General features: G+C 43.4%; 2 protein-coding genes, 2 non-coding genes and 1 pseudogene across 5 annotated transcripts; 1 reads left to right on the forward strand and 4 right to left on the reverse strand.

The window, feature by feature from the left end:
* The first annotated feature begins 5091 nt into the window (after positions 1–5091).
* Positions 5092–175683, forward strand: LOC126236081 (sodium-independent sulfate anion transporter-like). 2 transcript variants are annotated; one of them, XM_049945144.1, is made up of 12 exons: positions 5092–5220; positions 107148–107368; positions 115326–115521; positions 120134–120354; positions 127047–127197; positions 134695–134859; positions 135044–135205; positions 141304–141444; positions 150201–150346; positions 155288–155461; positions 159866–160019; positions 173027–175683. In XM_049945144.1, exons 2-12 carry the CDS (start codon positions 107189–107191, stop codon positions 173212–173214), a joined length of 1878 nt encoding a protein of 625 aa, XP_049801101.1. In that variant the 5' UTR covers positions 5092–5220; positions 107148–107188; the 3' UTR covers positions 173215–175683. The 2 variants fall into 2 exon arrangements, with proteins under 2 accessions (XP_049801101.1, XP_049801099.1); XM_049945142.1 differs by lacking the exon at positions 5092–5220 and adding an exon at positions 89537–89762.
* Positions 175684–238788: 63105 nt separating this feature from the next.
* Positions 238789–793085, reverse strand: LOC126235003 (uncharacterized). The gene is made up of 9 exons (XM_049943740.1): positions 792970–793085; positions 547874–547976; positions 403956–404260; positions 374765–375071; positions 340679–340945; positions 307758–307922; positions 248533–249317; positions 239131–239620; positions 238789–239046 (listed from the first exon to the last, which is right to left on the reverse strand). Exons 2-9 carry the CDS (start codon positions 547952–547954, stop codon positions 238789–238791), a joined length of 2658 nt encoding a protein of 885 aa, XP_049799697.1. The 5' UTR covers positions 547955–547976; positions 792970–793085.
* On the reverse strand, positions 389392–389466 carry Trnas-aga (transfer RNA serine (anticodon AGA)). Its single transcript has one exon. It is a non-coding gene; the product is annotated as a tRNA-Ser (tRNA).
* On the reverse strand, positions 532101–532218 carry LOC126238574 (5S ribosomal RNA; annotated as a pseudogene).
* A 137945-nt stretch (positions 793086–931030) lies between the features above and the next one.
* Positions 931031–931105, reverse strand: Trnas-cga (transfer RNA serine (anticodon CGA)). Its single transcript has one exon. It is a non-coding gene; the product is annotated as a tRNA-Ser (tRNA).
* Between the last annotated feature and the right edge of the window lie 222328 nt (positions 931106–1153433).

Consider the following 1153433-nt stretch of genomic DNA (forward strand, 5'->3'; position numbering starts at 1 on the left):
TTCTTGCAGCGGTGTACCGTAGGTCTCTAGAAGAGCGTAGCGTTCCAAAAGATTGGAAAAGGGCACAGGTCATCCCCATTTTCAGGAAGGAACGTCGAACAGATGTGCAGAACTATAGACTCATATCTCTAACGTCGATCAGTTGTAGAATTTTGGAACACGTATTTTGTTCGAGTATAATGACTTTTCTGGAGACTAGAAATCTACTCTAGGAATCAGCATGGGTTTCGAAAAAGACGATCGTGTGAAACACAGCTCGCGCTATTCGTCCACGAGACTCAGAGGGTCATAGACACGGGTTCACAGGTAGATGCTGTGTTTCTTGACTTCCGCAAGGCGTTTGATACAATTCCCCACAGTCGTTTAATGAACAAAGTAAGAGCATATGAACTATCAGACCAATTGTGTGATTGGATTGAAGACTTCCTAGATAACAGAACGCAGCATGTCATTCTCAATGGAGAGAAGTCTTCCGAAGTAAGAGTGATTTCAGGTGTGTCGCAGGGGAGTGTCGTAGGACCGTTGCTGTTCACTATATATATAAATGACCTTGTGGATAACATCGGAAGTTCACTGGGGCTTTTTTTAGATGATGTTGTAGGTATCGAGAGGTTGTAACAATGGAAAATTGTACTGAAATGTAGGAGGATCTGCAACGAATTGACGCATGGTGCAGGGAATGGCAATTGAATCTCAATGTAGACAAGTGTAATGTGCTGCGAATACATAGAAAGAAAGATCCTTTACCATTTAGCTACAATATAGCAGGTCAGCAACTGGAAGTGGGCATTAGGAGTGATTTAAAATGGAATGACCATACAAAATTAATCGTTGGTAAAGCAGATGCCAGACTGATATTCATTGGAAGAATCCTAAGGAAATGCAGTCCAAAAACTAAGGAAGTAGGTTACAGTACACTTGTTCGCCCACTGTTTGAATACTGCTCGCCAGTGTGGGATCCGTACCAGATAGGGTTGATAGAAGAGATAGAGAAGATCCAACGGAGAGCAGCGCGCTTCGTTACAGTATCATTTAGTAATCGCGAAGGCGTTAAGATGATAGCTAAACTCCAGTGGAAGACTCTGCAAGAGAGACGCTCAGTAGCTCGGTACAGGCTTTTGTTGAAGTTTCGAGGACATACCTTCACCGAGGAGTCAAGCAGTATATTGCTCCCACCTACGCATATCTCGCGAAGAGACCATGAGGATAAAATCAGAGAGATTAGAGCCCACACAGAGGCATACCGATAATCTTTCTTTCCACGAACAATACGAGACTGGAATAGAAGGGAGAACCGATAGAGGTACTCAAAGTACCCTCCGCCACACACCGTCGGGTGGCTTGCGGAGTATGGATGTAGATGTAGAAACATAGTTTAATTTTGTAAGTGAAGACTTTTTCATGCGGTAGCTCAGCAATGATTTTTGATCGTTCTTTGTTTCACATTTGTTTAAGATAATTTCACATCATGCCAAAGGAATGTGCACTTACGGATAAACTCCAAGAAAAGTATCCGAACTTTCGTCTTGGAAGAGTTCAATGGGAAGCAGAATGTATTGTTTATTGCCCAGGGACCCATGTATCTATAGAAAATCATGGCGCCAGCGACCTGGAAGTGCACACGAAAACAGCAAAACATATGAAGTATGTTAGTGATGCAAGTTCGTCAGGTAAAGTGATTTTTTTTTTATAAAACCCCGTTCTGAACCGGACACAAAAGTAAGTGCTGCTGAAGGAACACTTGCTTACCATGCTGTGTTTCACAACAGCAGTTATAAATCTATGGACTGTCGAGAGAAGTTTTCCATGACTCATCCACATCATCAAAAATCTCGTGTGTATGTACTAAAACTGAAGCAATAGTGAATTCAGTCCTAGCACATCATTCAGTAGATAGTATTTCAGCATTTATCACTGGTGCGCATAACAAGTTTCAAACTAAGGACAAATGTATGGCGTTTATTGCTGACAATTCCAAGACAATGTTCGGTGTTATTAAAAGATGTGATGGAAATAACGTATTTGCTAACCTAAAGAAAACACTTAACAAGGTATTGGTTAGACTGGGATCCCCTGCTCGTGTCCTTAATAACTGCATTCAGCACGAAACTGTCCTCCTTGAAATTAATTTACAAAGATTAATAATGAAAATATATAAGCGTTTTTCAATGTATACTGTCTGTGCTGAGTATCGAAAGAAATTTTCTGATTTCGCCGAAACGGAGCACCAACAATTTCAAAAAAATGGTTCAAATGGCACTATGGGACTTAACATCTATGGTCATCAGTCCCCTAGAACTTAGAACTACTTAAACCTAACTAACTTAAGGACATCACACAACACCCAGTCATCACGACGCAGACAACAACAATTTCTCAGCCATAGAAAGACTCGATGGCTGTCACTATTCCCGGCTATTCAGTTCTTCCAGAGATGTTTCCCGCTCTGAAATCCTTCTTTCTGTCACAAAAGAAGCCTCCAACAGTCATTAAGAATTCTGTGTGGATCCTATCAATGAGATATCTATGGCATATCTTTAGTTGACATTTTTCGTAATTATATTGGTAACTTCGAAAAGGAAGAAAGCTCCCTCATAGATTTCATGAATATACTGGTCCCTTCTTGGTGCTCTTCAAAACAGAAAAGATGAAAATTTTATATGAGCCGCATATAATGGAGAATCGGAACCATACCGTAAGAAATGGTGCAAGTATGTTGAGTCATGTAGCAGCGTGGAAACGTTTAAACAGTTTAGCGAGGTAATTAAAACTGCACAGTTCTTCTTCACGTTGCCAGTCCATAATGCTTGTGTTGGGAGGTTGTTCTCCTTGACACAGGCACAGTGCACAAATGAGAGGAACAGAGTCACTATTGACACTGTAAAAGGGATTTCAGTGATGAAATTTACATTTAGAAATTTGGATTGCAACAATGTGTTTAAATATTTGTGTCAAGAAAAGGAACTTTTAAAAACGATTCATTCAGATGAAAAATATATGAGTTCTATAGTGTTGTAGGTGCGTAAGATGAGTGTAATATTTTTAGTTTTTGTTTCTTGTCTAATAAATTTAAGAAATAGAAAGTGTCCTCTTTTTTCATCCTAAAATATGGAAAATGTCCTCTTTTTAGCATTCTGAAATCTGGCAACCCTAGATGTGGAGGACAAAAATTTAAGATTCACATTCTACGAGCACAGTTTGATGGGGTAGTGCAGAATTAGACATATACGTTGTTGCGATTCATAGCTGGTAAGGTCCACATGCAGAAGTAAACAAACATCAGAATAACCTTCGACAGAAAGTAGGTGAGTCCGACGTTGGAGTCACCAGTGCAGTAATTCCAATCCCAACGATGATATGGTAGATGATGGAAATCAACAACAAAACTTTAACGAAACATAGAAGCACAATAGCGTTGAACACCTCGAAGTGGCGAGCAGACACAAAGAAAAAGAGAGCAAAGTCAAAGATCATAACATCAAGGATGAACGATAGTGTTCTAGTGGTCTATGGACGCTACATACTTTTTGCTTTAAATTACCTCTTTCACCGCCTGGAATACTGATAATTTGTTCTCAGGCACTCTGTATTGCCAGTTAAAATCAGGATGCTACACACGTAATTATTCTGAGACTTCCGCTCCGGCTTCCATTTCTCCTGTTTCCTCATCCTCCAATGTTTGAAAATATGTCATGCACTCTGCATCCCTCTTAAATCCTACCAAGTTGCCGAGCATTTTCAATTGAGTTCAGATTGTATAGTGATGACATGCTGTTGTAAACATACGTAGCATTGCTAATCTGTATTGATAAAAAGTCTCGTCTACATTTCTAACCAGTTGCATCAGCAAGATGTTTTAGATTATCATTCCCTTCTTTAGATCTAATTATATAAAAGATTTGGTTAACCCATGAGGTTTGCTTCACACGTTGAGCAAAGTGGCACACTCGCATTCAGGCGGAACATGGGTACAAATCGCCGCCATGCACATTTAATATGTTTCTTAATTTGCCTGAAAAAACTAAAGGTCAATGCCCCGACGCCTACCTTCAAAAGAACACGGCGCATCTCCTTTCCTTTACCTGCCCTACTCTAACTTATGCGCTCTCTCTAATGATCCGCATGTTTGTCATAATCAGGGTCACTTCAAATCATTGGCAGTTCATGATTTCGTTCTCGAAGTTCCAAGTTTAATTGCCACTAAAGGTGAACTGGACGGTCAGATGTAGAACTCTAGATTATTTTATTCTCTAGATCTCGACTAGGCGAGATCGAAAAAAAAGAAGGGTTTCCTGTTAGGAAAATGTGCCAAAGGATGTACAGCTCCTGTACTTGCCTTACAATGAAAGAAATCCTCGTGAAGATCTTCGTCAGAATTTCTGAAATGTATATAATTGTACTTCAGTATGTAGGTTACGGTAATTTTTCTGGTGAAATTTCCCGCTAATAAACTTAAGTAGTAACATTTTAGTTTCATTAGGAACTACGGTGACGATGTGAGGCTCTTCCTTAAATTACTTGGATAGAAAAAGCCGAAATTATCATTCTGGAACCCAAAAGATATGCGTCGTGGGTTTATTCGCAATTTATGGTGGTAGTTACGAGGAAGAAGAGGAAAAAGAGATCACCTGTGACAAGTCTTGCTCTACAGAAGCTTTTATGGCAATTTCATTTGTATATTTTAGTAGTAGCCTGTTCGCCAATGTGACGTTGATGGATATTATAGACAGACTTTTATGAAACAACAATACGCCTATGCAAAGAAAATTGGTATTAAAATTCACTAAGACAATTTAATTAGCTTTATCGGATACATCATTAACCTTCAAATAACCAAAAAATAACACAATCTCGTTTTTCCCGATTTTAGACATTCAGATCATACATTTTTGCGCCTAAAATGAAGACGAGGTGTCAACTGTAGCCAAGGTAATCGGCCGTGTGGTAAATTCGTCACTAAACGCCCGGTACTACGAGGCGCATATCGAAGAGCGCGCGCGCCTCTTAGTTCATGTAACTGCCGCCAGATGATGTTAACGTACAAATCGATATCATGCAGCCGGTCAGCCATTATCTTTGGTTTGTTGTCGTCTGCAGCTCACTGACAATTTGCATCTGTGGATCGTATATGAGAATGTGTTTACGCGGACAGAACTTCAGTGCTGTGAGTGTTGTTGGCGTCATCGTAAGGTGGAAGTGTTTGAAGTGGAAGTAACTGTGGTAAGTAACATGTCTACTTCAGAATACGTGTTTTCGAGAGTACAGTATCCACTAAAAGCTGTTTCCGTAAGTACGTATGTCAGATTATTGCAATGCACTACTGCTCTTGTAAGAGCCCATCGTTTATATTTCAGTTGCTATTTGTGTATGACAACTGCCTCTTCACAGGAATAATGAACTAAGCTTAATAGAAAGTCTCATACAATGTACAGGTCCCACGAAGTTCAGTGCCAATGAAGCAGTATGTGTATTTGAAACTTAATATTTATGACCTCGCAGCAACGACGAAAGACTGCACATTAAGACTTTCACATCAATGTTCACAACTTCTATAAAACTTTTCAGTAATTCGAGTAGATGAATATGAATTCTTTCTGTGTTTCGCACTGATGTTGTGGAAATGCTTTACACTTCGTTTGTTCGATTGACTTCGCATGCTTAAGTGTGTACACAAAGTTTTAGAAATCATTTAAAGTCAGTTCCAGTTGTAGCTACCATACGATAGCAACGTTATTACGAAAGTTCGTAACTCCACTACCTGTAGTGTTAGTTGGAAGCGTAGTATATTTACTGTGGCTTATTCCGTATTTGCTCATAAAGCACCCACTTGGCGTCAGATGCAGCCAAAAAGTCTTTATAGAAAAGTTGTATGTAATCACAGACACCTTAAACAAACGGTGTAAGGTTCAGAGCCATAAGGATCACTAGAAATATTATTAATACTGTGAAATATCAAAGAGGATTTATTAAAACTTAACCCTTAAAATGTAAGGGAAGCTGCCATTTATTGTATTGTTACTTCAGTAGGAAGCTTTTACCACAGTTCTCCCATTTTTACAACGTTATGGAACAGCCCTCTTCGAATATCAACATTTCAGCTGTATTGATAGCAAAATTTTTAATTCATTTGGAAGTTAAACTTATGTCCGTGGTACTTACAAACTAGAAGCGCACGCATAAAATTATGGTGTGTTACTCTTTCACAAAAACCAGTGCATTCATTCCGTATCGTTTCATTCCAGTAGGATAAATAAGAATCGATTTCGTACATTCTGTCAAAGTTGTTTTGCCAGAATTTTTCATTACTTATTCGCATTTCATTATTTACATATGTTCCAGGGCACAGTTCCTACGGTATGCCATATGTATTTCGGTTATGCGATTGTGAAGATAGTTATGGATCGCGAGTGAGGTCACAAAAACCGGAAATGAAGCTGCTCTTTGGATCACGCGTAATTCATCCGACCTTCAAGAAAGCACGCAGAGTTATCGCACCAGGAAGAGATAGCAACCAGCGGACTGTCCATCCGAAGATTTGACGCCGGTGTGTTAAGGGCGTTGCATCCTTTATCCGTGGATTCAGAGTTAATGCTTAAAATATTCTTGCAGAGAACGAACAGTGGAGAAGGACTTCGATTAGCTCTTCCACCCGCGCACCTTTATTGGTGCACAGAACAAAATATTCAAGCTGTACAGGGCTGAATGAGACTGTACAGCAGTTGAGGCACAAGGCGTTTTGCACGACCTGAGTTAGTTTTCCGAGGGACGCCACCTTTAACAGTTCAGAGCAACGCAATGTCACCAAAAGCGTACGGGAGGAAAGGGAATTCCGCCTATGACAGGGCTTATGAGGAGGAGAACTAGCCCGAGCTGTATAATTCTGAGGTAGGAGATCAAGCACGTCGTCTTAAACAATTTAGGAATCACAATAAAACCTAAGTCAGAATATTCTTTTTAGGCCATGGTCCTCTGCAGTCCACGCAAAATTTCGAAATTTATTTTTTTATTACTAAAATATCGACTGTTAACGACTTGCTCTTAAAATTTCATAACCCAGACGGGTGTCGTGCTATGTGCCTTTCTTCGACTACACACCGTAAGTATCGTTATATTATCGTTAATGACAGTCATTGATATATATACAACCTATATATACAACCTATGCACACCGTTTTTAATATGATGCATGTACTAACTACCACGCACTTATACGTACGACTGTTTGTTGCACGTATCTATAATGATACTATTGCCGTTGAAGATGGACATGTCATCCGACAACGGTTCAGCGTAATAAAGTAGTAAGAACAATTCGTATGCAGATGATGTCTTCTGTTAGGAAACAAAAATGAAATTCATAAGCCAAGATAGTAACAGTAGGATGCCAGTCTCGTTCTTTCCACGAGCGAGTACACTGACTTAAACAATTCACTGCCCTCAGAACTTCTGGCGCAGAAAGCAAGAAGTTGAAAAATGTACTGGAGACGAAACATTTTGTTAGGCTCTAGTTTACCCGAGGAGAGTGAGTACTTCCTTAGATTGCCGCTTGCAACTTTTTTGCCTGAACGGATTTCATCCTTTGCGTGTGCATGTCCAGTCTCTAATCAGTCGCACAACCCCTTGCAAGAATTTATAGTTCCCAGTTGCATTTTAAACAGAAAATTGCGTGTCTTACGCCGTCTTGTCCTAGAATGGACATTTTGCTGTGGGTACAAAAGGGAAGTTCTCGTCCCTAAATAAATGTAATATGCATTTTTCTCGACATATTCCTAATCAAACCTCATTCGTAACGTGTTTGTTATTCTTAAGTAAATGCATTGTAAGGAATTACCGTATGTTCATCTCTTCCTTATAGTACATCGTCAGGTCGTGAGAAGTTGCTATATGAGGATGTTTCTGTCGTTATTTTTGAATATTATTATGTAGTGTATTTGTAACGCTGTAGAGAAGTCTCTCTCTCATGTCACATTTGAGTCATGGTTACTTACACTTGCCCGCCGCTGTGGCCGAGCGGTTCTAGGCGCTTCAGTCCAGAACCGCGCTGCTGCTACGGTCGCAGGTTCGAATCCTGCCTCGGGCATGGCTGTGTGTGATGTCCTTACGTAGGTTTAAGCAGTTCTAAGTCTAGGGGACTGGTGACGTCAGATGTTAAGTGCCGTAGTGCTTAGAGCCATTTGAACCGTTTTACTTACACTTAGTGAGTGAGGGTTTCTGTGTCCGAAGATGATCGCTTATGATCGAAACTGGTAGCAAAATAATGATTAATCTCGGCAAAAGTCGGTGTTTTCAACATGACTTCTTTTAAATATTTAACAGCTGTGGAGCACCGCGTATCGAAAGCGTATTTCAGTAACATGACCCTAGCAGTATTCAGGAATGGTCGGGTTCAAATCCCTCTCAAATCTTCAAAAGCACTTCAGTGTCCCATCCATAGAGTGATTTCGCTACTGTCTGAAAGCTATACTCCTAATTTTCACTTCCTTAGTCCCCGTCCCGTAACCTTCTTCCCTGTGTAACACCCCTGTTCCACTCTAGAAGAACAGGATTCATGTATCTTAGGGCTGCCATGCCTATCGAAGTTAGTTCAGAGACTGTCAAGAAATTTTCTTGAACAAGACCACGGCCAATCCCTTCTCGACTTTCCCCGAAGTACGGAACGAGGTGGGTCAATGAATAACACAATGGGCTAGTATTCTGTAGGAGCGGGATTCAATGCCTAATTTTCTGCTCCTTAGTTTCCCAATCTACCGACTGTGTGCTCCGTCTCTTAACGACAACGTCGTCGACGGGACATTAAGCTGTGCCCTTGTTTTCCTTTCATATCCGCCTTCCGCTGTCTGACGTTTGCAGTGAATAGAAATAAGAAACAGAAAGCTGTAGCAGGACGGAATTCTTTTTCGAATATCAGAGAGTTGTTTGTCCAACGTCCGGATCGATAGTGACCAGTGGATTAAAATTCTGTTGAACTGACAGTCAAAAACAGCTCTTGGTTGTTTCTGTATCAGTATCGTCTCAGACTTCTTTTTTAATGGTCTGATACGGGTGCTAAGACTATCGGTACTATCTTCATTGGTTAAACAGTAATTATTAGCGTACCATTTGTATTTTTTTTTCTTTTACAGTCCTAGAAATTGGTTTCATGCGCTCTGGAATATTTTGTTTGTGGCTACTAGGGGATGCACGGTCTTTTGCGCGAATATAGTAAGCAACTGGCGCGATAACTTTAGCAGTTCATTGCTTATCTGGGCCCCTAGTACGTTCCAAGTAATTTACTTAAGCTGGCCTCGAAAACAGTTCTCTCTTCTGTCCCGCCCGACGGTAGACACTTTCGCGGCCTTCGATGTAGAAAGCGAGGGCCTTAGCTTCACTCGAAGGAAATAATCGATGGCCACACAGTGGAAACTTGTTACCTGCAGCGGAATTCCATTTCCAAATACTGAAAAGTGACTATTTTGGTAATGACCGCAGGAAGCAGAGCAGTAGTTCAAACACTTCCAGCAATGGCAAGAACTTGAAGAAAAAAAAAAAAAAACTGTAAATTATCCGATTAACGCATGGGTTCCGAAGACGCTCCATTGACCTCCTCATATAGCTTAAAATGCAATGCGCTAACTGGCGAGACAGATAGACCCGGATCGAATCCGTGCGACAGATTGACGAGCATTGGTCTGGTTCGCCGGTCAGCCTGGATGTGATTTTTAGGCATCCTTCCACGCTAGTTTACGCGAATGCTGGGTTGATCCTCGATGTACGCCTCAGAAAATACAATACATAACCAGTTAAGATACGATAAGTGTGCAAAACTTGAGGACGAAAGTAGCTTTCGCATGATGCGTCCCTCCAAGTAACATACGTTGATGAAGGCCGGACCTTACACAGAAAGAACTGCAACAAAATAATACAGAAGGTGACAGAAATATGCAATGAGGCAAACAGAAATGACACGTTTATTCAAGGACAACATAAACACTGAAGTCATCACGATTTATGATGGTCACCTGCGCATCACGAAATGTGGAGCATTGTTCTTACTAGGGTGTAAGATCACCACGAGTAACAATGCATGCTCTGTAGCCTGCTGTCCGCAACGTAGATAAGGAGTTCTTGTGGTGGCCGAGCGGTTCTAGGCGCTTCAGTCCGGAGCCGCGCGAGCGCTATCGCAGGTTCGAATCCTGCCTTGGGCATGGATGTGTGTGATGTCCTTAGGTTAGTTAGGTTTAAGTAGTTCTAAGTCTAGGGGACTTATGACCTCAGATGTTAAGTCCCATAGTGCTCAGAGCCATTTTTTGAAGTTCTTGTGGTAGTGCATTCCATTTGATCACCAGCTCGGTTGACAACTACTGAATGGTCGTTGGTACATGTGGTCGTGCTGTAATACGTTTCCCCAACGCGTTCCCCACGTGCTCGATGGGATTTACGTCGGGGGATCGGACAGGCCATTCCATTCACCGAATATCCTCTCATTCCAAGAGCTCCTACACCTGCACAGTTCGATGCGGTCTCGCATTGTCATCCATAGAATTGGAATCAGTGCCGAATGCACCCCTGAAAAAGACGTTTATGGGGAGGAGTACAGTATCACAATAATGTTAACCAGTGGGTGTACAGTGTTCTAAAATTGGAGGTCTATACGACTCTACAACATTATGCATCCCCACACCAAGAGACCTGAACCTCCAAAAGGATTATATTCGACAGTGTTCTTGGGTGCATTACGTGTTCCCACTTTTCCACATATCAGTGTTCGTTTAGCATCCTCGAACATGATCTTTTTGGTGGTCCTGGTGTTGTGGTGTGGGGAGGCACGATATTTCATGGGCGTATAGACCTCTAAATCTTTGAACACGGTACACTGGCCGATCAACGTTGTCCGACAGTGCAGTACTTCCCAATGTTCAGCTCTTCATGCGTGCATTAGGCCATGACTTCAGATTTATGGATGGCAATGCGCGACCGCATCGAACTGCGCAGTGGAGGAACTCTTGGAACGAGAGGATATTCGGCGAATGGAATCCCGTTCACCCGACGTACATCCCATCGAGTACGTGTGGGATGCTTTGGGGAGATGTACTGCACTATTTCCACATACCAACCAACCATCCAGCAGTTGTCAACTACGCTGCAGGAGGACTGGAACGCCCTACCGCAAGAACTCCTTACCAACCTTTTGGATAGCATATGAGCACGTTGTGGAGAAGACACCCTACTAAAAACCATGTTCTGCCTTTTGTAATGTCTGTGGGACCATCATAATTCCCGGTGACTTCAGTGTAGTTGTTCCCCCCTGTGGGTCCGGGGATTAGAATAGGCCCGAGGTATTCCTGCCTGTCGTAAAAGGCGACTAAAAGGAGTCCCTCCCCCTCAAGGGGGTAGTTAGCGCCTGCGTCCGGAGACGGACGGTTCCACGACCTATATTTGCGGCCATTTTGGTTTTTCACTTCTTCTCGTTTCTTCCTTCCTTTGGTTGGTTCCTTTCTTTGTTCTTCTCCATCTCACTGTCTTCCTTACTCTTTCCCTTGCCTTCTTCTCCTTGCCTTCTCTGGTCTCCGCCTCGGCGTTTGAGACAGTCTATCCCCTCTCTCCCTCTCTCTCTTCTTTTTCCTGTTCTTCCTTCCTCCCTGTGCGCGCCTGAAGGCCGACCCACGCGTCCGCACGCGTAGCCGGTGACGGAGTAACGCGTAATTCCCCGCCCTGGGTAGACAAGTAAGGCACGCATGTTCCCCCTGGTAAAGGCCAGGCCCAGGGAGGGCTGATTGCCTGAGCTGATACCTTTTGACCATGCCGATTGGTCCCTCCGTCTGTTTCTCGGGAGGTGTGACCTGAGGTGTAAACATTCACCTAAGGCGGCAGTGCCCTCTGAGTGGGTCCCCACAAAGAAGGAGCGCGCCATCGGAGACGCTGGCAATCATGGGGGATTCCTCCGTAATGGATTTCTCTTCTTCTCTCTCGACTTCTGCCCACAAACAGAAACTTGACCAGCCACCAGTGACAAAAGTACTACCGCCTGCCCCACAGTTCCTCGTCGTTTCTCGATCTGAGGACGGGAAGGATTTTTCCTCTGTAAACCCTTTCGTTATCCAGAAGGGCGTAGATGCCATAGCCGGATCTGTCAAGTCTTGTACCAGGTTGCGTAATGGTACCTTGTTACTAGAAACTGAGAGCGCCTTTCAGGCACAAAAACTGCTTCGGGCCACACTCCTGTACATGTTCCCTGTCCGGGTGGAGGCTCACCGCACATTGAATTCGTCTCGTGGTTTCGTATATACTCGATCACTCGACGGATTGACTGACGAGGAGATTCAGTCTTTCCTCGCTGAGCAGGGCGTGACGGCTGTCCATAGGGTCATGAAAAAGGTCAACAATGACCTTGTACCGATCCGGACACTTTTCTTGACCTTTGATAGTGTTCAGCTGCCATCGCGTATCAAAGCGGGCTACGAGGTTATTTCTGTTCGCCCCTATGTCCCGACACCTACGCGCTGCTACCAGTGTCAGCGTTTTAATCACACTAAATGCGGCTAAATGTGTCACTTGTGGCAGGGATACCCATGAGGGTGACTGTCCACCTCCGTCTCCTCGTTGTGTGAACTGTCAGGGTGACCATGCAGCGTCCTCCCGCGACTGTCCCATCTACAAGGAAGAACGCTGTATCCAAGAAATTCGGGTCAAAGAGAAAGTGTCCACCTCGGCTGCTCGCAAGCTATTTGCTAGTAGGAAGCCCACGCTGCTCCCAGCGGGAAAATACAGTACTGTCCTCGCCTCTCCTCGGACTACCAGGGAGGTGGCGACGCAGACATGCGATCTGACCTTCAGCACCACGGTCGTCCGTTCGGCCAGTGCTAAGATCGCGCGGTCGACGTCTCCTCTTCCTCCCGTCACCCCTCAGACACAAGCACCTTCATCAGCTTCTGCCAAGACGAAGACCCAGAAGTCAGATGCACGGGCCTTCAAGAAGGAACCGTCCCGTGCAGACTTCCTACGTACCTCGAACTCCCAGCCGTCGACCAGTACTTCCACTAAACGACCTTCCAAGAAGGCTCATAGGAAGCACAGTTCTCCTTCTCCGCCACGGCGCATTTCTTCTCCTGCGCCACCCAGCGGTTGCCGCCCCAGGCCGTCATCCGTTTCGCCTGGCCGCACCGCTGGTAGCCGAACATCTGGCCGTTCACCGGCGGAGGAAGCTCCCCCTCCCGGCCATCTTCCCAAGATGGCCGATGAACCTATAGAACCAATGGACGATGACTGTCCGCCTACTGATAGTGGCGGCAGTGCTCGCTCGAAGCCAGGCCCTCAGTGGCCTTCGACGTGACCCCTTCTTAAAACTTCCTTTTCTTCTCACGATGGCACTTATTCACTGGAATATTCGCAGCATTCGCTCCAACCGAGAGGACTTGAAGTTGCTGCTCCGCTTGCACCGTCCGCTCGTCGTAGCCCTCCAGGAAACGAAGCTACGCCCATGCGATCAAATTGTCTTGGCACACTACACCTCTGTGCGTTTTGACCTACCCCCTGTGGTAGGTATTCCGGCTCATGGAGGGGTTATGTTGCTGGTCCGGGATGATATTTACTACGATCCCATCACATTGCACACCGGCCTGCAGGCAGTTGCCATCCGAATTACTCTCCCCACTTTTACATTTTCCATTTGTACCGTTTACACTCCACCGTTGTCTGCCGTTACCAGGGCAGACATGATGCAAATTACTGCTCAGCTACCTGCACCATTTTTGTTAACTGGAGACTTCAATGCCCACCATCCCCTTTGGGGCTCTCCAGCATCCTGCCCGAGGGGCTCCCTGTTAGCAGATCTTTTCAACCAGCTCAATCTTGTCTGCCTCAATACTGGCGCCCCTACTTTTCTTTCGGACACATCTCACACCTATTCCCATTTAGACCTCTCTATATGTACTACCCAACTTGCACGCCGGTTTGAGTGGTTATGCACTTTCTGATGCATATTCGAGCGACCACTTCCCATGTGTTATCCATCTCCTGCATTATACCCCCTCTCCGTGCTCAACTAGTTGGAACATCTCCAAAGCAGACTGGGGGCTCTTCTCTTCCAGGGCGACCTTTCAGGATCAAACCTTCACAAGCTGCGATAGTCAGGTCGCACACCTCACGGAAGTCATTCTCACTGCTGCTGAATATTCCATCCCTCACACTACTTCTTCTCCACGTCGCGTACCGGTCCGCTGGTGGACCGCGGCATGTAGAGACGCTTTACGTGCTCGTCGACATGCTTTACGCACCTTTAAACGCCACCCTACAGTGGCGAATTGTATCAATTATAAACCATTACGTGCGCAGTGTCGTCGTATTATTAAAGAAAGCAAGAAAGCCAGCTGGGCTGCTTTCACAAGCACCTTCAACAGTTTTAGTCCTTCTTCTGTTGTCTGGGGTAGCCTGCGCCGGCTATCTGGCACTAAGGTCCACTCACCAGTTTCTGGCTTGACGGTCGCGAATGACGTCCTTGTGGCCCCTGAGGATGTCTCCAATGCCTTCGGCCGCTTTTTCGCAGAGGTTTCGAGCTCCGCTCATTACCACCCTGCCTTCCTCCCCCGAAAACAGGCAGAGGAGGCTAGGCCACCTAACTTCCGCTCCTCGAATCGTGAAAGTTATAATGCCCCATTCACCATGCGGGAACTCGAAAATGCACTTGCCCGGTCACGGTGCTCCGCTCCAGGGCCTGATTCTCTTCATATTCAGATGCTGAAGAACCTTTGTCCTGCGGGTAAAGGTTTCCTTCTTCGTACTTATAATCGCATCTGGATTGAGGGACATGTTCCCGCATGCTGGCGCGAGTCTATTGTTGTACCGATTCCTAAGCCGGGGAAGGACAAGCACTTGCCTTCCAGTTATCGACCCATCTCGCTTATCAGCTGTGTCTGTAAGGTGATGGAGCGAATGGTTAACTCTCGTTTGGTTTGGCTGCTCGAGTCTCGACGCCTACTTACCAATGTACAATGTGGATTTCGTAGGCGCCGCTCTGCTGTTGACCATCTGGTTACCTTGTTGACCTTCATTATGAATAACTTCTTGCGGAAGCGCCCGACCGCGGCTGTGTTCTTTGATTTGGAGAAGGCTTACGACACCTGTTGGAGGGCGGGCATTCTCCGCACCATGCATACATGGGGCCTTCGCGGTCGCCTCCCTCTTTTTATTCGTTCCTTTTTAATGGATCGACAGTTCAGGGTACGTGTGGGTTCTGACACCTTTCGCCAGGAGAATGGGGTGCCACAGGGCTCAGTTTTGAGCGTCGCTCTCTTCACCATAGCGATCAATCCAATAATGGATTGCCTCCCAGCTGATGTATTAGGCTCCCTTTTCGTGGACGATTTTACCATCTATTGCAGCGCGCAGCGTACATGTTTCCTGGAGCGCTGTCTTCAGCGTTCCCTTGACCGTCTTTACTCCTGGAGTGTCGCCAATGGCTTCCGTTTTTCTGCCGAGAAGACGGTCTGTATTAACTTCTGGCGCTACAAAGAGTTTCTCCCACCGTCCTTACGACTCGGTCCCGTTGCTCTCCCATTCGTGGAGACAACACAATTTTTAGGTCTTACATTTGACAGGAAACTTAGCTGGTCTCCACATGTGTCATATTTGGCTGCCCGTTGTACCCGTTCTCTAAATGTCCTCCGTGTTCTCAGTGGTATGTCGTGGGGAGCGGATCGAACCGTCCTACTTCGCCTATATCGGTCGATCGTCCGCTCCAAGCTGGATTATGGGAGCTTCGTATACTCCTCTGCACGGCCGTCCATCTTACGCCGCCTCAACTCCAACAACATCGGGGTTTCCGTCTTGCGATCGGAGCGTTTTATACTAGTCCCGTCGAGAGTCTTCATGCTGAAGCCGGTGAATTGCCACTCACCTACCGGCGCGATATACTGCTTTGTCGGTATGCCTGTCGGCTACTGTCAATGCCCGACCACCCGTCTTATCGTTCCTTTTTTGACGACTCTCTCGACCGTCAATACGGGTTGTATGTCTCTGCCCTACTACCCCCTGGAGTTCGCTTTCGTCGCCTCCTTCAACACCTTGATTTTTCACTCCCTGAAACCTTTAGAGTGGGCGAGAGCCACACGCCACCTTGGCTCCAGGCTCAGGTTCGCGTTCACCTTGACCTCAGCTCGCTCCCAAAGGAGGTTACCCCCGGTTCGGTATACCACTCCCGTTTTGTCGAACTTCGTTCGAAGTTCATTAATATGACCTTCATTTATACAGATGGCTCTAAGACCAATGACGGGGTCGGGTGTTCTTTTATTGTCGGGGCACAAAGTTTCAAATACCGGCTCCATGGCCATTGTTCGGTCTTCACAGCTGAGCTCTTTGCCCTCTACTGGGCTGTTTTTTACATCTGCCGCCACCGACATTCTGCTTGTGTCATCTGCTCCGATTCCCTGAGCGCCATCCAGAGCCTAAGTGATCCGTATCCGGTTCACCCTTTCGTGCACCGGATCCAACGCTCTCTTCAGCAGCTGGTGGACGACGGCTCTCCGGTTAGCTTTATGTGGGTTCCTGGCCATGTCGGTATCCCTGGGAACGAAGCTGCAGATGCCGCGGCCAAGGCTGCGGTCCTCCAGCCTCGGACAGCTTCTTGTTGTGTCCCTTCATCAGATTGTAGCAGGGTCATTTGTCGGCGCATTTTATCGCTGTGGCATGCCGATTGGGCTGCACTTACGGACAACAAGCTTCGGGCCTTGAAACCTCTTCCCGCGGCTTGGACGTCCTCCTCACGCCATTCTCGGCGGGAGGAGGTAGTTTTGGCCCGGTTACGAATTGGACACCGCCGGTTCAGCCATCGCCATCTGCTGACGGTTGCGCCGGCGCCGTTCTACCCATGTGGGCAATTGCTGACGGTCCGCCACATTTTAACGTCCTGTCCGAATTTTAATACACTGCGTCTTGATCTTCGCCTGCCATGTACTCTAGATGCCATTTTAGCGGATGACCCAGGAGCAGCTGCTCGCGTTCTTCGTTTTATTAACTTGACAAACCTGTCTAAGGACATTTGATTATGCTGCTTTTTTAATCCTATGTCTGTCAATCTCTCTTTTATCGTGTTTTCCCTTTTAGCTGCTGTTTTAACCTTGTGCCTCGCGGTGCATTCCTAACGTAGTCTGGGCGCTAATGACCATTGAAGTTGTGCGCCCTAAAACCACAAAAAAAGTGTAGTTGTTGCTGTTGTTGTTGTTGTTGTTGTTGTTGTGGTCTTCAGTCCAGAGACTGGTTTGATGCAGCTCTCCATGCTACTCTATCCTGTGCAAGCTTCTTCATCTCCCAGTACCTACTGCAACCCACATCCTTCTGAATCTGTTTAGTGTATTCATCTCTTGGTCTCCCCCTACAATTTTTACCCTCCACGCCGCCCTCCAATACTAAATTGGTGATACCTTGATGCCTCGGAATATGCCCTACAGACCGATCCCTTCTTCTAGTAAAGTTGTGCCACAAATTTCTCTTCTCTCCAATTCTATTTAATACCACCTCATTAGTTACATGATCTACCCATCGAATCTTCAGCATTCTTCTGTAGCACCACATTTCGAAAGCTTCTATTCTCTTCTTGTCTAAACTATTTATCGTCCATGTTTCTCTTCCATACATGGCTACACTCTATAGAAATACTCTCAGAAACGACTTCCGTACACTTAAATCTATACTCGATGTTAACAAATTTCTCTTCTTCAGAAACGCTTTCCTTGCCATTGCCAGTCTACATTTTATATCCTCTCTACTTCGACCGTCATCAGTTATTCTGCTCCCCAAACAGCAAAACTCCTTTACCACTTTAAGTGTATCATTTCCTAATCTAATTCCCTCAGCATCACCGACTTAATTCGACTACATTCCATTATCCTCGTTTTGCTTTTGTTGATGTTCATTTTATATCCTCCGTTCAAGACACTGTCCATTCCGTTGAACTGCTCTTCCAGGTCCTTTGCTGTCTCTGACAGAATTACGATGTCATCGGCGAACCTCATAGTTTTTATTTCTTCTCCATGGATTTTAATACCTACTCCGAATTTTTCTTTCGTTTCCTTTACTGCTTTCTCAGTATACAGATTAAATAACATCGGGGATAGGCTACAACCCTGTCTTACTCCCTTCCCAACCACTGCTTCCCTTTCATACCCCTCGACTCTTATAACTGCCATCTGGTTTCTGTACAAATTGTAAATAGCCTTTCGCTCCCTCTATTTTACCCCTGCCACCTTCAGAATTTGAAAGAGAGTTTTCCAGTCAACATTGTCAAAAGCTTTCTCTGAGTCTACAGAAGCTAGAAACGTAGGTTTGCCTTTCCTTATTTATTGCCCTTGAGTAAAAGTGTTATATCTGTCCGTGTCACTGCGCATTTTTGTCACCTGCATTCTGTATTATTCTGTAGTAGTACTTCATAAGCATGGTCGAAGTTTCATCGAGCTATGTTACTTGGCAGTGACACATCAAGCGACGATGGAGGTGGAAGGCGACCACGTTCCCTTCTTTCCAAAGTAAACCACAAAGATTCAATAATATTGGTATCTGGTGACTGTGGTGGCCAGAGGAGATGGAACAGTTCGTCCTGGTGTTGTGTAAACTGAAACTGTATCGTCTTAGAGCACGGAAGCACCTATGGGGAGTAAACTCTGTACCATGGGATGCTTCTGATCAACCAAAATGGTCACATACCCTTGGCAGTAATGCAATCTTGCAGAGTAACCATGAGGCTCAAGGAATATCACGGTACGGTTGCCCAAATTATCATCGAACCCTCACCATGTTTCACTGTTGGGGCATAAACTTGGGCAGAAATTGGAAACAGTGTGCAACAGCACTCATCCGGACACATGACTTTCTTCCGTGCTCCGTAGTCCAGGTTTTATAGCTTTGCTACCACGTTTCGTATTACGGGCGCTTGAACCACTGTTGAGTGGTTTGGGATTTCAGCTCGCCCTGCAGTTACCAGTCGTTGGAGCTCTCTTATTGTTGTTTTGCTGCTGCCAGGGTTCGCGAATGTGACATTCAGTCTTGCAATAACTTGTCACACTCCTCTTCAATGACTGTCTGTGACGATCAATCAGCACAAGTTTTCGTCCGCGTTGTAACTTAGCGGACTATGTTTCTACGCTTTCCCTGTATGCGATGCCTCTTGAAACACAAGCCTCTTCGGCTCCCTTGATTACGGAATCACCCACCACACGAGCACCAAAACTTTGCGTACTGTGGTGTTCACTTCGATCTGACGTAATGCACTCACAATGCAGAAGATTGCACCACGACTGCAAGATTTGACCACCACTGACACTCGCAACGTATTGAGCACATTGCTCAGATGCCATTCGTGGTCAAATACAACAGTGCAACCTGCAGGCTTGGCCGGCATCTCTATTAATGTTCAAGCATGCATTTCTCACGGTTTTCCCATATTTCTGCTCATTCTCTGTATATCATACGGAGAAATCAGAAAACAAATCGGTTAGTGTTGAGACACTGAGGCAGATGTTACATCTGTCCATAATCTGTGCGCGTAATAGGGAAAACAGTTGTTACTGTCGTGCTATACGAATATTCAAATGCTACACTCCGCACGATAAATTGTGACCTACTTGTGAGCCTTTAATAATGAAAGTCTTCGGCGTGACACGGGTTTGGAAGCTCTTGTTCCCACCCATGCTGCTACTAACATTGTTATTAACAACATGCAGCGCTCTAGCGGCAATGCAACGCCGTCTTTGCCCCCTCGCTACTTTGCGGCAAATCTGTATTATTGTTTTCTTATTAGCTCTTCATCTTAGCGTACGCAACTACGCATCATTCTCTTTCGTGGCTTAGAATGTTGATGATCCTGGATCTTTTAGTAGGAAAAAATGCCCATGCGATTGACAAGGCACGTGGCTTTCTTAAATGGAAGCTCTTGAGCTAAGTCAGGGTTACTGATTCTGATATATTACGTCATGGCAGTCTAATAAGCACAATCTCTGCATATCTGTTCAGCCACTTGACTACGTTAAATTGTTATCTGTCGTACAATCAGAATGAAAGGTCAGTGTAAGTGTGCTCTTGACTGCGACAGGCAACGGCAAGTCTTCGACAAAAAGAGGAGAATTTCTCGGAGGAAGCTTGGACTTGTTAGGCGTAACTGAAGACATTCCAGACTCGATTCTAATTACGCAGGGAGTTTAAATAATCTAACAAGGGGACTGCACCTATTCCTCGTCACCGACTTCGTGCAAATGTTGTATACGTAGTGCTTGGCCTGAAATTAAAGTAACAGAAATGGGAGCTCCTCATGGCCAAGCGTTTACGAAAAAAAGCATTTTCGACGCAGGGCCGACGACATACGACACATTTATCATAGCACAGTGTCCAGGTAGCACTTGGCGCGGCGAAAGGAGTATAGAATGGTAATCCGAGTGCCGTGGGTTCAAATCCCAACTTGGAAACTTATGTTCTCTTATTTCTTTTACTTTCAATTTTTGCGTTTCTTATACTGCAAGCGATTTTCTTCTAGGTGCGGCGGTGACTTATTTATTGCCAGCAGGTGGGATCCAATAAATTATGTAGCAAATGTGACAAGTTTAGGCAGTTGCTCATATTATTTGTAATATCTTGTTTTAAGATGTTTAGAACAAGCTGCGAGAACGACGCTAAACTGCTACACAAAGATGATACACGGACACTGTATATTTTGCATATTTAATTTGTTCTCCAAGGGAACATTGCAGGCAGCTTCAGAATTTTGAGTTGATTTCGTCCACATAACAGCAAATTTTAAAACACACATCAAAACAAGTTTTGCATCACCTCGGTTCCGTGAGTTCCGGAACCTGTACAGAAAATTGGAATAGCGACTAGACTTAGTACTACTTAAACCGAACTAACCTAAGGACATCACTCGCATCCATGCCCGAGGCAGGATTCGAACCTGCGACCGTAGCGCCTAGAACCGTTCGGCCACCTCGGCCGGCCTCGTACAGTATGTTCGGGATACAGTGGGTAGGTGCGTACTTTCACACCTGCCTCCATCCAGCAATTTTCATCAACTGTGACGTTAAACGTAGTCTACTCACATTAACGTGACCACTACCTATGTTCAGGCTGCAATGACCAGTAAAAGACAGCAGGTGGTAGCACTAACAGTGGAAGGTAAGAAAGAATGTCAGAGGGGTGCGCAAAACAGTGCAGTCGTTGTCGTAGGGAGGAAACAGAGCGGCTTATCTGACGTCCAAAAGTGCTTGATCATTGGGTATAGGTAAAAGGGTGGATGCATTGCCGAAATGGCTAAATTTGTAAACTGGCGCCGAGGCTACTGTGGAGCATCACGGTGCTTGAATGACACGGGTTAACGATGACTGCAGAGATGTGTTTGGGGAACAACACGGATGAGTCTAGGTCGTACCAGCTGTCTCTTCAACAACAAATGTTGCTGCATCTGGGCCTCCGCAGCAGACCCGTGGTTCGCGCACTCATGCTGGGTACAGTTTATCGGCTACGAAGACTGGAGTTTGTTCACTAATACCGCAGCTGGATGCCCACTGAATGACAGCAGCTGGCCTTTTCAGATGAGTCAAGTTTTATGCTCCACGGGACACATGGTCGTTGCTGTGTACCGCCCTGCAACCGTTGCTGAAAGAGTCAGGCCGAAGGACGGAGCGTATGGTGTGGGAATGTTTATGTGACATTCCCTGGGTTATCTCGTCATTCAGGAAGGCAGAATGGATCAATATAACCATGCGTCTATCCTTGTGGGTTCTGTGCGAACCTCGGTACAATGGCATCTACCAGAAAGACAATGAAATGTGACACATGGCTCGCAGTGAACACGTGTGGTTCTGATAGCACGAGGATGAATTTATCGTATTCCCATAGCTACCAGGTCCCCGGATTTGAAGCCAATCGACACTCAGTGGGATCACTTATATCGGCCAGTACGTGGCGGGGATCCTCAGCCGAGAAACCTAGTGAAGCTGGCCACGACACTGGAGTCGGCGTAGCTCCACATCCCAATCGTTACCTTTCAGAAGTTCATTGACTCTCTTCCTTCATGTCTCGCAGTCGTCTGTGCTGCAAGAGGTGGTTATTCAGTCTTCCCACAAGTGGTCACATTATTGTGCCTGGACAGTGTATGTCTCAGGCAAGACATCAAATTCCTCGAGATGACATTCAGAAGCTGTCATTTCCATGCCACACAGCAGTGTTTTCCTACCTGTGGGGAGTCTGCATCTACGTACATACTACGGAAGTCAGCGTATGGTGCATGACGAAGGATACGTTGTGCCACTACTAGTGATTTTCGTACTTGTTCCAGTCGCAAATGGAGCGAGGGGAAAAACGACGTTCTGTATGCCTCAGTACGTGTCCTATATTTATTATCTCGATTTCGTGGTCCTTACACGAAATGTAGCGGGGGGAAAAACGACGTTCTGTATGCCTCAGTACGTGTCCTATATTTATTATCTCGATTTCGTGGTCCTTACACGAAATGTACGTTGCCGACAGTATAATCGTTCTGCAGTCATCTGTAAATACTGGTTCTCTAACCTTTCTCAATAATGTTTCGCGAAGAAAACGTCATCTTTAATCCAGTGATTCCAAATTTGAGTCCACGAAGCATCTCCGTAATACTTTTGTGTTGATCTGTAACAAATCTGGTGGCACACCTCTGAATTGCTCTGATCACATTCCTTAACCCAACCTCTTGGGGTCGAAAATTCTCGAGCAGTACTTAAGCAGCCCGCACTAGTGTTCTATAAACTATCTCCATTATAGATGATCTGCACTTTCCTAAGTCACAGCTTGTAGCCTACTAATGTTGATGATGAACATGATTTTCGATTAAAATGAAAGTTCAATCATTTAATACCTGTTGTGTGATCAACGTCCTCTCTAAGGTGATAAATGTCGGACTGATGCTTCTTGGTACAACTTCATTGGCGTAGCATTCGAGTCATATTGACGTGGACCCGTAGGCATCGTTAAGACGGCTTTGTGAGTCTTCAAACGTCGCCTCGTAAGATCTTGTCGAGATATTCATGAAATTATTTACATTTATCTAATGACCTAACGGTCCATAATGATCGTGTCGTCGTCGTCGGAACATTATTCCTTCTTAATGTTGAGTTTTCATCCTTTCTGAGAAGTTTGCTTATCTCAGGTCTAAGATATTTCTACGTTTCAAGGCGACAAAAAAAAAATTAAGGAATGTATCACTAGTCCCTTTAAAAGTATTGGTATGTCGATGTATTTAGTCAGCTCTATAAGATCCTTACACGATGCCACAACCTTTTCTCTTCGTGTCAACATCAGATTAACCGTAGAGGGATAGAACCATCTTGTGTAATAGCGCTCTGTTTCATTTTCCATCATTTGTCATGACAGATTGTCTCAAACTCCGGTAGCTATTTATGTAACTGTTGCATCTACGGTCTGTACCAACGAGATAACGTTGTCATCTATGTGGGACGGTCAATAAATATCTGTCGGTAAATGGACGATAGGTGATGATAGTGCTCGCTTTAATGGGGACCGAAATAATAAATAGCGCGCGAAGAAACTGCAACCATTTGACATGTAGTGTTGCTGAAGCAGGTTAAAAATTACGTGACGTTTAAAGTACGGAATGAGCGGGCACTAGGAAGAACGGTCTGCTAAAGTTTTCCACGAGAATGATAAATACAAGAAGATGCAGATCAGTGGAAGGTGTCATGTCCAGAAATATTTAACTAGACACTAGCAGGATCAGTTGAAGGCAAAATATTGTAGGGTAGATGAAAGTAAGAAAGTTAAAGACAGGTTAACCGAGGGCGTTTGGTGTAGTAACTTACGTAACGGTGAGTATACTTGTATTAGGCAGACAGAGATGTGAGACTCCACAAATAAATTGAACGACAAATGTTCCGTGTTCAGAGACGAATAATGTAGAAATTGTGGAAAATAAACCTGTAGCGCATGACTGCCTATAGTGCGCCGCAGACCGACCTTGGCAACGTCGAATCTTATCATTCTACGCGAACTTGAGTCGTCAAGGTTTCGTTGCCACCTGTCTTCAAGAGTGCACGTAAGCATACGATCGCTGTCAAGATTTCTGCCGCGCAGTCAGTGCTGCTTCGTGTACAGCCAGCATGCATGAAACTGAGGTTCCCACTTCCGTAAAATGTTTTATTTTCCAGTGGCAGTGACAGTTAATATTTGGAGATAAACAGACAACAAGAAGACAGTACGTTGTTTTCATAATGCATTCCGCTGACGTAATTACAAGGCTCCTAAAAGCCGTCTTTTTCGGAATATAATTCGTCCGACTCGCAATTGTCGAACGATAATTTATCGGCCGGCAAACTTTGCTCTGAAGAATTTTTTCAGAAGGAATATACATATTAAAAAATATTATGTTCTCAAAACTATAAATCGCTGCGCTACGGCTCGGTTGTTGGAGAAAGGAATACATTGTCTAGTTTGTATTCATTCCCGCTAGATGTCCGTTCTCTTCTGTTTGCTTGGTTATCACGTGCTGCAAAATTGCTTCTCCGCAACAGAAGTCATTTCGTGTTCTCGATTTTGTGAAGTGTAGTTCCGTGCTTACACTAGAAAGATGTTTCAGGTTGAGGTAGCGAACTGATCCTCCCAATGGATGGAACATTCACAGATGGTATCCACGGTTTGTAGCCACAGGATGTGTATCTAAAGGAAAGAGTCCTCGCCGCCTTCGTGTATTCGATGAAAATGCTGCAGGAATACAAACCGCTTCCCAACGTAGTCCTAGAAAAATCAACCCGTCGTGCCTGTCGGGAGCTACAACCGCGTACAACAACGTTTCGGCGTGCATTGAGATGTCGAACGGTTATGAAGCGGTACAAGTTACAGCTGCGACAGTCTCTGTGTAAAGACGTAAAACGCAAACGTGTAGCACAAACAAAGTTAACTCATGCATACAATAAAACAACCCGTCTTAACTTCAACTGTCTAAAGTACTTAAAACTTGAAGGCAATCTTTAAATTATTACACAACGGCTACAGCTAAATGAGCCACCAACTTTAAAGTATTGCGCAGAAAATATTGTTCCAACGGCTCAGGAAATTTGCAGGCCAGAAACAAAGTAGTACTGACTAATATAATGCAACTTAATTTAATATACTATAACTTAATCGTAATAACACTCGGCCATCACCCAGGTAAGAGCTACACAGCAACCTTTGGTAAATGGCAACACTTCCCTACGTGCAAGGTAACGGATCACATATTACTTGATGTTACACATTATTCTAAATACAGGTTAGAGTGCAGTGCACTCTCAGTGAACACCACGTGGAAGATTGGAAACCAGGCTGATACAGACTGGTAGGCTCCCTATACGAAGCGCTTGAAAGAACTCAATAAAGGCAAATGCTCTCCATTGTAAAACAGACCCAGTCCGTTCGAAGTAAGCTGGTCGAATACCGTAGCAGGCGCCACAGCGTGACAAGAGTGCAAGTTTGAATACACGGCGGCCCAACTGCCGCGCTATTCTCGCAGCGACTCCTGCCGAGGCACACCACTGAAGAGGTAAATTCGTCCGCTCTTCCCGTGGCTAGCGTACCCTGCCGAAGAACTGACACCTGTTGATTACTGCCGAATATCAGCTGCACTGTATACTGTACTGCCCTCCCCAGCTTTAGGCCAAACCCGGAAAGACAATTGAGCGTTCTTGCCGAAAACACTGCGCTCTCCCTGCTTGCATACCCAAGGCACTACCACCGTTCTAAGGACGGTATTACATTATCGTATTTATTTGTCAAAGTTGATATGTCAAATATTTATGTCAAAGAAATTTGATAATGTAATAGGGAAATTTGTCAAATCTCGCCTTTCATAAAATAAATATGTTCAAATCTAGAGCCAGTTGATCATAAAAGTCGTTCGTCTTCTGTTCACTGCAATGTGAAACTTAACCGCTTGGAGCACTGTCTTCGCTACAGCTATTTTACGTCTGTAGCGTGATGGCAAACAGGGTTGCAAAGTTTGGTTGCTGTGTTCCTTCGACTCTTTATTATAATAACCTTGCTTCGACAGGGAGGGAGGGAGTGAGGGAGGGAGGGAGGGGGGGGGAGTGAGAGTGAGTAAGGGGCAGACTCCATGTTATTAATCGTGTGCTGATGTGCAGGTGGGATATGCTTCGGGCGATTTCAAATCCCCGATTATAGCAACAGCTACCCCCCTCTATATCTGAAAACGTCTAGGCAGCTTTTCAGCAAGCCGGAATATATGACGACACACTCTAAAATATATTTTTTTCTTAGCTCTCCATTCTAGTTTGTCAATTTTTTAACTCTGGACGCCACTCTGCTTAATCCGTTTCGCACTTTTTATTAATTTTGTAGTTGGTGGAATACTAATTCAGTTAGTTAAATTATTAAATAAAAAAAATAGTTTAATGCCCATATTGTGCACTAAACATTTATTTATCCTCGGATATTCCTCCATCAGTGCTTTATAAATACCTTCATGCGTTTCTGGAATTATTTTGTTTAATGTGCTTTGTGGTATTCGAGTGCTGTATAGTAAGCTAGAGTAGCTCTCGTGTAGCAATAATGTCTCATGGTGAATTTGTCTTCTGCACATATAGCATTACTTTATTGAGCAAATACTGAAATGCATTCTCTTCCACTCGTAAGTAATTTATGTTACAACGTGGCACCCTCCGCTTGCAGCTCTCGTAACAAATTTTGTTGAATACTTTCATTGTCTCGACGGAAAACCCACGGCTTCACCATAGTATATTTCCTTTTTTTCCGTCGCTTCTCTTCCAAATGCACACACAATGCAATTGTGGTACAAGCGACTGCAGCGTAAAATGGTTCAAATGGCTCTGAGCACTATGGGACTTAACATCTATGGTCATCAGTCCCCTAGAACTTAGAACTACTTAAACCTAACTAACCTAAGGACATCACACACATTCATGCCCGAGGCAGGATTCGAACCTGCGACCGTAGCGGTCGCGCGGTTCCAGACTAAAGCGCCTAGAACCGCTCGACCACACTGGCCGGCTCTTTTCGTCACCGAATCTTTGGAGAACCTCCTTATCATTCCACCTGATTTGCCATATCCTTCTCCAACATTACGTTCAAACAGTTTCGTTCTCTTTCCTGGTTCTCCCACCGTCCGGGATAGACTTCCATACAGTTCTGTGCTCAAGATGTATATACATTATCCCTGAAATTGAGGCCTACGTCTGATATTAGTAGACCTATTTTAGCAACATATCCTCTCCTTGTTTGTGCTAGTCTGCATCTTATATCATCCTCGCTTTGTCAGTCGAATAAAGGTGACAGAATTCCTTCACTTCAGCTACTAAGTGGTCCCCGATTTCCGGTTTTATCGGCATTAGTTTAGCCATAGAAGTTTGCAATAGCTTTCTGTTATTACTGGTTCTCTTGATTCTCTTAAAACAGTAGCAACCAAGAATTCAGCTCGTGAGCCATACCCTGGCACGAATGCCATAGCGCTCCACATAGCGGCACACCTTCCTCACGGCCACAGCACCTGCCTGAGCATGAGGAATGGGAACCTGCGAACACGCCACATTTAAATGGCAATGCTGCAGCAGGTGGTCTAGCGGTTCTAGGCGCTCAGTCCGGAACCGCGCGACTGCTACGGTCGCAGGTTCGAATCCTGCCTCGGGCATGGATGTGTGTGATGTCCTTAGGTTAGTTAGGTTTAAGTAGTTCTAAGTTCTAGGGGACTGATGACCACAGATGTTAAGTCCCATAGTGCTCAGAGCCATTTTTGAATGCTGCAGCAGTTCATACGACTTGGTTATATATTTTACATTTCTCAACAACACAGATCACAACCAAAACAAACTGTCAGTATTATTTAGTTATTTTTGGTGCGTCGAAGACATACAAATTATATTGTCTGATGCAAATTGTCTGCATAAGGACAGATGCAGACAGTTTCACAGTTTTTCCCATTCAGGTTGCCACGTGATTGTCTTATTTAATTTCAAAATAGAAAAAACGTCTTTTACACATATACATCCATCGAAATATTGTAGCATTTTTCAAATCTCATTATGGGGCGTCAACTGAGGAAAACAATGTAGACGTCACGGACAGTTTTAGCGTAAAGGGGTTTGTCCGTAAAACTGGTACTACACTATAGATCAGTCAGTTACATCTGCACATTTACCAGTACGCTTTCAGCTGAAATGGCAAAAGGGACTCGAAAACAGCTCGATTAGAGATGTAAAACTGGCGGTGTCCTCAAAACGTTTAGAAAATTATCGTTATAGTTCTTTCAAGCCCACAATGTACCAGGTGTACCGGTATGAAATGAGCGTTTTTATGTGAAAATGAAACACTAATTTTTAATTGAAAAGTAAAAACGTTTTATTCAAAGTACTGACCATTGCTTTCTATACATTTTGACCACCTTTCTGGCAATTTGTGGACACCACGCCAATAGAAGTGTTGGTCTTTTGAAGCAAACCAATGAGACACCCAATTTTCGACTTCTTCGTAGGAATCGAAGTGTTCCTCAGCCAATGCGTCTCCCATTGATGAAAACAAATGGTAGTCGGAAGGGGTCAAGTCTGGTGAATACGGCGGGTGGGGTAGCAGCTCCCAGCCAAGTGTTTTGATTGTATCCTGAACCAGTTTTGCTTTGTGTGCAGGTGCATTGCCGTGTAAAAAAATTACTTTGCCATGTCTTCTGACCCATTCTGGTCTTTTTTGATCAATGCATAGTTCAAATTGATAATTTGTTGTGTGTAGCGATTAGTATTCACAGTTTCACCGGGTTTTAGAAGCTCATGATACACCACACCTTTTTGATCCCACCAAACACAGAGCATTGTCTTCTTACCGAATCGATCTGGTTTTGCAGTCAATGTTGATGGTTGTCCCTGATTAACCCATGATTTTTCCCGTTTAGGATTCTTAAAATAAATCCATTTTTCATTGCCAGTAACAATTGGATGCAAAATTGATTTTCTTTCATGTCTTTGAAGCAAAATTTGACAAATGGTTTTTCGGTTTTCCATCTGTCTTTCATTCAATTCATGTGGCACCAATTTTCCACACTTTTGGATCTTTCCCATAGCTTTCAAACGGTCAGAAATTGCTTGTTGTGCAACATTTAGCATTGCTGCCATTTGCTTCTGACTCAAAGTATCATCTTCATCCAATATTGCTTGCAGTTCGGCGTCTTCGAACTTTTTTTGGTGGTCTTCCACGTTCTTCATTTCTTACATCAAAATCATTATTTCTGAACCGTTGAAACCTTCTTTTGCATGTTGCTTCTGATAGAGCATGATCACCATATGCCTCAACAAGCATTCGATGCGACTCTGTAGCACTTTTTTTCAAATGAAAACAAAACATTAATGCTTTCCGCAAATCATCACTTTCTGGTACAAAATTCGACATTGTAGCACGATGAAAACATATGACGTTGTTTGTTCCATGCCTTGATGTATACTAAATATCTTTGACAGATGTCACACCAACCAAAGAAAAAAAAAAGACTCGTTCACAACAAACGTTCCCTATCGACACATTTGTATCTTAACGCTCATTTCATACCAGTACACCTGGTATTCGTCAGACATCGCGTTTTCTTTAACGTCAGTGAATTAACCCTCAAACGGGGTGGTGACTTCTTTGTCTCATAAATGGTGTTGTGAGGTCCAAAAGGATACCACTCAATTTTAACCATGAAAATTAATTTACTTTACTTTCATTAGAAATATTTATTTATAAATTCCTTAACTGCCTATGTTACAACACAAAACTAAAGAAATGTCTATAAAAATCACAAAAGGAAAACAAGTTTATGCAACACTACTTAACATTGAAATGAAATGTAATATAAAAATTCCAACTAGTTTATTGTATCAGAAATAACACGAAACAGTAATAGATTGCTGTGAGATAAATATATAGGGTTTGAAAAATTAGCTGCATGTAATGAACATCAAATATAAATTGATACAGAGTTTTTCACAAATAGTCAATAATCACCCGCATTCTCCTCTCCATACTCTTTACAGACAACCGAACGACAGGTTTGGCAAACTGGGCTACTGCAGCAGACTGGTTTGTCTTTTTCTCACTGGCACGTGGACAAAGATCACATCGTTTTCTCTTTGAATCCAGAGTGGATATTTGTGATTTTGGGAGAGGTTTCTTCAAAAGTCCTGAGATTGTTACTCTTAGTTATTTTGGTAGTCTGCCATTCATCAGCCTCTCATTGAGATAGGGTTCAGTAAGCTGCCTGGCGAGTGTCTTGAGGAATTCAAACCGGGAACTAGGTACGTACTTCTTGCAGGACGTTTGAATTACACACGTGTTAACTCCGAGTATGTTCAGAACTGCATAAAATACAGCAAGAGGCCATCTGCGTGTTCGTCTGCCTGTGCTGTAGGTAGCACACTTCTTGTCAAGAGAGTCTACGCCACCTTTTGTGCTATTGTAAAAGGAAATTATTTCTGGTTTTCCTGTTTTTGGATATGTACTTTTTGAATGATCCATACTGGAAATCAAAATGACAGCTTTTCCTTTTTTAGGGACATAAGAAATCAATGTTCTATAATTTGTGAAGCCATAAAGTGTTGAACCTTCCATACGCCTCGTAGATGGCTGGAATTCGGGTGGAATTTCCTTTTTGTTTTTCCTCAATGTACCAACGTAGGTCAACTTTCGTTTTTTCAACTCCTAAACTAATTCAATAGAGTCAAAGTAGCTGTGAGCTGTAATGTTACGGTTTGTACCATAAATGGGCTTCGCTAGTCTCAGGACAGATTGAGTAGGTTTCTGAAATTTCTTTTCTTCTGGTGTCAAGCCAACGCCATCACTGTCTTTTCCAGTGTATAAATAGGCATTCAGAAGGTAATTTGTTTGAGCATAAGCTAAAATCATTATTTTCAGCCCATATTTCGCTGGTTTACTAGCCATATAAACCCTAAATGCCCATCTCCCACGAAAACAGAACTTCATCCACGCATGCATATGAACGTATGTTATAATATTCCTGAGAAATGTGAACCATTCTATCGAAAATCCAAGAAATCGCTGCTGCTGGGGCATTTTTCTCCCTCTCATCTTTGTTAGTTATGTCACCAAATCTTAGGCAGTAAAGCAATATCAGCACTCTCTTCATGGATAGTGTGGCGCGGGAAATATCTCTTCCAGTGCCGTCTGTTGCAAACATAGACTCCAGATTTTCATGATTAGATTTGAAAATGGCACTGAAGTATAATAATCCAAATAGTGCCCTAAGTTCACTGACGTTCATGTCTCGTAGTTCTGTGCCCTGCTGATCAGAAAATTTTGATCGATATGGAGAAATTTTCACATCACAATTTCTTCGAACATATCTCTGGTAAACAAACACTCCCACGCTTGCAATGGACTGCATGAGTCTCCCAATCGGCTTGCAGGGCCTTTCAGTGTAGGAACTTTTATTATCAAGTTGTGGGCTGGTGGTCTCACATTCCTTTGAGGTTCTAGAGTGGACCACTTATACCTATTTCTGCCATAGAAATTATATGATTCCCCTCTATGTTTATTTCCCTCTAATTTATCTGATTCACTAGAGTCACGACTTTGTTCATAAGCAGTTTCATGTTCACTGTTGTAAGAAGGGTCATTTTCATCGTCCAGATCATTTACATCATACCCTCTTCTCCTTCTTCTAGTTCTTCTAGCGTTTTTCTCATAAAGTCTGGAAAACTTGGAACGAGCACTGACATACGTGAATGAGAGCTCGAAGCCATAGTAACACTGAAAATAAATGAAAACACTCACTAAGTCTAAAAATAAAATGACATTTCGTTGATAAGTAAACTTTTGACGTAGGGGAAACAGAAACACTTACGGTGTCGTGGTGTCAGTAGTACCACCCAAACTTAACAGCTGTGCACTGAGAAAGAGAACAACTTGATAATGCTGCTAGTTCGTCAGGAGGTTCACTGTCAACTGCCGAGAAGGTAGGTAGAACCGCCAACAATAGAATGACCAACAGAGGAAATGGCACGTTTGTACAGTTTGACTGGTATCAAAAAGGATGCCACAACTCCGATTGAGGGTTAAGGGAACTGAACTATTTTTGTCAAAATTTGTCCCTTCTACAACGCGATTTTGTTTTTAAATGCATCCGAATAGAATCAGAAGTAAGCTGGTTCACGCTTTGCATTGCCTTGCTGTGGGCAGCGTGCAGCCAAGCACACTTAAAATGCGAGATCTGCAACCCGTTCCCGGTGTTCTATTTTTCATTCCTGAGCTGCTTTCTTCTACATAAATTCAACAATAGCAGCTTTCAAATCGAGAAATCGTTCCAGGTACGCCTCGGCGTACTTGGTAATAATATATTGTATAATGTCTCCATACTCTTCGGTCAATTCCATCGAAACCTGTTGCAACTGTCACTAGAACAGTGCGTGCTACTTCCGAAATTTTACCACCAATTTCTTCACATGTTCCATGACTGCATATTTAGCACAGAGTGCTTCCTGATGCATAGAACAATGAATTCTGTCTTTCGAGTGTTGTAATGTTTCGCTCTTCATTGTCAACTAAATCTAAATTCTTTCTGCATGGTATTGTAATGTCATTCGATAGCAAATTTGTAGTACCCGTCGATTATGCGACTACATAATAGATATTAAGAATTCCCATCCTTCGCTTTTGTGAATCCCATTCAGTTTTAAAGGCTTGTGACTAGATCGCTAGATTGCCTCTTCTTGTGGAAAAAGCCACTGGACCTGTGCGCGGTCTTCGTACCACGAACAAATACTGAATGAATAGTAAACAGCGCTGACACCAAAATTCTGCCATCCTGAATAGACTTGTGCCGATCGAAAAATGTCACACCGCAGTACTAAACGAAATGTGCTCTGTACTGGGTGCTTTCCGCTAAGGACCAAGCAAGGCCGAGACTCGCCCTGCACGTTCGGCCGGCGTACGGTTCAAATGGCTCTAAGCACTATGGGACTTAACATCTGAGGTCATCAGTCCCCTAGACTTAGAACTACTTAAACCTAACTAACCTAAGGACATCACACACATCCACGCCCGACGCAGGATTCGAATCTGCGACCGAAGCAGCAGCGTGGTTCCGGCAAGCGCCTAGAACCGCTCGGTCACAACGGCTGGGGCCGGCGTACGGTTTGGCCTTGAAAAGTTAATAACAAGAAAATTATTCAACTACAGCTTCATTAAAGCTGTTGGTATTGCCTTGTCCTCGAAACAGCGTGTCTGCCTGAGGTTATAGAATCTATATGGATCCGGAGTGAAGTCTGGCTGTTACGTACTCTCCTTGTGTGTCACGCTGGACATGTTTCAGACAGAACTTCAGTAGTTTCCAGTACTTCATCGTCACTGATATTTAAAAAAAACTACCCCGATAATTTGTCAGTCTATTTAGTAGTAGGCTAAGCTTGCTATCGATTGGCTGGTTCTATTTCTCTGTGGATACTGACAATAAGCGCATTCTTTAAGTCCTTAAGCGTAGCGCGTGTTGCCATAAATTAGCCATCTTAGTGGTGAGTTGTTCCGCGAAGACACAAAGAAACAGTGAAAGGTGGAGACTTTCACTGTGTTGTTGTGATTGACTAGTATTAATCATTGAAACGTCGTAATGATATTGTAGTATCTATTAAATTTCTGCAGCCACCTTTGTCCCATTTTTAAGTTACGTGCCGTGCATGGGTGGTGTTAAGCGATGCCGTGCAAGGTGCCTTGAATGAGCAACTTCCGACTGTTGTCTTATCTTAGGCCTAAATTGGCCACTGTGGAGTAAGTTTAAGTATTGGTTTTCATTATATTTTTCCCAATATTTTGATTTTTTGTAGTCAGTAAAATGTATTTTTTCGTATTTTTTAAACTTTCGAAGGCAACATTGCTACTTTTAGCATCTTTGGTTTCGAATCATGTTATACGGTTTCAGATGCCGACAAAAACACTTAAAAACTGAAAAAAATATAAAATGCGTTGACATTTACTTAGATGTGTATAGTAACAGCTGTTACACTATGTGCAATACATGGGAAATGTCTGTCCCAGTGAAGTGAACTAGTCGTCTTCATTTGGCCGACGACATATGTTTTATGTTTCAAATATTTCATTAATAGTAAATATTATGACTTCAGTGTCTACTATATTGAAAAGCAAAAGATAATGTTATAGTTACACTGGAAATCAAAGCAACTTTCCCCTAGTAGGTAATGAAATATGTTTCATCTATCTGTTGAATTTACTTTTTTTTCTCATTTAGTTAACAGCTTGTGCGAAATGTTGGTTTCTGCGATGTGTGTTCTGGAAAATAGGTTTCGTTGATAAATTCTGTCATCGCTGCGTTCTCTCTGTCATTTTAAGAACATGCCGCGCTGTTTTTTGGGCTGCAATTGTACGCCATTTGTATTTAGTCGAGAACTCTTTGCTTATAATGACGGATAAAAATTAAGCTCGCGCCACGTTTGAGGTTCGGGTAGAAATTAGTTTTCAGAATGCGTGAAATGTGACAGCCCAACACCATACCCGTCTAATCTGTGGGGTTCACTTGTTCACTGATTCGCAGCTGACCGCGAAAAACCCACGTGAAGAAGGAATCAAGCGGCCACTGTAACAGAGCAACTGGTTGATAAGTTTTAAACGCCGTTTACCATAAAACTACTCTTCCTTGAAGTGAAAGGAATTTATATCAAAAGCGGGAACTGCTACGATGAAAATACAATTACATAGAGAAGTAGTTACCGTATGTACACCCATATACAATAAAAATGTCAGCGCTACTATTATTTTAACACTGCATTGAGTGAACCACATGTTCAGCGATTCACTTACTAAGAGCGTGTAAGAAGGGCTACTGCGCACAGAGAACCGCGGCGCCGGCCGGTGTGGCCGAGCGGTTCTAGGCGCGACTGTCTGGAACGGCCCGACCGCTACGGTCGCAGGTTCGAATCCTGCCTCGGGCATGGATATGTGTGATGCCCTTAGGTTAGTTAGGTTTAAGTAGTTCTGAGTTCTAGGGGACTTATGACCTCAGGTGTTAAGTCCCATAGTGCTCAGAGCCATTTGAACCAGAACTGCGGCGTTTTAATTTTAGTGTAGCACCTAAACACATCCGGCTAGTCATGGAAATATGTCGAGGATTAGGAAGGATTTAAGTAAAAGGGGATTTAAAAAAGGTATAACATTACAATGTTCGACGAGAGCCACAGTGCGTATGATGGAGGAACTTGAATTTACATGAAAACGTTTCCTGTCAGCGAATTCTTAGTGTCATATCGAAGGTTATAATTTGACAGTGAATTATTAAAATGGTCTGTGTTGAGGGGCGTGACACATTGACCTAGTGATTACGAAGAAGTGGGAGATTATGAGCGAAATTCAGGTCAAGGCGGCTCTTGTCTTCTATATGCAGTCAAAGCAGATTTTCTGCCTCTCCTGATGTGAACACAACTTGCCTAAACATTTTACACATAGTTTGAGGTGCCAAAAACTGATTTTCACATTTTGAAGGCAATACAAATGAATCTAAGTCAGTTGATTTTTATAAGAGGAACGCGGATTGCTTTTTCTAAAGTCACTTTTAATTATATACGAGGTGCGGCTAGAAAAAAACCGGACTGATGCTGGAAAAAACATTTATTTACAATTTCATGTTATCTCCTTCAATGTACTCTCCTCCTCGGTCTCTACACCGCTCCATACGAATTTTCCACTGTTCATAGCAATGCTGCAGATCATTTTCGGTAAGTCCATACATTACTTCCGTCGCTTTTTCTTTTACTGCTTCAACAGTCTCAAATCTACTTCCTTTCAAAGCTGACTTGAATTTAGGGAAAAGAAAAAAGTCACAGGGGGCCAAATCAGGTGAGTAGGGTGGATGATCTAAGATGGGAATGTTGTGTTTTGCCAAAAACGTCTTCACTGACAACGCACTGTGAGCTGGGGCATTGTCTTGGTGAAGGATCCATGACTTTTTTCTCCACAAATCGTTCCGTTTTCTCCGTACTCGCTCACGTAGGGTAGCCAGGACGCTAATGTAGTAATGCTGATTCACTGTTTGTCCCTCTGGTACCCAATCAATGTGCACAATCCCTTTGATGTCAGTTTTTGCTGACAATGGTCTGCCAGTGCGAGTGTCATCACTGGTGTCTTCGCGGCCATCTTTAAATCGTTTAAACCACTCAAACACTTGTGTTCGCGATAAACAACCATCGCCGTACACTTGTTGTAACATTACAAACGTTTCACTTGCAGATTTTCCTAGTTTGAAACAAAATTTGATGTTAACACGCTGTTCTTTCTGTACACTCAACATTTTCCGACGCACAGACAAAACGTCAACTACTTAAAACAGACGCCACGGGCAGACTGAGTGCAGGAGGCAGATGAAACTCGAGCAGTAGGCGGAGCGAGAGTCACGTGACAGGCCACGCGACTTTCAGCCTTATTGCATTCGTTTTATTGTTTCACCAGTACTAGTCCGGTTTTTTTCTAGCCACACCTCGTATTGGTAAATTTGTGGCCGAACGAAAAGGTTACTTTCTTGTAATATGGGGCCACAACATCTATAATTTTTTTAATGAAGCCATGTTTGCTTTTAGCTGTTACTGTTTTTATATAACTGTTGCAGTTCAAAAGAAAACTCTACTGCACCTGTCGATATCTTAAAACTGCTAGACACATTTTCATATCTGTGGCAGTAAAACCTTGTGAGAGCATTGTCAGTAGATAATGCTTCGACAGTTGTTAGGTAGAACTTGCTTGATAGTGTGAAATGCTTCAGCTTGATGTGACGTAACGTGTACAGTTCCTACTTTCCCGAGGTAGAAAACGTGGCAGTTACTGTATCGTCAGTTAGCCACTGAGGCATGCTACACTACTGCCTGGTAACCGACCTGGGAGAACTTGGAGAAGGGGTTGTCTCATTTGGGCGGGCCACAGCCCACATATCTCACTTTCTGTGTCGATATCTGAAAAACTCTGATGGACCTACGTCGTCCAGGAACTGCTCAGCCAGTCGTTGGTATTGGCCCGCTCTGCGCAGCCATGTTTTTTTTTCTAATCTTGCTCAACTTTTTGTGTCATGGGAAGCTGGCCATTCGCCAGATTTGAGTGCGGATATATTTTAATTTTTGTATTTTTTATAGACACATTTTCTGCCGGTAATCGAGAACTGCTTTGATTCGTTAAAAATGTTCGCGCTGTGAATCAGATTTTCTTTGTCGTTCTTCACGTTTTGTTTCATTTCTCCGTGCTTTCTCTGTGTTGCGCAAATACTGTACGTTTAGGTACTGAACATGAAAATCACTGATTCACTAAATATTACTGATATTTATTAGCTTCTCGTGGTTGGGGTTCGCAATCGTGTAGAATTTGTAAAAAGGGCATCACATTCGCCATTGACTGCAGAAATTATTTATTTCACAGTTGCAATTTCGCCCTTACGGATTTTTAAGAATGATATGGGTTGACACAAAATCCTTTGCAGTACCAGTTGACAATGGCCGTAAGCGGAAGTGATGCTCTTTAAAAAAATTCCTGAGTTTCTCGCTTGATATTTACTTTGTTTTCGCTTATTATTAACGTAATCGATCCGAGCTTCGACTTACATACATTGAGGGCGAAAACTTCTATAACATTCAAGAACATTTTTGCTGACAAGCCCCTCTCCCGCCCTCGTATATTTTCGCCCGTTTCATTTTTCACTGCAATTCGTGGTATACCCTGTATAAAAATTTTGCAGTCAGCTTGGCACCCTAGGCGGCCGGTCGGTCCTTAAATCTTCCTTGACAACATAGCCTCAAGAATTTCCAGTTCAAGAACAGTGGAGGCTATTCAGGAACATCCGAGGTCGTTCTATAGCGTCACATTTCCGATTACAGGGCATTGCAAAAATGTTTAGAACGTTTGAAAGACTTAAACTAGAACCGGCGGAAGTGTTTTCTAACACCTAAAGAGAATCAGATGATGTCGATGTGTTCTGGATCGCGAAATGCATTATTTAACTGCTACAAAAGTGAAATTCAGTAATAATTGTGCATTTCTTTCTCTAAGATAATGAGTAATGTGCCCATATTTCTGGTAGGTGCCTAATTTCGAATAGCTGAATATAATCGCGTGCTTGGTGCTTGATGTTGCAATCTGTAGCTGCTCCGACAACCTACTAGCGGAGGTCATTTTGATACTCCATTGAGAGTTTGGCGGTGGTGCTATCAACGTTTCGTTCTCAACAGCTGTTTTTGCATTGTGGCGAAGATGAACATTTATTACGGAGTTCAGTTGGAAGTGATTCCTCAAGCCAGATAAGACGTACTTTCCAAATACCGGTATTTCATGTGACATTGTGTTGTCCACCGTTAACGTAAAGGTTAGGTTGTATCTAAATAGTAGTAAGGGGTGGTCCCTAATACAGTGTAGTAATACACTGCTCTATTTCGGGTATCCGAAAATTGGCCTTGCGGAATATGGGATGTAGGTGTAGAAACAGATGTCCTGAATTTTATTCCAGATGGCTCCTTTCCAGTGTTGGACAAACAAAGGCGTTGGGCCATTCATGGGTAGGGCATATTGTGCAGCCGCAACATTTGGAGTGGCTGAAAATGGTTTCAAAATTTGGCCACGTGCGAGGAGGACTCGCGCAATGAGGTTTCCGTACGAACTTAATTATGTATATTGATAGTTCATCCATTCCGGGAATCGAGAATTTCGGCCATTGTTGCCTGTTATGGACATCGATACTGGCAAGATATCGGCCCGAGGGATTCCAAGATTTTCGAGAGCGTTTTAATTTCGATAATGTAAATGGGACATGCAGTAGGCACGCGACCACTATTGTAATGATCAGTAGTTTACCATTCAGACTGATTGGGTCGCAATGGTAAAAGTCAAGCATCAGGCAAGGAATGACTTCATTGCTCATATGACACGTTTCGGAATTCATGCACGCCGCGCGGGGTAGCCGCGCGGTTTAGGGCGCCTTGTCACGGTCCGTGCGGTTCCCCCCGTCGGAGGTTCGAGTCCTCCCTCGGGCATGGGTAAGTGTGTTGTCCATAGGGTAAGTTAGATTAAGTAGTGTGTAGGCTTAGAGACCGATGACCACAGCAGTTTGGTCCCATAAGACCTTACCACAAATTTCCAATTCATGCATCATTAGATATCCAGGAGCTATTACTGCACGTAGATATGGCGCTCGCAGTTGTATGTGAAACGCGATATCTACGCGCAGTAATAGCTCCTGGATATCGGATGATGGATTAAATCAGAGACGCGCCATATGAACAGTAAAGTCATTTCTTGCCTGATGTTTGACTTCACCATTGCGACCCACTCAGCCTGAATGCAGAATTACTGATGGTGAAACCTTGCTTCTTGTGAAATTTCGTGATTCTGCGTTAAGGGGAAGTGCCCTATAGCTTTTGACGAGTGAGTTTGCGAGTAAATCGCCGTATTTTTGGACTGCATTGACTTGGAAGCTTCAATGCTTTACACCACGAAGAAACCATAGACCTCGGTATATGACGAAAATTTCGCCGGCCGCGGTGGCCGTGCGGTTCTGGCGCTGCAGTCCGGAACAGCGGGACTGCTACGGTCGCAGGTTCGAATCCTGCCTCGGGCATGGATGTGTGTCATGTCCTTAGGTTAGTTAGGTTTAAGTAGTTCTAAGTTCTAGGGGACTTATGACCTAAGATGTTGAGTCCCATAGTGCTCAGAGCCATTTGAACCATTTTGAACGAAAATTTCAACTTGATACATCTAACCGCTCCTGAGAAAACAGGGTTTCTAACATTCGGACAGACCGACAGACGGACGGGCGGACAAGAAAGCGAACCTATAAGGATTCTGCTTTTACCGACTGAGGCATAAAAAACCCTAAAAATGTGTGACCTGACCTTGTGATCCCCTGGTTTTCTCCCATATGGATTGTCCTCCTCGGCAATCTGCAGCAAATGCTGATACAGCGTCAGAAGCAACGGCAGAGCTATTGTCGACAACAGTTAAAGGAATGAGAGAAACACTCGTTTCTAGTTTCGAATAAGCTTGGCTCCTCTGTTTCCACCATCAAGCCCAACACAAAGAGCAGATAAAGCAGCAGTATTGACGTCATCTACTTTCAAAAAGAATTTTGGAGCAGTTCCTTGCTAAAGAGGGAAAGAAAGCAAGTACCAAAACTACACCACCTTCAACAAAACCTACTCCAGGAGCTTCATTCGATGCATGTGATAGACGTTCAATATCGAGGCTACCAAAAGGAAGCTGTTCGTAAGAAAGAACCAGAGAGACACGAAGCAGCAGGATCATGGTGACGAAGACTCCGATTCAAGCGTAGATGAAGCCGTGTTGGAAGATTCATCATCTGAATATGAACAGGACGGGGAGTGAATGTACTGCGACCAAGTGTGGTCATCTGATACCTCTAAAGAGACCTAGTTTAAGTGCACCGGTTGCTTTCACTGGCATCATGAGCTTTGTGAAGGTGTCGACGATGGTACTTGGACAGGTTTTAAATGTGACCTCTGTATCAAAAAGCACAAAGACTGACCGTTTTTCTTATTGTGACTGAAACGTCTGCTTGGTAACCGACAATTATGCAGCAATCTTTATTTTTGAAATAAACATTTGCTGCGAATAAGGGCTATTGTACAGATTCATTAAATTACCAGTCCACGTTGCAGATTTTTACTTTGCAACTTGGACTGATTTTTCGTTCTACTCATTAAAATTTGGTGTTTATTTACAACCCGTAATTAGGAAACCCGAAATTAGAAACAATATTTTCCGGAGGTCAAAATTACACGTTTTAATTCTTTGTGCTGCTGTTACAGAATGAGAGAATATTCGGAAGATTTTTGCGAGCGTAGTATATAAATATTCCCAAGTGATAATATAGCACATTTACCGTAGTTTAAAGACTATTCATACGTATTACTGGTAATTTTCAATTTAAAAACGTCAACCGGTAATAGGGAACTTCCCCCTATTTGAAAAAGGTACTTAAAAAGAACTCTGCCGTTGTTTTTGCTTGCCTTTCAAAATTCTGGCAGTTTCCCTACAGAATGTAGTAGTTATTTCTGTAACAGCTAGCTTAAATTAATCTATGAAACTGGCAGCGCTGTCTGGCGATACTAGGAGTTACCTTCACACACTAATAACAGTTGATCATAATGGGTTTACCTCATAGAAATTTCAAAAATGTATAAAGTAAAGGACGTTAACAGGTAAATTTGACAGTACATCGTGCAGAGAACACTGGAGAAGTATTTCAGTATTTAAAGCGCAGCAGAGCAGCTTGTTAGCCTAGGCAGCAAAGTTTCAAATGAATAACGTATCAGGAAGTTTCATAACACAGCGCTCTGCGCTCCAATATGGAATATTCGTTTTCCAACCTATAACATGGGCCCTGGTTAAGGCGGTTCTTTCTACGTCATATTCTTGTTACCAGAGCAAGATATCCAAAAGTTCCTCTGTCAGGAAACTGGGAGAGTAGTACTGGCGAACTGAATCTTTCAGGCTCTTTGAGTGGTATGCGTGGATGGCTAAGTGTTTGAAAGTATTTTTCGCGAATGGATAGCAAAGTGTTCGAAAGTATTTCTTGCGAAAGCTAAGTGCCAATCTTCAGTTCCCAAGCCTCCACATTTATATTTGCCAAAGTTTTAATTCCGTCTGGAAACCGTTCGAGAGGCATCCTACAACTATAATTGTACACCATGAACCGGGTTAGCCGTTTAGTAGATAGAAATCTATATGCAGTAAACGTGAAACGTCCCCTTAGAAAAATTAATGAATGACTGTGCTGATAAACCTGTTACATTATTTGATTTTCAAACAGCTGAGCAGAACTGAACGTACTCAGACATTTCTCTGTTTACTTATTCTGATCATCACTAAACTGACACACAATATTTTTAGCGCAACCCAATCTGGCTTTCAATAATCCCTACAAAGGAATAGCCTTGAGTAACAATAACGTATACCTTTCATGAATCACTTACCTCACAAAGATATTCGTTACTCGAACTACTGCAATACAGCGAGCGCCAATACTGCCAGCTAAATAAAAGATTCTAACTACTGAAGGCACTAACTACTGATTGGCGTAGTTAGTAAATGAAAGATTTTAATAGAGAACAAACAATGTATTTACCTTAATAGTGTTCAAAAGTCATAATATATGTATCAGTTGATGATATCCAGTCTCACAAATTTACTCTCTTTGATGGACACACGTCCAGATCATCCACTCTCAAAACTCCGCCATCTCTCTCCCCACATCCACCACTGCTGGCGGCTCACCTCAAATTGCGCGACGCTACGCGCTGTTCACAGCCAACTGCCCAACACTACAATAGCGACTATTCCAACAATGCCACCCAGCCACAGACTGCACACAGCAGAGCCAGTGATTCTCATACAGAGCGATACGTGGCGTTACCAATATAAAAACCTAAACAGCCTACTTACAAACGCCGTTCCTACTCGTGAGTTTTTGAATTGTTCTTTTTCAGCGTGGGAACATCAGGAGAGGACGTAGCGCTGTGATGAGCAGAAATGAGACTGCAGAGGATTTCAGAAAAATGTTCTGCAGAACCCAAACTAATCGAATACACATCTGAAAGCATTTACGACTACAAACTGTCGGCGACCCGGATGGTACTTCTTGCATTAGGAGTAATTTATGTTTTTACAGGCATCAGTCTGCAAAGTAAATCGTCTCATAAATAGAAAATAGTTCAATTTGTAAAGAAACTTGGTAAAAATTACAAGTATCGTTTTGGATCGATGTATAAATTAATGCGCCGTAGTTATCCGAAAAAACCGAAAGTTTTCTTATAACATTTCCAAAAAGTTTCTGCAAAATTGCGAGACAGGATTTTACTATGACAGTGTGTGTCAAAAAATAATCCCCTATTTTTTTTTATTTAATTGACTAGTTGTTCTCAACGCTAAACACTTACAGGGCGCCAGCAAGATATCTGACGATAGTAATTTTGAACCGCTGTTCTTGGCCGGTAAGTACTTACAGTTTCATTCTGTAGCGATGAATGGTATTGGGCTATAAAGGCGGCCCATTCTCTCTGACATGAAATATCGGCAATTATATACTTACTACCGGTGCACACGGGCTATCGTATGCCGCGCATTTCCAAACAATGCCCGCCCCGACATAAATGTGGACCGCATGAAACGAATCACTTTTGCATGCTTGCTGTGCATCACAGCCAAGTTTATGTGCACCGTGTCACAGGTAGCAGTCGTCTAGCTAACTGACTGTTTCCCTAAAAGTGACATCTTCTAACACTAAATAGCGGCAACAGACACAGCCCCCATCTCCACCCAAACTTGCACATAATGCATAAGCTCCTGTTATTATTAATTTCGAATTTAAAATTTTTACGACGTTAATTTTTAGTGCACTTAATCGTTTGAATATATTCTTAAGAGTACCAGCCCGCTAGACTGCTCTTTAAACGGCTGTTATTTTATAAATCCCTTACGATCAGTGGATTTCGACGTTCTGCCATCATGAGGTGCTCAGTAAATACATTAGTAAGTGGTGGTCTTAATATAAAGATATGCAATTATGATCAGAAAAGTTATAATACATTCGTTTTATGTTTTTACCTTACATGTAATGTGGTGCGAAGTCGTGTATTTTTGTAGAATTATTAGTTTCTTCTTAGATGTACCGGGAGACGCCTATCTGGCTTTAGTCGGTTTTGATGTATATTATTTTTCTATTGACAGCTTGGTTCAAATGGCTCTGAGCACTATGGGACTTAACATCTGTGGTCATCGGTCCCCTAGAACTTAGAACTACTTAAACCTAACTAACCTAAGGACATCACACACATCCATGCCCGAGGCAGGATTCGAACCTGCGACCGTAGCAGTCCCGCGGTTCCGGACTGAGTGTCTGAACCGCTAGACCACCGCGGCCGGCTTGACAGCTTGGATGACAGTGGATCAGCGATATAACATGAATACATAGTTACCATTATAAATAAGTGATGTGTGGAAATTCGGTTGTTATTTATTATTTTTATAGGTTTTGTTCTAATTATGTTTTTGTCTGGAATTTGTTGTAGTTTTATTTGAGCTCACATCGGCTCATCGTGAGTGATACCTAAAATAAAAAATTTTGCACTGCGGGAGCCGAGGAAAAGTTTTATTGTTTGTTACAATATAGTCCGCAGCTCGTGGTCGTGCGGTAGCGTTCTCGCTTCCTGCGCCCGGGTTCCCGGGTTCGATTCCCGGCGGGGTCAGGGATTTTCTCTGCCTCGTGATGACTGGGTGTTGTGTGATGTCCTTAGGTTAGTTAGGTTTAAGTAGTTCTAAGTTCTAGGGGACTGATGACCATAGCTGTTAAGTCCCATAGTGCTCAGAGCCATTTGAACCATTTGTTAGTTAAAGAATTTTCGATAACTCTAAAAATACATAGAAAACTAAGTAAGTAAATTCTTTCATTAGCATTTGATTTTGACATTCATTTATTGTCTTGAAATTTTAGGAGGTTTTTTAAAATGTTACTCGAACAGTGTTCCAGATTCATATAAAGTACGCATGACATTATTTTTTAACGTAAGCCTTTCAATGTAATTTTCTGTTTTCGAAAGCGAATGCATACCCGAAACCTTCACAAGATGAGTCTGCGGGAAGCAAGAGGAAATGGAAAAAACACACTGGAGTACTATTAGTACCGCCGACGATTCTCCTTCTACCTACCAGAAATGGGAAACAAAGTGTTTTTGACGATAGTGGTATTCGAATACTCGACATTCATCACATACAACACGTTGTATATAGAGAACTTTACGGTTTTCGGATTTCTCGTCGACAGGACAAATTAGATTATTTTCTGGCTCTCCGATTTCTCACAGACAGGACAAGCTATCGTAATTGGAACATTCCTAGCTAGACATGCAGGTATTCCTAACATTAGCGTCGATAAACAAGACTTCTTTAAACTGAGAAACATACAGAATTCTGAGAATGAGATTTTCACTCTGTAGCAGAATGTGCACTGATATGAAACTTCCTGGCAGATTAAAACTGTGTGCCGGGCCGAGACTCGAACTCGGGATCTTTGCCTTTCGCGGACAAGTTCTTTACCATCAGAGCTACCCAAGTACGGCTCACGCCCCGTCCTCACAGCTTCACTTCTGCCAGTTCCTCGTCTCCTACCTTCCACACTTAGCAGAAGCTCTCCTGCGAACCTTGCATAACAAGCACTCCTGAAAGAAAGGATATTGCGGAGACATGGCTTAGACACAGCCTGGGGGATGTTTCCAGAATGAGATTTTCACTCTGCAGCGGAGTATGCGCTGGTATGAAACTTGCTGGCAGATTAAAACCGTGTGCTGGGCCGAGACTCTAACTCGGGACACAGTTTTAACCTGCTAGAAAGTTTCATGCTGAATTCTCTCCTATACATAAATCCCGTATTCCAAACGAGCATACTCACTCGTTCTGGTCTTCTATACACTGCCTGACAAGAAGAGAAACGAGGAGGAAACGACATTAAACTTCATGGCTTGACAGGGCATGTGATGTTATGTGAGTTAGTACAAAATTAAGTCCAATTAAAAAAGCACATGGTAATATGAGTCCACTTATCAATATACTTTGCACCCCTCTGGCCCGGATGCAGGCACTGATTCGGTTAGGAAAGCTGTCCTCTCCTGAGGCAAGCCGGCCCAGAGCTGCTGTAACTGGTAGTTGATATTACGGATGATGATGATGATGATGATGATGATGATGATGATGATGTTTGGTTTGTGGGGCGCACAACTGCGCGGTCATCAGCGGGCGTACGAAGTCTCAATTTTTTCACATTCCAATTTTCTTCACAGTGCAGTCTAGACACTGTCATGAATGGTGAGGAGGATGATGATGAAATGATGACAACACAAACACCCAGTCCCCCAGCAGAGAAAATCCCATCCCCAGCAGGAATCGAACCCGGGACTCCGTGATCCAGAGACAGCAACGAGCCACTAGACCACGAGCTGCGGACGATATTCCGGGTACTGGAACTGGGACGCAGTTAACGTTCCACCTAATCTCACACGTATTCTATCGGGTACAGATCTGGCGTTCTTACTCGTCGCGGGAGTACCTTAACAGCACACAGACAGTACATGGAGACATGTGCCGCGCGTGTATGAGCGCTGTCCTGTGGAAAAATCACACCACGATACTGTCGCATGAGATTAACACATGGGGACGCACGACATCCTTGACGTACCGTTGTGCCGTCAGTTTCCCCCCTATCACTACCAGCCGTGGCATGATGTCATACCCGATGGCTCCACGCAACATGCCGGCATAAGGAACATCGCTGTGCTTCTCCAAAATATGGGTGTTCCTTCTAGGTCGCCGCCATACTCGCTCACGATGTAGTACAGAGTAGTACAGAACCGCGCTTCATCGCTGAACACACTGCGACGCCATCAGGAGTTCGTGCCTCCTGGTTACGGTATCATTCCAAACTTAGCAGCAATGGCAGTCTAACCGTGGGACAGTAATTCCGTTGTCCGGCTGCTGCTAGCCTCCGACCAACGGGGTGGGATGACACAGATTGTCGCAGGGAGTCCCATTACTTGTTCCTGTATCGGCAGGCGCAGATATGAAGGAGTGACGATGTGCGTGGTGCACAATACGGCGATCTTCCCTTGCTGTGGTCAGATGTGTTCGATCGGAACCTCGGCGACGAGTATACTTGCCCTCCTTACCCTTGCAGTCCAACATCGGGCCACTGTCAAGTCGAATGGCCACACGATTCGACCAACTGGCTAAAGGGAGACAGACCAAGGGACCCGTTTAAAACTCTGTCACATGTTGGTAACGGTCTCCCGTACCAGCATGAGGCATCTCTGTGTCATTCACAGTGATAACTCGATATCTGACACTATTCACGCCTCTTGTATACCATTCCAGGTCGGCAACAACGCTAAACACCCGTCATAAATAATGTCAACTCTTATCATTTACATACCCAACGAAGGTGTGTACGTGTACAAAGCTATACTGATATCCGACAACGTCATTTGGGTGCTATGCTTCTTTTTGTCATCCATTTATTTTTCGAACGTGTAGGAGGCAAAAGAGGTGGGATTGGGAGATGCGGACTCACAAATGTCATGTAAGCTGAGAATAAGACAGAGATTTGGGAGCAGGAGAGACGGTTTTCTCATTATGCCCGTTCCGTTGCATTGCCATAAGCAGTACAGAAATAAAGTCTCTGTGAATGCTGTAATTAGTCTTGTCATTGCGATCGCTACGAGGGTATGCATCAGGAAGCGTTGTGTGAGATCTGTAGCTGTTTCATCTCAGTAACTCAAAGAGGTGAGGCAGATGTGAGGCATCACATTTGTCCGAAGAATCTCACAAATAGATTCGCGGTAGCATCGACATCAAAGCCTATTTCCACATTCATGATAAAAGAAGATACCCAGGAAGAACTGCTCGTAGCTGTTGCAGAAATAACAACAAATGGCTCAAATGGCTCTGAGCACTATGGGACTTAACATCTGAGGTCATCAGTCCCCTAGAACTTAGAACTATTTAAACCTAACTCACCTAAGGACATCACACACATCTACGCTCGACGCAGGATTCGAACCTGCGACCGTTGCAGCAGCGCGGTTCCGGACTGAAGCGCCTAGAACCGCTTTGTTCGTTATAGTTCGTTGCAATTGTTCGTGGCGGACGTCCCCTGACGCCCATTGAAGTTCGTTATTGATCCATTCACTCAGTTTTTTTTATTACAGAGGGCAGCTAACCCTCTGACCGAACACGCTGAGCTACCGTGCCGGCTGAACCGCTCGGCCACAACGGCCGGCAAATAACAACAGCTTATAAGTTAAGCATCATCAGTCCTTCAGTTCTCTTTATTGTACCGTAAAACTGAGTGCCACAGTGTATCCTAACTCCGAAGTCGCCGCAAAGCAGTCTACAGCCAGGACCAAAGCTACAGCGATCGTTAAAAATATTCTCGCACCACACTCTATCTCCGAATGCATAAAACAATTGCAAGAAGTTTCATTTTACGGCATAGGCGCCGATGCACCGAACCACAAGGCTGAAAAGATGTTTACTACATCTACATATCTACTCCGCAAGCCACCCTACGGTGTGTGGCGGAGGGCACTTAACGTGCCACTGTCATTACCTCCCTTTTCATGTTCCAGTCGCGTATGGTTCGCGGGAAGAACGACTGCCGGAAAGCCTCCGTGCGCGCTCGAATCTCTCTAATTTTACATTCGTGATCTCCTCGGGAGATATTAGTAGGGGGAAGCAACGCACCCTCTCGAAACCTGGACAGCAAGCTACACCGCGATGCAGAGCGCCTCTCTTGCAGAGTCTGCCACTTGAGTTTGCTAAACTTCTCCGTAACGCTATCACGCTTACGAAATAATCCTATGACGAAACGCGCCGCTCTTCTTTGGATCGTCTCTATCTCTTCTGTCAATCCGACCTGGTACGGATCCCACACTGATGAGCAACACTCAAGTATAGGTCGAACGATTGTTTTGTAAGGCACCTCCTTTGTTGATGGACCACATTTTCTAAGCACTCTCCCAATGAATCTCAACCTGGTACCCGCCTTACCAACAATTAATTTTATATGATCATTCCACTTCATATCGTTTCGTACACATTCTCCCAGATATTTTACAGAAGTAACTGCTACCAGTGTTTGTTCCGTTATCATATAATCATACAGTAAAGGATCCTTCTATATGTATTCGCAATACATTACATTTGTGTATGTTAAGGGTCAGTTGCCACTCCCTGCAAGTGCCTATCCACTGCAGATCTTCCTGCATTTCGCTGCAATTTTCTAATGCTGCAACTTCTCTGTATACTACAACATCATCCGCGAAAAGCCGCACGGAACTTCCGAACTATATACTAGGTCATTTATATATATTGTGAAAAGCAATGGTTTCATAACACTCCCCTGTGGCACGCCAGAGGTTACTTTAATGTCTATAGATGTCTCTCTATTGAGAACAACATGATGTGTTCTGTTTACAAAAAACTCTTCAATCCAGCCACACAGCTGGTCTGATATTCCGTAGGCTCTTACTTTATCAGGCGACAGTGCGGAACTGTATCGAACGCCTTCCGGAAGTCAAGGAAAATAGCATCTACCTGGGAGCCTGTATCTAATATTTTCTGGGTCTCATGAACAAATAAAGCGAGTTAGGTCTCACACGATCGCTGTTTCCGGAATCCATGTTGATTCCTACAGAGTAGATTCTGGGTTTCCAGAAAGGACATGATACGCGAACAAAAAACATGTTCTAAAATTCTACAACAGATCGATGTCAGAGATATAGGCCTTTAGTTGTTCAATACTTTACTGAAACTGACGGAATCCAACATGAGTTGTTGAATTTTGGTTCGCTGGGTAACGAAACATCGGAGACAATTGCAAAGTTTTGTGTAGATGTTTTCAGACAACAGCAAATTCCATTAAACAATTAATCGCTTTCTGTGGAGACAATACCAACACTAACTTCGGAGGGCTTCATCGACGCGGCCGGCAAAATGTTTTTCACCAAAGTAGAATTTCTTTTAATAAATGTCAAGTATTTGATTGGATGACGCTATCTGAAACATCAGATTAGGTGATGATTGAAGACACTATTATATACTGACTAAAATGTTGTGAAAACTTCAGGCAATAATAGTTTCAGAAGTACGTGGAGAGCTTTTTAGAAACCAAGCGTTACTTCGAAGAATGGAAGTCTAAACACTCCGTGGAAATAAGGTGGATTTATTTTCCTAAGGGAACAGAAAATCGTGAACGAAAATGCCAACTGCTAAAATTATAGGTGTATGTTTTCCATGCACATAACGCCACTGTGGAAAGAGTATTTTCGCTGATGTCGGCGCAGTGGATTGATGAAATAAATCTTCTGCTACCACGGACTGTGGAATCAATCTTACAGTGGAGTTTAACTACAAGCTGACTTACATGACATTTTCTAAATACGTAATAGGATAAAAAGACTTGCTGAAAAAAGTGGAATCTTCCGAAAAAATGATGTACCAACTACTTCTTCTGCAACAAGTTCCATGTAATTGCGTTCTAAATAAAAAATAACTACATTAAATAAACTTTTTACTTCATTTCTACACCCATCTCAGAGTGTCCCGACAAGGTGCGAGCTAGCTGTGGCACCCTTGGTGTATGGGAAGGTGCCGTCGTTGACTGACAGTAGGAGCATACAGGCTGACTTAGACAAAATTTTTAGTCTGTGTGATGAGTGGCAGCTTGCCCTAAACGTAGAAAAATGTAAGCTAATGTAGATGAGTAGGAAAAACAATTCCGTAGTATTCGAATGTGGTGCTTGACACAGTCACGTCGATTAAGCATCTAGGCGCATCGTTGCAAAGCGATATGAAAAGAAACCAACACTAAGGTCAGCTGCAGGGAATGCGAAAGGTCAACTTCCGTTTATTGGGAGAATTCTACGAAAGTGTAACTGATTTATAAAGGCGAGTGCTTACATAAGTTATTCGTACTTTCCTGAGTATTGCTCGAATGTTTTCGATCCTCAAGAAGTCTAATGGTGTAGTGTAGTGAAGCCCCTCCGCAACGAAAGTGGCATGGCGCGATGTAAAAGGTGGTTTTGGCGGTCGGACTGGGCGGCTCCTTGGTGGGAACGATACTTAGTAAGTGGCCAGCCTTAGCACAGTGCACTTCGACGGTGCCAAGAGAGGCAATTGGAAGGTGCTTTGGAAGGGATTTTTGTCTCGGATGTGACTCTGGCTATTGTTTGGTATTCTCGGCAAAAGGGAATGGCTCTAATATATTGAAAATTCGACGCCAAGAAGAGATTTTATAGAGCATTCGAACGTCAAGAGCCGTGAGTACAGTTAGCCGCCATGTCGCTTGGCACCATAAACTTCGCCACGGCTTCATTAACTTCGTACATCCAGATATGTATAAGGGCGTGGACCAGTTAATTTGTGTGAGTGATTTTAATAATAATCCAAATGCTATAAATCTGTGCTCGGAACCATATCTTCTATCCTGATCACGAACCTATACAGGGTACTCTCCTAAGTGTTACTAAAACCGAGTATCCTGTTTTAAATGAACTATTTTTGCTTTCAAGTGTTTTCAAAGTGATTTCTTTTTGTCAAATGTGAAAGAAGTAGCAGAAGTTAAAGCTAAAATCACAAAAGTGAAGTCAGATAGGATTTTGCTTAAGTACTCTCAGTTTATTGCAAAGCACAGTTTTGCAAGAATACAGTGCCAGATTGTGTAAATGTTATTTTCTAAAATACCTTTAGCACACTGGACTCGCATTCGGGAGGACGACGGTTCAATCCCGCGTCCGGCCATCCTAATTTAGGTTTTCCGTGATTTCCCTAAATCACTCCAGGCAAATGCCGGGATGGTTCCTTTGAAAGGGCACGGCCGACTTCCTTCCCCGTCCTTCCCCAATCCGATGAGACCGATGACCTCGCTATTTGGTCTCTTCCCTCAAACAATCCAATCCTAAAATACCTGCTTCACAGCTGATAGGAAAGGCAAATAAGTTTTTTAGTTAATTGAGCTCAGTGTTGAATATTTTGTCGTGAAAAGTAAAATATAAACTATTCCAAGTGAAGTTAAGGATTAGCTTTGTTTGAATTAGTCTTTTCTGCTGAAATAATCATAGATTTTGACTAGTGACACTATACTAGTTTATGGGCCCCATCATATTCTTCACATATTAGAAAGATAATTGGACTAATATTGCTGCTAAGGAAAATTCAGTTCCGCACTTCATGGAGTAACATTGCAGTACTGGTTTAAGTAATGATCTTGAGTGTAGCTGTGATTAGTATGAACTTGGTGCAAATTTGCTTTCTATGATTACTGGGCATTATTGGTAACTGCTGCTACACACAGCTCAGAGTGCCCTGTGTCAGTTTGTATCCTGTGTGCTATTCAGACGGAAATATCAATGAAAGTAACTTCAACAACCAATATTCAATTTCCTTAAAGATGTATTTCCAAATTAATGTGCCCAACTGGGCTGGCGACCGTTCATTTTTTCATTAAGATATGAATTTTACCACTTTCATTAACTCCGAAGGTTGAAGTCTGTTTAGTTTTTCCGTTAATTTCACCATATTCAAAATTATAGTCCGCTACCTTTATCCATTAGACACAGCGCGGTCAAAATTTCAAAATCCTCTCAGAGGGTAACAGTAGCTTGTTTCACGGCAAGTTAGCGTTATACGTGACTTTTCCCATGACAGGAATAGCAGGTTCGGTTGTTAGGGAAGAGCGACTTGTAACGAGAGGCTAGTGTTATACCCTTTTTTTTAAAAAAAATCACAATCCTCTTCAGTGACTGTCCGTCACGACCACTCAACACGCTTTCGTCAGCGTTGTGCCTTAGCGGACAATATTACACCGCTTCCACTGCATGTGATATAAATCTTAGATACGGTAGCTCTTGTAACACGAAACACTAGGTTACCTTGTTTACGGAAGCACTGCCCACGTTCGGATTTACTTAGTACTCACAGCTGCACATAACACTGTTCTGACCATAACTGACACTTGCATGGTGCTGAGGCCATTGTATAGGTGCCGTTCGAAGTCAGATACAACAGCGCCACCTGCAGGCTTGACTAGCACCTGCATTTATGTTCCAACACAGTGCTCCCACATTTTTGTCCACTCCCTGTATCTCAATTCACTGTTTTCTTTTCGTAGGAAGGTCGGTCGTTACTGCACTGTGCGTTTTTAGTGTCCCAGTCCTTGATCAGTTCAAATTCATCGACACTTTCAGTAGGCAGGATCCAGCAAACCAATGACCACTTTCGGCTCAGAGATGGACTGGAGAAGACAGTGTCTTCTTTCCAGCTATTCACAGTGATGTGCCATTGAACCTCACCTATTATGAAGCAAGTCGCTTGGTAGCGTGGTTAGCTACGTTGTAAAGAGTGGTGGAGAGCCACGGAACTGGCTGAAAAACAGTCAACAAGCCTGGAACTGGTCCCTGGGGCTGGCGCAAGGTGAGCTGGAACCAGTTCAGACACTAAGCTTGCAGCTACATCCCACTGCCTAGCTGCCAGAGACCGGTGTCATTCCGAGGACATACTCCGGAAATTCTGAAAACCTTTCTTAAGCCTTCATATGCGACTCTGTGTCTACGGGTGTAGGACACGCGCCTCCCTAGATCGGGGATGGGACCCAGTCCTCCCGTTCAAGTCACGTGGCCACATACGTACTTCTAGCCGAAGCTGTAAAACGTTTTTCGCATTTTTCGTAAGTAACAAGGAAAAAGGCCGTGATTATCTTACTTGTCGAGGTCGAAGGAACGTGAGTCTCTGATGCTTAAATGTGAATTAATGATTTTTGTACCTGTTTGCTCAGCGTTACCCAGGGTGCACCAGTTGGAGGCGAACTGACTCTCACGCCGAAGTCGTTTCAATTTTACATTTTTTTTTGTATTTTGGAATATATTAAAAAAAAATTCTCCCATTAGCCTACTATGTATGGCCATCTTTAAAAATGACTTTTTCATTTTAGTTTGTACTTGCAGGTTTTATTTTATCGGAAACTAATTTCACATATTGCATAATTGTAATTTTTCCAGATTTTAAGGTCGCCACTTGCTGCTTCGCGAATTTTAAAGTCTGACAAGACATTTCCTCTTTCTTCATTTCTGAATAATGGTTGCAAACTTAGTATCGTAGTGAATACTACCTCATAAAAGCTACATACACGCTGTGTGTCTTTCCTATGGGCCGCCGGGCGCATTTTCTCTGGTGTTTAAACATATATTTGCAAGTTCGGTTTTGGAATTTGTACCTGGAGTCAGCCCCAACAAATGCAGCGCCCAGTTTCGACGGACAGCGTCAGTTTGTTTCCCGTTACAAAGAAAATTATTCTTAAATCGGAATTTTATGTGCCCATTCAACAGAGCGGTCCCAAATCAGTATAGTGAGATATTTGTTTTATCTTCAAGTATTAACAGGGACAGTAAAACATGGAGAATAAACAGTACTCTAGCAACCATTGAGCAGCACTGCTGCGAGGCGTTAGCAATCAGTCGATGCTGTCGCTGATGGATTACTGGTATAGCCGGTCGATGTGGCCGAGCGGTTCTAGGCGCTTCAGCCTGGAACCGCGCTGCTGCTCCGGTCGCAGGTTTGAATTCTGCCTCGGGCATGGATGTGTGTGATGTCCTTAGGTCAGTTAGGTTTAAGTAGTTCTAAGTCTAGGGAACTGATGACCTCAGATGTTAAGTCCCATAGCGCTCAGAGCCATTTGAAACATTTGAATACTGGTTATTCTTCGTGTTTTACTGTTCCTGTTATTACCTGTCGATAAAACGAATATTGCACTACATTAAATTGGGACCTATCAGCCAAACGGGCACGTAAAATCCCGATTTAAAAATTAGTTTGTTTGTAATGGGAAACAAACCGACGCTTCCGTCGATACTGGGCGTCGTTTGTAAAATGTGATCAGCAGTAATTGTTTGGACCGACTCCAGGTACACATTATAAAAACTAAATTGCTAATATCTGCAGAAATACCAGAGGAAATGTGCCTAAAGACCCATAGGAAAACATTGGTGATGCTGTATATTGCATCTTAGTTATGCCCTCATGGATGGTGGAAGAATTGCGTTTTCGTCTATGTAGTCATGAAAAGTTTGTAGTTTTACAGACACAGGCATCGCTAAGCCCTCAACAAAACAGTCACCAACCATATCAGAATCCAGAAAACAAAGAATGGTCTATATTCTATAACATGGTCACAGAATAATGACTAAAAAGGTATGATAGGGTATAAGTACGGAATCATCGTAAAAGACTGACAGTACTTATATGTCATTTATAAAATAATAAATATGCCAAAAGGGCATTAGTCACAAAGATATTTAAGATAAAGAAAACTGTGATAGCGAGCCACTATCTTAAATATCTTTGTGACTAATGCCCTTTTGGCATATTTATTATTTTATAAATGACATATAAGTACTGTCAGTCTTTTACGATGATTCCGTTCTTATACCCTATCATACGTTTTTAGTCATTATTCTGTGATCATGTTATAGAATATAGACCATTCTTTGTTTTAAATTCTGAAGAAGACACTCCTAGCAGTGTTGAAACCAGGTTAGTTTGTTAAAAATAGTGGCCGAGGGCTGTTTCTCTTTCGATTGTAACTATTCAGGGTCTCTGAACGCGCAGACATGTACAAAATTTTGTAAGACAGAAACATGGTGATTTCATTTCTGGATTAGTAGTCCTGTGCAAGTCTGTACGTTCGTATCTTTCGTCATCAGCTCTGCGCTGGAGGAAATTTACATCTTTCAAGTCTTACTTCTAGTCCAGACTCGATACAGCTTTCACAATGCTTTCTTTAAAGTCTGAAAACATTGTTGATGGAGATAATTTCAGATCTGGATTATCAAATTTGTCAACTGTTGAAAAAAACGCGAGCCTCTCCTGGGCTCGTGACCATATCGGTTGGACCCTAGGTGAGGAAAACCATGCCTGGTCAGATGAGGCACAATTTGAGTTGGTAAGAGCTGATGCTAGGGTTAGAGTGTAGAGCAGACTCCACGAAGCCATGGACCCTAGTTATTAACAAGGCACTGTGGAAGTTAGTGGTTGCTTCCTAATGGTGTGGAGTGTGTTTACATGGAGCGGACTGGGTCCTAGGATCGGGCTGAACGATCATTGGAAACGGTTAAGTTCGGCTACTTGAAGACCATTTGCAGCCATTGATGGACTTCATGTTCCCAAATAACGATGTCATGTCACCGGGCCACAATTGTTCACGACTGGTTTGAAGAACGTTCTGAACAGTTCGAGTGAATGATTTAACCACCCAGACGCGAAATGAATCCCATCGAAAATTTATGGGAAATAATCGATAGGTCAGCTCATGGACGATATCCTGCACCGGCAACACTTTCGCACTTACGGACGGCTATAGACGCCGCCTGGCTCAGTATTTCTGGTGCGGTCTTCCACGGAGCGTTGAGTCCATGCCACGTCGAGTTGCTGCACTACGCTGGGCAAAAGGAGGTACGACACGATATTAGGAGGTATCCCGTGACTTTTGTCACATCATTGTACGTGTATAGTCTAATAGACGGCAACACCTGGGCCAAATCATATGAGGTTTTATGCGGCTGACGGCATCGTGCTGAGTGAAGCGCTAGTTGCGATTTACCTTTCTTCTTTTGTACTCGAGCGAAGTGGTGAGACACTGTAATCATATTCAGGAGGGCGCCGGTTCAAATCCCCGTCTATCCATTCAGATTTAACTTTTCCCGATTTTCGTAAATCGTTGAAGAGCGAATACCGGATGGTCTCTTTGAAAGGACACGGCTCATTTCTTCCACAACCTTCCACAATGGAGCTTATGTTCTGTCTCTAACGACCTCATCGACGGGATGTTAATTCTTAATATTCCTTCCTTGTCAGTTACACCCGGTCTCTGTAATGCTGTTTATCTTCGGATCCACGAATGCTAATTACTTGCCACACAGCTTACTTAGTCTCTAATGGCCACTTAATCGACTCTGTGATACCATTAAAGGGAGTGGGAATGCCAGCGCATAAAGGAAACAATCGTATGTCTTGCGATGCGAAACATTGTGGGTCAGTGGCCAAGCAACAAAGGCACACTGCAGCCTGCAAGACAGAAAAGCAAGAGATAACGGTGCTTTCGAAATTGCTTACACGAACGCAGATTGTGAAACTACATTTTATCTGTCATGTTTTGTAATATCTTGCAGCTGCTGCTCGACAAGTAAAGACAATGCTACATTTTTTACCTGTTTCGGAACTTCTTGCTATCTATAGAATCTAATTTTTGTATCTGTTTAGATTTCCGTGTAACAAATGCCCAGTTACTGATGGCAGCCAGTTAACAAAGAATGTTTCATTATTAAAAGAATAAAGGGATTAACTGGGCCCTGTAGTCTTTCCATTAATTACAAAAACTTGTCGAAACTGTTTGACCGCAAGGAAACTGCTTTTTTTTTTTTCAGTCAAAACAATGAAGTCTGACAGTATACACCTGACAGATTCTGTCTCTAAGGAATAACGTCCATCATGAGAACATTCTTTAAATGCCACGCCAAGCCTTGCGAAAGAGAAAAGTGACAGGGTGCCTCCTTTTTCAGTTTCGTTGAATACTTGATGTTCTTTCCTGGATTAGATTTGGCGTTGGTACTTTCTGAGGGGAGTCATCTGCTCATTGTGACGTTATGACCCAGAAGTTGCATCAGTTTTTATGATAACGAATACAAAACACCAAATGAATTTTTGAATCTACCTTTGAAGATACAAACGAGCCCTCTATGAATACAATTTTGTAACTTTCCAAATCGCCAACTTCTCTGGATATACTTAAGTTTTTGACATCGTCCTGTTTGTCAAGTGGTGCTGGCCTAAACCTTCTTTTGATATCTGAGATTATATTACCGTTGCGCAACTATTGAATGACTAAAAATGCTTTATGTAATGTTTGTAATTTTTTCACTTGCAGCTCCAGTAAAAACAAATGACGAAAACACCATCAATGGTTCGAATACCAAAAGATTGGCATCAGTTTGTCATGTTAAAATGGTTGCAGACGAAAATACTGTCTCAGCACGAGTGGTAAAGTTTCTATCAATCTCCCCATAATGCCGTCAGCTAGACACTCCTCAGTTTCAGAAAGAGCAGCCTCTTCGGAAATGGTGACCTGGAACATACACAGAAGAGCCAAAGAAACTGGTACACCTGCCTAATATCGTGTAGGACCCCCGCGCGTACGCGAAAGTGCCGCAACATGGACTAGATAATGTCTGAAGTAGTGCTGGAGGGCCGGCCGAAGTGGCCGTGCGGTTAAAGGCGCTGCAGTCTGGAACCGCGAGACCGCTACGGTCGCAGGTTCGAATCCTGCCTCGGGCATGGATGTTTGTGATGTCCTTAGGTTAGTTAGGTTTAACTAGTTCTAAGTTCTAGGGGACTAATGACCTCAGCAGTTGAGTCCCATAGTGCTCAGAGCCATTTGAACCATTTTGAAGTGCTGGAGGAAACTGACACCATGAATCCTGCAGGGCTGTCCATAAATCCGTAAGAGTACGAGGGGGTGGCGATCTCTTCTGAACAGCAGGTTGGAAGGCATCCCATATATGCTCGATAATGTTCATGTCTGGGCAGTGTGCTGGCCAGCGGAAGTGTTTAAACTCGGAAGAATGTTCCACGAGCCGCACCGACCATAACACCACGTGCAAATTCACTTAAATTTTGATAAACTGCCATGGTAACAGTAGTAACCGATCAACAACAGCACCAAACCCTTGTCTTATTTAGGCATGCCGACCGCAGCGCCGTATTTTGCCTGTATTTTATTACGCATGCCCATACCAGTTTCTTTAGCGGTTCAGTGTAATTCTTTTGGTGTTTAATGATCACATGTGTTTTATTCAGTTCGTATTATAAGTAAATTAAGCCGAAGGCCAGTTTTTTACCTGATTCACCGCATGCTAATAGAAATAAGTCCTTCGCAGAGCAGGTTCTATATGCATGCAAATCACGTTTAAAATAGGTTTATTTAACAAGGTTGACATGGGGACAGAACAGCTAAAAACGTTTAAAAACAAACTACACTATAAAGCTGCCAAGATAAAAATTGCGTAAAATGTTTTCATTATGCGTGTAAAACGAAAGCATTTGATTTGATGAGTTAGAATCAGGAATCAGACTTTATCAAACGAGTGTGGTTTGAATGTTGTTGGTGTACTCCTATCCTGTCGTTTATCTGAAATTAGTTGTTTGAATCCAGATGTTTTGACCTTCTGCTTCGGCTGAGATAGCTCAGTTAATACCGAACGGTGTTTTTTTTTTTAAGTAAGAAACCGTATAACAGTGCTTTTCTTCAGGGTTGGTAGCATTAACTTGTCGAAGCTGTCAATGACGCAGCCGATCATGTTGACTGCTATGGTTCTGGTCTTGAATGAATGTTAATAATGTTATGCATAATTTCTAAATCTGAAACGGAAAACGAGAACTTGAGTCATGCGATGACTTTGGTATAAGTAACATAAGTCAAATAATATAAGTTAAATGATCGATATAAAAAAAGGACGTATAATTTCAAGCAGTTTTTTGTTATGGTCGAAAGTGTCCTTAAATTAGAACCAACTTTTAACACGCGAAAATTCAGGTAAAAAGAAAGAACGCGCCTTCAGTCGGGAGCCATATGCTGTATTTCGTAGTGTGTTTACTGTCACTAGTCGGTTGATAAACAGAATGGGGAATTCAGCAGAGTTACATCGCAGTGAATGATTTCTTTCAGTTCTGTGATGGTAACAGAGGTACTCATGTGCAAAATTGAGCCCCCCCCCCCCCTTTTCTCTTAGTTTAGTTTATATACTTAGAAGGGTAGAGCGCGTAACTATAGCCATTTTTAGCCATACAATTTTAAGAAAAAAACAGTGTAAATTATCTGAGCGACGTCTGTTTTGTAGATTCTTGATATGAACGTTCCTCTGCCGTCAGCAACACAAACACGAAACTGTAACACACACGCATTCACGTCACCTGAACGAGACGGTTACTGTTAAAGACACCTGACACGCAAGCCATCCAGATGGCGTCAACTTCAAAAGCTTAAACAGTGTACTCAGCCACACGAGTCAAACACGAGTAAATAAAGAATATTGTAATGAGAAACAACGGCCAGATAGTACTTCACACTGCACACTTATTCGTCGCACCTTAAATGTAGTTCACTGTTTAATGGTCGATGACTTTTCGTCACCAGAGGCTTACTTAATTTGTGAGAAAATTTCAGTAGGCTGAATTTTTCCACATGCAACAACTGAACAACGATAGGTTTAAAATACCAAGGAGTTTCATTGCAGCCTAAACTCCACTATAGGTGAATGTTTCACTGCGGAAACAACGCACTTTTATTCTGCACAGTAGCGTCTGTGTTGACGTGAGCACGCGTTGCTGGGTCAGTTAGGCTGTTAATCACACAACAGTTAAATCTCTGACATGCATTCGTTAGTTTCTCGACTGCGCTGGTGGGTAGTTATGGAACTAGAGTACAGCGCGGCTCATAAAAGCACGTGTGGCCTGTAGCCTCTAACTTAATGACTACTGCAGCGGGCTTCTGTTCGTTATACCGTATTTTGTAATTGCAGTTTTGTCCTCATTCACTGGCCCTTTGGAAGTACATGGGTACTTTCTGCCTGGTTTTGAGAGTTATCATTTTGCCTGGTATACATAAATTTTGAGAAAACCTAATGCCTCTATATTGACAAATCTGCGTTAACATTGCTTGATAAAAATGACGTAGACTCAACCTATGTTAGTATACTGAAGATTATATACATCAGTCTTAGACATTCCGTTGGACTTCGTCAGGATAGTAGAACATTCACAATTAGAGGAGGAGGCAGAGAAGGAGACTCTGTCAACAAAACTATGCTCAGTAGTTTTCAAATCCAACTTGTGACAAATTAATTTTAGCCATTACCCATCCCAGACCATGAGTGTACTTAAAACCCTTGTGCACAGGGCACATACGGTTCGGATGCAGAGACTTTGCCTAATGAACTTGCACATTTGAGGACGGTGTTCAGAGGCAATGGGTACTCGACCCGGCAAATTAACAGGGCCTTCTCAACTAGAGCCAGGACCCAGGAAGTGGATAAAGAGGAGAACGCGCCAGCCAAGTTCTTAGTTTTTCTTCCCTTCGTTGGAAATATCTCCTTCAAGATAGCGAGGATTCTTAATAATTTTCATGTGAAAGTGGTTTTTCGTCCGCCTTCTAAGATTTCGTATTTGCTGGGGTCGGTGAAGGATGATTTGTTACTGCGGAAGGCGGAATTTACAAAATACCGTGTCGATGTGGTATTGCCTATATAGGACAGACAACGCGTACAGTGGAAGAGCGTTGTACAGAACATCAACGGTGCACTCGTCTACTGCAACCCAGTAAGTCTGCAGTTGAGGAACATTGTATTTATAACGGACATTCAATGGAGTACGACAAAACTTCGATTTTGGCCACAGCAACAACATTTTGGGACTCCATTATCAAAGAATCCGTTGAAATACGCATTGCGGGAAATCTAATGAACCGTGACAGTGGTTACCAATTGAATAACGCATGGAATCCCGTCATCTCCGAAATTTGCTCTAGACGAAGACGCCAGAAGACTTCCGATAGATGGGGCCAGCGACAATATCGACAGCAGCTGAGTATCACAGTTCCACCAGCGAGGGCGCTGTCGCTCGGCGGTGTGGTCCTTCTGTCTTCGCGACTGCAACGCATGCGCGGCAGTACTATCAGCGCACTATATATAAGACGGAGCGGAGAACGTCTTCGTCAGCCCTTCTACCATCAAACCCGCCACTCTCCCAATCCATTAATCCTTTCCCTGGGCCCCCGTGTCCACCGTCTGGCCACCACCTGATTGCCTGACGACAGATTGTGTCGTTCACAGCGACCTTCGTTAACAGTAACACACACTGAACTGCCTTTGGCATCTTTTATTTAAAAGCACGCCTCAACCCATCAGTTTAAGGTATTTGAGGTCACATAAATGAAATGTAAATATGTACTATGTAGTAGAGGTAAGACGAGGGCTAGCAGAAATCCATGGGTAACACAAGAGATATAGAATTTAATTGATGAAACGAGAAAATTTAAAAACCCAGTAAGTGAAGCAGGCAAAAACGAATACTAATTGATGAAAAGAGAAAATATAAAAACCCAGTAAGTGAAGCAGGCAAAAACGAAGACAAATGTCTCAAAAATGAGATCGACCTGAAGTGCAGAAAGACTTAGCAGGGATGGCTGGACGACAAATGTAAGAATGCAGATGCATGTATCACTAGGGGTAAGATAGATACTGCCTACACGAAAATTAAAGAGACCTTTGCAGAAAAGAGAACCACCTATATGAATATCAAGAGCTCCGATGGAAAACCAGTCCTGAGCAAAGAACGGAAAGCAGAAAGGTGGAAAGAGTATATAGAGGGTCCAATACAAGGGCGATGTACTTGGGGGAATATTATGGAAATGGAAGAAGTCGTAGATAAAGGTGATGTGGGAGATATGATACTGCGTGAAGAATTTGACAGAGCACTAAAAGATCTAAGTCGAAATAAAGCCCCGGGAGTAGACAAAATTCCATTAGAACTACTGATAGCCGTCTGGTGAGCAAGATGCATAAGACAGCCGTAATACTCTGACTTAAAGAAGAACATAATAATTACAATCCCAAAGAAATTAGGTGCTGGCAGGTGTGAAAACTAGAACTATCATTGTAATAAGTCACGGTTGCAAAATACTAACACGAATTGTTTACAGATGAATGGAAAAACAGGATGAAGCCGATCTCGGGGAAGATCAATCAAATGTTGGAACACGCGAGGCAATGTTGACCCTACCACTTATCTTAGAAGATAGGTTAAAGAAAGGTAGACTTACGTTTCTAGCATTTGTAGAGATAGAGAAAGCGTTTGACAATGTTGACGGGAATACTCTCTTTCAAACTCTGAAGGTGGCAGGGGTGAAATACAGGGAGCGAAAGGCCATTTACAATTTATACAGAAGCAGTGGTTGAGAAGGGAGTGAGACAGTGTTGTAACCTATCTCCAATGTATATTCAATCTGTATATTGAGCAAGTAGTAAAGGAAACAAAAGAAAATTAGGAGTAGGAATTAAAATCCACTGAGAAAAAAAAAAAACTATGAGGTTTGCCGACGACATTGTAATTCTGTCAGAAAAGGACCTGGAAGATCAGCTGAACGGAATGGACAGTGTCTTGAAAGGAGGGTGTAAGATGAACATCAACAAGAACAAAACGAGGATAATGGAGTGTAGTCGAATTAAATCACGTGATGCTGAGGAAATCAGGAAATGAGACACTTAAAATAGTAAATGAGTTTCGCTATTTAGGAATCAAAATAACTGATGATTGTTGAAGTAGAGAGGATATAAAATGTAGACGGCTATGGCAAGGAAAGCGTTTCTGAAGAAGAGATATTTGTTAACATAGAGTACAGACTGAAGTGTCAGGAAGTCTTTTCTGAAAGTATTTGTATGGAGGTAGCCATGTATGGAAGTGAAACAAGGACGATAACTAGTTTAGACAAGAAGAGAATAGAAGCTCTCGAAATGTGGTGCTACAGAAGAATGCTGAAGATTTGGTGGGTAGATCACGTAACTAATGACGAGGCACTGAATAGAATTGGGGAGAAGAGGAATGTGTGGCACAACTTGATCAGAAGAAGGGATCGGCTGGTAGAACACGTTCCGAGGCATCAAGGGATCACCAGTTTAGTATTGGAGTGAAGCGTTAAAAATTGTAGAGGGAGACCAAGAGATGAATACACTAAGCAGATTCAGAAGGATATTGGTTGCAGTAGTTATTCGGAGATGAAGAGCCTTGCAGAGAATAGAGTAGCATGGAGAGCTGCATCAAACCAGTCTCTGTATTGAAGACTGCAGCAACAACAACATTGGAAGTAAGCTGCTTGATAGGCAGCAATACTTTTATTTGTGTTAGTTTTCAGTTAAGATTGTGTTCTTTGTTCGTTAAATTAATTGTAATGTGTATGAGTGTGGTATTAACAGTGTTTGAGCCCTTCATTTTACAATCTTATGAAAATGGTTCAAAAAATGGTTCAAATGGCTCTGAGCACTATGGAACTTAACACCTAAGGTCATCAGTCCCTTAGAACTTAGAGCTACTTAAACCTAACTATCCTAAGGACAGCACACACATCCATGCTCGAGGCAGGATTCGAATCTGCGACCGTAGCGATCACGTGGTTCCAGACTGAAGCGCCTAGACCAGCTCGACCACACCGGCCGGCCCTTGTCAAAATAAAACAGTTTTTTTCGAAATTGAAAACAACTCTGAAATGACGTTTAAAACGTCTCGTCTTAAAGGAAATTCTGTACCGACTCCAAAACTGGTGTTGGATTTTGTAAGTATATAATATTTCCAATTATGGCCAATACTTTTGTTGGTATTAATTTACCAAATGCATATGAGTTACAGTTGTATGTGTGAAACACGTACTTTTGTGCTCTGGAATCAGTTGAACACAGTCGTTTAACTGAATTTCAGTACTGCATAAAAAATTCTTTCGTTTATAGTAGGCACAATTTCGGAATTAGACAAATAAATAGGCCTTCCATGAAAACTATTACCCTATTATGATCTTTAGTCGTTATAGTGTCTCACGTCGTGGTAGCGAAATATGGGGTGAGACTTTACCTGGTTTCAACATTCGAAATAAGGACTTCTTAAATGAATCCTAAAGTTTTGGTATCCGTGGAGTCAGTAAGCACTCAGTAATACAGTGCCATTGTTATAAACATTTATGTATAAAAGAAATAGCATTTACGTAATATCAATTTAGGTTGGGGTCAAAGTGCCTGTTGCTATTGGTCGTGATCGACTTCGATTTAACGATGGATAAGCGACTGTAAAATTATATCGAACTAGTTATTTTCGACGTCTGGTAACGAGACAGATTATCAATGTGAAAACCATTCAAAGTCTAAGGATTGCACAATGCGCTATGGAAAGAAGCATTATTTGGAATAGGAAGCAAAGGAAGATAAGCAAATGGATTAGGAAACAGAATGACATAGAATTAGTAATTATGAAAATGAAATGGAATTCGACAGGATATGTGTAAAGCGAATGTATGGATCAAGGAAGATATTTGCCGGGTGGATTCCAAGACATAAGAAGAGCGTCGACTTAGTGAATTAGAAAACAGACAGGGACAACGTGATTCGTGTAGCAGAAACAGTGTTATTACCGGAGAAGCCTAGAAGAAGCATGCGGCAGATAACGACGCGTTAGCATTGTGTCATGGCGAGATTTCGGGAATTTTTATCCTCCAACTGACATAAAGTTCAAGAAATTCCATCTATAGTTATGGAGCATTGTGAATTCTGACGTGGTGCGGTAATACAAATTTTTTGTGCATATGTCGTGATTGTGGCCGTTTGTATGGAATTAAATAGTAACCATCGGCGAAAAAATCTATTCTTGAAACACGCCTGCTGGGATTTTGCCTCCTAGGGAAGTGTTGTCGTTGTGGTCTTCAGTCCTGAGACTGGTTTGATGGAGCTCTCCATGCTACTCTATCCTGTGCAAGCTTCTGCATCTCCCAGTACTTACTGCAACCTACATCCTTCTAAATCTGCTTCGTATATTCATCTCTTGGTCTCCTTCTACGATTTTTACCCTCCACACTACTCTCCAGTGCTAAATTTGTGATCCCTTGATGCCTCGGAACATGTCCTACCAACCGGTCCCTTCTTCTAGTCAAGTTGTGCCACAAACTCCTCTTCTCCCCAATTCTACTCAATACCTCATCATTAGTTATGTCATCTACCCATCTAATCTTCAGTATTCTTCTGTAGCACCACATTTAGAAAGCTTCTATTCTCTTCTTGTCCAAACTATTTATCGTCCATGTTTCACTTCCATACATGGCTACACTCCATACAAATACTTCCAGAAATGACTTCCTGACACTTAAATCTATACTCGATGTTAACAAATTTCTCTTCTTCAGAAACGCTTTCCTTGCCAGTGCTAGTCTACATTTTATATCCTCTCTACTTCGACCATCTTCAGTTATTTTGCTCTCCAAATAGCAAAACTCCTTTACTACTTTAAGTGTCTCATTTCCTAACCTAATTCCCTCAGCATCACCCGACTTAATTCGACTACATTCCATTATCCTCGTTTTGCTTTTGTTGATGTTCATTTTATATCCTCCTTTCAAGACGCTGTCCATTCCGTTCAACTGCTCTTCCAAGTCCTTTGCTGTCTCTGACAGAATTACAATGTCATCGGCGAACCTCAACGTTTTTATTTCTTCTCCATGGACTTTAATACCTACTCCGAATTTTTCTTTTGTTTCCTTTATTGCTTGCTCAATATACAGATTGAATAACATGGGGGAGAGGCTACAACCCTGTCTCACTCCTTTCCCAACCACTGCTTCCCTTTCATGCCCCTCGACTCTTATAACTGCCATCTGGTTTCTGTACAAATTGTAAATAGCCTTTCGCCCCCTGTATTTTACCCCTGCCACCTTTAGAATGTGAAAGAGAGTATTCCAGTCAACATTGTCAAAAGCTTTCTCTAAGTCTACAAATGCTAGAAACGTAGGTTTGCCTTTCCTTAATCTTTGATCTAAGGTAAGTCGTAAGGTCAGTATTGTCTCACGTGTTCCAATATTTCTACGGAATCCAAACTGATCTTCCCCGATGTCAGCTTCTACCACTTTCTCCATTCGTCTGTAAAGAATTCGTGTTAGTATTTTGCAGCTGTGACTTATTAAACTGATAGTTCGGTAATTTTCACATCTGTCAACACCTGCTTTCTTTGGGATTGGAATTCTTGTATTCTTCTTGGAGTCTGAGGGTATTTCGCCTGTCTCATACATCTTGCTCACCAGATGGTAGAGTTTTGTCAGGACTGGCTCTCCCAAGGCCGTCAGTAGTTCTAATGGAATTTTGTCTACTCTCGGGGCCTTGTTTCGACTCAGGTTTTTCAGAGCTCTGTCAAACTCTTCACGGAGTATCGTATCTCCCTTTTCATTTTCATCTACATCCCCTTCCATTTCTATAATATTGTGCTCATGTACGTCGCCCTTGTATAGACCCTCTATATACTCCTTCCACCTTTCTGCTTTCCCTTCTTTGCTTAGAACTGGGTTTCCATCTGAGCTCTTGATATTCATACAAGTGGTTCTCTTTTCTCCAAAGGTCTCTTTAATTTTCCTGTAGGCTGTATCTATCTTACCCCTGGTGAGATAAGCCTGTACATCCTTACATTTGCCCTCTAGCCATCCCTGCTTAGCCATTTTGCACTTCCTGTCGATCTCATTTTACAGACGTTTATATTCCCTTTTGCCTGCTTCATTTACTGCGTTTTTATACACTTCTGGCCACCGTAAATGCAACACCCTGAAGGAAGCATCCGAATCAAGTGAAATTTTCACCATGAGTTTGCAGCGATGAGATATGCAACTGATTAGAATTTCAGCGCAGACGCACATCACGCGCGCCTGTGGCGCCACCTCATAGCGCCATTTAAGGCTTGGCGATTTCGACGAGTGTACGTTCGGCACGTGTGTTTACCTTGTGGTTGTTTCACAAGACGATCAGTTATGCTTCGTAGACAACAGCGAACATCTTTTGATCAAGTATCCGAGTTCGACAGAGGAAGGATAGTGGCTTACCGAGATTGTGGATTATCATACAGAGAAATCGCTAGTCGTGTTGGACGAAACCAAACAACTGTAATGCGGATATGTGACCGTTGGATGCAGGAGGGTACGACGGACCGACGTGGTCGATCGCATTCACCTCGGTGCACCACTGCACGTGCTGATAGGCAAATTGTGCGCATGGCAGTGACGGATCGCTCAGTGACATCCCGAACCATAGCACAGCATATTGCGTCTGTAACGCATCATCCAGCGTCTGCGCGTACCATTCAACGCCGTTTACAGCAGAGTGGTCTGTCCGCAAGACGTCCATTGCTTCGTCTACCATTGACGCAGAACCACAGACGTCTCCGTCGCCAATGGTGTGATGACAGAAGGATGTGGACGGCAGAATGGAATGACGTTGTCTTTACTGACGAGGCACGCTTCTGTCTGCAGCACCACGATGGTCGGATTCGAGTGTGGAGACACCGTGGAGAGAGGATGCTGGACAGCTGCATTATGCACCGCCACACTGGTCTTGCACCGGGTATTATGGTATGGGGCGGTATTGGATATTACTCTCGCACGCCTCTAGTACGCATTGCCGGTACTTTAAATAGCCGGCGTTACATATCCGAGGTGCTGGAGCCAGTTGTCCTTCCTTACCTTCAGGGCTCGGCCACAGCCATATTTCAACAGGATAATGCGCGACCACACGTGGCTCGCATTGTCCAAAGGTTCTTCGTCAATAACCAGATTGAATTGCTTCCCTGGCCGGCTCGCTCTCCGGATCTTTCGCCGATAGAAAACATGTGGTCCATGGTTGCTCAACGAGTGACCCAGATTACATCCCCAGCTGCCACACCAGATGATCTTTGGCAACGTGTGGAAGCTGCTTGGGCTGCTGTACCCCAGGAACACATCCAACGTCTCTTTGACTCAATGCCGAGACGTGTGGCAGCGGTGATCTCCAACAATGGCGGCTACTCTGGCTACTGATTCTGGCAGGAACCACATGTCACAGACGTCTGTAAACGTAATCATTTGATACTTGGTCAACATGTTATCTATAAAATAAATTTTGTTGTGCTACCTCTTGTCTTTCTTGGTATTGCGTTTACGGTGGCCAGCAGTGTATTTTCTCCTTTCATCAATTAAATTCAATATTTCTTCTGTTACCCAAGGATTTCTACTAGCCCTCGTCTTTTTACCTACTTGATCCTCTGCTGCCTTCACTACTTCATCCCTCAGTGCTACCAATTCTTCTTCTACAGTATTTCTTTCCCCCATTCCTGTCAATTGCTTCCTTATGCTCTCCCTGAAACTCTGTACAACCTCTGGTTCTTTCAGTTTATCCAGATCCCATCTCCTTAAATTCCCACCTTTTTGCAGTTTCTTCAGTTTTAATCTACAGTTCGTAATCAATAGATTGTGGTCAGAGTCCACATCTGCCCCTGGAAATGTCTTACAATTTAAAACCTGGTTCCTAAATCTCTGTCTTACCATTATATAATCTATCTGATACCTACTAGTATCTGGGGAAGTACGGCTACATAATTTTGTCTGGACAAGGAGTTGATTGTTCGGTTGTTTTGGCGGGAGGGGACCAAACAGCAAGGTCATCAGTCCCATAGTTTATGGAAGGATGGCGAAAGAAGTCGGCCGTACCCTTTCTAACGACCTGTCCTGGTATTTGTGTGAAGAGATTTAGGGAAAACCTAAATTAGGATGGCCGGACGCGGGTTTGAACCGTCGTCCTCCCGAATGCGAGTCCATTGTGCTAACCACTGTGCCATCTCGCTCGGTAAACAAGTTCTCATGTGAGTTTAGTGGAGAGGTCCTGATACGAGGAGTGACGTTTGCAAAGTATGACATTACTGCAGCAGTGCATCCTGACTCAGACAATAGCAGCATTGGCGGCCTGCGGTAGCCTTGCGCTGTACGGATGGACTTCCACGTCTGCCAAATCGCGTCATTTCGTTACATAACGGCTGGCACGCTGCTGTCTCCCATTGGGGAATATCATTCTGTCGAGTGCAGTGGATTGAGAGAACCGCCCTAGGAGAGCAATACTCCCCCGGAAGTTCGAGATATCATAATACTCCCTCGACTCTTGTTGCTTTTTATTTGTGCTTAAAGTTGAGAAGCTCTAACCGCGGTGCAGAACTATTCAGTGTGTTGAACACCACATCTGCGTACATCTACAGCTATACTCCGCAAAATAGCTTCGGTTTGTGGTGGAGAGTGCATTGTGTACCATTGTCACTTGCGCCTTTTCCTGTTCCGGTTGCGAATGAGTCGCAGGGAGGAGGATTGTTGGTAACCCTCCGTGTGAGCTCGAATCTCTCTAACCTTAACGTTCATGATCTACGAAAGTACGCTCTCGGAATTTTGACAGTAAAGCACAAGTGTCGGAGCACGCCTCTCTTGCAGTGTCTGCCACTGGAGTTGGCAGGGCAACTCCGCGACGCTTTCGCGCTTACTAAGTGCACCTGTAACGAAACGCTCTGCTCTTCTTTGGATCTTCTCAATTTTCTGTATAAACCCTCTCTGGTACGGATCCCAGTCTGACAAGTAATATTCAAGTATTTGTCGAACAAGTGTTATAGAAGGTACCACCTTGTTAGGGGAACTAACTTCATGAAGATTCTTCCAGTGAATTTGTCTGGCATTTACCTTTCATCTTTGTCCGCAAATACTATCCAATTTTGATTCTGGGCAATCAAGAGAACGAAAATCTCCTGTATAAAAATTAACATGGGATCCGCAAACAGAAGTCTTGCAGAACTCGGCTCGCTCTGTTCCTCCGTGCGAGAGCTGTAGACGACGGCGCTCAGGTTGATGCCGTGTTCCTTGATTTCAGGGAAGGGTTTGTGACGTGCAAAAAAGTGATGAACTGCGCAGAGTTCGGCAATTGAACCAGAACGTAAATAAATCTTGCATATTTCGTACACATAGGAAAAGAAAGCCATTACTTTAAAACTACGCTGTTTCTGAGAAACTGCGGGAAACAATACCTGCCGTAACATATCTAGGAGTAACTATCCAGAAAGACCCTAAATAGTCTGACTATATAAAACAAATAGTAGCATAAGCAAACGATAGACTGAGATTCATAGGAAGAATTCTGAGGAAATGTAGCTCATCCACGAAGGAAGTGGATTATAAGGCGGTTGTTCCACCGATTCTTGAGTACTGTTCATCAGTATGGGATTCTTGTCAGGTAGGACTGATAGAGGACATAGAGAAGATGCAGTGAAGAGATGCGGGTTTCGTCACGGGATCGTTCAGTCGGCGCGAGATCGTTACCGAAATGCTCAACAATCTCCAGCGGTAGACGTCACAAGAGAGGCGTTGTGCATCACGGAGAAGTTCACTATTGAAATTTAGCGAGAGCGCTTTTCGGGAAAGAGTCGGACAACATACTACTTCTCCCACAATCACCTCGCGCAGTGACCACGACGAGAAAGTTCGAGAAATTAGAGCCAATACAAAGGCTTACCGACATTATTTCCACGCACTATTTGCGAGTGGAACATGATAGGGAGGATCAGTTAGTGGTATCAAAATTACCCTCCGCCACCCACCATAAGGTGGCTCGCGGAGTATGGTGTGAACGTAAAAAAGTAATATTTGTATAATAACCGTTAATTAAACATGACCACACCAGTTCAGTCCTGAAATGAACAGACAATCATGACTTTAGGTTCTTCAGAAGACTCCTACCTACCCGAAGTGAAAAGAACACGAATTTTGAGGCAAAGAATGTTGTACACTTTTTACGGTTCCTGTACATATGGAGGGGCTGTAGTCGTGTAGTGGGTAGTAGGACTGTTGATATTTTTTAAATATCTGGAGTCCGATGAGGTATCGGTCCATAAAATATCGGCTGCTGGCGACCACGGGGCCCCGAGCTGAGTCCTGGCATTGCTTCCACTTACTTATGCCAGGCTCCTCACTTTTATCTTTCCTATTTGGCCACCCTCGGCCAACTCTTGTTCTTTTCCGACCCTGACGCTATTAGGTTTCGAGGGCTAGGGGTCTTTCATTTTCCAACCTATACTTGTCATGCAGCGTCTGACCCGGAGCGGGCGGCTGCAAAAGGCGTCTGTATCCCATGTTAGGGTCGGCCTCCAGAACTGCGGAAGGCAACGGAATACCACCGCAGATTATCTTCCCTGCATAATGCAGTCTCCATTTTATGAAAAAAAATGGCTTCCTCTCATGTTAAATCAGTGTCCGGAGGTAAAATAGTCCCCCATTCGGAACTCGGGGGGGGGGGGGGGGGGACAACTTGAAAGGAGGCAAAAAATCAAAACGAGAATTGGTACCTGGAATGTCAGAACTCTGCTACAAGCAGGAAAACTAGAAAACCTTAAAAGAGAGATGGAAAAGAATCATTTGGACCTCGTAGGAGTTGCTGAGGTAAGATGGAATGGACATGGAGAGTTGCAGTCAGATGAATATGTATTCTACTACTCAGGAGGAGAAGTAAAAGGAATTAATGGAGTAGGAATGATTATGACAAAGGAATTGGCTAAATGTATGGAATATGTAGACTATGCAAATGACCGGGTTATTGGTGTAAGGCTGAAAGGAGCACAAAAAGATTTACTGATTGTCCAGGTGTATATGCCAACTTCAGAACATGATGACCAAATTGTAGAGGAAACGTACAGTGTAATAGAGAGAATAATGGACGAAAATAAAAAATGCTGCAAAATAGTAATGGGAGACTGGAACGCCATTGTGGGAGAAGGGAAAGAGGGAAACATAGTAGGCAGTCATGGTCTTGGAAAGAGAAATGACAGAGGTGAATGGTTAATTGACTTCTGCAGGGAAAGGCAGCTGATAGCGGCAAACACATGGTTCAAGAACCATAAGAGGAGGCTCTACACTTGGAAATCACCAGGGGATAAATACAGAAACCAAATCGATTTTATACTGGTAGAAGAAAGATACAGGAATGGAATCAAGAAGGTGCACACATTACCAGGTGCAGATACTAATAGTGACAACAACTTACTTATGGCAGAAATAGAAATAAGAATGAAAAAACTGAAAAAGGCGACAATGGTGAAGAAGTGGGATTTAGAGAAGATAAGGTCCAACAAAGAACAAATTACAGAAATGCTGTCTCGGGACTTTCTAAACACATTACGAGACAAAGAAGCACCTGATAATGCCAACGAGTACTGGAACATGCTGAAAGAAGGAATCATTAAAGCAGGACAGCAAAATATAGGATATGTAAAAGGGAAAAGGTCAAAAAAACTATGGGTCACACAAGAAATGATTTCCAAGATAGAGGAGAGAAGAAAATTGAAAAACAAGAACACTGAAGATGCAAGAAAGATATACCGAAGGTTAAATAATGAACTGCGAAGAGAAACAGAGCAGGCTAGGAAAAAATGGCTAAAAGAGGAATGTGATGAAATTGAAGAACTGGACAGAAAGGGAAGATACGACTTACTATACAACAGAGTAAAGACTATGACATGGGAACAAAACAGAGCAGGAAGTGCTACTATGGAAATTTTGAGTAAAGACGAAGAGATAGTGTACAAAGATCGTGACGATGTCCTCCAGAGATGGGAAGAATATATAAAAGAGCTATATGACACAAATAGCAAACCAGAAACTTTGGAACTTGAATCACACAACAGTGTAAGTGATGAAGAGAAAGGACCGACCATCATAATGGAAGAAGTAAAGTCTGCCATTGCTGCAATGAAAAATGGCAAAGCAGTAGGTACAGATACAATACCGGGAGAAATACTAAAATGCTTGAACCACAATGGAATAAGAGAAATATTGAGGTTATGTAATAAAATATGACAGTGGTGAATGGCCTGAGGACTTTTTGACAACAGTAATGATTCCATTACCGAAAAAACAAGGAACCAAGAAATGCAGCGAGCACAGGACAATCAGCCTCATTTCACATGCAGCCAAAGTGATGTTAAGAATAATTAATAAAAGACTTGAAAAAGTAATAGAGGAGAATCTCGGCGAGGAGCAGTTTGGCTTTAGACGGAATACGGGCACCAGAGATGCAATAGGGCTCCTACGAATCTTGGGAGAAAGGTTTATTGAAAAAGGAAGAGACGTATATGTGTGCTTCATCGATTTAGAAAAGGCATTTGACAATGTGGTTTGGGACAAGCTGGCAACTATTATGAGGGAAAAGAGAGTGGACTGGAAAACCAGAAGACTTATAAACTCATTATACCTTAATCAAAAAGTTTCAGTTAAAGTGAGAGGAGAAAGTACAAACTGGATCAGACTAGGGAAAGGAGTAAGACAAGGATGCTGTTTATCACCTACTCTTTTCAACCTGTACTTGGAAAATATGATTGACCAATGCTCATTAGATGACAAAGGAGTAGAAATTGGAGGAAGAAGAGTAGGATGCTTGAGATTTGCTGATGACATGGTCCTCCTAGCCACAGGGGAAAAAGAATTACAGGATTTGGTGGACACCATTGCAACTAACGGAAAAAAATATGGAATGAAAATTAACACAAATAAAACAAAAGTATTGGCAATAGGAGGAAATAAGGAAATAAAAATTGTGCTGAATGGAGAAACACTAGAACAGGTGCAAAATTTTAAGTATCTTGGAAGCAGGATAGACACCGACTGGAAGTGCACCACAGAAATTAAAACAAGGATAGCAATGGCAAAAGAGGCGTTTTATAAGAAAAGGAGAATCTTCTGCAGCGGTCTGGACAGAGAACTCAGAAAGAGACTCATAAAATGTCTTGTATGGAGTGTTCTTCTATATGGCGCTGAAACATGGACTATGAGGAAAAAAGACAGAGAAAGGCTGGAGGCTTTTGAGATCTGGACATGGCGGAAGATGGAAAGAATAAGTTGGATGGACAGAGTAAAAAATGAAGAGGTACTGAGAAGAGTGGGAGAGAAAAGACAGTTACTAGATGTAATAAAGAGAAGAAAAAGAAATTGGATTGGGCATATATTAAGAAAGAATGACGGACTGATAAAAACAGTTTTAGAAGGTTATGTAGAAGGGAAAAGGAAGCGAGGAAGGAAGAGATTCCAGATACTGGATGACATGATGGACGGTACAACATACAGCAGCCTTAAGAAGAAAGCAATGGATCGCAGAAAATGGAGAGGCAAAGGACCTGCTAATATAGCAGATAACTGATGATGATGATTGTAAATATACTGCCGGTCTTAGAGCTGTATATTCAAGTATTGATTTATTATTAGATATTCTGTAGAGCACTTGCCCGCGAAAGGCAAAGGTCCCGAGTTCGAGTCTCGGTCCAGCACACAGTTTTAATCTGCCAGGAAGTTTCAGATATTCTGTACATTAATAATCTAGCAGCTTGCTTATCCTCCCTTAGAGCAAGAATTGAAAGGAAAACAATGCACATTCAAGCTTGACGATAACCAATTTAATAACAGTGGCACGATAAAAAATTTCCAATGGGTTCGTCCTTCGGTTTCGTTACATATCGGATTTGTCCGCAACACTTCGTCTGCTTCCCTGTATTTTTTTTTTTTTCATTTCTTCGAACGCCAGCGACCCAGCAGTTGTCAAAATTGCGTGGTGAAGTTAAACGTTGCAGTTTCTATTGGATTACGTTCCCCTCATACGTCTCCGTCCACCGCAAAGATCAATCAGTCTTGTCATGTAGATTTTTTCATCTTTTTCTACAACTGTTTTTGAAAATTGCCGATGTGAAAAAAAGCACACTAGTTGCGTTAAAAATTGTTTTAAGTAGGTGCTATTTCTTCACTTCGGAGATTTTGCTAGTCCATTCACACCGCCACCCTCCATTGCAATTGGACTACTTCTTTGTGCCACCTATACTTGCTTCACACTCGAAGAGACAGAATGGACGTGATGAAAGCTCAAAAATGTAGTAAGACTTCTTCACACAGTTAAAGATGTGCTACTACAGTTTCAAAAGAAAAATTCAGATATATACCGAAAACTGCGAAAAAAGTATAGTATAATATAAAAATATCGGCACTCGATACTGCCATTTCGATGTCTGTATGTCGGGAATAAAATTATCGCTTATAAAAGCCGATTTTTTTTTTTTTTTTTTTTGGGAAAAAGTATCGATCTATCGATATTTTATCAATAGGCCTAATGGGTAGATCCTTAGAGGTCCCAGGTTCAATCCTGGAGGACGGGGTATTTTTTATCGTGGGTCCACCACCCCTCCCCTCCCCTCCTAATGTCGTGGCCTCCCTCTGCCGTCAGACTGATAGTCCGGTCACGGGCTTGCGCTACCTTTGCCTGCCTGCCCACATGTCTACCATTTGCGGTGAGTCGACTGGGTTACTTCAATTAATTAAGCTGGGAAAATTAGCTTTTGCAAACAACTCAATACCAGATTCCACTGTTTGGTAATATCTCGATGGCTAAAAGAGTCTCAGCTTTATATAGACTTGAATCGGTATAAATTTTTATCATTGTCAGTTTATAGTCTCTCTACAATAGCTACAAAATATTCTCTTGAAGTGATTAATTGACTGTGCGTAATAGTGTCTTACCGCGTACTAATATTCTTATTGCGTCCACGCGTCGTAATTTGGTTATTTAAATCGAAGTACGATGTGTAACCTTTTATCGAAAGAAAAGAGATCGGAAATTGTTCAGATCACTGTCTGTTAACACTAAAGTTCGAAAATGCTCATTTGTGAAAAACAACGTGTCGTCGCTAAGATCGATAATTCACAGATGCAATTTGACTGTATGTCTCTGAATTAATTCCGTATAAATTTATCTGGAAGCTGTAACCTGATAAATCTATTAAGATCGCTTTTTATCAAATAATTGCAGTCTCTCTTTGTAATTTTCCTTTCTCTAACCATCTTCAAAGAGATTTCTAACACTGAATTACTTTTGTCGGACGCTTCAGAGGGGCTGTTCTTCATCAATATTCTTAATATTCACGTAGGTGTTTTGTGAATAACTTCAACTCAAATAGCTTTAAAACTCGTGATTCAAACCTTGTAGTTGGTATTTTTTAAATGAACTGCTTGCAAGCTTGTCTACTATTTATAGAATTTACATAAAATGAATAATATTTTCCTTAATAATAGATAGGTTCGTTCAAGCAGCTACCAGAGAGTAACTTTCAAACTCTAAAAAACAGGCATTACAGCGCATGCGCAGCTACCATGACGTAAAACGCATGTTTGGTGTTTGCTCTACTTAAACGCTTCTCGTCCCATTTCTGGTTGGATTCCCTCGCGCAGTGATAAATCAAAAAATGGTTCAAATGGCTCTGGGCACTATGGGACTTAACTGCTGAGGTCATCAGTCCCCTAGAACTTAGAACTACTTAAACCTAACTAACCTAAGGACATCACACACATCCATGCCCGAGGCAGGGCTCGAACCTGCGACCGTAGCGGTCGCGCGGTTCCAGACTGTAGCGCCTAGAACTGCTCGGTCACTACGGCCAGCTGTGATAAATCAACAGCTGATATGCGTAGCAGCAGCAGCAGCAGCAGCAATTGCGTGCCATGGGGAAGAGGTGTTGGAAGGTGTTCAGGCACATCTGGGCAGATGGTCACTTTATAACGTCAACTTCTAAACCACTAACAAAGCAAGTCACTCTTTCTATGACAAGGTGCAAAGAACCAATGCAAAAGTTACATCTGTCTGCCACGACTCTTAAACTTGTCGCTTCGCGGCCAGCAAACCACGAAAAGATCAGATTGTGCTGTAGTAAAGCAGCTTCCTATTTCCCGGCGCCAAATACTTATAATGGCTAGAGTTCTTGAATTTTTCACCTAAATCTTCTGCCACAAGACGCCGCACACGCAAACGTTCCATAAATTCACTGTCGCTATACTGCGGTACCACATTCTCGATATAATTTTCGTTGTTTGTCTTTTGGTACGATGTAAAACTTCCAACTCCACGTCACTCGACAGAAAATCCGATGCCGACTCGCTGGAAATCTGGAATAAAAGGCAGTTAAGTTTCATTTTCAGCCAGTTGCTATTCTTTTGCACTTCTACAGGCAAAGATGATATTACGTGAATATTTAAAATGCTTACCTTACATTTAGCGGTGAAACTTAAACATGAAATAATCTAACACGGGAACTGCAACAGTTTCCAACAAAAAATGGTTCAAATGGCTCTGAGCACTATGGGACTCAACTGCTGTGGTCATAAGTCCCCTAGAGCTTAGAACTACTTAAAGCTAACTAACCTAAGGACATCACACACATCCATGCCCGAGGCAGGATTCGAACCTGCGACCGTAGCGGTCGTGCGGTTCCAGACTGTAGCGCCTTTAACCGCTCGGCCACTCTGGCCGGCAGTTTCCAACAGATTGAAGAACCTATCACTAACAAAACGTCACGTGGAGTCTACCGCCAGACTAACTCGGACAACTGTGCGCAGAAAAAATTTACTGGGTAGAGTCGGGCTGCTTGCTCTCCTTGTTTATACAGCAAACAGCCAGAGACGGGAGAAGGCGCGGCTTACACGGGATTTCAGCTCAGCGCATGCACATGAGCCCGCTGGCAGCTGCTTTAACGAACCTGATTATGTCGGTGAGGTACATCTACCCGGGAGACGTGCAGCCCTGCCACTCTTCCTGGCGGTAACTTCCGGCTTTACTCTCTCTCTCTCTCTCTCTCTCTCTCTCTCTCTCTTTTTTTTTTTTACTCGCACTGTCACTCACCGGTAGATCATCACTTCACCTCCTTTCAGGAACTAGTTCGTCCAACATGAAACAAACAAAACAAACAAAATATTATACTATTATTCGAGGCACAACATGCTATCTAACAGTTAATATTTCTGGGTTGCCTGAAGTCGCTCAAGCAGAAAAATAGGGCGGTGACTTCTGGGTTGCATCAAAATCTGAAGCATTAAACATAGCTGCTATTCTGGTGTTCGCCTATCCAGTCATGGGGAATGCACATGGCGAAACGTTCAAAATCAATTCTGTTAGGCAACTTGCTCTGCAGTGACAACGCATCAGGTCACTACGTGCTACAGTGTGATGTGAAGCATGCTACTTTGTCCTGAAAAGCATAAAAACATTCCCCTTCCCCTCCCGTCGGAGGTTCGAGTCCTCCCTCGGGCGTGTGTGTGGGCGTATATATATATATATATATATATATATATATATATATATATATATGTGTGTGTGTTGTTGTTGTCAGCATAAGTTAGTTTACGTAGTGTGTAAGTTTTTGGGACCGGTGACCAAAGCAGTTTTGTCCCTTAGGAATTCACACACATAAAAAAAATTATTATGCAACCTAGGCAGTTTTATTATTAGTGTCAGTATACATGATTCAAGTGATAAGCATGTTGTACAAGCATCTAATACTGAATCGAATATATGATGACAATTGAAAATAGAGCGTGACTCGAACCCGCATTTCCTGCTCGTCGTGAGCGGTAGCAGTGATCAAGAGGCGGTCTGATCACGCGCCCAGATCCAACTGACTTTCATTGCTAATCTCTTTGGTAGGATAAGCAACAATTCATAACCAAATCCGTACCACCTGTGGTGCTGTTCTCACATATCAAACGGGGGAGCCCCAAGAATTACTACATAGAAATCATAGGTGGAAGCATCAGTGACAAAGAAAGTTGGTCAGGGTTGTAGGCAGGCTCGGAAGGAAAGAAGGAAAATTAGGATTGAACATCAATCGACAACGAAGTTATTAGAGACGAAGTACAAGATCGGATTTGGGAAGCATGGGGAAGGAAACCGCCGGTGCCCTTTCAAAGGAACCATCCCGGCATTTATCGTATAAGTTTTAGGGAAATAACGGAAAACCTAAATATGGATTGCCGGACGGTTATCTGAACCTTCGGTCTGGAGAATGAAAGTCCATTGTACTATCGACTGAACCATCTCGCTCGGTAGTAAGGGTGAAGCCAACGAAACTTCCTTGAGAATGACTTTAATTCTTGTATTTTAAGCGTATTGGATTTCGATGAGATGTTTATGTGCACCATATACATGTGATGACTGTAACTTGTTTGCGAGACGAAGGACAGAGGGAGGCGGCAGGGGAGGGTGGAGGGGAGAGGAGGGAATGAGAGCAGCTGTGGCCCATTCGGGCCAACAAACATGCTGTCGCAGACGAACTCACTCTCTGCGTTTGTTGTCGTGCACGGCAACTATTGTTCGCAGCTGCGAGACCTGGTCGGTTATTCAGATGTATCTGTGCTGTGTCAGCCAAACGAATTTGATGAATATGTCTTCCACGAGCGCTGTTCAAACTGCCTGCGCTTTGATCAAGCGCCACATCGCATCACTGAGAGAGATGGGCGCAGTCGTCACAGCACTGGACTTGCATTCCGAAGAAGGAGGACTCGCATCTCTTTCGGGCCATCTATATTTTGGTTTTCCGTAGTTTGTCTGAATTGAAGTCGAATGCCAAGATATGGACAGGAACAGCTTCCTTCCCCCATCCTTGCGCAATCCGAGCCTGCTCCGTTCCCCCACTGCATTTTATATTTGCCACTGTATAGTTTTTTATTCGAGTAATATTCAGATCCTTGCTGTTTTCTGCCGTCTTAAGCTTATTGCGATTTAGGAGTGTTTTTCGCCAGACGCGTTTCGCTTTTATTTGCTGTGGTCATTCTGTAAACACGGCAACATAGTATGTTTCTTCATTTTGCTGTTCATAGATTAAAAACAGTTTTTCTTTATAAATTTGGTGTACAGTTTGCTTACGGTGATATTGAAGCCTACCGTTTTTTCCGTCATTTTAGCGGACGCTGAAAAAAGAAAAAAATTGGTTGCACATTAACCTTTAGAGATTTTTTCAGCTTTGTGTACCCGCTTTTTCTTTTGGTGCACGTGTGTTTTTTCTCACTTCGCTTTCGTAAAACTTCTAAAAATTCATACAAATACTGCCGTAGTTTCACCTGTGTAGTTTCATCAGTGTACAACTTTGCATTCGCCGTTTGCCGATAGGTGGCGAAAGGTGGTCGAAAGAAACAGATCGCAGATGTCAGGCAGTTAGCTTGGACCCGGTTAACATAACCTCATTCAGACATTAGTCTATTTGTGTCTGCATCTTGATTGAAAATGTCAGTTTACGAGCCTAATTCTCGTCATTTGCGGAAGGTGTTACCGTTTTGAATCAATATGAAGAAAACAGCGGCTGAGTCCCATCGAATACTCTCAAGTACGTATGGTAAGGACGCTATTAGTGAAAGAAAGTGTCGTGAGTGGTTTCCACGCTTGAAGAACGGTGATTTTAACGTCGTAGACCGGCATGGTGGTGGAAGAGAGAATGTTTTCGAAGATGCAGAAAAAACGGCTCTGACAAGGGAACCTCCCCATCGCACCCCCCTCAGATTTAATTATAAGTTGGCACAGTGGATGGGCCTTGAAAACTGAACACAGATCAATCGAGAAAACAGGAAGAAGTTGTGTGGAACTATGAAAAAATAAGCAAAATATGCAAACTGAGTAGTCCATGCGCAACATATGCCACAATAAGGTGATAGTGAGCTCTGTAGAGTGGTGGTCCCGTGGTTAGCGTAAGCAGATGCGGAACGAGAGGTCCTTGGTTCAGGTCTTCCTTCGAGTGAAAACTTTTAATTTTTTATTTACAGTTTATGTCACAAACTCTTTATGTTTTCATGACTTTTTTGGGAGTGATTATCACATCCACAAGAAAACCTAAATCGGGCAAGGTAGAAGAATGTTCTTACCCATTCGCCAAGTGTACAGGTTAGGTGGGTCGACAACATATTCCTGTCATGTGACGCACATGCCGTCACCTTTGTCGTATAGAATATATCAGACGTGTTTTCCTGTGGAGGAATCGGTTGACCTATGACCTTGCGATCAAATATTTTCGGTTCCCATTGGAGAGACACGTCCTTTCGTTCACTAATCGCACGGTTTTGCGGTGCGGTCGCAAAACACAGACACCAAACTTATTACAGTGAACAGAGACGTCAATGAACGAACGAACAGATCATAACTATGGGAAAATAAAGAAAATAAAATTTTCACTCCAAGGAAGACTTGAACCAAGGATCTCTCGCTTTACAGCTGCTCACGCTAACCACGGGACCACGGCTCTTCAGAGCTCACTATCACCTTGATGTTGCATATGTTGCACATGGACTACTCAGTTTGTTTATTTTGCTTATTTTTTCATAGTTCCACACAACTTCTTCCTGTTTTCTTGATTGGTCTGTGTTCAGTTTTTCAAGGCCTATCCACTGTGCCAACTTATAACTAAATCTGAGGGGGGAGCGATGGCGAGGTTCCTTGTGAGCACTACGGGACTTAACTTCTAAGGTCATCAGTCCCCTAGAACTTAGAACTACTTAAACCTAACTAACCTAAGGACATCACACACATCCATGCCTGAGGCAGGATTCGAACCTGCGACCGTAGCGGTCGCGCGGTTCCAGACTGTAGCGCCTAGAACCGCTCGCTCACCACGACCGGCGAAGATGCAGAATTGGGGACATTGCTGAGTGAAGACTCGCGTCAAACTCAAGAAGAATTGGCACGATTAGTGGGAGTGACACAACTAGCCATTTCAAAACGTCTCAAGGCTATGGGCATGATTCAGAAAGAAGGAACTAAGGTCCAATGTGAGCTTAAACCAAGAGACGTTGAACGGCGTTCGTGTGTTTGTGAACAGTTGCTTCAGAGGCAAAAACGGAAGGGTTTTCTGCATCGCATTGTGACCGGGGACGAAGAATGGGTTCATTACGATAAACCTAAACGCAAAAAGTCATGGATATCCCGGCCATGCTTCCACGTCGACGGCCAAACAGAATATTCACGGCTCTGCATTTGGTGGGACCAGCTCGGCATTGTGTACTATAAGGTGTTAAAACCAAGCAGAGCATTAAAAGACAAACGGCCGCAATACAGCGAGAGGCATGATAAAGTTATTTTTCAGCACGACAACGCTCAACCCCACGTTGCAAAAGAGGTCAAAACGTACTTGTAAACGTTAAAATGGGAAGACCTACCCCACCCGCCGTATTCTCCAGACATTGCTCCCTCTGACTATCACCTGTTTAGATCAATGGCGCATGCCCTGGCTGACCAACACTTCCGATCTCATGAAGAAGTCACTAATTGGATCGATTCGTGGATAACTTCAGAAGATGACCAATTTTTTCGACGCGGGATTCGTACACTGCCCGAATGATGGGAGAAAGTAGTGGTCGGCGATGGAAAATACATTGAATGATACATGTGTAACCAGTTTGTTTCATTAAAGCCTCAAATGCTGGAGAAAAAATGGTTCAAATGGCTCTGAGCACTATGGGACTTAACATCTGAGGTCATCAGTCCCCTAGAACTTAGAACGACTTAAACCTAGCTAACCTAAGCACATCACACACATCCATGCCCGAGGCAGGATTCGAACCTGCGACCATAGCAGTCGCGCGGTTCCGCGGGGAAAAAACAGCGGAAGCAAAGTTGTACACATTGTATGAGTTCATTTGGTTTTAGTTTAGGTTGGGAGTACTGCCAGTACAATATAGTTTTGAATAAAAGTGATACGCAGCTGGTGAAAACTCTCCTGAATTACAGTAAGCTTAAGACAGGCAAAAATAATAGTTTGCCATATAACAGGAGAGCTTCTGTAAAGTTTGGAAGGTAGGAGACGAGGTACTGGCAGAAGTAAAGCTGTGAGTACCGGGCGTGAGTCGTGCTTCGGTAGCTCAGATGGTAGAGCACTTGCCCGCGAAAGGCAAAGGTCCCGAGTTCGAGTCTCGGTCGGGCACACAGTTTTAATCTGCCAGGAAGTTTCATGACTTAGCTGGTCAACATGGATGAAGAAGTTATTTTCACTTCATCAAGTTCTTCGTTTTTTTCTAAAATGTACCCGAGCCACCAGTTTCTGCCATATACAGTGGTGACATAGCCTGATACATCTTGTAACTTCAGTTTGTCTGGTGATGTAGTTACTTCCCTCTCCCAACTCTGCATATCACCTGAGAAGTATTTGACTATTAATTTTGATGCAGTGTTGGGAATGAAAGCGTGAAATTGCTGTGTTCCTTTGATTGTCAATGCCTTTTCAAGTCGGCTTTTTAAGAATATTTCTGAAGCAGTGTAGTCTTCTTGAGTGGAAAATGCAAAATCAACATTTGTGATATTATCTACTGCCCACTCAGATCTCGTGCGGTTTGGATCTGATTTTGGTATGGCCTTTGCAAACTTGCGCAGGCTGCCAGTCTCTTTACTGAACCCCCTACTCCATCACAAGGCCCTTTCTCGTGTTCTGTGGCTGAAAAGTGCCACTCAGCTTTTATGTTGAAGTCTTTCTCATGAAGGCAAAGGTTCAGGAAGTTTTTCTTATTTTTATACTGAGCGGCAGAACCGTCAGAATAATAGTATATCTTTTTTGGAATCTTTTGAAATTTATTTGTTAGATATGAAATTAGCTTCTTTTGAAAGGTGTAAACCGCAGTTGTATTGTGCTCCAGGCAATCAGAAACAATGACAAAGCTCATACGCTCAATTTTGTCTTCCTGTTTGTAATATATAACAAAAGGATGAATGGTAATCTGTTGTCTTGTCCAGTGGAAACTCTGAGCTTCATCCTGTAGAACAATACTATAATTTTCTGAAAAATCACATGTGACAACAAATTCAGATTCCATAAGGTTTTCTCTTGTGGAGTTAAGGAATGTTCGTTGTTGCTTGGCAATGAAGTCATGCCAAATCAAAGTCGACATCTTACTACAAAATAAATCTGTGAATTCTTCAGAAGTTTTCTGAACAATTTCCAAATTACATCGGTCAACTGACATCCACTGTCGGAACTGAACTTGTTCAGTTAAGTTTTCATGAAAAGAGTCTTTTAAAATTTTATGTATGACAGTTTCTCCTGGGCAGTATTCACAGTTTCCCATGTTGCAATCAACTGATGATGGGTTGCAAAGCATTTTTGCAATGCACTGCTTATAATTGTTTAAGCTGCTGTTTGTTACTGTATTTAGTTTGGCATTTTCTATCATTAATTTTATGTTTTGGTGAGTTGTGCGCACGCAGACAGTGTGTGTGCCACTCCGGCCAGCTAATACACAATGTTTTGGTCTCAACTCAGCAAGTTTAGAGAAACATATTTTTATGTTAGGAAACTTGTCTCTAAAATGCTTGTAAGCTTCTTTAAGGTTACACAAAATAAGTCTTTTTGATATTTTTGTTTTATTTCCACTTGTTCCTGTAATTGTCACACAATCTTTAATACCTGGCATTGCCCTGCTAACTTCATCATTTTCATAAAATGAATGTACAGTTTTGACAGTTTCTGTTGGTAAACACTTTCCTGGTTTTGGGGTTGGACCTTCCATGAATCCTTTGTGTTTCAAAATTCTTTTGGACTGCCGAACAATGTAATTAGGAGCATTAAATTCCCTCATTATTTTCCTGACACTACACTTTTCAGGTAAACTTGTAAGAATCATTAGTGTTTTTGCTCTACTTATAGAATTTTTAAAGTTTCTTTTAAGATTTTCAAGAATGGATTCATCAGTATCAGTATCTGATGAAGAAGTTTCAGGAGCAACAAAATGTTTACGTGTCATTGATGAGATTTTCTTCACTTTTGATTTGGCGTAATGCCTAGATGTTAGTTTTCTCTTGTAAATTGGGGACTCACCTAGTTCTTGCAGTGTTGTGTTAAATGTTTTAACAGCTACTGAAGTTGGAGTGAAGTCAGGGTCTTGGTCTCGGATGATTATCTCTGATCCAGAAGATTCTTTTCATCACTGATGGGCTCTTGTGAATTTTTCAATTTGGTTACATCTTTCCTACATTTAGCACAAATCTTGGCACCACTTGGTATCTGAGGAAATACACTCCTGGAAATTGAAATAAGAACACCGTGAATTCATTGCCCCAGGAAGGGGAAACTTTATTGACACATTCCTGGGGTCAGATACATCACATGATCACACTGACAGAATCACAGGCACATAGACACAGGCAACAGAGCATGCACAATGTCGGCACTAGTACAGAGTATATCCACCTTTCGCAGCAATGCAGGCTGCTATTCTCCCATGGAGACGATCGTAGAGATGCTGGATGTAGTCCTGTGGAACGGCTTGCCATGCCATTTCCACCTGGCGCCTCAGTTGGACCAGCGTTCGTGCTGGACGTGCAGGCCGCGTGAGACGACGCTTCATCCAGTCCCAAACATGCTCAATGGGGGACAGATCCGGAGATCTTGCTGGCCAGGGTAGTTGACTTACACCTTCTAGAGCACGTTGGGTGGCACGGGATACATGCGGACGTGCATTGTCCTGTTGGAACAGCAAGTTCCCTTGCCGGTCTAGGAATGGTAGAACGATGGGTTCGATGACGGTTTGGATGTACCGTGCACTATTCAGTGTCCCCTCGACGATCACCAGTGGTGTACGGCCAGTGTAGGAGATCGCTCCCCACACCATGATGCCGGGTGTTGGCCCTGTGTGCCTCGGTCGTATGCAGTCCTGATTGTGGCGCTCACCTGCACGGCGCCAAACACGCATACGACCATCATTGGCACCAAGGCAGAAGCGACTCTCATCGCTGAAGACGACACGTCTCCATTCGTCCCTCCATTCACGCCTGTCGCGACACCACTGGAGGCGGGCTGCACGATATTGGGGCGTGAGCGGAAGACGGCCTAACGGTGTGCGGGACCGTAGCCCAGCTTCATGGAGACGGTTGCGAATGGTCCTCGCCGATACCCCAGGAGCAACAGTGTCCCTAATTTGCTGGGAAGTGGCGGTGCGGTCCCCTACGGCACTGCGTAGGATCCTACGGTCTTGGCGTGCATCCGTGCGTCGCTGCGGTCCGGTCCCAGGTCGACGGGCACGTGCACCTTCCGCCGACCACTGGCGACAACATCGATGTACTGTGGAGACCTCACGCCCCACGTGTTGAGCAATTCGGCGGTACGTCCACCCGGCCTCCCGCATGCCCACTATACGCCCTCGCTCAAAGTCCGTCAACTGCACATACGGTTCACGTCCACGCTGTCGCGGCATGCTACCAGTGTTAAAGACTGCGATGGAGCTCCGTATGCCACGGCAAACTGGCTGACACTGACGGCGGCGGTGCACAAATGCTGCGCAGCTAGCGCCATTCGACGGCCAACACCGCGGTTCCTGGTGTGTCCGCTGTGCCGTGCGTGTGATCATTGCTTGTACAGCCCTCTCGCAGTGTCCGGAGCAAGTATGGTGGGTCTGACACACCGGTGTCAATGTGTTCTTTTTTCCATTTCCAGGAGTGTAATTTGGGCATCCATGTTGTGACCTTTCTCAGTTTTTTTTCTATCTCTAATAAAATGATTTGACTTCTTCAATGGATTACAACACTGCACTCTTACAGCACTGCACTTTTTACTTGGTTCCATATTTATACAAAAACCACTTATAACCTGTCCTTCAATGTATAGATTTACTTGAAAATGAACTATTAAGTATAATAGATACAGACTGGTCAACACAGAGGTAACAATTGATTTGCACTAAACCACAGTGCACAATAATGCCGTAGGCACACAAAGCCTTAGAAGGTAACAATGCAGACTACATCATCTCAACAATGGCTCCAGTCTCTGAATTATTGTACAGACACCAAGCCCTATGTATACGATCCTCTACTGACGTACTACCTTAAAGGTCAGTTTGGTCAAACTAGGGCTGTTAGTGAAAAACAAGAGTCCGGAATAATTTTTTTTTAGCAATGAACCCATCATCATCCCACATTTATATTTTGCCATGTGATTTACAACAGTATGAAGTAGTTATGGAAATATTTTGAACATTTTCAATTATGTACTTTTTGAAAAAAAAATTAAATCAAAATATTAATTACCATTTTGAAAAAGGTTATTAATTAGAAGCTATGTTTTTGTCTATCACTGGAAAGAGCATGAAAAATGCTGCAAAATGACACCTTTCCCAGTTCTCTAGCTCAATTTAGGGCAGCTTCTAGGGCAATTTAAAAAAAGTCCGTTCACACATGTTTGGCCAGTTTTTGAAAAGTTTACATGACCATATTTCAGGAATGGTTTGAGGTAAAAAATTGAAATTTGGTTTTTTTCTTCGTTTCAGCATCCACTATACCAGCTTTCAGCAAAATCTAAGAGGGTGATGTAACATTTTTATTTAAAGTGTGTTGATTTGACTTGGAATGACTCAGCTACTAACAGGTTAGAGAGATCCAGGCACCTTCAAATCTCTCTTTGATAATGGAGTTAATGGTTACTGGCGTTAACGGTTTTCTCAGACAGATGGAGTTACGAGGTTTTCATTGCAAATTATCTATTTGTCACATATTTTGATACTCGTCAGTTCATTTCCTCCTCTCTCTGTCCACCTCCTCCACTCCTTCTCTGTGTCCACCTCCTCCATTTCCTCTCTCTGTCATCTCCTCCACCCCCTTCCACTGAACATCTCCTCCTGCCCCTGCTGTCTGTCCATCGCCTACTCGCCCCTCTCTGTCCATCTCCTGCCCCCCCCCCCCCCCCCTGCTCTGTCCGTCAATCTGCTCCTCCCCTCTCTTTATCAGTCTCCTCCTCTCCCTGTCTCTGTCCATCTCCCCCTCGTCTGTCTCAGTCCATCTCCTCTTCCTCCTATCGGTGCCTATATGTCCTCCTTCCCCACTGCTGCCCATCCATCTCCTCGTCCTCCCTTCACTCTCCACGTCATTACACTTACCCCAGTGCAAGACTGGTGATTCTTACCCGAACAGTATTTCTCTCCAGAATGTAAATAACATGTGTATCAAATTTGGCTGAAATCGTCGCAGGTGTTAAGGATGAGCTTTATTTGCGGACGCAGATGTCAGATATATTTTATACATGATTTACATACTTCAAGCGTATCTGTACGCATAGTTCACTTCTGTGCCTAGCGAATTTCGCCCTGCAGTTTCATTTTCACGCAGCTCAATGTTTAAGACGTCATATATCCTGAAGTATGTGCTGTAAAACGATGTAATTGTACAGATACATCCAGCGGTATATGTGCCTACTGTCTGCGAAATGTATTTTGAATAAAGTTAGTATCGAAGAAGTAATAAAGTAAAACGTAATGCGTGCTGCGGTGGTTTTTCACGCATCTCAGTATTTGATGTCATTCTCGTGAACTGTGTGTCGTACAGTGATATAAATTTGCCGGCACATTTTGTGGTATATGTGGGTACCGCATGCAAAATATGTTGCGAATAGAATTAGAAGTAACAAAGTAATACTTTAAAACGCCATGCCTGATGCAACAGTTTCACTGTATGTACAGTGAAAATTTAGTAAGCGATAGCCTTTTTTTCCTTTCATCATTTTGTGGAGAGGGGGGGGGGGGGGGAGGTGTCGGCGAGATAAATCCTTGTAAGGGTTTGAAATTATAAATTATGTGAAGTTTGTTGCTAGTCGCTAAACGATCTCATTCTCAAGTAGTAGATGCACAAATCTGGTTATTTTCGTGCGGTGGCATCTTGCTGTTTATAACGTCATATCTCCAGAACTATGTGTTGCACTCCCTTTTTTTAGGCTAGGAACATTTACGGGCATACGGAGAACAACTCACCAAAATTTTATGACAATCGGATGAATGATTTAGGAACACATAGGGAAGAAACATAAAAAGAAACATTAATTTTTATTTACAATATATAAATTCTTTGCAGGCACCCTCAGAGCGCGAGTCTTATGAGCACTTCTCCGTTGCTCTCTCTCTCTCTTTCTTTCTTTCTTTCTTTCTCTCTCTCTGTCTGTCTATCTCTTTTTCCCAGGTCTTCAAGAAAGTATAATAAACGACAGTGGTAATAATTATTTTATTTGTTATCTGTCGGGCCCGCCATAATGTCACAAAACGTTAAACCATCTTACTTTTTTCCATCACTCATTAGTGGGACAAGTACGTCGTAGTTCTTTTAAGAGAGAGAAATGAGAGCCAGAATAGGCTCTTTCCCAATGCTGGAAGCGCGTGTCTGTCCCTGTTACATGATACTGCTTTCGAGACATGCTCCCAGGCGCGTAAAATATGACATATTCAAAATTTGTTGTTGCTTCTCCGCTGGTTCCCCCTCGACGACCTTCAAGCTGGATAAGATAAATTCGACACGCTCTGGTACCGCCTGGCTTCACTGCATTCATGTTTTGAAATGAGAAAACGTGATTACCCGGCGCCACAGTGTTTTGCTCGGGCGTCGCGCCTGCTTGCCAATAAGAAACGAACGCATTCCCTCAAGCGGACGGGCAAAAAACAAATTGTCCTTGGCTGGGCTGTACTGAGTCAGTTACATGGCTGTGTTGCCACTGGTTCTGACGGGATACGGTCGAGTGAGTTTTCCCGCTTTTCTACGACCTTTCGTATTCCCATTATGACATGCTCTGCGGGAAGTGAAATCTGCGTTGACGGCGGCTTCCCCGAACGTTCTCCGGAATCGCGTCCTTAACATTATTCCATGGTCGAATGCCGCTACCCCCTAGCGGAACTCTTTAATACGGAATCTTTGAGCGTAGGCGAACAGTTTCAAACAGCTGAGAATTGTGCGTAGACGATGTAACGCGCTGGTATGGTGAGTAAGAAAACACGTTCAGTGTGTGCTGTGGGAGTATCCCCCTTATCTGTGTGCTTAAGCTGTGTCACCCGTTAAAGAAAACTGTTTTGTTGGTATATAGTCTACTTGTTTGTCTCCGACGTAGCGTCAGACGACATGCAGAAATTTATGGCTCTTAAGACACGTAACTGTAGAGTAACCACCTTGCTCTTCTTGAGAACCATGAAATTTATTACAGTTAGGAAGACAAGTGCCTCAGACTCTGCGCGCGTGTTTGTTCGATTTGAATGTCCTTGATGCTTTTCAATAACGTATTCAGAATAGCGTATTACAGTGGCATCTTATAAACATGATACGGTTGCGTGAATTGACCGAAACCAAAATAACAATTTTGCCAGAAAACTACAAGTGCCGTTGAAACAAATACACTCTCAGCTTTACGCAAATGATTGTTGAGCTTACTTCATTTCAAATGCCTTCGGGCACAGGCCCGTACCGCCAAATGCAAAATTCAGAAACATGAGACGGGATAAAATTGAAATCATTTATACATATAGGGAATAACGCAGTAACATTTTTAAAATTAATATCATAAATATAAGGACATTGAACATTGTCGTTCAAGTTATCCCATAAACAAAGCTTTATGATAAACTAACGAAATCAAAGAATCATACAGGGGGTACAAAGTTAACATTAAAGACCCTTTTTACAAAATCTCATGGACTTCTAAAAACATTAATAGGCTTGATAGTCTGAGAGAAGGTAGGATTAATCGGACCTACAAGTATTCAACAATTTTGGGTTCTTCCATTAGTGTTTTCACCATTTTAAAAATATTTCACATTTAAAAGAAATACCGGATGTAATCTTCAACGTTGCAGTAATCGGCACACGGAGAAGATATTAACTTTAACAGGCATTTCCTTTTCTTGGTAGCCATGTTTCCCAATTGTCGGTCAGTGATAAGTATGAAATACTTAACTACTAGATAGTCCAATACCGGTTCTTTTGATGTTACTGTCCTCATTACACAGCTTCGACCACCCTCCATTGTATTAAATGCAATCCATCGATAGTAATCACTGTGCAAGAAGGACATTAGAGTGGAGACTCGTAACTCGCGGATACAAACGCTTTATCAGCTTGATAATCATACTGAATAATGAACATGGACTGTCACTTGATTTGCTCCACGTTTCCCTGTGGAGATGAAATGACATTGGACTTGCAATTTCTCGCACCCGTACCGGTAAGGACGATTGGAACTACGAGGGTGGTTTGATAAGGCTGGTAAAAAACAAGAAAAATGTTTTTTTCGTAGTTAATTCACCTTACTTCTCGACATAATTTTCTTTGAGGGATACACACTTAGTTCTGCGATCCTCCAGCTTTTTCATCCCACTAGAAAAATAGGTTCTATTAAACTATGCAAACTAATCGTTGACTGAAACAGTCACTTCCTCATTTGATAAAAATTTCTTCGCAGCAAGCCAAAGGTTCAAGTTCGGGAACAGGAAGAAGTCACTTGGGGCTAAGTCTGGTAAATAGAGTGGATGAGGAACCAAGTCAAAGTCTAATTCTTGCATTTTCGCATTGTTATCGCTGATGTGCGTGATAGTGCTTTACCCTGATAAAGAGCTCTTTTTTGCGTGTCATCTTGGTCATTTTTCAGCCACTGAAAGTTTCAAACCGTCCAACAATTAAGCGTAATAGGGTCCAGTTACGGTTCTGCCTTTTTCCAAGTAATATATGAGGATTATTCGTTGGGAGTCCCAAAAAACAATGGTCATCAGCTTACCAGCTCGTAAAATGGCCTTTGCCGTCTATGGCACTTTCACCAGCCTTTGTTCATTGTCTTGACTGCCGTTTCGACTCCAATGGATCCAGGTTTCATCAGCAGTCACAAATCGCAGCAAAACGTCTTGCCGATTGCGATTAAACGTCGCTAGACATTGTGCTGAAATGTGTCGGATGCACTTTCGGTCGACTGTGAGCAATCATGGCACCCACCTCGCACACAGATTCTTCAGCCAATTCCCCGTGCAGGATATTAGGCGCTCACGGTCTCAATACAGTCACGAATTTTTCTTGGACGGTCTTGCATTACCATAATCATGGATTTTGTCTATGGTTTCCTTTGTGGTGACCTCAGTTGTACGGTCAGACCGCGCCAAATCCTCGGTGCTTGTCCAACCACGTTTAAATTCATTAATTAAAAAGTAAATGGTCTGCACTGATAGTATAGAGTCCGCGAGAACTTCATTCATAGTTCAACAACAGCGCGAAATTGTTTTCTCCATTTTCAGTCGCAGACGGCACTCCGACCAATTCAAACGGCTGTCAATAATGAACTTCACGCTGTACATTGCTAAAATTCTTTATACTATCCTTGAAATAATCAAACTTACCAATGATCGAGCCGCAACAAAAATGTTCCATTCTTTCATAAAAGTTTACCAGAATTATCAAACCACCACCGTAGAAGTATATTGTTACCATAACGAAAACTGCTTCCGGAACAGTAAACTTGTAGCTGCAATCGGCACCTCTAAGTCACGGTAAAGACTAAACTAAAATGTAAGCATTTAAAGTTACACGGGGTGTATCATAAAAGCGAAAACTGACTCGAGTAAAAATATGCAATAATGGAAGCAAAAAATTTCCAGTATACGTGGCTCCGCAAACAAGCCGTTTGCCAGATAATTGCGAATGTGTGGTGATGAGCGGTCACTAACTTCAGTGTGAAAATTTGCCGTACTCAGCAAACTTTCCAATTAAGTCCCTTTTAATTAGCTCGAATTTCAACCATGCGCTGTGGTAGATGCGCGATGGGTACCGCCATATTTTACTTCTGATAGACGACGATATTTAGCGCGCCAATATGGTTCAAGATGAATAGGTTGAACAAGATCTTTGCCTTGGCCTCAAAGATCAACTGACCTTAATCCTTCGGATTTTTCTTTGTGAGGTCATCTCAAAAGCGAAGTGTAGAGCACCTGAGTTTATACAGGTAAAGAATCGAAGCAGGGAGTTGTACAGTTTTGTTAAACTTTTTGAAATAATCCGAGGAGTCCGGAAGAACTCGTAACTCATTGCAGAGACGAGTGCAGTATTGAATCCAAATAACGTGCAACACCACCTTTAACAAGTACGAGTGTACAGTAAATTGTAATATGTATCCGTGCTCAAGAAATGTTGCATTTCATGTTAAGATAGGCCACGGGTGAAATTTGAGCCCATTTAAGTGGGGCTTTAGACGAAAAATTGCAATTTCAAACTCATTTGTAGTACCTAGAGCAAAATTTCACAATGAAGCCGGTGGCAGTTCGTAACCAAACATTCAGAGGTATCTCATAGGCGGAGGACCTATGTTTACTAGAGCGTTTTTACTTCTATGACGTTGTCAGTTTTCACCACACATTATGGTACACCTTGTGTAGATTACTGCAAACTGAGTTCTTGAAGTGGCAGAAGACAAATCCGCATCACCCCTTCAGCACAGTCGTGGGACTCATATTCAGTAAATATCACAATCCATTACATACGAAATTAGGGTGTGCAAACCTTCCTCATAATACCTCGCACATACCTTCTTCCCTGTCCTGTCTCATGATACCTCTAGTTAAAAACGGGAAGGCCGATACCTTCTAGAACCACTATTGTACACCAGAAACCAGTAATAATGAATGAACTAGTGTCTGGTGGATAATACCCGAGAAACTACCCAAACGCTTCTCTAATTTGGGACTTGATGTAACGAAGGTTGTTCACAGCTTATCAAGGTATCACCAAATCTGAATGTGACGGTAGTAATGCAGTTGTGCTTATCGGAAGATTAGGTGTGTGCGACATACGTTCTGAGCTTTTCTGAATAATGCATTGCGACACAGCAATTTTTCTCCGTCATTGAATTTGTTAGATGTCTCGTAGAGATTATCGTATGGTACGCTGAGTGGCATTGAGTATTCAAACGGTCTGATGCAGCGTACTAGGAAAATCTGCCCCAAGTTAAAAAATAACAGGCCGCAATGGCTATCGTAATATGCTACGGTACAGTCTGTACTAGTAATCGCGCACACGTTACGTGACCTTCATTCGTTCTGTTTTGTATAAAAGTTCTGACCTTATCACTTTAAACTCGAACGCATATTCTTTGATCCGAACATGTTGTTCTTCTCGCTCCATTTCTAAGATAGTCATGCGGTGGTCTTCGTCGCTATAAACAGATTTATATTGAGCGAGTGACTAGTCAAGATCAAGAAGCTGCAAGAAATAAGACTGGTGGGTGTCTTTTCACAATTCCGTTGGATATATGTTAAGTGTTTCTTCGTAGTTTCTGTTGTTCTTTAAATGTGCTGTTACCTTCAGTAAGTTTTTAATTTAAATTTCACGTTTATATTATCACGAATTCTGCATAAATAATTGAATAAGTTATACTGCTACCTCCGACGAACTATTGTAACTTTAGGTCCACGGGTTAGCTACACAGACACGCTGTTGTGATGAACGATTTGTCGGGAAGGACAGCATTTTAAATTTGTATCGAACTGTCCATCACACTACTGGGTGCAGAACTCAAAAAATCAGTCTGGCCCCAGCCATATATTGTTAACAAACGATACTGTCGACAGCATATTCCCATGGTTAGTGGTTAAACTTACAAATCTTTTTAGAGACACATCATGTTGTTGTCTTCAGTCCTTAGACTGGTTTGGTGCAGCTCTTCATGCTACTCTATCCTGTGCAAGCTGCTTCATCTCCCAGTACTTACTGCAACCTATATCCTTCTGAATCTGCTTAGTGTATTCATCTCTTGGTCCCCCTCTACGATTTTTACCCTCCAAGCTGCCCTCCAAAACTAAATTGGTGATCTCTTGATGTCTCAGAACATGTTCTACCAACCGGTCCCTTCTTCTTGTCAAGTTGTGCCACAAACTCCTCTTCTCCCCAATTCTATTCAATACCTCCTCATTAGTTATGTGATCTACCCATCTAATCTTCAGCATTCTTCTGTAGCACCACATTTAGAAAGCTTCTATTCTCTTCTTGTCCATACTATTTATCGTCCATGTTTCACTTCCATACATGGCTATACTCCATACAAATACTTTCAGAAACGACTTCCTGACACTTAAATCTATACTCGATGTTAACAAATTTCTCTTCTTCAGAAACGCTTTCCTTGCCATTGCTAGTCTACATTTTATATCCTCTCTACTTCGACCATCTTCAGTTATTTTGCTCTCCAAATAGCAAAACTCCTTTACTACTTTAAGTGTCTCATTTCCTAATCTAATTCCCTCAGCATCACCCGACTTAATTCGACTACATTCCATTATCCTCGTTTTGCTTTTGTTGATGTTCATTTTATATCCTCCTTTCAAGACACTGTCCATTCCGTTCAACTGCTCTTCCAAGTCCTTTGCTGTCTCTGACAGAATTACAATGTCATCGGCGAACCTCAACGTTTTTATTTCTTCTCCATGGACTTTAATACCTACTCCGAATTTTTCTTTTGTTTCCTTTATTGCTTGCTCAATATACAGATTGAATAACATGGGGGAGAGGCTACAACCCTGTCTCACTCCTTTCCCAACCACTGCTTCCCTTTCATGCCCCTCGACTCTTATAACTGCCATCTGGTTTCTGTACAAATTGTAAATAGCCTTTCGCTCCCTGTATTTTACCCCTGCCACCTTTAGAATTTGAAAGAGAGTATTCCAGTCAACATTGTCAAAAGCTTTCTCTAAGTCTACAAATGCTAGAAATGTAAGTTTGCCTTTCCTTAATCTGTTTTCTAAGATAAGTCTTAGGCTCAGTATTGCCTCACGTGTTCCAACATTTCTGTGGAATCCAAACTGATCTCCCCCGAGGTCAGCTTCTACCAGTTTTTCCATTCGTCTGTAAAGAATTCGCGTTAGTATTTTGCAGCTGTGACTTATTAAACTGATAGTTCGATAATTTTCACATATGTTAACACCTGCTTTCTTTGGGATTGGAATTATTATATTCTTCTTGAAGTCTGAGAATATTTCTCCTGTCTCATACATCTTGCCCACCAGATGGTAGAGTTTTGTCAGGACTGGCTCTCCCAAGGCCGTCAGTAGTTCTAATGGAATGTTGTCTACTCCCGGGGCCTTGTTTCGACCGAGGTCTTTCAGTGCTCTGTCAAACTCTTCACGCAGTATCTTGTCTCCCATTTAATCTTCATGTACATCCTCTTCCATAATATTGTCCTCAAGTACATCGCCCTTGTATGGACCCTTTATATACTCCTTCCACCTTTCTGCCTTCCCTTCTTTGCTTAGAACTGGGTTTCCATCTGAGCTCTTGATATTCATACAAGTGGCTCTCTTATCTCCAAAGGTCTCTTTAATTTTCCTGTAGGCAGTATCTATCTTACCCCTAGTGAGATAAGCCTCTACATCCTTACATTTGCACTCTAGCCATCCCTGCTTAGCCATTTTGCACTTCCTGTCGATTTCATTTTTCAGACGTTTATATTCCCTTTTGCCTGCTTCATTTACTGCGTTTTTATATTTTCTCCTTTCATCAATTAAATTCAATATTTCTTCTGTGCTGCCTTCACTACTTCATCCCTCAGAGCTACCCATTCTTCTTCTACTGTATTTCTTTCCCCCATTCCTGTCAATTGGTCTCTTATGCTCTCCCTGAAATTCTGTACAACCTCTGGTTTAGACAGTTTATCCAGGTCCCATCTCCTTAAATTCTCACCTTTTTGCAGTTTCTTCAGTTTTAATCTACAGTTCATAACCAATAGATTGTGGTCAGAGTCCACATCTGCCCCTGGAAACGTCTTACAATTTAAATCCTGGTTCCTAAATCTCTGTCTTACCATTATATAATCTATCTGATACCTTCTAGTATCTCCAGGATTCTTCCATGTATACCACCTTCTTTTATGATTCTTGAACCAAGTGTTAGCTATGATTAAGTTATTCTCTGTGCAAAATTCTACCAGCCCGGCTTCCTCTTTCATTTCTCTCCCCCAATCCATATTCATCCACTATGTTTCCTTCTCTCCCTTTTCCTACTCTCGAATTCCAGTCACCCATGACTATTAAATTTTCGTCTCCCTTCACTACCTGAATAATTTCTTTTATATCGTCATACATTTCACCAATTTCTTCATCATCTGCAGAGCTAGTTGGCATATAAACTTGTACTACTGTAGTAGGCATGGGCTTCGTGTCTATCTTGGCCACAATAATGCGTTCACTATGCTGTTGGTAGTAGCTTACCCGCACTCCTATTTTTTTATTCATTATTAAACCTACTCCTGCATTACCCCTATTTGATTTTGTATTTATAACCCTGTATTCACCTGACCAAAAGTCTTGTTCCTCGTGCCACCGAACTTCACTAATTCCCACTATATCTAACTTCAACCTATCCATTTCCCTTTTTAAATTTTCTAACCTATCTGCCCGATTAATGGACCTGACATTCCACGCTCCGATTCGTAGAACGCCAGTTTTCTTTCTCCTGATAATGACGCCCTCTTGAGTAGTCCCCGCCCGGAGATCCGAATGGGGGACTATTTTACCTCCGGAATATTTTACCCAAGAGGACGCCATCATCATTTAACCATACAGTAAAGCTGCATGCCCTCGGGAAAAATTACGGCTGTAGTTTCCCCTTGCTTTCAGCCGTTCGCAGTACCAGCACAGCAAGTCCGTTTTGGTTAGTGTTGCAAGGCCAGATCAGTCAATCATCCAGACTATTGCCCCTGCAACTACTGAAAAGGCTGCTGCCCCTCTTCAGGAACCACACGTTTGTCTGGCCTCTCCGTTGTGGTTGCACCTACGGTACGGCCATCTGTATCGCTGAGGCACGCAAGCCTCCCCACCAACGGCAAGGTCCATGGTTCATGGGGATAGGAGACACATCATAGTCTTGACAATTTCTTTGACCCGGTGTAGAGCGAAATGTCGTGTGGCTACAAGAGAACTGGGGCCCGTATTTTGCTTTTCACGCAGAGCACAATTACAAGTCACGACCAGCATACAGAGTTACTGAAAAGTCGAATTCTTCATGTAATGGAAATCGAAATAGCAATGTAAATCGATTGATATATTTAATCCGAAGGTCCAGTTTCAGTCTTCAGTTGGTTACAGGATCTTTTCTGTCGCAACGTTTCTGTCCTCTCCTGTCTAAGATCGCCTTCTACCTAAGATGAAAAAAATATCAAATTGCGTCGTGATTGAGAGTGCATATTGAACTATAGCTCCCTCTATAACTGGTTGGCTAAGTCAGTTCAAAGATTTTAGGAAGGCACCTCCAGGAGGACCATGACTATGTTCAAACCAACCTCATGTTGAGGACAGCTTTAGGTACTTATATGTATGTAAATACAGATGTCATTTCCTCACAGAAATACACACAAAATCAGAAGTAGAGAAGTTTATGTCGGTGACCTTTAATAGCTGACCTCTGTGTTGGTGGCTACTGAATTCGAATTCGAAATGCTACTTGATCGAAGTCTTCAGGCTAATACCAATTGAAGATAACGGAGCTGAGAGGCAAAAGCAGATTTCTGAATTTCCGGGGTAGTAAGTATAGCTCATATTAAAATTTCCTTAATAGTATGTAATGACGGCAGGCAGTACTGGCAGAAGTAAAGCTGTGAGTACAGGGCGTGAGTCGTGCTTCGGTAGCTCAGTTGGTAGAGCACTTGCCCGCGAAAGGCAAAGGTCCCGAGTTCGAGTCTCGGTCGGGCACACAGTTTTAATCTGCCAGGAAGTTTCAGTTCATGTTAGAGTTATTTTTCTTTCTGTTCATAGTAAAATACCACCTAAAATGAACTTTGACAGCTTAATTAGAAGTAGGAAATGTGATCAGTTGTCGGCTGTTTTGTGTGTTAGATATCCTAACATTTCACTCAGATCAGTTTACGACTGTAGCGGAAAGAAAATGTTTACCTTTGCTCAGGCGTCTGTTTAAACATTTCTATGGTATTGAATTTCAGGGTTACATCTTTGTTTCACCGCACTCGTTTTAATCTCAGACGACAGCTAAGACACTAGTACCTCACTCAAAACATGTTCATAGTAGAGTGCTTTAATACGTCACTTTTTGTGCTCCAAACGTTTCAAGCAGTCATAGAACAAGCTGAGAGTAGGAAAACAACTGCATTTGAAAACTGGTGTTACAGGAACACGCTAGGAGCCGAGCTGAGAGACAAAATGAAAGATGTGCCAGCGGTGAAAAATAAGCATGAATAAAGAGGTACTTTTTCATGAGTAAAATGGACAGGTTGGAACGAAGCGTTGTAAGACACACTGTACAACTAATTCTGCTTCGTAGTGGCCGTGCGGTTCTGGCGCTGCACTCTGGAGCCGAGCGACCGCTACGGTCGCAGGTTCGAATCCTGCCTCGGGCATGGATGTGTGTGATGTCCTTAGGTTCGTTAGGTTTAATTAGTTCTAAGTTCTAGGCGACTGATGACCTCAGTAGTTAAGTCGCATAGTGCTCAGAGCCAATTCTGCTATGGGGGTAGTAGCATCAATAGGTTTAGAATAAAAAAAAAAACTTAAAGATGGTAATACGGAAAAGAAAGTATTAATGATTTGAGTGCATTGCCACATCTCGTCCTTTTAGTTCAGCCAACAATGTCAATAGCGGCTATTCGTGTGACATCGTGGAATTTGACTTGGAGAATTACACAGTCAAATGTTTCATGTGATTAGAGTTTAAATTAGTGCTTCGTGAAGATGTTTGATTAGTGATTATGCTATGGTCGATCATCTTTATCACTCATTTTCAAGCTAAATACTTTAAATAGTGCCGTTTCACACTAGCTATTTTTGATCGTTAATGCTCTTTGATTGAAAAATTCTGCAGAGATGTATATGCTGTATCTCGACTGGTTCTTCAGATTTTAATCGATTCAGATCAAGGAACAAAAGAAAAGTCGACAGTTCGCGCTTAATATTTAGACACGAGCATAAACAGAGACGGAATACCTGAAAATACCTTACATGTGGCAAGGGCCTTATCGACCACACGCCTGCTCTATGAGCCCCTTCGGTTTCTTTCAGTCGAGTGTTTTGGTTGTCCATTTTCAGCTGATGTTCACCGTAGCCGTGTGAATCCTGATGTCTCGCCAACTCACTCTGGGCCTTCCTTTTCCTCTCGTTCCAACTGCTTTCATAAGAAGTGCTATAGTAGGTACCGCTAGTCCATTCGTCGACTTCTTGCCCAGCTCTGCTTTAGAACCTCGACGACGTTACTGTACTGGTTCAGCTCCCATAGTCCTCCATTTTTTCTCATCCTCCATTCCACGTTATATTCATAGATGACAGGTTCAAAATGTTTTCTTAGTAGTTTCGCCTCGAGTGTTAATAGTTTCTCTTCATTTTTCTTTCTTGGAAGTGGTCCATATAGGCGTATTGAAGTTAGTGTTAAGTATTTTTTTCCTTCAGATATTAGTAAAACTGGTGCGTTCTGTTAACTACTACTAGATGAACATCTCTATTGTCTTTATGAAAAAAAAAAAAACCCTGTAAGCACTTGAAGTCGTAAACTGACTTGAATGTGAATCTGTCTACTATTCATGTTACATCATTTCGGGTTTTCTTAAATATGACCAGATTTTCTGTATTCCCTCCATTAACCCTGTTTTCTCGACCAGTTTGTCATAGATTTGCACCATTCTGATTAACTCTGCGTGGGAGCTGCTTCTTAATTCGTATTATAATATCCATTTCGTACTCTGAAGATACTAAATCGTTTTAAGTAAGCAGGGAAGTCATGTAAAAAACCACTACCGTAATCAGAAAAGCACATGGTTGTTATCTGCTCTGTTAATATACTCTTATACGTCTAAACATTTATTGTTATTAAAGAAAAGAGGCTAGAAATGTGTATGTGTAGAGCAACTTTCATAATGTCGACACATTTAAGGCAGCAGAGTTAACACTAGAAAACACTAAGGACTTGTGATAACGTATACCGGTAGGCGTGTTAAAGTATATTCCGGATAATCCAAAAGCACCAATTGAAAAAGTGCAAAATTAAAAGTGTTGCCAGTTGCACGATTTAAGCTTCCACAGAAGTGTCCCAAAAATCTAATTATAAGACTGTGCTAATTGTCAACTTAATTTCCGAAGTAGTTACATTTGGCCTAAAGGCTGGTTATGAATCGATTCGGCAACTGCAGCCCGTCGTCATTCGTGCGCGCGCGCGCGCGTGTGTGTTGTAAAATTCATGTTGGAAAAAATCTTAGCTCTTCATGTGCATTTCTGCGAAAACTTATCACACTGCTGACAGTATGTTTCAAACTGGGGTGCTGGGTGTTCGATATTTCAACCCCATGTTCGGTGCCGTAGTATGAGTGGTTTGATATTTTTAGAATTCCATTTATAGCACTAAATTATCGAAAGGATAATGGCGGTTCCCTGCAGCAATGCCTATGTGGAGAGAGTTTTCAGTCACATGAATCATTTATCGTCTGATGCTAGAAAGAAATTAAGTGTCGTTATGGTAAAAGCAGGATTATACATTCGTTGTGATTTGAAGTTTGCAACTTGCAACCAAATTTACAAAAATGTAAATAATATAGTTCTTAATGTATACTAAGTTTTTTATTGTGTTCACCCTCAACTCAGCAAATCCTTTCCCTGACTGTGTTCGGTAATTTTTGTAGCTTAATATAGCAACCCTAGTTTCAAATGACAGCTTTATTCGTTTTTTGGTAACACTGGATAACTTGATGTTTTATAGGCCTATCAAAGGGATAGAATGGACAGACCGTAACACACAGCACAAGCCAGATTTAGTTTCCAAATGAATAGTTGCGGACCGGACTTAAGGAACTAGAGGCTGCTTCTCTTTTATGGTGCAGTAAACTTACACAACGTGTTTGTTTTTTATGCTAAATACAAACCAAGAAAAAGGACACCAAGAATCCACCCACACATATATCTAACAGAGCTGCCGTACAAGAACACTATAAGTTACACATCTAAGGCTCTCCACACACGAAACGACTCAAAAGCAATTCGTTGCCGATGGAAATTGCTAACGGGTCGGCAGCGAATCACTTCCTGTATAGTGAAATAGAGCTTCCTCGTTGCCAAGCGATCTGAGTTGCGTCGTGTCCTCATACATAGCTCTGTCTAGGTTTAGCCTGAAGATGAACGAGCAGTATTGTCAACATTAGCTTTGTACGGGGAGTTGAAAAACATCCTATTTCAGACAAGCTTCCAGACCACTGAAGGAGAGATTTGACTGAGACAGCGGGATGTTAAGTGTGGAAATGATTTAATATTATATGTGTCTTTTACTTACATCTATTGTTTGAAATAAAATCAATTGAAGCAAATGTACAAAAAAATTGTAAACATACCAACAGTGTTCTTTAGTGTCTAGCAGTCTTTGACATTCTGTAAAATTACATCGTCAAATGGGAAAGAGCAGTGAAAAGCCACAGATCTCCTACATGTGTAAATACAGTGGTAATCACATACAAATGATTTAACGAGCGTAACAACCATCATACATTTCAGTATATATAAATCCCAAGATATTTGGGTTTTCAAAATAAAACGGAAGAAATCAACTGCGCCAAATCAGTGTAGCGCTGTTTACTCGTTCTGTAGAAAGCTATGAGTTTCGAATCTGTTTGGTACAACTCCTTTGCTGCTACATACAGCCCTACAGTTTATGTTTGTGTGAATGTACGGGTGAATCCAGAATTTTCTTCGTTTGCTTACTCGTGCGTACTAGTAATAGAGAACCACATCTTCCTCTGAGCTTGAGTTTGTGCTCGACATGTCGCGTGTAACAATAAGATGCTCGGATGCGACAAACAATGCTCCCCTTCCTCGACACTCGAACACGGCAACAGCAGTTTGTCGTTTCAGTGATGGCCCATACGCAAACAACGTTGGCATGAGTCGCCGATGTACATAGCCTGCCCGTTACGTTCCTTTTCAGTCGTTCCGTGTGCGGGCGGACTGAAGACGTCGGTGCGACCCAGAACTAATATCTCCTTCGGGATTCTCTTGCGAGGGAAAAAAAAATCGCAGTAGTTACTGCCCCCGTAGCGTTCAATTTGAAGCGGCGAGTCGAGCCAATAACAAGCTGACCTTGCCTTTTTAAGAGATCACTGGCGATGCTGCTGCTTACAATCAAGACGTAGGCCAAGTCCGTTTTGGAACCCACAAGCCTTTGCACAGAGTAGTGTGCTACGAAAATGTCCTATCATACTCATTTAACAAATAGACAAACGATAAAATGCTGTCAAGGTTTCATTTCTGTTAGTTACCGGCAAAACGGCTTGCTTTATTCTACATGTTTATGATCTTGTGTACAAAGTACTTAGAACTGTACAAAGTACTTACAAGGGAACCTCCCCATCGCACCCCCCTCAGATTTAGTTATAAGTTGGCACAGGGATAGGCCTTGAAAAACTGAACACAGATCAATCGAGAAAACAGGAAGAAGTTGTGTGGAACTATGAAAAAAATAAGCAAAATATACAAACTGAGTAGTCCATGCGCAAGGTTAGCAACATCTAGGAGAGTGTCAGCTTGCGAGCGCCATGGTCCTGTGGTTAGCGTGAGCAACTGCGGAACGAGAGGTCTTTGGTTCAAATCTTCTCTCGAGTGAAAAGTTTAATTTTTTATTTTCAGACGATTATTAAAGTTCAGGCACTCTCACATAATCAACTTCGCTCTCCAAAATTCCAGGACATGTTTAGATTTGCTTGGACATATGCAGGATTTGACGGTCTACACACGGAAACATTTGAAAACGTAAAAAACGTATGTTTTGACAGAGCACAGGGAAAACTGTGCGACTGTGAAACTGTTGCATTCATTTGTTGCAGTTTATGTGACAAACTCGTATGTTTTCATCACTTTTTTGGGAGTGATTATCACATCCACAAGAAAACCTAAATCGGGCAAGGTAGAAGAATCTTTTTACCCATTCGCCAAGAGTGCAAGTTAGGTGGGTCGACAACATATTCCTGTCATGTGACGCACATGCCGTCACCAGTGTCGTATAGAATATATCAGACGTGTTTTCCTGTGGAGGAATCGGTTGACCTATGACCTTGCGATCAAATGTTTTCGGTTCCTATTGGAGAGGCACGTCCTTTCGTCTACTAATCGCACACTAAACTTATTACAGTGAACAGAGACGTCAATGAATGAACGGACAGATCGTAACTTTGCGAAAATAAAGAAAATAAAATTTTCACTCGAGGGAGGACACGAACCAAGGACCTCTCGTTTCGCAGCTGTTCACTCTAACCACGGGACCATGGCGCTCCTCAACGCACAGTGTCCTTGATGTTGCATATCTTGCACATGGACTACTCAGTTTGTATATTTTGCTTATTTTTTTCATAGTTTCACACAACTTCTTCCTGTTTTCTCGACTGATCTGTGTTCAGTTTTTCAAGGCCTATCCACTGCGTCAATTTATAACTAAATCTGAGGGGGGTGCGATGGGGAGGTTCCCTTGTTAGAACTGAAAGAATCCCCCCAAAGCATTTGGAAAAAAAGTTTATTTAAATTTATCGTTATATTAGTAATCAAAAAATTGTTTTGTATTACGGTTAGGTCATCCGCAAAAATTTATCTTGAGGGTGGGGTGGGGGAGGGGGGGGGGAGAGCCAATACGCTGAAAAGTTGGTCACTGAAATTAAATGTCATGTGGCTAGGGCATCCCATCGGTTAGACCGGTTGCCTGGTGCAAATCTTTTTAGTTGACGCCACTTCGGTGACTTGCGTGTCTATGGGGATAAGATGAAGACATCACAACACCCAGTCCCTGAGCGCAGAAAATCTACGACCCAGCCGGGAATTGAACCTGGTCCCTTCGCCTAGCATTCTGTTGCGCCGACCACTTTTTTTTTCCGTTGTGTTTGGTCGTTGCGGACGTTACATGACATCCGCTATAGTTCGTTTGTTGAACCTTCCATTCAGTTTTTTATTACAGACGCCAACCAGCTCTGACCGAATACGCTGAGCTACCGTGCCGGCTCCACTCAGGTGTCGAGGCAGACTTTGAAGGTATCTCATACTGGAAGGATCAAATTTTTTCGATCTCACAAAATTACTTACTATAACCCAAAGAACTGATGGTTATCCATTCACTTTTAGAATTGTACCAGAATTCTGTTATGAATAAAGATTCCAGGAGGGACTGCTCTTCCGTGGATGCCTATGAATATATCACAGGCCAAGGACATAAGATACATATTTAAAAATTCCTTTTCGTGGTTTTGTACAAATTTGACATGATCCATACAGTGTACATTGTATACCAATCCAAAAAACACACAATGTGTTACATACTTTCACAGTGAGCTACTTGTTTATAAAATCCAAAATCATGTACCAATTTTGGCAGTAATGGATAGTGGGTTACAAAAAGAAAAGCTGCAAATCAAGATGCTAGATAAAAATGTAGGAATATGTATCTGGAAATAACTATATGAAGTAAAGCAAGTATGAGAAACAAAATAGGATTGTTTTATAGGGTATATTGGTATATATTGGAGTCAGTGGGCTTTCATATGTAGGGTTTAGGGGTAAAGTGACCATATTTTTATTGGTGACTGAGGACAATGTACTGAACAACGTTACACCAGTATTTTCTTCATTTGCAGACTAATAATTATAGCTGTTAGGAGTAGTATTTTTTTTTTTTTTTTTTTACATTGATTAGTACCTCCAAGTATAGGTGGCAAGAGCAAGTCATTAATGCTTATTTTCCCCTGGGCAGCAGGACAGGTTTTGAAGTGTGGACATATGGGCACAAAATAGTTAGTTTATACCAGGGGCTCCGAAACTTTTCCTCTAATGGAGCACATTGAGAATCCTGGTACTTTGATGGAACGCATTGTTTATTTTGAAGGTTAATAATATTTTATAAATTGAATGAAATTGTTCTATTTAGTGATTTCATTAATTTTAAGTCATAAGTAATAACACAGAAATGATAATAAAATTTTAAAAATAATTAGTATCAATAAAATGTCAAAAAAAAAGAAAACGAAGAAAAAAGAAAGCACTTTGTTATTGGTAGTTCTTCATGGAGCACTTATTCACTTCCCATGGAACGCCAGTGCCCTGCTGAACACAGTCTGGTCTATACTGACAGGCATCGTCCAATTAGTGGAGCAGTCAAGACTGTGCAGAAAACAGCTGGTAGTAAATTATGTGATGTGGTTTTGGGAAGACTGTTGGATGCAGAGAAAAAACAACTGTAACATTGAAGTGGGTAACATTGATCACAATATCTGCACTTATATCCCACCCTGTATAATCTTTGTACTCAAAGAGTGCGTATTGGGAACAGATATGCAGCTTACTGCCATTTAGTTTTTGTTGCAATGTAAAGCATCTATAACAACCTGTCAATAGATGTGAATACTGGCAGACAAACTATGTAGGTTTGGAACTAAACTAATTTAAACTACTAATCTACAAATTACTTTAATTTCAGGTTGTGCATTATTGTGCTTTTTTTTTTTTTGCTGGTTTTTGTTCTTCTTTGTATAGTATTATCTAAGGATGTTGGGAGGAAAACTTGTTGGATTAAAATACATAGGTCTTACCTGTTTACATTTAACTGTCTCACAGAGAAAAATGCTTTTCATGTTTTTGTAGTGCTAAATGTTTTTGAAAACATGTTTTTTTAAATTTTTTATTTCATTGATGAGGTGTAGTTTGATGTAATGTGTCAGGAAATTTGCTTCCTGATGTAGTCCCTGTATTTAACTCTGCTCTGGTCAAATGTTGGAGTTGACCTTGTGACCATGATCTGGTAGCTTTCTGGGTAAATGTCAGGTACTAATTTTGATGGTGGGTTTGAACCCGGTGAACCTTCTAATTTCTTTTTGTGATAGTGTGTGATCATCTCTGTCACTGGGTTGTGAAGGAAGAAAAATGAGGGTTGTGTCCATACCAGACTTGGTGTTAAGCTGTAAGTCTATATGAGGAGGAGGCAATTCACAGATCAAGAAAAGAAAGAATGTAACCCACCTAACGGGCCATGTTTAACCACTGTAGTGTACAACTCAGCCTTCAGTTTGATATCAGCTGAAAAATGACTTCTTAAGGAAAGAATATTTTTTTGTGGATCTTAATTTACCAAGACACAAAATTCCATCTCTCTCTTTGTTGTTATCTGTTTTTTCACATTCTTTATCTTCCTCTGTGTGTTTTCATTTTTTTTTCTTCATCCATATTGTCTCTGGTACCTTATTTTCACGTCCTTTTGCATGTAACCTTGGCCTTTATTTAATAACTGATGTTCTGTTGTTATGAAATGTTACTTTTACACTTTTTCACTGACTACAAATTAAGGCCGTGTTGATGAAGGCGAAATTTAAAAAAGACATGTATTTTTTTATTTCAGGTGATTTTGTCTCCATTCCAGTTTCTTATTCTTGAACAAGAATGCCAAATAAAATGCATTTAATGAAACGATTACTTCATCAACGTATGCCGATAACATCATGGCTGCCACAGTACAATTCCGAGAAATTTATTAGTGATATTATTGCTGGAGTAACTGTAGGATTAACTGTGATGCCTCAGAGTTTGGCTTATGCTACACTGGCTGGCCTAGAACCACAGGTATGTATGAATATGGAATCTAAATATTTATGAATGTTGAGTCAATTAACTGCACCAAAAGAAAATTCAATTGAGAAAACTATTGATATACAAAGGAATAAAAGGATTGGTCAGTAGTTACTTAGGAGGCAAAATTCCAAGTGCTGTTAATAGAAATGCTTTGAAGTAGGACAATTTTTAAGTGTTAGTATAGGTGGTGCTTGGAATTTTCTCTCTTGAAGGCAAGTACTGGTTAACCATTCTGTCTCTCCATAACTTGACAATAGAAAGTCTGAGTGCAGACATAGCTGCAAAGGCAGAACACTGCTTACTTTTAAGACAAAGAGCTATATGGTAAATGAAGCAGCAAAAAGTAATGATGTAACTTTTGTTACTGAACACTTTTTCTTATCCTTCTAGGCAGTACCTTTAAATTTATGTTTGCATATATACTACTGGGCCATGGCGTTAATGGTCAGTAACTCAGCCCAGGTATATACATACAGCAAAGTCACTAGGTGGAGAAAGGTAAAAATTTAAAAGCAACAATGAATATGCCAAAAAGAAAGATGATGAGACTTACCAAACAAAAGCGCTGGCAGGTCGATAGACACACAAACAAACACAAATATACACACAAAATTCAAGCTTTCGCAACAAACTGTTGCCTCATCAGGAAAGAGGGAAGGAGAGGGAAAGACGAAAGGATGTGGGTTTTAAGGGAGAGGGTAAGGAGTCATTCCAATCCCGGGAGCGGAAAGACTTACCTTAGGGGGAAAAAAGGACAGGTATACACTCGCACACACACACATATCCATCCACACATACAGACACAAGCAGACATATTTAAAGACAAAGAGTTTGGGCAGAGATGTCAGTCGAGGTGGAAGAGTAGAGGCAAAGAAGTTGTTGAGAGACAGGTGAGGTATGAGTGGCGGCAACTGGAAATTAGCGGAGATTGAGGCCTGGCGGATAACGAGAAGAGAGGATATACTGAAGGGCAAGTTCCCATCTCCGGAGTTCGGATAGGTTGGTGTTGGTGGGAAGTATCCAGATAACCCGGACGGTGTAACACTGTGCCAAGATGTGCTGGCTGTGCACCAAGGCATGTTTAGCCACAGGGTGATCCTCATTACCAACAAACACTGTCTGCCTGTGTCCATTCATGCGAATGGACAGTTTGTTGCTGGTCATTCCCACATAGAATGCATCACAGTGTAGGCAGGTCAGTTGGTAAATCACGTGGGTGCTTTCACACGTGGCTCTGCCTTTGATCGTGTACACCTTCCGGGTTACAGGACTGGAGTAGGTGGTGGTGGGAGGGTGCATGGGACAGGTTTTGCACCGGGGGCGGTTACAAGGATAGGAGCCAGAGGGTAGGGAAGGTGGTTTGGGGATTTCATAGGGATGAACTAACAGGTTACGAAGGTTAGGTGGACGGCGGAAAGACACTCTTGGCGGAGTGGGGAGGATTTCATGAAGGATGGATCTCATTTCAGGGCAGGATTTGAGGAAGTCGTATCCCTGCTGGAGAGCCACATTCAGAGTCTGGTCCAGTCCCAGAAAGTATCCTGTCACAAGTGGGGCACTTTTGTGGTTCTTCTGTGGGGGATTCTGGGTTTGAGGGGATGAGGAAGTGGCTCTGGTTATTTGCTTCTGTACCAGGCCGGGAGGGTAGTTGCGGGATGCGAAAGCTGTTGTCAGGTTGTTGGTGTAATGTTTCAGGGATTCCGGACTGGAGCAGATTCGTTTGCCACGAAGACCTAGGCTGTAGGGAAGGGACCGTTTGATGTGGAATGGGTGGCAGCTGTCATAATGGAGGTACTGTTGCTTGTTGGTGGGTTTGATGTGGACGGACGTGTGAAGTTGGCCATTGGACAGGTGGAGGTCAACGTCAAGGAAAGTGGCATGGGATTTGGAGTAGGACCAGGTGAATCTGATGGAACCAAAGGAGTTGAGGTTGGAGAGGAAATTCTGGAGTACTTCTTCACTGTGAGTCCAGATCATGAAGATGTCATCAATAAATCTGTACCAAACTTTGGGTTGGCAGACCTGGGTAACCAAGAAGGCTTCCTCTAAGCGACCCATGAATAGGTTGGCGTACGAGGGGGCCATCCTGGTACCCATGGCTGTTCCCTTTAATTGTTGGTATGTCTGGCCTTCAAAAGTGAAGAAGTTGTGGGTCAGGATGAAGCTGGCTAAGGTAATGAGGAAAGAGGTTTTAGGTAGGGTGGCTGGTGATCGGCGTGAAAGGAAATGCTCCATCGCAGCGAGGCCCTGGACGTGCGGAATATTTGTGTATAAGGAAGTGGCATCAATGGTTACAAGGATGGTTTCCGGGGGTAACAGATTGGGTAAGGATTCCAGGCGTTCAAGGAAGTGGTTGGTGTCTTTGATGAAGGATGGGAGACTGCATGTAATGGGTTGAAGGTGTTGATCTACGTAGGCAGAGATACGTTCTGTGGGGGCTTGGTAACCAGCTACAATGGGGCGGCCGGGATGATTGGGTTTGTGGATTTTAGGAAGAAGGTAGAAGGTTGGGGTGCGGGGTGTCGGTGGGGTCAGGAGGTTGATGGAGTCAGGTGAAAGGTTTTGCAGGGGGCCTAAGGTTCTGAGGATTCCTTGAAGCTCCGCCTGGACATCGGGAATGGGGTTACCTTGGCAAACTTTGTATGTGGTGTTGTCTGAAAGCTGACGCAGTCCCTCAGCCACATACTCCCGACGATCAAGCACCACGGTCGTGGAACCCTTGTCCGCCGGAAGAATGACGATGGATCGGTCAGCCTTCAGATCACGGATAGCCTGGGCTTCAGCAGTGGTGATGTTGGGTGTAGGATTAAGGTTTTTTAAGAAGGATTGAGATGCAAGGCTGGAAGTCAGAAATTCCTGGAAGGTTTGGAGAGGGTGATTTTGAGGAAGAGGAGGTGGGTCCCGCTGTGACGGAGGACGGAACTGTTCCAGGCAGGGTTCAATTTGGATGGTGTCTTGGGGAGTTGGATCATTAGGAGTAGGATTAGGATCATTTTTCTTCGTGGCAAAGTGATATTTCCAGCAGAGAGTACGGGTGTAGGACAGTAAATCTTTGACGAGGGCTGTTTGGTTGAATCTGGGAGTGGGGCTGAAGGTGAGGCCTTTGGATAGGACAGAGGTTTCAGATTGGGAGAGAGGTTTGGAGGAAAGGTTAACTACTGAATTAGGGTGTTGTGGTTCCAGATTGTGTTGAAAGGAATTTTGAGGTTTTGGAGGGAGTGGAGCTGGAAGTGGGAGATTGAGTAGATGGGAGAGACTGGGTTTGTGTGCAATGAGAGGTGGTTGAGGTTTGCTGGAAAGGTTGTGAAGGGTGAGTGAGTTGCCTTTCCGGAGGTGGGAAACCAGGAGATTGGATAGTTTTTTGAGGTGGAGGGTGGCATGCTGTTCTAATTTACGGTTGGCCTGTAGGAGGATGCTCTGAACAGCCGGTGTGGATGTGGGAGAGGAAAGATTAAGGACTTTTATTAAGGATAGGAGTTGACGGGTGTGTTCATTGGCTGAGTTATATATATATATATATATATGGAAAGACTTACCTTAGGGGGAAAAAAGGACGGGTATACACTCACGCGCACACACACACATATCCATCCACACATATACAGACACAAGCAGACATCTCACAAGCAGACATATTTAAAGACCAAATACACTCCTGGAAATGGAAAAAAGAACACATTGACACCGGTGTGTCAGACCCACCATACTTGCTCCGGACACTGCGAGAGGGCTGTACAAGCAATGATCACACGCACGGCACAGCGGACACACCAGGAACCGCGGTGTTGGCCGTCGAATGGCGCTAGCTGCGCAGCATTTGTGCACCGCCGCCGTCAGTGTCAGCCAGTTTGCCGTGGCATACGGAGCTCCATCGCAGTCTTTAACACTGGTAGCATGCCGCGACAGCGTGGACGTGAACCGTATGTGCAGTTGACGGACTTTGAGCGAGGGCGTATAGTGGGCATGCGGGAGGCCGGGTGGACGTACCGCCGAATTGCTCAACACGTGGGGCGTGAGGTCTCCACAGTACATCGATGTTGTCACCAGTGGTCGGCGGAAGGTGCACGTGCCCGTCGACCTGGGACCGGACCGCAGCGACGCACGGATGCACGCCAAGACCGTAGGATCCTACGCAGTGCCGTAGGGGACTGCACCGCCACTTCCCAGCAAATTAGGGACACTGTTGCTCCTGGGGTATTGGCGAGGACCATTCGCAACCGTCTCCATGAAGCTGGGCTACGGTCCCGCACACCGTTAGGCCGTCTTCCGCTCACGCCCCAACATCGTGCAGCCCGCCTCCAGTGGTGTCGCGACAGGCGTGAATGGAGGGACGAATGGAGACGTGTCGTCTTCAGCGATGAGAGTCGCTTCTGCCTTGGTGCCAATGATGGTCGTATGCGTGTTTGGCGCCGTGCAGGTGAGCGCCACAATCAGGACTGCATACGACCGAGGCACACAGGGCCAACACCCGGCATCATGGTGTGGGGAGCGATCTCCTACACTGGCCGTTCACCACTGGTGATCGTCAAGGGGACACTGAATAGTGCACGGTACATCCAAACCGTCATCGAACCCATCGTTCTACCATTCCTAGACCGGCAAGGGAACTTGCTGTTCCAACAGGACAATGCACGTCCGCATGTATCCCGTGCCACCCAACGTGCTCTAGAAGGTGTAAGTCAACTACCCTGGCCAGCAAGATCTCCGGATCTGTCCCCCATTGAGCATGTTTGGGACTGGATGAAGCGTCGTCTCACGCGGTCTGCACGTCCAGCACGAACGCTGGTCCAACTGAGGCGCCAGGTGGAAATGGCATGGCAAGCCATTCCACAGGACTACATCCAGCATCTCTACGATCGTCTCCATGGGAGAATAGCAGCCTGCATTGCTGCGAAAGGTGGATATACACTGTACTAGTGCCGACATTGTGCATGCTCTGTTGCCTGTGTCTATGTGCCTGTGGTTCTGTCAGTGTGATCATGTGATGTATCTGATCCCAGGAATGTGTCAATAAAGTTTCCCCTTCCTGGGACGATGAATTCACGGTGTTCTTATTTCAATTTCCAGGAGTGTATGTCTGCTTGTGAGATGTCTGCTTGTGTCTGTATATGTGTGGATGGATATGTGTGTGTGTGCTAGCCATAGCTTTTCAAGACAATTTTATTTCAATATTCACCGTGTTGAAGAGGACCTCTCCTTTATCAAATATATCACTATTTTTATATATGCATTCCATTTTCTCTGTTTGCAGTCACCAACATCTTACCCTTTGCTTTCTAAACTTTGTGTCCCACACGTCCTACTGTAATGTGTCTTCTTGTTTGTTTTTATGGATGTTACCCAGCTATGGACTGTTAACATATCACAATCTGGATCCAAATCTACACCTGAGTATTCTTTAAAGTCATGTGTTTGGTTTCTAAATCTTTTTATGTCTGTGTGTGTGTGTGTATAGTTCATTTGATAACTTACAGTGTTGCCTGGTATTTCCAGATTATACGTTTTGCTGAAGGCGGTGTTGATTAAAACTGTGTTTAATCTCCCATAGAGACATTCTTCCCATTCCCTTGCCCCAAATATGTCAGTGCTGTGTCCAAAATTGGTAAAATGTCCATTTCCTTTAACACATATTATGAAACCTCAGTTTCCTCATTTGTTCTTAGTTTCTGAAATATAAAACAAAAATACTGCAATGACATTAACATGTATATTCTTGTAAGTAGTTTGCATTGGTCATGTGTGATTTCTGAGAACATCAGTTACTGAACTTTGTTTTCACAACTATGCCAAAGTGCCATAAACTGTCAGCTTATGTTACTATTATAAATTACTTTATACCACTCTGACTAGGTGTTCTATTGCTGCTTCATGTTACTAATGTATAATAAATATAACTTCAGTCTCTTCACCTGTCTCCCACGCCCGGGTTCCCGGGTTCGATTCCCGGCGGGGTCAGGGATTTTCTCTGCCTCGTGATGGCTGGGTGTTGTGTGATGTCCTTAGGTTAGTTTGGTTTAAGTAGTTCTAAGTTCTAGGGGACTGATGACCTAAGATGTTAAGTCCCATAGTGCTCAGAGCCATTTGAACCATTTCTTCACCTGTCTCTGATTTTGCAGTTTCTCCACAATTTTAAAACCACTAATGTCCCATTTTCTGAGTCATCTTCTTATAACCCTCTTATGAGCAGTCTCTAACCACAGATTCAAATGTATTGGTAATTTACTTCCTGGGTTTTTATACAGAAAGCAATAATTTAATAAACTTAATGCTCACTAACAAAACCAACACTAAACTAGATTATATACTGCTTGACAATTGCTAAGGAGCAAAGACAGTTTTGGACAGGAATAATTGCCGACAGTGATGTATAAAATGAAATGCATATCAAATGTAATAGAGGTGAAGTGGTATATTTATGGCGGAAAAATGGCACAGGTGTCACCACATGGGAAAGTGGGATAACAGAAATAAATAATGTTCATGTTCCAAACATAAAGATCGATATTGGAGTCTCAGTAAGGAATATGCCCTCCTCAGACTCTACTGCACATTTTGCATCTGTTATTCATGCTGTTTCCATTCTGATGACAAGTTCTTGGGGGCTATTGTCTCACTCCTCTCTCAAGGGGTTTCCAGTTCTTGTGTGGTTCAGGAAAGTCCAAGAGTATCCCACTCTATATGTCCAATATCTTCACTTTCCATTGTGTCCGACTCCTCATCAGTCGCGTGTGGTCAGGAATTGTTGCCCATAAACAGAAAGTCGGAACCTACAGCACCCCTAAATTGCAATACTGCTTTACTGTAGTGGTACTTTGCACAAAGATGTGCAGCACTTTTTGGCCATTGTGCACAACGCCTACCCACACCATAATGCCTAGGCCATACCATTGACTTTCATGAACCTCCTGTGACGCTTAACATTTTCCTATCTCTCTCTCTCTCTCTCTCTCTCTCTCTCTCTCCCTCCACATTAATTGAGGCCAGAATCACTTGCCACTGTGAAGTGGGATTTGTCAGAGGATGTTCCCCTGGACCACTGTTGTTGACCTCGAGCAACACACTTCCTACAGCAATGAATTCCTCATCGACAATGGTGTGGTTGAAATGGGGTGTATTTAACAGGCTTCAGAGTTCACAAACCAGCAAGATTTAATTGCCATGATATGGTTCTGGCAAAGACTTGTATACCAGTAATGGTTGCAAGGTCTGCAGTGATATGTCTCGGAGTGAGATGTCTGTTGCTTTTTGCCTCTAGGGTCAAGTATCAACCTGCTTGCGAACACTGGTGTGTTTTTGTGTAGCATTTCACCTTCAGTGATCTTCTTATTGCAAGATGACACTTCTTGACATACCCACTAGTGTGGCCATAGTAGTGACACTCTGACCGTCTTTCATCGGTCAACTGCTCATCCATGATTGTAAACACTCAAATGGTGTTTTACAGACATGTTGCCACACCACACGGAATGTGACACTAATTGGTTCCACAACAACCTTCATCAATGACCTTACTGCATGATCTGTTGAATGCACACAGGATGCTTATGCCCAGGCTTTGCTGCAGTTAACTCATCCCCCCCCCCCCCTCCACATGTCCTTTTACTATCATTGGTCAGATGTTCCATAACAGTTTGTTCTTCTGTAGCAGTTGGCAGTTGTTCCTTAACAAGTGTCAGTTTTCTTAGCAGTTTTCATGCAGTGTATCACTGAAAGAACAGGGTTTCCAAATTTTCTCTGTTTTCAGGGTGCCTCTGAATTTTTGTAAAAATATAGATTTTTCATTGTTAGACAGTGATTAAGGATATGTATAAAAATAATCTCCTTTGTAGAAGATGGAATTAATCATTCCAATTCACCTATTATTTTCTTTGTTTATGGTAATTGAAATTTCAGTAATGATGTTATCCTGTAAAACTGGTAACATTAAATTTGTTGTTATACTTTACAGTATGGTTTGTACTCAGCATTTGTAGGCTGTTTTGTGTATGCTGTATTTGGAAGTGTAAAGGACATCACGATCGGGCCTACTGCTCTGATGGCACTGATGACCTATCAGCAGACATCAGACCTGAATGTTGATTTTGCCATCCTCTTATGTTTCTTTACTGGTTGTGTGCAGATGCTTATGAGTTTACTGCACTTAGGTAAGACTATTTAATTTGCTTGAAAAAAATAAGAAATTGTTGTTTTTCTTGTTCATTTTAGATTAATAATTTTTAATGTAAAGAAAATATTGTCTAATTATCAGTAAATAAGATTTACATTGTCACATATCTAAGAAAGATGGTATGTTGAATGTGGAGAACTTATGTAATGAAATACGTATTAAGAAAATTCTGTATCTGTATCTCATGAGTGATAAAGAGAGAATTTTTTATAAACTATTTTCCATTATATGTAGAGGACTAAATTGTAATATTCTGAAATAACAAATTCACAGTAGTGTAAGGAGTGATACTGGGTATGAGTATCAACTCTTAGAAACCATCATGCTTTTTCTTGCACTAATCATTCTCCTATATACTGCATAGTGCCTAACCTGCCATCTTATTGTCATGATTATCTATTTTGTGACCTAACTCTCTATAGGAAAATGCAAGAATAGCAGCCCCATGGCTAATTCTTTGCTGCATCCTTTCCAAGCTTCACTAATATCTTTCCTCTGATGTTCCACCCCGTATTCTTGTCAAATTCTGTTGTATGTCATATACAGATAGCATAGCCAGTTGCTGTTGAATATGCAACATGAACAAAGTTGGCATTTTACTGTATGTTCCTGAATTGAAATCATTTAATTGTGACCATCCTATCTGCTGTAGACTGAACTATGTGGCTGCGAGATACTCATAACTAAAAATCATGAAATCACATTTGTGCATATCATTGGAAATAGAATCAGTCAGTTTGATATGGGCCTTTGCGTTATGCATAAGTTTATAAATGTCAAGTTTCAATTTACCCATTCCACAGTGGTTGTGGGACAGTCTGCAGCTGTGTCCATACAAGGTTATTTCATCTTGAGAATAAATATTGCTGTTACCAGTCAGTGTATGGAAAGGACAGATTGCTACTCACCATAAAGAAGAGATGCTGAGTCGCAAACAGACACAACAAAAAGACCAGCCAAATGTCCTTCTCAAGTAGGAAACACACACACATTCACACAAGCACAACCCACACACACATGACCATTCCTACTTAAGAAAAGGCCATTTGGCTGAAAGATCAAACATATAACAGTCTTTTTGTTGTGCCTCACTGCCACTTAACATCTCCACTATATGGTGAGTAGCAGTCTTTCATTTTTCATAATATTGCTGTTCATCATCCTTCTCTTCCATAAATGGCTATCCAGTGCTTCTTTTCTGAGCCATCCTCTCTCCTGTAGGTCCCCTGCTATCTTATCTTTCCATCTCAGGTTTGGTCTTCCTCTTCTCCTTCACCCTTTGATTTCTAGGTCTTCAATTCTTCTCCCCACGTAGTACTCCCCTCTTCTCTGCACACATCCATACCATCTTGGCCTACTTTCTTGGATCTTCTTCTCTATGGGCCCCACTTTCCCTGTTGCTCTGATGTACTCATTCCTTAGTCTATACTTTCGTGTCTCCCCATTCATCCACCTTAACTTTCTCATTTCTGCCCCTTCCATCTTTTTGTCTTGGGCTTTTGTAATTGACCAAGTTTCTGTGCTATACAGCATTGCAGGTCTCACCACAGACTTGTAAAGCTTTTCTTTCATTCTGCAGCTGACCTTCTTATCACACAGTACTCTGCTCAGTTACCTCCAGTTCATCATCCACTATTTATCGTGTGCTGTATTTCAGCCTCCAGTCCTCCATCACTTTGCATGTAAGAGCCTAGGTATTTAAATTTCTTGACCAGTGTCAGTTGTTCTCCTTGCAGGTTAATATATAGATCTTTGGCATCCTTTGTACACACATGCTCTGTTTCCACCCTGCTAATTCTCATTCCCCTTTCCTCTAGAGCTTTTATCCACTGTTCAAGTTTGCCTTGAAGTGCCTCCTGGGCGGGTTCACAGATTACAACATCATCGGCAAGCATCATGCTCCAAGGTGCCTCTTTTTTCACATCTTTGACTAATACATCAATGACAAGGTCAAGGAGATATGGGCTGAGAGCAGATACCTGATGTAGTCCTACTCTAACTGGAAATGCCTTTGTTGCACCTGCACTGCTCCCAACTTGTCTCATTGCACCTTCATACATGTCTTCTACCACCCTGATATTTTTTTCTGGCAGGCATTTACTTCTCAGACATCTCCATATCTCTTGCCTCGGCACTCGGTTCTATGCCTTCTCAAGATTGATAAAGGCCATATGCAGTTTGGCTTGTACTTCTCTGTGCCTCTCCGTCAGTTGCCTTAGTGCAAATATTGCATCAGTTGTTCCTCTTCCCAGCATAAATCCAAACTGTTCTTCACATACTCCAGTTCTAGATGCAACCTCTTCTCAATAATCCTTTCCGAGATCTTCATTGCATGAACCATCAGTTTTATCCCTCTACAATTGCCACAGTTTTGGATATCCCCTTGCCCCTTATATATGGGAACCAGTACACTGCTTCTCCACGCATGCAGCATTATTTCTCCTTTCCAGATCTTCTGCATTAGATCCCAGAGAATATCAGTTCCCTGTTCTCCTGGACTTTTCTATGCTTCTATTGGGATTTGGCCAACCCCTAGGGCCTTCACACTTTTCATTTTCTTCATCGCGTGTTCAACTTCTTCCCTGCTTATGCTTTGGGTTCAATAAATGACAGGTTGTCAGAGCTGGGTGAGCTGGTCCCTATAATTGTCAAATAAATCGTATAGTAATTCTCACTTACCAATGTTAACACCCAATTGTAAGTACAGTTGTGGAGCACTATTAAGGGATGATAATGGAGGCAAATCGCATGTCTTTATGATTGTTTTGCCCCTACCACATACTGTCTCTTAGCAGCTAACCACATAATACTGCAGTTGTCAGTACTGCATTTAACACATGTACGTCTGTGTGTTATTTCTGCTTTACTCCAAAGCTTCACATGATTTCATCAGTGAAAGAAGAAAACAAAGTTCAAACAACAGATGTGCAAAGTGGATGGCTGAACACTGGATGAATGTCTTTTAATCTGACTGTCTGATGTGTTTACACTAGTTCATGGATAGTCATAGGTGTATACATGTTTGGTATCAAACATTAAGACAACTGATTTGTTATCCTTGGTGTCCAAAATATCAGTTTGTGATGTTAGGTAGTTGGGAACATGTTAGCAGTACAGGAATGCTAGATCGATCTCACACTGTGATCTCATTGCAGTAAGTATCCAATATTTTCACAAATAATGATGGCCACATTTAGAACAGTGCCTCTAGTTGCTGCATTTTTCCCTTGAGGAACTAGTTGTGCAGTCTCTGCCAGAAATAATGTACTGAAATTCTCTAAACTAATTTGTCTACCCTTTAGCTGTAATTTGAAAGTTTCTGTACTTGGATGTTTTCTTAACAAATCTGGATATCTGGTTTTCCTGGCTGCTTCATGCAAAACTTTCTCACACTATACAGATTAGGGTATGCCCATTAATTGAGGTTTTTTCCTTAAAATTTAGAACCCCCCTTCCCCTTGCTGAGATTTGACAAGATGTGGTGAGACCTGCCCCCTCCCCCCTTACCCGAGGTTTACCCTATAATTTTTAAATAATTTATTTGATATATTCATGTTTTTGATTCATACCACTAAAAATACTTATTAGTTTGCTTGGAATTAATTTTATAAAACAAAATGTTATCTGTTATGATAATGAATATTTACTGCCCTTTGGCAGCTTTCAAGACAGTTTACTCAGTTAAACTTGTTATAATGCATTTTAATGTAGTTATCATTTTCACCTTTGATTTCACAGAATGGATATAGTTTGTAGATTTAGAAGAGTATTAAACAGTATTTTTAGCATGTGATTAAACAAAATATTTTAAACACAGCACCCCAGAGTAGTATTCAGCTGAACAGACAGACAGACAAAAAGACTCCATGAAAGTAGTATTAATAATTTTGATAGTTCCCTAAAAAGTTGACCTTTTATTTATATATTTTATACTTTACATGTCACAGAACCTTTATTTACTTTGCAGATGGAAAACAACATTTTGTGAACCATAGGATTACGTAGCTTTTCAATCTCTTTATTTTAATGATCACTAAGAGAATTCTTGACAGTGACCTTCAGCTTAGCTTCCTTCCCCTTCTTGCTTGTGTGTTTGTTTTAATTCATTGGCATGCCACTTAAAATGTGCATTGTAAAAGTTAAGACACAAATTCATGTTGAACACAATAACATTGGGCTGTCTATGTTTTAAAGAATATCCTGACTGACTGACACACATAGTGATTTCAACCAGCATGGCAGTGAACTATCCGAATGAAATCTCTCACTTGTGCAGCACTTGTTTCAAATTGGGGAAACCCCAGCATGTGCACGTGTAAAACGTTCAGTTCAGTTCTGCAATAAAGATTTTTGGGCACTTCAATACTGTCTATGCACAGGATTAATTTCATAAAACAAAATGTAATTGGTTATAATAATGCATATTCTTTGAATTAAAAAGCTAACATGAGATATTCATTGTCCCTTGCCCCCAAGATTTTGCTGGACCCCCTCCCCGTTTTGAGCTCATGTAATTAATGGACCTACTCTTAAGTATATCATCATTATTCTTGTTTTAAGTAAAATTAATTACCTCTTTTGTTCAACAGGTGTGCTGATAGACTTCATTTCAATCCCTGTAACAGTTGGATTTACATCTGCAACTTCAGTAATCATTGCATGCTCACAGTTGAAAGGTCTACTTGGTCTGAAGTTCAAAGCGTCAGGTTTCATTCCCACTGTGAAAGCAGTAGCAATGCACATACACGAGACAAGGCTGTGGGACACAGTGCTTGGTTTCACATGTATAGTCATCTTGTTAGGAATGAGAGTGAGTATAACTGGTCAGTAAATTGTAATATTTTGAATAAAAGAGCGTACATCAACAAACTTCTTGCTCATAACTGTTATTGGTCTCCTCCTTCTGTTTTCTCCATTTTTGACAAGTTAATAGTTTATTAAAAAGAATTAAGAAATTAAACTTCAATCCAGTATCGCCTGATCATGTCTTTTGGAATGAAGCTGGACACATGTTAATAATGTCGGATAACTACTAAAGTTGTGGCTACCATTGGTGCAAAAGGGAAGTGCTCGGAGCACCGGTATTTGTTAAAGTGCTGCTGAATTGGCGCATTTATAGCAAAATGTGCCAGACTTAAAGAAACTATGCCCTGCAGAATAATTTGGCTATGAAAGTAGCTTTCTGCAATGCTAGCTTGAAGGGTTGAGTTTCAACATATCTGATGACATTGTAGATGGTTCACAATATGACTTCAGTTATTTTCATTTAAGTTATTTTCATTTCACTAATTTATTAATCATTGGCTGGGTCATGGGTGGTGATCGGAGCTTATGAGGAGGCTCCAGGTTGAGTGATTTCCTAATGATGGCTGGTGTTTTCCAACACCCATTGAGAGTGACTTCTAAAGTCATCACTGGAAGTTGCACCTTATGGAAGCACTTTTAGTGGAACAAGAAATAGTGAGTGAAAATGCCTACATCATGCTCCTGATTCTGACTAGCTGAACAACCTAAATGTTGAATAATTTTGTGGAGCAGTTTGGACCTCGTGAAACTGAGGAGTTGGCCAGCAGTCCTCAAGGGGTGCAGAAGTAAAATGACCTCTCAGGTGGACGTGGCATTTTTGTAGTGTATTTCAAAAGTTTGGGAAGCTGATTCTGTGTATTCAACTGAGTTATTTATTCCAGTGTGGCCAGACATGGATTCTGGGTTGACTCATTCCCATTTTGTAAGTGAGTGTGCAGACATTCAGCAGCCAGAAATGTCAAATTAGTTTGTGCAGCTCAGTAGCTAGCTGGACAAGTGAATGAGATAGACTTGGCAAGATCTTCACTGAAACCAACAAATTTCATTTATTTCTGTGCAAATTTGGCTGTGGTGATTCTGTGCGATGTTTTCCCTGTTGACTTTAAACTGTGCTGTTTTGTTGTCATGAAGTTCGTCAATGGAAATTACTAGAATAGAGTTCTCTACATCTACATCCATACTCCGCAAGCCACCTGACGGTGTGTGGCGGAGGGTACCTTGAGTACCTCTATCAGTTCTCTCTTCTATTCCAGTCTCGAATTGTTCGTGGAAAGAAAGATTGTCGGTATGCCTCTGTGTGGGCTCTAATCTCTCTGATTTTATCCTCATGGTCCCTTCGCGAGATATACGAAGGAGGGAGCAATATACTGCTTGATTCCTCGGTGAAAGTATGTTCTCGAAACTTCAACAAAAGCCTGTATCGAACTACTGAGCATCTCTCTTGCAGAGTCTTCCACTGGAGTTTACCTATCATCTTTGTAACGCTTTCATGATTATTAAATGATCCTGTGATGAAATGTTCTGCTCTCCGTTGGATCTTCTCTATCTCTTCTATCAACCCTATCTTGTACAGATCCCACACCAGTGAGCAGTATTCAAGCAGTGGCCGAACAAGTGTACTGTAACCTACTTCCTTTGTTTTCGGATTGCATTTCCTTAGGATTCTTCCAATGAATCGCAGTCTGGCATCTGCTCTACCGACGATCAACTTTATATGATCATTCCATTTTAAATCACTCCTAATGCCTACTCCCAGATAATTTTTGGAATTAACTTCTTCTAGTTGCTGCCCTGCTATATTGTAGCTAAATGATAAAGGATCTTTCTTTCTACGTATTCGCAGCACATTACGCTTGTCTACATTGAGATTCAATTGCCATTCCCTGCACCATGCATCAATTCGTTGCAGATCCTCCTGCATTTCAGTACAATTTTCCATTGTCACAACCTCTCGATATACTACAGCATCATCCACAAAAAGCCTCAGTGAACTTCTGATGTTATCCACAAGGTCATTTATATATATTGTGAGTAGCAACAGTCCTACGACACTCCCCTGCGGCACATTTGAAATCTTTCTTACTTCGGAAGATTTCTCTCCATTGAGAATGACACGCTGCGTTCTGTTATCTAGTAGGAACTCTTCAATCCAATCACACAATTGGTCTGATAGTCAATGTGCTCTTACTTTGTTCATTACACAACTGTGGGGAACTGTATCTAACGCCTTGTGGAAGTCAAGAAACACGGCATCTACCTGGGAACCCGTGTCTATGGCCCTCAGAGTCTCGTGGACGAATAGCATGAGCTGGGTTTGACACGATTGTCTTTTTCTAAACCCATGCTGATTCCTATAGAGTAGATTTCTAGTCTCCAGAAAAGTCATTATACTCGAACATTATAGGTGTTCCAAAATTCTGCAACTGATCGACATTAGAGATATAGGTCTATAGTTCTGCACATCTGTTTGATGTCCCTTCTTGAAAACGGGGATGACGTGTGCCCTTTTCCAATCTTTTGGAACACTAAGGTCTTCTAGAGACCTATGGTACACCACTGCAAGACGGGGGACAAGTTCCTTCGCATAGTCTGTGTAAAATCGAACCAGTATTCCATCAGGTCCAGTGGCCTTTCCTCTTTTGAGTGATTCTAATCGTTTTTCTATCCCTTTGTCATCTATTTTGATATCTACCATTTTGTTATCTGCATGACAATCTAGAGAAGGAAATACAGTGCAGTCTTCCTCTGTGAAACAGCTTCGGAAAAAAGACATTTAGTATTTTGGCCTTTAGTCTGTCATCCTCTGTTTCAGTACCATTTTGGTCACAGTGTGTCTGGACATTATGTTTTGATCCACCTACCTGTTTGACATAAGACCAAAATTTCTTAGGATTTTCTGCCAAGTCAGCACATAGAACTTTAATTTCAAATTCGTTGAACACCTCTCGCATAGCCCTCCTCACACTACATTTTGCTTCGTGTAATTTTTGTTTGTCTGCAAGGCTTTGGCTATGTTTATGTTTGCTGTGAAGTTCCCTTTGCTTCCGTAGCAGTTTTCTAACTTGGTTGTTGTACCACGGTGGCTCTTTTCCATCTCTTACGATCTTGCTTGGCACATACTCACCTAATGCATATTGTATGAGGTTTTGAAATTTGTCCACTGATCCTCAACACTATCTGTACTTGAGATAGAACTTTTTTGTTGAGCTGTCAAGTACTCTGAAATCTACTTTTTGTCACTTTTTCTAAACAGAAAAATCTTCCTACCTTTTTTAATATTTCTATTTACGGTTGAAATGACCGATGCTGTAACCGCTTTATGATTGCTGATTCCCTGTTCTGCGTTAACTGTTTCAAATAGTTCGCATCTGTTTGTCACCAGAAGGTCTAATATGTTATCGCCACGAATCACTTCTCTGTTTAACTGCTCAAGGTAGTTTTCAGATAATGCACTTAAAAACATTTCACAGTATTCTTTGTCCCTGTCACCCGTTATAAACTTTTGACTCTCCCAGTCTATATCTGGTAAATTAAAATCTCCACCCAAAACTATAACATGGTCAGGAAATCTACTGGAAATATTTTCCAAATTTTCCTTCAGGTGTTATGCCACAACAGCTGCTGAACCAGGCGGCCTATAGAGACATACAGTTATCATGTTTGAGCCTGCTTTAACTGCGACCTTCACCCAAATTATTTCACATTTTGGATCTCCATCAATTTCCTTCGATACTATTGCACTTTTTATCGCTATAAACACGCCTCCCCTTCCACTGTCCAGCCTGTCTGTGTGGTATACATTCCAATCTGAGTTTAGAATTTCATTACTGTTTACATCTGGTTTCAGCCAACTTTCCATCCCTAGTACTATGTGGGCATTGTGACCGTTTATTAATGAGAGCAATTCTGGGACCTTTCTATAGACGCTCCTGCAGTTTACTATTACCACATTAATACTGTCATTCCCTGTTGCATTTTGCCTGTTGCTGCCTTTTACATCTCTGGAGGTGTCTTGTCGGGCCTAGGGAGGGAATTCTCTAACCTAAAAAAACCCACATGTGCACTCCATACATACTCCGCTACCATTGTAGCCGCATCCTGCGTGTAGTGCACGCCTGACCTATTCAGGGAGACCCTACATTTCCCCACCTGATAGCAGAGGTTGAGAAATTTGCACCCCAGATCTCCGCAGAATCATCTGAGCCTCTGAATTTAACCTTCCACTCAGCTCCAAACCAGAGGACTCGCAATCGGTTCTGGGAATGACACTACAAATAGGTAGCTCAGATGCCACCCCGCGAGCGAGGCTTTCTGCCTTCACCAACTCCGCCAATCGCCTGTATGAACTGAGGATGACCTCTGAACCCAGACGGCAGGAGTCATTGGTGCCGACATGAGCAACAATTTGCAGTCGGGTGCACCCAGTGCTCTCTGTCGCCGGTGGCAGGGCCTCCTCCACATCTTGGATGAGACCCCCGGCAAGTAGACACAGTAAACACTGGCCTTCTTTCCCAACCTTTCCACTATTTCCCTAAGGGGCTCCATCACCCTCCTAGCATTGGAGCTCCCAATCACTAATAAACTCCTCCCCCCGTGTGCCTGCTCGGACCTTGCTGAAGGAGCGGCCACATGTACACTCACAGGCAGAGCGGGCAATGCCGTACAGCCAGCCTCCACATTGACCCTCCGCCTCCCCTTGGGGAGAGGGTGGCCCAACTGCGCCCGGTACCCACGAAGATGTCTCGACAGCAGGGACCATGGGTGAAGCATGTAACACCAGATGTGTACCAAGCGACAGACCAGACTCCCCACTGCTGCTACACTCGGAGGCAGCAACCTGAAGACAGCTGACTGCGGCCATCAGCACTTTCAGCTGTTCGCGAACAGTGGCCAGCTCCTCCTGTGTCAATACACAACAGTCACATATCCTATCCATCCAAAGAAATCAACAGTTTACTGTAGAGAGTTAAGTAGTTAACTTTTAACTAGACTGCCAATTCACTAAAGGTGGCTGATAGCTGACTAAACTGTGTTTACTAGACACTTCTTGTTGGAAACAATGAAAATAAGCACTAACTGTCTCTGGACACACTATTACTAGTACTTGAAAATTAAAGCTTCCTAAAAGCAAAAACACACAGAAAAAGAAGTGACAAGTAAGAAAAACACGTAGCTTGCTGCACAGGAGATGTGAAGCAGATGGCAGTTACGATGAGTTGGAGGTAGTGTCTTAAACAGCCACTAAAGAACACATTCCAGTGCAGCAATTGGATCTTGGACTCTTCCTGAGAGTGGTTAGATATCTATAGGACTTTTAATTATTATCTATGGTGAAGTGACATAATTAAATTCAGCAGTCTTATCTTTAGAAAAACAAACTAACATTTATTTGGTTAGGATATACAGATTTACTAATTTTGCTTTGTGTATTAAAGAACTTAATGACTCTGGTTTTTTCAATAGGTCTTATCTATACTGGTAACAGCCTGAGGAAGGCCATTTGCAAACAGTGGCTGAAACTGCAATTAGTGGTTGTAGCTCTGTACTCTAATATCCATCCTATGTTGTGTATTTCCCATTGTTGAGTCAGTGATTGTGCTGCTTTGATCATCACTGCAGGGCAGTTTCTCCACAGAGGCTGTTGCCTGTATTTTTACACTTTATGATACAGCTGGTTTGAAAATGGACACGTGTCTGAAACTAGCCACCACCAAGAAATCAAAAAGAAAAAAGAAAGAGAAAGATACATCTCAAGGCAACTTACGATGGAGCTACAAGCATTTATTTCAATTATGAGACAAGCTGTGCACCTGTTTTTCACCTGCACCGTGCTGCAAGTTCATAAAGTGGCTGAAATGTTGGAGAGTTTTATTTATTTGCATTCTTCATTATGAAATATGAATGTATTGAGTGTGATTTGCGATCTGGGTACCAATTCATTACATTTTGATTTTGTTTTGTTTATGAATAAAAATGCCTAGAAAATGGTGGAGTCATTCTGAATACACCACAATTGCTAAAAGCGTCTAGGGCTATGAGGTCTGCAGAATCCAGTTGAGATCATCAGGCAAGAATTACTGTGCCTTGAGAACACCAGGCTTTAACTCACTCATTGAAAACTCCTACCAAACATGAGGTGCAACATAAATCAGATTAACAGTCTCGTGTATTATCTCATTCCTCAGAACCCATCGCTCACAGATGAAACCACTGCATTTTTCAGCATGTTACATAGCTGCTTCACTGTGTCTTCCATGTTATTAAGTAAATATGTCCTTGGTTTATGTCTCTAACTACACTACTTCAAACACTGTATGCAAAGAAGCTTTATAAGTCAAAAACAAATTCTGTACACACACAGTCTTGGTCACAGCTATAAATAAATACCTCTGCAATGCTGGGTTTCTTAGCTAGTAAACACACTGAACAGAAAATTCTAGTAATTTTTGGATGAGCTACTATTCTTTTCCATTGAGACTTCCTGATGAATTCAAGCATGTTAGTAAGTGGAAGGAGTGAAACAAAAAGATTTATCCTAGGGAACATCAAAGGAAGACTGAATAATGTGTGTAGAGCTCCAGCTAGATGATTGACTTTTCGCAGTTGTGTTAATTTTATGATATTGCAGTTTATGTTTTGTATTAGTTTAAGTATATTAAGTAGAAAGAATCTCATGAAAGTTATATAAAATTTCAGAAACTAAAAGATGTGAAACCAGGGCCAGCATGGGCAAATCGATCTATGTGGCTTTTGTCTACTGCTCGCAATGCTTTAGTAGTTCTACTGTGTTCAGCACTAGCTTACATGTTGGTTTCTGATGATGGAACTGCACCTTTTCTGCTGACAGGTAAGTCGTATTTTGTTATGCAACAATTTAAAGTACTTTACATATAACATACTATAGCCTTTTAATTGTGTGGACTGTGATACCCTCATTCAAAAGCTAAAATAATATGGACTAGTGGATACAGCATATTCATGATTTTTATCTTATATCCATGATAGAAAGCAGAGCGTATTAGTTCCACATCAATCTGACAGAAATAAGCACTCAGAATTTGAAGCAACCAGGCAAGGTGTATGACAGGATTCTACTCAGAGTCCTTCATTATTTCTGGTATACATAAATGATCTTCCACTTGAATTGTCACAAGATACAAATGTTGCCCTTATTACAGATAATGCAAGCATATGGGTGGGAAATAGTAATAATCTTGTTACTATAAAAGTAGCAAACAGTATATTTATTATATTTATCTTTCACATTTAAATCCACAAACTATACAGAGACTCTGTTTGAAGAATGAAATACGAGAAGCGGACAGTGTTAGCATTTTGGGAGTACAGGTATGGTAGCTTACAACCTTAATTTAAAAACCCACATCCTAGAATTACTGAACTGAAGTAATTCATTTATATTTGCAGTGCATATGGTCACTGCCAGAAATGATTTAAAAATGAGAAAATTGATCACTGGTAGAGATGATTTAAAAATAAGAAAACTAGTTTATTCTGCATATTTCTATTCATTGGTTAGTTTTGGCTTTTTTTTTTTTGGAGGGGGGGGGGGAGGGGGTGACTCAGCTTACAGGGATAGTATTTTTGGAAGACAGAATTGTATTCTGTAAATTATATCAGGGTCAAGTATGCTATATATAAAATTAAAACTGCAGTTGAATCACAGAAAACAACGTGACACAAGGAAATCTCCTTTGGATATACAACTTTTTCATTTTTAATAGCAGTTCTGTCACTTGGCAAAAGCTTCAAATCACCAAATGTGCAAAAATAGTGCATTTTGAATCTTAATACTTTTCATAGAATTTTTTGAAATGGGAAATAGTGTAATAAGAATTATGTTTGTTGAGGACATGAGATGAAACACTGGTTCAGTATTTTATAATAGCAACAAAAGGCAATATTACATTTAGTATATACTTTTCACAAAATCTGTCATGTCCAGTGGCACTTGATACGAAACCACATTTTAGCAGTGAGGATAAACTCATAACTCATGAGATGACTGAGAGCATGCTAGTTATTAAAAAACATAACTAGTGTAGGTAGATCATGACAAAATGTTTGCCAGACCTTAGAGGCCATAAGTGATACCGGCATTCCGCCACAAATAAAATGCTGTCAGTTGAAGTGCAGTATCATACCACAAGTCATTACCGCTACACAGTAATGGGTACTTTTAGCAAACTACAAAGCAATTTGACATGGAATAATGTCTCTTCGATGGCAAGTCAGTAAGAACGTCTTATCAGTGATGTAGCTGAGGGAAGAATAGGAAATGAATATTAAATGACACTGAAGTCATTAAATGTGGAGCACTAACTCTTATTGGACAATACTGCAGATGAGTCACTCAAGGCCATGACAGACCAGCCATCACAGCATCTGCTTGAAGCCATATGGTGTGGTGAATAGTGATTTATTTGTCTTGTGAAATACACTTAATAATAATTAGATTAGGGTAGAGCAGACATGCCAAAAACTGGTAACATGATACACTTACACAGAACTGTACTTAATGTACTGAAGCAGTATTAATTTTTTTTTTAATTCCTGAGAATGAACTGTTAGATAATAAGGCTGATGATCAATGACATACTGCTTAAATTATCAGCTCATTCTCCGTCAGCTATCACTGAGTGTCAGAATATTGTGTAAATTCTTTTTCAATAGATTTAGCTTCATGTTCAGATTGTTATTCTCTTAGGCTACTGAAGAATGTAATTTCATATATTGTCTTTATTTCGTGTGCTATGTGGATGATCGAAATAATTTTTCATGAAAAAGTCTTGTTTTCTACATCTAGATCTACATCCATACTCCGCAAGCCACCTGACGGTGTATGGCGGAGGGTACCTTGAGTACCTCTATCGGTTCTCCCTTCTATTCCAGTCTCATATTGTTTGTGGAAAGAAGGATTGTTGGTATGCCTCTGTGTGGGCTCTAATCTCTCCGAGTTTATCCTTTCGCGAGATATATGTAGGAGGGAGCAATATACTGCTTGACTCTGTGTAAAAGTATTTATTGTCTCATAGATGTTGAGGGATGAAACAGAGTTTTAGATAACAAGTAATATGATGTCTCATACATTCACAGTAGTGATTTAACTTTGGCAAGGTATTGTATAGGCATTTATGATTATACTTCCAAATCAGTTTTGTCTTGTTGGCAGATTCTCAACAAAACTCCACACAGTACACATATTCAGCAGGTGACACAGTGATGTAGTTGTGATATCTGTGTTATTATGTGACACACTGTCGACAGTTACCTTACACAGTGTTAGTAGATGTTGTTGTTGTGGTCTTCAGTCCTGAGACTGGTTTGATGCAGCTCTCCATGCTACTCTATCCTGTGCAAGCTTCTTCATCTCCCAGTACCTACTGCAACCTACATCCTTCTGAATCTGCTTAGTGTATTCATCTCTTGGTCTCCCTCTACGATTTTTACCCTCCACGCTGCCCTCCAATGCTAAATTTGTGATCCCTTGATGCCTCAAAACATGTCCTACCAACCGATCCCTTCTTCTAGTCAAGTTTTGCCACAAACTTCTCTTCTCCCCAATCCTATTCAATACCTCCTCATTAGTTACGTGATCTACCCACCTTATCTTCAGCATTCTTCTGTAGCACCACATTTCGAAAGCTTCTATTCTCTTCTTGTCCATACTAGTTATCGTCCATGTTTCACTTCCAAACATGGCTACACTCCATACAAATACTTTCAGAAATGACTTCCTGACACTTAAATCTATACTCGATGTTAACAAATTTCTCTTCTTCAGAAACGCTTTCCTTCCCATTGCCAGTCTACATTTACTATCTTCTCTACTTCGACCATCATCAGTTATATTGCTCCCCAAATAGCAAAACTCCTTTACTACTTTAAGTGTCTCATTTCCTAATCTAATTCCCTCAGCATCACCTGACTTAATTCGACTACATTCCATTATCCTCGTTTTGCTTTTGTTGATGTTCATCTTATATCCTCCTTTCAAGACACTGTCCATTCCGTTCAACTGCTCTTGCAAGTCCTTTGCTGTCTCTGACAGAATTACAATGTCATCGGCGAACCTCAAAGTTTTTACTTCTTCTCTATGAATTTTAATACCTACTCCGAATTTTTCTTTTGTTTCCTTTACTGCTTGCTCAATATACAGATTGAATAACATCGGGGATAGGCTACAACCCTGTCTCACTCCTTTCCCAACCACTGCTTCCCTTTCATGCCCCTCAACTCTTATAACTCCCATCTGGTTTCTGTACAAATTGTAAATAGCCTTTCGCTCCCTGTATTTTACCCCTGCCACCTTCAGAATTTGAAAGAGAGTATTCCAGTCAACATTGTCAAAAGCTTTCTCTAAGTCTAAAAATGCTAGAAACGTAGGTTTGCCTTTTCTTAATCTTTCTTGTAAGATAAGTCGTAAGGTTAATATTGCCTCACGTGTTCCAACATTTCTACGGAATCCAAACTGATCTTCCCCGAGGTCCGCTTCTACCAGTTTTTCCATTCGTCTGTAAAGAATTCGCGTTAGTATTTTGCAGCTGTGACTTATTAAACTGATAGTTCGGTAATTTTCACATCTGTCAACACCTGCTTTCTTTGGGATTGGAATTATTATATTCTTCTAGAAGTCTGAGGGTATTTCGCCTGTCTCATACATCTTGCTCACCAGATGGTAGAGTTTTGTCATGAATGGCTCTCCCAAGGCCATCAGTAGTTCTAATGGAATGTTGTCTACTCCCGGGGCCTTGTTTCGACTCAGGTCTTTCAGTGCTCTGTCAAACTCTTCACGCAGAATCGTATCTCCCATTTCATCTTCATCTACATCCTCTTCCATAATATTGTCCTCAAGTACATCGCCCTTGTCTGGACCCTTTATATACTCCTTCTACCTTTCTTCTTTCCCTTCTTTGCTTAGAACTGGGTTTCCATCTGAGCTCTTGATATTCATACAAGTGGCTCTCTTATCTCCAAAGGTCTCTTTAATTTTCCTGTAGGCAGTATCTATCTTACCCCTAGTGAGATAAGCCTCTACATCCTTACATTTGCCCTCTAGCCATCCCTGCTTAGCCATTTTGCACTTCCTGTCGATTTAATTTTTCAGAGGTTTATATTCCCTTTTGCCTGCTTCATTTACTGCGTTTTTATATTTTCTCCTTCCATCAATTAAATTCAATATTTCTTCTGTTACCCAAGCATTTCTACTAGCCTTCGTCTTTTTACCTACTTGATTCTCTGCTGCCTTCACTACTTCATCCCTCAGAGGTACCCATTCTTCTTCTACTGTATTTCTTTCCCCCATTCCTGTCAATTGGTCTCTTATGCTCTCCCTGAAATTCTGTACAACCTCTGGTTTAGTCAGTTTATCCAGGTACCATCTCCTTAATTTCCCACCTTTTTGCAGTTTCTTCAGTTTTAATCTACAGTTCTTAACCAATAGATTGTGGTCAGAGTCCACATCTGCCCCTGGAAATGTCTTACATTTTAAAACCTGGTTCCTAAATCTCTGTCTTACCATTATATAATCTATCTGATACCTTCTAGCATCTCCAGGATTCTTCCATGTATACAACCTTTTTCTATGATTCTTGAACCAAGTGTTAGCTATGATTAAGTTATGCTCTGTGCAAAAGTCCAACCAGACGGCTTCCTCTTTCATTTCTCTCCCCCAATCCATATTCACCCACTATGTTTCCTTCTCTCCCTTTTCCTACTCTCGAATTCCAGTCACCCATGACTATTAAATTTTCGTCTCCCTTCACTACCTGAATAATTTCTTTTATCTCATCATACATTTCATCAATTTCTTCATCATCTGCAGAGCTAGTTGGCATATAAACTTGTACTAATGTAGTTGGCATGGGCTTTGTGTCTATCTTGGTCACAATAATGCGTTCACTATGCTGTTTGTAGTAGCTAACCCGCACTCCTATTTTTTTATTCATTATTAAACCTACTCTTGCATTACCCCTATTTGATTTTGTATTTATAACCCTGTAATCACCTGACCAAAAGTCTTGTTCCTCCTGCCACCAAACTTCACTAATTCCCACTATATCTAACTTTAACCTATCCATTTCCCTTTTTAAATTTTCTAACCTACCTGCCCGATTAAGGGATCTGACATTCCATGCTGCGATCCGTAGAACGCCAGTTTTCTTTCTCCTGATAACGACGTCCTCTTGAGTAGTCCCCGCCCAGAGATCCGAATGGAGGACTATTTTACCTCCGGAATATTTTACCCAAGAGGACGCCATCATCATTTAACCATACAGTAAAGCTGCATGCCCTCAGGAAAAATTACGGCTGTAGTTTCCCCTTGCTTTCAGCCGTTCGCAGTACCAGAACAGCAAGGCCGTTTTGGTTATTGTTACAAGGCCAGAACAGTCAATCATCCCGACTGTTGTCCCTGCAACTACTGAGAAGGCTGCTGCCCCTCTTCAGGAACCACATGTTTGTCTGGCCTCTCAACAGATACCCCTCCGTTGTGGTTGCACCTACGGTACGGCCATCTGTATCGCTGAGGCATGCAAGCCTCCCCCTACAGTAGATACATTTCTGATATTGTGCTTTTTGGTTTCCTCAAGAGATACAGAACCCGTGAAAGACTGGAACCTACATTTCAGTGTGCTGCCGTCAGATTAACTTGATATCAGTGAAAAAGCCCAGAAGCTTAACAGCTGCTGTGTCATCCAGTGCTTCAGTATCAGTGAGGCTGCATAATATCCTCTGTGTTTATCATTAATTTTCATCTTGTTCATGATAGATCAAGTCTTGGCCTCATCAATTAAGACTTGTGCTTGATGAACAGGCTGAACTACAGTCTCCACTTCTGAGAACGAAGTGTATTATTTGCGAACTGCTGGTGTGCTCACTGGAGACTATGTCACTAACAAAAATTAGGAATAACAGAGATTATTTCCTTCAAAATAAGTTAATAGCTGATCTTGCTGATCTTTTATTATGGACTTTGTTGCTTTAGATAGCAGTGGTGTTACAGATATGAACCTGTGGCTTGACACTTTATGTCAATTACCATTTTTGTAAACTGGTACAGTGTGTTCTGCTTTCAGTGTGACTGGAAAGTACCAGCATAAAGGCACTTATTTACTACAACTGTCAGTGTTTGAGCAGTTTGATAGATTATATTTTTTAACATATTGCAGGAGATGCTGTAAATACTGGCTCCCTAAGTGTTTGTTTTTTACTAATTTTATTATGTCTTTTATATGCAATCTCTTCCACATTACCATGGTGCATTTATTTCCAAATTTCACAGCAACTGCTCATCTACTCTGCATAGCACTATTTTTACAAAATATTCATTTAATTCATCTAGACTGCAAGAATTAGAAAAAGGAGGCGGGCTTTTGCTTGTTCATTAACCAGCTCCCTTGCTGCTTTTCAAGGACTCTGAGCTCCTTCATTAAACATGGCATTGTTTTACTTCTTTGCTTTCTCTACTTCTTTTCTGTAAATCCTTTTGGGCTGTAAATAATTGCAGTATAGTCTATCCTTAATGCTAATATTTTTTAGCTTCTTTGACTTTATCCTTTACTAGTTAGACAATGCATTTTATTTTAGCTAGTGTAGTAGTATAATATCTCTTTACTTTGTCAGTTTTATGCATGTATTTTGATTTGGCAATTGGATATCTCTTGGGTTTTAGTGGAAAATTTTCATCAAATTGGGCTTTTAAGGGCCTGGAAATGGAATTCAGTGAAAGCAGTATCTGTGTTGTACCTTATTTCTTTGAATCATCTTGCTCAGGTTGGAAGCTCCCAGAGGCATTTTCTGTTTTCTTTTTTCTTTAAAAAGAAAGAAACCTGTGCCTTATGCAAATGCAAAACCCAATTTATTTCTTCTTATTCGCCCAGACATAACAGAAACCTGTTGTGTCCTCCTCCTCTTTCTCCTCCAGTGTAAGAGTGGAGATGACATCATTTAGACAGTGTTATCACCAGATGTGAGATTGGTGTCACCACATTGAGCTGGAGCCCAGTAAATAGTTCTTTGCAAGATTACTTGCAAATTTCCCACAAGAAGAAAAGAAGAAGAAAATAATGGGGAAAAAATATTTTTGTCCATAAATATCATATCAAAAAATTTGGCTATACAGTCATATCATATCTGTTGCTGTTCAGGATATAAGCACACATATTGATATAAAGCATCACAATTTTGCATTATTAGTGTTATGTTCTTTGAGATAACACTTGTTTGTTAGCTGTTATTTTTATCACTTGTATTAACAGTTTAATCTACTTACACCATTTAAAACTTTTTCTGCTTTATTTACATTTGTATTTTTACTGTGTTATAGGAACTGTGAGATCTGGTTTGCCAAACTTTGGGTTTCCTCCTTTCAGCACAACTATTGGAAATACAACATATTCATTTGGTGAGATGTGTGGACAGCTTGGCTCATCTATCTTTCTTGTGCCTGTTATTGGTGTCTTAGGAAATGTTGCCATTGCAAAAGCTTTTGGTAAGTATCCCATATTAATGTTTGCTGCTTAAAAATCAGTATTTCTTGTCAGCTGAACATTTGTTTATGAATTGGATTTGAATTTTCAGCTCCATTGGAAAAGAAAAAAATTGCATGCTATATAATTCACATGTCTAATAATTTATTTTTTAAGTGTGACAGTTTCATTCACTTTCACTTCCAGCTAGTGGAGAATCTGTTGATGCAACACAGGAAATGTTGGCCCTTGGACTGTGCAACATCTTTGGTTCAATGGCATCATCTTTCCCTGTGAGTGGATCTTTTTCACGTAGTGCTGTGAACCATGCAAGTGGTGTTAAGACACAGTTGGGAGGCATTTATACTGGTCAGTGTATAAATTTCTTTTCTTTGTGTTTTAATTATACTTACACTACCTTATGATAGTTAATAGGTCTGTAGTCAGGAAAGTTACAATAATTATATCAGTTCCACATGTTTTCTCTTGTTGTGGGACCATGTTAAAATCAACGCTAATCTAGTAAAGAAAATTTAATAGCTAAGTAATATACTGTAAATGAATCTGGAAATGGTGGTTTGAGGGGAGGATATAGCAGTAGTGTAGGAGATGAGCAAAGTGGCTAGGAGGAAAACGAATGAAGTGCATCATTCAATAGTTGCTACTTCAGTACCACTACACACTGTATTGTTTGATGTCTAAGGTTGGTAGCAACAACACAAAATAGTGCCAGCCTGAAGTCTTTAGATTCCTACTTATTCAAAACTTGAGTCCAGGTGCCAAGATAAGGTATGTGTGTTACACTTAATACTAGAAAGAAATGAATGTGGCAGATTTTTTTCTTCCTTACTTTTTCTGTACTTACTTCAGTTTCTGTCCTGTCTTTTAATTTAACCCATGTTTCATTTCCTGCTGAAATATGAATTTTTCTTCTAGTTTGTAGCCCTCATCACTGATTTGGAAACAACTTGCTATTGATACCTCACTCACACATGACTGCCATCTCAAGCTGCTCTGACCAGAATGGAACCCAAATGGAAGCAACAATCTGTAGGGGGAAGAGAAAGGGGTAGGGATAGCATAATATAAGTGTAGGGGAAGAGGAGTTGGCACAGCCTGGCAGAGCTTGCAGGGACTAGGTGGCAGGACAAGGCTACCAGGTGGAGTGTTGGGAGATTGCAGGGAAGGTTGGGTGCAGAATGGAAAAGGAGAGGAACAGAGAGAAGGAGAACACTGGTGTGTTCTTTGGCAGAACAGTGCACAATGACCGGAGAGGACATGAATTGGGAGGAGGCAATAGGACAGAGGGGACAAAAACTGATGGATGGAGGGTGTGTTGACAGTAGGTTACCATAGGCCAAGACTGGAATGATTTTGGGAGAAGTGTGTTGTGGGGTGAAATCTCATCTGCACAGTTCAGAAAAGCTGGAGGGGGACAATCCAGATGGCCCTTGTAGTGAAGCACTGCTGCATGGTGTGCCACAGGGTGGTCCACTTTGCTCTTGGCCACAGTTTGGTGATAACCATTCAACTTAGTGGACAACTAGTTGGTAGTCACTTTATGGCAAGAAAAGTTGTCAGTACCTACCAAATTGACCCATACACCACTGGACCATCATTTGAACATTCATCATCTTTTGAAAAACACAAACATACAAGGTCTGCCTTAGTTGTCACCCATGGTCAACAACTGCAGCTGACAATCACGTCCTACAAATTACAGCTTGCAGGTATCCTGAGTAGAATGCTACGTAATTGCATGGAGCCTTTTTTGAGAAAGTTGAGAAGGAGGGATGTGTTGGCTCAGTTCACAACTATCTCCACATTGTCAATTTTGCCTCTAGGTAACCATTATGAACAACAGTACAAACTGGAACCACGTGACCGCTACGGTCGCAGGTTCGAATCCTGCCTCGGGCATGGATGTGTGTGATGTCCTTAGGTTAGTTGGGTTTAAGTAGTTCTAAGTTCTAGGTGACTGATGACCACAGATGTTAAATCCCATAGTGCTCAGAGCCATTTGAACCATTTGAACAGTACAAACATTCAGCACTATGGTGCACAAGGAAGGTAGTTAAGGGAACACTTGAAATGGAATCTGGGTCAATTTTGTCGGCTTCTCTTCACCGAAGAGTGCAATACTTGTCTGATAGTCATGGCATGGTACCATTCCATCTGAGGCATGCAGTCTGCAGCAGGGGTATGAGTCACTCATGTTTTTGGCTGGTATCATATTAGGATGTCGGACAGTTCATATTGATATTGGCAATAATTTGAGGGATGAGAAATATCGTCCAACACATTATACAATCATACAAGCAACAAATTGGTGATGGGTTCATTTTTAAATATGATAGTGCTTGATCATACTGCCCCCAAGTCAAGAACATTATTCCTCCAGTTGGCACGAATGAACTCAACGGAAGTGTCTGTTGTAGCTGCTGACATGAATCCACCTTGGGACCAGTTGAAACTTGCAACTGTTATCAAAGAAAGGGACAGGAGCATTGTCTCAACCTTGTGGGTAGCATACCAAGGATGATCCAAGCATGTTACAATTCGGGGAGTGGGAAAACACAGTTGGAATGTTAACCAGCAGCAGATTTCGATTTCAAATGTGCAGATAAGTGCACTTTCTGCTCTGCTACCACATCTACGTTCGTACTCCACAATCATCTGTGAAGTACTTACCAGAGGGCACATCCCATTGTATCAGTCATTAGGGCTTTTTTCCCATTGTATTAACACATGAAGCACAGGAAGAATGACTGTTTAAATCTCTTTGTGCATGCTGTAAGTAATCGAATTTTGTTCTTTTACACTGTTTAGTTTCATAAAGCTATTTCTTTCATTCTCTGCTCCCCTTGAATCTAAGACAAACACTTTCACCTCTTATTTTGAGTATTATATAAATCGCCGTAACTTTTTAATTCTGATGAAGCAGGAATACTTCTCTTTGCTGATGATACATACTTCATAGAACAATAGAGGTGCAATAATGGACATTTCATTTATATTCTCACAAAATATGGATTGGTTATTAATAGACTGCATGGCACTTAACTTGGAAAAAACACAGTTCATTCAGGTCTGTCCATGGCAAGAAGTCTTCACCAATAATAGTAAAGCACAAAGTTAAAGAAATGTGTAACATATAATGTTCAAAATTCCCGGATATACATATTGATCAGAACTGGGCACCTGCCAGTCATCTTCAGGTGAGCCGTTGCAGACTGGCGATAACGTCCTCCGCTCCGCAATATATAGCGTACTGTAACTATTCTGTGCATGCGTCGAAAACTTGATAGTTGAACCAACATTGCCTGCCGGCAGCGCCCTCGCTGGTGGAATAGCGGAACTCAGTCGCCCTCTGCGTTGCTGTTTGCCACGGCCGTCGACGCACTCTGTCGTCTTCGATTTGAGCAAATCGTGGAGATGATGGGATTCCATGTACTGTCCAGCTGGTAGCTGCTGTCACGGTTTAACAGATTTTCCGCCAGTCGTATTTCTACGGATTCTTTAATAATGGAGTCCCAGAAAGACGTTGCTGTGGACAAAATCGTTGTTTTCTCATACTCCATTGAATGTCCAGTAGAAATACAATGTTCAGCAATAGCGGACTTGCTTGGCTGCAAGAGGCGGGTGTAACGTTGATGTTCAGTGCAGATGTTCTTCCTCTGCGTCCAATAGTGAGCAACATTGGAGCTCCCACATATGATTTAGCTAAACATCTCGCTTCCTTACTGAGACCTTTCGTAGGCAAGTGCCCACATCACATACGAAACTCAGCTGATTTTATCAGTAGACTGGGGGATCTTCGTCTTAGCAGTGTAGACCTTCTAGTAAGTTTTGATGTGGTCTCACTTTTTACAAAAGTTCCTCTTGCAGATTCTTTGACACTGATTGGTAACATGTTTCCTGTTGATATCACTGCTTTGTTCAGGCACGCACTTTCCTCAACTTATTTTATGTTTAATCAAGAATATTTTGAACAGACTGACGGTGTCGGCATGGGTAGCCCCCTGTCTCCTTTGGTCGCCAACCTTTTTATGGAGGATTTTGAAGAGAGAGCGCTTGAATCAGCTGCCCTGAAGCCAACAGTTTTTTGGCGGTATGTGGATGACACTTTCATAGTGTGGCCTCATGGAAAAGATAAATTAATGGAGTTTCTACATCACCTCAACTCCATTCATAGCAACATCCTCTTCACCATGGAAATAGAGAAAGATGGTTGTTTACCTTTCTTGGATGTCCTGGTTCGAAGGAAGAATGATGGTTCTCTAGGGCATTCAGTTTACTGGAAACCCACTCATACTGATTTGTACCTGCAAGCATCGAGTTGCCATCACCCATCGCAAACCATAAGTTTGCTTAAAACACTAGTTCATAGAGCTCATACTGTCTCTGATCTAGATAGCTTATCTCAAGAACTCGCCCATCTAAAGACAGTATTCAGCGAAAATGGGTATTCCATCCGGCAGATTAACAGGGCACTAACAGTTAAAACTAAGAAGCAGGAAGTGAATAAAGAGGAGAACATGCCGGAACAATCTTTAGCTTTTCTTCCTTTCGCTGGCAACACTTCGTTTAAAATAGCAAGAATCCTCCAAAAATTTCAGGTAAAAGTGGTTTTCCGCCCACCATCGAAGATTGCGGACCTTGTGGGATCAGTTAAGGACAATCTGTTACTACGAAAGGCCGGAATTTACAAGATACCGTGCCAATGTGGTATGGCTTACATAGGTCAAACCACACGCACCGTGAAAGAACGCTGCACTGAACATCAATGTTACACCCGCCTTTTGCAGCCAAGCAAGTCCGCTATTGCTGAACATTGTATTTCTACTGGACATTCAATGGAGTATGAGAAAACAATGATTTTGTCCACAGCAACGTCTTTCTGGGACTCCATTATTAAAGAATCCGTAGAAATACGACTGGCGGAAAATCTGTTAAACCGTGACAGTGGCTACCAGCTGGACAGTGCATGGAATCCCATCATCTCCACGATTTGCTCAAATCAAAGACGACAGAGTGCATTGACGGCCGTGGCAAACAGCAACGCAGAGGGCGACTGAGTTCCGCTATTCCACCAGCGAGGGCGCTGCCGGCGGGCAGTGTTGGTTCAACTATCAAGTTTTCGACGCATGCGCAGAATAGTTACAGTACGCTATATATTGCGGAGCGGAGGATGTTATCGCCAGTCTGCGACGGCTCACCTGAATATGACTGGCAGGTGCCCAGTTGAAATATCGTGCGAAGTATTGAACGACGACCGGCTGCAAGCCCGAAATTTGTTTGAACAGAATGGACAGTGTCTTGAAAGGAGGATTTAAGATGAACATTAACAAACCCAAAACGAGGATAATGGAATGTAGTCGAATTAAGTCTGGTGATGCTGAGGGAATTAGATTAGGAACTGAGACACTTAAACTAGTAAAGGAGTTTTGCTATTTGGGGAGCAAAATAACTGATGATGGTCGAAGTAGAGAGGATATAAAATGTAGACATGGCAATGACAAGGAAAGCGTTTCTGAAGAAGAGAAATTTGTTAACATCAAGTATAGATTTAAGTGTGAGGAAGTCGTTTCTGAAAGTATATGTATGGAGTGTAGCCATGTATGGAAGTGAAACATTGACGATAAATAGTATGGACAAGAAGAGAATAGAAGCTTTCGAAATGTGGTGCTACAGAAGAATGCTGAAGATTAGATGGGTAGATCACATAACTAATGAGGAGGTATTGAATAGAATTGGGGAGAAGAGGAGTTTGTGGCACAACTTGACAAGAAGAAGGGACCGGTTGGTAGGACATGTTCTGAGGCATCAAGGGATTGCAAATTTAGCATTGGAGGGCAGTGTGGAGGGTAAAAATCGTAGAGGGAGACCAAGAGATGAATACACTAAGCAGATTCAGAAGGATGTAGTTTGCAGTAAGTACTGGGAGATGAAGAAGCTTGCACAGGATAGAGTAGCATGGAGAGCTGCATCAAACCAGTCTTAGGACTGAAGACCACAACAACAACAACAACGCAGATGCCCACATTTGTTAAACTAAAATGAAATAATTTTTTGCAAATTTCATAATGAATACTAAAGTATTCATTCCACAACACATGACATTTGGATAAAAGCTGTTAATGTGTTTGTTGTAAAGTATTGTGGTAAATTGTGCAAAACTGATGACACAAATTGTGACTGTTCAGTAGCCAGCACATACATTGCTAAATAAAATTTATGAATAAAGGGAGGGTGTGAAAATTGGAATTGTTAAGATGCAATAAATGTGAAATACAGAGATAGCATTATATTAATGAAAATGTCTTAAGTCTCAGACATTGAATGTTATGATTTTTTTCTGTCGAGCTTTGTGGGTGTTACTGAGTTAATTTTTGTGTATGCAGTAAGCATAGCTAGTTCAATCTGTGTGATCTCTATCTGTAATTGTATTATGCTATTTTTTACAGGTGCCCTGATTTTATTGGCACTTAGTCTGCTAACACCTTACTTCTATTACATTCCTAAGGCATCCTTGGCAGCTGTTATCATTTGTGCTGTGATCTTCATGATAGAGTATGAAGTGGTGAAACCAATGTGGAAATCAAGCAGTGAGTATTTGTGACTAGTTTGTATTCCAACTTTAATTATCCATAGAACCTCTATACATTATTCCCCAATAGATACCAACACTTGAAGAGTATAACTTGTAGACCTAATATCTACCTTCTAATGATTGATCTTATTTTACCCAACATCATCCAGTGGATGTAATCCACATGCTGTTATTTAATTAAGGAGGATAAAGACTATTCTCATTCTATCTAGTCTCCACTTGGATGAGTTGTAGTTTTTATTTTGAAGGAACATCAGATTCATCTCCAGGCATTACAGTCCTGTGATCACTGTGATATAGCAAATTTGGATGATGTACTCCAGCATCATCTTGTGTGGTAACTAGAGCATGAAAATCAAATTCTAAGTGGCTATTACCAAGACAATCAGCTGAAGCCAAATCCAGAAAAAACAGAGATTTGTGAGTTCCATCTTAGAAATAGACATGCAGCAAGGAAATTGCAGATGTTTTGGGAAGGTAAGCAATTAGAACATTGCTTCACCGCCAAATATCTTGGAGTAACTCTTGATTGAGCACTCACCTACAGAATACATTGCTTGAACACCAAACAGAAGGAATGTGCAAGGAACAACATTCTCCGGAAATTATCGGGTACAGTCTGGGGGACGCATCCTCGCATCTTAAGAACTTCTGCTGTAGCTCTTTGTTATTCAGCTACAGAATATGCTTGCCTGTGCGGTGCAGATCTAGTCATGCTAAACAAGTGTATATCGTGTTGAATGAAACCTGCAAACTCATTACGGGATGTTTGAGATCTATACCACTTGATAAAGTTTGTCTAGCAGGCATCCCACCTCTAGATATCCGTTGTCAACGTGCATCTAGACTGGAAGAGTGTAAGGTATTGAATCTGAAGACCCACGCGCTACACGGGTATCAGCCAGCAGTACAAAGGCTCAAGTCAAGGAAAAGCTTTCTGCATTCAACTGAAAGCCTCACTGAACCACCTTCGAACTTCAGAGTCAACTCATGACGTTCCAGACACAGTCACCTTACAGGGTGGATGATCCCATCAGGTCACGAAGAAAGCTGGTCAATATGGAAGACTCTCAACAGACTGCGTTCTGGAGTTGGAAGAATGAAGACCAACTTGAAAAAGTGGGTATTTGCATGCGACTCCACAGCATGTGAATGTGGTGAAGAACAGACAATCAGTCATCTTCTTGTCTGCAGCCTATGACCAACATCATGCATGCCATAGAATGTCATTGATGCCACCAAGGAAGTATGCAAAGTTGCTGCATGCGGGTCACGCCACATTTAATTGTAATTGTAATGCTTATAGTACCATGTTTTGGAACATTTTGCATAACTTGTAAGTTATAGTGTGTGTTTCTGACATGATTAAATAAGAAAAATACAATGCAAATATCTCAGCTGAATGGTGACTAGTAGGAGAATAGCTTGAAACATTCTCAGGTGTTGCATAGTATGGTACTGTCAAAAGTGTACAATATTTCTATGAGGCAGCTGCTCAGTTACACATGAAGATGATAAACAGGTGGCTCATAGAAATACCATGCAGTTTAGACAGTATCAGCCAACGCAGTGCCTGAGAATTTTCCAAGTAATTATTACATAAAGAAAGCCTCGAATAGCTATGAAAATAGTATCTACACTTCATAATTCAGTATTTAACAGCTGACATCCACAATTTCCAACACTGTGGAAGTAACAATACTTTTGTGATATTAATCAGATCTGCAGTCTTACAATATCCTTACAGAATTTTTTCTTGGTGTTATGCAGTTGAAGGTAGTAAAATAGTTTTTAATCAGGCATGGACAGTGAGAATGTTGTGTAAAGTAAATATCTCCACACCTTTTAGATACCTCTTAGAAGATTTTTAAATTCTTATGGTTTTGTTACTAAAAGTTAAAATCAGCATCTTGTTTGTGATGCACACAGCCATAAGACAAGATACAGGTTCCTGTATTATGGTGTGAAGCTCTTCAGCAGGCTCTCATTGCACATGAAGCAAGTAATTGAGCAGCCTGTGTATGTTTTCCTTTTACCTACTACACAAACTCAATCCCAAATGTCTCCCTACTGGTTTGTTCCAATGTGGCTGGGTATAATGCTCCATCAGAATGAACCTCTGCCTTTGCTGACAAACATCTCCAAAAATAGTGTCCATAACGTTCTATCCTGCATTCAAGACACTCTTCACTTCCTTTGTTGCTTCTCCACAGTTCTGTCTCATTACCACCAGACTCTTCATTGGTCACTGTGGATGTGACAACCTTGTACATCAACATCCTCCATTCCTAACCCATGCGGCCGGGGAACACTACCTTTCCTAATGTCCTGATACCAAACCCACCACCTCTTTCCTAATCCTCCTAACCCACCACGTACTGACCCACAATTATTTCACTTTTTAAGGCCAAATCTATAAACAAATCCATGGCATCATCCTATATCAACAACAAATTTATGAGTCATCTGGAGGAATCCCCTGATAAACTCACCCATAAACTCCCCCCCCCCCCCCCCCCCACACACACACCCGCAATCTGGAGGAATCCATTCAACACCTAAAACCCTTTGTCCGGTATGGATTCGTTGATGACATTTTTGTGATCTGGACTCCCAGCAAGGACAGTCTTTACTCTTTCCTCCACAACCACAACCTCTTCAACTACTCAAAATCTGCTTCACCTAGTCCTCCTGAAAGCCACCTTCCTATATGTTGATCTCCACCTCTCAGATAGTTCTATAAAGATGTCTGTCTGCATCAAGCACACCAACCACCAACAGTAACTTCACTTAGACAGTTGCCACACTTTCAGTTCATCCATAAACACGCCAAGCAGCCTCGGACAAGGATTCCTTCGATCACCCAGTATTACCTTAGCCTTGGAAAGCTCAGTCAGATCTTTCACCACGTCTTAAGACTACCTCTCATTGTACCCTGAGATAAAGGATGTCCTACGCAAAATCCTACACATCTCACACAAAGTAGTGCTTTGCTGCTCACCCAACCTGTAGAATATCCTTGTTGATCCTTGTTCCAGTCCTGTACCCAACCCTGCACCCGATGTGTCAGTCACACTTGATAGATTCAGGTGCAATACCTGTCCTGTGCACACACTCACCACCTCCTACTGCAGTCCAGTCACAAGTATTTCTTACCCAATAAAAGGCAGGGTCATGTGTGAAAACAGCCATGTTATTTATCAGGCATGCTGCAATTATTGTACAGCATTGTATGTGGGCATGACAAGTAAACAACTATCTAATTCCATGAGTGTCCACTGCCAAACTGCAGCAAACCACAGAACTGACCATAGAGTTGCTGACCATGTTGCACACTACAGCACTGGTGACTTCAACAGCTGCTTCACTATACTGTCCATTTGGATACTCCCGTACAACACAAGTTTCTCTGCACTACACAGATAGGAATGGTCTGTCTAGCATATTAACCTTTATCCCACTTCCTCGTGTTATATTTTCCCTTCTCTCGTCTGTCCACTCCACTCCTTCCCCATCCAGATCGTGTACTGCCTTCTCCGTCCACTCTTCCTTCCCTGAATGTGGGCGCTCTCTCTCTCTCTCTCTCTCTCTCTCTCTCTCTCTCTCTCTCTCTCTATATATATATATATATATATATATATATATATATATATATATATATATATATATATAAACAAAGATGATGTGACTTACCAAATGAAAGTGCTGGCAGGTCGACAGACACACAAACAAACACAAACATACACACAAAATTCAAGCTTTCGCAACAAACTGTTGCCTCATCAGGAAAGAGGGAAGGAGAGGGAAAGACGAAAGGATGTGGGTTTTAAGGGAGAGGGTAAGGAGTCATTCCAATCCCGGGAGCGGAAAGACTTACCTTAGGGGGAAAAAAAAGGACGGGTATACACTCGCGCACACACACACATATCCATCCACACATATACAGACACCTGTGTCTGTATATGTGTGGATGGATATGTGTGTGTGTGCGAGTGTATACCCGTCCTTTTTTTTCCCCCTAAGGTAAGTCTTTCCGCTCCCGGGATTGGAATGACTCCTTACCCTCTCCCTTAAAACCCACATCCTTTCATCTTTCCCTCTCCTTCCCTCTTTCCTGATGAGGCAACAGTTTGTTGCGAAAGCTTGAATTTTGTGTGTATGTTTGTGTGTCTATCGACCTGCCAGCGCTTTCGTTCGGTAAGTCACATCATCTTTGTTTTTAGATATATTTTTCCCACGTGGAATGTTTCCATATATATATATATAGGGAAACATTCCACGTGGGAATAATAGTTGAAGTATACGCTTTTCTGTTTAGTGTTAATTGATATTTGAACATTGATTAATTGTGTTTATGTTAGATGTGTTTTGATTGGCCTGTCCCAGTTGCATTTATCTGTATATGTACATTAAGAAAGTAGACACAGAAGTACTCTTGTGTGAAGGGAGTTACATATAGTGACAGTAGAAGGGAGTTATATATAGTGACAGTAGAACATTTATATGGTTTTAACTAGGGCAATGTTTAGGATGAGTCAAGCAGAGCAAAGCAGCACGCAACAGCCTTCAGCTGTTAGCACTGATAATAATGATGCAGTAAGAAGTGTTGTAGGACCGATGGCTACAGATAGCGCAATAGAACACCTAGTAGACACGGCTGGAGGTGTAACAGCAACTACGCAGCAGGGATTAGATCCATTGGTAATTATCATGAGACAGATGCAGATGATAACCAAGAGCATGAATACTTTGAAAACCGATATTAACGCGAAATTAGCCTCAGTTACTGAAGGGCAAAATGATTTGAATGCGAAATTAGCCTCGGTTACTGAAAGTCAGGAAAATCTGAAAACCGATATTAAAGCACAATTAGTGACAGTCACTCAAACTCAAGAAGAGATTAAATTAGTCCAGACTGAGATTAAGCAGCAGTTTTTCCGAATTAGAGCAGCGGATAGAGGCGAAGACCAGAGAACTCAAAGATCAGGCCAAAGAGACGGAACGAAAATTAACTGCACAAATAGAATTGGTGAAAGCACAATGTGAGGAAGCTACTCACCGCCTACATGTCGAAACAAAGGAGTGTGTGGCTATTAAGATAGATACTGTACGGGAACAAGTGGAAATGGTTCCGCAATTAGTTCAAAAGCAAGACGCCATGTCATGTGCAATTTGCGCAACTTCCTGAATTGGCACGTACACAGACTAACCTAAAGGAAAGCGCTGAACATCTGACAGAGCGCCAAGACTTTACAGACAACCAAATTAACGTATTAACGGGTAAATTATCCGAAATATTATATATATATATATATATATATATATATATATATATATATATATATATCCAAAAGAAAGATGATGAGACTTACCAAACAAAAGCGCTGGCACGTCGATAGACACACAAACAAACACAAATATCCTTTTGGATATATTTTTCCACGTGGAATGTTTCCCTCTGTTATACTCATATATATATATATATATATATATATATATATATATATATATATATATAATAGAGGGAAACATTCCACGTGGGAAAAATATATCTAAAAACAAAGATGATGTGACTTACCAAACGAAAGTGCTGGCAGGTCGATACACACACAAACATACACACAAAATTCAAGCTTTCGCAACAAACTGTTGCCTCATCAGGAAAGAGGGAAGGAGAGGGAAAGACGAAAGGATGTGGGTTTTAAGGGAGAGGGTAAGGAGTCATTCCAATCCCGGGAGCGGAAAGACTTACCTTAGGGGGAAAAAAGGACAGGTATACACTCGCACGCACACACATGTATCCATCCACACATATACAAACATAAGCAGACATATTAAAAGGCCTTTTAATATGTCTGCTTGTGTCTGCTTGTGTCTGTATATGAGTGGATGGATATGTGTGTGTGTGTGTGTGCGCGCGCGCGAGTGTGTACCTGTCCTTTTTTCCCCCTAAGATAAGTCTTTCCGCTCCCGGGATTGGAATGACTCCTTACTCTCTCCCTTAAAACCCACATTCTTTCATCTTCCCCTCTCCTTCCCTCTTTCCTGATGAAGCAACCGTTGGTTGCGAAAGCTTGAAATTCTGTGTGTGTGTTTGTGTGTTATTTATTGTGTCTATCTACCAGCGCTTTCCCGTTTTGTAAGTCATGGAATCTTTGTTTTTAATATATTTTTCCCATGTGGTATATATATATATATATATATATTTTCCACATGGGAAAAATATATCTAAAAACAACTCCGGAGATGGGAACTTGCTCTTCAATATATCCTCTCTTCCCGTTACCCACCAGGCCTCAATCTCCGCTAATTTCAAGTTGCCGCCACTCATACCTCACCTGTCATTCAACATCATCTTTGCCTCTTCACTTCTGCCTCGACTGACATCTCTGTCCAAACTCTTTGTCTTCAAATATGTCTGCTTGTGAGATGTCCGCTTGTGTCTGTATATGTGTGGATAGATATGTGTGTGTGTGCGCGAGTGTATACCCGTCCTTTTTTCCCCCTAAGGTAAGTCTTTCCGCTCCCGGGATTGGAATGACTCCTTACCCTCTCCCCTAAAACCCACATCCTTTCGTCTTTCCCTCTCCTTCCCTCTTTCCTGATGAGGCAACAGTTTGTTGCGAAAGCTTGAATTTTGTGTGTGTGTTTGTGTTTGTTTGTGTGTCTATCGACGGTTGATTCGTCAGGAAAGAGGGAAGGAGAGGGAAAGATGAAAGGATGTGGGTTTTAAGGGAGAGGGTAAGGGGTCATTCCAATCCCGGGAGCGGAAAGACTTACTTTAGGGGGGGAAAAAGGACAGGTATACACTCGCATACACACACATATCCATCCGCACATACACAGACACAAGCAGACATTTGTAAAGGCAAAGAGTTTGAGCAGATATATATATATATATATATATATATATATATATATTTTCCTTTCCCTCCCCCCTCGCTTTTTCCCGTCTTCATCCCCACCATCCTTTCCTTCCATCCTCCACCCTCCCTTCCCACCTCCTCTACCCATTTCTGTATCTCTTTTTTGCTCTATTCTATTTACTCCATTCGTCTTGCTATGCAGACAATAACACATTGTTCCCTCTATCCCCTCATTACATCCTTCCCTACACTTCCCCACCTCCCATCAGCCTATGCAGCTGTTTTCAATAATCAGTCATCAATAGTCAGTCTTGCCATGGCCATGGGTGTGTCTGTGGGGCTGTGTTTGTGAATGTATGTGCTTTTATTACGAAAAACAGCAAGAGCTCGACAGCTAGTGTAGGTACTGTTTCCTGCTATATTTTTCTATGCAACACACATCAGTCTGCTATAGGTTAGTAGTTGCCTCTCCCTTATTTTTTATATTGTTCCAACATCGCATTATTGTTATGAATGAATGGACTGGTATGTGTTGCATAGAACTTGACTGTTCACCAGTGAATCATAAATGTCTTGCGGACATGTCATCAAACACAGAAAATAAAGCACTTTAGCAACAAGTTCAAGACTGACAGATAAGTCTTCAGTTAAATTATGGTGATTAAGCGTAATATACTGGTAACTATGGATGAAGTTTCAGACAGTCATGTTAGAGACCTTTATTAAAGATGCATCAACTGCTGAGTTATTTGCAAACTAATAGTCTTTTAGGAAAAATGAACAGGATCTTTTTGTACAAAATTTAGTCTAGTACAATTTTGCACTGGGATATGTTTTCAGTAGAGGCCATAGTTTTCAAGTTATTCAAGAAAAACATACAAAAGTTACCTTCAAATGCAACCCCCTCCCACACTCAGCCCCCATCAGTAAAAATTTCTAGTGTGTTGTTCATGGCACTCCCTCCTTCCGCTGTACAAAAGTTTGTGACTGTGCGAATTTATTTCCCACGTTCAACCTTTCTGGGTTTTCATTGACTGGCCTTACTACACCACCAGATTAGTTGAGCACTTACAAATTGTAAAACTGACAACTATATAAATTTTACCAAACATTTTGGGAATTCTAATGGCATAAAATAAACAATTACATTGTTGTATTTGTAAGGCCAACTTATTACAGAAGTAATGTGCTTAAAGGGTTAAGTTTAGATAAAATTGTCAATCTAATTAGTTTTAGCATAATGTTTATAAAAGTTATTTTTCTGTAAATACCCTCATGGGTACATTTAAATTAATATTGTTGATGAAATAGCCAACTTTACTGGTGGTGTGATAGCCCAACCAATAGAGACCTAAAGGTCGAATATCAAGAATAGTTAGTGTGGGTGGAAATTATTGTACAGTGGCAGGAGAGAGAGTGCCCCAAGCAACATGCTAGACATCCTGATTGGTGAGGGATGAGTGTGGGAGTGGAGGTGCATTTGAAGGTCACTTTTGTACATTTTTCCTGAAAAACTCAAAAACTGTGGTCTACAGTGAAAACATAGCCCAGTACAAAATTTAACTACATTAGATTTGATGCCAAAAGGTTGTGTTCCTTTTTTCTATTGGGCTAATAATTTGCATGACGCTAATGAGATAATGTGAAAATCTTTTTGAAGGCCAGGTACAAAATTTTTGGGTATGCATAAAATGACTTTGGTATGTGAGCTGAATCACCTGGTATAATGTGCTGTCTGTCTGAAATGAAATTTTGTGTTTATGATGTCTCCCTTTCTGGTATTTGGATAAATTATTATTAAAATAAGATGCTGTGATGTATATGTATAACTTAGCAGAACAAAATTTTTGAGTGTGCTTAATGAAGTAAAATCTCACTATTACAGGGAAAGATTTAGTACCAACATTTGTTACTTTTGTGGCATGCCTGGTGATTGGTGTGGAACTTGGTATACTGATAGGAGTTGCCATAAATATATTGTTCCTGTTGTACCCATCAGCCAGGCCAAGTATTACAGTGGAACGAGCAATGGTAAATCACTTCTTTATTAACTATATTTTTGTTACATTTGTGCATATCTTTCTAGCTGAATTAACATATTTGTTGATTTCATATATTGTGGACTATAAGGCACCACAAACCATTAAGACGCACCTTAATTTTTAAATAATTGAAAAAAATAACATTTTTACCATTTTTATTATTAGACTGCAAAGCCAGACTAAAAAAAAAAAATTAGTTTATAGAATCAAACTGACCTCTGAAATACCAGAAAAATCATGATCTGAACCTTCTTCTTCTTCTTCTTCTTCTTCTTGCTCTTGCTCTTGCTCTTCGTCTTCCTCTTCCTGTTCGTCAGTCATTGTTCATGGTCTTCACTGCCATCGAGATCATTACTTATGCCGCAGTTCTTGGAAGATTTAACAATAATGTCTTCTCTCACTCTAGTCCATGACTGTTTTATCAACTGATACACTTGTTTGATAGTAGATCGTTTTAAAGCTCCCTTCGGCTTGAATTTGTGTTTGGCTTCATTGATCATCCATTTGTTCCATTTCTCTTTCATACACACTTTAAATGGTTTATTTTTCGAAACATCAAGAGGTCGCAATTGTGAAGTAAGTCATACCAGAATAACAGCAAACTCTGTAGCTCCCTGTCTCAATTTCTATTTCACAGAATTTTTCAAATGACTACTAAACTGATCTAGCACAAGAAGAGAACTCTTCTTCAGTAGAGCACCTTTCCTTTGGTTCCACACTCTGTTAATCCATAATATCATACCTGCCTCATCCATCCAATTCTTGTCATGTTTGTTAACAACAGTGACTGGCGATATTTCAGAAGGTTTTGGCATTGTTTTGCACTTGGGAAATGATCATTGAATTAAGTTTAGTATTTTCAGCACAGCATGAAAGGACAACAGTGCAGTGCATTTCTTTTATGTCCACTTGTTTTTATAGTTACAGTTTTAGCACCTTTCATGACACAGTTCTGTTACTTGGCACATCAAATGTTGGAGGCATTTCATCCATATTTGCATTTGGCTTAGTTCCACACTGGTTTTCTTTCAGAATTGAATAATAAAGTAATAGAAAAATATTATTTTCTCTTGGCACACTTGTGGCATTTTCTGAGATATTTTGGTTTTGCTTTGCATGCTAAATCCATGATCCTTCATAAACCTTTAGCACCACCCAACTTCACCATTAAAGTCTGTTAAGTTCCACTGTAGCAGTAGCTTACAACCATGTATTGAATCATTTTTGTATTAATTCCAATGCCAGTCTGACAGTGTCATTGAATCCATTTCAGTACATCATATTCCAGTTTTAGCCATTTTTAATTCAGCCCTCTATTTGCACAGTTTAATCTTCCTCATTTATTTCAGTTCTTTACTAGCCCACCAATCGCAAATGGTGTTTTCTGTAGGTGGAGGGCCAAAATGCATCTCAGCTGTTCTGTTTCCATGTTCTTCTGCAGATGCTTTTATTTTCAATTTATGGCCCATGTCATTTTTTAAATTTTTTTACCATTACAAAACTAGCTACTAACAGAAATAGTGTACTGTTATGATAACGCAAATCACCTTCAAGTTCACTGCCACTACAGACTGCAAGGATGCATTTTTTTTTTTTTTTTTTTTTTTTTTCCATCAGTCTACTGACTGGTTTGATGCGGCCCGCCACGAATTCCTTTCCTGTGCTAACCTCTTCATCTCAGAGTAGCGCTTGCAACCTACATCCTCAATTATTTGCTTGACGTATTCCAGTCTCTGTCTTCCTCTACAGTTTTTGCCCTCTACAGCTCCCTCTAGTACAATGGAAGTCATTCCCTCATGTCTTAGCAGATGTCCTATCATCCTGTCCCTTCTCCTTATCAGTGTTTTCCACATATTCCTTTCCTCTCCGATTCTGCGTAGAACCTCCTCATTCCTTACCTTATCAGTCCACCTAATTTTCAACATTCGTCTATAGCACCACATCTCAAATGCTTCGATTCTCTTCTGTTCCGGTTTTCCCACAGTCCATGTTTCACTACCATACAATGCTGTACTCCAGACGTACATCCTCAGAAATTTCTTCCTCAAATTAAGGCCGGTATTTGATATTAGTAGACTTCTCTTGGCCAGAAATGCCTTTTTTGCCATAGCGAGTCTGCTTTTGATGTCCTCCTTGCCCCGTCCGTCATTGGTTATTTTACTGCCTAGGTAGCAGAATTCCTTAACTTCATTGACTTTGTGACCATCAATCCTGATGTTAAGTTTCTCGCTGTTCTCATTTCTACTACTTCTCATTACCTTCATCTTTCTCAGATTTACTCTCAAACCATACTGTGTACTCATTAGACTGTTCATTCCGTTCAGCAGATCGTTTAATTCTTCTTCACTTTCATTCAGGATAGCAATGTCATCAGCGAATCGTATCATTGATATCCTTTCACCTTGTATTTTAATTCCACTCCTGAACCTTTCTTGTAAACAACAAATAACCAAGCTACCTACACTCAGTTCGGATGTGGGAGGATCGTGGTCACAAACTCAGAGACAATGCAGTAAATAACACATATTTATTTAAACAGTAATTACAATAATCCAGTGGTTGTAACAACATACAGTAAATCCTGGATTACTAAAAAACAAATTCATATTACATTGATGTACCTCATACAGTTGATGCTGTGGCTTAACAACTGATTGGTGCCTTATGGCCTCCTTGTCACTGCCTTTATGAATACATTGACAAAAAATGCTCAGGAAAAATCTAAAACATACAAATTAAAGTAATTACACACATGGTGCTAACAAAGAAAGCAATCATTCACACTCCTATATTAAAAAGAAATAACAGTTAGTAAAAATCAGCCTTTCTCGGTGAGTATTGCCATAAAAAGGAACTTCAAAGAATAATCATTAGAAGAGTCCCATTCTTTTAAAGAAATTTAAGATGTTTACATAGCAAAATTTTTAGGAAATAAATTGCTCGGTGAATATTAACATGATTAAAAAACTTCAAGCAACTGAACGTAGCAAAGACTAACAGCTATATAAATCTCACTGCAGCTGAAAGAGCCCATATTTAAGGAAATTTAAAACGGTTATTGAGAAAAATTCTAAGGAAGCTTCCTACCCAAAAATCTTAAAGAACTTGTGTTATACACACAAAAAGAAGACATAATGGCTCTCGTCCTTGGCTTATTACCCCAAATTCTGAATGGAAACCAATCGGAACAATTTAGCTGTTACCAAGTAAGTTCCTGTTAACCAAGGATGTGAACCAACACATAAATAACCTAAAATATTACACTGAACAAGCAGGTAAATCTCTAGACCAGTTTACTAAACAGCCGATCTCCTCCAGCGTGCAAAACCAAGAAAACGTATAGGTAGGTTTATCTATTACAGTCTGTTTGTCAAATGAGTGCAGCACTTCATCAACAAAATTTAAATCTCTCTACAAATGGACTCTGTGGTCACCATTTCAAGCACCGAAGTTTTGATCAATTTTTGACATCAAACTCCATCAGTCATGTATCAGAAGCATCCACCTTAGGCAACTAGTTGATTGAGGGCCTGTGAACTCTGTCAGTTGCTCCAGTTGGCCACCCAAATAATATCAGTATCACCATGCCATATTCACCATCATACACTACGGCTGGCTTTTTACAAGATGCATGGTCAACCTGGTACAGCAGCTGCTAGTTCATGAAACAGAGCTAAGTCAGAGAGCTCCACACTAGCTTTTTTCCTCTAAAGTAGTCAACAAGCAAGCACTCTCTACCCAGAGCAGGGCTTGCTAGATTAGCCACTTGTCCACAAGTCACTCACTGACTCTCACTGCATAAGCTCTTTCCTGAGCTGGGTCGTGTCCTTTGTTTATCATCACTGCTGTGTCTCCTAGTGAGGCACTGAGGTAACACTGCCTGAAGCAGTCTTCGCTAAATGATAGTGGACCAGTTCAAACTTCGTATTTCATTGATGGTACTAAACAATCTGCAGTGCTCTCACTGTTGTAGTCACTTGACTATGGTTAGAGTTCCATGTTTATGTTCTGTTATGCCAGCTGAGATACTAGACATATTAATTGTCTTTTCTTGTTTTATTTCATTTTTAAAGATAACCATTATTCACTACCGGATCCTCATTATCATTCGTTATTTATCATTTCACTCTGAAGTGTCCATTATTTGTTTTTGACCAAATATATTTGTAGTTTGTTAAAAACTGTGTGTCCTTCTTGTTAATTACGCTTTACATTGTCTTCAGAAATGTGTATTTCTAATAATGAATGAATGTTGTATAAGGATCAGTGCTGTAATGGTAATCACAGGACTGCCGCATACATTGGAGATATATATAATTGAGTTTGAAATCAGTTGAGTGACCATAGTTATCCTTATTCATTGATGAGTGGGCCTAGTCACAGACCACACTGCAACCAGCGGATATACAAGATAGCAAATATATACATATAAAAATGTATAATTTCTGCAATTATTGTGGTGTATGTATGGTTTTTCAGTTACTGTTGTAAACTTGTTTGAAGCACAGTATTCTGGAAAATGTTGGAACCTGTAATGGTACCTCCTTTTCCATTTTCCAGTGAGTAATATTATTGCTTTATGGTGTTTCCAATGAACTGAACAGCTAGTCTCTTATGAGGAAAATATAGTATCTGTCTCTGTCCTTGCTGCTTCAGTACTGCAGTATGAATAAGTATGATTGGTTGTTGTGGATATTGTAATTTCATAATAGTTATTGTTAAGGACAGATCATCCTCATTTGTTATTTTCATGAGATAACAACAAAAATTGAGCTTATATGTTGTCAAACTGTGGACTTTATTGTTTTCACCGATTGTGATTTTTGCTGTTACATTGCAGAAAGAAGTGAGTGACTATAGTGTTTGCTTTCTGGAAATCTCTTTGGGAATCCGGTGGGTGTTTATAATGGTGTTCCATTTGTTTTTTCAGACTAAGGCAGGGCAGGAATACTTGTTGGTGATACCAGGGAACAGTCTATACTTCCCTGCAGTGGACTTCATTCGCACAAGTGTAGGACGTGTTGCTGTACAAGAAGGGTCAAGTCATCTACCAGTCATTGTGGACTGTCGTTATGTATTGGGTGCAGACTTCACTGCAGCAAAGGTAGGTACAGTGATACTGTTGTCTGAAATATAGAGAATTATTAAATCAAAAGGTGACAAGATTCCATCTGTAATTTGAAATTGTATGGAAACAGATATACCATAATATGAGTAAAAGTGTAGACAAAAATCCTTCTAAAATATAATAAAAAAACTGTAAAGCCAAGAACAGTATACCAAAACAGAAATATCAGATGTCAGGAAAAGGAACATGTTCTTCAGACACATCCTTATAATGGACCAGGTGAGGTTCACACATCAGACAATAGTTTCTTGCGAGCAAGAGAACCAATATATGCTGGATCCAAAAGGTACAAAGGGCCCTGGTAGAAACTGGAATACAGGAAACAGAGATTTAGAACAGGAGGACTTTCAAATAAAAAAAAAAAAAAAAAAAAAACTTGACTGGCACAGGTTTGCAGGAAAGAATTATACACAGAGCAAAATCATCATGTAGAGAAGAGTGAAGATGGTTGCAAAGTATGAGAGAATATTGGACAAGGATAACAACCAGAAGAAATAAAACTGTCCTGAATTGGCCTGATCCACTGATGGCACAAATGAGGAGGAGGAGGAGGCGGCACAGAAGAAGCAGCACTCATTTATATTTATCAGGAGTACACAAATCTTAGCAGTCTTATTCAAGTACCACTTATTTTATATCTAGATCACTACATCATGTAATTTATAACGAATATATAGAAACAGGTGATAATTCTCAAATTGTGAGTTATGTTATTGAAGTAAAGGGGACACAAAAATAGAATAGTTATTAGATTCACTTCTTCACAAGTTGGTTGTGATCTAAATTCATTACAGATCTGATGATGGGAACTTAGACATGCTGAAACTGGTCCAAAAAAAAAAAAAATAAATAAATAAATAAAATAAAATAAAATAAATAAATAAATTAATTAATTTAAAAAAATTGTAAGTGGCAGTGTTCACCATTAAAGTTTTTACTTCCGTATTGAAAACCAACTTTTGTCCACATTACATCACCTCCAAACAGCAAGCATAGAAAGCATAACAGTGCATTTTTTACTTCACAGCCACAAAGCCAACTTCTCCTTCGGTACCATTCATAATTAAACCTACGAATTTATGTCTTGTTATTGCTTATGCCTGGCTGAGATGTTACAGTATCAGTTGCTGAACGACATCTTTCATCTACTGTAACTTTGTCATGGAGAGTCAGTTGTGAAAACATAATCTGTTGAACATCTTCACCTTTTGTAGTCCTGTCTTCCTCAGTTGCGTGTAATATTACGGCATATTGATAACTTTTACTTATGGACCGTCTGACAGCAACTGAATAAAACACAATTTTAGTGCCATACGCGTTTCGCCTTTATTTTCTGTAAGGCATCATCAGTGGCCTGGAATATGTACCAGAACTGTTTATAACCTATAGGCACAGTGACAAAAATGTAAATAAAATAGCTAACATATGTACATATTCCAGGCCACTGATGATGCTTTGCAGAAAATAAAGGCGAAACGCGTATGGCACTAAAATTGTGTTTTATTCAGTTGCTGTCAGACGGTCCATAAGTAAAAGTTATCAATATACTGTAATAATCTGTTGAAGTTCACTTACTGTCACAGGACTTATTTCTTCATTGTTGCAAGATCATTGTTAAAGTTTTCTGTAAATTAAAAGAATTGAAATAAAGATGAATCAAATAGAATAGCTAAAAGTGGGGTAATAATATAATTCTACATGTCATCACATTCAAGATATGATAATGATTTGTAAGCACTTCAAGATATGACAATGATTTGTAAGCACAACACACACAGAGTAGAAACCAAAATGGCCTTCTTCCCAACACACCTGCCAGGGCTTGCACTATGGGAGTGACGGTGCTCTGTCTCCCTAACAGCATCGTGTCAGCTTCATGTCTGTGCATGGTCACAACAGCCAAACACCATGTTGCTGGAACCATGAAGCACATAGCTCAGTAAAAAGATTTTTGCAACTTTTTCATAAAAAGGGAGATGGCTACTGACATTAAGCTTGATTGTATGTTGTAGAAGTAAAAAAAAAAGAGAATTAAAGAAAAAATGTTAAATTTTGTTTATTATATGAAATGGAAACAGTGGGTGCTGCAGTTCTACTGCCTATATGTGAGCCGCCACTGGTCATATCTAACCAAAAGGAAGTTGTACTTAGTGATTCAACCAATGTAGTCTGGGGATAAATCTCATATGGGGTTCCGCAAGGCTCAATCTAAGCTCCACTGTTGTTACTCATACATGCAACAAGCAGAATTAGTTCTTTTTGCAGATAACACTAGTATTGTAGTCGATCCAAGCATACAAACAGCAACAGAAGAAATGGCATACAATTTTCTTAACAGTGTCATTGAGTGGTTTCCTTCAAATGGTCTCACTCTTAGCTTTAAAAGGATGCAACATAGTCAGTACTGTACATCTAGAGGTACAACTCCAATGATAAGCATAACACATGGTGAGGAAATAATAAATAGGGTGGAAACTCAAAGTTTTTATGTGTTCATATTGATGAGAATTTAAATAGAAAAAGCACAGCTTGGAACTCCTAACACAGCTTAGTTCAGCCACATTTTCACTTAGAATAATTGCAAATCTTGGGAAACAAGTCAGTAAGTGGACATATGTTGCATATTTTCATTCAGTAGGTAACTTATCTTTCAGAAAGAAAGTCTTCATTCCTCAGAAATTTGCTGCAAGAGTAATATGTGGTACTCACTCAGGGTCATCTTGTAGACATCTGTTTCAGGAGTTGGGCATTCTGATTACTGCTTACAGTGCATTTATTCCCTCATTAAGTTGATCATAGACAATCTACTACAGTTCAAAAAGGAACAATGGTGCACATAATTACAATACCAAAAGGAAAAATGACATTCATTACTCCACATTAAGGTTATCTTTAGCACAAAAACGGGTGCACAGTGCCACAACTAAATTTTTTGATAACAAACCCAGTCTTACACACCAAAGTAAAATTTGAAAACAAATGGAAAAAGTTTCTACTTGTAAACTCTTCTATCCCAAAGAAGAATTTCTGTGTGAAAAGGTGGTCGTTAGGAGTTACTCACATATGTGTACTTAATAATAATGATGATAATAATAATAATAATAAAAATAATAATAATAAAAGAAGCTTTATAAATGTCCAGCTTTAAATGTCCAGCATGTAGCCATGTGTACAAAATAATTAGTGATGTGAATGTCAAATGGCTTCTTCCACATCATTACGACTTATCATGCAAGTGATCCATGGAACATGAACCAAACCAACAAGAAGTGAATTGAACCTTTTGAAATGTGGTACTGAAGAATTCTGAAGATTAGATGGGTAGATCATCTGACTAATGAAGAGGCATTGACTCAAATCAGGGAGAGAATAATTTTATGGCACAGCTTCAGTCAAAGAAGGTACTGGTTGATAGGGCACATCCTAAGGCATAAAGGTATCATAAATTTGGTAATCTGGGAAATGTGATGTTTAAAAAGTGTAAAGACAGACCAAGGCTTTGTTGCAGTAAGGAGATTCAAATCGGTGTATGTTGCAGCAGCAGGGGCCTGCACAAGATAGACCAGTGTTAAGAATTGGAGCAAATCAGTCTTTGGCCTGAAAAAAGTGTAATATTGATTAAATAAATAAAAGAAAGAAGAAAGAGATAGTATTTTATGCTAGGAGTGTTATCAGAGCAAGTGGAATTTTTCCCATGCAGCTATGTTTCGGATAACACCTTTTTGATTTGTTTCATACTGCACATTGTAGAAATCTTTTGGTATGTAGTCTTACAGCACTTGCCACTGGTTTCTGTGTGTCTCAAAAACATTTACTGAAATTTGAAGATTTGGAACACATGAACATGGATGTAAGAGGTTAATACATGAGTCAGTTGTCAAATTGTGACAGAATATACTCATACAGCTAACATTAGTAATAGCCAATTTATTGCTTGAACAATATTCTTTCCAGTTTCTTGTACATGTAGGAAGTGGAATAGTGGCAATTACCAACAAGAGGGACACTTCTATCAAAGTGAAGCCTGTATTTGCATCATTTGTGCATTGTTTCCTCTTTCAGACCTCCCTGATTTTTTTAATCAGAATTATTCGGCTATGTCTTCAGAAGCTCTGCAGTACTAATGTTGAAATATCCATTTGTAACGTTGTGTTAAAGTAGTATGCCATTACACAAACATAGCAGTTAGAATCATGCTTAATAGAGAATTTTGAGATTTTTTTCTGATTGTAAATTTCTGTTTTCTTGGATTATGATTCCTCTTTGTTGGTTGTAACTTCTGTTTTACTGTATGAATTTCTCAAGTCATTGTGAGCTGTTACGATTAAAATGGTTGACACAGATAGACTATCTTACAGTGGGATGTCTCTCATTTTTTAGGGAATAGCAGCACTCATAGAGGATTTCAACAAAAGAAAACAGCCAATATATTTTCTAAATCCACACCCTGATGTTGTATCAGTTTTTAAGGGAGCAAGTCTGGAAGAATTTGTTCACATTTGCAGTGCAGAAGAGCTTGAACAGAACTTGAAAGGTAAGAATGCATGTATATTAGCATTTCCAACCATAACTGTTAGTAATGTAATTTCATGGACACTGTTTTATGCTTGTGTCTTTTTATTAATCTGAGTAATTCAATATTAAAATGAATTTTATATTACATGTTTTATTTTTTGGTACATACAAGGTATCCGTAGTTCAAGTTCTAGTTTCAAAATGTTGTAGAAAGAGAGCCGCTGCTCAGCATAATATCAAATTTGAACATCATATTATTGACGCAGGGGGAAACATCACTGAAAAAAAAAAAAAATTTACCATAGTTTGACCAATAGATGGCACTGTAAGTGTCAGACAGCTGTTCCTCAGTTTGTGTCAGACACACCCAACATAACTGTTTCCGTGAAGGGTCACATGCTACTGGTAAAACTCTTTCTCAATAATGGTGACTGTTCAACAGCAGCGCTGCAGGCATCCCAGATGCTCAAAGGTGTGAAAAAAGGTCTGCTAGTGGTCTGTAGAAAATGATTACAAAATTTGAAAAGTCAGGTTCTTTTGAAGTGCAGTGTGGCAGAGGTAGGAAAGCAGTTGATCCGACGTCTGTTGAAGATGTGGCCATAGAACTGCAGGAGGTGTCTAGTAGTGGTATGCAAACATGCAGTGCACGGGAACTGCCCTACTGTTTTACATGCCTATGAGCATGATGCATAACATCCTACCAAACTTCATGCAGTGCTATACATACAAAATCACCCATGTTCATGGGTTGGTTCCAGCTGTCATGCCAGCAAGACAAACTTTTGCACTGAAATTTTTTGCTCGCATGGAAGTGGACAATGAATCGCCATGGAACATTCTGTGAACAGATGAGGTCCGTCTCCATCTCCAAGGACATGTCAGAATGCAGAATTGCAGAATATTGGCAACAGAAAATCCACACACATCAACCCATACCACTTCATTCTGCAAGAGTAACTGTGTGGTGTGGGTTGACAGTATTGTTTACCATCGGGCTGTATTTTTTAAAGGAGATAAATCCAGGGGGTTCTGTTATCTGTATCATCACTGGTAAACGCTATGAGAGTCTTTTGCACACCGTCTTTCCAATGCTTCAACAGTATGGATGTGTGTTTAGGATCATTTTTATGCAAGCTAGTGCTCCTCCATACATTGTACAGTCAGTGAAGTGGCTGCTGCTGAGGCATTTAAGAAATACTAGAATAATCAGTTGTCATTCGCTGCAGCCTGGCTGAATATGTGTAACTTGTGGTTGTGGGATTATCTGAGAGATGTTGTGTTCAGTGTTACAATTGTGAATGTGGCATGCATAACACAACACAACACCTGAGACACTGCAGTCTGCTGTGGAACATGCTGTTTGTTGATTTCAATTTATGGTAGAAAACATGGACAGCATATTGAACATGTCTTGTGCCACTCTCACGACGATTTAGAAACTGTCGTTGTTTTGCTTTTTATGCGGTTTTTGGCCTCATGACATTAAAAACCAATTTTTCCCATCTGATGTGGCATGCCTTTGCCATGGTGGATGGGCTTATCTAACCAACAGCGCCGTAACTGTTGCCTGCCAAACTTGTGCAGTCATGCGAACTGAACAGTACAAATGGTATGATGTTCAACCCAAATCTAGTCATTGTATTGTGATTCATCTGTCATTTGCATATGTTAAAATGCTTACAGCACCATCTATTGGTTAATATTTTTCCCCCATTATGTTTCCCCCTGTGTTAATAATTTGTTGTTCAAATTCATTGTCATTCTGAGCAATAGTTCACTTTCTACAGTGTATTGAAACTGGAATTTTAATGATGGGCAACCTGTACATGTAGAATCATTATAGACAGTTACGAGAAATTAAGTGCTATTCCCATAAAAATAAAAAAAATATTAAAATGTTGTAAGTGGTGTTTGTGCTTTTCTTCTTAACATAGTAAATGTGATGTTCGAACACAAAGAAAATTTGATTATTTTTCATAATGAACTAAATGTCAGAACTAAAAAATAAAATCACTCATCCAGACAACAAACATCCTAGAGCAGATGTTTATGGACCATTGTACCTGCATATGATCTTTACCAAACTCAAAGCTGCATTCTGCTGCTATACTTTTCCTACTCTTCCGGACTCTATAGACCCCATACCATTTCAAGTGGCATTCCTTGATAAACAATATGATGGGACATGACTTACCCATAGCTTAGAAATTGTTTCTAGTATGAAAGTTCTAGTCCTCTGTGGAGAATTGTTGTAGCGAAACTCCCTGGCAGGGGCCTCAAGTAAAATATTTGTGGAATCCTATTGTTACCAATGTTTAAATTCTTGTTGAGAATACCATTTCAATGCAGGCACTTTTGGTTAGGCTTTACTGTGGTCATTTTTGATTTCAAATGAAAGAACAGATTTGCTATTCCGAGCCACAATATATTTTTTCCAGCTCTGAAAATCTCATGGAAATAAATAACAGATAACATTCAATTTCAGACAATGGAAACTCCAAGTAGGAATATCAACAATGTAGGAAAAGACAACACACACACACACACACACACACACACACACACACCGCACGCATGAAAAGCACATGCGACTACCAACTCCAGCACAGCCTGAGATGCTGAAATTGGTGGTTGTGTGTACATGAGGTGTGCTTGCTTGCTTGCTTTGTGTGTGTGTGTGTGTGTGTGTGTGTGTGTGTGTGTGTGTGGTGTCTTCTTTATGGTAAGTAGCAATCTGTCTTTTCCTAAATTGTAGATAACAGTGAACTTGTTGGAAGTTCCTGGTAGATTAAAACTGTGTGCCAGACTGAGACTCGAACTCAGGACCTTTGCATTTATTGTGCAAGTACTCTACCGACTGAGCTGTCCAAGCACGACTTGTGACCCATCGTCACAGCTTCTATTCTGCCAGTACCTTATCTCCTACCTTCCAAACATCACAGAATCTCTTCTGTGAACCTTGCAGAACTAGCACTCCTGGAAGAAGAGATACTGCAGAGACATGGCTTAGCCACAACATGGGGCAGAGTGAAAAATCTCATTCTGGAGTAAACTTGTTGTTTATATGACAAGTACACAGTTTTAATCTGACCAGAAGTTTTACTGTATTACTTTATGTAATCTGCTGTAGAGTTTGATTCATTCCAGAACTAAAGTGCAACAGAGTTTTAGTTTTATGATCCCACATGTAGTAAGTAAATAGCCTCTAGTTTGTGGATTATAATAACTACCTAGAATTTATTAACATCATTCATTTTGAAACTGTGTTTTCATTAATTTAAATCTACTGTTTTTAGAGTGCCTTCTCTTCAACATACTCTGTCAATAATCAAATGATGAACTTGCAGTAGACAAATTTGCTTAATTTGGCACTCCATTTTTTTAATAATATGGCTATTACCCGTCATAAGCGTTTAGCAGTTTTGAGATTTATAAGATGATGAAGTAGCTGATGAGAGTTCCCATATGGTTGTAATAACAAAATGTGGAATATAAAGTAATGTTATACCGCAAAATTCCTAAAAACATACCAACTGTGTAATGTATTAGAGCATTTCATGAGGAAATGTCTTTTGAATACCTTTCCTGAACAATGAACTTGTGATACCTTACTTCTAATCATTAAGTGCTTCATGATCATGACAGATATTAAATTATCTGAGTACAACAAGAAGTTAATTTTGTACGGATTGATTTTATGAAACCCAGCTGAGTGAAAGCCATCCTTTATATCACTTACATTGCCCCATGTTCTTCTTTGTTACATCTCTCTTCTTGCAGTTTTATTTATACAATGGCAATATTTCCATCCTATTTCCACCAAACTGTTTCTTATAGTTTTCTTACTTGAACCTGCCTTATGCATAGTTGCTCAGGTGGTTGAGTCACATCCATAATCAGCCTGTTGTAGTCTCTTTTACTTGGGATAACTTTAATTCTGTTGATTGTATTCCAAACTCTGTAGTAAATGAGATATGGCTTCACTCATATCAGCATAACTATAGCAATAATTTTGTGTGGCAACTGTTCTACAATCCATTTTTAAGAACATGACACAGACTGAAGAGAAGTGTATGGCCATAAATCACATTTTACGTTTGTTTTGCAAACTAAAATAAATTTCAAATAAATTAAAATATAGTCTCTTAGCAACTTCACCTACTCCACAGAAAAATTTCTTTTTAGGTGATTTATGTTCAAACAGATCTCTTCTTTTTATTTCCTGTTTTCTCTTCTGTTTCTTCTTTTATGTAAAATAACTCTTAAGTGGCCAACATGCCACATAAGAAGGAATTGAAGGTTTATATACTATCCTGATTTTGACCCACATTACAAACTGAATTAATCATACAGGAATTTAAAAAGTGATAACCTTGTGGGTTTATTATACACTCCTGGAAATTGAAATAAGAACACCGTGAATTCATTGTCCCAGGAAGGGGAAACTTTATTGACACATTCCTGGGGTCAGATACATCACATGATCACACTGACAGAACCACAGGCACATAGACACAGGCAACAGAGCATGCACAATGTCGGCACTAGTACAGTGTATATCCACCTTTCGCAGCAATGCAGGCTGCTATTCTCCCATGGAGACGATCGTAGAGATGCTGGACGTAGTCCTGTGGAACGGCTTGCCATGCCATTTCCACCTGGCGCCTCAGTTGGACCAGCGTTCGTGCTGGACGTGCAGACCGCGTGAGACGACGCTTCATCCAGTCCCAAACATGCTCAATGGGGGACAGATCCGGAGATCTTGCTGGCCAGGGTAGTTGACTTACACCTTCTAGAGCACGTTGGGTGGCACGGGATACATGCGGACGTGCATTGTCCTGTTGGAACAGCAAGTTCCCTTGCCGGTCTAGGAATGGTAGAACGATGGGTTCGATGACGGTTTGGATGTACCGTGCACTATTCAGTGTCCCCTCGACGATCACCAGTGGTGTACGGCCAGTGTAGGAGATCGCTCCCCACACCATGATGCTGGGTGTTGGCCCTGTGTGCCTCGGTCGTATGCAGTCCTGATTGTGGCGCTCACCTGCATGGCGCCAAACACGCATACGACCATCATTGGCACCAAGGCAGAAGCGACTCTCATCGCTGAAGACGACACGTCTCTATTCGTCCCTCCATTCACGCCTGTCGCGACACCACTGGAGGCGGGCTGCACGATGTTGGGGCGTGAGCGGAAGACGGCCTAACGGTGTGCGGGACCGTAGCCTAGCTTCATGGAGATGGTTGCGAATGGTCCTCGCCGATACCCCAGGAGCAACAGTGTCCCTAATTTGCTGGGAAGTGGCGGTGCGGTCCCCTACGGCACTGCGTAGGATCCTACGGTCTTGGCGTGCATCCGTGCGTCGCTGCGGTCCGGTCCCAGGTCGACGGGCACGTGCACCTTCCGCCGACCACTGGCGACAACATCGATGTACTGTGGAGACCTCACGCCCCACGTGTTGAGCAATTCGGCGGTACGTCCACCCGGCCTCCCGCATGCCCACTATACGCCCTCGCTCAAAGTCCGTCAACTGCACATACGGTTCACGTCCACGCTGTCGCGGCATGCTACCAGTGTTAAAGACTGCGATGGAGCTCCGTATGCCACGGCAAACTGGCTGACACTGACGGCGGCGGTGCACAAATGCTGCGCAGCTAGCGCCATTCGACGGCCAGCACCGCGGTTCCTGGTGTGTCCGCTGTGCCGTGCGTGTGATCATTGCTTGTACAGCCCTCTCACAGTGTCCGGAGCAAGTATGGTGGGTCTGACACACCGGTGTCAATGTGTTCTTTTTTCCATTTCGAGGAGTGTATTATACCAGTTAATGCCTGACATTTGTTTCAATGCCTTTTTCAATTGCTTCGTGATTTTTTGGAAATAGGTAAACATAATTGAAGAAGACACCTACATAGGCAGAAAATAAATAAAAGAATGATTTCTTCATCATTATATTATATGTGAATACATTTTTTCAAGTGCTTTGGGGCGTACAATATTTTTGGTCTTCCTGTCTTGTGCAAAACATATTTTTCAGCTGCCCCACTTGAGAGCTTGTAACTTATAACTGGCTATATGCAAAACACGGATTCTCCAGATTTAATCCACACACTTGAAGTGGTTGGCCTTGCGATTTGTTGATGGTAATTGAGAATGCTAGGTGTATGGGAAACTTTTGTCCTTTGAAATGAAATGGCATTTTAGAATTGTAGAGAGATGTGGAATGAGAAAATCTTCTCTGTTTGACTTGTTATTCAGAATTGTTGTCTCAGTGACATTTGGCATGAGTTTTTTGATGGCAAACCTGGTTCCACTGCTCAGTTGGGGTGGATTAATGTTGCACTTATGAATTATTGTTGCCTTGATTTTGTGTCACAAAGTATCACCGTTTTTCCAATGGCGCTGATCTTTCCATTGTTTGCAATTGCATCTCATAAATGAATGCATTTCTCTGAACTCAAAAATGATTTTTTATTTAATTGAATGAAGAGGAGATGTTCAGATTCAGTTTTCGCACACATCTACGATGTATTGATGAAACAGTTGATGGCAGTGCAGAGTGTGATTTGTTCCTTTCCGACTATCAGTGTGTGGTATGAATACAGGGTGTATATGACCTGGGACAACCGGGAGATCCGGGAAAAACCCGGAAATTTTTTCATCCAGGAGAAAACTGGGAAAACCCGGGAATTTTTTAGAATTCTGGGAATTTTCCATTGCTTTTGTTTTCAGTTAAATTTTTGTACTTTGAATGGTAAGAACTGATAGTCCGCAGCTCTTGGTCTTGCGGTAACGTTCTCGCTTAGCGCGCACGGGGTCCTAGGTTCGATTCCCGGTGGGGTCAGGGATTTTTCCTGCCTCGAGGTGACTGGCTGTTGTTGTGTCGTCTTCATCACCATTATTCATCCCCATTACACTCGGAGGAAGGCAATAGCAAACCACCTCCACTAGGACTTTGCCTAGTACGGCAGTGTGGGTATCCTGCTTCGTCCCCTACGCTCCTCAGAGTATGGGACATCATCATCATCATCATCATCATCAAGAACTGATACTCTAACAAAGGATATTACTGTATCCCACTACTGCAGAATAATACTGCAGCAATAAAACATGAACGAGAGAAAAAACAAACATAAAACTTCAAATTACAAAGGAAATGTGCAATATACAGCGACAAAACAGCACTCATACAAGCATCTGTCAACAGCAAAATGTGTCAAAGGCTTTAGGTAGACTATTCAATGCTTCGTAACAATAAATTGCCTCCAATGAGCATGACGTCACAACTGTTTACATTAGATTCGTTTTAGCAGTATCGAGCGGGATCATGCACATGTGCAGTTGAGTAGTACCTCCTCCTGCTTGTAGCTACAAAAATGTGGCTGTTAGCTGTGTAAGCAGTCGCAGCAAGCAGCAAGATGCTACCGGGAAAAATTTTAATGGAGCGCCCAAGCTGCCAGATTCATGCATGCGCAGCAGGCCCAGATCTGGGGGGTGGGGGTGGGGGGCAAATTAATATTCTTGAGGGGAAAAAAACCTTGTTTCACAAAGTGACTAGCATCCAAAGCATGTTAGACTGTCGATTTTTCATATGACTTTGAAACGCATTCCTGTCGGTTTTTGAACATTTTTGAACACATTCTAAGTTGATTTCTGAATGAATCGTAAGTTGATTTGTGAATGAATGCATAGTGTACATGATGTCTCTGTCAGGGGAATCTTCATCGCGTGTAGAAACAAACTTTTCTGTGGACAAAAGGGGCTGTACGAGCTGAGCAGAGTAAGGCTGAATGGATGAATGCCAACCGCTGTCTGATTGTGTGGTTGAATGGGTTTGCGAATGATGAGCGTTGTTATAATTACTAGCGAAATCCATAGATTCAGACTACAGGAGTGAAAATAAACGAATAACAGGTAAGAAAGATTACGTATTACCTTCTCGGTGTATCCAAGAAAATGAAATTTTGACAGAAAATTTTTGGCCAGATCACTATACTAGTAAGGGCCAGTTGTACAGTCCTTGGCTAGCAGCCGCATTAAGTTCTATTCTGGAAGAAGCGCGGAAAACGCGTTGTACGAACATGTAACAACGCCTGACCGGAGAATAATCGCGGGATAACTAAACCGGTGATTCTGGCAGAGTTAGTGAAGTTAACCTGCGAATAAGCTTTGACATTGGCAGGAATGGTTACAGAATTAGTGATAACAAGACTGTTTGTTAGAAAGAGGAAGGAGAAGAAACGGGTACATCACACAAATTATGGAACAATATGATGATTCCAAGTTTGTATAAAAATTTCGTACTACTACTTTTCGATTTCATACTTGAGAAACTGGAGCATATGAATGAAGTGTGAAACTATTTCCTAACGTAAAGCTTTTTGCTTGTAGTAGGTCTAATAGGCATTTGATATTGGTACATTGTAAATTATATTCTGTCGTTACAAAATAGATCATTTGTGCCAAAACAGTCTCGTTTATTTGATGTGTGTTACAATTGTTGCAATATTAGAAAGGCCTATTTTGTTTTATCTAACAGACAGTGACAAAATAGATGTAATCAGATCGGGAAACCACACGAGTCTTGGGTCCTATTTGTATTAACATCTTTTTCAGTATTAGGCAACGACATTTCGACTTTTCATGCAGCAAAACGTTAGACGAACTTTGAAGTGATAGATTCTTTCGCAGAAAGGAAAGCACATCATGTAAAGCTGTAGCAAGATTAGAGAGAAAAAATTCTAGGAGCTAAGGATTGAAGAAATGTGTATTGTCTTGCTTGTCTCATGTCTTTACTGGGTTTATGTGTCCTATATTTAATTTTATGTCGCACAAAGCAGCAAGTTGTTAAATGATAGGGAATAAAGAGTGCAAATTTTCTGAAGAGTTTTTTCTTTAAAAAAAAAAAAAAATGTGGGACAGGATGTCAAACCGGGCGACTGTAAGCATGAGAGGCACCACAGGACATTTTAATTTCCACTGACCTGAATAAGGTTTGATGGCATCTATTACAAAATATACACATTTCAATTCCACAGAGCGAAGTACACTTTGGCACATTTACGACCAAATAACATGTGTTACATTTCCTCAAACACATGTGTTTTATCCATCAAACTCTTCAGAAAGATGTGAGCTACAAAATGATCATATCTTTGAAAATTTGATTTTTTTAAAATTCGATTTTTTTAAAATTTTTGACGTCCTAGTGAGTGGCGAGGTATTGCCCCGGTTCGGAAATATCATAGATCTGGGGCTGATGGGCAGAGCAGTCTGAGTTACAGTGGGGAATTGGGTAGTCTCCACGTGACCCGTGTTTACATTTAGTGATTTTGCTGTTTCCTCTTCGTTTACTGCTCTCACGTCAAATGAAAACAAAACAGATTTCTGTGGCCGGGAGCTATCAAGTGAATTAAAATACATTTACATAACTACGGAAGGCTAAAATGTGTTACTAGTTGCAGATTTTATTTTATTTTCACCATTCTGACAGTCAAGCATTAATTGCCTTGCAGAACAATGAAGTCATTTTTTGTCGGTTTACTAAAGAAATTTTCTTTTGTTAATTTTTTCCGCTGAGGCAGACAATATATTTGAAACGAAGTGTTTAATTCCACACACTGTTCGCTGCATTTCCAGTGCACGTTTTCAACTTCTAGCATGTATGGCATTATGCCATAATAAAGAACCAAACATGAGATAACACAGTACTGGTACTCCAAGAAAATTTACATCCCGAAAACCACATTGAAAACTTGATATCAGGTCATGGCCTACTTCACTGTGAATCTGGACATACGAATGTGCACTCTAAATGTGCACATTTTAGTATGGGTCACGAAATTCCGATTCTCTTGGAGTATCCTCTGATGTCTTGTTTCTTTTATGACATAATGTAAGATCTTTTAATGTTTTACACGTACAAACATGCGGGCTCCCTACGACATCGTAGCTGCGCAATTGTGGTGATGCCTGTCATCTGGCACTCTCTGACAACTGCAGAAGCGAACCTATTTCTAACAGATCGCGGGAAAATATTCCGAATGGTGGTTTGAAAAGCGTTACCATCACAGTACCATTCTGGCGGTTACACCGGAACTATGTATGATGAATTTCGTAAGACACTGAGTGTTTCACTCTCATTTAAAAATCAACTCTTTGATGATGAGTCATTTAGATGAATTTTGAGCCCAGAAGATCAGAAATTTATGGCGTTATTAAGAATTTTACTGGCACATTTGTGTTATATATCTTAAATTGTCATACGCGCTTAAAAGACCAACATTCTGTGTGAAAGCTTAGCTTCTCTTGCAGCATATTAATCTTATAGACGAATATTACATGTGAAAGCTTAGTGTTTCATGTAGCAACACTATGTATATTAATTTAAACCATTAACTTTTTCTGTTTGTGTGTTCGCGCTACTTAACAGTGATGCTGCTATTGGTTGACTACATTACGTGTGCTAAGTTCTGAATAACCACTGTCATCGGCTGGTGAGGTCACGTGGCATGAGCTATGACTGGCTTACAAAAGCGCATCGCAATCTCGATTTCAATGCTTCGGAAAGTAACATGCGGTGTTTGGTGGAATTCGAATTTATACTTTTGTAATACGAAAATATGCAGCGTACATGTTGCTGCACATCAAAGATCTTTCCAGAATGCGTTTTTTCCCTGTGTTTAGTTTTTGATAGTGCTGGGAAATTCTACGCTCGTGTATAAAACCATAATCATTCAAAGGACTGATAAGTTATACAGTTCCGAGAGAAAATATACTGTCAGTTAACAAGGGAAAAGTATGTTTTCACCCGGGAGAAAGTATATTTTTAACCAGGAAATCCAGGAATTTTTTTCCTTGTCTGCGTATACACCCTGGAATAATAAGTCATTAATGATACTTTTTTTATTAAGCTCATCACGTGTAAATAGGAATAAGAGGAAAGAAGCAATTAGAAAAGTGTAAATCAGATATGCAAAAATGAGAAGGAATAGTTTTTTCTTTTAAATGACATGTGCAAGTGACAATGACTGCACTTACCTGCAGTTGAGGATAGTTTGCATAATATTGAAATGATATCTGTCCACCTTGTCCCAAAAAATTATGGTATACTGCAATGCATCAGAACATCAATGTTTTTCAGTGACACATACAATTGCTTTATTATGTTGGCGTAGAATGATATCACCCCTATCACATTCTTCTCCATGTAAAGCAATCACTACTTCATTGATGGTAGGTGTGTTGCAGCATCTGGCATGCTGTATAGTTGATGTTTTGTTGGCTCTTATGTGGACTGCATAATTATCTGCTGGCATGTGTTTAGTTCCTGTTTTTAACAGTTTTATCAGGGTGCTATTTTGGTGCAAAAAGTTTGCAAAGTATATAATATATGACGTCACTGAACAACTTGCACATCACTGTCACCCATGAAGAACATTTGTAGAAATTTATGTTCAACACCAGGAACTGGAACAAGTGATCCTACATGATGATATATTTGCCATTGAATTTTGAATGTTGTCATATATTGGTCTTTGAATAATTCGTCAGCTTGAAAGGAAACTATATTTGTGAATGTGTTGTAGAATGTGCACGAAATCAGTGGAATCACCTGAAAGCAATGATAACAGAGGTTCAAGTGGTATGTAGAAAGTCAGAAGTTTAACATTGCCATTTGTGGAGCACAGTCCTGGTGTTACAACATAGAACTTTCACGTACCACAATGTGCATACACTTTATCCATGTCAAGAATTATATCAACATGCTCTGTTGAGACCGAATAGCGTGGAAATGTTCTGCATCCACTCTAATTGTCCATTGCTGTGCTGATTCCAATGCACATGATCAAGTAGCTTGTAAATGATCAGCTAAATATCTGGCTATGCATTACCCTTCTTATTCCAAAGCGCGTGATTGAGCACCTAGCAAATGATCAGATAAATATCGTGCTGTGTGTTGGTCTTCCAGTTCTGATGTACGTGACTGAGCAACCCGTAAATGATCTGGTTTGTTACTTGCTTGCCAGTCCTAGCTTCCTTGAGAAGTACATAATTGCTTTCTATTTTTTTCCTGTCTTGTAGACCTACCAATTGATGCATGTTTAGGAGGCATGATCATTTTTACAGGGAGAGTAGCAGCAACTGTGCAAAGTTTCAACTTGGTCTGAACTAAATTATTTTGCTTACATGTGAAAATTGTTGTGTAGGCTACTCATATTTGTTAAACTGTTACACAGGACTACCATCATGTGAGAGCTTGCAGGAATCTCACCATATGGGAGACAAAAGATGAGACTTGCATTATTGTCTTTCTAACTGTCAGTTTTAATGGAAAACCAGTACACTGTTGCTGTAAAAGCTACACAGCTACAAACTGTCTCCAGACAATACTGATCGTTTTGCAAAAAGATGGGCATACATCGGGCCATTACTTTTTGAGATCATAACATTCTGAACAGACAGACGTACGTTCATTTTTTTCTGTATCTGGATATTCAAAGAGGTGCATTGTGGGCTCATTCTGTATAATCCACTGTATGTATTTAAACTTAGGTTTTCATTTTTAGTACCACTGCAGGGCATTGTATGTTTCTGTTCTGCTTACAACGCTATTCAGTGCAGCAACAGCTGCAACTACACTTCAAGGTGCCCCTCATATTCAGAAATATACCTTTATGTTTGGTTTGCTATAGGTACTGCAAAATCAAATAAATCATTTAGAACATATTTTCATACAAGACATAATGTTCAGAAGTTATGTGTAATCACACTGCATGCTGTAGAACAGAGAACACTACTGTGTTGTAATGTAATTAACACTTGTATGAAATTCTTGCAATTCCCTTAATCCAATGAAAATTAAATACAGAAAATACCCTTTTAATAGGAGAATAAAATTAACATGTTACATATGGCAACTATAGAACTGGAATTGACCTTGGATATGGTTTCCCATTTACTTCCATTAAATTGCTAAACAGTAGCTGATAAAATGTTTAATCCTTCATATTGATTTTCTTTTCTAGTAAACAACGAAGAATTCACGGGAGAAGAAGTGAAAATGAATGGATTTGATCTTAAAGAGGTTTCCATTACGCAGGATGGGAATACGTACTTGCCAGTACCCCGAACAGATGCTGTAGATGGCCGAAGACGCTTCAGCAACAGTGTACCACTGCTGACAGAACAAAACAGACAGTTTTATACAACATGAGACTGGAACGCCTAGTAAAACTACTTCACTAAAGCTGTCTCTCAAACACAGTGTAGATGCAGTCTGTAATTGCAGTGACTAATACTTTGCTTTGGAAAGGTGTTTTATCTCCTTATTTTCATCTGAAACGTTGTTCAATACTACAATGTTAATACCATGGCATAATTTTGAGAGAAAAATGTGCCATTTCACTTAAAGGGAATCAGTGCTGGTCCTTGACATTACTTTTACTTGAAAGCAATTTTATCTGTCAGCTTCTACAAAACTCATAAAACTTGTGTGGAACTCACTCACTGAAGTGAAAACATTTGAAAATGTTTCTTTTGTTTTATTTATATTTCTTAGAGTTAGAATGTTGCATTTGGAAGAACATATGAAGTGGATATCATTCTCATAACTCATATCAGTGTTGCTCAGAAAATATCATAAATGTTCAGCTGATTCCTCTCTCATGAGCTGAGGTGAACTCTTTTAAGTTAACCGAACACATTCTGTCACATCATTGCACAGTCAATACAGATGTGGCTCTTTTCAGCATTGCTGACATGGTGATGACCATTGCATTCAGTACAGTTAATGCTATAGAAACCACAGGCCATCTTATTACAGAATTAACATTTACCACCACATTTATCCACATGATGACTACGGAATTGGCAAGTGCTTAAAAATTTTTGTGAACATTCTGCTCATTTTATTTCAATAGTCTATGCTGTGGCTTCTTCAACTCATTCCTGAATTGGTCTTTATTCCAAAACACTATTTTATATTGATATTTTAATTCCTCCTTCCTGATTTTATTTGCTTCACTGGGACCATCTGTTTTTTCTGCTGGTTGTGCCTTCATCTCCTTTTTTGCAACTTCAGGATCTTTGGAAATAACCATCCATTGTTCTTCCATAATCAGAACTCAGTCCTTACTCATAACAAAATATTCAATGTCATGCCATTTTTCTTCATCACTAAATCTCCTTTCAGCATACATTTTTTTAAATTCTGATTTAACACTTCCCAATCTTGGTACCGCAAACTTGATAAATGGCCCTACTTGATTTAGCCTATGCCACTGTAAAATCACTTCATTCTCCAACAAAAGGTCTGTCCTTACCAGTTTCTGCTGCAGCAGGAGTTACACCATCACTACTGCCACTGCTGCCAGTATAGCAACAACTTTTGCTGATTTCTTTTGTAGTCATCCCAGATAGAGGTGCCGAATCTGTATGGCACATTCAAATCGTGGTAAACCACCAACAGCATGATTGTATCTCTGGTTCTGCCGATATTTTGTTGCAGCCATTTATGGCTTGTATGAAAATAATCTATCATGATGTACCATTGACTGCCCCCTGTACTGTGCAAGTACTAAATTATAAAGTACTGCAGGCAGTTGAAAGTATAAGAGGGTGCCAGTAGAGTGCCTGTTGGAATTTTGAAGCGTAGGTGAATCTTACAAAAGGGTCCAATATTCAGCTACTTTTCTGTAGCTACCTGAAGTGAGATATTAGTATGCTTACGATAAAAGTAAGTGTGTGTGTGTGTGTGTGTGTGTGTGTGTGTGTATTTTGTGACTGTAATGGTGTAGATTTTATTGTTGCAGTACTTGCTTCAGGCTGCATTATCCATTATTGTGTAGCATTCTGTTATTGATGTGTTCACTCCTTTTACTCTTAATAGGGAGTTACAAAGCTCTCTAGACTTTGTCCCATTCGGAAAAAGTTGAACTAATGAGTGAATATTGATGTCAACTAATTATGGTTGAAAAAAAACATGAGAGGATTTTTTTTTTTAGTTTGTCTTATTTGTGATTGTATTCAGAGGAATGAAATGAGTAGAGTTGTTTGGATATATGAAGCTTTTGTGGCTCTGTCTTAAAAATTCTTGAAATTATTTATTTTTTTCTTAATGCTAAGCTTCAAATGAAGATGTGACTAAACAGACATACCTGTTTTGTTACTTTGTATTAATTTTAATCTATGATTATTTAGTTTAATAATGAAATCTATGAATTTCATACTCTGAAAGACTTACCAAAGTTGATATAAGGTTTGTAACCTGCTAGATTATAGTAGTATGAAATATGTGTGTGTGTGTGTAGGAGTAGTATCAGTATCATTGTTGTTTCTGTTAGTTTATTGTGTGTTTCTTGTTATTCATGTATGAGAAGCTTTATGTATGCATTTATTGTTGTATGGAAATTGAAAGTTTGGTTATGTTTTATAATGTGCTCTATATAATTTTCAGTACAATAATGTGAGAAGTACCAAAAACGGGGGAGGGAGAGAGAGAGAGAGAGAGAGAGAGAGAGAGAGAGAGAGAGAGAGAATTTCATTTACAAATATTCGGTGTTTCATATTTTTGTTACGTTCACTGCCTTATATTTTATCACCTGTTTTTTATACACAAGTTTGATTGTTAATTTTGCTGTGCAAATTGTAAACAATTTTCAAGTGTGCAATAAAATACTTTTTCACTGACAAAAAATTATATCATTATACTATTGCCATGTATTGTCAGTTAGACCGTCAGCGAGAGCGCATCGCTAGCTCCTGCTACTACTAAGGCGAGTACACCATTTGCTTCTTACATATTTTACAAACAGCAGCGACTTATTTTCAGTTATCTGTGTAATTACTAGTTTATTTTTGTAATTTCTTGCGTGTTCGAGTGCTTACTAGGTAGAACCTTTTATTTCAATAACAGTGTAGTGTACAGTACCGCCATTGCTATCGACCGTTGTATCGACTCTCGTATCGTGCAGGCTTGTATGTTTGGTTAGAGCAGCTCAGTCAGTGTCAGTTAGACCGTCAGCGAGAGCGCATCGCTAGCTCCTGCTACTACTAAGGCGAGTACACCGTTTGCTTCTTACATATTTTACAAACAGCAGCGACTTATTTTCAGTTATCTGTGTAATTACTAGTTTATTTTTGTAATTTCTTGCGTGTTCGAGTGCTTACTAGGTAGAACCTTTTATTTCAATAACAGTGTTTTTGTACTTATTTGCTGCGCTTAGCTTTTAAATAGTTTTTCTGGGAAAACCTAGCGTAGTTTTCGCGTCTCGTATTTCAGTGAGTGTTTCTTGATTATCAGAGTAGCTCATCAGAAGATTATCTTGGGAATTTGTCACCGTATAGAGTAGGGTAAACATAGTCATGTGTAGGGACTGTGGTTGTTGTGAGCGGACGCAAGGAGAATTGGCCACTCTTCGGGGACAGGTGGAGGCTTTGTCTGTTAGGCTCATCGAGCTCGAGGCGCAGGCGTCGGCTCGTAGTGGCGTTGGGGCAACTGTGGTGAGACCTATGCCTACTTCGGTGGCCTTGGAATCACATGGAACCCCTGATGTCGCTGCGTCTTCCGGCAGTGAGCATCTTACCGGTCAGCCATTACTCCAGGGTGAATGGCGGACAGTGGTGGGCTCGCGCGTGCCTGGCCGAAAGGCGAAGGTGGGATCTGGCCGCGTGGCGGCTGCCTTACCCCTTTCCAACAGGTACGGGGTGCTTCCTAGTGGTGATGACATCGTTTCCGAGCCACCACAGGATGCCTCGCCTGTTGGGCCAGTGGCCGATTCTCCGGCAAGGTCCCGACAGTCACAGAGGGCGGGCCTATTAGTTATAGGGAGCTCCAACGTTAGGCGGGTTATGGAGCCCCTCAGGAAAATAGCGGGTAGGTCGGGGAAGAATGCCAGTGTGCACTCGGTGTGCTTGCCGGGGGGTCTCGTCCGTAATGTGGAGGAGGCCCTTCCGGCAGCTATTGAACGCACTGGGTGTGACCGGCTGCAGATAGTAGCACATGTCGGAACGAATGACGCCTGCCGCTTGGGTTCTGAGGCCATCCTTGGTTCCTTCCGGCGGCTGGCTGATTTGGTGAAGACAACCAGCATCGCACGCGGAGTGCAAGCTGAGCTTAATATCTGCAGCATAGTGCCCAGAGTCGATCGCGGTCCTCTGGTTTGGAGCCGTGTGGAGGGTCTAAACCAGAGGCTCAGACGACTCTGCGACTATAATGGTTGCAAATTCATCGACCTCCGTTATTGGGTGGAGAACTGTAGGGCCCCCCTAGACAGGTCAGGCGTGCACTACACACCGGAAGCAGCTACTAGGGTAGCAGAGTACGTGTGGCGTGCACACGGGGGTTTTTTAGGTTAGAGGGACCCCCCCTTGGGCGAAACGATAAAATACCTGACGGCTTACCAGAGAGAACATTATCATCGTTGATAAAGAACGTCCGTCCTCAGAGACCAAAAACAGGAAAAGTTAACGTAATATTGGTAAACTGCAGGAGTATCCAGGGCAAGGTTCCTGAATTAGTATCTCTTATTGAAGGAAATAGTGCGCATATAGTATTAGGAACGGAAAGTTGGTTAAAACCGGAAGTGAACAGTAACGAAATCCTAGACACAGAATGGAATATATACCGCAAGGATAGGATAAACGCCAATGGTGGAGGAGTATTTATAGCAGTAAAGAATTCAATAATATCCAGTGAAGTTATTAGCGAATGCGAATGTGAAATAATCTGGGTTAAGTTAAGTATCAAAGGTGGGTCAGATATGATAGTCGGATGCTTCTATAGGCCACCTGCATCAGCAACCGTAGTAGTTGAGCGCCTCAGAGAGAACCTGCAGAACGTCGTGAAGAAGTTTCGTGATCATACTATTGTAATAGGGGGAGACTTCAATCTACCAGGTATAGAATGGGATAGTCACACAATCAGAACTGGAGCCAGGGACAGAGACTCTTGTGACATTATCCTGACTGCCTTGTCCGAGAATTACTTCGAGCAGATAGTTAGAGAACCAACTCGTGAAGCTAACGTTTTAGACCTCATAGCAACAAATAGACCGGAACTTTTCGACTCCGTGAATGTAGAAGAGGGTATCAGTGATCATAAGTCAGTGGTTGCATCAATGACTACAAGTGTAATAAGAAATGCCAAGAAAGGAAGGAAAATCTATTTGCTTAACAAGAGTGATAGGGCACAAATCGCAGAATATCTGAGTGACCACCATCAAACGTTCATTTCTGAGGAAGAGGATGTGGAACAAAAATGGAAAAAATTCAGAAACATCGTCCAGTACGCCTTAGATAAGTTCGTACCGACTAAGGTCCAAAGCGAGGGGAAAGATCCACCGTGGTATAACAATCATGTACGAAAGGTACTACGGAAACAAAGAAAGCTTCACCATAGGTTTAAGAGTAGTCGAATCATAGCTGATAAGGAAAAGCTGAACGAAGCGAAAAAGAGCGTAAAGAGAGCAATGAGAGAAGCATTCAACGAATTCGAACATAAAACATTGGCAAACAATCTAAACAAGAACCCTAAAAAGTTTTGGTCATATGTAAAATCGGTAAGCGGATCTAAATCCCCTATTCAGTCACTCGTTGACCACGATGGCACCGAAACAGAGGACGACCGAAGAAAGGCAGAAATACTGAATTCAGTGTTCCGAAACTGTTTCACTGCGGAAAATCGTAACACGGTCCCTGACTTCAGCCGTCGCACGGACGCCAAAATGGAAAATATTGAAATAAACGATATCGGAATTGAAAAACAACTGCTATCACTTAGTAGCGGAAAAGCATCCGGACCAGACGAGATACCCTTAAGATTCTACAGTGATTATGCTAAAGAACTTGCCCCCTTTCTATCAGCAATTTATCGTAGATCTCTGGAAGAACGTAAAGTACCTAGCGACTGGAAGAAAGCACAGGTCGTTCCCATTTTCAAGAAGGGTCATAAATCAGATGCGAATAATTATAGGCCTATTTCACTTACGTCAATCTGTTGTAGAATAATGGAACATGTTTTGTGTTCTCGTATTATGACGTTCTTAGATAATACAAATCTCCTTCATCATAACCAACATGGATTCCGCAAACAGAGATCATGTGAAACCCAGCTCGCCCTATTTGCCCAAGAAATTCACAGTGCCGTTGACACTGGCGAGCAGATTGATGCCGTATTCCTGGACTTCAGGAAGGCATTTGATACGGTTCCGCACTTACGTTTAGTGAAAAAAATACGTGCTTACGGAATATCGGACCAGGTTTGTGATTGGATTCAGGATTTCCTAGAAGAAAGAACACAACATGTCATTCTTAACGGTTCAAAATCTGCAGATGTAGAGGTAATTTCGGGAGTACCGCAAGGAAGCGTGATAGGACCTTTATTGTTTACAATATACATAAATGACTTAGTTGACAACATCGGTAGCTCCGTGAGGCTATTTGCAGATGACACGGTTGTCTACAAGAAAGTAGCAACATCAGAAGACTCGTACGTACTCCAGGAAGACCTGCAGAGGATTATGAATGGTGCGACAGCTGGCAGCTTTCCCTAAACGTAGATAAATGTAATATAATGCGCATACATAGGGGCAGAAATCCATTCCAGTACGATTATGCCATAGGTGGTAAATCATTGGAAGCGGTAACGACCGTAAAATACTTAGGAGTTACTATCCGGAGCGATCTGAAGTGGAATGATCACATAAAACAAATAGTGGGAAAAGCAGGCGCCAGGTTGAGATTCATAGGAAGAATTCTAAGAAAATGTGACTCATCGACGAAAGAAGTAGCTTACAAAACGCTTGTTCGTCCGATTCTTGAGTATTGCTCATCAGTATGGGACCCTTACCAGGTTGGATTAATAGAAGAGATAGACATGATCCAGCGAAAAGCAGCGCGATTCGTCATGGGGACATTTAGTCAGCGCGAGAGCGTTACGGAGATGCTGAACAAGCTCCAGTGGCGGACACTTCAAGAAAGGCGTTACGCAATACGGAGAGGTTTATTATCGAAATTACGAGAGAGCACATTCCGGGAAGAGATGGGCAACATATTACTACCGCCCACATATATCTCGCGTAATGATCACAACGAAAAGATCCGAGAAATTACAGCAAATACGGAGACTTACAAGCAGTCGTTCTTCCCACGCACAATTCGTGAATGGAACAGGGAAGGGGGGATCAGATAGTGGTACAATAAGTACCCTCCGCCACACACCGTAAGGTGGCTCGCGGAGTATAGATGTAGATGTAGATGTAGATGAAACCACTCGTATTTCCTATAGTCTTCAATGAAATGTATTATTTAAATACTGTTCACCCACTTTCCACAGTCTTTGTTTATTTTAATACACTGAAAACTTTTATTTATACTGCATCAGTGGAAACTCCATAATGCCATCATCAACTCTTCCAGAAGATTAACAACATTCTTGTGACAGAGGGGGTGAAGCCTGTTTAGAGTAATGTTGTTGTTGTTGTTGTTGTGGTCTTCAGTCCTGAGACTGGTTTGATGCATCTCTCCATGCTACTCCATCCTGTGCAAGCTTCTTCATCTCCCAGTACCTACTGCAACCTACATCCTTCTGAATCTGCTTAGTGAATTGATCTCTTGGTCTCCCTCTACGATTTTTACCCTCCACGCTGCCCTCCAATGCTAAATTTGTGATCCCTTGATGCCTCAAAACATGTCCTACCAACCGATCCCTTCTTCTGCTCAAGTTGTGCCACAAACTTCTCTTCTCCCCAATCCTATTCAATACCTCCTCATTAGTTACGTGATCTACCCACCTAATCTTCAGCATTCTTCTGTAGCACCACATTTCGAAAGCTTCTATTCTCTTCTTGTCCAAACTGGTTATCGTCCATGTTTCACATCCATACATGGCTACACTCCATACAAATACTTTCAGAAACGACTTCCTGACACTTAAATCTATACTCGATGTTAACAAATTTCTCTTCTTCAGAAACGATTTCCTTGCCATTGCCAGTCTACATTTTATATCCTCTCTACTTCGACCATCATCAGTTATTTTACTCCCTAAATAGCAAAACTCCTTTACTACTTTAAGTGTCTCATTTCCTAATCTAATCCCCTCAGCATCACCCGATTTAATTTGACTACATTCCATTATCCTCGTTTTGCTTTTGTTGATGTTCATCTTATATCCTCCTTTCAAGACACTGTCCATTCCGTTCAACTGCTCTTCCAAGTCCTTTGCTGTCTCTGACAGAATTACAATGTCATCGGCGAACCTCAAAGTTTTTACTTCTTCTCCATGAATTTTAATACCTACTCCGAATTTTTCTTTTGTTTCCTTTACTGCTTGCTCAATATACAGATTGAATAACATCGGGGAGAGGCTACAACCCTGTCTCACTCCTTTCCCAACCACTGCTTCCCTTTCATGCCCCTCGACTCTTATAACTGCCATCTGGTTTCTGTACAAATTGTAAATAGCCTTCCGCTCCTTGTATTTTACCCCTGCCACCTTCAGAATTTGAAAGAGAGTATTCCAGTTAACATTGTCAAAAGCTTTCTCTAAGTCTACAAATGCTAGAAACGTAGGTTTGCCTTTTCTTAATCTAGCTTCTAAGATAAGTCGTAAGGTTAGTATTGCCTCACGTGTTCCAACATTTCTACGGAATCCAAACTGATCCTCCCCGAGGTCGGCTTCTACCAGTTTTTCCATTCGTCTGTAAAGAATTCGCGTTAGTATTTTGCAGCTGTGACTTATTAAACTGATAGTTCGGTAATTTTCACATCTGTCAACACCTGCTTTCTTTGGGATTGGAATTATTATATTCTTCTTGAAGTCTGTGGGTATTTCGCCTGTCTCATACATCTTGCTCACCAGATGGTAGAGTTTTGTCATGACTGGCTCTCCCAAGGCCATCAGTAGTTCTAATGGAATGTTGTCTACTCCCGGGGCCTTGTTTCGACTCAGGTCTTTCAGTACTCTGTCAAACTCTTCACGCAGTATCTTATCTCCCATTTCATCTTCATCTACATCCTCTTCCATTTCCATAATACTGTCCTCAAGTACATCGCCCTTGTATAAACCCTCTATATACTCCTTCCACCTCTCTGCCTTCCCTTCTTTGCTTAGAACTGGGTTGCCATCTGAGCTCTTGATATTCATACAAGTGGTTCTCTTCTCTCCAAAGGTCTCTTTAATTTTCCTGTAGGCAGTATCTATCTTACCCCTAGTGAGACAAGCCTCTACATCCTTACATTTGTCCTCTAGCCATCCCTGCTTAGCCATTTTGCACTTTCTGTCGATCTCATTTTTGAGACATTTGTATTCCCTTTTGCCTGCTTCATTTACTGCATTTTTATATTTTCTCCTTTCATCAATTAAATTCAATATTTCTTCTGTTACCCAAGCATTTCTATTAGCCCTCGTCTTTTTACCTACTTGATCCTCTGCTGCCTTCACTACTTCATCCCTCAGAGCTACCCATTCTTCTTCTACTGTATTTCTTTCCCCCATTCCTGTCAATTGTTCCCTTATGCTCTCCCTGAAACTCTCTACAACCTTTGGTTCTTTCAGTTTATCCAGGTCCCATCTCCTTAAATTCCCACCTTTTTGCAGTTTCTTCAGTTTCAATCTGCAGTTCATAACCAATAGATTGTGGTCAGAATCCACATCTGCCACTGGAAATGTCTTACAATTTAAAAGCTGGTTCCTAAATCTCTGTCTTACCATTATATAATCTATCTGATACCTATTAGTATCTCCAGGATTCCTCCAGGTATACAACCTTCTTTTATGATTCTTGAACCAAGTGTTAGCTATGATTAAGTTATGCTCTGTGCAAAATTCTACAAGGCGGCTTCCTCTTTCATTTCTTCCCCCCAATCCATATTCACCTACTATGTTTCCTTCTCTCCCTTTTCCTACTGACGAATTCCAGTCACCCATGACTATTAAATTTTCGTCTGCCTTCACTACCTGAATAATTTCTTTTATCTCGTCATACATTTCATCAATTTCTTCATCATCTGCAGAGCTAGTTGGCATATAAACTTGTACTACTGTAGTAGGCATGGGCTTTGTGTCTATCTTGGCCACAATAATGCGTTCACTATGCTGTTTGTAGTAGCTAACCCGCACTCCTATTTTTTTATTCATTATTAAACCTACTCCTGCATTACCCCTATTTGATTTTGTATTTATAACCCTGTAATCACCAGACCAAAAGTCTTGTTCCTCCTGCCACCGAACTTCACTAATTCCCAGTATATCTAACTTTAACCTATCCATTTCCCTTTTTAAATTTTCTAACCTACCTGCCCGATTAAGGGATCTGACATTCCACGCTCCGATCCGTAGAATGCCAGTTTTCTTTCTCCTGATAACGACGTCCTCTTGAGTAGTCCCCGCCCGGAGATCCGAATGGGGGACTATTTTACCTCCGGAATATTTTACCCAAGAGGATGCCATCATCATTTAATCATACAGTAAAGCTGCATGTCCTCGGGAAAAATTACGGCTGTAGTTTCCCCTTGCTTTCAGCCGTTCGCAGTACCAGCACAGCAAGGCCGTTTTGGTTAATGTTACAAGGCCAGATCAGTCAATCATCCAGACTGTTGCCCCTGCAACTACTGAAACGGCTGCTGCCCCTCTTCAGGAACCACATGTTTGTCTGGCCTCTCAACAGATACCCCTCCGTTGTGGTTGCACCTACAGTACGGCCATCTGTATCGCTGAGGCACGCAAGCCTCCCCACCAACGGCAAGGTCCATGGTTCATGGGGGAAGAGAGTAATGTAGGAATGGATATATGATGTTGTCGTTCACAATTAAGTGAACCGACTAATTCAGTACCGCATTGAGATACTCTGTTAATCTTGGGCAAACAGTTGGAGCTATTAATATGTTAATGATTTTGATACTATAAACATTTTTGTCGGTCATAAATACGGAGTTAGTCACACACACACACACACACACACACACACACACACACACACACAAGTGTGCGCGTGCAAACGCAACTTGCACACGACTGCAGTCTCAGGCAACTGAATGGGAGTGATGACTGGGTGGGGGTAAAGAGGAGGCTCATCCCCGAGCGCGTGTGCGTGCGTGCGTGTGTCATCTGTTTTTGATGAAGGCCTTACTGGCTGAAAGCTTTATTTGTGACAGTCTTTTTGTTGTGCCTATCTGCGACTCAGCATCTCCACTATATGGTGAGTAGCAACTTTCCTTTCCCTAATATTGTTATATTCCATCCTGGATTTTGCATTGTTTGATTAAAATAAAAATAAGTGAGACATAAAATACGTACTTAAGATAACTATCATTTATCGTTCTGTCTCAGTTGCACTTCTTTTTATGAGATTACATGCTTGTCACTCTGGATCATCTTCAGATCTAAGCAGTTGCGTCAGCACCCACCTTTTCTACTCTCAGCCACATATCAGAGTAGTCAAGATGGGTTGCTGACACAACTACGGTGAAACCTGGCTATAATAACATTTGAAGGAATTTGAAAATTATGTTGTTATAAATGAGTATCGATGTAAACAAGATTTGTATTTTCAGTCTGTTGTGGTGGGAACAAATTTAATGTAGTGTTGTTTTATTTTACATACAGTATCACTTTTAAACTTACATGAATACAGTACATACAGCAGTACACTGAGTACTCACCAAACTTCTTTACTTAGGAGTGAAGTAATCAGTCATTTCATTGTTGTCTGTTTGCCCAATACATATTTTCTAAATTACGTTCTATATTCATTATTTCATTTGCAATTTCTCCACTCACTCTGTTAGCTTCATAGGACATATTCACACTTCCAGTGGCTTCTAAAGCATCACTCACAGTAGGGTTAGGCACTTATTTCTTTCTTCTTCCTCTTCTTCTTCATCTCCCGTGCTCACTTTATGGTCACTGTGGCCCTGATTCTTCACTTCATTTGCAATTTCATCTTCAGTTTGCACTTCAATTGTAACAGGGTCATCATCTCTTGTTGCATACATTTCATAGTCACACTGATTGAGAAAATGACAATTGATTTCTGGCAGCAATCCAGAAAGCAGCAGATCGTGTCACCAAATGTGTCTTCAGTTTCAGTAGCATTTAGTCCTTCAGTTGTTATTCCTGCATGACTGAAACAGTATTCATTCTTTAGATAACTTTCCAACAACGTGTTTTTTGCCCTTAAATTTCAGAGTTTTGTCAGGTGTCAATTTAAAGAAAATACCAGTCTCATCTGCATTAAAGATGTCACAGTCTGCATATCCTTCATGAATTGTAGCCCACTGGTAGTGAGCCATTGTTGGGTTGGTTCAGTATTCGTGCTGTTGACTTCACCTCTTGCTTTGCTGGCGATTGAAATTTCATGAGAAGATCCCGTCGCAATGAAAAACACCTTTGTTTTAATGATTGCCACTCCAATTCGCGTATCATGTATGTGGCACTGTCTCCGCTATTTCACAATAATACAAAACAAGCTGCCCTTCTTTGTACTTTTTCGATGTCATCCGTCAGTCCTACCTGATGCGGATCCCACACCACACAGCAATACTCCGGAATAGGGCAGACAAGCATGGTGTAAGCAGTCTCTTTAGTAGACCTTTTGCACCTTCTAAGTGTTCTGCCAATGAATCACAGTCTTTGGTTTGCTCTACCCACAACTTTATCTATGTGATCATTCCAATTTAGGTTATTTGTAATTGTAATCCCTAAGTATTTAGTTGAATTTACAGCCTTCAGATTTGTGTGACTTATTGCATTATCAAAATTTAGCAGATTTCTTTTAGTGCTCATGTGAATAACTTCACACTTTTCTTTATTCGAGGTCAGTTGCCACTTTGCGCACCATACAGATATCTTACCTAAATCATTTTGCAATTTGTTTTGGTCATCTGATGACTTTACAAGATGGAAAATGACAGCATCATGTGCAAACAGTCTAAGACAGCTACACAGATTGTCTATGTCATTAATGTAGATTAGGAGCAATAGAGGGCCTATAATACTTCCTTGGAGAATGCCAGATATTACTTCTGTTTTACTCGAAGACTTTCCAGCTATTACTGTGAACTGTGACCTTTCTGACAGGTAATCATGAATCCAGAATGCACAACTGAGACTATATTCCATAGGCATGTAGCTTGATTAGAAGGCGCTTGTGAGGAACGGTGTTGAAAGCCTTCTGGAAATCTAAAAATATGGAATCAATTTGACAATAGCACTCATTACTTCATGAGTATAAAGAGCTAGTTGTGTTTCGCAACAACGATATTTTCTGAATCCGTGCTGACTGTGTGTCAATAAGTCGTTTTCTTCGCGGTACTTCATAATGTTTGAATACAGTATATGTTTCAAAACAGTATTTCAAATAGACATTAGTGATATGGGCTTGTAATTCAGTAGATTACTCCTACTTCCCTTTTTCAGTATTGGTGTGACTTGAGCAATTTTCCAGTCATTAGCTCCAGACCTTTCTGTGAGCGAGTGGTTGCATATAATTGCTAAATATGGAGCTATTGTATCAGCATACTCTGAGAGGAAGCTGACTGGTATACAATCTGGACTGGAGGCCTTGGCTTTATTAAGTGATTTAAGCTGCTTTGTTACACCGAGGTTATCTACTTCTATGGTTCTGATCTTGGCAGTTCTTGATTGGAATTCAGGAATATTTATTTCTTCTTCTTTGGTGTAGAAGTTTCGGAAAACCATGTTTAATAATTCTGCTTTTGTGGCACTGTCATCAGTGACTTCACCATTGTTATCGCGCAGTGAAGGTACTGATTGCATCTTGCCACTGGTTTGCTTTGTGTATGACCAGAATCTCATTGGGTTTTCTGCCAGATTCCGAGACAGAATTTCATTGTGGAAATTATTAAAAGCATCTCACATTGAAGTACGCACTATGTTTTGAACTTCTGCAAAACTTTGCCAGTCTAAGAACTATCCATGAAGAGTTTTGGAAAATGTGTTTCAATTGCTGAATGTCCGCCCCCGGTAGCCGAGTGGTCAGCGTGACAGAATGTTAATACTAAGGGCCCGGGTTCGATTCCCGGCTGGGTCAGAGATTTTCTCTGCTTAGGGACTGTTTGTTGTGTTGTCCTAATCATCATCATTTCATCCCCATCGACACGCAAGTCGCCGAAGTGGCATCAAGTTGAAAGACTTGCACCCGGCGAACGGTCTACCCAACGGCAGGCCCTAGTAACATGACATTTATTTAACTGCCAAACCAAGATGTCCAAAACAAAAATGTAAGAAGTAAAAAACACAAAGTGCTGTCATTATGGATGAAAATCGGGTGTGTAAGGAGTTTTTTCCTGAAGACATAACCATAAGCAATCGTTGGTTTACCACAGCTGCATTATACAAAGCAAGAGTGGAGAGCCTATCTCCAGCTGCGCAATGTGGTAAACATGTTCCTGGAAATAAAGATTGCCTCACTACTGTAAGGAGCCACAAAGAAAGCTTTCCTCATTACGCAAGTAACTATTCTCATAAACATAATCCTCACACGAAATACCTGGCACCAGAGTTACCTGTCTGAAAAATGTATATGCTTTATACTAAGAAGTGTGAGGAAGTAAACATTTTGCTAGTGAAGGCCTGCATTTACCATAAAGCGTTCAATTTAGAATTTAATCTATCATTTTATAAGCTAAGGAATGACACCTGCACTACTTGTGACTGATTAGAAAATTTACTCAAAGTAGAGGTATATACCAGTAAAATTAACAATCTAAAGCTGGAGAAAGAGCTTCACCTAAGAAAAGTTAAGCAAGCAAGAGCTGCTAAGAAAAGAGAGAAACAAAAGTAAAAAAAAGGCTCAACACATGTACTTACTTTCGACCTTGCCAACTCCAATGCTAATAACAAATGGTATTTACTACAAGTGACAGATTTGGACATTTAATCTTGGAATAAATGACTGTAGAACAGATCATGCTTTCATGTATATGTGGTCTGAAAATACTGCCTCACTAGGATCTTTAGAAATTGGTTCTTGCTTTCTGAAGTATGTAAAATCATTGCCATCTGATATTAAACTTGTTACTGCCTACAGTGATAGTTGCAGTGGGCAAAACAGAAATCAAATAATTGCCTGATTTCAGCTATATATTGTTGCTCACACTTCACTTGAAATTGTTGATCATAAGTTCCTCATGCCTGGACATAGTTACCTTGAAAATGACGTTGATTTTTCTCACATTGAGAGGAAGAAAGAGCAAACCCAGTTTATATTTGTGCCACAGGATTGGATGAAGCTTGTAGAAAAGGCCAAGGTGACAGTTCATGTGAAAGAAATAAAGTAAGATGATTTCCTATCTACAGAACCAATTGCAAAACTTCTCATTTACAGAAAAATAGACACTGAGAAGCAAAAGGCTAACTGGTTGACACTGAGATGGATGCAATACAGGAAATCTGAACGTAAAGCTTTCTTCATCAAGGAGACATTGAATGAAGACATACAATTTTGAGAAGTAAATCTTGCATGTCCATGTACGTCTGGAACAATACCCGAACAACTTCTACTACTTCGACATGGACCAGTATGTTTAAAGCAAGCAAAAACTGATTGCTTGATTTCATTGTTACAGTTTATTCCTCCAGTGCATCACAACTTGCATAAGAGTCTAACACCGATTCAAAGCTCACCAGAAAACCAACCAGGACATCGTGGTTGCCCTCATGGTCATGGCAGAGTTCAACATCATCTTTCACATTTTCTACAGTACACTGCACAGCCAGATGATGAAGAATGCTACCCTGACAACTGTGATAGTGATGAAGTGAATGAAAGCGAGTAATAGGAAAGAGTTTATTCTTTAAAGGCATCGTGATACCAGTGACATTTTATGAAGACATTTTGAAACCATAATGGAACAAGTGAATTTTATGGATATTTTAAACCATGACACCTTACACCAAGGACCTTCAGATACTTTATATATATATATATATATATATATATATATATATATATATATATATATATATATATATATATATATATATATATATATATATTCTTCAAGTGTAAAACTTTGTACAAATCTTTTGATTCATTTTGTACAACATGTGACTTTATATAAACACTGAAATGTCTAAAGTCGTTTTTCTCACAATAAACTCTATGCTACTTATACCATTATGATTTTCATCCATTCATATAAGAGGTACTCAGAGATAAATTTGTTATATGAAGCAAGGATGAGAAGTATGTTCCTTATCAGGAATATGACCATAGAAATCATGACATTAAGCCAAGTTGCCATTGCTTACAATATCGTCATAAGAAAGTTCAACTGTAATTAGATCTGAAGATGATCCAGAGTGATCAAAACGTAATCTAATTAAAAAATGTGCAACTGAGATGAACAATAAATGAGAATTAATTTAACTACCTATACAGTAGCTGATTCTATCAAGACAATTATGTTGACTCTGGTAAAATGTATACATATATAATAAGAAGAAATTAAATGAGAGCATGTTTTTATCACCAGTGTTCAGTGAAAATAGTATCGGATGAGAGGATCCAAATACCCAGTATGGTGTAGGAGACACTCAAGTCTCTTTAAATCATGCTTTTGAGTATGTTGAGCAATTGGCTACTGGGTGTCCCCAAAGTGGACAGTTCTTCTGTGCTTATTCATGAGCTCAGAGAATTAAGTGGTTGGCATTCCTATTAAAAAACACTGCAGTGGACACCAGTCAGTTAATAAACAACATGAGAAGTTGAAATAGGATTTTCAGTGGTGGATCTGAAGTAGGTGGTAGGTAGTAAGGGTGCATGGGGCAGGTTTTATTGCAGGAATGATTGCAGGGTTAGGAAACTTGGGGTAAGGATAATCATTTGGGAATGTCATACAGATTGAGTAGGATGTTATGGAGGTTAGAAGGAAGTTGGTGGTGTGGGGAGGATATCAGGAAGACAGGTTCTCATTTCGAGGCTGTAACTTGAGAAAGCCATAGCCTTGGTGCAGTAATGTGTTGAGGCATTCAAGGTCTCAGTGGTACTGGGTAACAAGGGTGGGGAGTAATGCTGAGTTTTTAGAAATTGGGAGCTGTATCAGTCAGAGGATGAAAAGAGGATTCTTCCCGAGAGATTTGTTCGTAATTAAGGTCTATGTGGTAGTTGTGGGAGAGGAAGACGTGGGAGAGGTTGTTGATGTAGGTGTTTAGGGATTCTGTCATAGAACAACTACCTAAGGTGTAGGGAAAGGAGTGTTTACTGAGGAAGGGGTAGAAACTGTCAGAATGTATATAAAAGTGGCGTCTGTTCTTTCAGACGTATCAAAAAGAACAGACACCAGTTTGACCCAACAGCCACTATTTATTAAGATACAAAGGAATTACAGATATGGGCTACAAGTGAGGACTGATTTAAATCAATAGAGAAAGTTGAAAATTTGTGACAGACCCAAATTCTCAGCTTACCCGCATTCTACTAATGTAGTTAGCTTACCCATAAGCTACTAATGTAGTTAGCTTACCCACAAGCTACTAATGTAGTGTTCCTTGCCAATTATCCTCATTAATCATGGCATTTGGCTGATTTGCATACTGCAACCCAAATTAAAATCAAACAGATTCATATGTGTGTACCATACTTACTGTTTGTAAATCGCTTACATCTGAATTAACAGAAATTGGATGACTTCAGCTGTTAATACTTTGTGTCTAGCCACTCTAATAACAATAATAATAATAACAATAAAAATAATAACACTGTGTACAGCACTACAGAAGCCCTTAAATAGTTACTGCAATGTAATGCTGTCAATTAATTCATTCATCTGTCTCAAAGCGAGTAATAAATCAATTCCTGGATTACTGCTGTTACTATCTAGAACTTGGAGAAGACATTTTCTTGAGATACTTAGTACTTGTTACATATAGCTCCCACTTTTATCATCAGTGATGTACGAGACGAAGCTCAACATATGTGTGTAGTGGGTAGACTATGTGAGAAGCCTGTAACTTCCTCTGCATTAATGCTGCTAATTGAGATAAAGTAATTATTTATAACTTATATAATCAATATTAGAGTCTTAAAAATTGTGATAATAGTAATGATATTTTCAAATAATTGAGTTTTGTGATTGAAACAGAATTGAATAGTTTAGTTTTTACCCCTTGGAAAATTTAATTTTAACCCTCAGAAGGTAAGTACCCCCAGACTGGAAACTGCTGATTTAAATCAGTGCCCACCCTCAGCCAGTGTCTGTAATTCTTTTGTGTTTTAATGTCAAATTGTGTGTATTGTTGCTTATTTGTTGGTTTTATATGGGCTGAGGTTTAGATGTGAGCTTCAGTGAAGTGGAGGTTACAATCAAGGAAGGTAGCTTTGGATTTGAAAGAGGGTCAGGAGAATCAGAGTTGCGAAATTTAGGTATGCTGTTGCAGGGAGTGGATTAGTTCTCCTTTATCATAAGCCCAGACCACAAAGATGTCACAATGAATCTGTACCAAGCCTCCTGGGTCTTGAGGAATGCCACTTCCCTGCTGCCCATGAAAAAGTGAGCATAGGTTTCAGGTGGTTAATGGAAAAGGTAGTGCTTTAGGTTGAAAAGGCCATGCTTATGGGATTTTTGTGTAGAGCAAGGTTGTGTTGATAGTGATAAGGAGGATTCTAGGTGCAAGACGTCTGGGTATTGATTTGAGATGCTCAGGGAAGTGACTGGTGTTTTTCTTTAAGTAGGATGTCTGATGGGGGTTGTGGTGTGTAGATCACAATAAGCAATGAATTTTTATTGAAGCAGTTTGGAGTCCTTGTAAAGGTGATAAGGTTTTAAAGAATGTCTGCAGCTCAGTCTGGATGGAAGGAATGGAGTTGTTAGGAACAGTTTTATAAATTGGGAACACAGAGTGGCCAACAGTAGAACATTTATAAAATGTAAACGTTCATGGCCAGAAATGTCACAATTAATAAAATATTCTGGTCTGTTATGCCTTGGTAGGATGGAGTTTCTATTAAAACCCATCATTTTATCCCCATCTGTGTAGGACATTTTCAAGGGCGATTGTATCTTCTTTGAATGTAGGATTCACACTGTGGCTTGCTATTAACTGTGGCAAAGTTCAATTTACGTGTGCTCCTTAACAGTAGTGTGATGCCACATGCTGTGAATACCCAGGGGCAGTTGGCCATTGTCAGTTGCTGTCCTCCACTGTAGCTGTTACCCCATAGTGGAAGACTTGTATACACCTCCAGCACTAGGATCCAGATTTCATTAAGTTTCACATCCTCAACCATCTTATTGAAATTGCTGGGATGTTTAACAGTGTCTGTAGCCTCTCTGTATAGCCTTTCATGGTATCCAGTTGTGGCTACCAGTACTTGAGTCCTAGGCATGCAATTTGATTAGAAGCCATTTGCAAGGAACAGTGTCAGAAACCTTCTCAAAATCTAAAAACATGGAATCATTCTAACATCCCTTGTCAATAGCTCTTATTACTTAGTGAGAATAAAGAGCTAGTTGTGTTTCACAAGAATGATATTTTCTAAATCTGTGCTGGCTATTTGTCAATAAATCCTTTACTTCAAGGTGGTACATAATGTCTGAACACAATATATATTCCAATACCCTACTGCACATTGACATTAGTGATAAGGGACTGTAATTCAGTGGATTATTCCTATTTCTTTTATTGGGTACTGGTGTGACCTGTGCAACTTTCCAGTCTTCGGGTACTAACCTTCTGATGAGTGAATGTTTGTATATGATTGTTAAGTAAGGACCTATTGTATCTGTATATCCTGAAAGGAACCTAACTGGTATACAATTTGGACCAGAGGTCTTGCCTTTACGTGATTTAAGCTGGTTTACTGAACAAAGGGTACCTACTTCTAAGCTACTCGTGCTGAAAGTTCATCTTGAATTGAATTCTGAAATATTTACTTTATTTTCTTTTAGCGTTTAGTGGCACTGTCATCAATAACATTACCATTGCTATCACGCAGTGAAGGTATTGATTGTGTCTTGTCACTATCGTACTTTACATACAACCAGAATGTCTGTGGGTTTTCTGCCAGATTTTGAGACAGTGTTTCATTGTGGAAACTTTTAAAAGCATCGTGCATTGAAGATCACCCTAAATTTTGAGCTTCTGTAAAACTTTGCCAATCTTGCAGATTTTATGTTCTTTTACATTTGGTGTGCTTTTCCCATTGCTTCTGACACAGTGTTCTTGCTTGTTTTCTGTACCATTCTGCATCAGTGCCATCTCTTATTAATTTGGTACATTGCGGTGGCCCGATGTAATGTTAAGCGTTTTCGTGGACGTAACTTGTTGAAGAATGCTGGTTCTGCTTTCTTGCAGCGCCGATGTCTTCTGCTAACACCGGACGCTTTTCCGAAGATTTCACTGCTAGGAAGGGGAAATTTCCACTCTCTCGCTCTCTCTTCTTATTCAAAAATACGCTACTCTTGGAATATCATTCAATGCACCAGAACATATTTATTTCCACTTTGTACAAAAAAAAAACAACTAAACTTAATGACGTAAGCCCACACATTACCGGGCACCCAAGATCAGTTAATTACACATTTTTGAACACAATTAATACATAAGCTTTTATCGTGGCTGACTATCCACGTCGAGTCCACGTACTCTCAACAGCAGTTCAACGTCTACTAAAACAGTCACTATCTCGAGTCACTCCATTTGTTTTTCAACAATACAAAGCTACATTACTCTTTGCTGCCGGCCACGGAGCTTCCGGGCCGTATGTGTTTATTCTTCGCAGGTCGCGCTGAACATTTGCCAGCGCCGACGAACTATCTCCCTTCCAGTTTCGCCTGAACAAACAATAAATGGGTTCAGTATCCCATGCTCATCCTTACGCCCTGCTTTAAAATAACGCGTGTTCGAAACGGCTGGAACACAAGTGTCTCCAGGCTTTCGTAAAATTCTGGGGGCATTACATATCCCTCCCCTTAGCTCGAACACTCGTTATTTTGCACACAACATATATTTTAATAATTTTTTTCTTAACACTTATCTTGTAACTTTGTACTAAATAAAAACATTAGGTACAAAAACTCTCTTCCATCTCCGTTATTTCATTAAGCTGTTGGTAATATCTTTCATAGACATAGTAGTATGATAAACTAATAATACAACAAGTTATCAGCTATTTCCAATAGATTTATCTACTCTTGCTTCCAGGATTGAGCCAAAATAAATCCCTCCCCTTAGCCAGTTTCAAAGTTCAGGAGTTAATCTGACTCGAGTCTTTACTATTTTTTTTCTTTTTTTTTTTAGAAGCTGTTGCAATGATAACCACCGGTTTTCCGGGTCTGAAAAAATTAGATGTACTGGGGGTTTTCTCTTTTTTCTATCTCGCGCAGGACTCGTCTTTTCTATCTAAAAAATTTATAATTCAGATTTACCAGGAGAAACTTTCCAATACAATCTCAGGTCACTATACCACCCTTTCCCTTTGGGTTCCAATCTACGTAAGGGTTGATACTATGAAAACATCTTCTTCCTCTAAACTATGGTAAAGGTCAATCCCCTTTTTGGTGCCCCTGCCCGCACAGTATAGGTCAGCCTCCTCTGGGTCTGCCTACCTGCCTCTTTCTCTCATTTCATCTATATCGGATGCGCCCTCCCTATCTTCTCTAACAATGATTCATAGTCTTGCCTCTTTCGTACTCCTCTGCACAATATTTTATTTAAAATTTCCTGGTGAAATTTCTATCTACCTCTCCTTTCCTCCTCCTGAGTCCTTCAGCCTACCTGCTTAAATTCTTCGCTTATTCATTGCTTACAGCTCACTTATATAGCCTTAATAACTAAATATGTTTCGTCCATGATTGTAACTTTATTACTTTTCTTCGGGCTATTCGGTCTGCACTATCCTGTTATTCATCAGAAAATTATTTGACTCGATACCTCTGGCTTAATATCTATTTCTTTTTATCTCCATTCATATTACTTTGTACTACTATAGCTATGAACACAGGTGGATATACACTTCGTCCCCCCTTGTTACTTTAGCTTATTTGACTCAATACCTCTGGCTTAATATCAATTACTTTGAGATGTGCAACCGTCATTACTTAGCACATGTGCTCGAGCCCTTCCTGAGCACTACCTCCCCCCATATCTGTGACGGTTGTTACATCTCCTTGTGTATTACTTGTCTGCTTTTTTGTATTTAATTGCTTGAGTGTGGAAGTGTGATGGTGCGTCCTGATTCTTCGGCCTACTAAGGTTCTTAGTTGAAGATTTTTAGAAATCACGGAAAAGAGAAGGACTTCAGCGATAGAAGTATATGAATGTGGACAGAGGGATAGATAGATTGGTACTCTTAAGAGAAGTAAGAAAGGAAATAAAAGAATTGGTTGCTAAGATCGAAGAAAGAAAGAAGACAGCCCTAAAGACAGGAAACCCTTCCCACCCCCCTTCCCCAGGATCCCCATTTCGTCGGTACTTAAGTGAGAAGCCGGAGGAGGTATGATGTTCGGCGTCTCCTGCAGAACGGACATTCTCACCGTCACTTTTGAAGTCCCCGAAGAAAAGATCTTAGCCAACTCTCATGGAACGGCAGATGATGAAGAACCAGTCACACTTGTTTACGAGGGTTGTATGAAGGGCGTGGTGTGAAGGTCGTGTTTGTGCCTATGCTACCCATTCCTTTCAAAATTAGATATAAACCCTCCCCAATCACATCACACTTTACAAAAAATATAAAACATTCTATAAAAATAGAAATTATATACACTATAATCAAATAGTTATTCAGTTAGTCACTTCACTTTATATTTCATAAACATGTTCAGTTTATGTCATCTAGGTATCATTCTTCCTAAACAGTACCATCATATTATATCTTCTGTTAGAATGTTACCCTGTTAGTTTTATCTCATGCTTAGACGTTAATGTTTATTGTGACTCCTTAAATTAGTCATAATCGTGTAGTCATAATTGGTCTCTTTTAATACTAATATGATAGGATAGCTTAAGGGCTATAAATAGATTACAGGATAGTCAAAGGTTTGAAGGGAGTTCGGTGTAGGAAAACTAATGTGGAAGTAACACCGAACCCAAGTCGGGAACCGGCGGACGTCGCTCCGCCCGTTGACACAGAACGTCAACGTCCCTGGGGGTTTTGTACATATCGTTTTATATCCTTAACATTATACATTCCCATTTTCCTCTCCCGTCACAGGATCTACTAAATATAGGGCTTTTTGGTGTACTATTGATTGCATACGATAAGGTCCTACGTATTTCGGAAAAAATTTGTGTGTTTCTTTTTTCAGTGCTGAACTTTGAAGGTGTTGTTTTACTAATACTAAGTCATCTACGTGGTATTCTGGGTCAGTTGCGGTTCCATTGTATTTATCTACCCTTTGTTGGGCGCTCCTATTTAAGTTTCTACCAACTCTTTCCGGAATTGCTTGGTGATCAGTAGCTTTTTGCTCCGGCCACGTAAAACATTTTAATTAGAGGTTCTCCAATAAATGGCTTGCCAATGGCTTCTATGGGTGTCATTCCTGTAGACAAATGCGGTAGTTCGTTTAGAATAAGCTCAAAATCTTTAATCCTTGCCGCCCATGACGTATGAGTGTCGTGGCAATAAGTGTGGCACAACCTACCAATCTCTTTCATTACTCTTTCACAACGGTTCGAAGATGGGTTATAGTTGGATATTAAAATGTGTCGTATATTTTCCCAGGCTAAAAATTCCTTAACTTCGTGGCTGGTAAACTGAGGTCCATTATCAGAGAGAAAACGCCTCGGTTTACTTGTAGCTATAAAATATTCTTGCAAGCACTTGATCAGGGTTTGCGCATTAGCCTTCTTAATAGGATACAGTCTTACATATTTCGACCAACATTATATAAGTACTAATATATAAGCCAAGCCTCCCTTCCCTTTGGGTATGGGTCCAAAAAAATCGGCAGCTGAGAGGTCATGTAATGCTTTAGGAATAATCGGATACATCTTATACTTTACATGGGTATTTTCTCCTTAGCTTTCTGACAGATTTCACACGTTTTAATAGTAGTAGTTACCTTATGTCCTAATCGCTTAAAATATAAAACTTACTCATGTGAGCTATACAATTTTTCACTCCGAAGAGGCCATATCCACTATGAATGTACTGTATTAATTTAGACTCTTCTATTTGTGGTATAGTGGCAACGGCCTTGCCACCGTTGATACACCGGTCCCCGTGAGATCACCGAAGTTAAGCGCTGTCGGGCGTGGCCGGCACTTGGATGGGTGACCATCCAGCCGCCATGCGCTGTTGCCATTTTTCGGGGTGCACTCAGCCTCGTGATGCCAATTGAGGAGCTACTCGACCGAATAGTGGCGGCTCCGGTCAAAGAAAACCATCATAACGACTGGGAGAGCGGTGTGCTGACCACACGCCCCTCCTATCCGCATCCTCAGTGAGGATGATACGGCGGTCGGATGGTCCCGATGGGCCACTTGTGGCCCGAAGACGGAGTTCTTATTTGTGGTATACACAGCCGCCAATAGCTTGACTCTTTACTGTTTCTCCAGAACAAGTTGTGATTTGTTACCTTCCACTGTTCCCTTTTGTTTACCGGTAATGACTCTCTTATACACATGGCATAGATCTCTGTAAAATGAGGGTCATGTTTAATATTTTCCGTTATCGTTTGGGCTAACTTGTGTACTTCCCTTGCTGGATATTCTGTTGTTATAAAATTGATCGTGAAAACTACTCCAGGTCCTTCTGTACGTTGTAGATCTTTCATGTTTTGAGGTAGTCGCGACAAAGCATCGGGTACTATATTCTCTGGTCCTTTTATATATTGTATTTTAATATCATATTTTTGTAAAAACAACATCCGCCTCATCAGTCTACTGTGTAATAATCTACTACTCATTGGGAATGACAAAGGCTGGTGGTCGGTATAAATGTAAATTTCCGAACCCCATATCAAAGTTTGGAACTTTTGTATACTCCACACTATCGCTAGCAATTCTTTCTTGGTAGCAGCATAATTTCGTTCATGCTTATTTAAGCTTCGACTAATAAACGCTATAGATCTCTGATCATAGGTTCCCTTGGAATAATTCTGCTGCAATACCGTAATCTGAGGCATCAGTTGTTATCTTAAAAGGTTCATTCATTACGGGATGTTGTAAGATGGGCGCATTTACTAAAGCTTGTTTTAGTTTGTCAAAGGCTTTTTGGGTCCCTTGGTCCCAATTCCATGATAGACCTTTATGTAATAATCTTAATAGTCCAGGGTCGTTCATTTCTTGGCTTTGCACATAGCGTCGATAATAACCTGCCATTCCCAGAAACCCTTTTAGTTGTTTAACGTTTCGAGGAGATGGACAGTTTTTAATAGCAAGTTTTGTGTTGTTGCTGTTTGTTATTGTGTTGAATCGAGTTTGTTCTTTCTGCGACACTTTAACAATGCCGAATTGTGCCGTGGCTGTGTATGAAAACTATAATCAGAAGACTAAAGGGAGTAGTATTTCCTATCATAAGTCTCCGAAAGATCCTGAAACATGTGCTCGGTGGGTTCAGCTCTGTAGAAGAAGTGAGAGTATTAAAATTAAAAATGCTACTATCTGTAGCGTACATTTTAAAGAAGACGACTATTTACGGGATCTCCAAGCTGAATCAACGAAACTTCCGCCAAAGAAGATCTTAAAGCCGACTGCAGTTCCTTCATTGCATCTCATTAAAGCCACATCTGCAGCAGCTGCTGCTGCTTCGTCTTCTGTCCAAGAAAGAAATGACAGAAGGAAAGATCGTGAAACACGTAAACGTGCACTTAACAGATTAGCTTCACTGTCACCGAAGAAAAAAAAAAGTGGATCAAAGCACAGAATCTGAAAAAGGCCGCATCGAGGATGAAATGAAGAGGCTTCATAAGGAGTTACCGCTGCAGACAGAAAAAAAAGCGTTTGATAGCTGAAAACACGCTGAGAACGAGAAACAAATTACTGGCTCATGCATTAAGCAGACAGAGAAAGCTATGCCAAAGCCTTCAGTATCAACGAAGTACTAAAGTGACAACTAAAGTACACCAAGTTTAAAAAAAGTGTTTACGAACGCACAAATTGAATGTCTTCTGAAATCAAAGAAGAGCACCCCAGGAAGATATAAGCAAAGCCTTGCTTCTGCGCTCTCTCTCCAGAAAAACTTATATTTATTTAAGAAATATAATGGGAATACCATTACCTGGATTTTCTACGTTAAAACGATGGATATCCAATTCTTTTCGTTGTGTTCCCGGAATTTGGACTGATGTATTGTACTTAATGAATAAGCAAGCAACAAACTTAAGTAAAGCAGAGAAGCTGTGTGTGTTAAGCTTTGACGAAATGAATGTGGACAGTCGCATATGCTACGACCAAGAAACTGACACCATATACGGACCACATAGCCAGGTACAGGTTGTTATGGCACGTGGTTTGTGTGGAACCTGGAAGCAGCCCGTATATTATAACTTTGATACTACGATGAATCGGGATTCACTGATCAGTATCGTCAGAGGGACGCAGAAAGTGGGATTTGTCGTAGTTGGTATAGTGTCTGATTTGGGGGGGGTAAAAATGGGAAAATGTGTAAGGAATTCCACATCGACTACACAAACACGTGCTTCACCAACCCAGATGATGAAACGAAACGTGTTTGGGTATTTGCTGATGTACCACATATGGTGAAACTTCTCAGAAACCACTTTTTAGATGATGGTTTCTCATTAAGTGACGGCAGAACGATAACAAAGCGCGTAATCGAGCAGCTATTGTCGAAAGATAATGGAGAACTGAAACTGTGCCCTAAGCTTACTGCTCATCATCTGACAGTTTGTGGAAGAGATCGACAGCGCGTTCATCTTGCTTGCCAACTCTTTTCCAACACTGTATCAGAAGCATTTTCTTTTGTAATGCCTGAAGAAAAAGACACGGCAGAATTCTTCAAATTGGTGAACGACACTTCTGATGTTATGAATTCGAGGGTACCTGTCGGCAAACGACCAATTTCAAGTGCTTTTGGATTGTGTAAGGAGACGCAGGAGGAAGTTCTTCGCAGATTCTACTCCGTCTGTGAAAAAATGAGAGTGGGAAATCATAAAACTTTACTTCCTTTCCAAAAGGGATTACTCACCTCGATTCGGTCACTGCTGGGTTGGCCGGCCGTGGTGGTCTCGCGGTTCTAGGCGCGCAGTCCGGAACCGTGCGACTGCTACGGTCGCAGGTTCGAATCCTGCCTCGGGCATGGATGTGTGTGATGTCCTTAGGTTAGTTAGGTTTAAGTAGTTCTAAGTTCTAGGGGACTAATGACCACAGCAGTTGAGTCCCATAGTGCTCAGAGCCATTTGAACCATTTGAACTGCTGGGTTGTTTTTCGGATTTAAAACATGGCTACGGTTTGAAGTATGTATTGACCTCAAGGTTCAACCAAGACTGCCTTGAAAACTTATTTTCCCAGATAAGAGCAATTGGCAGAGCCTACGATCATCCCTTACCAGTGGAATTTAAAAGCCGTTTGCGTATTTTAGTTATGAACAAAAGTATTGCTGACATTCAGTTGCGCAGTTCTTGTCCAGTCTCAGCGGAAACTGATACAAATTATTTGACTTCCAACCTGTTTACAGGACTAGTGCCGGGCATTGAGGAAGCGTTGTCAATGATAGGTGATCAACAAATGAGGGACATTACATGACTTAATTGTTCCACCTTTGATAGAAGATTCAGTGTGTTCTCTAGGTCTCCGCTACATCGCTGGATATATTGCCTCCAGGTGCGTCTCCATTGACAAATCACTTGGTCATCCTAGTGGTAAGACACTCGAAGTGTCGAAAGACCAAGCAAGTTCTGGGTGGATTGAGAAACTGTCTCGTGGTGGCTTAATCATCCCTTCAGATGAGTGGTTTGATGTTGTTAAGCAGTTAGAGATGCTTTTTTTAAATTTTCATGGCAGCAGTCTGTGTAAAGACGGTAATGTGATCAGAAACCTGACGTGACCTTTAATTGGGAAGTTTCCAACTATTCCTCAAGAGGTCATCACAGTGTACGCTAAAACCAGAACCTTCATCCGGATAAGGCACATCTGCAAAGGCACAGAGGGCCAAACAGCAGCAGCAGAAAGCAGCACACAGGTGGAGAGCTTCTGCAGTCCCCTCCAGATCTGATTAAGGTATTCAAATTCTTCTTAAAATTTTTGAATGTGAGTTCATTAAACCGGGCTTCTGTATCATTATGTGTAGTAATGTCTCAACTAACTAGACGTACGGTTGCTGCTTAATACCTGCATGAAAAAGATGGTACACACTATTGCCGACTATGATGCACAAAATGTGTTTAGTAAACTGAAAGCTCTTGTAATTGTTGCGTTTCCAGTACTATTAAAAATTGTAAAAAATATAAAAAAACGGACTGAAGCATACCAGATTGTGGTTATCTAACAAAAAATTGAGGGGGAGCCACAAATCTGTAGTTTTACTTTTGTCATTACCAGAGAGACAATATAAGAGTTTCACAGTCGTAGCAGGTATTAACATTCAGTCCCTGTATTGGTAAGCTTCGATAGAACCCATAATTCATTATATTGCCCTTCACTTTTCGTAAATTAATGTTAGTTTAAGCGCAATAGTGCCGTATGCGAACGTCTCACGCTGCTGACTCTTCTCGATAGTGACGTCATACGGAAGCGCCCGATCGCTGCCGAACACATTCGCCCAACCTTCTATGTAGCAACCTTGCTCTTTCGGTTTTTTCAATATGACGGTTGAGAGTGCGTGCATCTAGCATCAATCTCACTCCACCTGTAGCGTTTTTCACTACTACTAAGGGATTATTGTAGACACTCATACTCCTTTCCATTATGTCTTGATCAATCATTTTATTAATCTCCTCCCTAACCGCTTCTTTAAGGCTTATAGGTATAGGGTATGGTTTGCAAGAAAACGGAGTCTCGTCCTTAATCTTAAATTTGCAAACATAATCGCTAACGGTACCCGGATTCTCCGAAAATGCTGACTGGTATTTAGATAAAATTCTCACTAAATCCGTTTGCTGTTCAATATTTAACACTTCAGATTCACTTACCTTTTCGTGAAACTCGCCTTGTGGTAGTTAACTCTATCTCTGGAGGCAACTGAGCAGACGCGATTGATTGTAATCTTTGGTGTTCTGATGTTTGTTTATACACATGGCTGTCCGTCACAAACTTAATGCAATGTTTATTCTCGGGTTCCTCCACATAAATACAGTTCTCGTCGAAATTTAGTATAACATTAAAATCGGTTAACCAGTCTAAACGAAACAATACGTCTCTATTTCTGTCTTCCACTACCAGCAAAGGTTGTCGCAACGTCATATCACTTATACGGCAGCGTGCCAAGGTTTCGTATTTAACAACCTTACTCTTCTTTCCAGTTATACCAACTATGTATACCCCAGTTACTGGTAAAACAGGTAAATTACTTTTAGTTTTTAATGTATTAAAGTATGCCTTAGAAATAAGTGATGAATATGTGTACTTTGTGGTTTTCTATCTCTCCTGTTATAATAGGTTGTGGTGACGTAGTTATTTTCCCGTTTCCTCCAGCAGTAGCCACTCCTTGGTAGGTACTTTATGCATAAAGGAAACCTGTACCCTCTTATTTAGGCCTCTCAATGTATTTCGACGACCTGGGCCCCGGCCCTGGGTCCAGATCGCTCCACGTTTTCCTCATGGGTAGCAACCATGGGACGATTTCCAAACGTTGGAACTGCGTTACCCCCTGTTCCACAGCTGTTGGTGGGCACGAATAACTGCGTAGTTACCGGACCGAGGTTGGACGTTAACGGTCCTCGTGAGCAACCCCCTATATTTACATTCCTGCTAGGTCGGTGGACTGGTAAGATTGGATTCATAAGGCTTTGACTGGTTATTATGATTCATATTATTCCTCCTAAAATTCGGATTTTTTTCTGCATGCATGTTCTCGTTCCTGTCTTTATTGATTGCATCGAGTGCATCTCCACCGTTTTCCACCCACTGCATAGAACATCTTTTCTAGCATAAGTAGGTAGACGTCTTATTAAAATTCTAACTAATCCCTCTTCTTCCATTGGTCGATCTAAATATTTCGCCCTTGTCAAATGCCAGTCAAAATACTTGCGCATTGTACCCCAGGCATTACTATAGTATTTAGGATCCCACAAATCTGAGATCAACTTCTCTTGTGCACTTGAAGACCAATATTTTTCGTTAAACTTTCTCTGAAAATCTTCCCAGGATGTGAAGTTTTCAGTATTTACTGTGCCCCATTCTGAAGCTTCACCTTTCAAATACCCTACCGCAAACTCTATTTTCTTAGCATCCTCCCAACTTTTAGGTATTGCTTGGTTAAATTGTTTTAAGAAATGGGTGGGGTGTACCTCCCCATCTGGTTTGAATTTAGGAAACTGTCTCGACAAGCCTGAATTTGATCCCCATTGCAAATCAGTTATCATGTCCTTATTTAAGATAATATTTTGGGGAACTGTGCCTTTCTCTAGTTTCTCCTGCATAAGCTTGAATTCTTTCCTCGACGTTTCTAAGTCTTTCTTGGTGTTACCTAAATCGGAAGTTACTATAGGCGAAGAGATATCAACACTTAGTTTCTCTTCAACCCTTCGCCCTATTAATTCTTCTAGATGTTCTTCTAAGCCATTCTAATTTATAAGCTCTGCAGTCATTAACTTTTCTTTGTGAAGTTCTGTTCTACGATTTCCAGCCGTGATTTGACCCCTGAAATTTGCGCCTGTACTAGGGGGAGCAACTTATCTTGTTTCTGGACATCGGTTTTTAGCGTAGTTAATTCTTGTTCGACCATATCAAATGTAACATTACATACATTTTTCAGAGAGTCGTATTTTTCGTTAAATTGTATTTCCAAATTACTACATTTACAGTCTACATCATAATCTAATTATTGAACTAATCTTTTTGTATTGGCTTCATTTCTTTGTGGTAAATCCTTAAATAAAATATTTGTCTTTTCACTCAGGGAATCGGACAATTCTTTTTTCAATTCTTTCTTCCATTCTCGCATCTGATTACTTAGGATATTAACTTGAGCCTCTAGTTTTGTGTTTTGTGATTCAAACTGCACTTTGATAAACCTCATTAATTCTCCTAAATCTGGCCCCTGTTTTTCAATTCCCATAGTCCCAACAGACTCTATGGATTGATGTTCCTTTTCCATTGTGTTTTGTTTTACCTTTAATCTAGTTATCATTAAAAATACACTCGCTCATCTCCACAACACCCCACGCTTCACAAACAATCAAAGGGCAGTAGTAGCTCACCCGGCGTCGGTGGAAGGCGGCGTCGGCACCGCTGTACGCCGGCGTCAGCGTCGATGGACGGCGGCGTCGGCGTTGGTGTGATGCGACGTCGGCGTTGGTGTACGGCGGCGTCGGCGTTGGTGTGCGTCGGCGTTTTTAGACGGCGGCGTCGGCGATTTGAGACTAACTGCAGCGTTGTGCGATTTTCTTGATTCCCTTAATCATTTCACCATTTATCAACACGATATTTCTGGTGGAATCGCTCTTCAGCCTCGCTGTTATCGGTTGCTATGGCAACTCCCAACTGTTTTTTTTTCTTTTTCTTATAACTTCCTTAATATTTCCCCATCTTTCTCAGGTCCTTTCTTTACGGCCGCCACGTTCTTGCGGTGACCCGGTGTAATGTTCAGCGTTTTCGTGGACTTGTTGAAGAATGCTGGTTCTGCTTTCTTGCAGCGCCGATGTCTTCTGCTAACACCGGACGCTTTTCCGAAGATTTCACTGCTAGGAAGGGGAAATTTCCACTCTCTCGCTCTCTCTTCTTACTCAAAAATACGCTACTCTTGGAATATCATTCAATGCACCAGACATATTTATTTCCACTTTGTACAAAAAAACAACTAAACTTTATGACGTAAGCCCACTCATTACCGGGCACCCAAGATCAGTTAATTACACATTTTTGAACACAATTAATACATAAGCTTTTATCGTGGCTGACTATCCACGTCCAGTCCACGTACTCTCAACAGCAGTTCAACGTCTACTAAAACAGTCACTATCTCGAGTCACTCCATTTGTTTTTCAACAATTCAAAGCTACATTACTCTTTGCAGCCGGCCACGGAGCTCCCGGGCCGTATGTGTTTATTCTTCGCAGGTCGCGCTGAACACTTGCCAGCGCCGACGAACTATCTCCCTTCCAGTTTCGCCTGCACAAACAATAAATGGGTTCAGTATCCCATGCTCATCCCTACGCCCTGCTTTAAAATAACGCGTGTTCGAAACGGCTGGAACGCAAGTGTCTTCAGACTTTCGTAAAATTCTGGGGGCACTACATCTCTCTCTGTTGCCGTGAATGTACAGCTCTCTCTCAGTTGCCATGAATACCATTTCTCTGAATTTAAACCACATCTAATCTACACTTACACAGCCAGATTTGAAGGATTGGAGACTGTCTCATAGGGAGGTGTCAAACAAATTTTTAAATAGATATATTTTGCATGTATTTATTGTGGATTTGGATGTTATAGTATTCAGTCATGCTACAATGACCTGTGGTCACTAATGCCTGTATCCATCATGATACTCTCTGTTTGATCGGGTTATTTGTTGCCAACAGGTAAAGTATTTTTTTTGCAACCATTTACACTTTGAGTAGGCTCCTGAACTAATGATTCAAAATCTGAGAAAGCAGTCAGTACGATTTTGGATGGCGTGGGAAGCGAGAATGCTACCGCACGACCACGAGCTGTGGACACAAAGGTGGGGTACAGGCATATTAGGACCTCTCTTGCAAGTTGATATATGGCTTTCTTTGCAGGAAACCTCCACAAAAGACAAAATGAGAGGCTGTTAAGATGTTTTGGAAAAAAGAAAAGGTCTCATTCTATAGTAATTCACTTTCTCAATGACTTTCTAAAGATACTGGATATAGTGAAACTGGGTAGTTCAAATGGCTCAAATGGCTCTGAGCACTATGGGACTCAACTGCTGTGGTCATCAGTCCCCTAGAACTTAGAACTACTTAAACCTAACTAACCTACGGACATCACACACATCCATGCCCGAGGCAGGATTCAAACCTGCGACCGTAGCAGTCGCATGGTTCCTGACTGCGTGCCTAGAACCGCGAGACCACCGCGGCCGGCTAAACTGGGTAGTAATTAGAGGTAATTTCCTGTCTCCATTTTTATTGACAAGAATACTTAAGTATGTTAGGAAATATATCTCAAGTCATTAAGTGGTTTCAAAGATAACTTATGAGTGAGCCATTTAAGTCAGCATAAGATTTTAATATCACAATAGCCAGGAAAATACTGTAACACCTCTGTAATTGGCTGAAGGTTTTTTTTTTTTAACGGCTGTTATCTAGGAACTCAATTTCATGATCCTCAATATTTGTTGATAAAGAATGTAAATTGTTATGAGACATATTACTCAATGTTGTTTATGTTTCTGTTATACAGTATTTTTTTTTTTTTTGTAAGATCTAACCCTAGTTAGTCAACATGTTCTACTGCTAGATTTGACTATTAGTATCATATAACCATTTAATATTGATTTTACACCTACAATCCTGCAGGTAATTGGGTCTAAAAGCAAGTTGTCAATAGCTGTTAAGTTTTACCTGTAATTTCCATTGGGAACATTAGTGTGGGAAATAATTCAAAACTGGAATAAAACAATCTAGGTTTCCAAAATCAGAGTAGTCCCACAGAAAATCGTCTTTAAAGTTCTCACAAACAGTGAGTCCCCAGCTAAATCTGCATAGCTTTATTAACTGTCAAACTGCTCATATTTCCTGCTTAGGCCTTCATGTGTCTACATATCCGTTATTGCAACACATAAAAATATTTACTGACCTTTAGGATGTTGGACTTGAGGCCATTTTTCTTGTATATATAGCCACACATCCTTTTCTTGTAGTGATTTAATAATTGTAAGACATTAGACTGTATCTATACAGGTGTATCAGTTAAATTTTTAGTGATTTCTGAGTGATGCTGTGATCCACATAACACATCTGCTAATGATCCACTTGCCCTTTCATGTTCTTGTGTTGGTGTTAAAATGCCCTCCATTTTATTCATGAGGCATTGTTTGTTTTGATGGAACTTGCATTATATACGAGGGCAGTTCAATAAGTAATGCAACACATTTTTTTTCTGAAACAGGGGTTGTTTTATTCAGCATTGAAATACACCAGGTTATTCCCCAATCTTTTAGCTACACAACACTATTTTTCAACGTAATCTCCATTCAATGCTACGGCCTTACGCCACCTTGAAATGAGGGCCTGTATGCCTGCACGGTACCATTCCACTGGTCGATGTCGGAGCCAACGTCGTACTGCATCAATAACTTCTTCATCATCCGCGTAGTGCGTCCCACGGATTGCGTCCTTCATTGGGCCAAACATATGGAAATCCGACGGTGCGAGATCGGGGCTGTAGGGTGCATGAGGAAGAACAGTCCACTGAAGTTTTGTGAGCTCCTCTCGGGTGCGAAGACTTGTGTGAGGTCTTGCGTTGTCATGAAGAAGGAGAAGTTCGTTCTGATTTTTGTGCCTACGAACACGCTGAAGTCGTTTCTTCAATTTCTGAAGAGTAGCACAATACACTTCAGAGTTGATCGTTTGACCATGGGGAAGGACATCGAACAGAATAACTCCTTCAGCGTCCCAGAAGACTGTAACCATGACTTTACCGGCTGAGGGTATGGCTTTAAACTTTTTCTTGGTAGGGGAGTGGGTGTGGCGCCACTCCATTGATTGCCGTTTTGTTTCAGGTTCGAAGTGATGAACCCATGTTTCATCGCCTGTAACAATCTTTGACAAGAAATTGTCACCCTCAGCCACATGACGAGCAAGCAATTCCGCACAGATGGTTCTCCTTTGCTCTTTATGGTGTTCGGTTAGACAACGAGGGACCCAGCGGGAACAAACCTTTGAATATCCCAACTGGTGAACAATTGTAACAGCACTACCAACAGAGATGTCAAGTTGAGCACTGAGTTGTTTGATGGTGATCCGTCGATCATCTCGAACGAGTGTGTTCGCACGCTCCGCCATTGCAGGAGTCACAGCTGTGCACGGCCGGCCCGCACGCGGGAGATCAGACAGTCTTGCTTGACCTTGCGGCGATGATGACACACGCTTTGCCCAACGACTCACCGTGCTTTTGTCCACTGCCAGATCACCGTAGACATTCTGCAAGCGCCTATGAATATCTGAGATGCCCTGGTTTTCCGCCAAAAGAAACTCGATCGCTGCCCGTTGTTTGCAACGCACATCCGTTACAAACGCCATTTTAACAGCTCCGTACAGCGCTGCCACCTGTCGGAAGTCAATGAAACTATACGAGACGAAGCGGAAATGTTTGAAAATATTCCACAAGAAATTTCCGGTTTTTTCAACCAAAATTGGCTGAGAAAAAAAAAATGTGTTGCATTACTTATTGAACTGCCCTCGTACTTACTGATACAACATGGCAGAACATATATATAAAGTCCTAGTCAAGTGCTTCATAAACTGTGGCTATTTAGAGTCAATTAAGTGTATATCATGTGGTGAACGTGTGCTAAAAGGTGTTAGATTAAGCTCGACAGCGCACAGGTGGTATCATACACAGCGTTTAGCCCAGTTGCTCTTAGAAAGTAAAATATATAACTGTGAACCTAACTGTAACGATCGTGAAGCAGCAATGGAAATGTACTGTTTGGGCCCTGAAGAAAACATGTTAGAAGTACTGGAACAGGACATCACAACAGTAAGGTGTACAGGATGGCGGGTATGGGCAGGCGGTAGGCGTTGTGGAATAATAGGGTAATTTTTGAGAAAGGCCATTTATTGGCTAAAGCATATTTATAGGGGCTACATAGGCCTAGGGAGGTGAAGGTGAGCCAGAGCTTACAATTTGGCGAACATTGTTCGCGAAGCTACCGAAAGTGGTTGTCTGCCACAGTGCCGCAGCACCGGGAGAAGCGGGAGATGTTCAATGCTACAGGGCGCGCATCCGACTCGCGGCTTGGCCGTAATGGAAAAATGAAGTTACCGGTTTGAGGCTCATATAATAAAGTAAAATCCCTTATTGTCTGGCTCATCCTTTACAAAGGGCATATATCAGCAAGTTGGAACACATGGCATGGTGTTTATCAGAACGTGATTCAGAATCAAAATGTAGGAACAACTACCAGTGCATAAGGTGGAAAAAACATTCTCGCCCTGATCTTTCAGTAAACAAGTATTTGCTAACCTGTAGAAACATATACAGGTGCAAGAGTTTATAGACAATGAATCTATAGATGCTGTGCAACAGGATGCATCAAAAAGTAATATGTTTAGTGATCTCCTACACGCCATAAACTGTAATCCCGCATCAAATACAGGCGGGAATGCAAGCAAAATTTCTGTTCAAACAACTGTGCGGAAAAATAATACCATAAACTAAACAAAGCAGACGGTCATGAATTGTAAAGAAACAGAAATTGTGTTATATGCAGACAGCCACAGCAGGGGAATTAACTGAAACCTTACACAACCAGTATGAGCTGAAAGCTATAGGTTTCATAAAACTGGGTGCACGTATGCAAGAAATCATAAAAAACTGTAGACCTATAAACAAAAATAGCCCAACTCAAAACCAATGCACTGTAATCTTCGGTGGTGCAAATGATGTGTATAGAAGCAACTTACAGTTTGAGTCTTATTCTAAATCAAATATGAAATCAATCTGTAGGCATTCCACACAGGCACGACCTAATTGTTTCATCCTATATAAACAAAGAAATACAGAAAGGAAACAGGATATATAAAAAATTTGCAGATCGACCATAAGTGCTTTATTTCTCGCCACAGATGACTTATAAAGAGCTCATTTCTCAAAACGTGGGATGCACCTAAACAAAAAGGACAAAATATATTTCGGCCAAAAAAAATCAAGGATTTTCTGAAAACTGCAAGTAGTGCGACTATGGGACCAATTCCTCTACTGCAAGGAGGATCATCCTCAGAACCTGCAGCAGCAGAAATTCAATTACAAACAGAAGCAGAAACAGCAGCAGCAGTTGTGCCTGACACTAAAGCAACAGTAGAATCAGCAAAAGCCACAGCATCAGAAGAGCCAACAGGGACAGCAGATACGAGGTGCGGCTAGAAAAAAACCGGACTGATGCTGGAAAAAACATTTATTTACAATTATTTACAATTTCATGTTATCTCCTTCAATGTACTCTCCTCCTCGGTCTCTACACCGCTCCATACGAATTTTCCACTGTTCATAGCAATGCTGCAGATCATTTTCGGTAAGTCCATACATTACTTCCGTCGCTTTTTCTTTTACTGCTTCAACAGTCTCAAATCTAGTTCCTTTCAAAGCTGACTTGACTTTAGGGAAAAGAAAAAAGTCACAGGGGGCCAAATCAGGTGAGTAAGGTGGATGATCTAAGATGGGAATGTTGTGTTTTGCCAAAAACGTCTTCACTGACAACGCACTGTGAGCTGGGGCATTGTCTTGGTGAAGGATCCATGACTTTTTTCTCCACAAATCGTTCCGTTTTCTCCGTACTCGCTCACGTAGGGTAGCCAGGACGCTAATGTAGTAATGCTGATTCACTGTTTGTCCCTCTGGTACCCAATCAATGTGCACAATCCCTTTGATGTAAAAAACAACAATCATCATTGCCTTGAATTTCGATTTTGACATTCGTGCTTTTTTTTGTCGTGGAGAACCAGGAGTTTTCCAATGCATCAATTGGCGTTTAGTTTCGGGATCGTAAGTAAAAAACCACGATTCATCGCAAGTAATAACATTTTGTAAGAAGGTGGGATCACTTTCAATGTTTTCCAGGATGTCAGAACAAATCATTCTTCGGCGTTCCTTCTGTTCAATTGTGAGACACTTTGGAACCATTTTTGAACACACTTTGTTCATGTTGAAACTTTCATGAAGAATCTGCCTAACACTTTCCTTGTCAACTCCTGTTAACTCAGACACTGCTCTGATTGTTAAACGGCGATCTTTTCGAACAAGTTTACCGATTTTTTCAATGTTTGCATCAGTTTTTGCTGACAATGGTCTGCCAGTGCGAGTGTCATCATTGGTGTCTTCGCGGCCATCTTTAAATCGTTTAAACCACTCAAACACTTGTGTTCGCGATAAACAATCATCGCCGTACACTTGTTGTAACATTACAAACGTTTCACTTGCAGATTTTCCTAGTTTGAAACAAAATTTGATGTTAACACGCTGTTCTTTCTGTACACTCAACATTTTCCGACGCACAGACAAAACGTCAACTACTTAAAACAGACGCCACGGGCAGACTGAGTGCAGGAGGCAGATGAAACTCGAGCAGTAGGCGGAGCGAGAGTCACGTGACAGGCCACGCGACTTTCAGCCTTATTGCATTCGTTTTATTGTTTCACCAGTACTAGTCCGGTTTTTTTCTAGCCACACCTCGTACAATAGCAGCAGCAACAGGAGGAGGAAGAACAAAAACAGTGGTTGAAGAAAATGATAACATTAGCAGTACTTTCATCAACATTAGCAGGAACAACAGCATTAACAACAGTAGCAGCACCTGCAGAAATAGCAAGCTCACAAAAGGACACCGGCCCATTACAGCCCATCACAGTGGAGACCACGGCTTCAGACAACAAGTCGATGAGGGAAATATCAAGAGAATGCAGACCTCCATTCACAGCCAGGATTTTCTGTGAGGGAACAAGAACTCACAGGTAAATACAAAAATATGTACTTGGTTCTTTTTCATCAAAATGTGCAATCACTAATTAGTAAAATAAGTGAATTTCTAATCCTCTTAGAAAAATAATTAAAAAGTAACTCATTATTGTGTGTCGCAGAATATTGGCTTGATGAGGGCTGGTTACATATTGTGTCCCTATCTAACTTTAGGTAGGTGGTTATTTATGTAGAAAAATTCTTAAACATGGTGGCAATCGTATATTCGTAAGAAATAATATAAACATCGTAAATATACAATTTCCTGTTGAAGTAATTAAGAAAAAAGATGTGGTACTGTCTGGAGGTGGGATGGTGAACACTAAACTAGCAATTATTTGTTTGTACAGAGCTCCAACTGGTGACATAAATACTATCCAAAAAATTGTTTGCAATATTCACTGAACAGACTAACACAAAGAAACAGAAGAATTATTGTATGTGGTGATTCTAATATTAACTTTGCAATGGACGCCAAAGAAAAGAATGAATTACTGAATCTCTTGCAAACTTTTAACATGAAATCTACTATAGAAGCTGCAACTACGAGTTGCAGTTTCTATGGTAGATTTCATCTACCACCAATGATCAGATATTTGTAAATGCAGAAATGAGCTATAAAACAGAAACAATTAACACAGACTTTGGGGATCACTCAGCCCAAAAACTCTGAGTATGGAAACTGAACTGCAATTTAAGGTCACTTGCTAGTGTATCTGGTTCAAAAAATTCGAATTTTTTTCCATCGTAAATTAACATTTAGAGTTTTTATGAACAAAATGGTAGTTAAATGAATCGATTTAGACATCGGGAACATCTTTCAAAATGGTTCAAATGGTTCTAAGCACTATGGGACTTAACATCTGAGGTCATCAGTCCCCTAGACTTAGAACTACTTAAACCTAACTAACCTAAGGACATCACACACATCAATGCCCTAGGCAGGATTCGAAGCTGCGAGCATAGCAGCAGCGCGGTTCCGGACTGAAGCACCTAGAACCACTTGTCCACAGCGGCCGGCGGGAACATCTTTAAAAACAAATTTAAATATATGTCGGTATGTGGCAACGACCGTGTTTCCGCTGCTGCCAGATGTCAAATGGCGTCATTATTATTTTGCCATTTCGAAAAGATACACTATGAAATCGTTTTTTGAGTTGGCAGCCCTATTAGTACACACACTTTCCGATGCTCCTTTGTGTGTGTGTGTGTGTGTGTGTGTGTGTGTGTGTGTGTGTGTGTGTAAGACAGAAGCTAAAATATTTGAGTACCCAGAGTGACATTTCTATAAAATATGGTCAAAACACTGTAACGGAATGTATTCCTATAATTGCTGAATTGAGTGCTTTATGTTCACTATTGAAGAATGCTGCTGTGTGTGCGCTTTGTGGAAAAGGTGGTATTAAAATCTCGAAGATTATGAAGGCAGTAAAGGTGTGGCTAAGAAGTTACAAGTGTTTTGTGATTTCTGTGGGGTACCTAAAACTGGGTATTCTTTTGGATTGTGCAAAGCACTGTGTAGCAGCGTCTCTGGACGCGAGTGATGTGACGTCAGAAAGAACAGTTGACTGCGGACTGTGTTGTGATCAGACGCGAGTTGCGTTTTAAGTCAACGTGAGGAGAAGCTTAATTAGCGCCACGATAGCAATTGACGAGCGTGGTAGATGACCAGGCAGCTCGATTCAAGATCCTGCCCCGCCAGTGATCATTGCTAAATTATGTGCTCGCAAATTTTTCTGAAGCCACTGCAGCATTGTCGATGACAGCTACGGTTTCATCTCTTCAACAACGGTCTACTGTAAGACTGTTCCACTAATTTCACGTTTTTTAGAGATGTAACGGTAATACCCAGTGATACTGGTGAACTTTTAGTTTACATAATAATTACTGCAAGAACTTAGAAACTTCAACCTAACAGTAACAATGAGTGTCATTAATTTGAAAAGAAAAAATATATCAAAATTAATTTCAGTGCCAATTGTCTGACAGTATATTAATTCCTTGTATTTCAAACTAAAGATTTTATTTGAGAGAAAACAATTATTCATTTTGCTAATTTTACGCAAACTTGTGACCCTGTTTTATGTGTTGGCCTGGTTCGTATTTCGGCGTTGCAATTGTGCTGATTTCAGTGGTAGTTCTTAAATAGTTCTAAAATCAACTGAAGTTTTCTTTCATGTTTCATTACCAACTCCCAAGTTAGCAAAGGTGAATAAACGCCACTGTGAGGTTAAGCAACAATTTAGCATAACAGTAGGCAGTTAGCCAGTTGTGAGATTTATTTATTCGAAATTCAATTCGTTTTGCTTAATAAGTAGTTTAATAATAACTAAAATATTCTCTCATTATTATTCCGTGACATGTTTTCTTACTGCAAACGTGTGTGTAGCCTTCTGTTGCCGCACTTATTCAAATTATTCCTTACTCATTGCTGTTCGCAGTTTTAAGTACTTAGTGAACAGACAGTGCCGAATTGGGCTCGCGACCGTTTTTCCTTTATTCCAAAAGCGTTAGTTAAGTTTATCGTTTTGTGTCCCGAGCACACTGGTACCCCTTTTTGTTGGAACAATACGCGAATGATTTTTTTTAATAATTGAACTAAACTTAACGGAAAATAGAGTAGGCAGAATAAGTTGTCACCAGAGATAACTTGCTATAAACCTTGCTTGGGGTGTGTTAAATTTTCCTTTGGAAACGATAGCCTTACTAAATTTTACTTTCTGCTAGGCACAGGCAAGCACGATCAAACATATTTTTGCAAAAGTCAGTTATGTAAAGGAGGACGATACAAACATCTCTACAAAAATTGAGGTAAATCAATCTCGTTAGTCTAGTAATCGGCACTAGATACGGACTGACGATCTGACTACAAGTTATACTAGCCCGTACATTCACTGAACTGTGTGCTGATTACTTATACATGCATATTTTTGTCTGTCCAAATTTCAGTGTTTGTGAGTTCCCAATGCCATCTTGAGAAATTTGTGCTTTCAACAATGAATAGCACCAAAGTTATGAATTGTGGCTGGAGTAAGCACTACTTTATCATTACAAACTGTACTCAAAATGTGTAGTCCTGAACAATCTGCAGATGGTGTGAGTGTAGCTGTTGTTGGAAGACGACATGGTTACACCACATGGATAATGCTGATGGATGATCCCTCTTGAAGCATGTCAACACATCTTCCTCAGAGGCCACAGCTTGAACCAAGTGTGGGGTCATTGGCATCTGTTTTTGAAATCTAATACTGGAGAGAAATGCAGAATAACTGATACTATATTCTGAAGGCTTATCGTATGTACAATAAGTTATTTAATACCCCACAATTCAAATCAAGATGTAACAAGTGTAGAAAACATACTCTGCTTTAAGTAGACACTACAGATGGGGAAGTACTCCAGGCAGAAAATTCGGCACCTACTTGCAACTTTTTGGTCTCATCTATTCTTTTTTCAGTTGTTACGATCGTCAACTGAACCATTTTGTTCAGAAATCTTTGTTCAACTCTGCTGTTGCTGTATAAGTAGCTTATTATCAAAGATGGGCTTCAGTCATTTGCAAAAAATTCAGATCAACATATTTTTTTATTACAGATTGTGAAGCTTATATACTTCCATGCTGCTTTAGGCATCAACTTTAATATTGCAGAATTGGTCCTGCAAGTGCCCAACACCTACTGAACTACATGAATTATCTTTGAAAATACAGATATCCGCCTTTGAAACCAAAATGCGTACGTGTCCACTTTTGATGTGAACTTGCTAGCAGGTGTCAGTTTTTGCTAGATTGCTATGAATATTTTACAAGAGCATCAGCTGTGAAATTGCAGGAATTTGACATAAAGTGAATGAGATTAAGTTTCAATCTACAATAATCATAGTATTCTTTTGAGAGCTTTTAGTGATGTTTTACTTGTTCTGCTCATTTACAGGATTTTAGTAGTAACGAAACTGATTTGTATTTTAAAATTATTCGATTATGACGATATTGCCAGAGGAATCTGAAATTTTAATTTATGTCTGGAAATCTAAATCCAAAGATTGGTGAATTGATCTCAAATAGACATTAAAATGAGATCAATGCCACAATTATTCCGCTCTGTTTCACATTCACATTGCTCATCAGCCATATCTGTGTCACAAGTTGATCTCCGTAGTACATTTTTGTACCACTTAAGAGTGGGAAAATTCTTTGAGTTTCCACCAAATGTTTCCCTAGTAATGTACCAACATCGCAAAGTTTCTTTTTGTCTTGAGTGGTACATTAATGAGAATGTTCTGAGAGTTCATCCCTTCCAGTTTGTTGCTGACTTTAGAAATTGGTCGCTCTGATTCCATATCTATGTTGCAAGCAAGTTCTCCTTTGATTATCACTTTGACTTTGTTTTCCTAAATATTATGCTCTTGCAAGCTGAAAGTTTCAAATGGAGCTGTCATGGTTTTATATGCTGCTAGGCTTGTACTTTCTAATAGCGCGATACCCTGATGTACCTTCACTCATGACGCGCGCGATTTGAGAGCTCGCGTCCATACAGTTAGCTCACAGGCCCGCTTATAGAAGGTCGACCCCCTTGGCTTTCTCTGGTGGGCCGCCAAAGGAACAGCATTAAGGTCGGTATTACACTATCATATTTCTTTGACAAAGATCTTTGACTTGGTGCTAAAAAGGGGTATTACACTGTCGTAATATTTTCCGTAAAATTTCAAGATGGCGGATAACAACTTGTTATTATGCGCTGCATTTACTATATAGTACCAAAATTGCATTGTGTGTGTATCTGGAAGAAAAGCGGTGGTAAAAAAGTAAAACTATTTGGATGAAGCCGTAGGTATTATGTCGAGGTAGTAAAAGCATTCAGTAAAATTTGATACAAGAGCTGCAAGTGGAGGACAACAGCTTTTATATATAAATTACTAACGAATGCATGAGAGTGAATTTCAGTATTTGCTCAGTAAAGTGGCTTCGCATATAACGAAACAGAATACTCTCTTGAGAAATGTTTTACCTGCAGAAGACAGACAAAGCGTGACACCGAGATTTCTTGATACAGGAGAGAGATACCCTAGTTTTCAACACAGCACTCGAATATCATATTGAACATTAACCAAAATAATTCCAGACATGTGTGAAACAACTTATAAAGCGCTGATGCGGGAATATGTAAAGGTAAATAAATGTTTAGTATACTATATGGGCAATAAGAACTATCTTTAGTTTTGAATAATTTAATTAATCGGATTAGTGTTCCAACAACTACAAAATTAATAAAAAGTACGAAATAGATGAAGCGCTTTTTAACTTGTGGCTTCCAGATTTTAAGAATAGACACAAGTAGAATGGAAAGCTAAGAAAGAATTTTTTATTTTTGAGTGTGACCACATCCTCTACTCCGGCCTGCTGAAAAGCTGACTGGATGTTTCCAGATGTAGAGGTTGGCTGTAGCTGTGATCGTGGACATATGTCGCCTGCAGCATATTCCACCTGCCCATCAACACACTATTAATGGCATGCACTGTGCCCCTTGCTCACCCCTCCACCCTAATCGAATCAAGTCTGAGTCGAAGGAACACACCATCTTTGAAGCCAGATTTATAAACACATTACAGAGACGTCAAACAGTTCTAGCGAATCCAGTGGTCCAAGCGGTTACATTTCACATTGCATTGAACAGAAGACGAACGACTTTTATCATCAAATCTACGGCGAGGCCCTAGATTTCATAATATTTATTTGACGACAGGCGAGATTTGACAAAGTTCCCTATTATACCATCAAATTTCTTTGGCATAAACAGTTGGCATATCTCATCTTTGACAAATAAATATGACAGCGTAATATCGCCCTAAGCGACCGCAAACAAGTCTTGGCCTATTCCTTACGCCGTACTACTGTCGTCTAGTCACTGCGTTCAGTGCTATGTACAACATCTATCTTAACGTGTTGCTCTGTAAAGTACTATGTTCCATACACCATGTTTGTTCTTGCTATAACAAACTTGGCGACGAGTGAGGGTTACATTTTCTCCTCACGTTAGTCTCAGCGCTAAGTCACCCGACAAACATGTCGATGGAAGAAACACTCCAACGTCTCATTGCCCAGCACCAAGCTTTCGCGGAACAACAACAGCTGTCGCCTCTCAGTCAAGAGGCGTTTGCGTGTCCGTGGCAGGTAACTATCCCGTCAGTGCAACCATGGCTCTTTCTGGCATATGATGAATTGGGCAACACAAACCTATGTAGGCTTTTCTTTCTTTCCTGGCTTTCGCCGCGCGTGTATCAGTTGTTGTGCCTTTGCAAGAACCGGCCATTTTATTATTTGATGAAATGTGCAAGCTTCTCTCAACCTATTACTGTGACAGAAAACATGCCACTGCGACGCGTGTAGAATTTTACCACTGTCAGGAACGCCCAAACCAATCTTAGTTGTGATTTCCCTAAATCACTCCAGGCAAATGCCGGGATGGTTCCTCTGAAAGGGCACGGCCGACTTCCTTCCCCATCCTTCCCTAATCCGATGAGACCGATGACCACGCTGTCTGGTCTCCTTCCCCAAAACCAACCAACCAACCAATCTTAGTTGACCCGTCGTTGTAAATTTGTCACTAGTACCCATCACGAATCCTACGCTGATATTATGGTGCGTGATTTTGTTATTATTCTTCTGGCCCCGGGTAGGGAAGTCCGCGAAAAAGCACTTCAATGTGAGAATCCGATGCTTACGGTGTGCTCAATATAGTACAGACCTTTGAAGTGTCAGGTGCCAAAAGCGATGAGATTGCTGCACGGGGGGATGCATCGGAAGTTGCTCAGTCAATCTCTGTGAGGCACGCTGCAAGTATTCAGGACGACTGTTGAGCTGTCGCAGCAGCAGTAGTGCAACCTTCAACTCAGCGTCACATTGGGCAGCGTCGATTACGGCCACAGCAGCAACGGGCCGCGTCAAAACAGTGGCCGCGTGCCCCCCTTCCGTCTTACTCGTACTGCTTCGTCAAATACGGGCGTGCTTTGTGCCCTAAGCTTTGGGCGGCATGCAACGAATGTCGAAAGAAAGGCCACATTGCACCGGTGTGTCTACAAACGTGGCAGACACAGTAGTTCCAACGGACATAAATTGCATCTCTACAATGACTGTTTTCCCGAAAAAATAGCGTGAGATGTGGCGCAGTGGTTAGCACAGAACTCACATTCTGGAGGATAGCGGTTCAATCCTGCGTCCGGCCATCCTGACTTAGATTTTCCGTAATTTCCCTAAACCACTCCAGGCAAATGCCGGGATGGTTCCTTTGAAAGGGCACGGGTAATTATATATATATATAAATTAAAAAAAATGAATATGAATATGGTTGCTTTGTTAAAATGTTTGTGCTTATCTTATTTTTCTTGGCGGTCAGACTTTGCTGACCTAGTTGAAGCTGAAGGCGGCGGAGGACTCTGGGGACACCGGCGCGTGTCGTGATCACGAAAAAAGCGCGCGACTGCTACGGTCACAGGTTCGAATCCTGCCTCGGGCATGGATGTGTGTGATGTCAAAAAATGGCTCTGAGCACTATGGGACTTAACATCTTAGGTCATCAGTCCCCTAGAACTTAGAACTACTTAAACCTAACTAACCTAAGGACATAACACCCATCCATGCCCGAAGCAGGATTCGAACCTGCGACCGTAGCAGTCCCACGGTTCCGGACTGCAGCGCCTAGAACCGCAAGACCACCGCGGCCGGCGTGTGTGATGTCCTTAGGTTAGTTAGGTTTAAGTAGTTCTAAGTTCTAGGGGACTTATGACCACAGATGTTGAGTCCCATAGTGCTCAGAGCCATTTGATCACGAAAATCCTCCTCAGATCAATAAATAATATGGTTGATACGGTTTCTTAACATTGTATAATTCACTCACACGTATAATACATCGAGATTGCAATACTTCATCTCTAAAATCGCACCTCCTCAGCGTCCTTCGACATGCGAGAGAGTCTGTAAGAGTCTGTCTGAAACAAAAAACTGTACAACAAATTGAATCAGAAAATGTTTTCGTTTGTCTGCGTCTTACCGCGCATTCATAACTAATGTCTTTGCCAACCCTCTGGTTACTCGGTGTTTCAATTTTTTCTTCTTTAATAAATCTTAATTTTATGTCATCCTCGGGGCCTTCATCATGTACTTATACAACGGCTGACTTCCTTCCCCGTCCTCCCTTAACCAATGAGACCAGTGACCTCGCTGTTTGGTCTCTTCCCCCAAAACAACCCAACCCCAATCCCCCGAACAAATTATTTATTGACCTGGTGTGTGTTTAATAAACCACTAAAAATGCAAGTGGGCATTGGAGCTGCAGGGACTTTAGTAAATGCACAAACGAATGTGGACTTGGTCTCCTCCCCTCACACAGGTTTCAGGAAGTTGATTGGCTACAATAAACAGTAGATTCCTTTACTAGGTCAGTTATCCGTTCTGGTATGTTACAAATCTGTTGTTCGCCCACTCATCTTCCTTGTTGTGGGTCAGTCCCATACTGCAGACCTGTTTGGGTTAGATGCGTTTAACGATCTCTGTTTCTCCATTGCCGATTGTTGTGTACATAGTTCCGCATAGTTAGCGTGTACACAACTTTCCGCTAGAGCGCGCCCTGCTAAGCACAACAGCGCAGGCGCAGCGCTCGGCCGTCTCAGCACTACGAGATGGCGCTGCCATAGAGACGGACCAAATTCTGCTTCCGCCCATCCGCGTATTAATATGTAACGCAGCCAATGAGATTGCTGCTTACGTAGAACCTTTTCTCCTCACGAATCACACTCGCGCAGTGATACATGAACGCGCGACGTATTATAACGAGTGTACAGACCTCCGATTAACCAGTCTGCATTTGTCTGCACCAGTCTGCATTAGTCTGTACCAGTCTGTACGAGTTCTACATTTGACTGTACCAGTCTATAGTCAAGTTTCAGTCTGCACCTAATAAGATTACCATATTCCTGTACATAGCCATGAAGATAAATGTATAGACACTTTTGTCAAGTATCAGAGATATATATGAGAATAAGATTAACGTACCAGTACCAAAGGAACTTCAGATTGTCAATAGTAAATAGCGTTCAGAACCAAGTTCAGTTTTTTTTTTTCGGGCGCGGTAGATACTTGTGCATTGCGCGACTCTGTCAAGGGCGAATTAAATCTTTTGACATCACGCGATGTCATTTGGCCTATTTCTTCCAATGAATGTGCTAGACCACTGGTCATCATTAAGAAGCCGACAGGTAAGCTTCGCCTCTGTAGCGACTTCAGTGTCACGATTAATGCACAGTCCATGATAGATACATACTCTTAGGCGCCTTCTCGTTGTCGAAACGCCTTTCGGCCTATACCGATGTGAACGCTTGCCTTTTGGCGTCGCTAGTGCGCCCGCAATTTTTCAGCGTTTTTTACAACAGCTGAAAGCCTCTGTACCTGGCAGCATCAATTGCCTCGATGATATCGTTATTTCGGGTTTTTCCACCGAAGACAGCACCAGAAACTTCTGATCGTTGTTTTCTGTTTTGCAGTCTGTGGGTCTCATGGGCAATCTTGCCAAATATCAATTTTTTCAGCTGTCCATTGAGTACCTAGGTTTTGAGGTTTCTCGCATGGGGTCAAGTCGTTGCGTCACCACGTTGACGCAATTGTGGCTTTGCTGTGGCTGGCCTCTGTTAAGGAACTTCAGGTGTTTCTAGATAAAGCTGCATGCTACCATAAGTTTTTACAGGACACATTCACTGTTGCTCAGCCATTGCGTGCGCTTTTGCCCAAAAATGTGCCTTTTTTCTGGTCCCTAGCTTGTTACCGAGCATTCGCTTTGTTTGAATCTGCTATGTGCCTGGCCACTTTTCAGCTGGGTCAGCATCTCATGTTGGCTACAGGTGCCTCTCAGTACAGTCTTCGCGTGGTGTCAGTGCACAAATAGGTGGACAGGTCTGAACGACCCATTGCTTACACTTCTAAGATTTAACTTCCGCTCAGCAGCGGTATTCTCAGATTGAAGAGGAGGCTCTAGGGATTGCGTCCACCCTCAAGAAATTTCACGTCTTCGTCTATGGTTCTGACTTCCATTTAATCACGAATCATAAGCCACTGGTTGCTTTTTTCAACCCTTCAGTTTCCGTACCAGACAAGGCAGCGCATCATTTGCAGCGGTGGGCTCTCTTCCTCTCATGTTATCATTACCAGAACCATTAGTGGCCGACGTTGCAACGTGCCAACACTGATATTTTATCTCGCCTTCTGACCAGAGCGGACCCGGTTTTCAATCAGGACGAGTAGCTTTGTTACTATTTAGATATTGAGAACCAGAATGGTCAATGGTTTTCCCATCATTAGTGCCATGATAGCATCGGCCATTGTCACAGATCCTATACTTAGTCGGGTGCTCTCTTTTATGCAGCACCATTGGGTGGAAAAATCTCCGGACTGTGCCTCAGATCCCTCGTGTAATTACTTCTCCTTCCAGCACGGCCTTTCTGTGTTTTATGTTGATTTTGCGGAGCCCTTCCTAAATCAGTAGTTGCTCATTGTAGTGGACACCTATTCCGAGTTTCCCTACATGGTGCATTGTCCGTCCACTTCTGCAGTGGCCACTATTTTAGCCCTGTCTAAGATTTTTGCAATGGGGGGCTACGTACACTATTACCAATAACGGCCCCCAGTTTGTTTCTGGAGAATTTGCATCTTTTTGTCAAGCTAGTGCTGTTCACCATCTCACAGCTCCCCCGTTTCATCCTCGATGTAATGGTGTAACCTCCCAACAGATAAAAAAAAAATTAATTATAGCATTCATTCACATTCAGTGTAACCTCGCAACAGTTTATTATTCCGTATCCTCGCAATAATAACGTGACTAACCTCCCAATAAAAATTGTGGTTCACTTATAACCTTTCAATAATTAACTGACTGTGAATCTAAACTGGTAAATTTGGACGTCAGCAGTGCTGCGTCATGGCCCTGAAAGATCATCCTGAATAAATTGAAAATTCTTACCTCAATAAGGTCGCCGGGTAACGCATATATATCTGCTCCTATAAGAAATTTTTCTGGCACAGCCGAGGGCAATGCTGGCCGATAGATTTGTCATGTATGAAAAGAAACAATTGATTTTTCTTTACAATAATCGGGATGACCATGGACTGGAGAAATTAGTAAAATCTTTAAACTGAGATGAATGATTGTCAAAAATTAATTTTTATAAGAAAGATTATTATTAAGAGATTTTTTTAAAACATTTACATGGGACTTGATATAACAGTAGCATATATGCGCGAGGCTGCTTTTTCCTTATACTACAACGCTCAGGCAGCGCCATGGCTCCCCACGACCGGCCCAGCCAACTCCGTACACACGACTGCTGGCTACTATTACGCCTACTGCTACTGACACTGCTCTTACTGCAGCCAACACTGCTCTCTGGTCTGAGATTTTCTTATAGCTTACGTATCGCAGGCAGCGCGTGAGCAATCCATCGAAATTACATCTACTCAAGTGCGCTAGCAATAACTTCCTTAATCGTGGACCTCTTACAATGTTTAGGCCGAATGCATGGTTTGGAAGTTTAAAACTCGGATGCGGAAGTATGTAACTGGCAGATCCCCCGAAGCTGCTTTAGAGAGTTTTATGAATTCATACCATTTCACTCGCGTGGGAGACAAGAGCCCAGCAGAGCTGCTACATGGATGCCAACAACAGACACTCCCTTCACCTGCTGCATCCGATACTGCATCTGCTGGCATCACTGGCTCCGCAATGGTTCCATCTGGGTGCACCTGTCTGGACTCAAGGTTTCGGCCACCGGCCAAACTGGGTTCCTGCAGTCATAAGAACGTCTCCGGAGCTGGCACCTTTGCATAATCTGCGCTCCTGATTGGTCTTGTCCCCTCACTTTGACTAGCTGCAGCTGCGCACGGTGGGGCCTGTTTAAGAGGGGCCCACTCCCTCTCTCCCGCCCTGCCACCATTGGCACCACTTCCTGTGTCACAGACTGTCCAGCTCACGCCGCACAGGGGGTCGCTGCCTGGCAGATTGTTCTGTGGGCTTCCTGATTCCGCCTGCCCTCCTTGACTGTTGTCCCAGTGCAGCTCCCGCTGCAGCTGACACTGCAGCCGCCATCGCCGTTGCCTCCGTTGATGGGTCCTGTGAGGCCGTCATCTCTTATGCCTCTGCTGACGCCTTCGTCGCCGACCCCTGATCTCGAAGAGTATGTCCCTATGGAGACGCCATTCCCAGTCCTGCCCTACACCCTCTCACGAATGGGGAAATGGCACACCAACCTGGCCCCTCAACACTTCCGTCCCTTAGCCAGTGTCTGCCTGCCACATGCAGCAGCAGCAGCAGCAGCAACCGTTGTTGGGCGATGAAATGGATGTCAGTGCTGTCATTAGTGTTTCCCATGACTCGTAATCTCAGTGCCTTGTGAGATCAGTATTTTTTTTTCACAGTACCAGTGCTTTCCTGATACCATGCATTTTTCTGTGCCTAGTGTTTGTGTATGTGTATGTAGGTATGTATGTACATACATATGTGGTTTTCCCACTTTCTACAAGGGGGGGAGTGATGTACCTCCACTCATCACATGCGCTATTTCAGAGAGCACATGTCCATACAATTCATAGGCCAGCTTATGGAAGCCATCTGGGTCGGCCCCTGTCACTCTCTGGAGAGCCGCCAAAGAAACAGCTTTATTTAACTGACTGCTAACGAGTACTCAGCCTATTCTTTACGCTGTGTTACTGTCGTCCAGTGCTACACACAAGTGTATCTTACGTGTTGCTCTATAGAATACTGTGTTACATACACCATGTTTGTCCTTTCTATAACATACCCAATCTTTTCCAATCAATTTTAGAGTTCCATGCTTCTCAGAACTTTGTGATATTCAGCTTTAGTAATGATGGTATCTTTTCTTCTCTGTTTTTATTACGCTGAGCACTGTACCTAAAGGTAGGAAAGAGTAGCCAGTAAATGGGAAGCCTATTTCAATATTCACTATGTTTGCTGGTGTACAACTGGCCAGGGAATTGTCCAACAACATATTGATATTCCTGTTTTGCGCTGCTCATCCATACACCACCAGGCAGATGTGTCAGCCTGAGAGATAAACAGCTTGCAACCAACTGAATACACCGGAAGCCACATCATTTGAGGATTTAGTGCCGTCACCTTCATTAAGATGTATATTAATACATTAGCAGAGTTTAGGTAATCACTTTAATCACTTGACAAACCTTGAACAACTGAAAGGTTGTAGAATAAAGCTGTCTGGGGTAGCAGGAAATTTGTTCTGTTACCTTAAGTAGAACAAGATTCTTTTGACAGTCAAAGCTCAAAAGGAAAAGGGTTGTTCGTTTTCTAGGCAAGTGCTGGAAAAAGCTTTTGCATGTTGCTCATGTAACTCCAATTTAATCTTCAGTCCTGACTTCACTATCTGATTTTGTTCCGTTGTGATTCTATTTCCAGTTCAATAATTATGATACACTAATCTACACTTCAGTAAGAAAATCCTCTGTTAAACTGTGTACAGATCACTTCTCTGAAAGAAGGCTTGAGTAACTTTTTTTATATATAGTCTCTTTCTGCGTTGAATTATCTCCATAGTTTACTGATGCTGAGATATGTTGGCAGATAAACACAGAATGTGTTTATCTCTTGAATAGTGCAATTCACAGGCATTTAGACGGAAAATAAAGGTCTTCACGGCTTCTCTAAGTGGGCCAAATATGATCTCCTTGTGATTTCCACCTCGGGTTTCTACTGGGACATGGGAGCTGCCTTGCTTCAAGTTTTTGAACACCCCTATGATCCTGTGTTTGGTTATTGGTGTCAACAACTTGAGGAATGTTTGATGACAGACATCCAGATTGTTACCTCATCATTTGTCAATACTCTGTTTGAAAGTGGTACCCTAGGGGGCTCATGGTTCTTTCATGAGTTTATGCGTGGTGCACATGGGACCCTTAGCAATTGCAGCCCATTCTTCCTTCCCTGACTGCTTTTTCTTCACTCTGCCCCTCCCTCCCTATCCTCGCTACTTCCCTGCTGCTTTCTCCTTCCCCTCTCTCGATGTTCTGATTTATGTCGACCTGGCTATCCACCTCGTTCGCTGTATTGCTTGCAATTTTGTTCCTCTTGCCTGTTCTCTTTCATTCTTTTTGGCGTTTAGGTCCCTGCCTTGAGGTTTGACCTTCACTTCTAAATTTTTCTGTTTTTGGTGTGAGCCATTTGGGGAAAAACTCCCTCACTAGCGTCTACGATGTGGGTTCCTCTCCCCCCTTACTTCCTCTCTTCCTTCCCCGCCATAGCCCCTCTCCATCCTTCTAGGTCACCAGCACGTGTAGCTAATCTGTGATGAGGCTGTTATGTACCCATCTGACTGAGTCCCTTGACAACACAGGGATCACACTACTAATACCTGCGCTGTTCCCTCCCCATGTTTGCCAAGAAATGGTTGCTTGTCTTCTTGGAGCATTGGAACTCCCAGCAATGGCCACTGTGCCAGGCGGCCCTTCCTGTGGCTGGTGGCGCCCATAGGGAAAGCCCAAGTGTGGAGTTGGTGGTATTGGGGCTTATGCTTGCTGCATGAAGCGTATCAAGCTGCAACCATTTGGTCGTTCTGAAATGGCTGTCTCATTGAATGGTAAAGGATTATTGAATGCTACTTCATATTACCCAGCAGCCTTTCCTTCCCTGCTACACTGTGGGAGGAGGGCCAGGCTTGCTGTCTTGGGATGAAACACTTTCCCCACTATGTCTTCTGTACTAGGACAGATGGGGACACATTCACTGTCACAAAGCCATTGTTTTTGTAGAGAATATAGAGGGCAAATTTGATGAAATGGAATATTTCAACAAGACACTGTCGGGCTCCCTGTTGATCAAAGCTTCTTCTGCCGCCCAACCTGCACCTCTTTGTGCTCATGATCGTCTTGGCAATGTCCCAGTGTCTATTACTCCTCACAAATCTCTGAGAATGGTCCAGGGAGTGATTTTTCATAGGGACCTCATCCTGCAAACTGATAAGGAATTCTGGGCTAATCTGGAATGACGTGGCATTCATTTTGTTCGACATGTACAGAAGGGTCGCAAAGACAACTGCACCGATACCGGCGCCTTCATTCTCGCTTTCGAGGGGGATATCCTCACAGAGAAGGTCAATGTTACATGCTACAGATGTGATGTGTAGCCATACATCCCACCACCCATGACGTGCTTTCAGTGCTCGCATTTTGGGGATCTCTCTTTCCGCTCTAGGGCAGACCCTTTATGTGGTGACTGTAGACACCCACTCCATGAGTGAAGCCCCTGAGTTCCACCTGAAAGTGTATCAATTGTCATGACTACCACTACCCTCGCTCGCCAGATTGCCTAGCTTACAAGAGAGAAAGGAAGATCCAAGAGTACAAGTCCCTGGATCACCTATCCTATGCTGGGACTCGCCGAAAATATGAGAGACTCTATCCAGTGTCACTTTCTTCAAATTTTGCCTCTGTTACATCTTTTCCCCCTTTTACCTCTTCCTTACCCAAGCCCCATCTCCCTTTCCTCTTCCCCTCCCCGTTCCACATCCACTCTTCTGGGAGCTGCTCCCCTCCCTGGCACCTGGTGATGGGGTTCCCTTGTGGGACCCCTCTCCCCAGCTACTACTACAACTCGACCACGAGACGCACCATCTGTGCACCTCAAGGTTGCCCATCTTGCAGACGACTTTACTCCCTCTGTGCCCTGTCCTCTTCAACCTCCGAAAGAGAAGAAGATGAAACTTAAATCCCAAGACAAGGCCCCCCTACAGTGCCCCAGGAAGTGCCATCTCTGCCCTCACAACCTGGCATCTTATTTATGGATATCATCCCATCCTCATCAATGTTGACCACTGACCGAGTTACATGACCTCCTCTCAGCTTCTTTATGTCTAACCTGGACTCTCGCCACTCGATAATGCAATGGAATTGCAAGGGATACTACCGTCACCTACAGGAAATACAAGGTCTTGTTTTCTCCTATTCAACGTTCTGTCTTGCTCTTCAAGAAATGCACTTCCGTGATGACCATTCTCTAAACGTTTCATGGTTATCAGGTATTCTGTCGGAACCATACTGCCCCCAGGGTAGCATCTGGAGGGCTCTCCCCTTGGTTTCCTCCAATGTCATTAGTGACTGAATCCCCCTTTGTAGTAACCTGGAAAAAATAGTGGTTGGAGTGCAAATGACTCTGGCAATCACTGTTTGCAATGTCTACCTTCCTCCAGATAGGCCACTTCCTTATCTTTTAAGCTGAACGGTCTACCTTAATACAGAAACTCCTGCTCCTGTTTCTCCTCCTCAGCGATATCAATGCCCATCACCCCCTGTGGGGGAGTGCCACTTTGATGGGTAGGGATCTCCTAATGGACCAACTTATTACAGACTTGGATTTGTGTCTACATCTACATCTACATTCATACTCCGCAAGCCACCCAACGGTGTGTGGCGGAGGGCACTTAACGTGCCACTGTCATTACCTCCCTTTCCTGTTCCAGTCGCGTATGGTTCGCGGGAAGAACGACTGTCTGAAAGCCTCCGTGCGCGCTCTAATCTCTCTAATTTTACATTCGTGATCTCCTCGGGAGGTATAAGTAGGGGGAAGCAATATACTCGATACCTCATCCAGAAACGCACCCTCTCGAAACCTGACGAGCAAGCTACACCGCGATGCAGAGCGCCTCTCTTCCAGAGTCTGCCACTTGAGTTTGCTAAACATCTCCGTAACGCTATCACGGTTACCAAATAACCCTGTCTTCTCAATGATGGTTCCCCTATCCACTTCATTGCCACTCATGGCACCTTTACTGCTATTGATATCATGATCTCCTCCCCTACTCTCAAGGCTTCCCAATATTGGTCACCCATGATGAGCTTTGTGACAACTTTCTGGTGATATTATCATTCCCAAGTCGTAGCCAGGCAGACAGGCGCCGACATTGGGCATTCCTTAGGGCCATTTGGCCTTTATATACATCTGCTGTGCATTGCATTGAGGCGGTCGTGTAGGGCGCCTTTGCCACTATTCTTCATCCTGCTGACACTGCTGTACCCCTATCCACAGGTCCCCCTCGTCGTCGACTGGTACTGTGGTGGACCAAGAACGTAGCAGTCGCTGTCCCGGACCACCGACAGGCTTTGTAGCGATTTAAAACGACATCCTTCACAGACCAACCTGCTCACTTTTAAGTGCCTTCATGCTAAGGCTTGTCACCTTATTAAGCAGTGTTAAAAGCAATGCTGGGATCGCTATGTTCCTTCCTGGGGATGTATGCCTCTTCATCACAGGTTTGGTCCAAGCTATGTTGCCTTGTGGGTTGCCAGCGGAAGTCAAATGTCTGGAATCTTAACCTCCATGGTGCTCTGTGCGTTGATCCATTGGTAATTGCAGAACACCTCATGACACACTTTGCGACATTAGTGTCTCTTCCTATCACGCTACCTTTCTCTGGCAGAAACACTGAGTTGAACAGACTCCCCTGTGTTTCAACCTGCACGACGCTGAATCCTACAATGAACTCTTCACTGGATGGGAGTTCTTGCAGGCTCTTACCTCTTCACATGACAGGGCCCCAGGCCCGGTTTCCATCCACAACCAGAGGCAACATCTATTCAGGATCTTCACCACACTTGGGTGATGCGTACTGTCCTTATTGCAATGGCGAGACAGTAAAGGTATCCCCATTCTTAAGCCCCCTGGAAGAACCCAACGTCTCTCGACAGCTACCTCCTGATTAGCCTCATGAACGTACTTTGTGAACTGCTAGAGAGGATGGTTAGCTTCTGATTATGCTGGATACTTGAATCTCGGGGATTTTTATCCCCATATCAGTGTGGCTTCCGGGAAGAACGGTGTCTAACAGACCATTTACTCAGATTGGAAACAGCAATCCGACAGGCTTTTACTAACTGCTGGCACCTTGTCATGGTCTTCTTTGGCCTACATTAGTCATATGGCATGTCTTTGCGCCAGCACATTTTAATTACCCTCCATGACTGGGGCTTTCACGGCCCGCTTCCGATTTTTAACCGTAAGTTTCTATCCCACTGGCTCTTCCAGGGTCGAGTTGGCACTTCACTCAGTGCCCCTCGGATTCAGGAGAACGTTATCCCACAGGGTTCTGTGTTAAGTGTCACACTCTTCCTCATAGCCATCAATGGGCTTGGAACCTCTGTTGGGCCTGTGGTTACCCCAGTATTCTATTTTGACGATTTTTGCATCTGGTGTAGTTCCTGTTTGGTAGCATCTGCTGAGTGCCGGCCCAAAGGCGCCTTCCGACGGGTCTCTGAATGGGTCATCTCCCATGGCTTCCAGTTTTCTCCCTCAAAAACGCGGGTTATGTGTTTTTGTCATAAACCCATAGTACACCCCGATCCAGAACTTTAATTTGGCAACATGCTCCTTGATGTTCTAGCACATTCCGTTTCTTGGAACTTATGTTTGTTGATGTGACTGCCCCATATTCGCCACCTAAAGGCTACATGCATGCGAAAGCTTAATGCTCTCTGCCGGCTTGTCCACACATCTTGGGGTGCAGACAGTATTACTGTTCTCTGTCTTTACTGTGCTCTGGTCTTGTCCAGACTAGATTACAGTAGTCAGATTTATGGCTCAGCGGCTCCTTCCACTCTGAAAATACTAGACTCTGTTCACTACTGTGGGGTGCGTCTAGTTACTGGTGGATTTCGCACTAGTCCTGTTGACAGTCTCCTCACAGAAGCAGGGATTCCCTCTCTACAAATACGACGGAGCCAACTCCTGGTTTCTTAAGCAATCGGCATTCGCCAACTCCCTGAGCTTCCCGTGTACCCTGTCATATTTGCAAATGAGGGATGTGTCCCTCTTGATAACTGCCCACAGGTGCGTTACCAGTTGGAATGCAAGTCACTGCCCTCTGTCAGGATCTCTGTCACTACTCACTGGAATCCACCTGGGTATCCCCCCCTCCCCCCCCCCCCCCCCCCCCGCTGCCCCATTGGATGACACTTAGACCACGGATTAGGACTGATCTGTGTCAGGGTCCTAAGTTTTCTGTCACCCCTTTGGTTTTCCAGTAAGTTGTACATTCCATCCTTGCAAAGTTCCAGGGTGCCACAATCTTCTACACTGATGGTTCTATGATGATAGATGAAGTGGAATACACTTTCATGTCTCCTGCTGGCTTAGAACACTATTTTTTGCTGGGATCATGTAGTGTGTTCACAGCAGAGCTCCTAGCCATTTTTAGAACCTTCCATTTTGTTTCTAAGGCTTCCATGCACAGTTTTTTTAATATGTACTGACGCAATGAGCAGCCTGCAGACTATTGACCGATGCTACTCTCATCACCCTTTGGTCTCTGCTATCTGTGCCCTTCTCTCTGCTCTTGGCTGTGCCCCCTGCTCAGTTGTCTTTCTCTGGCTCCCAAGTCATGTGGGCATCCCAGGGAATGGACTGGCTGACCACTTGGCTAGAGAAGCAGATACTTACCCCTCATTCCCTTTCATGATTACGGCTGCAGATGTGCTGATCTGCATCAAATCTCTCTTTCCCCAAAAGTGGAATGAAATCTGGTGCACTACTACTCTCAGTAATAAATGCCGCACCGTCAAGGAGTCTACTGCAGTTTGCCACTCTTCCTTCTGCTCCTCTTCACAGAAGTCCAATGTCTTATGTCATCTATGCATTGGTCATACCAGGCTCACTAATTGTTTTCTCTTGTGTAACAAACCACCCCCACAATGTGGTTGTGGGTCCAGACTGATGCTATCACATATATTCGTGGAATGTTTTCTTCTTTTTGCCCTTCATACAAAGTATAGTCTACAAGATTCCTTAAATTTTATATTAGCGCACGATTCAAGGATGATTGAACTGAAAGTGCTTTTTATTTTCAGATATACGGTTTTGCTTTACTCCTAGAGCAGAGGCAGGGTAGTTGTGATTGGGGCTTTTCTGCATGTTTTCTCGATCTGTGTCCCATGACCACTCCCCTTTGCAAAGATAGGTCTTTTATCCCTCTGTTTTCTCAGTTCTTAGATTCGATCTACCTTTTTATACCTTCTACTGGTGTGTTTTACCTTCTTCATTTTATAGTTTGTCTCCTCTCCACTTGTAGTGGACTGTCTCTCTTCCATGTGTAACCTTGGAATTGCGGGACTGATGACCTCGCTGTTTAGTCCCATAAATTCCTCAATTAATCAATCATTATTTGAAAGTGGAGCACTTGTTTCTTTTTCCTCTTAGGGGTTGGGTGTTTCAGCATAAAATATTTGAGAATGAATGCATCTTGCTTACTCTTTTCAGGGAAGGAGTAAAATGCATCATTGTAACAAGGGTTCCCATATGATAATTTGTAGAGGGGTACCTAGACCTGGGGCTATGGAGTATTTTTAATGTTTTGTAAGACAAACGGAAAGTTTTAAGTAGCCATAAAAAATTTCTATTTCCAAATATGTTAAACATCTGCATAATACCGACTTTTACATCAATTTTTTTTAAGAAAATGCCTGACTGCACTACTTTTTTTTCCTTTCTCTGAGAGCTTGGGGGGGGGGGGGGGGGGGGGGGGCAGGGGGGCTTTAGCCTCCACTTGCCCCTGGGTATGGGTGCCCTTGTCATGGAAGGCTTTGTCAGACATCACTAGTGATGAACACTGGCAACCAACTCTGTGGTTACACGTCGAATCCTCAGGGATCCTGTTAGTGGAATTTCTTGGATTTTCCAACCAATGAAACCACTATTATTATTGTGTAATGTCATGTAAGGATAGTAGGCAATTTAACAGTTGAAGGAATTGTAGAAAAATGGAGACAGAACCATAAACAAATAACAGTAAACATCTATGTTTCTCTGTTAATATATTAACTATAATGTTATACTGACAGCACTGAGCGTGGAAACAGGTTTTCATTGTTGATCCAAGTGTTGCATTTTAATATTTATTTTTAGTCTATTTTAGTGTGAGTATTTAAACATTGAATCTTCACCCCTTCCCCCAAGCCCCTTTAGCCAACAATCCAACCCAAGACTACTAATTTTATTACCAGGATAGTAGAGGCAGTCAGTGATGATTAAGAATTTGCCCATATCTTGGTAATATGGCCCATTTCTACATTTCATGGCCTTGTATCTCAGAAATTCTCAGAAAAGGCCAGTTAACTCTCATCAGATTCTTACCTATATACTCTTACATTTTTCTGACATCAAAATTCTCTCCAACAATTGATAATTACCTGGAATGCAAGCAAAAATGGAGCAATGTCAATTACAAGCTATCCTTACTTTGTTCCTTCTTTATCTAGCTTTTGCTTCCGTAATTGGTGAAACTTTTTATTCAATTTCACCCACTTAAAAGTTAATTATTGCTACCAAATACTGAAAAAATGTTTTGAAACCTGTCTGATTTTGGAAGTTATGTGAATATACAGTGTACATTGGTCCGCATTTAATTTATTCAGCAAATGTCCGAATCTGACATCACGATCTTGTGTGGTGTCTGCTTTTGAAGTGAATAGTGAATATCAACATGTGATTTTTCATATTTAGCTCCATTTAGGAAACAAATGGACTTCAACAATAATAAGAGCAGAAAATTCCCTATCGGACTCAATCACTAACTAAATTTTGATGGGGAAGACAGATTTCCCGGTTTGCTATTAGGCTACTCATATACAAGCAGCGTATCAGTCATTTCAATGCTCATGTATTGGTACATGTTGTAATTTTATCAACAATGTTATTGTACTGATACACAACACTGCTGCAGTATGAAGTTATGATGAGAATGAAGGGCTGTGGAAAGGTGCAGCACATGTGTAAAAAGCTTATTAGTTGCATGTACTTGAACTAACTGAATAAACAATAACAGATTCTTACTTCCAATTTTCCTTTATTTTTCTTGAAAATGTGACACATTACAAAAGATCTAAATCATGTTAAAATGTAATCTGAGATCACACTGTTTCATAGACTATGTACAAATAAAAATTACTAATTACAGTGTCTGAAAGATAAATTTGCACCAGTAAAGCAAATGTGTTACTAAACTCTAAATTTGACTGTGTATGATTCTGATAACATGCAGAACCATATCAGCTGTGGTAATATTTCATTGATTTCAAACAGCAGATGCCAGTAATTTTGCTTCTGTTGTGAAGCAAAACATGCAGTGCCAGTGTATGAACATTAAGTTATTTCTTAATATAGTTGCATCAAGTGTGGAATGATAAAGAAGATCCCAGACAGCTGACCATGTTGGCATCTCTTCAAAAATTTACAAAAGCCATTAAACTGATACTTGTATAGTTATAATTACCTGCTTACATTTTGGTATCTTATAATAGGTCTGCATATTAACTAAAATTCTTTCCTGGGCCAGAATTACTCTGTAATGGGAAACTGTCAAAAAACTGCCATACAGATATTAACAAAGGAAAAAAAATGTCTCACATCAAATAAAGGAAACATATAAAATTTTCAACTTGCTGTAAAGCTTGTACACAGTACAAAATATAAAAAATATTGATAAAATTGGCATCTTTTTTCAATAATAATGCTTTCTTAATAGAATGAACATGGGTAGTTCATTAATGCAAATTATTAGAATGGCTGTCACACACAAAATTAAGAAGAAACAGAAATACTTTTTATTCATATGTGAAAATAATGTAAGTACTCATGAAATGAACATTTTTTTCTGTGCTTAGAAATTTGTAACAGGAGGAAAGAGAGTGCAGTCTAAATATGTCATTTCTGGAAAACAAGGGAAAAAAGCACCCATTCAGTATTATATGATGAAGCAACTGTGATTTTCTGACACATACGTATGAACAAACTGTTCCTACACACTCCTTTATTTTTACTGTGCACTGAATATTTGTGAAGAGACTTTCTTATATAATTAAATTTTTATTTAGATTCTTGTGCTTCCAATTTTTACAATTTCCAATAGTTATTGTTTTCATTGTGCAGGACTTTGCAGTGTCAGTTTCATGACTACTATTTGCTCACAGTTTTTTTGGAACTCCATTCAGCTCTCTCCGGAGAGAAAGGAAGACAAAACTATTTCCATGTTAACAACATGTTGTAGGTGTCAGGTCAGTCATTGTATCATAATTATGAGAAAGAGTAATTTGCAACTGATGTACAAGATGAAGGACTACTTAGGTAGTAATGAAATATTACAGAACAAATTTAGAGAACAAATGAAATAGAGAAAATATGTAAAGTAATATAGAACACATGACAGGATAAGAAAATAAGCTGAAAATCATCAAGGGATAATTAACTTGGTAGGGCAGAAAATTCACAGAAAATCACTTAAGAAAGTATAAAATAAGAATAGAGTTTTAAAATGGTCTCATGTGTTTTAAAAGATGCTATGAGTCAACACGCAATAGGTACCTATACATGGTTTCATTTATTTAAGATGCAAAAAAATATTTTTCCTTATTTCAGAAATTTCTGATTTTTTGTTCAGAAAATGTAATGTCATGGAAATATCTTGACAGAAGCAGGTACAGATTCTTTTTATTTGTGGTAATGTCTTGAGTGAAGGTTCTTTGAAAAGATGCCTAATGTACTTCATGGTCAGGTTCTCATCAAAATAACATAATTCCCCAAAAAAGTGATTAAAAAGTGTGGTAATTATACAAAATTCCACCAGTTCACTATAAACACTATATATGTAATGTATAAATATATTGCACAATTCACTTTGTAAAATGTTAGGAAATCAGTATTTCTTCTTCTGAAAGAGAAGATTCTTTCTGTAAATCATCAGATCAAATATATAAACAATGGTTTCTTCTTCTGCTTTAACTGCAGTAGGTCTACATTGCTTCTTCATTTAAAAAAATGTAAAATCTCCTATCTACGACAATGACTACCCATTGCTTATTCTTCCATAGTGCTAATGTGGCTGTTATTATTGTAGCTCCATAAAATCTCTATTTATCATCAAGAATGATTTTAACATTCGTACTGCATTAGGAGAACAACAAGGGTGTCTCAGTCACATATGTGAACCAAGCTAGGAAGAGGAAATTCAAAAGGCATATCAGGCAGAAAGTTTAAGAATTATGTGATCTTCACATAATTACTTATTGGCTGTGAATCACTTTAGTCTGTTACAGGATAGAGCACAAAATTGACATGACATTCATCTGTACAGTAACTGACAGATAGATACTGCAGCAATAATAATACATGCAAAATTGGCAGGTTTTCCAGGAACACATGTTCAAAATACAAACAGGCAAACAGTTTGGACTATAAGTCAAGTACAGTGATAGAGTACCTAGGATGCAAAAGTTGTGGAAGGAGCTACATAGCAACAGAAAGCATAGATTTCAGTGCATGGTGATTTTCAGTTGTTTACTCAGAAGAATAAGAGAACAGAGGGGCATAACGAAATTTGTACATGGGACATAACATAGGAATGACAATGCAATATTAACACACTTGCAATGAAGATGATAAGCAGTTGTTTGTGAATAAATGCATCTGTTTGCTGGTCCTACAGACATCAAACAGCTGGATATAAATATATTGCACAAATCACTAAATACTAACTTAAAAATCTATATCTGAGTTCCTGTTGAAAAATATTCTTTCTGCACGTGAAAATGATATTTTCTGTTTTTTTTATTTTGGAAAATAAATGATTTACACAAATGTTGATTTTGTTTTCAGTGCAACACTTTAGACATTTTCTTTTAAACTAATTCTGAGTAGTTGTTGGTTCATATTTTCAGTGTTCCAATTTGTTCAGGTACAGCTTATTATCTGTACAAAAGAAGTGGTCACCAATTCAAAGACTGGATTGAATGCCACAGTGATATAGTTGGAAGTGACCTGCTGGAGCTAATATACCCTAGACTTCAACTGATACGAGAACTGTCTCACTACACATAACTTATTTATGGATGTACAGTTTGATATGGATTTTGCCACATAATACAAGTCTCCTTCTTCACATGTACAAAGCATTGTGACAGGCCTCTTAGAATTTCTTTCAACTCCAGAAGTCATTTGTTAATGTGAAAAAAATATCAAGTTGCACGATGGCTCACAGATCACATTAAACTGCACATTCACCTGTAACTGACTGCATAAGGCAGTTCCAGAGGTCAGAGGACAGCAAGCCTCTACTACTCCAATAGGACTATGCCTAATAGAGCATTGCAGAATTACGCCAAACATTTTGAGGACAGCTTTGCTTTTGCTTGCCTGTGGATCAAATTTTGTCCTTTGGATTTGTAGATGCACAGGCTTTGAACTAGCAGTGTCTGATAATACATGAATATCTACTAGGGTGAGTCATTAAGTATCTGCATGTTCCTTGTAATTGTCTTTTGGTTAGCAGTACAGCTTAGTGAAGTTGCCAGCCACTAGATGGCACCATTCACTTTACTTGTGGATTGTCACATCAATTTTGTTTGCTCTGTTGCAAAATAAACACGACTGCACTACTCTCCATTTGCATCAGTTAGGGCCAAGGTCCCACAATATTTTTTTCTGAAAGTATACCAGGAGCTTAAAAACCTAGAACAGTTTCAGAACAGGCTTGGCAAATCGATTACAAGTGAATTCAACAATTCAGAAGTGGCCATGTGAGGATGAAGAACAAGTAAAGTACAGGATGTCCCTTCACATCAACTACTAATGTCAATATTGAGCTAGTCTGTGACCTGGTTTTGAATAACCTACATGTGACTGTTGGTGAAGTGGAAAACCAACTGCACATTAGTTACAGTTCTGTACGAGACATCATTCATAACAGGGTCAACTTTCATAAAGTCTGTGCAAAATAGATCCAAAAACAAATCAATAAAGAACCCAAGTGCAGCCTTTTAAGAATGTGCCAGCAGTTACTAGACCATCATGCTAACGAAATGGAAATGCTTTTGAAATGAATCTCCACTGGCAGTAAACACTCTGAACCCGACAGCAAATGCAGGAAGATGGAATGGATCTCCAACCGAAAAGAAATTCAGGAGTAAACTTTCTGCTAGAAAAGTTATGTTCATAGTTTTTTGACACACGAATAGGTCCATTGGAACAGTACCTAGAAAAGGGATCGACAGTAAACAGTGAATGCTACAGTCACATGCTCTGCAATGAGTTGAAGCCTGCAATTTGATCCAAATGCAAAGATTTATTGTCAAATACTGTTACTGTTTTGCACGATGATGCATGTCCACATATCGCTGCTCGTACTAACTCTTCAGAGTATGCATTTTGAAGCTTGGAGCATCCTGTACGCAGGACTAATTTCGTCCTGCCCTATTTACATTTTGTGGCCAACTTAAAGATGGTTTAAGAGGCTGCAGACCCACTTCTGATGAAGAGGTAAAGGAAGCCGTCCTCAATGAAAAAAACTTCTGAAGGAGTTAGTTTGTGCAAGAGAGGACTGAGGGCAGGGTGACTACGTTGGAAAATTGTGCCATTGCTAATTTTGTAGTGTTGTTGTAATAAACTAAAAATGTTGTTGAGATAAATTTTGTTTTGATTTCTACTGCAAATGGTTGTAAAGTCTGTGACTGTAAAAACAATAGGTTTGTTTATGAAATAACTACAAGCAAACTGCAAGTAAAAAAATTCCTTTTGCAAATTCGTCCTTAACTGTATATAAATATCCATCACTAATTACAAAATAGCACGTGTTTATGTATTACAGTAACGGCAACAGAATAATGCAGCATGCCACACATCGAAAATGTTACGTATAAATGCGAAAGAATGCACTCGAAAATTAGAATCATTTGCCGAAACGCGTCTTACTAGAAATAAATAAAAGACAATCGTGGCTGGCATAAATAAACACAGATACTTTTTGACTTATCCTTATAGATTGTCCCTGCTGGCGACTATCTCGGGCACGATTTATGTGGGAAAAAGACATATTCTCCGCGGCAGGTGGAAAACAGCAACACTCTGGTAGAAAAACAAAAATCGAGATGCAGAAACAAATGATGGTGTGTTGTGTAGAAACAAATGACGCACAGGTGGTGCTGAAGTCTGTGTTTTCGTATGCTGGGGAAAGGTGCCCTAGTAGAGTCCGGAGGGCAGGTCGGTGACCTTGACGCTGACGGACACCTTGCGACCCGGCGTGGCCCCGGCGGAAGAGGCGCTCCGGGCCCTGGCACTGTGCTTGGCGATGGCTTCCCTGGAGAGCGCCTGCCGGCCCGAGTAGAGGCCCGCGTTGCCGTGTCCGCCGCGCACCAGGAAGGGCGCGTCGAAGGAGTTCTTGCGCGTGGCGGCGGGCAGGTAGACGGGAGGCTTGCTGGCGCCGTCGGGCGGGTAGCGCTTGGCGGCGGCCGGGAAGCGCGACACGGGCACGATGGCGACGGGCGGCGGGGGCGGCGACGCGGCCAGCGAGGGCGAGCCGGCGCCGGCCGCCGCCAGGTAGTTCTTGTCCCACTCGAGGCTCCACTCGTCGGTGGTGGAGCCGCGGCCGCTGCTGCGCCGGTCCTGCGCCGCGGCCGCCGCCGCAGACACGGACACGCTGGTGGCGGCGGTGGCGGCCGTCGACGCGACGACCACGTCGACGAGCGCGTGCAGGCCCTCGTCGATGCAGTCGAGGCTCTTGGAGTGGTGGCGGTTGCGCGCCAGCGTGGGCACCACGGCGGTGGACGGCGGGGAGCGCGGCCGGCTGCGCGGCGAGTCGGTGACGCAGAAGAGGCCGTCGAAGCTGCCGCAGCGGCCCTGCAGCCTTTGCCGGCGCTCGGGGTCGCCGGCCAGCACCTGGTGGAAGGACTCGCTGCGCCGCACCGGCCGGCCGCCGCCCCGCTCGCCGGCCGGCGCGCCCGCCAGCTTCAGCCTCAGCGCCGCCGTAGACTTCGCCTCCCTCACTGTCCACTTCTTTGTGCCGCAGTGGTCCCTGAAGCAGGCGCACATCTACACTAGCTGCGCTCCGTACATTTCATGCATACTATCATACACAGGCCGCCGGTGTGGCCGTGCGGTTCTAGGCGCTTCAGTTTGGAACCGCGTGACCGCAACGGTCGCAGGTTCGAATCCTGCCTCGGGCATGGATGTGTGTGATGTCCTTAGGTTAGTTAGGTTTAATTAGTTCTAAGTTCTAGGCGACTGATAACCTCAGAAGTTAAGTCGCATAGTGCTCAGAGCCATTTGAGCCATATCATACACAGGGTGGATCGCCTCAAACTTGCGGAAATAGAAAGTCCGGCTGATATGCAGTTTTCACAGAATGGATCGGTAGTCAGGGGCTCCTATTGTTAACCAATCAACAAGTTGCAATAATTTAATAAATAAATAATTATAAAAATCCGCCTCGATTGCACAAAGTACCTGGTGTTTACCTAGGTTTCAGCGTGGGTAACCACGCCTTCTTCAGAACAATTTTATAAAACAGCTTGCCTAAATGGGCGTAGTCAAAGGCTAAAATAAACACCTACAGGGACAAGACCCCATAAAAATGGAGAGTCTGTGACCATCGTACGTTGGCTGGGGTGAGGCAGCATACACAGAGATAAGTAATATTATTGACTTGGTACATATGTACCGTGTATTTGTAAAAAAAATTGTGGGGTCTTGCCCCTGTAGGTGTTTATTTTAGCTTTTGACTATGCCCATTTAGGGAAGCTGTTTTATAAAATTGTTCTGAAGAAGGCGTGGTTACCCACGCTGAAACCTAGGTAAACACCAGGTACTTTGTGCAATCGAGGCGGATTTTTATAATTATTTCCTTACTTACGATTGCTAATGCGCTGCAATGCTGAAAGTTTTTAAGTTGCAATAATACTTAGAATGTGTACTTTTTGTGCAGACATACTCTTTTTTAAATACACTGAGGCGCCACAGAAACTGGTATAGGCATGCACACTCAAAATTCAGAGATATGTAAACAGGCAGAATACGGCGCCGTGGTCGGCAGTGCCTATATAGGACAACAAGTGTCCGGTGCAGTTGTTATATCAGTTACTGTTGCTACACTTGCAGGTTATCAAGATTTACGTGAGTTTGAACCTGGTGTTATAGTCGGTGCACGAGCGATGGGACACAGCATCTACGAGGAAGAGACTAAATGAGGAACTTCCCGTGCAACAATATCACGACTGTACCGTTAATGTCCGCTGCTCGTGGTCTCGCTGTAGCGTTGTCGCTTCCCGAGCACTGAGTCCCGGGTTCGATTCCCGGCGGGGTCAGGGATTTCCCATGCCTCGTCATGACTGGCTGTTGTTGTGTCGTCTTCATCATCATCATTCATCTCCATTACGGTCGGAGGAAGGCAATGGCAAACCACCTCCACTAGGACCTTGCCTACTGCGGCGGTGCGGGTCTCCCGCATCGTTCCCCTACGCTCTGTCACGGAGTACGGGTCATCATCATCATCATCATCATCACCGTTAATTTCAGGAATCCGGTAAGACATCAAATCTCCGACATTGCTGCGGCCGGAAAAATATCCTGCAGGAACGGGACCAGCGATGAGTGAAGAGAATCGTTCAACGTGACAGAAGTGCAACCCTACTGCAGTAGCAATGCTGGGCAATCAACATGTGTCAGCGTGCGAACCATTCAACAAAACATCATTTACATGGTCTTTAGGAGCGGACGGCCCACTCGTGTACCGTTGATGACTGCATTACACAAAGCTTTATGCCTCGCCTGGGCCCTGCAACACCGACATTGGACTGTTGACGACTGGAAACATGTTGCCTGGTCGGACTAGTCTCGTTTCAAATTGTATCGCGTGGATGGACGTGAACCGGTATGGAGACGACCTCATGAATCCATCGACCCTGCATGTCAGCAGGTGACTGTTCAAGATGGTGGAGGCTCTGTAATGGTGTGCGGCGTGTGCAGTTGGAGTGATATGGGACTCCTGATAGGCCTAGATACGACTCTGACAGGTGACATGTACGTAACCATCGTGTCTGTTCACCTGCATCCATTCATGTACATTGTGCATTCCGACGAACTTGGACAATTAAACCAAGACAATGCGACGCCCCACACGTCCAGAATTGCTACAGAGTAGCTCCAGGAACACACTTCTAAATTTAAACACTTCCCCTGGCCATCGAACTCCCCAGACATGAACATTATTGAGAATATCTAGGATGCATTGCAAAGTGCTGTTCAGAAGAGATCTCCAACTCCTCGGACCCTTAAGGATTTATGGACAGCCCTGCAGGATTCGTGTTGTCAGTTCCCTCCAGCACTACTTCATACATTAGTCGAGTCCATGCCACATCATGTTGCGGCACTTCTGCGTGCTCGCGGGGGCCCTACTCGATATTAGGCAGGTGTATGAGTTTCATTGGCTCTTCAATGTAGAACAATGCCTGTTTATATTAACTAACTGAAAGTAGAGTAAATTTGAATGTCAGTGGTGTCTGTTGCAGCATTACAGTGCGAATCGTTTAAGAGATATCGCATTTTAAAAAGTTTGCAAACTGACAGTTGTTTGTGCCATTCAACCGGCGCAGTTGCTACGTACTGCGTTGTTATGTTCGCTTACCGTGTGCTTGTGCGTTTCTTGAGTGCACTGCAAGTGTGACAGTCCAAGCAGTAGGTCTTGAGTGGACGATGGGATTTACCAATGCACAAAAAGCCGAGATCGTCATGATGTACGGAAAGTGAAGAAAGAATGCAGTTCGTTCTTGTGTGGTGTATGCGGCAAGATATCCCAATAGATGTCAGCCATCTCGGGAATTATTTATCATCCTCTTAAACCAGTTCATAAATTTGGTGTTTACTACCTAGACAACGCAACAGAAGGAAACAAGTGACGACAAAAGAGGAGGAAATAATGTTCTTGCTAATGTTGCAGTTGATCCGCTCGTTAGCTCCCGCGCAATTCCACGAGGAAATGGCGCGAGTGAGGCAAGTGCACTGTGCATCCTCCATCGACATAGGCTCCATCTCTGTCACATCTCTCTATACCAAGAGCGGCGTGAAAATGATTATGAGAATCGTGTTAACTTATGTAGATGAGCATCGAAACAGAATACTCCAGATGTATTGTGTATCTTGTTTAGTGATAAAGCCACATTTATTAATCATAGTCAGGTAACAGGTCGAACATGCACTATTGGTCTGTTGACAATCCACGTTGCCTTCGCCAGGTGAAACGTCTGTGACCGTGGAGTGTAAATGTGTGGTGTGGGATAGTGATCATCAGTTGACAGCCTCGCTTTTCATCCACAGAATAATGAAAGCACACAAGTATCACAACCTCCTAACAGACCACCTTCCATGGATGCTGGAAGACGTTCCTCAGCAGACTGGGTGGAGGAATCTGTGGTACAAGCATGATGGCTGCCCAGCCTATAGTGCACGAACTTCTACAGCATGTCCTCACGAATTATTTCCAAATTATTGGATTGGACGCAGAGAACCTGTGCCTTGGTCGGCCCATTCCCCGGATTTGGCACCTATAGACTTTTTTCTGTAGGGAAAGCTGAAAGACGCTTTCTACAAGGCCATATCAACTACACCTGATGATATACAATGATGTATTACTGCAGCCTGCCTGGACACCTTTACTGAAACGCTAGCACGTGTGCAGCAATCGGTCCATACCAGACTGGAAGCGTGTGTTGCCGCTGCCGGTGCTTATTTTGAATCAATCTGTGATGGCCAATTGTCTCGTTACGCTGTAGAAACTCTCTCCGTTTGTGGTCGGACATAACCTTGCTGAAGTGTAAGCCCAGGATGGTTTGCCATTAAGAGCAACAAACTGGGCCATAGAATATCATTGTCGTGCTGCTATGCTGTAAGGGTGCTGCGGATGACAACCAAAGACGTCCTGTTACGTAATGACATGGCACTGTGGACTATCACTCATGGTTGGTGGGCCATATAGTGTGTGCCAGTCAAGTTAGTATCCCATCTCCGCCCTGGGGTCTCCAGACACGTCTTCAGCCAGGAATCTCATTGACTAGTGTAGAACTGTTTTCAGTGGTACTGTAAGTCCCGCTTCGAACTGAACCTCGGTGACCCGTGAAGACGTGTTTGGAGACGCCCCGGACAGCGGTGGGATACCAGCCTTACTAGACTGATGGTCTGGGGTGCCATTTCTTTTCATAGCAGACACCTTCGGTTTTCATCTGCGGCACCATTGTATGTTAACCGGGGACCTAGAAACGATGGAGAGGCTCTGTCCCCGACGCAGCCGCAGTGGTCCACAACCCTACAACGACTACCGCAGTCCACTTCACCCCTCCACTGCCCCACACTGAACCCAGGGTTATTGTGTGGTTTGGCCCCCGGTGGACCTCCCCCCCTCCCCCCCCCCCCCTCCCGGGAACGTTTCACACCAGACGAGTGTAAGCCCTATGTTTGCATCGTAGAGTAATGGTGGTGTACGCGTACGTGGAGAACTTGTTTGCGCAGCAAATGCTGATATAGTGTAGTTGAGGCGGAATAAGGGTAACCAGCCCGCATTTGCCGAGGCAGATGGAAAATCTCCTAAAAACCATCCACAGACGGGCTGGCTCACCGGACCTCGACACAAGTTCACTGGGCGAATTTGTGCTAGGGACCAAGTGCTCCTTCCCACTCCAGAAAGCTGTGCGTTGGACCGCTCGGCTAACCGGGTGGGCTGTGGCACCATCACGCCACAGCAATACATCAATGATATTCTATGGCCCGTTTAGTGGCCCTTCACGGCATGCCATCCTGGGCTTACGTTACAGCAAGATAATGGTCAACTGCACATGGCGAGAGTTCTTACTGCTTGTGTTCGTGCTTACGAAACCCTACCTTGGCCAGTCTCTCCCATGCTTTCCACAAAGGCTCAGCTTGATTTAAGTTTGGGGAATGGACAAGCCAGTCCATTCAACGAATGTCCTCTCATTCCAAGAGCTCGTCTGCCTGCGCAATTAGACGCGGTCGCGCATTACCATGTATAAAAATGAAGCCAGGGCCGAGTGTACCTCTGAAAAGAGGCACATGGGGAAGGAGAACAGTTGCACAATAACGCTGACTGTGAGTGTACCGTGTTCAATGATCTGGAGGTCAGTTCAACGTAATGGCTTCCCACACCATGACACGTGGGCCATCAAAACGATCATTTTCGACAATACCGGACGTACCCTCACATGGCAAGAGGTGGGAACTCGTAATACACTCAGGAACAATGCGAAACATGATCGTTTTGGTGGCCCAGGTGTTGCGGTGTAGCGACGCATAATATTGCATTAGTGTACTCACTTCCGAATCTTTGAACATGGTGCGCTCACCGGGTCATGTTATGGTGACTCTGGACTCCTTCCCAATGTGCCTCCTTTCATTTTTATGGACGACATTGCTCGACTGCATCGAACAGCACAGGTGGAGGAACTCTTGGAAGGAGACGATATACGGCGAATATATTGGCCTTCCTGTTCCTCCCATCCAGCTTGCGTGGGATACGTTGGGGAGACCTAGTGCAGCTCGTCCACATGCAAAATGGCCCAAATGGCTCTGAGCACTATGGGACTTAACATCTGAGGTCATCAGTCCCCTAGAACTTAGAACTACGTAAACCTAACTAACCTAAGGACATCACACACATCCATGCCCGAGGCAGAATTCGAACCTGTGACCGTAGCGGTCGCGCGGTTCCAGACTGAAGCGCCTAGAACCGCTCGGCCACATCGACCGGCCGTCCACATGCACCAAGAAACGTCAAGCAGTTGTCAGCCGCGCTAGTGGAGGAATGAAACGCCCTATGAATCTCGGTGACTTCATTGAAATTATTATCTTTGATTGAAAGTGTCGTTTCCGTTCGTTTCATTGCGCATTTCTATGTACCTTCTGTACTGTACTGCAAAGTTATTTCTGTTTATGGTCCAAAGTGTCATCGAACATTGTTAGTTGGCAGCAGCACAACTTGAGAAAGTTACTTTCATCCTTCAGTTTTGAACAGCATTGTAGACTGTCACAAGAAATAACGAATTTTTTGGAGAACCGTTGAGGAAAAGAGTGTATTTGAAGTCTATGTCCCGAGGAGAAAAGAGACGTTGACAGGGTGTGTATTAAGACATTAGGGAATAACTTCCAAGGATGTAGAGGGAGCCGTAGAGGACAAAAAGTGTAAGGAAAGACAGAGGTTGGAATGTATACGTAAAATAATTCAGGATGGACAGGGTTTGCTCTACTCTGAATAGGGGAGACTGACAATGGAGGCGAAATACTGGTGTGCCTCATTAAATACGAAGGTCACTCCAAAAGAAATGCATCTTTTATCCTACATGTTTGAAGGTTTTACAGTGTGTAGATACATTCTTTAGGAACAATATTTTCATTTCTCCACATAATTTCCATCCCTCTCAACTGACTTACGCCACCTTGGAACCAGCGCCTGTATACCTGCACGGCAAAATTCTGGTGCAACCTGTTTGGCAGCGTGCACAAGGGAGTCATCATCTTCAAACCTTGTTCGACGAAGAGAGTCTTGCAGTTTCCCAAAGAGATCATAGTCACATGGAGCCAGGTCAGAACTGTAAGGCGGATGTTTCAGTGTTGTCCATCCGAGTTTTGTGATCGCTTCCATGGTTTTTTGACTGACATGTGGCCGTGCATTGTCGTGCAACAGCAAAACATGCTGCTTTTGCCGATGTGATCGAACACGACTCAGTCGAGCTTGATGTTTCTTCAGTGTCGTCACATATGCATCAGAATTTATGGTGAAAAATGATGGAGCCATGTTTCATCACCTGTCACAATTCTTCCAAGAAATTCATCTCCACCATTTTCGTACTGTTCCAAAAGTTCGCTGCATACCGTTTTTATTGTTTCTTTGTGAGCCACTGTCGGCATCCTGGGAACCCACCTGGCACAAACCTTTTTTAACGCCAACACTTTCAGTATTTTGCAAACACTTCCTTCCCCTATCCCAACGTAGCGTGAGAATTCGTTCACTGTGATGCTTCTGTCAGCAGTCACCAATACGTTAAGTCTCTGCACATTGTCTGGAGTGTGTACAGTACGAGGCCTGCCGCTGCGAGGACAATCCTCAATATTGCCGTGCCCGCTTTCATCACGTAACCTGCTTGCCCACCGACTAACTGTACTGCGATCGACAGCAGCATCTCCATACACCTTTTTCAACCTCTTGTGGATGTTTCCCGCTGTCTCGTTTTCACAGCACACTAATTCTATGACAGCACGTTGATTCTGACGAACGTCGAGTGTAGCAGCCACCTTGAAGACATGATGCGATGGCACCACTCATGGGAACAGGTTGAACTAAGTTTTAAAACAAGCAAGAAGGATGTATCTAAACACTGTAAAACTTTCACACATGCAGAATGAAAACTGTATTTTTACAAAAATAGTGTGCATTTCTTTTGGAGTGATCCTCGTACTTCTGCGAAATGGATTCGCATTTTGACTTCAGCTGTTTGTGACACATGACAATTTGTGCCAGACCTGGAATCGGCCCTGTATTTCCCGCTTATCGCGAGCGGTCGCACTAACCACTGCGGCTGTCTGAGTGCGCCTCAAGGATCGACGCAAACTTCCATGTGTCACGGAGTCAACAATCATTAACAATAAAACCTTGAAGCATTTTGCAGCACTGCCCGTGACGCCATAGAATTCCAATCCTTTTAAATAAATTAAAATTCTATGGTGTCACGGGCAGTGCTGCAAAATGGTTCAAGTCATGCCTCGCTAACAGGGAACAAAGGGTGTCAGTGCAAGGGACTAGTGAATTAAGTCATCAGTCATCATCAGAATGGGAAGAAATTACATGTGGAGTCCCACAAGGATCCATCTTAGGGCCATTGCTTTTTCTTGTGTACATTAATGATCTCTCATCTTTTACACTGCGAGAAGCAGAATTCGTTTTGTTTGCAGATGACACAAGTATTGCAATAAATAGTATGTCGAGTGTAGTTCTAGAAAGATCTGCTAATGATATTTTCATGGATATTAATAAATGGTTTAAAGCCAACTCACTGACATTAAACTTCGAAAATACCCACTATATGCAATTCAGATCCTGTTGAGATTTCCACCCAGCATATGCATAAAGTATGAAGCAGAGCAGATAGAAGAGGTTGACAGTCTTAAATTCCTGGGATAACAACTTGATAATAAATTCAGTTGGGAGGAGCACACCACAGAACTGCAGAAACGCCTTAACAAATCTGTATTTGCAATTCGAGTGTTAGCTGACATAGGCGACATGAAAATGAAAAAGCTTGCATACTTTGCCTACTTTCATTCCATAATGTCATATGGTATAATATTTTGGGGTAACTCTTCAAGTCAAACAAAAGTTTTCAGAGTCCAAAAGCGTATAATACGCATTATTTGTGGAGTAAAATCACGGACGTCCTGTAGAAACCACTTCAAAGAACTGGGTATACTAACAAATGCGTCTCAGTATATTTACTCCTTAATGAAATTTGCCCTAAATAATATATCTCTTTTTTCCAACAAACAGCTCAGTTCATACATACAATACCAGGAACAAAAGTGATCTGCACAAGGACTTTAAAGCACTTACTTTAGTTCAAAAAGGGGTCCACGACTCAAGAACACTCATCTTCAATAGTTTGCCAGCGAACATAAAAAATTTAGTTACAAATAAAGATAAGTTTAAAAGGAGCCTGAATGACTTACTAGTGGCCGACTCCTTCTACTCCATTGACGAATTTTTTAGTAGAAACAAATGATGTATATATTCATACTATTAGTATTGTTACTTCAGCTTTAAAAAAAAATTGACATGTTCCACATCCACGAGGATCTCCTCAGCACGGATCTATGGAACTAAAAACTAATCTAATCTGTGCTATGGCTTCAGAAGTGCTGACGGCGGGGTCTCACCTGGCGGCGCTGCTGAGCAGGGAGTCGGAGTCCTCCTCCTCGCTGGAGTGCACGGGCGACTCCTCGTCGTCGTCCTCGTCGTCGAAGAAGAAGGAGGCGCTCTTGGCGGCACTGGAGGAGACGTAGTGCGCGTGCGCTCGCGGCGCCAGCTGCACCAGGCTGCGGGCGCGGCGCGGCGGCTGCGGCAGCAGTCTGGCCGGCACGATCTCCGCCTCGCGCTCCAGCGCCTGGATGCGCACCGTGAAGCCGACGGCGGGCGGCCTCTCCTCCGCGATCACCAGCGGCTCCTCCTTGCGCTTGCCCGCCTTCGCTACGGCCGCCGCCTCGGCCGCGTACGCCTCCGTCTCCGCGTCGTTGATGATGTTGCGCAGCTCCTCGATCACCTCGTCGATGGTCGTCTCTTCGTCCTCGTCGGCCGCGGCTCCGCCTCCGACTACGCCGCCGCCGCCAGCGCCGCCACCGACGACGCAGCCCTCGGCTTCGCCGGGCTCGGGGCCGTCGTCGACGCTGGTCTCCTGCATGAGGATGGTGTCGTTGTGCACGTGGAAGAGCTCGTACACCATGGGCTCGCGCTCCTCCAGCGAGTGCTCCTGGTCGGAGGAGCTGATGCCCTCGTCCTCGGCGGGAGTCGACCCGCCGCCCCCCGCGTCCGTCTGTTTCTGCTGCTGGCGCTGCTGTTGGTGTTGTTGTTGCTGCTGTCTCTTAACTGTCGCCTCCAGTTCCGAACAGCGGTCTTTCAGGCACCTCTCCAGTGACACGAGCACGCCTTTCTCCTCTTGCAGAATCTGTAAAACATAAGGAAAGTAAATAGTTTCCGTTTGGTAAAAAGCTTCGGCTTTCATCTGCATCTATATTTATACTCCGCAAGCCACCCAACGGTGTGTGGTGGAGGGCATCTCACGTGCCACTTTCATTACCTCCCTTTCCTGTTCCTGTCGCGTATGGTTCGCGGGAAGAACGACTGCCGGAAAGCCTCCGTGCGCGCTCGAATCTCTCTAATTTTACATTCGTGATCTCCTCGGGAGGTATAATTAGGGGGAAGCAATATATTCGATACCTCATCCAGAAACGCACCTCTCGAAACCTGGACAGCAAGCTACACCGCGATGCAAAGCGCCTGTCTTGCAGAGTCTGCCACTTGAGTTTGCTAAACATCTCCGTAACGCTATCACGGTTACCAAATAACCCTGTGACGAAACGCGTCGCTCTTCTTTGGATCTTCTCTATCTCCTCCGTCAACCCGATCTTGTACGGGTCCCACACTGATGAGCAATACTCAAGTATAGGTCCAACGAGTGTTTTGTAAGCCACCTCCTTTGTTGATGGACTACATTTTCTAAGGACTCTCCCAATGAATCTCAACCTGGTACCCACCTTACCAACAATTAATTTTATATGATCATTCCACTTCAAATCGTTCCGCACGCATACTCCCAGATATTTTACAGAAGTAACTGCTACCAGTGTTTGTTTCGCTATCATATAATCATACAGTAAAGGGTCCTTCTTTCCATGTATTCGCAATACATTACATTTATCTATGTTAAGGGTCAGTTGCCACTCCCTGCACCAAGTGCTTATCCGCTGCAGATCTTCCTGAATTTCGCTGCAATTTTCTAAAGCTGCAACTTCTCTGTATACTACAGCATCATCCGCGAAAAGCCGCATGGAACTTCCGACACTATCTACTAGGTCATTTATATATATATTGTGAAAAGCAATGGTCCCATAACACTCCCCTGTGGCACGCCAGAGGTTACTTTAACGTCTGTAGACGTCTCTCCATTGAAAACAACATGCTGTGTTCTGTTTGCTAAAAACTCTTCAATCCAGCCACACAGCTGGTCTGATATTCCGTAGGTTCTTACTTTGTTTATCAGGCGACAGTGCGGAACTGCATCGAACGCCTTCCGGAAGTCAAGGAAAATGGCATCTACCTGGGAGCCTGTATCTAATATTTTCTGGGTCTCATGAACAAATAAAGCGAGTTGATTCTCACACGATCGCTGTTTCCGGAATCCATGATGATTCCTACAGAGCAGATTCTGGGTTTCCAGAAATGACATGATACGCGAGCAACTTATGGGGAATAAAAGCGTCTTGGTTTCGAGTACGGCAAAGACAATGGGTTTCGAGTACGGCAAAGCTGATGGGAATCCAATAAATGTGAATTTCCTTCGCCTTGCAAGGTCTCAGCAGAACAACAACAACAACTCAGCTCAAACGAGTATGCTAGCAATGGTAACATTCACCCTGTGCAATTCAATAAATACTTAGGGACTGCAACTGCTAGTAACAGAAACTGGATTGATGAGCTAGGTAATGTGGGCAAAGCAAACCAAACACTGCGGTCTATTGGCAGAACACTAAAAAATGTTCTTCTGTAGTACTCCTGTGCTGTTTGGAATCCTCATCAAGTAGGATTGACGGGGGACTGGAAAAAGTTCGAAGGAGGATAGCTCGTTTTGTACTATCGCGAAATAGAGGAGAGAGTGCAATGGATATGATACACCAATTGGGGTGGCAATCAGCAAAACAAAGGAGTTTTCCGCTGCAGCAGGACCTTCTCATGAAATTTCGGTCACCACCTTTCTCCTGGCCGTGCGGTTAAAGGCGCTGCAGTCTGGAACCGCAAGACCGCTACGGTCGCAGGTTCGAATCCTGCCTCGGGCATGGATGTTTGTGATGTCCTTAGGTTAGTTAGGTTTAACTAGTTCTAAGTTCTAGGGGACTAATGACCTCAGCAGTTGAGTCCCATAGTGCTCAGAGCCATTTTGAACCACCTTTCTCCGCAGAGTGCGAAAATATTTTGTTGGGGCCCACCTACCAGAGAGAGAAATGATCATCATAATAAAGTAAGAGTAATCGGAGCTTGCACGGAAACATTCGAGTGTTCCTTCTTCTCGCATGCAGTGCGAGAGTGGTCCAGCAGAGAAATAACTTGAAGGGAGTTCAATGATACCTCTGCCAGGCACTTAATTGTGACCTGCAGAGTAGTCTTAGATGTAGATGCATAGTCACAGCAGTATTAGTTGAAGCAATCGTTTGTTACAAATATACACATCAACAAAAATTGGCTCTCAGCCGTGCGTATATATTCATTAGCAATGCGCCCAGATTACCAAATAAAAAGTCATTTGTGAAACGAAAAGGTCATCTATTTGCCACGTGTTTTTTCGGCAATCTTGAGCAACATCATTACGTGGTGGACCGTCGTCTGGATTGGAGAGCAGTCTTGAATCCGTCGTAGCTAACCATCCCTGAGATCATCAAGCTAGCCCTGGTTCTAATTACCCACTCTTCAATTGCGATTCTGCGTAACTCGCGCACACTATGTGGTCGTAATCGACGTCCAAAACTAGCACATTTCAATAGAGAACAGCGCGATGAGGATGCTAATTATCATAAATCAAGATGAAATTTTCACCAAAATGTTGGCGATACGGTCCCACTATTAGTTGCATAGCCATGTTCGTGTAACATAGACAGTGATATTGCTCTGAACAACGACGACAGGTGTACGGTGGCCTCACGTAATGGCATGCCAGAACACGACTCCACCACAACACTGTTTCACACCTGTGACAGAGTGTTGAAGGCGTTCGATATTACCGGGCTCTCTCCAAATACGTTGTCTGCGATTACAAACAGATCCATGTTTCGTACGTAAATAACGGCCGACGCCGGTTCTGCACGTCCATTCTGCATGATTTCTTGCCCATCTGTAACGGAGTCCACGATGCAGTGATGTATGGAGGTTCGCATCATGCAATCGTTTTCTAACACTTTGATGCGATACATAACGTCCTGTAACCCCTTACAACACCCCATTCGTTTCTGGAGCACTCAGACCACAGTTCCTTTGACTTCAAAGTCGTAGATATGGACCATTTTGTGAACCTGTCGAGCGTGGAACGTCCTGTGCGGCGGAAGTCTTCAATCTTATCTGTCAGTTGGAACCGATTCCATGTTCGCACCACATTACTTTGACTCTACTGCACACATCGAGCAGCTTTCCTGATTAACAAGCCTTCTTCGCTTAAAGTGATGATACCGACCCGGTCACTGGTCGCGACTGTCCTTCGTGGCATTATGGATGTTCGCTCTACTGTTCCACAGACGTCTCTAATGCGTCCCTATTGCTCAAATGGCTCTGAGCACTATGTGACTTAGCTTCTGAGGTCATCAGTCCCCTAGAACTTCGAACTACTTAAACCTAACTAACCTAAGGACATCACACACATCCATGCCTGAGGCAGAACTCGAACCTGCGACCGTAGCGGTCGCGCGGCTCCAGACTGTAGCGCCTAGAACCGCTCGGCCACTCCGGCCGGTGTCCCTACTGCTACTTTAATTTCAAGTGAAATGCTGCAATCCATTCGAGTGCTGCATTCTGCCATAGGTAACGCTCATTCTAACTTTGTATATGTTTACAGCCCGTACGTAGCGCTCATTGTAACTGCGTGTATGTTTACTATGAACGTTACGGACGACTTTCTCATCGGTAGAGGTACAGTCACAACAGCAACGCGCCTGCGCGATATATCGAGGTGATGCAACGCTGCTCTTGGCGTGTCTATTTTAAAATGATTTTTTAATTTTGTGATTTCTAATGCTCATTGTAGTATAATTGCTGCGTATTCCGTTGAGAGTGCTATGTGAAGACCATGCATCCACATCTGCTTGAACTACTTGACCGCTTGTGAACTATGAACTCTCTTTGGAGAAACGGTGAAGTTGTGAAAGGAACTGTTCGCTTCAAACGGCAGCTGTATTTTTTACTAATAACTCCAGAAAATGAAACTAATACAGTTCATGTTTTGGAAGATTTTCACGTGAGAATCACAACTGTTCCTGCGGAAAATGGTTGTCTGTAAGACCTCGCGGAGGTTTTTGTATTCAAGCCGGAAGGAACTCTTTCTGGTATCGGAGCACAGGCTTCAGTGTGTAATCATTTTGCTTCCTAAAACCAGCTTGTTCTGGCTTGAATATAGAAATCTCCAGTTTCAAGAACTCGTTGTAAAACATGCTCCAATATTAGCTGTAAACGTTGATCAAAACTGAATGACCAGTGGTGCTTCAGTAGGTTGTTTTTTTCACAAGTTGAATGATATTCAAAATAAAATCTTCATTTCTTGGCAGGAGCGAGTGTTTCTACGAAATCTTCATTTCTTGGCAGGAGCGAGTGTTTCTACTTTATATATATGTTTGAAGCGTTTTACGATAACAGTTATCACAGGAGGGAAACGTAATAAGAGAGGAAATAATTACAGTAATTAACTGTATGCGCTGATTTGAAGATTTGCATTTTAGGCAGTTTCAAATCTTATTTCAAAAGCTGTATTTACTTCTTGTCTGTACCGATTATCGTCCACGTGCCTTTTCTTACAAGGCTACACTCTAGACAAATATTATCAGAAAAGACTTCTTAGCGCTTACATTTATATTAGATATAGAAATATTCCTCTTTTTCAAAAAAGCTTTTGTTGATTTTGTTAGTCTGCATTCTAGATTCTCTGTACAATCTGGTTCATAGCGCAAACAAACAATGCGTCCACCTTTTATGGCATTGAATTCAATCAGATCACGCACAGAAAACAGTGGAAGCTTTGTGGTTTTCACGCAAACGAAATATGAAAGAGCGACGCTAGGTTTGGTGAGTCGCTGCGTTAATATTCCACTATTTAATATGACCTCCTACAAGATACGTATTCAAGGGCAGTGAATTTGAACTCATTGAATAGTACCATTTGCTGCATTCAGAAATCTGCATCGCTGGTAAAGTGTTGTCATTTATTTTGCTCATCCTAGCCGCTGATAATTTACGGAAACTGTTTTATACATTTCGTATCTGAAGAAGACAGGAATACGGTCAGATAAAAATGTTTCAAATGGCTCTGAGCACTATGGGACTTAACACCTATGGTTATCAGTCCTCTAGAACTTAGAACTACTTAAACCTAACTAACCTAAGGACACCACACACATCCATGCCCGAGGCAGGATTCGAACCTGCGACCGTAGCAGTCGCGCGGTTCCGGACTGAGCGCCTAGAACCGCGAGACCACCGCGGCCGGCTACGGTCAGATAATCTATTCTAAAGAAAGGAAATGATTTTCTGTGGTCTAGAAAGTAACTGACGTAAGATTCTATCTGCACGTGTAGATAATTGTCCTTCATTATGGAATTTTAATTATTGTTTTTCATCAATCAGAACACGCTGAATCTGTTATTTATGCAAATGATAAACTGTATCTATTGTTTTCTGCCGGTGGATACGTGTAGTCTTGACCCCAATGCCATAATAGTCAACAATTGCAACAGAACTGTTATTCTCCTCTACACTGAAGAATATACAAGAAGAAGGAATGCAGAGGATTTGGGCGTGATGGCTACAACAATTGAAATGATTTATCTACAAGTTGCAGATAAGTAAGCCGTGGAACAATACAGAAGTAAAAGTTCACTTTCTAGTGGTAAAACGAAAAGTGACATATGAAACATATTTTTTTCTTTCATTTTCCTTCCATTTCTATTGTTTTTAGCTGTGAGCCATGACAACTATATCAAGATCAGGTAAATGTGGTCTCCAATAAAAATTTGTTTAAATAATAATAATATGGTGTCGGAGCGTCAGTGTTGTCAGTTATTACGTAACAACTTATTTGTAATCAGAATTGCAACAACCTTAACAAGTGGTGTACTAGTTTTGGGTTTGCAGCGCGTTGTCATTTTCTCTGTACGCGAGATTTCGACAGCTTCCCCAACAGTCATCGTCAAGTACAGAGCGTAGATTTCATTGCTCGCTGTTTGTATTCGCACCAACTAGAAATTATGTCTAAATCACGGGTCAGTTGTAGAGCTGTATATTAAGTACTGATTTATTATTAGGTATTCTGTACATCAACAAGCTAGCAACCTGCTTATCCCGATTAGAGCTAAAATTGAAAGGAAAGCGATGTACGTTCACGTTTTGCGATAACCACTTTGCTAACAGTGGTAATTGCAGCTAAGTGGCACAATTAAAGGTGTCTGACGGATCCGTCGTTCGGTTTTGTCACATATCGGATTTGTCTGGAACACTTCATATCGACTTCCCTATTTTTTCATTTGTGAAAACACCATCGACCTAGTAGTCGTAGTGTCAAAACTGCGTGTGGAAGTTAAACGTTGCAGTTTCTGTTGGTAATACCAAGCGCCGATTATGTCAGAATTTCCCGTCACACGTCTCTGCCCACCGCAAAGACCAATCTTGTCATTCACATTTTTGATCATCAGTTTTAGCAACTGTTTTTGAAGACTGCCGATGTGAAAAAACGGCACAATAGTCAAAAATTGTTTTTTGACGCAGATGGTGTGCTAGTTCTTCAAATCAGATATCTTGTTATTCCATTCACACAGCCATCCTCTAGTGCAACCGGACTGCTTCTTTATGCCACCTATACTTGCTTCGCATAGTCAAAGAAAAAGACTGGACGTGATGAAAGCTCAAAAAGTAGTAAGACTCCTTCACACAATGAAATTAAAATTACATTCTACAACAATTTGAAAAGATCAACTTCAAATATTTATCGAATATTGCGAAAAAATATAAAATAAAAATACCAACACCGGATATTGCTATTCCGTTATTGACATATCGGTGAAAACGATAGCGCCGATGTATGTCGATATTTATTAGGAAAAAAATCGATATTTTATCAACAGCCCTAACTGGAACCTTGAAGTGGAATGTGCCGGCCTTCATGTTCGTATGCAGTCCAACATCGGACTACTGTCTCATCCGAATGCTTCTCAAATCAGTATATTACACGATTCATCCAACCGTCTAAGTGGAGTTCCACAATGAGGCCCCTTTCAAGCTCTGTCACACGCTTATAACGTTATCTCACAAGAGTGTCTTTCACTGAACACCTGACGCTCTTCACGTCCCTTACATACCCTGCCAGGCCTGGTAACGGCACTAAACGCGATCAACACTAATGGCCTCTGGTGGCCGATCCACCTATCACAGGAAATTGCAGCTCTAAGCATTCAAATGCCTCCAGAAGGTGTGAACGTGTACAAAGTTACACTGACATCTGGGTGCTTCACTCTTTTCGTCAGGCAGTGTAGATACTGGCGATCGTTCAGGTTGACTTTAGAATCATAGCAGTAGCAAACAACCTTCATTACTGTCTGTGACGATTCCAGGAAGAGAAAGGGAGGTTAAGACGTCTAGCAAATGATGTCTCAATAGTGAAAAGCCCATCAGAATAACTCACAAGCTAAATGAAATAGCCTAACAGACGTTAAGGGTCGCGAGTAATGGAAATGTTTGCCTGCGGCGGAGATCGCATAACGAATAATAGCTCGCCGCACTTAGCAGCGATTGCGTTACGCCGCAGCAGATTGCGCGAGGGCGGGGCGAGAGATGCGCTGCAGATACAACAGCGACCTCGGGGCTCCGCGTGGTCTATCGGCAGCTAGCCGCACAACAGTACTCCAGTGCACAGGGAGTTCGCGCGCCTCATTGTATTCATAGCTAAACGCTGTTATTCTAAATCACTATCTGCCGCACGAAAGCGTAATCACCGCTGTACCAAGGTCTTGTTCTAGGTTGTTTGTGTTCATTTTGTATTCAGACTTTCTGACGTTCTGAATTCTAACGAGTGGGGAGAAACTGTAACGGGCAACCAATACTGGAGAGATGCTGGTAGCATTAACCTTTGCTGCAATAGCTGGGTGAAGAGAGGCACCTAATACAAAGAAATGGGATCATCATCAGACCACCCAAAAGGATGAAGGCTACAGGAATGGTGAAAGTCTAATACAATGCTTTAGGATGCCAGTTGTAAAATAACTGGACCCCTGAAATTTTACTCGTAATTTTTATTTATAATATCCCAATTATGGCTCAGCTCAGAACTAATGTCTGTCTGATCACCATCATGGGTGATTTGAAACCTACATACCGCTGGGTAAAAGCTTCTTCTCGACTTTTCCTTATATTGCGGGCCACTTCAGATTTTTGCAGTGTGTTGCTCCTACGTGTTTTCCGAAATCGTGAACAGACCTTCCATTAAGTCGTCTTCTCACATATTGCTTCACATTTTCAAATACATTCTTCCTTATTATTATAAACAACGCCGTAACTCGTGTCGCAGTCCAGATATTTAAAATGTATCTTCTGTTCAGTTATTACCTTGTTAATTACCATTTTCGACAGTATTTGGTGTTTACCTTGAAAAGCCCTAAGATTCCTCTGATTTTTTCGCCTTCATTTTTTCGAGGTGATAATACTTTACCCCTTGTAACTCAGGAAGCCCGAAGGAGATTTTGACCCCACTCCTCTCGAATGTCAGACCCCGTAACTTCATCGCCACCAGATCTGTCTGTTAAAACACTGAAGCGAAGCAGTTTTGTACACACAGTACATGAAGTTACTCTTACTACGAATAACTACGTTCATTTCGCACCAAACGAATCCTCTAAAACGTAAACAACTTTGTGCTTCGTCCAAAAGCGTCTGTGTATCAGTAAGTGTGGATAAAACGTGTCAGGAAACAGATGTTGCACCTAGTTTCGCCAAATATAAATTCCGCAAACAGCATTGCAAACGGCGGTGAAAGTCAGATGACTGTAAGGTTGTTCAGCTCCATTCTTAAGCATAATTCACTAGCGAATCGCCCGACTTCACAAGGGTAGGACTAACAATAAGTATGTACTCCCGGTGTACTCCCGGACGTCTTACCTGGCGCAGAGGTGTATTATATACACAAACCTTCCTTGTGAATCAGTCTGTCTATTGGTGACAACTGCATTCAAATAGCTACAGTAGTTCTGAGATTAGCCTCCACATACATCCAGAAAAACGCGACGGGGATTTTCCATCACTACGTATTATAAATTACAATACATAGTGATGCAGAATCTTTTGTTCAAAGAACTGTTCACAGTGTTTAGAAATGAGCGCAAGTAACATTCATCTACGAGAAAGGCAATGCATCTACATCTGCATCTATGATCCGTAAGCCAGCTGATGTGTGGTGGAGGGTGAAGGACGATTGATGATGCAGAACGCCTCTCTTGCAACTTCTGCCAATGGAACTGGCTGAGCTCTCCGTGATGCTTTAGCGCTTACTAAATGAGCCTGTAACGAAACGTGTTGCTCTTCTTTGGATTTTCTCTGTTTCTTCTACCAGTCTTGTCTGGTACAGATCCCACATTGACGAGCGATATTCAAATACTGGTCAGACTATTCAGGTACGTATCTAATTCATCCACTTCCATCTCAAGAATAACTCTAAATCATATTGTGAACTTACACATAATGACTCCTGTAGAGAAAACGTCCCATGAAAAATATTCAAGAACTGTCGGAATGACGTCCTTCGTGGATGAATAACACTTCCTTGGAGTTCTTCCGGCTGCAGCTGTCTTCCCCACGGATGAATCATGGAGATATTTATGCTATAAATTGCTCTGTGTACATATTTTCTTTGCTTATCGACGGCACGGAACTGTATGAAAAGATTTCCGGAAGTCAGGAAAACATGGTATGAGTCTTCAAACTGGGCTTCGCTCTATACTGGGTTCTAGAGTTGTTAGTTGAAGCTGAGTTTCATACAGTCGGTGCACACATAATCCGGGTTGTTTCCCATAGTTCGCCAGCAACGGGATGTTGGTGAGATAGGCTTGAAGTTCTGTGCAACTGCCCTGCAAGCATTTAAAAGACCGGAATGACTTTTTCCAATCAGGATGGACCATTCGACCTACGATTAATTGTTGTTCTTCCTCATATTCCACACGTAATCCAACAATTACCCCGACAGCTTCAACGAGCTTTCCTCGATCGAGTGTCTTCTCCATTTTTTCATTTCCAACCTCACTCATTTCCGTATGTCATTTTCGTGACCGTGCGGTGATCGAAAATAAACTAATACAAATACACGGATGTAACAATTTGGCAGACTTCAAATCATTTTCAGGACACTGGGAAAATGCAGTGAGTCTGCGAAGGAAATTGGTTACAAAAATTCGTGCGACCCATCCTAGACTATTGTTTATTGTGTGGGGCCTACACTAAATAGAACTAACAGGGGATATTAAAGAAGAGTAATACGACTGGTCACAACCTTGTTTGGTCCACGGGAGAGAAACACTCAAGGACCTGGAATGACAGATGATTCAAGGTAAACGACAACTATCCGTGGGATAAAATTTTAAAGATTAAAATAGTCTTGGTCGCAACTTTTTATTTTTATTGGAGTGACCGGTTTCGATTCTATTTAAGAACCATCTTCAGACTCCAGAACAGTGGGTGGACACCGTGGAGCAAGTTGCGCCGACCAGTTATTCCAGGGTCAAGGGTCGGCGCAACTTGCTCCACGGTGTCCACCCACTGTTCTGGAGTCTGAAGATGGTTCTTAAATAGAATCGAAACCGGTCACTCCAATAAAAATAAAAAGTTGCGATCAAGACTGTTTTAATCTTTAAATTTTAATTCTAATAGATCGCTGATAATGTTTTCAAAAATTTTATATCCGTGGGATACTTACAGTTTCAGGAAACAGTACAAAGTAAGGAATCTAAGAATATTCTACAACCGCTTAATATCCTACTCTCTTTGACTCTGTAATCGACGTCCTTATCACTACTGTATGCTGAAGACATTCGATTTTTTGTGTCGGCTCTCTCTTGGAGGCTTATAAGGTGATGTACCAGTAACTGACATTTACACACATCAAAAAAAGTTTTGCATCACTCCAGTTCCCAGAACTCCTGAAGATAGACGTTTACTGTGGATATTGTATCACAGACACAGCCCCTTTGACTGTTTAGAGATCTCAGTAAACCCGCTCAAAGATGTAGATAACCACGCATGAGCAGCGCCTATTAGATGCAGAGGGTCCGACAGCCGATCAGTTCCAGTCATTCCACCAGGAAGGAGGTACAGAAATCGTGTTGTCTGTAGTTCAACCATGCCTAGACGGTCAATACCGCGGTTCGATCAGGTCCGCATTGTTGCTTTGTGCCAGGAAGGGCTCTCAACAAGGGAAGTGTCCAGATGTCTCGGAGTGAACCAAAGCGATGTTGTTCGGACTTGGAGGAGATACTGAGAGACAGGAACTGTCGATGACATGCCTTGCTGAGGCCGCCCAAGAGCTACTACTGCAGTGGATGACCGCTACCTACGGATTATGGCTCGGAGGATCCCTGACAGCAACGCAGTGCAGTCGCAGGACGTCGTGTTACGACTCAAACTGTGCGCAATAGGCTGCATGATGCGCAACTTAACTCCTGACGTCCATGGCGAGGTCCATCTTTGCAACCACGGCATCATGCAGCACGGACAGGTGAGCCCAACAACATGCCGAATGGACCGCTCAGGATTGGCACCACGTTCTCTTCACCGATGAGTGTCGCATATGCCTTCAACCAGACAAAATAGCTAAATATGCAGACAGGAGACATGTTTGGAGGCAACCCAGTCATGCTGAACGCCTTAGACGCACTGTCCAGCGAGTGCAGGAAGGTGGAGGGGTGGCATTACGTGGGGCCGACGTACGCCGCTGGTGGTCATGGAAGGCGCCGTAATGTGGCCGACGTACGCCTCTGGTGGTCGTGGAAGGCGCCGTAACGGCTGTACGATACGTGAATGCCATCCCCTAACTGATAGTTCAACCATATCGGTAGCATACTGGCCAGTCATTTGTCTTCATGGACGACAATTCGAGCCCCCATCGTGCACATCTTGTGAATGACTTCCTTCAGGATAACGACTTCGCTCGTCTAGATGGCCAGCATGTTCTCCAGACATGAACCCTATCGAACATGCCTGGGATCGATTGAAAAGGACTGTTTATGGACGACGTGACCCACTAACCACTCTGAGGGATCTACGCCGAATCGCCGTTGAGAAGTGGGACAATCTGGACTAACAGTGACTTGATGAACTTGTGTATAGTATGCCACGTAAATACAGGCATGCATCAATGCAAGAGAACGTGCCACTGGTTATTAGAGTTACCGGTGAGTACAGTAATCTGGACCACCACCTCTGAAGGTCTTGCTGTATGGTGGTACAACATGCAATGTGCGGTTTTCATGAGCAATAAAAAGGGCGGAAATGATGTTTATGTTGATCTCTATTCCAATTTTCTGCACAGGTTCCGGAACTATAGGAACCGAGGTGATGCAAAACTTTTTTTTTTTGATGTGTGTAATTAGAAGGCTGACATGTTTGTGATAATTCTTCAATGAGCCGTTGCCTTGAAACGGCGTACTAGAAGTTATAACAGAAAATAGCTAAATACGCAAAAATCAATATCGCGTCTGCCGCATCGAGTGGAAGACAGTATCGATACGGTGTAATACCAACATCTACATAGACATTCCGCAAGCCACCGTATGGTACGGGGCGGAGGGTACCCTGTACCACTACTTGTCATTTCCTTTCCTGTTCCACTCACAAATACGAGGGGAAAAACGACTGTCTATACGCCTCCGTATGAATCCTAATTTTTCGTATCTTAAAAAAATGGCTCTGAGCACTATGGGACTTAACATCTATGGTCATCAGTCCCCTAGAACTTAGAACTACTTAAACCTAACTAACCTAAGGACAGCACACAACACTCAGCCATCACGAGGCAGAGAAAATCCCTGACCCCGCCGGGAATCGAACCCGGGAACCCGGGCGTGGGAAGCGAGAACGCTACCGCACGACCACGAGATGCGGGCTTTCGTATCTTATCTTCGTGGTCCTTATGCGTAGTGTATGTTCGAGGCAGTAGAATCGTTCGGCCGCCTGCTTAAAATGCCGGTTCCCTTAATTTCTTAATAGTGTTTCTCGAAAAGACCGTCACCCTCCAGGGATTCGAATTTGAGTTTCCGAAGCATATCCGTAAGACTTGCGTGTTGTTCGAACCTACCGATAACAAACCTAACACTGCGGCTCTGAATTGCTTCGATGTCTTCCCTCAATTCGACCTGGTACGGATCCCAAACACCCCAGCAGCACTCAAGAATAGGTCGTACCAGCATCCTATATGCGGTCTCCTTCACAGGTGAACCAACCTTTCCCAAAATTCTCCCAATAAACTGAAGTCGACCATTCGCCATCCCCACCACAGTTCTCACATGCTCGTTCCACCTCATATCGCTCTGCAACGTTACGGCCAGATATTTAAACGACTTGACTGTGTCAATCAAGGCACTAATAATACTGTACCTGAACATTACAGGTTTGATCTTCCTACTCATCCGCATTAAAGTACATTTTCCCCATTTAGGGCTAGCTGCCGTTCATCACACCACCTGGAAGTTATGTCTAAGTCGTTTTGTATCTTCCTACAGTCACTCAACTTCGACACCTTACTGTAAATCACGGCGTCATCAGCAAACAACCGCAGATTGCTCCCCACCTTGGCCTGCGCCACTCCTGGCGATACCCTTGTCTCTGTTGAACACTCGCCCTAAACGGAAGCGGTATAATTTTGCCGTTGACGTATGGTCGATGGAATGGCCTTGGTCAGAAAGTGAAGCTCGTGAGAAGCGGGAGGAGGGAGGCACAAGGGAGGACTGAGAGACGGGAGCGAGATGTCTGCGTGACGTCACGGAGGGGGCCGGCAGCGGGCGGACTACCGCGGGGCGCCGCCTCGCGCCTCGCCCCCGCAATCTGCGGCCACCGCCGCCCCCCCGCGGCTGCCATTACCAGTAATGCTACCCCCGTCGCAGACTAACATTTTCCATTACTCGCGACCCGCAACCACTGTTATCGGTGTACGGCGGACGACGTAATTGGCCCGTCGGCAGCGCCGTCACGGCTCATCGGCCGCCTCGGCCGTGGATGGACCACCGTGGCCCCGCTCGCATTGCCGCCGTCTCGCGGGCACGCCCACACGTGATGGCGGCGCTTACTGAGAACCGCCGCTGTGACAGGGGCCTGCGTGGGACGACTGTCGAGAGGGCTGCAGCTGGCTTCTGCGAATTAACTGCCCCGTCGAGCAACATTTTGATGACCAGTAACTACGGTTGCTATCGGCCATAAAACAACCATGTAGTAGCACTGACGTGACGAATACGGACTGGAGAGCAATTGAATTACACGCTGCTGACACATTAGATTTGAAAACCACACTGTCGCCTCGACCGATAGCACTTCGCCGCTACAGTATCAGATATACAAGGCGATTCCTTGATAATGTTACAAACTTTCAGGGATAATGGGCAAGATCGAATGTGTCAATTTAATGCTAGGGACCCCGGTTCGCAAACGACTGAGTCGAAAGTTATTAGCGAAAATAGTTCTAACAATTCTAGCAATGGAATGCATCTATGGATTCTGTTGTTGGTAAGATTGTAGGGTAGGCGATTTTCAGAGGTGGTAGTGTGGAACAAAACAAGAAAAAAATATTCGGTATATACAGCCTATAATATGCCTACCTTAAAGGCTATGGACACTTATTTAGTGGAAGAGATGAGAGATATGTTTCACAGTAACGAAGGTGAACAAGTGCTGATAGCTCTTAAGGTATGCATTTTAGAGCTCAAGTTTACCAGTTTCTCCTTGTTTTGGTCCATACTACCAGTTCCGAAGGTTGCCTACCCTACAACCTTATCAACAACAGAACCGCAGTATGTACGTATTCCACTGTCAGAGGTGTCAGTACGATTTTCGCTTATAACTTTCGACGCAGTCGTTAACGGACCAACGTCACCCTTCTCCATCATCCCTAGAAGTTTCGTAACATCATCGCGGAATCACACTGTACTGACAGTCTGAAGTCACGCATGGAATACAACCATCCCAGCTACCACAACCACAACCACCACCACCACCACCACCACCACCACCACCACCACCACCACCTTCATCATCATCGACTGGTTACTACTCATAGTGTCTGTTCTCGTACATTGTTGTCATCGTGTCTGTATTCCGAAGACCAGTTTCCTGCAGCTCTCCACGTTAAGTCTGTCCTGTGCAAGCCTCTTCATCTCTGCAAAGATACTGCAACATACATTCATTTGAATCCGCTTACTGTAGTCAATTTTTACCCTCCACACTTCTATTAGTTACCAAAATGACGATTCATTTACGGCTCTTGATATGCCCTATCAACCAATCCCTTCTTTTAATCAAGTTCTGCCATAAATAGCTTTTCTTTCCAATTCGATTCAGTACTTCCACATTAGTTATATGATTTACCCCTGTAGCATCACACATCAAAGGGTTCTATTCTGTTTTTGTCTAACGTTCGCTTCTACATAAGCCTACAATAGAAACAAATGCCTTCAGAAAACAATTCTTAATACATTCCGTGACAAAAAAAAAAAAAAAAACGATACACTACGAAGGAATTAGCCGAATAGGACGAAAATCCGTAGATTTAATGTAGATGCTCAGCAAACAACATTTCATAAAAGTCTGATGGTTTATTTAAGAGAAGGAGTTTCACAAACTGAGCAGGCTAGTCAACCTCTGGCCCCAATGCAAGCAGTTATTCGGCTTGGTACTGATTGCTACAGTTGTTGGATGTCCTTCTGAGGGTATCGTGCCAAATTCTGTCCAATTGGCGCATTATATCGTCAAAATAGCACTGAAAGACCTGAATCGAAACAAGGCCCCGGGAGTAGACAACATTCCATTAGAACTACTGACAGCCTTGGGAGAGCCAGTCCTGACAAAACTCTACCATCTGGTGAGCAAAATGTATGAGACAGACGAAATACCCTCAGACTTCAAGAAGAATATAATAATTCCAATCCCAAAGAAAGCAGGCGTTGACAGATGTGAAAATTACCGAACTATCAGTTTAATAAGTCACGGCTGCAAAATACTAACGCGAATTCTTTACAGACGACCTTGGGGAAAATCAGTTTGGATTCCGTAGAAATATGGGGACACGTGAGGCAATACTGACCCTACGACTTATTTTAGAAGCTAGATTAAGCAAAGGCAAACCTACGTTTCTAGCATTTGTAGACTTAGAGAAAGCTTTTGACAATGTTGACTGGAATACTCTCTTTAAAATTCTGAAGGTGGCAGGAGTAAAATACAGGGAGCGAAAGGCTATTTACAATTTATACAGAAAACAGATGGCAGTTACAAGAGTCGACGGACATGAAAGGGAAGCAGTGGTTGGGAAGGGAGTGAGACAGGGTTGTAGCCTCTCCCCGATGTTATTCTATCTGTATATTGAGCAAGCAGTAAAGGAAACAAAAGAAAAATTCGGAGTAGGTATTAAAATCCACGGAGAAGAAATAAAAACTTTGAGGTTCGCCGATGACATTGTATTTCTGTCAGAGACAGCAAAGGACTTGGAAGGCCAGTTGAACGGAATGGACATTGTCTTGAAAGGTAGGTATAAGATGAACATCAACAAAAACAAAACGAGGATAATGGAATGTAGTCGAATTAAGTCGGGTGATGCTGAGGGAATTAGATTAGGAAATGAGACACTTAAAGAAGTAAAGGAGTTTTGCTATTTGGGGAGCAAAATAACTGATTATGGTCGAAGCAGTGAGGATATAAAATGTAGACTGGCAATGGCAAAGAAAGCGTTTCTGAAGAAGAGAAATTTGTTAACATCGGGTATAGATTCAAGTGTCTGGAAGTCGTTTCTGAAAGTATATGTATGGAGTGTAGCCATGTATGGAAGTGAAACATGGACGATAAATAGTTTGGATAAGAAGAGAATAGAAGCTTTCGAAATGTGGTGCTACAGAAGAATGCTGAAGATTAGATGGGTAGATCACATAACGAATGAGGAGGTACTGAATAGGATTGGGGAGAAGAGGAGTTTGTGGCACAACTTGACTAGAAGAAGGGATCGGTTGGTAGGACATGTTCTGAGGCATCAAGGGATCACAAATTTAGTACTGGAGGGCAGCGTGGAGGGTAAAAATCGTAGAGGGAGACCAAGAGATGAATACACTAAGCAGATTCAGAAGGATGTAGGTTGCAGCAGGTGCTGGGAGATGAAGAAGCTTGCACAGGATAGAGTAGCGTGGAGAGCTGTATCAAACCAGTCTCAGGACTGAAGACCACAACAACAACAACATCGTCAAAATCTCGGGATGGTTGGAAGGCTCTGCCCATAATGTCCAAACGTTCTCAATTGTGGAGAGATATGGCGATCTTGCTGTAAAAGATAGAGCTTAGCAAGCACGAAGGCAAGCAGTACAAATTGTCGGCGTGTGCGGGCGGTCATTATCTTGCTGAAATGTAAACCCAAAATGGCTCGCCACGAATGGCAACAAAACGGGGCGTCGAATGTCGTCGACGCACCGCTGTCCTGTGCTGTAATGGTGCCGCCGGTAACATCCAAAGAGGTCCTGGTATGAAATGATGTGGCACCACAGACCATCACTCCCGATTGTCGGGAGTCATGTTGGTAGCTCACTGTCTATCGGGGCGCCTCCAGACACGTCTTCGGTCTGGAATGTCACTGACTGGTCTAGAACTGTGTTCAGTGATGAGTCCTGCTTCGAAGTGAGTCCCGATGACCAGCGAAGGCGTGTCTCATCAATCCAATTCCCTCAGCATAGCTTGTTTCATTTCGACAACTTTCCATTACCCTTGTTTTACTTTTGTTGGTGTTCATCTACAATCTCATTTCAAGATGACGTCCGTTCCGTACAGCTCATCTTCCCAGTCCTTTGCCCTCTGTAACAATTACAATGCCATCAGAAAATGGCAGTGCTTTTATTTCTTCTCCCTGAAGTTCTTATTTCTTCCACTCGAACTTTAAAACTCTTTCCAAATTACTCTGACTTCCTTCAAAGCTTGCTCAATGTACAAATTGAGGCTGCAAACCTGTGTCACTCCCATCTCAACTGCTGCTTCCCTTTCCTGTCCTTCGACTCTTATACATCTGGTACAGTAAATTACTCCACTTCCTTTTTGCTCTTCTCGAGATACTGCTTGGCTGTGGCAGTTATTTTAATGTTAACTTTAGCAAGTGACTGGCTTCGACTGGAAAAATGTGTTAACGTTATCGATATTTGCCATCGTCAGTATTACCATTGACGGCAAAGACCTTTAATTATTATCGGATCGTGTCATTTCTTCCGCCTTTGGATATTATTCATCCTTTAATCCACCTAAGAAATTTGATTTGAGTCTTTTAATTTACTCTTGTCCTAGATTTTTATTGTGCCAATTTCCTTACGATACAAAACTTGAGTATAGCCACCATAATATAAACCTGAATTTATTTGTGAATTTATCCGTACGAAGACTTTCTTATTGTACCGAATGATCAGAAAAAGTTAGCTGGTTTCTCTTCGGTATCCTTAGTGCAACTCCGTATTTAGAAACAAAACCCAGGATTCAACATCCTGTTGACGGCTCCATTATTAGAGACGGAGCATTACCAGGCAAGGATAGAGAAGAAAATCTGCCGTCTCCCTCTTGAAGGAATCATCCAACAATTCGCCTCAATTTAGGGAAACCACGGAATAAGTAACTATGAATGTTCGGACCGGAATCTGAACCCACTTTCCTCGAATAAGAGTCTGGAGTGTTAATCACCAGTCGCTCGGTAAGGCAGTTAAAAATGTTACCTCTGGGTAGCATCAGTCAGGCGTGTTTTTCATCTTGGCGTATCGCTGTCCAATGTCTTTTATTTTTTTGGCACTTCACATTTTGCAGTTTATAACAAGCTGCTGCAGTAGACCAGAACTCAAATTTTCAGTAGCTCTTCGCTTCCCTATGAAGACCTCCGACATTCGCTTATATTTACACCATATCACAACAGTAGAAGCACCTCTGTTAAGCACAATTTTTGTATCGATCATATTGCAATAAATTTGTATTTTAAATTAGCTAAAAACTGCTAAGCAAACCAGAAATGGAACATGCAACCACGATAATTTTGTTGCTGCTCTGTTAGTCAAGGTGGTCCCTAGTGTAAGATCCAAAATTTGTCGACACTCCGTTGAGTTAAAATAACACACATTGAAACTTTCCTGTTACACGACCACTCCAATTTTTAAATGATATACTTTCGTAAGCTCGCGAGCTTGTCTTTGCTGATACTTTGCAAAGATTCTGCTGTAACCAGTATCGATGTGGGCGGTATAGACTTACGAGTTGTTCCTTTGAGACGTTGAGCAGAAAATTACGGTCACGAGTTTCCCTGCGAAGAGCAAATCAACGTGCAGGCGGCTGGAAGATCATGCTTGCGAATGGCTTCGAAATACACGCTTCTTCGCGGGCACTTGGTATGCGCCGTTATTCCAAAAGGCTGCTCGTAAGCAATGCTTTCTATTAAATCATTCGTATGGTGCTTGTGTTTTATGGATCAATATTTGACTAATGTCGTGTGCTAAACTTGATATGAATTGTGGAAGTGGTCCGATATCCATGCGCGTGGTGTTTCGAAAGTTTCGTATCTTTATGAATTCGGTAGGCTTCGAGCTGGTTACACAATCGTATTCTTCTTGTTTCATACTAAAAACTGTGCAGTCAATACAGTTACTTTCCCCTTCAACTTAGTTTCCTGTTTTGGTTTTTGGAAGTCGCTCACGGAATTGGATTTATGTGGTTGATGCTATATGTTACTTACGTTTCACATGTCTTCTATAAGCCAAATGGCTTATCATGTTTACATGATACAGAACCAGTTATACAGAACCGCCAAAGGGCCCGTGTTCGATTCCCGGCTGGGGCAGGAGATTTTCTCCGCTCAGAGACTGGGTGTTGTGTTGTCCTCATCATCATTTCATCCCCAACTCCGACGCGCAAGTCGCCCAATGTGGCGTCAAATGCAATAAGTACTTGCCCTCGGCGGCCGAACTTCCCCGAACGGGGGACTCCCAGCCCACAATGCTGTACACTCATTTCCATTTGGGGAATCGTTAGGGGATTCAGTATTCCGATATCCATTATTTCACGCAGTGTTGTTTGTCTGTAAGCACTGACAACTCTATGTAAACGCCACTGCTCTCGGTCGTTAAGTGAGAGCTGTCGTCCACTGCACTGACTGTGATGCCAGAAATTTAGTACTCTCGGCACAGTCTTGACGCTATGGACGTCGGAATATTAAATTCCCGAACGATTTCCGAAATGGAACGTCCCACGCGTCTAGCTCCAACTACCATTCCGCGTTCAAAGACCGTTAACTTCCGTCGTGCGACCATAATCACGTCCGAAACTTTTTGGTACGCATCACCTGAGCGCAAATGACTGCCCTGTTCAGGCACTGCTCTTTTCTACCTTGTGTATGCGATACCACCGCCATCTGTGTATGTGCATACCGCTAGATCACGACTTTCGGCACTGCTCTCGGTCGTTAAGTGAGAGCTGTCGTCCACTGCACTGACTGTGATGCGAGAAATTTAGTACTCTCGGCACAGTCTTGACGCTATGGACGTCGGAATATTAAATTCCCGAACGATTTCCGAAATGGAATGTCCCACGCGTCTAGCTCCAACTACCATTCCGCGTTCAAAGACCGTTAACTTCCGTCGTGCGACCATAATCTCGTCCGAAACTTTTTGGTACGCATCACCTGAGCGCAAATGACTGCCCTGTTCAGGCACTGCTCTTTCCTACCTTGTGTATGCGATACCACCGCCATCTGTGTATGTGCATACCGCTAGATCACGACTTTCGCCACTGCTCTCGGTCGTTAAGTGAGAGCTGTCGTCCACTGCACTGACTGTGATGCGAGAAATTTAGTACTCTCGGCACAGTCTTGACGCTATGGACGTCGGAATATTAAATTCCCGAACGATTTCCGAAATGGAACGTCCCACGCGTCTAGCTCCAACTACCATTCCGCGTTCAAAGACCGTTAACTTCCGTCGTGCGACCATAATCACGTCCGAAGCTTTTTGGTACGCATCACCTGAGCGCAAATGACTGCCCTGTTCAGGCACTGCTCTTTCCTACCTTGTGTATGCGATACCACCGCCATGTGTGTATGTGCATACCGCTAGATCACGACTTTCGCCACTGCTCTCGGTCGTTAAGTGAGAGCTGTCGTCCACTGCACTGACTGTGATGCGAGAAATTTAGTACTCTCGGCACAGTCTTGACGCTATGGACCTCGGAATATTAAATTCCCGAACGATTTCCGAAATGGAACGTCCCACGCGTCTAGCTCCAACTACCATTCCGCGTTCAAAGACCGTTAACTTCCGTCGTGCGACCATAATCACGTCCGAAACTTTTTGGTACGCATCACCTGAGCGCAAATGAGTGCCCTGTTCAGGCACTGCTCTTTCCTACCTTGTGTATGCGATACCACCGCCATGTGTGTATGTGCATACCGCTAGATCACGACTTTCGCCACTGCTCTCGGTCGTTAAGTGAGAGCTGTCGTCCACTGCACTGACTGTGATGCGAGAAATTTAGTACTCTCGGCACAGTCTTGACGCTATGGACGTCGGAATATTAAATTCCCGAACGATTTCCGAAATGGAATGTCCCACGCGTCTAGCTCCAACTACCATTCCGCGTTCAAAGACCGTTAATTTCCGTCGTGCGACCATAATCACGTCCGAAACTTTTTGGTACGCATCACCTGAGCGCAAATGACTGCCCTGTTCAGGCACTGCTCTATCCTACCTTGTGTATGCGATACCACCGCCATGTGTGTATGTGCATACCGCTAGATCACGACTTTCGCCACTGCTCTCGGTCGTTAAGTGAGAGCTGTCGTCCACTGCACTGACTGTGATGCGAGAAATTTAGTACTCTCGGCACAGTCTTGACGCTATGGACGTCGGAATATTAAATTCCCGAACGATTTCCGAAATGGAATGTCCCACGCGTCTAGCTCCAACTACCATTCCGCGTTCAAAGACCGTTAATTTCCGTCGTGCGACCATAATCACGTCCGAAACTTTTTGGTACGCATCACCTGAGCGCAAATGAGTGCCCTGTTCAGGCACTGCTCTTTCCTACCTTGTGTATGCGATACCACCGCCATGTGTGTATGTGCATACCGCTAGATCACGACTTTCGCCACTGCTCTCGGTCGTTAAGTGAGAGCTGTCGTCCACTGCACTGACTGTGATGCGAGAAATTTAGTACTCTCGGCACAGTCTTGACGCTATGGACGTCGGAATATTAAATTCCCGAACGATTTCCGAAATGGAATGTCCCACGCGTCTAGCTCCAACTACCATTCCGCGTTCAAAGACCGTTAATTTCCGTCGTGCGACCATAATCACGTCCGAAACTTTTTGGTACGCATCACCTGAGCGCAAATGACTGCCCTGTTCAGGCACTGCTCTTTCCTACCTTGTGTATGCGATACCACCGCCATCTGTGTATGTGCATACCGCTAGATCACGACTTTCGCCACTGCTCTCGGTCGTTAAGTGAGAGCTGTCGTCCACTGCACTGACTGTGATGCGAGAAATTTAGTACTCTCGGCACAGTCTTGACGCTATGGACGTCGGAATATTAAATTCCCGAACGATTTCCGAAATGGAATGTCCCACGCGTCTAGCTCCAACTACCATTCCGCGTTCAAAGACCGTTAATTTCCGTCGTGCGACCATAATCACGTCCGAAACTTTTTGGTACGCATCACCTGAGCGCAAATGACTGCCCTGTTCAGGCACTGCTCTTTCCTACCTTGTGTATGCGATACCACCGCCATGTGTGTATGTGCATACCGCTAGATCACGACTTTCGCCACTGCTCTCGGTCGTTAAGTGAGAGCTGTCGTCCACTGCACTGACTGTGATGCGAGAAATTTAGTACTCTCGGCACAGTCTTGACGCTATGGACGTCGGAATATTAAATTCCCGAACGATTTCCGAAATGGAATGTCCCACGCGTCTAGCTCCAACTACCATTCCGCGTTCAAAGACCGTTAATTTCCGTCGTGCGACCATAATCACGTCCGAAACTTTTTGGTACGCATCACCTGAGCGCAAATGACTGCCCTGTTCAGGCACTGCTCTTTCCTACCTTGTGTATGCGATACCACCGCCATGTGTGTATGTGCATACCGCTAGATCACGACTTTCGCCACTGCTCTCGGTCGTTAAGTGAGAGCTGTCGTCCACTGCACTGACTGTGATGCGAGAAATTTAGTACTCTCGGCACAGTCTTGACGCTATGGACGTCGGAATATTAAATTCCCGAACGATTTCCGAAATGAAACGTCCCACGCGTCTAGCTCCAACTACCATTCCGCGTTCAAAGACCGTTAACTTCCGTCGTGCGACCATAATCACGTCCGAAGCTTTTTGGTACGCATCACCTGAGCGCAAATGACTGCCCTGTTCAGGCACTGCTCTTTCCTACCTTGTGTATGCGATACCACCGCCATGTGTGTATGTGCATACCGCTAGATCACGACTTTCGCCACTGCTCTCGGTCGTTAAGTGAGAGCTGTCGTCCACTGCACTGACTGTGATGCGAGAAATTTAGTACTCTCGGCACAGTCTTGACGCTATGGACGTCGGAATATTAAATTCCCGAACGATTTCCGAAATGAAACGTCCCACGCGTCTAGCTCCAACTACCATTCCGCGTTCAAAGACCGTTAATTTCCGTCGTGCGACCATAATCACGTCCGAAACTTTTTCGTACGTATCACCTGAGCGCAAATGACTGCCCTGTTCAGGCACTGCTCTTTTCTACCTTGTGTATGCGATACCACCGCCATCTGTGTATGTGCATACCGCTAGATCACGACTTTCGCCACTGCTCTCGGTCGTTAAGTGAGAGCTGTCGTCCACTGCACTGACTGTGATGCGAGAAATTTAGTACTCTCGGCACAGTCTTGACGCTATGGACGTCGGAATATTAAATTCCCGAACGATTTCCGAAATGGAATGTCCCACGCGTCTAGCTCCAACTACCATTCCGCGTTCAAAGACCGTTAATTTCCGTCGTGCGACCATAATCACGTCCGAAACTTTTTGGTACGTATCACCTGAGCGCAAATGACTGCCCTGTTCAGGCACTGCTCTTTCCTACCTTGTGTATGCGATACCACCGCCATGTGTGTATGTGCATACCGCTAGATCACGACTTTCGCCACTGCTCTCGGTCGTTAAGTGAGAGCTGTCGTCCACTGCACTGACTGTGATGCGAGAAATTTAGTACTCTCGGCACAGTCTTGACGCTATGGACGTCGGAATATTAAATTCCCGAACGATTTCCGAAATGGAATGTCCCACGCGTCTAGCTCCAACTACCATTCCGCGTTCAAAGACCGTTAATTTCCGTCGTGCGACCATAATCACGTCCGAAACTTTTTCGTACGTATCACCTGAGCGCAAATGACTGCCCTGTTCAGGCACTGCTCTTTTCTACCTTGTGTATGCGATACCACCGCCATCTGTGTATGTGCATACCGCTAGATCACGACTTTCGCCACTGCTCTCGGTCGTTAAGTGAGAGCTGTCGTCCACTGCACTGACTGTGATGCGAGAAATTTAGTACTCTCGGCACAGTCTTGACGCTATGGACGTCGGAATATTAAATTCCCGAACGATTTCCGAAATGGAATGTCCCACGCGTCTAGCTCCAACTACCATTCCGCGTTCAAAGACCGTTAATTTCCGTCGTGCGACCATAATCACGTCCGAAACTTTTTGGTACGCATCACCTGAGCGCAAATGACTGCCCTGTTCAGGCACTGCTCTTTCCTACCTTGTGTATGCGATACCACCGCCATGTGTGTATGTGCATACCGCTAGATCACGACTTTCGCCACTGCTCTCGGTCGTTAAGTGAGAGCTGTCGTCCACTGCACTGACTGTGATGCGAGAAATTTAGTACTCTCGGCACAGTCTTGACGCTATGGACGTCGGAATATTAAATTCCCGAACGATTTCCGAAATGAAACGTCCCACGCGTCTAGCTCCAACTACCATTCCGCGTTCAAAGACCGTTAACTTCCGTCGTGCGACCATAATCACGTCCGAAGCTTTTTGGTACGCATCACCTGAGCGCAAATGACTGCCCTGTTCAGGCACTGCTCTTTCCTACCTTGTGTATGCGATACCACCGCCATGTGTGTATGTGCATACCGCTAGATCACGACTTTCGCCACTGCTCTCGGTCGTTAAGTGAGAGCTGTCGTCCACTGCACTGACTGTGATGCGAGAAATTTAGTACTCTCGGCACAGTCTTGACGCTATGGACGTCGGAATATTAAATTCCCGAACGATTTCCGAAATGGAATGTCCCACGCGTCTAGCTCCAACTACCATTCCGCGTTCAAAGACCGTTAATTTCCGTCGTGCGACCATAATCACGTCCGAAACTTTTTCGTACGTATCACCTGAGCGCAAATGACTGCCCTGTTCAGGCACTGCTCTTTTCTACCTTGTGTATGCGATACCACCGCCATGTGTGTATGTGCATACCGCTAGATCACGACTTTCGCCACTGCTCTCGGTCGTTAAGTGAGAGCTGTCGTCCACTGCACTGACTGTGATGCGAGAAATTTAGTACTCTCGGCACAGTCTTGACGCTATGGACGTCGGAATATTAAATTCCCGAACGATTTCCGAAATGGAATGTCCCACGCGTCTAGCTCCAACTACCATTCCGCGTTCAAAGACCGTTAATTTCCGTCGTGCGACCATAATCACGTCCGAAACTTTTTCGTACGTATCACCTGAGCGCAAATGACTGCCCTGTTCAGGCACTGCTCTTTTCTACCTTGTGTATGCGATACCACCGCCATGTGTGTATGTGCATACCGCTAGATCACGACTTTCGCCACTGCTCTCGGTCGTTAAGTGAGAGCTGTCGTCCACTGCACTGACTGTGATGCGAGAAATTTAGTACTCTCGGCACAGTCTTGACGCTATGGACGTCGGAATATTAAATTCCCGAACGATTTCCGAAATGGAATGTCCCACGCGTCTAGCTCCAACTACCATTCCGCGTTCAAAGACCGTTAATTTCCGTCGTGCGACCATAATCACGTCCGAAACTTTTTCGTACGTATCACCTGAGCGCAAATGACTGCCCTGTTCAGGCACTGCTCATTCCTACCTTGTGTATGCGATACCACCGCCATGTGTGTATGTGCATACCGCTAGATCACGACTTTCGCCACTGCTCTCGGTCGTTAAGTGAGAGCTGTCGTCCACTGCACTGACTGTGATGCGAGAAATTTAGTACTCTCGGCACAGTCTTGACGCTATGGACGTCGGAATATTAAATTCCCGAACGATTTCCGAAATGGAATGTCCCACGCGTCTAGCTCCAACTACCATTCCGCGTTCAAAGACCGTTAATTTCCGTCGTGCGACCATAATCACGTCCGAAACTTTTTCGTACGCATCACCTGAGCTCAAATGACTGCCCTGTTCAGGCACTGCTCTTTTCTACCTTGTGTATGCGATACCACCGCCATCTGTGTATGTGCATACCGCTAGATCACGACTTTCGCCACTGCTCTCGGTCGTTAAGTGAGAGCTGTCGTCCACTGCACTGACTGTGATGCGAGAAATTTAGTACTCTCGGCACAGTCTTGACGCTATGGACGTCGGAATATTAAATTCCCGAACGATTTCCGAAATGGAATGTCCCACGCGTCTAGCTCCAACTACCATTCCGCGTTCAAAGACCGTTAATTTCCGTCGTGCGACCATAATCACGTCCGAAACTTTTTCGTACGTATCACCTGAGCGCAAATGACTGCCCTGTTCAGGCACTGCTCTTTTCTACCTTGTGTATGCGATACCACCGCCATCTGTGTATGTGCATACCGCTAGATCACGACTTTCGCCACTGCTCTCGGTCGTTAAGTGAGAGCTGTCGTCCACTGCACTGACTGTGATGCGAGAAATTTAGTACTCTCGGCACAGTCTTGACGCTATGGACGTCGGAATATTAAATTCCCGAACGATTTCCGAAATGGAATGTCCCACGCGTCTAGCTCCAACTACCATTCCGCGTTCAAAGACCGTTAATTTCCGTCGTGCGACCATAATCACGTCCGAAACTTTTTCGTACGCATCACCTGAGCTCAAATGACTGCCCTGTTCAGGCACTGCTCTTTTCTACCTTGTGTATGCGATACCACCGCCATCTGTGTATGTGCATACCGCTAGATCACGACTTTCGCCACTGCTCTCGGTCGTTAAGTGAGAGCTGTCGTCCACTGCACTGACTGTGATGCGAGAAATTTAGTACTCTCGGCACAGTCTTGACGCTATGGACGTCGGAATATTAAATTCCCGAACGATTTCCGAAATGGAATGTCCCACGCGTCTAGCTCCAACTACCATTCCGCGTTCAAAGACCGTTAATTTCCGTCGTGCGACCATAATCACGTCCGAAACTTTTTCGTACGTATCACCTGAGCGCAAATGACTGCCCTGTTCAGGCACTGCTCTTTCCTACCTTGTGTATGCGATACCACCGCCATGTGTGTATGTGCATACCGCTAGATCACGACTTTCGCCACTGCTCTCGGTCGTTAAGTGAGAGCTGTCGTCCACTGCACTGACTGTGATGCGAGAAATTTAGTACTCTCGGCACAGTCTTGACGCTATGGACGTCGGAATATTAAATTCCCGAACGATTTCCGAAATGGAATGTCCCACGCGTCTAGCTCCAACTACCATTCCGCGTTCAAAGACCGTTAATTTCCGTCGTGCGACCATAATCACGTCCGAAACTTTTTCGTACGTATCACCTGAGCGCAAATGACTGCCCTGTTCAGGCACTGCTCTTTCCTACCTTGTGTATGCGATACCACCGCCATGTGTGTATGTGCATACCGCTAGATCACGACTTTCGCCACTGCTCTCGGTCGTTAAGTGAGAGCTGTCGTCCACTGCACTGACTGTGATGCGAGAAATTTAGTACTCTCGGCACAGTCTTGACGCTATGGACGTCGGAATATTAAATTCCCGAACGATTTCCGAAATGGAATGTCCCACGCGTCTAGCTCCAACTACCATTCCGCGTTCAAAGACCGTTAATTTCCGTCGTGCGACCATAATCACGTCCGAAACTTTTTCGTACGTATCACCTGAGCGCAAATGACTGCCCTGTTCAGGCACTGCTCATTCCTACCTTGTGTATGCGATACCACCGCCATGTGTGTATGTGCATACCGCTAGATCACGACTTTCGCCACTGCTCTCGGTCGTTAAGTGAGAGCTGTCGTCCACTGCACTGACTGTGATGCGAGAAATTTAGTACTCTCGGCACAGTCTTGACGCTATGGACGTCGGAATATTAAATTCCCGAACGATTTCCGAAATGGAATGTCCCACGCGTCTAGCTCCAACTACCATTCCGCGTTCAAAGACCGTTAATTTCCGTCGTGCGACCATAATCACGTCCGAAACTTTTTCGTACGCATCACCTGAGCTCAAATGACTGCCCTGTTCAGGCACTGCTCTTTTCTACCTTGTGTATGCAATACCACCGCCATCTGTGTATGTGCATACCGCTAGATCACGACTTTCGCCACCTCATTTTCCACCAACTTAAGTTCGAGGGACGAGCCTCAGCCTGTCTTTCCGGTACTGCTTGCGCTTCTTTTTGACATTCACCTCTGATTGACTTCAGCCATATCGTCAGTCGGAGAGCTTCCCGAGCGCGGAGTGCAGCCCACAGCACGGGCCCGCTGATGGATGTGTCGGTCTTATATAAACAGGCGGCGGCTACCGGCCGCTGCTAACCGCCGAGGAGAGCACCGTTAGCCGCTCCCGGCCACCGCACCGCAGCGCAGCGCAGCGCGCGGCCACGAGTTACGACCACTGTGCCCGCTGCCTGCTGCCTGCATTAGCTCCACAACACAGCACCCGTGCGGCATTAGTCATCCTCCTCCTCCTTCCAGTAGCCACCAGTTCTGCCGGCAGTGCTGAATACCCGACTTATAAAAGACGGGTCACCCGTTTTGCTGAATATGTTACGCCTGGAGTATGACGCATTTTGCACAATAATGTAGACGTGGAGTTCACTAACCCTCAAAGAGCGTTCAGGGGCATGACGCGTCTACAACCGATTATCTGCTTCTGAACTCCATCAAAGCCGTACGTTTTCCTGGATTCTATACCACAGTAATTTAGGGGAAATAAATCCTCGCGTTACTGAGCGATTTCAGTCCGAATTAATACACTACTGGCCATTAAAATTGCTACACCAAGAAGAAATGCAGATGATAAACGGGTATTCATTGGACAAATATATTATACTAGAAGTGACATGTGATTACATTTTCACGCAATTTGGGTGCATAGATCCTGAGCAATCAGCACCCAGAACAACCACCTCTGGCCGTAATAACGGCCTTCATACGCCTGGACATTGACTCACACAGAGCTTGGATGGCGTGTACAGGCACAGCTGCCCATGCAGCTTCAACACGATACCACAATTCATCAAGAGTAGTGACTGGCGTATTGTGACGAGCCAGTTGCTCGGCCACCATTGACCAGACATTGTCAATTGGTGAGAGATCTGGAGGATGTGCTGGCCAGGGCACCAGTCGAACATTTTCTGTATCCAGAAAGGCCCGTACAGGACCTACAACATGCGGTCGTGCATTATCCTGCTGAAATGAAGGGTTTCGCAGGGATCGAATGAAGTTTAGAGCCACGGGTCGTAACACATCTGAAATGTAACGTCCACTGTTCAAAGTGCCGTCAATGCGAACAAGAGGTGACCGAGACCTGTAACCAATGGCACCCCATACCATCACGCTGGGTGATACGCCAGTATGGCGATGAAAAAATGCACGCTTCCAATGTGCGTTCACCGCGATGTCGCCAAACACGGATGCGACCATCATGATGCTGTAAACAGAACCTGGATTCATCCGAAAAAATGACGTTTTGCCATTCGTGCGCCCAGATTCGTCGTGGAGTAAACCATCGCAGGCGCTTCTATCTGATACAGTCTCAAGGGTAACCGCAGCCATGGTCTCAGAGCTGACAGTCCCTGCTGCTGCAAACGTCGTCGATGTGTTCGTGCAGATGGTTGTTGTCTTGCAAACGTCCCCATCTGTTGACTCAGGGATCGAGACGTGGCTGCTCGATCTGTTTCAGCCATGCGGATAAGATGCCTGTCATCTCGACTGCTAGTGATACGAGGCCGTTGGGATCCAGCACGGCGTTCTGTATTACCCTCCTGAACCCACAGATTCCATATTCTGCTAACAGTCATTTGGATCTCGACCAACGCGAGCAGCAATGTCGCGATACGATAAACCGCAATCGCGATAGGCTACAATCCGACTTTTATCAAAGTCGGAAACGTGATGGTTCGCATTTCTCCTCCTTGCACGAGGCATCACAACAACGTTTCACCAGGCAACGCCGGTCAACTGCTGTTTGTGTATGAGAAATCGGTTGTAAACTTTGCTTATGTCAGCACGCTGTAGGTGTCGCCACCGCCGCCAACCTTGTGTGAATGCTCTGAAAAGCTAATCATTTGCATATCACATCATCTTCTTCCTGTCGGTTAAATTTCACGTCTGTAGCACGTCATCTTCGTGGTGTAGCAATTTTAATGGCCAGTGGTGTATACACAGATTTTGATGACGTGCAGACTCACGGTAATGCGAAGTTCAAGAGACAACAGAAGAAGTTCGAATAATGGGAAGTTCGTTTTAACGTAGGTTAGACTGATAATGGAAGAACGATCAATAAGTAATCAAATTAAGGGTATCTCCTCCAAAATAAAACTGTAACATAATATCGTAGTTTCATTAAAATTTCGAATTTATTTATAGCGCAATAACTAGAAATCAAAAGCCAGTGTTTTACAGGTTTTATCAATTTTTATTTATTTTAACATTTGAGGCGACAGACACACAGAAATTCCCGAAAATACGTAAAAAGAACTTCAGCTTTATTTTACAAAGAAATCAGTGATCTTTTTCACTTTCAGTTAACTAGCTTGCTTGGTCCGGCACATTTTATATTTCGATCAAAGCCGAAAATACATCGTCGTCTATTTTCATTCTAACGATGTAAAGACACATTGTTTCCAATGATAACATTTCCACTTTTGAGGTCTTTCCCAATCTTTCTCCTCCTCCTCCTCCTCCTCCTCCTCCTGATTCGTCATTGTCTTCGTTATTTTCAATCGGAACAGCTAAAATTGCGACGCCAGTCAGGACTTCGTCACCAAAATGTACGAAAACTTCAAGAGACCGAACACTACGTTGTATTGCCGAGAATCGAGGTTAGAACTAGCGAGAGGCGACTGTAAGTCGGTACCATCATCAGAGGTTATACAACTTATTGCCGGGAACATGATGCCGTCGTATAAATGTGGCCGAGATCTGGGAATTTCTAGAATGTTGTACTGGGTGGCATTGTGGACTGCGAGGATATGGTTTTTCCACAGTAAAAATTACCATTTACTGAACGCACTCTGTTTACTGTGAGGAACACAAGTGAAGATAGTATTGAGATCCAATGCACTATTGCGAATAGGACGAGTCACATTTGCTCATATGAAGGCCTACTATAACGAGACACGAACACGTGGAATAGCTCGTAGATGTTAACAGCACGACGTCAGATATTCCCTACGTGTCCACAAACATAATCCTAGGTACGCAGAGTCTGATGTGAGGAAAAACCATGTGTACGCCATAAGTGAACACCATAATGCGACATGACCAGTCTGTAGTTCGTCTTTGGGGGCATATATCGGAACGTATGTAGTCGATATAATGCGCCACTGCTAAATCTTTTTGTAATGGTGTGAATACGTGGCTATTTGTCGTTTTATCGTTGACCTACACATATACAGGGTGGGCAAAGTACACTGCCTAGTAAAAAAAAAGTGAAGAACCCAATAGACATGAGCGGATGCCAATGTAGCTTCGTACACATAAAAACCATGGATGGGTATATAAGTGATTACAGCTGCAATTCTCTGTGACAAGGACTACGGCTACCACAGGGCGTTTGTGTTGTCCGTGTTACTGTTGTTACTAAGCCTGACACGCTATATAATGGGCGTCAATGAGCCAGATGTTGAGCGATCAGTGTGAAAGACGCAGATATGCCGCGTACTCATGTCAGACGGCGTTATCAGCTCCTAACAAACTTCGAAACGGGCTTTATTGTGGGTCTCCATTTCGCCGGCTGGTTGAATCGTACAGTATCCAGATTCGAACATGACAATGGCCGATGTTGGACTGCATGGGAACGTGCGAGCATGCATACCGTTCGTCAGTGTCCTCGTCGACTACGGCTTACCACCACAAGGAATCGGTATCATATTGTGCGCCCACTAAGCACACAGAAGCTCCACATCTGCGCCTGACACCCTAGAAACGTAATGGACTCCCTTAAATATTCTGTGTCAGCCCGTTCGATAGCTTGGAGGATAGCAGCAGCCAGTTTAGGGTATTACTGCCCCATGCGTCGGCTGACATTAACACTACAACACAAATGGCTGCATTTGGAGTGATGTCGCATCTAGGAGGCATGGACTGCTGCTGAATGGTATCGCACAATATTCAGCACCGTATTCAACATTGAGCCAGGGTTCTACACTATCCCGGAAGACCACCATTGATGAGTATGGCGGCGATGTGGGGAAAGGTCCCATTCTTCCAATGATTTGGAGAGGTTCAGCTGACGTCATGGTGTGGGGAGCCATTGGGTATGACACGGCCGGTAGTGGACGGGAGAACTCTGACGGCACAAAGATACGTCACGGACATCCTGTGTCCTCATGTGTTACCTGTCATGCGACAGTAAAGGTGCCATTTTTCAACAGAACAATGCTCATCCACACACGGCACGTGTTTTTATGAACTACCTGCCTTATGCTGAGGTACTCTCGTGGCCAACAAGATCTCCAGATCTGTCTCCGACAGAACATGTGGGTGGCCAGCTCTGATGTTAACATTGTCTCAGTACCAGTATCTGGGTTGCCAAGGACCAGTTTCAACAGCTGTGTACCAGCTTGCCTCTGGAGAGGATACTACGGGTTTATGGCATCCTCCACAGTAAAATCAGTGCATACATCCATGGCAGAAGGGGTGCAACGTCATACTGATAAGAGGGCTCATGCTGCCAAGTTACGTATAAATCTGACTCAACTTTGCATTCACTGAAATACATCACTTACTCTGTCACCCCATCAAGTTTCATTTCGTTTCCTCGTCCCCTTCTGGGTGATTCCCTGTTTTTATCTTTAAGTTTACATTAGTCAGCTTCGTACTTGTGATCAAGTTCGTAATCACAAAAGCAAGAGATGACGACTCACTCTCTTACTCAAGGTGCGTAGGTAGTCAATTTCACAAGTAGCGACACCAAACATTAACTGCTTTAGTACATTTTAATTTGCCTGAACTCAATGACGCAATAGTGTGTTACGGGTAGGCTAGAGGAAACGGAAGATAAACTTTCCGTATTTACCTAAGCAGTCCGCAGGCAGGCATCAACCGCACCATGCAGTATTTGCTTGAGTTTGTCAACGAATTCGAGAAACGGGATCTCACTGCCCTCGGCACGTTGTCAGATGACGATGCTATGTGTGCAGGCTGAGTTTGTCAAGGAGGTGCTCGAGAGACTCGTGAACGAGCCCTCAACTTGTACGAACGCCGTTGTCCGTGCTATAACTGCAAGTCAAACATCAGTACCCCGAGTGTTCCGGGACAAATTCTGTAGGCATACCGCCCACCGAAAGTGTAGGCTCTGAGGCCAAACAACTTTGTACACAGTATTCAGTTTATTCAGAGGTCTTTGCAGTGAAGTATTCCTGAACTTGATTTTCTCGAACTTCTTTGCTAATGAGGCTTCACCTGTAGTTTGGACAGCAAGGGGTTGTGTAGAGTTCCTAATCACCAGACGTTTCGCAAATGTCCTGCAACAAATTCCACATCTCTCCGCAGCGTCTCACGCGAGGCGACTGCTTAAAGATCAGAAACATTTGAATCACATTCAGAGAAAAATTTTCTCTACTACGTGGACTGCCTTATGAAATATTCGTAAGTCAACGTGTGCCTGAAAATAGTGAGCACTTGCTTAACGTATTCCAAATGAACATACACTAAGACAGGAAAGGCGACGCACCACGAAGGACTTACCCGAATGGGACGGGAATCAGTAGATGTGATTTACTTGTACATATACAGACAAACAAATGATTATAATTTCCGAAAAGTTGGATGGCTTATTCAAAAGAAAGAGATTTACAAACTGAGCAAGTCACTAACGCACTGGTTCATATCTGGCCCATAAGCAAGCAATTATTGGGCATGGTTATTATTGACAGAGCTGTTGGATGTCCTCCGAACGAACATCGCGCCAAATTCTGTCCAATTGGCTCGTTAGATCCTCAAAATACCGATGTAGTTGGAAGGCCCTGCCCATAATTCTCCGAACGTTATCAATTGGGGTAAGGTCCGGTGACCTTGGTGGCCATGGTAGGGTATGGCAGACACGAAGACAGGCGGTAGAAGCTCTCGCCACGTTGACAGGGTGTGATCATGGTGAAACGTAAGCCAAGGATGGCTTTCCATGGGCCACAAAACTGGGCGTAGAATATCATTGACGTACCGCTGTACTGTAAGGGTTCCGCGTATGACAGCTATAGGTGCCCTGCTATGAAGAGAAATGGCACCCCAGACCATCACTCCTCGTAATTAGAATTATATTAATACCTTCAGCTGCTAACGGGCGTTGATATATATCAACGGGGTCAGGTGAAAAAGTGTGCCCCGACCGGGACTTGAACCTGGGATCTCCTGCTCACATGGCAGACGCTCTATCCATCTGAGGCACCGAGGGCACAGAGGATAGCGCGACTGCAGGGACTATCTCGCGCACGCCTCCCGCGAGACCCACATTCTCACCTTGTATGTCCACTCACTACATTCGTAGTGTCCCACCCCAACACACTCATTACTCGTGGAAGACATTCTTACCAAGTCCCGCAAGAGTTCGGGGAATATGTGTGCATCCGCACAGAAGAAGAAGGTCATGGCCGGTGTTGCCAGAAATATATACTTATATGGATATGGTGTCTGTTCTTTCGGATAATTTACTCGGGGTTCGGCGTTTTTGTTTGTTTTGGAGTGTATGAGCGAGCGGAAAGGAACTGCACTCGCAGTGATTTTCTGCATCTCTGACATTAGTTATGCTGCACGATACACAAATGCACGTAACAGCTAAACCGAAATATAATGACAGCTTGAGAAAGATATAACTCCTAGAGATTGTCACTGATGTCCAGACTCATCATGTACAACAAAGTATAGCTCTATGTACTTTCTCCTAAGCTTGATACGATAGTGTTGCCATTTTCTAGCCTTGTGAAATAACCTAGAAACTCGTCTAAGTACAGGGTGCCAGTTAGTCGCAACCCCCCCCCCCCCCCGTCCTCCCCACTCTGACTTAATGCATTTTTTGTGACTAAAGGATTGAACACTCGATAACTTGGGGTATTTTTTGTATCAAATAGATTTATACTTAAACTCTAGTTCCTTAAACGAACTTTATTTTTTACAACTCCCAATTTAAAGATGTTATTTAAAATACTGTTGAGCTAGTCGAAAATTTTATAACGATATTGGTGTAAGGTTTCAGATTTTTTTCTCCAGAATACCTCTTTCTGTATCTAAAGAAATAAATCGCAGTATGTCATATATATTCGCATGAGCTATGGCTGTCTGTCTCGTAATACGGTAACCAATCATATAGCGACTCCTGAATCTCTAGAGAAAAAAAAGGCACTAAACTGTATTAGCCACATAGGACCTTACAACATTTAACCAGAGAACTGCCGTCATTCATTGTGGCGAAGGAGAAGAAAGGGTTGTACGTAGCGCCTTCCTTGATATTTTTCAAAACAGTTACTCCAATTCGCACTAGGCCCTTAATAACTACTGCGTTTGTCTACAATAACGCTGACATTCTTGGTTTCCGTGCGTTGGCAGCTCTGCACACAGCTTAAAATAGAACTTTTTTTATTATTTTGGAATCTGGTGTTGCATGAGTTCATTCTGACGCACTCCACAACTTGATACGGTGCCTCGCTATCTTGCATCTTCTTTCATGCGCGCTTATCTTAGTCGACAAGCACGGACAGAAAAGACCAACGAAACAAAACCTCGACGTACTGGGTGCTCTACGTCTTGGTCTCACTACAGTCAGTCAAATTATAAATAAATTACAATAAATGAAACCACTTATCAGAGGATCTGCATAAAGCCAACAAGATGACACCGACGATGACGTATAAAGTACCACAGAAGTACAAAACATTTTATGTTTTTAAATACGTATGTTTCCCCTGTCATTTTCATTAAAATCATTCTGTGTATAGCCATATCATCATACTACATGTTTCGCACACGAAAATTACCGATATTTCGGTCGTGTGACAACAACCTTCCTTAGGTACACCCTCAGGAAGGCCTCAGCAACTAGGTGAAACGTGGGTTGTTTTAGCATTTTCAATATTTTATATGATGATGCAGCAGCACACTCGGAGGAATTTTAGCTAAATTTCAAGCTTTTACTGTAGTCCTAAGTGACTCCGGCTCTACTCACAATTCACAATTTTTGTGATAGTTTGCTTAGACCTTTTCCTTTACTGCTGTGTGTTTCGAGGTGATCACGATATTATGACAATACCTAAACACATATCTTAGTGATCGCCGAATTTAAGTCGCATACAGGCAGACAGAAAGGAAAATTACGGCTTAGAGTCCTGTCACCAACAAGGTCATTGGAGACGAAGCACCAGCTCAGATTAGGGAAAATTTGGGCAGGATATCGACCGTGTCCTTTTTCAACGAACCCTTCCAGCAACTAGAGAAACCACAGAAATTAAGAATCACGTTGGCCGAAGAGGGATCTGAACCACTGTCCTCTGTAATGCGAGTCTTACCACTTGTGAGCTCCCTACTAGTAAATCATCACAATTTAACTAATTTTTGCCAAACGGACTGTTTATTTAGTAGATGATCTCACACCTCAGATTTTTTTCTCTGGAACATCTCCTTATATACCGAAACAAATAAGTTGCAGTATGTGATACATATTCGCATGATCTATGGCTATCAGTCTAGTAATACGGCAACCAACAAAGACTGTGTGTACTGTTAGTGTCTGGAAACATTACGACCATTATGGAATTTGTTATTAAATATTATCCATTACGATTCCTGTCTTTCACGTGCACGCTGCTGAAATCATAATTGTGTGCATAGACGTAAGTCCATTACGAACGATAATTCTTCGAGACACATGGGATAATCAACGTGAGATACATTCTACATACATCAGTCGCGATATCATTTCGTTTTCCTGTTGTCACATGCACTTTAACGCGACCACAAGCATCCACTCTCCAGCCGCAGATAGTTAACTTAATAAACGCCTATCGGCCACAGTAGCCGTGCTGCAGTTCAGAGAGAGAAGAAAAGCTACACCGCTACTGGCTGAGGTGAGTCGTACCTCGCTGTAATTTACAGTGACAGAAGAAAAGGCGTATACTAGAAGGGGGCGTCGTATAGTGGTTGACGCAATGAGTAACTAATTAAATGTTTGTACAGTGAGGGCCGATACTGAATGGATTTATTAGTATAAAGTTGGATTTTTATTTTTTCACTTGATGTTCGTCAGTGCCTTCTGCCTGGCGGTAAGTTGCAGCGTCTCAGTCACGTTGCCCAGATCAGGCGTTTCTCAGTACACGCTAAGTACCAGTGTACAAAAGTTAAGGACGTTCGTAACTTCCGCAAGATGTGCCACGGCCAAGTAACATACCTCGATGAAACTTGGACCCCAAACAGAAATAAATGCTACGGTATAGTACAGGATCCGTATCCAAAGACTGGGAAGTTGCACAAGTCAGACCAACACCCAATAAAGGAAATGGGAGTAATCCGCTGGATTACAGACCCATGTCACTAACGTCGATTTGCAGTAGGATTTTGGAACGTATAATGTTTTCGAACATCATAAATCACCTCGAAGAAAACGATTTATTGACAAACAGCTAACACGGATTTAGAAAACGTCTTTCTTATGAACCACAACTAGCTCTTTATTCTCACGAAATAATGAGTGCTATCGACAGTACCCTGGAGATACTAAAAGGTATCAGATAGATTATATAATGGTAAGACAGAGATTTACGAACCAGGTTTTAAATTGTAAGACATTTCCAGGTGCAGATGTGGACTCTGACCACAATCTATTGGTTATGACCTGTAGATTAAAACTGAAGAAACTGCAAAAAGGTGGGAACTTAAGGAGATGGGACCTGGATAAACTGAAAGAACCAGAGGTTGTACAGAGTTTCAGGGAGAGCATAAGGGAACAATTGACTGGAATGGGGGAAAGAAATACAGTAGAAGAAGAATGGGTAGCTTTGAGGGATGAAGTAGTGAAGGCAGCAGAGGATCAAGTAGGTAAAAAGACGAGGGCTAGTAGAAATCCTTGGGTAACAGAAGAAATATTGAATTTAATTGATGAAAGGAGAAAATATAAAAATACAGTAAATGAAGCAGGCAAAAAGGAATACAAACGTCTCAAAAATGAGATCGACAGGAAGTGCAAAATGGCTAAGCAGGGATGGCTAGAAGACAAATGTAAGGATGTAGAGGCTTATCTCACTAGGGGTAAGATAGATACTGCCTACAGGAAAATTAAAGAGATCTTTGGAGATAAGAGAACCACTTGTATGAACATCAAGAGCTCAGATGGAAACCCAGTTCTAAGCAAAGAAGGGAAAGCAGAAAGGTGGAAGGAGTATATAGAGGGTCTATACAAGGGCGATGTACTTGAGGACAATATTATGGAAATGGAAGAGGATGTAGATGATGATGAAATGGGAGATACGATACTGCGTGAAGAGTTTGACAGAGCACTGAAAGACCTGAGTCGAAACAAGGCCCCGGGAGTAGACAACATTCCATTGGAACTACTGACTGCCTTGGGAGAGCCAGTCCTGACAAAACTCTACCATCTGGTGAGCAAGATGTATGAAACAGGCGAAATACCCCCAGACTTCAAGAAGAATATAATAATTCCAATCCCAAAGAAAGCAGGTGTTGACAGATGTGAAAATTACCTAACAATCAGTTTAATAAGCCACAGTTGCAAAATACTAACACGAATTCTTTACAGACGAATGGAAAAACTAGTAGAAGCCGACCTCGGGGAAGATGAGTTTGGATTCCGTAGAAATACTGGAACACGTGAGGCAATACTGACCTTACGACTTATCTTAGAAGAAAGATTAAGGAAAGGCAAACCTACGTTTCTAGCATTTGTAGACTTAGAGAAAGCTTTTGACAATGTTAACTGGAATACTCTCTTTCAAATTATAAAGGTGGCAGGGGTAAAATACGGGGAGCGAAAGGCTATTTGCAATTTGTGCAGAAACCAGATGGCAGTTATAAGAGTCGAGGGCTACGAAAGGGAAGCAGTTGTTGGGAAGGGAGTAAGACAGGGTTGTAGCCTCTCCCCGATGTTATTCAATCTGTATATTGAGCAAGCAGTAAAGGAAACAAAAGAAAAATTCGGAGTAGGTATTAAAATCCATGGAGAAGAAATAAAAACTTTGAGGTTCGCTTGACATTGTAATTCTGTCAGAGACAGCAAAGGACCTGGAAGAGCAATTGAACGAATGGACAGTGTCTTGAAAGGTGGATATAAGATGAACATCAACAAAAGCAAAACGAGGATAATGGAATGTAGTCGAATTAAGCTGGGTGATGCTGAGGGAATTAGATTAGGAAATGAGATACTTAAAGTAGTAAAGGAGTTTTGCTATTTGGGGAGCAAAGTAACTGATGATGGTCGAAGTAGAGAGGATATAAAATGTAGACTGGCAATGGCAAGGAAAGCGTTTCTGAAGAAGAGAAATTTGTTAACATCGAGTATAGATTTAAGTGTCAGGAAGTCATTTCTGAAAGTATTTGTATGGAGTGTAGCCATGTATGGAAGTGAAACATGGGCGATAAATAGTTTGGACAAGAAGAGAATAGAAGCTTTCGAAATGTGGTGCTACAGAAGAATGCTGAAGATTACATGGGTAGATCACATAACTAATGAGGAAGTATTGAATAGGATTGGGGAGAAGAGGAGTTTGTGGCACAACTTGACCAGAAGAAGGGATCGGTTGGTAGGACATGTTCTGAGGCATCAAGGGATCACCAATTTAGTATTGGAGGGCAGCGTGGAGGGTAAAAATCGTAGAGGGAGATCAAGAGATGAATACACTAAGCAGATTCAGAAGGATGTAGGTTGCAGTAGGTACTGGGAGATGAAGAAGCTTGCACAGGATAGAGTAGCATGGAGAGCTGCATCAAACCAGTCTCAGGACTGAAGACCACAACAACAAGAACATCGACAGGGGGCTTCAAAGTAATTCCATATTCTTAGATTTCCAGAAGGGTATTGACGACGTGCACCACAAGCGACTTGTAATTAAATTGCGTGCCTATGAAGTATCGTCTCAGTTGTATGACTAGATTCGTGGTTTCCCGTCAGAAAGTTCACTGTTCGTAATAACTGACGGACGGTCATCAAGTAAAATAGAAGCAATATGTGGCTTTAATCAAGGAAGTGTTGTAGGCCCTGTGTTGTTCCTGACCTACATAAACGATATAGGAGACAATATGAGCAATCTTCTTAGACTGTCTGCAGATGATGCTGTGGAATACGGTCATGTAAAGTCTTCAGATAATCAAAACGAACTGCACAATAATTTAGAAAAGATGTTTGTATGGTGCAAAAAGTGGCAGTTGACTTCAAATCATGTAAAGTATGAAGTCGTTCACATGAGCACTAAAAAGAATCCGTTAAATTTCAGTTACACGATAAATCACACAAATGCAGAGGCTGTAAACTGAACTAAATACTTAGGGAATACAATTACGAATAACTTTAGTTGGAACGATCACACAGATAATGTTGCGGGGAAATCAAAGCAAATGCTTCGGTTTATTGGAAGAACGCTTAGAAAATGTAACAAGTCTACTACAGAGACTGCTTACACTACGATTGTCCGCCCACTTCAGGAGTACTGTTGTGCGGTGTGGATCTGCATCATATAGGCTCGAAGAAGGACATCGAAAAAGTTCAAAGAAGGGCGGCTCGTTTTGTATTATCGCGAAGTATGGGAGAGAGTGACATGGATATGATACACGAATTGGGGTGGCAGTCATTAGAACAAAGCCCTGACAGATGAACTCCGTATCAACCATGTGGCCAGCATGGGAACACGCAGAAGACCATCGATAATCGGTTTGGTGATCCCACATCCTATTCAGAACCATGTCCCGTCTTTTGTAATGTCCAGGGGACCATCTTGAACCGCGGTGACTTCAGTGTAATTATTGTCTTTGAATAAAAGCGTCATATCTGTTCTGCTCGTTGTGCGCTTCTTTCATTTACCTTCCGTACTATGCTGTAGCAGTTCTTCCTAGTTTGATCGAGCTGTGCTATTTAGCAGTGGTACATCATGCTGAAGTTGCTTTCGTCCTTAAGTTTTGCACGCCATTGTATATTTTTCTGTGGCCGTTAACTGAATGCTGGATTATGATAGTACACCTTATAGCATGTGACATTGATAAAAAAAAGTCCGGATAAGTATGACTAGGACCCGGGCACTGAGGGTTCGGCACAAATTTAATTATGTATATAAATAATTCATTCATCCCGGGAACTGAGAACGTCGACGATTTTTGCCTGTTATCGATATCGATACTGGCAAGACATCAAAATATGTTAAATCGATGGCCGTATCTTTTGATTGTGCTGAAGTAGAAGCTTAAATATTTAACGTTGCCAAAAGACCGTAGACCTTAGTATATGTCATAAATTTCAAAGCGTTATCTCTACCCGTTCCCGAGAACAGATGGACAGACAAACGGATAACAAAGTGATCCAGTGAGCAAACAGTCCTACTGGAGGAATATCCGCAACTGAGCTCTGTAGCAGGGACTGAAAGTATCGCTTCAGTTGTGAGCTTTTTTTCAATTTTTCACTGCTTATACCACGACCGTTTTCAGGCTATTACATGCCCATCATCAGGTTTGATACTGAAAACAAACAATAGACCGAAGCTAATAATAATTTTCACATGTAGTAGTACAGATGAGAAAATGAAAAAAGAAGTACTGTACCATGTAACAGTTTTAGAAAACAGCGGCCAAGCTAGGTGCGGTAATACATAAGTCAATGCCAAAGCGACACCAGACAATATAACGTATGACTGTCAGGATAAAGAAGTACGGAATGAACGCCAGGACACTTTCATTTTGTGCTGTGATCCTGAGGGCCGCGATGGAGAATACAGGACGCGGTGTACCACCAACGAACGCAGAGCACGGAGGAGGAAAAAGTACTGCCATCTGTTGACAAGAAGAATAACGCAGGGCCAACTAGCCCGCCCGTTCACAGTTTGAATTACTGTAGTGATTTATACGCAAGAGGAGAAAATATAAGAGGAGAAAATGTGAGAAAATAGTTGCATGAAAAGCGTTATGAATGCGTTATGAGTGGTAAAGGAACATAATGAAAGAGGCAGTACAGGAATGTAGTAAAACATCTAAAAGGAAGCTGGTGACTTAAAGCGTGGCATACAAATTTTAATTTAGTGGGGACGGATATGTCGACTTGGAATAACGTGTCATAGTCACGATCCTTTAAGGGGTCTGTTTATACCGATTGAGGTACAGAACACTAACTAAGCAAGGTTACAACAAATTGTGGCTGGTTGCGTTGACTGTGATACATGTTTATGTTGTTGTTGTTGTTGTGGTCTTCAGCCCAGAGACTGGTTTGATGCAGCTCTCCATGCATACAGTACAGCTGCATGCCCTCCGGAAAAATTACGGCTCTAGTTTCCCCTTGCTTTCAGCCGTTCGCTGTACCAGCACAGCAAGGCCGTTGTGGTTAGTGTTACAAGGCCACATCAGATCTGAGGATAAAATCTTCTAGGTTGTTAGGTCGCCTGATGTTCAGTTCTTCATGACTACCGACGTTTCGACTCTCTTGCGGGGAATTTCGTCAAGATATTTTTGTGTTCATGGTTATCTAAATACTGTCAAGGACCAGAGTTGCGTTCGGTTATAAAAAGGAGGTTTCCCGCACGTATGGGGAAACTCCTTTTTACAAGTGAACATGACACTGGTCTTTGTCAGTGTTTATCTAACCGTGACCACCAGAAGATCGTTAACAAGACTCCTGCAGAGGTGTCGATACTTCGATAGTGCAGAAGAAATGTTGTTGTCGTTGTTGTCTTCAGTCCTGAGACTGGTTTGATGCAGCTCTCCATGCTACTCTATCCTGTGCAAGCTTCTTCATCTCCCAGTACCTACTGCAACCTACATCCTTCTGAATCTGCTTAGTGTATTCATCTCTTGGTCTCCCTCTACGATTTTTACCCTCCACGCTGCCCTCCAATACTAAATTGGTGATCCCTTGATGCCTCAGAACACGTCCTACCAACCGATCCCTTCTTCTAGTCAAGTTGTGCCACAAACTTCTCTTCTCCCCAATCCTATTGAATACCACCTCAGTCCGCAGCTCGTGGTCGTGCGGTAGCGTTCTCGCTTCCCACGCCCGGGTTCCCACGTTCGATTCCCAGCGGGGACAGGGATTTTCTCTGCCTCGTGATGACTGGGTGTTGTGTGATGTCCTTAGGTTAGTTAGCTTTAAGTAGTTCTAAGTTCTAGGGGACTGATGACCATAGATGTTAAGTCCTATAGTGCTCAGATCCAATAGCTCCTCATTAGTTATGTGATCTACCCATCTGATCTTCAGCATTCTTCTGTAGCACCACATTTCGAAAGCTTCTATTCTCTTCTTGTCCAAACTATTTATCGTCCATGTTTCACTTCCATACATGGCTACACTCCATACAAATACTTTCAGAAATGACTTCCTGACACTTAAATCTATACTCGATGTTAACAAATTTCTCTTCTTCAGAAACGCTTTCCTTGCCATTGCCAGTCTACATTTTATATCCTCTCTACTTCGACCATCATCAGTTACTTTGCTCCCCAAATAGCAAAACTCCTTTACTACTTTAAGTGTCTCATTTCCTAATCTAATTCCCTCAGCATCACCCGGCTTAATTCGACTGCATTCCATTATCCTCGTTTTGCTTTTGTTGATGTTCATCTTATATCCACCTTTCAAGACACTGTCCATTCCGTTCAATTGCTCTTCCAGGTCCTTTGCTGTCTCTGACAGAATTACAATGTCATCGGCGAACCTCAAAGCTTTTATTTCTTCTCCATGGATTTTAATACCTACTCCGAATTTTTCTTTTGTTTCCTTTGCTGCTCGCTCAATATACAGATTGAATAACATCGGGTAGAGGCTACAACTTTGTCTCACTCCCTTTCCAACCACAGCTTCCCATTGATGTCCCTCGACTCTTATAACTGCCATCTGTTTTCTGTACAAATTGTAAATAGCCTTTCGCTCCCTGTATTTTACGCCTGCCACCCTTAGAATTTGAAAGAGAGCATTCCAGTCAACATTGTCAAAAGCTTTCTCTAAGTCTACACATGCTAGAAATGTAGGTTTGCCTTTCCTTAATCTATTTTCTAAGATATGTCGTAGGGTCAGTATTGCCACACGTGTTCCAATATTTATTCGGAATCCAAACTGATCTTCCCCGAGGTCGGCTTCTACTAGTTTTTCCATTCGTATGTAAAGAATTCGCGTTAGTATTTTGCAGCTGTGCCTTATTAAACTGATAGTTCGGTAATTTTCACATCTGAATGTGTTATGAGTGGTAAAGGAACATATTGAAAGAGGCAGTACAGGAATGTAGCAAAACACCTAAAAGGAAGCTGGTGACTTAAAGCATGGCATGCAGATTTTAATTTAGTGGGGACGGATATGACGACTTGGAATAACGTGTCATAGTCACGATCCTTTAAGGGTTTTGTTTTTACCGATTGAGGTACAGAACCCTAACTAAGCTAGGTTACATCAAATTGTGGCTGGTTGCGTTAACTGTGATACATGTTTATATCTGAGGGTAAAATCTTCTAGGGTGTTAGGCCGCCCGATGTTCAGTTCTTCATGACTACCGACGTTTCGACTCTCTTGCGGGGAATATCGTCAAGATATTTTTATGTTCATGGTTACCTAAACAGTTTCAAGGACCAGTGTTGCGTTCGGTTATAAAAAGGAGGCTTTCCGCACGTATGGGGAAACTCCTTTTTACAAGTGAACGTGACACTGGTCTTTTTCAGTGTTTAGCTAACGGTGACCACCAGAGATCGTTAACATGACTGCAGCAGAGGTGTGGAAACTTCGATAGTGCAGAAGAAATATTGAGAGGAAATGCCATGACCTGACAGCCCAGAAGATTTTATATTCATTGACAGCGGCCACGAAAAAAAAAAAAAAAAAAATGGTTCAAATGGCTCTGAGCACTATGGGACTTAACAGCTATGGTCATGAGTCCCCTAGAACTTAGAACTACTTAAACCTAACTAACCTAAGGACAACACACAACACACACTCATCACGAGACAGAGAAAATCCCTGACTCCACCGGGAATCGAACCCGGGACCCCGTGTTCGGGAAGCGAGAACGCTACCGCGAGACCACGAGCTGCGGACCCGCCACGAAACACTGCAGACTTACACATTTATTAGGTCCTCCCAAATTCCAGTCAACAGGTACAGTCGCAATCCGCCTTCCTCCGAAGCCTATCTAGAACAAGTGTTGTGGAAAGAGTCAGAATGGCGTAAGCACAGTCCGAGATGCCACAGAAGAGTGTCGGTTCACGTAGTAGTAGCGTGACACACTGAACTGCTTTCACCCTTTAACTGCAGTCTGGCTAGGACATAGCTGAAGCATTAGGATCAAGAGAAACTGGATTATTTCGGTCGCGTGCATATCTTCCGGGTAATGGCGATCAAATTGGGTGGGACGGCGGCGACGTCGGAGGGAAGTGAACGGCGCGGGCGACCTGTCCAGGCGGGGAAACTCAGCTAATTGGCCCGCCTCATTACGCGCTGCTGAGCCCGGCACGTCGGCCGCTGGCCGTGAAAGCGTGCCCGAGGGCGGAGCGGCGAGGCCCGCCGTGTAGCGTGCGAGGCGCGGTGCCGACAAGTGCATGGGGACGGCGGGGGCGACGTTCCCCCACATCAGCTAGACGCTTCACTGTCATAGCTGCTGTCAGTAATCACGTGGCAAATATGGATGGTGGTCAGTCCCCCCCTCCCCCTCACTCCAGAAAACTTTAAGAACTAGAAGCCCGATTTAGGCCCTTAAACGCTGTATTTAATACATTTTACGACTCTAAATGAGGAAGAGGAACTCGTGACGGGCAGCTTCAAACCAGTCAAAAAACTGATGAATCAAATAAAAAAAATGAGGAAGATATATGTAACTGCCCAGATAAGTAAATTTATCAACTTGTTCAAGCAGTTCATTGCCTACATGGACTTTCACTTGATCTTTTTTGTCGCATGCCATTACTTTTGTTTTTGCTTTATTAATTCTCATATTATATTCTTCCCCCATAACTTTATCCATTCTATTCAGTAGAATGGAAGGAGCAAGACAGAAGGGAGAAGTAGAATTGCTCAAGCAAAGGCTGCTTTTAACAAGAAGAAAAACATCTTAACATCTAAGAGCATCAGCCTTGAAATCAGGAAAAGATTTTTGAAATCATATGTGTGGAGTGTGGCATGCTGTGGGTGTGAAACATGGACTCTCGGGACAGAGGAAGACCAGAAGCTAAATTCTTTTGAAATGTGGTGATATAGACGCATGCTCAAAATAAAATGTATCGACAAGGTCACAAACGAAGTGGTTCTGGAGAGAGCAGGTGAGAAGAGAAGCTTCTGGAGTTTCATTGTTAAAAGAAGAGTGCAAATTACAGACCATGTATTAAGACATAAAGGACTCCTGAACACAATCATAGAGGGATATGTCGAGGGAAAGAGACCAAGAGGAAGACCACGACTGAGGTACATGGATCAAATCGTGAAAGATGTGGGATGTAACACCTATAAAGAAATGAAGAGAAAAGCTGAAAGACGCACAGAATGGAGACAAGCTGCCATTGTAGCTGTTGCAAACCAATCCTTGGATTGACCACCACAGAAGAAGAAGAAGATATGTAACTGATCATATGTACTGATGGAAAAAAACGCAACAGCAAAAAATAATTAATATAGAGTTATGAAATTTCGGGATTGCATGTATCTAGGTAACATATTTAAGTGATTAACATTGCAAGATCCTTGGTTAACCTAAGCACGAGGTAAACCATCGCAAATGTGAAATGCTGATACGTTAACAACCGGTGTACCCGCCAGAATGTTCACTGAGAGTATACAAACGTCCATGAATTTTGCCGGATGTCAGTTTGTCGGAGGGAGTTCCATGTCCGCTGCACTTGGTCGGTCAATACAGGCACGGTTAATGCTGGTCGTGGATGACACTGCATTTGTGGTCCAATGATATCCCATACATGTTCGACTGGAGACAGATCTGCTGATTGAGCAGGCCAAGGAAACATGTCGACACTCTGTAGAGCGTGTTGGGCTACAACAGCGGTATGTGGGTGGGCGTTAAGCCGGCCGCTGTGACCGAGCGGTACTAGGCGCTTCAGTCTGGAACCGCGCTGCTGCTACGGTCGCAGGTTCGAATCCTGCCTCGGGCATGGATGCGTGTGATGTCCTTAGGTTAGTTAGGTTTAAGTAGTTCTAAGTCTACGGGACTGATTACTTCAGATGTTACGTCCCATAGTGCTTATAGCCATCTGAACAATTTTGGTGGGCGTTGTGCTATTGGAAAACACTGCCTGGAATGCTGTTCGTAAATGACAGTACAACACGTGGAATCACTGGATTGACGTACAGATTTACAGTCAGGGTTCATGAGACAACTACAGTCAGGGTTTCATGAGATAACACAAGGTGTAGGTGCGATATGCCTAGCATGAGGACAGGTTGGTTGAAAGCCCTCAACTGGCCTCCTACTAACAAACAGGCGACCATTAATGGCACAGAGGCAGAGCCAGCTTTCATCCGAAAACACAACAGATCTCCACCCTTCTCTCCAATGATCTCTCCCTTGACTCCAGAGAAGTCGCAAATGGTGGTGGTTCGGGGTCAGTGGAATGCATGGTACGGGGCATCTGGCTCGGAGCTGTTCTTGTAGTAACCGACTTGTAACAGTTCACTGTGTCACTGCGCTGCCAACTGTTGCTCAAAATTGCTGCTGCAGAAGCAGTGCGATGCGTCAGAGCCATATGCCGAACACGAAGTCTTCCCTCTCGGTAGCGCCACGTGGCCGTCCGGAGCCTGTTCTCCTTGCGACCGTACATTCCAGCGATCACCACCGTCATCAGTCATGTACAGTGGCTGCCTTCCTGCCAAGTCTTTCTGGAATATCGCAGAAGGAACACCCAGCTTCTCGTAGCCCTATCACACGACCACGTTCAAACTCAGTGAGCTGTTGATGATGGTGTCTGTCACCTTAAAGGCACACTTGACTAACACCAACTCACCATCTCCAATCTCAAAGGTAACTAATGCTCACGACCATTACAGTTTATACTTAAAGCAACCCTGGTTTGCATCCTCATGATGGCGCTCTAGTGCCACTCTTATGCGACTGGTGCGAAATATCAATAGACATCATCTTTTAGAAGTAGAAACACCCCTAACAGTTTCTGTTTATGTCGCACAACTACTTCTTGGTGTTACCATTTCTTTTGCGTCAGTTTTATTTTCACATTAAAATTAATCCAAATTATCATTTTCAATGAAGAAAAGTCTTTCAGCCCCAGCAACACTCACACATCCAATGGATGTGACAGGGAAACCTGCGGTTGATAATCCCCCTGCCACTTCTACGTTTACTACTGACTGCTGCCTACTACATACATTTATTTCCGTTTCATAGAAACTGTCGCAAATTTCTTTTGTTGTCACCGGACTTTCGTAAAGCAGCAGCTCACGTAACCTGCTGATGACAATCTTTCGCCGGCCGGTGTGGCCGTGCGGTTTTAGGCACTTCAGTCTGGAACCGCGTGACCGCTACGGTCGCAGGTTCGAATCCTGCCTCGGGCATGGCTGTATGTGATGTCCTTAGGTTAGTTAGGTTTAAGTAGTTCTAAGTTCTGGGGGACTGATGACCTCAGAAGTTAAGTCCCATAGTGCTCAGAGCCATTTGAAGCATTTTGACAATCTTTTCCAAAGTCTGATAACGAATCCTGTTGGCCTTGTTGTTGTTGCTGCGGTATTGAGAAATGAGGGGCTTCTTTTTTGTTATCTACGTCCACTAGTGCTGATGCGATGCAACGCAACATTTTTTTTTGTATGTAGTCAGGGCTCTATTTAATATTTTTAAAACCATGACTTCGAACATTACGGAGGCACTTCTCTGCGTCGTGGTGTGTTACAAGTTCGTCAGTTTTGCTTTTTGTCCACTCCATTCCGTGAAGGAACGCACTTAAAGAATACACGCGCCACTAAAGACATAGAAAAAGCAAACACTAGCGTTGCGTACCGGTATTTAGTGGTAACAGGCCAGAAGCTACGTTTCTTTGATCTGTACAGACACTGCCGTGGAACACTCGTTTTGTCTTGCCAAGATGATAACAACATGTTGCAAACATCGGTAGTCAAGTACTACCGCCAACAACGTTGCAGAACATGTTTCCAACACAGTGTAAACGCGCCTTTAGTAAGCCGTGGTGATGAAATAATTCAGACAGATTGACTGTGTACTCAGGAAGGAAATCATCACAATCTACAAAAAATTTTAATAGCGTATAAATAGCGAAATGTAAATAGTATGTTTTTCGATTTATTTCAAACATCAAATTGTAAAATTACGTATTTTAGTAACTTCGGGTAACTCCGCTATTGCCGGCCGCGGTGGCCGAGCGGTTCTAGGCGCTTCAGTCCGGAACTGCGCGACTGATACGGTCGCAGGTTCGAATACTGCCTCGGGCATGGATGTGTGTGATGTCCTTAGGTTGTTCGGTTTAAGTAGTTCTAAGTTCTAGGGGACTGATGACCTCCGATGTTAAGTCCCATAGTGCTCAGAGCCATTTGAACCATTTTTGAACTCCGCTGTTAAGGTGATAAGTCTGTAATAATTACGGACAATCCGTAGTAGTCGGCAGTTATGCACTGTCCTCGGAACTATCTCTACGAGACGCTTGTCAAACGTTGGGGGCAATCTAAAGCCAGTTTTCTAGGTGTAGGGGCGCATCATGTCGCAAAAAAAAAGTATCGACGTTTCGGCTACGACCTCAGTCCTCTCGGTCTACTACTGTCCAGAAGACATTGTCAGATGTCTGCGTAGCTTCGTACACGTACACTTCATCGCCAGAGACGTAAATGATTAGAGCTACAATTCTCTGTGATCACAGAGTGCATTAGTGTTGTTTGTGTTGAATGTTGTTACCAGGCCTAGTAGGTTATGTAAGGGCGTGAACGAGTCAGATGATATTGAGTGATCATTCTGAAGAACAGGGAGAGGGCGCATACCCATGTGATACGCCGTTATCACCAACTGACACAGTTTGAAAGGTGTCTCGTTGTGAGTCTCCATTTGGCCAAACGGTCGAATCGTGGAATATGCAGATCTGTGGAGCACTCAGATATGACAGTGGCACCATGCTGGAGTGCATGGGAACATGAGGGCAGGTAAGCTCGTCACCAAGATATGATTGCCGCATTGTGCAACAATCACATTGTAATCCCTTACCAACTACGCCTGCCTCCCGATAACATATAATGGAGTCTCTACAACATTCCGTGTCACCCCGCATCGTTGGTCGGTGGATACCAACAGCCGGACTAAGGAATTACCTTCCACTACGTAGGCTGCGTAAACACCACAACACGGGTGGCTGCGTTTGGAGTGGTGCCGTGAAAGATAAATATGTACTGCTGATGTATGCAACGCATTGTGTTCAGTTATGATTTCCAGTTCTGCACTACCCCGGACGACGTGGGGAGAGGTCCGTTCTTCCCATGTTTTGGCGGCGCACGGCGGTTTTGCTCGTGGCGTCACGGTGTGGGGAACCATCGTATGTGACTTCAGGTCACGGCTTGTAGTGATTGAGGGAACACAAAGGCACACCTTGGACATCCTGCGCCGCCTTGTATCGCCACTAGTGTGACAATGTCATGGTGCCGTTTTTCAGCAGGACACTGCCTGTCTAGACGTCTCTATAATATGTCTACGTGATGCGCAGGTATTTCCATTGTTGTGCCTTACGAAAGTACACTCACCGGCACAACGGTGGGTTCTTTGGTTTGCTCCGGGAGGAGACTGATTGGAACTGTAATATATATAACATTAGTTCTCTTAATTGCAATAAATAGATGAAGATTTTCTTTACTTTGTACAATATATCTCCACAGAAACGTTCTGAGTATTTACAGTATATTAAAGTATATCAAGTGATAGAAGCCAAATTTGCAGGACACTTCACTTAGTCTACGTTGCTTATTTTCCTTCGCTTATGTCGTATGGTATTATATTTTGGGGTAACTCTTCCCATTCTAAAAGGATATTTTTGGCTCAGAAATCGGCGGTTCGGGCAATAAGTGGTGTAAGTTCACGAACCTCTTGTCGACCCTTGTTCACGAGTCTGGATATTTTAATATTGGCCTCTCAGTATATATATATATTCCTTACTGTCATTACTTGTTAACAATATTAGCTTACTCCCAAGAATAAGCAGCTTTCACTCGTTTAATACTTGGCAGAAATCGAACCTGCATTTGGATAGCACTTCCTTAACTCTAGTGCAAAAGGTGTGCAGTATACTGTTGTATCCATTTTCAATAAGCTACCACTCGAATTCAAAAATCTTAGCAGTAATCCATGTGCTTTCAAATCGAAACTGAAGAGTTTCCTCATGGGTGACTCCTTCCATTCTGTCGAGGAGTTCCTTGAAAAATTAAGCTGATTCTTATTGTATTGTTGACTGCGTTTACTTAAACTTATGGACTGACTTTTTCAGGTTCATAAACATTTATTTTTATCTGTTATTACTTTTATGGTGTAATTTCATGTACTGACACGTTCCATAACCTTGGAGATTTGCTCCTCAATTTGGTCCTACGGAATTTGACGTGTAAATAAAAATAAAATAAAATTGAAGCATAACGGACATAATGTTCGTATTAAGTCTGCCTAAGACATCTAAGACGCTGATAGCCTATTTAAGACTCTGTTATCGACGTGATCGCTGAGTGCGAACTAGGCCGAGGATTTCTCTGCTGAGCCGTAAGTAGACCATCGATTACGGCAGCGTAGCAAAGCTCTAGGCGGTATGGGTACCCGGACATTGCTCACTTGTCGATATGTGATGCAGTATCATACTCTTCTACGGTCTGCTTTGGCATCCTGCTCTTCGGACGACACCACACCCAGGGCTACCAAGGTACCCAGATTTGCCCTGATAGAACACATGTGGGAAAATGTGGAATGTCAACTCTATCCTAGTGCCAGTATCAGGAATATCAAGGACCAATTACAATAGATGTAGACCAGTTTTCCTTGGGAGATGATACAGCTGCTTTATGACACGTTTTCCAACCAAATCCTGCATGCGTCCATGTCACAAGGTGTGCAACATAATATTAATAAGTGGGCTCAGACTGTTAACTTCTTTGTATAATTGACTAGATTCTGAAATCACTAGCATAACATCACGTATCTTCCGAACTGGTAAAGTTTGATTCCCTTTCCTGCTCCCGCTCTCGGTGCATAATTTTTTTTCCATGCCGAGTATTTTTTGTGTACTTTTGATTCTCTAGGTGGAGCAACTGTTCGAGTAATGGCCTACTGTACAGAGTCTTTTCAAATAAATACCAGGCTACCTGCTAGTGGGATAGAGGATTACTCAATTGGTAATATTTGGGAGGTAATTTCCATTTTCAGTAATTGTCTTCGGGGGTGGGAACTATTTGTTATTTAATTTCCGAACAATTCAGTCGAAAATGAAAGTCCAAGAGTGGCAGTCATAACTCGATTGGTTCCGTATGGTTTTGATGCTGCCCCACAGTAAGAGACACGACTGGCAGTCATCGACGAATGTAGACTACTGTTTTCATCTCGCAGGACACAGGACGCGCCTTGGCAGTTCGTTGTTAATAGCGCTAGAGTATTAAGCTGCTAGCGCGGGCTGTTGGTCTCTGATGGCTGGCATTTACTTCACAAAAGATGTAAATAAAGAATGCATTATAAAACCCATACACAGACGCTTCCTACACAAGAACAGCTGCCAACGCCAGTAACTTAGAAGTAGACATCATTGGAGTCTTCCGGTCCAGACTGTATACCAATTAGGTTCCTCTCAGAATATGCTAATGCACTAGCTCCATACTTAACAAATGTATACAACCGCTCGTTCGTACCCGAAGACTAGGTAGTTGCGCAGGCCACACCAATATTCAAGAAAGGCAGTTGGAGTAATCCACTAAATTACTGGCTCACATCATTAACGTCGATATGCAGCAGGATTCTGCTGGAACATATGTTGTGTTCGACATTATGAATTGGCTCTGAGCACTATGGGACTTAACATCTATGGTCATCAGTCCCCTAGAACTTAGAACTACTTAAACCTAACTAACCTAAGGACATCACACACATCCATGCCCGAGGCAGGATTCGAACCTGCGACCGTAGCAGCAGCGCGGGTCGGGACTGAAGCACCTAGAACCGCTCGGCCACAGCGGGCGGCACCTGATCTGGTCCCACACATTTTCTGTCAGAGACACATCTGGGGATCTCGCTGGCCACCGTAGTAACTCAGCATTCATACAGACACGTTCCATGTGGAGACGATCATTGTACTGTTGAAAATTGGCGCCGCGATACTGCCACAAGAGAGGTAGCACACGAAGACGCAGGATGTCTGTGACGTACCGTTGTGCCGTCAGAGTTCCCTCGGTCGCTATCAGCTGTGACCTGCAGTCACATCCAACCCATGATGCTGGGAGTAATATCACAGTCTCTCTCCAAAACTCTGGAACAATGGTACAGCTAAGCTGCTTACCTCAAATATTTCGTGAACACCTTAGGGTATCAAAATTCTGTTTTCACTTAAATGAACTATGAGGAAGTCCTCACTATACGACGTATAGTTTCTTCTCATGAATATATGAATTACATAGGTACCGGTATCAAATCCGCTTTTTTCGGTGGAATTTAAGGACGAGAAGCGTTCAATAAGCAGGCCCGCTTTTTTCAATGGAAATTAAGGACGAGAGGCGTTCAATAAGCAATGCAACAGACTATTCTTTCTGAAATAGGTTAGTTTTATTCAGGACGCCAATATTACGTATTATTCTGCACTCTTTTGGCTAAAAAACCCTATTTTTCAACATAATCACCGTTCACTGCGACAGCGTTAGTGAGAGGGTCTGTATGCTCGCAGTGCACCACTAAACTGGTCTATGCCGGCGCCAACGTCTCGCTGCACTAATAACCTCCCCGTCATTCACCTACTGCTTCCCGCGGAGTGCATCCACCAAACTGATGCAAGTCGGAAGGTGCGAGATTCGGGCTGTAGGGTGAATGAGGAAGAACAGTCCAAGGACGTTTTGTAAGCTTTTCTCGGGTACGCAAACTTGTGTGAGCCCTTGCGTTTTCATGGAGAAGAAGTTCGTTTGCATTTTTGTGGCGATGAACACGCTCAAGTCGTTTCTTCAATTTCTTGAGGGTAGCACAGTACACTTTTGAGTTGATCGTTGCACCATGAAGGAGGAAATCGAACAGAATAACCCCTTCAGGGTCCCAGAAGACCATCGCCATGACGTTACCGGTTAAGGGTGCAGCTTTGAGCTTCTCCTTCGGAGGAGAGGTGGCGTAGCGCCACTTCACGGATTGCCGCTTTGTTTCTGTATAGAAGTGATGAACCCAAGTCTCATCGCCTGAGATGATGTTCGACAAAAAATTGTCACAATCAGCCTAGTAACGATCGAGGAATTCCGTACAGGTGGCCCTTCGTTGCTCTTTATTGTCTTCCGTTAGGCGGCGAGGAATTCAGCGGCCACATACCATTGAGTACCACAAGCGGCGGACGAGTGTGTCAGCACTACTAACAGAGACCTCCAGTTGAGCAGCGAGGTGTTTGATTGCGACCCGTCCATCATCTTGAATGAGAGTGACCGCACGTTCCAGCATGCAGGAGTCACAGCTGTGTGCGGCCGGCCGGCTCGCGAGAGATCGCACAGGTTTGCGCAACCTTACGATGATGACAATCGCCTCGCCCAACATCTCACCGAGCTTTAGTTCGCTACCAGGTCTCCGCACACATTCCGCAAGTGCCTATGAATATCTGCGATCCTCTAGTTTTTCGCAAAAAGAAACTCAATGACAGCTCACTGCTTGGAACGCACCTCCGTTACAGACGCCATTTTGAAGACTACCTATAGCGCCGCCACCTATCGTAACTTCATGAATCTATAGGGCAGAAGCGAGAACATTCGACGATGTCCCACAGCAAATTCTGCGCTTTTTCCAAGCGAAACTGGCTGAGAAAAAAATATTGTGTTGCTTATTGAAAACTCCTTTGTAACACCATAGCTCTAATACTCTACTGGTTTATTTTGCCATTTCTTTTGATTAGTGTTACATCGTTGAGTTTCTGTGAATGTTTTTTTTTATTGAATCGATACCACAAAATTGTATACTCCTTTCTTTGTAAAAACCTTTGATGTCTTTTAGAGTGTAGGAAGCGACGGCGTGGCCGTGCGTTCTAGGCGCTTCAGTCTGGAACCGCGTGACCGCTACGGTCGCATGTTCGAATCCTGCCTCGGGCATGGGTATGTGTGATGTCCTTAGGTTAGTTAGGTTTAAGTAGTTCTAAGTTCCAGGGGACTGATGACCACAGATGGTAAGTCTCATAGTGCTCAGAGCCATTTGAACCATTTTTTGTAATCTCTGTAATATGTACAATATGAGCAAATTATATATTTTGTCTTTGTCATATAATCTCTTTGGTTATCTTTAAAATTAAATAATTTTAATTAAATAATTGTGTGTAGAACTACCAATATACGCAAATGTTCTGTTTTATTTAAAATATTTGTTTTCTGTTATGTAAACTGCTGACATTTACTTAGGTTTCTTAGTTATTTCGTATGTAAAAGGTGTTGCGGTTCCCCTCGGGAACGGAACTATGTAGCGTGCGCAAATTGTGGTTCCCTTGGTAGAAAAGGTGGAACAAAGAGTCAGTCGGGGACGAGCTACCAAACTGTCAACTTCTCATGTAAAAGTTGTATATTGTGCTGGTGACGAGAGAGGCTTTCCGTGCCGCTTTCCAATGCCTCGGATGGATGGATAAAGAGCTGGAACTATTCTGTAATTGGTATCTATCATCGCCACCAAGAAATGACACAGTCCAGCTATTCTACCTGCAAATCCACCTACCAACATGCAATCGCCACCACATTGCGCAATCACTGTAATGGAACACTATAGTAATGTACAGTGAAGGATTAGCTCATAGGATGTTATAGTGTGCCCAAATATAAGGTACAATTTGACTGAACACCTGTACCTACCGTGATTTATCCTCAGCCACATATCCACTTAGGGTCCCTCCCACGCTAAAGTGTTTACCGAGTGTCCTTTATTGAAGGCATATTAAAATTAATATGGCAACAGAATGTGCTAAAATTAATATTGTTTGTTGAATGGATCTTACAGATATCTCAAATTTGTGTTTCAATGAAATAAAAGTTCAGAACTGCAACTGTTGAGAGTTATATGCTCATGCTCGGTAAGTGCTTGTTTCACTGATGTAATGAAAGTGTGTTTAGTTTGCTCTGCTACAGTGGTCAAGATTAAGGGCCTTCCTTCATTGAAAGTAGTTCAAATGCACAAAGTTACTTAACTATAGCAAGTTTCAATTACTCTTGCTATTCCAGTGAAATTCTATACAATATTGGGTTCCTCTTGTGTATTAAAAGTGCATATTAATGGTGTAATAGGATCAACAGTTTGTCTATTGTGCTCATGCTAGATAACGATTAACAGAAACACCACTATCTATGAAAACAATAGTTTCTTTATTTAAAAGAAAGTGAGAAGTAATTTATTAGTGAAATCAATTTAATTTTCATTCTAAGTTGAAAGGTGTTTAGTAGTGAGAGACTTAATGTATGCATAATAATTAATTTTGCAGTGAACCATATCCGTATTTCATACCAGACAGGAATATGTTTCAAAAGGTAATATTGAACCTAAAATGCACTTTAACAGTAATATTATTGAGACGATTCAGTTTGACCAAGTCATTAAGGTAATAGTGTGTTTCGTTATCTGCTAGATTTATGCAAATAGTTTGTTCTGATCTGGTAGCTCCAACCTTAACGTGAAGATACTGTATTCAGGTGCCAGAGTTCATTGCACTCGCGTGTGGCAAAGTATAGTTTGTGTTAGTCCGTTAAAGTTACTCATATCTACTTTCTTGAACAAGAAGGTCAATCATTCTCTTGCCTAATTAGGCTGGCGACCGTTTTCTTTCTTCTTTGAACAGTGTAGATAAGTAAAATATTGTCTGTTACTGTTTAAATATTTACGTAATTTTGACTTTCACTTCCGATAAGCCACCTCCGTTAGGTACAACACGGTCAACATAGCAAAATTCCTCTCAGAGGGTAACACAACTCTGCTTCTTTATACTATAATTGCTTGAATAAAAATAATTTCATTATACGAACTGCCTACAGCGTTGAGGTTATAGTATAGCAGTAGGGGACAGTAGTGTTATACGTGGCTTTTCCGTGACAGGACTATATGTTCTGTTGGGACATAATAGGTAATAAATCACATTTGGTATTTGAATGAACACGCTGCGTAAAACCGGTTGCAGTGTTATTCCTTGTAATTTCAGAATCTAGTGTCGCAGTTCTAAAAGCGACAAATTCAACAGCGTTTACTGTTTAAAATACGGTTAGTAGAAAAAATTACAATATTTAGAACTGCTGCTGTATCTACTTTGAGCATGAAGTAGATTACTGTCTTATGCGGAATTTAGTGACTTTATGGCCAACTAAGGAAATCCCACTTTTCGAGTATGGATGGAACACTGTTGCACTGCTGTAAAAACTGCAAAGAACAAATTTAGTTTTCATTCTGTCAGTGTTATATATGTGTAAGTGTCTTCAACAAACGAAGAGAAACTAGATGTGTTACTTCTTTACAGAGAATGCAGGAGAAACGCGAGGAGAACAGAGTTATATGAACGTACGTATCCCGACAGACGATGTCCAGCACGATTGACAGTGTAACCTTTGGCGTGGCGGCTGGAGTGCCCAGTACTGACCTGTACCCGCTGCTCGAGGATGGCGACCTGCTCGCGCAGCGCGCGCGACTCTGCCTCGGCGGCGGCGGCCCGGGCGCGCAGCTGCGCCACGTCCACCTGGTTGCGCTGCCAGCGCGACAGCTCCGCCTGCAGCTGCTGCGCCGCCGCCGAGCCCGCGGGCAGCACCTGCAGCAAGGGAAGCCGCTCTCTCAGGCGCACCAGTCCGACCTCAGCCACGTACAGTGGGTGTTGTGTACGACTTGGTACACAACGGTAAGGAGAGGTGGGCTACAGCATGGTGGGGCAACTGTCGTTGTAAGAAAGCTGGACCGAAGCAGAAACAATTAGCGAACAAGTTAACACAAAAAAACAGATGATTTATTTAATTTGTGTTTCTCCAAGCTTACAAACACTCATTACAAATGATGCACAAGAAACAGAGTCCAGTTCAGACTGTAGCATCTAGGATGAAACTCGTTGTCATAAGAACGAACTAAGGTGTATCGGAGAGGCTCCGAACATGAGTGGGCCGCGTCGGTGCCACCAGCCTTTCTGTACTGCAGCGGCAGAGGGCGCTCGTGGTACGGACCTGCTAGAGGTGTGGCTCTGCAGGCGTGCTTTGTTTGGTCTGCCAGATCCCGCACGGCCGCTACAGGCGTTGGAAGGAAACTTGCAATTTCGTTACCAACTGTGGAACGCCATTGGGGCAGTATTGATACGTGATACCACAGCAGGGATGGGGAAACCGACCGGTTAAAGCCGATACCGGTATTTTAGTTCTGAATAATCGGAATTTTCGTCTGGTCTCGGTTACAGCAAGAATTTTCTATTTATTAACTAATAACCAGGTCAAGATCGGCACAATTTGCCCTAGCAGAAGTGATAAAACTTTGTTTTTGAATGAAACTTTTTTTCAAAACACGAATAATATTCATTTGTCAATTTTTTATTGCATTGAAATATTGGGCTATTATAAAACACTGAAAAAGCAATCAGTGCTATTTTAGTAACAACGCCGATAGAAACGGGCAATAAACACATGACATGAAATAGGAATCGGTACAGCATTGCTGAGAAAATAATGTACCTGTTGCCGTGTGGCGTCTCCTGTCAGATGGTACGTGTCCATATGCAGTGTGCAAGACTTGCACCCACCTCGTCTACATGATAGTTTCTGGCCGTCGTCATCGGACATTTATTCTATTCTGGAAGTGTTTTACGAAGTGTAGTAGAAATGATGTTCAGCGCTCCATTTGCTTCTAAAGATTAAAGATCTGTCTGCAACTTCTATGAAATAGTCAAAGAAGAAGGAACTTATGGGTACACTAATAAATGAAAAATTTAACAATTCATTCACTGTTATAATAAAAATACAAAATAGCAGATCTGCTGCCTCTGTTTATATAATACGCCTTTATCTGCTTGTAAACCACGGAAACAAACACCTTAAAACGAAAAGTGGAGTTCTTCAACTCCGGGTTTAACCCTTTAGCATTGACTATTCGTTATGTCCGAACGATGGTGTGATGCTCGATTACAACATAGTTTTTCAGCAGAGTATCAAAATAATAGTATCAATAGAAGAATATGGGCAGTTTCTTGTAGGGTTCAACCCCTTAACACTTTTCGAGAAAAGCAGCGAGCGTTGGATTGAATGAGTTTTATTTGTCTATTTTATTTGATATTTGGATCTTTTACCTGTATAATTTTGTGACGTCTCGTGGCAATGATGAGAACCACCAGCTGTTAAGCTAGAAAGGAGGCGGTATCTGGCGGGAAAAACAGTAAACAGTCACAACAACTCCGAGAGCAGCGAAGCTTGACCGCAGATTACTCATATCTATATATATTATGAATAATTTATGCAGATTATCTGCCTAATGTAAAAGTTTAAGACAGTGTTAGATAGTTTCCATTTTTTATATGTCTACTTTTATCACTTCAAATAGAAACAAAAAAAACTGATAAATCGGTTATTTCAGACACCGATTATTTTGAGGGTTTTAGGGATCCGGTGGAACTATAGATAAAAAAAAGTATGACCGGAAACTGGTCGGTTCAGCCATAATCGTCATCCCCAGTTAACAGTTGTCCACGTGCATGCAAGTTATCCGGAAAGATATCGTATAAACCACGGGGGATACGCAACCGACTCACATAATTATGATGTTCTTACACAGTGCGGTCAGAAACGATATGAAAAACTTGTAAGAGCGTCGTAGGATACGTTGTGCTGAGAAATACAAGGTGGCTCACGGACTATGCCGCCGTTTGTTTTGTATGTAATTTATGAGTCGCATTAAATATTCCATTGAGCATCTCAGCAGTAGTAGCAGTAGAGCTTTGAGAAAGAAATGAGTTATGAAATGACGAGTAATTCACGATAGATGCCGCCGCTGTGAGACTACGGGGGTGGTTGATAAGTCTGGTAAAAAGAACAGAAAACATGTTTATTTCGTAAAAACCTTACTTCTCGACATAGTCTCCTTTAAGGGATGTACACTTGGTCCAGCGATCCTCCAGCTTCTTCGTCCCATTCGAAAAATAGTTTCTATCAGGTTCTGCAAAATACTCTTTAACTGCAAGTATCAATTACTCATTTAATGAAAATTTCTTCCTGGCAAGCTAAAGTTTCAATTTAGGGTACAGGTAGAAGTCACTTGGGTCTAAGTCTGGTGAATAGGATGATGGATGAGGAACCAATTCAAAGCCCAATTCATGCACTTTTACCATTGTTGTTGCTGATATGTGGGATGGTGCATCATCCTGGTGAAAGAGCCCTTTATAGTGTGCCAACGTTGGTCTTCTTTTCAACCAACGCAAGTTTCAGACGAGCCAACACGGAACCGCAAGAGGGTCCAGTTACGGTTCTGTCTTTTTCCAAGTGATCTATGAAGATTATTTCTTGAGAATTCCAAAAAACAGTGACCATCGCCTTACCAGCTGACAAAAGGGTCTTTGCCTTCTTCGGTTTACTCTCACCAGCCTTTGTCCACTGTTTTGACCACCGCTGTTTTGACTCTGATGTGTAATGACGGATCCAGGTTTCATCAACAGTTACAACTAGGCAGAAACAGTCTTGCAGACTGCTATTAAACATCGCCAGACTTTGTGTTGAAATGTTATGCCGGATGCGCTTTGGCAGTCGCGGGACTAATCTCGCACAGAGCTTCTTGATAGCCATTTCTCCGTGCAGAATGTTATGCATTCGTTGAATTGAGATGCATACAGTCTCACCAATCTCACTAATTTTTATTCGGCGATCTTGCATTACCATATCAAGGATTTTGTCAGTGCTTTCCATTGTGGTGATCTCAATTGGACGGCCAGACTACGCTTCGTCTTCGGTACTGCATTAACCCGAAAGTAAAATAGTTTTTAATGATAGTGTAGAGTCCCCGTGAACTTCATCTAGTTCTGTTTTGATTTGTGCGGCAGTCCCATCCTTCAAACGAAAATGTTTGGTAACTGCAAAAAACTCGGTTTTCTCCATTTCAAAACGCGGTCGACGCACTGACCAATTCAGGCGACTGTCAACAATGAGCTGTACGGTGTACATTGTTGAAACTCTTTGTGCAATCCTTGAAATAATCACGCTTAGGCCGGTATTACACTATCAAATTTCTTTGTCAAAGATTTGATCAAAGATGTGATCCAATATTCCGTCCAATATATTTGACAAAGATCTTTGACGTAGCGCTACAAGGGGTATTACACTGTCATCAAATTTTTCGTCAAAGTTCAAGATGGCTGACAACAACTTGTTATTAACCGCAGCAGTTGAACTTACCGCAATTACATTGTGTGCACATGCGGAAAAGAAGTGGGGGAAAAAATGGAACCATACATACGAGGTTGACAGTCTTAAAAGTCCTGGGATTACAACTTGATAATAAATTCAGTTGGGAGGAACACACCACAGAACTGCAGAAACGCCTTAACAAATCTGTATTTGCAATTCGAGTGTTAGCAGACATAGGCAACATAAAAATGAAAAAGCTTGCATACTTTCATTCCATAATGTCATTTGGGATAATATTTTGGGGTAAATCTTGAAGTCAAGAGTTTTCAAGGTCCAAAAGCGTGTAATACGTATTATTTGTGGAGTAAATTCACGGACCTCCTGCAGAAACTTCTTCAAAGAACTGGGTATACTAACTACTGCCTCTCAGTATATTTACTTCTTAATAAAATTTGTCGTAAATAATAGATCTCTTTTTCCAACAAACAACTCAGTTCATACATACAATACCAGGAACAAAAATGATCTGCACAAGGACTTAAAAGCACTTACTTTAGTTCAAAAAGGGGTCCACTACTCAGGAACACTCATCTTCAATAATTTGCCAGGAAACATAAAAATTTTTGTTAGAAATAAAGATCAGTTTATCAGTTTAAAAGGAGCCTGAAAGACTTACTACTGGCCAACTCCTTCTACTCCATTGGCGAAATTTTTAATAGAAACAAATGATGTATTGTATTTATTCATACTATTAGTATTTTTATTTCAGCTTAAAAAAAATCGACATGTTCCACGTCCACGAGGATCTCCTCAGCACGGATCTATGGAACGAAAAACTAATCTAATCTGGGTGAAGCCGTGGGTTTTGCGACGACACGATAAAAGCATTCAACAAAACTTGTTACGTGAGCTTACAGTGGAAGACGTCAAGCCGTACATCAATTACTTAAGAATGGATGAGCATACATTTCTGTATGTGCTCAATGAAGTGTATCCTCATATCACAAAGCACAATTTTCACTTAAGAACTGCTACATCTTCAGAAGACAGGCTCACTATAACACTCCGATTCCTTGCTACAGGAGAGGGTTATGTTAGGTTAGTTTAGGTTAGGTCTCCAATCTTCTTAATCTATTTTTGTATTCAGGGTGCCTCACGTTGTAAAGCGCCTCATCAGCTTCAGACATATCTATTAATTCTGTAGTTGTCGGCACACACCAATTGTATTTACCGGCAATGGTTATAAAAACACTACAGACGACAGAACGCTGCAGCGGTGCTAGCGCTCCGCGTGGTAACATATCGCATTGCAGTGAACAGAAGACAAGCGATTTCTTTGATCAAATATACGGCCTCGGCCTAGATTTGATCAAATATTGGACGACATTTGTCAAAGATCCCTATTACACTATCAAAAATCTTTGACAAAGATATTGGACAAAGATATTGGACAAAGAAATTTGATAGTGTAATACCGGCCTTAGCAACCATGAGGCCGTAACAAAAATGTTTCATTCTTTCGTGCAGATTTACCAGACTTATCAGACAATCCGCGCAGTGTTTACAACACGCCCAACAATATACGAGTAACAATGCAGCAGCGATCGGCAGCTGCGTTACTTCTTCACGAACGACAACAGTTTAAAAACACGGTGGGCCCTTTGCAAGGGAACCATTCATAGACTGTATGATCAACTACTACGGGAAGGATCAATATTGGAAGCGAAGCGACCTCAGCCGAAGCTTGATCATTTACTGGAGAATACTGAAGCGATAGTGGTTGTTCTGCAGAGAATCCCCGCAAATGCTGCACAAAGGCAGCAGTGCAACTGGGCACATCCAGGCGCTCGGGTTCTTAAAAGTGAGCTCCGGACGTATTTGTACAAGATGACTTCTGCTCAGAACATAACTGCCGAACAAATGCGGCAGAGATTAGTGTTTGCCCGCTGGGTGCAGGATAGTGAACAAACTCACCACAACATTTCGTTTTCAGACGAGGCGCATTTTCATTAGGACAGAGTGGGTAACAAACAAAATGTACGCTTTTCGGCCACTGAAAATCCGCATATGTTTCATGAACGACAACATCATGCTCCGAGGATTGCTGTATGGGTGGAAATTTCCTGTCACTGACTTTTTTTGCATTTTTCTTTGAAAAACTGAACAGTGCGCGTTTTTTGAGCATGCTCCGCAATAATTTCATCCACAACTTCTTGCATTGTCCTTCAACACGCAGTGGTTCATGCAAGATGATTTCGACATGCGGGTCATTTCGCTCAGATTTGCAGATCAGTTCAATGACGAACAGTTTCGACACCCCATTAGTACAGATCTCAACCCATGTGACTTCTTTCTTTGATGCTACCTAAAGGAAATTTTTTTCCCGAAACGTCCACATGATTTAAAGGAGCTCAGACGCCTTATCCTTCAAGCTTGCGGTGAAATCACAGAAGACACATGCCGTAGGGTTATCGCTATTATCACTGTCTGTGTGAAGGAAATTAGGAATCAAAATGATGTGACTTACTGAGCATGTGCTGAGTTAGAACAATTCTCCACAGAGTGTTTTCCATGGTAGCATATGTTATTTTGAGTGTGTTTTAACAGAAAAGTGTTTATTCAAAAACAAGACGGCACCACATTTCGCGCACTACCCTGTAACAGTTAAGAAAACAATTCGATACGTTGCGCCATTTACGAGTTAAAATTAGCATTGAAGTTAGTCGCTCAGGCCGTTGCGCGCGCCAATTCAAGCGGCCTGCCAGAGACGATGTCTCCAAACGTGTTCTTCCATTGGGTTCCTAAAACACAACAAGTGAGCGATACAAAAATTTCACGTGGGGCGATAGTAAGATTCGAAGCTGACCGAAAGACTGAGCAGCCTCGTGCGCTATCATCTACGCTATGAGAACCATTGTAACGCTGTGAGAAAATGGTTCAAATGGCTCTGAGAACTATGGGACTTAACATCTGAGGTCATCAGTCCCCTAGAACTTAGAACTACTTAAACCTAACTAACCTAAGGACATCACACACATCCATGCCCGAGGCAGGATTCGAACGTGCGACCGTAGCAGCAGCGCGGTTCCGGACTGAAGCGCCTAGAACCGCTCGGTCACCTCGGCCGGCTGCCATAAATACTGTTTATTCGTAAGTAAGAGACATTATGGCTCTAAGCACTATGGGACTTAACGTCTGAAGTAATGAGTCCCCTAGGCTTAGAACTAATTAAATCTGACTAACCTAAGGACATCAGACACATCCTTGCCCGAAGCAGGATTCGAACCTGCGACCGCAGCAGCCGCGTGGTTCCGGACTGAAGCGACCACAGCGGCCGGCGAGACATTATGGTAACTATATAGAACAATAATGTTCTGTAGGTTACCTGGTCCTTATAAATATCCTCACTGGTTTCTAGATGGTTCACCGCTTCCGGTTTTCAGGGGAATCTAGTAAGACACTGATCGCATACGTAAGGAAAGCGATCGTTATGAGGTAACACCCGATAGGTATGCAACACAACTAACACGCATGTAACGTGGATACGTTCTTAACTAATGAAAGCTACTAGAAAAACTACCGTAATCTACCCTTATTATGGTAACCTACGGTTGTTTTACAACGGTATGAACATATGACTACGCAGCACACAACCCCTCCACGTTCCTTTGTCTGTCCAACGAGAACGTCAGTTAGGATTGCACTGGACACAAGATATCGAGGTTGCGCCGTGGATCAACAGAAACGGGCCGCCTTGCGGCCTGGCGCTGGCGAACGCTTCACGGATGCAGGCCATTGGTGGGCAGCGTGATGCTATGAGGGGCATTCACTTAGGCCTCTTTGAGGCCTGCGTTCGTAATCGAAGGCACTTTGACAGCTGTACACTATGTGATCGTTATTGTAGACCAACTGCTTCCCTTCATGTTTGATGTCCTCCCACACAGCGATGGCATCTTCCCGCAGAATAACAGCCCATGTCCCAGTTTTGCGGCAATGGTTCGTGGGGCGTGGTGATGAACTCAAGGTGATGTCTTGGCCACAAAATAACCCTGCTCTGAACTGATGGATTTTGTTTTTCATGGGTGCTGAGTTCTTTGGTCGTTGCTCATTTTGCATACGCTCTGGATTGTTCGTTCTTGTGAATAATTTGATTTTGTATTCTGAGCGCTGAATTCTACGGCCATTGTTTGTTCTGTATGCACTCGGGATTGTTTATATCTACTAATAAACTGAATCATCTTTGCTTAAGATATTACGCTAAAACAGCTCCCAGTCACTTACCGTTCCTATTAGATTCCTGCGCCACAAAACCATGAGCAGATGAATCTTCGCGTTATACATTATAGGTCAGCTGAAAATTGACGCTGGCCGAGGTAATCTGATACAGAACGTCCTTGGTCTGTCAACGTGTGGTGCAGGTATTTTACTAACCACAAAAGAAGTCTCTGTTTTGTTGATGGGTCTCTAGCCCCAAGTTACTAACAGATAACCTGCCGCAGTTCTTGGAAGACATCTCACTGGACGTAGTTCATTAAGTACCAAGCTAATGGATGTTCTCCTCATTCTGAAGATATAATTATGGAACTTCGCAGCAGAATATTTGGAAAGCGTTGGATTGGTCAATATATAAACAAAGAAAGGCCCGCACGTTCATCAGATGTAACACACCTGGACTTTTATCTGTGAGGAAAATTAAAACAAGAGGTCTACAACGAAACAACGACGACTCCCGAAGATATGAAATGCCCTGTGATACAAGCTTGTGCTGCGGTAAGTGAAGGTGAAATTCAGAGAGAAGTATTGTCTGCCTGGAATCGCTTCATGCTATGTAACTACGCTATATGTAAAATTTCATGTGTATTTCATAATCAGTGGTAACGATGAAGATAAGAACTGTAGCTGAGATACGCGTTTGTTTGTACACTTTTAGCTTTAATGGGACTAATACTCCTGAAGACGGAGCAGCGATTTGGGGCGCTGTTATCATGTTACTATTTGATCAAGTTCCTCACATGTTACGTCGTTGGAATCATCTTCGAAGTCTATTTGCAACGGTGCAGAAGTAGTTCATAGTTACTCTAAAAAAAATATTTAAAAAATCTGTCTCTAATCTGGGAGCTGTAAACGTTAAAAATTCCTTGCGTTTTCCTGAAAGCCTGTCATATTGTCCACGACTCTTAAAGAATACCGCACTTCGATATTCGTTCTAGAATTTTTTGCGGTGATGGTTTTCAACTGCCTCATCTTGTAGATGTCTACATCTACATCCATACTCCGCAAGCAACCTGACGGTGTGTGGCGGAGGGTGTTTTCAACTCCTCATCTTGTAGATGTCTACATCTACATCCATACTCCGCAAGCAACCTGACGGTGTGTGGCGGAGGGTACTTTTGAGTACCTCTATCGATTCTAAGGTTGTACCGGGCAGGGCAATATGATCAGCAGAAGTTATGGGAGAGAGGCAAGAAAAAGAATGTGAAGGATTCAGAGAGGAAAATACACAGTGTCCCTGAGGAATCCTTTGGTTGTGTCAAGCACACAATTTAACAGTCGATTACGATCACGCAAAACGTGCAACGACATTTTACCACGGAGAACCTTTTGTCCTCCGCTTTGAACCATTATCCTGATGAGACTCGTGACTTATTCGGCGCGTACGGCCTGCGATGAACCTCATGGCCTCTCTCAAACTGCTTCAAGGATATTCCCCGGATGATGTCATCCTCGCATACCGACGGTGATGACAAGCAGATGCTACAGAGGGCAAGATGATCAGCAGAAGTTATGGGAGAGAGGCAATAAAAAGCACGTGAAGGATTCAGAGAGGAAAATACACAGTGCTGGATGGCGCACTTGCAGTACAGCCAGGCGCCTGACCGCTGAGTTCCCAGAAAGGCGAAGCCAGCGTAACAGGAAGAGCCGGTCATTCATACACCTGCTGCGCCGCGGACCGCAGGATAATGAACCGCAGCGGTGCTCCCACGAGACCGCTCACAACTGCAACGCTGCTTCTGCTTGCGTAACTGGAATGATACGTGGCGCATTCTTTGAAACAACTACTTTTATTTTACTGCAGCATTGTACACTGAGGGGACAAAAATCACAGGATACCTCCTAATATCGTGTCGAACCTCCTTTTACCTGGCTTAGTGCATCAGCTGGATGTGGCATCGACTCAATAAGTCGTTAGAAGTATTCCGCAGGAATACTGAGCGACGCTGCCTCTATAGCCAACCACAATTGCGAAAGTGTTGCCGGTTCAGGATTTTGTACACTAGTTGATCTCTCGATTATAAATGTTCGATAGAATTCATGTCGGGCGATTTCGGTTGCCAATTGTTCGTGGCGCGGTGACATGGTGCACTGTGATCCGTAAACATTTCCATCGTTGTTTGTGAACAAGAAGTCCATGAGTGGTTGCAAATGGTCTCCAAGTAGGCGAAGAGAACCATTTCTAGTCAACGATCGCTTCAGGTGGCCCAGAGGACCCAGCCGATTCCATGTGAACACGGCCCACACGGTTATGGAGCCGTCGCCAGCTTTCACAGTACCTTGTTGACAACCTGGGTCCATGCCTTCACGGGGTCTGCGCCACACTCGAACCCTGCCATCAGCTGTTACCAACTGAAATCGGGACTCATCTGAACAGGCCACGGTTTTTCTGTCGCCAAGGTTCCAACCAGTATGGTCACGGGACCAGGAGATGCGCTGCAGACGATGTCGAGCTGCCGTAGTCCATTAACGCCAAATTTCGTCGCACTGTCTTAATATCGTCGCACTGCCCTAATTTCGCCGCACTGTCCTAACCGACATTGCTTGTCTGTTAGCAACGACAACCGAGCGAGGTGGCGCAGTGGCTAGCACACTGGACTCGCATTCGGGAGGACGACGGTTCAATCCCTCGCCCAGCCATCCTGATTTAGGTTTTCCGTGATTTCCCTAAATCGCTCCAGGCAAATGTCGGGATGGTTCCTTTGAAAGGGCACGGCCGACATCCTTTCCCGTCCTTCCCCAATCCGATGAGACCGATGACCTCGCTGTCTGGTTTCCTTCCGCAAACACTCCAGCAACGACAACTCCACGCAAACAGCGCTGCTCTCGGTCGTTAAGTGAAGACCTTCGGCCACTGTGTTGTCCGTGGTGAGAAGTAATGGCTGAAATGTGATATTCTCAACACACCGTTGACACTGTTCATCTCGGAGTGTGGGTATTCCCTAATTATTTCCGAAACGGAATGTTTCATGCTTCTAGCTCCAACCACCACTCCGCGTTCAAAGTCTGTTAATTCCCGTCGTGCGGCCATAATCACTTCGGAAACCTTTTCACACGAATCACCTGAGAACAAATGGCAGCTACACAAACGCACTGTGCCTTTATACCTAGTGTACTCGATGCTACAGCCATCTGTATGTGTACTTATCGCTAACCCACGACTTTTGGTTCAAATGGCTCTGAGCACTATGGGACTTAACATCTGAGGTCATCAGTCCCCTAGAACTTAGAACTACTTAAACCTAACTAACCTAAGGACATCACACACACCCATGCCCGAGGCAAGATTCGAACCTGCGACCATAGCGGCCGGTCGGCTCCAGACTGTAGCGCCTAGAACCGCTCGGCTACTCTGGCCGGCCACGAGGAGTGGAGTCGCGTACTCTCCTCGAATGAGAGCAGATTCAGTCTGATGTCTGAGTAGGGATTCTGGATGTACTCTCACATGGCGAGGGGTGAGAAGACGTAACGTATAGATGAACATTGTCGAACATGGTCGGTTTGGTGTTCCAAGTGTTGGGGTACTGGGAGGCAATATCTTGCATGGGCAAGCTGATCTGCGTCTCTCTTAACGCGGTGCACTCACCAGTCAAGAGTTATTGTGACACTGTACTCTTTTCCCAAGTGCGCCTTTTTCACGCGCGCATTCGGCCGTGGTTTGATGTTTACGGAGGACAATGTGCGGCGATATCAGGCTGCGCTGGTGGAGTAGCTCTTGCAATAAGAGAATATTCTGCGAATGGGCTGGCCTGCCATCCGCCACCACCCACCCCCCCATCCACTTCCCCCCGCGTCCCTTCCCCCCGACTAACATCCCATCGGTCACATGTTTAACTCATTAGGGGGAGACTTATTGCAATACATCCACATACATCAAAGAGCATCCAGCAATTGTCAACACGCTTATCGAGGAATGAAACGCCTTATCACAAGAACTCCTTACCAACCATGTAGCCAGGATGGGAGGACATTGCAGAGCACGCGTTACCATGAAGCATGCCTATCTCTTTTAATGTCCAGGGGACCACCATAAATCGCGGTGACTTCACTATAATTAAAAACCAAACTAAACTCCTCCCGAACAGGCCATGAAGGCACAACGGTACCGACCGGCCGCCGTGTCATCCTGAGCCCATAGGTGTCACTGGATGCGCATACGGAGGGGCATGTGGTCAGCACACCACTCTCTCGGCCGTATGTCAGTTTCCGAGACCGGAGCCGCTACTTCTCAGTCAAGTAGCTCCTCATTTTGCCTCATAAGGGCTGAGTGCACCCCGCTTGCCGACAGCGCTCGGCAGACCGGATGGTCACCCATCCAAGTGCCAGCCCAGCCCGACAGCACATAACTTCGGTGATGTGACGGGAACCGGGGTTACCACTGCGGCAAAGCCGTTGACTCCCTGTAATTACTGCCTTTGAATAAAAGTGTTTCTCAATGTCTCATTGCGTAATTCTTTCAGTTATTTCTGTACTATACTGTAACTGTTCTTTTTGTGTATGGCCCATGTTTCATCGAACTGTGTTACTTGGCGCTGACATAGTACAAGTTATCTTTCGTCCTTAAGTTTTGCACAACAGTGTAGCTGCAATAATATGGGCGTTATTTTGGTATCGACATCCGAGAAGACGAAGACGAGGAGAGATGTTCGATGTAAGGATATCGATACGACCAAAAGGGGGAATCTCATTCTGGATGCGGGGCCCGACAGAGCTTTAGAGGCCGCTGAGGTGCGAACTGGGCTTTGCAACCCTTTGGCTTCAACTGGTCCAAAACGTACTACGCAATGAACACATAGAACGGATCACTCCACTACGAGATGCCGCTCAGAAAGAGCCTTGGCACCCAGTGTTGACGACCTCACTGTATAGTTAGATTTTATACTGCAATTCGCCGCGTTCAACGGAAAGTATTTGTATCTTGAGGGATGCAAAGCGTGTCTCAATGCTACCCTAGAAATTCCTTGAAAACCTACACTACGATTTCCATACAGCCCACACCACACATCGCTCTATAGCTTGTGTGTAACTGAAATAGAGAGAGCTGCGATGGTGGGGAGGGAGAGACACGAGAGACAGAGACAGAGGGAGAGAGAGAGACATCTCTTGTTGCCATGTGACACGGAGAATGCAAGTGCGTATCACCTAGCAAGGATGTCGTGAGAACTAGTTTTTGGGCGTCGTCATGACAGTCGCTCGCACGATCGGCTTACTTACTTTTACTTTCTTAAGGCTTTCTCCACTATTCACCAGTTGCCCTGTATTTCCATTCGCCATCATTCACGCTCATCGCAGTCTTCCTCTTTCAGACCTGTCCTCCTCATCGCTCCAATTACTCCCACACTCTATGTTATTCTCGGCCGTCCGCGCTTCCTCCTTTCAGGCGGCAACCATTCCAGGATATAAACACTGCTTTTGGCCACTGAAGTTGCTCCATTCGCTACACATGGCCATACCACTTAAAGACTCTTTTCTCAGTTCTTTGTACGACTGGTCGTTCCATATCGATTGTCTCCCTAATTTCTTCCTATCTCCTCCACTCCGTCCTTGATTTCCTGGCTGTCCTCTTGTTCCATCCATTTCTTCTGCTTGTACTCTACTTCTCCACTGCTCACCCAAATTCCACCCTTGTGCACCATATGTTAGCATACTTCTAGCTTTTCTTTGTTTCTTTTGATATTTCCCCGCTCCAATGATATCTATTTAGCATCTTAATTCCTCATGTGATGGATCCTACCTTCCACATTGCCTCATAGCTTCTCGGGTTATGGATAATCGAACCTAAGTATTGAAAAATGGAAGTGAAACGAGGACGACAAACACTTTATACAAGAAGATAATAGAGCCTTTTGAAATGTAGTGTTACTAATAATGCTGAAGGTTAGGTGGGTTTATTGCGTAACTAATGAGGAGGACTGAGTAGAATTGGGGAGACAAGAAATTTGTGGCACAGCTTGAATAAGAGAAGTGATCGGTTTGTAGGACACATTCTGAGACGTCAAGAGATCGCCAATTTAGTACTGAAGGAAAGTGTGGGGGATAAAAATCGTAGAGGGAAATCAAGTAAGCAGATTCGGAAGGACGTAGGTTGCAGTAGTTATTTAAGATGAAGAGGCTTGCACAAGATAGAGGAGCATTGAGAGCCTCACCAAACCAGTCTTCGGACTGAAGACCACCACTACCACTACCTTCACCACCACCACCACCACCACCATCACCACCACCAACAATAACTATTGAAACTGCTTGGCTGTTTTAAAAGTTCCTTGCAGCAGTACTATATAACTTCCATCTCCTACCACCAGTAGATTTCTGTTCTGTTGATATTTATTCTAAGCTCGTCTCGTTCAAACGCTTCTGTTAACCTCTTTATCTCAGACTCGACATCCTCCCTACTTTGTGCTATTAATACTTCATCATCGGCAAATAATAATGAGTAGATAGAACCATACTGGAAAGGGATTCTCATACCTCAGCACGACTGATTCCACCACTCCAATACATACTTTATACGTATTTTAAACAGGGTTGGCAACACACTGGAGCCTTTCCATGTTTGGAATGACTCACTCAGATAGCTCCCCATTTTAAATACTGCATACGATTGCTGGCATGTTCTCCGAATTAGAGATATTTATTATGCTTCTACACCTATACACTCCAGCGCTTCCCATGAAGCGTTGATGGGTACAGAATCATACGATTTTTGTAAATCCGCAAATATTAGTTACACTCCGTGACCCTTAGAATATGCCTTCTCAGTTATTTTTGTAAGGCTAAAAATATGACCCATACAAGATCATCCAATCGTAAAGCCTACCAGGTCCGCTCGCTACTTTTCCCAAATCTCGTTCTCCAACCTGTGTTACAGTACAGTGCTAAAAATTCCACTGACAGATGCCATAACACTGATACCCCTGTAATTCTTTGGGTGCTTCTTGTTTCATTTTTTTTTATAGATAAAAGGATCGGCAAGACACGTAATGTGAGAGCACTTCATCAAGGGATGAACGTGGTCACCAGACTTATGGGACTGTCCGTGCCGTCGAAGTCATGAAGTTTCTGAGCTTCTTACGTGCCGCCGTGTTAAGAGTGTTCCGAGGGAACTCTAATGGGAGAAAACTGCTTTCGGCAGGGAGTTCAACCGTGGTCAAAACCGTGTTGATCGGGATTTTGCTGTTACTATCGTGGATTGTTGTAGCAGTTGGATTACAAATTCTCGTCAGTCATTGCTAGGCATCAACAGATAATCAAGAGCCAAACCCATCCGCAGACACTGTAACATACATTATCTGATCAAATGTACCCGAATACCTATTAGTGGATATTAATTTGGGGTGTGCTCACTCTTCGCCTTTATGACGGCTTGATCTCTGCTGGGGACACAGTCAGTGAGGCTTCTGAACGTCTATAGAGGAACGGCAGTTTCTTCTGCAAGAGCCTAAACCAGAGAAGGCAGTGGTGACGGACGCCGTGATCTGGAACGAATTCACCGTTCTAACTCATCACACGTCCTACATAGTGTTCAGGTCGGGACTCTGGCCATACCAGTCCATTTCAGGAACGTTACTCAGAAACCAATCCCTCACAGATGCTACTTTACGGCAGGGTGCATTGTCATACTGATACGATCAATCACAGTCTTCGACACGTTCCTCTACTGTACGCAGTACACAGTTATGTAAAACATGTTTATATCCTTCTGTCTTTAACGCTTTCTTAAGCGCAATATGGGGACCACATCCTAATCAGGAAAAACACACCCTTACCCTAACATCACCTCTCCCACACTTTACTGTTGGGACTATACATGGTGGCAAGTAATATTCTCCACGCATTCGCCAAATCTAAACCCTTCCATCGGGCTGCCGCATGGTATAGCGTGACTTATCGATCCAAATCATTCTTTTACAGTCATCCAGCATCCAGTAACGTCGCTCTTTACACCACCTAAAGCGTCGATTGGCATTTACTACAGAAATATGTGGCTTATAGTGGGTTGCTCGTCCGTTGTACCCCATTCTTTTTAATTCCACATGCACAGCCATTATGCTAGCTGGACTGCTGGTAACACTTTGGAACTCACAAGTGATTCACTCTGCTGTGATTTTACCGTCCACAATACTCGGTGTTCCCTGTCCGTCATTGCATCAGGTATAGATGGTCTTGATTTAGCTGTAGTTGTTTTCCGCTTTTCCACTTCACAGTCTCATGTCAGACAGTGGACATCGGCAACTTGAGAAGTGTTGAAATCTCCCTGATGGATCTGTTACTCAGATGACATCCAATGAGTAGTCTACGTTCGAGGTCACTGAACTCCCCTGGACGACCCATTCTGGTGTTAGTGTTTCTCTACTGACAACACAATACTCCCCGCTACTCTTTTTACACTGGTGGGTCCGCATCACGTGACATCTAGTGGTCACTTCTGTATTACGTAAGGGTGTCCGGATACTCTTGATTGGATAGCGTACGTAATATTTATTTTAATTAGGCCACCAACAAACCCCAGCCTTCTGATTACCATAGCACTCACCACAACTGTTACTATCGAATATAGAGTCGCCATATCATCATCACTATTTAATCACAGAAATAATGATGTATGAATGTAAATTCTCTTCTGGAATGATTGAACCGTAGCAGCTTGGCCGGCGCCAGTACGACAACAATAGGGAAAATGCAAACTATAAATGAATGAACTTCTCACACTGTCTCTATTACATAAACGAGATAAAATTTGCGTTTCAACATTGCTTGCGATGGCGTGATGGTAGATAACGAGAAACTCATTAAGTAATTAACTGCAATCGTCCACAATAACTTTCGTTTATAATCAATATGTACAGTGTGCGAACTTGCTCACTCTATATTGAGAAAGCTGACAACTCGTTTGCACGTGTTTGGCTGGACAGCATCCTGCTCCGAAGTCGATCGAACCTGTCTACCGTTATCGCTCTCTACTGCTCAAGCCACACATGCGTGACGTGAACATTACATTATCAGATCCTGCACTTTTATTAGTCTCTGCTCACACTCTTATACAAGCCATTAGCTCTGAATATTCCTTTGCATTTGCACTACTTGCTCAGCGAGGCACCTTTAGCACGACAAGCAACTAGCAACTGTACACCAGATGAAGCGGTTAGTGGCACACATCGGCAAATCCTGAGACAGTTTCGACGTTATCGTTGCAGCAGAGTGTGCGGTGAGGTCATTTCTGTTAATTGTTACACTACCATACAGCTAGAATTTTATTACCTAAGCTGTACATCATATCATGAAAAACTTGCGCAAGGACAGACAAAGCACGTCGTGGTAACTTGTCTCGAACACAAGTATTTTACATTATTGAGGAAAAAAGGTACGGAATAGTACAAATACACTAATTTGTTCTGGAATGCAATTGTTACGTACTCTTCCGGTTATACGATGAACTGTATAAGGTAGCCAGTAAAGACTGGATAAAAAGTACATACGGTGCTATCACCTAGAAGACAGTGCAATAGGATTGTAAAATCTCCGTGGAAACAGGCACAGAGTCGTGCGTACGTTGTTGCGTTTTCAGATAGTGTTGGTTAATTAGACCTTGGTAACAATAACAATTTTAACGGGCGATTTGCATAAATTCAAATCGAAGATTTGTGACAGTGGACACAGCGGCGCGGAAGCAGAGGCATCGTGACCACAGATCGTATCATTCTTTGCCGCCTACATAGGTCGTCAGGTGGGAATAGACCTCGAATTCATATCTCTGGTTGTCGTGAAAGCAGTATCAACAAAGAAGAAGGTGACTGAAATAAAGCATAGAATGTACCAGCTAAGAATAAATCCACCAGTTCACTTAAACTTTTGAATCAGCATTAAATTAGGAAGGCTGCTTCCTTTAATTTGACGAGACTCTTTAGTGATGTGAACTGTCTCACAGGATAAACTAAATAAATGTATATAAAAGTTTAGTTACAAAATTGGTATGCCATTCCCACTTATTCCCTCTTGATAACCTCTTATGTCCGTCTACCATCTATTATGGTATTGGCTCAAAACGTCCTTGACTTTATAATAGGCCGGGTCTAAAGCAGCCCCAGGCTTACTCCTTGGAATGGAATATGAAAACTAAAAGAAAGATGATGGTAAAGATATACAGCTTGTGTCGCGCAAGACATCAGCTTCACTTTGCTTACTCATAAAGAAGTATACTCTTACAAGCAGTAGGATTTCCTTCTTCGTCTAGGACATATGGTCCCAGAATCAAATTAGAAATAGGTCGTATCCTCTGATTCGAATAAAGTTTTCATGGTGTTTCCGTTGGATATAAGGCAAATGCCGAACCTGGAAACCCCCTCCTAGAATAACTATCACGCCATTTTATGTCAGTTTTCAGTAACGGCGTAAGTGACGGATATTAATCCAACTAAACAGTGATGATTCAGGCTCAAGGCTTATAGCACGACGGTTTGGTGTACCATATTTCGGCGATTCTAACTCTCTTACCTCAATGAATTTAATGGCGTCTATTTAAGTTTCTGGTATTTTAAGGAAAGCGATTAATGACAGGTTCAATTCAGAACAGTTATTGTTAGCAGAGTACCAACAGCACGATTTATTACTTAAAACATAACTTGTTCCCACTAGTTCTAAATATGCACATTTTAGCAATATTCGCCGCACCACCACACGACATTGATCAAGCAACACTGAAACTGTAAAGCGAAAAAAATGGTGCCGCGTGTTAGTATCCCAGAAGTGAACCAGCAGTTTCATCCAGACAATGCTGGCAAGCACATCGTGGGAGCTCCGCTCGACTACGGATGGCGGTTATCGCTGAAACAACCGATTTCGGTTATATCCGTTCCTTTCCAAGTCAGTTTAACTGGTTTCTGAAAACCGGTTTTCGGTTTTTTGGACTTATTATATCCTATAATAAACATAGAAGTCGAACAAATTTGAAAAATTGTGACTCTCTCAGTTTCAAGATACATAGAAACAAAATATTAAATTAAATAGGCAAATAAAGGAAAACTTCGCCCTTCCACCTTTCGCTGCTATTCTCAAAATGTCTTCAGTGGATAAATGCTAGAAAATATTACCAATAGTCTCGTACTGGTTCTACGTTATTGAAACTCTGCTGAAAAATCATGTTGTAATCCGGGATCATACCAGTATTTGGGCATTACGAATAGCTGAGGTTGAATAAGTCTGTTTTATTTTTTTTTTCAAGCTAATTTGTCCCTTTTCAAGGGCTACAAGCAGACAGAGGCATATTATATAGACACCGACAGCAAATCAACTACTTTCTATTTTTATTGTGCATTATGAATGACTAGTAATTAAATTGTTAAGTTTTTAATTTGTTTCTCTCACCATAATCTCAATCTTCTTTTTTTAATTCATAGAGATGGCAGACAAATCATTAATATTTCAAAGCAAATAAAGCATTGTACTTAATTGTTATGTCACAACGTAAAAATATTTTTAGACTAGAGTTGGTGCCATTCTGGCAACGACAGCGAGAAACTACCGTACAGACCAGGTCGGGACAAGTCTTGCAGACTGCACGTACACGCGTACCTTAAACTACGACATACACAATAGGACATTGTTGTCTCAGCTGTACCAATTCTTATGCCATGTATCTGTTGCTCGTTTCTGTCGGCACTGTTATTAGAATAGCACTGATCTCCTTCCTCGATTTCTGTAACAACACAATATTTCAAAATAACGCAAATTTTACGTATAAAATTACTTCTTTTCTAAGAAATTTTTATTTAAAAATGGAACATTTTAGCACTGCTGCTATGGCTAATTGATATTTCGTTTTCTTTTTACCCAGTTATTAGTAAAAAATAAAAAAGCACCTGTTGCAACCGAGACCAAACAAATATCCCAGAACACCGGTTACTCAGAACGAGGATACCGGTATAGGTTTTGACCGGTCGGTTTTTCCCGTCTCTACGCTCGACTCGACTGTGCATTCGGACTCTACTGTCTACTCTCTCCGCTCAACTGCAAAACAAAGCGCTGTCGCCCAGCACCACCTGTCAAACATTATTCAAGCCATTGTCAGCGGGCAGCGATTACTTTGGATTTCTACCTAGATAAAACCAGAGGTGGCTTCAATATACTCGCTGCGATCAAGCAGATCGATAAAGTTACGATCGAATGTTACACAAAATGACAAATACTTTGACCTGTGACGATAGAGGATCATCGCAGTCTGATGAATCTATGACTTATTTATGATTTACATGTGATTGTGTAGAAAAAAGCACAAAAAGCGTACGTCGCCATCTTTATCCCTTGCAGATGGCAACAATACATCTCCCTTCTTCAGGACACAGTACATTCCAGCTAACAAAGTGGCACTTCCACCTGAATGGTTGATAATAGTAACAATAATTACAATTACTATCGTTCTAATGAAGCGTATTTCGGACTTCCATCCGCATCAAATTATTAAATACCCACGAGCTTTCGGATGAATTCTACTTAGCCGTTTTAAAATGATGATTAACAACTTGACAGTGGCCAAGGAGCTCTTGCCCGAAAGCTCGTTGTGATATTTAACTACCTGACACAACAGGAAGCCTGAGAAAATTTTATTACTTTATATTACCGTGAGCAGCCGTATATTGCTCTCCATCGTACGTAAATGCAAGGTGTGTCTGAAAAGTTCGGTGAATGGTCCCATATCTTAAAAATCGCACTGGTTAGGACGAGGCGCCTCCACATACGCATTGAGAGGTATGGCAACAAGCGCCCCCTATGGTGCAAATCACCGAAGTGAAGCTGTGGTTCCAGGCGCTACAGTCTGGAACCGCGCGACCGCTGCGGTCGCAGGTTCGAATCCTGCCTCGGGCATGGTTGTGTGTGATGTCCTTACGTTTGTTAGGTTTAAGTAGTTCTAAGTTCTAGGGGACTGATGACCTAAGATGTTAAGTCTCATAGTGCTCGGAGCCGTTTTTGAAGCTGTGGTGCACACTGCGACCATGCAAATGGAGTCAGTGAGATAACTCATATCATTGCAAAATGGACGGAAAAGTGGAACAACGTGTTAACATCAACTTCTGCTTCAAATGACGGAAAATGGCGACAGAGACTTACGGAATGTCAGTGCAAGTTTGCGGTGTTGGAGCAGCGAGTAAAGAGTGTGTGTGAGTGGTTTAAATGCTTTAGAGACAGAAAGGAAGATGGCGAGGATGAGCCGTGGTCCAGTTGACTGTCAACAAGCATAATCCCATACAACATCGAAAGACTGTGACGGGTGCTGGCGGATGATCGGCGACTGTCTTTGAGAATGATAGCATAAGAGCTGAAGACAAGTGAAGACAGTGTAAGCGTTATTGCTCACGAGCGTTTTCAAAGGCGGAAGGTTTGTGTTTGGTTTGTACCGCACACGCTGACAGAACATCAGAAGCAGACTCGGATGGAAATTTCTGTAGATTTAATCAACATTTCTGGTCGGAATCGCAGTTTTTGGAAACCACCATTGCAAGAGATGAAACCTGACACTACCAGTACGATCTGGAGACGACGCCACAGACAATGGCACGGTTTTCATAGACTTTCCTGGCTTCCAAAAGAAGTCGGCCGACGAAATCCAAGATTAAAACGATGCTGATCGCCTTTTTCGACGGTAAGTGTTTAATGAATCATGAATTTCTAGCCGAGGAGCAAACTGTCAGTATTGGGGTAAAGCAAATCCTGAGCCATTTTGTTTGTGTGGGTTGCATACATTCAGGGGCAGGTATATATTTACAAAAAAATTATACACAATCCCTTAACCTATTGTTAGGTTGCTAATTGATTTATGACTCCTGGGGGTTGATTTATGATCACCTGGGGATAATCTGTCTTTCTGGGAAACCCTCATCCCCCTTCCCCATCACTCTGGGAGATGAGGAACACCCCCACCCCCTCAGTGATATGAGCACAGTTTTGATATCAAATTAATTGACTAATTAATTAAATTGTTCAAGTAATTACCCTATCCCCTATGGGAAATCCCCCAGCCCTCCATCATTGCCCCCTCCCCTCCTCCATCTGGAAATGGTGGAGAAAAAGACTAAGTTGTACTGAAGAGAAAGGATCTCACTACACGAAACTCAAATCAGTGTCATATAGATATGAAATGAAGGTTGCCTTGCCTTTGACTGAACAGTTTCAACTACTTTTCAAGTTCATCCAGCTACCTACTGCTAAGCAAGAACACTTTCCCCTGCAAATAATCCATTAATAGTCTCCTATTTGTGATAATTCATATATGTCTTTCGCATCATTATAGTGAAAAGCAGTGGGTTGATGGATGACCTTGAAAAATAGCTGAAACTTGGTAGTTAAAGGCAAGGCAACTCTCATTTCGTACCTATATGAACAAATTTGTCGCTAACCACCTTATAGATCTTAAAAAGTGTCCAGATATGAGAGGGTGACATAAAAGTTTCCTTTCATGTCCTCCTTGGCTAAACAGTATGATATTACCAGGCTGGAGACTGCAATATACAACTACAGAACAAATCGTGAGTTCGACCCTGTACAAGACTGTTCAAGTGTATTTGACTTTAACAAACAGAATTTACAATGTGCTCCACTGTACGCTGTGTCAGTCACATCCATGTGGTGTCAGCTAACTAATAAGTTACAGAACAGCAGCTGTGTGGTGTTTAACAACCTTCTGCAGTTTGTCTACAGGGACAATAAGAATTCCCGAAAATTGACTGGTTTGCAGGTAAGTCTGCCAGACTCTCAACACTGAGAAGAGCTTATAAGTTATGCACTGTCTGCATATAGTTTTAATTATCTACCTGTAAACTACGTGGAGATTCTTAACACTGACTCCAACAAAGACAATATAAGTATTGCACAGAAGTGCTGTATTAAAGCAGGAGAAACATATTTCTCTCAATCCAGGTCATTGTTCTCTACAGTGCTGTCAGATACAGATATCGCCGAATTAGGACCGGTACCAACAAACGGTGTTATTCCACAAATCCTACGAAAAAGCATGAAAGTCACATACTTAAGGCATTCCACAATAAAGAAGTTGCGCCCTTAAGTGCAGTTAATGTGTTGTGTGTACGAAAAAGAAAACTGGAAATGGAAGAGATCAAAGCAAAAAAACGAAAAGCGGAGTAGCGCGTAAAGAAAGAATATAAACTGCTATTTGAAAAAGAAGAGACTATTACATATGTGCAGACAAGGCTTACATATTGCTTTAAACACAGTGTGTGTCCAAATCTGGCTATCACTGGAGAATATAAAATATCTACGTTTACTGTTAATAGCAGTGGTATGTGGCCATATGTTGGAGTTCTGGCTGGCTGAAAAGGATGGATTGGAGCACATTTACTGCGTTAAAGCACACACGACAAACCTATTTATAAAGCTGCATTCCCAACTGGACCTGCTTAAAAAGGATGGTTACATGGTATCCACGCGTGGTCGACTGTATGTTATTCACAAATCAACAGAACAACCGTTTGCAGAATTTAAAACCAACTGCATAACAACATTTAATGACCACTCGTTTGCAAAAGTTGTAAACATAACGTTCTATACAGAAATTCCACTAGAATGTGCAGCAGTAGAGCTGGTAGCGTACATCCAGGAAGATATGGAGTGTTATAACAATATTAGTATGCAAGAAATAAGAGGCAAGATTAAAATCACCGAATGCTCTAGTCTAGAAGAACTAATGGAAGGAGCAGAGCAAATTGTTAAAGCCATAAAAGACATAGTTTACAGGAAAAAAATTAGATATGTTTTGGAATTCGAGAACATACCTTCTTTGTACTTGTCAAATTACTGGTCAGAAAAAGAATTAGAAGAGTGCAATGTAGATTGAAGAATCTATGAAGGAGACGAAAAATGGAAAGGCAATGGAAATTGATGAGATTGCTGTGGAACTGTTAAAGTCATTGGAGAAAGAAGGGAAAAGGGAGTTGACTGAATTGTGTAATGAAATATACATGACAGGAGAATGGCCAAAGGACTTTACAGAAAGTTTCTTAATATCTATAGAAAAGAAAAGTAAAAAGTGTGAGGAACATAGAACAGTGAGCTTGATATCGTATGCAGCCAAATTCTTGCTGAGGACGCTCAACAGAAGGCTATATGGAAAGCTGAATTGCGTAATAGGAGATGAACAATTTGGTTTCAGGCGAAGAGTGGGATCTAGAGATGCCATTGGGCTACTGAGAGTGATAGGGGAGAAGTACATGGAGAAGAAAAGGAAGGCGTATGTTGTGTTCATTGATTCTGAGAAGGCTTTTGACTGTGTCAGATGGGACAAACGGATAGAAATCCTAAGGAAACTTGGAGTTGACTGGAGGTATAGACGGCTAATTAGAAATTTATGTTTGAACCCGAGAGAAAGAGTAAGACTAGGAGGTGTGATGAGTGAAGAAATTGAACTTGGAAGATGTGTAATACAAGGTTGTTGTTTATCACCAGCACTGTTCAATATATATCTGGAGGTAATTATTAGTGAAAGTTTTGATGGAAGGAGACGAGTTTGCATAGGGAGTCGGAGAATGGAGTGTATGAGATTTGCAGACGACGTTGCTGTGATGGCAGAGAGTGCAAGAGAGATTGAACAAATGTTAGATGATCTAAACACAAAATTAGAAGAATATGGAATGAGGATTAACAAGAAGAAAACGAAAAGCGTGGTAATTGGAGGAAAGGGGAGAAAATGCTGTATGAAAATAGGGGGAGAGGAAATGGAGCAAGTGAATAGCTTCAATTACTTGGGAAGTGTAATAATAGATGATATGTATTGCTCAACAGAAATTAGGAAAAGAATTGCAATGGCAAAAGAAGGATTCAAGAGGAAGCAGGAATTAATTTATGGACCACTAAACAAATATCTGAGGAAAAGACTTGCCAAATATTACATCTGGAGTGTTGCACTATATAGTGCAGAGACCTGGACATTGAGGAAGGAAAATGAAAGAAGATTGGAGGCACTAGAGATGTGGATATGGAGAAGAATGAAAAAAGTGAAATGGGAAGACCGAGCAAGGAATGAAGAAGTATCAAAAAGAGTTGGAGAAGAAAGAAACAAGCTGAAAGTCATCAGAAAGAGAAAACGGATTGGACATTGTTTGAAGAGGGACTGTTTATTGAAGGAAGGAATAGAAGGAATGGTGGAAGGGAAAAGGGGAAGAGGAAAAAGAAGGTATCAAATGCTGGACAATATCAAAAGAGGCAAATATTCAGAAATGAAAAGACTGGCTATGGACAGACAAACGTGGAAGAGGCTTAACCCATGACAAGACCTGCCATAAGGCAGAATACCATACATACATACATACAATGTAGATTTAAATTATAAGATAAAAATTAAGGTAGATGTTATTAAAATCACACCAACCAAAAATTAAGAAAGAGTTGTTATCTGTGTGTAAATGTGTATGTAGAGATTAATAAAGTATTTTTACGAGAGTATTTGCTTGTCTTATTCCCTAACCTAATAAAAATCCAAAGAATTTAAGAAGGTCTGTGTGCATGTATTTCGGATGTAGGTAGTTGGATGACCTTGAAAAATAGAACTAGGTAGTTGAAGGCAAGGCAACCCTCGTTTCGTACCTATGTGAGTATTTTGGTATAAGTAACTTGTATCCACATGAGGCCTGTGACTTCTTACAGAGTAGTAATGGAGCGGTTTCGTCTTGCATTATAGGGATTGTATTGCTACTTATTTTTACTCCGTCCCAGCACCTACATATAACTCCGACTTGTAATGCCACCACAAGTAAGCTCATGTGGTTAGACCGAGAGAGATCTTCGTGAGTTATGCCACTACACCTTGTGTCAGGTTAGATGACCGTTAACTGCATGGGCTTTGTGTGTAGTTTTAAAGGTAATAATTTAGATTCACATAGGTACGAAACGAGGGTTGCATTGCCTTCAACTACCTAGTTTCAAAAACTTTTCAAGGTCATCAAGCTAACCACTGTACTGTAGTATAACCATGCAAAAGAGGTATATGGATTGTCATAAACAGAAGACTATTAATGGATTTCTGACATGGAAAGACGTTTTTGCAAAGCAGTGGGTAGTTGAATGACCTTTAAAAGTAGTTGAAACTAGGTAGTTGAAGGCAAGGCAACCCTCGTTTTGTACCTATATTAATTGTTTCCAGACTTTGTGTTTTCACTATATCCATCGCCGAGTCTCATATAGCCAAGAAACGAGGGTTACTACTGTCAAGGTGGAAGTTTACGAGGAAATTTTTAAACGGGTGCAAAGCCAGAACTGTACCGGAGAGGACAGTGGAATTTTCTCCATGACAACGCCCGTCCACACATTGTGATCCATGTGCTCAACTTCCTCGCTGAGCGCAATGTGACTTTTCTTTAACACCCTCCTTATACTCCAGATTTGACGCCAGCAGATTTGTTTTTGTTTCCTTGCCTTAAATTAGCACTGCAAAGCTTACGCTTCGCAGACGTTGCGGATATCCAACAATGCATGATCACTATGTATCGAGCAATTCCACAAGAAGCCTTTTCTAACAGTTTCCAACAGCCTTACAACCGATTTCAGTAGTGTTTTGTAGCCAAGGATTATTAAGTTGAAGGTTAGTAAACGAGTTTTGTTTGTAATTCTTGTTTCTTTTATTTTCTAAAACCATTCACCATACTTCTCAGATGCACCTTGTACACTGCCGGAAAAAAATGTAACACCACGAAGAACTGTATTCAGTGGCACCAGTGTATGAAAGGTGTGTAGTGAGGTTCAAAATGGTTCAAATGGCTCTGAGCACTATGGGATTTAACATCTGAGGTCAGCAGTCCCCTAGAACTTAGAACTACTTAAACCTAAATAACGTAAGGACATCACACAAATGCCCGAGGCACGATTCGAACCTGCGACCGTAGCGGTCGCGCGGTTCCAGACTGAAGCACCTAGAACCACTCGGCCACCCCGGGCGGCTGTGTAGTGAGGGATTTTAGTTTTAGTGATTCATTTGTCATGATCATCGGCTATCAGATGACGCTTAGGAGGTCTGCCGGTACGCCCTCTACGAGGCGTGTTTTTTAAGTAAGGTCCGTTTTGTTGTAGACACTAGCAGTTCGCGCGCATACCGCAACGAGCGCATGCGTCGTGTACCGGCATGACTCGGGAACAACAGTGCTCAGTTTCAGCTCTGTAGCTAACCTGTACGGTTCTGTTCTGTGCTTTCAAAATATTTAAGATTATCAACTCGCCCGCAACGTGTGAGGTTCGCTCAGTGATACGGTTTTTGTCAGCAAGGAACCTGTCTGCCGCAGAAATTCATCTACAGATTTGCGAAGTGTACGGTGATACTGTTATGAGTGAAAGCAAAGTGCATTAGTGGGTATGAGAGTTCAAAGATGACCGTGAAAACGTCCATGATGAGGACCGCTCCGGTCGCCCTTCTTTGATTACAGACGATTTGATGGCTTCAGTTGAAGCGAGTATTCGTGAGATCAGGCGCTTCACAATGACAGATCTCTCAAACGAATTTCCTGACGTGTCGAGATCAGTGCTTTACAACATTGTTTCTGAACACCTAAAGTTTAGGAAACTGTGCTCCCATTGGGACCCGAAACTCCTGACAGAAGACCACAAAAACCAAAGATTTGAGTGTGTGATGAAGTTCTTGACTCGTTACCACGAAGAAGGTGGTGGCTTCTTGAGTCAGATCGTAACTGGAGACGAAACATAGGTTTTGCATATCATGCCCGAATCGAAGCAGCAGAGCACAGAATGGAGACACACACACTCGCCTGTAAAGGTGAAGGCCAAACAGTCTCTGTCCCAGTGCAAAATCATGTCATAGGTGTTTGGGATAGGCGTGGTATTTTGTTGGTCGAATTCATGCAACGAGGAACCACTATCAATGCAGAGGCACCCTGCCAAACCCTGAGAAAGCTACGCAGAGCGTTTCAAAACAAAAGACGCGACATGCTGATAAAGGGAATTGTCCTTCTCCATGATAACGCAAGACCTCAGACTGCAGGTCAGACGCGCTGTTCATTGGACAGTTTTGGCTGGGAAATTTTAGACCACCCACCCGACAGTCCTGATCTTGCGCCGAGCGATTACCATCTGTTCCTCCATCTCAAACAAAACCTAGTGGCAACTGTTACAATGATGACGACGTGAAAACGGCAGTGAACTCTTGGTTATCGTAGCAGGTGCAAGTTTTTATGAAGAGGGTATTTTAAAATTGGTTGTGAGGTACGATACGTGTTTGAACAAACTTGGCAACTATGTCGAAAAATAGAGTGAAGTATGTACTTTCTGAAAAAAAATTACTTTTTTGAAATAACCTCTCGATGTGTACTTGTGTTCAAACGGACCTTACTTAGAAACACGCCTTGTATTTTGAGTCTGCAGGCAGCAACTGTGCTTAGTTTACAGGTGGACAGCCTGCGCAGCACTCTCTTCAGGGTGCAATGATGCCCTACCAACGAGTACTTACTCTCTATTGCACATCTTCAGCCATTTGAGTGGGGTTGCTTTGTGGGCCTGTGGGAAACTGAATGAACTTACCGATGCATTGCTACACATGTTGGGCACAATTTGTCTCTGCTTTCAACAGTGGTCTCTGGACCAATCTCACACCTGTAGACCAGGTTTGGACGTCCGCTTAACACAGACACGTCAAGGTCGATGCACTGTGCTGGCAGCGGTGGCCAACCGAACATCTTCCAGGGACGAAATCCGCACCTGCTGTTACATCAGGGATCACTGGGAACCGTTTGCTTGTAGTAGGATTAAGAATACATGATCCTGTGGCCAAGTACCACAATACCAACTACAACCCCTCCGGGCATCACTACAATCGAGTCGTGAAAGGGTTGACTGAAAAGTGGAATGGCACTCTGTTGTCTTCAGTGATGCGAGAAGGTGTTGTTTGTATGTGAGTGATGGACATAGACATGTACGGTGTAGACTTGGTGAGCTGCGCATTCCACAGTACATTTGCCAACGACACACAGGTCCCATCCCAGGCTTCATTATTACGAGGGCCATCAGTTGCAGCTCGCTGATACAGTTGGTGTTTAAACAGTGTAAAGTAAGTAGTGCCCGTTACATTGCACAGGCTCTTATCCCCGTGTTATTGTCATTTCTTAGACATGGGGGTGATGGGCTTTCACAGCAGAACAATGAACGTCCATATACGGTTGCTGCGACGCACCATGTTCTTCGTGGTGTACAACAACTGCCCTGGCCAGTAAGATCACGGTATCTCTCGTCAGTCGAGCGTGTATGGGACAATAGAAAATGGGAATTTCCTAGTTCTCTAGAACTACAGGAACCATTACCGAGTTGCAACAAAGGACACAAGATGTGTGGAATAAACTATCGCTGGACGTCACTTAGCACCATTACGATCGTTTGCATGCGAGAACATACACCTGCATTGCCACCAGAGGGTGGTGCACTGTGTATTGAAGCGGCTGTTTGGGCACCCTTTGTCGTGCGTTTCATTTGGTTTGAATTTGTTATCACATACACCTACAACGATGGAATTACTGTCAATAGGAAACCTTGTCCTTAAAGATGTTGCGTTTTTCCTGGCAGTGTATTAACGCTATTCCTTAGCTTTCGACCACAAAGTAATTACACAGGGTAATTCAACTGCCCCTACTGCTGCATTTTATGGAACCAGCGACGACTTCAAGTACCACACTCAAGCTTTTCATATTCTCTCGCTTGCTATGTGCAAACTATTAGTCCTATAGAAAAAATGAACAGGACCTTCTTGTAGGAAATTTAATGCAGTTGAATTCTGTACTGGCATACTTTTTCGATAGAAGCCATAGCTTTCGAATTATTCAAGAAAAACGTACAAAAGAGACCTTCAAAAGCGTTTTTTTTTTAAATAATCGAAATCTGTGGCCTCCCGCAAAAACGTAGTCCAGCACAAAATTTAAATACGTTAAATTTCCTACCCAAAGGTCCTGTTCGTTTTTTCTGTAGGACTAACAAAGTGGTTCCCAACCTTTCTTGGACCCCCTCCCCAACATAATCACCAACTTACATACCTAACTAAACTGTAGAATGAAAGACTTTTCTTGTGAAACTTTTATTTTTAATATGATGGAAGATGAATGTTATTTGGTTTGTTTGTGTGTGTGTGTTCGTGTGTGTGTGTGTGTGTGTGTATTATTTAAAATGATGGAAGATGAATGTTGTGTGTGTGTGTGTGTTCGTGTGTGTGTATTATTTAAAATGATGGAAGATGAATGTTGTGTGTGTGTGTGTGTGTGTGTGTGTTAGTGTGTGTGTATTATTTAAAATGATGGAAGATGAATGTTGTGTGTGTGTACGTGCGTGCGTGTGTGTGTGTGTGTGTGTATTAGAACGAATGAGGAAAGAATTCGTGGTGCATCGCAAGCGCTACTCACAACTCCTCCTTGGATAAGAAAGCTTAGTATCCACAGTGAAGGTAGACACTTGTTACAAAATATACTCCCCCTGCATTAGTCCTCTCCATTGTCGCACCTGTTTGACCTGCACAGTGCAACCCTATTTAAAATCAAACAAGTTAAAATGTATGCACTATACTCACTGTTCGTGAATCGCGTGATTGCTGCACTCCTTACTTCTGAACTGGCAGAATATGGAAGACTCCAGGCTGTTAATGCTTTGTGTTTGACCACAGCCACTAATAGTACTACTAGTTGTAATAATAATAATGATGATGATGCTATGTACACACTATAGTAGCTCTTATGCAGTAACTGCTGTGTCGTTCAATCAATTAATTCATTTATCTGTTTCGAAGAGAGTAAGCAGTTTATGGACTACTGGAGTTACTATCTGCAACTTTCAGAAGACATTTCGTGAGATATTTAGCATTTGTTACGCATATGTCTCACATTTATCACCAGGTATACACAGGACAAAGCACAGCATATGTATGCAGTGGGCGGAGTATGAGAGGAACCTGTAACTTCCATCGCATTAATGCTACAAATTGAGAAAAAGTAATTATTGATAACTTATATAATCAGTATTAGAGTCTTACAAAATTGTCATAGTAGTAATGACCTTTTGAAAATAATTTCGTGACTAAAAGAGAATCAAAAAATTTAGTTTTTACCCCTCAGAAAATTTTATTTTACCCCTCAGGGGGTAAATACCCCTAGGTTGGGAACCACTGGACTAACAATTTTCACGTAGCGAGCAAGCGAGTATGAAAATCTAGCGCGTGGTTTCTGAAGGCTTTGCGGGTTGAATAAAACAAGGCGGTAGGGGGCCATTGAATCACCTTGTATAGTTGCGGACGTCCGCTTGTCGTGGCATTTATCAGCAAGGTAATTACACTACTAGCCATTAAAATTGCTGCACCACGAAGATGACGTGCTACAGACGCGAAATTTTTACCGACAGGAAGAAGATGCTGTGACATGCAAATGATTAGCTTTTTAGAGCATTCACACAAGGTTGGCGCCGCTGGCAACACCTACAACGTGCTGACGTGAGGGAAGTTTCCAACCGATTTCTCATACACAAACAGCAGAGGCGTTGTCTGGTGAAACGTTGTTGTGATGCCTCGTGTAAGGAGGAGAAATGCGTACATTCACGTTTCGGACTTTGATACAGGTCAGGTTGTAGCCTATCGCGATTGCGGTTTATCGTATCGCGACATTGCTGCTCGCGTTGGTCGAGGTCCAGTGACCGTTAGCAGAATATGGAACGCCGTGCTGGATCCCAACGGCCTCGTATCACTAGCAGTCGAGATGACAGGCATGTTATCCGCACGGCTGTAACGGGTCGTGCAGCCACGTCTCGATCCCTGAGTCAACAGATCGGGGCGTTTGCAAGACAACAACCATCTGCACGAACAGTTCGACGACGTTTGCAGCAGCATGGACTATCAGCTCGGAAACCATGGCTGCGGTTACCCTTAACGCTGCATCACAGACAGGAGCGACTGCGATGGTGTACTCAAGGACGAACCTGGGTGCACGAATGGCAAAACGTCATTTTTTTGGATGAATCCAGGTTCTGTTTACAGCACCATGATGGTCGCATCCGTGTTTGGCGACATCGCGGTGAACGCACATTGGAAGCGTGTATTCGTCATCGCCATACTGGCGTATAACCCGGCGTGATGGTGTGGGGTGCCATTGGTCACACGTCTCGGTCACCTCTTGTTCGCATTGACGGCACTTTGAACAGTGGACGTTACATTTCAGATATGTTACGACCCGTGGCTCTACCCTTTATTCGATCCCTGCGAAACCCTACATTTCAGCAGGATAATGCACGACCGCATGTTGCAGGTCCTGTACGAGCCTTACTGGATACAGAAAATGTTCGACTGCTGCCCTGGCCAGCACACTCTCCAGATCTCTCACCAGTTGAAAACGTCTTGTCAATGGTGGCGGAGCAACTGGCTCGTCACAATACGCTAGTCACTACTCCTGATGAACTGTGGTATCACGTTGAAGCTGCATGGGCAGCTGTACGTGTCCACGCTATCCAAGCTCTGACTCAATGCCCAGGCGTATCAAGGGCGTTATTACGGCCAGGGGTGGTTGTTCTGGGTACTGATTTCTCAGGAACTGTGCACCCAAATTGCGTGAAAATGTAATCACATGTCAGTTCTAGTATAATATATTTGTCCAATGAATACCCGATTATCATCTGCATTTCTTCTTGATGTAGCAATTTTAATGGTCAGTAGTGTATCTCCAGGTTGGGAGCCACTGGACTAACAATTTTCACGTAGCGAGCGAGAGAGTATGAAAGTATCGCGCGTGGTTTCTGAAGGCTTTGCGGGTTGAATAAAACACAGCGGTAGGGGCCATTGAATCATCTTGTATAGTTGGCGGACATCAGGTTGTCGTGGCATTTATCAGCAAGGTAATTATTACTGCGGATATCTACGCAGAGTACTCGTGGTCCGTGCTAAAAGCAGTAACGGTAGTCGGATACGTACCTGGGCGAGCGCGTGCGGCTGGAAGCCGGCCTGGCGGAGCTCGGCGAGCAGGTAGAGGCGCGCCTGCTCGCCGGGCGCCGTCTCCAGCAGGGTGTTGAGGAAGCGTAGGCCGGCGGCGGGCAGGTCGGGGCAGCCGCCGGCGCTGCCCAGCATGCCCGCCAGCAGGCGGAAGCGTACCGGCTCCGCCAGCCGCAGCCGCAGCGTCGACAGCGCCTCGGACACGGCCGCGTGGCCGCAGCCCGGCGGCTCGCAGGCGCGCGTCAGCAGCTGTCGGCACGCACAGCGCTCTACTCAGTCGCGTCACTCCACTCCGCACTACTGCGTCTTAAAACAGCACACAAACACTGTACAGTACAAAACGCGGCGCAGACGGATGGGTTCGTACGCTTACTGGAGCATTTGGGGCACTCAACTAGAGTCACTGCCAAAGACAAATAAGAGGGTCACTTCAAATGAAATGTACACGATTTTTTAAGGGGGGTAGGACGTCAAACGGGCCGACTTGGAGCAGGAGAGGCACCACAGGACATTTTAATTTCCACTGACTATACTTTTACAAATAAATTCATAAAACTTTGTCAGGATGACCAGGAAGGATTCAGAATTCACACTCTCAGCAGTGGAACTTCGAAAATAATAACGAAATAATTTTTTTTACATGCGAAATTTCATCTTTTATTCAATTATTAATGGCAGCATTTGTTGCTATAGGTACACTTTTCTTCATAAGTGTTGTGTACATAGTTCCGCGTAGTCAGCGCGTACACAACTTTCCTAATAGAGTGCGCCCCGCTAAGCACAACAGCGCAGGCGCAGCGCTCGTCCGTCTCCGCACTACGAGATGGCGCTGTCTTAGAGACGGACCAAATTCTGCTTCTGCATTAGTCTGTAGTCAAGTTTCAGTCTGCGCCTAATAAGATTATCATATTCCGGTACATAGCCATGAAGAGAAATGTATAGACACCTTGTCAAGTATCAGAGATATGTGAGCCGGCCGTGGTGGTCTAGCGGTTCTAGGCGCTCAGTCCGGAACCGCGCGACCCCTACGGTCGCAGGTTCGAATCCTGCCTCGGGCATGGATGTGTGTGATGTCCTTAGGTTGGTTAGGTTTAAGTAGTTCTAAGTTCTAGGGGACTGATGACCTCAGTAGTTAAGTCCCATAGTGCTCAGAGCCATTTTTAGCCAAGAGATATGTGAGAATAAGATTAACGTACAAAGACCAAAGGAACTTCAGATTGTCAATTGTAAATAGCATCCAGAACCAAGTTAAGTTATTTTTATGGTTGTTATTATTTTAATAAATGTGTTTGAAAATTAATCAAGTTACGTTCAAAGTTGGTCACCCTCAATCTGCTACTCTAAGCGTGCAAGTGGCATTTCTATCGTCTGACCTAACGGCAGAAGATAAACACGCCACGATAAGACCACGAGACATATTGCTGACACTCGCTTACCTCGTTAGAGCGACAAGTCAAATAATCTGATGGTGTGTGTACTGAAGGTCTTACAGTACGCACACCACAATAAGTAAGAGATCCTTCGATGAATTTTGCACAGCATACAAACCAAACTTAAAGGTGTATGAAACTCTAGAATTTTCCAAATCTATTAAAAACTGTGGTAAAAGTTGAGGTAATTAACTACAAAATTTGTTTTCTTTTCTAAACATGAAGTTTAAAATACAACAGATCATTCGTTTTTTCATAAATTGAATAAATTGTAGAGTTTCGTACACCTGTAAGTATGGTATGTATGCTGAGCAAAATTCATCGAAGAATCTCTCTAACTTATGAAGAAAAGTGTACCTATAGCAACAAATGCTGCCATTAGTAAGTGAGAAAAATGATGAAATTTCACAAGTAAAAAAATGTATTTCGTTATGTTTTCGAACTTACACTGCAATGGGTGTGAATCCTGAATCCTTCCTTTATTAATTTATTTGTAAAAGTATGGACACTGGTTATTAAAACGTTCTGTGATGCCTCTGCTGCTCCAAGTCGGTCCTGCTCCAAGTCGGCCCGTTTGACGTCCTACCCCCCTTAAAATCGATCTTTTATTCTATATGTTTGAAAGTTTTACAGTGTGTAGATACATCCTTTAGGAACAATATTTTCATTTCTCCACATAATTTCCATCCCTCTCAGCTGTCTTACGCCACCTTGGAACCAGCGCCTGTTTACCCGCACGGTAAAATTCTGGACCAACCTGTTGGAGCCACTGTTTGGCAGCGTGCACAAGGGAGTCTTCATCTTCAAACCTTGTTCCACGAAGAGAGTCTTGCAGTTTCCCAAAGAGATGATAGTCACATGGAGCCAGGTCAGGACTGTAAGGTGGGTGTTTCAGTGTTGTCTATCCGAGTTTTGTGAGCGCTTCCATGGTTTTTCACTGACATGTGGCCGTGCATTGTCGTGCAACAGCAAAACATCCTGCTTTTGCCGATGTGGTCGAAACCGACTCAGTCGAGCTTGAAGTTTCTTCAGTGTCGTCACACATGCATCAGAATTTATGGTGGTTCCACTTGGCATGACGTCCACAAGCAAGAGTCCTCCAGAATCGAAAAACACGGTAGCCATAACTTTTCCAGCAGAAGGTGTGGTTTTGAATTTTTTTTCCTTGGGTGAATTTGCATGATGACACTCCATTGATTGCCTCTTCGTCTCTGGTGAAAAATGATGAAGCCATGTTTCATCACCTGTCACAATTCTTCCAAGAAATTCATCTCCACCACTTCGTACTGTTCCAAAAGTTGGCTGCATACCGTTTTTCTAGCTTCTTTGTGAGCCACTGTCAACATCCTGGGAACCCATCTGGCACAAACCTTTTTTAAGGCCAACACTTTCAGTATTCTGCAAACACTTCCTTCCCCTATCCCAACGTAGCGTGACAATTCGTCCACTGTGATGCGTCTGTCTGCAGTCACCAATTCGTTAACTCTCTGCACATTGTCTGGAGTGTGTGCAGTACGAGGCCTGCCGCTGCAAAGATAATCCTCAATATTGCCGTGCCCGCTTTCATCACGTAACCTGCTTGCCCACCGACTAACTATACTGCGATCGACAGCAGCATCTCCATACACCTTTTTCAACCTCTTGTGGATGTTTCCCACTGTCTCGTTTTCAGAGCACAGGAATTCTATGATAGCATGTTGCTTCTCACGAACGTCAAGTGTAGCAAAAAAAAAAAAAAAAAAAAAAAAAAAAAATGGTTCAAATGGCTCTGAGGACTATGGGACTTAACAGCTATGGTCATCAGTCCCCTAGAACTTAGAACTACTTAAACCTAACTAAGCAAAGGACATCACACAACACCCAGCCATCACGAGGCAGAGAAAATCCCTGACCCCGCCGGGAATCGAACCCGGGAACCCGGGAACCCGGGCGTGGGAAGCGAGAACGCTACCGCACGATCACGAGATGCGGGCATCAAGTGTAGCAGCCATCTTGAAGGCATGCTATGACGGCGCCTCTCACGGGAACTGGTTGAAATAAGTTTGAAAACAAGTGGTAGGGATGTATCTACACACTGTAAAACTTTCACACATGCAGAATGAAAACTGTATTTTTACAAAAATAGTGTGCATTTCTTTTGGAGTGACCCTCGTATGTTCCGAGCAAGGTCTTAAGGATCTGTCTTCTTCTCCAGATCATAGATAGACAGAAACCCCCTCGCAAGTCTAAGAAAGAAGTCAATATGTTAGCTACATTTCATAAGCAACGTATGACCTAATGCACAACAAATGTAAGCTCATAGTGAATCCTTGTTTTCATTGGAAGTATATGAATTACGCGCACTGGGTTACTTCATTAGGAAATACCGCAATGACTATTACCATTCAATATCCAATAGACAGTTAATCACAAAGATAACACATGCGGCTATACTTTCTGTAAAACAGTTCGACGAAGCAGGCAGCATGTGCGCAACACACTGCTGGTGCTGGTGCTGCTGCACCATGTGGCTGGTTAAGCAACATTCTCTGTGTGCACCTGATGGCCCTGTGGAGTTCAGCAGACTAGCAGCCTTATTTGTGCTTCCAGACTATCACAGTCTCGAGCGTTGAGAATGGCCTCAGTTCCTTGAGGAAGGGGGCACAAAAATTTCCTCCATTATGCCATATCCAGCTGAAGCCACCTGTTGATGATTTGATCCCATATAACTGACATACTGTAATGCTTATGGCTCCATTTCACCTGTTGTTCCAAACTGTCCCAGACATTTTCTGTAGGATTAAGATGGGGAGATTTAGCGAGCTGGTCAAGGCGCGATGGAGTGTCTGAGTGTTCATCAATCCAGGAACACATGTGTGTGTGTGCAGCACTGATCAGATGGATGTTGGAAGACAGAAGTATCCTTAACTTACTCATCTTGATGGTATACAAGAAACGGCAGCATTTGGTCTCCGAGAATGTTATACTGAACAGCCTGATTGATGTGGGCTCAAGTCATGTTACGAAAGACACCTTCCAAAACGTCACACATCCGACTTCCGACCTGAACCTCACCCTCTATATGGTGTGGATAAATACCTCATTGAGCGTGGGAGCTCTCGACACCTTGCATCGCTGAAAAGAGGCTAAATAGCATTGACCACACAATGTGCGCCTCCCCTTCAGTAGTTAGCTAACTTATTTTTATGTGTTACGTATTTTGATACAGTGACAAAACCTGTAGAATGGTTGCACTTTGACCATTTTACGTATTGAATTGACATACGTGAAAGTTGAGCCTTACCTGCTATGACTGTGCGAAACTCTCTCTGTGAGCATCACAGTTTGTTTATTCACCTTTATGAAGGCCTGAAGACTGCTAGGGACACTTGTGTCTGAATGTCTGTCGATGAATGACAGCCCGTTATTCCTAGAAGCCGAAAGCAAAACAAAAGGTAGTGGTGATGGACGCTGGGTCTGGAGTGAAATCGAGTTTCTAACTCATCCAAAAGGTGTTCCACTGGGTTAGGTCGGGACTTTGGCCAGAATAGTCAATTTCCAGGTTGTTACTGTCCACAAACCATTGCCTCACAGATGCTGCATTAAGACAGGGTGCATTGTCATGCTGATACAGTCATCGTCTCCGAACTGTTCCTCTACTGTGCGCAGTACGCAATGTTGTGAAATGTGTTCGTGTCCCTCTGCGTTTAACGTTTTCATAAGCACAATAATGGGACCACACGCTACCCGCGATAACTACCCCTATATCAGAAGAAAAGTTCTTCAGGCGTTCGCCAAACCTAAACTCTCCCATGGTATTGTCGCAGGGTATAGCGTGATTCATCACTCCAAATTATTCATTTCTTGTCATCCACTGCGTAGTAGTGTTGCTGTTTATACACACCTCAAGCGTCACATGTCACATGGCATTGACTTAAGAGGCTTGGCTTATGAATAGCTGCTCGACCACTATACCCCATTCTTTTAGCCCCCTACACACAGTTACGGTGCTTGCTGTGCCGCTGGTAACAGTTTGGAACTCACGAGTAAATCCTTCCGTTGATTTTCACGCGGTTTTTTACATCCACGCTCCGTAATACTCGGCAGTCCCCATTCGTCAATGCATGAGGTCTGTCTGGTTTTGGTATAGCTGTAGTGTTCCTTCGCGTTTCCACTTCACAGTCGCCTCACCAGCAGTGGATTTCGGAGGGTTTAGAAGGGTTGAAATGTCCCTGATGGATCTGTTACCCAGGTGACATCCAATGGCGTCCACATTCGAAGTCACTGATCTCTGATGGCCCATTCAGTTGTTACCGCTTTTCTACTGACAACACTGTACTCCCCGCCTCCTTCTATACTGCCGAGTCTTGTGGCACCTACTTGCTCAAAAAAAAAAAAAAAAAAAAAAAAAAGTTCAAATGTGTGTAAAATCTTATGGGACTTAACTGCTGAGGTCATCAGTCCCTAAGCTTACACACTACTTAACCTAAATTGTCCTAAGGACAAACACACACACCCATGCCCGAGGGAGGACTCCTCGAACCTCCGCCGGGACCAGCCGACGTACTTGTTAATTTGCATTACAACGGTGCGTCCGGATACTTCTGACCAGGTAGTGTATATACTGTATTCGTGATACTGGAGCTTCATGTTAAACACAATTCCTACATGAACATTTTGAGCACGCATGTTTAACTGTTCTTTCATTTTTCCTTTTATTTGTTGTTTCAATTTTTGTAACTGGAATTGTCATTTTATTTATTGTTTCCGTAAATCAGTTCAGTTGCTAGGTAATTGTGATGTTCATAAACGTGCATGTCTTGATGTTTGCTTCATCTGCTGCAGTTGTAGGCAGTTCCAAGAGTATGTAGTTTGTAAAGTTTATTTATATTGAATATGCAAATTAATTTCTGCCGAGTCCCACGAAACCACAGGACGTCATGCACAGAGTAGAAAATGCAATAATGACGCGTAGTACGAAGTTAAAATGGTGTGCTGCGACTTCATATCAAAAAATTTGTTAACGTGCTGTAATTTTCATATTACGAAAATAGACAGGTGTACTATACGTCTTGCTGCAACAAGGGAGCAGGTTGTGGGATCTGCCAGTTTCAATAAATGTTTAAAAAATGCGTATCTCGTGACACTGCTTCTCAAATCTATTCTGTTGGCACAGGCGTCCCCCCCCCCCCCCCCACTCCCCCGATCCTTTTTGGGGACAATCATTTTTAATACCTACAGAAGATGGAAAAAATGTGTAGAGCCTTAAGGAACAGAGACAAAAGGAATAGAAATTGTGTAAACATAACAACAATGAACTGACAGAAATCGAAGAAACTGGACTGTATTTCATCTCCTCGTCTGGAAGGGGAAAGAGTCAGCCGAGCCTCTCCTCCCTTTCTCCAGCCACACCGAGTGAAAAGCTGTCCTCTCACATATCTCCCATATACCATAATTAAAACAATCTCCAGCAAGATAGGACGATTCTCTTGAAGTGGTTTCTTACTGCAACTGCTGCCGGGTACTTGTTGCAAGACACTTAGCTAAACAATCGGCCTGTGACCTTTTCAGCGCCTACCATGCTGTGAGTATTAATTACTATTCCGGTCCTTAGCATGACGAAATGAATCTTGTGTATTGAGCAAGCCCGCATGTTCACTTTTCGAAAGCATCCTGCAACCTGAAACGAAAGGCAAATCTACTGGTCACTCTCTAGAAGAGACCCCATCATCTTCTGGCCTCAAACTAGCGAGCTCTTCTTGCTAATTTAACATACATCTACTTATTTTTCCTTAACATGACTACGTTAATAAAACCTCCATGATTCTGATATGCCCAACGCTTACACTGAATGATCAATGGGCAACAACCGCTTGTGTACATTTCTTGCTACCGTTCTTTCAGAATACCAATCGTCATGTGATTCGGTAACAGCCAATCGCCAACTCAACATTTCCTGCATTTCCGGAGGATAATAAAGGGTAGCTATCTGTTAAGTCGTCATAAAGAGGGCATTCCAAGAGTGGAATAACTGAGGGCTAGTTATGCTTACCGTGCGCAGATTGCTCAAAGAAAAAGGGATCTTGGTCGTCTTAAGTACTTGATAGAGAAATACGAGTCAAGGTGAGTTGCAACAATAGTCGCTCAACGTTTTGTACTAAAACGAGGGCTAGTTATGCTTACCGTGCGCAGATTGCTCAAAGAAAAAGGGATCTTGGTCGTCTTAGGTACTTGATAGAGAAATACGAGTCAAGGTGAGTTGCAACAATAGTCGCTCAACGTTTTGTACTAAAACGAGATAATATCTGAAATACGGCTCAAATTGATTGAAATGGTTCCATAGAAAAACCCACAAAATATACTCGTATCTGGTTAAGTTAGACAATTTTTATGTTAAAAAAAATGGATGACAGAAAGTGCAAGTAAGGCAAATAGTGTGTCAGTTTTGTGCACTAGGCTCCAAGTGTATTTAATGGTTAGTCATAACCGGTGAAAAGTTGTGAAATTGTGAAGTAATTGTGCCATACGTAAATACTTTCCAAAACACTTGATGTATCACGGACTTCTCCATATCCATCGGAAAATTTCTGTGGGAGTCAGTCGTAGTCACATCTTTCCTCGCAGTTACCTTGACATGTGCTGTTTAGAAAATACAGAAGCTAAGAGTAGTATTGGTAAGGGGTTTACATCTCCTGTGCAGACGCACCATCTAACCCATGAATGTGCTGCGGATTATAACTGCTCGTATAAGAAGACCAGAATCGTTTTATTTCTGTCCTCCACATTGTCCATGTTTCGCATCCTCAGAGCACAGTGCGGAAAACATAGCTTTTTTGAATCTTTGGCTGATGTGAAGATTTATATTTTTTGATATTAGCCGCTGATTCGTTTTATGCAAAGCTTAAGTACTTCGTTCAATCTTTGCTTCTACATCTTTCCTGAGTTGATCTTGCCAAGCTCGGTGGCGCACTGGACTCGTATTCAGGGGGACAACGGTTCAAATCTGCGTCCGGCCATCCAGATTTAGGTTTTCCGTGATTTCTCTGAATAGCTCCAGGCAAATGCCGGGTTGGCTTCTATGAAAAGGGCACGCCCGATGTGCCTCACTATCCTTACATAATTCGAGCCTGTGCACAGTGTCTCTCACGATTTCACTGTAGACGGGGCATTAAACCCTAACCTTCCTTCCTTTTTTCGTGTCTGTCTTTATCTCATCGACTTCCGAGTAATCAAAATTCGTCCAGTTCTTAAAGTTTAATACTGAACCACCCAGCACATCCAGTTGCTGTGCAACACACTATTTTACCTTAATTTTTTTGTATGTGTGCATCCCGCAGTCATCGAGTACCGCAGGTTCGATTTCATTAGGTATCCGACTCAGTCCCTGTTCACAATCGTTCACTACTGCTCAGTCATGTGTGAACCTTATCAACATGACGGGTTGTCTGTGTCAAAGAATTTCCTAATCAAGGTAGACATTTCCTTCCGTCATTACATCTTCAATATACACGTTAAACATCTGTCGTTAAATTGAGAAACCGTTCCTAACTCAGTACTGATTACTACAGTCTGCTTTGCACAAAGTGATTGGCTTACCCTTCAATCCCTGTAGTTTGTACGAAGTTGATCAAGAGTGGGAAAGATCTGATTCCATTACTCATCATCTGAGGCTCTCTCCAGATCTATAAATACAATGTATATTTCCTTTTTCCCCTAAATCTCCAATATGTTGTTGACTGCAGCGATAAAACTGATTCGTGAGTGCCCTGGTTTCTACTAAACCTAAACTGTACCTCTATTAAAATATTTTCAGTATCTCATTGTTTAACTACGTGATATTGCATTTGGGTTGCTTGTGATAATTGCTAGACTGACATTGCGGTAATATTCACAACCATTTACTCCTGCTTTCTATATCGACTAGTATTCCCAGCTTGCATGTTTGTCTTAAAATATCACGAAAAGTTTGACTGTGGCTTGTACGTTTGTTTCACTGTCTAGAACGCTGTAAGCTTCAAGCAGTTGGGCTCGACTTCGTTTGTACTTCTGAATCTGAGAACTGATAACAAGTCGATTACTTTTGACAACGTCTCCTTTTCGTAACCTGACGTATTAGTGTTTTTTCTTTTAAAGACAAGGCAACACGTTGCACCGATGTTCACCCGTTTAGAACAGGAGTGTGTTTCGGCCGCCACGGGAAAACATCGGCTTTCTCCCTGAGCGGTGTGCGGCAGGGACTGTTTGTTGACGCTTATCTTTGTGGGTAGCAGGCGTGTGGCGGCCTGCAGTTTCTGATCTCCATCTTTCCCTGAGTGTGAGAGCGGGCCCCCTCTCACGCACCGTTCGCTGGAGCGAGTCGTGACGTGACAGGACGCCTCCCAATCACCCACCTGCCGGCTGCCGTGTCGCCTAAACCGTGCCTCCAGAAGCGGGTCAACCACTGACCTTATTGGCTGGCTACTGGAGTCTCTTACAGCAGGTAAGCAGGCGAGTATTGAACTCACGGTAGACGCAGTAAAGAGGTTGGACAAAAATATGCAGACACCGTGAGAAATGTATGCTCGAACATAAATGCAAGCGCTAGCCCAGCCTAAAAATAGCGCTGTTGTATTTCATCACAAAAATCTTCACTTTTCTCAATAGTAAATCGTGGTGAGAATAGTGTTCTGTGTAATTGTGAGTGCATTGTGTAGTAGCTAAGTGAATTCAAAAATGGTTCAAATGGCTCTAAGCACTATGGGACATAACATCTGAGGTCATCAGTCACCTAGACCGAGAACTACTTAAACCTAACGAACCTAAGGACATCACACACATCCATACCCGAGGCAGGATTCGAACCTGCGACCGTAGCAGCTGCGCGGTTCCGGACTGAAGCCCCTAAAACCGCTCGGCCACAGCGGCCGGCTAAGTGAATTCAGACGTGGTAGTATTATAGGTGCACATATGGTGCGTGCCGAAGTGTTTGCTGTTTCAAGAGGCGCTTTATCGAAGATTTATATCTCACACGGGGAAAGCGGAAAAACATCCGCTAAGTCACAACGTGGACGAAAGTGTGTGTTGAGAGTTGACGACAGACGGTCACTGAAGTGGACTGTCCGAAAGATAGGACGACAGCTGCAGAAGTCACTGCAGAACTGAATCTCGCAATCGCGAACCCTGTCAGCACCAAAACGACAAGAAGGGTGGTTCATACGCTGGTCATTGCAGGGCAGGCTGAAATTTGAAAATCACACGTCGCTGATGCAAATGCCCCTAACAGGAAAACGTGGTGCCGAATCCATAAAACATGGTGCGGAGCAAGGGAAGGAAGTCATTTGATCGAATGAGTCCAAGTTCTGACGAAGTTTACGTCCAAAGAGTGAAAAATGGGTAGGTTTGGTGATTATTTGGGCAGCCGTTTCGCGATATTCCATAGGCACCATGGTTACTCAGCAAGGTCATACTACTGCCTAATATTATGTGACCATTTTAGTTGATGTGGTCCACCTCACGGTAAATGTTTGTTTCCCAATACTGATGTGGTCCAAGACGACAAGGCCACTGTTCGCACAGCTCGCATCGTCCAAGAGTGGTTTCTGAGCACGAGGAGGGTCTGCTGCATCTTTCCTGGTCACCACAGTCACCAGAGCTCAATGTTATCGAGCCTCAGTGGTCTATTTTGGAGAGAAGACTGCGAGATCGCTATCCACCTGCATCATCGTCACCTCAACGTGCCACTGTCTTGCAGGAAGAATGGTATCAGATTCCCTTGAAAACCATACAGGACCTGCAGGACCTGTACTAATCTATCCTGAGTCGACTGGAAGCTGTTTCGAATGCCAACGGATTTTCTACAAAGTTTACAACGTATTAGGCAAGGAAACATGTTATGTCTTTCGTGTTTTCATTATTTTGTATTCCAAAACCGTATCAGCTCACGGTAAAGAACTCGGTTGTTGCTTTGTACGAGCACCTCAACTGGTCAGAAAATACCGTTGCCACGCGCAGGAAGACTTGACTCCTGAAATTTCTAAAGAAGAAAGATTAGGGTATAACGCGCCGTCGGCGAAGACGTCTTTAGAGACGCAGCAAGAGCTTGTGTTGGCTGAGGATAAGGAAGGGAACATACGCTGTGCTCTGTTAAAGGAGCCATCCCGGAATTCACCTTATGGGATTTAGGGAAATCACAGGAAAGCTAATCCGGGTGGCACAACTGGGTTACGAATCCAATGTCTTATGACAGAGACAGCAAAGGACCCGGAAGACGAGCTGACCGGAATGGACAGTGGCTTGAAAGAAGGATATAAGATGAACATCAACAAAAGCAAAACGAAGATAATGGAATGTAGTCGAATTAAATTGGGTGATGCCGATGGTATTAGATTATCGTATGAGACGCTTAAAGTAATAAATGAGTTTTGCTATTTGGGGAGCAAAATAACTTATCATGGTCGAATTAGAGAGGATATAAAATGTAGACTGGCAATGGCAAGGAAAGCGTTTCTGAAGAAGAGAAGTTTGTTAACATCGAGTATTGACTTAAGTGTCAGGAAGTCGTTTCTGAAAGTATTTGTATGGAGTGTAGCCATGTATGGAAGTGAAACATGGACGATAAATAGTTTAGACAAGAAGAGAATAGAAGCTTTCGAAATGTGGTGCTACAGAAGAATGTTGAAGATTAGATGGGTAGATCACATAACTAATAAGTAGGTATTGACTAGAATTGGGGAGAAGAGAAATATGTGGCACAACTCGACTAGAAGAAGGGATCGGTTGGTAGGACATATTCTGAGGCATCAAGGGATCACCAATTTAGTATTGGAGGGCAGCGCGGAGGGTAAAAATCGTAGAGGGAGGTCAAGAGATGAATACACTAAACAGATTCAGAAGGATGTAGGCTGCAGTAGGTACTGGGAGATGAAGCAGCTTGCACAGGATACAGTAGTATGGAGAGCTGCATCAAACCAGTTTGGACTGAAGACCACAGCAACACCTCAGTCAGTCCCAGAAACTTCGGAGCGTATTCATAAGCTCAGTGAGGATGATTACGGCCAGACATGGTACGAGATTGTCACGACACAAGGTCTCATTTGTCTAGAAACGTAGCTGCCTCCATCCATGAATAAAAAACAATTTGCAACTCCTCCTTTATCGGTGTTTCTGTCCCTGATACAGGCAAATCTGCACTAGGCACTGTTTAGTATCGAATTACCTTATTTTGTCAACTTCGTAGCATTTCCCTTCAAACATATCCTTTGCTGTCAGAAAGTGAAACAAATCCTCCAGTCACACTTCTTTATCTTGTCACTTTTCAGTCAGCCAAGTCATTTATTTTCCTCTTCACCTCATTACTTATGTTCTAACACGTTTCTCTTTCTCTTTTCTATGATATCCGTTGCTGTCACAGCATTCAGTTTAAATTTTCTGTCTGCTATTTATCTTTATTACTATACTTCACACAAACAAATGCACAGTGTGCTTGAATGCAGACTCTACCAGCGTATAATACTGATGGAAATCTCTCGCGTCTCACTGTAGAATGACGCTGTTCGGAACATCGCCGTATCTTCATGCTCACGCCCAGATGGAGACCAGAGAGCTTAGAAACTTTATTTTTATAAAATTTTATCTCTACGATGACAAGTAATGAAGAATAGCCGGCAGTTGTGGCCGAGCGGTTCTAGGCGCTTCAGTCCGGAACCGCGCTGCTGCTACGATCGCAGGTTCGAATCCTGCCTCTGGCATGGATGTGTGTTACGTCCTTAGGTTAGTTAGGTGTAAGTAGTTCTAAGTCTACGGGACTGATGACCTCAGATGTTAAGTCCCATAGTGCTTAGAGCCGTTTGAACCATTCATTGAAGAACGGAAAGAGAGTGAAGTATAGTCCGCAGCTCGTGGTCGTGCGGTAGCGTTCTTGCTTCCCACGCCCGGGTTCCCGGATTCGATTCCCGGCGGGGTCAGGAATTTTCTCTGCCTCGTGATGACTGGGTGTTGTGTGATGTCCTTAGGTTAGTTAGGTTTAAGTAGTTCTAAGTTCTAGGGGACTGATGACCGTAGCTGTTAAGTCCCATAGTGCTCAGAGCCATTTGAACCATTTTTTTAGAAAGAAGTATAACTGAGAGATGAAGTGAGCATTTCCTTCGCCTATTGACAGAAGTAGATATATACGTTCATTTTGGGTGGAAATGTTTTGAAGTTGAGTCATCAGTGATCATATGAGACTCGTCGAAATCTCGCGTTATCTTCCCTCTGCCGCCCGGCTGGAGATCAGAGTGCTCTTCATCGAAAATTTATAAAGTGTGGTTTTGTCTCTACTAAAGCTGCTGCTTGTTTGACATGTCATAACGATTTTTAAGTCGCGGATTCGATACTAGATGTAAGCGACCGCTACGGTCGCAGGTTCGAATCCTGCATCGGGCATGGATGTGAGAGATGTCCTTAGGTTAGTTAGGTTTAATTAGTTCTTAGTTCTAGGCGACTGATGACCTCAGAAGTTAAGTCGCATACTGCTCAGAGCCAAAAAAGAACGGGTAATTTACATATTAAATGACTTTATGGCTCGAAACTTGTCAGCATAAGCAAATGAATAAATAAATAAAATAAATCACATTGCTATGAGGATCACAGGCTGTTCAATACCAAAGAATACTCACACCATACACTGACAACGCAGTTGAGCTGACTACTCAACATTTTTTCTACGTGTTACAAAAACGGTCACCAGGAAACTGCGCAGAAGACCTAGTATAATTGTCTACAACAGATTCTTATATCTGTGTTTGTAGCCGCTTCACGATAGGAAGCCGCCGGCCGGAGTGGCCGTGCGGTTCTAGGCGCTACAGTCTGGAGCCGAGCGACCGCTACGGTCGCAGGTTCGAATCCTGCCTCGGGTATGGATGTGTGTGACGTCCTTAGGTTAGTTAGGTTTAATTAGTTCTAAGTTCTAGGCGACTGATGACCCCAGAAGTTGAGTCGCATAGTGCTCAGAGCCATCTGATAGGAAGCCGGGCCACAAGCGGGTAGCGTAATAAATATATTTAAAATCATTACGTGTTTAGTTTTTCAACATTAATAGTAATAAAATCGGGTATGACATGTGACGGCCATTGTCGAAGGAGTATATCGATTTGATTCCTATTACAAATGAAATGTGTTATACACTTCTGGAAATTGAAATAAGAACACCGTGAATTCATTGTCCCAGGAAGGGGAAACTTTATTGACACATTCCTGGGGTCAGATACATCACATGATCACACTGACAGAACCGCAGGCGCATAGACACAGGCAACAGAGCATGCACAATGTCGGCACTAGTACAGTGTTTATCCACCTTTCGCAGCAATGCAGGCTGCTATTCTCCCATGGAGACGATCGTAGAGATGCTGGATGTAGTCCTGTGGAACGGCTTGCCATGCCATTTCCACCTGGCGCCTCAGTTGGACCAGCGTTCGTGCTGGACGTGCAGACCGCGTGAGACGACGCTTCATCCAGTCCCAAACATGCTCAATGGGGGACAGATCCGGAGATCTTGCTGGCCAGGGTAGTTGACTTACACCTTCTAGAGCACGTTGCGTGGCACGGGATACATGCGGACGTGCATTGTCCTGTTGGAACAGCAAGTTCCCTTGACGGTCTAGGAATGGTAGAACGATGGGTTCGATGACGGTTTGGATGTACCGTGCACTATTCAGTGTCCCCTCGACGATCACCAGTGGTGTACGGCCAGTGTAGGAGATCGCTCCCCACACCATGATGCCGGGTGTTGGCCCTGTGTGCCTCGGTCGTATGCAGTCCTGATTGTGGCGCTCACCTGCACGGCGCCAAACACGCATACGACCATCATTGGCACCAAGGCAGAAGCGACTCTCATCGCTGAAGACGACACGTCTCCATTCGTCCCTCCATTCACGCCTGTCGCGACACCACTGGAGGCGGGCTGCACGATGTTGGGGCGTGAGCGGAAGACGGCCTAACGGTGTGCGGGACCGTAGCCCAGCTTCATGGAGACGGTTGCGAATGGTCCTCGCCGATACCCCAGGAGCAACAGTGTCCCTAATTTGCTGGGAAGTGGCGGTGCGGTCCCCTACGGCACTGCACTGCGTAGGATCCTACGGTCTTGGCGTGCATCCGTGCGTCGCTGCGGTCCGGTCCCAGGTCGACGGGCACGTGCACCTTCCGCCGACCACTGGCGACAACATCGATGTACTGTGGAGACCTCACGCCCCACGTGTTGAGCAATTCGGCGGTACGTCCACCCGGCCTCCCGCATGCCCACTATACGCCCTCGCTCAAAGTCCGTCAACTGCACATACGGTTCACGTCCACGCTGTCGCGGCATGCTACCAGTGTTAAAGACAGCGATGGAGCTCCGTATGCCACGGCAAACTGGCTGACACTGACGGCGGCGGTGCACAAATGCTGCGCAGCTAGCGCCATTCGACGGCCAACACCGCGGGTCCTGGTGTGTCCGCTGTGCCGTGCGTGTGATCATTGCTTGTAGAGCCCTCTCGCAGTGTCCGGAGCAAGTATGGTGGGTCTGACACACCGGTGTCAATGTGTTCTTTTTTCCATTTCCAGGAGTGTATCTTGCATCCAATCCATAGAAGAACCTCAAATTAGGCTGGTTCGAAATTCAGTTCGAGGATTTTACTGACGATGACAGCAAACAGGCATCTGCGTCATTCTTGCAGTGCTTCACAAATTCAACTTTAGCATGACGCAGCTATACTCAATCACTGCGTAATTCTATGTATATTGCTGTCATCAGTGTAATCTGAAACCTGTATGCCGACTGGGCACGTAAACGTACACTTTCAATAACTTTTTGTTTGCAATGAGACCCAAAACAGCTAATTGCTTTACGGGAGGACGTGTTGTGTGTAATAAAGACGAAGAAGCTGTTATATCAGAAACTGGTTGTAGCGTAATCATTAAATTACCAAAGATTCTGTCACAATTTATTAGCCATATTACCTAAAGCAATCTACTGTTTGTGCACTGTATCTGTCTCCATATTTTATTTTCATGACAGTGTCCGCATTGCACCTCACAATTCTCCTTTATATTGAATATGCTAATACAAATAAACGGCATGTCTGAGAAAAGCAGTAAATATGGGAATAAATGATTGCACCTGCAATAATTTCGAATGAGGACGCTTATGGAGACATGTATTACGTTTTCAGTGTTGTTGGAGTTATAATAAATTGTAATTTAAAATTCTTGTGCAACCCTTATTTTATTTTTATGTCTTAACCATTTTTTATTTTAACTGTATCCTCAAAGAAATATTTTTGCCATCATTCTGCCGTTTTGTTGAAGTAACTATGACTTAAATAAGACTAAAAGTCACTACATAGTTTCTTTATCCTGATCAACACACGTCATCAGCTGCTGTCAGACGTACTGCGATCTTCTGCGACACGATAATAAGCAAAGCAAATTTTGCTTTATGAAGCCGCCTCCAATCGTATTTAGGAAGAAACAAAAGACGGACATCTGGGTTGAAATTTAGCTTCTGTGTCAGAATCTATATCGGTACAGCGAGATTTTCGTCTACAGTAGCTCCTAAAATTGCAATTTCATCGGAAAATGCACTATCATAACATCACCTACTTTAATCACAGAGTAGCTGACTTACGCAGACACAAACAGGCACACACACACACACACACGCACACACACACACACACACACACACACACACACACACACACACACACACACACACAAACACACACGCACACGCACACACACAGATAGTACGAGAACGTTGTGCTGTCAGGATTACAAGCGAAGTGCAGCTGGATTTCTGGTTCATTGCAACGCCTTTTGTGAGGAATGAAAGGACTTTAAAGCTGACATTATACTCCTTACATTATATTGCCATTGTAGACGTCTGTACTATCCATTTTTACATCCTCTAACGACACCCGAGAAATGTTCGTGGAGATGTGGGGGAAACTTGATGTTATCTGTTAACTTGTGCAGTTATTGTACATGCACCTATATAAAATAAGAAAAAACCTTCGTATGTGATTAATTATGTCCACCTGTATTCCTGACAAACAGATAAGACACTGTTCGCTGTAATATGTATCTGTTTTCTCTTTTTCCTCTTCTTTCTCTATCAATCTGGCTTTGCAAGTGTGCTCTACCTGTGGCTATTCTGAACGCTAGAGCCAGCTTCCAGTATACGAGGTAAGGAGGTTTTCTCCAGCTTGAAAATGATAGCCATCCAGTTTTCCCATAATACTCCTAAATGGGTTGTGGCAGGACTCGACTTCACTGGTATAAGCGCTCGTGATTTCCTATGACGACCAGTGGTTTCCAGTCGCTGTTGGAAAGAAACCTCTGAAAGTCCTCTAACAGGAAGGGGTCTGTGTGGTGTTCCTACCGTTGTTGTTACGGCCCGTTGTGTCTGTGTTCGAAATCGAAAGTTACCGAAAAGCAGAAAAGTGACAGGGAAGTTGGACGAATGCCACTTGCAAATAAAAGTGAACTGCGTGACGTTCTCTGCATCACGTTGGCTTTCATTTTAAGTTTCTTGCAAATGACGAGCAAGTAGTTTCGCTGAATTAAGACGACGGAAGTGTCCATCCGTTCCCAGTAAGCGAAATCATTTCCCAACCGGTCTGAAAGAAACCGCTCATTTGTTTCGAGTGTATTTCCCACGCTCGGCTTGACTGATATGACGAAGTGAAGGGACAGAATGTTCCGTTTCGAGACATCTCTCGCGACCCATTTCTTGCAGAGAGAAACCACAACCTGAGATGTATTGCTGGTGGATAGGGGTATGTGTTTGGAAGTTAGTATTGTATATTTTTTGTAGTATGCTGCAAAAGCACCTAACGAATAAAACTGTAGAGATGAGCTTTCCCTTTCACCAGAAATCACATTCAGTGTCGAGATTAACTCAAATTCTTGAAACTTCCTGGCAGATTAAAACTGTGTGCCGACCGAGACTGGAACTCGGGACCTTTGCCTTTCGCGGGCAAGTGCTCTACCATCTGAGCTACCGAAGCATGACTCACGCCCGGTACTCACAACTTTACTTCTGCCAGTATCTCGTCTCCTACCTTCCAAACTTTACGGAAGCTCTCCTGCGAACCTTGCAGAACTAGCACTCCTGAAAGAAAGGATACAGCGGAGACATGGCTTAGCCACAGCCTGGGGGATGTTTCCAGAATGAGATTTTCACTCTACAGCGGAGTGTGCGCTGATATGAAACTTCCTGGCAGATTAAAACTGTGTGCCCGACCGAGACTCGAACTCGGGACCTTTGCCTTTCGCGGACAAGTGCTCTACCATCTGAGCTACCGAAGCACGACTCACGCCCGGTACTCACAGCTTTACTTCTGCCAGTATCTCATCTCCTACCTTCCAAACTTTACAGGAAGTTTCATATCAGCGCACACTCCGCTGCAGAGTGAAAATCTCTCAACATGAAACATCATGTTCCGTACATTCCATCGAGAAGTATGCCGTTGAGGGTTGTGAATCGAGTCAAGGTATACATTAACGTAAGACAGAGACATCATACAGTAAAAACTTAATCTGGATAGTACATTCATAAAGCGTTTAATACTACTCACTCGTACACAATCTAAATTTAATCTAGTAATACAGTAAGAATTTTCTCCTTTAGAGATAAGGTGCTATCTCGTCCGTTTTACTACACAGCCACTGTTTATCTGATATTAGCAATAAAAAATTGTGTGTGAATTCTTAAGGGACCAAACTGCTGAGGTCATCGGTCCCTAGACTTACACACTACTTAAACTAAGTTAAACTAGCTTATGCTAAGAACAACACACACACCCATGCCCGAGGGAGGACTCGAACCTCCGGCGGCAGGGGCCGCCAGTCCGTGACAAGCCGCTTCAAACCGCACGGCTAGCAATAAAATATTAACCTGATTACACCGGTATTTTTCAAAGCAAACATGTCCCTGAATCTCTAAATATCGAGTCCTATTTACAATACATTAATGCCTTTCATGCGCCTTTGTAATGAACACTTCCACTTGCCATGTAGCTATTCAATCCCTGAATCTACATATCCAGACAGTTTGTCGAAAGAGTTCGTTAATGAGGTAAAATTTTAATTTTCTTTTCAACAGGCAGGGATTACCAATTTATTGCGTTAAGTTGGGTGGGAGCTTGTTGAATGTCTTCCCACCAGAGTTTTTCCACTCTGAACCCTGGACAAGAAGGAAAAGTCTACATAAAAATACTTTTTATGTCTTGCATTGAGACTAATTGTGTCACAATTCAGCTGTAACTGATTTTTATTATCAGCAACAAAAACCATTAAGGAGAAAATGTACTGTGAAGTGAGTGTAAGAAGCTCAAGATCATTATAAAGGTTTCTGCTGCATTACTCAATATTCTTACTGTTCGCTTCTGTTGGATAACAGTTTATTTACTTTAGGGGCACTGACTCTGAAGGTAATTCTGTAATACATCAGGGAGTGATAATGTGCAAAATAATTTCAAAGTTCAACTTGCTAAGTGTGGTATGAATAGGGATCTTTCGGTTTTAGAGACGCGTTTTACACGTTAGAGTAACAATGGTGATTAATGGTGCATTTCAGGCTGTAATTTTGATGTGCAGTGGTGTTCGTGTGCATGTTTTTGCAACAAATTTTTACGTATTTAGGTGAATTTACCGTGTCGTACAAAGATCGAAGTATAGTCGTCTACTAAACTGTAATTTATTTACGTAGTGTCAATAAGCGAGTTGCATTTATTGTAATGGGTAACGAAGACCCTTTTTAATGTGGAAATGTTTAATCTGAAGTCCATGGAGCTTGAAAGTGCGCCAAATTTCGAGAAATAATACAGTTTTCTTTTGCTGTCATTTTTGTAGAGAGGTCTGCGATTGCACTTGGATATTACGATAAGCATGCAAGCTGCATGCGTGTGTGTGTGTGTGTGTGTGTGTGTGTGTGTGTGCGTGTGTGTGTGTTCGATATATCGACTGTCTTGTTGCACCATGTTCTCTGAAGATGATTCAACTCTATCATCGTCTTTGGCTGTGACACGTGTCTAAATATTAGAGAAGTTCTCGTTTGAATTACGAAAAAATTTCGCAGTTTAAGTGTTACAGCACAATTAAACTGTCAACACGCCTTTTTCCTTCTTTCCTCGCGTATTTTTATAGGCATTATTTAATAGATGATTATGCGAACTACATTCTATAAACGTTTAGAGAGATTTGGCCCACAAGTTCCGATTGGTAAATATTGAATCTCCGTCGAAAGTCATTAGTGTGCATAACCTCTAGTGGGGGCTGAATCATTTGCAATAAAAGCAATAACTGTCCATCACTGTCACTGATTGTATTTTTCTAGTGTATAACAACATGCACGATCTTTGTCCTTTATGTAGCTTTCAATGAAATTTAGCAATTCGCCTAGTGAACCGGTCAACAAGCGATTTTTTGACGTCAGTAACATGATTGACACATTTTTGTTATTTTACGCGATTCAGATACTTTTTGGATGGCGTGATATATTTTTGATAAATAATTCAAGTCGTTCGGATAATTTTGAGCAAAGCCCAGATTGGCTACATTGTAACTGGCTGTTTCATTCTAATGGTGGCTAGTGAGAGGAGAGGGAGTTTGTACATTATGCAGTGTGTGTGTGTGTGTGTGTGTGTGTGTCCGCGCCGTAAATAGCATCAATTTACACAATTAGAATTTTTTACTGTATATCTCCGAACTTGGCACCATTTTTACGCAGCTGACTGCGGGATTAAAATACTACGCTGAGATGGCTGGTGAGGAGGCGGCAGGAGTAGGAGAACGAGTGGGTGAAAGGAGGGGGAAGAGAGGTGGAGTGTCACAAGGTGCACTTGACGTCAGTCGTATCGGTAGGTTCAATACCCCCATTAAGCGCCAAGTGACCACCATTGCCCCTGCATCTAAGTAGTCTGCAACTATTGGCAAAAATGTCCTCATCAGTTCCTGAAGGCAGAACCTCTAGACCCGAACCCAGGGTTGAAGGTTTGGCTGGTGTAGCTATAGAATTCCTACTTCGAGGATCTCGTCACTATGTATGGAACGAAAAGTATATCCGATCTCATCTTCTTTATATTTGGCTTTCAACACGTAGATAAAGTCATCTTTCTCTAAAATAACATACAGTACAGAAAGTCTTCTGAGCATTACAATGTGTAGTGAGACAGATTTGTATCCCATTTATTTTCGTGTTTCACTCTTAGTGCATTGGGTTTCTGAGGAGAAGACAGGATTCAGTCTGGTACCGCCTAATAAAATGTGGAATACAGATTAAAACGCTACTGTGGCAGAATGGTGTTCTACATCAAGGCTCATTAATCAAAGACGAACTGGTTCCTTACCTCATCGCATACGCTTCCACCAGCACGGATAGGGTGAACAGCGATCTGCGACTTTTTGCTCATGACGCTGAACTCTTAACGGATAATGTCGTTTTAAGTGATTGTAGGGGGATACGGGATGACTTTTGGACAATTTGTATTTAGTGTGATGAATGGCAGCTTGCTCTAAGTATGGAAAAGAGTAAGTTAATTCAGATGAGTAGGAAAACAATCCTATAATTTTCGAATGCAGTATTAGTGTTGTGATGTTTGACACGATGACCTGGATTAAATATCTGGGCGTAACGAGCACGCCAGGTCGGTTTTAGTGAAGGCGAGACATCGACTTCAGTTCATTTGGAAAAAAAACTATAGGTATGTGTAGCACATCTACAAGAGAGATCACATACAGAACACTTGTACGACTCGTTCTTGCGTTTTCTTAGTGTGTTCGGGATCACGGAAGCGTAGGATTAAAAGAACTCGTAACTTTGAAATGAGGGCAACCACAGCCGAAATTCTTCACGTTGAATTAAATTCTTCCGCTCAGGCTATTATTGAAAGCCCGCAACCGGTTTCGAATTCTTAAAATAAATCATCAGGTGATTTGCACATTGGAGGAAAAAAGTATTTACTCCTGGGAAAATCGTATTTTAAAAATAAGTGATCATAATCGCATAAGACTGCTAAGAATAGCATACTTACATTATCTTACAAACCACTGTAGCACACATGGAAAAACAGTTATAGCCGAGTCCCACTGCTCAGCGTCAGAACAGTAAGAATAAGTAACTTGCTGTGGCCCCGAAAAGCAACTTATGGAATAAGGACACATCTCATTAACTATGAAAAACGGAAGAAGTTGGAAAAACCGTAGCTGGCGTAACAACATACGAATAACAAAAGTCAAATAAACGTAGCCTTTCTTCGAGCACGAACGAGAGTGAAACAAGCCAGACTGTGTACACACCTTACCTGTAAGCTACTCAAAGAGGTGACTCGGCATCAATCTGACAATGAGCTAAACTGGCGGAACGTCGTTATGAGACCGCATGCACCGCTTCCCACGCGGTCTCAGATTAACGTTCTGCCAGTTTAGCGCAGTTTCATGCCGTGTTAGCTTCCTCAGCAGTCTGCGGATAACATGAGTGTTCAGCCTGGCTTCTTTCTCTCTGATTCCTACTTGAAGTCAGGCTACTTTTATTTGACTTTGTTAGTCGGATGTTCATACGGCACCTACAGTTTTTCCGATCTCTTCCGTCTTTCGTTGTTACTGTGGTATGCCCTTATTTCACACGTTTCTTTTCGGAACCAGTCACTTTAAGTCGGACCACTGCCTTACAGAGAGTTGTTTATTTTTATTGCTTTGACGATGAACGATGGGGCTCGGCTATAAATGTTTTTGCTTATATACCACAATGATTTTTAAAAAATGGAACAGCGGTATTCTTAGCGGCCTTAGGTGATTACTATCACTTATTTTTTAAATAGGTTATCTAGAGGAGGAAATACGTTATTTCTCCACTATACAGATCATCTGATGGTGCATTTTTAGAATGAGAAACCGGTCGTGTCCTTTCAATAATGGACAATAACAGCCTTTGCCGAAGACTTTTTGTTCAACATGTAGGATTAAAAGACAACATCGAAGCAATTCAGAGCCGTGTTGCTAGATCTGTTACCAGCAGGTTCGATCAGCGAGCGAATATTAAGGAAATTCCACTTGAACGGAAATGAAAGGCAGCGGAGGGAAAACGTACTTCTCGCGAAATACTACTTGAGGTAGTTTACAGCAGTGGCATTTGTGGCAGAATGCAGAATGAGCTCACTGCCATCAACGTGTATTTAATGCAATGAACGCGAAGAAATCAGGTCTTGTACCGAAACACATTCTTGTACAGGGCATTAAAAAGAAGTATTTCGTATTTTGGGAGGTGGTGGTATGGACCAAAATAAGAAAAAATGCCCGGTGCACATGCGCTCTAAAATGCATACCGTAAGAACTATGATAATGTGAAATTCGTGTCTTCTGCTGCAAACTCTTTGCTACTAGGAATGGTCTACAAAATGATGTAAAGACATGAGGAAACAAATGGGAACACATTATTCTCTTACTTTGTGCACTCTGCGTTCTGTCTATTTTTCAACGTACGGAACACAGTCTAAATGGTTTATTTCATTTACCAAACCATAAAAGAAGATCATGTCTGCCACGTTTCGTATGCAATAATTGGCTTCCTTTATGCTGGCAAGTTCAAAGGTGAAGCTACAGTGTAAAAGCATCACATAAACTTGTCAAAACATGAACCGCTTCCATTAGAATTAACGTATGTGCTGCACTATGAATATGATTTACAATAACGACACTAACAGATATTTACTGCCTGCTGTATCCATGGACGATAAGAGAGGAGTGTGTCCTCATTTCTTTACTGCATACTGTAGGACATTCGTAGTAGCAAAGAGCTTGCAGTTGAATGAATGCGATTCACATTAGCGAAAATGAACAAATGAATGTAGATCTTAAGGTACACATTTTAGAGCCCATTTTTACAGAATATTTTTGTCTTTTTTGGTGTATACTAGACCTGCTAAAAAATGGAATACTTTCTGTAACGCTCTCTAGAACAATGATTGTCAACCTGGGTGTAATTACCACCTGAGGGCTAAAATGAAATTTTCCAGGGGAAAAAAAAGTTTGGTTGTCTTTGGTTCACAAAACTAAACTGTCTTTAAAAGATTGTTACTCTTAACACTATTCCATAGGCAGAGCGGTTCTAGGCGCTTCAATCTGGAACCGCGCGACCGCTACGGAGTTGGCACCACATCTGCACACACCTAATTCCCGTAAATTCCGGGGAGGGGAGTGATGAGGTCTGACGCCACGTCAGTCACATCCCAGATGCGTTCTATTGGGTTCAGATCTGGCGAGTTGGGTGAGGCGAGTGGGGGGGCGGCAGCACATCAGTTACAAACCGCCACTGTGTTCCTCGAGCCATCCCATCACTCATAGCCTTGTGACATGGCGCATTGTCTCGTTGAAAAATGCCACTGCCGTCGGAAAACATAATCATCCTGAAGGGGTGTATATGGTCTCTTGCCAATGTACGATACTCCTTGTCCGTCATGGTGCCTTGCACGAGTTCCCCAGAGCATAATGGAGCCACCACCAGCTTGTCTCCGTCCCGCGGTACAGGTGTCAAGAAGCTGTTCCCCTGGAAAACGACGGATTCGCGCCCTCCCATCGGTATGATGAAGAAGATGTCGGGTTTCATCAGACCATGGAACGCTCTGACACTGCGCCAGCCTCCAGTGCCGATGGTCACGGGCCCATTTCATTCGTAGTTGCCGATGTCGCAGAGTTAACATTGGCACATAGGTGGGTCGTCGGGTGCGGGGGGCCTATCGTTAGGAGTGTTCGGCGTACTGTGTGTTCAGACACGTTTGTACTCTGCCCAGTATTAAAGTCTGATGTTAATTCCACCACAGATCACTGTCTGTCCTGTTTTATCGGTATGCCCAGCCCCCGACGTCCGACATCTGTAATGAGGGTTGGCCAACCAACCCCACGACGTCTGGACGTGGTTTCTCCTTGGTTTCGCCACGTGTTGAAGACACTCATCACACCACTCCTTGAAAACGCGAAAAGTCGTACAGTTTCCGAAATGCTCGTGCGGAACCACCGGGCAATCATTATCTGACCTCGGTCAAACTTAGATAGATCGCGCGCCTTCCCTGTTCTACACACGGACAGCACGTTCACTGATGCTACATGCATCATGCGTGTGTCTGACTAGCAGTCATTCTTCGGTAGGTGACGCTGCTGTCGCCTGGACGGGTTTATATCGATAGCAGGTCGGTGGTCATAATGTTCTGGCTGTACAGTGTAGTTCCCACAAACGACTAAAAATTGCATCATTACTCACTTCGCAACAGATAAACTATGTAATTAGCTGCGCAATTACTGTAGGGCCCCCGCTATGTTATTGTTAGTGGCAGTGGTCGGACACAAATCATTGACAGCTTGAAGTCTTCCATTTTCTGTCAGTTCAGATGGATGCAGTCCAGTAATCAAGCGATATTCAAGCAATAACTGTACTGCATACATTTTAACTTCCTTGCTTTTAAATGGGTGTGCAAGGTAGGGGTGACCCGAGTGTGATTAGCGAGAGGGGAGGTGTAGAGGAAGCATGTTTTATAAGCAGTGTTCAGTCTCAGCGTACACTGACGAAAAAAAATCGCATCAACAAGAAGGAGTTGCGCGACATAAATGAAAGTTATCTATGCTTTAAATACACGCTGGTATGGTCGTGAGCCTTAGTTATATTTGAAACTGGACATGGTGAGTTGATGTTAGTCAGGAATGCTTTTAAGGCGACAAAGACGCTGTTATCGGCACCTCACTGAGTTTGAACGAGGTAGTGTCTAGGGCTGCGAGAAGCTGGGTGTCCTTTCTGCGATATCGCAGAAAGACTTGACACAAATATAGCCACTGTACATGACTGCTGGCAGCGGTGGTCACGAGAATGAACGGTCACAAGAAGACCGGGCCCCGGAAGGCGACGTGGCGCTATCGAGAGGAAAGACTATGATGTTCGGTATACTGCTCTGGCTGATCGTACTTTATCTGCAGCAGCCATTTGAGCAGCAGCTGGCATTACAGTGACACAACGAATTGTTACATATTGGTTACTTCAAAGGCGAACCAGACGCCCTGTAGCGTACATACATTGACCCCAAACCACACCCCTTTACGAATGGTGTTGTGTCAAGCGACAGCTCATTGGAGGGCAGGGTGGAGGTCTGTTGCGTCTTCTGATGAAAGCTGGTTCTGTCTCCGTGTCAGCGATGGCCGTGTTTTAGTTAGGAGGCCAGGTGCGCGCCTTCAGCCAACCTGTCTCTGGGCTAGTCACAGTGGACCTACGCCTGTAGTTATGGTATGGTGTGCGATTTCGGATGACAACAGGAACTCTCTCGTGGTTATCCCACGCACAGTAATTGCAAAACTATACGTCAATCTGATGATTCGACCTGTTGTGCTGCCGCTCATAAATACACTCCTGGAAATTGAAATAAGAACACCGTGAATTCATTGTCCCAGGAAGGGGAAACTTTATTGACACATTCCTGGGGTCAGATACATCACATGATCACACTGACAGAACCACAGGCACATAGACACAGGCAACAGAGCATGCACAATGTCGGCACTAGTACAGTGTATATCCACCTTTCGCAGCAATGCAGGCTGCTATTCTCCCATGGAGACGATCGTAGAGATGCTGGATGTAGTCCTGTGGAACGGCTTGCCATGCCATTTCCACCTGGCGCCTCAGTTGGACCAGCGTTCGTGCTGGACGTGCAGACCGCGTGAGACGACGCTTCATCCAGTCCCAAACATGCTCAATGGGGGACAGATCCGGAGATCTTGCTGGCCAGGGTAGTTGACTTACACCTTCTAGAGCACGTTGCGTGGCACGGGATACATGCGGACGTGCATTGTCCTGTTGGAACAGCAAGTTCCCTTGACGGTCTAGGAATGGTAGAACGATGGGTTCGATGACGGTTTGGATGTACCGTGCACTATTCAGTGTCCCCTCGACGATCACCAGTCGTGTACGGCCAGTGTAGGAGATCGCTCCCCACACCATGATCCCGGGCGTTGGCCCTGTGTGCCTCGGTCGTATGCAGTCCTGATTGTGGCGCTCACCTGCACGGCGCCAAACACGCATACGACCATCATTGGCACCAAGGCAGAGGCGACTCTCATCGCTGAAGACGACACGTCTCCATTCGTCCCTCCATTCACGCCTGTCGCGACACCACTGGAGGCGGGCTGCACGATGTTGGGGCGTGAGCGGAAGACGGCCTAACGGTGTGCGGGACCGTAGCCCAGCTTCATGGAGACGGTTGCGAATGGTCCTCGCCGATACCCCAGGAGCAACAGTGTCCCTAATTTGCTGGGAAGTGGCGGTGCGGTCCCCTACGGCACTGCGTAGGATCCTACGGTCTTGGCGTGCATCCGTGCGTCGCTGCGGTCCGGTCCCAGGTCGACGGGCAAGTGCACCTTCCGCCGACCACTGGCGACAACATCGATGTACTGTGGAGACCTCACGCCCCACGTGTTGAGCAATTCGGCGGTACGTCCACCCGGCCTCCCGCATGCCCACTATACGCCCTCGCTCAAAGTCCGTCAACTGCACATACGGTTCACGTCCACGCTGTCGCGGCATGCTACCAGTGTTAAAGACTGCGACGGAGCTCCGTATGCCACGGCAAACTGGCTGACACTGACGGCGGCGGTGCACAAATGCTGCGCAGCTAGCGCCATTCGACGGCCAACACCGCGGTTCCTGGTGTGTCCGCTGTGCCGTGCGTGTGATCATTGCTTGTACAGCCCTCTCGCAGTGTCCGGAGCAAGTATGGTGGGTCTGACACACCGGTGTCAATGTGTTCTTTTTTCCATTTCCAGGAGTGTAGCATTCCAGCGGGTGTTTTCCAACAAGGTAACGCTCGTCCACGTACCACTGTTGTAACCCAACAAACTCTACAGAGTGTCGACATGTTGTCCTGGGCTGCTCGACCTTCAGATCCTTCTCCAGCCGAGCATCATCGGACGATAACTCCAGCGTCATCCTTGAACAGCATTAACTGTCCCTGTATTGATCGACCAAGTGCAACAGGATTAGAACTCCACCCTACAAACTGACAGCCGGCACCCGTACAACACAATGCATGCAAGTTTGCATGCTTGCGTAGCCCTAATGTTCGTGGTGGGGGTGACGCGCGGGGAAGGGGCGGGGGTTAGTGCTGACAGTATCTGATTACGGTTAGGCGTAACGGTCTCAGAAAGACTGGGATCCACTGCTCTGTACAGTAGTTCCTCTGTCGCTCCCTTGACTAGCGGAACGGGATAGTTGAGGTTCAGTATACCCTCCGCTATGTACCGTATGGTGGCTTACAGAGTATGTATGTACACTACTGGCCATTAAAATTGCTACAATAAGAAGAAATGCAGATGATAAACGGGTATTCATTGGACAAATATAGTATACTAGAACTGACATGTGATTACATTTTCCCGCAATTTGAGTGCATAGATCCTGAGAAATCGGTACCCAGAACAACCACCTCTGGCCGCAATAACTGCCTTGATACACCTGGGCATTGAGTCAAACAGAGCTTGAATGGCGTGTACAGTAACAGCTGCCCATGCAGCTTCAACACGATACCACAGTTCATCAAGAGTAGTGACTGGCGTATTGTGACGAGCCAGTTGCTCGGCCACCATTGACCAGACGTTTTCAATTGGTGAGAGATCTGGAGAATGTGCTGGCCAGAGCAGCATTCGAACATTTTCTGTATCCAGAAAGGCCCGTACAGGACCTGCAACATGCGGTCGTGCATTATCCTGCTGAAATGTAGGGTTTCGCAGGGGTCGAATGAAGGGTAGAGCCACGGGTCGTAAGACATCTGAAATGTAACGTCCACTGTTCAGAGTGCCGTCAATTCGAACAAGAGGTGACCGAGACGTGTGACCAATGGCACCCCATACCATCACGCCGGGTGATACGCCGGTATGGCGATGACGAATACACGCTACCAATGTGCGTTCGCCGCGATGTCGCCAAACACAGATGCGACCATCATGATGCTGTAAACAGAACTTGGATTCATCGGAAAAAATGACATTTTACCATTCGTGCACTCAGGTTCGTCGTTGAGTACACCATCGCAGGCGCTCCTGTCTGTGATGCAGCGTCATGGGTAACCGCAGCCATGGTCTCTGAGCTGATAGTCCATGCTGCTGCAAACATCGTCGAACTGTTCGTGCGGATCGTTGTTGTCTTGCAAACGTCCCCATATGTTGAGTCAGGGATCGAGACATGGCTGCACGATCCGTTACAGCCATGCGGATAAGATGCCTGTCATCTCGACTGCTAGTGATACGAGACCGTTGGGATCCAGCACGGCGTTCCGTATTACCCTCCCGAACCCATCGATTCCATATTCTGCCAACAGTCATTGGATCTCGACCAACGCGAGCAGCAATGTCGCGATACGATAAACCGCAATCGCGATAGGCTACAATCCGACCTTTATCAAATTCGGAAACGTGATGGTACGCATTTCTCCTCCTTACACGAGACATCACAACAACTTTTCACCAGGCAACGTCGGTCAACTGCTGTTCGTGTATGAGAAATCGGTTGGAAACATCCCTCATGTCAGCTCGTTGTAGGTCTCACCACCGGCGCCAACCTTGTGTGAATGCTCTGAAAAGCTAATCATTTGCATATCACATCATCTTCTTCCTGTCGGTTTAATTTCGCATCTGTAGCACGTCATCTTCGTGGTGTAGCAATTTTAATGGCCAGTAGAGTGGATGTACACGTAGCTGGGTATCAGCAAGCCTCTTGCACAGCGTGTGGTATAGCGAAATATCGCGACGGAAGTGATTATGCGCAGCCAGCAAGTGAAATGACTTCCTGTGGGCTCGGACCATACTCTTGCGCCGCAGGCGTTTCCCACGATAGCGTGAACGCCCTCGTCAGGCCACGCGTGGTTAACGACAGCAGCTACTGGAAGCGCCAGATAGCGCCGTATTCCATTCACGGAGGATGCGGAGGTGCAGCTTTCCCACCGCGTCGCTAATGACGCGCCAGTGGCTAGCTGCGGCTCTTACGACTTCCTATCCGCTTTGTTACCGGCCGTCCAGCGACTGGAAACCAGCCACTGGCGGCCAGGCTCTCGACGGAGGACCGCCGGGTGTAAAAAGCTGTAAATAGCGCTCCGTGTACGGCAACACTTACGCGCGTCTCCTTCCTTTTGCTTTTCTGCGGCAGAGTCAAGGATTTTAGCGCTCCAGTGCGCGGAGGCTAATATTCAGCCGTGACTACGTCTTTGACACATATCGCAAGTAAGCGGTAATAACTCCAGCGCTTTGCAAATGTTGTACGCCATTAAGTACCTCCCGTACTCTTCTACCTTCTAGACTTGCAATAATACCGCAAAACGAACGAAACGAGACTGCTCTCATTACTTAGCAAGTAGGCTTATCCGCGTTGTGATGAGTCCATAGTAGTTACTAAATGCACTGAACAAGTTTCCACCTTTCTCACCAAGTCCTTTATTAAAGGCGTTTCCAGTTTTATAGGATTATTCCTACATTTTAACGAATTTTAATGTTGACGTTGCAGTCACATGGCAAAGAATAAGTTACCAGCCTCCAGTTTTCTTTTGCATTGCACCAGGAAGTTTAGCGTCAATTTTCTATATACCGAGTGTGAAGTACAATAGGCTGTATCGTCTTCCCAAAAACAGCGGTTTGAGCTCTTAATGCTAAACTTCGTGGTGCCACGATTAAGTAAAACAGAAGACTTGTAGTTTTGAAACGTTGTTTTCGTCTGTACTTGGAGCTTGCGTGGCGTTCCGCGAGTTGACATTCGCGACAGTGGTCTCAAAATCACGCGCTCTTGACGATAGGGATACAGGGGTTGGACAAAAATGTGGAAAAACCGCGAGAAATGCATACTAGAACGTACATCCAGATCGTAGCCGAGCCTGCAGTTTGCGCTGTTGTATCTGACCACGAACGGCAACTGCGCACCGTCCTCAATGCGTTGCAAATGTCAGTCCTAGTCAGAAGGGTGCACTGTGTAGTTGTGGGAGCATTATGTCCGAGCTTAAGTACCTGTATGGTGGGGGCTTCTGCAACCAAGGGAGCCTAAGTGTTTGGTGTTTCAAACGGAAAAACTTCATCCACGAAGTTACTAAGCGGTCAAAAATATGTGTTGCGTCACCGTAACAGACGGTTATAGAAGAGATTTGTAGCGAAAAGTAAGAGGACGACAGCTGAAAAAGTCACGGCAGAACTCTATATCAGCACGAAGACAACAAGAAGTGACCGCCATAAGCAGGGAACTGAAGAGCGAGCTGGTATTCCGAAACCACACATCAGTGATGTAATGCTCGTAAAACAAAGAAACGTGATGCCGAAGCCATAAAACCTGCTCTACGGAGCAATTGAAGAAAGTCATTTGTTCCTACTTCTGACCGACTTTACGTCTGACATACGCTGTCCTACGCCTGCGATGCAAGCTGATTGCAGCCGTGAGTGAAACATGGCGGTTGTTCAATGATGATTGGGGCACCAATATCTTGGTATTACATGGGCCCCATGGTTACTCTGCAACATCGAATAACAACAAACGATTCTGTGACCATTTGGGCTGGACAGGTTCATCCTGTGGTACAGTGTTTGTTCCAGCATAGTTATGCTGTGTTTCAAGAAGACAGCGCTCCTATTGACACGTCTCACATCGTCCAGGGGTGGTTTTGTGAGCTTTGTTGCTTTTGATATTACCCTATGTTCATATGTTTCCATTTCACTTCACTGACTCCCATTATATCTAAACTTATCATTAGCATTTCCCTTTTCAAATTTTCTATGTTCCCTACCACGTTCAAACTTCTGACATTCCACGCTCCTACTGGTAGAACGTTATCCTTTCATTTGTTATTCAGTTTTCCCCCCTCAGTCACCTTCCCTTTGGCAGTCCACTCCCGGGGATCCGAAGGGACGACTATTCCGGAATCTTTTGCCAATGGAGAGATCATCATGACAGTTTTTCAATTACAGGCCACATGTCCTATAGATACACATCGCGTGTCTATAATGCAATGGCTTCCATTGCTTTCTGCATACTCAAGCCGTTGATTATCGCTGATTCTTCCTACTCCAAGGGCAAGAGACTGCCCTGTAACTCTGTCCGCTGCCCTGCCCTCTTTGACTAGGGCGTTGGAGGAATGAGGGTAGCTTTTTATGTCGGAAGTCTTCGGCCGCCAACGCGGATGCTTTTTATTCAAGATTTAAACGATGGCGGTTTTTTACGGGCTTTTGTTTCTTAGTTTATTGTATTGAATTTTTTGTTTTTAGCTTTTTTGTACGTATATTTTTCATTTCTTTTAATCAGTTATTTACTTTTTAATTTTTTATTTTTTTAATTAAATTAGTCTATGTACCAGAATTCCAGTAGTCGCTAACGCCTTCAGATTGGCAGAACATTCAGACATGTCTTCTCGAAATTTTAATGGAGATTCCGTTTGTAGTGCGTTCAGAACATCTGGTCGGCAAAAAAGCATCAGCATCTCATGGCTTGGACGTTCCAGCTGGAAGGCGGGCCATGAAAGGCGCTGCGTAGAAAATTGGAAAAGAACTGGTTGTATCTGGTGTTGCGAACAAGTGCACAGTGTCGATCGTTAAGGTACATCCAGTAACCTAGTAGGGGTTCGAATACGGGACCGACGACGTTTAGATTACTAATCAAAGATGTTACCCCGAGACCACCGCTACTACATAAATCTAAATGGCCATCAACTGAACTGTAAAGTTTTATTTGCCAAGCAATTCTCAGATTTCAGACTTTTAGGCTTAATTACGACAGGAAGTTTTGTTAGACACTATGTGTGATTAATTGTGAAGCATACAATAAAGATGGTTATGAAGAACTCTTTTTATTATATGTGAATGTAAAATTTGTTGTGAAGCGTTAAAAGTTCATTAGAAAAAAATTAATAAATATCTCTGGATAAATATTTTCACGTAAACTGAAGTGATGAGTGAGATAATTTTGTAACAGTGAAAGTAGTTTTAATTAAAGACAGGAAGCGAATGTTCACAATTATTCTTTCACATCTATTCATTTTCACGAAGAGACAGGGTAGGTTTATAGTCAATCATAAAAATTATACACGTCGGCAGCAATACATGATCTGTGAAATATCTTTGAACCAGAAGTAGTTTTCTCCACTGGTGCCTTACTGCTACGAGAGTCTAAGAAGACCCTTGCAGGAAAAAAATCTGTAGTGTGCACTCTGAATTAACTTAGTGAACATGTGATGAGATTCTGTATCCACTGCAGTTGCATTTTAACCGCATTTGGAACTGACACTAAATTGTTGGATGCTGTTCAAGTGCAATTATAGTCGAGCGCAAATTCCTCTCAGCAAGTAGCCCGTTAGCTGTGAGCGTTGTGTTTGTTTGTTTGTTTGTTTTTTTTTTTAATCTTCGAGGCAGCTGTGCATCTTTTAGTCCTGCTGTAAATAGCGAGCAAATGTTTTCCTGACATAGCAGCGTCGCGGTGTTATCATTCATTCGGTTCTAAAAAAACTTACACATATACATTGTAACTGGCCAAAGGGCGTGGTGCGATCCTTCGCAAAATCGCGCGAGTGTGCGAGATGCAGGTAGTACCCTGACATGCCCTGTACTGTAGTTCAGTCGCCGCAGCAGAGGTTAGTGGGCTGTGTACGGCGGGGTAGGCTACCTGCAGCGCGATGACCCTGGACTTGGTGGCGTTGCTCATGACGCAGACGGCGAGCGTGTAGAGGCCGGCGGGCGACCTGGCGAGGCGGCGCGCGGCGTCGGGCAGCCGCAGGCACGCGTGCAGGCACTGCAGGCACGCCAGCTCGTCCAGCAGCGCGCGCCGCCCGCCCCCGGCGCCGCCCCCGCCGCCCCCGGCGCCCGCCCCCGCGCCGCCGCCCTGACCCGGCGCCGGCTGCTGCACGGCCCGCAGCAGCTCCAGCAGCAGCGTCACGCCGTCCAGCGGGTCGCCGATGAACTCCTGCACGAAGCTGCGGGCAGGACAACACAACAGCTGAACTACTGGAGCTTCTACCACAAGGATCGAGATCAAATATAAACAAACATGCGACTTATGTATTTCTATCCCGCAACTGGGGTTTATAACGGGCGATCAAACAGTTTCCATTTATGGGAGTAGGTGCAACGTACCGCGACTACGCAGGTAAATAAGGACAGACATGTACGCAAGGGACCTGTGTGACATCCGTGTGAAACTTCCTGGCAGATTAAAACTGTGTGCCGGACCGAGACTCGAACTCGTGACCTTTGCCTTTCGCGGGCAAGTGCTCTACCAACTGAGCTACTGAAGCACGACTCACGGCCCGTCCTCACAGCTTTACTTCTGCCAGTATCTCGTCTCCTACCTTCCAAATTTTACAGAAGCTCTCCTGCGAACCTTACACAACTAGAACTCCTGAAAGAAAGGATATTGCGGAGACATGGCTTAGCCACAGCCTGGGGGTTGTTTCCAGAAGTTTGGAAGGTAGGAGACGAGGTACTGGAAGAAGTAAAGCTGTGAGGACGAGCTGTGAGTCGTGCTTGGGTTGCTCAGATGGTAGAGTACTTGCCCGTGAAAGGCAAACGTCCCGTGTTCGAGTCTCGGACCGGCACACAGTTTTAATCTGCCAGGAAGTTTCATATCAGCGCACACTCCGCTGCAGGGTGAAAATCTCCTTCTGGTGACATTCGTGTGTTTCCAACGCAGCAATTGCGGAAACGTGAATTAGGGATGGAAAAAACCTACCGGTTAAAACTGGTACCGGTATTTTAGTTCCAAATAGCCGGTATTTTTCAGTATTTGTTTGGTCTCGGTTATAATAGATGTTTTTTATTTTTTAATAATAACCGAGTGAAAAACATAAATATCAATTAGCCATAGCAGCAGCTCTACATTTTTGCGTTTTTAGGTAAATATTTTTTTAAAAAAGAATAATTTTTATTTGTAATTTTTATTGGTTTGAAATATATCGTCACTGTAGTAAACGGGAAGAGCGGCCAGTGCTATTTTAATAACAATGTCGACAGAAACGAGCAACAAGCACATGGCATAAGAATGGGTACTGTGTTGCCGTTAGTAGCACATATCGACAAAGCCTGAGACAGTTTCGACGTTATCGCTGCAGCAGTGTATACGGTGAGGTCATTTCTTTTAACTCTTACACTGCCATACAGCCAGAATTTTATTACCTATGCTGTACATCAGATGATGAAAAACTTGCATAAGGACAAACGTTCGGAGAAATAAAATGTAAACCTGTGAGGATCAGACGGAAAACCTGCACTAAATGTGCGATAAAGGACAGACACATGGCAGTGTTATGCAGAAGGAAGACCGCTTCATCTGGTGTACAACTGTCGTGCTATAGTGGACATGCCGTGTGCAAGACATGCCTCTATCTAGCCTATACGGTCGTTTTCCGCTGTAGTCGCCGGTCGTCCGTTGTATTGCAGGATGCCACCAACCCTTGTCTGGAAAAAGTTTTACGAAGTGGCGTAGAAATGAAGTAGAATGTTTCGTTTGCTTTAAAGATTACAAATTTGTCTGCCATTTCTATGAATTTACAAAAGAGGAAGGAATTTATGGTGACGGTAATAAATTAAGAACATAACAACGATTTATTCATAGTATACATTAAAAACAGAAAGTAGCTGATTTGCTGCGTGTGTCCACACAGTACGTCTTTCTCTGTTTGTAGCCTAAAAAAACGGAAAAATTAACGCAAAAGACAGAGTTCTTCTCCCTCAGTTTTCCTCCTTCAGCACTGACTATTCTTAACGCCCAAATAGTGGTCTGACTCCCGATTACAACATGATTTTTCAGCAGAGTTTCAAAAAATTGGAATCATTAGGACGATACCGGTGATTTTCGTATTATTCAACCACTTCTCGAGAAAAGCAACAAACGGCGGAAGAAATGTTGTATTTTATTTGCCTACTTAATTTAATATTTTCAGATTATTTTTATTATTTCAGAAACCGATTAGTCTGATCCGTTGTAACAGTAAGATTAAACTGGTGTGGAAAAACTGATATAACCACAAACCGATTGTTTCACCGATAACCGCCATCCCTAGAGTGAACAACGGCGACGTTGTTACCATACGCGTCCAAACAGGACCAACGTGTTGGTATTCTTTTGTTGGTTGCCGGAGGATAAACACCGGTCGTGAAGAACGTCTACGAAGCAGCACGTCTGTCGAAAACCACCGTTTTGGAAGAGTGCGCCAAGTTCCGCGCCATCTGTTGTGCAGGTCATGCTACCCTGTTCCTTGGTTACTGGGGCCCATTGGTTATTGATTTCAAGGCTCCTGGTGTTTCCACACTGCGGAACGGTACTCTGCAAAATACAACGCGAAATTAAGGCGAAACGTCAGAGAAAACTGCGACAGCAGATCCTGCTGCTTCATGACACCCACGTCCCCATACTGCGAATGTCATAAGGCGGAAGCTACGACAACCCAAGTGCCAGACACTCGAGAACCCGCCCTATAGTCCTGATGTCTCCACATGCAACTATCACGCCTTCGGTTCCTCAAAAAAGACCCTTGAAGGGCCGACGATTCCTGTCGGACGAGGATGTGCAGGAGGCAGTTACGGACTTCTTCACGGAGCGGGACGAGGTGTTTTACCGAACGGGGTCTTGAACCTGGTGCGTCGGTGGGACGGTTGTGTCAACGAAGAGGGCCTTTTCGCCTGACTTGCACACCGGGCTGTAACGCCTTCAACGGAAACTTTTTGATCGCCTCTTGTACATTAAATTCCTGCTCAGATTCAGCCGTGGAAAGCATCGGCTTCAGCCGACCGCGGTGGCCGAGCGGTTCTAGGCGCTTCAGTTTTGAACCACGCGACCGCTACGGTCGCAGGTTCGAATCCTGCCTCGGGCATGGATGTGTGCGATGTCCTTAGGTTAGTTAGGTTTAAGTAGTTCTAAGTTCTAGTGAACTGGTGACCTCAGATGTTAAGTCCCATAGTGCTCAGAGCCATTTGAACCAGCATCGTCTTCGTAACTACTTGTACATAGCCCCTGATAAATTAGGAGACTCATGAAAGTGGATAAAGGTTACAACTCTAATTCAAAAACAGGTTAGAGATTAACAAAAAAAAAAGTTCAAATGTGTGTAAAATGTTATGGGACTTAACTGCTAAGGTCATCAGTCCCTAAGCTTACACACTACTTAACCTAAATTATCCTAAGAACAAACACACACATCCATGCCCGAGGGAGGACTCGAACCTCCGCCGGCCGGGATCAGCCGTACAGACTGTGACTACAGCGCCTGAGACCGCTCGGCTAATCCCGCGCGGCAGAGATTAACAATGAGATACATTACGATAATAGAAAAACGCGAACGTGAGCCGAAAGCACCCTTTGCTGACGTTTTCACAATTCAGAGAAGCGCAGAGTAAGATTAGGATCGCTAATTCGGTCTCTGCTCCTAGTTTCGTCTCCTTAAGTATTTCCTGTTGGTACCTAATGTTTAGCTGCATGTGCATGCATGGTCCCGTTCCATTGCTTTATTGAGAGTCTTTTGTGTGCAGCACGGTTAGTTTCCTTGTGTGAGGGAATTCATTTTTATGGTTGCGTATCTCAATCGGTCAAAACCGAATCTTTATAGGATGGCATTGTTATCCGTTCGTCCGTCCGTCCGTCAGTTTGTCTGTCTGTGAGTGTGTCCGGCTGCTAAGAACTCTTCTATTCGGGAGGGGGCAGATATATCGAGTTAAAATTTATGTCGCATAATAAGGTCTACAGCCGCGCTGGGTACGGTCTACGGCGCCTTGTCACGGTCTGTGCGGTTGCCCCCGTCGGAGGTTCGAATCCTCCCTCAGGCATGGGTGTGTCTGTTGTCCATAGGGTAAGTTAGTTTAAGTTAGATTAAGTAGTGTGTAGGCTTAGCGACCGATGACCTCAGCTGTTTGGTCCCTTTAGACCTTACCACCAAATTAATAAGATCTACAGTCGCTTGGCAGAGTAAAAATATAAGACACTAAGGCAGTGTAATCAAAGGATACTGCCATTTATGTCACACATATTGTTACTCGCAACCTCAGTCATCAAAACCTACAGGTTACTCCCCTTGGACCTAGAATCAAAAAATTCAGCAAGAAGCAAAGATTCACAGTACACATAAAGGAAAAAGATCCGAAAAATGATGTGTGTGCAACAATCAATTACCAACTAGTTCGTTGCAGACACACTATGACACATCACTGTTACAGTACTCTACGGAAACCAGTTCATAGATGTTAGCCATCTGATGGAATCATCTTCACTCCCTCAACATTAGCAAATGCCTGCAGATGATGTATAGAGTCAACGAAATTAGTTCCAGTACAATAAAATAACATACAAACGACGGCTGTAGGTCTTCCATTTTATTACGTACTAGAGCAGCTGAAGTCCCACGAACTATCGATCACAAGAATGAACATACATATCCCTGAAGTGCACTGTGCTGCCCTAAGGAAACTCATCCACTATACAGTCCGAATCACGTACCTTCCGACTCCCACCTGTTTGGGCCAAAGAACGATGCACTCTGTAGGAATCTGTATACGGATGATGGGGAGGCTATTGACGCAACAAGACGTTGGCTCCAAAGTCGACGAGTAGAGTGGAACTATGAGGGCATTCAAGGCCTCCCAGTAAGGTGGCAAAAGACTGTTCACGGAACGAAGATTACGTTGAAAAATAGGGTTTTATATCCAAAAGAGTGGCGAATAACATGGAGTACTGGAATCCTGAATATAACAAGCCCTCTTTTAGGAAAAAAAAGTGTAGCATAATTTACAGAGTGACCCTCCTATGTACGGTCCACGTTTTATCGAGATATATTACTAGGCAGTGACGCATCATGCGAAAGTTACTTTCCTCCCTAAGTTTTGCACACCAGTGTATTACACTACTGGCCATTAAAATTGCTACACCACGAGGATGACGTGCTACAGACGCGAAATTCAACCGACAGGAAGAAGATGCTGTGATATGCAAATGATTAGCTTCTCAGAGCATTCACACAAGGTTGGTGCCGGTGGCGAGACCTACAACGTGCTCACATGAGGAAAGTTTCCAACCGATTTCTCATACACAAACGGCAGTTGACCGGCGTTGCCTGGTGAAACGTTGTTGTGGTGCCTCGTGTAAGGAGGAGAAATGCGTACCATCACGTTTCCGACTTTGATAATGGTCGGATTGTAGCCTATCCCGATTGCGGTTTATCATACGCGACATTGCTGCTCGCGTTGGTCGAGATCCAATGACTGTTGGCAGAATATGGAATCGGTGGGTTCAGGAGGGTAATACAGAACGCCGTGCTGGATCCCAACGGCCTCGTATCACTAGCAGTCGAGATGACAGGCATCTTATCCGCATGGCTGTAACGGATCGTGCAGCCACGTCTCGATCCCTGAGTCAATAGAAGGGGATGTTTGCAAGACAACAACCATCTGCACGAACAGTTCGACGAAATTTGCAGCAGCACGGACTATCAGCTCGGAGACCATGGCTGCGGTTACCCTTGACGCTGCATCACAGACAGGAGCGCCTGGGATGGAGTACTCAACGACGAACCTGAGTGCACGAATGGCAAAACGTCATTGTTTCGGATGAATCCAGGTTCTGTTTACAGCATCATGGTGGTCGCATCCGTGTTTGGCGACAATGCGGTGAACGCACATTGGTAGCGTGTATTCGTCATCGCCATACCGGCGTATCACCCGGCGTGATGGTATGGGGTGCAATTGGTTACACGTCTCGGTCACCTCTTGTTCGAATTGACGGAAATCTGAGCAGTGGACGTTACATTTTAGATGTCTTACGACCCGTGGCTGTACCCTTCATTCGATCTCTGCGAAGCCCTAAATTTCAGCAGGATAATGCACGACCGCATGTTGCAGGTCCTGTACGGGCCTTTCTGGATACAGAAAATGTTCGACTGCTGCCCTGGCCAGCACATTCTACAGATCTCTTACCAACTGAAAACGTCTGGGCGAGCAACTGGCTCGTCACAATACGCCAGTCACTACTGTTGATGAACTGTGGTATCGTGTTGAAGCTGCATGGGCAGCTGTACGTGTCCACGCTATCCAAGCTCTGTTTGACTCAATGCCTATGCGTATCAAGGCCGTTATTACGGCCAGAGGTGGTTGTTCTGGGTACTGATTTCTCAGTATCTATGCACCCAAATTGCGTGAAAATGTAATCACATGTCCGTTCTAGTATAATATATTTGTCCAATGAATACCCATTTATCATCTGTTTTTCTTCTTGGTGTAGCAATTGTAATGGCCAGTAGTGTAAATAGACCTCAATGGAGTAATAAGTTTTTAGCGTCTACGCCGCGAAAGTAACACGCTGTTCACTTTTACGCGCTATTGAACAGCGCCGTGTAGCAGCGTCCGTGTGTGCTCGTGCAGCCCGGAAGTGGCTACTGGCTAGCTCAGCAGGGGCTGGCAGCTGGCTCCTTGAGCGGCGATGCTATCTTGTGGGCCTGTCCGCGCATGCGCCCAGGTGGGTTCTCTGGCCTCTAGAGTGTCTGCATACGTATACAGGCTCTCCACCGGCCCCCCATCTTTACTGCCATCTGCCGGAGCGCGCCTTGTTTGCGCAATGCCACGGGCCGGCGTCGGTAGCATTTACTGCCGTAACAAACCACGATTACGTCACTCGATCATCGGCGCTAAAGAAAAGGAAATCGGCTACGGCTACACGATCCTTTGCATTGTATCAATATCACTCATGTCTTTGCTCGGCGCATTCAGGAAGTTTGTGCTGTTGTTTCTTGTCTGGTGTTTCTTTTTTCTGGTCCACAGGCTTCAACTAACTATAATTGCTTCCTGAAAGCTGAAGAGACAGAAATGTGACGAGTTAGAAAAACACTTCCGGCTATGTGGAAGAATCGCAGTAGAAATTTTCACTCACGTTCGCTCAATTGAAAGTTGGCTATGAATTCTGTCACAGGCTGTAGCAGGGAGAAGTTTCCTTATTAGGGGGTAGTCACACAGTTTTAACTTCCTTCTCGAAAAAATCAAGTTGTGACCATGATCCTCATCTACAGATTCGCCCTTCAATGCGATGTATTTTTCCAACGGTTGGATTTCGTGGCGGAGACCTTAGTTGCAAAACTCTTCATTTTGACTGTTCAGAAACTGTTGCAGGTCGAAAATCACGTTGCCGACGTACTGAAAATGTCTGCACTGCTACCACACAATGCTTTCTTTATCCGGGGAGAGAGGAAGAAGTCATTCTCTCCTCCCCTCCCCTTCCCAAATTATTACGTATTTAATAATTGATGACATAATTTTTGTTGAGTGACAACTCTTTAATTTAAATGGTTCACTCACTGCTCTGATATTTATTTTTTTCCAGTGGGACTTTAGATAGTCATCGCAATTTAATTAGTATTCTGTTAGTCTTATGCCTTCCTGTATTTTGATGACATCTTTTATTTTTACATTTGTTACATTTCAACATTCTTTGTTTAAAGTTTGAGTATCCCTTTGATTAATTATGGACTTAAGTGTTTTAAGTAACATTATTCTTTTCTGAGTTCAGTGATAGACTGTGTATTAATTTTGTGTTTGTTCTCCGACTTTTTCCTTTCATTTTCGTCTAGAATTTCAATTTTATTTTAGATATTTATAATTTAATAATTGATTACATAATTTTTGTTGAGTGACAACTTTTCAATTTAAATTGTTCTCTTACTGTTTTGATATTTATTTTTTTCAATGGGATTTTAGATTACTCATCGAAATTTAAACAGAATTTTGTTGGTCTCAGATTACCGTCCATTGCACATTCCTTCCAAGTATCACTGCCATGTGTCTGCCCTTTATTCCACATTTAGTGGAGGTTTTCCACCTGCTCCTCACAAGTTTACATTTTACTTCTCCGAAAATTTAATCCGCTCATACACAGTGCACATTTTTCCTACAATGACAAGTTTCTCAATATCTTTACATATTTTCCCAATCAATTCTGATTCCGTCTGCATTTCCTATCAATTTGATTTGTAAACTGTCTATGCTGCCGTCTTCCTATCTCATTCTTATGATATGTATGTTTCCTACTTCGCCGCGCGGGATTAGCCGAGCGATCTAAGGCACTGCAGTCATGGACAGTACGGCTGGTCCCGGCGGATGTTCGAGTCCTCCCTCGGGCATGGGTGTGTGTGTGTTTGTCCTTAGGATAATTTAGGTTAAGTAGTGTGTAAGCTTAGGGACTGATGACCTTAGAAGTTAAGTCCCATAAGATTTTACGCACATTTGATCATTTTTTTCCCTACTTCCATCCAAATCGTGACTGTTTCCTGAATCATCCATGTTTGCTTCGTCTCTGCTTTCGATATGCTCACTGTATGCTGTTACGCCACAAACATTTCCTTCTTGATTATATTCCACATCTCTTCTATTCAACTAGTCTTGACGCCGCATTATTAGACGCAGTTTACTCACTCTTTCTGTGTGAACACATCGACCTTGGGAAGGTATTCCTACCGTTTGCGAGAGCCAAGCACAAACTAGGGCCTCGTTAGTCAAGTTGCGGTCTCCTGGAAAGTTGTCCAGCCGCAAGTCCAGCCGCCAAAAACAGCACTCTCTTCGACGCCGAGCGCGCTCACCATGTTTCCAGAAATCCGTTATTAGCGTTAACGACGTCTGCAACGACTTTTTGTATTCAGACCGACAGGCACAGAACAGGGAGCAGCTACCCAACTAGCGCTCTGCGGAGAAACTGCGGAACTGAGGATAGAAAGGCTACACCCAGAAAAATCACCTTAGGGTTAACAGAGATGCAATACAGTTAGAAATAATATCATTTCCTGTTCGATAGATCCTAGAATGCCTCCTGTACCTTGCTCCCAAACGCCTGGCTATTAAAACTGCAACGCTTTGAAGGAGCTTTCCAACAAACGTCAAACTGGCATTAAGTGTACTATTTGATTGGATACGCAAATGATTAGAATTTCCACCATCCACGCGAAGTAAGTGGCAGCTGAGAAGGTATTAATTCACGTAAAATTTTGCAGAATTACGCATATTTACCAATAAATTTTTGGCTATCATAGCATGATTCACTGAATTACAGTTTTTCAGTTGAAGAACAGCAACAACTCACTGTTCAGCCTGGATCGTTCACAGCCGCTGAAGCTTTGACTGGATCTTCCATTGCCCAGAACCTTTCATCGCGACCTTCTAGGGCTCAAGAAACATTGTCTGGGTCACCAGTAGCCAAACGGTGACTAGTGCAGGTATTTAGTCAAACGCCGATAGTTCACTGTACAACTGACCTGTCTTTTGTATCCATGTTCTGTCTCTAAATGCTTTCTTTCTTTTCCACATGCAGAAAGTAATTCAGTGATGATCCACTCCTGGGCTCGACGTATATCTATTTCATGACACACGTACGTTACTACATACAGATTTCATATCCAGCTTCCTATTCTGAGTCATGTACCTAATATGCTGTAAATACACACATAAAAAAAGTTTTGCATCACCCCAGTTCCCGGAATTTCTGAAGACAGACGTTGACTGTGGATGTTGTATCACAGACACAGTCCCTTTGACTGTTCAGAGATGTCACTAAACCCGCCCAATGTAAACAACCATGAATGAACACCGCCTACTTGACGGAGGGGGTCCGACTGCCGTTAGTTGCAGTCATTCCATCAGAAAGGAGATACACGGATCATGTTGTCTGTAGTTCAACCATGGCTAGACGTCAATACCGCGGTTCGATCGCGTCCGCATTGTTACTTTGTGCCAGGAAGGGATCTCAACAAGGGAAGTGTCCAGGCGTCTCTGAGTGAACCAAAGCGATGTTGTTCGGTCATGGAGGAGATACAGAGAGACAGGAACTGTCGATGACATGCCTCGCTCAGGCCGCCCACGGGCTACTACTGCAGTGGATGATCGCTACCTACGGATGATGGCTCGGAGGTACCCTGACAGCAATGCCACCATGTTGAATAATGCTTTTCGAGCAGCCACAGGACGTAGTGTTACAACTCAAACTGAGCGCAATAAGCTGCATGACGCGCAACTTCACTTCCGACGTGCATGTCGAGGTCCATTTTGCAACCACGACACCTTGCATCACGGTACAGTTGGGCCCAACAACATGCCGAATGGACCGCTCAGGATTGGCGTCACGTTTTCTTCACCGATGAGTGTCGCATATGCCTTCAACCAGACAATCGTTGGAGACGTGTTTGGAGGCAATCCGGTCAGACTGAATGCCTTAGACACACTGTTCAGCGAGTGCAGCAAGGTGGAGGTTCCCTGATGTTTTAAGGTGGCATTAAGTGTGGCCGATGTACGCCGCTGGTGGTCATGGAAGGCGCAGTAACGGCTGTATGATAGGTGAATGCGATACTCCGACCGATAGTGCAGCCATATGGGCAGCATACTGGCGAGGCATTCGTCTTCATGGACGGCAATTCGCTTCCCCATCGTGCACATGTTCCTGCAGGATAACGACATCGCTCGACTAAAGTGGCCAGCATGTTCTCCAGACATGAACCCTATCAACATGCCTGTGATAGGCTGAAAAGGGCTGTTTATGGACGACTTGACCCACCAACCACTCTGACGGGTCTATGCCGAATCGCCGTTGAGGAGTGGGACAATCTAGACCAACAGTGAATTGATGGACCCGTGGATAGTATGCCACGACGAATACAGGCATGCATCAGTGCCAGAGGAGGTGCTACTGGGTATTAGAGGTACCGGTGGTGTGTACAGCAATCTGGACCACCACCTCTCAAGGTCTCACTTATGGTGGTACAACATGCAAGATGTGTTTTTAATGAGCAATAAAAAGGGCGGAAATGATGTTTATGTTGATCTCTATTCCAATTTTCTGTGTAGGTTGCGGAACTCTCGGAACCGAGGTGATGCAAAACTTTTTTTGATGTGTGTTTAATTTGTTAATATTTTCACAAAACACACTTTCCCATCAATTAATTCAAAACAATCTCTTTTAAGCGCAATACACGAAAAGGATAGCTCCGATGAGAGACAGACAGGAGTGAGGAGACGTTTGGCGGTACGGGGTAGAAGGCATTATTCGTAATTTTCGCTTTGCAACCTTCCCCATATGAAGAAATTAAATGTTACATACGTCTCTTGCAGGAAAGTTAATGTACTTTTAACTGGTGTGCAGGGTTTCGCTGATGACATGTTACTTTTTCGAGTTGTAAGCGGTGGGAGTGGACATTTTTCATGTTTTCACCCAAGTGCCAGAAAATCGCTGCTTTTCAGCGCGCTGTAGCGCCAGTATAGTTTATCAGAAAATCAAACTCGACTAGAATGTTTTGCATGAAATTTTGTCTACTTCGCTTTTGCATAGAATGGTCAATTTCGGAAAAGGGATACTTTTTGAGATATACGCGAAAAACTGAAAAGAAGTGCTAATATTGAGATTCTTCGTGTTGTTCGATATGACGCCGACCACCTGCAAGGCAGCAAACATGGCATTCGGATTTAATGCCCCAGAAAACAGATGCAACCGCTGAGAAATACACTTCCGCAATTCTGTTACGGAGAAACCACGACTTGACTAGGCTATGTTTCCAGTTGACGTGGTAAATTAAAATGTTAAACACTGTCCCCCCCCCCCCCCCCCATCAGTTAGCAGCCGACACAGACGAATGTGAACACACAAGTAAAATTCATTCTATGACAAAATACGAATCGCAACGAAGGAGTTATCCGAATGTGACGAGAAAGAGCTTCATTGAACAATTCAGAAACCCGTTGGTCCACCTCTGGTCCTTATGAAAGCAGTTATTCGGCTTGGTACTGAATTGTCTTCGCTGGTCATGGAGCTTATTTCGAAGTGGGACTCAGTACTGAAGGCAGTTCCACTCCAGTCAATGAGAGTCCAGGCCGAAGACGTGTCTGGAGACGCCCCTAGACAGCGCTGTGGTACCAACCTGACAGTCGCATTCCATACGGCCCGACAACTAGTAGTGTTCGTCTGGCGTGCCATTTCTTTTATAGCAGGACCTCTTTGGTTATCGTCCGCGGCACACTTACAACAACAGCGGCACGTTGACGATATTCCACGCACCGTTTTATTGCCCTTCATGGTAAGCCATACTGGAGTTACATTTCAGCAATATAATGCCCGCCACCTTCTACTGTTTGTCTTCATGCTTGTCAAACCCTACGTGGGTCAGCAAGATCGCCGGATCTCTCCACAGTTGAGAGCGTTTGGATAAAAAAAAAATGGTTCAAATGGCTCTGAGCACTATGGGACTTCTGAGGTCATCAGTCCCCTAGAACTTAGAACTACTTAAACCTAACTAACGTAAGAACATCACACACATCCATGCCCGAGGCAGGATTCGAACCCGCGATCGTAGCGGTCGCGCTGTTCCAGACTGAAGCACCTAGAACCGCTCGGCCACTCTGGCCGGCGCGTTTGGATCATTATGGGCAAGGCCGTCCAGCTATCTCGGAATTTTGAAGATCTAATGCGCCAGTTGGACACAATTTGGCACGATATCCCTCAGGATGACATTCAACAAATGTAGCAATCAATGTCGAGCAGAAGAAGTGCTTGCATAAGGGCCACAGGTGAACCAACGCTTTATTAACTTGCTCAATTTGTGAAGTTCTTACTATTGAATAAATCATTCAATTTTTCTGAAACTGCAATAGTTTGTTTGTCTGTACATGTACGTCATATCTATAGATTTCTGTTCCATTCAGATAAATTCTTCATTTTTTCTAACTTGTTAATCATGACAGGCAGAAGGTATATATTCAGTGTTTTTCGTGTTAGATCAGAAGCAAGTTTAACATAACGTTCTCACCAATTAATTATTGTTCTGTGATCGTCCTGGAGTAACGGAGTGATACCCTTCAGTGTCGTGGCTCAATCTCAATGCGTTTAGACTAACTTCCAAGGCAAAGCACTAAGTTAACAGGCAGGGCTAGACTGCACGAAAGCACCAGGAGCAGTAAGGCACCAAAACGAAATAGCTCACCCGGCCACAGCACAGACACGTGGCAATGTACCACAACCGACGCATCACCTGCGGTAGCACCGTAAGTCACTCCAGGACACGACTGCCACGGCGAGCTCGAGTGAACCGCGTATGTCGGCATTCAGCCGACTGCCCCGTGTGCGAGCGGGAGCTGGACACGTCCTGTCTGTTAAGAAAGGATACTCTTGCATACACTATCGATCCCAAGCACTGTTACGGGTCAGTTACAGTTTTCTAAACAGTGCGTGCAGATAAGACAAATGTAGATTAGTCAAGCGCGCTGATGCTCCGCTGTCGTGACTGAACGGCAGTACGACGTTAGCAGTCACACCAGTCGCTAGTTTCTGCATGTAGTCTCAAAATGGGTGATGTCATATTATGGTTTTTGTTTGTATACATGTTGCATGTATACCAAATTTTATTTTAACTGACTTAATTGTTTTCATTCCAGGTACGTTTTTGCAATCTGACATTCAGGTCCGTTTACGAAGCCTGTGTTAAATGCCTATGCAGATACGGCAGCACTCTCTGGTACAATGTTATCTTACTTAGTTTACATTGCTCATTTAGTAGTATTTATATTTTCCCATCACAAAACAGATCTGAAAATGGGTCATTACAGACCCAAATCTATAGTAAGTTGACGTCTACAACAGTAAACTGATGTCTCAGATCAAGTGAATTAAACTCATATCTTCACTTCGCCGCTGTACATAGCATATGCTGGTTTCAGCATCCTTTGTTTTACTATGTGTTTTACTGGATATTGTACATAGTTGGAGAGAAATGGCACCATAGGTCCATACACATGCCAGAAAACATTATTAGTTACAGGAGTAAAGAGTTAGCCTTTAAAGCATCCACAGACTTGAAATATACACTGAAGAGCCAAAGAAACTGGTACATCTGCCTAATATCGTGTACGGCTCCCGCGAGCACGCAGAAGTGCCGCAACACGACGTGGCATGGACTAGTCTAATGTTTGAAGTAGTGCCGGAGGGAATTGACACCATTAATCCTGCAGGGCTGTCCAGAAATCCGTAAAAGTACGAGAGGGTGGAGATCTCTTCAGAACAGCGCGTTGCAAGGCATCCAAGGCATACTCAATAATGTTCATGTCTGGAGAGTCTGGTGGCCAGAGCAAATGTGTACACTCAGAAGAGTGTTCCTGGAGCCAGTCTATACCAGTTCCGTACGTGTGGGGTGTCGCATTGTCAACTGCAATGCCCAAGTCCGTCAGAATGCACAATGGACTTGAATGGATGCAGGCGATCAGATAGGATGCTGAAACTTCCTGGCAGATTAAAACTGTGTGCTGGACCGAGACTCGAACTCGGGACCTTTGCCTTTCTCGGGCAAGCGCTCTACCAACTGAGCTACCCAAGCACGACTCACGCCTCGTCCTCACAGCTTTACTTCTGCCAGTACCTCGTCTCCTACCATCCAAACTTAACAGAAGCTGTCCTGCGAACCTTGCAGAACTAGCACTCCTGAAAGAAAGGATACTGCGGAGAGTCTCTGTCTAGCACACAGTTTTAATCTGCCAAGAAGTTTCATATCAGCGCACACTCCGCTGCAGAGTGAAAACCTCATTCTGGAAACATCCCCCAGGCTGTGGCTAAGCCATGTCTCCGAAATATCCTTTCTTTCAGGAGTGCTAGTTCTGCAGGGTTCGCAGGAGAGCTTCTGTAAAGTTTGGAAGGTAGGAGACGAGATACTGGCGGAAGTAAAGCTGTGAGACCGGGCGTGAGTCGTGCTTCGGTAGCTCAGTTGGTAGAGCACTTGCCCGCGAAAGGCGAAGGTCCCGAGTTCGAGTCTCGGTCCAGCACAGTTTTAATCTGCCAGGAAGTTCCATATCAGCGCACACTCCGCTGCAGAGTGAAAATCTCATTCTGGAGATAGGATGCTGACGTACGAGTCACTCACCTGTCAGAGTCATATCTACGCGTATAAGGCGTCTCACATCGCTCCAACTGCACACGCCCGACACCATTACAGACCATCGACCAGCTTGAACAGTCCCCTGCTGACATGCACGGACCCTATATTCATGAAGTTGTCTCCATACCCATACACATCCATCCGCTCGACACAATTTGAAATGAGACTCGTCCGACCAGGCAACATGTTTCCAATCATCAACAGTCCAATGTCGGTATTGACGTGCCCAGGCGAGGCGTAAAGCTTTGGTTCAAATGGCTCTGAGCACTATGGGACTCAACTGCTGAGGTTATTAGTCCCCTAGAACTTAGAACTAGTTAAACCTAACTAACCTAAGGACATCACAAACAGCCATGCCCGAGGCAGGATTCGAACCTGCGACCGTAGCGGTCTTGCGGTTCCAGACTGCAGCGCCTTTAACCGCACGGCCACTTCGGCCGGCCGTAAAGCTTTGTGTCGTGTAATCATCAAGGGTATGCGAGTGGGCCTTCGGCTCCGAAAGCCCATATCAGTGATGTTTCGTTGAATGGTTCGCGTGTTGACACTTGTTGATGGCCCAGCACTGAAATCTACAGCAATTCGCGGACGGCATGCACTTCTGTCACGTGGGACGATTCTCTTCAATCGTCGTTGTTTCCTTTCTTGCAGGATCTTTTTCCGGCCGCAGCGATGTCGGAGATTTGATGTTTTACCGGATACCTGATATTCACGGTACACTCCTGAATTAGTCGTACGGGAAAATTCCCACTTCATCGCTACCTCGGCTCGTGCGCCGACTATAACATCACGTTCAAACTGACTAAAATCTTGATAACCTGCCATTGTAGCAGCACTAACCGATCTAACAACTGCGTCAGACACTTGTCTTATGTAGGCGCTGCCGACAGCAGCGCCATATACTGCCTGTTTACATATGTTTTTATTGGAATACGCATGCCTATACCGGTTTCTTTGGCGCTTCAGTGTATAAGATAAGAGAATACCAAAGGACATTTGTTATGCAAAGAAGTTCTGTTTCAAAGATAAAACTGACGAGTTAAGAAGATAAGAGTGGGCGAAATACGCACACGATGAGACACAAAAAGAGGCGACAGAGAGGTAATAATATATGTCAGGTACCACAGAAGTGTCAAGAATGATACAGGGCATTTACAAGCCGACTAACAGACAGTACCATACAGCGAACACGTAGTTGGGACAAATGATACTCCAACCACGTCCCTTTCATTACGGCACCAATACCACGTACTTGCAAAAAAAAAAAAAAAAAAAAAAAAAAAAAAAAAAAAAAAAAAAAAAAAAAAAAAGACGTGGAGACTTCTTTCTTAATGAACGTTTATGGCGTTCGAGTAGGGAGACTCAGAAGAAAAAATGGGAACCTGTAAGTCGGATACCTGACGGGCATGTGGCTAGGAACACAGGGATAGCAAGAGCTGCATTCCTGTTTCCGAGAACACGTTGAGTGAGTTGCATCACGAGCAATAAGAAGTAACAGCTCATGAAACTTTCAACGTCAGAAACTTTCAATTGATAGTGAGGCAAGTGGCAAAAAATACCGCCAGCATTTTAATCTTTAACGCTACGCTTCCAATTTACTTCAGTGTGTCGTTACGTTTGAAACTTCCATTTTAAGATTACGTTCCTTAGATCAAACTCACTCGTTTTGAGGGAAGAAACAAAACCGCCTCAACAAATTGTTGACGAGTGACTGAGATAAATTTACTAGGTTACGGTATTTATTCCACCCAACATACAAATTTCTCTGAAGCTAATTTTATAGATTGTTCTTGAACCTCTTCGTACACCGACAACACTAGTATTATTTTTTTGTTTTCTTAGCAATTCTAGGATGACTCAGAAAAAATATTATAGGCTCACATACATAAAACTTTCTTTCATAGCACGTTATAGTATCATACTATACTGAGGAACTGTTCGTCATTCTTCTACAAAACTATTAATATGTTGATCTAAATTTGGACTATACATCGGTGCCGACAATAACCTGGGTTACGCCCTCTACGCACAATATCATGACCCGGTGAACTCTACAGCTATTGTGAAACGCCTGCCACCCAAATACTACTAGAATGGTGCGGAGGGCGCAGAGAGATGGACGTATTGGCAACCACATTTTGGCTGTTGCAACGACAGTGCAGTTGCGTTTACGTGAAATATACATTGTCCACTCAGGCTGTCGTGACCACCTGTCACAGACGCGATTAATCACCTTTTGCATCGCATACAGGTGCGAGATGTGCAGGATGAGGGTCAGCTATGTTCTGGAAGGGGTTGGGTTGTTTTCGGGGGAAGAGACCAGACAGCGAGGTCATCGGTCTCATCGGATTAGGGAAGGAAGAGGAAGCAAGTCGGCCGTGCCCTTTCAAAGGAACCATTCCGGCATTTTCCTGGAGCGATTTAGGGAAATCACGGAAAACCCAAATCAGGATGGCCGGACGCGGGATTGAACCGTCGTCTTCCCGAATGCGAATCCAGGTTCTGGAAGGTACGTCAGGGATGTGGAGCCGTTATGTTGACTGCAGTACCGTGGCCAGCTGCGTTAGGATTTCTCGGTCGAGGATCCATGGCGCGAAAAGCCCGATCGAGTGGTTCCACAGATTCTCTATTGTCTTTAAGTTAGGGGAGTCTGGTGGCCAGGGAGGCACAGCAAACTCGTCCTGGTGCTCTTCGAACCAAGCAATTACACTGCGAGCTGTGTAGAACATTGCATTGTCCTGCTGATGGATGGACATCGTCCCCAAGGACAGATGTCTATTTGTACTGACCCAATGTGCGTTCCATAAAGGCGAGATCGCCCAGCGAAGGTAACGAAAACGTTCCCCGAACTATAACGCTCCGTCGCTCATTGCAGGGTGTTTGCTTTCAGAGATTTCAAATCGTACACGCCAACCGCCATCTGTATGATGGAGCATGAAACGTGATTCATCTGGAAAGGTCACCTGTAACCACTCAGCGGACGTTCAGTTAAGGTGCAGGCTTGAAAATTGCAGCCTTCGTCGCCAATGAACAGCAGTCAGCAAGGCTATACGAACCAGGCGCCTGCTGAGAAGGCCCATTCGTGGCAACGTTCGCTGAATGGTCGTTGACTAGACGCTGCTGGTATGTCTTGCTTCACCCGGGCGGTCAGTCACTCAACAGATGCACGTCTATTCGCTCGCACACGTCTCTGCAGCCGTCTTTCACCTCTGTCATCTATAGCCCGTGGTGCACCACAGCTGCTTGGCGGCACGCGAACAGTTTACGAATTTAGACATTCCGGAAATATTTCCACCCTTGGCCCGAAAGCCAATGATCACGCTCTTCCGGACGTCAGATACATCGCTCCGTTTCGTAATTACGACAAAGACTGCACTGTTTCCCTTGTCCCCCGGCACGCTTTATATACCCTTCATTGCTACTGCTGCCACCTGCCGTCTGTGAGTGGTTATTGCGCGTTGACGTGGTCACATTAATTTGACGGAACCGTGTAGTCTGATGTGCTACGAATCAAACATCTCTTTGATCTAACAACTAAATAAGTAACTCCATTAATACTGAACGATTGCTTATACAAAGAATCACTTTAATTAATGTAAAAATTTTGTAACAGAAGTGCACTGTGTGAAGCATCTTTTTCTTTATTGTTATGGGTCTCCAGTCCGAAGACTCGTTTGACGCAGCCCTCCACGCTCGTCTACCCTGTGCAAACCTCTTCATTCTCTTCACAACCTGTGCAAACTGTATTCATCTGAACTTGCTTACTGCAGCAAGCCTTCGTATTCCTCTACAGTTTATTCCCCTCCCTCCCCCGTCCGCTCTCCCCTCCCCTCATCAGCACCCACATTTTCCTCCATTTCCGAAGTAAAGTTTTCTCGATACCTCACGATGCGTCTCAGCAAACAACTGCTTCTTTTAGTCAAATTGCGTCATCATTTTTTTCTCCTCGATCTGAATCAGTATCTCCTCATTACTTACATCATCCGTCCATCCAATCTTCAACATTCTTCTGTTATTCCATATTTCTTGCCTGAACTGTGTACCATCCACGTTTCACTTCCATAGAAGGCTACGCTCCAGATAAGTACCTCCAGGAAAAACTTCGTAACACTGAAATGTCCATTTGATGTTAGCAATTTTTTTTACAAACGATTTGCTTACTATTGCCAGTCGGCACATTATACCCTCTGTATCTCAGCTAACGTCATTTAGTTTGCTGCGCAAATAGCAAAGCTCATCTACTACTTGCAGTTTCTCACTTCACTTCCTGCTCTAATTCTCTCAGCATTACACTAGCTTTTGTTTTACTTTTGTTGATATTCAGCCGGCCGAAGTGGCCGCGCGGTTCTGGCGCTGCAGTCTGGAACCGCGAGACCGCTACGGTCGCAGGTTCGAATCCTGCCTCGGGCATGGATGTGTGTGATGTCCTTAGGTTAGTTAGGTTTAACTAGTTCTAAGTTCTAGGGGACTAATGACCTCAGCAGTTGAGTCCCATAGTGCTCAGAGCCATTTGGACCCATTTTTTTGTTGATATTCATCTTCTAACCTATTTTGAAGACACTATACATTCCGTATCGCTGCAAAATTTCGCAGTGTAGTACGAGAGCATGCTGGAAAGTAATGTTTCTGAATTTTTATGTGAAAACTCTTGAAGCTTTTTACATAAAACAAACGTTATTAACATTCTGCATTTTTATTCTTCATGTTTACACAGTTACACTCTAAAAAAATAAAGATTCATCTCGAGTAATTATCCGAATGGGATGGAAATAGATAGAGGTGATGTACATGTACAGACGAACATATGATTACAATTTCAGAAAAAGAAAATGGCTCTGAGCACTATGGGACTGAACATCTGAGGTCATCAGTCCCCTAGAACTTAGGACTACTTAAACCTAACTAACCTAAGGACATGACACACATCCATGCCCGAGGCAGGATTCGAACCTGCGACCGTAGCGGTCGCGTGGTTCCAGACTAAAGTGCCTAGAACCGCTCGGCCACACCGTTCAGCCAGGTCAGTAACACATTGGTCTTTATGCAAGCAGTTATTAGGATTGGCGTTGATTGATACAGTTGTTTGATGTCCAATTGGCACGTTAAAACGTCAAAATCTCAGTGTGGGTGGAGGGCCCTGCCCATAATGCTCCGAAAGTTCTCAATTGTGGAGTGATATGGCCACCTTGCTGGCCAAGAAGGGTTTGGCAAGCACGAAAACAAGCAATAGAAAATCTCGCCGTGTACGGACCGGAATAATCTTGCTGAAATATGAGCCCAGAATTGCTTGCCACGAAGGGCAACAAAACGGAGCCTAGAACATCGCCGACGTACGGCTGTGCCGCGGAAATGCTATGAAAGTGGAATGGAACCCCAGACCATCACTCCTGGTTGTGGGGTCGTGTGGCAGCCCACCGCTGTCCGGGGCACCTCCAGACATGTCTTCGGCCTAGAACTCACTGACTGGAGTAGGATTATCTTCAGTGATGAGTCCCGCTGCTATCTGAGGCCAGATGGGGGGCGCAGACGTGTCTGGAGACGCTCCATATAGCGATGGGATATCAACTTGACTGTCGCCAGCTGTATGGTCCGACAGCCAGGACTGATGGTCTGGGGTGCCATTTCATTTTACAGCAAGACTCCTTTGGTTGTCATCTGCGGCACTCTTACATCACAGCGGTACGTTGATTATATTCTAAGCCACGGTTTGTTGCCCTGGCGACGACGATATGTCTCCCAACGAGAGACTAGTTTATTGACACCGTCACTGTAGAATGTTTGGCATTCTTGACGGAGCCACAACCTCACCTCTACTTCCACCGCTTCATCACAATCAAAGTGAAGCCCTTGATGGTGTTTTTTAAGTTTTGGAAGATAGAGGAAAATCAGATAGGGCCAAGTCGCGACTGTACGAGGATGATCGATGGCAGTGAACACAAGACATCGAATTGTTGCAATGTCGCAGCGCTCGTTTGTCGTCCGGCATGTTCATGCTGAAGGAGAGGGTGCTCCATGTGTGGACTAACTCTTAGAATTCGAAACTCGGTTACAGGACGCAGTTTCCCACGCATGGACATAATTCAGTTACACACAGCCACGTTACACGCTGCATTTCGGAGCCTTCCAGCGACAGAGGGCTGCTAATATGTAGACATGAAGCATAAACATGTGGAACGTTAATGAAGTTTGTTTTATTTAAAAAGTTTAAGAACTGTCACATAAAAAATTTTGCGGTATTACTTTTCAGTACGCCTTCGTATTTAATGCGTAGTGTATTCTGATTCGTTTTATGTCCATCATCAGCCGGCCGAAGTGGCCGTGCGGTTAAAGGCGCTGCAGTCTGGAACCGCAAGACCGCTACGGTCGCAGGTTCGAATCCTGCCTCGGGCATGGATGTTTGTGATGTCCTTAGGTTAGTTAGGTTTAACTAGTTCTAAGTTCTAGGGGACTAATGACCTCAGCAGTTGAGTCCCATAGTGCTCAGAGCCATTTTTTATGTCCATCATCAACTACATTAGAGATTGGTGATGTGTTTGACGAAGAATGTTCCACTCGCCACCAGGAAAGGGAAAGTCGTGCGCTGTCGCAACAACTTGTAGGCGTAACAATCGAGTGGGAAATAGGAAAGATGCCTCAAATCAACGCATTCGGTCAAGAGCAGATCTTGGGTGACCCACATGTGGAAGATTCCGAAGTCGAGCTGCCACTCGGCTTTTCGCGAACCACAGGTCTATCATTAGTACTTCGGTTCAGAGGAAATCATCCTTTCTAGTTTCCGTGGGCTGCAATGTGCTGATGGTGAGGTCACCGTCGGCTGACACATCTCGTGACAGCTCATATAGGGAATGTTTCATTGCTGGACAGCAATAGTCGGTGAGTCGATACGCCGTACAGAATCACGTCCTCGCTATGTTGTGGAGATACCACTGCCCCAGAGATTTGCCATTGCTTACTGCACATAACAAGGAATGGAGATTAACATGGGCTTATGAACACTGCCGTCGGGTGTACCAAGAGTATAAAACATCAAATGGATAATAGAAAAATACGCATATTACTCGTATTACTGCATGCAGACATAAAACGTACGTTGTAGTCATCTTTTAGTGAGTAAATAAAACTTCTCTCTCTATACTCATATAAACCGAACTATCTTGCTCGTAGTTTTTTGTGTCCGGGCTAGTCTCGTGAAGTACTGTAGAGATTTTGATACGGTCCTGAAATTCCCGGGAGCCGTATCTTGGCAGTACAGAAGTCGGTAACATGCAAATATCACCGATGATGATGATGTTTGATTTGTGGGACGCCCAACTGCCCGGTCATCAGCGTCCATACAAAGTCCCAACTGTTACACAGTCCGATCTAGGCACTGCCACGAATGATGATGATGATTATTATTATTATGAAATAATGAGGACAACACAAAGACCCGGTCTCCGGGTAGAGAAAATCCCCACTCCGCCCGGGTTTCGAACCCGGGACCCCCGATCCAGAGGCACCAATGCTAGCCACTAGACCAAGAGTTTGGACTAAATATCGTCGAGATTCTCGATTCCTGTATTGGATCAACTGTCTACACTCGTGCTCATAAATTAAGGATAACTGCAGAATGTGGTGCCACACAATGTGGCACTACACAAAACTGGCGCTAATGGCATAGGCACATAGGGAACACACACGACACAGATCTGTAAGTCCACCGTATTGGCGATAAGTTGAGAAAACCGTCCCGAAACACATGTGCTACAAAACGCCACTGTTTCCTGCCCATGTACCCCGACATCAGTATGGGATATGATCACCATGCACACGTACACAGGCCGTACAACGGGTTGGTATACTCTGGACCAGGTGGTAGAGCAGCAGCTGGGATACAGACTCCCATTCTTGCACCAGTGCCTCTCGGAGCTCCTGAAGTGTCCTAGGGTTTGAAGACGTGCTGCGATACGTCGACCGAGACCATCCCAGACGTGCTCGATGGGGTTTAGGTCTGGAGAACAGGCAGGCCACTCCATTCGCCTGATATCTTCTGTTTCAAGGTACTCCTCCACGATGGCAGCTCGGTGGGGCTGTGCGATATCATCCATCAGGAGGAAGGTGAGACCCACTGCACCCCTGAAAAGGCGGACGTACTGGTGCAAAATGACGTCCCGATACGCCTGACCTGTTACAGTTCCTCTGTCAAAGATATGCAGGGGTGTACGTGCACCGATCATAATCCCACCCCACACCATAACCCTTTCAAGGACATTAAGGGGTTGGTATCTGGTTCCTGGTTCACACCATATTAAAATCCGGCGAGAATCACAGATCAGACTCTACCTGGACTCGTCCGTGAACATAACCTTGGACCACTGTTCCAATGATCATGTACTGTGTTCTTGACACCAGGCTTTATGGTCTCTCCTGTGACCAGGGGTCAATGGAATGCACATTGCAGGTCTCCGGGTGAATAAACCATGTCTGTTCAGGTCGTCTGTAGACTGTGTGTCTGGAGACAACTGTTCCATTGGCTGCGGTAAGGTCCCGAGCAAGGCTACCTGCAGTACTCCGTGGCCGTCTGCGGGCACTGATGGTGAGATATCGGTCTTCTTGTGGTGTTGTACACCGTGGACGTCCCGTACTGTAGCGCCTGGACATGTTTCCTGTCTGCTGGAATCGTTGCCATAATCTTGAGATCACACTTTGCGGCACACGGAGGGCCCGTGCTACGACCTGCTGTGTTTGACCAGCCTCCGTCGCCCTAGTATTCTACCCCTCATAAAGTCATCAATATGTGTTCTTTGAGTCATTTTCAACACACAGTCAGCATTAGCATGAAAACGACTGCACACTTACTCGCTGCACCGTACTCTGACATGCACCAACACACCTCTGCATATGTGGACTGCTGCCAGCGCCACCGTGCGACGACCGCAGGTCAAATGCACCGCATGGTCATACTCCGAGGTGATTTAAATCCGCAAACCGCCCACCAGAGCGTTGTTTCACAATGTATCAGCATTTATGAGCATGAGTCTATACACATAATTAATTTCGTACAGAACCCTCAGAACACGATTCCTACTCGCACTTGTCCAGTTATTTATTTATTTATTTTTGCACTTACTGCAGTAGCTACAACACTTACATTGCCTCCTATAGTGCATGCCACGAAATGTCGCAGCCGTCACCAGTGGGAACGGGCTTGCTGCATATTATTAGATTCGTGTGTATAATTAAATTGCTCACGGTGGGTAGCGATATAATTGTGACGGGCTGTGAAGTAGAATGAACCGAACAATACCAATTCATAAGACCAAAGAAACACGAATGTGGTTGAATTGGGGTTTTCTAACCAGACACGCACTATCGTAAGTTAGAAACCTCACATGTTTCGAGATACTTCCATTCCTACGTGACTGCACTCAAATATTTTTTATGTCAGTGCGAGAATATATTCTGAAATACACCAGGTGGTGTACGAAGCTTGTCTTCTTGCGTTGTAACACTGACAGATCCTCCTTGAGCGAACAGCGAAATTTCAGATGTCCATTGCAACTAGTGACTTATCTTTGTTTGAAGGTGCTTTAAAATGTGAGTACGGTTAGCAGCTCAAGTGCATTTCTGTTAAGGTAGTAATTCGTTTTGTAAATGCAAAAGCACCTAACGCAATGAAACTCACCGAGAAGTGCCTGAAATTTATGGGCCATCGGTGGTGAATGAAGGAAAAGTAATGGATTGGTGTCGTGTAATTGTGGAGTGCTGCAGGTATACGATCAATAACGAAAGGACTGGGCCGTCTGCCTTATGGATTCAAATGAAATACTTATGGAAAACCGTCGCTTAGGAGACAGTCAATTTACTGCAGATATACAGCGGTTTACACCGGACCGAATATTTGCTGAGGTACTGTATTATTGAAAGCAGTTTACGAGCTAGGTACCACGCTTCTTCCATCTGATGGAATTATCTGCGATAAGGCAAAGTCGTCTTTCCGAGTACTAATGGCCATGCCACACAATTGACGTTGAAAGATTTTAACGATTCCGCTGACGTTCGAAGAGATTGCTTCTGCGTAGTGCCTTGGGTTTTTCTATTCTTTTTTCTCTCCACAGCGCTCTCCAAGTCTGACGAGTGGAATGTCCAGTCTTCTGAAAGACGTCGTGTGGGCTTTCGTCGTCTGGCAAGCTATGTGCTCTGAGGACCGGGGCTGTCAGAGCAGGTTTCCTTTGCGTTGGGTAACGACAACAGGTCTTTGCCTGAACGTACGGGCCCGCTTGTGTGCGGTTCGGTACACGCCATGGTCAGGTGACTCATCTAAACTCCCGTTCACATCTTAGATGTCCATGTGCAGTGTAATTCCTATTTCCTATTACACTTTTTGTAGAGTCATAAAAGGATGCTGATCTTGAGAGTGGCGATCGATACGTGAATCTAAATGTAAATGCTCTACCTGTCAAGATTATGAGCATGTGCACCTTCCTTGATCCATTATCAGGGCGCTGGACAATTTTTAGGAAAAGTTATGCAGTTTTTCATAATCCCACAACACAACATAGCTAATGTTCAGGTAATTAAACAAATTGTTTTCGAGATTTGTATTTCTTGTGGGCTGACATTGTCGTAGGATTTTTTAAATGACTTAAAAATCGCCATGACTGTTCAAAAAATGGTTAAAATGGCTCTGAGCACTATGGGACTTAACAGTTGAGGTCATCAGTCCCCTAGGACTTAGAACTACGTAAACCTAACCAACCTAAGGACATCACACACATCCATGCCCGAGGCAGGATTCGAACCTGCGACCGTAGCGGTCGCGTGGTTCCAGACTAAAGCGCCCAGAACCGCTCGGCCACAACGGCCGGCGCCATGACTGTATATTTATTACAATATACGTTATTACACTTAGATCTTGTGGTCATTTGCATGTGATTGTAAGTGCTGAAAACACGGTAGCAGTCCACATTAATAAAAGCCACAAAAATGAGTCCTACCTCGGTGGCCGGTGTTAGCCTCTGTCATACACACAAAAATGTGACTGATAGAATCCTATCCTTCACATACCTATGGTGTTTGTGCCAAAGGCTGACACGAGACATCGAGGCTCAAGTAAGTTTGATGGCTTTTATAAATGGCGACTGCTGCCATGTTTTCAGCACCTACAGTGATGAAAAAAATCGCAACACGAAGAAGGATTTGTGTGACATAAGCGAAAATTGGTAGGTGTGTTTCTACGTGTGAAAGATGATTCTCTTCAAATTTCGCGTCATTCGCGTAAGAGTGGTGCTGGTAGTACCAATATGAGCAAACAAATGAGGTTAGCTTTAAATACACGCTGTGATAGTCGTGGGCGTTAGTTACCTATGAGGTTGGATGTGGTGAGTTGACGTTCGTAAAGAATGCCTTTAAGGTGACAAGCAGGCCTTTGTCAACACATCACTGAGTTTGAACAAGGTCGTGGGACAGGTCCACGAGAAGCTGGATGTACCTCCTGCGTTACTGCAGAAAGACGTGGCAACAATGTAGCCACTGTACATTACTGCTGGAAGCGGTGGTCATGAGGATGTACCTCCGCAAGAAGACCGATCACGTGGCAGTACCGAGAGGAAGGACCATCGTGTTCGGCGTATGGCTCTGTTGCACCGTACTGCATCTGCAGCAGCAATATGAGCAGGAGTTGGCATAACAGTGACGCAATAAACTGTTATGGACTGGTTGCTTCAAGGACAGCTCCGAGCAAGACGCCCTGTACGATGAATTTCAGTGACCCCAAACAACCGCCATTTGTGACTTCCGTGGTCTCAAGCACTCTCGTGGTTATCCCACGCACCGAGACTGTGCTGCCATTCATGAACAGCTTTCTAGAGGGTGTTTTCAACAGGATAACTATCGCCCACCTATCGCTGTTATAACCTAACATACTCTACATTGTGTCGACATGTTGCCTTAGCCTGCTCGATCACCAGATTTGTCTTCAATCGAGGACATATGAATATCATCGGACGACAACTCCATTGTCATCCACAACCAGCGTTAACCGTCCCTTTATTGGCTGACCAAGTGCAACAGGCATGGAACTCTATCCCAAAAACTGACATCCCGGACCTGTGCAACACAATGCATACACGTGTATATGCTTGCATTGAACATTCTGGCGGTTACACCAGTTACTAATGTACCAATATTTAGCATTTGCAATGGCTTAGCTCGTGCTTACATTTGCGTGGGATCTCGCAATGTTAATCACTTAAATACACCACCGACCATTAAAATTGCTACACCAAGAAGAAATGCAGATGATAAATGGGTATTCATTGGACAAACGTATTATACTAGAACTGACATGTGATTACATTTTCACGCAATTTGGGTGAATAGATCCTGAGAAATCAGTACCCAGAACAACCACCTCTGGCCGTAATAACGGCCTTGATACGCCTGGGAATTGAGTCAAACAGAGCTTGGATGGCGTGTACAGGTACAGCTGCCCATGCAGCTTCAACACGATACCACAGTTCATCAAGAGTAGTGACCGGCGTATTGTGACGAGCCAGTTGCTCGGCCACCATTGACCAGACGTTTTCCATTCGTCAGAGATCTGCAGAATGTGGTGACCAGGGCAGCAGTCGAACATTTCCTGTATCCAGAAAGGCCCGTACAGGACCTGCAACATGCGGTCGTGCATTATCCTGCTGAAATGTAGGGTTTCGCAGGGATCGAATGAAGGGTAGAGCCACGGGTCGTAACACATCTGAAATGTAACGTCTACTGTTGAAAGTGCCGTCAGTGCGAACAAGAGGTGACCGAGACGTGTAACCAATGGCACCCCATACCATCACGCCGGGTGATACGCCAGTATGACGATGACGAATACAAGCTTCCAATGTGCGTTCTCCGCGATGTCGCCATACACGGATGCGACCATCACGATGCTGTAAACAGAACCCGGATTCATCCGAAAAAATGACGTTTTGCCATTCGTGTACTCAGGTTCGTTGTTGAGTACACCATCGCAGGCGCATATGTCTGTGATGCAGCGTCAAGGTAACCGCAGCCATGGTCTCCGAGCTGATAGTCCATGCTGCTACAAACGTCGTCGAACTGTTCGTGCAGATGGTTGTTGTCTTGCAGACATCCCCATCTGTTGACTCAGGGATCGATACGTGGCTGCACGATCCGTTACAGCCGTGCGGATAATATGCCTGTCATCTCGACTGCTAGTGATACGAGGACGTTGGTATTCAGCACGGCGCCCCGTATTACCCTCCTGAACCCACCGATTCCATATTCTGGTAATACTCATTGGATCTCGACCAACGCGAGCAGCAATGTCGCGATACGATAAACGGCAATCGCGGTAGGCTACAATCCGATCTTTATCAAAGTCGGAAACGTGATGGTACGCAATTCTCCTCCTTACACGAGGCATCATAACAATGTTTCACCAGGCAACGCTGGTCAACTGCTGTTTGTGTATGAGAAATCGGTTGGAGACGTTTCTCATGTCAGCACGTTGTACGTGTCGCCAGCGGCGCCAACCTTGTGTGAATGCTCTGAAAAGCTAATCATTTGCATATCACAGCATCTTCTTCCTGTAGGTTAATTTTCGCGTCTGTAGCACGTCATCTTCGTGGTGTAGCAATTTTAATGGCCAGTAGTGTATGCTGCCTAGACAAATGTATTCGTAAATTATTTTTAGTGTTGCGATTTTTTTTCCGTCGGTGTATAACCACCTGAAGAGTCTCAAAGTAATGATGGATATTGTAATAAACTGTTCAATTGTTTTTGGTGGTATCCATGTTCAGTATGCGGTACCCACATTGTTCACAGCACAACTTTACTGACTTCCATTGGTGCCCCTGTCAAGAATTACGCACGACATTAGAGATCTCCATTTTTCAAGAGCGTATTAATTCCGAACTGTATGAACATTAATGGGCAGCCCGAATGTCTCACCTAGGGTACGCGAGCCGGAGGTCGGCCCTGAGCTTGGCCAGCAGCTCCGAGGCGCTGCTGAACTGGCGCAGACTCATCTCGGGTTGCTGCTGCGGCGGCTGCTGGTGCTGCGAGGCCGCGTGGCCGTGGCCGTGGCCGTGGCCGTGGCCGTGCCGGCGGTGGTGGTCGCGCGGGGAACCCCCGTCCGCCGCCAGCGCCGCGACGCCAGGCATGGCGGACGCAGCGCCCCCCGTGCCGCGGCGCCCCCACTTGCGCAGCGCCGCCGCGTAGTCCTCCGGGTTGTACACCGGCGGCCGCAGCTGCTCCTGCAAACATTGTCGATTAAATATTTGGGAGTAACATTGCAGAGCAATATGAAGTGGGACAAGCATGTAACGGCAGTCTTCGCTTCATTGGTTCAGTCTTCGGTTCATTGGTAGAATTTTGGGAAGATGTGGTTCATCTGTAAAGGAGACCGATTATAAAACTCTAACACGACCTATTCTTGAGTACTGCTCGAGCGTTTGGGATCCCTATCAGGTCGGATTGAGGGAGGACATAGAAGCAATTCAGAGGCATGCTACTAGATTTGTTACTGGTAAGTTTCATCATCACGCGAGTGTTACGGAAATGCTTCAGGAATTCGGATGGGAGTCTCTAGAGGAAAGGAGGCGTTCTTTTGTGAACTGCTACTGAGAAAATTTAGAGAACCAGCATTTGAGGCTAACTGCAGTACAATTTTACTGCCGCCAACTTACATTTCGCAGAAAGACCACAAAGATAAGATAAGAGAGATTAGGGCTCGTACAGAGGCATATAGGCAGTCATTTTTCCCTCGTTCTGTTTGGGAGTGGAACAGGGAGAGAAGATGCTAGTTGTGGTACGGGCTATCTCCGCCACGCACCGTATGGTGGATTGTGAAGTATGTATGTAGATGTAGATGTAGATCACGGCCAGAGGTCAGCAGTCCGCAGTGGCGGTACAAGGACAGGACGCAGCAGCAATCACGCGCAGTCCGGTACTATTACAAGTGGAGGTTTGCCAAGCGCTGTCTAACAACAATGACACTGGTCAAGTCTTCTGTCGCCGTGGGTATGCCTGAGAGTGACTGGGACAGCGAACCAATAACGTTAAGTCCAGTAATGTTACAAGAGGAGCATTGACAATCAGTGTAAGTCTGGTAAAAATGACGCACTGATCGAATCTATTGTTGTCGTATACAAGCACAACAGTTATGAATTATGAATTACCTCGAAGAAAACAGTCTATTGACACACAGTCAACATCAGTTTGGAAAACATCGTTCCTGTGAAACATAACTAGCTCTTCAGTCACATGAAGTGTTGAATGCTATTGACAAGGGATTTCAGATCGATTTCGTATTTCTGGATTTCCGGAAGGCTTTTGACACTGTACCACACAAGCGGCTAGTAATGAAATTGCGTGCTTATTGAATATCGTCTCAGTTATGTGACTGAATTTATGATTTCCTGTCAGAGAGGTCACAGTTCATAGTAATTGACAGAAAGTCATCGAGTGAAACAGAAGTGATTTCTGCGTTCCCCAAGATGGTGTTATAGGCCCTTTGCTGTTCCTTATCTATATAAACGATTTGGGAGACAATCTGAGCAGCTGTCTTCGGTTGTTTGCAGATGACGCTGTCGTTTATCGGCCAATAAAGTCATCAGGAGATCAAAACAACCTACAAAATGATTTAGAAAAGATATCTGAATGATGCGAAAATTGGCAGTTGACCCTAAATAACGAAAAGTTTGAGGCCATCCTCATGAGTGCTAAAAGGGACTCTTTAAACTTCGGTTACACGATAAATCCGTCTAATCTAAAAGCCGTAAATTCAACTAAATACCTAGGTATTACAATTACGAACAACTTAAATAGGAAGGAACACATCGAAAATGTTGTGGGGAAGGCTAACCGAAGACTGCGTTTTATTGGCAGGACACTTATAAAATGTAACGGACCTACTAAGGAGACTGCCTACACTACGCTTGTCCGTCCTCTTTTAGAATACTGTTGCGTGGTGTGGGATCCTTACCAGATAGGACTGACGGGGTACAACGAAAAAGTTCAAAGAAAGGCATTACGTTTTGTATTATCGAGAAACATGGAAGAGAGTGTCTCAGAAATGATACAGGATTTGGGCTGAACATCTTTAAAAGAAAGGCGTTTTTCGTTGCGACGCAATCTTCTCACGAAATTCCAAACACCAACTTTCTCCCCCGAATGCGAAAATATTTTGTTGACACCGACCTACACAGGGAAGAACGATTACCACGATAAAATAAGGGAAATCAGAGCTCGTATGGAAAGATATGTGTGTTCATTATTTCCGCGTGCTATACGAGATTGGAATAATAGAGAATTGTGAAGGTGGTTCGATGAACCCTCTGCCTGGCACTTAAATGTGATTTGCAGAGTATCCATGTAGATGTAGATGTAGAAGAATCAGAGGGATGGAGCAGCAATCATGAAGAGTCCAGTATTGTTACAGTTACATTTCTGGCAACACTGAATCACTGGTCAAGTCTATGGTTGTCCAGCTGAGAATGAAGGGAATAGGTAGCACTGTAGAGTACGCTATGTTACAAGTGGAGCACTGCAAAGTGCTGAATACCTGGTAACAATGAAGCAGTAATCAGAAATTTTTTTGTCGTGGATATGCATGAGAATGAAGGCGACAAGGCAGCGATAAGGTACAGTGCTGCGATGCTACAAGAGGAACACATCTGGTAACAATGATGCATTGATCGAACTTTTTACTATCGTGGGTACGCCGAAGAATCAGAGGGATGGAGCAGCAACGATGTACACTCCAGTATTTTTACATCAGTGAAGCACTCATCAAAGCTTTGGCTGTCATGGATTCTTCTGAGGATGAAAGGATATAGTACAGTACTATTACGAGTGGAGTACTGCCAAGCGCTAAACGTCTGGTAACAATGAAGCACTGGTTGTCTTTTTTGTTGCAAATTACTTCCTACACACTGTCACTTTCCCAGCATGTATTCACAATCTGTAATGTGTCTGTACAAGAGGAATCTGAAGACACAGGACAGAAAATATTTCGCCGACTACAACGCCTCAGACGAGCTTAGCAAAGACTACTATTACCGTGGTAACGGATGGCGAAACGGTTTGTTGGAGCAGTAAGATAGAGCGCAAAGGACGAGTCAGTCCAGTGACCACGAAATTTACGATCCCACACGACATGGAGTTGCGTAGATTCTGAGACTGTTACTGTAAAACTATGCATTACTCTGGTATGTTCTTAGAGAGAACAACATTTCTAAAGTGTGTCTTTCTTCAATGTGGAAAGAGAGAGCGTTGTCTAAGAGCAATTTAACATAATTACATTAGCAGTTTCAATAACACACGCTAGTTCATGAACATTAAGGATACTTAAGTCTGCAGGCTTTCATGGGCGTTGTCATTGATGGTAACATCATCTGAGCCTTTTGAATGTGTCATGTTTCTCGTCATACCTCTTCGATGCCCATTGCTCGGTCCTTCTGTTGGGATCTTCTTCAGTATTGCACTGGTGTCACTGGATGGCTGAATACTAACGAAAGACAGAGTCACACTCAGGTACAAAAGGCTATTTCCCCGCGCTTTTTCGGAAAACATGTGAATAAAAACTTCAGTATGCCATTGGTAGGCCGTCGTCGTCGGGTGAATACTGAAATCAGATGCTGAGTGAGAGAAGGGACGCAAAATATTATTATTGTTGTGCTACCTCAGTGGTTTCCTGGTAGTTATTTATGTTCCTCACTTGCCTTGATAGCGGGTAGCCATGAAGCCGGAAGCAGTAATAACAGAAACAACAATAATAATAATGCAAAGAAGAAGAATGAGGAACCTCCAACACCTGCTGTAAGAGTAGCGGTTGTCTCTAGAGTAAATGGCCGCCTAGGCAGAATTCTTCGGAAGGATGACATAAGGACTACTTTTTTCAGTCAGGACAAGATAAAATACCTCCTCCCACCAGTAATGGACGTGTCCGACCTCCCCCACACTGCGATAATTTATGAAGTGGCATGTGGTATATTTAGGTGAAACTGGAATGACAAAAAAGAAGTCGTTAAGGGACGCGCATGCCACATACGTTTAAGACAAAATATAAAATAAACGGTGGCGAAGCACTTACACTAATGTGACCAGCTTATGAATTTATAAGAATATGCGAGTGTTAGTCTCAGAAAATAATCATTACAGAAGGAACGTCCGAGAACTAGCTGAAATATCGAAGAATGAATGCACTTTCAATAGGGATATAAAAGCTGCTGTCTTCCAGATCTACATGTGAACACCCAACCACAGCGAGCGCAACAACTACCAGGAAACCACCGAGGCGGCACAACAACAATAATATATTGGATTCCTCTCTCTTTCACTGCCTGCTTCCAGTTTTTACCCATTGTCAGTAGCTTGCAAATGACAGCCCGACGATTTTACCCGACAACTCCGCTTGTCGGGAATGTGCAGGGAGAAAAGCGTTTTATAAGGAGTGCGACACTGTCTTTCTACAGTGTTGAAGCATTCAGGAATCCCGAAGAAGATCCCAGCAGAGAAATCGAAACGTCGACTGCGGAAGAAGTTTGAAGAGGAATGCGACGCGGCCTAACGACTAACAAGATTGCATTTAGGATGCGCCCAGGACGAATTTTGAAGATTGATGGATGAGAGCATGGAGTAAGAGACAAATACTTTGCTGGCTGTATGTCTAATGTGAGAGGCTTAGTTGTCTCCAGTCTCACGCCCACAGTGTGAAAGCGATGAGTCACTTGATTGATATATTGGGCACACACTTGATGTATTGGCCACACACTGCTGAAGAAAAATAACACTAAGATGCCCATCTCTCATTTTCCTGTTTGTGTCGATATCATTCAAAACGACTACCAAGGAAAGTAATTATGACTGTTGTGATTTTCAGTCCAGAGACTGGTTTGATGCAGCATTCCATGCTACTCTATCCTGTGAAAGCCTCTTCATCTCCGAGTAACTACTGTAACCTACATCCTTCTGAATCTTCTTGATGTATCCATCTCTAGTCTCCCTCAACGATTTTTACCCTCCACGCTTCCCTACAATACTAAATTGGTGATCTCTTGATGCCTTAGAATGTGTCCTACCAACCGCTCGCTTCTTCTAGTCAAGTTGTGCCACAAATTCCTCTTCTCTCCTATTCTGTTCAGTACATCCTCATTAGTTACGCGATCAACCCATAAAAAAGGGAATATTGTTATAAATATTAATGTGTGAGAGAAGTATAGTACTGCTTTAGGTTCAACACTTACGAATAAGCTACCAAAGTTGGAAACCGTATAAAATATCATACAGTAATTCATGAGATTAGCCCTCACATATACGCGACAAAAAGCGGCTTGCGGCTGTATATTACGTGATGACATTAAAGTTTATTTGACAGTACTGTATTTGCCGACCGTCAACGCGTACCCGATTACATTATTCGCTAGATGCAAGAATTCTGGCTATGGTACAGTTATGATATATTATTTCGCTGCAAATTAAAGGATACTCCAGACTGTGAACAGTGTCGAACAAATCTGTGTGAGTGATATCAGAATATAGGCAATATTCACCAAAACTGTGATACGAGTGCAACTTCCGTTTCCGTATAAATTCCTGTGCATTTACCAGAAACGGCAGTGAAACGAAGAAGAAGCAGCCAGCGAAAGAACTACAGAAAGACAGTTACTCTTTCGCCGCATCCTGCAGGTAGCGTGCGAGGACCTCTGGCTAGGTTGTAGTTTTTGTAACAAGCTGCTTCATCCCATGCGAATAATTCCGACGCGACGCTTACAATTCCTTTGCAAAGGACACGGCCGATTTCCTCTTCCATCGTTCCTCAGTCTGAGTTAGTGCTCCGTCGTCGTCGAAAGGACGTTCAACCCTAATGTTTCATACTTTTTCGAAGCTTCGTATTTGTGGGCTTGACACTAAACACAGAGTCACACACCGCCTCACTACGAATATAAAGAAAAGTTATGTAATTGCAAAGGGTCAGAGAAGTGACGACCGACAATAATAATTCTCAGGATTCACGGTAATAGGATAGCGTGACGCCAGCGCTAATTGCATCATAAATACAAGTTAGTGCGGTAAGATTTGATTATAGCTGGCAATGAAAGAGTAAAAGGTCCGGATGAGCTTGCAATAAAGTTGCCGCCTCGACTTTTATTAGGCGAGCTTGGAGCAAAACGATGTCCGCTCGGGTGGACAGGCCTAATGCCAGCCGACGTAAGATTCGAGCGCAGATAAATTGACGGTCCTCTTTTTGTGTATGGTGGACGGTGCTCCGGTTACCGGCGATGCCCAGGCTCTGGTGGCGAGTCCAGTGTTTTACGGCTGTTGTTGGCGGGATCGGAGCGCCGCCTCCCGGTGCCCTATCTCAGTATCGGTTCCCCGCATCTTGCAGCACCTGAGGCCGCGCCGCGAGATGCTATCGGCTTCCGCCGTCACTGCGGTTCCCAGACACAGCCAGCCGGCCAGCGACTTCGTGCCTCGCTGGTCGTTAACTCTGCGGCGCGGTGCCCTCCAGCAAAGCACTGGAGGCCGGGTTCTCAAAAGCGCGGGCATGCGAGCACAAAAATGGACGACCGGCGTTCCACACTCACACGTAACACCGATGCTGAACGGGGTGCCACAGTAAGGCGCTGCAATCGCTTACTGTCGCAGTGGGCTTCACGCTCCCGAAAAGGAATTCTGAAAAATGGCTCTGAGCACTATGGGACTTACCATCTGAGGTCATCAGTTCCGTAGAACTTAGAACTACTTAAACCTAACTAACCTAAGGACATCACACACATCCATGCCCGAGGCAGGATTCGAACCTGCGATCGTAGCGGTCGCGCGGTTCCAGACTGAAGCGCCTAGAACCGCTCGGCCAGAATGGCCGGCTGAGGAATTCCGAGTTAAGTTTTCTGTGGTTCAATGGCGACGTATTTGTCAAAGCAGCTGTACTGATATTTAAAGCAATTTATCTTTCTCTCTTAGTTGCGCATTTTTAATTTCATGACGTGCTTCGATCGCTCTGGATCATCTTCAGATCTAAGTGGTTGCGTCAGCATCCCATCTGATCTGTTCAGCACTTCATATTAGAGTATGATCACTCTGGGTTATCCTCAGATCCAAGTAGTAGCGACAGAACCTCATATCGGAGTACTGACGCAACTACTTACATCTCATGATGAAATGAAATGATCGTATGACATTGTTGGCCGGGAGACCCCATTCGGGGTTGTTCGGCCGAGATGATCCAGAGTGATCGAAACATGTCATGAAATTAAAATTCTACAACAGAGACTGAAAAATAAATGAGAATTATTTTCTGTGGTTTCCTTAAACTATGTTTCACACAGGATGTGGACAGACTGTTACGTCAAATGAAAGACTTATTATAAGGGAGCCGCCACAGAGGTGTTGTCAGATTTGATCTTGTGACCGTTCCCCGAGCAGCCTCAGCTAAAGCAGCTTTTTTTTGGATAGCGTAGTTCATAAAACCTCTCATACTGATTCTTACATTCTTCTACAGTACGCACTAGTTTGTCCGATGGAAGACTGGTCTCACTCGATGGTATTTTGTAAACGCTCCTCGTGGGTGGCACTAAAGGCTCTCGTGATAGTGGGACTAAAGAAACCATTGAAATGAAGATCAGACCATGTCCTAAATAAGAGACTGCTGTCTACAATTTGGGGAATGTGGGAGCTAGCGATGGCGAAGCTCAAGAGGGCGCATCAAACTGAAATCTAACGTACATCCATTAACAATACATAACCAAAAATACCCGCACACGAATTAGTGAGATGAGTCCACCTTTCGAATTTATGGCGGCTTGAACTCTGGTGGGTATACACTCAATGAGGTACCTGAATCTCTCCGGAGGAACAGCAGCCCATTCTTCCTCAAAAGCCAAAACCAGAGGCGGTCGTGATTTTAGGCAGCAGGATCTGGAGCTAAATGAATTTTCTGACTCATCTCCAAGATGTTCCATTAGGATAAGGTCGCAACCTTGGGCAGGCTAGTCCATTTCAGAAACGTTATTGTCCGGAAACCATTGCTCCAAAGATGCTGATTTACGACAGGGTGCATTGTCATGCTGATGCAAACAATCCACTCTGAACTGTTCGTCCATAGTACGCAGTATACACTACCGTAGCCAGCCGATGTGGCCGAGCGGTTCTAGGCGCTTCAGTCCGGAACCGCGCTGGTGCTACGGTCGCAGCTTCGAATCCTGCCTCCGGCATATATGTGTGTGATGTTCTTAGGTTAGTTAGGTTTACGTAGTTCTAAGTCTAGGGGACTAATGACCTCAGATGTTAAGTGCCATAATGCTTAGAGTCATTTGAACCATTTGAAGACTACCTTAAAAGGCGTTCATATCCTTACGCATTCAGCGTTTTCGTAAGTGAGGGGACAACACATTAACTACGAAAACGATCCTCATGCCCTAACACTACCCCCTCTATACTTCAATGTTTGTACTATGATTTATAGCAGGTAACGTTTTCCAGGAATTCGGCAAACCCAGACCCACCCTTTGCATCAAATTGCCACAAGGTATGGCGTGATTCAGCACTCCAGATCACTCGTTTCCAGTGATCCGCTGCCCTGTGGCTTCGCTCTTTACAACGTCTCAAATAACGCTTAGCATAGGCTCCAGAAATGTGTGGTTTATGAGGAATGGCTCAACCATCGTATACCGTTCTTTTTAACTCCCTAAGCATAGTCACTATGTTAGTTCGACTGCTGGTAGCGCATTGGAACTGACGAAATTTTCCTGGTCTTGGTGTCGCTGTGGTGTTCCTTCGCGTTTCCACATCACCAGCAGTCGACTTTTGCCAACTTTAGAAGGGTCAAAATGTCGCTGATGGATTTGTTTATCAAGTAACATCCAGTGACAAGTCCAGGATCTAAGTCACTGAACTCTTCTGACGGATTCATTCTGATGTTGCTGGTTCTCTATTGATAATACTCCCGCCTCCTTTTATACTGTCTGGACCATCTCCAGTGACGTTCAATGGTCAGGTCCAAAGTACACAGACAGCTCAGGCACCACTGTCGCCACCAGCTGGCAAGTACCGAATGTAAGGGCGTACCAATAGTGATTCAGTTTGATAATGGCCAAAGATTACTTGGTTGCACCTCGTTGCATTTTGACCACTTAAAACCACTGGAAGCTCGAGAACATTTTATTCGTCGTTGACAAAGCTTGCAAGGTAAATGGAATCTACATCTCTGCTGAACACCGAAAGCACACCATTAGTCGACCACGCCGTGAAGTCCTGAGAGATCACTGGCGGGACTAGTCACACAGCTTCATTGACGGAGGAACGAGTCCATCCAGTAGCGCCGCTCGCCATCAGTGACGTAATCCTGGCCCGGCTGATTACCATAAGAGACGCGCAGCAGGCGGAGGACGCACAATAGGCGGCGGCGGACCAGTGAGTCCAGGCGTCGTTCCTCAGCGGATTTGTCGGGCTGCAGGATGTGCCTAATTGGAGGCCCAGCCGGCGCGATAAGTGGACGGGGGCGGACCTGCGCCGTTCCCACAGCACAGCTCGGCGCGGAACAGAACAGCCGGCTCCGGCAAAAAGAAGTCTGTGCGACGGAGGAAGTGCGGTCGCTGCGGCGGCCAGTGCCCCGACTGTTTGGGAGTTCTCCTGCCACCCCGCCCCCTTCCTCCGCTGCTTCCAGGAAGCGTGCGATAGTTATCTCCGAGGCTGTAGTGACGCGTGCAACGAGCGTTCTACCAAACGCGTGGACTGTCGGTCCGCTTCCTTTACCGCTTCCGTATCACTGACGATTATGCACATTTTCTTGAACTCCTTGCCAACACAATTCTAAAGATGATCATCATCATCATCATCATCATCATCATCTTCTTCTTCTCCTTCTATCATCCATCTTAGACATAGATTAGGGAACATCGACTCTTTACGGTATAAACAATAATAATTATTCGTTTCCTTCCACGAAGCGTTTCGATGGACTACTGCCTCATCATCAGGTGGATCGTGTATTGTATTAGACTGTCTTTATCTCCATCTACCCAGTTCTCATTCTTAACTATTTTTCTATAAATAGGTTAGTTTCTACATCTACGTCTACATACATGCTTCGCAACCCACATTAGGGTGTGTGGAGGAGGGTACTTTCTGCACCACGGTCACTTCCCCCTTTTCCTGCTCCAGCTGCGTTTGGTTGACGGGAAGAATGATTGCTGGTAAGCTTCCGCATGAACTCGATTTTTCTCGGATTCAACCTTCATGATCTTTTCGCTAGATGTACATAGGAGGCAGCAACATACTGGTTGACCCTTCTACGAACGTACGCTCTCTAAACTTTTACAGTAAACCACACCTTCACGCAGAACACATGTGATACTAGAATCGGCTCAGCATCTCCGTGGTGCTTTAGCGATTACTAAATAACCTGTAGCGAAACGTGCTGTTCTTCAATGGATCTTCTCTATTTTCTCTATCAGTTGTCTGGCACGGATTCCACACCGACGTGCAATGTTGAAGTATTACTCGAACGAGTGATTTGTAAGCTACTTCCTTTGTTCATAGTTTACACTTACTGAAGATTCTTCCAATGAAGGTCATTCCGGCATCTCATTTACCCGCAATTGATTTGATGTGGTCGTTTCACTTCAATACACTCCGTACGCATACTCCTAGATATTTTGTGGAAGTAGCTGCTTCAGTGGATTTTTCTGAAATCGTGTAACCGTTCAGTGTAAAGCTTTTCTCCGTATGTATTCACAATACGCTACTTTTGTTTATGCTGAGGATCAGTTGCCACCCCTGCATCAAGCGCCGGTCCGCTGCAGCTCTTCCTGCATTTCGCTTTAATCTTCTAGCTTTGCGACGGGTATACAACAGCATCATTGGGGAAAAGACAAATGAAACTTCCGACGTTATCTACTAGGTCATTTATACATATTATCGAAAGTAATGCTCCTATAACATTTTCTTGGGGCACCCTGAAAGTTCCTTCTCTCCGTTCAGAATGACATGGTATGCTGTGTTTGCTGAAAACTCTTCAATCCTATCATATAGTTGGTCCGATATTCCGGATGCTCGTTTGCATTACTTGCGATCACAATATAGAACCCATAAACAAGAACACCTTAAAAAAGCTACTATCAAGACGTTCCAGAAAAGAGCACCTTGTAAGGAGCTTTATTAATAGTTTCTTTTTTTTTTTTGGAAATTTGTGGTAAGGTCTTCTGGGACCATACTACTGAGGTCATCGGTCCTTAAGCTAAACCACTACTTAATCTAACTGAAACTAACTTACGATAAGGACAACACACACGCACACACACCCATGCCTGAGGGAGCACTCGAACCCCCGAGAGGGGTAGCCGCGCGAACCGTGACAAGACGCCTTACACCGGACGGCTACCCCACGCAGCATAAAGTTTTAGCTCGTCACAAAAATACATGGCAGCACATACTGCTCTTAAAAATAGTCTTTCGAAAACACATTATTCTAATCAGCGATCACATGGATTTCAAAAGCATTTTATTCTCTCACAATTAAAATGAATAATCAGCAGCGCTTTATTTACAGACATTGTCAAGTGTAGCTTGTCAATACTGAAAAGAAAATGCCGTTGCTTTGCTTCTCCTCTTTGTCAGTATACATATATACCTCTTTTTCACCTCTCTTTTCATTTTTGCAAATAGAGATCTGCCATAGAACATCTTATTTGAAATAAAATCTCCAAACACTGGACTGTGAATGATCGAGTTTTGTATTACATAAAATATAGATTACTTTCATTTCTATGCAGCGTAGCACAACTAAATGATTACTCTTTCGAAACGTCGTAATTGCCTCCTACTGCGACGTAGACGTTTGAAATTTCACTGGAAGAAGCCTAGAACCTTCCTCTGTAATGGTCCAAAACCTGTGCGCTCTGCAACACAATGCCCGAGCGCGGCGACGCTCAAGCAGCAACGTGCCGACAAATACGAAAAAACGCCACAGCTCAGAAGTTCGTGTTAGGTGTTTGATGAGTTCATGACGTCACATTAGCACAAAATTTCACCACAATTCTGCCCACTTCCACCGTGGACGTGTCACACCATGGGAGAGGAAGTCACATCCGCTCTTTTCCATATTTCACCCCTTCTTTGGCACCTCTACATTAATGTTCTTTTGGATAAGGTGGATAGCAATGCGCGGCTGTTTGCTGATGATGCTGTGGTGTACAGGAAGGCGTCGTCGTTGAGTGACTGTAGGAGGATACAAGATGACTTGGACAGGATTTGTGATTGGTGTAAAGAATGGCAGCTACCTCTAAATATAGATAAATGTAAATTAATGCAGATGAATAGGAAAAAGAATCCCGTAATGTTTGAATACTCCATTAATAGTGTAGCGCCTGACACAGTCACGTCGATTAAATATTTGGGCGTAACATTGCAGAGCGATATGAAGTGGGACAAGCATGTAATGGCAGTTGTGGGGAAGGCGGATAGTCGTCTTCGGTCCATTGGTAGAATTTTGGGAAGATGTGGTTCATCTGTAAAGGAGACCGCTTATAAAACACTAATACGACATATTCTTGAGTACTGCTCGAGCGTTTGGGATCCATATCAGGTCTGATTGAGGGAGGACATAGAAGCTATTCAGAGGGGGGCTGCTAGATTTGTTACTGGTAGGTTTGATCTTCACGCGAGTCTTACGGAAATGCTTCAGGAACTCGGATGGGAGTCTCTGGAGGAAAGGAGGCGTTCTTTTCGTGAATCGCTACTGAGGAAATGTAGAGAACCAGCATTCGAGGCTGACTGCAGTACAATTTTACTGCCACCAACTTATATTTCGCGGAAAGACCACAAAGATAAGACAAGATAGATTAGGGCTCGTACAGAGGCATATAGGCGGTCATTTTTGCCCCGTTCTGTTTGGGAGTGGAACAGGGAGAGAAGATGCTAGTTGTGGTACGAGGTACCCTCCGCCACGCACCGTATGATGGATTGCGGAGTATGTATGTAGATGTAGATGTAGACCTCTGTCATGGAGGTCAGAACCGCGATGCCCAACGTTGAAATCGAGCGGTCTTCGTATGGCTGCTCGAGGAAAACATTTCAGAAGCACCGCCGCTCAGAATCGACACGAAAAGCCTTCGGAATAGCACAAAAGGGCGCCACTGAAACCAACCCTTTCCTTGGGGCATGGATTCCCACACCTTTTGGGGTCGAAAACGACAGTTCACAGTGTGATGAACAACAGGACTACGTTCTGTACGTTGATGTTTACAATATGGCATTAAAAAAACTGAACATCACATCGACATCTAGGCCATTTAGAAGTAACAATAGTCCAGTCGACACAAGAATAACGCAGAAAACCGAATATAATATTTCTGAAAGAATCATTTCAGAATTCGAGAATTCGCTTGAAACGATTTGCAACACCAGAGAGGTCAGCATCTGAATGGGCGAACGATGATCTTTAGCAGAATGGTCCTCAATACATGTGTACTCACTCGATGAATGCGACAGTCTCTCTATCAGTTTACATGGAATCCATATTCTGGCAGCGATATTGACAAAGAAGTTAAATCCGAAGTGAAGAATGTCAGGAAGTTATGAGGGGTGCTGAAAAGTAATGTCTCTGATATTTTTACGTGAAAACTCTTAAAACTTTTTAAATAAAACAAACGTTATTAACATTCTACATCTTTATGTTTCATCTCAACACATTTATTTTTCAACACAATCACCCTGACGACGAACACATTTCTCCCAACGAAGACCATTTTGTTGATACAGTCACAGCAGAATTTTAGTCTTTGTTGACGGAGCCGCAACCTCACCTCTGTTTGCACCGCTTTGTCACTGTCAAAACGATATCCTCGAAGATATTCTTCAAGCTCTGGAAAAAGATAAAAATCGGTTGGGGCCAAGTCGGTACTGTAAGGGAAATGATCAGCGACAGTGAACGTAGTGCATCTGATTGTTACAAATATCGAAGCGCTCGTGTTTGGCCTGGTATTGTCATGCTGAAGGAGGGGATTCTCCCTGTGTGGACAAACTCATCGTATTCGGATATCGATTACAAAAAAAAAAAAAAAAAAAAAAATGGTTCTGAGCACTATAGGACTTAACTTCTGAGGTCATTAGTCCCCTAGAACTTAGAACTAATTAAACCTAGCTAACCTAAGGACATCACACACACCCATGCCCGAGGCAGGATTCGAACCTGCGACCGTAGCGGCCGCGCGGTTCCAGACTGTAGTGCCTAGAACCGCTCGGCCACTCCGGCCGGCTGATCCCGATTACAGGACGCTATTTCTCATGCACCGACATACTTATGTTATACACCGTCATGTTAAACGCTACAATTTTGCAAAAACAGACATAATATCTGCAGGGATACCGCAATCACTTTTTATATAATGTTAATTATAATCCGTATTGATTGCAAAATGTTTGTTCACATGACCGGTTTCGGTTCCTCTAGAACCATCTTCAGATCTGAAATGACAATGATACTGATTTACTATTTCACAAATGCAAGCCTATTTCGTCCTACCTGATCAACATCAAATGTACCAGAACGTACCTGCAATTTCGGTTACAGGAGTAACCCGTTCACACTCAGCAACCTTCACATGCTGCGTCACATTAAATTGGTTGGCAGAATGCACGTTATTTATAGTAATTATAAAACTCTTTCCGACAGGTGGCGTCTGGTACATTCGTTACATTACATATGCACATACTGTATTAAGTAGATTTCTCTAATTTGCTTTTATCTCTAAAAAGAAGAAGTTGAAATATACACCCACGAAAAGAAAGACCCGGATTTAATCCTCAACGAGCAAAGCGAGTTCAATCATAATGCCTATTTTAGTATTTATGACGACCTACTGAAATGATTACTGTTGCGTATAGAAGTCCAAGCCGAAGGATGAGAGATGGTGCACGGGGAAACAGCTGGACGACGCGTGCAGCGCCTGGCGTCGTTGACGGGGCCCTCCTGTGCGGCCCTCTTGCCCGCGGCGATGGACATCAGACGACTGAGCGGACCGCGGCACAACACCGAAATGGCGGGAACCACGGAAGCAGACCGTGGAGGAAAGCAAGTCTACAGCAGCGCCATGGATATAGAAATCGCCCTTTGTTTTCGATCGTACAAAAACGATAATTTTACTACGTATTTTAATTTCGCCAAGTACTGATTTTAACCTGGACAACTATTGATCTTAACTATTTTTAGAGATAAAAGCAAATTAGAAAAATCTATTTAATACAGTATGTGCATATGTAATGTAACAGATGTACCAGACGCCACCTGTCGGTAGAAGTTTTATAATTAAAATAAATGACGTGCATTTTGCCAAACAATTTAATGTGACGCAGCATGTGAAGGTTGCTGAGTGTGGACGGAATACTCCTGTAACCAAAATTGCAGGTACGTTCTGGTACATTTGATGTTGATCAGGTAGGACGAAATAGGCTTGCATTTTTGAAATAGTAAATTAGTATCATTGTCATTTAAAATCTGAAGATGGTTCTAGAGGAACCGAAACCGGTCATGTGAATAAACATTTTGAAATCAAGACGGATTACAATTAACATTATATTAAACTCTACAATTTGGAGCCCGCTAGCAGCAAAGTACTGCAAGTATGTACACATGAAGGATTAAGGCGAAGAATGGGCATAATGTTTGTCTTATTTAAATGCTTCGATTTTTCAGAACCTTTAAAGAGCTGCTCTTTGTTACAGTTCCTAGAATTTTCACTGGTGCGCTGGAGCTATCCTAGGAAAGCACGAGCTGTGCTCCTTGAGTCGTTCATCGCTGCGGATCAGTGACTGATCCACTTCCAAACGGTGAAGATTTGGTTGCATAAAAATGTATGGGCTGTATACATAGTGTAACGGGTCTGACTGCAGATAGTTTTGCCAGCGGGAGTGGCCGAGCGGTTCTAGGCGCTACAGTTTGGAACCGCGAGACCGCTACGGTCGCAGGTTCGAATCCTGCCTCGGGCATGGATGTGTGTGATGTCCTTAGGTTAGTTAGGTTTAAGTAGTTCTAAGTTCTAGGGGACTGGTGACCTCAGAAGTTAAGTCCCATAGAGCTTAGAGCCATTTGCAGATAGTTTTATTTGGTGTCTTACCTTGTACACACATCGTTGTGTTCGTTGTTTTTCCGCGGTATCAAACAATCACGCCACAAACACGTTACGAACTTCAAAACCTGATGTTTTCTGCATGGTCGTAGCTGCACCACTAAATGGGATACGTCTGTTGGTGCAGGTTATACATTTTGCGCCCCCAAGTCCACACATTCACACCTGACCTGCTGCCCAGGGGAAGACATACAGCAGTGGGTTACTCTTGCCGCATATATTTGCAGGTACGAACGAACCTAAAAAGCAAACGAATTTATTAACTATAATTATTAGTTTGCGAATGACATAAATACTGATGCAGTGTTGTACAGTACTCGGTCCTCAGTCACCATTCGAAACATCTGCACTTTGTCCCGTTACACCCTGTATATACAGTTCCGCATTCGAGTTTCATCGTCTGCCTACGGCGTCATCGGTTGCGGTATGGAGGGGCATGTAGTCAGCACACCTATCTCCCGGTAGATGTCGGGTTTATTGACCTTGGAACTGGTACTAATAGCTCGAGTAGCTCCTGAGTTGACCTCATGAAGCTAAGTGCACCTCGTACCAGTCCTCCCAACAAGGAAAAGGTCCTGGAAGTACCGGGGGACTCGAACCCGCGTCCCCTCACGGCTGTCAGCCGCGTTGACTAATCAGCTACACGGGCGGACATGTATGGCCTACGCTTCCCCCTAAATGGTTATTATCGCAGATCGAAGGTGGGGTTACATTTCTGCTGTACTTTTGTTTTTTCCAAGACAGATATGTTCCCATGACTGAGTTTAATCAGATCGCTTCCACTTATCTCAGCACGCTTCCAGGCCTGATTCAAACATTCATTGTCACTGCTGTTTCCACCTATTCTTTCCGAATAATGCTACCTGATGTGCCACCACAGGGGTCGTGGGGTCTTTAGGCACCAGTGCCTTACACTGCTATAAGGGATGAATATGAAATGAATTAATAAACTTTTCAGCGCATTTAATTCATTTCATTTCTGAAATGTTTTCACTTATCCTAATTGTGGTAGCCTTTTCCCAGACTAAAGGAGGTGACGACTGCTATTTCCATTTCTGGGTACTGGCCATTGGAGCGATCTACGGCGGCGTCATGGGCAGCAGTCAGAAGCACTGAATAATTCAAAAATACTGCAAAAATATTAGTGACATTGCTGTACACGCCATATTTTCTACACACTGTGTTTTATTTGCGTCAGTTCTAAATATCTCTGTGTCCTGTTCACCACGAAGCATGTAATACTGTATAATTACACTGAGGTGAAATTTTTGTCTATGGAGCTTAATTAGTATGCAGTGTTCATTTATGTAGTGATTCTCACTATGATGATTATTGTTACGACGGCTCATCAGTTAAGATATTTTTGTTGATGAATCTCGGTAACACTGCACCAAGCTTGCTGCTTTGCAATGAAACGATGTACGTCATTTACATTTAGAGTGAGTTGCGTATTTGGGGTAGATAGTTCTTTAACTGTTGAAAGGAAGGAAAGGGTGTATCATCCATTGAAGACGCAATCATTAGAGTCTAAGTCCAAGCCCCAAATTTTCAAGAATGAGGAAGGAAGCCGGTCGTGTCCTTTCAAATCCTCAAAACAATCGTCCCATATTATTCTTAGGACACCAACGGAAAACACGCGAAGCCTGAACCTGAACAGTCGGAAGAGCTTTGTACTTTACTTCACTCGAATTGGCATCCTGTTCGTTAAATACTGTCTCACTTTACTCAGTGTCAACAGATGGGCAAAGCGCTGCCACATATTTATTCTTTTTAGAGTGATTCGCGTTTTGAAAGCCTGAGACACGACAAGTATTATTGTTTACCTTCAAATCTGTAAGGTTTATGGTGTCGTTGTAATGTCAAGGACTCATAAGTAAGGGAATGTTCATTTGATTTCTTGAGAATGTGCGCAATAAAGAGTGAAATGGCCGAGCACAGAAAATGATAGTCAGGTTAGTGGAAATTGTTTAATCCTTTCAACACCATTTTTCCGTAAAGAAAGATTTTAATGTGTGGTTGTTTTTATTAATGTCGTAGTCGAAAGAAAGAATAAGAAAGAAATTCCCGCCGTTTTATTTTCCAGTGCGAGGAGACGTGGGACATACAGGGATACCCATAGTTACCTCCAGGACTTCAGAAGACGAAGGCACCAGCACTACAAGACATACATAAAACACACACGCCAGTGAACAGAGCATCATATCCCCTAGTTCTTACCTCACATTACACGTGCCCAATATGAGCACCATTTGCGACGCGGCAAACGTCAATATGCGCGACCAATTCATTGCCACGAATTCTCCGGAGAGACTGACAGCGGTCCCCTTTGTGAAGTTGTTCACTTAGTTGCCTACCTGCAGGCGCGATCTAATATGGAACGGAGCAGAGGAGAGGGCTTCCAATGAAACATGAAGACATCAGCACCACTGTAATTATAAGAATTCTGCAAAGCATTAGCACGCTTCCCTTCACCAGTGGGACATTTATACGCAGCAATAACATGAAGTACATTTCCAAGAATTCTCTGACAACCTATCGTGGGACATACGTCCCAACAATATCGAAAAGGTTTAGTGACGATTGGAGGGCACAGGTATTCCTAGATAATGACAGTTTCGTTCCTGTAACGATGATGAAGGTAAAGACGCTATCACTACCTGATTATTATAACAGGCAGCAAATTTAAATGACAAGGGTATGCAAGATATGGACTCACACTACAAAATGTGTGTAACTACACAAATCAAAAAAAGTTTTGCATCACCTCGGTTCCTTGAACTCCTGAAGATACACATTGACTGCGGGTACTGTATCACAGACACAGTCCCTTTGACTGTTTAGAGATGTCACTAAACCCGCCCAAAGATGTGAACGAACATGCATGAGGATCGCCTATTAGACGGAGGGAGTCAGACAGTCGATCGGTTTCAGACATTCCATCAGGAAGGAGGTACACGAGTCGTGTTGTCTGTAGTTCACCCATGCCTAGACAGTCAATCAGTTCGATCGCGTCGGCATTGTTACATTGTGCCAGGAAGGGCTCTCAACAAGGGAAGTGTCCAGGCGTCTCGGAGTGAACCAAAGGTGTCGATGACATGCCTCGCTCAGGCCGCCCAAGGGCTACTACTGCAGTGGATGACCGCTACCTACGGATTATGGCTCGGAGGAATCCCAACATCAACGCCACCATGTTGAATAATGCTTTTCGTGCAGCCACAAGGCGTCGTGTTACGACTCAAACCGTGCGCAATAGGCTGCATGAAGCGCAGCTTAACTCCCGACGTCCATGGCGAGGTCCATCTTTGCAACCACGACACTATGCGGCACGGTACAGATGGGCCCAACAACATGCCGAATGGACCGCTTAGAATTGGCATCACGTTCTCTTCACCGATAATTGTCGCATATGCCTTCAACCAGACAATAGTCGGAGACGTGTTTGGAGGCAACCCAGTCAGGCTGAACGCCTTAGACAGACTGTCCAACGAGTGCAGCAAGGTGGGGGTTCCCTGCTGGTTTGGGGTGGCATTATGTGCGGCCGACGTACGCCGCTGGTAGTCATGGAAGACGCCGTAACAGCTGAACGACACGTGGATGCCAGTCTCCGACCGACAGTGCAACCATATCGGCAGCATATTGGCGAGGCATTCGTCTTCATGGACGACAATTCGCGCCTTCATCGTGCACATCTTGTGAATGACTTCCTTCAGGATAACAACATCGCTCGACTAGAGTGCCCAGCATGTTCTTCAGACATGAATCGTATAGAACATGCCTGGGATAGGTTGAAAACGGCTGTTTATGGACGACGTGACACACCAACCACTCTGAGGGATCTAAGCCGAATCGCCGTTGAGGAGTAGGACAATCTGGACCAACAGTGCCTTGATGAACTTATGGATAGTATGCCACGACGAATACAGGCATGCGTCAATGCAAGAGGACGTGCTACTGGGTATTAGAGGTACTGGTGTCTACAACAATCTGGACCACCACCTCTGAACGTGTCACTGTGTAGTGGTACAACATGTAATGTGTGGTTTTCATGAGCAATAAAAAGGGCGGAAATGATTTTTATGTGGATCTCTATTCTAATTTTCTGTACAGTTTCCGGAAGTCTCGGAACCGAGGTGATTCAAAACTTTGTTTTGATGTGTGTACACAGTGGGTAAGGGGTGTAGTAAGTGAAGATATCTCTACTGATGACTGAGGAACATTGTACTGAACAATGTAAAATCAGTATTTACTTCATTTGCAGACTAATTATTGTAGCTATCACGAGTTGTATGTTTTTAGGTTGGTTAGTATCTCGAAACAAGTACGGCACAAGCAAGTCGATAAGGACAGGCGTAGTCCACTTCGTGGAAGAGCCAGGACCATGTTCCCCCTTCCCTCCCCCCCCCCCCCCCCCAACCACCAGGCAACGACTTCTCGTGCTGACCAGCTGTGCTGCCAGTGTATGTAGTGTGTGCGGTTCCTTTATGCGTTTTCCACTGTGTCATGTCAGGCAGAGTACAAATTTTACATGTTGCTTTCCTTTCAGCAAGACCGATTAATAAACAGTACATAAATGTACTACACTTATGCTCATCTAGTACTTTAATTTTGCCATGTGTTTTCCAAACTTACACGCGAGGCCCCAAGAGTTTTTTCTTTATTTTCTTTTTTTAAGTCATATTCATGCATTGTTTTCTGGTTTTCTAAGTAAAATGCTTATACATTGTTCTTATTTTCTCGATTCTATTGTGTTATTTTTGTTTTCGATGAGATAACGTTTTCCTATAAATACAAATGCCCATAATTACGTGTGTTATGAAACTACAGAAATGGGAAACATAATTTATTTTGCATTCTTGTGTATGTGAGAAACGGGAAGAAATTAAAAAACGGTGCACCAGCACAAGGGCATAACGATCGGGTTCCTCAGTTTATAATATTAATAACTTGAATGCAATTTATTAATGTTCCACAATAATATTTATTAGTTAGTTATGAACCGGCTCTCGGCTTCTTAGATCTAAGAAGTCGAAAGCCAGTTCACAACGAAGTAAAAAATATTAATGTCGAACATTAATGCGCGTTATTCAAGTTATTAATATGTCTATGTTCCTCCAAATATCGACGGAATATTCCATAAAAAGTATATAATATGTTTAAATATATCTGATATCAGCAGCTGCAAAGGCACGTACACTTGATATTTATCCGCATGTCCACCATTAAGGCAAAAATTAAAGTACACTGCTTTCCCATAGAATCAAACCTGAAAAAACTGCAGTCATTAATTTCAGGAACAGTTCAGATTATAAGTAGTGATGACGCATTAACACTGCACCTGATACAGCTGGCCAATGGGTAGAGGCGTGGCCTTTCACCGTTGCGAGCAGTTAACTTTCAGAAACGCACCGAGCAGATGGTCTGCGCTTCATGGCTGCCTGCCAGAAGGCTATAGCTCTCTCGCATCTCAGTGGAAGCGCAGATGGTTCACCGCGACCCTTTTACTTCCTCTCGAGTGTCACAGAATGGTGCACTTTGCAAAACAGGCGCAAACGAAATGCACTTATTTACCACCTCAAGGGCGACGATCTGTGATGTTTTCTCTGTGTGCTTTCGGTCTGCTGAGCCGCATTGTTGATTCCGTTTTCCTGCCCAATCTGTCAATGACTGACTACGACGTCTTTTTTAGGCTCAGTGGGATTTGTTGTTCCGCATACTTCCGCCCTGGATTCCCACCGCGCTGTGCATTACATCTACATCTATACTCCGCGAGCCACCTTACGGTGTGTGGCGGAGGGTACTTATTGTACCACTATCTGATCCCCCCTTCCCTGTTCCATTCACGAATTGTGCGTGGGAAGAACGACTGCTTGTAAGTCTCCGTATTTGCTCTAATTTCTCGGATCTTTTCGTTGTGATCATTACGCGAGATATATGTGGGCGGTAGTAATATGTTGCCCATCTCTTCCCGGAATGTGCTCTCTCGTAGTTTCGATAATAAACCTCTCCGTATTGCGTAACGCCTTTCTTGAAGTGTCCGCCACTGGAGCTTGTTCAGCATCTCCGTAACGCTCTCGCGCTGACTAAATGTCCCCATGACGAATCGCGCTGCTTTTCGCTGGATCATGTCTATCTCTTCTATTAATCCAACCTGGTAAGGGTCCCATACTGATGAGCAATACTCAAGAATCGGACGAACAAGCGTTTTGTAAGCTACTTCTTTCGTCGATGAGTCACATTTTCTTAGAATTCTTCCTATGAATCTCAACCTGGCGCCTGCTTTTCCCACTATTTGTTTTATGTGATCATTCCACTTCAGATCGCTCCGGATAGTAACTCCTAAGTATTTTACGGTCGTTACCGCTTCCAATGATTTACCACCTATGGCATAATCGTACTGGAATGGATTTCTGCCCCTATGTATGCGCATTATATTACATTTATCTACGTTTAGGGAAAGCTGCCAGCTGTCGCACCATTCATTAATCCTCTGCAGGTCTTCCTGGAGTACGTACGAGTCTTCTGATGTTGCTACTTTCTTGTAGACAACCGTGTCATCTGCAAATAGCCTCACGGAGCTACCGATGTTGTCAACTAAGTCATTTATGTATATTGTAAACAATAAAGGTCCTATCACGCTTCCTTGCGGTACTCCCGAAATTACCTCTACATCTGCAGATTTTGAACCGTTAAGAATGACATGTTGTGTTCTTTCTTCTAGGAAATCCTGAATCCAATCACAAACCTGGTCCGATATTCCGTAAGCTCGTATTTTTTTCACTAAACGTAAGTGCGGAACCGTATCAAATGCCTTCCTGAAGTCCAGGAATACGGCATCAATCTGCTCGCCAGTGTCTACGGCACTGTGAATTTCTTGGACAAATAGGGCGAGCTGAGTTTCACATGATCTCTGTTTGCGGAATCCATGTTGGTTATGATGAAGGAGATTTGTATGGCAGATGTCGCGCAGATGTTTATAGCTGGGTTAGGCTTCCGAAGCCTGGTACACGCCCTTTGATGCTCTTCCGTTTTTCAGACACCTCACTGCTGTTCTGTGGACAAGCAAATAGTTGAAACAAATGTGTGTTACCCCTGCTCCATCCCACTGCCCGCTGCCAGTAGGTGGTCTCCGTCTCCCGTTAGGAGAGTTTTACTTTGTGCACGCCAGCTGCCCCTGTGGTCTCTGGAATTCTGGCCCTGTGCCAAGGAGCCAGGGCGCTCTCGCACCCCGCTGAGAACACACATGTCCGCCAGTACTCCTTTTGCTCACAGCCAGTCTCACTAAAGATTGCTATTGAAAATAAGGCGAAGAGGAAGGCCGAAGAGAAATGCGGTCGACGTGAAACTCTGAAGATAATTTAATGCGCACAGTGAGGGCAACATACCACACGTCAGTTTCTGAGATAAAAGAACGAGTGTGGTTCTCAGCTACACTAATGCCTTCGGACTGTGTACTAACTAAGCTGCTGCAAGTTATTAACGAGTTCATATGTGTTTTACTTACTATTGTAAAACTATACATGATTTGAAAGAAGAGTTCCTTACTTCGGTAACTATAGCTTTTTATATTTGAGTAGGATAGGAAGAAACTGAACGCACAAGAGACAGAGAAGCGAAACTTCATCAGAGGCAAGAGACATGAATAATAACGCTCATGAATAAGCGGATTAGCTGCCACCTTGGGGGGAGCGCTATCCCGTTGCGTAAAGACCGAGACTCCAGAATTACAGAAATTCGGACTGGCACAGAAGGAAACCGGCGGTCTTGCCACGTACAAGTCGCTAATGCAGCGAGAGAAGGGAGTGGGAGGGGATATACGACTCTGGTCTATTACGCACACTCAGGTCTTACAGGAAACGTGTCGTATAATGGTCCTAGACATAGATGGGACTTATCTATCGAGTCTAGTATTTGATGACGATAAGATAATATTGGCTGTAGATACGTATGTTATAGAGTACGTGATGAAGTAAATCGTAAAAACATACAATAAGGCCGGACTAAGAATAATTTTTCCTAAAACAAAATATGTCTCTATAGCCGCGCGGGATTAGCCGAGCGGTCTGGGGCGTTGCAGTCATGGACTGTGCGGCTGGTCCCGGCGAAGGTTCGAATCCTCCCTCGGGCATTGGTGTGTGTGTTTGTTCTTAGGATAATTTAGGTTAAGTAGCGTGTACCCTTAGGGACTGACGACCTTAGTAGTTAAGTACCCTAAGATTTAACACACATTTGATGTCTCTATACGATGTAAACAATATGACATTATCGCAGATGGAAATACCACTGAGGCATGTCCAAACTATAAGACAGAGAACAACACAAGATAAGTAAGCAATCAATAAGATGAGTACAATTCTCTGTCACAAAAAAATTAAGAAAAATATGAAAAAAGGTATAGGATCGCCGGCGATTGTGAACGAGCGGTTCTACGTGCTTCAGTCCGGAACCATGCGGCTGATACGGTCGCAGGTTCGAATCCTGCTTCGGGGATGGATGTGTGTGATGTCCTTACGTTAGTTAGGTTTAAGTAGTTCTAAGTCTAGGGGACTGATGACCTCAGATGTTAAGTCCCATAGTGCTTAGAGCCATTTCAAGCATTTTGGTATTGGATCAATAATACAAAGCATTTCTTTATATAGAGCGGAATCCTGTGAAATGACAAAACGAGATACAAGAAGAAGCCGTTCTAATGGATTTTCTGGGAAGAAGTTATAGTGTTTCCAGACACGAGAAGATCCCACATAAAGAAATCCGGAAGCGAATGAAAGCTCCTACGAACATCCTTGAAGAGCTGGGAAAACAGTGTTTAAACTGGTACGGGCGACTGATGAGTTTAGGGATAAACCATGGCCGCAAAAGATAAAGAGGAAGACCCTGTACTGAATGGAAAAATCAAGTGGAAGAGGATATGCAACGATTTTTACAAGGATCTAGGTGCTTGAATACCAGGTTGCGGCCGGCCGTGGTGGCCGAGCGGTTCTAGGCGCTACATTCTGGAACCGCGAGACCGCTACGGTCACAGGTTCGAATCCTGCCGCGGGCATGGATGTGTGTGATGTCCTTAGGTTAGTTAGGTTTAAGTACTTCTAAGTTCTAGGGGACTGATGACCTCAGAAGTTAAGTCCCATAGTGCTCAGAGCCATTTTTGAACGAGGTTGCGTAAACAACTCGCAAAATTATACAGTTTTAGCATTGACGATGGGATTAATTTTAGTTTGTGTGTGATGGTTACCTTGATTTTTGGGTTTAATTTCACTTCGATTTCTTTTAACCACTTCCGTTTCTTAAACATTTTTGTCTCACCGTTAAAAATCCAGACGTCGTACGTCCAAACACAATCATAATTATCGTCATCTACTTCTTCACCATCATTATCAACATCATCATCTTTTTCATCACTAGCTCGGGGAAGACAAGGATGAAAGTCATCTTTTCAAAGTAACAATTCCGACATTCGCCTTGAGAAATTTAGAGAAACTACAGAAAGGATTTAATACGGGTAACCGGTCGGCGATTTGGATACCATTCTTCCTGCAGGAATAGTCTGGAAGGCCAGCTTCTAAGTGCATGGGGTAGTAGGTATCGCGCTGTCCAATGAAGGTTCGACGTATGAGGTGCCGTCAAACGAAAAACGAACACAACAACGGGACCATGGAATGGTTCCATTCAAAAGTAATCACCACACGCATTAAGACATTTATACCACTGGGAGAGGAGACGCTCAATTCCTGGTACGTAAAATGTACTCTCACATTTCCTCGTCCGACTGAAACTGATGTCCACTCATGTCTTTCTTCCGGTCACCAAAGATATGAAAATAACGCTATGAAAGATCCAGGCTACGGAGAGGATCCTGCAGTGCGTCCCAATCAAATTGCTGAAGCGTAAACTTCGTCGATTTGGCCGTGTGTGGGCGGGCGTTATCGTACAACAGGACAGCTCTCCTGGGTGTATTGAATTTTAAGGCGCGTCACACTTTCTGCAAAGTGTCTTCATAGCTCTGCGCATTGATTGTGGTTACACGCTAGAGGAACTTGACGAGCCGAGGAAGCATCCTGTTGCACAATAACGCTCGTTCCCACACTGCAACATTCTCCGGGCAGCCCGGATCTTTCATCGCGTGATTTTCACATCTTTGGCGACCTTAAGAGGAACGTACTTGGACGTTGGTATCAGTCGGACGAGGAAGTTAAAGAGGTGGTGCGGTAGCGGATCCGTCAGCGGCCGTCCGTATTCTTCGAAATAGGAACTGATCGTCTCGTCTCCCAGTGGGACCAATGCCTTAACGCTTGCGGAGATTATTTTTAACTGGAACCATTCCATGGTCCCGTTGTGGCAAGTGTTCGGTTTTCATTTCATTGCCCCATCTATGACACACAGCTAACTGGGGAAAGTTCTCGTCCCTTGGAAGGGGAACAGCAGAAGTTGTAGGTGAGCGTAGCGCTAATAGAGGCATCAGCTCGAGTTCCGCTAGCGGCTGCTGTTGCCCCTGCAGCTACCTGGGCCGCGCGTGACCGGCCAGGTGCAACCTGATCGCGCCGAGCGATGCCGCCTCCACCGCCACCCCCGCCTCCCTGGACGCGCTGCTAGGGAGCCGTCCAGACTCCTCGCGGCCTTTGTGGAGCACCGCTCCCTTTCACGGGCGTCCGGCGTATCCAATGGCTCAATTGGCGCCACTTTGGGATTCCTGCGCGCCTGAGACGCGCCCACTGCTGGGGCAGTGGAGGTCACGAACTGCTCGAAGGCTTCTAGTCCTGCAGCTGGAGAACACATCCGGGAACAAAACGTAACAGCAAAAATGGCCAGGAAAGTACTCTACATTATCAATTAACTCCGAAAAAATTTTTTTTGGTTAGAAGAAACTGTTATCGAACGATGGAGTGGGTGCGTTCACAACAGGGCATTTTGTGTAGCTGACAAAACCTACGTCTTCGATCGGACAAATGAACTGGTATAAGCTAGAGCAGGTGTATACCGATAGTCTTTGCAGTTACAAAGCTAACAAATAAACCCCAAACATTAACTTTTTATCGGTTCAAAAATGGTTCAAATGGCTCTGAGCACTATGGGACTTAACAGCTGAGGTCATCAGTCCCCTAGAACTTAAACCTAACTAACCTAAGGACATCACACACATCCATGCCCGAGGCAGGATTCGAACCTGCGACCGTAGCGGTCGAGCGGTTCCAGACTGAAGCGCCTAAAACCGCTCGGCCACACCGGCCGGATAACTTTTTATCGGGTTTATCAAACTATTCTCATATATCTGCTGCCAGTGAATGCCTTAGAGGGTTGGTAATGTCTTACTAGCATCATCCTTTACATATCAACGTGTTGATGATAAATTCTTAAGATATTTGTTTTATAATTGGCCCACATTAATTGATGTTATTCTTCATACAGATATAATTAACAATACTCAAGAGACACCTCTTCAGACATCGGCACCAGAATGGATTTAGGATGCACCCCCACGAAGAATGAATAGAATAAACATCACATTGGCACTAAATTTACTTACAGGTTTGAAAGGAACCAGTTGAACGGCAAGGATAATACCCTGAAAAGAGATTATAAGGTACATCAACAAAAGTAATGCAGGGTAATCGCTTGTAATCGAATTAAATCAGGCGATGCCAAGGGAATTAGATTAGGAAATGAGAAACTGAAAGTAGTAGATGAGTTTTCTTATTTGGGCAGTAACATAACTGATGTCGGCCGAAGTAGAGAGGACGTAAAAGGAAGTCTGGCAATACTAAGAGAAGCAGTTCTGAAAAAGAGAATTTTTTTAATATCTGATATCCATTTAAATGTCTGCAGGTCTTTTCTGAAACTATCCTGAAGTGCAAATCTTGTCCGGAAGTGAAATGTGGACGATGTGCAAATCAGGCAAAAAGAGTATATAAGCTTTTGAAATGTGGCGCTACAGAAGAATGCAAATGGATTGTCGTGAGTTCAGTTCCAAGCTACATTCCACTTTATATGCTAGGAAACGCTTTTTCCGATGAAGAATGAAAGTTGCAGATAATACTGTTTGATAAAAGTTTTTGAAAATGCTAGCCGCTATAATAATTTATATTATTTCCGATAGCAGTGCACATGTGGACGATTACTGAAAGTACTCAACGTGACGAAAACAGTTAACGCAGTCACTTGAATATAATAGGCGTATTATTGGCTCAGTTTTGGTTGGTTTTTGGAGTTAGCGGGATTACACTGACCTTCGTGAACGTTTCTTTTTGACCCATAACAATGACTTAATCGAGATGACATAGTAAAAGGTCAGACGAAGTTTTGGTTGTTTGTGTATTGAGCTTCTTGAAAGAGGTTACAGAAGAGCATGCACAAGATTCAGAAGTTGGACAGGATGCAGATGAAGCAGCTACTATTTCTACAGTTTCATACTACAGTACGTAATGTTAGCCTGAGTCAAGTGGTCTAGAGGGTGAAACGTCTAGTAGAGATACAGCTGGTAGGGTAGACAGTTTGCCTGTGCTTGAAGAAGCATTTTACGAAACTCGTGAAATGGCCTTTGACACTGAAGTGGCTGGAAATGTCGATTTATATGCATGGTCTAAAGTTGGTTGGGAACCCCAGTACTTTGTGAAATGACATCTGCTGAGAGCGTTTGTTTGCTGAGTGAAATTGATAACACCAGTGAAACTACCATACATAATTTTGCACTTCCGATTAGTTGATATGAATATTTACCACCTTATAACTCATGGTGGAATTAGAAATACATAATAAATTGAACGGAATTATTGATCACTATTCCAAAAACATATCGTACACATTCCACCCCGGATTTTCCATTGTTTGACATTATATGATTCATCATGGTTGGATTCCAAGGGAATGATTTTGTCCCACGACCGTGATATAATCCAGGACAGAGGGAAGGTCAGCTTCGGTCATAATATCATCTGTTAATTCTTGTTGCAGGCCTAGATTTCAGCTACGAGTGTAGTTATCATGAGTCCATTATAGATAGTCTTGTAGACTCAACGTAATTATAACAGCACATATTCCATTAGCATTAGACTAATGCTTGTACATGCCTAAGTCAGGCTGGAATATGTTTTGTTATAATTACGTTGAGTCCACATGACTACCTACAACTCATCATAGGCGTATTGTTAGCTGAAATCTACATCTGCAATAAAAAACAGACAAATGATGTTACAACGGAGGCTGACCTTCCTTTTGTCATTCATATGACTGTTATGCTGGATAAAACATTGTGCAACTAAAATGGTTAGGCCAACAGTGTACGAGGGGCATTTAATAAGTAATGCAACATATTTATTTCGGAAGTCAGGTTGGTTATATTCAGGATTCCTATAAACCAGATTATTCCCCACTCATTTGGCTACAAAACCATATACTTCAACATGATTTCCGTCAATGCGACAGCCTTACGCCATCTTACTGGGAGCGCCTCTCTGCCGGGATGTTACCACTCGACGTCGGAGTCAATGTGTTGCTGTATCAATAACCCCCCCCCCCCCCAATCATCTATGTACTGTTTCCCTCGAAGTGCATCCTTCATTGGGCCGAAGAGATGCAAGTCGAAAGGTGCTCGATCCGGGTGGTAGGGTGGATGAGGAAGAACAGCCCAATGAAGTTTTGTGAGGTCCTCTCGGGAGTGCAGACTTTTGTCAGGCCTTGCGTTGTCATGGAGTAGGAGAATTCGTTTGTATTTTTGTGGTGACGAACACCCTGAAGTCGTTTCTTCATATTCCTGAGCGTTGCACAACAACAGTTCAGAGTTGATTGTTGCACCATGAGGGAGGACATGAAACGAAACAACCCCTTCAGAGTCCCAGACGACCATCAGTATGACTTTACCGGCAAAGGGTGCGACTTTGAACTTTTCTTTGGAAGAGAGGTGGAGTGGCGCCACTTCGTGGATTGCCGTTTAGTTTCTGGTTCGAAGTGAGGAACCCATGTTTCATCAACTACGACGATATTCGACAAAAAATTGTCACGATCACACTAGTAACATGCAAGCGATTCCACACAGATTGCACTTAACGGTGTTTTCTTAGGCAGCGAGGAACCCAATGGCCAGATACCTTTGAGTACCCCGACTGTTGGACGAGTGTGTCACCGCTGCCAATAGAGACGTCCAGTTGCGCAGCGAGTTGTTCGAGTGTGATCCGTCTGGCGCCTCGAATGAGAGTGTCCGCACGTTCCAGCACTGCAGAAGTCACAGCTGTGTGCAGCCGCCCGGCACATAGGATTTCGGACAGGTTTGCGCGACCTTGTTGCGATGACGACAGACCCCGTGCTATTGTCATGTCTTGATAGATATCGGCCGCGCGGGATTAGCCGAGGCGATCTAGGGCGCTGCAATCCTGGACTGTGCGGCTGATCCCGGCGGAGGTTCGAGTCTTCCCTCGGGCATGGGTGTGTGTGTTTGTCCTTAGGATAATTTAGGTAAAGTAGTGGTAAGCTTAGGGACTGATGACCTTAGCAGTCAAGTCCCATACGATTTCACACACATTTGAACATTTGATTTGATAGATATCGTGCAAGCGCGTATGAGTATCTGCGATGTTCTAGTTTTCCAACAACAGAAACTCTTTGCCTGGAACGCACCTCTGTTACATACGCTATTTTGAAGGCTACTTATAGCTTCGCTACCTTTCGGAACTTCATGACACTCCAGGGACTGAGGTACGAATATTCCACGAAGTTCCACAACGAATTCCGCATTTATTCAACAAAATTCTCTGAGAAAAAATGTGTAGCATTACTTATTGAACGCCACTTGTATTTCTCGTAATACTATCAGTCGATAGTCAAAGAGTTCTGATCTGCTCCAGTGGTCAATGCACGTGAAATACGTGTATGCTCATGTGAAGCGGCGCGGGAAAATTAGAGGGCGGCGCCGACGTCGGGGCAGTGGCCGGCTGGTGGGAACGGCAGCGGCGTCAGCAGCGGTAGCTGGGGGTCGCGGGTTCAAGGCCCCGGCGCGGCACGGCCTGCCCACAGCGCGGTGGACGACGAGTCGCGGCGAAGACGGACGAGGCATGCGCGAAAGCTGACGCCGCTGCGCGGGGAGGGTTAACGAACTGGACAGCCGCGTCCCGGGGTCTCAGCTGGCCCAACGTAGGCCTCTGCCGGTACATTGTTCGTCGTTGTGACTACAGCTCATATTTACGAAGGGCGTTCAAATCAATATGTAATCAAACAAAATTTTTGCCGCCAGTTTCGGTTGGAAAAAAAAGCCCGAATTTTTTGTGGGTCGTCGAGGAATATTCTCGCTTAAGCCCCTATAGTTTCATGAAGTTCCGATAGGTGGCGAAGCTATACGTAACTCCGAAATGGCTTCTGTAACGTAGGCGCGTTCCAAGCAGAGAGCAGTCATTGAGGTTCTTCTGGAGGAAAACCAAACCATTGCAGATATTCATAAGCGCTCGCACAATGTCTACGGAGAACTGGCAGTGAACAAAAGCACGCCGAGTCGTTGGGCGTGTCTGTCATCATTACAACAAAGTCGCGTAAACATGTTCGACCTCTTGTGTACCGACCGGCTGCACACAGATGTGACATCCCGCAGTGTTGGAACGTGCGAACAATCTTATTCAAGGTAATCGAAGGATCGCAAACACCTCGCTGTTCAACTGCACGTCTCTGCTGGTAGTGCTGACACATTCGTCCACCAGTTAATGTACCCAAAGCTGTGTGCCCGCTGGTTTCCTAGTCGCCTAACAAAAAACCGCAAAGAGCAACGAAGGACCATTTGTGTGGTACTACATGTACCTTATGAGGCTGATAGTGACAATTTTTTCTGGAACATCGTCATACACTGTGAAACATGAGCTCTTCATTTCGAACCGCTACCAAAACGGCAGTCCTTGGAGTCCCGCCACACCACCTCTCCTCCGAGAACCCTCTGGCGGTAAAATCATGGAGCCTGTCTTCTGAAATTCTGAAGGGTTATTTTATCTGATGTCCTCCCTCATAATGAAGAGATTAGTTCTGAACTATAGTCCACTACCTTCAGGAAATTGAGGAAACAACTTGAGGGCGTTCGTCGCCACATATATGCAATGAACTTCTCTTTCTACATGACTACTCAGAGCCTCACACAAGTCTGCACACCAGAGAGGAACTCACAAAACTGCATTTGGCTGTTCTTCTTCATTCACCCTACAGCCAGGATATCGCACCTTCCAGATTCCACCTCTTTAGTCCAATAAAGGATGCACTCTGTGGGAAGCGGTATGTGGACGATGGGGAGGATATTGATGCAGCAAGAAGTTGACTCCGATGTCAACCAATATATTTGATAGGCGGCCTAGCAGGGCAATGAATCCACCTTCTTCAGTGCGGGTGCACAAATACGTCCGAACTGCTGTGGGAATCTCGGAAGAGCGAATATGGAGTAAAATGGACAGGGACTGTGAATACGTGGCGCTCGATGGGAGTGTGTATCGGCCGTGAGGCGAGCCGAGACGAGATAATCCGTGCAGTTGTGACAACGCTGTGTCCCGGACGGCGCAGTGGATACCCCACCTGCCTAGTAAGCAAGAGGTTCCAGGTTCTAATCCCAGTCCGGTACACATTTTCGCTTGTCGCTGCCGACTCTGCGTAATGTCCGAATGCAGCTAACAGCGGTGATCCCTCCCTTTTCTTTTCGTTTCTTCCCCTCTCCACCTTCCGTTTACATATTTGGAATAGATGCATTCGCCGCGTTCGATCTGGGAATTCAAGGTAATGCATACGCAGTAAATACACTCCTGGAAATTGAAATAAGAACACCGTGAATTCATTGTCCCAGGAAGGGGAAACTTTATTGACACATTCCTGGGGTCAGATACATCACATGATCACACTGACAGAACCACAGGCACATAGACACAGGCAACAGAGCATGCACAATGTCGGCACTAGTACAGTGTATATCCACCTTTCGCAGCAATGCAGGCTGCTATTCTCCCATGGAGACGATCGTAGAGATGCTGGATGTAGTCCTGTGGAACGGCTTGCCATGCCATTTCCACCTGGCGCCTCAGTTGGACCAGCGTTCGTGCTGGACGTGCAGACCGCGTGAGACGACGCTTCATCCAGTCCCAAACATGCTCAATGGGGGACAGATCCGGAGATCTTGCTGGTCAGGGTAGTTGACTTACACCTTCTAGAGCACGTTGGGTGGCACGGGATACATGCGGACGTGCATTGTCCTGTTGGAACAGCAAGTTCCCTTGCCGGTCTAGGAATGGTAGAACGATGGGTTCGATGACGATTTGGATGTACCGTGCACTATTCAGTGTCCCCTCGACGATCACCAGTGGTGTACGGCCAGTGTAGGAGATCGCTCCCCACACCATGATGCCGGGTGTTGGCCCTGTGTGCCTCGGTCGTATGCAGTCCTGATTGTGGCGCTCACCTGCACGGCGCCAAACACGCATACGACCATCATTGGCACCAAGACAGAAGCGACTCTCATCGCTGAAGACGACACGTCTCCATTCGTCCCTCCATTCACGCCTGTCGCGACACCACTGGAGGCGGGCTGCACGATGTTGGGGCGTGAGCGGAAGACGGCCTAACGGTGTGCGGGACCGTAGCCCAGCTTCATGGAGACGGTTGCGAATGGTCCTCGCCGATACCCCAGGAGCAACAGTGTCCCTAATTTGCTGGGAAGTGGCGGTGCGGTCCCCTACGGCACTGCGTAGGATCCTACGGTCTTGGCGTGCATCCGTGCGTCGCTGCGGTCCGGTCCCAGGTCGACGGGCACGTGCACCTTCCGCCGACCACTGGCGACAACATCGATGTACTGTGGAGACCTCACGCCCCACGTGTTGAGCAATTCGGCGGTACGTCCACCTGGCCTCCCGCATGCCCACTATACGCCCTCGCTCAAAGTCCGTCAACTGCACATACGGTTCACGTCCACGCTGTCGCGGCATGCTACCAGTGTTAAAGACTGCGATGGAGCTCCGTATGCCACGGCAAACTGGCTGACACTGACGGCGGCGGTGCACAAATGCTGCGCAGCTAGCGCCATTCGACGGCCAACACCGCGGTTCCTGGTGTGTCCGCTGTGCCGTGCGTGTGATCATTGCTTGTACAGCCCTCTCGCAGTGTCCGGAGCAAGTATGGTGGGTCTGACACACCGGTGTCAATGTGTTCTTTTTTCCATTTCCAGGAGTGTATAAAGCTGTTACGCAAGCGCGGTAAACAATTATGTGAGAAATATCACCTTTTGTTTAATTGCCCCCTGGTCCCTCCAAAGGATTTAGAAGTGCAAATTACGCTTCAAGATTATGCTAAACTTAAATTCTGCAGATTACGTCATGTACCACATGCTATTTGAAATGAAGGCGCTACTTAGTGGAAACCACTGGAACACACTGGCGCTCTGCAACCCGTTTCAGGAAGTCAATGGGCAGCTCTTCTGGTAGTCACTACAGAAACAAACGGGAGACATATTATCTACAGAGATTTCAGAGTAACTGTAAGTGCTCAAACAGTAAATTCCCACTTCCACCTGCCGAGGAAATAATGGCAAAATTAGCAAGAGGAAGATTTTTCTGGAAATTATATTTAGCAGACGCTTACCTGCAACTGCCTCTTGACAACAAAACAAAGAAATTCATGGTAATTGATGCGCATGAATGTTTATATCAGTATCAGCACCTTCCTTCGCGAGCATCTTAGCTCTTGCTTTTTTCCAACGTTTTTTAGAACAAGTGTCAGTGAAGGTCCTATGTTCTCATTACTTGGACCACGTAAGTGTGTTTGGAAAAACACTGGAAGAACATCACAGTAATTCGGGATAACTTTTTAAAATCTTGACAGACACAGTTCTGAAATGCAATCTGCAAAAATGTTCATTCTTTAATACAAGAACTGAAACTTTAGGGCATATAATTGACACTCATGGCGCTGGGCAAATTACCAAACACTTAGTGGCCTTCCGGAAATTGCATTCTCCTAACTGTGTTCAGAAATTATAAGCAGTTCTTCAGAAGATTAATTATTATGTAAGCCGGCCGCGGTGGTCTAGTGGTTCTAGGCGCGCAGTCCGGAACCGCGGGACTGCTACGGTCGCAGGTTCGAATCCTGCCTCGGGCATGGATGTGTGTGATGTCCTTAGGTTAGTTAGGTTTAAGTAGTTCTAAGTTCTAGGGGACTGATGACCATAGAAGTTAAGTCCCATAGTGCTCAGAGCCAATTATTATGTAAGATTTACCACAAACGCAGTTTAAATTACGATAACATTGCATTTTCTCAAGCGTAAGAATGTTCCTCTCAAATGGACTTAAGAATACAAACATTCATTACAGTAATTAAAGAATGCTTTACTTAGTCACACTTGTGTCATACACGCTTGGACGGAGCAAACCATATGCAATCAACATATACTCACGACGGTTTTCTTAAGGTTAAATTTATTTTGTGTTTAAGTTTTATTTATTTGTAAATTTTTTTAGTACTTGTAAAACGAGACTTCAGGCCAGCAAGTGAATTGACATTACAGAACCTTTAGGCAAATGCAGAGTGGACATGTGTTCAAAATTTTGTGTAACAACAGCAATATTAGCTGGTAGTAAGTCTGAAGAGCTCTAATCGAATTAAAGTTTCAATATCTCGCGGAGAAAAACTAAACTTATAAATGAAGACTCATACGACAAGAATAAATAGTAACAGGTTGAACCATATATAGCAACAGAAAAACTGCTTATGAACTGAGTGTCAAGAGATTAGGGAATTTAATGTTGCATCAACCTTTTGTCAAATACTTAAATGTAAATTGCAGGGGTAATCACGTAGATGTAGATATATACCTATGCTATAAAATGATGGGGCGAAAAATTGGGCTTTATGAAACGAAATCTTGTGGCATTGGTTGACGTGATTTTTGGGAAATCTTAGGAGTTTTATATCAGAACTAGTCCCATCTTCAATTAGTACATTTCCTCCTCCCCCTCTGTCCACCTCCTCCTTCAGTTCCTCTCTGTCTATCCCTTCCACCCCTCTCTCTGTCCATCTCCTCCTTCCCCTCTAATTCCATCTCCTCCACCCTCCACTCTTTTGTCAATCTTCTCCTCCCCTCCCTCTGCCCATATCTTCCCGCCCACTCTCTCTGTTCATCTCCTTCTCTCCTCCCCCCTCCTATCCCTGTTCCTCTCCTTCTGTTTCCTTTCTCTGTTCATCTCCTCCGCTACACTTTCCCTGTCTACCTCTTCCTCTTTCCTTTCTCTGTTTCTTTCTTCCTCCTCTCTTTGCCTATTCTTCCTCCCCCCGTCTCTGTCTGTCTACTCCTCTTTCCTTTCTCTGTCCATCTCCTTCTCTCCCCTTCTCTCTCCATGTTAAGACGCTCACCCCAATAAGAGCCCGATGGTTCTTACCCCGTCAGTACTTGTTTCCAGATTGTAACTAATATGTGTACCAAATGTGGTTGAAATCTTTCCAGGGGCTTAGGATGAAATTTATCCCGTGGCTTTACCCACGTACGCACATGTCAAATACATTTATCATAAATGGTTCAAATGGCTCTGAGCACTATGGGACTCAACTGCTGAGGTCATTAGTCCCCTAGAACTTAGAACTAGTTAAACCTAACTAACCTAAGGACATCACAAACATCCATGCCCGAGGCAGGATTCGAACCTGCGACCTTAGCGGTCTTGCGGTTCCAGACTGCAGCGCCTTTAACCGCACGGCCACTTCGGCCGGCCATTTATCATATTTCACAAGCATTTGTATATGTATTTCACCCGTATCTCTAGCAAATTTCGCCCTGCTCAGCTCAATTTTTATGGCGTGTGTCGTGAAATATGTGCTGTCCAATATATTTTGCAGATACATTCAGTGATTTATGTGGCTACTGTCTGCAAAATGTGTTGTGAATAGAATCAGTAATAAAGAAATAATTAATTAAAATGTGATGTGGCAGTTTTTCACGCATCTAGTGTTGATGACATCGTCGTAGAATCATATACTTTTCTAGGAACATTCAGCGTTATATGTAGATACTATATGCGAAATATGTTGCGAATAGAGTTAGAAGTAAATAAATAATAAATTATAAAGGCCTGCGTGATGCGGCATTTTTTCATGCATCTCAGTGTCTATGACGTCATATCCTCTGAACTATGTCTTGTACAGTGATATAATTTTTCCGGTACACTCAGTGGTATATGTGAATACTGTCTACGAAGTATGTCACGAATACAGTTACTGGTAAATAAGTAATAAATTAAAACGTAGTGCTTCAGGTTGCAGTTTTATTGCATGCACAACAAAATGTAGTAAGCAATGAAGTTTTTTCCTTTCATCATTTTGTGGGAGTTGTCAGCGAGAAAAAGTTTTCTAAAGGTTCGAAATTATATGTAAAGTTTGTTGCAAGTATCTAAGTGCTATCATTCTCAAATTCTGGATGGCTAAATTATGCGTTTTCGCGTGTCGTGGTCTGCACTGCTTTGTCACCTCCACCTCTTTGATAGGTAGATGGTTCTTACTCCCACAATGACAATTTCCCAACAGTAAGTGGTATATTTATCAAGTTTGGTACAGATCGGTGATGTGGAGAATACATACATACATCCAGTTTTATATTAAAAAAAAAGTGTCTGAGCTCTATGGGACTTAACATCTGAAGTCATCAGTCCCCTAGAACTTAGTACTACTTAAACCTAACTAACCTAAGGACATCACACACATCCATGCCCGAGGCAGGATTCGAACCTGAGACCGTAGCGGTCGCGCGGTTCCAGACTGAAGCGCCTAGAACCACTCGCCCACAACGGCCGGCCACGCAATTTTATAATATGTATGGATATGGATATCTTGGCGAGATTTCGAATCTACCGAGTACAAGCGCACTCTCTCGACTGCTGCCTGCTGCTGGCAGTAGAGCCTCTTTGACAAAACTAGGGCGACACTGGTTTTGGCACGATTCTCGCCCGTTTCGCGGAGCTGCCTTGACAGCTGGCTCGAGTGGCTGGGGGCTAGAAAGCGCCTCTGCTCCGGTGCTTTTTGGGTCCATGAATTACCCCGCCCAGCCCACAGCTGGTGCTGCGTGAAACCTGGAGGCGCCATTCGCCGTCGCGGCGCCTGCGGTTGCTGCGGTGACCACCGCCTTGTCCCGCCACCTGACGGGACTCTCAGTGGCCAAAAGATATTATCTTCAGGGTTCTATCTTGACAATAAAAGGAAAAACAGGGAGATATTTTAAAGTCTAACGATTCTCGGACACACATGTCTCTGGACTTTCTATCTACACTAACGAAAAAAAAAAAAAAAAAAAAAAAAACACAGCATCCCGAAGGTTTCATGCGAGATAAACGAAAGTTGGTAGGCGTGTTTATACATGTGAAAGGTGACTTCTATTCAGATTTCGTGCCAGCGCATAAGAGTGGCGCTAGCACCACCACTATGAGGATGCAAATCGGGTTTGCTTTAAATACACACTGTAACGTTAGTGAACGTTAGTTACTTTGAGACTGGACTTAGTAAGCTACATCTACATCTCCATTTATACTCCGCAGGCCACCCAACGGTGTGTGGTGGAGGGCACTTTTCGTGCCACTGTCATTACCTCCCTTTCCTGTTCCAGTGGCGTATGGTTCGCGGGAAGAACGACTGCCGGAAAGCCTCCGTGCGCGCTCGAATCTCTCTAATTTTACATTCGTGATCTCCTCGGGAGGTATAAGTAGGGGGAAGCAATATATTCGATACCTCATCCAGAAACGCACCCTCTCGAAACCTGGACAGCAAGCTACACCGCGATGCAGAGCGCCTTTCTTGCAGAGTCTGCCACTTGAGTTTGCCAAACATGTCCGTAATGCTATCACGCTTACCAAATAACCCTGTGACGAAACGCGCCGCTCTTCTTTGGATCTTCTCTATCTCCTCTGTCAACCCGACCTGGTACGGATCCCACACTGTTGAGCTATACTCAAGTATAGGTCGAACGAGTGTTTTGTAAGCCACCTTCCCTGTTGATGGACTACATTTTCTAAGGACTCTCCCAATGAATCTGAACCTGGAACTCGCCTTACCAACAATTAATTTTATATGATTATTCCACTTCAAATCGTTCCATACGCATACTCCCAGATATTTTACAAAAGTAACTGCTACCAGTGTTTGTTCCGCTATCATATAATCATACAATAAAGGATCCTTCTTTCTATGTATTCGCAATACATTACATTTGTCTATGTTAAGGGTCAGTTGCCACTCCCTGCACCAAGTGCTTATTTGCTGCAGATCTTCCTGCATTAGCTGCAATTTTCTAATGCTGCAAGTTCTCTGTATACTACAGCATCATCCGCGAAAAGCCGCATGGAACTTCCGACACTATCTACTAGGTCATTTGGCGGCCGTGGTGACCGAGCGGTTCTAGGCGCTTCAGTCCGGAACTGCGCGACTGCTACGGTCGCAGGTTCGAATCCTGCCTCGGGCATGGATGTGTGCGATGTCCTTAGGTTAGTTAGGTTTAAGTAGTTCTAAGCTCTAGGGGACTGATGGCCTCAGATGTTAAGTCCCATAGTGCTCAGAGCCGTTTATATATCTTGTGAAAAGCAATGGTCCCATAACACTCCCCTGTGGCACGCCAGAGGTTACTTTAACGTCTGTAGACGTCTCTCCATTGATAACAACATGCCGTGTTCTGTTTGCTAAAAACTACTCAATCCAGCTACACAGCTGGTCTGATATTCCGTAGGCTCTTACTTTGTTTATCAGGCGACAGTGCGGAATTGTATCGAACGCCTTCCGGAAGTCATGGAAAATTGCATCTACGTGGGAGCCAGTATCTAATATTTTCTGGGTCTCAAGAACAAATAAAGCGAGTTGGGTCTCACATGATCGCTGTTTCCGGAATCCATGTTGGTTCCTACAGAGTAGATTCTGGGTTTCCAGAAATGACATGATACGCGAGCAAAAAACATCTTCTAAAATTCTACAAGAGATCGATGTCAGAGAAATAGGCCTATAGTTTTGCGTATCTGCTCGACGACCCTTCTTGAAAACTGGGACTACCCGTGCTCTTTTCCAATCATTTGGAACCTTCCGTTTCTCTATAGACTTGCGGTGCACGGCTGATGTTAGTCAAGAGTGCCTTTAAGATGAGGAAGTCGCCATTATATCATCTCACTGAATTTGAACTAGGTCGTGTAATTGGCCTACGAGAAGTTGAATGTTCGTTCTGCGATACTGTAAAAAGACTTGCCAGGAATGCAGCCATTCTACATTGTTGCCGGCAGCAGTGCTCACGGGAAGATCGGTCACAAGAAGAGGGGGCTGTGGGCTGCCACGTGGCGCTACCGAGTGCGAACACCATCGTGTTCAGCGTATGGCTGTGGCGCATCGTACTGCATCTGCAGCAGCAGTTTGGGCAGCAGTTGGGACCACAGTGACGCAACCAACTGTTACAATTCGGTTACTTCAAGGACAGCTCCGAGCCAGACGCCTTGTAGTACGCATTCCATTGACTCCAAACGACCATCGTTTGCGACTTCAGTGGTGTGAAGTGAGAGTTCATTGCAGGGCAGAGGGGGAGTCTGTTGGGTTTGCTGATGAAAGCTGGTTCTACCACGGTGCAAATGATGGGCCGGTGTTGGTTAGGAGGAGGCCAGTTGAGGCCTGGAGCCACCCTGTCTGCGGCTACTGGACCTACACCTGGAGTTATGGTCTGGGGTGCGACTTATTATAACAGCAGAAGCACACTCTAGGTCATCCAACGCACCTTGACTGCCACTATGTACGTCAGTCTGGTGATTCGACGTCTTATGCTGCCATTCATGAACAGATCTCCAACAGGATATCGCTCTCCCAGATACTGCTGTTGTAACCCAATATGCTCAACGGAGTGTCGACATGTCGACTTCGCCGGCTCGGTTACCAGATCCGTTTCACATATGGACATTATCTGACGACAACTCCAATGTTATCTACAATCAGCATTAACCATACCGTATTGACCGACCAAGTGCAAAGGGCATGGAACTACCTTCCACAACTGGTATCCGGCGCCTGTACGTCACAATGCATGGACGTTTGCACGCTTCCATTCATAATTTTGGCTGTTACGCCGGTTATTAATACACTAGTATTTCACATTTGCAAGGGTTTTTCTCGAACTTACGTTTACCTGTGAATTTACCACGTTAGTCACTTAAGTATGTTATCTAGACAAATATATTCCTGAAATTTCATTACTCTACATTAATTACTTTTTGGTGTTGGGATTTTTTTTCCGGCAGTGTACATGTGATGCCAAAAAAGGGAGGTGAGCCTTTGGCACCTCATCGACCTCGTGGCCATTTGAGACGCAAGACTAGCTCAGTTCCATGAACATTGAGGAAAGAATAGACGGTACCCTTGGAATCTTTCCAACTTGGTATCACAGATAATCCCACACTCGAACAACACATCATCGTGTAGCCCTCGCACCCCACCCTTTTCGCCTGAAAATGTCGTGGCATGGCGTATAATCTACGAGGCGCTGAAAACACTGTAAGGCCGTCCTTATCCAACACCGCTCAACTGCCACCTATAACTCAGCCATACTGGTCGTAGCTGGGTCCAGGCCGGTCATGGCTCTATCTGCAACCTGGATACCACTTTCCGTGTGCTGGAGATAAACACACCATCATGGTAGCGAGCAATTGCAACAAAGAAGACTGGAAAATACCTTTAATTTCGTTTTATAATGGAACATGGAGGCGGTGGTGGTCTTTCATAGTGGTAGGTTTGATTTTGTTTCTCTTTAATACATTTTTTTTTCTAATCATATTTTCTTAGAATGTATATTAAGCTTCCTGAGAACCAGAACCTCAGAGGTCTTGATAAGACACACAGTTAACAGAAAACACACAGAAAGTCACGTGATACTGGAAATGTAATTATGCAATTAGAAAAGTGCGGTCTGCAGTATTTTGTAGACTACAGACACGTAAGCTTCACATCATAATAGAATGGTTTGTAAAACATGTTACTGAAATTATCTTCGTTTTCTTGCGGCTTTGTCCCACGTCGGGGAAGGATCGGCACGGTTAGTGTCGCATTTGGCGTGTTAGACGAAGGGTAGGGCTGATGTCCTTCCTGTTGCCATCCCGTTACCCCCAACCACCTCCCCCCTCGGAGGAAGGGGACAGTATTGTGTACCGGCGTGCGGTTTCTTCGTGTGAAAGCCGGCAAAAGATTTATAAACGTTTTCCAATTGTGTAACTGACGCGGGTCTTGGGTCCAGCCGTTGTTCACTTAGTGGATATGGAAAGCCGCCTACAAACCACATACAAGCTGGCTGGCACACCGAACTTTGTCGTTATTCCAGAGGCCGACTGACATCTTGGATCGGCGCACTTCCACATCCCGGAAGTGGCGATTTAACATGCACGGCTACCCGGGCGGGTAAGTTATTGAAATAATAATAAGTTTAATTCAAAGTCTAAACGAAAAGCATCTTACTCGGTACCTCCCAGATGTGTTGAATAATGCGGGTCGACCAGAGAGTGAGAGTTAGAGAGGGGGATGGGAGGAGGGGGGGGGGGCGGGGAGTGAGCGCATAAGCACGCTTACGTCGATGAAGTGTTGCTAAAATCGTTCTAACTATTAGGGAGAAATGAGGTCTGGGAAAGTGCGGTACATCTGTAAAGAAACTGTATAAAAGACGGCATTGATATCAGTTCTAGAATATTGTTTCAGTGGTAGGATTCCTTGTTGAGTAGACTTGACGACAGACATTGAACGAATTGTAAGGCCCACTGCTAGCATCTGAACAGGTAGGCACAGCCCACTCAGAAGTGTATAAGAAATGCTCGGAGAAAATAAAGAGGGGATCCTTAGAAAAAAGGCGACATAGTTGTCACGAAACACTGTTCGGTAAATTTGCAGAACGTATATTCGAAAAAAAGATTGTACGCCCATTATTCTGCAACCACGTAGATTTCACGTAGGGATTACGAGAAAATATGAGAAAAAATGGGGCACGCAAACGGACATTTTAGTGAGTATTTATTCACTCCCTCAATACGCGAATGGAACAGGAAATGAAACTGATAGTTTGGTACGATATACCCCCTCCCCCAACCCCCATCCCCTCTCCGCCAACATTAACTGTACAGTGTTTTGCGGAATATTGATGGAGATGTATTGTATTACCAGTAACATGTAACTTACAAATATGCGAGTAATTAACGAGAAAAGTCAGTTCTCTTGCGCGACTGTCTGTCTGAACTGAAGCACAAAGTACCAGGCGGCTATAATTAAAGTACAGCTATTCACGGATGTCCATTGTGGGTTGTGATTATCGTATGGCAGCGAAACTTGGTGCATATGCTAATGCGTTAATAAGGAACCGATTTATTCTAAAATAAAAGTACCGTAGTTTCAGTTTTGGCCACAAGGTGCAAATCTGGCGCTGTAAAGCATTTCTACGGCGTCTCCGTCACTCATATTGAACAAATTGTGTAAGCGACGGTTAATACGAAACGGCGGGAAATATCTAACATCACGCTTTCCTCACTTCTAACAGTCCAGCCTAAGCATAGCAGAAGCGCGGTACCGGTCCTACCAACTGGTGACGTTCAGGAACAAAAATCCCGTTTATGTTTGATCCGCCCTCGTAATAAAATCAACATTACGTCTTTCTCACTTGATTGATGGTTCCTGCTCACGTCTTGTTCCTAATACATTACATATGGAAAATTTTCTATATTTCTTCCTTGCAGTCACAATTCCAGATTTGTGCCTGGTGGCCAAAATGGTAAGTACTTTTGTTTTCAGCGTAAATCGGTTCCACGTTAACGCATTAGAATCTCTACCGCGTTTCGCTGCCATACGATAATTACAGCCCGCACTGGACCACTCTGAGTAGTTGCACTTTCATTATAACACCCTTTACGTTAAAAATGTTTGGAACAGCAATAGATTTTTGAACGTGCAGAGGACCTGAAAATCACTGCTCCCAACATAAAAACAGTTGTCTTAATTTAGCATTATCGCGTAATCGATGAAGAAATTTAAAAGGAGAAATTTAATAGAAGAAGACTTGTGTGCTCTCGACTTACAAGACAGAGGTGTTTACTCCGACCACCGACGTGAACAGTGGTCGTTATTTTGTGCGGCGATGAGACGGGACGGGAATCCACCTGCTGAAATAGTGGAACAGGTGGCAGGTTTCGCCGGCTGATATATGCAGCAAGGCTGCAGTAATTACACGACCGGACGCCTGCCAGAGCAATTACAATAAATTTGCCGCCGCCTCGTCCAAGAGTGCTGCCTCGGGGCCGTTCCGATACCTCCTCCCCTCCCTCCCTCCTACAGAGGAGGAATAGCGAATGAGATCATCTGCCCCAGCCCGCGGGACCGCCTCCTCGCTTCTGCAGCGGAGGCATCCAAACAACAGGCTACAATACACCCCCGCAACAACCAGCCAGTCTCCTACATCATTCGAGGTCCCGGAACTTACAAAAAGCGAGAGTCTGCAAAGTTACCCATCTAAGTCATACGGGTGTTCTCTTCGCCCTGATTTCGGTCACTGATAGTCTATATCTACACTACACCTACATCTGCATCTGCATCTACATCCACAGGACACTCTGCAGTTCACACTTAAGTGCCTGGCAAAAGGTTCTTTGAACCACGTTCAGGTTATTTCTCTACCGATCCACTCTCCTAAAGGGCCTGGGAAAAATAAACAGCTATACGGCTCTGATTTTTCTTATTTTATTAAGATGAGCATTTCATTTCTCCCTATGTAGGCTGGCGACAGTATAATATTTCCAAATGCAGAGGATAAAGTTAGTGATCGAAATTTCGTCGCCGGCCGGTGTGGCCGAGCGATTCTAGGCGCTTCAATCTGGAACCGCGCGACTGCTACGTTCGCAGGTTTGAATGCTGCCTAGGACATGGATGTGTTTGATCTCTTTAGGTTAGTTAGGTTCAAGTAGTTCTAAGTTCTATGGGACTGATGACCTCAGTCTCATAGTGCTCAGAGCCATTTCAACCATTTGAAATTTCGTCAAAAGATCTCGCCGCAAGGAAAAACGCCTTTCTTTTTATGAGTGCCATCCCAACTCGCTTATCATATCCTTGACACTCTCTCCCCTACTTCGTCATAATACAAAATGAGCTGTCCTTCTTTAAAGTTTTTCGATGTCCTCCGTCAATTCTGTCTGGTAAGGACCCCTGAGGGCAAGCAGTACTCTAGCAGAGAAGGAACAAGCGTGGTGTAGACAGTCTTTTTGGTAGACCTGTTACATTTTCTAACTGTTCTACCAATAAAACGTATCTATGTGACAGTTCCAACTTAAGTTGTTCGTAACAGCATTTCCTAGGTATTTAGTAGAGATGACAGCCTTTATATTTGCTTGATTGATCGTGTAATCGAAATTTGATTTCTTTTTGTACTCATGTGAATGACATAACACTTTTCCTCACTGAGAGACAACAGCCACTTTTCGCACCATTCAGATAGCGTGTCTAAGTCATTTTGCAATTAGTTTGATGAAATGGAATGGTGTGGATCTGGCGTTCTGAGTCCCAAAACTATCAATGAAATGTAAGTTGTCAAACAGCCTCTCTCTCTTACGCACATTCTCTCTGTCTCTCTCTCTCTTTCTCTCTCTCTCTCTTTCTCTCTCACTCTCTCTTACACACACATTCTGTCTCTGTTTCTGTCTCTCTCTCTCTCTTACAGATAGATTTTAAAAACAGAATGGGGACATTTGTGTCGATGGAAAGTATGTTGTATGGAGACCAATTGGTGTCGGCACTATGAGGGGCGTTCAATAAGTAATACAACACTTTTTTTCTGAAAGCAGATTGGTTTTACTCACGATACTAGTACGCCACATTATTCCCTTCTCTTTCGACTACAAAACCCTATTTTTAACATAATCTCCGTACAGTGTGACGGCTTTGCGCCACCTTACTGCGAGGGCCTGTATGTCCTCATGGTGACTATCTTCTGGTGGACGGAGAAATAACCACGCCCCCCCCCCTCCCCGTCATCCACTTACCGCTTCATTCGGCCAGGCAGATAGAAATCGGAAGGCCCGAGATTTGGGCACTAGGATGGATCAGGAAAGACAGTCCAATGAAGTTCTGTGAGGTCCTCTCGGTTACGCAGACTTACGTGAGGCCTTGCGTTGTCATGGACAAGGAGACGTTCGTTTGAATTTTCGAGGCGACGAAGGCGATCACGTGGTTTATTCAATTTCCTGAGAGTAGCACAATACACTTCCGAGTTGACTGCTGCACCACGAGGGACGACATCAACCCGATTAACCCCTTCAGAGTCTCAGAAGTCGGCCGCCACGACTTTACCAGCTGATGACGCGGTTTTTGAACTTTTTCTTCGGAGAAGAGATGGTGTGGCGTCTCTCCATGTATTGCCGTTTTGTTTCCGTTTCGAACTGATGCCGCATGTTTCATCGCCTTTGACGATGATTGACAAGAAATTGTCACGATCAGACTAGTAACGCGCAATAAATTCCGCACAGATGGTCCTTCGTTGCTCTTTATGGTTCTTTTGTTAGGCGGCGAGGAATCCAACAGTCACACACCTTTGAGTAACCTAATTGGTAGACGAGCGTGTCAGCCCTACCAACAGAGACATCCAGTTGTCATCCGCCGATTACCTCAAGTGTTCGTTCGTTCCAACACCGAGGAGTCGCAGCTGTGTACGGCCGGCCTTCAAGCGGGAGATCGGACAGGTTTTGGCGACCTTGTTGTGATGACGACAGACGCCTCGTTCAACGACTCACCGTGCTTTCGTTCGGTTCCCGGCCTCAGTAAACAATCTGATAGCGCTTATGAAGATATGCGATGCTCTGGCTTTCGCCAAAAAAGACTCAATGACAGCTCTGTGTCTGGAACGCACCTACGTTACAGACGCCATTTTGAAGGCTACTATAGTTCCGCCACTTACCAGAACTTCATGACACTATAGGGGCTGGAGCTGGAGTATTCCTCAACATCCCACAAACAAATTCTGTGTTTTCCCAACCGAAAATGGCCGAGAAATAAATGTATTGTATTACTTACTGAATGCCCCGTTCGATAGCCTGTTCGTAGGTGGGCGTGGCAGGTGCAGTCACGTGGTTGGAGGGCAGAGCAGGTAACACGCCCGTGTCGAGCGGTGCCCTGAGGCGTGACTGCTCGCACTGGACAGCCGAGGCGCACCCGTTTGGCAGCGCGCCCCGCCGCACGCGCTGCAGTCGCGAATCGCCCGTGGGTCTGCATTCACAATGTCCGGCGCGCCTCGGTACTCAGCTGCGGGCGAGACCCGAATTCGTATTGCCGTTTCCCGATGACCTCTGAGTCACGCCTACGGCGAAGGAATGGCGCCTTCACTGGAATAACTGCGACCTTCTGCAAGGGTGGGAAACCTTGCGGTGCAGTGTCTTCCCGCTCGCCACGGTGAGAAACTTCCGGTCAAGATCGCTAAACTAAAGGATTCGGCGTTAGGTACACGGAAAATGTTTCAGTACTTGTTGGTATCGACTACTTTCATCTCGACACCGATACTTTTGTACTCGATACTTATCAAATAGTACTTTTATCCGTGTCAGTACTCTATAGCAGGTATCGTTTCGAATGATGCAAGTAATGACGTATTAAATTTTTATTATTTACCCAAACGCCTGGCCGCTCTGGGTGACCGAAGCCAGACAATGAGCCATTATTTGGCACCCTGTGGCCAGTGTGAGCTAGTCCTTCACATCGCTGGGAAGACATGTAAGTTTGATTACCCCAGTTGTATAAGCCAGGAAACGAGTAACTGCTATAATAAATTTCCTTATTTCACGTCGATGATCACAAACTTGTTAGGTCCTCAGGCTACCGGTTTCGGTCAGGATTGACCATCCTCAGATTTGCAACAAACACGGGAAAAACAATAGGTTCGTTTATAAATAACTCATCTGTACCAGCCAAGATTTTCTTTATTTTATTTTTCGCTCGACGCGTTTCGGGAAAAGATTCCCATTTTCAAATGCATTTTTTGTGTTTGTTATGTCATTACTATGTGATGTTGTCGATGAGTGAGATTCTGCTTCTTTTTGTTGACTTTAAGTTTCCTTATGGTCCATTTGTGCAGACTCTCACACACACTAAACATCACATACAACTTGTTGTTCACTTTTAAACATCGAAAACATTTTTCATAAAGAAAACAGTGACACAGATGTGACGTCTGTGTGTGTTCTGTTCTTCCTCTCTCTTGTTGTAGTCGTCTTTCTGTGTTCGCACTTCAGTCGGGAGACCGGATAAGATAAGTTGTGGAATTTTAGATGGTAGTGTTACAGGAGAATATTTTTTGTGTATCTGATTAAAGGCATAGTCTCTCCTTCAGCAAGGAGAAATTTACACAGACGAAACACGTTGTTCACAGTGTTTCCTCGCAACGTAGTACGCAGATATTACGACAATATTGCTTTCCAAAGAGTTTGCATATAGTGAAAGGTGTCATATTTCATAGAATTACTTTTATATTTAACTTAAAATTTCAGTTACATTTGCAGCCAGTAACAGGATGCCTGTCTTAAGTAACAATTATGCTTTACATTCCATTTTTATACTTTTCCCTTCGTTACCCACTCTAAATCTGTAGTTGTTAAATACGAGGTTAATCCCAAAAGTAAGTTCTCCTATTTTTTTATAAGTACCTAGACCTGTTTATTTCTACAATGGTTTACATCAGTTTACAGCTTGAACATTTACCTATTTTTCGACATAATCACCATTTCTGTCGTTGCATTTTTGTAGTCGCTGTGGCAGTTTTTGTGTGCCCATGTCATAACAGCTCGCCGCCATGCTGTTCAAAAAGTTATGAACCTCTTCTTTCACCTCGTCGTCGGAGCTGAATCGCTGGGATCATAATTAATGCTGACAGTTGCTGTGAGACTCTGAAAAAACTCAAACGGGCAATCCGGAACCGGAGAAGAGGAATGTTGAGCAAGGTCGTACACATTCTCCATGACAACGCTCGCCCACACATCGCTCGGCAAACCGTTGGTCTCCTGTAACAGTTTCAGTGGAACATAATCACCCACCCATCAGCCCAGTGACTATCACCTGTCGCCTAGGTTAAAAGAACATTTGGAAGGAAAGCGATTCAGTTCCGACGACGAGGTGAAAGAAGAGGTTCACAACTTTCTGAACAGAATGGCGGCGAGCTGGTATGAGATGGGCACACAAAAACTGCCACAGTGTCTACAAAAATTCATCGACAGAAATGGTGATATGTCGAAAAATAGCTAAATGTTCAAGCTGTAAACTGATGTAAACCATTGTAGAAATAAACAGGTCTATGTACTTAAAAAAAAATAGGAGACCTTACTTTTGGGATTACCCTCGTGTGAAAAAGATGTGTATTTAAATAAGCTTAAAAAATTTTCTTCCCGAGAATGTTTGACTAAGGCGTCCCGTCCCTCCCAATTGCGTTGAAGGGCTCTTTGAAAGCTGTCATTTGAAATGCACTGCGTGAATCCTACTTTAAGGGCTGCAAGTTAGAGAGAACAGGAGAGAATCCAAGTGTTTGAAATCTGGTGGCACAGAGGAATAGTGGAACATATGTGGGACTGATAGGGAATTAAAAGCTGCAGGGAAAGATAGAGATTGGAATATGGTTCAAATGGCGCTGAGCACTATGGGACTTAACACCTGAGTTCATCAGTCCCCTAGAACTTAGAACTACTAAAACCTAACTAACCTAAGGACATCACACACATCCATGCCCGAGGCAGGTTTCGAACCTGCGACCGTAGCAGCCGCGTGGTTCCAGACTGAAGCGCCTAGAACCGCTTGGCGACACCGGCCGGCAGATATTGGAATACATCCAGCAAATAATTGAGGACGTAGGGTGCAAGTGCTACTCTGAGATGAAGAGGTTGGCGCAGGAGAGGAATTCGTGGCAGGCCGCATCAAACCGATCAGAAGACTGATGACTCAAAAAAGTTGTTTATTCTCCGATCACACCATTCAGCATGTATTGTGTATTCCTCTACATCACACTTTACACGGGTAGGAGGGGAACAGCTGGCGATGGCCAACAAAAGCGAGTTAGCATAAATCACGCGACCTAGAAACGTCTGTTGCGAAAATTCCGACGGATGCCGGTTCTTACATAGCTGGCAGTGAAGATGTACGCAATGTGCGATTGTTGATGGTGTTAGGACAGCCACCAGCCACAAATTTACTTTCAGTTCCTGTATTCAAAGGGTACCGTTACCGGTTTCGAATCCTTGTGATTCATCCTCAGACGGTTTACACGCTTTCTTTATGACATATGGTGTGTTTTTTACAGATTAATTGTGCTAAAATATAAATAATACATAATTATAAACACGCCACACACAGATGGTTGCATTACAGATTTTCGTTGCATGTGACATACGTGAAACGTCGGTTTGGAGTGTTTGTTTCCATAACATTCGTCCAACAGATGTAAATGCATACCCACTCCATTCTTATTGTTGCACACGTAAATTGTTCTCACTGAACACTTTAGATTTGTCACTGAGAAGATTTCTACCATGCACCACATGTTTTGATACATACAAAGAGCTTACAAACATATATGTATCAAAACATGTGGTGCGTGGTAGAAATCTTCTCAGTGACAAATCTGAAGTGTTCAGTGAGAACAATTTACGTGTGCAACAATAAGAATGGAGTGGGTATGCATTTACATCTGTTGGACGAATGTTATGGAAACAAACACTCCAAACCGACGTTTCACGTATGTCACATGCAACGAAAATCTGTAATGCAACCATCTGTGTGTGGCGTGTTTATAATTATGTATTTTAGCACAATTAATCTGTAAAAAAACACACCACATGTCATAAAGAAAGCGTGTAAACCGTCTGAGGATGAATCACAACGATTCGAAACCGGTAACGGTACCCTTTGAATAAAGGAACTGAAAGTAAATTTGTCTTCAAACAACAGCCACGGTCTCCATCATGTCATCACATGACATAATTGCAAGTGCGATTGTATTCGTCAGGCTCAAACGAACATAAATCGCCGATCGTTGTGGCTGAGCGGTTCTAGGCGCTACAGTCCGGAACCGCGCTGCTGCTACGGTCGCAGGTTCGAATCCTGCCTCGGGCATGGATGTGTGTGATGTCCTTAGGTTAGTTAGGTCTAAGTAGTTCTAAGCCTAGGGGACTGATGACCGGCCGGCCGAAGTGGCCGTGCGGTTAAAGGCGCTGCAGTCTGGAACCGCAAGACCGCTACGGTCGCAGGTTCGAATCCTGCCTCGGGCATGGATGTTTGTGATGTCCTTAGGTTAGTTAGATTTAACTAGTTCTAAGTTCTAGGGGACTAATGACCTCAGCAGTTGAGTCCCATAGTGCTCAGAGCCATTTGAACCATTTGACTGATGACCTCAGACGTTAGGCCCCATAGCGCTCAGAGCCATTTGAGCCATTTGAACGTAAATCAGACCGAATAACTACTCCATCGAACCTTCGTCTCAATAGACAAAGAAATTGTGTGTCACGATTTTGCGTACTGTCAGATCAAAACGGCAATGATCCAAGCGCTGCAACTGACGACGAGCCCCGCTTCGTTGACACCTTGTTGCCGGTTTACCGCTGCTGCGACGTAAACACCGGCCAGCGAGGTGCAGTGCGGTGCGGCTTATTTTTAGGCGGCCGGCACACTGCTGAGCGGCCGTATTTCCGCATTCCGCCGGGTGTGCTGCGTAATCGCATCGCAGGTGCCGCGCAGCCCGCTGTTCGCTGCTTGTGAGTCTCCCCCGCTGGCCGCCCGCCACCTGTTGGCGTGCCGGTCGTGTCTGCGGACGGGTGAGCGGCGCCCCGCCTCTGCAATGGGCTCGCGCAGCCGATGCATCCACAACTGACGCCGCAGAGGCGGGCGCGGCTGCCGTCTGCTGCGCGACAATTACACCCGTGTTTGTGAAGCGAGCGTCTCGGCCAGGGAGTCATCAGAAAAATAAAGGATTTATTTAACACTGCTTATATTGATAGGGCTGCATGGTTATAACTAAGGTGACCATCCGTCCAGTTTTTTTTTTTTTTTTTCGGGACAGTCCCGATTTTTGTGTGCCTGTCCCGAATTTTTTAAAGGTAATTCGGGACACCTGTTTGTCCCGAAATTAACAATCATGACCCCAGTTATCCCGAATTAGACATACATTTCACCAGTATCGGTATATTTTATTATTAGTTTTAGTTATGGTGGGAAATTGTTTCACAAAAGGGTACGACAAATTGTCGAAACCGATATCAAACTTGTGGTGTGCGTAGTGTAAGACCTTCGGTACACACACCATCAGATTATTTGACTTGTCGCTCTAATGAAGTAGGCGAGTGTCAGCAATATGTCTCGTGGTCTTATTGTGGCGTGTTTATCTTCTGCTGTTAGGTCAGACGATAGAAATGCCACTTGCACGCATAGAGTAGCAGATTGACGGTGACCAACTTTAAACAGAACTTGATTAATTTTCACACACATTTATTAAAATAATAACCATCATAAACCTTACTTAACTTGATCCTGGATGCTATTTACAATTGACAATCTGAAGTTCCTTTGGTCTTGTTACGTTAATCTTATTCTCACATATCTCTGATACTTGACAAAGTGTCTATTCATTTATCTTCATGGCTATCTACAGGAATATGATAATCTTATTAGGCGCAGACTGAAACTTGACTACAGACTAATGCAGACTGATGCAGACTGACTAATCGGAGGTCTGTACACTCGTTATAATACCTCGAGCGTTCAGGTATCCCTGCGCGAGTGTGATCCGCGAGGAGAAAAGGTTCTACGTTAGCAGCAATCTCATTGGCTGTGTTACATATTAATACGCGGTTCAGCGGAAGCATAATTTGGGCCGTTTCTAAGACAGTGCCATCTCGTAGTGCGGAGACGGACGAGCGCTGCGCCTGCGCTGTTGTGCTTAGCGGGGCGCGCTCTAGTGGGAAAGTTGTGTACGCGCTGACTACGAGCAAATATGTAGACAACAAAACTGTTTCTACTGTGCAAACACGTGTTGGCCGCAGCTCGAACAGCTAATGGGCAGTCAGAGACCACGGCAACTGGGAAAAAGTCGCACTCGAACGCACTCGCGCGGTCGAAATGGTTCTAACCGTAACTTTTATTTTTTAAATCTTATGGGACTTAACTGCTAAGGTCATCAGTCCCTAAGGTTACGCACTACTTAACCTACATTATCTTAAGGACAAACACACACACCCATGCCCGAGGGAGGACTCGCACCTCCGCCGGGACCAGCCGCGCAGTCCACGACTGCAGCGCCCCGACCGCTCGGCTAATCCCGCGCGGCTAACCGTAACTCGAACAGAAGAAGGAAGAAATCTGCATATTTTGTGATAGCCATGGAAGAGGTAGAGGAGGTTTTATGGCAAACATGCAGACGAAATACAAAGTAACTCGAACAGACGAACAGTAATATACGCTCTGGTTCACTTTGGCGTCGCCAACGCAGTGTATGCTGGTCTCTAGAATATTACCATTTGTCATCTGTGTGCGCCATACTATACCAGATTGAATTTTATGTTACGTCGTGTTGTGGTTTATTACTTTGGCTGTAGAAACCATGAAAGCAATGTTAGTGCGTAGAATAAATTATGATGAAACTTGTGTCGAGTTTTTTCATATGTTGTTGAAAAATACAGACTTGATAAAAAAAAATTCACAGCACTTATAAATACAGTTGCCCTGATCACACTCATTAATCTTAGAAGGTATTAATAAAATGTAAATGTACTTTTCTTTGTAACAAATTTAATTGATATTTTGTATTTATTACATTTAATTGAAACCTTCTTATCATATAATAAATAGATATAGCCTATTTTGCAAAATTTTTAATGTGTCCCGGATTGGGGCCTAGGAAATATGTTATGTCCCGAATTTGAGTCTAGAAAATATTGTCACCTTATTATAACTGCATACAGCCCGCTCACTAGGAATCAGTATTTTGTGAGAGCCCTGCTTCCTGCGCTGTAGTCGCGGTGTAAGATGTACTGAGTATTCTTGGTGATTCAAATGTACGGGTATTGCGCCATGGTATTTGGCATGTTTCTGCGCGTAACGTTTCTTCTGCTAATACTGCAGACTTCCTCACAAGCCGTAAAGAGTTCGTTATATACGTCTCAGAAGCGAACAGTCTGACCAGCTAACAAACTTTTAACTGCCATAAGCCGAATGACTAGATTAGATAACTAACAAACTCTGACGATGTCTCTAGCACCATGAGACGAGACATTATGCACAATAATACGCATAGACCACGGCCTAATATCCAAACAACTGAAATCACGAAGCATGTAAATAACGGCCGTGAAAGCCTACATTGTACCAGATCGTTATAACTGAAGTGAAGCTACTCATGAAAGTTTGAAAGTGAGCCGTAATTATGGTATAGCATCGAAACTTTGATATGGTAATGCGTAAATGTGGAACCGATTTACACTGGAAAAAAATTAGTTCCAGTTTTGGCCAGCAGGGGTAAATCTGCCGCTATACAGCATCTCGTCGACGTCTCCTGAGCTCATAACGAATAAACTGTGTGAGCGGCGGTTAGTAATAAAATCGACATTATGCCTTTCTCAGATGTTCGAACTCTGCTGCCCACGTCCCACACCTAATCCAATCCATTAAGTGGCACCATCTGCACAAAAATTCTCATGCGGCACAGGAGCAGGCTACATGTTGTGGACGATATTGACAATGTAATAAAACAGCTCCAGTTATCTGAAGATGACCATAATAGCCCGTAACCAGTGATTATAATTGAATAAATCTATTTTTAAAATACTTATGGATGGTTGTGGTCTCTGCTGACAATCTTTAATCAAACAAGTGTAACGTGGTCCGATAAGAGTCACCATAGATAAAATATTAATAAAACACGCCGTATTACAGATCTGCTCAGTGTGCTAATTTGCAACACAGGGGTGTGAGTTAGACCTGGATCGAACCCGCCCGGCGGAATAACGAATGTCCGTCTAGTACACTGCAAGCCTGAGTGTGATTTTTACGCGGTTATCCACAGTGATTTAGGCAAATTCTGCACCATTCCCCAACCTACACCTCATTAAATGCAGTCGAAATAAAAAAAAAACACAACAAAATTTATACGATTAACATTCAGCTCTCTCGCACGACTGCCATCCTAGGTTAACTGACAACTGTGATGACAAGAAAGGCGACCGACCACAAAGTGGTGGTGGTGGTGGTTAGTGTTTAACGTCCCGTCGACAACGAGGTCATTAGAGACGGAGCGCAAGCTCGGGTTAGGGAAAGATTGGGAAGGAAATCGGCCGTGCCCTTTCAAAGGAACCATCCCGGCATTTGCCTGAAACGATTTAGGGAAATCACGGAAAACATAAATCAAGATGGCTGGAGACGGGATTGAACCGTCGTCCTCCCGAATGCGAGACCACAAAGTGAAAATACAGTTAGTACACCTGGGAAGATGATATCGATTTTAAACCGATGGTGGCATATGCCACCTGGGGTATAGTAGACGTACTGATAATTGTTTCAACGTCGACCTCCAATAGGCAGTGTAGTGGCATGGCTACCAGAGTGCCACATGTGTATTCCGTTTAATAGGGAACGCTTACAGCCAGAAAAATCAGTGTGGTACAAAAGTGTGAACCAAGCAGACAACTGTGCCACGGAGACACGCTTCTCACAGCCAACTGAGCGAGATTGAAGGGGATTGAATTGTGGCCTTCCGAGTGGCGGGATGGTTATTTCGTGCAATTGCTACACAAATTAGACGTGCTGCGTCACCTGTGCAACGATACTAGTATCAGTGATTACGTGAACACTCTCACACCCATAGAGTAGGTTGTGGACGACTACGCAGTACAGACGCCCGCCAGGATCTTGTATTTACTGTAAGGGCAGCAGTGGCAGGTCGTACAGCCACCACAAGACAGTTAAGAGTGATTGTGAGCCCAGACGTGACAACATGAACTGTTCAAATGGTTCAAATGGCTCTGAGCACTATGCGACTTAACTTCTGAGGTCATCAGTCGCCTAGAACTTAGAACTAATTAAACCTAACTAACCTAAGGACATCGCACACATCCATGCCCGAGGCAGGATTCGAACCTGCGACCGGAGCGGTCGCTCGGCTCCAGACTGTAGCGCCAAGAACCGCACGGCCACTCCGGCCGGCTCATGAACTGTTGCGAACCGGTAATTAAAAGTGGAACTACGGGCACACATACCTTTACCCTGTCTTCCACTCATTCCACAGCATCGAGTTCGAAATGATTCAAATGGCTCTGAGCACTATGGGACTTTACATCTGAGGTCATCAGTCCCTTAGAACTTAGACCTACTTAAACCTAACTAACCTAAGGACATCACACACATCCATGCCCGAGGCAGGATTCGAACCTGCGATCGTAGCAGTAGCGCGGTTCCGGACTGAAGCGCCGGCCACAGCATCGAGTGCACGACTCGATAGGTGCCGTTAGAGGATCACTTGAAAGATGAAATGGCGCACAGCGGTCTTCAACGATGGAAGTCGATTCTCCTGCACGCAGCTTATGGTCGTTTGCGCGTAAGACGTATACCTGGTCAGCGGTGTCTAGTAGAGTGCATTCGTCCAAGTCACACTGGCGCCACCCCAGGCCTTATGGTCCGGGGCGCGATAAGCTACAACTCTCGTTCACTTTCTGGAGGAGACGCTAACCAATGCTCGGTACATGCAGAATGTTGTTAGATCCGTTCTTTTGCCGTTCTTGCAATAGGAAGGTGATATGTTGTTCCAACACGGTAATGTTCGCCCACACACTGCCCGGTAAACTCAATGTGTTCTGCAAGATGTGCAGCAACTTCCCGGCCAGCACAATCTCCGGACTTGTCTCCAAACGAGTACATGTGGGATATGATGGGACGAGAAGTGACTCATGGGACTCATCAACCAACTCTTACAGAACTACGTGAACAGGTCGAGCAGGCGTGGAATAACGTATCACAGGACAGTATTCATTATCTGCATGATAGACTGCATGCCAGAGTCAGCGCCTACATTGCCGCCTGTGGAGGCTACACCAGGTACTAATATGCGTGTTTCAGCATGGGTCGATACCTGGCACCTCAGAACCACTTGTGCTACTGATCTGTAAATGTAATCATTTCATGTACTCCACATGCACTGTTGCAACAATAAATCTTGAGTGAGTTGGAACCTCTAAAAGGGTGTTACCAAACTATGAAAACAGCGGATCCTTTACGAAATGGCTCTGAGCACTATTGGACTTAACATCTGTGGTCATCAGTCCCCTAGAACTTAGAACTACTTAAACCTAACTAACCTAAGAACATTACACACATCCATGCCCGAGGCAGGATTCGAACCTGCGACCGTAGCGGTCACGCGGTTCCAGACTGAAGCGCCTAGAACCGCACGGCCACACCGGCCGGCTCCTTTACGATTGATGAACGCTAAGTAAAGAGAATAAAAAGTTATTTATAAATTTCGCAAGAAGTGTGAATACAATAGTCCAAGACTAACGGCGAATAGAACAAATTGGCACGCCTTCTCTTTATAATCAAGAAGTTACCCAGCACCTGTGTACGGTTTGGTTGCATCAGTGAGAACCTGCACTCGACGACAGCCGGCCCTCTGTCGTTGCAGAACCGCTCTCCAGCGGGCGACCTGGAAAACGAATTCGCAAAGGCTGCTTTTCCGGCCGCTTATAACAGGACCCGATGGCGGCGTGGACGTAGGAAGCCGCCGGGCCGCACCGAACCGCTTCGCGTGTCCGGACGAGAGGCGATTACGAAATGACAAGTGCCCGCTAATGGAAAGCGCCCGATCTGTAACGCGGTCGCATTGACAGAGCACCGAATTACGCCGAAATACTTGCTGGTGCGACAAGTACACCTCGGTCGAGCTGCCTTAAGAAAATCTAACGAGCGTTCATCAAACAGTTACTGTCACGTGTAAGGAAGGGCGGTGAGCAAGTTTCGGTTTTCTGATTTGGCTGAGATCCAACGTCTCATTGACAACGACATCATATGTCAATAATCATGGAGTGAAACAGCTGTGGTGCTTTTCTTTGATAATCAAATATTTTGTTTCACAAGCTTGTTTTCGTATTTTCTTCGATGCTTAATGTCCAGTTGGTTCAAAATGGCTCTGAGCACTATGGGACTTACCTTCTGTGGTCATCAGTCCCCTAAACTTAGAACTACTTAAACCTAACTAACCTAAGTACATCACACACATCCATGCCCGAGGCGCGCGGTTCTAGACCGCAGCGCCTAGAACCACTCGGCCATTGCGGCCGGCGTCCAGTTGGTGTTTTACATATAGATATGTGTCACATTCACAGTTTATAACGAATTACTGTGTAAAGGTATTATAACTAATAGAGTCGTTATGAAATAGGCATGTCAAAAAACATCGAAGGATTTTGTCGCTTCGGTATGGCGAATATGACACAGATGTGCGGAACCTAAGTAGTAATCTTTGAAAGAAAGGCGACGTAGTTTTCACGGAATGCTGCCGGGTAAGTTAGAATATGGATTGGGAGTAAATCGAAGAAAGACGAAAGTAATCAGAAGTAGCAGAAATGAGAATAGCGAGGAACTTAACATTAGTATCGGTTATCACGAAGTAGATGAAGTTAAGGAATTCTCCTACCTAGGCAGTAAAATAACCAATCTCGGTTGGAACAAGGAAGATATAAAAAGTAGACTAGCACTGCCAAAATGGGAGTTCCTGGCCAAGCAAAATCTACTAGTATCGCACGTAAACCTTAATTTGAGGAAAAAATATCTGAGAATGTTCGTTTGGAGCACGGAATTGTATGGTGATGATGGGAAAATCAGAACAGAAGACAACCGAACTGAAGGACGTTGCAAATTGGATGGACAGACAAGGAGAGGAGGTTCTCCCCAGAATTGGCAAGGAAAGGAATATATGGAAAACACTGAGGAGAAGAAGGGACAGAATGATTGGATATCTGGTAATACATCAGGGAATAACTGCCATGGTATTAGAGGGAGCTGTAGAGGGTAAAAGCTGTAGGGGAAGACAGAGACTGGAATAAACACAGCAAATAACCGAGGATGAAATTCTAAGTGCTACTCCGATATGAAAAGGTTGGCACAGGAGAGGGATTCGTTGTATGTTACATCAAATAACTCAGAAGACCGATGACTCAAACAAAAAACAAAAAAAAAACAAAAAAAAACTGTAGTTCACATGTGTTCAGGAACGCTATGCTACCATCCTGTTGTCACCATCGTATGTCTCCCGTAGGAATCGAGAAAAAAGATGATAGAGATTAGGGCGCGTAGAGTCAATTTTTCCTCGCTCCATATGCAGGAAGTGTCTTCCACCATGCACTGTACCGTGGCTTGCGGAGTATGTAGAATGACTATTTTTCTTTTCCAAGATCCTACGGTCGCGAAATTACAACCACAGTGGGAACCCGATGTAATTTTGCGCATATGTGTTTCACAGTGACTCTAGCGAGTTCATCGATCGCATCACGACGCACTTCACAGCCCTGGTGCACAGTGAGCACTTAAAGACGCCGAGAACAACATTCTCCCCTCCAAGTGTGAAGTACCTGCTGTTGTTCGATTTCGCCGACCGGTGTGGCCGAGCGGTTCTAGGCGCTTTAGTCTGGAACCGCGCGACTTTAAAAAATGTGTGAAATCTTATGTGACTTAACTGCTAAGGTCATCAGTCCCTAAGCTTACACACTACTTAACCTAAATTATCCTAAGGACAAACACTGCAGCGCCTTAGACGAACCGCGCGACTGCTACGGTCGCAGCTTCGAATCCTGCCTCGGGCATGGATGTGTGCGATGTCCTTAGGTTAGTTAGGTTTAAGTGGTTCTAAGTTCTAGGGGACTGATGACCTCAGATGTTAAGTCCCATAGTGCTCAGAGCCATTTGAACCGTTTGTTCGATTTCTTCCTGTTGAGGGTTTACACCTGATTTCCATGCTGCCCGCATAACGTGAATGTCATGCATCACAGCAAAGTGCGGCAATGGTGCAGGAACTTTGAAGAAGAAAGTAAAAATATGTTCATTATAGAGGTGGTCAGGGTACGAAACGAGTGTCCGCGATGAATTTGTTGAGCCAGCAGGTCAGGTGATTGAGAAAATCGTCTACAAAGGGCAACCCAGAACGACCAGAGAGGAATGTTTTCATCAGGGTGCAACAAAGACGCTCTTGCAGTGATTTAGATGGGAAGTGATGATAACCTACCACACAGCCCGGACCTGGATCCCTCTGGTTTTCATCTCCTTTCTCACACGAGCGGCTGGCTGTGAGGATAGTATTTTGGCATAGACAACAAGCTGCAGAGCAGCACAGAGAACTAGCGGCAAGCACAGGCGTCGCCCTCCTAGGGCGAGAGTATTGGAAAGCTGGTGCAACGCTACGACAAATGTGTCAGTCGGATCGGCAACTATACTTCACTCCCCGGTACTATTTCCCCAGCGTTCTCGGCAACATTACTGCTTAAACAAGGAGATGCCACTAGCGTCTATCTCATTCTGATCCTCACTAAGCAATACTGTATTATGTTTATATTTTTCACCTGTTTGCTTGAATCGACATATGCCACCAAGTGTTTGTGGGAGTACATGTCTGCAGCACGCCATACAAATATTTCTGTGTCAGTGTTTGTGTATGTCCACTCGATGGCTTTGCGGGATTTGCGGCCCTTCTCAGTACGAGTACAATGAAGGACAAATTGCTTGGAGGAGTCCTATTTTTGCACACGTAAACTACTGTTACAAGCTTGTATGGTCAGCAGAAGAGTGTTCCGTAGAAACTTTATAAATTTAGATGCGAGATATGACCAAGAACATTTCCTGTCTGGTGGTGAAAATTACTTTGATGTTTCCGAGAAACTTGTTCCAGTAGGAATTTGGAGAGCATATAATATTTGTTTGACGCACGGGTCCGTAACGTTTGTACGTAGGCATGTACCGCTAAATCATTAGAGAACACTGCAATAGGTATACACGCGACGTTTAGACTGTTTTGCAGCGCTCTTCTTCTGGACGCCTATTATCATTTATGTTTCGCTATCTCGAGTGTCATACACTAAACGAGACGGTTTAAAAAATGTGCAGGGTGTGTGGGGGCTAAATAAGATGTAGAAATACAGTAAAAAAGAAGCTTGCAATATTTAAACTTTTTAGTCCCAAGGGCAACAAAGATCTGAAGGGCGGCTCAAAATATTTAAATCATCTGTGAAGAGAAGAAGTAAGGAAGTTAATGAGTCTATTGTTTCAAAGACAGATTGTCGGGAGCAATGCGCCAAGTTCATGAAACATACCAGAATGCCATCAATATTTTCTGACTACATATTCTACGTGACTTTAGAAAATTGACGGGTGTGAAAAAAGTTGATCTGTCAACGACTATCTGCAGTCATCGAAGGATGTTACAAAACGCTGTGTGTGTGTGTGTGTGTGTGTGTGTGTGTGTGTGTACTGCTAGTTTAAAAGGAAACAACTGACGTCAGCATTCGTGCACCTCCTCTTGCTTGTCACAAGCTCATGAACATCCACCTTTCCTATTCAGGACTGGTACTGATGGCGAAAGTGATGCCTTTATGGCAACACTAAAAAGATACGATATAACCTAACCATATTAGAGAAGTAAGACACAGTATTAAAGTTTGTGTTCTAGCGCACAGAGACATGTTTGTGCGTTTAGCGCTACAGAGTAGGAGTTAGGTACTACGAGGTGCTTCCCAGGAACGTAGCCGTATAGGGTGACCACTGACATTTACTACTAACGATTCAGACTCTTTGCGACCGCAACACAAGAAGAATGGTTGAGAAGAAAGAACGGTTTTGTTGCGACTCGATAATGTACAATCGCGCATCCTTCACGTGAGGGAAGCAGCTATAGAATAACACGTCTACAAGCATTCTTCGTGCTACCATTTAATCCTGGCATTTGGTGTGTTATATTTTGAAACGCTACAGTCAAGTTCGTATATAAGAATAACAAGACGTAATCCGACTTCCGGGAGCGTTTTGTTCGTGAAGTGGCCACGAGGTCCCTAACATCACGAACAGGTACCGGTGGGGTCAGACGGCGCCATTTCTCGGCGGCTAGGGGTCAATTCATGGCGCCTGTGGTAGAGGTTCAGTAGAGCTTATCTCTGATCAAGCATCTTAAAAAGGAGCGCTACAGATATCCCACTAATTACGAGTACCCTGAACTTCTGCACGCGGGCGAAAAAAAAAGGGTGAAGTAATCTGCACGCAAAGCAGTAAGCGGCGAAGCATGACACGCGGCAGCGGTCGTTCTTCACTGCTCGTGAATATATAACGTCTACTGCTTTAATTTTAATTAGAATTCTTATTTATTATGATGAATTGTAGACTCGTAAGATACGTTACTAGTTAATCAGAATATTTTTAAGTCAGAGCACTAGCCACCGACTAGGCACCGCGTCTCAGAACAGGTTCCAGAACGCAAAGTATTAGCCTCATTAGTCCATCTATGCTGAACGACGCAGGCCTGCGGCGATACACTGCCCTAATACGAATAAAATCCTTATGTATGTTAAGCCAAATCATTATGGAACACTAAAATAGCTACAGACGCGATGTCTTGACGGCATTTGCAACGGTCCTCTTCAGGATGACTAAACTGTTGATTTCATCTATCTTCTGACTGGTTTGATGCGGCTCATCTTGACTTCCTCCTTTGTGTTCGTCACAGTGTAGCACTTGCACCCAATGTCTTCAGTTATTTGTTGGATATATTCAAATCTCTGTTACCTTTAGCACCACTGCAGATATTCCCTGATGTCTTAACATGTGACGATGCCTATCGTCCTGTCCCTTCTTCTTCTTGCCAGTATTTTGCGTATGTTAATTTCTTCGCCGCTTCTGAAGAGAACATTCTGTCTTCTTAGCTTTAGACTCTATCTACACTGAAGCAGACGTATTCAAATACAGAGATGTGTAAACAGGCTGAATACGGCGCTGCGGTCGGCAACGCCTATATAAGATGACGAGTGTCTGGCGCAGTTGTTAGATCGGTTACTGCTGCTACATGGCAGTTTACCAACATGTAAGTGAGTTTGAACGTAGTGTTATAGCCGGCGCACAAGCGATGGACACAGCATCTTCTATCGTGAATGTCAGGAATCCGGTAAAACCTCAAATTTCCGACATCACTGCGGCCGGAAAAAGATCCTGCAAGAACAGGACCAAAGACGACTAAAGAGAATCGTTCAACGTGACAGAAGTGCAGCCCTTCCGCAGATTGCTGCAGATTTCGATGCTGAGCTATCGACAAGCGTCAGCGTTCGAACCATTCAACTAAACATCATCTATATGGGCTTTCGAAGCCGAAGACCTACTCGTGTACCCTTGGTGATTGTACGACACAAAGCTTTATGCCTTACCTGTGTCTGTCAACGCCAACATTGGGCTATGTATTGTTGACTGTAAGAATGTTGCCTGGTCGGACGAGTCTTGTTTCAAATTATATCAAGCGGATGGACGTGTACGGGTATGGAGACAACCATATGAGTCCACCGACCCTGCATGTCAGCAGGAGACTGTTCAAGCTGGTGGAGGCCCTGTAAAGGTGCGGGGCATGTACGGTTGGAATGATACGGGACTCCTGATACGTCTACATACGACTCTGACAGATTACACGTACGTAGGCATCCTGTTTGATCACCTGCATCCATTCACGTTCATTGCGCATTCCGACGGACTTGGGCAATTCCAGCAGGACAATGCGACACTCCACACGTCCAGAATTGCTACAGCGTGGTTCCAGGAATACTCTTCTGAGTTTAATCACTTCCGCTGGCCACCAAACTGCCTAGATATGAACATTATTGAGCATATAATTGCGCAGGATTCCGCGGCCAAAGTCAGTCGACATAAAAGTTTTCTGGGTATGGTACCGTTTAGTAATGAATAAAACTACTACTGCCGGAGAAAAACCAATGTTTCGGCCACGGATGCAGCGGCCTTCTTCTAGGTCTAATTAGAAACGTTGGTTTTTCTCCAGCAGCAGTACGTTTATACGAGGGGCGTTCAGAAAGTAAGCTCCGATCGGTCGCGAAATGGAAACGACTATGAAAATCCGATAAAGCTTTGCACAGATGTGTTGGGTAGTGTCTCTAGTATAACCCCAGTTAGCATCACGTCGCTCTTCTCATTTCTGAGCTCGCAGTGAGTGCGTAAAGATGTCTAGAAAATAGTGTCTGCCGCCAAGTACGAGGGCCTGGTGAGAAATTTCGCCTGAAGCTATGCAGCTAACATTACATAACTGTCGTGCTGTTTCTTCTTCAAGACAATTCTCAGCTGCATTCTGCAGGGGCAATGAAGATGCTCCTGCATCGTTTTCAAATGGAAATGTTAGATTACCCACAATACAGTCCGCAATTGTCTCCCCCTGAGTTTCATCTCTGGTCACATGAACCGCTGTCTTTGAAGACAACATTTTGACACAGACAACGAGGTGTAGGCCAGCGTGGAGAATTGGCGGAAAGCACTGGCGGCTGCCTTCTATGATGAGGCTATTGAAAAGTTGGTACAACGCTATGACAAAAGTCTAAGTCAGAACGGCGACTACGTAGAGAAGTAGCTGAAAGGTGTAGCTAATTGTTACAAGTAAAACATTTCTGATGTTCACTGTGGTTTCAATTTGGCAATCAATCGGAGCTTACTTTCTGAACAGGCCTCGTATATTATGACGCGGTACCATATCCAGAAAACTTTGTGTACAAAACAAGAACACCTTTTGCTTGGTTACAGCGAGAACAACAATTCTGTATCTTCTATGTTTACAACAGATCGCATTTACAAAAGGTGTTCGAAATCTGCACCGTTTTCTTGAAAAAAATTACTGCCTCACTCAATCATCCCTTCAAGCTCGCGCGCGAAAATACGCTCTGTATTGTGGACCTCTACAGCGGCAATACCTATGCGGGCTACGACGTCCATTTGGAAACTACTCGAGTGCTGTAAACTGGAGAGAGATCAATGGGAAGCAGCAGAAATGAGAGTAGCGAGAAACTTAATATCAACATTGGTAATTATGCTATCACGGAAGGAAAATGACCGAAGACGGACGAAACAAGGAGGAGATAAAAAGCAGACTAGCACAGAAAAAATGGGCATTCCTGGTGAAGAGAATTCCACTGGCCTTAATTTAAGGGAGAAATTTCTGAGAATGTACGTTAGGAGCACAGCACTGTACGGCAGGGAAACGTGGACTCTAAGAAAAGCGAAACAGAATAGAATTGAAGCGTCTGAGATGCCGTGCTAAACACGAATGTTGAAAATTAGGTGGACTAATAAGATAAGGAATGAGGTAGTTCTCCGCAGAATCTGTGAAGTGCGGACATATGAAAACACTGACAAGAAGAAGGGACAGGATGATAGAAGTTATAGGATATGTGTTAAGACATCATGGAATAACCTCAGCGGTACTAGAGGGATCTGTAGAGGGCAAAAACTGTACGGGAAGAAAGAGGCTGTAATAGACAAAGCGAAATCAGTAAATCCGTATATGCTAGGCAAGAAAATCCGAAGTAAGTTTCTGTACGTAAGGATAAGATTGTGGCACTCAATTCCTTCACCAGGGAAGATGAATGGAATATTCCAGAATTTGAAACACGAACAGCTGCTAGCATGAGTTTCTTAGAAGTAGATACCTTAGGGGTTGCGAAGCAACTCAAATCGCTTGATACGGGCAAGTCTTCAGGTCCAGATTGTATACCGATTAGGTTCCTTTCAGATTACGCTGATACAATAGCTCCCTACTTAGCACTCATATACAACCGCTCACTCACCGATAGATCTGTACCTACAGACTGGAAAATTGCGCAGGTCGCACCAGTGTTTAAGAAGGGTAGTAGGAGTAATACATCTAACTACAGACCTATATCATTGACGTCGGTTTGCAGTAGGGTTTTGGAGCATATACTGTATTCAAACATTATGAATCACCTCGAAGGGAACGATCTATTGATACGTAGTCGGCATGGTTTCAGAAAACATCGTTCTTGTGCAACGCAGCTAGCTCTTTATTCGCACGAAGTAATGGCCGCTATCGACAGGGGATCTCAAGTTGATTCCGTATTTCTAGATTTCTGGAAAGCTTTTGACACCGTTCCTCACAAGCGACTTCTAATCAAGCTGCGGGCCTATGGGGTATCGTCTCAGTTGTGCGACTGGATTCGTGATTTCCTGTCAGGAAGGTCGCAGTTCGTAGTAATAGACGGCGAATCATCGAGTAAAACTGAAGTGATATCAGGTGTTCCCCAGGGAAGCGTCCTGGGACCTCTGCTGTTCCTGATCTATATAAATGACCTGGGTGACAATCTGAGCAGTTCTCTTAGGTTGTTCGCAGATGATGCTGTAATTTACCGTCTAGTAAGGTCATCCGAAGACCAGTATCAGTTGCAAAGCGATTTAGAAAAGATTGCTGTATGGTGTGGCAGGTGGCAGTTGACGCTAAATAACGAAAAGTGTGAGGTGATCCACATGAGTTCCAAAAGAAATCCGTTGGAATTCGATTACTCGAAAAATAGTACAATTTTCAAGGCTGTCAATTGAACTAAGTACCTGGGTGTAAAAATTACGAACAACTTCAGTTGGAAAGACCACATAGATAATATTGTGGGGAAGCCGAGCCAAAGGTTGCGTTTCATTGGCAGGACACTTAGAAGATGCAACAAGTCCACTACGCTCGTTCGTCCTCTGTTAGAATATTGCTGAGCGGTGTGGGATCCTTACCAGGTGGGATTGACGGAGGACATCGAAAGGGTGCAAAAAAGGGCAGCTCGTTTTGTATTATCACGTAATACGGGAGAGAGTGTGGCAGATATGATACGCGAATTGGGATGGAAGTCATTAAAGCAAAGACGTTTTTCGTCGCGGAGAGATCTATTTACGAAAATTCAGTCACCAAATTTCTCTTCCGAATGCGAAAATATTTTGTTGAGCCCAACCTACGAGGTAGAAATGATCATCAAAATAAGAGAAATCAGAGCTCGAACAGAAAGGTTTAGGTGTTCGTTTTTCCCGCGCGCTGTTCGGGAGTGGAATGGTAGAGAGATGGTATGATTGTGGTTCGATGAACCCTCTGCCAAGCATTTAAATGTGAATTGCAGAGTAGACATGTAGATGTAGATGTAGATGTAATTCTCGAAAATATATCAGTCACTGAAAAAAAAAAAAAAAAAACAGAACTATCAGCGCCTTATGTCGGTTCTTTGCTGTACTACGCCTTGATGTTTAAACTACCGAACTAATAAACTCAGCAGAGGTCTTTAGATAAAATTTGTAGATTTTTTTTCGTATACTGAATGCGAATAAATAAAGCAAATACGTTGCCCAAGCTAGTCTGAAATTACCTGTGATAACGCCTTGAAAATTCGTCTGTTAGTTTTGGAAATTAGCGCGTATAAACAGACAAACAGACAGACATGATGATTTTGCAGTTACATTATTAGTACAGAACAGAATAGAATATAATAGATAGATGTAGATGAGTGGGGTCCAAAATGTTTCGCGGACGTTACCCCCAGATGCTTCACAGCCCCCATAGGCATTGAAATGCTTGAATATCACTTTAGTAGCGTTCGAGGAAGCTGTCCACGATGCCAAACAATCCATTTCTGAGTATAAGGTTGGTGCGGCTGCAGCATTTGTGACTGCGATCGCCTGTTGCAGCACGAATGGGGAAAATTGTGAATGAGACACCGAGAGGTCAGCTGTATTCTGGTGAGCGTGTAACCTCCATCGCATTAATACTACCAGTGAGAAAAAGTTATTATTGATAACTTATATAATCAGGGTCTTACAAAATTGTGATAATCGCAATGTTCAGCCCCATCGTATTTTACGTCTTCCACTGTAAAGAACCATGTTTTTGAAGTTACAGAAATATTGGGGGATGAAGTGCCCGGTAAGTGTTGAAGAGAAACTAGTGTTAATCAGCAACTTAACGCGATAGTAAGTTGGGTAAATATTTTTTTTGTAACAGTGCGATATGAGAATGTTTATGTACAGCGTTACTAAGTGTCATGTGAAGTGTTGTCATCTCCGTGTATGCGTAACCATTTACTCCTTCAAGACTGCTGCAAGGCTATCCGCTAGAGTATTGGTTCCCAGCCTTTCTTGGACCATTATTCCTCCAGACATTAACTAGCACCTTCGCCATCCCCCCGCCCCCTCTCGCTCACCGTCTGTTGCCGCCACCTCCCCCACATCTTCATCATCAACTTGAGCACCTAACTAACAGCAGAATGGAAGACTGTTCTTGGAACACTTATTTTTAAAATGATGAAAAATGAATTATATCTAGTGTGTGTGTGTGTGTGTTAGAATGAATGACGGAACAATTCGTGGTTTATCGCAAGTGCTACTCACAACTCCTTCTGGGATGAGAAAGCTAACTATCCACGGTGAGGGCAGACACTTGTTACTAAACATGCTTCCCCTGCATTACTCCTCTCCATTGCGGCACTTGCTTGACCTGCACGCTGCAACCCTACTTAAAATCAATCAAGTTAAAAATGTATCCACTATACTCACTGTTCGTGAATCATTTGACTGCTGCACTCCTTACCTCTGAGCTGGCAGAACATGGAAGACTCCAGGCTGTTAATGCTTTGTGTCAAATCACAGCCACTAATAGTAATAGTAATAGTAATAGTAATAATAATAACACAAAATTGTTAAGGCTTTCAGGGCCACTTTTTGACAAACAGCCTGTTGGTTTTTGTCTCGGGCTCTTCGGCCGACGTTCGTCTGATGATTTTTCTGACGTTTCGCCAGCACGAGTGGCTGGCATTCTCAAAGTTTCAGCAATGAGGGAGAAACTTCGACAATGCCATCCAATCGTGCTGGCGAAATGTCAGAAAAATCATCAGACGAACGTCGGCCGAAGAGCCCGAGACAGAAGATAACAGGCAGCTTATCAATAATAATAATAATAATAATATGTACAACACTACAGTAGCTTTTATGTAGTAACTGCTCTGTCGTTCACTGATTCATTCATTTATCTGTTTCGAAGCGAGTGAAGAAGCAATGTCTCGATTACTGCAGGTACTATCTGCTGGTTGGAGAATACATTTGCTTGAGATATCTAGCATTTCTTGCCCATATGTCTCATTTTTTTCCACCAGCGACGCACCGGACAAAAAATAACGTTTGTGTGTAGTGGGAGGACTATGTGAGGAACGTGTAACCCCCATCGCATTAATGCTTGGCTCTGAGCACTATGGGACTTAACATCTGTGGTCATCAGTCCCCTAGAACTTAATACTACTTAAACCTAACCAACCTAAGGACATCACACACATCCATGCCCGAGGCAGGATTCGAACCTGCGACCGTAGCAGTCGCGCGGTTCCGGACTGAGCGCCTAGAACCGCTAGACCACCGCGGCCGGCGCATTAATGCTACCAATTGAGAAAAAGTAGTTATTGATAACTCATATAATTAGTATTAGGGTCTTACAAAATTTTGATAATCATAATGTTGTTGTTGTGGTCTTCAGCTTCTATTGTCTTCTTGTCTACACTGTTTATCGTTCATGTCTCACTTCCATACCTGGCTACACGCGCGGGGTGGCTGTTCGGTCTGGGGCGTCTTGTCACGGTTCGCGCGGCTCCCCCCGTCGGAGGTTCGAGTCCTCCTTCGGGCATGGGTGTGTGTGTTATCCTTAGCATAAGTTAGTTTAACTTATATTAAGTAGTGCGTAAGCCTAAGGACCGATGACCTCTGCAGTTCGGTCCCATACGAATTTACCACAAATTTCCAATTTCCATGGCTACACTCCATAGAAATACTTTCAGAAAAGACTTGCAGTCACTTAATTCTATGGTCGATGTTAACAAATTTCTCTTCTTCAGAAATGCTTACCTTGCCGTAGCCAGTCTACGTTTTACATCCTCTCTACTTGGACCATCGTCAGTTCTTTTGCTCCCCAAATAGCAAAACTCATTTATTAATTTACAAGTGTCTCATTTCCTAATCTTATTCCTCAGCGTCACCTGATTTAATTCGATTACATTTCATTATCCTCGTTTTGCTTTTGTTTTTGCTGTCTCTGACATAATTACAATGTCGTCGGGAAACCTCAAAGTTTTATTTCTTCTCCCTGGATTTTAATTCCTATTCCGAAGTTTTCTTTTGTTTCCTTTACTGCTTGCTCAATATATAGATTGAATAACATCGGGGTTAGGCTACAGCCCTGTCTCACTTCCTTCCCAACGACTGCTTCCCTTTCATGCCTCTCGCCTCTTAGAACTGCCATCTGGTTTCTGTACAATTTGTAAATAGCCTTTCGCTCCCTGTATTTGACCCTGCCACCTTCAGAATTTGAAAGAGAGTATTCCAGTCAACATTGCCAAAGGCATTCTCTAACTCTACAAATGCTACAAACGTAAGGTTGTCTTCCTTTAATCTGTCTTCTAAGATTAGTCGTAGGGTCAGTATTGCCTCATGTGTTCATCTTAGCCGCGCGGGATTAGCCGAGCGGTCTGAGGGCGCTGCAGTCATGGACTGTGCGGCTGATCCCGGCGGAGGTTCGAGTCCTCCCTCGGGCATGGGTGTGTGTGTTTGTCCTTAGGATAATTTAGGTTAAGTTGTGTGTAAGCTTAGGGACTGATGACCTTAGCAGTTAAGTCCCATAAGATTTCACAGACATTTGAGCAAAAAAATGGTTCAAATGGCTGTGAACACTATGGGACTTAACATCTGTGGTCATCAGCCCCCTAGACTTAGAACTACTTAAACCTAACTAACCTAATGACATCACACACATCCATGCCCGAGGCAGGATTCGAACCTGCGACCGTAGCGGTCGCTCGGTTCCAGACTGTAGCGCCTAGATCCGCACGGCCACTCCGACCGGCTCACGCGGTTCCAGACTGAAGCGCCTAGAACCGCACGGCCACACCGGCCTGCCACATTTGAACATTTTTGTGTTCATCTTACATACTCCTTAATGATCTTTTGAAAATAATTTAGTTTCGAGACAGAAACAGAATCGAATCGTTTAGTTCTTACCCCTCAGAAAATTTCATTTTACCCCTCAGGGTATAGTTATCCCCAAGTTGGAAACCACTGCGCTAGAGTGTAGCATTTGCAGTTCGCACGCTCCCTGTGCAGTACAATAACAAGTACGCTCTGTGACGTACTCGGTCGATTTGTAGAATGTAGACGTCGCCGACGGGAAGTTGAGCCGTGACCTGGCCATTGGGAGCGCTGTTGTTTCGGAGAGCGTCGTTCGTGTGCACACAAGGCGGCGGGCGGCGTGAGAGCGCGGGCGAGCGATTCGCAGAGGTGGTCCGCCGGCCGCGCGCCGGGATTCCGCGCCGGCCCCGGGCCGAGAGGCTCCTCTCGGTGCTGCGCGTCCATTACGGACGGCGCGGGGCAGCGGCCGGCCGTCCGCGGCGCCAGGGTCAAAGACCGGACACGTAGCGCGGCGCGCACGCCCGCCCGTCAGCTGCGACCGCTCGCCCGCCGAAAAGCGCCGTCCACCTCACACACTGAACACGCTGCGGTGGCCCAAGTCATCGGATGTCTCCTAATATCGTGTAGGACCTCCTTTTGCCTGCGTAGTGGAAGCAACTCGACGAGGCACGGACTCAACAAATCGTTGGCAGTCCCCTGCAGAGACACTAAAGCCCGTCTCACACGGAGCAAGATTCGCTCTAAGTTTCCTTGCTGGCTCGCGCGACGGCTACCTTGCGGGCTCCGTCGTCTGCTAGCGGGCTACCTTGCTGGGAACCTTGTAAGATTTCCAGGATGGGTCCGGTGCTATTTTTCTTGTAAGGTTCCCTGCGTGCTACCTGCGTTGGCCAATCATGAGACATTTCGTTTGTGACGTCAGACATGGAAAGCTTGGGCGGGAAGCCTTTGCTGATAGTCACTTTTCTGATGTTGCGAGGTGCGGTAGGAAATTCTTATGATTATTAAATAATGGCACCGCAGCGGTCCAAGGAAGCGAATGAAGCATTGATATGTACTTATAGGGAAGAACAGAGTCTGTACATCGTGAAAAGCGCAAACTATTATAATAAACACTTGCGTGCAGAAGCACTCGAAAGAGTTGCAAGTGCCGTGTGTCTTGTTCGACCATATTCATCAAAAATGTTCAAATGTTCAAATGTGTGTGAAATCTTATGGGACTTAACTGCTAAGGTCATCAGTCCCTAAGCTTACACACTACTTAACCTAAATTATCCTAAGGGCAAACACACACACCCATGCCCGAGGGAGGACTCGAACCTCCGCCGGGACCAGCCGCACAGTCCATGACTGCAGCGCCCGAGACCGCTCGGTTAATCCCGCGCTGCCCATATTCATCCATTCGTATAAAATTTCCAAAGGATGTACGATCTTCTATCCTATAAAATAAAATCGTATATAACAGTCATTATTGGTATATTTATAAAGTCAAACGGTAATGAAATGATGATACTTTTCAAATTAAAGTAGTTGTTATGCGAACTAACCTCAACTCTTTATGAAACATGGAGAGCACACCTTTTCCAGCGTTTCTCCTCTTAATCCAGTTTTTCGTCCATTCTTTCTTTCTTCTTCTGTCATTAACATGCATTTGTGCATCGTTTAGCACCTAAACAGCTAATAACGCCTGTTTGCTCTGAAGCAGCCATCTTCGTTCGATACAACATGCAGCCGAACCCAACACAACTAGCTGCCGATCTTGCACCGTAGCAGAGCTTCGGCATGGAAGACAGCCGGATCCTTTCCCTGCAAGCCGGCAGGCATACATGCCATCTCGCAAACTTGCGGCGAACCTTGCTCCGTGTGAGACGGGCTTAAGCCATGCTGCCTCTATTGTCGTCCGTATTTGCGAAAACGTCGCCGGCGTAGCATTTTGTGCACCAATTGGCCTCTCCATTATGTCCCATTAATATTCGATGGGATTCATGTCGGTCAATCTCGATCGCCAAATCATTCGCTCGATTGGTTCAGGATGTTCTCCACACTAATCGCCAATAGTTCTGGCCCGGTGGCACAGCGTATTGTCATCCATAACAATTCCATTCATGAGAACATGAATTTACCATGGAATTAGAGAAAAATGGTTGCCTCCCTTTGCCCGCATCTCGTGGTCGTGCGGTAGCGTTCTCGCTTCCCACGCCCGGGTTCCCGGGTTCGATTCCCGGCGGGGTCAGGGATTTTCTCTGCCTCGTGATGGCTGGGTGTTGTGTGCTGTCCTTAGGTTAATTAGGTTTAAGTAGTTCTAAGTTCTAGGGGACTTATGACCACAGCAGTTGAGTCCCATAGTGCTCAGAGCCATTTTTTTGCCTCCCTTTCTTGGATGTGCTAGTTAGACGGAAGAGTGATGGCTCTCTGGGTATTCAGTTTATCAGAAGCCCACACATACTGATTTGTATTTAAATTCGTCCAGCTGCCATCACCCACCTGCAGAGGGTTATCAAAGAGAATGGATATTGTACCCGGCATATTAGCAAGGCCCTTGCAATTAAGCCAAAGAATCAGGGAGTGGTGAAAGAAGAGAGCACACCTACTAAATCTTTAGCTTTTCTTCCCTTTGAGGCAACATTTCCTTCAAAATTGCAAGAATCCTTCACGGTTTCCAAGTGAAAGTGATTTTCCGTCCACCGTCGAAGATTTCCGACCTGCTCGGATCAGTGAAAGACGATCTGGTATTGCGGAAGGCAGGAATTTATAAAATACCTTGTCAGTGTGGCATGTCATATATAGAACAAACATTGCGATCAGTGGAAGAACGTTACACTGAACATCAGCGCTGTACTCGCCTTTTGCAACCTAGCAAGTCTGCAATTGTTGAGCATTGCATTTCCACTGGACACTCAATGGAGTATGACAAGACAACAATTTTGGCCACAGCAGCATCCTTTTGGGACTCCGTCATAAAAGAATCACTGGAAATTCGCATGACAGACAAGCTTATGAACCGTGACAATGGCTACCAGGTAGATAATGTGTGGAACCCCATCATCTCTAAGATATGCTCCAGACGAAGACGTCAGAGTACTCCGATGGCCGCGGCAATTGACAACGAGTTCTGCAGATCCACTAGCGAGGGCGCTGCCGGCGGGCGGTGTCGTTCGTCTCTCAATATGATTTTGACGCATGCGCGGAATACTCGCTGCACGCTATATATTGCGGAACGGAGGGCGTCTTCGTCAGTCTTCGATGGCTCACCTGGGGATGGCTGGCAGTTGTCGAGTCGAAATATCGTGGATGGAAGCTAACGACGACCGGCTGCAAGCCCGAAATCTTTTTGAATATTTAGTTCACCGGGAAATTTTAAATTTCACAATTCCATCGTTGTTTGGGAACATGAAGTCCATGAACAGCTGCAAATGGTCTCCAAGTGGCCAAACTGAACCGTTTCCAGTCAATCATCGGTTCAGTTTGATCATATGACTCAGTCCATTCCTTGTCAACACACTCCACACAATTATGGACGCACCACCAGCTTGTACATTGCCTTGTTGACAACTTCTGCCCATGGCTTCCTAGTTTGTCCGCCACACTGGAACCCTACCGTCAACTCTTACTAACTGAAATTAATGTACTCATCTGACCAGGCCATGTTCGCGCAGTTGTCTGTGGTCCAACCGATATGGTCAGGATTGCAGGAGATGCGTCGCAGGCGGTGTCGTGCTGTTAGCAGAGACATTGGCGTCAGTCTTCTGCTACCATAGACAATTAACGATAAATTTTGCCGGACTGTCTTAACGGATACGTTCGTCATACGTCTCACATTGATTTCTGCTGTTATTTCATGTAGTGTCGCTTGTCTGTTAGCACTGGCAACTCTAAGCAAACGCCGCTGCTCTCGATCGTTTAGTGGACGCCTTCGCCTTGTCCGTTGTCAGAGGTATTGCCCGGCACACTGAAGACACTGTTTATCTCGGAACACTGAATTGCCTAACGATTTCCGAAACGGAATGCCCCATGCGCCTAGCTCCAACAACCATTCCGAGTTCAAAGTCTGTTAATTCCCGCCGGTCGGCCATAATCACGTCGGACACTTTTTCACGTGAGTCACCTGAGTACGTATGACAGCTCCGCCAAAGTACTACCCTTTCAGGCCTTGTGTCCGTGATACTATCGCCATCTATATATGTTCATACCTCAGGGTAAAAGCTCTGTCACAATTTCAAAACCGTGATTTAGTTTAAGGGAACTCATATTTTCGGAACGAATTTTCTCCTAGCAGCGGAGTGTGTACTGATCTGGAACTTCCTGGCAGATCAAAATTATGTGCCGAAGTAGGAGTCGAAGCTGAGACTTTTGCCATTCGTGAGTAAGTGTTTCACAGACTGAGCTGTCTTAGCACGAATCACAGACCGCCCTCACAGCTGTACTTCCGCCAGTACACAAAGGCAAAGGTCCCAGGTTCGATTCCCCGTCCGGAGCAAAGTTCTAATTTTCCAGGAAGTTTCAGATTAGTGCATACTCCGCTGCAGAGCGAAAGTTTATTCTGAAAACAATCCCCCGGGCTATGCATAAGCCATGTTTCCGCAGAATCCTTCCTTCCAGGAGCCCTAGCCCCGAAAACATTGCTGGATAACTTCTGTGAAGTCAGGAAAGTAGGAGATGAGGATTAACCATGTCCCCGCAACATCTTTCTCCTGGTAGTTCTATTCCAGCAAGATTGCAAGATAAATTCTGTGAAGTATGGACCGTAGGCCGTGAGGTACTGCCCGAGGTAAAGCTGTGTCACTAATTAATTCTGTACTCATTGGACTTTTTATTCCATTAAGCAGATCCTGTAATTCTTCTCCTCTTCCACTGAGAACAGCGTTGTTATCAACGATTCTTATCAATGATATCCTTTCACCTAGAATTTTAATCTCACTCTTGAATCATTCTCTTATTTCCGTCAGTCTTTCTTCGAAGTACAGATTGAGTAGCAGTAGCGTAAGGTTGCATGCCTGTCGCACACCATTTCTAATACGAGTACTTTGTTCTTGGTCTTCCATTATTATTGTTCCCTCTTAGATCTTTTACTCATTACATTTTACCTGTCTTTCGCTATAGATTACTCCTATTTTTCTCAGAATTCCGAACATCTTGCACCACTTTACACTGTCGAACGGTTGCTCCAGACCAATGAATCCTATGAACGTGCCGAGATACTTATAAAGTGTTGCTTACATTATCAACCACAAACTCAGAACTGCCTGTCTGGTGCCCTTACTCTTCCGAAAGTAAAACTAGTAATTATCTAACAGATCCTCAATTTCCTTTTACATTCCTTTGCATACTATTCTTAGTAGTAACTTGGGTGCCTGAGATGTTAAGTTAATTGTGCGGTAGTTTTCGCACTTATTTGTCTCTGCTATCTTTGGGATTTATCAATCAATATTCTACTTCCGTAACTCGTTACTGTCTTAACGAGTACTTACGTCCATATTGGGCATCTGGTAAACGGATTGGTGTGCTTTTCATGTGGTTTCTGATGTTCTCATAAGCATACGTTTGATTTAATAATGCGTGAGAGAAGCTTCTCGATTTTTTCTTTTTGGGCTCAATAAGTGACCCAACAAAAGAATAACTCTGGTTAAGTGCCTTTAAAGATATAAGATGATATGAATCTAGTAATGCACAAACCACTACTCTGCTTTAGGGAAATTACAACTATTTCCTGAGAATATAAAAACTCAATTGTGACAACTGTGAGCAACGTTTCGTAGTAAGTCAGCTGTATTATCCAGGAAGTAAGCAAATAACAAAAAACTGTGACCAGCCATACACAGCAATCCTTCTGTAGATGTCATCCACGTAAGAAGGAAATAGCAACAAAGATGTGTGCACATTCTTCACAGATCTGACACAAGAGTATACATTGCTTTCTGGCTATCGTACAAGTGCTTGTTAAAATGCTCGTTAGAATAGCTGCGTTTAACCGTCGAACCTTCGCGCCAGGGTAATTTACGGTCTACAGACAATTCAGCAATTCGTCAGCAATTTGCCAGGCATTTAGGTGCCGTTACGTCTCACACATACTTGCACTGACAGTTTGCCGTTACTTGGTGAACTTACAGTACCGACGAGGTAAAAATGCCAAACCGTACACTTGAGTACGGCGTATGGCCGATCATCTTATTATGACCGTAAGGAATATCTGACAAGCATCTGTATTATATTTTGTGGACTTAGAACTGAGCGTGTTGCTTATTATCAGACAAACGATGTGTTCGAGATGACAAGCGGGGAAACTGTATTTAGAATCAGTTGTAGCCATCATTTTATAACCAGTAGTCACAGAAACATTTGGATATTAACACCAATATTAACACCAATTGGTGCAAATTCAGACCGTCTGCGAAACGCCGGGATCCGTTTTTAATTCCCGAGCTGATATAAAGTTTTAATTTGTCTGGAAGATTCCGCCTAGCGTGAACTTTGCCACAAACTCAATGATTCGTTCTGAAATTGTATACAGGGAACTCCAAGGCTGAAGATAATACAGTCATTGCACAGCGGATCCACTATAAGAAATATTCAGTAAACCGCATTTAGGACGGATCCACCGTTTCGCCCTACCATATTTTTCCTTAATCAGAGTCCTGTTGTCTTGATACGTCAGGCAACAATGCTAGGCCTCGCAGGAATCAGTGAACGTAGGAATTGCCCGCTATAAGATTTATAGTTTAAACTATATATTTGATAATTAAGAAATGCACTTAGAGTCACCACAGCATAGTCTGAACAATAAAGCACAGCAAGATATACAAGACATGCTACGCCCTACAAAACAACTAAACATTATCATCCTTACGCATGGCTGCAGGACTGCTCTGTAACCAAGACTAGGCTATGCACATTAGTAACAAGCTACATCCCCAACAATATAAATCTAGGGATTTGGTGTTACGTGCGAGGTGTCAAACATGTCTTGTGATCTTAACAAGCTGACCGACCTTGAAGTACTTAGATCAACAGCTGCACATTTTTATCTCGTCGGCACAGTAAGTTCACCCAGTAACGGGAAATGTTGTGGAAGTCACTGACGAATTTGTTGCATTGTTCTTATAACAGTAAATTATCCTTGTGTGGTGGGTCGACAGTTAAACGTGGTTATTATAATAAGCAACTGTGCTGCAGTCATAAACTAATCTTTATACCAGTGCGCGATCTGTGAAGGTTATTCCAGAAATTGAAGTTGTCCGAAATAATCCTTCAAAAATGGGTTCAAATGGCTCTGAGCACTAAGGGACTTAGGTCATCAGTCCCCTAGAACTTAGAACTAGTTAAACCTAACTAACCTAAGGACATCACACACATCCATGCCCGAGGCAGGATTCGAACCTGCGACCGTAGCAGTCGCGCGGTTCCGGACTGCGCGCCTAGAACCGCGAGACCACCGCGGCCGGCCGAAATAATCCTTCAATAATAATCCTGCTATTAAAACAAATTGAGTGGTTACTCAGTGTAATATGTGAATACTACTTTTTTCATTTGGGACTGTTGCTCGTTTTTCGTTTTCCACTAGTGAAATATGGAGACACTCTTTACGACTGTTTCATGATTCCCCGCTTAGACAGCTATGACCCGTTTACACCAAAACTGCGATAAATTTCGTACCGTTAGCGTATATCTGGGTTTACTTCCTTTCAAAAAAGTTCAAATAACAATTTATTGACTACCGTATATTTACTATCATAAGCTGCGTGAAGAGTTGGGTTTTATGCGCTGGTGCTCCTGAGTGTATTAATGAAATAGATTGTAGAAATGGCATCATGTAAAGCTAAAAGCCACTGTTGAACATATATTTTCATATGCGACAGGTTTCAGTCAAAATAATTACCTAGTACAGATTTTTGTTATTAACAGCATCAGCTACATATATCCGTCAGCGAACATAACGTCCAAAACAAAATATTTTTGAAAATAATGTTAAGTCACGCAAAGGTAGAATATGGATGTTTGCCTGCAATTAACATTTACGCATCTACCCCTGCATGACTAAACATTATTTATACATATGTTACTAACATTAAGCATGAAACACTTCCTGGTGTTCTGCAAAGCTATATTCATTTGGTCACGAACCGGTTTTCGGCTTAAAGGTAAGTACACACTTGTATACAAAGTTGAGCGATTGTCTACAGACAAGTAGCCAGACAATGTATGCAGACAGTCGAGATACTATACACACTTTTACCTTTTACCTTGATATTTGCTGAATATGGCTGACCTTGTTGGGATCGCGGCTTGTGCAGTAATAAAAACGGATAGTGAAAGAAATCGGAAGAGAAGATGTTGCTGGAAACGTGAACTGTTTGTAGAGGGGCCTTGTTTCGGCTGTAATTTACGTTTGACTTTGAAAGCGGAAGACAACATGTTACTTTTTTCTAATCATTACTCACTGATACTTCAATATTTTTTGCCTAGCTCTTCGATAAACTTGTTGTTGTTGCGGTTTTTATATTGGGCATTACTAACTTCCCACAAACGTATGTCGCTTGAAAATGTTCAGTCGGCTGCAACACTTTCTCCGTTTTCCACATTTTAATAAGTGATGTTTACAATACGAAAAACAAGAACGATACAAAGCCGACGAAGCCTTTTCCACGTCGCAAACGGAATAACTGGATGCCGTATCTACCAACACGTCCACACTACTAAATGACGCGCAACATTATCTAAAAGTATTTCCTGTATCGCATTTCAAGTGGGGGTTAAAAATTCTGTGATTTTGTTGCAAAAGCATGTCTATAGACAATAAATGTCTCTCAGTTGTCTATATACAAAATCGCTCGATTCTCTATCGACACTGTTTAGGTACAGAAATTCCTCGACTTTGCATACTATTGTGTACAAGGCCTTAGGCTATCTTAAAGTGATAAATGAATGTCGCAAACAGAGATGAAATGACGTGCGACTTGCACAGATATTATTTGCACAGATGATACAAAAATGATGAGATTAGATTCAAACTGGAAATTCAAAATAATTCTTTTTATCAGTTGTTAAATATACGTAACTCTATAAAAACCATGGTTCAAATGGCTCTGAGCACTATGGGACTTAGCATCTGTGGTCATCAGTCCCCTAGAACCTAGAACTACTTAACCCTAACTAACCTAAGGACATCACACAACACCCAGTCATCACGAGGCAGAGAAATATAAAAACCATGGTATGCTTTTATAGTTAATGCAATTATTTGTAATATTTTCCTAAGCAAACGCTCCACGTGTCATTATTTTTGTGTCTTCGGTGTAAATAATATCTGTGTAAGTCACATGTCATTGTATCTTGTAACCTCCCCACGGAAAATTTTTAAATGACTATCTTTATTGGAAATGGAGCCAAGCGTAACCTTCCCGCAGAAATATTAATGACAAAGACAATTAAACAAAAATTAGCAATCTGACTCAAGTACAAGTTCCCATAAAATAATGAACGATAATCTCATGACAATGAAACTACAGTGATAACCTAAACTCAATTCAACCGAAAAGTCGGTGTTTGCCCTGTGCGAAACGAGAATAAATTTCTTACCTTAGTGAAACTGCATGTCAAAATTCTGCTCTTATTGTTCTCTGGCGCTTGCACGAAAAGCATTGGAAGTACCTTTTGAAAATCTTTGTTAAAAGGAAATGGAAGGAAATTTGAATGATTGTCTCTAAAATTGCTTTTAAATCAAAATTATTATTGGGGGCGATTTTTTTGAAAATTAAATTACAATGAGTGTTCGTTACATTATCTGATGAGCGCAAAGCTGCATGATTATTTATTTAAATAAATTATACCTCGTCCTGAATCTCGACCATTGCGATGCCGACGCCCGCCGACCGCTCTCCGCCACCGCCAGCAACCGACTCCAAGCACTACTGAGGACTGACTACTGCAGACTGACTGACTGCTCGCTACTGCGAGTCGAGCGCAACTGCTCTGGTCAGAGATTCTACAATGTCTCAGCATCGCTGCCGCACAACATACGTGTTTCATAACCCTCCACTGGGGGCGCAAAAATTTGGCAGCGATGGTGAGTCATTTGGACTTGCCATCGTAACAAATTTTTCCTTTAATTAATTAACATTTACAAAATATTTGGATGTAATACATGAATTAAATGTTGTGCGCATGCACCAATTACAAAACATTACAGACAAGACAAAATATAAGTACAAAACAAATCAGGAAAAATGTATATACAAATTATTTGACAGATAACAAAGTGTACACACACTGAAAAATTCTTTAGCAGTTTCATAACAGGCAAAAAAAATCATGTTGACAAGTGTCATGAGTGCACATGCACTGCAGTGGAGAACATATCAGTAAAAAAAAACGAAATGTATATACAATGAGTAACAAGTGACATAAATCATAAAAGGTATACAGAATGAACACAAATCATATCGTAAATTGGGAAGAGTGCAGAGGCACTGGAGTTCAGTTGAAAACATATTCACATAAGTGCACATGCACTGAAAACTTTTGAACATTTTTATAACAAATAAACGCAAGAGTAGAAAAAATCATCAAATCACAAAAAGTATATACAATATAGATGACAAGAGTGCACACATACTGCACTTCAAAACAAATCGAAAATGTCTTTAGTATTTTGACAACAAATGGCAAAAATCATGTCGACAAGTGACACAAGTGTACTCGCACTAGAGTTCAACAAATCGAGAAAAAAATGTATAGGCCATGAACATAAATGGTGTTAGTAAAAATGATTTTCACTATTAGGATAGGAAAGGAAGGATTGCATCATGGTTGTAGCACTTTAGTTTGCACATAGCTGCACTGAAAGTCCATATCTTTCCACAGAATCACAACTAAGTGATACAATCTGCAGTTCCGTTCCCAGAAGTATTTATCAGCGTATCAAGACAGTGAAACGTCGTAGTAGTATTCCATACTATCATTTGGCAGTATACCAGGTACACCAAACAGTGGGACCAGAATAACGTCTTCATCGCTTACGGTGGTGGACAGCATGTCGTGTCAACACCACGCTCTTAAGAGGCGGCACACAGTGCTCCATAACAAAGTCTTGATTAGTGATTACATAAGTAGTTTCTTCGCCTACAGTGGTGGACAGCATGTCGTGTCAACACCACGCTTTTAAGAAGCGGCACACCAACGTAGAATTAGTGCAAAAACCAAATATAGTGCTCCATGATTATGAGGATGTATAGGACAAATGGATATTACAGTAATTCAGGGTAGTTAGCTCAGAAGTTAAAGGACATCAACTAACAGACAAGCCTTAATAGGTGATTACATAAGTAGTATGCAGCATACATAGCTCAGTTATTGAACATTTCTGTACCATGAATGTAGTATTACAGAAAAATGTTCATTAATTAATTTACAGACAAGAGTGGCAATCAGTGGCCATCAAGTATTGAGTATTACAAAACATCTTTCCTCATTCAAGTGACATATTTACAAGTAATTATTGGCACTCAGTGGCCTATTATTAAAGACATGAATTCAAAATTGAATACAGTACCTAATTAATGACAATTAATACATAGTTCATTATGTGACACTAATTATTGGCACTCAGTGGCCATTTACGAAAATCATTATTAAAAACAAGAGCTAATTAATGGCATAATACATATTTCAGTAAGTGACACTAATTATTGGCACTCAGTGGCCATTTACGAAAATCATTATTAAAAACAAGAGCTAATTAATGGCATAACTAATACATATTTCAGTAAGTGACACTAATTATTGGCACTCAGTGGCCATCAATTATTGAATTATGTCATAAATTAGTGACATTATATGAGACTGGTAATACATTTTGTTTTTGTGCTAGCAATACATTGCTTTAGCTAATTATACGGGAAAGCAAGAAGAAATAAGAGAAAAAATTGCTTCTAGGTTGTTCCTATAAATGAAAAGATTGTGTAACGTCATTCGTCATGAGTCAGCTGTAGCAAGGTTATCACATTTATAAATGATAGACACAAGTGGGTAAAAAAAAAAAAAATGCAAGTACTAGAACAGGTATAATAGGTAACAAGTTTAGTAAGTATCGTAAAAAGCTTCTCCTGAAAGAAAAATACAAAATGGATTATTGAGCTGAAAGAAGAAACGCAGACTATGCTGAAAAGTAGTGAACTTCGAATTAACAGGTAGTGAAATGTGTATAAAAAATGTGTTCCATAGCTGTCCTTTCCAAAACCTTCAGTCATCCTACTACGCAATATAACACCTGCTGTCAAAGTAAACTGCAACAAATACTTAAATAACTACATAGCATAAATACATAACTTCAACATTATCCTCATCTGTAAAGAAAAACTTCATTATTCATATCATCATAACTCCATCATTATCATCACCTGTAAACAAAAACTTCATTATTCATAGTACCATATTCTTCATCATTGTTCATTATCAGCATTCATTATCATTTGCAAAAATCATTTCATTATTCATCACACAACTATTCCTAATCCCTAGCATATTTCATCACTTAAAACTAAAATGTGTAGTTCTGTCTGACAGCTTGCATCAATCGCTTTGTATTCTGAAAGAAAAAATTAGTTAAGACTGCTATTCTGCGATGTGTATAATATATTCTGGTTAATGCTTGTTAATTCTGATCCATTTACTCGTCCTCATTAGCTTATTGCATCTTCTTTCGTTTATTCCATAGGTGAAATTCCCACTTCTGTTTAATTCATTTCCTGTACGCATCATTTATTTCTGAAATTGATGAACAAAGATTAATGTCTTGCATTTAAATCATATACCCATTAAATAGTGACTGGTTAATGGTGACTCAATTAAGCATACAACATAACATGACAGAAAACGTAACATCTCAAAGCACAGACAGTGTTTAAAGGCAAAAAGTGTACAGAGAATATCGTAATGCAGCAGCAAAAAAGGAAAATGTAAAACAGTCACGATGTTGAGATATCACAAGGCAATATGTCAAAGTCAAATGGTGTGTGTTATACCTTAACTAGTTCACAGTGCATACAAACAAAACATGAAAACAATCGTACATACATAAGAAAGACAAAATGTGACATTCGTTGTGTTCAGCTTATATGTAGTGTAGTTAATAGATGCGATAATTAAAGATTTCAATGGAGAGAGAATTTGATAAAATTAATGCGTCATTATAGAGAATTGCATAATTATTCATAAAATGCGTAAGTTCATCTGAAAAAATGCACGGTCTAGTGTGTAACGACAAGAAGAGCGACCTGCTAACCTTACCTTGCCGGGCACTTGCCAAGAAAAAAAATACGATAATCATCAATAGGTAGTCACATAAATGTAATTGCATAAGTGGTCACAAAATGTGTAAGTTCATCTGGAAAATATGCACGGTCTGATGTGTAACGACAAGAAGAGCGACCTGCTAACCTTACCTTGCCGGGCACTTGCCAAGAAAAAATACGATAATCATCAGTAATTAGTCATGTGAATATAATTGCATAAGTGGTCATAAAATGTGTAAACGGCCTCATAGCATGTTACATCGTAAAGTGGTTTCATTCGATAAAGGGTTTAATGTTTGACACATGATGGTTCCCCTTACTTTTCCTGGTTCTCAAAGTTTCGACGTGTACAACATTAGGGTGAGGAATGCTGCGAATCCGATATGGACCTGCGTATAGAAGTTCAAATTTACTGCACTTACCTTTTAATTTGCTGGATAAATAGTGTGTACGTACTAATATCTTCTGTCCAACGTGAAAGTCTCGGCGTCTACAAACCTGTTTTTGCTGTCTTCTCCGGCGCTCTGCGGCACGTTTGATGTTGTTCAGCGCAATGTCAATTATTTCGTGGTGTCTTAGTCGACGTGATCTAGGAAAATTTACTAACTCTTTGATTTTGTTTGGTGGTTCAACGTTTTTCAGTATAACAGACGGAGATAGCATAGTGGATTCATTTGGAATGGAATTAATTACATCTTGGAATGAGTGTATGTGTGTGTCCCAATTAACATGTCTTTTGTGGCAGTATATTCTACACAGTTTACCAATTTCTTTCATTAGTCGTTCACAAGGGTTCGAAGAAGCGTGGTACTTGGATATATAGATCGGAGAAATGTTTCTAGCTCGTAACATGCGTGTCCATATAGTAGAACGAAATTGTGATCCATTGTCAGAAATTACTTTCTTCACATGTCCTACATGAAATAAGAAATGCTTTACAAATGCTTTCGAAACAGTTTTGGCAGTAGCTTTGCGTAACGGAGTGAAAGTAACAAATTTTGAAGTGAGTTCAACAGCGACAAAGATGTAGCAAAAACCTCTATTAGTTCTCGGAATTGGACCAAAAATGTCTACTGCGGCCATATGTCGTAATTTAACAGGTATAATGGGATATAATGGAGGAATGTGTGAAGTGGTGTCTGACTTAGCTTTCTGGCAAATTTTACATGACGCTAAAACTCGTCGTATACGTTTTTCCATGCTGGCAAAATAACAGTTCTGTCTCAGTATCAGAAAACATTTTCTTGCTCCATAATGTGCGTAGCTTAAATGAGTGTACCAGATTAATTTGTTAACCAGTTCGTCAGGAATGCATAATAACCAATTGTTACTGTCTGGATGAGAGCGGCGAAACAGAATGTCATTGCGTACAGTGTAGTGGTTTCTAATCGTAACATTATTCTTATCTTGCCAAAGGTGTTTAATTTCTTTCCACACATTGTCTTTGCTTTGCTCTCGTGCTATGTCCTGTAATGACGATGAAATAAAATTTTCAAATGCAACTTGCTGAATGTACATGATGCTGAAATTTGCTTTGCAGAAGTTGGTTGCTACGTCTTGCTGATTGTTGCTGAGAGAACGAGATAATGCGTCTGCTATTACATTTTGTGTGCCGGGAATGTGAACTATTGTAAAATTAAATTCCTGTAAATATAATTTCCATCTGCTTAGTCTGTCGTGACTGAATTTAGCTGAAAGTAAAAATTGAATCGCTCTGTGGTCTGTGTAAACGGTCGTGTGTCTTCCATAAAGAAAATGCCGAAATCTCGTAAAAGCCCATACAACACATAGCGTTTCCAATTCTGTGACGGAATAATTTCGTTCAGCAGGTGACAGAATGCGGCTTGCAAATGCGATGTTTTTGATTACTGTTGAGCCATCTTCTTCAATTTCCTGAAAAATATGTACGCCTAAAGCTGTGTTGGAACTGTCGGTGGCAATGGAAAAATTTCTGGTAAGATCTGGGTGCGATAAAAGTGGAGCATTCAACAAAGCATGTTTCAGGTTCACGAATTCAGAGTGTGCTTGCTTATCCCATGACCAAATAGTGTTTTTACCTGTTAATTGGCATAATCTAGGCGTGTCTAAAGCAGAGTGATGAATAAATTTACGAAAAAAGTTAATTAAGCCCAAAAAACTGCGTAATTGTTTCTTTGTCGTAGGAACAGTAATGTCACGTAGAGCTTGAAGTTTTTCCGGATCAGGCGCAATGCCTTCTGCTGAAATTACGTGTCCAAGAAATTTTATAGAAGTTTTACCAAAATGCGATTTACTGAGGTTAACTGTGAGTCCTTGTGCATGGAAAGTTTGCAATAGTCGTTCTAAAATCAGATTATGTTCAGACCAGTTAGCTTCTGCAATAAGAATGTCGTCTACGTACGTCGTAATTCTGTCTTTAAGTTCTGTCGGAAGTATTGTGTTCAAACCGCGAATAAAAGCAGCAGAAGAAATAGTTAGGCCGAACGGTAATTTACAAAATTGATAACAGTCACCAAAACAGAGAAAAGCTTTATACTTTCTGCAATTCGGATGAAGTTGAATTTGCCAAAATCCCGATTTTAAATCTAGTGTAGAATAAATAGCTGTACCGTGAAATTTCTGTAGAAGTTCCTCTAATGTCTGTGGTCGATCTGTTTCATTAATAATTATGTCATTGATGTGACGTGAATCAAGTACGAGGCGAAGTGAGCCATCTTTTTTCTTAACAATATGTAGCGGGTTTATGTACGGACTAACTGCTGGTTCTATAATTCCTTGGTCGAGCATATCCTGCAACTCTTTTTTGACTTGTTCTCTGTGAATATACGGAATAGGATAATGCTTTGCTTTAAATGTATCGTGCTGTTTGACTTGAAATTCGTACATAAAGCCGGACATAGTACCAGGAATGTTGTCGAAAACTGGAGCTTGCTGTGAAAGAATTTTGTGTAATTGCGTTCGTTCGTCGTCTGTATTTGCACTGCTTTGTTTAACTTTATCAGAAATCATTTGCATAACGTCGTAGTCAGCTTCGTCTGGAGTATTATAGTTGTGTACGTACGTGTCTGTGAACAATGTGGAATTACAGCCTATGTTACGTGTTGCGGAAATGACCTCTGTGCGGTTAATTGTTTGTTCTTCCGCAGATAATGAGTGCTGAAATTCTAAAGCAAGTTGTACATTTTCATCCTTTAACATTAAATAAGAATTCTGAAAATCAACCACTGCGTCGTATTGTACGAGAAAATTAGTACCTAAAATTACGTCTGTTGTCAATAAAGGAACAATCCAAAAATTTGAATGAAAAGTATGACCTCCAATAAAAAATGATAAATGCGTCTGTAATTTAACGTCTACTCCTTTACTTGATACTGCTCCTTTTACTTTCGTTTTGCCTAATGGTAATGTGGGATACGTATTCTCTTTGTTACACTCATTAAAAGTTTCTTCATTAATAACTGACATAGGTGATCCGGAATCAATTACTGCTGAAAATTTCGATGAACCAATTTTAATTTCGATGACAGGATGTGAAATGGTTTTCTGAACAACTGGTCTTTCCTGTAAAAGAGTGTCTCTGATATCGTCAAACGTAATTACATTCTCGTGAACAACATTTTGCGTGTCAAAACTAGTGCTTGTGTTATTGGAAGATGCGTCCTGTACAGTATCTAGTCAGATTCTATCTGACGTGTTATTATTATCATCACGAGGATGTTGTGGCATTTCTACAATTTGAACAGTTCGATTACTTCTTCCAGACGTGTTACGCCCTGGATGATACCTACTATCGGGTTCATTCACAAGAATATGTTGTTGCTGATCATTTTGCTGCTGGTAGGACCGACTGTTGTTACATGTACGCTGAAAATTGTCCTCATTATTTCTACGTCTGTCGTAATAGTCGTTCCTATACGGTGCATTGCGATAGGAATTGAAGTATTGTGTTTTCTGTACGTAGTTGTTTCTTTGCTGCCGTGCGTTACTATTTGTTGTGCTAGGGACTATACGTCCACGCGGTGAAACATTAAAGTTAGGCTGACCTTGTGCATTACATTGTTGGTTATGTATTTGAACCGGCTGACTTTCATGCTGTTGTGGTGGAAAGCGTCTATTGTTACCAAAATGTGCTTCCTGTTGCTCATAATTTTGACGATGCCAATAATTAGAATTTTGTCTGTTATTAAAGTTCTGGTGGTTGTCGTTCCTAAAGTGTCTGTTACTTTTCCTGTTGAAATTACGTGTCTGATCATAATTACTGTAAGCCTGCTGACCCTGGTTGTTATACAAAAAATTTTTGTTTACAAAGGAATAATCAGATTGCTGCACTTCTAAAAGCTGTAACAGATCCCTGAATGCCGAAATATTTTCTTTTTGTTGACCTGTTAAGAGTGACACTCTTAATGACCGTGGTAGTTTAGAAATGCATAATTGTATCAGTGCAGATTCACTGTATGGTTCACTTAGGTACTGATTTTGCTGCACCATGTGCTCAAAAAATTGCGTCACACTGGGAAAATTTGTGTTTTCATAATTTGGCAAACTAATTAGCTGATCTTTAATTCCGCGCTGTGTCGTCTTCGACCAGTACGCTGACAGAAAAGCATTCTGAAATTCCTCTACTGAATAACATTGTCTCGCGATCGGTCTCATACGAGTTGCCGGTTCGCCTTCCAAAAAGCTACAAATAAATTCCAGTTTGTGCGTTACAGGCCAAGTCGGTGGAAAAGCAAAGCTAAATTGTTGGATCCAATCTAGCGGGTGAATCTGTGTTCTGTCGTTTTTAAACACTTTAAATTTTCTTACTGACAGAAAATGTTTGTAATCGAAATTATCATCTCTGTATGATGGAACAGGTTCAGTATTGTAAGAGAATCTATTGAACTGTGTTTGTTCGGAATCTAAGTCCCGTACTCTCTGTAGATTACTCAAATTACACGCGCTGCGTGAGTCTGGCAAATGTTCGAAAAGTGGTGTCTGCTGTGCTGTGTTATTAACTGAAGTGTTTTTCATCTCTGTTACTTCTTGCTGTAAACTTGACAGTTTTCGACGCAATGTGTTATTAGACGAATCAATCTCATTAATTGTCTGCCGTAAATTTTGAAATTCCGGTGTTTGATTAAATGCAACCGGTGAAGTATCGTCTGATTTATTGTCATTAGTAGTTTCGATGACGTCAATATGACTGGCCAATTCATCACATTTTTCAGTCAGTATTTTTACCTGATCATCGGTTTTAGTGTCATTGGCATTAATCTGGTTTTGCAATTTACGTGTAGTTTCGTTCAGTTTTTTAACATCAGCTTTCACGACATCGGAATCCTGTGTTAGTTCTAATTGTTCGAGTCTGTCGGTCACTGTTTGAAAATCTGTTATGTATGTGTCTGTTTTCGATTTCAGATCAGAAATTTCGTCACGTAATTCTGTGTTTGACTGTTCGATGGTATTAATTTTGTCCGAAACTGTGGCAATATTATTGTCTACATACGTTTTTGCCTTCGCAAACATTTTACGTTTGTCTTCTTGTCTCTGTGCAGTGATTGTTTCCATTACCTGGCGTTTTACTTTATTTTGATCATCAATAAATTTACGAAAACGCGTATTACTGTTTTCTATGTGAAGACTAAGACGTTCGTTAATTTGAGTGTTCTGTTGTTCGAATTTCGCGTCAATCTTTTCATCCATTGTGCGCGAAAGTTCTACCGTCATTGCTTTAAACTCGTCGCGTAATTGTGTAGCTTTTTCAGAGCATTGTTTAGCGACTCCGCTAATTTCGTCTCTGAGTGTTTCTGTTGCAGCTGTTTGCGATTCCCTTAATTCCAGAGCTACAGACCTAATTTCTTCGCTACTTTTTCTTGAACAAGCCTCAATTTCCTCGCGTAACTGTTCCTTAGTGTCATGACATTGCGCGGCAACGGCTCTAATTTGTTCACTAAGCTGCCTGGAATTGTTGTCTAATTTTTCACTCTGTTGTCTGACCTGTTCACTAAGTTTGTCTTGTTTTTCACTCTGTTGTCTGACCTGTTCACTAAGTTTGTCTTGTTTTTCACTCTGTTGTCTGACCTGTTCACTAAGTTCTTTGTGATTTTTGTCTTGCCTTTCATTCTGTTGTTTCTCCATTTGTCGTAAAAATGCCATAATTTGATCCAAGCCAAAATTGCCGGCGCTATTCTCCGTGCTGTTTAATGCTGGATCTGGAATTGTCTCGCTTTCTATAACCATTTGGTTATTCTGAGATTTACAAAAAGGTTTGCCATTCGAATTTACACTGTCGGTCATTATTTCGGAATTAAATGGATCCGTCGTACTTTCAGTACACTGTCCATTTTCATTAGACAAATTTGTCTGTTCGTCACGTGAATTTAGCAAACCGGTTGTGTTAGGCTGGGCAGCGCTCATTACAATAGAGCGTCCCGCGTCATTGATTGTCGTCAAATCAACAGAGGACATAACCGAGTTCGTTTGTTCATCATTAAGACAAAAATCATCATTATTGGTGGCTGTAACGCACTGATTGTCGGTGAACGCAAGATTGTCATAATTACACTGCGTGTCACAATTACTATCGGTCACATTGTTTAGGTCGGTAAATTCATTCATAATACCTCGCGATACACTATTCACAGTCTTTCGCGGCATTTTTGCTATAGTCACAATTAATCACAAAACTAATAAGCACAATGCAAAAGCAACACACAAATACAACAGAGCAACGAATTGCCGATGATCTGAGGAAAGAAAGTCACAAATTAGTAAAAGCGTTGCGCCAAATTATAATTATATTTAAGCAAATAAGAGCAGATATCTGACTGTTTTTCAAAAGATTCTCTACGAAATACGATCCTGGACCGGGTGTCGCCAAGTGTAACCTCCCCACAACAAATTCTAATGACAATACTTATTAGAAATGGAGCCAAGCGTAACCTTCCCGCAGAAATATTAATGACAAAGACAATTAAACAAAAATTAGCAATCTGACTCAAGTACAAGTTCCCATAAAATAATGAACGATAATCTCATGACAATGAAACTACAGTGATAACCTAAACTCAATTCAACCGAAAAGTCGGTGTTTGCCCTGTGCGAAACGAGAATAAATTTCTTACCTTAGTGAAACTGCATGTCAAAATTCTGCTCTTATTGTTCTCTGGCGCTTGCACGAAAAGCATTGGAAGTACCTTTTGAAAATCTTTGTTAAAAGGAAATGGAAGGAAATTTGAATGATTGTCTCTAAAATTGCTTTTAAATCAAAATTATTATTGGGGGCGATTTTTTTGAAAATTAAATTACAATGAGTGTTCGTTACATTATCTGATGAGCGCAAAGCTGCATGATTATTTATTTAAATAAATTATACCTCGTCCTGAATCTCGACCATTGCGATGCCGACGCCCGCCGACCGCTCTCCGCCACCGCCAGCAACCGACTCCAAGCACTACTGAGGACTGACTACTGCAGACTGACTGACTGCTCGCTACTGCGAGTCGAGCGCAACTGCTCTGGTCAGAGATTCTACAATGTCTCAGCATCGCTGCCGCACAACATACGTGTTTCAATCTGTGCTTGCGACATTCAGTTGTCACCTGAACATGGCCTAACAAGGCGAAAGCCGGATCGTGACGAAATAAATATAATTTTGCAGAATATCGGGAAGTGTTTCTTGTTCAATATTGTAATACTGTTCCGTCAAGTACTGACGGAAATTTCAATTAATATTTTATTTTTTGATAATTTTTACGTATATTTGTAATTGTTGCTGTTAAGAGAAACCTATGCTGGATAATGACCTTTGAGCGAAACCCGTCGGCATATTAAAAAACCCATCAAACTGTAACTTAAGGTGTTACATGATGCCATTTCTACGTTTTATCACAGCTATGGAACACAATCAAACAAAGTATATTCAAATAGATCTTCCTGGGTTTAGTAGGTTGAAGTGCGACGTGTAGTGAACCTAGGAGTTGTGGCCGAGCGGTTCTAGGCGCTTCAGTCTGGAACCGCGCGCGACCGCTACGGTCGCAGGTTCGAGTCCTGCCTCGGGCATGGATGTGTATGATGTCCTTAGGTTAGTTAGGTTTAAGTAGTTCTAGGTTCTAGGGGACTGATGACCTCAGATGTTAAGTCCCATAGTGCTCAGAGCCGTTTGAACCATTTGTTGAACCTAGGAACACAAGCGAACAGAGAACTCTAAAAAAGATACTCATACGCGTACACAACGAATGTCAGCGCCTCTCTTAGAGTCAACAATCAGTTATAACAGCAAATTATAATACTAAGTCCCGTAGCCGAATTCTAAAACATAACTGCATTGGGATTCGAGTCGGAGGTATATCGGTGGTTACGACATTTCAAAGGGGTCGGCGAGGATAGAGAGTTTATAGCATAACGTTCCTGAACATTAGCCAATGTGCCAATATCCTGTGTTAAATCCCAAACCTCTAGGCGATATGCGATAGATTGAAGGCATCAGACTCAGTTGAAGGTCATCCGTCCGTCAGATGGAGACTTCAGCCTTGATGGCAAACTTGACACCATTCGTGAAGAGTACGAGGAAGATACGCGCCAGCACAGGGGTATTAAAACGTCTCTACCGTCATGATCATCAAAATCCCAGTCATCAACACCAACACTAAATGTCATCCTCCGCGATCTCATAAGAACCGCCGACGCCGTCCAGTTGCATATTTGACACCATAGATACTCAAGTCGCCAAAAACTGCGTCCAGAACGTTGAAAAATTGACTCGATTGTCTACCCTCCCTAGACTGTTTCTTCTTTGCAGGCACAGGAAGATGCTATGTCACCACTTACGTTTTAATTGACCAAGCGTTAAAACCCGTAGTTTATGCATACATAGAGGAAAGAGACAGGAGACTCATCGCGTCTTCCGAGTCGCCGGCGTAGATAAGCGGCTGTGGTATTCAAAGTTTCCGCTCAGTGAATCTGTCTGTATGGCAGTATTAGAAATCGAGTAATAATAGCAATGCCAACGGTCTTGCCGCAGTCGTAACACCGGTTCTCGTCGGATCACCGAAGTTAAGCGATGTCGGGCTGGGCTAGCACTGGGATGGGTAACCATTCGTTCTGCCGAGCGCTGCTGGCAAGCGGGGTGCACTCAGCCCTTGTGAGGCAAACTGAGGAGCTGCTTGATTGAGAAGCAACGGCTCCGGTTTCGTAAACTGACATACGACCGGGAGAGTGGTATGCCCCTCTATATCCGCATCCAGTGACGCCTGTGGGCTGAGTGTGACACAGTAGCCGGTCGGTACCGTTGGACGGAGTTAAGTTTAGTTTTAATAGTAGCAATGAAGTGAACTAGATTGAAAGTTGCGTCAAGATTTGTGCTGCACCGAAATATTGAAGATATTCGCTATTGTGTATGTTATCCCTTTAATTATCTACCTGAAACGGACACAGTGAGCATAGAGCTTTCGTTTTCGTGGACATCAGGGTGATGCGAGACTGGAGACAAACTCAGTTGGTCAAAGGCCCCTTGAAGGAACTTCTTTTTTTTTTTTTTTTTTTTTTAAGTGGAGGAACGACGATAAATGTAAATCAATATGCCTGGGACGTTATTTGAGACCTGCTTCTCCCGAAAAGCAAACCAGTGCCAATGCCACCTCAGTTTCTTTTTGAGGCTGTGTATCGACATCAAGACCATTCTGTGGCACATTATGTGACATGTAGTTCTTTCAGTTCATTTAAATGGAATAAAATAGTTTTGCACGTCAGAGAATCATGTTAGCATTTCGTACGCCGTGAGCCGTTTTGCCTGATCCTTACAGCAGATTAAATGAGTATGAAATTAAGGGATGGCCCGGCAATACGCTACATGGAAACAAAAAGTACGCTCTGGAACCCGACTGAATGGTTCTGTAATGTTATACATTTTTCTGACACGGAATACCTAGGCACGACAAATACGGTGATAATACCTATTGCAATAATAGAGCTCAGGCAAATTTCTTCAGGGAACGAAATTTCACCGATTTCTCGCAATATATTCCCTTAACAAACTTACTGCTTCATTCACTGAAACAACAAATTATTGCAATTTTGTTATTTTGTTTGTTCTAACGTTGTAAGTCGCCGACTGATTTTTGTCTGAAATGGAGCTGAAGTTTATTTTTCTGGCATTAACAAAGTTTCTTAAGATCAGCGCTAGTATGTTGGAAACTGGTAATGCAATGGAACCCAATAAACGGTTTGGAACTCGCTATAAATTTCTCATATGATTGCGTACGTTTCACTGTTAACTCTGGATTATATGAAGGCGTGTGAAAGGTAATGCTTCTGAAGTTTTTAAATGTTTACGTATTACTCCTCTACATAGTTATCCTGGCGACAAACACATTTCTATCAATGAGAGATCTGTTTGTCGATGCCGCCACTGTAGAATATTTAACTTAGCTGACGGAGCCACAACCTCTACTTTGCTTTAACCACTTCAACCTATCAAAATGAAGTTCTCGAACGTGTTCTTTCTGGAAACAAATGAAAATCGGATGCGACCCAGTCGGGACTGTATAGAGGATGATCGATGACAGTGAATCCAAGGCCTCTCATTGTTGCAGATGCTGCAGCGCTCGTGTGTGGTCTGACAGTGCTATGCTGAAGGAGAGGACACTCCGCGTGTGGATGAACTCCTTGGATTCGAAACTCTAATATTACAGCACGCTGTTTCTCTCGCACCGACATAGTTACGTTACACGCCGCCATGTTATACGCTACAATCGGGGATCCTCTAGCGGCAGAGGGCTGCAAATATGTAGACATGAGGTATAAAGATGTAGAATCTTAAACGTTTGTTTTATTTAAAAAGCTTTAAGATTTTGCATATAAAAATTCGGAGGCGTCACTATTCGGCACGCCCTCGTAGGTTATCTAAAACCAGTTGTACGAGTGTGTATGTCTGCTGTATATCTCCAGCCAAGATCCTTGTTATTAATTGACTTGGGAACCTCATTTAATAGCGAAACAAATATCTTTAGTAACTGGAAGCTTGTACTTCTTTGTGTATTTTAAGTACTACTTCTCTTTGTGGATAAGTATTCTCAAAAGTAATACAACATTTAATCAATTGTCTTATTTGTCTTCAGCAATTGCCTATCCATGATTTTGATGATCAAATAATTTTAATTCTATTCCCACATTCTTGTCACAGCCATCGTCGTCTTTTTTTTTATATCCGCGAACTAGTTGACAGAAATAACGTTACAGTTACTTCAGAATTTTCTCGACCGATCCTTTCCAACGTAAGCTAGAAGTGCGACTACAGCTACGGTCTGCAGCCCTATTTATGACGTGCGGCGGAGGGCACTTTGTGTAGTAATGTCATTTCCCGCCTTTGTTGTTCCAGTCGGTAAGAAATATTGCTGGCATGCCTTCTTGTGAGTTCGAATCTCTCTGATCTTACTTTGATGATCTTCCTACGAACTACACGAAAGAGATAGTAATTTCTTGGTTGACTCTTCTAAGAAAGTATGCTGTCAGCATATTAACACCAAACTCTACCTCTACATCTACACGGATACTCTGCAAGTCACATGTAAGTGCCTGGCAAAGGGTTCATCGAACCATCTTCACAATGATCTATTATTCCAATCTCTTATTTTATTGTGGTTATCGTTTCTCCCTTTGTAGGTCAGCGTCAACAAAATATTTTCCTCTCTGGAGGAGAAAGCTGGTGACTGAAATTTCGTGAGAAGATTCCGCCGCAATGAAAAACGCCTTTTTTTTAAATGATGTCCACCCCAAATCCTATATCATTTCAGTGATACTCTCTCCCCTATTTCGCGATAATACAAAACGTGTTGCTCTTCTTTGAACTTTTTCGATATACTTCGTCAATCCTACTGGGTAAGGATCCCATACCGCGCAGTATTATTCTAAAAGAGGACGGACAAGGGTAGTGCAGGCATTCTCTTTAGCAGATCCTTTACATTTTCTAAGTGTCCTGTCAATAAAACGCAGTCTATGATTAGCCTTCCCCACAACATTTTTTGTATGTTCCTTCCAATTTGAGTTGTTAGTAATTGGAATTCCTAGGTAATTAGTTAAATTTACGGTCTTTAGATTTGACTACTTTTTCGTATAACCGAAGTTTAACGGATTTCTTTTAGCACTCATGTGGATGACCTCACACTTTTCATTATTTAGGGTCAACTGCCAATTTTCGCACCATACAGACATATTTTCTAAATTGTTTTGCAATTTGTTTTGATCTTCTGAGACTTTCCAAGTCGATATACGACAGCGTCATCTGAAAACAACCTAAGACGGCTGCTCACATTGTCAACCAAATCGTTTATATAGACAAGGAACAGAAAAGGAGCTATAACACTACCTTGGGGAATGCCAGAAATCAGTTCTGTTTTACTCTATTATTTTCCGTCAATAACTACGAACTGTGGCCTCTCTGACAGGAAATCAGGATTCCAGTCTTATAACTGAGACGATATTCTTTAAGCACGCAATATGATTGCAAGCCGCCTGTATCAAAAGCCTTCTGGAAATTTAGAAATACGCAATCAATTTGAAATCCCTTTTCGGTAGCGCTCAACACTTCGAATGAGTAAGGAGGTAGTTTTTTGTCTCACAAGAACGATGTTTTCTAAATCCGTGATGACTGAGTGTTCATAGCCTGTTCTCTTCGAAGTAATTCATAAGGTCCGAACAAAATATATGTTCCAAAATACTGCTACTTCTCGACGTTAAAGATATATGCCCTTAATTTAGAGGATTACTCCTATTACCTTTCTTGAATATTGGTGTGGTTCAAATGGCTCTGAGCACTATGCGACTTAACTTCTGAGGTCATCAGTCGCCTAGAACTTAGAACCTATTAAACCTAACTAACCTAAGGACATCACACACATCCATGCCCGAGGCAGGATTCGAACCTGCGACGTAGCGGTCGCTCGGCTCCAGACTGCAGCGCCTAGAATCGCACGGCCACTTCGGCCGGCTATTGGTGTGGCCTGTGCAACTTTCCAGTCTGTATGTGCGGATTTTCCGTCGAGCGAACGGTTGTAGATGATTGTTAAGTATCAAACTATTGCTTCAGCATACTCTGAAAGGAACCTAATTGGAATACAATCTGGACCGGAAGACTTGCTTTTATTAAGTGATTTAATTTGCGTCACTAGTCTGAGGCTATCTATTTATACAGAAATTCCCAACCTATCTATAGTAGAGTCTTCCATTGGAGCTGACTGAGCACGTCAGTGACGCTTTCGCCCTTAGCAAACCAACTTGTTTATTTTTGGATCGTATCTATTCGCTTTGTCAGTACTGTCTAGTACCGGTCCCAGAGATACGCCACCAATCACTTTGATATCGACGAGACTTTAAATTATTTCTTTCGGTTCTGCTGAAGATGGAAATACCTCAAGGAGTATATTGTGTCATTCCTGTTAAAATTGTCATCGTAGTTGATAAAGTACTAACAGAGGCGAGTCAAAACAATTGTGAACATGAGCTACACTTCGATTTACATCATCTACATGTGGCGACATTTATCGCTGTATATAACTAGTCATTCCAGTTCGGTATCGGGTACTTTTGCAGTCAGGTCGGTCTCCCGTGTACATGCAGCAACTCAACAGTTGTTGACGTCTGACAAACAGGTTCGAAGTAAAACGAATAACAAATCGAGGCCGTGTTGGGGCCGGCAATTACAGCCGCGTCATACAGTATGAGGAAGGAAACTGGAGGAACCGCTGCCAGCTCGTTCTCCGGCTGGGTGCCGGGATTTCGGAGGAACAGGTTCTGATAATTATGGTCCCCTGACGTGTCTGTAACTGCTCTGCTCTCCGTGGTGCCCCCAGCATTTCGGGGCGGCACGCGAACCTCTGTTTCTCTCCTGGACCTGCGTCTGGATAAATAGTGTGCCTTAGTTCCAGTGCTGACGAGCGATCATATGATATCGAGCCTTGTACTGGAACGTCCTAGAGTGCAGATTGAAGCGACATATTAGTAATTTCCTTTCCTTTTCCTTGTTTTTAAAAAAAGGTATTCTATTTTAGATCAGGTACAGTATAATAGTTTGACTATAAACGTGTCACTTGCGATGATGAAAAGACACACGGGACATGCAGTCAAAATGCATAAGGTCTGGAGTAATCGGTTTGGAAAATTTTACTGTTATAAAACAATATCCGTCTTTTGTCTGACATACTGCTCTTGTCACTTCCCTCTTCACCTTACCTCGTCATAAAGACGCATGTACAATGTGAGTTTCTTTAACTGAGAATAATGCTCATTTTTGCTTAAACCTTGTGTCATTTTATTTTGCACAACTAGTACCCTAGTATGCCACTGAAAGTTTTTAGCGTGGAAGTGCTGATGACTTTGATTGTATGATGGCGAATAACCGGCTTGCTCGATGTCTCTGTGGCCACCATTACGGCTGTCTCTCGGAGATCGCTACAAATTGTAGTAATTCTTCAGAACCTGTCTGCTTTTTTAATTTACGAAGTTCGATTTGCTAGTGCGAATAATATTGGGGCGCTTGAGAGAATCTAAGCTGACACGGTCGTGAAAATAAAAAAGCAAGACAGCTATTCCCTCAACTTACAATATTTCGTGTAAAAAAGTAAGTGTTTGTAGTAATCGTCAATTAACTCTCCAGTTATAGAATTAAAAGACGTAGCCTCTAATACGCTGACTCAATATTGTACATTCAGTGACTTGTCCGTAGAACAAACGTGTGTCATTATTACGGAGTGAGTCGAACTGAGGGGTATATTCACTTTATTGAAATATAATTTTTGCTTAGCTGAATGTTGTGAAGTTGACTTCGTTGCCCTTTTATAGGAGTATTAATGCCGAACGTCTGCTTTGTACAAAGAACACCCACTGAGGCTAGGATTCTGGAAGACCGCATCATACACACTACTTTCCCGTTACTTCACTATCTTCCATCAAACATTCACAAAGAAGAAGTACAAAGATAGTATTTAAAGCAAAGAGGTTTACACTGTGCGCAAAGACTTTAACTAATCAATAATTACTAGCAAAACTTGGTAAATTTAAATTTACAGAGTCTTCAAATTTTTTCTAAATACACTGCCGGAGAAAATTGATAGATCCTTTTAGTGGTTTCCAGTTCACTCAGGATTTATTGACGCAACAGTGCATATGGAGTCAAGAAATCACTACGTTTACAAATCAATTGCACAAGCAGTGCTGAAGTACCCAGGCTGAAATACCCGCATTAGTTCGCTGTGGAGCCTCCTAGGGCGGCACTGCAGGCGCTGACTCTGGCAACTAGTCGATTGTACAGATGGCGAATACCGTCCTGGGATACGTTAAGCCAATCATGCTCGACCTTTCAAGTAGTTCTGTAGGAGTTGTTGATTGACGAGTCGCACGAGTCACTTCTCGCCCCATCATATCCCACATGTGCCCGGTTGGAGACAATTCCAGGGATCGTGCTGCCCAGGGAAATTGGTGCATATCTTCCAAAGTTGAGTTTCACGGACAGATTGATGAAAATTCCTGACTTAACCACAGGGTAATTTTCTACATAAGCTATGTGTAACGTAAGCGAGTATTGAAGGATTTCATTGGATGGTTAAATATTGAAGCCACTGTATGTATTACTTACAGTCAGTCGTCTGGTAATCTCTTAGCTCCTTCCTCATCCGAATCCGAGAAATACATTTCAGTTCTGGAAGTGTTACCTGCTGCGTTGATAACGAGCCTATCAACAACAGAATCCACGAAGCCAACAAGGCGCAGCATTTTCTCTTCTACTTTTATGACGAGCCGTTCTATGTCCCGCCAGCGTTCGGCAGTGACGTCTGAAAAAGCTGTGTGCGTTAGTTCCAGTACGACTGGCAGCTTGACAGTCTTGTTACTTTAGGGCCAAATCCCTCAGCTTGGCCCCAGATCAGTTCTGTTGGGTTCATAATGTAATGGTACAGTAGCAAATGTAAACACGCAGCTTTTATATTATGTGCTCGATGCTGTGAAAATGATTGTTTTTCATGTTTCTACGGTACTTATCTAGTTCTGCGGTATAAAACGATGTACACGGTCCAAATAAAGAGATTTGGTTTTTCGTTTTTGCCTTAAAATTGTCTTGTTATGTTTTCTTAATTTAAATTACTTAAAAATTTGTATTTGAAATGTAAACAGGAGCCGGGCGGAGTGACCGTGCGGCTCTAGGCGCTACAGTCTGGAACCGAGCGACCGCTACGGTCGCAGGTTCGAATCCTGCCTCGGGCATGGATGTGTGTGATGTCCTTAGGTTGTTGTTGTTGTTGTTGTTGTCTTCAGTCCTGAGACTGGTTTGATGCAGCTCTCCATGCTATTCTATCGTGTGCAAGCTTCTTCATCTCCCAGTACTTACTGCAACCTACATCCTTCTGAATCTGCTTAGTGTATTCATCTCTTGGTCTCCCTCTACGATTTTTACCCTCCACGCCGCCCTCCAACGCTAAATTTGTGATCCCTTGATGCCTCAGAACATGTCCTACCAACCGGTCCCTTCCTCTAGTCAAGTTGTGCCACAAACTCCTCTTCTCCCCAATTCTATTCAGTACCTTCTCATTAGTTATGTGATCTACCCATCTAATCTTCAGCATTCTTCTGTAGCACCACATTACGAAAGCTTCTATTCTCTTCTTGTCCAAACTATTTATCGTCCATGTTTCACTTCCATACATGGCTACACTCCATGCAAATACTTTCAGAAACGACTTGCTGACACTTAAATCTATACTCGATGTTAACAAATTTCTCTTCTTCAGAAACGCTTTCCTTGCCATTGCCAGTCTACATTTTATATCCTTTCTACTTCGACCATCATCAGTTATTTTGCTCCCCAAACAACAAAACTTACTACTTTAAGTGTCTCATTTCCTAATCTAATTCCCTCAGCATCACCCGACTTAATTCTACATTCCATTATCCTCGTTTTGCTTTTGTTGATGTTCATCTTATATCCACCTTTCAAGACACTGTCCATTCCGTTCAACTGCTCTTCCAAGTCCTTTGCTGTCTGTCAGTTATGTTGAATTAGTTCTAAGTTCTAGGCGACTGATGACCTCAGAAGTTAAGTCGCATAGTGCTAAGAGCCATTTGAACCATTTGTAAACAGGAATTTCGCGTCCAATATGTAGTTAGAAACAAGAAGACGTGCATTATTCATTAAAAATGATGATGAGTGTTATAATTACGAGATGTAGGTGTTTCAGACTGAACGAGAAAAAATTAAAAAAAAAGGTGCTAGGGAGATTTGGAACAACGCACGAGCAACCGCATGTGATTTACACTACATTATGCTTCCAACTACGCTACACATTCAATGTGGGCTTGCTTATCAACTGCGTCATATGCAACACTGGGAAAACTTCAAAGCCGATTACCTCCGTAAATTTACGAAAAACATTAAGAACAGCTTATTTATCGGCACTGTTTAACTGTGTACCTCGCGCAATTTTCACTACGAAACAGAAAGCAGCCTCAGCCATTTTCATACTGCGCATTAACAGCGCGACAATCAGAGCACAACGCTGCAGAGGCTGTGACTGCACGCGATAATTGAAATAAAAACTACGTAGCTAAAGCGTGATTAAGAAAAACGTTGATGGCTGTTAATACATTTGAATATCTTAGTTTCATTTAATGTAACTTAATAATAAGATCTCTAACACATAAATAGAACCTACTTCCAAGAGCGTAACAGCACCAGTGTACGTGTGCTGCGGTTTCTAACCATTCATCGCGTTTTTGTTTGTTTACATCAGGTTTATTCTTATGATGAACGGATTATAGTCTCAGTAACACGATATTTCACGCTTTCGCTTGGACACCACACTCATTTGTTAGTTGTAACGACGTGTTTACGGCGAGAAGATGGAGTTTTCATATAACGTCTGGGTCACCAAAAACACATTTACGGCATTACTTTAATGTGGAAATTAACGTTAACCTTCACAACCAAAGAAGGAGAAACGTTGTTGCATTTCATTTGTCACCAACGAAATTCGATAGGCAGAGTGGCTCTATAAACCAAAGAGTGTCAACATGGGCACGACAATTGTTTTAACGTTAACAATATAAAGTAAGGCTGTTCTCGAGAACGACTCGGAATGCGCGAGCAGTTTACATCACAGATCGAGCAATTTCGAGTTATGTTCGATTTTAGATGGACCTGCAACCAAGTAGTTTTTATTGTGCTTTCTCCTCGAGCTATCTCAGCGTTTTTATGGCACTATCGATTATACTAATAGAAATAACTGTGAAACACGGACTAATATATCTTCTAGGGTGGGGCTCATATATAACAACTAATAAATAAATAGAAGACAGCTTTCGCTCTCTCGGGATCTGCTGAGGTCTGATGATACTATCTCCAGGACGTGTCTTGTGCTGTATTATATTCTCACGATACCAGTTAGTCAGTTTCCACGATAGGTTTCGTTCACTAATTTTCAATTACTTTTCTTTCTTGTTTCATCCGAATGCTGCCATCTTGTTTTGAAACTGATTAAATCTGATAATGCTCTTACCTGTTATTCCAGTATGTGAATAGGTACTGAAACGCTAATTTCCAACCCACGTGATAAATCATTACAATCTCTCATAAACAAATAAATTGTACTGTGTTCAGTAAAGCAACATTTTTGGAGGACAACATTTTCGTCTTTGCCCTTTATATTGCTTAAAAATCAGCATGGATGTTTTTATTATCCATGCATATCGGTACTGTATCGCAAATTTGTTCAAATACAACAGGAATCTGTGCAGTGTGGGAGGAGGAACGTTCGCGGTGTAGGCTCTTAATGACAAGTAGACTGCAGAAGAAATGCAGGAAGACCACACAAGATACGGAGGCAATTTGTCTAGCACATGAAGTGAAGAAGAAGGAGAAGTCTCTTAGTTTTCGCGGAGTTACTTATGAATCATCCCGTCTATGTAATTAAGCTGTTGTACTATAGTCAGTGTTCAAATGGCTCTGGTCACTATGGGACTTAACATCTGAGGTCATCAGTCCCCTAGAACTTAGAACTACTTAAACCCAACTAACCTAAGGACATCACACACATCCATGCCCGGGGCAGGATTCGAACCTGCGACCGTAGCGGTCGCGCGGTTCCAGACTGAAGCACCTAGAACCGATCGGTATAGACCGTGTCTCTAATTTTATTATTTCATAATGCTATCAATAGACAGTGCTGAGGTGGAAGAAAAATTAACAGATATATAACCGGATTTGATCATTTCAGTAAAGGTGTACTTATATAAACACAGCGTAATAAAATGGAGAAATAAAATAAGGATGCAACCGAAATACTTATCGGCTGGATTATAGCTCATAACGTAAGTTTTATGATACTGAATAGCGTAAAACTTCTGTTTCGGTCATAGTCAGCGGGCGCTTTCATTGGTCCGTGAAACGATATGTCTCCACGCTAAAGGGTTACTATTAAGTGAATGTCAAGAGTTCCGCGCATCGATCGTGTTAGTCGTCTCTAACCTAAAAACGTGACGATGTGAGCGAAAGTTGGTGGAGGCAGAAGGTTGTTCCTCAGGGTGGCCTCACAGAGGAGATCAACTCTCTAGGCTGCAGCAGAAGTGTAATATTTTCTGAGCGCGATGTGCAGCGGATAAACGGTCTATAGCGGAGAAGCTGTTAGCGGTCAGTCTGTACTTAGGGGAATGGCTTCATCCACCGCAGATGCAGCTGATGCGCGGAGGAGAGAAATCGTGCAAGAAACCTGTCTGTCCGTGACAAAGCGGCAGTGGCGACGTATCGCGGTCAAGGCCCGCAGGCTCTCCGGAAGGACGGAAGGTCGGTCGGCCGCGGCCTGCGGTGCATCTGCAGCCGCCACTCGGCGATCCAGGGAGCTGGGGGGTGAGGGGTGCCGTCTGACTGATTAAGAACGCTGCCCCCGGCTTTTCTTTTTTGTCGTCGATCAATTTTATCAACGTGTAGATCTTCCGGGAGACACCTTATGGTGGGTGAGGGTCAGTGCTTCATGTAGCACTCTGAGTCCCCCGTCCCCTCATTCCGATTACTAGTGTCGAGAAACGTGCGTCGAAAGGCCGATTGTTCGTAAGCTTTTGTTTGAGTTTCAATCTCTCAAATTTTAGTTTTGGTCTTTTTCCACAAGATACGCGTAGGGGGAAGCAACACGCTCAAAAGAGCCTCGTTGTTTCATACACGGATCAGTTAAATTTATACAACAACTGGATAATCACCTTTTCCAGCACGGACTTGAAGGAAGGGAGGCCTTAGACAGTGACCATCGGCTGTTGGTAGCCACCCTGAGAGAGAAAAAAGATAGGAGGGCAACAGATATACAGGAGAAAAGGTTGAAGACATGGATGCTGAAAGAGGATGAACGGAGGACCCAGTTCCAGACACTGATCAGGAAGAAGCTGCCAAAGGAAGATCAGAGAACAGTGGAAGAAGAATGGGGAGATTTTAAGAGGGCTCTAGTTGAGGCAGCTGAGACTGTGTGCGGAAGAACTAGCACAAAGAGGAGAAGTAAGGAAACCCCATGGTGGAACAACATATGTAAAGAGGCAGTACTTCGAAAGAACAAAGCCTTCAGAGAATGGTTCCAGACCCGAACAGAGGAAGCTAGGGTAAAATATAAGGGAAGCAAGAAAGCGGCACAGACCATAGTAAGGGCGGAGAAGAAGAAGTAGATGGAAAAATGGACAAGAATGTTAGAAGAGGACAGTGAAGGGAACAAAAAAGTACTTTACACCATGGTAAGAAATAAGAGGAACGACAGAAGCGAGTGCCTGAATGGAAGAGTTGTGGAGGAAATGCATGAGCTCAAAAAGATTTGGAAGGAGTACTTTGAAGATCTGTTGAATGCCGCCAAGCGGGTAACTAACAGCGATGGAGAGCCTAAGGCAGCATACGATTATAATAGTGGGGAAATTGATGATCTAAGTTGGAATGAAGTGGAAGAAGCCATAAAGAGGATGAAAGGGGGCAAGGCACCAGGTTGGGACGAAGTAACAGTGGATATGATACGAGCAGCAGGAGAAGTAGGAACCCAGTGGCTATACAGAGTGCTGAGGGTGGTGTGGAAGGAGAACAGAATTCCTGAGGATTGGAAGAAAGGAATTATAGTCCCGATCTTCAAGAAAGGGGATAAAAGGAGATGTGAGAACTACAGAGGAATCACCCTGCTATGCCACTGTGGAAAATTCTATGAAAAGATCCTGGAGAAGAGAATAAGAAGCAGTATTGAAAGTAGACTGCAAGAGGAGCAGTACGGTTTCAGACCGGGAAGATCAACAACGGACCTCATATTTGCGGTAAGGCAACTGCAGGAAAGGCACTATGAGTACGGGAAGGACTTAATCATGGCCTTTTTAGATATTGAGAAGGCGTATGACAATATCTGTAGGGACAAGCTCTGGGATGTGCTGAACGCAAAAGGGATAGATGAAGAGATAACACGAAAAGTCAGAAAAATGTATGAGGGAAGTGAGAGTTGTGTGAAAGTGGGGAGGGAACGTACTGCATGGTTCAAGCTGGAAAATGGGCTGCGACAGGGAAGTACACTTTCGCCTTTATTGTTTATTATTGTTATGGATGAAATCCTACAGCAAGTATCAGATGCAATTGGAGATCATAAAATGAAAGCAGTGCTTTTTACCGATGACCTGATGTTATGGGGAAATTGCGAGAAGGAGGTGCAAGAGCAGTTAGATGTATGGGAGGCAACGGCAGCACAATATGGAATGCATTTCTCTGCAAAGAAAAGTGAAATAACTGTCACAACAAGGAAGAAGAATAGGCCAAATGTGGATATAACTCGTGGAGGGGAAAAACTACAAGTGGTAGAGAACTTCAAGTACCTGGGAAGCATGATTGAAAGTAAGGGGGGAAACGCAATGGAAATAAATGAAAGGTGCAGAAAAGCAGGGCAGTTCTACAAATGCATTAGGGGGCTTATTTGGAGCAAGGAGGTGCCACAGAAATCCAAGGGAATTATATACCGAACCTACTTTGTCCCCATATTGGCATACGGAAGTGAGACATGGGTAATGCACAAAAGCAACAAAAGTAGAATACAGGGTAGTGAAATGAAGTTCCATAGGAGCAGGTTGAGTGTAACAAGACGAGACAGATTGCGAAATGTGTATGTGAGGGAAAGACTAAAGGAGGAACCAGTACAGGACAGGATAGAAAAATCAAGACTGCAGTGGTATGGACACATGAAGAGAATGGATGAGGGAAGAATTTCAAAGAGGATGTTTGATCTGCAACTGGAGGGGAAGAGGCCCAGAGGAAGACCAAGAGATAGATGGGTGAAGGGAGTGAAGGAATGTGTGACGAGAAGAGGAGAGAACTGGACGAAGGTGGAAGAGGGGGAATGGTGGAAAGACAGAACACGATGGAGAGGCTTGTGTTCCCGACAGACCCAGCCAGTGGCTGGAAACTGTCCAAGATGATGATGATGACTTGAAGGAAGGGAGCCACTGAAATTGTGGAAGGTACTGACAGCGATGTGGAGCCGTGCCGCTTCCAGTTCCATGACGAGCTGTCGCAGGTTCCTCGGTTGAGGTGGCCCCAACAGCCCGATAGAGGTGATCCAACAGATTCACGATTGGATTTTAATTTGGAGAATTTCGTGGCCACTCATCCTGGTGCTCTTCGAACAGAAGAAATACAGTGTAAGCTGCGTGACACGTTGCATCGTCCTGCTGGTAGATGCCACTGTGCCGAGGAAAAGAAACTACCTGTAGGGATGGACATGATCCCCAAGCATAGATGCATGCCTCTGTTGATCCAATATCCCTTCCAGATTGTCGAGATCACTCAGGAAATTCCACGAAAACATTCCACAGACAATAACGCACCCTCCTCTGGCCTGGACCCTTAGAACGATTTTTGCAGATTGCTTGCTTTCACTCCTATGCAGCATAAAATGTGATTTATGTGCAAAAGTCACCAGTCGTCATTCAGTGGTCGTCCAGTTGCGGCACTGTCGTGCAAATTCCAGCCTTCGTCGCCAATGAACAGCAGGCAGCATGGGTGCATGAACCAGGGGCCTGTTGTGGACGGCCATAAGCAGCAACTTTAACTGAACGGTCGTTGAGGAGACCCTCTTTGTATTCCCTTGGATCGTCTGGGCGGTCAGCTGCTCGGCAGTTGCACGTCCATTCGCACGTGGACATCTGCGGATGTCCGTCGCTCAACCGTGTCATCTGTGGCCCGTGGTGCACCACAGCTGCTTCGGCGCCGGTTTTGGATAGCGACATTTTACCATGCACGGTATACTTTAATCACGACGGCACGCGAACGGTTACAAACTCGCCCGTTTCGGAAATGGTTCCACCCTTGGCCCGAAATCCAATGATCGTGCTCTTTTGGACTCTCCGTTTCCTCATTACGACACCGGCTGCACTGTTTCCCGCCCCCTCCCCCCTCAACCCACGACTCGCTGTATATACCCATCACTGCTAGTGCTGCCACCTGCCGTCTGTAAGGATCCCACCCAAAAATATATGTTTCCCGCTTATCGTAAGCAGTCGCCCTGCTGTCCAAGCACGATTCACGACCACACCCATTCTTCAATATGTCGTCAACCACGTACCTACAACCTGTATTCGTACATTAACTGAGTATATTCCTGTGCAGGGGAATCATTTTACTTGAAAATCGCTTACGCGGTGTCGGAGAATAAATACGATGTTGCGGTATCTTTGTTATTGCGAATTACGATGAAATGTTCCTTTGGACAGAGTCTTCTGTAATTCCTCTCTCAATCCAATGTGACTGTGGTGACCGATGAGCTATGTTCAGTCTCGGTGCAAGGTGGTTTTACCAACGCTTTCAATAGAAACGACATACTGATTCATTTCGACTTCGCTTCGAACGAGGGTTAACCCATAGGGAAAAAACACGAACAGTTCTCGATATCTCCTGAAATACTGTATCTGAGTCAAATGACGCTTAAAAACTATTGTGAATACTGTCAGATTCATAGACATTAATATGAGTCTGCACGTCTACAGGTGGATTCCGTGATGATGTTACAAAGTTAGAGGGATGATGGAGGAGGGTAAATGTATAAATTTGAGGTAAGCACCCTTGGTTCGCAAACGACCGCTTATAAGCGAAAATCGTTCTGATACCTCTGACAGTGGAACACGTATACTGATACTGTTGTTGCTAAGACTGTAGGGTAGGCAACTTTCATAAGGAAAAAAACAAGAAAAAGTGTCTAGTAAACATGGACTCAAAAATGCATACCTTAAGAGCATTTGGCAATTGTTCAGTAGAAATTTGTTTTACAGTTTGCAAAGATGAGCAAGTGCTCATGGCTCTTAGGGTATGCATAACAGAACCCATATTTAATTAACATTTCGTCGGCCGGAGTGGTCGAGCGGTTCTAGGCGCTTCAAAAAAATGGTTCAAATGGCTCTGAGCACTATGGGACTTAACATCTATGGTCATCAGTCCCCTAGAACTTAGAACTACTTAAACCTAACTAACCTAAAGACATCACACAACACCCAGTCATCACGAGGCAGAGAAAATCCCTGACCCCGCCCGGAATCGAACCCGGGAACCCGGGCGTGGGAAGCGAGAACGCTACCGCACGACCACGAGCTGCTAGGCGCTTCAGTCTGGAACCGCGGGACCGCTACGGTCGCAGGTTTGAATCCTGCCTCGGGCATGGATGTGTGTGAAGTCCTTAGGTTAGTTAGGTTTATTAGTTCTAAGTTCTAGGGGACTGATGACCTCAGATGTTAAGTCTCATAGTGCTCAGAGCCATTTGATCAATTTTTTAACTAACATTTTTTCCTTGTTTTGGTCCATAGTAACACCTATTAAAATTTGCTACCCCACAAACTTAGCCATAACGGTACCGATACATGTACTCCACTTCAAGAGGTATCAGAACGATTTTCGCTTGTAAGCCTCGATTCGGCCGTTTCCGGACTAGGGTCCCTTGCCTCAAATTGATACATTCATCGTTCTCCAACATCCTTGGAAGTTCGTAATATCATCACGGAATCACCTTGTATGTCTGTATTCTGCAGGCCATTGTACGAACTATCACGGCTGGCAAATACAACATCGACATCATTCTCCTGCCCCCTTTTGATATTCCGTTCAGGAATGGTGTTAAGAAAGAACAGATCATCTGTCGATACTTTCCCTTACAAACTTAAATCTGTCTAATGGTCAATAAGTGATCTCTGTCTGGAAGGAAGTAATACACCCTTTTCGACTAACATATACTTGTCCACATTCAGAATGCTGAATCACAACATCTTTGCTGTGGCATCTTCCTCTGTAATTTGTTGAGTATTTCTATGACGCCATCGCGATTACTAAACGAAACCGTGTCGACCCACGCTGCTGTCCTCTCTCTCTTACGGTAATCCGATTTCGCCAGGCTTCCATGCTCGTATGCGGTATCTTTCATCATTAAATAATACTACCTTAGAATTCCTCCAACGAGTTTCAATCTGACAGGTATATATTTTGCTGTCGTTCACCGTAAATCTTTGTGGATCAATATACTTAGGTACTCAAAAGTTGTGATTGCTACCATTGATTTATCAGCGACGATCCAGTCAAACAATAGTAGGAACATTACCTACTTTTTTGCTTATTTTAAGGGTCAGCATGCAGGATCTGAGATATGTGTCTGCAGTTATCGACACATTTTTCAAGAGTTCTCTACTGACGTGACCTGTTTTTACGGATGCATGGTTAACTGAGCCACCACAGGTTTCGTCACGGCTGCTCATTTAACAGGGAAACTCAGGCGCTCACCACTTACTTTCTATATGAGTGCAGATGGTACCGCATCTCATTACTACGGGCGCGGTCATCGGGACATGCATCTCGGCCGCTGCTAACCACAAAAGAAAGCAGCTACGTTTGGTCCTCTGCTATTTTCACTGGTACTAGAGAGCACGGACATAATTTCTTGCAAAGATGAGAAAGCGGGCTTAGCGGTCCGCGAGACGTGCGCCGCCAGCGATTATGACAATGGGCCGACCACAATTAACGGCGCGACGCAGCTCTCTCCCCGGAACTGCCCTCGGCGACACTTCGCCGAGCGCAGCTGTCTTCCCCGATGAACTTCGCTGCCTATTGATAAACAAACCCCCGGAAGGAATGCCTTACGTAGTCATACCTGTCGTCGTCGGTTTCCTGCGGCGTTGTACACTGAAACGCCAGAGAAACTAGTATAGCTAGGCGTATTCAAATACAGAAATATGTGAACAGGTAGAATACGGCACTGCGGTCAACACCGACATTGGACTGTTGATGACTGGAAACATGTTGACTGGTCGGACGAGTCTCGTTTCAAATTGCGCCTACCGCAGTTGTTAGATCGGTTACTGCTGGTACAACGCCAGGTTATCAAGATTTAAGTGAGTTTGAACGTGGGGTTATAGTTGGCGCATGAGCGATGGGACACAGCATCTCCGAGGTATCGATGAAGTGGGGATTTTCCCGTAAGACAATTTCGCGAATGTACCGTGAATATCAGGAATCCGGTAAAACAACAAATTTCCGACACTGCTGCGGTTGGAAAAAGATCCTGCAAGAACGAGAGCAATGACAACTGAAGAGAATCGTTCAACGTGACAGAATTGCGAACCCTTCCGCAAGTTGCTGCAGATTTCAATGCTGGGCCATCAACATGTGTCAGCGTGCGAACCATTCAATGAAACATCTTCGATATGGGTTTTCGGAGCCGATGACCCACTCGTTTACGCTTGATGACTGCACGACACAAAGCTTTACGCCTTGCCTGGATCCGTCAACACCGACATTGGACACTCGATGACATGTTGCCTGGTCGGACGAGTCTCGTTTCAAATTGTATCGAGCGGACGGACATGCACGGGTATGGAAACAATCTCATGTATTCATGGCCCTTGCATGCCAGCAGGGAACTGTTCAAGATGGTGGAGGTTCTGCAATGGTGTGGGGCATGTGCGGTTGGAGTGATATGGGACCCCTGATACTTCGAGATACGACTCTGACAGGTGACACCTACGTAAGCAGCTTGTCTGATCACCTGCATCCATTCATGTCCATAGTACATTCCGACGGACTTGCGCAATTCCAGCAGGAAAATGCGACACGTCGCACGTTCAGAATTGCTACATAGTGGTTCCAGGAACACTCTTCTGAGTTCAAACACTTCCGTTAGCCACCAAACGCCCCAGACATGAACATTATTGAGCATATCTGGGATGCCTTGCAACGTGCTGATCAGAAGAGATCTCCACCCCATTGTACTCTTACGGATTTATGGTCAGCCCTGCAGGATTCATGGTGTCAGTTCCCTGCATCACTACTTCAGACATTAGTCGAGTCCATGCCACGTCGTGTTGCGGCACTTCTGTGTCGTGCTCGCGGGGGCTATACACGATATGTCTCAAACCTTTAACGTCAAAATTATGCAGACGGATGAGGATCCTAAACTGACTGGAAATAGAAATGATCGTATGGCCTCAGTTCCCAGGCGGGAAGTTCGGCCGCCAAGTGCAAGTCTTGTTGGGTGCGACGCCACATTGGGCGACTTGCGCGTCGACAATGGGGATGAAATGGTGATGAGGACAGCACAAAACTCAGTCCCTAAGGGGAGAAAATCTCTCACCCAAGCCGGGAATCGAACCCAGGCCCCCGTGCGTGGCATTCCAACACGCTGACCGTTCAGCTATTGGGGCGGACCCTAAATTGACTATTTTAAGATAAAGGATCCAAAGGTTAGAGGTTTTCGTTGTAGTGTATGACATTCATTGCTCTTTATCAACTGCTTATATTTCGTTAAAAATATTAAAAATAACTGGCCGGACGCGGTGGTCTCGCGGTTCTAGGCGCGCAGTCCGGAACCGTGCGACTGCTACGGTCGCAGGTTGGAATCCTGCCTCGGGCATGGATGTGTGTGATGTCCTTAGGTTAGTTAGGTTTAAGTAGTTCTAAGTTCTAGGGGACTGATAACCACAGCAGTTGAGTCCCATAGTGCTCAGAGCCATTTGAACCAAAAATAACGGCCTGCTGCTTTAACGTTAAGTGGAGTAACAATTGTCTGTGACAGGACGGCCGTCAGAGTATTAGCTTTGTTGGTGTTTAGTGCTGTTACCAGTCCTGGTAAGGTCCATAAGAGGCGTGAACGGTGTCAGATGTTGGTTCAAATGGCTCTGAGCACTATGCGACTTAACTTCTCAGGTCACTTCTCAGGTCATCAGTCGCCTAGAACTTAGAACTACTTAAACCTAACTAACCTAAGGGCATCACACACATCCATGCCCGAGGCAGGATTCGAACCTGCGACCGTAGCGGTCGCTCAGCTCCAGACTGTAGCGCCTAGAACCGCACGGCCACTCCGGCCGGTGTCAGATGTTGTGCGATGACTGTGCAGGACACGGAGAAGTCGCGCATTCGTGACAGACAGCGTTATCAGCATGTAACAGTGTTTGAAAGGGATTTCATTGTACGCGTCTGTACGGCCGGCTGGACGAACAGAGCAGTATCGATATTAGCGGGGCAATCGGATGTGACAGTGGCCCAGTATTGGACAGCATGTCAGTGCCAGGGCAAGCATATTCGTCGTCAAGGTTCCGGTCGGTCACATCTGACAATCACAAGGGAGTTTACGTACAACATCGTAAGCCCTTCACATTTGCGCCTGCATCTGAGAACGACTAATGTACTGCGCCACACGCCGAATACCGAATATTCTGCGAGCTTTCTAGCCGAACAGTCGAATATTAGGCAAAAGTATTCGGCCGGCGCATCTGTGCCTCACTCGTTTGTTTAAGTGTTCGTACCTAAACTTATCTACCTCCCACTCCGCGCCGTCCTGCATGCTCAATTGTTACCACACTGCGTGTTTTGTTGGCAAGTTTAGTTTCGTCACATCGTCAATACTAAAGCACACTTCATCGTACTCGCTATGTTTTGATTGTGTTAGATCTAACTCAAAATAATCGATTGCGTCTTCTAAAAGAAATCCCCTATATTGACATATTTCGGGGACGGTGAAAATAATCGGAACACTGTGTGTAAATTGTGCAAAATAAAAATTTGGAAAGAAGGCGACTACATCAGGAATGATAAATCATTTGAAAAGTAAACACAGTGACAGACAGCGTAAGTTGCAGCCTAGGCTTCCTCAGTGGCAAGAAATTACGATTCAAGATACAGATGTAAGTAAACCATCGACATAAAAAAAGACAACTGAGTCTTGAAGAATACCTTGAAAAACATACACCATGGGGTATTAACGCTCCCAAGGCCAAAAATACGATCTCTTAATTGGCGAAATGATAGCACTTGACAATGAGGTAGTAAATATAGTAGAAAAACATGGTTCTGAGCACTATGGGACTCAACTGCGGAGGTCATTAGTCCCCTAGAACTTAGAACTAGTTAAACCTAACTAACCTAAGGACATCACAAACACCCATGCCCGAGGCAGGATTCGAACCTGCGACCGAAGCGGTCTTGCGGTTCCAGACTGCAGCGCCTTTAACCGCACGGCCACTTCGGCCGGCTATAGTAGAAAGGACTGGTTTTAGAAGACTGAATAATAGCGCTTTACCGTGGCATAAAATACCAAGCAACCCTTACTTTTCAGACAAAATAATTCCAGAAATATATCATAAGGTGATTGGGACAGTTAAATGATTAGATCAGACATTATATTTCCGTGACATGCGACTTGGGGACGTACTTGCGTAATAAAAGCAGTTTTTTAAGTTTTACTGCACATTTTATTGGTCGTGAAATGAATTGAGCATCAAACATTTTAAGGGATAACACAGCAGAAAACAGAAATTAGTTTACAGAAAATTGCAAGAGTATGCAACATCAAAATGGCAAAAATTCATGTCGTTATTTGTTATAATGGACGAACATAGTAAAAGCTGTTAGTAATGCAGAGTTGGCCTCAGTGCGTTATTTCATTCACTGTTAACGATTGTCAGAAGGTTCAGTCAAATGTGACTCAAATGATAGCAAAAGGTAAGAGGATTGTAACTAATTTTTATCATTCTGATACTGCACGGTAAAAACTGCATTCTGTCCAAAAAGATCTGGATCTCCCTCAGCTTGAACTGGTGCAAGATGGAATTCCACCTGTTATATGCTTGCAAGGCTAGTGGAACAAAAAAGGACCACTTCTATCTATCTCACGGACTGTGATGTCGTCAATCTGACTGCTGTACAACAGGAGATTTTAGAGCAACTTTCAAAATTATCACAACCAGTGGAAGAAATAACAAAAATAACAAGGTCCAGATAGGCTTGCATTTATGAAATTATTCCGTACGTTGTTACATTAACGTGATATATCGATAAAACGAGTACTTCAGAGCTAACATTCAAATTAAGTAAGACAAGGCTTATCATACAACAAGGGTTCCAAAAACGATTTGAAGACGTGATAACAAGTAGAAATTATTTGGTAAGTACCACTTTACACCCACGCTTTAAAATTAGTGTTTTCACCAGTCAACTATAAAGAGGAAAAGTAAGGTAGTATATTTCGATCGACACCCTAAAAATGAACTGTGAAACAAGCAGCGACGATAGAGCGAATTCGTCCCCTGTTCGGGCCAAGAGGATGAGAACCGAAGAGCAAAGTCTAAGGCAGACTATTTACTCATCTTTTATGGACTGCTTCGAGGAAGTGGTTGTAGAAAAAAAAACACAGCTTTTACCTGGACTTTTAAAGAAAAGAAATGCAGTTCTAACTGAAAGAGACTTTTATTTAAGTATTAAGAACATGTAACCTCATGAAAATCCATACACATGGTGGCAAACAAGAAAAGATAAATCTACGTGTTTGGTAAATCTTGCAGCAAACTATCTGTCGGGGCCAGGAAGTAGTGTTTATTCAGACCGTCTTTCCTCTGAAACTGGGAATGTCTACGAGTAGAAAAGTAGTAAACTGCTGCCTAAAATACAGAAAAATTAGTCTTTCTGCACCATAATCTCCCACTTCTAAATTTTAATTACTAGAACTCAAGTGCATAGGAATTTATTATTTTAAGAAATGTACTCGCAGAATACACAGATTTATTTGAGACCTAGTTTTTTGTTAATTTCTTATAACACGGAAGTTGATAATTACAAGAAAAGTACATTATTGTTACAAAATGATCAATATTTTGATTTTACCGGTTATCTGACTAGAACAAAACATCTTACTTAAGTATTCGGCTTTCTGCCGAATAGTACCTAGATACTCGTTATTCGGATGAATAGGATAAAAGTATCCGTATAGGCTGAATACCGAACAGTAGCCGAATATTCACTGCAAGTCTACTTGCCTTAGCTCGGAGACGTCGCAGGCTCGTAACCCTCAGCCTATACAAATGACTTCATGCACAGAATACCTACGGATAAAGAGAAATCTTTGAAGTAGCCGAAGCAATATGTATTGTCGTGAAACAGGGGAGAGAGTGTCACAGATATGATTCGCGAAATGGGTTTGCTGTCACTAAAACGAAGGCGTTTTTCGTTGCGGTGAGACCTCTGCACTAAATTTTAATCATCAACCTTCTCCTCTTAATGCGAAAATATTTTAGACGTCAATCTACACGGGCAGAAATGATTATCGTAATAAAATAAGAGAAATTAGAACTCGCAGGTAAAAATTTAAGTGTACTTTTTTCCAGAGTATTATTCGAAAATGGAAAGGTAGAGAAAGAGTCTGAATGTGGTTTGACGAACCCTCTGCCAGGCACTTACATATGGAATGCAGAGTAGACATGAAAATAAAGATGCTGATTTATGAGATGTTCCCAGTGACGTCGCTCAGAGTATCAGTTTTCACCAAGATATGTTTAAATTGACACAGAAATACGCTGAATGAGGAAGGTCGTTTAATTATGCATACAGACAAATACTCATCCATTTGATTACTATCACATGTCTAAAATTTTGTTTCGATATGGTCAATTGTTTAGCAAATAATAAGGGTTCACTCTCAGGGCTATCTCCACCTTTTACAATTCGATTAACTGCGCTTTCTGTGCAGAGCCGTAAAAATCAGACTTAATTTGCATATTTTATGAACTGTGTGACAGGCAGCTATCTGTATTTATTTCATATTGCAACCCTTTTCAGCTCTTAACCATCTTCACATTATCTGCACACAGCGAATAAGGGCATAAAACAAGTAGAAATGCATCGAGCACATTTAATTAAATGTGAGATTTATAAAATAACGCTAATAAAAATCACACTTTATGAAGTTGCATTAAGTTATCTCTATTGACATAAATTCTCTTCACAAAGCACACGTCTTTGGTCTGATATTTTGTGATTTGTTTACAATTTATCTCACGATCAGTTCGAATGAAACAACTTGTTTACTGTTACTGGACGCTACGAACAGTTGTAACTCTGCCTTCACTGTACGTAGTGCTTCTTTATTACGGACTGCCCGTTGGGTGGAGTACCAGAGGATGTGTAATAAGGTGTGAACATCTTACAATCACTTATGAAAATGAATGTTTTCACTTTTATATTCAGAAGTTCTGTTGAGATACAATGGTGTATTTTACAACCTTTCCATGTCAAAACATGTAACCAATATAGGATTTAGTGCAAGTATTCTTTTACACGACCTCACATTTAAATTGAATGTACTTTACGCATTTCTGACTGTTTTATACTCTTATTTGGTGTATCCAAATACCCTGAAGATGGTTGATGAGGGAACGAGGTTGTAATAATAAAATAAATATACAAGGTGTATGAAAACTATGTTCACAAAATTTCACAGTATTTAGGGGGATAGAAAGAAACATTTTCCTGTGTGACAAAGGTGTTCGATGTGGTTCCATGAGGGTTCTGACGGTAGCTATGTTCAGAGATGGTGTTGCAACTGCTATGTGTTAAGTATTATTTCAGAGAAGTTACTGAAAATGTCGTCCGTTTACATTAACTCACAACTGGCATATGTTTGGTAATGATCATCAGACACACACAAAACAGCCACATGTTTCACGAATAGTGACTGCAGCTGCAGCCAAGCAGGCAACTAACCGTCCTGGAGAGTCTGTCGGCGTCTGGTACACCAAACGCTTACTTAATGTAAACGGACGAGATTTCTCTAAAACAATATTCATCACACCGCAGCTTGAATACCGTCTTTGAACATGACTAGCGTCGAAAAGTTCTGAATACCTAGAGGGGACGCGGTACAAATGTGCCATTTTTATCACATAAAAATAGTGTTTCTTTCCATGCGGGGCATTCAATAATCAATGCAAAACATTGCTTTTTGTCTAACAATTTCAGTTGAAAAAATGAAGAATTTGCTGTGAGGCATCGTGGAATATTCCCGCTTCAGCCCCTATAGTTTCATGAAGTACCAATAGGTGGCGGCGCTGTACGTAGCCTTTAAGGCGGCTTCTGTGGATGTGCGTTCCAAGCAGAGACCACTGCTTGAGGTTCTTTCGGCGGAAAACCAGAGTATTGCAGATATTCATAGGCGCTTGCAGAAAGTCTACGGGGGCACGGCAGTAAGAAAAAGCACGGTCAGTCGTAGCGCGAAGTGTCTGTCTTCATCGCAACAAGGTCCCTCAAACCTGTCCGATCTCTCGCGTGCCGGCCGACCAGACACACTTGTGACTCCTGAAATGTTGGAACGTGCGGACATTCTCATTCAACGTAAGAAAACGGGACATTTACAACCGTCCTTATGATGTAATTTATTGGATGGCTACCGGTTTCGGTGCTTCAGTGCACCATCTTCAGGCCTTAGTTGATGCCAAGAGGGTTAACACCGTCCGCATACACGATGAATCAGTGGCCAACATCTACTACAGGTTTTCGCAGATTACCTGTAACCACAATGTTCTCTGTCCAACGAACTAGTAGCCATACAATAAACGACATCATAAGGACTGTTATGGATGTTTCACTTTCTTACTTAAGTAAACGGCCCAAGTCCCCAGACTTCCAACGTCAAGTATGGACATACAAAAACTCTCATTCGAGGTGATGGACGGATCAAAGCAAAACACCTCGCTGCACAACTGGACGTCTCTGTTGCTAGTGCTGACACACTCGTCAACCAGTTGAGGTACTCAGAGGTTCCTAGTGGCCAAGAAGAAGACCATAAACAACAGCGAAGGACCATCTGTGCGGAATTGCTTGCGCGTTACGAGGCTGATCGTAACAATTGTTTTTCGAACATTGTCACAGGCGATGAAATAAGGGTTCATCACTTCGAACCTTTAACAAACAGCAGTTCATGGAGTGGCGCCATATCACCTCTCCTCCTCCTCAAAAAAAAAAAAAAAAAAAAAAAAAAAAAAAAAAAAAAATCAGAGCCTCACACTGAGCCGGTAAAGTCAGGGCGACGGTCTTCTGGGACTCTGAAGGGGTTATGCTGTTTGATATCCTTCCTCACAGTGCAATGATCAACACTGGAGTGTATCGTGCTACACTTAGGAAACTGAAGAAACGACTTCAGCCTGTTCGTCGCCACAAAGACGCATACGAACTTATATCCATGAGAACGGAAGACCGCATACAAGTCTGCGCACCCGAGAGGAGCTCATACTCGTAATACTTCATTGGACTGTTTTTCCTCATCCACCCAACAGCGCAGATCTCGCACCTTTCGACTTCCATTTTGTTGGCCCAATGAAGGATGCACTCCGCGGGAAGCAGAACGTGGATGATGGGGAGGATGTTCATGCAGCAGGACACTGGCTCCGACGTCGACCAATAGAGTGGTACCTTGCGGGCATACAGGCCCTCCCAGTACGATGGTGTAAAGCCGTCGCTCTGAACAGAGACGCAAAACAGGATTTTGTAGCCAAAAGAGTGGGGAAAAAAATGTGTTGCAATACCTATTAAATGTCTCTCGTATCTGCGCTAAATTTTGTATAAGTAGATTTTTTAACACCATTTAGACAGCTGTGTGTCTTAATATACGAGGGTAAGTCAAAAGAAAACCTTAAATTTGTAACAACAATTCGAAATTTCGCGCCGTTATCCTGCAAGTTGGTAAGCGTGCTATAAACAGCGTGCAGAATGGACTGTAGGTGGCAGCATAGTGCAGATGCACACATACCGTCGCAATATCAGTATAAAGATGGCCACCCCAATTGCGACTTGCACCATGGAAGAACAGCGTTCTGTTATTCAGTTTTTGTGTAGTGAAGGTGTGAAACCTATTGAAATTCATCGGCGAATGAAGGTTCAGTACAGTGATGCATGTTTGTCACAGCAGCAAGTCTACGAATGGAGTAGGAAGTTCGAAAATGGTGTGACTTCAGTGGAAGATGCTCCTCGTCCAGGTCGGGCACAACGCGTTATGACTCCACAGAACATTGCACCAGTTGAAGCCATAGTGAAGGAAAACCGCCGAGTGAGACTGAGTGACATTGCAGCATGTTTACAGATTAGTCATGGGTCAGCACACCACATTGTGCATGATGTGCTCCAGTTTCACAAAGTGTCTACAAGATGGGTGCCACGGCAGCTGACTCCTGAAATGAGAGAACGACGTGTTGATGCTTGTGAAGAACTTCTTCGGCGCTTTGAACGAGAAGGTGATGGCTTCCTTGCAAGAATCGTTACTGGAGACGAAACCTGGGTCCACTTCCACCAATCGGAAACGAAGAGAGCGAGCAAGGAATGGCGCCATCCCTTATCACCAAAACCAAAAAAGTTTCGAACAGAACCATCAGCAGGGAAGGTTATGCTGACTCTCTTTTGGGACGAAAAATGCGTCATTTTGGAGCATTACGTGCCTAGAGGGACCACTGTCACCAAAGCATTGTACACAGATCTCCTAAAAAATCATCTGCGGCCGGCAATCAGATCAAAGCGATGTGGATTGCTGTCAGCAGGCGTCCTTTTGCAACATGGCAATGCAAGGCCCCACACTGCCCGTACAACAGTTGCAACAATCACAGACCTGCATTTTGAGTGTCTTCCTCATCCACCATACTCACCAGACCTTGCCCCAAGTGATTTCCATATATTTGGACCACTCACAGACGAAATGGGAGGAAAGAAGTTCCGTACTGATCAAGAGGTACGCCACGCGGTGCACGAGTGGTTGCGCGGACTACCAAAAGAATTTTTTTATAAAGGAATTTATACACTTTGTAAGAGCTGGAGGACTTGCATTGAGCGTGGGGGAGATTATGTTGAAAAGTGATACAGCTTTATACCACTTCTGCACAATAAATAATGTTTAAAAAATTCAAGGTTTTCATTTGACTCACCCTCATACGTAATAGCTCTTAGCAATCGCCTACAAAAAATGCTAAATTTGTACAATAAGTTCGTTTTTACAGCACTGGTGAAGTGTGGTTGATGAGGCGGACGATCATCAAAGACAAGGTAGTGAGTGAGTAATAGTGAAAGCTAGCCGCTAGCAAACAGTATGCAGTCGACAGTCCAGATGCGTGACCCGAGTACGCGGACAGACGTTTACAAAGAGAACGCGGCGCCCGGTACGGCGGCGCATCTGAAGTCGAGACCGACACGTGCATGTGGGTCCAGCGACGTGCGGACTGTGAAAACGGCTCTGACGTACCAGAATGCTAAGAGACTTGTTGCGAGGCACACACACTGGAGAAGCCTGAACTGTTTGTCAGGAACGATTCAGACAGCACACTGATTAAAACACACCGGTTTTGTATCGAGATTTAAATACGTGTTCGAACATCGTGGTGTAAAATTCCCATTGGTTTTTTAAATCATTTCAGACCAATGTTGGGAAGGTTCCACCAACAATGTGACAGAATACTTCAATACTTGCGTATCCGAGTTGGTACTCCATTGCTAAGGCTGGTATTACACTATCAAATTTCTTTGTCAAATATCTTTGTCAAAGAAATTTGATGGTGTAATAGGGAACTTTGTCAAATCTCGTTTGTCGTCAAATAAATTTGATCAAAGAAGTCGGTTGTCTTCTGTTCACTGCAATGTGACATGTTACCACGTGGAGCGTTCTGTCATCTGTAGTGTGTTTATAAACATTGCCGGTAAATACAATTGGTGTGTACCGACAACTACATAATTAATAGAGATGTATGAAGCTGATGAGGCGCTTTACAACGTGAGGCACCCTGAATACAAAAATAGATTAAGAAGTTTGGAGACCTGACCTGACCTGACTTAACCTAACCTAACTCTCTCCTGTAGAAAGGAATCGGAGTGTTGCAGTGAGGCTGTCTTCTGCAGATATAAGTGAGTATTGTGCTTTGTGATATGAGGATACACTTTACTGAGCACATACTGAAATGTATGCTCACCCATTCTTAAGTAATTGATGTACGACTTGACGTCCTACACTATAAGCTCACGTGACAAGTTTTGTTGAATGCTCTTATCGTGTCGTCGTAAAACCCAAGGCTTCACCCAGGTACGACTTGACGTCCTACACTATAAGCTCACGTGACAAGTTTTGTTGAATGCTCTTATCGTGTCGTCGTAAAACCCAAGGCTTCACCCAGGTATGTTTCCTTTTTTTGCCCCCGCTTCTCTTCTGCATGTGCACAAAGTGCAATTGTGGTACATGCAACTGCTGCGGTTAATAACAAGTTGTTGTTGTCAGACATCTTGAACTTTGACGAAAAATATGATGACAGTGTAATACCCCTTTTTAGCGCCATGTCAAAGATCTTTGTCAAATGTATTTAACGAATATCTGAGAAAGAAATATCATAGTGTAATACCGACCTAATTGCCTCGATATGCACTATCTTATCGAAAGTATGTGGACAATCTGTGTAATGCGGAATCGAGCACTAGATGTCACCAGAGGCGGACGTGCCAGAATAAAAATCATGAGGAGAGTATTTTGTGGTCGGTGGAGAAGTAACACCAGCAGACTCGGTCGCCGCAGACAGCTGAATGACTTGCAACGCGGACTAGTCTCTGGATGTCACCTGAGTAGCAAAACAATTGAGGAAATTTCAACGTTTCTACAGCTGCCCAAGTCGACAGTTGGTGATGTGAATGCGGAGTGGAAACGCCAAGGATCAACACCAGATGACATGAAATTATCGGGAGGAATCACTCGTGAGTTCCAAAGTGCTACCAGCAGCCCAGCTAGAAAGATGACTGTGTAGTGTAGTAAAAAGCTGGGTACAATGGACGAGAAGCTCTTCATATGTCACTCATTTCTGTAGTCAGCGCTAAGCGACGCTTCAGATGGTGTAAAGAGCGACATCACTGGACAGTGGATGGCTGAATACGACTGATTTGCAATAATGAGTAACGCTGTACCCAGTGGCAATCCGATGGAAGGTTTCGGGTTTAGTGAGTGCCTGGAGAACATTACCTGCCATTATGCGTAGTGCCAACACTGAAGCACGGAGGAGGTGGTGGTGAAACGATACGGAGGTGTTTTTCGTGGTCTCCTTATTGCGCTTAAGAAGACGCTAAACGTGGAAGGATACGAACACATTTTATAGCAATGTGTAGTGCAAACAGCAGAGGAATAGCTGGGAAACAGTGATTCAACGGGGTGTTCAAAAAGTCTCTCCGGATTGCCGTATGATTGTTAGCCGCGCGTGCCGTATGCCGCAGTGAATATACGGAAATGAAACTCAGTGAAATACAAGTTATTAATTTATTCAATATCCTCTTTTACTTACAAATTTTCACATTAAATGTTGAAAGTGTCCCCCCTGTTGTTGAATACACAATTCAATTCGTCTAATCATGTTTCCAAACACAAGCTGTAACATTTCTTCTGTAACAGAAGCAATGAAAGTGGATATTGCAATTTTCAATTCATCGATGGATTTTGGACGGTTTTTATAGACAGCTGCTTTCGCTGCACCTCAGAAGAAAAGGTCAGGTGGTGTTAGGTCAGGCGATCGTGGAGGCCCTGTGAAATTATGCGATTACCAACAACATCAGCAAGCAGTGACATTGGAACCCGAGCTGTATGCGCGGTTGCACCATCTTGTTGAAAATAATCGTTCAGTATTTCACTTAACGCAAGTTCTCCTATGAATGGGTACAGAATATCACTGGAGTATCGTTGTGTGTTTATTGTTTCGTGGAAAAAATATGGGACCCACAATCCGACGTCTAGAAATTGCAATCCAAACTTCTGTTTTCACAGAATGAAGTGGTTCCTCATGAATACATAATGGATTTGCAATACTCCACATAAGAGAATTTTGCGAGTTCATGAACCCGGATAATGAAACCACGCCTCATCAGTGAAAAACGTTTCGTTAAGAACATCCCGTTTTGTTAACGAAATTTTTGAACCATTGACAAAAATATAGTCTCTTGCCATGATCAGTATTTTTCAGTTCTTGCACGACTGATTCTTTGTATGGGAAAAGTTCTAATTTTTTACTTACAGCTGTGTGGGCCGTTCCGACACTAACATCGATTTCCTGGGCGAGTTTTCTTACTGACTTGTTCGAACTCGTGGACATTTTATCGAAAATATCGAGTAGTTTATCCTCAGACAAAACGCTAGGACGACCACTTCTCGGTGCATCTGTCACTGAACCCGTACTTCGAAATTTGTTAATAAAATCTCGCACAGTATCGCTATGTGGGAGTCTGTCTCCGGGAAAACTGAAATAAATGTTTGACGAACTGAGACTGTGTATTTACCGCCGGCTTTGAACACTTGTTCGACTATAAACACACGTTCTTCAATGGTTGGCATTTTAACAGTGACAAAAACGAAACAAACGAACAAGGGAACTAAAATTGAACGTTCACGTCAATACGTAACGACACACACCAACGATACTACTAACACTGGCTGAGATAAACGAAACAGTGGAATGTTGGGAGAGTCCACTTGGAGGGAAGTAACACTGGCAGGCAAACGATCATACGGCACGCGCGGCTGACAACCATACGGCACTTTTTGAACACCCTGTATCAGCATGACAGTGCACCAGCCGTACCTGTTTAAGACCCCAGATTGACGAAAAATACTCAAGAATCGGTCAGACAAGCGCCTAATAAGCCACTACCTTTGTGGGTGAGTTACATTTCGTTACCAATCTTCCTATGAATATCTCTGGCAACTGGTTTCAGTACTATTTGTTTTATGTGGTCATCCCACTTAAGTTAGCTCTGGGTAAGTTACTTCCACATATTTTACGGTAGATACTGTTCCCACAATTTGTCATAAATATTGTAATTTTAGTGGATTATTTTCCTATGTGTGGGCAACATGTGGTATTTATTTCTGTTCAGGTTCAACTACCAGAGCCTGCACCAATCATCAATATTCTGCAGGTCATTCTCCAAATCGATACTGTCCTCTGGCGTTGCCAGTTTCTTACAGACAACCGCATCATTCGCGAATAGTCTTAGAAAGCTTCCAACGCTTTCTACAGGACCACTTAATACATAGCAAACAGGAACGGTCGGACCACACTTCCTTTGGGTACTCCGAAAATTACCTTTACATCCGTCGCTTTTGTTGCTTTTGTTCTACCTGTAAGGAAGCGTTGAATCCAGTCTCAAGTCTGGTCTCATACTAGGTAATCTCGTATTGTTTCACTAAAGAGCAGTGCGGGACGCTGTCAGTGCTTTCCTGAATCAAGGATCGCGGCATAAACTGGGGCTTTTGTCTACAGCGTTATGGATCTCTGGGAGGAACAGAGCGAGCTGAGTTTCACAGGATGTCTGTTTGACGAATCCTTGTTGATTTCTATGGAGGAGAATTTCGTTGCCCAAAAAAGTCATTATTCTTGAGCATAAAACAATGATATAGGCCTATAATTATGTGCATCTTTCTTGCGACGAAACTGGAATAATCTGCGCTTTTCCAGTCGCTAGGTAGTCCTACTCTTCGTTCCTTCAGCGATGTACGAAAAATTGCTGCTAGAAGGGGACCAAATACAAATGGTTCTGAGCACTGTGGACCTTAAAATCTTAGGTCATGTCTCCTAGAACTACTTAAACCTAACTAACCTAAGGACATCACACACATCCATGACCGAGGGAGGATTCGAACCTGTGACCGTAGCGGTCGCGCGGTTCCAGAGTGAAGCGCCTAGAACCGCTCGGACATAGAAGTCGGCGGAACCAAGTCCTTTCGCATAATGTTTGTAGAATCTTATTCGTATATCATCTGGTTCTGATACATTTCCATTACTATTATGGAATAGGAGAATGAATGTCGCGGATATGATACGCGAGTTCGGGTGGTAATTTTTGAAACAAAGGCGTTTTTCGTGGCGGTGAAATCTTTTCACGACATTTCAATCACGAAGTTTCTTCACAGAAAGCGAAAGTATTTTGTTGACGCCCACGTACATAGGGAGGTGCGGAAAGGTTTAAGCGTCCGTTTTTCTCGCGCCGTGTACGGCAGTGGGACGGTAGAGAAATGGTCTGAAGGTGAGTTCTACGAACACTACGTGTGAATTCCAGAGTAGTCATGCACGTGTTGATGAAGAAGTCGTACAACTTGAACGTCCCCTTAGAGGAATTTAAAAATGACAGGCTGGAAAACCTCTTACGTTATTTGATTTTCAAACAGCTGAGCAAAACTGAACGTACTCAGAAATTTCTCTCTTTACTTATTCTGATCATCACTAAACTGACACACAATATTTTTAACGCAACACAATCTGACTGCCAATAATCCCCACAAAAGAATGGCCCTGACTAACAATAACCTATACCTTTCATGAATCACTTACCTCACAAAAATCTTCTTTACTCGAACTACTGCAAAATAGCGAGCACCAAAAGTGCCAGCTAAATAAAAGATTCTAACTACTGAAGGCACTAACAACTGATAGGCATAGTGAGAAAATAAAAAATTTTGATAGAGAACAATGAATGTATTTACCTTAATAATGTTCAAAAGTCATCATATATATATATATATATATATATATATATATATATATATATATATATATATATATATATATCAATTCATGACATCCATCTTTACAAATTTCCTTTTTCTGGCGGACACACGTCCAGATCGTCCGCTTAGAGCAACCTCTCAAAACTCCGGCATCTCTCTCCCCACATCCACCACTGCTGGCGGCTCACCTCCAACTGTCCAACGCTACGCGCTGTTCACATCCAACTTCCCAACACTACACTGGCGAATATTCCAACAATGAGTCCAACCAGCCACAGTCAGTGATTTTCATACAGAGCGATACGTGGTGTTAACAACATTAAAACGTAAACAGCCTACTTACAAACTAGCGGCTCGAGATCTGTTAGACGATTCTACCTCTGCTCCGCCGACACTAAGCACAAGTGGATGGTTGGTCCAGGCGCCGCGCGTGCGCCGCGGGCGAGTTGTAACGGCTCGGCGACAGTTAGAGACGTCGGTAATAACAAGTCTCGCTCCAGCGGCCGCACGGGGCGACAGGACCGCTACTCTCGCCTCAGCCACTGTGCCACAGACCCAGTAGCGGCCATACACCTCGCCACGTCTCTACTGCCGGCTACACACGTAACTGCAAGTCCGACAACCACGCATTATCAGACATTTGTTGCAAGGATCCGGAAGTATCGGTAGCCTGGTTTCTATATTTGCATCAACACTACTGATGCATACGGCACCACTATGTAATGTGGACTTTGCCAGCATAAAAAGAGGCGGGGTGTATTGCATTGTCAGTACACAAGCAGTAACGGCAGAACGGAGCGGACAGAAGAACTCAGTAACTTCCAGCTTTGATTAGTCACAGCATGTCACCTGAGTAACAAATCCATCAGGGACATTTAAAACATTCTAAATATGCCCCAGTCGACTTTTGGTGATGTGACTATGAAGTGGAAACTCGAAGGTCCAAGAAATGGTTCAAATGGCTCTGAGCACTATGGGACTTAACTTCTGAGGTCATCAGTCCCCTAGAACTTAGAACTACTTAAACCTAACTAACCTAAGGACATCACACACATCCATACCCGAGGCAGGATTCGAAACTGCGACCGTAGCGGTCGCGCGGTTCCAGACTGAAGCTCGTAGAACCGCTCGGCCACTTCGGCCGGCTATACTCGAAGGAACGGCTGGCTCTGAGCACTATGGGACTTAACATCTATGGTCATCAGTCCCCTAGAACTTAGAACTACTTAAACCTAAGTAACCTAAGGACAGCACACAACACCCAGTCATCACGAGGCCTCGAAGGAACAACCACAGGTAATCCAAGACCAAGAAGACCTCATGAGCTGATGTGCAGTGACCGTTCAGAATTGCGAAGGGTGGCTGGAAAAAATTGCACAGAATATGCGGAAAGAATCACTCATGACTTCGTAAGATCTAACAGCAGTCCAGCTGAAGTCCCTATTACACGATGCTCCTAAACCGAACACCTATGCACCAGCGCCGCAAGCGTGCACGTCTTTAACTACAGGCTGGCCACTTAGACCTATTACACCATCCACGAGGGATTCACTTGGTGCACATGCGCAGTAGACAGTGATAACGCGCGAAACGCAAACAGAGCTGTCTGATCTCTTGTAAAGTCGTTCGATCTACCGCACGAAACACAAGTGGGACCGTGTGGCATATTGGAATGTCATTCGTTCAAATTATTTATATGACTCAAAAACTAAACTACTAAACTCCTCCCGAACAGGTCATGAAGGCCCAACGGTACCAACCGGCCGCCGTGTCATCCTGAGCCGACAGGCGTCACTGGATGCGGATATGGAGGGGGATGTTGTCAGCACACCGCTCTCCCGGCCGTATGTCAGTTTCCGAGACCGGAGCCGCTACTTCTCAATCAAGTAGCTCCTCAGTTTGCCTCACAAGGGCTGTGTGCATCCCGCTTGCCAACAGCGCTCGGCAGACCGGATGGTCACCCATCCAAGTGCTAGCCCAGCCCGACAGCGCTTAACTTCGGTGATCTGACAGGTACCGGTGTTACCACTGCGGCAAGGCCGTTGGCTTATGTGACTCAAGGTTCCTATTTAATAAGAAATTTGTTTTTTATAATTATTTATTACGTAATTCAAAAATGGTTGAAATGGCTCTGAGCAATATTTTACTTAACATCTGAGGTCGTCAGTCCCTAGAACTTAGAACTACTTAAACCTAACTAACCGAAGGACATCACACACATCCATGCCCGAGGCAGGATTCGAACCTGCGACCGTAGCGGTCGCACGGTTCCAGACTGAAGCGCCTAGACCCGCTCGGCCACACCGTCCGGCATTACGTAGTTGTTATTCTCTTATATAGGTTACTACTGTTCGGAATTACAGATTCAACAGTTGGTTTTGTATTACGACTCTTGGTTACACAGGCACAAGTATTTATACAGCATTCTGCACATGGAGGACCCACCTGTTTTTGAAACTATTGCCGTGGCAGTGACAGAAAATCTTCGGATTAGGGCAGAACGACAATGAAAACAAATAAACAGACGTTGTTGAGTTCGACCCTGGCTCAAAAGAAGCAGGGGATTATATTCGATGCTTATGAAAGAGGTGAGGCTCGAAGATCCGCATGGATTTCGGAGCTTCGTAAGGATGGACAAGGCCTGTTTCGAGAAGCTGTAGTCTATGATGGAAGATGGAATTAGCAAGTGTGACACAGTCGTGAGGGAGGCTTCCCACCTTCTCGAAAGTAAGAATTAAATAATATCTTTATACGTTTTGTGACCATACCAGCCAAGATAACTGATAAAATACCGGTACATGGCCTGTTATGTTGCAGGCTGGTTGTAACATTACATTTCCTGGCGACTGGGATATCTTAATAAGAGTCTGACGTTTAGCCACAGAATAGCACAGCCCATCATTTCAAAAGTTGCTGTGGGTGTGGGCACAGCAATTTTCAACACTTTAAAGGAGCAATACTTAAAGGTGCTTCTGTGTTATTTTTCCCTGTTTGAAATATACATGTGCTACTCAGAGTTTTGCAGTCCTCATCTGTCGCACTGGGTAAATTGCACGGAATTTCTCGCCTATCACTGCCAATTTCTCTTTTCTGCTATGCTGAAATAAAGCAAGAGATCCAGTCAAATCAAACACATACTTCCGTAAGTCTAAGACATTACGATACAAATCGAAAATCACCGCGTAATGTTATATGTACATTACTCAGAAATAAACGATTGCCGACGTACCTTATTATGATACAGCGGGTCGTGCTGGTCATACATATACCTTTCCTCGCTGTATGCCTGAATTAAGACGCTTAACGCCTCTTTGTTCCATTTCATTTCTAGAATATGAAGCAATCAGTAGAAAAAATGCTTTCACAAGCAGCTAGTATAAAAGAGACTGCTGCAAAAAAAAAAAAAAATCTGGATTTATGAAACGTATTTACTGAAAAAAAAAATACGGGCAGTCCCCAACACTAAAATCTGAAATTAGCCACTAGCCGCCTAACAATAAGCAAACAACAAGCAGAAAGCACTGTGCTACACCCTTCTGCGGATGCGCGAGTTATCGCTGGCTATGCGCATGCGCGGATTGACGGTAGTTTGTACTGTATTGTATGGAACTGTGGACCTAGAAACGACGTAGCCCTCAGTACTACACAACCCCACAACAGGCTACAGCAGTCCACTCACCCCACCACCGCCCCACACCGAACCCAAGGTTATTTTGCGCTTCGGCCCCCAGTGGAACTCCCCCCCGCCCCCCCCCCCCAACAGCAATAGTGGAAAGTGTGTGGTTAGACTGATTGGTTGGGTGAAACTGGGCACTGTGTTTCTGAGGTCATTATTTATGCCCTCTGGGGGAGAGACACAGCATCACACTCCACTAGTCAAAAAGGAAGAGTGACCACGTTGGCGTGTTGTTTCTGTTCAGTTCACCATGTCTGTGAAGGCAAGACTTTGTTTTGTGGTATAAATTGAGTAATGTTTTTTTTATTTTTAAACTGTGATTATTTCAAGTCGTTACACTTGGCATGGTTTTGTTTCATTTTTGTAACCTGTGCACTCCAGCTAAGACTGGGTGTATTGAGTGGGGCCAAGACCAGGCCGTACCGGGTCAGTCTTTTGACAACGATTCTGTGGATGAGGGCGATAAGAACAATTGAGATATCAACTGCTTGTACTGTGACGACATATTTTCAAACTCAAAAGGAGACGGTTGGATTTAATGCGGAAAATGTTTTTGCTGGGCCCACGAAAGCTACAGTGAGCAGATGATGGGAATTGTTATGGTGCGAACTATATTGTTGGCGAAATCATATTTCAAAACAGAGTTCTGGTGTTTTTCCACTGACAATTTTGTTTTTCTGTATTCCCTTAAAATTATTATTTGTACCCACTTTTATCTCACTAGCGGGGTAAGACTGGGTGATTTGACTTTTTCTATAAGAGAACCTTTCATTAAAAGAGTTCTGAAGCTATGGTTTCCTGGGACTAATGTATCCTACCCTATCAAAGAATTATTGTTTTTACTAACTCTGGCAATTTCTAGGTTAAATAGTATAGCTCGAAAGGGCCTTGGCGCATTACCTATCCTGTCTTACCCCCCTTTCCCATATTAAAGGAAATATGTTAGTCATCAGTCACTCCGAGGAAAGCTGAGAGATCGCATTTGATATAATTTCGCGTCGTCAATTAATGAACGAAATACGAACTACCCCAGTTTTGGACCAGATTTGTGACTGAATTCGGGGCTTTCTAACAGCTATTTCTCAACATATCATTGTCAACGGAACAAAATCGACAGATGTAAAATTAATTTCGGGGGTACCCTGCGGGAGTGTTATATGACCGTTACAACTCAACGATTCAAGTAAATTATCTACTGTCTAACGTCGGGATGTCTATGAGGCTGTTCGCGGACGATGCTGTTGTCTGTACGAGAGGTAACCAGATGATTTCTTTAGCCATACAGATTGGCTTGACACAGCTGCAATTGAAAAACAAAAATCGAAAAGTGATCAGAATGCAAGAGGGCAGGCACCTGCAGCAGTAAATTACCATTTAAAAGGAATATCCGTCTAATGGGAAAGCGGTGTTAGATGTTGTGACAACACCCATTGGCTAAACACCAGGAGCAGCAGCTGCGTCGCTTGGTCTTACCTCCGTCGCAAATGTTTACCCAGGGGACACTCTGGGGTCGCCCAGCGAGTTAAGTGCTTGGATTCTGGAGTGGGGTGACGCTCCCGGCTGCGACGGAATATTCTCCACTCACTACCGTACCGTGAAAGTAATTTTTCTCTTAACCATACTGCTTCGTGTTGCTGCGTACTATTCAGGAACAGGGTGGGCGAAGACTGGCTACTACATCCGTATGAATATTCTGTAATTAATCTAATTTCAGCACTTTTGTCCAAACGTGTGTTGCATGTGTGAAGCTGAAGACTTTTGACTCTTCATTGCCACCACTGACTCTTCGTTGCTACTACTGACACGGGATTTCCCAACTATGATTTCATAAATATGCTAGTGGTTTCACTCGGTAGTCACAACGTTGAACATATCGTCAATACTGAGCTAAACGGCAAGGGTGTAGTTCAGTTTTTAAGAGGTGTACTCGGAAAGTAAGGTCCGATTAGAAGAGAATTGAAAACCACTGTGAACATCCGTTGGAACTTTGCACGATGTGTTGGGCAGTGTCTTTAGTGTACCTATTGATCGCTTCACGTCCACGTCACTCTTTTCAGTACAGAGTGCAAAGTATCACGTGGAAATGCCTAAAACAACAGTGTCTCCCACCAAGTATGTGGATCTGGTGAGAGATTTCGCCTGAAGCTATGCAGCCCACATAACATAAATGTCATCCGTTTCTTTCTTCAAGAGAATTTTCAGTGGCATTCTGCAGGAGCAATGAAGATGGTCCTGCAGTGTTTTCGATGGGAAGTGTTTGATCACCTACAAAACAGCCCTTTATTAGCTCCCTCGGTTGTTCATCTGTGCTCACATGAACCGGAGCTACAAAGACAACATTTTGGCACAAACAACGAAAGACAGACCGGCGTAGAGAACTGGCGGAAAGCACAGGCGGCTCCTTTCTGTGACGAGGGTACTGGAAAGTCTGTACAACGCACAGTCGGAGCAGCGACTATTTAGAGAGGCAGCTGGAAGGTGTGGCTAACTGTTGCGAATAAATTTTTTTTATTTTCATTGTGGTTTTCATTTCGCGACCGAACGGACCTTACATGCAGAACAGCCCTCGTACAATGACAACGACATTAGAGATGAAAAATGTTTCGCAGTTCCAAATATTATATAGAAATTGTTGCAAATAATTTTATTTATTTTCTTACATTAATATATAAACAAATTGTCTTGTGAGAGAAATTCTAGCTTACACCTAGGCTTACCAGCAATTGTTCTTTCCGTGAATCATTCGACACGGGACCAGAGAAAAAGAGAAGTGACGTTGGCTTAAAAGTACCCTCTGCTACACGTCGTAAAGTGGCCTGTGGGCTATAGATGCGACTGTAGATGTAGGTGGCGAATCGACACGCATATTGCGGAGTGCTTTAAGATTCGCACATAATCGAACCTACCAGCTCTTTAGCGTAGTCTTGAGGATCGCCAGTCTCTTGTTAGCTACAAGGCAAGGGCTCGGTGCAGTCCCCCACGCACTGCACTTGTCCAGCGGAGCTTTCCATTACTTTGTAGCCTGCACTGTACCAGACCTTACGCACCAACTACTCTTAACGGAAGTCCGCATTCCTCACGGTCAGGTGGAAGAGGAGTGGAGAGGGGAGGGAGAGGGAGGCACCATCGTGCGTCCCGCTGCGTGGTCCATGCTGCCGGCATCGGCGGATGTGGGTCAGCTGCAGTGACCGAACGATATAGCGCAGTACTTCAGGCTCTGGACTTGCGTTCCAGGAGAGCGGGGTTGAAAATTGAGTCCCGCCATAAGGGTTCAGATTTCCCGTGGATTCTGTAACACCCCAAATATGGAACCCCTAATGAAAGCCCTTTGGTAGCAAAGGAAATAGCAAAATTAGTTACCTGACATTGACGGGAGCTACTGACAACAAAATTAACACTATTGCAAGTTTGACTAACAGGCTGTGATACACACATCTAAGCATTTATGGGATCCGAGGTAGTAATCGAAGGCACCATAAGGCCGTGGACTGTGCGAACATCATTACACACCAACTGTAGCACTTCAAGGTATGGCACTTTCCAGCAGCACAACTGTCCGTGTAAAAATTGCCAGAAACTGTGGTCTGAGTAGCATTAGTTGTCTTTACCACCAAATTCACCTAATCTGAACCATATGGAATACTGCTGGACGCTAGCTCGGCACGACAAACAACCGGCCTGTGGTTTATGGAAAGTGCGTGACCTGTGCGTAGACAACTGTTTCTACAAAGCTCCTGAAACCTACCATGCCAAGCAGAATCGCTGCTCTGCTTCGTTCCAAAGGTGGACCAACCCGCTATTAAGCAGGGAGTAATAATGTTTTTGTTCAGCAGGTTATGTTTCCACATGCTTCGCAGTGCTGCATCACTGAAAAGTGATTCGTGTTGCACAGTGAACTACGCTGTCGAGATTCATTCAGAAGGAAATATGTGCTCTATTCCAGCTTGTGGGCTGCGGTTACAGGAGGTTGGATAAACTAGAAGGATGGACGATTAGTGTTCAACATCTCGTCCTTAACGACATCATTAGAGGAGAAGCACGAGCTCAGATAAGGGAAGAATGAGGAAGAAAACAGACGCTGTCCTCTCAGACGAATCATCTCGGGATTTACCTTAAACGATTTACGAAAGCCACAGAAAATCGAAATCTGTGTGCTCGGACGGATAATGCAAGCCCATTGTGCTAAACTATAAGCAATCAACTGAAATTTGATAATGCTGCATGCAGTAAAAAAAATTCATAGACAATTTTGGTTCGTCTGGCAACCGGTGATGGAAACGCCTCGTTGGCAGTTCTTTCTTCGAACTCTTAATGAGTTCTGGAGGTCTCATTGTTTATTGAGTTCAAGTTTCAAACAATTATTTCTCAGCTATAGCCAGACCGTTATCTTGATATGTAAAACAGGCGACTGAATTATGTACGTCGTGCTAAGGCTTTTATTTGTAATAATAATTCATCTGGGTTTCACAAATTATGTTTTGCTATGTGCTGCTATTGCAAAAATTACCATTATTACACCACCAGTTTGTTGCTTCCATTCCTTTACAAATGGCTGTAATACTTTGATGTTCCTGATGCAGTCCAATCACACTTTGTGGTCATCCTCTGACGTGCGTTTTTATCCTACTACTTTTAGTCTACTGATAAAATACCTTTGAAAGATCCACTACTTGTACCGCTAGTGGACGAACGTCTTGTTGTGCTCTCCACCGGTAAATTTCAACAAATTTAAGAGCGTCGTACCTGCGATTATACAACAAGGAATCGGATGAATTCCGAACACCCGTCACAACAGGCACATGGAATGCTTCCATTCAAAAGAATCATCACACATGTGAAAGCATTTATCTCACTGGGAACGAGACGATCAGTTCCTGTTTCGTAGAACGCGGTCGGCTGCTGACACATCCACAACCGTAACCAGTCTTCCACTTCCTCGTCCGACTGCAACGGAGGTCCACGCACGTCTTTCTTCAGATCGACAAATCACAACATGAAACATCCGGGCTATACGGAGGATGTATCAGTGTTTAAGAACGAAGTTGCTGAAGCATAGCCTCCGTCTGATTAGCAGTGGGGGAGAGGGCGTTATAGTGACACGGGGTGATTCCGTCCGACAGCATTCTGACAGCCCGTGGGGAAACGGCAAAGCCAACAGTGGAAACACACACGTCTCCGTCGCCAAAGAAATCCAAAGCTATTCACGCAAGTTCCGGCAAGGTTATGGTGACATTCTTCTTAGACTGCAGTAGCCCTCTATCCGTCACGTTATCCGAGCGTGGAACAGTAATCAATGTGCAGCGCTATGAAGACACTTTGCAGTAACGGCAAAAAACGCCCAGGAATGCTGTTGGACGGAATTATCCTGTTGTATGCTGCAAATCGATGAAGGATGCGCTTCAGCGATTTGGTTGGGAAACACTGTGACATCTTCCGTGGGGTCTGGATCTTTCACTGTGACTTTCACAGCTTTGGTGACCTGAAGAAAGGCATGCACGGAGGTCAGTTTCAATCGGATGAGGAAGTGCAAGAGTGAGGGCGGCTGTGGACGCGTTAGCGGCCGACCGCGTACTGCGGAAAAAGAATTGATCATCTGGTCTCCCAGTGGTATAAATGTCTCAGCGGGTGTGGTAATTACTTTTTAATGGAACCATTTCATGGTCCCATTGTGGCGGGTGTTCGGTCTTCATATGACTGCCCCTCACACTACTGATTCGTTTTAGGTGGTACAATTTCCCAGTATTATTGACCTGGCCTTTTACGTCCTTGATGTGGCCGCCCCGTGGGTTATAAGACCCACGTCATCAACCTCACAATCGCCGTCCACTCATTAACTGGCAGATTCTGCTCGACAGTTACCAATAGTACAGGTTCTTTTACTTATGTTAAACCATAAATGGTACCCCGAGCGAGCTTCTGATGGATATTTTATTTTCTCCACCCCACCATATGTATGTACTTAAAAAAAAAGGCATAAATGGAGAATGTTGATAATAGATCACAGGTCACACCAATATTCAAGAAAGGTAGTAGGAGTAATCCACTAAATTAGAGGCCCATATCGTTAACGACGATATGCATCAGAAGTTTGGAACATATTGTGTTCGAAAATTATGAATTACCTCGAAGAAAACGATCTATTGACACATGGGTTTAGAAAACATCGTTCCTGGGGACGCAACTAGCTCTTTATTCGCATGAAGTGTTGAGTGCTATTGACAATGGATTTCAGATCGATTCCGTGTTTCTGGATTTCCGGAAGGCTTTTGACACCGTACCACACAAGCGGCTCGTACTGAAATTGCGTGTTTATGGAATATAATTTCAGTTATGTGACTGGATTTGTGATTTCCTGTCAGAGAGGTCACAGATCGTAGTAACTGACGGAAAGTCATCGAGTAAAACAGAAGTGATTTCTGGCGTTCCTCGAGGTAGTGTTATAGGCCCTTTGCTTTTCCTTATCTATACAAACCATTTGGGAGACAATCTGAGCAGCCGTCTTCGGTTGTTTGCAGATGACGTTGTCGTTTATCGACTCATAAAGTCATCAGAAGATCAAAACAAACTGCAAAACGATTTAGAAAGAATATGTGAATGGTGCGAAAAGTGACAGTTGACCCTAAAAGGATGAGGTCATCCACATGAGTGCTAAAAGGAACTCGTTAAACTTCGGTTACACGATAAATCAGTCTAATCTAAAAGCCGTAAATTCAACAAACTACCTAGGAATTACAATTATGAACAACTTAAATTGGAAGGAACACACAGAAAATGTTGTGGGAGAGCTAACCAAAGACTGCGTTTTATTGGCAGGACACTTATAAAATGTAACGGACCTACTAAGGAGACTGCCTACACTACGCTTGTCCGTCCTCTTTTAGAATACTGTTGTGCAGTGTGGGATCCTTACCAGATAGGACTGACGGGGTACATTGAAAATGTTCAAAGAAAGGCAGCACGTTTCGTATTATCGCGAAATATGGGAGATAGTGTCACAGAAACGATACAGGATTTGGGGTGGACATCATTAAAAGAAAGACGGTTTTCGTTGCGATGGAATCTTCATACGAAATTCCAATTACCGACTTTCTCCTCCGAATGCGAAAATATTTTGTTTACACCGACCTACATAGGGGGGAACGATCACCACGACAAAATGAGGGAAATCAGAGCTTGTACGGAAAGATATACGTGTTCAATCTTTCCGCGCGCTATACGAGATTGGAATAACAGAGAACTGTGAAGATGGTTCGATGAACCCTCTGCCAGGCACTTAAATGTGATTTGCAGAGTATCCATGTACATGCAGTTGTAGATATGTACTGCACAGCTGTCGAGGATTCCTAAGTAATTCTGTTACTTCCTGTGTACCAGAAAAATTATTGTCGAGAAAATTCGACTGGCATGAGAATCAAACAGTTGCCACCAGACGGTGCAAGAGATTGGACTCTCAGAGAAACGAAAACGAAGGAGAAACGATGCTCGCGTTTGGCGAGGCCTGGGGAACTGTTGCCTGGGGCCACTCAGCTCAAGGACAGGCGCAGAATTGAGTCCCAGCGGCTGTCGCCTCAGGGCCGTGCGTGCCCGTGCTTTGAAGGATTGCGTGCAGACGTCTGAGCGGTCTTGCCGAGGCTCCACCTGCCCACGCCGCAGGCCGCTGTCCAGAGAGAACAGGCTGTCAGCCGGCGACTGAGGCGTCGCACGCGAACAGTCTGAAGCGCGTGTGGGGACGCTTTGTTCGCAGTCACTCTCCAGCAGCCGGGCCATTTTGTACTCGAAGGTCAACATCATCACGTAATCGCTCGTGGCGTTTTCTTCATCATAAAAGTGCTTCGATCTGATCTGTTAGATAATCTACCAGAAGACCTAACCGATATAACAGACAGTGATGCGTATCTACATCTACATTATCGGTCAAAAGTTTTCGATCATCCATCACAATTACGGACTTGCGCTTAAAACAGGGATTTACTTTTGATTATTATATGAAATCCCCGTTTTGATAATACACTGAAGCACCAGGCATGCATATTCAAATACAGAGAGACGTAAACAGGCAGAATGCAGCGCTGCGCTCGGGAACGCCTTATAAGACGGCAAGTTTCTGGTGAAGTCGTTAGATCGATTACTACTTCAGTGGCAGGTTATCATGATTTATGTGAGTTTGATTGTGGTGTTATAGTCGGCGCATGAGCGATGCGACACAGCATCTCCGAGGTAGCTATGAAGTGGGGATTTTCCCGTACGACCATTTCACGAGTGTACCGTGAATATCAGTAATCCGGTAACACATCAAATCTCCGACATCGCTACGCTGGAAAAAGTTACTGCAACAACGGGACCAACGACGACTAAAGAGAATCGTTCAGTGTGACAGAAATGCAACCCTTCCGCAAATTGCTGCAGAGTTCAGTGCTGGGCCATCAGCAAGAGTCAGCGTGCGAACCATTCAACGAAACATCATCGATATGGGCTTTCCGAGCCGAGAGCCCACTCGTGTACCCTTGACGACTGCACGACACAAAGCTTTACGCCTTGCCTGGATCCGTCAACACCGACATTGGACTGTCGATGACTCGAAACATGTTGCCTGGTCAGACGAGTCTCGTTTCAAATTGTATCAAGAGGATGGACGTGTAGGGGTATGGAGACAATCTCGTGAGTCCATGAACCCTGCATGTAAGCAGGGGGCTGTTCAAGCTGGTGGAGGCTCTGTATTGGTATGGGGCGTGTGCAGTTGGAGTGATACGAGACCCATGATACGTCTAGATACGACTCTGACAGATGACACGTACGTAAGCACGCTTCTGATCACCTTTCATGTCCATTGTGCATTCTGACCGACTTCCAGCAGGACAATGCGAAACACCACACGTCCAGAATTGCTACAGCGTGGCTCCAGGTTGGTTGGTTGGTTGGTTTAGGGATGAAAGGGACCAAACTGCAGAGGTCATCGGTCCCTCGTGGCTCCAGGAACACTCTTCTGAGTTTAAACACTTCCGCTGGCCTTCAAACTCCCCAGACATGAACATTATTGAGCATAACTGGGATGCTTTGCAACGTGATGTTCAGAAGAGATCTCCACCCTCTCGTGTTCTTACGGATTTATGCACAGCGCTTCAGGATTCACGCTGTCACTTAGCTCAAGCACTACTTCAGACATTGGTCGAGTTCATGCTACTTCGTGTAGTGGCAGTTCTGCGTGCTCGCGGGGGCCTTACACAAAATAAGCCAAGTGTACCAGTTTCTTTGTCTCTTCAGTGCATATGTAAGGCGGCGACGATCAGCGATATTGTCTTTCTATGCGGGTGGACACAATGCTCGATCCCTAACGGGAATCAAGGACTTCGAGTTAGAGGTTGATGGTTAGGTGTCGCTACGTCAATAATTAGTAACAGGTTGGGAATTTGGGTTGGCAGGGAGCAGTGATCGGATGGCCGAGGCGGTTAAGCCGGCCGCTCGCGTAAAAAGGAAATGCGGGTTTGAGTCCGGCTCCGGCACAGATTTTCACCTGCTACCAATGATACATTTGAATGCCCAAATACGGCTAACATCCTTAGAACCTTTGAACCCTGTGACAGTTCGTACTACCTTTCTCTGAAATCGTTCAATACCTAGCAAGTATCCCATACACTTGAGTAATACGAGGGTTGTTTTTTAAGTAAGGGCCGTTTTTATTTTTAAAAAAAGATACAAATATTTTAGTAAAAAAACTTTTATTTTCTGATTCCACACACTTTTACCTATTTTTCTACATAGTTGCCTTGTTTATTTAAGCACTTGTCATACCGTACAACTAACTTTTTAATTCCCTCTACAAAGAATTAGGCCGCCTGCTCCGACAGCCAAGAGTTCACGGCCGCTTTCACTTCATCGTCGTCATTGAAGCGCTGCCCGCCAAGATGGTGTTTCAGGTACCGGAAAAGGTGAAAATCGCTAGGAGCAAGGTCGGGGCTGTATGGTGCATGGTCCAAAACTTCCCAGCCAAAAGAATCAATCAAATCCCGAGTCCTTTGAGAGGTGTGAGGCCTAGCGTTATCGTGCAGGAGCAAAACTCCTTTCGTCAGCATGCCGCGCCTTTTGTTTTGAATTACTCTGCGGAGCTTCTTTAGAGTTGCACAGTAGGCATCTGAGTTGATTGTCGTTCCTCGTGGCATAAAGTCCACTAGCAAAACACCGTGCCGGTCCCAGAACACAGTTGCCATAATCTTGCGCTTTGACAGCGTCTGTTTGGCTTTGACCTTGACGGGTGAGGTTGTGTGTCGCCATTCCATCGATTGTCGCTTGCTTTCGGGATTGATATGGGATACCCATGTTTCATCTCCAGTGACAATTTGACTCAACATGTCATCTCCTTCTTCCTCCTAACGAATCAAAAAGTCCAATGAAGTGGCAAATCTCTTCCCTTTGTGGTCCTCTGTGAGGAGTCTGGGTACCCACCGAGAACACAGTTTCTTAAAGTTTAGGTTTTGAGACACGATTTTGTACAAAACCGATCTTGAAACTTGTGGGAATTCCAAAGAAAGAGTGGAAATTGTGAATCTTCTGTCCTCACGAATCTTTGTTTCGACCGCAGCCACCAAATCATCAGTGATCACAGAGCGTTCTTCGTCATGGACGTTTTGACTGCCATTTTTAAACTCTCTAACCCATTGACGCACTTTACCTTCACTCATTGCATTCAAGCCATAAACTTCTGTTAACTGACGATGAATTTCTGCAGCTGATAGGCTTCTCGCGGTCAAAAAACGTATCACTGACCGTATCTCACACGCGGCGGACGATTCAATAATCGTAAACATTATAAAGTAGCACAGCGATGCGTACACGTCAGCTATAGAGCTGCAACTTGCATCAGTGTGAACGGGAAGGATGCCGGCAAGTGGCGCAGTGGCTTGTTGCGGCGTTCGCGCCAACTACGGGACTATACCCTTGTATTCAAGGATGGATCGCAAGAGTGTTTTGTAAGCAATCTCCTTTCCATCCTACCAATGAATTGAAATCTGTCACCGGCTTTACCTACACCTGATACTATTTGATCATTCCGGTTCATATTCCTACAAGTAATTACACCTAACTATTTATGTGAGTTAATTGATTCTGATAAGAGGCATATTAATACTATAGTCACAAAATGTTTTTCATTTTCCAAAGTGCAGAGTTTTACATTTCACAAATTTATATCAGACATTCACTGCAAGAAACTTGTTAGATTTTTGGCTTTCCCCCTCAGATTCCCTTGAAGTACGCAGTTGGATACGAACTTTACTACGTTAGGGTGTTAGCTTTCACATTTCTACCACAAAAACGTATCTTAGCTTCACTATCGTAGGATTACTTCATTTTCATACAACCTCGGTGCCACGAGGGAATAGAATCTCCTCTTCGAGGCTACATACAAACATCATTTTAAAAAACGTAATGCTGGATTCAATCTTTTCCTATAAACTCAACATTACGAATGGCACTGACAGCGACTTCAACTGCGATAACCTTGTGGACAGCCAATACAGTTTAAATATATATACACTCCTGGAAATTGAAATAAGAACACCGTGAATTCATTGTCCCAGGAAGGGGAAACTTTATTGACACATTCCTGGGGTCAGATACATCACATGATCACACTGACAGAACCACAGGCACATAGACACAGGCAACAGAGCATGCACAATGTCGGCACTAGTACAGTGTATATCCACCTTTCGCAGCAATGCAGGCTGCTATTCTCCCATGGAGACGATCGTAGAGATGCTGGATGTAGTCCTGTGGAACGGCTTGCCATGCCATTTCCACCTGGCGCCTCAGTTGGACCAGCGTTCGTGCTGGACGTGCAGACCGCGTGAGACGACGCTTCATCCAGTCCCAAACATGCTCAATGGGGGACAGATCCGGAGATCTTGCTGGCCAGGGTAGTTGACTTACACCTTCTAGAGCACGTTGGGTGGCACGGGATACATGCGGACGTGCATTGTCCTGTTGGAACAGCAAGTTCCCTTGCCGGTCTAGGAATGGTAGAACGATGGGTTCGATGACGGTTTGGATGTACCGTGCACTATTCAGTGTCCCCTCGACGATCACCAGTGGTGTACGGCCAGTGTAGGAGATCGCTCCCCACACCATGATGCCGGGTGTTGGCCCTGTGTGCCTCGGTCGTATGCAGTCCTGATTGTGGCGCTCACCTGCACGGCGCCAAACACGCATACGACCATCATTGGCACCAAGGCAGAAGCGACTCTCATCGCTGAAGACGACACGTCTCCATTCGTCCCTCCATTCACGCCTGTCGCGACACCACTGGAGGCGGGCTGCACGATGTTGGGGCGTGAGCGGAAGACGGCCTAACGGTGTGCGGGACCGTAGCCCAGCTTCATGGAGACGGTTGCAAATGGTCCTCGCCGATACCCCAGGAGCAACAGTGTCCCTTATTTGCTGGGAAGTGGCGGTGCGGTCCCCTACGGCACTGCGTAGGATCCTACGGTCTTGGCGTGCATCCGTGCGTCGCTGCGGTCTGGTCCCAGGTCGACGGGCACGTGCACCTTCCGCCGACCACTGGCGACAACATCGATGTACTGTGGAGACCTCACGCCCCACGTGTTGAACAATTCGGCGGTACGTCCACCCGGCCTCCCGCATGCCCACTATATGCCCTCGCTCAAAGTCCGTCAACTGCACATACGGTTCACGTCCACGCTGTCGCGGCATGCTACCAGTGTTAAAGTCTGCGATGGAGCTCCGTATGCCACGGCAAACTGGCTGACACTGACGGCGGCGGTGCACAAATGCTGCGCAGCTAGCGCCATTCGACGGCCAACACCGCGGTTCCTGGTGTGTCCGCTGTGCCGTGCGTGTGATCATTGCTTGTACAGCCCTCTCGCAGTGTCCGGAGCAAGTATGGTGGGTCTGACACACCGGTGTCAATGTGTTCTTTTTTCCATTTCCAGGAGTGTAACTTTGTCACCGACAACTTTCAGTAGTAATGTCTTCTTTTGTTTAAATCTCCTAATAGTACTTTGATTTAGACAAAGCAAAGGCGCGTAATGTGATAATTTCGAGACTGACCGCATGACTACAGTGGTGTTACTGATGCTAATTAATGGAGACTTTTTTACTACTAACATAACATTGATACAATGTACGAGGGATATTTGGAAAGTAAGGTCCGATCGGGCGCCAAATGGAAACCACAATGAAAATCAGATGAAGCTTTGAACAGATGTGTTGAGTATTGTCCCTAGTACTCCCGTCGATCGCTTCACGTCGCTCTTTTCAGTTCTGAGCGCACAGTGACCACGTTAAAACGAGTAGAACAATAGAGTCTCCCTCCCAGTTTGAGGACCTGTTGAGTGATTTTGTCTGATGTCACGCAGTCCACCATGACATAACTGCCTTGCGTTTCCTTCTTCATCACAATTCTCGGCCGCACTCTGCAGGGACAATGAAGATGCTCCTGGAACGTTTTCGAAGGGAAGTGTTTGATCACCCACAATACAGCCAATAGTTGGCTCCCCTTGACAGCCATCTCTGCCCACACGAACCACTGGCTATGAAAACAACATTCTGGAACAGACTACGAGGTGTAGACTAGTGTAGGGAATTGGCGAAAAGCGCAGGCGGCCGCCTTCTACAACGAGGGTACTGGAAAGCTGGTAGAACGGTACGACGAATGTCTAAGTCGGAGCGGCGACTGTGTAGAGAAGTAGCTAAATGGTGTAGCTAACTGTTTCAAATAAAACATTCTTGATTTTCATAGTTGTTTCCATTTCACGACAGATCGGACTTTACTTTGCAAATAGTCCTATTACAACTAAACAAGCTTTAAGGATTTTCGCATATTCGTCGAGAGCAGCTCTAGTGATTCACCGATATCAAAACCAAAGCGTCTTTTAAGGCAGCGTGCCAGATGCTATGGGCACATTCCAAGGCTAAGAGGCGAATCTGGGAATGTGATAGCTTTTAATTTGCTACGAATGCACTGATTTTTGATGACTGTCTTTGCCAAAGAGGGGGCGGCATTTCAACTCACCTTGTTGGCTTCCTCGAGGCTCCAACCGGCATCTTGAACAGTGGAAAGTCGCGAGCCATCCTCCTCAGAGTTTGGCGCCATCTCTGACCTCGGCGACAGCTCGCTGCAACAATGAAAACGCTCTGTTAATGCCCCAGTTTGCGACGATATGTGTTTTAAAACAATTACGAAAACTACGAGGGGCGTCTCTCTTCTAAACTGGGGCTATAAAATAATATTCTAAAATAGTAACACGGAGACTAGCAGTAATTGTTGAAAATAGTCTACAACAAACGAACTTTAGGAAAGGCTGATTATGCACAGACAATTTGTTCGCTTTTAGAGAAATAATTGAGAAACAGAGTTCAATAGAGACACACATTCACTATTCACAGACTACGTGAAAGCTTTTGATGAAGTAAACAGAGAAAAGTTATGGGAGATATGAACAAATCTGCACATAATGAAGGCGGCAGAAAGCATGTCTCAAGGATCAGAAGTTGTCACTGCTGCAAATGGAATATATAAAGTCAGGACACATTCGGGAGTAAGACAAGGATGCAGTGTATCTGAAATTCTTTTTAATTCTTACGTTGGCGACATGGTGAGGCAATGAATAAGCAGATTAAGCTTTTACATTTATTACTACAACGAAAAGAATTATTCTATGACATCACTCTTTGCTGATGATCAAGTCATGATTGTCGCTAGCAACACATCCCAAAGAGCTGCTCATATTTTATCCATAACGGATAAGTTACATAATCTACTAGCTGACAAACTCGTCATTACCCGGATATTCATTTCTCCAAATTTCTATCAGAAACGAAAACAAAAAATGAACTGTGTTTGATGTGTAATATCGAAAAAATTTCATTTGCATGTATTAGTGAAAACACCTTCGAAATTATGGAACAGTCGTACAAGGAAACATGCATAACGTACAAATATATAAGAGCAGTATCTTGCACAGTTTCTGTACGCTGGGCGGAGCACAGAATAAAGTTATTAAAACTTCATGCATGATGCGTCATTTTTTCATGCATCTCAGTGTTTATGACGTCATCTCTCTACGTGTCGTTCACTGATATATTTGCGTGTGTACATTTAGCGGCGAAATACGCTGCGAACAGAGTTAATAGCAAAGAAGTAATAAATTTAAACGTCATGCATGATGAGGCAAATTTCACGCATTTCACGCATTTCACAGCGATTGTTGGTTGACAGCATGGGATATCTGTGCCAATTATGGTTTAAATTGGTTCAGTTCATTTCTATAGTATGTATATTATACTATTGCTTTCAGAGGCCAGGAGCCAATTCCCAGCAAAGTAATAATAAAGCAACACAAAGCAGAAAGAGTGAACTCGTTCAACTTCTTAGCAAAAACTACCTCATCCGTGACAGAAATGGATATACAAAAGAAAGTAGAAACATTTAATTACATTAATTTATAACACCCTCAGAACTGAAATAAGAAAGGAATCTTTTCTAAAGTACTAGAAAATAACGTCGGTAGCAACTGTGACATATGGGAGTGAGCCATGGACTATAACAAAAATAAATGAATAAAAAATACAAACACCGGAGATGCGATTACTAAGAAGAGTGACTGGGTACACACTATCTGAGGGAGGAAGAATGCTGTCATCAGAGAAGAACTGGGACCGCAAAGCTCAAAGGAGCAGATTGGAAGGTGCGTGTATATAATTTTATACGTAATTTTCTTGTTTTTGGATGTCGTAGGACGGACAAGAAAAATTTGTACCATGTTGTTATGTGCACGAAATCTCGCCAGAGACGCTGCGCTGACCGGAAACTGGTTAGGCCATCTTACATCTGCAGATGTGCGCGGGTGTTGAGTGTTGATCGCGAGCAGAGGAGATAGGGAGTTGAACAGGGGTGTCGTGGCTTTGAGAGTGAACAGGAAGGACGTAGAACACTGTGCTCTCCGAAATTATTTTGTTGATCTGATGGAAGATATTATTATTACAAATTTAATATTATCATTATGCACTGAATGAGATGGGCTTACTAACATACTATTTTGAGAAGATTGGGATTTAGGGTAACGAATGGACATATTTTACTTCACTGTGGCAGCATCTAGTTAGGCGTTCTTGGTTCAACGGAGACATCCTAATTTGGAATTTCTTGCTATTTTTGTGAAGTTTTCTCTCAGTCAATGTTAATAAATTTGAAAGGACGAAAAGAATTTAATGATTAGTATGAAGACTTTTGTGTTACAATAAACTTTCATGTTGAGTTACATTTTTGTATTTCTCCAGTGTCGATTCTACGCAACTGTAATTTTGTGGTATCCACTGCTATTAAATCTTCGCACCGAGCAGCGGCTGCATAATTCTGGAGTCTTACTTAACGCCGCTCCCAACGTCTACAAGCCAGTTCTCATTGCACTATGTTGCTACTCCTCAACTCGGAAGTGCAACGCTGCGGTGGACCTGCTGTTTGATGTTTATTCGGCTGCGCTCTGGACTTCGAATGGGATCGCTATACTGGAACTTGGACTTCAACGTTCACTACGTTTAGTACTTGTATGTCAACGGACTTGTGATATCTGCCGGAATTCTGCATTTCACATGCACTTCCTGGACACTGGTACAAACACCATCAATTTATATTATTTTGCCTTAAGTGTTCCTCTACAACTTGGCGCTTCGTAACAGAATTATTTGTACCAGTGTTGTGTCAATAAACCGTAGAACGGTGATATATTCATTGTGTTATTCCTAGTTATAACAAATTTCTAAGGAAGGAAATATTTTCTTATTGTTTGCTAAGCATTCAATGGTGAAATTTTGTAAATGGGATGGTGCCAAGAAATTTTTAGATGAATTTATTAAATATAGTTTCTTGAGAACAGTTTTTATGTAAAGAGTAACTCAGACTATCCTACGTCATTATCCAGCTGCCATTACCTGGTGAAAAATCTTTTTTTATGAGAGATAAATTTTATGAGAAGCAAGTTTGCATTGCATGTATTTAAGAAATCGAACTGCGCTACCGAGATTCTCTGGTTGGTAGTAGCTCATAAATTGAGACGCGCCTTTTCTTCTTTTTCTACGAGAGCAATTGAATGGCATTTTCCATTGCCACACAGGTAAGTCGCATACAGGACATATGAGTTTTAAATTTCACAAGTCCAGTTAACAGTGCTGAGTTTAATATTTCTCATTAAAGTTCAAAGGTAATTATTTGTAACAGACAGCTTTGGTCAGACAGGACATATTTCACACAGATTTGCTTCTCATTCTCATAGACAGATTTAGTTCTTTTCTATGAATGGAATATTTTGGTATGCTACAGCTTAAATTCATAAAGAGACTAAATATTCAGAAAGAGACAATCGAGAAGTAAAGGAAACAGGTGCAAATTCTTATAATCCTCTTTATCTCTTTTATATTTATTAAGGTAACTTTCAAATTAAGGAATACAGGAACAACTGGAAGGACCGTACCGCAAGAGTGGAAGGCGACAGAATATCAAAGTTAATGATGAATCAGTACCCAGCCAGCGGAAGATCTTTAGCGAAACCACGGGGAAGGTGGAAAGATCAATAATTTGAACCAAGCCGGCGTAACAGGCAAATGCCTAATACTTGCAGTAAGAAGACGAAGAAAGAATTGTACCAACACACGTTTTTTACTGATCTTTATAACCAAGGCTCTGTACTCGGCCTCTGGGGATTGAAGAGGTATACACATGTAAATACCTACAATTACAACTTTTCTATATAACGTCTTTGAGGGTGACGCTGATTACGATTAGATTTTGTGTATGCTCTTAGTATAAATTTGGCATCTCTAATTAACAGATGTGGTGTCGGTTTCAGTTCGTCTTCGGCTTGGAAGAGGAAGTAGAGACACAATGAAAGAAATCTTCTCTTTAGTCGTCACGCCAACTGCGTTCACCTCATTAAGTACGTCTACATCTTCGTACATACTCAGCAAATTCCTGCGAAGTTCATGGCAGAGAGTACTTCGTAAGGTACCAGATTGTAGGGCATCTCCCCGTTCGAACTGTGTGCAGAGCGCGGGAAGAATTTCTACTTCAAGGAGGTTGTACGCTCTGCAATCAGTCTTATCTTCACGATCTGTGTACGGGAGCCATACGTTAAGGGAGGGGGGGGGGGAGGTGATCATTCGATGTTATAACCCTAAGGAGCGTCATATCCAGGTAGTTATATGAGTTGACTGAGTCCATTTATGACTCACTGACACGGTATTCATAGATTACTACGAATTGTTTCGGACAGTGGACGCTTATCCTGGATGGTTGGGGTTCAGACCATCGCCCATGTAACTACATTAAGTCCTGCACAGTTCAAATTAGTCAAAGCGGATTTCTCCAGAGCTACTCCAGTAAGAGCATAATCAATTCCTTCGCCATGCTTGGCTGATCAAAACCTGTGCTTTGTTTCTAATTAACTCTGTCTGCGAGATGTTAGACGCAACCCTTGCTTGTTTCCTTTCTTCAACTGTTTCCACCGACTTATGTCACTATTTATAGTCGCCCACTTTGCTTCTTCATCGTGAATGTTCTCGCATTTTGAACAGTACATTTGCCGAAACCCTGAAACACTCGTACATCTCGCATATTCGACAGGGCGAATATATACTGCTGCTGGGCTTCGCTCGTTAAATATTCCTGTGTGGAGTTTGAGGGATACGTTGCGTGTACGTGCACGGAAAAGTAAGAAAGGCGAGAATAACCGTAACATCCACAGACTGAGGACTAGGACGTTAAATTTCAAAGCCACAATTGAGTCAGACTTGCCGGCGAGCTACAGACACACCTGTGAGTAAATTTGCTATCAAGGGCACAGCCAGAACTAGGGTGTGGTAGCCAGGGCACTTACCGTGGGCGTCGTTTACGTGTGGGCGTATTTTTGTTACAGGAGGAGAAGAAAAAGTGAAAGAGCGAAGTAAAAAAGAAAGAGGAAGGGCAAAGTAGGAGTTTAAGGAGTGAAACGATTGGGGGGGGGGGGGGGGGCGCTAAACTGGGAAGGGGCAGAGACGTTTGTGTTTTCTTTTCGGTAACTAGAGTTAAGTCTGCGTAAGTTGATCCCTGACAGTAGCAGAGGGTCGGGCGAGGTAGCTTCTCAGGCCTACCTCAACCAATAGACTAACGCGATTTTCTAAACATCTCCAGGGCAACGCCTCAGTGTTGTCACAGCTCTGTAGACGGCTATTGCTTTTGCTTGCAGCCGTTAGCGCTTCACAGTTGAAAGCTGGCAACAGTGCTACGAGCTGTCACGGATGTTCTTAGACCGTCTCGACTACAGATGGAGCCACTGTCATCCTGTGAAGTGAGCCAACGCAACGAAGCTGTAAAGAGTATATATTTTGCGTTTGTTATTTTGGCTGCTACAGTTTTACATGGATCGACAATGAAACAATGGGAAAGTAATTGCGCTATAGTTGCGAACAATGCGAATGTGGACTGCGTCTTTTGTATGATTTGAACTGAATCGTACAAAAAAGAATTATTGGAATGTGCAGAGTTTTCTTCGTCCGCCTCCGTATGCGAATTGTTGCCGGCACTGTAGCCCAGTGCAGTAAAGAAACTTGCTGAAGTTTTCAGCAGTGAAATTCAAGAGGTCATACAATTTCTGCACAGAACTGGTGAGGAAAATGGGTGAAAAACAGATAGAGAGGAAAATAAAACAATGTGGTCAGAGCGTTTGACTCTCATGAGGAGGACCCGGGTTCAATTTCGGATTTTTCCTTGGTGGAGAATTGGGATGGGGTGCACTTAGCGTCTGTAAGCCAATGAGAATTAGCACTTCCAAGGTCTGAAATGCCGACAAGGGCCGAGAGAGCTGTGTGCTGAGTCCCTGCCGCATCCTTCTGACGCCATTGGCAAAGGATGACACGGAGGTCGGTCGGTCCCGATTGGCGCGTCTGAGCCAGAACGAAGAGTTTTAGTACATTTTACTTTATTGTAAACTCGATAAACGAATGAACAGAAATGGGGAGACCTCGGTTGGGAGAAGGAGGCACAAATTCGATGTTTGCCCTAGGCACAATTAGCCTGATGTCTGAAACTTCCTAGCAGATTAAAACTGTGTGCTGGACCGAGACTCGTACTCGGGACCTTTGCCTTTCGCGGGCAACTCCTCTAGCAACTGACTCACGCACCGTCCTCACAGCTTTAGTTCCGCCAGTACCTCGTCTCCTACTTTCCAAACTTCACAGAAGCTCTCCTGCGAACCTTGCAGAACTAGCACTCCTGGAAGAAAGGATATTGTGGAGACATGGCTTAGCCACAGCCTGGGGGATGTTTCCAGAATGATATTTTCACTCTGCAGCGGAGTGTGCGCTGATATGAAACTTCCTGGCTGATTGAAACTGTGTGCCGGACCGAGACTCGAACTCGGGACCTTTGCCTTTCGCGGGCAAGTGCTTGGGTAGCTCAGTTGGTAGAGTACTTGCCCGCGAAAGGCAAAGGTCCCGAGTTCGAGTCTCGGTCCGGCACACAGTTGTAATCTGCCAGGAAGTTTCATATCGGCGCACATTCCGCTGCAGAGCGAAAATCTCAGCCTGATGGCTGTTCATACAATTCTTGTTTCCAGAATGAATTTTCTTTCTAAAAGTCACAGAATTCTCCATATTCCCCGTGGGAGCTTTAAAAAACCAGTAACGGGATGAAGAGTTGGCACAAGAAAACGATGCAGTGCTGTACGTGTACTACTAGTAACGCGGATCCGTGAAATCTTTTCCCGGCGAGAGCCTCAGGCTTTTCTGGTTGAAAAAGTCTGCTTCGTCAGGCAAAATGAGAAGTTGCTCGTGTGAAACAAGTAGCGAAACCGACACGCTTACCGCGATGATGGCTTGCACCAAGCCGTGAACCACACGAGCAGTTTTTCTGTGTCTGTAGGCTGGGCCAGTGCAATGCGGCGACGCCGCCCAGTGCATCGCCTGCTGGCGGGAAGCAGAGCTGTCCAGCGGCGGCCGGTGCACACACACACACACACACACACGTCACGTGTGCCGGGGCGCTACCTGCAGGAATGCACGCCTTCGGAGGGAAGCGCCGCCCGCGCGCGTGTCTCGAATGTCCGCGGCGAGAGCGTGTGACGCGCCGACACAGCTTATCGGTCTAGCTCCCCGCTCACCGCCCCCACCCCCATCAGGCAGGATTACGTGTTGCTCCCTCCCCCTCTTTCCAACACATCCCAGGCACACCCACGTCCGCTGCACGCACTCGTTTCATATTCCTCTCTCGACGGGATTCTCACTGGACATACATCGGAAAGCGCCTCTCTCAGCATGCCAAAAATACACCTGCCGCCGGGCGTCTATTTTTATCCGCGTCGTCTTCTGAAACACTTGAAAAGGAACATAAAAGTCTTTGACGATTCCATATTTTACTATACGACCAGAGTTTGTAGTGTTGCTCACGCTGCTAAATACTGCATTTTTGGGCAACAGCAAAGTTATATTATGTGGCAGGTGTCATTAGAGCACAGTTAATAAACTTATTTCATGAAATAATAGATAAACTAGGCACTCATCTTTTCGTGTTTCCCACGCTGGTCTCGTTGTGAACTCATGGCTCAATCGTCGAAAATCTAGGTGGTGATGATTCCAAGCTCGGATGCAAAGAGGCCTAGGTGTTATTCTGCGATATTCAAAAGTTTTATGGATGTGTTTCATAAACCATTCTTGAAGATTAAACTTTTGCAAGTTAGGGCAATGGTGATATAAAATAGTAATCGGCACTTCTTTTTTATTACTTTTGTTGCAACATCACTTCACAATATAAAACATACTTGAAAAAATCTTCCTCACTGTTAAAGTTCACATTTCATAAACTGACTACAATTTGCGTCTTTTCAACATGACGACCAAGACTTGACTCTCTACTAACCGCCTACGCGCCCAAAAATCAGAGTTACAAGTACGTCAAAGATCATAGTGACAAAAGAAAGAATACACATAAGAATAATATCATTGCAATATAAACATATCGATGTATCAAAGTACCTCTACATTAATGAAATAAAATCTGAATGTTGTCTCAGAAATATGTTAACTACTTTACAGAAACACAGTAGAATATTGCTGGTATCGAGAGGTTGAGGTGAGGTGCCGCAATGGTTACGTAATTCAAGTACCATTACAAGTTGCTTTTGCGAGGTGTATCCAAAATGTCACCAAATACGTTAGTTAAAATCATTACGTCTTACCTGCGTCTAGAGTTGTAAAACTACCGCAGACTACCAAATGTAATCGCAGACTACTGTAGTTTTCCTAGTAGCTTTGGTCAGTTAATGTCGTACCCGCGTTACCTGCACGCTAGGTGTGTCGCGTTACCTCATAACGATCGCTTTCTTTACGTATGCGATCAGTTCTTTACTAGATTCCTCTAAAAACTGGAGCGGTGAAATATGTAGAAACTGAGTGAGAATATATAAAGGTCCAGGTAATCTAGGAACATTTTTGTTCTACTTATTTATTCTCTTGCCTGTTACTTAAGAATAAACAATATTTATAGGAAAACTAAAACTGTCAACGTTTAACTTTTTTCTAAAAATGTTGATTTGTATCGGGAACAGAGAGATGTTCTAGTAAAAATAAAGAAAACAATACATCTTTATGAAACAGCACTATAAAATGCAATTTCCTCAACGAAAAGGTAAAAGTTTGAAAAACTGCAAAACATAAATGCAACAAACACCGCTTTAGTAATTCGTCGAACTTATATAAAACGTGTTTCTGTTATTCATTGACATCTTCCGTAATTATCATAATAATAGAAAACTCTTCCCTTTGATGATGATGATGAACATTCTACTGAGTACAGAATAACGACACTAATTGTAAACATTTTTTATGTTTGTGCATGCGAACTGTACTTGCATCAGAAGTTATTGTTTTGGATACATAAAAGCGCAGAAGATACATCATCGGATAAGTTTTATTACTTATAAAATGGAATTTATAATCTTAAGGATATAAAATACGTAGTAGCTTACACTGAATGATATATGGTTTTAATTATGTGCAAAATAAACAACGAAACGTAAAAACAAAGTGAAGACGTTGGCTCGCAGTTTCTCTCTTACACATTTATTTATGTTCTTTCCCTGACAATGCTACCAGTACTACGAGTAATCCTATCATTTACCACGTCATTTATGTAGTGCACATAAACTACCGAACTGTAGTTCTGGCAGAGCGCAACTCTACCTACATCTTATTTTGCAACATCAGCTTCAAAGTAATCTCCTTGGGAGCGAATGCACTGCTCTCAAGATGTCTACCATGTTTGAAATACATCTGCAAATCTTTATTTTCGATGAAATTGAAAGTGAAATTTGTGGTAAGGACTATGGGACCAAACTGCTGAGGTCAGCGGTCCCTACGCTTACACACTGCTTAATCTAACTTAGGACAACCAGACACTCATGACCGATGGAGGACCCGAACCTCCGCGACGGGGGGGGGGGGGGGGGGGGGGAGGGGGGGGGAGAGCGGGAGCCGCGCGAACCGTGACAAGGCGCCCCAGTCCGCACGGCTACCCAGCGCGACTTTGTTTTTGTCAGGATGTTTATTAGAGAAGAGTGTTGTACCTACAGAATAATGTACCATAGAACACACGATGTTCTTTGGTCGGTACTTCAGAATCATAAACAGCGTCTGCTATTTTCTACAGTTTTTTTCTGTTGTTAGACGTGAGATTATGTTTTGTGCATCATTTGTAAATATTTCGAAATGTACACGCTTACGAGGAGTAAATCATCTTGAAGCTATTTGGAACATACTGTTAATTCTTCATCTACTGGATTTTATGGTGAGTGTCATGTTATATATTTTTAGGACTGTTTACTAGCCCGCATCTCGTGGTCGTGCGGTAGCGTTCTCGCTTCCCACGCCCGGGTTCCCGGGTTCGATTCCCGGCGGGGTCAGGGATTTTCTCTGCCTCGTGATGGCTGGGTGTTGTGTGCTGTCCTTAGGTTAGTTAGGTTTAAGTAGTTCTAAGTTCTAGGGGACTTATGACCACAGCAGTTGAGTCCCATAGTGCTCAGAGCCATTTTTTTGAACTGTTTACTAATGGAACATGTTTACTGTAGGCGAAACTCTGACAAGTGTACCAAGGTACAATATTCTTTCGTACCATCTGCAATGCTACTTGAGATTATCAAAACGTCACCCATTCAGTTTAAATTTTCTTCTTGGAGAAGAGGAAGAAGTCACACGGAGCTGACTTGTGAGTACAGAAGATGGAAACAGCCGCCGACTTATTTCTACTCAAAAATTTCTCAATAATGTAGTGCGTTGTCGTGATGGAGTACTCCGTCGTTTGTACGCCACATCTGTAAAAGTTTTCTTCTCATGTCGTCCCTCAAACACGTTACAACATCTCGATGCGATTAACTGACCGTCTGACCAGAAGAGACGAAGCAGATCCCGCATATATACAGGGAAATCCAGCAACCCCTACCTATCGGTTTATGTAACCTGTAGCACCTCCAAAAACCACGCACGAAATTTTCATATTCTCTCGTTTGCTGTGTGTAAATTATTAGTCCTACAGTAAAAGTGAACAGGACTTTTTTGTAGGAAATTTGAGTTTTATACTGGGATGCTTTTTCGCTAGAGGCTTTGGTTTTAGAGTTATTCAATATTCAAGGAAAACGCATTTGAAGATCACATTTATACATTTTTCTTGAATAATTCGGAAACTGCGGCCTCTAGCGAAAACGCATCCCCCTTCAAAATGTAACTACATTAAATTTCCAAAAAATGGTCCGGCTCATTTTTCTGTAGAATTTATTTGCACATAGCGAGCAAAAGAATATGAAAATCTCGTGTGTGGTGTTTGAAGGCATTGCATGTTGCAGAAAACCCACAGGTAGGGGCAACTGAATCAACCGGCATAAAAAAAATTCAGTCAACAAGTTTGATGTTATTCTTGTCGAGATTGTTTTGGGTGAGGGTAAGAAGGGCTCTGCTGTGACGACGATTGCTATTTAACCTCAGGCCAAAGCCATAAACCCAGCTTTCGTTTCCAGTGACAACCATTGAAACAAAAAATTGGATTGTGTTGAGGCAGTTGTGCAGAGGATGGTAAAAAATATGTAACGCCAAAAACACTCCAAATTACCATGTCTAAAACGTCGGAGGAAAACCGTTGGCATTAAAAACAGCTTCCAGTCGTCTCGGAATGAAGAAATACATTTTCTTCGTGGTATTAAAGGGCATCTTACACCAATATTCCTGCAAAACAGTGTCAAGTTCAGGTAACGGCAATGAAGGTGGATAGCGATCAAGCGCACTTCTCCCCAAAGTAGACCACACAGGCTCAACGATCGGATGACTGTCGTGACCACGGAAGATGTGAAAATTCATCCTCGTACTCTTAAAACCAGTCTTGGACAATGTGAGCTGTGTGAACAGGGGGTCTACCTTCTTGGGATACAGCGTCACCATTGACGAACACACACTGTACCATGGGATGGAGCTGATCGGCCAAAATAATCTCATAATCCTTGGCAGTATTGATACCTTGCCTAGTTACCATAGGTCCATCGTATATCACGATATGACTGCTCAAATCATCACCAAACGCCCACAACGTTACATTCTTGGGAAGCAAACTGTGTGAAACAACATCCATACCGCCAAATCACATTTTCCACGTAGTCCATGTTTTGTTGCTTCGGTTCCACGTTTTGCTGTTGCGGGTATTTGCATCACTGATGTTCGGTTTTGGTGTTCCAGCTCGCCCTACACTTCGCTGCTTGTGGAGATCCCTTCAAGTTGTTCTGGTGCTGACGGAAATCGCGAGTGCGACATACATTTTTTCAAAAAAAAAAAAAAAAATGGTTCAAATGGCTCTGAGCACTATGCGACTTAACTTCTGAGGTCATCAGTCGCCTAGAACTTAGAACTAATTAAACCTAACTAACCTAAGGACATCACAAACATCCATTCCCGAGGCAGGATTCGAACCTGCGACCGTAGCGGTCGCTCGGTTCCAGACTGTAGCGCCCAGAACCGCACGGCCACTCCGGCCGGCACATTTTTTCAGTGACTTTTGCTGTTGTCGTCGTCTTTTTTTCGTCACAATCCTCTTCAGTAACCGTATATTCCGGTCATTGAACACACACTTTCGTCCGCGTTGTGAGTTACCGGATGATATTTCTCCGCTTTCCCTGTATGCATTATAAACCTTCGATGCGGTGCCTCTTGAAACACCACGCGCTTTGGCTCTCTCAGTTAGAGACGCGCACCCACCATACGAGTACCGACGATTTGCCCACGTCCGAATTCCCTTTGTTCCGGCATAATGCACTCGTAACTACACGGAACACTGTTGTGATCACGACTGACACTTTTCACGTGCTGAGAACTTGCAGTCTAACGGCGTTTTCCACTTCTGTGTAACTACTCGTCAGAGTCCCACGCGATGTTGTTAAGGCCCAAATTTAGCCGCCTTACCTCTGAAGTTGAACAAGTTCGCAACTTATTCTCAAGATGTTGCAAAGATCTTGGATGGTCCGTATAAGATCTTGCAGATTCATATCCTTCACTTCTTGAACATTTTTTGGTGTGACGCTGGTTGAAGGCCGAGCAGAACGTTTCTCGTCTTCAATCGATATTCACCCGTTTTTGGAACGCTTATACCAGTCGAAAGTCTGTGTCTGACTTGAAGCGTTGTCACCAAAAGCTTGCTTCAAAAGTTTGGGCGTATCTGGTTTGATTTTCTTTTGTTTAAAGTAAAACCTTATACCGACCCTCAAGCTTTTCATGTCCACCATCACAGAACTGCAAACTCACGGATATACGACAGTGCAGATATGTTCACCAATAACGAGCTAAAGCACTCAGCTAGCTGCCACTTAGCACACTGATCCATGTTGGACGAACGGGGAGAAGCCTTGTTGTGCTTCGGTATACCACTTGCGCCCAGAATTCAAATTTCGCCAGCTCTTGGATACTATCCTGCAATATCAGGGACACAAGGGCAGCGTCATCGGAATAATGGCCATAAATGGGTCTTCTTTTTTTGTTTTACTGTAAGCCGATTAATAGCTGCGGCAGGGTGAATTCATTGTCCTTTTTAATATCGGCCATTGGCCTAAGTTGCAGTGCGCTGCTGGTTCTGTGTTGTGCTGACTTACATATAGCTAACATCGGACATGTCCGAAAGAACAGACACCATCTTCATATAGTTAAGGCTAAAGGGCCATTGACCTTCTTCTGTGCTGGATGCACACGAATTGCCCGAATTCTTACGGGACTCGGTAAGATTGTCTGCAGCGAGTAATGAGTGTAATGGGCAGGGGCACTACGAATGTAGTGTGTGGACATTATGTTGGGAATGTGGGTCTCACGGGGAGCGTGCAAGGGATAAATTCTTGCAGTCGCACTATCTTCTGTGCCCTCGGTGGCTCAGATGGATAGAGCGTCTGCCATGTAAGCAGGAGATCCCCGGTTCGAGTACCGGTCGGGGCGCACATTTTCAACTGTCCCCGTTGATGTATATCAACGCCTGTCGACAGCTTAGGGTCTTGATTTAATTATAATTTCAGAACTGTACTCTGTCGTCAGGTCGCGCCGCAGATCGACGCCTATCCTGCTTTACAGAACGTGCAAGTCTTCGACTTCCACCTCGTGTGACGAGTCGCGGACGACAAACTCCTTGACACCCACTTGTTTCACAGTCCCTCAACCACTTTCCATAGACGCTAACGATAGTAGCAAGCAAACAAAAAAAAAATGGCTCTGAGCACTATGGGACTTAACATCTATGGTCATCAGTCCCCTAGAACTTAGAACTACTTAAACCTAACTAACCTAAGGACAGCACACAACACCCAGTCATCACGAGGCAGAGAAAATCCCTGTCCCCGCCGGGAATCGAACCCGGGAACCCGGGCGTGGGAAGCGAGAACGCTACCGCACGACCACGAGCTGCGGAGACGCAAGCAAACAGCTGACCAGTTTAGCCGAGATGGTCGTTCCCAGGCACCCGGTCTGTTACTTTATGCCCATCTACCGCCCATATCGTCGATACACTGATACCCCATTAGTCTCTGCTCCGCTTGTAGATGGTAGACAATCAAAAACTCTTAACTCCTTTTATCTGTGCAAACCTCGTAAGAGCAGTACCCCAGTAACGACATAATCAGAGATTTGAAAGTGCGTCGTTTTCTCCAATCTCTCAATAACTAGGCTTCTACTGTACAGTCACACATGCAGCAACTTTCTGTGTCACTTTATACTGTTTTCTAAGAAGCTGTTTTTTGTTTATCCTGCAAAATTTAACAAAGTGGAATTACAAGGTTTTCATTACCTACCATCGTTATATATTTTCTCTACCGCGTCAGGTCCCACAACGACACCAGGAAGCACTCAACTTCGCGGTGGTCGGTGGTAATGATGTGTTCGTTCGGTAGTGTATGTATGTTCATCATATGCTTCAAAATACTCATAGGAGCAAGATTATCTAATACACCTTTTCTGAATTTACCTTGCAGTTTCAGTTTTTATAAAGAACAGTGCGTTAAATACTTTGAAGTGTGTTATACTTGGCATGCCAACATAGTAATCAGGCTAAGCTACATTCCAGTCTGTTACCTTAATCTTCTTCTGTATTCGTATTCGTTGGCTTCTCTAACTCGCAACCAAATTGTCACCTTCGAACTGAACCTAGGTCGTGCGCTACATTTCCGGTCAGTCTGTTACCTGATTCAGTTTTCAAGGGGGACGGGAGACGGAAGGGGAGGTTGAGGTGGGGTGGGAGGCGTGCTCATTAAATCGAAAAATTCAGAATTTTGTTGGCAAAACTAAAAACACTACTCTTGCTGAATATTCCTGCACATACCAGCTATGATGATAACTTGATGTATATTAACGTAGTACAGAACGTCGTCACGGTACGTTAGCAATACCAGCGAGCGATGCATTGAGATACAAACAGCAGCTACACCAGACTGGTCAACACGAGGTCAGGGAGCAAGGACACCCATACCCATGGGCAAGGGGGGGGGGGGGGGGCAACCCAGCCCCACTATCTCCCCCTGTAGTAGAAAGGAAAAAATACAGTTAGGTGCTTTTATTTCAAGGAAACTGTTTAAAAGTCAGTATTTCACAGCGTTGGAACTGGAACATTTTTATGGCTACTTACAAGTCGCCATTCGTCTTCCAAAATCTTAAAAACATACCAAAGCCCCAGGTCTAGCCGCCTTCCCCTCTACAAACTATCGTATACGCGCCCTTGTAAGAGACTGCTGCGTCTTTGGAACCGGAGACGACGAATAGCACACGGTGGAGTGTGATAAAAATTGACACCTGGTACCGCAATGCAACAAGAAACGAAATTAAGTAATGAAAATCAATTTCTGACTTCATTTGCACTAAAATTAAAGAAAGGTACTGTAAAGTCAGGAAATGCTCCAATATCGTAGCTTCTTACAGAAAGTGAAAGCTTGTATGTCAATCACCACACACAACAACAGACACCTGTGAACATGAAACTACTATAAAAGCAGTGCGACATTAAACAGTACGAGGAAATATCTGTTCACGATCGTTGCTACGAGCCGGCAATAACCACAAAACTATACAAACAGATATCGGAAATGACTCACCGAATTTCATACAGTCACAGCGTGTAGCTTAATTTCACCTACAAAATGGTTCAAATGGCTCTGAGCACTATGGGACTTAACTTCTGAGGTCATCAGTCCCCTAGAACTTAGAACTACTTAAACCTAACTAACCTAAGGACACCACACACATCCATGTCCGTGGCAGGATTCGAACCTGCGACCAAAGCGGTTGCGCGGTTCCAGACTGTAGCGCCTAGAACCGCACGACCACTCTGGCCGGCTTCACCTACACCTCACGTTATAAACTACCGACTTCTAGTAAGAAAGTTGATACAGAATTCATTGTACGCTTCTGTTTCAACTGCACAATATAAAAGGAATGTAGCTTACTATTAAACATCCTGACAACACGTGAATAGCAATCGGGCATGTTCTTGTCGTAAGAAAACATCTCGGTATTCCCTTCAAATATTGTAGCGAAATCTAACTCAAACTGAACACGACGGAGATTTAAATCCTAGCCTACCCGGATTCCAGTCACTTTTATTACCCAGCGCTTAATTTCGTTGGTTTTGCATCCTTTATTCAAGCAAGTTGACACGGAACTTTACGCACAACCTGTGACGTAATGCGAAAGGACCTACATGACCGATTGAGATGTTGGCACATAGGTAATTAATTCGCTACAACTGAAAGACACAGCGGGGTTCGCAGCGTCGTGCAATGTCGATTTAGATTGCGACCCGTGATAAGAACGAATCACAAAGACAGCCGCTGGGCGCGGGGCACAAGTATTGTCTCTTGTTAATGAAGAATCGACATGCTGCTACCCCCAAGTCGTCACCTTCTGAAATGACGAGTGTCAGACTTACTGCTTTTAGTTCGAGGCAGCATTAGCCTAGCAAATGCTTGAGAGGAAAATCGGACATCTCCCTTTTTTCCTCTAAACAGCTGAGTCCCTTTCACTTACGCTGCAGCCTTACGATTCCACAATGTAGGCAAGCAAATGACAAGGCTGATTTACTTTCACGTAGAATGAGATTTTCACTCTGCAGCGGAGTGTGCGCTGATATGAAACTTCCTGGCAGATTAAAACTGTGTGCCCGACCGAGGCTCGAACTCGGGACCTTTGCCTTTCGCGGGCAAGTGCTCTACCAACTGAGCTACCGAAGCACGACTCACGCCCGGCACTCACAGCTTTACTTCTGCCAGTACCTCGTCTCCTACCTTCCAAACTTTACAGAAGCTCTCCTGCGAGCTTCTGTAAAGTTTGGAAGGTAGGAGACGAGGTACTGGCAGAAGTAAAGCTGTGAGTGCCGGGCGTGAGTCGTGCTTCGGTAGCTCAGTTGGTAGAGCACTTGCCCGCGAAAGGCAAAGGTCCCGAGTTCGAGTCTCGGTCGGGCACACAGTTTTAATCTGCCAGGAAGTTACTTTCACGTAAATAATTGATTGTTGTTATGAGGAGCGACATCATCAATTAAAAATCTTTGATCACTAATGTAAAGTAATTCTCTTGGATGGTTGAGAATGGCTTCCGAAATTGCGCATTCCTGAATCATATTACTGTCCTTTAATGAAGGACATTTTGAAACTATTCATTAACATCAGACAGTCGGAATGCTTACAAGCTTAAGTAACGATTTCAATGTGTAAGGAAAAAATAAATGTAATGTATTCTTTATTGTATACGCTACTGAAGATTTCCGAGCGTTTGAAATGTTTGTAGTATTTTTCGTTTAGTTAAGTTGTAATATCTGCTTTGTGCGAGTTGTGTAACGCCTTGTTACATGAGCAATAAACTTTGGCTCTCATGGTCCAAGGAACGTAATGTATTAAAATTAAAAATTAAACTGAAATTCTACCATGTAGCTACTAAATGTTTATTTCCTCATAGGTTTCAAAGCACTATAGTTTTATATTCAACACAAAAAGTCTGTTGGAGTTGTATAAGATGCGTACATGCACTTGGTCAACATAATGTTCCCATCGAAAATCATCAAAAACAGTACAAACTCCCTTGAAAAACGGCAAAGAGTGTTTCGAGGACGTACACAGTATTAAGAAAATAAACCACACAGCACTGGTAACCAATTCCGGAATTCTGAAGTGAGAGACGCATTACATCCGCATATTTGATCAATAAGTGACACCCAAGTATCCCACATACCTTCACAAAGGCAAGAATTGCCTATGGACAACAAGTGTACGCCTGACTATATATTACTGCATTCGCCTGTCGGAAAACAATACCGTCAAAAATTGTAACTGAACCATAACATTACCGTGCCATCTTTTTCATATCTCTCGCGTGCACTTCGTAACGACAAGATACAAGCATGTAGAGCATGAAACAAGAAACGAAAACTATATTTACAAAAACAGTCTTCCATGAAGTGTACAATAAATGGGTTTTGAAATGTAAACGTATTTGTAGAAGACAACTACGGTTCGGTAGTTTAAGTACAGTACATAAATAACGTAGTAAATGGTAAGATTATCGGTAATATTGGTAGCATTAGTAGTGAAAGAAACATGAATGAATGCTTACAGAAATTGGGAACCAAGGACATCTCTTTGTTTTTGTTTGTTTGTCTTGGACGGAGTTAGAGCCGCACGCCGTTCAATGATACTCCACTGTCTATTTTATATGTTTACAAAATATAAACTGCATTTTATAAGTAAAAAAAAATCAGTTGACCACGTAACTTCTGCTCTTTCATGTAACCAGAGCAATTACTTTTGATGCTAGTGCAGTTTACATGCACAAACAAAAATAAAAACATACATTTATCATTTATATTTTGGATTCAATAGAACGTACTTCAACATGATCACAGGCAAGAGTTTTCTGTTGCTATTGATAAGCGCAAAAGCAGTTTATGAATAACATAAAAATCTTTAAGGGTTTTCTGTTATTATTGGTAAGTGCAAAAGTTGTTTATGAATAACAGAAACACATTTTACATAAGCTCAACAATGTTCTGAAATGATATTAGATATTTTCTATTTACGTTTTTTTTAAAAAAATTTACCTTTTTTTGATGAAATTGTGTTTTCTAGAGCTATATCATAAATCAGTATTTTTTTATTTTTACAGTATCATCCCTCTGTTTCACATTACAAATCAACATTTTTAAATAAAAGCTGAACTAAACACTGACAATTTCAGTTTTTCTAAAAATAATATTTATTTTTAAATCACAGAGGAGGATAAATACGTAGAACAAAAATGTTCTCTACGTTATGTGGCCCTCTATATGTCCTCAGACATTTTTAGACTGTTCACCGTTGCCAGTTTCTAGGGGAATCTAGTGAGGCACTGATCCCATACGCTAACAAAGCAATCGAAATGAGGTAACGCCCAAAAGGTATGCAACACATCTAACGCACAGGTAATTCGGTTACGATCTTAACTGACCAAAGCAATTAGGAAAACTAGTCTGTAACGCAGACTGACATCCAGCAAGTGTATCAGGAGTCTCGAAACCATGTCACCATTCACTGCTACTCTCCTTGCAACTGATAATGCGAGATAGCTCTGGATTCTAAAAACCTTCCGGTAGCGTTGTATCTTCAATTAGTGACATACTGCCTCAGTGTTACAAGCTAATGCTAAAGTATACAAAAATGTGAATACAGAAGTTATTCGATTGCACCTTGTAGATCCCATGCGAGCTACAATTTGACAGTAACGGGGACTGTAAGTAGTAAGTACATGTTATAATACTGTGGCACTGAAATCTTTGGTGAAATAAATACAGTATTCGCAAATAATTTTGGTTTTATTTTGTAAGAAATTGTCTTTTTTTTTTAGATGTAAATAATGAATTTCTAGCAGCCCGCCCCTATTTGCCCCTCAGCTGATCTGATACTAGGGGGAACGCTCCTGCACAGAGCACCTGCTAAGTTTGGAGGGAATGGAGAAGGAATTTCAGAAAGCTTTAGCGGTGCGCCGGTAATGCCTTAGGTTGTTTCTGCGGCTTTTAGTGTTACCCAGCCTAATGAAATCGAAGCCGGTAGGGAAGAGGGACAAATGGATTTTGCTCCAGGGAAACGAAGCAGGAAATCAACTATTTGCGACGCTTAAGCACGGAGAAGGAAGTCACGGCGTGGCTTACGCAACCGCCGCCAGCGTTCACTGGCGAGGGCGGCTCCCACAGCTGAATGGGCCGAGTCCCCGGTCTGGATGCAGCCCCGCACTTAAGTGACAATCGCTTCCGTCCTTCGGCCGTTGCGCCAGTATCCGCGTGAGACTCGTGCTGGAACAATGGCGGAGCTATTACGACTCGGCGTGCTGAATGCTGTTTCGGCGCGCGATAACATCGCGGCTGCAAGATTTATCGCGGACCGGGTTGCGTAGCTGCTGTTTCAGCCGGTGGAAAGCCTACTGCAGCCCAGAGATACAGGGAGGCCAAGTTCGTAGATCGGGGCCCACTCAGTTTTCTTCTGCCTCTGTGAGCAGACCAAGCTATTGGAGACAATCGCCGTATAATATGGCAGTGTTTCTGTTACGTGTGTAATACAGGTGGCTGTCGCACTAACGTAAACATCCTTGTTCCTGTTTACTCAGAGGCTGCAACTAGTGAGGTCCCCGTTGATGCAGCTACATCGTTACGAGAAAAAAATACAAACCTCTGTAAGGAGTGACAATGTGCTGGTTAATATTCTTTTAACTCAACAATGAGCTTAACGGTGGTTTATTTTCGAGCGTATGTAGCCGTGGCAGCAGCTAATATGTGGTCTACAGGTGGTGATGGATCGAACCAGGTCAATCCTGTGAACTACTTCTCTCATTCACACTCTTAACGTTCATGAAGTACTGAAGCCTGACGGAGCTGCTCGGTTTATCAGCGACATCGTTCACTAGAAATCACTAAGACTAACTCACTCAACGAAGCTTGGCAATACTTATTAATATTACCAACATATGGCAGAACTATGTAATTATGGTCATCCAAAGGTTTACGCACTTACAGCATCTCATGAAATTTAAACGGATCGTGGCTGAAAGCGACAAGGAAGAGATAAGCAAAGAAGGATATAAGTTCAATCTTGTTCGCCACTTTCGAAAGTGGCCCACTCGTGTACTCTTGATGACTGCACGACACAATGCTTTAGGCCTCGCCTGTACCCGTCAACAGCGACACTGGGTTGTTGATGGCTGGAAGCATGTTGGCTGGTCAGACGAGTCTCATTTCAAATTGTATCGAGCGGATGGACGTGTACGGGTTTGGAGACAGCCTCATGAATCCATGAACCCATCATGTGAGCGGGGTACTCTTCAAGCTGGTAGGGCTCTGTAACGGTGTGGAGCGTATGCAGTTGGAGTGGTATGGGACTCCTGAAATGTCTAGATACGACTCTGACAGATGACACGTACGTAAGCATCCTGTCTGATTACATGCATCCATTCATGCACATTGTGCTTTCCGACGGACTTGTTCAATTCCAGCAGGACAATGCGACACCACACACGTCCCTAATTGCTACAGAGTGGTTCCGGAAACACTCTTCTGAATTTAAACGCTTCCACTGGCCGCCAGACTCCGCGGACATGAACTGGGATGCCTTGAAAAGTGGTGTTCAGAAGAGATCTCCAGCCCCTTGTACTCTTACGGATTTATGGACAGCCGTGCAGGATTCATGGCGTCAGTTCTCTCCAGCACTACTTCAAACATTAGTCGAGTCCGTGCCACGTCGTGTTGTGGCACTTTTGCGTGCTCGCGAGGGCCCTACACGATATTAAGCAGGTGTATCAGTTTCTTTCGCTCTTCAGTGTATGTAAACTTCGTTGCAGTGCCCAAATATTTTATCATCTTCGATCATCATTTTCTGTACCCAGTGTGTCAGCAGTTTCTAAAAACCCAATAATTTTTATCAAAACCAGGAATGACTTCGCGATTCATTTGCAAGAAATTTAACCATTCTATGTGCAGATGCCGAGTCACAACTCTTGTTTAGCACTTGATGTATTCTTTTCTGCATCGCTCGGAACTCATGAAACAGTCACAAAACACTAACGCTTACAGCTTGTGAGGCTCCTGCCGTGTTGCTTGATAACTATCCTTCTCCTTGTCGATGAAGAATTTTTTTCATCACTAGTATTATTTAATGATCGATTGGGTGAAATTCAGTAAGCATAACAGTTTGAAATGTCCCTATTGGTTTATTACATCCTTTGTCGAAACGTATTATTGAATTATAGCGCCGAAATCATTTCACGAACTTCGAAAAAACTTGAGCTTTAATGAATGGTTGAATCTTGGGCGATATTCTCTATTTGCGAATCACTGTTGAATTTTCTCCTGACTGTAAAATTCAGTACCCACTTTGCTTTCTCTCACCGGCAGTTCAAGACCGATCACAATGGTTAGCTCGTCAGCGAGTCATTCAAAATGAACGCTTTACTCCTGTAGGTGTGAATTAACTGCTCAATTTCAATGAACTGGTATTTCAAACACTTCACAGTTCTTACGCTTTATAAGATTCACAACTCTTCCGATTCGGCTGTGGCAAGCTACGCTCTGTCTCCCTTTTCCTCCCCCTCTACATCGGCGCTCTTCTACTTATTTTCCCTTCTGTTCACAATCTCATCATACCTACCATTTGTGGTCCTACACCATTACAGATATAAGCGAAGGCGCTGAGATGTGAGCACAGCCAGTATGCAAGTAAAATGCTTACCTTGTGAGTGCGGAAGTGAACCATGCGCTGAATCCACGGCCGACATTCGGGTTAGTATCCCACCACCGTGCAGGGTGGCTCCAGACTTGTCTTCGTTGGTCATAGGTGCTCAGTTCGAGGCGGAACTCATCACTGTAATTCTACTCCAGTTGATGAGATTCCAGAAGACCAAACTGGAGGCGCCCCGAACAGGCTGGGTACCAACCTGACTGTCACCCGCCATATGGCCCGAAAACCAGCAGTATGGTACGGTGTGGCATTTCATTTCATAGCAGGACCCCTGTGGTTTGTAACATCCCCCTTACTAATCGGCCTATCCTGCTTGCGATATAAAATATGACCGTGGATCGCAAGTATACCTAATGGAATTTTTTCTAATTGGATTAGGCTATCTTTCCCGAAGAAGTAATACCGATAAGTAGGGGGAAAGTGTACAACCGATCTTCCTGATAGAAAAGTCTACTGAAAATAAAAAAGTAATTAAACCTAACAGGGCTTCAGTTTGGAAAAATGAAAGTTATTTTGTGCATTCACTCACGACAGAAAAGGGGTACCACTGATCATGAATCCAAAAGTTACACTAATGAACGAAAAGGAAATAATTACGGCCGCCAGCTCACTAGGGCGATTTACATCCAAAATTCTGTACAAGATCATGGGAAGGAAAAACATTTATTTTTAAACACTGACATGGCAACTGAAGGTTGTCACGTTTTTTGACACTAATTCTAAGTGAGTATATAATGATAAAGAAAACTGAGAAGATACTTTTATGTTAAGTTTGTCATTAAATTTTGAAAAAGGCAATCGAGTAATGATTTGAAAATATCCACTTAAACTCTATGTGAGTACTGAACTTCGTTACGTGAACAATGACTTTCACAGACCTCAACATAACGTCATCAAAGAAATTTAGAGAAAGGCAAGCACTTTTTACGTTGCAGTTACTTAATTTTCAAATTGGATTTCATATTATTGTCTGAACAACTGAGCCTTTTTTACTGACTTGAACAGATTTAAAGGCAAAACGCCTTTATATCTGTTCAAGTCAGTAAAAAAAGGCTCAGTTGTTGTTAGAATACGTACCAAACCAAACAGCCATGTGCTCCAAGCTATATTTAAAACAAATAAAACTTCCGCAACTCTTAATCTGTGCATTTTCTTTAGATTTGGATTTTTCCAGTGATAGATTCTCAAACTTCGGTTGGCATGTAAGGAAAAAAGGGAACAAGGACCCTGATTGGTAACAATGTTTGGGGGCAATGAGGACACAATCGCCCTGAATTTAACTGATTATTATTTAAATAAAGTTCATTAATCAAATCACATTCAGTTGTGCTGCTGGGTTAGCCATTGATACTTTCTACCAATGAACAGTCTTACTTCAGCGCTGTGCGTGCGACGAAACTCGGAGCCGACGACGAATCTGTGTTGCTGGAACTGCTGCTGTTGTTGAAGACGGTAGCATCTTGTGGGGCCACGGCTAACTACAGGAACGGGCAATCGTAATTAATACAGCCTCTTCCGCCCGTCCACTGTCCTTCCTCCTGCTACTAGTCATCTGGCCGGCGCGCGTACATGATGCCGCCGAAATTGTACTCTCTACTGCGAGAGCGTTAACACCACACTTCCGCACACTACAAGCGCTGGAACCCATCTCCCGCTCTCTTCGCGTGCTCTGCGCAACATCCCCCTACCCAAAGATTTTACAACGCACAAGCACTGCTGTTATCGTTGCTATTCGATGCAAATAACTATTCCTTTGGCTTTTTCCCAGAGCTTATAAGTTTCACAGTAAAACACAGATAAATACAATGGAACGTCAACAGACTTCTACCTAAATGTACACATACAGTGAAGCAATGTCCTTACTTATTAAAAGAAAGCTTTTAAATTACAAATATTTATATACAATTAAAAAAATTATATATCGGAAGCAGGTGCTATGCATCCTGCATTTTCCGTGTAACAGGTTGTCAACTGCGACATCTTTACAGCACAGCGGTACGTCGACGAGATTCTATGCCCCGTCTTGTTGCCCTTTATGACAAGCCATCCTGGGCTTAACATTTCAACAAGATAATTCTCGCCAGCACACGGTGAGAGTTTCTACTGCTTGTCTCATGTTCACCAAATCCTAACTTAGTCAGGAAGGTCGCCAGATCTCTCCCCGATTGAGAACGTTTGAAGCATTATGGGTAGGGCTTCTAATGAGCTCGGCATTTTGACGATCTAATGCGCCAAATGGACAGAAATTGGCACGACATCCCTCGGGAGGACATCCAACAACTCTCTCAATCAATGTCAAGCCGAATAACTGGTTGCGTAAGCGCCAGAGGTGTACCAAGGCGTTATTCACACGTTCAATTTGTGAAGCTTTTCTCTTGAATAAATCATCCAATTTATCTAGAATAGTAATCATTTAAATCATTGGAATAGTAATCATGGTAATCATTCGTTTATCTATATATGCACATCCCATCTAGTGATTCGTCCCATTCGTATAAGTCCTTCCTGGTGCGTCGTTTTATTTGTCTTAGTGTATTTGTCTGTTTCTACTATTGCAGCAGCTCTCGGTTGTGAATTACTCTGCAGTCTGGAAACCATCTCATAAAATTCAGCCCACAGACAAGAAGTATATTCCGTAATTGGGACTGGGATTATTTCAGTAGCAGTGGATGCATCTGTCATGTATTTCTCACAATACCTGATCGGATTTTATCTTATTTTCTCATTACAATTTTTATCACAAAATTCATATAATTTGAACCTATCCAATCAAGTGGCATCGGTGTAAATTTAGTTTTCCTCTATAGCGCGAAATCGTCTGTTTAGATCTTCCACTAATTTCTCAGCCATTTGCTGCACATCACCACAGATTTTAGTGTTACTGACAAACCTACAACACCAATCTTTTCAGCGACCAATTGAGGAATGTAACTTTCGACTTAGAAACCACCCTTTGGCTCCTCATTTCCTCGGTACAATCTTAAAACTTCCAACAGTTGTTATACTTACAATAGGTTGTACTTACAAAGTCGACTTTAGTCGATTTTGGAAGATCCAAATAATTGACGGTTATAAGTGATATCAGGGAATTCTTGACATCAGCTGCTCTTTGCAGTATATCAGAGGTTGAATTCCACCTTTTAACTGTATCCTGCGTCATTGCCAGGACTCGCTCTTTCAACTGCTCATGCCTCTTTTTGAGTTTCGTGCTACCCTGCGAACTTCTTTTGAAAATCTTTTTCACTTAATTCAGAATGAGTCGATCTGATGAAAGCCACTGTGAACTATTAAATTCAGGCTGTATCCAAAACAGGGTATGTGTTTCGTGGTCGCGATCACCCTGGTATAACAACAACGAACAGATACAACAGCTGCATTCTGAATAAAAAAAAAGAAATCATACCGATGGCTCAAAGGATTTGAAGGAATACTGTCGATAACAAAAATCGTTAGGAAAATTAATGAAAAATTGAGGTAGGTATATAGATTTTATGGCAGTGGTAAACATATTCATTCCATCTTGGATTGAAGTTTAAGAGCAAAATAACATTATAATGCGTGTCGTTGGTAAACGTGTTGTTTTCTGCAGAGAGAACAAGAAACAAGGCATGTTGTAGCAGATAAAGATTTATAAATGTTAACAGACTTTTGGGGGACACTGTAGAACGGGAGCTTACCATTATAAGAAAACGCCGCATCCTTCTGGTTCCCCCGCCCCCGCCCCCCCTCCCTCCCTCTCTCTCTCTCTCTCTCTCCCTCCCTCCCTCTCTCCCTCCCCCGCGCGAGCCTGCTTGTGTGTGTGTGTGTGTGTGTGTGTGTGTGTTTGAACCGTGGGAGAGCAAAGCAAGCCTCCCATCTGGTATGATATATCATTTCCTCTCTGAGCTGCCTCTTAAGAGCAGAAAGATGCCATCTCACGTGTATTAAGACGGCTGTGAGCGGAAGGCGTGTGTGAGAAGTCTACGTACAGAAACAAATGGCCTTGGGGCGCCAGCGTGGGAACTTGCAGCGCCACGAATTCAGCGCCCACAGCGGAGGACGGAGACAGCTGGACAGATTCTTTGGCGAGGCGGGGAACTTTCCTCCGTGTCCAACCACAGCGGTCCTTATTCACTCTCACGGTCTGGCACACTGAAAACGGAGAAGAGCACAGACTCAAGGGCAAATAGCGACGACCGTCCCAGGGATGTAGCGCTAACTGCTTATACTTGCTGTTCGTTGTTTTTACACAAAAAATATTTCCAGCTTTCAAATTTACTATCTCCGTAGTTAGATTTATCGACGAATTAAAGACAGCAAATACTTAAATTGTCCCATGTATCTTAACTGTATGTTCTATTTGAACTTCAGGCATAATGCACTTATCTTGTTCTGTAGCATAGTTTAATCTGATTCGAAAGGCCTTACAGCTGACTCTCACTTTAAGACACAAAACTGATCATCATTTATTTGTCAGTATCCAGTTTCTTTTATCAGCAATGGCTTAATATATACAAATAAACAAGTTTTCGCTTTCGCGACAATTTTTAACGTATAGATAAAGAAACACAAGGTAACCAGTCTCTAAACTTAATTTTTTAAAATAAAACCGTATATTCCCAGAGACCTTCCAACGCCTCAGACATCTATGATATACACTATGTGATCAAAAGTATCCGGACAACTCGCTGAAAATGACTTACAAGTTCGTGGCGCCATCCATCGGTAATGCAGTAACTGAGTATGTTGTTGGCCCACCCTTAGCCTTGATGACAGCTTCCACTCTCGCAGGAATACGTTCAGTCATGTGGTGCAAGGTTTATTGGGGAATGGGAGCCCATTCTTCACCAAGTGCTGCACTGAGGAGAGGTATCGATGTCGGTCGGTGAGGCCTGGTAAGAAGTCGGCGTTCCAAAACATAAAAAGATGTTCTATAGGATTCAGGTCAGGAATCTGTGCAGGGATGTGCCTGTAACCACACCGTCACAGGCCGTACATTATGAATAGGTGCTCGATCCTGTTGAAAGATGCAATCGCCATCCCCGAATTGCTCTTCAACCGTGGGAGGCAAGAAGGTGCTTAAACCATCAATGGAGGTCTGTGCTGTGATAGTGCTACGCAAGACAACAACGGATGGAAGCCCCCTCCATGAAAACCACGACCACACTATAACACCACCGCCTCCGAATTTTGCTGTTGGCACTACACAAGCTGGCAGATGACGTTTACCAGGCGTTCGCATACCCACAACCTGCCATCGGATCGCCACATTGTGTACCGTGATTTGTCACTCCAAACAACGTTTTTACGCTACTCAATCGTCCAATGTTTACGCTCCTTACACCAAGCGAGGTGTCGCTTGGCATTTATTGGCGTGATGTGTGGCTTATGAGCAGCCGCTCGACCATGAAATCCAAGTTTTCTCACCTCCCGCCTAACTGTCATAGTACTTGCAGTGGATCCTAATGCAGTCTGGAATTCCTGTGTGACGGTCTGGATAGATGTCTGCCTCTTACACATTGCGAGCCTCTCAACTGTCGGTGGTCTCTGTCCGTCAACAGACGAGGTTGGCCTGTACGCATTTGTGCTGTACGTGTCCTTTCACGTTTCCACTTCACTATCACATCGGAAACAGTGGACCTATGGATGTTCAGGAGTATGGAAATCTCACATACAGGCGTATGACACAAGTGACACCCAATCACCTGACCACGCTCGAAGTCCGTGAGTTCCGCGGAGCGCCCTATTCTGCTCTCTCACTTTGTCTAATGACTACTGAGGTGTCTGATATGGAGTACCTGGCAGTAGGTGGCAGCACAATGCACCTAATAGGAAAATCGTATGTTTTTGGGGGTGTCTGGATACTTTCGATCACATAGTGTATATATGCAGACTGAAGTGACGAATGAAATTTGCACCAAGCCCGGGATTGGAACCCAGGTCTCCTCCTCACTAGGCAGATGCGCTAACAACTACGTCCATCCCCCATAACACTGGACTCGCATTCGGGAGGACGACGGTTCAATCCCGCGTCCGGCCATCCTGATTTAGGTTTTCCGTGACTTCCCTAAATCACTCCAGGCAAATGCCGGGATGGTTCCTCTGAAAGGGCACGGCCGACTTCCTTCCCCATCCTTCCCTAATCCGATGAGACCGATGACCACACTGTCTGGTCTCCTTCCCCAAAACCAACCAACCAACCAATCCATCCCCCATACCCCGTCCCCTCCCCCACTCCCGCCACCCCCGGTACAGTGGCTTTGCAGAACTGCACGGACTACCATATCACGCCTCTCTCCTTAATTTTAAAATAGTTATTTTTTAATTCATATGTACTTCAGAGGCTTTTCACATCACCAATGACAGTTTTAGAGTTTAGTTCAGCACTGTTGTTTCCAGAAAACGAACGATGTTGGACTGTGTTCCGTCCTGTGTATATTCGTTGAGTATTGAGAGTTACGCTTTTGAACTTAACGCGCTAATTGCCTTCGGTGCCGTAGCTTTCCCTATAGCTCAGCTGTATTAGTCGCTCGGTGACGCAATGGTAAAAAGAAAGTAGTACAGTCCCACACTGTGCATCCAAATGTCTCGGGTTCGATCTTCGGTCAGTAGTAGGATTTTTATCTGTCACTTGTCAGTTCTTTCATCTCTTGATGTGAAAAATGGCAAATTGCACCGTGATTAAGAATTCACATTAAACTGTACCCTTCCCCCCCCCCCCCCCCCCCATCCCCCCACGGCATACTCCTGGTTGGCTGAATAAGAAATTATATTAGCATTGATAAATGGAATTTTGCGTGCGGTATGTAATTAGAAGCATTTTTCATAAAAGATGAAGGTTACGTACGTGATGGATTATACATTTAAATGATGTAGGTATTCGAACTGAATTAAAAAAGGAAACGAAAACAAAAAACTTACAGCAAGATTCTCACCAGCGCTCCGTTGATTAACAGATTACCATTCTCTGACGCAACCAAGATAACCACGTGGCCTCTCGTCAAAATCGCCTCAATTTTAGTTAATTAAAGTTCCTCGGAAATGTTCTAAGTAAATTTTCTCGAGAATTCTGTAGAGTTGCAACGAGGTGCTTAGCAGATAGGTATTTCGGTTTTGAATTTCACGTGCTATGAATTACAAAAGTCCGATTGCCGGGTGGTATTCTTGTTCGTCGCTTTCATCGCAGGCTGTTAATGTGCGCGAAGGCAAATTTCCTTCTCCCAAGAAAGGAGATTTGGCACGTATTTCAGCTGCCTTCTTCCTTGCGCTATCCCAAGTACTTGCCGCCGAACGGAGTTGAACGACGCCTTATTACTCTGATCAGCCAGAACATTGTGACCACCGACCTACCGTCGCTATAAACCCGTCCAGGCGACAGCAGCGTCACCTCACACGCACGATGCATGTAATAGCAGTGAGCGTGCTGTCCGTGAGTAGAATGAGGAAGGCGCGCCATCTATCTTAGTCTGACCGAGGGCAGATTGGGATGTCCTGCGGAATGTGCACGACTTGTCGTGTTTTCGGGGAATGCTGTGTTGAGTGTCTTCAACATGTGACGAAACCAAGGTGAAACCACGTCCAGACGTCGTAGGGTTGGGTGGCCACCCGTCATTACGTTTGTCGGACGTCATGGGCTGGTCAGACCAGTAAAACAGGACAGGTGGAGAACTTTGGCGGAAGTAAAATCAGACTTTAAGGACGGGCATAGTACAAGTGTGAACACACAATGCACCAAACAGTCCTAAAGATGGACCTCCGCAACCCACGACCCATGCATGTGCCAATGTTTACACCACGACATTGGCAACTACGACTGAAATGGGCACCTGACCATCGGCAGTGGACGTTGGCGCAGTGGCAGAGCGTTGCATGGTCTGCTGAATCCCGACACCTTCTTTATCGTGCGAATCCGTCATCTTCCAGGGGAACAGCTCCTTGACACTTGCACTGCGGCACGGAGACAAGCTGGTGGCGTCTCCATTAAGCTCTGGTATTTTTCAACTAGATACTGCGCCAAGTCACAAGGACAATAGTGTACTGGAGTGGTTCCAGGAACGCAGTGGCGACTTCCAATTTATGTGCTGGTCCCCACATCTCTCCAGATCTGAACCCGATCGAACATGTCTGGGATGTAACTGAACGTGACATCAGAACTTTATCGCCCCCCCCCCCCTCTCCGGAATTTCCAGCAGTTAGACGACCTGTGTGTGCAGGTGTGGTGTCAACTCCTTCCAGCGACCTATCGAGGCCTTATTGCTTCCATGCCACGACACGCCGCTGTTATCCGTTCCAAAGGTGGACATACAGGCTGACATAGTGTTCTGGCTGATCAGTGTATTCTGGCTGGTCTGCCTCTCACAATATTTAGTGGTCAGTTGTGCCTTACTTAGGGTTGTCCGTATTGTTTTGGTGAGATAGTGTATGTGCCCTTACACACTAGTCGCCGTGTTGGGAACGCTGCGCAGGAGCAAGATCGGGCAGCGCAGCATAGCAGACTAACTGCGCAGGCCTCGTCGTAATTAGATGACGCAGCTTGTCGTTACAGCCTCACAAAACCCCCAGCTGTGGCCCGTTCCGATGAGGCTTTTATAACGAGATGTATGCGTGGAGCAGGCCAGTAGTAATGAACGCCTTACTGGCTGAGGTATTCCACACGACCAGTTATGTTCCTGGGTCACAAGGAACCCGTTAGGGACAATCCGTGCGGTGTGAACGGCATTCTCCAGTAGTGTGCCTGTAACGCAACAAGACTGGTTCGGTGCCTTATCTACCTGTATTTGTACTTTGGTGCTCTTTTACTGTTGTGTATTATGTATCGCGTGTTATATGTTCTTGTTCTATGTTTCGGTGCTCTCTTCCTGTTGTGTAATAGGTAATGCGTTACAATAACTGAATCCATCTATAAAATAAATAGAGCTGCAAATCGTTTAACAGCTTTTCGTAACATCGTCTTTAATTCACTGTGCTTAAACTGTGCTTTGCTTTTAATGTAATCTTGTCGTAAGCCTTAAGAAAAGAGTTCGAGTGCTATAGAAATCAGACGTATACTTGCTGTGAAACTGATTTATGCAACGTGCAGTAAACGGAATAACGGACACTTTGAGCTAACTAGTGATCGTTTCTAAGTTATAAAATTATAATAACAGAATTTCAGCGTCAGCATTTAGAAATTGTAAAGTCGAAAGACTCCACTGTTTTTAAAAGAGTTTTATTTTACGTAACATGATGGTGCGGTACTGTAATATCGTATATTAACGGTCGCCAACCTGCAAATTTTATGTACTAGGATGTGAAGAAAATAATGCATAATGTCGGTGCAAAAAGTGCTTCAACTACCACAACCTTAACAATTAACACCATTTATCCCGTACTGTTAACTTCATGCTCATGCTTTATTGCTTAATCATATGTGAAAATGTCTGAAGGTTGTTTAGGTTCAAGCTTACTGCTGTTACCACCAGTGTTACCTAGAATGCCAGAAAATGTATTCACATTTGAATGACCTCCCTGCAGATCTTATAAGACTGTGCATAATTGTCCTCACACAGATTCTTATCCGTAATTGTACGTGGATAATGTTGCGCGTGTTGGATTTCTTCTTCTAAAAAGCAGGTCGCTGTTCGAGGTAATTTGCAACTTTTTCGTTTTCTTCATTCTATTTCCACACTTTCTAGGATGACATATTGTGGACTAACCTTGAGTTTCGTATTTATTTCTACGTAGGTCTCTATGTGATGACACCACATCCCTACAAACTATAAGGTGAGTCGTGCAAGCATCCTTCTGTGTTCCTTCCCAGTTTCATTGTTTATTGTAAATCTGAGGCAGTAAAAGACATACAACCTACATTTTGTCTGAACACATGTGTAACATTTGTGGAAAGCCACCTAATAATTACTTTCAGTTCGGAAAATGTAGCGGACAACAGTCGCTTGTACGGTGTACGGTTTTGATGATAATCTGCCTATTCTTGCTGTCTCATAAAATACACGAATAAACAAGATAATACTGACCTCAAAATCAACCGGTAAATTCCGAGCAGAGAGTGTAGCGTTAACAAAATTATATTTAGAAAAAATGTGCGTAGTTTTCGACTTAATTTTACGGAATTTAAATATTCTGCTATAAATTGTCTTTGTGTATCACCCACACTTGGTACGCCAGTTTCTTTAATACAGTTATGTGGATAACTGCTCGATTAATTAAATGAACATTGACTCACGCGACTTGCGATTGTACATCATTATGTGCGTAACGCTTATGTGATTAAATAATTTATTGATCCATGAAGTGGCCCTCACTGTGATGTAAATGACAACAACATTCCGTTAGCATCTTGGTTCTGGGAACATTCCTGCATTTATACAGAAGTACAACAACTCGCCTGACACGTCGTAACTCCTCATTTGTAATTCTACCAGCGGTAGTTACCAAACTATGAGGTGAACTGAGCAGATGGGCATAACACCATGAATGTAATTCAGATTCTTGTTACTTTGCACAGCTTCGCAGGATACACACGCCTATACACGAAACACTCAAGTGGTAGATTTAATTACGTCAGACACGTTGGATGAAGAAAGTACTATGTCACATAGTGAGTTAAGCTGACAGTTTCCAGAAAAAAATGAGGTTACTGTGAACGTATGAATGTAGATAGCATTATTTATTTTCCCATCAGTGTCCCTGTGGAAGCGACTCAGCAGCAGATTAGAGACTATCGTCAGAAATAACAAATCAATGAACCGCCTTGTTCATAGAAAATTGCATGATATAAGTGTGGAGCTCCTGGGTTCACCCTTGGATGAAATAGTTATGTGTTTTCGGTTCAGTGATAGGAAAATCGAATTTTACAGTTGGTTAGCTTGGAAAACGCTTTGCAAGCGTTGATTGTGTAGAATTCATATAACCTACACGGATGAAACTGTACTAAAATTTACAGAGGGAATGGTCTTAGGTTATTTGAACTCTTTGCTCTTCTCATTGAAGTGCAAGGTTTAGTGTCCTAGATGCGTAATATGGCCTCATGAGTAGTTATTCTGCTCGTATAGACAGAATAAAAAAATCTAACATGATAAAAATATGTAATGATATTATATTTTAAGCTTATATAATTTTATTTTCTTTGATCCGTTACGAAACGAAATTTCCTTCTCAGGAAAAGATGAAGATGTATTTCCATCTCTCAGAAAGAAGAGACAGAACCTAGTTAAAACTCATCGTCTTACATCCTATTCGCAGTCGCTCACTACTAACATCGATACGATGTTATACGGCACAGCAATTTCCATAAGAGATGTGAAGTTTATTAATGTCATGCAAAATCAGATTTTGCTGTTTCTGCTGTAGTATTGTTTCCATGTCTCACCTTCACGGCTTTACAGCTAACAGAAGTTGTGTAATATTTTATGTTTTGGTTCAAATGGCTCTGAGCACTATGGGACTTAACATCTATGGTCATCAGTCCCCTAGAACTTAGAACTACTTAAACCTAACTAACCTAAGGACATCACACAACGCCCAGTCATCCCGAGGCAGACAAAATCCCTGACCCCGCCGGGAATCGAACCCGGGAACCCGGGCGCGGGAAGCGAGAACGCTACCGCACGACCACTTTATGTTTTGAAATATCTTATTTTGCTGCTAACTGACTTCATATGGCACCAAGTGTGAGGCTCTGAAGAGTTAGCCAGTCGTTCGATTAGAAAAGTTTTTCTTTCTTTGTAAACATTGGCCCTTGAGTGCTGTGGCCTATGTGTAAACGGTTAATTGCAGATCGCTGTAAAGTGTGCGTGTGTGTGTGTGTGTGTGTGTGTGTGTGTGTGTGTGTAGGGGGGGGGGGAACTATCGTGTGAGTGTTGATGATGAAGATGACGATGACGATGACGACGACGATGATGATGATGATGATGATGATGATGATGATGATGACAATGAAGATGATGAATCCTTAGAAAGATAATTAGAAGTTGAAATGCTTTACCGTATCATAAAACAAACCACTCCATCCGATGAATGGATGGTCAGCAACAGTATCACATTCCGTCGGTTCATGAGCCGCTCTTGATATTTTGAATTTAATCAAAAAAATGGCTCTGAGCACTATGGGACTTAACATCTATGGTCATCAGTCCCCTAGAACTTAGAACTACTTAAACCTAACTAACCTAAGGACAGTACACAACACCCAGCCATCACGACGCAGAGAAAATCCCTGACCCCGCCGTTGAATTTAATGTTATATTTATAAATGATAGACCGCAGCAATGGTTCAAATGGCTCTGAGCACTATGCGACTTAACTTGTGAGGTCATCAGTCGCCTAGAACAGAACTAATTAAACCTAGCTTACCTAAGGACATCACACACATCCATGCCCGAGGCAGGATTCGAACCTGCGACCGGAGCGATCGCTCGGTTCCAGACTGTAGCGCCTAGAACCGCACGGCCACTCCGGCCGGCTGACCGCAGCAATCAGTCGTCCTGTTGTCTGCAGGTTTTATTGCGCAAATCCAAATTTCGGCTAGTGCCTAGCCATTATCAATGCACTACTTTTTACTCTCGATGCTTGTAAGTTTCCTGTCGTTCGGGCGTCAGTAACAGTTCTTTGAATCGCCCGAACAACAGGGAACTAAGATTTAAAAAAATAGTGCATTGATAATGGCTAGGCACTAGCCCAAATCTGGATTTCCGTAATAAAACCAGCAAAAAAAAAAAAAAAAGGACGACAGATTGCTGCGCTCTATCATTTATAAATTACATAACAGTCGCTGAGTGCACCAACTTTCCTAATGGAAGGTAACCTGATTTAATTTTATGTCAGTGGCTCACAGTGGGAGACAGAGGTTTTATACTGTGCTTTTACTGCTCTAGAGGCGCTGAAATAGTGTTTGTGAGAACTACCACTACCACAGGAGTGCAAACGACTACTTGAGGGTCGAAATCCATCACGGTATCGTGCGATAAGTGACCTCTGCTACGGAGACTAGTTTTCCCCTATAATCGACGGAAAATCAAGCGCGTCACGTCTTCTAAGGTAGCGTGCTGTTCCTGACCTCCTTCGGCTGACACGATCATAATACCCTCGTGCTTAAAAATGTTACGAAACAGTCAAGGGGAAACATTTAGAACTACTTAATTTCGAGATGTTGCACCTGTCTACCACTATATATCTCAAGGCAACTTAATAACGTAACTGTCAGTCAAACGGACAACTTTACATTGCGTGCTTGCGTAAAGCAAATACATACCTGATCTTTTCCTTAGGTCATGAATAACTCTCACGCCGCAAACGTCTTAATTTTAGTCCTTGTCAGGGCCAATACAAAACTGATGTTTCATCACAGTGTTCTCCTTACACCAGTATTCTAATTATGTGTTCTACAACGTGTTTCTGTAGTATAAGTTTCGCTAATTCTGTTGGCCTCAGTTGCTGTGATATTAGCGACTTTGTCTTTATGACCATTCTATTGAGAATGAAAGAGAACAGAAAAGACAACCTCTCTGGCACTAGACAAGAAGCAGCCGTTGAATTACGTTATTAAGTTTTCCAATGGTGTCCCGTCAAGGGAAACTCACTTTTTGATCTGTCGAAGTAGTAAAAGATTTTCGCACAGTACGATCTGCACCGGTGGATTGCTGCTGACGAGGGGAGCGTACATCACAGCATTCACTGATCAGCCCGGACCTTATTACCAACTACCTAATAGCCGGTGTGTCACCCTCTGGCACGGGTAATAGCAGCGACGCGTCGTGGCATGGAAGAAATGAGGCCTTGGTGGCCGCTGGAGGCAGTTGGCACCACATCAGCACACACGTGTCACCAAATAAATGTAAATTCCAGGGACGGGGACGATGAGCTTTGACGCCACGTTCAGTCACATCCCAGATGTTAAATATCTTTAACATTTCGCGGCCCTGTCAGCAACTGTATAAATATTAATTTTAATTGTGAACAGCCTCAGTTGCGCCGTTTACCTAGAATTTATCTAGGTTTCAGTCGGCATAACCCAACCTTCTGGACAAACAGTAGATACTGTTATTCTGAAAACAAACAGTAGATACTGTGGTAAGTAGGCTGTTTAGGTTTTTATGTTGGTAACGCCATGTAGCGCTCTATATGAAAATTACTGACTGTGCTGTGTGAAGGCTGTGGTTGGTTTGCATTGTTGGAGCAATATTCGCCATTGTAGTGTTGGGCAGTTGGCTGTTAACAGCGCGTAGCGTTGCGCAGTCGGAGGTGAGCCGCCGTCAGTGGTGGATGTGGGGAGTGAAATGGCGGAGTTTTGAGAGCGGATGATCTGGACATGTGCCATCAGAGACAGTAAATTTGTAAGACTGGATGTCATGAACTGCTATATATATTATGACTTTTGAACACTATTAAGGTAAATACATTGTTTGTTCTCTATCAAAATCTTTCATTTTCTAACTATGCCTATCAGTAGTTAGTGCCTTCAGTATTTTGAATCTTTTATTAAGTGGCAGTAGTGGTGCTCGCAGTATTGCAGTAGTTCGAGTAACAAAGATTTTTGTGAGGTAAGTTATTTGTGAAAGGTATAGGTTAATGTTAGTGAGGGCCATTCTTTTGTAGGGATTGTTGAAAGTCAGATTGCGTTGCGCTAAAAATATTGTGTGTCAGTTTAGTGTTGATCAGAATAAGTGAAGAGAGTAATGTCTGAGTACGTACAGTTCTGCTCAGCTGTTTGAAAATCAAATAATATAAGAGGTTTATCTGCATAATAATTCAATGAGTTTTCTAAGGGGACGTTTCACTGTTGTTCTGAAGAAGGTTGGGTTATCGCGACTGAAACCTAGGTAAATTCTAGGTAAACGGTGCAACTGAGGCCGTTCATAATTAAAATTTACATCCCAAATGTTTTCGATCGGGTTCAGATCTGGCGAGTTGTGGGGACAGAACATCTATTGGAATAGTCCACTGTGTTCTTCGAACCACTCAATCATATCCTGGCCTTGTGACACGGCGCAGTATCTTGTTAAAAATACACTGTCGTCGGGAAACTTGATCGTCATGAAGGGGTGTACGTGGCCTGGAACCAGTGTACGATACTCCTTGGCGGTCATGGTGCCCCACACGTGCTCCTCTGGACCCATGGATGACCACATGAATCTTCCCTGAGCCTAATGGAGCCGCCGCCAGCTTGTCTTCCGTCCCACAGTACAGGTGTCAAGGAGCTGTTCTCTCGGAAGACGACGGATTCGCGGCCTCCCATCGGCACGATGAAGAGGATATTGGGATTTATCAGACCCTTCAACGCACTGCCACCGCTCCTACGTCCAGTGCCGATGGTCATGGGCCCATTTAAGGCGTAGTTGCCGATGTCATGATGTTAACGTTGGCATATGCATGGATCGTCGGCTGCCCATCGTTAGTAGTGTTTGGTGTACTGTGTGTTCAGAAACACTTGTACTCTGCCCAGCATTAAGGTGTGACGTTGCTTCCGCCACAGTTCGCTGTCTGTCCTGTTTCACCAATCTGCAAAGCCTACGACGTCCAACATCTACAGTGTGGGGTGGTCGCCCGACCCCAAGGCGCCTGGACGTGGTTTCATCTTGCTTTCGCCACGTATTGACGACACTCACCACAGCACTCCGCCAACACCCACCAAGTCGCGCACATTCCGAAATGCTCGTGCCGAGCCTCTGGGCCATCGCAGTCTTCCCTCGGTCAAACTCACAAGGGGAGGCCGCCAATTGTGACATTCAGATTCGATTCATACTGCGCATAATAAAAGCTCATGGCCAGAGGTGTAATGTGGCAAAGCACCAAGATGCACTTCTCAGCCGTTGTCGAGAAAATCGACAGTTAAAAGAAACCGTTACGGTGAAATACTCTCAACGATTAATAGTTTTCTACAGCGTCGTGGCGCAGCGGTAAGCGCTCGGGTTTGTAATCCGAAGGTCACCGGATCGAATCTCCCACCATGCAACTTTTTTTTTAGTATTTGTTTTTTGTAATTCATATATATATATATATATATATATATATATATATAAAATTCCCGGCAATCAGTTGCAACAATTATGCATATAATAAGTTGTCGAAAGTCGTTTGTCGTGGAAAAACTGGCGACTTCGAACATCATTATGTTTTCCGCAAACAAAGTTGTATTTCACAAATGTTATTAATTGTCTTCATAATGTTAACCACGTATAGTTAACGGAAGACGTAGAAACGATATTCCGAAACGAATACGTATAGCGTAAGTCAAACGTTCGAATTAGAATAGAGACCCCACGATATATATATATATATATATATATATTCTTCTTCTTCTGCTTTTACGGCCTCATTGGACCACTTCAGTCAATCATTTCTGGTCCTCTTCTTTGGTATTTTCCCCTTCCGAGTGGCCCAGTATCTCTTCATTCGTTCCGATGCTTTTCGTCGTTCCTCATCTGTAAATACCTTTTTCATTGTATGTCGTTTGTCAATTTTTGGTTTAAATCTTATTTCTGTGTCCCTCAACTTCTTTAAATTTGGCGTTTTGTTCTGCAAATCATCCAGGGTTATTTCCAGTTCTTCCATATCCTCTCTTATTTCCTTAAGCCATCCTCCTTGTTGTTTCAACTTCCAGAGTTTCTCAATAATTTTCCTTGATAATCTGGTTTCTGGTGTCCTCAGAATGTGACCACAAAAAGAGATCCTTTTCTTTCGTATAGTATCAGTGATGGGCTCCAGTTCTCTGTATACCACTTCATTTGGAACTATCCGCCATTGCCCAGCTTTTTGATATTTCTTATTTATGCATGTTCTAGCAATTCTTCTCTCTACTTTTAAAATTTTGTCAATTCTGTTTTTCTGGGTGACTTTAAAAAGAGTTTCACTTCCGTATGTAACCTCTGGTTGAACCACCGTCTTGTAATGTTTTAATTTTGTTTTAATCGATAGACATTTTTTATTGTACGTAGACCACGTTAGTTTTTGAGCTTTTATCATTTTATTAGTTCTTGCTCGCCATGCAGGTTTCTCGTCCAATTTATGTGTTATAATTTCACCCAGGTATTTAAATTGTTTCACTATTTTAATTTCCCTATCATTCACTGTGATGTGATCTATTACAAGTGGATCCGTTACCATTATTTCAGTCTTTTCAAATGATATTTGGAGTCCTAATTTTTGTGCTATATTTTGTAAGCTTGTTATTTGTTTCGTGGCTTCCTGAATATTATTAGCTAGTAATGCTAGGTCATCAGCAAATCCCAAGCAATTTAGGTTTATTTTATCTTTCTTAGTCCCAATTTTAATATTCATAGGATTTTCCTTGTACCATTCTCTCATTACATATTCAAGAGCACAATTGAATAGCAATGGTGATAAACAATCTCCCTGTCTCAACCCTGTTTTAATCGTAAATGGTTCAGATATTTCTCCTCTAAATTTTACTTTGGATTTGGTGTTTGTTAAGGTTAACTGTATCATTTTTATTAATTTAGGATGAAGTCCAAAATTCCTTAATATTTTCATCATTGAAGATCTATGGATGCAATCATACGCCTTTTTGAAATCTACAAAGGTTATGACTAGTTGTTTTTGCCTTCTTTTGTAGACATCCATAACTAACTTTAGGGTGATTATCTGTTCTGGGCAGCTTCTCCAGGATCTAAATCCTCCTTGATATTCTCCCAGTTCCAGTTCTAGTTGATCTTTACAGCGGTTGTATAGTATTCTTGACATGATCTTATACGTGCAGTCCAAAAGGGAAATTCCTCTATAGTTGTCTGGATTTGATTTTTCTCCTTTCTTATGTAATGGATGTATTATAGCAGTAGTCCAATTTTCTGGTAATTTCTCTTCATTCCAGATTTTTACTATGCATTTGTGTAATGCTATCTTTACTGGTTCTGCTGCATATTTCCAAAGTTCAGCAAACGTTTGATCTTCTCCACTTGCTTTGTAGTTTTTGAGTTCTTTCAAAGCTCTGTAGACCTCATTAATTGTAGGTGGATTTATATTTTCTGCTGGTGTTTTAATTGGGGTTTCTGTGTTTATCTGAAGAAGTTCTGGGGGATCTTCACAATTTAGTAACTTGTTAAATGTTTCTGCTAGAATTTCTGTATTTTTACTATTGCTATGGGCTAGGCTATTATCTTTATCTTTTAACATTAATGTTGGAGGATCATATCTTTGTAATTGTCTGCCAAATATTTTGTAATAGTCTCTTGAGTTTGTTTTTTCACTATTTGTTTCTATCATTAGAAGTATATCTTTTTGGTACTGACGTTTAACTCTCCTTATTATTTTTTGTGTTGTCTTCCTTTGTTTTGTGAGTTCCAAATATGATTTTTCTGTTTTTTCATTTTGATGCCTTAACCAGGCTTGGTGTCGATCCAACACTGCTTCATCACATTCATCGTTCCACCACTGGTGTTTTTTCCTTGGATTTATAGGGGCAACTTGTTCAGCTATTTGTTTCAATTTGGGAATTATTTCTTCCAGATCATCTGTTATTTTTATATCCCTGGTTTGTGCTTCATAATCCTCATTTTGTATCAGTTTATGAGGGTCATAGGTTCTCTTCTTCTTCTGGTGGGATTTTTTCTTTGCTAATGGGGTTAATTTAATTTTAATTTTTATCATGTAATGATCTGATCCGGTATCTGTCCCTCTCAGTACTTTCACATTGTAAATTTCCTTGTGGTAATTCTTATCCATGCAGACATGGTCCAGTTGCCATTCTCCTTTTTTCCAGTCTGGATGTTTCCAAGTTTTAAGTTTACTTGGTCTTCTCTTAAAATACGTCGACTTTGAGATCATGTCATGGTTTCTGCAAAATTCCACTAGTCTTATGCCATTTTTGTTTGTTCTTCTTTGTGCTGTCCATTTCCCTATTATGTCTCTATATCTCTTTTCCCTTCCTAACTGGGCATTGAAGTCTCCAATTAAAATTTTGATGTGATTTTTATTAATGTTATTCGTCGTTTGATCTAAGAGCTCCCAAAATTTTTCTACCTCTTCTCTGTGTTCTTTTTTATTATTTTTATCATTTGTCGGGGCATGGGCATTTATTATTGTGTACATTTTATTTGCAGCTTTTAGAGTTAATGTTGAGAGCCTGGGAGATTGTGCTTTAAATTCTATTATGGACTCTATTATTTTCAGACTCACCACGAATCCTGTTCCAAATTGTGGACACTGTTTCATGACTCTTTTTCCTGGTATTCCCTTATAAATCCTATATCCTTGTGATTCTATCGGCTCCTGATCAGTATTTCTCATTTCTTGAAGTCCGGTTATGAGAATCCCCTTGCGATCCATTTCATCCGTCAGAATTTTGAGTTTGCCTGGTTGTATGAGGGAATTTATATTGTGTGTCGCAATGTAGTTTATTTGTCTTGTCTTGAGTTTTGGTCGTCTGTCCGTTTTGGGTATTTTCAGATGCTCCGACTCATCCAAGTTATCTTTCAGGTGACTGCCCACCGTATCCGAGTGCAGTCTTCCTTGGTTATTGCCAAGCGGTGGATTATTCCTTGAAAGATTTCCTTCCATGTTTGACTTTCAAAGGTAGTCAACCTTGTATGGAGCAAGCTCCGAGTTACAACTGCGGTTGTTAGCCGTAGAGGTTGTTTAGTGTTTGGTCCGCGAGAGCTATTTTATTTCGCTCAAGTCCGCCGGTAAACCGGTGAGGACCCCCCTATCCGCCACCTGGGACGCGCCACGTCGGAGTATCACCTCTCCGCCTGCTATGACACCGTAGTAGGTTCGTGGATATATATATATATATATATATATATATATATATATATATATATATATATATATGTTATTAATTGTCTTATTGTCTTACGAATACCTATGGCGTAAGTCAAACGTTCGAATTAGAATAGAGACCCCACGAACACAAATTTGCTGTGGCAGGTATGAAATATGAACTCCGTTACTCGCTCGTTACACTTGAAGTACAGATGTTGAATGGGTCGAAAAGAGCCGCCGCATAACAGCGTAGTTCCCTGCTAACTTCGAAAGAAGGTAGATGCGGTCCCTAGCGCAACTTATAACATCGTCGAAAATCAGTGCGGACGTGAGAGCTTTGGTACACCTTGTTAAACAAACGGAAAAATGGAGGCGGTACAATTGGAGAGCGATCCGCCTTCACCAACATGCATAAGCAATTCATTAATAGATTTTGTTATATATATATATATATATATATATATATATATATATATATATATATATATATATATTTGAATTACAAAAAACTAATAATAAAAAAAATTGCATGTCGCGAGATTCGATCCGGCGACCTTCGGATAACGAACCCGAGCGCTTACCGCTGCGCCACGACGCTGTAGAAAACTATTAATCGTAGAGAGTATTTCACCGCGACGGTTTCTTTTAACTGTCGATTTTCTCGACAACGGCTGAGAAGTGCATCTTGGTGCTTTGCCACATTACACCTCTCGCCATGAGCTTTTATTATGCGCAGTATGAATCGAATCTGAATTTCACAACTGGCGGCCTCCCCTTGTCAGATAGATTGCGCGCCTTCCTCATCCACACACGGACAGCATGCTCACTGATACTACAAGCACCGTGCATGTGTCTGACTAGCAATCATTCCCCACCATGTGACGCTGCTATGCCTGGACGCGTTTATATCGATGGAAGGTCGGTTGCCGCAGCGTTCTCGGTGATCAGTGTACACTATCTGGTCAAAACTATCCGAACTCGTTTGAATAAGGCGGAAATGACCACGGGAGGCGGACAGGCCAGTGTAAACGGTTTATTGTGTTGTCAGGAGACAAGTAATAACAGCACAATGGATCGGTAACGATAGCTCAGTGACGTGAACTAGTCATTGGGTATTAGTAACGAGGAGAATACGGTAAATGCCATAATCCAATTTCCGAGAAACTTCGCTCAGTGGAAGAGGGGTCAAAATAAGCGAGAACTTGTTTCTTCTTATCCGCAGATGTTCGAGCCTTTCTGAGAAAACGACGGTCACAGTTTTCTAGGCACAAGTGCCATTTTTTCCCTTCGTGTTCGAAGCCAGATTATTATTTTATTTTTGTTTTTCATTAATGTACCCTTACCAACTGTATGCCTGGTGAATTAATTTTAAAAAGTAATAAATAAAATAAATAAGTAAATAATGAATAAGAAAACTAATTCACATTGTTTCTCGTTGAAATTCATTTAATGTATCTTGATTCACAATCAACTGCAAGCGCCAGTTATCGGAACAGTGATCCGTTATGCTTGTTTTGGCGCGAAATTATTGCCAACGAGCAACATCTTCAGCAATGTTAACGAAATTTCTTTCACGAGTGAGATCTGTGAGACAATATGATGGACGCACATGACATTTACGTATCTTTACATAGCGCAAAGGTGGCCGAACCATTGTGTCATTCGTTTCCCAAACGCCTTAATCACTGTATCACACACGGTTTGCTGCTCGAATGTCGATTGCAAAGCATTGGCTCAGGAAGTTTATTTTTGATACGGATTGAATATAGTTTGAAATTGTCATGATTATTTACTACACCTCTGCGTTAACGAAATAGCAAAAGAATGCGAGTGCGCTGGAGTGACGCAAATCCCTCCTAACACTCGGGTACTCGAAGATACGTAAATGGTAAACGTTTCCGTGCCGTCTCTTCTATTTTCCTCTCGCTTTGCATGTTTCGCGCTGGTAAGAATTCCTGCCATTCGCTTCGATGTAACGGCGTGCTAATGGAGAATAACGATCCCAGCTAACCATGTTTAGGACTCCTTTGGCCTTTAAATGCGTGACGGCGTGACGTCAGCGAGACTGCTTGGGCCGTAACGAGTTCCTAGCACGAGAGACGAGCGGCGCCGATTAAATTCCTAGCGGCGGGACGCCCATTGCTGCGGCGGCGGTGTCGGCAACAAGAAGACGCTGCGGCGAGCCGAGGCGACGTTCTGGGTTCAGCGACAGCAAGTAGGGACGTACCGTTAGCGTGGCTGCTGGCCGCTGGCTGCCGGCGTACGTGCCATCTGCCGCCACGGGCGCCAAACACCTGATGCTCCACCCGCCAAACTCTGCTGGCCGCATGTTCTTCTGCTATGTTCTGTCTCGCTTTCGCCGCCAACTGAATACCGTACTTGGATCAGAACAACAAAGTGACTGGCAGCTAGTTGTTTACAGCACAGCTGCCGGGTGCCTATAATTAAACTGCAGTTGGTCACGGAGGTCCGGTGTAGCCTGTAATTATCGTATGGCAGAGAAACTTGGTAGATAGACTAACGCGTTAATGTGGTACGAATTCACGCTGGAAAAAAATTAGTTTCAGTTTTGGCCACCAGGTACAAATCTTGCGCTGTGCGCTGTTTGTATGATGGTATGACATCCACGCTCTCATTTGATAAGCCATAACGTGAGCGAACAATATGCCTATTGAGAAGAGAGAAATTGTGAAAGCGGCGATTAATAATAATTAATAACAACATCAAAATTATGCCTTGATCACTTTTTTGACTTTCTCTGCCCATATTCCATTCCTAATCCATTACAAATGGAAACATTTGTATGCATCTTTCTTGTTTTCATAGAGCCAGATTTGCACCTGGTGACTAAAATTGGAACTAATTTTTTCCAGCATAAATCGGTTCCATATTAACGCAATACCATATCTACCAACTTTTGCTGCCGTACAATAATTACAGCCCACGCTAGGTCCCTATGAGTAGCTGCACTTTAATTATAACCACCCCGCACCATAGCGACAACTGATCGGAGGATGAGCTTTGTCACACCATCTGTTCTGTTTGCCGATGTTACATGAATCCAATACCCATAGTCAGTTTCTGACGACTCTTGCAGCCGGTAATGCAACAATCGTGATTAGTTTTCGTTGCCTGCAAAGTTTCTCTGTGTGGCAAGTTCATTTTACGCTACAGAATATGCTAAACTAGTCGCTAAAATCCGCTAAAAACTTATAAACACTACTACCATCGCGCTAATCAAAGCCAGAGCTTCACGTTAACAGGCACGATGTGAACGTGTCCAGAACAGCCCTGCTGTTACTGCTGCAGCACTATTATGAGCGCAGACCAACTTGAAACGATAACGTCTCCCCTCCCATGCTACGCTGCCAACCACTTCGTTATTTTGATTGAAGGATAGGTAGAGAAAATAACACAGGACCTATGAAGCCAGGAGGACAGGCAAAGACAGAAATCCTGGCAAAATAAGTCTGCTAGTATAAAACATGGGTCTCAAAATAAGGAAGGAATTTCTGAGACTGTACGTCAATAACACAGCTTTGTGGGTTAGCGAATGGTGGGCTGTGGGAAAGCTGGAAAAGAAGAGAGTCGAAGCGTTTGTGAGTGGTGCTATACAAGGATCTTGAAATTAAGTGGACTGATGAGATAGATAATGAGAAGGCTCTTCGCTGAAAGGAACACAGGGTAAACACTGATAAGAAAAGAGACAGGCTGATAGGACATGTATTAAGGCATCAGTGGAAACTTCCATGGTACTAGAGGAATGTATATTGGGCAGAAATTGTAGGGAGGGGGGGGGGAGGGATAAAGACTGGAATAAATCTAACAAATAATTGAGGTTGTAGGGCGGAAGTTCTGTTGTGAGACGAAGAGGACAAAAAAATAATGTTCAATACATTACAAAACAGCTGCCGCGAAGTGTCTTTCTTAATTGCAATTGTAAGTTACTTGTGCGAAAATAGAAAGACTGTAGAAGTATGCATGAGTATGGGAAAGATAGCTGCCGCCTACAAAAAAATTACAGAGGCCTTTGGGGCAAAGAGAAGCATTTGTATGTATATCAAGAGCACAGATGGCAAACCAGTACTTAGTAAAGAAGGCAAAACTAGAAGGTGGAAGGAATAAATACAAAGGCTATAAAACAAAAATGAACTTGAAGACAATATTATAAATGGAACTAGCTTAAGCTGACGTGAGAGATATCATCGAGACGAAGTTGACAGAGCAGTGAGAGACATAAGTTGATACAAGGACAGGAGCAGTCGACAGTCCCTCAGAATTATTGAGATACCATGAAAGGTTATTCGACCTGTATGTTAGATGTATGAGACTGCCAAAATATCCTTAGATTTCAAGAGGAGTACGTTTCTAGAAGAACCTATCGATATATTGCTACCTCCTAGACGTTTATGGCGGAGAGTCCATCAAGTTAAAATTAGAGAGATTAGAGCTCACGTCGTTGTTTATCAACAATCTTTCCTCTCGTGACTGGAACAGGAAAGAGGACGAAGAAACAGCTGTGCACAAAGCACCCTCTGCCACACGTGAGCTGGTTAATTGCAGAAAATGGACGTAATAATACTAATTTCAAAGAAGATAGGTGCTGACAGGTGTGATTATTACCGGACTACCAGTCTAATAAGCCATGGTTGCAATATATTGGCCGGCCGCTGTGGACGAGCGGTTCTAGGCGCTTCAGTCTGGAACCGCGCTGCTGCTGCGGTCGCAGGTTCGAATCCTGCCTCGGGCATGGATGTGTGTGATGTCCTTAGGTTAGTTAGGTTTCAGTAGTTCTAAGTCTAGGGGACTGATGACCTCAGATGTTAAGTCCCATACTGCTTAGAGCCATTTGAACCATTTTGCAATGTATTGGCAAGAACTATTCACAGAAAAAAACTCGTAGAAGGCGGACGACTTCAGAGAAAATCTGTTTTGGTTCTTGAGAAATGTATGAACATTCAGTGCAATGCTGACTTTAGGACTTATCTTAAAAGATAGTTGCAAATAAGGCAAACCTACGTTTATAGCGTTTGTAGGTTTAGAGAAAACTTCTGAAGATGTTTGCTGCAATACACTGTTAGAAATACTGAAAACACAGGTAGCAAACGGTCATCTAAAACTTGCACAAAAACGAGAAGGCAGGTATAAGAGCCGACGGACATGAAAAGGAAGCAGTATTTGAAAAGAGACTACGACAGATTGTAGCCTGTCCCCTGTCTAATTCAATTTGTACATTGAAGAAGCAGTAAAACAAAAGAAGGAGAAATATGAAAAGGAAATTGAAGTTCTGACAGAACAAATGAAAACTATGAAGTTTGCCCATGACATAGTAGTTCTGTAGGAGACGGTGAATGGATGGCGGCTTGGAAAGAGGTTTCATTGTAGTTAAAGTCATCGTTGGCTCCGCAACAAAGGCAAATGTATTCCTTTTGGACACAAAATGTGAGACATTCACCCTTCGTTTTACAGATTAACAACAGTTAATTTACAGCCAAAATTGAAATATTAATTGCCGTGCGCCACTCTTTGTTACATGCATGTCCAATACTGTTTACTAACACTGCACTCCAAAAATGACCGACGCAGTAGATGCGAATACTGCTGTAGGCTTAACTGTCATTTAAGCTACTACGGTCGTTACCACTGACATCTGCTCCGTGACTTCTACAGCTGAGCAACTAATATCACTGACGCAACGCTCTCGGCGCTTCGATCAAGATAATTGGTATACATGCGACGGCATGCATAATGGTGCGTAAAATGTTCAAAAACGCTGCTAATAAAAACGGGGTTTTCCGGTGCTCATACCTCGGGGTCTATTCGTGATAAAACTGTAAGGTCAAGTTTTTTGGATAGCCCTTTGCGTACGGACCATTTGTGTGGCCAACAGAAGGATTGTTTTAGTATCGCTATCCTACAGTAAATACATGGTCAAAATATGAACATTACACACTTCCTCCTGATTAGGCAACTGCAGCAAATCGGGTGGTTCTTTTTGCATTGGATTGAGCTACTGTAGGCTTGATAGGAGTTACGGAAGCGCCATTAATTCATGTGCTGTTCCTCGGAAAACACAAAAAAGTTTTTTTTCTATATTTTTGCCGTCACTAGTGGACCAAAATCCAGCCGAGGATTCCGAGGAGGCTCTGCACAGAAAATGGCTTTAATTTTTGCTATGTATTCGTAAGATCCCGATGTCGAACAACCTTTAAAGTTTTTTTCTTCATGTGATGCGAAGACGTAGTTTATGAAGTGACGTAGCACTGAGAAATACACTCCTGGAAATGGAAAAAAGAACACATTGACACCGGTGTGTCAGACCCACCATACTTGCTCCGGACACTGCGAGAGGGCTGTACAAGCAATGATCACACGCACGGCACAGCGGACACACCTGGAACCGCGGTGTTGGCCGTCGAATGGCGCTAGCTGCGCAGCATTTGTGCACCGCCGCCGTCAGTGTCAGCCAGTTTGCCGTGGCATACGGAGCTCCATCGCAGTCTTTAACACTGGTAGCATGCCGCGACAGCGTGGACGTGAACCGTATGTGCAGTTGACGGACTTTGGGCGAGGGCGTATAGTGGGCATGCGGGAGGCCGGGTGGACGTACCGCCGAATTGCTCAACACGTGGGGCGTGAGGTCTCCACAGTACATCGATGTTGTCGCCAGTGGTCGGTGGAAGGTGCACGTGCCCGTCGACCTGGGACCGGACCGCAGCGACGCACGGATGCACGCCAAGACCGTAGGATCCTACGCAGTGCCGTAGGGGACGCACCGCCACTTCCCAGCAAATTAGGGACACTGTTGCTCCTGGGGTATCGGCGAGGACCATTCGCAACCGTCTCCATGAAGCTGGGCTACGGTCCCGCAAACCGTTAGGCCGTCTTCCGCTCACGCCCCAACATCGTGCAGCCCGCCTCCAGTGGTGTCGCGACAGGCGTGAATGGAGGGACGAATGGAGACGTGTCGTCTTCAGCGATGAGAGTCGCTTCTGCCTTGGTGCCAATGATGGTCGTATGCGTGTTTGGCGCCGTGCAGGTGAGCGCCACAATCAGGACTGCATACGACCGAGGCACACAGGGCCAACACCCGGCATCATGGTGTGGGGAGCGATCTCCTACACTGGCCGTACACCACTGGTGATCGTCGAGGGGACACTGAATAGTGCACGGTACATCCAAACCGTCATCGAACCCATCGTTCTACCATTCCTAGACCGGCAAGGGAACGTGCTGTTCCAACAGGACAATGCACGTCCGCATGTATCCCGTGCCACCCAACGTGCTCTAGAAGGTGTAAGTCAACTACCCTGGCCAGCAAGATCTCCGGATCTGTCCCCCATTGAGCATGTTTGGGACTGGATGAAGCGTCGTCTCACGCGGTCTGCACGTCCAGCACGAACGCTGGTCCAACTGAGGCGCCAGGTGGAAATGGCATGGCAAGCCGTTCCACAGGACTACATCCAGCATCTCTACGATCGTCTCCATGGGAGAATAGCAGCCTGCATTGCTGCGAAAGGTGGATATACACTGTACTAGTGCCGACATTGTGCATGCTCTGTTGCCTGTGTCTATGTGCCTGTGGTTCTGTCAGTGTGATCATGTGATGTATCTGACCCCAGGAATGTGTCAATAAAGTTTCCCCTTCCTGGGCCAATGAATTCACGGTGTTCTTATTTCAATTTCCAGGAGTGTATGTTGTAAAGTTCTCCGCTGTCATTTGCGAACCACATTTTATAGAACTGAAGCACGTGCAACAGTTTTAGAACTTAAGCCGGCCGGTTTGGCCGAGCGGTTCTAGCGCTACAGTCCGGAACCGCGCGACCGCTACGGTCGCAGGTTCGAATCCTGCCTCGGGCATGGATGTGTGTGATGTCCTTAGGTTAGTTAGGTTTAACTAGTTCTACGTTCTAGGGGACTAATGACCTCAGCAGTTGAGTCCCATAGTGCTCAGAGCCATTTGTATTTGAATTATACGTAAGTAAAGTACCTAAATTTTACTTACCTACACATTTCACCTGATATGAGTTATATACCCTGCGGCGGTAGGTAAAAAGAGGGGGACCGGCAGAAGAATGCTCCTATCGGAGCACAACAATTGCGAATGCGTTCCTGTTTATTTAAACTATTCTGACTGATAAGTTGGGTACCAGCTGCCTCATTCTGCCTTTCTCAGCACCTTTAAAAATGTTCCCAAAAATTTTGGCATGCGAACATATTCCCGCTTTTTTACGCTGAGACAGATAAAGACAATAGTAGTGGCAAAGAGGCGGAGAAGTAATTAATAGAGGAAGATAGTAGACAGTGATTGTGTTATAGAAAGAGCGAAGGAGACAATAGCAGTGTGAGAGAAAGAGAGGAACTTTGTGGTAGGGAAAGGAATAAATAGCAAGATAAAGTGGAAGTGAGTGAGAGCCAACATAATGAGAGACAGAATATATGACAATGACAATGAGGAGAGAGAGGTAGTGAGAAGAGACAACAGCAACAGCAAGGAAGGAATGAGATATTAGCAGTATGAGAGAGCAAGAGGGAGACTCTGTCAGTGCCGGCCGAAGTGGCCGTGCTGTTAAAGGCGCTGCAGTCTGGAACCGCAAGGCCGCTACGGTCGCAGGTTCGAATCCTGCCTCGGGCATGGATGTTTGTGCTGTCCTTAGGTTAGTTAGGTTTAACTAGTTCTACGTTCTAGGGGACTAATGACCTCAGCAGTTGAGTCCCATAGTGCTCAGAGCCATTTGAACCATTTAGACTCTGTCAGTGAGAGAAGACGATAGTAGTAGTACGGACGGTAAGAAGGGAACTGTGACTGTGGCACCAGAGACAATGACAGAGAGACACAAAGAGATAATGAGAATGAGTTGGGCTGAGTGAGTGAGTGAGGAAGGGTAACAGGGAATGGATGGGTATTAGCGACTTAAGCGATGAACTAGTGCGTGTTAGTGAGCTACAGTTAGGGGAGTCTGTGAGAGTCTGAGGTGAGTTACATGTTAAAAAAAGCGCGAATATGTTCGCATGCCAAAATTTTTGGGAAAAATTTTAGATGTGCTGAGAAAGGCAGAATGAGACAGCTGGTAGCTACCCAATTTTCAGTCAGAGTCTTTTAAATAAACAGGAATATATTCGCATTTTTTTTGTGCTCCGAGAGGAGCATTTTTTCCGCTGGTCGATATTCATTCGCACACGTGGCCTGTGCGAACACACAATTAGTAACGCTAGGATTCGTGGATCCCTTACAAGTGCCTTGACATTGTGTTACATCGCTGAAACAGCCTTAAGCGGGAATTTGGGAAGATTTATTGCTGCTTTATGTCTGATTGAAAAGATCATCTTCTTTTACCTGTTAGTTGATATGTCACTGGTACAGACTAGCATCATGTCGAGTTTCAACAGTTCCATCTATCACTACATTCTTTGCTACAGGTGCTTCAGAAAGCGTTGTGCAGCACACATCTTCCTAGAAGCACTGCTCGGGGAAGTTAGAGGAAGCAGTTTGGATGGGACAGCACATAAAAGCACCGTTCCGGAAAGACACGACAGATCTTAAAAACCTGTACTTTATAGTTCCAGCGATGAAGCAAAACAAACAGTTTTATGGGCTGCTCTGTGATTCGTGAAAGCACCTTGGTGACCGTTTGGCACCGTTTTGAATACCAGCGAGATGTCATCACGAGTACTTGCTTCACAACTTTCGGAACAAAAACCTAAAGTCGAAAACCGATTTTCACTGACGATTCCATATATTAAAGCGAATCGTATTTGCTATCTCACTCAAATATAGGTTTTCCAAGCGGCAGTTGTTTCACAGCTCTGCTTTAGTTACCGATTTAGGCAGTATCATAGCTGTTTCTATTCAGTTAAATATTAGAGGTCGATAAATTCCTGCTCATGTTAATGTTTCCTTCCTCTCTTTCGCAGAAAAAAGCGTTATTACCTCCTGGTTAAGAGACTTTTTTTAAAAACAGTTCGGAACCTGACAATCCATACTCTTTCTAAAATCGGTTTAATGTTTCCATGTGAAGAAACACCGGTTGAGGAAAATGAAGTCTGGCAACCAGAACCCCGTTTTCAAAATCGACATTGATGTGTTTACGTGACCAGTCAGAACCGATATTGGAAAAATGGTTTAAGAAACCCGGATGTGGGAGTCACGTAAACGCAGTAATTATGTCTACAACTGGACAACGAAACATTATAACCCACGTAGTACCTGATAAAACTAAAAATAGCTACATCCTCCTCCTTGTCAAATCACCGGCACAGACATCGACAAAAATTCTTCATTTGTGTGGCTATATTGTCCGTAGTTGCACTGCAATTCCTGAGGGAATTTTTGTTCTGCCGTTACAACTACAAGGAAATGCGTGTTTTCCTCACCAGGTGCATTTCGCTTTATTGAGACAAAGCATCATCAGTGGCATAAATAAAAGATATTTGCGATTTTATTTGTTTTTTAGATCCAAATACAGTTCGTTAAGAATTTGCTGGTTTTTACTTGCGGCAGTTTCTGCTTGGCTTCTCGTCTGCATCGCATCACATTTTTTCGTGCACCACTGTTTACTGTTTATTTGCAAATTTCTAAATGCGTATTGCGTTTTGTAATGTCAACAGCATTGCCACTAGTTTGTCTTTGACCTATACTTTTTTACAGTTAGTTGTATGTGTGTTATTCTGTTTAATTATGTTGTTTATGTACTCTGTAAGAGTAATGTAGGAATACTGATCAAGTATTTTTTATGTGGTGGATAGATGGAGCAGTGGTAGATAGTAATGTGACGGAGAGTCAGTAAGGAGCAAGAAATGAAATGAGATTGGGGAGGTGGGTGGGAGGGAGCCAGGGTTTGGGTGGGAGAGGGTGAAGAGGGGTAAAGGCTCTCTTCTTTTTCATGTCTTTTTTCAGTTGTTTTGTACAATATCTCGTTTCCAATATTTATTTGGTCAGTGAGCGACCGCTTATTTTATGCTAATGTTTTGTGCACGTGGAACTTTTCTTGGAAATGGAGGGCGTGTCTGTCACCGATTCTTTTGATGTTAATATCTTTTTCAATGTTGCTTGTTTTGTGGTAGTCCTGTTTTAGATTATGTGCATATGTTGAATGGTTTGTACCGTATTTCAGTGCTCTGACGTGCTCTTCGTATCTAGTGTCAAATGTCTTGTCAGTCATTCCATTACTGTTACACACTACGCAGCAACGTAATTAAACAGAGTAACACACATATAATTAACTACAAAAAAAACGGTTTGGGCCAAAGACAAACCAGTGGCAATGTTGGCAACACTAGAAAACACAATACACACTGAGAAGTATACAAATAAACAGTAAACCGTAGCGTACGAGAAAGTGCGGTGTGTGAAACGTGGGAAATGATTACTTCTGCAAAGCAGCGAAAAATTAAACTACAAGTATCAGTGTCTAATGAAGAAATAAATCAAAGACGAGCAAGTAGACGGCATTTCCTGATGTAGGCGAGAAATCACGCAGAAATTACCGTAACCGAAAACAAACAAATTGTCAACGCATTGCCGGACGGAGTGGCCGAGCGGTTCTAGGCGCTACAGTTGGAACCGTACGACTGCTACGGTCGCAGGTTCGAATGCTGCCTCGGCCTTGGATGTGTGTGATGTCCTTAGGTTAGTTAGGTTTAAGTAGTTCTCAGTTCTAGGGGACTGAAGACCAAAGAAGTTAAGCCCATAGTGCTCAGAGCCATTTTTTTGTCAACGCATTGTTTTTCTATCTTAAAAACAATTCAGACTGTAAATATCTTTAATTGCAGACCAACAATGATGCTTTACCTCAATAAAGCGAAACGCGTCAGGTGAGAAAAACGCGCGTTTTCTGTTAGTTGTATCGTCGGAACTACAAGACCCTCAGGAGTAAACAAAAATACACTGACATACATGCATACAGTCGTGGAGCTATTGTAAGGGCAGATAAGAGTAAATTTATATGCCTTTTCTACAGCTGCAGTGCCAAGTAGTCAGTTCGACAGACGATATTCTCTGGGTAAGAGACCGTTAACTGAAGAGAAGACCTGCAGTGAAATTTGATTTTTCGATTTATTGAACCAACTAAGTTCTTGTTTCCTTATACAGTGCCACATTGGATCAACCATCCTGTACACCAAAATATTAAATTGTCACTAGAGTTTGTAGCCGTATATTAAACAATTACATCCAAAATAAATAAATAAAAAGTAATTACAATCTCGAATTTTAAGACTGCAAACCAACACATAAGGAGGGTGGAGAGTCAAAAACTTAAAACATCTCCATAGAAGAGTCATTAACTGTTGCGGTATTTCCCTTTTTCCCTGTAGATTCTCATGTCTATCAACAGAAGTACCTAGTGAAAAAATTTTTCCTCTGTAAAAAATGTGTACCTAATTTTCCCTGCTCCATGGATCTATCTTTGATGTGATTAAGAGGAACTCCATGAGACTACTCGCGCTTGAAGCTGTTGTACAACTGGAGGCTGTTAAGCCTGTAATCCACGGAAACATGTCACAGCGGAAAGCTCTGACCTAATCATTAGACATACATAATGTGACACAGCTGACACAAGAGGGGTATCACCGTGGCTGAAATAGTATATACAGGCTGGTCCATGGATAGTGACCGAGCCAAACATCACACGAAATAAGCATCAAACGAAAAAACTACAAGGAAAGAAACTCGTCTTGCTTCAAGCGCTATGGTAGGCACGCTAGATGGCGCTGCCATAGGTCAAACGGATATCAACTGCGTTTTCTTAAATAGGAACCCCCATTTTTATTACATATTCGTGTAGTACGTAAAGAAATATGAATGTTTTAGTAGGACCACTTTTTTTCGCTTTGTGATGGATGGCGCTGTAATAGTCACAAACGTATAAGTACGTGGTATCACGTAACATTCCGCCAGTGCGGACGGTATTTGCTTCGTGATACATTACCCGTGTTAAAATGGACCGTTTACTAATTGCGGAAAAGGTCGATATCGTGTTGATGTATGGCCATTGTGATCAAAATGCCCAACGGGACATGTGCTATGTATGCTGCTCGGTATCCTGGACGACATCATCAAAGTGTCCGGACCGTTCGCCGGATAGTTACGTTATTTAAGGAAACAGGAAGTGTTCAGCCACATGTGAAACGTCAACCGCGACCTGCAACAAATGATGATGCCCAAGTAGGTGTTTTAGCTGCTGTCGCGGCTAATCTGCACATCAGTAGCAGACAAATTGCGCGAGAATCTGGAATCTCAAAAACGTCGGTGTTGAGAATGCTACATCAACATCGATTGCACCCGTGCCATATTTCTATGCACCAGGTTCAAAAATGGCTCTGAGCACTATGGGACTTAACATCTGAGGTCATCAGTCCCCTAGAACTTAGAACTACTTAAACCTAACTAACCTAAGGACATCACACACATCCATGCCCGAGGCAGGATTCGAGCCTACGACCGTAGAAGTCGCGCGGTTCCGGAATGAAGCCCCTAGAACCGCTCGTATGCACCAGGAATTGCATGGCGACGACTTTGAACGTCGTGTACAGTTCTGCCACTGGGCACAAGAGAAATTACGGGACGATGACAGATTTTTTGCACGCGTTCTATTTAGCGACGAAGCGTCATTCACCAACAGCGGTAACGTAAACCGGCATAATATGCACTATAGGGCAACGGAAAATCCATGATGGTTACGATAAGTGAAACATCAGCGAACTTGGCGGGTTAATGTATGGTGCGGCATTATGGCAGGAAGGATAATTGGCCCCCATTTTATCGATGGCAATCTAAATGGTGCAATGTATGCTGATTTCCTACGTGATGTTCTACCGATATTACTACAAGATGGTTCACTGCATGACAGAATGGCGATGTACTTCCAACGTGATGGATGTCCGGCACATAGCTCGCGTGTGTTTGTAGCGGTATTGAATAGCATATTTCATGAGAGGTGGATTGGTCGTCGAAGCACGTTCACCGGATCTGATGTCCCCGAATTTCTTTCTATGGGGTAGGTTGAAGCATATTTGCTATCGTGATCCACCGAAAACGCCTGACAACATGCATCAGCGCATTGTCAGTGCATGTGCGAACATTACGGAAGGCGAACTACTCGCTGTTGAGAGGAATGTCTTTACACGTATTGCGAAATGCATTGAGGTTGACGCACATCATTTTGAGCATTTATTGCATTAATGTGGTATTTACAGATAATCACGCTGTAACAGCATGCGTTCTCAGAAATCATAAGTTCACAAAGGTACATGTATCACATTGGAACAACCGAAATAAAATGTTCAAACGTACCTACGTTCTGTATTTTAATTTAAAAACCTACCTGATACCAACTGTTCGTCTAAAATTGTGAGCCATATGTTTGTGACTATTACAGCGCCATCTACCACAAAGCGAAAACAGTGGTCCAAGTAAAACATTCATATTTCTTTACGTACTACACGAATATGTAATAAAAATTGGGGGGTTCCTATTTAAAAAAACGCAGTTGATATCCGTTTGATCTATGACAGCGCTATCTAGCGGGCCAACTATAGCGCTATCTGGTTTCCCACTTCAAGCTAGACACGTTTCGTTCTTTGTAGTTTTTTCTTTGCCGCTTATTTCGTGAGATATTTGGCCCAGTCACGATCAATGGACCACTCTGTATATAATCCCGACAACCTGCCGTGTACTGCAGCGTTAATTTTAAATGTCAGCACTAACTAAATGAAATATGTGTTGCATCCTAGTTGTACTTCTCTTGAGACAGTTGCCGTTTCGTTTCTCCTGAACCGGAAAGGACTCCGCAGCTAGTTTCGAACGTCTCGCTGCGTAGTAATTCGTGCCGACTGCAGCGCAGCATATGGGGAGTAATTGGAACGAACTGATATAGTAAAAAATGGTTCAAATGGTTCTGAGCACTATGGGACTTAACATCTGTGGTCATCAGTCCACTAGAACTTAGAACTACTTAAACCTAACTAAGGACATCACACACATCCATGCCCGAGGCAGGATTCGAACCTGCGACCGTAACAGGCGCGCGGTTCCGGACTGCGCGCCTAGAACCGCTAGACCACCGCGGCCGGCAACTGATATAGTACTCCGCTTTCAGCGGGTGCTTCGCTTGAAAGACATTCAACACCGTCCGTGACGTTCCTAGTACTTCCGAAGCGTTTAGTGCTTGACTCCGTGTATACTTTCACATTTGAGCTGCACTAAAAAGTAGTTTACTGCGTATCTTTTTCTAAGTCGTCAGATGAGCCGCCCTATCCTTGCGTGTGAAAGTGTCCTCGTCGCAAGGAGCATTAATATTCATGTGCCGGTGGCGGATTCACCTTATTTCGTCTCCTCATAATTAACTCAAGCGGTAGAAAGTTATCAGCTCTGCAATTTTTCATCCCATCCTTACCTGGCCATAAACCATGGATCTTCCATATGCGGGATAGCCCGCGTGCTGATGGTGGCCGAAACAGAGAGTACGCTGACTGGCTATAGTACGAGAATCAGTTTTGAAAAAGAGGAATTTATTAACACCTAATATAAATGTAGGTGTTAGGAAATTTTTCATGAAGATATTTGCCTTGAGTGTAGTCTTGTACGAAAGTGAAACGTGGACGATAAGCGTATCAGACAAGAAAATGGAAGCTTATGAAATGTGGTGCTGCTGAAGGTTAGGTGGGTGGGTCGTGTAATAACGAAAATGTGTCTCAGTACAAAATTGAACTAAATTAAATTTCCTACAAAAACAGATCCTATTTATTTTTTGGCCAGGTTTAACAGTTTGCGCGGAGAGACCGCGGGAGTATTGAAAATCTCGCGCTACGCGCGTGCCTGTAGCTTAGGTACTTTTTGCAGTTCAGTTTGAGGTAGACCACAAGCGTCCTCCATCAAAATGTTCGTCTCAGCTTCCTCTATATTACTGTGGTACGATGTAAACAATCGCAATAAATAATACAGAAACGGCTTGCCCGTGCGGTTCTAGGCGCTTCAGCCTGGAACCGCGTGACTGCTACGGTCGCAGGTTCGAATCCTGCCTCGGGCATGGATGTGCGTGATGTCCTTAGATTAGTTAAGTTTAAGTAGTTCTAAGTTCTAGGGGACTGATAACCACAGATGTTAAGTCCCATATTGCTCAGAGCCATTTGAACCATTTTTGAATAATACAGAAAACAAATAGAAATGTACATTAGAAGTGTTCTATCTCGGAAACCACTCGGAATAGGACATATATCCACATCAAGTTTTTTGTTCAGAATCAGTAATGCTATCACCCGTCAAAACATGTACCTTTCCTCCTGACTCACCCTTTAAAAAAGCCGAAATGTAACTAACATACTGTAGAAGAATCGGCAACAAGCTTTCCGTTGCCGTGTTGTACTAGTCCTGGTCTACAGTTCTGCTATAGCTCTTTTGGCGTGGACTTACGTTCGATCCATACAAAATAAGAACAAGAAATTCGTCTCTTAAATCTCAGATGGTTTATTACTGAACTTTCACCTTTCACTGAGCTCCCTTCGTTTACGCGCAGAACCGATTTGTCTAACTTTGGAGCAGTGCCTCTGAACTGCTTTGAAAGATCTCGCAGACATTTGTACGGGCCTCGGTTTTTATCTGATCCCATCATCTCTTAACATATTACTTTTCAGAATCTTTTATTTCTGTCCTCTATTCTATGCTCTCGATTTCAAAATCATATGCCACTGGAATCACCTATTTTAGCGGAGACTAAGGATGTGAAAAATATAATTTAACTCCTTGTAAACAGACGAATCCATCTCAGTGGATAGGCGATGAGTGTGTCTCAGGACGGCATGCACGTTGCACCTAGTCTCACTATGGTGTGAAATATCATGTCAGAAACTCGCGATAAGTCGACTGATACACGCTCACTCCCAAGTAGAATAATATTGTGGTCGACTGACAGCCACTCTCACTTCGCTAACCGACGTTGTTGTTGTGGTCCAGAGTCCGTAGACTGCTTTGATGCAGCTCTCCAAGCTGTGCAAGTTGCTTAATCTCTCCGAATGACTGCTGCAACATACATCGTTTCGAATTTGCTTACTGTATTCATCTCCTGGTCTCCCTCTACAATTTTTATCCCCCCCGCCCCACACACACACACTCGTCGCACCAGTAGTAAACTGTCGATCCCTTTAAGTCTCAGAATGTGTTCTATCAGCCGATTCGTTCTTTTAGTCAAGTTGTGCCAATTCTATTCAGCACCTTGAAAGGTCTCTGTTGGATTCCTTTCATGTTTAATTTCTCAAATTTGTTGTCTTTTACGGCATAAATTCCTTTTCTAAATTTACTGTGGCGTTTCTGACTATCTGGGAGGAGACTGAGTAGTGGAACGTGTTACTTTTACACGTAAACAAGAACGATCTGTCACACTACTACACTTTAAAACACAGTTTATATGTAATTCATGTCACACAGTCTCATACGGAACCTACATCCGCTTTCTGTTATATACTGTATATGATAAGATACTGTCATCCCCCTTCCCTTCTGTGTGAGAGGATGAATGATCAAATGTGTTTGTAGTTGCATGCTTGAGGGTAGCAGACAAGGCTGTCTGCTAGAGAACAGTAGGACCAACGTCGGAACAGGTAGCTACGCTTTCTAAAAGCAGAGAGGTTTCTATTCTTAGTATGGTCCTGGCCGTCCGTTGTCATGTTGGTATAGGAAGCTGCCCCTCTGGCCCCTTCCGTTTGTCTTTGTGAGCCACCCTCAGGAAGCACGCTCGGTAGTAGTAGGGAGTTGCAGTCTGGCGGTGGCGAGCCTCTGAAATGGTAAGATCTCCGGCTAAGCGCGTGTCTGCTAAGTCCGTAGGACAATGGATTTGTTAAGTTCAGCCTAACTGAGAATTTAATCACCTTTATTTCGGGTTAGCTCTAAGATATCTAAGGTTATCTTAAATTGCAGCGTAGTGTAATTCTCGTGTGAAGTTCATATTATTTTCCGGGAGTTGCTTTGTTACTACTTTGTGAGTAAAGTGGAACCACGTGTTGATCAGTAACTCTAACTAAGATCAATCTTAAATGCAAATGCTTGTGTGATTATAACGTCTCGTCTTGACAATATTTTGCAATATAGCAACTTTTCTTTATTTTCAACCCCGGGCGTACTTTGCAAGACCAGTACCACGTGCTTATATAACTGTTTGACCCGTCAGGTTAACAGTAAGACGTTAATAACCAGTTCGAGGTTTTTCTTTTGTAATTTGCTTTTCGATCTAATTTATTTATCAAAATTATTGTGGAGTTATACGCTTTGTGTAAACCAAGTTGACCACGTGAAGCATGTGGTGTAATCATCAAAGTAGCCCTCAGCTATTCTTTTCGCTAAGATTTCACAAAGAGTTAATATGAATTTAGTATACCAGTGTGTGGTAATTACATGACGGACAGGATTGTGCTTCGAACGTAAATTCTTTGGGTAAAAATTTGAATCTGTTTGTAGTGGTTAACTTTCTCTTGCATGCGTTTCAACGTTCTTTGTGTGTTGTTTTATGAATGCAGTGTTGTATGCAGACTCCCAATCTTGGCTCCATATTTGATGTGTTCCGTAAGATTTTCACCATCCTAAATAAGGCACCAGCTTGTTACGAATAAAATTTAATATGCTGAAATTTCATGACCAATCTTAAAAATAAATTTCTAAATATGAACTGAATTCTTTCTTTTTATTTAAATTCTCCTTTATATATATATATATATATATATATATATATATATATATATATATATATATATATATATTACCGGTTGTTGTATGACTATTAAAAGATTATCATTAATGTTAGTCTGTTTGGGAATTTAGTAAACCTAGAGTAGATACCTGATGAAACAGTTGCCCAGTAATCCACGGTTAACTTCCCCAGACAGCTCACAGCTTTTAACCCGCTTTCATTGTCCATCAGTACCGCTTTCAGCATACCAAAATAAAAGCTAAAAACGTTACAACCTCCTCATTAATTATGTGATCTATCCATGTAAGCTTCAGTAATCTTCTGTAGAAGCACATTTCAGAAATTTCTATTCTCTATTTGTCTGGACTGTTTATTGTCACGTTTCACTTTCGTACAACGCTGCACTATAGCCAAACCTCTTCAGAAAAGACTTCCTAACGCTTTAATCTATATGTGATTTTAACAAATTTCTCTTCTTCAAAAACGGTTTTCTTGCTATTTCGTCTACATTTTGTATGCTGTCTACTTCAGCGTCCTCAGTTATTTTGCTGTCCAAATAGCAAAGTTAACAATGTTCAAAGAACATCAGGCGTCTTTAACTTTTGTAGTCCTGTCTTCCTCAGTTGCGTGTAATATTACGGTATATTGACAATTTTTACTTATGGACCGTCTGACAGCAACTGAATAAAACACAATTTTAGTGTCATACGCGTTTCGCCTTTATTTTCTGCAAGGCATCATCAGTGGCAGGTTGCGTGGACAATTACTTACATATTACGCTCCTGTTACATTTTTGGTGTTGTTCTTCTTCTTATGAGCGCCAATTTGCGGTTTTTTCCACATTCCACAGCACTATGCACAGAACGCCTGTTTTAATGCAATGTTTTGGTTTCTGTTGCCGACTGTCGAAGAACATCAGGCAGTTTAGTTTTGGAACCAAAAGAAGCATATATAGATGATATTTACAGACCCTAACTCGCCAGCGATGTGGAGACCCAAAAGAGTAATCAGTGACGAATATAAAAATGAAATAAGTCGATGTTTTCTAAATATTTTGTGGTATACAATTATTTGTGCAGAACTCAGATCACAAAAGAAGTTTCTTCCAATGTAAGACGCCATCACCTAAAGTAATCACCACCGAATATTCGCAGAAATATGCCTTAAAGAAAGGAAACATGTGTCGAAGAGTTTACATGTCCCCTTTCTCCAATTATTTTTACCACTTGTACTACCAGGTGGTTTGGTTCAAATGGCTCTGAGCACTATGGGACTTAACAGCTATGGTCATCAGTCCCCTAGAACTTAGAACTACTTAAACCTAACTCACCAAGGACAGCACACAACACCCAGCCATCACGAGGCAGAGAAAATCCCTGACCCCGCCGGGAATCCAACCCGGGAACCCGGGCGTGGGAAGCGAGAACGCTACCGCACGACCACGAGATGCGGGCACCAGGTGGTTTAAAAACTTGATGGATATACGATAGGACGAGAGCTCAAATATTCGTCAGGCTGTCCTGATGCGAGTTTTACGTGATTTCCCCAAAACAGCTAAATACCTTGGAGAGACGTCGATACCTTGAAAACCTACACAGAATACTCCGTGGCAGCCTTGTCTAACGATCTCAGCTCGTTGAACTCTAGCCTTACTTCCTTTCCACTTTTATTTATGTTTGTGAGGTGAGTGTCTTTACTAACACCGTACCCTAATATGTAACTGTGGTACGAGGGGGGGGGGGGAGGGTTCGAAGACAAAAAAATTATATAATAACCTGTATATTTTTGAATCGTGAGAGATAAAATAAGGCTAGATACCCATATGGGGAATACGGCCAACGGTTCTCCGCATACCCGCATTACAGCGCTGCTGGTTAGTTGACAGTGAGTCTGTGTCGCGAGTGACACGTTAATGCTTCCCTTGATTCTTTATTTCCACAAAAGATATGCATTTTTCATGATGTTGGTCTTTAATACACTTTAATATTATAAGGCACATTTCCTTACGTTAGATGGTGAGTAGTTACGGAGACTTACATCTCAGGGCTGTATAGGTCCAGCTGCATACCGTTATGTCGTTTCTCTTTGCGTTCTCATCCAGCGTGTTTGATGACGCGCTTTGGTCATCTCTCTCTGCAATTGGGAGACATGTCCGTACCATATTTGGGATAGTTATAACTTCTTTTTTTCTAGTTTTGCAGGAATTCATTTTTCTCAGGGATGTCAACGAAGTACGTTGCCAAGATTGCTTCTGCTAAAGAAAGATGAAGAGAATAAGACTTCAAATTGCTCCTAATAAATTATAAATGATGGTTATTCTGTCAGAAAAGGTTTTATAGAGCTTCATATTCCAAGGAAAGCCGTGGAGCAGAAAATAAAAACCAGTTGTGGTTCAAAAAATGCGAATGATCCAGGTTCCTGTTCGGCTTCAGCCAATGAGGACGACTTGAGTAATTTCTTATAATTTTTTCTAAAAAACTTAGCCGTAACAAACTGTTCAGTAAAATAAAATGTTAAGATTGTTGGACACTCCTAATACGGTTTTCTCTTTGTTTTTAAAGTGTTTTGCCAGCTGGTCATCTATTACTTGCATGCCTTGCCAGTTAACCCTGATATAGAGGCGAGATGGCCAAGTGTTACATAATTCAAAAATCGTAATAGTCTGAAATTCGGTCTAACATCGTGAACGCGGTCTTATTTTGTTCTTTTTTTTAATGAATATCTAAACAATATATGTAAATTTTGCGTGTCTTTTCTATATTAGGATTTGATATTGGCATTTGAAAATATCATGGCCATCTATCCCTTTTTATCCTAATGTCTGTTAGCATTTCTTAACTGGCGTTGGGATATCTGACGCGGAAGAGTTATTTGTGTAAAAGGATGTGGATATCCACGAAAAGTCTCTGCCTGAGAGACCAGTGCGCCCGATCAAGAGTCGCTGGTCAAACGCGAGAACTCGCTCTGGACGTAGATGACCTCGCTGGATTAATGTGGTGTACGAGCATCCCATCTGAAGACGGGCTTTTTATATTAGTAAACAGCTGATCCTGGGTTGGGTCGCCAAATCCCAGTTACAGGTGGCCTTTCTGATGGCCCCAGGGGATATAAAAGTTTCATAATATTTCATACAGTGCTGACCGATTTTAAAAATTTAAAATGCTGCCATAATCTACTCATGAAGAGCTATAAGCTTAGGTTGAATGTTTAACACAATGTCACTTATTAGAGTTACAAACTGTGTATACGTTTTGAGGCACCGTAACTCATGGAATGCAAATTATCATGACTTTATTCACCCAGAGTTCGAGAGTCAGAATACTTAGCGACTTCGAAGAAACTTAACGACAGTTTTTCTTGCTGATACCGGCACAAAAAGATATAAGCAAAAGAGACTATAGGTTTCTACATTTCCGCTGTTCATGCAGTAAACCTTCGGACGTGACGTTTTAAGTTACTACTTCTTTACTAGTACTCTATTCGCAACCTATTTTGCAGACAATACCCGCATAGTCCACGGAATGTAACTGCAGAATTATACTACAGAACGCCACAGAGTGAGGGACGTACGACGTTTATACTTCTTTAAAGTATGGGGTGGGGGGTAGAGTGGGGAGGGGGTGGCAACGGTCTTGCCACACTGTTCACAGCGTTCCGAAGTTAAGCGCTGTCGGGCTGGGTTAGCACTTGGATGGGTGACCATCCGGTCTGCCGAGCGCTGTTGGCAAGTGGGGTGAACTCAGACCTTGTGAGGCAAACTGAGGAGCTACTTGATTAAGAAGGTCTGGGAAACTCACATACGGCCGGGAGAGCGGTGTGCTGACCACATGCCCCTCCATGTCCGTATCCAGTGATGCCTGAGGGCTGAGGATGACACGGAGGCCGGTCAGTACCGTTGGGCCTTCTTGGCCTGTTCGGGAGGAGTTTAGTTTTTAAAGTATGGGGGCAGGGGTTTAATGGTGCCACTCAAGAACACTTCTATACTGTCCAGTCACATTAATGTGACCTCCTGTCAAAATTCTGAATAAACAATTTTTGTAGTGCGGACCACCGCGAGACGCGTAGGAATAGAGTCAATGAGCTTCTGGAAGGGATAGAGAGGTCTGTGGAGCCATGTATACTTCAGTGAGGGGGCCAGCTGCGCCTGGTTTCTCGGTTGAGGATCCATGGGGCGCACAGCCCCTTGAGGTGAACACATAGATTCTCGATTGGATTTAAATTCGGGGAGTTTGGTGGCCAGGGGAGCACGGAAAACTCATCCTGGTGCTCTTAGAACCAAGCACGTAGACGTACAGCTGTGACAGTTTGCATTGTCCTCCTGGTAAATGCCATAGTGCCGAGGAATATCAAATTGGATGTAGGGGTGGACGTGGTCCCCAAGGACAGATGTATATTTGTAGTGATGCGATGCGCCTTCCACGATGACGATATTATGAGGAGATCTCACGAAAACTTTCCCCAGACGATAATGCTCCCTCCTCTGGCGGGGACCCTTTCCACGATTGCTGCAGAGTGATTTCTTTTAGACATATCGCACCGATGGAGCATAAAACGTGATTCGTTTGAGTAGGCAGCCTGTCGCCATTCAGTGGACTTCCAGACGCGGTATTGGTGTGCAAATTCAGGACTTCGCCGCTGATGGACGGCAATCAGCATGGGTGAATGAACCAGGCGCCTGCTGCGAGGGGTCGACAGGCAGCAACGTTCGCTCAACGGTCATTGAGAAGACTGTTGGTAGCCCCTCGGGTCATCTAAGCGGTCAGTTGCTGAACATTTGGACGTCTATTCGCAGTACACACCTCAGCAACCGTCCTTCACACCTGTCATCAGTGGCCCGTGATGCACTAGAGTTGCCTCTGCGCCAGTTTCGGAGAGCGCCATTTTTCCATGCACGGTATGTTTTAGCCGCGTCAGTACGTGAACACTTTAGAAACAGCCGTTTCAGAAATATTTCCATTCTTGGCCCGAGTGCAGTCATCGGGCTATTTTGGACGTGTCAGATAAATCACTCCGTTTGCGCATTATGACAACGGCTGCACCGTCACCTGCGACATCCCGACGCGCTCTATATACCTTCCACTGCTAGTGCTGCCACCTGCCGTACGTGAGTGGTTACTGCACGTTGACGTCGAACATACCTGATGGTCACATTAACGATTACACTCTCATACATAATGAGTAACACGTATAACTTCTAAAAACCTGAACGTTGGTTTGGACACTGCAGTACTTAACATACAGCATGTGACTTACACTTCCCCTTACTTGTTCTGCAAACCGCTATTCCCAGTGGTACAGAGCATCCACGTTTCAGAGTAGAATCTGACGTAATGTACTACGTGTTTTATTCACGTGCATAAAGTATTGCCATAAAAAGAACTTAGGACCAACTGGGAATAGAATCCCAGACCTTAGGATCTGTGATCCAACACTCGTGCAAATAGCAAGTTAACATTTTAGCGTTACAAGTTAGTAAATTAGCCAGCCGGTGTGGCCGAGCGGTGCTAGGCGCTTCTGTCCGGAATCGCGCTGCTGCTACGGTCGCAGGTTCGAATCCTGCCTCGGGCGTGGATGTGTGTGATGTCCTTAGGTTAGTCAGGTTTAAGTACTTCTAAGTCTAGGGGAATGATGACCTGAGATGTTAAGTCCCACAGTGCTTAGAGCCATTTCAACAATCAGTAAATTAATCGCCCGTTTCTTCTAGGTCGGATCTCGTGACGTAGCACAACAGGAACTTTATCGAGCGCCTCCCGGTTCTGGACCGCGTCAGCTGGGAGGCATCACAGGAGAGATGTTGCAGATACAGTACGTCGGCGTTAACCGGCTGTCGAACGGGACGCTGTGCAGAAACTGCCCGCAGCGGCCACCCGCCAACCCACCTGTTCACGGCCCACGATCATCGCGCCCACGGCTGCCCTCGTATCAGGTACCTGCACACGCTGCTTCCTGTCCGTCTTAATTATTACGGTACGTCGTTTCCACTCAATTAGACAGGGTTCGGTGTCCTTAGACTATCTGGTTAGCCTCATTCCGATCTTGCGCCAAGTTCATTTTTGTCACCTTCAGACGTCCCACCTCACTCGTCCCACGCTGAGAATCAGATTTTGTGTACTTGGAGCAGCAGGCGACGAAGGAATAAAAGATCAGTGTTTGAATGCATCACTACGTTTAAGCCATTATATCACCTACTCCCTAGCCGCATTTAAAACACAGGAATGTTTGGAGTGAGACGGAAACAAATACGAAGCAGAAACAGAAATAAAAGAAAGATTCAGGAGTGTGATTAAAATTCAGATGAAAGGACATCAATGATAAGAATCGGTGATTATACAGCTGTCCTCCGGGAAAATGAAGAAAAATTATAGTCTACTAACAGTCTGTTCACTACGGAATATAGGGTGACAAGGTAAAAGCGTACCCTTGAACGCTCAGAATACTCACAACATATCAATGTGGTTTGACTCGCAACGTCGATACTTCCCGAAAGCTGGGACTCTGCACCCGCCCATCCGTATTATGAAGATATAACCATTATAAAACTGGAGATAAGTCTACGCTGAGTTGAAACCGTAGTTGCGATTAAAGCACTTTCGTACAGTCATGCGGTTTTTGGAAACACATCTACATTTACAACGATGCTCAGCAGCGTAGTGGAGGGTACCCCATGCCACTACTAGTCATATCCTTCCCTGTTCCACTCGTAAACAAATCGAGCCAAATACGACTGTCTTTATGCTTCCGTGTAAGCCATAATTTCTCACATCTTATCGTCATGGTCCTTACATGCAATGTACGTTGGAAGCAACAGAATCTTTCTGGAGTCAGCTTCAAATGTCGGTCCTCCACATTTTCTGAATAGTGTTTCTCGAAAAGAATGTGACCTTTTCTCCAGCAATTCGGACTTGAATTACCGAAGCATCTCCGCAACACCGGCGTGTTGTTGAACCTACCATTTACGAATCTAGGAGCCCTCTACTGACCTGACCCGATGTCCTCCCTTAATTCAGCCTGGTGCGGATCCCAAACACTCGACCGGTACTCAAGAATAGGTCACATTAGCGTCCTACATGCGATCACCTTTTCAAATGAACCACACTTACCTCGAATTCCCCCAATAAACCGAAATCGACCATTCGTCTTTCCTACCACGTTCTCACACGCTCGTTCCATTCCATATCTCTTTGCAACGTTACGCCCAGATATTTAAAAGACGCGACTGTGTCAAGCAGTGCACTACTAATGCTGTATTCGAAAATTACGGTTTTGTTTCATCCTTATCAACTTACATTCTTCTACATGTACACCTACCTGCCATTCATGACACCAACCAGAAATTTTGACTTAGTCATCTTGTATGCTCCTACACTCACTGAATTCCGACGTCTTACCGTACACCAAAGCCTCATCAGCAGACAACCGCGGATTGCTGCCCAGACTGTTCGCCAAATCATTTATGTATGTAGAGAATAACACTTCCCTGGAGCACTACTGATGATCCCCTTCTCAATACCGAATCTTTTAATTGTTATATAAACACATAAAAAAAGTTTTGCATCACCTCTGTTCCGAGAGTTCCGGAACCTGTACAGAAAATTGGAATAGAGATCGCCGGCCGCGGTGGCTGAGCGGTTCTAGGCGCTTCAGTCCGGAACCGCGCGACTGCTACGGTCGCAGGTTCGAATCTTGCCTCGGGCATGGATGTGTGTGATGTCCTTAGGTTGGTTAGGTTTAAGTAGTTCTAAGTTCTAGGGGACTGATGAGCTCCGATGTTAAGTTCCATAGTGCTCAGAGCCATTTTTTGGAATAGAGGTCACCATAAACATCATTTCCGCCCTTTTTATTGCTCATGAAAACCACACATTGCATGTTGTACCACCATACAGCGGGAACTTTAGAGGTGGTGGTCCTATAGTAACCCATGGGCGGCCTGAGCGTGGCATGTCATCGACAGTTCCTGTCTCTCTCTATCTCCCCCATGTCCGAACAACATCGCTTTGGTTCACTCCGAGACACGTGGACAAGTGGACACTTCTCTTGTTGAGAGCCCTTCCTGGTACAAAGTAGCAATGCGGACGCGATCGAACCGCGGTGTTGACTGTCTAGGCATGGTTGAACTACAGACAACACGATCCGTGTACCTCCCTCCTGGTGGAATGACTGGAATTGGTCAGCTGTCGGGACCCCTCCGTCTAGTAGGCGCTGTTCAGGCATGGTTGTTTACATCTTTGGGCGGGTTTAGTGATATCTGTGATCAGTCAAAGGGGCTGTCTGTGATACAATATCCAGTCAACGTCTATCTTCAGAAGTTCTGGGAACCACGGTGAGCCAAAATTTTTTGATGCGTGTATTTTTGTTAATGGCTATTGAGTGTTGATTGTTTTTTATTTTATTCATTGTGTCTCTGAGCTGTGGTTGCTCTACCCAGAAAGTTGTTTGAATTCAGGTGTCGACTAGACTTTGAAGAGCTATAGCCAGCTTCTGGGCACTTGGAATATGCAGGCTCTGTGTCACCGGAAAGCTGGCAACAAGTCAACGTACCCCGTGGCATTGTGAAACACGCTCAATAAACCTGAAATAAAATAAAGTAACTACCCTCAGAGTAGGTTCTAAGACCCCTGAGCCCAGAACCGTACACAAGGGTAAATAAAGACAAAAACTAGAAGTAAATAAAAACTTTAAAGAAACCATGGAGACCTGGACGTCGAGGCAGCGCTTCGTCTTCAGGCCTTGGAACTGCTGGGTGGTGGTGATGAAGATGTTGCGGAGCGTGTGGGAGGCAGCTAGCTACCCGCCGGACCGTGGGAAGGCGCCCGGGCGCCGCAGAGGGGACTCGTGGCCGCGCCGTGTTTACACAACAGGCGGGACCTTGGCGGCTGAGAGCCGCGGCGGGTTAGCACGCCACAGCCGGCTGGTCCCGGCGTTGCGTAAGTGGAGAAGTGAGGTATGTTGCTAAGCCGACCTGATGCGGCCACGCCGTGTCACTCCGCGCAACAGCCTGCTCTGATGAGGTGACTCTGCAGCTTTCTGCCATGTACAAAGTAGTGGATTTCGCACTGCGCTCTTGTGCTAGGTATGTGGCAGCGCTGGTGCCGCACGTGATGTTAAATTCTGTTCGTAAGATCTTCCTCCCTGTCCCTCTTCATTTGGACAAAAAGTGAATCCCAACAATCACTTTTTTGTGAAGCTCTAACGATTGTGCAGTACTAATATTGCTCATACTAAGCAGAATCCCTAGCGTGATAGTACCTCTACGGATAGGAGCTCAGAGCCTTCAGTCGTTTTAGATACCCTTCTTAGCGCAGCGGACCCAGTCAACATTAGCCACAGTGGTGAGCCAATAAATAGGCGGGTGCGTGCTGCGTAGAGATAGACGAGGAATCCTTTTGCAACGTCGCCACTGTTCTATGTCTCTGTCCCACGCCACACCCTCAGGTAAAGGACACAGAGAATGCACAGAGTGGCTGTGCTACGCTATTTAGCGCTTTACTATTAGCGCCCATAACTCATCCTGCAGTTGTTCCGAAAGCGAGGCAATTGGTGCGTGGTTTTGTGAACTATACATTTTCCGAATTTATTTTCGGCGTCGTGCCTGCCCTGTTTTCGTGGTACCTCACGCAGTATCTCGATAAGTGATTCAGTACTTGCATACATATTTTTACATGTTCATTTTGTTGTTGTGATGTTCATTCCGAAGACTGGTTTGATGCAGCTGTCCAAGCTAATCTATCCTATGCAAGCCTCTTCATCTCCGAGTAACTACTGCAACCAACCTCAATTTTAACCATCTTCCTGTATATTCGTCTCTTGTCTCTCCTTGCAATTTTTACTACCAACACTTGCCTCCAGTGCTAAACCGGTGGACCCTTCATGTCTCTGAACCTTTCGTGTCTCAGAACGTATCCTATCAATCTATCGATTCTTTTAGTCAAGCTATGCCACAAATTCCTTTTCTTCCCAATTCTGTTCACTATCTCCACATTCGTTTCGTTATCTGCCCATCTCACCTTCAACATTCTTCTATAGCTTCCATTCACTTCTTGTCTGAATTGTTTGTCATCCACGTTCACTTCCATACAAGGCTATACTCCAGGCAAGTACCTTCAGGAAAGACCACCCAATACTTTAATCTACATTCGGCGTTAAGAAATTTCTCTTCTTCAAAAACACTTTCCTTCCCATTGCTTGTCTACATTTTATATCCTCTCTTCTTCGGCCGTCATGAGTTATTTACTGCCTAAATAGCAAGACTCATCTACTGCTTTTACTGTCTCATTTCCTAGTCATCGCTTGATTTAATTCGAATACCTCCTATCTTATCTTCATATTTGTTCCTTTTCATTCTCTATAATATCGCCTCAAGCACATTTCCCTTGTACAGACCTCCTGCACTCGTTCTACATTCAAGCTTCCCCTTCTTAGTACTGTCTTTCAATCTGAGCTCGATATCCATCCAGCTACATTTATTTTCACCAGACATCTCTAATTTTCCTATAGGTGGTACCTACCCTTCCCTTATGGTTCTGTATTCTTACATTTCTCCTCTAGCCGTTCTTGCTTACCCATTTCACATTGCCCATCGAACTAGCTTTTCCTCCATGTTTATTTTTCTTCCTCTCATCAGTTCAATATCTCCTGTGATATACAACTACTTCTATTAGGCCTTGTCTTGTTATCTATTTGATCTCCTGCTACCTTCACTACTTCATCTCTCAAAACTGCCCATTCGTCTTTTGCTGTGTTTCTTCCCCTACTTCAGTAAATTGCTGCCTAATACTCCCTCTAAAACTCTCAAAAACTTCTGTTTCTTTCAACTTGTCCATTTCTCATCTCCTCAATTTCCTACCTTTTTGCAATTTCTTCAGTTTTAATCTAAAGTTTGTAACCAACAAATTATGGTCGCAATCCACACCTGCCACTGTAAATGTCTTACTTTAAAATATGGTTCTGAAATGTGTGTCTCACTATTATGTAATTCGTCTGAAACCTTTGGTGACTTCATATTTCTTCTATGTATACAATGTTCTTTCATGGTTCGAAAATCAAGTTTTATCGATGATTAAATTATGATCTGTGCAGAATTCCACCAGGCGGCTTCCTCTTTCATTACTTTCCCCCACTCCATGTTCACCAACTGTTTTTCCTTCTCTTACTCTTCCTGCTACCGAATTCCAGGACCCCATCACAATTAAATTTCTCTCCCATAACAATCTGGATAATTTCTTTTATCTCATCACTTTTTCAATCGCTTCATCATCTGCGTGGGTAGTGCTTCGAGTCTGTCTTGGCTAGGATAATGAGTTCACTATGCTGTACATAGTAGTATACCCTCATTCCTGTTTTCTTATTCAATATTAGACCTACTCCTATTTTACCCCTAACTTTTTATATTTATAACATGGTACTCACCTAACCAGAAGTCCTGGTCATCCTGCCACAGAACGTCACTAATCCCCAATATATCTAACTTCAAACCCATAAATTTCCGTTTTGAATTTTCTAACCATCCTGTCCAGTTAACCGATCTACCATTCTACGCTCCCCGGAGATCCGAAAGAAAATTAAGACTTCTTCTGTAAATGTGACGTACTTTGTGTAGATTGATATATTTATTTACTTGTGTAATAAAGCTTGTTTCATCCAAGTTCTCCTTTCCATATACCTTAAGACTTATGATATTCCGAGAAGTTTGTAACGATGAAAAGTCTTGACTAATACTTGAATCATATTTTGCAGAATTTCCGAAACGTCACGGGCATAAGTTCATGTTTTTGTTGTGTTGTGACAGGAAACATAGTTGCTGGAGGCATGGTGAAATGCGTATTTTTTGTATTATAAAGTATGCTTTCCGTTTTTGACAGCTGCAATAGGCATTACTACAATTACTGTTTTTCTTGTTTTCTGAAAATTTTAAATGAAGTGCGCTTTCATGTTAGGAAATATGGATTATAGAACGAAAGGCCAGTAACTTCCTGTGAGAAGATAGTCACATGTTTTAAATTATGATATGAGGCCGTTGTATGCAGAATAAAAAGTCTATTCTACAATATTGGTTACCATTTGTACATGGATCTGTATAATGAGCAGATGATAAAGCGATTCAGGGAAAAACAGTTTAGCAACGTAGTATCTTCAGTATTAATTTCATAAATTTACGATCATCCAACATAATTGTATTTTCTGCTGGCTGTGTAGTTACGTTGAAATGGCTGAAATGGCTCTAAGCACCATGGGACTTAACATCTGAGCTCATCAGTCCCCTAGACTTAGAACTACTTAAACCTAACTAACCTAAGGACATCACACACATCCATGCCCGAGTCAAGATTCGAACCTGCGACCGTTGTAGCAGCGCGGTTCCGGACTGAAGCGCCTAGAACCGCTCGGCCGCAGTGGCCGGCTGTAGTTAGGTCTCAATGTACCTGATCCATGTGTCGGATTTTCCATATTTGCCCTACGTAGCACACAATTTACTTTACTTACGTTAAATTCAAATACAATTTATATAAAAGCAGGATTTTTCTGTAACGTTGCTCTCTTAACTCTTGAAGAAAAGACGTTTTTGAATGTTAACATCAAAGCTGCTGTTTATTTACTGGCTGGTTGGTTTCGGGCTAGACCCATTTTCACAAGCCACTAATTTGTATTTAGGATATGTTTGGTGCGGTCATTTCCGTTTATGTCATCACACTTAAATCTATATATCTTCATTATCCAGCATGATGTGATCCACCTGACAACGACACTTTACATACAGTGAAGAATTTGTTCCTCTACTCTTAGTATCGTGGGAAAACTTTAGAGATCGCGTGTATTAGCAAATGGGCTAGCTTAGAACTAGTTGAAATCATTGGATAACACTTTAAATTCGAACACACTTTGTGTTAGATCACGCAGATTCTTCATCCGTTTTGTAATAAATATTTTTCCTACTTTTTCAATTGTACATCTTCTGTATATTTCGGAACTGAAGCACTGGCGGCACACATTTCCACTTTTTCTCATTATTTTTAATACAATTCTCACCCAAGGAACAAAACAGATTATTATAACTAGCACATTATAAATGTAGGGGTAAAACTTTTACCGTACGCCTGCAGCATGCCAACGTAATAGATCAGTAGTAGAAACACATACACAATTTCTAGCAATTTAGAGGAAACGTATATGATGTTAATGCGATTCGGAACGTAGCATGCGGCAACTGAAACGACAGGGCTACAGGCTGCCCAGAAAAATGGTATGCAGCCTACAAACTATCCATGCCTTGTGTCGGGCCTGGTGGTCTAGTGGTGTCGTGGGACAGAATCCCTATCGGACCACAGATTTTTTCGGTCTGCCTTTCACCAAGCATTCACCTCTCAAAGATGTGTAGATGTGCTAAAATCGACAAGTTCTTCATATTAAACGTGACATTGTAGGTCCCTAACTTGGGTAAGTTACGGACATGCAAGTCCACGGAGTATCATACAATTGAAAGACTTGCGCTGTGCCAACGAGCCACACGAAATTATTATTAGCAAAAACTTTTTTCAGGCGATTGTCAATAGCATCGATATACTTGTGGAAATGGGTGATAAACATTGTGTTGTCTTACAATGCGTTTATTCACAACCAATTTAGATCATTGATCACCTTCACAGTGCTGGCACAAAAATGGAGAACAAGTGAAAACTGTGAATATCAGCACAAATTACATTTTCATGGGAATTATTAGTCAGAAACATTAAGTGTTCTTACGAAAAATATTGTGACAACTGCGCTTGCCGTACATGCTATTTAACCAGAAAAGACGCCACGGCATACCCGTGTACAGTTTCATATGATGTAGGTCTTACTACATGGTTTGTTAGTTTTCATCGTGTGACATTGCAATAGCATCATGTGACTGTTTTATTACTTATTATTGTACATGACTGTGTATATTTTTATGTGGTAGTTCTCATCAAATGTTTATTACATGTGGCTACTGTATTACATAATAATGTATTGAAATGAAGTTAAAAAGAAAACTACAGTAAAGAAATATTTTTATACATTTGTATCTGCTTTTATTGTATTTATTTTATTGTAATTGTAGTGAATTTGTATCCTTCTGCGACTGTACTATAGGGTACACATATTTAGGAATTTGTTCTTTGACTTTGGCATGTAGCCTCTTTGATCAACACTTTTGTGTTAACCTGTTAGATGTCGTTGTGCCTGAACAATACTGCTCTTACACGGTTTCGTGTTTTCAATGTTTTCAGCTTGCTTAAGCCGGCAAGATGGCGTGAAGTGTCTTTTTCTGATGTTTGCAAGTCAGCTATGACGTCTTTTCTGGTTAAATAGTACCTGTGACATGTGAAGTTGTAACGATATTTTTCGTAAGTACCCTTAATTTTTCCGACAAATAATTCTCATGAAAACGTAATTTGACTTGAGATTTACAGTTTTCACTTTGTTCCCATTTTTATGCCAGCATTGTGAAGATGATCAATGATCGAAACCGGTTGCGAATAAATATATTGTAAGACTTCACAGTGTTTACCATGTATCTCTCCAAGTATTATCTGTGCCTCTTTAATTGAGATAAAGCCATGTGGTGACGGGGGTATAGTTTTCGAAGACGCGTAGCGAAAACGCCTGGCTGCAGTTATCCGTGGATGAAGACTGATGTATAATGCTTCTGTTTCGTGTTATAATACAACCTTTTCAAATTCGAGAAAATACGTCTGATTTCCAACTATTCATAAACAAAGTGCTATAGGTTAACCGCTAAAGATTTCTTATTGCATTCTAAAATGTTGCTTACAGGTTTTTTCATTTATCTTTTTAAACAAGAAAATGTTAGAACACTTCAATTGTCTTGTGCAGTCACTCACTCTGTGAACTTTCTTTAAGTTGAGCGGATGTCTGATGGAAGTTTCTGTGATGTGAATGGTTTATTGAATAATTACTGACTTAATTTATCTAGCAGTGTTTTATTTAGCAGAAATATTTGAAATACCCGTTTTCTATGCCATTAATCAATCAGAACTGTAGACGGATATTTCCATAGAGGGCCGACTTCAGTATGTTGCGACCGTATTGTTCAATGACGAAACGATTTGAGCTTCAAGTTGGCTCTTTCTTCTATCATTCTCACATTAGAAAAAGTATATACCTTTATAAGAGATGAAGCCAGATCATATTAATCTTTTTGCATTTTCGCAATGAAAGATTTATGTTGAAGTTTTACTGTCAGAAGTCAACAAACAATGGCAGAAGCCATCCACAACGCTTTGGCCTGAACATCGAGCGATAGAAGAATAGTAATGGAACTTTTTAATATTTAAATAATTAAATTTTCTTACTGAAGCTATTTGTAGAATCTGTAATAATGAGAAATAAGCCCATCGCTGTTGGAATGTGCTTTCTTGACACGGCGAGAATGTGTTTAGTTATTCTCATCTTTGAATATCGCTTAATGGAGGCTCTAGACACCTCTCGTACTGCACGAATCTGAATAGTTTTTTCCGTTGCCGCGATAAATGGGGGCAAGTTGCCTTTACCCAGCACGCTGCGAGTGGAACGGCAATTTCGCGCAACAGTAATTACAGTCTGCTAGCAAATGAAACGAATTGTAAGGATTACGAGCTAATAGAAATTAATTTTTAGGTCATTAGGAATTGCTGTGTTTCTCGCAAATCGTAATATTCGCAATGACTTGTTTTGGACATCCTGGAGTTTCTTAATGTGTGAAGGCGCAGCATGTTTCCACACGGGACACACTTTACAATGTTATTGGTTTTGTTATCGGTGTGAAGTAAGAGACTTTTTTTCTGTATAGCTATGGTTTATTCATTAAGGGATTCAGGCGCTTAAGTCGGCATTAGTAGTGGGACTAAGTATGTTTCAGTGCATTTTGTCAGTGCGGTTTGCCTACACTAGGGGCAGTTACGCACTCATATAGGTACGAAAGGGGTGTCGCTACACTTTCGACTACCTAGTTTCAACTACTTTTCCAGGTCATCCAGCTACCTATTTTTGCTTTTTTTACTGCAATTATGCAAAATAAGCGAATGGATTATCGTAAGTTGGAGAGTATTTATCGATTTTTGGCAGGATAAGGTGTTTCTGCAAAGCAGTGGGTAGTTGGATGACCTGGAAAAGTAGCTGAAACTAGGTAGTCGAAGGTATAGCGACCCCTTTTTCGTACCTATATGAGTGCGTACCTGTCGCTGATGTAGGCAAGCCGGCTGGTGTGGTCGAGCGGTTCTAGGTGCTTCAGTCTGGAACCGCGCGACCGCTACAGTCGCAGGTTCGAATCCTGCCTCGGGCTTGGATATGTGTGATGTTCTTAGGTTAGTTAGGTTTAAGTAGTTCTTAGGGGACTGATGACCTCAGATGTTAATTCCCATACTGCTTAGAGCTATTTGAACCATTTAAATCAAAATTTGATGGCATGATCCTACGCTGATGCCCATCTCCTCAGCAACTTCCCGAACAGTTAGACGACGATTTCCAAGAATCACAGTACGAACGCTCTCTATATTGCTATCATCTATTGGTGAGGAAGGATGTCCCCACTTGGATTCGTCACAGACCGACATTGTGCCCTGTTGAAAACGTTTAAACCACTCGTAGCACTGTGTGCGACTCATACAGTCCTCCCCGTAATCTTGGCTAAGGATTCGAAATGTCTCTGTTAAAGTTTTGTCGAGTTTGTAACAGAATTTTACACACACACACACAGACAGACACGTATTGCACTAATCCGACGAGCATGCTGTACATTTGCTTACTTCGCCGGCCGGAGTGGACGAGCGGTTAAAGGCGCTACAGTCTGGAACCGCACGACCACTACGGTCGCAGGTTCGAATCCTGCTTCGGGCATGGATGTGTGTGATGTCCTTAGGTTAGTTAGGTTTAAGTAGTTCTAAGTTCTAGGGGACTTATGACCACAGCAGTTGAGTCCCATAGTGCTCAGAGCCATTTGAACCATTTGAACCATTTGCTTACTTCAGCGGCTGCGGTTCGCTTGCTAATTGTCCGAGCGACACGAGACAGTGGAAATTTGTTGTCTAAACCAGCAGCTAGGTGCGATCAGTAGCTGCAGCGCGCTCTCTCTGCTAGTTGGTGCGCTATTTTAAAAGTTCGGTTTCTTTTTGAACACACCTCGTATTTCCTAAAGGTAAGAATTTTATCCACTCCAACATAGTAAATGGAGCACGCTTCCCCTTGCATTACAGGAGACTAAATGGAATACAACACACGCAATACACGGCAGTGTATTTACGACCAAAGTGCGTTCCAACGGTCCATAGTTACCGAGCCAAGTTTACAACCAATAACGTGCTGGCCTGTGATTAACGATAAGCAATGGTAGCTCTCACAGGCAGGCTAGATTCCATTAGAAATGTCACGTTTTCAGAGTTAAATTGTAATTTACTGGCCGATCTAGCGTAGCGGAGCGAGAAGCCGGAGCGCCAGCCGGTAAAGCGCTGAGCTACTGTTCGCGTGACGCAGCCCGCTTCGCCTTGCGTGCGGCGGACCAAATCACCACCCTGGTCGAGCACGGACCGACTGCCCGGCCCTAAACACCTCCTATACTGCACGAATCTGGATCGCTTTTTCCCTTGCCGCAATAAATGAGGGCGAGTCCCCTTTACCCAGCTCGCTGCGAGTGGAACTGCAGTCCCGCGCAACAGTAATTACAACACGCTAGCAAATGAAACGAATTGCAAGGATTAGCAGCTAATACTGCTGCCTGCTTACGTAATGAAAATTCCAGATATGTGTCAAGCTTTTATGATGAATCACAACGATATGGACTTGGCTGACGAAAGTGCAGCGCGATGGAGGAGGTAAGTAAACACAGAAGATACTGACGTATAGAAACTTGTTGATTCAAGTAACGCGGTTCTTGAATGCGAGTGAGAAACTGCTACAAATATATTGGAGGTAACAACAAGCTACACAATAAAGAAGTAAGTACATCGTATCTACTTTTATAAAAAATTTGAACGTAAACGAAGAAGTAATCATCATTCTTCTCACTTATTTACACAAATAAACAAACGATAAAACCGTCGTGAATGTCTGTCTGTTTGAACGACCTAATCTCCGAAAACAACTATATGAATTATTATTGGTAGTCACAGGTAACTTGAGTGTGACTTGGAGGCTGTATTTCTTCAAAATCGCACCACAGTAACAACAAATATCGTAATGTAAAGTTATATCCAGAATCGGCTGCTCAGCTGAGCAGTTCAGTCATCTTACTCATTATAAAGTAGCAAGCACACAAGAGAACCAACAGACGGCAGTGTAGCCCAAAAAAACCAAAAGATGACGCTGTTAGTATGTGCTTCCGGAAATAGTCGTCAATGGCAGAATTAACCGCCGCGATCTCATTTTTAGGAATACAAAAATGGTTTAAATGGCTCTATGGGACGTAACATCTGAGGTCATCAGTCCTCTAGGCCTAGAACTACTTAAACCTAACTAACCTAAGGACATCACACACATCCATGCCCGAGGCAGGATTCGAACCTGCGACCGTAGCAGCAGCGCGGTTCCGGACTGAAGTGCCTAGAACCACTTGGCCACAGCGGCCGGCTAGGAATACAAACTAACAGCGAATTCACTTAGCTAGGACGTACAGATTTACTCATTTCGTTTTGTGCATCAAAAGCTTAACGACAACGCTTTGCTACTTTCGACAGGTTTTAGTTATGTTCCTTGCTAGGAATAACGAATTTATTGAGTTTGTTTGTGATTTTGGTGTCTACTCATTAAATTAAGATTTCGTTTTGTTTACGAATAAAAATACCTAGAAAATGCTCAAATCTGAGCCAAAGGACTATATGGTCTCAAGAATCTAATCAAGATCATTAGGCGAGACTTGCTCTGGTTCAAGAGCATCAGGCTTTAATTGGCTCTTTGGAAACCCCTTCCAAAAGCGAGGTGCGACGTAGCTCTGATTGAGAGCGCCGTGTATTTAGTCGCTCGTCAGAGTCCTTCATTCATAGAGGCTTAAAGTTAATTCTCTCCAACGCAACATGAGAGAACCAGGAATTTTGATGGAATTGGCATAGGTGAGCGAATTTTTATACCCCAAATCCCGTTTTTTCCTAAAAAATTACCGTTTCGCTTTAAACATTCAGAATTCCCTGTGGTCTTAGGTTATGCCATGACCATAAACAAAATACACTGCCAGACGTTGCTTGTTGCTTATGTCGACGTTAGTGTCAGTAGCTGGCTCTCAGTGGTATATCCCGTGTTAATGAAGCAAATGAGTTCCTCATTCACGTCTCCAGTCATAAGACTCGGAGTAAGTCAAGTCTACCTCGGAGTGTGCGGTGATATGAAACTTCCTGTTACATTAAAACTGTGTGCCGGACCGAGACTCGAACTCGAGACCTTTGCCTTTAGAGGGCAAGTGCTCTACCGGATAGCTCAGTCTCTAGAGCGCTTGCCCGCTAAAGTCACAGGTCTCGTGTTCTAGTCTCGGTCCGGCACACAGTTTTAATGTAACAGCAAGTCTCATATCAAGTACAAATTCCATAAAAATGAAGTCTTGGACACAGCTGAAAATAAATACCGAGGCAACGTCAGGTTTCTCAGCAAGTATACAACATAGCCTATAAATGAAACTTCCTGGCAGATTAAAACTGTGTTCCCGACCGAGACTCGAACTCGGGACCTTTGCAAAGGTCCCGAGTTCGAGTCTCGGTCGGGCACACAGTTTTAATCTGCCAGGAAGTTTCATATCAGCGCACACTCCGCTGCAGAGTGAAAATCTCATACTGATAGCCTATAAATGTTTGTTACTATCATTAAGTCTTTGCCCTTAACCACACAGTAATGGGAAATTCATATTTCAAAACACCGAACAGCAACTGATAAAGTAATTTATTAACTACTTCAGGTTTCATACTTCTGATCATCTTCAGATGTAAAATTATTTATAACATCCTAAATGACAACGTTCTTACTTTGGTATCAAATAAAATGAAAACCATCCTGCAAAAAATATACACCACAACGAATTTCTTCAAACCTCATTTTATTTTAATGGTACTAATTTTTCATTTGTTCTACATATGTGGACTGTTTTTACGGCGAAATAAAAGTTTATTTCTTGTCTGCCAAATGTGTTTAGTTTATTTATTTATGATGTATAATCGGTGGCTTGTAGCGCTCGTTTTTATAACTCAGATATGTTCCAGGTACGTGGCAACGTAATTTAAACAATTCTCCAGACCGGAGATTGTTGTTTACGTCCTACAATGTCCTATAATCGGTTTAGAAACAACTTTTCTCCCCCACGTGTAATTCGAATTTATCACCCCTGTTCGTTTCACTTTCGACTTGATGCGAGCTCTTCTTAAAATTTACAGGAACTCCCGATGGCAATCCTATGCGGTTCAGTATGACCTACCATGATCACTTGCACGCACATTAAAAATGTCGCTAGTACGTCTATAAGCGCGTGTTTTATTCCTGTAGTGTTGCCAACTACCCCAGTCTACTCTCCTCTCGCCTTCTGTTCGTCTTGCGGTGGCTAACCGCAGTTCGGTTTCGTTTGTTTATCCTCAGTGCGCATGTGTAATCCTTGCATGATTTTTTTAGGGATGGAGGGTGGGGTACGAAAAACTTATTAACAAAAGTGTAATTTGTGGGATATCAAAAGAGTTTTATGACTGGATTTAGGACATATTGTTAAGTGCGACGGACGATGTTACCTTAAATGGAAAGTCGTCGACAGATGTAAAGTGACTGTAGGAGAGATCCAGAGAAGTATGTTGGGACCCTTGCGGATCAGGTTGTGTGTTAATGACCTGGCAGTCAAAACTACTAGTAACTTCAATGTTTTATCTGTAATGAAACTGCATCCGAACAGAGCTACACAAATATCCAGTCAGATCTTGATAGATTTTCAAATTGGTACAAAAATTGACAACTTGTTTTAAACGCTCAGGAAGGTAAAACTGTGCACTTCAAAAAACGCAAAATCATACTATCTCACGACTACAATATTGTAGTGACACAGTTTCAGACGTTCAAGTCACCCAAATCCTTGGAAGTAACAAATTATGGGAGTATGAAATGGATTGATCAGATAGACTTAATCGTAGATAACGCAGTTAGTAGACTTCAGTTCATTGTATGATACGGAAAACAGTCGTGCACCCCATTCTACAATCTGGTTAAGTGTGTGGGACCCATACTCAACAGCAAACAACGGTAGAACGGATGTGGAGAGGTTGAAAGAAACGCTGGAAAACTTTAACTGGAGAACGCTTCAAGATTGACGCCAACTGTCCGCCGAAAGCCTACTTATAAAATAAGATGTGTAGCCCCCCCCCCTTATTATCGTTCCCATAGCAACCGCTAAAACAATATTAGAACAGTTGTAGCACGCGCAGAGGCGTTCCAGCAGTCATGCTTTCCGCTCTCCATACGAGAAAGAAAAGGGGAAAAATGTAATACGGTACAATGGGAACTGCACTCTGCCCCGTACTTCACAGTTGTTTCCAGGGTATGGTTGTTGATACTGATCTAGAGGGATGATGTTGTAGGGATAGAACATGTTGATGTGATTCTTGTCTTGTAATATTAACGGGAATATATTCTTAGGATTTTTCAATATACAATTTTAGTATTGATCAGAACAGTGGTGTTCCCATTGGATCTGGCCCCCATAATTTCACTGAACTGTATTGTTTCCTTTTAACATTTTATGGCAGTTTAACTGCGCGAAGTATCAAAGAAACGACGTAACGCGAAGAAGAGAAGGCATTGACTGACATCACAGACAATGGTTCCTGTAAAGGTGCCATTAACAAGGAAGTTTTCTTGGGGAATACAGTGACGTCGCATTTCACGCCACAACAAAAAGGCCGTCTACATCGTGTATGACAATTCGACACTTCGTGCCTTGCATTCTGAGAAGAGTAATTAGAATGCCTCTTAGGGTAAGAGCAAGTGCGGTCTCTGTGGTCGTTCTGAATGTCGCAAACGTGAGCCGCACCTACTTTTACTGCAAGCCGTCTGTTAATCGACATTACGTAATCATGACTGTAGATTGTATGCAAAACCACTATGAGAAATAAGTAAAAAGTGTGACGCGTGTTTTTTCCTTACGGTGTTTCAGAATAGCAGATTTAGTTCCCATGTCATCTAATGACTGAGACGCATGTAATTTACGAAATCAAAGCAAACTTCAGGCTCATAAATTGCTATGATCAGCAACGGGGGATGGCAAGAGGGCCAGTAAACCAAGTCCTTAAGGAATCAAACACACACTTACAAAACAGTATTAATCTTCTGATTACTTTGCAAATGTGTTAATGTGTTAAATATTTGACTTTTAGCATGTAAGCGAGAAAAAGTTTAGAAAAGGTTAGAAATTATGTTTAAAGCTTGTTGGAAGTCGCTAAGTGCTCCCATTATCAACGACTGGATGAGTGTGTTATTGGTAATATGGGCTTCGTTTTGAGCAAAAGCTAGTTTTTCACGAAACTCAATGTTTATGACGTCAAATGTCATGAACCACGTGTCGCACAATGATATAATTTTTCAGGTGCGTTCAGTGCTATACGAGGTGTGGCTAGAAAAAAACCGGACTAGTACTGGTGAAACAATAAAACGAATGCAATAAGGCTGAAAGTCGCGTGGCCTGTCACGTGACTCTCGCTCCGCCTACTGCTCGAGTTTCATCTGCCTCCTGCACTCAGTCTGCCCGTGGCGTCTGTTTTAAGTAGTTGACGTTTTGTCTGTGCGTCGGAAAATGTTGAGTGTACAGAAAGAACAGCGTGTTAACATCAAATTTTGTTTCAAACTAGGAAAATCTGCAAGTGAAACGTTTGTAATGTTACAACAAGTGTACGGCGATGATTGTTTATCGCGAACACAAGTGTTTGAGTGGTTTAAACGCTTTAAAGATGGCCGCGAAGACACCAGTGATGACACTCGCACTGGCAGACCATTGTCAGCAAAAACTGATGCAAACATTGAAAAAATCGGTAAACTTGTTCGACAAGATCGCCGTTTAACAATCAGAGCAGTGTCTGAGTTAACAGGAGTTGACAAGGAAAGTGTCGAACAAGTTTACCGATTTTTTCAATGTTTGCATCAGTTTTTGCTGACAATGGTCTGCCAGTGCGAGTGTCATCACTGGTGTCTTCGCGGCCATCTTTAAAGCGTTTAAACCACTCAAACACTTGTGTTCGCGATAAACAATCATCGCCGTACACTTGTTGTAACATTACAAACGTTTCACTTGCAGATTTTCCTAGTTTGAAACAAAATTTGATGTTAACACGCTGTTCTTTCTGTACACTCAACATTTTCCGACGCACAGACAAAACGTCAACTACTTAAAACAGACGCCACGGGCAGACTGAGTGCAGGAGGCAGATGAAACTTGAGCAGTAGGCGGAGCGAGAGTCACGTGACAGGCCACGCGACTTTCAGCCTTATTGCATTCGTTTTATTGTTTCACCAGTACTAGTCCGGTTTTTTTCTAGCCACACCTCGTATGTGGACACTGCGTGCAAAATGTGTCGCGAATACAGTTAGTAATAAAAAGGAAATAAATTCAAGCGTCATGCCTCATGCGCCAGTTTCACTGCATAAAAAGCGAAAATGTATTTAAGCGACAGACTCTTTTCCATCGGGGCGGAAAAGTCTTTTAAAAGTGTGAAATTGTGTCAACGTGTGTTGCAAGTCAGTCAGTGCTCTCACTGTCGAATACTGGACGAATAAACTCTGGTTATTTGCGCGAGATGAGCTACGCTGCTTCGACACATATAATGTAGGAAATTCGTAACGCATATATTGACTTTAACTGACTCTACGAGGGCGTTCAAAAAGTAATGTACCACTGTTTTCTTAGTCAATTTCAGTTGAAAAAATGCGGAATTTGTTGTGGGACATTGTGGAATATTCCCGCTTCATCCCATGTAGTTTCATGAAGCTCGGATAGGTGGCGACGCTATACGCAGCCGTCGAAATGGCGTCGGTAACGCAGGCAAGTTCCAAGCAGAAAGCTGCCATTGAGTTTCTTTTGGCGGAAAAACAGGGCATCGCAGATATTCATATGCACATATAGAATGTCTACGGACACCTGGCAGTGAACAAACGGTGAGTCGCTGGCCGAAGCGTCTGCCATCATCACGATAACGTCGCCCAAACCTGTTCGATCTTCGGCCGCACACAGGTGTGACTCCTGCAATGGTGGAACGTGCGGACACTCTCCATCAAGGTGGTCGACGGATCACAAACACCTCGCTGCTCAGCCGGGCGCCTATGTTGGTCGGCCACACACACGTCTTTGCACCCGAGACGACCTAAAAAACCTTCATTGGACTGTTCTTCCACATCCACCCTACAACCAATGCCCCGCATCTTCCAACTTCCATCTGTTTGGCCCATTGAAGGATGCATTCCTGGATCCGACGTCGGCCAGTGGAGTAGTATCATGCGGACATGAAGGACCTCCCAAGTAAGGCGGTGTAAGGTCGTCGCCTTGAACTAAGATTATGTTGAAAATTAGGGTTTTGCAGCCAAAAAATGGGAAATAATATGGTGTTTTGAAATCCTGAATAAAACCAACCTGAAAAATGCGTTGCATTACTTATTGTGCCCCCCCCCCCTCCCAGCGTGGTCCTGGACTGAAATTGGTAGGTAAATACGCTGCATTAAAGTCAGCATTTGTTTTATGCATTTGCTACGTTATGATTTATTATACACGTACTTTATAGCTTAATGCCTGACTTGCACATAATAATTGACTTACACATAAGATTATACCTCTTATTGTATACATTTTAACTTCTGTCAATAAATACGCGAAATAACGAAAACCTAATTTCTGTTGCCGCTGCAAGCCGCTAGGTAGGAAACCAGCAACTGGGTGGTGTGACTCGCGATAGTCTCTTAATAAGACGGATTCTTAACCTGTGTCACACGGAGTAAGATTTCCTGTTCAGTTCACCTATTTGCTCGCGCCGTTGACTGGTAAGTTGTTTGTCTTTAGAAAACTTCATATCTTTTCGGGCGGTAGATCCGCTGATACTGTCCTCGTAAAATTGGTTAAATGCTGCCTGCACTGGTTAGTAAAGAATCCTGTTGATATATGACGTCACATCCCGCAAGCCGGGGACACGTTCTAGTGCTGCTCGGTCGGAAGTTGATCTGACTGTGCATTTTACCTGCCGCATATGGCTCAACAGTGCAGGAAAGGAAGCAGTATTGCTTTACTGCTTTATGTGATGCGTATAAGGCAGTGTCGTGCTTAGACCGCTGCGGTCGCAGGTTCGAATCCTGCCTCGGGCATGGATGTGTGTGTTGTCCTTAGGTTAGTTAGGTTTGGGTAGTTTTAAGTTCTGGGGGACTGATGTCCTGAGCAGTTAGGTCCCATAATGCTCAGAGCCATTTGAACATTGTCGTGCTTATTTGCTGATAAAACTCTCTTTTTATCACAAAAACATCTGGAGTTGAAACAGACAATTTTACCACCAACCAGCTTGCAGCAGACTTCATACAATGCGACAGCTTCGGCAGGCGAGCTAGCCGACAATTAGGTGCGACATTTATCAAACTTAGCTGACAAGGGGCAAACTGTAGAAGTTCGGTCTTCATATTCAGTGGCAGGAAAGGGTCACACGTGAGCGATCATACCACCGACATATACACAGATTAAAAAAGTCAGAGTTTCATGCGAGGCCATATGACGTAGTCGGAACCAAGAACTACAGTGACTCTACAGACTAAGCCCATCTGAAATAACATGCCACGGTGCATGGTTCCAACAGCATATGAAGCAATGAATTTATCCTGACGATTCTTTACACTTCACGACGGTGTTGAGGTCTTCTATAAGCATGTAAAATAAAATGTGCCTTCTGTACGTATTCACAACACAGTGACCTTAAGATGCTGAGTTTTTTGTCCACATGCGACACATCGCTGGAGGCCGAAATAGTTCAGCAACTCAGTTCTACATTCCATTGCGTCACAACTATGACACACAGTCTTGGTGGCCCCTCCAATGTAATGTGCGAGCTTGTTGGCCTTTGTCGTAGATTTCCTGATTTTTTACTGAAAAAATCTTCGATGCTTTCAAGCAGGGTGTGCGTTCGTGGTCCAATCAATCTCTGCTGAGTCTTGAGACGTTATTCAGCAACCATGAGCGAGAATGATTCTCCTACGTTTCAACGAGCTGCGGAGTCCAAGCTATAAGTCATCGACTCGCCGTCGTCATTGCCAAAGGAGATGGTACATCACTTTAGGGGCATGTTTATGATCGGGTTACCAATTACTAATCACCGTCACCAGGAACAATTATTGTGCGCTTTTATTTTATTAGAGTTCTGTAATCTGATGGGTATGTAAGAAACTTCGTAGACTCTTACAGTAGATGACTCTCCAGTCATCCTGTCCGATGTGTTGAATTTAAGGCCTCATCACATTATGGGCGCAATTTCTCCACGCAGCTAGCAAGGACAGTAAACAGGGGACATGTCGATACCAGGGCATGAAGTCTATGCGAATTTCATTCCGCGTACTCAGCTGAACAGTAACCATGACTCGCAGACAGGTGTGTGAACAGTACATACAGATGTCAACAATTGGGAGACGACGAGAAGTTGGTCCCAAAGAAGCCTGATGGTGTACTCGGCGAATCGCTCGACATTTAAATACAGGCGATGGTACTATTGGACTATGGTGGCAGGAGTGGGTGAATCATTGAGGAAGCACTCAGAACAGCAGATTCATCATTATCGTCGGTCCGAGGTGCAACCACAGGCTCCATTAATAGGCAGCTCAGACTAAGAGGGCTGTGCTAACGGTGCTCCTTACGCCGTCTACCACTGATTTCTGTAGACGAACAAGCCTGTTTGCAGTCATGTCGGACACATTAGAGCTGTAATCTCATTGAATGCAGTAGAATTATCTTCAGTGATGAGTCCCACTTCGAACTGAGCCGCAGTGACGAGAGAAGACGTGTGTGGAAACGCCTCGGACAGCGCTGGGATAACAACCTGACTGTCGCCCCCCATACGGCCCGACAACCACCTCGGGATTTTGACGATCTGCTGCGCCATTTGGACAGAATTTGGCACTACGTCCTCCAGGACGACATCCAACAGCTCTGTTCAAATGGTTCAAATCGCTCTGAGCACTATGAAACTTCTGAGGTCACCAGTCCCTTAGAACTTAGAACTACTTAAACCTAACTAATCTAAGGACATCACACACATCCATGCCCGAGGCAGGATTCGATCCCGCGACGTAGCGGTCGCGCGGTTCCAGACTGTAGCGCCTAGAACCGCTCGGCCACCTCGGCCGGCAAACAGCTCTGTCAATAACTGCTTGCGTACGAGCCAATGGTGGATGAACGTGTTTTTGACTTGCTCAATTTGTGAAGTTTGTTCTCTTGAATAAATCATCCAATTTTTCTGAAACTGTAATCGTTTGTTTGTCTGTACATATGAATCGCACCTACCGATTTCCATCCAGTTTGGATAATTCCTTTGTGGTACGTCCTTTTGTGTGTGTCTTAAGGTGTATTTAAAGTGACAGAGGAACTTGAGGCGGGCCACCTCTTTCTTATGACACGTATTATACCTCTGAAATTAATTTGTTTACATTTGGATGTCTTACATGCGTCACAGGAACTGCTACTCACTAAAATACTGACGAGAATTACGTCAGAACGCAATGCAAGTTCCCAAGATAAGCAAGATACATGGCACGTCAAACCGTAATGGCGCTTGCTCTTGTGGTTCATCTCAGAGCGAAAAACTGGAGGCGAGCGGACCGCAAAGTCGTTAGAGGGACTCGCGATATTTCAGGGTAAATTATAATTAATAATGGGCTGTCATTAATATTTAATTGCGCTTGCTTTAATCACGACGTAGATATGCAAGGTACGCACAGTTAAGCAATTCCGTTCACCCATTTCTTGGTTATTTCGGTGTGTAATGAATTTACTAACTCGAACATGATATTCTGCACGGATTCGTGCTCGTACCTTAGTCACGCGATCATTAGTTTTTCCCCGTGCAAAAATGGAGGAGAAGCAGGTTTGCCCGAATGACGACATACGTGAGAATCAATGCAACGATAAACAAGTAAATCAACGTTCACATGTAGACGTTGGGTCTCAAGAGCGGTAATTATACGCGGCTAACCACGTGAGAGCAAGACACGTCTTACACTTAGCATCTGATTAGGGCAGTAACTAGAACCGCACGAAAAAATATTACGAAGATTTTTCATCAGTATCTGTAGTTCATTAATGCAGCGCATGTTCCCTCTACCATATTTTATTTATTTATTTATTTATTTTTTTAATGCAACGATCGTAGTTGAGTCTATTACAACCTTTTCGCAAACAGGTGTTAATAAAACTGACCTTAGGTACTAAGTTCTAAGTGTCTGCCGGACTGGGACTCCAATCCGGGTATTTACCTTGCGTGAGCTGTGACTTTCCAACTTTCTCATCTCATTACGCTTTGCAAAATGAACGAGTGACAAGTAATGAAATTCTCAGTCTACTTGGCTTCGAAATGTGTCTTGGATCGAATATGATGCGCTCTTTCACTTTGTCGCAGCTGACCAGTCTGGTTCATGCTTTTTGGTAAACGCCTGGAAAGAACTGGAGAATATCGTTAAATGACAGATGACGAACGAGAATAAAGTAACACAGAATGAGATTTAACAACGCACAACTGCCTCTTTTACTTTTCTTCAGTAGGCGAAAATAAAAAGTAATAAGTGCGCACTAATGTGCTTTTACGCTCTATCAATTACATTTATCACAGTAAATTATATGAATTATGTTGAACGTGGAACATTATTTGTGAGGTGAATTACTGTATTAGCAACGTATGACACTCTGCACCCTTTAGTGAATTTAATGTTCCTGGTAAGGCACATTTCAACCAATGTTTATGTAATTTTCTCTTTATTTTCGCAGAAAAAGCCTGTTTGATTATATAAGAACTTAAACCTTCTACATTTTCCCGCTCTATTCTGCGTTAAAGTTTCAACGTTTATCAGCACTTTTGACAATCTGATATAATATTTGACGCACACTGTCATGAGGCCTTCTATAATTTGGATATAGTCAGCATATAAATATAAAAAATGGTCGCAAAATTATGTTTTCTTTTTTCCAACTAATACTTATTAAGAAGTGGCATTTCAATACTGTCTCAAACGTTCGGTAAAATGAAAAATACTTTCGAATTTTATTTTACATGTATATATTAACAGGTTCCAGATTTTCCGATTTAATGATATTGTATTTGGTGATGTTTTAACCATCTTTCAATAAAGCACAGTCGAACAGCTAAACAGCTGAAAGATAATTTCAAGGCAATTAAATTTCCTCGATGCCGAACAGAATAAGCGAATGGTTACGGAATGGACTGCCTGCCAAACTGCATTTAGGATTCGTCACAGCACCCTCCGTCAGCCAAAGTAAAAATTGCTGGAAATGTGAAATCCCGAGTAACGAACATTCAAAAGTTGTTTGAGGACCGCTAGTGCAGCGAAAGTTACTGTAACGTATTCTATAGGCGATCCTAAAATGTGCCTTGCTGTTCCCGTGTATAGGCGGACTCAAATTCACTTCCTAGCATTTTTGTTTACACTTTCCGCTGTTTACCTAACTCACTGCAGGCCAATGATGGTATAATTCTTCCGTAAAGGCCATTGCTTCTAATAAATCCGATGTCGCCACCATGCAAAATTCTAATAGTCCTTTCATTTCATGGACAAGACGTTTCCGAATTCACCTGCATGACAGTAGGTACAAACGCGATAAAAAAATGCCATCCGACGACGTACATATTTTGACAACTGATGTGACCTAAGGGCTAAACTGTCTCTTCCTGTCTGGCTATAGCAGACAATGTTCGCTACATGAGGTAACTTGTTGAATTACTGAGGAAGTGTTGAAAGATTCAGAAACGAAAATGTATTCTTTTTCATGTCTCTTTTGACTAATACACGCGCAAATGCAAATAAAATAGTCTGTCGCTGGGTGGATGGTATGTAAACATCTTGTATTTGCCACTGATACTCAAATAATGTAACATTATCTTTTTAGAGTAATCATCACAGTATGACTGATAGTCAAAATAAAATGTCAATAATTTATCTTATGCTGATTGCTTGATCAAGAACTAAATTAAATTCCGGTGACAATCTTAAGTTCCCATGTGATAGATTTTCGGACACACAATTAAATGCACTTTCGTGACACTAGTGTAAAGAGAGAAGATTTTGAATTAATTATGTTTTCAAATGCCAATGGCCTTAGTACAGTGGTGATACAGTTTCCCTTCAGGAAAGTGAAGTGAAGCCCTGTCGCGCAGACCACCATCTTGGTCTGCCGAGCGCTGCTGGCAAGCGGGGTGCACTCAGCTCTTGCGAGACCAATTGAGGAGCTACTTGACTGAGAAGTAGCGGCTCCGGTCACGAACACTGACAACGGCCGGTAGAGCGGTGAGTTGACAACATGCCCGTCCACATCCGCATCCAGTGACGCCTAAAGATGAGGATGACACGGCGGTACCGTTCGGTCTTCCGAGGCCTGTTCGGACGAAGAGTTCGGACATTTTGTTTTCAAATGGAATGTTTATTACTACACGTTTTGAGTATCGCTTGCAGTCCTGATTTCCGAGCTAACAACAAGGCAAGCGAGATAAAAATGCATGCCCAGTCTAGGGCTAAAAACTGGCGACCCGTCTGTTGGGGTGTTTGGCTTCAAACGCCTTCCATTTTTACTTTGTCCGTGCTATTTCCTCGAGAAATAAGTGCTTAAATAATAGGTATGGATAAAATTTCAAGGTTCAGACACTGAAAAAGTATCTTAACTACGTACAGGGGTGGTTGTAATTAAACTTTCGCTACTTGAGCCAGTGTTGACGGAAGCCTATTTGCCGTAAGGGCAGCAAACATTACAGGAATGATGTTCAGAATGTGCGCTGCAAGATTTGCGTTGTTAGCAGTGTTACTGTTATGATTTGCTGTTAGTCGCCGGTAGTGGTACGGCGAGGTAGGGTTGAAATACAAGCATCAGTGTGCATTACAGTTGCGGGTAGTCAACTTGGGAGACAAGGTGAGTAGGGTTTTACAGGTAAAGCTGTTTTATCAAAGTAACAGCAACAGTTCTCGCGAGTATCGACGCGTTAAAGGAATATGGAGAAGCCCTCTTTCTGCACAGTGATTGAAGAACATGATTCGGAATTTCGCTTGCAAAAATGATTCAAATGACTTCGAGCACTATGGGACATCAGTACCCTAGACTTAGAACTACTTAAACCTACACCACTGGCCATTAAAATTGCTGCACCAAGAAGAAATGCAGATGATAAACGGGTATTCATTGGACAAATATATTATACTAGAACTGACATGTGATTACATTTTCACGCAATTTGCGTGCATACATCCGGAGAAATCAGTACCCAGAACAACCACCTCTGGCTGTAATAACGGCCTTGATACGCCTCGGCATGGATGGTGCGTGCAGGTACAGCTGCCCATGCAGCTTCAACACGATACCACAGTTCATCAAGAGTAGTGACTGGCGTATTGTGACGAGCCGATTGCTCGGTCACCATTGGCCAGACGTTTTCAGTTGGTGACAGATCTGGAGAACGTGCTGGCAGGGCAGCAGTCGAACTTTTTCTGCATCCAGAAAGGCCCGTACAGGACCTGCAACATGCGGTCGTGCATTATCCTGCTAAAATGCAGGGTTTCGCAGGAATCGAATGAAGGGTGGAGCCACGGGTCGTAACACATCTGAAATGTAACGTCCACTGTTCAAAGTTCCGTCAATGCGAACAAGAGGTGACCGAGACGTGTAACCAATGGCACCCCATACCATCACGCCGCGTGATACGCCAGTATGGCGATGACGAATACACGCTTCCAATGTGCGTTCACCGCGATGACGCCAAACACGGATGCGACCATCGTGATGCTGTAAACAGAACCTGGATTCATCCGAAAAAATGACGTTTTGCCATTCGTGCACCCAGGTTCGTCGTTAAGTACACCATCGCAGGCGCTCTTGTCTGTGATGCAGCGTCAAGGGTAACCGCAGCCATGGTCTCCGAGCTGATAGTCCATGCTGCTGCAAACGTCGTCGAACTGTTCGTGCAGATGGTTGTTGTCTTGCAAACGTCCCCATCTGTTGAGTCAGGGATCGAGACGTGGCTGCTCGATTCGTTACAGCCATACGGATAAGAAGCCTGTCATCTCGACTGCTAGTGATACGAGGCCGTTGGGATCCAGCACGGCGTTCCGTATTACCCTCCTGAACCCACCGATTCCGTATTCTGGTAACAGTCATTGGATCTCGACCAACGCGAGCAGCAATGTCGCGATACGATAAACCGCAATCGCGATAGGCTACAATCCGACCTTTATCAAAGTCGGAAACGTGATGGGATGCATTTCTCCACCTGACACGAGTCATCACACCTACTTTTCACCAGGCAACGCCGGTCAACTGCTGTTTGTGTATGAGAAATCGGTTGGAAACTTTCCTCATGTCAGCACGTTGTAGGTGTCACCACCGGCGCCAACCTTGTGTGAATGCTCTGAAAAGCTAATCATTTGCATATCACAGCATCTTGTTCCTGTCGGTTAAATGTCACGTCTGTAGAACGTCAACTTCGTTGTGTAGCAATTTTAATGGTCAGTAGTGTATCTAATCTCAGTACATCACACACATCCATGCCCGAGGCAGGATTCTAACTGGCGACTGTAGCAGCAGCGCGGTTCCAGACTAATGCTCCTAGAACCGTTCGGTCACTGCGGCCGGCTAATTTCGAATTATCTGGCGATTTAGATATTGCTTCTGGGAGAGGCCGACGGCCAATTGCGCCACAAATTGTCGAAGAAGCTACGGTTGCTGTAGCTGAGAATGCTGGACGCAATGTGTGATCTACAAACAGTGCACGAACTGAGTCACGACAGCTGAAAATTGCATGGTCCACCGTTCGAAAAGTGCTGCGAACGATTGTGGAATGGTAGCTCTCGTGTGGTTCCAGGCTACCATTGATGTAGGTGGTCTCACATTGAGCAGTGTTTGTAAACTGGAACATGACCACGGTACGCAATCAACAAATGTAACCTTCTCATATGGATATTAAAATGTTTTTCTTTCAATATTTTATTCTTTGTTTCTCTTCCACATATTGTACAAGTGTTTTCTCAAAGTTTCATTGTCCTACGATCACTCGTTTTTCTTGGGGGCTCCTCGAAAAGTGTGAAGGTTTAACCATAATCACCCTGAGTTTCATGCCCCGTTACCGAACGCGTTTGTCGTTGAACACATTTACAGCGTCTTCACAAAATATTTCAAACTGTGGAAACTTCCTCAAGTATCCAGCGCATTTGAGAGACTGACGTACATGAAAAGGCGCAGACTGACGTGTATCAAAAGATACAGAGCCTTGGTGAACACGGTGCACGTAGCTACTAAGTCTTTAGAACAGTACACGTTGCGACACATCAGCAGTATTTTGTTTCGACGTGTTGTAGCCTGCAATTTTAGGGTATCAGGACAGGAAAACTTGTACGTGCGACAGGGAACCGTGGCCTGGCCAGCTGTCCGAGTGGGCCGCCGTTACTGCCTAGCTGCAAGCAGAGCCCGCTTCCGCTTTCACGGCCATTAAATCCCCACAGTGACCGGTTCGCCCTAGAGAAATCGGGAGCGTAATCTTATTTCATTGCTCAATTAAGACGCAAAAACTATTGATCGTTCTAAACAACATCACTCCCGTGGCGGTAGTACCATCACTGCTCACATTCGGAGATAGAATTCGGCCGCTGAATAAAGCCAGGAAGCTTAGGGGCTACAGTAATAAAATATACGGTTACCTCTAGAGATGCAGCTGAATAGTGAAGGCCACAAAAAAATTTAAAAAGGAGGTAAAATAAGAAAATACCGTCGGACTTAAGGAAAACACGAAGTGTGACGCAACATCATCTCTTTCTTCTTCTTTTTTTTTTCAGATACTGGGCAAAATTACACGTTGCGGTATCCATCTTTGTTCGAGTCTTTCTCTGTCCCTTCCTCTTTGGCACTTCTAATTTCAAGCCATTAAGAGGAGTCTTTCACTCTCCATTTTTTCTATGTTTTCGTTCCATTTTCTTCTATAATCTAGAACTTTATCATTTAGACTAACATTCTTTGATTCCTTGGTCTGTCCTCTATTGTACAGCCACTCTTCAAGGAATTTAATTTCTTGTTCCTGGGTACGGCGTTCTTGTTTACTCGTAATCACCCAGGTCTCACTTCCACAGAGCAGTGTAATGATCGCAACAGATTTGTAGAATTTAGTTTGAGTATCTTTGTTTTCAAGGCTTCAGTTAATTTGGAAAATGTCGCATTACAGTCTTGAACTGCTGATAAAATACATTATTTACACATTCATTTTCATTCGTCTGACCATCATCAGGTTCACAAAAGTATTCATTTCATCATGTTAGGCGACGTCGATTATAGTTTTAACATGACTGGATAAACTCCCTGGCACAGTCTTTAGAGATAAACGACGTAATTTATATTACGATATGCTACAGTGTATTACTCTTGGTTGCATCACCTTATTATAACGATTTTATATTTCGCCTATCATGACACTGTGAATAATTTTATGAACCTGACGATGACCAGATGACTGAAACTGGTTGCGTAAATAAAGTATTTTACCCGCAGCTGAATGCAATAATATGACATTTTTCTATTATGTAAGAGCTATGGGGCACTACCTCCTGAAAATATATTTCCGTCAATTGTTCCACATACCCGGCAGAATTTGCCAAGCTTAATTCTACATCTTTTCCACATGTCATATCACGTCCCAGATAAATGAAATATTTTACTTGTCGTAAAATCTTCTCGTCTATCAAAAAAATGTTCAAATGTGTGTGAAATCTTATGGGACTTAAATGCTAAGGTCATCAGTCCCTAAGCTTACACATTACTTAACCTAAATTATCCTAAGGACAAACACACACACCCATGCCCGAGGGAGGACTCGAACCTCCGTCGGGACCAGCCCCACAGTCCATGACTGGAGCGCCCTAGACAGCTCGGCTAATCCCGTGCGGCTCTCGTCTATTGCTATTTTGGTTCTAATGTCTTCTTTTCCCACGAAGGCCATTGTTTTGGTTTTTTCTGTTGATTTCCATGTCAAATTTCGCACTTATTTGTTTCAGTACGTAAATTCCTTTCTGAAGGTCCTCTTCATTATGTGATAGGATCACTGCAGCGTCAGCATATAGTAAGTTATTTAAAAGAGTTCTTATGCCTAGGTCTATACCTTTCTGAAATTCTGTTTCCCGATGCGTATTACTTCATGTGCGTAAAAGTTTGAGAAAGTTGGGGCGGTACTGCAGCCTTGTCGTATTCTTTTGTTAGTTGCTATCTCTCATTAGGCATTTTTCCGTAGAGATCTACAGTGATAGTCGTATTCTGCTATAAACGTTTTACCGCATGTGTTAGATATTACGGATGTCCTCGATTCGTCATTATCTTCCAAAGTTTCTGTCTCTTGACATTGTCAAAAGCTTTCTTAAAATTAATATAAGAAATGTGTGTTACTTTGTTATATTGTCTGCGTTTCTGTATTTGCTACTGCAAAATAAAAACTGCATCTATAATGGATCGTACTCTCCCAAAACCCATCTATTCCTCGCGCAGTACTACTTCCGTAATGTTTTTCAGTATTGGGTTTCGTATCTTGTATGATAAGTCCAATTAGCTCATTCCTCTGTACGTACTGCATAGACTTTATCTCCTCTTTTAAACGCTGAACTCACCCTAGGAAACCTTCAGTTTCTTTAGGAAATACCATAGATTTCGAAAACTTCAGCCATGAGAAAACCCAGTTACATTCATCTCTTGACACTCTGAAAGCTATGGATCAAGCCAATCAGGTCGGTACAGCATTTCGTGACTTCCGAAAAGGATTTCTCAGTGCCACACCAATGCTTAGTAACTGTGTTAGAAGAGAATATGGCGTGTGTAACATACGTTCTGATTGAATTGAGGATATCTTCGTATGGAGGACGTATGGAAAGCCTTCAATTGATGTAAAAGTAAAGTCAGAATTTGTTTGTGAAGTAGAGGCCTAGATTAGTTGTTCACAAGTACAGAGAAATTTCAAACGCAAATGTAGAAAATGTAGGGAAAATATGATCAAATTCAATTATTTTTTTCAAATAACACCCTATGAACTTCTTCAGTCGCAATAATAGTTCGTATGTTCAAAGCTTATGTGAGATAACCAGCATACTTGCAATTTTGGAATAAAAAGAAAATCGTGTATGGTATGATGCACAACTGAGTTATGAACTGAATAAATTAAAATTTAAAAAACGCAGCATATTAACAGAAAATATCAATCGAATTTGTTACCTAGTACTAGTCACAGTTTTCCAGCACAGAAAAGTATCCGGTCTCTGTAGAACGAAGCTAATGAAGCAAATGAATGTTTTCGCGAGGAGTCAGTGTAACAGAATCTTTTCAGGTTTCTTGTCGCGTCTGTTCGGAATGAGTCCGCTACATTTCGTCATATATTTTCCGTCCACGTTATGGAGAAGAACTGTCGTGGAGCACCCGTACCGAGGATTCATGTGCCAACAGTTTCCGGCATATACACTACTGGCCATTAAAGTTGCTACACCACGAAGATGACGTGCTACAGACGCGAAATTTAACCGACAGCAAGAAGATGCTGTGATATGCAAATGATTAGCTTTTCAGAGCATTCACACAAGGTTGGCGCCAGTGACGACACCGACAACGTGCTGACATGAGGAAAGTTTCCACCCGATTTCTCATACACAAACAGCAGTTGACCGGCGTTGCCTGGTGAAACGTTGTTGTGATGCGTCGTGTAAGGAGGAGAAATGCGTACCATCACGTTTCCGACTTTGATAAAGGTCGGATTGTAGCCTATCGTGATTGCGGTTTATCTCGCGTTGGTCGAGATCCAATGACTGTTAACAGGATATGAAATCGGTGGGGTCAGGAGGGTAATACGGAACGCCGTGCTGGATCCCAACGGCCTCGTATCACTAGTAGTCGAGATGACAGGCTTCTTATCCGCATGGCTGTAACGGATCGTGTAGCCACGTCTCGATCCTTGAGTCAACAGATGGGGACGTTTGCAAGACAACAACCATCTGCACGAACAGTTCGATGACGTTTGCAGCAGCATGGACTATCAGCTCGGAGATCATGGCTGCGGTTAACCTTGATGCTGCATCACAGACAGGAGCGCCTGCGGTGGTGTACTCAACGACGAACCTGGGTGCAAGAATGGCAAAACGTCATTTTTTCGGTTGAATCCAGGTTCTGTTTATAGCATGATGATGGTCGCACCCGTGTTTGGTTACACGTCTGGGTCACCTCTTGTTCGCATTGACGGCACTTTGAACAGTGGACGTTGTATTTCAGATGTGTTGCGACCCGTGGCTCTACCCTTCATTCGATCCCTGTGAAACCCTACATTTCAGCAGGATAATGCACGACCGCATGTTGCAGGTCCTGTACGGGCCTTTCTGGATACAGAAAATGTTCTACTGCTCCCCTGGCCAGCACATTCTCCAGATCTCTCACCAATTGAAAGCGTCTAGTCAATGGTGGCCGGGCAACTGATTCGTCACAATACGCCAGTCACTACTCTTGATGAACTGTGGTATCGTGTTGAAGCTGCATGGGCAGCTGTACCTGTACTCGCCATCCAAGCTCTGTTTAACTCAATGCCCAGGCGTATCAAGGCCGTTATACGGCCAGAGGTGGTTGTTCTGTTTACTGATTTCTCCGGATGTATGCACCCAAATTGCGTGAAAATGTAATCACATGTCAGTTCTAGTAAAATATATTTGTCCAATGAATACCCGTTTATCATCTGCATTTTTTCTTAGTGTAGAAATTTTAATGGCCAGTAGTGTATATATGGAGTTCGAGACACTGGAACTTCGCCAAAAGATGGAAGGATAGTGTACGGTTTCAGAAACGTCAGGGACTCACTGCGTATTAATGCGAAAGGATGCCCGATAAGGTTTTCAAGCATTCGTGATGAACGAGAAACGTGTATAAGTTCATTTACAAGTGAGACTTTAATTGGTGATAGATGGGCGAAGTTTTCGCGCCTTGACGGTTTACCACTGAGATGGCGTTGAATTTAAGGATGACATTGATACCTTAATTGGCTGTGGATGGGCGAATTTCTCATGTGTTGGTGACTCGCTGCCTAGGTGCTCGTAGAGCTTTAGGGAGATGGCGATACACTAATTGGCTGTGAATGGGATGATTTTTCATGCATTGGCGACTGGCAACGGAGGTGTTCGTAGGGATGACAGAGAGGCCCACCTGCTCAGATTTCAGCGACCCCTAATTGGGCGGAGAAGAGTGAGCAGGTCTGCGCTGCGGTCAGAGAACTGGTCTCCGTGGCGCACCTGCTGCCTCGCCGCACTTATTCCTAGCTCTCAGGCCCCGCCCACTTCCTCCCACAACACAGATCGGCCATTAGGCGGCGTACGTGAGCACTGTTGTCGGCCACGTCTGACTGCCTCCGCCACACGTGCCCTCAGCACTGCTGGTGGCTTCCTGACATCGCCGCATCCTGCGAGCAGGGCTATGAGTCACTCTACGCCTTCGTTGCGTATCAGCTGGATTACGTACAAGGCCGGTGCATTTGTGGGACTCGCAGACACAAGTAACAACTGAGCGTCTTCCTCGAAACGCCCGCAAGAGTTCAGACCGTTTGTCACACGTCTTTTCTCGCCGAGCTTGTAGTTTGTCCGGTTCGCTAATGAGGAAACTAGTGCTGGTTTCCAATACCTGAAGGATGAGTCCCTTCTACGGTCTGGACATGACGGTTTGTTCTTTCTGCATGCTTTATAAATGTGACGCGGTTGGGGCCTGCCAGACAAGTTCATGGGCGAGTCTTTTTTTTTTTCAGGATGGCAGGCGTGTTCCGGCACCTGTTGGAGCTGCGCAGCACTCTGCGAAGGAATGCTGTTAGTGGGAACAAGAAATGACCAATGAAAATGACTCGATTTTTGTTTTTTAGGTTAACCGGATAAAATATGGATGTTTAAACGATTTCGTGGAGCTCTTTTGGGGCTCGCGACATTTATGTTGGTTGGGCATCTTGGAGGTGTAGTCTATTGTATAGGGTCTACAGGTCAAACGACAGCGGATAGCTACATACGGGCGATGGTTCATGGTTCCAGAACGGCAGACGGACGCTTACTGCAAGCAGTAACGGCTGTGGCTGAAAGATGTCAGCATCATGCAGACTGTGAAATCCTATGTGGTAAAAAAAGGTAATTTGGGAAATAATATTATTATATATTACATATATTACTTTGTGTGAATATTCTGACTTTTATTAACCCTTTCAGACCTTTTTTCTTTCTGGACGAAGGAAAATTTTTCTTTATGTGGTGATGCTCTTAGGAGACTTTCTAAAATGATTTTAGATGCAAAAAATGGTTCAAATGGCTCTGAGCACTATGGGACGTAACATCTAAGGTCGTCAGTCCCCTAGAACCTAGAACTACTTAAACCTAACTAACCTAAAGACATGACACACATCCATGCCTGAGACACGATTCGCACCTGCGACCGTAGAAGTCGCGCGGTTCCAGACTGAAGCGCCTAGAACTGCTCGACCACCGCGGCCGGCTTTTAGATGCAAGCTTTATACAAAAATATGTACTCGTTTTCAAAACATACTCCGTACACTTGGACCGAGCGAAATGGCGCAGTGATTAGCACACTGGACTCGAATTCGGGAGGGCGATGGTCCAGCCATCCTGATTTAGATTTCCCGTCATTTTCCTAAATCGCTTCAGGAAAATGACCGGATAGTTTCTTTTCCAAGGGCACGGCAGACTTCTTTCCACATCCTTCCCTAAACCAATGGGAAGGAGGGTAATACGGAACGCCGTGCTGGATCCCAACAGCCTCGTATCACTAGCAGTTGAGATGACAGGCATCTTATCCGCATGGCTGTAACGGATCGTGCAGCCACGTGTCGATCCCTGAGTCAACAGATGGGAACGTTTACAAGGCAACAACCATCTGCGCGAACAGTTCGACGACGTTTGCAATAGCATGGTTGCGGTTACCCTTGACGCTGCATCACAGACAAGTTCGCCTGCGATGGTGTACTCAACGACGAACCTGGTTGCACGAATGGAAAAACGTCATTTTTTTGGATGAATCTGGGTTCTGTTTACAGCATCATAACAGTCGCATTCGTGTTTGGCGACATCGCGGTGAACGCACATTGGAAGCGTATATTCGTCATCGCCATACTGGCGTGTCACCCGGCGTGATGGTATGGGGTGCCATTGGTTACACGTCTCGGTCACCTCTTGTTCGCATTGACTGCACTTTGAACAGTGGACGTTCTATTTCAGATGTGTTACGACCCGTGGCTCTACCCTTCATTCGATCCCTGCGAAACCCTGCATTTCAGCAGGATAATGCGCAACCGCTAGTTGCAGGTCCTGTACGGGCCTTTCTGGATACAAAAAAGTTGGACTGCTGTCCTGGCCAGCACATTCTCCAGATCTGCCACCAACTGGAAACGTCTGGTCAATGGTGGCCGAGCAACTGGCTCGTCACAATACGCCAGTCACTACTCTTGATGAACTGTGGTATCGTGTTGAAGCTGCATGGGCAGATGTACCTGTACACTCCATCCAAGCTCTGTCTGACTCAATGCCCAGGCGTATCAAGGCCGTTATTACGGCGAGAAGTGGTTGGTCTGGATGCTGATTTCCCAGGATCTATGCACCCAAGTTACGTGAAAATGTTATCACATGTCAGTTCTAGTAAAATATATTTGTCAAATGAATACCTGTTTCTCATCTGCATTTCTTCTTGGTGTAGCAATTTTAATGGCCAGTAGTGTATTTTCAGGCACAGACCTTAGAATATTGTAAATATCAATAAAAGTCTAGGGCTGCTAGTCCATTAGCTCCCTCCAGTGTTATCAGTGACAGCTCTTCGGCAGCGTGGCTCCAGCAGACGCACGGACAGGGGGGCTGTCACAGTGTGAGGTGTGGCGTCGGCAGTGCGCCGTTTCCCTTCCGCCCGCGGCCCGCTCGCCCGTCCGTGCTTCGCGCTGGCGCTGGCTTCCGCGCGCCACGCCGGCCGTCACGGGCGAAAGTCCGCCGTCCGCCGCGGAGATGATACACTTGCGGCGACGTGTTGGCGGGTCACTCGTTAACCTATAATTCTGCAGCCAGCGCCGCCGACGTCGGAGAGAAACTCTCCTCCGCGCTCCGATCGTTACGAACCAATTTCGTTCGTCGAGGGACACGGGTTGAAAACCAGTTTTGGGTGTGGCAGCTCGTAATAGCCAGTTCGAAGGTACTAAAGTAATTTTTTTTCTCTACCTCTCTTTCTCTCACTCCCGTGCAGTCCTAAGCTTTTTCCTCCTGTAAATTAGTTGTACGTGTTTCTCGATGTCTATTTTTCCCGTCAGCGAAACGGCGTAAACGGTTTTGCGGAGCTGCTGGCAGCGAGGAAATGGTGGTGGTAGCGACTAGTGCCGTGTTGGTTCTCTACGGGAACGCCTCTTGTGCCATGTTGCCCAGAAACAATGGAGAAACGAACAGTGTGGGTGAATCACTGTTCTTAGAGCGGTGCTACCTGCAAAGTGTTATCCGATATCTTACACGTCCGAATACTTGGAAATCATGTAATAACGTCCAAGTAAAAGAGAAAAAGTATTCGTGACTTTCATTCTCGCCGAGCCTTATCACTCACTAGACGGAGCAAACACAGCAATTTACTGTTTTATGGTTCTCTCTTCCGGACACCGAACGTGATGTACCGAAAACATTATTTCCTGACCACGCCTGTAAGCTCTTCCTGTGGCTGTTGCTTGCGAATAGGTCGGTTTCTGTGGGGTTTGGCGAGAAAGGTGGTGGAGGGGGGGATCTTTCTTTGTCTAAGAGTTGATGGGTTGGTCTTTTCCTAGACCTTCCAAATAGACAGCAGTCTGGGCCTAGGAGGCCGGGTCAGAGTCGAATGATTTCGCGATGTTTGCTGCTATTTTCCAAGAGAGATTTGAAAAGTCTTGCGAGAAAGCAGCATTTTTTTCCTTTTTTGTCATCGGTCTTGTGACTGGTTGGATGCAATACACTACGCATTCCACTTCCGCGCCAACGTCTTCATATCAGAGGAGCACTTGCAACATACACTCCTGGAAATGGAAAAAAGAACACATTGACACCGGTGTGTCAGACCCACCATACTTGCTCCGGACACTGCGAGAGGGCTGTACAAGCAATGATCACACGCACGGCACAGCGGACACACCAGGAACCGCGGTGTTGGCCGTCGAATGGCGCTAGCTGCGCAGCATTTGTGCACCGCCGCCGTCAGTGTCAGCCAGTTTGCCGTGGCATACGGAGCTCCATCGCAGTCTTTAACACTGGTAGCATGCCGCGACAGCGTGGACGTGAACCGTATGTGCAGTTGACGGACTTTGAGCGAGGGCGTATAGTGGGCATGCGGGAGGCCGGGTGGACGTACCGCCGAATTGCTCAACACGTGGGGCGTGAGGTCTCCACAGTACATCGATGTTGTCGCCAGTGGTCGGCGGAAGGTGCACGTGCCCGTCGACCTGGGACCGGACCGCAGCGACGCACGGATGCACGCCAAGACCGTAGGATCCTACGCAGTGCCGTAGGGGACCGCACCGCCACTTCCCAGCAAATTAGGGACACTGTTGCTCCTGGGGTATCGGCGAGGACCATTCGCAACCGTCTCCATGAAGCTGGGCTACGGTCCCGCACACCGTTAGGCCGTCTTCCGCTCACGCCCCAACATCGTGCAGCCCGCCTCCAGTGGTGTCGCGACAGGCGTGAATGGAGGGACGAATGGAGACGTGTCGTCTTCAGCGATGAGAGTCGCTTCTGCCTTGGTGCCAATGATGGTCGTATGCGTGTTTGGCGCCGTGCAGGTGAGCGCCACAATCAGGACTGCATACGACCGAGGCACACAGGGCCAACACCCGGCATCATGGTGTGGGGAGCGATGTCCTACACTGGCCGTAAACCACTGGTGATCGTCGAGGGGACACTGAATAGTGCACGGTACATCCAAACCGTCATCGAACCCATCGTTCTACCATTCCTAGACCGGCAAGGGAACTTGCTGTTCCGCCGGCCGTAGTGGCCGTGCGGTTAAAGGCGCTGCAGTCTGGAACAGCAAGACCGCTACGGTCGCAGGTTCGAATCCTGCCTCGGGCATGGATGTTTGTGATGTCCTTAGGTTAGTTAGGTTTAACTAGTTCTAAGTTCTAGGGGACTAATAACGTCAGCAGTTGAGTCCCATAGTGCTCAGAGCCAACTTGCTGTTCCAACAGGACAATGCACGTCCGCATGTATCCCGTGCCACCCAACGTGCTCTAGAAGGTGTAAGTCAACTACCCTGGCCAGCAAGATCTCCGGATCTGTCCCCCATTGAGCTTGTTTGGGACTGGATGAAGCGTCTGCACGTCCAGCACGAACGCTGGTCCAACTGAGGCGCCAGGTGGAAATGGCATGGCAAGCCGTTCCACAGGACTACATCCAGCATCTCTACGATCGTCTCCATGGGAGAATAGCAGCCTGCATTGCTGCGAAAGGTGGATATACACTGTACTAGTGCCGACATTGTGCATGCTCTGTTGCCTGTGTCTATGTGCCTGTGGTTCTGTCAGTGTGATCATGTGCTGTATCTGACCCCAGGAATGTGTCAATAAAGTTTCCCCTTCCTGGGACAATGAATTCACGGTGTTCTTATTTCAATTTCCAGGAGTGTATTTAGTCAATCATTTTCTGGATGTATTCCAGTCACTGTCTTCCTCTACGGTTTTTCCCCCCTACAGCTCTCACTAATACCGTGGAGGCTATTCCCTGATCTCTAACATATGTCCTGTCATACTGTCCCTTAATCTTGTCAGTGTTTCCTGTATGGTGCTTTCCTCGCTGATACTGCGCAGAACTTCCTCATTCCTGATCTTATGAGTCCACCTAATTTTCAACATTCGTCTGTTGCACCATATCTCAAGTGCTTCTATTCTCTTCTGTTCCGCTTTTCTTATAGTTCACTACATTACAGTGTTGGCTCCTAACGTACATCTTTAGAAGTTAAGTAAGCACCTTACAGAAATTCTGTTAACTGGAGCAAAAAAGGCCAACGAAATGCCTACTTTCTGCTGCTGATTATGACAGACTGGAGTAACTTAAGGTTCTATAATTTCGTGGAGCGTTCCCCTCAAGCTCTGTAACGAATGTATGGATGTGGAAATCGTGTGTCTCCTGCGGCAGAGATCGTGTTAACGTCGTTTCTCAAGTCGGAAGAAGGTGATTCTTCGCCATCAGATGAGTGATTTTTTGCAGTACGGAAAACAGAGAATTCGGAAATGCGTTGCCGTGCACGGAATTGAATTCCGAGTGGAATCATTCCTAGTTTTCTAGGCTAGTGTTGATATTTAGCGAATTTTCAAACTCTCAATAGGCAGAGATCTCAAATTAGAGTGTGGAGCCAAGCAGCTAGGTGGACGGAGGTGATCAGCGACCGGGTTCCCGGGTTCGATTCCCGGCGGGGTCGGGGATTTTCTCTGCCTCGTGATGACTGGGTGTTGTGTGATGTCCTTAGGTTAGTTAGGTTTAAGTAGTTCTAAGTTCTAGGGGACTGATGACCATAGATGTTAAGTCCCATAGTGCTCAGAGCGATTTGATTTGATTTTCGTGATCAGCGAACGAGACGAAGCTGCCGGGGTTTTCATCGATGTCAACAAATCATTTTGTGTTCGCGGAAATCTGAGTGCATCGGTTTTGTGCGGCCATTTGCCTGTAGACTTTTAGCTGTATTCCTGTTTTGCTGTTGTGAAAATTATCACCAGCAGTTGGCAGGAGTCTGTTCGACGTGATGTATCAGCTGTTAGCGGCGTACATACAGTCGAGATATAGGATCTCGGAATCTTCCGCATGGCACCTAGATAGCTGCAGGGGTCAGGCAAAAATATGTAAACACCGCGAGAAATGCATACTTGAAAATAAAAACAATGGTTGCCAAGAATGCAAGTTGCGCTGGTGTAGTGGACCACGAACGACCAGCCGTGGTCATAGCAATGTCCTCTGTCCTTGTGAACGCCTTATGTCAGAGATAAGTGAAGTCGAACTTGGGCAAATTGTTGGTGATCGTATGGTGGGGGTACTTCCGCAACTAAGGTAGCTGAAGTGTTTGGTGTTTCAAGAGGCAACGTGTAGAAAGTTTATTCCGCATGCAGGGAAAGCCGTAAAGCGGAAAAATATCATCCGTTACGTCACAACACGGACGATATTGTGTTGAGTGGTCGTGAAAGACGGTCTTTGAAGAGGATTGCGGCGAAAAAGAAGAAGACCATTGTTGCAAAAGTCACTGTATAACCGAACGTCGAATTCTCGAATCCTGACAGCACCAAATCAAGGCGAAGGGAGCTCCAACAGGGAATTGCATGGCTTGCAGGAAATCCAAATCCACTGATTCAATGATGCAAATGCCCATAATAGGAAAACGTGGTGCTGAAGCCATAAAACCTGGTCTACCGCGAAATGGAAGAATGTCTTTTGGTCGGATGAGTCTTGTTTCATGCTGTTTACAACTTCTGGTCGACTTTACGTCCCAAGAGTGAAACATGGCCCCTGGTTACCCTGCGAGGTCGCATTAATACCAAGGATTATGCGACCGTTTGGGCTCATCAGTACAAGGTTTGTTCGCCAGTGGTGACGTTGTGTTGCAAGACTAGGACTGGTTTTGTGAGTCCGAGGATGAATTGTCCCACCTCCTCTAACCACTACAGTCTCGACATCTCAATGTTATTGAGCCTTTGTGGCGTACTTTTAAGAGAAGAGTACGTGATCGCTATCTGCCTCCATCATCGTCAGCTGAACTTGCTACTATTTCTCAGGAGTAATTGTGTAAGGTTTCCCTGAAAATACAGGACCTGTATTTATCCCTTCCGCGACGACAGGAAGCTGTTTTGAATGTCAGCAGTTTTCGTACACTGTATTAGGCATGATAAAATATTGTATGTATGTTATTTCCCTATTTCTGTCCATCCCCTGTATATCACTCTGAATTACTAACTTCAAACCGAGCTAGGTGGCGCAATGGTTAGCACACTGGACTCGCATTCGGGAGGACGACGCTTCAATCCCGCGTCCAGCCATCCTGATTTAGGCTTTCCTTGATTTCCTTAAATCGTTTCAGGTAAATGCCTGGATGGTTCCTTTGAAAGGGCACGGCCGACTTCCTTCCCCATCCTTCCCGAATCCGATGAGACCGATGACATCGCAGTTTGGTCTCCTCCCCCAAATCAACCCAACCCAAATCAACCCAACCCAACTAACTTCGGTGTACTGAGAAGTTCAAGTATGTCTCGTGCGTGACGGAGTTGTATAGACTGATGTTACAAGTGTAGCACTGTAGAGAATTAATCTGGGTCCGCCAGCAGACGTTCCCTATTACGTCCGTGGAGCGGTATGTCCTGTGGTTTGTATTGCGCGCAGCTCGCTCCTAAGAGTGCGTAGCTTCTGACGGCAGCAGCAATTGGAACTTTTGTCTACGGCAGCTCCGAGACACGGGCGGAAGGACCTTTTCAATGCGTCAGTCATATGACTGCTACTTACGTCGTAAAATGCAATGTACAGTGTGTACGAGAAGTCGCCGTACGCTTATGTTAGAACAGTACTTTGTATATTGGAGTAATTGTATAAAAACTATACATCTAGCGTATTTGTATGTTCACCATCGCATCTTACGGTGAACTATGTGTCTTCATGTCCTCCTTGACATCTTATGGAACGTATCAGAAATTATGTATAGAAAGATTTCCTCAACACTTTATCGTGATTCTTCTCTAGGCTCGTACCAATATAGAGCGCCATGGGGCTTGACTAACCTTAATGATGCCCGGCCGGTTAGCCGTGCGGTCTAACGCACTGCTTTCCGGGAGGGAAGGCGTGCCGGTCCCCGGCACGAATCCGCCCGGCGGATTAGTGTCGAGGTCCGGTGTGCCGGCCGGTCTGTGGATGGTTTTGAAGGTGGTTTTCCATCTGCCTCGGCGAATGCGGGCTGGTTCCCCTTATTCCGCCTCAGTAGCACTATGTCGGCGATTGCTGCGCAAACACTGTCTCCGCGTTCGCGTACACTATAATTACGACGCAAACATTTGGGTTACACTCGTCTGGTGTGAGACGTTCCCGGGGGGTCCACTGTGGGGCGGAACGCACAATAACTCTGGGTTCAGTGTGGAGCGGCGGTAGGGTCAGTGGACCGCTGTAGCCTGTTATGGGGTCGTGTACCACTGAGGCTACGGCGGGGACGAAACCTCTACGTAGTTTCTAGGTCCCCAGTTCAATACAATACAATACAATCTTAATGGTTCGTTGTCTGATGCGGTAAGGTTCTAACTTCACGGTGGCCGTTCGAGAGGGGCTGGATACATTTCTGAGTCACGCTCAACCCAGTGTCCTCGAAACTGTTCATCAAAACACTCACACATATAGATTTCAAAGGGTGCTGGAGCTCCGTCTCGTTATAACTACACATAATCGCCGGTCGGTGTGGCCGAGCGGTTCTAGGCGCTTCAGCCCGGAACCGCGCTGCTGCTACGGTCGCAGGTTCGAATCCTGCCTCGGGCATGGATGTATGTGATGTCCATATGTTAGTTAGGTTTAAGTAGTTCTAAGTCTAGGGGACTGATGACCTCAGATGTTAGGTCCCATAGTGCTTAGAGCCATTTGAAACATACATGATCCACGAGTCCCTAGTATTCGAGCCGAGATATTACCCTCGTTTGCAACATGTCAGAATGATAATTTACATTCACGTACCCGTTAAATAAATATAGTCTGAAGAGATGTCGTGGACAGCATCCTGGCAACATATCATAAAATGAAGTTGGTTGCTTTCCAACTCTTCCTGGGATCAGAAAGCCCCATACCTCCTCAGATATGTAGATCAACGGATCACCATCACGTAAAAGACACAGTTAGAATGTAAGAGATGTTCGTTGATCGCGCGGTGTAGCTGCGCACTCTGGGGCGCCTTGCCACGGTTCGCACGGCTACCCCCGTCGGATGTTCGAGTCCTCCATAGGGCATGTGTGTGTCTGCGTGTGTGTGTGTGTGTGTGTGTGTGTGTGTGTGTGTGTGTGTGTGTGTGTGTGTGTGTGTGCTGTCCTTAGCGTAAGTTGGTTTAAGTTAGATTAAGTAGTGTGTAAGCCTAGGGACTGATTATCTCAGCAGTTTGCTCTCAAAGGAGCGTCTTAACATTTCATCACCAAATTCTCATGGTAAGAATCACTTGGTTTCTCAGGACTGACACCAACTACCTAACGGTCGCGCACGCTTCGAGCGGATTAATAGGTTACGGCAAAGGTGAATCGTCATTCAATTTTAGTAATCTCTGTTAACGGCCTCTGCTTACTTCTTTTGATTTTCCTTGTTCGTACAGGTTCCTATGCTCCAAAATTCGGCATTGCAGTGATTCTTATGACACTTACATACACTGGCAGACTCGGACACCACTTTAAATCGCAATTCAGCACGAGATGTCACGAGAGCTGTACCCGCCATTGTAAAAGGAGGCGGAGGACTATTATGCCGTCAGTAAATAAGCATCAATAGTGGAATGGGTCCGTCAGGAGAATTCAGTGACTTTGAACGTGGACTAGTCATTGGATATCATCTTAGTAGCCAGCCGCTGTGGCCGAGTGGTTCTAGTTGCTTCAGTCCGGAACGGCGCTGCTGCTACGGTCGCAGGTTCGAATCCTGCCTCGGGCATGGATGTATGTGATGTCCATAGGTTAGTTAAGTTTAAGTAGTTCTAAGTCTAGTGGACTGAAGACCTCAGATGTTAAGTCTCGTAGTGCTTAGAGCCATTTGAACCATTTTTATCATCTTAGTAGCAAGCGGACAGAGGCATGTCAAGCATTACGGTGGGTGATTTTAAAAATCGCACGAAATCAGCGCAAGGAATCACATTCTTGAGTTACGAAGGGCCACCAGCAGTCCAACTAGCACAGGAACCGTGCCTGCGTGCAAGGGTGGAGCAGCTCCTCATAAGCCACGCATTTCTCTTGTCAGTGCTAAGCGACGCTTGAGATGGTATGAAGAGTGACGCCACTGGTCAGTGAATGACTGGAAACAAGTGGCTTGGAGCGATGAACATGCTACACATCGTGGCAGTCCAATGGAGGGGTTTATGTTTGTTGAATGCCTGTAGAAGGTTACCTTTCATCAAGTGTAGTGGTAGCAATGAAGCACAGAGGAGATGTTGACACGGTATCGGGTGTTTCTTGTTATTAGGTGTCGTCCCCTCATTGCGCTTAAGGAAACACCAAATGCCGAAGAATGAGGACACATTTTACGGCGTTGTATGCTACACACAGTAGAGGAACACTTCGGAGGCGATCACTGATTACGCATGACAATGCACCAACTCAAGAAGCAGCGTCCGTAGGCAATCGTTTGTGGACAATAACATTCCTGGAATGGACTGCCCAGAGTCATATTTTAACCTAATGGAACGCCTTTGGGGTGAGTCAGAAAGTCAACTTCCATATCTCAGTGTCCAAAATCACTATCTTCCCTGGTTACAGCTCTTGAGAAGAATGGTTTGCCATTCCTCTACTGTCATTCATACACCTCTCTGAGAGTGTCAAAAATGGTTCAAATGGCTCTGAGCACTATGGGACTCAACTTCTGAGGTCATTAGTCCCCTAGTCCACTAGTTAAACCTAACTAACCTAAGGACATCACAAACATCCACGCCCGAGGCAGGATTCGAACCTGCGACCGTAGCGGTCTTGCGGTTCCAGACTGCAGCGTCTTTAACCGCACGGCCACTTCGGCCGGCTGAGAGTGTCCCTATCGAAATTAAAGTCAGCATGGACACATGATATATTAATGTCCACTAACATGTGTCGGGATACTTTTGATGAGATAGCGTATATATTTGTAAATGACATATTGCAAAGAGAAAGGTAAGGAATAAAGAAGGGGGGTTCCAGTTACATAGTCTTTGGATACGGATTACTCAATATCTGCATAGTGGTGATAGAGGAAATGGGCCGTGGCTTTGATGGAAGCCATCCTTTGATTGCTCTAAAAGGATATACGGAAACCACGGTAAATCTACGTGTGGATGGCCCAAACGCTCTTCTCGAATACGAGTCCAGTGTGTACGTGCCAACACTGGTCACTTGCGGTAGTTGAACTTGGGGAATGTCAGTGACACTAGCGGTGCAGAATATCTACAGGGCGACCCGCGGGTGACACGGGAAATGGGTGAACCTGCAGCCTGCTGCGGGTAGACGAGTAACTGTACCGAGATGTGGGGACTGCGATAAGCGGCGAGTACAGTTGCGGGTCAAGCAAGCGCTCCGCGACGGGTGGCACGCGCAGACAGCTGTCGGCCGGCGTCGTCTGCACAGTGCCTGTGTCCTCCGTAAGGACACTGCCCGCCTCTGAGACTTGACCATGCAAAGTCACTGAGTTATCAACTTTTGTCACTCAGTACCTCTCAATTTGTTCCGTCATGTCGTGGCCTCTGAAATATAGCTCTTTAAATGATGCCAGGATTTATGCAATAATGGCAGTAGAAAAGGTTTGTCAGAATAGAAGGTTAACTTTAGAAATATTTACATTTATTACTTACACGATTCTGGCGAGAGAGATAGATAACTAACGGCGCATGTCAGAGGACCGCGCGAGTATCAAAAAGCCGCCGTTGCATCTCTGCCTGAGGGATCACTGGACGGCATGCAGTATGAAGTCGCACGTGATCAGCACACAGCTCCTCTAATCCTGGATGTTAGCGCTCGAAACCAAAGACACTGCCTCTCCATGAAACATATTCTCAGTTGACCAAACAAGACCATTTCAGTTCTCTTTCAAAGGAAAAACACTTGTCTGAATCGACTACCGCATCAGCATACGCTATACAGAGTGTTTTAAAAAAAGGGAAATAATCCTACACTCATACATCCGGAAATACCTGTTGCGATATGGACCATTGTGGGTGAAGATAGCCGTCTTTCTGGTGACACTACAAAAGGTATTCAAACTGTTCATAGGTCATTTAAAGATATTTTTCATCCCTAATTTTCAAACAATCAAATGGCTCTGAGCACTATGGGACTCAACTGCTGTGGTCATAAGTCCCCTAGAACTTAGAACTACTTAAACCTAACTAACCTAAGGACAGCACACAACACCCAGCCATCACGAGGCAGAGAAAATCCCTGACCCCGCCGGGAATCGAACCCGGGAACCCGGGCGTTCAAACAATCACGAACTCGTGCGGATACACATAGCTACTCTAAGATTTTGTCACATACACGAGACACATGTTTCTGTAGTAAGGCACGCACGTCATTGATAGGTGTTGAATACACAAAACTTTAAGGTAGCCAGAAACCTAAGAGATTAGAGTCAGATGAACGCAGAGGGCGTGCTGTTGGACCTCTTCCATCAATTCATTGATCATTAAGCATTCGTGTCAGGTACTGCAGTACATGTCTTAGAAAATAGCGTGGTGCCAAGTCGCGCATAAACCTCATCCGTTTCTTTCCCAAGAATAAGTTTCTCTAGTAGTGCGACTAACTCGTCGCGCAGAGTCTGGGTGTAAGAAACGTCTGTCAAGCGTGGAGCCGGTCTTCGTTAACTACGATCCATGACGTTTCGACTAGGCGGTTACCAGTAATTATTAGGTAACTGACTGAAGGCTAAGGAAGACGTCCCCACTCTGCAGTTTATTAGCGCGCTATGAGTACTCTGCGCATACGGCAAGATTGTGATGACAGCATGACCGCGCACCCTCGCTGGTAGAACTGCGGAACTCATCCGTCCTCTGGGTTGCTGCTCTCTGTGGCCATCGGAGTATCTGTCATCTTCGACAGAGCAAATTGGGTAGTTGATAGGTTCCACGCATTTTGTAGCCGTTAACAAGTTCGTCAGATTTCCCACTATGCGTTTTTCCAGACACTCTTTAGTAACGGAGCCTTAAAAAAAAAAACGTTGCCGTGGCAAAAAATATTGTTTTATGATACTCCATTTGGCCATAACAACATCTCCTTGGGACTGCATTATTAAATAATCAGTGGAAGTAACCATAGCGGAAAATTTGATGAATCGTGATAGTGATTAGCAGTTGCATAATACTTGGAACAATATCACCTCCAAGACCTGAAACGACTGGAATCTCTTCGGAACGAAGTGTCCCGGGTTATAACAAACACGCCTCATTTTACTCTGAACACTCACTCTGGGAAACATTTAGGACTACCATTAATCTACGAAATCCATCCCCACAATCTCATAATTTTCCAGGCCGAGAACTCCCAAATTCGCAGGCACAAGTGTTTCGGGGCACTCTGTTCAGGGCGCATAGTTGAAGATGGAGCATCACTGCAGGCGACGACTAAGCGTTCCCATACGGACTCACCGACATCATCAATTATGCTTGTAGTGGTCACGGAATCATCGATAGCTGACCTCGGATCAATGCAAAAGTCTCTCCTCGTCGGATTATTCACATTCTTCCTCACAGGTCGACGGTCGCGTCAGGATACACCATTACCCAGGCGAACGGCTACTCGAAATACAGGGTGATTATAATTAAAGTTAAACTTTCGAAACACTATAGAAACAATACCACTGGTCAGAATGACGTCACATTTCAACGGAATATTATAGGGGAAGTGGCAAAACGTGTGGCAGAAGAAAAAAAAATAGTATGAAAATCCATCAATCTGTACGTGTCAGAATACGTAAATGAAAACACCTATCATCCACACGACCCACTGAAGTTGGTATAAACACGCCTCGTACACGGCTTTCCTTTCTTTCGCGTCTGCGACGTTCGCCATGACTGTCTCAATGTAGGATCGCGCTCTGCTTGCAAAGCTATATTACAAGAATGATGACTGTGCACACGTCGCTCTGCAGAAGTTCCGGACACTGAAGGGTTTGAAAAAAGGCGTTGGTACGAAGACTGCCGTAGGTCTGGAGAAAATAATTCGGAAATCCGAAAACACGGATTGTTTTGGTGAGCAACCTGGTAGAGGGAGGAAACGAATTGATTCGACGTCAGTGGAAGCAGTGGCCACAGCAGTGCAGGAGGAGACGTGCAAACGTGTAGTGCACGGAGAATTCCCAGAACATTGGACATACCCATGAGCACGATGTGTAAAATCCTACGAAACATCCTTGTTTGCTATTCATTCAAAATTACCCATGTACACGAGTTGCTTCCTGTTGATCTGCCAGCAAGAGAGAACTTTTCTTTGCAATTTCTTGCTCGCATGGAAGTGGACAATGATTGGTCGTGGCAGATTTTGTGGACAGACGAAGCCCACTTCCATCTGACAGGATATGTCAGTACACAGAATTGTCGAATATGGGCAACGGAAAATCCACACATAAATCAACCAGTACCACTTCATCCTGAAAAGGGCAGGTTTACGGCATCATTTATCACAGGGCCATATTTTTTCGAAGAGAAAGGTGCTTCCGGTCCTATTACCCGTACCGTCACTGGTAAGCGTTATGAGTGTCTTTTCCGAAAGGACATCATTCCAGCTCTCAAACAGAGTGGATGTGTGGGTGGGGTCATTTCCATGCAAGATGGCGCACCCCCGCTCATTTCAAATCCAGTTAAGCAGCTGCTGAAGCGCCATTTCGGAAATGCTAGAGTTATCAGTCGCCATTTTCCTACAGCCTGGCCATCTCGATCACCTGATCTTAACCCGTGTGACTTCTGGCTGTGGGGCTATCTGAAAGATGTTGTGTTCAGTGTTCCGATTGCAAAGTTAGCTGCACCGAAGGCAGGCACTGCGCAACACATTCTGAACGTGACCCCGGAAACACTTCGACGACTTGTGGAACATGCTGTTTCTCGATTCCAACTTGTTGCAGAAAACGGTGGACAGCATATTGAACGTGTTTTACGCCAGTCACATAGAAATTAATAAGCCGATTTGATTTTGATTGATGCTTTTTATGCGGTTTCTGGCCTCAGGACAATTAAAAACCGATGTGAGTGATGCTTTTTTACGCGGTTTTTGGCCTCATGAGAATTAAAAACCGATTTTTCCTTCCCATGTGATATGACCTTGCCGTGGTAGATGGGCTTACGTAACTGTACGTACTATACACCCATACACAACGAGTAGTACAGTTTGTTTAACGTCGAACGTACACCTTAGGCATTGTTGTATGATTCATTTGTCATTTTTAGTCGACCACTATTAAATTATGATGCTTACAGCGCCATCTGTTGTTACATTTTGCAACTATTTATTTTTCTTCTGTCATACGTTTTTCCCCTTCTCAGATAACATTCCATTGCAAATTTGACGTCATTCTGACCAGTGTGTTATTTCTACAGCGGTTTGAATGTTTAACTTTAATCATAATCACCATGTATGCAGCGCGCCACGGTCGGCGGCTGGTGGTGACAGTGTTATTACAAGGCCGATATTCATCTGCTTGATCGCGCTTCATTTCTTTCCAGTTCACTTTCACGTGCTTGATTACGCTAGATTTCTTTCCCGACAGACCTCCAACAGAGATGGTATCTTCCAGCAGGACAACTGTCCGTTTCACAGGACTAATATCGTGCTACAGTGATTTGAGAAGCATCATTATAAAATTCACATTGATGTCTTGGCCACTAATTTCGTCTCATTTGAGTCCTGTGGTACACACCTGGGACGCTATCGTGCACCAGCTCCTTACTCACAAACCAGCTGCCAGTAATTTACTGGAATTGCCTGGCCTGTCATGTCATGGACTCAACAAGTCGTTGGAAGTCCCTTGCAGAAATATTGAACCGTACTGCCTCTACAGCTGTCCACAATTGCCAAACTGTTGCCTATGCAGGAATTTGTGCACGAACTAACCTCTCGATTACATACAATAAATGTTCTATATGGGTGGTCAAATCATTCACTCGAACTGTCAAAAATGTTCCTCAAACCAGTCGCGAACAATTGCGGCTTGGTGTCAATAGCATCGTTGTTTGGTAACATGAAGTTCACGAGTGGCTGTAAATGGTCTTCACGTAGCCGAACGCAGACACTTCCAGTCAATGATCAGTTCAGTTTGACCAGAGGAACCAGCCCATTCTATGTAAACACGGCTCACACCGTTCTGGAGCCACTACCAGCTTGCACAGTGTCGTCTTCACAACTTGGGACCAACGTTTCGTGGCGTCTGCGCTGTACTCGAACCCTAGCAACAGCACTTATCAATTGAAATCGGGACTCTTCTTACCAGGCCACGGTTTTTCAGTCGTCCACGGTCCAACCGATATGTTCACGAGCCCAGGAGAGGCGCTGCAGGTGATGTGCAGTCAGCAAAGTCACTCGCGTCGGGCGCCTGCCGGCTTAGCCCATTAGCGCCTAATTCCGCCTCACTGTCTTAATGGTTACGTTCGTCGTGCGTCTCACATTGATTCACGCAGTGTTGCTTGTCTGCTAGCACTGACAACTCTACGCAAACGCCGCTGGTCTCGATCGTTAAGTGAAGGCCGTCGGTCACTGCTTTGTCTGTGGTGATAGATAATGCCTGAAATTTGCTATTCTCGGCACACTCTTGACACAGCGGATTGATTTCGCTAACGATTTCCGAAATGGAACGTCCCACGCGTCTAGCTCCAATTACCATTCCGCGTTCAAAGTACAAATGACAGTTCGGCCAACGCACTGCCCTTTTACACCTTGTGTACGTGATACTACCGGCAAATGTATGTGTACATACCGCTATCCTATGACTTTCACCGTGTACATGTCGATGCTAGAAGTCATAGCGCCACTTTTCCGAGGTGTTGTCCAGTTGCGGCGGCGCGCCATCAGCAGACCGTGATCAACAGCACGGACGGTCGAGAGTGGGAAGCGACCGACCTTCACTTTTTGTCTCTGCATTTGTTTTCCTTTCATCAATGAGTCAATGAAATTCTGGGCCGCCTTTCATTGTCAAGTCGCTATTGTAACGCTCCGATGAATGAACGGCTACTTATGACATCGTCCCTGAGCCGCCGACTGTATGTTAATTACACGGGGCGTGGTCGCACTCATCGGTCTTGCTGTATCGCCTCGTCAGGTAAGTGGAATTTTAATAAGAGACTCCGTCGTCCTGCTTGCTAAATGGAGGTATCGAAGGTATGCTCGATGCGAAGAGCACTGGTTCGAATCCCGGTGATAAATGAAAACATTTGTTTCAGAATTTGCTCAAAAATACCGACGTACGGCTTGTAATCAATACAAAATGTATCAATGTCCATGGCTTAAAGGATGAAAATTAAGTTGTCTCTGTTTGTTTTGAAACTCTAATAGCAGTCTTGTTCGCAAATTAAATGTATGAGAATTCAGTTGAGCCTACTAAACAAACAGCTCATTTGTGCTGTAGTCAGTGGACACGTTTATACAGCTCTGTAAAGTGCAAACATGTTTTAACTAATAATAACTGGTACGAGAGTTAGCCCTAAAAACTCAATATCTATTGTGATTATCTTACTCTCTACAATGGTAAATTCCGTAAGACTCTCTCTACTTTATTCTCTATCTTGCCGTCTGCAACAAAACTATGTTATTTTGTGGTTGGTTCGCTTATTAACGAATCACTTTATGTAAAGCGCGAAAATATTTCGCGATAATGTTTCGCGATTACTTACAGTTATTTTCGTGTTCGTTGTGTGTTTCCTCATGTGCTGTAGAATTCTACGCAGAAAACGGCAGATGATTCTAACATACTTCATTCGCAAGTTAATGCTTCGAATTACACAAAACAGAGTAATGTTACTGTGCGCTACGTCCCCGTTCATGTTCACTTGTTCTGATGACGATTCTTGCACCTCATTTGAACCTCCCTCTCTCTCTCTCTCTCTCTCTCTCTCAGAGAGAGGGAGCGAGAGAAAGAGAGAACGATAAGAAATATGGAAGCGGGAAGGCTGCGCATTTTTCAGTTCTCAGAGATGTGTTTGACGTGTTTCCTATCAATGACTGTCATCTGTGACGTCTCATTGTTAAACACGTTCTATGAAATCAGTATTGTGGTGTTGAATTCATACCAGTCTTCTCAGGCAAGTCTGCTAGACGCTGTGAAGAAAGAAAAGATACAACAAAAGATAAGCATAGACACGAACAATTGAATTAGATCTTGTGGTCCTTTCTCCATGGCTTGTGGAATAGTTCGGTGTGTAACGCCGTGAGGTGTCGTCAAATCTTGCGCTCGCAGTAGGTTTTCTCTGTCCGGGGACTGGATGCTTGTGTTGTCCTCGTCATTTCATCATCATTCGTAAAAGTGGCTAGATTGGACTGTGCAAAGATTGGGACTTTGTACGGCCGCTGATGACGGCGCAGTTGAACGCCCCACAAACCAAATGTCGTCATCATCATCATGATCGCAGTGGGTGCGACTGTCGAGGGTATGAACGAGACATGTGGTATTAACGTAGTTCTTCGCGGCGCGCATTGCGTGTGCTCTGAAGTCGTTCAGGCACAGTTAATTTCACGAGTGATTGCGTGTGGCTGTTCCGTGAGTACCTAAATTCAGACAAATCAGCCACTGCCACAGTCGACTGCCTTGCGTAACAACGTGTTAATGACAGGGGTTCGCCATCCACTAGTGCTGATTGTGACAGCGGATAAGCGTGGCTACAGTGCAGAAAATCGCTCGCCGTTTCAGTGCTGGACAAGAACTGGACAGCAGTCGTACCATGCAGTATCATTCATCGCCTTGCTGTGTGGTCCAGAAGCCTCTAGCCCATTCATGAACGTCTGCTCACCGCACGTCACAGCACACCGAGGCTGAAATTGTATCAGGAATATCTAAAACGGGCGCTTGAGAGATGGTGAAACATCTGTGAAATAGTGAATCACAGCATGCGTTGGTAAATGCTGATAGTGGGGGGACATGATACCTTCAAACACTGCCTCATTCAAACGGAAGCAACAGATATTCCCGTATGGCATATTTTTATGTGCGATAGAAAGAAACCCTTGTACGCCTGCCGGCCGCGGTGGCCGTGCGGTTCTGGCGCTGCAGTCTGGAACCGCGGGACTGCTACGGCCGCAGGTCCGAATCCTGCCTCGGGCATGGCTGTGTGTGATGTCCTTAGGTTAGTTAGGTTTAAGTAGTTCTAAGTTCTAGGGGACTTATGACCTAAGATGTTGAGTCCCATAGTGCTCAGAGCCATTTGAACCATTTGAACCTTGTACGCCTGCGTACAATAACTGATCAAAAGTACCCGGACACCTATTAATAGACATTAATATGGAGTGTGCCCAACTGCCGTCTTTTTGATGGCGGCCCAGACTTCCTCAACGTCTGAAACGAGAGGAGGTAGCGATATTGGACTCTGGGCTTTGGAGCGAAGTCGACATTCTAAGTCATCCAAGACGTGTTCCTTTTGGTTCACGTTGGGACTCTGGGAAGGCCTGTCCATTTCAGAAACGTTACTGTGCACAAACCATTGCCTCACAAATGCTGCTTTGTGACTTGAGGCACTGTGGTGTTGATACAGGCAGCCATTGCCTCAGAACTGTTCCTCTACTGCACACAGTCTACAATGCTATACAATATGTTCATATTCTTCCGCATTTAATGTTTCCTTAAGCGCAATTAGGAGACCACATCCTAACCACGAGAAACACCTCATACTGTATCATCATTTCATCTGTAATTCATTTTGGTACTACACATGATGGCAGATAACGCTCTCCAGGCATTCACCAAATGCAAATCCTTCCATTGGACTGCCACAGGGTACAGCGTGATTCATCAACCAGTCACTCGTTTCCAGTCACCCACTGTCCAGTGGCATCGCTCTTTGCACCACATCAAGTGTCGCTTAGCACTGGTTACGGAAACGCGTGTCTTACGAGGAGCTGCTCGATCATTATACGCTACTCTTTTTAACCCCGTAGGCACAGTTGTTGTACTAACTGGACTGTTGTTGGTAGTACATTGGAACTCACGAGTGGTTGCTTTCACTGATTTCAACCGATTTCTTACAACCAATCTTCACAACGCTCGACCCTTCTTGTCTGCCAGAACATGAGGTGTGACTCGTCTCGGTTTAGCTGCGTTTGCTCCTTCGAGTTTGCAACACACAATCACATCATCAACAGTCGACTTGGGCAGCCTTGAAAGTATTGAAATGTCCATGATGGAGTTTTTAGTCAGGTGACATGTAATGACTAGTTCACGTTCGAGGTCACTGAGCTGTCCCGTCCAAGCCATTCCGCTGTTACTGCATGTTTACTGACAACACAATAGTCATCCGCGTCCTTTTACAACGGAGGTTCCAACTCTTGTGACAGCTAGTGGTCAATTCCACATTATACTGGGGCATTCGGATACTTAGAGCCCTTCTGTTCTAACAGGCCACTTGGGCCTCCAGTGAAACACTTTACAAGCCGACTGCCTCAACAGACATTCGAATGTATTTTTGGCCCCATACATTATCTGTCCTCAGTCCTACTGCGCTTATGCAGGACGCCATCGAGCTTGATGTGCGTTTCTAATATGGACCAGTTGATAGCAATCGTTGTGCAATAGTTTTGGCGTCCCGGAGAGTACAGCCACAATGTGTCGCTATCACCATCACCGCGAAAGAGATGTTTCGATAGATATTCCAATCTAAAATTCTATACAATATCTGGTACCGATACCATTACGAGTGTTAGTCGATACATCGATAATATCGATACAAGGACGACGGTAATAACACTTTCGTAAGGTCCAGAATGAGATTTTCACTCTGCAGCGGAGTGTGCGCTGATATGAAACTTCCGAGCAGATTAAAACTGTGTGTCGGACCGAGACTCGAACTCGGGACCTATCGCGGGCAAGTGTTCTACCTACTGAGCTACCCAAGCACGACGCATGCCCCGTCCGCACAGCCTCACTTCTGCCAGTACCTCCAGTTTTAATCTGCCAGGAAGTTTCACTTTCGTAAGGTATTGATAATAATTTTTTTACATGTTTTTAAGACTTATTAATACTGCAGTACATATTTAAAATAAATGAAGTAATACAGATATAATACTATGTTCGCGTGAACCAACTGAAGTATGAAATCAAACGGAAACGTAACTAGTAATGATAAATATTCCGAAAGCAAACAAAAATAATGGGCCTGACGACAATTTCATGCTACTCATACGTCCCAGGATTATAAACGGGTACTAACAAAAATATTAACCGTTACAAGTCTTTGCCAGAAAGTGGATTTTTCGGTCGCATGATTTTGGCTCAGCTTCTCGAGAAAAGACATTCAGATGTTGAGACGATAAATTCTTGCTGTTTCTTGTCCAGGGAAATCGGTTTTCGTGTCGTCTCATTCTTCACCACCGACGAAGAAAGCATTTTCCTAGAGCTGCCGTACAAAGAAACAACGTCGCCAGATTACCTGTCCTTCACTAACGCAAACTGGAAAAGGATCGTGAAAATATAATTCTATTAAATTATTGTAATGCTTTCCTTAAAGTACATTTACATAATATACATTTTAATAATGGAATAGTTCTTTCAATGTAGTGGGTACGTATTTAATATTACCATTAAGTGTTTCTGAAATCCGAAATGTTGATTATAGGTTGCTCATGGTGTATATTTTTTACTACTGGAATCGTGTTTCCTGTGTATTACGGAGGTGCGCTATTCATTTTAATTCTCATTAACAACGTACTTGAAGGCTATTATTTTTCCTCCCCCACACCATCCAGTACCGATACGCTGATGTTTCTTACGATGCCGTGAAATTGTCGAATATTTGGTGTACATACTGATACCATAGGTAACGAAACAAAAATATCTATACTTGCTCATGTCGGACACATGTGGAAAAGAACATACCCACACTGGAAGAGTCTGAATGATCTGTATGGTGATTTTTTTCAGTCAGCTGTAGAATCATCGTACTGCGACTTACCTGAAATAAAGAGAAAATATTTTAGTTTTTGCCTTTTTATTTAATATGAAGCATAGAACTCGTGATATTGTAACTGTTTGTGCGTATGTAATCCACTCAGTTTCACTTTTTAGATTACGTCGGTTCCGTTCAGCAGTTCAGCGGACTTCGAGCTCATGCTTGGTACTCTTCCCGGAAACATGACAGGGAATTAATATTGCTACAGTATCTTTCATTAATTTTGTTTCAGTTCTGGGGGCAATAAATTGATCTTCATCAAGCTATAATTACGTCACTTCACAGAATTAGTTCCTCCTCAAACAGTAAAATTGACTGGTCTGGTGGAAGCCGACAGTGACGCCTGGGAAAGCAGTCTTCATTACGATTTATCAGCTATACCGAGAATACGAGCTTCGTCGTTAAACTGCCGTCATCACGTATAATTCTCTTTTTTCGCGTGCGCTGTTCAGTCTCGTCCTGTCGATATAGCCAGTAAAATATGGCTGCCCAAACAACAGACTACACACACTTCCCGCCAACCAGATACACTGTTACAGCGCCGAATCAGTGCAGTTGTGACATCCGTAGATGTTGCAACAAGATACCAGCTAAATGTCCTTAATAATATGGACGGTCAGCTTGTGCGTCCCAGGTATTCAGGAGAGCTTGTCCTATCTGTATTACGCTCTCGGCAGTATCTCGAACCGTAATCACTTAGTTCATTGCGAAACCGGAAGATTACAGTACTGCCGAGCGGCAAATTAACCGAAGCGCCGGCGTAATTCGAGCGGTGGGTATAATTATGCGATGAGACGGGACGCGAGCGGCGCTTAGGCCGTAATGGAGACCGCGGACCGCACGCCGTGTCCTCCGTGTCCCTCCACGGACTGCTGACCCGCCAACGTCACAGGCGCCAGCGAGCCTGAACAACGGGAGCTGCAATTCCATTAAGAGGTTCTGCACGATATTCGGTATCAGTACCAACAGATAAACCAATACTGATAACTCAACGATATTGGAACAGAAGTATCGGTTCCGATAGTATTTCAAAGTATTTGCGTTTTTAATAATTTTTAAGATTTTCTTATTTAGCGTACAAGGGAAAATAGGGAAATTACGCTGTCGTCAATGATCAAATCCGCTACAGTTGTAAAAGTTATTTCCGAAAAGGAAACCACTACCCAATGAGGAGGTATTGAATAGAATTGGGGAGAACAGGAGTTAGTGGCACAACTTGACAAGAAGAAGGGACCGGTTGGTAGGACATGTTATGAGGCATCAAGGGATCACAAATTTAGCATTGGAGGGCGGCGTGGAGGGTAAAAATCGTAGAAGGAGACCAAGAGATGAATACACTAAGCAGATTCAGAAGGATGTAGGTTGCAGTAAGTACTGGGAGATGAAGAAGCTTGTACAGGATAGAGTAGCATGGAGAGCTGCATCAAACCAGTCTCAGGACTGAAGACCACAACAACAACAACAACAACCCTGTTTCAGGTTGTAATCTACCCCTCCCTTCTTTGTTGTTGCTACTGTCCACTATGGTAAAGTCTTTTCTGAAGCTTCGAGATGAGTAAGATTTACAATAACCTTTTTCCTTATCTTTTCTTCCTCTGTTGGCTCCAGTTCTTCATGTCTAGGGGTCTGATTCTTGAAGCTGAAATTCTCACATTTTAGGTTCTCATGGTTCAATTAATCTAAATACGAATAACTTTGAATAAAGTCGTTGTAAAATTTTTGTTTTTACGTTAATTTATTTTATCACATTTTACTATATCACACTGTCTGAATTTTTACGTTAAGAGAGCCGAAACTACATTGTTTGTCCGAAATACAAAAATGCGCCCTATCACATCAGAGGCATGCTTACTACTACTTCACTCTGCGCTAACAACAGTATCCCAAAGGGTTAGAGTTGTTCTTGACAAATTAATTTCTAGTAGTTCAGATTGTTATATTATAAATGAATCCAGAAATAAACATCATAAACAGTACTAGATTGCGTAAATAATAAAAGAAATTTTAAGTGTGCCAAATAATTTGTAATTTTCAGACGTCTCAAAAAAAATTTTTTTTTTGTCTGTGCATTCCAGAGCTAGTACATATCGATTGTAACAACGGAAATAAAGTAGTTCCTTTTCATAAATTTTGGCTTGAAATATGACATATAGCGTATAAAATTATTTGAAATTTTTCAGAAAAACAGCTGGGATAATACTAGGCTGTCCAAAATTGGAAAAATATTACTGGTATCGACTACTACTGCTGAGGAAAAGTAATGCTAGAGGAGCATGTACCTTTACAAGGTGCACATTAAAATATGAGTCCTTCTCTGCGAGAGACTTTCTGGCAGACCTAGGATCGAACAGGATATGCTCTTGCTTGTCATGTGTCGGGATGCACTATTTTAACATATTTTAACCTATTTTGACCTTAGTTATGCATCCTTTGTGGACTCACATTTTAATATACACCTGAAGATGTTTTAGAAATAAGTAATTCTTACATCTGTAGCGGATTTTATCACTGACATTGAATAATAGTTGTGGATGTCCTGGGAAGAGAAATTACGCTGTGTTTGCACGTGCCAACTTGTGTACAACACCCACACCGAAGACGAAACCAGTCACCCTCTAGAGGTATCGACGTCAGTGCCGTGTAAGACCTCCTCTAGCTTCGAGAATGGCCTCAGATGCTTGCGTAATAAGAAGAAATAGTGTATTTGCATAAAAGGCGGAACCTGTATCCAATAATTTTAATTGCAAACACCGAAAGAAAGACAAGGGCTGCAGATCCAAAAGATGAATATTCCTTACCGCTGAGTCGAATAAAATAACAACGAACTTGTATCACTGCCAATAATAGTGAAATGCTTTATTCAGTCAACAGCAAAATTTATTATTGTGTGTGGAGTGTTCTGCTTGACCACAGCTTACCGTTACTTTTTCCGTAGCCCTTAGAGTATGTACGAAGAGTCAGGCCACAGTACCATCACGTTCGATGAAAGTTTTGCCTCTCCATTCCATAACGGAACACTACTGCAAACTCGTAAGTCACAAATTGCATTTTGTTTACGAATGTGGCAGAATTTACACAGAATGGGATACCAAGTTACCGTAATAAGATTGTGTGTGAAGATGAAAATGCTTCAGCGGTCATGGTGGTAAGTTCCTATTCGACCATACTGCTGAGGTCGTCGGTCCCTAGGCTGACACACTTCTTAATCTAACTTAAACTAACTTACGCTAAGGACAACACACACACACACACACACACACACACACACACACACACACCCATGCCCGAGGGAGGACTCGAACCTCCGACGGGGGGAGCCGCGTGAACCGTGGCAAGGCGCCTGAGACCACGCGATTCTGAGTTCATGGATGCAAGGCATTAGGTCCGCTTTATTATGAGTATGTGCGCAGGAACTGTGGCCTACAGACCAACAGGACCATATGCTTTTCAGTACAAATTAATGGGTGATGTTTATCAACTATTTCTTCACTAGTCACCCGTGCTATTGGAAAACGTTACCTTGCGCATGTGGTCTGTACACGACGGGACATTATCACATTTTCTGTTGCTCATACGGTCGTATTCAGCACAAACGTTAAACGAGCGTTGCTTTGGTCGACGAGGTCCACTGTCATGGCCTCGATGTCGATCTAAGCTTAATGACTTAGAATTTTGGCTATACGCACATTTAAATTCAATTGAACGGAATGTGCAGTGTCTTTCGAAAAGATTATTAGATGAGCGTCAAGAAAAGTGAAATTTAACTGAATTAAATCAGATGATGCTGGGAGGATTAGATTAGGAAATAAGAAACTAGAAACAGTAGATGAGATTTGCTAACTCGACAGTAAAATAGCTCATGATGGGCGAAGTAGAGTGGATATAAAATGCAGACAGGCAATAGAAAGAAAAGTGTTTCTGAAAAAAAGGATCTGCTTAAACAGAAGCTTTCGAAACGTGGTGTTACGTGCTGTAAATTAGGTGGTATATCGAGTAAATGATAAAGAGGTATTGAATCGAATTGGGCAAAAAGAAATTTATAGTACTACTTAACTATAAGAAGGAAGCAGTTGACAGGACACGCACTGAGGCATCAAGGAATCCTAACTTTGATTATGGAAGTTCAAATAGATGTAAGTTACGGCAAAGACGAAAAGGTGTGCACGGGATTGACTCGCGTAGAGAGGTGCATAAAACTAGTCTTAGGATTGTAGATAGCCGGCCGCTGTGGCCGAGCGGTTCTAGGCGCTTCAGTCCGGAACCGCGCTACCGCTGCGGTCGCAGGTTCGTATCCTGCCTCGGGCATGGATGTGTGTGATGTCCTAGGTTAGTTAGGTTTAAGTAGTTCGAAGTCTAGGGGACTGACGACCTCAGATGTTAAGTCCCATAGTGCTTAGAGCCATTGTGATTGAAGATAACAACAACAACGTCTCCTATAAGACATGGAACACTTTGTTATACATAACATATACACTGAGGCGACAAAAGTCAGGCGACAACGATATTCACAATACAGATACCGATGGTACCGCGTACACAAGGTATAAAATGGCAGTGCATTCAAAGAGCTGTCACTTGTACTCGGATGGTGCATGTGAAAAGGTTTCAGATGGGATTATGGCCGCCCGACGGGAATTAACAGATTCTGAACGCAGAATGGTAATTGGAGCTAGACGCATGACACGTTCCATTTCTGAGACCGTTAGGAAATTCAATATTTCGAGTTCAACAGTGTCAGAAGTGTGTCGTGAATAGAAAATTATATCCACTACCTCTCACCATGGACAACGCACTGGTCGACGGCCTTCATTTAACGAGCGAGACAGCGGCGTTTGTGTAGAATTGTCAGAGCTAAGAGACAAGCAGCACTGCGTACAACAGCCGCAGAAATCAGTGCGGGACGACGAACGTATCCGCTAGGACGGTGCAGCGAAAATCCTAACCATACGACATCGCCTACAGCGCCTGTATTGGGCTGGTGACCGTATCAGTTGGACCCCAGACGACTGGAAAACTGTGAGCTGGTCACATGAGTCCGGATTTCAGTTGGTAAGAGCTGATGGTAGGGTTCGAGTGTGGCGCAGACACCACGAAGCCATGAATCCAAGTCGTCAACAAGGTACTGCGCAAGTTGGTGATGGCTCCTTAATGGTGTGGGCTGTGTTTGCATGGAATGGACTGGCTCCTCTGGTCCATCTAAACCGATAATTGACTGTAAATGGTTATGGTCGCCTACTTGAAGACCATTTGCAGCCAAACAATGAGGCAATTTTTATGGATGACAGTGCGCCATGTCACAGGGCCTCAAATGTTAGTGACTGGTTTGAAAAACGTTCTTGACAATTAGAGCGATTTATTTGGCTACCCAGATCGCCCGACATGAATCCCATCAAACATTTATGGCACTTAATCGAAAGGTCGGTTCGTTCACAGCTACAGAGGTGGAATGGCTCAATATTTCTGCACGGGACTTCCAACGACTTGTTGAGTCCATGCTACGTCCAGGTGCTGCACTATGCCGGGAAAAAGGAGGTCCGACGAGATACACTACCGGCCATTAAAATTGCTATACTAGAACTGACATATGGTTACATTTTCACGCAATTTGCGTGCATACATCCGGAGAAATCAGTACTCAGAAAAACCACCTCTGGCCGTAATAACGGCCTTGATAAGCCTGGGCATTGAGTCAAACAGAGCGTGGATGGCGTGTGCAGGTACAGCTGCCCATGCAGCTTCAACACGATACCACAGTTCATCAAGAGTAGTGACTGGCGTATTGTGAAGAGCCAGTTGCTCGGCCACCATTGTCCAGACGTTTTCAATTGGTGAGAGATCTGGAGAACGTGCAGGCCAGGGCAGCAGTCGAACATTTTCTGTATCGAGAAAGGCCCGTACAGGACCTGCAACATGCGGCCGTGCATTATCCTGCTGAAATGTAGGGTTTCGCAGGGATCGAATGAAGGGTAGAGCCACGGGTCGTAACACATCTGAAATGCAACGTCCACTGTTCAAAGTTCCGTCAATGCGAACAAGAGGTGACCGAGACGTGTAACCATCACGCCAAGTGATACGCCAGTACGCCAGTATGCCGATGACGAATACACGCTTCCAATATGCGTTCACCGCGATGTCGCCAAACACGGATGGACCATCATGATGCTGTAAACATAACCTGGAATCATCCTAAAAATGACGTTTTGCCATTCGTGCACCCAGGTTCGTCGTTGAGTACACCATTCCAGGCGCTCCTGTCTGTGATGCAGCGTCAAGGGTAACCGCAGCCATGGTCTCCGAGCTGATAGTCCATGCTGCTGCAAACGTCGTCGAGCTTGTTGTTGTCTTGCAATCGCCCCCATCTGTTGACTCAGGAATCGAGACGTGACTGCACGATCCGTTACAGCCATGCGGATAAGATGCGTGTCATCTCGTCTGCTAGTGATACGAGGCCGTTGGGATCCAGCACGGCGTTCCGTATTACCCTCCTGAACCCACCGATTCCATATTCTGCTAACAGTCATTGGATCTCGACCAACGCGAGCAGCAATGTCGCGATACGATAACCGCAATCGCGATAGGCTACAATCCGACCTTTATCAAAGTCGGAAACGTGACGGTACGCATTTCTCCTCCTTACACGAGGCATCACAACAACGTTTCACTAGGCAACGCCGGTAACTGCTGTTTATGTATGAGAAATCGGTTGGAAACTTTCCTCATGTCAGCACGTTGTAGGTGTGGACACCGGTGCCAACCTTGTGTGAATGCTCTTAAAAGCTAATCATTTGCATATCACAGCATCTTCTTCATGTCCGTTAAATTTCGCCTCTGTAACACGTCATCTTCGTGGTATAGCAATTTTAATGCCCAATAGTGTTGTTGTTGTGGTCTTCAGTCCTGAGACTGGTTTGATGCAGCTCTCCATGCTACTCTATCCTGTGCAAGCTTCTTCATCTCCCAGTACCTACTGCAACCTACATCCTTCTGAATCTGCTTAGTGTATTCATCTCTTGGTCTCCCTCTACGCTTTTTACCCTCCACGCTGCCCTCCAATACTAAATTTGTGATCCCTTGATGCCTCAGGACATGTCCTACCACCCGATTCCTTCTTCTAGTCAAGTTGTGCCACAAACTTCTCTTCTCCTCAATCCTATTCAGTCCCTCCTCATTAGTTACGTTATCTGCCCACCTTATCTTCAGCATTCTTCTGTAGCACCACATTTCGAAAGCTTCTATTCTCTTCTTGTCCAAACTAGTTATCGTCCATGTTTCACTTCCATACATGGCTACACTCCATACAAATACTTTCAGAAACGACTTCCTGACACTTAAATCTTTACTCGATGTTAACAAATTTCTCTTCTTCAGAAACGATTTCCTTGCCATTGCCAGTCTACATTTTATATCCTCTCTACTTCGACCATCATCAGTTATTTTACTCCCTAAATAGCAAAACTCCTTTACTACTTTAAGTGTCTCATTTCCTAATCTAATTCCCTCAGCATCACCCGATTTAATTTGACTACATTCCATTATCCTCGTTTTGCTTTTGTTGATGTTCATCTTATATCCTCCTTTCAAGACACTGTCCATTCCGTTCAACTGCTCTTCCAAGTCCATTGCTGTCTCTGATAGAATTACAATGTCATCGGCAAACCTCAAAGTTTTTACTTCTTCTCCATGAATTTTAATACCTACTCCGAATTTTTCTTTTGTTTCCTTTACTGCTTGCTCAATATACAGATTGAATAACATCGGGGAGAGGCTACAACCCTGTCTCACTCCTTTCCCAACCACTGCTTCCCTTTCATGCCCCTCGACTCTTATAGCTGCCATCTGGTTTCTGTACAAATTGTAAATAGCTTTCCGCTCCCTGTATTTTACCCCTGCCACCTTCAGAATTTGAAAGAGAGTATTCCAGTTAACATTGTCAAAAGCTTTCTCTAAGTCCACAAATGCTAGAAACGTAGGTTTGCCTTTTACTAATCTAGCTTCTAAGATAAGTCGTAAGGTTAGTATTGCCTCACGTGTTCCAACATTTCTACGGAATCCAAACTGATCTTCCCCGAGGTCCGCTTCTACCAGTTTTTCCATTCATCTGTAAAGAATTCGCGTTAGTATTTTGCAACTGTGACTTATTAAACTGATAGTTCGGTAATTTTCACATCTGTCAACACCTGATTTCTTTGGGATTGGAATTATTATATTCTTCTTGAAGTCTGTGGGTATTTCGCCTGTCTCATACATCTTGCTCACCAGATGGTAGAGTTTTGTCATGACTGGCTCTCCCAAGGCCATCAGTAGTTCTAATGGAATTTTGTCTACTCCCGGGGCCTTGTTTCGACTCAGGTCTTTCAGTGCTCTGTCAAACTCTTCACGCAGTATCTTATCTCCCATTTTGTCTTCATCTACATCCTCTTCCATTTCCATAATATTGACCTCAAGTACATCGCCCTTGTATAAACCCTCTATATACTCCTTCCACCTTTCTGCCTTCCCTTCTTTGCTTAGAACTGGGTTGCCATCTGAGCTCTTGATATTCATACAAGTGGTTCTCTTCTCTCCAAAGGTCTCTTTAATTTTCCTGTAGGCAGTATCTATCTTACCCCTAGTGAGACAAGCCTCTACATCCTTATATTTGTCCTCTAGCCATCCCACCTTATCCATTTTGCACTTCCTGTCGATCTCATTTTTGAGACGTCTGTATTCCTTTTTGCCTGCTTCGTTTACTGCATTTTTATATTTTCTCCTTTCATCAATTACATTCAATATTTGTTCTGTTACCCAAGGATTTCTATTAGCCCTCGTCTTTTTACCTACTTGATCGTCTGCTGCCTTCACTACTTCATCCCTCAGAGCTACCCATTCTTCTTCTACTGTATTTCTTTCCCCCATTCCTGTCAATTGTTCCCTTATGCTCTCCCTGAAACTCTCTACAACTTCTGGTTCTTTCAGTTTATCCAGGTCCCATCTCCTTAAATTCTCACCTTTTTGCAGTTTCTTCAGTTTTAATCTACAGTTCATAACCAATAGATTGTGGTCAGAATCCACATCTGCCCCTGGAAATGTCTTACAATTTAAAACCTGGTTCCTAAATCTCTGTCTTACCATTATATAATCTATCTGATACCTTTTAGTATCTCCAGGATTCTTCCAGGTATACAACCTTCTTTTATGATTCTTGAACCAAGTGTTAGCTATGATTAAGTTATGCTCTATGCAAAATTCTACAAGGCGGCTTCCTCTTTCATTTCTTCCCCCCAATCCATATTAACCTACTATGTTTCCTTCTCTCCCTTTTCCTACTGACGAATTCCAGTCACCCATGACTATTAAATTTTCGTCTCCCTTCACTACCTGAATAATTTCTTTTATCTCGTCTTACATTTCATCAATTTCTTCATCATCTGTAGAGCTAGTTGGCATATAAACTTGTACTACTGTAGTAGGCGTGGGCTTCGTGTCTATCTTGGCCACAATAATGCGTTCACTATGCTGTTTGTAGTAGCTAACCCGCACTCCTATTTTTTATTCATTATTAAACCTACTCCTGCATTACCCCTATTTGATTTTGTATTTATAACCCTGTAATCACCTGACCAAAAGTCTTGTTCCTCCTGCCACCGAACTTCACTAATTCCCACTATATCTAAATTTAACCTATCCATTTCCCTTTTTAAATTTTCTAACCTACCTGCCCGATTAAGGGATCTGACATTCCACGCTCCGATCCGTAGAACGCCAGTTTTCTTTCTCCTGATAACGACGTCCTCTTGAGTAGTCCCCGCCCGGAGATCCGAATGGGGGACTATTTTACCTCAGGAATATTTTACCCAAGAGGACGCCATCATCATTTAATCATACAGTAAAGCTGCATGTCCTCGGGAAAATTTACGGCTGTAGTTTCATCTTCGTGGTGTAGCAATTTTAATGCCCAGTAGTGTATTAGGAGATAATCCAATACTTTTGTCACATCATTGTATAAGGTGATCCTTAACGGTCCTACAGCTTTTACATTGAACTCTACCCATAACTCTGTGCAAAGCTCAGTTGTCCATACAGTACAATATCGGCAGATATCACCCTGTACAGGTCACGAAGGAACAAGGGAGTGATATGCGTTTCGATCAGGAGGTTTGGCTGACGAAAAGAGATGCACCGAGTCAGGAGAAGAGCTTTGTGCGGGAAGCAGGCACTACGGACGGTGGCAGGGCGGTAAGTGTAACGTGGCCGAGATGAGCGGCGCGTCGAAAGCCGGCCTGGAGGCGGCGGACGCTGCGCAGCTGTTGTCAGCGCCGGGGGCGGCGCCGGGCGAAAGTGCGTCCGGGAACCGCGAACCCCGCGACAGAAGTGTAACGTCCAACTCTGTAGCAAATGCGTAGCTTCCGGCGCCGCACCGGCTGTATACCACACTACGGAGCAGTGCGGGCGAACACGTCAATAACGGAAACACTTGTGTTGCGGGAAGCAGCATTCACTGAGGAGTCGAATTAGGGGTGGATGCTGCGTAATTTGAACTCATTGGCAGGACGAACTATTACTTATCACTTCCTGGTGTAATACGACTTAGTGAGAGACAGTATATGAACCATTGGATACTGCCCAAGATGACTTCCAGTAAACCATCCGATCAACATTACACAGGACACAGTATGTAATGAAACATCTTTTTCTTCACAATTTTCGATCAGATGCTAATGCGTGCATTATGTACACAATTAGCTTATCCGCCTGCAAAGTAAAAGTAATTAGGTAGTATCTGTAATTTCCAGTAATGCATTATTTCTAAATCAGTAATTTGGTAACGGTTAAAGGAAATCTAATTACGTAGCTGTGGAAAACAGTAACTGAAGATGTCATGACAATGTTAGCATAAAATTTCAGCTTGTTACTAAGTAGCAAATTAATCACCAAAATTAGATTATTTCATGTAAAGCCAAATTAACTGTTCGAAATGTTTCATGACATCAGGTGTAATTAAACTCACGTAGGATCTTAGGGAGTCACGTTATTAAAGATGCCACTCTCAGAATGCCTGCAATTAATTTTGTATTTGCACCTTATAGAAACTTCTGAAACAAACAAATGAACTTTCGATATTCTGACAAAAGAAAGTCTTTGTATAAAATATGATGCTTGCAATCTTATTCTGCAGTCTGTAAAGATCTCTAATTTGTGTGTCAAGTATTGTTAACCGCAATTCGTCATTTCATTTTCGTCTCAAAACCTAAAAGCTAATACTTGAAACTATATTCATTGTAAACGACATTTGTTTACTTCATAATTGTATTGACAGAATATTTTCTAGTGCAAGTTTCTAATTGTAAATCAATGAATCTATTTTATCAACAATGAGATCAAAAGAGCATGTATTACCAAGCAAGTATATTAGCAGTGCTGCACGTTAATAATAAAAAAAAAATTCAGGTAGTGTTGTTGTTGCTGTATGACGGAAGGTCTATGAAACTATGTTGTTTGCCCGCATCTCGTGGTCGTGCGGTAGCGTTCTCGCTTCCCACGCCCGGGTTCCCGGGTTCGATTCCCGGCGGGGTCAGGGATTTTCTCTGCCTCGTGATGGCTGGGTGTTGTGTGCTGTCCTTAGGTTAGTTAGGTTTAAGTAGTTCTAAGTTCTAGGGGACTGATGACCATAGATGTTAAGTCCCATAGTGCTCAGAGCCATTTTTGAAACTATGTTGTTTGAGAAAATTTACGACTGTCGAATCGAAGAAAATCTACCAGATCCTTCCATGCTGAGTTCTCAGGACTATCTGGAAGTCCATTGAGCCCCCCATTTTACAGTTTATGCTACGTGGTGAAGATTTCTGCTATAAATTTTACTTAACTTGACAACAACCTGTTATTAAAACTGTGTGCCGGACCGAGACTCGAACTCGGGACCGCCCGCATCTCGTGGTCGTGCGGTAGCGTTCTCGCTTCCCACGCCCGGGTTCCCGGGCTCGATTCCCGGCGGGGTCAGGGATTTTCTCTGCCTCGTGATGGCTGGGTGTTGTGTGCTGTCCTTAGGTTAGTTAGGTTTAAGTAGTTCTAAGTTCTAGGGGACTTGTGACCACAGCAGTTGAGTCCCATAGTGCTCAGAGCCATTTGAACTCGGGACCTTTGCCTTTCGAGGGTAACTGAGTTACCCAAGCACGACTCACGACCCGTCCTCACAATTTTACTTCCGTCAGTACCTCGTCTCCTACCTTCTAAACTTTGTTGGTAGAGCACTTGCCCGCGAAAGGCAAAGGCCCTGAGTTCGAGTCTCGGTCCGGCACACAGTTTTAATATGCCAGGAAGTTTCAAAATCAGCGCACACACTTCTACAGAGTGAAATTTTCATTCTGGAGCCTATTATTAAGTTAGTCAACTTCTTTAAGTGTTGTGAAGTTTAATTAATTAATTAATCAGAAGGTGGGTCTCGAATCTGGGACCTCTGCCTTTGGTGCGCAAGTGCTCTACCAACTGAGCTACCAGAGCACAGGTCACGATCTCTCCTCACAGCTTTATTTCCGCCAGTACCTCATTGCCTCATCTCCCAATTTCTAAATTTCACCGAAGTCGTCATGCGTAACTTGCAGGACTAGCACATCTGAAGAAAGGATATTCCGGAGTCATGGATTAGCCACAGCCTGGTAGATTTTCTGTCACAACGAGTCGTGTGTCGCTCTCGGGTGGCTCAGATCAGGTCTGGTGCGATCAGATGTGTTTCATTTCTATAAAGAAACGGCAAATGTAGAATGGTCAAAAACATTAGTAAATTTATTAATGGTGGGCTCCATGTGGTTCCCAAGTCGTGCAGCGACCGTATGCCATAAAATTACCAAATATTCAGCAACCAGTCGCAAAATCATGTTTTATTTATTCGCTTTTGCAAATCGATTTCAACTGATTAAAAGCCATCATCGGTGCTTTCAACCAATATGTGCTTTAGTAGCAATACTGTCTTAAGCAGAGGTCATACATACTTAATGTTTGACCTCTGCTGAAGACAGTATTACTACTCAGGGAACATATTGTTTGAAAGCACCGATGATGGCTGTTAATCAGTTGAAATCGATTTGCAAAAGTGAATAAATAAAACATGATATTGCGACTGGTTGCTGCATATTTGGTAATTTTATAAGTAAATTTGTGATCAATTACCGGTGTTTGGAGAGAGAACTTGTGAAATTAGTAACTGCCTGTGAATTGTTAAATAGACGATGGATAAAAATGTTAATTCATGGTTTCTCGTGTTCTGCTACAATAAATACGATGGAAAAGTGAAGGAATCGGTTTTTAAGTAGCATCAGTTCCTCGCTAACAGTTTGTTACAGTCTCAACACAACGGATCTAAGATTTGCATACCGTTCCCTGCGCGGCAGACATATATAAAATACTGCTCGTTAGTGAACTTACACCAAATTAAAAAACATATCCTGCCTTTTGAAATTCCAGAGGACCTTCATGAATCGCGGTGACTTCAGTGCGATTAATGTCTTTAAATAAAAGTGTCATTTCCGTTCATCTCATTGCGTATTTCTTTGAGCTACCTCCTGTAGTGCACTGTACTACACTGTACTGTTGCTTCTTTCCGTGTATAGGCATAAGTTTCATCGAGCAATCTTACTTGGTAGTGACACTTTCGGCCTAAAGTTTTGCACACCAGTGTTATTTAGGTACTCATGGACGGTCAGTTATAAATTATTTGCCTCTTTTTCCCAAGCTTTTTGTCCCTGGCAGAACCGTGGCTACGCATAACTTTCGCCGATGTTCGGAAAAGTGTGGCTGTGCTGTGGTAGTGGGGAGGGAGGACGTCTGCTACGTCACGCAGCAGGTGTGTGGGGGCGTGCCGGGCGGCGGCTGCTGGCCGGGCATTAGTTCCAGCAGCTGCGTCACGCTCCATGGCACTCCGCTTGCCTGCTTGTCGCCGCGGGCCATACAGACCGCGTCCGCCGATACTCTGAAGGCCTCCGGTGCAGAACCATACTGTCACGGCTCCCGTCAATCCACACTCTTCTCTTCACTCGTAACTACACTTAAGTGGCAAAGAAACAGATATACACGTGCGTATTCAAATACAGACATATGTAAACAGGCAGAATAAAGCGCTGCGGTCGCAACGCCTATATAAGACAACAAGTGTCTGGCGCCGTTGTTAGATCGGTTACTGCTGCTACAACGGCGGGTTATCAAGATTTGAGTGAGTTTGAACGTGGTTTTATAGTCGGCTAACGAGCGATCCGACACAGCATCTCCGAGGTAGCGATGAAGTGGGTATTTTCCCGTACGACCATTTCACGAGTGTACCATGAATATCAGGAATCCGGTAAGAAATCAAATCTCCGACACCGCTGCTGCCGGAAAAAGATCCTGCAACAACTGGATCGCCCGCCGGGTGGCCGAGCGGTTGTAGGCGCTTCAGTCCGGAACCGCGCTGCTCCTACGGTCGCAGGTTCGAATCCTGCCTCGGGCATGGATGTGTGTGATGTCCTTAGGTTAGTTAGGTTTAAGTAGTTCTAAGTCTAGGGGACTGATGACCTCAGATGTTAAGTTCCATAGTGTTTAGAGCCATTTGAACCATTTTGAACAACTAGATCAACGACGACTGAAGAGAATCGTTCAACGCGACAAAAGTGTAACCTTTCCGCAAATTGCTGTACATTTCAATGCTAGGCCATCAACAAATGTCAGCGCGCGAACCATTCAACGAGACATCATCGATATGGGCTTTCGGGGCCGAAGGCGCACTCATGTACCCTCGATGACTGCGCAACACAAAGCTATACGGATCACCTGGACCCGTCACCGCCGATGTTGGATTGTTGATGACTGAAAACATGTTGCCTGGTCGGACGAGTCTCGTTTCAAATTGTATGGAGCGGGTGGACTTGTACGGATGTGGAGACAACCTCATGAATACATGGACCCGGCTTGTCAGCAGGGGACTGTTCAAGCTGGTGGAGGGTCTGTAGGGTGTGTGTGTGTGTGGGGAGGGGGGGTGCAGTTGGAGTGACATAGGACACTGATACGTCTAGATACGACTGACAGATGAAAGATGACACGTTCGTGAGCATCCTGTCTGACTACTTGCATCCATTTATGTTCATTGTGCATTCAGACAATTCCAGCAGAACAATGCGACACCATACACGTTCATAATTGCTACAGAGTGGCTGCAGGGACACACTTATGAGTTTAAACACTTCCGGTGGCCACCAAACCCCACAGACATGAACAGTATTGAGCATATCTGGGATGCCTTGCAACGTGCTGTTCAGAAGAGATCTCCACCGCCTCGTACTCTTATAGATTTATGGAAAACTCTGAAGGATTCATAGTATCAGTTCCCTCCAGCACTACTTCGGACATTAGTCGAGTCCATGCAAGTCGTGTTGAAGCAATTCGGCGAGCTAGCGGGGGTCGTACACGACATTAGGCAGGCGTAACAATTACTTTGGCTCTTCAGTGTAACTGCCAACAGCTATCGAGAAGGGGTGTTTCAGAAACCTTCATCTAATTACACAAGACCATGCATTTTTCATGAACAATACATAAACTTGGGAATTTTATTTTATGCTCAGGACTATAAAATTTTTAAATTTCCGATAAATCATCCGATCTAACAAGGGTAATATCTGCTACATGAATACATATGCCTTGCTGGAGAACTGTTCAGAATTAAATTTTTGCTCGTAGTTGTCATTTATACTCAGCCGGGCAAAATGGAACAGGCTCAAGGACAGCGTTCAGTCGCACTGGGTTATAATATGCGCTTACTGAAGGGTTGTAGCGTTGCTGATTGCTCGCGGTCATCGGCGACCTGATGGCGCTCAGGACGCCTGTCTGTGCAGCCATTGTTTTGACTCTGCAGGCTGTAACTGTGCTGATTTTAGACGTATATGCACCTGCGGAACAGCTTCAGCCGTCACGGTCCGAGCGGCTTCCCCCCCGTCGGAGGTTCGAGTCCTCCCTCCCTAGCGGAAGTTTGTTTAAGCTAGATTAAATAGTGTGTAAGCTTAGGGAACGATGACCTCAGCAGTTTGCTCCCATAAGACCTTACCACGAATTTCCAATATTTACTGCTTCAGCCATTTGAAAAGAGTCGCATTGTGGGCCTGTGGGAAGCTGGATGGACGGATTGATGCACATTTGGGCAGAATGTATCGGTGTGGCATCGCTGCTTGTAGTCTGTGGAACATTACCACATCTTTAGACCAGCTTCTGGATGTCCGTGTATTACAGATGCAGTGTGGAATCCGTAGTGGCATATCAATCATGATCCATAGGCGAATTCCGGTCACATGATGCTCTGGCTGCGTTATCAGGAACCATTCGTTAGGTACGGTCTGCTTGCAGCAGGACTAAGATTACCTGTGCTTTTGGCCAGGCTATCACTGACACTACGACATCACCAAGTACAGGTACTCTGGTGTCGTGTGAGAGTCGACTAGAGAGTGTCCTGGTGCTCTGTTGTCTTCAGTGGGGAGAACAAGTTCCGTCTGTGTGCGAGTGACGGACACATTCGTACACTCGTGTATGGTGCAGACTTGATGAGCTGCCTATCCCAGAGTTCATTCGCCCATGACATGTAGGTCGCATCCCAGCCTGCGTGGTTTGTGTGTGTGTGTGCGTGTGTGTGTGTGTGTGTGTGTGTTTGTGTGGGCGGGGGGGGGGGCGCCATTAATCACAACTCCCGGTCATATCTGGTATTTCTGCAGCGTAAAGAAACCAGTACCCACCCCGTTGCACAGGCTGTTGTGCCAGTGCTACTGCCATTGCTTCGAGAGGAAGGGATGTGCTTTTTCAGTAGGACAACGCATGTTCACATACAGCTGTTGCGGCGCAACGTGCTCTTCGAGGTGTAACCACTTTTCTCGCCTGCTGAAACTCGTAAGGGACATGATGATGCGGAAACTTTGTTGGTCACCATCGACTCTGCCTTATTGCAACAAAAGGCGCAATCTGCTTGAGACAGTTTATTGCAGGATGAAATTCAGCACGTTTTTAATCGTTTGCACGAGAGAATGCACGTCGGCGCTGTCGCCAGAAGGATTACACTCGCGGAGCTCTGCAACCGCGTGGCCTATCCGCATGGCTCGCATGCACCTGTGGCGTGTGAGTGAGAGTGAGAATACGCTTCAAGAACGTTGGCGGAAGTTGCCGAAGACTACCGATGCTAATGACAGCCCCGTGCGCAATACGCTTCGCTTAGCACCAGACCTGGGCGAAATTTATGCGAATAACGAATACAGAAATAAATTACTATTCCTTATTTGTGAACACGAAATACACTCCTGGAAATGGAAAAAAGAACACATTGACACCGGTGTGTCAGACCCACCATACTTGCTCCGGACACTGCGAGAGGGCTGTACAAGCAATGATCACACGCACGGCACAGCGGACACACCAGGAACCGCGGTGTTGGCCGTCGAATGGCGCTAGCTGCGCAGCATTTGTGCACCGCCGCCGTCAGTGTCAGCCAGTTTGCCGTGGCATACGGAGCTCCATCGCAGTCTTTAACACTGGTAGCATGCCGCGACAGCGTGGACGTGAACCGTATGTGCAGTTGACGGACTTTGAGCGAGGGCGTATAGTGGGCATGCGGGAGGCCGGGTGGACGTACCGCCGAATTGCTCAACACGTGGGGCGTGAGGTCTCCACAGTACATCGATGTTGTCGCCAGTGGTCGGCGGAAGGTGCACGTGCCCGTCGACCTGGGACCGGACCGCAGCGACGCACGGATGCACGCCAAGACCGTAGGATCCTACGCAGTGCCGTAGGGGACCGCACCGCCACTTCCCAGCAAATTAGGGACACTGTTGCTCCTGGGATATCGGCGAGGACCATTCGCAACCGTCTCCATGAAGCTGGGCTACGGTCCCGCACACCGTTAGGCCGTCTTCCGCTCACGCCCCAACATCGTGCAGCCCACCTCCAGTGGTGTCGCGACAGGCGTGAATGGAGGGACGAATGGAGACGTGTCGTCTTCAGCGATGAGAGTCGCTTCTGCCTTGGTGCCAATGATGGTCGTATGCGTGTTTGGCGCCGTGCAGGTGAGCGCCACAATCAGGACTGCATACGACCGAGGCACACAGGGCCAACACCCGGCATCATGGTGTGGGGAGCGATCTCCTACACTGGCCGTACACCACTGGTGATCGTCGAGGGGACACTGAATAGTGCACGGTACATCCAAACCGTCATCGAACCCATCGTTCTACCATTCCTAGACCGGCAAGGGAACTTGCTGTTCCAACAGGACAATGCACGTCCGCATGTATCCCGTGCCACCGAACGTGCTCTAGAAGGTGTAAGTCAACTACCCTGGCCAGCAAGATCTCCGGATCTGTCCCCCATTGAGCATGTTTGGGACTGGATGAAGCGTCGTCTCACGCGGTCTGCACGTCCAGCACGAACGCTGGTCCAACTGAGGCGCCAGGTGGAAATGGCATGGCAAGCCGTTCCACAGGACTACATCCAGCATCTCTACGATCGTCTCCATGGGAGAATAGCAGCCTGCATTGCTGCGAAAGGTGGATATACACTGTACTAGTGCCGACATTGTGCATGCTCTGTTGCCTGTGTCTATGTGCCTGTGGTTCTGTCAGTGTGATCATGTGATGTAACTGACCCCAGGAATGTGTCAATAAAGTTTCCCCTTCCTGGGACAATGAATTCACGGTGTTCTTATTTCAATTTCCAGGAGTGTATTATTCGAAACAATCCCATACATGAATAAAAATCCTTATTCATCCTCGAAGAAAAAGGGTTACGTATAATAGACAAATCTGAAATCCAATTGCATTTATTGCTCCAATTCTTTGTCATATATTAAACGAATGTATTTTTTGTTGTTTTACATTAGTCTATAGAACAACTCTTTTTTTTTTTTTTTTTGGAACGTCTCATCAGAAGGTTTAATTCATATACGGAAATTTATCGTTCTGACACTAAAGAAAATACATTCTACACATGCAATTCATTCGTGAATTCGTCTTTAATCATGAATTCGACGTATGACTATCAGCTATCGGAGACTGGAGGCAGCCACATGCGTTCTCCATGAGACAGCCTGCTCACAACTGGCAGCGCGGAGCTGTAGGTTTTGGCTAATAATTCGATATGATTCCATTCAGACTTCACTTTTCAAATCACACTGCAGGTAAAAATCTTCTTTTACGTCATAATCGTGACCCGATTTCTTTGACATTTCTTTGACTATTAGTTGTATTATGTTTGTTGTAAGCCTTCCTTGGTCGTGGACAGCAATAAATGTTAACTTCTTGTTTTTAAATATTGGGTAAGAGTTTTCTGTTGTTACAGAAAAGCGAAAAAATGTCTTCCATTCGTCTTTGACACTTTCACGATACACAACTTCAAAGCGTGCTGAAATATTACGAACTTTTTTATATTCTCGAACGCAATGTCTCTCCCCGAATTTTTAAATCTCAGAACGCTACGTAATTGCGTTGACGAATGTCGAATAATGAAATTAGTCCATATTCTAACAGCTAGCTTACTCAGAGTTAATCCTAAGACACTTTGGATAACTTTGGACTTCCAGCAGCTTTCCATGAATGTTTTAGGAGACTTTAGATTAAAAGTCTGGTAATGTTAATCGTTGAGAACCACTGAGTTCGTGCTTGGTTCACTCATTTTGTAGTACTACAACCACGAATTGCGTAATTATATGAAGGAGACACTCATGTCCAACAGTGTTAGCAATCTAAGAACGGTATTGAAGACCGAGTGTTTTTGTCTCCACAAACACGTACTCCTTTTCTCGCTGTCTCTCCATATTACACCAGCCAACATTACTCCAACACATGCCTTCGATCGATGAAATGGAAATCGACTTCACAGGCAATAATATATACTGTGACTCGCACCCATCGTGTGGTATTTGTTGTTGTTGAGTACAAAACGTTGTTATCAATTCATGTTGATTATTGGGTTTGCTTTAATACGGTTATCACACTTGCAAAAGAAGACAGCTCATTTAGTTTTGTGTTGTCAAAATTACCTTTATCAACTTTGTGCACCAATAAAAAAACAGTAAACTGGGTAGAAAGTTCAAAGTCACTAAACCTGCATTTTGAGGAAAACGTAAACTTGAAGAACTGTATTGTAGATGTGCTAAACCTACTTTTGCTTAATATAAATTACCAACTCACGGGTTAAAGAAATGAATATACACACGAGGACATGGTCACGCAAAGTTTTGTTGTAACCATTCGAACAACTATAATGTTACCTGAACACAAAGTCACAGGCAGTGAGAATTCTCGCCAGGAGACATCTCTATCTCTGCAGATGTCCCGTGCACAAAGTTTGTCTCAAATATTCACAAGAAGAAACAGCGTTTGGTCAGATTACAGTACGCAGTATACGGTCGCTAAGCAATTGTGGACCCCGCTGTCGAATAAACAAGTGCAGCAGGTCATCTACAAACGAACATCACTTTTCTGAAACTTATCCACAGTAAAGAATATATTTGAACGTTGAAGCGGACACACGAATTGGACTCTGGAACTTTATATTGTCGATTAGCCTATTATGATTACTTTTTATTGTCTTATATGCTATTTCCACATTACATTTTATTTTATGACAAAAACAACTACAGATTTAGGTATGTATTACAATCTCTTCGTAAAATCTCTGCAACCTCTTTGTAAAGTCTCTGTAACGAATTGGTAGTTTCATCAAGTATTCTAACTGTTCGACCATGTCAGTAGATTTCGTGTAAGGTTTGAAAATTAATCTCAGTATCCTTAAAATTCCATTGTCGTAGGAAACTTGGAAATAAATGCTCGCCGTCCAAAATCGGCCGTTAATAAACTGTAATGTCCACTACACGCTACATTCTTTCATTCTTTCCACATGCTATTGGGTATCCACTGCCATACTCGTTTTGACCATCTTGCACCATCCATTATTTCAAGAATCCCCTACCACAGTAGCCCTATTTGTTTCAGTTTTGTCTGTAACAGTCTTTTCAACTTGGATATCCCCTTCGGATTTCCTCATTTGTTACGTGATCCAATGCAAGAAGCCTGCGTTTATATATTTCATTAATTTCCTAGGTTTATGACTCATACGTTGCGATACTTTTCACAGCTGTATGGTAATTATTTTAGTTTTTTATTCCTTAAGGCAGAATTTCACTATTGGGTTGCCTTCACGCTTTGTCCAACTTTATTTTTGAATTATTCTGTGCTCTTTCCACTAACAGATAATGTTACCCCAAGATATTTAAAAACTTTACTTCCTTTTGTCCTTTCAACTTCAGTTTCCTGATCCACAGCATTATTTACTCCCACTGCAAGAAATACAGTTTTACCAATATACATTTAAAGTTCTCATTGCTCATATTGTTCACTGAGTTTGCGGAACATCTAGTCCACGTCTGTAGCATCTGTTGCAATGATCATATAGTAACGACAAAAAGTAATGTATACATCGTTTCTCTTCCAACTGGAATTCCCACGCCACAACATTTACGTTTCCATTGTTACAAAGCTTCCTCCAAACAGATTTTGAACAGAGTAGGAGCTTCTTTTCTGATTCTACATTCATCGAATACCTGTTTACCCATCTGTATAAAACTCTTTCACAGCTAACATCTGAGTGTTACCCACACTATTCTTTAGCATCCTCTTCTGCAACTTGGTTAGAGGGACCATTTCATAAGCTTTATGTAGTTACACGAATATCAAATGCGTATTCTGATTTCTAGTCATTTCTAGCCATCGCTTGCATTAAACCAAAAATAAGAACTTCACGGTTGAGGAGCAGTTACGTTCTACAGTCAGCGCTCCCCATTCACGCTATTGCTCGGGAGAATAAAATGAGAAAAAAGAAAAAAAGGTAGTTGTACAGATTAGTGCTAATGAACCATGAAAGCAAGAGATAATGGCGCTTGGCGCACGATTTAGTATACGTACGTGTAAGTAACCCAATGTTTTAGAAAATTCTAGGTGTAACTGATGAGTTTGGTGTACGTGATACTGGCTTAAAATCTAAATCGACTTATTGTGCTTACATAAATGCGTGTTTGATAATACATCTAAGATGGAAAAAGCATGAATCTTTAAGGACCAAGGTGTTGAGCCTGACGACAACACGATTAGCTATTTACTATTCATGAAATGTATTCGCAGTTGCGAATACGGAGGTCCATCAGCTGTGTAATGCAATGACGGCAATGAAAATTTGTGCCTGACCGGGACTCGAAGCCGGATTTCCCGATTATCGCGAGCCATTCAGTGATCTGAGCATGATTCACGGCCAGTCCCAAACTTCCATTTGTCGTCGACCACCTGTCCACATTTTACTTGAAAGTCGATATCTCTGCGTCGTCGTATAAATACGATAATGCAATGCCTGTGTTACACTTCGGTCATGCATGCATCGTAATTTATAATAATACAAACACTGCAATATAGCGACGTAAAAAGTTCGTGTATGAAAACGTGTTTCATGTGTAACGAGTCCACTAAGTTATGTTACGCACCACTAACCGAGTCTTAATTGCCTCCACATTCAGTTCTAAACCTGGGCAGCGTCAACGGACAAAAAAAGAGACTGGAAGCCTTTCACTTAACGCCCGTTTGTGGACCGCAGAAGATCAGCAAAGCGCCGAGCTTTCAACGCTAATCGTTAGCGGAAAAGAAAGCTCATACGTACAAAAAACGTAGCAGGATCAGTTACTCCCGCAATATTTCTTTAGGACTTTCTCTGCTCTGAAGTTATTTCGCTGTCATCTAGTTTAATATAGTGGCAGTAAGGCTGGTTCACCTACTTGATGCTATTTCGCTGTCATCTATTTTGATATAGTGGCAGCGAGGCTAGCCACAACCTTGCCGTTTCTGTTATTCAAAATCATTCGAAAAGTTGGTTCGGTTCAAGAATTACGGCAACTCCTTGAATAACTGTGATTTTACACAGCCACTGTACAAAATAAGTTGTAATTGTCGTTGATTTCCTTGTATGCCCTGCTGACAATTTGTTGTGATCTATTTGTGAGTGGTGACATGTGTTTGTGTAGGTGAGTAGAACGTTAAAGGCTGCCATAATGTAATTTTGAGTAAAGGTTAATTTTCCGATTGCGTGAAACAAACAGCAATAAAGGTGTACCGTTACGTATGTGAGATCAACGGGGATGAGGCACTAAATGAATCAAGTATCTTAATATATTACTGTCTCTAAGCATTTTTATTTTAACGTTAGCTGTCGTTTTTGGATTGCGCAATCAGCTGCTAGAACAGTGGTTCCCAACTTGGCGGTAATTACCCTATGAGGGGTAAAATGAAATTTTCTGAGGAATAAAAACCAAACAATACGATTCTGTTTCAGTCACGAAACTGTTTTCAGAAGATTATTAATATTATCACAATTTAAGACTCTAATATTGATTATATAAGTAATCAATAGTTATTTTTTCTCAATTAGTAGCATTAATAATGCGATGGAGGTTGTAAGTTCCTGTTTTAGTGCACCCACTGCACACATGTGTTGCACTTTGTCCCGTACGTCGCTAATGATAAAAGTGAGACATATACGTAACAAATACTAAATATCTCAAGAAAATGTCTTCATTACTCGATTCGAAACAGATAAATGAATTAACTGACAGCACGACACAGCAGTAATTACATGAGGGCTACTATAGTGCTGTACACAGGATGATGATGATGATGATGATGATGATTATTATTATTATTATTACTACTATTGCTGTTTCTGGCTGTGGTAACACACATAGCATTAACAGCCTGGAGTCTTCCAATTTCTGCCAGTTCAGAGGTAAGGAGTGAAGAAATCAAGCGATTTACATGCAGTAAGTATAGCGCACACATTTTAACTTGGTTGGTTTTAAATGGGGTTGCAGTGTGCAGGTCAAGCAAGTGCCTCAATGGAGAGGAGTAATGGAGCGGAAGTATATTTTGTAACAAGTGTGAATAGTTAGCTTTCTTATCGGAGAAGAATTTTGAGTAGCACTTGTGATGCACCACGAGTTCCTCCGTCATTCATTCTAATCCACACCAACCCACACACACACACGCGCGCGCAAAGTAAATATTTTCATAATTTTAAAAATAAAAGTGTTCCAAGAAAAGTCATGTATTCCACAGTTTAGTTGGGTGCTAAAATCGGTGGGACAGACAGAGGAGGGAGGGGGGGGGGGTACTAGCTACACTCAGGGGTAATGGTCTAAGAAAGTCTGGGAATCACTGTTTTAGAAGCACATTATTATTAAACACGGCCGAGAACAGCGGACCGCACGAACACTTGATTCGCGCCGCATGCGGCCCGCGGGCTGCAGTTTGACGACCACCGGTTTGGATGCAGTGAGAAGAAGACTGAAAATCATCGGTTCGTGCTACATAACTGTACAGATAGTTTTCCACTTTCTTCTGACGGTAAAAATGTCTCACATGACTTTCTGCAATTACACGGGGTGGCGCATTCACTCTGCGTTTCGCGCAGGGTGCGGCGACGCTGCCAGCTGGTTACAGCCGTGATTCATAACAGACTTTCTTCTGCTGACCGCCGGCCGTCGGGGAAGCAAAACGACAGTTCTGCACCTCTAGGGAGGCACGGCCGCGCTGAGAAAACGAAAACAAATCGGGCGGTCGCCGCCAGCTCGGCTAACGTAGCCCGAGAAAGCGATCAGTGTTATTACCGAGATGACAGCAAGTAATTCGTGGTTTCGCTGTGTCAGCATTTCGCTCGCAAAACACAGGCACGGCAGCTCCAGGGTCGGAAGAATGAAGTCATCGCAGTACCTCCGTTGGTACGCTCCTGTGATAATTTCGCAGCAGAGACGGTAAATCTTCAGTGTTTTTATTAGCTATTTCAAGAAATAAGCTCAACCTCTTTCATGTCACCAAAGTAGCAAGTAATTTCGTCGAACTATTTCCTTCTTCTTGAGATGGAACGTGTTTTAATTTCAAGGAAAATAAATTAACACACAAATTGGCTGCAACAGGGCGTTGTTTGAAATCGATGGGGAAAGCTGAAAATTTGCGTCCGTATGGCTCAGTGGTCAGTGCTTCTGCCTGGTAAGCAGGAGACCCGGGCTCGAACCCCAGTCCGGCATAAATTTTCAACTTTCCCCATTGACTTCAAGTCCGCTTGCAGCCAATGTCTGTAATTCCGGATTAGCCGAGCGGCTTAAGGCGCTGCAGTCATGGACTGTGCGTCTGGTCCCGGCGGAGGTTCGAGTCCTCCCTCGGGCATGGGTGTGTGTGTTTGTCCTTAGGATAGTTTAGGTAAAGTAGTGTGTAAGCTTAGGGACTGATGACCTTAGCAGTTAAGTCCCATAAGATGTGACACACATTTTTTTCTGTAATTCCTTTGTGTCTTCGTCCATAAGAGTTAAAAATGGTGTATGTTCTTTCGGACATGTCCGAAAACAACAGACATCACATATACGCTGAAGAGTCAAATAAACTGGTGCACCGATCTAATATCGTGATGGGCCCCCGCGAGCACGCAGAAATGTTGCAACGTGACGTGACTGGACTCGACTAATGTCTGAAGTAGTGCTGGATGGAACTGACACCATGAAACCTGCAGGGCTATCCATAAATCCGTAAGAGTACGAGGGGGCGGATATCCGAACAGCACGTTGCAAGGCATCCGAGATATGCTCGATAATGTTCATGTCTGGGGAGTTTGGTGGCGAGCGGAAGTGTTTAAACTCGCAAGAGTGTTCCTAGAGCCACTCTGTAGCTATTCTGGACGTGTGGGGTGTCGCATTTTCCTGCTGGAACTGACCAAGTCAGTCGGATTGCACAATGGACTTGAATGGATGTAGACGATCAGACAGGAGGCTTACGTACGTGTCACCAGTCAGAATCGTATCTAGACGTATCAGGGGTCCCATATCACTAAATGAACGCGCCCCACGCCATTACAGAGTCTCCACCAGCTTGACCAGTCCCCTGCTGACATGTAGAGCCGCGCGGTTAGAGGTGCCATGTCACGGACTGCGCGGCCGATCCCGCAGGAGGTTCGAGTCCTCCCTCAGGCGTAGGTGTGTGTGTGTGTGTGTGTGTGTGTGTGTGTGTGTGTGTGTGTGTTGTTCTTACCATAAGTTAGTTTAAGTAATGGGACCGATGACCTCAGCAGTTTGGTCCCTTAGGAATTCACACTCACACATTTTTGACATGTAGAGGCCACGGAATTATGAGGTTGTCTCCATACCCGCACACGTCCATCCGCTCGATACAATTTGAAACGAGACTCGTCCGACCAGAGAACATGTTGCCCATAATCAGTAGTCCAATGTCGGTGCTGATGGGCCCCGGCGAGGCGTAAAGCTTTGTGTCGTCCAGTCATCAAGGGTACACGAGAGGGCCTTCGGCTCCGAAGACCCACATCGGTGATGTTTCGTTGAATGGTTCGCAAGCTGACATTTGTTGATGGCCCAGCATTGGATGGTGGTGGTGGTTAGTGTTTAACGTCCCGTCGACAACGAGGTCATTAGAGACGGAGCGCAAGCTCGGGTTAGGGAAGGATTGGGAAGGATATCGGCCGTGCCCTTTCAAAGGAACCATCCCAGCATTTGCCTGAAACGATTTAGGGAAATCACGGAAAACCTGAATCAGGATGGCCGGAGACGGGATTGAACCGTCGTCCTCCCGAATGCGAGTCCAGTGTGCTAACCACTGCGCCACCTCGCTCGGTCCCAGCATTGGAATCTGCAGAAATTTGCGGAAGGGTTGCACTTCTGCCACGCTGAACGATTCTCTTCAGCCGTCGTTGGTCCCGTCCATGCAGAATCATTTTCCGACCCCAGCGATATTTTACCACATTCCTGATGTTCACGGTACACTGGTGAAATGGTCGTACGGGAAAATATTCGCTTCATTGCTACCTCGGAGATGCTGTGTCCCATCGCTCGTTCGCCGACTATAAAACAACTTTCAAACTCACTTAAATCTTGCTAACCTGTCATTATAGCTGCAGCAACCGATCTCACAACTGCACCAAACACTTGTGTTCTAAAGGCGTTGCTGACCGCAGCGCCGTATTCTGCCTGTTTACAAATCTCTGTATTTGAATACCCATGGCAAAACCAGTTTCTTTGGCGCTTCAATGTATAAATAAGTAATGATGTGAAAGTGTCACTTTGCCCATGAAAAGTGCTTACAGTGCAAAAACCTTTCGCTTGATGTAGTTTCCTTGAATTGCTACTATGTTTGGATCGTAGTCGAAAGAGTTACCAATAAGGTAAGGAACCCTAATTTCAACGCTTAGCTATCGGGGCAGGATTCGCGAATATGGACAGCGCTGTTTTAAAAAGTGCTTGCGATCGCTTCAGGACAAGATTGGAGGCGATCATTGCGGCTGAAGGGAGTTACATCGAGTAATGTTACCCTTCAAAGATACCACTACGTATATGTAAAAGGATTTTAATTTTAACTTGTATTTTGTTTTAATAAATTTGCTTTTAAAGAACGTTTCATTTGCCCTGATTTAAACGTCGCACCCTGTACAGGAAATAAAAGTGGTCCCATCACACATCCCTGAGGCACTCCTGACGATACCCTTGTCTCTGATAAACACTCGTAGTCGAGGACAAAGTCCTGGGTTCTATTACTTTAGAAGTCCTCGAGCCACTCATATATGTTTCCATATGGTCGTACCAGTTGTGTACAACTCGATACGAAAGAGTAACGAGAGGCAGGATACAGAGCGGTGACGCAACTTTCATCGTAGGAAAGCTGGACGGAAGCAGAAGTGGTTAACGAACAAGTTAACGCAGTAAGCAGAAGATTTACGTAACTTGTATCTCTCCAAGTTACGAAGACTCATTAGAAATAATGAGCAAGAAATAGAGTCCAGCTAATACAACAGAAACAAGAATGAGACTGTCTGAACGAAAGCACGAATTATGGTGTCAAAACAGTGACTACGTGGCGTCTGTGTAGCGTCAAGTAATGAAGAGGCTTCGAGTGTGAGTGGACTGTGCAACTGCCCCCGGCCATCATATACTGCGGCAGCAAAGGGCGCTCGTGGTACAGAGCTTCTGGAACTGATGAGCCTCAGTGGGCGTGCACCACTAGGTCCTCCGGATTCCACACGACCGCTATTGGCTTCTGATGGAAACTTGCATTGCCGTTACCAGCTGTGGGACGCCATTGGGATGGTGTCGATACTTGATACCACAGAACCTCCGTTAAGTCTGCCAAATAGCTTCGAAGTCTCCCAAATAGCTCCTAGAAAACTCGGAGGAACACACTTACCGACCGAGGCTGCGTTGAATTATAATTAGTAAGGTTTGCTGTACAGACATGAGGAGTTATCACGAGAGATTACTGTCTCTTTTTAATCGGTGAGTGGCAGCGCTAGTTGGCGGGCCGGAGCACCGCACGCTTGGACCATTAACGCGGCCCAGTCTGCGGTTAGAGTCGGACATTAAATGAGTTTCAGTGGCTGGCCGCCCGTGGCGGAGCGCGTTCCGATTTCGAGTGAGAGGGTCCCCCGCCTCCCAGAGCTCAGTACGAGTGATTTTGCTCTCTCTGGCGCGCCGCCGCGCCGGCAGCAGGTTCGCGTCTTCTGTTGCTGACGACAGCTGCGTGATTTACGCCTGCAAGAAGCGGACAGGCAGCTCGTTGCGACTCTGTTGACAATGCGACTTGTACTTGGCAAGTCGCAGCGCAGCATTGCTGCCGTATAGTCTTAAAAGTATCTCACTTGACAAATAAAACTAATTCGTCTCGTACGACAGAAATTATGAGTTGACGTCTTGGACACGAAGAAATTAACTGAGACCTGGCTCACTTCAGCACGCTCAATAATCAGTACACTTTGGCTAAAAATTATAACTTCCAAGTTCACTACATTGGCGTCATGACTAAGGTTTAAATAAAAGTTCTGAGACTAAAATTCATTGAGGGACAAAAAATAATTACTTTAGAGAAATCACTCAATAAAAGCAAGTCTTCTGGTCCAGACTGTATACCAGTTAGGTTCCTTTCAGAGTATGCTGATGCATTAGCTCCATACTTAACAATCATATACAAGCGTTCGCTCGACGAAAGATCCGTACCCAAAGACTGGAAAGTTGCACAGGTCACACTAATATTCAACAAACGTAGTAGGAGTAATCCACTAAATTACAGGCCCAAATCGCTAACGTCGATATGCAGCAGGATTTTAGAACATATATTGTGTTCGAACGTAATGAATTACCTCGAAGAAAACGGTCTATTGACACACAGTCAACATGGGTTTAGGAAACATCGTTCTTGTGAAACACAACTAGCTCTTTATTCACATGAAGTGGTGAGTGCTGACGACAAGGGATTTCAGATCGATTCCGTATTTCTGGATTTCCGGAAGGCTTTTGACACTGTAGCACACAAGCGGCTCGTAGTGAAATTGCGCGCTTATGGAATATAGTCTCAGTTATGTGCCTGGATCTGTGATTTCCGGTCAGAGAGGTCACAGTTCGTTGTAATTGACAGAAAGTCATCGAGTAAAACAGAAGTGATTTCTGGCGCTCCCCAAGGTAGTGTTATAGGCCCTTTGATGTTCCTTATCTATATAAACGATTTGGGAGACAATTTGAGCAGCCTTCTTCGGTTGTTTGCAAATGACGCTGTCGTTTATCGACTGATAAAGTCATCAGAAGACCAAAACAAACTGTAAAACGATTTAGAAGAAATATCTGAATGGTGCCAAAAGTGGCAGTGGACCCTAATTAACGAAAAGTGTGGGGTCATCCACGTGAGTGCTAAAAGGAACGCGTTAAACTTCGGTTACACGATAAGTGAGTCTAATCTAAAATCCGTAAATTCAACTAAACACCTAGGTATTACAATTACGAACAATTTAAATTGGAAGGAACACATAGAAAATGTTGTGGGGAAGGATAAACAAAGACTGCGTTTCATTGCCAGCACACTTAGAAAATATAACAGACCTACTAAGGACACTGCCTACACTACGCTTGTCCGTCCTCTTTTACAATACTGTTGCGCGGTGTGGGATCTTTACCAGATAGGACTGACTGAGTGCATCGAAAAAGTTCAAAGAAAGGCAGCACGTTTTCTATTATCGCGAAATATAGGAGAGAGTATCACAGTAATGATACAGGATTTGGGATGGACATGATCAAAAGAATGGCGTTTTTCGTTGCGACGGAATCTTGTTACGAAATTCCAATCACCAACTTTCTCCTCCGACCGCGAAAATATTTTGTTGATACCGACTTACATAGGGAGGAATGATCACAAAGATAAAATAAGGGCAATCAGAGCACGTACGGAACGATATAGGTGTTCATTCTTCCCGCGCGCTGTACGAGATTGGAATAATAGAGAATTGTGGAGGTGGAACTTAAATGTGATTTGCAGAGTATCCATGTAGATGCAGAAATGAAATTTCGTGAATGCATTTGTCTAGGTGACGTATTTGAGTGATTAACATTGCAAGACCACATGTTAATGTAAGCGCGTGATAAGCCAGTGCAAATGTGAAATATTAGTAGATTAATGACCGGTGTAGCCGGCAGAAAGTTGAATGCAAGCATGCAAACGTGCATGCTCTGTGTTGTTCAGGTGCCGGATGTCAGTTTGTGGGATGGAGTTCCTTGCCTGTTGCACTTGGTCGGCCAATACGGGGGCGGTTAATGCTTTTTGTGGATGACGCTGGAACTATCTATCTATGATGTCCAATATGTACATGATTGGAGACAGATATGGTGATCGAGCAGGCCACGGCAACATCTCGTCAACAGCGGTATGTGGGCGAGCATTTTCCTGTTGGAAAGCACCCCCTGGAATGTTGTTCTTGAATGGCAGCACAACAGGTCGAATCACCAGACTGACGGACAGATTTCCAATTAGTGCACATTGGATGACCACGAGAATACACCTGCTGTCATAAGAATTCGCACTCAAGGTGTGGGTCCAGTACGTCTAGCGTGCGGAGAAGGTGGGTGGAAGTCCTCAAATGGCCTCATGCGGCCATCAGTGGTAGGGGAACTCGGGGTGAAACGGGACACTTAATGTTTAACAACTTGTATAAAATAAGGGAACACAAGGAAACACTTATTAAAGTTATAAAAAAAACACCTTGTAGTGTAACCAAATGTACCTTATTTTAATATCACTTTAAATAATACATTTTGTATTATTTACAATTTTCCAAAGAAATTCTTGCATATTTCCCGTTCCGCCCCACCCACGGGGCAGAATGGGATAAGGCTATTTTTTATTAAATTATTGCATAAACGTTGAATTTGAATTACGAATATCGTATTAAACTATGACGAAGTGTTGTATAAAAGGAAATTCAGACTGAGGAATGTGTAATTTAAACAATTAAAAATTCATTCTTCAAAATAAGAGAATATGTTAATGTCATTCTGAAAAATGTACAATGCTTAATAGCCACCAAACCACTAACTACTAGTCCTTTCGACAACAGTCAAAATGGTTCAAATGGCTCTGAGCACTATGGGACTTAACTTCTGTGGTCATCAGTCCCCTAGAACTTAGAGCTACTTAAACCTAACTAACCTAAGGACATCACAAACACCCATGCCCGAGGTAGGATTCGAACCTGCGACCGCAGCGGTCGCGCGGTTCCAGACTGTAGCGCCTAGAACCACTCGGCCACTCCGGCCGGCCGACGACAGTCACAAAACAGTATTTCCTCTTCATCTGCACTGTCTATGCCAGCACATGAACTGTGTGCCCACTCTGGCATGCGACCCAGCCCTCATTAGAAACGAAGTCCCCACAGTAGAGACACTCAGCACCCTCTCTCTCTGATTCTCTCTTCTCCATCATCTTCTCCCTTTTATTTTTTAAAGGTCTTTGATGTCCTCCGTTTTCGTTTTTTTTGGGTGTACAGTTTGATATTTTTGTCTTAAGTTGCATTGCACCTGACATCTCTGTCCTGACATTGTTCATATTTGTGCACCCTCCTCCTTTCTGTAGGCCTACATTACGTGCGACAGAATTCTGCAGTTCCTTCTTGTAAGGAGAATCTGTTAATACGACTGTTTTTGCTTTTCGCCTTGTTGTCCGCCGAGTATTTTGACAGATTAGTGGGATTGGAATGACAGCCTCGAGCGATATCTGGAATGCTGAGTTGTTCGGCGAACATAGCTGGTTGAGAGTGTTACACTGTGAAACTGCTACTTTGTTGAATCCCATTTCTCGAGCACCAGAAGTATTTTCTGGCTTGCGAATGGACAGTGTAGTATGACTCGTAATAAATCCTTTAACCCAGTCTTGTCCAGCTAGACAAGTTTGTTTGTCAAATCTGTGCGGTAAGCCATTTCTTTCGGCTAGATGATAGGCTAGTGATCTGAGATCTTTCATTGTTAGACCAAAAAGTCTGCTTTCCATTGACTTGAGATATGTTCTTGTTCTGCAGTGAAATTTCCCATCCGATTTGTCAATTATGTAGTCACGATTATTCGTAGCGTTAGGCACATATCTTTCAAATGTTGATTTCGGTACGTTGAACTGCTTAGATACTTTTAAAAATCGCATTTGGGAAGATGAAACGGCTGAAACTGCCATTTAAATCGCTTTTACGTCCCATTGCTGTCTATCATTTTTCATGTACGTTAGCACCATCTGGAACAGCAAGGGGGTAAGAAAAAAAGAATACAGTTTGCTTTCTACTTGCATCAAAATATGACGGGGCAGAACGGGACACTATCCCATTCTGCCCCGTCGCGTTCCGCCCCAAGAGCACTTTTGACGTTAACAACTTTTATGGAGTGTAATAACTGACGTATTTAAACGCATTAAATAACTAAAGTATAACAAATTCCATGCACTTTAAGGGAATGTGTGTAACAATTAACAGCTTACCTGGCGTTGAAATTCACCAAACGTTAGAACAACGCAAGCGATAACGTGACGGACAACAATTCACTTAGATCTAGCACTTCAAACTAAATAAAAATGGCTACCCTAACCTCCATTCCATTCGGAGAAATAGTTACATGCCCATACATCAGGTTGCAGCACTGTGTAGCCGGCCGCGGTGGTCTAGCGGTTCTGGCGCTGCAGTCCGGAACCGCGGGATTGCTACGGTCGCAGGTTCGAATCCTGCGTCGGGCATGGGTGTGTGTGATGTCCTTAGGTTAGTTAGGTTTAAGTAGTTCTAAGTTCTAGGGGACTTATGACCTAAGATGTTGAGTCCCATAGTGCTCAGAGCCAGCCAGCACTGTGTAGTCTAGGAAAGAGCAATTTCCCATTGTGCCCCACTATCCCGTTCTGCTCCGAGTTCCCCTACTGAATCAGAATCACCTTTCATCAGGAAACACCTCTCCCTCCAAAGAGCTCCCGTTTGACACGAATGAAATCACAAATGGCGGTGGTTTGGGATCACTGGAATGCACGCTACAGGGCGTCTCACTCGGAGTTGTCCTTGAAGTAACCGATCAGTAACAGTTCGTTGTGTCACCGTGGTGGCAGGTGCTGCTCAAATTGCTGTTACAGATGCAGTACGATGGGACAGAGCCATACGCCGAACACGATGGTCTTCCCTCTCGGTAGTGTCACGTGGCCATCCGGTCCCCGGTCTTCTTGCGACAGTACATTCTCGTGTCCGCCGCAGCCAGCAGTCATGTACAGTGGCTACAATCCTGCCAAGTCTTTCTGCAAAAGGAACATCCACCTTTTCGTAGCCCTACACGCGACCTTGTTCGAACTCAGTGAGGTGTTGATAATGGCGTCTCTATCGCGCTAAAGGCACTCGTGACTAATATTAACTCACCACCTCCAATTTCTATGGTAACTAACGATCACGACCGTTACAGGTGTATTTAAAGCAGGAACGGAAGATTAACTGCCACTATTAGCACCGCTCTATCTTAGGCGTACACAGATGAGTGTATTTAAGAGGTCGCGTGGGATTAGCCGAGCGGTCTCAGGCGCTGCAGTCATGGACTAAGCGGCTGGTCCCGGCGGAGGTTCGAGTCCTCCCTCGGGCATGGGTGTGTGTGTTTGTCCTTAGGATAATTTAGGCTAAGTAGTGTGTAAGCTTAGGGACTGATGACCTTAGCAGTTAAGTCCCATAAGATTTCACACACATTTCAACATTTGATTTGTACTTAGAGGTTTTGTTTATTGCAATTTTATGATTTCGAATCATAATAAATAAGAGATTACAATGGAAAATTAACCAAGTATTTGGTCTTTTGTACGCTTTGCAGCAGATGCTGAAGAAACTTGATCTTGGACGGAAAACGTTTCGAGAGACAAATTGCTGTTTGATACAAACGGTTATGATTTTACGAGGGTAACCCCCAAAAGTAATATCTCCAATTTTTTTATAAGTACATAGACCTGTTTATTTCTACAGTGGTTTACATCATTTTACAGCTGGAACATTTAGCTATTTTTCAACATAATCAGCATTTCTGTCCATGCATTTTTGTAGACGCTGTGGTAGTTTTGTATGCCCATGTTATACCAGCTCGCCGCCATGCTGTTCAGAAAGTTATGAACCTCTTCTTTCACCTCGTGGTCGGAGCTGAATCGCTTTCCGGCCAAATGTTCTTTTAACCTAGGGAACAGGTAATAGTCACTGGGGGCCAAGTCAGGACTATAGGGTGGGTGGGTGATTATGTTCCACTGAAACTGTTGCAGGAGAGCAACGGTTTGCCGAGCGATGTGTGGGCGAGCGCTATCATGGAGAATGTGTACGCCCTTGCTCAACATTCCTCTCCTCGGTTCTGAATTACCCGTTTGAGTTTTTTCAGAGTCTCACAGTACCTGTCAGCGTTAATTGTGGTCCCAGCGATTCAGCTCCGATGACGAGGTGAAAGAAGAGGTTCATAACTTTCTGAACAGCATGGCGGTGAGCTGGTATGACACGGACATACAAAAACTGCCACAGCGTCTACAAAAATGCATCGACAGAGATGGTGATTATGTGGAAAAATAGCTAAATGTTCAAGCTCTAAACTGATGTAAACCATTGTAGAAATAAACAGCTCTATGTACTTATAAAAAAATAGGAGACCTTACTTTTGGGATTACCCTCGTAGACGATTACAAGTAATCAAGAGGTTACTTAGGTCGTACCCGCATTCAGAGGCAAAGAATGGTGATTTAGAAATGGTCTGCTAGTTACAACAGGTCGTTGAGTGCTGGCGAAGGTACTAACAGCGAAAAGGCTGCACACATAACGTGCCGCTCCTGGTATTGAGCGCAGGACAGGCACAAGAAACAAACGGCGAACGCAGTGACCTGAGCGGGCCAGTAGTATTTATGGGACGTGCATACCGCTTATCCGAGAAGTATCTCTCAGCGAGCGACGTAAAAGTAGATCTGCTGCGGTGCCGTTAATTTGTTAGCCGGAGCGGCCGACGCCGCGGGGATAGTCGTAATGAAGTGCTGGCGCGCCAAGAAATATCGGCTACCGGAGAGCCGTTCCTCCCCAACGACAGCCGAGCTGTGGCCAGGGGCGGCAGGCGGCGGGCGATCAGCACAGCAGCAGGGCCGGTCCTTACCGATCATTCGGCGAGCGCCATCCGGAGCACGTGCGACTCTGCACGTGAATCTCTGTATACAGGCATATCAGCGCTCTGAGTTCCGTTTCATATTTTCTGACAAACGTTGAACCATCACTAGCTAGTGGTTTTGTTGGTTCTCGCGTTGGGCGCCAATTCTGTAGTGGTAATTTTTGTCAGCCCCAGTTTGGGAAGATAAATAATGTTCATTATACCGGGTGATCAAAAAGTCAGTATAAATTTGAAAACTGAATAAATTACGGAATAATGTAGATAGAGCGGTACAAATTGACACACATGCTTGGAATGACATGGTGTTTTATTAGAACCAAAAAAATACAAAAGTTCAAAAAATATCCGACAGATGGCGCTTCATCTGATCAGAATAGCAATGATTAGCATAACAAAGTAAGACAAAGCAAAGATGATGTTCTTTATAGAAAATGCTCAATATGTCCACCATCATTCCTTAACAATAGCTGTAGTCGAGGAATAATGTTGTGAACAGCACTGTAAAGCATGTCTGGAGTTATGGTGAGGCATTGGCGTCGGATGTTGTCTTTCAGCATCCCTAGAGATGTCGGTCGATCACGATACACTTGCGACTTCAGGTAAGCCAAAAGCCAATAATCGCAGGGACCTGGGAGGCCAAGCATGACGAAAGTGGCGGCTGAGCACACGATCATCACCAAACGACGCGCGCAATAGATCTTTCACGCGTCTAGCAATATGGTTCAAATGGCTCTGAGCAGTATGGGACTTAACATCTGAGGTCATCAGTCCCTAGACTTAGAGCTACTTAAACCTAACCAAACTAAGGACATCACACAAATCCATGCCCGAGGCAGGATTCGAACCTGCGACCGTAGCGGTCTTGCGGTTCCAAACTGCAGCGCCTAGAACCGCTTGGCCACAGCGGCCGGCTAGCAATATGGGGTGGTTCTAATGAAACCCCATGTCATTCCAAGCATGTGTGTCAATTTTTACCTCTCTATCTACATTATTTCGTAGTTTATTAAGTTTCAAATTTATACTGACTTTTGATCACCCGGTATATTAAAAATAATTACAGCTGAGAGCGGTACTTGAAATTGTAACAAAGTAAGGGCGGCAACGTTAAGAGTGCAACGGGAATTCCGCTGTTAAAGACAGAGGAGAGACAGCGGATTGGTGGAAATACGTTGAAACTTCTGTGACAGAGAGGATTTGTGTGATGGTAAAAGAAAAACTGGAGTCGATGAGGGAAGAGACAGGAGATGTAGTATTAGGATCAGAAATTAAAAGAGTTTTGGACGACTTAAGGTCAGAAGATACGGATAACACTTCATCCAAATTTCTAAAATCATTGGGGGAAGTGGCAACTAAAGGGCTATTCAAGTTGGTGTGTGAAATCTGTCAGACTGCGGACATACCATCGGACTTTCGGAAAAATAAAAATTCAAATACCTCTAAGCACTATGAGACTTAACATCTGAGGTCATCAGTCCCCTAGACGTAGAACTACTTAAACCTAACTAACCTAAGGACACATCCATGTCCGGGGCAGAATTCGAACCTGCGAGCGTAGCAGCAGCGTGGTTCCGGACTGAAGCGCCTAGAGCCGCTCGTCCACTGCGGTCGGCTTCGGAAAAATATCATGCACACAATTACGAAGATAGCAAGGTCTGGTAAGTGCTAGAACTGCCGCACAGTCAGCTTAACTGCTCATTCATCCAATTTGCTGACAAGAATTATATACAAAGAATAATGGAAAAGGAAGCTGAGGATTAGTTAGGTGACGACCAGTTTGATTTAAGGGCAACTAACGACAAGAGAGAGGCAGTTCTTACGTTGCCCTTGTGAATGGAAGCAATGATGAAGAAAAATCAAGACACGTTCACAGGATCTGTAGATTTGGAAAAACCGGTCGACAGTATAAAATGATGGAAGATGTTAAAATTCTGAGAATAATGGGAGTAAGCTACAGGGAAATATGGGTAATATACAATATGTACAAGAATAAAGGGTGAATAGTAAGAGTGGAAGACCACGAACAAAGTGATCAGATTAAAATGGGTGTATGACAGGGATACACTATTTGACACCTGTGGGCAGGATATCCACAATTAGATACGCTAACGACATTCTTATCCTTATCCTTTGTGAACGTGAAGAAAAATCACAGGAACTATTCAATGGAATATACAGTCTAAGCAGTAAAGAGTTTGGTTACAGTGTAGACCGGTAAAAGACGAAAGTGATGAGAAGTTACGGAAATGGGAAAAGCGAGAAATTTAACATGAAAACTGGTGATCACGCAGTAGACAAAGCTAAGGAGTTCTGCTACCTTGGAAGCAAAGTAACCATGACAGTCGAAGCAAAGAGGAAATAAAAAAAGAATAAAGGAAACCAGACTATCGCACGCAAACAAGGCATTGCTGGCCAAGAGAAGTCTAGTGGTGTCACATATAGTGCTTAATTTGAGGAAGATAATTCTGAGACTGTACGTTTGGGGCACAGCATTCTATGGTAGTGAATTACGGACAGTGGGAAAACCGGAACAGGAGAGAATCGAAGTATTTAAGAAGTGAAGCTACAGAATGTTGAAAAATAGGTGGGCTGATGAGGTTAGGGATGAGCAAGTTGGAGAGGGAGGAGGTTAGTGTTAAACGTCCCGTCCACAACAAAGTTAATAGAGACGGAGCACAAGGTCGGATTAGGGAAGGGTAGAGAAGGAAAGCGAGGTGCCCTTGCGGAAGAACCATCCCTGCATTTGTCTCAAGCGATTTAGGGAAATCACGGAAAATCTAAATCAGAATGGCGGGACGCACGTCTGAACAGTCGTCCTACCAGATGCGAGTCTAGTATCCTACCTAATGCGCTAGGAAAGGAACATATGGAAAACATTGATAAGAAGAGCGGACTGGCTGAAGGGACATGTGTTAAGACATTATGGAATAACTTCCATTGTACTACAGGGACCTGTAGAGAGTAAATCTGTGGTATCACGTATCGATATCACGCCATGGGTGCCATAGCAATGCAAATGCCAGTTTCTGATCGACGCCGATAGCAGATACGCAGGATAGTGAGGACCCAATGGTGGGTGCCACCAGTGCCACACCTCCAGCACCTCCACACCACGAACGCCCTCTGCCACTGCAATATAAGATCGGCGGCAGCAGTCACTCACTCCCACTAACGCTTGGAGCCACTATACTACAACATATTCTGTTGGACTTCTTCCTTGTGACTCTATTTCTTTTTGCATCATTGGTAATAATTTTCATACGTTTGGAGAAATACAAGTTAAGTAAATGTTCCATTTGCTGTGTTAGTTGCTCACTAATCATTTATGCTCCTGTCCAGCTTTCCAACGACGACAGTTGACGAACCGCTCTGTAGCTCATATCACCTTCGCATTGTGTATGAAGTTATACACAACAATAACTGTAGAAGAAGACAGAAACTGGACTACATACAAGAAATGCACTACTGGCCATTAAAATCGCAACACCACGAAGATGACGTGCTACAGACGCGAAATTTAACCGACAGGAAGAAGATGCTGTGATATGCAAAAAAATGGCTCTGAGCACTATGGGACTCAACTGCTGAGGTTATTAGTCCCCTAGAACTTAGAACTAGTTAAACCTAACTAACCTAAGGACATCACAAACATCCATGCCCGAGGCAGGATTCGAACCTGCGACCGTAACGGTCTTGCGGTTCCAGACTGCAGCGCCTTTAACCGCACGGCCACTTCGGCCGGCCTGTGATATGCAAATGATTAGCTTTTCAGAGCATTCACACAAGGCTGGCGACGGTGGCGACACCTACAACGTGCTGACATGAGGAAAGTTTCCAACCGATTTCTCATACACAAACAGCCGTTGACCGGCGTTGCCTGGTGAAACGTTGCTGTGATGCCTCGTGTAAGAAGGAGAAATGCGTACCATCACGTTTCCGACTTTGATAAAGGTCGGATTATAGCCTATCGTGATTGCGGTTTATCGTATCGCGACATTGCTAACGGCCTCGTATATACGAGCAGTCGAGATGACACCCATCTTATCCGCATGGCTGTAAGGGATCGTGCAGCCACGTCTCGATCCCTGAGTCAACAGATGGGGATGTTTGCAAGACAATAACCATCTGTGCGAACAGTTCGACGATGTTTGCAGCAGCATGGACTATCAGCTCGGAGACCATGGCTGCGGTTACCCTTGACGCCGCATCACAGACAGCAGCGCCTGCGATGGTGTACTCAACGACGAACCTGGGTACACGAATGGCAAAACGTCATTTTTTCGGATGAATCCAGGTTCTGTTTACAGCATCATGATGGTCGCATACGTGTTTGGCGACATCGCGGTAAACGCACATTGGAAGCGTGTATTCGTCATCGCCATACTGGCGTATCACACGGCGTGATGGTATGGGGTGCCATTGGTTACACGTCTCGGTCACCTCTTGTTCGCATTGACGGCAATTTTGAATAGTGGACGTGACATTTCAGATGTGTTGCGACCCGTGGCTCTACCCTTAATTCGATCCCTGCGAAACCCTACATTTCAGCAGGATAATGCGCGACCGCATGTTGCAGGTCCTATACGGGCCTTTCTGGATACAGAAAATCTTCGATTGCTGCCATGGCCAGCCCATTCACCAGATCTCTCAGCAATTGAAAACGTCTGGTCAATGGTGGCCGAGCAACTGGCTCGCCATAATATACCAATCACTACTCTTGATGAACTGTGGTATCGTGTTGAAGGTGCATGGGTAGCTGTACTTGTACACGCCATCCAAGCTCTGTTTGACTCAATGCCCAGACGTATCAAGGCCGTTATTACGGGCAGAGGTGGTTGTTCTGGGTACTGATTTCTCAGGATCTATGTACCCAAATTGCGTGAAAATGTAATCACATATCAGTTCTAGTATAATATATTTGTCCAATGAATACCCGTTTATCATCTGCATTTGTTCTTGGTGTAGCAGTTTTAATGGCCAGTAGTGTATTTTTCCACAACACTGTGATCAGGAAAATAAAGCTATTATATATCGATTGTATTAAAGGAATTTCACGGTCTTTTTCCCAGGTTTTCAATATTACTTTCAGGCATGCGTAACATTGACTGACGGACTTCTACGAGTAGCGTTACAGTCCACGTAATTAGCAGACGCTGCATTGCAATGAGTTGACTTGCAGGACTGGTATGACAGCATCTCCCGTGTGGCAGACGCGGCCGGTATAATGAAAGCGATGGTGGCCGTGTATAACTGCCCATGCAGCTACCGGCTGTGACTCAATGAAGGTCGTCGGTTACACACAAGCCAAGTCCTGTGCGCCCTCCCCGCAAGAGTTGCAGCGCCTCACATCATGTATAGTAGCGAAGTGTGTCTCGTGAAGCCTGGCAGTGGGTCGTCCAACGCTCGTACTACCTCGCCCGTAGCGCTGTGCAAGATCTGCTGTTGTTGCTGTGCCCATTCCTCTGATTGGCCTGCAAGATTTCTTCTTCTCACTAATCGAATATATTTGTTAGCAACTCATGTCGCCATCTCGTGAAATCGCCCGCATCTCGTGGTCGTGCGGTAGCGTTCTCGCTTCCCACGCCCGGGTTCCCGGGTTCGATTCCCGGCGGGGTCAGGGATTTTCTCTGCCTCGTGATGGCTGGGTGTTGTGTGCTGTCCTTAGGTTAGTTAGGTTTAAGTAGTTATAAGTTCTAGGGGACTTATGACCACAGCAGTTGAGTCACATAGTGCTCAGAGCCATCTCGTGAAACCCTCTTTCCCTGCACAAAGAAGGCGAACGTTCACCAAGAAGACTTTCTTCTTAATACTGGGCACTGTTTAGTATCTCCGATATCTACAAAACTCTGTGTTCTGCTGAGTCGTCAATTTTCAGGTTCCTCGAAAAGTCTCCATTGTGATATTACGTTCTGCAGTAGGCCTATAGGACAACAACAAGCCTTCAGTCAGCCCTCTCACAGCAGCACCTGCATTGGACCTTCTGAAGACGTCTGATGCGTGTTTGTTCGTCGGGGATCCTTTCTTTACTTGCTTTGTCTGCTACTGCAAGTGGTTTGATGTCGCATGCTCTTTTGCCGTCAAGCGAGATATGAAACTTTGATGCAAAATTTTCTCTCATTTTCTTCGTGAATAGTCCACCTCCGTAGCTGGGGGGTCAGCGTATTTGGCTGCCATGGGGAGAACCCGGTTTCACTTCTCGATACTGCCAGGAATTTTTATTGATGGGAGGAATGGATAGGGGTTCATCCAGCCTCGTGATGCTAGCTGAGGAGCTGCTTGACCAAGTAGTACCGACTCTGAGGTTTGGAAAGACGGCAATGTTGGGGAGACCGTTCTGATGACCCCATAGCCTTCATACCGCATTTGCATGACGCCGCGGCGCAGAGGTTGACACGGCGGCCGGTCCGCACCATACGATCCTCTGGGAAGGTACTGTTTTTTCTTAAAAAATAATTTTGAGCAGTATGACGTAATAGAGGGCTTATCCTCAGTCACACAAACTCATCCGCATCAATATAGTGTTTGCTGTCATTGATCTTTCTGAATTAAAACTTTGTGTCTCGTAATGAAATTGTCTTTCTGAGCAGTGATCTACCACCTGAGCTCTACTGATACAGTCCCCCGCCCCTGTTCCTAAATTTACACGTCTGATTCATTATCTTGTGCTACTGGACGTCCATATGCACCCATGCTGCTGCATGTTTTCAGATGACTTCTGCTGATCTTCCACCAGGTCGTATTCTCAGTCACTCCTTACATCTTGGAAAGGAGAGAAGCTCTCATTAAGCCATCCTGATTCGCACGAAGTCACAAGGAGTGAATTTATTCAGAGTGTCCCAAAACTAGCATCGAAGTTACGCAAGTGGTAAGAAATCCTAAACTGAGATAAAGAACAAATGTGGTTGGAAATGAATATTTAGCTTTTTATTAAAGTAAAATATTAATTCTGATAGCAATCACTTATGCACTTTTCATTTATTCAGAGTAATAATCCAATCTGGCATAATTTGCAATGGTACTTTCTAATCATAATAACCTGTTGACAGAGCTGAGTAAGGTACTATGTCTTTGGAAACCTTCGATGTTAAAATGGTTCAAATGGCTCTAAGCACGTAACATCTGAGGTCATCAGTCCCCTAGACTTGGATCTACTTAAACTTAACTAACCTAAGGACATCACACACATTCATGCCCGAGGCAGGATTCGAACCTGCGACCATAGCAGCATCGCGGTTCCGGACTGAAGCGCCTAGAACCGCTCGGCCACAACGGCCGGCTCCTTCGATCACATTTTTACTGACAATTGATTTAAATTTTCATCTACTGGATCTACAGCTCATGTATTTCTTTCCGTGTTTGCAGTTAAACTATAGGATATAGGTTCCGCCTTTTTGCAAACACACTGTTTTTTCTTTCTATCCAAACATGTTTCGGTACCCCTGTGCCGTCATCAGTGGGTTTTGTTTACAGAAAACTATAAAAAGTTCACATATTTTAGTTTGTAACTGATCTAACAAAATGAGGGCTAAAAAAAGTTTTCAAACATTTCGTATTACCGGAATTTTACAGTACATGATTTTGCAGGACCATCCGTATGGCGTCCTGCACTTATAGGTTGTCATCTGAAAACCTAACGCTACAAATACGAATTTCATCGGCGAGTTAACACATTCCTTCATTTTCAGAGAACGTGATTTTGGCGTGTCGAAATGTTTTGCGTATATTTCTGTTATTTCTCACGTTTTGTTGTGAGTGATCCTTCTTCTTTTGCGTTCTGAGGGCACTGCACACACATGTTAATGCACTTAGTGTAATTTTGGTTTTACATACGCCTTTTTACCTCGCGAAACGAGTGAGCAGTATGTTGTCATCAGTAACAACAAAACTTGACAGTGCAGGACACCATAGAGATGGTCCTGCAAACAAATGTAACGTAAACTCACGTTTCAGTAAAACAAAACCCTCTGGTGATGGCACAGGGGTGCCGAAACATTGTTTATGACAGCAACTCCACCAGTGCTCTCCACATGTATTCGTCACAGCGTGTATTTCGTAGGCAAGTTTGGCATGCGCTCATTAAATAACCTACTCGTACACGACCCAACATCAGTTCCTTATTCTCTCTGATCTGAACGGCGCGGTTTCTGGTAGGTTTATATTCAAGTATATTTCCTTCAAATGGGATGGCGCTTATCTTTTATATATTCTTTCGGCTTTCCGGACACTGTATTCTGCTGCTCCGTACATTAGATGCAGTTCAAGTAGTTCTTGTTGTGAGTAATACTCCAACTGCTACAATCTGTCATTATCTGTGAACACTGGTAAACTCCACTTGAGGGCACAGCAGAGATCCTTTTTCTTCCCACAGAACAGAAGCTAATTACATTCTGAACGATATTGGTTATAAACGCATTAGGTCGAGAAGTTTACGTTTCAAAATCATCGAATTACGTCTTTATAGCACCTGCGGATGATTCCCGCAGTAAAAGATGAAATGTTGGGTTTTAGATGCTTCACGTCCAATGTTTAACACATAAAGTTATTTGTTAAAGCGTTTGAAGCTTTTTCGTGTATGGTAGTTTTACTCGTTGGTGGTGGTTGTGGAGGGTGGGGTGGTGGGGTGGTGGTGGTGTGGGGGGGGGGGAGTGTATACTGATATGGACTAGTCGCTGTAAAAAGAAAGACGAATTTAAAACCGGATGAGAGATAGGATAATACTTTTCAAATTTTTAGTATCATTTCATTAAGTAATATATTGCATAATAAAATTTTATAGGTGAAAATACAAGGGCTGTTTTTTTCAGCGTCCGATGGGTCGCGAAATTAAAACCACAGTGAAAATCTGTGAAGCTTTGCGCAGATGTGTTGCTCGGTGTCTCTAGTACGCCTGTCTACAGCATTATGTCTCACATTCCAGTTCTGAACGCACGGTGAACACCTGAGGGGTCTCGCCTGATTTCATGCAGCCCAGATAACGTAACTGCCATGCATTTCCTTCTTAGGACAGTATTATTCTCAGCCACATACTGCAAGTGCAACGAAGACGTCCTTGAAGCGTTTTCTATGGTAAGTGTTTGATCATTCACCACACAAGCCCGGACTTTTCATCTCTTCGCTCGCTATGAGGACAGCATTGTTGCATGGCCATCGTGCTACACACCAGTCTTGGTGGAAATCACAGGCGGCTGCCTTCTATGACGAAGATATTGGAGAGTTAGTACCACGCAACGGCAAATGTCTAAGTCGGAGTGGCGACTATGTAGAGAAAGAGCACGAAAGTGTAGCTAAATGTTACAAATAAATATCTTTTTTATTTATTTTCACTGTTGTTTCCATTTCGCGATCGGTAAGAACCACCATATGAAAACTCAGACGCTGCGTTAATTCTAAAACTATTCTAAAATCTTATTTTTGCTGATTAATTAAAACAAAATGTCTCCTGGTGACACCGCCACCACAGGTTACTGAATGGACCTATTGCTTCAACATACGGCCCCGCCTCGTATCGCTTTATATTCACTACCGATCATTGATCCCGTATCTCAAAGAACCTGTGCAGTATTCTGTACCGTAGGTATAAATTCGAGTCTAAAGGTTTCCGGCAAACCTGTATGCAATACTTAATTGACTTACTTTTTAAACCTGGTAAAACTGAAGGTGCGACACATACAAGGTGAGGCGAATAAGCACTGACTAGCACTCCCTGAACTCGTTTAAAAGGCTGTGCAATGCGAGATAGTCGCGAGGTTCCCGCGTCCAGGAATTCGCCGAAGAGCCGCTGAGTCAGCGTCCTCTCCCCTCTGGCCATTGACCCCTCTGCCATGGCTGACCACTCATCTGAGATACGGTGCTCCGCGGCCGGCCATGTTTTTATGGGCCGTTCATAGAGCACAAAACTCGCCGGCTCAGTTTACGAGCTCCTATCTCCAGTCAATAGAGCGTGGCTCGCTCCATTGGAACAGTATAATGGCGATCAGGGCCCCGCATATCCCCGACAAACCGACCGTTAACCGCAGGAATCTATCAAATGAGTGATGCTTCTGTATTTTACGTTACGTTATACAGAATGATACGGACTACGTCTGCTTTTCCATTATTCGCCGTTCGCTCCCGTTAGCAATACGTCGCTCCCGGCGCTCAAAGAACCCTCCATTACACGCTCTGCGTACTCCTCTTTTACTCGGAACTGCTTTCTAACGCTGAGGCTGAATTGTTACGTCTTTTCATCTGATTGTGCTAACGGAATCCAAGGCCACACAAGCTGAGGGTAGGCACGCAATGTTAGATTTTCCCTGTAGACTTACAACTTAACGACGATTGTCGCTGTTGTAAAATACACAAATGAACAAAGGTTTTACACGAGACCAATATATCGCGCAGGTGTGTTGCTATTATTGCTGTACCGATAGGAAGATCACCCATGAAGTTGTTTGTAAACATACATACAACCACCATGAGCGGTAGCTATGGATAGAACGCCGCTATCTGATACACTGCAGCATTTCAGTTGAAAGTAAATCAACTGTAGGAATGCAGTAGAGACACAAGTGGAACACTGCACTGAGGTGAGAAAAGCCATGGGATAGCGATACCCACATATACAGATGGCGGCAGTATCGCGTACACCATATATGAAAGGGCAGTGCATTGGCGGAGAAGTCATTTTGCACTCAGGTGATTCGTGTGAAAAGGTTTCCGACGTGACTGTAGCCTCACGACGGGAATTAACAGACTTTGAACGCGGAATGCTAGTTGGAGCTAAATGCTTGGGACATTCCATTTGGGAAATCGTTAGGGAATACAATATTCAGAGATCCACAGTGTCAGGAGTGTGCCGAGAATTCGAAGTTTCAGGCATTACATCTCACCACGGCGAACGTAGCGTCCGACCGCCTTCATTTGACGACAGAGAGCAGGGGCGTTTGTGTAGAGTTGTGAGTGCTAACAGACAAGCAATATTACGTAAAATCACCGCAGATATCAGTCTGAGTCGTACGACGAATGTATCCGTTAGGACAGTGCGGGGGAATTTGGCGTGAATGAGCTATGGCAGCAGACGACCGACGCGAGAGCCTTTGCTAACAGAACGATATCGTCTGCAGCATCTCCCCTGGGCTCGTAACCACATCGGCTGGGACCTAGACGACTGGTAAAACCGTGGGCTGGTCAGATGAGTCTCAATTTCAATTGGCAAGAGCTGATGGGAGGTTTCGAGCGTGGCACAGACCCCACGAAAAATGGTTCAAATGGCTCTGAGCACTATGGGACTTAACTTCTTTGGTCATCAGTCCCTTAGAACTACTTAAACCTAACTAACCTAAGGACATCACACACATCCATGCCCGAGGCAGGATTCGAACCTGCGACCGTAGCGGTCGCGCGGTTCCAGACTGTAGCGCCTAGAACCGCATGGCTACTGCGGCCGGTGACCCCACGAAGTCATGGACCCAGGTTGTCAGCAAGGCATTGTGCAAGCTGATATTGGCTCCATAATCGCGTGGACTGCATTCACATGGAATGGACTGGGTCCTTTGATCCAACTGAACCGATCACTGACTGGAAATGGTTATGTTCGTCTACCTGTAGACCACTTTCAGCCATTCATAGATTTCATTTTTGTGATGACAATGCGCCTTATCACTAGGTAACAATTGCTCGTGAATAGTTTGAAGAACATTCTGGGCAGTTCGAGCGAATTACTTGGCCACCCAGACCGCCCGACATGAATCCCATCTAACATTTACGTGACATAATGGAGAGACCAGTTCGCACCCAAAATCCTGTACCGGCAACACTTCCGACGTTATGGACGGATGTAGAGGCAGCATGGCTAAATGTGTCTGCAGGGCACTTCCAGCGACTTGTTGAATCCTTGCCAAGTCCAGTTGCTGCACTACACAGAGCAAAAGGAGGACCGACACGGTGTTCGGAGCTATCCCATGACTTCTGTCACCTCAGTGTAGAGTGAACATCCATTACGCTACGAAGGTTAATCGCCATCGGTGAACGAGTCCGCATCATCACGTTCCACGCAGAAGGCTTTTCAACAATGGGAGTTGCTCGACGTGTGCACTGGACTCAAAATGATGTGGTGCGGACATGGAATCTGTTCCTGTTGACAGGTAATTGGAGGAAGTACGCCTCAGAGGTTGTCATCACTCGACAGGTGCACAGGAAGACGGGTATCTATAGTTTATGAGTCACAGAAAGTACGGGTTCAGTGCTCCTGAACTCAATTCGACTTTCGAAGAGCCTATACGATGTCGTGTATCACATCAAATTATTAGGAGACGACTGCCACAATGCAAATCTCTGTTCTCGACGATCACGGCAAGTAGCACTTCCTGAACTGCAACACCATGGGCTCCGTTACAGGTGGGCAAGAAATCATGCAGAATTGACGCCCAAGGTTTCGTGTCGTTGTTGTTTATGGACGAAACTTGGATCTGTTTGTATCCTGGTAATCGCAGAAAATGCTTTTGCAGACAACCCGGAAATACAGAATACCTCCAACACTGTGTCCCATATGTGCAACAACTTGTGGTGATGGAGTTACGCTCTTGGGTGGTTTCCAATGGGCCCACCGTACACCTCTCTTGGTTGTTAAGGGCAGTCTCACTGAACTACGCTACAAGACCAAAATTCTAACACCTATCGTGTGACAATATCACCAACATTTTGGTGAAAATTGGAAGTTTGTGGTAACGTCTTATTGGACCAAATTGCTGAGGTGATCGCTCCCTAAGCCTACACACTACTTAATCTAACTTACGCTATGGACAACACGCACACCCATGCCCGAGGGAGGACTCGAACCTCCGACGGGGACAGCCGCACGGACCACGACAAGGCGCTTCTGACCACGCGGCTGCCCCGCGCGGCTAACATTTAGGCAACAATTTCATCCGTGCTCATCCTGCTGTTCTCATGAACTTGTTCCTTATTGAAATGAAACATCAGTATTGGTCTGGAATGAAACAATTTACTGTCCTGATTTTCTTTCTGGATCTACAATAATTCGTTCCAGAGGTGCAGACGTGTAAATTTTACATTTGTCATTGCTTCCTTATTTCCTTTTACATGTGGAAATGTTTTCTGTTAGCATATTTCCCAGCTGTTCCTGTGATGGCCACCGATGACTTTAGTTTTGATTTCTTTCTGCAGCACAACACATTTCTTGCCGTGAAATACATCGAAATATATCTGTAGTATTTTTTCACGTGTGACTGCGTGTTTACTGTGTATAGCATTGCCAACTTAGCTGTTGGTTTTGCTTTTCAGTTTATCATAAAATGTCCTCTTTATGTGTGGTTTGCCGTATACGTATTACACTTTTTATTTAGATCTTCACCTACCAAACTACTCCATCAGACTTGCATATTAAACAAATAAACACAAACATGAATAAAACGACATAATATACATATGGCAAACATCTATGAAAATAAAGTTTTAAGATAAAGCGAAAATTTTAAAATAAACTGAAAACCAGAATTAGCTGGCAACATTACACAAAAAAAAAAAAAAAAAACACACACGGATGCACGTTTTCCAGGTGAAGGTATGAATGAATGGCCGGGGGAGTTCGGCCGCAGTATTGCAAGCCACGTCGGCGACTTGCGAGTCAATGATGATGAAGTACACACGACAGCCAGTCATCTCGAGGCAGAGAAAATCCCTGACCCCGCCGGGAATCGAACCCGAGACCCCGTACGCGGGAAGCGAGAACGCTACCCCAAGATCACGAGCTGCGGAGCCAGGCGAAGGTAAACGAACATTGATGGAGTTGTACAATCGAAGAAAAAATAAATAAATAAAAATGGCGCACAACGAAGGAATTATCCAAATAGGACGGGAATCGATAGATGTGATGCACATGCACATGCACAGACAAACGAATGATTACAATTCCAGAAAATTTGGGCGATTTATTCAAGAGAAAGAGCTTCACAAATTGGGCAATCAGTAACACTCTGGTCCACGTCTGGCCCTTACGCGGGCACGTTATCCGGCTTGGCATTGATTGACAGAGTTGTTGGATGTCCTGAGGGACATCGTGCCAAACTCCGTCGAACAGGCTCGTTAGATTGAGCTCGTTGGAGGGCCGTGGCCATAAAGTTCCAAACGTTCTCAGCTATGGAGAAATCCGGCGACCTTATTTGCCAAGGTAGGGTTTGGCAAGCACGCAGGCAAGCAGTAGAAACTCTCAACGTGTATGGGTGGGCATCATCTTGCTGAAATGAAAACCCGGGATAGCTTGCCACTAAGGGCAATAAAACGGGGCGTAGACTATCGTCGACGCACCGCTGTGCTGTGAGGCGCCACGGATAACCAAATTGGACCCTACTTTGAAAAGGAACGGAACCCCAGACCATCACTCCTGGTTGTCGAGACGCATGCGGGCGAGTCAGGTTGATATCCCGTCGCTACATGGGGCGTCTCCAGACACGCCTTCAGCCTGGAATCTCACTGAGTGGAGGAGAACTGTCTTCTTCAGTGGTGAGTTCCGCTTCGAACTGAGCCCGATGCCCAACGAAGACGTGTGCGGACACGGCCCAGGCCGTGGTGGAACACCAACCTGACTGTCGCCGGCCATACGGACTGACAACCAGGACTGATGGTCTGGGTTCACATTTCTTTTCAATGGAAGATCCCTTTGATTGTCATACACGGCACCCTTGCAGCACAGTGGAACGCTGCCGACATTCTGCTCCCAGTTTTGTTGGCCTACATGGCATGTCATGCCGGGCTTATACTACAGCAAGATAATGCCCACCCGCATACGGTGAGTTTCTGCTGCTTGTCCTTATGCTTGCCAAATCACACTTTCGCCAGCAACGTCACTCTCCTCAATTAGAACGTTTGAAGCATTGTGGGCAGGGCCCTCCAACTAGCTCGGGATTTTGACCATTATTTATTTACTTATTTACTCGTGTCCAGAACATAACATACATATATAGCCGATAAACAGCAATTTACTAACAATATAAGTACATGATTAAATTCCATATGACATCAATTTACAAATAGTATAAGTATATGATTAAATACCATGTTGTTGTTGTTGTGGTCTTCAGTCCTGAGACTGGTTTGATGCAGCTCTCCATGCTACTCTATCCTGTGCAAGCTTCTTCATCTCCCAGTACCTACTGCAACCTACATCCTTCTGAATCTGCTTAGTGTATTCATCTCTTGGTCTCCCTCTACGATTTTTACCCTCCACGCTGCCCTCCAATGCTAAATTTGTGATACCTTGATGCCTCAAAACATGTCCTACCAACCGATCCCTTCTTCTAGTCAAGTTGTGCCACAAACTTCTCTTCTCCCCAATCCTATGCAATACCTCCTCATTAGTTACGTGATCTACCCACCTTATCTTCAGTATTCTTCTGTAGCACCACATTTCGAAAGCTTCTATTCTCTTCTTGTCCAAACTAGTTATCGTCCATGTCTCACTTCCATACATGGCTACACTCCATACAAATACTTTCAGAAACGACTTCCTGACACCTAAATCTATACTCGATGTTAACAAATTTCTCTTCTTGAGAAACGCTTTCCTTGCCATTGCCAGTCTACATTTTATATCCTCTCTACTTCGACCATCAACGGTTATTTTACTCCCTAAATAGCAACACTCCTTTACTACTTTAAGTGTCTCATTTCCTAATCTAATTCCCTCAGCATCACCCGACTTAATTCGACCACATTCCATTATCCTTGTTTTGCTTTTGTTGATGTTCATCTTATATCCTCCTTTCAAGACACTGTCCATTCCGTTCAACTGCTCTTCCAAGTCCTTTGCTGTCTCTGACAGAATTACAATGTCATCGGCGAACCTCAAAGTTTTTACTTCTTCTCCATGAATTTTAATACCTACTCCGAATTTTTCTTTTGTTTCCTTTACTGCTTGCTCAATATACAGATTGAATAACATCGGGGAGAGGCTACAACCCTGTCTCACTCCTTTCCCAACCACTGCTTCCCTTTCATGCCCCTCGACTCTTATAACTGCCATCTGGTTTCTGTACAAATTGTAAATAGCCTTTCGCTCCCTGTATTTTACCCCTGCCACCTTCAGAATTTGAAAGAGAGTATTCCAGTCGACACTGTCAAAAGCTTTCTCTAAGTCTACAAATGCTAGAAACGTAGGTTTGCCTTTTCTTAATCTTTCTTCCAAGATAAGTCGTAAGGTCAGTATTGCCTCACGTGTTCCAACATTTCTACGGAATCCAAACTGATCTTCCCCGAGGTCGGCTTCTACCAGTTTTTCCATTCGTCTGTAAATAATTCGCGTTAGTATTTTGCAGCTGTGACTTATTAAACTGATAGTTCGGTAATTTTCACATCTGTCAACACCTGCTTTCTTTGGGATTGGAATTATTATATTCTTCTTGAAGTCTGAGGGTATTTCGCCTGTCTCATACATCTTGCTCACCAGATGGTAGAGTTTTGTCATGACTGGCTCTCCCAAGGCCATCAGTAGTTCTAATGGAATGTTGTCTACTCCCGGGGCCTTGTTTCGACTCAGGTCTTTCAGTGCTCTGTCAAACTCTTCACGCAGTATCTTATCTCCCATTTCGTCTTCATCTACATCCTCTTCCATTTCCATTATATTGTCCTCAAGTACATCGCCCTTGTATAAACCCTCTATATACTCCTTCCACCTTTCTGCCTTCCCTTCTTTGCTTAGAACTGGGTTGCCATCTGAGCTCTTGATATTCATACAAGTGGTTCTCTTCTCTCCAAATGTCTCTTTAATTTTCCTGTAGGCAGTATCTATCTTACCCCTAGTGAGACAGGCCTCTACATCCTTACATTTGTCCTCTAGCCATCCCTGCTTAGCCATTTTGCACTTCCTGTCGATTTCATTTTTGAGACGTTTGTATTCCTTTTTGCCTGCTTCATTTACTGCATTTTTATATTTTCTCCTTTCATCAATTAAATTCAATATTTCTTCTGTTACCCAAGGATTTCTATTAGCCCTCGTCTTTTTACCTACTTGATCGTCTGCTGCCTTCACCACTTCATCCCTCAGAGCTACCTATTCTTCTTCTACTGTATTTCTTTCCCCCATTCCTGTCAATTGTTCCCTTATGCTCTCCCTGAAACTCTCTACAACCTCTGGTTCTTTCAGTTTATCCAGGTCCCATCTCCTTAAATTCCCACCTTTTTGCAGTTTCTTCAGTTTCAATCTGCAGTTCATAACCAATAGATTGTGGTCAGAATCCACATCTGCCCCAGGAAATGTCTTACAATTTAAAACCTGGTTCCTAAATCTCTGTCTTACCATTATATAATCTATCTGAAACCTGTCAGTATCTCCAGGCTTCTTCCATGTATACAGCCTCCTTTCATGATTCTTGAACCATAAAATTCCGCCGTTTGAACTGCTGTATCATTGGCGATAACCAGATCGTCCATCGGGCATGGGGCTGGGAGGTTTCTACAGTTGATCAGGTGTTGATCTTGCTGTTCACCACATTCACTTAGTTAATCTCCTGGAGAGAAACCCCATTTCTTTAAATTGACCTTGCATCAGGATACACCAGTTCTCAGCCTCTGAGGACCTTCCATGTTTTATATGGGAGGTTACGTACTTTAACAAGCTCTTCTTTAGGGTTGTTCCAGTACCTGTCTGATGGTGAATTATGCCAAAGCTGTATTCGACGATTTGCAGTTGATGTTAAAAGTGGGTCTGCCGAACGGAGGAAACTTTTTCTTGACCTTAATCTTGGATGTTGGTATTCACATCCGCCGGCTCTGGTGGCCGAGCGGTTCTAGGCGCTTCAGTCCGGAACCGCGCGACTGCTACGGTCGCAGGTTCGAATCCTGCCTCGGGCATGGATGTGTGTGATGTTGTGATGTCGTTAGGTTAGTTAGCTTTAACTAGTTCTAAGTTGTAGGGGACTGATGACCTCCGATGTTAAGTCCGATAGCACTCACAGTCATTTGAACCATTTATTCACATCCGAACAAGGGGTGTCTTGGATCTGTCTCCTGTTTCGGCTTCTCCATTTCTGCTGCTGTTCTTCTTCTGATATGTGGAGGTGCTATGTCCATGAGATGATATATTTTATTAATAGGAATTGCCCACAAGCAGCCAGTGACATTGCGTCCTGTTTCGTTAAGGGCAATGTCCACTTGTTTGGCATGGTTGGAGTTCTGCCACACGGGTGCTGTATATTCAGCAGCGGAGAAGAATAAGGACAATGCAGATGTGCGAAGAACATCTGGTTGTGCGCCCCAATTGTTACCTGCCAGTTTCCAAATGATGATGTTTCTAGCAGATACTTTCATTTTTGTGTCCTTGCAGTGGACTTCGAAGGTGAGGGAACGGTCTAGCTTTACTCCCACGTATTTTGGGGTATCGCAGATGGTCAGTTGTTGTCCTCTCCAGGTTATGTTTAGGTCCCATGTAGCCTCTCCGATCCGTAAATGGAAAGCATACACTTGTGTTTTAGAGGGATTTGGTTTCAGGTAATGGTGATCATAATAGGCAGACAGTGTTTGAAGATCTGTGGTTAGTTTTTCTTCCACCTCCTCAAAGGTTCATCCTTGGGCAGCAACTGCTGTATAATCTGCTAGATGCAAGATCTTGTGACAGGCTCAGCTGGTTGGTCATTGGTATAGATATTACGAGGGCCATTCAGAAAGTAACCTCCGGTTGATTTAAAAAAATACACCAAGTTAATTAAAAATATTTTAATATATACATCTTACAACTACATCTTTGCACTATTTTTCTACATAGTCTCCATAGCGATTGAGGCACTTATCGTATCTCTTCACAAGCTTTGAAATTCCTTCTGCATAAAAATCACCCGCTTGTGCCTGGAGCCAGCCTGTGACCGCATCTTTGAGCTCTTCGTCGTCATCAAACAGCTGTGACCCGAGCCATTTCTTCAAATGCATGAAGAGGTGATAATCACTTGGCGCCAGGTCTGGGCTGTAAGGTGGATGGTTGATAACGTCCCACTTGAAGGACTCAAGAGGGGCCGTTGTTCTGCGAGCAGAGTGAGGACGGGCGTTATCGTGCAAAAAAACGATACCGGAAGTCAGCATACCACGGCGTTTGTTCTGTATAGCCCGTCGTAACTTTTTTATTGTTTCACAGTACACGTCTTGATTAATGGTCGTACCACGTTCCATGAATTCAACCAACAACACCCCTTTGGCATCCCAAAACACCGTTGCCATCAGTTTTCTGGAAGAAAAATCTTGCGAGGCTTTTCTTGGTTTGGTAGGCGAATTTGAATGTGCCCACATCTTTGATTGTTCTTTTGTCTCAGGGTTCACGTACTTAATCCAGGTTTCGTCACCGGTCACGATTCTGTTTAACAATGGTTCTCCTTCGTCCTCATAACGTGACAGAAAGTCTAATGCAGAGGCCATTCTTTGAGTTTTGTGGTGGTCGGTAAGAATTTTGGGCACCCATCGTGCACAGAACTTACGGTAACCCAATCTTGCTGTCAATATCTCGTACAAGAGAGTCTTAGAAATCTGTGGAAAACCAGTAGACAACTCCGACATTGAGAAACGTCGATTTTCACGAACTTTTGCATCAACTGTCTGAACGAGTTCGTCAGTCACCAATGATGGTCTACCACTCCTCTCTTCATCATGAACGTTTTCTCGTCCACTTTTAAATAAACGTACCCATTCACGGACAACTCCTTCACTCATAACTCTTGGTCCGTACACGGCACAAAGCTCACGATGAATAGCTGCTGCAGAATATCCTTTGGCTGTAAAAAACCTTATGACAGCACGCAATTCACATTTGGCGGGGTTTTTTATTGCAGCACACATTTCAAACTGCCACAAAAACTAAACTAGCGCAGGTACGACGTTCACTCGACCACGGCTTGATGCCGACTGACCTGTTGAGTGCGTGAACGCACAGATGGCGTCGCTACTCCCCCCACAACCCGCACTGTGACCAATCGGAGGTTACTTTCTGAACCGCCCTCGTATATAACAATGGGGTTAACACACTTCCTCTGGCGATATAACGAGCCTATTCGACAGAATTTGGAACGATATACCTCAGGAGGACATCCAACAACTATCAATCAACGCCAAGCCGAATAACTGCTTGCATAAAGACCAGAGGTGGACCAACTCATTACCGACTCGCTCAATTTGAGAAGCTCTTTTTCTCTTCAATAAATCGTCAAAATTTTCTGAAATGTTCATGCATAGCACTTCTGCCGGTTTCTGTCCCATTCAGATAATTCGTTTGTGGTGCGTCATTTTATTTGTCGCAGAGTGTATTTCGTTTTACTCCAGGTCAGGAAATACATTGAGCTACGAACCAACATGAAATTAAGAGAAAATCATGACAGCTCAAATCAGGAATACCTGGGGATCGTGCCAGCACACAACACTTTCAAATGCAAACGGAAATCAGGAAAAACATTTGATGTGCGGTATCTGTTGTAGCGAACTGTATTAGGTTCGGAAAGCGATCAAAATTGTAAATGTGTGTCGTTCCAGATCACTGACGTTTCAAACCAGAATAATGAAACCAACATTGTGATGTAAATACGAAATTTTAGAAGTTACAAATACGGATCTTCAGTACATTTAAAAATTGTAGAGCTACTATGAACAATGTGACCACACAAGAGCAGAATTTAAAGGAAATTGATGCTGTATGTTTGGGTGCTTATAAAAGAAACTGTGTAAGTAGTAGGTTCTTTAAATAAGTACTAATTTCAGTCCAAAAACTTTTATATTTGCTTTTTTCACTTCTTAAAATATCTTCGCATATCGTTTTCTGGGAGGCTTTTTATGAGCTCCACCTTTTCCGTCTTCTGATCAAGTTAAAATATAGGTCTGTAGTAAACTGAGGTGATCGACTTCTTCTGCTTCCTTTTTACTATTATTACTGGCATCAATACTGCGTTGTTAACGATTTTGGTATATTTCACGGGTCAAAGAAGTACTAACTACGGCTCCTCACTCTACGTATTCCTTGACGAAACTTCTCATAAATAATATAGGGTCTCGAGAAGCAATGATTAGTGTTCAGAGATGTGACAGACATGGTCATTTGAAGCAAAAAACTTCGTGTGGACATAGGTTATATTCCAAATGTTTTTCGAGACAACACATTTTATGTACGTACAATTCTTTTTGGACTAGTGGCGCGCATCTATGTGTCTTACCCATCCTTTCTGACATTTTATTCTAGCCAAATCTTCCTCGTTGCTATAAACCTCTTTGCTCGTGATGTCTTCCTGCTATGAAACTCGAAAACTACGAAAAAAAGCTATATACACATTTTATTAGACCAACGGTCTTTTACACCGTGCGTGGACTGGGAACAGGAATAAGTAACACCACAAACTTCATTATAATTTCTTTACACCGCATTGCCAGTATTTTCGTTCGTGTTTATCGTAGCCATTAATCACCTCATTTGTAAAGGAAGTTAACGAGGAGTGAGGTCTCGCGCTGGTCGTGTTCTATCTTGATTGGTCTGCTTTGCTGTTAGCGCTACTGCCTCGTATCCCCCAATGTTGTCTCTCTCTGTCTATGTGGTCAAAAGCGGAGAAAGTTTATTCTGTCCAGACGCAAAGCTGTATCACATCTCCCGATCCGTATTAACGAAGGAGAAAGTTTTCCAATTGGCGTTTCGTTACGCTTTCATTCCATTCTACGAGATTGACAGTGGCAGTATTTCCTTGCTCGTGTTCATTTCACCCACAGGCAATAATGACGGCCAGAATGAATGGGAGGACAGAGGAAAAAGTGTCTCAGTGCCCAAGTTGCCAGTTCCATTTTAATTGTGACGTTTATATCTTGTTTCCAAGTTCGCAGATGAAAAATAATGTACCGTTTCTCTTTATGAACAACTTTGGGGCACCGCACTTGCATCATACATGTTGCGGATTGCATATATAATTCATTTGTCTTACGCCTGTAGTAAAGACCTAAGTTCTATTCTTGCAAGGAAAATCAACAAAACAGCGTACAGGCATACTGACATTCAAAAATGTGGACTTCAATGCAGTATTGAAATTGACTGTTGCAAATAAGAAAGACTCAGAGAACATGGAAGTATATACACTATGTGAAACGTCCATAGCATAATGAGTGAGATATAGTATTTCATTGTGTGAGATACAGTGTTAGGGGAGACTTACACTGATCAGGCAAAACGCTATAAGCTTTCTTAAACGTGCTGGTCGAACGGAAATCAGAATGAGGACTTGGCCATTCTGTGTATAGAAAACCGACGCATACAGACCTATATCTCATCAGGCGTAGCTTTCACCATCCAGCTCAGAACAGACTACGTTGAACATTCTAATACACAGAGCCAGGACTGTTTCGGACAAGGACCATATCTCCTCCGAGATTAACCATTAGATGACAGTCACATGGTACCTGTTAATTAGAGAAGTCAGTCTTATTATAAAAAGACTGACTTCCGTAACGAACAAGCACTTTCATATCTCTACAGAGCCGAAATTGGTAATTTTAACGTATGAGATACTCTGCGATCAAGACTGTTTTTCTAACTGAGCGTCAAGACCAGACTGCTGTTACCTCCTTACCATGTTGGTAAAACTAACTGTGACTTCGACTTGACTCCTAAATTGAATGAAGCATTAAAAGGGATTCGCTTCAGAACTGTTACAAGGGGTCTGTCGGGAAGTAGGCCGTTCCGCTCGAACTACCAGCACAACTGGCGCTGTTAAGGGTGTCCTACGACTTCTGCATCACTGGGAGCGCTTTATACACAATGCTGGTGTTTACGTTGAAGGACAGTAAAACTGTGAAACATACAACTACTTTTGTGAAAGTTGTAAATAGCTGCCGCTATTAAAGTTCCAAAAATCGCATGTATTGTTATCAATTTTCCTATCATTTCATTCCATAATTTATCAAGACAAACATAATAATAGTAGTTTTGTCTCTTCTGGCTTGGGAACGCTTGCCCGTAAGGTACAGGATGCTTATAATTAAACTTTAGCTGGTTGAGAAGGTTTCCATGAACAATGCGTGATCGTAGGACGATGATACTTTGTGGAAACATTTTCAAGGACTTGCGGAAGAGAAATGACGAATAAAGCGTTGAAAGAAAGATATCTTAATTTCCACATGAGAGGGTAACAGTTGTTAATTGTGTCCGACGTTTACGTTTCAGGTTACAAACGTTGCTCACTGTGACGATACGTGTAATGGTCAGCTGTCGTGACACAGCACGTGCACTGCTTGGAGATCGCAAATGGCGTCCACCATGGCAACAATGACGCCTTCAACAATCTGTGGCATAAATGACCATCGGTATTTCACAGGAGCAATTCCCAAATCGCAAGTTAATTCGAACTTCCATATCATGTTCTTCAACCTCGGTGCGGAAAGATGGCCTCTCCATAATCCTTTATGCTTCGATACCCCTAAGACCAACAGCAGTATTGCTGTTATTTTGATAAAGCAGCTTTGCGACTAAAGCCCTGCTCACCTTGTCCAGACCTTGTTGACTGTCTGCTACTGTACTGCAGACTAGTGCTTGCGTTTCAGCCCTACGTCACCGTACCAGCAGCGGCGCCTAATGGTATGATGCGAACATTACAAACAACGCAAATTATTCCCATAAAGTTGGGTATCTGACATGTAGTAATTGCATGGAAACGTCTTGATCGCTAAAAACTTTATTTATGGCTCGTTTCGAGTAGCCATCAACAGATAACTGTGGCCAAATCTACACAAAAAAGAAGTCGCGAGCCAGACTGAAGGCAGCAGGCCCGAGGACCGTATTATGTGAAATTGGCGCCAGACAGTGTTGGTCTCAGAGATCGTAACAAACCAGGAGATAGCTCTTAATAATACAAAGAAACGTATAAGCGTCATACCGTCAGTGAAAAATAAAACGGGATACGTAATGAGTCAAAACCTGTCATGGGACATATACAAAGATCGTACAGCACACTAGGCACAAATATTCCATCGAGAGAATGTCTTCCTTTATTATGATGGCTTTTACATTGCTCTCACTATCTCTCTCTCTCCCTATCTCTCTCTCTCTCTCTCTCGATGGAATATTTGGATATCGTGCCTAGTGAGCTGTCATCTCATCCTTTTCCTTAAACATATCCGTGTCCTCTACACCAACCGCCGCCTCTAGCCACCTCACCCCCTGGTGTCTCTACTCCCCGCCTGCTGCAGCGTCTTTACCGATGTGTCCCTCCACCTCCACCTCCACATCCTCCAATTCCTCTGGCAAAGGGACTTTCAACGTCTCCCCGTCCCAGATGATGTACTTCGCCCCGATATTTATCCTCCCTTCCAACACTGACCCACCTCTTCCCCTCCCCTCATCCCTTGGGTTCCCTCTCCTTCTCCTCCCTCTATGCTGTTTCCTCCCTCCTACCCACTTCCCCTTGTCCTTCCCTCTCCTTTCTTCCCAGTCTTTGCGCTCCCTCCTGGCCTGCTCCCTCCCCAGCCTCCCTGTCTCCTACCCCTTGGTGCACTACCGGCTTCCCCCCCTTCCGCCCCATCCTGCCCCCTTCTCCGCCGAACCCCTTTCGATCTTTCCTCTCTCCATCTTCTCTGACCTCCACTCCCTTTGCATGTCCTTCCAATTTTAATCCAGTTACATTGTCGTGTTTTGGTGCTCGCCGTGCCACAGTTATCTGATTATGATTGCTCCAAACACGTCATAAATAAAGTTTTTAGCGATCAAGACGTTTCCGTGCAATTACTGGGTGGTTACATACCTTACAAATTGATCACTTCATCACTGAAATGTAAGGCAGTTGGGTACCCATACGGTAAATAGTTCTTAGTTTATACCGACTCAGGTGGCGACAGTTTAATTAGAATCACCCTGTACTTTTTACCGATAACGCTTCCGACAGCCGTAATCGATGCAAACAAATGAAAGTCATGTGGGATAATCGAAGGTACCGGGTGATCAAAAAGTCAGTATAAATTTGAAAACTGAATAAATCACGGAACAATGTAGATAGAGAGGTACAAATTGACACACAAGCTTGGAATGACATGGGGGTTTTATTAGAACCAAAAACATACAAACGTTCAAAAAATGTCTGACAGATGGCGCCTCATCAGATCAGAATAGCAATAATTAGCATAACAAAGTAAGACAAAGCAAAGATGATGTTCTTTACAGGAAATGCTCAATATGTCCACAATCATTCCTCAACAATAGCTGTAGTCGAGGAATAATGTTGTGAACAGCACTGTAAAGCATGTCCGGAGTTATGGTGAGGCATTGGCGTCGGATGTTGTCTTTCAGCATCCCTAGAGGTGTCGGTCGATCACGATACACTTGCGACTTCAGGTAACCTCAAAGCCAATAATCGCACGGACTGAGGTCTGGGGACCTATCATCACCAAACGACGCGCGCAAGAGATCTTTCACGCGTCTAGCAATATGGGGTGGAGCGCCATCCTGCATAAAGATCGTACGTTCCAGCAGGTGTTTATCAGCCAGGCTGGGGATGATGCGATTCTGTAACATATCGACGTACTTCTCACCCGTCACGTTAACGGTTACAAAACCAGCATCACGCATTTCCTCGAAAAAAAAAAAGGCCCGATAACGATAGATGTGGTAAATCCAACCCATACCGTGACTTTCTCGTCGTGCAATGGAGTTTCTACGACAGTTCTAGGATTTTCGGTAGCCCAAATTCTGCAGTTGTGGGCGTTGACAGACCCTCGGAATGTGAAATGAGCTTCGTCGGTCCACAACACGTTACACAACCAATCGTCATCTTCCGCCCACACCGCAAATGCCCTCCGCTTTACTAAATCGCCAGGTAACAGTTCATGACGCCGATGGATTTTGTAGGGATAGCATCGGAGGGTACGCGTAAGTGCCAACCAAACAGTAGTGGATGGGATGCCGGTGCGACGTGCGACTGCACGAGCGCTGACTTCCCCGTGCATAGACGAACCCGCTACAGTCTCCATTTCTTCCTGAACTGTCTCAGCAGCATTTCGCCTTGTGCTCGGTCGGCCACTACGGGGTCTATCGTCTAAACAACCCGTGGCTTCGAACTTCGAAATCATTCTCGCCACCGCTGCATTGTCAACGGACCTTTACCCGCTCGAATCCCCTTCATATGGCGATAGGATCGTAACGCTGAACTAGCACATTTCCCATTCTGATAATACAGCTTCACTAAAAGCGCCTTTTCAGGTAACGTCAACATGCTGCGGCTGCTGGCGCATCTGATTCTCTCTCTCATTACAGCTCCTCTTTTATACACGATTGTCATGTGCAGTCACTGACGTTTTGCTGTCCAGCGCCATCTGTCAGACATTTTGTGAACTTTGTTTTTTTTTTTTTTTGGTTCTAATAAAACCCCATGTCATTCCAAGCATGTGTGTCAATTTTTACCTCTCTATCTACATTATTCCGTGGTTTATTAATTTTTCAAATTTTTACTGACTTTTTGATCACCCGGTATTATCGCTGCTCAGCTTCTATGCTGGCTCCGGGTGATACCCCAAGGTAAACACTGCCATAGGAATTAGGAATTTTGCCATAGGAATAGGAATTTTGCCGCTACGCTTGTATCGTCGCTCTTGTTTATTGCAGCTCGAACGTAGACGAACCTCCGCGGCTCTAGAGCTGTGCAAAGAGTCTAGCGTCTTGTGAGGCGGGGCGGCCTACGCTAGCCTGTAAGGGGCCGCTGCCGGCGATCGGCGGGTGGGCTGTAAGACCGGGAGGGGCGCCTCGCCCGCGGCCCTCCTTAATAGCCGGTTTCCGCATATTTTTATGTTTTTCCTCACTCCGCCCCGGGAGAAACGACTCGTTAATCATAGACCGGATCTGAGCTTCGGACTGTTAGTTAATTGAGAACGTTCGTCTTTCCTTTCGCGGCACATGAAAGGTAAATCAGACCGCTTAAAACGAAAAAGAAAGCAGCGATTTGAACCTAAACGATCTACTGAAACACGCTACTGGCGACAGTTTTCGTAAAGTAGCGATGTTAATCCGCCGCGGAAGCCTTAAACCCCGTTAGATATCGCGGAAGACAAACGTTGTCAAGGGAACAAACTGTCGGGGATCTTCATGAATCAAACATAAGAGTTCTGGTCAAAAAATTCCGGAACATCAGTAGTTTCGCGCCAATAGCGTGTTGGAACGTAATGCGGCTGGCATTCCTACACACGCCTGTGTTTAGTGTGTAACCGCCAGAAATTTCATTGCTGTATATTTGTTAGTTATTGTTCAGTGCTGTATTGAGTAGAACGTTGTGTCGCACAGTTTGCGAATTACGAGATGGCAGAGTTAGAGAGACAACGGGTCTGCACTAAATTTTGCGTGAAACTTAAGAAACCTTAAAGGAGACACACTAAATGACGTACGAAGCCTAGGGTGATGAGTGATTAAGCCGTACTCGATGTTATGAAAGGTTTAGACCGTTTTAAAATGGCCGGACGGAAATTATAGATGATCCTCGATCAGGACGCCCTTCGACGTCTACGCGACGACGCTCGTGTCACGAACGTCAACGAAATTGTGTTTGCCAACCGAAGACTGATTGTCCGAGGGACTGCGGAAGAATGTAACATTTCAATTGGATCATGTCATGAAATCCCGACACAGAATCTTGGAACGCATCGTGTTGCCGCCAAGATCAGCCCACAGCTCATGAGTCAAGGCCAGAAAGACCTCCACCGAACAATCTTTGAAGACCTTTTGGATCACGCACATAACGAGATGTTCCTTAAGAGGTTCACAACTGGTGATGAGACGTGGGTCTACGGTTATGGTGTTGAGACCAAGGTTGAATCTTCACAATGGGTCGGGTAAGGTTCTCCAAGCCAAGCACGTCGGGTCAGGTCAAATGTCAAAGCCACGCTGGTAGTTTTCTTTGACTTTGAAGAATTAGTTTATCATGAATTTGTGACACGGGGACAAACTGTTAATCGATGGAGCTATCGGGACGTGTTGCGACGTCTGCGAGAAAATGTGAGAAGGGAACGGCCTGAAATGTGGCGAGACAGTTCATGACTCTTGCATCACGATAACGCAACCGCACATTCATCCCTGCGGGTGCGTGACTGCGGAGGTTACCTTGTAGCACTACTAGTCATTTCCTTTCCTGTTCCAATCGCAAACAGACTTGGGAGAAAACGAATACTTCCTTAGGACCCCTAATTTCTTTTATCTTCATGGTCATTATGCGCAGTGTATGTTGGCAACTGTAGCATCTTTCTGCAGTTAGCTTTAAAGGCCGCTTCTATAAATTTTCTCAATAGTGTTAGGCGAAAGAACGTCGTCTTCCTTCCAAAGATTCCCATTTGAGTTCGCGAAGCAGTTTCATAATATTGGTGTGTCGGTCGAACCTACCGGTATCAAATATGGCTGTCCACTTCTGAATTGCTTCCATGTCTTCCTTTAATCCGACCTCGGGGATTCCAAACATTCGAGCAGTACCGAAGAATGAGTCCGACTAGGGCTATACGCTCGATCTCCTTTAAATATGAACTAAATTTTCCTAAAGATCTCCCAATAAACACAAGTCGATCATTAGCCTTCCTTACTACTGCTCTTACGGATCGTTCCATTTCATGTCACTGGAACGTTACGCCTAAATATGTAATCGAGCTAATGATGTATTAGAACATTACGGATTTATTTTTCCTCCTCATCTGCACTAACTTACCATTCTTCCAAATTTAGAGCAAGCTGCCTTTCATCAAACCAACTACAAATTTTGTCTCAGTCATCTTATATCCTCCAACAGTCATTCGACGACCAACCCACAGCATCATCAGCAAAAAGCCGCTGATCGCCGCTGATCAGATCCGTGAGATCATTTACGTATACAGAGAACACGAACGGCCTTATAAAACTTTCTGGGGCTCTCGTGACGATTCCCTTATTTCCGGTGGAAACTGGTCATCAAGGACAACGCAGTATCTTCTGTTAATAAGTCTTCGAACCAGGCACATATCTGGGAACCTGATCCGTATGCTCGGACTTACTTCAACGGTCTGCAGTGATGCACGTAGTCAAACGCTTTTCCGAAATCTAGGAATATGGAAACTACATGTTGGTCTTTACCCATGGTTCGCAGGATATCTTGTGAGAAAAGGGCAAACTGAGTTTCGCAAGAATGATATTTTCTAAATTATTTTATGTCTCTAGGAAATTCACTGTACTTGAACTCAGAATGTGTTCAAGAACTCTTTAGCAAACCGATGTTAAGGATATCGATAGAAACTTGTTAGGAATTGTAAAGACTTGCGGAGGGTTAGCATCTGGCACAAAAGCTGACAGCCGCCCCTTAATATACGAGTAAAGTAACGTAATTTAATGTAATTTAATGTGCGAAAGAGGTCGCTAACAAAACTCTTCTTTGACCTGTTCTTTATTATTGTTTGTCAGTCTGCCATCATTACCGAGTTGGATTAACGGAAGAGAAGGTACGAAAGATTGAAAGAAGAGCTACAAAATTCGTTGCGGGATTATCTAGCCAACATGGAAGTTTCAAAAAATTGCTCGTCGTAGCACTGAGAGACGCCAGGAGAAAAATATGCGTTTCTGAGAAACACACTCACCAGAGGAAAAACAGCTACTGAAGATACAGGTCTCATTTGGGTACTGTAGGCGACCAAACTGGTGGAAATGAACTACTCCGTTTATTGTGGGGAATGGTACCAGTCGTACCACGGATTGCAATGGACATTCGTAACAGAAGTTGGGAAGGGTTGGGTTGGGTTGTTTTGGGGAAGGAGACCAGACAGCGAGGTCATCGGTCTCATCGGATTAGGGAAGGATGTAGAAGGAAGTCGGCCGTGCCCTTTCAAAGGAACCATCCCGGCATTTGCCTGGGAAACCTAAATCAGGAAGGCCGGACGCGGGATTGAACCGACGTCCTCCCGAATGCGAATCCAGTGTCTAACCACTGCGCGACATTCGTAACATTAGAGTACTGCCAGCCAGACGGCACCCCACTAACAAGTGAATTCGTCGCCTGAGGTATCTTTCTACACACTCGTAGAATGCCACTTATCGCCCTGTGCAATCAAGTACTGCACTTCTACTCTCCAAGCGACTGCTTAACCTGCTTTGAGCGTTAAGCATCGTAGTTCTCATGTCGTTGTGCGTTGTGACGAACAGATGTCACGGATGTTGTTACGGGGTGGTGGCATCTGTGCCCTGTAGCGGGGAGACTATAAGATGGTGAGTACCCACGTCTTTTACTATAGCTATCTTGTGCTGCGTTTATGCGAAGTGACGAGTGGAATAACTAGCTGACGGAAACCCCTCTCATTAATATTTTTGATGGTTCCGGAAACCGGGCCTGAAGTCGGTGGTTTTTATCCGAATTGAAGCATTCCTGGCGGACAGTCGAGTTTTTGACTTTTGAGAAGCGCAGTACCTGTACGAGAAATTTACACTGTCTGCAGCAACTGATGCTGACCAACAAGTACGACCGAAAGCGCTCGTAATAATCTTGAATGATGGCGCTCATAACGATATGTAAATGAGGTGAGACGCTATCAGTGTAGATGGGTATTAAATGGGACTATCGGGTAATGTTATTACGTTGCACTCACGGAACCGTCACAACAGGATGAGGTGCAAGAGCTCGGTACTTGATGCTTGAGTCAACGAGTCGATAAACTCTGCATTCAAATTCTGTCATTGAGGACAAACAAGGACCGAAGGCTTGGTGCACAGCACTTCTCACGACGATTGCCTTTGTGCACTTGCGAATAAAGCGAGCCTGTTCTTTTTACATCGCGAGCGTTTCTCTTGGCAAGAAATCGCCTGAGCAGAATACGTATAATTTTGCGTTTACTGTGTGGATAATTTGAAATACCATTTCATAATTGTAGCGCTTCCAGCGTTAACACTGCTTTGACTGGCGCAAACTGGTCTTTCAGAGAATAACAGTCATCTGCCTAACTGCTGCTGCGTCCTTATACTAACTTTTCGGCTTGTCGAAAATCCAATAAGATATGTCCATGGTCATATATTCTTTCAGGAATGATAGAGCAGGGTCTCCACATCGATTTGAGATAGGAAACGTGGCAACGGAGAGTCGAATGTTATATCTGTACCTACATCCATACTCTGGAAGCCACTGTCAGGTGCATAGCAGAGGGTAGAGCAAGGGTCCAAATAGATTTCCCTGTATTACGTGTGTAGTTACTTCTACGTTCGTCGATGACTCTATAGCCAAAATAACGTCTTGTGACCGTCCATGTATCGAAAATTTTGTTTGATACCCAAATGAACGTACTTTATTAAGTATTGGTTTAGTACTGAGTCAGATGTCTTTCGAAACTCAAGAAATAATGCATCGATCACACTGCCTTGATCTGTGGACTTCATGATGTCCTGTGAGAAAAGCGCCGGTTGGGCACAGCAAGACCGATGTTTACGAAATCCATACTGATTAGTAAGAGCTCTTACTATACGGAATATATTCTAAGATTATACAACAGATAGAGGTCAATGCTGTACGATAGTTTTATGGTTCACTTCTGCTACCTTCTCGTATGCAGGTGGCACCTGTGCTTTCTCCTAATCACTGAGCACAATGTTCTGTTCGAGGAATTTTCTATATGGAGACCACACGTTTCATGGTACCTTTGTAATAATCACACAGCTAGCAGTGCACAGGTGAATGTACCCCACAGCATGATACTGCGGCCAATGGTCAATACACCTCCAGTGACGAATGTATCATACAGCTATTTTCACGAAGATCTCGTATCGTGAATTGGTCAATGTCCTAATTTAGCAGTAAGCGTGATTCGTTTAATGGGGTAACTTTTTTCTACGATTCCACTCTCCAATCAACGATATTTCTGTATCTATTGCAACTGCAATGGGCCATGTCACTGGAAACTGGAACTACGAAACAAATAAATGTGTCTTGCGAAGCACCGTCTGCACGAATTCGTGATGCTACGTAACACTTGTAACAGTATTAGTGGGTTCAGACAGAGAAGCCAACCTTTTGTGTCTTACGGAGGAGACGATTTCGTAGATGAGGCACGGCACAACGGTCGTCTTCCTTAAGTCTCTAAGTGTCGCAGTTGTGTTCAGTGTGGTAGTATATACTGACAGATCAGTGGTTACAGCATTTGCTCAACCGTCAGACAAAGCGTGGTAATTTGTCCTGAGGAGTTCATTTATCTGAATGAAATAAAAAACAAAAATAGTTCCAAACGATAAGACACAGAGCGAAGAGATACTGTATATGGCAGCAACGACTTACTGAGGCAAAGGCAGAGGGCCAACGGTACATAATGAGGACATTAACGTCAAAGGAACTTGGTAAGGGTCTATACAACAGCACATTGCATAGTTCCTTAGTCATGATATCATTTTGAAGGAGCCTGTCACCGTTAATAGCTTATCAACAAAACGAAAGTATTTGCTAAATACAATAATGGCTTTTAATTGCGTTTCCCTTGAAGCTGGAAAGTGTACTACATTGTACTTTGGAGTCAAATGCGAAAGGCACAACAAGCAAAGGCCCAGCGGGGTAACCGCGCCGTCTTGGTCGCCTTGCCACGGTTCGCGCGGCTCCCCCGTCGGAAGTTCGTGTCATCCCTCGGTCATGGGTGTGTGTGTGTGTGTGTGTTGTCCTTAGCGTAAGTTAGTTTAAGTGAGATTAAGTCGTGTGTAAGCCTAGGGACCGATGACCTCAGCAATTTGGTCCCACATGGAATTACCAAAAAATTCCAATTTCCAACAAGTAAAAAAGTAAAAGCACTGTACGGAATTTTCAAAGGTGAGTTTCGTCCTTGATCTATTTAGTTCTGAGTTCTTGAATAACGAATATCGGAATTATACTGTAATGCTTAGCTCTGAATAACACGGTATTCAATTTCATTATACACGCGTTAAGAAAGAGTACAGTTTTTGAGATGAAAGGTTTCAGTATACTGTGTATCCCACAGACGAACTAACTTGAATTTAAATTTGACATATGCGATATTAATTTCGCATGTGGTTCAACGGGTTATTACCCGAGGCCAATAAAAATGAATAAGCAAAAAAAGAATTATACTTCGACATTTGCCACGCTCAATTCAGCACTTTCAAGACCTGAACATTCGGCCTCAACTATCTTGCCACCCGCAGCCATTTCCTCTTGTTGTACACCGCAAAGACAAACACACACGCACACACACACACGCACACACACACACACACACACACACACACACACACTTTTCTAACTGAGAACCGTTCTGTCCCATTTCCAGGCTACTGCGATACTTCGCGGAAGGAAAGTTCTACAACAGCCCGCCATCCTTTCAAAGGTGGGGAATAAAACTGGAAATCTCTTCCTAAACACACTGCCTGGTAAATAAAGTGAAGCACCCTGAAGAAATAGCCGGATGTTAATGTAACTTCGTACACGTACACATCACCGGCGCATGTGGGTTAATGATTACAGCTGTAACTGTCTGTGGCAAGTGGAACGGCCACCAGAGAACATTAGTGTTGTTAACATTTAGTGGTGTTACCGCGCCCAGCAGGCAATCCAAAAGGCGTGAACAACGTCAGATGTTGAGTGATCAACGTCAGGAACTCAGAGATGCCGCTTATCGTGTGAGACAGCGTTATCAGCACCTAACAGCGTTTGACAGGGGCCTCTCCATTCGGCTGGGTTGTCGAATCGTGCAGTATGCAATTTGTGGGACATTCGCATGTGACTGTGACCCGTGGTTGGACTGCATGGGAAACTGAGGGCAGGCATACTCGTCTTTAAGGTTCCTGTCAATCACGTTTGATCATCACAAGGGAGGATCGCGTTCTTCGAGTGCTATCCGAGAACAAGTAATGAATTCTCTGAAAAATTCTGTGTAATCCCACACCATCGGGCAGAGACCAGCAGCAGCTGGACAACGGCATTACCGCCCATGCGTAGGGTACTTGTGACACCGCATCACAAACGGGTGCGTTTGTAGAGGTGAAGAGGTGCCGTGATAGGGAAGCGTGGACTGCTGTTGAATGACGTCGCATTGTGTTCAGCGTTCAATCGCAGTTCTGGACTGCCCCGGGCGACCATCTTCATCGAGTGTAGCAGTGAGGTGGGGAGAAGTCCCATTATTCCAGTGTTTTGGAGAGGTACAACAGTGTTAGTCCTGACGTCATAGTGTGGGTAGCCATCGAGTCTGACCTCAGGTCACGGCGGGTAGTGACTGAGGGAATAATTGTACGTCACGGATATCCTGCGTCCTCATGTGTTACCTCTCTTGCGACACTATTGTGGTACTATTTTTCAACAGTCCAGATCTCGTCCATACACGGCGTGATGTAGAGGTGGTCTCGTGTGCACTAAGCTCCCCAGAACTGTTACCGATACAACATAATACACTCCTGGAAATGGAAAAAAGAACACATTGATACCGGTGTGTCAGACCCACCATACTTGCTCCGGACACTGCGAGAGGGCTGTACAAGCAATGATCACACGCACGGCACAGCGGACACACCAGGAACCGCGGTGTTGGCCGTCGAATGGCGCTAGCTGCGCAGCATTTGTGCACCGCCGCCGTCAGTGTCAGCCAGTTTGCCGTGGCATACGGAGCTCCATCGCAGTCTTTAACACTGGTAGCATGCCGCGACAGCGTGGACGTGAACCGTATGTGCAGTTGACGGACTTTGAGCGAGGGCGTATAGTGGGCATGCGGGAGGCCGGGTGGACGTACCGCCGAATTGCTCAACACGTGGGGCGTGAGGTCTCCACAGTACATCGATGTTGTCGCCAGTGGCCGGCGGAAGGTGCACGTGCCCGTCGACCTGGGACCGGACCGCAGCGACGCACGGATGCACGCCAAGACCGTAGGATCCTACGCAGTGCCGTAGGGGACCGCACCGCCACTTCCCAGCAAATTAGGGACACTGTTGCTCCTGGGGTATCGGCGAGGACCATTCGCAACCGTCTCCATGAAGCTGGGCTACGGTCCCGCACACCGTTAGGCCGTCTTCCGCTCACGCCCCAACATCGTGCAGCCCGCCTCCAGTGGTGTCGCGACAGGCGTGAATGGAGGGACGAATGGAGACGTGTCGTCTTCAGCGATGAGAGTCGCTTCTGCCTTGGTGCCAATGATGGTCGTATGCTTGTTTGGCGCTGTGCAGGTGAGCGCCACAATCAGGACTGCATACGACCGAGGCACACAGGGCCAACATCCGGCATCATGCTGTGGGGAGCGATCTCCTACACTGGCCGTACACCACTGGTGATCGTCGAGGGGACACTGAATAGTGCACGGTACATCCAAACCGTCATCGAACCCATCGTTCTACCATTCCTAGACCGGCAAGGGAACTTGCTGTTCCAACAGGACAATGCACGTCCGCATGTATCCCGTGCCACCCAACGTGCTCTAGAAGGTGTAAGTCAACTACCCTGGCCAGCAAGATCTCCGGATCTGTCCCCCATTGAGCATGTTTGGGACTGGATGAAGCGTCGTCTCACGCGGTCTGCACGTCCAGCACGAACGCTGGTCCAACTGAGGCGCCAGGTGGAAATGGCATGGCAAGCCGTTCCACAGGACTACATCCAGCATCTCTACGATCGTCTCCATGGGAGAATAGCAGCCTGCATTGCTGCGAACGGTGGATATACACTGTACTAGTGCCGACATTGTGCATGCTCTGTTGCCTGTGTCTATGTGCCTGTGGTTCTGTCAGTGTGATCATGTGATTATCTGACCCCAGGAATGTGTCAATAAAGTTTCCTCTTCCTGGGACAATGAATTCACGGTGTTCTTATTTCAATTTCCAGGAGTGTATGTACCATTCCCAGAATCGAGGATATCAAGGTCCAGTTACATCAGTCGTGGACCAACTAGCGTCAGAAGAGAATACGACGGCTTTATGAAACACTCCCTAAACAGTGCATGCGTCCAGGCTAGAGACTGTGCAACATCATACTGTTAAGTGGGGGCTCATACTACAAAGTTCTTTGTAGATTTGACTATATTTTATAATTAGTAAAATAACATAACATATTCTCTTAGCACGTGAAGTTGTGAAGTATTATTTCCTTTAATCTTTCTCTTCATGATGCTTAACTTTTTTAGTCAGGCACTGTTTTTCAAATCGGCACGGCCTCTGCATCACTAGCAGCTGCCTAGTGTTTGGCTGAAAATGCCCTGACTCTATCTTAGGCCGGAGCTGGAACAGCCCAGACTGCTTCTAGAGGTAGACAATAAAAATAATTAAAAATAGATAGAACAGACGCAGTGACTGACGTCCACTTGCTGGTTCCCGGCGGCCAGTTCCGAAAGCTGACGTGCCAGCGGTAAATTCCGCCACGCCTGTCCACTGGCGGCCCGTCCCCTGAGGCTGTGCGTCCAGGGAAAGGCGATAATTACACCGAAGCGCCCAACGTGGCGCGGTGGGCCGCTCTCCGAGGCGCTGCCACGCAGCCCGCTCCCGCAGACATGGAAATCTGCACGCGTGAGCTCTAGGCATAGCTTACTGGTCGCTCTGACTGACGCTTTTCGTTCTTTAATCACTGTAATTTCAGAAGAAAACGCAGAGGAAATTAAGGGTTCAGTGTCCCGTCGTCAGCGCGGTAGTTAGAGATGATTCGCTAAAGAATGGAGCAGCAACTCGGGTGTGACATTTCTCACAAAAAGCACCTCGACAGTGGCTTGAGTGATTTATGGAGGGCCGGAAAGTCCCCTCCACTCGAATGTGATTCAAGTGATTCGACGACTCTGCCTCTTCCACCGGCGTCTTTGGCGAGACGCATTGCTAAAGGATGGCATTGTTTTAAACGCCTAATATTTCACTCTCCTCGGGAGTGTGCGTTCACATGAAGTTTGGAAGGTTTCACATCCTTAACACGTTGCCTTGTGCCACTCCTCTTCCACGTCTTATCGTTGGGCCCACCTCTGTTGGGCGCCTTTCTTTCCTGCTGCATCAAGGGAAGCTACATCAATGATCGCCTTGTTGACAATCCTTGGTCCTCCAGACGTCGCTACAGTATCTGTGTTTTGTTGCAAACATGCCCATTTCCCGATTCAAGGTATGTTGCGTGACTGTACAATCCTGCACCGTCGAGCGAGATAAGTATGAACGTCCTCTCGGTCCCTAGTCGCGGGGGGCCGCTAAGATCCTACACTGCGTTGATTACGGCTAACATGAACTCATCGAATCCATATTCACATGGCAGTAATGCAGTCCCGACTAACGCGAATAGCAGTGCCGTGAAACGATAAACTGCGGTCTCCTTAAGCTGTGATCCAGCCACTCTCCTTAATACTACTTCTTCTTGCACGAGGCATAACATGGTCTTCTGACAAACAACATTCAGATGCGATTTCTGGAAGAACTCGCAGTGCAGTCTTTCCTTCATACAAGATGGGCGCGGCGTCACTCCTGCATACATTGAGAGGCAGTGCTGAAATCCTGATCATTTCTAAATCCAAGAAGGTAGAACATTTCGTGCCAATGTGATGAATGCTGCTTGCGGCCTTTATTATGTCGCAGGTTTAATGGCTAGTAGTGTATGATCCACTGTTGTTGGTTTCCTATTGTCAACTACTACTCGAATTACACTATGTGATCAAAAGTATCCGGACACCCCCAAAAACATAACGTTTTTCATATTAGGTGCATTGTTCTGCCTACTACTGCCAGGTACTCTATATCAGCGACCTCATTAGTCATTAGACTTCGTGAGAGAGCAGAATGGGGTGCTCCGTGGAACTCACGGGCTTTGAACGTGGTCAAGCGATTGGGTGTCACTTGTGTCATACTTCTGTACGCGAGATTTCCATCCCTAGGTGCACTGTTTCCTATGTGATAGTGAAGTGGAAACGTAAAGGGACACGTACAGCACAAAAGCGTACAGGCCGACTTCGTCTGTTGACTGTCAGAGACCGCCAACAGTTGAAGAGGGTCGTAAAGTGTAATAGGCAGACATCTATCCAGACCGTCACACAGGAATTCCAAACTGCATCAGGATAAACTTCAAGTACTGTGACAGTTAGGCAGGAGGTGAGAAAACTTACACTTCATGATCGACCGGCTGCTAATAAGCCACTCATCACGCCGGTAAATGCCAAACGACGCCTCGCGTGGTGTAAGGAGCGTAAACATTGGACGATTGAACAGTGTAAAAACGTTGTGTGGAGTGACGAATCACGGTACACGATGTGGGGATCCGATGGCAGGATATGAACGTCATCTGCCAGCATGTGTAGTGCCAACAGTAAAATCGGGAGGCGGTGTTGTTAAGAGTGCGGTCGTGTATCTCATGGAGACATGGAGAGGGGTTGCACACCTTGCTCTTTTTCGTTGCACTATCACAGCACAGGCCTACACTGACGTTTTAAGCACCTTCTTACTTCCCACTGTTGAACAGGAACTTGGGGATGGCGATTGCATCTTTCAACACGATCGACCACCTGTTCACAATGCACGACCAGTGGCGGAGTGGTTCCACATCCCTGTAATAGACTAGCCTGCACAGAGTCCTGACCTGAATCCTACAGAACACCTTTGGGATGTTTTGGAACGCCGACCTCGTGGCAGGCCTCACCGACCGACATCGATACCTCTCCTCAGTGCAGCTCTCCGTGAAGAATGGGCTGCCATTTCCCAAGAAACCTTCCAGCACCTGGCCGAACGTATGCCTGCGAGAGTGGAAGCTGTCATCAAGGCTAAGGGGTCGGCCAACACCATATTGAATTCTAGCATTACCGATAGAGGTCGCCTCGAACTTGTGAGCAATTTTCAGCCAGGTGTCCGGATACTTTTGATCACGTAGTGTATTTCCTGTTTACTCCCAAAATGGTTTGTACACTACGGTCGCGCTTAGTAGATCCTACGCTACAAATTTCGCCACTTTTTTCAGGCGTATTGGTGACAATCGACGGTTCACTGAAAAGTCTCTTACACAACTCCGTTGCTCTATCTCTCACCACATCTGCACAAAAAATAGTAAAATTTCATGACTGCCGACCAGAGCAGTTGATAAAATCTTTATTTAAACAACTAGTTTTGGTCGTCTGACCATCATCATGTTCTTAAAGACATTTACAGCGTACTGTTACGCGTATATAAAATCACTGACGTCAGATAATAAAACCGTGAATTTGTCCCTAGCACAGTTTATATATTGACGCGTAATTTATATTACGATGTGTCAATAGTGACTAATTCATGGTTTTATTATCTGACATTAATGACTTACATTCTCTCAATACGATGCTTTGAAGATCCTGATCATGGCCAGTCGACCGAACTGGTTGTTTAAATAATGACTTTATCAGCAGGTCAAGCCGATAATCATGGCATTTTTCAAATATCTACGAGCTGTGTGGCATCATTTCTTGGAAATACGTTTAAAAAGTGACTTATATTAATTTGTATTATCATTACTACTGTACCAAAATCATTTTAGAGCTTATACTTGCTGTTAATAACAGCATATGCAGTAGTAACTCGGTCCTACAAGTGCTGGCGGGCCCATCAGTACCGATCGACCGTCATGTCACCCTCTGCCAATGATGCCACTGGATGCTGTACAGTGAGGCCTGTGGTCAGCACACCGCTCTCCCGGCCGTTGTCAGTTTTCGTGACCCGGAGCCGCCACCACTCCGTCATACAGCTCTTCACTTGGCATGACCAGGCTGGGTGCACTCCGTGCCAGTTCTTACACGGAGGAAAAATTCTTAGCAGGTACTGGGAAACGAACACGGGTCCTCCACATGACAAACACCTACGCTGACTGCTCACCTTCAGAGGTGGATGCGTACAATATGAGCCCACTGCTGTTTTATTTTTTGTCGTGCTTTCCATATCTTCCTTTTACGGCGCCAAGCATCGTTCGTATGCATATAAACATATCACGTCTGATTTGTCAGCGTCGCTGTCACATTTAGAGTGTACTCCTTCTCCTTTGAAGTCCGTCGCTTAATAATAATCCACGTTTCGTCCGTGGCATCGGTAAAAGCACCACGGCAGCTGCATGTTTTTCTGCCTGGCAGTCGAAACGAGCTCTCCTTAAGACGTGCGTTGCGCAGGAGAGATGGCCCTGAAGTGCTCCTCGCGTGCTTACAATTATTAAGCTAATGAAAACGGCACCAGTTCTCCCGTGTGCGCGTGAAATCTCCCACGCACTGCCAATTTGTGTGATGAGCTTCGGCGCGATGGCCTGTTAGCCCGCCTCACGCCTTCATTCGTTTTTCCCTACGGACGTTGGGAGAGACATTAAGCGGGTAATAAGACGGCACAAATGGCCGCGCATTTCAAAATAAGATGCCACTGCGGCGGGGAAATCGCTACGATTCTCACGGGCAGTATCATTACATGGAGGTTCTGTTCGCTGTCAGTGGAATGTACCTGTTATTAAAAAGCAGGGAATTAAGGATAAACCGATGTGGAATACGCTCCGCATCGCTTCGTTAGATTTTGTGGAACGGCAAAATATCCACGCAAAACCTCAAAAGTCTGTCCGTAAATGGATTTAATGTACTTTAGCAATGCTGAGTGTGTCAGATTGATAACGAAATAGAAACACCTTCTTCCAGCCTTGACTCTTATACCCACATGCAAGTTAAACAGAAGACGTCGCATTGAGAAGGTATTCTCGCTGTATCAGGCATTCAAAATCGATATTTTTCGGTGTGATTAGTGGGTTATAAATGATTGTGTCAATTTGTCAGTAAGAAAGTTTTGTGGCAACGTGGGAACTTCCGAATCTGGCTCAGATTAGGTACACGTGCTGGCTGCTATTGTTTTCTTACTACCTCGTCCTGCCTCACTGCTCCTCTCTTATCACCTCCTCCCACGTCACACCTCCTCTCTCATGTATTCTATCTTCTCGTCTCCTCCCTCCCGTCATCCCCTTTTTCCTATTGTTTTATCTTTCCTCTTGTCCCAAATATATCCTCTTTTCTACACTATCGTTCCTCCCTCCCTCCCGTCTCATCCTTTCTCTCGTCTCTTTCGCTCATCTAGTCTCTTTTTCACATCTCGTCTCTTGTTCTTCTCATCTCTTTTGCTTCTCTCGTGTTTTTTGCTTCTCTCGTCTCTTTACCTCCTCTCTTCTCATCTTTACTCTCGTCGTCTCTCATCACATTTTGGTTTAATCTCCTCCCCTCGCTTTTCGTCACATGTCTCCTCTCTGGATTAATTTTCTTTCGTCCCGTATTTTATCTTCTCTTTCCTCTAATTTTGCCTCTTCTCCTCTCTCCTCTTGTCTGATCATGTACAACGATCAAAGCGGCGCGGTGGCAACACATTGTACTCCCATTCAGAAAGGCGGATGTTTGCCATAGTCATTTAGGGCAAAAGCTGGGATGATTCATTTAAAATGGACAAGGCCGATTTTCTTCGCAGCTACTCTATCTGAGTTTGTGCTCCGTGTGTAATGATATCGTCGTCCATGAGATGTTAAATTCTACTCTTCCCTTCTTCTTTGGGTTGTCACTTCTTTCCTCTAGTGTCGTTTCCTTTTGTCGTGTCTCCTTTCTCATATTGTTCTCTCTCTTTCCTTCTTTCTATAAAGAATCGCTGTGTGCCTCTAGGATAGAGAGTTTTAGTAAAACATTCGAAGCTGTGATTATGTCATGCCGTCAAATATTCAATTTTTCAGCCACTTTTACATGTCAGCTTCAAGGTGACATATAATAGAGGTCTACACACTGTCATTATCCCCATGAGGATGACCACATACGGTAGTGGCTGAGATGTTAATGTTAAATTACGCTGTGGCCACACGTGATAAACATGTAAATAAGTTTTTAGGATAAGGAACAGTCATGTACTGTGCTATGTCATAAATTGATTCAAAATATTTCATAGTATGTTCGTGATTTGATGATATTTTTTCGATAAGGATATACTTGGAACATTTTAGAGCTTTCAAAACTGCAGATATTTATCAGGTTCACTCAACGTGCCATAGGTCACGACCACTGTGAATGAGACTACTGCCATCTTTAATACACACTGTAATACTACATAAGTTTTTAATTTTGTTATTGTAAGCAATGTCTTTGGTGGAGTGGAATGACACCATAATGAATATCTATCTTATTGAAAAAAATCACGTTAAGAAACATTCTAACATTCTGTCAGCAGTGCGGAGAATTTCTTACGAAGTGCAGAAGACATTCGATTGCGTTGCTTGCGATTGGGGGATAGCATACAGTTCAGGAATGCTAAGATTATTATAAGCTGTCAGGGTATTCTTAGCAGATAAAGAGGTTCCAGCTACCTGTTCACTGTACCATTTTTAGCTTGAGACTGTGCCTGACGCTTTATCAAACAACCCGACAATTCTAGGAACCGTCCTTGCGTGCACTCACATTATAATATAGAGAATCAGCTACTGCACTGCGAAAATTATCGCTCTGAAGAAAATAGTCTTTGTTTGTCTGTCAGCTTATCTTGTGAGTGAAAGCTACTAGGTCACGGAAGGAGTTAGTATATATTTTACACAACGCTTATTAGAAGTTTCACAGACAAAAGAATTAGTTAACCACAAAACAATTGTGAGAGAGTATACGAATAAATATTACATAACAGAGATAAGTTCTCAATTGTTGTGAGGAAGCCTTGTACAGAACAGGAGACTGCCATAAGCCGGCATGCGCGCCTTTGTACAATTCTGCCTTGCGTTGACGCTGAGCAGTAACAGTACATACTGTTTCCCACAATCAGAGCACGCAAATAGCCTTCTTTGTGGCAGCAGACATTCTGACTCCTTTCTCTCCGTTCTTGATGGCGCTCAGTGCTGCTGAAGGTGCGCGAAAGTTTTTTTGAGGTTCTTCCCTTACTGTCAAAGGGAACTTCTTTTTACCTCGTAGGTTTCTTTTAAATAAAATTGTAGTCTAATCTGTATAACCCATTACCACTGTTATGGTGTAAAATAATTTCTTTGTGTATAGCCTATGAGATATTGCAGATAAGAGCCGTTTAATGCTATCTAGACTGGCAGGCGACCTCCAGGAAGAAATGTTGCCGTTTCAACAGACAATGCTGGTGGATGTTTCGATGCAGGATTCTTGAGAGACACGCTCCACCTGGAAGTACGAAGACTACCCTTCGTCCAAATGAGTAAACGAATGCCGAACTGTCAAAGTAAAATAAACGTGACAACACTACTTTATGAAGCTTGTTCGTGGACAGTTGGGAACATGGCACTGTAATCGTAACGGTATGGAAATCAGCCGTCATGACGGATTTACTCTCCATAGAAAATACTGTACGAACTGTCATCTTTCTGTTTAGCCTTTCTTCTTGTTTCTGTGGTGCAAAAAGTCACAGATAAATCATGAAACAACTGATCACTTAAGTTTTGTACGAATAGTTACAAGGCAAAGAGTAAAGAGTTATTGAAATGCCTATGTTGCAACCAGTACTTTGGTGTAGCATCCTCGACATCCTTTGTACACCAATAGGATGGACAGAGCATCTTATAAAAATAAAGCTACTTACTCTGTGATCATTCTATTTAAGCAAACGTTGGGCAGGTAGTTAATCAGGAGTCCGCAAGCCATCTGATCCGTCATAGTCTGAGAACCTCGACGAACAGGCAAATTACGAAACACAGCAGTTAGGGTCAGGAAGCAAATGGCCATACGGATAAAGTCATCAACACAACGCAGAGCGCTGCAAGCGATGTGTCTTACTGAACGGAGTTCACACGGCGAACACGATTACAGCCGCATAAACTTTACGCCGGAGAACGGAATCGTTAGCCTGGATGGACAACCCCAAACTGCTCTTTAACCCTTCCGCGGCGGAGCTGGTGTCAGTAGCGTGCTTGACGCGTGCAGCGTGGCCGGTCTCGCCGTGCTGTCATCGGGGCCACTGCTGTCGTCATCTTCTTCATCATCGTCATCAGTTTCACTCTTGGAAGCCGAGTGCGGAACTATGAAGAACGATTTAATCGGCCATGAGATTCTGAAAGGGAAGGATCGACAGTAGGCACAGTATCCTCCTCCCAACAAGGAGAGCCAAATTCATCCACACTATCGCTGTCCATAAGCAATCTTTCTACCTTTTTATTTAATTATCTGCGCTTGCACGTTTTCAATTGCTTAGTATACATGCTGCTACACTCCAATCCCGCCCAAACGAGTGAAAGGCAGTTAATAAAGTGTCCTCCGCCATCTACAAGAAATATAATGTTATTAGTGTCACTAATATCTTCAAGAAGCAGTGTAGGTCAAAAAATGGTTCAAATCGCTCTGAGCACTATTGGACTTAACATCTGAGGTCATCAGTCCCCTAGAATTAGAACTACTTAAACGTAACTAACCTAAGGACATCACACACATCCATGCCCGAGGCACGATTCGAACATGCGACCGTAGTGGTCACGCGGTTCGAGACTGGCTGGCCGCTGTGGCAGAGCGGTTCTAGGCGCTTCAGTCCGCAACCACGCGGCTGCTACGGTCGCAGGTTCGAATCCAGCCTCGGGCATGGATTTGTGTGATGTCCTTAGGTTAGTTAGGTTTAAGTAGTTCTAAGTTCTAGGGGACTGATGACCTCAGATTCTAAGACCCGTAGTGCTTTGAGCCATTTGGTTCCAGACTGAAGCGCCTTGGCCACACCGGCCGGTGCAGTGTAGGTCACGTCATGAATTCATTTTCATTAATAGATTGCAACTTTGTATCCAACATCCGCTCTCCTGGTGCTATTGACACGTGCCGCATGTATAGTGACGGAAAAAATCACAATACCAAATAATAATTAATGTTGAGTAATGAAATGTCGGGATAAATTTGTCTAGGTAACATATTTAAGAGATTAATGTTATGATGACGACGAACGAGTCGTCGCCAATGTTGACTGGCGGCCAATGCTGGATAGAAACATATAAATCACAGCAGGTTTGTCACTAACGTGGTTAAGATGCTGGCTGCATGGTCTGGAGCTGGAACGACTAAAATAATTAGAAGTCGTTGGTAAAAAATAAAATATATTGTACTTAACTGGTTGTACAGGATTCTTCTTGGCTGCATACATATAATTATAAACAGACAGCTATTGTGGTCTCACTTAGACCATACGTTACTAAGCGCCTTGTTAGAGGTTGCTTCCTATCAGCTGAAGGCTTTGCTACATTACTACTTGACGTCCCGAGCAAGAGTGGACGAGAACTAAACTCCTCCCGATCAGGCCATGAAGGCCCAACGGTATCGACCGGCCGCCGCGTCATCCTCAGCCCATAGGCGTCACTGGATGCTGATATGGAGGGGGATGTCGTCAGCACACCCCTCTCCCGGCCGTATGTCAGTTTACGAGACCGGACGCGCTACTTCTCAATCAAGAAGCTCCTCAGTTTGCCTCACAAGGGCTGAGTGCACCCCGCTTGCCAACAGCGCCCGGCAGACCGGATGGTCACCCATCCAAGTGCTAGCCCAGCCCGACAGCGCTTAACTTCGGTGATCTGACGAGAACTGGTGTTACGACTGCGGCAAAGACGTTGGCAAAGTGGACCAGGGCTCCTAGAAACTGGATACAAGCCGCGGAGGGGCGCTAGCGGCGCTGGTCGCGACTCGCGGGTCCAACGATACTAATACGGTCCGCGGTCGATAACTGCAACCCCTAACAAGTGTGGTATCGAACGTTGATACCACAATTAGCATTGCAACATCACAGGTTAATGCAAATGCGAGATAAGCCATTGGAGATATGAAATAGTCATTCATTAATAACCGGTATAACCGCCAGAATGATGAATGCAAGCGTGCAAACGTGCATGCATTGTATTGAGCAGAAGCCGGATGTCAGTCTGTGGGATGGGTTCCCACAACTGTTGCACTTGGTCGATCAATAGGCTGTATTAAAAAGTAACCGCACCCGCGATAACTGATGCGTCGAAATAACCGTTTGGCCCGCCTCTACCTTACTGCTTAATACACACCACTCAAGCGTTCGGCCCAACTGTACTGTGCTTCTTCATACAAACAACTCCGCTGTCACTATTTACGTCAGCAGAGAAGAGTCACACAACGGCCTTGTATCTGTTCAACACCACGCCTAGCTCTCCAAAGCGAACAGTATGGTCTTTTAAGGGAGTGACTAACAATTCGTCATGTAAGCTTATAAGAGAGTGACGACAAAAAGGGTTCCGGTTTGCAGTTTACGAGCCAGTCTCGCAGGCCAAGAAGGCGGAGTGCTGTGCTATTTACAAACAAACCCCGGTGCTGGCGCAGCCTCATTTCCACAGTAGGGTGGGCGCAGCCGTTGAGGCGCGACAGCCGCGCAACAAAGGGCGGAAGGGGAGCCGCACCTGCCGCGCCAACCGCCACACAACCTGTCGCTGTCGCTTCCTTAAGGCCACTTCCATCCAACACCATTTACGAGTACGGGTATGCGAGGGCACGAAGCTCTTAGCCGATGCGATAGCTCGTAGCAGCCAACTTCCCTCGTAGCTGAAATTCTTACACACAGCGCTGACCGCAGTTCCTATAGTGGCTTCTTTAGGTTTAAGGATTGGATGTCTGCTGGTTAATTTGGTTGAGTGAAGAAGACATTTCACTCAGCTCTGATGAGACGTGGAGCAATTCAGTTCGAGAGCACGAAGTCTTGATTTACCAAAAACTTGAATGTACGTAGTTTCGTCCAAAAACATCCATTTTATGAGAAAGTTCAATATAATACGGAGTTCGCGTTAGTTCCAAAGCGAGTTCAGTGGGCAGCACGTGGCTTCTGCACCACTGCTTCGCAAGGTATTTGGGTGTCCGACACATTTCTTCAGGCGACAGTTAACAGTATATGGTTCAAATGGCTCTGAGCACTATGGGACTTAACTTCTGAGGTCATCAGTCACTTAGAACATAGAACTACTTAAACCTAACTAACCTAAGGACATCACACACATGCCGGAGGCAGGATTCGAACCTGCGATCGTAGCGGTCGCGCGGTTACAGACTGTAGCGCCTAGAACCGCTCGGCCACTCCGGTTGGCAGTTAACAGTATATGCAGGGTGTTTCCGTAAGAGCGTGCAAAAATGTTACAGGACACAGAGAATGCTCCATTGGACAGTTTGGGATAGGAAACCTGGGGTCGCAGTTTTGCAAACCCCCCTCGCTACAGCTGTGGAGGCCAAGTTGCCACAGTTGTTATGGTAGGCCGAGAAACGACTTCTGGTGCAACACACCGCTAAGACAATTTCTCCCTGCCACTATTATGCAGCTCTGCTACAAGGTCAGGTAACAAGATGGGATAACGAAGGTCCTACAACACACCAACAAATTAGTGACGAAGTCACACAAATGAGTTAGAAAGGTTCACTTACCTTTGTGACTCACTGAATAGGGGAGTCTGCAGTGATGTATGTAATATGACACCAAAGAGGCCCTCAATGGCTAAGTGCAAATAATCGCCGGTCGGGGTGGTCGAGCGGTTCTAGGCGCTACAGTCTGGAACCGCGCGACCGCTACGGTCGCAGGTTCGAATCCTGCCTCGGGCATGGATGTGTGTGCTGTCCTAAAGTTAGTAGGGTTTAAGTAGTTCTAAGTTCTAGGGGACTGATAACCTCAGAAGTTAAGTCCCATAGTGCTCAGAGCTATTTGAACCATTTTTTGCAAATAATCGTAGGTAAATTTCACAGTCCATAGCAAATGCAATTTACAAAAGCTGTCTGTTCACTTCTAACAAGGGAACCTCCCCATCACACCCCCCTCAGATTAAGTTATAAGTTGGCACAGTGGATAGGCCTTGAAAAACTGAACACAGATCAATCGAGAAAACAGGAAGAAGTTTTGTGGAACTATGAATAAAATAAGCAAAATATACAAAGTGAGTAGTCCATGTGCAAGATATAATCAAGCAGAACTTGAGCACAGGAGCGCCGTGGTCCCGTGGTTAGCGTGAGTAGCTGCCGAACGAAAGGTCATTGGTTGAAGTCTTCCCTCGACTGAAAATTTTACTTTCTTTATTTTCGCAAAGTTATGATCTGTCCGTTCGTTCACTGACGTCTCTGTTCACTGTAATAAGTTTAGTGTCTGTGTTTTGCGACCGCACCGCAAAACCGTGCGATTAGTAGCCGAAAGGACGTGCCTGTCCAATGGAAACCGAAAACATTTGATTGCAAAGTCATAGGTCAACCGATTCCTCCACAGGAAAACACGTCTGATATATTCTATACGTCACTGGTGACGGCATGTGCGTCACATGACAGGAATATGTTGTCGACCCACCTAACTTGTACACTTGGTGAATGGGTAAAAAGATTCTTCTACCTTGCCCAATTTAGGTTTTCTTGTGGATGTGATAATCACTCACAAAAAAGTGATGAAAACAGAAGAGGTTGTTACATAAACTGAAAATAAAAATTAAACTTTTCGCTCGAGGGAAGACTTGAACCTAGGACCTCTCGTTCCGTAGCTGCTTCCGCTAACCACGGGACCACGGCGTTCCTTACCTCCGACTGTCCTTGATGTTGCCTATGTTCGCATGGACTACTCAGTTTGTATATTTTACTTATTTTTTTCATAGTTCCACACAACTTCTTCCTGTTTTCTCGATTGATCTGTGTTCAGTTTTTCAAGGCCTATCCACTGTGCCAACTTATAACTAAATCTGAGGGGGGTGCGATGGGGAGGTTTCCTTGTAAGAGTTCACTAACAGACGTTCCCTGTCTAAGTCACCCCTGGACGATGGTCTATAACCAAGTGGACGAGAGCTGCTCTTCTATCTTCAGAGTAGGCTTGCGTCCGTTGTCATCCGGTCATTGATGGATTGTGCTCGGCCGACAAGTGTCCGAGGCGAAGTCGGTATCTTCAGCCTCTGCGCCGCCCGTGCCGCCGGTGGAACTCGCGCAAGTGGCGAGTCTCTACGGCACTGGCACCAGCTCCCGTCTTTGCGCCTGCAGTGCTTTTGCTGTGGCTGTGTCTCGTTCGGACGACACAGTACGGAGAGGCCAGCTTAAGGAGATATGGAAGTAAACTTTTCTATCACTTTGTCTAGCATATCTGTTTTCTAGCTTATTTACAACTAACATGTATACAAGTTTACACGTACTGTGCTGTTTATTTACATGTACATTCTTTATTTCCTCCAAGGAAACAAGGACGACGAACCTGATTACCAGGTTTCCGTTACTTTACTTCTCTATAAGGTGGCTCTGTTGTATAGTATTTACATTATCTCATGACAGAATGTGCTATCAATCAACGACAGATCCATTCATTACTTCGTGCTATTCAGAGACGTACAGTACAATACCATGGAGCAGTACCGATACGGAACTTCCTAGTCGCTGGATTAGATCGGGATATCCTCTTCCATGGCCTGCGAGATCACCTGACCGGATTCCACTTAATTATTTCCTGTGGGGATATCTAAAGTCACTTGTGTATGAGACGCCAGTGGATACGGAAATTGACCTAGTTGCCAGAATTGTAGCTGCCTGTTATGTGATTCGAAACACACCAGGGATATTTCTCAGGGTGCTTCAGAATCTTGTTTGCTTATGTCATGCTAGCACTGACGTTGATGGCCGTCAGTTCCAGCACTTTAGTGAGATACAGTGCAAATGGTACGTTCATTGTGTCAATGGTGGGCCGGCCGGGGTGGCCGAGCGGTTCTAGGCGCTTCAGTCTGGAACCGCGCGACCGCTACGGTTGCAGGTTCGAATCCTGCCTCGGGCATGGGTGTGTGTGATGTCCTTAGGTTAGTAAGGTTTAAGTAGTTCTAAGTTCTAGGGGACGGATGACCTCAGATGTTAAGTCCCATAGCGCTCAGAAGCATTTCATTTGTCAGTGGTGGTATTTGCTGTTAACTGTAACTAATGTAAATAAAAAAGTACACATTAATATAATTTTATTCCTATTATGTCCTTAAGCTGGCTTCTCCGATACCTGGTTCCCTACCTCACATTGTTCAGTGCAGCATCCTGCACGTCCGTTAAATTTTTTCTCGCTCTTACGGAAACACCCTAAATATCGGGTTTCTCTCCTGTGGATCGTCAGGCACAGTTTCCCTGGTGTTTCGGCAGATATCTGCAATTTAGTTTTCGCAGCTCGTAGCTGCAGTCAACCGAAGCAAATCCTGTTCATCACGTCTTTCGTACAAAGCACAGTATCAACGGAAGGCGTCGGTTTGTTTCCACTTACACACAAAATGGTATTTATATCGGAATTTTACGTGTCCTTTCGATAGAGCGGTCCCAGCTTAGTCTAGTGCGTTATTCGTTTTATCGATTTATACACTGAAGCGCCAAAGAAACTAGTATAGGCATTCATATTCAACTGTAGAGATAGAGCATGTAAACAGGCAGAATACGATGCCGCGGTCAGTAAACCCTATATAAAACAACATGTATCTGGCGCAGTTGTTAGATCGGTTACTGCTGCTACAATGGCAGGTTAGCAAGATTTAAGTGAGTTTGAACGTCGTCTTTAAATCGGCGGACGAGCGATGGGACACAGCATCTCCGAGGTAGCGATGAAGTGGGGGTTTTCCCATACGACCATTTCACGAGTGTATCGTGAATATCAGGATTCCGCTAGAACATCAAATCTCCGACATCGCTTCAGTCGGAAAAATATCCTGCCAAAACGGGACCAACGACGACAAAAGAGAATCGTTCAACGTGACAGAAGTGCAACCCACCCGCAAATTGCTGAAGATTTCAATGCTAAGCCGTCAAAAAGTGTCAGCGTGCGAACCATTCAACGAAATATCATCGATAAGAACTTTCGGAGCCGAACACCCACTCGTGTACCCTTGATGACTGGACGATACAAAGGTTTACGCGTCGCCTGGGCGTGTCAACACGACATTGGACTGTTGATGACTGGAAACATGTTGCCTGGTCGGACGAGTCTCGTTTCAAATTGTATCGAGAGGATGGACGTGTGCGGGTATGGAGACAACCTCATGAATCCATGGACCCTGCATGTCAGCAGGGGACTTTTCAAGCTGGTGGAGTGTTTGTAATGGTGTGGGGCGTTTTCATTTGGAGTGATATGGGACCTCTGATTCGTCTACATACGAGTCTGACAGATGACATGTACATAAGCATCCTGTCTGATCACCTGCATCCATTCATTTCCATAGTACAATCCGACGGACGTGGGCAATTCCAGTAGGACAATGCGACACGTCACACGTTTAGAATTGCTACAGAGTGGCACCAGGAACCCTCTTCTGAGTTCAAACACTTCCGCTAGCCACTAAACGCGCCAGACATGAACAGTATTGAGCATATCTGGGTTGCCTTGCAACGTGCTGCTCCGAAAAGATCTCCACCCTCTCGTACTCTGACGCATTTATGAACAGCCCTGCAGGATTCATGGTGTCAATTCCCTACAGCGTTACTTCAGACATTAGCCGAGTCCGTGCCACGTCGTGTTGCGGCACTTCTGCATGCTCGCTTGACCCTACACGATATTACGCAGGCGTATCAGTTTCTTTGGCTCTTCAGTGTATATGGGCTTCAGTTGAAAGCCAATATGACGCTTGGCGAATCTGTACTGGATGGTGTGCATGTGACGTACTTCCATCTCACCGGTCTAAGTTCAAACGCACTCAAAATATCTAGCTTGTAAGATATTGATCTGGACGTGCATCAGAACGTTGAGCGTTGAGCTTGCCGAGTTTTTGACGTCATAGCGTGGAATAGCACGTTCGGGAGTCTTTCCGAACGTGCAGAGCAATATCTGGCATGTCAGATATTCTGAGCGTGCGTCTGAGCGTTGACCAATGAGACGGCACAACGCCACCTACGTCACTTGCACGCCATCTCCCTTCAGCACAGAGTTGTGAGGCATCATATTGGCATTCATTTCAAGCCTATACGTATATCTGACTTTTCTGAGCACCAGCAAATTGAGAATCACTGGAAAACCTGTTGTTAACTGTGCGATTTGTTTCAATAAAATAATGAGGAACACCATATTCTTGGCAAAAGAATCATTGTAACTTGCGTATTATGAGAGTATGCTATTTGAAGGCAGCGACACACTGAAGAGCCACCCAAAACACATTGTTCTTACAAATTGTTATAGTTAAATTTCAATTAGTAACATATCTAACGATTAAAGTTTTCAACAAGCGGTAATAATAAATAATTTATTGGCTATAGCGTCTTGCTGGTTTAGCGCGGTGCACCTGTGGTCTAGGGGTTGCGCCTTTGATTAGTAATCACAACGTCCTCGGTTCCAGGTTCAAAAGCCGCCACCGCTTAAATTTAGCGTGTTCGGTCAGAGGGCTAGCTACCCTCTGTAATAAAAAAAACTGAGTGAACGGATAAACGAACAACCTGAACGGGTGTCATGAGACGTCCGCCCCGCACATACACAACGAACAAAATAGAACAAAATGAGATTAAAAAAAAAGCGTAGTACGTAGCGTCACAGACCCACATCACGATTAAATCAAGGAGGGTGGTTCGCGTCTCGGAACTCTCAAATTTTATTTTCCTAAGATTTGCGTTTTTATTAGGTTCTGATACTTTATGTTTAGTTTAATATAAGTATATACTCCGCTGTACCGGTCCCAAGCCCGGGGCCTCATTATGCAAGTGATGAGGAAGGAGGAGGGGGAGGAGTAACAACCTCGTTTAAAAAACCAGAGTTCACCTGGCCCGGGTGATAGTACTCTGTCAGGGCCCCTTGCTAGGGTTACAGCGAAGACCTCAACGGTAGTGAAGGCGGAGAGAACGAATCTCGGAACGGTGGAACTAGCGGAAGAGGCACATAATACAATAAATCCACCTTGCGTCTGACTTGTAACAAGCGGCACTGTGGTCGGCGTCTGTTCACCAGAGGTGCGGCCGTAATACAAATTCTGGAACTAACCACTCCAGTCTTAACCACTGAGCTTTTCTGAGCTCAACCCTTTGATTCTAAGTACTATTATGGAGCGTTTGAGTAATTACAAAATTACCCCAGGTGGTAACAAATCCTCCGCCATCAGTGGCGCAACTAGTCTATCGGATTCTGGGGAGACTAGGCTGAAACGCTATATCCCAAACCAGAGGAAATCGAAGTCTTTTGACCGACTCATGCCCAAGGTCGAAACATTTTTTGGCACTATCAATATTAACTCTCTCTTGACACCAGGAAAACTCTATAAATTAGGAGACACACTAAAAGAACAAAATATCAAAATTTTAGCCCTGCAAGAAACAAGGTTGCCTGATGAGAATACCATGGATTTTGGAAACTACCGATTGTTTAAAAGTAAAACAGACAAAAGAATTCTTAAAAACACTCCGCATCTGGGTGTTGCATTCGCAATTTCGCAAGACATTCTTGGCTCCGTAATCGAAGTAAATCCAGTAAACAACAGACTAATGACAATTTCCATGAAATGTGCAAATAAAATGTACTGTTTAATTAACGCACACATGCCTATCAACCAGGAGAATAAAACAAATCCAGAAAAAGTAAATAAGTCATGGGAAGTGTTAGAGAATACAGTCTCCAAAATTCCTCAAAATTATGTAAAGATTTTAATGGGTGATTTTAATGCGCAGTTAGGGAAAGAGAGAAAATTTAGAAAAACGGTCGGTGAATTCCCTGCACATAAACGGACCAATCAAAATGGAAAGAGGCTGGTAGAATTTTGCAGAAATTTCAATCTCAAAATTATGTCAAGTCATTTTAAGAAAAAACCTTCAAAACAAAAGACATGGCGATCACCTAACAAGGACATAGGTGAATTCCAAATTGACCATATTGCAATCTCGTATCCATGTCACAAAGAAATTTTAAATGTTCAAGTTCGTAAAGGCGCCAATATTGACTCAGACCATTACTTAACCCGTGTGAAACTAAAGCTAAAACCCCAAAATTTCAACAAAAGGACATCATTAATCCCCAAATTTGACACCAGTAAAATCCAACCATCATTATTAGCAGACGAATTTGACAAAACAAGTGCACAAAATTGGGAACAACTCAAACACAAGATTATCAAAACAGCTCAAGATCAAATTCCTTTACGAAAACACAAGAAACATGCTTGGTGGAATGAAAACTGTGATCATGCAATTAAAGCCAGACAAGAGGCATTTAAAGCATGGAATAGCAACAAGACAGAAGACACATATGATACATTCATGGCAACTAGAAAAGACACTTCAAAACTAATTAGACAAACAAAAAGACAATATGAGAATAGTCAACTCTTAGAAATTGAAGAAGATTTTCAGAAATACAATACCAGAAATTTTTATAAAACTTTTAAAACCAAAATAAAGGGGTACCAACCCCAGAATCTTTGCTTCAAGAAGGAAAATGGACAGTTGGCTCTTAACAACCAAGAAAATTGCAAAGAACTTTCTAAATATTTTAAGAATCTTCTAAATTGCCCCGAGCCCACAGAAAGATTTCCACCAAAAATTCCCCAACAATGCAATCCAGTTTCACTTGCACCAAATGAAGAGGAAATCATTAAAGAAATTCATAGGTTGAAAAACAACAAAGCATCTGGTGAAGATGGAATTGTTGCAGAACTTTTAAAGGCAGCTGGTCCAAAAACCGTTAAAGAAATTACTTCAATCATGCAAAACATTTGGCAAACTGAAAAAATTCCTGATGAACGGAAAACCGCCTTGATTCACCCACTTCATAAGAAGGGAGACAAAACTGATGTTAATAATTACAGAGGAATTTCTCTTCTTCCAGTCACATACAAAATCCTCTCTCAATGTCTTCTGAACCGAGCACAACAGCAACTTGAATGGAAAATTGGCGAATATCAAGCAGGTTTCAGGCCAAATAGATCTTGCCCAGAACAGATTTTAGTCCTCAAACTAATTCTCAGACATCAAAAAATTTACAATAAAAAACTAGTTTGTACCTTTGTAGATTTTAGAAAGGCTTATGACTCAGTGGATCGTGAATCTCTTTTCCAAATTGTGAAAGAACAAGGCCTGGATCCTAAAACCACGGCAATTATCAGAGACACGCTAACTGGTACAAAATCAAAAGTAAAGTTCAGAGGAGAAATTTCAGAATCCTTTGAAATAAAAACAGGCGTGAGGCAAGGTGATGGACTCTCTCCGTTGCTATTTAACTGCGTTCTAGAAAAAGTAATACAAGAGTGGCGCGAACGAAAATTGGAGTTCAAAATTGACCAACCAGTGAAATTCGGACGAACAAATATTCGAATAGACTGTTTGGCCTTTGCAGACGACTTGGTTATTCTAGCGCAGGACATCCAAATTGCTCAGAAACAAATACAAATCCTTAAAGAAACAGCAGAAAGAGTAGGTCTCCAAATCTCATTTGAAAAAACACAGTATATGACTAGCAACAAACTGGCACCCAAACTTTTGGAAACTAAGTATGGAAAAATCAAAAGAGTTTCGCAATTCAAATATTTAGGTGAAACAATCTCAGAGACTGGTCTAGAAAAAATTGGAAATGAAATTCGTTGTCAAAAGATGGAGACAGCTTTTAGACTTACAAAAGACATCTACAACAAAAAATGTCTCTCGAGGTACTCTAAATTGAGACATTACAACACGGTCATAAAACCAGAGTGCCTTTATGGGGCTGAAACGCTAATTTTAAACAGAAAAAAGGACATTCAAGAAATCCAAAAAAGAGAAAGAAAAGTAATCAGAAAAATTCTAGGTCCAAAATATACTGAAGAAGGAACATACTGGCTAAGAGCAAATAGTGAAATTCAACAATACACCAGCATATATTCAGATATGAAAAAAGGCAGATTAAAATTTTATGGGCATATTAAAAGAATGGATGCTACCAGACTAACTAAACAAGTAGTGGAATTCTACGAAAATCGAAGTAAAGCTAAATTTGAGACAATAAAATGGATTGCTGCTATAAAAGAGGACATGAAAGAGGCAGATATAAAACAAGATGAAATTCAAGACAGAAAATTATTTAGGCAAAAAATTCATGACTGGGTAGTTGGTCAAGCTGAAAAACCAAAGAAAACTGGAACCACATGGTCTGATGAAAGGAAAAGAGCTCATTCCGAGAGAATGAAAACAATTTGGGCAGAGAGAAAGTCTAAAAGAAAATAACTGAATGCCCCGTGATTGTACTTCGCGTGGTCCAGTAGGGCCCAAACGTGAATAATAATAATATATACTATAATATTTGGTGTTATGTAAATGTAAGTTCACTTTTTTTTTTTTTCGAGGGTTGAGTTTGTTTGATTGGCTTAATCTACAGGACAGCTGGTGCTACTTGCATGTAGATATTTTGCTCCTTTATCTTTTACGCTTCATAATTCACATGTTGCAAAGATTCTGCTACTGGATAAGAACAGTGATCAAGTAAGACTGACCTTGGGGTTTTACTAAAATGTGGGAATGATGAAATAATGTTTATCTTATGTGGAGAAGTATTGCAAATTTGTATCGCACTGTTTGTAATGGAACTTTTATAAGCCTGTGTCCTTACTGATTGGACATGGTACTTTCCTTTTCGTGGACGATGGAGGAAATGTGCGTTTTAATAGAGCTAACGTGGGTATTTTACGCGCTCCAGTTTAGTCAACAGTGTGATTTACGAACTAGAAGCATCCCGCAACTGCCACTGGAGTGCGTTGTGATTGCGTATACCACGTTGGGATCCACGTACCGAGTGCACAAGTCCCATCGTTCCTGAGCGTTTAGCAGCACGCTGAACTTAGCACGCTCAACGTTGACGTTCGACAGCACGGTCCGTGTGCCGACGGCTTAAGGAAAGATTCCTGAATGCGCTATTCCACGCTATGGCGTCACAAAGTCGGTACACTCAACGTGTGCCGACGGCTTTTAAGGGTAAAGTGATCCCTGAAAAAATGATCCTCCGCCTGGTTACGGTCGACGGTAGCCGTGGCAGCGAGAATGTGGCCGCTGGCGGTATTGTCGCAGGTGTAGGGAGAGAAGCCGTACCCGGCGTCGGCCTGGGGTAGAGCAGGTAGCGAGGCGACGGCGTAGCGCGGCTACCGGGCGCGGCCAGGTGTGAGCGAGCCAGCGACCGCCGGCGCCGGAGCGGCAAAACGATTTCCAGGAGTGTGCCGTGCCGTGCCGCGGCAAGGTCAAGGCGGCCGGGAACCTGATCCGCGCCAGCCGCCGCCGCCGCCGCCACAGCCGTGGTGGCAGTCGCAGTCGTAACGCATCGCGCGCGCCTCTGTCCGGTGCTGCGCCGTGAGTCTGCGGCAGCGTGTGCTGCGCCTGCCTCCTCCCGCCCGCTGTCACTGACCTCAGCGCAATGCCGGCGCCCCGAGCGCTCCGTGACACTTGTGGCTCTCAGAGACCTCCGTTTCCACCTCAGCGTACGTACGACGGCCTTTCAAAAAACAAAGCGACACTTCATTTTTTTCTGAAAATAGGTTGGTTTTATTCGAGATTCCAATACACCGTATTGTTCTCCAGTCTTTTGGCTACAAAACTATATTTTTCAACATGAAGACCGATCTACATCTACATTTATACTCCGCAAGCCACCCACCGGTGTGTGGCGGAGGGCACTTTACGTGCTACTGTCATCACCTCCATTTCCTGTTCAGTCGTGTATGGTTCGCGGGAAGAACAAATGCCGGAAAGCCTCCGTGTGAGCTCGTATCTCTCTAATTTTACATTTGTGATCTACTCGGGAGGTATAAGTACGGGGAAGCAATATATTCGATACCTCATCCAGAAACGCACCCTCTCGAAACCGGGCGAGCAAGCTACACCGCGATGCAGAGCGCCTCTCTTGCAGTGTCTGCCACTTGAGTTTGCTAAATATCTCCATAACGCTATCACGCTTACCAAATTACCCTGTGAAGAAATGCGCCGCTCTTCTTTGGATCTTTTATATCTCCTCTATCAATCCGACCTGGTACGGATCCCACACTGATGAGCAATACTCAAGTATAGGTCGAACGAGTGTTTTGTAAGCCACCTTCTTTGTTGATGGACTACACTTTCTAAGGACTCTCCCAATGAATCTCGACCTGGCACCCGCCTTACCAACAATTAATTTTATATGATCATTCCACTTCAAATCGTTCCGTACGCATACTCCCAGATATTTTACAGAAGTAAATGCTACCAGTGTTTGCTCCGCTGTCATATAATCATACAATAAAGGATCTTTCTTTCTATGTATTCGCAATACATTACATTTGTCTATGTTAAGGGTCTGTTGCCACTCCCTGCACCAAGTGCCTATCCGCTGCAGATCATCCTGCATTTCGCTGCAATTTTCTAATGCTGCAGCTTCTCTGTATACTACAGCATTATCCGCGAAAAGTCGCATGGAACTTCCGACACTATCTACTAGGTCATTTATACATATTGTGAAAAGCAATGGTCCCATAACACTACCCCGTGGCACGCCAGAGGTTACTTTAACGTCTGTAGGCCTCTCTCCATTGAGAACAACATGCTGTGTTCTGTTTGCTAAAAACTCTTCAATCCAGCCGCACAGCTGGACTGATATTCCGTAGGCTCTTACTTTGGTTATCAGGCAACAGTGCGGAACTGTATCGAACGCCTTCCGGAAGTCAGGGAAAATGGCATCTACCTGGCAGCCTTAATCTAATATTTTCTGGGGCTCATGAACAAATAAAGCGAGTTGGGTCTCACACGATCGCTGTTTCCGGAACCCATGTTGATTCCTACAGAGTAGATTCTGGGTGTACAGAAATATCATGATACGCGAGCAAAAAGCATGTTCTAAAATTCTACATCGAATCGATGTCATAGATATACGCCGATAGTTTTGCGCATCTGCTCAACGACCCTTCTTGAAAACTGCAACTACCTATGCTCTTTTCCAAACATTTGGAACCTTCCGTTCCTCTAGAGACTTGCGGCACACGGCTGTTAGAATGGGGACAAGTTCTTTCGCGTACTCTGTGTAGAATTCAGTGCGAACGCTTTACGCCATGTTACTCGTAGGAGCTTAATGCCTACATGATACTGCTCTACTGGTGGACATCGGAACAAACATCTCGTAGCATCAATAACCTTTCCATCATCCTTCACTGCGCCAAGGAAGGTGTGATATCTGGGCTGTAGAGTGGATGAGGAAGAACAGTCCAATGTAGTTTTGTGAGCTCTTCTCGGATGCGTAAACTTGTGTGAGGCCTTGAGTCGCCATAGAGAATGGGGAAGGTAGTTTGCATTTTTCTGGCGACAAGCACGCAGAAGTCGTTTTTCAGTTTCCCTGAGGGGTAGCGCAATACACTTCAGCATCGATCGCTAAACCATGAGGGAGGACATCAAACAGAATAACGCCTTCAGAATTCCACGAGACTGTCGCCAAGACTTCACCGACTGGGAGTATAGCTTTGTGCTTTTTCTTCGGAGGAGAGGTGGTGTGGCGTCACTTGATGGAATGCTGTCTTTTTCTCCAGTTCGAAGCGATAAACCAATGTGGCATTGCCTATGACGACATTCGACAAGAAATTGCCACGATCAGCTTCGTGACGCGCAAGCAGTTACGCACAGATGGTCCTGCGTTGCTCCTTAAGATCCTCTGTTAGGCGACGAGCAATTCAGCGGGCACACACCTATAAGCACCCTAACTGGTGGACGAGTGTGTAAGTACAAGAAACAGAGACGTCCAGTTGTGCAGCGAGGTGTTTGATTGTGTATCGTCGACCACCTCGAATGAGAGTGTCCGCACGTTCCAGTATTGCAGGAGTCGCAGCTGTGTGCTGTTGGCTGGCACGTCGGAGGTCGGACAACTTTCCGCGATCTTGTTGCGATGTAAGACAGGCGCCTGGTCCAACGGCTCATCGTGCTTTTGTTCACTTCCAGGAGCAGACATTCTGCAAACTCCTGTTAATATCTGCGATGCTCTGGATATCCATTGCTAGGAACGCACCTCGGCTACAGACGCCATTTTGCAGGCTGTGTGTTGCGCCACCACCTATCGCAACGTAATGAAAGTATAGGGACTAAAGCGGGAATACTGCACGACGTCCCAAAACAAATTTTGCATTTTTTCAACCGAAATTTGCCGAGAAAAAAAGTGTTGTCTTACTTATTGAACGCCCCTCGTCATTAGGACCGCGCAAGCAGCTTGATGCTCGATCGAATTTCGATTACGGTTACTTATGCAAGCCTTCAAGCGTGCGAATGCTTGAGGTCGTGTACGACAGTCTAACACACACAGTCACATCACTCCTGTTCATTTTTAAGGTAACGTATCCCACTCGGTTCAGAATCCTTTTTCCCAGGAACGGGTAGACGTATAAAGTTGGTATTTACGTCACATACTATGGTATAGAGTCCGTTGGCGATGTAAAACATTTAAGCTTCTAAGTCAGTGGCATCAAAAGGTACGAGTATTTATGTCACGTACTTCGATACTCGCAACGTCATTCATCAAAACCTGTTGACCTAGAATCATGAAATTCGGCAACAAGCAAGGTTTCGCAGTACAAGTAAGGAAAAAATTACGAAAATTGTTAATTTGTAATCATATCACACGAAAAAATATTGTTTTTGTTATTTTTTTATCCGTGCGTGAGTCTGTCTGTCCTCCGTCCGTCTGTTACGACCCCCTTTTCTCAGAAATTACTATAGTAAATGCTAAATTTCACAAAAAATTTAACCTTAAAATTGAAAGTTCTCGAAAGTCCTGGAGTTTCCGGGACCGATATTTTGCCAGAATCGTGTGGAGATCCTCGATTCCCGGGGTGGATAACACACATACTTAGGTTTGTACGGAACCATCAGAATGCGTGTCCTCGCAGTTGACCAATATTTGTTACGCACTATGGCACCAGCGGTGGAGCGGACAGACGCCATGGGACTTTGCATTTCGGAAATAGTTTGGGAATTCAGTATTCCGACATCCACAATGTCAAGAGTGCGTCTAGAATGCCACATTTCAGGCATTACCTACAACCAGGGACATCGCAGTGGCCGACGACCTTCACTTAACGACCGAGGGCAGCGGCGTTAATGGGCTACGGAGGCAGACAACGGAAGTGAGCGCCTTTGCTAACAGCACGACATCGCCTGCAGCGCCTCTCCTGGGCTCGTGACCATATCAGTTGGCCCTAGAGGACTGGAAAACCGTGACGTGCTTAGATGAGTCGCGATTTTAGTTGGTAAGAGCTGATGATCGGGTTTGAATTTGGCGCAAACCCCACGGACCCAAGTTGTCGACTAGATACTGAGCACGCTGTGGAATGTGTTTACGTGGACTGGATCCTCTGATCCAAAAGAAGTACTTGAAGACCAGGTGCAGCCATTCAGGTTCTGCACAAGCTTAATTACGTATACAGACCGTTCATCCATTCCCGGAATCAGAATCTCCAATATTTTTGCTTCTTATCGACATTGATACTGGCAAAATATCTGTCCTAGGGATCCAGGATTTTCGAGAATGTTTTAATTTCAAGTCTGAAGTCTGATAACAATTGACAACAAGATTTTCTTTTCGTGTGACGAAATTACAAATTAACAGTTTCCTGATTTTTTTACTTTGGTTGTATTGTGAAAACTTTTATTTAGCGTATGATACATAACAATCACAAAACACATAAAATAAAGTACCACAGACACATTAAAATACAGTTTAGATCTTTATGTCTAAGCCATTGCCGGCCGGAGTAGCCGAGCAGTTCTAGGCGCTACAGTCTGGAACCGCGAGACCGCTACGGTCGCAGTTCGAATCCTGCCTCGGGCATGGATGTGTGTGATGTCCTTAGGTTAGTTAGGTTTAAGTAGTTCTAAGTTCTAGGGGGCGGATGACCTCAGCAGTTAAGTCCCATAGTGCTCAGAGCCATTTGAACCATTTTCTAAGTCATTGATCCAATCCACCACTTCGGAAGTAACCAGGTTCGAATCTACCAGATTTCCAGGGAAGGCACGGAGGGGGCAGTCCACTGCTATATGCTTCATTGTTTGTGGAACATCAGCGCAGTCACAGTATGGGGTGTCCACCCAACCCCATTTATGAAGAATCGAAGCACTTCTTCCCACACCACATCTGAAACGATTAAGCCTGCTCCAAGTGTGTCTTGGCAAGCTGAAACCATTGAGGCTTACTATTGGATCTTCAACTTTCAAGATGCCCTGTGGAGCAGTAGATGACCATTCTTTCCGCCAGCTGCCTTTGGGGTCGAAATGATTGCTTAAGAATTCCATGGCCGTTTTAGATGCCGGTTTACGGGACTTCAACCGGGATGATTCTAGCTGTCTCACGTCTTCGTGAATTGGGAGTGACGAGTTATTCAGTATTCTTGACCACAGATGACCAAGATATTTTTGTCTTCTGATCTGAGGAGTTGGTATGTTACACAACACCGGCTGCCATTGGACTGGGGTAGCAAGTAATGTGCCAGATATTATACACGTAGCGTGACGAAGTTGAGTGTCCACAAGGTGAGTATGGCAGCTATTAAGCCATACTGCAGAGCAGTACTCTGCTGAGGAATAGACGAGTGCTAGAGCAGATGTTCTCAATGTGTTGGCGTCAGCTCCCCATGATGTACCAGCTAGACGCTGCAGAAGGTTACTACGGCTCTTCAGTTTTGCAGCAGCTTGACATAACTGGACTTTATATGTTAGGGTCCTTTCCAAAGTCATACCGAGATATGTGGGCGTGCCATTGAACCGTAATGCTTCCCCTCTAAAAGTGACTCTTGGTTGGTAATTTGAGAGCCTCTTGTCTAGGTGAAAGGTAGATACCTCACTTTTGTGTGAAACCTTGCTTCTTGGCGAATTTCGTGATTCAAGGGGAAATACCATGTAGGTTTTGATGAGTGAATTTGCGTGTATCAAAATGTGTGACATAAATGGCTTTAGAAGCCCCATTATTTAACATCGCCAACGGACTGTAGACCTCAATATGTGACAAATTTCAACTCGATACGTCTATCCCTTCTTGAGAAAAAGGGTTTCCGGTAGGATGCTAGGCAGATAGATAGACATACAGACAAGCGGCCAACGATGTGATCGTATAAGTCTTTCATTTTACCTGTTGTGGTATGGAACCGTGAAAAACACTGATAGTATCGGGAATTGTACCCGAGACCTCCTTATGAGAGTCAGATGTGACGACTTGGCTACGGATACGAACGCTTGCTGTTAGCCTCATTAAATTTGTTGACAATTATTAGAAGGGAGAGACAAAACTGAAGAAAAAGGTGCAAGCAAAGTATGGAACGTCAGTCTAACAGAATGACATCCTCTATGCCAACCGGCATGTACACTGCTGGCCACCGTAAATGCAACACCCTGAAGGAAGCATCCGAATCAAGTGAAATCTACACCATGGGTTTACAGCGATGAGATATGTAACTGATTAGAATTTCAGCGCAGACGCACATCACGCACGCCTGTGGCGCCACCTCATAGCGTCATTTAAGGCTTGGCGATTTCGACGAGTGTACGTTCGGCACGTGTGTTTACCTTGTGGTTGTTTCACAAGACGATCAGTTATGCCTCGTAGACAACAGCGAACATCTTTTGATCAAGTATCCGAGTTCGACAGAGGAAGGATAGTGACTTACCAAGATTGTGGATTATCATACAGAGAAATCGCTAGTCGTGTTGGACGAAACCAAACAACTGTAATGCGGATATGTGACCGTTGGATGCAGGAGGGTACGACGGACCGACGTGGTCGATCGCATTCACCTCGGTGCACCACTGCACGTGCTGATAGGCAAATTGTGCGCATGGCAGTGACGGATCGCTCAGTGACATCCCGAACCATAGCACAGCACATTGCGTCTGTAACACATCATCCAGTGTCTGCGCGTACCATTCGACGCCGTTTACAGCAGAGTGGTCTGTCCGCAAGACGTCCATTGCTTCGTCTACCATTGACGCAGAACCACAGACGTCTCCGTCGCCAATGGTGTGATGACAGACTGATGTGGACGGCAGAATGGAATGACGTTGTCTTTACTGACGAGGCACGCTTCTGTCTGCAGCACCACGATGGTCGGATTCGAGTGTGGAGACACCGTGGAGAGAGGATGCTGGACAGCTGCATTATGCACCGCCACACTGGTCTTACACCGGGTATTATGGTATGGGGCGGTATTGGATATTACTCTCGCACGCCTCTAGGTACGCATTGCCGGTACTTTAAATAGCCGGCGCTACATATCCGAGGTGCTGGAGCCAGTTGTCCTTCCTTACCTTCAGGGCTCGGCCACAGCCATATTTCAACAGGATAATGCGCGACCACACTTGGCACGCATTGTCCAAAGGTTCTTCGTCAATAACCAGATTGAATTGCTTCCCTGGCCGGCCCGCTCTCCGGATCTTTCGCCGATAGAAAACATGTGGTCCATGGTTGCTCAACGAGTGACCCAGATTACATCCCCAGCTGCCACACCAGATGATCTTTGGCAACGTGTGGAAGCTGCTTGGGCTGCTGTACCCCAGGAACACATCCAACGTCTCTTTGACTCAATGCCGAGACGTGTGGCAGCGGTGATCTCCAACAATGGCGGCTACTCTGGCTACTGATTCTGGCAGGAACCACATGTCACAGACGTCTGTAAACGTAATCATTTGATACTTGGTCAACATGTTATCTACAAAATAAATCTTGTTGTGCTACCTCTTGTCTTTCTTGGTGTTGCATTTACGGTGGCCAGCAGTGTATTTACAAACGGCGATCATGTGAAACGTAACTACCACTTTTTTCACATGACATTCTGAAAGCAAAGGATCAAGAAGGTCAGATAGAGTACTCCTTGATTGCTGAGACTCGGTACCAAACCTGGTCTTATTACCAAAAGTTCGACCATACGGGTTATCAGGTGAAATTTGTAACTGGATTGAGCATTTCTTGGTAGTGCAGCATGTTATCTTCGATAGAGAGTCATCGACACAGAAGTAGCTTCAGGCCTACCCCATGGAAGTGTGCTGGAACCCTTAATGTTCATATTGTATGCTAATAATCTTACAGACAACATTAATAGATGATGCAGTTGTCTATAATGAAATACTGGCTGAGAAAAGCTTCGTAAATGCCCAGTCAGATCTTGATACGATTTAGAAGTGGTGCATGGGTTGTCTACTGGCTTTACATGCTCAGAAATGTTATATTTTTGCACTTCAGAAAACTCGAAACGTAATATGCTAATACAGTTGAGGTGGTTTGCATTAAGATTAGTGCCAGCTGTGGTCCTCAACATGATTCACTGTTGGAATCGATCAGCTCATATAAAAACCTGGGAGATGTGAAACAGAATGATCATATATGCTTGGTCGTAAGTGTAGCTGGTGGCAAATTATGGTTCACTGGTAGAATGCTGAAGCAATGGAACCAATCCGCAAAGGAAATAACTTACAAGTCACTGGTGCGATCCATCCGAGAATACTACACAAGAGTGTTGGACCCATTTCAAATAGGACTAAGAGAGGATGCTGAAAGTATACAAAGAAGAGCAGCATGAATGGTCACAAGTTTGTTTGAGCCATGGGAGTGTGTCACAAAGATGCTGGCGAAACTAAAGTGGCACACAGTTGAAGACAGGCGCAAACTATCGAGAGAAAACCTTCCGTAAAGCCTTCAGGAGTTTACATCACTTAGGTAAAAATCGGATAGTACAAAAAAGAAATAACTGTGGGAATCGCTGCTCGCCGTAACATCTCCTTCATTTTTTATTCTAGCCCGATGTAACAATTCTTCCTGTAGGGCGACGAAGAACTGATGTAAAAAGAGAATTACACAGCGCCAAGTTTTCTTATACACTAGCAACTAGTATAGCCATTATGCGCAGAAGAGAAAGAAAAAAAAAAGGATCTTCCTTTCACGTGAGAGAGAGTGGGCGCACTTAACCATGTATTCACTAAAGACTGACACTTTCATCTAAAGCGATAGCCACGGGAGACATTACGCTGCATTCTGGCTACTCATATTTGTACGTAGTCATCAACGCAAATTAATATTACCCACTGCCCTCTCTCGGGAGACTAGATTCGTGTGTCTTCCTCTGTGTGTCACACGTATGGAATCGCTAAGGCAGTCAACATTTTCAGTGGTACTTTCACATTGAACAATTAAGTATAGAAGTACGGTATTGCAAGTGGCATTACTAAAGACACTACCAAAGGACGAATGTCTCCAGAAGGCAGTTCTGTTTTCTTCTTCTTTGACTTTTCCCGTTAGACATTAGTCTTTCCTCCTTCCAGTAGTCTCGGTTACTCCAACAGAAAGCTGTTAACACCATCTCATCCAATGTTCGATCAATATATAATTTCTATAACAATGAGCTTTTCTCGGGGTCCACATTAACACCGTCTTGGGCTACCTGTTCAAAATGGCTCTGAGGACTATGGGACTTAACATCTGAGGTCATCAGTCCCCTAGAACTTAGAACTACTTAAACCTAACTAACCTAAGGACATCACACACATCCATGTCCGAGGCAGGATTCGAACCTGCGTCCGTAGTGATCGCGCGGTTCCGGACTGGAGCGCCTAGAACCACTCGGCCACACCGGCCGGCTGGCTATCTGTTATTGCGCATTCTTTTAACATGCTCCAACCACTGAGGACGTTTATTCTCTAGTCTGCCCGTTACGGTCTCTGTCACTCCAATTTCTTCCCATATTTTGTATGTTTTAATCTTATCTCCACGGGTTAAGATGAAAGACGTACATATAATGGGAAATGGCAGTTTGTTTGGAATGTTTGCCACTATGAGCGTCTTTGCGTGTCTGAACACATGACTGATACGTATTCTTTGGCTATCAGAGGTTGTATTATTAGTAGAACACTAGCAATTGAGCTCGCCGGTTGCAGAGAGAGTGAGTGTTGAGCCACCGCTGATTGAGGGATTTTGGTAGCGGACGTGCCCTATGGACAATGAATTTTTGGTGCTCCCTGGTGGGAATGAACATAGAGGATGAATGTTTGAGATGGTTTTGTTGACATGCGACATTTGTGGAAACAGGAAATATGCATTGAGTTTTTATTGGCTGCGAGCGGTAGCTGAGCAATTATTGTAGAGGAAGATTACATTGTGCTTAACAATATCTTTGTTTTGATATCCAGGGCGGATTATCAGTCATGTGTTCAGAATCTTATTTATTATTCTTCACCCTCCAGCGTCATTTAAAAGCATTCCCTTAGAAAAGCAAGGAGTATATTTTACGTAATTTAAAATTATTTGTGTGAGTGAATTTTTGTGGTGTATGACAATGCTAAAAACATCGTAGTTCCTGTTAGTACGGGTCGTTACTGTTTTCTTTAAAAGGACTTTCATATAGTTTCAAAATAACCTTTTATTCATTTGCAAACATTTCACTGAAGTCACAGTTTGAATGCAATCTTAACATTACTGCGCTGACATACCTTGCACTATTGCGTGGACAGCTAGCGGCAGTTTGGAAAGCTAGTAAAACTCTCATTTACAAAATCAGCCTAAAGTAAGACAATAACCGAGGTTTGATTTATTTAAGGATCATGCACTTCGGCACTTCATATTCCTGCAGTCTGCAGACAGAGCAGAGCTGAATTATCCGTTGCAAAGGTAGGAAACAATTATAGGGCCGAACAGAACTTCCTGGGATAAAATTAGGAACAAAATTCATTTTCAAAATTATCATATAAATTCAGCAGATGCATTTTTCTCACAGGGCATAGTTTTAATAAGCAGTAGTTAGCCATTGTGTGTGACTGTTTGATGAGGAAGCCATTCTGCATATTACTGATAACTGTTCTTTATATTTAATGCCATATACGAACAGTCAGATTCAGTTCAGGTTAATTGATATCACACACATCCACACACATTGAAAGTAATTTACATAATTAACGTTCGCGTTGGAAAGTAGGGTATCTAAGGCTATTCTAGTTAAGAATACAAGGGCGACACCGTCATTGTAAATTAAAAGTAATTATTTAACATCGCTGGCGAGAGGTTTCGACATATACAGCTTCCAATTACCAAGCTTAGGCGCAAAAGTTTCAACGTACAGGCATACCCTTATAAAATCTAATTCCACTGTCCCGATGTCCCTTCTTTTATTCGTAAGTGGCCGTATTATTGCGCCTTAAGTAACGACGATTTCAATAATACTAATGAGTACCATTCTCTTCGTCTATTGACTAACATTATTGTTCCAAATCACACTATGTAGGGGCTTCGTCGATGGATTACCCATCGTTACCTTGGTATCAGTATTTTTGTTACAGTAGTCCTTATTGGACGTTATAGAACTTGCGAGGGGCAGTCAAATGATAACTAGACAGACGGGAAAAAAACAGTGTTCATTATTGCAGAAGCAGTCGCCATAACTGTCAATACATTTGTCCCACTCTGAGATAAGACAGTCAATGCTTTCATCGAAAAATGTCTTTCTTCGGGCCTCGAAAAATATGGAAATTGCACGAGAAGAGATCAGGACTGCATGGAGGATGAGCGAGGGTTTCCCAGCGAAATGTCTGCAGTGTAGCTGAAACGACCTGACCAACACGTGGACCCGCTCGAAGTTTGCTGTAACACCAATTTCATTTTACGTATCATGCTACTGAAGGTGTCCTACGGTCTAGACGCTGCTGCTTGCTGGGGGAAAATTAAAGACAGCGAGTGAATCCGAACCATAACAAGTGTTGAAATATTTCGCATACACAAAGAATCTGGAAGTCATTAAGTAATATTAAAAAACCTAATTCTAGGAAATACAGTTGTCGAACACTTACACCCTTCCATCTCTATCAGGAGAAAGGAAGGAAGATTAGTGTTTAGCGACGCGTCAATGAGAACGTCTTTAGAAAGGAAAGAAATGCTCGAACACGACAAGGATAAAGAAGAAATTAGCTGTATCCTTTAAAAGCGATCCACCTCTACATTTGCCTTCAGATCTTTAGAAGAACAACGGAGCACCTGAATCTGGAGGGCCAGATTAGGGTGTGAACCATGCTCCTACCGAATATGAATCCCGTGTTACCCGTAATGCACATCGATCAATATCGAAAACATATTACTATTATTACTGGTACTAGTCTTAAAAGTTACCATTTTAGCTACCAAACTACACCAACAGAAAACCGGACCTGTGAACTAAAGTTCGTAATTTCTAAGTGGACAGATGCCGAGTGTTACTCGTTAAAATGTTGCTTTCATCCTGAAGTAGATTCACGTCCCCACATCCATTCATAAATAACGTAACTAACCTCAGTGACTGTACATCAATTTCAGTGAAAGCGTTTGCAAACTTGACAAGAAGAGGACCTGATAAATATGCTTGCTACGTTTCTGGAGGCTGACGAGGCGTGAACTCCACCGTGGGAAGCGGTGCATCGGAAATGGAGCGCGGAAATCGACCGTCGATGTGGTTTTCAGGCTGAAGAGTCAAAGATGAAACTGGAACGGTGGACTTTCTTTCAGATTAAAATATTAAACAGAGCATCAAGCCGGTAGATTCACTGTACTGTACACATTACTAATTTCTTTACACAAATTATGCTGTCAGAATTCGTAGTTAATGAACACATTATAGTTATATTTTCTGATGGACCTGATACTCTGACGATATAGAGAGCAGCAGGGAAGGGTAATTTCCCCAAATTAAGCAAGATGCATAGCGATAATAGACCACGAGATTGTTCAGAGGGCCATACTTCCATATGAATGGAGAGATTTTGCAAACTCTAGCTCATTCTTCTCACTTGTGTATCTCGCATTCTGGAATTCACCTCTGGTGGATCAGTGTTCAGTCAGAAATTTTCAGTGGCGTCATTTCACTTTAACCAGGAATAATCTCTTCTCCGCGATTTGTCTACCAGTTGCGTAAATTCTGTTCTGTGCGTTCTTGTATTTTAACCACTCATACAAACATTACAGTATTTTTCTTGTCGGCTGAAGAAACCTAAAACCAAAACCCCGTCGCAACTCATAGTTAAACCGGCCCGCCTGTTTGATCCGCTTTTTGCTCGCGGCTCTGTTTCGCAATGATGTGTGTTATGCGAGCAGGGATTTGTAAATGTCAGACAAACAGACAAATCCTAATCTAGGATAGCCAGATGATAGTAACCCAAAGCACATTGCATACGACAAACTCATGGGCAATTAATTTAACATTTCCCAGCATACTGCCTCACCGGCACGTTTAAGTGTCCGTTTCTAAAAATTATCGTTATTCGTATGTTTTTATACTGCCTGTCGATTTTATAGATCCACGAAACCTGTCTCGTTTCTGCTTACGCTGTTTGGTTAGTGTAAGGGATGAGAGAAATAATAAAAGATAATCACCATCTGCCACGAAACGGTCTAAAACATATTATATGGAAAGTAAATTCTTAAGGTAACGAGCCTTTCTGAATCCAGCGTTGCACACAGCTTACATAGGAAGATCGGTTGTTTAAACTTGAAGCGTTTTTAAATTAACAATCCTAAACGTATCACGCTAAAAGCTGCAGCTGAATATAAATGTTTTGCAAGTAATACAGAAATTACGCAAGCTAAGCGAATTTTTCTGTAACATTTGTCACTGGAATGGAGTATCATTTACCCTTCAGTTAACTAAGAATTTATTTCCTTAATACACATCCGAACACAATTATCTGGACACCCTTATGTAATACAGATTTCACAAGAGGCGGACCCGCCATTGTAAAAGGAGGCCGGGAGTACTGTGTTCTCAGTGGGCAAGTAGTAACAGCAGAATGGCTCTATCAAGAGGGCTCAGTGACTTCGAACGTGGATTGGTCATCGGATGCCACCAGAGTAACGAATCCAGCAGCAACATCTCAACCCTTCTAAGGCTGCCCAAGCCGACTGACTGTCGGTGATTTGATTGTGACGTGGAAATGTAATGTGACTGCCGTCGTGCTTGGTATGACCTTGTACCATCTGACGTAACATCTTGTTCTCATTCTTAAAGTTTTTGATTTGTGTTTCACATATTTACATACTGCATTTGTCTTCCATCAATTTGGGAGCTCATTTTACTTCTTGTAATACACTGAAATTACACGTACCTCATGTTTACACGTTTCGTCATACGGCGGATCTGAGGATGGCTGAGTGTCATATCGCGCAATCAGAAATAATAAACTAAGATAAAGACAGAAAATTTTGTGTATAAATCTGTAATGAACAGTACCGTGAGCGTGACGTAAAGTGTACAGGGTGGCCATAACTAAACTTTCGCTAACAGAGAGGACTGCCATGAAAAACGAGTGAGCGTAGGTCAATGGAATTTTGTGAAACCTTTCGTAAGGACATGTGTAGGAGAAATAACGGACAAACCATTGAAAGAAACACATTTTAATTTGCACATGAGAGGACAACATTTGTTAATTGTGTACAATGCTTACGTTTCAGGTTACAAGCGTTGCTCAATATGCCACTAAACTGCACCCACGACTGCCTGGAAACGTACAGTTGTTCGCAGCACTTTTCCTGCGGTGGACCATGGAAAGTTTAGCCGCCAGGACACAGCTCGTGCACCCCTTGAAGATTGCACATTACGTCCAGCATTCTAAACCATGGTGATAATAACTTCTTTAACAAGTTGAGCCGCAATTGGCCGTCTGCATCTTCCACGAGAAATTCCCAGATCGCAAGTTAATTCGAACATCCCAATAACGTTTTTCAACCTCGGTGTCGGAAGAGAACCTCTCCGTATCCGTTTAAACTTTAATGCATCGATACTCGTGAACTGCAACAGTACTCTTGTTGTTGTTTTGATAAAACAACTTTATGAGTAACGCCCTGCTCATCTTGACCAGACCCTTGTTTACTGTCTCCAACTGTAATGCGTACCGATGCTTAGCATTCCTATAATGTTGAGTAAATAGTTTTTTGTCTACACTGACTTTAAGTAGGGAAAGTTTCTCTATAGTCACCCCGTATTATGATATTTAGATAACAATTCTTCTTTCTTGGTTGTCTCTAACCCCTAAGCAAACATGTATCTCGTCTAAAAGTACAATCAGAGCTGCATGTCGAAATGGTCTGACTGCCTGAAAGATACACATATTCTAGGATTCTAAAGCAAAAATTGCAATGCAGGTGGGGAGGTGTATATGCTCTGCCTAGATCGACTGCGGTGAATGCTGAGACCTTATGTGATACGAGCAAGACTCATTTCCTTCGCTATCCTTCCCCAATCCGAGCTTTTGGTGCGTCTCTAACAATCAAGCTGTTGATGGGCACTAATCCCAAAACTTCTTTCCTTTCTTGTAACTGTAACATGATCGTTTCGTCATCAAACGTTGCCGATCCCGTTATTCGCTTGTGATACACCTCAGTTCTGAAATAGTCGACAAATATCACTACAATTGTATCTAGAAAGCAACTGAAAGTCACAGCGTAAAAACAGCTGTACCAGAAGAATGTAAAGAAATGAGTAGAGTAACTACACTCAGCTTCCACTGGAAATTTCCGTCATGTGATGTTAAGCACACATAAACACAACAACTAAGGTTTAAGCTGGTGAACCGCTAGCAGTAATAGTTGTGGCACTAGATTCTTTTCTGTGCCTGTGAGGACGGCGAGGAGAAGTGGCCAGGGCGGCAGCAGTCAAAGAAAAGTCGTAAGCTCTTTCAAGACAGCACAAGGGCTTTTACAAAAAAATAACAGCTTTGCTTGTGAGCGCAGGTGGTGGCATCTCGCCATAAAGTCAGCCCACGAGGGCGGCCCGGTCTTTAGCAGGACAATGGCCAGCGACCTGCATTTTGGAAACGTATTTTGCACCTCGGGTGTGCGACCGACAGATGGGCGCCGTGGTTTATTATTTGCTTTGGGAAGGAGAGCGTTGTCCGCCGCAGCAGTGGAATCCTCACGGTTTTCTCTGGCGCCAAGTTTAGCCGGGGAGAGCATAGATTTTGGCGGGGACACTTTCTCATTGGAGTAATACCACTATGCCGTGTCTAGATGGGCTATCTGGCGCGGTGTCATAAGTACTCCATAGGTGAAATTTGCGCGGCCAGCTTGAAAAGTAGTGGGGACAATTTTTGGCGTAACTACGTGGATTCGATGTTGCGGAGGGAGGAGAGGAGAGATTGTCGAGGTATTCGGTGGATGTCCACCGTAGAGAACAGTCTGGGCAGTTCGGCCGAGGTATGCTGTATGCTCAGCAAATTGTCGGAGAGCAGATACAGAGCCTCGGTGTTTTCGGCACGCCAACCGTGATTCTCTGCACAGCTCGGGGCGAGGGTACTCTGGTCGCAGCCTTTGCAGTTGCGCACCTACAACCAGTCTGCACATCACTTATTGGGCAGTTCAGCAGTGAGCAAATCGTCAGCTCAGGCCCATTAGCATTCTTTGTCTGAGGAATTAGTAATCCCTGCAGCGAGTCCATCTGACCCGCAGCCCTGTATTTCAAAGAATGGACATTGTATTGCCGTTCAGCTAGAGGTTCACAATCTCGGTCAGTACCTCAGATATAGCCAGAAAGCGTTGATGCTATTATGTTAAGGGAGGCATCGTTCTATCGTTCTAGCTTCACCCCCTTCCCCTTTATAACTTTGCCAACTATCAACATCATCTGTCACATGTATTTTGTTCCACGTTTTTTTTTTTTTTTTTTTTTTTTTTTGCACACTAATTCTGGAAAAGCACTTTTTGGATTCGTAATAGACTAAGTCCGAAAAGAGCAATATTTTATTTCAGTGCCTTGTTCATCCTGACCATTTGAACTGTAATAAATTTTTGCGAGCTTAGGGTACATAATAAGGATAGGAAACCTTACAAAGGGACGACTAAAAGTTTGTACTTGAGGTCATGGCTGCAGCGTATATCCAACGTAGTGCGAATCCGATGCCGGTATAAAGGGTGGTCGTAAACTGTTTGAATAGCTTGTAAGCTTGTTACAGGTGAGGTTGTGCGGGATATAATTATTAAGAAGAAAACTTGATATGTTGCTCTGTTTTCGAGTTAATTAGCATTAAAGTTAGACAATCAAGTCATTGCACACACGAATTCAAGGACCTGTACGCGTTAAAAGGCAGTAATGCACATACACCAGTGCGTCTGTGGGCTACTACTTGTTGAAATGCTCATTACCAGTTAAAACGTGCCTTTTTCGTAAGTGTTAAATTTAAGCTAGGCGAACGAAAGCTACGTTTGTTCGGTCTGAAGAAATCAAACGATGAACACATTTGGGGCACTGTCCGTGGCAGGTTGCTCGAATTTCCACACTCAACTTCCTGAGGGGATAACTTCAAAGCTAAATAACGCAGAAACGGCGCAAGTGTAACGAATTTTTTCCTTAATAATTGTTTCTCAGGACAGCCTACCTTGCAACAGCATTACAAACTTTTCATGCTGTTTCTCACCCCACTGTATAAAGCATTGATATGTGAGCAAGGAATTAGTGTGCCATTCTTGTCTTTCCGACGTGCGTGCGGTAAATGCAGAAACGTAAACTATGGCGACGTTATTATCAAATGCGTTGAAACAGTACCTCAGTGCTGTTATTCTTTTCCTAGCTGCTGAATGACGAACATCGGTGGACACCTATAGGAAAATGATGAAGAATGTGTATGGGCAACGTGTCTGTCGAAAACCGCAGGCCGCTGTGGCCGAGCGGTTCTAGGCGCTTCAGTCGGGACCGCGCTGCTGCTATGGTCGCAGGTTCGAATTCTGCCTCGGGCATGGATGTATGTGATGTCCTTAGGTTAGTTAGGTTTAAGTAGTTCTAAGTCTAGGGGACTGATGACCTCAGATGTTAAGTCCCATAGTGCTTAGAGCCTGCCTGCCTGCGACAGGGGGTGCTCGTGCTTCATGACAAATTACGTCCCCATATCGCAAAAGCCGTAACGCAGAAGTTACGCCAACTCACCTGGGGGACACTCGAGCACCCGCCCTAATGTAGTCCTGGCCTCTCGCCATGCGATTACCAAGCCTTGAAGGGTCGACGATTCCTGTCGGATGAGGATGTGGAGCAGGCAGCTACCGACTTCAGTACGCAGCAAAACACGATGTTTTACCAAACTGGGGCATCTTCATCCCGGTGCGTTGGTGGGATGATTGCTTCAGTGCTCACGGAAATTTTGCCTGATTGGCACCCCGATTCCGGACTGTACGGCCTTCGAACGGAAAGTTTTTGAGCGCATCTTATATAAATACACTGCTGGCCGTTAAACTGCAGCATTATGAAGACGACATGCAACAAACGTCATACTGGTACGACATGCTTGGATATGCAAACGATTAGCATTTCAGCACAATCGCACATTCCATACACAAGGAAAGATTACGCAGCGGGTTTCTCGTTCATTAACTTTAACTATGTGGAGTCGCTCGAAGCACCGTGGTTACGCGTCATTGGCTATTCGTATCATAACTGGATATGAAACGTGGTGCTACCAGTACCAACTGGAGAGAAAGCGAAAAACAGTGGCATGGAATTCATCGTCCCATAGTCCCAAAAAAGGTCGGCTGACGAAATGCAAGATTAAGACGTTGTTGATCGTCTTTTTCGACAGCGAAGGCTTGATCCGCCATAAATTTCTAATCTAGAGAGGCGGGGAAGACGGACTGGATGCCACTGGCTGTCGATTGGTCTCCGGATTGTATCGGTAGCACCAAGTCTTATCGTTTGCGACGTTGCGGATATCCAAGAATGCGTGACCACGGTACGTCGAGTAATTTTACAAGATGCATTTCCTGACACTTTCCAGAAGGTCTAAAAGCGAATTCTGGAGTGTGTTGTAGCTTTGAAGGCCAGTAAAGCTATTTTGTTCTTAACACTTGTCTCCTAATTTTTTTGAGGCCACTCATCAAACTTTTCAGACCCAACTTGTAGTTCCGTGGTACTGCTGGTACCATTGGTCAGGATCCCACCAAATTCACGTGAACATGGAATCGATTGGTCCAGGAATGCAGTTCTCAGCTACACGAAGGATTTCAATGGCCCCCAAGTGTCTAATTCCCAGGAGGATAAATTTATTGTTCGCTCGGCGGTGGAGTTAGGTCAGGAAACGGACTTGTTTGCAATAAGACAGGATAACGAAGGACCACATGTTATCCATCCTCTCCTGACGTAGTATCTCGATACAGAATGTGTGCGACTGTCGCTCTGGCCTGATCTCTCACCCACGGGAAACATTCGATCGAGAGACCAGCAGGCCAGCATTCGCTAGCCACTGCTTGGTCATAGCGTAGAAGGAGTATGAATTCGTGCTATTGCCATTTCGACGGCGAGGAGTGTAAATTCGAAAATTAATATTACCTTATTCAAAGTGGACGTGTAGGAGTAAACGATATATAATATAATAAAACGTCCGTCCACGGCAATAACATCAGTTGGGCCCCGGAGACTGATTACGCTTTAACCGTATTGGGTAGTAGCGCCATCAAAGCACTGGCCAATTTAAATAACAAGCATGACCTTATAAAGCGATCTTAAGGATAACAGTTCAGACGAAGGTCTCGAAAGGCTGAATAATTTCATGGGTAAGAAGGGTTTACCAAGGCAGCTGTATACCTGATCGGCAACAACGCGCCGTCTCAGCAGTGTCCCCTGGGAGCCGAGCGGCGAATTCCCACAGCGCCACAGGACCGCCCGCCGTCTGTCTCGGCGAACAGTGTGTGCATGAGGGGGAGGGAGGGGACCGCCAGAGACGCCGTTACCAGGCAACGTCGACGGCCTCCTCCAACAGCGTCAGCGTCATCCTCACCAGGAAGCGCAGCCGCCTTTTGTTACACCACATTTTTCTGTGCTTCCATCTGATCTAAATGCAGTGCAAGTCGCCATTACAAATTCGACACGCTCTCTCTGCACTTCATGCCCCAACGACGTCTCGCGCAGATGTTTTTGCGCCGCATTTACATACACTCCCCATCTGCAGCCGATCCGTGTTTTTGTACCGCTTGATGGAGGCGTGCATGTTTGTATTCATTTATTTACTTAACCTGATTTGCTTATGCCCAGCAGGCCCTCTCTCGCATTGGCCCAGGCTTTCAGACATTCAGTACCTATTTTACATCATAGTTTCCAAAGCAATAGCAATTTTATCATGACAAATGGTATAAAATGTTTTGAGTGTCTGAAGTGACAATGTGAGTAAATACACTACTGGCCATTAAAATTGCTACACCAAGAAGAAATGCAGATGATAAACGAGTATTCATTGGACAAATATATTATACTACAACTGAAATCTGATTACTTTTTCACGCAATTTGGGTGTATAGATCCTGAGAAGTCAGTACCCAGGACAACCACCTCTGGCCGAAATAACGGCATTTATACGCCTGGGCATTGAGTCAAACAGAACTTGGATGGCGTGTACAGGTACAGCTGCCCATGCAGATTCAACACGATATCACAGTTCATCGAGAGTAGTGACTGGCGTATTGTGACGAGCCAGTTGCTCGGCCACCATTGATCAGTCGTTTTCAATTGCTGAGAGATCTGGAGAATGTGTTGGCCAGGTCAGCAGTCGAACATTTTCTGTATCCAGAAAGGCCCGTACAGGACCTGCAACATGCAGTCGTGCATTATCCTGCTGAAATGTAGGGTTTCGCAGGGATCGAATGAAGGGTAGAGACACGGGTCGTAACACATCTGATATGTAACGTCCACTGTTCAATGTGCCGTCAATGCGAACAAGAGGTGACCGAGACGTGTAACCAATGGCACCCCATACCATCACGCCGGGTGGTACGCCAGTATGGCGATGACGAGTACACGCTTCCAATGTGAGTTCACCGCGAAGTCGCCTAACACGGATGTACTATCATGATGGTGTAAACAGAACCTGGATTCATCCGAAAAAATGACGTTTTGCCATTCGTGCACCCAGGTTCGTCGTTGAGTACACCATCGCAGGCGATCCTGTCTGTGATGCAGCGTCAAGGGTCACCGCAGCCATGGTCTCCGAGCTGATAGTCCATGCTGCTGCAAACGTCGTCGAACTGTTCGTGCAGATGAATGTTGTCTTGAAAACGTTCCCATCTGTTGATTCAGGGATCGAGACGTGGCTGCACGATCCGTTACAGCCATGCAGATAAGATGCCAGTCATCTCGACTGCTAGTGATACGAGGCCGTTGGGATCCAGCACGGCGTTCTGTATTACTCTACTGAACCCACCGATTCCATATTCTGCTAACAGTCATTGGATCTCGACCAACGCGAGCAGCAATGTCGTGATAAGATAAACCGCAATCGCGATTGGCTACAATCCGACATTTATCAAAGTCGGAAACGTGATGGTACGCATTTCTCCTCCTTACACGAGTCATCACAACACCGTTTCACCATGCAACGCCGGTCAACTGCTGTTTGTGTATGAGAAATCGTTTGGAAACTTTCCACATGTCAGCACGTTGTAGGTGTCGCCACCGGCGCCAACCTTGTGTGAATGCTCTGAAAAGCTAATCATTTGCATATCACAGCATCTTCTTCCTATCGGTTAAATTTCGCGTCTGTGGCACGTCATCTTCGTAGTGTAGCAATTTTAATGTCCAGTAGTGTAGTACTGACTGTGTGCTAGTAAAGATTGTAGTAGCGGTACCTGTACTACTGCAGCTGCTGCCACTAATAATGATAATATAATAATAATAATAATAATAATAATAATAATAAGAAGAAGAAGAAGAAGAAGAAGAAGAAGAATGACAGTAGTAATGACAATAATAACAAAAATTATGTGGCATGTATAAAAAGAATTTATCGGTGTACAAGATAAATGTTTTCTGATCTAGCCGATTCTGGGGGAAAGGAAATTTAAGGAGATTGCACCAGCTAAGAACATCGTGAAAACAGAGAGATCTGGTTGGAAAAAAGGATGTACAAAGGTAACGAGCACTTACAGGGACAATGGTAATCCTTATTGTTCCTTCAGTAGATGTGTTATTAACTGTCCTCTAAAGCCGGAGATGTTATTCAGTTTTCTTATATAACGCGGGAAGTGATTCTTGCTACTGAGAAGGACTTCGAGAAAGTGGCTGAACGATGGAGTGGGACGGAAAGGATTTTGCTCTTATGATAACGGGTGTTTCTGCCATAAGGGCGTTAAGGATGAGCAGGTGTGTTTATGACTAAAAATTCTGAGACCTTGAATTCGAACCCTGTATATCCTATGTCTCCCACTGGGATCTGCTGTGGCATCTACCAGCGCTTCATGTACACAGAATACGGAAGTTCTCCGTGGTTGCCAGCCTAAGTGGCCGTGCGGTTCTAGGCGCTGCAGTCTGGAACCGCGAGACCGCTACGGTCACAGGTTCGTATCCTGCCTCGGGCATGGATGTGTGTAATGTCCTTAGGTTAGTTATGTTTAACTAGTTCTAAGTTCTAGGAGACTAATGACCTCAGAAGTTGAGTCCCATAGTGCTCAGAGCCATTTGAACCATCTCCGTGGTTCCTATTCCTCGTTGAATTTTAGCTCCCCCTTCCACTCCCCTCCACTCCTTATCCAGATCAGTTGACTACTAAGTCGGAAGATATCAAGGAGTATACCAACACCAACACAACCGTGCCAAGTGAAATACCTGTTGATTTTTGCGAACATTTCATTCTTATTTTAGAAAATGTCATAAAAAGAGTTAACGGTTCGTACAGATGTTATACACAACATTCATCTTAGTATAGAGGCACAAAGGCCATAATTTTATTATTCGTTATCTACGGTAATGTCTATCCTAGTGTTGTGCAAACTCGTTTTCCCGTGGCTGAATATTTGACAGCTACTCTGCAGAAACTGCTATTGTGCTCTCGTGCTTAACGTTACTGGGTAAAACTGTGTATGTCCTCTGTTGTTCTGCTGCATAGAACATCAGATTTTCTTGAGAATGGTAACAGGGGTCACTAAATGCTGGGAGGACAAGTGAGAAGCTTCTTCAACATTTCTGAATAAACACTCAGCTTTGTCAAGGTGAAAAGCTTCATATAAATCAGTAAAGCGAATGACATTATCACCCAATTTATCTGTTTACCTCAGCCTAGCTCATAATCTAGGTCGGTAAATTGGCATTATTACACTATGAAAGAAAAGTAATAGCTGTTTGCAGAGTGTGCGACATTGTCATGGCTCTAACTCCATACTTCCCAAGCAAAACCTGCGCAATCTGGACACCCGCGCATCTATACCGATGGGAAGGATAGGTAACGTTCCACACGTGTTCGTAGTGGTGCATCCGCATTGTTTCCATACTAACCCAGAACCCCAAAAGATGATGAGTGTGACACTCGTCGGAACGACGTAGTATTTCAGCGCTGCCACCCGACATAATTTCATGAACAGTAAATAGTGGTGACACCTTTCCTTTTTTTTAAAAAAAAAGAAAGGGGGGAGAGAGAGAGAGAGAGAGAGAGAGAGAGAGAGAGAGAGAGAGAGAGCAATCGGTATCGACATGCCAGTCAGAACTGTTCTTCAGACAAGGTCATTTACGGCGGTTCAACTCCATCGTAGTCTTTCTTGTTCTAATGAAAGCTTCTCCTCCTTGTCCAATGATCTCGAATGGTGGGACGTTAAACTATTACGTTTCTTCTTATAGAACTATTTTGATTTGCACTCTTGATCAATTTAGTCAGTAAATAAAGACTTCGTACACACGTATTCTATACATATAAAAAACTATACATTGCTTGAAATAGGCAGTACTGAAAACGAGTTAAAAATAAAACAGTGGACCTACACCTTCACAAAGCATTCAGTCGTTCATAAGACTACAAACATCGTCAAATAACTGTCAGAGGATTCTTTTTTGCTTTTACAAGCACAAAAATAAGATGTCCAGAAATAATTTGCTCGTGATTGCGATACATTTTTTTTCAGTAGTCCAGAATGTTCAAATGTGTGTGAGTTCCTAAGGGACCAAACTGCTGCGGTCATCGGTCCCTAGACTTACACACCACTTAAACTAACTTATGCTAAGAAAAACACACACACCCATGCCCGAGGGTGGACTCGAACCTCCGGCGGGAGGGGCCGTGCAATCCTTGACATGGCGCCTCAAACCGCGCGGCCACTCCGCGCCGCTTTTCTCAGTAGTATATGGTTTCACGAAGGGTACAGAAATCATTTAAGATACATCAAAACAACGGTAGACTGCCACTCCCTGTTGCAGCATTGCTGTTATATGTATTACCCTATAAAAGACGACTTGTTTGAAACTTCTATGTAGTGTGAAATGCATCGAATTTTACAACTGGAGTTGAAATACAAGCTGCTAACTTTTTATAATTTAAGACTGCTATGGTGTTTATTTTTGCTCATAGACAATGTTACATCTCCTTAACTTATAAAAAGACTACGAAGAATTTTATCTACAAGAATTAATTCTCTTACTTTAATTCTCCACAGATTAGAGAATAGTTCATTTCTACACGGAATTACAGACTGGGGAACTTGAGAACATTTATTAGTCATCTTTCATACTTTTCTGGAAAAACTGCGAATTGACTTTAAAAACCCACTTGGTTACTCAGACATGCAAGTAATATGCGCTGAAAACATAAACTACAGAATGGAAATTCTTCAGAACCATGAATCAGAAGACTAAGGAAACAAAAAGAGATCAAATAGGAAAAAAACTGCTATAAATCTTACAACGAAACAACGGTAGGCCCATTACAGGCACAAGGTGCCGGCCGCTGTGGCCGGAGTTGAAGAACGTGGTGTAGTACAATTCTTGTGAGAAAAACGTCTAAATTTGCACACAAATTCAGCTTGAAATTCTGGCGCTACATGTACCAAATGCAATGTCGCGTCTCGCTGTAGAGGAATGGTGCCAGCAATCTGACCACGGCCGCACAGACGTGACTGATGCTGAGCGGGAAGGAAGGCCAACGATATCGACCACAGAGGACAATGTCAAGGGAATCGAGGAACTGATTCGCAACAAACTGCAGATTTTCTGACGATGAAGACATTCACACAGTGGCTCTCGAAGGCTGTCTGAAGAGGGAGCAGATATCTGTCGTCGAGGGACTGAACGATTTGTAGATTGATCTGACTTTTGATCACAGGGACTTGGTGACTATGTTGAAAAACAGTGTCATGTATCTGTTTCGCTTCCAAGTGTACTGCAGCATGTAGTAAAAGTTACTTGGCCTGCCATAATAACGTGTAACTTACTTTTTGAAGTCTTCTCGTATTATTGGAAACAGCAGACTGCAGTGGCATGATCACTTGATGAGAATAACTCAATGCAGAGCAGCAGCAAAACACTTTCGGCACTGGGAAGCGACCAACGGCAGTCCAAGGGAGCCAGAGACAGTGAAAACAGTGGTGGAAAAAATGAGCTGTAACTTGGAAGATGTCACGGATCAGAAACTGTACTATGACAGGAAGAAATATCGATAGCTCGTGCATCACATCAGCGAAGCTGATGTGGAGAATCATGATAATGCAAGTAATAGCGACGACAGTGCAAAATCGTTTAACAATTTATCCTCCTCGCATATGAAAACGTGCGGGATCCTCCGTTACGAAATATTGGAATGATTGTAAGAATCATGCACTACCGGATATAAATTGGTTTCCCTTGACAACAAGGATGAGAAAGTATGTCCAACGTTAATAATTAGGTGGCATGCAGGGAAACACAAGTGATTAATTATTAATTAAAAATGAAAAGCCGGCCGCTGTGACCGAGCGGTTCTAGGCGCTTCAGTCTGGAACCGCGCTGCTGCTACGGTCGCAGGTTCGAATCCTGCCTCGGGCATGGATGTGTGTGATGTCCTTAGGTCAGTTAGGTTTAAGTAGTTCTAAGTTCTAGGGGACTGGTGACCTCAGATGTTAAGTCCCATAATACTCAGAGCCATTTGAAGCATTTTGAAAAATGAAAAAATCCAAAATGAAAAACACTCGACAGATACGTATGATCCAGTATAATCCATCATTATTCCAGCTAATGGGACAGAAAAATAGTTATTCCTTCTGTGACCTTGGAATTGAAGTATAATAGCAGTATAAAGAATACAGAATTTTGTAAGGATGAATTTTTGGCAGGAATGAGAGAGGCTGCATGGAAGCAAACAATTCCGATTCGTCCCATGCTGCACCGGTTCCTAAGCTTACGCACTACGTAATCTAACTTAAACTAACTAAAGCTAAGGACAACACACACACCTATGCCCGAGGGAGGACTCGAACCTCCTACGGGGGCAGCCCCGCGAACCGTGATGAGGCGCCCTAGACCGCTCGGCTACCCCGCGGGACAGAAATATGAATAAAGCTCGTAAAAGTATTATGGGAAATCCGTTACGTGCAAGCGATGGAATTGTGGCGAACGAACAACTAATTGTTTATTTCTGTCCCGTCTTTTTTCACTATATACGTATTCAGCTCATATCTTTGTTTTCAATTTTAATTGCAGCCGGCCGCTGGTGGCCGAGCGGTTCTGGCGCTACAGTCTGGAACCGCGCGACCGCTACGGTCGCAGGTTCGAATCCTGCCTCGGGCATGGATGTGTGTGTTGTCCTTAGGTTAGTTAGGTTTAAGTAGTTCTAAGTTCTAGGGGACTTATGACCTCAGCAGTTGAGTCCCATAGTGCTCAGAGCCAATTTTAATTGCCTCGCGCTTGTTAAGCTCATGTGTTGTTTCTTAAATTTTGCACATTTTTGTTTCTCCACTTCTTCTCTCGTTACAGGCCAGCTAAGGACCACGCTTTCTCCTATTACTCCTTCATCTACTCACTTTTTTCGTTCTTTTTTTCTGCTGCACACCATTACATATTTCAATGACATTTCCTGCCGGTAGTCCTTTTGTTACGAAATATTGGAATGACCGTACGAATCATATTTACAACGGGAACCTACATATTCAGATGTGGATATCTTGTCGTAGACTTAGCTTTACTTTGGTACAGAACCAGATATATGGCGGGAGTGATAGGAAACGCGAGAGAGGTTTACACATCTGTCCGTGGTTGCTAGCAGGAAATGCTAAACCTGAGAAGAATATCTAACAACAGTGTATCATGTCCCTCGCATATGAAAACGTGCTGAATCCTCCCCTCCGCTATCTTCCGTCTGTATATTTTGTCTCCTCAAGGAAAAGGAACAACTTCTTGAAATAAGACAGTCTGGTTGCCAACTTTTTTTCTATTTATTGACAACGACGCGTTTCGCCCTTGTGGAACATCTTCAGATTTACGTGACAAGTAACGTGATGAGCCAACTTCAGTCCTTTAACGCCGTATGCCATATGTTGGCTGACGACATTACTTCGTATGTTAACCTGAAGATGGTCTACAAGGGCAAAACGCCTCATTGCCAATAAATAGATAAAAAAATTGGCAACCAAGACTGTCTTATACCAAGAAATTCATAACCAGTTGCTGTATCAGGAGCCCAGTTTTACTTGAAAAAGAAGTAACCAAAATGTAGCTATAGCCAGATTGCAGTTAGCTAACTTTCCTCGATAGGTGTTGCTTAAAAAATATCCTCAATTTCTTGCCACTGAAATTGTGGAGACCATGTTGGTATGATTAGGAATGTGTCACAGTGTCGACAGGCCAACGAACCCCGTCCTTCTCAATTTTGACACCATCCCACCATTTGATCGCAGAGTCACAACGAAGAGCGTCTGCAGAAGAAGGGCGATCAGAATTAGAACGACAGCCACCCCTCTTGCACTGTCTTTTCAGGGCGAACTTAATGCAGATTAAGTCAGCCTTTACTGTGTTCTCTTAATTCGTACCGTCCACAAAATAAGACCGTCAGTGTGCAAATAATGATGCATTTACGCATAAGAATCATCCTCTGTGTTAACTGCATGTGTGTAGAGAGATAGGGAAAGTTTGATGCAGAAAGTCATTTTAACACAATCGGCAGTAACTCATACTGACATCCGCCTTACTTCAGACGCTAGCTACAGCTACAGTGATTTGTACTTTAAATAAAATACTGACTACTTTTGAAAGTGGCTAGTAACTGTGATCCGATATCTGAATTCTATTCTTCTGCCGAATGCGAAATAATTTCTCCGTGCATCGGAACGTCTCAGTTCAAGAAAGAGAGAGAGTGTGGTTGTGGAGGAGCTGGATGCGGAGGAAGGGGGAAGGGCTAGTAATGGAAGGTGGGGGGGGGGGGGGAATCGAGAAGGTTGGTGGAAGGGGAAGAGGAAGGGATCCATAAGTAGGGGTACAGTCACGGGCGCTAACTGATACCTTCCAGGAATGAACGCTAGTGTTTTGTCATTTACTAAGAGTTGGTCTTGAAAATTAGGTGTATTCTTGGTAAAAAAAAATCTTTACCCTAAGGTTGGCAACAACTCTAGGATGAGTATTTTTAGCGTAGAGGTCACAGTGTAATTCGTTGTCAATGGTAGTAGGGTTAGAGCTACGATCTTGAAAAGAAAAGTAAAATAAAGAATGTGTGTGCTTGTTTAACACAGTGAAAAAGAAAAGGAGAGAAGAAGAAGAAGGAGTAGGAGGGGGGAAGAAGAAGAAGAACTGAAACAAGAACTCACTTCAGGTTTTTTTTCTCTTTTTTGGTCATGTCAGGGACTGTTTTATGATTGTAAGGTATCGGCACGAGGAACAGCGACAAGCAACTGGAAGTACTCCATGAAGTGAGAAACAAAATTTCTGTATCAAGAACTAGCAGGAAAAGTAGACAAAAATGCATTGGTTTGGAATGAATAAATAACATACTAACAGAAAAACGTTACTACGATTATGGAAAATGATTAGAGTACCAACAATTTGGATGAACTACCCATGAAAAGTTTATGTTGCCTGACGTGACGTGTATTTCTTGTTATGGACTCTTGGTGATTTATACTCCAATACCTGAGTTGTTAGATCAGTGATGTAGGGACGCAGACATCTGCCATCAGCGTCGACATGGCAATAATGCAAAATGCCTGCATTTCAAATAATTAAAGGGGAAAAGCTCCCACCGACAACTAGGTTATCAGAGATGGAACACAAGCTAAAATTGGACTAGGATGGTAGTGCAAATCCGGATTTGCTTCATGCAGTTTAAGGAAACCACGGTAAACCTAAATCTGGATGGATGGACGCGGATTCGATACCCGTTTCTCTGAGATGCGAGTCCAGGACTTTAAGCATTGTGTCACTTTTCTCTGGAAAGTAACGAAATGTGAATATACCAGTACAGCACAGAAACTTTGCTGAAAGGCCATTTGTGGATACGCGGATATGTTTGTTTACATTACGCGAGAATACGCTATTAATCATGCTAGGGACAACTGTCTAGGAAAAAACTCAATCAGTGTAGCAAAAAAATGGTTCAAATGGCTCTGAGCACCATGGAACTTAACTTCTAAGGTCATTAGTCCCCTAGAACTTAGAACCACTTAAACCTAACTAACCTAAGGACATCACACACATCCATGCCCGAGGCAGGATTCGAACCTGCGACCGTAGCGATCGCGCGGTTCCAGACTGTAGCGCCTAGAACCGCTCGACCACTCCGGCCGGCTCAGTGTAGCATATATGCGGGATTGGTCACAGGCTGATGAGCTAGTCACCGCGGGACACCTTTGTTAATTCAAAGAATTGCAGAAATTAAGATTGCACCATATTTCAATCACACTGAGTTACCGCGGAAGGTGTCAACTGAGACCTTGCCTTGGGTGCCTTCTTGGTCAGATTTCCCGGACGCGGGAAGACACTATGAGTAACACCGTGGTCTAACGGCAGCGACGCTAATCATTTTTTATTCTCATTTTGTTCGTTATTGTTCTCGTCATTTGGTCTGGACGGACGTCACGTGACACCCCTTCAATTCATCGATGAATACTTCACTCAGGTTTATTTCCCCTCCTTTTTCTGCAAAGGACACCCAGCCCTCTGACCGCACGCACTGAACTACCGTTCCTGCATCATTACATCGCGAGCTGCAGCTGAATTAGATAAAACGTTGTTTCATAATCGTCATCGAAGAAGATGCGCTCATACAATAATGCTACTAGCGATATTCTAGTAAAGGGTTATTTTCACAGTTCAACTTCCGATCAAGCACTGCTCGATGACATATACAGTATAATCATTTTGCAGTATCAACGAATACAATTTTCTTTAGGTAATTAACAATGATATACTGATACTGAAAATATAAAATGATAAGGTAAAACGACGGCCATGATAAATATTTAAGTATCGTCGCTCATACACTGAAAGGTGATTTGAGAACTAATGACGTAGTAAGGCTGCTTTTGTCGTAAGAAAAGGGAGCCTCTAGTGATGGTTTTTCTATTGCTATCAGTTTCTCTTTCTTTAAATCTCTCTCTCTCTCTCTCTCTCTCTCACATGCGCACACACACACACACGCACGCACACACACACACACACACGCACGCACGCACGCACACACAAACAAACACACGCACGCACACACGCACAAACACACACACAAACACACACCAACACCAACGCTTAAAGAAATAAACAAACGTATACGCACATTTATGCACCTTAATACTCGAAGACAAGGTACAGCAGATGGAAATTTAGGAAGAGCGAAGTGGTGAAGGCAGCTAAGAGGAGAGTAGTTTGATGTGAAGAGAGATTGGCAGAAGATAAAACATTAAGAAGTTTGGCCTCATCCGCTGTTCCAAATTACATGTGAAATTGTTTTGCAGACTTAAACAGTGGCTGACGGGTCGATACAGTGCTGTGTTTAAATTTAGTGGTATTCAAATACCTGTGGAGATACTGAAATATAGCTTTTCGAGGTTTCCCTAACTTAGTTCAAGTGAATGCCCGGAAGCACGATATATTCCCTGCCACTTGAGGTTGGTATCCACGACACCTATCAAGCTCTCTATCTCGTACTCTTTCTTTTTATATTTACGTCTTTGACAATCGGCACTGGCCAATTTGCGTACACTATTTTTTATGGTTTATTTGTGTTTTTTTTTTTACGGCACTAGGAGAAGTTAAGGAACGGATATCACAGCAATTAGATGACAGTCTCTCAGAGACAACAAAATCGTCGATACGCTTCATGTAAAGTATTCTCCACAAGCAAAGTGGTATACTGCTCACTGTTTCAGATTCTGTGTGCAAAACACTTTGACACGGGTCGTCTGAAACTTTGGTAGGGTATAACACCACGACGGGGACTGTAAACACGCAATGAGTTTACGAGGATGCACAAATTTCACAATTTCGACGGACGCTGGAAGCACGACCAAAATGACCCCACGACGAGGGTACGGCACGCGTCGCGACGTACCTTGTGAATAGGGTCACATGTCCTGCGACGCCGGAGGGGCGTCGAACGGTGACGGAGCAGCGCGCGCCAGGCGAGCGGTCGGTCGTGGAGACGCCACTCGCCGGTAGCCGTGGAGAGGGACACGCAGCGACTGGACGCGACGCCGGCTCCCACAGTGGGAAAGGGCGGCGGGCGCGCGCGCTCTCTGGCGGCCAGGGGGCGAAGCTGCAGCGCGTGCCTGGGTGTCGGCGGCCGTATGCCAACAGTCCTCGGCGGCGCGCCGCCGGCCGTGTCAAAGCCCTCCGCCGGCGCGTCTTATCAGCGCGCATCTCTCCTGATCGCTACTTCTTTTTTACTCTTTCCTTTTGCTGAGGACGTGCAGAAGGTAGTTAATGCCCACAGTGGTTCATTCTTTCCTAGAATTGTAGAACTACCGTAGGCTACTGTAGCCTACTATAAGTTAGCGTAGACTACGGTAGTTTCCCGGTAGCAGAGGTCAACTAAAGTCGTACCCTCGTTACCTGTATGTTGCATACCTATCGGGCGTTACCTCATTACGAACGCTCTCTTCACGTAGGGGATCACTGTCTTACTAGTATCCCCAAAAAACAGCAATCGGTGAGTTCCATCGCTTCTTCGGCACTCTGTACTTGTGACAGGGTGCGGTTAAATTTTCACAACTTTGTTTATTGCACTTGGGGCGGTCTTGTAAGGGCTACATGTCCGTTAGTCCGAAGGTTTCTTTTTTTATTTGTATTGTCTCGCCGGCCACGGTGACCGAGCGGTTCTAGGCGCTTCAGTCCCGAACCGCGCGACTGCTACGGTCGCAGGTTCGAATCCTGCCTCGGGCATGCATGTTTGTAATGTCCTTGGGTTAGTTAGGTTTAAGTAGTTAAGTTCTAGGGGACTGATGACCTCCGATGTTAAGTTCCATAGTGCTCAGAGCCATTTCAACCATTTGTATCGTCTCATTTCTAATGTCCTCTTCAACAAATGCCTTGGACAATCTGTTTTGTCTCACTTCTGATGTCCTATTCAACTAATACCTTGGGCAGCCTGTACCAATGCCAAGGTTCTGCACTGGTCGTACCTACGTCTCGAATGTGACGTATGACATGTCTGAGATGGTCTAATTTCTCATGATTTTTTGTACACCTGAGTTGGATAATTTCTATAGTACGTTCTATATTGAGCTCCTCATGCGGTGTCTGGATGCGCGTGTATCGTGAAATCCTAAGAATCCACCGAAGGACTTTGTGTTGTAATATCTGGATGTGCAGTATTTGGGTCTTGATAGCAAGACTGCAAGACGTGCCCCCATAAAGGATTTTTGATAGCACAGTTACTTCGTAGAGTCTAAATTTTGTTGAGATGTTGAGTTCTCTACCGCAGCATAGTGGTATCGGCTCCCTCACCATGCCAGAGGCTTTAAGCTTTGGGTCTTGCACGCGTCTACGAAAAACTCCCAGATTGTGGAGCTCCGCGGTACCTCTTGCCCTTGGTAGTAAGGTTTCTATTTAGTTGTGAACGTTTATTGCTAAAGTATATTGTCGTTGTTTTGCCCGGGTTAATTTTAATCTTGTTATGTTTGCACTACTCTGTGGTGAGGTTCAGTTGAGTCTAGTCTTCTGTCGTTGGTTCAAATGGCTCTGAGCACTATGGGTCTTAACTTCTGAGGTCATCAGTCCCCTAGAACTTGGAACTACTTAAACCTAACTAACCTAAGGACATCACACACATCCATGCCCGTGGCAGGATTCGAACCTGCGACCGTAGTGGTCGCGCGGTTTCAGACTGTAGCGCCTAGAACCGCTCGGCCACCTCGGCCGGTCTGTCGTTCGCGTTGTGGTTGGGGTCCACTCGGAAAAGACGCAGTGTCATCAGCGAACTGTGTTAGGTGAACGTCTGCAATCGTCGTTAGCGTAGATTGTAAACAAGAATGCTGACAAGTCCGAGCCTTGCGGAATTCCGACGTCTACGACTGTGATCTTCCATCTTATGCTTTCAAGTTGTTCTCGCCTTTTTTTTGATGAAGAGATTGTTCGCTATGAGTTTAGTATAGTTGACTGGGATCGCTGTTTGATCTCTCAGCTTCAATAACAAATTCGTGTACCAGACCTTATCACAGGCTTGTTCCACGTCTAGAAAAACAGCAGTGGTCAAGGTTGTCGTATTGAAATTCTTCGTGACATGCTCCGTAATTCTCAACACTTGGAGCTCCTCCAAAACTTCTGCTGCAAACTATATTGCTCAAGTCGGATCATTTCAGTTTCAGTTAAAATGTGGTTTAGTATCTCCTTAAGGATACTTCCGAAAGTTTTTCAAGGACTGCTCAGTAAACTGATAGGTTTTTGATTGGCAGGTTAACTCTTTCCTTGCTTTTGGAATAGGAACGACGTGTGCGAGCTGCCATATTTTTTTTTTCAGGAAATAGCAGTTGCGCAGTCAGTTGTTGTAAACTCTAGTATATAGGACGAGTAGCTTCCCCGGCAGTTTCTTGAGTTATTCATTCGTCATTGAAACTGGGACAGATGCATTGTTGTTCTTAAGATTCTTTAACTTGGTCCTCATTTCGTTGGGTGTTGTTAGTCGAGGTGCATTCCTGGTCTCTTGTATGGCTGCCCGTTGCGCCGTTTGGCTGGTTGTTATTTCGTACTCTTTCCCGGATGTCCAGATCTTACTGTATTAGTTGATTTTATGTTGTAAAAGCCTTAGCAAAGGCTTGTGCTTCTTCTATCGGGTAATCTGTCACTCCAGCTGGTATTTCGGGATTTTTTTCCCTCACAGTCTCCTAACATGTTAAACTTGTTGTAGCTGGGATTCACAGTCAAAATGTTTTGAAGGACATCTTCTTTACGCCAGTGACTGTTCAAATGGCTCTAAGCACTATGGGACTTAACATCTGAGGTCAACGGTGCCCTAGAACTTAGAACTACTTAAACCTAACTAACCTAAGGACATCACACACATCCATGGCCGAGGCAGGATTCGAACCTGCGACCGTAGCAGCAACGCGCTTCCGGACTGAAGCGCCTAGAACCGCTCGGCCACAGTTGCGGGCTCAGTGACTGTTATCAGTTTTTATCACAACATTGCAATTTCGGCCTTAGGCCATTATCAAGTGCTGATATTATGGCTTTAAGCCAATGTAATAGAAATTTATAACAGTTACTGGCTTAAAGATAATGTCCTTCTAACAAGTTGCCACTCATCTGTGGTGAACAGGCTAGAAACTCAGGATATACAAAGACCAAGGTAACCTATGGAGCGTCTTTGTTCTTCATAGTCACCATACTGTCTGTTACTTAAGAATAACCAATATTTATGGCAAAACTGAAAGTGTCATTTTTTAATTCAAGTTTATACGAAAACTGTTGATTTGTAATGTGAGACAGAGGGAAGTGATAATAAAAATAAAGAAAACAATACAGATTTATCCTACAGCACTAGAAAACGGAATTTCCTCAACAGCACTGGTAAAACAAAGAAAAGTAAGAAAAATATCAAACGTCGCTCCAATACTTTGTCGAACATATACAAACCATGTTTCTGTTATTGATAGACAACTTTGGCATTTACCAATAATAACAGGAAACTCTTACCTTTGATCTTCATGAAGAAGTTTCTATTGAGAAGAAAATTACAACATCAGTCTGCTCATGTTCGTTGCAAGCCAAAATGTAACTACGTACTCCTCTGGTTTTTATCTGAACCACGATTGTGATTATGTTTAACGCCGAAACGCGTAAAATTGAATTAATAAATGAAGAAATACTGGATTCTAGTTTTCTCTGATTTATGATTCATTCACCTGCGACCAATTCAGCAAATTGCAGATTACGCAAATCATTCTACATCTACATGGATACTCTGCAAATCACATTTAAGTGCATGGCAGAGGGTTCATCGAACCACCTTCACAATTCTGTGATTTCCCTTATTTTATCGTGGTGATCGTTTCTCCCTATGTAGGTCTGTGTCAAAATAATGTTTTCGCATTCGGAGGAGAAAGTTGGTGATTGGAATTTCGAGAGAAGGTTCCGTCGCAACGAAAAACGCCTTTCTTTTAATTATCTCCAGCCCAAATCCTGTATCATTTCTGTGACATTTCCGCCCATATTTCGAGATAATACAAAACGTCCTGCCTTTCTTTGAACTTTTTCGATGTACTCCATCAGTCCTACCTGGTAAGGTTCCTACACCGAGCAGCAGTATTCTAAAAGAGGACGGACAAGCGTAGTGTAGGCAGTCTCCTTAGTAGGTCTGTTACATTTTCTAAGTGTCCTGCCAATAAAACGTAGCCTTTGGTTAGCCTTCCCCACAACATTTTCTGTGTGTTCTTTCCAATTTAAGTTGTTCGTAATTGTAAAACCTAGGTATTTAGTTGAATTTATGGCTTTTAGATTAGACCGATTTATCGTGTAACCGAAGTTTAACAAGTTCCTTTTAGTACTCATGTGGATGACCTCTCGCTTTTCGTTATTTAGGGTCAACTGCTACTTTTCGCATCATTCAGATATTTTTTCTAAATTGTTTTGCAGTGTGTTTTGATCTTCTGATCACTTTATTAGTCAATAAACGACAGCGTCATCTGCAAACAACCGAAGGCGTCTGTTCAGATTGTCTCCCGAATCGTTTATACCGATAAGGAACAGCAAAGAGCTTATAATACTATCTTGGGGAACACCTGATATCACTTCTGTTTTACTCGATGACTTTCCGTCAATTACTACGAACTTTGACCTCTCTGACAGGAAATCGCAAATCCAATCACATACCTGAGGCGATATTCCATAAGCACGCAATTTTACTACGAGCCGCTTGTGTGGTACACTGTCAAAAGCCTTCCGGAAATCGAGGAATACGGAATCGATCTGAAATCCCTTGTCAATAGCACTCAGCACTTCATGTGGATAAAGAGCTAGTTGTGTTTTGCAGGAACGATGTTTTCTAAACCCATGTTGACTGTGTGTCAATAGACCGTTTCCTTCGAGGTAATTGGTTCAAATGGCTCTGAGCACTATGGGACTTAACTGCTGAGGTCATCAGTCCCCTAGAACTTAGAACTACTTAAACCTAACTAACCTAAGGACATCACACACATCCATGCCCGAGGCAGGATTCGAACCTGCGACCGTAGCAGCAGCGCGGTTCCGGACTACAGCGCCTAGAACCACGTGGCCACCGAGGTCGGCCCTTCGAGGTAATTCATAATGTTCGAAAAAAATATATGTTCTAAAATCCTGCTGCATATCGACGTTGACGATATGGGCCTGTAATTCAGTAGATTACTCCTACTACCTTTCTTGAATATTGGCGTGACCTGTGCAACTTTCCAATCTTTGGGTACGGATCTCTCGTCGAGCGAACGGTTGTATATGATTGTTAAGTATGGAGATAATGCATCAGCATACTCCGAAAGGAACCTAATTGATATACAGTCTGGACCAGAAGACTTGCTTTTATTAAGTGATTTGAGTTGCTTCACTACTCCGTGGATATTTACTTCTACGTTACTCATGTTGGCAGCTGTTCTCGATTCGAATTCTGGAATATTTACTTCGTCTTGTTTTGTGAAGGCATTTCGGAAGGCTGTGTTTAGTAAATCTGCTTTGGCAGCACCTGTATTCGATGGTATCTCCATTGTTATCGCGCAGAGAAGGCACTGATTGTTTTTTGCCGCTAACATACTTCACACCGTAGTCACCTCTCTCCTGGAACCTTTGTCAAAATAACAACAATAATGATAATTTTTTTTGTGTTTGTGCATGTAAACGGTACCTGCCTCAAAAGAATCGCTTTGGTTACATAAAAAGCAGAAGTTGCGCAATCAGTTAATTTTTATTACTTATAAAATGCAGTTTATATTCTGCAAACTAACGCTGATGATATGCGATTCTAATTATCTGCAAAACAACCAAACAAAAACAAAAGAGGAGTAGTTTGCTCCTATTTTCTCTCTGACACATTAATTTACGTTTCTTTCCCTACCGGTAATCCAGTCATTCACTACGTTATTTATGTAATGCATCCAGGAGCAACGAACTGTAGTTTTGGTAGAGAGCAACTCTACTTTTTCCTCTGTTTCAACTGGAGGGAAGTGGAAAGAAAAATTTGGAGGATGCTACCTTCGGTCGTGAGCTCTAGAGCTGTTTTACACGTGGCTCTAGTTATCAGCTCTTTGCTTTATAGGTCAAATGTTTGAGCGGAGCGAAAACAACACCCACTAAAAATCAGACAATGAATTTTTGTCCGAATTTTCATAGCCAAACAGAGAAATGGAACAGTTGTATGACATTATCTCAGGGAGACAGCATTTGAGGATGTTAGGCCGACTAATGCAAGTCTTTTTATTTGACGCCACTTCGGCGCCGGCCGCGGTGGCCGAGCGGTTCTAGGCGCTTCAGTCGGGAACCACGCGGCTACTACGGTCGCAGGTTCGAATCCTGCCTCGGGCATGGATGTGTGTGTTGTCTTTGGGTTAGTTAGGTTTACGTAGTTCTAAGTCTACGGGATTGATGACCTCCGATGTTAAGTCCCATAGTGCCCAGGGCCATTTGAACCATTCTGAGCCACTTCGGCGACTCTCTCGTCGATGATGAGGAGGGCAACATAACACTCAGACCCCCACCGGATAAAATTTCCGATCCGGCTGGCTACTGAAAGGGTAGCCTTCCGACCTTGAGGTAGCAGCGTAAAAAGGAGAGAGGGAAATGGACAAACGTGGTGTGAAACTGACCAGCGCGAGGTCTAGTTTTGCGAAGAAAGATTTAATTGCCTGAAAGTAATCAGAGTAAATACGAAAAACATAATTAGTGATTTGAGGAAAAATTTAGATCCAGTTCTTTGCAGTCAAATGAAAAGGTGGAAATGGATAAATGGGGTATCAAATTCACCAGTGTGAAGTCCACTTTTCAAAAATAAAATTAATGATTTGAAATTAATTGAGTAATTAAGAAACGATTATTGATTTAAAGGAAAACCGAAACATTTCACTAACAGCTGCTGCTAGCTACGCAAATGAAGTGACACTAAATATCGAATCACAGCTTAATGTGAAAGTCCTCTGCTTTCTCTTAATCTGTCCACTCTTAATGATAATGAAACGCCGACTGATACTTGAATATATTACATTTCACGCTTTCTGAACTAAACTTGAGAAGGAAAAAAAAACACCAATTTAAAAAATGTGGTCAGATGTTTTGTGGAGTGATTTATACACTCCTGGAAATTGAAATAAGAACATCGTGAATTCATTGTCCCAGGAAGGGGAAACTTTATTGACACATTCCTGGGGTCAGATACATCACATGATCACACTGACAGAACCACAGGCACATAGACACAGGCAACAGAGCATGCACAATGTCGGCACTAGTACAGTGTATATCCACCTTTCGCAGCAATGCAGGCTGCTATTCTCCCATGGAGACGATCGTAGAGATGCTGGATGTAGTCCTGTGGAACGGCTTGCCATGCCATTTCCACCTGGCGCCTCAGTTGGACCAGCGTTCGTGCTGGACGTGCAGACCGCGTGAGACGACGCTTCATCCAGTCCCAAACATGCTCAATGGGGGACAGATCCGGAGATCTTGCTGGCCAGGGTAGTTGACTTACACCTTCTAGAGCACGTTGGGTGGCACGGGATACATGCGGACGTGCATTGTCCTGTTGGAACAGCAAGTTCCCTTGCCGGTCTAGGAATGGTAGAACGATGGGTTCGATGACGGTTTGGATGTACCGTGCACTATTCAGTGTCCCCTCGACGATCACCAGTGGTGTACGGCCAGTGTAGGAGATCGCTCCCCACACCATGATGCCGGGTGTTGGCCCTGTGTGCCTCGGTCGTATGCAGTCCTGATTGTGGCGCTCACCTGCACGGCGCCAAACACGCATACGACCATCATTGGCACCAAGGCAGAAGCGACTCTCATCGCTGAAGACGACACGTCTCCATTCGTCCCTCCATTCACGCCTGTCGCGACACCACTGGAGGCGGGCTGCACGATGTTGGGGCGTGAGCGGAAGACGGCCTAACGGTGTGCGGGACCGTAGCCCAGCTTCATGGAGACGGTTGCGAATGGTCCTCGCCGATACCCCAGGAGCAACAGTGTCCCTAATTTGCTGGGAAGTGGCGGTGCGGTCCCCTACGGCACTGCGTAGGATCCTACGGTCTTGGCGTGCATCCGTGCGTCGCTGCGGTCCGGTCCCAGGTCGACGGGCACGTGCACCTTCCGCCGACCACTGGCGACAACATCGATGTACTGTGGAGACCTCACGCCCCACGTGTTGAGCAATTCGGCGGTACGTCCACCCGGCCTCCCGCATGCCCACTATACGCCCTCGCTCAAAGTCCGTCAACTGCACATACGGTTCACGTCCACGCTGTCGCGGCATGCTACCAGTGTTAAAGACTGCGATGGAACTCCGTATGCCACGGCAAACTGGCTGAAACTGACGGCGGCGGTGCACAAATGCTGCGCAGCTAGCGCCATTCGACGGCCAACACCGCGGTTCCTGGTGTGTCCGCTGTGCCGTGCGTGTGATCATTGCTTGTACAGCCCTCTCGCAGTGTCCGGAGCAAGTATGGTGGGTCTGACACACCGGTGTCAATGTGTTCTTTTTTCCATTTCCAGGAGTGTATATAAAAGTGGGGGAAAAAAACAGATTAGAGAAGCATTTGAGGCACCTTTGAATAATGATCGAAATTATGTACAACAAATGAGGTACCGACTGAGAATTTAAAGCTCGATGTTTAACTCAGAATCCTAGAACTTTATGTTTCAAACGTAGTTGCATCTTCTTTGCATCAAAACTCGTGCTTAGGGATCTAAAAGGATACTACTTTGTTTTAGCCATGAAAAGCAATTTAGTTTTCCTTCACCTCAAATCATCACTTCCTTCATCATTTCCCTTGGGGCTTTGTCCCTCTTCAAGGCGGGATCGGCCGTATTACTATGGATTTGGCTGTGGTAGTTGCAGGGGGTGGCCGGATGCCGTTCCTTTCGCTACGCCGATCCCCCAGGGACCGAATTAGTGTACGCGAACGTTTCCCAAATGTCTGCGAGTCGCGTAAGTGAGGCGGAACGTGGGGATCAGCTAGGTATTCAACTAGCAGGATGTGGAAAATCGCCTAAAAACCACATCCAGGCTGACCGGCGTACCGGCCCTCGTCGAGCGGATTCGATCTGGTCCGGCGCGCCTACCCGAGTCCAGGAAGCAGCGATTAGCGCTCTCGGCTAATCGGCGGGTTTTTCTTTCATCACAAATATTTAACATAAATTTCATATTCGCACATATTAGAATACAAAACATGTTTGTCACAAAAACTCAAAATAAATCGCAAAACTAGAACAACTTTACGTCACGATAGTTTATTGTATCAGAAATAACATGCAACAGTAATAGACTTCTGTAAGATGAATATACAGGGCGTGACAAATCAGTAGCATGTAATGAACTTCACATATGAACTGGAACGGAATTTTTCTCAAATGTTCAGTATTCACTCAAGGTCTCCTCTCTTGTTGACATTAAAATAAGTCACCATGAAGGTGCGTGCAATAAACGTTGAACTGATATGAAGTGCACCACACGTTTGGATATGCTAATGATTCGACGCAACGGTGCTACGTCGGTAGGGCCAGAGTCCGCGCAGGATACGGTTGTCAATGTGCAGTGACCAATTTTCGTTTGTTTGAAAGGGGAGGCAGCCAAGTGTTTTCCACCTTTCGGCCGGTCGTCGATGGCAGAATCGAAGCGCAAGCCCTGCAATCTTTCTCAAAAGATTTTACAGAAACGATTTAGTAAAAAAATTTCATTTTTGCTTTGCTTATAGTTTTATACGACAGGTTCATGATTTCGTTAATGGTCGTAATTACTGTGATATTTACGTGGAAGTAAGACACTGCGCGAATTCGGAAAAGTTCGCAATGAAAAATAGAGGTCACTATGATTTTGCGTTGGGTCCGTATTACATAATACGAGGGCAGTTCAATAAGTAATGCAACACATTTTTTTTCTCGGCCAATTTTGGTTGAAAAAACCGGAAATTTCTTGTGGAATATTTTCAAACATTCCCGCTTCGCCTCGAATAGTTTCATTGACTTCCGACAGGTGGCAGCGCTGTACGGAGCTGTTAAAATGGCGTCTTAACGGATGTGCGTTGCAAACAACGGGCAGTGATCGAGTTTCTTTTGGCGGAAAACCAGGGCATCTCAGATATTCATAGGCGCTTGCAGAATGTCTACGGTGATCTGGCAGTGGACAAAAGCACGGTGAGTCGTTGGGCAAAGCGTGTGTCATCATCGCCGCAAGGTCAAGCAAGACTGTCTGATCTCCCGCGTGCGGGCCGGCCGTGCACAGCTGTGACTCCTGCAATGGCGGAGCGTGCGAACACACTCGTTCGAGGTGATCGACGGATCACCATTAAACAACTCAGTGCTCAACTTGACATCTCTGTTGGTAGTGCTGTCACAACTGTTCACCAGTTGGGATATTCAAAGGGTTGTTCCCGCTGGGTCCCTCGTTGTCTAACCGAACATCATAAAGAGCAAAGGAGAACCATCTGTGCGGAATTGCTTGCTCGTCATGTGGCTGAGGGTGACAATTTCTTGTCAAAGATTGTTACAGGCGATGAAACATGGGTTCATCACTTCGAACCTGAAACAAAACGGCAATCAATGGAGTGGCGCCACACCCACTCCCCTACCAAGAAAAAGTTTAAAGCCATACCCTCAGCCGGTAAAGTCATGGTTACAGTCTTCTGGGACGCTGAAGGGGTTATTCTGTTCGATGTCCTTCCCCATGGTCAAACGATCAACTCTGAAGTGTATTGTGCTACTCTTCAGAAATTGAAGAAACGACTTCAGCGTGTTCGTAGGCACAAAAATCTGAACGAACTTCTCCTTCTTCATGACAACGCAAGACCTCACACAAGTCTTCGCACCCGAGAGGAGCTCACAAAACTTCAGTGGACTGTTCTTCCTCATGCACCCTACAGCCCCGATCTCGCACCGTCGGATTTCCATATGTTTGGCCCAATGAAGGACGCAATCCGTGGGAGGCACTACGCGGATGATGAAGAAGTTATTGATGCAGTACGACGTTGGCTCCGACATCGACCAGTGGAATGGTACCGTGCAGGCATACAGGCCCTCATTTCAAGGTGGCGTAAGGCCGTAGCATTGAATGGAGATTACGTTGAAAAATAGTGTTGTGTAGCTAAAAGATTGGGGAATAACCTGGTGTATTTCAATGCTGAATAAAACAACCCCTGTTTCAGAAAAAAAAATGTGTTGCATTACTTATTGAATTGCCCTCGTATGTTGCTGTGTATGAAATGTAGCTAATTTTTCTTTAGACTTGGTTAGAAGTGTCTGTCGGTCTGTCACTAATACCGAGAAAATTGATCTGTCGTAGCACACTCATTTGCGGTCGAACCAGGTCAGTGTAAAATATCCACAACATTCCTCATATTTCATAAACGGTTTCATATATCGAAATGATATTCTGGCAAATGATAGCATACGAAGAGGAGATTATTTCACTATATTGTTATTATGAAAACCTTCATTATCTAGCGTGTTGTTCCACTAACATCGATAACTGGTGAAACTAGAAATGCTATGGGTCTTGGAAAAGTGAAGACATTTCAAGATTTTTTGTACTGAGGGTGTGCCTTTTCATAAGCAACTGACCTTACTTTTCTTCAGTTCTTCACTTAATAAACTTAATAAACGACTGTTTCAGAATTTTCTCAAAACTGTCTCTGCACAACATGTTAGTAAGGTGAAACTGTGTAAACTGTGCTATGTTTTGACAAAGGATGCAAATTTTAATATGGTTACCAGACATAGGTGTAGGTTTTACTCAAAATTCACCACTGACAATGGTTCTCCGAAACTTACAAATGGTTTAACAAGTCAGGTGAAAATTTTTGACGGAATTCGGTTTGGATAATAACCAAAGCAGAAGTAACAGATCTTTTGAGTGGTCACCATACAAGCGTGGGCATGGAGGGGCCCAACTAAATATTTACAAAAAATGTGAGCATAGGCTTCCGTTTAGAATGGCACTTTCCCTCCAGCACTCCTCATTTCACTTACAACACCTGCACCTAATACCCACCATTACCACGCTCCTCACTTATGCCCTGCCGTCTGTGCATCTATCGGCCATAGTATTCTCCGTGGACTCTACTGTTGTTTGCATCCTACGACGTGTGATCAAAAAGCGACGGGCATCTTTTGTTTTTCTTAAAGAATCTTTATTTATTCATCAAAATCAAGTTTGTCCATTTCAGAGTAATCCCACTCAGGTTTAATACACTTGTGCCAGCACTTTTTCCAATTTTGGAAGCACTTCTCGTTGTGGTGTTCAGCCCCTTCAGCAGTTAAGTTTTTATCTCATCAGAGGTGGCAAATGATGTCCTTTCGTAATTCTCCTCAGTCTCGGGTTAGAAAGAAGTCACAGGGGCCATGTCCGGCAAATACAGTGGTTGAGGCGATATAATCGTTTCCTTTTTTGCCAAAAACTCACAAACAACGATTAAGGTGTGAGAGGGAGAATTATTGCGATGTTATTTCCACGACTGGTTTTGCCACAACACAGGTCGTTTCCTCGGCTTGCTTCAGGCAAACGACGCGTAACTTCCAGGTAGTATTTCTTATTAACAGTACGACCGTAAGGCAGGAACTCATGATGCACTCTCCCATTATAACTGAAGAAAACACTCAGAAGAATCTTCACGTGTGATGGAACTTGTCGAATATTTTTCTGCCTCGGCTCTCCAGGCAGTTTCCATTGGGACGACGGGGTCTTAGTTTCGACGTTATACCCTTAATACCCGTATATTGTGACCTGTTATAACCTTCTTTAGAAGTTCTGCATCGTTGTAGACTACATTCAGCAATCGCTGAAGGCTGTCTCGAGACGACGTTTTTGGTCGAAATTCAACAATTTCGGAACAAACTTTGCTGCTATACGTTTCATGCGTAAAAAATCAGAAAAAATTGCTTGGCATGAGCCAAAGAATATGCCTTCATCATCAGCAATCTCTCTGGTGGTGATTCGGCGATTTTCCAGAACCATTTTTTTACTTGTTCCACATTGTCGTCAGTAATTGACGTGCTATGGTGTCCAGGGTGGTCGTATTCATCATCTCAAACCTCTTTCAAACGTTTATACCAGCCGAAAACTCCTGTCCTTCTGAAAGTGAATTCGCCAAAAACCATGGTCAACATTTCTAATGTGGTTCTGCAGTTTATTCCATTTTTCAAACAAAATTTAACGCAGATTCTTGGATCCATCATTTTCGAAGTAAAAATTCGCCGAGCAGTCGAAAACACGTATAATCTTTTCGATTGTCAACAATAAGCTAAATATTGTCCGACCCCGGTAGCTGAGTGGTTAGCGCGACGGAATGTCAAACCCAAGAGCCCGGGTTCGATTCCCGGCTGGGTCGGAGAGTTCTCCGCTCAGGGATTGGGTGTTGTGTTGTCCTAATCATCATCATTTCATCCCCATCGACGCGTCAAATCGAAAGACTTGCAGCCGGCGAACGCTCTACCCGACGGGAGGCCCTCGTCACACGACATTTACATTTTTATTTAGCTAAACTTTCAAAATAGCTGAAAATGCAGACATACATCAGGAACATGTGTACCAACAGGATAAGAAATTTGTAAATCCATTGCATAAAGCGAGTGAAACTAAAAATGGTTCAAATGGCTCTGAGCACTATAGGACTTAACTGTTGTGGTTATCATTAGCCTAGAACTTACAACTACTTAAACCTACCTAACCTAAGAACATTACACACATCCATGCCCGAGGCAGGATTCGAACCTGCGACCGTAGCGGTCGCGCTGTTCCAGACTGTAGCGGCTAGAGCCGCTCGGCCACTACGGCCGGCAAAAACTAAAAAATTCCCGTTACTTTTTGATAACACCTCGTATATGCAATGAAAATTTTTGAAGAGGGTTTCTCTTTAGAAACACCACCTGAATGTTGGATATTTGTAAAAGAACGTATTACTCCTCGTACAAGAAGAAGAGACGTCCACTAACTAATACGTCACAGAATGCGACAGCGGTAGGATCGTGGAGTATGGAGACTGCGATTTATCGTTCCGCATATAGCTGTTCATGTTGGTCGGGGTCTCACTATACTCAGATATCGATTCGCCGAGTATCGGACGGCCATCACCATGCAGGATCTCACATGACTGGAACGCAAGCGGAGCAGACACATTGATAGCTAGGCCTTGCTCCGTTTACTTCCGTACCGTAGAGTTCCCGACCATGGCATTTCGGACCAACCAGTTTTTATTTCCAACGAGATCCTCCCCCACTGATGCGGCTTCCCATGAAGTGACCAAAAGGAGGTGCAGGGTCGTTACTGTTTGTTTCGCTCGGAGCAGTTCAAGCCCTGTCACCCAGCAGTTGTAAACAGCACTGATGGCGGACTGCAACGCCCTACCACAAACTTCCTCATCATCTTTGTGGTCAGCATCGGAGCACGTTACAGAGCATGCACTGACGTCCGCGGGGATCGCGCAACCTATTAAGAATCGTGTCCCGATTTCTGTAATGTCCAGTGGCCATCATACATTACAGTGACTTCAGTGTACTTATTGTCTTCGAATACAACCGTCATATCCGTTTGTCTCATTGGAAATTTTTCAGTTACCTTCTTTACTATACTGTAATAGTTCTCTCAGTGGTCCAGGTTTCTTCGAGCTACGTTACTTGGCAGTGACACGTCATGTGAAAGTTACTATCGTCCATAAATTTTTTTCATCACTGCATTTCACCTCTTCCATACGTAACTCGTTCATTCCAATACCTCTTAAAACGAAATCCCATAGATAAAACAGTTTTTGTGAGTTTCATTGCTGACTTTCAACTCTGGTTACCAGACGAAAGTGTGAAAATTCACGTAGTTGGATTTTACTTGCATTGCTTACAATCTTACACAGATTCCTGGGTAGTTACATATTTAATCACATTGTGACATCAGTCGAAAATTTATTGTATGCATATTGCGTCAGGGGTTTCAGCATCGTATCCCTCAAGCAGCCATTTGCTCACATCCATTTGCTCAACTGTTTACTTTCACGTTGTGCCCCCGTTTTCGTGTGTACTTTTATTCCTTACCTCTTCTCGTGGTCACCAAATTTATGATGTTAACAGCAGGGCACCATCGCTACCCCGCTACCCACAAAGGCATTTCTCACGATCACTTTCCGCACTTGCACTACGAGGTAGCAATGATCACTATTTGCTACACTGTTACCTAGTCACATAACTAAGATTGGTCCCCCAACGACTGAGTCTAAAGTTCACTTCGCCGAGTAATTCATATTGGCTTCCTTAAATCGGGATAGTATATTTTTATGAACCTTTTTAAAAACTAAAAGCTAAACTCCGTCCAAACAGGCTGCAGAAGGTTCAACTGTACTGACCGACCGCCGTGTCATCCTCAGGCGAGAGTCGTCACTGGATACGGATATGAGGGACGCATGGTCGGCACGCCACTATCCTGGCCATTGTCAGTTTTTAAGAATGGAGCCGCTATTCCTCAGTCAAGTAGCCCCTCAATTGGCCTCTCAAGGGCTGAGTGTACCCCACTTGCCAACGGCACTTAGCAGATCAGGACGGACACTCACGAACTGCTAGTCAAGCCCTAAAGTGCTTAACTTCGATGATCAGATGGGAACCGATGTTACCACTATGCCAAGACCGTTGGTGTTCCTCCACCTTTTACTGTTCGATGTTGAACCAATCATTTCATCAAATACACCTGGATAAAAATGGCTCTGAGCACTATGGGACTTAAATTCTGAGGTCATCAGTCCCCTAGAACTTAGAACTACTTAAATCTAACTAACCTAAGGACATCACACACATCCATGCCCGACACATGATTCGAACCTGCGACCGTAGCGGTCGCGCGGCTCCAGAGTGTAGCGCCTAGAACCGCTCGGTCACCCCGGCCGGCACACCTGGATACCCGAGGGCACTAACGCGCCCACTTCCGGGACATGGGAATATGAACCAGCCCCAATTGAACCCTCCTTGCACATAAACGACAAGCGCTGGTGAGGCGACCAGCCTAGATATTGTTTTTTGGCGGTTTCCCACATGTTGTTGTTGTGGTCTTCAGTCCTGAGACTGGTTTGATGCAGCTCTCCATGCTACTCTATCCTGTGCAAGCATCTTCATCTCCCAGTACCTACTGCAACCTACATCCTTCTGAATCTGCTTAGTGTATTGATCTCTTGGTCTCCCTCTACGATTTTTACCCTCCACGCTGCCCTCCAATGCTAAATTTGTGATCCCTTGATGCCTAAAAACATGTCCTACCAACCGATCCCTTCTTCTAGTCAAGTTGTGCCACAAACTTCTCTTCTCCCCAATCCTATTCAATACCTCCTCATCAGTTACGTGATCTACCCACCTTATCTTCAGCATTCTTCTGTAGCACCACATTTCGAAAGCTTCTATTCTCTTCTTGTCCAAACTGGTTATCGTCCATGTTTCACTTCCATACATGGCTACACTCCACACAAATACTTTCAGAAACGACTTCCTGACACTTAAATCTATACTCGATGTTAACAAATTCCTCTTCTCCAGAAACGATTTCCTTGCCATTGCCAGTCTACATTTTATATCCTCTCTACTTCGACCATCATCAGTTATTTTACTCCCTAAATAGCAAAACTCCTTTACTACTTTAAGTGTCTCATTTCCTAATCTAATCCCCTCAGCATCACCCGATTTAATTTGACTGCATTCCATTATCCTCGTTTTGCTTTTGTTGATGTTCATCTTATATCCTCCTTTCAAGACACTGTCCATTCCGTTCAACAGCTCTTCCAAGTCCTTTGCTGTCTCTGACAGAATTACAATGTCATCGGCGAACCTCAAAGTTTTTACTTCTTCTCCATGAATTTTAATACCTACTCCGAATTTTTCTTTTGTTTCCTTTACTGCTTGCTCAATATACAGATTGAATAACATCGGGGAGAGGCTACAACCCTGTCTCACTCCTTTCCCAACCACTGCTTCCCTTTCATGCCCCTCGACTCTTATAACTGCCATCTGGTTTCTGTACAAACTGTAAATAGCCTTTCGCTCCCTGTATTTTACCCCTGCCACCTTCAGAATTTGAAAGAGAGTATTCCAGTTAACGTTGTCAAAAGCTTTCTCTAAGTCTACAAATGCTAGAAACGTAGGTTTGCCTTTTCTGAATCTAGCTTCTAAGATAAGTCGTAAGGTTAGTATTGCCTCACGTGTTCCAACATTTCTACGGAATCCAAACTGATCTTCCCCGAGGTCTGCTTCTACCAGTTTTTCCATTCGTCTGTAAAGAATTCGCGTTAGTATTTTGCAGCTGTGACTTATTAAACTGATAGTTCGGTAATTTTCACATCTGTCAACACCTGCTTTCTTTGGGATTGGAATTATTACATTCTTCTTGAAGTCTGTAGGTATTTCGCCTGTCTCATACATCTTGCTCACCAGATGGTAGAGTTTTGTCATGACTGGCTCTCCCAAGGCCATCAGTAGTTCTGATGGAATGTTGTCTACTCCCGGGGCCTTGTTTCGACTCAGGTCTTTCAGTGCTCTGTCAAACTCTTCACGCAGTATCTTATCTCCCATTTCATCTACATCCTCTTCCATTTCCATAATATTGTCCTCAAGTACATCGCCCTTGTATAAACCCTCTATATACTCCTTCCACCTTTCTGCCTTCCCTTCTTTGCTTAGAACTGGGTAGCCATCTGAGCTCTTGATATTCATACAAGTGGTTCTCTTCTCTCCAAAGGTCTCTTTAATTTTCCTGTAGGCAGTATCTATCTTACCCCTAGTGAGACAAGCCTCTACATCCTTACATTTGTCCTCTAGCCATCCCTGCTTAGCCATTTTGCACTTTCTGTCGATCTCATTTTTGAGACGTTTGTATTCCCTTTTGCCTGCTTCATTTACTGCATTTTTATATTTTCTCCTGTCATCAATTAAATTCAATATTTCTTCTGTTACCCAAGGATTTCTATTAGCCCTCGTCTTTTTACCTACTTGATCCTCTGCTGCCTTCACTACTTCATCCCTCAGAGCTACCCATTCTTCTTCTACTGTATTTCTTTCCCCCATTCCTGTCAATTGCTTCCTTATGCTCTCCCTGAAACTCTCTACAACCTCTGGTTCTTTCAGTTTATCCAGGTCCCATCTCCTTAAATTCCCACCTTTTTGCAGTTGCTTCAGTTTCAATCTGCAGTTCATAACCAATAGATTGTGGTCAGAATCCACATCTGCCCCTGGAAATGTCTTACAATTTAAAACCTGGTTCCTAAATCTCTGTCTTACCATTATATAATCTATCTGATACCTATTAGTATCTACAGGATTCTTCCAGGTATACAACCTTCTTTTATGATTCTTGAACCAAGTGTTAGCTATGATTAAGTTATGCTCTGTGCAAAATTCTACAAGGCGGCTTCCTCTTTCATTTCTTCCCCCCAATCCATATTCACCTACTATGTTTCCTTCTCTCCCTTTTCCTACTGACGAATTCCAGTCACCCATGACTATTAAATTTTCGTCTCCCTTTACTACCTGAATAATTTCTTTTATCTCGTCATACATTTCATCAATTTCTTCATCATCTGCAGAGCTAGTTGGCATATAAACTTGTACTAATGTAGTAGGCATGGGCTTTGTGTCTATCTTGGCCACAATAATGCGTTCACTATGCTGTTTGTAGTAGCTAACCCGCACTCCTATTTTTTTATTCATTATTAAACCTACTCCTGCATTACCCCTATTTGATTTTGTATTTATAACCCTGTAATCACCTGACCAAAAGTCTTGTTCCTCCTGCCACCGAACTTCACTAATTCCCACTATATCTAACTTTCACCTATCCATTTCCCTTTTTAAATTTTCTAACCTACCTGCCCGATTAAGGGATCTGACATTCCACGCTCCGATCCGTAGAATGCCAGTTTTCTTTCTCCTGATAACAACGTCCTCTTGAGTAGTCCCCGCCCGGAGATCCGAATGGGGGACTATTTTACCTCCGGAATATTTTACCCAAGAGGACGCCATCATCATTTAATCACACAGTAAAGCTGCATGTCCTCGGGAAAAATTACGGCTGTAGTTTCCCCTTGCTTTCAGCCGTTCGCAGTACCAGCACAGCAAGGCCGTTTTGGTTAATGTTACAAGGCCAGATCAGTCAATCATCCAGACTGTTGCCCCTGCAACTACTGAAAAGGCTGCTGCCCCTCTTCAGGAACCACATGTTTGTCTGGCCTCTCAACAGATACCCCTCCGTTGTGGTTGCACCTACGGTAGGGCCATCTGTATCGCTGAGGCACGCAAGCCTCCCCACCAACGGCAAGGTCCATGGTTCATGGGGGAAGGTTTCCCACATATAATTAGGTAAATAGAGGGCTGGTACACGCTCCAGGCCTCTGAAACTCACTACGTAAACAGTAATCGTTATCACACTTGACCTCTTGACCTTGAGATCCACATTCGTACAGATAGATGAGATACACAAATTCATTCCTGGGGTGGGGAGTGGTGGAGTGGTGATATCATGAAGGTCATCCAGCCAGCAAATGTCACTAACACAGCTAAAACCGATACTCAGAGTCTCCCAGAAAAGTTGCAACAAACTTAGAGGAACTGTAGAGAGTGTTTTGAGGAATAAATCGAGCATAGGAACCCGTGTCCGGAAATGTTAACCAACGGCGCTACAGAACGTCTAAGTTACTGCCATTCCGTAGCGCACATAACTATGTATATACACTGACGGACCGTAGGCGCAAAGTCTCACAATGTTGTCTGTTATTCAGTGATTGCGACTTATTGCCACGATCACCAGTGGAGAAGATGGCACTAGCTGCTGCGTAGACATGCCTTGTCTCCTACGAATGTGATGCTCTGTTTCATCTACAGCTTATTTTTCTCCCGGAAACTCCTAAAATCTCCACGGTTCTTTGGTATGCAGGAGAAAAACAAACTGCCTATGTAAATCCCTGTGCAAAACCGTCATACACTAAGCCAGGCAACTGGGCATCGCATTCATATGAGACAAGGCCTGTCTACACGGCAGTTATCTGCATCTTCTCCACTGGCGATCGTGGCAGTCAGTCATGATCACTGAATGAGAAACAACATTGCGATGATTTCCGCCTACGGTCCGTCAGCGCGCAAAGTCACGTTTTCTGCCAAAGTGGTGGCCTTATGGCAGACACTGGTGCCTATAAGTTCGACGCTCTGTGGTGACGTTGGATGTTTCTGGATACAGGTTCTTATAGTAGATATGTTCCTCAAGCCACCCTGTACAACCCTTCCTAGTGTGTCGCAACATTTCTGGGACGCCTGTGTAATAACACCGACACTGTAGAGAACCGTGATGAGGCAAAACTGAAAAGAAGAAAAAGTTTCACGTTATTTCGCCGAAGAACGGACTAGATTCGGCCTTATATGAATAGTGGAAACTAGATTTAAACTGAACAAATGGAACACTGCAGTGGGTCAGATATTGGTCATATAAATTCTGATTTATTCTCTGGCTGCCAAAGGACCGTCACCATCCCATTTACAGAAGACGTGCAAATTGACACATATTTTATCCGAGCCGTAATTTATGAGTGAAATAGCTTTTATGTTTTACATACAGCAGAGTGGAGCTGTGGTTCGGACACAGGACTCGCATTGGGGAAGATAGACGTTCAAATTCTGGTCCTGCTAGACAGGTTTTGGTTTTCCGTGGTTTTCTTAATTCACTTATGAAACTGCCAGGATGATTTCTTTGACGCGATCAACATTCATCCTTATTCTTCTCTTAATCCGAGCTTGTTCTCGTCTCTGACAACCCTGTCGTCGTCATGATTTTTAACTCCATTCTTCCTTTCTTCCTTTGTTGATTCCTTCGTTCTTTCCTTCACAACTCATGCAGCTAGGTCTGCCTCTGACTGTACGGAAGACTCGTAAATTTGATTCAGTGCGTATCCTTATTCGAAGAAATACGAGAGATTCAAATCTGAGGCCCTTCGGGGCGAAGCATCTCGCCCACCTTTTAACTATCAATCCTTTCTCCCACTGTACCGTCGTGGCGGTCTCGGGCGAGAACTGCAAAATGTGCTGCTTTATAGATTTTTTTTTCAAATCATATTTCTTCTCAAATGTTTGGTGGCTGGACTGCAAAGAACCAGAGGACTTCGAATAAACTACAGCAATAGTGCAGCAGTCAAAAATCTGAGTCAGTTTTTCTTTCTTTCAAACATGAAAATGGACCCTTTCCGAATCCATGTACAGCTGTTAAAAGCTTTCGATTGCATCTAGGTATATGCTCACAGTTAATGCCAGTAACTATTACATGTATCCATTACCCCTCCTACCTCCTACTACTAGCATCCTGTTTCACAGAATACACGAGATATATTGGCTGTATTTTAATGAATTAACAAACATTCATTACAACTATTCAAGGTCACAGTCATCATTCCATTCTCATAAATATTACATTCAAGAAAAAAAATAGAGTTAATTACACAATAAATTTTAGTCTGTTGTAAATATAAAACTGAACAAAACAGCATTGGGTACAATATTGAGTACAAGGGAGAAAAGCAATCATTTTGAAATAATAGCTTTGAAAACAAGGAAGATTTACATATTTCCAATGTGGTTATGTGGCCATATCGACTCCAGTGGTCCTAAGAAGAGCACAACAATAGCCAAGGCAAGAAACTGAACAATGGGAACAAAAATATGTCGAAATAAAGCTTTCATTGTTGCAGGTGTTTCGTTTAACAGGTGTTCAATAATAGTCCTCATTCTATTTTCATAAATGTACACTACTGACCACTAAAATTGTTACAACAAGAAGAAATGCACATGATAAACGGGTATTCATTGGACAAATATATTACACTAGAACTGACATGTGATTATATATTCACGCAATTTGGGTGCATAGATCCTGAGAAATCAGTACCCAGGACAACCACGTCTGGCTGTAATAACGGCATTGATACGCCTGGGCATTGAGTCAAACAGAGCTTGGATGGCGTGTACAGGTACAGCTGCCCATGCAGCTTCATCACGATACCACACTTCATCAACAGTAGTGACAGGCGTATTGTGACGAGCCAGTTGCTCGGACACCATTGACCAGACGTTTTCAATTGGTGAGAGATCTGGAGAATGTGCTGGCCAGGGCAGCAGTCGAACATTTTCTGTATCCAGAAAGGTCCGTACAGGACCTGCAACATGCGGTCGTGCATTATCCTGCTGAAATATAGGGTTTTGCAGGGATCGAATGAAGGGTAGAGCCACGGGTCGTAACACATCTGAAATGTAACGTCCACTGTTCAAAGTGCCGTCAATGCGAAGAAGAGGTGACCGACACGTGTAACCAATGGCACCCCATACCATCACGCCAGCTGATACGCCAGTATGGCGATGACGAATACACGTTTCCAATGTGCGTTCACCACAATGCCGCCAAACACGGATGCGAACATCAGGATGCTGTAAACAGAAGCTGGATTCATCCGAAAAATTGACGTTTTTCCATTCGTGCACCTAGGTTCGTCGTTGAGTACACCATCGCAGGCGCTCCTGTCTGTGATGCAGCGTCAAGGGTAACCGCAGTCATTGTCTCCGAGCTGATAGTCCATGCTGCTGCAAACGTCGTCGAGTTGTTCTTACAGATGGTTGTTGTCTTGCAAACGTCCCCATCTGTTGGCTCAGGGATCGAGACGTGCCTGCACGATCCGATACAGCCATGCGGATAAGACGCCTGTCATCTCGACTGCTACTGATACGATGCCGTTGGGATCCAGCACGGCGTTCAGTATTACCCTCCTGAACCCACAGAGTCCATATTTTGCTAACAGTCATTGTATCTCGACCAACGCGAGCAGCAATGTCGCGATACGATAAACCGCAATCGCGATAGGCTACAATCCGACCTTTATCAAAGTCGGAAACGTGATGGTACGCATTTCTCCCCCTTGCCCGCATCTCGTGGTCGTGCGGTAGCGTTCTCGCTTCCCACTCCCGGGTTCCCGGGTTCGATTCCCGGCGGGGTCAGGGATTTTCTCTGCCTCGTGATGGCTGGGTGTTGTGTGCTGTCCTTAGGTTAGTTAGGTTTAAGTAGTTCTAAGTTCTAGGGGACTTATGACCACAGCAGTTGAGTCCCATAGTGCTCAGAGCCATTTGAACCATTTCTCCCCCTTACACGAGGCATCACAACAACGTTTCACGAGGTAACGCCGGTCAACTGCTGTTTGTGTATGAGAAATCGGTTGGAAACTTTCCTCATGTCAGTACGTTGTGGGTGTCGCCACCGGCGCCAATCTTGTGTAAATGCTCTGAGAAGTTAAACATTTTCATATCACAGCATCTTCTTCCTGTCGGTTAAATTTCGCGTCTGTGGCACGTCATCTTCGTGGTGTAGCAATTTTAATGGCCAGCAGTGTACATTCAAAGAACAAACAAACAATTTAAACCCTGATCATACTGAAACCAGTGGTAGTCATCCCAAAAACCATGGATAAATTTAAATGTGTTGTAAATGTAAAAATAAAAGAAAGACAAGCACAAGTAGGACTCGCGTTGTGAGGGTTCCGTACAAACCCAATTATTTATATTATTAACAATAATCATTTTGCACAGTAGTCGATGCCACTTTCAAGACTTGCATGTCCCTAACCAACCCCAGTTATTCAACCGGGCAAAGGGGATCTACAGTGCAATTTTTTTTTGTTTTTTTTTTTGGTGTCTCCTGACGTCGTTGAGAGAGGCTAGGTTAAAGAGAAGACTGAAAAAACCTGTGGCCGGACCGATATTCGATCCCATTACGTCTCCGTCTTCAGGTATTATTTGCACCGCCAACGCGTCGTAGACCTTAGTATTTGACATAAATTTTGACTTGATATCTCTACTCGTTCGTGGGGAAACGGGGTCGTAACACATGGACAGACAGAGGAATGACAAATGGCAAATAAATATTTTTATGTGATATAGTTCCTAATTATACACTTTCGGGTTTTTCCCTTTACTTGTACTGCGAAACTTGATTCTAGATCAATGGGAAGAAGCCTATAACTTATGGCCAGTGAGTTTGCGAGTATCGAAATATGTGACATAAATGGCTCTGTCTTTTTATTGCATTAACTTAAAGCTTAACATTTTCACACCGCCAAGGGACCGTACAACTTAGAATTTAACACACATGCCAACTTGATAGCTATACCTGTTCCTGAGAAAAACAATTGGATGGACAGACAGACAAACAACAAAGTGATCATACAAGAGTTCTGTTTCTATCAAATGAGTCGGCCGATGTGGCCGTGCGGTTAAAGGCGCTTCAGTCTGGAACCGCGTGACCGCTCCGGTCGCAGGTTCGAATCCTGCCTCGGGCATGGATGTGTGTGATGTCCTTAGGTTAGTTAGGTTTAAGTAGTTCTAAGTTCTAGGGGACTGATGACCACAGATGTTAAGTCCCATAGTGCTCAGAGCCATTTGAACCATTTTTTGAACCATCTATCAAATGAGTTACTGAACCCTAAAATTAACAAGAGGGAGAAATTCATATATTATTAACATAATAGCTATTTTAAAAAAAGAAATATATTTCCAATGGGCTTATGAGTTCATACTAAGATTAGTTGGACTAGGAACAGTAGGACAACAACTAAGACAAGAAACCGCAACAATGCGTGCAAACTTAAGTGGGGTCTATGGCTTCGTTGTTGAACGTGTTTTGTGTAACAAGTGTTCAAAGTAGCAGTCGTCATTCTATTTTCGTAACTGTCACATTCAAAGAAAGAAAAATTTAAATCGGGGCCATATTCACCAGTAGTCCTCAGTGCATAAATTATGAATTAATTACAATGTTTTGAAAATAAAAAAGTTAACAAAACGACACTGGATATAATATTGACTCCAAGGGAGGAGTGATGTATTTTGAAAATACTTGTTTTGAGAACAAGGAAGACATATTTCCATTGTGGCTGTGGGGTCATATTGACCGCAGCAGTGGTTCTAGCAGGGTTAACATGTTCATGCAAGTCACATTTATTTATTATCTTGTTTCATACTGTAAGAAGTTTCCTTATTAATCCTGTCTCGTTAAAAGATGGCGATTTATTTGTGCCGACGTTTCGCCGAACGCACGCTGAATAAACAGCACTCGATTACACGGGGCTTCCTCGTGGAACTAAAATCACGATATCAGTAACAGTTTTTTGTTCCGTGTGACAGTTCCCCAACCAATAAAAGTCAAGTCGCTCCTTGCTTGGCCTGCACACTCAGTAAAGGCGTTACGGCCGCTGCTTACATCGAGGGTGTGGTCAGCTATCAGCAAGTGTGATCACCGAACGTGCTAATTTCTTTTTATTTACTCTCTCTCGTATTGACAGGTTCACATCACGATAGTCTAGTAATGTTGTTTATGTGGCAGTACTAGGAAAAAACCTGTACACCTCTGCAGTCTTAAAACTGGGCGGGTTTCGAAGGTGAGCCTTCCAGGAAACCCGTTGTTACACCGTTCGTGTCGCGTGGGATGCAAACATTGGCGCTGAATTTTATTCGCCACAGCAAACAGAATCAGCACCCATCGAAAAAAGAAACTGAAACTCACCGAAATTAAGAACCATTACGGCAGTGCGAGCCACCCACCGAACGACACTGGAGCCAGAATCAAACGCCGTGTTTGATCTCAGCGGCAGTTTGCATACGAGAGCAGCGTTTCGTGGTCCCGGGTAATTAACGACCCCGTGGAGTGTTATTTAGAACGCGTAATCTGGCCCGCGGCACTGGTTCCTGACCCTGTTGCCCCTGAATCACAGAAACAGCGACGCGAGGTTCGGAAATTGGTTATGCCTTGCTTTCTTTATGCGTGAGTAGGCATTGAGAGTCATGTAATGAGTGCTGTGTGCTGGATGCTTATCGCATATAATATTTACCACAGCAAAAGCCGAATTCTACAAGCTCCAGTGATGATTACCCATTGTTTGTGGGTAATTTGCAGTATTCTGTAGATGGCGAGTTTCATTATCTCTTGTCCAAGATCCCAGCATTTACAGACCGCGGCTAACAAGTGGCTCCGAGGACGGAATAATTTTCACCATGCTCATTCTGAACAGAACATTTGCAGAGAACGTTTTACTTAATAATTCTACATAGACATTGAGAAAGAGACTGGAAGGATAAATTTGACGACGCTGAAATTAGTCCGCTGTCAAATAAAACACCGGATTTCGCACACGTATTATAATTTCCTAGAGACAGTACATCTCGTCTACAGGAATCGACATGGATTTCGCATACACTGGTCGTGCGACACAAGTTTGATGCTGCGTTAGTTGATTTGTGGAGGGTATTCGGAACGGACCCACACTTCTGTCTGGTGAATAAACATATGGAACATTGAGCACAGTATAAAATAGAACTAAGTACGTCCTCAACCTGGAAAGGCACAGGGAAATCAATGAATACATGCAGAAAATCTTCTGCGTAGTGGGTACTGGGTGAAAGAGAGCGGGGGGACTTCTTCTCTGACATTTTGATATCTGGTTCAATCCCACAAGAAATGAAGCAATCAAAACTCATAGAAATTCTGAAGCCCGGTAAGGCAGCAGACCAGCTAAAGAACTACGGCTCAATCGCACTATTGAGCACTGTTTACAATTTCCTTGAAAGAATTAGACCAGTGACCCAGAACCTTCCTTTTGAGCAAGCTGGATTCCATTCCGGATGGAGCTGCGCTGATCAAATCTTATAATATTTATTGAAACGGGGTACCAAATGAAGCAGAAAGCATCAGTTAGTTTCGTTAACCTAAGTGCCGCAGATGACGCGGTTTGGAGGTTTGGACTGCTTTATAAATTATTATAACTTGTCCCGTGCAGGCGGACAAAAAACTAATTGGCAACATGTTAGTTGGAAGGACATTTACTGTAACTACAGAAAAGGTACTCGCTGTTCAGAAATACTAAGTAATTGCTTACCACAGGTATCTGTCCTTCCTCGTCTCTTATATACTTCCAACATGATCCAGGAAGTTGGCTATGCAGACGAATGGGCAACAGTTACCCAGCACCAAACCTTTGAAACAAGTGAAAAAATCCTAACTTCTGATCTACACATCTTAAACCAATATTTCCACAAATGCACATTACATAAGTTGCACTTTTTCACCCGTCAAACAATTTAGCACACACAGCCCTTGATGTCTATTCTGAGGCAGACACACACCATCACAAAATGCGCCCAGAACACCTCGGGATCACGTTAGACAGGACACATTTTCTTTAATGAGCACTTGACACGACGTCTGCTAAACTGGAAAGCAGGAACTACATTCGCCATAAGCTTTGTGACATTAGTTGCGAACCCCCAGCAAATACTCCTCGAAAATAGGCGCTCAGATGGGTATACGGAGTGAGGCAGGGTTGTAACCTGTCTCCGATGTAATGCGATCTGTAAATTCAGCAAGCAATGAAGGAAACAGAGGAGAAATGTGGGAAGATAATTTAAATTTAAATAAGAGACTTGGAGGAACAACTGAATGTAGTCGTGAAGAGTGGTTATGACATGAATATCAGCAAAAGTAAAACGAGGTTAATGGAATGTAGTCAAGTTAATTAAGGTATTCTGAGGGAATCAAGCGTGCCGCACTAGCGGGCGCAACAATACCGGCGAGGCGGAGCCGCTGTCGGCTCTTGTGCCGCTCTCGGCATTCTTTGTACTTGCGGGTAGGGAAGGCGGAGTTGTTTTTTTTCCCGGACAGCTGATGTGAAAGAATTCTGCTGTCAATATTTATGTTTTTGTCGATCTGCTGTGTATTATTTTCTTGTTTAACGTTAAGTGGACTTTCATGACGAGAATATTAATTATGAAAAGGTTCTATAAAATGTGTATTCTATGTAATTAATTATTAATTTGCGTATTTTGATATACCTGTTTTATATGAGCATGTACTCTGGTTAATTTTGTAAATAGAATTCCATTTCTTGATAATGTTAGGATAGGAATTTTGACGATTTTAGTATAGCTAAACCATTTTCTATGTTTTCTATGAATTTTAATACGTTGTCAACCTGTTTTCTTTTGTGTAAGATGACAAAGTGGAATAAGATTAGGAGCGTTTCCACTCAATTATTATGGTCTAAAAATTGGTTTATGGTTAATCAGCCTAATGCTAAAATTTCTTGATGTTTTGAGCATATGCATTTCCGCAGTTTTTTTTTCTTTTTGGGACATTTTCTGAGTCTGTTTAGGCTACACGAACATCCTCAGACAATGTGGGGCACGTGTAACGCCGGAAATGCATATCCTCCTATTTCCATCTATTGTACTATAAATTTTTTTCCTTATTTTGTTACCTGAAGATATGACATTTCTGTGTCTTTATATATTGTAATTGTTTTACTTTATATATATATATATATATATATATATTGGTTTGTTTCGTAAATACTGTTTGTATTTTTACTATGCTATCGAACGAATCATCGATAGGTCGTGCGGAGAACCAAAGTGTTTAGGATCTTTGATAGTGAACTCTGCCGCGTGGAGCGCGGGCAGAGCGGAGTCTGGCTGGAGTAGTGCAGTGGAGCAAGTGTGTTGTGGGACGCTCCCACGAGTTGCCGCGCTTTCGGGGTTTTGCAGCGTGTAATTGCGCTCGACTTGCTATGTTAGTTTCTGACATGGTGTCGCGGACGGGAAGCGTTATCTGGCACACATTAAGAGCCCGTTTCGGCTGGAGACCGTGTCGAGAAGAAGGCGCGCCAACATCCAGCTTCTGCAACAGCGACGGCCGACAATGAGTGACTGTCGCCACCTCCTCGATCGACGACTTCAAACCTTCAATCAACCAACAAGGAAGACTGGTAGCACGTAAAGTTTTAGAACTGTATGGCAGACCTCAGCTTTTCAAACTGTTAAATTTTTCTCACTAAATTACAGCAACGTAGCATGAACCTTTGTTGCTCATTGTCCCAATTGCATTACCAAGCATGGTCCCTTCCTTTTCCGGAATGCACCCGAGTGTCGTTGAAATTCAAACGCCAGCATTAAAGTAATATCATTCGATTTCACTGCTTTAATTTCAAAGTTCAGTTAAAGTATTCATAGCTGGCTACAATGTTTAGATTACACAAGCACAAATTAAGAGTGCGAGTTTTGTTACCATATTTTAGCTTACCTGTGACTGCAGCTCAGCTTGGTACGTATTAAATTTTAATATTGTTAATTGTTCAGAATCATTTAATTCAAGTTAGAAGTTAAATCTCTTATTTCTAAATTGCGTAGATTCAAGTAGCTTTTGAAATGATTGTTGAGGTAGCCCAAGACTAACCGTATTTTACTGAATTTCGATGTGCTTCAGAAACAAAGCTCAGTATTAATTTCAGTCACTGAATTAACTTTCAATTTTCCGGTTTTATTGATTCTTTTGCTAAATTAAGTCAGAGTGTAGCGAAATTTATTACTTCTGACAAACTTTCAGTTTTCACACTACACGTGTCGACCTTCAGTTGCCACGCTTCTAGTGCTAATTATATGTGTAATAACCTTTCTTTTTCAGTTACTATAGTAATTGTCCATAGGACTGGCGACCGTGATTTCCCCCAAATCTCAAATATCTAATTACCGCTAGTTAATTGTTAACGTAACGGCCGCACATTTATCTTCTTTATTAACTTTACCCCTTTTCAAAATTAATTTCCACCAGTTTCATTTGCATTTTTCCTTTCGTTTAGATGTAACCCTTTCCTCCCTCTTTACCGACAGATTGACTTCGGTGACGATTGCTTTTCCCAAATTTCCATTAGGTACACGCGGTTTAATTTTTCACTGTCATTAAGGTCGATAAGAGAGGGGGAGGTTACAATGGCACTACTTAGATAACCGATCGCGGAATAGAAAATCAGCTACGATCACGTAGTAGTGGAACGGCATCAGTACCAGATGAGATAGCTGTAAGATTTATAAAGATTATGCGAAAGAACTTGCTCTAGCAGCAGTTTATCGCAGTTCATTGGAGCAACAAAGTGAACCTAGTGACAGGGGAAAAGAGAAGGTCATTCCTGTTTTCAAGAAGGGCCGTGGGACACATGCATATAATTATAGGCCTATATCGCTGACATCAATCTGTTGTAGAATTATGAAACATGTTTTACGCTCAAGAATTATGAACGTTTTTGTAGAACGAAATTCTCCTCTATAAAAGTCAGCGTGTATTCCGCACACAGAGATATTGCGAAACTCAGTTCGCTTTGTTTCTCCGTGTGATTCATAGCGCTGTAGACAATGGCGCTCAGGTTAATGCCGTGTTTCTTGACTTCAAGCGGGTATTTGACACCTTTCCGCACAGCCGTGTAGTGAAGAAAGTACGAACTCACCGAGTATCGGACCAGATTTGCGGCTGGATTCCAGACCTCCTTGTTGATAGAACTCAACACGTCGCTCTTAACGGAACAAAATCGACAGCTGCAAACGTAATTTCCGGGGTGTAATAGCACCGTTACTGTCTGCATTATACTTATATAGATGATCTAGTAGAAAGCGTCGAAATCTCTTTAACATTATTCTCAGATGATAGGGTTGTCTATAAGAAAGTAGCAACACCAGAAAACAGTGTCGATTTGCAGAGGAATGATGAATGGTGCATCTTTCGGACTTTGATAATGGTTGGCTCATTGGCATGAAAGGCATAAGAGTAATCATACAGGCGGATCGCACGGACTGTTGAAAGTAGCGAAATGCCAACTGAACGGGTGGTGACGGAAGAACAGTCTGACAAGTAGATTAGCCATCGTCCTTACAAAAGGACTACATCGCGAGGAGATCATCTGATTGTTCGACTGGCTGCATCCAGAAGCCGGATAACAGTAGCCGAAAACCGGATATAGGTTACTGTCCGAACGTCAACACGAACCGTCGGAAATTTTTTTGTGGATGCTGGACTGAGTACTCGATCGCCATTCGTTGTTTACCGCTGTCATCATTCCACAGATAACAGCGACTCGCACAGTGTGCGCCCAGTGTCAGCTGGGATACTGAGAGCCATTTCCGATGTTCAGCTGTGAGTCTCGTTTCTGTCTGTGGCGTTCAGATCGTGGCAGTAAACGACCTGCTGAAAAGTCAAATGAAATAACGATTCTAAAGATACACATACAGTGAGGTGGCCAAAGTCATGGGATAGTGATACGCACATACCGATGGTGGTAGTACCGCATACACAAGGTTTAAAATGGCGGTGCACTGGTGCGGCTGTCATTTGTACTCAGGTCATTCAAGTGAAAAGTGTAGTGGCACCACCGTTTAAGATGGGAAAAGTTTAGCTTCGGTGCAATATTTCTGAGCGCAAAGGTTACAGTCAGGTGCGGGCCTGCTGACAGTAAGTTATGCTACCAGCGGTTGCGAAGGAGAATGGAGGCCACAGGGCCGTAGAGCGGGTGAAAAGAGTAAACACAGCATGGTGCAGGTTATAGGCAGAAGGGCCTACTTGCCCACCCTAGGTGCTAGAGTACATGACTCGGAGCAGCGCGTTAGCAAAACAGGCGCACAGCCATGCATAAATAGGTGTTGGTTCACTAACAAGACATTCTTGTGTGACATCTCTCCTGAACGGCTGGACGTGTCACACCACTGGCTACAGGCAGCAGCAGATGGGGCACCAGCCGTTCCAGTCCACGGCAGGCTGCTGGTTTGACCCTCTGAGGCCAGCGCGGGGCATTCAAGTGTGACAGCTCTCCAGGATGGTGGAGCATGTTACACCACTGGCTACACGCAAAAGCAGATGCGGCGCCAGTGTTCCAGTCCACAGCAGGTTGCTGATTAGACCCTCTGAGGCCAATGCAGGTTCCGCAGCGAGCCAGTGGCAGGCCACGCCATGGCTCGCTACCGCGGGCAGTCTTGTTGTCTCCCAACACACACTGGAGGCATCCTGAGGCGAGGGCCGAAGATTCGGATGCCGGATCGCGGGTGCTTGTCGTCGCTGCGATCTTAGCCACGCTGGTGAAGAAGCACGCAAGAGGACACCCTACGAGCGGTGCTGAGACAACAGGGATGGAGACTGCTGAGTCGACTGCCAATGCTGCCTGATGTCGTCACAGCTTTGTGGCCGTACAAGGCCGACACACTGCAGGGCGTTGCATGGGTCACTGAGGCAGCCATTCCACACCAAGATGTTTCGCAGACAGCAAAGTGGTGTCCTCGGCATTGTGAGACCCGGTGACGCAGACCGAGAGGAACGGGGGCACTGTAGTTGGAAATAATAAATCACTTGGGAAACTCGGACGAGTTTTAATACGGCGCATCCTGACAGTTTCCATCTTCATCCAACACCCCATCTACATTTTGGTGTCAGGAGTCTACAAAAGGTGTTTGACGCGATGATGGCCGCACGACATGAACTAACAGACTCTGAATGCAGAATGGTAGTTGGAGCTAGGATCATGGGACACAAATCTGTAGGTAATTCAATATACCGAGATCCCTGGGGTCAAGAGTGTGCCCAGAATACTAAATTTTAGGACACATACAATTCAGTGGTCAATGGCTTTCACTTAACAACCAAGAGCAATGGTGTTTGCATGATGTTGTCAGTGCTATGAGACAAGCAACACTGCGTGAAATAACTGCAGTAATAAATGTGGGGCCGGCCGTGGTGACCGAGCGGTTCTATGCGCTAGAGTCTGGAACCGCGCGACCGCTACAGTTGCAGGTTCGAATCCTGCCTCGGGCATGGATGTGTGTGACGTCTTTAGGTTAGTTAGGTTTCATAAGTTCTAAGTTCTAGGGGACTGATGAGCTCAGAAGTTAAGTCCCATAGTGCTCAGTGCCATTTGAACCAATAAATATGGGGCATACGTCAAGTGGCTCCATTGGGACAGTGCTACGAAATTTCACGTTTATGGGCTATGGCAGCAGACAACCGACGCGAGTGCCTTTGCTAACAACATGACATTGCCCACAGCGCCTCTCATGGACTAGTGACAAAGTCGGTTGGACCATAGACGACTGGAGACGACTGAAAAACTTTGGCATAGCCAGATGAATCCTGATTTCAGTTGACAAGAGCTGATGGTAGGATTCGAGTGTGGTGCAGACATCACAGAGCCATGGAGCAAAGTGTGAACAAGGCACTACGTAAGCTGGTGGTCGTTACATAATGATGTGGGCGCTATTTGCATGGAATCGACTGTGTCCTCTGGTCCACTGAACCGATCATGGACTGAAAATGGGTATGTTTGGCTACTTCGAGACCACTTGCAGCCACTCACAGATTTTTTTCCCAAAAAGGAGTTAATATGAATGACAATGCACCATGTCACTGAATCAACAATTGTTCGTGACTGGTTCAAAGAACATTCTCGATGACTCGAGTAAGTGATTTGGCCACCCAAATTGCCCAACATGAATCTCATCGATAATTTATGGGACATAATAGAGAAGTCAGATCGTGCACAGCATTCTGCACATTCGGAATTATGGACAGCTATAGAGGCAGCATGGCTCAACATTTTTTGTAGGGGACTTCTAATGCCTTGTTGAGTCTATGCCACGTCGAGTTGCTGCACTACTTCGAGCAAAAGGAGGCAGTGTAGAATGTATGAGTCTGGCAACATACCATCTGACTTTTGGAAAAATATCATCCACACAATTCTGAGAACTGCAAGAACTGACAAGTGCGAGAATTATCGCACAATAATCTTAACAGCTCATGTTCAAGTTTCTGACAAGAGTAACATACTGAAGAATGGAAAGAAAATTGAGGATGTGCAAGATGACCATCAGTTTGGGTTTAGAAAAGGTAATGGCACGAGAGAGGCAATTCTGACGTTGCGGTTGATAATGGAAGCAAGACTAAAGAAGCCCACCCAGTTAGCCATGAGGACTAATGCACGGATTTCTGGGCGGGAAGGAGCGCCTGGTCCCAGGCACGAATCTGCCCGGCGGACTAGTGTCGAGGTCTGGTGAGCCGGCCAGTCTGTGGATGGTTTCTAGGCGGTTTTGCATCTGCCACGGCGAATGCGGGCTGGTTCCCCTTATTCCACCTCAGCTACACTATGTTGGCAATTGCTGAACAAGTTCTCCATGTACGCGTACACCACCATTACTCTACCACGCAAACATAGGGGTGACACTCGTCTGGTGTGAGACGTTCCCTGTTGGGTCCACCGGGGGCCAAACCACACAATACGCCTGGGTTTGGTGTGGGGCGGCGGAGGGGTCAAGTGGACTGCGGTAGTCATCGTGGGGTTGTGGACCACTGCGGCTGCGGCGGGGATGGATCCTCTCCATCGTTTCTAGGCCCCCCGTTATCATACAATACAATAAAATACAAGACTAAAGAAAAATCAAGACACATCGACCTGGAAAAAGCCTTTGGCAATGTAAAATGGTGCAAGATGATTGAAATTCTGAGAAAAAGCTGTAGGGAGAGACGGGTAATATACAATATGTACAAGAGCCAAGAGGGAATAATAAGAGTGGACGACTAGGAAGCAAGTGCTCCGATTAAAAAAGGAGTAAGACAGGTATGTAGTCTTCCTCCCTACTGTTCAATCTGTATATCAAAGAAGCAATGATGGACATAAAAGAAAGGTTGAGGAGTGGAATTAATATTGAAGGTGAAAGAATATTAATGATACAATTCACCGATGACATTGCTATCCTGAGTGAAAGTGAAAAAGAATTACATGTTCTGCTGTACGGAATGAACAATCTACTGAGTACAGGATATGGACTGAGAATAAATCGAAGAAAGGCGAAAGTAATGAGACGCAGCAGAAATGAGAAGAGGGAGAAACTTAACATCATGATTGATGGTCACGAAGTAGATGAAGACAAGGAATTCTGCTACCTAGGCAGTAAAATAACCAATGCCGAACGGAGCAAGGAGGACATCAAAAGCAGACTACTAATGGTCAAAAGGGCATTCCTGGCCAAGAGAAGTCTACTAGTAGCAAACGTAGGCCTTAATTTGAGGAAGAAATTTCTAAAAACGTACGTCTGGAGTGCAGCATGATTTGGTAGAGCATTGTATGGTAGTGAGAGATAGACTGTAGGAAAACCGGAACAGAAGAGAATCGAAGCATTTGAGATGTGGCGCCACAGACGAATGTTGAAATTTAGGTGGACTGATAACGTAAGGAATGAAGAGGTTATGCGCAGAATCGGAGAGGAAAGGAATATGTGGAAAACACTGATAAGGAGAAAGGATAGGATGATAGGACATCTGTTAAGGCATGAAGGAATGACTTCCATGGTACTAGATGGAGCTGTAGAGGGCAAAAACTGTGGAGGAAGACAGAGATTGGAATACATCCACCAAATAAATGAGGACGTAGGTTGGAAGTGCTACTCTGAGATGAAGAGGTTGCCACAAAAGAGGAATTCGTGGAGGGCCGAATCAAACCAGTCAGAAGATTGATGACCCAAAAAACAAAAAGATCGCATCAATACGTCATGCCTGTTAACCTTTTTAGGGAGACTTACAGATGCAATGTAAATATAGCTTGCGTGTGATTGGACCCAACGGTCTATTATCTTTTTCTGGGACTTACAGTCAATTTCTTTGTGTTATAAACTCTTTTACTAAGGTTTATAACTAGAAAGCTACTAAAAGTAGAAAAATAATACCTTATTAAGGTCAAATCTTAATGGCTCAGTTGTTAACGCAAACCAAAGCGTCGATCTGTTAATGTAAGGAACTGATATTCTGAGAGCAATTTCTTAGTATCTTTCTCTTTTGTTTAGATGTATGATCCAGAGAGAAGCATTCTCTAAAAGGCTGCGAACTCAACTAGGCTCCCACAGAAATACTGAAGTAAGAAACAAAGAAAACAAAGAAATAAGTCGTAATAATCTTATTTGGTGTTGCACCTCGTTCTTCGAGGTCAGCAACAGGCAGCCACTAATAGCGCAGTAAGGATTATTTTTTATCTAGGGCTCTACATAGCAAGAACATCACAGTAACCTAATATGAAGGGTACACTGTGTAATATTCGATCCATTTGTTTCCACGTTTTTCTGTTCTTTCACGGAATGGCAACTGGGAAACATGCGTGACTAGGTGGGGCAGAACTACCGAAAAAGCACACACACCTTAGTTGATTGTGCATCCCACCTGTTCCTCGCTGAATACTGGAAGCTGATGATTTAGACTAGGATGCTAACAATAACCTAGAATGAATTAGAGAAACCATGTAAAACCGAAACCATCGTGGGCAACAGAGTGTCCGATTCTTCCTTTATGGTCTCCCCAATCACGCCGCAATTGTAATTACGTTATAAACTTTACAATCCTGTTAGAGCTTCCACCAGCAATAATAACATTATTGCGGGTCGTACAGGGACAAAAATGGCTGTGTGAAATACAGCAGGTCAAAAAAGCTGTCTACTTAAAGTTTTTATCAAATTCTGAACATTAACTTGAGTAATGATGTAAACAGGATTTCGCACACAAGACCACGTTCTCGGATCGCTCATTGCACACGGGATGTGCCGCTGTCTTGGTCGTCGTAAATCGCTGAGCTGTTCGGTGCCGGGAGGCTGCAGTTAAGGTGAAGTACAGCTGTTTCTTCAATTGCAGTACATTTATCGACGGGGACGACGACTGTAATTCTGGTGCAGCCTATAGCTATTGCCCTCGGTGTCTTTACGTTGCGAACTGAACCCCGTAATTTGCTGAGAGGAAACTGGCTCACGACCTGTGAGAAGATCTTTCCTCGTCAGCTGAGATAAGAACAATATACTACGTGTCGATGGAAAGTTGACACAATTTGTACTTGGTTACTGATATTGGAGCAAGTTTTCCGACAACTGATAAACGCGAATCTGCGAGATTTATGCCGTCCAGTTATTGCTTCTAATATCTTCATCTACCAGTTTATTGAAGTAAATGTGTTTTTAATAGATCTATTTACCTTTATTAACAGAAATGAAGAGCGACTGAAATGCGAATACATTCATTACGCAATACATTAAGGGAAACTATGTGATCGCTTAGTTCCTGGAGTACAGTGGTACGGTGCTTGATAGCGTTTGCAGTGAAACTTCCTGCAGAAAAAGACGTGGAATCCAGTAAGGATGAAGGTCAACTGTCTTCCAGTCGAAACATCGGATAGCAGTGCAGAAACTGATCTATGATGAATGCCTTGCCCATAGCACAGTTGGTCCTTATGCCCTTTATACGCAAAAATGTTTTCCTGCTGCTATTAACGAGGTCTGCGTCACAAAAGTCTGAAAAGAATCGGGAGTAAAAACCACCTACATATCCTAGGCGTGAGAGTGGGGTTGAAAAATCTGTGTAGCCCACGTAGCGTGAATTTCTATATTTTATTTATCCAGTATTAGATAATGAAAGCACTTAATGACTTGCAAAATACTTTTCACATAATTTCGAACCTTTTAGAAACTTTTTTCTCGCTGACAACTCCCACAAAGAAATGACAGGAAAAAAACGGAATCGGATACTACATTTTCGCTGTTCATGCAGTAAAACTGCCTTATGAAGCGTGACATTTTAATTTATTACTTGCTTAGTGCTAACTATGTTCACGGCCATTTTGCAGACAGTTTTCACATATACCACTGAATGTACCAAAAAAATCATATCTTTATGCGACACATCGTCCAGATGTGTGAAAAACTGTCGCATCATACATGACGTATACATTTGTTACAGTGAATGTACCATCAAAAGCACATCATTGCACGACGCATATCCAAGAGATATGCCGTCACAAACATTGAGATGCGTGAAAAATTTGCTTTCATAAAATGGAGCTGTTTTATATATGGCAGTTCCAGGCTTTAAAGAGCTGAGGATGAATGTCAGAAGTAGAACCCTACCAGGGAAAATCTTGTGGTACCTAATTCGTATATATAGCATCTTTTAGCTATTTCCGAGTTGAAAGACTATAAAGCCACAGTTATAGTTTATTATATATTTCTTTGAAATTATCCACTCGATTTATACTGTAATACATTAAGAAGGTAAAAAAATTAATATAACTGAGGTATTCATCAAAATTCATAACACCGCTATGAACAGCTACATTAAAAAAAGAACAAAGAGTTATGATTCATGTCTATACAAAAATTTGCATTTCACTTTAAACTACAAGCAATATGATTTTTAGGCAAAATCAATCTAACAGACAAACAAATTTTACTTTGATTTAGTTAAAATACACTACTTTTCCAAACAATCAGACTTAAAATGAAAGTTTCTAATAATCTTAGTGGCTCACTGGTTTGCATCTACATTTCTACTAACGAAGTCAAATATTTGCACTTTTGTTTTTGTGTGAGGTTGACGTGTTGGGACTTAGCAGTGGAATGTGCAAACTGCATACCACACTTATGTACTCGACGCAGAAATGTTGTACAAGCTGGTGCATGCCTTGTGTAACATTAAACCAACAGTTTGCTAGTTACAGTAATTGAAATTCCCTGTGTTCTCAAAACAGTGATAAATACAAATAGGAGTAATTCTGAATAATAATTTGTAATGCAAATGAAGGAAACTTCCTACCAAATATATAAAAACGTTCCAAGTATGAGTGTTTCCTCTACAATGGAACGCCACTACAGTGAAAGCACAATTCAGTTACGCAAAAGAAATCGATCATGTTTATATTTTAATGAGGGTAGGACAAAAATAGGAATATAATACTAAGCTTTTAATCTGTTAGTTAATTTTCTCAATTTAGTATCACAATTACATGATTGGCAATTAGCTGTCTGAACAAAAAGTGAATATCTATTCACATGTTTATATCTCAAATGACTTCTTTCTTGAAGCATAAAGCAAATTATAGGACCTCAAAATGAGTTTAACAATTTCAATTCCACAGCGGAATACACGTTGATGTGAGGAAAAGTAGATACCTCAGACGATATGGAAGATTGCTACCGAACTACGACTGGCTTTCCAAATCTGTGCAGCTCTTAAACGCACGTTGAAAACGTATCGAAGACCCAAATAAATGTAATCACAGAAGAAGCAAAACGAGAGCTGTGGAATAGACCTCGGAAATTATGAGCTGCTCAGAGCAAAGGCAGCGCTGACTCTAGAAAGCTACACCTACTCAAATGACTCCTCATAAGTGTGCCAGGTTGCGACCGGGCGCCTCTCTTTCGATGTGACCACACGACAAAGTGTCTCCATCCCGTCTCCCGTCTTTTCTACGTTCCTCTCCACTCGCAAAAACCCGCGACTTGGAGGGGGGGTGGGGGTTTCACGATTTTCACCACAGAGACAAGCAAGAGTGTCCTGGATACACCGAAACAACTTCTCCACCATCGACCTTTGTATATCAATTAACTAATTAGAAACTTCCTGGCAGATTAAAACTGTGTGCCCGACCGAGACTCGAACTCGGGACCTTTGCCTTTCGCGGGCAAGTGCTCTACCAACTGAGCTACCGAAGCACGACTCGCGTCCGGTACTCACAGCTTTACTTCTGCCAGTATCTCGTCTCCTACCTTCCAAACTTTACAGAAGCTCTCCTGCGAACCTTGCAGAACTAGCACTCCTGAAAGAAAGGATGTTGCGGAGACATGGCTTAGCCACAGCCTGGGGGATGTTTCCAGAATGAAATTTTCACTCTGCAGCGGAGTGTGCGCTGATATGAAACTTCCTGGCAGATTAAAACTGTGTGCCCGACCGAGACTCGAACTCCCGAGTTCGAGTCTCGGTCGGGCACACAGTTTTAATCTGCCAGGAAGTTTCATATCAGCGCACACTCCGCTGCAGAGTGAAAATTTCATTCTGGAACTAATTAGAGGTTGGTACACTGTATTTTCTGTGTCGCCACTCATTGATTGAGGCATTCGCTCCACAGTGCCCATACTGATGACCCATCTGACTGGGCGACAACATCTAGAATGTGAAATTACGAAATCCTCCCACACTGGAGACGGTAAAATGGCTGTTTCACGTGTTTGGACCATGATGTGCACATTCGTCAGGCCAACAATACTACGGAACGTACGGTAGCTATGTTCTAACGTCTGAGGCTCTTGCCGACTCGTGGACAACAAAACCTACCTAGTTTTGGGCCGAGGACTTCTGCGAACCAGCAGCCCAGCAGGGAAATTCTAAGCTGTCCCGTATTCAAAGTTACTAGACTGTCCTAGAGTTCTCGCAAAACACCTGCAACGACTGCATCAGGGAAGAGTAATTCAAGAATCGTAATCTCCCTCCAGCAAAGTTAAAAAAGTACAGCTACGAAATTCACTTATTACCCGAAGCTATATGTGGCCGTGGTGTCACAAAAGTTACTTGTAATATCTCATGGTGGTCGCTTGACGTCGCCATGAGATCAGGAGTCACCAATGAATGTGTCAGGTACTATAGGTGTTACGACATCTTGTACTTTTCCCACAATATCTCCACAAGGAATGAAATTACCTGAAAACGGTTTTCCCCAGCTTCAGTACCTCCAAAATCCTCGTCCGGTGGCAGGAAGCAAAAAAAAAAAAAATAAAATAAAAAATAAATAAATGAATAAATAAAAAAATAAATAAATAAAAATAAAAAAATAAAAAAAATTACAGGTTCATGTTTGGATGAAATGTTGTTGTTGTTGTGGTCTTCAGTCCTGAGACTGGTTTGATGCAGCTCTCCATGCTACTCTATCCTGTGCAAGCTTCTTCATCTCCCAGTACCTACTGCAACCTACATCCTTCTGAATCTGCTCAGTGTATTCATCTCTTGGTCTCCCTCTACGATTTTTACCCTCCACGCTGCCCTCCAATGCTAAATTTGTGATCCCTTGATGCCTCAAAACATGAAATAAGGTATGCAAAAAATGGGCGTTCTACTATAACGAATTCACTTCCAACTGCTGAGGTTAAGTTAACCATTGTTTCAGGACAAGTGATTTTGTAAGTCCATGTGGCATGCGTTTAAATGGATGCCAGTGGTAATTTGACACTAGGATGCGAAGGATTTGAGACATGAAATATGACTAATTCGTAACTTCTGTCCACTCAAAAATTCAGTCGAATCATTCATATAAAATATTTACATCTACCCTTTTTACGATCACAATAGGCCTCGCACTACACTGTTAAACTATTTTTTCTGTTTCAAATTTTTTTGGTGGTGGCTCCTAGGTGCGGAACTAGGATCCAGACGTTCCTATGTACTGTAAAAAAACAGCATTTCTTTTTCTGCTGGGATATTTGCTTTCCTCGAATTGCCTTAACGGTTGCCCACAGACCTCATTTACTATTCAGCCTGTCAAGGTTGCATTCCGCCTTGCGGCATTTACGATGCAGGGTTTTACAGATATGGTTCTGCAATTAGCAGTGGTATTCCTAGCGTGTCGCAAACGAACTGCACACACGTTTGCGTGTAGCGAAAGGTTATTTTTCCTCTGCCGCTGAAAGCATTTGCAGGGACGTTATAAGAGAATTGCGATTCGTGAACGCATAATAAAAACTATACGCTGATTGCTCTGATAACAGGAAGAGCACATTCAATGTGCATGTAGTCACGGGAAAGGGGAAGAAAGAAGAACTTTGACGCTTTCACTTATTTGCTTAGAATTTTATAGCTGCATGGCAGTACACATCAAAATTTATCGTTCGTGCTGGTAACCGTCGGGGACTGCAGAAGATATTTTCACTTTGAAACGTCAGTTCGAACAACCACACATACGATGTGTGTAATAAAAGAAATGAAACTGATCTCTTATCTATAAAAGTTTTCATTTTTTTCAATCAACGATATTGCCCCTTCAAAGTAATTCTCTTCGGCAGCTACACACCGGCAGAGTCGTTGTTCCCAGTCTTGATAGGAGCACTGAAAGCGTTCAACTGTTGGGACATTAAGACATTTTTCGATTTTGGAAAAACAAAAAAGGGACAGGGACTCAGATCAGTTGAATAGAGGGTTGTGGAACAACAGGGCTGCCTTTTGGGGCCGTGTAACATGGGGCGTTGTTGTGATGCAGCATCCAGTTGTCTCCAATTCCGGTCTCACTTGATTCACCCTTTCCCTGTGTTTTCAAAGGACATCTTTGTAAAACACTTGGCTGATACTTGGTTGGGGCAACAAATTCTTTGTGCACCATACCCCTCCACTGCCGTAAAAGCAAATGTTATTTTGATCTTCTATTTACTGGCTCGAGCTTTTTTTCGGGCGAGGAGACGTCTCAATGCACACTCCTCACTTTACCGCTTTGTCTCAGGATCGTACTAAAAAATTCAGAATTCATCACCTTTGATCACACGTCTGAACTATTCCTTGTCATTGGCAATCAAGAAGACCAAAGCATACGTTTCTGCGATCGTCCTTCTGCCTAGTTGTGAGGTTTTTCGGTACCATTTTGGCACAATCCTTTCGCATGTGCAAATCTTCGGTCAAAATTTGCTGTACGTTGGAAGTGTTTAGCAGGTTATCCATCATAGTTATTGTTAAACATCGGTCTGATCTAACAAGAGCACGCAGACGTTCGCCGTTTTCGTCGGAAGTTGAAGGTCTCCCTGACTAAGGTTCACCTTCAACGTGTTCACGGGCTTCCAAAAATGATTTGTGCCAACGAAAAACATGTGCTCTCGATAAGGAATGTTCCCCGTTGGCCTGTTTCATCTTTTCAAAGGTCGCACTCGCAGATTCCCAAGTTAAACATAAAAGTTGATTGCTTAACGTTGCTCTTAATTCCGTTCTTCCATTTTCGTAAAACACAACAAAAACACAAGTTTACTGATGGGCCTCTAAAAAATTGCGTGATGGCTGTACGGATCTGAAACACGGACAGAGCATCTGGAAGGGATGAACGCGTCCACTTACTCAAACAGGACACAGCGATACGAGATCGCTCCCAGTCTTGTCAATCTCAATTACTTTTCTCACACGGCTTGTTATGTCACTTCGCTTTTTGTAATGTCCTCTCGTGTTCACTTCAATCGATTCCGGTTAAAAACATGTATTCAACGAATTAAAAAGATAGCCTTAAATTAAAAATCACGGGCCAATGGGATGTTGATAACACGTTGAAGGCGAACTGTCTGTGCCCTGGATAAAAATAATAAGTGAGTTTTATCATACATCTATATCTACCCCCGCACTCTGCAAATCTTTGTGAAATGCACAGCAAAGCGTACTTCAAAATATGCCTCATATTATGGTTTGTACCTATTCCATTTATGAATGGACAGCCATAAGAATGACTGCTTAAATGCCTATATGCGTGCTGTAATCGTCTTGTCTTTACTGAGGGGAGTGAGAAGTAGGGGGCTATAGAATTCCTAGATTCTCCACTTAATAAACAACCTGTGAGCATACGTGCTGCCTTCTCTCTGTACGTTCATCATGCTCTCTGAGACCTACTTGATATGGGTCTCATACTGAACAAAACTGTAGAGTTAGGGTTGAGTTGCTTTGGGGGAGGAGACCAGACAGCGAGGTCACTGGTCTCATCAGATTAGGAAAGGGCGGGGAAGGAAGTCGGCTGTGCCCTTTCAAAGGAACCATCCCGGCATTTGCCTGGAGCTATTTAGGGAAATCACGGAAAACCTAAATCAGGATGGCCAGTCGCGGGATTAAACCGTCATCCTCCCGAATGCGAGTCCAGTGTTCTAACCACTGCGCCACCTCGCTCAGTGAACAAAACTGTAGACTAAGTCGCACTAATGTTTTGTAGAGTTATCCTGCTCTTTTTTTCCAGATCCAGCCTACTATTCACTCATTAACTGTTCGATCTATCAGTCTAATCTTCCGCATTCTGCCACATCACCATATTTCAAAAGCTATTCTCTTATTCTCCACTCTTCATTTCTGAACAAGACTACATGTCAGAAAAATACCTTCAGAAAATGCTTCCAAACATTCGATACTAACAAATTTCTCATTTTCAGAAAAGCTTTTCTTTCTATTGCCAGTCTGCGTTTTATAGGCTCTCCGCTAGGGCCATTATCAGTTATTTCGTTGCCCAAATAAAAGTGCCACATTCGCTAACCTAATTCCCTCAGCATCGCCAGATGTAATTCGAAAAGGAAGATTTAAGTTTAACGTCTCGTCGACATCAAGATCGTTAGACTTGGAGCAGAACCTCGGATTGTTTGAAGGATAGGTAAGGAAATCGACCCTTTGAAAGGAATCATATTAGCATTTGCAGGGAGCGATTTAGGAAGATCACGAAAAACCCAAATCTGTATGGCCGGAGGCGGATTTGAACTGTCGTCCTTCCGAACGCGAGTCCAGTAAGGTACTTCGATTACATTCCATTATCCTTGTTTAACGTCTTTTGATGTTCATCTTATAACGTCTTTCCAAGAAGCTATAGATTCCGCTAAACTGCTCTTCAAAGCCCTTTACCGTATTTGACATAATTACAAAATAATTAGGAAAACTTTAAAGGTTTTATTTCTTCTTCCCGAATGTACCACCTTTCCAAAATTTCTCCTTCGTTTCGCTTACTGCTTGCTCAATAGACAGTTTTAATGACATCGAGAATAGGTTACAACCTCGGATAGGTTACAACCTCGTCTCACTCCCTTCTCAACTAGTGTTTCCCTTCCTCGTTATTAGACTCTTAAAGCTGCAGCCTGGTTTCTGCACAAGTTGTAACCAACATTTCGCTCTGTGTCTGTTATCCCATCTACTTTCTGAATTACAAAGAGTGCAGTCCAGTAAAACTGCCCCATTAAGCGTTGTGATCACTTCAAACTGATACCTATCTGATGCGTCTAACTGTGGAGCGAGGTAGGATGCAAGTTCGGTTTCCGAAGATAAATTTTTTAATGGGATGTGCTGTAGCGGGGGGGACGGGGTGCGTCGGGAGCTGCTACCCAGCCCTGTAACTCGACGTCACTTTAATCACTATAAAAGTAGGAACTCTGTTATTACCACCCACACTGATCAAGGTCTCACGTTACGTCCATTATGGTACCATATTTTGTTAGTCACTCATCTAACAAATCTCCTACCTAACTGACTTTTGCAAGACTCGCTTTCCTATAAGATTTGTTGGGATTTTTTTTTATCTTTACCTACTTCTCATTTGTATTTCTATAAGTAAACTCAGTAAAGTTAAGCCTTGTGTGACCGACACGTTGTCAAACAGAATCCAGCGCTGGGAGGTATAACACTAAACAACGCCACGATACATGTTGTACGTAAATGACGGCACTAGCAGAATAGTTAATCGAAAATAACTTTTGTAGACCAGCAGGCAATAAATGGGAATAATTCATTCTTAAAGATGTATTCAATATATTACCAATCAGCTGACTCCACGACGTTGCCAGATTAAGCGTTTATCTCAATGCTTTGTCACTCCTCCATCTGCCATGCCCACCCTTACGTACAAATTTATTAGAAAAACAACCTAGCTACTACGTAGGTCGTGGATACGACACTAGTATTGTTCGTTTCCGGTCACCTTTTGTCACCCAGCTTCACATCGACACTCTACACATGAGAATGCTTCGGTTGTCCTACCCCAACAGTATATTTTTGCAAATGGTAACTGATATATATGAAGCAAGTTTGACTGAAATAGCTACATCTATTTCAAATGCATGCAGCACTATGCATTTCTTATGGCTTTCACCACACATATAAGAACATAAGAAATGCATAGTGTGCCAGCCGCTGTGGTCTAGCGGTTCTAGGCGCTCAGTCAGGAACCGCGCGACTGCTACGGTCGCAGGTTCGAATCCTGCCTCGGGCATGGATGTGTGTGATGTCTTTTGGTTAGTTACGTTTAAGTAGTTCTAAGTTCTAGGGGACTTACGACCACAGATGTTGAGTCCCATAGTGCTCAGAGCCATTTGAACCATTTTTGAAATGCATAGTGCTGTAGAACAACTAAAAATTAGAACAAAATTATCAGTGTGTAACGCAGAAAAACGATTTGCTACAGACGGCATTTCCCGATTGAAGGCGAGAAATCAACCGGAAATCACCGTAAGCACAAATCAACTTATTCTTAACGAATTTTTTTTCGATCTAAAAGAAAATCAAAATGTAAATAACTTAATTAAAGGCCACTGATGATGTTTTACTTCCATAAAGCGAAACGCGTCTGGTGAAAACCGTCACGCATTTTTTGTAGTTGTAACGACAGAACAAAAATACCCTCAAGAACATGTCACGTATATTTCAGATATATTTAACATATTTCAGTCATATTTGTACACCTTTCTCGTCTATATTTCTAGGGAATTTCGCTCTGCAATATCGTTTTCGTCCTGCGATTTGTTTATGACGTCATAAAATGACGTAATTTTGCAGGTACATTCAGCGGAGTATTTGGATACTGTCTGCGAAATGTGTTGGAAATAGAGTTAATAGTAAAGAAGTAATAAATTAAAACATCATACATTAAGCGGTAGTTTCACTGTACGAGCCGGCCTTTGTGGCCGAGCGGTTCTAGGCACTTCAGTCCGGAACCGTGCTGCTGCTACGGTCGCAGGCTCTAATCCTGCCTCGGGCATGGATGTGTGTGATGTCCTTAGCTTAGTTAGGTTTAAGTAGTTCTAAGTCTAGGCTACTGATGACCTCAGATGTTAAGTCCCATAGTGCTTAAAGCCGTTTACTGCACGAATAACGAAAATGTAGTATGCAATAAACTTTTTTTCTTTCAACATTTTTTGGGAGTTGCGAGCAAAAAAGAGACTCGTAAAAGTTTGAAACTATGTTTAAAGTTGGTTGCATGTCACTTTCATTCTCAAATACTGGATAAATGTATCGTGGCTATTTGCGAATAACAAGCTATGCTTCTTTCTCACCCTACATGATCCTTCCAGACAATACGTGACATGTGTACGAAGTTAAGTTGGAATCGATCCAGTGATTTAGGAGGAGTTGTGGAACATACATACCCTAATATAATTTGTGTAGATGTATATTGATGAACCAGAAAGTTATGAGCTCTGCCACCCCCGTATTGAAGGCCACCTGCTGACACGTGACTTGCCAAGGAAAGTATATAAGCTGAGCAGAGACGAATTGAGTATTACTCTAGTGATTACATAGACGACAAACGAGATAATGCACAATCGTAAGTGACTTTGACAAAGGGCGATTTGTTGTGGCCCAGCATCTGGGAACTAGCATCTCGGAAAATAGAAAGCTGGTCGGCTGTTCGCGTGTTATAGTCGTGAACGTCTGTGGAAAGTGGCAGAATAACTGTGAAACCATGGGTAGGCGACAAGGTGTTGGACGTCCACGGCTCACCACAGAGCGTCGTGGTCGGAAGCTTGCCCACTCTGCAGAGCAGGACAGATTGCGGTCCGTGGCAGATCTGAGAACAGAGTACAATGCTGGTACAGGTACAAATGTTTCACAGCATACCGGTCAGCATACATTGCTGAAGATGGGGCTATTTGTTGACCCAACGACATTTTTTACCTTTGTAGTGGGCAAAAGAAAAATGGATTCGAGCGTGAATCAATGGAAACAAAATGGCTCTGAGCACTATGGGACTCAACTGCTGAGGTCATTAGTCCCCTAGAACTTAGAACTAGTTAAACCTAACTAACCTAAGGACATCACAAACATCCATGCCCGAGGCAGGATTCGAACCTGCGACCGTAGCGGTCTTGCGGTTCCAGACTGCAGCGCCTTTAACCGCACGGCCACTTCGGCCGGCTCAATGGAAACAGGATGCCTAGCCTGACGAATCAAGTTTCGTACTACACTAGGTCGAAGGTTGTCGGAATACGCAGTTCAAAAATGGTTCAAATGGCTCTGAGCACTACGGGACTAGTCCGCAGCTCGTGGTCGTGCGGTAGCGTTCTCGCTTCCCACGCCCGGGTTCCCGGGTTCGATTCCCAGCGGGGTCAGGGATTTTCTCTGCCTCGTGATGACTGGGTGTTGTGTGATGTCCTTCGGTTAGTTAGGTTTAAGTAGTTCTAAGTTCTAGGGGACTGATGACCATAGATGTTAAGTCCTATAGTGCTCAGAGCCATTTGAACCATTTGAACCACTACGGGACTTAACATCTGAGGTCATCAGTCCCCTAGAACTTAGAAACCTAACTAACCTATGGACATCACACACATCCATGCCCGAGGTAGGATTCGAACCTGCGACCGTAGCGGTCGCGCGGTTCTAGACTGTAGCGCCTAGAACCGCTCGGCCACCCCAGCTGGCTTTATTGAATTACCTTTGTAATATGCATAAATCCATACAAACTGTACTATTGTCAGTATCGTATGTTACAGTTAGCACATACGTATTATAAAATGGAAGTATTAGTTTAAATGGTGATTTATAAGTACAGGTTTTCTGTAGTTTTGAGTTTTTTTCTTCTGTGGTGTGTCCTGTGAAGTGAAAAGTAACAGAGGGCGCGGAGAGGCGCTGCACACGACTGTCGCACACGCACTGCCGACCTCGACCCACTTGTCAGCCAGAAGAGACAAACGCACGCTTGTCTCACAAGAGGCCGGGCCCGCTGCTGCTGGACGGACTATTGTTCAGCCTGCCGCCAGGGTCGCGGCGGGTTGCAGAGGCGTGGAGCCGGCCATTACCGCAGGGTCAGCAGGAGCGCCCGGTTGTACGCTTTGATCGTGTCCTCTGTCTCCCGGCAAGTGCCAAGGATTTAGGAGCGTGAGCATCATCCTCGCGAAACTGTGTCCATAGTACCGCTGAAGATGAGCTTTCTCTTCTTCATTATAAAAATCATGTGCCAGTGATACACACATATATGAAGATGGCGATAGTATCGCCTACACGAGGTATATAACGGCAGTACATTGCCAAATATGTCATTTGTAATCAGGTGATTCATGCGAAAATGTTTCCGACGTGATTGTGGCCTCACAACGAGAATTCACAGACTTTGAATGCGGAATACAAGTTGCAGCTAGATGCACAGGATATTCTATTCCGGAAATCGCTAGGGAATTCAATATTTCGAGATCCACAGTGTCCAAAGTCTGCCGAGAATACCATATTTCAGGTGAGACGTACGAAGAAAAAAATGGCTCTGAGCACTATGGGACTCAACTGCTGAGGTCATTAGTCCCCTAGAACTTAGAACTAGTTAAACCTAACTAACCTAAGGACATCACAAACATCCATGCCCGAGGCAGGATTCGAACCTGCGACCGTAGCGGTCTTGCGGTTCCAGACTGCAGCGCCTTTAACCGCACGGCCACTTCGGCCGGCAGACGTACGAAGAACGTATCCTTTAGGACAGTGCGGCGAAATCTGGCGTTAATTGGCTATGGCAGCAGACGACCGACGCGAGTGCCTTTGCCAACAACACGACATCGCCTGCAGCGCCTCTCCTGGGCTCGTGGCCATATCGGTTGGACCCTAGATAGCTGGAAAACCATAGTCTGGTCAGATGAGTTCCGATTTCAGTTGGTAAAGTTCGAGCTGATGGTAGGAATAGAATGTGACGCAGACCCCACAAGCTGATGGAGGCTCCATAATGGTGTGGACTGTGTTTACATGGAGTGGACTGGGTTCTCTGGTCCAACTGAACTGATCACTGACTCAGAATGGTATGTGTGGCTACTTGCAGACCATTTTCAGCCATCGTGGACTTCACGTTTCCAAACAAGGATGGAATTTTTGTGGCTGACAATGAGCCACGTCACCTAGCCACAATTGTTAGCGATTGGCAAGAAGATCATTTACATGGAGTGGACTGGGTTCTCTGGTCCAACTGAACTGATCACTGACTCAGAATGGTATGTGTGGCTACTTGCAGACCACTTTCAGCCATCGTGGACTTCACGTTTCCAAACAAGGATGGAATTTTTGTGGCTGACAATGAGCCACGTCACCTAGCCACAATTGTTAGCGATTGGCAAGAAGATCATTTACATGGAGTGGACTGGGTTCTCTGGTCCAACTGAACTGATCACTGACTCAGAATGGTATGTGTGGCTACTTGCAGACCATTTTCAGCCATCGTGGACTTCACGTTTCCAAACAAGGATGGAATTTTTGTGGCTGACAATGAGCCACGTCACCTAGCCACAATTGTTAGCGATTGGCAAGAGGATCATTTACATGGAGTGGACTGGGTTCTCTGGTCCAACTGAACTGATCACTGACTCAGAATGGTATGTGTGGCTACTTGCAGACCACTTTCAGCCATCGTGGACTTCACGTTTCCAAACAAGGATGGAATTTTTGTGGCTGACAATGAGCCACGTCACCTAGCCACAGTTGTTAGCGATTGGCAAGAAGATCATTCTGGACAATTTGAGCGAATTATTTTTTCACGCAAATAGTCCGACCTGAATCCCATCGAACAGTTATGGGACGTACTCGATAGATCAGTTCGTACACAAAATCCTGCACCTGCAACACTTTCGCAAATATGCACGGAAATAGAGCCAGCACGGCTTAATATGTCGGCAGGGGACTACCAACGAGTTGATGAATCCATGTCACGTCGAGTTGTTGCACTACGCCGAACATAAGACCTTACGCGTTGTTAGGAGGTATCCCATGGCTTCTGTCACCTCAGTGTAACTTGGTGTCGAGATCATTAGCATGTTATCAGACAAGGAGTGGATCATGATAAGTGCTCAGCCTCAGCTCTGAAGACAGACAAATTGGGAAACAGGTGTTTTTATTATCATTCGTTCGAACCCGAATGTCGCGAGCTTTATCATGTGTGTCTGTGTGATTTTCCTCCGAGGATTAATATCACTACAACCGTTCATTGCTTTAAATATATGGACGTTTATGGAGTGTTCTTCTGTATTTGTGTAATCTCTTTCTTTTTCGGTCTTAAGTCATCCAACTGTCCCGATTTCCTTCCTCTGGTTCTTCATTTCTGAGTGGTAAGTACACCCTAGATCCCCAATTATTTGAGGCATATATTCCAATTTTCATTTTATCCTCTAGTATCATCAACGTTATGCCTTGGTTTTCCTTAAATTGTGCTCCACGGCTTTTATAAAAGATATTTTATGTAATGGAAAATGGGGTGCTAGTATACACATAAGCAGAAATTGTTATTTCGAGCCGGCCGGTGTGGCCCAGCGGTTCTAGGCGCTACAGTCTGGAACGGCGAGACCGCTACGGTCGCAGGTTCGAATCCTGCCTCGGGCATGGATGTGTGTAATGTCCTTAGGTTAGTTACGTTTAAGTAGTTCTAAGTTCTAGGAGACTGATGACCTTATAAGTTAAGTCCCATAGTGCTCAGAGCCATTTGAACCTTTTTTTTTATTTTTATTTTTATTTCGACACATTCGTAATTACTCGCCGGTCCAAAAAATTTCAAAACTGGAATAATAAAAAATAGATACAAGTTAAGATGGTGGTTTCCATGGTTCAGGTATTCTAAGTCTATCCCCAATTTAGTACAACGTACAGAACGTTCACACAGCCATGTGAAACTGCCAGAAAAGTCCTGTTTTGAGATGATGTTCACTTCGCGCGTCGCATTGACTTGAACGTCGATTATATCATCAACGCAATGACGCTTCATGTGAATTTCCTCACGTTGTCAATTTGTGGTAGGTTCGTAGTGACAGTACCAACACTCGTCAACCCTGATGATTTCCAGAAAATAATTTTCTACGTTTTGCGTTTCAATCAGATCGTGGCAGCCGTCCATGCGTCGTTGTTTTCGCGCGGGACAAACTTCGCTCACACTTTTGTCTTCTTCAAACCATTCTGGAGAATGTCTGGAATACTTGATATAGAGATGTCGCTCCAGATACAACAGTGTTGACTCACTACAGCCGAACGTCCACTACTTAACACTGCCTGCCCACAACTGACTGCCCGAAGGCACGTCTGTTGTTTACAGTTGACACAGGTGCTCTTATATATCAGGAATAAAACCAGTTTGGGAACATTTTGGACGGGCGGTGTAAGTAACTAAAAACCAACTGTATGTAAGACTGCTGTCGTTATTGTACTTCTACTATACTAAATCAGTTGAAATTAAAAGGAAAAAGAAAAAAAGAAGGAAAACAGAGTATGATGAAGTGCAGCTGCAACTATGACAAATATGGGCTTGAGCAGGATTCTCCGCTTCTTATGGAGAGTCTGGGAAGTTTGGGAGTAGGCAGAGTTTGGGAAATTGTGCGCTTGAGAAGGGAAGCTTGTATTAAATATACATGAGTGTGAATAATCGTCACTTAAACTCCAGAATGAGATTTTAACTCTGCAGCGGAGTGTGCGCTGATATGAAACTTCCTGGCAGATTAAAACTGTGTGCCGGACCGAAACTCGAACTTGGGCCCTTTGCCTTTCGCGGGCAAGTGCTCTACTATCTGAGCTACCAAAGCACGACTCACGCCCCGTCCTCACAGCTTTACTTCTGCCAGCAAGAGAGCTTCTGTAAAGTTTGGAAGGTAGGAGACGAGGTACTGGCAGAAGTAAAGCTGTGAGGGCGGGTTGTGAGTCGTGCTTGGATAGCTCAGATGGTAGAGCACTTGCGCGCGAAAGGCAAAGAGCCCGAGTTCGAGTCTCAGTCCGGCACACAGTTTTAATCTGCCAGAAAGTTTCATGTCACTTAAACTATTTTCCAATATCTGTTAGGAAATTAAGATATTGAATCGTATTGCAGTATTAACATGGAATATGTAATAACTTTTATTTCCACATTTCAACCATTTTCAGGATGTTCATTTCTTGGAAAAACACTCATAACAAACACAGTCTCGGGGTGTTTTCTACGGTACATGCAGCGTGATTACAAGCAGAGCACAGATGATGCCTGTACCAAAATTATTGTCTTTACCGACTTCTACAGAGATGGAATTCATTGTGTTCCTTACTACGTGCACATAGTCATTTCAATGCACCAGTGAACTGGTTATCATAATTGTCGTCAGCATCATCATGAAAAATGCTGTAAACATCCGATAGTTCCAATTACGCTTATGCCTACTCCTTACTTCTGCTTTACTTTTCCTTCTTTTTCTGGCTGTTCAGTAAAGCACCCACGTACAACTTTCCCATTCATCTCATGCAGCCAAGTCTGTTGTTTCATTCCTCACTTTATTCTTCATTCCAGCCTCCTGCAGCTTCTTTTTTCCAGACGGTGCGCACGTGTTCTGTTTCACCTTTACTGCAGTCTGTCGTTACACACTAACGCTAACAGATTCTGTATGTTAAACTGTTATGTTCAGAAAGCAAAACCACGCAATGATACAATAAATTGCAGATTTCAATAATATATTCACATAATAGTAGATCCCCTTTAACTGTAAACTTACTTTGTTTTCTTTTCCCTTTGCTGAAAATAACAAGAAACCGGCCTGTTTAGTTTGTCTCACGACGCTTTCACAGCCCACCAGAATGCGGGGATCCCCTTGTTCCTGTTTCTTTCTGACAGGAATCAGAAGAAGAGAGCAGTAGTCGGAAATTGTCAAGTTTACCGCGTGCTTCAAATATTGATTGCTTACAATTACCCGTTGCCACAAATTATCCTACCCTTCCTTACAATCAACACCAAACTATTAACATCGTTATTGTTCGCATTAATTAAAACTTCCGGGCTGAATTACCATGGTCCGTATATAAAACTTCTTCTCCTTCCTGACGTTTCGTTGCCTACTGCGGGCAACATCTTCTGAGGTGAGTAGGCGACTGGTTGCCAGGCTGACTCACCTCAGAAGATGTTGCCAAGCAACCAGTCGCCGACTCACCTCAGAAGATGCTGCCCGCAGTAGGCAACGAAACGTCAGGAAGGAGAAGAAGCTTTATATATGGACCACGGCAATTCAGCCCCGAAGTTTTAATTAATGAAGACGCCGGCCGCGAAAGCTTACATGTTATGATCGTTATTGTTCTCTAACTAGTTTTTACAGTATGTCAACATCCGGTAGACATTTTTTTTGAAATCTTAGCTCGTGATATATATCATTAAAAAAATTAAAGCCTGCCATATGATCACATTGTTTGCTTCCATAGCTGAGTCGTCACTGCTGCTGACTGCCATGCGAGGGACCCTGGTTCGATTCCCGGTACTGCCTGGGTGGAGGAACTGGAACGGCCTAGTGAGACAAGCTGAGCAGGTACTCGGACGATTAGAAGCGTTTACAAGGTAAACAAAACCGACAACTACAGGGAGAGCAGTGTGCTTATCACATGCCCCTTCACACCGCATCTAATGACGCCTTTTGAAGAGGACGACACGGCGGTCTGTTGGCCAGACTGGTCCATTTAGGACCAGAAGGCAGAACTTAAGGCTTACCTCCACAGGATGAACAGTGTAGAAACTAATTGCAGTAGAATATTTTAGCAGCTTTGTGATGGTTATATATATATATAAAGTGTTAACCCCTGATATTTTAACGCATGTCCTATCATCTTGTCCCTACTTGCGGTCGTTGTTTTCTACATACTTCTTTCTTATGGAGAACGTCCCCGTTTCTCATTATCTCAGACCTTCCGTAACACCGCATTCTCAAATGCTGCGATTCTCTTCTTTTCTGGTTTTCTCACTGTCCATCATTCCGTATCGAACAACGTCGTTTTTTCAGACTTATTTTCTTAGAAATTTTTTTCTCGACTTGGTAAGAATCACTGCCATCTTCCATACTTTAGTATTTCTTTCGTTTACTCTCATTCCATATTCTGTCCTCAGTAGAATGTTGATTCCATTCAGCGGTTCCTGTGATTCTTCCTCACGTTCACAGGTGGTAGCAATGTCTACATCTAGGTCCATACTCCGCAAGCCACGTGACGGTGTGAGGCGGAGGGTACCTTGAGTATGCCCGCATCTCGTGGTCGTGCGGTAGCGTTCTCGCTTCCCACGCCCGGGTTCCCGGGTTCGATTCCCGGCGGGGTCAGGGATTTTCTCTGCCTCGTGATGGCTGGGTGTTGTGTGCTGTCCTTAGGTTAGTTAGGTTTAAGTAGTTCTAAGTTCTAGGGGACTTATGACCACAGCAGTTGAGTCCCATAGTGCTCAGAGCCATTTGAACCATTTTTTTTTTGGTACCTTGAGTACCTCTATCAGTTCTCCCTTCTATTCCAGTCTCATATTGTTCGTGGAAGGACAGACTGTCGGTATGTCTCTGTGTGGGCTCCAATCTCTCTGATTCTATCCTCATGGTCTCTTCGCGAGGTATACGTAGGAGGGAGCAATATACTGCTTGACTCCTCGGTGAAGGTATGTTCTCGAAACTTCAACAAAAGCCCGTACCGAGCTACTGAGCGCCTCTCTTGCAGAGTCTTCCACTGCAATTTATCTATCATCTCCGTAACGCTTTCGCGATTACTAAATGATCTGTAACGAAGCGCGCTGCTCTCCTTTGGATCTTCTCTATCTCTTATATCAACCCTATCTGGTTTGGATCCCACAGCGGTGAGCGGTATTCAAGCAGTGGGCGAACAAGTGTACTGTAACCTACTTCCTTTGTTTTCAGATGGCATTTTCTTAGGATTCTTCTAATGGACCTCAGAATGGCATCTGCTTTACCGACGATTAATTTTATATGGTCATTCCATTCTAAATCACTCCTAATGCCTAGTCCCAGATAATTTATGGAATTAACTGCTTCCAGTTGCTGACCTGCTATATTGTAGCTAAATGCTAAGGATCTTTCTTTCTATGTATTCGCAGCACATTACACTTGTCTACATTGAGATTCAATTGCCATTCCCTGCACCATGCTTCAATTCGTTGCAGATCCTCCTGCATTTCAGTACAATTTTCCATTGTTACAACCTCTAGATATACCACAGCATCATCCGCAAAAAGCCTCAGTGAACTTCCGATGTTATCCACAAGGTCGTATATATATATATATATATATATATATATATATATATATATATATATATATATATATATATATATATATATATATATTGTGAACAGCAACGGTCCTACGACGCTCCCCTGCGGCACACCTGAAATCACTCTTACTTGGACTTCTCTTCATTGAGAATGACATGCTGCGTTCTGTCAACTAGGAACTCTTCAATCCATTCACACAATTGGTCTGATAGTCCATATGCTCTTACTTTGTTCATTAAACGACTGTGGGGAACTGTATCAAAGGTCTTGTGGAAGTCAAGAAACACGGCATCTACCTGGGAACCCGTGTCTATGACCCTCTGAGTCTCGTGGACGAATAGCGCTATCTGGGTTTCACACGATCGTGTTTTTCGAAACCCATGCTGATTCCTACAGAGTAGATTTCTAGTCTCCAGAAAAGTCATTATACTCGAATATAATACGTGTTTCAAAATTCTACAGCGTATCGACGTTAGGGATAGAGTTCTGCACACCAGCAACAACTCCGGCTAGCACTGTTCAGTGGATTAAGGTGTATACAGGGTGTTTTAAATTGCTGATACAGGCTTCTAGGGATTCTAAAGGGGACTTGGTATACAAAGGTTTGGTAAGGAGCCCATATCCTGTAATGTAGCTTTTGGATGCAAGGTAAGTTTGAAAAATCTCCTGTTTCCCAGTATGTTTACAAACTAAGAAGAGGGCGCTGTCATCAGTCGTTGCTCTAATTACATCACACACCACTTTGGAGCTTACGGGCGCTCAACGTCGAGGTTATCAGAGCACCATTTTCGTGGGACCACGAGAACAGCTGCGAGGAACTGGTATGTTCACAGGCGCCCCAGTGGCGCTCCGCTGTCTTGACTTCGAAGCGGACGACCTTCGCCTCGTAGAAGAAGACCCGACGCTGATTACTCGAAACATTGCTCCTGCGGAGCACACACGTCAGAGCTCACTATCACCGAAACATACCTACCGTAAAGCGGGAGATTTGAAAGTGATCCGATCTTCAAGCTTCATATTTTATATCCAAACGATAATTTCTGGACGTGGATTCCTTATCAAAATTTTGTCTACCAAGTTCCATCCACAATCCGTAGAAGCGTGTAATAAGAATGATCAAAAACCCTGTATTTGTGTACGCTGGCGACATCCTTTACCCCTGTATTTATTATTTATTTCTTTTAATGCTTCGCTAATTTGCAGGTTTAGAGGTACGGCGGTAAGGAAGTAAGAGAGCACACTTTTTCAATCCGATCATTTCTGTCTCAGTTCCCCATTCCTATTTTCTCCCAGGGTTCTCGATAATTGTATTACTATTGCTGTAAAGTACAGGTACTCTTATGGCGAATTCAAATATCTTGCACCACTTGGTCTGGTAAGTGGTCTACTAAGCCCTTGTGAGGTCAAATGAGGAGCTCTTTGAATAAAAAAGCAGCGGCATTCTCAGTATTCATCTACTGGCAATAACGGCTGGAGAGATTCCCTGCGTGCTCATCCCTCATGTTCCACGATCATAGATCGCTCCTTGTACAGCCTAGCAGGCAGCAGACGGACAATCGGAACAGGTTTAACGGTTAATCCGTTAGAGGCGTTTACTTTACTTTAGATCACCAAAAGCTTATTCTACATCGATAATCCCTATCAGCGCACTTTGTGCTGTTATAAACACCTTAACAGAAGTTGGAAATATCATAGAGTTTACTACAATGACTTCCTACAGTACACCCACTGAGGGTTGTACAATACCTTATTAACAAAACTAACATAATTTCTTCTGAAAACAAGAACGATTTTGGTCGGTTACAAAAATCATTACAAAAAAAACGAGGCTCTCTCCTAAGTGTGAATCTTGAAAACAAACACCGTGAAAAATCTTTATCTCATGATGATGATTATCAGTTTTTACTAGTGAATATGTCTTCCCCGCACACTGCTGAGTTCTTCCAGTCTGTGGGGCCATGCACTGGTTGAGACCATCACGTTTATCTTTGGGTATGAGGTCCCACTCCTCAATGGAAGTTTCGGCGTGGTCCCGAAATTGGCAGGTGGATTCGGATGCTGTGCAATGACCTCCTTCAACAGGTCCCATGCATGCTCAGTTGCATTCATGTCTGGAGACTGTGCTGCCCAATGCATCTTTGAAGATACCGGGACACTGTTAGACCACGGTGCGTTCTTGCATTGTCTTCGACTAGGGTGAAGTTGTCAAGGAGTTCACTTTAGTAGGGCCTTACAATCGTTTGCAGGATCTCTTGGAGGCATTGGGAACCAGTCATGCTATAGATGGGAATTAGAGGGCTCCGCCATCTCATCATTATTCCCACCCAGAACATTACACTTCCACCTGCAAACGGATGGACTTGCTGAACGTAAAGGCGTTCCTGGTGTCGTCTAGCGCTTGCTCAAACCCTAACTCGTCCAGTGTCTAGACGCAAACCAATCCTGCTCTCATAAGCAAACATGACATTACTCCATTCTATAATGATCCAATGTTGATGGGCAAGAGTTCAGGTCCTTCGATTGCGCTGGTTCCGTTGGTTCAGAGGAATACCCCTCATTGGTCTTCTGGAATGAAAACCACGCTGATGCAATCTTCTACGCACTGTTTCGTCTGAGGTACGAATCCATGTTGCCAGGAGAAGTCATTTTCAATATTTCTGGCAGCAGATATTGTGCACCTGCGTGCCGACAGTTGGAGGAAACGACCCTGCATTGGTGTTGTCGCATGAGGACGACCACTGTGAGGTCTACCGTTCACATTTCCCGTCTCTCTGTACTTTCTCTACACCTCATACACACCACTTTGAGTGACATGAAACCGATCGGAAACATATTTCTGCCCTGCTGAAATATGACCTGCTGAAATTGAAGCCACTATCCTGACTCCATCAAAGTGTTGTATGCCCATGCGTGGCATGTTACTGCAGTGCTCAACGCAAACTAAATGAAGCTGTTGTTGACACTGGACTACTTGTGGTGTGCCGCTGCGGGAAGCGACCAGTAGGAAGCACCGTTCAATATACGGGCTCTAACAGGATAATGCATGAAGTGCCTAGGTCAATGAGACCTCTACTATCGTAGACTAAATTTTACGATAGTATTCCAAACTTTTGTTGAGTGGTGCAGATTGTTGTTGTTATTATTACTACAATTAGTGTTATTGTCGGGTGAGGTAGTACCGTGGTAAGACATGATCACAATTTGAAAAGAATGGTAATGTCCATACATCCAACATTAGAAGAAAAAACTATTCATTTCCCGTTATTAAAGCTGTCACTGACTCAGGAAGGAGATCGTCATGCATAAAAAAAAATTGGAGTATTTGTCCAACAACATAAAATTCATGACATATACCAAAGCAAATTTTTAATCTAGCCTAAAATCTCAAGAATATTCCAGAGACGAATTTTTACCTAAAAACTGGTTGTTGCTGTGGTCTTCAGTCCGAAGAATGGTTTGATGCATCTCTCCATGCTGTTCTTTCCTGCCCGCATCTCGTGGTCGTGCGGTAGCGTTCTCGCTTCCCACACCCGGGTTCCCGGGTTCGATTCCCGGCGAGGTCAGGGATTTTCTCTGCCTCGTGATGGCTGGGTGTTGTGTGATGTCCTTAGGTTAGTTAGGTTTAAGTAGTTCTAAGTTCTAGGGGACTGATGACCATAGATGTTAAGTCCCATAGTGCTCAGAGCCATTTGAACCATTTGTTCTTTCCTGTACGAGCTTCTTCATCTCCCTATAACTACTGCAACTTACATCTTTCTGAATCTGCTTACCGTATTCACCTCTTGGTCTCCCTCTACAATTTTTACCCCCCACACTTCCTCCAGTACTAAATCGGTCATCTCTCGATGTCTCAGAATGTGTCTATCACACGATTTCTTCGCCTAGTCAAATTGTGCCACGAATTTACCCATCTAATCTGCAGCACTCTTCTGTAGCACCACATTTCAAAATCTTCTCTTCTTGTCTAACCTTTTCATCGTCTACGTTTCACCTCCGTACATGGCTACACTACATACAAGTACTCTGAAAAGAGACTTCATAAAACTTATACCTCTAATCGATGCTAAAAACTGGTAGGCTGTTAAAAAAGAGAACCTAGTTTTAGTGTAACTCCATGAATAATACTGAAAACTAATATGTTCAATAATGTTAAAACTAACAATGTTGATACTGGTCACGTACTCATATTCTGTAAAGAGACTCATTCCACATCATTTTGATAAAAAAAAAGTATGATAGTTCGGTTGATGTGCGGAATATGTAACTAACTAACGAAGTAAGTAATTGGCGTGCACTCTGGAAGAAGGGGATTCGAATCCCCGTCCGACTATCCGACTATCCGACTACACTGGTCTGTCTTCACCGTCGTTCCCCAGCACAGCCTGACAGTGCAGAAGGCGCTCACTCTGCTTATCACCCGTTCTTACGCCCCTTCATGCCCTCCTTATCAATCACCAATTCGAGCAAACACAGCTGGCTCTCAACGTATTTGGTAACAAGCAAGGGACATGCGTTATGGCACGTACGCACGTTTTTAAGGGGTATGAAACAAGGGGTGGTTCAAATTGAAATTTGAGAGGGCCACAATGAAAAACGAGTGATTACATGACAAAAAACTTTGTAGAATCATTTGTAAAGACATACGGAAGAAACATAACGAATAAACTATTGAAAGAAGGACATATCAATTTCCAGAGGAGAAGGTAAGATTTTTTTTTAATTGCGTACCATTTGTACGTTACACGTTACAAATGTTGATCAGTGTGACGACCATCTGCATCCGCGACAATCTGGAAGCTCACTACAGATACTATTTCACAGTTGTTCGCAGCACTTTTGGAAAGTTGGACGATGGAATGTTCAGCTGTTCAAAAATGGTTCAAATGGCTCTAAGAACTACGGGACCTAACATCTGAGGTCATCATTCCCCTAGACTTAGAACTACTTAAACCTAACTAACCTAAGGACATCACACACATCCATGCCCGAGGCAGGATTCTAACCTGCGACCGTAGGTAGCAGTGCGGTTCCAGACTGAAGCCCCTAGAACCGTTCGATCATGTTCAGCTGTCCTGACACAGTTCGTGCACTGATTGAAGATCGAACATTGGGTCCAGCACTCTCAGCTGTTACAACAATAACTTCAACAGTTTATGTCGTAATTGGCCTCTCCTAGGAACAATTCTCAAATCTCCAGTTAATTCGAATTTGCGAAACATGTTCTTCAACCCCGTTGCGGAAAGAAAACCTCTTCGTATTTTTTTTAATGCGTCGATACTCACGAAGGGCAGCAGCACTATTGCTGATGTTCCGATAAAACAGCTTTACGAGTAAAACCCTGCTCACTTTCTCCAGACCCATGTTAACTGTCTGCAACTGTACGGCGCCCAGCGGTAAGCCATGATACTGGCTCTACTATCAACGCAAATCATGCAGCGTCCAGCCTGAACATCATTCGTATTAAATTTGGTACCAATACGGTAAACAGCTTCCAATCTAGATTGGCTCAAGTAGTCAAACTTTAATCATAAATACTTTGTACATCAATGCATTTAAAAGTCCCCATACCCAAAATTTAATGGTCACACCCCCTCGACCAATGCTCATACGTGTCATGATGTGGCACACTGAGATGTAGCGGTCCCCATTGTGCATGACGCACACCCGTTGTCTTTCCGCAAAGGTAAAGTCTCCAGTAGCGCCGGTAATTTGTCACACTGGAAGTTATGACAAACAGTGTCTATAAATTTGTCCGGTGAAGTGTACGCCGAAATTCTTCGCACTCTTGTTTCTGGATCATCATCTACTTATCGTCACATCCGCTTCTCCGCATTAGGCGTGAGAACTGTACTTGTTCTACAGAGACGCTTCGTCCTAGTTGCGAATGATCTCTTGTGGCTCAGTCGCCGGAACAACATGTTAAGTATTATGTCTGCTGGACTGTGGGGTTGACAAAGTCGTTCGGCGTACCTGGCACGTGTGTGTCGGTTAGGCCCTTGTCTTGATGGGGAATAGAGAGGTTGCGTTACAATGTGTACATTGTTCACTCTTGACAGATCTGAACTGATCCAGCGTAAGCACAATACAATATACATAAACGACTTCTTCAAGACATTTGTAATTGGTTTGTATGGCAACAGCATAGCAGAGGACTAAATACATAAGTAAACACAACCAATAAGAATGAGCAATAAGAGTCAACAAGAACGCAGTCAGCTCCACGGAAGTAAAAAGGCCCAGTACCTCAACAAGTATCTCTTTTTGTACTCATGTTTCGAGCACATCTTTTTGTAGTTTTGTCCATTACTGTCTTATGTGAGAATAAAGACCACTTTTTACACAACTTGCGTACCACTCGCTTTAAAAATGAAAGGACCGCGAGATACTAATACCAGCAAAAACAGTGCGTAAGCATCACGAGACAAGTAAGCTTGAGAACCCGTAGGTCCTTTCGTCTAATAGAGATGGAGAGTAAATCACAAACGGCAAAAGGAGAAAGAAACGGAAGTGACATAGAAAGCTATTGTTGTAGTTAGGCTGGAACGGAGCGGGGTGTTGGACTTAAGCACCGCTTGTTCCAGGAGAGCAGCGTCCGCGGCCACGGAAATGCGGGAGAGCAGGCGAGTGTAGGCCAAGTACGCAGGATGAGCCAGCCAAAAGAGGCCACTAATGACTAAATATATCGATGTGAGTTTTCCGCTACGTTTTTTGGCGCATTTTTGACATACATAAGTAATAATTTACTTTACGATTATGTTTTTTTTTTTTAATGGAACTATGTTTTTTCTTCTGTGACATTGAAAAAGGCTTGGATGAGGACCCCGACGACATAACATGTGCGTACCTCGATCAGACAGTAACAAGATAACAGCGCCGCACGCCGCTGTACTGCCCTGCCGCCAGGAGTGGCCGGGCTTAGGGGAAGTAACACAGAAGTAACGGGGCCAGTTGGGCTGCTAGTGTGGCTTTTCGTAATTGGACTAGTAGAAGCCAATTTTGAATGAGCTATCAAGCAACAGAACAGACTCTTCTGAAGTTTTCTTTCTATTTCTTAATTTTAAAAGTTGTATAGATGTAATTTGAGAAACGATTTTGTTGTTCTTTTAAATAAATATTGAAACATGTACGTTTGAAGTAACGTAACTGACAGTAGCCTGCAACACATCTGTCGTTTTATCTCGTCGCTTATGCGCTTTGCCCTATACTGTACTTTTCTGACTGCGAGAATGTAAACTGTCAATAACTTTAAACCAAACCAAAACTACATAAATTTATGTAACATAAAACTGAATCTGATGCAACACTATTGGTTTGAAATTGACCCTGGTAATAAAACAAAACTTGATCAATTTGAAAATAATGGTCGCTGTACGTAATGAGTGCTATCCCTGAAACAAAAAAAAAATTCTTACCTATATCTTCGCAATGGTAACACTCTTCACACTGCTCCCTGTTAGTACTTTAAATTGTATAGTTAGCATACAGATATTGTGTAAGGCTATTGCTTAGCACACATTTTAATTAAATCGGATATGACTGAGACAATAACTTCTTGAGCAAAATAGTTAATCAAAAACGACAAGGATCTGCGGACTGGTATTGGCTTGTGGTAAGTAACAATACGGCACAAACTTTAAAACTTGTGTTTTGACTCTTGAAAATTAATAAAGCTCACAATTAACACACTATAAACTGATTATACATTAACAATTAGCTTTACAAAATGATTGGATTTGAGTGCTAGGCATTGTCTCAATCATCACTTATGAATGCGCGCATTACACTGGTAACGAAACATCTTTCTTTACCTTAATTATTTCTAATATGGTATCTTGCAAATATAAAAATAATCATTACTGCCCGTAGCGAGTAAGTATATATGCAGCACACTTCAGGTACAACACATCTTTACCCTTGAGAGTCTCTCTATCTTATGTTACTGTAACACATAACACATAACATCTTGAACCAGCGATCGCTGTTGAGCAGCGACGCTACTACACGATCGATACTTCATTTGACCATCTCTGGTTCAATATAAAATTTCCTTACAAAATTTTATGCTGTGTATATACCTTTCAATATGAATGATTGTTTTCTAAAATGTGCCACATTTCCTTTGTTCATACCCCTGGGAATAAAAGAAAAATGTGACATAATTTTATATTTTATGGATTACTCCTCCCGCTCCCTGCTCCACGCATTGCTAACAGGTCAATACGTCAGCTGCAAATACACACTGTCTACGAGAGGCGAGTGAACAACGACCTTGGTCTGTCCACATGTCGTCGAGCTTTTCCCACCGCACCACTGGTCTTTGTATTATTGATAGGAATCTAAATAGGTGCAGGTATCTAGTCCTTATGGTATTAATATGGCTGACCTTTTTAACAGAATATTTTGAGATCGCTGAATCGATCATTCCGGAGCGCTCATCTGACTTACCATCTCTGACTTTTTATGAGGAAAATTAAGACAAGATGTCTACAAGAAACCACGGACGACTGCCGAGGACATTAAATGCAGTGCCATACTTGAAATAAGTCCAGCTAATGTTTAAAGTGCAGTAGTCTATGCGGAAACGCTTTATCTAACAATATACTTGATGTAATAATATGGAAGGGGGTCCTGAAAAGAAAAGCTTCCGGATCGGATTTTTATGTGAAAATTGTTACAGCTTTTTAAACAAAACAAACATTATTAACAATCCACATCTTTATGATTCACGTCTACATATTTATGTCTCAACATCGTCACCCTGACGGAGAACACATTTCTTCCAACGTGATACCAATTTGCTGATACTGTAGAATGTTTGACAACCTCACCTCTCCTTCATAGCTTCATCACTGTGATAGGGAAGTCTTCGGTGGAGTTTTCTGTTCTGGAAACGGGTGAAAATCGGATGGTGCCAACTCGGGACTGTATGGAGGATAATCAATTACAGTGAACCCAAGGTATCCGATTGTTTCAGATGTCGCAGTGTTTGCGTTTGATCTGGTATCGGCATGCTGAAGAAGAGGGTGATACATGCGTGGATGAACTGTTCAAATTCAACGCTCGATTAAGCACACAGTGTCTCATGCACCGAAATAGCTACGTCACACACCGCCGTGTTACACGCGCTACAATTCGGAGCCCTCTAGCGTCAGAGGGCTGGAAATAAGTAGGCATGAAGAATAAAGTTGTAGAATGTTAATACGTAGGGCAGACTTTCATGGGACGTCTTCTTCTCACGGAGGAGGGGAGATGGGCGTCGGGGAGGGGGAGGACAGTGGTTGGCGGCGCTATTGTCTGGCTACTGTTTGATTAGGTTTCACACATGTTACTCTGTCGAAGTCCTGTACTATATCTCTTTCCAGTGCTGAAGAAAAGAAATTAGTTACACTAAAAGAGGTCGTTGTTATAATTCGGCGGCTATAAATGTAAAAACATACAACAGCACTTAAGCACACTGTACTCTATAGCTTAGCGAAGACAACCTCTCTATTACATTTACTCGGTCTGGATACAGATGGGATGGCCTGCTTTGGCTGCTTTGCCCTATACAGAATACCTAGTCCCTGTCTGAAGCTAACTCGTGTACATCTACATCTACATGATTACTCTGTAATTCACATTTAAGTGCCTGCCATTCATCGAACCACCTTAAAGCTACTTCTCTACCGTCCCACTGTCGAACACTGCGCGGGAGAAACGATTTAGTGCGAGATCTGATCCCTCGTATTTTATGATGATCATAATGTATCCCTATGAGGGTGGGCGCCGACAAAATATTTTCACAATATGAGAAGAAAGTTGGTTCAAATGGCTCTGAGCACTATGGGACTTAACTTCTGTGGTCATCAGTCCCCTAGACCGTAGAACTACTTAAACCTAGCTAACCTAAGGACATCACACACATCCATGCCCGGAGCAGGATTCGAACCTGCGACCGTAGCGGTCGCGCGGTTCCAAACTGTAGCGCCTAGAACCGCAAGGCCACTCCGGCCGGCGAAGAAAGTTGGTGATTGAAATTCCATGAGAAGGTCCCATCCATCGAGAAACGCCCTTTTTTTACTGACTGCCACCACAATTCGTGTATCATAACTGTGGCACTCTCTCCCCTCTTTCGTGATAATACAAAACGAGCTGCCCTCCATTGAACATTTTCGATGCCCTCGTTAGACCTATCTAAAGCGGACCCCACATCACACAGAATAAATCGCGATTTCTGGTTTGCTTTCCCAACAACATTACCTATGTGATCGTTCCAGTTTAAGGTACTCGTAATAGTAAAGCGTAAGTATCCAGCTGAGTCTACACTCTTTAGATTTATATGATTTATCGTGTAACTGGAATTTAGCAGATTCCTTTTAGTGTTCATGTGGATGACTTCACACTTTACATGATTTAGAGTCAATTGCCACTTTTTGTACCATATAGATATCTTATCTAAATAATTTTGCAATTCGTTTTATCATCTGAAGACATTACACGACGGAAAATGACACAATTATCTACAAACAATCTAAAAGGACTGCTCAGATTGTCTCCTTAATCGTTTATGTAGATCAGGAACAAGAGAGGGCCTGTAATACTTCCTAGGGGAGCCTCAGGTATTACTACTGTTTTCACGATGACTTTCTGTCAGTTACTACGAACAGTGATCTTTCTGATAGGAAATCACGGATCCAGTTACACAACTGAGACGACACACGCCATGGGCAAGCAATTTAATTAGACGTCGCTTGTGACGAACGATGTCAAAAGCCTTCTGCAAATCTAAAAATATGCAATCAATTAGACAATCCCCATCGATAGCACTCATTACTTGGTGAGAATAAAAAGCTTTTACATCCATGGAAGGAATCGCGACGTTGTTTATTATTTTTATGTCGACTGTTGCATTGCTCGTAAATCTTGCGTACTAATACATCGCCATGGAGGATGCCTACAAGACGCTTACGGCTCCGCTGCCAGCGACCCCAGCTCCTGGAGCCATGTATGTTCGCCAACCAACAAGTCCACAACATGATAAAACAAACAGACACAAGAGAACTGCAGTGTGTCATCATCGACGAGTAGCCGCAAACTGAACGCTTCCCCTGGCGACTGTCGTACACAAAATATCCCCCGCCATACGCTATAGCATGCCTTAAGGAATATACATTACTGGCCATTAAAATTGCTACACCACGAAGATGACGGGATACAGACGCGAAATTTAACCGACAGGAAGAAGGTGCTGTGATATGCAAATGATTAGCTTTTCAGAGCATTCACACAAGGTTGGCGCGGGTGGCGACACCTATAACGTGCTGACATGAGGAACGTTTCCAACCGATTTCTCATACACAAACATCAGTTGACCGGCATTGCCTGGTGAAACGTTGTTGTGATACCTCGTGTAAGGAGGAGAAATGCGTACCACCACGTTTGCGACTTTGATAAAGGCCGGATTGTAGCCTATCGCGATTGCGGTTTATCGTATCGCCATATTGCTGCTCGCGTTGGTCGAGATCCAATGACTGTTAGCAGAATATGGAATCGGTGGGTTCAGGAGGGTAATACGGAACGCCGTGCTGGATCCCAACGGCCTCGTATCACTAGCAGTGGAGATGACAGACATCTTATCCGCATGGCTGTAACGGACCGTGCAGCCAGTCTCGATTCCTGAGTCAACAGATGGGGACGTTTGCAAGACAACAACCTTCTGCACGAACGATTCGACGACGTCTGCAGCAGCATGGCTATCAGCTCGAAGACCATGGCTGCGGTTACCCTTGACGCTGCATCACAGACAGGAGCGCCTGCGATGGTGTACTCAACGACGAACCTGGGTGCACGAATGGCAAAATGCCATTGGTTCAGATGAATCCAGGTTCTGTTTACAGCATCATGATGGTCGCATCCGTGTTTGGTGGCATCGCGGGGAACGTACATTGGAAGCGTGTATTCGTCATCGCCATACTGGCGTATCACCGGGCGTGATGGTATGGGGTGCCATTGGTTACTCGTCTCGGTCACCTCTTGTTCGCACTGACGGCACTTTGAACAGTGGACGTTACATTTCAGATGTGTTACGATCCGTGGCTCTACCCTTCATTCGATCCCTTCGAAACCCTACATTTCAGCAGGATAATGCACGACCGCATGTTGCAGGTCCTGTACTGGCCTTTCTGGATACAGAAAATGTTCGACTGCTGCCCTGGCCAGCGCATTCTCCAGATCTCTCACCAATTGAAAACGTGTGGTCAATGGTGGCCGAGCAACTGGCTCGTCACAATACTCCAGTCACTACTCTTGATAAAGTGTGGTATCGTGCTGAAGCTGCATGGGCAGCTGTACCTGTACTCGCCTCCAAGCTCTGTTTGACTCAATGCCCAGGCGTATCAAGGCCGTTATTACGGCCGTAGGTGGTTATTGTGGGTAATGATTTCTCAGGATCTATTCACCCAAATTGCGTGAAAATGTAATCACATGTCAGTTCTAGTATAATATATCTGTCCAATGAATACCCGTTTATCATCTGCATTTCTTCTTGGTGGAGCAATTTTAATGGCCAGTAGCGTAAGTAGACATATAAATGTCTCCGTAGATCCAGCAGTCTAGTCACCCTGAAGAGAAGTGTTGAAAATACATTGAAGCGTCGGTTTTAAAGTTTCTTTTTAACTTTTCACAATGACGAGGCCTAATACCCAAAAGATTTTATTCAAGGAAGCGTTGTGCTTTGGCCAGTATACATTGTTTAAGGTGAGGGTTAGCTTGTTCCCTCCGGGTAGCTGAACCGATGTTGTTGGCTCTGGAAGAGGAGGAGTAGCAGGAGGTTAGTGTTTACCGTCCTGTTGACACCGAGGTTATTCGAGGCAGAGCACAAGGTTGTATTAGGGAGCGACGGGGAAGGAAATCAACTGTGCCCTTTCAAAGGACCCTTCCCAGCATTTCCCTGAAGTGCTTTAGGGAAACAATGGAAAACCTGAATCTGGACGGCCGGACGTGGGTTTGAACGATCGTCCTCCAGGATGCGAGCCCAGTGTACTAACCACTGCTCAACCTCGCTCGGTTTGCAAGTTTGAAGATGCTTTGGGAAGAATGGCCCTTTTCCGCTTTCAAAAACACTGAATATTGCCACCAGTAACCCTTGACCAGGAACCCTTACAAGGTGCTACCGGCCACCTCAGCTGGACCATGGCTTAGTTGGGAGGTGCGAGTACTCTATCACTCACACTTTACCCTGGCGTCTGACAGGCAAAGCGTGGTTTTACTGTGTTGGACCCTTTATAACTGTGTCTTCGAAACGGCTATATGGAGTTACTAACTTCAGCGATTTCACCCTGCAATGCTGCCCCTTTATAAAAATTTTAAGTTGACGACGGTCGTGTATGCGAACGGAAAGTAATCGCACTGTATTTCGTCTCCTGAAGGGTTACATATTGAAAAGATGCAAAGTAATTCGAAAGGGAATCGAACCAGTAGTATACTGTCTAAGAAGCAAAATTTTCGCCATTAAAAATAAATGTGGTCGGCAACCTAATTGGGAAAAAGCGGATTCAAGTCAACCTGAAGCTATGAACTAATTTGCTTTCTAGTTATCTTAGTGCAATAAACTGTTTCACTCTAAAGAAAACCAATAGTTTTGATGTGTAAACAGTAATGCTTAACAGAGAAAACGTACTAATCTGTGTGACATGGACTGGCCTTGAAACTTCACTACTGATAAACAGTAATTTTAAGATTGTTACTTAGCTATAATTTCAACTAACACAAACGCCAGTTATATTCATTGACTGGTTGTGAGCCTTTGCATTGCGAAGATCATGATTTCTAAAAGGGGACACTGAATCTGTTATAACTAAGGAAAATTGCTACAACTCATAATTTTAAGAGCATTAATATCTCAGTAGTGACTACTAGGCTTGGCATGAAATTTCACTGCTACTTTCCGGGTGTACTGACTGCAGCATTGGAGGGATTCTGAAAGTGTTCTGTCTGACAACGCACTTCTTGACTGACACTTTCAACATAAAGGAATAGAGACATATACACCTGAAAGAATTAAACATGAAAAATCATGGTTTATAAACCAGTTACATAAGTGGAGCTATTGTAGACCTTTAAACCGTTATGGCGTAGTACTGATTCAGTAATCATTGTTTTCTAGGCAAATTCATATTCAGAGAAAAGATTTTAATGGTTCCTGAAACTTAATTCTTTTTATATAAAGTTTCATTAAATATCCTTTTACTAAGTGTTGAACTTGTGATCCTTAACCATCACTTGGAGCAGTCCACACGAAAGACTGCTTGCTATACCAAAAACTATACTCCATGAAAATTAACACTTATTTCAATTATTGCAATTATTCAGTCCGCCACTTTCACTTTGTCTTAGAAGGAAAACTAGGGACATTGTTGTACCATGAATAGGCTCCATCAAGGTGAGTAACTTTGGATAAATCAAGGTTGGAGACACATACTTAATGTTAGTTATTAATGTTAATTACTTATAATTTGAACACTTCAGTAAACACTGGTACATGGTAGTATATACAAAACGAAATACTGCTTTGCCTGAAAGTGGTTGCAGTGGCGATCTTCTGTGGCGACAGAACAATCTCGTATGATGTAATCACGGTTCTTGATATGCTGTAATCTGTGAACATTCTTTTTGGGATCGGAATTTCCCATATCAGAACCCTACTAGCCCGATAGCACGACTGATAGTAATTCACACTCGAGACACATCTTATCCCCTTTTCCAGAAATCATTGTCTCACTGACAACCGTTTTATGGGCATTAGACCGTGGTAGGGTTATATTTATCTGCCTAAAGTTTCGCCTTCCAATGGTGGAGACAACATTAGAGGCTACAACGGCTCAGAAAGCAGTTTTAATTTCAAACAAGCCCAGCAAGTAGAACTGTTTATACACTGAGACAAGGTAATCACCAAATTCGTTTCCCTGATCCCATGGTTTTGTCAAAATCGTATCATTACAAGGATTTAGAGAGGGGCCATAGAAATTAAAAGAAAAACAGAAGAAAGAAGATTTGAAATAAGACGAGTTGTGACATTAGTATGAAATAAAACCACATAACACAACGTCGGTGCGACTCCACGATCTCACACAGCGTTCTGATGACGTCACGAAATGACGGTTATAAAAGTTAGGCTTGTTGAGCTTGTAACTGCTTTCTGAGTTGTTGTAACTTCTGATGATGTCTCCATCACTGGAAGACGAAGCGTTAGACGCAGAAATAAACCTTCGACAACGACACAATGCCCATAAAACACTTATCACTAAAAATACGTATGAAGTACTTTTTCACGGTAAGAAGCCTATGTCAACATGTTTTTATCTATTTTTCTTTTTTTTTGTACGTTCATATGTCTATATTTACATCTATACTCTGCAAGCTACCTTAGGTGTGTGGAGGAGGGTACTTTGTTTACCAGTATCCCTTACCCATTTTCTGTTAAAGTCGCATATGGCTCCCGGGAAGAACGGTTGCTGATAAGCCTCCCTGTGGGCTCGAATCCCTCTAATTTTATCTAGATGGTCTTTTCCGAGCTGTATGTGGGAGAAAGCAACGTGTTGGTTGGCTCCTCTAGGAAAGTGGCTCTCGGAATTTTAACAGTAGTCCTTATCGTGATGCAGAACGTCTCTCTTGCAGTGTCTGCCGCTGGAGGTGACTAAGCATCTCTGTGACGATTTCGCGCTTACTAAATGAACCTGTAACGAACGTGCTGCTCTTCTTTGGATATTCTCTGTTTCCCCTGTAAGTTCTGTATGGTACTGATCCCATACTCACGAGCAATATTCAAGTATTGGTCGAACGATTGTTCTCTAAGCTACTTCCTTTTTTCATTCTTCCAATAAATCTCAATCTGGCATCAGCCATACTAGCGATGAATTTTGTGTGATCAATCCATTTCAAATCGACCCGTAAGCATACTCTAAGGTGTTTCATGGAAGTAACCGCTTCCAGTGATTGTTCTGCAGTAGTGTAATCATACAACAAATGATGTTTCTGTCTATTTATTCGGAATGCGTTGCGTTTCTTTGTGTTGAGAATCAACTGTCACTCCCATGACGAAGCGCCAATCTTCTACAGGTCTCCCTGCATTTCGCTGCAATTTTCTAGTGTCGCGACTTCTCTGTATATAACAGCATCAATCGCGAAAAGCATAATGTAACTTTCGACGTTATGTATTAGGTTCTTTATATGTACTGTAAAAAGTACACTGCCAAAAAAATTAGATACCTTTTTAGAGGCTTCCAGTTCACACAAGTACACTACTGGCTATTAAAATTGCAACACCAAGAAGAAATGCAGATGGTAAACGGGTATTCATTGGTCAAATATATCATACTAGAACTGACATGTGATTACATTTTCACGCAATTTGGGTGAATAGATCCTGAGAAATCAGTACCCAGAACAACCACCTACGGCCGTAATAACGGCCTTGATACGCCTGGGCATTAAGTCAAACAGAGCTTGGATGGCGTGTACAGGTACAGCTGCCCATGCAGCTTCAAAAAGATACCACAGTTCATCAAGAGTAGTGACTGGCGTATTGCGATGAGCCAGTTGCTCGGCCACCATTGACCAGACGTTTTCAATTGGTGAGAGATCTGGAGAATGTGCTGGCAGGGCAGCAGTCGAACATTTTCTGTATCCAGAAAGGCCAGTACAGGATCTGTAACATGCGGCCGTGCATAATCCTGCTGAAATGTAGGGTTTCGCAGGGATCGAATGAAGGGTAGAGCCACGGGTCGTAACACATCTGAAATGTAACGTCCACTGTTCAAAGTGCCGTCAATGCGAAGAAGAGGTGACCGAGACGTGTAAGCAATGGCACCCCATACCATCACGCCGGGTGATACGCCAGTATGGTGATGACGAATACACGCTTCCAATGTGCGTTCACCACGATGTCGCCAAACACGGATGCGACCACCATGATGCTGTAAACAGAACCTGGATTCATCCGAAAAAATGACGTTTTGCCATTCGTGCACCCAGGTTCGTCGTTGAGTACACCATCGCAGGCGCTCCTGTTTGTGATGCAGCGTCAAGGGTAACCGCAGCCATGGTTTCCGAGCTGATAGTCCATGCTGGTGCAAACGTCGTCCAACTCTTCGTGCAGATGGCTGTTGTCTTGCGAACGTTCCCATCTGTTGACTCAGGGATCGAGACGTATCTGCACGATCCGTTGCAGCCATGCGGATAAGATGCTTGTCATCTCGACTGCTAGTGATACGAGGCCGTTGGGATCCAGCACGGCGTTCCGTATTACCCTCATGAACCCACCGATTTCATATTCTGCTAACAGTCATTGGATCTCGATCAACGCGAGCAGCAATTTCGCGATACGATAAACCGCAATCGCGCTAGGCTACAATCCGACCTTTATCAAAGTCGGAAACGTGATGGTACGCATTTCTCCTTCTTACAAGAGGCAGCACAACAACGTTTCACCAGGCAACGCCGGTCAACTGCTATTTGTGTAAGCCAAGTCGGTTGGAAACTTTCGTCATGTAGCACGTTGTAGGTGTCGCCACCGGCGCCAACCTTGTGTGAATGCTCTGAATAGCTAATCATTTGCATATCACAGCATCTTCTTCCTGTCGGCTAAATTTCGTATCTGTAGCTCGTCATCTTCGTGGTGTAGCAATTTTAATGGCCAGTAGTGTATATTGTTATAACATATAGAGTACATGAAATGACTGCATTTACAGATCGACAACATATGCGTTTCTGAGGTACCACGTATCGACCTACGCTGAAACACCCATATTTGTACGTGGTGTAGCTCTACAGGCGGTAATGCAGGCGCTGACCCCGGCATCCAGTAGATCGTACAGAAGGCGAATACTGTCCTGGGATACGTAATGCCACGCCTGCTCGACCCGTTTACGTAGTTGCGTTAGAGTTGTTGGCTGACGAATCGCACGAGTCACGTCTCGTCCTACCATATCCCACACGTACTCGACTGGAGACAATTCCAGGAATCGTGCTGGCCAGGACAACTGGTGCACATCGTGTAGAGCACGTTGAGTTTCACGGGCAGTGTACGGGTGAGCCTTATCCTGTTGGAATAACATATCACTTTCGCGTCGCAAGAATGGCAAAAGAACCGGTCTAAGAACATTCTGCACTTACCGAACGCTGTTAGTCTCTCCTCCAGAAAGGCTAAAGGCGAACTAGAATTGTAGCTCATTGCACATCAGACCATAGAGACTGAGGTGGGGTCAGTGTATCTTGGAGGAATGCAACTCTACAGGACAGCGCTCACCAGTTCTATGTCGTATTAGTAGACGACCATCACTTGCTTGCAGACAGAATCTGCTTTTATCAGTGAGGAAGCACGCCTCGCCATTCCATCTTACAAATGATCCTCTGACGGCACTAGTCGAGCCGTACACGTCTTTGCTGTTTCGTGAGGGTAAGACGCGCTAGAATTGTGCGTGTTCATAGACACCGGTTAGCAGCAGTTCGTGTTGACACATCGCTTTCTGTTTTAGAGAAGTTCCACAACTGGCGGCCCTGTTAAACGTCCATAGAGCCGCAGCGGTGAGTGACTGCTCTTTCAGCGTGAGCATCCAAGTACAAATCAGATCTGGTCTCCACGATTTCGAATGTCCAACCTCTCTCATTTGTGCTGTAGTAACAGTACGTTGTGCTACGGCTGCCTTTACAATGTGACGATCCAGGCGGGCATCTGCACTACGTGGACGTCCAAAGCCTCGTCTACAGGTGTGAGAGTGTTCACGTGACCACTGATACCAGCATCTTTGTACACTTGACGCAGCACGTCCAACTTATGCAGCAGTTATCCGAAAGGATTTCATATTCGCTCAGTAGGCTGTACGAAGCACGAGTGCGACTCCGTGCCATGGCTGCCTGCTTGCTTCACACGTTTGCACCGCACTGACCCTTCTGGCTGTGAACATTCCCTACTCAAGGGTGGACATAGATGGCTCTCTAGTAGCTATGCCAGTACGGCATCTGTTAGCGGGTGACGTTGAAACTACGACGCGTGTTTTTTTAAGTAAGTACTGTTTTGAAATTAAAAAAAGACGTGCTAAGATATCTCAATAATTTTATTTTTACATGAAAGCCTGTACCTTAATCTACTTTCTACATAATTTCCGTCAATACTGAGGCATTTATCATAACGTTGTACCAGTTTTTGAATACCCTCCTCATAGAAGTCTGCCGCCTGACTTGTTAACCACTGCATCACCACTGTTTTGACTTCGTCATCGTCTTGAAGACGCTGACCGCCCAGGTTTTTCTTCAATTGCAGGAACAGATGGTAGTTACTGGGCTCAAGACCGGGGCTGTACGGAGGATGATCCAGAGTTTCCCATCGAAAAGATGTGATGTGATCTTTGGTGTGATTCGCCACACGCGGACGAGCATTGTGTTGCAGCAAAACGGTGCCCTTGCTCAACTTCCATGGACTGTTGCTTTGATTCTGATGTGACGTAGGCCACCCTTGTTTCATCGCCCGTAACAATTTGGCTTAAGAAATTATCACCGTCGTTGTGGTACTGCTCAAGGAAAGTCAATACACATCCGTCAACATTTTCGGTAACCAACGTGCTCACAATTTTCGGTAATTCAAGTGCTCGGTCACATTGCCATACAAAACGCTATGTCAAACATTAGGAAAGTCATCCCGCAAGGAGGAAATCGTAAAGTGTCTGTTTTCTCTCACCTTATTGTCCACTTCCTGCACCAAACTTTCATTACCGACCGAAGGACGCCCACTCCGTTGTTCATCATGCACATTTGTGCAGCCATCTTTAAAAGCTCTCACCCACTTTCTTACCGTTCCATCACTCATAATGTTTTCTCCGTAAACTGCACGGACCCACGATGAATGTCGATCGCTTATAGGCCTTTAGCACTAAGAAATCTTATAACAGCCCATACTTCACAGTCGGCGGGACTCATGATTATCGAAGGCATCTTAAACACTCAGTACACAAACTAAACAAGGAAGAGTCAGACTGTAATGGCGTCAGTGCGTAGAGTAAGGTACAGGCTTTCATGTAAACATAAAATTATTGAGATATTTTACCACGTCTTTTTTTAATTTCAAAACGGTACTTATTTTAAAAACACGCCTCGTATTATGAATACATCTACTACCTCCCAGGTGCCATATGCCGTCATCGGATCAAAACAGTAGTCGTCTTTCCACGTGTACTAATTTTTTTCCAACAGTGTGGTTGTCCTTTAACTTTCCCCTGGGGAACACCCCGAGTAATCGTAGTAATACGTCTCAAGACGTATCTCCGACCAGAATGACGTGCTGTGCCCTGTTTGCTCTAAATCCTTCAGTCCAGACACAGTTCGTCTGGAATTCCGTTCGCTCGAATTTTGTTCATAATGTGGCTGTGCAGAGGCGTACTAAATGCCTTCCGAAAGCCAAGGAACGCGGCAACTACCTGGGCGTCTGTATCTGCTGCTTTCTGGGTCTCGTCGACGAACAGAGCAAGCTGCATGATCGATGTCTGTGAAACTCATGTTGGTTTCTACAGAGGAGAATTTCGGTCTCCAGAAATGTGATAATACGGGAGCATAAAACATGTTCCAAAATTTATAGTGACAATCTGCACAGAGTCAAGTCCCAGCATATACGAAAGTAATTTTTGCTTGTCTCGGCGAGGCGATGCTCAGAGGCAGCCCAGCGGCAATAGGAGAGAATCGTGCAGTATCCGCCGGGTTAAGTTTTTTGACTTAACTGGGTGACTGTGGTAGTTAATCATAATATTAATATACTATTCTCTTACCTCAAGACATGTTCTATAAAGAGCATACTGCAATGATTTTTATTTTTTATTTAAAGTTCTTAATTACATCGAAAGTAAAAGAGCTGTAATTACGATACTTGTAGAATGTGTCTTGCAGTATTGGCCACTGTATTTTCTGCGACAATATCGCTTGTTAATTATACACTTCTATGATACTTACTGAATTATAATAATATAACACATAAGCATGGGCACTTATTATTTCATGTTAGTTAGTCACTGTTTAGCTCATTGTTTTCCAGACGTCCCAAATGAAATACAAAATATTCTCCCGGTACACACTTCCAAGAAGTGCCCAGGCTGTAAATTTGGCACACTACACCCAGTCTTCGTCAAATGACTCCAAACACATAATGCAATTTCCAGTCTCTTCTATTGATTCATTTCCGCTAAATTCTAGGTTCCTTCGCTGCTTTGTAAATGACTTTCCACGACCACCCTCCGCATGTTTGCTTTATTTGGGAACACGCTATTTAATTTCAGCTTTCTCCTCTTTCAGAATTTACTTTTTCTGCCTTTAATCTGATGTCTACGGTCGGTGGGGACCATTTCTTTTTATAATTGTTGAAAACACCTCAGCGGCCTCACTCGCGATCATTTTGTTGGACATAATGCTGCTCACAGCAATTTTCATGCACTCTTCATTCCATTTTCCACTTACTTCTTTGTCATTTTCCGCCATTTGAGTCTGAAAAAGAAGTAAGAAGAAGAAAATATAATTTAAAAATTGAAATTATTTGTGACAAGCTATCGGGTGGCCGGTACTGCGCGAAAAACACGCACCAGGATCTAGTCATACTGTACGCCCTTTTATAGAAATTATCTGGGAACGTTTGATAGATATTGGTTCAAATGGCTCTGAGCACTATGGGACTTAACATCTCAGGTCATCAGTCCACTAGAACTTAGAACTACTTAAACCCAACTAACCTAAGGTCATCAGACACATTCATGCCCGAGGCAGGATTCGAACCTGCGACCGTAGCGGTCGCGCGGTTACAGACTGAAGCGCCTAGAACCGCTCGGCAACCAACGGCCGGCTTGGTAGATATTATTCCTTACATAATATGTATAACCAACTATAGCAACGAAATTAATCACTTACTTTTAAAACGGGTACCATAGACCTCAAAATATCTGCCGTGATCTAGGAGCTACAGCAACACCATCAAGCACGCAGATCAGGCAAAGCACTGAAGAGAGGAAGAAGATATCCGACTCTATTGCACATAGGCACGCAAGCTTTCTTCTGCTTACTGTACTCTTACGTATATTGGAGGTGGAAGCGGAAATCACAGTAGTGGGCGGTACTTTAAGCCGGCCGATACTGCACGTCTCTCCCCTACTGTACTATACGGTAGTACAGGGTAGCGGCAGGACTGGAGACGTTTTCCGGTCTGCCGGCCGCACGGGACATACAGAGCGCGGAAGAGCGCAGAGCGCACTGCGCGGCCCGCTGGCGCTCGTCACCGTTGCCAACTTCACGGCTGGCGACGCCCTCCCCGACATCTTTTTGCCGGCGTGCATCCGTTATGTGCGAGATCCGCTTTCTGTATTAGAAAAGTTCCACAAGTGGCGGCCCTGTTAAGCGACCATAGAGTTGAAGCGGCGAGGGACTACTCCTGTCAGCGTGAGCATCCGAGAACAAATCAGATCTGGTCCCCTCAATTTCGAATGTCCACCTGCAAGTTTACCGTCCTCATCGTAATTCTCGTCATGCTTGTCGCGCTGGAAAACGTTGGAGGCTGTTGCGCTGATTCTGTAGCAGGAAACTTGGTACACTGTCATTTTTAGGCTTTCCTCGCTGATACAGTATTGGCTTCAGGAAAGATAAAGGCACCGGAGAGGCAGTACTGACGTTGCGTTTGATAATGGAAACAATACAGAAGAAAGAATAAACACACGTTCATAGGATTCGCCGACCTGGAGAAAGGGTGTGACACTGTAAAATGGTCTAAGGTGTTCAAATTTCTGAGAAAGATAGGCGTAAGCTATAGGGAAAGGCGTATAATATACAATATGTACAACAGCCAAGAGGGAACAGTAAGACTGGAAGACCAAGAACTAAATGCTCTTATTAAAAATCTTGTAAGACAGGGATGTAGTCTTTCGCCCCTATTGTTCAATCGACATGTCGAAGAAGTTACGACGGAAATAAAAGAAATGTCCGAGACTGGAATTAAAATTCAAGGTGAAAGGATATCGGTGATAAACTTCGTTGATAACATTGCTATCCTCAGTGAAAGTGAAGAAGAATTACAGGATCTGCTGAATGGAATGAAGTCTCAAAAATGGTTCAAATGGCTCTGAGCACTATGGGACTTAACATCTGTGGTCATCAGTCCCCTAGAACGTAGAACTATTTAAACCTAACTACCTAAGGACATCACACACATCAATGCCCGAGGCAGGATTCGAACCGTAGCGGTCACGCAGTTCCAGACTGAAGCGCCTAGAACCGCACGGCCACACCGGCCGGCGAATGAACAGTCTAATACGTTCAGTATACAGCTTAAGAGTAAATCGAAGAAAGACGAAAGTAATGAGAAGTAGCAGAAATAAGAACAGCGAGAAATTAACATCTGTATTCATAGTCACGAAGTAGAAGAAGTTGAGAAATTCTGCTACCTAGGCAGCAAAACCATAACAGACGGAGCAAGAAGGACATCAAAAGCAAAGTAGCACTGGGAAAAGGGGCATTCCTGCCCAAGAGAGGTCTACTAGTACGAAACAAAGGCCTCATTTTGATGAAGAAATGTCTGAGAATGTACGTTTGGAGCACTGAATTATAAGGTACTGAAACATGAACTGGGGGAAATCCAGAACAGAAGGGAATCGAAGCATTTGAGATGTGCTGCTGCAGAGGAATGTTGAAAATTAGGTGGACTGATATAGTATGGAATGAGGAGGTTGTCCGCAGAATCTGCGAGAAAAGGAATATTTTTGAAACATATTAACAAGAAGAAGGGACAAGATGATAGGACATGTGTCAAGATATCAGTGAATAATTACCGTAGTACTAGAGGGAGCTGCAGAGGGTAAAAATTGTAGAGGAAGACAGAGACTGAAATGTGTCTAGCAAATAACTGAGGACATAGTTTACAGGTACTACTATGAGATGAAAAAGCTGGTATAAAACAGGAATCCGTGGCGGGCAATATCAGACCAGTCAAAAGACTGATGTCTCAAAAAGAATATTCCATCATCTTTCAAGTCTGTACCTGGGACACGAATTTTTCAGCTTCCGATATTCGGCGTTACCTATACAATCATCTTAAAGGGTGGCGACCTGTTTCTTTTTCACGTCTAATATTCTCGACTCACGAAAGTCGGGAGGGCAGTTGTGGAGCAAAACTCTGCTCTTTTCAGCCAAATATTTGGAATGTCTGGGACTGAATTCGGCGTGTATATACGTGCCTGTTTATACGCTGGAATGCTACAATCATATGACTACCCGGTATTCGAACACTTGCCTCCAATTTTAATGCACTTAGCCACATGTTTTGTAAGCACTGCGGATTTCCTGACTCAGTGCATAGGCATATAAGTTTTATATACGACTGGCGCTGGTGCCAACTGTCTGATGCGGACATTTTACTTCAGAGTATGTCTTTGTGTCACGTATCTGTAGAATTTCAGGCACGCTTGGACATGCAGAACTTAGTCACCGACTCTCCTTGAACGTGATTGTAGGGTTAACAGCCTAAATATCGAAAGATGAAGTGTAGCCGTCCTGAATGGACGCTCGAAAGATGATGGTATATTAATACTCTATAATGGGCGGAAAGGCGTCTCGAATATGGTTATGTCCCATTGAGTACAAAATCATTAAAGACGTATTGCGAGCTTTGAATGGAGAAGTAAAACCAATTACAAACCTTGGCCCGCAACGGCCTGATTAGCTAACTTAAATGCTAAGTAGTTCGGAAACGGTGCAAAGTAGGGAATTTTTTTCTTAACAATTATTCCTCACCACAGACTACCATCCAACACCCTTAGATGCTTTTTCGACTGTTTTTGACCATCCTGTGTAGTATTCATTAATGGGCATCTATTATAACAATTCTAACCAAAGTTGCCACTTGGAATTGCTGAGGCAAAAGGGAAGAAAGTGACTGAATCGTACGGTACAGTTCAAGTTACCTCAGTTATATGTTTATCGTATTACTGTCTCTTTCGCTAACCCTACAATAATCCTGTTTATCATAATGTACCTCCTAATAAATGCATATTTTTTACATATTCGATTTTCTCTACAAAAGTGTTCCTAATAGCTATTTTTACTTTGTGTATTATTCCAATAGGCAGTTAGAATTGGTAGGTAACTAACTGTCCATCTTCTTTTTCTGATACAACATTTATTGGTATTTAGACTTCCCAAGTGGTAAAAAGCAAATATTCTGAGTTGTACGAGAGCTATTCGGAAAGTAATGTCCGACCACCACGAGATGGAAAAATACTGTGAAAATGAAAAATTTGTTACTTGCACCAGTTAGCTACACTTTCAAGCTACTTCTCAACATACGAGTAGTCGTCTCTCCGGCTAGTCATTTGTCGTAGCGTTGTACCAACTTTCTTGTACATTCGTCACAGAAGGCAGCCACCTGTGCTTTCCGCCAATTCTCTACTCTGGTCTGTAGTCGTCGTCTGCGCCAAAGTATTGTCTTCATAGCCAACGGTTCATGTGAGCAGAGATGAAAACCAGAGGGAGCCACGTCCGGGCTGTATCGTGGGCGATCAAAGACTTCCCATCGAAAACGCTGCAGGAGCGTCTTCGTTGCCCCTGCAGTGCGCTCCCGAGAACTGTCATGAAGAAGAAAATGCATTACATTTACGTTATATGGGTTGCATGAAATCAGGTGAAATCTCACGGTAGGCAACCATACTTGGCGAGAGACTCCATATTGGTCTAGGCGTCTTTATGTGCTCAGTGTGCGCTCAGAACTCAAAAGAGCGACGTGACGCGACTGGGCAACACATCTATGCGAAGCTTCATCGGTTGTTCACTGTCGTTTCCATTTCTGAATAGCCCTCGTAGTTCATAAACTTCATCTCATTGGAAGTAATATGTTTTATAGCTTTTGCAGTGTTGTAGAAACCCAAACTCTGCACCGAGATCTGTGAGTCGGCTTCCATTACCGGTCTCCTAATTATTTCAAGAAAACTTTCCGGAATGAAGTTTGTAAGATTCCCACAATGGAGTTTGGAGCGGTGCAACAGAGGATGTGTACCGATGGAATTTTAGAAAATGCAGATTGCATATCGAGATTTGATAACCTGCATGATTGATTAAAGTAATCTCGGACTTCTTCTACGAATGACTGCTGTCTCTGGTCGTTCTACAGGCGAAAATGAACATTGTAATTAGTAATAACATCACGCCAATGGCGGATGGATGCCACATCGAAGGCCGGCCGGTGTGGCCGAGCGGTTCTAGGCGCTTCAGTCTGGAACCGCGCGACCGCTACGGTCGCAGGTTCGAATCCTGCCTCGGGCATGGATGTGTGTGATGTCCTTATGTTAGTTACGTTTAAGTAGTTCTAAGTTCTAGGGGACTGATGACCTCAGATGTTAAGTCCCATAGTGCTCAGAGCCATTTGAACCACATCGAAGGGTTGCGTCTTTCCCTAGAGAAAAGCTGAAAAATAGAATTTGTAAAATTACTGACATAAACTTGTGATCTGTTGGATGAGTGAAGATACAACACGTTGATAACGTAAAATCAGTTCGTTATAATAATAGAAAGCATTAACAACTACAGCCCACTACGCTCACATTCTGACGGCTAGAAAAAGAAAGACAAATGCGAACAGCCTGGCTTCTCCTAGATGCTCTCTAAAAAATTTGAAGGCTGTGTCTTCTTTTGTTACACGAGTATTTACATGTGAAATCTCTGACTGTTAATCGATACATAAAGTTTTTACAGACATATAAAACATAATTCATAGGAAGGAGGCCTTATAGACCTGAAGTTTTCTGATTCCAGTACAGACCAGCAGGTGTATCTCAGTTTATGTATCATTTGAGGATTTGTGAACGATTACACTATTTGCGTGAAATTTTTATTATTATTTCCTTTCATATTGATACTGTATTAAGGCAGAATGTATCATAACTCACTTTCAAGTTAAAGCTAGTAAAACGCTCGTTGCTTTTAACAAAATCCTTTGGTTTTTGATAGTGTTCCAGACATATTTGGAAAGGTACGTTTGAGACAATTTTCAGAGTTCAACGTGTCGGTACGCTAGAGATGCACATGCACTTATTTGATTTATTTTCGTTTGGAATGGGTGGTTCATGGTGTTAAGATAACTATGCAGATGGAATGCCATAATTTCAGAGACTTTACTGGTCTCACACAGATATGGTTTTTATGTAAACAGACTGAAGAGATGAATGAAAATTTGTACCAAGACCTGGAATCGAATCCGTGTCTCCTCGGCAATTCTGTTCGTATGTAAATGGGAATTTAGAAGTATACAGAGGCGGCAGTGAGGATTTGGATGGAGCAGGGAGGCGTGCCGGGGTAATCCGTGCTGCTCTGCCGAGGTGGCTTAGTGGCTAACGCAGCTGCCTAGTAAGCAGGAGACGAGAGTTTCATTACCGGTCTAGGTGCAAATTTGCACTCGCCGCTTTAGTCTGTATACATATGGTAATTATGTTTAAAAACGATAGCGTACAAATATTTATAATTTAACAAAGGTTCGTTACACCAAATCTATTTTTTAAATTAAGATCATAATCGCAATGTTACTTTTTGCAAGGATATTCCTTACGCGACTGAAAGGAAAACTGCTCTTCCTTCCAAACTTTCCCGTGTGAGTGACATGGGCTGATGGTACATCTATATGTACAGTTGCATCTACATCTACTTCTATATTCTATGAATCACTTTGAAGTGCGTGGCAGAGGTTACATTTTACTGCGTCATGCATTAACCTCTCTTACCGTCCCAATCATGGACGAGGGGTTGCAAGAAGGTCTGCTTGTACATCTCACAAAAATGGTCAAATGTCTGTGAAATCTTATGGGACTTAACTGCTAAGGTCATCAGTCTCTAAGCTTACACACTACTTAACCTAAATTATCCTAAGGACAAACACACACACCCATGCCCAAGGAAGGACTCGAACCTCCGTCGGGACCAGCCTGTACATCTCTATGTGAACTGTTGTTAGCCTAATTTTATCTGAAAGATGCTTTCCGGACAGGTACGTAGATGTCTGAAGAATATTCATAATTTTTTCGGCTTTTTATACAGATCCTTGCGATATGCTCGGCCTCTTCCTTCGACCGTCTTTCAGATGAGATTTTTCAGCGTTTCTGTTCTATTCGATAATGGCTGCGCTAGCAGAGAGCTGTTAAATGGACCCGGAAAAGCCGTGACCGCTCACTGTTTTGAATACGTTACCTGATATTCCTCGGAACAAAGCGTCTCGAATCGAGCGCGAAATTTGGCTTTCGATTACGGCAGGCTGTATATGGCACCATTACGTTCTTGCTAACAACATGAGCTTGACGATAACGATGCTAGATACCACATGACGGCGTGAAGAGAATCGTGCGTTCGGGCCAAACAGGAACTGCGTCATTCATCCATCCATACGGCTGTTTACTGGAGCGCGTTAAGTGTTGCGAGCTCTCTAGGCGCGCAGGTCTGTGACTCAGTTCACTGCTGCTTCACGTTATTCAGGATGCTCTCGACAACACTTACTCATATTCACCAGACGACAACTTGCATGCACCTGATTACGTATCAGGAACAGAGATTGCAGTTAACCCTTTTTAGAAACACAAATAAACAGAAAAAGTATTGGCGTTATAGATTATCAGTAACAGCAGTCAAATGAAAACACGACACAGGGAAAAATGTAAGCAAATTGGTAAATATTTCAAAACTAATCGCCGTAACTTTTAACACATTCATCCTGCTGTGCGATGGTGAGTGCATTCGTGGAGAAACGTTTGTGGTTGCCTGCAGTACTATGACTGTATCCAGGCGTGCAACCCTTCCTCCGAAGCAAATTGACGCCTACGAACGTTTTTCTTCAGGGCACCAAAAATATGGAAATCGCGTAGGGATAGACCGGGACTATATGTAAGGGTTTCCCAGCGAAACTTGTGCAGTGTAGTCGAAAAAACCTTGACAATATGTGCCCCCACAATGCTCTGACCGCCTTATCTCACAGTGGGGTAAATGTATTAACAGTAATGGCGATTACTTTTGATATAATGCAGAGTTCACTTACTTTTTTACCATCTGTCTCGTTTTCATCTCACTGTCTCTTACATGTTCCTAACAAACCGACCCAGTTCACGGTTCAAGGCTAATGGTTTATGGTTCAGGGTTTATGAGTCATAGTTCCCAATCCAAGTAGCAGGTTGCTTGTTTAATGCCTTCAAAGGGAAACAAAAACTCTCGCTCCGATAGAACCATCCCGTGACGAAACACGCTGCTCTTTGTTGGATCTCCTCTATGTCTTCTATCAATATTACCTGGAAAAGATCCCAGATAGACGAACAATACTGAAGAATCGGTTGAACAAACGCCTTATAAACCAGTTCGTTCGTGGTTGGGCTACATTTCCTCAACAGCCTTCCTATGAATATCAATCTGGTATCTACTCTAACCACTACTTGTTTTATGTGGTCGTTCCACTTAAGATCACTCTGTGCTGTTACTCCTAGATATTTCACGGTAGATACTGTTTCCAGAAAATTTCTCATCAGTAGTGTAGTTGTGCTGTTGTGGATTTCTTTTTGCCGGCCGTTGTGGCCGAGCGGTTCTAGGCGCTTCAGTCTGGAACCGCGCGACCGCTACGGTCCCAGGTTCGAATCCTGCCTCGGGCATGGATGTGTGTGTTGTCCTTAGGTTAGTTAGGTTTAAGTAGTTCTAAGTTCTAGGGGACTGATGACCTCAGATGTTAAGTCCCATAGTGCTCAGAGCCACTTGGATTTCTTTTCCTACGTATTCGGAAAGTGTTAAATTTATTTACGTTCGGAGTCAACTGCCAGAGCAGTTATTTATTATTCATTGAGGAAAAACACATAAACGCTCCTATCGTGAAACGCAAATACCAAATTTAATTCTTGTGCAACACGAGCTTAGTAATAATACTAGAGCTCGTGTTGTTGCACAGTCCGCTACTGCTTGAAGACTGGCTCTAGCGCGGCAGCCGCACGCCGCGGCAGTCCTTATCAGCCGGTATCAGCTGTATTACGCAACCGGAAGTTAATTCTTCTGCAACACGAGCTAAGCAATATATAGGGACGCTGTAGCAAAGGCAGCGAAAAATTCTAAGTCCAAATCAAGGTCACTATCAGTCGTTAGAGTCAAAACAAATGGCATACTTGGAACAAAAGTACCATAAGGCTGTTTAGCCAACAGTCCTGTTGTCTCAGCTATACTCCATGTCTTCCAAGCCAATATGTTTGCATCTGGAAATGCTTCAAAGCCACAATAATCTGCTTGATTGCCCCATACAACAGCCAGTGTGAGCCAGGTTTGTTAGGTGCGGGGCTGGTGGGTGGGCACTATGTCTTTTGTATTGTTGTGTTACGCGTCGTCGAGCGCGTGACCTTGATTGGGACTTAGAATTTTTCGCTGCCTTTGCTACAGCGTCCCTGTATATTACTTAGCTCGTGTTGCAGAAGAATTAACTTCCGGTTGCGCAATACAGCCCATAACGGCTGATACGGACTGCCGCGGCGTGCGGCTGCCGCGTTACAGTCAGTCTTCAAGCAGTAGCGGACTGTGCAACATTCATCTGTAGATTATTTTCACATCGTAACTGTCTTCAGCCTTTGATACTTTGTTATATGATTTTCAAACAGCCTTAAAGAGCTTCCCACAATTTTGCTACATCGTTTATGTACACTGTAAATAGTAACAGATTTATCACGCTTCCTTGGGGTATTCCGGCAAGAACCTGTCGATTTTGTTCCGATAAGAGTGACATGTTGTGTCGTTGAAAATCTTGAATCCAGTCGCAGATCTGGTCTGATAGTCGGGAAACTCGTATTTTTTTCACTAAACGGTAATGCGGAACTATGTCAAATGCCGTCTTGAAGTGAAGGAATACGGCAACGAATTGAGCCCCGTTGTCTACAGCGCTGTGGATGTCATGGAGGAGCAGAGCGAGCTGAGTTTCGCAGGATCTTCAAAAATGTTCAAATGTGTGCGAAATCTTATGGGACTTAACTGCTAAGGTCATCAGTCCCTAAGCTTACACACTACTTAACCTAAATTATCCTAAGGATAAACACACACACCCATGCCGGAGGGAGGACTCGAATCTCCGCCGGGACCAGCCGCACAGTTCGCAAGATCTCTCTTTGCGGAATCCATACTGATTTTTGGAGAGTCATAATTATCGAGCATAAAACATGTTCCATAATTGTACAACAGATTTCCTTCAACGATATTCGTCCAATGTTCCATAATGAGAACATTTAGCGACTTTCTACAAACTTTAAGCATAATTGATTTGGTTCACATGAAATCAAGAAGTAGGCTGGGAGGTCTCGTGGGGCTGACGTGAGAAGCTGTGAATCCTCTGGGGCAAGTTCGTTTTTCATAAATGGTTATCATTTCGGAGGTCTGGGATTAGTGAATCTTCCTGGTTAACGAAGCTACTTTTTCTGTACGGAAATCTTACAAATTATTCGAAAGCGCGTACCCGTGTGTGGACGTCGAATTCTATTTATGCTCTTTCTAGTTTTCCTCTACGTGTGGTGTGGATTAATGAGCGTGAATTTTGAGCCGTGCGTGCGCTCATATTGATTCTGGCCACTGGTTCTGGCAACTGGTTCTATCTCTCTGGTTTCGTTCCCCAGCTGCGGCCTTTCTGCCGACTCGAGTCATTGCTTCCCTCTGCGATCGTAGACGGAGGCTGCATCTACTGAGTCGCCAGTTCCCATTTCTGGTGCCTTCCTTGATGGCCTGCCACCATTCCTTGTGTCCTCGAGCTCCACCGTACAAATAAATTGTGAGCGAGCGATTAAGTGCCGGATGCGGTCTGCGGGAACCGTTGTTCTTTGCTGAGCCTGTTAATTGAGACTTCTGCTGGATTCACACCTACAGCATGTGTGGCTCTCGCTATTGACCGTTGCTTAGCGTGGGTTTTAAAACCAGATCTGCATCCTCCGTAATTGGAACATGGGCGAGTTATTTTCAAGACCGCTGTAAAGGGTAGGTCTGGACAAACAATACTGTCGCTCGAACAGGCTCGAGATTTCCCGAAACGCACCAGCGTTCGGTAAACTATCAAATGTGTTCGAACAACCACTGAAATCTGGATCGCACAGCGCGTGTCATGGGATACGGAAGAAACCACAAACTAGCTGAAGGAATAAGCTATGGTTCTGCTTCAAATTGGACAATTTTGTGAAACAGTGGAGGAAACAATATTAAATCCTACCACTGCACAAACTCCTATTGTGTTTGAACAAATTTACAATAGGAATTCTCATAGCGTACCGGTACGTATGAATATACAAATATTTATGCTGATTTTTAAGTAGATGTAACAAAGACGAAAATGCTGTCCTCCAAAAAATACTACTTACATTAGCCCAGTATAATACTGTATTTTCTTATGAGAGACGGTAATGATTTACCAAGTAGCTTGCATATGAGCAATTCAGTCCCTGTTCACGTATTAGAATAACAAGTAAAAACGTTAACAGATTTTAATTAGTTTGAAAACAAGTCAGCAATATTCAGATGAAACAATCAAGACAATTTATCAAGAATAAAATGCCGAGCAAACGAAACTATTTCTTATCGTGAGAATGCATTAGGGCAGCAAGACTCGTCTTGGAGACAGAACCTTCAAAAGTCAGTAGACCGCGGGGCGAACGAAACCTCGAGTATTGGACAGGCCGCTGTTAAGCACGGCCTGCACACTAGAACATATTTAAGTTCGTTTTTTACAGTTGTTTTTAATATTAAAATCCATAGTTCATTAAAAACGCTAAGACAGGTCGTTGCCATAATGCCAACAAAAGTCATTAGATCGCAGGCTGATCAAAAGATCGAACAGAATCCGAAATTTCCTGAACTGTGATTTAGACTGTTCGAACAGTTCGCGTCGTTCTCAAAACATAGCCCTAATAAAGGGGGTTACGTTTTGGCCAGCTCTAGTTCCATTACTGCCTCTTTAAATACAGACATTTTTTCTTTGAAATCTCTTCCTGTACCTGATTTTGAACGCTCAGTGGTTAAAAAATTGGAGTTTATTTTGTTTTTAAAGGACTCGTGCGTGATATTTTGGAGTTGTATCTGCATCTCATTCTGAACGGACAGGTGTTCAAACAGCTGTAAATATTCCTTTGTTCAATTGTTTTTATGGTTTTGTGAGCTAAACGGGAAAAATTTTCTTGTTCTGAGGGGAAGCACCCGCATGCGATCTTTATCTCGTATATATTTAACTTGTTCATGTTAGATTCTGAACTGAATCATGCAACTGTTTTGTATGTTGCCTTGGTAATTTTGAATGGTGTTTCTGTTTTGTTGTTATGGTGACTGTCGACGGCAATTACTGGCGAGCAGTTGAAGGTGGTGTTCTGAAGCGTCAGCGGTCCAGTGGTCACATCCCTCGGAATCTTCCCTGAAACCTGTGAGACAGCTACAGGACTTTTCATTATTGGTTTCTGAGTTATGAAGTTCAACCCTGTTTCGCGGGTCAAAGCGAGGCTAGCGATCCTTATTCACACTAACTCTTTTTCAAAATTTGTTTGGGTCTTCTGGCAACCACGGTGCTTGTTTTGCTGTTGTCTATCATTTCTGGTCTTCCTGATGAAATTCAGTAGCTGCTCTCTTGTTAGTATCCTGAACTCTTCTATTGGCCGCAGTGTTCCTCCACTTTCCTTTTGAGCTCTGTCTTGGTTTCCTCGGACCATTTCCTGGTCTCCTTGTTGTCCTTCCTTAAGATATGTTAGGAAGAATCTGTTTTCAATACTAAATGGTAGCCACACTTGTTGGTTATTATGACTTGCCTAATATGAAGTTGTGCCAGGTCTTCACTTTTTGCTTGATCCACAGGGATCCAGTGGCTTCGTCCTTATTGATGTTGGTTTGCGAGGCGCTCAACATCGTGGTCATCAGCGCCTGTACAAGTTCCAATCTTTCCACTTCCAGTTTCGCCACTGATGAGATGATTAGAGCAACACAAACACCGAGTCCGTGGGTGGAGAAAATCCCCGACACCGCCGGGTATCGAACCTGTGACCCAGTGATCCAGAGGCAGCAAGGCTAGCCACTAGACCATGAGCTTCAGGCGGCTTCGTCCTTATTGGCTACTTTGAAGATCTGGTAGTTAGGCCTATGGGGATCCATTCTACACAGATGGCTAGTCGTTGTCTTCTGATGGCGTCGATGAAGTTTTCTTGGTGTTGGCAAAGTTCTCGATTAGACTTGTGCCATAGTCTTCCACTTGCTAGGAAGTAATTTCCATTCTTGTAATTTGAGAATTCTTATTGCAGTCTTCTGCTGCACTACTATTCTATATTGTCTTAGTTTGATATTCATCGATAGATGTTTCGAGACGTACATTTTTCTGCAATCGTAGTAGGTACTACCAACTTTCATTTTCCTTTGTTCGCAGTGCTTAGACATCAGAACCGTTTTCTGTAGAGGAAAGAGCCAAATCCACTTACGGCCATCCAGATTTAGGGTTTCAATGATTTCCTTGGTTCCCGTAAGGCGAATGCCGGGAAATTTCCTTTGAAAGGACGCGCCTTTCCATTTATCCGACCATAATCCGTTGGATTTTGAGTAGTGTATTAGACATCGGCAACGTCCACACGTAACAGCTGCGTGTGTCTCATGTAACTGAAGGTGGCTAGGACTGATAACTAGCGTACCCACTACTAAATTTCAAAGCTACTTCGCTGTTCACAACAAAACTAACACGAGGTACCTCTTTGGGACGCCGTATTTCGTCCACCGCCAGTGTTTCCGAACCTACAGATAATTAACGTGGAGTAAAATGAAATTTTCTGAGGAGTAAAAAGAAAATCTTCGACTGTCTTTCGGTCACGAAACATTTTTAAAAGGTCATTACTATAATTACTATTTGCTAAGACGGTAATACTCCTTACATAACTAAGAAATAATTACATTTTTTTCAGTATTAGCCATTATTGCGTGACACAGTATGGTGGAGGTTACAGCTTGTGAATTGAATGTATGAACACCGTATTCCACACTTAATCCACCCACTATATGCGTACACTGAGATGACAATTGGCACATTTACACATGGTGACAGTATCGGGTTCACAAGGTATACAAGGGCACTGCATTGCCGGAGCTGTCATTAATACTCGCGATTCATGTGAAAAAGTTTTCGACTTGATTATAGACACAAGACGGGAATTAACAGACATTGAATGTAAAATGGTAGTTGGAGCTAACGCATGGGACAGGCCTCTTAGGAAATCATTAGAGAATTCAACAGTCCGAGATCCACAGCGTGAAGAGTGTGTCGGGAATACAAAATTTAGGACATTACCCTCACCACAGCCAACGTAGTGGATGGTGGCCTTCACGTAACTACCGAGAGCAGTGGCGTTTGGGTATTTATTTATTTATTTATTTATTGCCAAATTATAGACCTGTTACCTGATGTTTAAGACAGGTCGTACATCTTGCAATTTTCGTTTTTCATCTTCTTACAGTTTTCTTTCCTTTTGTTTTATCTACAACATTTACAAAGAATGATTCAAAATAACAATAATTTGAGGTTGAAATATAAATAAAATTTTGTTGTTTTTAAGAAGAATATAAAAAGAAGATAGGATAGATGAGAGATTTGTTAGTACCATCACCGAGTGTGACTGACGGTGAATACCTCGGAATGGTTTCATCGAGCCGTTGACCGCCAGTCACACACACACACACAAATGGTTATTTGTAGAGAAATGATGTTTCTTATCCTATTTGCTACTAATCCTATGTATTAACTACATTAGGTGCGCATCCATGTACAGCATTTGGTGTTTTCTTGGGTAGATTGCTAGCAATTTGCTAGCAATTTGGCGTTTGGGTAGAGTTCTCAGTGCTAACAGACAAGCAACTCTGGTTGAAGAAATCGGTGTGGGACCTACGATGAACTTAGCCCATAGGACAGTACGGCGAAACTGGCGTTCATGGGCTATGACAACAGACGTTCGACGCGAGTGTCTTTGATAACAGCACGACATGGTCTGCAGTGTCTCTACTGGGCTCGTGACCATATCGGTTGGACCCTAGACGACTGGAAGACCGTGGCCTGGTTAGTTGGTAGGTGCTGATGGTAGCGTTCGAGAGCGGCGCAGAGCGCACGAGCCGTAGACCCAAATTGTCAACAAAGCAGTGTGCAAGCTGGTGGTGGCTCCGTAGTTGTATGGGCTGTGTTTACATGAAATTTTCTGGGTCCTCTGGTACAAGTGAACCGATCATTGACTGGAAATGGTTACGTTCGGCAACTTGGAGACCATTTGCAGCCATTCAAGGTCTTCGTGTTCCCAAACAACGATGGAATTTTCATGGATGACAATGTACCAAGTCATCGGACCTCAGTTCTTCGTGACTGGTTTGAAGAACATTCTGGACAGTTCTAGCGAATGATTTGGCCCCCTAGATCGCCCGACATAAATACCATCGACCATTTATGAGACATAATCGAAAGGTCAGTTCGTGCACAAAATCCTGCACTGCCAACAATTTCGCAGTTTTGGACGAGTATAGCGACAGCATGGCTCACTATTTCTGCAGGGGACTTCCAAAGACTTCTTGAGTCCGAACCACGTTGAGGCGCTGCACTACGCCGCGCAAAAGGAGGTCCATCACGATTTTAGAAGGTATCGCATGACTTTTGTCACGTGAGCGTATTTTGTACGTTGTACTATGCATCTGATAGTAAAGTTAAGGCACATACGTCACATATCCTTCAATATCTCAATAAAATGCCTTCTCCGAGTTGTAGGTAGTTCCCAAATGGTTCAAATGGCTCTGAGCACTATGGGACTTAACTGCTGAGGTCATCAGTCCCCTAGAACTTAGAACTACTTAAACCTAACTAACCTAAGGACATCACACACATCCATGCCCGGGCCAGGATTCGAACCTGCGACCGTGGCGGTCGCGTGGTTCCAGACTGTAGCACCTAGAACCGCTCGGCCTCTCCGGCCGGCCAGGTAGTTCTCATAATGAACCAGTTCGTAACAGGTAAACGAAAGAATTGACAGTACAACCCAACAGTAACCATATAGTGGTTACTGCATTGCTGTAGAGAATACACATTATTATTATTTAGCAGTTGTAGTCTTCAGATTTCTGACAGTTGAGAAATTAGGAGTCGGGTAGTCACGTGATTCAAGAACAGTAAGTGTAGAGGGCAAAGGGTGTAGATGAAGCATATGCTGTTAAGGAGAGCAGTTATGCGGAAGAAGTATCTTCCGTAACAAGTGTCTAATCTCAGTATCGATAGTCAGCTTTCTTTTCTGAGAAGAAGTTGTAGGCAGCACTCGCAAAGTACTTTGAATTGCTTAATTATTCTGTAAATAAAGATTGTTTGAAATACGCGTATCAACTGCCTCACTTACTCATTGGTTCTGGTTTAATAAAAGGCCTACACATACTAAACACCATTTATCTTTTATCAATTTAAAAATAAGTGTTCAAAAAACAATTCTATCCATTCCTAATTTTACTTAGACACTAATGTAGTTGATGGTGGGCTAAGGGTGAGGGTACCAGCTAATATCTGATTGCACTCAGGGGTAATAGTCTTATAAAAGTTGGGAATCACTGACCTATACGGAACAGACAGCTCTCCGCAAGGCGCTGTGGTCACTCGACATTTTTCAGTGAAATATAAACTGCACATTTTCTGCCGTATTCCCAAAAGGTTAGAGGTCAATAACAGAGTAATGTTAACTGAGCCTTCTAGAAAGCATTTCGTTTTTTGAACCTCTTCTGACTGGTTTGATGCGGCCCGCCACGAGTTCCTCACATTTGTCAAACTTATCATCTCTAAGTGGCAGTTCAACCAACGTCCGCAATTATCTGCTTTCCTCTACAGTTTTACACTCTTGAGCTCGCTCTAGTGCCAGGGAAGTTATTCTCTAACCACTTAAAAGATGTTTTATCAATATGTCCTTCTTTTGTCAGGGTCTGCCATGTACACCTTTCCTCGTCGATTCTGCGGAGAACCTCCTCCTTGTTAGCCTAAAGTATTTTCAATATTCCTCTGTAGCACCATATCTTAAAACCTTCGCTTCTCTTCTGTTCCCGTTTTCCCAGAGTCCATATTTCACTACCATACAATGCTGTGCTCCAAATGTACATCCTCAGAATTCTGGTCTTTGTTTCGTACTAGTAGACTTCTCTTGAGCAGGAGTGCCCTTTAAGTAAGCCAACTGAGTATTGTTAGCAGAAAATATCGGTCCACTGTTCTTCAAAAGCGCTGTTTCTTTTTTTTTTTTGTGTGTGTGGGGGGGGGGGGGGGGGGACGGAGGAAAGGGAGCGGGGTGAGATCGAGAGTTGAATTTGCTGGCAAACACGCTTTCTATTTGTTTCTAAAAATGGCTCTGAGCACTATGGGACTCAACTGCTGAGGTCATTAGTCCCCTAGAACTTAGAACTAGTTAAACCTAACTAACCTAAGGACATCACAAATATCCATGCCCGAGGCAGGATTCGAACCTGCGACCGTAGCGGTCTTGCGGTTCCAGACTGCAGCGCCTTTAACCGCACGGCCACTTCGGCCGGCTCTATTTGTTTCTATTTTCAGTGAAAAGCAGTAATCTCATTGTAGGTAACTAAGCAGTAAATGATCTGATACAAACTTTAAGAAGCCTGTAGCTGTGTACTGATTGAAGATGGAAGAATATCTCACTTTACCTTCCGTAATTTCCTTAGAAACCACATGGCAAATACTGCGGTGGTTCTTTTGAAACGGCACCGCTGATTTCCTGCCCCATTTTCCCCTGTCCGAGCTTGTGCTCCGTCCTTAATGACATCTACGTCGATAGAATGTTAAACCCTAATTTTTATTCCCTCTTTCCTTTTAGCTGTTTGTTGAATGCAGGCAACTGTAATGCAGCAGACACGGAACCGGCGCTCTGGTCACGCCGCTTCCATCTAGCGGCGTCGCCTTGAACTTAGAGAGTCGAACTTAGTTCCCAACAACACCGCCGTCCGCGCTAGGGTACGGGCGCTTCAATTACACGAAATATCCCAGAGAGTATTTTGTTCGTTGTGTTTCTTCTCTTGCAGTTTGACTTTGATCATACTACCTTCTTTGCCTAAAATACAATTTTTTTTTGAATAAGCCGCAGTGTATTGAAAGCCACTTTTGTTCATACTGACTAAATAAAATTCGAGTTCTAGTAGAGAAAGAAGGTATGTTATCTCATGATCAAACTCCAAGTGTTCAGTTTTCTGTAGAGCTCACTTGTTATTCTCCTCACCCGCTTTCCATTATTACGCCTATCTCCGAAGAAAGCGAGCGCGGTAGCTATGGAAAGTTAATATTTTTTTAATTAAAAAAATTTTTTTTTACCAACTACACCTTTGAAATGAACCATGCACAAGCCCTAAGTATGTGAGAGAATATTTTGGTGGTGTATATTCTTCGATACCTTCATCTCTCTGTTATAAAATATATAATTAGCACATTTGCAAAGTTTGTTGCGAATTAAGCGTTTACGCATGCAGCATTCATGTCACTTTCCTTTTGATATGGAGAACCATTTATTAATGGTCGTAGATATTAACATCCAAATGAACGTATTGCCAGTTGATGAGATAGAGAGGGTAATAAGTACTCAGTTCCGTACCTGTTTATAAATTAGTGCACAAACCACAAACATAACAAATAATATCACGTTAATACATTAAATTAGGAGTAGTATAATACTGTTATTGTTATGCATAATGCAACTTCACAATAAGATTGGTAGAGTAGTCAGTCATGTCTGCTTCGTGCTGGTGATAGTGACGGTAACTGAACTCATTTTAATTGTCGTCGTTGTAAGATGGAGTTCTTGGAAAAAGTGAATGAAAATTTTAAATGAAAATATCATCAGACAAGTTGATGAATTTTAACAAATTCTTATCATCTGTATACTAAAAAAGGTGGTCCATGAATGGTAAAACGAACTTTACATGAAGAGGAAGGATTACAGAACCAAATCCATATTGCATATGCAAAATTCAAAATTAAATAGGCTTGTTTTCGCTTCTGATCTGACGACTGAGCTGGATACGCAGACGCAGCGACAGAACAGAACTAGCAGAAAAGGCTACTCAAAGATCGAGGTTGGCAGTATACAAGGAATACAAAGCTTTAAAGTTAGCCAGAAGATGGTGTAGATGAAAGCTACAGAAAGCGATACACCGTTTATTAGTGTGATGAAGGATAGGTATGCCACACTATATTTCCATTCCTCTTCCGCAGGAGCGTGAGAATATTGGAACAGAAAATACAGCCAGGCAAGGAGACTCCATAGTACTGAAACTGTTCTGAGCAGACATAGAGGACGTCTTCATATCCTTAAACCGGGAAACCCAAGAAAGAAGACCTATAAATGAAATTTATCTGAGCCATCTTCGTTTTGCTGATGGCACTGTATTGTTTGACGCTAGTGAAAAAATAAATATATCGAATCTGAAATAAAGTCAGCAAAAGTCACGTATAACGAACTTATCGGTAAAAGTGTTATACAAAGAATTAATATGCAACTGATTCATTGGGCACTTGAGTAAGCCACCTCCCGTTACGGTGTGTGACCGGAGATATTCGGTATAACTGTATCACTTTCCCCATCTGCTTTCACAGTCACGAACGCTGCGCTGGAAGAACAATTGTTGCTAAGCTCGGATGTATCTAATTTCGCCATTTTGGTTTCTTCGCGATATATGTGTAAGAAAACGCAATATGTTGTTGGTTGGCTCTTCTAAGAAGCTCGTTCTCGGAATATAGTAAATCACACGTCATGCTCAACGTACCACCTATAGCGTCTGACTTCGTTTTCATAACGAATGTATGACGATATATGTTGCCCTTCTTTGGACTTCCTCTATTATTTCTGTCAGTATCACCTGGTAAAGATTCCATACTGAGAAGTAATATCGAAGTACGAGGGCAGTTCAATAAGTAATGCAACACATTTTTTTTCTCGGCCAATTTTGGTTGAAAAAACCGGAAATTTCTTGTGGAACATTTTCAAACATTCCCGCTTCGTCTCGTATAGTTTCATTGACTTCCGACAGGTGGCAGCCCTGTACGGAGCTGTTAAAATGGCGTCTGTAACGGATGTGCGTTGCAAACAACGGGCAGTGATCGAGTTTCTTTTGGCGGAAAATCAGGGCATCTCAGATATTCATAGGCGCTTGCAGAATGTCTACGGTGATCTGGCAGTGGACAAAAGCACGGTGAGTCGTTGGGCAAAGCGTGTGTCATCATCGCCGCAAGGTCAAGCAAGACTGTCTGATCTCCCGCGTGCGGGCCGGCCGTGCACAGCTGTGACTCCTGCCATGGTGGAGCGTGCGAACACACTCGTTCGAGATGATCGACGGATCACCATCAAACAACTCAGTGCTCAACTTGACATCTCTGTTGGTAGTGCTGTCACAATTGTTCACCAGTTGGGATATTCAAAGGTTTGTTCCCGCTGGGTCCCTCGTTGTCTAACCGAACACCATAAAGAGCAAAGGAGAACCATCTGTGCGGAATTGCTTGCTCGTCATGCGGCTGAGGGTGACAATTTCTTGTCAAAGATTGTTACAAGCGATGAAACATGGGTTCATCACTTCGAACCTGAAACAAAACGGCAATCAATGGAGTGGCGCCACACCCACTCCCCTACCAAGAAAAAGTTTAAAGCCATACCCTCAGCCGGTAAAGTCATGGTTACAGTCTTCTGGGACGCTGAAGGGGTTATTCTGTTCGATGTCCTTCCCCATGGTCAAACGATCAACTCTGAAGTGTATTGTTCTACTCTTCAGAAATTGAAGAAACGACTTCAGCGTGTTCGTAGGCACAAAAATCAGAACGAACTTCTCCTTCTTCATGACAACGCAAGACCTCACACAAGTCTTCGCACCGAGAGGAGCTCACAAAACTTCAGTGGACTGTTCTTCCTCATGCACCCTACAGCCCCGATCTCGCACCGTCGGATTTCCATATGTTTGGCCCAATGAAGGACGCAATCCGTGGGACGCACTACGCGGATGATGAAGAAGTCATTGATGCAGTACGACGTTGGCTCCGACATCGACCAGTGGAATGGTACCGTGCAGGCATACAGGCCCTCATTTCAAGGTGGCGTAAGGCCGTAGCATTGAATGGAGATTACGTTGAAAAATAGTGTTGTGTAGCTAAAAGATTGGGAAATAACCTGGTGTATTTCAATGCTGAATAAAACAACCCCTGTTTCAGAAAAAAATGTGTTGCATTACTTATTGAACTGCCCTCGTATTACTGAGAAGAGCGTTGCATAAGCTACTTCCTTAGCGGCTGAACTAACTATGTAACTAAGCGACTATGCCGGAATCCTGTAGCCGATACCAGTTGCTGGCTGACTATCAAATGGCATCCAGGGGCAACAAAAGAACATTTCCAATACTTAGCGTAAATACTGATCGAATTTAAAAATTTAAAATGCCACCATAGTCTACTCATTAAGAGGTATAATCGTATGTTAAAAGTTTAACGCAATAAGGCAAGTATTACAGTTAGAAACTGTGCGTATGTCTCACGCAACCTAACTCACGGCGCGCAAATACAGATAATTTCAAACTTCTACGATACTTTTTCTCGTCGACACCACCAAAAAATGATGAATGGAAGCAAGTTCATTTTTACTACATTTTCGCTGTTCGTACAGTAAAACATCAGCATCAGACATGACGTTTTAACTTACTATCGACTCTACGACTCTATTCGCAACACAGTTTGCAGACAGTACCCATATATACCACTGAATTTACGTGCAACATTATGTCATCATATGACACACAGTTCAAAATGGTTCAAATGGCTCTGAGCACTATGGGACTCAACTGCTGAGGTCATAAGTCCCCTAGAACTTAGAACTACTTAAACCTAACTAACCTAAGGACAACACACACATCCATGCCCGAGGCAGGATTCGAACCTGCGACCGTAGCGGTCGCGCGGTTCCAGACTGTAGCGCCAGAACCGCTCGGCCACCAACGGCCGGCCGACACACAGTTCAGGAGATATGACGTGATACATATTTAGGCGTGAAAAATGTGGTTTTGCTTAAAATGGAGCACAAATTACCCAGACTACATTCACCCAATGAAAACATTTAGCAACTTCCAACAAACTTCAAGCAGCATTACAAACATTTTCTAAATTTTTTCTCGCTTACAAGCTTAACGTCAAATATTTAATATTTTAACACGTTCGTAAAGGAATCAAATGTTTGCAGCTGTTTTATACATGGGAGCTCGATTCTTCAAAGAGTTGGGTGTTTGATGTTATTTACTAGTGAATCTTGAAATGAATTAGCATCCCCCCTTCGTACGATTTGTTTTATGTCGTCGCTCCACTTAAATCGTTCAGTACGCATATTCCCGAATATTTAATTGTCTTAACTGTTTGCAACGGTAATTCAAGAAATCAGCTATTTATACACAATAAATCACATTTGTTTATGTTGAGGGCCTACTGTCAATATAAGCGTAAATTCTCTACAGGTCTTCCTGAATTTTGCAACACATTTCTTGCGTTGTAACTTCTCACAAACAACGGCATCATTCGCTAAAAATCTCATGGAGCTTCTCAAGATATCCACTGGGTTCTTTATATTCAGGGTCCTTCAGAAAAATTCTTGCTATTTCTACATTGATGAAAACAAAACGTGGAGCAAATTTTAACTTATACTTAGGACTACAGAGTTTTTATTTTCAAATGAATCATATGATTGTGAAAGGGTGCTTTTTACTGTTACGTTCAGGATTAAAATTTACATTTTTCTGTCAAAAATGTTCATTGGTCTATCCACTAAAGGCACGAAAAACATTCTGACGATAATCAAAATATTCCCATATTTTGCGAATATATCTGGAGTTAATGCTGTTGCTATGCTATGTCGAAGTTCATCCCAAGTTGTTAGAAGGGGAGGCAGGTAGAAGGCCCTCCACACACACATGCAACACACACACACACACACACACACACACACACACACACACACACACACACACACCATGAGATAGGCGACTTCGAGATGCAATGCGAGATCTGTAAGCAACTTGCAGCTGATCCGCATACTTGTAAGTGCCAGTACGATGATGCTTCGTCCTCTTGAAAAATGAAATTTTCGTCGTGTTCTCGTAACAACGGAAAAAGCCAGCCCTACAACATGTTCAAGTAGGTGGTTCCTGCAGCCTTTTATTTCGCAAAAAAGAACGTGCCGTAAATATTTTGTCGGGAAATGGTGCAGAACTCATGAAACTTTTGCGAGTCCCTTTAGTGCTCAATTATAGTATTTGGTTGCTGTGTTCCTCATATTGTACCATTCCGCCAGTTCATTGTTTTTTTTTTTTTTAATGAAACGTAGACTCACCACTAAACACTAGATATGAAAGGAAATTATCTTCCATCTCCTCCCTCAAAATTAACGCACAAAACCCCAAGCGTTGTTCTTTATCACCATCTGGTGCCATTGTGGATTGCTTTGAGCAGTAGAAGTTTCAGTGTTGTATTCTCTACGAAAATCATGCCTCATAACTGAAATACTCCTGTTAAAATGTAGAACGCAAAAACTTTTTTTTTGCTGTGTTACAGCAAAATTGAATCAATGCAAATTGAGAAATAAGCGAGAGAACTAGTTATCTGCACCAGGTAGAACTTAACACGGCAACCACATAAACCTGCGACCTACCTCTATAGCCAAGGTAAACTATTAGTATCAGGGTGTGAGAAAATATTTCCGTCAAGCCCAGTTACATGGCGATATAATCGAAAAAGTTCGTATTTCAAACAATTTCGTACTAACAAGAGAAGCATTCGAACTTCCCCTCGGCTGTTTGATTCATATTGACCCGGATGTGTAGGGCACGATTATTATTTCAACATGTGTGAATAGGGAGACGCGACTCTCAATGTGTTTGGAAAAATCGAGTTTGAAAATTTTAGGCATGCCTATGTACACTGTATGGTCGCTAGGCTTCAAGAAGTCCGCAGCTGAGCCAGTAAGAGCTTAGCTACATAAACCCGAAGTCTCTGGATCGAATTTCGGTGCCGGTATTTTCTTCTCATTCCCACGTAAATCTAACAACAGATTTATTATGACTGTGAAAGTTATCAACATTTAATGATTCACTTATTACTTTTATAATCTTTATCGTGAAAAAAAAGAAAAAAATCGTAAGGAGATTGAAAATAAAAAAAGGATGCATGAGAAGTTTCACTCAAGTAAATGTAGTCGTTTTAATCTGCATCTCCAAGAAGTGTGATGTGTAACCTAAGGAGCACTGCACGAATCAGAATGATACTGATTGTAAAAAAATAGAAAACAATAATGACTGCGACATACAACATGTGTAATGAACGCCGATTTTTTTGTGAGTGCAGGGCTTTTTCAATGTGTCTGTTGAAAAAGAAACTTAGTTTACATTCATAAACGGTTCCCGGTTATCGCACAGTTTCGCAGGGTACTACGCATATCGACACATATTACCGAATATTGTTGGAGACAACTGATGGTTGTACTACTGATTGAATGTTTATGCACTCTCCTTTGGAAGCTATCTCTCCATTCTCTTCGATGATGCACGCACGATCTTGTTGTCTTTTTATAACGTTCTTCACTTGTCTGTAAAAGTAAACGTCGCAAGGCTGCAGCGACGTACACTTTGGAGAAATTACTTCAATACTGCGCGTTATAACACCCTCACCATCTTTAAAAGTTTCGTCCTACGAACCCTAGCTCGTATGTCCTCCCCATGTCTCGAGGAGCGAAAGAAATTCTTCTTCTCTTACGTATGGCTTCAAGATCTGCGTCAGAGAACTCTTGTATAATGCTGTTTTGAGTTTACCAGGCTTTCAAGATATTATTGTAACGTTTTTGTATTTGTGTGCGTACTCCTCAAGTATGTTTTCACACTTGGTCCAAATGAGCCAGTGGTCTCTTGCAATCAGACGAAGAGTTGGCAGTAACATTCCGTATAGGGTGACAGAGTGTTGCGCTGTGTACAAAAGTTTCACCTTGTTAGTACAGGGTGACACAGAATAACGCGAATGTTTGAAATGAATAGTGGCAGCCATGGGCAGGTGGCAGCACTGCAGGTTCGTGACAGTTAGCTAGTAAACAGTCCGCCATTTCAGTAATCATGGATCAGTGGAACGCACAACAGCGTTTTACAGAAACAAAGATAGTCTGATAGCGGCGCAGAGGGAGTTTCGACGTTTTTATGATTTAGGACGTCATGATACAATAAGATGTTGGATTAATAACTTTGAAGAGACTGCGTCCGTCCTCAAGAAGAAACCAACAGGACGACCAAGAAGTGTCCGTTCTCCAACGAACATTGATGTTGTACGCGAGTTGTCTTATGGAGCCCACGGCGTTCAATTCGTATGCAAGCAACAGTGGTTGGAATATTCCGGGAGAGTGTTCGCAGAATTCTTCTTCTTGATTTGAAATTTCATCCGTACAAACTACGGATGGTGCAACAATTGAAGGACAACGATTTTCGGTTACTATTAGGATTCTGACAACAAATGATAACAAAAATAAACAATGACAATGAATTTTTAAACAAGTTGTGGGTGTCAGATGAGGCACTATTTCATCTCACATGTTATGTGAATAAACAGAACTACCGTTACTGGACCAACACAAATCCTAATGAGGTTCATGAGCGCCCTTAACACCTTAGTAAAGTGACAGTATTGGGGGTGGTTAAGTTTATATCTGCTTATATCTGCTTATGGATGGATAAGGGCGACACTGGGTGCCGGGTTCGTTTCCTGGGCAGAAAATGAGTGTATCGTTATTACATATTGATAAATCTCGCTGCTGGTGAATTCGATATTTAACATTTGATTTTACTTATTTACCCATCCGATAACGTGCTGGGTACAAAACCCTGTCACAAAATTTTACATCACACCATTGTAATTTTAAACACGTGCTCACTTGTGAAGAAAAGTATGTTAAACGTCTTTCATGGCTACTTAACAGGGAGGTAAGGGTCTTGATTTCTCTTCTTCTTCGGTTATCAACCCACAGGTTGGTTGGCAGCAGCACGCCATTCCGTTCTTTTGTCAACTTTCTTCTTCATATCTGCATAGGTCTGGCACCCGATGTCATTTATTACTTGTTGAATGTAGCTTAATCTAGGTCGTCCTCGGCGAGTTCTTCCTTCAATGATTCCTTCTAATATTCTCTTAATGAAATTGTTATGCCGTAAAATGTGACCTATGAGGGTTATTCTTCTTTTCTGTATATTTCGCCAAAGAGATCTGTTTTCTTTCACTCTTCTGAGGACATCTTCGTTTGTAGCCTTGTCTCGCCAGCTGATTTTTTCCATTCTCCGGTAGCACCACATTTCGAATGCCTCTAGTCTTCTCTTTTCTTCTTTTCCACTAGTCCAAGTTTCACATCCGTAAAGGGCTGTACTCCACACATAGGTTTTCATGACTCTCTTTCTTACGTCTAAACTAACATTTCTACTCGTCAGTAAGTTTCTTTTTCCATTGAATGCTATTTTGGCAAGTTGTATTCTGTTTTTAATGTCACTTTTGCTCCTTCCATCTGCTGTTATTTTGCTACCTAAGTAGTTAAATTCTGTAACCTGCCCTAGTTTCTCTCCCTTTATTGTTATTCGTATGGGTTCATTGTAGTTCAGGGCGCCACTCACCATCACTTTAGTCTTTTTCTTATTTATTTTCATTCCATACTGTTCTTTTAAGGTGTTTTCCATTTCATTGAGTGCGGCTTCTAAATCTTCTTTCCTTTCTGTAATTATGGCGATATCATCTGCATATCGCAACATATCTATTTTCATTCCGTTAAGTTTTATTCCTACTTCAATATTCTCTCTTATTTTATCTATTGCTTCTTGGATATATGCGTTGAAAATTACTGGAGATAGTGGGCATCCCTGTCTCACTCCTTTCCTTATTCTTGCTGTTTCTTCTTTGTTTTCCTTCTTAACTAAGGCTGTTTCATTTTGGTATATTTTAAAGATTATCCTTCTATCATTATATTTCAGACCAGCCTTCTTCAGAATTCTAAACATTTCTGGCCATACAACATTGTCAAATGCCTTTTCGAGGTCTACGAAGGCTATAAATACTTGTTTGTTTTTGGAAATTTGTTTCTCAATTATTAGTCTTAAAGATAAGATTGCTTCCCTCGTCCCTACACCGCTTCTTGATTTAGCACAAAAAATTTCGTCATTCAGTTTCAAGTTCAGGTGTGCTAACTGATAGCTTCCAAATGAATCGTTTGACAAATCCTTGAAAGCTACTCATCATTCTAAAAGCCAAACAAGAACAACACTGTTAGTTACACGGTTATTTAGTAAGCACGAAAGCTTCAGAGAGATGCTTAATCACTTTTAGTTGCAGACGCTGCAACAGAGGGATCCCACATAGCGGTATGCACAGCTGTATAATACCGAGAGCTTACGACACATGAAAAGTCAGCTAATATTTGGATTCCTCCTACTTACATCAAGTGGAAAGACCATGGGAATAAAATTAGAGAGATTCTTGCACACACAGAGGTTTACTAGCAATCGTTCTTCCTACGAAATATTCGCACGTGTCGTAAACAAATGGGGTAATGATAGTGGTATATATAGTGCCCTGTATCACACACCTTAATGTGGCTTGTGAAATATAGATGTAGATGAAATAATGTGTTATTCGCAGTTTATGAAATGTCTTTGTTGATTTTCGCGTTTTGTGATCAGCGTGGTTTCATCAGTTTTATTGTGTGTCAGCAGTAGTGCCAAAGAAATTCTACATAATAATTTTTTTTCACGTATTTAACAGCAAAAAGAATTATTTACTCATTCTGTTAACGGCGTCAGTTGATACTACAGAGCCTAATCGGTTCTGGAGAATATTTTTTTAGTTTGCAGTTCTTATAAGACATAATAACAAAAATTGCCACGACAGCTACTTAAAAGGAGGGCCCGTAAATTGTTGTTGTTGTTGTGGTCTTCAGTCCTGAGACTGGTTTGATGCAGTTCTCCATGCTACTCTATCCTGTGCAAGCTTCTTCATCTCCCAGTACCTACTGCAACCTACATCCTTCTGAATCTGCTTAGTGTATTCATCTCTTGGTCTCCCCCTACGATTTTTACCCTCCACGATGCCCTCCAATACTAAATTGGTGATTCCTCGATGCCTCAGAACATGTCCTACCAACCGATCCCTTCTTCTGGTCAAGTTGTGCCACAATCTCCTCTTCTCCCCAATCCTATTCAGTACCTCCTCATTAGTTATGTGATCTACCCATCTAATCTTCAGCATTCTTCTGTAGCACCACATTTCGAAAGCTTCTATTCTCTTCTTGTCCAAACTATTTACCGTCCATGTTTCACTTCCATACATGGCTACACTCCATACAAATACTTTCAGAAATGACTTCCTGACACTTAACTCTATACTCGATGTTAACAAATTTCTCTTCTTCAGAAACGCTTTCCTTGCCATTGCCAGTCTACATTTTATATCCTCTCTACTTCTACCATCATCAGTTATTTTGCTCCCCAAATAGCAAAACTCCTTTACTACTTTAAGTGTCTCATTTCCTAATCTAATACCCTCAACATCACCCGACTTAATTCGACTACATTCCATTATCCTCGTTTTGCTTTTGTTGATGTTCATCTTATATCCTCCCTTCAAGACACCATCCATTCCGTTCAGCCGGCCGAAGTGGCCGTGCGGTTAAAGGCGCTGCAGTCTGGAACCGCAAGACCGCTACGGTCGCAGGTTCGAATCCTGCCTCGGGCATGGATGTTTGTGATGTCCTTAGGTTAGTTAGGTTTAACTAGTTCTAAGTTCTAGGGGACTAATGACCTCAGCAGTTGAGTCCCATAGTGCTCAGAGCCATTCCGTTCAACTGCTCTTCCAAGTCCTTTGCTGTCTCTGACAGAATTACAATGTCATCGGCGAACCTCAAAGTTTTTATTTCTTCTCCATGGATTTTAATACCTACTCCGAATTTTTCTTTTGTTTCCTTTACTGCTTGCTCAATATACAGATTGAATAACATCGGGGAGAGGCTACAACCCTGTCTTACTCCCTTCCCAACCACTGCTTCTCTCTCATGTCCCTCGACTCTTATAACTGCCATCTGGTTTCTGTACAAATTGTAAATAGCCTTTCGCTCCCTGTATTTTGCCCCTGCCACCTTTAGAATTTGAAAGAGAGTATTCCAGTCAACATTGTCAAAAGCTTTCTCTAAGTCTACAAATGCTAGAAACGTAGGTTTGCCTTTCCTTAATCTTTCCTCTAAGATAAGTCGTAAGGTCAGTATTGCCTCACGTGTTCCAGTATTTCTACGGGATCCAAACTGATCTTCCCCGAGGTCGGCTTCTACTAGTTTTTCCATTCGTCTGTAAAGAATTCGTGTTAGTATTTTGCAGCTGTGGCTTATTAAACTGATTGTTCGGTAATTCTCACATCTGTCAACACCTGCTTTCTTTGGGATTGGAATTATTATATTCTTCTTGAAGTCTGAGAGTATTTCGCCTGTTTCATACATCTTGCCCGTAAATTATTCCTCCGATATTCATATCTGATGTTCAAGTTGCACTCGGTAGCTAATTGGCCTTTACGTTTGTTAGTTCAGGTCCCCGTGAAAGTGTTAGCAACCGGCGCTAGCGATAACGTCGGCCCTGCCACTTCCGTGTCGCACGAGCTTGTCCTATGGTTTCAAGCTGAAGAGACTTTTCTCGCTAGCAGGCGTCTTCTGCCTGTCACCAGTCTAATGGAGAATTGGCAACATTGCAGCATACATGTGGCAGCAATGTGCCCTTCGAATTACTTCCTGGACTGGTGCAAAAGTTTCCTTCTAAATTCACTCACTAATATGTTATCATTCTCATTAAATATCCTGAATGATTCTCCCTTAGAGGATGATATAGAGGGTATCAAATGAATAATTTTGATTCCAGGACGCCCTGTTCAACAGAAACTGCAGCTGGTTTCGCTGTTTACGTCGCTGTTTAGCTGACGAATCTACGATTGAGGCGACGAGGCAAGGTTTGTTGCAGATGGCTGCTAGCGTAGGGGTAAAGTGTTTGGATATGAAATTGTAAACTGCGCTTACTGTCGGTTTGAATACTGGCGGCGACAATGCTTTTTCCTCCTCTGTAAAATAGAATCTCGAAGGCAGATCAACAATCAGTAAAGACACCGAATGAAAACCTCTCTGTCATTATATCGCTACCTCTATTCTCTAGTCCATGGATGTATAGACACAACATTTACAGAATTGCACACATGTTAGTCCCTTTTTTTCTGCTTCTGTCAATAATACCGACTTAAGTGTGGCACTGAATGGTTTTTTAACTTTCTCTTAATAATTCGTAATGATTTGGGGTTTTAAGAAGGCAGACTTTTTTGTACTGTTATCATGATGATTTGTAATCAATTTTATTACTATATTGCATACTGCATATGGTCTTTTCGGTAGTTTTTTAAACACGACACACAAAAATGAGGGAGATATTAATCAGCAGCAATGTAACTCCCATATGATTCACAACAGTCTGACAAAGTCATCCGTAAAGCATACACTTGACATTTAACGGCAGACATTAACATCCCTGCATTTTGAATAGTGTTTTACCTCAAGATTTCGCATTTTACAAGCATTGTTACCAAGCGCAAATAAATAAAGAAAAGCAACATGATTTCTGCTCTCAAATAAAGGTTTCAACAATTAATTTAATTTTAATGTGATTAACGAAGATTTGGAGATTTCCGACATCAAATCGAAAAGTATTCCCTATACATGGAAGGAACTACGTAATTACTATATTTGGCAGATGGTTCTAAAAATGATCAAAGAGCATATACCTTTCCTTCAATCACATGTGTAGTAGCAGCATAATGAAGATATTAATAGCAATCATGACAGTAATCATCGAATTATCTGGTATCCTCACACGCTGCAGTTGTATTTCTCGAACTAAAACATTAGTTGTCGTAGAAAAAATTTCATATTGGCATCAAATCGGAGCTATGAATACTAGAATGGTCGTTATATCACGCAGTCATGAGATTAGAATAATACCTGCATTAGAAAGTAAAAGGTAATTAACCAGTTAACCGAGAGAGCCGGATTTTTTCACAGCTTCTAGGTGCATCGTTGGACAAAACAACACTATCAGGACGTCGCCAACTGTGAGTTGCAGTGGTCTGCTGGGTTGTTCGTAGTTTGATAATTGCGGTGTATAGGTTCGATTCTCACTCATGGAGTCCATTTTTTAACACTCACGAAAAGATCTAATTCACCTATGGAACGCCAAGTCCTGAATGTTAGGTCACGCAATGGTTCAGAATCCGCATTAAACGCGGTATCCCTTCACTACCAAGCGTCAGAGCCTGTTTAAATGGCGTCATAACAATGGCGACATCCGCCGATGGCACAAACTCTGGTGCCAGTAAACTAGCACTAAAAAGTTTATTTTATTTAATTTAATTTAGGAATGGTTATTTTGTTCAGTGTTCATGTTTAATTTTAACTTGAGACGTTGCAATTTTTGGTCCTCGACTGGAATTCGAATTCGGATCTCTAGGAATGGAACGTTCCCGGGTTGCAATCCTGGTCCAGCACAAACATATTCATAATTTCATTTTACGCCCTAGCATGTGTACACTGACCTACCACCGAAAAATAATTTGCATATTTAATGTCTGGTCATGAATAGTCAACAATAACGATAGGTACCGTTATTTCTAGTGAAACATGCGAGCATCTCACTATTGGTGAGCAAGCAGTTGATACTTAACATCTATTTATGGATGGGGAACAGAGACAGTACGCGCCGGGTTTGATTCCCGGGCAAGTAAAACCAGTTGTACCCTCATCTAATACTGATACAGCTTGCTGCTGGTAAATAAATTCGATTTCTAACATCTGATTTTACTTAGTTAACAATCCGATAACGTTCTGGGTAGAAAATCCCGTCACAACATTTTAAATCATAGCACTCCAATTTTCAGCACATGCACACTTGGTTCCTTGTGAAGGAGAGTATATTAAACGACTTTCGTGGTTAGTTGACAGGGCGATAATGGTTTTGATGTAGTAGAAATAATTTCGTCATTTCGTTTCATGTTCAGATGTATTAACTAATACTGGTGAAAACCTTTATATTTCGCGTCTCTTTACGGCTAGTCAGCATTGATTATCGTTGCCTTGATCAAGTCCCGGGCAGGCGCGAAATTGTATTTTAGTTAGTAGTGGCTACGTCTGCTGGGTTTCTGTCCAGACCTAGAACAAATAATTTCGTCATGTCATTTGTAGTTCAAACATGTGGGCAAATAATTCTTCATGAATAAATAGTACGTTTCTGTAAAGCGTTTACCGCTGTTTATCGCGTTTTTTTTAACTGGTTCCTTTAACGACCAGTTTATGCAAAAACCGATCGTCACTGGGACATTTAGCAGGTGATGGGAAACATTATACAGAGGAAAAATACTTCGAACTGTCATAGACCTTCATTAGTCCAGATATTGTCTCAGAATATCTTGTTCATGCAAACATTTACTTTGTTTAAGGATTGTTACATAGTTTATGTGCCATAGTTAGTTATTTCAGATTGTAATGAGATGGTAACGCTTTTGAAAATCATTGTAACCTGCACAAGCGTTAGGGACTAATTCATCTCTAAGTAAGTGTTTTTCTAGTTTTTGCAGTATCATGGTGTGATGTTCTATCGCACTGATTGCCTTAAAGAAGTGTTGTCTAGTGGTCTCTCGTGGTATCCATTTTGTATAGACGAACGACTTTACCGCAAAGCGATTAGAGGACCCGCTTGACAGCTACGTTTTGTTGGTTGCATACAAATCAGGCGGATCACAATTCAGGTCGTTCGGATACTTTTGCGCATGATAGTAAATGACGCGATAAGATCGTCTATATCGTTGCTGTCTGCAAGTATTTTTCTGTGTAACGACATACCTTGCAGCGTATACTCAAATGTGCTTTGAGGTATAATATCGATAGCATTTGCAGCTCTATCGAACGGAACTACCAGCAGAATACAATGTTATCGTCAACGAGCAGCTATTAATGAGTTCCAAACATTATTATTCAAATATATGAAAGTTGTGGAGTATAAGGGAAATCTAAATTAAATCGCGTGTAGTATAGCTGCCCTTGGATTCGTTTTGATTTCGATAGCAACATTTCGGCTTATTGCGTTGAAGTTCCCTCTACTTACGTACCAACTTATTAAATTTCCTACTGAACCATGTCCGTTACTTCTATCCATCGCTATACCACATACAGATATCTCGACTGTGCACTACCACACATCTGAATTTCTCCTGTAGAACTTTTACATCTCCTGCTCCGATATGATGGTTACTGGCTGCTCGGGTAAGTAGTATTCATTTCTCGTCGCATTCGCTAAGCGGAAATATTTTACATACTTTAACGCTAGAGGGCGGTTTCAACAACTCATGTGTAAGGAGACAGCGCTAAACGAAACAGTAGTTCGACGGAGGAAGATAGGAAAGGAAGGGAGAAAGTTTGTGATCTGATTAAGTGTAAACGTGGCTTCTCTTACACTGAGGCGGAACATTAATGAAACAAATCAACACAATCAAAATTAGAATTTTTGTTCTTTGTATTACAAATACATTGTTCCACGTATTCCACGTTTCACTCTACTTGTTTTCAATACGTTGATATTAGGTCGCTTTCGTGTCTTTCTGTCTTCCCGGTACAAATTTTGCAGTTGATTTTAAACCAACTTCCAGATGAGCCAAGGATTTGAGTTCAGAACTGGATGACAATGCAATACTAACTCGTTTTCTTGACTGGCGTATGGTGGAGGGTGCTTTGTGTACAACTGCCATTTTCCCTGTCTCCAGTTCCAAACGCGAATGGTTCGTCTGGAAAACGGTTACTGGTAAGTCTCCACGTAAGCTCTAGCTTCTTTTTTTCTTTCAAGATCTTACCGCGAGATATGCGTGGTAGGGAAGCAACATATTTGCTGACTTAGACGAAGAGAAACTGAAATAAGTCTGACATTTACCACATGTCTCTGATGTATTCTCATCAAGATGTTTGAAATGGGTTAAAAAAAAGTTCAAACACACAAGACAAGAAAGCAAAAAATAATCATTCAAATTAAAATATATTTTTAGCGTAAGATATTTTTATATCGGGCTGAAAGGTATAAAATGATTTCTCCCAGCCCCGTACAGACTGATAATCTCAAACAGATGCTACTGAAAATCTGAGATGTTGAGTTTTTAATAGCTATGAAATACTTGTAAAATTTAAAACGAAAGGTATGGGGCGCATACAGTACATAATTAATTCATGAGCCGTTCACCTCCAAACTATTATCTATTACACATGACCCACGTTCTCCGTTTTAAGTCTTACAAGTATTATTATATTATAGATATTATGAATTCATAATCACAGATTTTCATATCCGTCTGTAGGGGGTTGAGGATGTGTATGGGGCTAAGAGAAATTATTTTATTCTGATGTCATCCCCAATTTTAATGTGTCACAGATGTCTACGATTTTAATAACAGTAACAATAAATTATATAAAAATTTTAATATAGCAGTAGACAGAGTTCACAGGACAAAGGTGTGTCATAGCTTTTTACTGTTTTGAAACACGCGTAAGAACAGCTTCAGTGTCAGCAACAGTGCGAGGCGGGTTATGTAATAAAGGATGTTCATTACGACTTCGGCCGTATTGAGAGACTACTTGGACACATCGGACGCCAGCTCAGTGGTTGCAGGGAGCCAGTAATATCACAAAGTAGTTTAATCGGAGAAATGTCAGCGCGATATAAATATATCCGACAAATTAGACAGCCAGAAGTCATTTTGCTTTTCAGAAACTGGCTGATAAATTCAAGAACGAGGAGGGACTACGAACTGAAGTACGAAGGACCAAGATGCAGGAAACGTATGCATAATTTAAGATAAAGGAGAAATGTTATGTTGCACGTGAAAAGCTACATCAGAGATGAAATAACCGCTCCAAGATTGGAAATTTCAATTCTCATGAAGCAGTTCATAGGACGTAGAGGGATTATGCTTCGAGACGTAATATTGCATCCTGGGCGATCACACATTAGTACATGAAAATGGGGAAAGTATTACCTAATTTCAGGATTTGGAGGAGGGACAGCGTTCGACGTATAACATCATTGCATGAACACAAAAGCCAATCATTTCTTGATGAAAACAAATACCAGCTGAGGTGGCACAGTAACTAAGGCGCTGCACTCTGTGTTGCGAGGGATGCGATTCAGATTGCTGCTCGCCTATCTGGATTTAGGTTTTCTGTCGTTTCGTTATATCATTCCTGGCCAATAGCAGGTTGTTACCTTTGAACAGAACGAGGGCGATGTCGTTCCACATTCTTTACCGACTTTTTAAATTATGTATTAGAGGGAACCCAAAAATTATAACTCCTTCCTGGGATACAGGCGCCGACAGTGACGGCTTCTATTGCTACCTGCCAGTGCTACACACTGATTTCAATCCGTGGGGAAGTCTGTACTAACTTGGAATACTTGTTTTCGTAAACATCTTCAAGTGATCGGCGACTTTCATCGCATCTCTTCTAAGTACTGAAATACTCTCGTTTTAGGTCCTATTATAGGAGGAAGAAAATCCGTTTTGGACCAAAGCTAGTGAGTAGAGCGCGGCTGAAAATATTAGCAATTTTGATTTTACCAAACCTCTTTTCAGATACTGAACGTCATATGAGGATCTAAGAGAAAGAGTGGGTGGAAGTGGTGGTGGTGGTGGTGGTGGTGGGGGCTGAAAGTCACTCCCTCCTCTCAGAAACATTTTACTAAAAGTGTTTGTAATTTTACGGGTATCAATTTTTCATATTTTCAGCTAACTTACGGAGGATAAAGCACCGTGAAAATTAAATTATGAAAATGGCAAGAAAAGCTGTAAAATTTCAGGCTGTCTTTAACAAACAATACTTTTCTGTTCTTTGCTTAAGGCCTTGGCTAGGTAGGTGGGCTTTTGGCCCGAATGGCTACAGAAACTTTCCAGTCAGCTAAGGCTACCATACTCAGTACGACCGTGCTTGTTGCCAACAACAAACCCGATGCGGTTCGTGAGACAACACGTAGTAACTTGGCATGATATGGAGGTTGGACAAAAATACAGAAACATCGCTTCAAAGGCATGCTGGAATATAAACGCATATGCTTGTATTTGACCACCAACGACACCAGCACAATGTCGTCAATACGTTGCAAGTGTCAGTCATGGTCAGAACGTTTTTCTGTATAGGAGTGAGCACATTATGTAGGAGATAAGTGAATTCGAACGTGGGTAAACCGTCGGTGCTCTTATGGCGGGTGTTCCGGTAACGAAGGTAGCCGAAGTGTTTGGAGTTTCAGGAGACACCATGTCGAAGGGGTTATATCGCATACACTTTACGCCATACATGGAAAGCGGAAAAACATCATGGCAACGCGTTGTGACATTGAAGAGGATTGTGAGGAAAAATAAGAGGACGACGGGTGCAATAGTCACTGCAGAATTGAATGGCCTACTCGCGAACACTGTTAACAAAAGACAACAGCCGGCCGCGGTGGTCTCGCGGTTCTAGGCGCGCAGTCCGCAACCGTGCGACTGCTACGGTCGCAGGTTCGAATCCTGCCTCGGGCATGGATGTGTGTGATGTCCTTAGGTTAGTTAGGTTTAAGTAGTTCTAAGTTCTAGGGGACTGATGACCACAGCAGTTGAGTCCCATAGTGCTCAGAGCCATTTGAACCAAAAGACAACAGGAAGGGGGCTCCAGAAGCTGCAGAAGCTGGGAACTGCGGGGTGGGCTGAAATTCTAAAATCACACATTAGTGATGCAAAAGCACGTAACAGGAAAAGGCGATGCTGAAGCCATGAAACCTGGGCTATGGAGCAAAGCAAAAATGTCGTTTGGTTGGTTGAGTCTTGTTTCATACTGTTTGCTACTTCCAGTTAAGTTTCGTCTGGCGTAAGCCGTCCCAGGCCTACGATGCAGACTGATTGCTGCCAAGAGTGACACATGGTGCGGGTGCAGTGATCATCTGGGCGCCGGTATTGCGATATTCCATGGGGACGATGGATACTCTGTAAGGCTGCATTACTGCCAGTAATTATGTGACCATTTTCGTTGATCAGGCTCATCCGATGGTACAGTCTTTGATGACCAATGGTGATACTGTGTTCGAACACGATTGGGAACCTGCTCATTTAGCTCGCATCATCCAGGACTTTTGTTAGCACGAGGATGAAGTGTCCCATATAACTGGCACCACAGTCACCAGATCTCAATATTATCGAGTCTTTGTGATGTACTTTGGGGAAAAGGGTGCCTGATTGCAATCCACCTCCATCGTCGTAACCTGAACCTGTGCGTTATTTTGCAGGACCTGTATTTCCCTTTCCGAGACGACTGGAAGATATTTTGAATGTCAGCGTTTCTCCCGCATCGTACTGGACGTAGTGATGTGTTTTTTGTGCCGGCCGGTGTGGCTGTGTGGTTAAAGGCGCTTCAGTCTGGAACCGCGTGACCGCTCCGGTCTCAGGTTCGAATCCTGCCTCGGGCATGGATGTGTGTGATGTCCTTAGGTTAGTTAGGTTTAAGTAGTTCTAAGTTCTAGGGGACTGATGACCGCAGATGTTAAGTCCCATAGTGCTCAGAGCCATTTGAACCATTTTTTTTTGTTTTTTGTGGCCTTTTCGGTATTTTTGACCACCTCTTGTAAGTAAGGCAAGACATAAACGGAAAATCCCTCCAATATTTTTAAATAAAGGAAAAAAAGAATATGAAGCATGTGTCTTTTTGGAACATAGGGACAACCGATTGAAAGAAACAGCGTTCCCAACATTTCTACACTCGTATAGCCACGTGTGGCACGTTGAAAGTGGGGATGACTGTAAGCTATGTTCTGGAGAAGGAGTGGAGGGGGAGACGGTGCAAAACTGTGACGCCTCCAGAACCGAACCCTGGATTGGCAACTGCTGAACGCCATGTTACTAGGACTGTTGTGGTAGAGCAAGCAATTATTTTCGAAGGTCAACTTTACTCAGGGTCTCAAGCAGTATTCATAGCGTTTGAGCGACACAGAAAGAAACAACTCTACAGCATAATAAATGATTATTTATTGCAGTCACAACTGCGATACAATTTCGGCGATTAATACATAATTTCGATCAGTATGGGACACCTTCAGTTCTCTGCTTGGCTAAAGTGTAACGTACCACGTCTGCGCCTTATATGGCTGCCTATACGTTAAAAGTAACATATACGCAAGTTGGTATTAAATAATCACTAAAAACTTCCCAATAGTTGTTATACATAAGCAAACCACACAAAAGCTTAGTCACTCCCGGGAAACATCACGCAAATACCATGTAACACCGTTTATGCCCTTGACAATGGTCTCAATTCGACGAGGAAGATTTCACAACTTTCTTCAGTTATGCCACATCCTGCTGAATCCACTCATTGATGATTACATCCCGTATAGCTATCAAGTTGCGGGGATACTGAATATGTTTTACCCGTTGTTCTAGTTAGTACTAGAATTTTTTATGACATTAAAATCGGGTGATTTGGTGAATTAGTCGAGGTGTGACACGATGTCCTAGTGTTAGTAAACGAAAGATGTAGAAGAAATGGCAACATTTAGACACTGATAATGATGTACTAAACATCCCATTTGATGTTTAGGGTAGCCTAAACCAGTGGGCTCAAGTCGTGGTACGAAAAACATCCCCTAAAACATCACAGAACCTCCTCCAGCCTAAACTATAACGTCCACACAGTGTGGGCTGAACTCCTCATTTTGGTCTACGATACACTTGACACCGTGCATCATTTGAAAACAGACAAAATCGCGACTCGTTCCAACTACACGACTCCAGTCAGCTTCTTTGCAGTTTCTGTGTTTGATCCTTGAAGAAGTGTTTGTATTTTGGCCTGAGACGTGCCCTTTTGCGAGGTCATAAGCACATCACCATCACAAGTAGCTGTGCTCAATTCTGAGCGTCGTTACCCGTGAACAAAGTGTCGCCATCCCGAAGAGCTTGCTGAAGAGGTTGATCAGGGATCTTCTTGATTTGATCTATCACCCACCTGCTCATTGCTGTCCCTCTCGGTCACGTCTCCTCGGCCTTTCCTTCCATGATCTTTTTTTTTCAGATTTTCTTCATCTCTTCTGACGACATGGCCAACGAACTGGAGAAATTGTTGGTTGACACGAAAAGAGAGTCGCCTGCTTAAGAACTTGCTTAACAGTTGACGCATAGCCCTTGTTTTGATCTATTTGATGTGCAGCGTCTTGCACTAGTACCAAAGTGCAAATACCTCAAAAGGCTGCTTGTCTCTGGCATTGAGGATCCTTGTTTCACAATCGTAAAAGAAGACAGAAAAAGAAGAGTGTTTCAACAAGCCAGATCTCTGTACTGTTGATTATCATTCTGTTCTGCCACATCTTGGTGAGGTGCTTCATAGCCATTCGACCTAACACTATCCGTTTTCTTATCTCATTTTCACAAATCTTCTTATCTCATTTTCAAAAGTTCCTGTGTCGCACATGGTTGACCCAAGATTATAAGCAGTTCCCATCGCAATGTTTGCTCGGAAACTGGTTGAGATGGACGTGAATTCCCTTGTACAGTAATATTTTTTCGCGTAAATACTGTGACGCGAATTTCGTTCACAGGCACCGTCTTTTTTGTACCTCATGAAAAGAAAATAATGTCTCGCAGAAGACAAATCAAATATAATTTAAGTAAAACGTCTTAAACCATGTAGGTAAAGATGTAGTAGTAGTTAAAATGGGTTTTATTGCGTCTTCCATGCCGCAAACGATGGAGAAAGAGGGAGGGAGAGAAAGAGGGAGAGAGACGATTTGTGAATGACGAGACTATTGTCATCTGTTTGCATTATGGAACACTCGATAGAGAGAACATGAACTATCAACGAGAGTGACATCTGTGACCGAATGAGAAAACCTTAACAGCGCCAGCGACTTTTTCTTTAATGACTGGCGTAGATGTAATTACAAAAACAATGGCAAAGTATTAATTATTTTAAAGAATGTTCTTTCTTTTTAGATGGAGAATGTCGTGTCTCCTTTTAGAGTAATAATCCAAATGATATGTGAGCTTATCGACACAGGAGGAGTTTTTGTTGTGAGTTTTTAAGGGGCTCCGGAAAGGCTCAAATTCATGAAAAGTTCGATTTTTACTTTTTTGCGTTTTCTGAATCTGCAGACTATTACCTTTTAATAGATATATAATTTATTCAATTCCGAAGACTACAACTATTTTTAAATTTTTTTTGAAATGTGTTCTACATGGGCGTGACCCACTGTGGCGCTGTTAAACTGCTGTCAAATGGTGTTATTATTAACGTCCGTGTTCATCAGGTACATTTTAGTGATGTGAGATAAAGTATGAGTTGTGGCTAACCTGTGATGGTTTAATATATATCGCTGGTGTGATTGTCGATTGTTTCATGTTTATTTACTCTGTCGTTATCTCGAAAATATTCGTAATTAATTCTGTTTCTTGAGTCTCTGTTTTGTTGAAGTATAATAATGAGTAAAAGTAAAGTTATTAGAAATACTCTGAAGGCTTTTAAGAAAAGGAGAAATGTTGGAAAGCCAAAGGTATGTGTTATTACTGTAAACAATAAAGACGATGAAAATCCCCAACGTAGCTTGTGTCCCAAAGAAGAAGACAGTTGGTGTAAATATAACAAAGGATTGCTAACTGGTGAAGTGTACACTCATAAGCATAGTCTGCCTCATGCAATAATGGAGGTGATAAAACCTATTTTCAGGGACTTAGCAGCACCTGAACTGTTGAAAAAGTGTATTCACGGAAAAACTCAAAACCCCAATGAAAGTGTAAATAGTGTTATATGGTCGAGAATCCCCAAGACTGTATTTGTTGGAATAGAAACACTTCACTTTGGTGTGTATGATGCTGTTGCGACTTTCAATGATGGCAACATTGTAAGGTGCAAGGTATTTAGAAATATGGGAATGAAGATAGGTTCTAACATGGTACGAGCGATGCTTGCTTTAGACAAGGAACGCCTTCGGGCTGCAGACAGGGCTGTAAAGAGTCTAGAAATACAAGCAAGAGTAAACAGGAGGAGGAATAAGAGGAAGCTGGAGGAGGAGTTTGCAGAGCATGAAGATAATCCATCCTATGGACCTGGAATGCACTAAAAAGTTAATCCAATCTTTGTCGCTCGATTCCCAAAACTTTTATTTTCTCATACTAATTACAGGTTTTCTAAGGATCTTCCAAACATATTTGTTTCAAACTTTCAGTAAATGTTACACAGTACCTTCTGCATAATTTAACACAGCCTTTTTCCAAAAAACTGTATATTTTTGAATATATAAATAAAAAATTGCAAAAAAATGTTGTGAATTTTCAGTACAATTGAAAAAAAATCATCTTTAATAACTGAACTAAAATTTTGTAAAATCCCTGTGTTAAGTTGTAGCCCATATTCCAATAAATAATCTGTAAAAAGTTCAACTTCCTACCTCAAATACTTTGTGAGGAAAGATGTAATTTATAAGCGTTATTTTAACATTGCAAGTATAGGGCGTTCCGGTGCCCCTTAAGGAGGAAAGAGCCCTGAGCACTGAAAAATTTTCGAGAGAATGTGAGTAACGAATGTATGCTACTTCACTGCTATGTTAAAATATAATTTAAGTAAACATTTGTTTCCCTTCATTAATCATATTGCAAACTGTTTCTCCTCTTGCAAAAATTGAACTACAGCCTTCAAGTTTAAGAAAATTACTACAACAGAGTTTTTTCGATGATAAGTAAGCTATGTGAGACACGTGGGACCGGTTACGACTTTATTTTTGGAATAAGCGTAGAAAGATACCTATTCTCCGAGTAGATAAACTGAAAAGCCATTAAACTTGAGTAATTCACATTGTCACATTGTAGCGGTTGACGTAATATTTTTCTTGTGTGGTAAGAATAGCCAGAGAGTGTTAGCTGGATGATTTTGATTAGACACATCCACACACTCTTTTACATATATGTAGTAACTCTAGCCTCGCAATGAATAACAAGGAAAGTGGCACAAAATATTTTCAGTGAATTGGGATATATAGTTTTATCTGTCATCTACAAATCCGCAGTTGCAGCTGTGAAAACTAAGAACTTAACATTCTGTCATATTACGTTAAACAGCAAACCCTCTTAATTTATTTTGGATACAGGTTTTGGCTCAATGTCTGTGCGATCAAGTTTAAATGTACGGGGCTATAAAATAACGGATCTACTGCCGTAAAATATTTTATTTGAAAAACATATTTATTCAGTTACTGTCACCCTCTATGTATTCGCCTTCTCCGTACCTACAACGCTCCGTGTGAATTTTCCATTGGTGTAAACAGTGCTGCAAGTCTCCCTCTGTGAGCCCCTTGATGACGCGTGCCGCTTTCCCTTTTACTGCTTCAACAGACTGAAATCTTCCTCCTTTAACGCGGATTTGACCTTGGGGATTAGATAAAAGTCACAAGGTGCTAAGTCAGGCTAATGAGGTGAGTGGTCTAACAGTGGAATGGTGCACTTCACTAGCATCCTCTCAACAGACAATGCGGTATGAGCTGGTGCGTTGTCTTGATGCAGAACGTAAGACTAGTTCTTCCACAATGCGAGTCTTTTTTCGCTTATTTTCTTACGTAGTTGCGCAAGAACCTAAAGGTTCAAAAAATGGTTCAAATGGCTCTGAGCACTATGGGACTTAACATCTGTGGTCATCAGTCCCCTAGAACTAAGAACTACTTAAACCTAACTAAGCTAAGGACATCACAGACATGCATGCCCGAGGCAGGATTCGAACCTGCGACCGTAGCGACCTAAAGGTAGTAATGATAATTAATAGTCTGACCTTCAGGAACCCAGTGAAGATACATAATTCCATGAATATTGAAGAAACAGTCGTTATCGCTTCGAATCTCGATTTGCTCATTCGAGCTTGTTTCGCTCTCTGTGACGCTGGGTCCTTCCAATACGTAGACTGGCGCTTAGTTTCTGGACCGTACTTGGAAGACCATGATTTTTCACGTGTTATCGCTCTTTCCAAGTAATTAGCATCATTTTCAGTGGTGTTAAAAAGTGTCAGTACAAACATTTTCATGAGTCTTCGGCACCGGTTTCGCAAACACTTTTCTCGTGTTAAATTGGTTACGTAAAATTTGCCTTACGTATTGTTTATCAATTTCTACAGTTTCACAATCGATCGAATACTCAATCAACGTTCACATCGAATCACATTACCTACTTTTTCCATTTTTATACTGAAGGCATGAGTCACGTTCAACGTCTTCTAGGCCCACTTGGAAACGCTTGAACCACTCAAAAACTCATGTATGTGATAAAAAGTCTTCGCCACATACTTTTTAGTAAAAAATAGGTTTCTGTAGCAGTTTATCCAAGTTTCATGTGAAACTCACGAACGCCCAGAGCTGTTAATGCGTTATCCATGGATGCGGGTGACGTACTATTCGTAGATACAGTGTAGTCCTAGGGAGGTTTAAGCACTACAGCTTCCTTCTGCCATTCTGTCAGGTCCCCACGACGACCCTAAATACTGCACAGATTCCATATGAATGACTTATCATTTTTCCAGCAAAACAAAATAACAGCTATTACACAAACGAAGGCTACGGCCTCACTGATTTGTCTACAGGCAGCAGAGATGCGGCAATCAACTGAGAAGGCTTCATGCTTTAACCTACTGGTTGTTCATCTTTGGCACATGCGTCATTTGTGACAGCATCAGTCTCGTTAGTTTATAGCCAGACATTGTACACAACTTAAACTGCTTCGTCTGCCTTGCGGAGGAAGCCTGATGCTCGCGGTTGTTTTGCGCAGTAGCACACCGGCGGCAGAAATTCCTGCCGGGTTTGAAACCGACTGTCACTGACAAGGTGTGCGACTCGCCTCTGGTTGGATCTTTTCATGCCCAGTGCCGTTAACTCGTGTTACATGGATGCGGGTGGTGCATCATTCGTTGTAGTCACAGTGTGATCTTAGGAGGGTTTAAGCACTGTAGCTCCTTTCTGTCATTCTGTCAGGTCTTCACGACGACCCACGTTACTGCGCAGGTTTCATATAAACGGAACTTCAATGTGACGACGCCAGCACTGGAAAATGAGATGACCTCTTGGCACCAGTTCAGTACCATCTGCAGCTCCCTAAACCGACCAGCGTTTTCTCTCGAACACCAACATTTAGCGTTTCAACTTGAACATGCTGCTGAACGCTCAGAAACGATGCGACTTGTGCATACCGTAAAATTCAACGCTGGCTCTATTAAACGGCGTATTTTCTCCCTCGTCCATATGCTAGTTATGTTGTTCTGTCGCCAGTATACATGAATAAAAAGTTCAGTATCCATAAACGTGTCATAAGGGTAAAAGGAAAGTACTGTGCCCAATCAATAGGGAAACCGGCCTACAAAAGTTCAATTACAAACTGTGCGACACAAATTTACACTAGTTCTCCACATAAGATAAAAATTATTTCACCATTCCCAATTTTTGGTAAAACGCTAAGGCCGTTCTTACTTGATCACTATTTCTGTTCAGTAGCGGAATTTCTACAACATTTAAAATATAAAATACGAAAGAAGTAAGTGCAAAATATCTTACTGCAAGACGATCAAGCTGCTTGTACTTAAATCCAATAGAACAAACTCACTCTTAAGAAAGATCGCACTAATATTTAAATAATATTGTAGAATGTACTACTATTAAGCTAATAATAAAGTATCAAAGCCTATTAGAAAACTCTAAACGTTAGTGAAAAAATGTTTATATCCAGTGAGACGCGAACCAGTAACAGACAACGTACTACTTTACAATTATGCATATCTACCTTTTAGGCCACTCCGACTATGAATGAACTCTAATGACGTCCATATTTTGCATCTTACGATATCTTGAAAGCTTTAATCGTAGATATCTTATTAAGTAACGTGTAATTATAACAAATTGTACCAAGAACAATGCAAATGGTTCAAATGGCTCTAAGCACTATGGGATTTAACATTTGAGGTCATCAGTCCCCTACATTTAGAACTACTTAAACCTAACTAACCTAAGGACATCACACACATCCATGCCCGAAGCAGGATTCGAACCTGCGACCGTAGCAGCAACGCGGTTCTGAACTGGAGCGCCTAGAACCGCTCAGCCACAGCGGCCGGCAACAATGCATTTTTGATGGACTCACAACTGAAACCCAATATGGTGTTTCGCGACTCTGTATTGAAGAGACGTAAGTGGCATTCTTCCACCTCCGTGGTCTACGTTGAAACTCACATTCAGACTATCTGACACGCTAGACATTGCTCTGCACATTCGGAAAGACTCCCGAACGCGCGTTTTCCATGCTATGACGGCAGAAAATAGGCACGCTCAATGCTCAACGTTTCACTGCACGCTCCGTGTGCTGACTGGTTAACACTTTGCCCGGTGGGCTTATCCCTCAACAGATAGTATGTGTGCCCTTTTAGTTCCACAGGAATCCTGAACAGAAATATCTTCTAGCTTACTCATTCCGGCTACAGCGAAAGGCGGTGTGTTTAAAGGCAGCTGGCGACCTTTGCGAGGTTAAATGTTAATTTGCAGAGGTACCTGCATACGCGTACACGATAACAACACGTGTAGTGACTTGGCGGCACAGGGCATTCACTCGGCCGCGCGTTGCGCAACGCCAGGTGACGTAAGGTGTGTAGGGACAAGCTGCGTGTCATAATACGGGTGGCTCGATTCGGCAGTGCGTTGCGAAACGTCGGACCCCGCCAACAGGAAGGCAAGGCAGTGGCTGAGCTGGCCGGCGAGGGAGGACCTAACCTCGGCTGCGAGTTGGTAGCTGGGCGGCGAACGTGGCGGCCAGACAGGGCACCTGTTCGCGGGCCGCAGCTCCCAGCAAGCCCCAACTGTTGTACCAAGGCCGGTCACAACGTTTTAATCACTAACCTTCTTCCTACAGCTGTTGCCGCGTCCCACATACTCGCCGCCATTGATTTCTATATTCTCATACATCCCGGTCTTCTACTTCTGTCTTTTTCATGGCCCTCCATCTAAGCAGGCAACCTTCTGTCTTCCTCTTCTGTTTTTTCCTTGACAAGGAGAACACGGCAAGTGCCACAATATGAGTTCCCAGAAGCTTCGCTCAGTGAAAGAGGAGTCAAAATATACGAGGTGTGTTTTTTAAGTAAGTTCCGTTTTGTTATAGACCCTAGTAGTTCGTGCGCATACCGCAAAGAAAGCGAGCGTCGTGTACCAGCATACCTCGGGAACAACTGTGCCCTGTTTCAGCTCTGTAGCTAACCTGTACGGTTCTGTTCTGTTCTGTGCTTTCAAAATATTTAAGACTATCAACTCGCCCGCCGCGTGTGAGGTTCGCTCAGTGATACAGTTTTCGTCAGCAAGGAACCTGTGTGCTGCAGAAATTCATTGACAGATTTGCGAAGTGTACGGTGATACTGTTATGTGTGAGAGCAAATTGCGGAAGTGGGTACGAGAATTCAAAGACGGCCGTGACAACGTCCATGATGAGGACCGCTCCGGTCGCCTTTCTTTCATTGCAGACGATTTGGTGGCTTCAGCTGAAGCGAGGATTCGTGACAACAGGCGCTTCACAGTAACAGGCGCTTTACAACATTGTTTCTGAACACCTAAAGTTTAGGAAACCGTGCTCCCGTTGGATCCCGAAACATCCAACAGAGGACCACAAAAACCAAAGATTTGAGTGTGCGATGCACTTCTTGACTTGTTATCACGAAGGAGGTGACGGCTTCTTGAGTCAGCTCGTAACTGGAGACGAAAGATGGCTTTTGCATATCACGCCCGCATTGAAGCAACAGAACATGGAATGGAGACACACACACACACACACACACTCGCCTGTAAAGGTGAAGGCCAAACAGACTCTGTCCGAGCGCGTCGGTGTTTTGGGATAGGCATGGTGTTTGTTGGTCGACTTCATGCAACAAGGATCCACTACCAATGCAGAAGCATACTGCCAAACCCTGAGAAAGCTACGTGGAGCGATTCAAAACGAAAGACGCGGCATGCTGACAAAGGGAATTGTACTTCTCCGTGACAATGCAAGACCTCACACTGCAGGTCAGACCCGCGATTTACTGGACAGTTTTGGCTGGGAAGTTTTAGACCACCCACCCTACAGTCCTGATCTTGCTCCGAGCGATTACCATCTGTTCCTCCACCTCAAACAATACCTCAGTGGCAACTGTTACATGATGACGACGAAGGGAAAAAGGCAGTGAACTCTTGGTTATCGGAGCATGTGCCAAGTTTTTATGATGAGGGTATTTTAAAATTTGTTGAGAGGCATGATACGTGTTTCAACAAACTCGGCAGCTATGTTGAAAAATAGTGTGAAGTATGTATTTTCTGAAAATAAATTTACTGTTCTGAAATAACCTTTCGTTGTGTACTTATGTTCAAACGGAACTTACTTAAAAAACATGCCTCGTACGAAAACGTCTCTCAGCTTATACCCGGATACACGACCTTTTCGAAGAAAATAACGGTCAAAGTTTTCGATGTAATTTAAATGCCTTTTAGCGTGCGACAGTCTCAACCGAAATGGTGGCACAGTGGCTCCAGTCATCGTCAGTTTTGCGTCCCGTCTTCGAAACCCAATTGTTGTTTATTTGATTGTATTTTGTTGTTTCATTTACCTAACCGTGTCCGTAGAAGGTTACTACACGAATGTTATCAAGTTAACTTGTATGCCACGTTGACATGTAAAAGTCATTAAGTGTGAAACCTAGCAGGTCAACAATACTTTTGGAGCGTTGTAGCGGTCTTTCACACAATATGAAGGTGATTTCAGTTTTTATACTCGTAAAAGAATACTGAAATTCAAGAAGAAAACCGGCCGCGGTGGTCTAGCGGTTCTAGGCGCTCAGTCCGGAACCGCGCGACTGCTACGGTCGCAGGTTCGAATCCTGCCTCGGGCATGGATGTGTGCGATGTCCTTAGGTTAGTTAGGTTTAACTAGTTCTAAGTTCTAGGGGACTAATGACCTCAGAAGTTGAGTCCCATAGTGCTCAGAGCCATTTGAACCATTTTTTTTTTTTTTTTTTTTGAGCTCAGCTTGAGGATGCCAACATTTTCTTCAAGTTGGTTTGTAGATAAGTGATTAAACGAAATAATAGGCCTAACTTATTATTTTTATGTTATCACTTACTATTTCCGATTGGTTTTTGACACCAACTACCATCGTACAACCTTAAACCGTATCGCACCATATTATTTTAGTGCTTTCTTCACTGAATTAAAATAAAACTTTCTCGATAATTTTCCTATTGAATATTTACACCTGTCTTGTAGCCTCAGTCTTATGTCTAAGATTGTTAATTATCGAAATATCAAAAATGGTTCCAATGGCTCTAAGCACTGTGAGACTTAACATCTGAAGTCATCAGTTCCCTAGACTTGGAACTACTTAAACCTAACTAACCTAAAGACATAACACACATACATGCCCGAGGCAGGATTGGAACCTGCGACCATAGTAGCAGCGCGGTTCCGGACTGTAGCGCCTTGAACCGCTCGGTCACAGCGGCCGGCCGAAATGTATCTCCAGCACTCCCAGATACTTCGCCACCGTCAAACTTATATTCAACACCCTCGCCTTCCATTTCTGTTCTGACACCACTGACGCTGCTCTGCGCCCCTTCCAGGGCTTTAGCGTCCTGGCGCAGCATGGTATGTTCTTCACTGTGTTGCAGCACCTGACTTCACAGATTGTGTCGATGAGTGCAGTATTCTTCCGCAAATTTTCCTTTTCCTAAAGTTGCTTTTTCTTATCAGACAATTACATAAAATCATACTGAGTTCTCTGTGGATTTATTTATCTATCACCAGTTTTAATTACAAAATATGTTTGTTTCCTGTCCATCGATCGGTATTTTTATTTCAAAATCACTAGTAATCCTTCGACATCGAATTACATTTTATTAATTTACGAGTAACTAAAACTGTTTATCAAAACTGGACTTATTTGTCACATGGACTTACTCGCGACCTTTATTTATACAAAACAGGTTTATCTGCTTTCTGTCGATCCCCACATTTCTTACAGAATGAGAAGTATCGGACAATTTTGATCATCTTCAGATCATATTTCGTAGTCACAGGGTAACCTGTCTTAAAGGAGCTGTCTGTTGTATGATAGCTTCGTTAAGTCAGATAAGTTTGTATTTACGACATGTGCTCTGAGGATGGGTGACATTATCGTAAACCTGTCATTTTATAACAAAATTGGAGATCGACAGAAGAAAAATAAGCCTATGTTGTGTAAATAAGGTTCGCGAATAAGTCCCTGTGACAAATCACTCCAATTTCGATGAACAGTTTTACTTGCTCGTCAATTAATAAAATGTGAGGCGACATAGGTTTCCGAAAATATGACCACTTTGCACAGTAATGCAATTCACTTCTAGGTTTACTTAGTTGCCCACTGCATTGCTATCTGCTCTCCGTTGCGGAAATGAAATATCTTGACGAATTAGTTTCCCACTGTAGCATTTACCAAAATATGATTTCTAGTACGAATTTGTGTGGAGTTAACCTGGCTGCTCGCGGAAATGGTTTTTACGGGATTAAACTATTTCTCATATACAATGAGGTGAATCGTGATCAATATGTACCGTTTCATCTTACTCATAATCTGTATTCTTCTATCAGGACGTAAAGGGATCAACTGTATCACTCACTACTCCATTTTGCGTCCCTATCAGGATATAGAAAACCTTTCTGTTTATTAAAATGTTCTCTTACCATCAAGGATACAACAATTCATCCAATAACAGTAGAAGTTCTCAATAAAAATAAAATTAAAATATTTACCAAACAGAGTCAAATATTTAAAATCACTGACCAGTAGTACGTAGCAGCGGCACATACGGCGTGTATTACAAAATTGTATACCATCTAGGCACGTAAAAATCATTAAATGTAAACAGCAACAACAGTATTAAAAAACAAAACAATAGGAGAACTTTTCAAATCTTTACCAAGAAGAGTCAAATACGTAAAATCACTGACCAATAAAACACAGCAACGTCACATACGGCGCGTATCCCGAGATTTCCTGGCAACAGAGGAAGGAGTAAACTGCCGGTTGTCTGTATGCACTGTAAATGCATATTATACATTTTTTGACATATTCGGAAATGCCATTTTCGACTTTGTTATGTAAGTTTAAAGCGATAGGGTCTGTACATTTGGCATATGCTTAAGAATTTGGTAATAACTATATTATGCATGAGTGTAAATTTGGTTTTCTGCCCTGTAGGTTGATTTGAAATTAGGTCTCGGACCGAAACTAGTCATTGAATGAAAAATAAAATATTTGTATCTTGGACTGGTTTTTAGTTCCATTGAAATTTAGTTAGTGTTTTTGTTGCGGAAGTAATCAACAATTTCAGGATTTGTTCATAAAACCAATTCTTCTTCTCCTGTTTTCTGTTTTTTGAGTGAATGTGTGTGAAATCTTATGGGACTTAACTGCTAAGGTCACCAGTCCCTAAGCTTACACACTAATTAACCTAAATTATCCTAAGGACAAACACACACACCCATGTCCGACGGAGGACTCGAACCTCCGCCGGGACCAGCCGCACAGTCCATGACTGCAGCGCCTTAGGCCGATCGGTTATTTTTTAAGTTAAGATTTTTTATACCTGAACAATGCGTTTTGATCATTCTTCATTCCTCTTTTGTATAAAATAATCTGATAATTCTCATTATGCCGAAGAGGAAATGCACATTTACATCTACCCTCCTATCGAGGTGCGGACTACAACCGCTCTAAAAGCGAGATGACCAATCTCGTTGAGGAAGGGCAGCCACTTGGCGTTATATTACTTGGCTTCAGTGAAGCTCAGTAGACGTCATGTGACAAGCAACATACGCATGATGCTGGTACACAGGTATTACCCCGCCCACCTACGCCGGTTAAAAATTTTCGCTTCTGGACACTACGATAAGGGCCCAATGGCAATGGTGAATCTGAACAACGTCATAATAGCGTATACCAAGTACACGACAGCTCAAAAATGAAATGAAATTCTGGGTTTGGCATTATTGTCCGGGACACTCCATCTCGGGTAGTTCGGCCGCCTGGCGCAAGTCATTTTATTTAACACCACGTCGCCGACTTCGTTTCAATGATGATTACAAAGTAACACCCAGTCCCCGAGCGAAGAAAAATCTCCCACCTGGCAGGAATCGAACCCGGTCCTCTTGTATAGAAGTCAGACGTGCTGACCACTTAAGTACGCAGGCAGACCACGGCCGCTGTAGCTGAGGAAATGGTTGAGAGGGGATAAACTACCCCCCCCCCCCCCCCCCACCCTACAAGTCTCACTGCTTTGCTTTATTGGTTTGATGCATGCAAGTACAATATCCTCGCGGCCTATTTAAAAGATGCTGCTATTCAGCTTTAAACTACACGTTGCTGTGTATCTTGCCGTCAAATGGAACCATCCCGGCTCGAAAACAGCATGACAATCTTCTGTTTTTGTTTTACATAAAAAATGTCAATGTCGTGTGACTAGGGCCTCCCGTCGGGTAGACCGCTGGCCGGGTGCAAGTCTTTCGATTTGACGCCACTTCGGCGACTTGCGCGTCGATGGGGATGAAATGATGATGATTAGGACAACAGAACACCCAGTCCCTTAGCGGAATCGAACCCAGGCCCTTAGGATTGACATTCTGTGGCGCTGACCATCCTTTTTTTTCCATTTCCTTCGTTGTGTTTGGTTGTTGCGGATGTCACATGACATCCGTTCAAGTTCGTTTTGTTGATCCTTCCACTCCGTTTTTTTTTTTTTTTTTTTTTTTTTTATTACAGAGGCCAACCAGCTCTCTGACCGAACACGCTGAGCTACCATGCCGGCTAGACCACTCAGCTACCGGGGGGGGACTTTGTTTTATATTAAAAACTTATATTTGTAATTGACACCGACGTCCACCTTTTAACTACTGTATCAGTTTCTGTGGATACCGTCCTTTCATGATGGAAGCAGCCTTGCTCGAACGGGGAGTGGGGGGTGGGTTGGTTGGTTGGTTGTTTCGGGGAAGGAGACCAGACAGCGAGGTCATCGGTCTCATCGGATTAGGGAAGGACGGGGAAGGAAGTCGGCCGTGCCCTTTGAAAGGAACCATACCGGCATTTGCCTGTAGCGATTTAGGGAAATCACGGAAATCCTAAATCAGGATGGCCGGACGCGGGATTGAACCGTCGTCCTCCCGAATGCGAGTCCCGGTGGGGGGTGGGGTGGGGGGTGCGATCAATAAGTAATGAAACATTGTTGTTTGCTGAAAGCAGGTTGGTTGTATTGGGGTTTTTCAGTTCACTATTATTCCCCTTTCTTTTGATTACAATACCCTATTTACGAACATAATCTCCGTTACATGCGACAGCCTTATGCCGCCTTACTGGGAGGGACTATATCCCTGCTGTGGTAATAGGCGTCGGGGCCAGTATCTTGCTGCATCAATAAGCTCCCAAACATTCACGTCTCCTTCCCGTGGAGTGCATCCTTCATTGGATATTGGGATTTCCCGTTCGAAGTGATGAACCCATATTTCATTTCTTGTGGTAATGTTCGACAAAAAGATTGTCACGGTGAGCCCCATAACGCGTAAGGAATTCCGCACATATGGTCGTTCGTTCTAGGCGTTTCAGTCTGGAACCGCGCGACCGCTACGGTCTAGGGTTCGAAGCCTGCCTAGGGCATGGATATGTGTGAAGTCCTTAGGTTAGTTAGGTTTAAGTAGTTCTACGGGGGCTGATGACCTCAGATGTTATGTCCCGTAGTGCTCAGATCCATTTGAACCATTTTTTTGGTCCTTCGCTGCTGTTTATGGTCTTCCGCCAGGCAGTAAGGACCCAGCGAACACACACAAACACACACACACACAGCATAGAGTACCATAACTGGTGGACGAGTGTGCCATCACTACCAACAGAGGCGTCCAGTTGTGTAGCGAGGTGCTTGATTGTGTACCGTCGATCACCTCGAATGAGAGTGTCCGCACGTTTCAACATTGCAGGAGTCACAGCTATGTTCGGCCGGCCGGCACGCGGGAGATGCGATACGTTTGCCCGACCTTGTTGCGATGGTGACAGACGCCTCGACCAACGACTCATCGCGCTTTTGTGTCCACTGCCAGGTCTCCGTAGACACTGTGCAAGTGCGTATGAATACCTGCGATGCTCTGGTTTTCCGCCGAAAGAAACTCAGTGACAGCTCTCTCCTTGGAACGCCATTTTGAAGGATACTTTTACAGTCCCGCCAAGGGGTCGCAACTTCATGAAACTATAGGGGATGAAGTGGGAACATTGCAAAATGTCCCTTAACAAATTCCGCATTTTTTTCAACCGAAACTGGCTGAGGAAAGAAATGTGTTGCTTTACTTATTGAACGCCCCTCGTATTTTAGACTGAGAACTTATGCTTGTACTTGAAACTTTCATCATTGTTCTATTGTGATATTTACAGTTCTGTTGTCTTGCCACTCTTGTGACTGCTACTGGCTGTATGGTCATTGCTGCCTAAGACAAAATAAATTTAAAAAAATCCTATTGAGGGTGTCATTTTGAGGTTTCGGAATATGGTAAGGTTGTACTCACCAGAAGGAGGAGACGGAGATGACGTCTTCGCAGCAGCTGCCACCGCAGTCGGAGAAGCTGGCGGACCGCTGGCGGCGCTGCTGCGCACAGCTCGCGAGCCGCGACACGCCGAAGCGCGACGGCCGCTCCCACGTGGTGGGCCGCTGCGCGCGCCGGCGAGCCGCCGCCGCCTGCCAACACAGCGAGACGTCACCGCCACTGTGCGTCACCTGCTGGCCGTCACCAGCAACACTACCCTCTGTGACAAGAGCCGCTACATCATGATAATAGGCCTGTGCTCTGCCTGGAGGGAGGCGGCAAAGATTCAGAACTAAACGACTAAGTTCGGATCTCCACATTCAACACAAAAAACGCCATTTGGCCACAACTCGAATGGCATCACCGAAGTTGCGTACGGAAGCACCCATATTACTGTGACGCCATTCGAGTAACGTTACTTTTGGACACGTCACAACATAAGAATACCGGGGAAGTGCAATTAGTCTGAAGAGGAGATTGTATAAAAATCACTCGTGTGACCGGTTCTAGCATATTGCTCGAGTGTGTGGTACCAGTATCAGATAGGACTACAAAGGTATATAGAACGTATACAGGTTTTTGTTAAAAATAAAACTCCTCCAGCTGTACTTAAGGTTTATATTTATTTGGCTACTAGATCCTCAGGCCCTGTATACACAACTGGCCATTAAAATTGCTTCTCCACGAAGATTACGTGCTACATACGCGAAATTTAACCGACAGGAAGAAGATGCTGTGATATGCAAGTGATTAGCTTTTCAGAGCATTCACACAAGGTTGGCGCCGGTGGCAACACCTACAAAGTGCTGACACGAGGAAAGTTTCCAACCGATTCCTCATACACAAACAGCAGTTGACCGTCGTTGCCTGATGAAACGTTGTTGTCATGCCTCGTGTGAGGAGGAGAATTGCGTACCACCACGTTTACGACTTTGATAAAGGTCGGATTGTAGCCTATCGCGATTGCGGTTTATCGTATCGCGACATTGCTGCTCGCGTTCGTCGAGATCCAATGACTGTTAGCAGAATATGGAATCGGTGGGTTCAGGAGGGTAATACGGAACGCCGTGGTGGATCCCAACGGCCTCGTATCACTAACAGTCGAGATGACAGGCATCTTATCCGCATGGCTGTAACGGATCGTGCAGCCACATCTCGATCCCTGGGTCAACAGATGGGGACTTTCGCAAGAGCCAGCCGGGGTGGCCTAGCGATTACTAGCGCTTGTCTGGAACCGCGCTACCGCTACGGTCGCAGGCTCGAATCCTGCCTCGGGAACGGACGTCTGTGATGTCCTTAGGTTAGTTAGGTTTAAGTAGTTCTAAGTTCTAGGGGACTGATGACCTCAGATGTTAAGTCCCAAAGTGCTCGGAACCATTTGAACCATTTTTGCAAGACAACAACCATCTGCACGAACAGTTCGACGACGTTTGCATCAGCATGGACTATCAGCTCGGAGACCGTGGCTGCGGTTACCCTTCACGCAGCGTCACAGACAGGAGCGCCTGCGATGGTGTACTCAACGACGAACCTGATTGCATGAATGGCGAAACGTCACTTTCTCGGATGAATCCAGGCTCTGTTTATAGCATCATGATGGTCGCATCCGTGTATTCGTCATCGCCATACTGGCGTATCACCCGGCGTGATGGTACGGGGTGCCATTGGTTACACGTCTCGGTCACCTCTTGTTCGCATTGACGGCACTTTGAACAGTGGACGTTACATTTCAGATGTGTTACGACCCGTAGCTCTACCTTTCACTCGATCCCTGCGAAACCCTACATTCCAGCAGGATAATGCACCACCGCATGTTGCAGGTCCTGTACGGACCTTTCTGGATACAGAAAATGTTCGACTGCTACCCTGGCCAGCACATTCTCCATATCTCTCACCAACTGAAAACGTCTGGTAAATGGTGGCCGAGCAACTGGCTCGTCGCAATATGCGTCACTACTCGTGATGAACTGTGGTATCGTGTTGAAGCTGCATGGGCAGCTGTACCTGTACACGCCATGCAAGCTCTGTTTGACTCAATGCCCAGGCGTATCAAGGCCGTTATTACAGCCAGAAGTGGTTGTTCTGGGTACTGATTTCTTAGGATCTATGCACCCAAGTTGCTTGAAAATGTAATCACATGTCAGTTCTAGTATAATATATTTGTCCAATAAATACCGTTTATCATCTCCATTCCTTCTTGGTGTAGCAATTTTAATGGCCAGTAGTGTATAACAACACCATACATAATACGAACAATGTGCGACATCAATAGTCTGTGAGCTAGTATACAAAATAAATATATTATAAACATATTATATAAAGGATGAATTCATTAAAAGTAGTTACATTTCGTTCATTTTCACTAAGATGCAATTTACCTTGAGATGGACAATTTTGATGGTACAAACAAGTACAAATGATGTTAAATATACACGGTTACTTCCGTTATAGGTCAATACCAGACATTAGAATAAAAATGGGGGTATACACAAGTCTAGGTGACATGCCATTACTCTTAGAGATAATAATATAGGCATAAAACGGTACTAAAATTGTGTTAAAATCGAACTCCCTAAGAGTAATGGCATATCACCTGGACTTATATGTACCCTTATTTTTATTCTAATGTCTAGTATTGATCCATAACGGAAATAGCCGTGTATATTTAACATCATTTGTACTTGTTTGTACCATAAAAATTGTCCATCTCAAGGTAAACTGCATCTTAGTGAAAATAAACGGAATGTAACTACTTTTAATGAATTCATCCTATGTATAATATGTTTATAATATATTTATTTTGTACACTAGCTCACAGACTACTGATGTCCACATTGTTTGCTTTATGTATAGTGTTGTTATATAGTGCCTGAAGATGGCGTTGACGCAACGTCGAAACTAGTAGCCAAATAAATATAAAATCGTAAGTACAGCTTTAGGAGTTTAATTTTTAACAAAAATTATACGAGCTGTGTCCGAGCTTCATCCAATTTCAATATGGATGTACGAAGGTATACAGGTTAGTTTAATCCGCGGTAGAGTGTCACAGAGATACTGGAGGAACTGAACTGGAAAACTCTCGAAGATAGACGTGAAGTATCCCGAGAAAGTCTATAAACAAAGATTCAAGAACCGTCTTTAAATGATTACTCTAGGAATATACTACAACCCTCTACGTATCGCTCACGAAGGGATCGTGAGGATAAGTTTAGAATAACTACTCCACCTACAAGGTATTCAAACAATCATTCTTCCCGCACTCCATACATGAACGGAACAGGAAAAACCACAATAACTTGTACCTCTGTCATGTACGTACCCTCTGTCATGTACCTCAGGGTGGTTTGCGGAGTATAGATGTAGACGTAGATAGATGCAGAAGTTGAAAACTTTTTAATTTTGTGACGCCACTTTCCTTCTCCAGCCAGCCACTGGCTCATTAAGGAGCCGCCATCTTTGAAGCTAAGATGCCGTATTTTCACGCCTCGGTAGCTGAGCAGCGAGCGCGACGGATAGCTAATCGAAGAAGTTAGGGTTGGATTCCCGGTCAAGTCAGAGACTTTCTCCGCTCTGGGACTAGTGTTGAGTTGTCCTTGCCGTTCGTATCGTAGTAATCGGCACTCCATTATTGAAATGGTTATACGGACACGTCCCAAAAGCAAATAAAATTAGGCCGGCCGCAGTGGCCGACCGATTCTAGGCGCTTCAGTCTGGAACCGCGCGACTGCTACGGTCGCAGGTTCGAATCCTGCCTCGGGCATGGATGTGTGTGATGTCCCTAGGTTAGTTAGGTTTAACTAGTTCTAAGTTCTAGGGTACTGATGACCTCGGATGTTGAGTCCCATAGTACTCAGAGCCATTTGAACCAAATAAAATTAAAAAAAAAAAAATCCGTTTCTGATGGATTTCATGTTTATACTTACGTATTATAAAAATACGTGTAGTTTCAATATGTAATTTCAATGCTACAACGCGTTAAGGACCTCTCCAAACGCTTCTTTTTGATCATTACAATTTTCTTTTATTCCCTAAAAAGAAAGGACAACACGATTTCGGGACATATATCTCACTTCTGATGCATCTGCGAAACTATAAATAAGTAATGACACCTATACAAATTGTTAGCATTAAAAAAACTACGCAGAAATTACACTGAAATTCTTAAGAAAAAATTGCATGTGTATACATAAAATGGGAGCCCACAGAAGTCGAATAACATAGGTTAAACTAGTGCGTCCCTGTACATTGCATAAAACAGGAGACCCTTTCCTTTCCTAGGCCTGCCGGGAAGACTATGGCAGAGGAGGGGTTACATAAAAAGACATAGGTCGCCAAATTAAAAAAGGCGAAATCATTGTAAGCAAAATATAAATTATTGTACGACACAACATCCCATACTTCCCACTGCAAAACGTACAAAGGTCTGTGCTTATGGGTGTGATTTTGTTTTCGGTGGTTCCGCTCTTTTAATTTGGAGGCTTCTTGTCTTTTTATGTAGATTATGCTCTCCGAGTGGCTTTCCGGCGGTCATAGAAACTGAGAGGGTCTCCTGTTTTATGCCATGTATCAAGAATGCACTATTTTAACCTACTTTAACCTCTGTTGTTCGACTTTTATGGACTCACATTTTACGTTCGTACATGAGATTTGTAAGCGCCTTTCTTTGCAGGTTATTTTTTTAAATTTTAGTTGTAAGGAATAAGATAAGCAAAAGAGCGCAAGTGGGGTCATTGCGGGAGCAATCAAAATCGGGGAAGCCTGTATTGTCGGCCCATCTTTAACGCAATGAACCCCGACCGTGAAAATATAATTAGAAATTTGGTCTCGGTGTTGACCTTGTAATAAAATGACACTTCAAGAAAGGAATCGGACTTCGTGATAAACTTCTGAATGAGGATAGGTTCGAGCGGTGACTTTGCAGTATGCATATAAAGCTGAGACAATGGCGGCCGATCAGTTTCATCTTCGCACTAAGACGGCCGATCTAGTACAGTTGTTCCGAGTTATTTGCTGAAATGGCATTTAAAAATCTGGTTAGGACAAGGTGTGTATCAAATAATACATGATTAATGCAAATATAAAACTGCAATTTAAGTCAAGTATTACATAATGAAAGGACACTATCTTTACAATCCATCAGATCAGGAGAAACGCTGCCGAGGAAGGGATACAAGTCGATTCCGAGGCACCTCCGCCGGGACCAGCCGCACAGTCCATGACTGCAGCGCCCCTGACCGCTCGGCTAATCCCGCGCGGCCAGCATTTGTTATTTTAAAATGCGCGCACGACGCTATATGACCTTAGGGGAGCAACGATCAGTGACATTTATGCTGCAAGAGTACACTGTTCGTAAACGTGCGTTCATATAAGAACGTGACAAAGTGGCAGGAACAGAAAGGGGAAATCGCGTTTTGCCGTGCCCATGGACATATGGTGCGCCAAGTTGTTGGATTTCGCAACTGATAAAATATCCCCGGCTATTATGCCGTGGTCGAATGAATTTTACTTTAAAACCCGACGTTTCGTCCTCATCTGCGGAGGACATTTTCAAGGGGGATCGTAGCTTTGTTGAATGTCTGATTCACACCCTGGTTCGCTAATGAATACAGCAAAATTCCGCTTCCGCACAGTGCAACGACCAATTGCGCTCGCGTATTCAAAACACGTGACGTCACGTCACTGCGCGGAAGCTCGCGGAAGAGGAATTTTGCTGTAGTCAGTAGCGAGCCAGGGTGTGAATCGGACATTCAACAAAACTACGATCCCCCTTGAAAATGTCCTCCACAGATGGGGACGAAACGTCGGGGTTTAAAGCAAAATTCATTCGACTACGGCATAATAGCCCGTAATATTTTATTAACTGTGACAATTCCGGCCGTGAAAATTTACATTTTACAAGTTGTTAGACTTGGTGCTTCTCGACAGACCGCTCAACGTGTCGACAAGCAGTGGTGTAACACGCGTGGCACGAAACACGACGGCAGAATTGTGGTCGGAAAAAGATAATGACTGAATGGGACTGGAAACCGTTTCACGGCTTGTGAATCAGAATCGCTTCCAACTCCGGCAGGCAGTGAGTAAACGTCCATCCCACCTGTTAGCGAGAGAACATTGCGGCGGGAAGTGCATGCAATGAGCATTTGGAGTCGGTCATCTCACAAGAGGCCATTGCTCACTCATATAAACCACGCAGCACATCTTCAAAGAGCAGGAAATCATCGAACGTGGACAACAGCTGACTTGCGGAACGAATGTGGTCTGATGAATGACGTTTCCTCCTACATTAAAATGACGCATGTCGTCGAGTGTACCGAAAGCTAATTGAAGCATTTCAACCTGAATGTGTGCAAGGACAGGTTCAATCCGGAAGTGGTCTGTGACGTTTTAGGGGTGTTTTTCATACCACAAATTGGCCCCGCTCACAGAGGTAACCACTGACATGAACCAGCATGTTTATTTAAACATTATGAATTTTCGAGGCCCAACATTTATATTTTTCGCTTTTTTCTTGGCTCAGTTCTAATACCACAACTCAAACGACGACAACAATGTCCCAGGTGGTGCCATATTGAAAACAGTGCCACGATAGTTCCGACAGGCGCGCTGAAAACAGCACAACAAAACGGCACTGCCGTATCAGCCGTCACGTCACTTGCTGTGGCTTCACTTTGTTGCATGCGGAAACCCAACTTGAGGCTACGGACGGTACCCACGGTCCGCCTAGGGCCGTGCACCAGTTTATATTTACGTGACTGAATAACGCTATCTCTGCCACACATGGCGAATGGAAAATCGTAACTGCCTTCAGTACCATCGTCGGTATCGGTACAAAACCTGTCTGCTGGCACGTTTGCTCTAGAAAATGACTGATACTTACATTACGAAGTAATACTGATATTAAAACATCGAGTACTTCAGATTTTGCAGCTTGTTCTGTAGAAGTAAAAATTCAGCGGAAGTTCGTAGGTACAGTCACGATATACTGATAAGGGTTACGAATTTTCCCTCACGGATTTCATTTATATTGACGGGATGTGTCGGACGCAACTAGGACGGCAACATGCGTGAACAGGACGATGGGACTCTCAGCGTTCTCGATGAAACCGAGTTTCGAAATTTTAGGCGTGCTTACATACGTTGTGTGGTTACTAGTATTGATGGTTTCCGCAGCCGAGCGAACAAGCGCTTAGTTTAATAAGCGCGAGGTCTTTGGATCGTATCTCGCTGCTGATATTTTTTATCCATTCCCACTTACTTCTAACAATAAATTTATGACGACAGTGCAAATTATAAGTATCTACTGAAGCATTTATTATTTTCATAATCTTCAGCCTGAAACTTCGGATTTTTCTATAAAATTTTAAAAGCAGGTTCACATTATTATCTAGTCGGCGTTCATTAAATGTGCTGTATGTTGAAACAATTATTGTTTTGTATGTTTTCGCGATCAGTATCATACTGATTCGTGCAGTCCTGCTTAGGTTACACGTTACTGTCCCAAATGTGGATACAGTGATATAAATAAAATGAATATTTGTTTTGAAACTTCCTGGCAGATTAAAACTGTGTGCCCGACCGAGACTCGAACTCGGGACCTTTGCCTTTCGCGGGCAAGTGCTCTACCAACTGAGCTACCGAGGCACGACTTAGGCCCGGTACTCACAGCTTTAATTCTGCCAGTATCTCGTCTCCTACCTTCCAAACTTTACAGAAGCTCTCCTGCGAAACTTGCACTCCTGAAAGAAAGGATATTGCGGAGACATGGCTTAGCCACAGCCTGGGGGATGTTTCCAGAATGAGATTTTCACTCTGCAGCGGAGTGTGCGCTGATATGAAACTTCCTGGCAGATTAAATCTGTGTGCCCGACCGAGACTCGGAACTCGGGACCTTTTGCCTTTCGCGGGCAAGTGCTCTACCAACTGAGCTACCGAAGCACGAATCACGCCCGGTACTCATAGCTTTACTTCTGCCAGTATCTCGTCTCCTACCTTCCAAACTTTACAGAAGCTCTCCTGCGAAACTTGCAGAACTAGCACTCCTGAAAGAAAGGATATTGCGGAGACATGGCTTAGCCACAGCCTGGGGGATGTTTCCAGAATGAGATTTTCACTCTGCAGCGGAGTGTGCGCTGATATGAAACTTCCTGGCAGATTAAAACTGTGTGCCCGACCGAGACTCGAACTCGGGACCTTTTGCCTTTCGCGGGCAAGTGCTCTACCAACTGAGCTACCGAAGCACGACTCACGCCCGGTACTCACAGCTTTACTTCTGCCAGTATCTCGTCTTCTACCTTCCAAACTTTACAGAAGCTCTCCTGCGAAACTTGCAGAACTAGCACTCCTGAAAGAAAGGATATTGCAGAGATATGACTTAGCCATGGAAGGTAGGAGACGAGATACTGGCAGAAGTAAAGCTGTGAGTACCGGGCGTGAGTCGTGCTTCGGTAGCTCAGTTGGTAGAGCACTTGCACGCGAAAGGCAAAGGTCCCGAGTTCGAGTCTCGGTCGGGCACACAGTTTTAATCTGCCAGGAAGTTTCATATCAGCGCACAGTCCGCTGCAGAGTGAAAATCTCATTCTGGAATATTTGTTTTGATTGAAAGTCTTCGTGTATCCTTTCCTGATTTCCGATTTCCTTTCGAAAATTTTTTTTCTCCTTTCTGTGGGAAAAAGGTAATCAAATTAAAGAGAGAAAGTATACAACTTCGCCAGTATAGCCACTGGCATGCGGCATCCCCGCAACATACGCAGTCTTTTTGAGAGCAATTTTCGGCGTTAGACTGTAAATTACTACTCATTTATTTCACATAGTCATGATTTCGGCTTTATAGTCATTCTCAAGTGCAAGTTGAAATGTCACAAAATGTGCCCCACTACATAAGCATCAAATGGACAAGATTATTATTATGTACTAATATAATGACTGATGGGTTATCAGTGAACAGTTAGTCAGTCAATTAGCTTCGTGTTCAACAGATCATCCAGATGATTCTTTTATCGAAATGATGTGGAAGGAATTATAATATTGTTCTGTTTGTAGATACGTAAATAGATGTGTATGTATCTGCACCATGTGGTCAAAAATATCCGGACACCTGGCTGAAAATGACTTACAAGTTCGTGGCGCCCTCCATCGGTAATGCTTGAATTCAATATGGTGTTGGCCCACCCTTAGCCTTGGTGACAGCTTTCCCTCTCGCAGGCATACGTTCAACCAGGTGCTGGAAGGTTTTTTGGGGAATGACAGCCCATTCTTCACGGAGTGCTGCACTGAGGAGAGGTATCAATGTCGGTCGGTGAGGTCTGGCGCGAAGTCGGCGTTCCAAAACGTCCCAAAGGAGTTCTATAGGATTCAGGCCAGGACTCGGTGCAGGCCAGTCCATTATAGAGATGTTATTGTCGTGTAACCGCTCCGCCATAGACCGTTCATTATGAACAGGTGCTCGATCGTGTTGAAAGACGCAATCACAATCCCCGAATTGCTCTTCAACAGTGGGAAGCAAGAAGGTGCTTAAAACATCAACGTAGGCCTGTGCTGTGATAGTGCCACCCAAGACAACAAGGGGTGCTATCCCCCTCCATGAAAATCACTACCACACCATAACACCATCGCCTCCGAATTTTACTGTTGGCACTACACACGCTGGCACACTCACACCGTGCCATCTGATCGCCACATTGTGTACCACTCAACGTTTTTCCACTGTTCAATCATCCAATGTTTACGCTCCTTACACGAAACGAGGCGACGTTTGGCAATTATCGGCGTGATGTGTGGCTTATGAGCAGCCGCTCGACCATGAAATCCAAGTTCTCTGTCATAGTACTTGCAGTGGATCCTAATGCAGTTCGGAATTCCTGTGTGATGGTCTTGATCGATGTCTGCCTATTACACATTACGAGCCTCTTCAACTGTCGGCGGTCTCTGTTAGTCAACAGACGAAGTCGGCCTGTACGCTTTTGTGCTGTACGTGTCGCTTCACGTTTCCGCTTTACTATCAAATTGGAAACAATGGACCTAGCGATGTTTAGGAGTGTGGAAATCTCGCGTACAGACGTATGACACAAGTGACACCCAATCACCTGACCACGTTCAAAGTCCGTGAGTTCCGCGGAGTGCCCCATTCTGCTCTCGCATGATGTCTAATGACTACTGAGGTGTCTGATGTGGACTACATGGCAGTAAGTGGCAGCACAATGCACCTAATATGAAAAACGTATGTTTTTGGGGTTGTCCGGATACTTTTGATCACATAGTGTATTACACAGTCGTAAACATACATACTTATATATATTGTGCATTGAACCGGTTATCTAGAAACGACGGAGAGGCTTCGTCCCGCCATAGCCGTCAGTGGTTCACAATCGCATAACTGGCCACAGCAGTCCACCCACCCCACCGCCGCCCCACACCAAACCCAGCGTTATTGTGCAGTTCGGCCTCCAGTGCATCCCCCTGGGAACGCCTCACACCAGACGAGTGTAACCCTAAATTTTTGCATGGTAGAGTAATTACAGTGTACGCATACGTGGAGACAGTGTTTGTGCTGCAATTGCTAACATTGTGTAACTGAGGGGGAATAAAGGGAACCAGCCCGCATTCGCCGAGGCTGATGGAAAACCGCCTTAAAAACCATCCACAGGCTGGCCGGCACACCGGACCTCGACACTAATCCGCCGGGCGGATTCGTGCCGGGGAAGGCATTACAGCATTACAAAGTATGTAACGACAGTTCCAGCAAACATGACATGAGCGTGAAGGGAAGTATGTAAATAGTGACTAATTATGAAAATGAAAGCTACGAATGATTAGATGCATAATTCGCTGTTAGCCCATAAACGCAACTTGCTATAATCAAATGAATACAGAAATAGCGTGGTTTTTTGTTGCAGGGATATAACAGTAATGTCGTTCTGTGCTCAGTTTTTCTGTGACGCGACACATATGTTTTGTCGTGATGGGGTGGGGGGAAGGGTTGATAGGGGGCAGAATAAACAGAAATACAACCATTTTGTTTGCATTTGACGAAATTTGTGTTATTTTGTCTGGAATGCAGATTGTAGCATGAAACTTATTACAGACATCACTCCTTTTTTAATGAAACACATCTGCAGTTGTGAACTTTGCCTCAATTAATTTTCGTGTCCACGGTTTCACAAAACACAGCTTTGTTGAAGGCCATCTGATCCATCTGTCTGTCATTTCGCCTTGTCGATGCTACTTTACAGTAGCTAGATCGTGTACTGGTCTTGTGTAGTATCAATAAGTCACGAGTGTCATTACACTTCTGCATGCATCAGTTAAAGGCAATGAGTCGAAGGAAACAACAGTGGGAACTAAGGAAGCCCGTTAGCACTGACCTGACAGATGTGCCTTCATTTATGAAGTATGCAACGGGCAACATTACATTCCGTTTCTGATCTCTAACCGTAACACGCCGTTAGAGGAGACAAAAGCCCATTTGTTTTCACCAACAGCGGTGACGCTGGTCTGTTCTGACGCAGCCGCGACATTTCCACTGTTGCCGAAAACGAATTACCGCAAAGTACTCCACCTTTAACAACGAAGTGTGCCGCTTTGTTTTGGCTGCTTTAGCGGCGTCTTATGTGGGATGCTGAGCTTAATCTGCACCAGTACTGCGCGAATGTACCAGCAAAGAAACAAGTGCACAGACGGGAGAAGAAAGGTAGAGTAATGAATTTCCGGGAATATGTTTGTCTTTAAGTGATTAACGTTGCAAGATCAGAGGGTAATGTAAGTGCAAGATAAGCCGCTGCGAATGTGAAATTCTGGTACATTAATGACTGATGTAATAGCCAGAATGTTGACTGAATGCATGCAGATGTTGTACAGGTGCCGGACGTCATTATGTGGCATGAAGTTCCAGGTCTGTTGCACTTGATTGGTCACGGACAGTTAAATGTTGTTTGTAGATGACGCTGGAGTTTTCGCCCGATTGTGTCCCACATGTGCTCGACCGGAGACAGATTTGGTGATTGAGTAGGCCAAAGTAACATGTCCACAGTCTGTAGAGTATGTGGATTACAATAGCGGTATGGAAGTGAGCGTTATCCTCTTGGAAAACACCCTCAGGAATGCTGGTCATGAATGGCAGCACAATAGGGTGAATCACTAGACTAATGTACAATTTGCAGTCAGGGTGCGTGGGATAACCACGAGAGTGCTCCTGCTGTCATACAACATTACACCGCAGACCATAACTGCAGGTGTAGGTCATGTCCGTAGCACGACGACAGGTTGGTTGATGGCTCCCAGCTAGCCTGCACCTAACCAATACACGGCCTTCTCTGGCACCGAGGCAGAACGAGCTTTCGTGAGAAAACCAACAGACCTCCACCATGCCATTCACTGAAGACTCCCTTGACAAAACTGAAATCGCAAATGGAGGTGGTTTGGCGTTGGTAGAATGCAAGCTACAGGGCTTCTGGTTCGGTGCTGTCCTTGAAGTAAACGATTTTTAACAGTTCGTTGTGTCACTGTGATTCAAAATTCTGCTGCAATTGCTGCTGCGGGTGTACTACGATGCGCCAGTCACAAGCTAAACACTTGGCCGTCCGGAGCCCAGTCTCCTTGCGACCGTACATTCCTATGACCAACGCTGCCAGCAGTTGTATGGCTACATTCCTGCCAAGTCTTTCTGCAGTATCAGAGAAGAAACATCCAACTTCTCATAGCCCTATCACACGACCTCTTTCAAACTCAGTAAGGCAGTGATAATGGCATCCTTGTCGCCTTAAAGCCATTCTTGACTAACATCAGCTCACGATGTCCAATCTCAAAGGTAACCAACACTCACGACCGTAACATCATGTATTCAGTGCAAACCTGATTTGCAATCTCATAGTGGCACTACCAGCGTCACTATTATGCGACTGCTACTAAATTTAAATAGACGTTATCTTTCGGATGTAGGAACACGCCTACCAACTTTCGTTTATGTCGCCCAATTCCTTGTTGATGTTACGATTTTTTTTCCGTCAATGTACATAGCTATGTGACTTTATTTTGCTTTTCGAGGTGATAATTAACACTTTATGAGCAGCGCTCGTAGATGCAGATGAAGTCGAGGGAGACAAAGGGCGCGTTTGAGTTCTGTGCGAGCGGACATCGGGGACGCAGGCTAGGCTCGAAGAGACCGCAGCGCCTGTCCTTCGTCCGGTTTTTCCGCGCCACTCGGCGCCGTAGTTTTTGCGGCGGCGCGCCATAGGCCGTAACCATGCCGAGCGCTCGCCGCCGCCACCGCCGCCGCCGTCATTTAGGGAGTCGCAGTTGTTTGTGTTTTTCGGCACGGCGAACAGCGTCGGCCGACGTCCCGGGGGGCCTACACAGCGTACCTCGCTCAGGAGCGCCGTTACTCAAAAGTGCCCGCGGGTCATTAAGGGCAGCGCGCTGCATCTGTTCCACAACGTGGAGAATACGAGGCCCACTGAAAAATAATGACTCCGAACTTTTTATACCGTTTGCAACGTCAGTTGACGTCTTACATGTCATGCATATTATTCTGTCGACTTTCTCGCTTCCCTGACGCAAATTGCATCCCTCCGCCGCTAGAGGGTTTAGAAGTGTAGCGTGTAACATGGCGGTGTGTAACGTAACTACGCTAGTGCATGAAAAACAGTGTTCTGTTACAGACTTTCGAATTCGAAGAGTTCGTCCACACATGGAGCACTTTCTCCTTCAGCATGACAATGCCAGAGCACACACGAGCGCTGCGACGTCTGCAACAATCCGACGCCTTGTGTTCACTGTCAGCGATCATCCTCTACATCTACATGGTTGCTCTGCAATTCACACTTAAGTGCCTGGCAGAGGTTTCATCGAACCATTTCCATACTACTTCTCTACCATTCGATTCTCGAATGGCGCGTGGGAAAAAGGAACACTGTGCGGCTGGTCCTGGCGGAGGTTCGACTCCTCCCTCGGGCATGGGTGTGTGTGTTTGTCCATAGGATAATTTAGGTTAAGTAGTGTGTAAGCTTAGGGACTGATGACCTTAGCAGTTAAGTCCCATAAGAATTCACACACATTTGAACATTTTTTTTGAAAAAGGAACACCTATATCTTTCCGTTCGAGCTCTGATTTCTCTTATTTTATTATGATGATCATTTCTCCCTACGTAGGTGGGTGTCAACAAAATATTTTCGCATTCGGAAGAGAAAGTTGGTAATTGAAATTTCGTAAATAGATCTCGCCGCAAAGAAAACCGCCTTTGTTTCAGTGACTGCCACCCCAACTCCCGTGACATATCAGTGACACTCTCACCCCTATTGCGCGGTAACACGAAACGACCTGCCCTTCTTTGCACTTTTTCGATGTCGTCCGTCAATCCTACGTGGTAAGGATCCCACACCGCGCAGAAATATTCCAACAGAGGACGGATAGGTGTAATGTAGGCTCTCTCTTTAGTGGGTTTGTCGCATCTTCTAAGTGTTCTGCCAACAAAGCGCAGTCTTTGTTTCGTCTTCCCCTTAATATTATCTATGTGGTCTTTCCAATTTAAAAAACTCGTAATTGTAATTCCTAGGTATTTAGTCGAATTGACAGTCCTTACATTTGTGCGATTTATCGTATGCTCTCCACGCAGTCCAGACCTGAGACCACCCGATTTTCATCTTTCCAAAACTTAAAGAACATCTTCGAAGACTTCACTTTGATAGTGATGAAGGGTGCAAGCAAAGCTGAGGTTGTGCCGCCGTCAACCAAGTCAAACTTTCTACAGTGACGGTATCATGAAACTGCTCTCTCGATGGGAGAAATGTGTTCGTCGCCAGAGTTACTACGTCTCGAGAAATAGACACCAAGAATAAAGCTGTAGACTCTTAATAACGTTTGTTTTATTTAAAAACCTTAAGGACTTTTCACATAAAAAAGTCAGAGGCAATACTTTTCAGCACAACCTCGTATTTACCAAATTTTTTCCGTTGCGCCGAACTGGACCGAGCGTAAACAAAATTCTAGGGTTCTTCAACAATATAGTTATAACACTGAAAGCAAAAGTATCTTTTGTGGAAAGTGCTGTCGTTGTCGTGATCTACAGTCAGAAGACTAGCTTGGTCCAGCTCTATATGCTACTCTGTCCCGAGCATGTTTCTTCATCTCTGCGTAACTACCACCGCTTGCATCCATTTGAACTTGCTTATCCTACTCAAGTCTTCATCTCCCTCTACAATATTTTTCCTCTATACTTAATTTCATTACAAAAATTACAATTCCTTTCTGCCACAGTCACTTATTTTAGTCGAAATGGGTCATAAATTTATTTTTTTCGCAAATCGATCCAGCAGCTTCTCGTATGTCATTCTTCAACATTCTTCTGTAGCATCGTGTTTCGAAAGCTGCTCTCTTCCCATCTGAATAATACGTCCTCCCCGTTTCTCTTCCGTGCAAGGCTATCATACTGAATAATATTTTCAGAAAAGACTTCGTAATATTTCAATTCATGTTAGATGTTAACAAATTTCTCTTTTTGAGAAATTATTTTCTTGATATTGCCACTCTCCATTTTATATCCTCTCGGCCAACGTTAGTTTTAAACAGCTCAAATAGCAAAACGCATCTACTACTTTTAGTTTCTCATTCCCAAATCTAGAATGCTCGGCATAAATTCAATTACTCTTGTTTTACTTTTGTTGACGTTCATCATATAATCTGTTTTCAGGACACTATCTATGCCATACAGTTGTTTTTCCAAGTCCATTGCCGTCTGTTACAAAATTACAATGCCACTGGCAAACAAAGTTTTTATTCCTTTTCCAAGAACTTTAATTTCCTTTCCACGTTTGTTTTTGGTTTCTTTCACAGCTTGTTCGACTTAGAAATTAAATAACATTTGCTCCGGCTGTTATGACTGCATTGCAAAGATCATTTCACTCCCTGTATTTTATCTCTGGTACCTTCAGAAAAGAGTGTGTACAAAGCGCTACGCACCTTAAATATATTTAAACAATGGCATCAAGGAACCAGCAAAAGTTATTGCGATGCATAGACTACGTATTAATTTCGGTCAAGCGAGCATCATCAAGTCACAGATTAGCAAAACGTCAAATTTAAGGAAGAAAAATTCGAATATACACCTACGTGTACGTGATTACCCTGATATTCATAATAAAGTGCCTGGCAGAGGGTTCAATGAACCACCTTCAAGCTGTCTCTCTACCGTTCCCCTTTCGAAAGGCGCACGGGAAAAACGAGCACTTAAATTTTTGTGTGTGAGCCCTGGTTTCTTTTATTTTATCGCGATGGTCACTTCTCCTTACGTAGGTGGCTGCCAATAGAATGTTTTTGCAATCGGAGGGAAAACTGGTGATTGAAATTTCATGAGAAGATCCCGTCGCAACGAAAAACGCCTTTGTTTCAAAGATTGCCACTCCAATTCACGTATCATGTCTTTGGCACTATCTCCCTTATTTCGCGATAATACAAAACGAGCTGCCCTTCTTTGTACTTTTTCGATGTCATTCGTCAGTCCCACCTGATGCGGATCTCACACAAAAGTATCTAGTGATACCGACTTGTTGTTGTTGTTGTGGTCTTCAGTCCTGAGACTCGTTTGATGCAGCTCTCCATGCTACTCTATCCTGTGCACGCCTCTTCATCTCCCAGTACCTACTGCAACCTACATCCTTCTGAATCTGCTTAGTGTATTCATCTCTTGGTCTCCCTCTACGATTTTTACCCTCCATGCTTCCCTCCAATGCTAAATTTGTGATCCCTTGATGCCTCAGAACATGTCCTACCAACCGGTCCCTTCTTCTTGTCAAGTTGAGCCACAAACTCCTCTTCTCCCCAATTCTGTTCAATACCTCCTCATTAGTTATGTGATCTACCCATCTAAACTTCAGTATTCTTCTGTAGCACCACATTTCGAAAGCTTCTATTCTCTTCTTGTCCAAACTAGTTATCGTCCATGTTTCACTTCCATACAAACACTCCATACAAATACTTTCACAAACGAATTCCTGACACTTAAATCTATACTCGATATTAACAAATTTCTCTTCTTCAGAAACGCTTTCCTTGCCATTGCCAGTCTGCATTTTATATCCTCTCTACTTCGACCATCTTCAGTTATTTTGCTCCCCAAATAGCAAAACTCCTTTACTACTTTTAGTGTCTCATTTTCTAATCTAATACCCTCAGCATCACCCGACTTAATTCGACTACATTCCATTATCCTCGTTTTGCTTTTGTTGATGTTCATCTTATATCCTCCTTTCAAAACACTGTCCATTCCGTTCAACTGCTCTTACAAGTCCTTTGCTGTGTCTGACATAATTACAATGTCATGGGCGAACCTCAAAGTTTTTATTTCTTCTCCATGGATTTTAATACGTACTCCGAACTTTTCTTTTGTTTCCTTTACTGCTTGCTCAATATACAGATTGAATAACATCGGGGAAAGGCTACAACCCTGTCTCACTCCCTTCCCAACCACTGCTTCCCTTTCATGTCCCTCGACTCTTATAACTGCCATCTGGTTTCTATACAAATTGTAAATAGCCTTTCACTCCCTGTATTTTACCCCTGCCACCTTTAGAATTTGAAAGAGAGTATTCCAGTCAACATTGTCAAAAGCTTTTTCTAAGTCTACACACGCTAGAAACGTAGGTTTGCCTTTCCTTAATCTTTCTTCTAAGATAAGTCGTAAGGTCAGTATTGCCTCACGTGTTTCAACATTTCTACGGAATCCAAACTGATCTTTTCCGAGGTCGGCCTCTACCAGTTTTTCCATTCGTCTGTAAAGAATTCGTGTTAGTGTTTTGCAGCTGTGACTTATTAAACTTATAGTTCGGTAATTTTCACATCTGTAAACACCTGCTTTCTTTGGGATCGGAATTATTATATTCTTCTTGAAGTCTGAGGGTATTTCGCCTGTCTCATACATCTTGGTCACCAGATGGTAGAGTTTTGTCAGGACTGGCTCTCCCAAGGCCGTCAGTAGTTCTAATGGAATGTTGTCAACTCCCGGGGCCTTGTTTCGACTTAGGTCTTTCAGTGCTCTGTCAAACTCTTCACGCAGTCTCGTATCTCCCATTTCGCCTTCATCTACATTGTCTTCCAATTCCAGAATATTGTCCTCAAGTACATCGCCCTTGTATAGACCGTCTATATATTCCTTCCACCTTTCTGATTTCCCTTCTTTGCTTAGAACTGGGTTTCCATCTGAGCTCTTGATATTCATACGTTTCTCCTTCCTCCAAAGGTCTCTTTAATTTACCTGTAGGCAGTATCTATCTCACCTCTAGTGAGGTAAGCCTCTACATCCTTACATTTGTCCTCTAGCCATCCCTCCTTATCCATTTTGCACTTCCTGTCGATCTCATTTTTGAGACGTCTGTATTCATTTTTGCCTGCTTCGTTTACCGCATTTTTATATTTTCTCCTTTCATCAATTACATTCAATATTTCTTCTGTTACCCAAGGATTTCTACTAGCCCTCGTCTTTTTACCTATTTGATCCTCTGCTGCCTTCATTACGTCATCCCTCGGAGCTACCCATTCTTCTTCTACTGTATTTCTTTCCCCCATTTGTGACAATTGTTCCCTTATGCTCTCCCTGAAACTCTGTACAACCTCTGGTTCTTTCAGTTTATCCAGGTCCCACCTCCTTAAATTCCTACCTTTTTGCAGTTTCTTCAGTTGTAATCTACAGTTCATAACCAATAGATTGTGGTCAGAGTCCACATCTGCCCCTGGAAATGTCTTACAATTTAATACCTGGTTCCTAAATCTCTGTATTACCATGATATAATCTATCTGATACCTTCTAGTATCTCCAGGATTCTTCCATGTGTACAGCCTTCTTTTATGATTCTTGAACCAAGTGTTAGCTATGATTAAGTTACGCTCTGTGCAAAATTCTACCAGACGGCTTCCTCTTTCATTTCTTTCCCCCAATCCATATTCACCTGCTGTGTTTCCTTCTCTCCCTTTCCCTACTCTCGAATTCCAGTCACCCATGACTATTAAATTTTCGTCTCCCTTCACTACCTGAATAATTTCTTTTATCTGATCATACATTTCACCCGCACTCCTATTTTTTTTTTTTTATTCATTATCAAACCTGCTGCTGCATTACCCCTATTGGATTTTGTATTTATGATCCTGTATTCACCTGACCAAAAGTCTTGTTCCTCCTGCCACCGAACTTCACTAATTCCCAGTATATCTAACTTTAACTTATCCATTTCCCTTTTTAAGTTTTCTAACCTACCTGCCCCATTAAGGGATCTGACATTCCACGCTCCGATCCGCAGAATGCCAGTTTTCTTTCTCCTCTTAGACAGTAGGAATTGGTCCTTTTTCTTTTTCTGGTGACTAGGCGATGACAGCAAACACAGAGAATGATTCGCAAAATCAGATTACACCACGATGATCCTTGCCACTGCAGAATGTATTTCATGAATTTATACATCTTAAAAACGTGGTGTGGCGAAGATTTCAGAATAAGCGTTCTATGATGCCTCTTGATGTATGATATTAACATTTCCTTCTTTTCGTCAAATCTGGCCATAGCTCTTTCCTTACTAATTCGATACAGTTCCTCCTAATTATTTACTCGGTTTCCCTATCTAACCTTCAGCATTTTTCTAAAGCTCCACATTTCTAAAGATTTTTCTCCTTTGCTCCTTTTGTCTTTATCGTCCGCTTCACTTCCACATAACGCTGTTGTGCAAATACTTACTTACTAGGTTTGCCGTACAAATGGCTGTCAGTCTTTGGCCTCGCGAATCTGACTCCACTATCATCTTCGGTCCATGTATTCCTCTCCGTCTAATTCCATCGTACTCATATCCTCTCTGATTCCGTCTGTCCATTTAAGCAGAGCTCTTCCTCTTAGTCTGTTACCACTGATGTCTTCTCTCACCACCTATTTGGTGATCTGGCCTTCTCGACGTATTATGTGCCCATAGCACTTCAGCTTTCAGTGATTTGTACAACTCCTATAGTTCGCGAATTTTTCCTTTACTTCAGTCTTCTCTGCCCTTCGTTGGCCCAAAAGTCTGTCTCAGAACAGCATTTGCAGATGTCATGGTTTGCTTTCAATCTTTTGGGCCAGAATCCAAGCGCAATACTCTAGGTAGGACCACGAGTTGTATGCCAGTCCTGTAGATCGTAATTTTCGTGGATCTCAATAGAGGTAGTACAAATAGTTTCAGAAAAACACCTTTAGACATTGTATGTGGGGCAGTGATAGAAGGAATTCTCAGTCTCTGCTAAAGTGAATTAATTTATCACACCACTATATGTTTGATTAGGCTTGCTTCCATTGTCAGCCTTCTGAAAGCGGAGGCGGAATTTTGTCACTAGAAAGAACTTGTGATGAAAGCCAGAGACATCTTGGCTATGATGGAATGTTCACGACAACTTCTTCGTAGTGCTGCCCTTTTGCTTGTGTGGTACATGCAGTTGCTGCTCCTCAAGCTATAATTTGCAACCGCACATTGTAGAATAGGTCTGTGTGTGGAGCGTGGTAATATTTCATCTTATTATGCGCTTCTCACTTGGCAGGAGTGTCGATAACTTCATTCTCTCTCGGACAAGAAATTGTACGGGTATGAACTGGAAGTGTTTAATTGGTGTGGTTCCAAATTACTTTGTTCGTAGTATCACTTAGACAGCGATAATTTCATTCACGTTTGCCATATGACGGGAGAACGATTTCGAAAACACTTATTGATTCAGTGTAATATATCCGTTTGTTGCTGCATCAATGGATGTGTGTTCCACTGCGCGAGAGTTTCTGTGCTAAGCTACAGCGTGTAATCAAGTCTCTATCAATATTCGCCGACACGGTAAGAGCAGGTCAGTGTGCTGGGAAACAATAACCAGCTCGCAATTACACGCCGGCGGCTCCGTGCCGCCGACTGGCCGACAGCCCGTGTGCGGACAGCTTTGTGATTACGCGAGGAAAGAATGGCCGCACGCGGCAATTCAGATTCGGCACGGGCAGTCGTAATGAACGGATAAGACCCGGCGCGCTCTTGGCTTTGCTTTCTGCACGTCATATTGCAGCTCTGAATTACACAGTTTGCACGCCGGTACGAGTATTGTTTGTGAAGATCTGATATTGAGTGCGTATCTTTACATCGTCATTTGCTTTCAAGTGGTCTTACGTGATTTTCGAGCACAGTTTTTCCGAAGCGCGTGATATCGTGCTGTTACTGTCAGCAGGGCCCGGTATCGCCCGAGTGCTGTTAACTGCCTCTGCTGTTTACATCTCGCGTTCAGCGTAGGGATGGCGAATATCTTTGAAACACCCTTCTTTAGGTTATATCGTTTTTTCCCATGCCAGTTTAACTGGAGTCTTAAAACCGCTCAAAGTAGCCCGTTCCTGAAATAAATGATTTTCGGTTTTTTATTCCTGTTATTTCATGTATTAAACGTAGAAATCGTACAAAGACTGAAAGATTTTGAGTCCTTCAGTTTCAATATACTCAGAATCAAAATATTAAATTAATAGCAAATAAAAGGAAGTCCATCCACCGTTCGCGGCTTTTCTCGAAAAGTGATGCGTGGTTGAATACTACATAAAATCAACAATTCTTCTGTTGATTCTATTTTTTGAAAGTCTGCTCAAAAACCATGTTGTAATCGAAGATCATACCACTATTTAGGCATTACGAACAGTCAGTGCTAAAGGGTGAAAACTGAGGTTCCAGAACTCTATTTTTAGTGTCACGTTGCCCGTTTTCAAGTGCTACAAACACATAATGGCGTACTAGGTAGAAACAGGCACTAGATCAGAGGCTTTCTATTTCATTTAAAAGTATGGAAGAACTAATAAAATTCAAGTTTTCTCCTTATATGATGTTGCACGTTTGTTGTGACACCTCCCATATTTAATCTGTTAAAGCAAATGGAGCATTTTACTATGGTTCGTTCAAATGGCTTTGAGCACTATGGGACTTAACATCTGAGGTCATCAGTCCCCTAGAACTTAGAACTACTTAAACCTAACTAACCTAAAGACATCACACACATCCATGCCCGAGGCAGGATTCGAACCTGCGACCGTAGCGGTCGCGCGGTTCCAGACTGAAGCGCCTAGAACCGCTCGACCACTCCGGCCGGCTCATTTTACTTTGCTGATACTGCATTGCGTAAAATTCTTCCTCACTAGGGATGTTACCTGTAATGCAACTGATATCCGACGAGTACAGTGAGATAGTACCGTACATACCAGATGGCACAAGTCTTACACATTGCAAGTGCGCACGTGACATGTAATAGGTCGTGCGACATGGTAACAGGTACATTACTGTCTCAGCAATGTTGTGCCACTTGTAACGAGTGTTTGTTGAGCTTGTCTGCCGGAATCGTGATTAAAGTAGCACTGATCGCTTTTTCTATTTTCTATAATAACACTACAATATTTCAAACGAAGGGAAATTTTAAGAATAAAAATTCCTCGTTTTCGAAAAAAGTTTTATTAACAGCAAAAGATTTTAGCACTGCTCCTGTTGCTGATTCATATTCAGATTTTTTACCCAATTATTAGCAAAAAGTCACCTGTTATAACCGAAACCAAAGAAGCACCGAAAAATACCGGTTATTCAGAACTAAAATATCGGTATCGGTTTTAACCGAACGGTTTTTCCCATCCCTAGTCCAGCGAAGGCAACAATGAATCCGCTACATATAATCGACGTGTGCGTGCTTTTGTGCAACGTACTGCCTTTATATTTTTGTTTATTTATTTGCTTCGACTGATTCGTACCTGGTTCGGAAGTAATGCATAACCATCTCTTTCTCTTGCAGGAAATACAGGACTGAAGTAAGGTGAGAAAATTTACAAGTAGTCGTTGCATCTACACAATATGTACTGATAAGACATTCGAGAAATAACATTTGACCGTGGACGCTGCAACTATTTTTCCTCGGCTTTATAGTGCAAGACAAATATAATGTGACTGAGAAGCTTCGAGATGATGAACTGGAATACGCTGGAATGGAGGAAGGACTGACATAGTAATATGGACCTGACGGACCGACGTGACGTAGTCGTGTAAGACACTAGTCTCGTGATCGGAAGACGGCGGTTCGAATACCCGTCCTGCCATTCAAATTTAAGTTTCTCGTTTATCGTAATTTCCTCACAACGCTTAAAGTAAATGGAGGGAGGGTTCCTTTGAGAAAGCCACGGCGTATGTCGTACCCCAACTCGTGCTCTGTCACCAGTGGTCTCACTGTCGACGGTACCTTAAACCCTAAATTTCCTTCCGAACGAGATAAACCCCAGTGTCATGATGATGATGATGTGGTTTGGTTTGTAGGGCGCTCAACTGCGTGGTTAGCAGCCCCCGTACAAATTCCCAACCTCTGATCAGTCATCTCGAGGCAGGTGAAAATCCCTGACCTCGCCGGGAATCGAACCCGGGACCCCACGCTCGGGAAGCGAAAACGCTTCCGCGAGACCACGATCTGCGGACCCCAGTGTCATATATGCACAGTGCTTTTTTCTGTGAGAACGCCGGAGGAGGCGTACCCTTACACTCTTCTGTCCGCTAAGTAACTTCTTTACGATTTTGGAGAACTTAAAAATTTGCCAACGACTCATTTCACGAGCGTAAATGGGATATACACTCCTGGCAATGGAAAAAAGAACACATTGACACCGGTGTGTCAGACCCACCATACTTGCTCCGGACACTGCGAGAGGGCTGTACAAGCAATGATCACACGCATGGCACAGCGGACACACCAGGAACCGCGGTGTTGGCCGTCGAATGGCGCTAGCTGCGCAGCATTTGTGCACCGCCGCCGTCAGTGTCAGCCAGTTTGCCGCGGCATACGGAGCTCCATCGCAGTCTTTAACACTGGTAGCATGCCGCGACAGCGTGGACGTGAACCGTATGTGCAGTTGACGGACTTTGAGCGAGGGCGTATAGTGGGCATGCGGGAGGCCGGGTGGACGTACCGCCGAATTGCTCAACACGTAGGGCGTGAGGTCTCCACAGTACATCGATGTTGTCGCCAGTGGTCGGCGGAAGGTGCACGTGCCCGTCGACCTGGGACCGGACCGCAGCGACGCACGGATGCACGCCAAGACCGTAGGATCCTACGCAGTGCCGTAGGGGACCGCACCGCCACTTCCCAGCAAATTAGGGACACTGTTGCTCCTGGGGTATCGGCGAGGACCATTCGCAACCGTCTCCATGAAGCTGGGCTACGGTCCCGCACACCGTTAGGCCGTCTTCCGCTCACGCCCCAACATAGTGCAGCCCGCCTCCAGTGGTGTCGCGACAGGCGTGAATGGAGGGACGAATGGAGACGTGTCGTCTTCAGCGATGAGAGTCGCTTCTGCCTTGGTGCCAATGATGGTCGTATGCGTGTTTGGCGCCGTGCAGGTGAGCGCCACAATCAGGACTGCATACGACCGAGGCACACAGGGCCAACACCCGGCATCATGGTGTGGGGAGCGATCTCCTACACTGGCCGTACACCACTGGTGATCGTCGAGGGGACACTGAATAGTGCACGGTACATCCAAACCGTCATCGAACCCATCGTTCTACCATTCCTAGACCGGCAAGGGAACTTGCTGTTCCAACAGGACAATGCACGTCCGCATGTATCCCGTGCCACCCAACGTGCTCTAGAAGGTGTAAGTCAACTACCCTGGCCTGCAAGATCTCCGGATCTGTCCCCCAATTGAGCATGTTTGGGACTGGATGAAGCGTCGTCTCACGCGGTCTGCACGTCCAGCACGAACGCTGGTCCAACTGAGGCGCCAGGTGGAAATGGCATGGCAAGCCGTTCCACAGGACTACATCCAGCATCTCTACGATCGTCTCCATGGGAGAATAGCAGCCTGCATTGCTGCGAAAGGTGGATATACACTGTACTAGTGCCGACATTGTGCATGCTCTGTTGCCTGTGTCTATGTGCCTGTGGTTCTGTCAGTGTGATCATGTGATGTATCTGACCCCAGGAATGTGTCAATAAAGTTTCCACTTCCTGGGACAATGAATTCACGGTGTTCTTATTTCAATTTCCAGGAGTGTATTTCGGATGTAGGAACACGCCTACCAACTTTCGTTTATGTCGCCCAATTCCTTGTTGATGTTACGATTTTTTTTTTCCGTCAATGTACATAGCTATGTGACTTTATTTTGCTTTTCGAGGTGATAATTAGCACTTTATGAGCCTTTCGCGGGCAAGTGCTCTACCAACTGAGCTACCGAAGCACGACTCACGCCCGGTACTCACAGCTTTACTTCTGCCAGTACCTCGTCTCCTACCTTCCAAACTTTACAGAAGCTCTCCTGCGAACCTTGCAGAACTAGCACTCCTGAAAGAAAGGATATTGTGGAGACATGGCTTGGCCACAGCCTGGGGGATGTTTCCAGAATGAGATTTTCACTCTGCAGCGGAGTGTGCGCTGATATGAAACTTCCTTGCAGATTAAAACTGTGTACCGAAGCACGACCCACGCCCGGTACTCACAGCTTTACTTCTGCCAGTACCTCGTCTCCTACCTTCCAAACTTTACAGGAGCTCTCCTGCGAACCTTGCAGAACTAGCACTCCTGAAAGAAAGGATATTGTGGAGACATGGCTTGGCCACAGCCTGGGGGATGTTTCCAGAATGAGATTTTCACTCTGCAGCGGAGTGTGCGCTGATATGAAACTTCCTGGCAGATTAAAACTGTGTACCGAAGCACGACTCACGCCCGGTACTCACAGCTTTACTTCTGCCAGTACCTCGTCTCCTACCTTCCAAACTTTACAGAAGCTCTCCTGCGAACCTTGCAGAACTAGCACTCCTGAAAGAAAGGATATTGTGGAGACATGGCTTGGCCACAGCCTGGGGGATGTTTCCAGAATGAGATTTTCACTCTGCAGCGGAGTGTGCGCTCATATGAAACTTCCTGGCAGATTAAAACTGTGTATTCTGCTTGTTCTCTTGCACCTGCAAAGCTAAAACTTTTCAGTGATAAATTTGGGAAAAGCAGGAGTTTCGATGTTGTCGGTGGGTTATAAAAGTGAAAATGTAAACCTGAACACTGAACTCACATGTGAAAATACAGTGAACGAACAAGTATGCGATAGCAACCTATGGGTCATGTGCGCTCTAGGTTTATGAAACGCAGACATCTTTCTGCTAATACCAGGAGTGACTTAAGAAGGCATGGAGATTAAAGCAGCCACGAACTAATGTGGAGCTGGAAACTGTTATAATGTTAGGTAATATTAATTACAATGCAGTTTTATATTTAAATAAATAATCATCTACAGTGAAAGCTTCAGTAATTGTCGCTGCATTATATCTAGTGTGAGAGTACCAGAACTTTTTTTTTTTTAGATAAACAACATTGTATATACTCTACATGCAAACAATGTAATTTTTAAAGCAGTATTTTATTTGCTCATTCAATAGAGCTGCCCAAAATTAGTCTCATAAGATATTCATTTTACCAATATGTATTAACGTGGACAGTAAAACACGAAGAACGACAACCAGTACTGTAGCAGCGACTCGCGTGCCGCCGTTGCCCACACTGTCCGCTGCCGCCCGCCATGCAGCAACGCTACTAAGTCGCTGCTAGAGTGCTGGTCAGTCTACTTCGTGTTTTGCCATTCCCGTTAATGCATATCAATAATACAAACATCGCACTAGACTGATCTGGGACCGCCCTATGGAAAGAGCGCATAAAATTCCGATTTAAAAAAATTAATTTGTTTGTTAGGGGAAACATAGCGACACTTTACGTCGACACTTTGCATCACTTGAAAGATGTGACGAGCACGATTTTATTTGGGCTGACTGTAGCTACACGTTGCAGAAACAAAATTGCAAATATCTGCCGAAAAACCAGAGAAAAGGCGCCTGACGATGCTTATTCTGAGCTCTGCTAAACTATCATGCATATGGTGTGGTTGGATCACTGACAGATACGTATTGTGTTTGTCATTTTATATATTGATACTTTTGGACATGTTGGTCACATGTGGCCTAATGTGAGAGATAATGTTATTACTGTCCATGTCCAGATGCTCTTTGTCTCTTAGCATAGTTCTCGTTACACCACGTTTTATATTATACCAACGACAAAAAAAGTTTGGATGACGCCTTCATACGTGATTAAAATCTTACTTCTACTGGAACATCAGATTCTTCATTTAGATTTTAGAATTTCATTTAGAATTCAGACTTGAAATTTGAGAAACTTTTGTTATATATTCTTCATGATATTTTCTTTGTAGTCTAATTGTTTCATGCAGAGACAATACAGTATATGTACTTCAGTTTGATTGTACACTACATAAGTTAGTGTTTTTACTCTTTGTCAATGAGTTCAGTATGATGTGATACGAGGTTGGCTTGCATGTTCAATATTTTTCTTTTTAGTACACCTATATATATGAGTGGAACTGGAACCAAATTTTAGATGATGGCTGGTATTACGCTTTACTTGAATAAGTCATAATGTCGGTATCGCATGAAATTTTTATTTCTACTACATTATTTTTATTATACTTGTTTTGATATGCATAAAAAAGGTATGAAAATGATGTATGTTAAAGCTGTACATAATTATTATCTTGTACTATTAATAGGTCATTTTCCACCTGTGATAATATTACCTTTTGCCTCACTTTATGTTCTCAGTTTGCCTTTGACCGAATTAATTTTGTTGTAACTTTGTGAACTCTTAGATAACACTTCAAACCCGGACTACCAGTAGCCTATTTAGTGTTGTACGAACCTATACTGCAATGCAGAGTACTTACGTTTTTTATTTTGTCATTGTCATTCAGTGCTCTCCATGTCATATAAACGTAAGAATGCCGTATGATGCTGCCTTTTCAAATGATATTTTTCATAAGTTTTTAAAATCATCGATTACAATTTCTGTGTTGATTGTGTGTCGAAGTTTCACTATTTTCTGTTGGTTTCATTTTATGTGTAGAGCACTACGACAATGGAATTATGACAAAAACCGGTGGTGATAAAATGATATACAAGGCAGCATTGTGGTCTTCGTGCATTTCAACAGACTTACAAGAAATACTAGGTATAATTTGAGGCCGCGGTGGTCTCGCGGTTCTAGGCGCGCAGTCCGGAACCGTGCGACTGCTGCGGTCGCAGGTTCGAATCCTGCCTCGGGCATGGATGTGTGTGATGTCCTTAGGTTAGTTAGGTTTAAGTAGTTCTAAGTTCTAGGGGACTGATGACCACAGCAGTTGAGTCCCATAGTGCTCAGAGCCATTTGCACCATTTTTTTATAATTTGACTTTGGTAAACTACGAAAGGACTTTTCTCTGCTGAAGTAATGTGGCACTTCACACTGGATTACTGGTGATAAAATGATTTACAAGGCAGCATTATGGTCTTCGTGCATTTCAACAGACTTACAAGAAATACTAGGTATAATTTGACTTTGGTAAACTACGAAAGGACTTTTCTCTGCTGAAGTAATGTGGCACTTCACACTGGATTACTCTATCCGGGAACAAAAATGAAATTTAGCTCTTTTAACTATCGTAAAACAAACATCACTCCAGCCTCGAATTATCGTAGTTTCGTGGAATGTGCTTTCACGAAACTGTTTTCCTTAATTTCTTCAGTGAAAACAATTATGCTTTATCATGGGTGTATTGTTTCAATGGCAAAGACATATGGGGGAATTTTGAATTTATCACCGAAACTCCTAATACAGTCTGAATTAGCTGCCACTGTAATGAACATGCTAATGCGTCAATTTCGAGGCACAATAAGTGAGGCGTTTGTAGATGAAATTATATCAGATTTCACCCTATACACGCCCGACCTCTGCCAATCAGTGAACTATTATTCGTATCAGAATCTCGCAAGTGTGTTGTAATAGTTGCAATATCACGAAGAACTACCACCATGATCATCCTCATATTTATTAACGGCCGTCTGATATATACTGCTGGATAAAGGCGTTCTCCAGACCTTAAGCGCAATATAACCTCCAGCTGTAGGCACACATTTTGCTCCTGTTTATATTCCCACTTTCGGTTAGTTATAATCTTCATCCTTTTCATCACGCGACTAAATCAAAACACTTCGTTGGTCAGTCTAATATCCAGTCTAGTGACATCAAGTCCAGCGTTATGCCATCTCTCTTTCATTAAATTCATAATTATGTCTTGCACGCCTGTCTGCTCCCTCATCCATTTATTTGGTTTGCTATCAGTCTCTTTACAATTTCCAACGTACATCCCTCGCTTATTGACTGAAAAAACCCCGGTTTCTGAATGATTTTCATGTTTAAAGTCCACATCTCACTGCCATAAACCAAAAATGATAATCTACACCTTCCGTTTCACATACATCGAAAGCTTAGATTTGAGAGCTATTTAGTTTACTGAATTACGGGCAATTTCAACTTTCATGTTTATTTTCTACGCTTCCCATCCCAACGTCGTAAATTTTGTCTACTTTTTCGTAACGATGTGAAGAATGTTATTCTTCAACATGAAAAGCATGCGTTCTTCTGCATGTACTAAGTCACTTGATAACGAGCAGAGCTCGAAACTCCTTTTAAAATAAAGTTCAGCATGTAATGGCACATCCTCCTCTAACATTACCTTTTTTTGATAGAAGTAGTCGATATCAGGATTAATCCCGAATCTGGTTTAGGTGAACATTTTTGGCTGTTTCCTTGACAGAATTTCATTTGATTTTGTATACGATATATTTCGTGCCAAAATGTATAAAAAAGAAATTAATTTGTTACACGCTGTTATGTACGGTTAAAATTATTCTTCTTTCAGAAATATTTGAAACTACGAAATATCTGGCATACCTAAAATTCATGTTATTAACTGCGGAATCTAACACGAATTATTGAATTTATTTCTGGACTCATTTATAAGATAATGATATAATGTGGTAAAGATTCTACTTTTTTCAATAAAGTTCGTAAACTCTTTTGCTTTGTAAACTCTTTGGACTATTGCGAGTACCGCAGAATGTAGGAGTAGTGGTGGGGCATGCCTGTGATGGAAACAGACGTATTAATAATTTGGACAATGTGAATTTTTGTTCTGAAGTGGAATTTGTAAAGTCGGTGTGATATTGAAAAATGTGACAAAAAATAAAATTCGAGAGTAAAACTGACAAATCTTCCAAACATTATTCAGATCAACAGGTACCTACAAAATCAAAATTTCAGCCTCATGAATGTACCCCTAGACGCAAGAACTGCAGTCAACAACCAAATAAATTTTTTTGTATATCGTACGCCTCTCAAAGCTTTTGAAACTGATGAAGACACAAAGAAAAATTTAACAGTGATGTGTGGGAAGGCCGGCCGAAGTGGCCGCGCGGTTCTGGCGCTGCAGTCTGGAACCGCGAGACCGCTACGGTCGCAGGTTCGAATCCTGCCTCGGGCATGGATGTGTGTGATGTCCTTAGGTTAGTTAGGTTTAACTAGTTCTAAGTTCTAGGGGACTAATGACCTCAGCAGTTGAGTCCCATAGTGCTCAGAGCCATTTGAACCATTGTGTGGGAAGGTAAGATTACAAACACCAATAGTTGTGAATTCAAAACTGACTTTTTTAAAAAAAATGGTTCAAATGGCTCTGAGCACTATGGGACTTAACTTCTGGGGTCATCAGTCCCCTAGAACTTAGAACTGCTTAAACCTAACTAACCTAAGGACATCACACACATCCATGCCCGAGGCAGGATTCGAACCTGCGACCGTAGCGGTCGCGCGGTTCCAGACTGTAGCTCCTAGAACCGCTCGGCCACTTCGGCCGTAGTGCATCCTTCATTGGGACAAACAGATGGAAGTCGGAAGATGCGAGATTCGGGCTATAGGGTTGATGAGGACGAACTGTCCAGTGAAGTTTTGTGCGCTCATGTCGGCGCACAGACGTGTGTGAGGCCTTGCTTTGTCGTGGGAAAGAAGTTTGTTTGCATTTTGTGGAGACGAATTTGCTGAAGTCGTTTCTTCAGTTTCCTTAGGATAGCGCAATACACTTCGGAGTTGAAAGTTACACACTGAGGGAGGACATCAAACAGAATAACAGAGTCCCAGAAGACCGTCGCCGTGACTTTACTGGCTGAGTGTTACGGCCGGTTCCCACTAGAGCGCGGCAGCGCGTCGTGCGGCAACGGCAGCAGCAAGAGTTTTCCGCTTCCCCCCCCCCCCCCCCCCAACCGCGGCGGCTCACGGAATTGACGTTCCCATCTAGAAGCGGCAGACGCTAGCGGTAGCCAATGACGGACAACCACTGAGGTACGGGGCGGGACCCACTGAAACGCCCGGTGCGTTTGATTAACTATATCTTACGCCTACATGAAGGAAAGACGAAGTTGGGTGAAGACATACCAATTTTTCATTTTCTGTACAATGTACTCTTTCACATATTTCATTATGCATGTTTTCTCATTTCACCATAAACAGATTTCATGACTACCGTTCATGATTGTTCATTATCTCCTAACATATTGAAACAATGTACGACAAAAGAGATTATTCAGATAGTTAAGCGAGACAAAAATTTAAAATGTGATACGGTAGCAGGTACAGGAAAACAGTAAGAACACAAAGGCTTGGGGGAAGGGATGAAAGTGGAAGCCACCTGACAGAATTTCGCGCAGAGCATAATGTAATCATCACCAGCACCTTGCTTAAGAATCATGAACGAATAATACATATTTGGAACAAAGGTTTCGAAGCCAAATTTTAAATATTAAGACATTTCCCGGTGCAGACGCAAACCTACAATACTTTATTGGTTACGAGCTGCAGTTTACAACTAAAGAGACAGTAAACGGTAGCAAATTAAAGAAATGGAACTTGAATAAGTCAACACCCACAGTTTTTAGATAATGTTAAAATTACCGTAATGCAACGACTGACTGAAACAGAGGAAGGAATCAGCTAGAATACGAATGGATATCTTTGAGAGAAGAAGTGGTGAATGCATCAGAATATGTGAACCGGAAGAAGGTACAGTAGAAATCGTTAGATAAAACGTGATATATTAAATTTTACAGGAGGGAAAAATATAAAAATGCACAAATAAAGTAGTCCATGGGAAATAGAAATGTCTGAACATGACGTTGACAGGAAGTCCAAAATTTCAACGCGATTTTGCACTTGGAAAACATAGGGGAATGAAAATGAGAAAGAACAAAGAAAATTTTGCTCAAAGGAGAAGCAACTGTCAAGAACTCATTTGGCAAGCCAGAACTAAGCAAATAAGAAAAGGCTAGAAAGTGGTAGGAATATGTAGAGAGGAGAGGGGGAGGGGTTGTACAAACTAACATAAGCACAATGTTAGACTCCTGTGATACATCTGAACACGCAAGGCAATACTGATACATTTAGCTAAGTAGACGCACTGAAGAACTACGAAACTGTGTTTATAGCATTTGCATGTTTAGAGAAAGGTTTTGACAATCATAATTAAAATGGGGTTCAAATGGCTCTGAGCACTACGCGACTTAACTTCTGAGGTCATCAGTCGCCTAGAACTTAGAACTAATTAAACCTAACTAACCTAAGGACATCACACACATCCATGCCCGAGGCAGGATTCGAACCTGCGACCGTAGCGGTCGCTCGGCTCCAGACTGCAGCGCCTAGAACCGCACGGCCACTTCGGCCGGCTGGACGCTTTCAAAACGTGGTGATCAGTAAGAAGGCTGAAGAATAGATATGAGGATCGTGTAACTAAAGGAGAGGCTCAGAAACAGAGGAGGAAGAGGAAATTACGGCACAAATTTGACTACAAGAGGGGTAAGTTGACAGGACATATTATGAGGCGTCAAAGAGTGAGGACAAAGGGGTTGGGTGATAGTATTTTGATAACAATCATCTGTTGAAATGCTATTCTACTGTTTTATCTATTAATGTAAGCAGTGAATTTACTCTTCTATGCACTCCTCCACAAAACATTTAAACCAAAACTGAAATCAGCTGAACACCATATCTTTCAACCACTGTCTGACAACTACTGCATTCATTTTCAACTGTCTATAACTATCACTGGCTAGCCACACACACATACAGATATAAGGAGAACAGAAGTAAACAAACATTAGTTTTTAGCATACAATTCTTTAGGTTGGCAACATGTACATAAACAAACCATACAGGAAGGGACATGAGGTGAACACACTGTAGTTACGACTTCAAATCAGTGTTTTCGTTACAATGTCTACAGCTAGTGACAGAAGAAGAATATCTCGGTACATAAACAGATTTTGGATATTTATCATGCGACGAAATACATGACTTTTTACGTGTTATCCTTTGCAAAAAAACACGTTTGGATTTCCTGAACCGTTTACGAAATTTGCAGTTAATACAACCACATGGTTTACGACGAGCAGGACGAAGTATCGGTGGCGTCGCCAGCGACCCGCGCGCGGTCACCGCACAGCCCGTCCGCCGACATATCATTCAATATCTCGAGAACGGTGATAGCTATCGTTCTGCTATCAGCTTTAAAAACAATTTCGATGTTGTTGTCTTCAGTCCCGAGACTGGTTTGATGCAGCTCTCCATGCTACTCTATCCTGTGCAAGCTTCTTCATCTCCCAGTACCTACTGCAACCTACATCCTTCTGAATCTGCTTAGTGTATTCATCTCTTGGTCTCCCTCTACGATTTTTACCCTCCACGCTGCCCTCCAATGCTAAATTTGTGATCCCTTGATGCCTCAAAACATGTCCTACCAACCGATCCCTTCTTCTGGTCAAGTTGTGGCACAAACTTCTCTTCTCCCCAATCCTATTCAATACCTCCTCATTAGTTACGTGATCTACCCACTTTATCTTCAGCATTCTTCTGTAGCACTACATTTCGAAAGCTTCTATTCTCTTCTTGTCCAAACTATTTGTCGTCCATGTTTCACTTCCATACATGGCTACACTCCATACAAATACTTTCAGAAACGACTTCCTGACACTTAAATCTATACTCGATGTTAACAAATTTCTCTTCTTCAGAAACGATTTCCTTGCCATTGCCAGTCTACATTTTATATCCTCTCTATTTTGACCATCATCAGTTATTTTACTCCCCAAATAGCAAAACTCCTTTACTACTTTAAGTGTCTCATTTCCTAATCTAATCCCCTCAGCATCACCCGATTTAATTTGACTACATTCCATTATCCTCGTTTTGCTTTTGTTGATGTTCATCTTATATCCTCCTTTCAAGACACTGTCCATTCCAAGTCCTTTGCTGTCTCTGACAGAATTACAATGTCATCGGCGAACCTCAAAGTTTTTACTTCTTCTCCATGAATTTTAATACCTACTCCGAATTTTTCTTTTGTTTCCTTTACTGCTTGCTCAATATACATATTGAATAACATCGGGGGGAGGCTACAACCCTGTCTCACTCCTTTCCCAACCACTGCTTCCCTTTCACGCCCCTCGACTCTTATAACTGCCATCTGGTTTCTGTACAAATTGTAAATAGCCTTTCGCTCCCTGTATTTTACCCCTGCCACCTTCAGAATTTGAAAGAGAGTATTCCAGTTAACGTTGTCAAAAGCTTTCTCTAAGTCTACAAATGCTAGAAACGTAGGTTTGCCTTTTCTTAATCTTTCTTCTAAGATAAGTCGTAAGGTTAGTATTGCCTCAGGTGTTCCAATATTTCTACGGAATCCAAACTGATCTTCCCCGAGGTCCGCTTCTACCAGTTTTTCCATTCGTCTGTAAAGAATTCGCGTTAGTATTTTGCAGCTGTGACTTATTAAACTGATAGTTCGGTAATTTTCACATCTGTCAACACCTGCTTTCTTTGGTATTGGAATTATTATATTCTTCTTGAAGTCTGTGGGTATTTCGCCTGTCTCATACATCTTGCTCACCAGATGGTAGAGTTTTGTCATGACTGGCTCTCCCAAGGCCATCAGTAGTTCTAATGGAATGTTGTCAACTCCCGGGGCCTTGTTTCGACTTAGGTCTTTCAGTGCTCTGTCAAACTCTTCACGCAGTATCTTATCTCCAATTTCGTCTTCATCTACATCCTCTTCCATTTCCATAATATTGTCCTCAAGTACATCGCCCTTGTATAAACCCTCTATATACTCCTTCGACCTTTCTGCCTTCCCTTCTTTGCTTAGAACTGGGTTGCCATCTGAGCTCTTGATATTCATACAAGTGGTTCTCTTCTCTCCAAAGGTCTCTCTTAATTTTCCTGTAGGCAGTATCTATCTTACCCCTAGTGAGACAGGCCTCTACATCCTTACATTTGTCCTCTAGCCATCCCTGCTTAGCCATTTTGCACTTCCTGTCGATCTTATTTTTGAGACGTTTGTATTCCTTTTTGCCTGCTTCATTTACTGCATTTTTATATTTTCTCCTTTCATCAATTAAATTCAATATTTCTTCTGTTACCCAAGGATATCTATTAGCCCTCGTCTTTTTACCTACTTGATCGTCTGCTGCCTTCACTACTTCATCCCTCAGAGCTACCCATTCTTCTTCTACTGTATTTCTGTCCCCCATTCTTGTCAATTGTTCCCTTATGCTCTCCCTGAAACTCTCTACAACTTCTGGTTCTTTCAGTTTATCCAGGTCCCATCTCCTTAAATTCCCACCTTTTTGCAGTTTCTTCAGTTTCAATCTGCAGTTCATAACCAATAGATTGTGGTCAGAATCCACATCTGCCCCTGGAAATGTCTTACAATTTAAAACCTGGTTCCTAAATCTCTGTCTTACCATTATATAATCTATCTGATACCTTTTAGGATCTCCAGGATTCTTCCAGGCATACAACCTTCTTTTATGATTCTTAAACCAAGTGTTAGCTATGATTAAGTTATGCTCTGTGCAAAATTCTACAAGGCGGCTTCCTCTTTCATTTCTTCCCCCCAATCCATATTCACCTACTATGTTTCCTTCTCTCCCTTTTCCTACTGACGAATTCCAGTCACCCATGACTATTAAATTTTCGTCTCCCTTCACTACCTGAATAATTTCTTTTATCTCGTAATACATTTCATCAATTTCTTCATCATCTGCAGAGCTAGTTGGCATATAAACTTGTACTACTGTAGTAGGCATGGGCTTTATGTCTATCTTGGCCACAATAATGCGTTCACTATGGTGTTTGTAGTAGCTAACCCGCACTGCTATTTTTTTATTCATTATGAAACCTACTCCTGCATTACCCCTATTTGATTTTGTATTTATAACCCTGTAATCACCTGACCAAAAGTCTTGTTCCTCCTGCCACCGAACTTCACTAATTCCCACTATATCTAACTTTAACCTATCCATTTCCCTTTTTAAATTTTCTAACCTACCTACCCGATTAAGGGATCTGACATTCCACGCTCCGATCCGTAGAATGCCAGTTTTCTTTCTCCTGATAACGATTTCCTCTTGAGTAGTCCCCGCCCGGAGATCCGAATGGGGGACTATTTTACCTCCAGAATATTTTACCCAATAGGACGCCACCATCATTTAATCATACAGTAAAGCTGCATGTCCTCGGGAAAAATTACGGCTGTAGTTTCCCCTTGCTTTCAGCCGTTCGCAGTACCAGCACAGCAAGGCCGTTTTGGTTAATATTACAAGGCCAGATCAGTCAATCATCCAGACTGTTGCCCCTGCAACTACTGAAAAAGGCTGCTGCCCCTCTTCAGGAACCACATGTTTGTCTGGCCTCTCAACAGATACCCCTCCGTTGTGGTTGCACCTACGGTACGGCCATCTGTATCGCTGAGGCACGCAAGCCTCCCCACCAACGGCAAGGTCCATGGTTCATGGGGGAAGACAATTTCGATATGTTAACTAAATTTCATACGAAATAATGTGTTACCTAAAATGAACTGTACGCAAAGTCCACGCAATGCACACTCATTAAAATTTCGTGTAAAGGGTTACGTAAGTGCGATACAGCAAGTAACCACGAAGAATAACGAAAATAAATTCGGTCCTTTATCGAGAGAAGATATCAGGCTGTAACATGCCCAAGAATCAAAATTTTCTACCGAATAGTTTCCTTGGGATCGGATGATATGTATTTCATAGCTGCCGCCACTTCCGCGCCGGCGGCTCGGCGAAAGTTCGTGTGGCTCGGGGTTCCGTACCTGACGTCACGCTCTGCGCGTTCTGTGATTGGCGGCGCGGACCTGGAGCGCGGCACGCGGCAGCGGAAGCGGTTCGACATGGTCTAACCGCGACGCAGAGCCCACCGCGCCGTGCCGCGCACGGCGTTTCCATGGCAACCACGCCGCTGACGCGCGGTTTTGACGCACGGCAGCCCTAGTGGGAACCGGCCTTTAGGCTTTGAGCTTTTTCTTCGCAGGAGAGGTGGTGCGGCGCTTCTCCATGGATTGCCGTTTCTTTCCTTTCGAACTGATGAACCCACGTTTCTTCGCCCGAGATGATGCTAGACAAAAAATTTTAACGATCAGCCTTATAACACATAATCAGTTGCGCACGAATGGTACTTCGTTGCTGTTAATGGTATTGTGTTAGGCGGAGAGTAAACCAGCTGGCACGCACGTTTGAGTACTCCAGCTAATGGACGAGTACTCGAGCACTACCAACAATAGGGTCCAGTTGAGCAGCGAGGTGTTTGATTGTGATCCAACGGTCATCTCGAACGAGAGTGTCCGCACGTTTCAGCCTTGCAGGAGTCAAAGCTGTGAGCGGCCGGCCGGGTCGCGGAAGGTCGGACAGAATTACGTGACCTTGTAGCGATAATGACAGATGTCTCACCCAGCGACTCACCGCGCTTGCGTTCACTGCCAGGTCTCCGTAGACATTCTGCAAGTGCCCATGAATATCTGCAATGTTCTGATTTCCTGCCGAAAGAAACTCAATGACAGCTCTGTGCTTGAAACGCACATCCGTTACAGATGCCATTTTGAAGGCTCATATATCGCCGCCACGTATTGCACTATGTCCCACAAGAAATTCCTCATTTGTACAAATTGCCCGAGAAAATAAGTCTATTGCATTACTTATTGGGCGCCCTTCGCAGATCGATCAAGGAAGTTCTTTGTTCAGTTCGAAGACATAAGACAAGGGCGTGACGAAAAATAATGGTTTTTAGGTGAATCTCATTAGAAAACTTGCAGTAGCAACGTGGAGACGTGTCATTCAAAATCGTAAAGAAAGAGAAAGACTAGAGGATGCCTTTAACCAGCGGTGTGCTTTAAATGAGTGATGATGATGATGATGATGATGATGATGATGACGATGACTGTAATAATTGACGATAGGCCAGGACAATGTTTACTGCGAAGACTTTCTTGTGGAATGCTACCTTGAAGGATCTATAAATGATGCTATAGAGTAGGACACGTGGTATTACACTGAAAAGCCAAAGAAACTTTTACTCCTGCCTAATATCATGTAAGGCTCCCGGGAGGACGCAGAAGTGCCACAACATGACGTGGCATGGACTCGACTGATGTCTGAAGTAGTGCTGGAGGGAACTGACACCGTGAACGCTGCAGGGCTGTCCAGTCCATAAATAGGTAAGAGTACGAGGGGATGGAGATCTCTTGTGAACAGCACGTTGCAAGGCATCCCAGATATGCTCAATAATGTTCATGTCTGGGGAGTTTGGTGGCCAGCGGGAGTGTTTAAATTCAGAAGAGTGTTCCTGGAGCCACTCTGTGGCAATTCTGGACATGTGTGGTGTTGCATTGTCTGCTGGAATTGCCGAAGGCCGTCTAAATGGATAATGGACATGAATGGATGCAGGCGATCAGACACCGCTTACGTACGCGTCACCTGTCAGAGTCGTATCTAGATGTTTCATGGGTTTCATATCACTCCAACTGCACACGCCCCACATCATTAAAAGACCTCCAGCAGCTTAAACAGACCCCTGCTGACATGCAGCGTCCTTGGATTCATGAGGTTGTCTCTATACCCGTACATATCCATCCGCACGGTACAATTTGAAACGAGATTCTTCCGACCAGGCATCATGTTTCCAGTCATAAACAGTCGAATGTCGGTGTTGACGCCGGCCGCTGTGGCTGAGCAGCTCTAGGCGCTTCAGTCCGAAACCGCGCGATTGCTACGGTCGCAGGTTCGAATCCTGCCTCGGGCATGGCTGTGTGTGCTGTCCTTAGGTTAGTCAGGTTTCAATAGTTCTAAATTCTATGGGACCGATGACCTCAGAAGTTAAGTCCCATAGTGTTCAGTGCCATTTGCACCATTCGGTGTTGACGGGCCCAGGCAAGGCGTGAAGATATTTGTCATGCAGTCATCAAGGGTACACGAGTTGGCCTTCGTCTCCGAAAGCCATACAGATTATGTTTCGTTGAATGTTCGCACGCTGACACTTCCTCCCGGCCCAGTATTGAAATCTGCAGCAATTTTCGGAAGGGTTGTACTTCTGCTACGTTGAACGATTCTCTTCAGTCGTCGTTGGTCTCGCTCTTGCAGGATCTTTTTCCGGCCGCATTAATGTCAGTGATATGATGTTTTACCGGATTCCCGATATTCACGGTACACTCGTGAACCGTCGTACGGGAATACCCCACTTCATCGCTACCTTGGATATGCTGTGTCCCATCACTCACGCGCCGACTATAACGCCACTTTGAAACTCACTTAAATATTGATAATCTGCCACTGAGGCAGCAGTAACCTATGTAACAACTGCACCAGATACTTGTCTTATATAGGCGTTGCCGATCGCAGCGCCGTATTCTGCCCGTTTACATATCTCTGTATTTGAATACGCATGCCCATACCAGTTTCTTTGGCGCTTCAGTGTTGTACCGAGCCTCGGGCTCCTACCATTGTGGTCGCAGAAGGATTGCCTGTTTCTAATTGGCGTAGCGGTGTCCACCGCAAACTGCTCTCCATCGACACTAGACGGTCAATCTTGAGGTTGTTATACAACAGGTATTATACATGGAAGCCGTTTGTAAAGTACGTGTCTAGAACGTCATGATGGCATTCTAACTAATTCTTACGCCTGTCGTTGCGTCATCCATACAGAATCTGACGTCTATCACTTACTTGGCAAATAATTTTTGACGTAGTAAGACGACCAAGGGAATCCTAAAATAACGAAAGCGTTTATCCGTAACCTTAGTAATCTGTCAGGAAGTCATATTAATACTAGAATGAAATTTTCACTCTTTGGTGGCGTATGCACTGATTTGAAACGTCCTGGCAGATTTATTTATTGGCTCCAGATTAGCACTTCTCGGTGCGACAAATTAAGCGATACGGTATAGCTGTTTCGTAAATCTTGCAAGAAATTACTAAGTTCACAGTTAAAGCTGGCGCTCTTCAATTCTGTTTGCAGACGGTTAGATGACCTATCAGCTGCAAGGTTACATCACTCTCAAAGGAAATATGTGTTTCTCACAAAACGAAGACTTGATCACCAGACAAAAAATTGATTAAAATTTCAGAAAAATTCCATCGATGGTCGGGGCGTCTATAGAAAATTCTTCGCTGGTCATCGGGGCTCATTTCAAAGCGGGGCTCAACACTGAAGACATGTTCCAGTCAGCGAGATTTCAGGCCAAAGACGTGTCTGGAGATGCCCCGGACAGCGGTAGGATACCAACCTGACTGTTGCCTGCCATACGGCCAAGCAACCACGAGGTATGGTCTGGGGTGCCGTTTATTTTCGTAGCAGGACCCTCAGGTTGACATCCGCGGTGACCTCGCAGCACAGCGGTACGTCGGCGAAATTCTATGCCCCGTTTTGTTGCCCTTCATGGAAAGCCATCCTAGGCTTACATTTCAGCAACATAACGTCCGTTCCTACAAAAAAATGGTTCAAATGGCTCTGAGAACTATGGGACTTAACATCTGATGTCATCAGTCCCCTAGAACTTAGAACTACTTAAGCCTAAATAAACTAAGGACATCCATGCCCGAGGCAGGATTCGAACCTGTGACCGTAGTGACCGCGCGGTTCTAGACTGAAGCGCCTAGAACTGCTTGGCCACACCGGTCGGCCTCCGTTACTACACGGAGAGTGTTTCTACTGCTTGTCTTCCTGCTTGCCAAACCCTAAATTGGTCAGCAAGGTCGTCGTATCTCTCCCCAACTGAGAACATTTGGAGCAATATGGGCAATGCCCACCAACCAGCTCTGGATTTTACAATCTGACACATCATTTGGACAGAATTTGGCACGATATCCTCAGGAGGACATCCAACATCATTCAATGCCAAACCGAATAACTCCTTTCATAATGGCCTGAGATGGACCACACGTTGTTGATTTTCTCAATTTGTGAAGCCCTTTCACTTGAACAAATCATCCATTTTTTCTGAAATTGTTATGACTCGTTTCTCTGTACATGTACATCACATGCACCGATTTCCGTTCCATTCCTTCGTGGTGCGACGCTTTTTCTTTTCCTTTTTTCTTAGAGTGTATATGCTCTCAACTTCAGGTGCGGTATTGTGGCATTGATAAACGTTTTGGCCATTATTGTAACAGATGTTACTAAGGTTGTATATTTTCTATTAGACCAGTAACACTTCAGCCCTTACATAGATGTCCATCATCCATTGATAAAGAACGTTATAGCAGGTCGTCTTTCGAGTGTATGGCAGATGTGAGGAGGACAAACTTTACCTCCTCTATTGATGATTGCTTGTATTTAAATTTATATCGGATGGTATTGACAAATGAAGAGCTAGCCATTGTTGTGATGTATTGCTCGCGCCGTGCCCGGTGTTGTTTTACACGTTGCTTTTAGCACACTATAGAGTCCGCGGAGTGGCGAAGGCTACCTTAACTCTCTGCGCCCAGCTTGCTGCTGCGTGCTGCTGTACCGAAGGTAACTCGATACCCGTGCGTGAAAGCGCATACGATATTAAACGAATGTGTGCTTTCAAGCGGTGAACACATCAGCAGCTCTGCGCTGCACAGCAGTCGCGTCACTTTGACAAAGTCATTTCGGGAACAAAGAAGGCATAGTGCAAGGAGAAACAACCGTCTGAAGATATCCAGCGCAGCTCTGGACGAAACGTTAGGAGCTGAAGAGTTTCATGGACCACGACCTTACATCCCGGAAGGTTTACCAGAAGATATGTCATCCGGTCGTGAAAGCCTTCATACTATAATAAGAACTGAATTCATGTCTTTTCGACATCAATAACAACGATTATCACAACAGGAGGATACGTGATACAGCATTAAACACAGGTCGCAGACAACAGGGCTGGGCCGGGCGCGGTGGCCGAGCGGTTCTAGGCGCTTCAGTCAGGAACCGCGCTGCTGCTACGGTCGCAGGTTCCGCAGGTTCGAATCCTGCCTCGGGCATGGATGTTTGTGATGTCCTTAAGTTAGTTGGGTGTAAGCAGTTCTAAGTCTAGGAGACTGATGACCTCAGATGTTAAGTCCTAAAGTGCTCAGAGCCATTTGAACCATTTGAACAACAGGGCTGGAAATTAAAAAGGAAACAAACACTCAGCGTTCACAGTGTCGACGAGAAAGACATATGACTGGGACGACGAAGAGGAGTGGTGCTAGCAGTGAGGATGTTCACGTAACGATAGTTTCTGGTCAGATTTCGATTCAACGGTGACATGGAATCTTAGAGCAGCCAATAACTTCTCGGTACAAGTACCGGGTGGTTATAATTAGAGTGCAGCTACTTACAAAGGTCCTGTGTGGGCCGTAGCAATTGTATGGAAGAGAAACTTGGTAGATATTTTTGTGCGTTGCTGCGGAGCCGAATTACGATCCAATACTGGCCACCAAGTGCAAATTTGATACCGTGAATGCATGAAAGACATACAGAAGTGTTTCCACATGTAATGGATTAGGAACGGGATGTGGGCAGAAAACGTCAAAAAAAGCGAGAAGGGCATAATTTTGTTACTAACCGCCACTTGCACGATTTGTTCAATCTGAGCAACGCGTCAATGTTTGCTGGCTTTCAGATCGGGTAGAGACTGAACGCGTCCCCGGTAAACACGTTCTTTTAGATATCCCCAGAGCCAAAAGCCACATGGATTTAGTTCAGGTTATTATTATTATTGTTATTCTTTACTTTCTGAGACGTTAAGTCTGGTTAAAAATGGAAAGTGACGCGGACCTTGATCAAGCGTCACTTCCTTTTAACTGTATGGTATGTGCTATATTGCATTTAGGAACTTTCGGGTAATTGAACATGTATCAATAATTACTGATTTCTGTAGTTGTATATATAAGTTTGGATGTAGCTGTATTGCATTGATGTACTGGTGGATATTGTGTGGTATGACTCCTGTAGTTGATAGTATAATTGGTATAATGTCAACTTTATCCTGATGCCACATATCCTTGACTTCCTCAGCCAGTTGGATGTATTTTTCAATTTTTTCTCCTGTTTTCTTCTGTATATTTGTTGTATTGGGTATGGATACTTCGATTATTTGTGTTAATTTCTTCTTTTTATTGGTGAGTATGATGTCAGGTTTGTTATGTGGTGTTGTTTTATCTGTTATAATGGTTCTGTTCCAGTATAATTTGAATTCATCATTCTCCAGTACACTTTGTGGTGCATACTTGTATGTGGGAACGTGTTGTTTTATAAGTTTATGTTGTAAGGCAAGCTGTTGATGTATTATTTTTGCTACATTGTCATGTCTTCTGGGGTATTCTGTATTTGCTAATATTATACATCCGCTTGTGATGTGATCTACTGTTTCTATTTGTTGTTTGCAAAGTCTGCATTTATCTGTTGTGGTATTGGGATCTTTAATAATATGCTTGCTGTAATATCTGGTGTTTATTGTTTTATCCTGTATTGCAATCATGAATCCTTCCGTCTCACTGTATATATTGCCTTTTCTTAGCCATGTGTTGGATGCGTCTTGATCGATGTGTGGCTGCATTAAATGATACAGGTGCTTGCCATGTAGTGTTTTCTTTTTCCAATTTATTTTCTTCGTGTCTGTTGATGTTATGTGATCTAAAGGGTTGTAGAAGTGGTTATGAAATTGCAGTGGTGTAGCCGATGTATTTATATGAGTGATTGATTTGTGTATTTTGCTAGTTTCTGCTCGTTCTATAAAGAATATTCGTGATTGTCTACCTGTCCATAATGTAGGTTTTTTATGTCGATGAATCCCCTTCCTCCTTCCTTTCTGCTTAATGTGAATCTTTCTGTTGCTGAATGTATGTGATGTATTCTATATTTGTGGCATTGTTATCGTGTAAGTGTACTGAGTGCTTCTAGGTCTGTGTTACTCCATTTCACTACTCCAAATGAGTAGGTCAATATTGGTATAGCATAAGTATTTATAGCTTTTGTCTTGTTTCTTGCTGTCAATTCTGTTTTCAGTATTTTTGTTAGTCTTTGTCTATATTTTTCTTTTAGTTCTTCTTTAATATTTGTATTATCTATTCCTATTTTTTGTCTGTATCCTAGATATTTATAGGCATCTGTTTTTTCCATCGCTTCTATGCAGTCGCTGTGGTTATCAAGTATGTAATCTTCTTGTTTAGTGTGTTTTCCCTTGACTATGCTATTTTTCTTGCATTTGTCTGTTCCAAAAGCCATATTTATATCATTGCTGAATACTTCTGTTATCTTTAGTAATTGGTTGAGTTGTTGATTTGTTGCTGCCAGTAGTTTTAGATCATCCATGTATAGCAAATGTGTGATTTTGTGTGGGTATGTTCCAGTAATATTGTATCCATAATTTGTATTATTTAGCATGTTGGATAGTGGGTTCAGGGCAAGGCAGAACCCGAAAGGACTTAATGAGTCTCCTTGGTATATTCCACGCTTAATCTGTATTGGCTGTGATGTGATATTATTTGAATTTGTTTGGATATTAAGTGTGGTTTTCCAATTTTTCATTACTATGTTTAGGAACTGTATCAATTTAGGATCTACTTTGTATATTTCCAATATTTGTAGTAACCATGAGTGGGGTACACTATCAAAAGCTTTTTGGTAATCAATGTATGCATAGTGTAGTGACCTTTGTTTAGTTTTAGCTTGATATGTCACCTCTGCATCTATTATCAGTTGCTCTTTACATCCTCGTGCTCCTTTGCAGCAGCCTTTTTGTTCTTCATTTATAATTTTGTTCTGTGTTGTATGTGTCATTAATTTCTGTGTAATGACTGAAGTTAATATTTTGTATATTGTTGGTAGGCATGTTATGGGGCGATATTTTGCTGGGTTTGCTGTGTCTGCTTGATCTTAAGGTTTCAGATAAGTTACTCCATGTGTAAGTGTATCAGGGAATGTGTATGGGTCTGCAATGTAACTGTTAAATAATTTAGTTAGATGTGAATGTGTTGAGGTGAACTTCTTTAGCCAGAAATTTGCTATTTTATCTTTTCCAGGGGCTTTCCAATTGTGAGTAGAATTAATTGCTTGGGTGACTTCATGTTGCAAAATTATCACTTCAGGCATTTGTGGTATCATCTTGTATGTGTCTGTTTCTGCTTGTATCCACCGTGCATGCCTGTTATGTTGTACCGGGTTTGACCATATGTTGCTCCAGAAGTGTTCCATGTCTGTTATGTTTGGTGGATTGTCTATTTTAATGTGTGTGTTATCTATTGTCTGGTAAAATTTCTTTTGGTTTGTGTTGAATGTTTGGTTTTGTTTCCTTCTATTTTCACTTTTTTTGTATCTTCTAAGTCGTTTGGCCAATGCTTGTAATTTCTGTTTCTTTTCATCTAATTGCTCTATCGCTTCTTGTTGTGAGATTTTACCTAACCTTTTTCGTTTTTTTTCTTACATTTCATTTCTTATAAATTGTGTTAGCTGTCCGATGTCCTTTCTCAGTTTTTCTATTCTGATCTGTAGCCTGTGTTGCCATGCTGGTTTTGTGGGTTTCTTCTGTGTGTTGGTTGGTTCTGATCTCTGCCTAGTGTGTATATTTAGTGTAGTGAGTGCTCCTATATAAACTAGTAGTTGTAACTCTTCCATAGTTGTGTTTTCATTTATTTTGTTGTGTATGATTGTGTTGATAGTTTTTATTGTTGTTTCGACTTGTGGGTTATTTGGCGGTCTATGCAAGAATGGTCTAATGTCTGTATTTGTGTCTTTGTATTCTATATATGTCAGCTGAAATTTTTCTTCTATATCTAACATGTGTGTCACTTCGTGTTCTATTTGTGCTTGTTCTGGTGGCTGTCTTAAGATTTCGTTTTCCTCTGACTGTTTAATTTATGCGTGTTGTTCTTTGTTTGTTTGCTCTGGGATGTTTGAGTCCATTACTGTATTTTCTTCTTCTTCTGATTGCACATTATTTTGTTCCAGTATTTGTTGAACTTGTTGTTTGATGTTTTCTAATTCTGACTGGGGTATCCAGTTATTTTTTATTATTACACGGATCTGATCAGCTAGTCGTTGTTCTGTTAAAAATTTTAATTCTGGGTATCTGGTAATAAATGTTGTGTATACTTGTGATCTGTATCCAGTTGTGTTGGTTCCTAGATTCGTTGCTTGGTAATTACAGACCATGAGGTGTCGATTAACTTCATCTGACCATCTCATCCTCTGTCTTTGTTTTCCTTCTAGGGTGGTTGCAGGAAGCATATCCTGCAAAACACCTCTATTTGGATTTGAATCATTTTCCAGTTGGCTAGCAGTGTCGTTACCATTGTGGGCGGGCATAGGGTTCAAGCGTCGTCCCCGACCATGACGGCGCTTGTCCTAGGCTTCTTTAGTTCTGTCCTGAACCAACTAATCACACTAAAAGGGGGGTTAGCCCTATTAGTGGTTTGTTCTTTTCGTCGCCTTTTACGACTGGCAGAACATACCGGAGGCCTATTCTTCCGCTGTCAGAAACATACAGGTACATGTACATACATTTTACACAGTTGTGATTAAATTACTTTTGACCAAAACTTGGCCACTTGCAGTGAATTTTCCGTTGCTTGTTGAAGATCATCTTCTGTACAGGAGATTGGGCACAATCGACACCGAAGCATGTGCCGAACAGTCTGTCCAGGTACTCTTACAGGCAACGCATCTGGGAAACCTCTGGAGATAACACGTTTGTGGTCGGTTGCATTAAGCAGAACTTTCACTGGACGAGCGGCATGAGATGTTGCCTCATCTTGAGTCAAAACAGTGGTTTCCTCACAGCTGTGCTCCTCCAAAGCAGGAGTCACATGCTGTACAGGGAGGTCTCGATAACGTGCAGACGTCACGATACACCTGACAGGCCCCCTCTGAACTTATTCTCTTCAAACAACGGACCGAGAATAAAGTCGCTTGTGAATCCACAACACACAATTGTACACGCCGATTGCATTGCATCTTCGTGCACAACACGCGGCTTAACAGTCCGCCAAATTCGGCAGTTCCGTGTCTGTTGCACGCTTTAGCGCAAAATATGCTTCGTCACTCCAAAGAATATTGCCAGCAACATGTTATTAACTTCGATCCGTGCCAGAAACCGACGAGCAAAACGAGAACGTTGCTGTGGCTACAAAATTGTTAAGGCTTTCGTGGCCGCTTGTTGACAAACTGCCTGTTGGCTTCTGTCTCGGCTTCTTAGAGCGACGTTCGTTTGATGATTTATTTGACATTACGACAGCAGAAGTGACAATGTTAGGTGGCAGTTTCATTCTGAAGAGAGAATATAGTAATGCCACATTTAGTAACAAACACAAATTTTTTGTGATGAATATCGACTGGCAGCTGAAGAGGAATGAGGACAAAAAGACAGGAAATTTGGAAATTTATGGTTAGGTCTTATGGGACCAAACTGCTGAGGTCATCGGTCCGTAAGCTTACACACTATTTAATCTAACTTAAACTAACTAATGACGACACAAATACACATACGCGAGGGAGGACTCGAACCTCCGACGGGAGAAGCCGCGCAGACCGTGACAAAACGGCTCAGACCGCGCGGCTACTCCGCGTGGCCAAAAAGATAGCAGCAAAAAGAATATGGTCAGCATTTTATGCTGTCAATGTCTCAAGAGTGAGAGAGAGAGAGGGAGAGGGAGAGAGAGAGAGAGAGAGAGAGAGAGAGAGAGAGAGTTATTCAACTGCCCGTTCCGATGACGTTTTACGCCTTCAAAAATATGTGCTAGATTTCCATTTGCTCTAGTTCGCTACGGGGATACGTGTCCACTAGAGTCCGACGTTTTTGAGTTGTTCAAGAAAAACCTACAAAAGTGACCTTCAAACGCACACTCACCCCTCACCGCTCAGGTTTTCTAGAATGTTACTTGCGGCACTCCCTCCTAGCACTGCACAAAAATTTCCGCCTAGAGGAACTACTGATATTCGACATATTTTAGTTGCTACTGACGGGGCTGTAACGCCGCCAGCATAGTCGACTGTTTAGTCAATATTAAAAATTTAAATGTGGCCGTGAGGGTAATGAATGAAAAATGATTTTTGTGAATCTTACGCTAAATCTAATTACGGTGATAATTCGATCCAAACTTAATCCTTACAAGCACAGTAGTTCCATAGTCAGAAGGCCTCACGGATACAGCGATGAAACTGCTTATTTTATGCTGTTAAGATTCACAACATTGTTGGATAAAATTTTACAATCTGTAAGTGAACGACTACGTCAGTGGCGTAATAGAGGCAGTCAATAAAAGGCAATATAGGCCGAACGTGGGAAATAATTCATGCAGTCACCAATTTTTGTGCTGTAGTATGGGGGAGCGCCACAAACAGCGTACTAGAAATCCTGACCGGTGGCGGCTGAGTGTGAGAGTGTGGGTGCATTTGAAGGCCACTTCTGTACGCCTTTCTTCACAAACTCGAAAACTACAGCTTCTAGCGAAACTGTATGCCAGCACAAAATTTAACTAGATTAATCTTCCTGCAGGAAACGTCGTGTTCATTTCTCCTGCGGAATTATAGCTTGCGTTTGGTGAACGCGAGAATATGAAAATTCAGTGTGTGGTTTTTGAATGCCAGTATAAATTTGCTGACTGCATAAAACGTCATCGATAAGGGCACCTGAATCACTCTGTATAATCCGCTAGCTATTAGCAAATGATTGGCGACGGGAACTTCACACCAATATTACCTCAGTTTTCTGCCCAATTGCATTTGCGTATTCAAGCAAAGATAACTATTTGCTTGTATACACACCCTAATCTATTTTATTCTTAGGACCCTTGTGGGAAGTATACGATGGTGACAATAGAGTTGTCGCATAGTTTTCATCGAATAAAGGTTCTCTGATGAGAACTGGATCATCTTGCTTGCAAGCATTCCCATTTCAATTCCCCGAGCATTTCTATTACAGTTTCGTATGGATTGAGAGTTGACAAGGACCTGCAGAACATCGAATGTACGTGTTAAAATACAAATTCATCGTGTGACGAGTACCAAAGAGTGAAGTACAACGCTAAGCATCAGTGTGATAAAAATGAAATGATCGTGGGGCATTGATGGCCGGGAGGGCCCATCCGGGGAAGTTCGGCCGCCGTATTGCAAGCCTTATTTGAGGCGACGCCACATTGGGTGACTTGCGTGTCGGTGATGATGGACAACACAACACCTAGTTCACGAGCGGAGAAAAATCTCCAAGCCTACCGGGAATCCAACCCGGGCGCGCTGCATGGTAGGCAAACACACATTACCACTCAGCTAAACAGGCAGACATCAGTGTGATAGTAAATCAACATAAGAACCGAATTAAGGAAAGACCCACTAACACAGTATCATCTAATATAGAGTGCGAGTCTACAAACGCAGAAAATACATGACATCTGTTAAATATGCGACAGGAGATTTCACTAAGGCAGATGACGCAAAGACAAAAGACGAATCTACCAGCACGAAGATACTGCTAGCTCCAGAACTAGAATGTGCTGACACCAGCACAGCAACATCAAGCTTAGTGTCACAAGACACAACTAAGGAGTCAGAACCACAAGAAGCAACCAGAACCGGACCACTATAATGACAGGTTAAAAGAAGACTTACGACTATGGAGATTAGAAAAAGAAAAAAATAGAAAAAAAGACAACTTCCAGGCTGACCAGAGATTAGCGATACGATTAACACATCCATGGGTTGACAAAATTGGTACCCTACAATTGAGCAAGCAGACAGAATGTTACTGCAGGCAATAAACCTACAAACACATAAGCGAAAACTATGTGCCCTAATAAAGAAGTCATGTACGCATCACTCTGAGGAACTCAATATTGTACGCGCACATGTAAGAGTTCTGTTCGGCCACACCAAGACAATGCCGCATTGCTATGTTTTTAGAAAAGGCCCAGATGAAAATATAGCAGCTTGATTCCGGAAGAGGTAAATTAATAAGCGTGGAATTAACGAAAGTTGCGGATGTAATTGCCGGCCGCTGTGGCCGAGCGGCTGTAGGCGCTTCAGTCCGGAACCGCGCTGCTACTACGGTCGCAGGTTCGAATCCTGACTCGGGCATGGATGTGTGTGATGTCCTTAGGTTAGTTAGAATTAAGTAGTTCTAAGTCTAGAGGACTGATGACCTCAGATGTTAAGTCCCATAGTGCTTAGAGCCATTTTAGCAATTTGATTTGCGGATGTAATTTGTCTCCAAGTATCGTTCTCCGAAGATGGTCGACTCACTTGCCCACCTCCAGGGACAATAACAATTACTGGCGACCAAATGTCAGTGGCTGTCACAATAGTACTGAATAAAAACATTGTAGTAACCAAAAAAAGTCAACATTGTGGGAAGCACATAACAATAGAATTCACGTGGGGACATACCAGCTGGGTCATAGCGTCTCCCTGTGTACAGTACTCCGTTAATATAGAAACATATGTACATTACATTAGGAACGTTGCACAATATGAATTATACGTAGGCCTTTTAAAATGCACAGACATTAACACAAAATAACCGTTACGGCACTCCAACGCAACTGACGACTGACGGAGTATAGTAAGCGATACACTACATGAACATAATATTCACATTATTAACAGAGAGGGAGAGCTATCAACCTTTCAAGGAAACACAGAACGGCAAGGCAACAGAGATATCTCCATCGTAAACATCAAAGACTTGACACAAATAGGAGACTGGATCGTTCAAGAAGGGTGCACACAATGTGACTTAAAGATACAATAAAAACCCAGATCTGCAATGTATCAGATTACGTATCTAACGAGTTTAAAGCAGACTGGGATATATTGCGAGGAATCATATCAGATTATCCTCTGCAAAATGTATAAGGAAGCATGCACCATAACGATGAGTGTATGTCAGACGGTACAGAATTCAGCAATACCACGCACAAGCAAACTCGAACACTAAAAAAACCCATAGTCACACGACCTCACAAACCCAAGAAAACAGACTAGGAAAAACTATCAACGAGAAAACAACGCCAGAGGTGGACAAGCAAGACTACAAATATACAGAAAGATGAAAGATAGACACAGAACAGCTGTTTTTCAGATTAAGAAGCGACATTGGGTCACCATTACACAGGAGAACACATGGCAATTACCTTACACAATTTTAACAGAAAAAATCAAAACCCCCCTCGGTGTTGTCAACGCTACGACTAGATGATCGGTACGTGATCGCATAGATGGAGAGGCAATGCAGTGCAAACAGAAGTACAAAATCACTACAGAACAGAAACCGCCATGCGAGTAGGATTCACGCACCGAAGGTTCCATACGAGTTTAAATATGTACGAAAATAGTTCATCCATTGCAACGATCGAGAATTTTGACATTTCTTGACTGTTATCAACACACATACTGCGAAGATATCGGTCCCGGTACTTCCAAGACTTTGGAAAACGTTTCAGTTTTAACTTAGAAGTCAGATAACACGACAAAAGAATTTTTGTGCAATATAATTGAATATTAACAATTTACGATTTTTCCTTTACTTGTTCTGTGAAACTGTGCTTTCTGCCAAATGTCATGATTCCAGGTCAACGGGAAGCGCGCTATGGGTTTTGATGAGTGAGTCTGCGAGTATCAAAACATGTGACATAAATGGCCGTATCTGCTGATTGCGCTGACTTAGAAGCTTAACTTAATAAACCCGCCGAGGGACATAAATTTCAACTCGATACGGCCCTCCGTTCCTGAGAAAAAGGTGTCTTAACAAACGGATAGAGAAACATTCGGGTAACATTTGATATAAAATAAATATTTTTTCATGTGATACAATTACGACTTAACAATTTTCAGACTTTTCTTTTCCTTTTACTGTGAAAGTTTGCTTCCTCCAAAATTACATGAATCTAGGTCAACAGGAAGTACCTGTAGGTTTTGGTAATGTTGACAAATGTCCTATCTATTGCATTCACTTGGAAACTTACATTTACTACATCGCAAAGGGACTACAGACCGTAGTATGTGATATTAAATTCAACTTCATACCTCTACACGTTACTGAGCAAAAAATGCGTCAAAACAGGCGGACAGACAAAACAGACAGTCGGACAACAAACGACACTTTCTTTCCTGTGAAGTAATGATAAATTAACAGTTTTAGGATTTTCCCCTTTACTGTGAAACCTTGCTTTCTGACCAAGCGAGGTGGCGCAGTGGTTAGCACACTGGATTCGGATTCGGAACGACGACGGTTCAAACCCGCGTCCGGCCATCCTGATTTAGGTTTTCCGTGATTTCCCCAAATCGCTCCAGGCAAATGCCGTTATGGTTCCTTTGAAAGGGCACGGCCGGCTTCCTTCCCCATCCTTCCCTAATCCGATGGATCCGATGACCTCGCTGCTTGGTGCCCTCCGGCAAATCGTCCAATCTGATCTTGTCAGTATGTTGCAAGATCCGATGATGACAGCACAGATCGGTCGAAACAGGTATTAAAAAAAAAAAAAAAAAAAAAAAAAAACGATTTACAAGCGATTTTGGCGTATCTGATATTTCAGAATAATATTTTACGAGTCAGTTTGCGGGTGTCAAACTATGAGGCATAAACGGTCGTATCTTTTGATTGCATTGACTTACAATTTCAATTTTTTCACTGCCAAGGAACCGTAAACCTTAGTAGGCTATATGGTAGAAATATCATCTTTATATGCACACGCATTACTGATAGGCATTTTAACAGACGATCGAACAGTAGAAAGCTCCTGACCCGATGGCATCCACGCGGAAGTCCTGCGACAGACCACGTCAATCGTCACCCCTTTCTGAGACCCTAAACTAGGACCTGCGCCTGAGAAGACTACCCGCAGCGTGGAAAATAGCCAAAATTGTAGCAAACATTGCAGCAAACACTGTAATCATCAGGAAAGACGCGGATAAAAATTCAACCGATCCAAAAACATACCACCAAATTTGCGTTGCTAGGGTGCGGGAACGCCTTCCGTATGACAGACTACAGTCACACTAGGAGCTAAAGGGACTTAGTCCACATCAATATAGTTTTCGGAAAAACAAGTCAATTGACGACATGATAAGTCAAGCTTCCCGCATAGTACCCAACACAGATCGGCAATATGTAATAACCATAATGATAGAAATTACATATGCATTTAACAGCCTCTAGTGGTCTAGGATGTTAGCACATCTTACGGAGCTGTGGATACCGACCGCCTTGTACCATGATCTTCTGGATTACTACTGTGCGCTGGCGCGGACACAAGATGGGGTCCGAAATCCGAACGCTTGTTGACGCCCTCAAGCTCAGCACTTGCGCCATGCCAGCAGCTCCGTCCCTCGCTGGAGCAGTAACTAGCATTTCGAGACATTTCGACGCTACTTGGCGGACTACGTATATGACCTGTCTTGTCTTGTACGAGGGGCCATCATTCCGGATTACAATACATCATATATTCCCCATTATTTTGGCTACAAAACCCTATTTTTCACATAATCTCCGTTCAAAGCGACGACCTTACGCCACCTTACTGGAATGGCCTGTATGCTCAAATGGTTCAAATGGCTCTGAGCACTATGGGACCTAACTTCTGAGGTCATCAGTCCCCTAGAACTTCGAACTACTTAAACCTAACTAACCTATGGACATCACACACATCCATGCCCGAGGCAGGATTCGAACCTGCGACCGTAGCGGTCGCACGGTTCCAGACTGTAGCGCCTAGAACCGCACGGCCACTTTGGCCGGCCCTGTATGCTCACATGGTACCACTCTACTTGTCGATTTCGGAGCCAGCGTCTTCCTGCATCAATAAACTCTGGAAGTGGGCAGTGAGAGATCACAGCTGTAGGTTGGATGAAGAAGAACAGTCCAACGAGGTTTTTTTGAGCTCCTCTCTGGTGCAGAGACTTGTGGGAGGCATTGCACTGAAGTTGTTTCTTTAATTTCCTGAGGGTAGCACAATATACTTCAGAGTTGATCGTTGCACCACGAGGGAAGACATCAAACAGAATAGCCTTTTCAGAGTTCCAGAAGATCGTCGCCATGACTTTACCGGCTGAGGATTCGGCTTTGAACTTTTTCTTCAGAGGAGAGGTCATGTGGGGCCACTTCATGGACTGCCGTTTGGTGCAATCAGTCTCGTAACGAGGAAGCAATTCCGGACAGATGGTCCTTCTTTACTCTTTGTGGTTTCTGTTTGACGACAAGGAAGCCAGTGCGCAACCACCTTTGAGTACACCAACTGGTAATGAGTGTGTCAGCACTATCAGCAGAGATTTTCTGTTGTGGACTGTTTGATTGTGATCGGTCGATCATTTCGAATGAGAGTGTCCGCACGCTCCAGCACTGCAAGACTTACAGCTGTAAGCGACCGGCCGGCACACAGGAAATCGCGCAGGTTGGCGTGACCTTGATGCGATGATGACAGACGCCTCGGCCAACGACTCACCGTGCTTTTTTTCACTGCCAGGTCTCCGTAGGCATTCTGCACGCGAAGCAGCCAACTATCGTCCCGCTGCAGGCTGCCACTAGATGGGGCGAGGGTCGAACCGATGCTCTCCTAGCTTCCGAGATGCAGGGCACCTGCCAGCGACCGACACTCACCTCAATTTGGCGGGGTACGGACGCCCCCGCCAGCGGCAGAACAACGGCATAAGGCCGCCGCATCTGACACTGCACTGCGGCGGCATGACGACCATGCAAGGCGTTGGCAGTACGGGGACAGCAGCTGCCAACGTCCACATGACAACTCTTTTCGCCACTGCGACGGGGCCAGCTAGTTATATGGGCCCTGCAGCGAACTTGTGATGTCAGACTAGCAGTCTTGTTCGTCACACTTCGCGAAGGCTCGGCTCCGTGCAAGGTCCATGGGAAAAGAATAATTAATTGAAAACGTACTCAACTAAAGATCTTAATATTGTCGTGTACTATCGAGAACTTTCATGCATTATACACACAATCAAGAATTATTAAACTGGTCTGAAATAGGCACTCGTTCCCCGCCGCAGACGGCTGGTGGCACTCCTAAGACCTTCTGTGTCACATGCTCTGACATACGCACCACGACCGGTGTTCCTCCTCGGCCGCGCACCGTGCTCTGTGACGTCGACACCTAACCACACCACGGGCCGAAAGCGGCTTGAGTCGACGCCAGGCCGCGCCATCAGGGCAGATCATATACCTGTAACTGATGTAGCCTGTTGGAGTAATAAAGAGTTTGCATGCGACCGTCCATCTTCCCGCGCTGCTGCCTTTTGATGACAGCAGTGCGACTGTTAAAGTTGCTACGATCATAGACAACGCAAGCAAGGAGCGATGAGTATTTATTGTAACTACTCGTGGTTCCTTGTTTCCGCTTTTCGTGGTGCTGTGTCAAATCTCTTTTCCCTTTCTGTATAGAATGTTGTGAATTAACGCAAGTGCATGCTCGGGGGGGGGGGGGGGGGTGTATAGGCACGTGTAAGTAGGTTGTGTAAATGGTAAGCGAACTATAGGCTTAGGAGTTCTTCGATGGTCTATGCTACTAAATGTGTGGTTTGACGTCCACAGAGTGCCTGAATTGTATATGGAGCTTTTCTGTTCTTTTTCTATCTCTGCGTCGCATTCGTACTGCTTATTATATTTCCTAATAAGGTGATTGTAAACTAGGGAGCCGCACTAACGAAGTGAAACGCAGATAAGAGTCACAACAGTATCTTACAGTTTGGGGTATTTGTCTTTGCAACATGCGGTACTGACTCAAAGCAGCAATACGCTGAAGGCACCACACGAACGTGAGACGAGTCATTGGCCCTGAATCCGTCAAGTTTAACAGCTCCCCGTCTGCCAAGATACAGTGTACATGGTAGCAGGAAATCCGCGTAGGAGGTAGTTTGGCAAAATGGCGAGCACAGCTCGAGGAAAAAGCCAGTAGGATATAAGAATTCGTAAACAACTGATGTATACAAAATAAACTGGCGGTTGACTCAAACAAAATACTTTACATCCTACTTAAAACTTGAAAAGACAGCGCGAAAACAGAAGGCATTATAGCACGGAATTACGATTGACGAAGTACTCTCCTTCAAGATCCGTACACAGAATTTAGCAGACGAGGCCCAAAAACTGCTACAAAAGCTTTCAAGAATAAACACTGAGATTAAACAACTCCACTAAGACACATCAGAATACACCACTGCACGACCTTTGAATCCATTACATGCAGCAAACACATGGGATATAAACTCCGCCTGGTGAAAAACAGAGCCGCTCTGAGGCCCATGTGCAGGGGTGTGCCCCTGTAGCTATCAGGCGCCTTTAGAACATCTCTGGAAGCTTTTTGTGTAGTCTGAGCATCTTTCCAATCGACATCACCATTAGGTACCTCGCTGCAACATACTGGATGAATATGGGCTGCAGGGACAAAACATGAGCAATCAGAGAAGAAGACACCGTCGATAAACCCGTTCTTAGTACTAGGGAAAAGGAGTGGGACACGGGCGAAAAGGGTTGAAGACTCTCTGAATTCTTCCCAAAGATAAGATAAAGGTTAGGAATAAAACACGCGGCACCAAGCAGTGGAATGATACATTCCCTAATCAGACACGGTCGGTATGCAACACACTTACGTTTGACGAACATCCGTCTGAGCCCAGAAGCTGCATATGGGAAAACTGTATGCTCCAAACATCCATTACTACACTGCACCTTGCATATACAGGCCAGACGAGAATGGTTGACACACAACAACATACACTACAACCCAGGCAAATGGGCAGATCTAGACAGAACAGCGAACAATCACCACACGCGTTAAGACGTTTAGCCCTCTGGGAGACGAGAGGATCAGTTCCTTTCTTCGGCTGCTGACAGAACCACAACCGCGAGCACTCTTGCACGTCCTCGTCCCACTGAAATCGCCGTCCACGCATGTCTTTCTTCAGGACTCCCCAAAGATGAGAAAAGCACACGGTGAATGATCCAGGCTGTAAGGAGGATGTTGCAGTGTTTCCGACTCGCACGGCATGCACGCATGTCTTAAGGACACTGTATTCTGAAGATACAGGCACTAAATAAACACTGATATTGCAACCACCAGTGGTGCATCCATGCCTCGACGGGCTAAAATGACAATATACAGGGTGCGTCAAAAAAATGTATACACACTTTGAACTGTCATAGACAATTAATTTCCCGTTCTACAAGGTTAAATATCTGTGAGAAAGTAATGTTATGTTTCTTCAACAGGTGGCAGCAGTGGCAACGAAGTAACTGCAACATGGCGGAAGTGCGTTTGAGCTTTGAAGCGCGGAAGCAGATAATTAAGTGGTATTGGAAGTTTGAGAATGTAGCTGCGGTTCGAAAACAGTGGAGAAATGAGTATAGTACAGAACCTCCTACAAGGTTAACAATTACACTTCAACGAGACAAATTCGAAATTCATGGAACAGTTGTGATGTGCATAAAGGTCGATCAGGGCGATCTCGTACAGCTACAAGTGATGATTCCACAACTGCGGTCTTGGAACTGTTTCAGGGTTCGCCTCAAAAATCTTCAAGGCAAGCGGCACGTGAGAGTTATGTAAGTGCTAGTAGTGTGCTACGCATTCTGAAGAAAGGCAAGTTTCGTGTGTACATTCCAAGGCTGGTGCAACAGATAAGTGACGACGATCCAGATCGAAGGTTAGAATTTTGTGAATGGGTTCAGGAGATGGTGAGACGTGAACCGGGATTTATAGGTAGCATAATTTGGTCGGATGAAGCCCAATTCAAACTCAATGGAACTGTCAATAGGCACAGTTGTGTGTACTGGGCTGAAGATAATCCTCACATTAGAGTTGAAAAGGCTGTCAATTTGCCTGGTGTAAATGTTCGGTGTGGTTTATCTGCAAGGAGAGTCATTGGGCCTTTCCGCTTTGAAGGTACTGTTACTGGAGAAACGTACCAAACAATGCTTTCTGACTCCATATTCCCTGCCATTCGTGCATTATACGGTATTGATGAGTTTTATTTTCAACAAGATGGCGCCCCGCCGCACTATCATTGGGACGTACGAGCATACCTGGATCACAATGTGCCAGGCCAGTGGATAGGACGCAGGGGACCAATCGAGTTTCCAGCACGCTCTCCAGACCTCACGCCGCTGGATTTCTTCTTATGGGGCACAGCAAAAGATGAGGTGTACAAAGGTAGACCACGTAACCTGGACACACTTTGGAATGAGATTCAGGCGGTGTGCGCAGAAATCTCATTGGACACTTTGGTACGATGTACGGAATCAGTGGTGACTCGTACTCAGAAATGTATTGATGCTGAAGGCCACCAGTTTGAACATTAATCACATTTGCAAAGTACATTTATTTTTACGATTGGACTTTAAGCTTTCCATCTCCAGAAATTTAACACTGTAGAACGGGAAATAAATTTTCTATGACGCTTCAAAGTGTGTATACATTTTTTTTGACGCATTATTTGTCTGCCTGTGAGGGAACCACGAATTGTGCGAACATAAGGGTTGTGACTACGTGGCATATAGAATTTTGGAGCTGCCCTGGAGGTGTGCTCAGGTAGCCGAAGTTAGGCGACCGCTCGCGATAATCGGGATATCCGGGCTCGAGTCACGGTTTGGCAGAAATTTTCCTGTGTCGCAAACAGCAGATGTCAATGCATACTCACACACAGAAAGCGGATCTACCACAGCAGTAATCGTCAATGGCAGTGTCTGTTTCTTCGGATATGCACGCATGTCTGAAGGACATTGCACTGGGACGATACAGAAGTTGTGTAAAGACAGCCACTATAACCATCAATAAAGTCCAGTTCTTTGTATAATCCGCTGCACGCAAGCACGTAGTTTAGTGCTGTTCATCACTACCACAGCTTATCTATAAGAATTTCGTCATTCAGAAAGGCTCAATTGCGTTGACTTCTTCGGAAGAATAATTTTATAAAGTGCCTTTGCTTGTTAAATGTGAGAAATATAAAGGTGTGACGAAGAATGCCAAGAAGTAAGTGTCAGCCTCAGACACATAATTTTGTAATAAGGTGTCCTGTGACAGAGCTGTTCCCCTTTTCAGACACTTAACTGTGAATTGCAGAGTAATCACGTAGATGAAGATCTAAATGCTGCCGGCCTGAGTGGCCGAGCGGTTCTAGGCGCTTCAGTCTGGAACCGCGCGACCGCCACGGTTCACAGGTTCGAATTCTGCCTCGGGCGTGGATGCGTGTGATGTCCTTAAGTTAGTTAGGTTTAAGTAGTTCTAAGTTCTAGGGTACTGATGACCTCAGATGTTAAGTCCCATAGTGCTCAGAGCCATTTGAAACATTTGAATCTAAACGCTATATACAGTTAATCAGAAGGAAAAGTAACATGAACGCCTTAATTATCTTCCACACACATGACTTTCATTAAGGTAGCCTTCCTTTTTTTATTTTTTCCCTCCTCACAATATTCGGTAATCCGTAAGGAGCTTAAATGTGTCGTTCCTTTAGTTACTTGTTCACTTTTTGACATCACATTCAAAAATCAAAGTTGTTTGGTGCAAGCGGGAGAAAAGTCCAGTTTTTAAAAATTCAATAACTATCATAATATATAGTATATATTTATTTGGTTGTGTAATAAGCTATTACGGTATGTTTCTGGCCTAAATAAGGTTCAGAAACTACAAGCCCTAATAATAAAATTTTTCATTTAATGGACAGGTTTCTTTAGATGGGGGGGATTTACTTGGAAGCTGTAAACGTGACTCACCTGGTTATTGGACTATTACCTTCAGTTCTGATAGAGAAATTTCCGGTTTTCCGGGAGAGTGGATCGATCCAGCGAGCGTGAACGCGCTCGGTAGAGAAGAAGAGGCCTCACATCAGATCCCTGAACCGGTAGCTAGCTAGAGATTGTGTTGCACAAAACTGACGAAGTTGGTAAGGCTTAAGTCAAGCCTAAACGACATCTGTGTAGTGCAGCAGCGAGTACAATGTGTGCAGTGACACATAATGAAATCTGAGTAAACAATGTAATAACAGTTTTGTAATAACTAGACCGGTAAGTAACTGTACTCCTGCATGTTTTATTGTTCTATGATCTGTATAAAGTCATTGTAAAATGATCTATAGATAAACAACCAACTAACTAAATGAGTGATGTTCCACATTGTCTGGAGTATTGTCAATATATTCTCCAAAAATCAGTTTTGGAGGAAAAGAGTAAATCGCAGTACCGTAAAACCGAAGTATTCTACACCGACAGTGGTTCCACTAGAACTGATTCAAATTTTCGGATGAGCATTAACAAGTGCGCAAGCATCTCCTGTTTCTGCGCACTATATTTCCACTGAGAGAGCTGTAAATTTTGAGACTGGTGAGCCAAAACAAATTCAGGTGAAAACTTTGAAGGAGAGACCATTTACGAATCCCAGTTCGGTCACATAGAATATTATATATATTATATACACTCCTGGAAATGGAAAAAAGAACACATTGACACCGGTGTGTCAGACCCACCATACTTGCTCCGGACACTGCGAGAGGGCTGTACAAGCAATGATCACACGCACGGCACAGCGGACACACCAGGAACCGCGGTGTTGGCCGTCGAATGGCGCTAGCTGCGCAGCATTTGTGCACCGCCGCCGTCAGTGTCAGCCAGTTTGCCGTGGCATACGGAGCTCCATCGTAGTCTTTAACACTGGTAGCATGCCGCGACAGCGTGGACGTGAACCGTATGTGCAGTTGACGGACTTTGAGCGAGGGCGTATAGTGGGCATGCGGGAGGCCGGGTGGACGTACCGCCGAATTGCTCAACACGTGGGGCGTGAGGTCTCCACAGTACATCGATGTTGTCGCCAGTGGTCGGCGGAAGGTGCACGTGCCCGTCGACCTGGGACCGGACCGCAGCGACGCACGGATGCACGCCAAGACCGTAGGATCCTACGCAGTGCCGTAGGGGACCGCACCGCCACTTCCCAGCAAATTAGGGACACTGTTGCTCCTGGGGTATCGGCGAGGACCATTCGCAACCGTCTCCATGAAGCTGGGCTACGGTCCCGCACACCGTTAGGCCGTCTTCCGCTCACGCCCCAACATCGTGCAGCCCGCCTCCAGTGGTGTCGCGACAGGCGTGAATGGAGGGACGAATGGAGACGTGTCGTCTTCAGCGATGAGAGTCGCTTCTGCCTTGGTGCCAACGATGGTCGTATGCGTGTTTGGCGCCGTGCAGGTGAGCGCCACAAACAGGACTGCATACGACCGAGGCACACAGGGCCAACACCCGGCATCATGGTGTGGGGAGCGATCTCCTACACTGGCCGTACACCACTGGTGATCGTCGAGGGGACACTGAATAGTGCACGGTACATCCAAACCGTCATCGAACCCATCGTTCTACCATTCCTAGACCGGCAAGGGAACTTGCTGTTCCAACAGGACAATGCACGTCCGCATGTATCCCGTGCCACCCAACGTGCTCTAGAAGGTGTAAGTCAACTACCCTGGCCAGCAAGATCTCCGGATCTGTCGCCCATTGAGCATGTTTGGGACTGGATGAAGCGTCGTCTCACGCGGTCTGCACGTCCAGCACGAACGCTGGTCCAACTGAGGCGCCAGGTGGAAATGGCATGGCAAGCCGTTCCACAGGACTACATCCAGCATCTCTACGATCGTCTCCATGGGAGAATAGCAGCCTGCATTGCTGCGAAAGGTGGATATACACTGTACTAGTGCCGACATTGTGCATGCTCTGTTGCCTGTGTCTATGTGCCTGTGGTTCTGTCAGTGTGATCATGTGATGTATCTGACCCCAGGAATGTGTCAATAAAGTTTCCCCTTCCTGGGACAATGAATTCACGGTGTTCATATTTCAATTTCCAGGAGTGTATATTATATATATATTATATAATATTATATATATTAATAATTCCCATTTTCAATTCATTCTCATACTGAATGCCTGGAAATCGGCTAATGTTCCTTATCCGATTTCTGTTATTTTCCACGATTCTACGACGGCAGCAGCAGTACTAATGCAATGTTACTTTTATGATATACATTTTTCGCACAGTGAATTTTTTTTCACATGCGTTTCGCATCATTAAGCAAATAATTGTCAACGACCAAAAGTAAGGAACAAAATTTCACTGCCTACCAAAAAAAGATATACACTCAGAAGGGGAGGAGGAAATGAAATAAAACTTCATATGTTGGAGGGTATGTGATGTAATTTAAGTGATTACACAATCGAGTCAAATTTCCAGTAAGAGCCCACTTATCAGTACACTTATCAGTACACTGACCAGTGTGGCCTGGATGTACACTTGTACTGCGACGGTCTTGACCTCCGAGACCGTCCCACACATGTTCTACCGGAGACAGGTTTGGGGATCTTGCTGGGCACGAAATATTTCAACATTACGCAGACAAGTTCGCAGCTCGTGGACTCGCGATCACCGGCTGCGATGGCCGAGCGGTTCTAGATGCTTCAGTCTGGAACCGTGAGACCGCTGCGGTCGCAGGTTCGAATCCCGTCTCGGGCATACATGTGTGTGATGTCCTTAGGTTAGTTAGGTTTAAGTAGTTTTAAGTTCTAGAGGACTGATGGGCTCAGCTGTTAAGTACCATAGTGCTCAGAGCCATTTGATACATTTGACTCGTTATCGCGTACTCGCTTCCCGAGCAAGGGGTCCCGGGTTCGATTCCCGGCCGGGTCAAAGATTTTCACCTGCCTCGAGATGACTGGGTGTTTGTGTTGTCCTCATCATTTCATCATTATTCATGAATGTGGCGAGACTGAGCTGAGAAAAGGCTGGGAATTTGTATGGGCGCTAATGACCGCTCAGCCGAGCGCCCCACAAACCAAACATCATCATCATTATTACGCAGACAGCTCATAGAGACGTGTGCCTTGTGTGACCGAGCGTTCTCCTGAAGACAAATGGCACCATGATACCGCCGCATTGGATGAGATGAAAGATCATGTCATCAGAGTTCCATAAATCACTACCAGCCGTGACTTGTAGTCATGCCCTGTTGTGGTTGTCGGACGTAGTGGATCGGAACTTTGACGAGCATACCTGCCCTCACGTTCCCGTGCAGTCAAACATCGGACCGCTGTCACATCCGAATGCCCCATAAATCTGGATATCGCACTATCCAAACAGCTGGGCAAATGAAGACACACAAGAGGCGCCTTTCAAACTCTGTCAGCTGCTGATAACGCTGGCTCAAACTGGTACGCGGCATCTCCATGTCCTTCACAGTGATCATTCAACACCTGATGCTGTTCACGTCTCTAATACATCCTAACAGTCCAGGTAACATCACTAAAGCACGAGCCGGCCGCTGTGGCCGAGAGGTTCTAGGCGCTTCAGTCCGGAACCGCGCTGCTGTTACGGTCGCAGGTTCGAATCCTGCCTCGGGCATGGATGTGTGTGATGTCCTTAGGTTAGTCAGGTTTAAGTAGTTCTAAGTCTATGGGATTGATGACCTCAGATGTTAAGTTCCATAGTGCTTAGAGCATTTGAACCATTTTTGAACCAAAACAGGAACACCACTAATGCTCTGTGGTGGCCGTTCTACCTTGTCACAGAAAATTGCAATTCTGATTATTCACATATCCGCCGATAAGCTACAGTGACACCCGTCTATGCCTTCTGAGTGGATAACTGTTTTCTGTCAGGAAGTGTACTTTGCCAGATTACAGTCTCCGTTTATACAAGCTACGTTTCACAGAGAATGAAGTAGGTGACATGAAATTATAACACGGACAAAATTTTGTCTTACGTGTTTAGTTGATCTGACTGTAGTCTCTTACAGTCAGAGTCCAGCAAATACTATAAGTTCACATATTAGAAAATGGGTCTGTGTGTTCTCACTTATGACGAGGCCTGATAACCAACAACTCTTCATTAAGAGTGTGGGGCAATGGAAGAAACTTTCGCACAGTGTCACTATCGTTACGGCACGGTATGAAAAACTCAAGAATACAAGCCTTTTGTTGAACAATGGTTGACAGTAAGCTCCTGCAGAGAGACTGGAAGCAGTGGGGCAGGTCTGAGTCATGTGTGCAGTCCCATGCAAGCAGTTTGTAAAATATGTATATGAATCAAGAGCACCGTTATTGTTTCGTCCATGCACACTATCTGATCAGAAATAATCGGATACCCTAAGCAATGCGGAATTGACCAGTAGATGCCGCGAGAGGCGGACCCACCATTATAAAAGGTGGCGCAGAGTATTGTGTTGTCAGCAGAGAGGCTGTAGCAGTAAGTTAGGATAGCTCAGTTACTTGCAAACGTGAATTAGTGAATGGTTGTCACCTAAGAAACAAATGCGTCACGGACATTTCAACGCTTTTAAAGCTGCCCATGTGGACAGTTGGTGACGAGACTGAAATGAGAATCCGACGTGACGAGCACAGCTAAACAAAGATCCGGGAGACTTTATATACTGACTGACAGAAACTGCCGAGCATTGGGAGGTTGTAAAAAATCGCATGAAATCAGCGGAAGGAATCACTCGTTCCGAAGTTCTGCCATCAGCCGATTCTGCACAGTGACTCTGCACAGAAAGTTTAGAGAAATTGGGTACAATGGTCGAGGACCTCCACAGAAGCCACGTATTCCTGCAACCATTGCTGGGGATGACTGGGAACGGGTGATTTGGATTGATTTATCACGCTATACCCTACGGCAATTCGATGGATGGGTTTGGGTTTGTCGAATGCCTGGTGAATGTTGTGTAGCGCCAGCAGGGAACTACAGAGGTTGTTGTGATTCGGTATTGGGGATTTTTTCGTGCTTATAGTGTGGTCTCCATATTGCGGAATGATATGAACACATTTTACTGCGTTGTGCATTGCGCGCATCGGAGGAACATTTCGGAGACGACCATTGTTTGTACCAGCATGGCAATACGCCCTGTCAATGCTGTGTGAGGAAACGGTTTGTGGACAACAACATTCCTGAAATTGACTGGGCTGCCCAGAGTCCCGAACTGAAACCAACACCTTTGGGTTGTGTTATAAAATCGATTTCGCTTCAGACTCCAGTCTCCTTCTCTGGTTTCGGCTCTTGAGGAAGAATGGGCTGTCATTCCTGCACAGACATTCACACACCTCACTGGTCGTGTCCTCAGCAGAGTTAAAGCAGTTACGAGGGCGAAGGGCGAACACACGTCATATTGAAGTCCGCTAACCGGTGACCGTGTACTTTCGATCAGGTAGTGTGTGTGTGTTGATATTACTTTTTCTGGGTGTGAGACTGATTGCAAGTTTCCAAATTATGTGTACTAGATGCGCTGCATATTACCGAAGGTACTCAAATAGAGACCTTGATATGTTTCACTGTCGTCTATTAGACTTCATTAATGAAAAAGCTTTCTCCGTCGCGTTTATAACAGACGTGAAAAAGTTTGTAACTGAAGATTTTCTCCTTATTTCCTCCATATCTTTTATCTTCTAAGTGATATTATAAAACTGTTGGTCTCGCATTTCGGAGGAGTGTAGTTGAAATCCCCGACTGTTCAGATTCAAATTAACATAGCGTCCATAAATTGATTAAGGCGAATGTCGGGGCTCTTCCTTCGGAACGGCCACGGGGGTCAGCCTTCCCCCACATCGTCCGGTGCATCCTCAAGCTTGGACTCCGTGAACATCATTGAAGGATTATAAAATGTTAATCTTCCTTCTTCTTTATCTTCTTCATTTCTTTTTTTTACAATTCTCGTTATATATTGCAATTTTTATAATAAGAAACTAACTGCTTGTACTGCCATTAGCGGCTGCGGTAATTTCTGGAACTCTACACGTAAAATTTGGTGTGTCTTATAGTATCTGGATAACCAACAGACAAAGGACTTTCTCGTGACATTTTTTCTGCTCTCAAGTCCGACTATTAAAATTTTCCGATCTGCGGCAGTGAATACGTGAGTGCTCGTTTCTGAAAATTGTCTTCAAATATCGTGTGCATATTCTTACTTAGAGTAGCACACACATTACCATACTGAAACTTTATAAGATATGAGGATAACGACCACAGTAGTCAACATTAATTATGAACAGAAATACTCGATCAGAGTTCAGATGGAATGAGCACACCGCTCTGTCACTAGACAGATCAAACCTTAACAAACTAAGTCTAGTAATAATGACTAGTGATCAGTAGTTGTAATTCTGTAACCGATCATTGGGAATCACGTAGAGTTTCCAAATTTCCTTTTGTGTTCTTCATTTATTATTTGCCACCTCACTCTGTTCTTTGGCTTTCTTCTATACTATATACGCTGATAAAAAACAATGGCAACACAAAAATAAATACTGTAGAGCAATGAAATTCTGGGAATAAATCTGTTTAGTAACATATTTAAGTGATTATCTCTGCAAGTTCACAGGTTAATGCAAGCTCTAGGTAAAACATTGCAAATGTGAAATGCTGGTACATTAATAACCGGTGTGACCGACAGAATGTTGAATGGAAAGATGCAGATTTGCATGCGTTGTGTTGTACCGGTGCCAGATGTCAGTTTGTGTCATGGCGTTTCATACCTGTTGCACTTTGTCGGTCAATATAGAGACGGTTAATGCCGTCTGTGGGTGACACAGGAGTTGTCTTCCGGTGATGTCCCATAAGTGCTCGACTGGATATAGATCTGTTGAGCGAGCAGGTCACGGCAAAATGTCGACACTCTGTAGAGCATGTCGGATTACAACAGCGGAATGTGGACGAGCGGTATTGTGTTCTGGAATGTTGTTCATGAGTGGCAACACTAAAGGTCCAACCACGAACGCAATCAAGATGCGTGGGATATGGCTAAATGGTTTAAATGGCTCTGAGCACTATGGGACTTAACTTCTGAGGTCATCAGTCCCCTAGAACTTAGAACTACTTAAACGTAACTAACCTAAGGACATCACACACATCCATGCCCGAGACAGGATTCGAACCTGCCACTGCAGCGCCTAGAACCGCTTGGCCACCTCACGTCCAATCTCAAAGGTAACTAACGGTCAGCGTATATTTGCAGCAAACCTGATTTGCATACACATAGTGGCTACTAGCACCATCTCATGCTACTGGTTCGAAATTTGAATAGAGGTCACTTGTCAGATGTAGAAACGCACATACCAACGTAGATTTACGTCGCCCAACTCCTTCTTGATGCTGCGATTCTATTGCCGGCAGTGTATTTTCTTGACGTCCCCATTCCACTGCTTGTTCGGTAAGATGGTACGTGTTTCTTCCGGGATCAACCCACTGCGACACGTTCTGCTGTCGTTATCTATCGACTTTTCACTGATCCGGGGCTATTCTTAGGATATAACTTGTTCCCAACACGTACTCAGAAGATTCCTCTGGCACGTCCTCATGAAAGCCTGCAGACGCCTAGACTGTAATCTATTGGATTTCCACGTGTTGCAGTCATCCTCGTGGGCCGCCTTTACGTTGCTGTTAGACAGGCGCTACTACTTGACGGCTTACAGTTTCCACATCACCAGATCCTTAGCAGTGTAGCTAACCCAAAGCTAGTCTCATTAATTTTTCTCTTAATGTTTCCTATAGTAGCCTCATTCTCTGGTGTGACGTTTCCTAAGCAGCAGAACCGGTCAACAAACTTCCAGTTTCTTTTAGAAAACTCTTCCGCTGTTACAGTTCTTCATCTTTGTCACTTTAATCCTCTTGGCGTTAATCTTTGTTCAAGTATATGATACTTCAGCTCTTACCCTGTTTTCAAATTTCACTAGCCACTTACCAACAAGAGCTGCTCGTAAGGGCTATTTCTATTTAGAGTTGATGCGTCGGCGCCAACTGTATAACGTCATAAGATATCCATCTCAATTAAGAAAGGAGCTAAAACGGAAAACAACATTTTAAAACTAGAATAAACGAAGATAAGCCCAGACAGTCCGCGTATCAGCGTCATCTCTTACATACACTGTAAGAAAAAAGAAACAAGGCACTACGAAGGGATTATCTGAATGTGATGTACAGGTGCAGACAAACAAATGATTACAATTCCTGAAAAATGGGATGATTTATTCAAGAGAAAGAGCTTCACATATCGAGCAATGGAGCGTTGGCCCACATCTGGCTCTTATGCAGCCAGTTATTGGGCTTGACATTGATTGATAGTCTTGTTGGATGTCCTTCTGAGGTATATCGCGTCAAATTCTGTTCAACTGGCGCGTTACATCGTGTAAATCCCGACCTGGTTGGAGTGCCCCGCCCATAATGCTCCAAAGTTTCTCAATTGTGGAGAAGTCTGGCGACCTTTCTGCGCAAGGTAGGGTTTGGCAAGCACCAGGAGAAGCAGTAGCAACTCTCGCCGCGTGCCTTAAGGCATTATCTGGCTGAAAGGATGCCTTTCCACGAAAGGCATCAAAACGAGGCGTAAAATATCGTTGTCGTACCGATGTGCTGTACGGGCGCCGCGGATGACAAACAAAAGGATATTGCTACGAAATAAAATGCTCCCCCCCCCCCCCCCCCCCCTGACCTCCACTCTTGGCTGTTGGGCCATACGGCGGACATCAGACCTGTTGGTATCCCACCACTGTCCGGGAATGTCAATGACTGGAGTAGAATTGTCTTCAGTGATGAACCGCGCTTCGAATTAAGCCCCAATGACCAGTGAAGAAGTGTCTGGAGACGCACCGGACAGAGTAGGGATATCAATGTGTCAGTCGTCTGCCGTATGTGTCAATAGCCAGGAGTGATGGTCTGGGATGCCATTTCATTTCATAGCAGGCCCTCTTTGGTTGTCATCCGCGGCAGCCTTACAGCATACTGGTACGTCAACGATATTTTATGTCTCGTTTTGATGGTCTTCGTGGCAAGCCATCGTGGGCATACGTTTCAGCAAGGTATTGCTCGCCCGCACACGGCCGGAGGTTCTACTGTCATCTCTAGAACAAATCATAGAATTTTTTCTGAAACTGTAATCATTTGTTTGTCTGCATATGTAAGTAACATCTACCGATCTCCTTTCCATTCGGATAATTCCTTCGTGGTGCATCGTTTGTTTGTTTTTTCCTTTTTTTTTTCGCCTTAGAGTGTATATTCCTATACAGTTTAAGCTCATATTGAAGGTACGCTTACCGACTGTTTAACTATTGCCCATTAATGTTTCAGTGCCAGAATATTCTTAAAAACTATTGGCAGATAGTGCATATTCCAACACGTGTAATTTGTTGATGTGCTGTTGTTGTCACTTTTAATTCGAAGACTGATTTTAATCAGCTGTCCTCTGTTGTCAGTCCTGTGCAAACCTCTACGTCTTTTCTTTACAGCTGCTGCCCGGATCCATTTGAATCTGATTTCCGTTCTCAAGCCTTGGTCTCCCTCTTCAACTTTTACGCTATAAGCTTCCCTCCACTAACAATTTGCCGCCTCTGAATATGTCGAGTCGTGTCATAGAACTCTTTCCACCCCCCCCCCCCCCCTCCCCAGCTTGATTCAATATCTTCTCGTCAATTGCTCTATCTATTCATCTAATCTTCAACATTCGTGCGTAGCACCACATTTCAAAAACTTCTATTCTCTTCTAGTGTGAACTGTTCATCATCCACGTTTCACTTCTGTACAAGGCTACACTCAAGGCAAAAATACCTTAAAGACTTATATTAGATTTTCAGAGATATATCTTTTCAGAAATGCTATTGTTGCTAGTGTCAGCCTGTATTTTATATCCTCTCTACTTGTGCCATCATCAGTTAGTCTGCTGTCAAAATGGTTCAAATGGCTCTGAGCACTATGGGACTCAACTGCTGAGGTCATAAGTCCCCTAGAACTTAGAACTACTTAAACCTAACTAACCTAAGGACAACACACACATCCATGCCCGAGGCAGGATTCGAATCTGCGACCGTAGCGGTCGCGCGGTTCCAGACTGTAGCGCCAGAACGGCTCGGCCACCAGCGGCCGGCAGTCTGCTGTCAAAATACACTCCTGGAAATTGAAATAAGAACACCGTGAATTCATTGTCCCAGGAAGGGGAAACTTTATTAACACATTCCTGGGGTCAGATACATCACATGATCACACTGACAGAACCACAGGCACATAGACACAGGCAACAGAGCATGCACAATGTCGGCACTAGTACAGTGTATATCCACCTTTCGCAGCAATGCAGGCTGCTATTCTCCCATGGAGACGATCGTAGAGATGCTGGATGTAGTCCTGTGGAACGGCTTGCCATGCCATTTCCACCTGGCGCCTCAGTTGGACCAGCGTTCGTGCTGGACGTGCAGACCGCGTGAGACGACGCTTCATCCATTCCCAAACATGCTCAATGGGCGACAGATCCGGAGATCTTGCTGGCCAGGGTAGTTGACTTACACCTTCTAGAGCACGTTGGGTGGCACGGGATACATGCGGACGTGCATTGTCCTGTTGAAACAGCAAGTTCCCTTGCCGGTCTAGGAAAGGTAGAACGATGGGTTCGATGACGGTTTGGATGTACCGTGCACTATTCAGTGTCCCCTCGACGATCACCAGTGGTGTACGGCCAGTGTAGGAGATCGCTCCCCACACCATGATGCCGGGTGTTGGCCCTGTGTGCCTCGGTCGTATGCAGTCCTGATTGTGGCGCTCACCTGCACGGCGCCAAACACGCATACGACCATCATTGGCACCAAGGCAGAAGCGACTCTCATCGCTGAAGACGACACGTCTCCATTCGTCCCTCCATTCACGCCTGTCGCGACACCACTGGAGGCGGGCTGCACGATGTTGGGGCGTGAGCGGAAGACGGCCTAACGGTGTGCGGGACCGTAGCCCAGCTTCATGGAGACGGTTGCGAATGGTCCTCGCCGATACCCCAGGAGCAACAGTGTCCCTAATTTGCTGGGAAGTGGCGGTGCGGTCCCCTACGGCACTGCGTAGGATCCTACGGTCTTGGCGTGCATCCGTGCGTCGCTGCGGTCCGGTCCCAGGTCGACGGGCACGTGCACCTTCCGCCGACCACTGGCGACAACATCGATGTACTGTGGAGACCTCACGCCCCACGTGTTGAGCAATTTCGGCGGTACGTCCACCCGGCCTCCCGCATGCCCACTATACGCCCTCGCTCAAAGTCCATCAACTGCACATACGGTTCACGTCCACGCTGTCGCGGCATGCTACCAGTGTTAAAGACTACGATGGAGCTCCGTATGCCACGGCAAACTGGCTGACACTGACGGCGGCGGTGCACAAATGCTGCGCAGCTAGCGCCATTCGACGGCCAACACCGCGGCTCCTGGTGTGTCCGCTGTGCCGTGCGTGTGATCATTGCTTGTACAGCCCTCTCGCAGTGTCCGGAGCAAGTATGGTGGATCTGACACACCGGTGTCAATGTGTTCTTTTTTCCATTTCCAGGAGTGTAGCATAACTCATTTACAAGTTTTTGCGTCTCATTTTCTGTCCTAGTTCCCTCAGCATCACCTGATTTAATCTGACTAAATTCTGTTAAGAGTGGGTATGTGCCACCACCGAAAATGAGAACAGGAGTTCAAAGTAGTCCGCATAGCACGGTTCTGAAAGTTTTCGGGAGGTTAATCATCTGGTTTAATCTGATTACATTCTGTTACGGGTGAATATGTGCCACAATCGAAACTGAGCCGGACACGGTGGTCGAGCGGTTCTAGGCGCTTCAGTCTGGAACCGCGCGACTGCTACGGTCGCAGGTTCGAATCCTGCCTCGGGCATGGATGTGTGTGATGTCCTTAGGTTAGTTAGGTTTAAGTAGTTCTAAGTTCTAGGGGACTGATGACCTCAGATGTTAAGTTCCATAGCGCTCAGAGCCATTTGAACCATTTTTTTTAAATCGAAACAGAAAACAAGACGTAACACAAGATAATCAGGGATAGTGTTACCCATAGTCATACACTTATCAGCCAGAACATTAAGACCACCGACCTACTATCGATAGAAACCCGTCCAGGCGACAGCAGCGTCGCGTGGAGAGGAATGAGTGCTGGTCAGACGCACACACGGTGCACGTTGTATCAGTGAGTGCGTTGTTCCTGCACTGAATGCGGAAGGCGCAATAACGAGTTATTGCCATCGTTTCATAGCTCCTGTTACTGCAAATAACTAGACACCACTGTCTACGAGCTTTAATGTGTACGCTAAAGCACTGAAAATGATCGTTATGTGATCCAAAATCGATTTTGCTGTTAACAAACCATCAAAATTACGGCCAACACCTTTATCACATGTTCGTTGTGCACACAGCACTCTATGGTGTCGCCAATCATCACAAAAGAAAGTTGGTAGGCGTTTTTCTACATCTGAAAGATGTTGCCTACCGCCAGTCGCATAAGAGTGGCGCTAGTGACGCCATTGTAAGGATACAACTGAGGTTTGCTTTGAATACACGCTGCAACGGTCCTGAGCGTAAGTTACCTTTGGGATTGGATATGGTGAGTTGATGTTAGTCAAGGTGACAAGGACGCCAGTATCAACACCTCACTGACTTTGAACGAGGTCGTGTAATAGGGCTACGTGAAGCAGGATGTTGCTTCTGCGTTGTTGCAGAGAGACTGGGCAGGAATGTAGTCAGTGTACACGACTGCTGGCAGCGATGGTCACAGGAGTGTACAACCATAAGAAGAGTGTCCGGACAGTCACGTGTCACTACCGAGAGGGAAGACCATTGTGTTCGGCTTGTGGCTCTGGCGCATCGTACTGCACCTGCAGCAGCAATATCAGCCTTAGTTGGCATCAAAGTGACTCAAAGAACCGTTATTTTTTCTTTTGGTCATCAGTCTAGTGACTGGTTTGATGCGGCCCGCCACGAATTCCTTTCCTGTGCTAACCTCTTCATCTCAGAGTAGCACTTGCAACCTACGTCCTCAATTATTTGCTTGACGTATTCCAATCTCTGTCTTCCTCTACAGTTTTTGCCCTCTACAGCTCCCTCTAGTACCATGGAAGTCATTCCCTCATGTCTTAGCAGATGTCCTACCATCCTGTCCCTTCTCCTTATCAGTGTTTTCCACATATTCCTTTCCTCTCCGATTCTGCATAGAACCTCCTCATTCCTTACCTTATCAGTCCACCTAATTTTCAACATTCGTCTATAGCACCACATCTCAAATGCTTCGGTTTTCTTTTGTTCCGGTTTTCCCACAGTCCATGTTTCACTACCATACAATGCTGTACTCCAGACGTACATCCTCAGAAGTTTCTTCCTCAAATTAAGGCCGGTATTTGATATTAGTAGACTTCTCTTGGCCAGAAATGCCTTTTTTGCCATAGCGAGTCTGCTCCTTGCTCCGTCCGTCATTGGTTATTTTACTGCCTAGGTAGCAGAATTCCTTAACTTCATTGACTTCGTGACCATCAATCCTGATGTTAAGTTTCTCGCTGTTCTCATTTCTACTACTTCTCATTACCTTCGTCTTTCTCCGATTTACTCTCAAACCATACTGTGTACTCATTAGACTGTTCATTCCGTTCAGCAGATCATTTAATTCTTCTTCACTTTCACTCAGGATAGCAATGTCCTCAGCGAATCGTATCATTGATATCCTTTCACCTTGTATTTTAATTCCACTCCTGAACCTTTCTTTTATTTCCATCATTGCTTCCTCGATGTACAGATTGAAGAGTAGGGGCGAAAGGCTACAGCCTTGTCTTACACCCATCTTAATACGAGCACTTCGTTCTTGGTCGTCCACTCTTATTATCCCCTCTTGGTTGTTGTACATATTGTATATGACCCGTCTCTCCCTATAGCTTACCCCTACTTTTTTCAGAATCTCGAACAGCTTGCACCATTTTATATTGTCGACCGCTTTTTCCAGGTCGACAAATCCTATGAAAGTGTCTTGATTTTTCTTTAGCCTTGCTTCCATTATTAGCCGTAACGTCAGAATTGCCTCTCTCGTCCCTTTACTTTTCCTAAAGCCAAACTGATCGTCACTTAGCGCATTCTCAATTTTCTTTTCCATTCTTCTGTATATTATTCTTGTAATCAGTTTCGATGCATGAGCTGTTAAGCTGATTGTGCGATAATTCTCGCACTTGTCAGCTCTTGCCGTCTTCGGAATTGTGTGGATGATGCTTTTCCGAAAGTCAGATGGTATGTCGCCAGACTCACATATTCTACACACCAACGTGAATAGTCGTTTTGTTGCCACTTCCCCCAATGATTTTAGAAATTCTGATGGAATGCTATCTATCCCTTCTGCCTTATTTGACCGTAAGTCATCCAAAGCTCTTTTAAATTCCGATTCTAATACTGGATCCCCTATCTCTTCTAAATCGACTTCTGTTACTTCTTCTATCACATCAGACAAATCTTCAACCTCATAGAGGCTTTCAATGTATTCTTTCCACCTATCTGCTCTCTCCTCTGCATTTAACAGTGGAATTCCCATTGCACTCTTAATGTTACCACCGTTGCTTTTAATGTCACCAAAGGTTGTTTTGACTTTCCTGTATGCTGAGTCTGTCCTTCCGACAATCATATCTTTTTCGATGTCTTCACATTTTTCCTGCAGCCATTTCGTCTTAGCTTCCCTGCATTTCCTATTTATTTCATTCCTCAGCGACTTGTATTTCTGTATTCCTGATTTTCCCGAAACATGTTTGTACTTTCTCCTTTCATCAATCAACTGAAGTATTTCTTCTGTTACCCATGGTTTCTTCGCAGCTACCTTCTTTGTACCTATGTTTCCCTTCCCAACTTCTGTGATGGCCCTTTTTAGAGATGTCCATTCCTCTTCAACTCTACTGCCTACTGCGCTATTCCTTATTGCTGTATCTATAGCGTTAGAGAACTTCAAACGTATCTCGTCATTCCTTAGTACTTCCGTATCCCACTTCTTTGCGTATTGATTCTTCCTGACTAATGTCTTGAACTTCAGCTTACTCTTCATCACTACTATATTGTGATCTGAGTCTATATCTGCTCCTGGGTACGCCTTACAATCCAGTATCTGATTTCGGAATCTCTGTCTGACCATGATGTAATCTAATTGAAATCTTCCCGTATCTCCCGGCCTTTTCCAAGTATACCTCCTCCTCTTGTGATTGTTGAACGGGGTATTCGCTATTACTAGCTGAAACTTGTTACAGAACCCAATTAGTCTTTCTCTTCTTTCATTCCTTGTCCCAAGCCCATATACTCCCGTAACCTTTTCTTCTACTCCTTCCCCTACAACTGCATTCCAGTCGCCCATGACTATTAGATTTTCGTCCCTCTTTACATACTGCATTACCCTTTCAATATCCTGATACACTTTCTCTATCTGTTCATCTTCAGCTTGCGACGTCGGCATGCATACCTGAACTATCGTTGTCGGTGTTGGTCTGCTGTCGATTACGATTAGAACAACCCGGTCACTGAACTGTTCACAGTAACACACCCTCTGCCCTACCTTCCTATTCATAACGAATCCTATACCTGTTATACCATTTTCTGCTGCTGTTGGTATTACCCGATACTCATCTGACCAGAAATCATTGTCTTCCTTCCACTTCACTTCACTGACCCCTACTATATCTAGATTGAGCCTTTGCATTTCCCTTTTCAGATTTTCTAGTTTCCCTACCACGTTCAGGCTTTTGACATTCCACGCCCCGACTCGTAGAACGTTATCCTTTCGTTGATTATTCAATCTTTTTCTCATGGTAATCTCCCCCTTGGCAGTCCCCATCCGGAGATCCGAATGGGGGACTATTCCGGAATCTTTTGCCAATGGAGAGATCATCATGATACTTCTTCAATTACAGGCCACATGTCCTATGGATACACGTTACGTGTCTTTAACGCAGTGGTTTCCACTGCCTTCTGCATCCTCATGTCGTTGATTATTGCTGATTCTTCCGCCTTTAGGGGCAATTTCCCACCCCTAGGACAAGAGAGTACCCTGAACCTCTATCCGCTCCTCCGCCCTCTTTGACAAGGCCGTTGGCAGAATGAGGCTGACTTCTTATGCCGGAAGTCTTCGGCCGCCAATGCTGATTATTTATCAAAATTTAGGCAATGGCGGGGATCGAACCCGGGACCGAAGACGTTTTGATTATGAATCAAAAACGCTACCCCTAGACCACGGTGATGGGATCAAAAGAACCTTTACAAATCGGATACTTCATGGACGGCTCCGAGGCAGACGCCTTGAAGCGTGCATTCCACAGTCCCCACACCACCGCCGTTTGCGACTTCAATGGTGTCAAGCGAGAGCACATTGAAGGGCAGGGTGGACGTCTGTTGCATTTTCTGATGAAAGCTGGTTCTGCCTCGGTTGCACAGATGGCCGTGTGTAGTTTAGGAGGAGATTAGTTGAGTGCCTGCAACCAACCAGTCTGCGTGGTAGACACACTGGAGCTACACCTGGAGTTATGATCTGGAGTCTGATTTTGTATGACAACAGGAGCACTCTTGTGGTTATCCCACGAACCCTAACTGTACATTTGTACGTCAGTGAAGTGATTCGACCTATTGCGCTGCCATTCATGAACTGCTTTCCAGGGTATATTTTTCCCACAGGGTAACGCTCGCCCACATATCGCTGTTGTAGCGAAGCATACTCTACAGAGAATCGACATGTCGTCCTGGGCTGTTAGATCTTCATCTCTGTCTCGAGTAGAGAACATATGGGACATCATCGGACGACAAGTCTAGCTTCATCCACGAACAGCATTAAAAGCAATGACCGAGCAAGTGTAACATATATGGAACTCTCTCCCACAAACTGACATCCGACACCTGTGCAACACAATGCATTCACGCTTGCATTTAACATTCTGGTCGTCACTCCAGTTATTTATGTACCAGCATCTTAAATTCGCTATGGACTATCTCGCGCTTTGATTAACCTGTGATCTTGCAATGTTAATTACTTAAATACGTTACCTATGCAATTGTATTCCCGAAATTTCTTTACTGTACATTAGCCAGTTTTGATGTTGCGATATTTTTCCCGTCGGTTTGTATCGCACAATTCAGACACGCATTACGTAGTCATCGCCAGTCGCTAGTCGCGAGGGTAGGATTACACTATTCTCGAGCCAAAACATGTCAGGAAGCTGCCACCACCAGCTGCCATCTTCACGAGCAACAGACTGCTGCCAGTGTTAAGTCTGGTTGCTGCCGGCGTGGGGCCTTTCCAATTGCGGGCCACCTGCTGGGTGACTGTCACCCGCTATTGCTCACCTACTCTGATAGATCAGGGTTCGAGCATGTGCCATCTAGCTACACTACTGGCCATTAAAATTGTTACATGACGGAGATGTGCTGCAGACACGAAATTTAACCGACAGGAAGAAGATGCTGTGATATACAAATTATTAGCTTTTCAGAGCATTCACACAAGGTTGGCGCAGGTGGCGACACCTACAACGGGCTGACATGAGGAAAGTTTCCAACCGATTTCTCATACACAAACAGCAGTTGACCGGCGTTGCCTGGTGAAACGTTGTTGTGATGCCTCGTGTAAGGAGCAGAAATGCGTACCATCACGTTTCCGACTGCCTATCGGGATTGCGGTTTATCGTATCGCGACATTGCTGCTCGCGTTGGTCGAGATCCAATTACTTGTAGCAGAATATGGAATCGGTGGGTTCAGGAGGGTAATACGGAACGCCGTGCTGGGTCACAACAGCCTCGTATCACTAGCAGTCGAGATGACAGGCATCTTATCCGCATGGCTGTAACGGATCGTGCAGCCACGTCTCTATCCCTGAGTCAACAGATGGGGACGTTTGCAAGACAACAACCATATGCACGAACAGTTCGACGACGTTTGCAGCAGCATGGACTATCAGCTCGGAGACCATGGCTGCGGTTACCCTTGACGCTGCATCACAGGCAGGAGCGCCTGTGATGGTGTACTCAACGACGAAACTCCTGGGTGCACGAATGGCAAAAAGTCATTTTGCCGGATGAATCCAAGATCTGTTTACATCATCCTGATGGTCGCATTCGTGTTTGGCGACATCGCGGTGAACGCACATAGGAAGCGTGTATTCGTCATCGCCATACTGGCGTATCACCTGGTGTGATGGTATGGGGTGCCATTGGTTAAACGTCTCGCTCACCTCTTGTTCGCATTGACAGCTCTTTGAACAGTGGCCGTTACATTTCAGATGTGTTACGACCCGTGGCTCTACCCTTCATTCGGTCCCTGCGAAACCCTACATTTCAGCAGGATAATGCACGACCGCATGTCGGGCCTTTCTGGATACAGAAAATGTTCGACTGCTGCCCTGGCCAGCAAATTCTCCAGATTTCTCACCAATTGAAAACGTCTGGTCAATGGTGGCCGAGCAACTGGCTCGTCACAATACGCCAGTCACTACTCGTGATGAACTGTGGTATCGTGTTGAAGCTGCATGGGCAGCTGTACCTGTACACGCCATCCGTTTGACTCAATGCCCAGGCGTATCAAGGCCGTTATTACGGCCAGAGGTGGTTATTCTGGGTACTGATTTCTCAGGATCTATGCACCCAAATTGCGTGAAAATGTAATCACATATCAGTTCTAGTATAATTTATTTGTCCAATGAATACCCGTTTATCATCTGCATTTCTTCATGGTGGAGCAATTTTAATGGCCAGTAGTGTACCTATCGTCGCCATCTGAGAGGGCTAATACTGCCACTGTACATTTCCCTGTGTAGGCATGCGCTGTCACTGTGTGCCATTGCTCCATGTGTAGACACGCCACCTCCATTACTCATGCTGGGGCCATGGTTGGATCCAGCCTGGCACGGTGGACTTCGTGCTGAGCAGTGGAGGCAAACCAACTGCAGCGGGCGCCCCTCACTCTCCGATGCACGCCAGCTCCGTTCCTGAACCAGCGCTTCAGCGCAGTGCTGACGGCATCACAATGCTGGCAGCTGTTATCACCCCTAGGCCTGGCCCCACATGCTGTCCGCTGCTGACAGCAGCACGCTTCACCATCCGAGTCCAGCGTACGTCACGGACAACACTGGCCGCCTTCCCGCGAAGGCTGCTGTGTCTAGTTATGAAATAAACGGATTATTCAACAAGTACTGTTTCCATGACTGATCGCCGGTTGACACCTGCCAAAACACCAGTGCAGCCACGCCCAGGGTGGTGAACTACAAACATCCTGACCTATTACAGCCAGCTTCACAGCCCACTATAGCGGTTACTGACCCATGCCGCTACAGACAACACATTATACAGTACAACGAAAAAGTTGCAACTTTGCCTGGTTTTTCGTTTCACTGATTAACAGAATTTGCTGACCTACAATTATTCAAAATGGTTCAAATGGCTCTGAGCACTATGGGACTTAACATCTGAGGTCATCAGTCACCTAGAACTTAGAACTACTTAAACCTAACTAGCCTAAGGACATCACATACATCCATGGCCGAGGCAGGTTTCGAACCTGCGGCCGTAGCATTCACGCGGTTCCGGACTGATGCGCCTAGAACCGCTCGACCACCACGGCCGGCTACAATTATTCCAGCATGCTGGAAGTTCATATACATTATACAGGATATTTCCTTTACAGATTTCAAAGACTTGTTGAGGGGGCCTAGTAGACAATAGTTTGAATTGGAACCCATGTCCGGAAGCGTACGGTTTTCGTGCTTAACCTATCTGAAAACGTGTTTTCTAGGTTTTCAAATTCTAAAGGTGGCAGGAGTAAAATACAGGGAGCGAAAGGCTATTTACAATTTGTACAGAAACCAGATGGCAGTTATAAGAGTCGAGGGACATGAAAGGGAAGCAGTGGTTGGGAAGGGAGTAAGACAGGGTTGTAGCCTCTCCCCGATGTTATTCAATCTGTATATTGAGCAAGCAGTAAAGGAAACAAAAGAAAAATTCGGAGTAGGTATTAAAATTCATGGAGAAGAAGTAAAAACTTTGAGGTTCGCCGATGACATTGTAATTCTGTCAGAGACAGCAAAGGACTTGGAAGAGCAGTTGAACGGAATGGATGGTGTCTTCAAGGGAGGATATACGATGAACATCAACAAAAGCAAAACGAGGATAATGGAATGTAGTCGATTTAAGTCGGTTGATGCTGAGGGAATTGGATTAGGAAATGAGACACTTAAAGTAGTAAAGGAGTTTTGCTATTTGGGGAGCAAAATAACTGATGATGGTCGAAGTAGAGAGGATATAAAATGTAGACTGGCAATGGCAAGGAAAGCGTTTCTGAAGAAGAGAAATTTGTTAACATCGAGTATAGATTTAAGTGTCAGGAAGTCATTTCTGAAAGTATTTGTATGGAGTGTAGCCATGTATGGAAGTGAAACATAGACGGTAAATAGTTTGGACAAGAAGAGAATAGAAGCTTTCGAAATGTGGTGCTACAGAAGAATGCTGAAGATTAGATGGGTAGATCACATAACTAATGAGGAGGTACTGAATAGGATTGGGGATAAGAGGAGTTTGTGGCACAACTTGACCAGAAGAAGGGATCGGTTGGTAGGACATGTTCTGAGGCATCAAGGGATCACCAATTTAGTATTGGAGGGCAGTGTGGAGGGTAAAAATCGTAAGGGGAGACCAAGAGATGAATACACTAAGCAGATTCAGAAGGATGTAGGTTGCAGTAGGTACTGGGAGATGAAGAAGCTTGCACAGGATGGAGTAGCATGGAGAGCTGCATCAAACCAGTCTGAGGACTGAAGACCACAACAACAACAGGTAGGTATGCAACAGAGTAGTTATTGTGGAGATGCTTACGTCGGATCGGCTGATGTATTTTGACGGCTAGCCTACTTTTGAGACCTTGTTCGAGCGTCATCCACGTGTTAGCGAGGGTTACAGCGATGTGGTTGAGTACACGTTTTCAGAATGTACCGACATGATCCTTCTGTATGGCGAAGCTCATGGTGATGAAACGACTGCTCGTCGCCTTTATCAGGATCGTTATCCAGAATGTCCGGCTCCATCGCATACCCTTTACATACAAATACGCAACGGCTTCGAGAAAGGGGTACTGTCACCGTCAGAGGCGTGACTGTGGTATTCCAAGGAGATGCTGTACACCCGAATTGGAGGAGCCCGTACTGCATCAGCCGCGTGGGATTAGCCGAGCGGTCTAGGGCGCTGAAGTCATGGACTGTGCGGATGGTCCCGGCGGAGGTTCGAATCCTCCCTCGGGCATGGGTGTATGTGTTCGTCCTTAGGATAATTTAGGTTAAGTAGTGTGTAAGCTTAGGGACTGATGACCTTAGCAGTTAAGTCCCATAAGATTTCACACACACACACACACACACACACACACACACACACACACACACACACACACGTACTGCATCACGTTGAAGAGAAATTCCAGTGAGTACACGAAGAATAGCGTGTGCAATGGATGTGAAACCACTGATGTACCAGGTCACGCCTAATAAATTTCTTCTATAAGTGTCCGCAGCTCGTGGTCGTGCGGTAGCGTTCTCGCTTCCCACGCCCGGGTTCCCGGGTTCGATTCCCGGCGGGGTCAGGGATTTTCTCTGCCTCGTGATGACTGGGTGTTGTGTGCTGTCCTTAGGTTGGTTAGCTTTAAGTAGTTCTAAGTCCTAGGGGACTGATGACCATAGATGTTAAGTCCCATAGTGCTCAGAGCCAGAGCCAGAGAGTCTTCTATAAGTTGTCGCGTTTTCAAAATGTTTTCTATATGCTGTAGCACGGAAACGGTACGTTCACGTACCTGGGATCCAATTCAGAATATTATCTACTCAGTACCCTATACAAGTCCTAGAAATTTGTAAGGGAAATTTTAGAGGAACCTGTATAAACAATTATGTAGACTTTCTCTAAGCTATGCTGGCGAGATCTACCGTCCTGGCAAGCTCTATAACAACAACAGTTATCAGCATGAACTCTCAGTATACTTTAGACTTTTGTCATCTCCACACGTGCTATCCAAATTCAATTTTGAAGTACCTACATGACTGGATGACTGGAGAGTACTGTAGAAACAACGACTCCATTAACCCATTAAAACGCGAAACTTATAAGAAAAGTATGTGGGCTCGAACAAATATCACAATCAAAAAATCAAATGGCTCTAAACACTATGGGACTTAACATCGGAGGTCATCAGTCCTCTAGATCTAGAACTACTTATACCTTACTGACCTAAGGACATCACACATATCCATGCCCGAGACAGGATTCGAACCTGCGACCGTAGCAGCAGCGCAGTTCCGGACTGAAGCGCCTAGAACCGCTCGGCCACAGCGGCCGGCACATCACAATTCCCTGAGGGTTCATTTAAAGGCCCCATTACTGTACCGTTGAACTTTGTTTACCTGCAAACCTCTGCAGTCGTCCATTAGAGACTGCTGGGTATGCCACACTGAATTAGACCTTTGCCTGCCGTTACGTCAGTCAAGACCAGTACAAAGGGTGCATTGTGTATGGGAAGTTGCGTTTTGTGAAGTAACTTGTGTAGTGATGGGCCAGAAGGGTCGGCGATTGGTAATCAACCCAGCTAACGTGCTGAGACTAGGTGAGATGAAGTTATGACGAACTCTTATTCGTGAAGATGTTGCTGGTGTAGAAGATGAATGATTTGCATATTTTGTGGTATCAGTTAAATTTCAGAAATATTGTTTAGAAACGAATACTGTTATAATACTAATACATGAAGGGCTTATTTCAATAGTGGCACAAGTCCATTACCTCCACTTTTCTGTCTATAACGCTTCTGACATTAATGGTCCAAACAAACAGAAAGAAAGGTTCATCTCTAGCAAGAAGCCATATGCTTGAATATTTCTGGTATCTCAACTGCAGATTTTTGAGCGCTCATTTAACTTTAGGACTCTGTGTCTCGAGAAGAGGCGAGGGAAGCAGTGAAGGTAAATTCTAGCCTTCTCCTGATAACAAGTAAAAAATGGGAAGTGTCATCACGATGTTCGATGAGAATACACAAGACAATATGAACGAATTATTACGTCAGTGATCTGAACACTTATGAAAAGCTAAGGAAAAGAAGGGAAACTAAACTGAAGAGAAGTCGTACGATGCAGGTCAATATCATGAAGCAGCGTGTCATGGCGAAATTTAGTAATGCGCGAGAACGCGATTTTTCTGTTCATTATTGACATTTGCAACATTGGGCATTAGACTTAGCTAGAAAACTCGTGTGTATAAACTTTACAGCGCCTCTGGGATTTTTTGCTAGCTTCAAACAGTAGATAAGGGTAACATCACAGCGTATAACTATGGTTCAAGCACGAGAAGAGAAGGACGACGAAGAGGAGAGGATTCAAAGCATCGCAACGTGTTGTTGAATTCAACGCGCATACCACAACAGGAAACATTCAGATAGTTCAAAAATGGCTCTGAGAACTATGGGACTTAACATCTATGGTCATCAGTCCCCTAGAACTTAGAACTGCTTAAACCTAGCTAACCTAAGGACAGCACACAACACCCAGTCATCACGAGGCAGAGAAAATCCCTGACCCCGCCGGGAATCGAACCCGGGAACCCGGGCATGGGAAGCGCGAACGCTACTGCACCACCACCAGCTGCGGACTCAGATAGTTCCGCATGGAACTTTGATTAGAATCATTGCAGTTACGAGCTTTATTTCAAAAGAACGCTATCCTTGAAAGGGGAGAGAAACACTGATTTGACGTTGCAATCAGTGAACAGTGCAACACAAAGGCACACGGCCGACGTTGCTGTATCAATAGACAGACGATTGGCAGACAAACTCTATATACTTTTCTTAGAACCAAAAGGAAATGTTTTCTTAGATTCAAGCGTCAGCAGAAAGATGGCGAAAGAACATCTCAAGAAGGTTTTCAGTCACATTTGCCGGCCAAGTCACAAGTACTTTGTGACTTCTGGCCTGGACATAAGGATGAACAATCGTACTGGACGCTTGTGGAGGAAAAAAAATTTAGCTTTAAAAATCATTCCACTTAAAATTACAAAATATGCACGATCCCTGTAAGTGTATTTCTTCAAGTTAGGTAAAACATATGCCAAGAGAATAATAGACTTTCTTAAACAGAGGTCCAGGATCATGAAAAATTGCATGATAGGTTCATTATGAAAATGCTTTCTATCAGTTACAGTCAATTATGTGCGGAAGAATACAGGCCAGTGCCTCGTTATACGTGGCAGAACGCTGAATACAGTATGGTTGAACCTGTGGAAAAGTTCAGGAGGGTCTTTCATGCGGCACTCAGCACTGATATTATAGAATGTGCCATTAAGGCATGTGATTGTTTTTCTTCACTGAGCGCTTTGTAATCGTGAATATTGCTTTGAGAATTTTTTTGAAAGTCCTCGCTTGCATTTACAGTTAAGACAACTGTAGTGGATTTGGGTTCTACATTAACATCTGCAGTGACGTCTAGAGCACGTTTCTTATTACCTTGCACAAAAACGATACTCACCAGCACACTGAGAGATAAGTAACAGTTCAAATGGTTCAAATGGCTCTGAGCACTATGGGACCTAACATCTGAGGTCATCAGTCCCCTAGAACCTAGAACTGCTGAAACCTAACTAACCTAAGGACATCACACACATCCATGCCCGAGGTAGGATTCGAACAAGCGACCGTAGCGGTTACGCGGTTCCAGACTGAAGCACCTAGAACCGCTCGGCCGCAACGGATGGCTATAAGTAACAGTACTGTAACTAAAATTTGATAAAGATAGAAAACGACAGGCGAAAATTTGCTATTGCGTAAATAAACTAGAAAATCGTAAAATGAAAATGAAATGAGTTTGGTATGCTTTCTGTGAGTATTCTGCAATAACAGAAGAGAACAAATGACTTGTCACATTCTTCACGGAGAAAAAGGTAAGGTATTTTTCCCTAAGCTACAAATCTGTCGCTTTCTCTCGCTAACGATGGTCAGATAATTGCTTCCTCTTCAGCTGCCATATGAGGCGCCGACAGCAGGCCCTGCGGCCGCCAAACTAGGAGCGAGGCGTGGGCGAGGAACTGGACGGCCGGCAGCGGCTCCCAACTGAGGGCAGCGCTGCAAGCTGCCTCCCCGTTTCCTGTTCCACCTCGCCGCTGTTACCCTGTTATCTCACCCAGTATCGTAACATTCCCCTCTACAGCCGCAAAACGAAGCACAGCTAATGAAGCACGGGATTCCAGAGGACCTAGGCGCTTATTTGTAACCCCTGTTTGCGATTATCTGGAATATACTTCAAGATCTCGTAGCGATAATATTGCAAAGGAAATCCATTACTTCACGTTAAATAAAGTTGAACAGTCAATTCATGTATCTTACCCAGTTTTATGTGAATAGCTAGTTGATTCTTGTTTACGATTACAGTAGTCGCTGTTGACTATAATATGCTGCACTAAGATCAGAGCATAAGAGGTTACACAACGAGTCACTGATGATGCGCACCCACAAGAGGAAGAGGTATACAGGCTGGTCCATTGATAGTGACCGGGCCAAATATCTCACGAAATAAGCATCAAACGAAAAAATTACAAAGAACGAAACTTGTCTAACTTGAGGAGGGAAACCAGATGGCGCTATGGTTGGCCCGCTAGATGGCGCTCCCATAGCTCAAACGGATATCAGCTGCGTTTTTCTAAATAGGAACCCCCATTTTTATTACATATTCTTGTAATATGTAAACAAATATGAATGTTTTAGTTTGACCACTTTCTTCGCTTTGTGATAAATGGCGCTGTAATAGTCACAAACGTATAATTACGTGGCATCACGTAACATTCCGCCAGTGCGGACGGTATTTGCTTCCTGATACATTACCCGTGTTATAATGGACCGTTTACCAATTGCGGAAAAGGTCGATATCGTGTTCATGTATGGCTATTGTGATCAAAATGCCCAACGGGCGTGTGCTATGTATGCTGCTCGGTATCCCGGACGACATAATCCAAGTCTCCGGACCGTTCGCCGGATAGTTACGTTATTTAAGGAAACATGAAGTGTTCAGCCACATGTGAAACGTCATCCACGACCTCCAACAAGTGACGATGCCTAAGTAGGTGTTTTAGCTGCTGTCGCGGCTAACCCGCACATCAGTAGCAGACAAATTGCGCGAGAATCTGGAATCTCAAAAACGTCGGTGTTGAGAACGTTACATCAACATCGATTGCACCCGTACCATATTTCTATGCACCAGGAATTGCATGGCGACGACTTTGAACGTCGTGTACAGTTCTGACACTGGGCACAAGGGAAATTACAGGACGATGAGAGATTTTTTGCACGCGTTTTATTTAGCGACGAAGCGTCATTCACCAACAGCGGTAATGTAAACCGGCATAACATGCACTATTGGGTAACGGAAAATCCACGATGGCTGCTAAAAGTGGAACATCAGCGACCTTGGAGGGTTAATGTATGTTGCGGCATTATGGGTGGAAGGCCCCCATTTTATCGATGGCAATCTAAATGGTGCAATGTATGCTGATTTCCTACGTAATGTTCTACCGATGTTACTACAAGATGTTTCACTGCGTGACAGAATGGCGATCTACTTCCAAAATGGTGGATGTCCGGCACATATTTCGCGTGCTTTTGAAGCAGTATTGAATAACATATTTCATGACAGGTGGATTGGTCGTCGAAGCATGGCCCGCACGTTCACCGAATCTGACGTCCCCGGATTTCTCTCTGTGGGGAAAGTTGAAGGATATTTGCTATCGTGATCCACCGACAACGCCTGACAACAAGCGTCAGCGCATTGTCAATGAATGTGCGAACATTACGGAAGGCGAACTACTCGCAGTTGAGAGGAATGTAGTTACACGTATTGTCAAATGCATTGCGGTTGACGGACATCATTTTGAGCATTTATTGCATTAATGTGGTATTTACAGGTAATTACGCTGTAACAGAGTGCGTTCTCAGAAATGATAAGTTCACAAACGTACATGTATCACATTGGAACAACCGAAATAAAATGTTCAAACGTACCTACGTTCTGTATTTTCATTTAAAAAACCTACCTGTTACCAACTGTTCGTCTAAAATTGTGAGCTACATGTTTGTGACTATTACAGCGCCATCTATCACAAAGCGGAAAAAGTCACCCAACTAAAACATTCATATTTCTTTACGTACTACACGAATATGTAATAAGAAATGGGGGTTCCTATTTAAAAAAACGCAGTTGATATCCGTTTGACCTACGGCAGCGCCATCTAGCGGGCCAATCAGAGCGCCATCTGGTTTCCCCCTTCAAGCTAGACAAGTTTCGTTCTTTGTAGTTTTTTCGTTTGACGCTTATTTCATGAGATATTTGGCCCGGTCACGATCAATGGACCACCCTGTACTTACAAAAGGCCTGGACACACGGGAAGGTACAAGCTGGATTATATCATGGTGAGACAAAGATTCCAGAATCAGATGCTGGAATGCAAGGCGTACTCAGGTTCAGCTATAGACTCACCTGAAGAACATGGCAAGTGCCATGACCCGATTTCCCAGAAAATTCTCTCAGTGGAAGAGGAGTCAAAATAAGCGAACACGTGTCTCGGATTATCCCCTGGTACCCGATCAATTTTGAAAAAATGACGGTCATAATTATCGATGTAATTTAGAGTCTTTCAGCGCGCTATAATCTCGGCTTACATCTTAGCACAGTGGCTAGCTTCACGACCTCTCACTTTAGAGGCCCGTGTTCGAAACCCAATTATTGTTTTTATTTTTTCTTTCATTTGTCTATCCATGTCTGTAGAAGATTACTACATGAGTAATTCTTGCTATGATAGGGGATACAAGGGCGTTATACTAACTGTAAAATTATAACTGAGCTTCACAATGACTGAATGTGTGTGTGTGTGTGTGTGTGTGTGTGTGTGGTATTTTCAATCTTCGTAAATTCTCATATTCTTAAATTTCATCCATATGTCAATTCTTATATAAATTCTTATATTTTATTCTTATGTTTATGTTTCAGGAAGATTTGGTGCACTCCCTTTCATGATACCAATCGTAGAATCATTCTACACATAATCGTAGAAATTCCGTACACTACGAACACCGAACGAAGGCAGGTTTACCACAGTCACTTTTCGTCCTATGAATCTCACTCGAGAAAGAAACGTCGTTAACATACTTCATGTGTTGGCAATGATTTCGCGGCGAACCACTCATAAGGTATCACTGTAACGAAAACTGGCGCTTGTAGTTGGTTATGAATCAAGATGCACTACGGCAATTTCAACGAACACAATTTCAAATAACTTTCTCCTTTTTTCATTTCTCAGACACACAATTGGTAGACGAATAAGGACAAAGTTATTTCAATATACAACGGAAAACATTAATGTAGTAACCTTCTACGAACATGTGTAGACAAATGAAAAACAAATATAAAACAAATAATCGGGTTTCGAACACAGGATGCGAATGTGTGAAACCACGACGCTACCCACAGTGCAACTGATTCGGATGAACTATTTACTCTGTAAAACGCGCATAAAATACCTTCAGAACTTTGACCATACTTTTCTTAGAAAAGGTCGAATATCTACAAATAAACTGAAGCATGTGTTCGCTCACTTGGCGCCTGAGCGAAGTTTCTGGGAAATCATGTTATCGCACTTTCAGTGTTCCAGTCGTCAGCCACAATTTACTAACCTAAAATAGTAGGCTGACGCTTAAGTTCAAATGTTTGTGAATTCCTAAGGGACCAAACTGCCGAGGTCATCGGTCCCTCGACGTACACACTATTTGAACTAACTTATACTAAGAACTACACACACACCCATGCCCGAGGGAGGACTCGAACCTCCGACGGGAGGGACCTCGCAGTCCGTTGACATGGCACCTAAAACCGCGCGGCCACTTCCCGCGGCGCTGACGCTTGAGAAAATGGTCAGGAAGAATCAGTGTATAAATAAGTGGGATACTGAAGGGCTGAAGAAAGATTCTATGCATTTGAGGCTAGCTGGATGCAGGCACTGTGATAATGAATACTGCGCAAGGCAATTCAGTAGATGAGGGATCGACTTCTTTAAAAAGTTCTGTCACGAAAGTTTGGTACAAGAAAGGACCACTATAATATAAGTCACATAGACATAAAATAGGAAGTTCAGAGTATGTAATTCGAAATGTCTGCTGAAAAATGAGAATAAATCTAAAAGGAAGTAGTTGTTAGATGGACAAATTGAGCAAAGAGAAAAGTAAAAATAACTTTCCTTGGAATAATAGGCATACGCATCAACATCAAGAGCGCAAAGAAATTCCACTGTTAAACGCGAGGGGGAGGGAGGGGATAGGTCGAAGGAATATGCTGAAGGCATCTTCGAGGGAGAGGAACTGTATGCTTATGCGTACGTGGTAGAAGAAAAAAATGTATGCCGCTTGGCTGACGTAGGAGGCCCAGTATCAGAATTGCAAAAAAATGGTTCAAATGGCTCTGAGCTCTATAGGACTTACTTTCTGAGCTCATCAGTCCCCTAGAACTTAGAACTACTTAAACCTAACTAACCTAAGGACATCAGACACATCCATGCCCGAGGCAGGATTCGAACCTGAGACCGTAAAGTCAGAATTGCAGTTCAAGTTATTATGAACACTTGCGGTCAAATAAGGCACGAGGGGATAGATAAAATTTCTGCGGAATTTCTAAAATCATAGTCAGAAATGGTTATCAAACGATCGCTCAAGATATTTTGTAGCGCATGTACGTATACAAACTGCTGACAAGATCAAAATACGGAAGAAAGGAAAACAAAACACAGGATCCGTCAGACGAGGCCAGCTTGGCTTTAAGAAAGGTAAAGGCTCCACAGAGTTATGTCTCACATTGCGCTTGATATTAGAAGCAAAGAAATATCAACACACGCTCATAGGATTTATTGACCTAGAAAAAGCATTCAACAAGTTACAATGGTGCAAGATGTTTGAAATTCTCACGAAACGTATCTAAGCTATAAAGATAGGTAACATACAATTCATTCATGAACCAATAGGCCTAGAGAATTGGAGACAAAGAGAGAAGTGCTAAAAATTGGAAACAGCGTAGTACACGAATGCAGACTCTCTTCCCTGCTGTTCAACTTGTACAGCGAAGAAGTAATGACTTCTATAAAAGAAAGATCCAGAAAAAAGATAAAAATTGAGAGTGGAAGGATATAAATGATAAGGTACGCTGACGACATTGCTATCCACAATGAAGGTGAAGAAGAATTACAGGACTTGTTGAATTGACTGAATAGCCTACTGAGCACAGAATATGGAATGAGAGTAAAGCAATGAAAGAGGAAAGTAATGGGAAGTAGGAGAAATGAGTTTAGCATAAGCTTGGCATCAGAACTTGGAACCTCGTAGTGAGTGAAAAGCAATGATTGATCGACGAATGAAGGAGAATGTAAGAGACAGAGTAAAAGGGGCAAAGAGAGTATTTCTCGCTAAAAAAAAGTCTACTAATATCAAATATAGGCCTTAATCTGAGGAAGAAATTTCTGAGAATACGCATCTGGAGTACAGTATTCTATGAAAGTGAAACATGGTGTGTAAGGAAATCTACATTTAGAACAAAACACAGTACTTTGCACGTTAGTAAAGAGAGATGTACAAGACAGAAACTAAAGAGGGAAGCAGTTTCAAATATGTATAACAAATAATTGATGATGTTTGATGTACTGTGACATGAAGAGGTTTCCACAGTAAAGGAAGTCGTTGTGGGCAGCATCAAACCAACTTAAAGACTGATGACCTCCCAAAATAAAAAAATAAATATGTCATTCATCAATCCGAAGCAATGACAGGTGTCTTCATACATCACACCACCATAATAACCGATGTCTAGAGTTATCTACACTTTTTGCTGGCTGCTTCGAGCTAGGATTGCTTTGTGAATGTATACTAATCCATATCAATTCAGTGAATACTTCGATGTGATGTATCCGCAGGGTAAAGCTTAAGGTAATTTGTTGTTTGAACATCACGTCCATCAACATAATTTTCCGTACTACGTACTTAACAAATGTCAAAAGAAACCTCTATCAAATACACTATGTGATCAAAAACATCCGGACACCCCCTAAAACATACGTCAGGTACTACATATCAGCAACCTCAGTAGTCATTAGACGTCGTGAGAGAGCAGAATGGAGGACTCCCGTGGTCAGGTGACTGGGTGTCACTTGTGTCATACGTCCGTATGAGAGATTTTCACACTCCTAAACATCCATAGCTCCCGGTTTCTGAAGTGATAGTGAAGTGAAAACGTGAAGGGACACGTATAGCACAAAAGCGTACAGGCCGACCTCGTCTGTTGACTGACAGAGACCGCCGATAGTTGAACAGGGTCGTAATGTGTAATAGGCAGATATCTATGCAGACCATCACATAGGAACTCCAAACTACACCAGGATCCACTGCAAGTACTATGACAGTTAGGCGGGAGGTGAGAAAACTTGGATTTCATGGTCGAGCGGCTGCTCTTATGCCACACATCACGTCGATAAATGCCAAACGACGCTTCGTTTGGTATAAGGAGCGTAAACATTCGACGATTGAACAGTGAAAAAACGTTGTGTGGAGTGACGAATCACGGTACACAATGTGGCGATCCGATGGCAGGGTGTGGGTATGGCGAATGCCCGGTGAACGTCAACTGCCAGAGTGTGTAGTGCAAACAGTGAAATTCGGAGGCGGTGGTGTTATCGTGTGGTCGCGTTTTTCACGGAGGGGGCTTGCACCAGTTGTTGTTTTGCGTGGCACTATCACAGCACAGGCCTACATTATGTTTTAAGTACCTTCTTGCTTCCCATTGTTGAAGAGTAATTCGGCGATGGCGATTGCATGTTTCAGCACGATCTAGAACCTGTTCATTATGCACGGCCTGTGGCGGAGTGGTTACACGACAATAACATCCCTGTAATGGACTGGCTTGCACAGAGTCCAGACTTGAATCCTATAGAACACCTCTGGGATGTTTTGTGACGCCGACTTCATGCCAGGCCTCACCGACCAACATCGATACCTCTCCTCAGTGCAGCACTCCGTAAATAATGGGCTGCCATTCGCCAAGAAATCTTCCAGCACCTGATTGAAAGTATGCCTGCGAGAGTGGAAGCTGTCATCAAGTCTAAGGGTGGGCCAACACCATACTGAATTCCAGCATTATCGATGGAGGGAGTCACGAACTTGTAAGTTATTTTCAGCCAGGTGCCCGGATACTTTTGATCGTATTGTGTACATGCTGTTTCGTCGGGTTGTACGTTATATCTAAGTACATCATATGCTAAGATAGGCATGATTAGGATTTACCGGTTTTACTATTCATGCTATCCATGCTGACGTAGCCTTCGGTGTGGAATGACCACGGTTCGAATCCCGGTACATTCTCAGGTTCTTCCTGAGGCAGAGAGATCTGAAACGGCTACCATTCAGCCTCGTGAGGCCAAATTAGGAGCTGATGAGTATGTACAGAGCGACACAGAATAAAGGTGATTTTTGCTATGAGTAGTGGCAGCCATGGGCAGGCGGCAGCACTGCGGGTTCGTGACAGTTAGCGAGTAAACAGTCCGCCATTTCAGTAATCATGGATCAGTGGAAAGGACAACACTGTGAATTAGCCATAAAAATGTTTTATAAAAACAAAGACAGTTTGGTAGCGGCGCAGAGGGATTTTCGACGTCTTTATAATTTAGGACGACGTGATGTCGTTCCGTCGAAACACGCGATAAAATGTTGGATTAATTACTTTGAAGAGACTAGATCTGCCCTCAAGAAGAGACCAAAACGACGATCAAGAAGTGTGCGTTCTCCAGCGAACATTGATGTACGCGAGTGTGTCTTACGGAGCCCATGGCATTCTATTCGTAAGCAAGCAGCAGTGGTTGGAATGTCCCGGGAGACGTTCGGGCTCACATGCGGTTCCTCTTCTTCGTAATGTCTTGGCTCAAACTCGTCTAGGAGTTGAACATTACGTGCCGCATTGGACGCCCTAAATTACACACTTGTGACCCTTTGGTTAAATTGTCTGGCTGATGGCAAGTTTGCGAAACTGTGTGAAACATACAACGTTAATATAACACAAAACAACAGTGATAAATTAACGACCCATAAATGATGTAGGCGACACAGTTGCGATTTGGTCTGAATAATTTTTATTAAGAAAGCAAACTAATAGCGAAAGTGGTCGTATTTACAATTATTATGACACTCGATCGCATATCCATTTGACACAGTTCGATCATTCACAATCTCATTGGTAATTACAAGTCCAATAATCCACCTCGTTAATTACGCGAAAAGTTAGAGTTGACACCAGGCGCGCGGCTGCTCACCGCTCAGAGACTAAGTCCCGCGATACCACACAACGCGAAATTTTGTAAGTCGTTTCACTTCCTAGCTGCCTAAAGACCGACCGTCCTCTTTCGCGGTTAAAGGCGCTGCAGTCTGGAACCGCAAGACCGCTACGGTTGCAGGTTCGAATCCTGCCTCGGGCATGGATGTTTGTGATGTCCTTAGGTTAGTTAGGTTTAACTAGTTCTAAGTTCTAGGGGACTAATGACCTCAGCAGTTGAGTCCCATAGTGCTCAGAGCCATTTGAACCATTTTCCTCTTTCGCGTCTCCACCAGCACTGTCCCTCTGCCCGTCCCCGGCCGCGTTACCCGCGCGCCGAACATCCTCGCTCAACTCACTAGGGCACTGCCCTTTCCTGAAGCCGTCTATCTGATTGGCTACAGCTTATTCCACGTTATTTTACATTTTAACATATTTAAATAGTCATAGCTCGACCACTTACACGTTCTAAATGAAGTAACACTAATATCCATTACATAATAAACGTTAAATTCTTTTACATAAAACCAATACAATTCCCTTCTTAACTTTGAATGTCACGGCCAGTAGCCTTGCATAGGTGTACTTTATGATAAACAAATAAAGAACAAAAGTAACAATTATGCATTAAACTTCACAAAAAATATTCTATTACCTAATGATTCAATAAGGTGTCATGCTGTCATCGTTCAATGTGTTTTGTGTGGAGGAAATGACGATCTGATGCTTAACTGAAAATATTGTTAATTTAAATTTACTATATCTTTTAAACAAATAAAGTTACAGAGTTGATATGTACAACATTTGTCATTTTAATGATGCGCTTCTATATGAAATGTCTATCGTTAAGATCGACCAAAGCCTTCAGATTTTAGCATTCAGGTCTTTGTTACAAAAACTTGTGAACTTCACTTTAACAGTAAATCCTAAACTATTATGGATATGATCAATATTCAAGTTTTATTCGGATCACCATGAAAGTATATGAAGAATGGTAAACTGAAATTACTGTGGCTTCATTCCCTGAATTCCCACAGTATTAAATAATTTTCATCAATGTTTCCCTTTATGGCCGATCTTAGGTCCGCCGTATTCAACACTGCTACGTCTCCCTGGCCACAAACAGCTTCTATGGGGTTTCCCTATGACGTAGGTTCTCGTCTGTCTCACTCGCACACTATAGCGCGTAGGCCTCATTCAGCACGATAGACGCCAGTAAATTTCCCCATCTCATGGCGAATCTGCGCTCTTTGTGGCACACGATCCTGAACGACGGGGTTCGTTTCACAATCCCCGAAGGCTGACTCTTCCGGCGATATACTTAAATGAGAGCGAAATACTAGTTAACTCACAGAGTGCTCGCAGAATTCTTCATCTTGATTTAAAATTTCATCCGTACAAACTACAGATGGTGCAACTATTGAAGATAATGATTACCGGTTACGATTAGGATTCTGTCAACAAATGATAAATAAACAATGACGATGAATTTCTTAAAAAGTTGTGGATGTCAGATGAGGCACATTTTCATCTCATAGGTTATGTGAATAAACAGAACTACCGTCACTGTGCAAACACAATTCCTCGTGACGTTCATGAGCGCCCTTTACACGCTAGTAAAGAGACAGAATCGTGTGGTGTTCTATCACATGGGATTATCATACAGTATTTTATCGCAAATGAACAGGGAAACACAATAACTGTCAATGCCAATCGTTACATGCAGATGTTAGGAATTCTCGTTACATTTGCATTGAACCTCTTTCTAAACGTTCAAGAAGCTTGGTTTCAACAGGACGGAGCGGCATCACACACAGCACGGCAATCAATGGGATATGTGCGAGAATTGTTTGGCAACCGTGTGATCTCATGATTGGGTAACATTCCCTGCCCCCTAGTTCACCACATTTATTCATTTGTGATTTTATCTTGTGGGGCTACCTCAAGAGCAAGGTCTACACGACGCGACCAAGAACCGTGGATGAATTAAAACAGAGAATTCGGGATGCAATTCTCAGTATCCCAGCTGAGATGTTGCAGCGGTCAATGAGGAATCTCAAAAGCAGATTACACGGATGTATTCGTACAGGAGGACGCCATCTAAAGGACGATTTAAAAAATGTTAAACGCCATCAATGTTTCGTAAATGGCAAAGTTGTAAGGTTTCAATTATTATGAATGCAATTTCTTTCCTTCATCACTTCTCGTTTTATTGTATTGTATTGTGGAAATGTTCCAGTTTTTCTGTTTCCCCCTGTATTTGATGGAATGCAGTGTTTAGCCTAGCATAGAAATAGATGGGTCACGACATTAGCCTGATATCTTATAAACTATTACCGTAGCATTGTATGGGCGGCTGGAATTTGCTACACTGAACATGATTTTAACTGGATCATGGATCAGTGTTCTCTGACGATCACTGGACTAATGAAGGTGGAGCCAGCTACTCTGCACCATATTAAAACCTCCAACTTACGAGTTCAGAGTCGAGTCAGGACGATTCGCAATACTTCAAAACGTCAATCACATCCGTCTCGTCATCAGCTAAAATAGAGGACAGTACCCCATTTAAATCTACGTCTGTCCTCTCGTCAGAAAATGGCGCCCGAAGTGTGCACACTACAAAAACCACAAACTTTTTCCTGGGATATAATCATCAGCCACAAGCGTGTTACTCTAGCATGTTTTCTAGTATCATCTACGTCGATTGCCGTCTCTGTGTTTTTGTTTCATTCTCTTGGAACTACGCATGGTTTCACATCCATTTCATTTTCACTGCATTCGTAGGTACGTCTTCCTCTTCAATCTGTTCCACGTGCCGTTTGCTTATTTTCCTCTTTGTTCTTGTGTCTTCTAATAAGAATCGGTCCATTGTTATCTGAGCAACCCTCAGCTTTTTTAATGGTTTTCACACCGAATGACACCTATATTCCAGCTTAACGGCGACCCAGCCTCCGCCTCCGATATCGATATGAAGGCCACTGTTCAAGGTTGTTCGATTAACATAAAGAGTGGCGCTACACGATCTGCATGGTGTGAAATTACAATGAGAGTCCAGCATGGTTGGATCATTGGCCCGCTTTTGTCCCTGATATTTTAATTATTTATCTTTTTATTTGATTCAGGGCGTAATTAATCTTCTTTCCAGATGATGCAAACATTGTTGTGACCACGAGCAAAGAAGAATCAACACAGAAAATAATAAACGATGTTTTTGTAAAAGTTTCTGAATGGTTTTGCACAAAGGGACTAGGTTCAATCTTTGAAAAACGAAGTTGACCCAGTGTTGTATTGTCGAAAATATCCTACCCTCTATTAACCTAGCACAAAATAATAATAATAATAATAATACGGGTAGAAAACTGTTTGATATTAAGTGAGCGTATAGGTGAAAACTTAAACTCGAAAAACCATGTGGTAGCTCTACCAAAACGTTCAGGTTGGGCTACTTTTGCTATAAGAATAATTATCCCCTTTGGATAAACGGAATGAGTGAGTTAACGTATTGTCAACATTTTCATTCATTGATGACTTCCGGAATAAACATCTGAGGTAACTCCTGGCTTAGACACGAAATATTCACAGCGCAGAAGAAAGAAATTATAATTATGTGTGAAGTTCACAGACGTACGTCTTCCAGTCATCCCCTTAAGCAGCTGGGAATATTAACTACAGCCTCACTGTTTATGTATTGACTTATGAAATTCGTTACCAATAATCCATCTAAGTTTGAGAGTAACAGAGGTATTCACAACACTAGAAGAAATAATGATCTGCATTACCTTCAATGAATCTATGTTTGGCACAGAAGGGAGTGAAATATGCAGCTATAAAACTCTGACAACTACCCATGGAAATAAGATGTCTGATACACAGCAAAAGTATTTTCAAATGTAGATTAAAGATCTTTCTCCTTCTATACCATATGGGAATTCTTGAGTAGAGATAAACTGTGTATGACTCCATCCAAATAGGCCTCGGAAGGCCCAATGGTACCGACCGGCCGCCGTGTCATCCTCAACCGATAGGCGTCACTAGATGCGAACATGGATGGGCATGTGGTCAGCACATCGCTCTCCCGTCCGTTGTCAGTTTTTCATTAAATGTATTCACAATGGTAAATATGGACAACCATCAGCTGTAGAATAGGATAACGACAGTGAAAATTTGTACCGGACCGGGACGCGATCCCGGATTTCACGCTTATGGCGGGCGGTTGCCTTACCACTCGGCTATCCGCGCACGACTCACGGCCAGACCCAAACTTCCATATGCCGTCAGCGATGCGTCACGACCTGTACTCGTGTATCCACTACGTATATTCCCGAACAGGTGAGATATTTTAGTTGAAAATCATTTGCCAGGTGTCGGCGGATAAGTACGACATTGCAGTGCCTGTGTTATTCTGGAATACGATGCAAAGTTCCTTTGGACATGAGTTGTCGTGACTGGAGCCGCTACTTCTGCATTAAGTAGTTCCTCAACTGGCCTCACAAGAGCTGAGTGCAGCCAGCGTGTCAACACCGCTCGGCAGCCTCGGACGGTGTCCCATCCAAGTGTTAGCCAAGTGAGGTAGCGCACAACACCAATTACCTGACGGGAACCGGTGTTACCACTGCGGCAAGGCCGCCGGCTAGTTGTGTACAGGGTTTCTATATTCTGTTGAAAGTCCTACATCACAACGCTTATCGTGAATCTGATCTGTGGGGTAACTGAGTAAGTAAACGCACAGCCGCTGAGCGTCGCCGCGGCCGGCGCTAGGAGGCGCTCACGAGACCCTCACTAGGGGACGATCGCTACTTGCTCGGAGGTGCTCTCAATTATGGGGCGTGGCCCGTGTTTACGGACTGCAATAGCTGTCCCATTTCGCGTCGTCTGGCTACCTTGTGACATATATGTTCCCGGCAAAACTTTCTGTACTATTGGAGTCCTATTCAACGGGATTGCTACGCTAGAAGGTTTTATTAATCGCACACTACGATTTGTGTGTCGATACCCGGATTTTCTCGTTGCACTGAGTCTCTCCATATTGATTCTAGTGGATTCTGACGCCGTACGAATGGGTTACGATCTATTGTTGTAGTGTGTTTCATTCCTGAGTAAATCTCTGTATGCTTCAAGCAATGTCGATTACTTCGAGCACCAAGTCACACTGCCATCAGCCGATAAGCACCCTGATGAAACTTTGGCTTTCTACGACATTTCTCTGAGATTCTGAGAAACCTGTTTAGTTTATCAAAAGAAATTCAGGCCATTTTCACTTTTTAATTTGTTTCACACACTCGCAATAGCAATTACTTGTCAGTAGCAATGAATACTCGTAGCATCTATTTGCTTCATTTGTAAAACTGACAAGTAAATGCCTTCGTTTTATGAACATTTTCAGGTACTGAAGGAATATATTAATTTTTAAGGTATTTCAAATACGTATTTGTAACTTTTAAAAATTGTGTGTATATTTTACTACAGGCGTTTCGTTTTATTCAGTTAAAACATTGTCAGTGGTCTGGAATGAAATATGTGTACAACTTTGGTTTGCTTCTCGACCTAAAAATATTGCCTTAAAAAATATTGAAGGAAGACTTCTATTTATTCCATGTTTATCTAATTTCCTCTTTAATTTTTTTCATACATTGCTGTGTCTGGCATTGATGTTTTCGACCAAGTTTCACTTTCGCTTGCGCCACTGCACATTTCTTGACTTTAGGTAAAACACGACAAAATAATTCATCAGTAATATTTCTTTATCTTCTCATAGCAGTCGTATCTTTGATTGTATGTAGTGTTGCCAAATTATGTGGCTTCCGCAGTAGCTGCAAAGTGGATTTGAAATACCTTGAATAACTGTGCAGCAGTTACGGACACTGGTGACATAAAAGTAGGAACGTATTAAGACTGTAAAATTCGACTCAAAGCATAATTTGTAAGACTCAGAAAAGACAACCCACTGAAATCAGATTTTGATGAGACAGAAATGGCAGCATTTTGGCTTGGTGATGAGTGTACATGCCTGAAGATTATTGTACAATAGTAGCCACAAGAAGGTTAGCCAATAGCCCAACTTCCTCAACAATGGCGCGGGACACATCACTTACTATCCAATTACTACGGCCCACCAATGGCAGCCACAGAAATTTTATCCAATAATCGCCACTTCTCCAGTACAAACGTGCCAAAACTCCCCTCTCATAAGAGAACGCGACACTGCTCCTTGACACTGTTCAATCAGCCGTGGACCCAAGATCCTGAGAAAGATCGCAGCAGGGACGTCGAAACGTCGACCGCATAGAAGGAATTTGACGCGACGTGGCAATCCAGAAGAGTTCAACTTCAGTGATAACGACCGCTTCCTGATCTGGCTTTTCTTTCCCGGTGTCAAGATGATGGTGCTGTCCCTAATTTGAATAGAATTAGTCACTATGTGCAGACAATGAAAGACAGAATGATCTACCAGAGAGCCAGAGAAGCACTTCGTGAAAGAATCCAGCAGATACGCAGACACTTTAATTACATTAGCTCCGTTTTCATAGCCATGCATTTTCACTGTCACAGAGGACTAGGATAGAGCAGAGAGAATAGTTTCATCATTCAGCTAGATTTTCTAATTTCAACGCTATGAAACAAAAAGAGAAGCTCGTGAAACTGACGGATAAAGTGCACTTTTTGTGGATTCTGGACCATAAAAGAGTCGTGGTGAACCTTTCGTCAGAGGGTCTCGATGAAGCAGCTGTCTCAGTTCTCTGCAAAGGTCTGAATATCGCAGTTACACCTAAGGGAATTCCCGTTGGAGAAATTACCAGTGCCGCCGAAGCATCCCTGTTTTCTCGTCTGGAGGTGCAGGCTGAAGAATTAAGACAGGTTGTGTAGAGAATTCTACGGAAATCGAAAACACCCAAAAGCAACATATCGGCCCAAGAAAGGAAAGTTGTTCTTCAAAAGAAACGAAAGCAGCGTAGTGACGAAAGCAGATTAATGAGATTCTACAGTTGTCGTTCGCGATGTGGAATACCCAAGAAGACGGAACAACTATTAGCTGATCCTGCGTACAGCAAGTGAAAAACGATCCGACGAACAAATCGCTCGCACAGTTAAAAAATCTGTCAGGCTCCAAAATCGATAGCTCTGTTACCAGGAACATGTCTCACCCACAATGTGAGGGCCTATCCAAGATACACAAACAATTGTGTTCTTTGATGACACCAATAGCAAGTCATTTATCTGAAAAACTGAGACATCTAGTATGCAGTTCGAAATTTTTGTGAGCTTCGATGTGAAATCTTTGTTTACTGATTTCCCAGTATCAGATACAATGTTAAGGGAGAAAGTTAATCCTGATGTGTGATACCTAATTTAATAGTGTTTTCGATTGATCCATTTTAAATATACAGAGAATTTTATGACCTTCTGACTGTGTTGCTAAGGGGTCACCCTTGTCGCTGTTAGCAGCTGACATTTTTATGGAACATTTTGAGCAAAAGGTATGAAGTAATCTCCTTTACAGTCTTCGTGTTGGCTCCGCTATGTGAATGACATACAGACTTTACAACTTTAAAAATTCATATAAATTTATTGAAAGAAGTTCCTGGGTTTACTGTTATTTTATAGGGAAACACATCTAGTTTATTTTTACCTTAAACTAAAAAAATGGTTCAAATGGCTCTGAGCACTATGGGACTTAACATCGATGGTCATCAGTCCCCTAGAACTTAGAACTACTTAAACCTAACTAACCTAAGGACATCACACAACACCCAGCCATCACGAGGCAGAGAAAATCCCTGACCCCGCCGGGAATCGAACCCGGGAACCCGGGCGTGGGAAGCGAGAACGCTACCGCACGACCACGAGATGCGGGCACCTTAAACTAAAGATGTTGTATGTGGCTTCCGTTGGTTATCCTGCACACATCCCATCGGAAGTTAATTTCTCCCCAAACTCGCTGTAGCGTTGTAGGTGTAACTTGGTCAGTGGCGGCGTAAGTTCCTACTCTAAGTTCAGGTAGAGAAGCCGGCGCGGGAGGTACAAACACGATATCCCTGATAAATCCCCCCAAAAAAATTGAGTGGTGTCAGGTGTGGGGAAGGTGGGGGCCATGCAATTGGCACATCACGGCCAATCCATAGACCTGGAAAGCGATCACTGAGAAAATCGCGGACATCAGCCAGGTGGTGGGGTGGTGCACCATCTTTCATGAAGTAAAAATGTTGTTCTTGGTCATCCTCATCGATCTGTGGTATCACAAATTGTTGTAACATATCCAGGTACACTACGCCATTGATGGTTCTCTCACGGAAGAAAGGGGCCATTCACTTCGTTCTTGCTAAATGCACAAAAACGTTCAGTTTATGGCTATCACGAACATGTTGCAATGTTTGATGTGGATTTTCACTGCCCCAAATCCTACAGTTAACCTTGCCACTTAAGTGGGAATTTTACTTGTCAGAAAAGATGATTTTGGCCAAGAAATGTTCATCCTCATGTAATCGATTTAACATATCCACACAGAAGTTCTTGTGAGCAATTTTATCAGTGTCTTTTATTGCTTGTACGATCGTCAGTCTATACGGTTTCAAATGCAAACGGTTTCTCAACACAGCCCAAACAGTCGTATCTGGGATCTGCAGTTCCCGAGATGCAACGCCGGCTCGATTTCGTAGGGCTGTTGACAAAACGTTGTCTCACTCGCTCAACGACGTAATCAGATGTGCAAAGACGACCTGATGATTTCCCACGTCTTACCGAGCGCCCTGTTTCTACAAAACATTTATGCGACTCATATTTTGTAGGCCCACTAGTAGGATCTTTAGCGTACTTGGTACGGAAATTACGCTTAACTGTTGTCGCCGACTTCGATTCTTTTTTTTTTTTTTTAATATAGTGTGTGGTGTGGACTGAAGAGATCATCCTTGATGACTTATTCTTCTAGGATGGGATGTAAGGATAAAAGGAAAACACTTTATTTATTACACATTCAGTTAGGCTTGGGCACGCAATGGGTCCTTTAGCCTGCTGTCTTTGGTGATGTCTATCTCCTGTGGAGGGTGAAATGTGTCAAGGCTGTTATGTGTGACTGCTTCCTCGTGTTATGACAGATTGCCTATGGGGGGTGAAACGTTATTGACTTCGGTACTCGATACTTGTGCCATCTTGCAGGGTTTACCGTCCCTACCGATTCTAATTGTAGAACTTCGTCCCTAAGGGCATCGATCTTGTCAAAAACTCGTAGAGCCTTGTCATGGACCTTCTCTTGTATAGTGGGCTCGTGGAGTGCGGTGCGGATGTCGACGTTTCTTGTCCACCATGGAGCTCCTGTGATCCATCGATAGCAAATGTTTTGCAGCGCTTGGAGTTTGCTGTAGTTGGAGACGCATGTAGTTCCCCACGAGGTGGAGCCATACAACATTGTGGGTTCCACTGTTGCCTTATACAATTGGAGTTTAGTCTTAGGGTTGAGATCCTTACTCTTCAGGAACGGAATCAATGACCTGGCCATCTTCTGGGCTGCCGTCTTCTTGTCGTCAATATGCTGCGTAAAGAGTAATTTTTTGTCAAGGTAGACACCGAGATACTTCACTCCCGGCGACCATGGGATAAATTGGTCAGCTATTTGGAGTCTGTCGTTCAGAACTGGTTTCCTCCGTGTGAACAGAACGGCTGCCGTCTTCGTCGGGTTGATCGTTATCTTATTTTGCAGCGCCCAGCGTTCCATTACAGCAAGTTGCCGTTGCATCCTAGCGATTAGCTGGTCCAAGTGTCGTCCAGTTGTCAGAAAAGCCGTATCGTCCGAATAAAAACTCGCCGTAACAAGGGGGACTGTTGGGATGTCATTTATATATAAGTTGAAAAGCAGAGGCGAAATGACAGAGCCCTGCGGAATTCCTGCGGAGATCAGTTTCATTTCGGAGTTTTTGTCGTCGACTCGGACATACAGTTTCCTGTCCTGCAGAAAGCTGTCTATGAGTCTAATGTAACAATCCGCAATAGGGGTAGTGCGATGCAGTTTGACGATAAGGTTGGGCCGCCACACCTTATCGTAAGCTTTTTCGATGTCAAGGAAGACACCAATCGTGAAGTGCTGCTTGTTGTATCCTTCTTGTATCCGTTCGGTAATCCGTAAAAGTTGAAGTTCGGCAGATAACTTGTCCTTGAAACCGAATTGTTCGGGTCGTATAACATCATGTGCTGTAAGCGTGTCATGGAGCCTCTTCAACAGCACTCTCTCGAGCACCTTGCCAAGGGTCGGCAAGAGGCTAATTGGCCGGTAACTGTTGGGTTCTGCTGGGTCTTTACCTGGCTTGGCTACTGGTACTACTCGAGCCGTCTTCCATGCCGTAGGAAAATATCCCTGCAGAAGACAGCTGTTGAGAATTCGGGTAAGGAGCACAGTTGGCTTCCTGGGCAACTGTTTCAAATCGGTGTTGCTTATGGAGTCGTTGCCCGGCGCAGTATTCCGAGTCTTCCGGATAATTTTACGGATCTCTGCTGGTGTGGTGAGTTGTGGGCGGCTCTGCACAGGCGCAGCACGAAAAGCAGTCCATTCTGCTGTAACGACGGCTTCCTGTTCTTGCAGGCGGACGTCGTTCACGGGGGTCGCTGGTGTAGACATCTGTTCTTGGTAAGTCGTAGCATACAGCTCCGCCTGGGCGAGTTCGTCATAGAGGAGGCCATCTGGTCCTCTGATGGCTCGTTTAGGTGGCCGCTGGTGTCGTATGTTCTTGACTACCTGCCATTCGTTCTTGGTTCGAAGTAAGAACTCATCCATCTTATCTTCCCAGACCTGCTGTCGCCACTCGGCCACTCTCCTGTGCAGTTCTCGTGTTAAGACGTGTGTTTCTCGTCGATCGATCGGGTTTCTATAGCGGAGCCAACGTCGCCTACTCCTGTTTCTCTGTGTCTTCAGTTCTTGGATTAGAGGCGGGAACTCATCGAAAGCTACTAAAGGGTAGACCGTGTGAGTAGTTGCCCTCCGTTTGGCTGCCTTTATCTTCTGCGTCAAAGTTTGTACCGCGATGTCGATGGCTTCCGGTGTTGAAACGTCCTGCGTCGGGCAGATATTGTTGTCAAGATATGTCCGAAATTGACCCCAGTTCAGAGTTTGTGAGGTTGGGGGCGGTAGGTTGGCCGTTGCGTGTTCCACTATGCTGATAACAGGTCGGTGGTCAGACGAAAGATCGTCGACGGTGCGGAGCTGGAGGTTCGTCTCAATATTTTTGATGATAGCAATATCTAGGACGTCTGCTTCTTGCCGATCGACGTAAGGAATCCGAGTCGGCTCTCGTGGGCCATGGACTGTGATGCCCAGTTCTTCTTCCATGGCAATCAAAGTTCGTCCACGAGGGTTCGTACGCCGGGAATTCCAAGCGACGTGCTTGCTGTTGAGGTCACCTCCGAGGAATATTTTGTCAAAATTGGTGAAGATACTCCTTAGGTCGTCTGGCACCAGGTTTTTACCGGGGCTGTTGTACGCCGCAATGAAAGTGATGTTGCCTGTCGCCGATCGAACCGTTACTGCTGTTGCCTCCAGATGTTGGAGGTGTGGTAGTGTTTCATGATGGTGCCGCAGTTCCCTTTTAAGCAGAACTGCGGTCCCTCCACCTCGTTGGCCTTGTCTGTCCTTTCTATAGACGTACATGTTACGAAATCTGAGCTCAGTTGTTGGACGAAGGTGCGTCTCCGATACAAGTGCGATGTCGATTTTGTGACGTTGTAAAAATTCAGTGAATTCTGTTTTCTTGTGTTTCATTCCGTTGGCGTTCCATATACAGATTTTCAGGTTTCTCGTGGTCCCAGGGCGATCCATCTTAAGGTGTTCCAAAGGCCGTCAATACACTTTCGATTAAAGAAAGTATCCCCACTAGTTGTTGCTGCACGGCGGTGAGAAGTTTCGCGACATCAGAGAGCGCTGGAGCTATGGATTCCATCAAATGAGCTGGTGAGACGTAGGTTTCCGGTTCCGGTCGGCGTGGTGATGCTGCGTGGGCGTATGAATAATGCTGATGGTGCTGTCGAGGTGGAAGTGCTTCAGGAGGAGGCTGTGTTACTGGATGCCGAGTCGCCGCCGGCTGTTCTTGTGGCGGTTGCTGACGATGGGGCGGAGGGTGTGGCGTCAGGTTGGAGTTTCGTATTACACGAGTCCTCCGTTGAGAGGGCTGCGGGGAAGACCGTTGTCTGTATTTCCTGAGAAGTTCCTGGTACTTCTGGCAGCCACGCCATGTGGCAGGATGGTCCTTTTCACAGTTAGCACATTTAGGCGGAGCCCCTCGGGGATGAGTACAGGCTGAAGATCGGTGTTGCCCTCCACAGCGAACGCAGCGAGCAGGCAAGCTGCAATAATTAGCCGTATGTTCGAATCGCTGGCAGTGGCGACATTGAACAGGTCCTTCCTGTCTGCTGTAGGTTTCAATAACGACTTTAGTATATAGAAGGTATTTGATGTCGTAAATCTTGTAGTTTTCCTTTTGGGCTGGCAACGTGACACAGTAAGCATCTTGAGGTCGTAATTCCTTCGTGTTGTCGTCTCGATTTTTAAACTGGTGGACGTTGATGACAGGAAAACCCTTCTCTATCAGTGCGTCTTTCAGTTCTTCCGTAACTTCGGCAGGTAGACGTTTGACAACCACTTTGAGGTCCTTGTCCTCTGCGGCCTGATGTGTAAAAAAGTGGATGTCATTCGACACAAAGAAATTGATAGCCCGCCGTTGATCTTCGTAGGAGTCAAAATGATATTTGATCCTGTCTCGCTGGTAGATGGCCTTAAGACTGCCGTCAATATTCGCTTTCAGCGCCTTGTTGAGTTCCATGTAGTTCTTGGTATGGTAAATAGTAACGGGCGGGACTTTGCGTAGTAAGTTACGGCCAGAGCCATCTGTCCCCTCTTTATCTGCTTCGAGATTGACGCCACGCGTCTGGTCCATACGCTCTGGAGCATCCGTAGTGTCTTCCGTCGCAATAGCCGCATAACGGTTGGAAGTTTTCAGTTCTTCTGGACGTTGTCGCTTCCGAGAGTTGTTCTGCTTAGGAGAAGCGTTGAGTCGTTTTCTTTGGCGAACTAGTGTAAAATCGTCCTCTCCGGCGGTGGGCTGCATGGTCCAAACTTCTTCAGAGGAGACTCCCTCCATTTCGTCGTCGTCTTCCGGTGGAAAAAATTGTTCCACGTCGCCTACTTGTTCTTCAGGCTGTGAAGTGGGAACCGTACTAGTCCGGTTGTCGTATACTTCCTGACTTTGCAGAATCATGTGCTGTATTTCACGTCTTAGTTCCCGTTGTTGCCGATCGTTCTGTGTTAGCTGATTTCTCTCGTCACAGGGGTTTGACGTACGGTGTCCTCCGCTCTGCATTCGCATATCGCTCGTCGTGGTCCTGTCCTCATTATCTTGCCTGTCAGAATCCGTTGTCGTTGCAGGGGTCGTCGCCGTTGTATCCGTCCTGTGGGGAGCGGCCGCCGGGACGGCCGGCGGGGCAGGCCCCACCGACCGGCCAGCGGCCGGCCCCGACGCGACCGAGCCGGCTGGCTCGGACGCGCGCGTTCCGTTGTCCGCACTCTTCGGCATCGCACGCTCAACTGCTTCGATTCTTCAAACCAAAACACACAGCTAGTACCATCGGGTCCAGTGAAGGCAGCCATCTTTAACGCAGCTGCCACTAGCGCTCCTTACGGTGAGATTCGGCCCTAGCGGACTACGCGAGACAAAACGTGATGTATTTCACTACAAATTGACACTACAATCACCTCTGTGGGTACTCTGAATTAATTTATATCAATTTTCAAACTTGTAAAGTCCTTTTTGAAACACCCTGTATAGATGATCCGACAACAATCTAGGGCGCAGAGTGCACAGAAAGCCTAGTGACACAATAGGGATTTAGGTGCCACTTGGGCACCACCACCCAGCCCCGCAGCAAGCAGTGCTTAACATTCTGTCTTCACGTGCCTGCCAGATCTGTGACGAAAACAGCTTCGATTCGGAGTTGGTTTTCTTAAAGAAGACAATGAAGGCCAATGGCTATGAAAGTTTGTCCGCAGACAGTGCTTTTGAACGGAATATTAGTTATCCCAATAAGAATCACCAGAACCGCCTTATCATTCTTTTAAGGTACCGTCTGTGTCTGGGGTCAATGACCGCATAAGCAGAACTCTGCGGAAAAACGGTATACAGAACCTTTCTTCACTCAAAACAAAGTAAAAGTTTTTTTCCGGCGCAAAACGGATGCACCTGATTACCTAAACACAGAGTCTCTACCGAATGATATGCGGCTGCGGTGAAGTGTATGTAAGCGAAATGGGAAGGAAAGGACTGTTTAAGAATGTATTAAGGAAAACGAACGGCACACGCGGCTGAAACAAAGTCTGAATTCTGCGGTAGCGGAACATTACTAAATCTCTGGTGTCAACGTTTATTTATTTTTTTTTTAAATAGTTCTTCAGTCCCTAAGCTTACACACTACTTAACCTAAATTATCCTAAGGACAAACACACACACACCCATGCCCGAGGGAGGACTCGAACCTCCGCCGGGACTAGCCGCACAGTCCATGACTGCAGCGCCTAAGAGCACTCGGCTAATCCCGCGCGGCGTTGATTTCAATATTACATGTGCCGGCTAAGGAAACCAACATTTATAGAAGCTATTGAAATTTCTAAAGACGTATGTAACTTCAATAGAGAGGGCGCCTGTAGGCTTCCGGTGTCGTAGCTTCTCCGCCATCCAGGAAGTGGATACGCAGTCGCGGCGTGCGAGCAATGCAAACAATGCCCTGAAAGGCATCTCTGCGGACAATACCTCTGGAAAATATTCTGCCTCTCTTGTTCTGCCCATTTCGCTTGTATCCAATGACGGTGGCCCGCCAATAACAGCAGGAATAATTTTAACCAATAGATCTTCTCCCGCGTGAGTGTGGGAAATACCCTTTCTGTCCAATGAAACGATGCCCTCCATCCCCATCCCCTCTGAACGGTAGCCACAGGAACTTTACTCAGTAACCCCACTTCTCCAGCACCAGAGCGGGAAATGACAGTGCTCAGTCTACTCTGGATACCACAAAATCCTGAAGAAATCCGTGTAGAGGGGGCGACACATCGAGCGTATAGAAGAAGTATGACGTGGCCTAAAAACTCAGAAGATTTTAACTTCAGAGACAACGACCACGAAAGCCTGCAGACTTATCACAATACTGATTCAATTCTCTGCTACTGAGAGATGTGTAAGTGGAGCATCGGCTGCTGTAACAACGGCAACAAATGAGGCGAACGGAATAAACTTTTAGGATGAATTACGGCAGTGTTGACCAACGTCAAGTCGAATATATTACAAAATTATATTGTTTGAAATGCGAGGGGCGTTCTGTAACTAATGCAACAATTTTTTTTTCTCGGCCAATTTCGCTTGAAAAAGTGCTGAATTTGTTGTGGGATATGGTTAAATATTCCTACTTCAGTCCCTATAGGTTCATGAAATTCCGACTGGTGACGGCGTTGTAAGTAGCCTTGAAAATGGCGTCTGTAACGGAAGTGCTATCCAAGCCGGGAGACCAGAGCATCGCAGATATTCATAGGCGCTTGCAGAATGCTGCCAGTGAATAAAACCACGGTGAGTCGCTGGGCTAGGCGTATGTCATCATTGCAACAATGTCACGCACACCTGTCCGACCTCCCACGTGGCGGCCTGCAGCACACAGCTGTGACTTATTAGAAGTAATCGATGGATGACAATTACACACCTCGCTGCACAACCTCGCTGCACAACCTCGCTGCACAATTGGACGTCTCCGTTGGTAGTTCTGACACATTCGTCTACCAGTTGGAGTACTCAAAGGTGTGTGCCTGCTGGATTCCTTGACGACTAACAGAAGAACATAAAGAGCAACGAAGGACCATATGTGAGGAAATGCTTGCGCGTTACAAGGCTGATGGAGACAATTTTTTTGTCGAACATCGTCACAGGCGATGAAACATAGGTTCATCTCTTCGAACAGGACACAAAATGTTAATTCATAGAGTGGCGAGGAAAAGTTCAAAAAGATGAGCCCTCAGCAGGTAAAATCATGGCGACGGTCTTCTGGGTCTCTGAAGAGGTTATTCTGTTTCACGTCGTCCCTCATGGTGGAACGATCAACTCTGAACCGTATTGTACTACCATCAGGAAACTGAAGGAACAACTTCTGCGTGTTCATAGCCACAAAAATGGAAACGGACTTCTTCTCCGCAACACCGCAACGCCTCCCACAACTCTGCTAACCCGACAGGAGCTCACAAAACTTCATTGGACTCTCTCTCTCTTCCATCCTACAGCCGGCATCTAGCACCTTTTCTTCTAGTTGGCCCAACGAAGGATGCCCTCCTCAGAAAGCTAAAAGTGGATGACGGGGAGGTTATTGGCTCTGAGCACTATGGGACTCAACTGCTGTGGTCATAAGTCCCCTAGAACTTAGAACTACTTAAACCTAACTAACCTAAGGACAGCACACAACACCCAGCCATCACGAGGCAGAGAAAATCCCTCAACCCGCCGGGAATCGAACCCGGGAACCCGGGCGTGGGAAGCGAGAACGCTACCGCACGACCACGAGAGGCGGGCGCGGGGAGGTTATTGATGCAGAAAGATGTTGGCTCCGACGTCAACCATTAGAGTGGTACCATGTGGGCATACAGGCCTTCCCAATAAGATGGCATCAGGCGGACGCACTAAAAGGAGATTATGCTAAAAATTAGGGTTTTGTAGCCGAAAGAATGGGGAATAATATGGCGTATTGCAATCCATAATAAAACCAACATTCTTGTGTGTTACATTACTTACTGAATATTGTAGGACGAACCGCATCATCGACTCATTTATTGGTTTAAGAATGCTATTGCGAAACCTTTTAAAGTTTACGAGGACACTTCAAAAAGTGTGGTACACATTTTATGGCACACCCGGTAACTTTTATTCAGTCCTGCTCTACACTTCAAAGTGGCACATATATATGACTGTGTTTTGACGCTAAGTCGCTAAGTTTCAGTAAACAACGGTCGGAACGTTCTATCAAGCCATCAATTTGTGTACGGTAGAAATGCGCTATAGGGTCACAGGAGCCATCCGAGAACCGCTCTGTGTAACATCCTCATAGTTGAAGAATGTCTTTCTCTCCATACGTTCATCCAGTTTGCAGAGAAGATCGAAACTGCGTGGTCTAACATCTGCACTTCACGATCAGAATCATCCACTTCTTCGAACTTGGTCAAATTGCTGGCACTATCTCACTACCAATGGGCGTCACATTTAATTTGCTCTGTAAACCGCCGGAACGTCACAGTGAATCTGTGTGCAATTTAGACGTTTTATCCACTGGATTTGTTCTGTCCTGCGTACTTCGACTTCAGAGTAAGTTTCCATTTGCAGCATCATTTCACTCACACCTTGGGATGCACTTGTTACTGGTACGGCAGCAGAACTGTCTCTGCAGGAAAGCTTCTATAATCGGTTGGCTCTGGTTACGCAGCGGTCTTAGGCCGGGACGACATGTATAACTTACTTTCTGAAGCCCCTAAGTATTTATTCTGGCGTTGCAAGGTATTAATTATCTATTGTTATTGAAAAAATACAGTGTTTATATTTTACATCTAGTTTTTAGTGAAGCTCTAAACGTTGTTTGGATATTGACTCATATCTGTTATCGTTTAGGTTTAAACGTCTCAGGACGATTGGAAAGCGCTTAACTACTGGTACGGTACCTACCAAAGACATGGAAGAAAGTAGAAACCATTTATTTTGGGACTTAATGCTAATATTTCCATCAAAACGTGAATGCAAGTTATGTGATGACGAAGTTCGGTATAAACCGGCTCTGGAAACAGAAAATTTAACAAATAAATAAAATGTAGAAAAGTGACTCCGAAGTCGAAGTAAGCAGGACAGTACGATTCTTGTGGGCGAAACGTCTAAATTGCACACACATTTATCGTGAAGTTACAGCGGTATATGGAGCAAATGTAGTTAGTGACCTGCTTGGGAAAATCCTACATTTAAGATTAACGAATGCATATTTATGATTCTTTACTGCAAGGGCAAATTTAATGTTGAAGTAAAATCTTCTGAGTTATTTAGCTGTGCCAGTTTTCCGTCTTCAGCACAAAACGGGTCCCTTTGATCTTCAGGTAATGCATGTGTTTCGTGACTCTGTCGCGTTCCTGTGTGAAAGGACATTCTCTTGCACTTCACTAAAGAAGAAACTTTATGAGATAATACACGTCTGGCACTATTGAGGCATCTAGACAGCAGCTGGCTAGGCGCGTCGTGCGGGAAACATAAATCTCTGCGAGAAGGTACCTCGGTGTAAATCTTTGGTTCCTGGATTTTGTTATGAGACCCTCGACCCCCCGGACTTCTGTCTGGAATACGCGCTGAGGCCACTGTAACAATAAGGAACGATCATCTTTGAGAGTCTTACATGTATTACGCGATATCTTCACAATAACAGTGACTCCTGAGGGACCCCCCAGAAAAGGGATTGAAATACTGACTGTCGAAGAAGGTAAAATCACGCAGCGAAGCAACTCGCAATGTGCGGATACTGGTTCGCTTCTACATCAATGTTACCATAGAGGACCTGAAGATATCATAATGGAATGCCGAAGTCGGTTGCCTCTGGAATAAATCAGAGATGAAGACATACTGTTGGTTTATTTATTGCTGGTTTATATATGCGTTGTCGCAGACTTTCAAGAGAGTCAGCACGTCCGACGTTCCCTGAATGACACCATTCCAGGCCGTCGGATTGGAAGAGGGGGAACTGCGGATGAACTTCACCGCCGGTGGCCTCCAAGGTCTCCAGACAGCACACCTTGTGACTTATCTGCGGGGTTACGCAAAAGACCCCGTTTTTATCCCGCCTGTGTCTGACATTCTTGAAAGTCAGCGATATCACATTGTTGAAGCTGAGAAATAGATAACGAGGTACCAGCTGCTTCGTGTGTGGCAGGAAATGAGCCGCCGTTTTGATATTTGTAACAGATGGTGCTCACAATGAAGGCATAAAATTGGAACTTTTCTCTTTCTAGGAACTTTGGAGTTCTGTTTGTATCTTTTGTAATATAGAAAGGATGGATGAAGTGAAATTTTCTGGAAACAGGTCTAATGTAAGGCAGAGAAGCGAACCTTCAATTTTCTTTTTCAGTCTCCGCCTGATCCTTCGTCACTGTTGATTTTGGCTGCAAAGCCCGCACAGTTTGTCAGTCTTGGCACTTTAGCGTTCGAGCTCTACCCACTGAATTTCTTTGTGACGGATGGCGAAAGTTCGAGGCGTGAAGATGGTGTGCGTGGTCTTCCTATATTCGCTGTGAGCCTGGGAAGTATCCGTTCGTAGTCACACAACTCGCAGCATGTGAAGGTAACTCAGTTGGTCATTGAAACATAGTTATCAAAAACTGGAATGGACGCTGTGTTGGAAATTCGGAAGCACACGGTTAATTAGTCACGCGGAGAAAACTTGAGAGCTGACATTTCCTGCATGTACATATTCGGAATAAACGTTGAGCCTGTCTTGCGCGTGGCCTTTGCAACTTAGTGATCCATGATATTTGTGAGGTTGTACGGAGTGTTCAAAAAGTCTCTCCGTAGTGCCATATGATTGTTAGCCGCGCGTGCCGTATGATCGTTCGCCTGCTTGGGTTACTTCCCTACAAGTGGACTGTCCCAACATTCCACTGGTTCGCTTATGTCATCCAGCGACAGTAGTATCGTTGGTGTGTGTCGTTACGTGTTGACGTTAACGTTTAAGTTTAGTTCCTTTGTTCGTTTGTTTCGTTTTGTCACTGTTAAAATGCTAACTATTGGAGAACGTGTGTTTTTAGTCGAACAAGTGTTCATAGCTGGCGGTAAATGCACGGTTTCAGTTCGCCAAACATTTACTTCAGTTTTCCCGGAGAGAACACTCCCACATCGCGATACTGTAAGAGATTTGATCAACAAATTTCGAAGTACGGGTTCAATGACAGATGCACCGAGAAGTGGTCGTCCTAGCGTTTTGTCTGAGGATAAACTACTCGATATTTCCGATAAAATGTCCATGAGTACGAACACGTCAGTAAGAAAACTCGTCCAGGAAATCGATGTTAGTGTCGGAACGGCCCACACAGCTGTAAGGAAAAAATTAGAACTTCTCCCATATAAAGCGACAGTCGTGCAAGAACTGAAAAATATTGATCATGGCAGGAGACTGAATTATTGTCAATGGTTCAAAGATTTCGTTCAACGAGGTGGAAGGGATATTCTCAATGAAACGTTTTTCACTGATGAGGCGTGGTTTCATCCATCCGGGTGCATGAACTCGCAAAATTCTCGTGTGCGGAGTACTGCACATCCATTGTGTACTCATGAGGAACCACTTCATTCTGTGAAAACAGGAGTTTGGATTGCAATTTCTAGACGTCGTATTGTAAGTCGGTCCCATATTTTTCAACGAAACATTGAACGCACAACTATACTGCAGTGATATTCTGTACCCATTCATAGGAGAACTTGTGGTAAGTGAAATACTGAACGGTTATTTTCAACAAGATGGTGCAACCGCTCATACAGCTCGCGTTTCAGTGTCACTGCTTCCTGATGTTTTTGGTGATTGTATAATTTCACAGGGACTTTGGCCTCCACGATCGCCTGACCTAACACCACCTGACTTTTTCTTCTGGGGTGCAGCGAAAGCAACTGTCTATAAAGATCGTCGAAAATCCATCGATGAATTGAAAATTGCAATATTCACTTTCACTGCTTCTGTTACAGAAGAAATGTTACAGCTTGATTAGATGAATTGAATTGTGTATTCAACAATAGGGTGGGGCACTTTCAATATTTAATGTGAAAATTTGTGATTAAAAATGAATATTCAATAAATTAATAACTTGTATTTCACTATACTGTGTGAATTCTACGGTCATCAGTCCCTAAGCTTACACACTACTTAACCTAAATTATCCTAAGGCCAAACACACACACCCATGCCCGAGGGAGGACTCGAACCTTCTCCGGGACCAGCCGCAGAGTCCATGACTGCAGCGCCCTAGACCGCTCGGCTATTCCCGCGCGGCTTTGTATTTCACTGAATTTCATTTCGGTATATTCACTGAGGCATACGACACTGTGGAGAGACTTTTTGAACACCCTGTAGTTCACCCCGTTTATGGCGTCCGTGATTTGGCTGCCGACGTTTCATCTCTCTGGAAAATTGGAAATTTGAGGTAAGACCTTATTCGACCAAACTGCTGAGGTCATCGGTCCCTTAGCTTAAACGCTACTTAATCTAACTTAAACTTATACTAAGGCAACACACACACACCCATTTCATCTCTCTCTTGTGCGACGTACAGGTAGCGGTGCACTCCCCGAGAGTCAACGCTCCGCACCACCCTTTCCAGCGAGAGCTGCACCGGCTCGCACCTGATGACGCGACAGGTCCGGTTGTGCTGAGGTGAGCCGAGGTGAGGTGAGAGGCGGCGCGTCCGCTAACGTGGGCCTAATTGCGGGAGAGAGACCCGAGCCACCGTACGGCTGGAGAGGCGCTCCTCCGCGCGCACACACAGCGCCGCCGGCGGCAGGCTGGAAGCTGCCCTGTCACTGCTGGAACGCTACGCACTGCTCTGAACTAACCGTCCACGGCTGTCAGCTATTTTGCTGCCAAACCACTATAGGGTGACTTATTAACGTTTTATAAAAATCGTAGCGACGTAGACGATGCTGAGACAAGTATCTTAATACAAGACACATGGAGCCACAAAAGTCGGGAAAAATCCCGGAAGTGGATGACAGATGTAGAACATATGACACCACACAAAAACTACGGAGGGTATTTCGAGTGCGTGTGTGAACGGACGATTTCCCGCGATGCAATATTTTTATTCAAGCTACGGTGCAAATTTCGAATACCTTTTGTAGATGTGGCCTGTTGTATATGTAGAAAAAAATGGTTCAAATGGCTCTGAGCACTATGGGACTCAACTGCTGAGGTCATTAGTCCCCTAGAACTTAGAACTACTTAAACCTAACTAACCTAAGGACATCACAAACATCCATGCCCGAGGCAGGATTCGAACCTGCGACCGTAGCGGTCTTGCGGTTCCAGACTGCAGCGCCTTTAACCGCACGGCCACTTCGGCCGGCGTATATGTAGATCAAATGGCTCTAAGCACTATGAGACTTAACATCTCAGGTCATTAGTCTCCCAGACTTAGAACTACGTAAACCTAAATAACCTAAGGGCATCACACACATCCATTCCCGAGGCAGGATTCGAACCTGCGACCGTAGCGGCAGCGCGGTTCCGGACTGAAGCGCCTAGAACAGCTCGGCCACAGCGGCCGGCTTGTATGTAGAAGTTACAGAATTATTGTCCTCGCTGTAACCAAGCAAAAGCTGTTCTTATTTCTTTGCTTCTTGCCCTTCTTTTTCTGTTTACAGACATTATGTAGTAATTATGACGCAATGCTGAAGTTAATACTCATTTACTTGTGACTCAATACAGTAGGTTTTCGCCGCGCGGGGTTAGCCGAACGGTCTCGGGCGCTGCAGTCATGGACTGTGCGGCTGGTTCCGGCGGAGGTTCGAGTCCTCCCTCGGTCAAGGGTGCGTGTATTTGCCCTTAGGATAATTTAGCTTAACTAGTGTGTAAGCTTAGGGACTGATGACCTTAGCAGTTAAGTCCCATAAGATTTCACACACATTTGAACATTTGAACAGTATGTTTTCGTTGTACTGTGCTTTGTAATAAACCAACTGAGACCGCGAGACCGGTTAATGAATAATAAATTGATACCTCATTGTAAACACATACTGTCTCACGCAATGAAGAAAATACTGCCTGCTAGACGCATAGATCGGACCCTCAGCCACTCGTGCTAAGGTCGCCCACGTAGGCGTGGACCCACACTGACGGGAATTTTTGACTTAGGTTGGGATGATCAGGTGAGACAGACAGGTAAACTCAACCGCTGCACGTGCAGCAATGTGCATCATCTGGCGACGTCATATGTTCAACATTTGTCATCCACTTCTGCGGTATTTTCCGACACTGCGACCCCCATGTGTCTTATACTAAACTTCTTGTCTCAGTAGTTCCAAGAATCGACATCTGACATTTTGGCTCGAAAATAGTTATCGACATACTCTCGTAAGATAACTTTCCAAAACTCGACATATGCAGTTAGTTCCAAAGTCAGGCACCTGCATTTACATTGTTCAGCGTGACAGCACATAATGTTCCACAACCCGACATCTTTTCACACGATGTGTGTTGCTTTAAGATACGTGATATTTATTTTACAATAATTTGTAACACTACATCTTTATTGTGCGCATTTCACTGGAGGGAACGTTAACAATGCGGCATTAGCTCAATGTCAGTATTATGCTGCATTATTGTCACATCCACACTTGTTTCTGAAAGTAACTTGGTTCTTATCCTCAGCTTATAAAATGGAATCTCATGTACAAAAGATGTCACCAGTAGAACCAGGACGTGGAAGGAAGAGGGTCCGTGAGACCACTAAATGGACAAAATACAGAAAACAAACCGAAGGATAAATGCCAGGTATTTTGTATTATTGTGTTTTTTGACTACTACACTGCCCGTTTCTTTATGTTCTAATTGTGATCTTATTCATTATTTTACTCACTCAGCGAAAAGCAGTCCCAGAGCTCCAATTTGTAACCATAATGCTGCTTTCCAATGCAGTCTCTTATCTCTACATGATATAATGCATTTTCATAAACTGTTTTATAGTGTTCCCAAAAACAAAATGAAATGATCGTGCAGAATTGTTGGCAGGGTGCAAGCCTTATTTCAGGTGACGCCACATTGGACGACTTGCGCGTCAGTGATGATGAGACGACAGGAGGAGAAAATCTCCAAACCGACCGGGAATCGAACCCGGGCCCGCTGCATGGTAGGAAAGCACGTTACTACTCACACGTAAAAAAAAAGCAAAAGACCGTCTCCATTAAGTATTTTGTAAAAAGAGCGGTGAGACATCAGGGATGAAATCACTTGTTGTCCCTATGTGTCGGAAAACTTCTTAAGAGTCCTGCAGGTCTCATAGGATCGGGTAGGGCATTTAGAAAGTGGGCTACCACCAGTAGAAGAAGGAGGAGGTGATACATTTAGCAAGAAATATGATATGAAAAAGGTGGCTATGAAAAATTTCATCGAACATTTGGGTAACATAAGTGAACTCTGTTACTGCAGAGGTCAGATTAAAGGCCGCCAGTACTTGCAAAGTGATTTGAATATTACCAAACTCTGGAAAGTATTTAATGAATCAGTTGCTCGCGATAATAAACAAGGCTTATTTCCGATATTAATTTTGTACAATTACAATTAGGCTTTGGAAGTCTATCAACTGATATTTCTTCCTTCTGTTTGATGCTGAAAGAAAAACTAAAGCACGCTAAAACAGCCCAAGACAATTTAGTAGTGATGACTACTCTAAAATTACGTAAGTGGCATTTTGCGAAAGAAAGAGACGGATGAACTCATTCTTAGTTATGATTGCCAAAAAAATTTGGTATTGCTGAAAATTCCTGATCAGGCAGCTTATTACTCTCGGCACTTGTACAATTTCACTGTTTGTTCTGGTTCATCTCGTGATCCCCAAAATAAGGACAATACTTTCAAGTATGTTAGGCTAGAATCTTGTCGCCCCAAAGGAGCCAAAGAAATCGCGTCGGAACTTTATGATAGATTATACGAGCTTGATCTCTCTGTTATAAAAAAAAAATATTAAACTAATTGCCGACGGCTGCGCAGGACAAAACAAAAACAGCAATATTATTGGTTTGGTTTCCTACTGGATGAGAAATGAAGCACCAAAGAATATCGACGAAGCTAAATTGATCTTTCCAGTTGTTTGCCACTCTCTTATCCTGCCTGACCGAGTATTCGGAAGAACTGAAAACGAAATAAAGAAAATCGACACCATTATTAAACCGGAAGAATATTACAATATATTCAACAACTATGGTTCCCAAAACAAATTAGGTGTGGACTGTCCAGTCTATGATTGCAAAACAAGAAAACAAAGTGTTTTCATACCACCAAGTGCCTAGCATTTCAAAACGAAATTTTACAAGAGAATGTGATAAAAAGATCGAGAAATGCAGTTGTAGTCAAACATGAGCAGTATTACAGAAGTGAACTGAATGTATGCACAGGAATACTAAAACGGGGAAACAATTTCTGACAAGGGAAAAACGAAACTTCCTATAGATGCTTCCATCATCAAGAAAGAAAAGCTGCGTCGTGTTGAGCTAATACTTGGGAAATATTTTGAAGATATTTGGAAATAGATGAAATCCTTGGTGTATTATAGAAATGTAATAGATCGTGTTTATGAGGACTATGAGCAGGAGCAGGAAGCAGCGGAGGAGAAAAATGTGCATCCAGAACACGACTTGGTGAACCACAAGAAGATGAATATAATCTGAGCATTTAAGTATTGTGCAACCTAATTGCCGACGGCTGTGCAGGACAAAACAAAAACAGCAATATTATTGGTTTGGTTTCCTACAGGATGAGAAATGAAGCACCAAAGAATATCGACGAAGCTAAGTGTAAAGAAGTACTTAAACTGAGGAGACTAACATATCTTATAAAATGTTTATCTACAAAATTATGAATAAAGTAAACATTCTTAACTAAAATGGGACTGGGCTTTATCACAAATTCCAAAGCCCAACATTTTCACTACTGTTGGTTCCAAAAGGCGACATACTATACAATTAGTTCCAAAACATGACATCTTCATATTTAAGGACTTTATAACTCATACAATAGGAATTTTTTTTTATTCGTGCTTATGTGTTTTACACTTAGAGTTTTGTATGATAACAGAACATAGTTTCCATTTATTTGCGCACTGTTAACATTGGAATCTATTTTTTCTTTTTCCTAAGAATGACTTAGGGAGCAGATGTCGACTTTTGAAACTATACACCTCAATTACCCAACATGAATCGAGCTATGGGTAAAATGGCTCAAATTGCTCTGAGCACTATGGGACTTAACATCTGAGGTCATCAGTCCCCTAGAATTTAGAACTACTTAAACCTAACTAACCTAAGAACGTCACACACGTCCATGCCCGAGGCAGGATTCGAACCTGTGACCGTAACGTTCGCGCAGTTACAGACTAAAGCGCCTAGAACCGCTCGGCCACAACGGCCGACCGAGCTATGGTCACGTTCACTATCTGATAAAAGTATTCGGACACCAATTAGCGGACTTCAGTATAGGGGTCCATTTACTGTTCGCTTTTATGACGTCTTTATCTCTAAATGAATTTTATCCATAGTGGATGCAGTTGAACTCTGTGGCTGTTCCTTTATAGGGTTATTTATTTGTCACAGGACCTGTTTCGGGCTTACGCCCATCTTCAGGTGTTTATGCATTCATGTACATGATTATGTGCTGGAGATCACTGTATAAATACAAAAAATTGTTTGCTGGTGACTAAACAGATACAAGTGGGAGAATTGTAAGTGGCAAGGCAGCATATCCGAAAATATATCTGTACTTACATAAAGCTGAAGCATCATTATTATAGTTACGCTGTGATTAACGTTTTTCCACTTAGTTACACACTTATTATCATTTTCACGTCCATATTTCAGTTTTATAAAGTTTAGCTGCATGTTTCAGTATTACGATGTGCACTCGTGAAATACGCTGTGATTATACAAAAATGTGGGCTGTGGCCAAAGAACTTGGACGCAGCAGGTGTAAAGATGCTACTCATACAGAAACATGTAAGTTATGGTCAAAGAACTTAGCCACAGAAAGTGCAAGGGTGTGTCACATATAGAAACTTGAAAAACCCTTATAGACTGTGAAGGTTTTTAATATACATAGCTTTTCAAGTTTCTATATGTGAAACACCCTTGCACTTACTGTAGCTAAGTCCTTTGACCATAACCTACATGTTTCTGTATGAACAACATCTTTACACCTGCTATGTCCAAGTTCTTTGACCGCACCCCACATGTTTGTATGTAAACACAGTGTATTTCACGAGTGCACATTTTAATAGTGAAACATGCAGGTAAACTTCATAAAACTGAAATGTGGACGTGAAAATGATAATAAGTGTGTAACTAAGAGGAAAAACGGTCACCACAGCGGAACTATAATAATGATGCTTCAGCTTTATGTAAGTACAGATATATTTTCGACAAATGCTGCCTTGCCACTTACAGTTGTCCCACTTGTATCTTTTTAGTCACCAGCAAATAATTTTTGTGTTTTTATACAGTGATCTCCAGCATATAAACATGTACATGATTGTATAAACACCTGAAGATGGGCGCAAGCCCGAAACCGGTCGTGTGACAAATAAAAAACCTTTTATTGTGTTTTTTCTCTGCTCGGAACCCTCAATGAGGTGTATGAATGTCATTGGAGGAATGGTACCCATCCTTCCTCAAGAGTCTAAACCAGACAGCATATTGGTGGATGCTGGGATCTGGAGCGAATTAGGCGTTCTAACGCATCCCAGAGTTGGTCCATTGGGTTCAGGTCGGGACTGGACATGCCAGTCCATTTCAGGAGTGCTACTGTCCCTAAACTACTGCATCGCAGATGTTGCTTTATGATACCGTGAATCGTCTCCGAAATGTTCCTCTATTGTTCGCTGTACAGAATGATGTAAAATGTTTCATATCTTCGCGGATTTAGAGTTTTCTTAAGGTCGATAAGAGGACCACACCCTTACCACGAAACGGCCTTCCCCATATAGTAAAACCACTTCCTCTGTTCTTAGCCGTTGCTACTAATCATGTTAGTAGCTAACTTTCTCCAGGCATTCACCGAACCCAAATCCTTCCAGCGGATTATCATAGTGTATTGCGTGATTCATCACGCAAAATCCCTCGTCTGCAGTCATCCAATGTCCAGCGGCATTGCGCTTTACACTGCCTCAAGCGGCGCTTAGCGCTGACGCCAGAAATGCGTGGCTTACTAGGAGTTTCTCAAGCATTGTATCCCTTTCTTTCAAACACCCTACGCACAGTCATTGTGCTGTGTGAGCTACTGATCGCACTTAGGAACTCAGGAGTGATTTCTTCAGCTGATTTCATGCGATTTTTTAGAACCACCGTTCTCACATCTTTACGGTTCCTGCACAAGTGGTCTTCCTGGTCTAGGCGCTTCAGTCTGGAACCGCGTGACCGCTACGGTCGCAGGTTCGAATACTGCCTCGGGCATGGATGTGTGTGATGTCCTTAGGTTAGTTAGGTTTAAGTAGTTCTAAGTTCTAGGGGACTGATGGCCACAGATGTTAAGTCCCACAGTGCTCAGAGCCAACCATTTGAGGATATTCGGCGCGCGGAAAATGCGGCCGGGGATAGTGCTGGTGGAGACGCGAAAGAGGACGGTCGGTCTTTAGGCAGCTAGGAAGTGAAACGACTTAGAAAATTTCGCCTTGTTTGGTATCACGGGACTTAGTCTCCGAGCGGTGAGCAGCCGCGCGCTCGGTGTGAACTCTAACTTTTCGCGCAGTTAATGAGGTGGAGTATTGGACTTGTAATTAGCGATGAGATTGTGAATGATCGAACTGTGTCAAATGGATATGCGATCGAGTGTAATAATAATTGTAAATACGACCACTTTCGCTATTAGTTTGCTTTCTGAATAAACATTGTTCAGACCAAATCGCAACTGTGTCGCCTACATCATTTATGGGTCGTTAATTTAGTTCTAGGGGAATGATGACCTCAGATGTTAAGTCCCATAGTGCTGAGAGCCATTTGAACAATTTTTTTCTTCCTGCTCTTGGTGTAACTGTGATCGTTATTCGCGTTCCCCCTTCACGACAACATCTGAAAAACTCGATTTGGGCAGCTTTACAAGGCTTGAATTGTTCCTGACGGATCTGTTGGTTGTGTGACATCCAATCATTAATCCACTTCGGCAGTCTCTGAGCTCTCCTGACGAACTGTTTCTGCTGTTACCACTTCTCTACTCATAACACAATACACTCTGAGTTCTTTTGTACTGGCAGATCCGACTGTGGTGACATCCAGCGGTCAATTCGGCATATATGGAGGTATCTTGATATTTCTGACTAGTAACTGTACATCGTAAATGGTACACCTACGCCAAATACGTAAGGGCGGAATGTTGGAACTGCTCAGCGTAGTCGACGGACATCTACATCTACAAATACAAGATATAACGTAATTAATAGCGAGAATTGAAGTGAGTGAAATTACACTATAATAGAACCAACGACTAGTTTAAGAGATATTTGTGAATGAGTGATTCTGAGTCGCCGCTGACTGCAATATGAAATATTACTCTAATTAGTACATACGTTTTTGAAAAGTAAACTTTTCGATTCAGTCCCCATCTATTACGGGCGATCAAAATGTATCAGTTTTAGGGCGTTACAGTAACATACACTATGCGATCAAAAGTATCCGGACACATGGCTGAAAATGACTTACAAGTTCGTGGCACCCTTCATCGGTAATGCTGGAATTCAATATGGTGTTGGCCCACCCTTACCCTTCATGACGGCTTCCACTCTCGCAAGCATACTGTACGTTCAATCAGGTGCTGGAAGTTTTCTTGGGGAGTGGCAGCCCATTCTTCACGATGTGCGGCACTGAGGAAAGGTATCGATGTCGGTCGGTGAGGCCTGGCACGAAGTCAGCGCTCCAAAATATCCCAAAGGTGTCCTACAGGATTCAGGTCAGGACTCTGTGCAGGCTAGTCCATTGCAGGGATGTTATTATCGTGTAACCACTCCGCGACAGGCAGTGCATTATGAACAGGTGCTCGTTCGTGTTGAAAGATGCAATCACGATCTCCGAATTGCTCTTCAGCAGCGGAAAGCAATAAGGAGCTTAAAACATCAATGACAGTGTCGCGCAAAGCAAGTGGTGCAAGCCCCCACCATGAAAAACACGACCACACCATATCACCACTGACTGCGAGTTTTACTGTTGGCATTACACACGCTGGCAGATGACGTTCACCAGGCATTCGCCATACCCTCACCCTGTCATCGGATCGCCACATTGTGTACCGTGATTCGTCACTCCACACAACGTTTTTACACTGTTCAGTCGTCCAATATTCAGGCTCCTTACACCAAGCGAGGCGTCGTTTGGCATTTAGCGGCGTGATGTGTCGCTTATGAGCAGCCGCTCGACCATGATATCCAAGTTTTCTCACCTCCGCCTAACTGTCATAGTACTTGCAGTGGAACCTGCTGCAGTTTGGAATTCCTGTGTGATGGTCTGCATAGATATCTGCCTATTACACATTCAACTGTCGGCGGTCTCTGTCAATCAACAGACGAGGTCGGCCTTTACGCCTTTGGGCTGTGCGTGTCCCTCAACGTTTCCACTTCACTATCACATCGGAAACAGTGGACCTAGGGATGTTTAGGAGTGTGGAAATCTCGCGTACAGACGTGTGACATAAGTGACATCCAATCACCTGACCACGTTCGAAGTCCTTGAGTTCCGCAGAGCGCCCCATTCTGCTCTCTCACGATGTCTAATGACTACTGAGATCGCTGATATAGAGTACCTGGCATTAGGTGGGAGCACAATGTACCTAATATGAAAAACGTATATTTTTTGGGGTGTCCGGATACTTTTTATCACATGGTGCACATGCAACGTAACGCGACTCCGATGCATGTGTTCAGGGTAGTCAGAAATAGTCCGAACAGTTTCTAAAGATGTTGTGCTGATAAATAGGTGTTCAGAAAGAAATTGGATACGTTAAGTCGTTTCCGAGTTATTTAGCAGTGAAGTTAGCCAATCAGGTCGTCGCGAGCAGATTCATGTAACCTGCTAGGCTGTATCGCCAGACTTGTTCTTTGTTTGATTTCCTGAAACCGAACAAACGTAGCTTTTGCTCAACTAGCTTATATTTATCATTTCCGAAAAAGACAAATTTTAACTAGTACTGAGCATTTGTACAAGTGGTAACTGTGGTACATAATTTATCTTTGGTATTCAAGGAAAGTGTTGTGAGCTTTATATTTTCGTTGGATGTGTCGTATATTCGTATACTAAACATTTTTCTGTAATTTTCAGTAGTCGATATATTACGCCACAGAGGTTCTGTGTACAAACACTATGAACTTTGGTTCCTAGTTATACTGTCGTTCCAGCAGAGTTCTCAAAGAAGCTAGTGCTTGAGTCGGGTGTTGGCTGTAACACCGAGCGGTCTGAAATAGCACGCGGAACGCAGAGAGAAAGACACAGAGGAGGATGAATTTTGAAACATGATTTGGTAAGGATTAATTCCAGAAGTGAAGTTTACCAGGTACAGTTGTTGCAGCACTGCTTGCATGCGCGTAATTATGATGTATTTGAATACAGGAAGATTTTGATTGAATTTTTCTTTACTGGTTTCAGTTAGTCAGTGTCATTGTCTAGACGTGATTAAATGAAGTTATCAGTTTACATGGCTTGCACTCTCATATTATACATTTGCACTCCTTTACCAATTCAATAGTCATTTTCATGGCTGAGTAATATTAATTACAAAAAATAATTTCTGTAAAGATCATTGTAATTGTCAAAACATGGGTTTTAGTTTTAGCTATACAGTTTTTTAAAAAATCGTTTCCAATCATTTAGCAAGTTCAAATTGCATCGCAGTCTCCTCATAAAAGAATTTCGTTTTTCTGTATATTTGTGACACAGCTTCGCACTTTCCGGAATACAGTCAAAGCGTGATTTACTTGGAACAGTTGCATGGCACTGCACTGCAGTGTGCACGGTTTTCTTTTCTTTTAGTTAACTTCCTTCTCGACTGTATATTTTTGTTGTTGCTTTTCAGAATTCATTACCAGATTAGTTAGGATAAAATTCTGTTCAAATTTAATTTAAAATGCAGACAGTTTTATTTTTCGGAATGCAGCGTTACATTCACGTGTATATCATTCAGTATTTGGAAAGCTATTCAGTCAGATTGCGTACGTTAACTTGGCACGGTATTTTGGTAGAAACATTTAGGTTATATATTCTCTCAAAATTCGGTTTGTAATTAGGTGACATCTTTATTCTGTTTATTTTGAGTGATGGAGCTGCAAGTCACGTATTGTGACGTCGCCACTGTACACTCTATGGCACAGGATAGCTTATTTAAAATACAGTTTTAAATTTTATGATTGCTTTTGTTGAATTTAAAAAAGTACAGTTGTACAATTTCTGTTTTGGCGAATCATGTTATCAGGTAACGTTACGAAATTACATCACATGCATCGTTCAGGACGACAGCACAGAGACACTTGTCTATGCTGTGGTTTACGAATTCGTTTCAGACACTCCCGGATCATATCGTGAATACTGGCGAGGATGTACAATTCGTTGCACCAATTGTTAAACAATATCAACTTCAGTTCTGAGATGACTCAAAAAGGAAAATCCAGAGGAGTCAGGCCAGGAGATGTTGGAGACCAAGGTACAGGTCCTGCTCGAGCTGTCAGTCGTGAACCGTACTGATGCGTTACGTGTCGCTGAAGGACTGGAGGAGCTAATTATAGTCTTGTTAAACGTCACTGGATGAACTGGGTGGTTGAAATAACTTGGCACTCAACACGAAGAAAAGGACAGTATCTTATCCAAATACAGCGACAACACGTGGAACTCCTTTAATGGATACTAATGTACAGCAATTTATAAAATTTAACGAGCTGAAGGGGTACTGTACTCGTCAAGGTAGTCTATAAGTGTAATTTCGGCTTAATAAATAGGGGCGACCTAAACGTTTGCGTTCGAAGGCCTTACTGTCCAGTATCGGCAAGCCAATCACACAAAATTCCCGTGAGCATTGAGGCATATAATCCACCGACGCACCAGGATCAGGATACCGGTTTGATAAAACACAGCAGGCCGGAGTGACCGAGCGGTTCTAGGCGCTTCGGTCCGGAACCGCGCTGCTGCCACGGTCGCAGGTTCGAATCCTGCCTCGGGCATGGATGTCTGTGATGTCCTTAGGTTAGTTAGGTTTAAGTAGATCTAAGTTTAGGGGACTGATGACCTCCGATGGGAAGTCCCATAGTGCTTAGAGCCATTTGAACCATTTTGAGCTACTTTGTCGAAAACTGAGAACTTTTCAGACCGTAGCTGTGTCAAAATACAAACTGATTCTTACAAAGAAGATATCAACCAGCCACTATTAATAATGCTACTTGTTTACAGAAATAGCGCTGTTACCCGTTCCGAACCAATAGCTACATCTTCAGACGGCTGTTCATATTTACATAATGAAGGCGGGCTGAGAAGTAATTTTTTATTCTGTTCTCAACATCGGTTGAGATTTTACATGTGATGCATATCACTCGGTGGATCTTCCCCTCTTTGCTGACGCAAGTTGCAACCTTTTGCCGCTAGAGGGCTCCGAATCGTAGGGTGTAACGTGGGAGAGTGTCCTGAAAGTACAATTTGGAAGCGCTAGTCGAGGAATGGAGCACCTTCTCCTTCAGCATGACAATTCCAGACCACACACGAGCGCAGAAACATCTGCGACAATCCTACGTCGTGGGTTCACTGTTATCGATCATCCTTCACGCAATCCCGATTTTGGCAAACTCAATTTTTATCTCTTTTCAGAACGTCAAGAACACCTTCGAGGCCTTCACTTTGATAGTGATGAAGCGGTGCAACTAGAGATGAGGTTGTGACTCCGTCAAGAAAGTCAAATATTCTAAAGTTAAGGTATCAACAAACTGATCTCTCGATTGGAGAAATGTATTCTTCGCCAGGGTGACTATGTTGATAAACAGACATGCAGACTTGAAGAATAAAGATGGAGAACATTAATAAAGTTTGTTTTTGTTAAAAACTTTAAGGGTTTTCACATCAATTTGGGGGCATTACTTTTCAACACGCCCTCGTACATTTGTTTTGTTTACATTAGCTGCTGGAAAAACAGCTAAATTAATATAAACATCATGAAATGTAAACAATCCTGAAATGCCGCCTGAAGATGAACCTGTCGGTGCGAAACCAGTAACGATGTCATTTGCATAAATAAGTAGCCTTATTAAAAGGGGCTGGTTGCTCTTCTCTGCGAGAATCAGTTTGAAAAAAAAAAACTTTCTTCTTGGCACTTTGAACCAGTCAGTTTTCTGTTATGGCACTTAGAAAGTAATTACTTTATTAAGAACGTTCTAATTTGTCTTATAATTTGCCGTCCGAAGTGGCCGTGCGGTTCTGGGCGCTACAGTCTGGAACCGAGCGACCGCTACGGTCGCAGGTTCGAATCCTGCCTCGGGCATGGATGTTTGTGATGTCCTTAGGTTAGTTAGGTTTAATTAGTTCTAAGTTCTAGGCGACTGATGACCTCAGAAGTTAAGTCGCATGGAGTGAGCACTGAGAAGCATAATTCTGTGGTATGTACAAACAGCGATACATAGTCTTTTCGTTCTTCTGACAAATGTCAGATTTTGTTCTTAGGATGTTTTCCATTTCGGCTCTTCGTTAGTACTAACTGCCGTTTAACTCCGTTTGTCACGGAGTTCGTACATCTTAGTCGGTGCGCTCTATGTGGTTGCAAGTTGTTTGCTTTTAGTGGACGTGTGCTATGCTTCCTATTCTTCCAGTGTACCAGCGTTATAGATATATAGTGTGAACGAACGGCGTGGTAGATTAATTCATTCGTCATGAATGACACCCTAAACTTCTTCGCGAATGTTATTCTGATCCGGTGGGGTGGACGAAATTCTTCATTATCAGCGGCCAAATATGCCACTACCAGATGATGTACCACGGCAGTAAAAATCACCGGGATGGTGCTGTGCAGGAGAACGAGACCAATATTCAGCCGACTACTGGTGTGATGCAGAAGTCGATATGTATCGCTGCTGGCAAACTAACGAGTGCGGTATCAGACACGCAAGAGAAAGCGATTTGTGCCGAAACTAATAGCAACATTACTAATGTCATTATCGGAGATACAAATTCATATAATTCAGCTTCAAATCCTGTAGGTCCCAAGTTACATAAAATCATTGATCGGTATGTTAAAGTGTTAGATAAATGTCCGACATGCTTTAAGCTTTCCAGAAAGAGCAACAGATATGATAATACGCATAATGGATCGTTTATAATTATGATGGAAAGTATCATAAAATCAGTTGGTAACATACACCCAATGGCCATAGAAAAAATAAATTTTAGTGCAGGTGTAATAGGCAAGAGGCACTTAATTGACGTCAAAGCGAAGACAAATCGTGGACGAATAGAAAAAAAATCATGATTAACGGCGAACAATGTACTTGATTGTAAAATGTGAGTGGAGAGAAATTTGGAAGCGAGTAATAAAAAAGGAAGGTTAGACAGGCCTGTTGACCTCTTATGTAGCGTGAAGGAAATGTAACAAGAAACTGTAAGTGTGACCCGTTGCTACATGTGGAAAGATACAAAGAAAGAGCTTCAGTGTGGTGGAGTACATCCCATTACTGTCTGTATTTTATTCTTCCGAGCACGACAACTTACACAGCTTGTTATAATACGCGGCACGCTCTGACCATTACAGTTCCAGACTTTTCTCCAACGCTAACAGTGTTTACAGTACAGCCATGTAAGTGCTCAATGCCGTGAAACGAAGCGTAGTGCAAAATATGGCGACAGATATGAGGCAGTGTGCGAGAATGCTATTACACCGTGCGTCCACTGCCCTGGAGACACTGGTCCAACCAACAGAAACTGCCTAAATTTATGAAATTGGTAGGCATTACATATATCATGGCAACGAATGATATTCCACTGCAACCAGCAATCAATCACTACCAGAAACAGGGTTTCTTACCTGGCCATACAATATCCTGAATTTAATACGAAGAGTCAGGTACAATTTCAACCACTTCCGACAACACTCTTCAATGTAGATAGAATGTTTGAACCAGGGGGAAAGTTAGTGACATTATTTTAAGGCAGGCGGTGATTTACATGTTCTAGAAATTTTAAAACAGTTGTAGTTTGCTAGCAGCTTTGTTCTCACTTTATTACACAACCAGTTTCAGTCACAAACAGATCATCTCCAGGTAGCTACATACAAAGAAAAGACCAAAACATAGCACAATGAGTAATTACAAATATAGACGTAATATAGTAATAGCCATTCATAACCTACTGACTGTATACATTGTGACATCATAATCAGCTGTTTGACAACCATAACAACTATCAAGCATCATGCTACGAACCAAAATGTCAAATTGATCTTTAAACCTGAAGTACACATCGCATACAATAAGATATGTGGTGAAGCGCATTGCAAGACTGAAGTAAGCATGAGATCAGTCATGAAAACATTATGTGACGAAGACTGGTAAGAAAAGATAGACAAAGGACAAAATATCTTTTATAACTGGTTTGACAATATCTTCATGACTGATCTACATGTCTACTTCAGTCTTGCCATGTGTTCACCACAGATTTATTGTATGCTTTATGTCCCCCAAAACCCTTAATGCCCCATAAGGTTTATTACAATGGAGCTCGATTTCAGCAGGAGTACCTGAAGTTACTTTTAAATAAACTCAATCGTCGTTGAAGTGTTGCAAAGAATAAATTATTAGCTTGTCATACAGTAGTTAGTTGATGCATTGATAAAAATCATAAGAACATTAATAAAAAACATTAAATCAAAATCATATTAAAAAGGTTTCTAAAATAAAACATTTTTCGAAGATCAAAGCGTGAAGGAAGAGAGGAAAGAGAAAAAGATATCTCCCTTCTTTGCAAGGCTGAAGTAAGCATGTGACAGTCATGAAAACATGATGTGACGAAGACTGGTAAGAAAAGATAGACATAGGACAAAATATCTTTCATAACCGGTTTGACCATATCTTCATGACTGATCACATGTGTACTTCAGTCTTGCCATGTGTTCATCACAGATTTATTGTATGCTTTATGTGCCCCACATTTAAAGTTCAGTTTGACATGTTGGTTTGTGACATGATACTTGATAGTGATTATGGCTTGTCAGACAGCTAATTATGACGACACAGTTTAGGTTATGAATGGCGAGTACTATATTACGACTGTATTTGTAATTACTCATTGTGCTCTGTTTTGGTCTTCTATATAGATACCTGAAGATGGTCTGTTACGACTGAAACTGGTTGTGTGATAAAATAACAATACAACTGTGTGTGGAAACCGTGATTTCACTCCAAGGAGACCAATAACTTTATTCACATGCTTTTAGGAAGGCTTAGAATGTGTGACTAACACGGACTGGAAGTGTGGGCAGAAAATCAGAATATTTTCCAGAAAAGGCAATACGGTTTTGGAAAAGGTAGAGGAACGTCTGATGCCTCATCGCTTTAGTTACAACTTTCAGATTTCACTTATAGCAATAACTGTTTGTTCGTTCTGTTCCCACGTTTAGAGTTACAATTAGAGAACTTTGACTTGCCAAATATGTTTATCGGCGATGTGACCTTACCGCCGTTATTATTTAATCTGTCTACTGCGGGTCGATGTTCAAACGTTCAAGTGTGAAACGAAAAATCAAAGTGATACAATACGTAGACGACCGATGTTTCTCCATTACAAGAAAGAGCCTCATGGAAGGCCAACTTCAGATGTCTCTTGCCACAGAAAAACTTCAGCGTTGGTTGCATAGGAACTCATCAGAAAAATGAAATTACAATGAAATCCAGACCATTAGCTACTTACAGGCGTTGATAAATGTAACGGGGACAATTGAAAATGTGTGCCCCTACTGGGACTCGAACGCGTGATCTCCTGCTTACATGGCAGACGCTCTCTCCAAATGAGCAATTTTTTTATCAGAATGACTTGGTACTGTCATGACACTTCAGTAGATCATAGTCAAATCATCGTGTAATACAAGCTGCAAATGGGAGAAAAAATTAATTATAATTACAGAATAATAAATAAGAGGAGGAGGGAAAAAAACCGAGAACGTAGCCAACAAACCACCACCAAGCTCACATCATATCTATCAACAACTATTTTTATATTGTCTTTTAGTAACTTTTTAATTTGTTTGTTATTTTGTATTTTTATATATTTTTTGTAGTTTGTAATAGAATCTAAAAGTAGAAGGAAAACGAAACCAGATTACATTCGAAATAGCAAACTAAGCAAATTCCCAATTTTATTGCAAGGATTGTGTACGCTCATGTGTAGCTATACTTCGTCTATAAACATTTTACAATAGAACTGGAGCGTTGCTGAGTCAAAACACAAAACAAAACGAACAGGGAAACCAGGAGAGTACAACTCGAGGCAATCAGATGAGAACATACATAACAAAGAAAAACACTTATTACAGAAAAATTAAATTAACCAACACCTTGCCGACGGAAAACAAGATTCAACATGTTGGCGAAGAGGTCTCGATATCGAGGCATTCACAAACATGTCCATTAGGCAGTGATCATTTATTACATGAAGTTTATGTCAACTTCCCCCTCGCCTTCTACAACATAATGAACGAAGTGTCCCAGCAACCACATAACGGTATGGGTTTTCGACCGTGGAAATAAAGAAGAATCCGGGCGCAATATGATGTCCGTAGTGTATGCAGTTGCAGAAGATCGCGTAAGGAAGGTCAATTGTGTCCTGATCCAAGACCAGTTTGCCATATGACCTCCAAAAGTAAAGCGTTGTATCATATCTGGAGACGTATAACGACTACATAAATCCGTGTCACTAAGCCCTATACGGAAAAGTCGCTCGTTCGTTGGAATCAAGTTATTTACTACCTTATACCACGAGGACTCTACGCTCATCGGCAAAATCGGATGAATGATATTGAACCAAACTGTTGTCCAGGTTGTTTGCGGCGATTCACTTTCAACGAGGTTCGGGCAAGGGACTGCTTCCCAACGAGTCTTTAGGAATTTCATGGTTAGGGCAGGTCTCCATAAGATGTCAGCCCCTAAATAGCTCACCGCAAGATAGAAGTAACGAATGTGTTTTAACTTATACATTATGGGACCAACATCAATAGTGGGTTCAAGACTAGCAGGACGGACACAGAGGAATAAATGAGACGTGAATGTGTGAGTTGCTTGACTCATCGTCAAGGCACTACGACGCACATACAGCATCTGCGTCTTCCTTCGTATATCAGCCAGGCTCAGCCCACCAAAGGAACGAGGCTTCATGATCACTTATTACCGTAAGCGAAATATCTATCTTTTTCATGAGAAACGACCAGACAGTTGTTGTAGTTTCTTCGCCATCATCGAGGAAAGCGGATAAATTTGGGCCATGTAATAAGCTTTGATTAAGTATTTGGACTTTCTGGAGCAGAGTAAGAGAACGCCTTTCATGCTCTAGTATCGCTCCCTGAATTGTGTCCATAACAGACTTCCAGTTGAGCGTCGCCATTTTGAGTGGACAACGATCAATGATGATACCGAGAGACGTATGCCGATGCACCACAGTAGCCCATGGTACAACCGCGTCATCAAAACCTCGCAAGGGAAGAAGCTTGCATTTACCCTCCTTAAGTTTTGCACCTGAACTCCGACAAAAATAATCGATTACAGCCTTCAGCCGAGGTATCTGAGCATGATTGCGAAGTAGAACCATCACGTCATCCGCGTATGCACGAACAGCTATAGTTCCGCCGGAGAGCGTCCAACCTGTCAGCTGAGATTCTAGCATCCGAGGCAGGGGCTCCAGAGACAAACAAAGTCATTGACAGCGGGATTCCTTGAGGCACTCCCCTAACGATAATTATTGGGGGGCGTCAGTTGGCCATTAACAACCACCGAAGCCGAAATACGCGTAAAAAGATTTGACAGCACTCGCCGTGTGTCAACTGTGAACCCTGCCTCCAGAATCCGAAGCAGAAAGTCGTGATTAACACTGTCAAATGCCTAACCGAAGTCTAGAAAAGTAAGGGCACAAGGGACGGACGTTACAGCAGCAACCGAAACCACGTCACGATACTCGATTTTAGGGGGAAGAATGGTACGACCAAGTACGCAGCATTAATGGTTTGCAACAATCGTCTCCATCACAGCCGACATCCTACTATTAACTGCCCTAGTCACAGTCTTATAGACAAAGTTTAACAAAGTAAGTGAGCGAAAACTATCAGGGGCAGCTGGTCCAGTGCGTTTCGGGATTAATACAATTTTTCCCATTTTGAACGAGGTCGGCCCTACTCTACCCTGAAACACTTCATTGTAAAGGGAGGTAAAGGTAGCACCCAACAACGGCCAAAAGCGCACCTAAAATTCCTTGGAAAGTCTATCTAGACCCGGGGACTTTCGAGAAGGAGATCCCACAATAAGTCTGTAAACTTCCTCAGGCTGAAAGGCAGCTAAGAGCGTTGCATTATGTGCAGGTGTAATTGTTGTATCCAAGACGCTGGCAAGTGGGTCCTAAAAGGTTTCAGCGGACTCATCGATGTCTTGAATGTCTACATAGTACTGGTGTAAAATACGCACTACATCAGCTTGCGCCACTACGATACGTCCATCATTTGTCGTGAGAGAATAAATATAAGCACGTCGGCAACGGGTCTGGTGCCGAAGAAAATTTTATAAGGTAGTCAGTTCTTCCGTCATCAACGAACCCTGCTTCGATCATATTTTCAACCCTTCCATTTGTATTCTCTTCAAGTCAACAATTTTGCATTTACACGCCTAACATCCGCAATTTGCAGAGAGGCGTGATCCGAGGCAGCATAAAGTTCACGCAGGATGGAATAGTAATATTCGTAGGTTCTTCGTAAGTCCCGCGCCTTGGCAGCACAGAAAAGTATCAAAGTTTGCCTGAGCCTCGGTTTTTCTAGCTGTGTCCACCAACTAACGATGGAAGAGTATTTCCCAGTGGACTGTAGTGTACGCTCCCACACGACTTGCTTCACGTCATCGAGAGAGGGGTCAGCTAGGTGAGCGACGTTTAACATCCACGGAGGTAGAAACAATGTGACTGGTTGCCGTGCAAGACTGAGAGTTGTGACCACAGCACAGTGACCCGTGAAGGAAGCTGGTATGACTTCAACATTAATAATACTATCGCTCGGGCAGTTTGATAAGTAAAACCTATTTCATCTGCTACTACAAGTCGCAGTAAAGTGCGTAAATTTAACTAACGTCGAGTATGTACAGCTGCGCGGGATTAGCCGAGCGGTCTAGGGCACTGCAGTCACGGATTGTGCGGCTGGCCCCGGCGGAGATTCGAGTCCTCCCTCGGGCATGGGTGTGTGTGTTTGTCCTTAGGATAATTTAGGTTAAGTAGTGTGTAAGCTTAGGGACTGATGACCTTAGCAGTTAAGTCCCATAAGATTTCACACACACTTGAACCTTTTGTTTTGGTATTTACACATCCAGACGTCTTTTAGGCGTAAGGAGCGGACCAATTCATGTAAGTCAGGAGATAAATTAAAATTTGGAAATTGATGTGCAGGACGCAATACACAGTTAAAATCACCACCCAACAAAATACCCGGAGGGCTCTTGCGCAACAGATAAACAATATCCTCTTTATAAAAACGCGAACAATCCACTGCGCGGCCAGTGCCAGATGGGGCATATAAAAGAACCAGGGTAGGATTAAAAAGTTGACAACCTATGCCCCTGCCAAAATCCAACATTTTCACCTGAGGAGTAGGAATGCCTCGCGAATGAATAAGGCGGTCCCTGTAGAATATTCGGGTGCTACATTATAGATCATACGAAAACCGGGTAAGGAGAAATTTCTAAATAAAACCTCCTGTAAGAAGACTATGTCCGCACATGAATCACAAATGAACTGACGAAGCGAATCTATTCGCAATTCTGATTCCACAAGATTTGAGCAGAATCAGGTAGACAGGTAGGCAGCTGAGCGTCAAGGTCCATTGCAGAGTCCACAGATGAATCAGACATCGGGGGACCAGAACCCCCATCATCACAACCTTTTTCTTAGATTTCTTACGGGCCACCGCATGGTCAGGTTGTAAATGCTGTTTCTGTCGGCTACGTGGCATGGCGGCCTCTGCAGACGGTGGTGTGGGAGGGGTTGTAGGCACCGGGCTCCTGCCCCTCAGAACAAGGGTCATGTACTGCACGTCCAGTCACTAAGGCAGGAGCATTCTGTGGAACTACCAATACAACAGGTAATACTTGGTCGCTAATTTTACTCTCGTCAGGAGTTGTTGGAGGCGGCAAATTCGGGAAATAGTCGGTGTCTGAAGACGAAGGAGCAGAAGGACATTGCGTTGTCTCAGACTGTAACGGAGGACACATAGACGAGGGGAGGGGGGGAGACTCCGCTCCCTCTCCACACACAGGCAGCTCTGGAGGTGCCACTTTGCGAGCAGGAGGGATGTTGGAGATAACTTCTTCGCCACTCACCGTACCACGGATGGGAGGGAGGTATCGTAGCATCGAGAGGAGCAGGGGACACAGTCGATGTGGAGGAGGTTTGGGCACAGCCAAATCCTCACCGTCTTGAGTGTGACGTCGCTTGTTTGTCACTGTTACAGGTTCTAGCCTGGGGGCAATAGGATTCTGAACCTGTCGCGGAGGTAAAGGAGGAACTTTAGTTACACGATTATCAAAACTGAATTTTTGTTCATTATGATCTGAAGCAGAAGCAGGTCCGACGTCGGGAGTGGGAGGAACAAGATCAGAAACCGTCAATTTGAGAAGCTGTATTAATGACGGCTTTAATGCAAAAACCCTTGGCGGGAAATTAGACCGAAAGTGCCCACTTTCATTACATAAAGACAAGGTTTACTCTTTACCAGTATACATGAGACGAACGCGATAACCACACACCAGTATATGTGATGGAATGTTGCGTTTGACATGGATTTCCACGGAACGAATTCCACTATAACACTGTAATATGTGTTGAGTAGACCAACGTTCACGACGGACGTTTTTCACGTTACCATAAGGTGTGAATATGTCGTTTAGAAAGTTGTCATCAATCTACGGCGGGAGGTTGAACACTCTAACACTAGTACGGTCAATTTCAGCACTTGCGAGTGAGCCCGCATCTCGTGGTCGTGCGGTAGCGTTCTCGCTTCCCACGCCCGGGTTCCCGGGTTCGATTCCCGGCGGGGTCAGGGATTTTCTCTGCCTCGTGATGGCTGGGTGTTGTGTGATGTCCGTAGGTTAGTTAGGTTTAAGTAGTTCTAAGTTCTAGGGGACTGATGACCATAGATGTTAAGTCCCATAGTGCTCAGAGCCATTTGAACCATTTGAACCACTTGCGAGTGACACCGTCCTAGCGGAATTATCGCGATGCTTGAACAGGGCTTGACAACCATGTCGCGACAATAACCTTTCAACGTGAAGGGGACCCATAAATTTCACGTACAACACGTACTCGTCTGCGTCAAAATAAGCGGTGTAGACTTGATCAGAGTTCACATGAATTGTATCGACAAGCCAATCGTGGATTTCTAGAGACCCAGGCTGCGTATGTTGCGTTGGTTTATTGAAAGTGAAGCTCTCAGTACCTTTTCGTGGGATACACGTGGAAAGCATGGTAGTCACAGCGGAGCGGCCAACGTCGCTGCAAGTAGACGAACACAGAAAGACAGTAAGAGCGGGCCGGCCGGAGTGACCGTGCGGTTCTAGGCGCTACAGTCTGGAACCGCGAGACCGCTACGGTCGCAGGTTCGAATCCTGCCTCGGGCATGGATGTGTGTGATGTCCTTAGGTTAGTTAGGTTTAAGTAGTTCTAGGTTCTAGGGAACTGATGACCTCAGATGTTAAGTCCCGTAGTGCTCAGAGCCATTTAGTAAGAGCGGAGCGAAGGCGCTACGACTAACTAACAACACTAACGAGGAAAACTTCACACAAGCGACGCTGATGCAAGTGAAATAAACAAGAACCTTCCCGCTATTATATTTTAGTTAATTTATTTATTTATTTAAGAAATTTTGTTGAAGAAAAATCTCTGCTTCTTATTTATTTTTGGCATTTTTAGTTATGATTTCCAGCGGTTTTATTTAGGTTTTAGCTTCAGTCTTTTAAAAGCTGAAGAATATAAGTCTTTTGTTTCAAATACCGCAGGAGAGCTAGATATATGTCCCGCAGCGTCGATCTCGCTGATACTCCTGGTCGGAACTGCTCCACCTGAAATCTCTAAAATGTTTATTTAGCTACGAAGATCATTCGGCACAACGATGTGCTATGTCGTATGATGCTTATGGATTGGTATCTAACCTTTTTATCAACGAAAAGTTTATTGCTTCTGAGATATTCTCTCGAAGAATATTGACCGTGAAAAGATGCAGGCTCGCACTATCATTCGACACAGCACCTCTGATGGATCTACGTCACTTGATATCTGAAGACTGTTTGTCAATTCTTTTATAAACTGATAAATACACACCTTGGATGCGTATTATTTGTTGAATTTCTTTACTGTGCCATCGACTAACTAAACATACACAATGGAGCTTAATAGCGTCGCACAGCAACAGCAAAATCTCTCCAACATAAAACACGTCCGATCTCTTTAATCGCTTCAAACAGAGCCCTCAAATATACATGTTTGGTTACTAATTCAAGACAGATGCGTCCCTATCACGGAACGTCCAGTTCTCACAAGTAGTTTATACTACTCTCGGGATTAATAATTGGCCGCACCTCAGTCAAAGACCTTCACCATTAACGATCCATTAACGCGAATTCTTTACAGACTACTGGAAAAACTTGTAGAAGCCGACCTAGGGGAAGATCAGTTTGGATTCGTAGGAATGTTGGAACACGTGAGGCAACACTGACCCTACGACTTATCTTAGAAAATAGATTAAGGAAAGGCAAACCTACGTTTCTAGCATTTGTAGACTTAGAGAAAGCTTTTGACAATGTTGACTGGAATACTCTCTTTCAAATTCTAAAGGTGGCAGGGGTAAAATACAGGGAGCGAAAGGCTATTTACAATTTGTACAAAAACCAGATGGAAGTTATAAGAGTCGAGGGTCATGAAAGGGAAGCAGCGGTTGGGAAGGGAGTGAGACAGGGTTGTAGCCTCTCCCCGATATTATTCAACCTGTATATTGAGCAAGCAGTAAAGGAAACAAAAGAAAAGTTCGGAGTGGGTATTAAAATCCATGGAGAAGAAATAAAAACTTTGAGGTTCGTCGATGACATTGTAATTCTGTCAGAGACAGCAAAGGACTTGGAAGAGCAGCTGAACGGAATGGACAGTGTCTTGAAAGGAGGATATAAGATGAACATCAACAAAAACAAGACGAGGATAATGGAATGTAGTCGAATTAAATCGGGTGATGCTGCGGGAATTAGATTAGGAAATGAGACATGTAAAGTAGTAAAGGAGGTTTGCTATTTGGGGAGCAAAATAACTGATGATGGTCGAAGTATAGAGGATATAAAATGTAGATTGGCAATGGCAAGGAATGCGTTTCTGAAGAAGAGAAATTTGTAAACATCGAGTATAGATTTAAGTGTCAGGAAGTCGTTTCTGAAAGTATTTGTATGGAGTGTAGCCATGTATGGAAGTGAAACATGGATGATAAATAGTTTGGACAAGAAGAGAATGTGGTGCTAGAGAAGAATGCTGAAGATTAGATGGGTAGATCACATAACTAATGAGGAGGTATTGAATAGAATTGGGGATAAGAGGAGTTTGTGGCACAACTTCACAAGAAGAAGGGACCGGTTGGTAGGACATGTTCTGAGGCATCAAGGGATCACAAATTTAGCATTGGAGGGCAGTGTGGAGGGTAAAAATCGTAGAGGGAGACCAAGAGTTGAATACACTAAGCGGATTCAGAAGGATGTAGGTTGCAGTAAGTACTGGGAGATGAAGCTTGAACAGGATAGAGTAGCATGGAGAGCTGCATCAAACCAGTCTCAGGACTGAAGACCACAACAACAACAACAACAAGAAAATACACAGCTCGGCGTTCGAGCGGTATTGCGAGCATTCGAGGACACAGGATAGTGCGACTGCAGGGACTGCTAGAGCACGCTCCCCATGTGATCCACATTTCCAACTTACTGTCCACATACTCAATGTGAATGCCGCAAGTAATGAGTATAGTAGGCATGGGCACTACAAATGTAGTATGTGGACAGTGAGTTGGAAATGTGGATCTCATGGGGAGCGTGCCAGACGAAAGTGCCTACAGTCGCACTATCATTGCCAGCAATCCGGGGCAGGCCTTTACACGCGACGTATTTGACAAGAACCAGGAAGGATGTTATTGAGTCCTTTCAGTATCCAGATGTAACAAGTGTCAAATAACGTGGACTCTATGACCAGCAGCAGCTCACGTTGTCCGTGCGTATAACACATTCCGCAAAGGAAGTAAAAAGGTAGTGAATATTACATATTCAATTACGGGAGATTTGTGGCGTGCTGGCGCAGGAGTATGCATCGCTCTATATCGTCCGTTAATCCGGCTATAACTGGACTACGGTTGCCCTTGCTATGGCTCACCTACTGATTCTGCCCTACAAACGCTTGACAGATGCTGGTATTAAGCTATCAGGCACTTCTTGGGTCCTCGGCGGCCAAGTGTGGGACTCTCCGAACAGAGTTGCCACTAATTTAGGGCCGGCCGCTGTGGCCGAGCGGTTCTAGACACTTCAGTCCGGAACCGCGCTGCTGCTGCGGTCGCAGGTTCGAATCCTGCCTCGGGCATGGATGTGTGTGATGTCGTTAGGTTAGTTAGGTTTAAGTAGCTCTAAGTCTAGGGGACTGATGACCTCAGATGTTAAGTCCCATAGTCCTTCGAGTCATATGAACCACTAATTTAGGTTGTGAATCTTTGTCTTTTTTCATTCAAACCTCACAACATACTACGAGGCACATCGAAAGAATTCGCTGTCTAAATTCAAGTGAGTTACAAGCAGTTTACCCCACTTACGACGATGTTTTCAAGCAATTTATAATTTTATTTCCCTTCTCATTTCGAGATGTTCGGAGGACAGTTCGATTAGATGTTTATTTATAGCCACCATGGCAAAACTATCTCAAAATGGCATTGCTTCTCTGGTAAATATCGATTTTGTGAATTCATTGACTCATACATTCCAATTTCCGCACCCATATTTGCCTTCATGGTGGAATCCTTAAATTTATTTTCGAGGAGTAGCGTGTTTCTTACACTTGGGTTGCATTTGATCAGGGGTTACATAGCACAAACTTGCCCCATTAATGTTTATGGCCTTGTAAATGATTTTCAGCAGTCCACATACGCTGACGACGATGCAGTTCTCCGATGCATCGTGCTACTGAGACGTCATTGCAAAAATTCATCGTATTGACCACACAAGCTCAATGTTATCAAGCTGTTAGGTAATGTAGGTAACAGACGACACAAAATTTTTTCTTTGACAGATAATACCTAAAGAAGCGACTTAACACATTTTGACATCGTATAATATGTGTTTTACAGTTCCTATATGTGTTCAGTATTCAGGTGTGTTATTGTAGAGTAGCTTCCCCTATTTTTCGTGGTGCTTTCTGCAGTTAGCTATCGCCAGTTTCTAGTTGAGAGACAGGTCTCCTTATCATTGGGTCATATTTACTGTCTGGGGGTATTTATACGGCCATAAATTGTGTTTATAACTTTGTGTAAAGGCTCGTGTAGGTTTCGAACGGAGCGCTAGTTCACAAAATTAGTAACATAGATGAATTACATTTGCGTTGCTGAAATTTCAAAGATTTGTGACGTGATGCGTATCCAACAATGTAGCATTCAGATGGTGTGGCTTACGTGTAACGCAGAAAAGACGATCAGATATGAAGACTACACTTCAAGATATGCCCAGATTTGATGAAAATGAGTTACTGGCGTGATTTTGTAGTTCATCAGAGATAATTTCAGTTAGGTCAAGTTATTTGAATTTAATAGGTTTGGTCTCAGAGTTATGGCCAGATAGAAGTATGGCGCACACTGTGAAAACGGGTCAAGTGCATCCAAAACACGGACAGGAGGAGTGAAATCCTGCAAGGTGTGGATTTCCGAGTTATGTTGATAGTTTTGGTCTGATTTTTATGAAAGTTTCGGGTATGACTTTGTGGAATCAAAGATAAATTTTGATTTTTCTTTGGTACTGCCGAAGTTCATGATTTCTACTAACATAGAGCAGACCTGAGATTAGCTTCTTTGCTTTGTGGTGTGGTGGAATTCGTTTTAGAGTAACAACTAGTTGCGGTCTGTGTTTTAATTGATAACCGAAATCTTAGAATCAAGCAGCAGTGGAAATTCTAGAAAAAGTCACAGTTTAGGTAGACAATTTGAAGTATCTAAAAGCCAAGAACTATGTGACTCGAAGTGGGAGACATTTGCAACTTGAAGAAAAATTGTACTGATATGCTAGCTGATGCATAAAAGCCTAATCTCGTATCAAATTTCAATCTAACGGAGTGAAGTTGTCGCCTGACAGGACTGATCTATACTGGTAACAATTCCGACCACCTGGCAGACGTAAGACAGAAGGTACTTCGCGTGATTATACGTTTCGTTATAAGGGAAGAGTAATGAGAGATAGTGCTGTGACAAAATTGTCTGTTTGTCAGAAGGCCTTTGTATCACTGCACGGGATTTCAAAGAAAAGATTAGAAACTATTGCGAAAGCCTTAAAAAATCGAGGCATGTCTCCAACTGACAAACGAGGGAAATGCAGAAACAAAGTTCAGAAACTTTCAGCAGGAACAGAGAGAAACCTCTGCCTTCCCATCATCCAATTATAGTCAGGTCCCGTCATGTAGCATACATAAAACACAGAAACTGTAGTCATCTGAAGAACTACCAAGAAGACGTTTAAGATGTTTCAAGAGAAACATGCTACCTATTTAGCATCATACGAAACTTATCGTAAAATGTTTAATACAGAATTTAATATTTCGCTCGGTTTCCCTCAAGGTGATACGTGCAGTACTTGCGAAAAGTTTTCTAGAACTTTCAGAGCTGTAGAGGCACAACTCACACATGCAACGGATGGAAAGGAAAGCTCAGACGTTCAAAATAAGAGAGACAAGATTGAATGTGAACTACACCGTCAAAAAGCTGATGCATTCAATGTCGACAGAGAAGCAGGAAGTTTACAAGCTCTAAATCGATGTACACGGATTTCCAACCGGAATCATACGTATCCAGATAGAAGCATCAATGTTGTCTATTATAAGCACCAGCTTTCTCTATACACCGACTCTCAGACAGTAATGCAATGTTTTATGTTCATCCCGAAACAACAGGGAAGCAAGATTCAAATGAAGTAATTCCTTTCCTTCATCATTAAGTCACTACGAATCTGGATCTAGAGGGCAAAAATTTAGAAATCTACTGCGACGCCTGTGGGGGGGTCAAACAAGAACTACACGATCTTCAGGTTTATCTACTATCTTGTACATCATGCAAACAATTTCGAAAATATTCGTGTGACATTTCCAGTCAAAGGATATTAACCTCTTGAAAGCGACAAAGAAATGTGCCTCATCACATGCAAAACAAAATCTGAGCTTCCGACGGACTGGATTGACATAATTAAAATAGCGCGTGCAAAACCCACTCCTTTTAACACTGTTGAAGTTGATGGCTCTATGATACGGGAGTGGACTGAATTTTCGCATCCAAAATACCGACCAAAGTGACTATTTCCATATTGAATTATTAAGAAGATGAAAGTAGAACGTCATCATCCAAGTCTCATCTCACATCGTGAAACTTACAGTGGACCATGGATAGCATCAGTTATCACTATTCCTCCTGAATTAATGGCACAGGAACCAGAACATGCAGATGGAGAGCTTTTGCACGCATCATCCCGTTATGAAAGCAAGTCATTAAAGAATTTAGTCACAAATAATTTAAATAAACTAGATCATATCACTATGTGAAACAGCAGTTCCTGTTATATAATAATAAACCCATTGGGATACCATGATAATAGGTACTCCCGTCTCCAATGTTTCAGGACTGCAAGCCACAGCTTCCGAGGCGGACGCCTGAAGAGATTCGACCGCAATCAGAGTGTGCCTGTGGCCTTTTGCAACACGTAAACAACGCGAGAGATGCAGCAGCAGGCGCAGGTGCGTCGGCATTTGCCTGTGACGTAACGCATCGGTCCTCAGCAAGTGTTACGCGTACCGGCTTTCCAATCCCGCGGTGTGGTTGACGTGACAGACTTGACATTTTAGGCGGGGACACCGTGCGAGTTATTCTCTGTCTGGTCCCAGATGAATATGCCGTAAAACAGCCAGTGCCGCTTCGCAGTCCTTTACGACAGTACCAAATACTCTCCACTGATGGGATTTCTTTTTCATCCGTCTCTGTCTATTCCTGCGTGAACTGTCCCGACGCCGCAGCAAGCGGCAGCCAGTGGGGTGAGTCAGCTTTTTTAAAAGTGTGGTGGAAGGAAATGTCGGTCGTGACTTTGATGATGATAGTCTGTAGCAATAACTAGTCGATATCGTCAACAAAATTTACTAGCATCGTAGGGTCTTGATCTAAGATGTCACCTCATTTCGTTTATAATATTAGTTGGGATTATCTTCATCCACATTGGTCCAAATAATTAAATCAGTCAAGATGTCGTAGAAAGATACGGTTTATAACTGGTTTTTCGTGCAAGATTTCATTGTCGCCTTCGACTGTAAAAAATATTTATTTAGAAATTCCACATTTGCAATTTCCGCCTTTCACCATTTTCAAGTGGAACACTGCGTTAACTTGATGCTTTAGTACACATTAAAATTTAAAAATGTTACAGAATGTACACATGTCATTGTTATACTATCCATCACCAGTTGTCCAATATTTTTAAATTCTGACCTGCGCTAAAGCGCGCCAATGAAGAGCGGCGCGTTTCGTCATGGGTACGCCTAATCGGCGCGACAGCGTTACCGAGATGACCGACAAACTACAGTAGCAGTCGCTACATGAGAGGCGATGTACTTTACGGAGAGGTTTACTACTGAAATATCAAGAGAGTACTTTCCGGGAAGGATCGGACAATATATTACTTTCTCCCACATACGTGGCCTGAAATGACCACGATGAGAAAATTCAAGAAATTAAAGCTCATACAGAGCCTTACCGACATCGTTCTTCGCATCCACCATTCTTGATTGGAACAACGAAGGGCAATCAGTTAGTGGTACCAGAAGTGCCCTCCGCCAAACACCGTCAGATGGCTTCCGGAGTATTGATCTACATGTAGACAGATATACAGCTATTGCAGTTGGATCATGTGATGGTGATATGTATACATTGTCCAAGTTTGTTTAAGTTTTGATATGTGCTCAAGGACGAGATTTTCCCTCTGTTCCACATGTAAACTGACGAAAGACCGAAATTTCACTCGTAGTCTTTATAAATAAATAATTGTAACAGACGAAGGCGACAATGACTTCTTTTAGAAAGATTTATATGAGGGTGAAAACCGACCCCCTCCCTGCCAAAAAACAAAAGATGATTGCATAAATTTACATCATGAAGTGAAAACAGTTGACCTTCTGCTCGTCCAGTATCATGATTTCTGATCTGCGTATCAAGAGGACGCTTAGGATGGTACAGAGGCCATAAATGACATTCTCATTAAGGTGTTTGTTTCTTTGATAGTGGGCCGTATAAAATTTACCTTTGGCTTTATTTTGTAATGTTATTCACAGGTCTATTGTGACGCTGGTAAGATGGAATAGTGCTTCAAGTCAAATTTTAATTTGGGCAGTGCTTTATGCCTTTTAAGTCAAAGTCAACATATTTTTTTAAAATTTATTAATGGCTTTTGGACATTGCCCACATAGCCAGCCTCAGCCCATAAAAAAACAACAATTATCTGTGCCTTCCATTTAAACCGAACTTAAGTAACCTATCTACGTGAATTAACATATTTAATGTATTATAATGTAAGAAAAATTGTCTGTTTCTACATTCTTACTTGACCCTCTGTTGTAAAATCGTACATGACCTCAGAGACTTTTATATCTTCTGTTGCCGAAAGGGTTTTAATGTTTGTAGGCAAGGCACTTCCAGAGGTCAAAAGATGCTATAGTACTGTAATGGTTTCTTGAAACCTTTTGTAACAACCCAATTAAATGAGATTAACATCTTCGTCACTGCTGCGTTCACATGAAGAAGATATGACCATGTTGAGGCGGTAGAGATGTTGCCGGAATCTCCCGAGATTGAAGCGAAGTCGTGCTGTTGTCACTATAAAGTTTCTGTTGTATACGAAGTTGTAGTACCAAGGACGCGATGGAGATTAAGCTCCAATACGGCATACTGTTTCCCTTTAATTTCGTACGACTGTTAGAAGATCATCATTCCATCGATCCCAAATGATAATCCTTATGTGGTGAAGAATATCGTCGGTTGTTACTTTATTATATGTTACTGCAGCAGTGTATACAACTTCCTTGGTCAGAGTATTTACTTTCTCATTTCCTTTTATTCCACTGTGCGCTTTCACCCATAACATGAGGGTCGTTTTATTTATTCAAGAAAGATCCTGCACTAATTCTGTAATTCGATATACTAGATATAACATTTGGCACTGTTGAGATCGTACCATTTCGACAACATCAATGCTGAACGTGAGTCTAATGAAATGAAATGATCGTATATGGTATTGATGTCCGAGTCCCCATCAAGGGAAGTTCGGCTGCAGAGTTGCAAGTCTTTTCAGTTGACGCTTCATCAGGCGACTTGAGTGTCGATGATGACGAAAGGATGATGAGGACAACACAACACCCAGTCCCCAAGCTGGAATCGAATCCGGACCCGCTGCATGGCAGTCAGACGCGCTCACCACTCAGATTAGGGGGCGGAGGCGAGTCTAACAAAATTATGACTGTTTCTTCTTGCACGTCTTTTGCGTATTCGAGTCCCTCTAAAATAGCTATGAGTTCTGCAGTCAGTAACGACGTAACTTTTCGGAGACCGAATTTGCCTCCTCGATTAGTCTTGCCATCTGTGAACACTCTGTCTGCCCAGTCCTTTTTCTTTAGACCCGTCTGTGTAGATCTGTCTTGACAATGGCCACTCAGCTACGTTGTCATCTTAAATTTTCTCATTCTGTGAACGTTCGCTGATTGGAAGTCGCGTCTTGATGTTCAGCATCACTAAGGTATAGGTCGTACTGAAACAGGCTATATTTTGGGAAGTGGCAACGTCTTCACGAAAAGTCGAAGTATCAAAGTAAAATTCTGCTAAGGGTGGTAGTTCCTTCTTAATACAGCGCCTTCTTGCATGGCACTTTGTAGCTAGATCTCTAATTTTTGCCAATAAATTGCCATTTAAGAAGTGAAAACATTTCAATAGCAATTTGACTGTATGTATTTCCTGCGTAGTTTTCATGGTATTTCATTTACTTCCACCAGAAAACGTTAGTTAGAGTCGATTAGAATGCTCCAATAGAGACTCAGATAGCGTTATACTGGGACTTACCGAGTTTCTCTACTCTATTTTGCGTTGCTAAATCTTAACAGACACATCCGTAATTCATGGAAGGTCTTGTTAACGCCCAATATATGTTAACGCAGGTTCTGGGTCTGCTCCCCGACAAAAGCCTGTCACAACTTGAAGGATATTTTTGGCAGCTTCACATTTTTGCAACAACATGATTAATGTGTTGTGACCGTGTTAGTTTATCTACATCTACATCTACATCCATACTCCGCAAGCCACCTGACGGCGTGTGGCGGAGGGTACTTTGAGTAACTCTATCGGTTCTCCCTTCTATTCCAGTCTCGTATTGTTCGTGGATAGAAAGTTTGTCGGTATGCCTCAGAGTGGGCTCTAATCTCTCTGATTTTATACTCATGGTCTCTTCGCGAGGTATTCGTAGAAGGGAGCAATACAGGGTGTTACAGAAAGGTACGGCCAAACTTTCAGGAAACATTCCTCACACACAAATAAAGAAAAGATGTTATGTGGACATGTGTCCGGAAACGCTTAATTTCCATGTTAGAGCTCATTTTAGTTTCGTCAGTATGTACTGTACTTCCTCGATTCACCGCCAGTTGGCCCAATTGAAGGAAGGTAACGTTGACTTCGGTGCTTGTGTTGACATGAGACTCATTGCTCTACAGTATTAGCATCAAGCACATCAGTACGTAGCATCAACAGGTTAGTGTTCATCATGAACGTGGTTTTGTAGTCAGTGCAATGTTTACAAATGCGGAGTTGGCAGATGTCCATTTGATGTATGGATTAGCACGGGGCAATAGCCGTGGCGCGGTACGTTTGTATCGAGACAGATTTCCAGAACGAAGGTGTCCCGACAGGAAGACGTTCGAAGCTATTGATCGGTGTCTTAGGGAGCACGGAACATTCCAGCCTATGACTCGCGACTGGGGAAGACCTAGAACGACGAGGACACCTGCAATGGACGAGGCAATTCTTCGTGCAGTTGACGATAACCCTAATGTCAGCATCAGAGAAGTTGCTGCTGTACAAGGTAACGTTGACCACGTCACTGTATGGAGAGTGCTGCGGGAGAACCAGTTGTTTCCGTACCATGTACAGAGTGTGCAGGCACTATCAGCAGCTGATTGGCCTCCACGGGTACACTTCTGCGAATGGTTCATCCAACAATGTGTCAATCCTCATTTCAGTGCAAATGTTCTCTTTACGGATGAGGCTTCATTCCAACGTGATCAAATTGTAAATTTTCACAATCAACATGTGTGGGCTGACGAGAATCCGCACGCAATGGTGCAATCACGTCATCAACACAGATTTTCTGTGAACGTTTGGGCAGGTATTGTTGGTGATGTCTTGATTGGGCCCCATGTTCTTCCACCTACGCTCAATGGAGCACGTTATCATGATTTCATACGAGATACTCTAGCTGTGCTGCTAGAACATGTGCCTTTACAAGTACGACACAACATGTGGTTCATGCACGATGGAGCTCCTGCACATTTCAGTCGAAGTGTTCGTACGCTTCTCAACAACAGATTCGGTGACCGATGGATTGGTAGAGGCGGACCAATTCCATGGCCTCCACGCTCTCCTGACCTCAACCCTCTTGACTTTCATTTATGGGGGCATTTGAAAGCTCTTGTGTACGCAACCCCGGTACCAAATGTAGAGACTCCTCGTGCTCGTATTGTGGACGGCTGTGATACAATACGCCATTCTCCAGGGCTGCATCAGCGCATCAGGGATTCCATGCGACGGAGGGTGGATGCATGTATCCTCGCTAACGGAGGACATTTTGAACATTTCCTATAACAGTGTTTGAAGTCACGTTGGTACGTTCTGTTGCTGTGTGTTTCCATTCCATGATTAATGTGATTTGAAGAGAAGTAATAAAATGAGCTCTAACATGGAAAGTAATCGTTTCCGGACACATGTCCACATATCATATTTTCTTTCTTTGTGTGTGAGGAATGTTTCCTGAAAGTTTGGCCGTACCTTTTTGTAACACCCTATATACTGCTTGACTCCTCGGTGGAGGTATGTTCTCGAAACTTCATCAAAAGCCCGTACCGAGCTACTGAGCGTCTCTCTTGCAGAGTCTTCCATTGGAGTTTATCTATCATCTCCGTAATGATTTCGCGATTACTAAATGATCCTGTAACGGAGCGCGCTGCTCTCCGTTGCATCTTCTCTATCTCTTCTATCAACCCTATCTGGTACGGATCCCACACCGGTGAGCAGTGTTCAAGCAGTGGGCGAACAAGTGTACTGTAACCTACTTCCTTTGTTTTCGGACTGCATTTCCTTAGGATTCTTCCACTGAATCTCAGTCTGGCATCTGCTTTACCGACGATTAATTTTATATGGTCATTAAATTTTAAATCACTCCTAATGCGGACTCCCAGATAATTTATGATCGACCCAAAGCCTTATGTACTTGAGACTCTTTTGACCGGGAATATAAAGGTTCCTAATCTTATATTCCTTGTTTAATAAGCCTATGTCTTGTATTTACGCACACAACTGGTTTATGACCTGGTACTTCGAGGCAGTACTCATTCAGCCATTCATTGAGCACTATCATAGCGTTATCCATCTGCTGCTGACACTCAATAAAACTATCTCTACAAGTATCTATGTCCTCCAGTACTATATTTAACAGCAATGGCGACAACCCCGAGCCCTGTGATAACCATCTACTTGTTCTCCTTGGCCCCATTATTTCATTGTTTCTTGTAATAATCAGGTTTCTATCGAACAACAATTACTGTAGCTAGGGGAATGAGTGACTGCGGGATGTCATGTTTCTTCAACTTATTTAGAGTATGGGACATACGAACGCTATCACAAACGTCTATGCTATCAGTATAAACTGCCAGCAAGAATTGATTCTCATGGAACCTAAGTTATATATGAGTGATTTAATGATACCAGCGTTTCACCTGTGCCTTTAGCCTTTCAAAAACTGGTCTCTCCAAGGGGAAGAGCTCTTCAGTTCTCAATTGACCATTATAATTTGTGTCTAATTGTCCATTCCAACGTCTTATAAATACACGATAGAAGAGTAAGGACCTGTATGATGACGTGCGCTCAGGCGCCCTTCCCAGTTTATACATTGATACGGCCGGAGCAGTCTTCATTTCTGGGGTAAGGATTTGGTTGGTCCAAATTTTTATTTTAGATGTTCAGTAGAGGAATTCGTCCCTTCTCCAGCATGTGGTGAAGCGTAGAATAATGAATGTTATCCTGTCCTGGGACCATACTCTTGCCGTAGGCTATTGCTCGAGTCAATCGCGACGGGGGTAAATTTCCATTAAGTAGGTGTTTCAGCTGACTGTCTACCATGAGCTCTTTTTTTTTCTGTTCTGCAGCCGCCTGGTGTCAAGATGCATAAAACGCATTTTAAAATGTTTTTAGATGTTGCCTGTGCTTTTCTCATTGATGTATTAATTCATCTTATCTTCTTGATCTTAAACCAAACAATAATCATGGGACACTAGGTAGGGTATTACAGAAATTCCGCCAGCCGAAGATGGCCGCCGTATTGGGACATTTTCGTGATTCTTAGGAACGTAACATCGGGCTTCTGCTCTCTGGTGGACTTCGATTTTGTGCACATTAGAGCTGATGTATTAGTTTGCTACTAATATACATGAAGTGAGCTATGAGGGAGATTCACGATGCCACCTTAGTGTTGTGATCAGATGCTCCTAATTTGGCTTCAGGATAAGTGACTTTCCTATGACATTAATTTTCTTACAGCACTGCATAAGTTGAAAATCAACTTTTGAAGAGTTTGGCAGGAAGTAGCTCTTCCAAAAGGAATGCATTTAGCTGGAAAAGGCGTGAATGACTTGAGTTTGAAATTTAGGAGTTGTTGGTAGCTCATGAAAATCTAGGAGTCAGTTGGCAGCTCTGCAGGATGCAGACGTCGTGGGTCCATTTTGGCATGGTACTGTTTCGATAATACGACTAAATTCTTAGTTAGGAAGTTAGTGATACACAATTATTAACAAATTATTTCTTCCAGCATGGAAAAGTATAAGAAACTGAAAGCGTGTTTCCCTTGCATGAGCGTTGAGTTCTAAGAAACGTCTTTGATTCTTGCAGACAAGTGCACATCTTAAGGTGCATTTACACATGTCGTTATTTTATGGCAATGTTTCATTCTAATAGTGTAATGTTTCATTCTAATAGTTTATCTGTGAACATTGGTGCAATACACGTCAATTTTGCGGTGTCATCGGGCAATATTGCTGATGTTGCAGGCTGTAACAGGAAGTTGCCGAAGTGTTGCCAGTGTTGTCCACCAACAGTGGAGAATATTTCGTATTGCAGGGCAATATCTATCTCTGCCTTAAACTGTAAACGCTTCCCTTTCAGTCTCACGTTTGTTTCCTATTTCTCTCACCGACAGAATTGCAGCCATGTGTCGGCTAAATGGCTCTGAGCACTATGGGACTCAACTGCTGAGGTCATTAGTCCCCTAGAACTTAGAACTAGTTAAACCTAACTAACCTAAGGACATCACAAACATCCATGCCCGAGGCAGGATTCGAACCTGCGACCGTAGCGGTCTTGCGGTTCCAGACTGCAGCGCCTTTAACCGCACGGCCACTTCGGCCGGCTGCCATGTGTCGCTTTTAATTCTAAAGTTCATGCTTATAGCTACCTATCGTGTAAGTTTCTTGTTGTAAATTTGTTATATTCAGAATGGAGAACTAGGAAAATGAGAGAACTATGAACTTCAGGTATCCGACTCATATACGACCGAAGCTGTGTGATGTAGAAAGTAATGTGTACGTAGCTCACAATGCGAAAAATGACAGTTGAAAAGCTGTTGTAGATGATCTCGGAATCACGCTTGATGAAATGTACAAAAAATTTCAACGTCTTTGAATCTAGTCCAGTTGGGAGGCACAAAAGATGATCCATGTGTGCGCTCATATCGATTACAGCCAATGGTTGCACGTCTCTGGTTTCGTTACCTAGCAACAGCCTTCCTGGTGTCCCGCTAAAGGACAGGCCTGTGGCTTGATGGGATTTTAATGGCACACGCGGCTCTCTCCGGAGACTAGGCGCCGCATGTCTTGCTGGCTGTTTCGCACGTTAAGAGGGCTCTCTCACCAATGAAGCAGGTGGGTCGTCTTATTGTGGTTGGCAGCTGTTTACCATAGAAAGTGTGCTGATGCCATTTGAAGAATCATTGTTTCCCTCTGCCTTGCGGGCGTCCGTTGCGCCTCAGTAGACCACTTCCCATTTCTGGTGCCATGTTTTCGGGACGTGATCCTGCCACCGTTCCTTGCGTCTCCGGTATCCAGTGTAGAAATATAGTGAACAACTCGTTTACGTGTGATGGAGTATTGGATGCAATTTGCGGAAGTTCCTGTACTTTACTGAGCCCCACTAACTAAGACTTGTTTGATTCCCGTTCATAGAAGTTTTAAAAGGGGTCACATTTAGGCTGGCTTCAGTTCCACTATAAGCTGAATACTCGTAAGAACAGAGATTGCTACTTCAAAATCCGTACCTGCGCGTTATTTTGAATACTCAGGGTTTTGAACCTTGTACTATCTTTTGTAGCTACAGCACTTGTGTGTTCACTCACTAGAATCCTTTCATTGTGAACGATCAGGTATTCAAACTGTTTTAAAATATTTGTATATTCAGTTGTCTATTTGCTTCTGTGCGCTAAATGGCCACAGTTTCTCTTGTTCTGAGGGCAAGCACCAACTGCCATCTTTGATTTGTATTTATTATGTAATTTTAATTAGAGTCCTAGGTATGTTTTTTTAAGGTCTGAGCTGAACCAAACAACCGCTTTATGTGTGATCTGAGTTACAGGTGATAACCTTACCATGGTTAATACATTAAATTTCAACACATTTTTAGTTATACTATGAACCTCTTAATCAAGGCGTTTGTTTTTGCTCTGTGGTAATTTAATCTTTTTAAAAATTTTCGTAAATTGCCAATTTTTGTTTTCTTAGTGCGTCTGAAGGTATGCTTGAGTTCAGCGTTTTTTTGGAATCAAAAGATTTTTCTTTAAATTTGAGTGGACGTTATTGTAACGCCTGCATTAAAGGCTCCTTGTAAATTGTCTTTTGAAATTGTAAGCAAAGGAGTCTGATTTTGGGTCTTTGGTGTGTTTGTGTTTTAAATATATATTTTCTTAAATGTTTCTGGTATTACAGCGTCATTTAAAAGAACAAATATTTCAAAAATCATTGTTAATAGTTTTGTATACCTCTCGCGTAATTTCTTAAATGTTTGCCACATTTGAGAAATCACATTTGTTAAAAATTGAGAATTTAAAAAAATTTTAAGAGTATGAAATGTTTAAGTCTTGAATACCCAGTGCCTTACCACTAACAGATCCAGACTTCCTATCATTTCAAAAGTTGGATAGAAGGAGTGGAAATGCAGGTGGCGCTTCGTCCACATGGTTTGCCTTTGACGCCTGAGTTTCATAGAAGCGTATCTCGAGATGTGCCTGAAGTAGTAATTGACAGTATAAACAGTGCTGTGTGCTGGAGAACAAAAATAAAGTATAAATATTTTTTTAAAATTCTTATTTCAACTTTATCTTAACGAAGTCCTTCAATCCTCATTCAACAGAACTGCATACTTCTTTTACGAAGAGACTTATTGATGCATAGTGCAATTAAAGAAGTACATGGAACTTGTGTATGAATCATCAGTAACTAAAACCCAAAGAGTGACTGCCAATCAGGTTGTAACTGGACTATACCCTCTCATATTGGTGCTGGTTTTAGCAAATTCTCGTACCATTTACTTGTATGAGATATTCTAAACAGTGTTTGGATATTCTAATAAAATGTTGGAAGAAGTACTCACCCAGCATTAGTTCACAAATAAAATTTTCTCAGGTATTCCGTTTACTTAAAGAAGAACGCATCCGCAAACCCCTATTTCTAACTTTATTCTCTGTGTGGAGTAAAAGCAGTAAAGCCACTCTCAAATCCACTATCTCACGTTCGGCCATTTTGTGGCAATAGCGTGGCCCCGTTTTAACATTTTTGGCTCAGAAATGTCGCAAACAGTGACAGGAAACAATAGGTGGTAATTTTAACGTACATGTGTTGTCGGACAATTTTGTCGGGACTTTTCGAGCAGTGGTACCCAACCTTTCTGAGACCATTATCTCTGAGTGCAGTCAGATATTAGTTAGTTACTGACCCCATCCCCTGCTGCCATCAGGATTCGCACCTAACCAACGTTTAGAACGAAAAAGAATTTCTGTCACTCATTTCTTTATTTGTGGAAACAGGAAGCAATGCTTAATGCATCGATAAAATAAGGAACGAGCAGTTTCTCCATAGAATCGGCAACGGAAAGATTCCATGGAAAGCATTGACAAGAAGAAGAGAGACGGTGATAGACATCAGAAAGGATAAGGTCCATAGTAACAGAGGGAGCTGAAGAGGGTAAAAACTGCAGAGGCAGACAGAGATAGGAATACATCCAGCAAATAACCGAGGTAAGAGGTATAATTAAGGGCAAAAGTTCGAAGTGCCACTCTGAGAGGTTAGAGAGGGAGAGGAATTCTTGCGAGGAGCATGAAACCTATCAGAAGACTGATGATGAAACATTTACAAATTTTCAATGAAAATTTGCTGCACAGGTTAATAGATCAGGGCTTAGTCATAGTCATTCCATTGGGATTATGCCGTGCAATGGTTCACATGACTTGTTTCACGTACCACTCATTCCTAACAAATGTCCTGTGAATTTCGTTTACGGTTACGAGTGAGAGTTGGCGCTAAGCCATGGCAATTCCGATGAGAGACTTTTCAAGCTGCCGGAATATGTGACGGTACGAACCACTGGATGGATAGAAGCTGGTAAATTTCCGCGGAATGTTCTACATCTATATCTACATTTATATTCCGAAAGCCACTCAACGGTGTGTGGCGGAGGGCACTTTACGTGCCACTGCATTACCTCCCTTTCCTGTTCCAGTCGCGTATGGTTCGCGGGAAGAACGACTGCCGGGAAACTTCCGCACGCGCTCGAATCTCTCTAATTTTACATTCGTGATCTCCTCGGGAGGTATAAGTAGGGGGAAGCAATATATTCGATACCTCATCCAGAAACGCACCATCTACAAACCTGGACAGCAAGCTTCACCGCGATGCAGAGCGCCTCTGTAGCAGAGTCTGCCACTTGAGTTTGCTAAACATCTCCGTAACACTATCATGCTTACCAGATAACCCTGTGACGAAAGGCGCCGCTCTTCTTTGGACCTTCTCTATCTCCTCCTCCGTCAACCTGACCTGGTACGAATCCCACAGTGATGAGCAATACTCAAGTATAGGTCGAACGAGTGTTTTGTAAGCCACCTCCTTTGTTGATGGACTACATTTTCTGAGGACTCTCCCAATGAATCTCAACCTGGCGCCCGCCTTACCAACAATTAATTTTATGTGAACATTCCACTTCCAATCGTTCCGTACGCATACTCAGATATTTTACAGAAGCAACGGCTACCAGTGTTTGTTCCGCTATCATATAATCATACAATAAAGGATCCTTGGTTAAAATGGCTCTGAGCACTATGGGACTTAACATCTATGGTCATCAGTCCCCTAGAACTTAGAACTACTTAAACCTAACTAACCTAAGGACAGCAGAAAACACCCAGTCATCACGAGGCAGAGAAAATCCCTGACTCCGCCGGGAATCGAACCCGGGAACCCGGGCGTGGGAAGCGAGAACGCTACCGCACGACCACGAGCTGTGGACAAAGGATCCTTCTTTCTATGTATTCGCAATACATTACATTTGTCTATGTTAAGGGTCAGTTGCCACTCCCTGCACCAAGTGCCTATCCGCTGCTGACGGCAGGCGAATATCCTAAGAACGAGACAAGATAATCTGGAGTCTTCCTGGCACAAAACTCGTCCACATGTCTGCGATGTTTACTGCGCTTGGAAAACGGTGTCGTTGGCAGCGTGGGAGTTTATAGTTCAGAATCGTGCTTGTACTGACCCTCTGGTGCTACATAATTAGCCGCTGTCGTATTCGGTAAGCGAGATTACGTCACACGAGGTCCACCGCCCAAATGTCGGTCACTACGGCCGAAGGAAGAGGAAAAATCGACAGCACGCAACTGCCGCCAATTGGCTCGTCTGTGGCGGCCGCGGCGCGGTGGCGGACAGTTATTACTGCGGAACGGAACCCGTGTTTTGAGCGGCGGGGTAACAGGCGCGGCAGCGGGCAGCCCTGGAAGGAGTGGAGGGACACGGGAGCAGAGCCAGGAATGCGGCGGGCCCAGTTACGTGCGAGCGCCGACTGCACTCGCCAGCGGGCTTCTTCCGCACGGCCGGCCCGTAACGACATCCTGCTCTACCGTCGGCGACTAACGAGTGAATGGAGACGACTGGAGAGCCGTAAACTCGGCTCTCCAAATTGCAGCAGCCTGACAAACTTTTACGAGAGTCGTTTCGAAACTACTGCCACGCATTCACACTGCAGAGCTAAAGAAACTGGTACAACTGGATAATATCATTTAGGGCCCGGGGGTACGCAGAAGTTCCGCAACACTATGTGGCACTGACTCGACTAATGTCTGAAGTAGTGCTGGGGGGAAGTGACACCATGAATCCTGCAGGGCTGTCCATAAATCCGTAAGAGTACGAGGAGGTGGAGATCTCTTCTGAACAGCACGTTGCAAGGCATCCCAGATATGCTCAATAATGTTCATGTCTGGGGAATCTGGTGGCAAACGAAAGTGTTTAAACTCAGAAAAGTGTTCCTGGAGCCACTCTATAGCTATTCTGGATTGTGGGGTGTAGCATTGTCCTGCTGGAATTGCCCAAGTCCGTCGGAATGCAGAATGAACATGAATGGATGCAGCTGATAAGAGAGGATGCTTACCTACGTGTGACCTTCACCTGAGACGTATCTAGACGTATCAGGGGTCGCATATCACTTCAACTGCACATGCCCACACCATTATAGAGGCTCCACCCTTCATCAGTCCCCTGATTAAATGCACGGACCATGAATTCTTGGCCGGCCGCGGTGGTCTAGCGGTTCTAGGCGCTCAGTCCGGAACCGCGCGACTGCTACGGTCGCAGGTTCGAATCCTGCATCGGACATGGATGTATGTGATGTCCTTAGGTTAGTTAAGTTTAAGTAGTTCTAAGTTCTAGGGGATTGATGACCACAGATGTTAAGTCCCATAGTGCTCAGAGCCATTTGAACCATTTGAGCCATGAATTCTTGAGGTCATCAACAGTCGAACGTCGGTGTTGATAGGCCCTGGCGAGGCGTAAAACTTTGTGACGTGCACTCATCAATGCCTTTGGAGCCGAAAGCCCATATATCGATGATGCTTCGTTGAATGGTTCGCACGCTGACACATGATGATGATCCAGCACTGAAATCTGCAGCAATTTGCGAAAGGGTTGCACGTCTCTCACGCTGAAGGATTCTCTTCAGTCGTCGTTCGTCCCGTTCTTGCAGGATCTTTTACCTGCCGTAGCGATGTTACCGGACTCCTGATATGCACGGTACACTCGCGAAATGCTCCTACGGGAAAATCCCCACTTCATTGCTACCTCGGAGATGCTGTGTCCCATCGCTCGTGCACCGACTATAACATCACGTTCAAACTCACTTAAATCTTGATAAGCTGCCATTGTAGCAGCAGTAACCAATAGGCACTGGTATCAAGTTATTATCAGTAACCAAAGCTAAGAAACGATCACAATAACTCCCAATAACTCAATTGTGATCGTTTCTTAGCTTTGGTTACTGATAATAACTTGATACCAGTGCCTATGAGTTTAACTTGTACACCACAGCACTGAATATGATCACTATGTGATTGAAAATCGATTTTGCTATCAATAAACCATCAATATTACGGCTAACGCTGACCTTCCTTCTAACTTTTTTTGGGTCATCAGTCTTCATACTGGTTTGATGCGTCCCGTCAAGAATTCTTCTCCTCTGCCAACCTCTTCATCTCAAAGTAGCACTTGCAAACCTAAGTCATTCCTTGATGTCTTAACAAATGTCCTATCATCCTGTTCCTCCTCCTTGTCAGTGTTTCCCACATATTCCCTTTCTCTCCGATTCTGTGCAGAACCTTCTCATCCCTCACCTTATCAGTTCACCTAATTTTCAACATTCATCCGTAGCACCACTTCTCAAATGCTTCGATTCTCTTCTGTTCCGGTTTTCCCACGGTCCATGTTTCACTACCATAGAATGCTGTACTCCAAATGTACATTGTCAGAAATTTCTTCCTCAAATTAAGGCCTTTGTTTGACACTAGTAGACTTCTCGTGGCCAGGAACGACCTTTTTGCCAGTGCTTGTCTTCTTTTGATGCCCTTTTGCTCCGCCATCATTAGTTATTTTGTTGTCTAGGTATTACAGTTCCTTAACTTTATCTACCTCGTGACCATTAATCCTGATGTTAATTTTCTCGCTCTTCTCATTTCTGCTACTTCTCATTACTTTCGTCTTTCTTCGATTTACTCTCAGTCCATATTCTGTACTCACTAAACTGTTCATTCCATTCAGCAGATCATTTAAGATTTCTTCACTTTCACTTAGGATAACAATGTCATCACCGAATCGTATCATTGATATCCTTGCACCTTGAATTTTAATTCCATTCCTGAACCTTTCTTTTACTTCAGTCATTGATTCCTCGATGTACAGATTAAACAGTAATGGTGAAAGACTGCATTCCTGTCTTACACCATTTGTAATTCGAGCACTTCGTTCTTGGTTGTCCACTCTTATTATTCCCTCTTGGTTCTTGTACATATTGTATACTACCCGTCTCTGCCTATAACTTACTGCTATTTTTCTCAGAATTTTGAACATCTTGAACCATTTTACATTATCGAATGCTTTCTTCGATTATCAACCCCAACTTCAGAATTCATCTCTGCTGCCTTTACCTTTCCGAAAGGCAAACTGATCGTCATATAACACACCCTCAATTTTCTTTTCCGTCCTTCTGTATATTATTCTTGTCAGCAACTTGGTTGCATGAGCAATAACATGTTTTAATGCAGCAAGATTTGAGCTGCATGCCAGTAGATGTGTACAGAAGGCTCCAAATTTTTGGGTGTACATATTGATGAAAACTTGCACTGGAAGGAGTGTATTACTCTGCTTCTCAAAAAGTTAATTTCAGCCACTTTTTCTCTTCGTATAATTGCTAATCTTGGAAACAGACGTATCAACATTCTGATGCATTTGTATAGTTGCCCTCCATAATGTCTTAAGGAATAATTTTCTGGTGTAACTAATCACTTAGAAAGTACTGATTCCACAAAAGCGAGCAGTAAGAATAATATGTTGTTTTAACCTATGGACGCCATCAGGTACCTCTTCAAGAAGCTATGTATTTTAACAGCGCCGTCAAATTACATACATTCGCTAATGAAATCCATCACAGTTTCATAAGAACGCTGATGTCCATATCCACAACAATACAGGTAAAAATGACCTTAATTACCCATTGTGGCTGAGAAAGGAGTTCAGTACCCAGCAACAAAAATTTATCATCATCTGCCCAATAACATAAAATGTTGACAAGTAGCGTATCAGGTTGAAATCTAATTTAAAATCATTTCTATCGACGACTTCTTCTATTACACTGACGAATGTCTACTTAAAGCCGGCCGGAGTGCCCGTGCGGTTCTAGGTACTACAGTCTGGAGCCGAGTGACCGCTACGGTCGCAGGTTCGAATCCTGCCTCGGGCATGGATGTGTGTGCTGTCCTTAGGTTAGTTAGGTTTAAGTAATTCTAAGTTCTAGGGGACTGATAAACATAGATGTTAAGTCCCATAGTGCTCAGAGCCATTTGAACCACATGTTCATTAATGATAACACTAATCTTTATACATATCCTCTAAACTTACTTATGCCACCTCGTAACAGTATCATTCAAATGATCCATAGATGTAACTACTGCGATAAGTAACACCAGAACAGGAAGCTCAATTAAAAACGGCTATCATAGGTGTTGGACAAACAAACATAGATACAGTGAAGGTAACTACGACGAAACCTTGCGTAACACATGAAATTCTTCAACTGATCGACGAGAGATCCGAGCAGTAAAATGTTTAGGCAAAGACGGAAAAACAGCAATATAAATCCCTTACGAATGAAACAAATAGCAAATACAGGGTATCCAAGGCGAAATAGCAGCAGGAAAGATAAAAACAAATCGATAAAAAATGATCGTTGGGGAGACTGACTCTGCATATACGAAAGTCAAAACAACTTTCGGAGAAATCAAACAAAAGAGTGGTAACATCAAGAGTGCAATGGGCATTCTACTGTTAAACAAGAAAAGAGCAAATACACTACTGGCCATTAAAATTGCTACACCACGAAGATGACGTGCTACATACGCGAAATTTAACCGACAGGAAGAAGATGCTGTGATATGCAAATGGTTAGCTTTTAAGAGCATTCACACAAGGTTGGCGCCGGTGGCGACACCTACAAAATGCTGACATGAGGAAAGTTTCCAACCGATTTCTCATACACAAACAGCAGTTGACCGACGTTGCCTGGTTAAACGTTGTTGTGATGCCTCGTGTAAGAAGGAGAAATGCGTCCCATCACTTTTCCGGCATTGGTAAAGGTAGGATTGTAGGCTATCGCGATTGCGGTTTATCGCATCGCGACATTGCTGCTCGCGTTGGTCGAGATCCAATAACTGTTAGCAGAATATGGAATCGGTGGGTTCAGGAGGGTAATACGGAACGCCGTGCTGGTTCCCAACGGCCTCGTATCACTAGCAGTCGAGATGACAGGCATCGTATCCGCATGGCTGTAACGGATCGTCCATACGTCTCGATCCCTGAGCCAACAGATGGGGATGTTTGCAAGACAACAACCATCTGCACGAACAGTTCGACGACGTTTGCAGCAGGACAGACTATCAGCTTGGAGACCATGGCTGCGGTTACCCTTGACGCTGCATCACAGACAGGAGCGCCCACGATGGTGTACTCAACGACAAACCTGGGTGCGCGAATGGCAAAACGTCATTTTTTCGGATGAATCCAGTTTGGTTCTGTTTACAGCATCATGATGGTCGCATCCGTGTTTGACGACATCGCGGGGAACGCACATTGGAAGCGTGTATTCGTCATCGCCATACTGGCGTATCACCCGGCGTGATGGTATGGGGTGCCATTGGTCACACGTCTCGGTCACCTCTTGTTCGCATTGACGGCACTTTGAACAGTGGATGTTACATTTCAGATGTGTTACGACCCGTGGCTCTACCCTTCGTTCGATCCCTGCGGAACCCTACATTTCAGCAGGATAATGCACGACCGGATGTTGCAGGTCCTGTACGGGCCTTTCTGGATACAGAAAATGTTCGACTGCTGCCCTGGCCAGCACATTCTCCAGATCTCTCACCAATTGAAAACGTCTGGCCAATGGTGGCCGAGCAACTGGCTCGTCACAGTACGCCAGTCACTACTCTTGATGAACTGTGGTATCGTGTTGAAGCTGCACGGGCAGCTATACCTGTTCACGCCATCCAAGCTCTGTTTGACTCAATGCCCAGGAGTATCAAGGCCGTTATTACGGCCAGATGTGGTTGTTCCGGGTACTGATTTCTCAGGATCTATGCACCGAACTTCCGTGAAACTGTAATCACATGTCAGTTCTAGTATAATATATTTGTCCAATGTGGACCCGTTTATCATCTGCATGTCTTCTTGGTGTAGCAATTTTAATGGCCAGTAGTGTAGGTGGAAAGAGTACACAAGAGCTGTAATATGAAGAGTGCAATGGGCATTCTACTGTTAAACGCAGAAGAGAGCAAATAGGTGGAAAGAGTGCACTGAAGGCCTCTGTGCAGAGGGAGGACTTGTCTGACGTATTAGAAGAAGAAATTGCAGTCAGTAGGGACGACTTAGGGGATTCAGTATTAGAGTCAAAATTTAAAAGAGCTCTGGAAGACGGCTGCGGAGACGTGTTCGGGCGAGGAGACGTGCAACTGTTTAGCAGCTGACACCCGGATGAACCAAGGGGCCACCAACAGCGTCTCCTCAGCGACCGCTCAGCTGCTGCGTGTGGGCCTTCGCAGCCGGCGCCTGGTTCATGCGCCCTCACACTGACTGCTGTTCATTGGTGACGAAGACTGGAATTTGCACGCCAATACATCAACTGGACGTCCACCAAGTGGCGACAGGTGGCGCTGTCAAATGAATCACGTTTTATGCTCCAGCGGAAAAATGGCTGTTGATGTGTATGGGGTGAAACGCCTGAAAACAAAGACCCGTAACCATAAGGAAGTGTTATGGATTGGGGAATGTTTTCCTGACATTTCCTGGGCGATCTCGTCATTCTGGGAGGTACAATGGGTCAACTGAAGTATGCATCTGTCCTTGAGAATCATTTCCACCCCTTTCCACGCTTTTTTAAATTTCTGTTCCATGATAAATGACATGATTTCAGAGCTTATTAATTCAGTTAAATACATTATGTCCACGACATAAGCGGCGCTGTGTCAACAATACTCAAATTTAGTCGCAAAAAAACATCAGTATATTTGCAGTTTCAAAATACTGCACAAATTGCAGCATACGCTTAAAATGGTGACTGTGCGGTTTTGTGCTCGTGCTCTCAGGTAGAAACTCACTTCGCACAGAGCTGTAACATCGATACGTTTCAGTATTCCGGCATAAGTTTTCCTTCACTAGTCTAAAGTTTCAGAAACGATTTCGTAGCTTTTACTTTTAAATATCTCGACAGGTAAAAATCACAAGCGGACAAAACTGTCGAGCGACGTGACTCTTGTGAAGGCTTCACGCATACGACACTGCGACAAACGGGACGCGCGGGACGCAACACCGTCTCCCTGAAAAAAATGAGGGCTGCCTTTCACGTTCCATTAACTGAAAGCAGGAGTTCTTTGAAATTTGAAGGTACTCGTTTGCACTAACAGTGGCTTCAAAGACTTTGCGCCAACAGTTGAACTAGCAGAAACCGAGCACGCAGCGCTATTCTTTTACTGTGCAGAGGAAACTGGTGGACGGTGTGAAGGTTTTCCGTGGTTCGGTGGCGGCCTCAGTGGCAGGGCCTGCATCGGCCGCACGACCCGGCATCTCTTTGCCTGCCCGTTGGCCGAACGAGTAACGGCCCAGCCAGACACGCCCTGCACTGAGACGGCTCCATCAGTCCGGCTTACGCTGCCTTGTCATCGACCCGACTTCTAAAATGACACAATGAGCGAGCTGGTTCACAAGTTAACATGCTTGATTCGACATTTCTGAGGGCTTCTCCGAGTCACGAACAGAAAATACTAGCTTAGTGCCCGCTGCTTGCCGGCCCTTGTGGCCGAGCGGTTCCAGGCGCTTCATTCCGGAACCGCGCTGCTGCGACGGTCGCAGGTTAGAAACCTGCCTCGGGCATCAATGTGTGTCAAGTCCTTAGGTTTAAGAAGTTCTAAGTCTAGGGGACTGATGACCTCAGATGTTAAGTCCCATAGTGCTTAGAGCCATTTGAACCATGTTTTGCCCGCCGCTTCGGTAGATTGTTACATTCTGCGAGACTTTTATTCGGTTTCTGCAATTGAATTTATGTGTTGTTATTCCCACTGCTCATGTGTAAATGTACACAGAAACTTTCATCCTTAACACATTTTACTTGATTTCTAACCAAGAAGACATATATCGATTTTCACAGATTTAGCTTTAAAAACGTTTCAATGTAACGAAATATTTTTATAAAAGTTCTCCATCCCCTATTTCACCTCTTTAGGGGCTAAACTTCTAAAAGCACTGTAACACGATTTTTTTATTTTCAATCGTAAAGTTAAATACCAATTTTAATAGATGTAGCTTTAAAAATATTTTAGTAGTTCCGTAATATTGATTTATTTTAAAAAATCTTTCACCAACTATGTCACCCCATTTCGCACTGAATTTTCAAAAATGATGACATACTTATTATTTTATTTCTAACCGAAAAACCAAAACACCAGTTTCCGTAGTTCAAAATTCAAAATTGCATTAGTAGCTACTTATTTTCAAAAAATCTTTCATCCCTTCTTCTACCATTTTAGGTGAGGTGCTTCGAAAAATCCCTTACGGAACGATGCCTGTAGTGTAAGATCAACACGCTCTCCACATCTCAAACTCCTATCCTTAGCGGTTTAGGCTGGCCGATGATGAGTCAGTCAGTGAGGACATTTTCTCTTACATACAGAGATTATTCAGGATAGTCCATAAAAGAATGGCTGCTGGATAAATTTACAGACAAGTAACGTGAGATGGGAGGTGTGCGGCTACGTTACCAACATGGCGACATTTCGAGACCCAACATCTTGGATGGAACTCATAGTTTTCAAATAAAAGGGAGACGTGTGCCATATCAAACAGGCAAAGAATTACGCGAGAAAAAAAAACAATGGTACCTTTCAAACGAACAGAGCTTTGTTTAGAAGTTTACATTTTGCAAGCGGAATGGCTCAAATGGTTCAAATGGCTCTGAGCACTATGGGACTCAACTTCTGAGGTCATCAGTCCCCTAGAACTTAGAACTACTTAAACCTAACTAACCTAAGGACATCACACACATCCATGCCCGAGGCAGGATTCGAACCTGCGACCGTAGCAGTCGCACGGTTCCGGACTGCGCGCCTAGAACCGCGAGACCACCGCGGTCGGCTTTTCAAGCGGACGCACCCGATCTTTTAAAACTTCGTATAATAATTTTTTATGCCTAATATCGTTTAAATGTTACAACGCTCACATTACGGGTTCAGCACTTACGCCGATGCAAGAAAAGATCTAGTAAACATGGGCTCTAAAATGCACACATTAAGAGGTATGAGCGCTTGTCCATCTACGACACTGCTGAACACAAATCTTTTGTTCGTTTAAATACGTTGGTTGTTCAGAACAAAGTTGAAGGAGAGTGGTGCTATCTATTATTAACTGTTTACTAAGTAGCAGAATCGCTGTTTTGTATCAGTACTTGTTCGACTCTAGGTTAAAAACCAGTGAGCTCTATACCACCTGGCTGTAGGTATCTCAGAAAATGGAACTCCGGCGTGCTGACCATTCTCATCTGCGTAGTCCACCGTATTGTAGCTAGGAAAAAAAAATCCCCCGGCCTGTACGTAAAAAAATAGTTACCTATTTCTGGCTTAGAATTTTATATCAATTTTTTGAGTCATTAGTTTTCTAAGTGGATTGATGCGGCCCGCCACGAACTCCTCTCCTGTGCCAACCTTTCCATTTCTAGCACTCGCTAGTCGACGGAGAAGAAATAAAAACTATGAGGTTTGCCGATGACATTCTAATTTTATCAGAGACAGCAAAGGACCCGGAAGAGCAGTTGAACGGAATGGACAATGCCTTGAAAGGATGATATGAGATGAACATCAACAAAAGGAAAACGAGGATAATGGGATGTAGTCGAATTAAATGGGGTGATGCTGAGGGAATTAGATTAGGAAATGAGATACTTAAAGTAGTAGATGAATTTTGCTTTTGGGGAGCAAAATAACTGATGATAGTCGAAGTAGAGAGGATATAAAATGTAGACTGGCAGTGGCGAGGAAAGAGTTTTTGAAGAAGATAAATTTGTTAACATCGAATACAGATTTAAGTGTCAGGAAGTCGTTTCTGAAAGTATTTGTATCGAGTGTAACCATGTATGGAAGTGAAACATGGATGATAAATAGTTTAGACAAGAAGAGAATAGAAGCTTTCGAAATGTGGTGCTACTGAAGAATGCTGAAGATTAGATGGGTAGATCACATAACTAATGAGGAGGTACTGAATAGAATTGGGGACAAGAGGAATTTGTGGCACAACTTGACTAGAAGAAAGGATCGGTTGGTAGGACATGTTCTGAGGCATCAAGCGATCACAAATTTAGCATTGGAGGGCAGCGTGGAGGGTAAAAGTCGTAGAGGGAGACCAAGAGATGAATACATTAAGCAGATTCAAAAGGATGTGGATTGCATTAGGTACTGGGAGATGAAGAACCTTGCACAGGATAGAGTAGCATGGAGAGCTGCATCAAATCAGTCTCTGGACTGAAAACCACCACAACAACAACAACAGTGTATGTCTGAGATGCAGTAGGAGGACGGGTTGCATCACGCCAACATCCACTAACGCCTTCATCCACCAACCACTCTCCAAGACTTGAGAGCAGCACCACAGGAAAACAGGGCGTTATTGCCTCAACATGACAATGATGACGTTATTCACAGTATGCTCTGTCGTTGTCAGCCCTGCATTGCGACCAGATGGTCACACCCCATAGTGAGCACATTAACCAGTTGTCACAATGTGTGTGTAAATCTGTTGAGAAAAAGAACGAAGAACATTTTCGTCTACTGTTATGTATGTTGCAGTTGTTTACGTTCTGTATTATTTACATTGTTTCTGCTTTTGCAACACACTTTTATACTATTTTGTGACAAAATAAACACAAACTTGCAAAATTTCCCATTGTTCCTTTAATTTTGGACACCAGTTATTTGTGTTTTCCTTTCTAACTTTTGTGATTGTTCGTTTTAGAGATGTCCATCCCTTCCTCAACTGAACTGTATACTGAGCTGTCAATATGCGATTTAATAGTCTGACCTGGGAGCAGAACCGAAAAGTATTTAGATTTTGCGTCCTCGTAACATTTCGTTGCAGCCACATGTAACTAGGCAAGAAAGGGAATTCGAGCATCTTGGCCGGCACGTACAGACAGCTGTAGTTTGAACGAACAATAATATCTTTGAACATCAGTTCTTCTGCCGGTTGCGAAGTGCTAAATGTATTTATGATTTTTGTATGTAAGATTATCTACAGCTGCTCAGATTCATAAGGGGAAGGTTAGGAAATAAAGTTGAAACCTGATAAATGGTCTTACAAATATGCGTGCACTGGCAGGGCCGGTATCCAGACAGATGGAACCGTCTTGCCGGTTCATGATATTTGATTGTGTGTTGGCGCAAGATGTTTATTCTCTCTCTCTCTCTCTCTCTCTCTCTCTCTCTCTGTGTGTGTGTGTGTGTGTGTGTGTGTGTGTGTGTGTGTGTGTGTGTGTGCACTCCACATTGTGGCTCCTGGTCGGCTGGTCGGCGTAGCCCCAGCACATCACTCTCTCGTTACGTTTGTGGAGGTGACATTCAAAGACGAACATGTCCACTAAATACAGTTTTTCACGGGCTCGCACGGACAGATTTATGTGTTGGTTTTTTCCGCGCGCTGTTCGAGAATGGAACGTTAGAGAAATTTGAAAGTGGTTCGATGAACCCTCTGCCAGGCACTTATTTGTGAACTGCAGAGTAATCATGTAGATATAGACGTAGATGTAACAACTGAATATGTGATATGGGAAAAAAATCGTAAATCGGCAACTGTAACTTTGATATTACGTTTCAGTATTTTACCGAAAATTCCCATTTTATTGTTGCTTCACAATTATTTAAATTATTAAATTGCCATAATAGTTACAATGATGTTACAATGGCATTACCTATTATTAAAACGGTTCTTTGAGGTAACTGCTCACTTAAGCATGTAAACCAGAATCATCTTTTAAACAATCACAAGCAATTTTTCCTGCCTCTGTGCTGGACAACATAGGTATATAGTCATTGATTATTGTATACCGCTTTAAGTCCTCATGATTTTGCTATTCTCCGTAAACATTTTATAGTAAACCATCAACATCTTTCTTCTTGTCATCTGCGATTGGATGGCTGAGAAATACTTCAGCTCGCGCTTAAGGAAAGAGTTTCGTAATGGTCCATCTGAATCTACAATAAGACTTCCGCCCTTATACATCTTGCTGGATCATTTAGCATACAGTGACCTCCATATTAGTATGAGTGTTTCTCATATTTTCGTACTTGCATCTGATTCTTTTTTCATTTCACCTACGTAACCTAAAATTTGTAGGATTTTAAATAGGGATTTGATGTCTGTCACTCTCAAGTCTTCAGCAAGGATTCTCACTTCGCCCATTGAGTGGCAGAAATCAATGTATTCCTTTTTTGTTACAACTGTCGTACAAATCTCTCTACTCTGTCGAAAAAGCGGTCAGCAGGTAAGTAACTGTATCACCGTAATAATAACTGTTATGAGTACTATGCAATATTATTAAGAGGAAACACAGATGGTTGGTTCAAATGGCTCTGAGCACTATGCGACTTAACTTCTGTGGTCATCAGTCCCCTAGAACTTAGAACTACTTAAACCTAACTAACCTAAGGACATCACACACATCCATGCCCGAGGCAGGATACGAACCTGCGGCCGGAGCGGTCGCTCGGCTCCAGACTGTAGCGCCTATAACCGCACGGCCACTCCGGCCGGCAGGAAAAACAGAAGCAGAAACTGATGCCAATAACTGTTCTGCGTGGGAACGTCTGTCCGCGACTAGAATGGAAACCACGAGGCTGGGGTCAGTGTCTCCTATTGGATCGGTTTTCTTTGCCGGAAAAGTATATGTGAACAGGTCGATGTTTCCTTTGAACCACGTATTTTCACAGGCTTATCGCATGGCATATGTTCGATTTCAGTTCGTGATATACTTAGATTCTGCTTACCCTATATGTACCGTTCCATTCTGTATCTCACCTTTTTTAACATTGAGGACATGTATGCTCAAAAATGGTTCAAATGGCTCTGATCACTATGGGACTTAACATCTGAGGTCATCAGCCCCCTAAAACTTAGAACTACTTAAACCTAACTAACCTAAGGACATCACACACATCCATGCCCGAGGCAGGATTCGAACCTGCGACCGTAGCAGTCGCGCAGTTCCAGACGGAAGCGCCTAGAACCGCTCGGCCACCGCGGCCGGCGACATGTATGCCTTGGTGTGTCAACTCCTCACTTATGCCTTGAAACTGACGGGGTATGCATACATCGAAATATTGGTGTTTGTCGAAGACGACATCTTCTTGCATTCTCATAAGTTCTTTGAACATAAACAGCGCACTTAGAACAGTGTACCTGACTCTGAGAATATATGAATGAGTGGTAATAACCCGTGGGGCAACGACCTTGCCGCAGTGGTAACACCGGTTCCCATCGGATCACGTAGTTAAGCACTGTCAGGTTTGGCCAGCATTTGGACTGGTGACCGTCCGAGTCTGCCGAGCGCTGTTGGGAAGCGGAGTGCACTGAGTCCTTGTGAGGCCAACTGAGGAGCTACTTGAATGAAATGCAGCGGCTCTGGTCATGAAAACTGAGAATGGCTGGGGGAGCGTTGTGCTGACCACACGCCCATCCATGTCTGCATCCAGTGACATCTCTCGTCTGAGGACGACACGGCGGTCGGACGGTAGCATTTGGCCTTCCGAGTCCTTTAGATTTAGTAGTTACCAGCACTTGCTGACAGGTACTTGTACGAATGTCTACGGCAGCTGCTGGTGAAATTTACGAACGTTCGAACGCACAAAAGGAAGAACAGAGCTGACCATCACGTTGATGATGGCACTGAAGACAAAGCGCTAGGTCGAGCTTGGGAAGGACGGAGAAGAAAAATTAGAAGTATCCTATTCAAAAGAATCACCCCGGCATTTGCCTTAGTCGATTTAGGAAAATCTAAATCCTAGTGGCTGGACGAGGATCCTCCAGCACCTCAACTTTACGCACCCTCGAACGGAGTAAGAGAAAGAGAGAATAAACACGGTGACGCAATACCGCGTTCACAGGAACATGAAATCTAGGCAACTGTCAGCAAAGTATTGTGTATCGGACACGTGGTACGAGCTGCCATGTGCTCACCAGTCATGGCCAGTGCTTGTAATGGCTGTGGCCACTAACAGTGCTAACAGTCGGGTCCTTCCTCGGTCCCATTCTTACAGGTGGGTTGATTTAACCTGTTACGTTGTTTGAGTTAAACAACCTTTATTTCCTCCCTTCCGTTGCAGACGAACCACGTAAATGATTTTCGCGATAGCGTTGCATGTTTCGAAGAAGGAAATATTAAGTTACGATAGAATGAGGACAGTTGAATCCATACATATTATAACAATGTGTGTGTGTTGTCCACATCTCCTCCTAAACCAAGCTTTGTGCTGATATAAAGTTAACAATAGCTGGGCGGGCGAATAACTACCTACCTAATATGGTTCACGCCATAAATACTGAAATGCGTGAAAAAATGCCGCATCATGCATGATGTTTTAATACATTGAAACTTTACTGCTAAGACACTCCTACAGTGGAATCAGTTTACGGAAATCCTTGACATTTGGCAGCGCTTTTGACAGCTTTCAACTGCGAAGCGCAACGGTTGCAAACGAAAATAAAAGCCGGCTATAGACACGTGAAGAGGCGTTGTCATATAGACTTTCATAAAATTGCGTTGTAGACACGCGAAACAGCTGCACCCAATATACGATAACTGTCCAGGATGAGCTCACACCGATTCTGCTGCAGGAATATATATAAGGTTTTTTTTCTAACAGAAAATTGGCAAAATGGTTACCAAGGCATTGGCGAGTTTTTCAGCTACGATACCTATAAGTACAAGACAGGATAGGGGATTAGGTAACTACGCGGGGAACGGTAACAGACTTGACAAGACGGTAAAGCACGAACAAAATAGTTTAAAATAGAAGGTAGAGAGAATCGGTAGGAAATCAGCCAAAACCTATTTATGATTGATTAGAGAATCTGTTAAACGATAGTGTTTTACATTGGACATGTAAATATGGATGAGAGACCTTTGTCGCCACGTCGATACAGCTCAGGCGGGTAATGGATGGCTCTCTCGCAGAACTGCATCCTCAGTGTAGGGGCGCCGCACCTTTTCGCCTCACCAATCAAGGTTTAAATGTTTATGCAAAGCGGTCCGTGACGCAGACCGGTGGGGAGATTACACTTTAAACGTTCTGTAGCTGAGTACTTTCCCGCGCGGGCACGCTGGGGCGACACGGCAGGGCACTTTGCTACAGGATTCCAGTTTAACGCATTAATAAATACGTCTCGTCGGGTATTAAAAGCGGCGGGTGCAAAACATCGCGTGTACAGTTAGGCGGGTATCCAGGTCGGCGAGCGGTCTTGGTCCTACAGGTAGCTGTGGCTGACACACACACACACACACACACACACACACACACACGCCGGAAGACCCGCCGGCGACTGCGCCCGAGCCCGCACGATGACCCGTTCGGAGGGCTCGCGTCATTCCTCAAGCGTCGGAAGAGTGATGTAAGGTCGAGAGTCCTGTGACGCGGAGTATTATGCACTGCTTCACGGACATTAAACGACTGCCAATGTACATGATATAGCGAAGTTTTTCATACCTCTTACATGGACCATTTCCTTTGATCAAAAAGTAACAGCAGATAGATACCATGATTTCAGTATAAACCCATTGAGATAATTTTTCTTACAAGGGAACCTCCTCATCGCACCACCCTCAGATTTAGTTATAAGATGGCACAGTGCATAGGCCTTGAAAAACTGAACACAGATCAATCGAGAAAACAGGAAGAAGTTGTGTGGAACTATGAAAAAAATAAGCAAAATATAGAAACTGAGTAGTCCATGTCCAACATATGCAACACAAGGACAAATTGAGTTCAGCAGCGCCGTGGTCCTGTGGTTAGCGTGAATAGCTGCGGAACGAGAGGTCCTTGGTTCAAGTCTTCCCTTGAGTGAAAAGTTTGATTTTTTATATAATCAACTTCGATCTCCAAAATTCCAGGACATGTTCAGATTTACTTGGACATATGCAGGATTTGACGGTCTACGCACGGAAAAATTTGAAAACGTTAAAAACATATGTTTTGACAGAGCACATTGAAAACAGTGCGACTGTGAAACTGTTGCATTAATTTGTTGCAGTTTATGTGACAAACTCTTATGTTTTCATCACTTTTTTGGGAGTGATTATCACATCCACAAGAAAACCTAAATCGGGCAAGGTAGAAGAATCTTTTTACCCATTCGCCAAGTGTAGAAGTTAGGTGGGTCGATAAGATATTCCTGTCATGTGACGCACATGCCGTCACCGGTGTCGTATAGAATATATCAGGCGTGTTTTCCTGTGGAGGAATCGGTTGACCGGTTGACCTATGACCTTTGGATCAAATGCTTTCGGTTCCCATTGGAGAGGCACGTCATTTCGTCTACTAATCGCACGGCTTTGCGGTGCGGTTGCAAAACATACACAAAACTTATTACAGTGAACAGGGACGTCAATGAACGAACTTTGCGAAAATAAAGAAAATAAACTTTTCACTTGAGGGAAGACTTGAACCAAAGTCCTCTCGTTCCGCAGCTGCTAACGCTAACCACAGGACCAAAGCGCTCCTGAGCTTATATTATCCTTGATGTTGCCTATCATGCGCATGGACTACTCAGTTTGTATATTTTCTTATTTTTTTCATAGTTCCACACAACTTCTTCCTGTTTTCTCGATTGATCTGTGTTCAGTTTTTCAAGGCCTATCCACTGTGCCAACTTATAACTAAATCTGAGGGGGGTGCGATGGGGAGGTTCCCTTGTTAGGATTAAAGGTAATTATAATATACTCCTGTGGGCAAAACCTAAGGACGAAAGTAACTTTCCCGTTATGTATCGCTGCCGAGTAACATAGCTCGCTGAAACTTGGACCATACATGGGAAGAACTGCGACAGTACAGTACAGAAGGTAACTGAAATAAATACGCAATTAGACGAACAGCAATGACACTTTCATTCAAAGATAATAAATACACTGAGGTCCCCGCGACTCATTATGGTTCTCTCAACATTAGAAAAGGCGGGACATGGTTCTTACAAGAAAAACTTCCCACCGGACCCCCCTTTCCTGGCCGGCCGAAGTGGCCGTGCGGTTAAAGGCGCTGCAGTCTGGAACCGCGAGACCGCTACGGTCGCAGGTTCGAATCCTGCCTCGGGCATGGATGTTTGTGATGTCCTTAGGTTAGTTAGGTTTAACTAGTTCTAAGTTCTAGGGGACTAATGACCTCAGCAGTTGAGTCCCATAGTGCTCAGAGCCATTTGAACCCCCCTTTCCCCCTCACATTTAGTGGAAACTGGGCCCTATTGACAGCCCATCAGAAACTGAACACAGATCAAGTACCAATACAGGAAGAAGGTGTATTGAACTGTGAAAAAAAGCAAAATAGAAAGAGTGAACGGTCCAAGTGCAGAAGGGCAACATTCATTGCGGGACGAAGAGAAAGGGCATCGTCGTGGTGTAGTGGTCAGGGTGCTAGACTGTAAAGCGGGCGAGCCGTGTTCAAAGATCCCTCGTGCCCCCTTCTTTTAATTTAATTTCTTTCACTGTTCTCTGTAATCAACTTAGTGTCTGTGTCGTGATGTAACGTCCGTTTGCGAGGTGTAAGGAAGGGATCTATAATGAAAGTTGATTCTGCACAACTACTCTATTAACAGCCCAAAGGATGTGTCTTTCGCATGGGAACCGCAAACCGTTGATGACAAGGCGACAAGTCAAGCAAAACCTCCACTGGAAAACATGCCTGGTGTCTCATAGACGGAATTAGTGACAGTTCGTGTGTCATGTGATAGGAATCTCTAATTGACGCACCTAAGTTGTCCGCATGGTGAGGGAGTGAGGTATGCCTCCTTTCCCGATTTAGGTGTTGGTATGAATGTGAATACGATCACTCCAGAGGAAATGATCAAAACGTAGTAGTTTGTCACATAAGTTGCAACAAATGAAAAAACCGGTTTCTCAGTTACACAGTTTCTCTCTGCTCTGTCAAAAGATATGTTTTTAACGTTTTTGAAATTGCGTTCCGTTTTGGAAGTTCCGACTCTTAAATTCCTTTGTTTTTGGGCAGTTCACGTCTGTTTATTTGTTGTTTTCATTTCTGTGAGACGTCTATATGGTATCTCGCCTGCTCTCACTATTTTTGACATTGACATGCGACAGTAATGTATTCTTACCACATGACATATATTCTGTAACCAATGTATAGTATGACAACTGACAAGACTACACAAAGAGAACAAACATTTCAATAGGCGGACGGACAGTTCATAACGTTGTGTAAAAAAAGTAAAAATAAATGGCACCACGGGGTTTAAAGGACGGCTCCCCTGCTTCGCAGTTCAACACCATAACCACGTAACCTCTTTCCTCAATGTTGCACTTGTTACACTTGGGCTGTTTACTGTTTCTAATTTTCTTTTACTTCATAGTTCCTTCTTCCTGTTTCCATGCTTGATCTGTGTTCAATTAATGACGGGCTATCCAATGTGGCATCTTACCAGTAAAATTGAGGGAGGTTCCCTTGTTAGTAGGATGTGTGATCACCACGGATGGTAATATACACCATGTGATCAAAAGTGTGTGGACACCTGGCTGAAAATGCCAGTGCCAAGCAAAACAACAAGGGGTGCAAGCGCACTCCACGAAAAACATGACCACATCATGACACCACCGCCTCCGAATTTTACTGTTGGCACTACACACGCTGGCAGATGACGTTCACCGGGCATTCGCCATACCCACACCCTGTAACCTGATCGCCACATTGTGTAGCGTGATTCGTCACTCCACACAACGTTTTTCCACTGTTCAGTCGTCCAATGTTTGCGCTGCCTACACCAAGCGAGGCGTCGTTTGGCATTTAGGCGTGATGTGTGGCTTATGAGCAGCTGCTCGACCATGAAATCTAAGTCTTCTCACTTCCAGCATAACTTTAATAGTACTTGCAGTGGCTCCTGATGCAGTTTGGGATTCCTGTGTGATGGTCTGGAAAGATGTCTGCCTATTACACGATAAGACTCTCTTGAACTGTCTGCGTTCCCTATCAGTCAACAGACGACTTCGGCCTGTATGCTTTTGTGCTGTACGTGTCCCTTCACGTTTACATTTCACTATCACATCGGAAACAGTGGACCTAGGGGTGTTTAGGAGAGAGAAAATCTCACGTACAGACGTATGACACAGGTGACACCCAATTACCTGACCACGTTCGAAGTCCGTGACTTCCTCGGAGCGACCCATTCTGCACTCTCACAATGTCTAATGACTTCTGAGGTCGCTGATATGGAATACGTGGCAGTAGGTGGCAGCACAATGCACCTAATATGATAACCGAATACTTTTAGGGGTCTCTGGATATTTTTGATCACGTAGTGTATGCTCAGCAACTTGGTCCCACGGTGGCCTCAAGGTTGCGGTCGCTCATCCGTAAGTCAGCGCCGAAATGTACCCCTGAAAATACGCTGATGGGGGAATACAGTGTCGTGAAAACACTGATTGGTGACTGTGATGCTGCTGGAAGTACCCTCATATAGTGAGAGGTGGGAACACGCAACGCACACGGAGCATTGTCTAACGTGCTCGTTAAGTTTTGGTGGTCCAGGTGTTCAAAATGGTTCAAATGGCTCTGAGCACTATGGGACTTAACTGCTGAGGTCATCAATCCCATAGAACTTAGAACTACTTAAACATAACTAACCTAAGGACATCACACACATCCATGCCCGAGGCAGGATTCGAACCTGCGACCGTAGCGGTCTCGCGGTTCCAGACCGCGGCGGTCCTAGTGTTACAGTGTGGGTAAGCATAATGTTGCATGGACATATGGAGCACCAAATCTTTGAAGACGGTACACTCACCAGTCAAAATTATTGTGACACTGTGCTCCTTCCTCATGAGCGTCTTTTCAGGGATGCATTCGTCCCTGACTTCATTTGGTGGATTACAGTGAGCGACGGCTGAGGAGCTTTTCGAACGAGAGGATATTGGGCTGTTGGACTGGCCTGTCCGTTCCCCCGAAATAAATCCCATCGAGAACGTGTGGCACGCATAGGGATGACATATAGCAGCAGATCCACATCCACCAACAACCGTCCAACAGTTGTCAACTGCGCTGGTAGAGGAATGGAACGCCCTGCCACAGGAACTCCTTTCCAACCTTGTGGCCAGCACTTTTCAGAGAATGAACTATCGTCTATAGCGGTCACACGCCCTACCAAGAACCATGTCCTTCCTTTTGTTGTGCCCAAGGCACCATCATAAATCGCGGAGACTTCATTGTAATTGTTTTCGTTGAATGACACTTTTATGTTGATCTCATGGCGAATTTCTTTCAGTTCCGTTCTGTACCATACTGTAGTAGTTCCTTCTATGCGTGGACCAAGTTTCATCGATCACGTGACTTGGAAGTGACACATCATGCGTAAGTTACTTTCGTCCTTAAGTTTTGCACATTAGTGTATAATTACAAGTATAATGAGCGAAATAAAAATAAATGAGGAAATAAATATTACATTTGAATATCTCTGCCTAAATTTACTTTTTATTTGCATGTAGTCAGATCTATCGGCAAATAAGTTCAAATGGTTCAAATGGCTCTGAGCACTATGGGACTCAACTGCTGAGGTCAATAGTCCCCTAGAACTTAGAACTAGTTAAACCTAACTAACCTAAGGACATCACAAACATCCATGCCCGAGGCAGGATTCGAACCTGCGACCGTAGCGGTCTTGCGGTTCCAGACTGCAGCGCCTTTAACCGCACGGCCACTTCGGCCGGGCAAATAAGTGTTGCATAAACCACAGCTCCAGCACACCAGAAATACTAACGCACCTGAGTTTGTCATCGGACGATTAGCACACGTAGTGAGATGACACGGTTCGAAAGGAAGTTATTGGTCGTAATTTCTGGAATACTTTTTTCGCTGGAGACAGTGTATTTTGCATTGCGAATAAAATCTTTATGTCACTGGGCACCTTACCATCCATCATCGGTCTTTAACTGCAACACAAGATCTGAAAGTAATGAAACAAGGAAAATAAAATTTAGTTACCAATGCTTGACACCTTCTCCATCTCCTTCGTATCAGACACATGTCTATGGAACGAACTACGCTATTACCTGCATCTCACTCGAAACGCTGTTTCATTAAATACGAGACAAAGGCTTTTCCTTTTACGATTGGAGTAGTTGCAGCTCGGTGTATTACAGCTATTTAAACCATTAAATCTGTTATATTACCAACCGTATCTTACTTTTCTTCATACGAATACCACTCTCTCTCTCTCTCTCTCTCTCTCTCTCTCTCTCTCTCTCTTTCTCTCTCTCGTGTCCCCCTTTCTTTTTGCTTGTATCTCCATTCCATTTTCTTTCATTATCTCTCCTACTTAAATATGCCTGTAGCTTGTCGCTGTTCCATGGATCATATTTTAACTTATTCGTCAGGTTCAATTCTGTATTCACTAATGTCAAACCTTTTTGTTACTACATCATTTCTTTTATTTGACAGGAATGGTAATTATGAAAAATTTGCTCACCAAGATGTTAACAGAGGTGACATTACAATGCAGAGTTTGTTAACTCCTATGCCACTTTATTATCACGATCATTATTTTATTACAGTTATTATTGCTATTAGTTACTCATTTTCGATGGATGTTGCAATATTAACTGTCAAGGGAATTTCTAAAGATGCTAGGTTATATGTAATTGAGGGCCCGTAAGTCCACAAACTACATCTACACTCTGCATGGCAGAGGGTACGTCGCACTGTTCCTGTTATTAGTATTTTTTTCCCGGCCCATCGACGTATGGAGAGCGGGAAGAATGAATGTTTAAGTGGCCCCATGCGTGCTGTGATTAATTTAACCTTATCATCGCAATCCCAACGGAAGCGATACGTAAAGGGTTGTAGTATATTCCTAGAGTCATCATTTAAAAAAGCCAGTCCTTGAAACTTTGTAAGTAGACTTTCTCGGGATAGCTTACGTGTATCTACAGCAGCCTGCCATTTCAGTTTCTTCAGCATCTATGTGACACTTCCCCACGGATCAAAGAAACCTGTGACCATTCGTGCTGCCCTTCTCTGTATACATTCAATATTAGTCCTATTGGTCCTCCACACTCGAGCAGTATCTGAGGATTGGTCGCAAGAGTGATTTGTAAGCAATGTCCTTTGTAGGGAGACTGCATTTCCCCAGTAACCTACCAATAAACGAAAGTCTTCGACCTGCTTTAATGACAACTGAGCCTATGTGATCATTCCATTTCATATCCCTACAAAGCGCTACAATCAGGTATTTGTATGAATTGGCTTATTACAACTGCGACTCGTTGAGGAATTTTACGATTTTTCGTTTTGTGAAGAGCACAATTTTACAATTCTGATCATTTAAAGGAAGTTGCCAGTCTTAGCACCACTTTTAAATCTTATCTACATCTGAATAAATAATTACGCAGTTTGTTTCAGACAGTGGTTCATTATAGATAACTGCATCATTTACAATAAGTCCAGGGTTACTATTAATATTGTTCGCAAGGTCGTTAATTTATGATATGAACAGCAAGGGTGCCAACACACTTCCCTGGGGCACACCCAAGTTACTTTTTCATCTATCGATGACTCTCCATCCAAGATAGCGTGCTGTGTCCTCCCTACCAAAAAATCTTCAGTTCAGTCACAAATTTCCCTTGTTACCCTATACGATTGTACTTTTGATAATAAGCGTAGACGTGGTTCTGAGTCAAATGCTTTTCGGAAATCAAGAAATACTGCATCTACTCTACTACTTTGATCCAGGGCTTTCAGTATGTTATGTGAGGAAAGTGCGAGTTTGTTTTCACACAATCGATGTTTCCGGAATCCATGCTGGTTGGCATAGAGTAGGTCCTTCTGTTCGAGATACCTCGCTACATTTGAGCTCAGAATATGTTACAAGACTCTGCAACAAGTCAGTGTCAAATATATCGGACGGTAATTTTGTGGGTCACTTCTAAAACCCTACTTGTAAATGGGTATGACCTGTCATTTCTTCCAACTGCTGGGCACGGCTTTTTGTTCGAGGGATCTAAGATACATTATAATTAAGCGAGGGGCTAACTTAGCTGCAAATTCAGGATAGGATCTGATAGGGATTCCATCGGGTCTTGGAGCTTTCGTCAGTCCTAATAATTTTAACCGTTTCTCAACACCACTGGCACCAACATTTATTTTACTAATATTTTCAGTGGTACAAGGATTAAAGTGGGACAGTTGCCCTTGGTTTTCCTTTGTAAAGGAACAATTAGAAACAGGGCTAAGCAATTTTTCTTCTGCTTTCTACTCGCACTTTCAGTTGCTGTCTCGTCCGCGAGTGACCAGACACTAACTTTGGACCGAGCGAGGTGGCGCAGTGGTAAGACACTGGACTCGCATTCGGGAGGACGACGGTTCAATCCCGCGTCCGGCCATCCTGATTTAGGTTTTCCGTGATTTCCCTAAATCACTCCAGGCAAATGCCGGGATGGTTCCTCTGAAAGGGCACGGCCGACTTCCTTCCCCATCCTTCCCTAATCCGATGAGACCGATGACCACGCTGTCTGGTCTCCTTCCCCAAAACCAACCAACTAACTTTGGTACGACCAGAATTTCTTTGGTTTTTGTGGAAGATCATTTAACATAATTCTGTTGTGATGGTTATTAAAGGCTCTCTTGACAGTCAAATAACGTTCACTGATCTTCTGTCTACCTTTAGCTCTATACTTTGTTGTACACTGTTGTACAGTAGATGATGAACTTGAAACTTTACAGAAGGCTTGTAGTGTATTTTGCTACCAGCACAAGAAGCAACATATTTTCCTCTACCAACTATCTAACGATGCAGTAACGTTTGTTATTCATGGTTACAAAATACAGCCAATGATAAGTTGGAGGAGTTATTAGAAACAAATGGTGAAAAATTTTAAAGAAACTTTTTCTAAGATCCTTGTTTAGCTAAAAAATGCGACAAAATGCCTAAGCAAAACACTTACGAAAAATAATTTGAAAGTAAAAGCTTGAATGAAATACGTGGCGCAGGACTCGAATGCCTGTTCGACCATCTCAATTTTTGTTACCTGTAGCAACACTTCTCAGACTAATGCTCACACGGTTTCTTCGAAGTATTCAGAGCATATGGCTAGAAGACGTCAAGGGCAACTGTAGAAGGGGAGAGACTGACAGATGAGCTGTTGCGAAACATGCATTTTGATATGACTCAAGTACTGGCAGTCACAAGCGCATATCATGAAAGGCTATACAGAGGGGCCATAGAGACTGTTAAACAACCCAGGAATTTCAGTAGGAAGGAGAAAGGCGTGAAACTGAATGACATTTGGATCCCAGTGCGAAAAACATGTGTACAAGTCGTTCACCATGGGATGATAGCAACAGCGGACGACGACAAGAGACAACGGTGAACTGCGCTTGGGTATTCAAAACATGTGACGTCACCTCACTGCGCGGGACCAGTAGTAAACGGAATTTTGCTGCAGTCAGTAGCGAACCAGGGTGTCAATAGGACACTCAGAGAACCTACAATCCCCCTTGAGAATGTGCTCCTCAGATGGCGTCGAAACGTTGAGATTTAATGTGAAATCCATCTGTCCACAGCATAACAGCCCGAGATATTTTATTAATTGTGACATTTACGGCCTTGAAAGTTTACATTTTGCAACAGCCAAAGCTTTGCCATTACTGTGCCAATGTGAAACACCTTCTAATGACCTTCTCGTAGACAAAGTGATTAACTATGAATTATGCTCTTATAAATTTTCAACAAAAAAATTACTGAACATGGAAAAAACCTCACTCCCAGCAAAGAAAGATCATAAAACATCACACTACGAGCTTACAGATCAGTAAGTCATCGTCACCGTTTATTGTAACGCGTGATCTGGGTTTTTTCTCTACAGGAACACCCTTTATGATGCTACTTAAAAACCCTGCTCCTTCCTCGTTACGATCTGAGCATCGCGAAATGTCTTGGTGATAGCTCCAGCACAACATTCTTCCCGGTGCTCATATATCATCTACGGGAAAGAACGAAAGGAAGGGAAGATGGAAGGAAGAAAACAACGTAGGTCTGCTTTCAAGCAGCTATCAACATCAAGGGCTTTTAGAACGAAGTACCATCAGAAATTAGACAAGGAATGCTGAGGAAGTCAGCCATGCTATTCTTTAAGAAACCATCCCGGCATTCTCCTTTACCATTTCGAAGCGATAACAATAAACTAAAGTGAGGATAGCTTGGTGAGGATTCGAGACCCGTGCTTGCAGAATACTATTTTAGTTCAAACCACTTCGCTAAGGATTCTGATTTGCAGAATACGTAACCCATCGTATTCGAACTATGACCTGACATTTTAGTGTCTCGGCAACGAGTGTGGGTCTGTAATGACGGGAGTTTTTTAATGATAATGAAGGCATGGCAGACTGCAAGGCTGAATACTGTAACGTATCTCTCCACTTTCGCGAAACAATGCTATTCCCGAAAGATTCTACGTGAACACATTTTGCGGTGTTCTTACACTGATTATGATGGCCTTTTAGAAGGTGACTCCGAAAACAGGTACTCACGAGGAAAACATGGCGAGTACCGCAACCCGATTTCCTAATTTCCTAGGAACTTCGCTCAGTGGAAGAGGAGTCAAATTAAGTGAAAGCGTTCTTAACTTATCCATAGATTCTCGACGGGTTCTGAAAAAACGACGGTCAATTTTTGGAAGTATTTTCGAGTTACTTTATGTGTATTACTGCGCAGTGTCCTCATACGTGAGTGAGACTCAATAGCTAGCGTAGCGGCTTCTTAATTTTGCAACCCGTGTTCGAAACTCGATTATTGTTTTTATCTATTTTAGTTTATTTTTATTGTTTTCATTGATCTACCCATGTCCGTAGAATGTTCCTACACGAATGTTTCTTCTCAAATTGTTGGATACAAGGCTGTTATATTAATTGTAAAATTACAACTTGTATTCACAATAATTATCACACATTTATTACGTAATATATGTGTGTCTGGTATGTTCTGGGGTTATAATCTCTTTAAATTTTCGTATTCTGATATTTCATTCTCATATCGATTTTTGTATTCACGTGTTTTATTCATATATTTATTCTTCAGGAAGATTTTGTGCATTCCTTTTCATGAGACCGATTGTAGAAACATTCGAAACGCAGATATTCCGAACACCATGATTATCCCGCGAAGGAAGGTTTGCCACAGTGGTATTTCTTTGTACGAATCTCTCGCGGGAAAGAAACGTCGTTAACTTTAGTGAAGATTTCGAGCTTATTTTGCGGCAAACCATGCATTACGGATCACTTTTCCGAAAACTGACACTTGAAATCGATTTTGAATTGAGATATACTACAGAAATTTCACCGAAAACAATTTCAAATAATTTTCTCATTCATTTTCTTTATTACATTCGTTCATCTGACATACAGTTAGTAGACGAAGAAAGGCAATGTCCTGTCAATATATACTGAAAAACATTCATGTCCCAGTGTGCTACAGATATACGTATATATATTAAAAATGAAAATAAAAGTAATAATCGGGTTTCGAACACGGGGTGCAAAATTAATAAGCAGAGACAGTAACCTTTTTTTATTTTTTGTTTTTTTCGTTTTGTTTTTAATGGGTTATGAAACTGAATTGCATCTTGAAGACAATGTTAGAAAATTATAAATTGTAATCCGAATTGATTGCGGTGAAAATGACTCTCTCTATAATACTATTGACTGCATTAACGGAACGCAAAATATTCTTCCATTAGAATTTAAACAAAAGTGAGAGAGAAGCAAAAGTAAAAAGTAAGATAGAAAATTAAACTTTTTCAGTGATGCACGTCTTTTGCACAAGAATAGTTTTTCCCTACTATTCTTGTACTGTGGCATGACTCCTGTTACTTCTTGGGAAAACATGCATTTTCGGGGTTCTGTAGAGGCCTTCACGGAAGAGTATATCGGTTAATGTGATTTCTCTTCCATCGGTCCGTTTGAGAAAAGCGACTTGCAATACAATGTCATTCCAAATATTCTTGTATCCATTACAGATGAAGCGATGCTTTAGGGAGTCCAAATTGTGATATTTTTGGCACACATTGGTTGCTTCTAGTCCTATTGAATAGTTTTTCATTGGTACTAATAATGTTGTTGACAACTCTGTACCATGACGCTTGCACTTCCGTAGTCAATGTTTTGTTATTTATATTAGTCCATATTTTTTCCCAGTTTTTGTTGGGATACTTCAGCTCCATTTTATTCATTGAGCCACAACTTCATATAAACATATCACGTGATTAAAGGCACATAAAATAACTCGAATGCTTTGTACGTCGTTTTTTTTTTTTTTTTTTTTTTCAGAAACGGTCGAGTAACCACGGGTAAGCCGAGACACGCGTTCGCCTATTTTGGCCTCTCTTCCATTGAGCGAAGTTTCTGGGAAACCGGATTACGGCACTTCTCTTCGTCAGCACGTTCTAGTGTACTGTGAGTACGGTAACACTTCCCTCGTCCTCTGCAAGACCACACACTATCGAGAATTGCTCGAAGCACTATATAACATTATTCTGACACATCGTCAGCGTTCGCAGTCAACGTTTATGCGCCGCTACAATCTTCTGCGGCCGTGCTGGGAGTAGGTGCAGTGTTCCCTGTGGACTTATGAGCACAGAGAATGCCTGAGATGAGCACGTAGGTGCGAAGCTGCACATAAATCAAACATCGGCTAGAAAGTACAAAGGCAAAATCTGTAGTGGCTTGCCCACTAGGAAATAGAAAGGATGTTGCTAGGTCGTCTACTCAGAATCAAATGGGCAGAATCCGGACGCTCATAGAGCTGCACAGCGCCGGCTGGAGGGCGCTGTCATCGGTGTCGGTGTCGTAGTGCCAACCTAGCAGAGGGCACCTACGTTGTGGCATCGTAGCTATCGATACCACACCCCATATCGCTCTTAAGGAAACGCTAAACGCGGAAGAATGCATACAATAGAAGAATAGTTCAGAGACGATGATTGTATGAGCATGACAATGCACCCTGCGATAAAGCTTAACCTGCGAGGTAGTGGTTTGTGCACACTGCTGAAAGGATTGGCTTGCCCAAATTCCCGACCTGAACCCAATGGAACGCCTTTGGTATGAGTTAGAACCTCGGCTTCAGACCACAGGGTCCAACATCGCTACCCTGTCTGATTTCAGCTCGTGAGGAGGAATGAGGTGCCACTCCTCCACACTCACTCGGACACCTCATTGAAAGTTTTAATCTGCCAGGAAGTTTCATATCAGCGCACACTCCGCTGCAGAGTGAAAATCTCATTCTGGAAACATCCCCCAGGCTGTGGCTAAGCCATGTCTCTGCTATATCCTTTCTTTCAGGAGTGCTAGTTCTGCAAGGTTCGCAGGAGAGCTTCTGTAAAGTTTGGAAGGTAGGAGACGAGATACTGGCAGAAGTAAAGTTGTGAGTACCGGGCGTGAGTCGTGCTTCGGTAGCTCAGTTGGTAGAGCACTTGCCCGCGAAAGGCAAAGGTCCCGAGTTCGAGTCTCGGTCGGGCACACAGTTTTAATCTGCCAGGAAGTTTCACCTCATTGAAACTCTCTTCAGCGGAGTTTACGGCGAAGCATGGACACACGCCATATTAATGTTCAATAATACATGCCCGGATACTTCTGATCTATCTGATCAGAAGTACTAAATTTACTGATGGCATTAGTAAAGTACTTACGCATATTTAAACAGCCAAATTACGTTCTGAGGGAGAAAACGGTTTTTAACATAAAAAGCTTTTTACATTTTTAAAGCACTTTGCTCAATGTAGGAACTGTCGTATCATTACAGTATGATTGATATAGACTCACGTCAAATATCAGATTTCAAACGAATAATGTCTTTCACTAAATATGTTCTCTGAAATCCAAAAGTTGCCTAAGCATAAAGATGTACTTACAAACAACATATAATTTTACTTACAATAAAAGAATGATGGTTGCCGAAGCCTGTTGTATTACGAACTTTATTATCTGCTGAGCCCAAATGTCTCTACTCATCGATATGTTATACGTGTGAATCTATTTCTTAACGTCAAATACTTCATCTGTTATATAATGAATTTTTCTAATTAAAAAAAAGCTTTCACCAAGTTCATGTTTGATGATGACGTACGGAAATAATGTGTTTTCAGCATCTCATATCTTGAGCTGTTGTAAGCTCTATGTCCTACTGCGCTTTTCTGGAAGCGAATGAGATTTTTCTTAATTTATGTTCGACCTGGATTCTGTTGTATTCTTATCTTCACGTACTTCCTGGAACGACGAACGGGTTATGCTGGTCATTTCTCCACATTTCTTTCGAGGTATCAGAGAGAGCTCAGCTGTTGGATTACCAGGACGTCTCTCTCCCCAGGAACCCAGACCCTTCGCCGTCCGTTTTATGTCGCTACTGGTCGTATATCCCAGCCATAAACGGCGCTTCCCGTCGCAGCATCTGACCTGTTTCTCAGTGAGCAGGAAAACAGAACGGAATAAGTTCGTGTGCTTAATACTCCGTTGTCCTACTTCATCATGATCAAAAGCACGAAACCAACTACTACGCTCGGTAGTCTCCCCAATACCTCTGCGAAGTGTAATGACAATCAACGTTTCATTTGCTTGCAGCATAAAATGCGAGCATCAGAGTCACAGAGAACTACGAATCGTAATGATACGATAGTGGAATTGCGTTTGAGAGGAATGGAGTTGGTCAGCATGTTGAATGAGGTTCATATTGAGGTTAGGTCAATGTTTAGTTGAAGCTCTAAACGCCACTGCCTTATCTTCCAGTATTTCCAAAATATATTAGCGGGAGGTCTCACTTTTCATTATACAGTGCTAAAATGGAAGCGATGATGTAAAATGGATGGTACGATGTTTCTGCTCAGTAATAATGCACGTATGAATGCACTTGAATCAAAATCAAGGAGGAGAGAGGAAATTTGATGACTTCGTAACAGAAAATATCTAGCAAGCTGAAGGAGCTGTGTAGGAAAAAGCACGTCTACAGAATACTTAACAAGGAGCTGCAGAAATTAAGGTAACGACATTGTACAGTAAAGAAGACGAGAGGCGAGTTCGTGAATCGGTTAGGGGGCGTAAAAAGAAAGGCAAGAGTAGTAATTGAAGCACTACAAGATCCATTAGGCGTATCTAATAACCAAGCACGAGGTGGCTGATTGAATAAATTCGGGCTGAACAGCACAGCGTGAAGACAATCAGCACAAGACAGAGTTCGTGCTGTCTGCAAATGACCGGTAAGGTCCTTTCTGGTTAGAGTGTGATTTGGTAACAATCAGTTTTCTGACAGCAGCCAGTTTTTCACAAACCCTCGACAGAAAATACTGGCTACTCGCGAAAACTGCTTATATTAATTTTGGAACTGCAAATGAGTATATAGTGCACTCTTTCTAGTTTCCCTTACGCTAAACACGGTGACAAATACAGCCCCAAAAAACCAATATTTGTCGTTATGCGGGAGAATTTAATGCGTTGTCGTAGATGGAGGCCTGGTAAGTCTCTTGGTGATGGATAAACTGGAAAATCGATTGATCTTACCTACAGTGGAGAGTTTAGACTACTAGTGTGTTTCTTTTTTTCCCTCCAGCAGTCTTCTGAGTGGTTTGAGGCGGTCCGCGACGAATTAGTTTCCTGCGTCAACCTCTTCATTGCCGGGCAGTACTTGCGCCCTATGTCTTCAATTCTTTGCTGGATTTATTACAATGTTTCTTCCTCTACTGTTTTTATACTCTGTAGTTCCCTTTTAATTTCTCATACCGTAACATATGTCCTGTCATCCTGTCACTACTTCTTCTTCTCTCAGTGTTTCCCATAAGCGCCTTTCTTCGTCAGTTCTACGCAGCTGCAACAAGGGAAGTAGCCACGATGTTTTAATTTTATTATCAATTTTATTGTGTCTGGTGCATGTTCCATTTTAGCGAGTTTTAGCAGGTTCTTTTACTTTTTATTATTCTGATGATGGAAGCTTGACTTCCGAAACCCGTTAATCTTAGTGTTTTACACTATAAACAAGTGGTTGAGCCGATATATTTTTTAACACTGACATTCACAACCACGACCTCTCATCCAGTATCCTCTTTCCATATCTTGTGTAGGTACTGTATTCCTGGATTCAAATGGGACTCCTGCCTGACGAGTCAATACTGCTTGGTAACCAACCGCACGAGGGGGTTCTGTGTTGTCCTTACTCTTGTATCGTCATAATTAACTTTTCATTGTTGAAACTGGTGTACAGGCATGTCCCGAAACCCAATTACAATAAATCTCACACGAAGTGTATGGAAGATAGGAGACAATTAACGAGAGAGACTGGGTGGTTGGCGTGTTTAAGTTGTTTCAAATTACTACATATTATGTAGCTAACCCTGTAAATGACAGCGGTAAATATATATACTACCAATCATAAATGTTGTTTGTGACTATGCTTACTACAAACAAACGATTTTATCGGTATTGCTTTATTCACAATAGTTCCTCATTATGTTTCTAAGTCGGAAGGCATGAGAAATCACCGTTCAAGTGGGTAATGGTATGAATATTTACGGATGGGCTTTGAGGCACTTATCTTCATAGCTGGTTCTATGTTCAGCTAGCATTTGTCAAACGTAGATGTTCGTTTCTCACATAGTATAATGTAAACGACGTATAGTTCAATCAACAATAAAATTTACCACAGTATAAAGTATAAAATCAATAAAGGAGTTGTTTGTCAGAATATTTACATGTAGTTTTCTTGTGTGCCGTACATGGAAACATATAGATTTTCGTGAATAGAGTTCTTAGTTACATACAGTTTTATTGATTATGTGCGCTGAAATGCTTTTCTAATGAGGAATGAACATTACAGATAATATTGCTTCAGAAATTATCTCAAAACTGTTAGCCACTGAGGTAATGCATATTATTTCCACTGATAATGCACCTGAAAGATGAATATTGGAAATATGCATGACGAAAACAGTTTAAGCACACGCTTGACTGTAATAGGCGTATTATTAACTCGTTTTTGATTACTTTTTATAGTTAGTGGAATTACACTGACATTTGTGTTTCTTTTAGATGTACAGAAGGGTGCAGAAAAATTTAGGTACTCTTTGACAGTCAATCTGAATGATCACGGCCTCATTTTCAGACTTCATGTCTTCAATTGATGTTGTTGTTGTTGTGGTCTTCAGTCCTGAGACTGGTTTGATGCAGCTCTCCAGCTACTCTAGCCTGTGCAAGCTTCTTCATCTTCCAGTACTTACTGCAACCTACATTCTTCTGAATCTGCTTAGTGTATTCATCTCTTGGTCTCCCTCTACGAATTTTACCCTCCACGCTGCCCTCCAATACTAAATTTGTGATCCCTTGATGCCTCAGAACATGTCCTACCAACCGGTCCCTTCTTCTTGTGAAGTTGTGCCACAAACTCCTCTTATCCCCAATTCTATTCAATACCTCCTCATTAGTTATGTGACCTACCCATCTAATTTTCAGCATTCTTCTGTAGCACCACATTTCGAAAGCTTCTATTCTCTTCTTGTCCAAACTATTTATCGTCTATGTTTCACTTCCATAAATGGCTACACTCCATATAAATACTTTCAGAAACGACTTCCTGACACTTAAATCTATACTCGATGTTAACAAATTTCTCTTCTTCAGAAACGCTTTCCTTGCCATTGCCAGTCTACATTTTATATCCTCCCTACTTCGACCATCATGAGTTATTTTGCTCCCCAAATAGCAAAACTCCTTTACTACTTTGTCTCATTTCCTAATCTAATTCCCTCAGCATCACCCGACTTAATGCGACTACATTCCATTATCCTCGTTTTGCTTTTGTTGATGTTCATCTTATATCCTCCTTTCAAGACACTGTCCATTCCGTTCAACTGCTAGCTTTGCTTCAATTGATATAATGGAACAAAACGACATACCGTTACAATTCCTGGACGGGGGGAAGGTTATTAGCGGCCCAACAACGTCGATACCACTGAACTGTTGACTCCCCACGGCTCTCAATGTTGCCGGTGTGATAGCTTCACAGGACGCCTTGATGGTTTCCCGTAGCTCGTTCAGTGTAGCTGGCTTCTGTAGATAAACTTCATTTTTCTAGGTCCCTCACAGGTAGAAGTCAAGAGGTGTAAGGACTGGAGACTGTGGTGGGTACTCAACAGCTCCTCTGCGACATATCCATCGTCCAGGTAGATTTCCATCCAAGTAGACTCTCACATCTCTGTGATAGTGAGACGGAGCGCCATATTGTTGTTAAAATCTTTCATTTCCGAACACCTCTCAGATGGCAGGTAAAATCAATGTTTGCATCGTGTGAAGATACAACTCATGAGTTATGGTACCTTCAAAGAAGAATGACCAATGAAACACTCGATGACAGACCACACCACACCACACATTGACACCCGGTAGATATTTCAGGAGCCCACTACGCGTAGCCCAGCACCGTTCACTTTGAATTACGCCTCGTCAGACTAGATAACCATCCCCTCAAACCATTCATCCTTTGAAGAGTGTCTACAGTTTTATGGCTCTGTCTATAAGAATGACTTCACGGAGGTGGCGTAGTTCCATAGTAGACACTCTTTGAGAGTTAATATCTTTTGAACAAAATGATACACCGTTGAAATTTTGTGCGGTAGCGTAGTCCACTGTTTTCTCAACAGATCTTGGTGCGCTTTTTTCAGCAGATGACAGTGCAGCAAAGAATGAAGTAAGATTGTCGTTTGAGCAACGCAAGGCTGCGCTTAAGTGATTTCGGAAGCACGAAAAGATGATGGAGGTACAACGGCAATGGTGTAATGTATGTGAAACCTTGCCACTAACACGTACAGCCATTCATAGTTGCTGCTGCTGTGGTCTTCAGTCCTGAGACTGGTTTGATGCAGTTATTTTGCTCCCCAAATAGCAAAACTCCTTTACTACTTTCAGTGTCTCATTTCCTAATCTAATTCCCTCAGTATCACCCGATTTAATTTGACTACATTCCATTATCGTCGTTTTGCTTTTGTTGATGTTCATCTTATATCCTCCTTTCAAGACACTGTTCATTCCGTTCAACTGCTCTTCCAAGTCCTTTGCTGTCTCTGACAGAATTACAATGTCATCGGCGAACCTCAAAGTTTTTACTTCTTCTCCATGAATTTTAATACCTACTCCGAATTTTTCTTTTGTTTCCTTTACTGCTTCCTCAATATACAGATTGAATAACATCGGGGAGAGGCTACAACCCTGTCTCACTCCTTTCCCAACCACTACTTCCCTTTCATGTCCCTCGACTCTTATAACTGCCATCTGGTTTCTGTACAAATTGTAAATAGCCTTTCGCTCCCTGTATTTTACCCCTGCCACCTTTAGAATGTGAAGGAGAGTATTCCAGTCAACATTGTCAAAAGCTTTCTCTAAGTCTACAAATGCTAGAAACGTAGGTTTGCCTTTTCTTAATCTTTCTTCTAAGATAAGTCGTAAGGTTAGTATTGCTTCACGTGTTCCAACATTTCTACGGAATCCAAACTGATCTTCCCCGAGGTCCGCTTCTACCAGTTTTTCCATTCGTCTGTAAAGAATTCGCGTTAGTATTTTGCAGCTGTGACTTATTAAACTGATAGTTCGGTAATTTTCACATCTGTCAACACCTGCTTTCTTTGGGATTGGAATTACTATATTCTTCTTGAAGTCTGGGGGTATTTCACCTGTCTCATACATCTTGCTCACCAGATGGTAGAGTTTTGTCAGGACTGGCTCTCCCTAGGCCGTCAGTAGTTCTAATGGAATGTTGTCTACTCCCGGGGCCTTGTTTCGACTCAGGTCTTTCAGTGCTCTGTCAAACTCTTCACGCAGTATCGTATCTCCCATTTCATCTTCATCTACATCCTCTTCCATTTCCATAATATTGTCCTCAAGTACATCGCCCTTGTATAAACCCTCTATATACTCCTTCCACCTTTCTGCCTTCCCTTCTTTGCTTATAACTGGGTTGCCATCTGAGCTCTTGATATTCATACAAGTGGTTCTCTTTTCTCCAAAGGTCTCTTTAATTATCCTGTAGGCAGTATCTATCTTACCCCTAGTGAGACAAGCCTCTACATCCTTACATTTGTCCTCTAGCCATCCTTGCTTAGCCACTTTGCACTTCCTGTCGATCTCATTTTTGAGACGTTTGTATTCCTTTTTGCCTGCTTCATTTACTGCATTTTTATATTTTCTCCTTTCATCAATTAAATTCAATATTTCTTCTGTTACCCAAGGACTTCTATTAGCCCTCGTCTTTTTACCTACTTGATCGTCTGCTGCTTTCACTACTTCATCCCTCAGAGCTACCCATTCTTCTTCTACTGTATTTCTTTCCCCCATTCCTGTCAATTGTTCCCTCCATTCATAGTATTCGGAATAAATTTGAAGCCGGCGGTACTGTTCAGCATGTGCATGAGGAAAGGTCGACAAGTCCAGCTTCCAGCGATGTTGTTGTTTCAACATATCAATAAGTCACCTCAAAAATCTGTGAATCAGGGTGCACGTGAAAGAGAGAAAGCCGATCAAGCTAGGACGAATTCTGAAGGCTTCAAAAGTGGAAAGTATACATTCCACGATCGCTGCACGTTGTGAACGAGGACGAGGACGACCCGGATCGAATGATGGAGTACTAAGAGTTATTTGAAGGTATACTTCAAGAGGATGAATGGTTTGAGGGGTTGGTTCCAGTCTGTGTCTTCGTGCAAAGGTAAGGAAAAGAAAGGAACGGCTGAGCCCAAACAAAACAGCAACTACTTGTACAAAGTCCTGTGTAAATCCACAAAAGATGTTATGCGTCTGGTGGAACAGCGACGGTGTGGTGTACTACGAATTGCTTCCCTGAAGTGTAGCCATCACTGGTGACATTTACTGTCAACAACTGAGACGTCTTGCAGACTCAGTCCAAGAACAACGACCAGGAAAACTGCATGAAGTGATGCTACTCCACGATAACACCCACTTGAATTCTGCTTGAGTGAAAAAAAAATCACTGTACGGGAGTAGTGTTGGGGAATCATTCCGCACCTGCCTCATCCATATGATCTTGCACCCTCAGATTTTCACCTTTTCCGCTCTCTGTCGAATAGCCTTCAAGGAACGTCCTTTCGGGATGAAAATGCTCCACGAGTTCTTCACCTCAAACTCACGTGATTTCTACAGTAGCGGAATTGAAAAGTTACACCAGCGTTGGGCTGAGCCGTTCCTTTCTTTTCCTTACGTTAGCACGAAGACACCATTTCATGACACCAATAACAGTATAGGATAGGAATGGTCGGTGTTCTTCATGAGCCAATTGATTGCAAGCAAGAAGACTGTTGTAAATGGCGAAGGAGAATATATTATTGACTAAAGTCTCTATTTATGTGTATCTGTTGTGTCTGTTAAACTTCGGCAAAATGCTACGAACTTATGCAGCAACCTAATACATTCATGTTGTTGAGTTGGTTATGAACCCCAATCCTTGGGGAAATGTCTTCGTCCTGAGGGCATATGCTTGCTAACGTTGCTAATTTCCTACAGGTTTTTGCAAAAATTTTGAGCACACATTTTGTGGTCCTGATTCTTTGTTATCAATGATTAGCACTCCATAATTGATGGTGGATGTAGGGAAACATAATGAATTGATACTATTCCCAGTCAGTGCATACTGACATATATTTCATTATTATTCCGGATACAACATTTTGACACTTGAAGGGTTTATCCTTACGGCTGAACTTACAGCTCAGTTAAGAAAAACGCACGAAATGGTTAACTTCACGTCGACCATAAGGCTATTAAAGATGGAACAGAAACTCGTGTTGGGGAAGTCTGGGGGCAGAAATCTTGAAAATGAACATTCCCACCAATCGTGTTAAACAATTTGAGGAAACCGCGTTAAATCTAAAAAAGGATTGCCCGATGGAAGTTGGAATTGGCGCCTCGTTCTGTTTATCTAAACGTGTACTCTTAAGAAGAAAGTTGCAGATGGGAACTATTGTAAGAGCGGTACGGTACATTCATGTCGTGCTCGTTCGCTGTTACTGAGCGAGGTGGCAAAGTGTTAACACAATAGATCTGATGTGGGAGGACCGGCGTTCAGTTCCTCTTCTGGTCATCATCTTTGCTTTTTCATGGAATTCACATACCTCTTGAGACAAAGCTGTGATGCTTCGTTTTAAAAGAGCAAGGATAATTCCAATTCGTAGTATTCCTCAGTCTGAGCTTCTAACCCACTTCTAAAACCTTTTATTAAAAGCAGGCTACTAGAGGCGAAGAGAACATTCCTGGCCAAAAGATGTCTGCTACTGCCGAACGTCGCTCTTAATTTGCGGAAGACATTTGTGAGATTGTAGGTTTGCAACACAGTTTGGACAGTGGCAAGACGGGACAAGAAGGGAATCGAAGCATCGGAGATGTTATTGTAAAGAAGAATTTTGATAGTTAGTTGGACTGCTAAGATAAGGAATGAGGAAGTTCTCTACAGAATCGGCGAGGAAAGGAATATATGGAAAACACTGACAAGAAGAAGGCACACTATTATAGGACATGATTTAAGTCATCAGGGAATAACCTCCACGGCACTAGAAAGAGCTGTACAGGGTGAAAACTGTAATAAAAGACAGAGATTGGAATACGTACAAGAGATAAATGAGGACTTTGGGTGAAACTGCTACTCTGAGATGAAGAGATTGTCACAGGAGAGGAAGTCGTGGTTGACAGCGAACTTGCGTTTATGGCTTCGACACATCAGTGTGTCTGGTTCTTCGTCATCCCATAGTTATTCCTACTATTGAACATGCCATCTCTTTTAAACACGCCCTCGCCTATACACAGCACCAAAGCTAGTTTGAAAGTGATGAGTGGAGTGGCCATTACTGTTGTCAACAGCAAGAGCAGTGAGTGAATCGAACGAGTTCGTTTCCAAACGAAACACACAGCCCTTTCCATCGACATTTGCACTGTTGTTCAGATATTTTCAGTGCGACACATATACAAAGATACATAAGCTGTAAGATATCAAACGAAATGCAATCTCTGTATCAAGTTACCGAAGGCCATGGGTCCCTTCTGCCAAAGTACTCAGGAAATATCCATGAACAACTTCTGAAATTTTGTCAGTAAAATGGGGTTAAATACGCACAGTACCCACATAACCAAACAAAAACAGTTCATACTGGATTATCTTGTGAGGATTGTGAATGTTGAAAAATAAGTAATTTTGCGTCAGTAATCAAAGTTTTTACTTGTTGTGTCGATTCCCTAAGGTCTCGACACAATGAGTGGCTAGGTGCACGCGAAACTAACGCAGACGGGCGTAAATTCTGAAACAGGAGACTGGATGAAAAACTATAAAGAAAAGAAGAGAGATTTTAATATACTTAACTTTAATGTAGTCTTGTTCTTGTTGAAATACATCTCTTGCATAGTAGTAAGCAATTAGCAATGATACACATGGCGCCTTGCTAGGTAGTAGCGATGGACTAGCTGAAGGCTATTTAATCTGTCTCTCGGCAAATGAGAGGAATACTTGGTAGGTCTTGTCGCAAGCTATGTCGTCCGTACAACTGGGGCGAGGTCAAGTCCGTGTCTTGTGACCTGCCATGTGGTGGCGCTAGGATTGCGAGTACACAGTGGCGACACGCGGGTCCGACATGTACTACAGGACCGCGGCCGATTTAAGTTACCACCTAGCAAGTGTGGTGTCTAGCGGTGACACCACATTACTTCATTTAGCGCACGTTTCGATTAAATTACCATCATCAGGAGGAGCATATTTCCAGAAGATGGCTTACATTTTTCTCCATCATCACATTACTCTCATATTGCCTTCAATAAACATGTCCTTTTAGGGTAACTGAATTTTCCTTCGTTTTGTTCAAAAGGGAATCGTTTGTATTTATTATAATCTGACACCTTAGTGACAACAATCATTTTTCATCTCTTAAAGAATTTTTTATTATTGTGGTACAGTGCATAATAGATTCAGCATGTTCGTCTTCACATGTTAGTTACAATTACACACTTAAAAAAAAAATTAACTGACAGCGCTAGACACACTTCATTTGCATTTTTCGGAAATGTTTGTGAATAACACGTGTCTTATCCAGAATCTTCAACTCAGAGTTTGTTTCATGTTTTGACATGTTACATGCCAGCTATAGGATCGCCAGTGAACAAAAAAGGAGTCCCCACATTTCGTTACATGTTACCGCAGTCTAACAAACATCAATATTGTCTATCTGTGGCAGTTTTCATGCTTTTGATCATTATACGGTATTAAACAGAAGCAAAGAGGAATAATCGTAGGCTTGTAAACAGTGGAAGGTATAGTTTCACCTCCCGTCGACGACGTAGTCATTAGAGATGCAGCTTAAGCTTGGGTACGGACACGATAGTAAATCGAACGTCTTAACATTTACTTATTTAATTTTCGTAAAACCAAACTGAGGACCAAATCTGAATGGCCATGGAACGAATCAGTACATGAGGCTAACACCAGAAAAATGAATAACAGGTAAAATCAAATTTAAACGAATCCTGTGCAGACGACAAGCTGCTGAGTGTATACTAACACAATCAACAACATAACGCAGGAAGTTGCCTACTTTCTTCCAGGGACTCCCCAAGGAATGGAGGGACTTAGCAATGAGGCAGTTCTTCAGTTTATACTTATAAGCGCGTGGATTACTGCTAAGATTTTTTCAATTCTTATTTTAATTATTGAAAATGGATGAAGCAAAATACTGGACGCTTTTCTGCACATGACTCAAGGAGGTGCGATCAAAATGCAGACTGGATTTCCGTATAATACTAACTGAGCGAAAGCTGCTAATTCTTGGGGAAAAGTAATTTCTAAGTAACAATTCTAAGGAAACGACAGGAAACATAAATTTGGAAGGGCAGGCGGGGATCTGAACCTGACGTCTTTGCAGCGCGAGGCGAGTGCCTTAATGCCTGCGCCACCAGGAGCAATGCCCCTTTACAGCCAGTTAACTCTTCTATACTCAGTTTATTTGCAGTTTCAGGAGCAACAAATAAAAAAATATTACTGTAATACAAAGAAATGCACTTCTAGAAATATAAAACTAAAAATACTATGCGGAATGGAAATATGCTATTCTTGATCACCAAACTAATTTTTATTAACATCTCATGTTTGCGCGTTTCTGAATAGCCCCATCATCAGGTTTGTCAACAACAATACACAGATGTGATGATGGGCATACCCCGAAACGCGTAATGATGAGACTTTAATAAAAATTAGTTTGGTCAGCATGATTAGGATACTTCCATTCAGTGGTGAAGACTGTCGTAGACTTTCTTGTCAAAAGTGATAAAACACAATATTACAGTGGTAAGACCGGAATATTTATATCTACAGGATACCCATAATTTAACTTCCAGTTTTTACACGCTGTAAAAAGAGAACCACTGCTCAGAATAACGGTAAATTTGAACAGCGTATTACTCATGCAGTGGGAAACGTCAATGAAAAAAAATTAACTAAAGTTTTAACACCAGGTGGCGCTGTAAGCGTTTTCACCTAAATGGGGTCGGCTACAAGTGACAGATGAATCGCAATATGACAGCTGTGGTTTGAGTACACATTACACCATCCGTTCTGATCAAAGTGCATGACTGCACAAGTTCAGCTGTTCTTTCGCTGTAGTTACATAAGCACATCCACCACGACAAGGTCGTACCACATCGGATGGAAAAAATCGGTTTATAATTGTCCCGAGGCCAAAAACCGCATAAAAACCAAAATTCCATAGGTTTCTAACTTACATAGGTTTCTAATTGTCGTGAGACTGGCACAAGACATGTTCTACATGCTGTCCACGTTTTCTGCCACAAGTTGAAATCGAGAAATAGCGCGACCCACAACAGATCGGAGTGTCTTGGGGGTCACGTTCAGAATGCTTGGTGGAATACGTGCCTTCAGTTCAGCTACGTTCATAATTGTAACACTGAACACAACATCTCTCATATAACCCCGTAGCCAGAAGTCAAACGGACTGAGATCGGATTATCTGGAAGACCTGGCCGTAGATAAATGACGGCTGACAATACTGGCTTTTCTTAAATGCCTCTGCAGCAGCCGCTTCACTGGCTATGTAACGTGCAGAAGAGCGCCATCTTGCACAAAAACGATCCTACCCATGCTGTTGGCAAGAATGGAATGACGTTGGTACGCAAGAGATCTCATAGCATTTATCAGTGAAGGTATAGGTGAAAGGATCCACAGGACACAACTCCTCGAAAAAAGTATGAGCCTGTGGTAAAGGATGCCGTCTACCAGCACCGCAGAGCCAACTTCTCAGAAAGAAGTGGTACGGGTTGATGTGCTTGAGGATTCTCCGTGGCCCTTATTCTACAGTTCTGCGTATTGACATGTCCCTGGAGATGGAAATCGGCTTCTTCTGTGCACAGAATGTTCCATGACCATTCGTTGTCCGTTTCCATGCAAACAAGAATTTTCACAGAGAACTTTTGTCTTGCTGGCAGGACAACATGAAGCAACTGCTGAAAATGGATAGCAATGGTGGATATTTCTTAAGATTTTATGCACCGTGTTCGCAGGCATTTCCAAAGTTTGGGGCAATTACCCGAGCTCTGTATGTTTGCACACCACCGATCGATCCCTTCCGCAATATTGTGGCCACACCTTCGACAGACTTCGGACCAACTGCTCACCTCCCCCCCCCCTTCCACCCTCTCTGTCACACTGCACTTCAAATGAACCTGGCCGGCCGCAGTGGCCGAGCTGTGCTAGGCGCTTCAGTCCGGAAATGCGCGACTGCCTCGGTTGCAGGTTCGAATCCTGCCTCGGGTATGGATGTGTATGATGTCCTTAGGTTAGTTAGGTTTAAGTAGTTCTAAGTTCTAGGGGACTAATGGCCTCAGATATTAAGTCCCATAGTGCTCAGAGCCATTTTTTCAAATGAACCTCTCTCCTAATACTGTAATCATTTTCACCAGAACCATATCAGACTTCGGATCAATGCCTTTTTTCATACCCCTGAGTGTCTGGCACATCAGCAGGGCTACTGGCGCGCAGTCACGGTTCTTGTAATAGAGCTTTACCAGCAGCGCGCAATACTTTATGGAAAGAGTCGTGTTGCGCTTCTCGGACGCAAACTGAGGAACAGCTGTATGTCACCTTCTATTGGTGTGGATCATATTCTGACGATTACATCGCCATTTATTGATCAAAATTTCGTTAAATTGTTTTTGTGCTATGACGTTACCCCCGGCGTCAATAATATGCTGTTCAAATTTGACGTCATTCTGACCAGTGATTCTCTTTCTACAGCGTTTTGAAACTCCAACTTTACTCATGGACATCCAGTATATGAATGCTTAAGATGGATTATTTGGAAAAAAAGGTGCAATACGAACAACAGAGGGTTGGAAAATAAGATATGCCAGAATACAAAGCAATTTTCAGAAGTAATGGCAAGTCGATGGTTAGAATATTCTTTGGACATCTCTTCTCAAAAAGTGGGAACAGAGTAACAGAACAAATACTCAGTATTTCTGGAAAAAGAAGTGGCATGGATTACAGAGGTAAGAAGATAACTAAAAAGAAACATGAAAGCATCGGAAATCACAAAAAGAAACGACTTTAACAGCAAAACACTAAATTTAGATGCCTCTTGAGGTAAACAAAACAAATATGAATACAAGAAAGGTTCAAATGGCTCTTAGCACTATGGGACTTAACTTCTGAGGTCATCAGTCCTCTAGAACTTGGAACTACTTAAACCTAACCAACCTAAGGACATCACACACATCCATGCCCGCGGCAGGATTCGAACCTGCGACCGTAGCGGTCGCGCGGTTCAAAACTGTAGCGCCTAGAACCGCTTGGCCACTCCGGCCGGCAATACAAGAAAGGAAAAGGCATCAGGAGAGTAGGTGCAACAGCACCACAAGATTCTAAACAATATACAGGAATAAAGAAGTGAAATTACAGTTGTTACGTGATCGCAGTTGGTCGAAACGAAGTACAAAATAAATAAATAAATAAAGAAATAAAAAATTAAAAATAAATAAATAAATAAATAAAAAGTTAAGCTTAATAGTTTCACCGTAATCTGGGTACGAAAACTGCACATATTTGTTAAAGTAGTGAAGTGAGAGATTTATGTAGCATGAGAAGAAAGAAACTGTAAAATATTTATAGCGGTAATACAGAAATGGTGAAGCTAAACACGTAGAGTAGCGCCATATAGATACAAGATGTCGGGAACAACGGAAAACAGACGCTGCTCTAGAACTTTCCCAGAAATAAGAGCAGAAGACCAAGCCGCGGTACAGAACAGCTAATACGTGAGTTCCAAGAAGGCAGCAGTAGAACGAGCTATAGCCACGTTGTAAGTTCCTGCTGTTCGCAGAATTCGCTACTGAGTCCGCATCGCAGCCTGTAGGGCGAGAATAGCTCGATGGCGATTATTCTCTGTCAACTACGTGGAGAGGCTGCAGTGACAAGGAGTTCATCGCCTACACAAAATATGAAGTTGAAGAATTCCAGAGCTTTCGCACCGTGAAATGCGACGACGACTGAGTTAAACAACGGACGCGGTAGCTATTTATATCATCTGACTCGGCAATCCGCTGATTTGAAGGACACCGAGAGAAAAGTTCAGTTTCTGCTAGACGATAGCAGAGCAAACACTTTCGTCTGAGATGGCAGTAAATCTCTTGAAGGTCAGCAGCAAATGTAGAATAAATACAACGGAATCAAAATTTCTCACGCACGAAACACTCCGAAGAACACGACGAACTAATAAATGAGAAAAAAATCGAAGATCTTTTCGAAGCTAAAGGAATATCTTTGACGTTACCTGCCCTACGTATTACATACTTTGTCAGTAACTTGATACAGATAACGGAGCAAATGTTATGTTTGTCGTAAGATCGCCTAGTTTATCAACAGAAAGAATTAGAGCAACTATGTGGCTGGCTCTGAGGCCTTCCTAAAGGAAAGATATACAGGGTGACAATTATTGAACTATACGAAAAAAACGTAAATTAGTTATAAACTACGGTGTGCACACACTTTATTCAACATGTAAACATCGCTACAGATATTCCGATTTAGGTTGGGCATGTTCTATTTGTCTGCCATCATTGGCGATGCCGTGGCGCAGACGAATATCAAAATTCTACATGACCTGCTGAACTGTCGAAGTATCGATGCCGTCGATGGTCTTCTGAATGACTATTTTCAGCTCAGCAATGGTTTTACAGTTATAGCAGTACACGTTGTCTTTAATATAGCCCCACAAAAAGGAGTCGCACGTGTTCAGATCCTGAGAATATAGCGGCCAATCGAGGCCCATGGCAGTGGCCTGTGGGTACCCCAAAGCCAGAATGCTGTCACCAAAGTGCTTCTCCAGGACATCAAACACTCTCCTGCTTCTATGGGGTCCAGCTCCGTCTTGACACCTTGTCGAAATAAAGTTCACTGTGGATAATGGGGATGAAATCATCTCCCGAAGACTTCTCGTACCGTTCGGTGGTCACCGTGCAAACAAGGAATATCGCACCGATTATTCTGTGACTGGACATTGCACACCGCACAGTCATCCGTTGAGGGTGAAGAGACTTCTCGATCGCGAAATGAGAATTGTCAGTCCCCCAAATGCTCCGATTTTGCTTATTGACGAACCCCTCCGAATGAAAGTAGACTTCGTCACTAGACCAACCCACATGCGCATACGAATTCCCATCATGCACTGCGGCCAGCCGCACAGTTTGAACGTATTAACGCACACCGTTAAGACGTTATGACGATTTCATTTCACATAGTTCAATAATTGTCATCCTGTAAGTTCTACACTTAGTGTCATTACTGATCGGTATAAGTCCTGTACTTTCAGACGCAAATAAGGATATGGGATGAGAAAATATTCCGTTGTATTACTGTTGTTTTGAGGTCCTCAGTCCTAAACCTGGTCTGATGCAGTTCTCCATGTACTCTATCATGTGCAAGCCTCTTCATCTCCGAATAACTACTGTAACCTAAATCCTTCTGGATCTGCTTGCTGTATTCATCTCTTGGTCTCCTTATACGATTTTAACCACTACACTTCCCTCTAATATTAAACTGGTGATCCCTTGATGTCTCAGGATGTATCGTAGCAAGCGATGCCTTCTTCTAGTCAGGTGTTTTCCTTCTTTCTTCCACAATTCTATTCACTACCACCTCATTACTTACGTGATCTACCCTCCTACTCTTCAGTAGTCTTCTGTAGCTCCACATTTCAAAAGCTTCTATTATCTTCTTGTCTAAATTGTTTATCATCCATGTTCCACTTCCACACTCCAGACAAATACCTTCAGAATATACTTCCTAACACTTAAAACTGTATTCAGTGTTAACAAATTTCTTCAGAAACGCTTTTCTTGTCATTGCCAGACTACATTTTGATATGCTCCCTTCGTCGGCCATTATCAGTTATTTTGCTGCCCAAATAGCTGTAGTCCAGTCCCCCCAGTATCATCCAGTTTAATTCTCCTACATTCCATTATCCTTGCTTTGCTTTTTGAAGTTCATCTTATGTCCTCCTTTCAAGGTGCTGTCCATTCCGTTCGGCTGCTCTTCCATACCCTTTGCTGCCTCTGAAGTTTGCCGACGACATTGTAATTCTTTCAAAGTTTTTATTTCTTCTCCCTGGACTTTAGTTCTTACCCAAATTTTTCTTTTGTTTCCTTTACTACTTGTTCAGTGTACAGATTAAATAACATCGGAGAGGCTACAAACTTATCTCACTCCCTTCTCAATCAGTGATTCCTTTTCATTCCGCTCGACTCATATAACTGCCGTCTGGTTTCTGTAAAAGTTGTAAAGAACATTTCGGTTCCTGTATTTTACCCTGCTAACTTCAGAATTCCAAAGAGAGTATTCCAGTCAACATTGTCAAAAGCTTTCTCTAAGTCTACAAATGTTATAACCTTATATCTGGCTTTCCTTAATCTCGCTTCTAAGGTAAGTAGTAGGTCCAGTATTACCTTGTGCGTTCCTCAGCTTCTCAGCATTCCAAACTGATGTTCCCCAAGGTTGGCTTCTATCAATTTTTCCAAACTTCTTTAAAGAATTCGGGTTAGTATTTTGCGACCATGACTTATTAAACTGATGGTTCGGTAATATATACACCTGTCAGCAAGGTTTTTCTTTGAAAGTGGAACTACTATTCTAACATTCTGCGTGGTGTCTGTTTGTTCTATATCGTGTCTCCCTACCACTTTCGCGCAACAATGCTCTGAGCGTGTTTTTTAGGGAATTGACTAGTTTGAACCTGGGACCTGTTGCTGGTAAGGAGACGTCAGACCACACATGACATGTAGAGTTCAGAAGAGTTCAGTGAGACTAGCGATGATATAACCAAATACTTAATGATTTCAGCGTCAGCTCCACTGCACTCCCTGTAAAAGAATCTTAATACTAACTAAATTTAGTGGAAGGGGTTCAAGGCTTTCCTACTTTTAGTTAGCTGGTAAAATAACGTCGAAAAAGCAGTTAAGTTTACCATTGGAAATTTTATTCTACTCACAAAACATTGTTTATAAATTGCACTATTGATAAAAGGAAATGTTTTAATACAGGATGGTAAAAACCAACTGCGTTCAACAAAAATGTGAACGAATATTCCCTGAATGGGTTTCCAAGTTCTACAATGGATCGAAGGATGACCTATGCCATATCACATCTATAATCTAGGTTTAAATTAAGTTTCACAAGAGAGAAAACTATCAAAATGGTCTTCAGTGACCCTCAATTATCTTTAATTACTTATCTAACTTGTCGTAAATTACAGTGGCTGATGTGGCTTCTCAATAACTATATAACAGAAAAATCATCGCGTTTTAGATTTTTACTTCAAGTGGCAAATGTGAACACCATGAGCTTTAATTGACGATCGACACTAGTATTACGCAAAAAGGGGGTGTAACAGATGAGACTTCTGCAGTTCTGAGTGAAGCTTTATGCGCTGATATGCGGCATCGCGTGCGTTCATTACCTTGTCGGTGTTCGTCAGGGGGCGGCGGGCAGCACAGCTCCGCTCATCTCGGAAGCCACTCTCCCTTAACTTCTCCTTACTACAGTTTACCGCAGTTGGTTTAAAAAAAAAACTATCTGGCTGTGTTTTCATCTGACCAATCAGGGTCTCAATGTTAACCTTAAGCTCCACCTACAAAAATTCTGTCTATCCAATGAGAAACGTTATACTTTTCGTGGTGGGGCAATGTTTTTAAAGTTTGCAACGTAACAGAGAGGCGAAAAAGTCTCACGCTAAAACTTGCAGCTGGTGCGGTGCTTTTAGTGTTATCGTAAGATCTATACTGTTCTTCTGGAGGGCTCTATCTTATAACATGGGCTGGGGGGGTGGTCCTGACGTAACAGAGACGCGAAAAAGTCTAACGCTAAAACTTGCGGGTGGTGTGGCCCTTTTTGTGTTATCGTAAGATCTATACTGTTCTTCTGGAGGGCTCTAGCTTTTAACATGGGCTGGGGGGGGTGATCCTAGCGGTTAGCTGGCGACGTGGGTGTCCGTCCCTTATCGTAGGGCCTTCCAGCTTAACACGGTTCTGGTCTCGGCTTCTGTTCTCGTTTGCCCCCTCGGAACTGCGTCTGTCTCACGGTGGGGAGGTATGACGTGCATTTAGGCATTCTTGTGTTAGTCTGTGGTATTCCATTTGCTCACTCGTTACTCGTATTACTTTGGTTAATTTAATGTCACGATTTATTCGGAGCTATGTGACATACTACTGGATTTGCTTATCATGTCAGGGTTTTCATGGAAGGTGTTGGATTTGCCTGACGCCTTACACTATATTCTTGTTGAAGTCTGAGGATATTTCGCCTGTATCATACATCTTGCATACCAGATGGAAGGGTTTTGTTATGGTTGGCTCTTCCAAGACTATAAGTAGTTCAGACGGAATATCTTTACTCCTGGGGCCTTGTATCGACTTAATCTCTCAGAGCTTTGTCAAATTCCTCTCGCAGTATCATATCTCCCATCTCATTTTCATCTACGTCCACTTACCTTTCTATAATATTGCTTTCAAGTCCATCTACCTTGTATAAACCTTTTATGTACTCCTTCTACCTTTCGCCTTTTGCTTCTTTGCTTACTACTGGTTTACTATCTGAGCTCTTGATATTCATACAGCTGCTTCTCTTTTCTCCTAAGGACTCCTCAATTTTCTGTAGGCGTTATCTATCTTTCCCCTAGTGATATAGGCTTCTAAGTACTTACATTTGTCCTGTAGCCATTCCTGCTTTGCCATTTTGCACTTCGTATCAGTCTCATTCTTTCAGCCTTTCTATTCCCTTCATCCGCTTCATCTGTTGCATTTTTATATTTTTCCATTTATCATTTAAATTAAGTAATTCTTATGTTATCCAAGGATTTCTACTAGGCTTTGTCTTTTTACCTACTTGATCATCTGCTGCATTCACTATTTCATCTCTGGAAGCTACCTATTCGTCTTCTGCTGTACTGCTTTCCCCTGCTCTAGTCATCGTTGCCTATAGTTCCCTCTGAAAGTCTCAGCGACCTCTGTTTTTATCCAGGTCCCATCTCCTTCACTTCCTACCTTTTTGCAATTTCTTCAGTTTTAGTCTACAGTTGATAAGCCACCAATTGTGGTCGAAGTCCACATCTGCCCCTGGAAATGTCTTACAATTTGAAATATGGCCCCGAAATTTCTGTCTTAGCATTGTATACTCAATCAGAAACCTTCCAGTGTCACCGGGTCTCTTCCACGTATAGAACTTCCTTTCATGATTCTTAAACCAAGTTTAGCGATGGTTAAATTACTCTCTGTGCAAAATTCTATCTGCAGCTTCCTCCTTCATTCCTTTCCCCAGTCTACATTCACCTGCAATTTTTCCTTCTCCTCCTTTTCCTACTATCGAATTGCAGTCTCCTACGATAATTAAATCTTCGTCTTCCTTAACTACCTGAATAATTTCTTTTATATCATCGTACATTCCTTCACTCTCTTCATCACCTACAGAGCTAGTTGGTATAAAAACTTATACTACTGTGGTGTGTGGGGTTCTGCCCACTCGTCTCATATAGAGTGCCTAAAGAATGCTGCATTCTCGGAATGCTATACAACAATTCGAGCAATCATATTAATAGTTTTTATTATGTACAATAAATAAGGTAGACAATACTTAATTTTGTATTACAAGAACGTGTCGCAAGCTATGGGCGACAGGCAAACAGTCAGCGTCTTTCTCTGTATACTATGTCCATACAAGCAATGGATATGGATCATTAGTAACTGCTATCGCGGTGCTCACCTACTGCCGGTCTAGTACTGCGCGGCCGAGGCTGGCGGGAGGGGCGCTTATAGTCTCTTCTTGTAGAGGCCGCTCCTGTCGTGGTGCGGTCCTTGTCAGCGAGCTACTGGCTGACGTCGTCTCACAGCCTTCTCTGCTCTTGCGTTCTTCATCTTCGTGCCGGCGCTTGTCGATACGCCGGAATACGGTGGCTGTTGGTTGCTTCGTGTCTCTCTGGCTACGATAATTCGTTCACCATGCTGTCCATAGTAGCTTAACTGTATTCCTATTCTCCTACTTTACTAGTTTCTTAAAACTACTTCTGCATTACCTGAATCTGATTTTGTATTTGTAACCCTGTTTCAATTGGAAAGAAGTCCTCTTCCTCACGCCGCGAACTTCGCCAATTCCCATTATGTCTTAACTCAGTCTATTCCTTTCCCTTTTTAAATTTTCTAATGTACCTGCATGATAAAGGGATCTAACATTCCACTCTTTTATCTGTAGAATGCCAGTTTTGTTTCTCGTGATGACGATATGTTCATGGGCAGTTCCGCCCGGAGATCCGAACAGGGGACTCTTTCACCTCCGGAATATTTTACGTAAGAGAACAAGAGGATAGCATAACCACTTAACCACACAGTAGAACAGCATGTGCTCGGGAGAAATTACAGCTGTAGTATCCCCTTGCTTTTTCAGCCGTTCGCAGTAGCAGCACAGAAGGGCCGTTTTGATTGATGTTACGAGGCCAGATCAATCATTCAACGAGACTATTGCTCCAGCAACTATTGAAAAGGCTGCTGTCGCTATTCAGGAAGCACGCGTTTGTCAGGCCTCTCAATCTGTATCGCTGAGGCATGCAAGCCACCTCATCACCGGCAAAGTCCATGGTTCATGTGTTATCACGCCACGCTAAATCGCGGTTCCTCCTTCACCAATATATGAGTTGACAGGAGGGGACAGAGATGACAGGACGACGTCAGAAATGTTCCTCTTACATAAGTAACGAAAAAATTGTAACTGTTTTAAGTGGTATTATCCTTGTGGTCTGAGTAACGACGTAGTGCAATAAAACACATAGTGATGGGAATCACCACATCTCCGATGTGCATTATTCAGAATTTTTCAAAGGATTGCGCACAAGCTGAAGGAGCTCATACGTATTTCAAAATATAAGCTTGGAATAGGAATTTATGCTCTTGGAACTAATTCTGAGCCAATGAAATGTTTGGAATGCCAGGAACAACAAGGACAATGCATGCAGACGTTCCTTTAACTTAGCAAGGATAATGAACTGCTTTACTCAACAATGTTGCACGTTGCAGAAAGTGTTCAAAATGGTTACTACCACATTCAGCACAGGAATAAAATCTTTGTAGAAAATTCTGACTCACTCAGCCAAGTACACCACGCACGCACGAACCTCATCAGACGCTGGAAATACCCCGGAGACAAGTGTTTCTTCGACGGGAATTTGTGTCACGTACACGAGGCTTTTGTTGTGGTCGCATAAAAGAACATCAAGAGAGATGAGATCAAGGGAACGAGACGGCCAAGCAACTGGACCTCCTCTTCCTATTCAACGCCTGGGAAAGCTGGTACTGAGTACGTCACGTATGTGGCGGCACATAATGGTTACCGCTGGTGTTGCTGTTTTTCTAACAACATCCCATATCAGCTAACCAGTTGCGTCTTTACCGGTGGTTACTCATACTTTAGGTACTTGGGCTATGCATGGCTCTATTTAAACAGAATAGTTCCATATAGTCATAGAGTCGTGCCACGCATGTCTGCTCTCATACCCCGCTGCTAATTCACTGCAAACGTAACCTGCAGCTGTGATCCTGCACTCAAATACTCTATGCATTGACTAGAATTGCGAGTTAATAAAATACACAAAAATAGAAAATAAAAATTAAATGAATAATTTAATAACAAGAGTTCTATTCTAACGCCTGTAATTGGTATAGACGACAGAGAATTGTGTTGAATAAAGTTATCCAAGCAAGGGTATCTCAAATAAACAGGAAGTGGTCCTAAGATACTCAATAAAAACACAGACAGAAAATACTCTTATCAAGTGCAGTAAAGTTATGTTGATAGCGTTACAAGAATGGTAACAAAATTGCCAAACTAAATAGTCATCCAAGATTTGTGAAAACTAAGTCCATTTCTCAATGACAATATACGACCAGCCCAGACAGTTTCAGAATTCAATATGATGATTCACTGACTGACACACATGATGCAGAGAATAGCAACACATACTCTATCATCAGTTACGTAATACAAGCTAAAAAAGTTGAGTCCTACTGTGGGGCACATTCTGATCTCTCGAGTGTTAGTAACCCTTCAAAATTAGAGAATTGTAGCGGCCGTTCCCTGCCCAGAATCTATCACCTATACGACTGAATAGCACATATTACCATAGCCAGGATGCCTTCTTCCACTACTCGGCACAAAGTGTCCAGAATCACTCCCTTGAGCTCTCCATTCAAAAATCCCAGTCTCCGCTTGACTCTTGTAGCGTTCCGCTAATTAGTGTTTTTCCATTGGCTGAAGGCCATCCGCACCAAAAATACATCGTTCGTATGTGCTACAGACATGATTTGACTCTTCCTGACTGCTTCCCAGACTATACTAATATACAGGTATTACAACAATATTTAAATAAAGGAATATTAAATAAAGGAATATTAAATAAAGGAATATTATAATTCCAAGTCACAAAAGGATTACGTCAAGGATGTAGCATCTCACCCACATTGTATAAAATATATACAGAAGTAACTCTACAGAATTGGAAGAAAAAATGTCACGCTATGGGAATACCAATAAATGATAGAACAATATACTCGTTACAATTTGCAGATGACCAACTGATTATAGCCCAAGACTATGAGGACATAGAGTATATGACCAGAAAATTGATTCAAGAATATAAAAAATCAGGTCTAAATGTAAACATGAATAAAACAAAGTACATGGTAATTGGTAGAGTGAATGGAGACTTAATATTAGAAGAAGGGATGGGAACAATAACAGCTACTGAGGAATATAAATATTTAGGTGTGAAAATTACAAATGATGGGAAACAGGACAAAGAAATTAGATCAAGAATAAATTCTGGAAAGACGACAATCTCTTTATTGAATGGAATTCTCTGGGACAAACACATAACAACTGATAACAAAATAAGGATTTTTAAAACAATAGTTAGGAGCATTATTACATATGGTTCAGAAGTGTGGACAACAAAATGGCAACTGAAATCAAAATTATTAGCCACAGAAATGGATTTCTGGAGACGTTCAGCAAGAATATCAAGACGAGAAAGAATAAGAAATGAAGTAATCAGAGACAAGATGAAATGTAAAAATTCAATTATTGATTTCATCGAGCACAAACAACTTAAATGGTATGGACACATCAGACGAATGGAACAGGAAAGGCTACCAAAATGCATAATCGACTGGGTACCAATTGGAAGAAGAAAAAGGGGACGACCACCTGATACATGGATACAGGGAGTTCAGTCAGCAATGAGGAAGAACAACATTCCTGAAGATTTATGGACAAATAGAGAAGAGTGGAGAACAATAATTAGTGACTTACTGTAATCTAGAATAGGTGCTGGAAAAATGTACTCACATTGTAAATCCAGAATAAATAATAATATTATAAACGTTGGAACACACTCCAATCGTTTATAATAATTGCAAACAAATGTGTGTCCATCAATAAATAAGCCATTATTTTTGCGTAATTGCGCTCGTGACAAATGGCTACAGATTGTCATTAAATATGATTTATACAATTATTTATACCTGCCTATCAGAAGCGTCTTTTGGTTCTGTTTTCAGTTTTGGTTTCCCCAGCACATGCAACTGACTACTTTTAAATTAGCACCGTATTTTTAAAAGCACTTGCAATCAGCATTCGAATAAAGTGAACTATTTATTAAATTAAAAAAAAAACAAGTGTGACAAATTATGAGGCATTGATGATGTGTTTTTTGTAGTAAAAAATACATAAAAGACTTAGTAAATAAAGAAATAAAAAAGGTACAGATATATAGCTTTCAGATATGATAACTACAATGCCATGCTATCATCTAAGATAACTTATGTTAATTGCATGAAGCATTTAAAAGTTGTTAATTCAGGCGGTCAGTGTGAAAATGTTTATTTTCTGTGAAATATTAACGTCTATAGTTTTAAAGATACTGGAATTCCTGTTGTGCCACTGGATACACATCGGTTTTCTGGAATTGCCGATGTATTCAGATTTGCATTAATATTTGATTGTAAGCTTTTATAGACGTAAGACACCATCTTTAAGCTTGTCTCAAAGTCTGCCATTGCTGGTCATTCTACTAAGCGAGTGATCACTGTTCAGTTCCCCTCTTTTGGGATTTACCCACATTCAGCTACACTGGTCGTCTTTGCCCTGGGCTGGCCCGCCTTGCCCCCAGGCCCACTAGCGTTCAGTCGTACATCAGATACACCTTACCTCGTAGCAGTTCTAGCTCACCTATTAGCTTGTCTAAATATGCTTAACATTACAGGTACTTGTATAGAAAACACCTCTTAGCACCAAACTTATGTTCACAGTAACGGTACGTTATCACTGGTGAACTTAAGGTGGGTGTGCATTGAATGTTGTTGCAGTTCCTGACATTCGATAGCTTCCACTGCCTCAGCATTACTTCACAGACCATAAGTTCCTATTCCAAAATTGTTGTACTTCCACTCCTCTGTGAGCTCCTTTAATTTGTGTGCAGCCATTTGCATCACCCTGTAGAGTTAATTTCAAGACGGGGGTGGTTAAACACTCTAGTCAGATTAATAATCGGTATATGCTATACTATTATTGTTCATGTTATGGTCACCAGTTTGATGCAGTTCACCATGCTATCTTATCCTGGAGAAATCTCTTCACATTTGAATTTTCTCACTGCATTCAAATTCTAGTCTCCATTTTTTGTACCACAGTACATCCCTCCAATCCCTCCATTGCCAGAATAACTTGACGTTTCAGGATGTGTCCTATCAACTTATTCCTTCTTTTGGTCATTCCATACAATTTTTTATTCCTACTTCGATTCAATACTTCTTCAATAGTTATCTGATCAACAAATATAACCTTCAGTGTCCTCCAGTCGTACCTTCTCAAGATTTTCTATTCGGTTCTTGCCTGTATTGTTTATCGTCCATGCAGCTCTGTAAACAATACAGGGTCTTTCACGTACAATACAACAATCTACCCTTGTAACCAACAGCGTTCTTCAGTCGTAGGTGAGAGTTGCCTGTATTGTACCGGCTCCAAATTTGTACCAATACTATAAAATTCGTAGCTCTTGTACTATGAGTCATTTAGTGGGTAAGAGTGACTTACATGCCTCTAGGAACCATACTGTCGCCTATGATTTCTTTGTGTTAAGAAACGCAGCGTTGATTCTGCCGTACATTTCATCTAACTTCCTGTGTATATGGTGAAGAGAATTACTATTAAAAGGTAAGGGGCAACATAACGTTTTATTTACGAGTGAATGTACACGAAACAGTTTTAGTTCTCATACGGTCATGAATCTATATCCGTTGTGGTTCGTTTGGAGGAAACTGACAAAGAGAAAATGGTGACGTTGGCTATAATGTTCCGTTATTGTACCGCTACAATAATCATCTTACGACTTTTAAAACATGCATTTAGCATTATTAACGCCACATAATCTTTAGAAATGACGTGGTGAAAGTACTAATGCGTTATTTATAGTAATTCTTGTTTCATTATGACGACAAAAAGGTGTAATGGAAAGTGGAACACAGATGAACTGCTTTTAGTTGTAACAATTTATATAAATGGAGAGGTAATGAATTAAATGAATGTCAAAAATTAAAACCTTGATATAAAAATTTTTGGCCGCTGGAAAGTGTTTTCCAACGCAGTTCCAAACGCATTGGAAGCATATGTTCATCAATCTGAAGAGCGAATATTAGAGTTAAGCATAGCGGACGTAAGACACTTCTATAGTGCAAAACGATACGTATCGTCCCATAATTTCAATGCAGAAGAAGCCACGGTAGGCAGAAAGTTGGCTCAAGGTATCCATCCAACAAATGTCACCGAAAAAAAGACAAAGAGAAAGAAAACGGAATAAATCTGGAACCACAGCTCCACGTGTCAAAACTGTTTTGGAGACCCGGGGGTGGGGCGGAGTGGAGGGGGTTGGGGGAAGGGAGGGGAAGCCACCACAGAAAATCATGCGTAAAACAAGGAATGGTACTGCGTGCTATGCGAGGAAGATCGGCTGAACGAAATAATCAGATGCATGAAATACGAAATGTGGACTGATGGAAAATGTGCAGGATCGGGGAAAATGGGGAGAGGTGCCTGCGAACAGTGATGTCCTCTTCTTTTTCTTGTGCCTTTGTCCCGCATAGGCGCAGCGTCGCCATGATTATTACCAAATTTGGCGTGGTTAGTTTCAGTGTTGGCCACATGCCCTTCCTGTCGCCACTCCTCAGAACGGAAAAAGTGTCCCCGAACCGCCTGCGTATAATGTTATTAACATGTAAGTGAGCGACAGTTTTATAAATGTTTGGGAATCGCGTAACTCAGACGGGACTTGGGTATCAGCTAGCTATTCAAGTAGTGGGCTGTGGGAAACCACCCTAAAATCACATCCAATCTGGCTGGCAGGCAGATGCTCATCGTTAATCCGCCATCAGCAAGTGTCAGCGTGCGAACCATTCAACGAAACATCATCGATATGCGTTTTCGGAGTGGCCGAAGGCCCACTCGTGTACCCTTGATGACTGCACGAAGCAAGGCTTTACGCCTCCCCAGGGCCAGGCAACACCGACGTTGTACTGTTGATGACTGGAAACATGTTGCCTGATCGGATGAGTCTCGTTTCAAATTGTATCGAGCGGATGGACGTGTACGGGTATGGAGGTAACCTCATAAATCGATGGGCCCCGCATGTCAGCACGGGACTTTCCAAGCTGGTGGAAGCTCTGCAGTGGTGTGGGGCATGTGCAACTGGAGTGGTATGGGACCTTTGCTACGTATAGATACGACTGTAACAAGTGACACGTAAGTAAGCATCCTGTCTGATCACCTGCATCTATTTATGTCGATTGTGCATACCGATAGACTTCGGGAATTTAGCAGGACAATGCGACACTCCAAACGTCCAAATTGCTACAGAGTGGCTCCAGGAACACACTTCTGAGTTTAAACACTTTCGCTGGCCATCAAAATCACCACACATGAACATTATTGAGAATATCTGGAATGTATTACAACGTGCTGTTTAGAAGAGATCTCCAACCCCTCTTACTCTTACGGATTTATGGACAGCCCTGCAGAATTCAAGATGTCAGTTCCCTCCAGCACTGCTTCAAATATTAGACGAGTCCATGCCGCGTCGTGTTGCGGCACTTCTGCTTACTCGCGGAGGCCCTACACGATGTAAGGCAGATGTACCAGTTTATTTGGCTCTTTAGTGTATTTAATTATATCCTCGAAGATGATACTGGAAAGAAAGTAAACAGGCAACATTTTAACCTGTACCACCAGCGTTATAGTCATTAACCTTAACCACTACGTTACACTCGCATGGTCTGAACTTAACAAACATTACCCGTATAGAAGTTACGCATAAAATTTCTTCAGCACTTCTCTCGGAAAGTAGGAAGTCGCACGAAAAGCAGCTGCAAGGGTACTGAGAACAGATCACTCTCCAACATACCTAAGACTCATTAAAATCCGTGATTAACAATTCCATGGCCCTCTTGTGACATAGTGGAACAAATATGGTTTTCTTTACAGGAAATACTTTTATACGGCATTCTAAAGTGCTTGATAAAGCTACTTCAATAATATAACTCAAGTTATTTCTGTCTTTGAAACTTTTCTCAGTCTTTTCCTAAGAGCGTGCTAAAGCTGAAACGCAAAGCGGTCGAAAGCGGCTACTGCGTGCAAACATCACTAAGTAGGGCTGTAATGCCAGGCTTCGTCGTTGTGTGCAGCAACGCTAAAGAGAGAAAACGTATTTTCTTTGGCTCTCGTTTATCCCTTTCCGCCCAACGGGACTTAAGTCCCTTCGCTTTCTAGTCATAAAACAGCATGGAGTTGAATACATACACTGGCATCCTGTCTGGACGTTTGTGCAGCTCTGCTGCAACACAGGAAACCCTCTGGCTGTGAGAGTTCAATACCTTCGCTCACGGAGGACAGAAGACATCATCAGATTGTCGTGCCGCTGTGTTGTTCGTTTTAGCATAAGGAAGTATGTACCCCGCTGACGTGAAAGCACATTATTTTGAATGTTTCGAGGTTTTGTATTATTTTAGTAGATGTAAACTGGTACCGCAATAAATAAATAACCCTACCAGCTACGTTGAATATGTCCTCATGGGACTAGTAAGTACCACTTGTGTGTTTTACATAAATTAAAACATTTATATACACTGAAGAGCGAAAGAAACTGGTACACCTGCCTAATATTGTGCAGTGCCTCAGCGAGCAAGCAATAGTGCCGCAGCACGACGTGACATGGACTCCACTAATGTCTGAAGTAGTGCTGTAAGGAACTACTACTACTGCTACTCCGTGATCAGGCCCAGTGGACCGCACGCATCTACAAGTTTCCTCCTCCACTGTATTCTGTCCATTGCTGCTATCCGCCATCCGTTCACATCTATTGACACTTGGTTTAAATCTTCATGGAGTCCATCCCTCTCTGTGATCCTCCATCCGGGCCACATGGACGGCCCACTGCATTTGGCTTTGACAGTTCCTGCTATGTTGGGCTGCTGGTATAGTTCCCTCAATCTCTTGGTTGTATCTGATCCTTCATTCCCCTGTATCTGCATCCAGAACCGGACCGAACACCTTCCGAAGCACTCTTCTCTCAAAAACAAGGAGCTTATGGAAGTCCTGTTTACGGATACTCCATGTCTCACAGCCATATAGAACAACAGGCTGGATCAGGGTTTTGTACAGTCGAATCTTGAACTGTCTGGAGAGATATCTGGACCGAAGCAGTTGTGCTAGGCTGTGCTAGGATCGGTTTCCTGCTTGTATTCTGGTATTGATCTCTGCTTCACGTGACGAGTTCTCAGTGAAAAGTGCGCCCAGGTATTTGAATTCTTGCACTCTCTTGTAGGACTGGTCCCCAACCTGCAGTGATTGTAGATGATCAGTAGTCTGACAATGACCACGCGTCATAACGAGGTACTCTGTCTTGGCTTCGTTTATGTTTAGCCCAAATTTGCTGGCAGTCTCCTTTAGTGCTTTGGTCATTTGCTCCAACTCCTCTTCCGATCTAGAGAGTAAACAGAAGTCGTCTGCATAGGCTAAGTATGCCAGTCTCTTTCCTTCGATTTCAATCCCTACGTTCTCTGGAAAGGTCTCTCGTACGATCTTCTCGAGGGAATTGACATCATGAATCCTGCAGGGCTGTACATAAATCCGCAGAGTACGACGGGGTGAAGATCTCTTCTGAACAGCACGTTGCAAGGCATTCTAGATATGCTCAGTAATGTTCATGTCTGAAGAGTTTGGTGGCCAGCGAAATGTTTAAACTCTGAAATGTGTTCCTGGAGGCACTCTGTAGCAATTCGGGACGTGTGGGGTGTCGCATTGTCTTGCTGGAATTGCCGAACCGATGAGCAATCCCGGGTGGCAGTTGGTCACAGATTATAGGTAACACAGGAAAACTGGAAAGGAAAACAGAATGCTAGGAAGAAAAATAAAAACAAATAAAGAAAGTCAATACGATGATGGAAATGACGCGGAAAAGTGTAAGAAATAAAAAAGTATGGAACTTCCTGGCAGATTAAAACTGTGTGCCGCACCGAGACTCGAACTCGGGATCTTTGCCTTTCGCAGGCAAGTTTCATATCGGAGCACACTCCGCTGCAGAGTGACAATCTCATTCTGGAAACATCCCCCAAACTGTGGCTAAGCCATGTCTCCGCAATATCCTTTCTTCCAGGAGTGCAAGTTCTGCAAGGTCCGCAGAAGAGCTTCTGTGAAGTTTGGAAGGTAGGAGACGAGGTATTGGCAGAATTGAAGCTGTGAGGACGGGCCGTGAGTCGTGCTTGGGTAGCTCAATTGGTAGAGTACTTGCCTGCGAAAGGCAAATGTCCCGAGTTCGAGTCTCGGTCCGGCACACAGTTTTAATCTGCCAGGAAATTTCATATCGGCGCACACTCCGCTGCAGAGTGAAGACTTCATTCTGAATAAAAAAGTACATTTAAATCAATTAACTGAAAAAATTAATGATCAAAGACTTTTGATTATATTTGGAAATAAAAAAAAATCGGTGCATTTGACAATATTCGAATCTACGACCTCCTACGCGTCCATTTTACACACTAGCCACTCCACTACGCCACTACACTGCGTGAAGGTGTTATACACTATAGGCTGACTCAAAAAGGACTTGGCAACTTTGGAATGATACTGAAATTTACTGAGATAACTTACAGAATCGTCATATGTGTCACTGTGTAGCAAATAACCTCAGGTTTGATTCACGTGGTGTATCAGTGCCTCGTTCCGCCAACAGGAGCGCCAGCGTAGTGCACAATTAAAATGGCTACTTTCACTGGGGCGGAACGTCCTCACTGTGTGTTTTGGTCTGATGAAACGACCTCTGAAACAACTGTTCGGCGTAAATTTCGCACCGAATACGCTGAAGAACCTAAAAGCAAGTCTACGATTTACCCTTTTCACAAGAACTCTGTTGAGACGCGTTGTTCGCTGCGATATTATAAACCGCCAGGTCGCCACCGTGTTGATGATCATGTCGAACAGGTTAGCGAGAGCTTTACCCGGAGTCCACAGAAATCAACGTGAGATGCGTCTCGCGAGACTGACATTCCACAAAAGACTCTTTGGTGAGTACTGCGTAGGGCCTAAACTTTTAGACTTGAAGCCATATAGATCTACAATGGCACAGCACATTTGTGATGCAGATAAGTTTGCTAATGGGGAATTCTGTGCGGAAATACTGCATCGGATAGACGACGACGAGACACTCCTGAACACAATAATCTTCAGCGATGAATCAACATTTCGTATCAGTGACATGGTGAAGACCCACAACTGCAGAATATGGGGAAGCGAAAATCCACATGTAATCCTGGAACACGTTCCTGACGACCCCAAAGTTAATGTGTTTTTTGCTTTCAGGAAATTGAAAGTGTATGGCCTTTTCTCCTTCACAGAAACAACTGTCACTGGTATTGTGTATCTGGATACGCTTGAAAAATTTTTAATTCCACCGATCGACGAAGATGGTCGAGATGGGATGGTTTACTATCAGCAAGACGGTGCAACACCTCGTTTCCTCAAGGAAGTTCGAGGTTTCCACGATAATCGCTTCCCAGGTCGGTGGATTGGCGGTGAAGAACCAATCGCGCGGCCACCTCAAATGGTTCAAATGGCTCTGAGCACTATGGAACTTAACATCTGAGGTCATCAGTCCCCTAGAACTTACAACAACTGAAACCTAACTAACCTAGGAACATCACACATATCCATGCCCGAGGCAGGCTTCGAACCTGCGACCGTAGTGGTCAAGCGGTTCCAGACTGTAGCGCCTAGAACCGCTCGGCCACCCAGGCCGGCGTGACCACCTTACTCCCCAGACTTGACACCACTGGGTTTCTTTCTCTGGGATTTCATTAAAGACCGTGTGTATGTTACTCCCGTACCAAATAGTTTAGCCGACCTGCAAAATCGAATCTATGCTGCCGTTGCACAAGTTACGCCCGTTTTGTTGCAACGAATGTGGGAAGATATTGTTTACCCGTGAGATATTTGCCGTACCACAAATGGTAGTCACATCGTTCCAAAATACGCTTGATGCTTTTACGTGAAATTTGAGATGTTTTGCTACAAAATAACACTTCTGCTGATTCTTTAAATTATCTCAATAAATTTCTATATCATTCCAAAAGTGTGAAGTCGTTTTGACTCAGACTGTATAAAGGATGATAATACGCTTATATCGATCGAGATATTGAAGCATGCATCACTTTTAAATAGATCGATATACTTCTATAACGACACCCTCAAGCGTTTGAAAAGACGAGTGCAGTGGTATAATTATTGTTAATTTTGAGACCGAAACTCTTCGTAAAAGCATGCAAGAAGTATTCTAAAACTGCAAAGCAGGCCGACCGAAATAGGCTATTGCCTTGTAGACCCGCTCATGCCAAGCTACGTCCTTGTAGCAAGCGTTTCGACTATTTACTTGTCGTCAATGCAGAACTAGCAGGAACTTTGTTATCTATTGCCAGGTCATTTCGCGTCAGCATTCTTGCATGCAGACATATACGTAAATGAGGAGAAGTTAGACATGCTGCTTTTTTACAGCGAATGTCAAACAAAAGTAGTAAAGGAAAACTGCCTAACGAAACTGTAGTTGTTTCCACGACAACCTGGAAACGAGCGCACGATTGAGATAGTCTTCCTAAGCCTCATCTGATGCGCCAGAAGCTAGTATATGACGTAGTTTCATATAAAAAAACCGTACCTGTCCGCCGACCGCAGTGGCCGAGCGGTTCTAGGCGCTTCAGTCTGCACTGCGCGACCGCTACGGTCGCAAGTTCGAATCCTGCCTTGGGCATGGATGTGTGTGATGTCCTTAGGTTAGTTAGGTTTAAGTAGTTCTAAGTTCTAGGGGACTGATGACCTCAGATGTTGAGTCCCATAATGCTCAGAGTCATTTGAACCATACCTGTCCCTTTATTTGTGTCGTATAGGAACTGAGGTTTTATGTTAGTAGCGTAGGCCTGTCTTGCTGCATGTAACGACGGAGCTTGGCATAAGAGCTCTGCGTGGCGATGTTTACGCCGCAATAGCCGACTCTGGCCATATTACTTTCCAATTTTAATGCATTTCTCGGACTATTTTTGCGAAAGATTTCAACGTTAATACTAATAATCGCTACATCACTGTCTGTCCTTCCAGGAACTACTGAATGCAGTTATGAAAAGTATAAGATTTCATAAAAAAAGACTATAGATTGATACCTGATTTCAGAGCGTTACATATACAAAACATTACGTGGCTTCCTTTGAAACGGCACGACCGACTTCCTTCTTAATCCTTCCCTAATCCGAGGGGACCGATGACCTCGCTCTTGGTCCCCTACCCCGAATCAACCAACCAGGCAACCATTACGTGCCCCTTATTATTCTAGCAACTGCAGAAACCATCGTCTCGATATCTGGAAACCTTCACGAAATAAAAAAGGGTGTTACGTATTACGTTACTCACCCTGTTTATGACTCTGGTGACCCCAGTCGCAACGATGAATTGCGGCCTTCTAAAATTTGGCCTCATCCAACGTCGTGCGAATCTTTCTACCCTAAGCCGATCTCTGCGATTATAATAACTGTATACATGACACTGAATCGCGTCTCATGCAGAAGGATCCAGTAGCGTTTGGTTAGTAGTTGATTGGGGGAGGGGACCAAACAGCGAACTCATCTGTCCCATCGGATTAGGGAAGGTAATGGAAGGAAATTGGTTGTCCCCTTTCAAAGGGACCATCCCGCCATTTGCCCGAAGCGATTTAGGGAAATCACGGAAAACCTAAATCAGGACGGCCGGACGCGGGTCTTAACCGTCGTCCTCCCGAATGCGAGTCCGTGTGCTAACCATTGCGCCACCGCGCTCGGTGTTTCAAAATGGTTCTGAGCACTATGCGACTTAACTTCTGAGGTCATCAGTCGCCTAGAACTTAGAACTAATTAAACCTAACTAACCCAAGGACATCACCCACATCTATGCCCGAGGCAGGATTCGAACCTGCGACCGTAGCGGTCACGCGGTTCCAGACTGAAGCGTCTAAACCGCACGGCCACACCGGCCGGCCGCTCGGTGTTTGGTTAGTGCTGTGTATGAAAGGTGTATTTCGTTATCATCGTTGTGTGTGTGTATCTGTAGTTTTTAGTGTGGTTATCATGTGTGATAAAATACGAAATAAAAGGGCCAGACTCAGGTATCAGGATCCAAACACATCACAAAAAAAAAAAAAAAAAAAAAAAAAAACCCAGCTCCAACGCGTGAACTATCAAATAATTTTAAATGGACTATAGACAATTTATTCGTTCACTCAATCACTGAGCCGTGGCGCAGCGGTCGATAGCTTTGACAACATAATTCTTTTTAATGGGTATAGTCGACGGGACATTAAGCTCTAATCTTCCTTTTGAGCAATATGCAGCATTTCTACCTTCGCTTCGTTGGTGTACACTGTACTCACACAGACTTTTCAATTAAGAATCTTAAATGAATGACCTTTTGTTTACTGTCTACTCCAGTAAGTGGACGAGTTATGTTACCCCAGGTACCTATACTGTATGCTAGTACACGACAGCCGAAGTTAATTTTGTGTTGCGTTTTTAATAACGTCATGTTTACGTGAATGGCACACCGTAGCCCTCTTGAGGAAAGCAGTGAATTAACAAATAAAACTATAGGCTGATATTTTAAAAAGACATAACTGCAAAGTTATAAGAAAAGCAACCATCCTGGTTAATCAGCCCCTGTTAGCTAAACAATATTTGCTTGATACATGATTTATTTTGCTTGTAGTAAAAGCTTATCTGAGGTGTCCAACATAGATGCGACCCCTTGCATGTGTTGATGATCAAGTATATCATCATTTTGAAGTTTCTGAGAGGCTGAGATGTTGTTAATGTCAATAAAAACTGAATATTTATTTGCGAGCATTAGGCAAAGAGCGGAAATGGAAAATGTTCTAAGTACTATTTTTCCTCAAAACGCGTTTTCTGTGCTACTGCGTTCTCGGTACTCTTTCTAGACTTGATACAGGTGACAAATCATCCAGAGTGTGATTCAAATGTGGGTTAGTCCTGTATGGTCTCCGCGCCAAATATTGATTGCCAAACATTGCTTCCTTTAAAGTTTCAAAATCAAAAGATATGGGAACTGGGTCTCGTTGAGTACACTTCTACTACAACTTACTACTGTATTTCTGTTTTGTACTGTCGCAAATAAAACATAACCCCTGTGTATTAATGCCACTTGCAATAAAACTTTCTTATTGGCTCCTAGGTCCTGTGGGTTTCCTGCTCTGGCGCTTAGACCGTGGTATCAGGATACCTTCTCATTTTTCTGGATACAAATAAGTTATGTACAAAGAGATACATTGTTCTTTTATTCTCCTGACAAATGTGAGATTTGGCACTTACAACCAAATCTCCAAATTTCAGACAATCAGAACGGTACCAGACATTGTATATCGACAGAGTATCAATCAGAACTCCCACATACTTTGTGTTGTGTGCTGTCCTCCAGCCGAAAGTACTTAAACGGTAAATAATAAGTAATACCTGACCTACGCAGCACAGGTAAAGCAACCGTGGGCATCGGTCATGTAGAGTTCCATCGGGGAATTCGGCAGAGCGTTAGTTTATCATGCTAAAGGTACCGGGTTTGATCTCTGGTTATGCCAGTTCTTGTAATGTAGTAGTTGTGAAACTCTTACAGGGGCGACAAGTTTCTGACATGTTCGAAGTTTATAGCAATTTTCAATAAGGAGTCGGCTTTCGCTAAGTTTATTAGTGCGTTTCTAGTTTCGCAGAATAGACATAAACAATCGAAACAGAAGAATAAAGAAACAACTGTATCAAACATGCGTAAGAATTAATAGTACTAACAATAACAATAATGATAATAGTAATAATAATTATTATTACTATTAATATTTCCGCAAGTGTGGTGCAGTTGTTTCTTTATTCTTCTGTTTCGGTTGTTTATGTTTTTCTGTTGTTGTTGTGGTCTTCAGTCCAGAGACTGGTTTGATGCAGCTCTCCAAGTTACTCTATCCTGTACAAGCTGCTTCATCTCCCAGTACCTACTGCAACCTACATCCTTCTGAATCTGCTTACTGTATTCATCTCTTGGTCTCCCTCTACAATTTTTACCCTCCACGCTGCCCTCCAATACTAAACTGGTGATCCCTTGATGCTTCAGAACATGTCCTACCAACCGATCCCTTCTTCCAGTCAAGTTGTGCCACAAACTTCTCCCCAATCCTATTCAATACTTCCTCATTAGTTATGTGATCTACCCATCTAATCTTCAGCATTCTTCTGTAGCACCACATTTCGAAAGCTTCTATTCTCTTCTTGTCCAAACTAGTTATCGTCCATGTTTCACTTCCATTCACTTCCATTATTCTATGAAACTACAAATGTACTGTATAAGTTTGCTACTTACAAATAAACGAAGGTAAAGAGGACTGCCAATATAAAATTACCGTAAAACCCAAACAATCCTTTTATATGTCGAGAACGTATCTCGTGTAATAGTTTCACACTTGCTGCAGTACAAAAACTGGTATAATGAGGCCTCGAACCCGCAACCCTTGGTGCGAGAAACTAACGCTCTATCGACTTCACCATCCGAACTCGTCGTGACAGATGCTCACAGGTCTGCTATTCCTGTGCTCCATAGGTCATGTGTTACCTATTACTGTTTACGCACGTTCCCCTGGACGACAGTTGGTTGGAACATTAAGTTAGTAGCGTTTTTCCATAAGTTTAAATAACGCAACAGATACACATAACAGAGACTTTAGTCATCAGTAATATATACTCCTTGACTATTTACATATGCCAACGCTGGGGTAAGATTTCGATTCCGCAACTGTAGAAATCACGTAGTTTTGAGGCAAAGAACTCGTCGTGCTATGTTCGAAGTGCATTTGGTGTACCGCCCGGTGTGGCCGAGCAGTACTAGGCGCTTCAGTCTGGAACCGCGCGACCGCTATGGTCGCAGGTTCAAATCCTGCCTCGGGCATGGATGTGTGTGATGTCCTTAGGTTAGTGTGGTTTACGTAGTTCTAAGTTCTAGGGGACTGATGACCTCAGATGTTTTTTTTTTTTTTTTTTTTTTTTTGCATTTGGAGTGGGAAAGGCAAAAACCTGAGGGCGCAATCTTAAGTGAATAAGGTGGGTGCGAAATGACTTCCCAAACCAACTCCAGTATAGTGATTTTTGTCAGTCTAGAAGAATGCGGGCGGCCGTTATCGTGGAGTTCCATCATCTCAAGCAGTCTTCCTGGTCGCTGTTCTTGGACTGCATCTGTGAGATATCTTAGCTGTTGGCTGTAAATGCCAGCAGTGATGATTACACATCGGGTAACAATTCGTAGTACATCACGCGACCGTTATTCCATCAGATGCATAACAATATCTTTTGAGGGTGCGCACAGGTGTTTGTACGGGGAGTTGCTGCTTTGTTTGGGCTCAGACATTCCTTTCTTTTCATTTCACGCCACCAGTAGCGATAAGGATAGGAATAGTGAGTGTTGTTCGCGAGATAATTGATGACGAGCAATCAGAGATGCACATATGGTCACCAGCTGATTTTTGCGCTTTTGGCTTAGAGCATGCGGTACCGATTTTTGAAGCTTCCCCATTGCATGTAAATGTCGCACGATGATAGAATGATCATAGTTCATCACATTTGACAGTTCTCGAGTTCAGTGTCGTGGATCATTGTGGATTACTGCGTTTAAACGATCTTCATCAAACCCAGGAGGTCTTCCTGAACGTGAAGAGTCACTAACGTCAAAACGATCCTCCTCAAAACAAGAAAAGCATTACCTTGCCGGGCACGGCGCAAATGTTTCTGGCTACTTCCAGCGCTGTCACCCCTCTAATGAACTCAGAAGCAGGGCCGTTGCTAGCTGTTTTGCCGTCCTAGGCGAAAACTGAAAAATGATGACCCCCTCTTTTTTACTATCATCGGTCTGCCAGATATCCCTCCTTCCCTCCACCACCTCCACCACCACCAACATCCAACGGCGCATCAATGCTAATCTCCTATTACACTTTTAATCACTAAATTAATCTGACCAGCCGTTCTCATTTTCTGGAGATAGTTCTCAGTTTTCATGCTTTGTTCTCAACTCCTTTAAAACTGATTGAGGACATCAAATGTCCCGAATTTCTTATTTTTTGATTTCAGTATTTGAAATTTGCCTAAATAATTGCAATAGGATGAATGCGCCGAACATTTTAAAATAGAACTCAATTGAGTATACCAGTGCAATCAAATTTTACAACAATTACGTATTATTTTTAATCGCAAGAAAATGGACTAATAAAGGTGTGCAACTATTTTATGATGCGTATGAATTTTTCGTTGAATTTAGAAATCATGCTGTGTTGACGGGAGACATGCTGAAGCATGTAATTGAAACATTTTTATAATAAGGAATACATCTCATCCATCTTTTTTAGCATCTACTTTCTTGAGATTAAATAAATGACGCTTTGACGCTTTGTTTACGTTTTCCATTGGCAGTTCTACAACGTCTGTTAGCCGCCTCGGTGGGATAGTGAGCCAAGTGATTGGCTTCTGATCATTCGCGCGAGGTGTGTCCGAGTTCGAACGCCGCTGAGGTATGGATGTTGTGTTTGTCTAAAAGCACTGGCTCTTTCCTTTTGTTGGAGTCACATTAAGGACGGGCTGCTCTCAATGATCGTTAAACCCTTAGTAACAAAACTTTTAAGTACAATTTTTTCCTCACACTGTTTCTTCAAGCAGAGTTACTGGAATTGGAATATTAATTCTTCTTTATAGTAAATTTTGGGCTTTAATTTTTGTATACGGAATAACAATGAAATTTATGTACGAAATCAAAATGTAGCTTTGTTTTTATTTGCTCCCCCTACCAGTAACATTTAAAATTTATCAGAAGTAATGATATGAATGATAGTATTTTATTCTTATTTTATGTGTACTCGTATTTCAGATTCAGACTCATACGTTTATTCGACAGTCATGAAACAGTTCATAAATTCTTTGCTAATGTTCGGCAAGTCAACGCACATGCCCCGTTCCAGCGCTCGACGGACAAGGTCATATTTGTTTCCGTTTCGTACACGGTAGCGGCTGCTTTAGTTTCGATGTAAGTAGAGGCAGTATGTTTACTACCGTTAAATTAAGTAAAGACTTATTAAGTAATTGGTCCGCATGCTTTTGAAAACAATTCAGTGTTTTACTTTTACCTCTTTTCCGTTTTTTCGCCTCATTTTCCCAATTTCTTCGGCATTCGATTTGACACTACCTTTTTCCGCCCTTTGCCGCCTCTAAAATTCTGTCGCCCTAGGCGGTAGCCCACTCTTGCCTGATAGTATTGACAACCCTGACGAGAAGAATATGTGGGAAACGTTCCGATTTCTCCACTTGGCACTCCGTATTCTAGCGCCGACAGCTTCACTCATTATCTCCAAATGACAAAATGACGATGTGTAAACTCAATTAGCGACAGTGAACTATAAATAAAAAATGACAATCGATAAGTATACCCGTAGCAACCGAAATACCAACATGCAAAAGAAAAATGCTACGAACTTATTCACCAACCTAATAGATTCACAGAATAAAGATAAACAATCGGAACAGAAGACTAAAGAAGTAATTGCATCACACATGCGGAAGTATTAATATTATTAATAATAATAATAACAATAGTGATAGTACGAATAATAATAATTATTATTATTAGTACTCTGAATACTATGTGGACATTACTCGTACATCTTGGTAACTTTAGGCGTGCGGTGTTTTGAACTATGGTTACGTGAGAGACCCGTAGATGTCGGGCCTGAACTATGACTGCCAACCGCAGCAGACAATTGCGCTGTAGCCACCACCACATGCTTTGTATAATGTAGTTTGCTTTGTGTTGTGAATTGCTTGCCTTTTTTCATGAGTAAATGAGTGGAGAGACTAATACTTGTGCATAAAGGGATTCGAATGCGACTCTCGCCACAACAAAAGGAATTAGCGATTCTTAAGAAGGTTGTGTCAGTTGTGCTTTCGGGGAAGCACAGAACGCGGATGTAGGGTGGCAGCCCTTCGAGAAGGAGGCGGGGCTTTTCTCCTCTCCCTCACCCGTCGGGCAACCCGTGCTCTCGCTTGTTTACGGTCGCGGCCGACTGCCACGACATACTGTCTCCGTTGATGCAATTATCTGTTTGTTCTCCTGTTCCGATTGTTTACGTTTATTCTGTGAAACTGCGTATGTAATCTATACGTTTGCTACTTTCAAATAAACGAAGCGAAAGCGGATAGCCAATAGAACATTACTATAAACTCCGGACAGTCCTTTTATATGTCAGGAACGTGTTGGCCCGTATAACAGTTTCACACATACTGCAGTACAAAAACTGGCATAATGACAGCCTGGAAACGGGACCCTTGGGACGGTAGACTAACGCTCTACCTACTTCCCCAGTAGAGCCGTACCAGACAGGTGTTCACAGTTTTGTTTTTCCTGTGCTCTGTGAGTCTGGTGTTACGTATTACTTACTCTTTCCGCACGTTCTCCTGGACGATAGCATATAGGACAAACTATATGAGAGTTTTGGTTAATATTCTGTCGATGTAAACGTTTGGTATTGATCTGACTGAGGTCTAGAGTCTGGTGTCTTAGAACCTGTACACTTTCGACTCATTTCAGTTGTACAAACAGAGATGTACGGTGGGTACCGACCTGTGCGCGGAACTCCCTGGGCGACCGCGCGTCACCGTGCCCCCAGTAGCGATGCAGCAGCCACAACAGGAAGATGAGCGGCCGCGGGTCAGCGCTTCGAGTCCCGCCCACGCCGGCTCCGGCACTCGACGCGTTGCCCATGGCGGACCACCTGCTCACTTGGCGGAGCGCAGCTCAGCACTTCACTTGTCGCACTGCGCGGCCGCGCTCCCCGGCCGAGTGAGGCATCAGCGATGCCCTCCGGTGACACTTTAGTGCGGCGCGCCTGTCAACCACACCGAGCACAGTCGCCCCAGCAGGCAGTTAAACGTCACTCCTAACGTCCACGTGGAGTGTTACGGACGCTTCACGAAGTTGTCTGCCTGTACTGAGTGCAGAACACGGCACTAACGTTAGTCACGTTTCAGAGGTGTGTTTAGCTTTCGCAGTTACACTGCCACATAACCACTGCCGCATTCACACGAGTTTTGCTATCTGCACACTGTCAAAGCACGACGGATGCACACAGTGTGGAACTGTCAGCGTCCGTCATCCTGCGCAGCCAGGTGTCCTAGTCTAGACGCAGAGTAGACCTTTGAGACAGCGAATATATTACAAAACTGGGGTCATATTGCACCTATATCTGAGAATCACTTGCTATTTCGTCATGTAGCTGATTCAGCCCACTTCCCTTTCTACTCTCACTCAAGTTTGTAGACCATCACACGACGCTAAAACTAATGTTACAGCCGCGTGTATTTTACAAAAGACATAGGGCTGATAATTAAGGGGTGTCTTTTTCACAAGCTTCTCGGCCAATCATACCTAAAGGAGATAGACACAGCGAGGATCAAATACAGGACTGTTAGGCAGTTTCACAACTACGAGTAGTTAAGTGATGGGTAAGTTACTAACGCACTGAAAATAATCGCAGCATTAACGTCATGAACTGTGTTTTGCTAATAAAATGGTTACTCGAATTGTTGACTGTAGCGTCGCTTCTACCACGTGGTGTGTGCTGAAGTCTGAGCTAACCAGGCTCACTATGTCAACGCGTCGATTTTCTGAAAACAGCAAAAAAAAAAAAAAAAAAAAAAAGCTAGAGCTCGAATTCCGCGAAAATCACTCCACGCGACGTTATTGTTGTTATTATTTTTTGTGGTGGTGCAGGATGTCGGAGCACTTCCTGCCGCCTCAACTGTAACTGGGATACTATGTATACCGCTACCGACTGTTGTATAGGCAGTCACTTGCGTGTTTATTCTGCCCACGTACTGGCTGAGTGGTAGAATATAGTAATCCAGTTGCAAAACTGATAACGTCTCGATGACAACGCTCAACTGTCTACTTGACTCGTTAGACACTCCTTGTACAGCACAAATTTTAACGCGTCGATTTACGAAACACGCAAAATGCATATACTGGAAGTGAAAGTTCGGCTCGATTGAGTCAACTAAATGGGAATTTAATTAAGTGATAGTGTAGAATGGCAAAGTACTTCGTCCCGCATCGAGGGTCATGTGGCACAGGACATGGCACCAGTGATTTTTAAACCGGCAATACTGCATGTTCCACCTGCGACGTGTGTAGTCTGTGTAATGTACTTGTAGTGGGTTAGACGTCCTGGGCGACAATGTCGACGTGTCCTCTTGATCACTGCTGGGACCGGTGAAACACTGGCAGTGTCTGCTGGCGCCGGCGTAGGTGCGCGCTCCGTGTCGCGTTGCGTCGCGGGCCGGCTAGCGTGGGCTGGCTGGAGAGCGCTACAGGCCGCCGCCGTGGTGCGTGCTGACGCGGGCAGTCGCCGCGGCCTACTGGCTGGTCCCGCCGCCCGCCGCTCGTAAACCGGCCCGCGCTGCCGGCCGCTGTCGGCGCTGCCGGGAACTGCCCGCCACTCGTCTGACTGAGGCGTAGCGTAGCGCAGCAGGTGCAGCGGCCACGAGTGCCGAGTTCTCCGGCCCGCTGCTCTCTCAATTAGCGGCTACACGCTCATCTGCATCTGGCCGAGCCACGGAAGCGGACCAACTCTAGGGCACACAGTGGGTTCAAAAAATGGTTCAAATGGCTCTGAGCACTATGGGACTTAACTGCTGTGGTCATCAGTCCGCAAGAACCTAGAACTACTTAAACCTAACTAACCTAATGACATCACCAACATCCATGCCCGAGGCAGGATTCAAACCTTCGACCGTAGCGGTCGCGTGGTTCCAGACTGTAGCGCCCAGAACCGCTCGGCCACCCTGGCCGGCTGGTCGAGATCCAATGACTCTTTGCAGAATATGTAATCGTTGGGCTCAGGAGGGTAATACGGAACGCCGTGCTCGATCCCAACGGCCTCGTATCACCAGCAGTCGAGATGACAGGCATCTTATCCGCATGGCTGTAACGGATCGTGCAGTCACGTCTCGATCACTGAGTCAACAGATGGGGACGTTTGCAAGACAATAACCATCTGCATGAACAGTTCGACGACGTTTGCAGCAGCATGGACTATCAGCTCGGAGACCACGGCTGCAGTTACCCTTGACGCTGCATCACAAAAAATGGTTCAAATGGCTCTGAGCACTATGGGACTCAACATCTTAGGTCATAAGTCCCCTAGAACTTAAAACTACTTAAACATAACTAACGTAAGGACATCACACACACCCATGCCCGAGGCAGGATTCGAACCTGCGACCGTAGCAGTCCCGCGGTTCCGGACTGCAGCGCCAGAACCGCACGGCCACCGCGGCCGGCGCTGCATCACAGACAGGACCACCTGCGATGGAGTACTCAACGACGAACCTGGGTGCACGAATGGAAAAACGTAATTTTTTCGGATGAATCCAGGTTCTGTTGACAGCATCATGATGGTCGCATCCGTGTTTCGCGACATCGCGGTGAACGCACATTGGAAGCGTGTGTCCGTCATCGCCATACTGGCGTATCACCCGGCGTGATGGTATGGGGTGCCATTGGTTACACGTCCCGGTCACCTCTTGTTCGCATTGACGGCGTTTTGAACAGTGGACGTTACATTTCAGATGTCTTACGACCCGCGGCTCTACCCTTCATTCGATTCCCGCGAAACCCTACATTTCAGCAGGATAATGCAGGACCGCATCTTGCTGGTCCTGTACGGGCCTTTCTGAACACAGAAAATGTTCGACTGCTGCCCTGGCCAGCACATTCTCCAGATCTCTGACCAATTGAAAACGTCTGGTCAATGGCGGCAGAGCAACTGGCTCGTCACAATACGCCAGTCACTACTTTTCATGAACTGTGGTTTCGTGTTGAAGCTGCATGTGCAGCTGTACCTGTACACGCCATCCAAGCTCTGTTTGACTCAATTCCCAGGCGTTTCAAGGCCGTTATTACGGCCTGAGGTGGTTGTGCTGGGTACTGACTTCTCAGGATCGATGCACCCAAATTGCTTGAAAATGTAATCACATGTCAGTTCTAGCATAATATATTTGTCCAATGAATACCCGTTTATCATCTGCATTTCTTCTTGGTGTAACAATTTTACTGGCCAGTAGTGTAATTAATGTATAGTAATGAAATTTCGGGAATGCATTTGTGTAAGTAACGTATTTAAGTGATTAACATAACAAAATGACAGGTTAATGCAAGTGGAGATAAGCCATTGCAAATGTGAAATGCTGCTACTTATGAATCACTGAAACTTCCGGATGCGGAATGCAAACATGAGAACCTGCCTGCTTTGTGTTGTGCAGGTTCGGGTTGCCAGATTGTGGGATGGAATTCCATGCCTCTTCAGCTAGGTCAATACGGGAAGGTTAATGCTGTGTGAGGATGACGCTGGAGTTGTCGTCCGACGATGTCCCACATCGGCTCGACAGGAGATGGATCTGGTGGTCGAGCAGGCCAAGGCAACATGTCGACTCTCTGGAGAGCACTTTACAACGGCGGTATGGTGGGCGAGCGTTATCCTGTTGGAAAACAGCCCCTGGAATGCTGTTCATAAATGGCAGCACGACACATCGAATCACCAGGCTGACGCACAGTTTTGCAGTCAGTCTGTTAGGATAGCGTCGAGAGAGCTCCTGCTGCACTTCGAAATCGCCGCCCAGACGATATCTCCTGGTGTGGGTCCCGTGTGTCTAGCACGCACATATAGTGGTTTTAGGCCCTTAACTGACTTCCTTCCAGCCAACACACGGCCATGACTTGCATCGAGATAGAACCAGCGTTCATCATAAAACAAAACAGACCTCCACCCTACCTTTCAAAGAGCTCTCGTTTCTCAAGTCGCAAATGACGGAGGTTTGGGGTCAGTGGAATGCACGCTACAGGACCTCTTGCTCTGAGCTTCCCTTGAAATAACCGATTTGTAAGAGTTCATTGTGCCAGTGTGGTGCCAAATGCTGCCCACATTGTGCAGCCATACGCCGAACACGATGGCCTACCGTCTCAGTAGTGCCACGTAGCCGTTTGGAGTCCGGCCTTCTTGCGATGGTTACGACCGTTACAGCCTATATTTAAAGGAAACCAGATATTCATCTCTGGCTCGAAATTTGAACAGGCATCATCTTTCTGACGTAGAAACACGCCCACCAGCTCTCGTTTTTGGTGTTCAGATTTCTTTTTCTCC

The sequence above is a fragment of the Schistocerca nitens genome, chromosome 2 (assembly GCF_023898315.1).
Source record: "Schistocerca nitens isolate TAMUIC-IGC-003100 chromosome 2, iqSchNite1.1, whole genome shotgun sequence".
Taxonomy (NCBI): Eukaryota; Metazoa; Arthropoda; class Insecta; order Orthoptera; family Acrididae; genus Schistocerca; species Schistocerca nitens.

Excerpts from the sequence above, each read along its gene's own strand:
- LOC126236081 (XM_049945144.1), top strand. The coding sequence starts at position 107,189 with ATGCCAAATAAAATGCATTTAATGAAACGATTACTTCATCAACGTATG. Across the intron at positions 115,522-120,133 it reads TATGAGTTTACTGCACTTAG|GTGTGCTGATAGACTTCATT; the intron begins GTAAGACTATTT and ends TTTGTTCAACAG. Across the intron at positions 127,198-134,694 it reads TGCACCTTTTCTGCTGACAG|GAACTGTGAGATCTGGTTTG; the intron begins GTAAGTCGTATT and ends ACTGTGTTATAG.
- LOC126235003 (XM_049943740.1), bottom strand. The coding sequence starts at position 547,954 with ATGGCGCCAAACTCTGAGGAGGATGGCTCGCGACTTTCCACTGTTCAA. Across the intron at positions 239,621-248,532 it reads CTGCTCAGCAGCGCCGCCAG|GGACCACTGCGGCACAAAGA; the intron begins GTGAGACCCCGC and ends CGCCTGCTTCAG. Across the intron at positions 239,047-239,130 it reads ACTACCTGGCGGCGGCCGGC|CGCTACCCGCCCGACGGCGC; the intron begins GCCGGCTCGCCC and ends GCCGCCGCCAAG.